Source organism: Periplaneta americana, chromosome 15 (genome assembly GCF_040183065.1).
Source record: "Periplaneta americana isolate PAMFEO1 chromosome 15, P.americana_PAMFEO1_priV1, whole genome shotgun sequence".
Taxonomy (NCBI): domain Eukaryota; kingdom Metazoa; phylum Arthropoda; class Insecta; order Blattodea; family Blattidae; genus Periplaneta; species Periplaneta americana.
In genome coordinates, this window is record NC_091131.1 from 84,613,331 (window position 1) to 85,766,763 (window position 1,153,433).

Consider the following 1,153,433-nt stretch of genomic DNA (forward strand, 5'->3'; position numbering starts at 1 on the left):
TGTTATTAAGACAATCCTTTGAACTGATCTCGCTTTGACAAAAAATTGTTTTAAATCCTCTAACCATAGACCCTGTGGCAAGCTTGAAAGTGTACAGGAAAATGTAGTCTATAATAAGGAAACAAGCGCCGCGGGAACCGGGCTTAGTTGCGTAAAAAGCATTACAGTTACGTCACTGGATATAAACAAGTTAGCAAATGGTCCAAACCTTCATTTTGTATTTATACTATTCACTTTTCTTGCAATAAAGTATTACAGTCATCAAAACTTAATAATATCTTGACAACTCTGAAAATGACGATTGCCGACACAAAAAGGACGACAAAGAGTATTATTAACACGATGAAATGCTTAAATTTCATATTACGCGCGCAAAGTGCTTAGACCACTGCCTTCTCTACATAGCTTCTCTATCTACCACGTAGGCATTTAGTAGACTCTGCAAACGATTCAACAATTCTAATGGAATCGAAGAAGTGACTTTCTCTTTATCCAGGTGCAAGAGGGCTATAATATTAATAACAGCTCTCTTGTTATTTAGGCTGATCGTACACGACGCTATGCATTCAGCATGTTTTGCTATTAGAGCAATGCAAAAGATAGTAAATATCAATACCTTAAAAACAATATACTTTGCATACTTTCACTCGGTAATGAGTTTTGGAATAATATTCTGGGGAAATTCCACAGATGGTAACAGTATATTCCTATTACAAAAAAGAGTAATTTAGAATAATAGTAAATGCCAAATCTAGGGAATCTTGCAGGACTACAAATAATGCCCATGGCTTGTCAGTATATCTTTTCATTAATAATCTTCCTCGTATGTAATCGTGAAAACTTTGTAACTAATTCAACAGTTCATAGCATAAATACACGTCAGAAAATTACTTTCATACTCTCCATCGGCAAGTCTATCATGCTATCGAAAAGGAATGCGTTATATGGCAGTAGAAATTTTAATAGCCTACCTATCGATATAAAAAATGAAACTCAAAACATAAGATTATTTAGGGCCAAATTAAAGAAGTACCTAATTTCTCACGCCTTCTATTCTGTAGGTGAATTCATGACATTCAATAACGCTTCATGAAATTGATACTAAAACTTTGTGTTGTACTAGTAGACTATATTGTAAACCTCTTCTGTATATATTTCATCTAGACTGTGACTATAAATTAAGACTTTAGCCTATAATAGTATTAAGTTTTTTGACTTGTTCCATATTCTAGCTATGAAGCAATGTATAAATACCATGGAATGTTAATAAATACAATACAATACTGATTGTAGACGAGACCACCGCCAGGCGATCATAATCAGCTACGAGTATTGCCAAATGATCGTTTCTCGTAGTTAACCTTAGCGTTGCAAAAGTTATTGTAAGGAGCAATACTAATAGAGAGAATGACCACTTAATGTCAAGCATTACGAAGTCCAATTCGCAGCCTCAATGTAAACACTATTAATGACATAATTAAATGTGTACGTGTGCTCCACAATTTTGTTCACAAAAGGGACGGCACGCCACATTCTTTAATATATTTGACGAATAACGAGGAAGGAGCAGCAGGAGTAGCAATGTCATAAGATTACAGCAAGAGATAGTACTGGATATTGACAATCGTACAATAGCACATAATTTAATAGACTATTTAAGCATATTACTTCTTGTCACTAGGAGGACAAATTCCATCTACTTCATCCAGTATATCCAGCAGAAATGGCCACTTGTGAAATGAGCTCACATGTTAGACGCAACAATAGAAATTATGAAGTAAAAGTGACAGAATACATTTTATATTATATTTATATTTGGTGAATTATTCAATATTATTGGGGACATAAGCGGGGTTATGTCTCCAAACAGTATTTCACCAGTAGTGGTGCCGTGTAGGCTACGAGCAGCCTTACATAAAGAGATTGCATGACAACGAGAACCCTTTCTAGGAAATTACAGTGACTTACAACTTACTTACAAATGGCTTTTAAGGAACCCGAAGGTTCATTGCCGCCTTCACGTAAGCTCGCCATTGTTCCCTATCCTGTGCAAGATTAATCCCGTCTCTATCATATCTCACCTCCCTCAAATCCATTTTAATATTATCCTCCCATCTACGTCTCGGCATTCCCAAAGGTCTTTTTTCCCTCCGACCTTCAAACCAACACTCTATATGCATTTTTGGATTCGCCCTTACGTGATACATGCCCTGCCTATCTCAAACGTCTGGATTGAATGTTCCTAATTATGTCAGGTGAAGAATACAATGCGTGCAGTTCTACGTTGTTTAACTTTCTCCATTCTCCTGTAACTTCATCCCTCTTAGTCCCAAATATTTTCCTAAGTACCTTATTCTCAAACACCTTTAATCTCTGTTCCTCTTTCAAAGTGAGAGTCCAAGTTTCACAACCATACAGAACAACCGGTAATATAACTGTTTTATAAATCCTTTCAGTTTTTTTTTAGAGCAGACTGGATGATAAAAGCTTCTCAACCGAATAATAACAGGCATTTCTCACATTTATTCTGCGTTTAATCTCCTCCCGAGTGTCATTTATATTTGTTATATTTGCTCCAAGATACTTGAATTTTTTCACCTCATCAAAGGATAAATTTACAATTTTTATATTTCCATTTCGTACAATATTCTGGTCACGAGACATAATCATATACTTTGTCTTTTCGGGATTTACTTCCAAACCTATCGCTTTACTTGCTTCAAGTAAAATTTCCGTGTTTTCCCTAATCGTTTGTAGTTTTTCTGACAATGACTAATATAAAAGAGCCACTGTAGAAGAAATGAAGATCCGTCGATAACAGCTATTCGACAGCGATATCTAGAGAACTTGGACGAAATGAGATTGACGCACCATCTAGCGACAACTAGTAGTTACTAACACATTCTTGCAGAGAGAATAGGAACGAGATCGAAATCGATTTAATAATTAGTACAACTGTAGAAAAGCGCACAATGTGCATGTATTCATTGTGCATTGATTCACACCAACGGGCTGGTTCACACGGATAGTGCTCTTTAACCGCTGAATCAAATACTATAAATATAGTTATTGTATTTGGCTGGACAAACCTCTATGTCTTTTTATGGCTCAACCATATATAGGAGCGCAGGTAAGACTCACAGTGACGTCATTATATGCACATTTGTACGCATCCCCTTTTAGGTCTTTCTATTATACATTTTAAGCCAAAAGGGCCCTCTTGTTTTAAGCACAGACTGCACAGCATAAACAATAAATAGAGCAACGAGTTAGCTGCACAGATGCTGTGTTCAGAGAGTATTGGAAAGAAGTTAGCTCTGATCAAATAATCATATTTTAATTATTTGAATAAAATAACAATTTTACTGTTCGTTTAAATATAAGCTATAAGGCTTTTAGAGCGCAGAACATCATAAAGTGTAATAAAAAAAACATTAAAGGAATTATCATTGCACCCTGGACCAAAATGATCGTATTTCAATTATTTAAATAGGGTACAATTGCTTTTAAGAATGTTATACGAATTATCCTTGCATAAAGAAACGGATGCTCCTTGGACCAAATGATCGTATTTTAATTACTTAAATACAATAAATTGCAATTAAACATGTCGAACGAATTATCCTTGCACCAAAAGCAGATTCTCCAGGAACTAAATGATAGTAGCCTATTTCAATTATTTGGATATAATAACAATTAAAAAAACAAACATGTCAAAGAAATTATCCAAACACCAAAATGCATGCCCCCTGAATCAAAATATCGTACTTTAATTATTTAAATACAATTGCAATTAAGAATTATATTAAACGAATTCTTCTTCTACCAAAAAACTGAAGCTCCCTGGAAAAAAATTATCGTATCTGAATTAGGTTTAAATACATTTGCAATTAAGAAACATGTTAAACGAATTATCCTTGCACCAAAATGTATGCTCCCTAGCCCAAAATATCATACTTTAATTACTGAAATACAAAATTGCAAGGAAACATGTTAAACGAATTATCCCTCCCCTTTAAATTTGCTCCAAAAAAGAATTATCAAAATTTGCCTATATGAACCTTTTGATTACCCAACGAAATTAATTTTTCAGGAATTTGGTGTATCAAATCTAGAACAAATTTATAAATAAACATTGCTGATTTACTTCCATAAAAATCATAAAAATATTTAAATCTGATCCTCGTGAATACCATACGAGACAAAACTACAGTTTCTTTCTAAACACCCCCAAATGCCACACAACTGCTGGATTAAAACACAGCAGAAATTTTGGACCCAAAATATATAATGGATTAATTACAGCTTACCCTGAACTAAGTACACTGAACACACATAGATTTAGGAAACAAATTGGAATAATTAGTATTTAATTGTTTTGTCTTTTCTTAAGCTAATTGAGTTTAAAAATGTAATCTAATACTCGTGTACTTTGTATTTTATATATTTGTATGTTATTACATGGTCTGTATTTTACTATATATCAATGTTATTGTGCTGAATGAACACTCTTCAATTTTGTATAACTAAACTGAACTGCGCCTTAGCACGAGCTTCTGCTTTTTCTGGCTGCAATGCCTAATGTAGTGTAAACCTAGTGTATTAAATAAATAAATTTGAAGTTTGAAACCAAAAACGGATTCTCCCTGGACTAAATGATCGTATTTAATTAGTTCATAGTTTGATCTGGTATATTTTATAAAGTTGCTTTGAGTGAGATACCTATTGTTAGTATAGTAGGCCGTGACTAACCAAGTACATATATTGTACATAAGGATTGGCACTGTGAGGGAAATCGGTCGGAGTTTGGGATGGCCCACATGCCACAGGTGTTGCTAAAGATGTTGTTCTAAAACACTGCGGAATTGCTTATCATTTACCGGATTAATATGTAATAGTGTGTGACATTTGAGATTTTCGTGGTCGTTGTTTTAGAATTTCATTGGTATGTTACATTTCATACATGAGTTATAGTTGCTGTAGCGAAAGTGACTGCAAAAATTAAGATAGTCTACTGTAAGGTAGAAGTGAAAGGGCCTGTAAGAAAGGTAGTGTTGGTTATCAATTCAGTTATGATCAAATTTGGTATATTTTTGACAACAGAATTTAAAGAAATTAAATTTTGGTAATTTGCTAGGAGACGTCATTGCACATAGACAAGTTTTACACTGAACCTAAACATGCCTAACCTTATTTAACCTTTGATTAATTATTGCTTAAGTACCAATATCTACTACAGGGTTAATGTAGAAGTAGTCTATATGTAATAACATCTCCTAGAAAATTACCTGAATTTTAAATATTGTTATAGAAAATAATTTAACAAACACTCAAGGATAGGATGAAAGAATGTATTATGATGTGGAAGGATTTTTTTTTCTTTTCATTTTTGTGAATAATTTTCAGGTTTACCAAAATAATTCAGAAAATTATGTCCGAAGATTCACCAGTAGATTTTTTACGACAAAGCTTCAGAGATCTGGGAGATCAAGAGAGACGTCAGCACAGAGAATTACAAGTAAATAGCAGGCGTAGCACACTTGGTGAACTACAGAATATTCAAAAGAGAGCTGTCTCGTCTGAGGAGGTGAAGGCATTGGCAGATAAACTAAAACATAAAAGCCAGTTCACGAGTCAAGATTTCTTAGGACTTAATAACGCTCTCATACAGAGTGAAGAAAACATTGTTGCATTCTTCAAAGTGCAAGGGGCATTGCATGCCCTTGTTCGTGAGTTATTAGGTATGTTATAGTCTGGTCTGCGACACTTAGGCATAAGTCATTAGTTTGTGTTGTTGCATCCCAGTATTTCTTTACAATATCCTCACTGATTTTGGAGTCTCACAGGTGTTGGTTTGTTCAATATCCATTTCTTGTGGTTCAATACATTGCATAACAATATTAAAAGATAGTTTCCCCAATTTACATAAATGTTTTGCAAACATAATCATATTCAGTGGCAAGTTTTAATTTTGCAACAGCTGATTTTCTGGGATAACTAGTAATTAAATTTGTATTATATAGAATCTTCCCTCATTTTGAGTGTCTTGCAATTTTAAGCAGTACAAGTACTGGTACATATTTTAATGTTCTTCCCACATTTTAATTTTAATTTATCATATGTTTTTTTTATGTATAAAGTATTTGCATTTTACTTCCTTTTTTATTAAGTCTGTCTGCAACCTGATTTTCATATGCTCTACTGTGGATGGTTTTTTTTACACCAATGGCGGATATAACTGCGACCGTAATGTGAACTATCGCGATGATGATATACAAATGCAGGAGAAGTACAAGTGATGCTCTGGGCTGCAGGACTCCACTGGCCTCGGTCGGGTAATACTTCACTGTTTGTCATTCACCCATATGAAGTCACTTATGTAGACCAAATGAAATGAGAAAACCCCTATGTTACTTGGACCACAGACTTGCACAACACAAGTTATAAATCGGCAGTACACTGGGCATCAAATCCGGGTCCATAGGATTATAAGTCCAGCACTCTAGCCATGGCGATTTACTGTTGATGTTATATCTATTATTTGCAGTCAGAATTTTTATATAATGAATGACATAAATGAACGAAAAATTCTCGAGATATGTAATTAATATTATGTATTCCGCAACACATGCAATGGAGGGGAAAAGGAACTGGCTACTTTAACCCATTATCTCCTGGCTTAGTTGTCTTATTGATGTCACGAGGTTCAAACCTGTCTCGGACAGTTGACTAAATGACATCAAAAAGTCATTTTTAAAAAATGTAGTAATTACAATTGAAAACCTCCCTGGAATAAGAATGTAACCAACGTAACTGTAATTCATGATTCAGGAGAAAAGAAAACAATTTCAGGGACATATTTCATTAGACCTAAATTTACTGTCACAACCATCTGACTACACAAGGATACAAGTTTATTCAGCCATTGAACACAATAACCTATTGGGTAGAATCCAATGAAGAGTCGCTGTCGTCCGATCAACAAGTTGAATGACGTAAGAGGTTTATATGATTCACGTACATCTACACATTACTTTGCAAGTACGAAAAATTGTTTTTATAAAATTTTGGAAATTTAACTTACCTCAAAGTAGTTGTTATGTGTTGGTGTAGATTCTGGGAGTTAATGGTGTATGTCCATTGCCCAGATACGATTTTTAATGTTGTTTATAAAGTCGATAAACATTTGATAAGCTTATGTTCTTCAGTTTGCACTCTCGGAATGCCAGCATAGGAACTCAAATTATATATAGATTGTCGGTTTTTGGTGTTTTATCTGGTAGCCTAATAATCTTTGTTCATTGCATCAATTTACACTATTTTCGTCATCTGTGTCGGTGGTTTTACATAATTCGCGGAAGTTAAAGATCTTTCGTGATGTGTCAGATACATGTGATGCACAGGCCATCGTAAGATTACTAGAATAGGTACTAAAGGGAGTAGTGAATCGATTTAATATACGTAAATAAGGCAATTGATAGTAGATAAGTGGACTAACGCCATCTTTTGGTTATTTATCATATTAGTTTACTGACTTGTATAATACAAGTTAATTAATTTGTCATTTATTTGGGAGGTTAAATGTAATTATGTTAATAGCAAACTAATGAATTCAATTCTTTTATATAATAATTAACTTATATATTTAATGCCTTCGGAAGTATTACACGTTAATTGTGTCTAATTATAATTTTTAAGGGTTTATTTTTCAACGAATTCGTAGCATAATGGTTATGTTGGTGGTTCAGTGAACGAAAAGTCCTAGGATCAAATCCTGGCGTATTCAAAGGCTCGTCATATATTTTAATTTAAGATGAAGTAGTTTATAGAATAAAGTAGGTAGAGGGTAAAATAGACAAAAGTATGTGAGGAAGCGTGTGCAGTGAAGTGGTATAGGGTAGGAGAAAGAAAAGTTGAGCCACCAATTTCATTCATATTTTCAAGTATTATCGTGTGTGACGTCACATTGCGTCGTCGATCTCCAATTCGTCTGGAAGAACAGCTTTGAATTTTACCATTTATTGTTATAAATACATGCTTTAAAATTACTTTTTCCACCTGCATTAAGTACATATTTAAACAATATGACGTCTTCAATTGTAGATTTCTAATGATGAAAATTAAATTTCACGTTTTGGTAACTGAATTTATTGTACATCTTATTACACAACTTTTAACGATATATCACTTTGGAATATAAAGTATATATAATACACGAGTATATTCTTTCACGTGTTAATTAACTAGTCAACAAAGTAACCTAGTTAATTAGCACATGAAAGCATATATATCCCCCGGTACTTTACATTCCGAAGTGAATTTATTGTATTTAAATTCTCATAATAATCTATATTTCAGTAAAAACATTTACATTTCTGATCATAACTAAACTGTGAATTTTAAATATAGGCCGAACTATAATCAAAACTAATTTCAATGTAATTTACATATCAGTATTTAATAGTGTCGTGCATTACAGGTGCTATGTTCGGTTCAAGTTTGTCGAGTATGGCGAAGTTCGATATATGCAGAAGGAGGCTTGTCGTGTTTGTTCCACTTCGTTATAAAAATGTTTTTGTTGTTGTTTTCTAATGTCAGGCGTTTGACAATGTCATTTGACCTCTTGCACTCCAATATTTTTCAAAGAATTATCATGACCAGCCAACGAAGCACAGATTTTGAGGTGTTCCGAATCCATTTCTTGGTTTGAGTTGCACAATGGGCAGTTAGGGGACTGATATATTCCAATTCTATGCAGGTGTTTAGCCAAACAATCATGGCCTGTTGCCAATCTAAATGCAGCTACAGACGATTTTCGTAGTAAATCGGGAATTAACTGTGGATTATAAAAATATTCGGTGTCCTCCACTCCCACCTCCTTATGTTTTAATCTCTTAAGAATTTTAGCATTGTTTTGCATATGAAATAAGACGAAGTTTGTAATGTCTTGGTTGCCTCTCTCATGTTCGAACATTACAGGACACTAGTATGGTATTTAACTGAAATTGTTTCTTGTCCCTGTTCAGTTCAACATCTGTTCATTGAATCACTGGCTGCTCTAAAAGTCATATCTTTAAACATAAGTGACACTGCCGAAAGTACAAAATATGGTTTCATGTAAGAAAATATGAAAAATAATACATGTAGTTTTATATACAGTGATGGGTATTTGACTCTGCGTCATTCACCAAACATCCCCATCTACTGTAAGAGTGTAGTTCTTTTTGCCTCCATAGGGGTTGTCCTTGGTGCACCATGGAAGGTGAACTACACAGCACTGCATGATGATGAACATGATTGTTGGAGCAATGATGGATTACTTGTTGTGGAAATGGATGTACTCCATGAAAACCTACCACTTAGCACCAAGATGGATGTACTCCATGAAAACCCACCACTTAGCACCATCTTTTTCACCACAAATTCGCCAAATCCGGGTTACCAGTGTGGAAAAGGTCGCCCTAGTCATTCGGCTAACAAACTCGGGAATTCGTAATTTGTGTAAATTTGTGTGAATATATATAGCATTAAATTTTATTTTATAAAATATTTATTATTTACAAATCTATTTATTTTTTGCTTTACAAAATAATTACTACAACCTCAAGTTTAGTTTACAAACTTTGCAAAAATTAGCTTTGTTAATAATACAAAAAAAGTAGTAATTAAAATATTTTATGAAAATTAAGATACATTTATTGCTGGAATAACATGATATTTTAAGATTAATTTTTTTCATGATGATATAGGTAACAGATCAAATTTTAGTTTGAAAACTCACTTGTGGACCAAGGGTCCGTGGACCACAGTTTAAGGATTACGGGCTTAAGAAATATTGCTAATGTGGTATAGGCTTTGACTGATTACGTAACTGATAATATCTTCATAAATTTCTGTGTGAATTATTTTTCAAATGCATTATTTAGTTAGGTACAGTACTGATGTAACAGCGTTATTTAGATACTTGTATGTTACTACGTAGATTTAGTAATACCACCTAGTAGTGGTGTACGAAAGAAGGTACTTTTTTGAAGTTACATATATTAAATTAGGTTAATTGTAAATGTAATTATTTTTTCAGAGGGTTAGGTTTTAAATAATTTTATTCTGAAATATAAATTTTGTAATTTTGAACAAGGCTACTGAAATCTGTAGAAGCCTCGTTTAAAACTATCCTATGATCATAGGTTGTGAAACTTGCCTCAAGCCCTTGTTTATTTTCTTTAAGGTGAAAGCAACATTGGCTGAATTATTGTGGTGTAATATGTTTTATTTTTCATTTCAACCGTGGTTAGAAAAGTGCCAAACAAACTACAAGCAATTTTGCAAAAGCCCTTTTGATTTTGTGCAGTGATTCAGTAGTAGTATGTACACATTATAACTTCTAAAAAATGTTATTTATTAATCAATAACTGTATGATGGAATGTACACTCTATTGATACACATCAATACGACCAACTGGAGATAGATTACACAACAAACTATAGAAATAAAAAAAGTTTAGCAGTGGTAAAATCTAATGCTGTCACAAACATTAATCATTATGTAACTTGACTTCTTGGGCAACAAAGACTGGATCATTAAACTATTTTAATATTTTTTCTTGTCGATGTTAATTTTTCATAGAACACTGCTTTGTGAATGTACAGGAAAGGGACTGAAATTCCAGAAATGTCCTCGAAGTGTGTATTAAAATGATTCAGATTAGCCTATAGTATACCCTATACCAGGGGTTGTCAGCACAAAGCACGCTGGGGCTAGCCTCACTTGCCCACTGAAGACGCTGTGCACTATAGTGCTCTTGTAGCTGCTAGCGGGTATGCTCTCTATCTCTCCCTGTTGCACGACAGTGCACATGGGACGGCACCGCGTACCCATTGCACATTTCAGCGAGTGCTGACGAACACTGCCCTATACAGTTGCTCAGTGAGAGAGAGAGAGAAAGAAAACAAATCACCCATCCTTGTCTGAGATCGAACCCACATAGCCTGTTGTGCTGTCCATTGAATCCACCAGATGGTATATTAATTAATTTTATGTGTGTGTGTGTAGGACAGAATGCTTCACTCCAATTGGCTGCTGCAAACTGTTGCTGTAACTTGTCTCTCGGAAATGAGAAGTCATGCCTGCAGCTAACAAAAGCAGCTGCACCTTATCTTCTGTCCAATTTGGATGGATTAAATCATCATTTGTTGGTAAGCAAACTGGCGTTTCATCAACTATCCAAAAATGTATCGAAACTTTATTTTCAGAAACATTAAGTTATACATACTGTAGTTTATAACAGTGCTAGAAATAACTCCATTGACGGTAATAGGACAATTTTCTCGGAGAACTCCAGTTTCCCCTGTCATAATTCTATAGATTCATGATCATCTCACTATCACGCCATGAGAAAGTCACCAGCTTTGCTAGCTAACATTTTAAAATATCCTCTATCATATAGTAAGGGGCTTTATGCCTGACAGGTTAGTTACAAAGGCTGAAAACATATGAGAGAAATATATTTAAGAAAAACATTTTGAAAATCGAGTATATTCTCTGAACCATCTTTTGTCCTATGGCCAAATGACAAAAAGTATATATTTTCTATGTTACTGGTATGTGTTATCACAAGCAAGCTGCATACCATCAATGCTCACTGCACTACTCACAAAACACTTGGTAACAATATATCTTCCTGTAATGATACATACCTATAAGGAAAAATGTATTAAGTGCGCATCAAGTTCAAGTAAACAATATTTTAGGCCACAATAGCGCAAAAGAGATAAGTTGGTCAGTTGCTGTGTGTATAAACCTGCCAAGATTATAATATGCCTAAAGAACAGTGATCATTTATGTGATGCTTATGTAAAAACTAAACTATAGGGAACAACACAAATAAAATTTTATAGAAAATTTCCTAATTTCCCAATTCCTAACAGAGCCACGATATACAGAAGTGTAAATGAAACAAAAAAATTGGCAGGCCTATTTCAAACAAGAAAACGAAAATGGCGATGTTGCATACTAATAGAAGAGGAGCTAGGTAAATGTGAAAATATCTCCCTGATCTCTTGTTGTGTGTTGTTCACTAATGAGGAAATTTGTTGTTGTTTTCTAATGCCAGGCGTTTGACAATAAAGTCATTTGACCTCTAATGAGGAAATTTAAAGAACCTAGTGTAGAAGTACTATTTCCACGCTTTAGAAAATCTGAAATACCTATTTTTAGACGAGAAATTGCATCACTTAAATTCCCAAGGCATCATACCTAGGATCCATAGTACAGAATGCGCACTGTTCGTATCCTCATGGGGAAGGAATTTTCTCATGAAATCTCGGCCAGTGCATGGGACTGGTACCCATCCAGCATTGTGATGAATTTGGGGAACTTCGATATGTAGAGAAATCCAGTTTAGAAGACCAGTTTTAACGGCTGGAGGAGTGGAGGGGGGGGGATCATCATGCTGAACACGATACCTCTGTTCTGGTTGGATGATCGTTCACCTCTGCTGAGGCATATGGAAGTGAAGCCAGCTGCTCAGCCTTGACCTTTCATGGCTATTCACACCACAGAAGTCCCCAAGAATTCTTTCGTGTAAATTTTAACTTTTTAAGGGAACACCTGTTATGACAGATGCAGGTATAGAATATTTTTAACATCAGATATAAAACGAATGACAAGTATTATCAATTATTAAGAAAATCTAATTTTGCCTGCTATTCTGCAGCAAGCTCTTGCATAATTAAAAGTTGAGTGTATTTATCATGCTTATGCGAGGTATAATTTTGTTTTTTTCTTTCTTTTCTACAGGAAGTTTGTACCTGGACTTTGGGTAATCTAGCAGGATGTCATATTAAACCATGGGAAATATTACATTCGCAAGGTCTTCTGCCTAAACTGTTACAGCTGATTACATCATCCAGTAGTGATATAATACATTCTGTTATTTATGCACTTACTCATTATGTCAGAATTGGATTAAATTCCGACAATCTAGAGTAAGTATGCATTTTACCTCTTACTTTATGCTTACATTATCGTTTTAGAATAAAATCACAGTTTTGGCACAAGCAACATACGAGAACACAATATCTGAAATTTTGTTTTTATGAAGATAGTATTTCAACTACCGGTAATTCACATCATCTTGTACAACAACAACGAGAAATATATCTAAGGACTACTCATAGTTTGTAATAAAGCTTAAAAGTTCTGATCCCTCTGTCTCCTTTTGTGTCTTCTGCAGTCTCATTTTTTACGTCTATAATGAAGAACAATTTTGATTACAATAGTCGTTCACTGATCATCCTGTCAATGAGTTTGAGCCACTTGCACTGGTATTCTTGCATATTTTCGATTGTGTGTTTAACTCGTATTTCAGAAATACATCAGCATTTACCATATTTGATGATCGAAATGTGTGAATTCTAAATGCAGTCTTAAAAGCACATTTGAACTGATTCCAGTTGTCGACAATTTTCTTTATTTACAATCAAAATTTCAGTGTCATCTTTATATCCATAAATTCATTTTTTAAATAAAATAGTGCAGCTATTCATTTCAGAAGAATAGAAACTGGAAGGCTACGTAGGAAATATTCAGATAGATATTAGTCTAAAAGAAGACTATTTATAGGACATACGTATAATGAAGAGATACGGAAAATATAGATGGCCTTAAATTACAATTGGTGGAGCTAGATGAAAATATATTGGAACTATTATTTGTAGTCTTCCGAGTATTTGATATGAATTAAACCAATCAGTTTATTCAAGTTCATATTTTTCTCTTAGTTGCTTGTTTAATCACTTTGAACAGGACGCACAATGAGTCATACTAGTGTAAGTGCAGAGGCAGTGTCAGCATTTTTAATTTGGGAGGCATTCGAATAGGTCCCCCACATTATTGAAATAATTATGAGGAAATACTCTTATTATTATTATTATTATTATTATTATTATTATTATTATTATTATTATTATTATTATTATTATTATTATTATTATTAGTCAAGATAAACGATTCTGGTATTAAATATTAGTACAGGTGCATATAATTAATTTTAATTAACACCAGGGAATCTCTCTTGATATAGTTTTGAAATTCACAGGCCCAATTTCTTAACATATAATTATCCCACATACTCAGTGTTCAGTTACTATATCTGTATGCCATTTTAAGCTATAAATTATAAACATGAACACAAACATACAACACCTAATCTCATCTTGGCTTACACTGAGACTAAGGCAAGCTGAGATGAGACTGTGATCCAGTCGCTGTTAGCAATGTTACCATATTTACCCATCAATAACATTTCCTCTCTGTAACTGGTACGTGGGAGTGGGAGTGCATTGGTCAACAGTCATTTTATCACTTCATGATAAGGGAATAACTTCATCATCATCATCATCATCATCATCATCATCATCATCATCATCATCATCATCATCATCATCATCATCATCGCCATCACTGCCATTTTTGTCTTTGTGCTACATGGTTTATATTTAAAATTTCGGATGTAGGCAATGCTTATGTGATACTATAGAATCAAATTCATGTAGTAGTTCATTATAAGAGATAAAAATAAAAACAGACAAACATACGAATACTATTACAAAAAAATCTTAATTTCAAATTGATCCTTAGTCACAATTTTACAAAATGTTAGATATTTTTTACGAGTTTATTGAAGTACAGAGAAATTATAATAATATGTAGATTGATTAAAATTGTCGCATAAAATATATATTTTTTGGCAGATATAATCCCCACAGAACCCCTTCTACATCCTAAAACAAATCTTGTAAATCTTGGAGAGACCTAGTAGGAGGTTGAGTTGATACCGGAAGTTATGGCAAAATTAATATTATCCCTCGTCCACACAGGTTTGAAGCTAGGTTCTTCTAGTTGATTTATCAGTAGAGCCAATTGAGCTATGGTATTATAATTGAATTTTACCGTTAATACATCTTGATTACACAATTTTTAACACTATATCACTTCGGAAAACGTATTACTGTCTTTCACGTGTTAAATTCTATATTACCTTGTTAACATGTTTCGGCCTGCTATTGGCCATCTTCAGAACTGGTTGTTGCTGGTCTTGGCGCCTTTTGTTTTGGTTCCTGTGGGGATGTGTTTGTGTAGTGTAATGTGGAGTCAAAGAGTGTGTGTAGGTAATATAGAATTTAACACGTGAAAGACACTAATACGTTTACTGTTAAATTAAAATATTATAAGATTCATAATTACGTATTACATGGAATTTATTCACTTGCAGCTTAGAACAGCAGAGAAATATCGCTGTGAGTGCACATAACCTGATGGAGAGAGACCGCTCATCCTGCTGGCTGATATATCTGCTCTCCTGCTCTGGTGACTCTGATGACATACTATTAAACAACTCTGTGGTGGTACGATCACTTCGGCTTCTGGGAGAATGCAATGCTAATCAGGATGTACTGATCATTACTGCCCTTGTAAGAATCTTGGGGAACTTAAGTGTGAATAGCTCAGCTGCAGAAGTCATCCTGAAGGAACCTTCAATAGTATCAATCTTGTGCACACTTCTTACATCTCCATATGCACATGTGCAACGTGAAACTTTGTGGCTTATTGGGAATTTGGTGAATCATCCTTCAAAAGAGATTCAATATCTTGTTACAATTAGCAATATAGAAAATATTCTTGAACCGTTACTAAGTGTTGCTTTATCTAAAGTTGCATAATTTTATGAAGTGTTAAATTGGATTAAAGATAAGGTACTGAATAAAATTGTAAACAATTTTCAGTTCAATCCAGGCATTTCAAAATTACGCCCAAATTTCCAATCTCCAGACATCTCGATCCTCCTATAAACCACAGAGTATATTCCTCCTCTCCATCTCTTCGTTTATGCCATTCTCCCATGTTCTTCTGGCCTTTCGCATTTCTTCCTTTCAGGAGGTTTCGAATCAAATAGTTTCTTTGGAGTCCTGTAGTGGGCATTCTTTAAATATGACTATAAATTAATTAAATATATAAAAGAAATCTGTATTTTTCTGAAATTGTATTATCATCACCATCATTATCAAACTTCAATAATACAACCTTCTGACCTGCTCTGATTTTAGTCCTGTGAAATTTTGAACCAATGCTAGACATTTACAAGTAGTGAGATCCCCTGGTCATGTGATCAGAATAAAAAGACCACATGTGCCTTTGCTATGAAAATATTAAATTACACTCTCTTATATTTTCTTCTACTTTTAATTAACTGAAGCAATTGTAATTGAATTCTAAGAGTTGTATATGAAAAAAAAAATTAGATCATCATAATCAGGAGGGATATAAACATTTATTCGTAAAAATATTTCAAATTTAGAAAAAGAACAGCAGTTCTAGGAAATATTTCTCAGTAGGACTTTTTGTTTTCTCCAAAAACGTTCCTAAATTTGTGGGAAATATCTGAAATTTTAAAACGGTTTGTATAATATAACACACATTATAATGTTAAAAATAAATAATTTTTTATTGGTACTAAAAATTTAAAAGAGTTTTTTTGTTGTTTCTTACGTATTATCATTACTTGCATAGCTACTGTACTGTAAATGTTTTTATTTTGAAATAGAGATGATTTAATTAGCTTAACTGTGATATATTAAAGAGTCTTGTAAGCTAATTTTTAATGCACACGTTTTAAGAGAAAACCCACTATAGCAAACACTGAGAAAGAGAGAAATTAATTTCTGCTGGGATCTGGAATTCTCATCACTGGAACACTAGTCCTTATACCACCACGTCACTACTTTTTAGTCACCTGGTTTTCTGATCAATATGACATTTTTTCACCAGCGTCCTTTGTTATTTCGACCTTTTTGTCACCACTCCCTTGGTCATCTGTTTGGCAGAAATGAAAGGTGAATCATCGTACATATAATAAAAATTTTAATTATTAGAGTGTATATAGTATTATGTAATTTATGTTTCAAAATTTCTAGCTACATTATATCCAACGATTGTTAGGTAAGCCATCTTGGTGTACTTGGTGTACTTCTTCTTTAAGTGATGTAAAAAGTGCTTCATATGCTTACATTTTTTTTTTTTTTTCTTTTCAAGAGTACCATTACTACTGGCAGCTACTGTCCATGGTTTTGGACTTGGATCGTATACTTATAGTTGAAGGAAGGCTGTGGAAGCAGACTTAAATATGCTGTCCATTGTCCAGAACGTTGATCTTTGCAGCATTCTCAGCTGTCTATCTGTTGAAAAAATAGCCATTTTTTCATCTTGCACTGTGTTAAAATACAAAAATCTACTTCCGTCTAGAGTTCTCTTATACTGATCGTCTATATCTTGCAAATCATCTTTATTCCATTGGTCTGGTGGTAAATTTTATCTTCGAATTTTACGCAGAGTTCTCTTTAGAGTTTCTTCCCTTGGTAGATTCAATTTGTTTCACTGGAAACACTTCTCGCATGATGCTGGACAATGACTGAAGATGGTGCACTTTCCTTCATCAACTCCACACGTTCTGTGGCATGGACCCTTCTCCAATGTGGCGCATGACTGGAATGTTCAGATGAGGCGTTGACAATTGAAGTTTTGTACATGCGATATGGTTATGGTAGAATTGCATCTCCCATGCTGACCACATTTCCAAACAACACCGGATTCACGGACTTTATGTTCGGTATACATATAGTAACCTTAATGTATTAATTTCTCATGGCTCCTAATGCTTCTTGTGAAAAGGAAATTCCTTTTGAGGGTGCTTAATCATTACATTAATTTAGTTGCAGCCGAAAATAAATAAGACATTCAAATTTAAACCAAAAATTTAACTGCGTAACTTTGGAAACAACAATTGTATTAAGCTTAAAAAAATTTATAAAAAACATTATTGTAGTCGATAGCGAAAATGTAATCTGTGACCACAAGTCCGGTGACGAAAATTTAATCTGTGAAGAAATAGTACAATGACGACAATTCCGGTGACGAGAATTCCATTTCTGCTAGTTCTTTGAAACGATTGAAAATGCAAATTGTGTGCTCCTATAAAGCATTTTCACATTAAGAAAAAGCATTGGTTTTATAGGCTTTGCCTAGTACATTGTAGAAGCTATGTGGTAAGTAGGCGTTTCTATGGCAACTGGTCATTTGATATGCTCAATGCTTTTTTTTTAACGTAGAATCCTCTATAATGAAACATATTTTCTTTTTACAAACTGCATATCTTTGAAAAATAGGAAGAACGAGGAATTGAAAAATACGAAAATCCCAAAAACCTATAATTTTTGCCAAAATTTCCGTTTTATGAATACTTTAAAATCACACAGGATGAGAAACACACGCCACTCCCTATGGGGAAAGAAAAAAATTATTTTTACTCTGCATAATTTCGTTACATCTCTGTCAAATCCTGAAAAAAAGGGTGTAAAATCAGATTCACATACTTGTCATGATGACAACTGTTTAAAAAAGGTCAACAATTATTCTTTCTCCATTCATGGTACGCTATACATCAACCGTCTTGGACCAATAACAGTAATTCTGTGAATTTATGAAGCCAAGGAGATGGAACCAGGCCTCATAAGAGAAGAAAATACAATATTACGGGTCTATTTCTTCATCATGTATGTTATCCAACCCATTCATAAACTGTATGTCTTGACTAAATGTAACATCTTCGTTGTAACTGCTGACATATCCTTGAAAACATTTAACTATGTGTTACTTGAAAGTTAAAGATGGTGAAATTATATTTCAAAATCGATATTATACATAGTAATTATTTCCAAAGTAAAAATATTAAAATATGTATTTTTCAACAACATCTACTGTACATAAATAGACTGTTAACATATTGATACGTATTATAATAGGAATGTTACCGGTACACAATACTATGTCCATTAATAAACTTCAGGTTAAGAAAATTGGCGAGGTTTTCTGAACTTCTTTGTAATGCAGCCTGACTCACTGCAGACTGGATCTACTTCTTGTATGCAAGGAACTCTCATTATGTTGAAGTATACATTCCCAAGTAGTATAGACAGAGGAGTGTTTCTCTTCTTTAGGCACTGGAGAAACCTGTCGTCACAGGAACAATGTGATCTGCAATGTGAACGAAATACTTTAGCAGCCAAGTGCACATACACATTTCGAAAATAGAGTAAGTAGTTTTTGCAGCAGTAATAATAGTATCAGATCAGAAGTAATGTAGCCCAATAGTAGTAGTAGAGGAGGAGGAGGAGGAGGTGGTGGTGGTGGTGGTGGTGGTGGTGGTGGTGGTGGTGGTGGAGGTTGTGGTTGATAAGGAGCAATGTAATAGTAATAGTAAATTTAGCAATGGTAGTAATAGTAGTAGTGATAGCAGATAAGAAGCAATATAATAGTAAATTTGGTGGTGGTGGTGGTGGTGGTGGTGGTGGTGGTGGTGGTGGCAGTGGCGGCAATGTAATAGTAATAGTAAAATCACCTATAGTAGTAGTAGTAGCAGTAGCAGTGATGATTTCAGACTATTTTCCTCCAAACAGGGCGAAACAGGAGGGAGACTGGAATTAATGAGAGATTTCTTGTGTGCTATTACTTTGTACTTTCATTTAAGTGTTATTATTATTAATTTTTTATTATCATCATCATCATCATCATCATCATCATATGCATATTTATTTGTACATTTTGAAATTCTTAAGGTCATAATTTTATTACATTACATTTTATTTTATTACCATCTACAACAGATGTCATCGCATAGAATCCCAAGAGCTATGCTTCGTTATCTCCCTCAAGGAAAGAGATCACTGAGACATCTCAAAAAATACTGGAAGGACAATTCTTCTTTGAGGCTGTAACAGGCCACATGGCCTAGTACTTGGAGGGATGATGATGATTATGATGATGATGATGATGATGATGATGATGATGATGCAGAGTAAATAGATTTTCCAGGCATAGACTCCCAGGCTCTAGAAATAATTCTGAATAAATTGAAAAAAGAAAGATAATATTTTGTACACCACAAATGTTATATATCGGTACCATTCCTGGTACACTTGAGTAGAGTGTCATTACAGTTACTGCTGTTATTTATTTACTTATATATATAACAGGGCAAAGCCCCAATTACAATAGACAGTACAGATTTGTTTTAAAAAAACATAGAATTGGATATAACATGAAAAAAAGAGATAAAACAGAAACAAATGCAAGATACAAGTGTACCATTAAAAAAAAAGTTATTATTATCGTCAGCTACAGAGAGTAACTTAATAGTCCACGAATTACATTTATAAGTTTCGAACTAGGAAATTCTGCCTAGAAGATTTTTGGCAATGGTAACTTACTTTGTAAAGAACTGCTCATTAGTGAGATTGTAGCGAGTTCTGTAGGATCGCACTTTGATTGGACATAGATCGTGTGTTCGACAACATTTGTCTACGTCTTTCTCTCTTCCCAGTTCATAGTATGTTGCTGCAACATCAGAAGTGCCACACCACTTGGTTCCTGCAACAGTTACCGTATGATAAGTCATTACTTCACTGATTAAGCCTATCAACGCCATCTCACAGTTAATATGCTCGGTAGTGAAATGGTTACCCCTATTCTCCATTGGACCCGACATTCACTGGTTAAAACCCAGCAGAGGACAGTTTATTTTTGACATGTATTCATAGAACCTAAAAATGACATTTTTGGTCAAAATTATATGATACTGTAAGTATTTCATATTTTCTCATTCCTTGGTCTTTCTAGTTCTCAAAAGCATATAATTATAGCTTACAAACGACACGTAATTGCTTGTTTTGTGAGCAGAGACATACTTTCCTTCTCAAAACTACTCAAATTACATTTCTCTTTAGTTTAATGTAGATATGAGTATGACTTTTGTAAGTAATAAGTATAACTAACAAGATATCCATAATGTAACGGTCTATGAAGGGCCAAGGCTGACCAGTTGACTGCTGGTCTCATGTCCACATGTCACAGCAGAGATGCACGATCATCCACCCAGTACGGGTGTAATGTGCAGTTAGCATGATGATCCCTTCAGTCATTACAACTGGTTTTCGAAACCGAATTTCACTACCTAGTATAGCTCCCCAAATTCATCATGATGCTAGTTGGGCATGGTCCCATACACTGATCGAAATTTCATGAAAAAATTTTTCTCCAGGAAGTTCGAACCAACACTCATTCTGTAATGCTACGGCATTTTATTATTTTCATAAAAAAAAGGCATGAACAAAAAACTGACTTTCAAGGTTCTTGTATGAATAACAATATTTTCACCATTACAATTACACATATATAAAAACTAAATATAAACATTTACATAGAGACAAAAAATTTTACAGGAGAAAAAGTTCGTCCAAAGGGCTGGACTCTGGAAGAGTACCCAAAACGATCATTGTATTTCCGCGTTGAATAGCAATACTTAAGCGTTGACGCAAATAAGTAGTGCAACGGCGATCACCAGTAATGGAGATCAAAATTTGGCTGATTTGAGATACCAAAACTTTAGCGTCATGACTCCAAGGACCGAAGGTCTCCACAGCAAATGGGACAGAGATATAATTGTCTAAAAGATGAATTAAATTAGAACCAATTAAATACATCATACTATGTATATTGAACCAAAAGAACTTAAAAAAACTGTCTAACCAATGGCATGATATTGGAAATTAAAAAATGTTTCATTAAAGTGAGAGGTATTTTATTTTCTTAAATTATGAAATGTATCACACAATTCTTTCGAGATTCCAAATATTTATATTCCCCATATATTAAAAAAAATTGGGGAAATCATTATTTAAGGTTATCACTATATTCAATGGAGCGCGAAATTATGGGGTTATTAAATAAAGTTATAGATGGAGAAATATCCAATATTTCAGACTAATGCATCATGTCGGATCCATCATCACGAAAGGCAAGGAAGGAGAAATATATTGTTTGAAAAATCTTTAGTACCTAACAGACCGAACATTGAGGCTCTAATAAGAAACTAACAGGTTCTCAATTCAAAAAAAAAAAATACATAATAGCAACCCACTTCGAGATTCAACACACAATTTCCTGAGAAATGAGGTGATGGAAAAAGATTTTATACCGGTAATTATGAACTAAATCTGATATACTGTACATAATTATTTCTAGTTCTTCGTTGCGAATTTTGTTAAAGTTCAACATCACCTCTGGCCAAAAGTAGGTAAGAGAGACAGCCAGAGAGCCCATTTTTGTCAGAGGGTTACGTTTTAGTTGTAAAAATTTGTTATGAGTGGTTAAATTGCTGAAGCAAGATCTTAAGGGCTGTATTCATAGACATTTTTAGCGCGGGCTTTCGGTGGATTATCAGCGTTTCTCGTATTCATAAACCAGTGTTAGCGATAGGATATGATTTGAATTCTGTACTAGTAACCAGTGGATAGCCGGGGCTAGCTTAGTACGCTCGTAGCACGTGCTGCGAAATGTCTATGAATACCACCCTAAAAGTTTTAGAAAAAAAGGAAATTTGCCTAGGAAACATCTCAATATAAACTCTTGATATTCTTTTAACAATGATATCACTTTGAAAGACAGATTTTTGTAAATAAAGAAATAATATTAGAAATAATTACAATATAATATTATGTATAGCTATTTTAGGTAAATGTGTGCAATTTAGGAGTTCACTATTCATTATTACAATCTTCATTGCACTCCTTAATTATCTGCTTTGAAGAACCATGAGAAAAGGTTTAGAACAGAATTAACAAATTTCTACATACTCATATCTTCTACACAACTGACGAATTGTTTATGCTTGTAAACTGAATTATTCTACTGGATACTAAAATATGCTGTAAATTGAATTATTCTACTTGATATAATGTTGTACAGCTCAACTAAAATATGCTTGTAAATTGAATTATTCTACTTGATACATTGTTACCCGTCAGGACAGGGTCTGTCAGCGACGAAATACTCTGTATCCATAAAATTTCTTCTGACCTGGTACAATTCCCTGAAACACGACGTCTAACTTTGGAGATCTTTCAGTTAACTCCACCTTCTCCAAAGGGGACACCGTATCTTGGCACTGTTCCATCAACTGGAACATTTCATCGAAGGCAATATCAATTGGATGTGAGAAGGAACGCAGAACATCCAATGTTTCCTTCTTTTCCTCTGGTGTGCTGAAAAAAGTCAGATTACGAAATTACATTTACAGTTCATAGTAACAAATATACATTAATTTATCTGTAAAGGAAATGTATGCAGAGGGTGCCGACAAAATGTATACACACTTCGACAGGAGATATCTATTTAATATATTTCGAAGTTGAACCGAAAAACAACAATAATGTGTAGTATGATGTCCTGTAAACAGATGAGACTCACTTTATGCTAGCATTGCTGCGCTACAGGTCAACAACAACAACAAAATGGAGCCAAGATTATCGTTTGAACAGCAGAAAGCAATTTTGAAGTGGTATTGGAGAACCGAGAATGTTGTTGAAGTTTAACGGCAATGGAGACGTGAGTACTGAACAGAACCACCAACGCGTTTAACAATGGGACACATTCATGGCAAATTTGAGACTCATGGTACCGTATGCTATGTTTACAAGGGCAGATCTGGGAGACCTCGCACATCAACAAGCCCTGCATCCTCGGCTATGGTTTCGGAACGTTTTGAGCAATGTGCATGTAAGACTGGGATTAGCAGAACCAGCATACGTCGTATTATTAAAACAGCAAAGTTGAAAGTTTTCATCCCAAGACTTTTGCATGTATTAAATGAAGATGACCCTGATCAGAGAATGCAGTACTGTGAGTGGTTTCAGAACATGGTGCAAGAGGATAAGGCCTTCATAGGGAAAGTTGTTTGGTCTGCTGAGGCACAATTTAAGTTGAATGGAACTGTTAACTGGCATAACTGTGTCTACCAGTGTGCAAACAATCCACATGTTTTTGTGGAAAAGGCTGTTAATTTATCTGGAATTAATGTTTGGTGTGGGTTGTCATCTAGGGGTCTAATTGGACTATTCTTTTTTGATGGAATAGTAACTGGCCAAGTGTACCTGAACATGTTACGTACATCTCTTACCCGCCATTCGTACACTCTATGGAAATGAGGAATTTTACTTCCAACAGGATGGTGCACCACCACATTACCACCGAGATCTATGTGCGTACCTTGATGACAATCTTCCAGGGCACTGGTTAGGAGGAAGAGGTCCAATTGAGTTTCCACTGCGTCCTCGGGATCTAACTTCATTGGACTTTTTACCTATGGGGGACTCTTAAGAATGATGTATACCGTAGAAAACCAGCTACACTGGCAGCACTTCGGAAAGAAATTGAAATGGCATGTGTTGCAATCGCTGAGGACACTTCGCAAACGTTGCTCGAACAGCGGTTCCTATACTTATAAAAACATTTGCATGATGTGAATTAAGGAGTCTGGTTCAATTGTAGATACTGAAGTCGAAAGTTTAATTCAACATTAAATTTACTTCTGTATTTGTTTTTCAAGAATACAAAAGCAGAAAATGTACACTGGGTACAAGTATGTTGCTGAAAATTTCATCAAAGTATTTTATTGTAATTCGGAAAACAGGAATACATGGTCATGCCTGCCGATCCGGAGTTGCGCTCGGGCGTGGGTTCGATCCTCGCTTGGGCTCATTTATCTGGCTGGTTTTTCCGAAAATTTTCCAACTGTAAGGCAAATATCAAGTAATCTATGGCGAATCCTCGGCTTCATCTCGCCATCACCAATTCCATCGACGCTATATAGGGTGATTCACGAGGATTTACCGCCACTTACGGAGCTTATTTCCGAAGACATTCTGAGCAAAAAATGTCATCTAAACATGTGTCCTAATCTCAATATTTTCAGAGTTACACTAATTTGAAATTGTTTGTAAAATACCATTATTCATTAGTTTTAAGGGTAAAAGAATATTACAAATAAAGAATGAACTACTCAGGAGTATCACTTCCTTAATTAGCTAGTATTCTGAAGCTAAAAATGTGTTGTGAATTCCATATTACTTCGTACAGATTTTTTTTTTTTTCGATTTTTAACTGCAAAATTACATTTTCTTACGTACTAATCACAACAATTGTTACAAATGACGCCACTTTTGTAAATTCTTTAAGACTGTACATTAGGATGCATAATGAAATCGTAAAGGATCAAGTTCCTAAAGTCGTGTGATTTGTAACAATTTTTGTGATAAGTGCGTAAGAATGATGTAATTTTTAGTTAAAAACTGAAAAACATAATCTGTACAAATTAATTAATACATTTTTAGCTTCAGAACACTAGTCAATTAAAGAAATGATACAGTACTTCTGAATAGTTCATTCTCTGTTTGTAATGGTCTTTTACCCTTCAAAGAAAAAAGATGTTTTACCAACAACTTCAAATTAGTGTAACCAACTATGAAAATATTGAGATTAGAACACATGTTTATATGGCATTTTTTTCTTAGAATATCTTCGGAAATAAGCTCCGTAAGTGGCGGTAAATCCTCGCGAATCACCCTGCATAACAGCGTCTTTAAATAACCAACTAAAAAAGGGTTTCACCCACTTAATTGTTTTCTCAACTGCAGGAAGGAAAATATGTCAATTTTAATGTTAATTAATAAAGACGTTCTTTATATTGGACAAGAACTCATTTGTCTAGAAAGTCACTTAAAAGTGGGAAATTAATCGAATTCTCGATTGATTTTTTTATTTTATTAGGTTATTTTACGACGCTTTATCAACATCGTAGGTTATTTAGCGTCTGAATGAGATGATAATGCCGGTGAAATGAGTCCGGGGTCCAGCACCAAAAGTTACCCAGCATTCGCTCATATTGGGTTGAGGGAAAACCCCGGAAAAAACCTCAACCAGGTAACTTGCCCCGACCGGGAATCGAACCCGGGCCACCTGGTTTCGCGGCTAAACGCGCTAACCGTACTCCACAGATATGGACTTCTCGATTGATAACTAAGCAACACCACAAGTATAATTCCTTCATTTTTTATTAAATTATATCGTGAATGGTGAACACTATTAAAGTTGGGCCCTGAGAACTGAAATAGGGAATTTTATTTATAAAACAGGCAAGATTCGCAAACCAAGAGAAAGTCCCTCACGCGATTTCATTCCTGTTAAATTCTGTGTTTCAAAAATCTGACACGAACAAAGAATATTTCAGCAAACTGAGAAAAATCAAAGAATATGATAAAGCTAAATTCAATTAAAATAGGTACCATTTTAATATATACCTTATTTCCACGGATGCTTTTCGAATCACTCGCGGACCCCTGAAGGTCCGCGGACCACAGATTAGGAACTACTACGTTAGAAGATGTATTAAATTGGTTTCCTACAAAGATCAATATCGAAAGCTTATTCTGATGTAAATATTGCATGCCAGCTCACCGATTAGCAATCTAGATCTATTGCCCCGAGCATTTCTCCTTGAAATACAATAATAGATTACTATAATAGTGACGTATTGCTTCATGCAAGGTAATGTCTGATGTCAGAAGTCAGAACAAAGAAAAAAGATTAGCCAATTTATTTCATTATAAAGATGACAATGCACTATCGTGAATGAAAAACGAAGAAAGAAGACAATAAATTAAAGAAAGAAGGAGGATAAGAGTAAATTAAAGAAAGGGAAAACGAAGAAAGGAAAGAAATGAATGAAATAAGACAAGAAGGGTGAAACAGATAGAAAAATGAATGAAGAAAAGAAGAGAGAACAAATTAATGATAATGAAGAAAAAAAGAATGGAAGCAGGAATATAAAAAGAAAAGTATGGAACAAACGAATGAAGGGATAAAGAAATAATGAAAAATTAAAACTAGAAAATTAAAAAAGAAAGGAAGAATGAAAGAAAAATCAAAATTAAAGGACCAAAGAAAATAAAGATAAAAGAATATGTTGCGAACATTTTCTCATTGTACGTCTATTGAATTACTCTAATGCATCATTCAATTCTGAAATTGTGGCATTCACACAGAAGTCATTTTTCTCCTTAGGAACGATTCTACTTTTGGTTGTAGAATGGAGGGTGTATGGGTTAGTATGAAGTTGCCTCTCGAGCTGTGTTACTACCCGACCACAATGTATCAGTTACCGGTAGCTTTCTATAGTATTATTACAGTCTAGTATATACAGTCCGAAGCTTGAGCTGTGAGGGTGCTAGGAACAACAGACTGTGCTGGTACTATTTCGCATTGTCTGCAATGAGACGATATTAGCGATCCTAGTGGTTAGCATCCTAGTGGATGCATATTTACTACGTATTGACCTTCGTGACTGTATATACTAGATTGTAGTAGCATATTATATTACTCCATAATATGAATTTGTAATTCTCAATTGAAATACAAACTGCTGAGCCATTTATACCCGAACCCACGCTTTCAGAAGTCGAAATTGCTATAGAAAATCTGAAAAAGTACAAGTCTCCAGGTATCGATCAAATTCCAGCAGAATTAATACAAGAGGGTGGAAGTGCATTACATAGCGAAATTTATAAACTTGTACTTGCTATTTTGGAAAAGGAAATTGTACCAGAACAATGGAAGGAGTCCGTAATTGTACCTATTTTTAAGAAGGGGGACAAGACTAACTGTAGTAACTTTCGAGGAATATCACTTTTGTTGACGGCGTATAAAATTTTGTCCAATATTCTTTTGAGAAGATTAACTCCGTACGTAGATGAAATTATTGGGGATCATCAGTGCGGTTTTAGGCGTAATAGATCGACTATTGATCAAATTTTTTGTATTCGACAGATAATGGAGGAAAAAATAAGGTTACAGTACATCAGTTATTCATAGATTTAAAAAAGGCGTATGACTCGGTTAAGAGGGAAGTATTATATGATATTCTTATTGAATTTGGTATTCCCAAGAAACTAGTTCGATTAATTAAAATGTCTCTCAGTGAAACATACAGCAGAGTCCGTATAGGTCAGTTTCTATCTGATGCTTTTCCAATTCACTGCGGGTTAAAGCAGGGAGATGCACTATCACCTTTACTTTTTAACTTCGCTTTAGAATATGCCATTAGGAAAGTTCAGGATAACAGGCAGGGTTTGGAATTGAACGGGTTACATCAGCTTCTTGTCTATGCGGATGACGTGAATATGTTAGGAGAAAATCCACAAACGATTAGGGAAAACACGGGAATTTTACTTGAAGCAAGTAAAGCGATCGGTTTGGAAGTAAATCCCGAAAAGACAAAGTATATGATTATGTCTCGTGACCAGAATATTGTACGAAATGGAAATATAAAAATTGGAGATTTATCCTTCGAAGAGGTGGAAAAATTCAAATATCTTGGAGCAACAGTAACAAATATAAATGACACTCGGGAGGAAATTAAACGCAAAATAAATATGGGAAATGCGTGTTATTATTCGGTTGAGAAGCTTTTATCATCTAGTCTGCTGTCAAAAAATCTGAAAGTTAGAATTTATAAAACAGTTATATTACCGGTTGTTCTGTATGGTTGTGAAACGTGGACTCTCACTCTGAGAAAGGAACATAGGTTAAGGGTGTTTGAGAATAAGGTGCTTAGGAAAATATTTGGGGCTAAGCGGGATGACGTTATAGGAGAATGGAGAAAGTTACACAACGCAGAACTGCACGCATTGTATTCTACACCTGACATAACTAGGAACATTAAATCCAGACGTTTGAGATGGGCAGGACATGTAGCACGTATGGGCGAATCCAGAAATGCATATAGAGTGTTAGTTGGGAGACCGGAGGGAAAAAGACCTTTGGGGAGGCCGAGACGTAGATGGGAGGATAATATTAAAATGGATTTGAGGGAGGTGGGATATGATGATAGAGACTGGATTAATCTTGCACAGGATAGGGACCGATGGCGGGCTTATGTGAGGACGGCAATGAACCTTCGGGTTCCTTAAAAGCCATTTGTAAGTAAGTAAGTAATTCTGAATTATTGTTCTTTTATTATTTATTTCATTTGATTTCATTAATGGAACTCGCGTGAAACAAAATAAATATTACAATTTTAAGTTGTAAGTTTGTTTTAGGAAACTTTGTTTTCTGTCATAAATTTACAAAACTCCCAAACCACCTCGCTTCCTTCTGACCATGTTCTGCTAGAAGAAGAAGACTATCCCTACTCTGAAACGTCACTTCCCGTAGGGTAAAATTTACTCTAGTTGTACTCAAATACACCGAGCATAGAACATTTAAACTCTCTTGATTAAATGAAAGACTTTACAACTTCAAAAGCACGGGGGGCTTCTGACAATGCTTAAAAGGAAATGTGATTTTTTGCTTAATACAGCGTATCCTTTATTTTCAAGAAAATAGCAAAAAAATAAATAGTTTATATAATATTTTAGATAATTAAAGTTTGATACTGGAGCCATGTTAGGTACTGAAAACTTAAGAATACAGACGGGTTTAGATGTAACGTCTAAATTCGACCTACGCTAATAGAAAAAATTAAAGGATTTTGTGGAAATGTTTACGTCATATCCGATAAAATGACAATATGAACGAGTCAAATCCTATACATATGAGTGTCTGCACGTACTTATAGGCCTAAATGATCTACAGGTATCCCTTAAGTCTGAACCCATAGGAGTTAGGCCTACTCATATTAAATTTCCTGCTGTTATAGGTAAATGATGCTACTGAGTAAGGAGGCGCGAATACATGTTATTTTGTTGGTGGAACCCGTTTAAGTGAAGATGACCCTGATAGGCGAATGAAATTCTGTGAATGGGCAGAAGGACAGCGCGAAAATAATAAGGTGTTTCCATCACACATTCTATTCTCTGACGAAGCAAACTTTTATGTTTCCGGGAAAGTCAACGGTCAGCACAAAATCCTCGTTGGTTCATTTCTTCAAACGATCAAGGAAGCGACAGAGTCATGATGTGGTGCGGGATATGGAAAAAAACAGAATCATTGGTTTCTTCTTTTTTGACGAGAAGGTAACTAGTGAAACGTATCTGAAGATGTTGCAAGAAGAAGCATTTTCAAGCCTACTGAATCCAGAAGGAGACTTCCCTGAATAGTTTCAGCAGGATGGCGCACCTGATATTATGCACGAACAGTGCAACGGTACCTTCATGAACAGTTTCCCGAACATTGGATTGGATGCCGAGGAGCTGTGGAATGGCCTCCAAGGAGCCCAGATCTTACTCCGCTTGATTTTTATCTCTGGGGAAATCTCGAAACCAATGTATATGAAGTCAAAATTTAGAACATTCTTCATCTCAAAGAACGCATTGTGCATGTGTGTCGGGAAATTTCCGCGACTGAGATTCAGAAAGTGATGCAAGAGAAAATTGCGTCTTCATGTGTGTATGCAACACAATGGCGAACACTTTGAACAGAACCTGTAATTGCATGTGTTCTTCTTTTATGGGTCCAGACTTATGGGACACTTTGTACTTGGAAGAGTTTATTATAGGTCTAATCCATTCTGAAGTTGCAATATTAAAACAATAATATTATTCAGTTGTGTTTTGGCATGGATGCGAAACAGACGCTTGCACAATAGGTTATTTGCATAACTATAGAAAGTTAACACAAACTTGACATTATTCACATACATATGAATAAATTTAAATGACAAATTTACGAGATATTCGCATATGGTTAAACAGTACAATTAATTGTTTGTGGCCCAGAAAGTTCTTCACTTGTCCTCTTAATAGTACATTTTATTTTAATGTATTATTATCATTATTATTAATTATTATCATTACTATTACTAATTATTATTATTATTATATTATTATTATTATTATTATTATTATTATTATTATTATTATTATTATTATTATTATTATTATTATTATTATTATTATTATTATTGGAGAACTGTCTGTTATTCATAACTTATTTCATTCCATACATTAGACACACTTAAATTTTAGATGAAATTGTATTTATTTATCCTAATTCCATTACCTTAATTCAGGTTGCGAATAGAAACATTTGAAATGTGGATATGGGGATGAATGGTGCGTGTGAATTGGACACAAGAATAAGAAACGAAGCTGTGTTGAAAGGGTGAGTGAAGAAAGAATAATGCCGAAACTGAACAGGAAGGAAAAAGGGAGTTGGTTGGGTTACTGGCTGAGACGAAACTGCCTACTGAAGGTTGAACTGGAAGAAATGGTGAACGAGAGAAGAGTTCAGGGCAGAAGAAGATATCATATGATAGACGACAGTAAGATATATGTATCATATGCGGAGACTAAGAGAAAGACAGAAAATAGGAAAGACTGGGGAATGCTGGGTTTGCAGTGAAAGACCTGCTCTTGGGCAGAAAACTATGAATGAATGAATTTCGGGGCGGGGAACCCGTACTGCGAACAGAGCAGTTAGCATGAGTACCTATATACGTACAAAGCAAGTAAGGTAGCGAGACAAGGTAAGCCCTCTGAGAGAGGCTGTTACCGATACCAAATCGCTGCCTTAAAACTCTGTATAGATGTCACATGCAATCATAGAGATTTTTCTCAAGTCCCCCGTCATGTTTTAATATGAATATTTCAATAATTAGAAAATAAAATACGTTATACACTATGTGCCAACCTGTTTATTATTTTATTCATGTGTGAGAGCAGGCGGATGGAAGTCCTTGCGCATTTAGATAATAGAGTGTATGCATACAACCCTAGGAGGTAGGGATGAGATGAGTGGAATCCATATGAATGGGTTTTTAGTAATCTATAGATTAATCGACATTTGATTGATTTAAAAAGTTTATAATTTATTGTGTCAGTTCTCCGGGGATTTTTGAGACAAACACAATTAAAAAAGTATGAAGACTCATCTAGTTAATACTGTTTCATCCGTGATTTTAAACATGTGAGTTCATTCACATGCTCCGAATTAAGTGCCGCTCTACGTTTAGTAAAAATGTTTCAATGTTTGAAACAAATGAATTGGCCATGTTCAATCTCAAAATATAGACTAATTTAGGTTTTCGTCTGACATACAGCTTCTCAGGCGGGTGCATCTTCCAAGTTCGCCATCCTACTGTAGGGTCAACCACTGTACCGACAGTGAGTGACGTATAGGACGCATGCGTCGCAGCGCGCTCGGGAGTAGCCTACTACTCTTTAACCCTTTCTTACCTATAGATACCATATGGCAATAATTAACTTTATAGCATTTATATACTTGTGTGTTACATATGAAGGTAAATTTTGCTGGATAACTTCTATTTCAATACATTTTCATCAATATAGTTTTGTTTCAAATGTTGCCACTACCGTAACTTGGTCACTGAATTGGTCCTAATACAGCTATTTGTTTCAACATGGATTGCTTGTAAATTTAATTTGGGTTAGAAAGGGTTAAAGTAAACAGGGCTCATTTCTCAGAATCACGTAACGTGCATAGACCATATATCGAAATGCACATAAAGCAGCGCTTGCAGAGAAAAAGATTAATTACCAATAAATTAATAAAAAAGATGACAGTGAAGTCGTAGAATTCCTCTAATTGCCTGGAACATTTATGTGGTTGGTGGTTACAGGTCATTCGTTATCTCTTGAAACCTTTCTGCGCGTCAGGGGAAGAAGGAAGTGGACTGAGAAGCTTCCCTCCCTCGCTACGCTCCTACTTGTAGACAGCGAGCTCGCTTACCCCCACCAAAAAGTTCTTACTATTTGCTACGCGCACATAAGCATTTGGTTTCACGACATAACGAATGGTCTGTAAGTGGTTGGTGGTTGTGTGATTTCAAATAATCGTAAGTCACCGCTTGATAAGAATCATCTTAGCATATTCATAAAACAAAGAACTTGAACTTTTAATGAATATCGTAGCCAGTGCAAACAAATAAATGTAGAATTCGCTGCTCAAGGCAGTAGTAATATCTTGAATATATCATGGTAATCGAATTTCATTTATTTTTCAAATAATGACATGTTGCAGATTACATCGCCCGATGCTCTAAGGAGCAGTGATATGTTGCGAGTTACATCGGCGCGCTACCGCTAAGAAGCAAGATGCGCTTAGGATATTACGAACATTTTTCTTGAATAAGTGAACACTTAAAATAACGTTTGCTGCGAGTTAACTGTTGTTGCTTTAAGTGAATTGATTTAAGAAACCCTTTGGGAATAAAAATACATGTAAATGATTACAGCTATCTTATTTCATGCTTAAACAGTTTTATCTTTCAGGTTTCACTGGAAACATTTTCTTTACACATAGCCTCCATCAAAATGTCGAAACCTGTGTCACAGTTATTTCCATTAGGGATCGGTTATATTGCAACATTAACTTCAAGTGTGCAGTAAAGTAGAAAGTGACTTATAAGCAGGCCTCGGTCTGGGGTCACCGAGTCACCAGACTGAAGTTTGGAAAGCACGAAGTATAAATGACGTCATGATGGCATTGCGAGAGTATAGTTCCTTTCGTAACAAAGTACAGTACATTACCGTCTTGTTATTGGTGCTTGACTTGTGTCCCTGCGATCACCATACGTAGACCTACTTGAGATTCTGTAATATGCAAGTAGCTTGACTATATTTTATCTAATTTATTTATTTATTTATTTATTTATTTATTTATTTAGTGTTAATTTCGCTGTTTTATAATTCACAGTACTGAGGAACATGCCGAAAATTAAGAACACCAAGTGTTCCCTTCAGAACGAACTTATAGAGAAGTTGGGAAAGTAATATTTTATTATTAGGAAAAAAAAATTGAATTTTGCAAATTGTGCAAAAAAGATATGAGAGACAGAAATCAATTCTTTAAAAAAACACTGTGATAGCGAAATGCACATGGAAAATATTAAGTTACACGGTCAAGGCAGACCTTCAATATCAATATAGGGCATAGAAAATCAAATTATTATTACTTTAGAGTTTTAGGCTGTTAAAACAAGTACAGTATAACGTAAATTGAAACATATAATGTTAGGCAATCCTTTTTTGTACTAGAAATTCACTGTATATGTTATATATGTAAACGTAAACACTACTTTGTGCCCTACTGTAACTGAATGTTTACATGTTGAGGCAAGGAGTAACTGCACGCTCCATCTCCCATTCCCCTCGATCTACACAATACAGTCGTAGTGCGTTCGTAACTTTATGCGCTTCCTGGACTGAGGCCCGCTTATAAGCTATTCTTGTATGTACCATGTTTCACGGATTGTATTACTTGTACGAGATGTGGTCTGTCCACAGTCACAAGATACCGCTCCTGAGTTATCTGTGGCTATCTTCATACCATGTTCGAATAATTATTTTTTTCTACAATATTATGTGGTATGTCAGTGCACAAAAAAGATGACACATTTCAAATAAGATTTTTTTAAATCGTTTCATGTAAAGATCTCATCTGAGAATCGCGTATTGGTCTGATTGATTAAGGAATTGCAGTATGTATGATTATTATTATTATTATTATCATTATTATTATCATTATTATTAATATTATAAATAAACGCACAACTATAAATCACGCGTCACCATTATGATTTTCTGTGTCATGACTGTAGCACGGTTTCTTAGATTTTGGAACATTTCATTCGTTGTCAATAAACTTGAATGTTTTAAAACTTTAGAAGTTTCGCACAATAGTAAAGTAAAACATGTGAATTTAATTGAACTTGAAAGATCTACACTAATTTCACATCCTAAACTGACGTAAACCATACCAAATATCTTAATTTTATTGGATCTATTAGAAATGCCTATAATTATGTCATAACTAGAGTCAGGATTGAATGTAATATGAAAATGAGAAATATGTACATAAATATGTAGCTAAAATGGCAAAATATATAGATAAATAAGCTTATCTAATAAATAAAAAATGTGTAACTTAATATCCAAGCTTTATTAGATATAAATTTGCACACAGATAAAAAAATTACAGGTGCACATATGATTCAATGATTCAACCTCATTTAATTATTGTTTGAGGCACAATTAATAATTACATATTTTTTTTTCATATTTTCTGCGTTCATCAATTGTCTCGTCAATGGCAACCCATACGTAGGAATCACAAAGTTCAGCTCCAATCGTTCCCATCGTGTCAGTGTAGCAGGAGTCCAAATAATTTTTCCGGAGTGTTGATTCACTGCGAATATTGAAGTTGTATTATCTGCGTAGGAATGCTTGAAACTTTGGCACTCCAAGTTTATACCATGGTATGTTTGTAGCAACCATTTCCATGCACATATCTTCATTAAATTCATTGGTAGAAGACGAAGAAGGTTCCAGTACCACTTATGTAAGATCTTCTTTTCTACGGAGCAAGTTTTTTTTTTTTATTTCTCATATGAAGTTCAGTTTTTAAAAGCTGTTCTAATTGTGGTTTCATGGAGCACCCAATGCGTTGGTCACACACTTTGCACAGCACGATTTTACCATCACTAGTAAATGCATCGTGAACTGAAATACAATCTTCTAACTTGGATGGGAATGGTGCCATAGCAGTAGACTAGCTAGCCGTATCACCTGGTGTCAGAATAAGCTTCTCAAGAAACTGAAAGAACTACAGTTTTATTTCAGAGCAACTGATTGGGGGTGTTTGTGCCAAACTATCATAACCACAGGATAATTTTCACTCTGTCCTTCACCGCGGTAGCAGCACAATGACTCACATTTCGCATTGGTATTTTTTCCTACTTTACCGTTACTTCTTAAGGGATATACAAACTGTTAGCATGGCAAAAGAATGTCTATTTTTTGACAGAATACGTTATTTTTATGCATTAGAGACGAAAAGACAAGCTTTATAAACAATTTTCAAACGTATAACTTATGAATTAAGTCGAGGCAAAATTTGTGAAGAAAAAAAAGTGTATTCTTTCGAAATATGAAATATCCTTCAAAATATGTAAAATATGCCAAAATATTTATTATGCACCAAAATATGTAAAAATATATAACTTAAAACTTCGGAATAATGATCTCTTTGTGTTATTCGTCGACATTTTAGTTTTCCTTATGGTTGCATATAAAGGGACAAAATATGTAATTAGTAATTACATAAAATCCGGGTTCTAGTCATAACTTAAAATGACCAAAATCAGTGACTTGACTAAGATTTACTCCCCATATTTTGCGGGCTATTTTCTGAACTAACCAATATCGTATTTTATTTCTCACACGATGGAGCACACACACACAAAGCCAGAGACAACGGTAGAGAGAGAAAGCTGTGTAAGTAGCAATACATTCTTGACACACAATTTTAATAATTGTCGATTTAGTATAGCGGAATTCATTATTATGTCACATCTTTCATTGTAATTCCCGTGTCATTTTACTATTGTTGTATTATTTCACGTTGTTCTTCTTATGGTCCCACAGACGCGTTGGAATGTGGGACGAGCTCGTTTTTCTTGAATAACCTGGTAGGTCTATGAATAACACATTGTATTTCTTCTATCCTACACTTTTTGATTATATTGTTTCTAAAGTAGGACTAACTTCATTTAATAACTAGTAACATGAAATAGCATATACAATACATACAGATATCCTGAATTACATTTTATGAATAGGCCTACATTCTAAAACAAGATTATATATTAAGTTACATTAGTACACATGCTAATCAGGAAGAGAATAATAAACTGGCTGAGAAGAAAATGCCTATTGAAGGATGCACTGGAAAGAATGGTGAACGGGAGAAAATTTCGGAGCGGAAGAAGATATCAGACGACAGACAATATTAAGATATGGATATATGTGGAGACTAAGAGGAAGGCGGAAAATAGGAAAGATTGGAGAATGTTGGGTTTTCAGCGAAAGATCTGCCCTCGGACAGAAGACTATGAATGAATGAATGAATGAATGAATGAATGAATGAATGAATGAGTACACATAGGTGACAGCAGGAAGAATCAAGAGGTGGGTCACTTGACTTTCTGGCCTTTTTTGTAAAAATAGCATAAAATGTCTCACAAGACGTAAGAAATACTCGTAGAACGAGTTTACAATTAACTTTTTTTTACCTTATATAAATTAATAAAACTAATATTCATTAAATTTAATATATATACTCTGGATTCGATATGTGTCAGAGGAAGAACAATTTTGTTTATATACATCTGAAGTCTGATTAATGTAATATGTTACTAGTCAGCGACATACAATGGAAGGGGAAAGGAAATGGCCACCCTATCCCATTATCTCCTAGCTTATTTACCTAATAGTGATGCCTTATTGGTGTCACTTAGGCCTATGAAGTTCAAACTGTCTTCGAACAATTGACTAAACAATAACTCTGTATTACCATGATAATTTAGGTTTCATAAATTTAAGACTTAAATGGTTTACTATAGAAGAGAACTGCATTTTATAACAAAGTGAATTTATTTTTAACTGTGATTAAACTATTATTATACGTGAATACATTATTTTATTATAGTACTGTAGTTTGTTGCCTAATGAATAGTATGTTCGGTCAACTTCTGATGGATGTTACTGAAATTAACAATCAATAATCTTTTCATATAAATTCATGAAATTAATATATTCAGTAAATGTAGAATATAGATCTTAGATTTTGTTCCCATTTCTAAGCATTTAATACATTAACAGTACCCACAGGCTTTCCAGTAAATGGACAATGTTTCAAAATTCATTGTTACTGTTACAGCCTGTAATTTTGCACTGTTACTCTTTGTTGCAAAGTAAAGTGGCCTCCGTAAAATACCAGAGAAGCCACGAGTGCATGCATAATTCACCTACTGAAAAAAAGTGTGAGTTGACCCCCTAACCCCGAGAAAACTACTACGATCGTCCGTGTTAGTACATCACATATACACAAACGAGTTGTTAAAAATTTGAAGTGTTTGCCTTTTCTATTTGGTCTACAAGTCTTTGTGTTTGGATAATTTAAAAATTTATGAAATACAAAAATATGAGTAGTATATCTTCGTTGTTCCTGCAATAACTCTTTTGGGACATATTTATTGATTTTTCAGATTTTTGCTCTATTAAATAACTTAAATAGTGATACAGCAAATAATAAAATCTCATATATGTAATTATATTTCTTTGTTTCGAAAATGTAAGAATTCACAGTCTCCTATGTACGGCTGCCATAGGATGAATAAATGTGTTTTTTCTTCCTACTGAAAAATTTTATATTTTGCACATAGGAGTTACTACAGGAACAACTACGATATGTGCCTCTAAAGTATGTAACTCCTCTTTCGTGTACAGTATAACATTTAAACTGCGTTCTGATTTCCGCTGAAATAACGTATGACAACCCTATTCCTGAGCTTCTGTCCGAGCTTATCCATTTCATATACAGTATATTATTTTAATGTACCGAAGTACATATTATGATATTTCCATGCAGATATTCTGCGTCATCATACGTGATTTAAGACGGCGCTTATTCCGTCGGATCCCGGCCAACTAGTCACTCATAACGAGTGCACCTCAGCACATGTGTGGACTTCAGTCCTACGTTCATAGACATCTATGACGTAGTGCAGAGGGCGGCCACTGGAGGGAACCCAAGAGTTGGAACTTAAACTGAGACGATTCTGTCCGACGCCGGGGTGGGTATCCGGTGTGGCTTAGTGGATAAAGCGTCAGCACGTAGAGCTGAAAACCCGGGTTAAAATCCCGGCGCCGGAGAGAATTTTTCTCCGTTCCATTACTCTTTCATCGTTATCCATTTCGTTAATATGTCCTTTGAGGAGATCGGCTTCCAAAATCCCTGTCCACAGTATCGTACAATGAGTCCTCTTGATTTGTTTAATGGCAAGAAAACACTAAAATCTGTTTTTAAGATATAAAAAACTTAATATCACCCCACTATCAATTTCAATTACTGTAAATATGCATAGGTTTACGCTTTCAGCATGTCAGTGAATTTATGGTCTGATTCACTTCTTTGTATAGGAGGTCAAAGAATAAAAACTGTAAAAGAAGTTTCGTTCTCCTTGAGGGAGCCTACGCTACAGAACTGTAATAGCGACGTGCGTGTCGGCATAACCGCCCCTGTGCGTCCCACACCACCATACGACATCGCCAGTACGTCTAGTATTCCGAAATAATGTAAACAAAAAGAGGGACACTATTAACGTTATTAATATAATGTTTCAAGCCTATTGGCCGTTTAGGTGGTTCTGTTTATTGCTGTGATGCAATACAAAAGGTACGTTGGCTCTCCTGATTTGAGCTCTGTGAAATATGTTTTAAAGATCCACGAATATGGCTCAAAATCTTAAGATTTTAAATAAAAAAAACTCGCAGAAATCCTGCAATTAAATTCGATTAGTTATATTTCACTGTATTTATTATACGTAGGAAGTTCGTATTAAAACATTAGATTTCAGTTGAGTACAGCGAGGAATATAGATGTCACCCGCGCCTCGCCATGCTCCCGCTCGCTACAGACGATACACAGTATGTTCACATAAACAACGTATAATGGCATTCTGTGGAGTCGTGAATAGTTTGAAGAATATTGTTAATTTATAGTAATATTTCAGATTCTGAACAAAGTGAGCTATTCTGTTATTATTGTATTATTTACGTAATGTTAATATTATGCATGATTTCAAAAACGTAAACTCATCTGTTATTAAATAATTATGCAAACAGGAGTGTGTAATACGTTTATTTTTTTCCCGCATTATTCTTCGTTAAATGTTGACGTCTCGTGCTGCTATGCATTCGGTTGCGTTACAGTCAAAGTTCAACATCGGAATTACGATACGAACTTCCTAGCTGTCATTACAATAGAAATTACAAATTTTCTTGAAAACAATTATAGGTTTAATATTATGTGCCACATACGAGATACACTATTAGATTCACAAAGTAGTTGTTCACCTGATTTGGTAAGATATACTGTATCATATTTCAGATTTGCTTCAGTAACGTTCTTGTGACGTAGAACGATATTTCCAGGGTACATTTTTTTTCTGAACATAGAAGGAATTACGACACGAACGATACGATAAAAGGCAAATGTTCGTTGTTATTTGTTATAATGAGACTAGAATCATAGTCGTATACTTTGCATGTTATTTTTATATGTATAAGTAAATTATTTTAGATTGGGAGTTACGAAGTTTATAATTACAAATTACTGCTTTTTTATATATTTTCTTGTTCTAAGGCTGTGAACAATTGGAGCACAACTTTGATTACCACCCGGCTGTACATGTTTGTGGTTCACTGACATTGAGAAATGCGCTATTACTTTTCATTTGGTAGAGATATAGTCCAAGCTCACATAACTTCACAGTTTTGGTACCAACTTCCTAGCTCTGGTTTTGATAGCGTTTAGCGTATACATGTCCATGCGATTTCGATCTTTTGTCTAAAAGACGCTCACAAAGAAAAATATATTTATTACCTTGCCACCTGCAACACTAGATAGTGAAATAGACCTGCAAGTTAATTACTTTTCTTGACAATAAATGTTTCCTCATATTCTTCGTCGCAGCATGATTCTGTGTGTAATGAATTCCTGCTTCCACGATCAATTAGGCCTACTTATTTACTTACAAATGGCTTTTAAGAAACCCGAAGGTTCATTGCCCCCCTCACATAAGCCCGCCATCGGTCCCTATCCTGTGCAAGATTAATCCATTCTCTATCCTCCCTCAAATCCATTTTAATATTATCCTCCCATCTAGGTCTCGGCCTCCCTAAAGGTCTTTTTCCCTCCGGTCTCCCAACTAACACTCTATATGCATTTCTGGATTCGTCCATACGTGCTACATGCCCTGCCCATCTCAAACGTCTGGATTTAATATTCCTAATTATGTCAGGTGAAAAAATTTTCACACAGTTTACTTTTATCAACGTTTTCCACTCTTTAGCTATAGCTATAGTCCTATATATAGGACAGTCATGTTTTAGAATGTCATAAAACACACTTTTATCTCGATACCATGAAACTTGGAAGAGAGGAGGGAATAAGTAAATAATACCCAAATAAATGAATGAGTGAATAAGTAAATAAATAAACAAATAAATGGATGGATGAACGAAAAAACGAACGAATGAACGAATGAATATGCAAATAAGTAAATGAACTAGGTGTATAAAAAGTATAGAACACTGCTTGAAGCTTCCCTATTTTTTTAATTTTACGAATAAACTCTACATATAAAAGATATAGGGGGTGTAAAAAGAATATTTTGAACATGTTTTCAAAAACTATGTTTCTCATTTATAGAGACTGAGCTAAGGAGTCTGTTTTTTTTTTTATGGAACCATGTATTTATTTTCTGATTTTTGTATTCTTCGGGTCTCAAAACTACAAAATCATATTTTTTTTTTTTTACCATTTAGGCCTATACACTATTCTATAACAATGTATGATCCCAATGTTGTAGGCCTATACACAAAGAGAAGTGCATCATTGTAATACGAGGCGCATCCAGAAAGTAAGTTTCCCTATTTTTTTTTAAGAACACACACTTTCAGGAAAACATTTATTGGCAACAGGTACAGCAATGTTTCAGCTATTTTTCAACATAGCCACCATAAGAATTGAGACACTTCTCGTATCGTGGGATCAACTTTTGTATCCCTCTGACGTAGAACTCTGCCGCCTGTGAATGGAACCAGCGTGTGACAGACGTCTTCAGCTCTTCGTCGTTGCCAAAACGCTCACCGAAGGACAGGAATTTCTTGAGGTGCAAGAAAACGTGAAAATCGCTGGGAGCAAGATCAGGACTGTAGGGTGGATGATCAAACAGCTCCCAGCCAAATTCCGTCAAAACAGCTGCTGTGCGCCGAGCCGTATGTGGATGAGCATTGTCATGGAGGAGCACAACACCTGCAGTAAGCATTCCACGCCTCTTGTTTTGAATGGCACGTCGCAATTTTTGCAGTGTTTCACAGTAACGGTCAGCGTTCACTGTTTCACCTCTTGGAAGAAAGTCAATGAGCAGAATGCCCTTCCTGTCCCAGAACACCGTGCACATCACTTTCCGTACCGACAGCGTCTGTTTGAATTTCGTCCTGACCGGAGATCCACTATACCGCCAATGCATTGACTGCTGCTTGGTTTCCGGGGTGAAGTGCGAAATCCAAGTCTCATAACCCGTGACGATCCTGTCGAGGAACTCGTCGCCGTCATCGTGATACCGTTGCAGAAATGTCAGTGCTGCTCCTAAACGTTGCATTTTGTGTTCGGGTGTCAGGTTTTTCGGCACCCACCTGGCACACACTTTTTTGAACAGCAGGTGCTTAGTGACAATCTCATGCAACAAGGATCGCGATATCTGCGGAAAATGGCTGCTCAGCTCCGTAATCGTGAAGAGACGGTTATCCATGATACACTGCCGCACCAGCTCAACACGATCATCATTGATGAGGGACGGTCGCCCACTGCGCTCTTCATCATGGACACTTTGACGACCTTCGGAAAACTGCCTACACCAGCGACGCACAGTCTGCTTACTCATGATGTTCGGCCCATAGACCTGACAGAGCTGCCGATGAATTTCAATTGGCGCAATTCTTTGTGCATTAAAGAACTTTATCATCGACCGAACCTCACAGGCGGCGGGAGAAGGAATAAGATCTTCCATCTTGCTACTGGCACCAGGCGGGACCTGTCCGGCTGGCATATGATTGATACGTCATATATCTGTTACGCATGCGCAATTGGAACGGCTAATTACGTTTACTTTCAAGGGGAAAAAATCGGAAAACTTACTTTCTGGATACGCTACATATATCAATTTATCACTATGGAGAATAAGGGAAGTAAAAGACCCCGGGGCATGGAACTGACATCACTTCCTTATAATACCGAGGTCAAGTAAACACGATACTTCAGCCTCCAAGAGCCTAAGTGGTGTGTAAGCCGACACGTTTTTCATCTTACTTCCGGAATTAAATGGCTCACTGATATTGACTGTCAACAAAATTATTTCAGCCCTCGTCTTTAGGTGAAAGAAGAAAACATGGTAAGGAGAAAACAGTCTACTATTCAATACCTGTTAGGGTCATTACAAATGAGACTGAACGATGACTGAGAACGAGAGGTGAGGTATTATTAATTAACAAAAAGAAAACGTAAGGAGATTGTAAGATCACAACTAATACGAAAAGAGACGTTAAAGGCAAAACAAAATTAAAAGCATGCTTAGAAATAGATTACTGAACAAAACGGAAATAAAAGATATGTGTAAAGTGAAGCGGAAATGAATAATCGTTGACATTATTTTGAAATGTTGATATCACCTTTGCCATTACTCTCCTATTATTTCCAGAACAGATTTTTACGTATGTGTTGACTTGGGCTAACAATATGGAATTAGCTCTGGTTTGAGTCTTCATAGGAGAAGAAACTTCCTCTTGAAATTTAGACCAGTGTATGGAATCGGTGCCCATACAAAATCGTTATTAATATAGGGAGCTATATTGAATAGCAAAATGTAGTTTCGCAAGCCAGCTATAACGGCTGGAGGCATCATCATACTAATCACACGTTATTCTGTACTGCTGAGATATGTGCTTTGTCTTAGAATAAATTTTCCGAAAATCTTTCAGTCAAACTATCCGGGATCTGGGGTGGGTGAAACAAAATGGCAGAATTTCAAATGCTTACTGTAACAACACGAGTCATAGCGGAATACTACTGTTGTTAATGGTTAGGTAATGAACTAATGTAACTTGTGTGACCACGCCCAATCACTCCATCTACACTCTCTACCAGTATGAGGGCGCCCAACTTAAGTATAAAATTAGCCGTACGGCGCGGCCTCTCTCAGCAACATCTCCTTATCGAAAGAGCTAGAGCCCGATCGCAAACTCGTGGCACCTGCGCGAAAGACAAATTAGCATCCACTTACATGGACTCGCCCTAGAGCCTTGCTGGGGGGGGAGGGTGTTTAAAGGGTACGCCTGCACACACAGAACCCCCACTCCGAAGTCTCAGAAAGTGGTGCCACGAGTTTGCGATCGGGCTCTACAGACATGTAATCATGAGTTCTGCAATATTAAAGTGGTAATAGACACGTACGATAGACTATGAGGGAACCACATTGAAAAATTTGTTATAAACTGGGACTAATTTCGAAATGTCACTTCATATTCATGTATTTCAAAATTACTAGAAAAATGTATCAAAGTTCGATTAATGAATTATCTTGATAAACATAATATATTAAGTGATAATCAATTTGGTTTTCGAAAAAAATTCAGTACAGATAATGCAATATATCAAGTTACTAAAAAAATTGTTAGAGAATTTGATCAAGGTAACAAATGTATTGGTATTTTCCTGGACATAAGAAAAGCATTTGATACAGTGAAACATGATATCTTAATTGAGAAATTACACTTATTAGGAATAAAAGGTAATGCTTTAAACTTAATAAAATCGTATCTTAACGACAGAATTCAAATAACGAAAATTGACAATTATTCAAGTGAACCTTTAATTATTAATATAGGTGTTCCCCAAGGCACAGTTCTAGGCCCTATTCTATTTTTAATATATATTAATGACTTATTAAAAATTGACTTACAACAATACAATGGTGTTCACTATTCTTATGCAGATGACACAGTTTTACTTTTTGGTGGAAAAACCTGGTATGATGCATATAATAATTCAAATAATGGACTTAAATTAATAAAAAAAATGGTTTGACATAAATTATCTTTCTATCAACGAAAATAAAACCATAATTATTCCATTCTCATTATCTGAAAAATGTAACAAACCTCCTACATCTATATTAAATATTAAATTACATAATTCTGATTGTTGTCTTATACAGTGTAAATGTCCGATTATTAAAGAGTCCTCTGAAGTCAAGTATTTAGGCATAATTTTCGATAATCATTTAAAATGGAACCAACACATTAATTACCTTTGTAATAAATTACGTAAAATAGTATATTATTTTCTTTTATTGAGGAATTACTTGTCAATAAGTTAATTACGTGCAATATATTTAACTTTATTTCAATCGGTAATTATGTATGGAATTATAGGATGGGGTAGCTCATTTAAATCCAATTTTAATCCACTTTATTTATACAGAAGAAAATAATTAAAATATGTCTTCATAAACCTATTGATTTTCCATCTCAAAATTTGTTTCTAGACTTTAATGTACTTAACGTAAGACAAATTTATTACTTTGTATTAATAAAATTCATACATAAAAATCGAAATAATTTTGAATTGTATTCTCATAGTTATGAAACAAAAGGTATGAATTCTTTAAGATTGTTTGAACCAAAATGCAACACTGTTACAGTATTTAATCATAGAAGTAATTTAGGCCCAAGAATATATAACAAATTTATATTTAAATATCCTAATCTTGTCAATTCGAATAGTTCTAGTATTAAATTTAAAAAGTTATGTATGGATTTTATAAAAATTGAAAAATTGTAAATTTAAATTTATATACTATAATTGCACAGTAGACATAAGACAAATTGTATTGTATAAGTATTAAATTCAATTCAGGAATCCGCCCCTGAGCACGAGTTCTACTCTTTCAGGGGCGAGCTAAAGTTTTTCTGTATACATTATATTTTATGTTACAATTATTATCAAAATAATAATAAATAAATAAATAAATAAATAAATAAATATTAAAAAATAGGGTGTAAACGATTTAAACTATCAAAAAATATTGGTGACAGAGCATGAACTAATGAACAAAAAATCTAATAAAATGTTCCTGTAACTTTTATGGTTTCCCTAGAAAAAAATGTTATCTGTGATTCTAACGTTTTTGGAAAGGATAGTAGACCGTCATTATTTACTTCGGACAGTCACGTATATTACAACTGTGATGATATCCTTGTTTACAAATCAGGGTACTCTGTTGACTCTCTATTGTCATGGTATTAACGTGTGTTGGACTCAAGGTCATTGGCAATGACGTTCACATTTACTCGGGCAGTAAATATTAGACTACTATCAATCCTAAAAACATGGTAGGAATTAAAAAATAGAAGACGAAACAAAATTTCACTACACATCATGTTTAGTAGACCGAGATGTACGGTCTGTACAATTTTGGCAGTTTAAACAGCTTACACCCTGTATAACTGCATGTCCTTCATTATTTATTTTTCGTATCTTCTGCGGACCTCTAGAAAAAGAACTAAGAAAGAGACTAGTAAAGTGCTTTGTGTGGAGTGTGAGGTCGAAACATGGACATTACGACGAAGTGAAGAGAAACGACTAGAAATATTTGAACTGTGGATATGAAGAAGAATGGAGTGCGTGAAATGGACAGGCAGAATAAGAAATCAAGCTATCGTAGAAAGAGAGGGCGAAGAAAGAATATTTCTGGAACTGATCAGGAAGAGGAAAAGAAATTGACTAGGCCACTGACTGAGATGAAAGTGCCTACTTAAGGATGCACTGGACAGAATGGTGAACGGAAGAAAAGTTTGGGGCTGAAGAAGATATCAAATGATAGACAATATTAAGATGTATAGATCAAATACGAAGATTAAGAGGGAGATAGAAAAGAGGAAAGCTTGGAGAATGCTGAGTTTGTAATGAAAGACCTGCCCTTGAGGAGAAAACTAATGAATAAATTATAGACTCATACTGTCTATTTGTAAACCCAAACAAAAATAAAATATTAAAACCAACACAACTGTAGATTCACTCTACGTGTCTAGGGCATAAGTGTCGGAATATCACTGATAACAGCGCCGATTTTTCTTATCGTATCTTGGTTATTAATCTTTCAGCATTATCAGCGTAATGCGCAAGAGAAGTCAGGAATAAGAAAAGGAGTTCAGTGCATGCGCAGAAACCAAATTTATTAATTTTTTATTTTTATTAGGAAATAGAACTGACTCCAAAAACTGATCACAGAAAAAAATAAATAATTTGCTCTATGTTAAGTAAATGTATATTTGTAACCAACATTAAATTAATAACAATAAAACCCTTAATATCCTGCAGAGGAGCAGAGGGCCGTCACAACTTGTCTTCATCTAACTCTTTTCTGGCCAACATGTTTAAAGAAATTCCAATTATATCCCATGTTTCTGGCTTATAAAAATTAAATTAAATTGATCAAAACCACAGTGTGCTCTGAGTACATTGGAAACAGCTAACACTGGTAAGAAGGTAATTGAAACAAGAACGAATTCGAAGTCGATATTTGATGACTTGCACTTGTAACACGTAACCTGTCCGTTCGGTGCGTCTGCCTTGGTTGTGTTTTCATCACCGTGTGCCACATGGTTATTGCTCGCGTCTGGCCCACTGACATCCAAGCAGTGACCTACTTGATGACCAGACGTGTCGGCACGGCATACATTTGCTGGTTCCGGGTGAAACCTGCCTGCATTTCTATACCGTATCCTCGTAAGAAAGGAAATGGCATCATTAAGTTACAGATGTTCACATAAAGAGTAGTCTTCTCACTTCTTCTTCCTGCTGGCTGTCGTGTCTTCCTTTCATATAATCCCTCTCTGTTATCATCTCCACAAATTCATAGAATTTCAAAAATTTTACAGAATATAAAATAATAGAACACGTCAATTAACTTTCCGAAAAAAATATATATTACATCACAATATGACTATTTCGTTTATATCACGTCATTCCATTTTCGACCAGTGAAGTGTAATTAAATTTTGAATTCCAACCAATTGTGATAATTTTGTAGCTAGACTTATCACTATCAATTCATCGCATGGTCGTTCTTTTTTTTAGTCAGTGTCGCCAACTGTTTCCCCGCAAATCGATAAGCATGAATTCATTGTACTAAATAAAGTGCGAAATTCTACTTCCACATCTACATCTGCATGTTCTAATTCCATGTCCATTTAAATTAAATTATGATTTCAGCAGATAATAAAAATGTATTTCTGTTATAACAACAAGTGAAAAGCGCAGTACATGTTAAACCTATATTTCGCTTTTCTCAATTGAAGGGTTCAGAACCATAGTGGGCCAAACGCCCACTAAAACCGTAGAAAACAAGGGTTAAAATGAAGTTATTACCAAAATTAAATGGAAACATATAGCAAGTAATATAAAGTACACACATTAAAACTAAATGATATGTCAATCTTCATTAAACTATGGTATTCACTTAACTTTAACTCTTGCTTTCTCAGTTTTTGATAAATGGCGGTTGGCCCACTATGGCTCTGAACTCTTCAATTGGCATTAGTGAATAACATCCAATTTCTTTATTGCAGTAATCGACATCATCTATTTCAACTTCACAATATCTGAATAGATTAAGTATTCATAAAATTAATATACAATTATTATTAACATTTTGTGAGCGAATTTTATGGACAATGTTATGTTTTATTTAACGACGCTCGCAACTGCAGAGGTTATATCAGCGTCGCCGGATGTGCCGGAATTTTGTCCCGCAGGAGTTCTTTTACATGCCAGTAAATCTACTGACATGAGCCTGTGCATTTAAGCACACTTAAATGCCATCGAACCCGCAACCTTGGGCATAGAAGGCCAGCTATTTTTTTTTATGGATATACAGTATTATTTACATGTTTATTTTATTCACGAAATAGTCCTAATAAATCTCAGACCTCTTGTGACGTTGCTATAGATATAAAATAAGAAAATATGCGACCCAATTAAGATAACCACAGATATCAGGATACAATTTTATAAAGTAGCGACAGTTCGAGTTTTAACGAGTGCGCAGCTTCAACATTTCTGGAAAGCATATCGTTGCTTCGAATTTCTCCTCTGACAACCTTTCTCAACATTTTTACTCTGGAGGAACCTTCGAAATAGGCGGCCGGGGAGCTCAATAGATAGTGGAACTGACTGTGCACTGGACGATCCCGAGTTTAATCTTATTCCCAAAACTTCTGTAACAACGCCGAGGTTAATCCTGCCTCCTATTAAACTGAGTACCAGGCCACGTAGAATTTTCAATGTTTAGAGGCGGATTAGAGGGAATAAGTAACCGCTTAACGCTCAGTTTTTTCATAAAAAGTTTTTATTTTGGATTAATAAAAATACTGAAAATGTACAACGTGCAATTGAAATAACCCTGTATACACTTAGGCTAAATGAATAGAAAACTGGCCACTCTACATCATTATCTCCTGGCTTAGTTGCCTCATGAGTGATGTCTTATTGGTGTCACTTATGAGGTTCAGACCTGTCTTCGGACAGTTGACTAAACAACTGCACATCTCATTCATTTGTTTCACATCTTTTGTTTTCTATCGTCGCCTGGCAACCTGGACTATTATTGTTGATTAAAACTAAAGAGGATAAAACTACAAATATTTTTGTCGATTACAGTTTATTTCAGGTAACAACACAAACTAATATTCAAGGATATTATGCTTGTATATTATAAATCTATTATTTTAAAACTTAAAACAGGATAGAGGATAATAAAAGCCGAAGTTTTGATTTACATTATTTATGTATGGTTTTGATAATACGGCAATGAACATTTAATTTAGTAAATTGAATTAATTAAATTTAGAAAATTGCCCAAAATAAACTGTATATTTTCATTACGCAACCAATTGATATTAACAACAATCTATGTTACTAGGCGACGATAAGAAATAAAACATGTGAGAACAAATTACGAATAAAATATATGAACAATTGAATACTCTTTCAAATTTAGAGGTGAGGGTGAAGAGGTGAAACCAAAAATGAAATTAACATTAATTTTAAACTTACTCCTCAATATCTAAATTGACGTGTTTTTATTTAAATTAAATTAAATTTAAATAAATACTTATTTAAACTGGGAAGTTTAGAAATACGTTATACACCTATAGAATAATATTTACTTTTGTCATAAAAGTTTCATTCAAATATATGTAATTAGCTGTAAATATTGGCAAAACTTATGCAAATTTCTTGAAATTCGGGCAATTATTCACATACTTTGTCCAAAAACAGTAATATCGTTAAATTTCTGTTATATTCTTCTGAGCCCTGCATATAATGTATTTCAAGCTGCAAGCTAGCTTCGTTTGTTACTGATAATTATGCATTGACTTTTTCTGAAATATTATTTTTCTGTGAGAATATTAAAATGTCTGCCAAGTCCCTTGTGCCAGTAAAATTTATTTGGAAAAACGTCGAGAGATTTTCACCTAATTTCATATTTTTAAAGCCATCTTATTTCGCATATCTATATCCGACAAATCAGGATTTTTTTCTCTAATAGTGGCTCTGCGGGTCAGAATTAAATATTTAGCTGGCCACATGTGGCCCGCGGGCCGCCTATTGGGAATAGCTGACGTAGAGAAACGTTAGCCATGATGTGGTTACACGTTAACATTTACATAAGAGTCAGTGAATATAAATATTTGTCCGTTGCAGTGTGATTAATTACTGTATTGTATAAAGCGAAAGCTAGGCGTTGAGCTGAGTAAGGCTTCCTTTAGAAGCAAACGTGTGTCACAGACTGAAGTGTCATTTAATCAACGTTCCTATTCAGGAATAGATAATATTCATAGATGATAAGGTGATGACACGGCGATAATAGAGCAGTAATATACTCAAGAATGCTGGGAGAAATCAGAGAACTTGGAAGAAACATCCCATAGCCGATTTGCTCACTTCAAATTTCAAAAGTTCTCCCCGAAATCAAATATCGGTATAATGTCGTGAGAAACCGTCAAAATTGCTAAAATTGAGCTTTTATCATGTGTATACTCCAAGAAGACATAGGCCTACAAAGGGCGGTGAGGAAAGCTTTCATAGCCTACTTACATAATTTCGGCACTATAAAAAAAAAAGTTTGCTTGTACTTTGTACGTCTGGCAGGAAGCTCAATGGAGATAGTAATATTTTATTCAACATCGCTTTCAATTGCAGAGGTTATTCAGTGTCGAAATTCTACATGGGGTAAAAATGATTAACAGATTTTGCCTGCAGATGTCTGTCAAGAACAAGTTTCTTTTACTTGTCGTAAATCTACGACACGCGACCAACAGCTTTACTCCCTCCGAAGGAAGCCACGTGAAGAATGTTGGCATTCTTTAAAATCTATCGCCCTCGGCCGGGTTTGAATTCGCGAACCTGGGATCCAATCGTACAAGGTAGTCACTATACCACCGAGGACGACAAATAGATGTTATAAAGATTGGATCATTCTTTCCTGGATGACAAAAGCGTTTTATATTTTATGATAAAGAGAAAAATTAGATAGGTAACCCTTTCCTGAACACTATTCGCGTATTTCAGTACATATCAAGTCACTCTAATTGTTTAGAGTTTTTGTATATGTCATAAATCAGTGGTTATCAGCACCGTGCACCCTCGGACTAGCGACTCTTACTCGCAGGTCTCTTACAGGATCAATGTGCATCCGTGGCTGCTGTCCGAGTATGCTTTCTATTTCTCCCTTCTGCACGAGAGTGCATATTTCGTTGTACCGCTTACTCGTTACCCATTTCAGCGAGTGCTGACGACCACTGACATAAATAAACAATATGGAATCCCAACTTACTTTTAGAAGATATGCTAACTAACGAAAAAATCAGGGCCCTCGATAGGAATTGAATCGTGAATCACGAAACTCTTCAAGTCACATTTTTTCTCAAATTCGGTTTTCATATTCATTCAATATTCATACATAGGCCTTTCAAGTGATGCAGAAATCCCACTCGTTCAGTGTTCAGTGTACAGTAGTGGCAAAAAAAAAACCGGACCGACGGAATAATCAAAGTCCCCGAAATGAACCACTGCGCATGCCACGCCCGCATTCACAAGATAGCGAGTAATCTATTGAAATTATTGTAGTTTCGATTGCTGACGTAGCCCATTTCGAAAGCCATTAGAAAATAAGCTGGTAAAATTCATGTTTTGGGAATAATAAGTTAATTAAGTAGTAAAATATCGCTGCAATCGAAAAGTATTGGGAATAAATTTGAATAAGGAACAAAAAAAAGTTTCCTTCCCAGACAGGATTCGAACCACGAAAGTCTTAGTTACCAGTCTATCGTGCTGTCACTGTGAACACCGCTCTGAAATCAGCTACAAGGGTCGGTCCGGTTTTTTTGCCACTACTGTACATTTCACAGCGGCAATGAATTGCAGGAAACTGCAGGAACACCACAAATCCAAAGCTTGTGGAATTTTTTAAAAACTAAAAATAAATTCAGTTTGATTTTCTTTGCTTTTTATGGGATTAAAGGAATTTTGAAGAATTAAATATGTTATTCACATAATTTTGCATTTTTGTATGTTGTGTACTTTTTCAATTTCTTGGCTTAAATATAGGTACATTTAAAGTTCTTTCTAACATAAAGAAACTTGTTCTCTTCCGTCTCCTTCACCTAAAATTGTTTTAAAGAAATAAAATGATTGTTACTAGACGTGAATTGCAGAAACCTCACATGTCCAGGCGATTCAGGTTTTTTTTTTTTTTTTAAATACTAAAGAAAAAAATTGAAATTCATTTATTTCAAACACTAGAACTTATTATTATGCTTTAATAAAAAATAGTCACTTAAAAATACCAAACGCTTTTGAAAATAATCAGCTTTTTATGCATCCTGAAAAATTTACTCAAATGGGCATGTGAGGTTTCTACAATTCACGATTCAATTAACTGAACTCTTAAGCTCTGTGTATATGCATAGTAAGTATACTAATAAATAAATGAATAAATAAACTAATTCAATAATAAAACAGACTGTGTATAAATCTTCGTTTAAATAGGATAAAAGTCTATACGCTAAAATATAAAGGAACACATTGAACAGACCGATTCAGAACGCTTAACCAAGAATATTTGTTACTTGAAAGAAGGACCAGTAAAATCAGAGATAACCTCAACATAAGTATGCATAGGAAGACCAAAATAAATATGGAGGCAAATCATATCTTAAATACGTAATTCTTGAAACCAAGATTGAAATAGGAGTAAATACATACATGCATCTCAGACAGTCTAGCGATATGGAGAATTGTGGAGTAGCAACACCTCTTATCCTCTTCGTTCCCGAGATAAATTTAAAGTTAAACAAATTTTAAAATATTATTTATTGGATAATTAGCGATACAAAGACAAACACTAATTAATCAAAATTTTCATCATGACCTCTATTCTTGTTTTATGCTAGGTATCATAGGCTATATGATACCTTGGGATTCTATGGTGACTTGATTTGATATCCATCCAGTTTTATTTATTTTACAAAAATGCATACAATTGCTTACAAATAATGAAATGAAAGTATCTGTATTCAAGCAGTAACACTACGCTTAGAAATCTTGGCAAATATAATACTCCTGTTAAATATATACATTATATAGAAAATGTATTTCCTTCATAGAAAAAAAGATGCTCTGTAACAGGAACTACACTACCGGTAAAAAAATCTGAAGAATAATAACAACAGAATAACAGCAACAACACTGCGTGACACATATAACAAAATTGCAAAATGCTCCCTGTTAGCCACAAACGAACCCCGTCCTAAACCAAAGCCTGTACTGTTTCAAGGTACCTAATCCATCTCGACCCTAGTCCGCTCCAGATGTGGGCACAGTGATCAAATCTGACTGACAGTTTCACACACTTCCTATAGGCTACCAGCCATCGACTTATATGAATTGTTTTTATTGCCCACAATTTTTTACTAAACTGTCCATCTATTGGAGTATTATACATTACATGGCACAGTGGTCAAATCTGATTGGCAGTTTCACACACTTCCTATATGCTACCAGGCTTCAATTTATGGGAATTGTTTCTGCCCACAATTTTTTACTAAACTGTCCATCTATTAGAATATTATACACTACATGGCACAGTGATCAAATCTGATTAGCAGTTTCACACACTTCCTATAGTCTACCAACCATCGACTTATATGAATTGTTTCTGTCCACAATTTTTTACTAAACTGTCCAACTATTCGAGTATTATGCAATACATGGCACAGTGATCAAATCTGATTGGCAGATTCACTCACTTCCTACACCAGCCATCGACTTGTATGAATTGTTTCTACCCACAATTTTTTACTAAACAGTCCATCTATTGGAGTATTATACAATGCACGAGCAGAGTATCCTTTTTTTGACCAGCACTTGAGTCTTCTACTAGTTCCACACCGAATTCAGTCGATGCCATAAAAATAGCCGTATTGTCAAACTACTTTAGTAGAGCTAGTTTGTCGTCATTTCTCAACACTTGCTCGTAACTACTCCTGCCTGGTTTATTCATATCAGTGCCAATTTTTAGTGAAGCGTATTATATTGTAAATAATATTTTGATTATATGAAAATGATGCGAGCATGAAATAACAGCTATCAGGTTTATACAATATTATGTATTCTAATTATTACACAAAACTATACTAATGTGATTTATGAAAAGTCATGCTAGTGATCAAAGGTATCGCCAATGATACCTCTTAAAATGTAGTGTTGTACTCCTGTATGAGAACCCAAATAATGTTTCTACTATTATTATTATTATTATTATTATTATTATTATTATTATTATTATTACGTGAATAGCTAATGTGTAAGAATGTATCAACAGTTAATATTATTTAATTTAACATATAACAAATCGGGAATTATATTTGATTTTCTCAGCCATGCTGCTGACTAGACTGAATGATAAATTCAATCAACTGGAAGCATCTAGTGACAAGAAAATAGAAGAAACTCGAATGATAACCAGAAAGCGGAGATGGTATAGAATAAGATACCTCAGGCCACGGACCTATATAAGTGCATAATGAATGACATGAATAAATTTCTAACGTATCATATATGATACCGAAGGACAGACGAGGTTGACATTATAATAGACAAGGATGACGACGATTAACAGAGATAGATTTGCATTCTTTCTCTTAATTGATAGTAGTGATGATGAAAATGATGCAAAATAGATGTAATTTTTATAAAAACATGAGTTATTAAAAGTAAATGTTTTCCAATATCAGGTTCTTCTTTTACAATACCATTTCAGATCGCCGAAATTGGAATCCGAGGATCCGGAATGGAAAGCCGACATACAGTACCTACATATGACAATGTCTATGAATAATTTCAAAATCTTGTCAGTGTTCATGGAAATCTTGGCAATTTCTGAAAGAGGTGCAATATAGAAGATTATTATATCACAGTTGCAATATAAAATGTTACAATAGGCTGTTTCCACAAACTTTCCCTTTGCACTCTCATTTATTTGTTGACAATTTAGTCACGAATATTGAGGAAATGTCTGTAACTCAGACAATTCTTGAAACAATAGGCTTGTATGCATACTCGTAATAAAGTTACGTCCCAGAAAAATAAGGTGAACGCATTTCCTGTAGTTAAAACGTAATATACTGTAATACACTCTATTTACTGTATTTTTATTTACCTAGTAGAAATTACGTAATAAGCAGTGTATGGGAAGCGCAACGACTTGTGAGCTTCACTTTTCTTCCTTCAGTTAATGTTATGCTGAACAGTTACACCTGTGTTAAAAATGTCGGCACTGTTAGTCTGCACAAGAATCCGTTGCCACACGTATCTTTTATGCTAGCGAACAAACCATTGCCTTTTCTTGGTGGTTACACATAACGTGATGGGCAGTTCAAGAATCAGTTACTATACATACCTATTCATTTATTAGTTATGTTTGTATAATATTCGTCATTAGATAACGTATGAACTCGACAAATTTCCAATTAATAATACTATTTTTAACTTACTTTACTACTGGAAAGAGACACCACGACCCAGCACTGCGATCTAGTAGATCGTCGCTGCGTATCCAGGTTTCGAGCAGGCAATCCCACTCGTCTCTAGACCATCCCTCACTGTGAGTCACTAGCCGGCGTGAATGAAAATAGGACGAAATTATGTTGATGCGTAACGTTGGGAAACGGAAGAATCCCGAGAAAAACTCCAACTGCGACCTTGCCTGTCAAAAGTGTTCACCAAGAATTTTTCAATGAAAAATCCAAGGACTCACCAGGACTCAAACCCGAACCACCTGCGTAACAGACCGAGGGTCTGGTCACTAAGGGTGCTATGCATAGACATTTCGCTAGCCCGCACTACGAGCGTGCTAAACTAGCCCCGGCTATCTACTGGTTACTTGTACAGGATTCATATCATATAATATACCTAACACTGGTTTATGAATACGAAAAACGTTAGTTCGCTGATCATCCACCGGAAGCCCGCACTAAGAATGTCTATGAATATGGCCCTCAGCCACCACAGCATCAATCATTAAACAGTAACTTTCGATTCGATTTTTTCTCTTATTAGATTGCTTTTGATTTTATCTAAAATATGAGAGTTTCAATCTTTTGATTATTCTTTCCACAAATTAGTGTTCGGTTTCAAAAAAGAAAATGTTGAGAAATCTTCATTTCATTTCCTATAACATTACTTTTTTCAAAATTATTTTGGATGATTCTACTAAATTTATCATATTCTACATGACTGGCTCAAATTAGATTCAGACTGTTTTTCCTTGAATTAAATTACATATACGAATATTTACCTATAATAATTATAGGTAGGTTTAGTCTATTTTACAAACTTTTGTTTTTCTACTAGCCGTCTTTTCCTTCACTCAACAATTAGCAGGAGAAAGCGAACAAACCATCTGCGTATCTCAAGCAGTTTAGGCATTTGCTTACTGATTCGGAGTGGCACTCAGGGTATGAGTTCGATTCCTGTTCATAGCGATTACCTGGTTGGGTTTTATGAGGTTTTTCCCCAATTGTAAGGGGAATGTCAGGTAATCCCACTGTGAATCCTCACTCTCATATCAATAAGTACTATCTCTCTTTCATCAATTCCATCGACTTTAAATAACATAGCATTTGATACAGCGTCATTAAATAGCTGAGTAAAGGAAAAAACACGGAAGCTATCTGTGTTTTGAAAGCTGTTGCATAACGAATTAACATCAAGTTTATTAGTGCGGAAGGAACCGGTGGTGCAGAAATTTGTAGAAGTCTTCTATTACAGATAAAGTGCAATGACAAACCTTTCGTGGTGTTCGGTATTTTTCATGAGTGCAAATCATTTTAAGATTGGTGCATCACATTTCCTAACATGTCACATGCTCCACGTCCCGTAATTTCCGTCAAAAAACAAAACATTCAACATGTTGAAAAACTTAAACGAAAAAAGAGACGAATAAGTGTTTATGAATTGGTAAGCGTTGTTAGCACCGAGCAAATTATTCACCGACACCTGAAGTTTTCAAACTGTGTGCCAGGCGGAAACACAGAAATCTGAATGAAGAAAACAAAGCAAGATGAGTTGAACTTTGTCTCTAACACCTCCAACTCAACAACCATGATTGTGACAACCGACGAGACTTGATTATGCCAGTACATTCATATTCGTCATCATTTGAAATAAAATCATCTGAGAAAATGGTAATGTCTGTGATTTTTTGGGATGTGGAAGGTTCAACATTAAACGAACCATTTTTCTTAACTCAAAAAAAATTCACTATTGTTAGGTTATTATTATTATTATTATTATTATTATTATCATTATCATTATCATTATCATTATTACTATTATTATTATTACTATTATTATTATTATTATTATTATTATTATTATTATTATTAGCTTCTTGCTGCAGAATAAATAATATTGTTATAGATTTCTTCATCACATCCTTTTCTAAGAAGACTTGTCAAGAGATTTTAATCGCTTATTTAACGATTTCTAGCGTCGCTGGAATTTATGATATCGAAATGGTATTTGGGCAGACGAATGCGAAGATTTGCCATGGAAATACGTGACATTCTCTTTACAGTTGAAGATAACCTCCGAAGAAACGAAATTAGGTAATAAGTGCATGGGGGAATCGAGTTCACACCCCAGTGCAGTCTTGAGTTATACTGGTGACCCGATACTTATTGATGGTGATGGTGATGACGATGACGATGATGATACATTCCTTCCAGTACATGTAAGCAAAGATTTCTCATTCGCTCAGCAATAGAACGACTTCCAAAATACATGGAAGATCCTGAACATGGGCAACCTGGCTGACTGTTGTGGTGAACAGGTTGTGTTTCTGGTTACTGATTACTGGGTCAACAGCATTGGAACAACATTTCAAGGTCTCAGGTCGCGATTCCTGACCTTCATGAAGTTATGTCGGTGTATGTATAACAGATGTTACAGGAGACTTGCCAGAAAATGTTCCGGAAAACGTAGATCAGATTTAAATCCTTCGGCCTCGTTGTTAATGAAGCAAGCTTATGTGACTACAAGACATCGATACATCAGAGTGGCACGGTTCCAGACCTCACGCAATCAGATCAGAGAGAACCTTAAAGATTATATGCTACTAACTTCTCCTGCGGCGTATTGCATAAAAGTATGGGGTATAATTTACAACTTATCAACAAAAGCTCTTGTGAAATATGAACTTGTATATTACGTTGTGGAATAAAAAGCCTTGTATAATACAGTATTCTGAAATACCTTATTTGTTATTAGTTAACAATTACTAGTAACGTTATAATGTTATAATTAATGTACTTTCGTTTTAAACAATTATTGAAAGTAGGAGTTTTCAGAATTTTGGTGGCAATTACGATTAAATAGCCATATTAAACGTATTTAAGAGTTAATATTTAGACTACAGTGGTTTTCTTATGTAGAGAGAAATACCTTCAGGCTGTTTCAGAATTCAATGTACAAACTGGAAGGGTTAGTTGGGAATACCAATACAAACAGCTTTTTTTCAACCAGCATGAGATCGGCGACTCGTCGTTATCCCATTATGCGACAATCATGTTGTAAGCATAGTGCCTTACTGACTGAAAGTGAGCAACAAATACTTGCGTTAGGCACTATGGCAGTCATTAGTCAGTTTGTAAGCTTGTGTCTGTATAAACGGTTGTTCCCGTCTTCCTAAAGTCACGCCTGAACAATAACATTTACCTCAACTTTCTTCAGGAAACATCCTCTCCCTTGCTTAGGACTTGAGAATGTGCTTTCGGCGGTGAGACGACGCATGTGGTACTAGCAGTGATGGTTGTAATATTTGTAATTTTCTGTATATCACCTTCCCCAACCGATGGATTGGTCGTGCTGGACCGGTTACTTGGCCACCAAGATCACCAGATACGATATTACCTGCTTCGACTTCATTTTGTAGGGCTACATGGGAAATGTAATTTTGCTACGGCAGTCGAAGAGGAGGAGGATCTCAGTCACTGAATCATAGCAGCAGAACAAAGAATCATTGATAACTTCAGGAGTGTTGTAAAGAGTAAATCAACCATGGTGCGTCGCTCTGAGTTATATTTGAAGGTAAAGGAATACATTTTGAAAAACTATTCTAATTTAATAAACAATAAAGTTCTAATGTTTTATTGTCTGTTTTTACTAATACCATTTCTCTCATGACAAGCTTGTAATATCTTTGTTCATTGACTATAGCCTACAATAGCAATCTTCAATTCAAAATAATAGGGTAACATTAAGACATTTCATTTCTTCTCAGATGGAGCGGTTCAGTTTTATGTACGAGTGAGTATTTGACAACCATAAACTCTAGATATATTGTTAACTGGATATGGAGCTTTTTCAGTGGCCAATGCAAGGTACTGTAGACGGTGTAGGGGGAACGGTGGAGAAGTTACAAACAATTATCGTACATCTGAAGAAGCATGCGCTAGACTTGCGTCATCAGAAACTAAAGGGATAATAATATTATGCTTACACTGAGGAAGATGTCAAAGGTAATGCAACTGATATCTCTTACGTCAATTACATATCTAAAGTACATAATTTGTTAACCAAAGTGTTTTTTTTTAATTGTACAGACCTGAGTCAGGTTTTTCACATTGTTAGTGTAATCTTTATGTAATAATATAAGAACAGCATGTTAAGAAATATATAGCCTACAATTTTATAACTTTTATGAGGGCATTTTTGGACGTCATGTCCGGAACGAATCTCTCCCGCCATGTCCGGAAAGAACGTTTCATTTATTTTCTGGCGAAGTGTTCTTGGTATAAAGTTCCGAAAAGCGTTAAAATAAACCTTGAAGAATGAACGACGTCCCATTTTTTTTTCATTTGAAAAATCTTTAAAAAATTCGCAGAGATTTGGGTTTTCCAAAAAGGGGAAAATAAGCGTATCTGAAATGCGTCATGTCTGGAACGAACGTTTGACCCCAATTTTCGTCGCTACCTCATCGTAAAACTTTTTTTTTAAGTCGAAAGAGGGCAGATTCAAGAACATCTGCCACGTTTTTACCCCGAAAAAATATTACAGATATAAACGTAATTAATGGGTATAACCCCCGCCAAAAAATATAGTCCCAGCATCATGTCCGGAACTATATATCTATAATTATAGTGTAATATATATTCATGAAACTGTTTAAATTAGGCTAAATAACATTTGGTTTAGTGCGTAGCTTTTGTTGTAATAAGAGCCTTTATAATATTTTAAATTTTATAACAAGTACTTTCTGAGAAAAGTGTACCAGTGTACACAAAAATGTTCATTCAGAAAAACGAATGTAAAGTTTTCTTTATTTTTACTTGCTATGAAATCGCCATAAAATGCTCCAGCCTCATATTCTTCGTCTTCACTATCTTCTATCTTTCTCTTTGTGTGTCTTCTTGTTTTTCTTGCCTGTTTCTCTGAGTTATAAGCGCAGTCTAGTACATACAGTCACAACTCAAGCTTCGTGACTCTATATACTAGACTGTGTTATAAGGAAATGACTGAAGTTCTACGACAAAAAGAGGCTTGGCATTTTATGCATGGAGATAGAAAATGTGCGAAAATCAAGACAAAACAATGGTAAACATAAAACTGATTTCATAATCATATTCTAGACAAACTAAACTATAAACGGACACAAAAAAACAAAATTTCAGATTTTTCGTCCTAATTTGATTGTTGAAAATGTGCGGATCACGTAAAAATCACAACTTCACAGCACAATTCAAACAAAACTAAAAGCAGTAAATTCAGGAAGCGGAAAATATAGCAGTGTGGCAAGCAATTTAATGAAATGTCCCGAGAAAATTAAGTGTTCGTTCATAAATATCGCTCTATTCCTTTCAGAGTTATAAGGGAATGATTGAAGTTCTACGAGAAAAGGAGGCGTGGCACTGTATCCATGGAGATAGGACATGTGTGAAAATCAAGACAAAAACAACAGTAAACACAAAAACTAATTTCATAATCATATTATAGACATACTGAACTATAAACGGACACGAAAAACAAATTTTCCTATTTTTCGGTGTTCAGTCTCCCCTTAAAGGGTTAGGTACAGCTTACAGCAGTAAAATTTTGGAAATATTTAACATTTTTTCCTCCATTACTGTATCTTATATAATAATGAAAATTAGTATGTGTAAAACACTGTCCTTCTGCTATACGAAAAAAATATTTTTACGATTTAAAAAAATTATTTAATTTTTTTTTTTTTCAAAATTCAGTTCACTGTGCAGTGATGAACTCAAAAACTATCCAACATTCTGTGATGAAATTTCTTGTGTGTAGACATATTAATGCATGTCATATCTACAATATGATGCAAGATCACTTCTCTATCTTTGATAGATTGTCTGATAAAGAATAAATTCATTTTACAAAATGGCCAAATATCAGTATTTTCTTCTAACACAAAATAAAAAAAAAATATTTATTAAGTAATGTAATTGAAAGTGCATGATATTGTAACAATGAGTTTCAGCAATAAAATAAAAGAGAGAGAACATGAAAAATTTAACAAGTTTATGAGTTATGACCGAAATGCTTCATCATTGCACAGTGAACTGCACATTTTGAATTTAAAATATTATATATATATATATATATATATATATATATATTAAAACAGCAAAAATATTTTTTTTTCATATAGCAGAATGACAGTGTTTTACTCATACCAATTTTCATTATTGTACAAGATACAATAATGGAGGGTAAAAATATGTTGAATATTTCCAAAATTTTACTGCTGTAAGCTGTACCTAACCCCTTAAACACTGTTCTACAATTGAAAATTTTAACCTCTCTGGGATGATACCATGTTCCATCACATGTAAACATGATTTTAGAACACTGTTGGGATTTCGTTAAATCCTGATTATTTTCTATACGTAGGTCTACTTTAATGATCTAACTACTTTAACTATATCCCTTTCAGTTGTAGGAATCATTATGTAACTTGATAATTGTAGTATCTTCAGCAACAGTAGTAATAGTGGCAGTAGTCGCATAAATAATAGCGATAGTAGTAGACTGGTAGTAACACCAGAAGCAGTAGTAGACTGTCAACAGCGGTAGTAATCACGAATAATCTCTTGTTAAATTAACGAATGACACATCTACTCCCTATATAGTACACTAGACACTAGAGAATGCCCTCATAGTCTGTAAATCGGCGACATAGCATATGAGTAGATACAGTGTAATAGAAATTACTTATAGTGAAACCGTTCTCAATGACGTGTCAAAACATGAATTTTATTGTTGTTTAGTTTTGGGATAGTGTACTAACACTCATGGCTTTACAAAATGTAATGTGAAGTGCTTGTCATGTTTACTGAAGTATCAAGCTGTGCTTTCTCTAATTAGTGTTTGTATAAAGAAATTTGTGTCAAGAGCTTGCAAGGCTGTTAGTAATTTGAATAGGCACTAACATTTTCTCCCACTCCTCATTGCAACATCCAGTTCACTCCTTAACCGTGTCATGCTCCCACGTTCCAACAATTTCCTCAGACGTACTTAAGAGTATTGCACTCTGTGTATCTGTATGTCTGTGTGCTGCATACAGAGATTTCTCTTATATTATTGAAAGGATTTTTTTTATATCTCACAGTTAACTTTTCCGGCAATTAAATATAAAAGCTTAGTAAAAAAAGTCCCTATTTGAAATCAAAACTCAAAATCGTAATTGTAATTCAAGTCAAAGCAATGATTATCTGCGTAACATTTTGTACAATGTAGAGCATATTTATAAATTAAACATTGAAATTAGTATGCACAGAAAACACTTTCATGAGAGACACTGATTATTTTATATAAAATTGTTTCTAATTCTTATAAAGAATTTCTCGTCTCACTTCAGCGGAGGGTGTACATCAATTGAGCGCGAAAGGATTAAAAATGTATCAGTTTAGCGCGGGTTCAGTTTTGGGTATACATCAATTGAGCGCGGGGTCAGTTTTGGGTACACATCAGTTGAGCGCGGGGTAAGTTTTGGGTATATCAATTGAGCGCGGGGTCAGTTTTGGGTATACATCAGTTGAGCGCGGGGTATGTTATGGGTATACATCAATTGAGCGCGGGGTCAGTTTTGGGTATACATCAGTTGAGCGCGGGGTCAGTTTTGGGTATACATCAGTTGAGCGCGATGGTCAGCTTTCCGTAGGCTTAGAGATGACACGTAGCGCGAGAGAATTTATTTCGTGAGTTAATAAACATTTGTGGTACTTCATTTACTGTCGCCGACTTCGAAACAGCTATTCATAAAGCCGTAATTAATGTGTGGCAATCTTCATCAATAATAGGTTGCAGATTTCATTTAAGTCAGGCTTGGTGGAGAAAAATTCAGTCCTTGGGGCTTTCTAATGAGTATAATAAAGATAACAATAGTGACAACGGTAAACAGTTTGCATTTGGTATTCGGTCTTTCATTTCTTCCTCCAAATGAAGTCGGAGGTGCATTTGTTGAAGATTTAGTTAGCAACCAACCTGTTAATGAGAGTATCACAGCCTTTGCTGATTATTTGGTATCAAATTTCATAGAACAGGATTCGTTATTTCCCCCTGAAATATGGGCTTCCGATACTGTTACATCAGACAGAACTAATAATGCATGTGATGCATTTCACAAAGCATTCTCTGAATTTTAATAGTACGCATCTTCATACATACTGTATTTGTTTCTTCAAGTCATTATTGAGACACAAACTAGCACACACATTCAAATGTTAGAGCCAATTCTACGTATAAAAGAAGGAAACAGTATATAGAAGACTTACTTTGCAGATATAGACGCGAAAATAGGCTATTACTAGAATTGGTTTCTTACAGAGAGTGGCCTACTACTGGGTATTATCCAAGAAAGTGATCTAGATATTAAACAATCCATTACTGACACTGGAACAAATATTTTAAACTCTGACAAGTACCAAGTTATCGGTACGAGCATTTTAAACTCTGACAAGTACCAATTTATTGGCACGAGGATTTTTACGAGAGCAGAATTTTTAACCATACCTGTCAAATGTATAGCCTACGTCTCTGCAGAATGGGAAGGGAAATTGCTGCGGCTCGTGTTAAACTGACCGCCGCGCAAAACTGATGCATTCAGTTAAGGTAAAATTTTCTCTTGCGCTCAACTGATGAACTCCCTAAGCGGATTACCGTCCCTGCTGTAAATCCAATTTTACGCGTGAGTAATCACTGAAACAATGTCCAACGCATTTCTTTTCTTACATACATGTTGCTTTTAAATACAGATTTTCATACTTAAGAAATCACATTTAAACTGATCACAATACTGTATATGTTCAGTTATACAGAGGTGTTATCGGTGTGGTTTACCGATGTACTGGCGCGCGGGTCCTCGGAGAGGGCTGCGATTGCGGCCGCCAGAATTAGTACCGTAACAGCGCAATTAAACTACAACAGCACACTTATTTTTTAACAGATAATATCGAGTGTCGACCCTCTTGTCCCACACAAGTGGAATATAGCGTAAATAGGCCTATATTCTGGATCAGTCTCCTCAGTTCTACACTAAAATTCTTGTAATGTCTAACTCAATTACGTATATCTTTCAGTTCCTGAAACATATATGTGATTAGACTGATACACACTCGCAAACGTGAATCACTTTCTTTTAGAATGAAGTTCGTACCAAAACATATATTTCAGGTGGTGAAAGTGGAGGTAAAATGCAGTACTTTTAACCCTCCAACGGTAGATCCACAAGTCATTAATTTTCCAGATATCTCAAGTGAAGACTGTCATATAGACAGTGTAATGGAATAATAACTCCCACGTCGAATGACGTGATGTATTTGTTTTCAATTGCATAACTCTTGCATTATTATGTTAAAGTCGCATTTCTTTCAAACATTTTGTTCAAGCTGTGCACCTCTGTGCCTGATGCAGGCCCTAATTCTAATTTTCGTATTTCACGGCTTAAAAGGAATACGATGAATTACAAGTTACTCTGTATAGCGTACACGTATGTATATTTATTGATATTAGTTCACAAAAGTACAAACTTTAATTAAAAAATGATCTATATACAAAAGTAGCTATACGTAATAAATATGCAGTTTCCTAAACTAATTAATTTATTGAAAATCTCAATAATTTATTGGTTCAAACTTGCACTTACTACACGTATATATAAGAAAATGAACACTGGACAGAAACCACCTTGAGTCAGCAGAAAATTTGGTTTGGTTTTAAGAGGTAATGATGTGTATTTCATAACCTCTCCTACCCAAATCCCATCTTCACCTACCTGTGGTGCAACCTGTTATTACAGACGAGGTTCTTGGATCGAGTCACAGCGGTATAATTGTTCCATCATATATCAAGGGAATTCCATACATATACATACATAGCCTGTCTAGAGGCTCTAAAGGTAGCAGCCCTCCACTAGACCAGCTCCCGTTGTTGCCAGCACTCCATCGAGAGGACTTTTATTGTTTTCAAGACTCAAGAAGTCCGCAATAGACAACATGGTCTAATGCCTGTTAGTAAATGCTGGTGTATAGGCCTAAGAAAATGAAATATGATATGGACATTTTTATGTAAATTTGCTTTTAAAGCATAGACCGTTTTCGAAAACAGTGAAAGATATGACAGTGTACACTGAAAGAATGAGAATGGTAGCAGATAATATTCTACTTGAAAAATATCACTCTAACCACCACTAAACTTGGAGTATTCCATGGAATAAAACACCTGTCCTTTTGACGAGAATTCGACAGTTGACTGAAGTTGTACGTCTGATCCTGCTGTACGGTTAGGGAAATATTTATACAAGAGCCTGTAGGCTACCTTGTGTACAACATCGTCGTTTCCACTCAATTAGCTCGAGGCTTGAGTTACAAAGTATAAAACACTTTCTACTGGGCCGTTATGAAAGTTTCCTCTGTGACTAGGCATCAGTGTTTACAAACATGTGAGCAGAGCAAAGATGAAGATGAAGGCGTAACCAATTTACCTTGAGAGAAAACAGTCCGGTAATAATGTGGTCAAAATGATACTGCGCTAAACAACTTTTTGTACCCTTGTAATAAAAGATATACAACCGCCTTCCCAGCAATCTTGTAGTGTATTAACTGAATGAAGCTTGAATATCCATTTATTTGTCAACGTTTTCTATTTAATGGTGTTTTATGTTTTATACCTTTCTCTTCCTTAGTTATTTTTCCAAAGGTCCACAGAAGACTTCTTTCCTTTCTTTAAAGTTTCACAGATGACTTAACCCGATATCTCGAGTATTTATGTTCAATTGTTCATGAGAAATCGTAGTAATCAGATAGACAGTACATACGCCTAACATGTATTTTTCCTATATCTGATGTTAAAAACAATACTTCTGTGAAAATGTCGACATCGACTTTTTTAATTATCACAATACATACATTCGTATAAATTAAAGAAGAAAAAATGTATTTTATATGCATCATATCTGCATGAAATGATTTATCAATATTTAGTATGAAGAAAATCCATCAAATAATACAATAGATACAGTATTTTTACACACACAGGCAAACTACTGAGGGCATACCGAAACGGTTTTTTTTTAATCAGACTACGAAAACTTATACTTCTGCAAAATTCTTAAAAACAATTTTTTTTACTGCATAAAAACGATTTTTATTCCTCTCATAAGAGAAAGTAAAATAATGATTCTAAAGTGTGATGCAATGTCATTGTTTAAGCGTTCTGACGTGTTTCACTACTGATTTTATTGTACTATACATTCTCACCACGCGCCATATTCTACTCTTAAAATATTGCATCCGGAAATGTCTTACGCTAGGAAACTTACATTCACTTCAGCAGTGGTGTGGATTGCATTATAGGACTTTCGAAACACTTTCAACTACCGGTACGAGTTGGACAATAATAATAAAAAAGAAAAGGGAGCCTTGGTTCCCAAGTTAACCTTGAATAACATTACTTACTTATAAATAGCTTTTAAGGAACCCGTAGGTTCATTACCGCTCTCACATAAGCCCACCATCGGTCCCTATCCTGTGCAAGACTTATTGTATGGATTCGTAACAACCTGTTCTTTAAGGTGATGGGTTGTTAGCCCTTCGCCCAACCCCAAGCTGGAGAACCATCCCTTATCGGCTGTCCACGACTGCTTATTCAATATATTCGCAGCTATCCTCCATATCTGGAGGCCGTCTCCTCTATCCGCAACCTAAGGACGCGCCATGCCGTGGTGATAGGGACCCACAATACATAGTCTTGAATAACATTATGTAATGTATTTGTATATGGATGGTTTTAATTTTATTGAATATAATAATAAGTGATATTCAATCATGTATTCTACACATTTGCTTCGCGCCGATATAACTTATCTGCAGATGACGTCACAGTGGACTACGTAACAGTCTTCTTCAATAGGCTATAACAAAGCTTTATTAACAAATTGTATCAAAACTCTAAAATCATAAAAACTCGCTAAAATCTGAATATAGATTTGAAAAGCTTGTGTTTAATTATGAATTTCACTTTTGCACTTGGACATAGCGACTGAAGATGGAAAACGAGAAAAAAATGTTTGCATGTTTTCAGTAATTATGTCACCCAGTGTGCAAAATATTCATTATGGAATAACTTAATATAAATGACACAGAAAGAAAGCATTGTACAAATATTTGCTCTTTAATTTGCATACAGGTTTGTGTAGTCTTTCTTTTGCAGGTACTGAGTTATTGGCGTTAAATTTGACGAAATTAAGCGCCAGCGTGACTTATATTTTGTATCTAGCCCAGGTCGTTATTCAGTGTTAAAATATTTTAAAATTAACTATTATAAAACACGGTGTCCCTCAGGGTTCAGTTTTAGGTTCATTACTGTTCTTAATATAACTCAACGACATATAAATCATTTGTTAACAAATTCTCAAACATATGAATGGGTTTGAAATTAAATTATGTAAAACTTTTGACTGCATGAGTTACTGGTTTTAAACAACTGAACTGTCCCTCAATATACAGTACAACTCCAATTTTGTATAAAATCCTTAACAGAAAACCCCACCTCTTTTGGTTCACTAAGATAGTAGTGATGCAGGCACACTAGAAAAAGACCCATAATCACGCAGTGTTATATAATGCAACTTTTGTTTTAATATTAAACACAAATTATATTTTCCTATACAAAATATACAATTTTTTCTTTTATGAACTTTAATATTTTAGGACTAAAGAAGTTCCTAACAAACTTATAGTTTTATTGTGTTCTTAAAGAAAAATAAATAGTATTTTACTAACAGCTCTGAACTATAATATTTTATGACTAAATAAGTTCCTAACATACTTATAGAATTATATAAATTATTTTTCATATATTCCAATTAAATTGAGAAAAAATAATTAATATAAAAATCACTGTTAATAAATTAAATGTGATCTACGATGGTTCCTGATATTATAGTGTGGGATCCAGATCAAATGTTATGCGCGGAAAATGTTTGCAAGCTTTTAAAACAAACTCTTAAGTACTCGTAATAATGTTTCTTGATCGTATGACAAGTCGCTTTAATTAGAAGGAAAAGTACTGAATATATTAACCCCGAACTTGATTCGGCCGATATTAATACGCTGAAGTTAATATATTTTGCAAAAAAAAATTCATTCTATTATGAAATATGCTTTAATTATTTTGGTTAACATTTGGAAAGGAAAACATGTTTCCTGTAAGGAAGTTAGACTACTGTTTTAATAGTTGGTATATAGAACACAGTTTCTAGTAAACTTTTTATTTTAAAAGTACCAAATACTGACCCTTTTTCGAATATACAGAGTCAACTTAAGTAATGTCATTAATTTCAGAGAGTTATTCTTTGAGATATTTCAAACAAAAAAGTTTAATACAATTTTGCTCGTTTTTGTTTCCTTTTCGAGATAAAAATTGTTTTATATGAAATATTTCACATCGTGTTTTGATAAAGTAGTTTATTTAATTCCCAATACGCTCAGTCAATTTGAGAGAGCAGTGTGTTATGATAATAAATGATTGAAAGAATTTTAGTTTTGTCCTTTAAGTATGCAGAAATGTGATCCGAGAAAATGTAACTTTTCATTCTGCAAAGAAATTTTACAATGCTGCATTTGTTCAGATCAAATTTCTGCACATTTAAAGGACAAAACTAAAATTCTTTCAATAATTTATTATCGTGATACACTGCTGTCTTAAATTAACTGAGAATATTGGGAATTAAATAAATGGCTTTCCCAAACACACACTGAAATATTTCATATACGCTAAAACAATTTTTATCTCGGAAAGGAAGCAAAAAGAAGCAAAATTGTATTTGACTTTTCTGTTTGAAATACTCGTATCTCAAAGAATAATCTCCGGAAATATATTACTTTACTTACGGTTCATTCTGTATACTTTCATAAATTACGTAATCAAGATAAATTCTCAAGAAGTAACACATCACAATATCAATACAAAACAAAGACGATCTTCATAAGCCATCAACATCTCTAACATGTTTCCGGAAGGGTGTATACTCTACTCTACGGTATGAACGAATAAAGATTTTTAATTCCATGCCCTTGAAATAAATAATGAACATCAGTTTAAACGTGCCCTTAAAAATTATTTGTGTTCACATGCTTTTTACTCTATAAATAACCGTTTGCTATGTAGGTAGGCAGTAGTTGTTTCTCTCTAGGAATTATATTTAAATATATTTAACTTTTAGGGCATAGGCCTAAGTAGGCTATGCATGTACCCTATCTACTACTTACCTAGGTGTAAGTTATTTATTATTCTAACTTGCTACATATTCAGTTGTCCTCGGACACATGTAGGCCTACCTGATTTTACGGAATGTAACAATAAATAATCTAACCTTATCATACACGACTGTCACGAAATAATACATTGAAAGAGCATGGCACAACGAAACTGGTTTTAAAATGACAATGACAGTGAGGGAGCAATTACTCATATAAGCAGAGTAAACACTCCTTGGTATTTGCATATATTAAAGATAGTTGCGCAATAACAAAAAAACCTAGCCTGGCTGAAGGAATAGTAATGTTTTAATAATTCACAAGAGTAATTCCAGTAGTGCCAGCTGAAGCATCTTCAACTGAAATTATTCAATTTGAATCAGAAAATTCATCAAGTAGACTAGCCTGTAAGGGGAGATTGGTAAGTTCTTACTCTGTCATGTAACGAATGATGTGATTTTATTTAAATATATGTATTTTTAACATAATCCCCTTTCAGCGCAATAGACTAATAATAAATTATGAAAGAATTACATTAGGAGTATAATCTACATCAGGCCTGAGCACTATTGTACTTAGTTACCGACGGTAGATCTAAACATTTTCAGCAGCTACTAAGAAATGAGTGAGCATTTTTGTGAATGTAACATTACATTATGTAGGCTACAATCTTTCTGGTTTCCAACAGAGTGTCATGCTGCATAGCTATATCGTAATCAGAGTGAGAGTTGTTTGTTGCCGATACCATTTCTAAAATATGTTGATTATTTGCGATGATTAAAAATGACACTGTATAATCGGTTATTTTCTCTAAAAATGTTTCATTATTTTTATGGTGCCCACCAAGTTTATACAAGGTGTAAGGGGTATAAGTACCGTCCTTTTCACAGTCGTCGTGGACGATCTACAGCAGGGCTGGGCACAACACATGATTCTGAGAAATGAGCGCTGTGTGCTTTAAAGAGCGGTTCTTGCGAGCGTGGTGACGTATGCATACTGTACGTCATTCAGTGTCGGTACAGTGGTGACTCTGCAATATGATGGCGAACTTTGAAGACGGAGCTTCCGCTCATACATTAAAGCGACTGATGAACATGATAATGATGATGATAAGTACTGTATCACAGAATATTCCGAAATGACATTAGTAATGCAGTATTTTTTTTAATATAACCTAACTGATTAAGAAGTTCAATATCCAACGGCATTATTCTTTACAACATGCTACTGAATATGACAAATATATTGGTAATGAACGCCATAAATAAATACAACAACTTAAAGAAAATGTGTCTCAGGTACTTTATACCAGAGTATCTATTTGATATTTATATTGCATTATACGTTATTATACATTTAGTAATATATAATTTTAAATTATACAAGTATTAAGTTATATCACAGTATAGTATGTTACAGTTTATGATATATCATATCATATCATATGAAGAGTACAGGGGAAAAGGGGGGGATGTCCACTTTCAGGCAAAATTCAGATTTCCATTCCCTTATATACTTCATATGAAGTGAATTCATTCTACACTTAGAACAGGGGAAGAAAGTTCTTAGTCACAGAATAACTGCTGGTTAAATTCTCAGTATCATATTCGGAATGATAGAGTTTCACATTTTAAAATTGGTTTCCTGAGAATTGTTTAAATGTGGACATCCCCCCTTTTTCCCCTGTACTCTTCATATGTCATGTCATGTCATGTCATGTCATATATTATATTATATTATATTATATTATATTATATTATATTATATTATATTATATTATATTATATTATATTATATTATATATTAACAGGATGATAATAATGCACTTAGTGAATCGGCTATGAGAATTAGCTACACCACAAATTACTTCGTGACCCAGATGCGGTAGGAGGCAGAAAGGCTAACTACTCAGCAACGGGAGAGGTTTCATTAGAGGCTTTAAGAAAATTAAACAAGCTTTATTAAAATCAGTAAGCACATTTCTCCAGTGTGAAACCAAATTTCTAAATCCCACTCCTGAAAAATGCTAGATCTAGCATCTAGATCTAGTATCTATACGAGTATTTTGAGGCGATGAAAGTACTTAGGGTTTTCTGTAGCCTACATCATCATCTTCATCATCATCATCATCATCATCATCATCACAATTATCATCATTTATAATATGGTGCTTGTGTAGGTAGTTCTGCACGCGAACGAAAAGATGGTAGGGTAGACCAGGGTAATTGTAAATACTTCTCACTGATTTCAAATATATTTCAACATTACACAACCCTCAGTAACGGTAAGAATGACAAAGAAACGTGTTATTTTTAGATCTTTCTTTTCCCTGAATATGGGTTTAAAATAATAAGATTGACTTTTTTTCATCTTTCAATTGCTAGTTTACATTTACCCCACCTGTTTACATTTACCCCTTTGAGAGAGGATAATTGTAAACACCAATCTTCGCACGGGCTATCAGACACTGAACAGTTTTTGTTCTGTTTCAGAGGAAAGAGCTGTACTCCTTCCAACTCCAATTTTGGTTACTGGTATATTTCGTCCCTTTAACCTATGATATGTGACGATATAGGAACTCAGCACCTCTCCTGAGCTTCACGATAACTGTAGTTACTATTTTTCACATCTGTGACAACCCTCTCTAAATCCTCTACAGTGTAGTTGGGTGGGGGTCTCCTTTATTACTGAAAAATACGAAATGTAATCATAGTAAAAGATGTTTACAGTTACCCCCAAGCAATTAAAACTATGGGGCAAATGTAAACACGTCATAATTTAATGAACTGAGATTATAGGATATCTCAAAACTATTGTAATAAATGTTAAATACTATACGTTACTCATAAAAACAACATATTCTTAAAAAATAGCACTGTACGTTTACTTACAATGCCAAAAATGAAAGTGAAGCAAAATTCTTTCTCAACTTTTTTAGAGACTCCTACAAAACATTCGTTCACAACTAAGCAGTTACTCCTATTTGGTGCCAAACTGCTTTGAAGGTTAGCCAACATGTTAATTTAAATATTCCCCCGAATTAAAATTTTTATATTGACAGTTTTGTATTTCTCACAGCATTTGTTTACAATTACCCTCATCTACCCTAATCCATTTATGAGAGATCTGGAGAGTACTGGAACTTCACATCCAAGCCTCTCTGCTGTCTCCCGCTTGTATTGAGCAGTATGCGATCTCGCATTGTCCTGAAGGAAGAGGACACCTTTACGATTGACTGACCCACATTGCTTCTCACGAAGAATTTAGTTAACTCGGTTTAGCTAGTCTGAATAATCTGAGCGGTGATGATTTGTACTGTTACAGAAGCTCATAACATATTGAGTCTTTGGATGATTCCTGATGAGGTCTTCCAAATACTTAACAAATCTTTTGTTGTCGCAGTGGACGATTTGGCGTATGTGGTTGTGCCTCCTCAAGGAACAGCAAATAGGCCTAATGTGGCCGCTTTAGAATGTTGTAAAGAACACGGCCGAGAAGAACTTCACAGGGGTAACGAGTAACCAGTGAAACGCAAACTGATATTTGCTGCTCTTCGAGATGGAACCCATTTCCCAATCTTATATTCCTTCCCCATTTCATTTGTTTTAGATCAGACCTTTATTTCACCGCCAACAACTAGGGCGTCCCTCTCGAGGACAATATTATCATAAATCGCCCTATCTTTACATTTCTTGAAGAACTCCTGTGTTGTTCTTTCTCACAGCGATTCTCCACCAAATTCCAAACTGCTCGGCCGCGTTAGTTACCGTATTTCGCATGTATAGGCCGCATTTACTCTACTAAATTATTGGCTCAAACTTTGGGCTGCGTCCTATACTCGAGATAATAAAAATTTCTGTTATCTTTCACTTCCACTCTGTTTCATGTAATGGACAATAGATATCTACTACCACACAATGCAACCCAAAACAGTTCTGCGCGATTCCGATACGTGGGGGACATAAGCTTGGAAAGTTACATAGACGCCAAACTTCTCTATACCCCTCTGAAAGAACATAAATTGTCTTAAAATTGGAATGCGGCTTATACACGCGTGCGGTCAAAGCACGCAAAAATACGATAGTCCCAAATTTGATCTCGACAACAAGCTCATATTATTCTGTAGTTAATTTCTTGTGTTACTTGTCGAGAAATAGCAAAATAACATTATAATAATAAATAATTATTCCATATATCATAAGTTTAGGTGGCCTTGCCGCCCTTACCGAATTATTATTTATTATGGGTATTACCGACTGCGTCAAAGCGAACTCTCTTTGTCACATAAGATGAAATATAACTTGTCAGTGGTACCACCCACCGTCTTCTCCAAAGACGGCAGTGCAATTGAGTCGACAACAAACGTACAATTTAACTCCAAGGTTATAAAAGCGATAAAGTATAATTTTTACTTGCATGTATTAGTCATGTACTGTTTTTAGTGACTTGTTTATTTTATTTAAGTTTCGTATTTTCATGAAAAAAGATTAATTTTAGTCACTCGTTTTTGTAACAAAACTGACATGTGTAAGTTCAAATAGGTTCAGGCCTACAAGCTGTAGGCCTAAGCGGTACTAAAACATGCATAGGTGTAAGCGGTATCAAACGTAGGCCTATTTATAGGTGGTACAAATTACTATTCGAATTTCAGGAGAAGATCCGAGCATGGAGTGCGAATTTTTCCTCCATTCTTACAACGAACCCCCGACAAGGAACCGGCCGGCCAGTGACAGCCTTATTTGTCTCAGCCGACCAATGCCACCACTCCCATCCACCTGCTCCCTCAGAGGCGTTGATTTCAGTCTGTATGGGTCATCAAATTAGTCGCTTGCGAGGTAGCGCAAGATTTTCTGTAAAGATCGTCCTCGCACTCCATGTGAGAAGCTCGCATGTTCTTTACGATGTACCCTTGTCAGTGTGCGTCTGCCAGGCTGCCCTTGGTGAGGAAAAGCTTCCTGGTACATACAAGCGTGCAGCCTCGAGTGTCGTTGGCTTTGCCATATATGTATGATGTTCATGTCCGCATATTCTTCGCTGTCGTAACCTCTTTCCACTCTGTCATTCTCCATACAACAGTACTATGTACCGGTAAACTACACTTTGACAGGCACAATGTCTGCTATTTATTGGATCTCTGACCAGAGGAGGAAAGGAGCCGCTTCTGTGGCTCAGTTCTAGCGCGCTGGCCTACCATTAATGCAGCTCTGGTTGAATTCTCGACCTGATCGTAATGGAATTTGTGGTGAACACAGCAAACGTTGCAGAGGGTTTTTCTCGGAGTACTTCCGTTTTCCTCTTTCATTCCACCAACATTCTCTACCTCCCCCTCATTTTATATAGATATAATCTTCAATGAAGTCTTGTGGGTAGTAGGCTATCATTCCCCTGTGCCAGTGATATCAAAGCAAGCGCATTTTTCTGGCCTTGACGTCGTGCGCGGGCATCAAGCGCTAGGTATGGAAGGAGGAAGGATTATGTACCCATACAGTATAAGAATAAGCAGCATGTTGAATTAAGAAAACAGTGGTGTACAAACTTTAAACGGAACGCGAAATTTTATGTCATTTTTATATGGTTTCTTTCTGTTCGATATTATATTATATTATATTAATATTATATTATATTATATTATATTATATTATATTATATTATATTATATTATATTATATTATATTATATTATATTATATTATATTATATTATATTATATTATATTATATTACATTATATTATCTCTAAAAGATAAGTACTAACACTGATTTCTTAATATTACAGTTGTGTTTTAAACGTTAATAACACAATAAAGAAGGAATATTCACATAAATTCCATAGTAGTACAACTATACTGTACTAAGTGAATGAAACACATCATTTATAAAGTGATATCCCAAAGAAAGAGACTAAGTATGACCTAATAAGTTGGAATTGATATTGATGGTATCTTTAGCCTTATAAAAGTAATCAATAAACAAATCAAAACTATATTATAGTACAAAGCAAAGTTACTTAGGTATATGTTTTAATAATTGTAACTAATATTACATAACAAAACTCTTATCGCATATTGTTTTTAAGATGATATTGGTGCGCAACTTCCTATCATCAGAATATTAAATTATTTTCTCGAATTCGCTGACGTTTTACCAACACATGGGCACATATCTTTTGTTTATGATGTAACAGTATTTGCTTTGTTAATTAATTTTCTTAGAACATTTTCCATGCTAATATTTTCAAAATTTTCAATACACTAACTTCAGAAATAGTGTTTACGGTATATTAGATTTACGGAAACATTGTTTTAGTAACTATAAATAAACTAAATAAACATATCTGAAAATTTCATTCTTCTGTAAAAAAATTGAGAAAATATTCCTTTGAATAAAAAAGCACACTTGTGACAAATGAGCATTAAAATTAAAATTTGCATTCTTATAGAGGTCTAATGCACTTATATTTCTCAGACAAATCTAAAAATTAACATGGATACAGTTTTAATAAGTTCTCTTCCTTTTATCCATTGAATCAGTACTGGCTCATATAGCTCGATCAAGCGGCATATACTACCTCTCTCATCTGTCTCTTTCCTTTCCGCTGTAAAGCTCTCAAGCTTTCCTGAGCTCTAAAGAGAGCGCTTGCGCCTATGGGCATCAGTTGACATGACTGCCCTATGCACATAGGTTATAGGATTCATGGACTTGGAACTGCGGGTCCTTTTATTAGATACTCATCTGGTGCTGTTAGGGCTGAGGCAGGATGGCCTGACCGTCAGCATCTGGTTCTTGAATGTCATCCGTCCACCTGTTGGACTGGAAATAATCACATTTACTCATATGACACTCAGTAAGCGAATGTGAACGCATGGATCCGTTCCGGGTTCGATCCTAAAACAATCTGCCAGCCAGCCAGATGGGAAAAGTGAGAAATAGCGGATCTTAGGAGATACTTTTTCGCAAACAGCTCGTTTCCGGAATCACGTTGGCCCAGACATTTTACTTTATTAGTGTGTGACTTTCGTCATTGAATTTTTGATGACTATTATGCCTACTTTTAAATTTCTTTTTCGTTTGTTTCTAGTCCAAAAATTGTTAAATTTCGGAAAAACAGCTCCGGACTGTACGAAGGATGGATAGGAATCTTCCATTGAAACCATTGCAACGTTTTTTGACACTAACTCGTAACGTGTGACTGGGTGGTATCATGCAGCAGAACAATACCTTGGGACAGCATTCCATGAAGTTTATTCTTTATTGCTGTGCGAAGTTTTCCAAGGCTAGTGTAATGTCTTACTGCATTGTAGAGCCCACCACTTTCCAGTCAATGAGAGAAAAAACAATTTTACTTAAGACGACTCCGAGAAAAAGATTCGTAATTGCCGTTATAACTTTGTGAACCACCTTGTACAGCATATACAGTACATGTAGGCTTACTAGTAGCTATAAATAGTGGAAATCACGCAAAAGTACGTAGGTCTATATTATTATGAATATCTCACCGCAGCGTTACGCAACAATACAAAATTGCTTCAGCGCCAATAGGCTAATTCCAAAGCACTAAAAATTTGCAATTTCATTAAAAATACAGCCACAAATAGAGAGGGGTTTATAAAATTTGAACTCCTAGGCTAGCTTCAGTTTTATTTCTTGCTGTTTATAATAATAATAATAATAATAATAATAATAATAATAATAATAATAATAATATTATTATTATTATTATTATTATTATTATTATTATTATGTTATTATTATTGTGGCATCATTAGCCGAACGATTTTAGTTTTGGCTCTCCACGTTGGTAATTCCAAATTCAAATTGCGGCAAACCCAACTGTAACTCGTAAACAAAAACGGTACTGGGGTAGCATTTTCCGGGATGCACTCGTTTTCCCTGCCATCCTTCTACCGTTTCTTCTATATTAACAGTCACTCACATCACTGGTTCATAAAAGAAAAGGAATGAAATTGAATTTACGGAAGGGGGACATTATGGCCCAGCGCTGCGACCTGCTACGATATATTGCTCTAACCTTCAAGCTAGGCGCATTCCCAAATCCACACCGGCTGACTATACCAAGGTTCGCTGCGTACCCAGGAAAGAAAAGAAAACTATAGCCTACACGTATCGTATCGCACGTAAAATACATAAAATTTCTAAGCTGAATATTCCGCGCAGTTGTGTACGTCTAAGGGTAGTTTATATTCGACAATATAACTTGTGAACTATGCGTAGCCAATGGAACTACATAGATAATTTTTAATCGATGAATTGAAATTTAATTATATTATTATTTTCCATGTTAATTTCTTGTTTAATCTACTTTAGGATCAGTGTAGCTAGCTGTCGCCTTAAAGTTTTTTTTATATAACTTATCGTTATTCTTCCCTACCCTACGAGCGCTGTGGAGTAACGGTTAGTATGCCTCACCGTGAAACGAGCGGACCCGACTTGAAGTCCTGGTTGGGACAAGTTGGATGATTGAAGTTTTTCCGGGTTTTATTACTTAAATGTATTATTTATTTTTTCTTCTTCTTTCTGCCTACTTATAATGCAATTTTTAACCCCAGAACATGAGTGTTGCTTATACGGGAGAAAATTTATTTATTTTAATTTTAAGTTTTATAATATAATGTGTTCAATATCGTTTAATGTGTAACAGTATTTAATGTATTTATTATGTATTTCTGTAACATTTTTTTTGTAATCTATCCTCGCTTCTGTTCGAGGGAAATAGATAAACGTCATTTTGCAGTTTGTTTTTCTACTATCGATTTCCAATGTCATGTACATGGAGCCGAATGGTTCTTTTCATAGGATTTAAATTGGAATCGTGGACCATTGTGTAGGGCAATAGATGGTTCAGTGAACATGCAAATGCCTGTCAGAATGAGTCACATGGGTCACTTCCATGGTCATCTCTGCTCGTCCGTTTTCCGTCCATTAACACGTCTGTCTTGTCGCAACAGAGAACGATTTTGTGATATCGTAGTACTTCAGCAAGGGATCATTTCAAATGTACGTATGCTGGTTTATTGAAGAATATACAAGGATCATAAAACGCGTGTTTCTTTACGTACGAACCTGTACAAATAAATAAATAAATAATGAGTGAATAACAACTAAATAAATCAATAATTTAAAAAAATAAATACATAAAAATTAAAGAAACTTATAAATAAAATTAATAAAAGTGAATATGTGTATTGTGTTATGCATGTATAAATGCACATAATATAAGTTACTTAAAAATAGGCTGAAATATGTGGAATAATATACTGACTTGGCTTTCTGAAGGCTTGCTTTGTCTATTGTGCACCCTATAAGCCAGGGTTTTCCCCCTTCAAGATGGAAAAGCGGAATGTTTACTTAAAATCAAACATAAGAAACATCCATCATATTCAATGCTAAGTACAAGCCACTGCAATATTGACGTTGAGTCAAAGTTCTGCACCGCTAATTCATACACAAACGGTGCTAAACATTGGAAGGGGTTGAAATGGTCTTTTTACCCATGATGCTCAGTTCCCCATCACTGCTATAAGCCTGATTCACACGGGGATAGTTTACAGGAGTCCAGTGCTTGAAGCCTCTAAACTTGACGCCATATCTGTGATCACACGAAGACACTAAATTCGAAACCGTGTTCCACACGTAAAAAAACGCGCGCTGAATGTTGTATGCTTAAAGGTAAACTGTTTTAAGTTTTTTTTACCGTTTTGCAAACCACTTCTCCATTTGCTTTGGACACCTTGTTCCTTAAGTTTCGTAACAAGTTTCTGAAATAATTGCCTCTTGTTTAATTTTTATTTTTATTATTATTGAAATTTATTGCTGTATATTCCACGGAAGTTCGTACATCTCATGCACTTTTAAAAATAGGGTCTATATATTTATTTTTATTCATTTATTATGACTTATGGGGAAGTAGATACATAGGCTAGATCAGGCCTGCAGAACCCTTAAGTAGGGGAAATATGACGTCAGACTCACTCCACTTCTATGAGGGATGATTGACTTCCGCGTAGAGTTGTTTACATTCTCTGCCTGTGGCGGCACTGTAATTTTCGAAAAGGTTTGTAATAAATTCATTTTATTGATAATGCGTTATCTCGTTTCAAGGTTTACAATTATGCTAGATTTCCTGTCGGTAGTTTCTTTGAGATTTCTTTGCACCTAACCTGCTTTAGATTTTCGAAAACTTTCCTCCTATTATCACCTACGGAAACATAAATTTATAGCATTTAAGTAATGAACCTTGAAAGTCACTATTAATTTCAATTCAAAATGAACACAACGAGTGACGTCCTTAATTTAACAGTAAATAAATAAATAAATAAATAAATAAATAAATAAATAAATAAATAAATAAATAATCAATATACAGTTCGTAATTCAATTCACTGTGGGTTAAAGCAAGGAGATGCACTATCACCTTTACTTTTTAACTTTGCTCTAGAGTATGCCATTAGGAAAGTCCACAATAACAGAGAGGGTTTGGAATTGAACGGGTTACATCAGCTGCTTGTCTATGCGGATGACGTGAATATGTTAGGAGAAAATCCACAAACGATTAGGGAAAATGCGGGAATTTTACTTGAAGCAAGTAAAGAAATAGGTTTGGAAGTAAATCCCGAAAAGATAAAATATATTATTATGTCTCGTGACGAGAATATTGTACGAAATGGAAATATAAAAATTGGAAATGTATCCTTTGAAGAGGTGGAAAAATTCAAATACCTGGGAGCAACAGTAACAAATATAATAATGTAATAAATTCATTTTATTGATAATGCGTTATCTCGTTTCAAGGTTTACAATTATGCTAGATTTCCTGTCGGTAGTTTCTTTGAGATTTCTTTGCACCTAACCTGCTTTAGATTTTCGAAAACTTCCCTCCTATTATCACCTACGGAAACATAAATTTATAGCATTTAAGTAATGAACCTTCAAAGTCACTATTAATTTCAATTCAAAATGAACACAACGAGTGACGTCCTTAATTTAACAGTAAATAAATAAATAAATAAATAAATAAATAAATAAATAAATAAATAAGTAAATAAATAAATAAATAAATAATCAATATACAGTTCGTAATTCAATTCACTGTGGGTTAAAGCAAGGAGATGCACTATCACCTTTACTTTTTAACGTCGCTCTAGAATATGCCATTAGGAAAGTTCAGGATAACAGAGAGGGTTTGGAATTGAACGGGTTACATCAGCTGCTTGTCTATGCGGATGACGTGAATATGTTAGGAGAAAATCCACAAACGATTAGGGAAAATGCGGGAATTTTACTTGAAGCAAGTAAAGAAATAGGTTTGGAAGTAAATCCCGAAAAGATAAAATATATTATTATGTCTCGTGACGAGAATATTGTACGAAATGGAAATATAAAAATTGGAAATGTATCCTTTGAAGAGGTGGAAAAATTCAAATACCTGGGAGCAACAGTAACAAATATAAATAATACTCGGGAGGAAATTAAACACAGAATAAATATGGGAAATGCCTGTTATTATTCGGTTGAGAAGCTTTTATCATCCAGTCTGTTGTCAAAAAATCTGAAAATTAGAATTTATAAAACAGTTATATTACCGGTTGTTCTGTATGGTTGTGAAACTTTGACTCTCACTCTGAGAGAGGAGTACATATGTTTGAGAATAAGGTACTTAGGAAAATATTTGGGGCTAAGAGGGATGAAGTTACAGGAGAATGGAGAAAGTTACACAACACAGAACTGCACGCATTATATTCTTCACCTGACATAATTAGGAACATTAAATCCAGACGTTTGAGATGGGCAGGGCATGTAGCACGTATGGGCGAATCCAGAAATGCATATAGAGTGTTAGTTGGGATGCCGGAGGGAAAAAGACCTTTGGGGTGGCCGAGACGTAGGTGGAAGATAATATTAAAATGTATTTGTGGGAGGTGGGTATGATGATAGATACTGGATTAATCTTGCTCAAGATAGGGACCAATGGCGGGCTTATGTGAGGGCGGCAATGAACCTCCGGGTTCCTTAAAAGCCAGTAAGTAAGTAAGTAGGTCTAAGTATACAGTTCGTAATAATGAACTTATCCGAAAGTTGGTGCATTCCATAATTCTTGATATGGGCTTTGTTGAAATGTGGTTTAATATTGAGATTACGAGTAGAAATAAATTGGATAGGACACAGTAAACAAGCAATTCTTTCGTCTTCTTTAACAACAAAATAATAATATTTCCATTTCCTTTGGAAGTAGTATTTCTTCACGGGTTTAGATTTTACCATGTTTCAGTTCTCTTTAAACTGCAGTACGCGTATTGTGTATTTATTTATATATATATTTTTTATTTATTTATTTATATATTTATTTATTTAGCTGGAGTGCGTTACAATGCTGAATGACAGCATTGACATCAGGTCATATAGCTATCACTCACTTATCAACGTACAATTTATTTATCGTCCTATTACTAGTAAACCCAGTTAAGGCCAATAATGCAAGTTTTGTAAAAATAGGAATTAAAACTTTATTAATGCACGAAAAATCATAATAAATTCTTCAAATAAAGTAATTGGTTTGTTGCCTGCTTGCAACATTTCGGACTTAGAATACAGAGCACGGAAAGACAAGTCGGGGATTGTACTTAACTTATTTTACACAAAAAGGGAACTTAATCTGCTTTATCAGTAATAGGACGATATATACATAGGTAGACCTTGTTACATTATATGTACACATACATTTTAAAATTTATTTTACATATCTTTTAACTTATTTATTTTCCTCATTCATTTTTCTCTTACTTTCTAAAGGTATGTTCCTAAGGATTTTATTATCTGTTCACTTGTAATTCTTGATAGCGTATTGTATATCTGCCGCAGTGAGAATGAATGTTGATGCAGCAGAGCGTAACCAGAACATAGCACTGGTAGAAAAGGTTGGTAAGGAGGGGTTGTAAAGCAGTCGCTCTGAGGAGCTACAGTTCTGCAGGTCTGGGCTAAATGCCCATCAAAGCACCTTCTCCACATAAATTTAATTTATAATCATTGATGATTCACATGGGCAGCAGTTATAAAACAGGTAATATATGCAACTCATTAGCAATAGAAATAAAAGAAATGAAAACTTGAAAGAGATATTGCTTCTTATGATTAAAAAATCAGATTATTTAATAAATCGATAATAAATTGGAGGGCCAAAACAAGGAAAAAGTTTTGATATGTGTCTCGATCTAGAGATATTAAATACCAAATTCCTTATATATATATATATATATATATATATATATATATATATATATATATATACTATATTTTGAGGGATATAAAATGGAAAATCTGGGTTGGGGTTTTTCCGAGGTTTTCTCTCGACCAATTGAAGCAGAATTGCTTCAATAACTTTAGGCGTTAGACCTCGGATTCATTTCGCCATCATTAATTCACATATCACCCATACAATAGCCCCGTTTAAGTTCACGGTGCGGCGCGCTGTACTTGTACAAGATCGCAGCAGCTCGGCTACCCAATCATTCAGAGACTAGGAGTGGTAAGCACAATAAGACCCAGGCTGGAGTGCAAGCCTTCGGGGTCCCTCCTGCGTACAAGAGGGGAAAAAACGCCTCTCGCTACTCTTGTTTCGTAAAATGGTGCAGAACAAAACACGAACAACTTTAACAATTATTACACTGATATTTGCAATTTAAATTGTTTAAATTAACTACACTAGAATACGCTATTTTTATTATTTACACTATAAGTAATAAAGAATGTAGCCCTATGCTTAGAGTGACAAAAAATTATTAAAATATTAAGCTTATGTACAGTGATGTGTATTGCAATGCAAGGTATTTTATTTCATACTACTAGAGCATACTTATTTTGTAAATTGTGTACGATAGTGTAAATAATGTTTGACCATGTAAGCCTTTGTTCTTTACCATAGTGTAAAGCGAAAGTAGCGTATTTTGGTGTGTATAGTGTAAAGGGCCGCCAAACATTTACTACTTTCGAAAGCCGATTGTCAGAAAGATTGTTTTTCATCTCTAGAATATGATCTTTCTTCAAAATATTACTTTTTTAGAATATTTATTTTTAATATATCAATTTTCCTTCATTATATTAATCATTCCTTCGATCCAAATTGTCATATTTAACACTATATTTTACTTGTTTAACTCTTTAGAATTACATGTAACTAAACACATTTACATTTTGCTATTATTATTATTATTATTATTATTATTATTATTATTATTATTATTATTCCATTTTTCCTGTATTGATGTAATTTATATTTGTTATGTATATTTATTTGAGTGGAAGAGAAAACCCTATAGCCTTAACTCTGCCAGTAAAACTAAATGAAATAAATAAATAAACAAATAATTTAAATTGTAGGAAAGTCATCGTAGTATCAATCTTTGTCACTAGAATGAATTATCAACAGACTACAAGGTCAAGTTTTGAATCATTAATAGAACGTCAACTGCAGAACAAACAAGGTGCAAATGTTCCCTGATAGTAGGCTACCTGTGTCGTGCGTGAAACATGACGTCACGCCACTATAGTCTGTGAACAACTAACCTTAACTCCGTACGTCCTGGGACAGAATACGGTCCCTACTTATAACTTTATTCTACACTTGGTCATATGTTTGTATTATAAAGTCTGGCAACAGTATGGGAGTTCTGGGAGAAAGGACAGTAACGTTCCATCCTAGATCATATATGTAACAGATAACTCATCGCAATGTTAAAATCGGCAGCACTTTGAAGAGAACAACCGCCAGGATCGCCACCCGTCCGCCGTAAATGAACACGAGATAGCAGTACAGTCGCTAATGCAATTCAAATGGGAATTATGACGTGACTCCTTATGAAACAACTAGATGGCAGCGTAGTAAACTGACAAAAGTTGTTAACCTCAAAGCCTATAAGGCCGACCTATCTGGGTATATATGATCTAGGATTCCATGGTCCATATCCGATGCAGTATATTATTTGTGGATTTGGTTAAATGAGAAGGATCTGACCTAACAAGAGGCGAGCCAACCGTGACGTCACGGCCTGAAATGCCCTGCATTACTAAGGGAGATATTTCATATTCTAGGAATCGCACAGACTTTCTTTTTTTTTTTTTTTTGTTTTGTTTTGTTTTGTTTTTTTTTTTTTTTTTTTTTTTTTTTTTTGCTGCTCTTGTCAAAGCATGGTCTTTACAATGCATTTATTTGGGAAAATTGAGTTTAAGTTGCCAGCTCCTTTAAGTAACAATGGTAATAAACCAATGAAACGTATGTAAGCCTTGGACCTTTTGGACCAGAGTCTATTCAAAATTATAAACTAATACAAGTGATTCAGAATTAGGATGGTTTCATAAGCACGTGGTTAACACAGCAATCCCTCTCCAATAATTAACCATTGTTACCATAACATTATATTCTGTAGGACCAAAAATTAATCTTTACGTAGATTCTTCGCCCAACAGTGTATATTATTGTGGAATCCCGGTCACCAAGTCACTCAATTGAGTGCGCTCCTTGTATAATGACAGTTGACTTATATGTCAACATATTATGTCGAACATGGAGTTAGGCCACAAAGAGAAAAACACGAGAGGAGAGGGATTCGATCAAGGGCTGTGGACTGAACTTCGGCGTAGCTCAGTAGTGACAGCGCTTGGTACGGAGAACCAAGGACCCGGGTTCGATCCCCGGCGGCGGAGCGAATTTTTCTCTAATAACCACTGTTATCAATTTTCATATTTTCACAGAAATAGGTTTTCGTCATACTATGCATTTTTGATCGTCCGTTTTCCTGCTTCTATACAACGATTTTTCCTAAAAATATTAAACGATTTTGTTCATATTCCATGTATACGATTCTTGCACGGTGGCCTCGCGGTTATCGTAATGGCCATTGAATCGAGGTTCGAGAGTTCAAACTCGGCCAAGGGTAATGGATTTTAAAGAGCGATAATATCCTTAGCATAGATTTCTCTGGGAGAGAAGTAAAGCTTTAGACGTCATATAGTAGATTCATTATAGCACGTAAATTTCGAAGTTGAATAAGGTTTGTAGGTAGAAGAGTCGTTAAATAACATACTTCAACGTCTATTACTAATGTTACAATAATAGTAATAATAATAATAATAATAATAATAATAATAATAATAATAAATAAATAAATAATAATTGATACTATATATACGAATCGATTTTTCTGGGAATGATGGACATAAAATGAACCGGTAATATTATGTAGCCTAATAAAAATGAACATGTCTTGTTGAAATCAACAACACATAATTCCAAACGAAAACATACGACTCGCTTCTAAATTTTGTATTACTTGAAATAAACTCATAAAAGAAAATATTAGTAGAGTTCATATGGAAAGAAAAGTTATTTATCCAGAGAAATTAATTATCATCGATAGAATTATTTATGATGAAGGATGAGTGGAACAGAGAAAAATTCTCTCCGGCAACGGGATTTGAACCCGGGTTTTCAGCTCTACGTGTTGACACACTATCCACTAAGACACACCGGATTCCCATCCCGATGTCGGATTGAATCCTCTCAGTTTACGTTCCACCTCATGGGTTCCCTCTAGTGGCCTACCCTAATGCACTGCGTCATAGATGTATGACAGTGGCACAATGTCCATACGTGTGCATGTTATGAGTGACTAAGTGGCCGGGATCCGACGGAATAAGCGCCGTCTTAAATCACAAAGTGATTATTTTTCGCATATCATATATTATTACGATGTACCGAAGTACGAGTACATATGATATTTCCGTGCAGAAATTCTGCGTCACCATATGATGAAGGATGAGTAGAACAGAGAAGAAATCCGGTGTGGCTTAGTGAATACAGCGTCAGCACGTAGAGCTGATAACCCAGGTTCAAATTCCGGTGCCGGAGAGAATTTTTCTCTGTTCCACTCATCCTTCATCATATGATGACGCAGAATTTCTACACGGACATATCATATGTACTTCGGTACATAGTAATAATATAGAATTATTTATATTTTTCGGTTGTCATTTCTGTATACGTTCTAAGTTCTACCGTCTCTAAGCACAAGAGAATAAATGATCAGTTCATCACAAAAAACCAAACAATGTGCAGGTAACCATAAACAGGCAGGAAGATAATTTCTAGCCGCTTATTTCTTATGGATTAGCCATCACTAAGTTGTGAATCCCTTTCGCTCAATACACATGTTCTAAAGACCACAAATATAACAACTTTTTCTTACGCAGAATACGTCTTTCCCCGTACCGGGTATGGAACCTGTCTCGGGATCTGTACTGAAACAAAAAAATGGCGAAATTTCAAATGCTTACTGTAGCAACATTATGAGTCACAGCCGATTACTAGCAGAGTTAGGCTGTGAACCAATGGAATTTATGTGACCACGCTCAATGACGTCACGTCCCTTCGCTACGAATATGAGGGCGCCTAAGATGCGTATGAAATTAGCCGTGCCGCGCTGCTTCTCTCAGTACTATCTCGACATCGAGTGCAGCTACAGACCTGTGCGACCACTCGTTTGATTTGTAATCGCGAGCTCTGTAATATTAAAATGATAATAGATACGTACCCACACTTTGAGTGAACCATAGTGAAAAATTTGTTGTGAGCTGGTACTAATTTTTTAATGTTGCTTCATATGAAGAGAAAATACATTGCATGCCTTTCATTAATTACTTATTTTATCATAAACCCATTATCTGCATTTGTTAACCAGAACAAAAATAAACCATTGAAAACAACACAACTGTAGTTTCATTCCCGAAACTGGGTGACGTATTCTACGTGCCGGTGGATCAGTGATGGAGTGCAGAATTTTTTTTTAATTACCGGTATATTTCAATTGTCTCATTTCATAATAGCGCCGGTTATTAAAAAATCTCATACTTTGAATACCACTACAACCACTAATACATTTTAATATCTACAGTATATCACTTTCAAAGTAAAGAGAAAAATAGCATTATATAAAAGGGACGTCAAAGCACTGCGTGCTCTCAAGAACCCGCACAACATTTCCTTAAGAGCGATGATTGTACTTTATCTAGCTGAAAAGTGAACCTTTTTTGATTTGTATTGCTTGTAGTATGAGCACGTAATACAGGCGCTTTGACAACCCTGTTATAGAGCATTCCACGTTAAGAAATAGTAATATGCGTTACAAGAGCGGTATGTTGAAGTTTTCATGTTCGAGGAAAAGTTTGAAAAAGCGAAACGTAGTTGAGCTTTTTTAATTTCCGAGAATTGAAAGAAAACATGCCGCTCGTGTATCGTACATTATTTTGTGCGAAGATCGTTTACTACATACCTGAAAGAGGAAGTTCTAATTAGTTGCATTGAAATCTCCATCTTGGTTTCTGTTCAATGACGGCAAATTTGCAAAACAAAAATATCTATCTTCAACATTGTTGCTTTAAAATGTTTTCTGTGTTTACTATACTCCAGCAGGCCGTGACATACGTCTGTCTTTTTTTCCCCCCAGTCTATAAATGCGAACTTAAAACAAACGGTTAGGTTATGTAATGATTTATTTTTCATTTTAATATTTTAACAATATTATTTATATAACATATTGCAGTAATAACATCGGCATCTGGAATCTTGTTGATTTTTTCACGGCTTCCTTAATGTTACTTGCATCACGAATGCAGCATCTTTAGTGGAGTTGTAGAGTACACTTAATTTTTTCAAATATTTAAAACAATAATTAACAGTGCAATTTAGATGAAATTGCAGTGGTAAGTTTCCAATTTATAATTATTACTATATTGAACGTCTCTAAAAATAATATGTTAAAAGCCTAAAGCAGTAAAATCAATACGTCACTTAAGCGGTAAGAAGAGGGAAATTGTTACGTGTGTTAGGTTGGGAATACTGAATGTGGAATTTTACATTTTCCGCGGATTGGTTTTGTGCGGAAACCAAGGAAATACGCACGATCTCGCACAAAGTTTTTTATGTGAACTTATGCAAATTAACGAGACTATTTCGTTTATATGACGTCATTCCAGTTTCGACCAATGAAGTGTAATGAAATTTTGAATTCCAACCAATCACAGTCACACTTTGCGATAATTTTTGCAGTTAGATTTATCGCTATCAATTTATCGCATGGTCGTTCTTTTGTTTAGTCGTTGTTGTCAACTGTCTCCCCGTAAATTGATGATCATGAATACATTAAGATGCAACTACACGGTCAAACTTTTCTTTCAACTTTAAAGCAATGAATGCAAGATTGATATTTAATATTAATTAATATATTTACGCAGTGAAGACGAAGTTCAAAACGGCGCACCATGTAGACACAAAATCTTCATTATCTTAATTGAACGTACCTTTTACTCTTGATTCTTTCAGTATTCTTCCCAGATCGCACGCATACGCGATTGGAATATTGAACTGTGTAAATGAAGCTTTAGTTCCGTTACACACTATAGCGAGAATGCGTTTGTCGAGCTATAAAAAATGCTTTCCTGTAGCACTGAGTAAAGGTCGAAATAAGGCACAGCTGACATTGGTCCTGCTCCCACAGGTAACTTAACCTATAATTGTAGCCTATAAAATTTGTATTTTGTGAATGAAATAAAACAATTGGCATTACTGAATAATAATATCGAATTTCTTTACTGCAATAATCGATATTCATCTATTTCAACTTCACAATGTCTGAATAGGTCAAGTATTTGTAAATATACAATTATTAACATTTTGTCATCGAATTTTAGGAATATATTATTTACATTTTTATTTTATTCACGAAATAGTCCTAATAAATGTCACTCGAGGTCTGAGATTTTCCAGATAAATCTCAGACTTCTCGTGACATTGCTACAGATAAATCTACTTAAAACAGTAGGCCTACAATTTATTAAATCAGATTCGAATTTTGAAGAATGCCTTCTTTTTTAAGTCAAGGGACAAAATGTCTTTGAATATATCCATAGACTATTCATTAAAGTATTTTATTTTGTGTATAGCCTATGTTTTGGATGATAGTTGAAATAAATAAAATATAAACGGGGACGTCACTGAATTGTTGCAAAACGCATGTAGGTCTATTGAGAAAGTGTGTATCATTTTCTTGACACCTTTTCTTTTTATATTTCTAGTTAATTATAAGAATGCAATTGTTCGAATTTGAGGAGAACAATAAAAATATACATCGAAAACTCACGTGACTTCCACGAGCTCGCAATTCTCGAGTCTTTTTCCTGGCCCGAGTTCGACCACAGCCACCGTCTGTTCATGGTGATAAACTTGCTTCATAGAGTCGTTACTTGCCCACAATCCACTGAACCCTTTATATGGGGAATCATCTTCTTTGGAAGAACGTATCGAAGATTGCGCCCTCACCAACGCGGGTCCAAGAACAAGCAAAACGACTCCAACAATCGAGAGCGGCAACAATGGGATGGTCCTCATTCCTCTCGACTGATACATCGTTGTCGAATTTTCCGTCAAGTTGCTGTCAACTTGAATGTCAACGATTTGTTGATCCAGTACGTGCATATTCTGTCAGTTTCACGGCTCTTCAGCGTGAATTGAAGCAGCCTTTGGTTGTAGCGGAACTTCACACGTCGGTTCACTCCCGCTTTTGCCTCGGTCCGGTAACTCCTGACTGTGTCATTGGTGGAACACTGAGAGCGATTGTTGCTGGCATTACATGCATTGTTGCCGAGGCTACCGAGACCGTGTCGAGCGCTCGCACGCCCGCTTTCTAAACTCGACGACTGCTGTCACACTACTGAACCTACTGCTGAAGGTGTTCTTGAGGCCGCGAGGAGTTGAAAGCTGCCGCAACGTGGGCAAGAAGAGAGGGGGCACCTATTATCGGGGCGGCGCGCCGTGTGTGAAGCAACCGGTCATGGTGGTATAATTCTATCTGTTCATTACAGCAATTTATACTTACAGTGTAGTGTTGGTCAGGGTTCTCAAGTTATAAGGCGATTACAACTCTTGCGTGCAGTCACAACCAAGCGAGAGAGAGTGGGAGACAGCAAATGTTCGAGAATTAATTACTACTGCTACTACCACTACCAACACATTATTATTGCCACTACTACCAACACCATTACTACTACAACCCCCGCTATTAGTCTATCACCACAACTACCACAATCTCACTATTTAGTATTACCACCAAAATTACTACTACAACTCCCACTGCCACTACTATTACTACTACCACTACCATCACTATCACAACTACCACCAATCTCACTATTTGGTATTACCACCAAAATTACTACTACAACCCCCGCTGCCACTATTACCACTACTACCATTAAAACAACAACCGCCACTATCACCACAACTACCACCACCACTGCTACAAGACCCGCTGCCACTACTGTCACTATTTACCACTACATCACTATCACCATAACTACTACCACCACCACCACCACCACCACCGCTACTACTACCAACCCCCGCTGCCAGTACTGCCACTATTACAACTACCATCAATATCACCACAACTACCACCACCACTACTCTACCCCCGCTGTCACTAAAATGCCACTACTACCACTAAAACAACAACCGTCACTACCACCACAACTATCACCACTACTACTACATTCTCCATTGCCACTACTGCTACTATTACCACTACCATCACTATCACCACAACTATCACCACCACTACTCTACCCCCGCTGCCACTACTGCCACTAAAACAACAACCGTCACTATCACCACTACTACAATCTCCATTCCCACTACTGCTACTATTACCACTACCATCACTATCACCACAACTATCACCACCACTACTCTACCACTACTGCCACTAAAACAACAACCGTCACTATTACCACAACTACCAACACCACTACTACTACTCCCGCTATCACTATTGCCACTACTACCACTAAAACAACAACCGTCACTATCATCATAACTACCACCACCACTACTACTACCTTCGCTGCCACTACTGCTACACTATTTTACTTGTATTACTGCAAATTGTATCAGCTTCTTTTGTTTCTGGCTAAGTGGAAGAGAAGGTCTGATGGCCGTATCTTTGCCAGAATAAATAAATATTATTATTATTATTATTATTATTATTATTATTATTATTATTATTATTATTATTATTATAAATATCCACCACCACTACTACTACCACTACTACCATTATCACGATCACTATCACTACTACTGCTACTACTACCACCACTACCATTATCATAACTACCACCACCGCTGAGACATCACAGGAGAGTCACAAGACAACAAAGACCCAATCCTGTGGACGGAAGATAAATTTTTTCCATTGCCAACGCCAGGGATCGAGCCCCGGACCGTTTGGTTGGAAATCGCAAGCGATATCCATATAGCCACAACGGTGGCTAAATTCTAAATAGGCCTATAGCATACCAGTAGTAAATATTAGAGGTTATTGTTGTTGTTTAGTCAACTGTCCGAAGACAGGTCTGAACCTTACAAATGATGCCAACAAGACACCATTATGAGGTAACTAGGCCAGGAGATAATGGCGTAGGATGGCCAGTCCCTTTCCCCCTCCATCGCCTATTAGCTACATTTACACTAATCAGACTTCAGATGCGTACAAACAATTGTTCTTCCTCTGGCACATAACAAGCGAGATGTACTGCCTGATAATAGATGTACATATCAGCCAGAACTCAATCAGAGGTATAGTGGTTATAATGACAAGAAGTGCAGCGAGTTCAGGACTATCAGCCTGATATCGCACTCGGCGAAGATTCTTCTGCGAATACTAAATTGACGTTTATATTCTAAGGTGGAAGAACAGTTGGAAGAAGAGCAGTTTGGCTTCAGTAAGGGAAAAGGTACGAGAGATGCAATTGGACTGCTACAACACAATTGGCGAAAGATACTTAGAGAAGAATAAAGAAGTGTATATAGTATTTGTGTATTTAGAAAAGGCGTTTGACAGAGTGGATTGGAAGAAACTGATGGGGATCCTGAAGAAAATTGGTGTGGATTGAAAAGATAGGAGACTGATCAGTAATGTTATATGAAACGAGTCAAAGTCAGGATAGGAGAAGAAATGTCAGAAGGAAGTGAAATAAGAAGAGGAATACGTCAAGGATGTCCTTTATCACCTATTCTATTCAACATAACTTGGAGGATTTAGTGAAGAATTGTTTTCAGAACATGGGAGAAGTGATAGCAGGAGGAAGAAGAATAAAATGCGTAAGATTTGCTGATGATATGGCGTTGTTAGCAGAAGAGGGGATGATACTAAGGGATATGCTACTGGAGCTAAATAACAGCTGCGAGCAGCATCGAATGAAGATAAATGCAAATAAGACGAAGACCATGGTCATAGGAAGAGAAATGAAGAAAGTAAACTTGCGAATTCTAAATGAAGCAGTAGAACAAATTGACAGCTTCAAATACTTGGGGTGTACTATAAGCAGTAACATGAGCTGCTGCCAGGAAGTCAAAAGGAAGACAGCAATGGGGAAGGAAACTTTTACTAGAGAAAGGAGCATATTGTGCTGGCCTCTGGAAAAATAACTAAGGAAGAAACTAGTGAAGTGTGTAATGTAGCATTGTATGGGGCAGAAACATGGACATTACCGTTACGACGAAGTGAAGAGAAACGACTAGAAGCATTTTAAATGTGGATATGGAGAAGAATGAAGCGTGCGAAATGGACAGACAGAAAAAAAACGAAGCTGTGTTTGAAAGAGTGGGTGAAGAAAAATGATGCTGAAACTGATCAAGAAGAGAAAAAGGAATTGGTTGGATCACTGGCCGAGAAGAAATGCCCACTTAATGGAAGAAATGGTGAACGAGAAAAGAGTTCGGGGCAGAAGAAGAATCAGATGATAGACGACATTAAGATGAAGGATCATATGAGGAGACAAAGAGGAAGGCAGAAAATAGGAAAGATTGGAGAAAACTGGGTTTATAATGAAAGACCTGCCCATGGACAGGACACTATGCATGAATGAAATCCAAATTCCTAATACGAAATTTGTGGAAAAAATACAATTTCAGGGCGGATTTTCTCGAAATTTTAATTTATGAGCTTCAGATTGCAGTAAGCACTAATTCACTTAAAGATCTTAAATAAGGATCTAGTATAAAGAATGTAAAATTGAATTATGTTTTATAGTCCCTTATTGTCCTTATTGTTTATAGTCCCATTTCTTGAACACGTAGACCACTGGATTATTTCGACGACAATTTTAAATGCAGATAATATTTTCCTTATCATCCTCGATCGGTCCTTTTTTTGATTGTACGCGTTTTAATGTCTATGGTGTTTATAATCTGTGAGTATACCAGTAGGCCGTTATTATTGTTGAGTTCCTGTTTCTATTGCGTGTTGTAGATAGCTGTGTTCACATAACTGATTTTAGATTTTGATTAATGTTTATGATATTGGTGATTGAGGCGGTGATGAATCATGGTATATAAATTTCAAAACCTGCATTTGCCTTTGTGGCTGAGGGAAACCATGAAAAATCCCAGTCAGACTGGTCGACCATGGGGTTTGAACCCGGCACCTCCCGATTGTGAGTCTCAAACACTACCGTCTGAGCCAACTCGTTCAATCGTGCTATTGTTTGGGCTCTCATTTAATTATTTTGGTTGGGTCACTGGCTGTGAATAAACTGTCCACTGAAGGATTTGCTGCAAGGAATGATGAACGGGAGAATAGATATTAGATGATAAACTACATTAAGATACATGGATCATATGCGGAGCTAAAGAGGAAAGCAGAGAGAAGAGGAAAGATTGGAGAAAGCTGAATTTGCACTGAAATACCTGCCCTTGGACAGAAAACTATGAAGAATGAAGATAATTATTATTTTAGAAAATCATTATTTATCTATTTTTTCTGCGTGTTACTTGCATTGCTATTTATTATTTTCGGATGTTAATTCTAATCCTTCTCTTATGGCCTGCAAGTTACGAAGTTTACATCCTTGGCGTTAAATAAATACCCGTATGAGCGGTGTAGAAGCCAATAATTGAAACTGCCTGTTTTACGTCACGAACGCTGTTACCCGGCTACCGAAGCGTGTAACATTCTGGGTTGTGTGAAATCTTAAGTACCGGAACCGAAATATCTACTAAAACATTGTAGGTGAGTCAAAGGATTTCTCTACTTACGGAAGTGAAACATTATTTAATCCTCGACAACGAGAAAAAATATACGATTATATTTTATTAGTTGACCGAAATAGGGCTACAGCAAATGCTCTTGTGAAATTTGTTTCACAAAGAGAAATGAACGGGAGTTGAGGTTGCTTTAAAACACATTTCAAGTTCTCTTTATATCTCTTTAATTTAATTTACTTTAATTTTTATTTAATTTAGTTTTTATTTAATCTTCTAGTTCCGTTGTCTTCTCATTGTTCTCCTTCTATCCCTCCAGATGAATTGTCTCCCCCTTGTATCCTTGTATTCTTCCAGTTTAATTTTGCGTAGCACTGGTATTAATAATTATGTTGAACTGTTTTCAATGCAGTGTTGCTCCAAACATAGATCTTAAACGTTGAGCACTAATAGTAATAATTTATTATACAAGTTCGTGAAGTGGGTAGTATTTTGACAGGAGTGTAGGTTTGAGAAATGAGACTTGCCGAGTTCCTCAAATACACGATTGTCAAAATACAACTTCACGAATGTGTACCATACAATGTTTTTTCTTGGATAGTCTAAAATAATTACTTCACGCACACTTTGCTTACTTCACGCACTGGTATTAGGGGAGAGTAGCCCAAAACGATCCGTGCGGGTATAATGATCCACATGATTTTCTGCTGGAATTAGTGGCGCCTTCTGTCGGAAAACCAGTGAACTCGTTCGAGAAGATAAAGGTAGCCATTCTGAGTTAGTTGCATGGTGATCGTACAACGCGTTTCGAAGTTACAAGAAGAAAACTGTTTTTGCTCAATCTGATCTAAGGTAAGGATCATATTTATAATCTCATATCTTCTAACAGTCAATTCAGTTTTAAATATGCATTATTTTCCTCAATTGGGGACATGTTTATGTACATGTAAGAACATTTGTGAATGATTGTTTTATGTAACATGGCGTGATGACGTGATGTTGAAGGTCAAAATATGGAGTTGGGCAAAATGATCCCTGATGGATCGTTTTGCCCTCAGTAATGACCAGCAATACCGTTCACATAGAGAGGATCTTGGGAATGTTTCTCCCATATTTAGTTATAGGTCAAAGTGAAAACTTCTACAAAATAATAAATCTTATAAAAGTAATTAAAAATATATTACCTGATTATAATATTTATAGTCTAGGCTGAGTTTCGCCCTTAATGCTTTTTTTTATTTTAGAAATTCTTGTACATCACATTAAATCAAATTTCGGTGAGATTTCCAGGTATTACACAAAAAAGGTATTCTACTAAATGCATACAAGTTATTTTTGGAAATACCTCGCATAAAAAATTGAAAATTGGCACAGTTTTAAAAAATTATAAAACTAATAAAATAATTAAAATCTTGGAAAACGCCAAAACATCTAAACTGTATTATCATGAAAATTATCTCTCCATTGATTTGGCTGTTAGAATTTTTATTCCGAGTATTAATAGGAGACACTGTACGCCAATATATTGTTAATTTAAGAATATAATAATCCCAGTTATAAAAAAATTATTGTTTATTATATTTCAAAATTTCTGCGCGCAGGCCTGGTGCCACTTTTTTGCGGTTAAGCCTAATTTCAATATTTGTTTTAGGTTGAAAATGGTTCAGAATTATAAGAGGAAGAGTGACAGACAAAATTGGGATGCAAATAACATGCAAAAGGCCATAGAAGCTGTCAATGGAGGTATGGCTTTAAGAACTGCAAGTCGACAGTTTGACGTGCCCAGAATGGCTCTAAAGAGACGAATTAACAACAAAAATGTATTTGCAACAGATGCTAAGAAATGTCTTGGGAGTAAGAAATGTGTTTTTACCCAAGAGCAAGAAAAGGAGCTAATCGATCATATTCTGAATATGGAAAGTAGGTTGTATGGTCTAACTGCTCACGATGTGCGTAGTTTGGCTTATCAGCTTGCAGAGAAAAATAATATTCACCACCCGTTTTCTCAAAACGAACAAGCAGCTGGAAAGGACTGGCTTGTGGGTTTCCGTAAAAGACATCCTGAAATTTCTTTAAGGAACCCAGAACCGACATCTGCAGCAAGGGCTAGAGCTTTCAACAAACCGGTAGTCTCAAAATTTTTTTCAATATTGAATGTATTGAATGGCGAGGGGCAGTTTCCACCTCATCGCATATTTAATGTTGATGAGACATCAGTCAGCACAGTTCCAGGGAGGTGCTCGAAAATAATGGCTAAGAGAGGAAGAAAGCAAGTTGGGCGGGTCACTTCAGCTGAGCGTGGAGATTCAACTACAGCTGTGGTCTGCATGTCTGCTGGTGGGAACTTCATCCCTCCCATGCTCATATTTTCTCGTCAGAGAATGAAGCAGGAGCTCATGGATGGTGCACCACCTGGTTCAATTTATGCTTGCAATGAATCAGGATGGATGAGGCAAGATGTATTCTGTTCATGGTTTGACCATTTCCTGCTGCATACTAAGCCATCAAAAGATGATCCCGCACTTCTTATTCTTGATGGACATTTGTCCCATACCAAAAATTTAGAGGTCATTGAAAGGGCAAGAGCTAATCACGTTACTATACTGTGCCTGCCACCTCATTGTACTCATCGTTTGCAGCCGCTAGACGTTGGTGTTATGTTTCCACTGAAGGCATATCATGATCAAGCACTTCAGAAATGGATGAACAATCATCCTGGAAGAGTTGTTACCGTATTCCAGATTGCACAAATATTTTGTGAATCCTATTTGAAAGCGTGCACTCAAGTGAATGCAATCAGCGGATTCCGGAAAACTGGGATAGTTCCTTACAACCCAGATGTTTTCAACGATGCAGATTTTGTAGCAGCGAAAACAACGGAGCAACCAGAAGGCAATGAAGAATTAAACGTTGAAAGAACTTCAGATGATGGCAATATTAGACCTTCGTCCACTTCTAATGAACAAATTCTTCCATCAACCTCCAATGACAAGGTTATTCCATCTTCCACTAATGGCAATTGCCTTCCATCAACCTCACAATCTATCCATATTGAACCTGTTAGCCCTCCCAGAACAAGCACCTCTTTCACTCACGGACCAGAAGAAATTTCTCCTTTACCTAAACAGGCAGATAAAAGATCAAAGAGAAAACGAAAAAGTACAGGAAATGTTGTTTTGACTAGTAGCCCATACAAGAATGAGCTATTGAACGAACAAAATAGGAAACAACGCCGAATTGAAACCATAGAGGCCAGACAAAAGCAAAGAAACATTGCACATAAAGGAAAATTAAGCACCAAACAGAAAGGGAAATCACCAAGTTCTCGAATTAAAGTGAATGATCAAAATGGTGATGGTGATGGTGATGGCAGTGAAACGGAGTGCATTTTTTGTTCGGAGACTTTTTCGAGTTCTAGCAAAGGCGAAGGTTGGATAAGATGCTGCAAGTGCCTAAAATGGGCACATGACGAATGTGCAGGTGTCGACGAGACCACTGATGAATATGTATGTGACATTTGCGCCTAAAATACCACTTTGAAAGAGATTCTGCAGTATTGAGAGACCAATAAACTTGGTTCTATGTTTGTAACCCCACTGTAATTCATTCTGTGTGAAAATATTTGTATTTCAGTGCTAATTAAATTAAGGATCGTTTTGCCTGACATGAAGGGTAAAATGATCCTTTTTCATGAAAATGATTTATATGTTTTGTCATTTTCATTATGTGAGTGTTTAATGTGAAAATTACACATATTGTAAAGGGATATATGATGCATATATTCAGGTTATAAATTCACAATTTTGTTAATATATTTAGAACTTTAAGCCTATTTTATCTTAGAGGGATCATTTTGGGCTACTCTCCCCTACTTCACGCACACTATGCTCATTCCACGCACTGGTGTTGAAAAGGCTCACTTCACACACTGCTAACAGTGCGTGAAATTGCACTTCACGCACAATGGTAGAAAAAATTATTATATACATTTTTTATGCTACTTGGCGAGTCATATACAAACATTGCCCTATAAACTCTCGACGCTAAAGCTGGTGGCGTCTTCTGGAGTTCCTAGTTTGTAGGATATACGAATACAATATATACAAAACTTACCAGACCAGTGTATAGGTATAAAATATGAGCTGATAGGTGTAATATTATAAAGAGTATTCTAACAGTTGGTTTCATTGGCTCCCCCGGAAATTTAGGAGTAATGGTACAAACGTCTATAATACTATGTAGTATGACGCGGCAACTTAGTCTTATAAATTACACAAAGTGCTTTCCAGCTTGAATACCTACTTCTTTATCCATTAGCTTCCTCTCGCTTCATACTTAATATAATGCCAGAAGAAGATGAACTGGCAATGTCCTCAATAATTGTCGCTTTCCAACACAATATTCTCTTAATTTAACATACATACGGTCAAGTTGTGGATATTTTCTTTATAATTTTGTCATATCATATATAATAATAATAATAATAATAATAATAATATAATTAGGCAATTTTCCAGTTCCGGCTTCACAGTTGTCTCCAGCGTTTCCTGGGTCGTCCTCGATCTCTTCTTCACCTCAGCTTACAGTTTAAGGTTACTTTGGGAAGTCTATTTTCTTCCATTTTCAATAAATGTTCCAATTTCAGTCCAATTTCGTCTATTGTCCATGATTTTATTACCTACTGATTCATTGTTCAATTCTTCTCTTATTTCATCATTCCTTATTCTGTCCAATCTTGTACTGCCTTTAATACTTCTGAGAAATCTCATTTCTGCCGATTTAATTATACTTATTTGTCTTTGAGTTGGTACCCAAGTTTCGCTGTCATAAACCAATGTATTATTATTATCATTATTATTATTATTATTATTATTATTATTATTATTATTATTATTATTATTAAGCCTACATAAAAATATTAATACAATATGTCAACATAAAAGAATTTATTTGTAAATCACTCTGTAAAATGGTCCTCACATCCTGCATGAAGAAATCGTCCCAGGTTAAGACACATGCGAGTTTCATCGTAATTCACTTTCAAAAATTGTGACATTGGAACAGGGATGAAAGAACAATATCGAATTCCGCTCTTGCTCAAAAGGTACCCAATTCTCTTGTCTATATATTCAGCGCATTAAAAAAAAATTAATGTTCGATGCCCAGCAAGGAAGTAGAAGTTTATATCGCGTTCATAGGGACTCTTGTAGGGTATAGTTGTCCTGTGTTTTCGTAAGTGGTGACACCACATAAACAAGGAGTTCCGCTAAGTGTGAATGTTTCATTGAAATCATTAGATTTCGTGACATTTCACGATTAAATATCATTCATTTTCTACATTACCTTGTTGATACTTGTGTTTTTTTGCGAACACAATTAAGTTTTCAAACATTTCGCATATTTCGTTAACGCTAGAAAATCACATCCCTAATTCCTGAAGTGCTCATTATACTCGAACTGCTCAGTTGTTGGGGCAGCCAAACGTAACGGGCTTATACCAATACCTATTTCAGTTCCAGCACATGATGGAATAGACCAGGCCTGGGCACTAATAACAGAATTGAGGTACTGCAGATTTCCCCTTAACTTCCCACTCCTCCTTCCCCGGCTGAGACGAGCACACAGGAAGGTAAACTTTGTTCAGTGGCGGATTGTGTAAGGCTTTTACTTTTGGCTCTTGCTGATCGCCTGAAATCCATTACTGTGCGTTTGTTTATAATGCAGTGTAAGCGAAAAGGACATGGGTGAGGGTTTTTGAGTTCCGTTTCACTTACCCTTTGTGCCAAGGGCTGGAATAGACAGCCTGCTTTCTGGCCCTTACGGTAGACTTTTACAAGTATAAGAAATCTGTCCCTCAATGGCATGGCTCCAGGCAAGACTCATCAGTCGTTTCTCAAAGATATCAAAATTGTTTAGGTAGTACAAGGATCTGTATGATCGTCTTACTAACTCAGCTGGTAGAGCACTGGCTTACGATGACTGTGGACCCTGATTTGAATCTCGGTGATGGCAACAGACAAAGCCAAGGTTTCTGAGGGTTTTATCGGGGTCCTCCCGCCTCCCTTTATTATTTCACCGTAACTCTCCATATAAATATTCATTATCATGGAATAGCATTAACCAAAACGATGTCGATGTATTATAGTATTGTGATTGGCGTACAGATGGCGTCATTCTAAGGAGGCATGAGAGTCCGTGGATTAGAAGGCATAATAGGCAACGAGCTAGAAGTAACTTCTAGTTCGTTGCATAATAGGCCTGCACTTTCTGGCTAGGGGGTGAAAGAACAGTCTAGTGGAATTTCACCGAAACCTTAAGCCTACGTCGTTAAATCGACAGAGGGCACAACATAGATGAGTCTCAGTACCGTCAAGTGGGGCAACATTAGCCGACTTTTACCGTGCAGTGTAGTTTAAAGTGCTGTATTTTTTTGAAGTTAATTTGACATTGCTAATTTTCACCGCTGGGGTTCCTAAGACGTCAGTCAGTATTATACTGCAATCACAGACATGTTACTGGATTTTAAATGTTACTATTGTCTTTTTTTTAAATATTTAGGCTAATGTTGCCATGAAGTGGGGCAACTTTAATCCAGTCAAAATATATCACCGTAATCAAGACTTTAACACGTCTTGAGGCAAAGTAACCCCAATTTTGGGTACCTCCATGTTACAGAAAGACTAAATAAAAAGGCAAAACTATTACAATCACTTAGTTTCTTATTTATGCAATGAAAATAATTATATTACAGAAATTGAGAAAAATATCATTAAAAATTATGAGATTTGTATGTCATCTAGCTGGCATACTCATTTAAGAAAAAAAAAACATTATTATATCAACTGAGGTACAAAAACCAAACTCCTTTTTCCAATCATTTTTGGTGGTTCAATTTTTTGTTTTAGGTCACACTAATTTTAAGTTAGAATGTACTTCTCGTTTGGCCACTTCCACGATTTCTTCGTCTTCATCATGTAGTACACAGTTACGCCTGATTCTTCATTTGACAGGAGTTTTACCACACGTCCAGGATACAATTCCATCTCGTATTGTACGATGACAAAATCCATTTCTTACAGTGTCTCTTTCAAATTGTGAGACAAGTAATGATCTCTTACATCAGTCCCTGTAGATTCCTCTGAACTGATGTCAAATTGAAAATCTTCAGTGTTGTTAACGTATATACTGATCTCTGTCATTTTCAGAAAATGTGCAGCAATCACATTTTATTCTTCCGGGGTGAATATTATTCGACATCCAGAACTCTTCTGATGTTTGCCTTTCAATTTTAGATTAATTGAGGACCGTTTTTGCAAAACTTGCTAACTGAAAAAACTATATTTTACAGGAGAGACAAAACACTGCAATAAGCAAATTTTGCTGTATCTCTCACTTATAGCAGAAAGCAAGTTTTAAAAACACGATCACACTTTGACGCACTACAATGAAGAGAAATAACCAAATTTTACTCAGACGCTTTGAACATCATGTAGAGGCCTGCTTTATTTTAACGAATCCATCAAAATCTCAATTTTGAAAATTTTGCATTTAGCAAGTTTTGCAAAAACGGTCCTCAATTATACTTCTGGGAATTCCGTAATATTGTGAAGCAGTCCTCTATATTCTTAGTCCTGTCCTGATGTCCTGTAGGCATTGTTCAAGATGCTGCTTTGTATAATTTGCATATGTGGGGGCCCCAATTGTCTTAATATGTGTTCTTGGCATTATTTTTACATGACAAGTCGCATAAAAAGAACGAAATAAGCAATAAATTACGTTGCGGATTAATATTTTAACTAATATAAACACGTTAAAATTGATGAGGTAACTCTAGCCTAGGGCTAAAATACCCCAGAAATCAATTGAAAAGACATCACTTTGTTTGGGATGAAATTACGCCAACAAGGGAAAACATAAAAGCCAAACATAGTTTTCTACCTATTCCGCACATATTTACTTATAAGTTAAGATCATCATCTCCGCACTACAGCCACACATGGGCCTTGGCGTCCTCAACAATTCTTTTCCATGTTTGTCTTTCTTGTGCCTTCCTCCTCCAATTTCTCACTCCCAATGCCACCAAGTCATCTGTCACGCTATCAAACCATCTGAGCTTAGGTCTTCCCTTTTTCCTTATCCCTCCAGTTTCATTAAAAAGCAGCTTTTTGGCTATTTCGTCTTCGCTCATTCTCATGAGATGACCAAGCCATCTTATCCTTTCTGCTTTTATAATCGCCACTATATCCGGTTCTTCATATAACTGATATAATTCCTGGTTAAACCTTCTTCTTCACATTCCTCCCTCATTAATCGCTCCATATATTCTTAAGATCTTTCTTTCGAAAGTTCCCAGAGAATTGTCCTCTCTTTCTGTCAGGGTCCAAGTCTCCGCTCCATAAAACAACACCGGTCTTATCATTGTTTTATAAATTTTAGTATAAGTTAAGATACTTGTCTAATTTTTATCACTTAATTTGTGGTCTGGACACAAAGAAGTTTGCAGAGAGTAAATTGATATGATCTAACAGCTGATATAGTAATGAGTGTGCTGCGTTAATCTTAAAATGCATTGATTATGTGCATAATATCACCATCTACAGTCCAATTAAACAAATATTTGATTATCTGAAGTCGGGTGCCAGATATAAAAATTCAAATCTTATATTTTCTTTGAGCCAAAGTTATATCGAAAGAGCTAAAGTTGGCCCAGGTGACGGTATCTTTAAAAAAGCAGTTCGGACGTTAAAAAACATTCCTACCTAAAGAAGTGGTAACTGGTAAGGCACAATAAGCCCATTCAAAGCTGCGTGGTGGCCTTCGACGTGATAAAAATGGATGGGTATGAGTGATCTAAGTGGGTGTAGTCACTCACTATGAATGAATTAATACTTATTGTTTAAAAGTGTTCTATACACTTACAGTATTTGTAACGCAATTTTTTTTTGCATATGCTCTAACATCAGTTCTTAAATTATTTAATTATGAATAAACCTTAACATTCCCAAAATCTTTATTCAATCTACGTAATTTGCCCATGTCTCCTAGGGCTCCAGTCTTACTTCCGCTTTAACCTTCCTTGCCCCCTCTCCTTATTTCCTTGTCCAAAGTCAATAAATGTTGATATCAACGGTACTGCAATAGGCATTGTGTCGAGTTATAATATAGCCTGCCGGTTGTCACTTACTTTTAGTCTTCTTTTTCCTCTTTCTAGTCAGCAACATTGCAATCTAAACTTGTCTAACATGATCATGCAATTCATTAGAATATTGAGCACTTGTACAGCTGTCAAAAGAAAAAGTGGCCGCTCTCCTGGAACAAAGTTCCCTTCGGGTATCTTCGCTATAATTCGGAGACAGGCGATGTTACATGTTGTTGGACCACGTTGCCTGATATCTACAGTTATAATTGAAGTATTCTCTCTGTGATTCGATAGCGTAATGGTAGCGTTCAGGCCTCTTATTCATGAGTTCCTGCGTTCGACTACAACCTCGTGCTTTTTATGTTCTTTTTTGTTATGTTTTTGAGAGAGACAAACTATACATAATGGCTCCTTTCTCTTTTACGATTATTTTAGTAAATAACATCAGGTTCATTAATATATTATGCCATGACTTTATCATTATGATATTGTGGCTGCAAATGGAAAGAAAAAAGATTTTATTCTCAATAAAAATATCTTTCGTGACATAAACAAAACAAATTTACTGGCGTCGGCCTTAAAACATTCAAACAATTAAGCGTTCAAAAAACAAAACAAAAAGCCACAATTCAATATTTAGTCTATCTTCCTCTTATCTCGATCATCTTGCAGTCGAGTGGGCATGGAATCAACTAGTCTTTGCAAATAGCGACTGTTCTTAGACACGATATTCCAGGCATTCTGAACATACCCACATACATAAGTGTTCTGTCCATGGGCAGGTCTTTCATTGCAAACCCAGCAATCTAAAATCTTTCCTATTTTCTGCCTTCCTCTTAGTCTCCGCATATGATCCACATATCCTAATGTCGTCTATTATTATTTTCAACCAGAGACCCAACCAATTCCTTTTTCTCTTTCTAATCAGTTTCAGCATCATTCTTTCTTCACTCACTTTTTCAAACAATTTTATTTCTTATTCTGTCTGTCCACTTCACACGCACCGTTCTTCACCACAGCCACATTTCAAATGCTTCAATTCGTTTCTCTTCATTTCGTCGTAATGTCCATGTTCCTTCCCCATACAATGCCACACTCCACACAAAGCACTTCACTAGTCTCTTCCTTAGTTCTTTTTCCAGAGGTCCGCAGAAGATCCTTCTTCTTCTATTAAAAGCTTCCTTTGTTCATGTTTGCAGCTTTTCTTGGGAAGGATAGGCCTAAATGCGGTAACATCCCGTTGCTTTCCGCGCACCACTATCTCTTTCGCATCTTATTAAATTCCAGGGGACCCAAGCATGGAGATGAGGAGAGTGGATTTGACTAATTGGGCCCTCCGGACTTCACCGAAAGTCACGGCAAGGGTTAAATATTAATTCTATCAGGATCTTTGACCCGATCAGAGACCGGGAAATCTCAATTAGCCTTTGCCCCCCGCATCCTGGACTAGCTTATACGAATTATCAGAAAATCTTAGAGTGTGATTGGGCCAATTTTTCCGAAAATGTTTCCACACTTTTACCCTCGTAGCTCAGCGGACGAACGTCGAAATTTAGATGTCAACGTCTCAGGTTCAATTCCTCGTTACTCCTTTTCATTTTATTGTGGTTCAAGATAGTATAATGTAACAATACAAGAAGAAAAACTAATACCAGTATTATGCAACTGGATTTTTCCAAACCTAATATTAAATTTATGTTATTTATATCGCTAAAGAACGATTGCAATATAAATAACTTGAATATTATTTATACAGTATCACTAAAGAACGATAACACAATATAAATAATAAATATCGGTTTGTTTAATTAATATAAGATATTATATAATACTTATTTAATTATCTAAATAAAATAACCTATTTTACAAAGAAAGATGGTTATTTGTGTTATAATAATTACTTACATCAAATATAGATTATTTATATTGCGAAAGAACAATAACAATATAAATAACTTGAATATTATTTTATAATGCTAATGAAGGAAAACAGAATATAAATGATAACTTGAATATTATCTATATCGCTAAAGAACGATAACAATATAAAAAACGTGAATATTATTCATATCGGAATTTCACAGATTTATTACAGATATATTTAAGAAATTGTAGAAGGATAGTAATTAGTAACAGTGTCCTATTTATTCTTCTTGGAGCCAAATTTGTAACTTTTAAAAGTGTGGTTATTATGTTGAAGTGTATGTGTTGTAACGGATGCTTGATTTGTTATATATGTGAGTCAGTTATGTGATGCTTGATGTCGTCGCAATGTCGTAATTATAGTTTGATTGTGTTTGTATGACTATTGTGTATTAATTTATGATGTATGGTACGGAAGGCTGCGTATTTGTGTTATAGAAGTGTTACGTATGTGTGTTGTTAATGTTTTTGTATGTTTCAAATTGATACCTGATATTTATTTTGCAATCGCAGTGCCTAATTTACGGTTTGTTTATGTTTTGTTTACATCGCGTAAGCTAATTTAATTTTCTTTTCTATTTCTCTTTATGCTTATCTTTTTTGTGTATGAAACTATAGCCCTAACATACATATGTAAAATAGGGCTAACCACCATTGGAGATACAATAATAATAAGTGTTATTCATATCGTTATAAAACGATAACAAAATACAAATGATGACTTGAATTTTATTCATATCTCTAAAGAACGATAACAAAATATAAATAACGTGATATCCATAAAGAACGATAACTGAATATAAATGATAATTTGAATAGCATTTACATCGCTAAAGAACGATTAAAAAATAAAATGAAAACTTGAAGAAGGCCCGAACCCACAACCTATGAATCATTAAACAAGCACTCTACCGCTGGCCTACGAGGCGCAGACATGGAACACTTTCATAGTTCGGGAACTGCTTGTACAAGCACATGCATCGTGTAACATCGCCGCGACCCGAAGTGGACTTTGAAAATATTCACTGTTCACGAGTGCGGCCACTTTTTTTTTTTTTTTTGACAGCTGTACATGGACAAGCCGAAATTCAGAGAAGACTACAAACTAAATGCATTCACAAATACTACACTGAAAAAAATTGACAGGTGCATTGCTTTACTGTTCTTCATATCTTTACGTAGAACTACGTGGGTGTAATCACCTATTGACAGGTGCATAGCTTTACTGTTCTTCATATCTTTACGTAGAACTACGTGGGTGTAATCAACTATTGACAGGTGCATATCCTTACTGTTCTTCATATCTTTACGTAGAACTACGTGGGTGTAATCACCTATTGACAGGTGCATAGCTTTACTGTTCTTCATATCTTTACGTAGAACTACGTGGGTGTAATCACCTATTGACAGGTGCATAGCTTTACTGTGCTTCATATCTTTACGTAGAACTATGTGTGGGTGTAATCACTTGTTGATAGATGTACAGATTAACTATGCTGCATTTATTATGTATACATAGAACTATATATGGGTGGTGTAAGAAGTGAAACAAGGAGAATATAAGGATATCGAGGAGACAAAGAGGCTACAAGGAGAACAAGAAGGTAAACAGAAGGGGAACAATAGATATACAAAGAGAAAAAGGGGAATATATGACAACAAGGTGAACACAAAAAGAACAATTGAAAGACAAGGGGTACAAGTGGAAGATATAGAACCATGGGAATAGAAGGAGAACAAGGGGAATAGAATAACAAGGGGAAGAACATGAAAGCAAGAGAGAGGCAATGAGAACTAGGAGAAGACAAGGATAATAAGGATAATTTAAGAAAAAGTGTAATACAAGGAGAACAGAAGGAATAGAAGGAGAACCAAGGGGAAGACAAGGAGAACAAGGGGAATACAAGAATAACAAGGAGAATACAAGGAGAACAAGAGAAATGCAAAGAGAATAATGGGGAGACAAGGAGGAAAAGTGTAACACAAGAAGGAAAGGGGAACATAAAGAGAACAAGGGAAATACAAACAGAACGGGAAGACACGAAAAACAAGGGAGGGGGTTGCATTTTTATAGGCCTATGACTGTTGTCCACACCTGTGGAGTAACGGTTAGCACGTCTGGCCGCGAAATCAGGTGGCCCGAGTTCGATTTCCGCTCGGAGCAAGTTGCTTGGTTGAGGTTTTTTCCGGGGTTTTCCCTCAACCCAATATGAGCAAATGCTGGGTAACTTTCGGTGCTGGACCCCGGACACATTTCACCGGCATTATCACCTTCATCTCATTCAGACGCTAAATAACCTAAGATGTTGATAAAGCGTCGTAAAATAACCTACTAAATTAAAAATAAAAATATACAACTGTTCATTCCCGAGTTACGTCCCACCATACCTATTAGGAGAAAGCTACAGTTCTATGTCAAAGGCACTACAAGGTCTGTTTCACCACTAATATTGTGCAGTTAGATGAAGCAGAGATGGCCGAAGGGTTTGCACGGAAGCTGGTGTGCTTTCTATACATAAACCCGAGTCCGGAAAGCTTGGACGAAGACGTAGCACAGAAACCTATCCCCAGGGCCGTGCTGGAAAGCGTGGTGCAGTCACTGGACCCGACGGAGCCGTGGCAGATCACCGAGACCGGATGCGGCTTCATCGCCGCGTTTTCCTCCGAAAGCGACGCCGAGCGTTTGCTACACGTGGACCTCGCCGTGGCGCTGGAAGGCCCGGTGCAGATCGCCCGCTTCTCCTCCTGTGACGCTCGCTATCGACACGTAGGTATAGATAGGAGCACTTCATGTGTAGGCCTACATTTACAGCCGGTTTCACTAACCAGGTTCAAGACAAATATAAAATATTTAACCATTATCAAAGGGAATACAGTCAACTCCGGATATAGTTAACCTCTGCGGACTTGCATATTTCCTTCACTATATCCGAGGTTCACTAAATCCGAAGTGTCTCTCCTCTAACCTTAAATAAGAGGAATGAATGAATGAAATTGTGAACAAGAAAATAAAATATTATACAGTAATTTAAATATTTCATTTTTGTGGAAAGGTTTACACTATATACTGTAATTTAAACTATGCTGTCGACCCACGTCCACTTACGAAAGACCACGTTCAATGTCATAATATTCGCCTTATCTTCCAAAGAAAACACTTTACGCTTCGACATTTTTATACAGTCCACTGACTGTTCGAACATTAGAAACAGACTGATCAGGTAGAAATGACAAAAGCGGTTATGGTGTGACTACGTACCCAGGCTTGGAATTTCCCGGGTCACTTAATGGAAACTGGAAGAGGGTTGATGGAGTTCGAAAGCCATCGGAATCTTAGCTGCATTTTTATGCTCTAGGCATAATGTCCGTCTCCTTTTAATAAAAGAAGGCAATTTCATTTTCCGTTGTTTTGATGCTGTCATAATGGAAATGTTTCTAAGAACAAAAAGCAACCCTTTGACGGCGGAGGATTAGAAATAACAGTAGAGTAGTGTGCCTGAGAACAGAATGGCAACCCTTCGACAGTGGAGTGAGGCAAGGTCGTCACGCGTTGACTGGATTCACAGTACAGCTCATTGTCTAGGAATCACTAATCCTACCTTTGTCCTTTGGCTAAAGAAGTAAGAAACTTTGAATGTTGTTCTCAACACAATCTTTCAGTGTTATACAAGAAGGTCTGACTTCAAATAAGAATTTGTCAGGATATTACTCTTGTAACTCCAATTTTTTAGGTTCACTACAACCGAAGCGAGGGTTCACTATAAACGGAAATATTAATGTTCTTTTTAATGTATGCAGGTCGGGACCTACGATTTAGGTTCACTATAGCCGAATGTTCACTATAACCGAATTCACTATATCCAGAGTTGACTGTATTTTCATTTCATCTACGTTTGTAGGACTTACCTTTAGCAATCGTCAAATTTGAAGAAGACACTTGAGCTCGTCAAGTGAGTTGATTGTGATGGAGTCGTTGAAAATTTGAAGTAGGTCTAGTCTGAGGTAGTGTCGTTAAATAATCGATAAAAATGTATCCCTGTTACCAAAAATATCGCTTTGGCAATGTCATGTGTTGTCTGTGCACAGCGATTTGTTTTAAATTATGGCAGAATTTCTTTCATATTCAGTATTTACTTGCCAATTCATCCGAAAAAGATAGAATTGAAAATATAATAATTTTTAGTAAAACATTGATAGGTTTTTAGCCTATTTGAAGTGAAGACACAATGATGACTCAATACAAATCAAAGGTAGAGATTTTTTGTGTAATGTTTTGTATTACATAGAATAAATTTAAATGTAAAATGGAATGGATCATATTAAGAAAATAATTATTTCATAAAGAGCATTTTATTATAATATTTCTACTTTTCATTGCAATAATTTTAGTCCAAGTTTCTACCTCTGCGGCAGATTAATCTATATCTTTGATTTGTATTGGATCACCATTGTGTCTTCACTTCAAATAAAAACCTATCAACATTTTACTAAAAATTATTATACTTTCAATTCTATCATTCTCGGATGAATTGGCCAGGAAATACTGAATATGAAAGAAATCCTAGCAAAGTTTAAAAGAAATCGCTGTGCACAGACAACACACAAGACATCACCAAATCGATATTTTTGGTAGCAGGGATACATTTTTATCGGTTATTTAACGACACTACCTCAAACTATGCCTACATGTTATTTAGCGTTCATGGAATGGGTGATAGCGAGATAAGGTCAAGAATTCGCCGTGGAATTACTTGACATTTGCCTTAAAGTTGGGTAAAACCTCGGAAAATACCAAATCAGATAATCAGCCCAAGTGGTAATAGAACCCACGCCCGAATCCGGCTCCGGATTATAAAGCACACTTGATACTGCCTAAGCTACACTGGTGACTAATACAGACGAAATCGCTGTGAAACTAGCGCTAAGGTAGATCCAGTTATTTCTGAAGTAAAAGTCGTTGAATTTATAAGGGATTTTTTGTGGAGATTAGTTGATCTTATATGCAAGGCATAACAAAAGCCTACACTAACCAAACCTAACCTGCACAGATTTGTATATGCATGGTGTAGGCCTATAAGCGGAGTAAGAAGGAAACTGTCTCAGCGCTAGTTTAGCCGAAATCGCTGCAGACAGACAGCGTGACCAAAACGACGTTTCTGGTAACGTGTTTAAAACGTGTACTTCCGTGAGAATCTGGAAATTTATTTTTTGAATCATCACAACACGCGTTATGATTGGTGAAATGAGAAAGTGACCTTGTAGGATAAGCTATGTAGGCCTATTGCGAGACATTGGCAAGGATAAATATGTTTAACAAAGATTTAATAATAATAATAATAATAATAATAATAATAATAATAATAATAATAATATCTCATTGCAGGCAGTGCTTCTGCGTGACGTGCCATCGGCTATTCCACTTCAGGATATTTCCGAAGCTCTCTGCAAACAAGACATTGCTGTGGGTAGTGTGGAGCGAGTAAAGCAACATGTGAGGGTAGAAGTAAGATCCAGCAACCCTTTTTAGAACTATAATATAAAAATACGGTATGACCACAGTCTAGTATAAAGTCACGAAACTCAATACGTAGTAATTATGCATTCATAGATAGTTGCTAACCACTAGGATCGCTACTATCGCCTCATTACAGACAATGCGAAATAGTAGCCTACCTGCACAGTCTATTGTTTCTAGTACCCTCATAAATTCAAGCTTCGTGACTGTATATACTAGACTGTGATATGATTCTAAAATATTGTATTGCAGGAACGATCGTTTTTGGTTATCGGCGTGAAAAGAAAAGTACAGTAACTTAATGGGCAATCGGCGCAGCTCAAAGTCAAAGCTTCTTCATATATCGCCACTCTAAATGGCGCCTTCCACCATCACGGTGCTAATAAAACATTGGTTTAATTTAAAAGAAAGCATTCACGTCTGAAGCGTAACTAATTTAGTGTGGCCGTCAATGACCGACCCTCGCCACCAGTCGCTCGACATCGCTGTATGGTTCATTCAAACCAGTGCAGTGCAGTGGTATTCATTACGCGACTCTCAAAGACATTTATTGCGGCTCTTGAACTAATAGGCCTATTACTATTTTTTTCTGAGAATAATTTTTTTATTTCTGTAATAATGTACAACTGGATAGAACTTTCCTTGCTCTGCATCATTACTGCCAGGGAAGGTTTTCAACGAGGGAAGATGTATCGCTATCATTTTAAGTTTGTCAGAAAAAACTACAAATATTCCAAAATCAAGTTATATTAGAGATCATGCTCAACTTTTTTCCTTAAGAAAAAAAATATAATTAAAATAAAAACAAATATTCGCATTAGGAATCTAATAAATTAATCAATGATTGTGAGTAGATAACCATACTTAATTTACTCATCAAAATGTAATATCAAAATAGTCGTCCTAAAATAATTGTCAAAAAATGAAAAAATAATAATTTAATCAGAAGTTCGTGTACCCTGAAGTTACGGTCTTGCAAACCAAAATTACTTCTGTGCCATTCATTAATCAGAAAGATGCGAATATAGTATTATATTGTTCAAAATCTTAATTCTGTACTTCCATATAAACTGTCTACATTTAAGAGTAGTAAATGAAATTTGTTTACAACTGTAACTTTGGCAGAAATTCAATGACCTTTCTATAAGCCTATTTTTTGTCGAAAATGACATCAATATTGTTGTTGTTTAGTCAACTATCCAAAAAAAGGTTTCAACCTCTCATTAGGCAACTAAGCCAGGAGATAATGGGGTAGACTGCCAGTTCCTTTGCCCCTCGAAAGCTTACATCGCTGATTGGATATATATATATATATATATATATATATATATATATTACACTAATCAGACTTCAGATGAATCAATATTAAAAAGTACATATGTCTGTATTCTTTTCTTTATTATAGGTATTAGATGCATCCCAGTATCAGTCGCTTTTATTTCAAGGTCTCGATTTCTTTGGGGCAACTCGATTTACGGCAATGCCAGAGAAGTGGTGGCGCGGAGGAAATAATTACGGAACATCTGGAAACATTGGAATGAACTGTGAAAATCAGAGAGAGAACGACCAAAATTACATTCTGCAATGCTACCGCTGTCAGGTAGTATACATTATATACGTAACTCGTTTAGGTGATTTTAAAGCTAGGCTACGATGGAAAGATATGTCATGGAAGAGAGAGGAGCAAATGTCCGATTTAAGTTTCTTTATGGGTTAGATGGGTTAAATGAGGGGAAAGCTAAATGACATTAATCCGAGGTAAGTGACAATGTTAGTGGGTTAGTTGATGGGATTATTTAAGTGATATGAGGCTGGGGAATTGTATGACATCATACCTTTCCATTGTATCTTTAAAATTTCCCTCGTTTAAAAATATAACCTATAAGAAATATTCCTTTACCAAACTAAGTAATATTCTTCATACATAAATAAATACATATTATATAGTACGCAATAAAAAGCATGCTTAAACACTTGGAAATGTGTAATCAAATAGGTCTACTCACATTCGAAGTTATTCATCGCAAAATCTATACTTATTCAACATCACATCTAGTGTTGACTTTCTGCTCTCCACTTGGAAACTAAATGACCTGCGCATTTTGATCGTCGATTGGTAAGACATAGGAAGGAATGCATGACCTACTTCATTTTTATGTAGCTTCGAATCAATGCAACGATCATAGCAATCTCTATTCGACATGATCCCTATGGGACCGGAGTATTAATACATTGCCGAAATAAATACTAATAGTACACAGCTATTAGAAAGCGATACTTTATCCCTATGCCTGGGGATTTAAACCTTACAAATTATCTGTTAATATTACAGCTCATCATGACTGATGTTACTGAGATTGCTACTTTTCATTAGTGAATTATTACAACAAATATAACTAGATTTTATTAATTGTAATTACGTGAAAATTTAATGCTCATTCGAAATAAATAACTAGGAGAAATTAAAGTTTCAATATAATAATGTACGATAATATATATAATATGTATTTATTTATTTACTATTATCATTAGGCTTATTATTATTATTATTATTATTATTATTATTATTATTATTATTATTATTATTATTATTATTATTATTATTTCTTGTATATGCTGCCCATCCAAGCGTTCCGTAGTCCGAGTCCCAGTGTAAGCAATGGAAGAAATTTATCTTCCACCTACAGAACTGGATGGTTATACCAGCGAATAGGGATTATAAAGAATGGACACTGAGCGAATTTTCCTTTGTTTTGTTTCTCTGTGCGCCAGCGTTTAGTTCCACTTTCAAGCGCTAGAGGTTAGTGTAATCGAGCATACGCTAAGATAATAATTGAGAATACAGTTGAGACACAGGATCCAAACATCGCCTACCTTATTGCATAATCCAGTAACGCTTTGCTTCAAATAAATTCAAGTTAACAGCTTTTTCTTATTTCTCAGTGACAAACTAGTTGTAATAATAATATTTTATATTTCAGATATAATAAATTATATTATAAAATAATATAATACATTATAAAATTAAGTATCGAATTCGTTTAATATTTGTATATAATATAATATAAGTATATGGTTTTACTTCTCGTAAGAGTTTTGTTTTTCCATTTTCAGCGCTATCAAATCATTACATATTTTAATTGTTGTTGGGGTCAACTTCTCAACTCTTATTATAAAGGCACTCTAGAGTCTAGACATTACAGTTAATGACGGATTTATTATTTTATGGATCCAATTTATTTTATTTGAGTACATAATGTACAGTACCTAGATGTATTAATTATATGTGTTATATTTCCGCTGTGTCGACTGCTAGCTGGTGTGATGTCAGCGCCAACTCTAGGGAGAAAGCAGAATCTCACGCTTCAGCTGGCTTGAAGGTCATTGAAATCAGTCCGGCTACATCAAAGGTACCGACGCGAAGTGTCCGTTCTTTATAATCCCTATTCACTGGTTATACATTGTCTTGTGATTGTCCTGTAATGCCTCTGCGGTGGCCCTGCGTTGTGCCAATTCCATATTCAGGGAGTCCCGCAGATATAGATGTCTAGTGGCTTCAGAGACAATACCCCACTCCACTACACCGCATGGGTCTGTAAGTCGTACTACAGGGAAGATAAAAGGATAAGAAAGAAAAGAAAGAAAGATAGGACAAAAGAGAGGAAGAAAGAAAGAATATGTTAGTCATCCTTGAGTTGCAAACATATCTTTAAATCATATGCGTTGTTGAGGGGATGCAAAAGATGAACATGCACCCTCTAAGTCAGCGGTCGTCAGCACAGAGGACCCTGGGGCTAGCATCTTTTACCCGCGGAGAACACAGTGTACATGGTGCACTCGTAGCTGCTAGCGGGTATGCTCTCTACCTCTTCCTGCTGCACGACGGGGCACTCGGGACCGCTCCTCTTACCTTTTGCACATTTCAGCGAGTGCTGACGACCAATGCTCTAAGTAGACTGCCACACTTCCAAAGCTTTTGTTGAGAAGAATCAAATTAGACGAAAATCATAACTACTGGAAAAGTATTTGCTTAGGCTATCAGTTTCAATTATATTTTATTTATAATTAGTGAACTATAACAGTTTTTAAATTCGAGAGTCAGAGAACTTCATGATTCATTATGTAAGAATTCAACGTTGATGGGATAGGCAATTGGAGTGTGTCAACCCAAAACTCGCTCAGTTTATTTGGCCATTTTTATGATTTATACAGATCTGACTCAAGGCGTTCATAAATTGTTTCAGGCATCACGCACAACACACTAGTGGACACACAATGCTTGCTTTTCGTCGTTGAAATTCTGTAACTCGAAGCGTTTGTATTTTAGTTTAGGGCCTAAGTAAGATTGAAAACAGCTAAAATAATAAATAGACATAGGTTCGGTGGACTAACTGATACATTAATTCATACGATGCGTCTGAGTGAAGAAACAAATGAGGATAGTTCATGGGTGATGTGTTCACCTATTATTTGGGTTGCCTAAGCAAAAATGAACGGCTTAAATCAGACACCATATATGATTATGGCAAAGCAAGCTTTTAATAGAAAGAGGAGCATCTTCTACGGACTTCTGGAAAAAGAACTAAGGAAGGGACTGGTGAAGTGCTTAATTTTTATTTTATTGGGTTATTTTACGACGCTTTATCAACATCTAGGTTATTTAGCATCTGAATGAAATGAAGGTGATAATGCTGGTGAAATGAGTCCGGGGTCCAGCCCCGAAAGTTACCCAGCATTTGTTCGTATTGGGTTGAGGGAAAACCCCGGAAAAAACCTCAACCAGGTAACTTGCCCCGACCGGGAATCGAACCCGGGCCAGTGAAGTGCTTAATGTGGAAGTGTGTCTTTGTATGGGGCAGAAACATGGGCATTACTATGAAATGAAGAAAAACGACTAGAAGCATTTGAAATGTGGATATGGAGTGCGTGAAATGGGCAGACAGAATAAGAAATGAAGCTGTGTTGGAAAGAGCGGTGAAGAAAGCATGATGCTGAAACTGGTCAGAAAGAAAAAAAGGAATGGATTGGAAAGAAACTGCCTACTGAAGGATGCACTGGAAGGAATGGTGAACGAGAGAAGAGTTCGGGGCAGAAGAAGATATATCAGATGATAGACGACATTAAGGTATATGGATCATATTGGGAGACTAAGAGGAAGATAGAAAATATGAAAGACTGGAGAATGCTGGGTTTTCAGTTAAAGATCTATCCTTAGGCAGAAAGCTATGAATGAATGATTTTTTAGACCTCTATCGTTAAACTTCTTTTCTTCGAAAACAACGCCAATCCTTGTCTAAAAGTTTGTGTTATTGTGCATATCACTTGAACACTAGCTCCGTCTGTAGATCGGTGGATAAAAAACTAGTCCAGTCCTTTCATAAAAATGGACTTGCTTTCCTCTTCTTTAGTTGAGTACTCCTTATGCATCCCATCTACAGATTCTAATGACGCAGTTGTTAAAAAAATAAATACGGTACACATCTTAACAACATGCGTATCAAAAGAAAACAATTTAGCAAAAGCCTGGAAATGATAGATTAAGGTCATAGCAGACACATGATCTTGAGGTGGAAGAATAATAATGTTAATAATTATTCTAAATTATATCAATTTTACGTCAGCGGTACTTATACTGTACACCGGTATACATGTTCCCTGTTTCACAAAACCGATACTGATTGCAATACGTGATTCTGAAAATAAAAGCAGGAAATTTTCAAGAACATAATTTCGAAGCCACTAAAAATATCAAAATTTACTGATAACTGTAACGTATGGAATGCCGCGTCTGCGGCTCAGTGCTAGCGTACTGGCGTACCGGTTCGATCCCCGGTCAGTTTGTGATGGAATTTGTGGTTGCAGAGTGCTTTCTCGGTTACTCCCGTTTCTCTTTTTCATTCCACCAACATACTCCATCTACACCTCATTTAATCTATAATCTGAAATAGTCTAAAAGTAGGCTTTGGTGAAGTCTTCGGGGTAGTACGAGTTTCCGATGTGATGTAGGAAGGACTTAGAGCTCGGGGTCCTTCCCATCTGTCAGCGTCGACTGATCAGAAAGGCCTTGGGGCTCCGAGCCCCTGGGACTTATCACCCTATCCGTCCGTTAAAAATGAACCCTGACTAATTGGGGCTGAAACAGAATGGTCCACCTGTCAGCGTCGGATTCACGAATGTCACCTAGGCCACCTGTAGGATATGGACAATAATCGCAATAGACCCTATAGGGCTCACAATAGACCAAATCATGCCCAAGTGTACGGATCCGTCCCGGGCCCTACTCTTTCGTAAAACAAAGCCAAGCCAGCTGGAATGTGTGAAATATAAATTCAGTGCCCTTTATTAATGCCAGTTTCACTGTACAGGGTTTCTGGCATGTGGCAGCCAACTGCCGCCATCTGCCTCGGTGCGTACGGTGTGGAGAGCCCCACAATGTTGAATTCTGTCCTCGTCCACGACACGATCCAGTGTGTTGCCACTGCGCGGGTCCACATCATGCTGGCTACAAGCGGTGCCCTGTGCGCTTACAACTGCTCAACGCCACCCCTGTAAATATCACACTCTCTTCAGCTCGTGTTCCAAGAAGCAAGCAACTGTGGACTGGCAGCCTATAACTATTCACAACCTTGGCCTTCACGAAAAACAAGACATACTGCAGACAAGTGTATCGATATTTTAAAATCTGTACTGTTAAATATTGTGGATAAGGTAAAATTCATACCACTATAATTGTAATATTAAATAATGTTCATTCAGCAATATCAGCAAAAGTTCCTTTAATTTATTTAAATACGGATCTGATACTAGAAACTCAGAGTTAATATGCCTAACATATTTTATAATATTTTTATTTATTACTAGCTGAAAGCACCCGGCGTTGCCCGGGTTTTCCTTTCTGTTTCTACTTTTAATTAAACTGGTTGTTAGACTTTACGGAAAACTCGGAAATCCAACTATATTCAACCAAAACGAATTGTCTTTACTAAGCTTTTCTCGACCATAAATATGAATCTTTACATAGCGTCACTTACATGAATTTATAAACTTCTACGATCTGGAGCGTCTACACCCGAGAATCTTTCTTGAAACCGTCTTCGAACTTCACGAGCTGAGTTAACACATGTTGTTGTTTAGTCAACTGTCCTAAGACAAGTTTGAACCTCATATGTAACACCAATAAGGCATCACTCATGAGGCAACTAGGCCAGGAGGTAATGGGGTAGAGTGGCCAGTTCCTTTCCCTCTCCAATGCATACATTGCCAATTAGCTACATATTCCACTACTCAGACTTCTGACGCATACAAACTTGTTTTCTTCCTCTAACACATAGTTAACACATATGAATCGTAAATACTCGTAAAGACACGCTGTACCATTGTAAACTCAGTAGGCATAATTCACTTCAAGTATATTGTCGAAATAAGAAACGAACACCACAACACACACGCGGGAATAGCTGCGCTACGACTGCGACATTCAGCAAGGTCAACTAGTAAACAAGCAAACTTGAGGTACGATCACACGTCGCTACTTTTGCAGCGCTGCAGTACAAAAAACTGCGCAACTCTTGTACTGCGACGTGTGAACAACGGTGCAACCCGAAAAGTAGCGGCTGCCGAACCTGCTGCTCGCTACTTTTCCATGCTGCGCGCAACTTAAAAGTAGCGACTTGTGAACAGGGTTCTCAGGGTTGCAGCAGCAGCATTTTTGATATCGGTTTTGTTGAAACTTTTGCTGCGGTTGCAACCAGTGTTACCACCCAAATGTGCCAATGATACTTTTATTGTTTAGATGTATTTTAATGTTAGTTGTGGTGAAAATAAATTATTTGTAACAGTTATTAAATACACAACACAGTCAGAGTATATTTGCTGACGATATAATTCATTTTTTTTAATTTTGTGTAGCGTAGTTTCAAACAGGAGGGTTGCCAACATTGATTACGTGAATATACTGTTGGTTATCATTTAAGTATGTTGGCGTTTTTAAAAGCTTCATAGTAAAAATAATGTCAATTTCTGAATACTAGATACGACAGAAAAGCAAATAATAGATAAGGAAGCTTTCGCATGAGTTTCTTAATAATGCGAAAATAACCACAAAATGTATATTGAGAAGTCAACACGGAGATGAGAACCTGCAGCATGACTGCGGCTGCAAAAGTAGCGCCTTGCGTGTGAACAGACTCGCAACCTCCAGTTGCAACTTTTGCAGCACTCGGGTTGCGCAGCACGAAAAGTAGCGTGCAGCGCGCTACTTTTGGCTTACGTGTGAACACGACACGCAACTTTTGCAGCTGCAGTATAAAAGTAGCGCTGCAAAAGTAGCGACGTGTGACCGTACCTTTACTGCTCCCTCCAGTGCACAGTGGGCCAGAATTCAAATCTAGCGGGAAAAAATTAAATAAGTACGGAATATAATTTTAAATGATTCTGTTTTACTAAATAATGATTTCTAAGAGCTTATGGAATAATAATAAGCCAGTATGGGATATTATCTGTAGAAATGAGCTATGAGTGCGAGTTTGAATAACTATTTTCATGGAGCCTACTAGGTACTTAATTGTATCACTTGTTCTTTTCGTGAACTTAGTTTCCAATATTCTCTAATAGGAAGAGTCATCGTTTGCATCATCGTCCTCCTTATCTTCCTTCCTTTTTCTCTTCCTCCTCCCCCTCCTCCTCCTCTTCCAGCTGCAGCTGCTCTTCGTCCGTTTCATCATCCTTCCCTCTTGTCACACGCACGTCTTCACTTGTATTGTAAGTATGGGGTTCCTTCAACATTTGTCGCACTTCAGCGGGAAAGGAATTCTTCTTATTTTCTTAAAACGGATAAATACTTGATATGATAGGATCAGGAGTTACAAGAAGATGATTTAAAATATCCTACATTGTTTGAATTCGTCAAAATTTTCTTGAATAATCTTCACAGTACTTTCTAATGCTCTAATGTCTAGTTTCTTGGGCTTCTTGGGCAAACCTATAGGTAACACTGCACATTGTATTTACGTTTGGTGACGTTATATATTAAAAATTGTAATGCTTTCTCTGGTGTATATGGTCTTCGTAAAGTTGGAGATTTATTATAGGCTATCGTATACTTTGATGCTCTTTTTGGAGTAATTTGTGGTGATTTGTTGTAAAACGTATGTTGCATCTCTTTTCCCTGAACCCCGCAAAGACAATTAAGTAGCTAGAACTAATTCACTTTAAATATGCTGATCTTTCAGAGACCGTACCCTACATGTTTAATTCTTGTTTTCATGCCACCTTCTTCAAACAATTTTTGAGATCGACCTATTCCTGAAACGGATGGAATTAAATCCTTGGACATTTGGCGAGTTTTTATTTATTGTAGAACTCTTTGGGGAAATTTGATGTCCTTTTTTTTAAATTGGGGACACATAAATTAAAGTGAAATTTTAATGGCAAGCAGAGTAATTATCTCATGCCTCCATGTTAAATTCTGTGGCAGTGAACTTTATTTCAACCAGGTACCCAGCTTTGAAGCCGTTAGCCTTGTGAATTTAGAGTGTATTTAATTCCTCTTTTAAAAGTTTCAGGTTTTACTCAAATATTGACAATAATTTATTAATGGAGAGAAGAAAGAGTCTGGAGTAATCGGCCAGGCATGTGGGAAAAGTAGAGGGAGGGGAGGAGGATGTCTGTGGTCCATTGATTTCACTAACCATTCCCAATCTTTACGCAAAAACTGTCCTTTTTCCTAGAGCACTGTTTCAAGCGTTTTTCTAAATTACTTCTAAATGTGCGCACAACTTTTTCGACACACCGTATAATATCCTTGGAACAATGTTGTATTTCTAATTTTGTCACTACGAAATCAGTGAGAGTTTGAATTGACCCTTTTTTAGTAGTCAACACCTCGTTTAAGTCCATCCGAGTCGCAGTGGACTGGATATGGGGGATCTACCTCTGAAATAAAAACGCAAATATAAGAAAAAGGCAAGCAAACCTTAACTTTTGTAATAAACTGTAAGGATTGTTTTATAATCTGATGTAGATTTTAAGGTGGCACCTGGTGCAACATTTTTATATCTCTAATTTAAAATGAAGTAAAGACATAATTCCGCAACATTTTAAAGCTATGTTTAATGCATCCCTGGCAATATTTCACGTATACAATTAGAGTATGAATAATGGAAATAGAAAGTACGAACCTTCTTTTAACACTTCCATCACAGAAAGACACTTTTCTCCACATCAACAACACGCAGATCACCCTCATATCACTCCAGCCATAAACCGTCTGGCGCTCGGCGCTCGGGTTCTTAACACTTAGCGACTTTTAGCAGCCAGCCCTGTTGGCATTTCGCTCGGTATAAATTGATGACATACAGATTTATGAAGATCAGTTTTAGTACTTCGAGACTATATAGCGAGAAAACGTTATTTAAAACATTCAAAAATTCAATATTTTCCAGCTAGATTTGAATTCTGGCCCACTGTGCAGTGTGCGGCAAACGAGTGGGAACTCGCTCATAGGAAAAACCCCCTGCCGCGGGGGAAAGCATAACTGATCGCACTGTAGAAGATGTTATTCATTACTAATATGGCATCTTGTGATTTCGAGTTTTTGAAGATAATATACAGAAATATTGATTGCCATAGGAACTAAGACATAGAAAAACTAAGCGTTATTCTCGTAAATAAGTTTCTGTTCTTAGACTCATCTCATTATCACATAATGTTGACTTTATGAGCATAAAGTAATGACTGTAGAGTGGAAAGGGTTTCCTCTTTCTCCTTAACATGACATACCAGTAATGTAAAAAGTAGCAGTGCAACCGACGGTTCCGGTATACATATATTCCCGTAAATGTGTTTTTGATCGTTAAGTTAATTTAAGGAAATAATTCATCAAGGATAGCCATGATACTATCTCTATACTGGATGATGCTGCACATATGCTGTTATGACATTCAACACCATAGCGTAATATATGGGACCAAAATAACATACAAGTTGACATATTGTTGTGACATTAAAGACTAATATGCATTTGTAGATACGCAACACACTATTTCCGTAACGGTTAAAGATAGACGCTCCGTTTTGTCATTAAATAGATTGATTCTCCGAATCAGTACAGTAATGATGTAGATAAGTCAAAATGCCCAATTTTGTAGATATGTTGTTATGACTCTAAACACCCGATTTTTTCCCGCAATTCTCTTATAAAAGTACTAAGAGTTTTTCACTTCCAGTAAATGGATGTATCATTCATTATGAGCGTAATGCAGCTCTACTATGATACACATATGTAAGGAAGAGACTAGTGAAGTGCTTTGTGCGGAGTGTGGCATTGTATGAGGCAGAAACTTGGACATTACGACAAAATGAAGAGAAATAAATAGAAGCATTTGAAATGTGAATATGGAGAAGAATGGAGCATGTTAAGTGGACAGACAGAATAAGAAATGAAACTGTGTTGGAAAGAGTGGATGAAGAAAGAATGATGCTGAAACTCATCAGGAAGAGAAAACGGAATTGTTGGATCGCTGACTGAGAAGAAACTGCCTACTGAAGGATGCACTGGAAGGAATGGTGAATGGGAGAAGAGTTCGGGGCAGAAGAAGATATCAGATGATATACGACATTAAGATATGTGGACCACTATGCGGAGACTAGGAGGAAGACAGAAAATAGGAAAGATTGGAGAATGCTGGATTTGCAGTGAGAGACCTGCCCATGGGCAGAACACGAACGTATGTATGTATATTTCTATCAGTCATGCAATAATATAATTCAATGAATTTGTGTTGTACAGTCAACGTGTTACTTAGAGAGAGAAAAACTCTTGATCTGCTAAAAAATTGAAAGTGTCACTGAAGAGAATTCAGTTTCAGTTATTTTCCGCAATATCTTATCAACTTCAAGGATCAATACTGAAACATGTAATTAAAAAAAAAGGTATTAAAAAATGTTGTTTCATTACTCATAGTTAATATTCAATTTTAGAATTTTAATAGACTCAACAGACGTAAAGTGCCGTATAAACCATTTTATTTAAAAATTAGTATGTAGATATTTCAAGTTAAAACTATCCCTTCCCTTCATACATATTATTCCAGAAAATTACGGCCATATTCCAAATAATAGTAATCTGAAAGTTCAGAATATCGACCAAAGGCAAATCTATTGCTAGACGGTCAGTTAAACCAAAAGATTGCTCAAAATTTGCAAGAAAATGCAGTTTCAAATTTACATAGGCTGTGGCTAGCAATTCATAATGAATTTTGGAATTAGGTGATACAGATAAACAGCAGTTATACATAAGTTCCCTTTTGGAAAAGGAAGAAAACAAAGACAGATGGTGGAAAAATACAAGTTTGTCAGAATTCTTTCTGTAATATTCGATTTGTCTGAATCGTTCATATGTGAAATGTTGTATGTATAAAAGGAATGAACATAACATAATTACGAGAGATCAAAAAGGATGGCACAAACCAGTTGTGGTTAAGTCAGATGTTGTAATGGAAAGAAATACACTAATGTTTGTGGAAATTCCAATACCAAGAAGGATACATGTGACTGAAATGAAATGGATACCACAGATTAGGTACATGACAATACAGAAATGCCGTCTGTTCTCCTTTTACAAACCCCGTGGATTTGGTACCAGTACAAATTTTGATGGAGAAGTCGAGGTCATATCTACGACACTTCAAAATCTTCTATACAGAATAGTTCAATTCCAGCAAGCAGTAATTCTTTCTGACTCAAAAGCAGCAGCTATAACATCCACTTTAACATCAAAAAGTCAACAAATTTTTGAGTGCTGGAAATGCCTATTTCACCTCAACAACCTAAAGAAAAAAATAGTTTTTCAATGGATATCAACACACTGCGGACTGACTGGCAACGATGCTGCTGATTATCTTGTCAAAAAGGGTTGTGGTACTATTCAGAAACCTGCTACACAACTATCCTATTATACAACAAAAAGAATAATTACCTCACAATACCACAAAATTATAACAAATCATCATCTCCAAATTTCCAAAAATAAAAGGTGGGAATCTGTCTCAACCCAAAACATCCCTGGATATCCTAGGAAGAATGCAGTTGCAATTTTTAGACCGTTTATGGGCCACGACTGCTTGGCCAAGCATCTCCACAGGATTGAAATATCTTCTTCACTACTCTGCCCCTTATGTGATCTGAAAGAGGAAATGGATCAAAATCATCTTCAACACTGCCCAGCCACTATCAACTTGGCGTCCTTGAGTGAAAAATACTGGAGAGCGAGAGAATTAATGATTTCATTGTCTGAAATTCAGCATTAGCAAACAACAACAACAGAATTACAGGACTGTACCAGATCTGTGACCGTGAGATTTCAGTATGGTGTGAAGCCTCCATGCGCTGCAATGAGAGCCTCTAAGCATCGTGGCATGGAATCAAAGAGGACCTGGATATGTTTCTGGGGAATCTACCTCCACGCAGTTTGTATGTGAGTCCACAAAGCATCAAGAGTGGGTGCTGAAGGACCATGACGAACAAGTTGCCGACCAACCATATCCCAGACATGTTCGATGGGCAAATGTCTGGCGAACATGCAGGCCAGGGAAGCAGTGATACCCGTCGTTCTTGGAAGAAGGCTTGCACAATCCTCGCCACATGTGGCCAGGCATTGTCCTGCTGAAATATGGCATGTGGAGTTGCCTGAAAGGCTCTAAAACCTCCCTACTGCAGCAGTTGTTGTTGTTCAGAGTGTCCTGAATACATAGGAGGCATCTTGATAATTAATATTAGAAGAAAGACTTATAAAACTGTTTGTTTCACAATAATTATATGTAATTAAAAAATAATATACATACTTGAGTGCATTATTTTTGTTGTTATTAATATTAAAATCAAATGTAACTTGCAAAAAGAACAATTTATTTAAAGTCAAAACAACGTATCTACAACACTACAATTTTTTCTTATGCAATACTTAGCTTACTTAAACTCACAAAAAAAAAAAATGGTGAGCAGATAGATTCATACTCTAATAACGAGTTATCATATATATATATATATATATATATATATATATATATATATATATATATCACACACAATAACATATGCGGTGACAGTGGTAGTGTTCCAGTTGTTGCAAAACTTTTTTTTGCATTTATCTCAAAACATGAAATTTTAGTTACGTCGTTATGACTCTAAGCCTCCGAAATAAGCTTTAAATAAAGCATATGATCTACTGGGGAACTAGGGTAACTTATGAAATAAGAAACATATATACAAATGTCTGGTGAAACTTTAATACATTACATTCATGATACTTACAAAAATGTGCCAGGCACATTGCCAGATGCATCAACATTACCTCATATAGAACGCAATTCAAAAAGAAATCTGATTAAATATAGGCTGTTAACTGTTAACATGGAAGCAATATTCACAAGGAGTGAAAATCATAAAGTTGTGGCAGCCATTTTTTTTTCCCCAAGGCACAGCAACTAGTTAAGAAATAAAAATGAGAAAAAGAAAGATGGAGGGAAAATCTTTTCCAATTCAAATAAGCTCTACATGAAAGTATTTCTCTCTAGCATCAGCAGCTTGTGGTTGAGATTTCCCTGGGAGTTGTCCCATACATACATTTATACACCAACATAAAATTATTATATAAAATATGTCACTGTGTGAAAAATGAACCCTAACATATATACACATACACATCTGAACACTTTTTCCCACTACAAGTCACACACAGTAGTTTTAATATTTACAAATTCTGATCGCCATGAGAACATTTCATGCAGTGCTCAACAGAGCAACAAATATTCCAGTTCTTATATTTATTTCTACACTATTAAAACTGTATTAACTGCCTTTCATTCAAACCTTTTGTACATTATTTTATAATAGAAATTTTACTGTAGTAGCCGAAGTTTTCTTTACAGCTACGTGTAGCAAAAATACAGTGTGTTCACCAAGTTCCTGCAGGGTTTTAGAAAGACAGTTCGCTCAGTAGTTGGAACTAGACATGCGAGCACTGCTGTGGTTTTTAATAACACATTCAGTTTTTGAACTTCCTCAGTACACAACAGGCATCCTTTGGCAGAATACAGTATATTAGAATGTACAGATGACATTCAAGTTCTCATGTTTTGAAGTCTTATTCAAGTTTGTATTGAAAAATAATCTTAAAGTTTTTCACATTGCCCTACCAGTTAAAATTATTATATTATAAAATGGAAATATATAGGTAATTTGACTTTGTTTCCATTTATGACGTGACTGGCCCTTTTACAGATGCAGACTACTATAATCCCAAAGAAACCAAATTTCTGCGACTTTTATTCCTTTTCGTTGTTTTGTCAGAGGTCAACATTCCAATCTATATTAAAGCGTTCAAATTTTCAAAAGTGTATTAATTCTTGTTTTCTTATACATATACAGATATGGAAATAAAATTTGGAGCTCCCTTATTGTATAAGTTTCGCTTACAACACACTGCGCATGTGCAGTAAACAAGAGTCCCTGTATATATGCTACTGGTACTTGTGGACAGTCGTGCAAAATTGTTGTCTACATACAGATGGACTCCCATCAACTCACTCCAAATTTTAATTCTGTATCTTCACATTTATAATGCCACATAGCATTTATAAAGTACTGAAGCTTGATTTGTATGCCAATATTTAAAAGATGTAACATGTTCGATTTGTGTGTGATTCAATATAATTTTACATTCACCTGCCCTCTGAATACCATAATATTTGTCTTCTTGTTGAATATTTCCATATTGCATTTCTTACATTCTGTTCAGTTTATATAAAGCTATTCTAGTGGAAATAATAATATAATTTTATTAATGATTTTTTTTACATACTATAAATATTTTTGAATATTATTTATTTATCATTAATCACCAATACTAGTAATTAGAGAAGTAAAAAAAGTGATCTCTTCGATATAATCTCACATGTAAAAAAACCAGTGATATTGTAAAAAATTATAAAAATAAATGAATTCGTATGTTATATTTGACAACCCCATATAAATGAATTACTATACATCACTGTATATCGGACATTAGTGCCAAATGAAAGGACCTACTTAGCTGATCAAGTCTTAATAGAAATATCTCGAGATATACCATGACTGAATTATAGGATTATGTTAAGACATTGTATGCTGATCATCAGTTACTGAAATTAATGACCTGAAGACCAGTATCATGGATGTGATCATGCTGAAATACTCCTAAGAACATGAGAAGAGCTTGAATCTGGACCATCTTTCGATTATGGGAGGCATGCCAAAACCCTGCACATTGTGCAGGTGTCTCTGTGCGATGTGCAATTCCTACTCCCCTACCTGAAGGGGAATTGGCTTGGAGGGGAGCACAATAGGGCTGTACATTACCAGATCAGCTTCTGTTTCAGTAACACAGTTCAGTACGGGTTCTCACTGAGCTGTGACTGTGAATGTATTATGAAAAATAAATTGAAGAGTCCACAGATATAACGAAGAGAAATCACGAATCATATAACATAATTAATATAATGTTTTCCTCAGACAACAATAATTATTTTAAAATGAAAGGCTTTCATCATCTCATGTGGGCCTAATAGTGTTGTGAGAATTTAGATCAGATTAGTAAAGTTCTCAAGATGTATTTGCCAGCGTTTATTTCTTTAATCAGACTCTCACGGCAAAACAAACATGACAATAGGGTTGTTTTGGAGTCCGTATTAACACAGGCATCAACGGTTAGGCGACTTACGACTTCTATTTGATAAGCTGGTAAGTGATGAGAATATTGAGTAAGGATTACATATGAGGCTCTTGAGATTGTAAGGGAGTGAAGAAAGCAGCTATTTGCAAGACGGAAAAATTTTCTGGAAACATATTGTCGTGTGAATGCAAGAACTAGGTAACTTGATTTTTTCATATTTTGTGGCATTGCCTATTTACTTATTTATTGCACTAAGGAATATGTCTCGTTTTCATTTACCTATTTGTTATATTGGAAAATAGATGTCGCTGGTATCATTCGATCAGTTACCAAGTTCTTGGATTACATTTTGTGCGATTTTTGCTATGCTATAAAAGAGGTAACTAAAAAACGCAAATTTCGGGTTACCTAGTTCTTGCATTCACACGACGATATTTATAATGGCGAATTTTCCATCTCACATCACTATATTATGTTAATATTCTTACGTTAATAAATCTTCAAACCTGACATAAAGAAAATGTTCTCGCTTCACAGCTCGTGAATTACACTTTTAACTCATTTCAGTAACACTCCCAACTTGGTGATACTTGCTCTCAACGTTTTCCAAATAAAGTGTAAAATTTAAATTCAAGCTTAATTTATCCAATTTGTTAATGTTAAAAATGTATTAATATTAATATAATTTATGTTGACATACAGCAAGGAAATGATTTCAGTGTGAAAACCTCACAATGTCCTATTGTACGTAATTGGGAGTAAAATATTTTCGGTGATTTTAAAGACACGATGGAAAGGTATGATGTCATGGAAGAGAGAGGAGCCAATGTCTGATTTAAGTTTCTTTATAGGTTAGATGGGTTAAATGAGGGGACAGCTAAGTGACATTAAGCAGAGGTATGTGACAATGTTAGTGGGTTACTTGAGGGGATTATTTAAGTGATATGAGGCCGAGGAATTGTATGACATCATACCTTTTCTTTAACATATGTGTACCAATGGTCCCAATAATGCTTGACGAATAATGAAAGAGTATTACTTTAAAATAATTAGTACCTACTATGTAAAATGAAATACTGTGTTAGTTTTTTGTTGTTTCGAAATTACTGCAATATTAATATTTTCTTCAAATACTGTATACAAATCATGTTATTAAATGATGCTTTACAAACCACTGCTTTGTGAATTATGACTGGGTAAGCCTAATGTTTCTTGTGTTACAATTGTCAAATATAAACACTGACAATAACTGTTTTTTTCTCCTTCTGCTAAGTGTGTTTATAATGTCCAAAGTCAATTTAATCTAACACTAGAAGCGCAGAATAGATTCTTGTACACCCCTCCAGCAAGAACTGGTAAGAGCAACGTGTAAATGACGCAATCTGCACAGACTGGCGGTCCTGCACACATGCACTGCACATTCAGTGTCTCATTTCTGGCATCCCTGGACTATGTACTTGCAGGAATAGAGCTCACGAACACATGAAACATGGGGCACAAGAATAGAAAATTAAGATAAAAATAGAACTTTTCAATTTTTATTATGCAAGCTATCATCACTAACTATCACTACGAAGGTTGTCACGATACATACTATGACTTAAAGGATTGTTTTTATGTTTTGTTTCCGAAAATAATATTAAATATAATTGTAATTGTATATTATCTGCATATTAATTTTAGTATCTAATGCAACTTGTTCAATTTCCTTTCACATAAACGTTATTACATTAAATAAGGCTTCTTCTGCAGTTAAATTGAGAAAGGAATACTGAAGACGAAATAATCTAATGTAAGAAATTAAGTAATAAGAACTGAACACTGGCTTTAAAAAGGAAAACAAATTGATAATACCAGTACCAAGTTTCCTTCCAGTATTTCTCTACATTAAGTATTTACTTCTCCATTTACGTCACTATAGAATACATACTAAAGTACCAAATATTGGATCATTTTCCACAGGGAGTTTATGATACTGGATTAATTTTTCCGTATTTACTTGGTCTGAGATATATATCATAGAATATATTAATCAATACATTTTTTACTTGACATATAAAAGCAAGGGGAGGAGAGCTCCTACTGTTCTTCAGCCCATGAGTACTGTACACCAAAATGTGGCCCTAGCTTGAATTACAGATATTTTTCATTTCATCAAATGTGAGTGCATGCAATAAGGTGTACTAAGAAAGCAACAATTCTGAGAGTTCTATTAATGATTCACGTATATCCAGTTAATCCAATTCAAAAACAGTACAATTCTAAAGCCCACAGGAACTTTGTAGACGCAATGTATGTGCTAGGGTCAGTATACAGTCAATCTTGAACACAATTTATGAACTGCAAAACTGTTTTCATTTGTGCACACCAACTTCATCTTTCCACTAGCACAAAAAATAGAGTTCATCATATTAAATTACCAGTGCCAAAAAGGTGGTAATTATTATAATAATTAATTTAACAAATACAGACTTTCAAGCAAAGGTTCCTAAAAGAAGCATTCCAATATAAATACTAAAAAACTTCACCTAAAACTGTTGGTTATCCTGAAATCACATAGTCAGTTCCAATATTTATCATGAACAGTTAAGTACCTTATTTAGGTATACAGCAAACGTCATCTATTTCTGGTTCATGAAGTTTCCTGCTTTACAGACAAATGCAAGTGATTTCTTGAGAGATTTGCAGTCATCTGACATACAAAGTAGAAAACAAATAGAATAATACGAGGGTGGACACAAGGCAGTAGGTAAGATGTACCCTCAAGAAAGGCAGAAGGTTTACAATTAATATTGGAGAAGAAAAATCCGTTCCGGCACAGAAGATCGAACCCGGGTCCTTGGTTCTACGTACCAAGCACTCTCACCATTGAGCTACGCCGAAGTCCAATCCACAGCACCGGATTGAACTCCACTCCTCCAGTGTTTTTCCCTTTGTGACCTGACTCCAAGTTGTGCATGTATGTTGACATTTTATTAAGTCAACTGCCATTATAGAAGGAGTGTACTCAGTTGAGTGACATGATGGCTGGGATTCCACAGTAATCTGTATAGAAATATGCACTGTTGCTAGAAGAATTTACTAAATATTATTATTTTACTGGTCCTACAGAATATATCTGTTATGGTAACAATTAATATTGGAGGAGAAAAATCCGCTCCAGCACCAGGGATCGAACCTGAGCGCTCTCAACATTGAGCTTCTCCAATATTAATTGTTACCATAACAAATATATTCTGTAGGACCAATAAAATAATAATCTTTAGTAAATTCTTCTAGCAACAGTGCATATTTCTGTACAGATAACTGTGCATATTACTGTGGAATCCCAGCCGTCATGTCACTCAACTGAGTGCGCTCCTTGTATAATGGCAGTTGGTTTAATAAAATGTCAACATACATGCACAACTTGGAGTTAGGCCACAAAGGGAAAAACAGTGGAGGAATGGAGTTTGATCCGGTGCTGTGGATTGGACTTCGGCGTAGCTTAATGGTGAGAGCACGTGGTACGTAGAACCCAGGACCCAGGTTCGATCCCCGGCACTGGAGCAGATTTTTCTCCTCCAATATTAATTGTTACCATAACAGATATATTCTGTAGGACAAATACAATAATAATCTTTAGTAAAAGGCAGAAGGGATAATAGTTAAAGTAATCAAGATAACCATAAGTAACTTGGTGGAGAGCCATAAAAAAAATAAGAAGAAGAAGAAGAAGAAACTGACTGGTTTACTATGTCGGAGGAAAAATGTGAAGTCTTTGTAATATACAGTCTAAATGATAACATTCTTCGCCTTCTAGTTGTTTACAGTCTCTAAAATTTCGTTTGCATTGTAGAAATTTGCACTAAATAAATGCATAATGTCTTCTACAAAACAAGGATATATATACCTATATGAATTGAATAACTACACAGTATTTCTAATAATAAAAATGACATGTATGGTAATGGTAACAGCACTGAACTGGTGGTGTTTAAACTCCTTTATAAATAAAAGCTGCTACTGCATTAACTTCATAGTGTATCTCATACTATTCTTACATTAATTCGTTATGGTAATACATAGCTACAGAAATTATAAACAATGCAATGAAGGGACATCAGTGTCTAAATAAAAGCTATCATAAGAAGTATTAAACTACAGTCACAAAAGTGTAATGCAGTATATAAACACACTTCATAACTATATTCTAAAAAAGTTATACTGCAAATGTGAATAGTAGTAATAAAGTTCATTTGTTACCGATTATTTTAATTAATTTTTGTTTTAAACTGATTTTTTGTGACACAACTCCTAATCTTTCTTATGCACCCTTCCCAGGGAAATTAATTTTTACTGAATCTGAAACAAAATTTAGGAATAAAAAAATTGCATATAAGTTGGCAGATGGATAACACTTTTTTCAGTATCAGCTATTTCAAATACAGTAAGTAAAGTATATTTGTAAAAATTCCGAGATCGATTTTTGCAACATAAAATACACTCCTTTCATTTTTATAATAAAAAAGTAATAAGCATAAAATAATAACGACTTTCTGTACAATGAGCATAAGATGAACATTCATACAGTATTCCTATGGAGAGACAAGTGCATGTCAACTATATGTCTGAAACACAGACGATTTCCACTATTTGAAATATTAAATGAACTTAATAAACAGAATAATTATAAAGAAGATACAATAGAAATTATTTACTGCTTGCACTTATATTACATTTAAAGAAATAGTCCTCTATTATGAGAGAAATTAAAAGTCTCAAACGTCATTTTATTTGTTAATTAAGACAGACTACTTATTTGTAAACCATTCTTACTGCATTTGTTTTAAATTACTTTGTTTCTATGAAATGGACACCTTCGATGAGTATCAGCGCAGGAATCCAAATAATGACAACAGTTTGTCTTCCAGCAATTGAAGACGTCGGTGCAAAAACCAGTCAAGTCCAGAAATGAAAATTTTATAGGAGAGAAAAAAAAATTGAATGTGCATTAATTTCAAATTGATTTTTATACGATAATTTAGAAAATTAGTAGGGTTTTTATGTGGTTACCGATATTCTTGTTAGTTCTCTTCCGTCCACAGATTCTCTTTTTAAATGGGCTTGTTTTTTGTCCCGAAAATACAACAGGTTTCTTTGTCATGTTTGAATTTCATTTATTTCTTGTTTGAAAACAAATCTACGACACTTATTTCAGTCTCAAGTGAGTTCCTATTGAGGGGTTAATCAATGCATATGTATTATATATTTTCAAATAATTACTATCGTACTATATTTTAAAGCTTAAAGTGTTTAGTGCAGCCAATAAGAGTAAGTTTATAATAGTTTTTTTTTTAACTTCGTTATTTAATAATGCCGTATCAACTACTGGGTATTTAGCATTGATGAAACTGGTGATAGCGAGATGAGGCCAAGGTTTCGCCACAGATTACTTGACATTTGCCTTACGGTTGAGAAAAACCTCGGAAAAACCCAACCAGGTAATCAGCCCAAGCAGGAATCCAACCAGTGCCCGAGTGCAACTCTGAATCACCAGGCAAACGCACTACTAGTATCTGATCTTAAGTGACAAAAGCTGTAGTTAAAATTGGGATTGAAATATAGAACTGTAGGGAAAGAATACTGACCTACCTTCTATCTAGCAGGAAGATGTCTGCTTTTGACGCAAATCAGTGAAACAGTCGAGTCTTCAACTGTAGAGATGTTACTAAAAGTCAGATTTGATGGATTCTTGCACAAAAATGTGCAGCATAATATATTTATATATGCAGTGCATACTAAACGTCAATTTTGAAGAAAATTGGACTTCACTGGTTTTTGCACCAAGGTCTTCAATTCCTGTAAAAGAAACTTTGTTATTACAATGCATCTTACAAATATACTCTTAGAACATGCGTAATCAACTTAAAGTATATCTAGAGAACAAAATATACTTTCTCTCATGGTATCAACTTTATATTCTGAATTGTTATTCATTTCTTTTTACAAAATAAATGTACCTTTCATTCCATTGTGAATGGTTCCACATCATAAAATTCTAAGGTTTCGTATCTAATTAATTTCAGAGCTAATTCGAAAGAATTTTTATAGAATGAATCAGTAGACCACTTCCAAATTAATGGTAACAATTATGTTCTAACATAGCATTCTTAATCTGTAAGCTACTGTAAATAATGAATGACATCAGGTGATGGTTATTTTAACATCACTTAAAGCTTCATAATTTGAAAACATAGCATTCAGAAGTTCTTAATGCACAATATGGAGTGAGAATGTTGTTTTTAATCATGTTCTTCATTAAAAAATCATTAGAGTATTTCCTGCACGAACATTCACATTTATTGGTTTCAGATATCAATGTATCAAATTAAAATGTGGCTTCTGAAAGTAATTTTGCTACTAAAGTGTTTTCTAACAACACACAGTCATATGTATTTTTTAAATGAAACCTTTCAAATAATTATACATTCTTTTAAATCATATTTCTTATGGGTATTTTAAATGCAAAACACATGCTTTGATACTCACAAGTAACAAAACATTGATAATCTTCATTCATTCATATTATTTAACTTAAATACTTCATCTTTCTAAGACATCGTACCCAGGCGAAATTTTGAATTTCAGAATTCATATTTTGTCATGTTAAAACTGTATTCATAGTAGACCTATTTGGCAGACATACTGTCATTGACTTGCTAAGAAATTATAATAATGCAAAAATGCATATGTGAAAACATTCTTCATAGATTAAAATTCAGTGCCACTTAAAAAAAAAAAATTGGTCTGTAATAAACAGAAAACTAATTCCAAAATATTACCCAAGAGATGATATAAAAATTATTTTGAACAGTTTTTATTTCTATTTACTTATTTCAAGGAAATCTTTTCTTTTTATAATGGAAGAAGTTCTCTTCGAATTTTTAGGTAAGATCAAGATTGTCACCCAATTACAATCCATGAGATTACATAAGAATTCATTTGAACAGTTTCCATTTCCACTTACAGATTACAAGAAAATCTTCATTACTAATAATGTACCAAACAAGGTCTTTTAGAATTTTTGGGTTGGCTCAAGACCACAATCTTATTCCCTGAAACTTTCACCAGGCTCATTTGTACAGGTTATTAGTTATTATATTGATAAAGGTACATAAGGAAAATTCAAATAAAATAGAAAAAATTAGAAGTTCGACAGGCTGCAGTATGCTGCCACTCTTATGTAATATATATATATATTGGAGAAATTACTAGAGAATAGATGCAAAAAAAAACTTTCATTCATGTAATTTTAATCAAAGGGAATATGTAATGACACTAATTGAATATCCCCCCCGGAATAAGGGTATATGTTGCATGGTTTCTCCTCTGTACTTAAACACTTATTCTGGGGGTGTATTCAATTGATGATCAAGTAATTATTTGCAACTCTGAAAACAAATTACAGGAATAAATATACAAACTAAATAGAATCAAAATAATACAGCATGTCCATATCTACAAACAAAAGTAAACTGATGACATTTTGGGATAAATACAACATGTGATCCAAGACTGTAATTGAGAATGATACTACAGATCAAATAAACAAGCTTAAATATTCAAGATGTACTATTATGTCTTACAGTATATGGCTAATCTTGACCAAACGAAAAAAAAAACATAAAATACAATTTTATTAATGGCACGATATGCAGACATTTAAAAAATAAGGCTACTAAGAATACTAGTCTAAAATTCCACAAAATTATGTCTGTTCAAAGTTGCTGCATGGCAGCGAAATTTGAATTTTAAATGAAAAAGACAAAACTAGACTTGAAACAAATGAAATGAGATTACCAAGAAACATTTCTGGATAGAAAGAATAGATCATAAAAGGAATGCAGATATCAGAGAAGAATTATAAACATTTTAGATAAGCGACAGAATAAAGCAATATAGAAATTATTGTTTATCCCACACATATAGAATGCAACTGATTAGGCTTTCCCATCGACTAATGAACGACAAACCAAATGCCAGGAAACAAATTGGACGACCAAGAAAACAATGGACAGAAGTTATAGAGTGCTACAGACAAAGCTGCCTAATCCATGAAGGATGATGATAATGTGGCAAAATAATATTTCTATATTATGAATGATGCAAAAATAAACTATATTGACTTTACTCTGGTGAAACACAAAACAATGTTATACATTATTTTGCAATGTTTTCACCGATATCATTACAATAACAACTTAACTTCAGGTTACAATTTCAATGCTTTGTAACACAATAAAGATTTAATCAGACTTTACTGTGAAAAATTCTACATAAAAATGATAAAACTGACGATTATGTACCTAATTACGTTGTTGGTTTCCTATGCCACTTGACAACAGTTAATTGCTCTTCACGACTAGTCCCAGATTAAGTGATACTCAATATGTGCAACACGTACTATGTTACTCATAGAAGATTGCGGGTCAATTAACATGTTCCAACTCATTCCTACAAGAGGCCACCACAATCGTTTTATCATGGAGACGACTGTTACAGTCAAGAATGACACAAAGTGGGGCATATAAAAATGAATTTTCCTTTATTCACAAATAAAGGGATTTTTTTTACATGCAGTAATTCTATGCAGTATAGGACAAACCACTTTATTTCCCCATTTAATGGAAGTATAAAAAAATCCATTGGATTTGAACCTGCATACTTCGAGTCCAGAGAGAAGTAGGGTAAACTACAGACCTGCAACGCTAACTATGTACGTATATTCAAAATATAACATAAAAATGATAAAGGTTTTGTTTCCATCACATTTTTGACAGGATGCATGGGCATGTGAGTATGAAAAATGTACAATAAAAATAATAAAATAATGTAAGTGATTTCAAACCAAACTAGTAGGGTATTGCCTATCTCCGTGATACCCCTAATCCCGTGATACTTTTTTAAAACTGAATGACAATCAAAGCTTTGCCATTCGACCATACCACCAGACATCTTTCTCGAAAGAGTACATCTTTCACCTAGTTTTGAGACATCAGTCAACTTCCTCAATCCCGCGACATTCAGTAAAAAAACCATATCACGGAATTACGCAACTTTACCCTATTACTTTCCACAAAACAAGTAAATTGATTCCTCCTCATGGCCTTTCATTTAAAATCCAGCCTTAATGTAAGTACAGAATACGAAAAATTACTTTTCAACTAAACCACTGTGAAAATTATTTTTTACTGGTTACTTTGAAAGGAGATTCTAAATGTAGGTTAGATTTACCGAACATCTCATGGTATCAAGAGGATGTATTAGTAACTTGCACTTTTTTATTTTGAGGCCCTGTTCTAATTACATTCCAACTAATTGCACCTACATCGCTATTATTTTCATCCTCATATTTTCTACTTTATTTCCCGCTTTGTCAGAAGCCTCCGGTCTCTCATAATGCTATTTTGCAGTCACAATCAAGACAATGACCCACAAATAAATTTTTCTGCAAATCAGGGGACTAATGAAATGAGAAACAGTTTACTGATTGGGATCCTATCATTCAGGAACAGTGTTGCTTAATATGCTATAAATTTATGACACTAGCCTTCAGACTTTTGAAACCATGCTAATAAGTTTTATTGCTTCTTAAAAATACCATCACCATCAGATGGGTTAGAATCCATGAATTTCAGATCCTATAGTAGGACACTAAATTATCAAGGATGACTAGGAATATTTAGCACAGCTTTGAAAATATTTTTCTATATCTGCATTTACTTGGTTTGTGGACATCTGGACAAGCGATCTACGTTAACTACCACACAACACAGCACTATTCTCGGTAAGTGGAAATGGGTACACTGAAATGTAAATTAGACTTATGTAGCTCCTTATCACAAATCATTCATCAAACCTGTAGGAACAATTTAAGCCCTGCAAGAAGAAATTACGATAAACTTTCAACCATCACATAACAACATGCGTATTTAAAACTTTTTTTTTACTTGGTTATTAATGACACTATATCAACATATTAGGTTATTTAGCGTCAATGGGATTGATGATAGCGAGATGGTATTTGGCAAAATGACACCGAGGATTCGTCATAGATTACTTGACATTCACCTTACGGTTGGGGAAAACCTCGAAAAAAACCCAACCAGATAATCAGCCCAAGTGGGAATCGAACCCATGCCCAAGCACAACTTCAGATCGGCAGGCAAATGCTCAGTCAACTGAGCTACACCAGTGGCTGAGTATTTAAAACCAAATACACCTACTTCATTTTCCTCACTTGTTTTAATTATAAAACATCTTTATAATTATGGACAAATTATTTTAATTACACCTTTTAAATAACAAATTCGGTATCTAAATAAACATGACTGAATGAGAACCACCATATGGAGAAAACCTGCAATCAAGGGAATTATTCCACTGATATATATACAATTTTCATTTATAAACATTTTATTTTCATGATGACTTATCTGTAATTTTTAATGATTAATTGAAATAGTGTTAGTCATGAAAACCGAATTTGTAGGAAAGTTAAAAAAAACTGTTGTTTAAACAAAATTCAAGTACTTTACTTCTCTGTAAATCCATTATGGATACATAAAATCACGTCATTTTAACACCAAACAATAAGTTTAATTATAAATACTATCAAAATACGAAGAAATGAATTTCACAAAAATTGTGACTGGCATCATTTAACAAATACAGATTCATTTAAGGTCCAATATAGGTAAGTTACCTTAATTTCATTCTATTATCTCACATTCGGAATTTATTTGCTGCAACTGATTGTTGTCTTTGATTCAATCCAATATGTTAATTATGTATATAAACATATGTTCAAAACTGTAATGATAATACAATTTACATCACACTGGACAAAATTATTCATGATAGATCAAAATAACAAAATTCACGTATTTAATAACATACTGTACATATGACACACAAACAAATGTAATATTTTTTGGAGCTAATGAACAAATCTTGTGTTAGGCTTCTGAATTCTTTTCTTACAGAAACCAATTCAGTTCAGTGATTTAGGACGTAATGTTTCTATCAGTACATTACAATTTTCAAAAAGAAAATCTGGAGAATGATGTAAATTATCTCAAATGCTAAATTTACTGAAAAATGTAATATCTAATCCGACTAGAATCTGCTATGGTAAGTCCTGATTATAATTTAAAGTATTAAATGTAACTCCAATACTATTGAAGATCAGGTAAACTTGCAGAAAAAAACAATACAAATACAAACAAAGAATTGAAAAATGCTAATACAAAATAGAGAATACTGATAAAAATTGTCACAGTACAGTACAATCCATTTTAACTGGCACCAAAGGAAACAGGCTAGTTCTGGATATGAGATTTTGCCGGATAATTGAACAACTAATAAAAAAAAAAATACCTGTTCGTATTTTACGATGCCAACTGTTGAAACTACGGCCATGTGAAGATTATTTCTCAGTCACTTTATTATAAATACCGGTAACATAAATCTGTGTGGATTTTCTTTATTAAAACACATCACACAATGCAAATAATACACTAACATGAAAGCTCGTGCGAACTTTCTAATATGGCAACATTAACACTAATATGGCAATGCAGCAGATTTAAACTTTTTTTTTAAGCCCAGCCAAAAATGTCGTTGTTTTGGTAATGCTCGTTAATTGGGTGCCAGTTACAAGGGATTTTACTGCATTGTGAATTTCATTGTGGTAATTTGTCTCTTTGAAAGCATTTAATTAAACTTTAAAAAATGATTTGGAGAACAGTTAACAACTGCAGTTACGTGAAAACAATCTAGATAAGTGTTTAGTAATTTTATAACATCAACAAACAAAAAAAAATTGCCACTTTCGACTACTTTTTTCCATATGATACTCTATCCATTTTCTTGAAAGAATAATATACCCTATTTTGACTATAAAAAGAATTCTAATATCTGTAACCAATGAAACAGCCAATTCATTAACTGTGAAAACATTCAATTTCAACAACATAAAAATATGGCTGCATCAACTTTTGTACATCAACAAAATTACGAACAAAATGTGTATTAAGTGGTTCACTACAATATCCATTCCAGGTTACAGCCCTTCCTTATTTAGTAATTTTCTAAGATAAATTTACCTCTCCTACTTATCTCTGCATTGAAAGACCAACAATCTCGAAGTCTATCAATGGGCAATTAAACCTACAAACGATTATTATAAGCCAATTATTGGAAATTTAGAATTTGTAACTTTGAATGGATAGCTAAGTGCACACGAAATATGAAAACTTGTGTTGTGACATTCGGTATTCATTTTGAAAATATTGCACCCTGTATCACACAACTCTTCCTACTTTGAAATGTCTACATCAACACTCAGTGCATCTTGAGCTATTAAGCTGCAACACGTAAATAACACATTTGAACTAGCATTCTTCAGTTAAAATTATTGTGCATATAAAATTCATGTTACTCTTATTTGGTACACAACATTACTCCATGGCACTTCGTTCTGACAGAATTTTTTTGGTTTTTGCTATTAAATCTTACAACGAAATGACAGTTAAAATCTCTGGTAAAATTAATACAATCTCTTAATAATATAAAAAATTCAAAACATGTAATCATAACAGAATTTATTTCAATTTAAATTACAAAATGTTGTATTATTCACCGAGATAAAAACTGTCTACAGACTTATACCCTAAAAACAGTAGATACCTTTACACCACTCTTCAAAGAACATTTCTTTTTCTTTTCACGAAAGTATTCATTTTGTCCAGCAATACTGTGCCATCTTTTCCGAAAGCATTTATTTTTATTTTAAGAGAACTATATCACATTTTAGAAAACATCCCTCTTTTCTTCTGAAGAAGCTTTATCACCTATTTGGAAAATATTTCCTATTTTTCTTAAAGAAACTGCGTAACTTTAGAGATAATATCCATTTCTCTTTTGAGGAAACTATCATATTTTTGTAAAACATTTCCTTTCTTCTGAAGAAACTGTATACCTCTTCTAGTAGATATTTTTTTCTTTTGAAGAAATAATTATCAACCCTTTAGAAAACATAATCTTTGCTTAAGAAAACAATATCATCCTTTCATAAAACATTACTTTTTGAGGAGATTGTATCATCCTTTTAGAATACACCATTTCTTCTTTTAAGGACACTATCATTTTTAAAAATTAGGAGATTACTTTTCAAAATAAACTTAATTATCAAGTTATGATACCATGTTTCACAACGTTTAAATGCTAAATTTTTACACTAAGATGTAATTAAAAACATAATTCCAAATTAAAATAACTGTCCAGATGAAATGATACAATATCCACATTCACAAAAAATACACCGAAGCAAACATAAATTATGTACATAAACACTCAAGTTCAGACGTGATTTGAAACTTACAAATGAAACTTAATGAACTGTTCACCATAGGGTGAAAATCTTATGTTTAAGATGTTTTGTTATAAAGTTAATTTTAATTCATATTGAACGCAGTAACAATTATATCATCCCTTGATGCAACATTCACGATCTCTACATTGGAATACTTACACTGGCACAAACCTACAAAAGACAGTACATAATAAAACACTCAATCAGGATCTGAGGCAAAACCAAAAGCTGCCATCAAGACTTCGATATGCTGAACATATTTAAAATAATTTCCTTCTCATTATGACTTAAAGTTTAAAGACAAAAAATATAGTAAGCTTAGTAATGTTTTCCCCTAAACAAATCCTACATTATACTCTACTACCATTATTTTCTGAAAATTTCGTTCCTGGTCATCTAATACAAAATTTTAATCATGGAATGGAACAACTTATGATAGCAAATCCTGATCATAATAAAATATATCATAATAAAATAGACGTCCTGAAACTCAAACGCATTCTGCTCTTTGAAAACTGAACAATATCACACAAGAGATGTACTGTTAAATTGGTGTACCAGAATGGCAAGCTCTGGCCTTGCTGTGTGTACTGGAACGCAGAGGATACAGTAGTAAAGCATGATAGTCACATGTCAAGGCCAGACAGATCCTATCAGCTGCTTTTTTCATATACATTTGATATAAATTCAAGTTACGATTATTTAAAAAATATTTCTTTCACGATTATTTAAATTAATTCGAGACCTGTTGTGCAAAAAAAGAACTTGTTAAAAAGCATGTTGTGGCATCTTCCTGTTTCCTAGCACTATTAACACCAACAATAGGTCACAACTTTTCTTTCCACTAGCTTTTCAAGGTACCACAGATAAATGCAAATGGATTCCAATGTAAGGAATTCTTCATTATCGTTCTCTTGAGGCATATAATCACTTCAGTCACCATTGAAGAACTGTCGTGCAATATCTTCTATAGCCCAGGGTGCCTCTTCTTGGTCGATTGGCGGGTCCTCTCTCTGTGCATGCAGATCTCTATGAAGTTTCCAATTATTCAAGATGTACGTGTACTCTGCTACTTTCTCCACATCTTCTAGTTCGTGGTATACGTGGACTAGTCCTCGGTAATCATATTCCAGACCAGAATAACTCTCTCCGAACAATTTTAGGCCTGAAACAAGAGAACAGGATAAACTTATATCAAGAAGTCTTAAATGCACAGAATATAATATAGCAAAGGAATTTTAAAATAATACAAGGTTGATGTAATGACAACTAATTTAAAACATAAATTGTGACCTATAAATTACGCCACTCTATCTCTGTTGTAGCATAATTTGTGTGCTGGTGATAAGTGAAAAGGTTACTGAAGTTCTTCACATTTGTATTTTTTTGCAGGTCTTTTCCTTTTAAACTTTCAAGGAGGGTCTATAAGTGATGTGAAAAGTTCTTTTGTAAGCCTGGATTAAATCCCAAATCTCTCTGCAGTGCATATGAAGAGAAGGCATATGTCACTGTTGATAGTGATTCGTCCATCAGATGGTGACGTTAAGCCTGGCGGCCCCCTTGGTACTATTTGACAGGAGTAGGTTACGTGCCGGCACTGGGTTTCTCCTTCTCCCTTCCTCATCTTCATCATCATTCCAGACACTACACTTACATGAGCACTTACACATACACTCACCCTAGTACACGACATAACTCTCCACAGATACACATCATGTACAGTGTGACCCGCCGAAGTGGTATACAACTAGAAAATGGGTCACAGTTTTGCCATCTATCTGCAATATGCGGAACCCGAATCACGCAAGTGAAGTGGGTAGGCAATGGATACACACACACACAGAATAAAAGATTAGGGCCAGAAGAAGAACTAATAATGATCAGTATGTGAAATGATCTTTTTTCACACACTAACTTTAAGGCCCAGTTTTATAAATATGGTTAATCTAAAGATTATGTTAAACCTAACCATGAAACTCAACATTCCGTATTACAGAGTCTCGGTTAAGTTAAACGAAATACTTTAGCAGCCAAGTGCACATACACATTTCGAAAATAGAATAGTAGTTTTTGCAGCAGTAATAATAGTAGCAGATCAGAAGTAATGTAGCCCAATAGTAGTAGTAGAGGAGGAGGAGGAGGAGGAGAGAATGAACTTACTAATAGCTATGGACCGCAGATACAGCTGCTCAGCTTTCTTATGTTTCTTCATGTGGTAGTTGTACAGGCTGGCAAGGTGGCCAATAGACAACCCAACTTCGTAGTCTTCTGCACCAAGCAGCTCCTCCTTTATGGCAATAGCTTTCAGGTGCATAGTTTCTGCTTCCTGAAAATGATATAGATAAATTTCATATGTGATATTGTAACCTAAATGTCTTAACATTCCATATTTGGATATAATTATCATTTGATACTTTCCTGAAAGAGGAAAGAATAACAATCATTTCCACGAAGTTACAAATGTAGACAGATAAAGTAAAATTGACTTCAAAGCCATTACTGCTGACTTTAATGTACGAGTAGTGAATACAAAAATTGTTGGAAATAAAGAAATAAAATGGAGAAGCCAGTATAAATAAAACAAGAGAGAACAGAAAAATTCGACACTTTTACAATAACTTACTGATGTACAGCTGTCAAAAGAAAAAGCAGCTGCTCTCTATATATTAAGTTCCCTTCGGGTATTTCTGCTACAATTCAGAGACAGGCAATGTTACATGTTGTTGGACCACAATGCCTGCTATATATAGTTATAATTGAAGTATTCCACGTGTTACAGTCGTAGTATAACGGTAGTGTTATGGGTTGGTATTCGTGAGGTCGTGTGTTTTATGTTTTTTTTTTTGTTTTTAAGATAGAGAGAAATTATAATTGCTGCTGTCTCTTTTATGTCTGTTTTAGTACGCCTAACTAACATCTGGTTCATGAATGCATTATGCCATGACTTTATCATTATTTATTATAACATTATGGCTGCAAATTGAAAGAAAGAAAGAAAGAAACAATTTATACTCAGCAAAAATATCTTCCATGGCATAAACAAAACAAGCATACTGGCGTCTGCCTTAGAAAATTAAAAAAATTAAAAGCTAAAAAAACCAAACCAAAAGCCACAATTTAATATTTAGTCCATCTTCCTCCAATCTCGATCACATTTTGCAGTTGAGTGGACATGTCCCGGACGAGCTTCCACAAATCATCAAAATATCTTGGAGGGGGAGACTGGGCCAATTTTTCCGCATATTATTATGCTTCTTTACTTGTGCCTCCATGGCTCAGTTGGAAGAACGTCAGGATTCAGTTCTCTTGTGAAGATTAAAATATAATATGATGTGGTAATGTTATGCACCTATATAATGTTTTTGACAGAATTGCAGCGCACTTAGAATTGGATAAGTGTTTTCCTATTTTTAACCAGATGTTTTATGAATTTTAACACATAATCTATAAGTATTAATATGATATGCATCATCCAGTGTACATTTTTGTAATGTTGATTACACGTTTTCCATATTCTGCACCATGATTATTTAATGTATTCAAGACCATGTTAATGGAAGACCTGAAGATACCATAACGCAAAAGTACTAGTCTCATTATATACTTTTAATCAAGATGATATAATTCAATGTTTTGAAATATTCAAATTTGACGGACCAATAAATCAATTTATGAATTAATGTATTACAAGTGACTTATCTGAAAATAATAATGTCTATCAAATCCCATTTAAAGTTAAAAAATTCAATGAGACTTTTGCTTTGTTTCGAAGAGAAACGCAATTGCGGAAATGTTTTTAATAGACGCAAAAATGAATGCATAATGAGGAAATTACATACCATATACTATATTTGTAATTGTGCAGATGGGGAATGTCAATAAAATAATTAAAACCGTAGCAAAGTGAGCAATAGAAACAAGTTACAATTGCAAAGTTAGCACATTCGCTATCACCAGCATCTTTCCATTGGAATTTGAGCATTCCACACTGACATTTACAATAAATTACATTCGCCAGTAAACCAACCTATGATTCTATATGCATGGAAAGAAGCTGGCTGTAAAACTGGAGAGAAGGTCTCATTCAGAAATGTAATAGACTGTGCACCTGAAATACAATAAATCTTATACAGTATTGAAAACATAAGAAATCTCCACAACTTGAATTAAGATCCTACCTGAAACTTCTTCATACTTTGATAAAGGCGTCCCAAGTTACCAAAATGTTTTGCTGTCTGAACATTCTTCTCCCCAAAGGTCGCCATGGCCAATTTTAGTGCAGACATATGGAGATCTTCAGCCTTTGATAACAAAACGTGCATCCCTGCAACAATAAAAGCATGTGCATAAGATTTAGAACAATTTACGATTCTTATATCGAATATATCGGACAAGAAACAAAATAATAATAATAATAATAATAATAATAATAATAATAATAATAATAATAATAATAATAATAATAACAATATAAAAAAAGAAGAAGAAATAGAACGTGAAGATACAAAAGCAATATAAATAAAAAAAAGACAAAATAGACAAAGGCTTATAAAGATTCAATCAATCTCCTTAATGTATCCAGCTGTTTGCTGACAACATAAAGTCCACTATAGTTCACTGTAGTCTATTCAGTTTTTGTTTTTCGTGAGAAATGAGGGGTATTTTGATCGATGTTCATTATAGATGCCTGTTGCTAGTAGCTATATTTTGCATTTTGCGCATTTATTATGATAATATACCCAGAATTTGTTCCATATTAATCGTTCAATTTATTGCAGAGTTATGTCATATTATTCTTTTCTTTGCACATAACATTTGTCATAAAGTGAAATACTTCTGCATGTGTTAATGACGTCATTGTATTAACAGAAAATGTGACCAGATTTCTCGAACGTTGTTGTTGTCTAAAGCTCACCCCTTGGCAGTTTGCTCTCCAGTATTTATTTTTCTATTATGAATCTAGCAGGCAGAACAACACAGGTTTGAAGATGGTCTTCAGTCATTTTCAATGTCAAGCACATAACATTTTATGTTAAAATAATTCAGTAAAATACGTTAATACAAATTAATTATAGAAGATAATTGTCCAGATTAGTATAATACAACTGATGAAAGTAACAGGTGGTACCTGAATTGTTGATCATTGTGTCCAGTGCTATTTCTTCTAGAATTAGAGCCTTGACTCTCTTCACTGAAGCTAGCATAAGATGTTCTTCTGGCAGCAGCTTCTCCATTATGATTATGGCCTTCTCTGCATGCTCACTACGAAAAGAATTCAAATCAAGAACTTATAAATGAGATGAACTTGTTGGGATTCAAACCTAAGTACCTGAATGGAAAGCTGATCTACTAGCCAATCGAGACTTTGATGGAATTTTGTTAGTTGCTGTCTGCACAAATGAGAAAAAATTCAATCTAGACACATCCAATGAAATAAGTGATGGAAATTGTCCTACTCGAGGAAGCCCCTGGTTCAAAACTCTGTATTTCCAGTTTTATTTTGCTTTTTTACTTCATTTTCGACTGTGATTATCACTTAACCAATCTCAGCTGTAATATATCATATTTACCTTCAAATGATGTAGAATCAAAATTTACCAAATTATTACAATTAATTGGTACAGTCAAAAGAACAACTTTAAAAAAAAAGTTAAAAAAACACATTATTTTAAAATTATATAAAACTTTTACGTTACTTATATTTTTATATGGGTCAGAAAGTTGGATTTTGACAGCTTCACAGAGACAAAGAATTCAAGCAGCAGAGATGGAATTACATAGACCTTTGGCAGGCTACTGTCTTTGGGACCATAAAACAAACAAACTGATATACGAAGAATTAAACATTTCAAATATATTAGATAGGATAGATGAGTACAGAACAAATCGGTGTCTACATTTAGGAAGAATGCAAGAAAGCTGATCCACTTATAGCTTACAAGTATAAGCCGCAAGGAAAGAGAAATATTGAAGACCACGAAAACATTGGCATAAGCAGCTTTTATAATATGGAGACATAACGGATTGAAGGTTCTATTCATGATGCTTATGATGATGAAATGAAAGTGTAGAGATTCTTACATATTAGTCTATTGTTACCTTAAGCCATGCTAACTTACTGCAAACAAGCAGCAAGCAACAGCAAGTTGTGAAATCTAATAACAATGTTTAATTTTTTTTTTTTTTTTTTTTTGGAAAAAATGACGATGGTCTGATCTTCAAACCCTCTTAGTATAATTTCACATAAAAACGTGTTTCCGCACGAGATCTCTCCTTGATTATTATCAAGTGTTCAGCAATAGAAACCAACTACCATATAACATATACATAAGTAAAAGCAATCCTGATTAAATTATAGACCAGTTTTGCACAATATACAATAATTTGCAACTTACCGAGCCTTAAGAAACCTTCCTGAGCTGTACTCATATACATAGAGAGCATAGGCTAGGTCTTCATGGGCCACGGCAACATGAAGGTTGAATTTGCCAAATATTGCTTTGCGAATGTCCAATGCAGTCTGCAATCAATGAGCTTAATATTATTAATAAATTAGTTCATAATGTTAATTTGTTGTAAGTCTGAATACCCTATGTCCAGGTTAGAGGTATACATAAATAACAGTTTTATAATGCGAGAAGAATTCATTGTATTTTCTCATGGTAAAGCTCAGTCGGCAGAAAATATCTCCTAGATTACTTTTGTCACACTTTCAAGACCATTATAGTGCTGTTGAGTCACCTAGTCACGCAAGTACAGAAACAGCATGATAACAGATTTTGCATCAGTCGAGCTTGTGTTCAGCAGCATGCACAAAATGAAATGTGGAACCTCAGACGGTCAAATTCATTATCAGTGGTACAAAACTTAAAAGAGACGGGAAGTTTGGCTTCACGAACTGGGAAACACCCTAAAAAGCACGTGACTGAAATGAATGTGGATTGGGTGCATGAGTAATTCCTAGGAGTCCATGTAAGTCAATTAGCCAGGTTATGTAGCAGGGAACTGCAAGTTCCTTGTTCAACAGTTCACAAATGTTTCAATTTGCTTGCTTAAAAACTTCCTCTCCTTAAGCCAGATAATCACTGCAAAAGAGCTAATTTCGATGCTGAGATAATCAACTGTATCAAAGAAAATAACAATTATTTCGATTTGTTGCGCTAGAGCATGGTTCAAATCCCACTTGGGCTGACTGCCTGGATGGGATTTTCTCAAGTTTTTTCCAACTCCGAGGCAAATGTCAGGTAATCCCTTGACGAATCCTTGGACTGTCTCACAATCATCAATTCAATCTACACTAGATAATTATGCAGTAGATACAGTGTCGTTAAATAACGAATTAAAGAGGACTATGATACAGATGTTGACAGTAGGCACATTGCACGAAATTATTGACTCTAATGTGTTTTGTAATCATCTAGCATAGCTAATTAGCAAGAATACTATCTGCAATAAAGAAAATTATGAAAGTGAAAAAGAAACCAAACAAAGATTTCGCAGAACAGAAGAAATTACTGTATTTGCTGGCCTAAAAGGCGTATGGGCATAATTTTTTTGGGAAAAAATAATCTTAGTACATTTTGTAATACACAGTAATTACAGAACACAGATAGCACATTTCTGCTGACCAAAATTCTATTTGAGATTTCGGATTTCAATATGTAAAACACAATCCATTCTTGAGAAATTTTTAAGGTAATAAAGTGCGTCTTATAAGACTGGAAAATATGGCATACTGGTAAGTTAAGGTTCAACAAATGACAGACGAAATGTTAACTTACCTCATACACACCAACACTCTGCCTAATGGAATCAAAATTCAGAAGGAAAAAACCGAAATCCAGCAGAGAGTCGGAGTATTTTGGATGATCTTTGTCAAAGACATCTTTAGTTAGGTACACAGCTTGTCTGGCTAGAAGACCAGCTCTTTTAAATTCTCGTTTCACAACACATGATTTGGCCACTTGACGTAATACATCTATAGTCACACGGGAGGGAAGACCTGGTTTTACTTGTTTCAGTGCTTCTACACTCCACCTGTATGCCTGTAATTGTAAATAATAATTAGTTGTGTCAGCTAAAACAATGGAACAAAGAGCAGGGAAACACCCACCTTCAGATCAAGAAAATGCTTAATTTAATTTACTTGAGAGTTGGAAGTGAGGAGGAAAAGGGAAAGAGGAAGAGAGGAAGGAGCGATGGAAAGAGGATAAGAGGAAGAAAAGGGAAGAAGGGAACTTTGTTTGTTGCTTGACCAACATTAAACTATTCAGAAAGAATTTTCTTCACATTATTTATGCCACTGTAAAATTTTATTCATAAAGAACATTTAGACAAACAAAGTTGACACAAAAAGTAGAAACTACTCTAATAAATGCGACCATACACTGTATGTTCACTAGACACAACCATTACTTAGTTAAATTAGATATTTGGTAGCTCCAAGATTTTACATGTAAATTTGTCAAAATAAAAAATTGAGTCAATTCAATCGAATATAAGAAGTCAAAATATAACGAAGATGACTCTGTTTGATGAAAGATTGATTATCCTTTTTCAGAAAACAGTTGTCTACACAACAAAAAGAACAAATGACAAAGATTCAATTTTGAATGAGAAAATAGAAAATCACATTACAGAATAAAATTGGTTCCAATTGGTTACTTTGCTCATCTTAGAAAATAGTTGTTTACACAGCAAAAAGAAAAAAAAAACTCTTACAAAGGATTAGTTTTGAAAAGGAATATCTGGGAGCAAACAGCAGCCCATATCCATTATTCAAAAATACTATTCAAGGACCAACAGAACTTATTATTAATTACGTATACGTTTCTCATTTCACATGTTCTAATTTTAAAGTTAAGTTTCACAATTATATTTACATCTAAGTTTGAATAGGACCTAAATATCTAAAAAGTGCGTAAGGATCATTGTGTATCAAAACATAATAATTAATCACATTATATCATTGCTGCATCTCCAAAATTCGCTATGTGCATTTACACAGATTTTCAGGAGGGGGGGGGGGGGGGAACATAACTTTTAATTCCCTTGACTTTCAAAGCTATGTTCACTAAAATTTAATCATTTTTCATACACTGATTGAAATTATACTGAAAGTAACTTTGAAAATAAAGGGAATTAAAAGTCATAATGCTTTTTCTTTCTCCTGAAAAATATGTTTAAATGCATACAGTAGACTTTGGAGATGCCTAACTTATTTACATTTTTATGAAACTTGTCATAATTCATGATCCTATAAATTTATGAAAAAATCAATTTTTGCATTTTTTTAAATTCATAAGACATTCGAAATTAAATTTTCAAAACTGTATTAGATATGTACTTCAACTAAGTGTAAATCAGCCTCATCAAAAACTCATTTTAAGAAATTTCGTATTCCCCGATTTATAACTTGTTGAGCAAGCTCATGGTCCAGGTAACACACTAGTTTTCTCTGGGAGCTCCAGTTCCCCTGTGCCTAGGGTCGCCAGATGTATGGTTTTACTCAGAACAATACGATTTTTTCCATTTTTGTTCCATGTACAGTGGAAGTCTTAAACCTAACCTCAAATATTTCGGTTTTATATCCTACGCCACCAATTTTTAAGGTGTGCAGAGCTGCATTGATACCTATGTCACATCCTATTTTCCAATTCTCTTTGATTTCTTACAAGGGAACCGTACCAATTGGGCCTCGTCTATTTTAATAAAAATATTGTACAAGCTAATTTTTGTATGATAAACAACGTGGTAATAGTTGCTTATGTCGCTTTTTTGTTATTAATGAGAAATAAAATTGTGAAATTCGAACGCATAGACTTATTCTGCTCTTGAGCTGAACATGACCAGCTATGGCAAGCGGGCATGATTGAGAGTGAGAGAGAACTCTCTGCGATTCAAAATATGGACAGAATGCACGAGCGGAGGTGTATGTTAGTTGTGTCCATGGTTAGACAGTCTGTATAGTAATTTGTATTATCTTGTGTGCGTGTGCATGTGTGTGTTTTGTGTGTGTGTGTGTGTGTGTGTGTGTGTGCATGTGTGTGTAATGTTTCAACAATTCATTGAACCTACCGGATGGATATTGACACTAAGCACCATTCATCAGTCCGAATCTTTCCTCATGATGAATTTCCAGGTTTAGATCAATAGATGGTGAAATATGGGGAAGAAAATTAAGGCCACTTTCTTAAAAGATAATCATGTGGGCATCGCTGTGATTACAACAAAACTGTTAATGCAAAGTGGTATACTAAAGTGTGTCTTTCTATGATGCTGAATAAGATGTATGGAAGTCATCCAAGGTATGGATTGAGAAGCTTTTTCTTTTACATCATGACAATACTTCTGCCCACAATACAAATGCAATTGCTGCATTTCACAACATGCCAGTAAAATTGACACATCTAACATACAGCCTCTATCAAGGCACCATGTGACTTTCCTGTTTTTACTATTGTAAGAACAAACTCTGAAGGTCTCCTGTTTTCCTTTTCTAAAGAAATAAATTTGGCCTCTAAAGAAGAGTTACGTGCAGTTCAGAAAGAACGTATAGCTTGGATACAGTATTACCAGAATTGGTTCAAGAAGATACAGCAATGTACAGAGTCCAAGCAGAGTACTTCGAAAAGTCGGAATATCTAAAAGCAATGCTGTGAATGTCAGTTATTTATTTATCTCAAAAATTTTGTAGCAGCTTAGGTATAACAGTCCAATGAAAACAGTTTAAGGATAACGAACCATCACTGTTTACTCCCTTCAATTTTCTCAGCTAAATTTAACATTAACTTCTTTCTCTTCATTTGACAGAATTTAGTGAATTTTAAATGGAGATTCAGTTAAACAACGTAGTATGATAGATAAATACAGTAATATGTATTACATACCTCATCATATTCACTTCTACTGAAGTGTAAAACAGAGAACTCTGCAAAAAGTCCGGCAAGATTTGTTTCTTCATTTGCTGCATGTAGCCTATCCACAACGTCTAATGCAAGTCTGTAAGTGATTTCTGCCCCTTCGAATTGACAAAAGGCAGCCTGTGTGTGAAGGAGTCTGCAAGACAAAAGAAAAAGAGCACAATATCTCACATAATCTCTCTCATTTAGTCTGCCATTATTTTATAGCTAAAACTTTGTTATAAATAAAGTTTGCATAAAATTAAATTGTCTACGAGTAATCATGCAAGTATTTTAACTTATGGAGGAGAAAGAAGAATTGTATAAACGCAGTGGAAATAGTTGGATTATGGCAAAATTTATATAGGTATCCCAAATTGAGAAGTGAAGAATTATGTTATAAGAGAGAGAATGGACGTCAAAAAAATCAATATTCGATTGACTGGAGGTTAGAGCATTGATATGGTATAGTCTTGTTCAGAGGAAATTACAGGAAAATTGTCTCCTTCTAGACACTGAAACAAGTTCAATCTCAGATTACACGGAAAAATAAAAATAAAATATATGTTTTATTTAACGACACTCGCAATTGCCGAGGTTATATTAGCATCGCCAATGTGCCGAAATTTTGTCCCGCAGGAATTCTTTTACATGCCAGTAAATCTACTGACATGAGCCTATCGCATTTACGCACACTTAAATGCCATTGACCTGGGCCAAGATCGACCCTGCAAACTCGGGCACAGAAGTCCAGCACTCTACCAACTGCACCACCCAGGCCGACTTACATTTCAAATTTCAAATTTATTTACAATTTACATTTGAATTGAATACATATGAATAGATACCCGAAATGAGCATAATGCTCGTGCTCGGGTACAGTCCAGTAGTCTACATAAATTTTACAGGGTTCAAATAATAATGCTGATGATATAAATAATAGTAATAATAATAATAATAATAATAATAATAATAATAATAATATAATAATCGTGATAGAAATGATACAAAGATTGTAATACAAAATAATTCATTAATAATAATCATCATCATCATCATCATCCTTCACGAATTAGGCCTCTGTAGACCTGTTTCGGCCCCATCTAGCAGTCTTCTTAAAGGTCTTCCTGGTCGACGATGTCCTCTAGGTTTATACAGCATCATAATTTTTGGGATTCTTGAATTTTCCATTCTTCTTACATGATCTAGCCAATTGAATTTGTATCTGCTGATTTTTTCTTCTCCTGACTCTACTTCTAATTGTTCTAAAATTTCTTCATTCCTTTTTCGGTCTAAAAGAGTATATCCTGCTGTCCTCCTCAAAAATTTCATTTCCGTTGCTTTGATTCTGTTCACGTCTTTTTTCTTTAATGACCAAATCTCGCTTCCGTATAAAAGGGTGGGTAATGCTAGTGTATTATATATTTTTATTCTTGTAGATTTTTGTACTAATTTAGCTTTTAATGCATTGTTTATTATTCCTAGAATTTGTGTAAATTTGGTAATTTTCTTGTTCACATCTTTTTCATTTTGATAAGATATTTCACAACCCAGATAATTGAAATTTTGCACTTGTTCGAGGCATTGGTTATTGTGTATTATCTTACTTCTGACTGGATCTTGTCCTAAAAATGCCATTACTTTTGATTTTTGTGCTGAAATTTCCATCCCAAAATCTTTTAATATTTTATTTAATGTATACAATCCTCTTTGTAAATTATCCTCTGAATTCGAAATTATGACTTGATCATCGGCATAGAGTAAGGTATTTAATGTTAGAGCACTGGTTAATAACAACAATAATAATAATAATAATAATAATAATAATAATATAATAATCGTGATAGAAATGATACAAAGATTGTAATACAAAATAATTCATTAATAATAATAACAATAATAAAATAAATACTAAGACGGATAAAATAAAATATAAAACCACTAGCGAGAGTTAACACAACTTAAATAAGCATATAATAACCGGAAAAAATGCCAAACTCGAAAATCAACAGAAAAGTTCGTTGTATCGCAGACGACAGCAACCGCCGTATTGACATTGTGTTGTGCATTAATGGTAGTAGTGGGGAGCTGAAAGTCTACGTAACTGCCGTTCTCTTCGAATGTTCTCGTAAAATCATGGGAAGTTAATGCTGAAAAAACAAAATGTCTACGAGTCAAACTATTCATTATTACCAGGATAAATATAAATAATACTGAAATATATTAATCGAGTTTCAGTTATAGATCTCTTCTTTTGTGCAAGAGGTATCATATCAAAATATTTTATGAATGGCGGGGAAAATATAAATTTCAATAACTTTCTAGTGACAAGTACAATCAAGTGTATCTGTGGTGATGCTAAGGAATCATTTATTGGAGATATACACTGTTATTAATTAAGAAAATGATCTATTTATATTTATTACAATGTTTTATCTTATAGGGTACATGCATAAGATAAATACAATAAATATTAGTAACATATAATGCTAGTAACACTTAAAATAATAATGAAATTTATCAAATATCATACAAACATTTTCACTTTATTTTTAAACTTAAGAATGTGTAAATTGCTTAGGTCTGGATTATTTTTCAATACTGAATTGTATAGTCTTGGTCCATAATTCCTACTGTGTCTTAATCCAGCTGTAGTGTGGCATTTAGGTTCTGCCAAAAGATTGGGACATTTCTTCTGGTGTAATGTATATGTTTTTCAGTTATAAAATTCATTCGATTTTTGTGAAAATAAGTTAGTAATGTATGTTTATATATTTGCTCAATGTTTAGTACTTGAAATTCAGAATAAATAAATTGTGTCGGATAATCAAGTGGTTTATGCAGATAAATTTTGATGATACGTTTTTGTAGTAATATTAATGGAGTTAAGATAGTCTTTGTCATTCCACCCCATCCTATTATTCCGTATTGGATGACTGATTGAAACAAGGCTAGATAAACTACACGGAGAACATAGATAGGCATATATGCATGAAGGGTTACAAAATTGTGAATTGTTTTCCGTAACCTATTACATAAATATGTTACATGTTTATTCTATCTTAAATGTTGATCAATGACAACACCTAAGTATTTTACTTGCGTGGATTCTGTCAAGGAAGAGCAATTACAATCAATCAAGTTTATGTTACTGCAATTGTGTATTTTTAAATTTGTATCCTTATCGAGTTTGATTTTTCTCAGACTAGAAGCCGTTAATGTAAAAGGAACTGCAATTGTTTTTGAAATGTTCAATGAGAGCAAATTTTCATCTAACCATTTCTTAATTATGTTTATACCTCTATTAGCATTTAGGTAGGCATCATTCCAATTCGATCCACTAAAAATTACGGCTGTATCATCGGCATATGCAAATATATCTCCAGATGTGTTTACTATATCAATATTTAGCAAGTCATTGATGTATATTAAAAATAGTAGTGGGCCTAAAACTGTACCTTGTGGCACACCTATATTTATATTACGAATTTCACTGTGTTGGTCGTTAAATTTCGTTAATTGGGATCTGTTGCTTAAGTATGACTTAAATAAATTTAAAGCGATTCCTTTAATACCGTAGGCATGAAGTTTAGAAGTGAGTATATTATGGTCTACAGTATCAAAGGCTTTTTGAATATCTAGGAAAACTCCCAAACATTTTTTACCCGAGTCTAATTCTTTGATAATCCTTGATGTTATGTTCATAATAGTGTCGTTCGTGCTCATGTTAGTACGGAAGCCAAACTGCTTTTGACTTAATAGACTGTTTTTTTCGAAGAAATTAATTAGCCTGCTTTTAATACATTTTTCTAATAGTTTAGAGAGGCTTGGTAAGAGTGAGATGGGTCTGTAATTACTGAGATTGTTTCTGTCACCAGATTTGTATATAGGTATTACTACAGCACATTTAAGATCAGTTGGAAATACACCTTGTGATAAACACAAATTAAAGACATGGGTTAGTGGTTTCGATATGGGTTCAATAATCATTTTGAGTGTTCTAGTAGTGATACCATCAACACCAGGAGCCACATTATTTTTTAAAGTTTTAGCAATAGTTATAATTTCTTTATCACTTACGGGAAACATGAACATTGATGATGGTGATGATGATGATGATGATGGATAAGAAAAGGAAGAAGAGAGTCTTGTGTTTTTGTTTATTTTTGATGCTATATTGTGTCCTACGTTTGTAAAATGAGCATTAAGTTCGTTTGCAATATCATAATGATTCTTAATAATTGAGCCATCTTTATTTACTATTTCCATAATACTGCAGCTTTTATTTGTTGAAACGTTAGTAGCTTCGTTAATAGTCTGCCAAAATCTTTTGGGATCATTCCTATTGTTGACAAATTTCTCTGAGTAGTAACTAACTTTCATATTTCTTATAACGCAAGTTAAGACATTTCTGTACCTTTTATATTTTTTTGATAAATCTTCATTCAAAGGTTCACGTTTTACTTTTTTGGCTAGTCTGTCTCTTGTGCGTATTGATTTAACAATACCCGAAGTGATCCAGGGTTTTATTTTTTTATATTTACTGGGTACATTATTACAAGTATGAAAGGTATATTTAGTTATTAGATAGCGGAGTATTTTGTAAAAATTTTGAAAACTAATTTCAGCGTTTTGGCAATCAAAAACCGTTTCCCAGGTCTCTGAGCTAATATTTGCGACTAAGTGGAGAGTAGGAATAAATAAAGCAATGAGAACTCTCAACCTAGACACCAATCAATGGAAAGATGGAAAGGCAAAAGCTGAAAAGTGGAAAAGCCTTATTTAAACAAATTTAATTGAACATATAACTTCATTCACAATTAAAGGTTTTTATAAAATGACCATAAAATTCAAACATAATAACCATTTTGTTCAATCATTAATAGCCTCTCTTCCCTTCCTAGAACTATTCAGAGTTCTCAATATTGTTGGGATTTTGGAAAATTATTACAATCATAATAACACTGAATAAGAAAAATTCGCAACTCCAGAGAAAATTATTCCGAGGAATAAATTTGGAGGGAGGGGGTAAGCCACAACAATCCACACAAGAATATCATTAACAGCTTTGATTTGTTTTATTTCGAAATAAACTTTGCCAAACCAACTGAAATGAAATAGTTAAAAAAAAAAAGAAGAAGAAGAATCGAGATGCTACATCTTTTTTTCTTCTGTGAATGAGAGCTGTGTTTTTATTTGTATGTATGTATGTATTTATTCACACTGCAATGGGTATATACCCAGTGGCAGTGGTAACTACACTCAATAATGACAATAATAAACTTATTAATTAAAAATACACTTAATAATAATACCAATAATTAATACAAATAATAATTAATAATAATAATAATAATAATAATAATAATAATAATAATAATAATAATAATAATAATAATAATAATAATAATATCCTAAATTAAATGAAGCACGATCATTTAAAATAACATTTAAAATAAATCTAATTTGTATCTTAAATCTAAGTTCGAAATAAAACCCACGAGTATGATATGTTCATATCTGCACAAGTACCTTTCCACATTACACTCATTTCGCTGTCAACTCACTCACTGCACTGGAACTACGACACATTTCACTGATTCTATCCTGATTTCACTAACACTTCAAAAACATTTCACTGTTCAAATACTTTGCACTGCCACTATAAACTATAAAGCTTCCCTGACAGGAACACGTTTCACTGATACAACACACTTCACTGACACAACATAATTCTTCACTGATACAACACTTCAATAACAAAATATCATTTACATCCTTTACATACTGTGTATAATTATCGTCTATTAGTAAAGTCCTTAAGCCTATTTTTAAATACGTTTTTGGTTGTTGGTAAAGCCTTTAGTAAGTCTGCAGGTAAAGCATTCCAGTCCCTGGTAGTACGATTGAGAAAAGAAAACTTTCCAATGTCCGTCCTCTGTCTTCTTTCCCTCAATTTATATGAGTGGTAGTTCCTTGAAGAGTAATTTGGCGGTTGCAACCTATTTTTTATTTCTCTCCAGGCAGGCTCACCTCTGTATGTTTTGAACAGTGCGCATAATCGAATTCGCGTTTTCCTGTCCTTGAGTGTGTCCCATTTTAATGGTGAATTTTTCCGACACTCAAGACCTTATTTTTAACAAGGTTTCAGCAATTTCAAGAATGTTCAGAGTTTTGAACAACATTGTATTTCATGACAAACTAAAACATAAAAACAGCTTATTTCAAAGAATTAACAATACAGCATATTATGCAAATATAACATTACTTATACTTACTTATGGCAACATTCAAGTAGTTTACGCCAATATTTAACAGTTGGTTCTGCACATTGGCATATTTCTCGACATGCCAGAAGAACTTTTTCACTTTCTGCAAACCATCCTGCATCGCTTAGGAAGCCACCTGCAAAAATATATCACTCTGATATATCTATGTTATAGGAAAGATTGGAGAAAGCTGGGTTTGCAGTGAAAGACCTGCCCTTTGATGGAACATGAATGAATGAATGAATGAATGAATGAATACAGTATCTATGTTCACATTAAATATTTTGTATGGTACAATTCTTTCTTCGTAACTCCTCAAGAACCTTGTATAGCATGCAATTTAGTTACCATAAATAAAGAATTATTATACTGTTCTTGTCATAAAAAGCAAGTTGGAAAAAATGCTAAAGGAATTACTTACGTATGAATGCAAATAGTCACCATTTTAAGCACAAGATGTAAATGTTCTGTTTTGCAGGTAGTGTGAGTACTAAAGTGCTATAAAGGACCATTTTACTTCAGAATTACGATAAATAGTACACTAATGAAATGAGATCCATGTATTGTGTAAAGTACATTCTGTTGCATCCCTCAATGTTTATTGATCAAAATGAAATGTTTGAACAGTCTTGAAGAAGTCATACATTCCTTATCGTTTTTACCTGTACTGTTTTGTTGACTAGAATGGTACAGAGTGATGTACATTTTTTAATAGATCTTAGAGAGTAATCCTGACAGCTCACCGACGCGAAAGAGGGGAAGTAATATGAGTAGTGGGGAGAGCTCCAGGGTAGGGATAAGGGCGAGCAATCAGTAAGGAAATGCAGTACAGCTTTAACTGTATTTGAAACACACTGCTCTACAGCACGTGTGACATCTGATTGCTCTGAATGCAAGCGATTGACTAACTCGAACACCAATGGACTTGCCTGGCCCAGGCGCACATTGTCGGCGACTGTCAGGACTAAATATTCGTACTGTAAGTGTCTTATTGAATAAAATATATATGGTGCCATTAAGAAATATCTATCCCGTATTTCCTTAATTAATTGAGTTACAAACAAAATATATCCTCAGTAAGAACTCTCCAATGATGTTAAAAAACTTCTGTTTTAAAGAGATTTTCATTTGGCGGCTGAGAAAGAAGTTATTCTGTGTGAGCAAGATAAATGGGACACCCTGTATTTCTTCCCCCCCTCCCTCCCCATGAAGATCTTATGTCAAAATTATTTGAATCTGTGATTTAGTCAACATTGACTATATATTTTTTCCTTGACCTTGATTCCATAAGAAATAATACTAAATGAAGCAGCATATACCGTAAATCTCAAAAGAAATTCCCCTTCCCCAGTGACAGAGTCCTTAACTTTCCATTATTTTCCCTAATTCTACGAGTGTGCTCGTAGATGTCCCTAGTGCTAAGGAGCATAGAGCGCTTAGTTCATAGACTATCCAGAGTGCACAGGTGACAGGTGGGATCTACATTACTACTCACAATAAATGAATGAATTAATGAATGAATGAATGACGATGACGATGATAGAAAATTGTTGCGATGTCACAGAGGAAAGGGAGTATCCAGAGAAAATCCCTGTGATGCATGGACCATGGGCTTGTCCAACACAACTTATAAATTTAGGGTGGAGTGGAATTTGAACCCAGACTCCCTGGCACATAAACCCAATGTACGAACACTGAGGCACCATGGTGGTTCAAAAGAAAAAGCGATTTTTCAGATTAAAAATTATTAAAAAAATTATGCTTCAAATCAAATGTTATTCAGACAAAATAATTAAATTTTGTTTACAAAGATTTGAGTTACTTGCAAAAAAGAATAAAGTTAGCAATTTAGTGGCATACATACTACTGCTTGATCTACTTGCAGCACTTACATGTCAGTTCTTTTACTTTGAGACATCTTTCTTTTTGGCTTGGCTTTTTATGTGGACTGGACCAGGGAGAGGTTCATATACGTAGGTACAGTTTGGCCCATTGTGCACCCATTATGTGATGATTGTCCAAGTATGACAGGTGGCTTGGGTGACATTCGTGAATCCGATACTGACAGTTGGGCCATCCTGATTCAGCTCCTGATACTCAGGTCCAGTTTCGCGACAGAGTAGCATGATAACCCCCAGGAAGCCAGAGCCGCAAGCCTTTTCTGATCAGCTGATGTTGACAGGTGGACCATCCTGACTCAGCCCCTAAATAGGGCCAGGCCCCGTCGACATATGAGTAGTCTGATGAGCCATAGGGACCCAGAGTTCCAAGTTCTTCCCATATCACCATCAGAAACCGTACTACCCCACGAGACTTCACCCTAGCCAATTTTTACTACTGCTGATGATAGATGAAATAAAGTGAGAGGTGGCGAATGTTGGTGGAATGATAGAAGGAAACAGGAGTATCCCGAGAAAAATCCTCTGCAATGTCTGCTTTGTCCGCCACTATTTCCATCATGACCTGGCCGGGGATCGAATCCAGGCTGCCTGGATGGAAAGCCAGTGCGCTAGTACAGTACGATTATTTAGTCCTGACAGTCTCCGGCAATGTGCGCCTTGGTCAGACGAGTCCATTTAGTTACGTCAAGGAGTGTTTGGGTTAGTCACTTGCTTGCCTTTGGAGTGATCAGATGTCATGCATGTGGTAGAGTGGTATGTTTTAGTACAGTTAAGCTGCACTGCATTCCTTTACCGACCGCTCGCCCTTATCTCTACTCCAAAGCTCTCCCCACTACTCCTATTACTTCCCCTCTTTCACGTCGCCGAGCTGTCAGGACTAAATAATCTGTCTGTAGGGTAGTCACAGGCATGGCACTTTGAGACATCAGGGATGTATAAAAAAAAATGTTTTTACAAGTAAACAGATAAAAAATGGGAACAAATACATCAATCGTATGGACGGAAAATGACAGACTAGTAAAAAATAAATTTGATTCCCACGCATAAGAGAATTTTATATTCACTAAAAATTGGGATGGAAAGAAACACTCTGAACAGACGCACAAAGCTTAAAGCAGAGAAGAGGAGGAAGGAAAATTGGATACAATACAGTTAATGTTAAATCCATCACAATCCTCAAAATGGTTTTTTCAGGGCCAAATCTTACTTTGTGATGTCCTCAAAGGTGTTTTGAACATTCTCTTACAAGGTAATGGCAGTTCATTTAAATCTGTACGAACCTAATCTCAGTCCAAGATCAATTGTACTGTCCCTTGCGACTGGATAAGAAAGTGATGCACTGCATTTCCTCCCATAAGCAAGGACAAGATCTTTTGCTACACGTGTTCCATGGTCCATTAAAGCCTGCAGACAAAACAAAGGCGCGTTTTACATCATTCATATTAATACACACATTCATGTATATTGACAACAATCAATAGAAGACAATCATAGAAGACAAAGACAATATCTAAGATTCTATGGACTATCCTCAATATTATGTAAATAAACTAATTATGATATAATTAATTGATTAACTAGTTGACCTACTCGTGTTAATTATGTAAGATTTGTGTGGCTTACAGCTGTTTCAGTGCTTCACGCACCATCCTCAGAACCTACTAGATCACGGCGTCATCTCAAACTTCTCTGCCTGTTATGTAGGTGTGTTTGATTGTTGAAAGGTGTTGAAGAGTGGAGTCAAATAGTGTGTGTGAACTGAAATTGAACTGTGTGTTGAGAATTTGATGGGGGTGTGTTTTAGTGTGTTTGTATATTTCGTATTGTTCTAGTGTATTGAGTTTTTGGTTCTTGGGTTGTATGTGTAGGATTTCCATGTCCGTATTTATGTTATTGTATGTATGGTTAGCATTGGTTATGTGATCGGCGTATGTAGATGTATTGTGTCCTCTGGTTATTGCTTTAATGTGTTCTTTGTAGCGTGTTTGGAATGATCTGCCTGTCTGTCCTATGTAGAACTTATCGCAACTATTACATGTGAGTTTGTATAAACCTGTGTGGTCGTATTTATTTGTTTGTGTTTTTTGTGTGTTGAGATGTCTTTGTAGTGTGTTTTCTGTTCCGTATGTTATGTTGTATTTTTTTTTATTTTATTGGGTTATTTTACGACGCTGTATCAACATCTAGGTTATTTAGCGTCTGAATGAAATGAAGGTGATAATGCCGGTGAAATGAATCCGGGGTCCAGCACCGAAAGTTACCCAGCATTTGCTCGTATTGGGCTGAGGAAAAACCCCGGAAAAAACCTCAACCAGGTAACTTGCCCCGACCGGGATTCGAACCCGGGCCACCTGGTTTCGCGGCCAGATGCGCTGACCGTTACTCCACAGGTGTAGACGTTATGTTGTATTTCTGCTTCCTGAATGAATGTGTGCTTTTGTTTTCATATGTTAGTGTGATGTATTTCTTGTGTTGTGTTTTGCGTGTTTTTGTGTTTGTTAAGTTTTTGTTTTGTCACACTAACATATGAAAACAAAAGCACACATAAGATCGCATCTTCATTCAGAAAGCAGAAATACAATATAACATACAGAACAGAAAACACACTACAAAGACATCTCAACACACAAAAAACACAAACAAATAAATACGACCACACAGGTGTAAACAAACTCACATGTAATAGTTGCGATAAGTTCTACATAGGACAGACAGGCAGATCATTCCAAACACGCTACAAAGAACACATTAAGGCAATAACCAGAGGACACAATACATCTACATATGCCGATCACATAACCAATGCTAACCATACATACATAACATAAATACGGACATGGAAATCCTACACTTACAACCCAAGAACCAAAAACTCAACACGCTAGAACAATACGAAATATACAAACACACTAAAACACACCCCGATCAAATTCTCAACACAAAGATCAATTTCAGTACACACACATTATTTGACTCCACTCTTCAACACCTTTCAACAATCAAACACACCCACATAACAGGCAGAGAAGTTCGAGATGACTCCATGATCTAGTAGGCTCTGAGGATGGTGCGTGAAGCACTGAAACAGCTGTAAGCCGCACAAATCTTACATAATTAACACAAGTAAGTCAACTAGTTAATCAATTAATTATATTCAAGTGTTAAAAGTAGTGTACGCAAGATTCAAAATGGATAATTATAATAATTCAACAAGAGAGTTTCTTTTATATTTAGGTTGCTAAATTACTAACTTATACATAATAAATTTAAGAATTAAATATTACGCGAACCAAACTATAAAAAAAGACTACAATATGTTAGGATCGAAACCATGTTGAAGTTTTACATTATTATGATAGTAACCATAAAAATGTACGACTATAACAAAAAAAAAAAAAAAAAAAAGATATAAAAGCTTACATGTACAAATGAAACAGGAATTACAAGAAACATCAGTCTGATGGAAGATATATATAAATATCAACAGGCAATTTATTTTTTAACAATCCACGAGGTCTATTTATTAGCCCGTTTCCAACTTCAAGATCATTTTTCCTCTCAACTGGCCAGAAGATACCCGAATCTCTAGGAGACTATGGGTAATACGAGCTTCATGAGTGATGCCCTAGATCATATATGTAATAGATAACTCATCGCTATGTTAAAATCGGCAGCACTTTGAAGAGAACAACTGCCAGGATCGCCACCCGTCTGCCGTAAACAAACTCGAGATGGCAGTACAGTCGTTAATGCAATTCAAATGGGAATTATGACGTGACTCCTTATGTAACAACTAGATGGCAGCATAGTAAACCTGACAAAAGTTGTTAACCTCAAAGCAGGCCGACCTATCCGGGTATATATGATCTAGGGTCCTGCACTGAGTAGCTTTGAGATAAAATATTTATTATTATTTTCTTCATGCAACTTTGCGAAGTGTTTCTGCAAAAGTTAAAATGTACTTCTACAAAAAACATTCACATCCTTAGATTTAATCTCTTTCTGAAAGAAGGCATGCTAAGGATTAAAATTATATTGCTTTCAATCAGATTTGAACCCACAAACTTGGATTTACCTAGCTTTTTATCTGTGATAATAGTCACCATTGTTTCTATCCTTTTCACTTATGATAAGCAGTTTATTTCAATTTGTCATTTCCAGGGCCAGAAAGTTCATGCATTTGCATATATTTTTTCCTTGGCTCTAATTAATTTCTGAGTAATAATTTTTCATGAATCATCAAAATTGAAGCTTATCAAATCAAATTTTATGTTGCATATATTTGCATATTCTGGGTTTTTTTTATATAAATCCATATTTCATGATATTTAGGGCCTATATTATTGTGGCATATTTTCGCGTTTAAGCTCATTACAGCTGATTTTATATTTCATAAAAATGCATAGTTTGGATTTTAAAAATCAAAACATCATATTCTATATTTTAAAACTGGTATTGAGTGAAATTATTATAATTATTATTACCAGAAAAGTATTGAAAGTTTTGCGGCACGCCTAGCAAATCTCATGGCACAGTAGTGTGCCACAGCACACCAGTTGAAAACCACTAATGTAGAGTATGGGAATGTTTATCATGTTATCCCTCAGTTGGGGAAGGTTTGGACAGCGAATCACATGCTTCAATTTCTTAACAAATGTAAGTTTAATCTCATCCAGTTTGATCTAGCCTATAATATTATTACATTTATTTATTATTATTATTATTATTATTATTATTACTATTACTGTATTATTATTATTATTATTATTATTATTATTATTATTATTATTATTATTATTATTATTATTCATTTCAACTTCATTCGTTTGTGTTGTTTTTAGCTTTTCTGTATCATGTATTTTTGTAATTATCTATTCAATTTGTCATTATTGTTTATTTGTATTCGACTGTAATTTTAATAATTATTTGTATGCACTGTTTTTTATATCTATTCATTATGTCATTCATTATATTTAATTGCCATTATTTTTAATTACCTCACTGAACTAATTTTAATAATTATTTGTGCTATCTTACTTTGTTGCTTTTGGTCAATGATTTATGTAGACTAATATATTGTTTGATTTTCATCTCATTCCCATTTTCTATCATTCATTCTCATCATCATTGGTCGTTTTATTCTGTTCTGTATAGTGCTAAACTGTAATTGGCCTTGTGCTGTTGTTTTGCACGTTAATATTCTAAATAAATAAATAAATTATTATTATTATTATTATTTATTTTTTCATTCTGATATATCAAGTCAGTCATCTGTATCTAGTATAGGATTGTTTTTTCTTTATAAGTACACAAATAATAAACTTCCATGGCAGAGGATATATGTATATGAAAACGCCACATTCCCAAGTGGGAAAAGAAAAATCCATACAAAAAGCAAAGCAGAGATTTGAAGCCTCAATGTAATATGACTGATTAAAGCAATCTGGGCATGGCACTGGAAAAAAAAAGGAAAGTTTACAAATGAAGCTACGAATGTGTTAGAAAAAACAAGTTATAGAACTAAAAGTAGACTATGAAATGGCGAAACATTCCCTATTCCGAAAAAATTTGCCAAATTCAGTTATAGACAGACTAATATGAGGTCACTAAATATATACAACTCAATCTATAGTTCATTTCTATTCAGACAAAATCCCTACTCTTAAAGATATTTCATCGAAGGTGAAGTCACACATCATGGGATCTGAAATATTCGTCACAGATTTTTCATCACCCGGAATACTCATCACACATTACAAACTGGTCACCACCCACACTTGCCACATATAACAGTTCACCAGGGTAACATTACGAATGCATTGCATTGCATTGTAATGCGTCAAATTATCTAAAGAAGAATCTCAGAAAAGGACATTACGTAAAGTCCCTAGATCCCATTTACCACCGGATCCAAAATACATTCACGATTTGCAGGACATTGATAATAAATACAAAGTAACTGCAGATGGACAGAGATGGCTACTAAATTTCAATCCCGATGCAGATTAGAAGATGCTAATATTTGCAAGTAATAAACAGTTAGAATACAACTTTATGCAAAACAAGTGAACTTGCATGGACAATGGTTTTCAAGTATTCTGGCTCTAGTGCACAGAAAAAACAAATGCTTGCTCTTCAGTGTTTTGAAGGATAAAGTTTTGGAACATGTTGGGTGAATTGAACCCCCCTACAATTTCTGTAGACTATGAGTAATGGTGATGAAGGTTGCTTCCTCTGCAATTCCAAGAGCAAATATCGCAGGTTGCGTTTTTCATCTGGGCCAAGTGTTTTGGAGACACCTACAATCTGAGGGACTCAGTGAAGAATAACAAGCTGAAGCAAATACAGACATGAGAGCAAAGTTTCATTCATTAATAGGGCTGGCTTTTGTTCCAGAGGAAGACGTCATACAGGTCTTCAAAGGTCTCCAAGAGACTGTTGACGATGACCTTTTGTCTATATTCGACTATGTTGAGGATAACTATGTTAAAGGACGAATATGTGGGAAGAGAAGATAACTATCAACGTTTCCTCCTGGCACTTGGAATTATCAACGAACTTCACAAAACCTTCCAAGAACTGGCATAGGAGGCTCAACAAATTAATGGGGAAACCTCACCCTTCTCTATACCATGTTCTAGAACTTCTGCAAATTGAGGAGGAAAGAGTACAACATGATATTGAAAGACTGAAAGATGGACATTCACCAACAAAGAAAAAGAAAAAATACACAGACATGGACAATAGGATACAATGGATAGTCTCAAGGTATGATGAATGTAAAGAACGCCATAATGTTCTGGACTATCTTCAAGCAATAGGTCACAACCTGGCAGGAAATTTCATTTAAAATTTCTTACAATTATCAGCCAGTAGGTATATCCATAGTTAATTTTAATAGCCAGTCATAATATATGATTTTCATAAGAAAATCGTACTACTGTATATTAATTGTATTAAATTCAATATATTAAATATTTCTACATTCGCAATAGTCCATTGTAACTGTGTCTGAATTTACCGTATGTGACGAGTCATCCGCATGATGAGTGAAAGTGTGTTACGAGCTGGGAACTGTGGCTGTATATACTGTGAGACCAGTCATACCGTGTGACAAGTTAACTGTGACAAGTTGTACCGGTGGCAACCTGGTTTGTGACGAAAGGCCCTAAACCCACAAATCATACCACACAAGAAACTATCATGGGAAGATTGGTCAATCCATTCATTACAAATTCTGGGTATTGACAATGACAACAATGATAACGATACAGATATCAGTGGAATACAGCCACCAAATTCTGACCAAATAAGACAAGTGAGTTCGTTTGTTACCTTATTGAATGACAAAGTGTGTAAGATTAATACAGCACAGCCACTTTCTATCACATGTCGAACAATATGAGGGTTTGTTTACTTCACATGCTAAAAGAACTGGGACAGAAGAAACAGAAATTTGCTATAGCTAATATTTGTGAGTATTTTTGGCACAACATTTCTATGACAATTCTTCGCCCTTTAAATTTTTATTCAACTTTATGTTAACAAATAAATATTACAATAGTATAAAACTGAGTCTCCACTGAAGAATGCTGTGAAACCATGAAATACAGACTACTTTTGTATAACTTATAATACCACAAGCACGAGGAAATGTTTAGTATGACTGCTCTATTCATAACAAAATAACTGTGGTTACCATTGCACCATAAATACGGTGCAATATAAGCACAAAATGTAGTGTAAAATTAATGGCACACATCGACAGAACTGAAATGGGAAAAGCAGAGAGTTCATAATACCTGTTAGTATCTGATGGGAAAAGTCAATACAGTATTACCAAATCTAGCAAGTAAGACACATGGTGTTCAGTATATCATGAGAACTGTTAAGAGGTACAAGGCGACCACTACATTTTATCATCATCATCATCATCATCATCATCAGCCAAACTGGTTATAGTCCCAGAAGGACTGTTACGATCCACAAAAGTTTTCAGCCCATCTCTTCATTGGAAGTCCAGTTGATCTCCTACCTCTAAGTTGGTAATACAGGATTGTATGAAGGATTCTAGTCCTAGACATACAGGGTTACCATCTGTCCGGCAAAAGGAAGACATGTCCTCTTTTTAAATCATTTTATCCTTTCCGGCAGGCATTTAAAAAAAAAATTGGAATGTCCGGCATTTCACATTTAAACTAGAATTAATATGAATATTGAATAGGCCTAATGTGTGATAATATGCACAGAATATCTAAACAAATGGTTAAAAACTATGAAAGAATTTAACTGCTCTCACTGGTTGAAGCTGGAGAACATAAAAAAAAACATAAAATATGATAACCTATTGACATGCATTGAATTCTTACACTCTAAAAACGATAGGCCTACTATTCATGATTCTAAGCTATTTTATCAATTTTATTCTGCAATGTACAAAGATATGCCAATCATGTTAATTTGGACAAAGATTTAAGTTTAGATAAATAATGGTGCAAATTCTTCAATTCCAGTAGTTTTGCAAGCACTGAAACTTCCTCAGAACTCTTAAAAATATGTCAATTCTAGTTATTTATCCAAAGTCACAATGGAAGTGCTGAGACAGTATTCTCCCTAATATGTGCTCAGTGGACAAAAGAACAAAATCGCATGCTAACGGAGACAGTCAGAGGTATCATCATAGTGAAATATAATTTCAAAGACATGTCCTGTGAACAATTCCATAGTTATTTTGTACAAGATAGAAGTTTGTCTCTTACGCACAAAGTGGGCTCCACTGATAAGTAGGGTTCAGATATAATACTGATCCAGGAACTAGTGAGAAAACTAAGGTGAGCCATTGTTTTTATCTTTAATCTTGTTCATACCAATTTTTAAAAAGTCCTTTTTTCGCAGTGTTCTCTTATTTTAGATTCCATGTCCTCCTAGAGAATTTCTTCTCATGGTAACCCTATAGACACAAGGCTCACATGTTGACGACAGTTATCTTGATAATGACATATGTCTGCTAGTATAGAATTCATTAATTTATATTCTTCGAAATAGGCTATTTTTTACCAAATTATAAACAAGAGTTTCAGGTTTTTTATTTAGAATTTTGTCTTTCTTAATTTACTTTCCAAACGCTGTAATACCGGTACTACATCTATGCTCTAAGAATATTTACACAAAACACTAATTTGTCTATAAATCCACAGTATTTAATACAATATCGAAATTTTTTAAATACTATAATAAAACACAATGAAATGTAATTAGTTATAACACCATTTTCATATAATTAGCCTACAGCTAAATTTAACTAACACTACCTAACTTAAGATGTCCAAACGAAAGCAGAAGAGAAGGTCGGCTATTTGTAACTTAATATTTTATAACCACGTGCTCATAAAACATCGCAAATCGACTCTTCCACATTACATAGCATCCTATAATATGTTTAACACATTTTGTATCTCAAATAATATCGTTATCAAAATCATTATTTGCTCTATTTCAACACAGCAGCAGTAAAATTGAAATATCAAACTTAACAAGATGAGTAAGAACATACAATGTACACGAATGGAGACGGAATAAACCTTAGGCCTACAGATATTTAATATTTAAATGGTTTATAGGAAGGATTAAATTCCTTAAAAATGCCTTAAACGTGTAGGCTACAAGAAGTCTGATTACGGGAAAGGAATACTATAAACACCTTTCAACAGATTAACAAAACATGCATTTCCTTTTTAAGGCTAAGAACCCGTGAAGTTAAACGAGCGTTTAGCGACTTCCGCTAAAAATACGATGTAACAAATCATGGACATTAAAATATCGTAGTTAATGTAGTCTTTTATCATTCTACTTCACAGAAAACTTCTCTAAGTACACTCAATTTTGTCTTAATGACCGACCCATTAATATAAATTGTATTATTTTTCTACTTGCTAACAGGTTGGGGTAATCCTAACCTCCACAACATAGAAACACAATGCAACGAATACCACATCCAACCAAATAAAACGCAAACCTTAGTTTATTATTCCAATACAACCAGTTATTATACATACAATAATAAGTATACAGTTATTACGTATTTCATGTGTGCTAATTTTGTTCACAATTAGGGGATTTCCTAAATACCTAATTGCATGCTATCGTTGCAACATGTTATCATAATCTTACCTGAAAACTTTTAAGTAGAAACATTCGCCTATTTGTAATCTTCAGTACACGGCCAAATACATCCAGATCACTGAATTCGACTCCAAGCAGACATAGCCGTTTTTCTTTATACAACTAAAAGAAAAATTAAAAGCATGTGTTTAGGCTATGACAAGTACTGTCAATGTATATTGTCATATTTTAGAATATGTAATTGATTTATATACTATCTGTAATTAGTTTTAAATCCTACCACGAATAAAATGCATTGCAATGCGAAAAATAACTTAAATTAACTTAATTTCATAAATATATTTTTTTATAACTGAATGCGCTGTATTGTCACTAGTAAATAAAAAGTGTAAAACTTCGTACCTTGTAATATAAGTCAAACATTAAATTATCCGGTAATATCCTTAATTCATTTTTAAATAACTGGTAGTTGTCAATAACTGCTGCTATGCCTAAATTGTATAAAGAATCTGGCACTCTCATTTCGTCGGGAGCCATTTTGAATTTGACTGACCATTCACAAAACAGCTGATCTGTATTCTGCCCTCCCAACTTTGTTGTGATTTAGAGATGGGAAAAGTTGTTATTTTCTCGTAACAGTTCCAATTCTTCCAGTTCCTTGAAAATACTAGGTTCCAAATAACAGTTCCGAAATAACAGTAGCCCAGTTCCCACTGTGCTTGTTTCGTTGCGTGTTTTCTTGCTGGCCAGCAAGTTTGATTCTCTGGTGGGTACGAGGATGGATTCCGTGTTTGCTACGATGCTGATTGCATCATATATACCCAGATTGCTCGGCCTAGGCTTTGACGGTAACAACTTTTGTCAGGCTTACTATGCTGCCATCTAGTTGTTAGATAAGGAGTCACGTCATATTAGCGACTGTACTGCCATCTCGTATTCGTTTACGGCGGACGGGTGGCGATCCTGGCGGTTGTTCTCTTCAAAGTGCTACGGATTTTAACATAGGGATGATCAATCTGTTATATATGTGATCTGGGCTTATATTTGGAATATTATTGCGATGTACATATGATATTTCCGTGCAGGAATTCTGCGTTATCATATGATGGATGGGTGGAGTGGAGAAAAATTCTCTCTGACATTGGGATTCGAACACAGGTTTTCAGCTCTACGTGCTGACGCTCTATCCACTAAGCTACACCAGATTCCAATTCCGATGTTGGATTGAATCCTCTCAGTTTAAGCTCCACCTCTTAGTTTCCTTTTGGTGGCCAACCCTCATGCACTGTGTCACAGATGTGTGACAGTGGCACAATGTCCAACACACTAATGTGCAGAGGTGCACTCATTACTAGTGACTAAGTCGCCAGGATCCGACGGAATGAGCACCGTCTTAAATCACTAAGTGATTATCAGGGAACGGATTTATATGGACTAAAAATATATGAAATATGTAAATATATATGTAGTTATTTTTACCAAAATATGGAATTAAATATGGATTTTTACCAAAATATGGAATTAAATATGGACTTAAAATTATAAAAAAAATGACTATGTACGTTAAATATTGGTACATTTTAATCAAACTAAACAAAAAATATAATGGACGTACCTTATCTTCCAATGTAGTTTCAACAAAACACAATTTTTATTGTCTGTTACCATAACAATAGGTTACAAACATTTCTTTCAAGTGCTGAAAAGTGAATCTTCTTCTATTGTCTCTGAGGATAGATTTATACTGACTAAAAGAGCGTTCGACGTCACAAGAAGTAACTGGTACATAATTCAATTTCACAATGTCTGCTGGGGATAAGTCCAAGTCAATCTTCACTGTTGATTCACCACTCATCACAGCAACAACCTTTTGTAGTTCTTCATATCCAGGGTTTTTTGAAAGTACAGTGTCCACCTTAGCTCTTACTGCATCTGCAACTTTACCTCTACCACGATTCAGTTGTTCCACAGTACTATTTATAATTTCAAAACTTTCAGATAGTGAAAGGTGCCTATTTTGGAGACTTTTGAGCGTTTTTATGATGCATGAAAATGTATGCTGAATGTGAGCTAAGTCATTCTTCACACTTATGTCACAGGTAACTGTTTTCGCAGTATCAATTGAGACTGCATCTTCAGAGTCCAATGCAAGGAGAACATTGTTAATAGAGTCTATATGTTCGGCATAATATTCAACTGCTTCTAGCCATGTACCCCATCTAGTTAAAATTGGCTTTGGTGGCAATGGAATTTCAGGGTACATTTCTTTCAACACGTTAACTCTACTGGGAGCTTTGAGAAATACTTTTTTCACTGATGAAATCAACAAATCTACTTTAGGGAAATTGTCTCTGACCACTTCTGCCACACGATGAAATGCATGCGCCACACAAGTAAAATGAGTCAATTTAGGATATACAACAGATAATGCTTGTCCAGCTTTGACCATATAAGGGGCAGCATCGCTAATAAAGAATAACACATTATCGTACATAATACCCTTTGGCCACAGGATACCCATAGCTTCGTTGAACAGTTTAACTATAGTTTTGTTATTGCACTTTTCTAGAACATCACAATGTAAAAGAATTCGTTCAGAATATTGTTCACTTAACAAACCGATAACTACATTACCAACAAGTCTACCTTCTTTGTCGGGAGTCTCATCAATGGAAACCCAAATTGAACTATCTTTAATTTCATCTCTTATCTTCTGTATTGTCTCATCGTAGATGGATGGAGCATACGTCTTCCTAAGTGTTGACTCATCCGGGATTGTATGTTGAGTATATTTTTCAAGGAATTCCCTGAAGACCTTATTCTTTAGTTTGTAGAGAGGAATATCAGCAGAGATGAGAGAACGGCACAGGTCGATGTTAAACTCAGATCTTACATTCGATGTTGTTGGTTGTGTTAAAAACAATTGTCTCTGCTTGGAATTTAGTTGTTTGTTGGCCTGATGTTTACTAGTTGTAATGTGTTGTTGCACCAGGAACTTTTGTGTAGATGATACTGCACACTGACACAAATTACAAAATAATATTTTATTGTCAGTTGATAAACCATCTTCTTTAAATTCTGAAATGTAACTTGTTAGTTTTGATTTTAAATTGACTGAATGACGTACTTTTGGCATATTTACCGTCTTTATAGTATGATTTACAAAACTGAACCTATGTGTACTCTGACTGGCATTTAACTGTTGAGCTGCACAACTGAAGTCTGTTAAAAATTTTAAATTAAATTAATACAGTTTTGTAACTTACTTTCCCATTGTTGATAGGACTGCTAATTTTCAAATAACTCTGATGTTAAAGGGATTACTGAACATGTGTTTAAATCTCTATTGTTGAAATGTATTTTTAAAAGTTAATGGAATTTTGTTTTGTTTTATTGTTAAACCTAATATAATATGGACTGTTTTATATGAAATATGGAAAATATATGGAAATTAACGAAAATATGTACTAAACTCTAAAATATGGAAAAATATGGAAAATAAAAGTAGGATTTTTCAACCCTACACATTGTGAAACATAAAGATAATGCAAAATATAAATTATATTAGCTTTATAAGTAAATATGTATTTACATATAAATCCTTTCCCTGGTGATTATATACGCATATCATATTATTGCGATGTACCGAAGTACATATGATATTTGCGTGCAGGAATTCTGCTTTATCATATGATGAAGGATCAGTGGAGCAGAGAAAAATTCTCTGCGGCACCAGGATTTGAACGTGGATTTTTAGCTCTATGTGCTGACGCTCTATCCACTAAGCCACACCGGATTTCAATTCCAATGCCAGATTGAATCCTCTCAGATTAAGCTCCACTTCTTAGTTTCCTTTTAGTGGCCAACCCTCATGCACTGTGTCACAGATGTGTGACAGTGGCACAATGTCCAACACATTGGTGAATAAATGTTGCAAGATGATATGATATATAAACATAGTTTGTAATTTTTAACTCATACATATTGACAAATAGTTTTATAAATGCCATATTATGAGCAATATCGCTGCTATCCAGTACCATATGTTTCATTGTTTTATAAAATATTTTACCATAAATAAAATGACCATCTTCGTATGGTTCTGACAATCTTACATTCTTCTGTTTAAATGTCTGTGTAACGTAAACCATACAGGACAATACCATTGCACTAAGAAATTTCAGCTGTGCTTGAAACTATAATTCTTGCTTGTAATCAGCATTATACTCGGAACATATAAATTGCCTTGTTAATAAAAAATAATGAAAACTTCATTCAAATCAAGGCCGTGCACAAGGTGAGAACAAGGGCGGGAGTTAAATCATTTTGGAAGAAATTGTTGAATTAGAAAGTGAAATATTTCAATGTCATAAGTTTATAAATAACTATAAACTACTTCATGAAAAGACTGTTTCCCACTTTTAAAAATACTGCATATAATCCTGATTCTAATGAAGACCCAATAAATAAGATTTGACCTATCTATCTTGAGCACTCAAAGGAAGTCTTTTTGCAGAGATACCTACCGAACTCTACTGCTAAGTGTGATGTGATTATAATATGCAGATGAGAGAAAATATTAACTAGCAGGACATGTGCCCTGGTCACTGGACCAGAAAGGGCACAAACAGTAATCTATAGCAGCCCGTGTTAAGCTGGGTCGTCTTTGCTCTGCGTGAAACAGGATACGTAGCTTCATTTCTGGTTTTGTGATTGAGAGGTCATTATCACTTCCTTCAAATATTAGACTTTCCTGCTTGCTCTGTCTTCATTCTCGCGAGTCTTTTGAACCAACACTTGTATTTCACAAGTAATAAGGAACTCTTGTCATGTTGTCAGCAACGTGTAAGTTTCCACAGGAGACATACTATACCTACTCTTTATGAGATTTGGTTGTCTCTGTTTATTTTCGGAAATCAAAGACAGATCCACTGTATTTGTACCTAGAATCAGGCCATTTCTATAATTTATACATTAATATGATTATGTCTGAGATCCCTATCATTATATTTTAAGCTTTTTTCTTCCAAAACAACGTCAATCCCTGTCTAAAAGTTTGTGTTATTATGCATACCACTTCAGTCCATAGAAGAGTGGATTAAAAAAAACTAGCCCAATCCTTTCATAAAAATGGGCTGAACACATTTTTTAGAATCACACCCTTCATTCTTTCTGTGTGCATCAATCATGACGAAAATATCTACAGAACAAAATGATGATCAGTTGTAGCTGCAAATCCATCTGTTTGCATTAATTTCACTCCCTCCTTGAGGAGTAAGGAATGCAAGAGCATTTCTGTGCATGTACTTTGAGGATGGAGTAATGAAAAGGCAGATCACTAATTCCCCTTGTAGTAAATATGAAAAACATTCCATTATACAAGCAGCCATCAAGAGATCCCGGTTTTGATGCTAACATCTAAATTGGATAAGCACAATATAAGACAATATAAAGGTGTACAAAATATTATATAAAAGTATCCCCTATTTAAGTCATGAAGGAGGCACTTGGAAAACATGGAGATAGAGCTACAGTAAGTAGAACCTCTATTATCCGTGGTAATGAAAGGGGTGGAATGAACGGTTAATTGAAAAAATCAAATAACCCGTACAAAAAAAAGTCAATAAATTAAGAATATAACACTCAGTTTCATAACTTCCTCTGTGATCTTGTGTTTAACATGTTAGATAGTGGATTAAAGGTTCATTATTTAAAGTCCTGTTGTCAACAACGGGTTTTTAAGGGCCTTGCAATGAGTGACTGCGAAAAGATAGGAATAGTATAGTAGAGGTGTTGTGTTGTGGATTTACAAACATAAAATTTATCTATAGTTTGACAACTTCAAGTGAAACCCCGTAAAACATGCCAACTTCTGGAATCTCTCTCCTTCTTTCTTTTCTCTTCCTCGCTCCTCGTCATTCAGTCGCCAATCACCACATAAATATCTGAGAGGGTGTGTGTGGGCATCGCGACCAATAGAAGAACCACTCTCCAGTATTACCACAATAACGGATTCTTCATTTTTGCCTCAACTGTCGGCTAGGAAGGTTCCATTATGCTAGCATTGCAGGCAACTAGTCAACCTTTTAATGCTTTTGTTAGCAGGTTTGACAAACTGTGAGTGGACCTTTGCATAGTGCTCTCTCCCTTCACCCCGTGCTTTCTCACTTGCTCCTCCCCAAGACAGCCAGTGCTCAGGTAGTAACTTGGTCAGGGTTTCAGTTCGATTTGTCAATCTATACGTCTGTTATTAAATAGCGCACAGTTGTAATGCCAATCTCATATTCTGATGTGACACAAGCCACAGTTTCTCCTTTCACAAACTGTTCAATTATTTGCACTCCCCCCCCACCTCCCGATACTTAGCACAAGAATTATTTTCTTTTGACATCTATGGAAGAATTTTGCCTAGAACCCGAAAAATAGGACTGAATGGTGCAAGAGTCTGCAATTGTGTGCATGTTCTTGGGGTCATTTCTTTCAAAGCAGGTAGTGACTATTTTACAAGTTGGGAAAAACACCTCCCACAAGTAATTGTTTCTGTTCTGTTGCTGGTAGAGAAGGCATTCCTATTACATATCGTTTAATGGTAAAGACTTGTAGTAACTTTCTAGAAAAAATGCGTGACAATAGGATAATCTGCCGAACAGTTATAGCATGACGGAAAAAATCGAGATTCTATTGTATATGCTTTCATTATCTTATCTCTGCAGTAGAATGAAATGGTGTAGTCAGCATCACACTACTCTGACCACCTTTTATCCCCAGGGAAGACTCAGTAGCCAATTTGATGCCATTTTGAAAGTTTTGTCAAAGTAAAAAGTCCCACCACCACCACCTGTCCACTGTATCTCAGAACATGAACTGTGCTCATCCTGAAGGTAAAATTACTTAGACTTTTTCTCCTTTTATTTATTATTAAGTTATATTAGTTATAAATTTACTTGTTTTCGGAACTGAAGTTATTTATCTGCATGTTTGAGCACTGGTAATTTGTTGGCATTTTTGTAATTATATTTGAATTTGCATTATTGATCTCTAATTATCAATTTTGACTCTTGAATGTAGTAATATCACAGTCTACTATATACAGTCACGAAGCTCAATACGCAGTAACTATGCATCCATAGACAGTTGCTAACCACTAGGATTGCTAATATCACCTCATTACAGACAATGCGAAATAGTACCGGCACAGTCTATTGTTCCTAGCACTCTCACAACTCAAGCTTCGTGACTGTATATACTAGACTGTGGTGATATGTTAAATATTAAATAATTGTTAAAAAAAATATTGTCAAAGCCAGGAATAATAATAATGATAATAATAATAATAAATAATAATTATAAATAATAATTAATAATAATAATAAATAATAATTATAAATAATTAATAATAATAATAATAATAATAATAATAATAATAATAATAATAATAATAACAACAACAAACTCAGGAAAAACAGATTAATAAACCACAGGATTTAGTTTCCATAAGTACTTACCTCTCAGAAATAAGAATACATATAAACATGGAAGTCTCATATTAAGAGTACGGTAGTTTTTTCTAATGGATTTCTTGTTCAAATCATGTAAATAAAGGATAAATGAAGCATTAGGTGGGAAAGATATTATAAGATAATACCGAGTTGTAATCAATTCTATTTATATGTCTACTTTAATACACTTAGTTTCAATATATTTACACACAAAAACAACCATTTCAATTACTGCAATGTAGTTTTTGAAACAATTCACACACTACTGTTTAGAAAAGCAATAAGTGTGTATTACTCTAACCCCAAATGAGGGATAATGCAAAAGTCTACAAAAAATCTTATTGCTCCAATCCTAATTTAAAAGTTCAGTTCTGACACAACCACTGATAATACATTTTCATATAAAAAAGCAAGTTTATTTTCTACTAACCCTTGTACAGTATATCAAATAAATATAATCTTCAGTATCGATACAATTACATATAAATATTTAAAATTGTGATTCTCAATTAAGAATTTTCTATGAATCCAATTACGAACAACTTGAGATTGAAACACTTACTCTCAATGAAACTTCTGTTTCTGCTGATAATGTGCTGATATTTCAATCTTATAAGCTACAAGAATCAGAACATTATCATAATTTTCGACAGAACAAACATATGTGATTGAAATTCTGTACAGAAACTAGACAATATTTATTTTTAAGTTGTTTTTGTTGCAGTTGTAGCCTTGATGAACAATGACTGTTAGTTAACTATCTACAAAAATACTACTGTCTCTGATTATCCCAGTTTCACTAGTAATAATGACTCGTGTACAATAACATTATTTAGAGTTTAACTGAGTAACAAAATTCTATGCCAAGAAATTATGTGACATCATAAGAGAAATCTTAAAAATTCTACTTAAGAATCACAGTTTTAAGAGTTTTGTAGGGGGAAAAAAATCGAAATTATATTACTGAAAATTGAGCATAAAGAATCGTATCAACTATTAAACATATTACAGTATTCTCTCAGCCACACAAATAATATTATCAAGAATAATATTATGATTTATATAAATCACTTTATCTTAATCCATACTCAACAAAAGAGGAACAGCACATAATGAAGCACAACAACGCTTCTAGTGGAAAGGAATAATGCACAATAATAGTAACCATTTTTAAACATTGAGTTTACAGTCCATATTCAAAAAATCGATCAAATATGTCATGACTGGGCATGCATTTTTAAACACAATGGAGAAAATGAAGTGAAATTATAAATAAAGTCACAGCAAAGAAAGCTTATTAATCACTTTTGAACATAATATAGTAAAAATAAAACGACATCTGGAGCACATATTAAAATAGTGCTCAATGACATCAAATTAGCATAGCAAAAGATCAATAAAATGTTTGACCTTATGAAATACTGGAAACATGGTAGTCACCATGTTGTAAGAAGCTCTCATGTGCGTTCATTATAAAAAGTGGTATCAAATTTGTAAACAGGTTTAATTTAGAATTTGTTGCAAATAGTGTAGGAGATCTTACAAAATGTTAATAACTGTGTCAAGTGACACTCTTGTCTCAACAATGCCATGAAAGGCTTGTGTAAGAAAGCAGAATCGAATACAATTAAATTTCTCACTTTATTATGGAATTTATAATTTTGGGGGGAAAGAAGGGGTATACAATGTCTGTAGCTCACGAGAAAGTAAAGATTCACTTTGGTGGAATGTGAAGAAACTTTTGTTGCTATTCCTGTTGAAAACATTAGATACAATCTTATAGTTACTAGTGAGCTTGAATTTGCATCGTTAAGTGATTTTAAATTGTGCAATATACAGAGAAACATGGGAACATTATTCACAGCAAAAGACAAGAAATTACAGCTAACAAATTCAAAATGTAAGATGAAGAATCGAAGCCCAAATTATTGGCACTTCCTGTGATACACGCCATATAAAAGACAACTGGGAAGAAACCAAACTAAGATATCAAAATATATTTTGTATCTCCAATAAAGACAGGGAAAGTACCAATTAGATCATCCAAAACAATTGTTCGAAAACTACGTAATAAATAGAAAATATATTTATTATAGATGAAAACTGGGAGGACACTAATCTGATATTTCACAATTTATTGCTGGCTGAATGATACAGTGCAAATAGTATGGCCTGATGAAACACTGGAAATTATATCAATGTAGTATTCATAATCGTTATGTTATTATAGTATGTTAATTAATAATTTCACTTGAACAGGTCGTCATGTATTTCCGTAACTTTTATTCCACTTCTCATTCAATTAAATGCATTTTAATTTTATGCTAAGAATAATTCACCAACGAGAAACTGCTATGAAACTGCTTGAAACACACAGTTACAAAAGTATAATAGTATACCAGTATTTATTATGTCTAGCAGTAAGATGTATTCATCCTTAAATATTTCATATGAGCATGAAGCCGAATTCCATCTGGAAACTTACTCGTGAGCAGCAGACAGAGCTTCACAAAATAGAACTTCTATCATTGCTGATATATAACAACTCACAAGAATGGCACTATCTGTCATTAGGTATGAATTCTCATTACACTAACTTTTGAGTCATAATAATGGATGTTAATTTTACCAATTTGCTCCCTGTAACACCCCAATGCATTTATGCAAAGTATTTAATGTCACACTTCACAAAGACTTCAAGAAGCACTAACATTCCACTCAATACATATAAAATTAAATTAGGTATGCAATGCTTTAGTGAATACAATTTCTTAAGCAATGAGGTCAGAAATCTTTATGTATAATCTATAGAGATCAATATCACTTAACAAAAAGAAATTCCAAACTTATGGAAGCTGTTCCATGTAGCTGAAGCTTGGCCATTAATACGAAAATTCGTCCAGCCCAGTCCAATCCAGTACAAGGTTCTAGCTAGTGGCGGCTCATGATAAAATATTGTATGTGTTCACAATTCTGTGTTCCAAACCCGAAGAGAACTTGAAATCATTAGTCAAAATTAATACTCCCTCTGTTCCGAAATATGGTATATAAAGATGTAATTAATTCTGTTCCAAAATATGGTATACATTTGTTAAAGTTCTCAATAATATAATGTAACTTTAATACAACTTCTAGATATTTATTTGTATGATAAATTAACATAAGAAAAATTAGGTACATTTCATTCTGTGTGATGGCAAATTAATAAAAGAAAAAACAAACATTGTTTTGAGAGAGGCAAATTAACATAAAAACTGAATTATAACCCTTTTTTACGACTGTTCAGCCTTAGGTGTTCTATTCAAAACTGATTGGGTTGCTGTTACATTTTCTGCAACAGGAACACCACAGCAGGTGCCCATTTGATTTCTCTTCACAATGAACTACTTAAATATTATAGTTTCATGCACTACGGAAGATTACAAACATTCACAACTGCACTGTCTGATAGTCCCTTCACTACTGAACAGAATACCACACCGCAAAACATTTTGTGCATGCATGCACAATGATCAAACTTATTTTGTTTGTTACTATACCATATTTTGGAATGGAGGGAGTAGCTTTTATATAAATGTCATGATTCTAATGTCTCATTATCGAAAAAAAGACCATGTATAAATTCAAAATATACATATAATAATAATAATAATAATAATAATAATAATAATAATAATAATAATAATAATAATAATGAAACCCCAATTATTTTATTTCAGTTTGCTCACCACGCTTTTCTTTAGGATATATGTCATTATAGCATGGCACATACAGCTAACTAAAGTACTCTGAAGTATAGTAATTCACAAATTACACTCCCATTGCAGCACTGCACTCACACCCTTACAAAATAAAACTCCGACAGTGAGAAATGCTGACACCTATAGGCTAAAATATAGAATTATTTCCTACATCGAGAATGCATCGACACAACTGTCATCTGCAGGAAAGCTTCACTGTTCACTTAACACTTTGTGCTCTTGATGAGTCATAAGCAGCCAGCTACAGACAATTTTGTTGTGCGCATGCATGTCAAGTCGTGTAATCTCTTTGAAAAGAGCACGACTTTCATGTGAACATACGTTGTCACATTTATACAAGAAGTCTATGAAAATTGTGGTAAGTTTAAACTACTCGATTTGAATATTATACATTCCCAGTACGTCAATACGACATTAAATAGTAAAAACAGTCGTGCATTAATGTAAACAAGGTGTTCATGTGCTCTTATTGACGCACCACCACTGGTTCTATCACCAAAGTGTGCAATCAGCCTAACAAACATCTAGTATCAGCATTAGCCTCGGTATTAATAATAGTGTGTTTAGGGTTTAGCATTCAAATGCAATCACAATTCCCAACCAGTTCGTAGGAAATTATGCAAAGGTAAGCTTTTGCTTTTGCTAGAGAGCTGATATGATTTGTCCATGATCAAAATATTTAAACCAAGTACAATTCTGAATTACAGAAGCAATTGCGATTTCTAATGGTTCAACATAAATAATTTTGAATGGGATGAAAAAGAACACTCTATAAATAATATGAAGAGAACTTATTTTTCCAATTCCTCATAAAACAAGAGTATGTGAAAATATATATGGAAAAATTAGAAGTATAAGTGAAAAACGACTTGGGTTTTATAGGGAGTATAATTACACTGTGAAGAACAGTTCGAGGCATGGAATTCTGTTGACTGAAAACAAGAAACAATAAAAAAAAGAACATATTATGACATAACATAATATAATAATAATATAACATGACATAATAATACCAAGAATCAGTTTGTTGAGATAAATTGCAAAACAAAGGGGGGGGGGGGGGAAAGGGAGATCAATAATACGCACAGATGAAACATATAGTAATGTGGGTCCAACCCACTGTCTAACAGTTGGCCAAATGAGAGTAATGATATTTCAATTTATAAAAGTATTTTCATGTTCGTGGAAAGGAAGGGAGGGGATTCTTATAACAAAAATGCATATTTCACATTCAAGCCCAGACGAAAAACCAGTCATTACCACAATGATATGAATTTTAGTAATTATTACAAATGGTTAAGGAAAAATTAATACCAAAATTGGCAGTTAACTCCGCTGTAACTATGGACAATATGTCATACCATAATGTACAGAGAGGTTCTGCAGTAACTTCGAATTCTAACGAAGACATTCAGTGGTTAGCAAACAGAAGAATATCATTTTCAACATCAGCATTTAAGCCTGAGTTTATGACTTAAACATTTCAAAAGTACAAAGTAGATTTTCTTTTTGCTGAACAGGGAATTATTCATTACAACTGCCTACATACCACTCTGATTTAAATGTCATTGAGAAAACATGGCGACTTGCTAAAGGACGAGTCAACAAAAATAATGTTAGTTTCAAGTAGGATGACGCTATCAAATTGGCTGAAGAAAAGTTTAGTATCATGACCACAGGATGTTGATTATTGAGATATTAGCATATCGACAGAATATATGGAACAGAAGTGTGGCCAGATTATATTATCAGACTGAAAATCTTGTCATTAATTTACATTAAAATGCCAGTGAAGGCTGTGAGACAGATGGCAACAGTACATGTGATTCAAAAGAAATATCTGACAATGTGCAACTGATGATGTGATTAAAAGATGAGCGAGCACCAAGAGAGGGCGGGACTGGATTTTCTTACTTTTTCACTTCTGAAGGAAATTAACTCAAAATCCTAATTCCTATACTGTAAAATATTTTACATATCTATATGCACTTGTGCAAGATTTCACTTCACCAGTTATATATAATATATGTATAGGCAGGACCCTTAACTTGTCATTATTTGCCCCATCCCATGTAAAGCAATAAATGGTACTCGTACATTAATCAAAACCAATGTTTTCAATACAGCAGCAGCAAAGCAAGATGACAAACACTTGCCACCACATAGTCTGCACATTTGCAAGCCCAAGCTTCGACTTCCTTGGAACAGCTTCTGCAATACTAGACATCTTAAAATCATCAAGAAATTCTTATGACAAAATATGTAATACCAAGAAATACATTGGTATAGTTTCATAACAGATCTAAACTAGTAAATCCATGGTTTAGTCATCAGTACCAAAAACACATATATCACTGGACTATTGTATAAAACCAAATTATTTACTTTTGTATATTAGATCAAAACAAATAAGAAAACTGGATTATGTAGGATAAAAAAGAAAATGATAAAACAATTTATTTCGTAACTTCAACATCCACTATTGAAGAAATGTTAAATCTTTTCTTTAGTTTCCTACATTCTTACCCAAGTCATTAATTATACTAAAATAGCATTGCATCTGGAATGACTTCAAATATATATTTATATGTATACAGCTAATATGAGTCTTAAGATCACTTTCAGATCTTCTTGAAACAGTACCAACTACAAGATGAAAATTAAGAAATGTGTTTTCAAAATTGTAACTGTGACTGGATTTAACTTCTGATTATGTACAAGAGTGACTAACTAGCAAGAATTTTAATCAGTCACGAACACACACAAACTCACAGGCACACACGCATGAATTCATCCATTCATCCATCAAAGCGCATGCACACACATAATTTAAAGCAGCAAGTTTAACACTGAATCTTCTCTTCTATAGAGATATTAATGCTAAAATAATTTACTTCATATTCCAATAAGTAGAAAACCCACGTGATAAAGAAGAATCCCTGTATAGCATGCAAGTATATTCAATTTTCATCATATAGAGGGGTGGCATCCCCGCTTAGTGAACTTTCCACCATGGAGTGGGGACTCGTGTTGGTGCGTGGTGTGGACCTCATACTCTCCCGACCAGAACCTGAACTACGGGGAGACTTGCCGCTGCTTGACAGACCATATGGCAATCTGCCACTCATAGGCTGGCGATTTCCTATTCCATATGTGCTTAAGCTGCTGCTGCTTCTGGGAGTTCCTCGACCAGATTCATCATACCTTGGTGTCATTTTCCGCAGATCATCAAATCGAGGTGTTGAATTACCACTGCTGAAGAAACAATGTTGCTGTTTAATACGATTTCTGTAATGACTTGTAATTTTATTGCATGTATACTATACACGCACATATACAACTCTCGATTATACAGGGTAATGAAAGGGGCAATAAGAACAGATAATCGAACTCACGGATAATACAAAATACACCCAACAATGGTGCATTAATAAAACATTCCTTCCATACAAGAAGACTTTGTATATCAACAAAAGTGCACAAGTCCGAACTCCCTCCTGTTGGCTGCAGGACAGAGAACCTCTTTATGATGCCTAGTGCGCGATGTTAATTGTCAGTTCCCTGTCTGAAAGCACAACCTGTTGTATATTTTTTTAAGTCTTAATGAGAAATTTGCTGTTTGTCTAAACACGAGAAGGAAATAAGATACATGAAGCACTGGATAATCTTTAAAGGCAGTCAAGAAAGAATGTGATTTGTGGGTAGGGATGAGCACAGACTGTTGGCAATGAGGTGTGATAACATAACAAGAAGGTTGTGTAATTTATCTATGGCTACATCACCATTCACAACACAAACCCAAACACGGAGATGATACAGTGATCAGTCAATCAGTTTCTGTATGCTCCAATTAATACATATAATACAATGCTGTGTTAAAATTGAGCCCAGCTGCCGATAATTCAGGGCTCTAACATCATAAGGGGAAACTCTTTAGTAATAGTGTGTTACCTCACATGGATGCTTCATAATGTAAGTACATTCTTGTAAAAATTCCGCATGCATTGAAGGAATTGTTAGACTGCTAGTTCAAAATAATTAAGTGTATCTGTGTATTCTGCCATTTCACATCATCTGTCATTGCTCCACACGTGTCGATGCATGCCTCATTTTCGAGCACAAACATAGAACCAATTAGCAGTCAGGGCACAGAAAGATTTTGCAGTGTGTTTATTGACATGCGGAGTCTTCTTGTATGGAATGAAGATTTAGAATCATACATTTAAAAAGAAACCTACATGATTTTAATAGGTTAACTCGAAAGAACAGAGTCACTTTTTTTTTATTCATTCTCTTTTTTGTATATATTGTTAAGTCATAGCATAGACATCACTCTAATATAGCAGCTATCAGAAAATCTAGGAGAGTGTCAGTAGAATTTCAACAGCTTTCACCATAAATGAGTACTATACCAACCAATTCGTTTTGGAAAAAACTTCAATACAGAAATTGTGATATGTATTGGTTTCTTTAAACTGATGTGCGCTGATCAAGTAAATGGAATAGCTGATTGAAATCAGCTATCTTTAAGATATTTGTCTCATTATGACATACATTCGGCAGGAGGTGGAGTTGAGTCTGGCTTATATATGACAGCAGTAAGAAGCAAAACAGAATATACAATTTATATTAACAACACATACAAACAAGTATGCAACCTGAACTGAAAATATGGATGTTTTAAAAAAGTCAATATTCAGTAAAACTGGATAAGTAAAAAACTGTACCGACATTTTTGGTACCGAGAACATTCATTGGCACTCAATACTCTTAAACCCTATATATATATATATATATATATATATATATATATATATATATATATATTTTTTTTTTTCTCTCTTATACGAAGTCTAAGGAAATATTGTGACGCAAACATCAATTCAGAAAACTTCATGGAAATATAAGTTTTCGGCATCTTTGACATAAAGAAGAAAGTGGTTTTTGGCATGCTATGTCTGTGTACAGAAACTTCCCCGGAACAATTCGATGAATTTTATTCACATTCATTATCTGCAATTCAATTTTTAAGTGAATAATGCACATAAAATCTAATATTTTTACTAATAAATTCATGAATTATTTCACAAAAATAGCACAAAATATTGATCTATTCAAAACTGGTCCTAACAATTTTTTTCTAGATTTGATTTACATAAAATTAAGTGACAAATGAAATGGTACACAGAAAAACTCCTTTTTTACGAATCTCCAAAGGTCTAATTATGTGTATTTTTTCCTTAAATGCAGTTTTCACTTAAGCAGGAAGGACCGAAAACTGAAACTAAAACACCCGTAAACCATTTAACTACATTATAATATTTGCATATTTTTAATACCCATTAAATTTATTATTAGCAAATACACATTAAAAATGAACTTTCCAAACACACAATATGGTATTTTATGTACTTTAAAATCGATTGACCATGAATGTTTAGAATAGGTTGAGAAACTGAACAAAAATGTTTGGAACAGAATCCGAATTTCGTTAAAATGGGCTGTGTATTAGCAAATACAGTCAAATCTTTTCCTTAAATGTGGAAATCAATTACATTGTTTTTGTAGTAGTTTTACCAGGACTTTTGAAATAATTTATTTGAAGTTGGAATTACTTAAAAAACGGGAAGTTCAAATGAAGTTTTACTGTATACATATTGTTGTTGTTTAGTCAGCTGTCCGAAGACAGGTTTGAACCCCACAAGTGATACCAACATGGCACCACTTATGACGCAACTAGGCCAGGAGAGATAATGGAGTAGGGTGGCCAGTTCCTTTCCCCCCTCCATTGCATACATCGCCGACTAGCTACATATTACACATATACATATATGTGTAATATATATATATATATATATATATATATATATATATATGTATATTATTTGAAGTACAAATATTTTTCTCAAATTACTCATTTGATTACAATAGTAGTAAAACATTGCTTTGACGTATAAGAAAGCATTTTAGATATTGACAAGTCTTGCAAGAACAAACTTTTATAGTACCTGTGCTGTCTTGGAGTGCTTCTCCCATCCTGTCGTGGTGTATTCATCCCAGAATCCCTGTTCTTCAACTTAGCCCAGGCTTCAGCTGCCTTGCGCCAGTCTGTAGGTTCGTTGATAGTGCTTGGTTGCGCAGGTCTACAAAAAGCAGTAACAAGCACTGTCAGTTCAATTCATATGGGAATGATGCACATGAAATCTAATATCTGTTTGGTTGTATGGATACTCATAACTTCCTGAAATCTGATAGTCCAACGGAATGAAGAATTATATTTCTGATATGAGGTAAATGGAAGGTGGACTTCATTACCTTCTATAACAACTAGCAAAGTTGAATTTTTTTATGAGAAGCTATTGGGAAATTGTGTATAAGTTCCTCATTCAGGTACATGGTTCTTTTATATCACTACTTCATTTTCCCAGCATCCCTATAAAGGGTATTAGAAACTCATAATTAGAGAACGGATTTCTAGTTCCGTACCTGTTTGCTACATGTAGATGTATGTTATTCAGATATCTCTACATTTCATATACACAATATCCCCTTATTAAAATTCTATAAGACCAAAATGCCATGCACACTGAAGAATTTATTGTTTTTCGTCATATTTAGACTGAAGTTGATATTTCCATGAATAGAAGGTATAAAACATTATCTCGCCCCCTTAATGGTCAAGAAAAGTTGTGGCATTTCATGCTGTAGATGTGTAACTGCAATTACAATCTTTGTAAATGTACATTGCCTTTGGCATCTTTTGGTTATCATTAGAGCAAAAGATTGAGGAGTTCAAACCAGACGAGGGTACTAGATTTTCAAGAAATAATAAAAACTATCAGCATGATTTTCTCCAAAAGGAAAGTAAAGCCAGAGGGCCTACGGTACATTGAAGAGCCCTGCCAGTAACTGAGAAGGATTCATGAAAAACTGTTTGCAAGTTGTTCTCTTTGTGGACAGATCTCTGTAGACAAATGTGTCTGTAGAATGTCTTGTGAGATTGTGGTTAGATGTATCTGCAAGATGTCTCGTAAAATTGCAGAAAGATGTGTCTGTAGGATGTCTCGTGGCATTGTAGAGACAGATCAAGCAGGAAACGAAGTAGAAAATACAAGAAAGGACACTATAACTTAAAAAGGCTACAGTATTGGATAATTTATGTGCAGACAAAAAAAAAAAATCAACAAACAATTTTACTGTCTGTCTGACTGGTTATGTCGCATCTTGGTTTCCCCCATCTGTTTCTGCTGGCCCCTCAGTAATGGCTACCAGCTGGGGTGTTAGGCTCTTTCCTGAAAATATTTGCTGTATGGAATTGTAAGTCTCCGTAATATTATATAACTGTTTAATAGTACATTATGCAACGAGCCTATAATGATAGTAATTAAGATGCGAGGATGTTTATGAAACGAGCACGAGTTTCATAATTTTCATACGAGCGTCTTAATTACCATTATAGGCAAGTTTCATACGACTTTTTGTGCTCGACCATATTTCTAACTTGAAATTATTCATAAGTATTCATTTTATTCTTATGTGACTGGGGAGCAAACTGACCTTGTGCAATCTTGTAAATTGTGAGATGTGCACAGGCGTGAAAGTATTGATTTTTTCCGGGCAACGAATGTCGACGACCTTGATATAACCTAGAGAGTAAACTTGATATAACCTTAAAATTGAATTCGACATTGAAAAACGAAATGACAAATTGAATTTATTTGAATATTATTTACAATTAACGCTAATTATTATAGTAACAGAACATAGCCTTCTGCGACAGTATTGGATTTCCAGCCTGCGTGACATTTTGCTAGTTGTCTTTCGATTGCATATCCAGAATAATCGAAAACCTGAACTTTAATGAATAGGTGTACTTTAATGACATGCATTAAAGGACTGCTACCAGGTGTATAATTACTACATTTCGGCATGGTCGAGCATAAAATAATTTAAAGAAAAGGTCCCCATTAAGTAAATAAATGTCAGGTGATTTTCCCCGTTTCAACGACCCTGTGACATAACCACTTGAACAGACAGTAGCTACAGTATAGGATACAAACCTTGAATGGGGAGTGTGAGGTGTGTGCACTATCCTGTGGGTGGGCGTTCTGTGTGCTGGTGTTACAGACCCAGGATGCAAGAATGGCTGGTTGTGATGTGGTGGATGGTGTGAAGGAGTTTGCTGGCCATAACGTGGAGTCTGCGTAGCATGAGGTGTGTGGTAAGGAGTCATGAATGGCGTCTGTCCTGAGGGCGTATAAGGCTGTAAGAAAACAGTAATATTAATACCAGCACCCGACAACACAAAATTTTATACATAATTAATCTAATTACATTACTATTAGAGTAGACCTGTGAATGATGGAGTGGTCTGAATGATAATCTATGGTTGGATCATCCACATACTGCAATGACAGAAAAGGAGGCAAGAGTGAATCACCTGATTCTTCATGACCAACATATCATAACTAAGGCATTCTGTATAACTGTGGCAATAGACGCCAATGTTCTGGAAACAATTGCAGAGAACATTGGTTTCAGGAAACTGTATGTCAGATGGATTTCAAGCATGTTTAAGGAGTAAACTGGAGACAGTTTGTGACAACATTTTGGAGCTGTATGACTTCTTGGGCGATTTCTTGAATATCATTACTGGAGACGAGATCTGGATTCATCACTATAAACATGAGAATAAATTACAGTCATTGAGGTAGCAACCAAAGGCACCCACATCAATTGCTACCACTGAGATTTTTATTTTTTAAGCATCTTTTTTATTTTTCTCCATGTATTCGATACCTGTTTTCTCAAGCCCTTGGTAAACAATTTAATAAAAGTGAGTGCTTTAAACTATGAATGCATGCACAGGGTAATTTAGATTACAGAACTAGCTATTTTACATGTTCAATTTTCTCTCTCTTTGTTCATCCGTTTCCTCTAATTTTCTAACCATTTTGCTACCACTGAGATCGGATCCTGCAGACGCCCTTGGTAGCAACACAAAGGTTCACCCACAAAAATGAAATTCAAGATGGAACAATATGTAAGAAAAATCATGAGCACGGTTTTTCGGGATCAAATGGTGTATTTCTTGTATATTTTCTGGAAGAGGTCTATACATCGAAGTCGCCAAACAGGCTGAGATGCAGTCATGAATTACAAGACCTCATACTGCCATATCTACGAGAGTAAAGTCCACACCTGTAGAGTAACGGTTAGCGCATCTGGCCACGAAATCGGGTGGCCTGGGTTCGATTCCCTGTGGGGGCAAGTTACCTGGTTGAGGTTTTTTCCGGGGTTTTCCCTCAACCCAATATGAGCAAATGCTGGGTAACTTTCGGTGTTGGACCCGACTCATTTCATCGGCATTATCACCTTCATCTCATTCAGATGCTAAATAACCTAAGATGTCGATAAAGTGTCATAAAATAACCAACTAAAATTAAAAAAAAAAAAAAAAAGAGAGAGAGAGAGTAAAGTGCAAAATTCAGATAAACAATCTTACCACAACCATTGTATAGCCCTGATCTTGTTCCACTGGAATTTCATATGTTTGATCCAATGGAATATGATTCAAAGAAAGAAGTTCCCCAGAACTGTTGTTGTTAAGAAGTACCTACATCATATTGAAAGTGACTCTTACAGGGCAGGAACACAAAGACTTGCTGAGTACTGGAGAAAGTGCATAAAATCTAAAGATGATTTTGTGACAAAATAGGAAGAAAATAAAGGTATGCAATATGACACATGTAAATTTCATTTTTCTTACTGTAGCAGTATTCGACAAAAGAATCTAGAAGCATTACTTTTCCAGTTCCCTGAAAATGTTAAAATATTTTCAATGATAGTAAAATTGTTATTATTTTATTTTGCAGATTTGCAATGCTTACCGTATTGGGATAAGTATGCATGTTTGCACCATAACCTCCACCTCCAGGTGTGTGAGGATAATGAGGAGTCTGGCTTGCCACTTGTGACAAGCTGTGAAGCATGTGATTTGGCAAGTTCTGAGCAACACGCTGAATTGCTTCGGGATTCATTCCTGAAACACACATTATAATCAACTTTACCATATTAATAAATTAACAAGAATTATAAACCACAACTTACAGTGGGAAAAGAAATGTTTGCATATATTACATACGCAGCAACAATGGCATTCAAAAGATACTTCTTTGCATTAAGCATTTTACATAATAATTTGATTACGGTCTGATTAAAGTAACATTGTGACTGACATTTCAGCTAGGATGGGTTACAGCATTATTCTTACTTATCTTGCAGACCACATGCATACCAGTATTCAAATAACTCACAAGAGTTGTTTCACTGTGTGGAAAACTATAATACTTAATTTTGTTTTAATGGCTATTTATATAAATCGACTTCACTATTTTTAGCACCTAACTAAAAAATTCAGTACTGCATTATGTAATATATTGAGTTAGTTGCTAATGCTCTGGCATATTGGATCTCCTCCATTTGCCTTCTGGCATCCCAGTAATATTTAACAAGTTGCTCTTCAGAAGTGCAGTTTACTTTGTCTATGGCCTTGCATTGTAATAAATGTTCTCCATTCATGATGGAATTGGAGTTCAGTGTAGTGAGGGGTAAATGCTGAGACAATGCAGGTGCACCACCAGACAATCATGTCCATATTATGTAATATAATACCCTGAAAAATTTGTACTCTAAATTCTACCTACATCTATGAAAAATAAATACTGCTCTTGAAGTAAAAAATGCACCTATCACAGTTAATCATAAATGGTTGCTGATTTATAATCAGTTAACATCAATCAGATGTAAGCAAGTAAACAGTTCTATAAAAATAAGTTAAACTTTTTCAGCTTTAAATAACTTTCACAAAAAATAAATAAATAAAAATTCTGTATTGACTGTGGTTTGATCCTACCACTGCAAGGCATTAGTGACAAGTGATCAAATTAAGCACCTTCTGTATAAATAGAAGATATGTAGATACACTCAGAGAAAAGCAACATACATATAACTGGAAACTAGGGTAATCATACATACCATATGTGAATTCATGTACACAGAGTCCACTTTTTAAAAATAACGACAAAAATATGCAAATCAAAGAAAAAACAACTACAAATAATATAACTGGTCTACGCAAATTTTTACAACATGTACTTGAAACTGGCAAGTAAATATGCGAAATTCATTGTCATTTATCGACAACCCTACATGAAATCATCACATGTTTCAACTGAGGAGGAAATGATGTAACATTAATTGGCAGTTCTTTACAATATTTTATGTAAACTCGTTGCCATTTTTGTTGAGTGCTGTAGTAATTCAAGTTAGATAACATGTTTCACAAGCAGTTTGGAAATTCATTACAATGATAATTGATAGAGTCTGGTAGTTGAACCAGTTGGCTTGGAGGAAGAAACCAAGGAGATACCACGTGGAATAGTTTTAGCAATCATAAGTAGTGTTTTTATTGATATTAAAGACAGCAGGAATTTTGTATAGAAAATATTACAAAAACACAGATGAACAATGTGAGACTAATGACATACCTAAGTGAAGACAAGGATGATGTAAGATGTGAAGCAACAGAGGGCCACATACGTTATCAAAACAAGGCAACATGTGCAATTGCTGTAATAGCGATACGAGCCTCATAGGACAAGGCGGGTGGTTGCCTTGGCAGTAGAGGAGAGGTTTCTCTCTTCCACAAGAACTTCTATCACAAGCTTAATGTAACATACAGTGTGTATAAATTGTGTGCTATGGTAAATCAATTTATGGCAGAAATAATCTTACACTGTTTACTCATAAACATAAAATACAAACAAAATCCGTAAATTAGTTCAGAAGTCAAGTCTGTCTACAAACACACTTATACAAACAGACAGTTAAATGATAAGCCAATCACAATAACCAATACTGACAACATGTACTGGTACTTTCGTAAAAATTTCGAAACTGAATTTTACAGCAACACAATACTTCATTTATACTTCGTATAATGGAAAAGTGAAGTGAGAGAGTATTACAATAAAGGAAAAATAGCAGACAAAGCACACATCTACACCTCAACCAATACTAAATTCAAATGCATTTTTCGTAAGCAGTAGTCAGACTTTCCTTTTCCTGCATGACCAACCAATAAAATTACCTGCAAGATTTGGTGTTCCATGATACGGTGTTCTGTTGGTTGCAGCTCCTCTTGGAGTACTAGGAGTGCCTGGAATCGGATCACGAAAATGATCCTTGAACCATCGGAAGAGTGAACCAACAGAATCGAACATCTGTTGCCGGAAACGGAAGCCTTCTGGTGTTACAGTAATGTATTCATGACGACACCTTGTTCGTGGGAGATAGGATAGCATGAATTTTCCAGGAAAGCTCTGCAAAACATTATGTAAAAAATAAATCGACCATGTCATGACTTCATTCAGAACTTGGAATGTATAAATAAGCATGCTGTGTTTGTTTACTTCAAGCATCTTCATAAAATTGTACTATCAAACTGTCATATTTTAAAATTTAGATTTCATTGATGAAATGTTTACTTCAAATGTAATTAAAATAATATGAGCACTTTTAGATTTCTTTAAAAAAGAATAAGATTTATCACATAGGCATCAGAAAGAAGAAGAAAAAGAAAAAAAAAGAGAGTATTCCCCTATAGTAAAGTTGTGTTCAATCTTTAAAACAACTGAAACAAAAGTAATGTGCTGTTAGTCCACTGCTGTGGAGTAATGGTCAGCGTGTCTGACTGTGAAACGAGCAGTCTCAGGTTCGAATCCTGGTTGAAACAAGTTAGATGGAGTTATTTCCAGGGTTTTCCCTCAACCAATTGAAGCAGAATTGCTGGGTAATTTTTGGCATTGGACCTCGGACTCATTTCGCCATCATTAATTCACATATCATCATCCATACCATAGCTCAGGTTCAGTTCATGGTGCAGTGGCTGTACTTGTACAAGAGCGCGGCCATTCAGCTACCCAATGATTCACAGAATAGGCGTGGTAAGCGCAATAAGTCTCAGGCTGCAGTGCAAGCCTTTGGGTCCCTCCTCCGTATGAGAAAAAAAAATGTGCTGTTATGTTACTTGAGGTTCCAGTGCTTTATACAGATGTGAGATTCAAAATTTGTATAATATATTTAAAGTCAGAGTTACTTAGAGACGATTTGGGTAATACTATTAATTTAATAGTAATATAAATAATAATTTAATAATAAAAACTGATCGCTGGTACAATTTATTGTTACTAACACTTTTTTTGGACAAGAAATTCCAGTGAATTCATCTAATCTTTCTAAACGTGTCAACGCTGCACTTGCTAGTCCCCTATTCCATACATAATTTTTATTCTGAAAGTAATTAATATATATTAAAATAATGTCAAATATTAACATCTTGAACATAACATTTCGAATGCACAATTTAACATGCATAAACTTCTTTTTAATTTCTAAGCTTCCAAGTATACATTATTCTAAATTCTTTCAACGCTGCTATTTCCTTTCTGTGCGAAAATAGATTGTTAGATTTAGTGCTAGATAACAAGAAGTAAACACAATCAGAAGACACATAAATACAATTAATACAAGTGATCGTGGAGAAAGAGTCTGCAAGTTAAAATCTGTACTGCTTGTCTCATAGAGGATATACTTACCTTGGAAGCACTTAAAACATAATGTATTTTTGAAGCATTTTTCTTCTTTTCTTCTTTAAGAACTTCTTCTGCCTTGTCCTTCAGTCCTTCAGTATCTCGATAATACTTGAATGACAGAAGGTCCCTAGCATGTGCAGCCATCGGATTCACATATCGAGCAATTATTTCATCAAGGTCTTCGAATTCTTCATTGCCAATCCATAGTGACTGACCTAAGCTGAATGCATTTTCTTTACCCTCTTCCCGCACATCTATATGTTGATACACGCCATCAGTCACCTTCCATGTTACTGTCAGGTGATCTGAACCCTGTAAAGGTATACAGTAATAATGAACAAATTGTTCCACAGCAAAAACTCTATAATGTGTTCGTTTTCACACAATGTTTGAGAAAATGGATACATTAGGTAGACATTAATTAAAAATTAAACAATTCAATATCATAATAATAATAATAATACAACCACATTTATTAATATTATTTTATAGTAACAACAATCTTTTGAAACCACCGTTAGTAGTGATGATTACAATAATGAAAAATTTCCAAGTTCTGACTTTGTTATGACATTTTTCCATTCCTACGTTTGTGTTTCTCTCACCCTTTGAGTACACTGGGCTATAGTTCCTTTAGCACTTAAGACAACCAAAGCAAAAGTTCGTTTTAGACTGTATCAGTGAAATATTGTGTATCCTAATATTTTACCAGAACAATGCTTCATAACTGTTCAATATAGATTTCATGAGCACTTACTGAAGTTCTGCAGGCTTATCATCCGATCTTCTATCTATACAGAGTGGAAGTGAAATAGTCTTGCAGATTTCCAGAGCGAATGTAACAAAAAAACTATAATATCATATTGGTGGAAAGTTCATAGTTTTTTCAGAAAAAAAAATGTCCCCCCCTCCCCAAATGTTTAACAATTTCTTATTGGGTAAGTACTACGAATAGGATCGTGATTTTTGTCCATATGGATAGGAAATTTAATAAAGAATAATTTATCCCTCTGGCATATTGCAATAGCATGCACGGTTTTCATGTAAATTTAATTCCAAAAACCTCTAAATTAAAACCATTGCATGATGCGAACAAGTGACAACATCTTGGCAGAGAGCAGCTCACCACCAAGACACAAGTTCGTTGACCTCTTACATCTATATCATGAGTAGAGTGTGTTAGCAGCGATGTTGCTGGACTGCTGAAACTTCAAACTTAATTTTCTAATTAACTGTGCATTTAATTACAAAACGTAATACCATATAGGTTTTCTATTCATTTACGTATACCCTACTGTCCCTTTCAGTCTGCAAGGTTATTTCACTTCCACCCTGTATATAATCTACATCATAAATGAATTAAAATATAGTGAACTACAGAAAAAACGAAATTTATTGGTACAACTAACCTTACTAGATGGCCTAACAATAACTTCTCCTTGGTCCATTTGATCCATAAGCCTTTCTGCTTCCTTGAATGAAATATTGTGGAATGATGGATGAACTATCACACGTTTTATGTAGGTCTGACGTTGCTTCATTTTCTTGGCTTCTTCTTCTGTTTTGATATCTTTTTCTTCTGATTCATTATCATAGAATGGATCTTTTGGAGGTCTATAAACAAAACATTAGAGTGTTAACATTTTATATGTCTTAATAAATGAAGCAGTACCATACAGTTATATGCAATGTGTGTGTAAAGTGGGACCTTTTTTTTTTTTCGTGTAAATGGAAAGATTCCCAAACAGCTTTTGATGACATTAATGAATCCAAAAAAGTTCATGTCACACACGAGTTGCATAATGTTATTTATTACCAAAAAGACACCTTTTCTAGAAGAAAAATTATTCTATAAAAACATAACCTATGATATCCAAACAGAACAGAATTCTCTAGTACATTGCAGCAAGCCATAATGCATGTATCAATAAGAGACAAAATGGCAAAAGTGTAAGGTTAGGCATGGCCAACATGTGATTACATGTCAATAGAAACAAATGTTTTAATACCAGTTTCAAGTTCAGTGCTGTGAACAATGTGCAAAATATGTGTACTTTTGCTGATTTAGATATTGGTTTCTTTGTTTCAAGTTACAATATGGTTTTATTTGTTACAAAATGTTGCAGTAGGTCATAAACACTGTGTATTTGGATGCAAACAATGGTAAAATATTTGATACTTCAACAAAAGGAGCAGTTTGTAATAAGCTTTTCGAACCTAACTTTGTGGTTAGGCAAGATGGTTTTCCTGTTAAAATGGTGATCATATATATATATGTCCCTCAGAAAATTCCTAAATTGGCAAAGTGAAGCTTATCTGACTATCTTCCCTAATCGAACTTCATATCTCACTCCTAAGTGTTTCTAAATAAAGGAAAACGGTAATATGTTTTGGATGCATCCTAAAATCATTCTACTGGTCTTACAGTTATGGTATTATGGTGGTATGTATAATAGTGAATGAAGAATAGTGTATCTTTTACTTGACGGGTTCATTGTACGAGTTATTTCAGTGTTCCAGTGATTTGTTATGTGCTGCAAGTCTATGCAGTGGTGCTTAAACATATTCAATATTCAAAATTGCTAGCACCGAAAACTATTCATAGTAAATTAACTAAGAAAGAATGGATTTATATTTTACTGTTGAATCCCTACTGTCCAACCATAATTGAGCAGGTGCTGGTGCCACATGTTCATTTTTCTCGTTTTATAAAATCCTTAGGTTATGGAGCCACAAATGTTAATGAAGAAGTTGAAGCTATCTATTCAACACATCAAAATCTGATGTATGAGTGTCATGAAATTGTCTAGAAATGAGGTCAAGTACTAGTTTTGAAAACATATACATTAAAGAAAAGAATATGGGAAAAGAATTCTTTATTATAATATAGAACATACCTATCATTCAATTTGGGATTCTAGTTAACAAAATGAAACAATTTTAACCATCTGTGAATATTCCCTTAGAAAATCAACAAATCACAATTTCTTTTCTCAGAGAAACATACTACGATGCAAATGGTTTTGTACTGACTTGATAGTGGCATATTGTATGCAGTACATTACTTAAAATTATCAATTTTTCATGAAATATATATTAATTTTATTCATTCGATACTTCATAAAATGGTATAAGGATATTGTGAACTCTTGATAATTTTCTCCAACACACTGCCTTGGCTTCTCAAACATCAATGTGAATGATTTTACAGGCTATTAATTTCTTTCCTTTTTCGTACTTTAGTGCCAAGTTTACAAATAATACAAGGACAAATGACAGCTTCGAGAATTTTTAACGAACTTGTAAAGTGACTGTTATGTATAGAGAAATCTGACAAAATGGCTATTTGCTAATAAGCCATTTTGTAAGAGACAAATTTGCTTACCTCCATTCATGATTTTTGTCTGCAAGATCTGAACTTTTTGATGTACACTCCACTGAGAACCGCTCCACATCTATTTTAGTTACTCGACAATGGATGGTTTGACCTCTAGCCACTCTGTCCTCTGGATTGCTTACATGTTTGTCTGACAAGTTCTTTATATGAATGTATCCTGATATACCATTGTCAAGTCTCAACCTCACACCTGTAGCTTGACCAGGACATCCCCCAGCATCAAAGTGATTCCACACCTGCAGAAACAAAAATGACAATATAGTGAAATACTATACATCATCATCATCATCATCATCATCATCATCATCATCATCATCATCATCAACATCATCATCGTCCTTGCAGGTATTAGGCCTAGTGGCCTGTTACGGTCTCCGTCCATCTTTTCAGGTGGCGTCCCAAAGATCGTCTTCCATGTGGTATATAGTGGAGAATTTGTCTTGGGAGTCTGGAACGGTCCATTCTATTCTATTCTATTCTATTATTTAACATACATCTTGATTACACAACTTTTAACAAGTTATCACTTCAGAATATGTATTATATGTCTTTCTCGTGTTAAATTTTCTGAAGAAGGCCAATAGCAGGCCGAAACATGTTAACCAGGTATGGTAAAATTTAACACGAGAAAAATATATAATACATATTCCGAAATTATTTAACATATTCATTACAGCTTTGGAACTCTGTAAGGAGCAGTGAGAGGAAGTGGGAAATGCACTAAATAGGTCAAGACAGATACACAGTCCGTGGTGATAAAGTAAGGTATATCTTATCTAAAAACACTACGTAGCATATCACACCATGATATTTTCAGAAAAAATTAGGTAGGTAACCTATTCTCGCCCCTTCCTCCTTCTCAATACCCTAGCACTCAGTGTTATACAGCTGGGACTCAAACAGGTTTTAACTGTGTAAGCTTGTGATGTGAACCATCTTTGGTATCTTCGATATGTTTAGGTTCAGTAAACATAAAGAAACAGCCAATAACGTGGGAATGTTATAATTATGGTTCACTATCATATAGTGCGGTTTTTATTAAATGGAACTATTTTTAGTGAAGGGACATGACATGGATGTACATTAGTCTGTCTCCAACCCTGAAGTGAGAGAAAGATGTTTGCACTTCCTTTTTGTTTACATCAAGATGAAACTCACTGCTTGAGTCACAGGTGTGTAACAATCATTGCATTTCTTTTACAGAAATTTACCAAAGATTCTTCTCTGTCATTTCTTCCTCCCAATCCATATTTTCAAACTGTTCTTCCTCTTGATCTTCTCCTACAACTGCATTCCAGTCGCTCATTAGGATTACGCATGCTCCTTTCTTCTTCTCAACTATTTCTTCTATCTTGTCATAGCTTTCTTCCACTTCCTCGTCTACTAATCCACTATGTGGCATATAAACTTGCACTAGCAATAAGTTCATTTTCTTCCCTTGTAATCTCACCATTATCACCTGGTCATCTACATAAAGCACTGATATCACTTTATCTTTCACACGTTGTCCCAGTAATACACCAACACCATGACTTTCTTTGCACTCACCATTTGAATAAAACAACTTAAATTCATCACTCACCAACTCACCACTATTTTTCCACTTCACTTCTGATATTCCCATCACATCCATTCTGTTTCTTCTCATTTCTTCCTTCAAGTTTTCCAACTTACCTACTTACAGAAGAGTCCTTACATTCCATGTTCCAATTCTCAATCTTCTTCTCTTGTCTCTGTTGGATTGCTTCATAATGTGTCCTTCCCCAGCATCCCCCTCCCAGACATCTGAATGGGGGGATAGTTCACATCTGGAATCATTTACAGTGGAAAGACTCATCATGCCATGTTTGCAGTTTTTCTTGGGAACGGTAAATGCAGTAAGCTTCCATTGCTTTCCGCACACCACTCTCTCTTTCGCATCTTAAAAGGTCCCAGGGGGCCCCAGCGTGAAGGTGAGGATTCATCTTTTGCCGGTATTTTCTTTCCTTTTTAGCTCCTTTACATCTGTTTCCTTTTAATGTACTACTAGACTTTATTTTTTTTTCTCATTTTTTTCTGCTGTCTTTTGTCCTTCTCTCTTTCCTTTTGTTTATGACTTTCATACTTCTTTTATCTTCTCTGAGCAACTTCTGCATCCTGTCAACTGATGTCGTTTTTCACATGTGTGGAAAAAGTCTCCATAAAAATCTGTCACTGATGGAATACACAATAATTACGATAAATCTCGAAAACCTTTTTGTGTACCAATCTGAAACACTGGATTCATAATGTTAATGGGGACAAATATACTTATACATAACTTTAATTTCCACCTCCTGCTTTGTTTTTTCTAGAAACAAACTTTTTAAGTTATTTTGTCACAGGCTGGACATTGAAACAAGCACTACAATATGCACTAATTTTAGGAAATATGCCTTCTTTCAGAACGAAATATTATTGCGGCTGCAACAGTGGACTATCTTCTTTCATTCAGCACAATAAAATGGCTAACAAATTAAAGGTGAGCTTTATAGAGTAATACTAACGTACAATACAAAATCTAGTTCAGGCCTGCAAGTTTCCACTACTCTCTTTAAACTATAATTTCTTGATAAATGATGAACTGATATCCATATTTCTTCTTTCACAGATAATTTCAGCGTTTTTTCTTGCATAATCTTCAAAATTCGATGTGATATAAGATGTTTGAAAATTCTGGAGTCAGACTCACTTTGTCATGGAATGGCCCTTATAATAAATGCACAGAGGAAACAGTCTGAGCTAAATGGTGTCTTGCATACTTAAGAAATTCATTCTCTTTAAAGCTGGTAAGCTAAGGAATTTCAGAATATAATATTTATGCTCGTGCAAATTGTGGACTATTCTTGATTAGGCAATATCGCATACCTATGATTCATTGTAGCTATGCCAATCACATGGAGTAACTGTATGTGAGATGTACTTTACAAATACGTTTATAATGGACATCAATTGTATTGTAATATGTTATACATAAAAATATACATGTTATATTATAATATGTTATACTTTACCTCAGACAGTTCAGGAAAGTCATTCTTCAAACAAAACGGACACTGCCAAAGTCCAGTCTCATCATTACGAACAGGATTTGCTTGATCTAACTGATCTCCTTGTGGTTTCCTATGAGATATTCCTGAAAATAGACAGACATTTCTCTTACTTACTTACTTATAGCTTTTAAGAAATCCGCAGGTTCATTGCCGCCCTCACATAAGCCCGTCATCAGTCACTATCCTGAGCAAGATTAATCCAGTCTCTATCATATATATAACATCCATCAAATCTATTTCAATATTATCCTCCCATCTACGTCTCGGCCTCCCCAAAGGTCTTTTTCCCTCCAGCCTCCCAACTAACATTCTATATGCATTTCTGGATTTGCCCATACGTATTACATGCTGTGCCCATCTCAAACGTCATTTCCCAAATACAAAAATTTAAACTCACAATTTCTAATTATGTTCTAATCTGTGTATAAATCTCATAGATCATTTTTACTATTGCAGACTACGTAAGCAACCATTTACAAAAAAATAAATTATGTCATATTCAATAAGCTGGGCAAAGTAAATTTATCACAGTGTGAATAAAAATAAAAACATAGTGAACTTTTTCATTCATCCCCAAAATTAATATTTTTAATAAACTATCCCCTAAAATTTAACGATGTTAACAAAAAGAGTACTATTTATAAAAATAAATCAGAGAGGGGAGGGGGAGTCGGAAAGGGGAGGGAAACTCAACAAGAGTAAAAACACGCTACTGGCATACCCACACATTCTAACATGCAACATGATCACAGATGTTAAAGTGTGTATAAATAAACTTAAGAGAAAAGAGTTGCACAATGAAGCCAACAAAAAAAAAAAAAATATCTTCGTACACAATCCATCTATATTGACATTAATTTGGAGTGATTTATTAAAGGATGCATTCAAGACTAATTTAGAAACATGTTAAACGAATTATCTTTGCACCAAAAACGAATGTTTTCTGAACCAAATGATCCTATTTTAATTATTTGCATATAATAACAATTAAGAAATGTGTTAAAGGAATTATCCTTGCACCAAATGAGTGCTCTCTGGACCAAAGTGATCGTATTATAATTATTTAAATACAATTTCAATGAAGCAACACATTAAATGATTTATTGTTCTATCAAACACATTTGTTCCCTGAACCAAATGTCCTATTTTAATTTTGTAATTATTTTATATTTATTTCTAACAAGTGCAGCAAAGCACACAGGTATGGCTAGTAATAATAATAATAATAATAATAATAATAATAATAATAATAATAATAATAATAATACTCACACTCACTTACTGGCTTTTAAGGAACCCAGAGGTTCATTGCCGCTCTCACATAAGCCCGCCATTGGTCCCTATCCTGTGCAAGATTAATCCAGTCTCTATCAACATATCCCACCTCCCTCAAATCCATTTTAATATTATCTTCCCATCTACGTCTCGGCTCCCCAAAGGTCTTTTTCCCTCCGGCCTCCCAACTAATACTCTATATGCATTTCTGGATTTGCTCATACGTGCTACATGTCCTGCCCATCTCAAACATCGGGATTTAATGTTCCTAATTATGTCAGGTGAAGAATACAATGCATACAGTTCTGTGTTGTGTAACTTTCAAGCTATTATTCACTGAGTAATTACAAAACTGTATTTAGATTGAAGTCAATATTTATTTCTAACAAGTGCAGAGAAGCGCACAGGTATGGCTAGTAATGATGATGATGATGATGATGATGATGATGATGATGATAATAATAATAATAATAATAATAGTATGAAATTATGTGCAACATACCTATCACAGTTGCCAGAACCATTTTGCCAATGAAGAAAGTCTCTGGAGTTTCTTTTGTAAGCATATCAAAGAGTTCTTCAGGATTTGGAGACGAGTAGGGGCTACGTAAATCCTTGTACCGATGATTTAATTCTGCCCGGATGTCATATAATGTGATGCTCTTGTTACCAAAACCTTGTCGTTCCAACTCTTCAGCAAAGGCATCCAAATCAAGGTCTTTCAGTCTTTCAGGAGACTCTAGAATTTCTTCTAAGGCCCCAGCAGGATTTGCATCCTCATCGTCATATTCTAGAGCATCTACTGCCATTTTACGGGCCCATTCATAAGTCTCTGGGTGGACTCTTGAGCCATCTAGAACTTCTACATATGCTTCCGTACTGAAATAAAGGCAAACAAACAATTACAAAAGAAATAAATAATGAGATGACCAAGCTTAAAACATAATACATTATATTCTGAAGACAAAAATTAGAAAACAAGGAGGTACTGATAAAGTGGAAAATATAAAAATCAGTAAACAAGGAGGTATCGATAAAGTAAATTTTTTAAATATAATTTTCAGTACCTATCAAATCCTGTGATTTACTTCACAAACCATTTGGTTCTAGTAGCGGCAAGCATTATAATCACAGGGTGCTAGTAAAATAGAGAAAAGGACGAGAGAGACGACAGGAGGAGGAGAAGAGATAAAAAAACGTGGGAAAATAGGTTATGAGAAGAGGGAAGGTAGGGGAACATAGAAGAGGAGAGAAAAATGGATAGAATGAAATATAAAAGGAGACAGGAGAGAGAAATGAGTAAGGAGTGAAGGAGGAAATCAGCAGTGGCAGCACCAGAATTAATATTTCATTAACAGTGCTTTCAATTGCAGAGATTATTCATTATCAAATTTCAATGTGGGCGAGAAATGACCAACAAATATCTGGAGCCTCTATCAGAGACATGGTTCTCTTACTTGCAGTAAATCTATGAAATGGGACCATCACCTTTACATTTCTCTTAGAGAAACTAAGAAAGTCATGCTAATGATTTTATCACTTTTTAAAATCTATCACCCTCAGTAGGATTTGAATCTGCTAACATCAGATTCAATGCTCTAGCATGGCAACCACTAAACTATGGATGATGAGGGGGAAATGCAGACGAACAGGAGAGAAGAGACAGAGTGAAAGAGCAGAGGAAGGTGGAAAATGCAAGTTCATATAGGTAATACAGTATTTTTAAGGTCAGCTAGATTAACTTTTCTTTTTCTGTTGTTTTTGTATAATTATCACTTTTTTATGGTTCCTTACCTGTCTCCAAGAGAATTGGTATCTATTTTGATAAATCCAGCACAGTTTATGAACACTTTTGGTCCCATGTGGCAGGCTGTAACAAGCTGAGTTCTATTCTCTAATCTCTGATTATTCTGCTTCAATGTTTTAAGAAGGGCTTGCCCCTTTCTGGGTCCCAAACCACATACGAATTGTACCAGATTACATGTGTAACTCTGCAGGACGGCTAAATTTATGTCCACTCCAACCTCATTTGTACGGTTCACAAATTCTAAGTACAATGCTTCCAGAAGTTCCTCCCGAGGAATTTGATCCTGACAAGAAAATAAAAAAAATTAGCACATGACATCTTTGTATCATCTACTTTGGTTTAAAAAATGGTGAACTGGGAAATGTGGTGTTGAATTTTAGTATCTTACCATTAACAATTAGTGTCACTATTAAATAACTTTATAATGTAATATTTTTAAAAGCTCCACTTTTGTTACAACTTTTTTTTTTGCATCATAATTTATCAGATTCTAAGAATTTATCTGTGCTAATATTACAACCAATTATTTTCCTTGAGATTTTTTGTTCTGGAATAAAATTTATTTTCATGTATCATACAATACATACCTGGAGAGTATGGTACCTCAAGCACAGAATTTCTTCATCCGAAGTACATAATTGTGAGAATTCAATCAAAGGGTCTTGCATTCTACGAGCTAATGAAATGGCTTGGCGCAACAATTGAGGATAATCACGAAATTCACTCTGAAATGACATTACAAAATCTTAACATCATAGAAACTTTACAATGAAAATCTCCTAGTACAGACTTTGTAGACTAGAAGAAAAGACTGCCTGTTATATGACCTGCTAACCGCTGAGTGTGTTGGTTTATTATCATATATCAGAGGCAAAGAATACGAAAGAAAACTGTGAGATTTCAGTACTGTTGGAAATGAAGTGCTGTTGTCTGATCTAACCTACCTTTAGTTTTATATTTATTTCTAAGTATATAATATTGATAAGTACTCTCTTACACCATAACAAAAAATACCCCTTTAATGAAGTGACTGAAAGTAGTGAAATAAAATAAAAAGTAGTTTTCATATGTTAAATGTAACAATGAAAGCTGAAGGGACATATTTCACATGATAATGTAATATATAAAACATATGTACGATTTCTTCGTGCTTTTCGATAAGAAACATATGTTATACTAAAATTTCCAAAATAGTTGAACGAGCAACTACCAGATAGAACAAACCGTAAGTAAGGTCATTAATTTCAGGGGATTATTCTTTGAGATATTTCGAACAAAAAAAGTTGAATACAATTTTGCTTGTTTTGGCTTCCTTTTCGAGATAAAATTGTTTTATATGAAATATTCCATAGCATGTTCTGAGAAAGTCATTGATTTAATTCCTAATATGCTCAGTCAATTTAAGAGAGCAGTGTATTATGACAATTTATTCAAAGAATTTTAGGTTTGTCCTTTAAATGTGTAGGAATTTCATCCGAACAAATGTAATTTTTCGTTCTGCAAAGGAATTTTTACAATGTTACATTTGTTTGAATCAAATTCCTACACATTTAAAGGACAAAACTAAAATTCTTTCAATCATTTACTATCATAATACACTACCATCTTAAATTGACTGAGCATATTGGGAATTAAATTAATAGCTTTCCCAAACCCTTTAAGAAATGTTTCATATAGAACAATTTTTATCTCGAAAAGGAAGCAATATTACAAAGAATAATTTCCTGAAATTAATAACATTACTTACGGTTCACCCTGCATATGTAAATACAAAACACAGAAAAACATTGTCCTTTCTGATTCAGATAACTTTTTAATTAGAAACAATAGAAGTTTTAAATCTGAATATATATTATGAGCGTAAGTCATATTTACCATTAAAACAACCCACTTTCACCAGAAAATAAAATCTAGCAATGCTGTGAACTTGTGTGTCTGTGCCTTCAAGCTCAGATGTAAAGTGTAATACAAATGGCAACAGCAGTTGCATTCAATTAGCTATGACAGAAACATGGGCATGTCTCCTTACACATCAAAATCAGTGCCAAGTAATTTGTCCTTGTTAAGATTATAACAAATACATACCTCTCCCTTAATTGAGTTTGAATAAATTTTGGCAAGTTCATTATCACAGATTTCTACGGAGATGGATGGAAACTGGTCATCTTCAACCAACTGTCCAACAATTTCCCTCAAGTCTGCAGCCACCATTAATGCTTCTCTAGATTCTCCACCCACACATATCATATGGGGCTTTTTTGTCGTGATGAAGTTTCTGATGGCCAACAAATCTGCCTCCTATGAGAACATACAAAAATAATAATTGTGTGCAGTGTCTTGTATTAAAATAATGTCCAATCGGAAGGAAAGTTCAATGTTATTCAACAGGAATCTGTAGTACATGGTAGTACTGGTATTATCATGGAACATTAGAATTTTTTTACTCTATTGCAATATTACACAGAATAAAACCAGCATATATGTGAACAGCCAAAGATCATACAAGTAGATACACATTAAAGAACGAAGATATTACGTCAGAGCTACGAGGGTTGGGGCATAAGTCATGGCAACTATTTTTTTGTAAGAATGAGGGCGTGGTTTGAAATTTTGAAATATGCAAATTGAAGGACAGGATACATGTATTAGTAGCATTGAAAGGGTAGGGTAAATGCATGTGTCACTTGAAAGTGCGGTATGATAGGACAGAATAGTGATCAAACATCCATAAATGACACAGCATCATGCTACTCACGTTTACACAGTAACTGGAAAAGCATTGCAACACACATACTCACCCTAAAAACATATCGGGTCAGTCATTCAGCATGGCAGTCGACTCACAACTACATTATGCAATAACCATATCACACTGCCATCTCCATAATACTGCGACCACATACTCGTACTATGGATGCACAGCACAGCAGTGGACTCACAATTGAGTTCATATTGGTCTTTGTGCAATAACCCTATGTCACACTGACACCTATGATGCAACCACATACTTTGAATGCCATACGATACATGAGATATGACATCTTGTGAGACCATCGACTGACTTTGAAAAAAAATAGTTGCCATGACTTATGCCCCAACCCTTGTATATACACATAAAAAGTGACAACAAAATTAATACATAGAAAGAATACTGCAAGCATACTATGTAAAGTAGAAGGGGAAAAAGAAACACTAATAGGAGATGTCTGAAGATGTGTATAACAGTGAACTAAAAAATGACTGTCATGAAGATCACACACTTTCTCATAAATTTAATAGTGTTTACATTTCACTTCGGATTGCAAGAAGTAGTGAAATGAATTCCATAATCTCTCCTACTCAAATCCCATCCTCACCTTCCCATGGTGCACCCTGTTTTTAATAAACGAGGCTCTGGGAATTGAGTCACAGCAGTACAACTGTTCCACCAAAAATGGACGAAATACCATTTCAGCATGCCAATCTGCTATGGCAGGCATAAGTATCCTGTAAGTGGTGAAGAAGGTATATGGTTGGTGGAGTTATCTGACACTCCTCTCGGTTAGGTCACATGGACCCACTAATCAAAGGCAGGTGTGATCCTCCAAACAGTTTGAGGGTTGCGTGTAGATGATATAACCATCACAATATAAAAATATGGTGCCTACATTAAAACGGTTATACTTTTTGCTACATCACTTCCCTACAATGGAGAACAAAAGAGTTAGTGGTTTTATTGTCAAGAACTCAGCACTGGTTCACAAAAATATTTTATCTCTTTTATCATGTTGTGAATAAAATTACAGTTTATGAATACTCAATAGAAGACATTTGCATCCAAATATGAAGGTATATAACTTCAAAACACAGTGTATGTTTTAAGTAAATTATGTGAGCAGTACTGTCATTCAGACAGGTCTTCGTAAACTAGTTGCACGCGTGCATGTGCACACACACACACACACACACACCTTTTAGTTCCTCCCCTCCTTCCCCCCAATACAATTGCAGTGTAACATGTTGTTGGAATGAACGAAAATAAACTATATTCACAAGAGCAAAGCTAGTAATTTCACAGTATTATAACTTCTCTTTGAAATAAAGAGATTGTACTGTATATTATATTAAATCAAACACCTATCCTAAGTTTAGAAAATATTAAGCAAATTCTTGATCTAAGATAGGAGGGAAAAAAAACTACTAAATTCATGTAGCAATGCTAGGAACCATTCACTGTAAACTTTTGTTTGAGAAAATCAGCTTTCATTATAAAATCATAACATGTATTGCCAACATATTATTGCAGTTATCATTATCACATTTTACTACCAAGTAAATGTTATTGTTGGTGTAGCAATACTGCCAAAGAGAACAATCTGGCTAAGTTCATATAGTTCAGAGAGAGAGAGAGAGAGAGAGAGAGAGAAGAAAAAAGTATGATCAATGGGTCCGTGTGAAATGTACAGAATAGTTATAAAGATGGGGTCTGGCTCAACAAATCACTTTCCTGTCTGTTTAGGAACTGTTATTCGCAACAGTATGTTCGATAAATATTCAGTATTTTCCTCCACATGTAGTTTTTAGTTGTTAGCTTGTCACATGACTAGTAATTTGTAATGACCCCAACAAGTAGGATAATAATTTTAGTCTTTCCTTTCACTCTGATTTTTTACCTGGTAACGAAGACAGATTCAACGTCTTTCTAATCATTATCAATTTCGTTGCATTGCATTTTCTCTTTCATTGTAAGTGGAAAAAATGTCAATCCAAAGCTATTCTGAATTTATCTAGACTTTGTAAAGTGAGAAAGTGTAAGGGAAGAAGCTCTGAATGATTCAATTACGCAAGTATCAAAATTCAAATAAATACTACTACACACACAAATGATAATACCTTCTGGAGTTTTTCTTCCTCCCTAAAAGAATTTTTTCTCTTGAGAAGATATGGAAGCCTAAGGTAGTCAGTGCAGTCTCCATCAGGTCCCACCATACACGCGAAGGCAGCCTGGGAGTAATCAGGAACATAAGCCACAGCCATCACTCGCAGTCCTTTACTAGTGTCCCACTCCTCTTCATCCTCATCTGCAAACTCCACTGTATATGGCGCCACCTGAAATAACAAGTTATTAAATTTTAGTTACATATCAATAGAAGCCATTGTCAATTATAAAAACAAAACAACACAAACTACAAACGAAATATGGGAATTACAGTAGAACCTCATTAATTCGGACTAATGGTGGGGAGGGGGGGGGGGAATCCAGTCTGAATTAGTAAAAGTCCGAATTATAGAGAATTTACTGAAAGAGGATTATTTTGTTAATTGAAAAAAAATTATGGTAATATACAGGTCTACTTGTTTGATAAACACTAACTTTTACAAAAATGTAAGACACAAAACATAAATTAAAAAAAGAATAAGTTTGAAGTTCTTTAGTCCAAATCAATTACAGCACAGAAAATACTAGCTTTGGAATTTTCAGATTTGATTTAAAGGAAGAAATATTTGTTGTCTGCATCTATTTGTGCTGTTGTTGGCTTACACAGTTTCTTTGAATCCCATTCTGACATACTGAAACTGCCACTTCGTAAGATTTCGTTGGCTTACTGTTTAAATCTATACTAATAATAAATCTGTAACCGAAATTTTTCTGGTAATTTTCGATTTTCCAAAAATAATTGGTCCTAACATATATAATTAACCACCCTGAAACCGAAAATCGCATTTTTGAAATTTTTGTTTGTATGTCTGTCTGTATGTTTGTTACCTTTTCACGCGATAATAGCTGAACCGATTTATATGAAAATTGGAATATAAATTAAGTTCGTTGTAACTTAGATTTTAGGCTATATGGCATTCAAAATACTTTATTTAAAAGTGGGGTTTTATAAGGGGGCCTGAATTAAATAAATCGAAATATCTAGCTTATTACTGATTTTTGTGAAAAATGTTACATAACAAAAGTTTCTTTAAAAATGATTTCCGATAAGTTTTATTCTATGCAAAATTTGGTAGGTCTGATAGACTTTTAAAATAACAATACAATATGTTTTCACCGCCGCCTCAGATTGTAGCGTTGTTGTTCCTGCAGTAATTCCCACGTGCAAAATATAAAATTTTTGAGTAGGAAGAAAAAACACATTTATTCATTCCATGGCAATGGTACATAGGAGATCGTGAATTTTTACATTTTCGAAAGAAAGGAATATAATTACATATCACTGTTTATGCTGTATCACTATTTAAGTTATTTGAAGGTTTCAGAACCATAGTGGGCCAAGCACCATTTACTGAAGACGTAGAAAACAAGGGTTAAAATTAAGTTATCACCATAATTCAATGGAACCATATAGCAAGTAATATAAAGTTTACACATTAAAACTAAACGATACGTCAATCTTCATTAAACTATAGTTGCATGTAATAACAAATAAGAAACATGTTAAAGGAATTGTCATTGCACCAAATGAGTGCTCTCTGGACCAAAATGATCGCAATTTAATTATTTAAATACAATTTCAATTAAGTAACATATTAAACGATTTATCCTTCTAACAAACACGAATGTTCCCTGGATCAAATGTCCTATTTTAATTATGTAATTACTTTATATTTATTTCTAACAGGTGCAGTGGAGCGCACAGGTATGGCTAGTGTATAATAAAATAATTATGATACTTATCTTAACTATTTTCGAGAGCCTTGTTGTGTCATCATTCATTAAATGTCTTACTTCCCCAGTTGTTTTTATTTTAGCATCAAATATTTATCAGCAATAAACGGTGGATTATAAACGGATCATAAATTCGAACACACAGAGTATTCCAGTTCTCCTTTCATCACTGCATCACTTTTCTATAATTTTTATTATTACCATCAACATCAGTCTGGAAAGTTACAGAAAAAGAATATCAAAGATATTTAATGTGTATCTAATAAACTAACCTTCAGCCAATTGTACAACTTCCTGCAACAAGTTTTAAGTACAGCTTCCCTAGCCTCTGCCAGCAGATGTGTCTGAAGTTCTTTCCTCAATTCAGGCAAAAGAAGGCGAGTGAGGGCCAATTCCACACTATCAACCCTGAGAGCATTCCAATCTTGCACGTTTTTACTAAACTCATCCTGGACAAATAGATGAAAAATGCATTGTTAATGCAAAGAACAGGTTATTTTAAATTAAATGTGAATACGTTTTTATTTATGCCAATATCATGCAACTATATAATCCGAACTTTTAAAATATTTATCCAAGTGTCTTACTCTATAATACAACTGTTTCACTTCATCGATGTAGGATGTTGAAGTGATGCCATCAATTCGTTCACTTATGGAAACATTGATCACTTTATCAGTTTCAGCAATGGTCAGCTTGAGATACTGATCTCCTGTTAGATCCCTAACTGGTTTGGTCTTGACATATTTCATGCTGAAACAAACATATCCAATTGTAACATGTACAATAAAGCAAATATACAGTAAATTTCATTGTACATTCAAATGTAAAGATCAATAATTAAACAAATTAAGATTGTACAAAGATAGTAAAGTTAATCATTTAGTGGCAAAACTAAATAAACACGTTGACAATAATAAAGTTTTAAATTTGTTAAATAGGTATATAATACAAATTAAACAATATTTTAGGTTAACATTATATATAAATGAGAGTACCTAGTAAATGTGTTATAAAAAATGTATTTTCAAATTACTTATATTAACTTTCTAAATTCAAGTTTATTCAAAATAAAAACATATTTGGATTAGCAGAAACTGGAGTTTCCTTTTCTTTAGCTTTACCTTTTTTATTGACAAATATTAGAAAGCTAATTTAAAGCTTAGTGGAGTTCACAGAATCATATCAATTTCTGTACTTTGCAAATTTGTATAGGTCTTATCCATTTTACAAAAAATATTAGCTACATGCACTACACATATTTATAACCCAATAAAAGAACTGTTAACACATTGGACAATCATACTGTAAGCATAAACAGACATTTTCTGGATTACCAGCCAGATATCAATCTAGCAGACTTTGAACTTTACGACTATCTCAGTTTTTTAAAGCCGTCATACAACTACAAAGAACCTGAAAGATTCAATGTCATAATAAATTACAGCTATTCCATTAGATTACAAGAAAAGTCTGTCCACAGTACAGAAAAAAAAGTTTGCTTTTGAAGAACAAAACAACAGACATAAACTAACCTCAGTTCTTTTACAGGAGTATAAAAAAGAATAGGTGCAGTATCATATTTATGAACAGAAACCAATTATTCATAAATCCAATAAACAGAAACTAATTTCCTAATGTATGTTAACATGGTAGGAATGCTAAAAGTTCGAACAAGCAAAACATATTATTTTATGAATACAAATGTGATTTATTTTCTGCACATTTTAGTTTCCAGAAAACTTCCATCAATTTGTAAAAACACTTTCTTTTCAATGACCTCTTATAATGAATACAGGATGAATGTACCATAAATTTTTGTGGGTGTTCATGAATGGCCCATTAAGCAAACGCTCACAACACATGAGATAAGGCTCACAACACATGATATGAAGTATTGTTATATAAATTAATGCAATGGTGATAAGAAAACCAAACAGAAATATTTGTTAACATCTTTGAAAATATCTCTTTCAGACTTCCAAAATGTGTGTGTGTATCTAATGCCTACCCACTTCACTTGCGTGATTCGAGTTACACATATTGCGGATAGATGGCAGGGCTGTGACCCATTTTCAAGTTGCACACCACTTTGGCTTCCAAAATATTGACTTCTGCATTGATAAGCTAATTATCTTGTATCTCAGAGCAATACTTACCTGTAACAAGGGTGGTTTTCATCGATTTCCTTCACTCCTTTCTTAGTTGGTTTGATGTTAATTTTAGCACGCTCAAAAAATGTCTCTCTCACACATTTCCTAACAAGTGGATCTCGTGATATTTGCATTGCGACCATGAACTTCGCTGCTTTCAGAACTTCTTCTGCAGTGTTAAATTTACTGTTAACAAAAAAATTATCGTAAGTAATGGAATTATAAGGGTTAATCCATTTGCTCCACTTCTGACACATCTCCAAAAAAATCGTATTGTTTAAATCCCTGTCACTAGCACATTTATATCTGACCATGAACACTACAAAATTACCAACTCCACCTATTGTTGGTATTCACAATAGCTGTTTTACTGTAAGAGAGTCAGAGAGAGATTCTCAAATGGAGCACACAGAGCAAACAGCTGTAATGAAATACCTGCGGGTTTCATTGCTTATATGAAATAATTTATGGGACAACAAATTATTAACGTTAAATGTGCAAAAATATTAAATTGAGGTTGTATTTTATCATTTTTTTTATAGAAGACTTACTTGCTGATATATTCCCTTGCAACTTCAATTGGTTCTGTAGGCTCCTGCTCTACCTCATGGCGCTGATAATTGTCACGCAGATTTTCCCCAAATTGCTCAGGAGTCAATCCAAATCTCTTTGCTAAACCATCTGCAAATTAAAAGTTTATATCTCATTAAACAATAAACAAAAAGAAGACAGTTATGTCCATATCTCTAATGAAAATAATCCATATTTAACAGATGGGATAATTATACAAGTGCCATTTTCTCTTTGGAAGTGTGTGTATTTGCTGTGAAAAAAAAAAAAAAAAGATACTCTAATGTGAAGACTTTTTCTCTCCTTTAGCATGAAAACTCTGTAAGTGGTAAATCAAATTGCGTGAAAATACAAGGAAGAAAAGGCCAGTACCCTGACAAGACAAAAAGGGGATCCTTTGTATCATCACACCAGTCACAGTATTTTCTCCATCACCAAATTTCTGGCAATCCCCTTATTGACTTGAATTAGTCCCAGCGAGTTTATTAAGTTCCCAAAATTTAAATTGCTTTTCCTCAACCCTCTTATTGACTTGAATTAGTTCCAGCAAACTTATAACTTTTTCCAAAATTTAAACTGCTTTCCAAAGGGAGGAGATTTGACTCCATAAACAATTTGAACAAAATGCGGAGAAACTTTTCAATAACATACAGTAAACGTGGATCAGTTCCATGAATGCTTCCAAAGTGTAAATATCAGTATCAGTGTGTGCAATTTAAAGTGGGCTACTTCGAAGAAGACGTACATATCAAAACTGTCTGTATAAGTAGCCTACTGCTATTTTCAAATCACAAACCCAGTCTTAAAACTTTTCAATCACACCTGATATATTGAACTCACCTAATCCAGCTTTCCTACACATTGAGTAAGGACCACTTCGAACAGCTTGTTTCACAGTTTCATTTTCTGGTGCTTCCTCCTCTTCTGCTTCTGGCTCATTTTCCTCTTCCTGTACTTCATCTCCTTCTTCTGGCTGTTCACCATCTTCTCCATCTTCTCCTTCTGCATTTGCTTTACGTCTGTGTTTATTCTTTCTTGCTTCTCGTGCTGCCTCACGTTCTTTGGCTCGCCATGCTTTCTGCATTTCTGGCACTTCATGAGAATAGTACAACAGGAAATGTGTATGTACATCTTTCAGCTCTTCTGTGGTTTGTACAGCTCTTAGCCTGAAAAAAATAATAGTTCAATCCAACTCAACTAACCTGTGTATCAAGTTGTATAACTTTGTATTATTATATTGTTTAAATTGAATGAAGAGAAAGTGCAAGCTACGAAGAGGAGGAGGAGTGGTCAGTGCAAGCTGTAGAGATCGGTACTGATAATGACCTGTTTCACTGGAGAAAAAAATAACTAGTAAATAGTTTTTTTTTTAAGTTAATGAGTGAAAATATATTGATGAACTATTTTAATTAATAAAATTTTAACTACTAGAAAAAATGGTGGTGGTGGTGATTATGATGATGAGAAAAAATAAAACAGTATGTTTTACCTGTCTATGTCCTCATCCTTCAGAAGTCTAACATTGTCGGGAATAGGCTTGTCAGGTTCTTTCATAAGTTGTTCAGCCTGATAATCACGCATTTTCTCAAACAATGTAATCAAATTCGTCTTCCGTGTACGTAGTTGGCACCACTAACAAAATAAAAAAGTACATAACAATTTTAGTTCATTGTTATATACAAAAAATTAACTTCTGAATAAAAGATAAAGAGAATAAATGTAAAAAAAAAAACAACTACGGCTAAAAATTAAAAGGAATATTCTCTTGCTCTGAAATATATTAGATAAATACAACATTTATTAATTAGTACACGACCACATATGTCCATATAGCACTTTTAATACAAGCAGAATAGTTTCAAGTCTTTGTCTCACTTCACAGATACACATACAAAACTTCGACAAACAACATAATAATAAAGTAAGCATATTTTATAAGCATGCATTCACATTTATTAACAGAGATCACATTTACAACATACCTTTTCATCGTATTTGTAGACTTTCCACAAATCATTTATGTTCAGTTCTGGTTGCACATACTCTTTCCTATAAAATGCTATGAATGGAACTTCAAAATGCTGATTTCTCATAAAGTCGAGAGCTTTCTTAATCTTTCCAATTGTCTGCGGTCCTTTTCTTGCTCTCTCACGTGCATCAGCACCACTATGGCCATCCTAAATTATGAACACAACAAAATACTTGAATTACAATTTTAGTTAAACAGAGGGCAAATTTTAATCTTTAGTAACTAACCTAAATTTAAAGCAACAGTAAAAGTAAATAAACTTTATACGTGAAAACTATGCATACTGATTTTTTTAAACTTTAAAGAATAAATTTACCATTGCAGTCATCTTTACTGATTTAAGAGTTACAATATAGGTAATATTCAACAATGATTACCTGAAAGTACTAGATTGCTTCAATATGATCATCTAATCAAATTAAACAATTTCATAAGCTAACCACGAAAATAACTCTACAATAAATTAATCTTAACTCACAGTAGAATTGTTGGTAATGATATGGCAGATCAATTGGGAAAGCCTGTACCCAAACACAAAACCTAAAAATAGCACAACCTTTTAGTCAAACATACAATCACAATTTTGGAAAAAAAATTTTAAGTCAAAATAAAGGAATCAGCCAGAGGGAAATCCTTAGAAGATGTGCTTCCAGATTCCAAACTGCATTCCAAAATAACCAAGTAATTTAACTTTGCTACTCTTCGCATTTTTACTGCATTTGTCTGCCTAACATCCTTTCTTTTCCAAACTGAGTTGAATATGAGTACATGATGAAACTGTGAACAAGAATCATCCGACTCCCTGTAATACTCTCCCAACAAATGGAAACACCTTGGAAAGACACTGGACTGCACGAAGGCAAATGGCTTCATTGCCAAATAGTGAAATATTAGATGACGATAGCAACATATTAGTGTACATTCAATGTAACACACTTGTATTCAAAACTATTTATATTTGGTTAATTTCCATATAACACTTTATGCTAGATGCAGGGAAGATCTGTATATGAAATTTCAATTACGAATTCAGACTGATCTGAGAGCAAGAAAAGAAATGAATTCCAAAACATAAAATAAGGCAATTTAAAAACTGTCTATCAGAGTAACAAACCTGATTGGAAATAGTTGGTTTGCAGAATGCCTGCTTATATATCCATTCTGCCTCTTCATCTAATTCATCAGAACCTTCAGGCACAGCAGTAACTGGAAAATCTCGAAGCTGCATTCGTTCTGGGATGTCTGTATTCCTAATCTGATTTCAGCACACAACATAACATTATACGTATCTCAAAAGAAATATCTTCATAAGACGTAGCAAACATGTGACTAAAGTAAATACAAAGTACACAACTGGTATCATTCTAAATAAATTATATATATATATAGTGCTTTTCTTCTGGAGAAAAAGGTGGTGGAACTCTGTGTAGAATATATTATAGTAGATGGGAAAGTGGTTACTGTCGAGTGCATGGGAATTTTATCGTTTTTAATTCTTTTCCATCCAACTTTAATACTTTCAAAGCCTAAGCAGAATTCAAAGAAAAATTATGTTAAAAACATAAAGCATAATTATTAACACATTTCTCGGTTCCATTATTGGGGGGGAGGGAGGAAGTTCCAGAACATGATTCCAGCACGTTTCGCCTGAAAAAAACACTGCATATATTTGATTTGTTGTATTCCTTAGATCTTACATTGGCATTGAAGCTTTTTACACGAATTTAAAAAAAAATCCTCACCTCATTATCAAGATCTGTAAAATGCCCTCTCTTCAGTTCACTTGGTTCATAAATTTCAAAAATGGATTTCTTGGTTGGCTTTTTCCTAGGAGGCTTCTTTGTTCTTTGTCTGTAAATATACATATTACATATATATAATATATATTCCATTTATGAACACCTTTCTCATTATTACAGTATTTTTCGAACAATAAGACACACAACTTTTTTTAAATACTATTTAAAATTTGAGACCACAAGGGAAGAGGGTACAGGCTCGATCCAAACATAGTCGGAGAGATGACGTAATGGAAGCTATGAAGAGAAGGGGACTTCAAGAAGACTACTTAGAGTGAAATGGAAATTGGAAACTGTCCCCCCACCAAAAAAAACACACACACACAATACACACTACACACACAACACAACACACAGATATATATACAGTATATAAATAAAAAATTTGAATACATCTTATGGTTCAAGGGTTCGTCAAAGAAGGTTGAGAAAAACAAGCTTTGGTACTCTGATCTCCTTTGCCCTTGTTTTGATGTTCTGTAGAAGAGTGCTGTGACTAGTGACATGGAGTGGTAAGTACGGTATAGTAAATCTGCATGTACAGAGAAAATTTTCATAGAGTGCAGCATTTAAATTAGAAGTTATGAAATATGGAATACAATATGGTAATATGACAGCAGAAAGAAAGTTAAAATTACCAATAATTAAATAAGATTCGGGAATGGCGAAAATAAGGAAATAAGCTGTTGAAACAGAGAGGAGAGGGGTGAATTTCATTAAATTGCTATCCTAAAATCGAAATGTTTTTCACGGTCTGAAAAATAAGGTACTATTCCTACTAATTTCCACTCTTCTTTCGAAATGCGAATACAAGATGTTAATGAAAAGTTACCTTAATCCGGATGAGTGAATATGTCATGGAAGCAACAAGAATTGTGTTGCAAATGTAAATTTTTCCAACTTCAAAATAATAACTACTCACATCACCCTGAAAAATGCACCAGGCAGTTTTTGGCAACTAATTATATACTGGTCGTCCAACTTCCTCTATACTCGCCAGATTTAGCACTCCTGGGACTTTGCTCAAGACAGGAGAAGAGTTCGGGGCAGAAGAAGGTATCAGATGATAGACAACATTAAGATATATGGATCATATCAGGAGACAAAGAGGAAGGCAGAAAATAGGAAAGACTGGAGAATGCTGGGTTTGCAGTGAAAGAACTGCCCTTGGGAAGAACACCATGAATGAATGAATTATACAACTACATCATGTTGGTTGTACTGGAACAATCCTATCTTGTGCATGCACTGTTATTTCATCAAAGAAAAAAATCTTATCCCTTTTCGAAAGCTCCATTATATGAAACTAACGAACAGATTTCATGTTACCTTTTTTCGGTATCTTCTCCCTCCTCATCTATGTACTCGTCTTCTTCTTCCTCCTCCTCTTCTTCATACCCATCTTCATCCATTGTGTCCAAAATTCCATAATCGAAGTCAACACCAAAAATATCTTGGGCTTCCTGTAAAGCTCTGAAACAAAATAATGTTCCTTCAGTAACAGTTCTATAATGTCCTTATAAAACCTTTGTACTCTAGTTTTCTAAGCCAAAGACTTAATACAGTGGTTAGACTTATTTTCTAAGGGTACTCCCATTTTTCACATCAAAAGGGAGAACTTTAGGGTGACCAGATGTTCTGCTTTTTGCAAGATACTCCTTTTTTTTTTTTTTAATCCCTTATCCTGCAGCCCGTGCAAAGCTTGAAATTCCTATAAATATCCTGCTTTTTAAGTTTATCCTGCTGAAAGTCCAGCGAAATAAAGTCTGAAGTGGAAAGTTCTTTATTTTTATTCTCTCAGAGAAAATACACAAGAGGAAATATTTTGAAGCAGTGAATAATATGTGGACAGATGAAAAATCTAGGCTGAAGCCAGAAACTTAAAAAAAATATGCTGATCTGAATTACAGCTGTGTTGAATTCTATGACTTCCTATTCTATGTACAGCTCCCTCCAGGAGGAATGTAAAACATGTCACAGTAAGTTCGAGGCATATAAAATAATCTGCATCATTCAACAAATTGGTGTAAGTAAAATTCTCAAGACATCCACTGTATCATCTGCCAACAGTTCTCACTTTTAGATCCAGATGTTACAATCGAACTCTGATAATGCCCTCTGATATTCATGGTTCTATAGATTTATGGATATGATATAGCCAGAAGGATAAAGATTGATCAGTTAAAATTTTTCCTGCTTCTATTAATCCACTAAAAGTCTTATAGTATACACTGGGGCAGAACCTCAGTTTTTCATACCTAAAAGATAGTCTGACAGATTAATTCTCATAAACTTACATGTAGTGTGAGTAGAGTACTTACGCATCCGAAAATATTGGTTTTCTTTTCTTTCTTCTATCAGCAATTGGTCGTCCATCATCATCAACAATAAAATCATCTGCATCAGAATATTCTCCTTCTTCTTCCTCTTCATCATAACGTTCTGCTTCAGGACGACCTTTCTCAGATGCTCTCTCCTCCTCCTACAGCACAATAAGCTTTAAAACCACAACTCAAATAAAGTAGAAAATAACATTTTTCAACATCTCTACTAATCCAGAGAAGAATATTCAAATAATGGAGTAAAAGTAATTAATTTACACTTAACATATAGGGTTGTCTAATTTACTTAAGGATTTAAATAATTAAATTACATAACAAAGTGACAACGCTTGATAACTATTTTCTCAGAATATTATGAATCCAATTTACATCTACATATAAAAAAAATCTGTGAACAAAATATCTTTCAATATATTAATCACAACAAATAATTAATGGCAAAATTTATTAAGAGTAAATGCTGTTGGAGCTGTTGAAATATATTATGTTAATATAAGAAACGGTAAGTAATTAAATTCAGATATTTTTTCAATGTAACACATCTTTACTTCTATGCAATCTAATTATAAAACTCCAGGACTGATGAAATATAAAATACGAAGCTGTAAGGCTTGAGACTTCCCTGGTGTTGGATATTGATAAATTCTTCTCAGGTTCTCAGCTGGATGAGTGGGATTGTTGATTTCAAGCTTTCGATGACTAGCTCCGCCATCTTCTTCAGGCACTTCAATAGCTGAAGAAGATGGCAAAGCTAATCATCGAAAGCTTGGAATCAACAATCCTACTCAAGAACCTGAGAAGAATTAATCAAAGGACGAAACTGATTAACCAAACATTCTGATTCAGAAGATGAGACACTTCCCCCACTGTGATAATCGGTAGGCTATGTCTATTCAAACTCATTTGCATTGAATATTAATACACATACAGTACATATATATAACGAGTTACTGAAGAATAGACATTATTAAAGAGCTGTCAAATCTAAGTTACCAACATTCTTACCAACCCATGAGGTTGCTTCTTGATGGGCAGTACACTGGTTTTCCTTGTTAAATGTGTGCACTAAGCTACCAACACTTTACATTGTCAATATCCGTCAGTGAGTTGTCTGAACTGTATTGAGGAAGATGTATTTTCAAACATACTTTGATACACAGTACAACACCACATTTTTATGTTGAAATGTATCTACTGAAGAAGTTGTACAAGTTGTGATTATGCGAGTTTCGGCAGCTTTTTTCAGAGGTCACACAACCATTGAAACAGTGTGTGAAATTATTAAATAAGTGGCGAGAAACAGGTTTTGTTTTCAATAAGAAAAAACGTCCAATGTATAAACACAACTTGTATGACTTCTTCAGTAAATACGTTTCAATGGGGAAAATGCGCTGTTATACTGTGTAGTATCTGACTATGGTTGAAAATATGTCTGTCTCAATACAGTTCAGATAACTCACTAGTGGAGACTGACAATGTGAAGGGCCAGCAGAATTGTGTCGCTGACTTAATGCACACAACACAGAAACCCCATTATGCTGGGCTTAGAGGAAACGACCAACTTCGAAAATCTAATGCTTACTTACTTACTTCTTGGGATTATGGCCCCTGTAGGGCCAGAGCCTGCCTTACTATTGAAGCCCAATCTTTTCTATCATATATCCTTCTTCTTCATCCTCTTATACCTAACTCTCTCATATCTTCAATGTTTTCCAACCATTTCTTTCTCGGTCTTCCCATAATCTTCTTCCACCTGGTTTTCCTTTATATATCTTTCGTAATATATATATATATATATATATATATATATATATATATATATATATATATATATATATATAAGCCCTCTTCACTCCTTTCCACGTGTCCTGTCCATCTTAGTCTTATACTATTTATATCTCCTATAATTTGGGGTTTACCATACAAATCATAGTTAGTTCTAACTTCCCAACCACTATTTTCTACTTTAGGCCCACATATTCTTCGCAGGATTTTTCCTTCCTATATTGCTATTCTTCTCTCATCAATCTTCAGCATACACCAAAATTCGGCTGCATAGGTTACTACTGGTTTATTAACTGTTCTGTATATGATTTTTTTACTATTTTGTGAAAGATTTTGTGATTTCATAAATAGAGGTGAAGCCAAATAACATTTATAACATTATAAGCAACCTCCTGGCTTGGTAAGAATGTTGGTAACTTAGGACTGACTCACTCCGCATAATAATCACCAAAGTACTTGCATAGTTTGGTTTTCAGTTCTTGTTCCCTTGTTGCCCAAGTGAAAAAGTAGTAAGGGAGATTAGTGGAAATGGGTAAAAAGTGAGAGGCACAACAAATTATCTTCTATACACATAACATATTGATGATGTTTAGGTAAAAGAGCTTATCCCACAAAAGAAAAATTTTTCAGAAACAGTAAAAATTAAATTTTAACTCATTATTATTAGTTATTTTATATGAAGAAATGTAAACATAATTGTCAAAAAACATATATTCACGTTTTGTACCAGTAATTAAATTTTAACTAATTACAGCAAAAAAAGTCACATTTAAAAATGAGGGTTAAGCCTTTACCTAAACACCACCGATATGTTGCTTTTCTTACATTGGTCAGATTCCTTCAACAAACTATGATTCAGTTCTTAAATTGATGGAACAGAAGTTTTATGGGTAGAAGGAGAGCATCATCAGCATTGATATACCGAAAGAATACGGAAAAATTCACAGTAATTTCTCATGGAAATGTTGTTTACTAGCATTAAATTGGCAATGTCATCTCAGATAGTGTAGTAAATTTATCTTTCCAGACTGCTTGGTTGTAAAGCTGCAAGTGATCAATCTGTATATCATTAGATTGCTAAAAATCTTTAATTGACACTCGCACTTTTAAGTGTATTCTTGTAATGAAAAGACTCTGAATTTAGCACTATTATATGACAAAATAACTTCAATTAATAGCAACAACATACTATTTCCAATTTAGTTATTACAGAAACTGAATACAGTATAAAACTGTTACTTTAATTTTCATCCAAGTCACTAATGAAAATTGGTGGTATCATGCTGCCTGGAATCATATTGTTCAATAAAATTGATTTTCTTTTTGCCATGAAATGTGACTCGAGAGTACAAACTGGAAATGAATAACACCATTATAAGTCCACTCCTGATGAGGACTGTAACACTCACATCAGAAATTCCAAAAAATGTATTTGATTTAACAAAAAACAAAGCATATTAGCGATAAGAGATCTCACTAATAAATTACAGTTTATGGTATTTTGCTGGGAAAGACCAATCTTTTAAGGACAGAAGATGAATAGCACTGAAGGACACATATTTAAAAAAGAACAGCAAGGACTCCCTATAACAGACAGCAAGAACTGAGAACCAAATTGTATTACATGCATTAATGATACTATTTTTTGTCTACGTCTGTAAATATTTCATACTTAGTATCTCATTGTTTTTACAATATACATATTCTTGTTTCCACTTAAGTGGCAATGAACAAACATATTCTACTACTACATGGCATACAATACTTGAAAGTCATATATATATTTATTTAAACCTGGACTTTGTTTAATCTGACATTATATGCAGTCCACCAATGGATATGACAAAAAGAAACATTTATTCCCCAGACAGGAATTGAACACACAATCTAACACAGCTCCCATGCAACATTCAAGCTAATAGGCATATTTACAATATTTGACCGAGATAGTTGTTAAATTTATTAAACATATAATACTGTGTGTAATCTCTGGGAAAAAAATTATTTACAGAAAAAAACAATGAAGGGGTGGTAATCAGTCCTGAAATTTACATCAAGTAATTGCAGTTTTGAATTATTTTTCAAACAATGTCAAGATTCAAACCATGCTTTATCAACATCACATAAAATTAAAATGCATATTACTTAACCACAAAAAGATAAAGACTGAAATCAGAATATAATTTCTATCTTAATTTTTTTACCAAATTCAAATTTATACACATGCTCTCTTCTTAACCTTCATCAAAGTATCATGACAAACATGAATTTCACGAAATGTGTCATGATTTAGATAAGAAATTTCAATGGTGTATCATTATAATAGTACAAGAAACAATTTGGGGGGGGGGGGAGAATTGCTAAACTTCGTCTCTGTTGTTTAAAGGGGAGTAATGGTTCACATGTTTGAATAATTAGTTTTCGGAGGTTACAAATTGGTTGAAAAATGTGTAGGTATGTGGAAATTGTAATGGAATTATTTAAGAAGGCAGGCTCAGTAACATAAGAGAGACATTTATTATTCAGAACTTATCATTGTCTTATTGTGGCATGATTAATGTTTGGACAAAGTTTATTTTTGTAGTATGAAGTACAGCAACAAACTCAATAACTGACACCAAGTGAAAACAAAACTTGCTGATGAACCAAGAAGAACACTATGATAAAAAAGATGCCTTCTTTATTTCACATCCCTATAATTCGTAATTATGAAATTGGATAGATCCAGTTTAAAAGTAATGATAGACTCGTAAAAAACAGTATTAAACAAAGATTATGAATAAAAGATCAATGAATAATGAAATATTAATAGGAAAGTACAATAAGATAGAACAAACGATTAGTGCAAAATAAAAAACAGGAAACTTTACATTGTAAATGGAGAAGTCATTTGAAAACTTTTACTTAATAATCAAATATTTTTCCTCTCCAAAACTAAAGTTTCTTTGCCAGTATATATTTAACTTGTGTCATACATGTATTATATTATTCAAAGCATCAGGATAATGTTACCAAGTTTTTATAGGATATAGTTAATATTTTTTTTTTTTTGTCTGAAAATGTCGATTAAACATTTTGAACTGTTCTGAACAGCAACATATTAAAAGTTATTTGAGAAAAGACTCTCAATAAAATTAATGACCTGATGTATAATTCACTTCTTCGAAAATGATGATTAGTGTTGTCTTAGTTACAATCCATACTTTCCTTTCCCATTGCCTTCATACACTCTTTCGTGTGAACCAAGCTTAAGGTATTAATGTATTATTTGATATAAAAAGAAGAGTATTGATAGAACTAGAGAACAAGAATACATGAAAACTGTTACTGAGCACACATCGAAATGTCTCCTCAAACTGCGTACACTGATCTCCACAGCAAACAAATAAAAAAAAAATTCACTCCCATACTAACTGTAAAGATTTCAAAACTTGCAGTAAATGTTGCAACATGAAACAACAGTGCATAACTGAAGACAGTGAATTTTTACCCTGTCAAGCGACATGCGAAATAATGTTGTACACTTAATATGCTGCACCAACTGAGTGTATGCTATCTGCTCTAGGCCGAGATTACTCAATTTTTCGATAATATTTAATTAAAGCGTTAATTTCGCAACCCTGTAGTTAGTGTGACAACTTATGCTTTTTTATCTGTCTGTACAGTATGCTGTGGAGACCTGACAATGTGTGCAGTTTCTAAGGGTAGATTTCTACATGAACACATTATTAGTTCTCTTATTAGTATAAAGTACATGGATTCCAACAATTTTTAACTTCACAAACTTTATTTTTCTCACGTACTTCGAAAATATTATTCTCAAACAGCTACTCAGAATATCAAATCAGAATGTTTAGAGAATGATATGGGCTAGCTATATCCTGTACAAATATGGTAACATTACAACATTGGTTAAGTTTCTACAAAAAAAAATGTAAAATGTCAATTTTTTAAAAACCTATTCAGTATACATACAAGTAGATTGATTTATTATTCCAAAACATGCACGTATCATGCAGAATTTTAGCTTGCCCTTCATAAATCAAATTTAAAACAGTGGTATGAAACGCCGAACAACTGCTGGAGGATGCTTTCTTTACAGGCTGTGCTAAGTTACAAGATTCACTACCTAATATGAAAGTCTACTTGCCAATAAATCAAAATAAGCCCAAAAAGGTTCAACTTAGATGAATACCTCACATCAATCAATAGACCTTGTGACAACAGTAGTTGATGAAGCACTTGTAAGGCGCTTTTATTTTAATTCTTACATTTTCCTTGACTTTTTATTGGAGTAGTGCTCCATTATAGCATAATTACTGCTTTTAATAAATAACCTCTTTGGTCTAAAGGTGGAGTCTGAGTCTATCATCTTGTTTCTCAATATAGATCTGCTAGATCTAGCCTTCTGCTTTTGGATAAAGTTTTCTGCATACAAGAAGGTGAACTTTATCGATGCAAATGGTGCATATTTTTATAGTCTTCCTCATTACACTCGTGTGTTTAAACAGCCACAACCAGCGATGAGCATGAAGAGTGTGTTGTAACTCTTTTTCCTTGTAAACATTCAATAGCTTTTGTATAGTGTCTATAATTTCGAAACTTTCTTCAATTAAAGTCTCTGAATTCGGTTATTTTCTCACTTTATTCTTGAAATATTTTGGTATTTTGTAAGTTGCTTAGTCTCCATATGTAGATGAAATTATTGGGGATCATCAGTGTGGTTTTAGGCTTAATAGATCGACTATTGCTCAAATTTTTTGTATTCGACAGATATTGGAGAAAAAATGGGAGTATAAGGGTACAGTACATCAGTTATTCATAAAAGGTAAAAGGTAAAGGTATCCCCGTAACATGCCATGAAGGCATTTGGGGGGTATGGAGGTAGAGCCCCATGCTTTCCATGACCTCGGCACTAGAATGAGGTGGTGTGGTCGGCACCACGCTCTGACCGCCTTTTATCCCCGGGAAAGACCCGGTACTCAATTTTATAGGAGGCTGAGTGAACCTCGAGGCCGTTCTGAAAGTCTGGCAACGAGAAAAAATCCTGTCACCACCTGGGATCGAACCCCAGACCTTCCAGTCCGTAGCCAGCTGCTCTACCAACTGAGCTACCCGGCCGCCCACATCAGTTATTCATAGATTTCAAAAAGGCGTATGACTCGGTTAAGAGAGAAGTTTTATATGATATTCTTATTGAATTTGGTATTCCCAAGAAACTATTCGATTAATTAAAATGTGTCTTAGTGAAACTTACAGCACAGTCCGTATAGGTCAGTTTCTATCTGATGCTTTTCCAATTCACTGCGGGCTAAAGTAGGGAGATGCACTATCACCTTTACTTTTTAACTTTGCTCTAGAATACCGGTATGCCATTAGGAAAGTTCAGGATAACACAGAAGGTTTGGAATTGAACGGGTTACATCAGCTTCTTGTCTATGCGGATGACGTGAATATGTTAGGAGAAAATCCACAAACGATTAGGGAAAATGCGGAAATTCTAGTTGACGCAAGTAAAGCGATAGGGTTGGAAGTAAATCCCGAAAAGACTAAGTATATGATTATGTCTCGTGATCAAAATATTGTACGAAATGGAACTATAAAAATTGGAGATTTATCCTTCGAAGAGGTGGAAAAATTCAAATATCTTGGGGCAACAGTAACAAATATAAATGACACTCGGAGGAAATTATACGCAGAATAAATATGGGAAATGCCTGTTATTATTCAGTTGAGAAGCTTTTGTCATCTAGTCTTCTGTCAAAAAATCTGAAAGTTAGAATTTATAAAACGGTTATATTACTGATTGTTCTGTATGGTTGTGAAACTTGGACTCTCACTTTGAGAGAGGAACAGAGATTAAGGGTGTCTGAGAATAAGGTTCTTAGGAAAATATTTGGGGCTAAGAGGGATGAAGTTACAGGAGAATGGAGAAAGTTACACAACGCAGAGCTGCACGCATTGTATATTTCACCTGACATAATTAGAAACATAAAATCCAGACGTTTGAGATGGGCAGGACATGTAGCACGTATGGGCGAATCCACAAATGCATACAGTCTTAGTTGGGAGGCCGGAGGGAAAAAGACCTTTGGGGAGGCCGAGACGTAGATGGGAAGATAATATTAAAATGGATTTGAGGGAGGTAGGATATGATGGCAGAGACTGGATTAATCTTGCTCAGGATAGGGACCAATGGCGGGCTTATGTGAGGGCGGCAATGAACCTACGGTTTCCTTAAAAGCCAGTAAGTAAGTTGCTTAGACTCCTACATAATTTTAGTTTCTCAATTTGTGAATTATTCCATTTAATGTGTCAGCTCTAATTTTAAAGTTACTTAAAGCTTCCATTATTGATTTGGAGTCAAGTAGTAAATCTGTCTTCTTTTGTAATGCAGAATTACAGAATATAACTTCTAATAATCCTTCATTGTGGCTGAAGTGGTAGCACTGTTACTTACATATCCGGTGAATTCTGATAGAATTCTTGGCAGAGAAGTATAGATTTTTCTTCCTCCCACAGCCACTGGGTGTGTGTACTTTCTTTGTCTTGTGTTGTCTTAAGCAGTGGCCTTGTACAATGCTGGCCACACAAACAAGAATTCCTTGTTGTCTCTTATTGGTTCACACTCCATAATGAGGGAACAGATCTACAGACTCATACTTTGAAATTACAAGATGTGTCTTAATACTGTTGCTATGGCCAGTAATTCAGCACCCAATATCACAAAATTATTCAGAGTATATTCTTGTTCTTATGCTTTCTTCCAGATTTGTTAAAGTGCCATAGTGTAAAGAGTATATTTAAAAGTAAAAGAAATTTTTTAATTTTTTTTTTTTTTTTTTGGAAACGTGGTTTGCATTACAGAAGCACTTCACTCACAAAGAAATGGGGCTTAAAACATCATGATATTTGTTTTGAATTATTTCATTTCTTCAGAAATAAGACTTTTGGGTTATTCCATCATGGAAATGTTAAGTTCCGGGACACAGTGGAATATCCTAAGTATATTTCTGAACATATTCATCATGGAAGCCTAAAAACACATATTATTTCATTTCTATTGCTACAAGTATAACAATGTTTATTTCAAAATGCAACAAATCAAGTCCATTCAAGTTATTCTTACATAACTTATTGCATTCTTCTCAACTGCACTCATCCCACACGAATTTATTTCCCGATAAATTGGACTTGTACTGCAAACGTGAATTAAATGTGCAAAAAAGATTTTTCAGATGACTTAGAACTCTAAATCATTTGATGTGTGGACCCTGTTCTCCGTGATCTGTTTTCATTATGAAAACGATGGTGATCAAGGAACAAAATGGCAGTCATGTTTGAATTTTACAACAGTAGATTATTACATATATAATTTCATGTCTTTTGTGAATTAAATTTGTCTTTATTTGTATGTAGATATACTTTAAACAAAGTTTAAGCAATTTCGAAGTGTCCTGTTTTCTTAATAGATCTACATATCACAAAAAAAAAAAAAAAACTACAGCTTTCATTTATAACTGGGTAAGTCGAATTTACTGTGAATGAAATCGGAACAATTCAAATGGGTGAAATTCCTTTTCCTTCTCTTCCTTCTCTTCTTTATTATTTTCATTTGACGAAATTAGATACAACCTTCAAAACAATGTTTTTTTAAAAGTATGTAAGACACTTTTCATTATTAAACTACCATTGTTTCTCTATTCCTTACGTTAAATACCACTGGCAATAGAAAGTTTTTTCTTTATGTAATTAATGTAGCTATGTTAGTCACTCATGGATATCAGCAGGCATGTCCAATCATGCAGATAAGAAAAATCTGTGTAATGAACAAAAATTTGCCATTTAATCCTAATCCCACTTAAATGAAGCCAATATTCCGAATTACCAACCTGCATCCATGCAATCCATAGTTACTACTACTAAAAGAAAAATTGTATGTATAAAAAATATATTTCAAAATATCAACATACCATTTCTTCCCTCTCCTTCGAAATGTGATGTGAAAAAGGAGAAAAACAGAAAATTAGCAACACACACACACATACAGGTCATAAATAAGTCTTCTCACAAAGTATATTTTAAAGTATTTAATAAAGTGGCCCAAGAAAAGGGTAAATGAATTACAGCAATTAGATTAATATTAAATGTTCAGTAGTTCCTTTAAAAAACTGAGTTGATAACCATGCTATTTCACCAATTCTAATCTACTTATCATGACATGATAGTCATAAAATGTTACACTACACCTGCAAGCAGCTGTGTAAATATTTTGAAGCTAAAACAAGAAACAAGAAATGAGTTTGCAAAAATTGCAACTTTAGTAACCTCCAATCCAATTAACAGAGAAATTATTTATGTATGAACTACAACAATATCTGTCTTATCGTTTTTAATCTGCAGATTTATGTGAAAGAATTTGAAAAAATAGTTCTCGTTAACCAAATCTCGAAAATATGAGTATCTTCAGATGACTCAATGAAAGCAAAGAAATTTCAAATCAGGAACTGATTTTGACAAGAAATATTGTAAATTTAAATGTTACTTGAATGAAATAGATATTCTTATTTTTACATATTGCCCAAGGCAAACTGATGCAGACAGTTCAGTTATAGTAACTACACTTATTTCCAAATAAAATGAAAAACAAAGGTCAATTATGCTTGTAACGATCAAGCTGCCATCATTTGGTTTGGACAGTCTGTTAAGGTGTTAATGTAGAAGAAAGATTCTCTATTTTTATGTGTCTACCTACACATGAAAATAAAACTGGCTATTATGGTTTTGAAGTTTGTTATGGAGGAATTACTGAACTAGTCTGTCACCCTAAGACAAACTAACTATAAACACAAACATATTAAATTAACTTCACATTTTCAAACACTTTGAGAGAACACCAATTTATACCACAAAAACAAACACAATAAAAACAGCAGGCAACGTGGATTTAGGGGGGGCCATTTAACAATGTGGTATCCAAAATATATACAGCAAAGATGTTAGTGGGTTCAAACTAAAAGATGCGTTGCACTATCTACCACTTTTTTTTTTTTTGCGAAATCAGATCACCTTGTCAAACAGGCATCTGGTTACAATAATAAAAAATAATTATCAAAAGATAGCCTCATTTGCTGCACAATGAAACTTAACAACATTACGCAATGATTTGAGTAAAGAAAGCACATCTAGTGGTTAAGTACATTTTCTGTCAAGGCTTTGGCATGTTTTTATTTTCGCAGTTCTAATGCTTATTGGCAATGTCAGGTGCAGTCAATTATTAAGAAATCTCAAGACTTCAAATATTCTAAGAATGCAACCTGGCAAGTTAGTTAACAATTATAAAAATACTGGATTATCAAAAAAGTGTGGAATAGTAAATAAACATTAGGCGTACTGATCGAAATATTAGAGTAAAGTTTTTATATTTCACTACTATGTGTTGAAATGTATACATACAGAGCACCAATACTATGACTTCTAAATATTACTGTAAAAGTTGCAAGTTGAGGATGATATCTAGAAATGCAACATTTTAATGAACCTATTGCAAATTGCTAGACTTTAAACTCTAAGTTTATAGCTAGGTGGTGATAGGAGATTGGTATATGTTGTACATCTTGGCATTACGAGACTAAGTTGTAAAATGCAGATACATTTACGATATTTCAGTATAATATTCAATTTACACATTAACACTACTTAAGAATAAAAAGTATAAAACGAAATGCAAGATAGGCATTCACTATCACAGCAGAAAAATAGAAGTATATTGACGATCCCTGGCTAAGACAGTCTAAATCACTTTCTTTCTGCTACAGAGCATCTAAACTAAAGTCACCAAAGTAATGATATATCTTTCATATTCTAGTAATTCAATATTTATACTATGTGGAATTTGAGACTTTCACAATGGTTAACTTGAGATGTAATTTTCATAGATTTCATGTGTTCAAAGAGTATACTTATTCTTCTTGGACCAAGTATCTTGAGCTCAAACTCAGGAGAGGGCAGGGGATTTCTCCTATAAAAAATCTACTTATGCCTTACTTCAAAATGGAAATAATACACAATCACTTGTATAACACTACGTAATATTATTTACTTCATTTCAAATTATTCTTCATTGTACTTTCATCTCAGGTTTCTCCGAAATCAAATTGTACTTCATTTTGAAGTTTATCATTGTTTTGTATTCTCTCCACAAATCATGTTGTATTTTATTTTTAAGTTAACCTCTGCTTTGTATTCTGGATCCTAGTGGTCAGCCGTAGATGTCAGCCAGATGTCCCAAATTGTGGAATTAGTAATAGTACTATGCTTTGCAAAGTGTGTAATGTGTCATCCTCGGTGAGCTATGGCTATCAAATTGTGAACTGGATCTGAGATTTGCAGGGAAATGGGTTTTTATGGACAATAAAATCCTTAGTATGGAGCTTCCTTCAGTACAGAATGAAGAAACACCTAGCTAAATTTACTGGCCACTTCTCGCTCACATTAAAATCTTGAGATTATACAATGGATCCTAAATGCACAGGGGTTGGTTTCACTCTTCCTCTTCTATAATTCATAACATATAATAATAGTAAATGCCTATAAAACATCATCTGCCTATCTACAAGATTTGACACATTACTTCCATAAGGAGTCAACTTTAGTAGGTGGCCTCACTCTAGTATTTCTATCAACATATCATCATCTCACTTAAAAAGTGTGTATTAACTTTTACATTCATTTACACCATCAGACTTTCATTCACAAGTGCATAAAATAAATTATGAATATGGAAACAGAATGTACTTCTGCATTGCATCCCCAAGCAATGATCAATACAATTCAATATATTGGACTTACATTGTCTGATGTATCAAATAATTCTGTTGCAATCAACTCTCCTTCAGTCTTTGGGTCCTGTTCCTCTTCAGACTCTTCATCTTGTATTCGACGAAGACGTTTGAATCTTTTCTGTAAAAATTTAGAATATAATTTCAGAATATTAAAACATATAACTTTAAAACAGGGCACCAATGAAGTCAAGGAAGCTATAAATGAGAATACAATACCAAGGAAGTTGAAGACAAGAGAGGAAGTGAGGGGGGTGGGGGACTGAAAAAGGAGCATTAACTTGTGACCTTGCAATAGGTCTCAACACTAACTCCATAACTACTCTGTGTGTGTATTTGTGTGTGTGTGTGGGTGTACATGTGTGTGATTGATTTCCTAGAATTCATTGATTCCTGCTCTGAACAGACTTCAAAGATGTATCTGAGTGAAATCCTGACTATATTTACGATATTTTTGTTTTCTATTCTGTGATTCCAAACAGTTCTTTAAATTCCACCTGCAGACAAAAAAATCCACTTGGGGAAGATTTTTTTCAAACAGCAGTGTTAGACAGTAAGGCTCACGGTATAATAGAATTGGCAGAATACAGTAAATGGTACTGTTATATCCGGGTAGAACTGAGTTGCAGCTGTATGTGGAGTGGCAATTAGTATCCTGCCACAAAGCGTAATTGTAACAATTCTTTTGTAAATTAATGGAAAAGTATGTATGTATGTTTTTAATGCTCAACCAGATTGATTCAACATCATTTGGTTTCTGGCAGACCAGTACAAAGTCCCCATAGAGGATTTTAAATTTACAAGTTTTTTACAAACATAGTGAAAAGCAATAATTAATTTTAAAAAACCTATGATCTTTAATCATCTCTCACAAACTGATGTTTTCAAGCATAACAAATGAGAACTAACGAAAAAATAATGCAAGAAATTACATTATAAGAATAATACTTACTCTTTCAACTTTCACTCCCAAATTTTCTTCAATTAGATCATAATCCTCATCTTCTAGTCGATCATCAAAATCATCATCGCTTTTTTCTTTTTTACTTTGCCTTGAAGCATCCGAGTCTTCTCCATCACTTTCCTCAATGGGAGCATCATCAATCAAGTCTTTCAGTTCCTCTCTCAGTTTTTCTTCGTCATCTATCCATTACACAAAAAGAATGGTAATAAAAACATACATAAAATCTCTATGCAATTGCCATTTTTCCTTCATGATACACATCTCCCACAGCTCTGATAAAAATTATTTGATGCAAAAAAAAAATACTGGATAAACAGACTCTAGGCAATCCGCAATGCAGCAACCTGGCTCTTGGCTGAACTGCTTGCAGACTCTAGTTATGCAAAGTTATATGCAGCATAGTATTGATAATTCAACAAATCACAAACTATTACTACATATAAGCAGTTAAAACGTCATTTACTCACCCAAATTAAGAAAGGAGATGCTGATGGTGTCTGCCTTCTAATTTCAAACATTTGTCGTAATTGTTTAAGAAGTGATGTATTGCTTGCTGGAATTCCCAATGAGAAATGGAGGCCATGTTTTTCCTGATACTATTTTTCAGTTCTTTCAGGATATGTAGATTATTTTTGTACACTCTATGCTTTAGAGTTCCCCAGAGATAAAAGTCACAAGCAGTTGAGTCAAGGGATTAAGAGGGCCACACATTTCTACGGATCATTCTATCTTCGAATACTCTACAACAGTGATGGGCAAAGTGCAGCCCTTGGACAGGTTCACAATTTTTTCCCAAATTTGGTATTTCATGCACAGGTTATCATCATGTTTGCATCTTCAAATACATGTGAACAAGTGTTTTCTACACTGAAACTTCGAAAAAGTACAATTAGAAACAGAATAACAGATGAAAACAAAGCTGGATGCTTTTGCCTTTTTCCAACAGAATTCTGCAACAGCACATACAGTATGCTATTCTATGGACAGACTTCATAGAGTATTCGAGGATATAATTATCAGCAGGGATATGCAGCCCATTCAATCCCCAACCTAATCTCTTGTGATTTGTGTTTCTAGGGAACTCTAAAACACAAAGCTTATAAAAATAACCCACAAATGTTGGAAGAACCAAAAAATAATATCCATTTCTCAATAGGAAACTGCAATGAGCAATGTATCACTCCTTAAACAGGTGTAACAAATGTTTGAAACAAGGCAAACAGTTTCAGTTAATAAAAAAGTCACACAGAATTCGTCAAATCCCTATAATTGTGTGAAACATTTATACTGTTCGTGATTGTTAGGATGAGAATGGTTGGAATTCTAAATATGTTTAGAATTTGAAATAAAATTTTGATATTTCTTTTCATTTGTCTTTATACTCTCTGTATTTAAATTTAACTAGACGGAACCTTCTCGTTAATTACCGTAAAGTGGGGTGACTTTGAACGCTGAGGTGACTTTGAACAGTAATTTAGCGCCTTTCGAAATTAAATGCTGTACCCAATTGCGAAAAAACTGTTTAAGTTGTCAATAAATTAGTTCAGTTTTTTCGCAATTGGGTACAACATTTAATTTAGAAAGGCACTAAATTACTGTTCAAAGTCACCTCGGCATTCAAAGTCACCCCACTTTACGGTACTTTATAATAGCTTCCTCATTCCAGAGATCTAGTTTCAAGACAACAATGAAGATGATAGTTGAAATGATTGACACATCAATAACAGAACTACAATTTGAGAGTCAAAATCTCCGTCCATGCATATACATAAGTGCATACTACAGAGTGAGTCAGCCAGGGCTAGACCGGCATCAGAGGAAAGTCATATACATAGTAACTGCTGTGCCATCGCAGTGCTCAGACCTCTTGCTCGAGTACGTTTCGTGTTTAGTTACGTAAACACGTTCACACAGTAAGAATGCAGCTGTATACTGTACATTTAGAGTGCAGTAGTATGTCCATTATGAAATAGACCCTTGAATAATGAGTGTTTACGACAACTTTGTGAAATACGAATCTTGTAGAACAGTTGTAACAAACTTACATCTGTCATTCCCTGATTCGCCAGAATCTTCTAAAGCAATTAATTACAATTTAATGAAGAAATTTCTTCGTCCAACTGGATTGGTATTGGATAAGAAACGAACATGTCTGAAGTGTGTTCTCACTGAGAAGATGTTAGATGAAATTGGCCACCGACTAGAGAGTAATTCTATGACATCATCCCGCCATGTCGATCAGCAGGTAGGGCTGTCACAGTCTTCAGTGGTAAGAGGTATGAAACAATTTAAATTAAAATCTTTTGCATATGGTTTCAACAGTGTATGATGGACTACTTGACCCCACCTTAATTTTTTATAGTGACGAAGTATGGTTCCACCTTAGTGGTTACGTGAACACTCAAAACAATCATTACTGGGACAGTGAAAATCCACACCATTTTCACAAACAACCGCTACATGACAAATTCGAACCATTTTTGAGAATAAACTGTGGTGAGTTGCTGGACATGTCTTCAGGAGATGTGCATCTGCCAGATATCACAAGGACGTCATTTCGAACATGAATTGTGAAATCGGTAAGTACATCATTATGCAATTCTAACCGCAAAAGCGCGGAATGAATCTTCCACATATGATAGCGTTGTTATATATGAATCAGCCGCCATGAGTGTGGTTCACCCTGTATTTAAAAAAGTTATGTTTTGCAGAATATTTATAGCAGCTCAGAAAATCTAAGTATTTCATGGACATAATTATTGACCAACTTAAGCTGCCGTAAAATTGTAGCCTGCACTTAATAAATAACCATTACTGAAGGAAGTTATCATTTTCTGATAAGAAATTACAAAGATTTAATTAACAGCTCAATCTGACAAGGTATGCTCAGAAATGACATCAATTCACCAATTGGATACAACAGCAGTAATTTTCTACCTTTTTTTATGACATGACTTGACAAATACATAAACCTCTATGCTATATTGTTCACTAAATTTTCTCATCAGAAGTAATTGGTAAGTTACTATAATTTGGTTTAAGAGACCATTACTTGCTTTCAGTCATCTGATGATTCATTTATTTTTAGGATTCAGTTAATAAAGCCATTTGTCGAAATACTTTTAATTACGATAGGTATAAATCTGTGATTTGCTATTTAGTGTAACCACTGTTTATTTGCTGAACTCTCAGAATGTTGTAACTACATAGTGCCTGTACAGTAAATTCAAATGCCCTCAGCAGGCACAAGAACATAAAGGCAGTTGGGTTTTCGACCAATTGCACTACAGCATCAAACTTTCCATGGTGGAGGTTTGAGTTCAAATCCCACCAAGTTAAAAATATGGTACCGGTACTATACTAAAATAAGTTTTCTCAGGGTACTCTCATTTCTTCTCCTATCACTATAATAATAATAATAATAATAATAATAATAATAATAATAATAATAATAATAATAATAATCCGTGGCGCTACAGCCCGTGAAGGGCCTAGACCGACCAGCCGGCTGCTGGCCTCACGCCCACATGTCGAAGCAGAGGTGGACGATCATCCAACCAGCCTATCACTATTACTATCAATAATTTACTCATAACAATATCAGCACAATAGCAATGAGGAACTACTGTAATATCATCCACAGGAGACCAATTCAAGAATCTCTCTACAGAGTAAGTAACCACACAAGGAAGCATGCTAGCCATGTTGATCCACATGATTGAAGTGAATGTGTGATGGATTAGCCTCAGTTATCATTTTCGACAGTTGACTCAGTGCTACTCAACAGACAGCCTTGGAGACTTATCCGGAGATGCAACAAAGTTATTCAAATTTGCGCAGTGTTTGTCATCCTTGGCTATACTCATCACACTGAACCTAATTCATGCACAGTCAATTTCACATTAAATGTAACACGGTACAAGTAATTTAAATTGCAACGAAGAGAGAGTGGAGATGAGACAAGAGAGAAAAGGACAGAAAAAGACAGAAGAGGAGGAAATGATTATTTTATTCACCTTAGTAATAAAATATTTCACAACCAGAGTGATATTAAGATTAATTTACATTGAGATTGAAGTACATTAAATTCAAAATTATGGCTAGGAACTTTGGTTTTATATTACTGCCATGCATGAAAATCTTGGCCCAGCATTTCCGTTGTATCTTAGTTTTATTATTTTACACACGACTTCTTGGTAAGCTAACCTACAAAATGAGAATTAGTGTGTGTGAAACAAGATATTTTCAACTACCGTAAATTTGAAAAATACACATCGAAACAAACTTCACTTTGCTAGCAAAATCGCGAGTTCTTTTAATTCCTCATTTTACGAAACAAAAAGTACTGTGATGTTGCAAAAAAATCGATTTTGAAAATTTCGCAGTTTTCAATATCTTTGATAACAGGAAAGTGGTTCTGATATGCTATCTGTCGCCATACAGGAATTTCTCCAAATCTACTGGTTGGATTTGTTCATATTTAGTAACTAAAGGTCAATTTATCTGGAAATGATGTAGGCCTATATGAAATAGCATAATTTACAGTACAAATTAATGGATCTTTATTTTAAATAAAAAACATCCAGTGACACTCTACTTCAAGAATCAGCAAGCAATTACCTCCATGACGTTTTGTTTTATAAAAGAAACAAATGAGAAGGTCTAGTAACTATAACCAGGGAAAGTTTTGCTAAGAGAAATTAATTACTCTGCACCTAATTATTTCTAAATTTTGTTGCGAGTTTCTTTCACTGGGTAAGTTCTTTGTTTTGATACAAACTTTAACACAAGAACTTGGTGTACAAGCTTTGAAGTTTACATCAGTACGCTGAGTTACCAAACTTCAAAGTTTACATCAGTAGTTACATCTACATTGACATATTATGAATTATTGAATTCAATGGTGTAGTTTCTAGCTTTCATGTCAATGTTAAAATTACCTTTAAATCTGCATTGTAAATGAGGCCAAGAGTTCAAAAAAGATAAAATGTCTTCATAGTTTCATAACAAACCACTAATATATTTTTAACAATTATATAATTTTTAATGTCGCTATTCAACAGAAAAATATTAGAAAGTGCAACCATGTTATATAAATTTGTGGAAAATACATATATCTCTAGGCCTACTTAAACCATATAATGTATAAATGAACACAAATTTCTTAATTTGGGATTAGAATGCCTTCCCTGTACAATCCAGAAAAATTAAGTTTATTTTCTCATTTATGTGAATTTAAATTATTTAATAATTTATTCATATCTTTTGAATAAAAGTTCAATGAAACAAACTATGAATAATAATATAATTCAGAACATGGTATAACTAAATTATTACGAAACGCGTAAATCATAATATGATCGGTATATATCAATGTTCTTTTTGGGTAAAAACGACAATTTCATGTTACTGTAATGAACTGTTCTAAAAATTCAACCCAGTTACATGAATATTCTTATAAGCTGTAGCTTTTAACAAACAAAGTAAAACTGTTAGAAGTCCTAATTTGCGTTAAGTAACATTATTTTACAATAGCAGTAAGAGCACAAAAACATGATTTTATTGTATCAGTATGAACATATAAAAAAAAATTCTGCATTTCTTTCCTTCGTAATACGATTTCACTTCCTCCCCTATGGATAATTTATTGTGAATGACTTTTAGCTCCAGACTCATTTTCAATGAAAAAATAATCCCATAGGGTACTTAAATATTCATAACAGTAATGTATAAATTGTATACCTTCCTCGTCTTCCTCATCACTGTCCATTGTCTTCATGCGTTTTGCTGGCTTTTTGCCATACTCAACTTCCTCATCCTGTATACAAAGGAATAAAGAATTCCATTAGTAAAGTTCAGGAGACAAATTGGTTCTCGTGTGAATTGCAGCTTTTGCAGAGTTTAACATTGTCCGAAGTTATTATTGTTTCTACACCATTTTAGAGACACATAAACTTCCCCTATTAAAGTGTTATTTATCAGCTGGACATCTCATCAGAATTTTAAAATTATGAAATTTTATTGTAACCATTGCCTACATCGTATACTTTCTATTTACAAGGATATTTTGGTGGAAAATTATTTTCCTTATGAAACTTAGCTTAAGATATCATCGACAATTGCTTTTTTTTCATGCAAATTTAAGTGATTTTAAGGTCAGTATTTTCTTATCTTATATCGTGATATAAGTAAACTCTTTTAAGATTTGGCTTCTCTGAAGCCTTAAGTTATACAATATAATTGATAACTTTATACTAAGACGAGAATTATATATTTTTTTAAATACTAGAAACTGTATGATTTTTTTTTTCTTTGCGTTTCATTTTATAATATATTAATGATATATTTCTATGTCTTCTTAGCATAAATTGTACTTTAAAATAATTTTTCTACTGAGTAGGCCTAATTCTGACCAAGTAATATGGGTGACACAAATACAGCAGATTTTTCATAATTTAAACATATTCTACAGGGATTATATCCCCCTACCGCACCTTTTCGCTGGCACCCACTTTTATCCAAAATTTGGTGCGAAATTGGTGTCGGCACTCAATCTTTCTTTTTTTTAGGGTACATGTGACTCGACTAGAACTTAAATATACATTTGTATAACTTAACGTGGTAACGCAATTGTAAAGAAATATAAAATTAACATTTATCTACTCATCTACAGCACAAACAATGGCTCGTGTAAAAGCTAACAAAATATAAAAGTACGATATCGCTTAATCGTAATATCTGTTAGGACTACTGCTAAAATCCTAGCCTATGCTATCTTAAACTTGTAGAAAGCTAAAATAACATATATTCACCCATCTTTCAGTGGAAATATGATTTTCGTTTATTTGTTGCCAATGGCAATTCCAGATTTGGTAATATTATTAAATATTGTAAAATAACTATAAAGGAACATATTGGTTTCAAACCGACCTCCGACATTAAAAAATTTCAACATACCTCACTCTCCTCAGCCTCGGAGTCTAGAAAGTCAGCCATTTAGGATGTCTTATAATAACAGGACGACTACCTAAAAGCCAAAAAATATATACACTTTCGGCAATGCTAATTGTATGCAATTTCACTAAAGTAAAATTATCAAAACGTTCTCAGTAATAAAGGTGCCGAGGGTATTTATTCATTAACATGTGTCAGGACACCTTACACAAAATAAATGTAGTAGAAATCTTTAGGTTCTACACTAATTTTTAATAATGAAGCATTATTTTCTGGAGGGTTTAATTTATGTAGTCCCGTTTAACTTTTTGCGATAATTACAGGAAATGTATATAATTGCCGATTACTTCCAAATTCTCTTCAGAACAGGATATTAACTAACATGGCGGTGGCCAAGGCCACTTACAGCAAAGATTATATAATATTTTTTATTAGCGCAAAGTGTGCATGTGTATCCCAAAGATTATTGACATCACAGATCATTTACAGACAAGAACAGATCAGACATGGGACAAAAAACTTCAAAACTTCATCGCCAGGTGCGCTGGTGTGGGGAAGTCAACAATGTAACGATTAAACAAATCGGTTTTGCCAATAGTTTTGCCTACTACACAAGAGGTGAGCATTGCATTTGCATATTTTTATTCATGTATTTATTTAATTTAACTTATTTAATATATTTAATTTAATGTGATTTAATTTGTTTATTTATTTATTTCTTAATTTCGTATTTACTTATTTAATATTTCTCACTTATTTGTTACTCGCTTGAAAAAAAAAATATATATATATACATATATAATCCATGGCGCTACAGCCCACGAAGGGCCAAGACCGACCAGCTGGCTGTTGGCCTCACGGCCACATGCCGAAGCAGAGGTGAACGATCATCCAACCAGAATGGAGGTATCGTGGTTAGCACGATGAGCCCCCCCCCCCAGCCGTTATAGCTGGTTTGCATAACCGGATTTCACTCCCTATCGTAGGTCCCCAAGTGCATCACGATGCTGGGTGGGCACTGGTCCCATACGCTGGCCGAAATTTCATGAGAAAATTTCTTCCCTCATGAGGACTCGAACCAGCACGCATTCCTAGGTAGGATGCCTTAAACAACGACGCCATGGCGCAGGACATATATATATTTTATTTTATTAGGTTATTTTACGACGCTTTATCAACAGCTTTGGTTATTTAGCGTCTGAATGAGATGAAGGTGATAATGCCGGTGAAATGAGTCCGGGGTCCAACACCGTAAGTTACCCAGCATTTGCTCGTATTGCGTTGAGGGAAAACCCCGGAAAAAACCTCAACCAGGTAACTTGCCCCGACCGGGAATCGAACCCGGGCCACCTGGTTTCGCGGCTAGACGTGCTAACCGTTACTCCACAGGCGTGGACACATATATATATATATATATATATATATATATATATATATATATATATATATCTACAGCAATTTCTCTCAAACTATATTGGTGGGGATTTTGTTCACTCACTATCAATAGATACTAATTGAATTTTTCCAGAAATAACGCATATTGAGTTCTCCCTTTCATAAGGAGGAGAGGCCCGAATGCTAGCACCGCATCCTGAGGCTTATTATGCCTTAACCATCCCTGTTTTATGAATGGCATTTATCGCCGAACAGTCGCGCTCCTATACCTACATATACAACATTATGAACTGTAATACTTTTTCTTAAACTTGGTTATTTAACAACGCTGTATCAACTACTGGGTTATTTATTGTCGATGGAATTGGTGATAATGACATGGTATATGGCGAGATGAGGCAGAAGATTCGCCAGAGTTTATCTGACATTCGCTCTATGGTTGGGGAAAACCTCAGGAAAAAGCCAACCAGGTGATCAGCCCATGCGGGAATTGAACCCATGCCCGAGCTGAACTCCAGATCAGTAGGCAAATACGCTAACTGTAATGTTAATATTGTAATGATATGACATGTGGATAAGGTATGGAGAAATGAGTACGTGGTTTAACACCAAAAGTTGTTTAACAATTTCTACTTCAATTGGTTGAGGAAAACCCTCGGAAAAACCCCAACCAGTAAGATGTTTTATAGTATAACCATTCCAACCAGGATTTGAACCCGAGCCTGCTCATTTCACATTCAGACACACTATAGAGGATTCCACTTTAAGAAAAAAGAATTGGTTTTATGGGCCTTGCCTAATACATTGTACAAGCAATGGCGTTTCTATGGCAACTGGTCATTTGATGGAATAGCCCTATATGCTCAATGCTTTTTTCTTAACGTGAAATCCTCACTCTGCAGCAGTGGACGCAAACTATTGACTCTAGTGATTTTAGTAAGAAAAATAATTGCTTTTATATGAAATGAAAAACACGAATCATTTCATCAATAGGCTATAAAACGCAGGAGACAATTTGAAACGATTTTCTCCATTTTTATTTTATTGTTTTTAGGACTCATACTCATGTATGTTGTGGCTTTCATGTAACTGTTTTCTTAACGGGCACCAGTTTTTACAATGTGGCAGTTACATCACCCGATGTAAACCCCCATTATGCAAGGGGGACCGCACCTGTCGTTGGTCAACGGGTCCTTCGGACAACAAATTAATTAAAGACAAAATAGAAACAGCCCTCAACAAGGTACATGAATGGAGCTCCAAAAACCTCATGACTATTAATGTAGAAAAAACAACTTATGAATTATTTACACTAAAATATAAACCAGTGAATATTACCATAAATTATAATGATAAACCACTCAAAGCAGTTGATGATGCCAAATACTTGGGCATCACTTTCGACAGAAAACTTAGTTGGAAAAAACATATAACCAACATCTCAGAAAAGGTTGAAAAGAAACTGCAAATCCTGAAAAGGTTAGCTAGTGCTAAATGGGGCTGCTCAAGGAGAGTCCTTAATACAACATACAAAATGTATATTAAACCAAACCTCTTGTACTGTTCTGAAGCTTTAATAACAGCAGCAAATGCTAACATCAATAAACTTGAACAAATACAAAATCAGGCTCTTCGCCTAATCACTGGAGCAGTTAAATCCACACCTGTTGATGCCATGCTTGCCTTAACACGGATCCCATCAATAACAACAAAAATAGAAGAACAAGCACTGCTCCAACATGAGAAAATGTTACGACTGCCAAACTCTAAATGGACAGAAAAGAACCTCCCTTCCTCAATCCTTAAAACTCATAGTAGATTCCTAGAAAAGGTAACACAGATTAAATCCAAATTGAGCATTCCTAACACAAGAGAAAATTTACTTATAAGAGAAAATCCATTGGAATTATTGCAACCTACCTTCAGTTTGGAATTAACAGAGGAAATAAGTAAATCAGACACACCAAAAGAAATACAAAAACTTCTAGCACTGGAAACGATCAATACTAGATACCCTACAGAAGAATGGCTACACATATATACTGATGGATCAACCACAGAAAACCTTACTGGATCTGGAGTTACATGTACACATTTTTCCTTTTATCATTCTGTTGGCAGGGACACAACAAATTATGATGGTGAAATAGAGGCTATACACATTGCTCTCCGACAATTATTAAATCTTCCCTTAAATAAATATAACAAGACAGTAATTCTTTCAGATTCTAAAGCTGCAATTCAGGGAATATGTTTAAATGCTACAAAGAAGTCAACAAAAATAAGAGAATGCTACAAAATGTTAACACAACTCCAAAAAGTTAATAAGATTGTCCGTCTTCAATGGATTCCAGCACACTGTGGAGTCATGGGGAATGAAACCGCAGACACACTTGCAAAGAAAGGCACAACAATAAAACAAAAATCTAAATTTAATTTCTCATATTCCTCAATAAAACGCTTGATCACTACAAAATTTTCTCATTCATACCTACAAGAAATAGAATCAAATGCTAAAGACAAAAAATGGATTACACTACTTTCCAACCCAGATATAATCCCCCAGAGACCAAGGAAAACAGCAGTTGCAGCCTTCAGACTATTGACAAATCATGACTGTCTAGCAAGTCATCTCTACAGAATAGGTATCTCAGCTTCACCCATATGTGTCCTGTGTAACGATCCAGCAGAAATGAATGAAGACCACTTGAAGACCTGTGAAGCATTAAGATCAGAAGAAACTACAGTTCAAAAGTATTGGAAAGCATGACTGCTAATGGCTTCATTGCCAAATGCAAGGCACTAGACAACAACAACAACAACATTTTATTATTTTTTTTACGGTATGCAGAATTAACTGACAAATTAAACGGACGACATGATATCAACGAAAACAGACAGCTTTGTTTTACAGCATGGTTTGTTCTTATTGATTTATTGTTAATATGAACTCCTTTGTCAATAGTTAAAATGTTCCATAATAGAGGCTTTGAATTACTCTTACTATGTGGCCTGAAACCTTCTTTTGTAGGTAGGCCTACATAATTTCCCATAGTGTTGTCCTTGACAGTCTGTCAAAAGCCTTTTCGAAATCAATAAATAAAATACAAATTGGTAAATTAAATTTTATCTTCTTTTGGATTATTTGCTCTGCTATAAATATGCAGTCTGAACATGAGCGACCTTTTTGAAACTGCATTGTTCTTCTGATAATATATATTAATTTAATCGTCGGATTATGCAAATTACTTTGCAAAATTCACGTAACTCTTATCTGTTACGAAAATAGAAGTAGACGTAAATATCCTCTGAATGATTAAATAATATTTACAGAATTATACCTCCCAGTGGTTTTGTTGGGCAGGAATGCACCGGAATGCAGTTCCGGAAAATAAAAGCGTATGCATGTCGAAAATGATAGGATTCTAATCTTGACACCCAGCATGAGTGCATTTCGCGATTGATAAATTTATTGATAAGTAGAGTTGCTGTAAATATTTTTTTCCCCAACTAATTTACTAATACTGGTATTGTACCTTCAATTGAAAACTTTTTCAGACAGAACTTTTGGTGTCTAAATATCTCTAAGCAAAAATTCTGCTAAAATAAACTAATTTATTTACACATCATCAACTTAATTGCTCAACAGTAAATGCACTTTAATAAATCAATACATTTGGCACATTAAGAAACTAGGTTTTAAATTTATAAGAATATTACATTTTTAATTTTCTGACATTTTAAGATGTGTATCCCTAGAAGGATGGTTGGCTATTTTGTTTAACATTGCCCTGTTATAGAACATTTAGCCACAATGCATTTCCAGGATGTACCACGAGGAGGTAGGTCTATTTTACACCCCAATCGACACTATACTTCTGTTGACAGATGTGAAATCTCTCAGAAAAACACTAGAAGAAAAAACCATTCTTCTCTACGAAAAACTCATCAGAAGGTCAGATGCTTACTGGAGAACATATAGGGGCATTCCATGTCAAATCAACATAAAAAAAAGTGGACTTTTCAACCCGACCACCTCAGATTTTCATTAAATTTGGTGGGATGGTAAAGAATCTTAAGTTAAGTAATTATGTAAAATTTTAGCCCTCAATAATGCACGATATCCATACAACAATTCGGTCAATACGAGAAAAAATGTAAAAATGTCACATACTATGTCAATAAAAATAATTCATAACTTCTCTTCTAATTGAGGTAGAATCTTAAACTTGGGCTTATTTTAAAGCTAAGGGATCATACGTTTCAATAAAAATAGGTTTGCATCAAAGTAATGAATTCTTTATTGAATGGTCACGTGAAACACATTTTAACTTTAAATATCTATAAATGCGGGACATAAATTATTTCGCGAAAAATGTATGTTATAGAGGTAAGAGTATTCTCCCCTTGGTGTAAGTTTCATTTTGGAAACGTTTCAGGAATATCAGTAAAAAAATATATCAATGTATTGGTTTGTAGCACTTAAACCTGTCTTACACCAACACTGCATGCGAGCGAGTTCGTACTTGTCTGATAAGCTGCGTCGTAGATCTGTCAGGCCGTCATGAGTGGCAGTTTATACAGTCTTCAATTTATACAAAACGTGCAATCTGTTTCAAGTGCAGTGTCGTTAGTTTTCGTAGTATGTGGTAGTTTTGTGCGATATAATGGAGTCGCGTTTTAAATTATAGGTCTATGTTTGCTGCAATCCCTTCGAGAAATCAAGGCATTGTAATTAAAGGAAAAATTTAAGAAGTGTTATATCGTGGATGCTTAATGTATTTCCTGATTTAAAACAGGAACAAAAGGTGTGCGCTATGTGTCACAAAGAAATAAAAATATAATATAATGCTATTACGCAGAATCCTCATAATGACTCTACTAATGAAGAATACGTCGACTCTACAGTAAATGTAAGTTCATTAAATACAAGTCTTTTTGACCAAGGTGTGTTCCTTATTAAACAAGAAAGGCTACAACAAGAGAAATATAAGAGACAGAAATTTGAAAATATTGTAAAATACAAAGTCTTCGATATTAAAGATGCCGAGGAACCAGGACCTTCTGATTCTGAAATTTTGTCTCAGTTGCAGGAAAATTTTCAAAATTCAGGTAAAAGTGAGAAAATCGCCATTTTAACACTACTACATAAAAGCTGGAGCGTAAATAATATAAAAAAGAGTTTCTTTCAGCTTTCGAATACATAATTCGGAAAGCCAAAGTCCTGGCAAAGGGAAGGGGAATTTTGTGTTCACCAAATCCGAAACCTGGAAAACCCTTGCTCGCGGCTGTTGCCGGTAAAGCTAAAGAATTCTGTTGTTCTGACGAGATAAGCAGAATGATGCCTGGTAAGAAATATTTGTTGTGATTAAAGAATCAGGGAGTAAATCATATGAGCAAAAATTAATTATATGCAGCATTTAAAAATTCTAACCCTGACCAAAAAATTGTATTTTAGCTGGAGTTAGTGGACTATACTGTCTGTGTTTGTGTCCTTATCAGAATGTAAAACTTATGCCGGAAGCAATTTATTAAAGTTTCAGGTCTACGTGGATTTCAAGAAAATTTTTCTTTATACTTTCCAACTTAACATTTCTTGGCTACTATGGTGTGCAAACCTCCTCATATAAATTGCTTGTTCAGGAAATGTACAGGATGTCCTGAACCATTCAAAATAAGAGAGGGTTTAGAGAAATGTTTCGTATAAAACTTCAGTGAATCAGTGACCTACAAGCAGTGGATGACGACTGACCGATCAACGCTTGAGACTATAATGAAACCCACAGACAAAATTTTCAACTGTCTCTTGGAGAAACTTGGTGATTTACTGACTCACTCATTTATATCACCTGGACAAAGGAAGTTTCTACGTGATATGAAATCATTTCTACAGCCATGCCTGCTTATTGTGTTATGTGACTTCGCTGAAAACTATTATTTCGTAATCCAAGATGAAATTCAGTCATATCAAGGACTAATGTGCAGACAACCATTCGTACTTTCGTAATATATCATAACGAATCGTCATCCGATACAGTCTCTATTAAAAATCTGGTAATAATTTCACACTGCCCGAAATATGACACTACAGCTGTACATCTGTTTCAAAAATATCTAATGGAGTCATTAAAACAAACATCTGTAATTCACCACAAAAATTATATATTTCTCCGATGGATTCTCTGCTCAGTATAAAAATAGGAAAAAATTTCCTGAACCTCACATTACATGGAGAAGATTTTGGATTTCCAACAGAATTGCATTATTTTTGCATATCGCATGGCAAAAGACCTACGACGTTGTAGGTGAAACACTTAAAAGGTTTGCTGCTTTTGCTAGTTTGCAGAGACCATCTGATAAACAAATAACTACACCTAGGGAATTGTACGATTGGACAAGGGATCATCTCCCAAACATTAATACCGTTTATGCGACTAAAAAATGCTATACTGAAGAGGAAAAAATGCTTGCTCTTCGATTTGCAAAATCCACCGCAGTGCCTGGAACACAAGTTTCATAGAGTCCTGCTGTTTAGGATGGATATTATACTTGCTAAGCAGTTTTAAAATGCAGCTGAAACAACGCAGCATCCTGTCTGGAAAGATGATCAGGCTATTTCATCTCAGCAATGAAAGGTAAGCATTTCTTACAGAACTTCAGGTTTAACAAAATCCATGTGACAATAATTTATTTCAGGTAATAATTTAAAAAATTCGAATTATGTACTACATGTTAAATTACATAGTGACATTCAAGAATATGATCAAATATAATTAAATACCGGTACAACGAATGTGTGGGACATAATTATCGCGACTTATAAGGTTAGCTTACGCTTGCTGTGACATAATAATTTTTATCTTTGTAACCTATGATGATTCCAAGTTGAAACTTATCAGTTCATTATATCACTAATTGAGGCGTACTATATATTTTTTTCATTAAAATAGAACCCCTGCATTTTTAAATATGAATATATGAAAATTGTTTCACCATGTTTTTTTTAGTGTAATTGAATACATGCAGAAAACAATATAAGCAATAAAAACTATCACATATTAAGAATGTATCACCCAATTTTTGTAAATTTATCTGGAGACGTTGTTGAGATATATAATTTTAATTGAAGCGGCGTGCTTACAAAAATGTGATTTTTCTTCGTGTTTGAAACGCCACTGACAAAAAACGAAAAGCACAGGACATATGAAACTTGGCAGTTTTAGTTAGCGCGGCAGGTAAAACAAACCCTCAAAATTTGAAAGAAATCTGAGTCGGTCGGGTTGAGTGCCTTGTTGATTTGATATGGAATGACCCTATAGCATCAGTGGGAGACAATTTAAAATGCAGAATGGATTTATCTAACATGCCATAAAGATTAAAGAAAGATTAACAATAATAATCAGCCCTCACCAATCATTAATAGAGCAACAAAAAATGGACAGCAACAGGTCATCCATAGAGTTAGAACAACCTATTACTAAAAGCCACATAGACAAAGCAGCCTCGGACTGTTAGTTCTTGAAACAATCAATGCTAGATATCCTGAAGATAATAGGACCTTTATATATACTGACTGCTGCAAAATGGAAGAATATACCAACGTAGAAGTCAGCATCTACACCAACTTGTTCTCTTTTTATATACCAGTTGGTCACGATAGAGTAGAGGCCAAATAAGTGGCATTAAGTCAACTCATTCTATATCAAAATAAATTTACAAATGCTGTCATCCTATCTGACTCTAAAGCAGTCATTCAGTCTATTAGTAAAACTTCTCTCCCCTCCTCACTGTATATCCTGAATTGCCAGAACACCCTAAAACAAAATGGCAAAACAGTTGCTCTCCAGTGGATCCCAGGACACTGTGAGATTTACGGGAATGGACAGGCAGACACACTAGCCAAAAAGGAACTAAAAACCCATATCTCTCCAGAAAGCTGTGTCATCTATTTATGCGAAGAAATATGTGAAATAGTTTTTCAAAAGGAAATCCATAGATGATTGATCCAGAACATATCATGTGAACCAAGAAGAAATGCAGTGGCTACCTTCCGTCTCAACACTGGTCATGGTATAGGAAACACTGCTACCATTTAGAAATCTTGCTATCGCCAACCCGCGTTTTTTGCAACCTTGAAGAAATGAACCATCAACATCTTCATAAGTGTCCTGTGCTTCACTGCTCCACAGAAGTTGAACACTACTGGGAAGGAAGTATGAAGGTGACCTTTCTTTAGTTGTTTTTGTTTTTTTATAGTCAGTGATCCATATATCACCAACTGACCATTAAATAATCAAATAAATAAACAAACAAATATGTAGATCAGTAGGTACAGTAACTAAGTAAATAAATAAATAAATGAATTTTCTGGTATCTAATTTGACGGTATTAGTTTTAATGTAGGTACTTCATACTGTTCATCACGTTTGACATTTCACACAGTTTCATTAATGAATTGCAAAAACATTAAGGCCTCTATTTTTTCATTATTTCAAATTCAGTTTTCCATCAAAATTGATACTTTTCCTCTTACATTTCAGAAATCAATCTCACAACATTACGGGATTCAGGCTGGAATTGCATATGCCTTCCAATTTTTTACATAATTATGATATTGATTGAGAGAATTCGCAGATATGCACACAATTTATATCTGCTCATAGGTATGTATCGTGTACAAATTGTTTAATTTTCGAAAAGTAACTTATAAATTAAACTGCTCAAAAACCGATCAGCTGAAAGAAGGGTATATCACTGAATCTAAACTTTTGCAATATTGTAGCTAGTACCGGTATGTGGATTTTTAAAGACAGTCCACTTGAATTAAAGATAAGTAGCATTGGCAGACTTCAGCTGGATTGTGGAGGAATGATAATAATAATGACTAACTATTCTGAGTGCATTTATCAGATTGGTCATTATCATTATGCTTTAAGATGGGAAGGAAAAGAGCGAGAATCAGGGTATTCTTCTCTATCTAATATCTCTCACTTGACTGTCCGATTTTGGAGATCTAAAAGGGCTAGCCTACTTTACTAAAGAGGCTGCAAAAGGGTATCTGTCGGATACAGGGGGGAGAGCCATTAACCCTTCCCCCTGAAGGCTTTAAGGAACCAACCTGGACAAATACCCAATGTCCCATCCCTACCTTCCCGTCGTGCAGCTGTTAGTAAGCATAATTTTACAAGCTGAACTAAAGAGAGGGGCTACTCATCAATTAGCACTGGTCAGCTTGATGAGTTAATGACTGAATTTGGTATAATTTTCCTCTATCCAATACCTAATTCCCTCTTTACCCTTTCCTATCCAGTCCTCTGACTGAACTCTTACTTTCTTCGACCCCGACGGCATTAGAGCATTCGAGGCCTAGGGGTTCATTTCACTTTCCTTCCTCCTCTTTCTACTTTTCTGTTCCTAGTGCTGACCTGCTATGGCACTAAAATCGTCCTCCAGTGGCTTAAGGAGGGAAAGCTGGTGATCAACAAGATCTCCCAGCTAGGTCCAGTGGACCTGTCGACCAACAGCAGGTGTGGTCCTCCAGACATTCTGGGGGTTGTGTGTGAATGAAGTAGCCACCAAAACGTTAAAATATGGTGTTCACTTAAATCGGCTACAACTTGCCATTTTCTCACTAAATCTACATATTACTCTGTGAAAAGATTTATTAAATCTACATACTTAGACTTCAACAAACAAAATTTGATAGCACAATCTCAAGGGAAAAAATGGAACTCTCTGCATCATAATCCACAGTTACTTCCCGATTTACCACGAAAATCGTCTGTAGCTGCATTTAGATTGGCAACAGGCCATGATTGTTTGGCCAAACACCTGCATAGAATTGGAATATATCAGTCCCCTAACTGCCCATTGTGCAACTCAAACCAAGAAATGGATTCGGAATACCGGTACCTCAAAATCAGTGCTTCAGTGGCTGACCATGATAATATCTTTGAAAAATATTGGAGTGCAAGAGGTCAAATGACTTTATTGTCAAACGCCTGGCATTAGAAAACAACAACAACTTTACTAAAGAGATTAGTGTAATGTTAGTGTGTATGATAAATATCATAATAATTGCCTAAAATATAAAAATTCATATTCGAAAGTTAAACTAACATTATTTTCATAATTTAATTTTGGTGAACTTGTAAAAACTATCTAAAAATAGACCTAATCTTTAATAGGTCTTGTCTCGTCTCGGTCTTCTGTTTGTGTATGTACTTTTGTATTATGAAATAAAGGGAGATTTTTTAAATATGATATCGGTACCTGTCAGGAGAGAACTTAAGATATCAATGCACGGCTGAATGTAAAATTAAACTTCTATAGTTCTATGGTAATTATCGTCAGTATGAAAGGGTGATGACAGCTAGGTTAATACAAAATAGAATTATAAGAAACATAATAGGCATACTGAAAATTTATGTTTTTTTTTTTTTTCATAGCAATTGTTGCTAATGGTAACAAAGTCACAAAATAAATCAGGTAATATTATATGATGTGCAATATTTTCTTGCAGTTGCAATATCTTTACGTTGCTAAAAGTAAATTAAAGGTAACGAAGTAATCAAGAATTTATATCACAATGAATTCTGTACCCATTGAACTCCCAGTTAGAGAGTTCAATACTGGAAAATGGGTGAAACAAGATGCATTGGTATTAGATAAGTCAGAATGGAATAGGATCAAAGGACATATGCAATTTCTATATAAAGATACAGAATACGCAGAAGAACAGCATATGATGAGAGAAAAAATTAAAGAAAAATCACAATTAATCATAAAGGACTGGGACAACACATTACAGGTGAGAACATGCACAGTATAATCACAGTCTAGTATATACAGTCACGAAGCTCAATACGTAGTAAATATGCATCCATAGATAGTTGCTAACCACTAGGATCGCTATACCAGCACAGTCTATCCTAGCACTCTCACAACTCAAGCTTCGTGACTGTATATACTAGACTGTGGTATAATTTTATATTAATCGATTACCTTCTGGTACTTTCTTAACACATGCGATTTTTTTTTCGAAATGGTCAATATATTACTGTTGCAAACGACTGTGGAGTAATTTACTTAAACATGTTACGTTTAGACAAGACTGGTACCTATATGTCAGTAGAATTTTTCTTAATGGGTTACAAATTCAAACTTATTTCTCTTTATTTGCTAATATTACTATAATTTTTTCTGAGAATGCCTCGAATTAGCATATTTATTGTTTTTATGGACAATTAAGACAAGTACTTCATTTATATTTGTATTATTCATGGTTTCTTCGTATCATTAAATAATGTACAGTATTTAAAATTCCACTGAGATGTTAGAAGTATAAAAATATTTTTCACAGAATCTACGAGAACGAAGAATAGCTGCTAATAAGGCAAGACTTGCAGCAATTGAAAAGAGAAGAAATGACGTTCAGAAAGCATTTAGGAAGGAGCAAGCAGCTGAAAAGAAGAAGTATCTTGAGGACTGTCAGAAAGCTCTGTATTACAATAAAGATAATGTTAAAATGTTAAACCAGAGTCTCAGATTCTCTGAGGTATGATACTTTTCATAGAAGTTTTGCAATACGCTATATTGTAGCAATACATTAATGTTAGGAAGAATTGATAGTCCATTGCACTTTTAGACTTGAATCAATTTAGTTCCATGACACTTGCAAACTTAGGTTTCCGGCTTCATTGCTCCTACACTTGAGTGACATGGTCATATGATCTTGTCACAAGACCGTGCATTATGACCTCGTTTGAAAGTGTAGACATGACACACAACACAAGATGTCGCATGAATCATGTTACTTGTTTCCAATAGTTGTCAGTCTTTATCAAAGCAATGTCATCCAATTGCGTTGAATGATAAGTGTATCATGAAGTCGTGTGAGTGTTCATCAACATAAGTATTCAATTGATTGTGTTGAAAAACACACGGTTAGAGGTTCTATTTTATTTCTGTGTATTTCTGAGAGCAGAGAACACACTTCCAGTATGAATGTTGAAATGGATGATCGTGAAACTAAAAAACACCTCTAGCATTCTGTAGGAATTACCACTTTCCATAAAATTCAAAATTAAGCTTAGTCATTCTTTCATTGGTTTGCCTCTTTGAACTTTGTTTCATTTCTAGCAATTTTAGGACCCATCACTGAAAGTAATTCTTCAGAAACGTGCGGAAAAAAAAAAATAAAGTCCTTCATTGCACCAATATTCCAGAATGAAAGAATCGACACAATCACATATCAAATCAGTCATAAAATCACTGACACTGTTATCTATTTCTGTTTTTGGAACTTGGGTGAACCCAAATCTCCCAGGACTTCTTTTTGTTTTTTTATTGTGCTAGGTACACGAAGGTAAAAACCATTTCCAGTACTGGTAATACGTCCTCCTCTTCACACATCTTGGTTGGCATTGAAGACACGTCTTATCGAAATGCCTTGTACTGGTACTTCATGTTGAATTTGTAGAATTACTGTGTCATAAGACAATTTTACGTGACCATGTCTCTTAAGTGTAGACTACGTCACCTAACATTATATAAAATATTATGTGCATGATATTACACTATTTTGTAGAAAAGTATTTCTATGTTATATTTATAGTCTCTCTCTTAACGAATTGCGATTGAAATAAAAAAAAATGGAAGATATTATGATACAAAAAACAGCAGTAAAAGGACAATAAAATTAAATAACATGATAAATAATAAATATCTACATTTCAAATCAAAGTACCTCACACTTATTTCACAATTATGTTACAATAACAAACGTAATTTGCAGTGGAAAAATCGGTATCTACTAAGTTATCATGCTCTTTGATCTGATACCTAGTTACTCAGGTAATGGATGGCTTTCTGTCCTTAGGTAAAACTTAATTTCACATGCATGTTGGAACATACTCGTCACTATTCTGAAGATAAATTTATTACGATATTAAGAAAAGCAAATTAATCATGAGATGTACTCACCTTTTATAGCATGTTAAGTGATTTTGTGCAATAATGCAGTATTTGGATAGGCTTACCTTGAAATTTCAATTTCAAGCTCAGGAGCGTCTTGTGATACTGGTATCTGATGTGAGATCAACTCTATTATCAAAGAGAGGCTATAAAGTAGAAATGAGGAAGATCCGTTGAATGAATAAATGTAGATTGCAGTTGAGTCTCTAAGAACCCATTCACTTAAGTCTCTAAATGGGCCCAATGAGTAGGCCTACTTAAGTGTAAGTTACATAAGATCTATTCTTAATAAAAAGACTACTGGTATAAGGTTCTCCAACTTCATCTGTCTAGTGTCCAAAACATATGAGTCCAGAAGTTGATACCTCATTGCAATAAGGGCATCACATCAACAAAGAACATGGGGGGAAGCTTCTTCTTCCTATTGGAATTTTCTGGAATATTCATAGTTCCCGATAAACTATCGTTCAAAAACTGTGGATGGTTACTAACTTGTTTGTCAACAAAATACGGCTTGCAAGCTTATCATAATATTTATTAATACTAATTTAGCAACATGCTGTTTCGAGTGTAAACTTTTAATTAAAAAATATCGAATATTTTACCTTACCGGTACCATAATTCACTTTAATTTACAAAATCTTCTCTCATTAGAGGGCTAACACATGGACAAAATGATATAAACAACTTGAAAACTTATAATAACATTACAGAGGTCTAATATAAAAATACAACAATTACCGGATTAGCTCTAATACTTACAAATGACAGAGAATCCGGAGATTCATTGCCGCCTTCACGTAAGTCTGCCATTTGGTCCCCATCCTGTGCAAGATTAATCGGTTCCTACCATCATATTCCACCTCCCTCAAATCCATTTTAATATTATCCTCCCATCTACCTCTCGGCCTCCCCAAAGGTCTTTTTCCCTCAGGTCTCCCAACTTACTAACACTCTATATACATTTCTGGATTCACCCATAGGTGCTACATGCCCTGCCCGTATCAAACGTCTGAATTTAATGTCCCTAATTATTTCAGGTGAAGAATACAAAGCGTGCAGTTCTGCGTTGTGTAACTTTCTTCATTCTCCTGTAACTTCATCCCTTTTAGCTTCAAATATTTTCCTAAGCACCTTATTCTCTATTCCTCTCTCAAAGTGAGAGTCCAAGTTTCACAGCCATACAGAACAACCGGAAATATAACTGTTTTATTAATTCTAACTTTCAGCTTTTTTGAAGCAGATAACAAACGCTTCTCAACCGAATAATAACAGGAATTTCCCATATTTATTCTGCGTTTAATTTCCTCTCGAGTGTCATTTATATACTGTTGCTCTAAGATATTTGAATTATTCCACCTTTTCAAGGGATAAATTTCCAATTTTTATATTTCCATTTCGTACTATGTTCTGGTCAAGAGACATAATCATATAATTTTCTTTCTTTCAACGTTTTCAAGTTTTTTGGTAATTTTTCACTATCCCTTAAGCATAGCAACTGCAATGTCTAAGAGATACCAGTATGACTTCTGTAGTTCTTGTGAAGTCTAAAATTGCACCAAAAATTTGGATATAGCTTCTCACGCCCCAATAATTAAGCCAGCAAATATTAATACAGTACTGAAAATTACGAATATTAACAGAGAGTTTCCCATAATCTCATTGACCACAGAAACGAGCCACTGTACAACACTGTCGTAAATATGTAAATCTTCCATGACTAACTTCATATATCAGCAAGTATAAAAATAATACCCTGCCTTGAATCAGGCGCTGGTTTCTTTAATTTTGAAATAAGACAGTTTTATGGTTTTCATTTAAGTTTAATTTATTTTTATAAACGAAGTAAAAATTTAAATCTCTTTCTAATTAGGCGACATAATGTAATTACGAATAACTCACTTTCTTCTGATCTATTATGAGGTCGTCTTTAAAATTTTGTCATTCATCGCATTGGCCTTAGTTCAATACTGAAATGTATACAGAGTAATCATTATTGTACATTTTTAGTTTTAGAAAAATGTGTCCAAATCAGGAAGTTATTAGTTAAATGTACCTATAAAAAGAGGGTTTAGTATGATTTTGAAACCAATTATATGAATATATGAATTGCAAACATATGAATAAGAATAATTTACAGATCTTGAGAACACGACAAGAACAAATTAAGTTTGATAAGAAATTGAAAGAACTGGAAGAACAGAAAGAAAAGGAATATGCAGAAAAATGTAGACAGGATGCAGAAGAGTACATTAAAGAGAAACGATTACGAAAGAAAAAACAACTTGAAAAGATGCAGAAGCACAGGGAAGATTTACAAGCACAGTAAGTTCCTATTAGGCCTACATATGAACAAATTGTGTATGTTATTGATTTTGAGCTCTCTTCTTCAATTGTTCCTTTTTCGATAAGATAATTTGTATAGTTAAATTAATAAGAAATTATATCTACATAATCATTTGAATGTGCTTCATGCATGCCCAACTCCAGGATTCCAATAGGAACACTCACAATCAGTCAAATGGCAGGAGATAGTTCTGGCAAACCATTGAAAATATTAAGAGATGAAGCTGACACAGGTCTGTTTATAGTTCGTGATGGTTGTTATTGTTTATGAAAATAATAATCATTATGTGTTCTTGAAAGTAATGTGTGCTGCTTTAGAAATAACACACTCTCAAAGAGAATGAATCTATGTGGTGATATTAATTTTTGATCCTACAGAATTCTCTGTTGTGGTTATTATTTATTGATAACGGAGAAAAATTCGCTCCATTGCTGGGGATCGAACCCAGGATCTCCAGTTCTATGCATTGGGTGTTCTACCACTGAGCTACGCCAAGGCTCAATCCACAGCACCGGATCGAACTCCTCTCCTTTAGTTTTTCCCCTTTTTGGCCTACTCCATGTTCGACATATATTATGTCATCAACAGGGAACGGATTTATATGGACTAAAAATATATGAAATATGTAAATATATATGTAGTTATTTTTACCAAAATATGGAATTAAATATGGATTTTTACCAAAATATGGAATTAAATATGGACTTAAAATTATAAAAAAATGACTATGTACGTTAAATATTGGTACATTTTAATCAAACTAAACAAAAAATATAATGGACGTACCTTATCTTCCAATGTAGTTTCAACAAAACACAATTTTTATTGTCTGTTACCATAACAATAGGTTACAAACATTTCTTTCAAGTGCTGAAAAGTGAATCTTCTTCTATTGTCTCTGAGGATAGATTTATACTGACTAAAAGAGCGTTCGACGTCACAAGAAGTAACTGGTACATAATTCAATTTCACAATGTCTGCTGGGGATAAGTCCAAGTTAATCTTCACTGTTGATTCACCACTCATCACAGCAACAACCTTTTGTAGTTCTTCATATCCAGGGTTTTTTGAAAGTACAGTGTCCACCTTAGCTCTTACTGCATCTGCAACTTTACCTCTACCACGATTCAGTTGTTCCACAGTACTATTTATAATTTCAAAACTTTCAGATAGTGAAAGGTGCCTATTTTGGAGACTTTTGAGCGTTTTTATGATGCATGAAAATGTATGCTGAATGTGAGCTAAGTCATTCTTCACACTTATGTCACAGGTAACTGTTTTCGCAGTATCAATTGAGACTGCATCTTCAGAGTCCAATGCAAGGAGAACATTGTTAATAGAGTCTATATGTTCGGCATAATATTCAACTGCTTCTAGCCATGTACCCCATCTAGTTAAAATTGGCTTTGGTGGCAATGGAATTTCAGGGTACATTTCTTTCAACACGTTAACTCTACTGGGAGCTTTGAGAAATACTTTTTTCACTGATGAAATCAACAAATCTACTTTAGGGAAATTGTCTCTGACCACTTCTGCCACACGATGAAATGCATGCGTCACACAAGTAAAATGAGTCAATTTAGGATATACAACAGATAATGCTTGTCCAGCTTTGACCATATAAGGGGCAGCATCGCTAATAAAGAATAACACATTATCGTACATAATACCCTTTGGCCACAGGATACCCATAGCTTCGTTGAACAGTTTAACTATAGTTTTGTTATTGCACTTTTCTAGAACATCACAATGTAAAAGAATTCGTTCAGAATATTGTTCACTTAACAAACCGATAACTACATTACCAACAAGTCTACCTTCTTTGTCGGGAGTCTCATCAATGGAAACCCAAATTGAACTATCTTTAATTTCATCTCTTATCTTCTGTATTGTCTCATCGTAGATGGATGGAGCATACGTCTTCCTAAGTGTTGACTCATCCGGGATTGTATGTTGAGTATATTTTTCAAGGAATTCCCTGAAGACCTTATTCTTTAGTTTGTAGAGAGGAATATCAGCAGAGATGAGAGAACGGCACAGGTCGATGTTAAACTCAGATCTTACATTCGATGTTGTTGGTTGTGTTAAAAACAATTGTCTCTGCTTGGAATTTAGTTGTTTGTTGGCCTGATGTTTACTAGTTGTAATGTGTTGTTGCACCAGGAACTTTTGTGTAGATGATACTGCACACTGACACAAATTACAAAATAATATTTTATTGTCAGTTGATAAACCATCTTCTTTAAATTCTGAAATGTAACTTGTTAGTTTTGATTTTAAATTGACTGAATGACGTACTTTTGGCATATTTACCGTCTTTATAGTATGATTTACAAAACTGAACCTATGTGTACTCTGACTGGCATTTAACTGTTGAGCTGCACAACTGAAGTCTGTTAAAAATTTTAAATTAAATTAATACAGTTTTGTAACTTACTTTCCCATTGTTGATAGGACTGCTAATTTTCAAATAACTCTGATGTTAAAGGGATTACTGAACATGTGTTTAAATCTCTATTGTTGAAATGTATTTTTAAAAGTTAATGGAATTTTGTTTTGTTTTATTGTTAAACCTAATATAATATGGACTGTTTTATATGAAATATGGAAAATATATGGAAATTAACGAAAATATGTACTAAACTCTAAAATATGGAAAAATATGGAAAATAAAAGTAGGATTTTTCAACCCTACACATTGTGAAACATAAAGATAATGCAAAATATAAATTATATTAGCTTTATAAGTAAATATGTATTTACATATAAATCCTTTCCCTGGTCATCAACATACAGGAGCGCACTCATATGAGTGACTTGGGTGGCCGGGAATCAACAGTTATGTACTGTTAGAAGATTAATCTATGTGATGATATTATTAATTTTTTATCCTACAGAATTCTCTGTTGTGGTTATTATTTATTAATAACGAAAAAAAATTTGCTCTGGTGCTAGGGATTGAACCCAGGACCCCCAGTTCTACGCACTGGGTGCTCTACCACTGAGCTACGCCGAGGCTCAATCCACAAACCAAAACCAAAGGAGAGGATTTCGATCCCGTGCTGTGGATTGGGCCTTGGCGTAGTTCAGTAGAACAATGCATTGCTGCCATCTATCGGCCAGTCTGCTAATTTCCTTATCATTTAATGGCCATATCAGCAGACCATGTACAATGAGTAGAGATTGGAATCTTACGTAACAATATCTGTATCTTTTGTAGTGGAAAATGGGAATTAGTATTTACCTTGTAAATAACTAGAATTATACAGCAGTTATTTTGTGATTGAGGAAACCACAGGCCTCGGGGTTTGAACCAGATTTGTATCTTGAACGCCTAAATTTAGCAGTTGACTTGTCTCATGGAATTATGTACAGTTATCATTGTGGTACTTTGAAATTCACTTTGTATTTTTTGCAGAATAAGAGAGAAAGAAAAAAATAAATTAGAGGAAGCAAATGAAACAGAAAAAGAAAGAGAAGATTTGAAAAATACAAAACGGGAACTTGAGTTGGCAGAAGAATGTGAAGCGAAAGAGGTAACAGTTGTTAGTCTGAAACTTCTGTTGCATAAGTCTCAAAAGTGTATATTTGATTCATTACTCATAGAAAATAATATCATAACCAAGAGCACTTTCAATGGGTATCAGAACAGGATCTAGTGAACCTAATCCAGAATCATTCACAATGTCGATGACGACGATCACGAGCATGATGATGATGATGATGATGATGATGATGATGATGATAATGTTTTTTTCTCCAAAATATTTCTATATCTTTCTTTTCCTCAAATTTCAAGCTACAGGTACCATAATTTTCTATAGCTTATTATTTCGAACATCTCTACTGATATGAAATGCTGATTGTCTCTGTAACCTCTCATCACCCTCTGGGCCTATTTGGCCTGTCAAGGGGTTGACTTTAAAAGCACACTGATGATCCCCAATAATTTCACCTACAAAAAAGCCACCTAGTTGGTCTTAAATGTAAATTCTTTAATTCTTTGTCCTTCCAGATAGCTGCTAAGAAACATGTTTATATGCAGCAGATTAGGGATTTCTTTGATCAAGAAAGAGAAATAAAAGAAGAAAGGCAACATAAAGAGGAAATAGAAAATAAACTTATTGAAATATATGGGAAGGCAAGAAGACGTATTGAAAAAATGAGAAAAGAAAAGGAAAAACAAGTTAGTATGCTGTACTTTTAGAACTGTTTGTTTTATTAACTATAATCATTTGAAAATGATACGTATTTTCACTTTAATTAATTTAATTTCGTAATTTTATTCCAGTTACTGAACGAAGCTCTTGAAAAAAGAGGAAAGATAAGGGATCATCTGGTTCAAACTTTTTTGAAGAAGGAAGCAGATGAGGACATCCTTTTACAGAGAGCAATTGCAGAAAAACAAGCAATGTAAAATATGCTAATATTATAATTCACAATTATTGTCCTGTGCCATAGCATCTTGGTCTAAGCATCATGCCTAAGACTCGTGTTATGGAATATGTGCTGGTTCGAGTTCTAATGGGAAAGGAATTTTCTAATGAAGTTTCAGCCAGTACATGGGACCGATGCCCACAGCATCATGATGAATTTGGGGAGCTATGATAGGTAGTGAAATCCGGTTCTGAAAATCAGTTATAATCACTGGGAAGATCATCGAGCTAACAAAACAATACCTCCATTCTGAATGGATAATCGTTCACCTCGAGACACGTGGACGTAAGGCCAGCAGCTGCCTGGTTGGCCTTGGCCCTTCATGGGCTGTTCAAGCCACGGATTGGATACTTTACACATTTTTCTTGTAGTAGGCCTACATAGTCGTTGATTGGTCTGAAGAGAAGTATACTATAACATTAAAACCCTTGTTTGTGTTCGGATTTAAAAATATTCCGTTTAAAATTATATTGTAACTTAGAGTATAGAGCATCTTGAATGTGAACATTTTTAGCAACCATTATACTGACAATAAAGAGAGGAAATGTGTAAATACAGTACCGTATCATGAAAACTCCCAACTAAAGGATAAATGGAGGCATACAAGTTTTGTGTACTTGAAAATTAAACCTAACTCACTTATATAACAGTGCATATTAATTACTACAAACTTGGCAGTTCTTGGGTCAAATATCAAGACAGTAAAATGTAGTTTTTTTCTCTTTCTCTTAAAGACTGTGGATTTATTATTTTCAAGTCTTCATATATATACGTTTGTTGTGTTATGCTTGTAACAGGAACATTGTTAGGTACCGGTATTAGCATTTCAAGGTTTAAATACAATTAACTCACAAAATAATGCTGCTTCTATCCTCCGTATTGCTACTCTGTTTTTATTGCGTTCAAATGATTTATGATGAAATCACCTAGTAAGAAGTGAATCAACATTCTTTCCTGATTTTCTTGTAAATTTTAAAAATATAATCAGTAAATTATTAAGCTATAAATATTATTACTGCGTTTAAAATAAAAAAAATCAGTGTCATGTAGATGACATACAATTTTAATTTTTCACTATACATAATTAATAATATGATAAGTTTCACAAAAAATTCTGCTCTTTTATTATACCTTATTGTGAATGATAATCCCCTTTTTCGTTTATTTTCTTGAATTACAATATTCAAAATACATGAATGAAATAATTTACAGTGCACACTACTGAAGATTTTCTGGACTGCACACAAAAGACATTCTATAATCCGAATAAAATATTTGACTTCATTAACCAACTTTCTGTCTATATAAGTTATTATTTTTTCACAAATTCACATGAAACAGCTATTCGTATATTGTAATCATTTCTAATATTAATTTTCTATTTAAGGAAATCTGTTTTAAAAGTATTAGAAATATTAAAATATATTAGTAGTTTATAAATTAAAGAGATACTGAGCATATTTCTTTATTTTTTAAAAAACATCCATTGACTAGTACACAAGAACAGCTGTGTAATAAGGAAGCCTTAGAACCAGTAACTGGTAATTGTTTATGGAAAATAACTCTATGCACTATGTATGTAGCCTGTCGAATATTGTTTTGTTCCCTGGACACAATCTACAGCAAAAATAATTCTTCAGATACGGTAATCAGCTTCAGTTAGGAAATTGTTTTTCTCTTAATAGGGACTATACAATTCCATTCGTCACTTAGTTCTATATAATACAACAAAATTCTCACAAAATAATATAATTTAGAGTAAACTGTCTCAAAAAATACTCTGATTTGGAATAAACCACCTCTGTGTGTTGTTAATTTCAAACAAAAACCACTGTACATAGACAGGCAAACAGCATACCCTAAATTATTTCTTGGTATTAAAAACGTATTGCTGCGAACATACCGAAATCTATTGTTTCACATACTTATAATGTGATTTTAAACTAGTGCAGAGGAGGAGAGGCAGAAGAAACTAAGATATCAACAGCAACTGAAGGAGGAGAGGATACAAGCTTACAGAGATTTCTTAATAAAGGAAGAGCAAATTAAGAAAGAAAAGGAGGAGATAAGGAAATGGGAAATGATGCAGAGATTCAAGGAGAATGAAGCCAACAAAGAATTCTACAGACAGAAGCAAGAAAAGAAAAGTAAAGACATTGAAGAAATTCGGAAATATTATGAACAGCAGATTGTAAGTTTATTTCATTATTTCACTTACTAACTTTTCATTATATTTACTTTCAGAATAAATTCTTTAGACTTTTTTTTATTATGCTCGAGAGATATTTGCTTCTTGAGCCATTTGTTCCATTGCAGGCCTATTAAATGTTGCTCCTTTGCAGCGAATCCATAGTCATTTATGAAAGTTCCCCTAATATCCAGCATTTCAGAACAAAAGTATAACTGATCTCCAGTCATTTCACGATATTACACACAATACAATCAGGATTCTGTGCTATACCAATTCGATGTAGCAACTGTCCATGCTTTATGAATAATTTTAAAATGTTAACTTGATTTACTGAATAAAACTAGAATACCGATATTAAGTACATAATTCCATATACATAGATGTATAAAATACAAAGTTGTTTTCAGAGAATGATGCGGTTTGGAGGAAGTTCAGAAAGAGAAAGATACTCATTTCATCACTATATAAGTTTATAAATGTACGTATTTAATACCGGATTAACGAAATTAGGACTAAAGGAACCTGGAGCATGTTTGAACACATTTTGGTTTCCTTTGAGCAAATTTGAAACATTCTATTCAATGTGAGACTATTGAAAAAGAGAGTTTACACGTAACTAGTAATGATAATGGAGTTAGGTTAATTAACTCTGCCACATAAAAAATCTAATTATGAAAAATACAACGTTCCCGCATAAGGATAAACCAGTACATAAATATACTTACAGTAGACTTCTCCAGATGGATTGACATACAACCAAATAGATCACATCTTGACAAATAAATGAAGGCATGCTAGTATAGTACGCATTCGATTCTTCAGAGGGGCAGACTGTGATTCTGACCATTATTTGGTAATTGGAGAATTAAGAGAAAGACTATCAGTAGAATAGAGCAACAAGTTAATACTAGGAGATTCAATATTCCGAAATTAAAAGACGAGGAAACTAAGCAACATTATCAGGTCAAAATTTCAAATAGGTTTGCCACTTTAGGGAGTTCCGATGAAGTTGAGGAAGAGTTAAATATTAATAGCGTGTAGGGAAAATATCAGAAATAATATCTATATAACAGAGCATAGGTTATTATGAAACTAAGAAAAGCAAACAGTGGTTTGATGTAGATTGCTCCATGGTAGTAGAAAGAAGGAAACAAATAAAATTGAAATTCTTACAGGATCCAGTCCAGGCGAATAGAGATAATTATTTCAATGAAAGACAGGAAGCAAGTTGTACATTTAGAAACAGAAAGGGAGATTACTTGAAAGAAAAGCTGAATGAGGTAGAAATAAATAGTACCGGTAAGAATAGAGATTTATATAAGGGCATAAAGAAATTTAAGAAAAGATATCAGGCAAGGGTAAACTCGATCAAGGATAAAAATGATGACTTGCTTGCAGGTCTCATTCAATCCTGAACAGATAGAAAAACTATTTTGGGAAGCTAGGTATTAAAAGTACATAGCTCAAATAGAAATGATCGGGATGGTATTCAAATACAAATTGCAAAGCCATTTTTACCCGAACCCACACTTTCTCAAGTCGAAATTGCAATAGAAAAACTGAAAAAAAGTGCAAGACTCTGGGTATCAATTAAATTCCAGCAGAATTAATACAAGAGGATGGAAACGCATTATCTAGTGAAATTTAGAAAGTTGTACTTGCATTTAGGAAAAGGAAATGGTTTTCATTACTGAGGTATAGGTATACTTGTGATCAGAGAATATATATCTTTACCTTACGGATGTGATGAACTAAATGAAATTGTTGAAATGTAACCCCTTGCTTAGTTTAGTCTTTCATTGAATTACGGTGCTCAGTTTTGTTTGTGTCTTGAATAAAAACATCACAAAATATATATATTTCAGAAAGAAAGAGAGGAAGTTATTAGACAAGAACGTGAAGAAGATGAAAAAGCACTCAAACAAACACTGAAACTGTATGATGCAGATGACCAAGGTCTTCTTGACTATGCTAAGGAAATTATAGAAGAGTCTAAGAAACGAGGACGTTATCTTCGCCCAATATTGCAAGCAGAAATGGTGAGTTAATGAACTACACAAAAGAAATAATAATAATAATAATAATAATAATAATAATAATAATAATAATAATAATGGTGATAGATAGTAGATAAGCGTTGTTTTATGAAGATTTATTTCATGAAGATTGTGTAACATTTTTGAGAATGGCCTTCGTCCAGAAGAGAAAAAGAAAGGTCTGTACAGAAAGTATCCAACCATTTAATATATTACATGGAAAGTAGCCTATCTAGGAAAGTGGTACCTTACTCCTCCTCAAAGTAGGTCTACTGCCCTTCAGACCTCACACATTTATCCCAGCACTTCTTCCACTTTTCAAAACAATCTGCAATATCATTTTTGGGATAACCTTCACCTGTCATGTCACGTTCTCCCAAATATAGTCCTTGGTCTGCAATCTCCTCCCTTTCAGTGGCAATTTTGGCTTTGTGAAAAGTCAAAGTCATTACTCATCTCGGTTATGCCTGTTTTGAGGAAATCTAGGGCAGTTAGTGATTTTAAGCAAATTCTATGCATCTTAAGTATGTATTTCCTTCTGTTATTGTAATAGGAGTTGCAGAACAAACTTTTTCACAACATGTTTCATGCCAAGATCTCTGGAACTCTTTGAAACAGTAATCTGGGCTTCACTCAGTGAATCATTCCCGGAAGCCTTCTTAACCATTTGAATAGTTTCCACAAACAAATATCCAAATTGGAAGCAAAACTTGATATAGATTTGCTAACTACTTATTCGGTCATGGTTACAGAGTACACAAGCTCACTCAACAGCTTCTCACTGCTGACTATGTAGCCCTACAGGAGAGGAGTTGTTCACACACACATGCAATAAAGGCCCCTCTGATTGACTGCCAAGTTACATTAAGGTTACACAAATGGTTTTCAAGATATTCAAAATAGCTGGATATTTTCCGGACAGACCTCATATCATACACATATTCTAGTAGTTGTTCTTGGAACTGAGGATCGCAGGTTCAAATCTGGCTCAGTATTAGTAATAGTAATATTTATTTAATGACACTTTCAGTTGCTATTATTCAGTATCAATGACGTAGACCTCCCGTTTTATTTCCCTTACAAAGAAGGTGTGCTAAGTAAGGAATTTATTGCCTTATAAAATCTATCATCGTTGGCTGAGATTGAATCTGCGAACTTGAAACCAAGGATGACAAATCCAGCTGAAGGCTATGTATTTTAAGGAAATCAAAATCCTTAACATAGGTAGCTCCCTTTTGGGAGAGAAGTAAAGTGCTGGGATGGACATTTTATAGATTTATAGCATATCCCTGAATGAGAGAACTCCAGGCATAATATACCAGCCAGTTCTTATCTACATTAAAATTCCATTGTGAATATAGAACAATGGGTTGCCATTGGTGCAGCTCGATGACAAACGTGTTTGCCTGCTGATCCAGAGCTGTGCTTGGGCGTGGGTCTTTTCCAAGTTTTTCTCCAACTGTAAGGCGAATATAAAGTAACCACATGGCAGTCCTCGAGCACATTTAGTCAAATACCATTACACTATCACCAATTCTATCAACACTAAATAACCTAGTAGTTGATACAGCATTGTTAAATAGCCGAATGAAAAATGTCAGTGGGAGTGGTTTATCTTACACTCAAACTGTACTAGTAATGCATCCTGATTAATATACATCATGATAATTTCAAGTCTAAATAATGGTTTATTAACATACCTTTTTAAGTAACTTCATGTAAAAACTCTCCGAGTTTCGGAGAATGCTTAATGCAACTCATATGTGCGCCTTGAGTTGCTCTGCAGACATCTAAATGGTATTCAACCTCTCGCCAATTGTTCTGTAGCATTTGTGGAGTCATAGCGCAGCTGCATTTGTGATGCGTTGCCTCAGTTCCTCCAAAATGTTAGCTCTTCCTCTTACACAGCATCCTTCACAAAGCCTCAGAAAAAAAAGTCCCAGGGAATCAGATCGGGTGACCTGGTTGGCCAGGCAATGGGTTCTCGTCTTCCGATCCACCTATCCACGTATTAAAACACAGCGTTGTATTCGCTTAACAGATTTTTCTTCTGCTAGCCATAGCACACACTGAACTTTCTGTTGTGGTGTCCACATGTTGATCATGGCGTGTTCTCCTACAAAATGGCGTCAGGCTTGTTTTAGCAACAAGCAAAGGAAAGTTACGTATGCAGCTGTTTTCAAACTTTGTTGCGTAACTTGGACAGTTTCTCTATCTTGTCAGATGTAAATCTCAAAGATATTTTTATCTCGTTTTAAGTGGTGAGCTTTTATTTTTCGATCCCTCTGCTTTTCTCTGGACATTTATTTGTAAGATCACAGTATCAATAGGTTTTCATAAAGAAAATAAGAGCATGTTCTACTCAAAAACTCGGATTTTCTTGTAACAATCTAAGACTTGTACAGTTGTAAGTCCATTTGCTTATAAATTATTCCTTACTCCTGATCATACTTAAAAGTAATGTTTCATCTACTTCTATGTAAGACAAGTATATAATATAGTAATACCTAAACACTAGTGTTAATACCTACTCAATATTAACTAAATACCATATATAATATTTTTTTTACTTTCTTACAGATGTACCGCAATTGTTAGTAACAGTTTGCTGTAACTTGTTACTTTAGTTACTGATTTCTTTCGGAAATCATTGACTCCCAACAGAAAACACGAGAAATCCTGCTGTATATTTACAAAGTGCAGTGAATAATTGTTGTTTAGTCAACTGCCGAAGATAAGCCTGAACCTCACAAGTGATACCAACAAGGCATCACTCATGAGAAAACTAGATCAGGAGATAATGGGGTAGAGTGGCCAGTTCCTTTCCCCCTTCATTGCATACATCAATGACTAGCTACATATTACACTAATCAGACTTCAGATGTATACAAACAATTGTTTTTCCTCTGACACATATCGTCAAGTGAGATGTACTGCCTGATAATAGATGTACATATCAGCCCTCAATAGGCATTTTTATATTGCAAGACTGAAAGAACACGAAAGAATACATGAGTGGAAGAAGCTCAACGGCTTTCAGGAAAGAAGCTTTGAAAGCAATAATAATTATAGGCCTAAGTGTACTTATTCAATAAGAACAATAATTGAATTCATATTCCAATTCAGAAATTCATATACTTAGATGAAACTTCGAACGATTAAGTTACATATGACAGGCAGAGAGAGATTTTCAAGGGATATGAAACCAAACTGCTATGTAAATAATAATAATAATAATAATAATAATAATAATAATAATAATAATAATAATAATAATAATAATAATAATAATAATGATAATAATAATAATAATAATAATAATAATAATAATAATAATAATAATAATAATAATAAATCAAAGGACATTATTGAGCATGCCGACTCCATGTCGATTTCACAAAATGCTTCCACTTAGTTCTGTCTTTTGCTAGTTCCTCCCAGTTGGTAATTCCCATTTCCATGCATTCCTCCCGAATTTCATCTTTCCATCGACTTTCAGGGAAAGAAGCTTTGAAAACAGTAACTGTGAATAAATGTAATACATCTACTGTAGCTGTGTGTGTTTATATGTTCATATTAATACTTTTCAGAATTGTATGAAACAGTGTGGTCTTATCACCACAAAGAAGACTGAAGTGTCACTGAAATCCAAGATTCCAATTGGTCCACAACTTAAAAAAACAGAGCGTCGGTACTGGGGACCTTGTTTACCAAATATGGGCACCTGTGCAACAGCAAAATAATATGAAGTCTGAAGTTAAGTTAGTAAACTTCCCAGTTCTCATGGCCAAAATAATTTATATTCCATATGTTCACTATTGTGATGCAAATTTCTGGAGTTTAAAATCGAACTTAAAATACTTAGAAAATAAATGTTGTTTTAAAAGTAACAGTTACTTTATGTAATAAAAATTGGGAATTTTTAATAAACAACTTTTTACTGAAAAACAGAACTAGTTCTTATCATTCAGTCTTAAAAATACAACATATGTATTTACAATCTATATTGAGAATAATTTTATCTTCACTGAATTTTTATATTACATTTCTTTTATCTTTAGTTTGAATGATTTCAATATAAATATCATGACTTTCTAGGTACGAACTGAAGTCATGAAAAGTGCATGTTGACATTCATGCATTATTTGAAGTAAGATAGGAATAATATTTATATAATCTATGAGTAGGCCTATAGGAGATGTCTGTTTTGAGACTGTCTAAATTTCCAATTCCAGAAAACAGCACTTATACTGGAAAAATAGGTGATGCATGCATATCCTTGGACACAATTTTGCAATTTTCCACATCATTTCTTCACTGCCAACAAGCATAATTTAATTGTATTAATGTTATAACATACAACTCACACGTATATCTTATAAAAAGGATTTTGAAGCATCATATCTTACGGATTTATTTATTACATGTAAAAGAATTCAGGGTTCAACTGGACAAAAGTTCATATCACCTATTCCTCACTTCACTCCTTTAATGTGCAGATAGGTATTTTTGTTCCCTGGAACCGCAGAAATAAAAAGTATGTAGTAATATTTATTCAAAGTCGCACCATGTAAGGGATTTAAAATGGGGACTAACATTTTTAATAATTTAAATGGTATACTGAAGGATGGAGAGAGAAAAGAAGAGGCAATAATGACGACATTCACACATTCGTTCTCATTGTACATCATATTCAGTATTTAAAATAATATCTCTTTTACAAGAAAATATATCAAATAAATTACCACCACAGTAGCTTAGTTCAAGATTGCCAGGCTTATAAGCCAGGGGTCCGCTCTATCCTGAATTTATAACTTGTTTTGGGCAAGCCCATGGTCCAGGCAACATAGGCATTTTCTCCAGATAGCTACTCCAGTTCTTCTGTGACATCCCAACAATTCTCAATCATCATTCATTATAAGTATATGCACAGTCGATTCATCACCTGTGTGCAGTAGGTCTGGATAATCTCTGATGATCCAAGTGGTCTAGAATTGAATTTATTTGCAATTCTAATATTTGTGTGTGTGTGTGTTTAATGATTGGTCCAATCGTGATTTTCTCACGTATTATTAATTACTAGCCGTACCCGTGCGCTCCGCTGCACCCGTTAGAAATAAATATAAAGTAATTACATAATTAAAATAGGACATTTGATCCAAGGAACATTCGTGTTTGATAGAAGGATAAATCGTTTATTATGTTACTTAATTTAAAATGTATTAAACAAATTAAAATGCGATCATTTTGATCCAGAGACCACTCATTTGGTCATAAAAATTATTTTAGGAAATACAGGAAACGAATGTAAAGAATAGCCTATCAAGTTTTTTGTGCAAGCTATTTTAATCTTACCTGTCCTCGATTCACTCAGAAGTTACTGTAATAACATTATAGCATTATGTCCATCTAGAGAAACTACACTTTCCAATGGTGATTTAATAATTAATTATACAAATCGGTTAATTTAGCTTCCAATATTACTTCATACAAACACAGAAACATCCTCTGTAGGCTATGTTTCATAGCTTTCGATTGTTGTTGTCCAAGGCCCCTTATAGACGAAGTCATTTGCTTTTTATTTCATTACACCACCTTAGATGGCGTTGTTATTGTAATTTTCAAACTCATTTATCTCATTAAATATTAGTCCAATAAAAATTTTGCATAGAATAAAACTTATCGGAAATTATTTTTAAAGAAACTTTTGTCATGTAATATTTTTCATGAAAATTAATAATAAGGGAGATATTTCGATTTATTTAATTCAAGCCCCCTTATAACCCCCCCTTTTAAATAAAATATTTTGAATGCCATATAGCCTAAATTCTAAGTTACAACGAACTTAATTTATATTCCAATTTTCATATAAATCGGTTCAGCCATTATCGCGTGAAAAGGTAACAAACATCCAGACAGACAGACATACAAACAAAAATTTCAAAAAAGCGATTTTCGATTTCAGGGCAGTTAATTATATATGTTAGGACCAATTATTTTTGGAAAATCGAAAATTACCAGAAAAATTTCGGCTACAGATTTATTATTAGTAGAGATGTTGTTTATATTCCTGAAGCATCATATTTTAATTGTCCTGTTTTCACAGCCATATAATGGAGTTGGATTAGAATTATTGTGCATATAAGTTAGATTATTCATAACATGTTATTTGTAGAACGTTATTTAGTTTGTAATTAATGCCCAGCTGTCTTTCATAAGAGGTTAGGATTACTAAAATAGAACAAGGTAGAGTATTCACTGCCACTGAACGAATATTGCACACTTTTATCACTGCCAGTGTGGTGCTATAAACCAATTTTCAACACTTACCACAGCCACAACACATTTCAATTCTTATTGTACTATATATATGAAATTATCACTACATTAACACATTTAATATTTCACAAAACATACACTGAACGGACTAAATGTAATTATTATGAAAGTCGCCATATTTTCGTCCCACATGATGATCCATTTCCACTGGATGGTTTCCGACACAAGTAGCATGGATGGTAATACATGCAAACGAAATGATACTAAACGTGAGGAATGTTATTACAGGTATGTAGTATTATGTGATAGGGTAGGTTAGATTATATGTGTATTATGTGACAGGTTAGGTTAGATTAGGTGTGTTGTATTATGTGAGAGGTTAGGTTAGGTTTGATTAGGTGTGTAGTAGTATTAGTATGTTGGCGACACTGATACGCACTCCAATTTCTGCTTCGAATTACGTCACATTAACGAAATATGACCGTATTCTTCATTCATGCACTACGATTTTCGTATATAAGGTAAGTATTTAGGGCTGGCTGGGTGGGCTTACAGCTCTTCCAGTGATCACATCAATTTCTACTAATCTTCTTCTTCTTCTTTTCTATAGGCACAAGCCTGTTTGTTTACACACACTACGTCAATGATGATTACGTCTCATTCCATCTCTTGAGAGGTCTGCCCACTTCTCTTTTTCCTCTAGGGCGTAGGTTCTTTGCTGCCTTAATAAGTCTCGTGTTGTCAGTTCTATCCACATGGGAGCTCCATTCCCTTCTCCTCGTTGTGATGAAAGTCTCAACATCTATAATATTACATTCCTTCCTAACTCTGTCAAATCTTGTTTTGCTTACTATGGTTCTTAAAGTATTCATTTCTGCTGTTCTCATGAGTCGTTTCGTTTGGCTAGTATCTGCTCTTGTATCCGCTCCGTATGTCATTATTGGTCGTACACAATTTCTACTAATCAATACTATAAATCCAAGTCATTTTCAAGGTATTTTAGTAAGTTTCTATAGTGCCTGGGACATAAGCAACCTTCATCCTAAAATATAATTAAAGAAAAGTATTATTTTTACTGTCTTATTTATTATAATTTTGCTTCTCATTGGATCTAGTCCTTTGAAAAACTTTGATCTCTCTCTCTCTCTCTCTGCGCAGATATAGATGCACAATTTTCCAACATTATTTTAATTAACCACCATCACCATCGTCTAGAACTATTCAGTCATAACTGGGATGTTTGTCCTAAGTTATTTTCTGTGTTGGCTACTGTAACATAGTCATGCATGAATGACAGTATTTAGAAAATGGGATTCTAGATATCCTAATTTCGATATTTTTTATAGCAGCAGCAGCATTTATATTGCTTACAGGCCATGATTGTTTAGCGAGCCACCTCTACAAGATAGGAATTCTGACTTCAACACTCAAACTGATATGAATGAAGAACATCTGAAAACCTGCAGCACACTGTCTGGAGAGAAAGACCTAATTCAAAAGTACTGGAGAGCAAGAGAGCTAATGGCTTTATTGCCAGATGCCAGGCATTAAACAACAACAACAACATATTTTTTATTAATGTGTTCAAACATAATGTTACCGAAGGACACACTTCGTTGTTAATTTTGTTTTCATATGATAATCTTTTATTAAGAACTAGTCGTCTTTAACATGAAATAAAATACATCAACTCATTATATAAATAACTTTATTTGAATGGATTTTGCATAACATAAAAAATAACAATGTAACTGCCACATGGAATTTACATTACCTTTTATCTTTGACTAAGGTAAGCCATGAATAAGGTGACTGTAATGTTACAATTGAAAATCTCTATATTGGTTTATTCAAATGAGTAATGTAAGACACTGTCCCAGGTCGAATTCTAGTACTGTAAATCCAAACAAATTAGACGAATTCCAAAAGAAAAATAAATGTAGTCTATATCTAGACATCATAAATATTAATATGAAGAGAATACATCCAGTGTCTATTGGTTTAACACCTTAAGAAATTATAATGGAAAGTGTATGTTACTGGTTATGGCATAGGTACTTTCGTAATCCCCACTGTTTCAAGAATTCGACGAGACAACACAAATTACATCTCAAATATTTGCTATGGAATAGCCAAAATAATTTAAATGGACAACGCAAACATGCTGTTCTTTATGTTAACGATTTATAAAATTATAACGATTTGAAAAAAAGTGTGTTCTCCTTGAATTAAAATCATTTTTCTGGGATAAACCAATAGCACGAATATCATATAGTTTTAAACCTGTTCTGTAATGTTTAAATGAGAATGTACAATCACCCTATTCATAATACACTGCAACTAGGCAAGTAATATTTAGTAGAATGGATTATTAATGTCCATTCTCTTTATAGCTCTCTTCGTAAAAGGCTTTGATATAGCATCAACAAGAGTCATGAGTTATGTACAAGCAGTAAATGAGAATGATATAATTCTGTAAGATGTTACACGACTGAAATAAACATAATAATATGTTGACTGAATTGATACTTCTTTTCAAAGCATTTAACTGTGGAACAATGGTATACCATTTAATACAAGAACCTGAAATTCAGTAACAGATAGATTCTGGAAATTGATGCACATTTTAATATTATCATTATTAGCCTATTACCGGTACCGGTACTTTATAGTGATGGAAAGTACTATTAGGATGGCCTCAAGAAATACATCCTTCCTCTCATGTAAATATTTACGAACAATTGTAAATAGACACTTGAACAATTTGTATACTTAAGAAAATGGAAGAAATACGGCTTATACTGATATGAAACACAGTTCAACGATGTAGTTTTGAGAAAAATACGAGTTTAAATTCATTCCTGTCACAAAAATTTAATACCAATGTATTCTTAAAATCAGCAGTTCCCAAACAGCATTCTACAATGGCCCAATTGTGAAGATATTATGATCAAAGCTCGGAAGTTGGGGACTTGTGTCTTTGAACGTGGCTAAGCGACCGGACTTCAATGTCAACAAACTCCCGCTTCCAGCACGGAGGTACTGTCAGGTCTGCTATAAAAGTGGTTCCTGGCTGGAACAACATAATGATAATATTATGATAGGTTGAAACATCTAATTTTATAGCATATATATAAATAAACATGCAAAATACATCAAATTTACAGTTCTGCTCTGTACATTTCATTACAGTGTATGACTACATGCATACGAAGATTTTCGAACCCATAAATTCTTCGTCTGTTAGTTAAACATGATTTGAAACGAAGGAAACTTATTTCCACGTCACATGAAGTGACGGGAGCAAACTTTAATTTTTTTATTTTATTTATTTTAACTAGCTACCTAGCGAGTACAAATTGCATTTATAAAATAAAAATGTTTCTAGCCACTACCGTAAGAGTCAGGCTCGTGTACGGTGTGGTCTTAGTGAATAATATAACATAAAATTTACAAGGACAGTTTACTAAATACAGTAATTAACTTAATTCAAACCAATAAGTACAACACAAGAGCAAGAATAAAGAAGAAAGGGAAAACGAGAGAAAAATACACATTTAATATAAATTGACAATCCGACAGAAGCCAGTGATATTCAATAAAAACATGAATCTAGTCGATAGAAATAAAAGGTAAAAAAAGTACATTTGTTACTATTATATATCATGGATAATTTTACAAAATTCTTTTTTAAAAGTTTCAATTTTAAAAAATTTCAAATTTGGAAAATGGTTTGAAATTTTATTTTAAAGTCTTGGGCCTAAATAAAATACTGAATATTTTACTGTCACTGTTTCCTGTTCGATTTTCAGCAGATCTCGTATCTGAGAAAGATAAGTATATCCTAAATTTTTCTCGCAAATAGTTTTCAATTAGTGTATCACTACTAGGGAAGGTCCCTCTACGACTTGATCCATGGCTATGGACAAATTCTCCATCAATTTAAAGGACTGCAATGTCTTTCAATGAATGCCCGTTTCCAGCTCTAGTTTATGTGTGGTACAACTTACAAGATATAAACTCTGCATTAGAAGAAAATAATGTATCTCCTCAGAATTCCTCCACGAAATTCTGTACCTAAAATTTAAGAAATGCATTTTCAAACTTCCATAACACCCATTCGAATAACACGTATTTTCTAATTCCTCAAACAGACCGTTTACCTTAATTCTCTTAATGTCATTGGCTTCGACGTGACACAGTTTATTCGTTCGTCTTCTTGCCATTCAATGTGACCACTTTCTTAGTACAAACGACTGTCCCTGAGCACTTGCAGCGTAAGCTTTGTGTACGTTATGCCTGTAACCTTACTCAAGCACACGACACACAAGTCCCCAAGATCCGAGCTTTGATTATGATGAATGTATGTAAAATTTTGTTTTGAGAATTAATAAATGAATAATTTACATAACAAACTTTTTCCCAAGAGAAATTTATGTTGTACAAAAAAAAAGTCACTTCATTGTAACACATTAGAACAGTGCTCAGTTACATCTAATAATGAAATAAATATAATAAACTTTATGGAGAATCATATAAGAAATTACTTTGTACTCTCAGCATTCGATGTTTATTAATATTCATGCATCTTTATACATATTGCATTTACCCGCGTAATAGACGCACTTTTTTTCGATTTTTATAACAAAAAACTTAGGTGCGTCCTTTATGCAAGGAAAAAAATTTTAATGTGGGGGGGGGGGAACACACAGCTCGAATGCTGAAATAATCGATAGAATACGTAACAATATATGAACTGCTACTAATTTATATATCGATTGAATTGCACTTAAGACTATCGATAGTTAGCAGTAGTTGTATAAACAGATGATAACTGTAACAATAAATACAACGACAATATGACAAGACACTTTATTGTTATTATTAACACTAGCCTTACCTCATTCACTGTCAGGTTCAGTATCACTGCAGATACGTTTTGTCAAAACGTACTCACTGTTTTCTACTAGAAGCATCCATAATACTGTCATGATGGTGACATCTATTACAAAAGTTAATAACAGAGTATGATGGACCTCAATATAGAATTGTGTTTTTATTTATCTTTATGGATAAAGGGTCTTTTATATATTCAGTAAATCTATTGCATGGGGTCAATGGTCAATGAACACTGCGTAAAATTCATAATCTTCTACCAGGTTTGAATTCATTAGATTTAGAAGAAAGCACACTACCTAGGAGAGCAGTTTAAATTTTAGATTCTAAAAATGTATGCTGCAAATAAGATAAATTCAATATTTTAAGATTTTGAACATATTTTGTTAAGTATTATACAATGATACTATTTTGTGATAATTTCTTCAAGATCAATCTGCTGAAAGTACATAGCGACAAGATAAAATTTTAGATCTGCATTTCGTCACACTCAGTGCTTTAAAATTTAGTTTTAAAATAACAAAAACTCAATTATTTATTAAAATGTTTGGGAACAATGATCCAAGTTATTGTAAATATGGAAGTAAAAATTAATGCAAACAATTTGAAATTGACACAGCATATCTTTCAACACCCCTATTATACAATGTAATAAGCATGCAGAAGTAATATTGTAAAGTTTTTGAGGAAAGTTTATTTATAGGCTATTTATGAATGTTTAAAACTGAGCTGCATGGCCAAGTGTGCATCCTCCTATCCATCATTGTTGTTGAAGGAATTGGCTACTCTCTGAAGAGCTGAGGAAATTCATTGGAAATCTCTCTCACCAACTGCTGATCATGTTTGCTTTGCTCTGTTTCCTCAGAAGATATCCTGGTGAAACATTTGAGAATATCACCTCTTCGGTGATGATGATCAGAATATGGAGTATTTCGCATTACAAGTCGACACAATTCCAAGTACTGATGCCTTCTCTGTAACAAAAGAAAATATATTTTCTGCACAGCCATGGTAATACCATCATGGAATACAGCACCACTTTCCAGAAGCAATGGTAGCACTACCACAGCATATTGCAATGTATACAACAAACTAAAAAGAATTCCCTATATAAAAACTAATTTCATTATACATATGGATCAATCACCCGCCGACTGTCAGTTCTTCTAAGGTTCTAATGGTAAATTTATAAAACAAACGTCTCTGCCTTACAGTATTGATACAATGAGACGAATGTTTAAATGACTTGACTGAAATTGAATCAGTCGTAGCTAAAAGGAACTAAGACAATTTTCACAACTTTTCAGGAGAAGCAAAAAACATTCCACTAATAACACAACATTGGATTAAAAAAAAAAAAATTATATTTTCATGTTATAGAAGACAAAAGAATATTTAAAAGTCTTAGTTCCTTCTCCCACCGTTCGATGCACATGACATCCGTTGTTCAAATTGTTGCATAAACCAAAACTGCATATTTTGACTTAGTTCCTCTTAGCTCCGACTGATTCAATTGTTAAAATTCTGTTATCTTCAGGCAAAACAGAAAAGTATCATACAAGACGTACTATTCTACGAGCCCACGATTCAGTACCTATTAGCGAAATACAGCATTGAAAAAATCACAGTTACCAGTCTCTTCTTTGGAGTGAGAGGCACCATTCTGAAAGCCTTTGTAAAGTGGAGGGAAAAATACAAGCTGACGAGAGATCTTCAAGATGCCATCGTCACCACCATTATAAAATTTTCTATAGTGATATTTCGTCAACATCTTTATGGCGTACATTCAATTTAAATTATACTTGGTTCTATTTTTTTTTCTTATGTCTTAATCACTTTTGTCTGAAACCTGTTTATATAATTTTTCATTTTAAATTTTATTCTGAGCTATTCTGTGTCGCAGGGCAAACCCAAAATATTGGGTCAGACCAATAAATTAAATTAGGGTAATTCATAAAGTAGCCTATGTCCTGCACTTTCGGAACCAGTTCTGTAGGTCATTTTATGCAAAAAAAAAAATAAATAAATACATAAATAAAAGAAAAATAAAAAAAAAAAAGACCTATGAACATAGGTCTGATGATCAAATTTAAGGAACTACAGGTATTTAAATGCTAAGAAGAAGCACTTGTGAGCAGTATTAAAGGGAATCAATTAAAAATACACAGAAAGATTAAAAATATTATTCTTACTTACTTACAAATGGCTTTTAAGGAACCCGAAGGTTCATTGCCACACTCACATAAGCCCGTCATCGGTCCTATTCTGTGCAAGATTAATCCAGTCTCTATCATCATATTCCATATCCCTCAAATCCATTTTAATATTATCCTCCTATCTATGTCTCGGCCTCCCCAAAGGTCTTTTTCCCTCCGGCCTCCCAACTAACACTCTATATGCATTTCTGGATTCGACCATACGTGCTACATGACCTGCCCATCTCCAACATCTGGATTTAATGTTCCTAATTATATCAAGTGAAGAATACAATGCGTGAAGTTCTGCGTTATTATACATTCAGAAATTTAAAATAAATATTATAGTCCAGACACATAATCTGAAGACATTAATTCATCAATTTAAGCACAGAAACTTAACCATAAACAAAAGCATAAAAGATGTTTTGAATTCAATATTTTCTAATGTTAATAGAAAAAAAAAAGGTCAGACAAGTTTGGGGGGCAGTGCCCCCACCATGCCCCCCATAACTCCGCCTGAATCCTGTATATATTATTAAAATCCATTCAGAACAAATAATAAGAATGACTACAAATGAACTCTCCAAGATTTTGTTACACCATAATATCGGTACATTATGGGTGAAAGCAACAAATATTTTGGTACTGTTTTCTGAAATAAATGTTGAAGAGTACAAAGGAAAAACAATCTAAGTCACAATGCAGATACGTGGCTAACAAGAAAGACAGGCTATGACGCGACGTTTCATTCTTAGTCATAACATGGCCAACCTTGAACAAATTTAACATGAGTTTAATATAGCAATTCCTTTGTTTTTAGAACTTTGAACATGTATTTATAAAAGGCGATTGTCAACATGGCCATGACTAGACCAAGATAAGCATGTGACTCCGATTCATGTCGTAGCCTTTCTCGTTAGCCATGTGCTCATAAGAGTGATATCATCTAATTCAGTATATTATTGCAAACTTTAGTATTTTTCTTATCAAAACGGTAAAGGAGAATTATCATGACGGATACAGTCATCCTTTCCTACTTTTCAGTAGGAACAGCAATAAATTTTCCAGTAATATCCTGAATTAGAAGATATCATCCTCAAGAGAATCGTGACTTTGATTGTTTTTCCCTTGTACTCTTCAATTATTATGAAGTTCAGGTTGCAGTTAGTGAATGAGAATGATAACACAATCACCTCTGATGCAAAGCCCAAGAGATAAAATAACGTAAAAATTCAGTCATAATATAAAAGAGCTCAATAAAGAATGGAAATGTTGTTAAACTATTACAACTTACCACATCTCCAGCTGACAGATCTGCTAACTGTCTGACAATAATATCTATGAGGACCTTCGTGTCATTGGTATAGAACAATGTGGCAGTCTCCGTACTCTTAAACAAATCCACAAACAGTTTCAGAACTGAATGTGGAGGAGCTGGCTGATGCTCAAATATTCGAACTGGATCCTCTACAAGAAAAGCAATATGACACCAACATAGAAACCTCAATATTGTTCTGCCTCAAAATTTTAATAGTTTTTCATTATAAACAAGTTAGAAACTTGAGACAGCTTTCTTTTTAAATAATTAAGGTTGAAACAGCTACAGTGATCTACGGTAATGTGTATTTAAGCCGTTTACACAAATTTGGACCATGGTAAAATACTAATTTTTATTTCATTTATACTGTATTTTTGATGAAGAGAAAATACTTGTCTTTTACGAAAACACTCGTCTTTTATTCACTGACTTACAGGACTATCCTGGATCTTTAAAGATTAGCTCTAAAGCTGTACTGAATATCAATGTTACTCACTACAGTAAATTATTTCTTCTATTCATTAGTTTAATTGACGACCCATCCACTAACCATATTTTGTGTTCTGTCCATAAGAGGCTTTTGTGGAGTCACATAACATTGTTCTCCTTGTTCACTTTGTCTTGTATATTTAATAGACTCGAATATGTGCTAGTTTAAATGTTACATGTTTCAATACTGACAATGTAAACAACATAAACGTATTGTTAGCAGAGAGACACGTAGACCTAACTCATCAGAATTGTCCCGAAATGCTTTAATTTCATATTTCAACTGAAGTCAGTTCCCATATTCTATATCGTCGTTGTTCCTGCAATAACTCCTATGTGACATATTTATCGATTTTCAGATTTTTGCTCTATTAAATAACTTAAATAGTGATACAGCAAATAATAAAATCTCCTATATGTAATTATATTTCTTTCTTTCGAAAATGTAAGAATTCACAATTCCCTATGTACGGCTGCCATAGGACGAATAAATGTATTTTTTCTTCCTACTGAAAAATTGTATATTTCGCACATGGGAGTTATTGCAGGAACAACGACGATATGCATTCAAATATTTCCAGGAATAGTCTTAACATTGGCGTAGAAACATCATCACGTCCACATGTTGGACTAGTCCCCTATAAATTATTATAAAATACAGTCAAATGTTTTTTACGTGATCTTCAAGAGTCCTCTATAGAGAGGAATATAATATAAATATTTCATTCACAATGCTCTGCAGGTCATAGCTATTCTTCTGAGTAACGTACAGTAGTTGAAATCACAAGGTAGGCCTATAGAGACATGCAAAGCAAAATCTCAGTAGGACTAGAAGACCTGCAATTTTGCCTTGAGGCCACTCAATCAGGAACAGGATTCTTTCAGGTGATGTAAATCTACAATATGGGACCTTGTTATTGTACCTGTCCCCCACCAAAAAAAACCTCTCAATCAGGTTTGAACCTACAAATGTCAGATTCAGTGAAAAGTTTAACACACATGATAATCCCTTATATCACTGGGAGCAAATGACTTGCTGTTGATGTATTTGCGTAGATATAGGCTACACACTCTAAATAATAATTCCGTTGTCAACGAATTTACTGGAAAACGTATTTACGACTCCAGTTAAAGTTACAAATTTCGAAGAAAAGCTGAAGCCATTGACATATCACTCCAAAATTTATTTAGTTACACAAATGCAAAAACAGTCAGTTTTCTTATCAAACTCTAATCCAGGCCATTAAATCAAACTAAAAAATGCACGATAAAACGAATTTAAACTCTAAATAACTACAGAGTTTTTCAATGGATCTCAGTCCACTGCAGAGTAAATGGTAATGAGGTAACTGATATGTAAGCAATCTGTATAAACTTTTTTTTTCTTCTACATAACTACTAAAAAAACTATTTATATGCAACATCTGAAATTTCTCTGAATAAAACAGAGAAATAAAAGAAGCAAAGCAACATAATAAAGACGCGAAAAATAAGCTTTTGGAATATTTGAGAAGGCAAGGAAAAAGTTCCTTAAAATATCATTAATGCCAGATGTACATTTTTACGACACTACATTAATGAACAAGAAAATGTTTTTAAAATAAAGTTTAATGGGAAAATTGCAGGTCTTATTTTAAAGTTCAATAATGAAATTACATGCTTCTCGTACAATAACAGAATACTACTAGAATAACATAATTGTTCACTTGACGATATGTGTCAGAGGAAGAACAATACTGTTTATATGCATCTAAAGTCTGATTAGTGTAATATGTAGCTAGTTGGTGATGTATGCAATTGAGGGGGGAAAGGAACTAGCCATCCTACCCCATTATCTTCTGGCCTAGTTGCCTCATGGTGTCTTCTTGGTAACACTTGTGAGATTCAGACCTGTCTTCGGACAGGTGACTAAACAACAATAACATTATTGTATAGCGCATATATAGGTCAAAAAGCATAGGTAGATATAACAGATCAGTTAGAGAAGCAAGATACTATGGTAGGAATGATCATGATTTTAATATTAAATGTAGGAAACGAAGAACGAAAAGCTGATGCTCCCATGTTCAGATTGGTTACTATTCATGATTGTCTAAGTAAGTATTTTCAAAGAATTGGTAATTTTGATGGGAGAGACACCTGATGAACTATAAACATACAGTGAAGATCCTTTTTATTAAAAAAAGTTTTTGATTTGAGACAACATTTTTTTTTTATAAATATTGTTCTTTACACAAAAAATATAATGAACACAGTATTCAATTATGGAATTTAGTATGGAAACAGAACTGTCTTTTGTTTTTATATTTTCTATATTTGTTTCTCTCATGAAAATTTTATTATTCAACACTTCTCCAGCGAAGCTAACACAAGTTATAAACAGCTAGTTCTTACTTTCTGATACAAGTAATGAATTCCATTATTTAATTATGTCGGAAAAATTAATATTTAGAAATTCATGTAACACATAATAGATTAATAATGTAAATGTATCTACCAAATATCATTCAGCACTGACCTGTAAATACTAGGTACGCCATTAATAATCCTCACCTTCTCTATTGAGAAGCAGCAGTATCTTCTCTGTGAATGTTTTGGCTACAGTCCTTTTTACCAGCGCTTTCACCATAATGTTCTCAACATTTTCTGTGAATTGGAGATTGTATGATAGTACCAAATTGAGAAACAAGTCTGGAATCTGCTCTTCAACATCTGTATCTGGTGGTGTTTCAATCAGATCAAACAGAAACGAAATGAAGTCCACGCCCAAATGTTCTATAAAATGAAAGAGAGCAAATAAAATTAAAACATTTCCATATTAAATTATAATTGTAGCACAAATGTTGGAAAAATATTCATGAACTTATAACATGCACATGTTATACAATAATAACCTTCTCAATACAGACTGGGGCGTTCAGAGCACAAGGTAATCAAGTCCATTTTTGGTCAATTCGAAGATATTTCGTCTCTACATACCTTAGATGAGGCTACTTTCAGAGCATAAAAGAATCATATCCACACAATCTTTGCAATGGTGCAGATGTTTAAAATCACACTCACCTTTAATGGATTATTTAACTATGCATAAAGATTTTAAGTCTAATTTTCTCAAAAGTTTTTTTTTTTTTTGTGACTTCATTCCCTTGTGCTCTGAATGCCCCAGATAACTTACATATCATCGCTTCAGTTCTTAATGGTTCTATCTCCATCTTTTTTTAATTGAGTTAACTGTAAAATGCAATTCTTACTATTATAAAGTTTCTGAATCTATCATAATATGCTAAGAATTGTGGACAGTAAGACAAAAATCAACAATTCTTTTTTGGAAATCGTATTATATGTCTTTCACGTGTTAAATTTTATGTTACCTTGTTAACATGTTTCTGCCTGCTATTGGCCATCATCAGAACAGGTTGTTGCTGGTCTTAGCGCCTTTTGTTTTGTTTCCTGTAGGGGTGTGTTTGTGTAGTGTAATGTGGAGTCAAAGAGTGTGTGTGTGTACTGAAATTGAGTTATGTGTCGATAATTTCATTTGGATGTGTTTTTGTGTGTTTGTATATTTCGTATTGTTCTAGCGTGTTTAGTTTCATAAAATTTAACACGTGAAAGACATATAATACGATTTCCAAAGTGATATAGTGTTAAAAGTTGTGTGATCAAGATACAGTAATTCTTTTTTGTTCAAACTCCATAAGTGTGGTGTTATTCAGTTCTTTTTAGTTCTATGTCCATAAGCCAATCAAAATACTAGAATCACACCAAATACCTTATTATAATAATACCGGACAGCTAGTGATTTGCATGCGAATGGCACAGGTACTGTTATCTAGGTGGCAGGGTGTGCTGAAACCCGCAAAGCAAGCTGTAATCTACTATAATGTAGATTGTTGCTGGGCTTGTAAATAGTTTTATTAATTAGTGCTGTGTTAAAATGTCAGGGTGTATACGTGCTATTTGTAACTGCTACAATTACAGCATTACAAACTGCTTCAAATCGTACTTTCGATTTCCGAGGGATCATAAAACGTAAGTCAACAAAATTCTTTAGTATGCCTTCATCTCTGTGTTGATAGAACAATAAAAATTAGCTTCTTTATTTAGGCCTAATAAATGAATAGAAGTTAAAATGTATTGGAAATTTTAAAGTTCTATCAAATTAAGTTTTACTGTTGTCCAAATGCCTTTACTAATTATTACAAGCATCAGATTACTACCAGTTTTATCTTTGCAGCTGTCAGCAATGGGTATAAGAAGCATTATTGTAAATTCATTCTTAATGTCAGAATTAATTTTGTCTCGCTAAAGCAAAGAAAAAATATGTACTGGTAACAATTAATTATGGTAAATAAAACGAAGTATGCAATATTTCTCATAATATGCAGCTCTGATATAAAATTATAATGTTACATTAAATACTATTCAGCATTTCGTGTCTCATATATTATTTCACATTAGTACCTCACGATGTAAACAATAGTCCGATTCCACTATGTTAATATTTGTATTTGTGGTCGTAATACCACACTTCTCTGCTAGATGTCAAGTCCGAAAACATGGTTTCAGGAGGGCCTAGAGAAATTGCCACATCAGTGACGCAAATGTATAAAACTTAATGGAGACTATATTGAGAAAGTGGATGTATCTGCCGAGGCATAGAGGTTCTCGGTGAGTGTAAAAAAATTAGGTGTAATTCAATATGGAACGCCCCTCGTACATATGACTTATTAATAAGTGTGGTAACCTGTCTCATAATTAAAACCTAAAAGTTTAGTTAATTTTTTATTTGTGTCACAATTTCATGAAACAAAGATTAAGGATGTTCACTTTATTTGTATCATGCATTTTTTCTTCAGAGATAAAATACTGCTCTATGTCACTAAAAACAGAATATATCAAAAGTGACAAAAGTATAGTGGAACACTGGGGTAAGAAAAGAAATGAGAACAAATATCTACTCACCCATATGGGTAACTGGCATAGGTTCACCCATTGAAAAGATCATTGTAAGAAGAAGTGAAGAGTAGTTGAGCCGTGGGATATTCCTAGGATTGGTACGCATGTCTCTGTAAGACAAAAAAGTACAATTCTCCATAGTGACAATTCATCATATCATGCTTTAACGTGTATGTTTTATTGCTTAAGGAAAGACCCAGAATTCATTTTCAGAAGGTTTGCACATAAGAGCCAATATGAATTATTTACAAAATTTGTGATTTAATTCAAAATTTCAACAACTTTTCTCGAAAAAAAAAATAAATAAATAAACGCTGTTTCTTATAACATTCAATCACCATTTATCCATTTAAAATTTGTTCTTACTAAATTTCTAGATGAAATTAACTATAAATAAATGAATGAATCAACAAGTGAATGAAAGAGTGAATGAATGCGTGAATAAATGAACAAGTGAATAAATGAATGAATGAATAAATAAATAAATAAATAAGTAAATAAATACATACATACATACATACATAAATAATGTAAATAGTTAATTAAATTTTGATTAAATCACCAAACATTAGACTACTCTGACAAACTACTGAAAAGTCATTACAATGTTACTTACTGTAGAGAGAAATTACATGTTAAAACTGTTCCGACATGAGTCAAAAATTCCCTGCACATTATAGTACCACTCATCCATGTATACTGCATTTCAGACATAACGCAAATTAAGATTTAATAGATTTATCTTCTACCTATAGTTTCAAAAGCGACTTGAATTCATTTCCCTCAACAATCAAAAAAGAAAAAAGAACAATACGAAATATACAGGCACACAAAAACACATCCACATGAAATTCTCAACACACAACTCAATTTCAGAACACATTTTTTGACTCCACATTATGCTACACAAACACACCCCCACAGGAAACACAAACAAAAGGTGTGAAGACCAGAAACGACCAGTTCTGAGGATAGCCCACAACAGGCTGAAACTAGTCAACAAGCTACTGTACCTAATATTTAATATCCGAAAGCAATAAACTGCATATTCCGAAATGATTTAGTGTTAAAAGTTGTGAAATTAAGATGTATAATGCCTTATTTTCCTTATTTATACTTCAGATAATAATGTATAAAAAAAACACTCCTAAAGTGTACATCATGAAGGTGTAAAAAAACTCATAGAAAATACCGGAATTGCATAATACCAAGTACATCTATGACTTAGAAATAAATGGCAAGAGATTTGCTTACATGACGAGAAAATTGCAGTTTGTTGTGCAATCAGTGAATGTAGAATAATCAGGTCAGTGATTCACGAGGTGACAATGAATTCTGAAAAATATATCAATGACATATTAACTCCGCTCTTCAGTGACATGACAGAAAGAAAAATTTATGGCTATTTCATGCAAGACAACATAACTGCGCACAATGAAAATTTCATAGTGACCGTATATAGTTTTAGTGTGAATCGTCGAGGACTGTGGTTGTTTTGAGCTGCAGAATTAAATCCTTGCTATTTATATCTATGGAGAAAATAGAAATATAAAGAATATGTGAGCAAATGCTTATACACTAGAGACTAGAGTAATTAGAAAATAACATTCGTGTTGAAATTTCTAACATTATGAGACAAAAACTTCTTTGTGCTGCTGGCAACTACTTCAAAATTTACAAACCATGCATCTAAGAAAAAGTTAGTTAGAAGTTTTATTGTAAGGTAAGGTAATTTTATTGGTCTTCCATCCAGTTGCCCCGAGTTCGATTCCTGGTCTAATCATCACAGAATTTGTGGTGGACAAAGCAGACATTATAGAGAGTATTCTTAGGGTACTCCCATTTCGCTCTTTTATTCCAGAAACCACCAAACATTGCTACAGCACCTTAAAAGATTACATTGAAGAAAACGAAATGATTTACCATGGCACCTTAATCACTTTAACATAAATAGCTACAGTTTACCAATATATTACAGAAAGGAGGCTGTTTCCTATGTGAACATTGTCCATATTGATCACCTCCACTACTCCTATAGTTTGTAATTAAGTCACGGTTACACTTCGTACTCAAGACAGTGCCACAATTTCTGTTATTCTTTCATATGAATTTCAAATAAATTCGATGTTTTATAAATAAAATATGTAATATTTCGTGCGAATTTTTTACAGATGAACAGATTTCTAGGAACTAAAAATAAAGCTAATGTCCTCTTAAAATAAATATACGCAAATGGACAAACAAGAGACAAATGATATGTCAAATACCACTGTTTTTTAATTGCTTTATTTTACGACACTATCAACTGTGATGTATCTAGCATCTGAATGAAATGAAGGAGATAATGCCAGCAAAATGAGTCCAAGGCCTAATGCTGAAAGTTACCTTGCATATTTGCTCTTATTGGGTTGAGGGAAAACCTCGGAAAAAAAACCTCAATCAGGTAACTTGTCCAAACAAGAATGCGAACCCAGGCTTGCAGTTTCACAGTCCGACATGCAGATCACTACTTCACGTGGTGAAATCCATAATGAAACCATTAAATAAATACAAATCCATTATCTATAATTACATATTATTTCACCTACCTATGGTTTCTGAGAAATATTCGGTAAACTTGTATTATTCATGTAGTCGCAATGTTGTTTAATTTTTTTCATGCTATAAAACTTGATGCTTCACGCTTATTCCATGCATTTTTAAATTCTTTCAATATTTAATTGCTATACTGAGGATTACAAACAGTATACAAAATTATGGCATTTAAAAATAACAATTTAATGGTCTATGTATGCACGTGGTGCCAAATTACAATTCCATTTCCACACAACTATTTCTTTTGCTTATAACGTTTGACTCAGTCATTTCCGGACCATGGTTCCTTATCTCAAATTGATACATGTGCCCTTCGCCATCATCCCTGAAAGTTTGTAACACCACCTCGGAAACACTCTGTATAAATAATATTGAGGGTGCTCAGTATCCCCATTAATTATTTTCGGGGTGCTCAAAATGCAAAGCACCCCCGAAGTCGGCACCTATGGTTCTACACATCTTATAGTTTCCAGATATGGATTTGTGAAATATAATCAACTGGGAAGATCACACCTAAGTCAAACACATGCTGAGGGAAGGCACTTCCTCCCTTCTATCAGTCGCTGCAGAAAAAATGATATCATGGTCTAATAACGCATATCAATGCTTGGCTCAGGTCTTACTTTCCCAGCTGTACATGTATGCAAGTTTGATTTTGAAATACACCAAGATTAATTTTTTCATGTCTATCCATTTTCCATACACAAATCTCTCAAGTTTAGTCTGATCGTTTTATTTTTTAAAGTTATCTCTGTAAAGATTTTTTTTTTTTTCAGATCCTCTGCAACCAAGCATAAAATTACAATTCCATAATATTATACACTGTTATTACTCACTCCGGAAGTTTGGTCATCATACTGAATTGATTAGATGTATGGAATTACAAAATACGGAGTCAAGACATTCTCTAGTGCATATTTTTTTACAGTGCAAAACAATAATTAGTCCCTATAATCTATCATAAACCATCAAGTATAGGATTACAAAATACAACGTCAAATTGTGCTCCAGGAGTATGACATTCCTCCTTAATTTCAATCAAACTATGTGCATAAACCAAAGTTATGTGGGGTAACACAGACAACATTAATGATCTTTACTTCATACTGGATAGTAGTCCAAAATTATGAACTTAGAACGCTCAAAATATGAAAACCATATATTTTTCCGTGATAAGTGATTATTTTAGTAATAAGTTCTCACTAATAAACATTGATATTTTCCTGCACAACAATTAAAAAATATATGAGTATCCTACACCTTACATATTAAGCACCTTAAAACAATAGCAATCTTATAGCTGTTGATTAAATATGCATGTACTTATTAAATATGTCAGAAAACACCATAGTTCACATTCCTTTCTTGATATTTTTCAACTTCATTTAAATTTGATAGTCTATTGTTATTATAAATACAACTGGCGCCAAAACAAGAAGAAAATGTTATACTCTACCGAGCAAGTTCCATTGGCAATATAGAGTTGAGCATAAGAGTGACCACTGAGGCATCAAGACTACACATGACACCAAAGGCTTGAAGAAGCAATTGTCGTATGGACCAGCGAATCTCCATTTGGTAATACTGCACTAGGGTACAGACTCCATTATACTTATCTCCAGCCATCACATGTCTGGAGATATTAGCATCAGCATTAGTCTGATAACAAAACAACACATGTTACAAGAATAAGCAACATCTAATTCTTTTAACAATAAATAAGAGATAGTCACACAAAAATTACTATACTGAAATCCAGATAAGAAAAATATTCAGATAAACAAACATTTGAATTTTGTTCCTTTCCTAGAAAAATGTAGCCTCAATTTGTGTAATATAATTATTAACCAATTTAACCAAAATTGTATTATTGTTCCCTTATTCTGCTATTTCATAGTAGCATGTTCCACTCAAGTGTAACTAAGTTAGAGGTTATGAGAAGGTATAGTAGAACAAGTAAATTCTTATTAGATAAGAGTCATGCACGAGTAACTTTAAAAGGAATTATCTGCACCATTTGGATAACTGTCAATTCATCACTGCCACAATACTTACTAATATAGATATAAGTTCCTGAATATATTCAATAATAGTTGTTTCATCCTCATAAAGCATCCAGCTTCTTTGTTGCGAGTCTTCCTTGCATGATGTTAGTTCTGTAAAGATCACTCTCAATCGTCTGGCATCATGAGTTTCCTCAATGATAGGCTGAGATGCGACAAGAGGTCCTTGTAAATGTGCAAGCATGGCATTCAATTGAGGAGTTACTGAAGATGGAAGAAGTTCACACAGGCCACTTATAACGACTGCCACTGCAATACGAGACATTTCATGGCTCAGTTGTGTATGTTTTCTTACCTGAAATGCACGTGTAAGAGATAAAGAATTATTTTTACAATCTCAATGTTAAATAATGTATACTGTCACTCATTTTTTTTTCGCTAAAAGATATTTACAATATTAATGAATATCGGACTTGTTTAATAGAGTGGAAGAGTTATTTACAGGGTAGAATCGCTGTATTTGAAAGCATATATGTACATAGTAACTGGACAGGGTATATATCCTCACAAATAAAAATTGTTCTATATTTTTTCTTTCTCATTTTTTGAAGGAAGAGGGGCAGAAAGGTGAGTTGTGCTATTGTCCACAGGTTTTTGTGCCTGTTCTACTTTTAGGTCAATAAATGATAACTGAAAAAAAAGAAGAAAATTTCAATCTGCAGAAGCGCAATTAAAAATTAAATATGACATAACACATATTAGAACAGCTTAAAATTTATAGCTATAATGTTGTCGCCGTCATCATCACAACCACTACAATCACCAACCATCACAATTTGAGTTACTGTGCCTCTTCAGTCTCTAGGTTTATTAATTCTTTCCAACTTATCAAAAACTTGCCTTTATTATAACTTCCTTTTAAGTAGGTACACCACAAATTTGAATAGATATCGATTTTTTATTAGAGAAATGTATTGGTATTAGTTGTTCTTGTACTCACTTATGGTGATCTATTTGAAGTATTTTAAAACAAATACAAAATGTTCGTCAAACCCATTATACAATATCTTAAAATGAAGTGTCACGATTATTCAGCAGTTCTGATAAGTCAACATGTATAGATGCCATGATGGTTTTAATCCAACGTTCAAAGATATAATCCAATCAATAGTAAACAATGAATTCATCATGACAAATTAATTTTAAGATTGCAACATCATCATTCACATCTTCACAAATTAAAATAAAGTTGCAACTACCACAGATTTACAGTGTTTAAAATAATTTGAAGTTCCATCCTTCTCAATTATGGTCCTTTTAGATCTATAGCATAAATGATAAAACTGAACTATATATACACAAAAATAGCTAGAATATGAAGAGCAGATGGATCAAAAACTGTTCAACACGAATCTTATTTACACACTCTATGGCAAAAGGAATAAATTTGGAAAGACACACAAAAAAATACAAATATGATACACTGAACACTCTAATACAAGGTGCAGCAGAGGAATCGCATGTTTTTCAAATAACAATAACTCAGTAGATTTGCAAGTTAAACAAAATTTAATTACACGGAAATAAAGCTTGTACAATGCAGTTTTGTTGACAATTCTGAATTATCTCCGAAAAATAACATCCGCAAACTCACTTAGAAATTCTGCACTGCTCTTTCCAACATTTCTTCCTCCATATTAGGGATTTCCAGGCGAATGGAATCTTTCAGTTCCTAGATGTTGCGGGTTTGTTTCTGTAGATCTTTGATTTGAGGAAACCCCACAAAAAAATAATCTCATACGGACAAGTCAAGTGAACAAGGTGGACAATTGGTATCACCAAAATGGGACTTTGTTTCAATATAAGGTTCAAAGACAAACACTCGATGCTCCAAGGTCCACAGTGTCATGGTTCCTGAAACTGCATAATCGAAGCTGTCTACTACTATGCAGCGGAAACCCCAACCTCTCCTCTTTGCTGATCGAAAAATATGAGTTTCTTCTCCTGCACCTTGTATAAAGAGCAGAAGAATTGTTAACCTTATGCTTTAACAGCAGGTGTTGGTTATTCAAAGACTATTTAGTACCGATATACATACTTTTAATTTCACACCCCGACTTAAAGAAGTTGCATCTACTCCAAAAAAGAGAGGAATGAAGTATGTACAGTACAAAATACGCTGTAATTTTAATTTTCCATTTAACATTTACTTGCTAAATACAAAGATTACGGGAGTCAATGAATGGAGCAATGGCAGAATGTAAATGGCAAAGAAAGCCGAAATACTCGTATTCAGAGATAAATTGTCCCATGAAAGAAGCATTGGGGAATTTAGGAATAGTCTTTGCTATATTAGCATTTATTAGGTTTTGCGGTAATCTTCCTTAATATACTCTGGCCAAAAAATATTATCTTCAATCAGAATACAAAATTTTACATGATTTATACCCTAAATATAAACAAATGGAAATGCCAAAAAGAGCTGAAATATTTAAAGAAAAATTGTTCCACAGTTGCTTTATTCACCATAATTCTTAATAACTGAAAATTAATTATTGTCAGGTAAAAAGGATAAGCTAAATAAGTTACAACTGGTCTACTATGTCCACATGTCCAATATACCTTCAAAATGTCAGCAAGATATCCCTGTATCAGCTTTGTTTTATAATGCAGTTAGTGATGCACGATAAGCCAAATGGCTTTTCATGCTGCCACCTGAACTCCGAATTCTGATGGGTCCAGTGCAGTGTATAATGGACAAAGATTGAGTTTAGGGTAGATTTTTACTATGTATCCCCGTTTTCTCTTGCCATCATTCACCAATTCTCAATCAATCATCATTATTCGTGGTGCAATTAATAGGTAACATCTAAGAAGACAAATATCAACAGTTTCAGTGCATTACTCTTACAGGGGTTGGGTTAGTGATGATCTAGACCATCATGAAAAAGTTTACAATGATTTTATGCTCAACAAAAGCACCCTAATCAATGTATTTCACTTACAAATTTATTATTACAACCATGGAAACCTAGGAGCTTCTGGTCTCGTCCACAAACTGTTTCCACAATCTTCCTCTCCAGGGCTGTGCCTTCTGTTCTTCCTACTTGCTGCAATTCCTGGAGCACTTGATTTCTTTCTATTTCACTTATTAGTATTAATATTACATAAGCAATAGAATTAGTAGATTAGAATGTTATTCCCATACTCTTCACAATTCCACATTATCTGCAGAGATTCAAGTTCACTTAAGCTATAATAATGTAATATACCTGCTCGACTAGCTGGTAAGCAACTGGTGATCCAGGGTCATTTCTGACTTGTGATGGCACATAGTCTTTAGAGGACAGGGACTTTGGAGATGAATTTGATGCTACAGATGTTGTGGAAACCGCTATCTTCACATCATCCTGCTTGTCCTGAGTTAAGTTGACAGTATTACAATGAGATATATCTGATGAGGTTACATGAATGACTTGCTTTGTAGACTTGCTTCCTTGTTTGGAATGTCTGTGTTTACTGGATTGTATTTTTGGTGAACTGTTGAGACTGGATTGACTAACAACCTGTGAACAATGTTGGAACATATAATAAGTACGGTACTTTAAAGCCATATCAATATCTACAAATGTAGTACTTCAGTGAGAAAAGGAATAAAAATCAAGATTATACTGTTCCCACACACTTTCACATCCAGCAACAAGAAATAAAGTTAAGTTTCCTGTCAGATCTCAAAACATAAAGTGAAATATCTTAATTCTGTTTCATAACACTATTCATATACTAAGTAGTTACTTTAAATATTAAATAATACATTCAATAATTATGTTAATATGTTATTAGAAGCGTGGATTTTGTAAAAAAAAAAAGTTTGACGTACAGAAAACTTATATTTTGTAAGAAGACAAAGGTGAGCTTAGAAACACCATTATTAAATACGATTTTAATAATAAATGAAATTAAACCCTAAAAATAACATAGGAATTATCACAGTGCCAAAAAATATAAATGTCTTTATTTCGCACCTTTCTAATTCATAATTTATCTTTTTATGCAAATTACAGGGCGTATTTATTATCCTTAAAAAATATACTTCGATTTTCACGGAAATCATTTCTGGTGCTTCAGCTGCTGTTATGCTCGTCACTGGTTCTGAAGTTCATGTGCTTAAAGTCATAGATTTATTGCACGTTATACAGGGATTCAAATCTTGAGAGTCCCCACTCTCCTGAAAACTCCCTATGGAGAAGTCTATCTACGATTCCAGGTGCTCAGGTGATCAGACTGAATGAATCTGAGGTCAAGGTAGACTTTGAAACATGAAGTGCAATAGTACGTATTATTAGTGAATACTTTCGCTGAGTACGGATCATCTTGTGAGTGTAAATTTAAATTTGCGACAGAATTTCCTGATGTAAATGTCCCAAGCAAATCAATGATAAAAGGACTACATAAGAAATCTTGCACTACTGGTTCGATGTTGGACAAAAAAGCAAAGAAGGGAAAGGCTGTTTTAACAAAAGAGAAAATGAATGAAATTGGATCATTAGAACGAAGTCCAATGAATTCTCTTAATTTTCTAGGATCACAGTGTTAATTTCACGTGTATTTGCATATAAAACAACAACAACAACAAAAAAACTTCAATTGCGACTGTGTAAGATTTCAGTAGTCCAAAAACTGATTAATCCTGATAGCAAAACTAGAAGTCAGTTTGTAATTGGTTCCAGCAATCTGATGGAATTGTAAATCCAGATCTGATTTTTTTTTTTTTTTTTTTTTTTTTTACTGACGGACCGTGGCTACACTTGTGGAGACATAAAATGCTAAAAAAAATGAAAACCATTTTTGAAATTAAAAATTTGATTCCTGATTTCGAATCAAAAAAACTGTAGCATTATTTCGATTAACTACTGGACAGGATTGCTTGGCTGCACACCTACACAGATTGAAAATATACACCTCACCTCAATGAACAATATGCAAACAACCAGAAATTATAATGAACGAGAACATCTACTACAGTATCAAGCAATAACCAAAATCCAAGGAGATATATCAATCCAGCTAATGAAGTACTATTGAGATGCTAGATGGAACACATCCAAAATCCAGAGCATTATCAAACGTCGTCGTCATTATCATCACAGTTATCATCATCATCATCATCATCATCATCATCATCATCATTTATGTGAACATGTAAATTCCAAAACAATTGTTACTGGAGTTCGAAAGCACCTCATCAGTTACATGAACGCCCATTACATGTTATTCGTAATATTCTTCGTAACATTACACATGTTCAACAATTTATTTCAACAATGCAAAGCTCAAGTTCATTGACAAGCAGATGAACATCATTTCAAACATTTGGTGTAATTTAAGATAAGGTTAACATTATGACAGCACTTAATTACTCTTAATCCTGTAGTTTAGCTCAGAAACAGCTGGCATGTGTTGAGGGCACTCGAATTTGAAACCTTGTAGAACTCAGTCTCTGAATGATTAAAGAAAAATTGTATTGTCCGTAAATTTCTTCAATCATTTAAGAAAAATTTACGGACAATCAAATTTTTCTCTGTCATATAAAACACTGTAACATTTCTAATTTTATCTTTCAACAAATAGTGATCTGAATATTTTATTACCACATTATCTTCATCACCCCGTGATGGAATGGAGGCACCACCAGTAGTTGAATATGTGACTCTATCTGCTGATGTAGCATGATGAACTTTTGGAGACGATTTGGAGGAGATGCTCACATGGAAATCAGGAGGAAGTGGAGATACCCTTTTTCCTGAGCCAGAATGCAATTCGGCTTGCCTTCGTTGTTCCACCAAGCGTAATAACAAATCTTGTCGATCTGAAGGCAAGCATCCACTGGCATGTGCTCCTTCTGCTCTAAGGACTTCCATACATCCATCTAAAAACTGTATCCGATATTCTGGACTAACCTGTATTCAAATCACCATAGAGTGAGTTGTCATTACAAGTGGTAAAGAGCAGTGGTTTCCAAAGTCTACTACTGCTATAATTTACAAACATAATTTTAATTTACCAATGCATTCCATTATCCACCCTAACGGTCTCTTTTATTTTATCCAATCTGCAATGTATCCATGTTACATTTTTACAACGAATTTTCATCACATTTCCAACATATTTCTTCATCATTTTATGTGATTTAACATGATGAATATCTTTTATTTCTGAATGCAGAGTATATATAATGGAAGTGTATTTTATTTTATTATCTTTAAAAATTATTACAAAAATTATCTCTATGATGTAGTAAATTAGAACTGCTGGTTAAGATATTTCAAAGACATAACATTGCACATTAAATCTTAATCCAACCAATACCCAAGCCACAAACTCTTTTAATGATAACTCAAAAGAGATTATGTGAAAAAAATGTAGTGGTATATGAGAATTGTAAATTGAAAATGTTACAAAATTTACTCTCAGTATTTGATCCATTAACAAATGTAATAAAGTTTAAACAAATATAACACGGATTTACAATTGCTAATACGAGTTGCTATACTGGGCTACTGGGTCAGCAGAAGTGGTGGCTGGATAGAAGGAATAGTAATTATTCTTCTACGCCTTTGCACTTTCCTCCCCTCTATGTTATTACAGCCCTTGGTAAACTAAGTCTGCCTTCGAACTGAAACTCTGTCATTTCTTCTGTTCTGTGTTCATTTCAAACTTCTGATTTCCAATTTCTTAATTTCATACTCTGAGTATCTTCTATCTTTCTTTCTTTGTTTACTGCTGCACATCTTCCCATCTGATTTTTTATTTTACACTTATCCATTAAGAATGTCTCTTCACTTTCCTCATCATGTCCAACCATTCTTGTAAATCTGGAATGTTAATGTCTTCAATGATCTGCAGATTACCATATAGCTCAAAGTTCTTTGATGTCCTTTTTCCATTTTCAACTTTTAGTCTGTATATTCTCAACAGTATTTTTCCCATGCAGTTCATTTGCATAAATCATGTTTCGGATATGTACATCACCACTAGTCTGATTATTGTTCTGTACATTTTCTACCCCCCCCCCCCAACTCCATTTTAGTAAATCTTTAGATTTCAACAGAGGATACAGCATTCAATAATGTCCGTTTCCTTCCTTGTCTCTCTTTTATTTCTTCTGTTGTCACATTGTCTTCTGTAATGACTAAATCTAAAGACTTCAATCTTTCTCTGTTGTTTCAAATTTACATGTTCCGATTTGTTTATTATTCTTGTGCGCCCATCTATTTAAAATCGTAGATGTTGTCATATTATATTTTTCTTTTCTTTTACTCTCAGTCAAACTTTCATATCTTCTTGTTATAACTGAAGAAAGCTTGCTAGTCCTGTGCATATCAATTAATCAAAACCACATCATCAGCATTGGACTATTCTATTACATTATACTGTGTCACTGGAGTTATCAGTTCTCTCCAGTAAAATATTAAACATACTGTAGAGAGAACATTATCTGGTTTAACTTCTTGTTTGTTATGTATTCTCTTGCATGGGAACACTGCTAATCCAAACAAAAAAGACAGAAGATGTAGGTACAAAATACGGATACATGAACTGAAACTCAATCCATTTAATGCTATAGTATTTAGAAACTCAAAATGTAAAATATACAGTACAATTTATTTTATCACTAATGAATAAATTAGACCTCGAAACTGAACAAAGCAGTGAACAGTAGAGGGTTGAAAGGGAATAAGGGTTGATTTTCCTGCTTGTGTTCCTGTCCTCCACTTAGTCCAAAATGTCGATAATCCAAACAAGCCCTGGTCCCAATTAGTTCAGACTAGCGTGTTTCTACTATATTACTAATTACCAAGTTTTTCTCATTTTGCAAAATTTGTATGTCTAATTCCATTATTATTGCTAAATTACTGTAATTATCTTTCCAGATTATTTTCTGATAAGTCAATTCTCTGACCATCTTTGCATTATCATCTGCTAAGATGATCGTAAGTTCATAGTTTTGGATCCCACTGTAGACAGCATCCAAACTACCCTAGATTTTCTGAATCTCTGCTTCCTTCTCATTGATTTGTGCATGTATATTTTTACAGCAATATCGGTAAACCTCCTCTGAACCTTATGGTAAGTTACCCTTTCAATATCTGCCAGTAAAATATATAACATTCTTATACCTATTATCTATTATAAAGCCTGTACCAAAGATCATAAGTTGCCCATGTTTATGCAATATTTGTTGCTATCAGATCTCATAATACCTATATCTAGCCACATATTTCCTTTATTGCTCAAATTCAAACTTTATAATTTTCCATTATCCCTTCCTGTCAGTGAATGATCCTGTTTCTCAAATTCCACGTTGTCATTCATAAGCCATGCTCCTTGTTTCAAATCTTTCCTCGTTGACAATCCACTCTAGACTGTATAGTTTTCTAAATAACATATTCTTCATAAAATTGAGTTGTGGGTCTTATAAATAATTCCAACCTAGAAGGTCAGATCTTTGCACTTCTGACATCCACGTACAGGAAGCCTAAGTTATACCCAGTGAACAATGAGTAGCTAAGGTTACAATTCCTCATACCTTTAATGTGAGTTCCAAAAGAGACTGTCTCCTCTTTACCAATTACCATTAAAAAATTATATTCTCTCATAATCATTTTCCACGTGCTACCAAAACATTTTCCTCATACCACACGGGGGAGTATCATTTACAAATCTTGCTAAAGTGAGAACATTCTGCAGCTCGTGCAACCTTGACAATGCCTAAACAAATTACTTTTGGAATGTAGTCCACAATACATTGACACTAAAGCAGGAGAAATGCAGAGATGAAGGCAGTAGCTTAGCTTTTGATTCTTAGCTGAAGAGAGATGGTAATGGTGTTACCCCTCTTTTCAGCTGCCACTTCAGCACATACTATTGTACCATGTGCACAGTAATGGCTTCAAAATTATAACTCAAATGATCATGACTCTACAATGGAAATGCAGCAGAAAATGTAAATACAATTAATTTTACTGGACAGTTGTTGTGTGTGCTAAAGGGCTAATGACTAATACATGCAGACCAATGAATAAAATTAGTGACAACATAATTTATTTGTACTTCATTCTGCTATTGTACCTGTATAGTTGTTACATAATTTGAAGGAACATAGCCAACTTGTGCTTTAGCATTCACGACTTGCCACCAATTCCGTTGCTTTGTACTGACTTGATAAAGGATGAAAATGTCATTTTCCTTGAAGCTCAGGGTCTTAGCAAATGTTGCCTTGAAGTCATACTGAGCTTTCAGCATTTCCAACTCCTCTGTAACAATATGTTGCGTGAATTACGTTGAGAATATTTATAAACTTTCCCAAACATATCAAATAGTGCAGAGCAACTACTTTGTAATAGGTACTTTAATTCATAGCTGCTAGACAAATATGAGCACATATGCCAGAAATGTCACCCAATTATGCATTGTCTCTGGCGACTTCTAAGAATAAACTCTAGAAAGTCTCCCACACCACACAAACGAAAATAGAGTTGCCAATTTTCCCGTATTACCCAAGATCAAGATTTCCAAATTTTGCCTTACTCTCCCATCCTCTGTTCATTGCACCATAATAACTAGTAGAAGTGCGTGCGTGCGTGTGTATGTATGTGTACAAAGTATCGGAAGTTTGGATTAAAATAATTTGTAATATGAATGGTTTATCAATTTAGAAGCCTATCAATGAGATGAAAGTTTTGATATTAATTAACTTCTAGGTTAGCAGGTGATGATAAATGACTGGGTAGAAAATTAAATACCAGCATATTAAAAATACAGCCTGCAACTTCTTGCTCATATGCAGTGAACATGGACATTTATTTAGTCGCATATGTCAGACATTAAAACTTCAATTAATGAAAGTATCTTCTTTATATTGTAAATTATCACATAATGCAGTTATAAAATACAGTCTAATGTAAAATTACAACTATCATTTGTAAAATAATATATCAACAACTTATTGTCAAAATTAAAATTCTATCGAATCTATGATCTCCCACATTTTTTTAACGGGTGCGGCAATGAAATGTGACAGTTTTCAGAATGCAGCTGTTTCTAGAATTTTTTTGTGGGAAAGGAAGCATTGTTGTCTATGTGAACTTCAAGCTATGCAATTTCTCCCAACATTGTAGTGGAAGTCCAGAAGACAATATAGCTAATTATTCAGTGCAGGAACTGTCTGCAAACTTTGTTTCCTGGCAAAACATTTCACGATTTGGAGACACCAAGATTTCCTGATCTGACACCACCTGACTACTTCCTGTGGGGATATTTGGAAAGTAAAGTGTATTGTAATAGGCCACACACCATCACGAAATTAAAGAAAGCATAACCATAAGCCCCCTGACCACGATAAGGTGAGTACCCACGAGAGGGATAACCAATGAAATAAGTGCCATTGATTCCGCTTTATTGCAGAGAGTTATGCAAAACTTTCAAAGTATTACATTACAAGAAAGTGTTGTTTGTCATGGAAGTTATTTAAAGAAGGCAATTAAAAAAATGTAAGTACAGATTGATAAATTGCATTGCACTGCTATTTTTTTTACAGAGTAAGTGCTTTCTTTTAATTCAGCTCAGTACCCTACAAGAAGGCTATGAAAACCATCACATTCTGTTACCGCATCCTATACCTGTAATATTATTCAGTGATAGTATAAGTTTAATATGAAAAATATCAGAACATCTTTCATAATATACTCAAGCAACAGTGATACAAATGATATAATACTGTACATAAAAAAAAGTTCTTCTTCATCCAATGGTGGGTACTTGACTCTGGGTCATTCACCCAAGCATCCCCATCGAGGAGAGATGTGCCGAGTTGTAATTTTTTTTTTGCTGTTGTAGCATTATCATTAGTGCAACATGAAAAACGGACTACGTAATACCAAATGATGATGTTGATTAATGAAGCAATACGGGTAGGGAAAGTGGGTGTAACTCACACAAACTACCATTTTTTGTTAATCAAAAATTCCACTTTGACCAACCGGGATTTAAACTCACGTCACCAGTGTGTTAATGTTGCACCTGATAAGAAACAGTATAAGTTAAAACTGCATCTATAAATTTTGTCATTGCTTTTATAACAAACATTTGATTTCGTTTCAATTTTCAATAGTGCTTCGATAAATTTGATGTGTGGGTTTCCTATTCCTAATTTTGCCAGTTTTTATAATATAAAGATTGCTTTACTTGTAGATAAGCCCTAGCCTTCAATTTTTACCTTTAAAACAGATACTTGGTGCACAGTATGCCGAATTTCTTAGTGCACTTGCTTTGCAGAGCAGGGATTCAGGTTCTATGCCAAAATTTTCGATGAACAAAGGCGGTTTTGGGGCAGGACTCATCATCAGAGTACTCTCCTTCCTTTGCCACCATTTAAATAATCAGGGCCTACGCCTATATTAGGGGGGCAAAGGCTAATTGGAATTTCCCTGTCTCTGATCGAGTCAAAAACCCTGATAGAACTGATATTTAACCCTTGATGTGAATTTCGGTGAAGTCCTGAGGGCCCAATTAGTCAAATCCACTCTCCTCACCTCCACGCTGGGGTCCCCTGGGATCTTTTAAGATTCGAAAGAGAGAGTAGTGTGCGGAAAGCAATGGAAAGCTACCGCATTTCTCCTTCCCAAGAAAAACTGCAAACATGGTAAGAAATGAAGTTGTGTTGGAAAGAATGATGCTGAAACTTATCAGAAAGAAAAAAAAGAATTGATTGGGTCACTGGCTGAGAAGAAATTGCCTACTGAAGGATGCATTGAAAGGAATGGTGAACGGGAGAAGGGTTCGGAGCAGAAGATATCAGAAGATAGTCGACATTAAGATATGTGAATCCTATGCGGAGACTAAGAGGAAGGCAGAAAATAGGAAAGATTGGAGAATGCTGGGTTTACAGTGAAAGACCCAGCCATGGGCAGAACACTTATGTATGTATGTATGTAGGTCTACCGCCGATCTATGAGATATGGTAACATATTTTTAATGAAAACAGTATGAGCATCATACCTAACCAATTATTTGGGCAGAAAAAAAGAGACTTAAGTTGCATTTGTACTGCATTTTCAGTCATAATGAGCCATGTCAACATTCCAGTAAATTTAACTTTCGCAAATATGTAGTAACTTGGTTGATGTCATACCATGCCAGACATAGTCAAATCTGAGCTTTAGAACTACAGATCACACACACAGTGTTCTTCACTAGTACTTACTCAAATCATTCATTTTTGAAGTATAATGTACAGTACTCAAAGCAATATGCTACAGTTACGAAAAAATACTTCACATTTTTCATTTTTATTATGACTTAATAAATAATACAAGTAACAAATGGCACACTGTCAAAGCAGTACTTGTTTGCAAGTTTCAAAATTATTTAAAATATGAAGTAGGATGATGGCCATTGACAAACAAGGCCGACAGCTTGTCATAGATGACAGTGCAACTACAATGTATCACTGGAACTGTTTGCTATACTCACCTCCTCTATCATTCTTCTCTGTCACATTTTCACTCATTTTAATGGGGATAATGACTGCTTTCACCAGGAACGTAACATATTGCTGATTACATATTTTCACAATAATCGACTCAACCCAAAACTCAAGCAAATAACTATAGGTAATGTAGCATATGTCAATAACCAGTAACTTAATAAAATGTACATTTATGAGTTCTCGTCCTATTTAAATTATAAAGTTATAATTTTTTTCGCATCTACATTCTGCTCATGCCTACTCGTGCTCTATATTTTAAATACCAAGAATACCAATAGAGCGACAGTAGATAAGTTTCCTCCGACATAAACCAGATGGCAAACAAATGGCACTGAAAATAGAAAAACAAATCTCCTGTGAGAAGTAAAACCATAGGCCTGTATTGTATATACCAACGAGTTAGAAAGAGAATATAGAGCGGCCATTGCGACGCCATGCCTGAAGAAAATTGAACGATCGTCCGCCATTAGCTTAAGCGCCCAAAACAAAGTGGACGTGGCGATAAGTAATGTTGGAATAGTCAAGCTCTATATTTTCGTTTGCATAAATCAGTTAAACTGAAGTGGAAAAACCTAGCATTTCGTCAAATACGTGCTAGTAACTTAAACTAAAATAAAGAACTGATGTACGCTAAATTTAAAACACTTGAGCTATTCCTAGAAGGAAAGCTTGAAAGAAAGCGTGAAAGCGTTCGACGGAGTGGACAGGACTATCATGGTAGATAAACTACGCCTCATTCTGGGAGAGGAAAACCCGAACCTGCTACTCATAGAGAACATCCTGAGTGTCAACCTGCTAACGGTTAGCGACAAAGTGAGCCACTCCAGACCTATTACCCAGACGAATGGCGTTCTCCAGGGGGACCCTCTTAGCCCGATGATGTTTAACCTGCTAACACACGATGTCATACAAGAGGTAGCAGTAAACCTACCTATGTTCCTGTATGCAGACGACATGGTTATGATGTCGAGCAACAGAGAGGCATTACAGGAAGGGCTTAACAGACTCCATGTATGGTCAAGAAGGAATGGCCTAGATATAAATACAGGGAAAACAAAGGTCATGAAGTTCAGAAAAGGCGGAAACGTCTCCAGATCGGACATCTTTACATATGGTAATGAGAAACTGGAAATTGGGCTTAACACTGCAAGTGACAGGCAAGTCCTTTACTAAGCACATAGAAGAAAGATGTTCGGCGGCGATCAAGGCTACGTACGACATAAAGAAGCTCGAGAAGCTCTCCACGACCACAGCCCTGCGCCTCTTCTACATCAAGATCGCACCAATTGTTAGCTACGCGCTGAAAAAGATATGGGTTCACTTAACCTCAGCGAACCTGAAGAAGCTAGAAGCCGTGAAAGCTTCATACCTAAAAAGAGCTCTTCAAGTGTCAAGAACAACGCAAACGAGGCTGGTATACCTATTAATGGACACGGATTTCTTCGTAAGAGAGCTGATGACGAGCAACGGCCTTCAACCTACACCAGCATAAGAGGCCCACGTTAGGGACAGAGAAGAAAAAGCAGCAGACGTGGACCAGGAATTCCTTCAGACGCCAGCCATGAACACGGAAGAAGCCTAACTTCGAGCTACGTCACGTCTTCACGAGGACGGCGGCCCACGGGTTCCACCATAGGATTTGTGCCAAACGAGGATACCACTCGGCCTCAGAGCAGTGCATCTGCACCCTCTGTGGGCACAGCTGCAGTCAGTACCATATACTCACCTGCCAAGCAAGGACTGAGACACTAACGTTCTACGCAAAAGAAGACAACTTTTGACTAAAATGTAACAATGTACACATTGTGTTTAATAAATCTTATTATTAAAGCTTAAAAGAATAACCTAAGCAAAATTGTCATGTACGTATGACAAGAAGTCCTATACTTGTTCTTTTGAAAGATGGGACATGACAGTTAAGCGGCCGAACTTGGAACTACAGTGCTATGTTGCCAATATGGACTACCACGCTGCCAGCTGATGGAAGGTATCAATTGACGTTAAGATGGCTGACGTTAAAACATTCATTGACAATTGACGCAAAGGTAAGAAAACAAACCAAAAATCGACAGAGAATCAAAGACGAAACGTACCAATGCTAAAACTGTGTGCACAATAAATGTCGCCAAGAGAGCTATTAAGCACTCGCCATGTGGGAACGGTAAGTTTGGCAACTCAACCGTTGTTACCATAGCAACAGGCCCACCACGGTATGTGACATTCAGTTGTTTTTCCGATCGCAACGCTCCTGTCATGTCCCATCTTTAAAAAAAAACAGGTATAGCAAATATGCTGAAGAAAATGTAAATATTCCTAGGTTCTTTTAAATGCGACCTGCAAGATTTCCTATAAAATGAACTAGTATGATTCGGATGATTTTATTAAATTGTTTTCCCAGTCTCTAGACGTTGCAAAACTATATATTATACCATACGATATAGAATGAAAGGTTTTTGGGTGAAATCTTAATATCTGTTATAACTTTATTTTATTTAAGGCTATAAAATCTTTTGTTTTAAACTAGGATTAGATACCCTATTATTTTAGATATCAATTATTTTTTAACCTTAGGTAACTGTAGTAAACAATCTTTACCTCCAAGCTTGTAACTTGGGTTACCAAACATGCTTTCAATGTTTTTTTTTTTTTTTTTTTTTTTTTTTTAACAGTAGTGTATAATAATTATCGGTGTGAACGTGAGGCCAACAGCCGGCTCTGAGCCGAGCCCCTACTATGCCGTAGCAGAGAACTGAGAAATATGTTCCCAAACTGAAGCAGCGGAAAGCCGCCATTTGTTTGGAAGAAAACGCGCGGGATTTCGAAACCACTATTTGAATACAAGTATTGCGTATCCGAAAGCTAAATGTTTTTATTTACAGGAACAATACTTCCTTTCCGGTATACCTTTAATAACATGTTTCTGCTGTCAGCAGAGTTGCTAGGTTTTCTGCGAGGGAAATCGGGATATTAGAAGCTAACTTAAGACATTAGACTTACCATCACTTTATCATAAGATTTGTAGCAGTTTTCTGCAAAGTAGTAGTCGCGTGCATTTAATATAATATTGAGAAACACTAAAATACGAAGGACATACAGTTCAGTGAATACTATAGGCTAATCGTTTTTTCTTTTATTAACCATGAATATGTTTTAACCATTCGCTACTAAATTAACTTTGCAACTTTTCTTTTTCAGAACTGATACTGCAACATTACATCTGACGATGAATCCATGTTTGAAAATAGTTCACTATACTTTAAGATGCAGCAATTTTATGTGTCTGTTAGTGGTGTAAAATACGATATCAAAACGCTCTCTTTTTTGCCACTCAACGCACCTAAAAACACAGTGTCCTGGGTCCAATCTTAAAAAAAAAAAAAAAAAAAAAAACAAGTATAGGACGAAACGAACTTATCACCACACCCACTTGTTTTGGGCGCTTATTAAATGGCTTCAATTTGCTTCAAATGTGGCGGTGCAACAGCCATTCTATAAACTCTTTCTAACTCGTTGGTCGTAGATCATCTTGATCATGGCTGAATATATTAATCCATGATCTTGACTATTTTTTTTCAAGAACTGAATGGGGGGATGATGCCTTAACCACAAACATTTTCTTGTAAATCAGTCCTGTATGTTGATAATACAACTTTTCCATAGCAGATAATTCAGTAAATTTAATAGAGCTCAAATGAAAAATAAACCTAGAGAAAGCAATAAATTGGTTGAAATTATCAATCTCAAAATGAATGAGGAAAAAACTGTAATGATAAACTCCACCCCGCGACACATGGAAAAGAAATCCAAATCAATTAAACTATCGGGAATAGAATTAGATACGGTATGTTAACAATTTATTCATTCATAGCATTCTACCCAAGGGCAGGTCTTTCACTGCAAACCCAGGATACTCCAGTCTTTCCTATTTTCTGCCTTCCTTTTTGTCCCAGCATACATTTGGAATCTTTTACCATAGAGAGACTCAGGCCATGTTTGCAGTTTTTCTTGGGAAAGGTAAATGCGATAGCTCCTGTTGCTTTCTGCACACCATTCTCTCTTTCTCTTAAAAGATCCATCTGTGTGTAAAATTTACAGGCTGGCTTTCATACTACGAAGACTGAAATCCTGTATAAGTAATGATATGTTAGACACAGCATATTGTGCTTTCTTTCACTAACTTTTACAATATGGACTACTATTCTGGGGAAACAGCTCTTTTTAAAGTAGAGTTTTTATAAGCCAGAAAAAAGCAATTAGAATTATTATGAATCTACCAAATCGAACATCCTGGTAGACCTGCTTTTCATATCTTAAATCAGGGCCGGTCTTACGAGTTGCAGGGTCCAATTGGGAAAATTATTTGGGGGGCCCATGTTCACAGACATATCTGTATTATACAACGAAAATCAATAAAAGTATGTATTTAGAACGTGTATGTGATTTAATGAAATGTAAACATACAAGCTAACAAACAAAATAATGTGTTATCTTAAAATAATTTAGTTAGAAAATCGCCTATTTTATTGATGGGGAAATGATTTGATGAAAATATTACATTTATTTTTAATCAAAATATAGGAAAATTAAAAACAGCAGCAGTAGGAAGTAATTTATACTTTTACTTACATTAATTCTGAATATCACTTAACATGAACAGATAATAAAAAGGCATATTACTATTACTGCCTTTAATGTGTAAAAGTTATCTCTCTTACCTTTATCTCTGCAAAGCCTTCTAGTATTTTGCCTGAGTTTAAATTTATGCTAATTTCACATTCAATGGACATAATGACCAAAGTGTTCAAACTTTCTTCTACACTGATCAGCTTAAGTTTAGAAAACTACTATCCTCTGATGCCACTGTCACTAGAAATATGAAGAAAATTCGAAAGACAATAAATACATTTGGAAATGCAGTAGGTCTAGTGTTGCAAGCAAGGAATTCAAAAATTTTATGGAGCTTTTTAATCTCTGCTAGCAGAATTGGCTTCAGTGCCTCAATTTTTTCATGAAGCGTGTAACCATCTGTATCAGTGACTTTTATGGTATTCTTTTGTTTCTCTTCCTGTTGCAGTTTGGCTTATGTCAGTGCAACTTCCAGGTATGCTGCCCATTTTCTTATAGTATTCTTAGGTGCAGGGCCCGACTGGGATAAATTGGTCCAATCGACTTAAAGCTGGCATTGCCTTAAATATCCTGACACTACCAAGTTTGTATATATAGTCTGCTTCGCGTGAAAGAAAATTTACACAATTGTAATCTTAGATCAGATATCATGCTTATCCTACCAGGAATAATCACAACATAAACACTCTTTATGTGAGACTAAGTAAAACTATAAATAGCTATGAGTATTTAAGTATCAAACTATTTAATGCATTATCAGTACCATATTCTGCTATAACTGTGCCATTATCGAACTTTTCTATTGATTTTCGAGTTCGTCATTTTTTTTTCTGGTTATTATATGCTTATTTAAGTTCTGTTAACTCTCGCTAGTGGTTTTATATTTTATTTTATCCGTTTTAGTATTTATTTTATTATTGTAAATATTTTTGTTTTATTATTATTATTATTATTATTATTATTATTATTAATGAATTAATTTGTATTACTATCTTTGTATTATCTCCGTCATGGATATTCTATTATTATTTTATTATTATTATTATTATTATTATTATTATTGTTACTATTATTTCTAACATCAACTTTATTATTGAGCTCTTTAAAATTTATGTAGACTACTGGCCTGTACCCGAGCACGAGCACGAGCATATGCTCATTTTGGGTATATATTCATATGTATTCATTTCAAATGTAAATTGTGAATAAATATGAATTTGAATTAATAGATTAAAAAAATAATTAGAAAATGGATTACAAGCAAAGTATTTTACTCCTGTGACAAATATTTAGTGTGTAACAAAACTGATTTAGTGTTTTAGGTAACAAAGTTATTAACAATTTAACACATAGTAATATTATATTTCAGTTTAATAAAGATATATATACTTATTTAACAAGACAAAAATAAAATAAATTTTTTTCTTAGCATGGCTGAGTAACTTATGGAACGAAAGGAATTAAGCATTTTTAATAACAATTTTTACCCAACTTCTTTTAGAATACAGAATTTTACCAAATTGCCGGTGTTTTAAGAATTGTTTAAAAGGGAAGATTATTTATTTTAATTCTCAGTTTATTTATTTATTTCATCATTTCAAACTTTTTCTTCTTTGTGCCCAAAACTTTGTCAACTTACGATTTGTTTTTATTTTGCTTTCTTTCTTTAATTCTTGAGACAATGTATGTTTTCCACAGACTGTAGTTTCATGACTTTTTAAATTGCATTGTACAGACACAGAAGAAAAAATTGACCGATGAGCAGCAAAACTCGTAATGTTACCTATGCCAGTTTTGTTGTGATTATCACAGTACAGAGTGTCTAAGAGGGATACTGTTTACTGGGCTAGGAAGGAGGTTTTCGAACAACTATCCATGGCAAGAGGTTATCTTTTCGGATGAGAAGCTGTTTATGAACAACAGCACAGGGCTAGTGCAAGTATATCGACTGAAACAATCCAAGAGATTTGACCCTGAATATGTGGTCCAGAGGCAACGCAGTGGTCGTCTGTCCATGTCAGTGTGGGGATGGATTTCTGGCTATGGTTGCAGCGTGCTATGGAGGATTCACGGGCATATGAATGGGCATCAGTATACCAATATACTGGAAAATGTGATGCTACCTAGTGTTTGTGTGTTTCAGTCCGAAAACAAAATAAAATTCCAACATGATTTGTCTTCAGTACACACATGCGTTGCCATGCAGCGGTGGTTCAACATTCACAGGGACGATGTCTAAGAGGTTCCATGGGTACCAAGAAGTCCTAACTTAAATCCCATAGAAAATGTGTGGGTTGGTGCAACGTGCTGTTAATGAGAAACTACACGGTCGGCGTCCTAGGAATGCAGACGAATTGTGGGATTGTTGCAGATGCTTGGGATGATGTTGTATTGTCAGGTAGATACTATATCAAAAGCCTTGTTTTGCCCCCCCCTTTTTTTTTTGGAGGAAACCAACATTTGTCGGGAATCGGATTATTTTACCCCAAGTATGTCATGAGTAAAGGGCGGGTGTTGTTGTTTTTCACATTAGGATGATGCCTATTAATATAGAAATCCTTTCTATGTTAATATCAACATAAAAAAAATTTCCTATTTGAACTAATAGGTTATTTTTACAATTTTTTTTTGATTTTTTTGGTAATTTTTAATACTTGTTGTTGTTGTTATCTAATGCTGGGCTTTGGCAATGAAGCCATTAGCGTTCTTGCTCTCCAATATTTTTCTGTGGTGGATCCATCAGGTAGAACTTCACAGGTTGTGAGATGATCTTCAGTCATTTCTTCTTCTTTGTTGCATAGAGGGCAATTTGGATTTGTGTAAATTCCTATTTTATTCAAGTGTTTGGCCAAATAATCGTGTTCTGTAAGCAGTCTGAATTTTACTACTGCAGAAGATCTTTTAGATCATTTGGAATGCATTTTACTTTCTCCTTTGCATATAGGTCTCTTAAATCTTTTTCTAAGCAAATAGATCAGTAATAATTACCTACTGAATAAGTGAATAACAGTGAAGTTTGAGTTTTATAGTTTGAAATAACTCTAAAGTCCACCCCTCATTCCACTGAAGACTTCACCTCGCAACGGAAATAATATAAAATGCTTCGCAACAGCTTAGTTTAAGTGAGGGCTTTGACCGCTACTGTTCTTTTGTCAGTATCAGGGTGTCTTTAGAATTTACATTTGGAAGGGGAAAAACACTATCATTTCTTGGACGAGAGGACATTGTGTCCCCAATATGATTTGGAAGGGATCTACTGTGGTAGACAGTATTTTTAACACAAAGATTGCAAAAATGCACACTGCACCCACAATTTGTTTTGTCATTCACACTCCCTCATCTGGAAGGTCTGGTAACAAAAGTGAAGAGCAGGAGGAGGAGGAGACGGAGAATGAAGGTACTGACATGGACCACCCTTGATTGAAACACATTGTAAATCCTCTTTAAAATCTATAGTTTTTCCTTAAAACCTTCATTTGTTGCATGCCCTTTTCCTTTATCTTAGTCAAATTCCAAGAAGTTGCCTCCTCTCTCCGAGTTTGGTGGGCAGTCATTGAAACAAGGTTGTAGTTTTTAAGAAGTTGTGGTGCGAGTACTTTGAATAATATTTAAATGTCATTTTCTTTTAATTTTATGTCATTTTTTCCATTATTTTAAGGGCATTTTATTGATCAATTTAAGTAGACTTTTAGGTCATCAACATCCGCCCCCTAGACATGAGGCATTCAGTGGTGCCAAGAACGACTCTCTACGTCACCTGGTTGTTGCGATATCTTTGATTTAATAGGAGACTGTTGGAGCCAAAGTGTCCTTTTTCGAGTTTCGAGGGGTTGATGTCCCAACCGTACTGGAGGCTCTATTGCAACACACATGTACAGGAAATATTCCGCATCATCCTACTATCATCCCGTCAATGAATTCCGCCTTACAAAATGATCTAAAATCAGAAATGGAATTTTTTCACATTGTTATACCAAGTGACTGACTGACCGATCAACCAACTAACTAGAAACCAGCCAATCACTTGCTTCTACGGTATAATTATAAAACCTTTCACAGTAAGACATTAACACAATGCAGTGCAAAAATTAATAACACAGTCGGCTCATTTTATTTTTTAAATCGTAAATTAAAATTTGAACTGCATTTATAAAATGTTTGAGAGAGACGATGATATAAGCAGTATTTTTCTTGTGGATTTTTATTTCAGATTCTGACCCTTTTAACAAGCTTAACATCTTCATATAATTTTGTACATTATCAGTTACAAATTCACTTTCATATGAACTAATCACTTCATAGGAAAAGGTCTTCAGGTGATTAAAAAAATATTAATATCCACCTCAAGCAATAAACAACATATGTACTTATTTCATACAAACTATGGTACAAAAATTTTACAACACACAGATCACATACATATACACATACATAAAGCAGAAAACACTAATGGGCACATCTAGTGAAGGTCAGAATCAAATAAGACACACACAGAAGTCTTCCCATTTCTCTGACTCGTCTCAGCAAGGCTGGAACTTTGTTATCAGCCAAAGCTCGAGCTTGCCACATGACTACAAACATCACATGTATTGCAATGTTGGTCTTGTGTGGAATGTCGCACCAAACCTCGTGAGCTCTAAATTCATGCACACACACAATAAGACTAGAATTCTTGACAGCCATTTCAGTTTATAGCAATTACTGAAAGCATTGCTTCAGCTTCAGTATTAACGCCATTCCATTCTTTCTTGTGTCTACTGGCTCACCTTGTCAGGCCACAATGTGACAGAAAACTAACATATACATGTAGGCACAAAGGAGTAAGATTTTATAAATAAAGACGGCAAAGAAATAAGAAATTTGTAGGAGCAACTCTATTATTGAAATTTCTCTTATTTCACCTTGGACTATGTCCACTTGGAAATGTAAGTGTCAATTGTGATATCCTATGTTTGTTATAGACATAACATAAGTCAGGTTCACAATCACACTCAATGAGGCATCACTTGTGGTCCTTTTCCTCTAAATACAGTGCACTTAAAAATCATCTATAAGACATAAAATGCATAAGGTAAAGAGTCCAACATTGATATGTGTTTCACCTATAATCGAGGATGTTTTGTTCTGTCAAACTACACCAGGCAGTCTAGGCATGTATCTTTGCTAATTTAATGAAAACGTCTTACATCAGTACTGGATTTTAATGACAATTTTTGATGTTATGTTTTCCATATAAATAAACTAAAAAGTTCCCTCATGACTGCGAATGGGTGAGAAAATGACGAGGGTATACAGCAATTGTTTTTCGATCATCTCAATGGTACAAAGATATGAGTGGTCAAAATCGTGTTCATCATGGGAGGAATTCTTGTTATTCATTTCATACACTCTGTAAGATGAGAAAATAGAAATTAAATTATTATTTTTTTTTAAATATTAATAGATTACAATATTACTGTATAAAATAATTATTCCAACATCAATTATATCATTTGTTCCTACATGTAGAATTTTAAATATCAATATGAAACATTCAAGAGCTGTACATACAGTAATTATTTAATAGTGCATAAGTTCATAATTTCTGGTCATTTGCTATATACTACAAAGATAATGAAACATTTCCTTTTCTTTTTATCTCAAATCAGCATCGTCTAGAAATAATTTTAAGACATGCCAGTGTTACACAATGTGTCAATGATGGACCAAATTACCTTATAGAGGTTCTTTAAAAAAAAAAAAAATAAGAGATAATTTGAAGTACTCATATCTCCCAAATTTTTTAATGCAATCTTGAAAATCCGGATACTGCCTTTTTGCAGACAAATGGGATTTTATGTAAACATTCAGTTGTCATTGTAATGAGTTTGTTTAAAAACAATTCATTTGACTTTAATATGCTTTAATAATCATTGAGTCGCGATCAAAATACATTTCAGGAATTTTTTATTGAAAAAAAAAATTATCTTTCTGGTGAAATCTGGATATGGGTATATGATTTCTTTCAAATAATCCCCAAATCAGAAATTTGCTGGGTTAAGATTACCTGACTTTATAGACAAAGTTACAGGAAACTGCTACTACTGTATTTACTTGCATAATTTCCTCCATTTTCTCAACATTTGAAGGTGAAAAATCGAGGAAGGGGAGATTACACGATAACTACACAATATCGAGATAAAACTAGTCATAAATAACATAAACAATTCATATCGTAATAAAACTAACGTTTAATACTAAATAACTATACAAATATTTACAATTTGAGTAATTATAGATAATTCTGTCGTTTTTCTTTGTATTGCTGTATGTTAGTTCTGATGCCAGTAACCTTTCCTGAACTAACCTCAGATTATGGTGTTAGTGTCCAAATTTGTTTAATTTAAGAAAGGGACATTATGTGAAAAAAGTAAAATTCTGCAAAACACATCATAAAAATCTGGGAGCCGGGGGGAGGGGGAGGGGGAAATTACGCGAATAAATACAGTAGTAACACTAAAAGTAAAGTAATCAGTGGCACAAAAGCCCATGAAGGGACAAGGCTGACCAGCCAACTGCTGGTCTCATGTCCACATGTCTCGGCAGAGGTGAATGAATCATCCAACCAGTAACCACGTCGGTAACGTGCGGTCAGCATAATGTCGTCATCCCCCCACCCTCCCAAGCCGTTATAGTTGATTTTTGAAACCGAATTTCGTTACATGTTGTAGCTCCCCAAATTCATCACGATGCTGGGTGGGTACCAGTCCCATACACTAACCGAGATTTCATTAGGAAATTCCTTTCCCATGAGGACTCGAACCAGCACTCATTTGTAATGCGAGTCCAGGCATGATGCCTTAGACCAGGGCACTTTACACATGAATATAATGTTTTTTTTTTAACTATTTGATGCAATAATGATACCGCATAATCACGAAACATATTCAGATAAAGTTGACCAGCAATAGTAATTTCGGATGCTAATCTAGTTTCAATCTCTGAAAAAAATTTAGTTATTTATATAATTAAATGAGATTTGAAGCCACAATAAATGTTTAAGTTCTTATTCGATGAACGACTGTGAATTAATGGATGACTACAAAGCACAGTCTGCAATTATATGTGTTTATGCCACTACTTAGTAGAAAATGTTCATTGTCAATTTGAAATACATTATCAAACCATTGTGTTTTTACCTGAATTTCAACTATTTACCACAGAGAAAAATCATTTCTAGTAACTATAACATTTTTTTCAGTTCGAAGATTAATATCAGAAAATAATATTCAGTAAATCCAATATAAATTTGCATAAAATAAAGTAATTTCTTGTCACAAACAGAAATTTATCATCACACCAGTCCATGGAAGTCAATTTACATTAAAAAAATGTTTTAAAGAAACAAACTCTATCATGACCTCTGAGTGTTTACATTAAACCAATTTCCATCGTCTGCATTAAAAATTAGCAAAGAGATGAGTAAGTTAAACTACCTCTTACTTTTGAAAAATTCCGTACACATTATATACGTTGGAATCTTATTTTACTTCGTTATTTAGTGCAGTTCAAGTAAATATTAATTTAAAATATATGCAATATTGCTAAAATTTTGGATTCCAAACAGTGGGGTATGATGATAGAGACTGGATTAATCTTGCACAGGATAGGGACCGATGGCGGGCTTATGTGAGGGCGGCAATGAACCTTCGGGTTCCTTAAAAGCCATTTGTAAGTACTCTTGGTTTCACAAGTAAAGAACCTTCGTTGCAGGGTTGGGTTCAGGAAGCCATAAATCTGACTGACACGCTCCCCCAATTAGTGAAACTGTGGACAAAGATACCGCCAGGAGACCGCCGAGAATGCTGTGTTGTGAATTTTCCATTTTTGAAAGAATCCAACCAGTTGCAAAAGAAAATACATTTAAAGAGTCCAGCCAAGAGCAAACGTGGCAACAGCTTCCCCTAACTGGCCTGTCAATCACTGTCATCTGTGCAGAAGTGGTGTGAGGCCAGGGTTCTTTACTTGTGGAGCCGAGAGTAAGTAAGTAAACAGTAATAAAATTAACCACAGAGTTTCATTTAAATCTGCATGTGGGAATCAAGTTGTCTCATCCATGAACAGACTTCATATACGGTATCTAACAAGTGCTGAAGGAATCATGAATGCACCATACACTTTCAATGCTATTCAGTTCGATTCTGTATAAGAGCTAATACATTAAAGGCTTTGGAAATGTGATGTTATTGGTCCTTTACCAAGATTCAGGTCATCAATTATTGCAATGCCTAACACTAAAATAATATATCAATATACAAAAACGGTACATAATAGCATCTGAATTCCACATTAAGTGTTTGTGTGTAATAATGCTTTGTTAATTCATCAATTTGTTCCTGAATATTTTAAGTAGGATCAATTTATATTAAATCTAAAAATAGAATATGTGCTGATATTTTGTTCTGTCAATACATGACAGCAGGTGGTTTTATAAAATAGATGGGAATCACTCATTTTGATTCTTGGAACAAATATGACTATACAGTTATATTACACGCTATTGTGGAATATGATACAAACTATAAGAATAACAGTTTCTTGAAGTAAGTACAGCTATCTCAATTTTATTTCACTCTGGAAGTCAATTACGGTCACAAACAAAAATCTTTGAAGTGAGAGCACTGCCGAATTTTCTGCCAACTCTGTCAAATTATATAATTCATCTCAAGGAGACTTTAATATTACTTACACTCATTTCAATTTTTTGAGGGTGGGGCGAGAGAGAGATTGAACTACAGCTTCTATTTCTTATTCTATAAACTTACTGAATCAGATACAGTGTTCGAGTTTGAATATGTTAGTTGTATATAGTGGCAGTGTAACACAGTAATTCGTATGGTACAATATTCTTATAATGGTATGTGTCTTGCTTTGTCTCATGTTCATGTGATAACTCTGAAAGTCATCGCCATAGGCATAAAAAAGAACATATGGCAAAGGACATATGATTTCCGTATGAAAAGAAACATGAATACCAAAAGAGATGCCTTAAAAATCATAAAAACTTTTCTCACATAATCTCAAGCATTCAATAGTAAATAGTAAAGTATACCTGGCTGACAATACCAGATTCATTTGATAAATTACTACAAATAAAAAACATATCACACTTCCTGCCATCACATAGTGTTGTACACAGTATTGGTATGGCGGGGCTTGTTTATCGTGAGACGGGCCAACGGATGAGTCTTGCCTTGTTGTTGTTTCTTGCTGGCAGCCTTGGCCACAACACTGGCGACCACCACACTGGGTGATGGCCCCACACAGCTACGCACAACATGGGGCACCATAGGCGGCCTTGCATTCGGACCATCGTTCCCATTACGTAAGTTACGAACTAGTAATGACGAATGTTTATTTGTATTGTTCTGTATATATGGAATATCAAGACTCGATTTTCGCAAAGGAATAGGGGGTTGCTGTTGGGGTGTTAACGTGCTCTTCGGAACAGATTCATTCTCGGATAACCTTTGTCTTCCCCCAAGAGGAGGTGAGTCAGGTTGTCCTATGCTGTTTTTGCTCACTTCGTACTTTCCGACCAACACCTTCACCGACAAATCCTCCACAGTTGAAGCTGAACTCGGACACGGGCTACTAGGGGACTTATACTCTGGATGACTACTTACAGGTGATGACGGTAGACTACGTGCCTTCAAACCATCCGAAGATTTTTTTTGATCATTATCACTTGTAGATAACTCAGCAGAACCAGTGACACCTTTTTCTGTCTTACTTACATATTTTGCTTCGAATTCCTTCTTCAGGTTCTTGACAAGACCTGAACCACTCTTCTGACTGTCCACAACTTCCGGAAATCTCGACACTGCATTAGAGTCTTTGGTAACATCGGCAGAACTGTCAACTGATATGCACCTTCTTGTCACATTGGTTAAGTTTTCTAGCACCCTTTTCTGCTGTTTCACAGACGCACACTGAATGGTGTTGATCACACAAGGACTAGCTTCACTGTCTGACTCACACGAAACAGATGCAGATAGATCATGCGGAAGTAAGCACGCTGAAGAAACAGAAGGGAGGGAATGTGAAGGAGGCGTGAGAGGCTTAATACCTTCCACTAAACTAATAGACGACGTGGTAGGGGCGCTAACAGATAGAGAGCACACTGCCAGAGCGTGAGAAGTAGAGGAAGTCATGGCAGGACAGAACTCCCTGTCAAAGTCCGCCTGTCCTGATCCTGATATGGCACTAGACTGTTCCAACATCGACCCTCCTACCAATCTCTCGTGAGTAGTAGTAGAATCGATGAAAGTGATGTTAGGCTGCGAAGTGGCTATCTTGTCTGCAGATCCTGGAGATGTATTCATCAAGTCTTCACTCTCGTTACCTGCACCATGATGTGAGCAGAGGGTAGGAGAACTGGCATAGTGTCCCATAACTGGATTTTGAGTTTCAAATGAGATGCCCATTGTTGAAGAGTGAAGATCGGAGCAGTGAGGATCTGACGATGGAAAAGAAAAGCCAGAAGTGGGAAGTAACCTGTCAGAGGAAGGACTTCGGTAAGGTCGGGGCCCGTGGATTTTCACGTTCATGCCCGGAGTGGGTTCTCCTGCACGATTGGGGGAAGGTGAGGGTGAAGGGGAAGGTGAGGGACACTCTTGGCTAATAACTGTCGGAGATGCAGGAGATTCACTTCGTTGCTGTGCATCCGAACACATTCGTTTCACTGTGCCAGTACCTTCCTCCAGCTTCTGCTTTGTCCTCTTAACAGTACCAGGATACCAGGGTATCTCGTCACGATCGTATGGGAACATCCCACTGCTACTGCTTCCAAACAGATCGTCCAGCTGCTGCTTTTCACCGCGTTCATTGACGTACTGCATGGGTGGATGCATATCATACGACCCCCACGAACTGTTTCGTGATGGTAAAGTACCTCCCCCACCGTAAGTCCATCTCGTGTCACCCGACCCCCACGAACTCTGCCTCGACGGTGCGTCACGAGCCTCTCCCTGAAAACCTAGCACTACAGCACTGTCATAAGAGCTCCACGAACTCTGCCGTGAGGGGCACTCCCTGTTGGGAGCATCATGGGACAGTTCCGTGATACAGGGGGGAGGTGGCGGTGGCAATGCACTGATAACAGGTGCAGTTGTTCGTTGCTGCTTACGTTCCTCCCGCTCAAACACACGATCCAGCTGAGCAGAAAATGGATCTCCTTCTCTCCTTGGTAACGTTCTATTCCCTGCCACCACTTTACTTAGCCTAACACTTGGTGCGGAAGTCTCTGTGTCCCCTAACTTCAACTCAGAAACAAATATCACATCTTCAGCTTTGTTGCCTAATGGTTCATGTACACATTTCTCTACCACTTCCGTAGAAGTCTGGACTAGGTGGTCACTATTACTTGGCACCATGGGTTGAGAAATAGGGGTACTGGGAGGGGAAGAACTGACAGTTGTAACCTGTTCCACGGCATAAACGGTGGGCGATTCCTTCTCCCCAGGATCCCAAATCTCCTTCTTGACTAGGACTGCAGTGAGCATCTGAGGTGCCAGCTTGGTCTGTGACTGTGCCGTCTGCTCGTCCTCGGCCGATTCGAAGATATGCCTCTCCTCTGACTCCTCCTCTGCAGTGTTTGGAGAGCCAGGCTTGGAACTACTCGACTCAAACTGTGTCGTAAGATTAAGTACCAGTCCCTTGCGGTCCAGTGAGATCTTCCTACTTGCTGCACCATTGGTGTTACTGTTCTGCAGCTCCAGCTCGCTGACTCGATGTTTCACTGATGGAACTACAACTTCTGTCACAGAGGAACTTTCCTGACTGCAGCAAGATGCTGGTAGATACACAACTTTGTTCTGAGACACACTGTAAGCTTGTCCATTACCACATGGCATGCGCACATTCAGATTGTAGTTACGAGCTGCTTCACTTGTTTCAGTCCCTTCTGATGCTGGAGACACTGCATCTTGAGGGTCAGTTTCTGCAAAGCTGCAGGTCTGTAATTTATTTGACTCATCCTCTGTTTGAGAACAAGCAACTCTTGAACATTCATCCTGGCTGTCTGGTGATTCAGGATCCAGGTTCAACTGTTTCAAGGATGCTGATGTGGGACCTGAAACACAGACCAAGATTGTTAGTATTTCTGTCTTAACTAATCTTATTTACTTCTAGAATAAACTGCGTTTATTTTAGAACAAATCAATTACAGTTATTTAACGGTGAAGAACAAAAATTCTTAATTTCAAATGAAGTTTACATTAATTCTCCCCTGGATACAAACTTACACTTAAAATATTTGTTTTCTTATCAGTGTTTTCCTTAAAAATATTTAGTACTGTATATGGAACAGATTTTAAGTAAAATTTTCTTGTAGAACATTAATGCATACATCTGAATTAGTTTATATTTTCTCTGTTTATCAGAATATACTGACATAGCTCTGTTTTGATAAATTAATACAAACCTGCAACATTTCCTTGGAAGAGTGAATCAGTGGTGTTATTGTCAGGGGACCAAGACTTAGGTCTCCTGCCATTTTTACCCAACTCTTCTCCTGACGTGGTTTTCCAGTCAACCCGAAGCAGCTGTGAAGTTGGTAGAGATTCAGGGTCTGAAACAGGTTCCTGCATTGCCAAAGGTCTGGATGCACCACTCACAGTATGCTGTTCTGCTTTAGCAACAAGGCCGGGAGACTTAAGGTTTGTCTCAGATTTGGAACGTTGCAACTTTTCACGATTCTTCATTGCATCTAAAATTCCTTGGTATGTCTCCAACTGAGATATGAAACTCGTATTTGGCTTAATACAAGTTCTCTTCTGTTTTACATATTCGAAAGCTTCTTTGAAGTCCCAGTTGTATGCTTTCATTGCATATGCAATTACAACAGATGCAGACCTGCTGACACCCATCTTACAGTGTACTAGTACTTTGGAGCCCTCTTTCCTGTAACAGAAAATGCTGAGCATTAAGAAGAGAAACTGTGAAACAAAATATTTACCTTGTCACTGAGCCAATCATTATAAAGGACATTTTGATCAAACTATTAAATTCATCTTTAATAAAATATTCCAATTCTCTGATTATGCTTACATGCACACAATGCTCACGAACGCACATACTATCTTGTTTCAAGTTACCAATTGTAAGATTCTCTCACTAAGTGCTTCTATGAAATACTGCAAAGGGGAACAGAGAGCTAGAACTTAAACTGGGAAGGATTCAATCCGGCATCGGAACTAGAATCCGGTGTGGCTTAGTTGGATAAAGCATCAGCAAGTAGAGCTGAAAATCCGAGTTCGAGTCCTGGTGCCAGAGAGAATTTTTTTCCGTTCTACCCATTCTTCACCATATGGTAATGCAGAATTCCTGCACGGAAACATCGTATGTACTTCGGTATATAGTAATTGCAAAGTAAGGTTGGGATCATCGATTTTGTGTCCATGTGCACAGTACTTTTCTTCTGGAGAAAAAGGTGGTGAAACTGTGTAGAATATACTGACTGTATCAAAGCAGATGGGGAGAAGATTACTGTCTAGTGTACAGGATATTTGTCGTTTTTAACCTTCTTTTTCTCCAACTTTAAGACTTTCAAGGCCTAAGCGGAATTCAAAGAAAAATTATGTTGAAAACAATTATTATACCTCTGACTCAGGTTCTGGCTGATATGTACCGGTATATCTATTATCCGGCAGTACATCTCGCTTGATGGTATGTATCAGAGGAAGAATAATTGTTTGTATATATGTAGCTAATCGACGATGTATCATTGGAGGGGGGAAAGGAACTGGCCACCCTACCCCATTATCTTCTGGCCTAGTTGCCTCATGAGTGATGCCTTTTTGGTGTTACTTATGAAGTTCAAATCTGTCTTTGGACAGTTGGCTAAACAACAATAACATAATTATTAACACATTTCTCGGTTCCATGTTGAAAAAATGCAACAAAAAGGTGCTGGAACAGCATTCCAGTGTGTTCTGGTAGAAAAAAAAAGCACTGCATGTGCATACCGGTACATCTTTCTCTCCATCTTTATGTATTTATCACTGTCCTCTCTCTCTCTCTCTCTCTCTCTCTCTCTCTCTCTATATATATATATATATATATATATATATATATATATATATAGCCATTTAATTTACAATCACATAGTCGAATTAACTGTTGAATGAAATATTAGAATGTCTTGTAGCCTGATATGTAGTAAAGTCAATAATCAATAATTTCGTGGATCAGTAGCAATGCTGTGCTGCTTTACATCTCAGAACACATTGTACATATTTGCCATGCCACGTTGATCTTCCATCTAGGTGGTCTGGGTTCGATCCCGAACCAGGTCGTGATGGAATTTGTAGTGGACAAAGCAGACACAGGATTTTTCTTGGGTTAATTCATTTCCCTCTATAATTCCACCAACACTCTCCATCTTCCCCTCATTTCATCTATCATCTGCAATAGCAGACATAGATTGAAGTGAAGTCTTAGGGAGCCTATAGCTTTCTGATGCTCATACAGGAAGGGCTTGGGGCTCCAGGCCCTGGGGCTTGCGTCATGAGAACAGATGTAAAATTCCTGTCATGAGTATGCATTCTCGTTAGAAATATCGTATTATGTATACTGTACCAGTAAAGTTACTAGTGTGAATCAAGCTTATCTAACCGAAGTATTATGATTAAAAAATACAATTTTTCGATTGGCAAGTTTTTCTGTCCTACGTTGTACATATCTTCAATTTACATACTACCGGTATGAGATATATATTAAATACTAGTGATTCTTACCTTGCCTTTGTGATGTATTTGAATGTGTCGTCCCAATGTTTTAAGAGATCTGTCCTCTCATCATCATAAACACGAATATTTAAGTAATTAAACATCCCTGGGAAGAAGTTGTCTATCTCTCTTGTCACATTTAAAATATGATGAACTCTGTAACAAAAGTGATTATCATTTAACAAGCAATACAGACATGAGAGCTGCGGCTAAATATTTTGGTGTTACAACTTCATGTAGATGTTTCTGAAATATGAATTGCATGTAAGGAGTGCAATAATAAGTGAACATATGTAGCCAATAAGCTGCAATCGGTACTCTGGAACAAGGCATGCCATACACGGAAGGCAAGGAAAGTATTGCTTTCCCTGTTCAGAAAGTGAAAAGAAAGAAATTTAATGCAGAGGTTATATTTAATCGCGAGAACTATGAATTTGTTAATCTTAAAATGTCACAAAATACTTTCTCTGAGTGCCTGTCCTGGTTCAGGTGGATTCGTTATTAATATTCTATAGAGAAGAAATTACTGGAAACCAATCACGAGAACTTCTTTGCCCAGCGCATCGATGATTTTGCTGCTAAAGAGAGAATTGCTTTGGTATTCAAATATATTTAGGTGAGTTGGCTGCTATCAGTTTTGTACTATATACATAAAAATTTGTATTATTGCTTCCCTTACATAAAATCGCACCGCACGACACTGATCTGGAAAAATATTCAGAAATTCTGAATAATACTTTGATTAAATAGAGAAATGTTACAATGGATCACCTTTAATTTTCGCTCTACTATGTGAAGTAAATTCCACATTCACATAGATAGCACTTACACAATTTTCTGAAGATGTCCAAAGTGCAATAAATGTTCTTCTCTCTTTGCTTTCAACCCCAACCCACATTTGGTACTATTTCAGTATTGCAAATTGTTAACATTTCAGAGGATATTAAATAAAGCACTGTGAGTTGATACATCTAAAGCAATCCCCAAATTTCTACCTCAAAATGACATACGTTTACATTCCGAAAAATTGCAGTGTTTGCTGAGTTTAAAACATTATATCAAGTTAAAAATATAAATAGGGGTCATATCAAGCAAATTCTATGTTTTCGTGAGACAAGACTGGTAGGAAATATTCTGATCTGTTGCAACATAACTAAAGAATACTACATTGAACTTTATGAACTGTTTTTTTAAATTATTAGAACATGTGGAAGAATATACTCCACTTCTTTTTTTTTTCCCAACATTCAGCGAGCCAGATAAAAAAAAAATACACATCTTATATTTTCAGAAGGAGAAAATAAAACTACAATATTAATGTCTGCTCTTTCTTATTCACCGTCATTAAATCTTAGAATTTTGTTTCACAGCAGCTTTGCTTTCCTTAAAAAATATAAATTGTTAATTGTAGTATAGAAAAATTAATTAATTATTAATGCATACCATATGAGCACGTCAATCGAACTGTATTTGAGATTATGAAAGCAATATTGTTCAAAATATATTGATATATTCTGCAAATCATTACGTACAATGAGATATTCTCTCTCTCTTTTTTTAATATTAGTTTTTAAGAAATAAAATTTAAAAAAGGAATCAAATATAATAATTTATTTTCTATTAAAGTATTCAAATACAGTAAAATACTTCGTAACCGGCACCCAAATAACCGGCAATACCAAAACAATGGCACTTTCGGTTCAGCCAAAAAGTTTATATCTGCCACATTGCCAGTCTGGACCATCAGTTTTGCCACATTAGGAAGTTCGCATGAACTTTCGTTTTCAGTGAATATTGGAACCTAAAATTAATGTATTATTTGTGTTGTGTGATGTGTTTTAATAAAGATAATCCACACAATTTTATGTTTATTTAGTTATGTTTGGGCCGTCAGTGTTGCCACATTAGGAAGTTCGCACAAACTTCCGTTTTCAGTGAATATTCGAACTTAAAATTAACGTATTATTTGTGTTGTGCGATGTGTTTAATAAAGAAAATCTACGCAGTTTTTATGTTTATTTAGTTATGTTCGGGCCGTCAGTGTTGCCACATTAGGGAGTTCGCACGAACTTTCGTTTTCCGTGACTATTTGAACCTAAAATTAATGTATTATTTGTGTTGTGTGATGTGTCCTAATAAAGAAAATCCAAATAGTTTTTATGTTTATTGTATATACAGGCATTTATTCAATTATCCGGCAAAATCTCGTATCTGGAACTAGCCTGGTCCCTTTGGTGCTGGTTAAAAGGTATTCTACTGTAGTGTTTCTACATCACAATAGATTAAAAATTAAATATCACTGGTTATATTTCTTTTTTCAATTAAATATTTGTTAATTGGAATCGGAATACACCCATTTACCCTACTGGCATTCCACCATTGATCCATTAATTATTATCATGGAGTGCTATGAAAATTGCCTTAGACACTGTGCAGAGGGCAACGCCACAGCAGCAAAAATATCTATAGTTACGGAATATCACTTCTAGAGGATGGTTTAGTGAATGATGCAAATTCAAATACCCAATTCAATTAAAAAAAATACATTGGTATCATAATATTTAAATATCAGGCAAAATGATGTGACATAAGATATATGCGAACTTCACGAGCTACTTAGGAATTTAGTCTTTACTGTGTAGTTGAGGATGTTTTGTTGATATAATATCGTGGGCTTAATGCAGAAAGTCCATAACTACATAGCAAAGCAATGAGACTTACCAACTTTTTCCAATAAGTTCACAATAATAATAATAATAATAATAATAATAATAATAATAATAATAATAATAATAATAATAATAATAATAATAACCAAATACACGATTTGCTATATTTGAAGCAAAATAGACTAAACAGCATGAAAGCATTAAAACTTAAAATGTTGTCAACACTGTAAATACATCTCTAATTAAGTCTATGCTAACAATTACTAATTCATATGAGTCAAGTTTCAGGCTGGAATGCCCAAAACCCTAGTTATAATACTAACCCATTCTTCTGAAGCTCTTCTAAATTGGAAGCATTCCATTCTGAGCCAAGGTAAACGTGATCAAAAATCTCTGTAGCTGCATCCATTTGCCCCAGTATAGTAAGCATTTCCTGGTCAATAAATGGCTTGAATTCACCGAGGTCCATATCAAGATCTTCCTCCAAGCGACCTCTAATGTATTTTGAGGTTACTTCATCTAGGTCCACAGACATCATGATTTCTTTCAGGGTGCAACGAATCACGCGCTCTGTTTCCTCACGTTCCCTGGGCCTAAAAAATAAAAAGTCATCTTATCTTCTCATTCACAAAGAAGTTTCAAGTCTATGGGTGAAGTATGTAAGGTTAATCTACATCGAAATTCAACATGGTTGAGAAACAACTGACAAATTTTGTCTGGAGCCCTATATCAGTGACAGGATTTTTATTTGTCGTTAATCTGCGACAGCTTTATTCTCCTCTTGGAATATTCCATGTTAAAGATTTAATGCTTTTTAAAATGCAGTGCCCTCAATTGGGATCTAATAGCATGGTAACCACTAAACCATCAAGGACAAGGGCATCAATGACTTAAAGCCGTGATGCCAAACATTTCGTATAATATAATCTTTCCTATCTCGATTAGTTAACAACTAAAATGGTTATTAAAATCAGGCTCTTGTACATTTTTCAGAAGTTTCAAATTTCGCTTTGCATCACTATACTAGTATACGACATTGATTATGATTAAAGGACTCTAACAACTCGCTACACAGACCATATCCCTGAAAAAACCAGCCTTGAGAATAACTGTGATGTGCACACTAATGGAGCACTGCACCTTTAAGAATCACATGGACAGAAAGGAAATCCATTATGTAAATCCTGAGAGCTGACTTTATACTGTACTCCAACCAAGAGAAAATCTCAGGGGAATGAGACGCAGCGGGGTGATGCTATGAATGAATGTTGATGTCATATGGTCACACACGTGGGTACACGCATCTCCATTGGCTAACTCTCAAAGCATAAACGATAACACTGATACATATATTTATACTACCCTAGTTACAAAATTAGATCACGGTTAATTTCCTGGTCTTTTAATCCCTCCACACAGGAAATAGCATATACAGGAGAAAGCATGTTTTTTAAACTGACGTTATAACGGTAATATTATCTATTTACTTCGCTCCAATAGATGACGCAATAGTAAGCACATTCCTTTCACGGTTAATCTACTGATTGGAGTACAGTACATGTCCCGCATCGTAGCTGCATGATCTAAGGTGTCATACATTGGACTAGCGTTACCAAATGAGCGTTGGTTCGATTCCCATGGGGGAAGAAACTTTCTCATGAAATTTCAGCAAATGTATGGAACTGATGCTCATCCAGCATCGTGATGAATTATGAGTAGCGAAATCTAGTTTCATACGCCACGTACAATGGCTGGGGTGCAGAACATCGTGCTAACCACATGTGGACATGAGGCCAGCAGACTGCTGGTCAGCCTTAGTCCTCCATGGACTGTCGCGCCACGGGCTTTTAACTTTATAGATTAGAACAAGAGACCATTAACATATAAGCTATGAATACAATTTAATAAATAATAGTAATACAAATGGCCGACAAATATTGTCTGGAGCCCTCTATCAGGGACAAGGATCTTTTCATGTGACGTAAAACTACGACAAAGGACCCACAACTTTACTTCCCTCCTGGAGAAACACATGCTAAGGATTTTATCTTCCTTTAAAATCCATTGACCTTGCCAAGGTTTGAACCCGCGAACCTCGGCTAAACGACGAACATGCCACTAGACCAACGAGGACGACGCCCTCTGCCAATGGTTTCATCTGAGCATCTCAGAGAAAAATAAATATATCTGACTTTTGGATAATCTGTTCAAAAACAGCAAATTTATAGCCAATAATATCAAGGTTTACTTTTTGCGGCTAATTAGCAAAATATACTGTATTTCGCAAAACTACTTTCGAATTCATCTTACTTAGTCCGCACGGAGTCCGGTGAGGGTGGTCTCCGCGACTCCAAGCTGTCCATCGCATGCCATTCATTGAGGCAGGAGCGGTCAGACTCAATACGCTGCTCATAGTAGCTGACCCAATCGTGTGTGAGTCCTCCGAGGAAGTAGTTCTGTTCACGAGCCTTGGAGCTCACCTTGTGCAGGGTCTGCAGCGCTGACCTGTAACAAACAACCCTTCATTAGTCGAAATGGACCACAGTCACTCTTAATAGTATCTGTAACAAACAGAAATTACTAGTTTTATGAAACTGACACTAAATTGATGAAGCATTAGAAGGCCATCCAAGGCTTTAGTTTGTCACTTTCAAAAGATCCCTACAATAATTTATAAATAATATTTGTTCTTCTTATTTCTCATAATCGTTAGTACGTCCAACATACAGCGTTTAAGCTACATTAAAATTTAAATTTTGTATGAGAAGTAAACATCTTTTTGCATCGGTCTGTGAGTTTCTGTGCACATCTGAATACCTAATATCGATGGTCTACCTCCGTGCCTTCCGCAAGTTGATAACGACCTTGTAGAAGGCTTACAGATTACAGAACGTTTACAACAAAGCAAGAAACCTATTTCCATTGTCCTGACTGGGCCATAGGGCTGGATAGACATCTTTCCGCTAGAAGCAGGAAGCAAAAATTATGTGCTCTCCCTCTGTTCAAGATTAAAATTCTTTCACATGAGGTAAATCTAGGTCACATTACTTCATTCTGAGGAAAGGATTTTTATCTTAATTAACAAATAATAATCGTCTTCAGTCGGGTCTGACTCAGATCTTGCTTCCAGAGTTAAGAATTTAAGGACCACGTAGGTATAAATTGCGACTGTATAACGAATTCCTAATTAATTTACCATCGGCGATAGAAATATCATAGGATAAATAATTTCAAATACTTAAAGCACAAGTTAAAACACTGATTATTTCGTTTCTAATTTTGAGATCGAAAACAAAGATTTTTTCAGGAAACCTTTGAATAAAAAAAAATTGAAGGTTACAATGAACTTGAAACAGTTTATGTTTAGGGCAAAACTATAAACATATTCCGGTAAAATCTACGCAAGTCATATTATACTACACTACAAATTGCACACATATTATAAAACATATACACTGTAACATACTTGCAAAACTGTATACCCATCCTGTGCGAAGTGAAAACATACGAATTCATTGACTAATCACGTTATTGCTGCAGATGAATATCGTGTCCATCTGCGTTGTATCATCAGTTCAAAACATTATCCTCTACATTGTCTGTTGCTGTAGAGTATTAACATCTGTTGCCACTTACCGCTGACCACTTCCTCATTTCAAAACATTCTTATCAACATCCTTCTACCTCCCTCCTATATAGAAATCAGCAAACTTCCTTTCGGTCGTGCACTACAAAATGATGTCTCGAGAGCTCTTCTATTGCCCTCTATCAGTAAGCACAGCGACACTTTATTCCAAGAAGAAGCTGAAGGAAAATTTCGGCTAGTCACTCTCGGCAGCAATCACTTTGCGCTACTGAAAGAGGTTCCGCGTGTTTTCAAGCACTTCGTAAACCTGAATACCTTGAAAATCCATTATGCAACTTCTAACAAAAGGACTTCGGAGAGAACACAAAGCCCTTTCTAGCTAAGGCACGACGCACGTCTTCACAAAGACAACCCTTCAGAGCAACACTGCTGTGTAGAGCTGCACCCCCTGGAGCGAAATGGAAGCCGGTGGTGGGATGAATCTGTGTATCAAGGCAACCTCGCCAAGGACACCAACACGCACGGCACACCACGTGTTGGAAATGAATGGTCGGGGTATTGGGTCCGTGACCTCGGGTACAGTCCGGAGCCAACATGTCTGCGATAACACCGCCAACACATTTTTATACACACAAGATGATGACTGAGAAAAGAGCGTTGAGGAAAAGGTGCGAATCCCAGACAAAGACGTTATAATATAGTAGACGTCCCAGAGGAAAAGCCCAAAGACTCGGAAACCACTACTTCATTTCCTGGTAGTCGAGCATCTGCGTCTCGCGTCCAAATAAACATCTAAATATATGCAGGAGCAAAATCTTTTGTGTTGTGTCATGTAGATCCTAAAGTACAAATGACGCCGCAGATTTTTTACCTTTACATGTTGAGACAAAAATAAGTGAAAGATGAAGCTATTGCTTGTCAGTGTTTAGTCAGTCCTTTATTTAACGACGCTTAAAATGCAAAAGGTATTCAAAGTTGATGAGAATGACGAGACTACAAAAGTGAAATCACAGTGACGGAATTACTCACAAAAATCTTTCACAGGGGCGTTGTGCCAAATAAATTCTAGCAAGATTTGCCAAGGTTTGAACCGCTGCTCCATAGAAGAACATCACCGGCCATCCGTCAATACAATCGTTACAGGACTAGTTCTCCCTCTAATACAACAAAGAAAACAATAATGAACCAAACTCAAAAGAAATGAAGGCGCCAAAGTAACGTATAACAAATAAAATGAACAAAGCATAAAATTAATAAATTAAGAATTGAATAAAATACCATAACAGATAAAGGTGGAAAAACCTGCTCTTTATAAACTTAATTACTTGTAATATCTCCCTCACAATCGGTCACAAGGATCTATAATTATTAATTTAAATATTTGTCTCTAAATCCAAGGTACACGGATCCAATCCTGTTCGAGGGCGATGAATTTCGGCAGGAAAATTCACAAGAGTGGCCTCCATCACACAAGGAAATAAAACTGTTACCAATGTTCATATCTTGTAGATTTATTGTATGTGAAAATGAAAGATATCTTTAACCACGCATAAACATGAATAAAGAAAAGCGATGTTCCATATTAAGGCTCGCCATTACTGCCGTCTCAACTTTTGGTCACATTTCGGCTTTCGTTAGAACTATATAAATTAAATGAACACCTGAACACGAAGTTGTAGTTGCCGTGACCTTTCAAACAAACATTTCTGAGAAGTTTCTTGTTCATGTATGCATAAAGTCAGCATGTGACAAATGCAAACAAACATGACTACTCAAATACGCAGGTGTGCCGTTTTCAACATTGCGTGTGTGTCTGGATGTTTACGAATCACATAAACTCAATGAATTTACTAACAATGTTCATTAATGTTGCTTAATGCCAATGATAACATTTTAAAAAGGCTAAATGGATGGATACAGATTGATCTTTGCGAAAGAAACTGATTAAAATAGTCGAAAAAAAACTTTTAGGTTGTTTGTGCTTGTAAGAATAAGAGAACTGATCGAATCATGTGTCGATACCAAGAGCGGCGGACCAAAAAAAAAGTCATGGGATGAATATGTGAAAGAAGCAATGATAGTCTGAGACCTTCAGACGGACTCAATAGCGTTTGAGAACGCGAATTAGCGATTAACCGCATAAAGCTGAATGTATCAAAATCAGTTTTTCCAGTTTTGTGTATGTCCAAAACATACGTGCCCTTGCGATAACAAACGATAACAGCTCAAATCAATTTTGTTGTTAGGATAAACAAATACGCCTGCAATGTGCTCATTGCTCATACAGTATGTAGACTATTTACCAATTACGATCCGTGGTCGCCCAAACAATTAGGTCTACATGATAATGACTTCCGTACGTAATAAACACAAGGCTACATTATATAATATTGTTATTTACTTCTTAATAGAAATACATCCAATCCATAGTTTTGTTTTTAATTAAACAATTTTCACGCATGAAACTTGAAATTACGTTTTCATGGAGTATTCAAATCGATTGAATATGTTTACCGTATTGAAACTTTAATGAAAACGCGGATTTAAAACGATCTGAGTCTCAAGGTCGATACACCTAAAAAGTGTTATCGGATCGTATCCATTATCAATGAAAACGCGTATCGTAATCAAAAAGATCTCTCAATATTCTAAGCGCGTGAACGATCGTCATTATTTTGTTTAATATGTCAGCTGGTTTATCAAGAGCGAGAGCAATTATTTATGTTGAAAAGACTGTTGTAGGCCTACCACACAATAGTTTGTAATATATTTTTCTGAAAGTCATTACAATTCTTCATTAACAGCCAGAATATTAAGTTACGGTACTTATCAAGCGCCTCATTAAGAAGTCAACATTGCTTATTAATACCTGGCCTACAGAGTGACCATCATGCTAACCAACATATCTACTTTCGAAACTACAGTTTCCGTATTCAAATCGTTTTCAATACCTACGTATCGAAAATTACATGAAAACAGGGATCGGAGGGGTCGTATTCAGTACAGACCGATTATTTAGTCCTGACAGCTCAGCGACGCGAAAAAGGGAAAGTAATAGAAGTAGTGGGGAGAGCTACGGAGTAGAGATAAGGGTGAGGTCGGTAAGGAATGCAGTACAGCTTAATTGTACTAGAAACATACCGCTCTACCGCAAGCATTACATCCGATCGCTCCGAAGGCAAGCGAGAGACTAACCCAAACACCCTTGGCGTAACTAAATGGACTCGCCTGACCCAGGCGCACATCTCCGGCGAATGTCAGGACTAAATAAGTTAAACGTATTCAAATCGATCTCAATACTCCATGAAAAAGTATTAGTAAATGTTTCCACTGAGTGATAACTGATAAGTATTCCGAGTGCACCTGTCTATCCTCATCACGTCATCACAAATCATGCGGAATGTGCCAGTCCGGATTTATATGGTAAAGAATGGCAGCTATCTATCTTGAAGAGTCACATCATATCCGAAAAACATAACCGTTGTAAAAAAATGGCGGCAACTACATTAATAAGATCATACGAGTCTAGTTCTCTCTACATGCGGTTCACAAGCGACATTACATCGATAAATATAGACTTTTAGTTATAACACAAATTACAGTTTGTGTAAGATTCGTGTTAGAAATATATTTTAGCTTGTAACATAAAATTTTACGAACATTATACGGGCTAAATATGACAAACAACAATGGATAGAAGACTAGTGTCGTTTTGATCTGTAATAAAGATGCAGCACAAATATATTGTCTAGGTATATCGTTATCCAAATAATTGCTAGTGTCTGCTTTCCATGCTGGTAAACCGGCGCGGCGCATCCCGGCGGATCCACATGGAATTCGGGAGGACAAAGACAAAGGTAGGTTTTCGCGGGGTACTCTCGTTTCTCCCTACCGGCATTCCACCATTGCTCCATTAATCATTATTATCACAAGGTGGTATGTATGTACTTCGCCCTCCATGGTGCACTGAGGACAACGGCTACAGCGGCAAAAATAGCTACAGCTTCAGAGCGTCGCTTACAGGTGGGAATGCTTGGGTGAAGAGACGCGAAGTTAATGTCTGCCACTCGATAAAAATATATATTTACATATTTAATTATTTACACAAAGTTTTAAAAATTATGAACAATTACTGTTGCCTCCTGATTCCAGGTAAAATAACTTTTCAAAAAAAAAATCCATATTCATAATTCCTTCATAACCAAGCTTAAATACTGTATAAAAAGGTCAAATAGTTTAGAATTACATATAGGTGCAGTACTGTCATGGAGGCCATACATCATATGGGAACCTACAACTTTTTTAATTAGTCGTATGAGGGAAAGAAAATTTTGTCTGTACGGAGCCATACGGCATATGGGTGCCTAAGTTTTGTACGCGGAGATCAGTACAGATCTAAGATCATCTCTTGCTGTTCCTAATGTATTTTGATGTTCATAAACAAAAATTGTCCACCTCTGCAGCACTGGAATCCAGAATTATGTAAAATAATGGTTGAAAAACAAGAAGTGTGCATATACACACTCCAAGATTCATCGAGACAAGTGTCCATCTACGGTGGTGCTACATGGTGTATTCTTTAAATCAAAACTTGTTGTACAATTAAAACTTAGGGCAAAACAATTTATTTCTTTACTTCTTCTTTAATATTAAAAAAAATCATTAAATGACAGTCGGAGAGATAGAGAGAGGAAAATAAAATATATTTCAAGGAAGAAAACAAGAGGTGGGGCGTATGGCCAAGAAGAAAATTACCATGACAGCACTGTATAGGTGTATGATATACACGCAGACAGACGGAGAATAATAGGGCATCTACCAAAAATAGCATTTCCGATATAAAAGAATCCAAAAACATGCAGATCCGTCAAAGCTTATTGTTAGCATCATGCTACTTTTGGTACTTCAAATAACGAGAAAATAAAATCAACAAAGTAAACTACTATTCTGGAAAGGAAAAAGCAACCAAATCCCCGGAGAAATTAAATGTCACTGTTAAAAACTCGATGAATCGTGATTTGTACTAAGGATGACCAGTATCACAACTCGGACGAGCCAAATTGAATTCCATCTCAGACAAGCCTTCCATCATTAAGAGTGACATTCATTCACCAAACACAATCAGTGTTTAATATTCATAGTGCACCGTGTACTGGAAAATTTAATCGTGCAACATTTTGATAAGAGGAGGTACATTTTGGCGCACTAACACAAAGAGAAAATAAGGACTAGGAACATTAATAGTTAACCACAGAGTGCAACTATATACACAGACACATCCGGTGCGATGACGAGGAATCCGTGTTAAGGAAGTCATGGTATAATAATACCTGGATACGAAAACATTTCCACAACAAACCCTTATCAGCCCGCACAAACTTCACAGCGATGTGATAGCTATCATCTGCAAATAACACGTCACAATGCATACGAAATATACCGAAATTCACAAGATGCATTGCAGCTCCACGACTTCGCTCACCATTACCTATGTAGGTAATATCTCTCTACATTCGCGTAGTACGTACATCACCTTGAATCCAGCAGCTCGGCCTCCACCAGGCTGCTCTTTCCTAAAATGGACAACCAGAATGGATGTAGTCCGACCACTAACCATTATCAACTCCTCCAACACTACAGCACACAGGATCGACAATTCAACAATAATAAAATTCTAATGATGATGAACATGATCACAATCTCGCAAGCCAACTCACGCAGCTAAGGTAGAATAGTTTGTTTGGAATTCAAAAAGTCTAGGTTTGTTTTGGCATTCTCAGCGCCTTCTCGGTCTTCCAACACTCCGCTGTCTTCTTGATTAATAGTTTTATGTTTGTAATAAGGCATGATGTGGTTCCATTAAAAATATATGTTAATGCCACTATGTATTCTGTAATTACTTTGACGTAATATTTAATTCACCTTGTATTTCTTCATTTATTCAACAATGAAGTAAAACAGTCAATGACTAAAGTAATGAAGTAATTTCAATCCTCAGGCACCAAATTTCAAAGACAGCACCGAAACAGCCGAAACATTTATGAAAGATATAAATTTACACCCGAAAAAAATATCGCACAGATAAATAATGTTGAGCAATCATGTAACTGACGACATAATATCCACTTAGTTTAGGTATCCCAAGTACACTTCACGTACTTCCAACATAAACATATAATCTAGGCATATAACCTACTTTTAATCTCAGAAATCAATCACGATTAGCGAGGGATCGCTAGTTCGAAATATTCAAATTCACGAATCACTCACACAAATGACACGAGATTACTAACCCTGAGGAAGATCTTCCCATGCTGTGCGCACACGAAGCTTGCACCTCTCCTTTGTGACAAGAATACACTGCACAACGTAATCCAGTGACCCACACACATGCACTACATGACAGCGCCACTGGCAACTGCGAAAGTTGAACACTGTGCAAAGATTTTGCAGTAGTAAGCGAATTGAAAGGAGGCGTTTGTATAAAAGAGAGGGAAGCGTAGAATGCAAAGAGAGGGGAGGGATGGATGGATGGATGGCTGTAAAGAAAGGAAAGGGAAGATTGAGAGTATTATACATCTGAGGCGGCCTTATTTAGTCATGGTCCATGTGTGGGATGACCAAGTAGGAGGGGAGAGAGGCTCTGAGTGCGGCAGGCTAGACTTGAAGGAGATGAAAGAAAGTTGTGAGCCTATTAGAAAAAAAATCCCAACACAGCCAACAACTTATTCCCGATAAAACTTGCCCGACCTCTGATTCGAAGCATCTGACTCGAATGAAACATGTGCCCAGACCGCGAGCGCTAGCTGTATGATGGAGAAACGCGGCCAAATATGGACTGGAACTGGAAAACAGTCTCACAACGGGGCCTCGACCATGATGGAGTTCCAGACATTGGCTGTAAGTCTGCAAGGTTAGACCTTGGCCCGACAAAAGACGATTCTCCAAATTGTTAATGTGTTCTACGTACCTGGATGTGACTATTTCCAGCATATTATATCCGGTTATGGCATTTCTGCTCCCGTCGACTGGAGGATAAATGAACAAAAAGCGCACACAAAATTGTTTCGCACACTGTATTACACCCACTCGAATTGTGAGAACACGATTCGTGGCCACCCATTGCTATAAGCAAGTATTCCTTGCCATAATGGACGAAGGAGGAACGAGCCAGATTCCGCCAGCAACGAGCAACCGAGCAACACTGACTCCCTTATAGGCTCAAGGAAAACGCTTCGCAGATAAAGCCACATCACTGCAATACGTCACTTTCCTCTTCAGTGACGACACATTCCGCCTGACTCACAACACTTGAGAGCTAGTCGCGAGTGCAGATGATGAGCCTCCACTGCGAAATTCTTCAACAGAACTCTAATCCTCATTACACCCTCGACACTTTTCAGTGTTTACTTTTATGACACAATGTCCTCCACTGCTTCTCTGGCTACAAGTGCAACAGATTCGGGTTCGAATCCCGATATGGTTAAGATAATTTATTTTCTTCTCATAGGGCTGGTTGTATTTCTTTGAGTTTGTCCCTTCTTGACTCAAGTGGCAATCTTGCACCATGCTGACCACATAAGGATTCCCGTTACTTTTATATGTTCACAGTTCGTAACATTTCAGGAGTTAGAACGGAACAGTCGAAACAGCTAAACCTTGAAAGATTATTTTGATGATGATGATGATAAGACGCTTCAACGCTGCTTCATCACTTTACCTTAATCGAAAATACAAGCAGTTGCTCTTATTTCTTAAGACAATGTGTATACCCACTCATACTTGATTAAAAGATGAGCGCATGAGAAAATGCAGGTAATGAATGAATGAGTACTGATTTAATTCCAAAGGCTATTCAGAATCGATCACCACCACTTAAAAAACTCGGCTAGAGAATGACACTTTTATGTCGGCAAGAACACATCCCTTTCTAACTCAGTCAGTGAATAGGAGAAGAGTGACCTCATTTCGGCAACAATTACCTAAAATGCACTGGCTTAAGTTGTTATGACAACTTACGATATTGCCAAATTTCTGCTAAGACTACAGAGGTCTTCAGGCTATTTGTCAATGTAAGCGCAACTGCAACGTTGAATATGCTCCGCGTGGTAACTGTCAAGACACATTTTCAGGGCGGCCTCATCCTTTAGCATTTTGAACCAAAACCGTAACTCGCCAGTAACGGCACTCCCTGATTATGTAGTTAGCACGATGCACGACTAACTTTTAAGACAACATAAGACGAACATAAAATCACTACTTACTAGCAACGGGACTCCCTGATCATGTGGTTAACACGACGCAAGACTACCTTTAAAGACAATATGAGGCAAAAACAAAACCACAACTCGCTCGTAGCCGGACTCCTTGGTCATGTGCTTAGCATGACAAAACCACCTTTCAAAACATTATGACAAAAACAAAACCACTCGGCAGTAGCGGAACTACCTATTCATGTGGTTAGCACGACGCAATCCAGCCTTTTAAAACATACTATAAAAACAACGCAAAGGGCACACACTCAGTCCTCATGAGAGAAAGATCTTCTCTTTCTGGGTACATGTGCTTCGAGTACAAAATTGGGTTTCTCCTGACAATCTGGGAAACGTTACATAACTTTTATAACATACAGTTCAGAGAGATAGCGATAGAGATGATGAAGAGAGAGAGATAGTAGTAAGTTGTCTGTTTTACTAATCAACTCAATTCATGGAAAGAGGACTCGTTCGTAAGAAAAAAAATCGAATTAGAGCACCAAACGAAAAGACTACAACATTATCTCTAGTGCTCACATATCCATGTTACAGTCCATCTTATATCATTTTATGATTCTTGCTTTATTAAAAACTTACTATTAAATTATTAATTAAATATCTTCATGATTATTTTACAAAAATATTCTAAATACCTACATCAACAACATTGTCTAAGATCTTTTACCTATTCCTCCAGGAAATATTTTTTCTTAATAAAAAAGTTTAAAAAGAAATAATATTGAAGGTAACGATTAAAAAATATATATTTATTGAAGGAAAAGGTAAAAGATCCTAGACTATGTTGTTAATGTAGGTCTTTAAAACATTACAGTATAAGAATCATGCACATATTTAATTAATCGTATATTTTATTATGTAAATGCTTTACGGTTATAAAAAATATGCAAAATTGATAATTTTTACAGGTATTTATTAGCTATTTTAATACTTTGAATAATGTTTTATAAAGTGTAATGTATTTATATTAAGCATGAAAAGTTTCGTTCATTTAGCTTTTATAGTAGCTGAAAAAAAAAAAAATTCACTAAATTTTTGTAGACCAATAGTGTACCTTCCTCCTTAAATGTAGAACAATATTATGAAATACTGTTTAAATTTACTATGTAAAAAGCTGATAAAAAATTAACTTAACTGAAATAAACAAACAAATTCAACTACCGGTATACATTATTTTCTCAATAGGTCTTGAGTTACTAGGTTCCTGGAATAGAGGATTGTGCCACAAGCACATTCCCTCCCACACAATGGTGCCAGACACCAGTCTGGAAATCACAAAGAAAGGCAGTTTGCATTACGTACTGTAGTGTAGATTCTTGCAACATTTTAGTTTTCTAACTCGACTTATGACTCATTTGTGCAAATATAAAGCAGTGCTCTACTTCAAGCAGTAATTACATATAGGAGTTATACGTAACAATGAAGTTTTTAACAATAAGGAAAAATACATTTTTGCAAGAGGATTCGTATCTTCACTAATTCCTATACAATTCTGAAAACTCGAGCACTGCCTTTTTTACAGAAGAAATGGGATTTTGTTAAATGTGCACAAGCACTCGGTTATTATGGAAGCGAGTATCCCCATTGGAACAGGGTTTTATCAATGTATGTTTGTGAAAAAAATTAGAAAATTCTATGCATTGTACTTTAAATATCATTATGGATGGAGATGGAATTGTTCTACAGTGCATACATTTTATCTTTCCAGCCGGACATCCCGTAATACCACAAAAATCTTTAAAAACAAGTCATCTTGGGTGGTCTAGTGGTTATCAAGCTATCCGTTCGCTCGAAGTTTGCGGATTCAAACCTTGCCGAAAGCAATAGTTTTTGAAAGGAGTTGAAATCAAGAATGTGGCTTTGTTAAGTAAAATACTACGAACCACCACCATCCCAGCCGCCGCCACCAACACCACCACCACCACCACCATCACCACCACCACCACCACCACCACCACCACCACCACCACCACCACCACCACACCTATTGGCTACTTGACGGACAAAGAATAAAACAAAATTTTAAGTATGAGAGAGTACACAGTAAGTCAAGAGACTGCAGTGTATTCGGAGTTGGGTAATATAAGTGTAATTGGAATAATAAATAAATAAATAAATACATAAATAAATAAATAAATAAATAAATAAATAAATAAATAAATAAATAAATAAATAAATAAATAAATAAATAAATAAATAAATACAAAAAGTATGTCCAAAAATTAAACGATTGCTGTAATGCATATTTCTTAAATCATGGCAACTTCCTATGCAATTGTTTCTTCTTTCAATTTAATAAATTACTCAATTGTATGCGAATAATAAAAAAGGCTATGTCTGGCAAAAGTTCGTGCTACGAAATGACTTTGCGCGCATTAGGTGTGGGTGTTTCTTTAACCTTGCCCTATTATTAGGAGAGTTTATTCACTTGGTCTGCGCGCTGGTAGGATAATGTAAGATAATAAACTATCATTCTCTCTGGAAATATGTACCCCCGCTTAAAATTGTATTTAGAACGGACGAATTTCCCCACGTTCGCGCTGAATTTCACACTAAGTTATATAAGGATGACTAATAGTAACTCTACGATGTTATCTTATAAGCGCCTGAAGTAACGTCATCACTAGCACTACAGTATTCTTGTCAGTAACCCTTATCAGAATTATTACACGCGCATTGAAAGTCGATAAAATGCTAAGAATATATCGATGCAACAGTGCTGATTAACAGAATTTGTGGTGATAAACATTTCGAATCTATCGTAATTACAGGGGCCAATAGAATTTAAAGATGACAAATATCTTAAGTTCTTCAGAAACAAAGTAAATCTGATTGGCCCGTGACTGAGATAATCGTATTCGTGAATGGGAGAGCTCCAGATAAAATTTACGGGCTATTTTTCGTCCACGTCAAAATTCGACTCTCCTTATCATCATACCACATATCATCTTATCGTCGCGAATGCAATGAAGTCTCGTTACAAATGTTCAATGCCTTAAAAATGGAATTCCATACATTGACAAACTATCAGAATCCATAAAGATGGCCATATCTACTGTGTAATAAACAAATACATTAGCACTTGAAATGTTATTGCAAAATAATACAAAGATTACCAAATTAGGACCATTACAATATTATATTGTGCTGCATATATTATAAAATAGCCTGACACATATTGTTTCAAGCCGTGAAAATCAGATGTTCCATTATTCATCACTGAACTAATTAAGATCTACAAATTATTTCCACCCAAGTAAATATCCTTTCCATAAAAATTTACAAAATGCGTTTAGGGCACTGATCCTGAGATAGGAATATTTTATAATTATGTGAAAGCGAAAATAACCGTAATAATGGCTTTCAGAAGTAGAATTTTCAGGGATAAACAGCAAAATCATCATCTTCTAGACCATTTGGTATGTTTGGACTTCAAGAGGTTTTTATTTGGTCTATCAATCTTGATATAGGATGACCTACGACTCTGTATCCCGTTGGTTTATAATTTAAAATTATTTTTGGAAATCCATTTTCTGGCATACGGACAGACTTCACTTACTCTTTCCGTTTTGTCATTTTGATTGAACATTTATAATTTATGTCTATTGTCTGTATTCCTTTCTTTTATTCATAATAGTGTATCCTGTAAGTGAACAGAGAGAAATATAATTTCTGCTGCTTCTCTTTCTGTAAGTTTGAATGAGCGATTGATTAGTAAGGTATGAAGGAATCTTAATGTCCCGTCATCCTAAGGGTCATACGGGGCCTGTAATGGGATAACTTTGCCATTTTTACTGTTATTATTATACCTATTATATAAAAGTCATGCAACTTGTGCTTCTGAAGATATTTGGAAGAACAGTTTTGGTTTATACCATGCAGGATACTTATACGTTTCGATTTACAGGTTCCGTTGTAGATATTAAGTCGAAATGTATGGTGTAAATCCCAAAACTTCTCTTATAAACATAATCACAATCAAAGCTCAAAATTTCGTAACATGTTTTTAATGTACACTAAAGTGTCACAAGGAAGTGGTGGTGATGTTAACGTGACATATCCGACCTCTTAGGACAACTCATGAATAACGTCACACAATCCCTATGCACTCCTCTGTCGGGAATCTAATCCGGGTCCCATAGATTTGTAACCATAAACGCATGGAGGAGAACTAGTTGGAATGATGCCATCTCTTAACGTTCGGTTCAGAGTTGGTAATTCTCTTCCTAATGCTGACACAAGGTTAACTATATTGACATTTCCTTCTGAAAGACAAAGTTTCAAATTGACAAAACATAAAGTACGATATATTTCAATGTCAACGGCTTTTGCGTCACATTCCGAACATAATATAGTAGCGTCCATGAATTCTTGTTAGATACAGACTGCAAGTCAGAAAAGTGTGTGTACGCTATGAGACTTTCTCACGTAAGATGGATGGGCGATGTAAATCTTGTGGGTAGGGCTTTCTCTACGAACAACACGTATACATGAGTGACACACTGAAATTTGTGATAAACCGCAGCTTTCGCTCTCTAAGATATTATACATACATATACAGTACATAGGCTATATATCTCAGTATATTTCAATTCCTAAAACGCATATTTAAATTTCTTATTAGCACTCAATAATAGTTAATTCATTCGGAAGGTATGCGCATAAGATAAACTTACGGTATATTTTTCTCCAAAAATACGATTACATTTGAAGCCATTATTAAAAATTATACAATATTATGATTGCTACCACTGGCTACCCCCTGTGGACACCCTTGGTGGTGTACACATGCCTAAATTTGCAGCATCACATACATATCTAGTTCGAAAATGAATAGACCACGACTCTAATTTCACAACAGATTGTTAAAAGAAAGTAAGTAGGCAATGCAAAATCGTATTTTATTTAGTTTTAATAAATTTTGAGTTCAGTCCATTTTTATTTATTTTTTGCCATTATCTCCTAAAATATTAATTAAATTGAAAATTAACATGAGACAAAAGTTATTTATTTTTTAATTTTCTACAACATTTATCTGAAACATTTTGTGATTGGTCCGATGGTTAAAAGTATCTGAAACTGTAGAGTACGGATTGCTGGTAAAATTCATGTTCTGGGAATAAGTTAATTAAGTAGTAAAATATCGTTGCAATCGAGAAGTATTGGGAATAAATTTGAATAAGGAACCAAAAAAGTTTCCTTCCCAGGCAGGATTCGAACCACGAAAATCTTAGTTACCAGTCTATCGTGCTCTGGAGTTAACAAGGCTCCGAAATAAGCTACAAGGGTCGGTCCGTTTTTTTTTTTTTTGCCGCTACTGTACATCGTTTGGAAAATGCGTCTATATCGTTGAAACAGTTATCAGTATCTGCCTCGATGGAAATTCCAGGACCTATAGGTACAGATTGCGCCTCAAAACTAAAACAGATTCTTCAGCGAAACCCAGGATTTGACAAAATGAAGGAAGTGTGTGCAGATCTTGAAGGGGAAAAAATTACAGGCAAACTACCTTGGGATCCAGCATCCATGGCAGCAATGAAATTTGCTCCCATCACAACCTGTGCCGTTGAAAGGTCATTTTCAATATACAAAACATTGTTGACAGACAATAAAAAAAGATTTGCACCAGACAATTTAGAAATGTAGCTTGTCATACACTGTAACCAAGAATCTTAAATTCATATAGCAAGCAGTAAATTAGTTAAAGGAAAGTGTTATACTCATGTCGTCATGTCATATCAATCAGTTCAGATAAGAAAAATGGACGTTGGCACATTTCCTATATTATTTTTTAAGTAAAATTTATAAACTAATAAAGGATAGTGTGTTTATGGTTAAAAACCTAAAAAAAAAGCTACTTCCTTTATACTGTACAAAAAGGCCAAAATGGTCCTTTGAAAATCCTAAAAATCCTAACCCTGGTAAAGTATACTCATTCGTACTCTCTGTGTTTCATTATAAGATTGTGGTTTTCAACGAGCGGCTCAGTGCTCGTGATTGAGTAGGGTACGAAGACTCTTGTAACTTTTTCCATAGAAACTTAAGCTTATCACATGCCATAATGTTTCTTCTAGTTTGGATTAACCTACATCAATTTAACCTGATATATCTATGTCCAAAGTCTAACGGTTGGGGAGAAATTAAAAGGAGAAATACTGGAACGTCTTGCGGTTCCGTGTACTAGACTTGACGTGTTACGCCAGATCTTTCGCACACGGCAGCATCTGAACTCCACAACGCCTGCGCAACACACATAACTAAATACACGTTCACTTGATATTTAATTCGTGTATTTGCATACGTAGTGAATATATAGACGACGTTTTTCCAACCGAAGGGTTCTATCTATCTATGTGTTTTACCGTATTTACTGGATCTTACCTGACACTAGCAAGCTATCAAGTGTTTCACTGAGGTAGGAAAGTGAATGAGTACCGACACTTGATATGAATTTACAATTCAGGAACTCCAAACAAGGGCAACCTTTGTAATTTGTCTTATGTAATTATTTTATTTTCTTTCTCAGTTTGTACTTTATTATGAAATAAACTTATTGGAACAACACAAGATGCAGCTTTTCAATAATGTATCCTACCACAATGTTCTAGAACGTAGAAATACCTCTATAATGCCTCTCTCTGTTTAAAAGTTCACCCATCAATAACTCCTCAACCGTTACATTTCGGACATAGGTATATGATATTAAATCGATGTATATTAACCCAAACTACATTATCCTGAAGTATTTTACATTCATCCTGGGACACACTATATATTACCACAGACTTTAAAAATATGAATTTAAATTGTTAACTGCCTCCCATTGGAGGCAGCCCAGAAGGACTCCGTATACTCTCCTACATGAATAATAAAGTGAAGAAAAAGAAATTAAACAGAGTGAATATGATGAATCAGAATTTGGCAAGAGCGTTTCAAAACTGAAGTTATGATGTCAGTAGTAAGTGTCTGTGGTAGTTCAAAAGTCTTCCATAAACAAACTAATTAATTAACATGTCTCATGTAAATTATTATGATTTTTAAATATAAACTTAACGGTAACGCAAGTTAAAAATTTTAGTTCAGCTATAGTCTAAAAAAACAATGATAGGTAGGTAGCCTATTCCAACGGTTCCCAACCTGTGGTCCGCGGACCGCTAGGGGCCCGCGAGTGATTTGAAAACGGTATGCGAAAACAAGGTATGTTTTAAACAGTATTTTAATTAAATTTAACTTTATCATTAAACAATTTAAGATACATAATTGGTCCGACAAGTTAAATGTATAATATAAAATAATTAATAAAAATCCTTCAATAACTGTCTTAGTTTATTAGCCTAATGAAAGCGCTAGTCACATTACAATGTAACTATGACTTAATGTTTTTTATTTGTATAATTCATTATACTAATAAACTAAGACAGTTATTGAAGGAATTTAGTAAGTATTTTATATATTAACTTTATCATGTTCTATGAGTTCTCTCAGATTGTTGGATTATATATGTTTCTGTCAGACTTTTGAGACACAGAGTTTAACAGGAATGAGATAGCCTGAAGAACTTATCCTTGGCTTGCAAGTCTTGGCTACCTACCTAATATTAAATTTTTTGTTATGTACTTATATGTTTTCTCTAAATTCAGTTTTCAGAGTCAAATTTAACAGTATTCACTATTCAGGATAAAACTGAAGCAAAGAAAATAAATTAAATTTGTGTAGTGTAATAAACAGGAAACAAAAGAAAAGGCGCCAAGACCAGCAACAACCAGTTCTGATCATGGCCAATAGCAGGCCGAAACATGTTAACATAAAATTTAACACGTAAAAGACACATAATACGTTTTCCAAAGTGATATAGCGTTAAAAGTCGTATAATCAAGATGTATAAGTTTAGCAGTCCACCCTTACACCGTTTTTCTTCATTATCGACTGTCAGAAGTACAATTAATTTACTTTATATTCCAGTTCTACGAAAGCAGGAATATACAGGGGCGGCTAACAGTAGAACTTCCATCTTCGCAATAACTCCTCTGCAGCCGGCTCGCATATACCACTTGGCTTCCTTTAAAAGGGTTCTAACTAAACTAGGTTGTCGTCAGTGTCTTTGAGCACAGTGTATTGTAATTGGACATCTGCCTCCTCAAGATACAGCAGCTGCTGCTGCCAGACTCTAATGCTACCGCACAGGGAGATATCTAATTCATCATTAAGTCCATCTCGGTTTCTTCTTATAACTAAAGTAAACTTGCAAGGCATCCTCCCACACCATCGTCAACAGAAGTAAAAAGAAAAATGCCTTCCAGCCTTTGTAACTGCATCTTGGAAATAAATGAATCAGTAAACTCCTTCAACAATGGTTACATTGCATCGTCTTCAAACTGTGGACGAATCTCTTTCCGCAGAATTGTGTAGTCTTTATTTGGATAACCACGCCCTTGTTTACATTCTGATAAACCTAATGTTGTATCTAAGGTAATAATAACTGGTATGCAAATACGCAGAAATTGAAAGACAACTAACATTCTTTCTAAAGTGGGCTATTACTAGAGCCCGGATATTTATGCAAAATAAATACTAAATAGACACCCAATTATATACCAGCCTACATTACAAATAAAATTAATAATAAGGTATTTTATAGCCTATTTAAGCTTACAATACCTTCGCAATATGGGTAGCTATAAACGTAACACAAAGTCTTCTTCTTCTTTTTCAGTTCACGAAATATGCATATCGCTGCTGGGTGCACTTTACATTACAGCTCTTATCTCTGTTACAGTAGTTCTAAATCTCTTACACTTATTCGACTAGATCGATATGCTACTTCTATCAATATTTTATGTTGCATTCTGTTTACGTAGGCCTATATGTTCCAACCAATTACTGCAATATTTTTATATTTGATTAATAAGGGAATATAGTCCACACCTGTGGAATAACGGTTAGCACATCTGGCCGTGAAACCAGGTGGCCCGGGTTCGAATCCCGATCGGGGTAATTTACCTGATTGAGGTTTTTTCCGGGGGTTTCCCTAAACCCAATATGAGCAAATGCTGGGTAACTATCGGTGCTGGACCCCGGACTCATTTCACCGGCATTATCACCTTCATCTCATCCAGACGCTAAATAACCTGGGATGTTAATACAGCATCGTAAAATAACCTACTAAAAATAACGGAATATAACTTATCTAGGCTACAACCTTGTTCTCATATCTTCCAGTCTTGTGCAGCCTTTTGTTCTCAAGAAGTTCATTCCTACATTTTAAACATTTACAACACATAGTATTGCGACTTAAATCATGTAGCCTATCTGATGGACGGAGAATAGAGTGAAGTCATATTACACATTGAATGTTATTATCTTTTTAGGACACTTGCTAATGAAACAAGACTTGTAGTTTCATCTTCTAATCACACATACTGATATGGGTATGCTTATCATTTTTTCCCAGTACCGTATATTATACTACCTTCATATCAAATCCGACATTTAAAGGGTAAGTATCACTACGGATATGCATTTCCTTGCAGAAATAGGAACGTATGCGTGCAAAACGTTTAATCGACATAACATTTCAATGCACAAATTGACCTGGAATATACCCATACAATACAAAAAAAAAATCTTTGTTCTTCGATATCAGAGAGAGTATCAAAAAAAAAACCTAAAGAGGACCAATACCGCGTACTTCAGTATGCTTGTCAGACTTAACCTCAAATAGTTTCTTAACGCTGGCTACCAACGTTATACTCCTAAACACAATGCAACCAAACTAAACCTTGCATGACCATCCGCGACGTAACTCCATATAGAATCAACTGAGTAATGAAGTAATAATATTAGTGTGCGATACGCGTTGTCTAGAATATTTACGAAACAAAATTCAGTAAAATAATAAAATTATTTTTACGAGTCTAGTAAAATTAGGTAATATTATTAGTGTGTTTATAAATCAGGCCCCATAGTAAATCTTACCAAGAGACTGTCTGCCACGCACAGTACAATGCGCAATAGGTTTATAGTAGATTTACGGACACCTCCGAAAACTTCCATCGTTTTCAGTTTGTCTACTACCAGAGGAAAAATAGCGCAGCGCAACTAGTAACTGATGCAAAGATTCAACAGAATGTTTTCAAAAATAGAAAATAAATCATTTATCTTTTCCAATAATCTTTAAATTCAAACCCTAAAACACACATTTTTGCACTTTCTCATTTTTCTGTTGCATGCTGTATCCGAGTTTCAATTTTTCGAAACAAGGTTATGACTATAAGCCTAATTCTGAAGGTTAGGACTGTCTGCTTCGAAAACCTCAATCTGTTTTAAAACTTATGTTCATTTAAGTATATTTCAAAGTGGTGCACTCTATTTCGAAAAATTCTTGGCCGCCATGGTCGTTATGTAATATTGATCACTCACATATATCGTCACTCATAAGATCTTGGAAAACATCTGCAATATCCATGTGTATTGCGGGAACTGCCATCTTACACTGTTGAGCCTTGAACTGCAGTTTAAACGGCAGAGAACTGCCGATCAAGTTAAACTCAAGTTAACTCAAGATTAACTGGTAGTTAAGGTTTATAATACGAAGCAGAACGAAAAACTTTAGTTTAAACTGAACGTAAGGTTTAAACGGCGTTTATAATACCAGCCCTAAGCCATCCAATTTTTGCAAACGACTATTCAATAGTAATGCTTCCCTTCATTAAAATTTTATTAAATCTCTCCAAAAAAGCTACGAACGTTGTGTTCATACAGGTACGTATTAAGTACCCACACGTAACAGAGAATTGAACGAGGGCGGTCATAATTTCACTTCTAACACCTGTATGTTAAACATTAATGCAGGTTTTCAAGGAAGACGGAAACGTCGAGGTGGACCAGTTGCACCACTAGCGAGTGCCCACGCTAAAATTCTCATGGTTTGGGAACATGACGAGTTTGAAGTGCACCATATTTGAAATGCAATCCAGAAACTAGACGCAACCGCTGGGACACAGAAAGGATTTCCTGCAATACGTGTTATGTAATATAAGGTAATCTCAGGCCGGTTGACTACCAAAGAGTTTATTTTTTAGAAATTACAGCATCACCACTACCACTGCCGCTAGTGCCACTATCAGAATCATGCCTCTCGAGCTCTGCAACTCATAAATGTCGAATTGACAACAATCTCCTTATCTTCATGTAATAGACGGTGTGCGTTTTATTATTTTCTCAGAGAGACTTTGTTAAATTCTGAGTGGTGAAATATACAACGCTACTTAAAAAGATACATATTATGAATCTTAATTTGAAATGTGTAATAAAGCATGGTCAATAGGAAGCAGGATGTCACTTCAATCAAGATGAAATTTCAAAGATAAACCGTAGCCTAGGCTTACATAGCTACTGCTAGGCCGGAGAAAAATTCAGATAGGCTACTGCATAAGAACTCGGTGAGAAATAAACCCCACAACAGCCTATTCGGCGCCGCACAAACACAAGTGATACCATGTGTTTGAAACTGACATAATGAAGGGAGATTATGGTGAATGTTGGCGGAATGACGAGAACAATACAGAATAAAGCCGAGAAAAACCCTCACAATCTTAGTTTTGTCCACCATAAATACAACTCTGCCACAGCCAGGATTTGAAATCGATTACAAGGTGGGTGGGTATCAAGCCAGGGCTAATGACTTAGTCGAAATTCTCGTGATATGAAAGAAAGTACATTGCTTACCACACATACCTACAACAGGGAAAATTAAAGTCTGGAATGTGAAGATAGCGACTCGATGTGAACGCCCTTGAATCGTTGAGCGAACTTCAAGTTACTGACTTGTTGCGAACTATTAATAAATGGTATTCTGTCCTGCACGTATTACGTAACAGGTTTCTAGAGTGCAGAAAATAGCAAACACTAATAAAGCAGAGTAGCATTGCCAGCTCTCCGCCGAAGCATAGATCCCATCGTATTGATGCACCCAAGTTTAGCAGAAGGTTGAGAGCCGGGCAGGTTCATCGCAGAGATGATAGATGCGAGAGCGGCTTGCGTCTTCTGGCGACGCCGGGGTCATGTCAGTCACCAAGACTACCTCACATGTTCACTGCCAGGACGAGACAATAAAATGAAAAAAGGGACTTCCGGTTTCCAATCCGCATGTAACGTCTGTGCATTCGTAGGGATTCTTCTCCTTTCTAACGTCCCTCTTATCCTTAATACAGGGGTTTTCAAAAGTAAGGGGTAACTTCAATTGCTCATATTTATTCATTTTCTACACAGTATTAAAAATTCTCACACTGGCTTATTACACAAGAAATAGGATTTTTTTTGTATCACCATGACGAGTTTGTTTCTGATTGTTCGGGTGGTAGTGTTATCAGAAGGCACTTTTCTATAACTTGGCCTGCAAGATCGCCAGATATTAACCCAACAGATCATTACTGGTTGTGGAGCTATCTGAAGGAGTGTTTTACAGCAAATCTATGGCAATTGATGCGTTGAAGGACTCCATCGCACACACTGTGGCAGATATTTCAGAACACGAACTCAGAGTTGCTGTATACAGCACTGAAGAGAGGCTGTTATTTGTACGATGAAGTTATGGCAATAAGTGGCCATGAAAAAATCCAATTTATTGTGTAATATACCGGTGCCAGAATTTTAAGACCGTGTAGAAAATGATCATGTAATTAAAGTTACTTATTACTTATGAAAATCCTATACGCTATTATATTAATCGCTTACCCTTCACTGTTCTTCAAAGTGGAAATATCAAAGTTGAAGCGGTTGTAAACTGCATTCTAAATCGGTTATTTAACGACACCATATCAAATATGAATTATGTAGCGTTAGTGGGATTAGTAACAGTGAAACGATACTTGGCGAGATGAGTCTGAGGATTCGCTGTTTGGTTACCTGACATTGGTCTTATAGTTTGAAAAATCTAGGAATAGACCCCACCATGTGACAGGCCCCAGCAGTATTCGAACTGACGCCCGAGTGCAACCTCGAATCAGTATTCCCATTAGTTACTCCGAGACTAAGTCGATGGTTTATAAGCTGTTACAAGAATTAAGAAAATTATTGTTGAGAATTCCTTTTCTTCATATCGATGGTTAAGAAATGAAACCTCGTAATATCTGTAAGTTGCAGGCGAATAAAAAAATTGCTTTACAAATTAATTTTTCTCAAAATAGACAAACTTTTTATATATAACTTATTTAAGCTTTGAAATATCTACTCGAATATATAGGAGTAAATAATAATGTAGTTACACTAAATGACCATTTTTGTACATACGAAGTAACATCACTTCTTAGCCTCGATATATTTAAATCTGAAACGTTTGTATATGGATATGAATGACAGGTGGAGAATGGGATAAAAATACAGCAGTGTCCACTAATGAAGTGAGCCGGAAAGTTTATAGATAGGCCTACAGAATTACGTTTGTGAGCGAGGACGGTTCTGAGCTAAATCGACGAAAGAAATGTTTTGAATTTGTTTCGTTTCTTGAATTAATGATTTGCAGAGAAGAGAGTAAGCTTACAGACTAACAATACGCGAATACATTGTTTGAGCCGATATAGACGACTGCGGTGACGCGTCTCGCCGTTCTACAGCCACAGGTCATGGAGCTCGTGTGTACCGAACCTCTCTCATGCTCTCTCTGCCGTCTCTTGTATTCCCCAGCGGTGATATTGGGCTTGTATAATTCGTTTTGGATTATCCTTTTGTTCTGTTGTGTTCATTTCCACTTTCAACGTTTTAATTTCGAGGCATTTTGAGAGTTAACAGATTTTCACGACTACTTTTTGAAAGTTGAGGGTTCCAATTTTCTCAAAATCATTTTTTCGCATTTAGCCCATCTCATCGCGTTTGACTGGTTCACACCTCAAACGTCCGGATCGGTTCAAATCTCACGGAGTTATACGAATAAAATGGTCACCGGAATGCAAATTTCGAGGCATGTTTTGTCCCGTCCGTCTAGCCGGCCTTGAGGGTCCGATCGGTCTTGTGCTGATGTTTACGGTTATGAGACTCCTTTTGCTTTACCGACCTATCGTTATACGTCAAAACTTCTGTCACTTAGGCCATTCATATCGGTCCACTGTGCTACTTCCTGGATTAAATTTTGATGAGAGCGAGTTATGTTCTTTAATGTGCTTAAAATCTATACAGGACACCCAACCTTTACTCTAGTTCCGAAGGAAAGAATTGTTATTGATCTTAAAGGTCCACTGCCCTCGCCGAGTTCTCATCCGTAAATCATGCTCCACTGACAAGCAAGCAAGAGTATTTGCACGTACCCATTCACAATATGCAACAGCATGAACAAACAACGACGTACTGCACTGGAAACAATAAACGTGAACTTAGCCACATTGAAATATGTTCAACATAGAATATCGCCTGCACCGAGTGCCAAGACCTGGAAATTCCAGTAGCAGTGGATGACATTCATCGACACGCAAACTTCGCCTGGCGTTTCACACTGTAAATTGACACTGCATCATACTACTTTTATAATGTTTTTTTTTCGCGTTCACGCTGATTACCTGGTTGATTTTTTTTTCAGAAGATTTCCCCAACTGTAAGGCAAATGTTAGATAATCCATGGCTAATCCTCGGTTTCATCTTGCCAAAATATCTTCTCGCTATCACCAATTCCACAGACGATAGAATAATCTCGCAATTGATGCAGAGTCGTTAAAATTTTATATTCATGCTCTATAGGCCTATAGTAATTACTAATTATGTATTTAATTTAACACGATTATGTACTGTTCATGTAATTTTGTCTTAAAAATGCCATTTTGTACATTGTCAATTTTTTTTTACTTTTTCCAGTAATTCCTTCAGTCATACGTTCTGTAAATTAAATATTATTTTACTATCGAATATGGAAGTCTTAATACCCTGTGGCAGAAGCTACAACATCCTTACTTAATAATCCTTAAGTGTGTCGTGTGTTCAAGACCGCTATTCTTTCTCCATATAATATTACGATGCAAGTACCTTTCAATATGCTCGTTAGACAATTTCAGATTATCTAAACGAAATATATTTAGAACTTGTTACATCGGTTTTCCCGTTAGAAGGCCGTAGGAAGATACAAGATTCGAAGAAATTCACTTCCACAACCTTTTACGAAAAGAACTGCGATTTATTTTGGCCATACACATTGAAGAGTACTATAGATGGTAAAACTGCTGTGGTCTGTAAGATCGAGAAGTTCATTCGCGCCTTTACACCCTCCCAGTCTTCCTTTACAAGAGCGAGGATTTCTAAGTGCAACCATAAAAACTAAGTGCACCAAAACATTACGCCTATAAGGACCGGCCAAGGTTAGAGTTGCTGACTGTGTACTTCTGTGGCTTGTGAGAGACTTTCCAGTCTGCCTGCCGTCTTCGGCAGACACCAATCTTACGACCATAAAGGTCACAATTGATAATGTTACTAACCATGTTTGTACTAGGAATGCATGCCAAATATTGCTTAGTTCCGTTTGGAAATGAGGTGCTAGATCAGTGCTGGACAACATTCATGCTCATGAGCGCAGGCCTAATGAGCAGACAGCTCCTTCCTGTAAACAGGGGTGATGGGCAAGCGTATTGTTTATCACGATTACTTTTAATTTTTCTACTGACAAGATCTTTCATGGCTTTAATAATATCTGCTGACAACAAAGTTGCTGAAAACTAATATACTTCAACGAGAAATACATGAACAAATTTCTAAAGATCACAATTTTATTCATCCACATCTCCTCACAAAGAACACTAAAATAAGTAAAACCATTATCAATAACCAAACAGTACACCAAGCGAAAAATTTGTCGTCATCCTCCTTGGCTGTAGAGTAGCCTATCTATCTAACCTCTTTACCAAAGACATAGTACAACAAATGCATGCTGACTTATTTCACTAGGCACAAAACGCAAGGCGAAAAATAATTTTGTACTCAAAATTCTAATATGTTCTGTTGGTAGAAATTAATTGCCATAATATTGTATAAAATGAAGCAGATCTTATTTGTATATTTTTTTTCTCTGAAAATGTCTCGATGTTTTAAAAACAAAGCATATTCGAGATATTTCAAATAGTATTCTTATTGAATTCTTTGAGTAATATATATATATATATATATATATATATATATATATATATATATATATATACACACCTTACGTTTCTGAACGTTTCGTTCCAGTGAAGTAAAAATATGTTTCTTAATTACTGGTAAGTCACTACTCACTCACTACTCAGGCTGATGTAAAATATGCATAATATTAATGCCAAAACGTTTTTTTCCTAAAAACACCTTTTCACATAATTAACTGAAGCTTCGTTGTATTTCGTAAAACATAGGTTACATAGGTACTGATGGATTGTTTTTAACATAGAAGTTTGTCTTACGGTGTTACATTTTTTGTAATAAATTTTAACTGTAGGCTGAAATAAAAGTTCCAATCATTATGTCTCAACCTGTATTTCATAAAACACATGGGTACTGATGGAATGTTTATAACATAGAAGTTTATCTTTTCGTTACATTTTTCGTAATAAATTTTAACTGTAGGCTGAAATAAAAGTTCCAATCATTATGTCTCAACCTGTATTTCATAAAACACATGGGTACTGATGGAATGTTTATAACATAGAAGTTTATCTTTTCGTTACATTTTTCGTAATAAATTTTAACTGTAAGCTGAAATAAACGTTCCAATCATTATGTCTCAACCTGACGGCCTATTAATAGCTACAGAAGTGCCCTCACTCACTAAGACGAAGTAAAAGTGAAGTTCTTTTGACGTTCCGGCAAAAGACAGCATTCCAGTACGTACTTCGCGAGACACAAAAGGTGTCTATAACGTGCTTAATCCATCGATATCGCTTTCAGACTTTCTATAACAGTTTATTCCACTTGCAGCAACGGAAGAAACTAGCACTGAGCTTATTTTTCATTCGTGTATTTGCACGCATTAATGGATTAATCTCTACAAGTCTTGGCTTCGTTAAACACGTGTTTAAATATTTAATTTGTAATTCACTTTATATTCGAGCAATTAATCATTTGCACTATAGAAAATTGAGATTTTTAAATTTATTTTTTAATATGGAAGGTTCGGTGTAGCACATTGTTAAGTCACACACAATATGTCGAAGTGAATATTCCACCATAACTTAGTATGAACAGAGTGTATTAAGCGTGTCTGATGCCAAAAGATGGATGGACCAATTTCAGTAGCATGCTTCCTAATGCATGAAGGATAATGATGATGATGATGATGATGATGATGATGATGATGATGATGATGTAAAAATTGCATTGCGTTAATGGTTTTAACACTGTGATTATATTTATGACACTGTTATGTAAAAGAATATAAAAACACAGATTTAAAATTCCGCATTGACTATAAACTTCTCTTTTAATTTAAGTTTTTAAAGATGTAGATTAAAAATCACAAAAATGTAATTTATGAAATTGCTTTAAATCTTTAAACTGCTATTGAGTAAAATTATTATTGATCAGTTTTCGACTTTCGACCATTCGCGCTTGCGATGAATGCTCAACACAGCTGTACCACTATTATTTCAATATACAGGGTGTTTAAAAAAGTGTCACTTATTTTTGCAGGAGGTAGCATTGGTCAAAACTAGAAAGAAAGTTCCTATAAATATGTGTCCGGAAACAAATATCTGTTGAGATATAGGCCATGCTGTATTGTGGCCTATGATACCCACCTGTCTGTTTCGTAGACCTACACAAGGTTCTCTATGTGGTTATCAGGCATTGCCACACATGCTTCAGCCCTTCCTAGTGAATCACGAACTCTTACGACTCTTACCTGGCTGTTATCAGATTTGCTCACATGCATTGGATACACGCTCCTGTAACTTCTGTACATTGTCGATGGGTGTGGCATATACCAATCTCTTTAAATGTCCCCATAGATAGCCAGAAATCCAAATCCATCGCCCATTAGACCTCCGGGTGAAGTACTGTCGCCGAGGCGTAGAAAATGGGGTGGTGCCCGGTCGTGCATAAGCAGAAAGACAGCCTACACCACTAAATACTGTACGTACTTGCTAACACAAGTAAAATAATAAACTCCGTAGTATCCTGGACCTTTGTTTACTACTACATTCTCTGTTTACTTCTGTTGAGGAATGGTATCCACTCTTAAAATATGCACAATTGTTTTGTGTTTTTAAACGAATGACGATCATAGACCACAATATAGCATGGCCCATATCTCAACAAATATTTGTTTCCGGACACATATTTATAGGAACTTTTTTTTTTAGTTTTGACCTATGCTAGTTACTGTAATAATATGCTATACTTTTTAAACACCCTGTATATATTTTGATTAACAGTTATTCGAAGTCATTTTGGATATTAATAAGTTAAGTGTTTGGACATTCTGTGACTTAGTAATGCGTGTGCTGTTAGGCCTATATCTCACTTCTGATAGCCTGTACTGCAATATGTAGTTGATGTACTTTCCATTCATGACCAACTTGACTGAAGACTCGTTTGTGGGAATGTAATCTCTCGTAAGTCGAGGTTTATCTGTATATGTATAACTTGTCATTACGCTGCAGTGAGCTCTTCCATTGATGAATTTCCACAAACATTTCCAAAGATAGTAAGACTCAGGTCTCAGCTTCAACAAAATTAGTGTGAATAATCATCGTACGACGATTATATCTGTGTGTTCAAGACTGCTATACTTTCTCTACATAATTTTATGGAGCAAGTGCCTTTCGATACGCTTGTTAAAGACAATTTCAGAAATCTAAACGAAATATATTTAAGACTTATTACACCGTTTTTCCCTTTAAAAAGCTGCAGAAAGATACGAGATTTGAAAGGATTCACATATTACGATGTATCACGACAACAAGCAAGCTTTAGAAAGCATTTCTATTAAATGAAAATAATATTTAGGTTCAACTCATTTTGAGGAGAAGGGAATTAGGATTACTTGACGTCACTTCAAACAGCCATTTTTTCCCGTAAGATTTTGAAGCCTGCTAAGGGTAACATATCATAAATAAATAAATGTTAAAATAAAGAAATTACATCGAAGAAAGACTGAACATTTACCGTATAGTAAATCACGAGTCGTTTGATTGTCAAGTACCCAATACTCGGGTAGCCATTAAATAACCCAGATTTATTCGTGTTTATTTATTTCCTTATTCGTTATCTTACACATTTTACCGCACATATATTAAAATTCATTCAGTCCCTTGCCAATCAAAAAATATTTAATTTAAAATACAGTATTTCCAGTGCATCCTGAACAAAAGCAAAGACTGTTTCTTCCTATTTCTTTCACGTTCCAAAAACGCCCTTTGTCCTACTTAATCTCTATCAATCGCATAACGGGGTCTTTTGTCTGATATACAGTAGAGCTACCGGAGCGTGGTGACCAGTCGCCTTAACATTGTGTCGCGGCCGACTTGGCGGCTCAAAGTTCCGCAATTTAAGAGAAATTCCTTGCCAGACAGATCTTTGTGTCAGCATACATCTTGGCCATGAATTACCGAATCTTGAAACTAATGTGTTGACCTTGAAATTCCCGTTGATCATTTGAGCTACACACTAAAAATAAAACTGTAATTATAGAATTCTTCATGAAGGAACGATAATAATTTGTTCTACAATAATTAAATTATCAGAATCAATAAGTAAGTAAAATATCTATTAGCGGCCTTGGCTGGCAGAACGCTGGTTTCCGGCCCCGAGTTCAAATCTCGGCGATAGTGTTGTATCTGTATGGACAAAGCAATGACGTAAGGATTTTTCTTTAGATTCTCCCGTTTCTCCCTCGTCAATATACTAACCCTCTTTCAAATTTACATTTTATTATATCTGTCTCGAAAAATAGGGAACCATCATGTATTTGCGTGAGGCCGATCGCTCGTCCGTCATGGTAGGGAGGGGGTTCCTTGTGGTTTGTTCAAATATTGGTAGATAGGTGACTCATATCTGTATGATATAAGATGCTCCGAAGCCCTCCATATTCTTGCTTGCCTGATGGAGACATGGCGACTCATGTAGATCTGTGAGGTTAGGCAGACCACTACCAAAGGTATGGTATACGAATTTGATGGCCGGAAAAGCCGGCTTAGACGGACAGCATAAACAGCACGCAACTCATTTCATTACGTATGCACCAAAAAAAAAAAAAAAAAAAAAAAAAAAACATGGTAATCCAGGTAATCCATGACGAATCCTCGGTTTCATCTCGCCGAAATATCATCTCGCTATCACCAGTTCCACCGAAGCTACACTATCTCGCAGCCACCGGCATAGCTCTGACGCTAGGCATGTTTGCCTGCTGATGCGGAGCTGCGCTAGGGCGTAATTTCGATACCATCTTGGGCTGATCATCTAGTAGGAGGTTTTCAAGCTTTTCTCTAACTGTAAGGCGAATGTCAGTCAATCACATTACGAATTCTCGTTATCAACTCGCCTCATATAGGTCTACTATCTCGATATCACCAATTCCAACGTCGCTAGATAACCTAGTAGTTGATACCGCGTCGTTACATAACTCAATGAAAATACCTAACCTCGCATTTCATATCTGCAGTGCCTGGGAAAAGTGACATAAGTTAGTTTCCACAAACCTTTTTTGATAATTTATTGACAACTTACACTGGTTTATGTCGATTTGATTTTTTTCTGTATGAATTATTGTAATGGGAGAAATACTTATGTCTCTTTTTCCAAGCGAGCAGATGTTCCGTAAGTTGTCAATAAATTATCAAAAAAGGTTTGTGGAAACTGACTTATGTCACTTTTCCCAGGCACTGCAGATATAGTGTCGTCATATAATTAATCGATAAAAAAATATGAACTACATTTATAGGACAGAACGGGTCAAACAGCATGCCTTGAATTATTATTATTATTATTATTATTATTATTATTATTATTATTATTATTATTATTATTATTGCCATCACCACTATCATCATTATTATTCTACACACAGTACCATTTGATTGTAACTACGTAGAAATATTGCGCTGTTTACCTCGAATAGTATAAAGTGAAGTAGTTTTCTGCTACTTTTTCATGTAACATATAGCCTACATCAGAAATTATCGTAGGGAAAAATGGAGAAATCATGCATCACAATTTCACTTTCTCTCACTATAATTTCAACTCGGGGTTCCCACGTGAAAAGCTGACGCACTATCCAATCCGGTAACGACCCGCATGTACCACCATAAGCACGGGAATAATAATTAATCTTGGGTCCTTGTCGCGCAGAAGAAGACCATTGCCCAATATGTCATGAATAAATGTTGCACGTTAATCACGTCACATGGTAATTAATTGTTGTTCCGAAAGAGAACCTTGCAGCGACCCTCAAGAAAGATAAATGCGGGTGCTTGAAGATCAACGAAAAGCCAAAGGCGGTTGAACGGAGCCTTGAAATACGATGTGGACTGTACCGTCGATACAGAGCATGGACTTGTATGGTAAAATACCTCGCGCAGGTCTCTGCTATATAAATAAGGCGAACACAAACTATAAAAGAAAAGAAAAGGATCGGTTTTGAATAACGACTTTACTCCTAATTTGGCGAGCATTCGGCGGTGCTGGGATGCCCAACATGGATGTGCATGCTAAATGTATGCGGCCCAGAAAATTATATGATTAATTGTCATTGCATCTGAATTCTACAACAGGTGGTACAGCAGTTCATGTACCATGCTACTTAAACAGGTAATAAAATGAAATCGCAATATACAGAATTGTACGATTTTTTAGATTATAAATCAATCGATTATGATGATGATGATGATGATGATGATGATAATAATAATAATAATAATAATAATAATAATAATAATAATAATAATAGTAATAATATAGTGGTTTTAAACATATTGTCTGCTGCAAGTGTAACACGAGAGTCACTTGAAACGTACCTAACTGTCAAAATTGCATTTAGCAAATCGTGTTATATCTGACGTAAAAAACCAGAGCAGTGATATTACTGACATGCCACAATACAATTAAGTCCCTATGTCTTGGTTGGAACCAGCCAAAGAAACTAACAGAGCTGAGGAAACTAAATAAAATACAATGTAATAACGACTATGAATATACAGTGTGTTATAGAATAACTATTCCTAATTTTCATATGTAATAGAGGGCACGTAATGAAACATTTTTTTTTCGCAGTGAATTAAGTGCCCGGAAAAGCTATCGTATCGAGATGTAACGATAAGAAAGAAATGAGGATTTCAAAGGCTCTAAACGTGAAAAGTAAATTGTTTATTTAATTCTAATAGTTATACAGTAATTTAGTCAAATATTATGAAAATTGTATTGGAAAAATTATAAAAACTGTTCAAAGTTACAGCTTAATTAACAGAGCTAGAAAGTTGGCACCAAAACTGTTAAGGAGCCACCGGCGTTGCTCTGTCGCGCTTGGCTGCCGATCCGGAGTTGCGTTCGGGCGCGGGTTCGATTCCCGCTTGGGCTGATTACCTGGTTGGGTTTTTTTTCCGAGGTTTTCTCCAACCGTAAGACAAATGTCAGGTAATCTATAGCGAATCCTCGGCCTCATCTCGCTATCACCAATCCCATCGACGCTAAATAACATCGTAGTTGATACAGCGTCGTTAAATAACCAAGTAAAAAAAGACTGTTGAGTTGTGTCAGCTTGGACTATATATCTACCGAATGAAGAGTAATAGCGCATATCTCAATGTCAGTGAACCAGAACGACAAACATGTATAGCCGGGTGGTGACCAAACATGTGTTCCAATCGTCCATAGCATTAGAACAAGAAAATAACAAACGAATAATAAAAGAAACAATTATTTGTAATTATGAACTTCGTAACGCCCAAAGTAAAATAATTTACCCATACATATAAAAGTAACATATAAAGTATACAATTATGATTCTAGCTTCATTATAACAAATAACAATGAACATTTTCATTTCATCAAAAAAATACTCTCTTTATGTTCAGAAAAAAAAAACAATATTTATACTCTGAAAATATTCGTTCTACGTCACGAGACGTTACTGGAGCAAATCTGAAATATGATACAGTATTTCTTATTATCATAAGGTGAACAACTACTTTGTGAATCTAATAGTGTGTCTCGTATGTGGCACATAATATTAAACCCATATTTGTCTTCAAAAATTTTTTTAATTTACATTGTAACGACAGCTAGGAAGTTCGTATCATAATTCCGATAATGAACTATAACGCAACCGAATGCATAGCAGCACTAGACGTCAACATTTAACGAAGAATAATCCGGGAAAAAATAAACGTGTTACATACTCCTCTTTGCATGATTATTTAATAACAGATTAGTTTTTTTTTTTTTTGGAATAATGCATAATATTAACATTACGTAAAAAATACAATATCACCTTGTTCAGAACATAAACTATTCATATAAATTAACAATATTCTTCAAACTAATCACGACTCTACACAGCTCCACAGAATCCCACTATGCTTTGTTTATGTGAATATACTGTGTATCGTCTGTAGCAAGCGGGAGCAGAGCGAGGCGGGGTGGCATCTATACTCCTCGCTCTACTCAACTGAAATCTACGTTTTGATACGATCTTCCTACCTATGCTAATTAATATTGCCATTGCTTCACTCCACCTGCAATAGGCATGTCTGTTAAATCAATATTTGTAAACCGATGCATTTTTGATCACTGGAAATTTATAAACAGATCCGACAGAATTATTGTGTGACATACAACAAAAACAAATCATCTTCAATTGATAAAAGGAATAGCTGAAACAGAATTAAAGACAGCCATGACTGTGAAGAGTTTTGACTTTACCGTATTACCTCGATACGGAAGTACTGTATTTCGGGACACATCTTTATTATTTACTGTATGTTTGATTGCATGCTATCACACCTGCAAATTAGGAATAGCTATTCTGAAACACCTTATACTTAAGTATCCCTCCCCCAATCGATTCCATAATATCACTCAAGATCCAGAAGAATTACTAATTTCTTAGGCAACCGTTTCTCAAGTTTTCCTGCTTGTGTTATTATTTACGTTGAAGTTTTTATGATAACTGAAGTCTTAGTTCCCTCTTTTCTACTGTTACTACCATACCACTACTCTTCCTGAATGAAACAAATATTTTTGTGAAATCAGCATTTCGTCTTATAAAATTAAAGGAAGAAAATCTCTACACCTAGAGTGCAGAACAAGACTAAAACAATACGTTTCCTGTTTTATGAAGTAAAATCGAAAATATAAAGCTTACATAACGGTTTTTTTTTTTCAAATTAGACTCGTGTTTTGTGGTATAAGAAGAAAAGAATGTACTGTGTAAGGCAGTTCTCTAACATTTTTACTTTTTACCTCTAAGGCTGACTCAATTTACACAGTCATACGTGTGGAACATGTTTCAATCATTTATATCCTGAAACAGATAATTATAGACGAAAATACTGCGTTTCTTTTTTACAAACCACAATGGCCTCATGCAAAAAGCACATAACACTTGAACACCATATTAGTAATAATAACAAATAATCAATTGCAAAAGCTAATGCTTTTAAATATTTAAAACTATTGGTGATTTTAAAGGAAATACAGTATTAACGCAACATTATCTTTTTTCTTTCTCTTATTAGCTTTCATTGCTTCTTTACTTCTAACTTTTTTTATTCTGTAAATTGTCATTGTTTGTGTACTTGTTTACTTTTTTCCTTACTCTGTTATCTTTCATCATTTATATTGTTTTGTATGCTTTGTCTAATGGCAGCCTCTAATTTGAGGAAGCACAATATATATATATATATATATATATATATATATATATATATATATATATATAAAACATCTGCGGTCAGCATTTTTATTATGCATCTTATAACCACCAGAATAAATAAATTTATTAATATTATTATTATTATTATTATTATTATTATTATTATTATTATTAATGTATGTTTAACTATTAGAGAAATGAGAAAAGTCGTTAAAATGCACGTACAACATAAAGTGTTCCGTTATATTATTACATGCAGCACATACAGAGTCTATTATTCAGTGAACATATTTACAAGATATGCATAATTTTTAGTAGATCCATATAAATACGGTCATAACAACAATAAAAATAACCGAAGAACTATTAAGTTACTTTTAAAATAAATATATAACTTCACTGTGTTAATATTTAAATTATGGTGTTATTTTACGTGAATGACTAGTTTTGATTTTAATTTAAATATTAATACTGTACAGTGAAATTATTTATTTATTTTAAATAACTTAATAGTTCTTCAATTACAAATAAGTGTTAAAGAGTATAATCAAGAATGAAGATAAAAAATGCGATTTCAGGACAGAAAAAGGATATTTTGTGGTTGAACTTTTTTCCCAGACTTTCTGCCTCGATGTCGTTTCAAAGGAAAGAAGAATGATTCTCTACTAATTAAAATCCAAGAATTTCGTCGGGCTTTTATCTAAAACTGAAGCATATTTCAACTACAAAATTTTACGCTGTGACAGAAAGTTACAAGAAATCAGAGTGATATGAACTGTAGGATGGATGGACATTATTTTGACAATTACACTATGAGTAAGACGAAAACGTTAATGCCAACACCACGAAAGCAATGAGTGATATTGCCTGAAAGTATTACGAATATAAGTAGGAATCTACTTTTATAAAAATCACCATAATTTTATATCCGAAGCATCTTACGTTATTATATTATGTGATGGTGATAATGACTATTGTGCTAGTAGGCCTAAACCCCATTTCAGTTTGATTGATAGGCTTTCCCCTCTACTCACACTCCCTACCATCAATGAAGGGAAAGATGCTACTGTCCATCTCACAAACGTTCGACCAATTGTCTTTCTACATAGTGACAAATTTTATTTCTGAAAGTGTTTACCGGTACTCTGTATTTCGAAAGTCCATACTAAGCGTTTATATTGAATTTTACTGCGGTTTATATCAACTGGCACATTAAAAAGCTACCGACAACAGAAGATAAATGTTTTCTTCACCGCTAGTTGCTACTCTACAGTATACACAATGGGACAATCTGCACTGTGTCGCTCCCCCTGACTTCATAATATAAACCGACATTCCTAAATAATGTAATTAATTATTAGTTGAAAATACTGTAAGAACTACACAAAAATATACTCTAACATGTAATTGTCAAACATCTGTAACACTGTATTTATATTCACTTATGTACTTTATTTAATATTTTATTTGTTAGTGTGTACAGCTTGGGGGGTGCAGGTATGAGAGGTAATAGCTGCCAGTCTGTCACTGACGGACTCAGGGCAAGTAGAAGGGGAAAGAAATGCCTTCGCATCCTCTCAACTTGTATGAAATGCCATTTAGTAGTAGTGCTACTAGTAGTAGTAGTAGTAGTAGTAGTAGTAACAATAATAATAATAATAATAATAATAATAATAATAATAATAATAATAATAAGCGCCGACTTCATACTCACGGATTAGATCAGATTCACCTGTTCCACTTCCAGTTGAAATCGATCATTCCACTCAAACGACCGGATCTTTTTTTCTTTTGTCCTCTCGAACGATAAGTTACCACTTTCTGTAGTCAAGTGTCCTGCATTCGTGACAGGGAGTATTTTAAGCTGTTCGTAACATTTACAAATAGTAGGCTATAGGTTATTCAGTTAATATTTACTTATCTTCAGGGAAAGGATTTATATGTAAATACATATTTACTTATAAAGCTAATATAATTTATATTTTGCATTATCTTTATGTTTCACAATGTGTAGGGTTGAAAAATCCTACTTTTATTTTCCATATTTTTCCATATTTTAGAGTTTAGTACATATTTTCGTTAATTTCCATATATTTTCCATATTTCATATAAAACAGTCCATATTATATTAGGTTTAACAATAAAACAAAACAAAATTCCATTAACTTTTAAAAATACATTTCAACAATAGAGATTTAAACACATGTTCAGTAATCCCTTTAACATCAGAGTTATTTGAAAATTAGCAGTCCTATCAACAATGGGAAAGTAAGTTACAAAACTGTATTAATTTAATTTAAAATTTTTAACAGACTTCAGTTGTGCAGCTCAACAGTTAAATCCCAGTCAGAGTACACATAGGTTCAGTTTTGTAAATCATACTATAAAGACGGTAAATATGCCAAAAGTACGTCATTCAGTCAATTTAAAATCAAAACTAACAAGTTACATTTCAGAATTTAAAGAAGATGGTTTATCAACTGACAATAAAATATTATTTTGTAATTTGTGTCAGTGTGCAGTATCATCTACACAAAAGTTCCTGGTGCAACAACACATTACAACTAGTAAACATCAGGCCAACAAACAACTAAATTCCAAGCAGAGACAATTGTTTTTAACACAACCAACAACATCGAATGTAAGATCTGAGTTTAACATCGACCTGTGCCGTTCTCTCATCTCTGCTGATATTCCTCTCTACAAACTAAAGAATAAGGTCTTCAGGGAATTCCTTGAAAAATATACTCAACATACAATCCCGGATGAGTCAACACTTAGGAAGACGTATGCTCCATCCATCTACGATGAGACAATACAGAAGATAAGAGATGAAATTAAAGATAGTTCAATTTGGGTTTCCATTGATGAGACTCCCGACAAAGAAGGTAGACTTGTTGGTAATGTAGTTATCGGTTTGTTAAGTGAACAATATTCTGAACGAATTCTTTTACATTGTGATGTTCTAGAAAAGTGCAATAACAAAACTATAGTTAAACTGTTCAACGAAGCTATGGGTATCCTGTGGCCAAAGGGTATTATGTACGATAATGTGTTATTCTTTATTAGCGATGCTGCCCCTTATATGGTCAAAGCTGGACAAGCATTATCTGTTGTATATCCTAAATTGACTCATTTTACTTGTGTGGCGCATGCATTTCATCGTGTGGCAGAAGTGGTCAGAGACAATTTCCCTAAAGTAGATTTGTTGATTTCATCAGTGAAAAAAGTATTTCTCAAAGCTCCCAGTAGAGTTAACGTGTTGAAAGAAATGTACCCTGAAATTCCATTGCCACCAAAGCCAATTTTAACTAGATGGGGTACATGGCTAGAAGCAGTTGAATATTATGCCGAACATATAGACTCTATTAACAATGTTCTCCTTGCATTGGACTCTGAAGATGCAGTCTCAATTGATACTGCGAAAACAGTTACCTGTGACATAAGTGTGAAGAATGACTTAGCTCACATTCAGCATACATTTTCATGCATCATAAAAACGCTCAAAAGTCTCCAAAATAGGCACCTTTCACTATCTGAAAGTTTTGAAATTATAAATAGTACTGTGGAACAACTGAATCGTGGTAGAGGTAAAGTTGCAGATGCAGTAAGAGCTAAGGTGGACACTGTACTTTCAAAAAACCCTGGATATGAAGAACTACAAAAGGTTGTTGCTGTGATGAGTGGTGAATCAACAGTGAAGATTAACTTGGACTTATCCCCAGCAGACATTGTGAAATTGAATTATGTACCAGTTACTTCTTGTGACGTCGAACGCTCTTTTAGTCAGTATAAATCTATCCTCAGAGACAATAGAAGAAGATTCACTTTTCAGCACTTGAAAGAAATGTTTGTAACCCATTGTTATGGTAACAGACAATAAAAATTGTGTTTTGTTGAAACTACATTGGAAGATAAGGTACGTCCATTATATTTTTTGTTTAGTTTGATTAAAATGTACCAATATTTAACGTACATAGTCATTTTTTTATAATTTTAAGTCCATATTTAATTCCATATTTTGGTAAAAATCCATATTTAATTCCATATTTTGGTAAAAATAACTACATATATATTTACATATTTCATATATTTTTAGTCCATATAAATCCGTTCCCTGCTTATCTTATATCTCATTTTCACTTTCTAATACTGTAGTTTGTAGCACAGGCTATAACTTCTTTAAACACTTCTCTGATACTTGATTTCATTTTAATTGGTATTTTTTTTATTTCGAAGCTATATCACAGTTGTTAGTCGGTTATTTAACAACGCTGTATTAACTACTAGGTTCCTTAGCGTTGATGGATAAACACCTATACAGAGTGAGCCCGTAAGTAATGTCATTAATTTTAGGGTTTTTTTTTTCAAACAAAAAAGTTTAATACAATTTTGCTCGTTTTTACTTCTCTTTCGAGATAAAACTGTTTTTATGAAACATTTCATAGCGTGTTTTTGAAAAGCCACTGATTGAATTCCCAATATAGGGGAGAGTCGGGTAGTATCGGACATCGGGTAATATCGGACAATGAGTTTCTTTCATCTACCACACGATGATAGTACCTGATTGACATGGTTACGTTTCTGTGATGTCGCATAGAGAAACGTAACCATGTCATTCAGGTACTACCATATGGTGGTAGATGAAAGAAACGCACTGTCCGATACTACCCGATGTCCGATACTACCCGACTCTCCCCTACTCAGTCAATTTAAGAGAGCAGTGTATTATGATAGACTAATAAGTTATTAAAAAAATTTTAGTTTTCGCCTTTTTTTGTTTGAAATATCTCAAAGATTTAATTTAATTTACTTTGTTATTTAACGACGCTGTATCAAATACGAGATTATTTAGCGTCGATGGAATTGGTGATAGTGAGATGATATTTGGCGGGATGAGGCCGAGGATCCGCCATAGATTACCTGACATTTGCCTTACGATTGGGGAAAACCTCGGAAAAAACCCAACCAGATAATCAGCCCAAGCGGGAATCGAATCCGTGGCCGAGCGCAACTCCGAATCGGCAGGCAAGCACCTTAGCCGACGGAGCTACGCCGGTGGCTTATCTCAAAGAATAACGAAATTAATGACATTACTTATGGTTCACCCTGTATACCTCTATAACCAGTTGAACTCAAAATTGGTGATGTGATTATTTATCATTATCACAATTAGCAGCAATAGCGGTATTTTGCAATGATGTTTGGTATGGTTCCTTTCCCATGGTATGATCATGGATATTACCTCACTGTGAAGTTCCCTGTCATACACATATTAATTTTGATTCCATTACAACAACATCAAGAGAGCTAATGCACATATTCCTTTCCTACAAAAGTGGGAAATTCTCTAAATAGTATTACGTAATCTCCTTTCCCCAAATACGGAATCTATAATTAATTCAGTAGGCTACTTCAATCACTGAAGTATTGTTAACGTCTCAAACAACAAAAACGTACATCTGCAAAATGTCTCTGAATCATTCCATTTTACATCGATATTTCCTTTCTATAAGAACGTACTAACTAATAGTATATGGAACATCTATTTAAGCTGCAACAAATTAATTCAAACGTAAAAAAAGAAGAGAAAAGGAAAATGATCGCCATTAGTAGAACCGGATTCTAAAAATTCGAGACAGGTGTGATGTTGCTTTGCTCCTAAAACGAAATTATCACCTATGATATCGAATAAGGTACAATAAATTTATTCTAAAAGAAGTGTCCGAAACAAACACGTTAAATGCATTTCGATCCAATCAGAATCCTTGGATGTTCCATTAGGAATTGCAGCACTCTGTATTGTACTCCATAATCGAAGATCTTCGGAAGCCTTTCCATGTCTATTTTCGGAGCGTTTCAGCAACATTCCCGAAATGGTGGTGTCTTCAAAACGGCATCACTTGTCCTTGTCATGTGGCCGTCCACCTAATGAGATAGCTATTCATCCTCTTGCTTTCTTTCTTTCTTTCTTCCTTCCTTTCTCTTTTCTTTTGTTTCAAGCTCTCTATATTTATATATATTCCACTCCCCTTAAGTTCTGATTAATTGGTTTCACATGGCTGGCTTTAGCTCCAGAAGTCGTTACGCCGAATATGGTCGAACAAACCGTTCTTACAGAACACCACCATTATGCTTTTGTATTTATTTCTCTGCGATATTTTAAATTCGTTTCAGAATTTCCTTTAAATATAAATGAGCAAAATCAATTACAATGTCAACTGGCTGCTCACACTGATTCCCATAAGAAGAGGGACACAAAATTATTTTATTTGTTAAATGTTTTTCATGAAGTCTTTTTTTCTGTGCCTGAAGTCCAAATCTGAATCAAATAAAGTGGTCGTCTCCTTTCTAGGTCTTTTTTTAGCAAATAAATTTGAAGGCTTTTGCATCCCAAATTTATTTTATCATTACACAAACTACACAGAAAAAGTAATGACGTAAAAAATCTATTTTGATATTTTCATGCAAATGTATGTTTCCAACATCCCTGATATTGAAAAAAAAAAAATGATTAAGATACGCCCATACCGTGTCTGTATACGAGTACAGCGATTTCTCCTGAATTATTGATCAGATATTGTTCATATTCAGTACCTATGAGTCAATTTATACGAGTATGATGCAAATGAAATATAATTTATAATAGACAATTAATGGTTCCCCATTTGAAATTGACCATACACGGTGACGCTCAACTTCAGGAACTGTTATAAAACTTTCTCCGTCTTTTTTTTTTTGTATTACATATAATACATTGAAAATAAATAATAAAAAAGGTGCTAAGCAAAATTAATAGTACACTGCATATCGAATTATTTACACTTTTCGTTACGAATTTATCTAAGTGCGGAATGCTGACCAGTAAGTAAGAGTGGACGATCTCTTTTCCCTTTATTGTTAGGCGGATTGCGATTGCGAGTAGTGGGAACAACGTTACGCTTCAGTAAACGATTAAAGCAAAGTATGAAGAAGGTTGATTTGTCCACAGAGCCTCATAAATCATTACAAACTACAAATATATTTTTAGACATCCGATTCCTAACAACGTTAGGCAAGGGTGCTAAAAATTATTGTACGGTAGCGTACGAGAAGTACTTTTTTAACACTAGTGCAAAAAGAGTTTCAACACAATTAACTGTTTGCGCTCATTGTCACTATAGTTGCCCTCCACATGAAACACGGCAGCAACTACAACAGATCATAAAGCATTTCAAACAATGGCAGGCCTACTTTTAAAACTAACTGTTTTTGGTTTAAAAATTACACAAATTAAATAAATTGCTTCAACAACTATTTTATTGGTAATTATATGAAACAATGAAGAATTAAATGTGATTATAAAGAAATTAGGGAGCACCCGGGTTTGAACCGGGGACGTCTCAGTCTGCAGTCGAATGCTCAACTACTGAGCTATAACACCGCTTGATCTTAATGTGATAAAATTTCATTATTACAACGAGTGGAATGCAGCAGAGGAGAAGTTGGGGGAATTGTCTCTATACCAACACGGATGAACGGCTGTATAAAACAGAGGTATGACAAAATGTTAATTACTAGATCACTGAAGACATTTCACAATTTATATAATTACATATCCTTTAGATATAATGGCTTCTCTGGCACATATACGAACAGATAATTGAATCGGACGTGAACAGAGAGAATCTGGGTTCACCAAATTTCTGAAATTAGATTATGAGTTCAGAAATTAATTTCTTTTAATAAATATCATTCGAGGAACACGAGACATTTGAGTCGATTAAATTTAGCTCCACGACCTATGATAAGAGTCATATTGTTATATACAAGTGCAGTCAAGTGACATAAGACGGTTGGGTCGATTTAAACGCCTTGCTTCGCTTAGGGTTATCGTTAAATAAAATTGTTGTATGCGTTTAGTCAAGAAACACAAGAACAAGACATCTGAGTCAATTTAATCTATGCTGTGCTTCACTTAGAATTATCGTTAAATCGTTTTATGTGCTTAGAATCAATGGATATAAGATGTCTGTATCGATTTAATGTACACCTTGCTTCACCTAGAATTATCGTTGTTTTATGAGTTTATATTCAAGGAAGACAAGACTTCTGAGTCGATTTAATCTACGTTTTGCTTCACCAAAAATTATCGTTAATTGTTGTTTGCAACTACAATTAAAGAACACAAGTTGTATTGTTGTATGAGCTTAGAGTCAAGAAACAAAAATGTCTGAGTCGATTCACCTAGAATTATCGTTATATGTGTTTACAGTCGAGGAACACAAGACATCTGAGATGATTTAATCTATATTTTTCTCTCCCTAGAATTAGCTCATACAGATAAGGAACACAAAACGTTTGAGTCTATTTGATTTAAGACTAGCTTCACTAGAATAATAGTTAAATTACTGTATGCGCTTAAAGGCAAGGGACACAAGACTTAAGAGTTGATTTAATCTACGCTTTGTTCCACCTGAAATTGTTATTAAATTGCTGTATACGCTTACACTCAAGGAACATAAAAGTGTGAGTCTATTTGATTTAAGACTAGCTTCACCTAGAATAATAGTTAAATTATTGTATGCGCTTAAAGGCAAGGGACACAAGACTCAAGAGTCGATTTAATCTACGGTTTGCTCCACCTGAAATTGTTATTAAATTGCTGTATACGCTTACACTCAAGGAACACAGAAGTCCGAGTCTATTTGATTTGAGACTAGCTTCACCTAGAATAATAGTTAAATTATTGTATGCGCTTAAAGGCAAGGGACACAAGACTCAAGAGTCGATTTAATCTACGGTTTGCTCCACCTGAAATTGTTATTAAATTTCTGTATACGCTTACACTCAAGGAACACAAAGTGTCTGATTCGATTTAATCTATGCCATGCTTTACCTAGAATTAACATATGTTGTATTTGAACATACTGTAGTTAAATTTTAAAATCTGTTACATAATGAAGCTAAATCAACTGCAAGGTTATCAATAATCTGTAGAATTGGTAATAACGAAATTATATTTGACGAATTAAGAATTCGAGAATTCGTCATGGGATTATCTAACATTCGCCTTATAATTGCGAAAAGCTTTGAAAGAAGCCCAACCAGGTAAACAGCTCAAGCGAGATCCGAATCCAAGCCAGGGGTGTAGATTCTGATCGCGTGCAGTGTGTTTAATAATAAAATGGTCGATTTTTTTTAGAGAACACGCTCTATTAACTAGTGGATTGAGGAACGGTCCTACAACAAATTCTAATTCTGTACACTACAGTCACTTTAATCTACCAACAGCAAATCGGCAACTGCAGAAAAAAATGGTTAACCTTCTTGTCTAGCCGCAGATGTGAAATATAAACGAAATTAAATCCCTGAAATAACTACTTAATAGGTAACTGTTGCTCCGAATAATCTGTAGAATAAACTTTCAGAAAGTTTGGCCATCACGTGGTGGTTCATTCTAAATATACACCTCCCACACTTAAGCAAACAGAACGGACGCAGTGAGGCAATCAGTGCGTAAAACAATTTCAACTCAAAAGAATCTTAATGGACGACAAGTGCACGTCACCCCTTACAAAGATTGTAATACACTTCAGATTCAATTATCACATCACTCGGCTCGAAAAATTCAACACTAGTGATGGTCTGATGCTTTCAGATTGCGTGTTCAGACAGACATGAATGATAACAAAATCGTTCACCTCGCTTTTATAGCGGATTTAATGTCGAACTCCGAAACTTCTGATATGAAAGAGGCAGAACTCTTCAGTATGCTAATGCATCAAGGCCTGTTTACTGTATTTAATCAGGATGTTTCCTTAATGTTTTTACCTCATCTACGGACGCTATTTAAAGCAATAACTTTATTTATTGGTATTAGTCGTTACATAAAAACTGAATAACCACGACAACAGTACTCAGTCTCATCCCGAAACAGTATTTTTACCATTTCTATCTCAAGAAGTATTAATATTTTATTTGACGATGCTTTCAGCTTCAAAGGTTATTCGCCGCTGAATGACCATCTATCTTGGTCAGGGTTCTTTTAGGTGCACTAAATCTATGATACAGAAACATTACCATTTAAGAAATTGGTGTGAAGGGTTCAAGTGAATTAGGGAAGGGGCAAGGTTAACGGACTATTAGGAATGTACCAAGCAGGTTTGTTACGTGGACAAGTATGGTGTGAGTGTGGTACGTTGTCTTGAAACGAAAGCAAGTAATTGAATAGAACTGAAAATGGACCAAGAACAATAATAGTAAGTGAATCTTGTGGTGATTGTTATTATATGCATAGAGGAGGATAGTAATAGTTAGTCAGATATTAGAGGAATTTGAAAGATAGTCGTTAGAACAGATAGGATTGAGAATGTATGAAGTTAGAGGTAGGAATGTAATTTTTGAGAACCGGATAGTTTAGTGCTACGTAGACAAGTGTGGTGTGAGTGTGGTACGATGTCTTGAAACGTAATAACATAGAACTGTAAACGGACCAAGAACAATAATTGTGAGCGAATCTTGTTGTGGTGATTGTTATTATATGTATAGGGGAGGATAATAAGCTAGTTTGATGTACAGGATAATAGTTAGTCAGATATTAGATGAATTTGGAGGGTGGTCGTTAGAATAGATAGGGTTGGAAATGTGTAAGATAAGGGTAGGGATGTAATTTTGAGAACCGAATAATTTAGTACAGAACTATGTAAATAGTGATGGTGAGTCCCTAAATACAGAAATGTGAAGGGCCATCAACCACTTGAGATGTTCTGCTTAATGACATATCATATCATATATCATATCATATCATATATCATATCATATCATATCATATCATATATCATTCATATCATATCATAACATATGATATATCATAGCATATATCATATCATATCATATCATATTAATTTGATACAGAACTCACAGCTTTACTTCTGTCCCGGAGGACAGATGGTAACGATCCTATCATGCTTTAAAATGCATTGCTCTTGTCCAGATCTAGATTCACTAACCTCGAATTCAACGGCCAACATAGTAGTCATTAAACCACCGAAAAGACTGCTGCATCAATTTTATTGTACAAACCACTTGTCATGATTTAATCAAGTATATCAATACGAATATATATGATTTTCAGAGTGAAAATCAGTGTCAATATTAAGAATTACTTTTTTTATTAAATATAAAGAATCGATATAATTTACGTTCAATAACGCCTTGGATTCGGGAGGTCTCGGATTAAAACTCCGCGGACGGCTAACCTAAGGTTTTTTTGTGATTTTCCTAGTCGCCAAGTCAAATGCCAGGTTGGTCATTTCCTTATCACGAACTCCAGAAGTTCATTTGCAAAGTAATAAAACCGAAATAGATAATGGCCAGAAATGCGACTGCATACTTCATAATGCAGTGATACAAGAAGACGACTAGGCAACTAAGGTCACCTGTCTGCCACAAAGTGAACTGAACACTACTTCCAGGTTTCACGTGCTAAGCCAATAGATATCGCGATATAACCTTAGTTGTCAAGGTCGCTAGATTTCGCTGTCGAACAGTTCTTAGTCAGATCCTCTCATCCCTTTCCACTAATATCCACATCTTTGCGCCATCGGTTGCTATTGTCAAGCAGAACTTCTCCGAAAGTTATCGAAATATCTGTTTTGGAAACTTATTTTATGAAATATATAAATTTAAACACAAATTCCTTCCACAACCCAACCATAGCGCAATGTAAACAAACCTAAGAGTTGGCGCAAGTATGACAGCGTGCGGAGACCTGATTTATCGACGGACCTTGTTAGTTGTTAAAGCCACAATAAATAAACATAATAAAAAAAACTATTTTATTTTTAGGTTTCTATTTTCCTTTCCTCCTTGACCCACAATTGAGAACTCCCAGATCATGAACGGGCAATACTCTGTATAAGTGGACAAGATGTGAAGCAGCTAGATGTATGTATGTCTGTCTGTCTGTACAGCTTGGAACAGTCAGTTTTACTTCGCTTCCGAATGAAGTCGTGCTTAGTAGTAAGCCTATTACAGCTCTTGGCAATATTTGAACCGCGAAACTTCGTTCAAATAGCAAGTACGACAATCACTACACCATCGAGGATGATTCTCATGAACAACGGTTATTTTTCTTTTTCTTTAATGACTCTACGGGCCTAAATTTCACAATATGTAATTTTCACTGTTCACGATGGAAAAAAACAGCATAAATAAATTTGTAGGTGCAATGTCTCGTGCATTAACACATTTTCATCTGTGTGTCTTACATCATTACAATACTTGCATCTAAATTCCCATTACAGACTTTGAGAGATTGTAGTGGGGACCAAGACAGTTAAGTTCTGCGTAGGAACTCGTGTCCGGAAGCCCTCAAAATCTGTAATGGCAATTTAGACATACCTTGTATACAAATTCCGCTTTGAAATTACTCCTCTTAACAAGTGATTTTAACTGTAGACTTATCTTCTAAGCCAGATTTTGAATGATGAACCGAATTCGTAACATCAAGATGTTAGTATTGGATACTAAATATGAACTTTAAAAACCTTCTCAAAAGATCATGAAACTGCACCTTTCGGAGATAATCACACTCCCACCCCCCTTCGAGAGATAGTTGTGTAAACAGGAAAGCTATCCCAGACCTTAACATGTCTTAAGAGATTAATATTATTTTTTTTAACTTTGTTCGATAATTCGTATTTCTGTCAAGGCACACAATCAAAATTAATTAGTAACTATTGATAACAACAATTTTAAGTAGGCCTATATTCCTCGTGTGTAGACATGACGAACCAAATTAAGGTGTCTTTAGTGAACATTTTAATGTAAAGTATCGCTTTTACATGTTTTCGTGACCTTGATACTAGAGTGAGGTGGTGTGGTCAGCACCCTTGGAAAAAAAAAAAAAAAACCTGGTATTCAATTTGACATCGGGCTGATTGGACGCCGGGGCCGTTCTGGAAGTTTTGGTAACGAGAAAACTCCCGCCAACATCTGGAATTGAACCCGAGACTTTCCAGTAGCCTCATTTGCTCTACCAGCTGAGCTATCCGGCCGTCGAACATTAAACGTAACTTTAAAAGATATTCTTAATTTTAATAATAGATTTTGTCTCCTGAGATTCAAAATCTCGAAACACTTTGAAAATTGCAGCTATCGGAGAATATCCTTTCTCCAAGAGACCGCCATATAAGCAAGAAAACCATCCAAGAAGTCGAAATATCTTAAGAGGAGAATATCTTAAAAACTGTTTAGTGGATAATTTATTTACAGATAGACAGACAGACAGACAGACAGATAGACAAGCAGACAGATAGATAAATAAGTAAATAATACACATCTCCGATGTTCTTATTACTTGATGCATTGCTCCATATACAACTACTCACGTAATTACGGAATTCATTATTCGAATATTGCAACACACTAACATGGTAATTTTCGTGGGTTCAGTTTCCTCTAAAACCGCTTTACAAAGCGTCTTCTCTCCTCCGTCCTATAGCACGAACAGAATAAAGCATAAAGAACTATAGCTACTGAGAAACAAGAGGAAATCACTAACGTTACAGATCACGTACACAATACTAGAATTTCAATCCATAAAAGGAAAGAAACGAGAATCCAAGAAGGATCAACTACTCTGCTTTGAAGTATGTGAATAATCTGTTGTAACGGTACCCAGTCCTGTCACACGCATATTTTAAGGACGGGAGTAGAAAACAAAAACTAAACCAATGATGCAGCCTCTTTCATTCAAGTTTACAGTGCCTACGTGTCGCAAATAAAATAACAAAAATGTCCATTGAACGAAACCCAGGGCACCTACAAGATCGAGATTCAAACGATAGATGGAAGCAACTGATGAGAGGATTAAATTCCTGTATTTGATCATTTTACTTCCAAATTACTTCGAAGAGAACGAACTGAATCATATTCATCGCGCTAGGCTGATTAAACGTATATCTACATATTTACTGAATATAAAGATATGATTTCGAACTATGCAGTGCACGTTAATACGAAAACAGCTTTAGTCCCTATCGTATTATTTCTTTCTATGTTTCGTTTTACTCTCATTATCATTTTGTAATTACAAACAAGCAATGTCATCAAGATAAACAAAATTTCTCATTATACCAGTACATTTTGTGCATGATAAAGCCAGTTCCTTCATAATGATTTTTCAGTCCGTTATTTAACGATGAGATGGTATTTGGCGAGATGAAGCTGAGCATTCGACATGGGGTTACCATACATTCGCGCCTCACAGTTGGGGAAAGCTTCGAGCAAGAGAGAGAGAGAGTGCGAGTGGGTTTAATCACTGCATTTTTACATCTAAACGGTGAAAAATATATTCTTAAAAGTAATTTGTAGTAAAATTTTACCTGATTTCAGATAGTCCTACTGATTTAATTGTGTATTTAAGCGCTAAGGATATCTCGGTGTTTATGGACCAGGTCTACGACATGAAGCATCTATTTTTAGATGCTTACAACACCAATATTATGAATGATATAGAATTAGAGAAAACCCGTGAAACAATTATATGAAAAATATTACGAGGAGAAAACTTCTTATCAAGTCTCTCTTCGTGATTTAAACCCAGATCTCTGGCTTGGACAATCAATATATTTGCCGTTTGGTTAATGTATCTAACTTATCAAACGAGAGTTTTTGTTTTTGTTTCGTTTTTTTAGTTGGTTATTTAACGACGCTGTGTCAACTACGAGGTTATTTAGCATCGATGAGATTGGTGATAGCGAGATGGTATTTGGCGAGATGAGGCAGAGGATTCGCCATAGATTATCTGGCATTCACCTTACAGTTGGGGAAAACCTCGGAAAAAATCCAAATAGGTAACCAGCCCAAGCGCAACTTCAGACCGGCAGGCAAGCACCTTAACCGACTGAGCCACGCCGGTGGCTTTTTGTTTTGTTTTTCTTTTTTTTTTTTTTCGGTATACACTATACCACTTTTCACGCATGGAGTCCGTGGCTTTTTAGCTACCCAGAACAACACGAGTCATTCGCGCTTAAGCAACGTTGCCTAATTGTTTTGCTAAAACTCACTCGTCGTTAGCGGCGGTAGTTAAATTGGACATGCTGCCACACAAAATATTGTAGCCAAGAAGATAAGACGTATGAAGTCGCGTGAAAAGCATTATAGATGGAGTCTCCAGCACAGCTTCAGAGTAACGAAGTGGACTCATGATCCGAGGCTTCGCTCACGATCAGTTGTGGTCTCGAATCCTTCTTGGTTTTATCACCTCTATAAGTACTTTCTGTGGGTTTACCCGACTGTAAGTCAAATGTCAGACAATCTCATAGCGGATCCTCGGTCTCCTCTTTCGCCAAAACACAATTTCGCTATCACAAAATGCACAGACACTAGACAATCATGGCAGCATGAACACGAAAACTCATTCTCTGTGCAACAATCTTCATTATGGTTATTGCTAATCAAGAATTTGAGACTGAAACTAAGATTAAGGGAAGTATCCCACATGCAGCAGCAGCGATAGTTACAATTGATTCATATTATGTTGGGTACTGTGAAGTTTCTCACGATGAATTGTACAAGAAGATAAGGCTAATTTGATGTAGTCGTCATCGAAATAATTTGTGATATAAAATTTCTTGGAATTTTATAATTTAAAATAATTCTTCTCTCTTAAAAGAGATTTTAAATCCGAAGAACGATTTAAAAAAAATTGCCTTCATCTTCAAGTAACTCGCGTTCGAGCAAAGCAATTCTGTCGCCAAATTATGCCAGAGGCGTTGGACCACGTTCCTGTCCTTGTGATCTTTTTGAAGGGAGTCCCATAAATGCGGTTAAATGAGCATATTAGAAATAATACGTATCTTCTTTGGAGCGCTCCGTATTATTCAGCATTCATTTTAACACATTCAGAAACCTACGCGTCTTGCGTCTTAAATCAAACTGTTTTGAAAGTAGCCGCATGCTGGATGCGACGGAAAATATTGATAAGAGGTGACGAAATCTGTGTGGATTCATACCTTTCAGCTAATTAATTGTTCTGTACGAAACGTAAATAACGCAGTCGTGTTGGACGTACCGCATTCTGTCGGGCAGTACCCTAACAGTTGACACAGCGTCGTTAAATAACCGATTAAAAATTATACATACACACATGGACACACTTTGGGACACCTCAGAAGTGGGGCAGCAACACATAGCCCGTACTTCACTTAAAACGTAAGGGACCACGACATCCCACAAACGCCCATGTCCTAGAGTAGAACGCGAATATGCAGCGTTAAAGCCTATAACAAATCAGCAGAAGTTAATACATTTCAGCACCTCTTCATAAAAACACAAGGCTCTAATTAAATATCGATTCTTGTGGTAAAATTTGATAGGGCACTATAATTGCTTTTAATTATTATTAAACCTTCAAAAGTCGCATAACTGTGGTGCTGAAAGTTTGCCCCACGCAGGCCTATGTATCTGCACAGTTGCATCAACTGTCATACATCGGCACGTATCCAAGTGAGTTGTTTCGTCAATCCAGTTAAGCAAAAGCCGATCAAACAAAATGTAGAACGCGTGGGGAACTACCAACTGCGCTACTGAGAAACTTTGAACAACATTGCCCGAGGCACTAGCGAGAGAGAAAAAGAAGAGAAACAGGGAGGAGGCGGATAGTTGAAAGGACCGAATACGTTGCATTGTATGAGCTGAAGATTTTCTTAAATACAAACCCAGAATGAGGTGAAAAAAAACGCGAGTTGAATGGAATGGAATAAATTTAACTCGGGTTGTTGGAGGGAGGTGTTTCCTATAAAATAAAATCGTTTTCTAGCAATGATACAGCAGTTTTCGCAAGTTTACAAAACAAAACACTTCAAGAGAGAATTCTAAGAAATAACGAATGTTTGTTTTCTAATTGTACGCTTTTGCTAAGATATGCATGTCAGCGAAGTGAAGTTGAAACTGTTAGATAAGTTATTTCGAAACGGTGGCATACATCTTTGGGCGGTGTTGCATTTGATTAATGCTCTAAGTAAACTACTACGTTTATACAACTTCAGGGGAAAGATTAATATGCAGATAATGCCGATTCATTATTCCACGCTCCTTTTCATTCGGAGGATCACCACAATATACAAATATAATTTTATGTTACTACCATAACTACTAATGCCCTAAGTTGTGACTTAAGTGATGGTGTTACCAGTTAAAAATCTAGTGAGCCAAGATTCGAATCCTAGGAGAAAGTGGAATTTGGTTTTTTCTCAAAGATATCGTATGTATTCAATCCCTCCAGTTTCTCTCGAGTTGTCTGTAGTAGTGGCACTCTGAATCATGATGTGATTCAAATTCTCATAATCATCACAAGAGAAGTGGTCAAAGAACCAAAAACTTGAAACATATATTATTATTATTATTATTATTATTATTATTATTATTATTATTATTATTATTATTATTATTATTATTATTGATACTTCTGTCTTTATGTTCTTTATTTATTACAGTATTATTACAGTATTTTTATTTTATGTATATGATAAAGACGATCAGGTATTTTATTTTATCATTGGCATTTATTGATGTTTAATTATTTTGGTAGATACATGTAGGCCTAAGGGATTTAAACCGTGATACTCTGTGGTAGATTGGGTGAAGGACACCGATATAAACAATTTTCAATAAGTAATGCATTTTTTTATAATAAGTCGTTTCGTCGCTACATCCACCAAACTTGGAGGCGTTTGAATTTAGACGGGGAACGTGGAGGATGTCTACAGAATGTTTGATGTCATGAACCACTGCCCTCTTGACGAAATGTAAGGGTATCATAAATCTCTCTGAGAAGAACAAAGAGAAAAGACTATCGAACCCTTTAAAAATTATCTGAAGTTTCTATAATAGTGTCGCAGGCAACAAAGGTCCATTGAGCAAGATCCTCTGTTATACACCATGTCAAGGATGTCAAATTCAGAAGCACGTACTCGATTCTCCGTGCTATAAACCACTGAGTAGTTGCAATGAATCTTTCTGCAGGCAGTAGCGGTGATCAAGATGTGGTGAGCAAAATGAACTCTATTGGCCTACCACTGCGTAATAAATTAAACTGCTTTTAAGTAATAGATAATATGTTACATTCTACAAGACAACAGGAAATCAAAGCATGTTTTGGAGCTTGTACCTCTCGAATGAATGATTTATTATAAAATAGTGGAATTTAATAATAAACATAGACTCTTCTTAACGTATACAGTTTCAGGTAATAACTAGGATCTAATTAATTGTTATACAGTTATCGAATAATGCAATTAGCACATAAACGCTGCGTTTCTGTTTTAAACTAATAAAAAAGGAAAAGAAATCACAGGACATTCTGCATATGGTAAAATGAAATAATAGGTCTACAACAAATAATAAACAAACGTATATTTTCTTTAACTTATGCCGTTTTAGATAATGAGACCTACCTAATAAATTGCTACGTAACTATTACATAATAATCATGTACTTATTACATGAACATCACAATTCTAGAAATAAATTTAAATTTCTGAATACTTGTCTAATTCAGAAGTGTATGTTTTCCTTTTTGCCGACCACAACCTTCTTAGGTCGGGCGCATTTATCATATAATAATCCTGATCTTAGTCTTGGTTTTTTAGGTTTACAAGTGAGAAAAATTTCTCACATACGTACGTACTCCCAAATATATAAATAAATTGCGCCGAAAATCTTCGTACCCCGAATATAGTATATCAGGATTTAAAGCTTTGTAAAATGTGAGAAGAACTTCACAATCATAGTGTCTCTGCTGGTGCATCATTGATGAAGTCAATACTTTCTAACGGAAGACCTGAATTAGCAAACATCCCAAGTCCATTGATGTAATTTTTTTTTTCAGGACAGCAAAGAAACTATAGGCTATATAAGAACACCTATTGATATAAAATACTTGTATAATTAAAAAACACAGGCTTAGACACGGACTTGGGATATTCTTTTTTACAGAATAGTAGTCTATGCGAGGTAAAAAGTCGAATTCGATAAATTTTGGATTTGCAACTCGTAACTGACATGTAACGAGTCTACGCTATTAGCAATATACCTTTTTGTTTGTACTTCATTCTGTAAACTAAATGCAAGGCATTGAAAAGGAAGCTCCACATACATATACACAATAGGCTATATACACGTATTTACTACTATTTAATGTAAATAAAAACAACAAAATGTTAATACATCATTCTATAGATCAACTAATAATTTCAGGCGTTTGAAACTGCTTCTCTTTGTAAGTAAATAAATTCCACACACCAAACAAAGAACATCACCTCACCTTTCACTCACATAAAATGTCAAGAGTACAGTCAGCCTGAAACTTACTGAACGACTTCTTCGTTAATGTGTAATGTACAACCCTTGCGTTCACCAGTGACGTACCTGCGTGCTCTGAGCAGCGCATACGGGCGCTGAGGCACGTTTGCGATCTCGTTGACATCACTGCAATAAGTATAGTATAAAAAGCTCTTTAAATATTCAGAGAAAGAAATCCAAATAATTCAAATAATGTCAGTCTGCCTGCCATAGGAGGGAACCATGACTATCAGTTCATTTGTATCAAATGCTTTTCGTGCAATGGCAGGGACTTTATCGTGCCGTTTTTCGACCCGACTCTACGAGCGTGGCTCATAGATGTCACTAGTGCCGGGATGTTGGGATGTCACAGGGGAATGGGATCTACCGAGAAAAAAGGGCTTACCCAACACGAGTTACATATTTAGGATGCATCAACCGCGATTTGAACCAGGGCTCCCTGTCTTAATAAGCCCAACTCGCTAGCACTGAGCCACCGTGGCGGGTTTTTTGTATCAAATGTTTCGTTAACATTTTCACACACACTGCTTAATTGTCAGATTGTAGAAAATATATATATATATATATATATATATATATATATATATATATATGCTACGGAATCTAGTATTCAAGCAATGCATAATCGGACATCCATTGCTCAGTGAAATTTGTTTGTATCATTTTGAACATCTGATCTGATAGGTCTATACCCTATACTGAGAATTTGTTATCAGTAAGCTTACTCATGACTATCAAGTGAAATTTGTATTCTTGGTCTGTTGTGAATGACATTTTAACCGTCAAAGTAGTGGGCGCTATGTTTCCCAGACTGATATCACACTCACGACTGCGAAAAGGAATAATATCCCCCTATCAGTCGGTGCTTCACTGTTAACTTTAGGTGGACATTCTATAAACTTGCTTGCGTCAACGTAATAGGTAGTCACTTTGCACATGAAGTTTGCAGCCATTTGTTGTTATATTATTCGTGTCTGAGGGACTAAGTTACGTAATCTACATTTACTATCACAACAGCATTGTTTTCGCTTCGAGAAGTGGTCCTGAATTGCAAGCACGAATCTCGCAGTCTGTACAAATCGCTCTCCCGCTCAGAACAATAATTATCCACATAAACACAACCGTAAAAGTCACCAGTAATATAGGCCTAAGTATGAAAAATTAAAACGATAAACGTCAGAAACTAATGTTGAAGTTTATTACAAGCAAATGATTGTGCTAAAGAAACGTCATAGTAATGCACATGACGTAATATGCTTGTAAACGGGAGTACGATCCGATTAAGTACCGGTATTCGATAAGTGCTGGTCAACCCATAACTTTCCGTCATTTTTCAGTTTTATCAAGGAAAGCAGAACTGATTTATCCCCGAAACGTATCTCCAGACGTTTCCCTACTCTATATTTCTCTTCGTGAACGGTACAAACGTGGTTCAGTGTGTTACCTGACGAATTCTTAGGAATAAATCGAGTTTGATCTTCATATAAAATATGTAACAGGTAAAGTGTATGTGGCACTTCGGTCTCCTTGTCACTTTCATTTCGCTATTTGTTCACTAGCATCTTATCGTGTTAAGAGTTTCGAATATCATCTTTGCTTCAAGAGCCAATAAGGAAATGGTTACTACAGTAAAACTTGCAGTATAGTCCATTACGACGCATCTCAACTCTGCCAGTTTGAAAACGTAGAGAATATCATTCCTAAGGTGGACACACCTGATAATTCATACCCTGGAAAGCAGAATGATTAGCATGGAAGTTGGCTAGCGATGGTGGATATGTAACTTAACCCTTTTTTATTCGCCTGAGTCCTGAGAGTATAGTATACTATACCTTATTTCATACATGATTAGTCTATACATGCCTTTTATATCGAAAAGCCGCAGCCGTCCTCCCACAAAGAGAGCGAAACAAATCGAGCCTTCGGTAAACCGAATAATAACGCAGTCTGCGTGGTTGAAGAGCTTTGCATACTGCCTACACCGCTAGGCGCTTAGTATCGTTGTATAATTTAAATTATTCAGAACCGGTTTGGGGGACTCTATTTCAGACCTCCAGTCTTTAAGTCTCTCAATACTGCATCGCTGAACACTTAGAAGAGACGCTCTTTCAGATTGGCCGGAATTTCAGCTAGTTCAATTGTCCTTTCCGGAATTAAAACTTCTTATTTACAACCCCTCTTTCACTGTTTGCAAACATTTCTCAAAATTTCATTCCAAATGGTCAAGATACTGAATAATAATCCTTGTTATGAACTCAGACAAGGCGAATTCATTTTCCTCTGTAAACTGGGAATGTTGGGGAAATGAAATTAAGTTACCATAAAAGTAAAATATGATTGTAGTTACGAAATTTGGTAACAAACTTTGTTGCAAATTAACTGATTCACAAGAAATAAAAAAAAAATTACTCGCCACTACACACGATCTGCTGGAATGATGTCAACCTTAACTGGGTTAATTTACAATAGTAAAAAGTACTACGTTATCATACACTGATAACACAAAGTAATTTTAAATGATTTATTCACCACTGCCTAATCAATCTCAATAAGTAGGTAGGCCTATGCAATATTCGCAATATCATAGACAAAAAATTGTACCCGTTCAATCCTCTCCAAGTACTCCCAGGGATACGGGTACCATTGGTTGAGAAATACGGATCTAAACATAAAAGTAAACCGGGCTCAACACAGAAGGCAATTCATTAGATTTTGCGTTAAACTGCAAAGATGATGGAACCTGAAGGTACTGTAGCTCCGATATTAAGTCCAATTACAAGGTTTAACACTCCAAACTTTTCTTCTAAAAACAATCACTGTAAAAGTTTAAAATTTCATAATATCGGAAATTGTCCATCAAAAGATATCGAACCCGGATTTTTTAGTTGTGGCAGTCCTCAGCTATACAAACCTTGATCGTGGCTCTCGCAATTTTATCAGCCACTCTATTACGGCACTACCACTCAATGATGCCAGTGAGTAGGCGATTTGTTTGCAGACTTCAATAACAATCGGTAAGAGCCGTCGTCACAAGGTGTCAGGGGAGACACTGCAACCCCTGGGACCGGCGAGCTGAGCGGGCTAGCCTAACATGGGATGAGGCGGGGCCTGGTGTTCAACTTGGCAACATCCCTATTGCTGGGAGGCTATATGGATCTCTTGGACGCTGCTTTTAAGAAAGAAGCTTTCACTCTTGCCCCCTCTCTCGCCCCGATCTAATTTTAGTCGATGCCTAAACTCCTTCCTTATTTCTAATCACCAGAAGAGCAACAAGGCGAGCGAGGAGCGTATGCCAACCAACTGATGGCGGACCATGTAAGGCAACCCCCACGAGCATCAACACTTGTCGTGGCCAAGTCAGGGCACGAGCATTGGCAAACTTCTTCGCGCCTAACTGCAACTTACTATCGATTCTGTTATATTAATATTTGTCGACCTGCCTTGCGTACCTCACGCATCGCACGCGATCTGGCACTGGAAACGCGAATTGCTTGCGGACTAGGAGTAGTGTCGATAGACTTTAAAGTCAGAACATAATGTAATGACAACATAGACGTCAGATGAAAAAGTAAGACTAATACCATATTTAGAGAGAGAGAGAAAACAAAATTCCTGAACAAAAAACCGCGCAATCAACTCGACACAAATTTAATGTCAAAGGACACTTCAGAAATCGTATGCGATCCTTTTCGTTTAGTCTTATCAAGGTATACATCAACTGCATTATTATTATTATTATTATTATTATTATTATTATTATTATTATTATTATTATACCCCGGTCACCGTGTACACAATGCCGAGGCATTGAGAAGAAAAGATCCAAATTGCACAAAAAAGTAACAGAAAAAATATTATCAAATTTATAATGTAATAGTTATTATAACACACAATTTTATAATTATCTTCTTTCTAATCTTTAACTGGAGACTAAACCAAATTTCGAAAAACGGTGATCTACTCTTCACTTAATCATATACCCTGAATATTGATGTTATGTAAGTTCTAACCTCGCCTAGAACAGGGATGTTTTATCTGCTATCAATGCGATACCTTCTGTTATCTGAAGTGCAGACAAGACGTCGTCGTGCGAATCCCACGTCACAGTTATCTCACCATATTTAATAGGTCGAAAATACACCAAAATACAATGCTGGGATAAACTTCGCTTGGGAGTAAAAAGGCTCACCACCACCACCACCGCCGCCGCCGCCGCCACCACCACCACCACCACCACCACCACCACCACAACCACAACACCACCACAGCCGAGACAGTAGTTTGTATTAATAAAGTGATTTTTGTTTTCATGAAATCTCAACAACGTTATTGTAAAGTCAACTGAACTTCCAATGATGTCAACAATTTATTAAGCATTGCGCTCAGACTTGGCTTACTAAATGCATCAGTTAGAGTGGGTGCAGCACTACGAGGACCTTGAACTTGTTTAGAAGGACTAAACAACAAACGTATCATGTATCAAACATCTGTTTACTATCTCGAAAGCAGCAAAAAGGAAATAATACTAAATATGTATAGCTTGAATCAGATGTTTCTGAGCACAGTAGAACGACGCAGAACTCTACACACTATTTTCAGAGTAGGTCTACTTTGATAGGCTATAATTGTAAACTTGCACATACAGTATACAATAAAACAGCTGTACGTACTCCGTAATCACTTTTGATATTATTTCTACATTTATGATAATCGTTATTTAAAAGTGATAAATGTTAAAAGGAACCTATATTACTACTATATGGGACTCTGATCACATTCCTCCCTGCTCTTCCCAAAGCTTTGAGATCTTGCTTCAGTGGTTTACCCACGTGGTAGAATTCCAAGAAAATTCGCAATGAAATCAACAAATAATTATAAATATAATTATTAATTTATTTTAAAGCGTTTTACGTCGATACGAACTTCATCTTATTTGACAGTTTAATTGTAGGCCTACGCAATAAAAATAGCACGAAATAGGTTACCTGTTAAATTTTGAAGTGGACTGCCATTTTTTTTAATTTGAAAGAAGAGCCCAATAATGTTTTACCAAGGGATACACACTTCATTTGAATTATTCAGTGATAACGTGATTCGTACATACTGAATATAGTTTAGAAGAAATCGCTATGTACAGAGTTGAAACTCTCGAAATAGATTTTTCGCAATATCATAATACTTTTCTTTACACTTCATGTAACGAGAATATTAAAAGACATACAATGAACACGTGGAATACAAGGGAAACAGCTAGCAAATACGTATAGTAGTTGGTAACAAAGCATGAAGTGATGGCTTGGGATTGGTTGATATGTACTGTTGCCATGACGATGTATTTCAAACATAGAACTGTCAAGTGTGGAGTATTTTAATTAGGATATAAGACATCACATGCCCGGGGGCGGTATTCTGACCTATGCTTCAATGTAACGGCAAAAGCTACCTTCTTTAACTACTGAAAAAATGTGGCTGGTATCATATTTTCAACACAACAAACTATGTTCTTATAGGTACTGCATCTAAGAAAATGCCTGCTTAAGATTTTGTACTCTACGCACATAGTGTAACTGTTTGATCGGTTCAAATTCTATAATTTCACTTGTAACAAAGCAAAAATAATCTTATATGACGTACTCTTACAAAAAAGAGAGAGAGAGAAACCGGAGCACTTGTCATTAAACAAACAGAATAGTAAGAGTTTAAGATTGTTCATTTTTGGCCTGCAGTGACTTAAAAATAACTAAACCGGTTTATACAGATTCGTAAAATTATGGATGCCATGATGGCCACTTTCTTTGATACTTTTTATTCTCTTTGTTAAAAAACTTACCAGGCAGTTTGGCGAAGTTCTGTGACAGCAGTCACACAAGCATCATTTACGAAGGTTAGTAGATGACATGCATTCATAAAAAGTGGAAGAGTAAAATAGTTATCTCTAGACATATCAATAGTCAAGCTGTAACTACGCATTAGTGTCTTATTTAACTTGCTACGTAAGAAGAGCAATGACACACGGCTTATGGAGTTCATGATAAACGAAAATGACGTCGTGAGATACAACGTGACGCAATCCCCATATTTTGAAGAGTTAATCACTAGTATCAATGAAATTCAATTTTAGGACGTACTAAGCCAAATACGCGATACAACGTTTAGGAACAACTCTTTAAAAGTACATTAAAGCGTAAATGACGTTTATTTACGGTGGCTTGAACGCAACCGAACAAAACTGTTCGTGTTTGTTCTTTTAAAGTCTTCTCTAAAACGTCAGTCGCAAACAGTGTGCAAGCAACTGGTTTCAAATGGCACAGATTTGATTCCAGGTGGAATAACGAAATTTTATTTTTCATTGTAAATTCCGGAACGAAAGAGGAGTTTAGTTCTATCAAATAAAGGATAAATCTGACGGGGCAAGATGTTTTTGTAAACTTAATCCCTGCATTATTCTCTAGAGTCTCAAACCACAGGCTACTGCTCCGGAAACAGTGTAGTCATTTGCGACATGTCATATTAACAATGTTCTTAACGCTAAATTAACATTTCCACTTAAGTTAAAGTATTGGAGATAAAACATTAAAGAACCAAATGCACATTTTCTGTTTTATAAGTGGCAAAGAACACAGATGCTTCATCAACACACCCAGATTAATTAGTGTCTTAATTAATCCATTAGTCTGGTTGAAATATGGCTTCTACAATCATAAATAACATTGCATGCATCCTACAGTCTGTCATATTTATTACTCACTAGGAAGTGTAAACTCAGTTGTATTCATAAAACATGTCTTGACTGACAGAAATGTTTTGCCAATTTGACAGAAATGAAATGATGTTAAGAGGGAGTATAAGGCAAGCAATTTCAAGTTTGCTTCTATGTATGAAAAATGTTCTTCCACAAATACACTACCGTGCCCGTTTCAGTGATCTGTGATTATCTCTCAACAGTGCTGTAGTTAGGCCGGTACGAGGCGGTACTCAGTACCGTTTAAAATAAAAACTCGCTGTTACCGTACGGAAAAAAAATACAGATTCGAAGTTTAAATAGTCTTTAATATACTTTGAAATGGAGGATATTAACTATTTGAAAAACATTATTTTGATTTTGATATCTGGCATCAAAGTAGCGGCTGGTATCTCGTATTCTTTGCTTAAATGCTTGTCCATTCGTTGTTTTATTGAAAGCCATGTTCTGGCACTTCAGGAGTAATTGTGATCGTTAATTTAAAGCTGCATGCCGCCGTAGTATTTCTATATTTCTATAAGTAATTAACACTAACTTTATGGCATGGCGCCTCAAGAAATCTGCTACACTGATTCGCTAATTTCAAAACTTGCGTAGATGCCTTCGCATAACACTAATTTTATGATGTTGCGCCTAAAGAATTCTGTTGCGCTGATTCGCTAATTTTAAAACTCGCTCAGGCGTATTGTTACTTTTCGTGCATTCATGAATCTTACAGATTCTACTCAAATTTCAACTAAAGAATGTGAATGAGCATTACTGTAATGAACGATATCTACACTAAGAAAAGGAATACTCTTTCAGTAAAAGAGTTTCCAGGCATTTATTCCTATAAAGTGTTGGGCCACCAGCGCCAGCGTTAAATTTTTTTGCATTATATGCATTGTGGCTGCGATCTGGAAGGAGATCTGCATGACGAAAAAGTAGCCTTGGAAAAGAAGTGCATTACGAGTCCATACAGTCTAGTCTGTCCAAGGAGATTTCAACAGTACCCTCTAAAATTTGTTTCCAACTACAGCACTGTCTCTGAACCTAAGCTAAGCGGACTCAATCTCAATAGAGGCGATAAAGTTTTAGGCGGAAAATATCGTAAGTGCGGCTTCCACCGTATTTCCGCTTGAGGAAGTAAAATTAGTTGTTTTCATGTAATGTATTTATTGCATGTAAAATCACTTTTTGTATAAATAAAGATGAACAGCGGCAGAAATTTATATTCAGGCCAATCATTAATCTGGTCTCAGTTCTTGGTAACATGTGACCACGAAGTCAATACTCCGTTCTCATGCCTTGGTATTCTCTGTCCTAGGAATGAAATAATATCGTGTTTAATAACAATCTACCCTAGGTACAGCTCTCAACAACAACGGCTCTTAAGATCACGAAATCTTCATTTCCTTCTCTAAGGATACTAGAAAGGTACAAAAATTTTGCCACTTCTATAGTATTATTTGTTCAATCTGTATTCTTGCCTTCCTTTAAGTAATTACTGAATTTTGCCACATGGGGAAAAGTGGCAACAACGTGAAGGTAAGACCTCTACACGTGTCTACCCTACTCTTGTAGATATTAATAACTATGCACCAATGTTGTTATAATAATAGTAATCTGTTAATTGCAAACGAGGGTTCTTTATTTTTGGCACAGAGCATAAACGAGAGCGTGCGGCAGCGTTGCGGTTACGGGGTTATGCTGCAAGCCGGAAGGTTCCGCGTTCGATTTCCGATGGGGATTCCCATCGATCTAATTCTTCCGGCCATACTATGGCCTACGGGGTATACTCAGCCTCTAAAGAAATCAGTATCAGTGGTACTTCCTTCGGGATAAAGCGGCAAGTACGTAAGACTGGCATTCCTACTGCTACTAATGCCAATTGCTAGAAAATGTGTGAGCCTTAAAAACTGATATAATTGAAGCTGAGCCAATGACTTAGTTATCATATGCAGGGCAACAGAAACTAACAAAAAATATTATAACATTCATATGTCATAAGAAAATGGCCTGAAACTATATCAAAGAGTTATGTGACGTTAGAAAATAAAAGTCTATTGCATACCGAATTATAAGGAAATGGCAATGGATTGAACATATTTGGAGGAAGCCAGAAGAATATATAAAAAAGTAGCGTTATAGAACATACGCAAGGATCCCGAAAATGCGGAAGACCTAGAGAAACTTGGAAGAGAACGATGGAGGAAGAGGATAAGGGAATCGGAAGAACTTGGAATGAGGCGAAAAGAATGGCAGGTGACAATAAATTTCACCTCAGCCCTATGTTTAAAAAAGAACAACAGGATATAAAAATGAGAGATGTAAGATCTATTACTGCTGGCTTAATAACAATATTATAAACATTATAAACAACATTAATTGTTGTAATAGGAAAAACAAATAAGTACATGAATAAAATGGTTTTGTTTTAATGAAATCTTTGCACTGAACATCTTTACATCACAACTTAATAATAAACAAAATATGTGTGTTAGTTTGCCAGTTAGTAAACAGTAGGAACATGTAAAATGTAAAATATGAAGAAGCTCAACAGAAGTTATTTCTAATACTGACCCACACCGAAGGGACAAGAACAAGTGAAAATAAAGGACAATTATTTTACTATTCTTCGCCTTCAGAATCATAACTTTCTGTTCTACAATGCTAATTGAAACTTTTGTCTGGGTTATGGCAAAATGCGAATCCTTATTCAAAAGAAATATTCTTCTTGGACATTCATAGCATAGCATCAGATATTAAACCAAACTGATTCGTTATATGTCAAAAGAAATTGGTCAATTCCAGTAACTTTTAGTGTGTAGATACCTTAATTGAATGTTTGGTATCTTATCCACGTTCTTAGAATCCACACTTCTGCTACTTCACTCCTCTCCCATTGCTCTTTTAAAACTCGGATTTTTCATACATGGACGAAAGTTGAAATGACCATGACTATATAAGATTCAATACGCGTTTCTTAGGGTATTCTGACACAAATGTATTTAAAATAATTATGTCGACGATACAGCCGAGCAGAGATTTAGTCGGTTACGCAATGTCCTATCATCGAGGTGACAGGGGTTTGATCCCTGGCAGTGCCAGTGAAATTTGTGGTAAACAAAGAGGCTCTGGGGAAGATTTTCTCCGAGTACTTCGGTTTCCTACCAATCAATCGTACCACTGTGCCACCATTTATTTATCTCCGTCCACAGAAGGGTACTGCAGACTGATAATGTAAAAATATGTTAATTCGTCCATATGAATGTTTTCATGTGTTCAAATGGACGTTTTGGAGCCCGAAATATCATTGGCATTGGTAGAGCATCCAAGAATAAAATATTCCTTGACCGACGACATAGAATCTGAAGTTTATGACGAAAATTAAGCTTGAGATATTCGAAATTGTCTTTACAAACACACATTATTATCGTAATATGTCATAGAAAGCAGAACATTTTTACCGTAAGTTACGTAAATGAAATACCAAATTTTTTAAACTATACCGATAATATAGTAAACTGATTTATTGTGGTCTATATTATTATTTAATATCAGTTACTGTATTATAGTTTACGAAACAGTAATGCAGTAGTGCCGCACGTCGGTATTTGTTCGAATCAGTACTAACAGCCAGATAACTATAGGCAGAGGCACAGTTACCAGTTGAAGGACAGACAGGCTAACTGTAAGACGACAATAACTGTTGTTTCAGAAACTCGTTTTAAACATATCAGCACGTTAAATCGTAGATAACTCTGAATGTACGGGTAACTTCTTTCCAGAAACCGGGGATAAGAGATGTGAAACGCACTAGTACGAAAAGTATTTGTAACAATTAATTCAACTGTTTCCGCCGATTGTCAATCGTTTCCTACCGGATGCCATACGGCAGCAATCACAACCGATCAATAATTCAATTCGAACAATGCTAAGCTCAATTTTAAAAATTACTTTTTGGTTAAAAAATGCAGACCTAAAAAAATTAAATCGCTTCAACAACTATTTTATTATGAAACAATTAAGAATAAAATGTAGTTATACAATAGTGGGGCGACACCCGGGTTTGAACCAGGGACCTCCTGATCTGCAGTCGAATGCTCTACTACTCAACTATATAACCGCCTGATTTTAATGTGGTAAAGTTTTACTATTATAATGAGGGTGAATACAGAAGAGAAGAAGTCAAGGGAATTTTCTTTATATTAGCACGGACGAACGGCTGTCTAAAAGTAGTGTACAAAACACATGTTAAAATGGTTTTATTTTATTCGCAGGTTTGCTACACTCGGTCCACGGTCTCGTTTCACAATCGTCTCTACTCACAAAATAAAATGCCATTTTTTACACTTGTAACGTAAATAACTATTCTTGAACTCTTATTCAAAATATATTTAAATGAAATCATTTAGTTAGACCAATGTTTATAGGGCCCAAATACGGTAAAGTTTCATTTTATTAATTACAAAAGATATTATTTACTATAATCCCTAAAGCCCGGCTTTTTGCTTCATTTATACTTCTGACGGTGTAATTAAGTCCACAGCTTTGGCTCAGTGGATTGAGCGTGCTCTTCCAAACTAAGCGGTCCGTGATTCGATTCCCTGGCGTTGGCGGAGATTTACCTCCATTCCATGGTATTCAATAAGTCTCTTGTCTTGTGATGTCTGGACAGGGACTCTGCATCGCGGTCAGCACGATCAGGGAGACCAGCTACGTCAGAGAGTCTAGTGTTGGTCCAGAGAAAGGCCAAAACATCTAAGGTGATGTTGCGGTGCCTCAAGAAGAAGAATAAGACGGTGTAAGTAAATATATGTAATAAAATAGTACTATATGTACAATTCACACAAAATAGCTATAGTGCACGTGCATTGTTATGACTTCTAATATTATTTTCTAATTATGAATGAGAGTTATGAATGTTAAAGTATATTAGATCCTTTTTCAATGGTTCAGTTACGCATCTATACTAATAATAAATCTGTAGCCGAAATTTTTCTGGTAATTTTCGAAAAATAATTAGTCCTAACATATATAATTAACCGCCCTGAAACCGAAAATCACTTGTTTGAAATTTTTGTTTGTATGTCTATCTGTCTGTCTGTCTGTCTGGATGTTTGTTACCTTTTCACGCGATAATGGCTGAACCGATTTATATGAAAATTGGAATATAAATTAAGTTCGTTGTAACTTAGAATTTAGGCTATATGGCATTCAAAATATTTTATTTAAAAGGGGGGTTATAAGGGGGCTTGAATTAAATAAATCGAAATATCTCGCTTATTATTAATTTTCATGAAAAATATTACATAACAAAAGTTTCTTTAAAAATAATTTCCGATAAGTTTTATTCCATGCAAAATTTTGATAGGGCTGATATTTAATGAGATAAATGAGTTTCAAAATTATAATAACGCCATCTAAGGCGGTGTAATGAAATAAAAAACAAATGGCTTCGTCTATAAGGGGCCTTGGACAACAACAATTGAAAGCTATGAAACATACGGTAGCCTACAGAGAATGTTTCTGTGTTTGTAAGAAAATAATATCGGAAGCTAAATTAACCGATTTATATAATTAATTATTAATTTACCATTGGAAAGTGTAGTTTCTCTAGATGGATATAATGCTATAATGTTATTACAGTAACTTCTGAGTGAATCGAGGACAGGTAAGATTAAAATAGCTTCTTATGCACAGAAAACTTGATAGGCATTCGTTTCCTGTATTTCCTAAAATAATTTTTATGACCAAATGAGTGGTCGCTGGATCAAAATGATCGCATTTTAATTTATTTAATACAATTTAAATTAAGTAACATAATAAACGATATATCCTTCTATGAAACACGAATGTTCCCTGGATCAAATGTCCTATTTTAATTATGTAATTACTTTATATTTATTTCTAACGGGTGCAGCAGAGCGCACGGGTACGGCTAGTAACAAGTAAGTTTAGAGTCAGGTAGCCCTCAACTGCCTGCATTGCAGGATTCTAGCCGGAAGGCTAACCCGAAGTCTATGCCCAAACTGTGTACCCAACTACGGCACTTATAAATCAACGATTTAATATAGTGAATATACTGTATAATATCTGTATATAACCTTCTAGATTATTGAATTAAATTCGATTAAAGGTACACAACACAGTTAAAAAAAATTCAATTAATAATCACAAGAATCTGTAAAGTTCCTGTTTATATTGTAGTGCCTACATCTTTGAAATGCCGTTGTTATCCACAGTAGAGATATTTCAGGACAAAAATATTCTTTCTACTTCTCTGACCCAAAAACATTTAGTTTTAAAATTATCAATTTTATGAAATGAGGAAGATTACTCAGTCAAAAGACTATCTGGAACGTAAGAAATCTGTGTTCCCACGAATTATCCATCCCGATTATCCTGCAACATAATGGGCTGCAGTGAAAGTGATATTTTCTACAGCAGGAGAGCGAATTGCGCATTCTCGGCACGGATCCATAGAACGAGCCATTGACATTTTGCAGACCATGGCATTAAGACAAGACGTGAATGCAGAAGGTGAACGAATTTGCAATACAATGTTCATGGGTTAAGAGCGCAGAAAAACAAAAGCGTACGAGTGGACTATAATCGTAAATCTGCTACTGTGGTTTCCAAACTTGCTACCTGTAGCACTACACACACTGCAGCTACAATAACGACTGTGAGAACAAGTTCCTTATTACGAACACAGAGAATACCATGCCACAAAATAACAGCAATCAAATTTCAAACACCTGACGTGAAGTTGCAGTTACTTGATGTAGTTTCGTAGCGGATGGGAGCAGAAATAATACAATAAATGTGACGTAGATATAACTTTTAAATGAGACCTTTCATTAATCTTTGCGATGTTCACCAATTTTTCGAACTGTATTTACGCAGTAACAAAGTAGATCTCTTTTATATTGATAAAGATCGCTTAGTAATTATTGATCATTAATCCCTGTCTGAGACAGTTTGTGTTCTTTTAAGGACCAATTGTGTTCACTAAAAATTATGGACCACAAACTAATACTTCTGTCACAAAAGACTTTTTATAATTCTGTTCTTAGTAGAATTTTCTACAAGCTCTATTTTTCTCCGCCAAGATTTAGAAAATTTAATACCATTTCCTTCTCCCTTAGATCCATGTTATGAACTTCTTTCAACTTCATTTCTGTGGAGAGAGGAAGTTAAAGAAGTTAAGCAAACAATGCCATTAACCATTGTGAACAAACGTTAACCTTAACGATGTTAATGAATAGGCTAATGTTTGTTAACTTCGGTGTAGACGGACAATAAGTTTGTCAACTGTTAACTTAAATTGCTCAACATATCTTGTGTAAGACTGACGAATAATTTGGCATGATGAATCTTTTAAACAAGACAAAAATGAAAGCTATAAGGGTATACAATATATGTAGGGAACGTGCCGTCCACGGACAACGTTTCTCTTCAAAACTTTCACATCCTACCCCGTCCAAGTGAACAACTGGACAGACATAAACTTCATTTTAACGTCGCTCTGTGGGAGAACTAGCAAAACCTGGATTTACCAATTTCACGAATGAATGTTCATTTGCATGGAGTTTTAATTCCGGGAAGTTCGCTATTAGCGTGTTACTCACTTCTTAAAATTACTTACAACATAATACATATTATGGTTATTTCGGATACTACAATGACGTAGTAGGCCTTTTTTCTGTATGTCTAATAAATTATACGAAGTATGAAGATAAAGCAGGTATTATGATAAAGTAAAAATCGATTTCAAGATTTCCACGAAAACATGTTTTCAGCACTGCACCCCTTATACAGAAAATGTGGTTTTGATTATCTCGTCCTTCTGTCTGTGTAGTCTATAGAGAATTCTCCTGAAGTACTACCGGATAGCTTTTTTTCATACTCATTTACAAGTCAATTTATCCGGAATTGGTAGACCTACACATTACATTATTAAAAAATAAAGGTATTCATATGTCACTTCGTACGGTGTATGGGAACATGGAGGTAGGCATGCTTTCTTGACCTCGGAACGAAAAAGTAATGTGTTCGGCACAACTCTCCCGCCATCTTTTTACACCCGGAAAGAACCGGTACTAATTTGACGGAAGACAAAATGCCACAAATTTACTGTTACTTAAGGCAGTGGTCGTCAGCACTCGCTGAAATAGGTAACGGATAAGCAGTGTGTCGTAATATACCCCATCGTGTAGCAGGAAGAGGGAGAGAGCATGCCCGACAGCAGCCACGGATGCACGCTAGTGCAATGTCTTATCCGCGGTTAAGAGACGCTAGCCCGAGAGTGCACTGTGCTGATGACCGCTGACTTAAGAGTTCTCCTATACCTGTTTTTCCTAAAGATGGAACATGGTGGTTAAGCGGCCAAGCTTGAACAACAACGCTATGTTGCCAATACGGTCGACCATGCCATCAGCTAGCGCGAGTTACCGGATAACTTTACACGATTGACACTAATTGACAATATTTTTTTTTTATTTTAGTAGGTTATTTTACGACGCTTTATCAACATCTTAGGTTATTAGCGTCTGAACGAGATGAAGGTGATAATACCGGTGAAATGAATCCGGGGTCCAGCACCGAAAGTAACCCAGCATTTGCTCATATTGGGTTGAGGGAAAACCCCGGAAAAAACTCAACCTGGTTTTGCGGCCAGACGCGCTGTTACTCCATAGGTGTGGACAATTGACAATATACAATATATTATTATTATTATTATTATTATTATTATTATTATTATTATTATTATTATTATTATTATTATTATTATTATTATTTAAACATAACTATGATACATAAAATAAAGAAAAATAAAATTAATTATCGCATATCCTTCGCATCTGACGCTATATAACGACCTATTGCAATATAAATTATATTTTAAAGGCTAAAAAGAGCCAAGACAGCGATTGAACACTCACAATGTGGAAATGTAGCGTCACTGTAAAACTGGTAATGTCATGTACATCTTCAGAAAAAAACAGATATAGGTTTAATTACTTTCCGGAGGCTATAGTGGATTTGAATTCGCGGCACTTGGGTCCAGACGCAAGCACGGTAACCGCCACTAATACGGCTAACACAAACAACATGAACAAAACATGTTAGATTACAGGGGAGGGGAACGTTCAGCTGGAAGGAAACAATAAAGAAAAAGATCTTTACATCCATCACTGGACACGATCTGGATGAGGGTCACGCATATGGCAATTACAAGTTTAGAACCGGTTTAAGCCCTCAAAAAGTGTCCTGTTGAAAGCATGCAAGTAAACAGGAATATGAACAAAATAGAACAAAACATTTCTGCCAGAAGATTTCAACTGTGCTCATTAATGAAGATTGAACAGAACATTATAGTTTCTGATACAATCACTATAGCCTTTTCCTCCCATTGATATCCGGACTTGCATGAAAATCCGTTACACCGCTTTGTAAATAATGTCCATTGAATCCAAGAACTACGTGGTTTCCATACACTACCTCTTTTTAGTGGCGACTTGTTTTGCCCTACATAATTCTGCATTAGGCCCGTCGCCTTGGCTATGTGGATACCTTACTTGCTTCCCAACCTAGCAATTCGTTATTGATTCCCGGTGTTGGAAACAGACGAGACTTGTTTACCGTTCACGGACTCGGTGTATGTCCCTTGTCATGTGCAGTTGTATTGTGAGCATAGGCCCTGTGCTGTGCTAACCACATGACCAGGGAGGTCAGCAATGTGTTCCTGTCTAGTGTGGTCATCGCATTGGATCGTATGTCGGCATTACAGGAGAAGTAAAACTGACAAAGAAAGAAAAAGAAAGAAAGAAAAAAATAAATTCTGCAATAGAAAATGTGTAATTTTGGAGAGAAAAGGATAATGTTCTCATTATTACAATCAGCCGCTCTCTTCTGCATGTGACATGCAGTATATAAGCGCGGGATGATTATATTATGCATGTACGACATAACAGCTGCTTCAAAATCAAACTATTCGTTTTAAATACCGGCCTTTTTAAATTGATTCGACATCTTACAGTATGGATTTGTATTTAATTTGACGACACTTGCAACTGCACTGGTTATCCAGTTTCGAAATCCAACGTAGGAGAGAAACGCCTGACAAATTTTGCCTAAAGATCTCTACAGGATTATTCACGACATGGGCCTCTCAGCTTTATTTCCTTTCCGAAGGTAGTAAGGTAGTAGGCCTAAGGATTTTATGACTCTTTAAAATCTAACGCTCTCGGACGGGTCTGAAACGCCGAACCTCGGATCCAAGAGGAAAACGATTCGACATGTTATGAGCGGAGCACAAAATTCTTAAAGTGGGTACCAAAAAGAATTATTATTAAAATATACAATGCTGAGAAGTTAATAGGAAATGGTTTAAATGACTTATAAATGCTATACAATAACTTTCTTACTAATAAAAAAAAACTATTAACTGTCTTATACTTATACAACGAATAGCTCGTTTATAAGTCGTGTGTAAATTCCTTACTAATAATCATTACATACGTCGTGTATAACAATATAACTGTTATGTATGATTTGAGGCTTTCTCGGCGTTGGTTCGCTAATATGTTTTCGCGGGATATCAGCCGAGTTAAGATTTTGGAATGCTCCAAGCTTTCGACTGCTATCTCTGCAGCCATCTTCAGGGAAGTGATGTCCGAACAGAAAGTCGAAAGGTTATATAGATGTGGCTGTCTCAGGTGAAACGGGATTGGTTGGCGGATCGGCCAATCCGGGGCCGAGAATTGTCATCGCTCGTAAGCTCCGCCCCTCCCGGGATTACTGCGTGAAGTTTGGCGGGCGGCGAGCCCTGTTCCGCCGGTTGGAATCGGTTGCCGTCCTCGGTCCGTGATCTTCATGACCTTGATTGTAAGAGGGCCTGAGTTGGTCTAAGGCCGGTGTCCATGCCTGACTGAGCTGGAGTCCACTGTCTCTGTTAAAGTTGTTTTTCTCCAGCTTGATCTCTATGGCCTCCTTGATTGTACGATCCCAGTAGTGGCTTGATTTGTTGATGACCTTGGTGTGGTCAAACAGTATTTTATGCTCCTTTTCTATGCTGTGTTGCGCCACTGCAGATTTTTCCGGGTAATACAGCCTCAGGTTCCTCTTATGTTCTTTGATTCTGTCTTCTATTGTGCGGCCAGTCTGCCCTATGTATACTTCGCCACACTCGCATGGAATCTTGTAAATCCCTGGAGTCCTTAAGCCCTGACTGTCTTTAACCTGACGTAGATGACTCCGGATTTTGCTCTGTGGTTTATGGATGGTTAATATCAAAACCATCCATAAACCACAGAGCAAAATCCGGAGTCATCTACGTCAGGTTAAAGACAGTCAGGGCTTAAGGACTCCAGGGATTTACAAGATTCCATGCGAGTGTGGCGAAGTATACATAGGGCAGACTGGCCGCACAATAGAAGACAGAATCAAAGAACATAAGAGGAACCTGAGGCTGTATTACCCGGAAAAATCTGCAGTGGCGCAACACAGCATAGAAAAGGAGCATAAAATACTGTTTGACCACACCAAGGTCATCAACAAATCAAGCCACTACTGGGATCGTACAATCAAGGAGGCCATAGAGATCAAGCTGGAGAAAAACAACTTTAACAGAGACAGTGGACTCCAGCTCAGTCAGGCATGGACACCGGCCTTAGACCAACTCAGGCCCTCTTACAATCAAGGTCATGAAGATCACGGACCGAGGACGGCAACCGATTCCAACCGGCGGAACAGGGCTCGCCGCCCGCCAAACTTCACGCAGTAATCCCGGGAGGGGCGGAGCTTACGAGCGATGACAATTCTCGGCCCCGGATTGGCCGATCCGCCAACCAATCCCGTTTCACCTGAGACAGCCACATCTATATAACCTTTCGACTTTCTGTTCGGACATCACTTCCCTGAAGATGGCTGCAGAGATAGCAGTCGAAAGCTTGGAGCATTCCAAAATCTTAACTCGGCTGATATCCCGCGAAAACATATTAGCGAATATAACTGTTACACAACTACGTCATAGTTTCGTCATTACTCCTTTACGAACGATAATAGAATATCTGAAGTTCTCTACTGCATCCGATAGTGCGCGCTAGTGTGCCGCGCTGTGTCGATAGTACAACTGGACCTGATCGATTACCACACTATATTTTGGTCAAAGGGTACAGCTACAGCAATACAATTCTAATAATTATTCTGTGCCCTTTGATTTGTTCTTCTGTGGTTACAAAGCAACCATCATCATTAAATGACAATCGATACGAACAGTTGTTAGATGGGCGGCCAATTTTTTTTCTCTGTGTACAATGCTTAAACAAGGGGTTTCCTGTATATAACTACTTGAAAGCGATTCTCATATATATAGTTACAGCCTGTTTATACATCCATCGCTTTTGCATGGTTTATTAGTAACATTTTCTGCTCCAACTCTGCATAAGTCTTGTATAAAACTAAACACGGCTTATTAGTAAGACCGTAATAATAAAAGTGTATATACATTTCAGAATCGTCACCCATAGACCTATACGAGTTGTCTGCGTACGTGGCAGAAAATTCGTCCATTTTACTAAAGAAATTTCTTCCCGATAGATGAATATATGACGTATTATTAAGTTATTATTATTATTATTATTATTATTATTATTATTATTATTATTGTCTCTTATTTGTTTTCTCACTTATGAAGTGCTGATAAACATAGGCCTACAGCGGTTACAAGGATGATTAATAATACGTCAAGTTCAAGTACATTTACCATCTTACTGATAAGTTTTGAGATAAGGGACGTCTTACTTTGTGACATGTGTTTAGAATAACTGCTTTCTAAATAGTGTATAGGATATACACAAGCTGGAAGTCGTTCAACCGCTGAACAAAGTTTTCCTATTCCCGAAAGTATATATGCTCTATTAAGTGGTATATAGTGTAAGAGAACTCTCTTCATTTTCCACAAATTTGTTATTTGCAACACTATCTCTGTGGAATTACTGACATACTACGTTAATCATTGTTCAGAGGAAAGTATACCCGTGATTTCCTTCATCGTTGACGTCATCATTTTCATCATCATCGGCTTAAGAAATTAAATTATTTTTGTCACAGTAGAATTTTCTATTAGTGAACGTCAAATACAATCCTTATCAAAACCTGCCTTATGAATATTAGTAATAGACCTGTAAAATATTAACTTTCATAGTAATTAGTACAGACAGAGAAGTTGCTAGTACTGAACCTGAGTCATTAAATCTGTCTGTTAAATATAATAATTAAACAATGCACTAAGTAACTGTGGAGCACGTGTTCACGTTGCACTGATAATTTTTTTCTCTAATAAAACCGAATGGTATATTTATTTAAACGCATTGCAATTAAAATGTGGCACATTTTTTAAGCTTTTCGAATGGTTGGCTCAGGATGTCACTAGCTATGGCCAACTAAGGACTTCTGAACATTACTAGTTTGGAAGGGAGATAAAATATCCCACTGTAATTCATTATACCCCATAATAAGACAATGAAGATAACTATTTGTACGCCAAGTTTTTATTACCGACGGAGAGAGTAATAATCTCTCTAACTGTTGTACTGCATGTAGTATATAAAATAACTGTATTTTCTCTTACTATGTGTACCCGCTCTTCGAACTACGGGCTACTGTTAATCAGTAATCAAATGTTGCTGACCTTGTAGTACAATAATTTCCGCATAGTTTCTACTTTAAATATAACAAAGAATCGACGTAATTAGTTGGCAGAGTCATCTACACTTGAATGCAACAAATGTCGGTGGGCAATGCAAAATCTTATTTTGAGTGTTTTGTTGACGACATGGAATTTGCTTCTACCGGAGGAACAGCGGATTACGGACTCAAAGAAGCCTTGGTTAAAATCAAGGTTAAGGCTGGAATTCTTACCGGGTCTAATTTGCAAGGTTCTTTCTTGCACAAGATAACAGAAGGCATGATGCGACAGAAGAATTTAGAAGGAATTACAAAGGTAAAGAAAAAGAAAGGGAAGATCAATGAAAATATAACTTCGGCGCAGAATATATCTAAGACATTGTAGGCCTAAGGCCTATGCCGCAGAATTCATTAGGTCTATATGCTAAAAACTTTAGTTTTACTTCCCTCTTTAAAAAATAGTCTTGATTTGGATCTTCAGTCCTCAATAGACTTTTAATTTTCGATATTTTGGTCCAGAGGCAAGCGCAGTGGCCAGCAGACCACCAAGGAACGACGTCTTAAAAGTTCACAATTACAAATCTGATTAGAAATGGATCATGACCTTTTGCGAAATACATATAGGTTACCAGCAATGGATAAGAAAGAGTGAACTGAGCTCTCTAGGAATCCATGCAATGTCCATGATAAAAGCAGAGGCGATGTTTGGAACTTTCTAACCCCACATTCTTTGCAAGGAAGGAGAGTTGTTTGTACTTACCACATGGCCTGAACTGACACCGGCTTGAATATATGCTGTCGCCCGCACACGCTCACGCTGAACCCACTGCAATTAGAGCAAACATGGACATCGTTACTTGTAACTCGACCACTCCCCTACCTGCTGCTTTCATCTACTCCATACACAGTTATGGCACTGCAGTTGCCTACACGCAGGGGCGCAGAGATAGAATCTTCAGACGCCTCGAAAGTACGGAGAGGTAGCTGATTGACAAGTTGTCCAATCACTGCCATTACATGTATTAAATGATAAATGAGTCTGATATAGCTACAGATTAATAAGAGATGTCCTCTAAAGGTGCAGATAAATATAAACAGCAAATATTATTAGTCAAACAGGTTGCCACGGCAGACTTCACTCGCTAGGAAACTGTACCGAAGGTACAAAATGCAGTAAAAACCTGCAGAAACGGCCACATTCATGATGAAATCGCCGTAGCAGGTGGTTATTTTATAAAGTCGACTTAATTTCCCATAAAGCCGGTGTAAAATCTCATCAACGGACAATGTTGTACTGAGTGTCCCAGCTCTGAATCCCTGGCAGGAATGTGCATCACAGGTGAAGTGATGAATGATATATTAAAGCATACTCACTTTTCTTACAGATGCTGGTGAAGATAGTGGAAGTATTTTATTTATCAACAATCACATCTGTAAATGTATCCTCTATAATGAATGAACATGATAAAAGAAAATAGACAAAGTATTTGCTGACTCTAAGGACAATGTTGCCAACAATAAATATGCAAGAGATTACAGTGAACATTTTCAAAAATAGTAAAAATGTGTTCTATATACATCTTTTAACGTCAGTTATTTTCTTACTTAAAAATAACTTGTGACTGCATGTAATAAAATTATGACGTTCCAAAATTTCTTCGTCTTAGTTTTGTATCTGCATATAACGAAACATTTTTCAGAAGAAAGAATGGAGACTGCTTTAAATAGGTTTCACTGTATTGCGATGTACCGAAGTACATATGATATTTCCGTGCAGGAATTCTGCGTTATCATATGATGAAGGATCGGTGGAGCGGAGAAAAATTCTCTCCGGCACCGGGATTCGAACCTGGGTTTTCAGCTCTACGCGCTGACGCTCTATCCACTAAGCCACACCAGATTCCAATTCCGATGCCGGATTGAATCCTCCACTAAGAGGTGGAGCTTAATCTATTTTATTTGAGGTCAAATGGATAAATCCCATCCTCGGCTCTCTTCACTGCGCATGCGCGGTCTTTTACAAGGTATGTGACAAGGTTAGTGGGTTAGTTGAGGGGATAACTAAGTGACGTGAGGCCGAGGAATATGTGTAAAGATCTGAATGATTTAAGATCCTCGGCTTCACGTCACTTAGCTATCCCCTCAACTAACCCAGTAACCTTGTCACATACCTTGTAAAAGACCACGCATGCCCAGTGAAGACAGCCGAGGGTGAGATTTATCCACTCGTATCGTGCACTGTTGTGTCATGGCGGTGTGTTCTGCTGTACTGTTTGTAATGTGCACAACGTAAAAAAATATGTTAATGGCTTATGAATGAACATGTCAACGGACCAGTTATTACTACTGGTTCAAGAAATAAATTGTTTATGCTCTCTTATCTTTGAGCGAGATGACAGTATGGAAATTTCGCAAAATCTTGCTAGCGTAGCACAATAACTTGTACAGCCGCCATGATGGCCATTGAACCTTCCAGCAGTTTTGTTCCTATTTCGCTGCAGCGTGATGTCATTGATGTCCACCGGTCCGGTAAGATTCAGAATACGCTGAAGGTCAGAAAGAACCGCCATCTGCCACTTTCATCATTACTTTTAGGGGTGAATTCAAGAGCAGTAGCGACATCAGCTCCAATCGGTAATCAGAGCTTGACCACGCTGTAGGTATAGATTATTCGCTTGTGGAGTTCAATGTAACACTAGGTTTCATCTCAAAAGCCGGCAAATCAAGTGTTCCTAAAAATTTATTTTGCTGAACTGCGATGTAAAACTATTAGAGTAATTTGCCCTAATATGGAAAACTTTTTATATTTTCCTCGTTAACTCCATTACTAACTTATATGTAATTTTTGTACCAAAATTGATTATGATATTGATTGGTCCTTCATAAACAGAGAGTAATTGTTTCATCTGGTTTAGTTTATTGGAAATATATTAAATTTAATAAATGCAATGTACCGAGTAGTATTCTATATTAGGCATACCCTGTTCCTAAATTGGAATAGTGAATTTGTATTTTTCTATAAAATAAGAAATATATTTAATTAGTAAAGAATATTTATTTCATGCAAAGACATGGATATTTTTGGCAAATATGTATATTCTTTCTTATTTCGTAAGGCACTGAAAATATTTTTATTACAATATTGTCCTCCTTAAACTGCATACTTTGAAAGTTCCATTTTAACGCTTGTTATGGACTCAATGACTATTTACATTTCGTTCAGAAGAAGTTCTTTTTGGGATTTCCAGCACAGGTTATGTGAGCCCAGTTCGTACAATTCTGACACTGCACCCAATCAGTTTTGCTAGTCGACCATAAGCCTTCACAGTAGACACATTCAGGATCACATTCATCCGGTGAAACTAGAATCTTCGTGTTCAGTCTCTGACCCTACTTCGTCAACTTCTGACGAAGATTCTTCAGTTTCTACGCCTTTAGATGTCTTCTTCGTCTCCCAAAGACCACGTCTGGCAATTCATTTGGGTGCTTTTGGAACTCCTTTGTCTTTGTCATCATCCTTATTTTGCTTTTTTGTTTGAAGTTCATTTTTGTAGGGAGAATTGGTTAGGACTACTGTAGTTTCTCGTTTTGAACCAGAATTACTTGGTGCCTGGTGAATTTTGAGAGAACACTTACGCCAGATGTTCTGTTTGTTGCTACAGAGACAATGTCTGTTACTTCAATTGGGAAATCATACTCGTGAAATTTCTCTTTATCAAATGAAAAATGCCAGTTTTTTCATATCCATCAATCGCAGTTTCCACTGTGGCTACTCTAGCATGAGCTCTTCCGAAGATTTCTGAAACTTGATAGTGAGTCACAATCCTTACAGGGTCCCTGTGATTAGCTAAGCATGTCCGAATCACCTGGCTGTAGTAAGTATTCAGACGATACCTGGATGCCATATGAGCAATGATAATAGTTTATTATTATTATTATTATTATTATTATTATTATTATTGCCTATCATAATATACCATAAAATATTTTTATGTCATGATTACGTATCATGCTTTCTAAATTAAAAATATTTCTTTCGTGACCGCAATATGAAATATTCCATATTAGGACACACACTGATATTCCACATTAGGCTCATCTCAGCCATTTTACTTTCAAGCTGTTTGACACGTAACAACTGAATAAATTCTCTGGGCATTTGCTGTGATATTAGCCCATATGTACACATATAACTTGCCAAAAAATTATTATGGTCATGCTTACATTGCAATTGTAGCAAATATTTCAGTGTTGACTACTAAAATATTTTCTTGACGCTCATATTAAAAACACGCAATTCTATTTCGCCAACGAGATTTTTTCAACTAGAACCAGATAAGCGCGATCTGGGCTCCTATTCCAGTAGTTCTTCATAGGTCTCACAAGATGTCAGCAATTTACGGACATTTTATTTTGGTATTTCATATGAGGAACGTATTCCACATTGGGGCAACTTACTCTATGTGGGGAAAAATGTTAATTTCATTATTACAATGCAATGCTTTAATTTGAAAAGGATGAACATTATGGCATATTTTTTAATAAAATATGAAAAATATGCACTCAAAGCATATTTCGTGAGAGATCTGCCACTGTCATTACAGTGATATTGTATGAAGCTATATATCTATCGCATTCGTTTCCAAAAACGGAAGTTCAGATAAATATTTCCCCCCTCCCATCAGAAATAAGATATTCATAGGCTATGTACTTTGTTTTGTGTTTGTTCTATTCTCTTAAGCAACGACCATACGTAATGCCACCCTCCCATCAGAAATAAGATATTCGTAGGCTATGTACTTTGTTTTGTGTTTGTTCTATTCTCTTAAGCAACGACCATACGTAATGCTGACCAGAGGATTCGAGTCTCGTTATGATGTAGATCAGAGATGGGCGATCGTGTACATTTATACCGCCACTCGTCTACAGTAAATTTGTTCTCAAGATTGCCTAACCTCTAGGTACTCTTGATTTTCTTGTCTCGCTGAGAAGTCAGTGATCAAAACAGATATCTAGTGCACCGCTTAAAAAGTTAAACAAAAAACCTAATCAGTCAAGGTTATATAAAAAAAGAACTTGTGAGTCAGTTACAATATGGCTAGCACGAGCGATGTTAGACGAAGCTCAGGATCTTTAATCTTCAGTGAGAAAATTATTATTTTCGGAGGCAGAAAATGGAGAAGATTATTTAGTTTGAGGAAAGATTATTATCATTGTTAAACCACCACTATAAAACATACCATATTATTCAGTATGGAGGTGTCGCAGAATTGGGCCATGAAACTGTTCTGAATGATCTTCGTACTGATAAACGTTTGTGATTTAGTTCACTTTGCACCATCGAAAAAACTCGCTCATCCTTAACCACTATCACGTGTTATGGTACCGCTTCGGCTGAGAACCGGTTCCTAGTGTATGAAATGTGCACGTCATTTCAGTATTGCATAGTGTATAAATCTGCCCGTCACTGATGTAGATGATTTACTGTTATACACAGCATAGGGCCTACTACGTAGTTTTCAGCAATTTACGGACGTGCACTTAGGCTATCATAATTTTGAATTATACCGATATCCAAAATTCTACTACTTATGGAGCCATTTATACAGGAAATGTGAAATTATGTTGAATTTTGATGTGAGCGATAAATAGTAGAGCCTACGTACATTTTCCCAAAATCTTTTCATTTCGGGGTAGTGTTCTCTTGCATGCTATAATTCCACCACTACTATTTCCCTTGCGAAAGAAGTCATATTAAGGGCATTTTAAATTATTTAGACATTAAATAACCATCGTCATATTTCAAGATTGCATCTGGGAACCTCAAATCCAGTGGAAAAATATGGTAACCATTAGGCTAACGAGTTTGACAAAGGGAGTTTGTTTTCAAATACAATAATAGTCAATAAAATCTCGCCCACTCTTTGCTATTCTAATGTCGCCTAATGTGCATTTTTTCCGGGGTAGAGAGCTGGGGTGCGAACAGTGCACATAACACAATTCTGGAGTGACGAAGTGTGAAGATGAAATAAGATTACTGGACAGTCTATTAACGTGGAAATGTGGAAACTATTTGGGTATAGTGATTACTGATTACATTGTGCAAATAGTCTAACTTACCCGTCGCCGTCCAATGTGATGGCCGTGTCCGCCAGAACCCGAAGTACCAGTCCTACGGTTGTCTTCTCATTGCAGTCTATGCCAAGTAGGCAACTCTCCTCGGCATCCTGGCGACCCATACATGAAACCACAACGAGGTACCGGGTTCGACCTGAGTGCACACTCTCCAGCTTCACGGCCTGGAATAATAAGAATAACAATAATGAAACAAGTGCGATGAAAATGTACACAGCACGAGATGCTGGGGTAACCTTACATTGAAACAATCCTCCATTGTATAGGGAAGATGATTTAAATGGTGCATTTCACCTGAAAGAGGATCAAATTAACACTTCAGCCCAATAGGACCATTCTGCATAAGAATAAATAACCGACAAATTTTATTCTCAACCCGAACAAGAAATTCAAATTGTATATTTTATTCACATTAGGCTATCAAGTAAAATAACTTATACCTAAAGTTAATTAATGATAAATTCAATCATTTACAACAAAATGAAATCTAAAGAAAAACAAAACTATCTCTTTTAACCCGTAATTGGTGAGGTGGTGGCTATGAGTGCCCCAGGCATTGTAAGAAAAGAAGCCTGCGCCAGGTGGATGTGCGGAGATATTTTTTTTTCACTGTTTATTATGCTGCCTGCTTCCCTAATTTTGAAGAAAACCTAGTTAAAACAAATAAAAGTACTTGATTATATAAATTAAAAATTCAGTTTGATTATCTGAGTGCTACATACAAGTTTCTAAGTTGGGGTAAGTGCAATCCCCACCTCACCAGTTACGTGATCAGAAAAATATCTCACCACTTATGGGTTAACATAGCCTAGCGCATACACTTTGTTTCTGAAAAAAAAAATGTGTAAGATCGCAATAAATACAGTAGCATTTGTCAACGCATGGAAACATTCCTTCTTCGCTACAGTGAGAGCGGTTATATAGTCAATGTTAACATCAGCCTTGCTCACGATGTGATTGCCCTTCCGTCCCGCGATAGTTAGGCCTTAGGTTGAAGCACGCGTCTGGTAACAGCATTGCCAAACACCAATCAATAAAGTGATTTATTAATAATTAAAGTACTAAAAAACGCTTTTTTATGTTTACTAATTTCGGCATCGCAGCCGGAGGCTTATTGTGCCTAAACCCACAACTATACTGAACACAGGCACACACTGCAGGACTCCCCCGTGTACTGGGTCAGGGTACCCGGGGGCCATTGCGAGACACCACACACACACTGGGACAATGGACAGACAACCAGACCCCGTGAAGAGGTCCGAATTAAATCCCCCTGACTTCACGACCGGGAATCGAACCCGGGCCACCTTGATCAGGAATCCAGCACGCTACCTCAAGACCAAGGAGGAGGACTTAAATACGCTTAAACCGTTAACGTAACATAAACATTATGCAAAATATTATTACTTGGAACTGAGCACTCTAATGCAAAGAAGTTTGTGAAGTGCGTGCTTCTAATTGTGTTTAAAAGATAATGGGATCAAAATTTATAATGTAAAATAAATTATTTCTGGGAAATTTAAGCGCAGAGGAACAAAATGGTAGCGGAACCTTTCCATTCATATTATTCTCAGGATTCGTCCCTTGAAAGGACTGACACTGAACACCTTCTACCTTTAATACGAAAACCGAAAAAGAGGTGAAAAGGAAATCTATTTGTTACGAATTCGGAACAGGTAGAATGTGCAGAAGGAGAATAAGGGTACGTAGGAGAACGAGAGAGAGGATGAGGAAAATGAAGAGAAGTATTCAGGAGTAGCAGAAGGAGGAGAATACAAGGAAGAGAAGGTAGTGGTGGCAATAATGACAACGTCGACTACGACGATGAAGCAACCAAGTTCAACGTTTCTTTGCGTCCAAGTTTTCTGAAGAGTTAGAAGACAATTGTTTCAAACATTTACAGAGTCATTCACTCTTTGTTTATGGAAGTTAAGTCGAACGGAATTTTGCATCTATATGTTGTAGCTATAAGGTCAACACTCTTAAGCTCAAAGAATGCATAACTAATAAAATACAGGGCAAAGCAAGCAAGCAATTGTTAACCAGACGATCCATTCAGTAACACGACGCTATCAGAGGTCAAGGAATCTATTGTCTTACAGCTGAACAAAATACCATGAATCACGTGACTTGAACACAGACAGTAGCAATATATACACGATTAATTTACTTGTCACTGATGACGCAAGTGGTGGTGTCGCTTTGATAAAAAAAAACAAGTCTAAGTTCCTTGAACCACCATTGTGATCATAGAGCAGTGTTTTATTAAGTAATCAAACTGATACATCTTATGATGGAACGCGATTAAATCCTAAAGAAGTTTCTTTGTTTAGTCTCATGTCAGTGATGTCGCTAGAATCTGAAAAAAGTGGTGACTGAGAAGGGGTGGTTGTTGTAATTATCTATTGCGCTAACGTTAAGGTATTGCGCAGTGATATACGAAGTTCTTTCTCCCATATAATTTGTAAACCTCTAGGCTATAATCACCCCTATTAAAACTAGTATGCAAATAATTGTCTATTAGTAATTTATTATTATTCGATTTAAAAAGCGAAAGTTTGGTTACTGAAAAGAAAGAGTGCGCATCCCTACATACTCCATCAACTTCGTCCAGGTCTCATCGTTATCAGAAATTTTAAGAGGAGTTTCAAATCCTGGCAAAAGTCGGGAGTTTTTTTGTCCTCTTTCCTCACATACATCTGACTCCCACTCAGCATATATATATATATATACTGTATTCCAACCAGAAGAAAGTTTCAGGGGAATGAGACGCAGCGGGATTATGCTATAATTAAATGAATGTTGATGTCATAAGGTCACACACGTGGGTACAAGCATCTCCATTGGCTAACTCTCAAAGCACAAACGATAACACTGATACACACATATTTATACTACTCTAGTTACAAAATTAGATCACGGTTAATTTCCCGGTCTTTTAATCCCTCCATACAGGAAATAACATATGCAGGAGAGTGCATGTTTTTTTTTAAACTGACGTTATAACGGTAATATTATCTATCTACTTCGCTCCAATAGATGACGCAATAGTAAGCGCATTCCTTTCACGGTTAATCTCCTAGTTGAAGAACAGTATAAAAATCGAAAACTTTTCACTGCGGGTAAAAATGCAGAAGAGCGACACTAACTACTTCCTCCTTCAAAGTGACGCAATTAATAAAAAATAATCTGGAATGTATAATCTGGAATACTCTTTCACTGCCTATGAATTCCACAGTGTTGGCAGTAGACTGGTATTATACCTATACTCGTATTTACTTTCAAACCAGTTTTCCTTGTACTGAGATGGGGTTGCAACCCGTTTCCAATTGAGTGCGTTTCCGTCCCGAATAACTGCTTTATAAACCTTAATGCTTCGAAGTCGCAGCACGTATAGTACAACTAACACTTTTATATTTAATCTGTGTGTGTGCGTGCGTGCGTGTGTGTGTGTGTACAGATACATACACACTATGTATGGAGTATCAAAATAAGTAAATGAGATTGTCGTTTGGTCGGCTGTCCGAAGACAGATTTGAAACTCATGAGTGACACCAATAAGGTATCATTCATGAAGTAAGTAAGCAAGCCAGGAGATAATGGGGCAAGGTGGCCAGTTCCTTTCCCCCAGTACTGCATACATCGCTGACTATTAACATGTTACACTAATCAGACTTGAGATATATACAAACAAATATTGTTCTTCCTCTGGCACATATCGTCGAATGAGATGTACTGTCTGATGATGTGACAATAGATGTAGTATTAACTAGAACCTCAGTATGAGGTACCAAATGTGATTAAAAGCCGGTAAAGGCACAGATCATGGTGATTATCATTTTGAATATCTAATGTAATGATTAATGAATATCATCTTCTTAAAGTGTCGAGGGACCCGACCGTGGCACGTATAGCTGCTGCCTACAAGCAGGCGCTCTTAGTACATATTTTATAACCTGCAACGACGTATTGATGGATAGCAGGAAACGCATTACTTAATGGAAATTGTGTGCCTTCGGACCCTCTACCTAACCTACAGGTATATAAAACAAGTTTCGAAACACTACGAATAGGCATAAGTCTAAGTCTGTACTACGTGACTGCCAAGTTGGCTGAATTTCTTTACGTCATAAAATCACAATCAGCTGCTTTCCTACTACAGTCGGCCCAAAAGAAATTGTTGCCAGCTGGGCTTATCTATATTTAGATTTTGTTTCTACACACAATTTTCATTACAAGACCGTGTTGACATAAATTTTACGCTATTAAGACGGAATATATCTAAGGTCAATATTCTTATGTCTAAAAATATATATGATAAATAGACAGCTTTTTTGTTAGAACTATGTAAAATGATAAGTTTCTTGTATAAGGTTTAGTTTACAAATCTCAACATTAGTTTCCCAAAACGATTTTATTAACAATATTTTAGCACCATTTATAGTACGCCGTAACTATTGTCGAACTGTTGAAACTCTGGGAGGTATCCATAATAAATTACAATTAACAGTAGAATATTATTTTGAAGTGCGAGTGGTAGACATGAAACTTACTCTTGTGACGCAATATAATTCCGTGATAAGCAGACACAAACAAGACAAAATCATATTAGGATAAATAATTCTCCTGCTGCTAAGCCAACCCTACCAGTGAGTAAACATGTCGAGATGTCTCTATTAAATACACCTGTTAATTAATATTTTCCCACGTCTCTACCTTCCGCAACATCAGAATGGTGGACTTACTAAGTAAAATATTATTTACTAAAACTATATTGGTGATATCTCGTGCTCAGAGGAGATTGGAACGTTAGAGGTACAAGTGAGAAAAACATATCCAAAACAAGAACTTTCCCTCTTCATTTTAAGTTGGAGCTACGACCTGAACAACAGCTGCATCCCCTACTCATCTACTGAACCACAATACAAAACCCTCTGGCTAGCTGGCTTGAAGGCACGTTTTGGTCCATTGTGCACCCTATATATGCGATGATTGTCCAAATCCGGGTAGCATTCGTGAATCTGACACCAACAGGTGAGCCATCCTGCCTCGGTCCCTAATAGAGTCAGGTCCCGTCCGCATACGAATAGCCTGATGAGCCCCAAGCCCTTTCTATATCAGCATTCGAAACCCACTCCACCCCCAGACTTCATCCCAGCCTATTTTTATTTTTATTTTATTTTAGAAAATTATTTTACGACGCTTTATCAACATCTTAGGTTATTTAGCGTCTGAATGAGATGAAGGTGATAATGACGGTGAAATAAGTCCGGGATCCAGCACCAGAAGTTACCCAGCATTTGCTCATATTGGGTTGAGGGAAAATCCCGGAAAAAACCCTCAACTAGGTAATTTGCCCCAACCGGGAATCGAACCCGGGCTACTTGGTTTCATGGCCAGTCGCGCTAACCGTTAACTCCACAGGTGTGGACGTCTATTTTTACTATTGCAGATGATAGAATACAAAACTCTCATTTAAGTTCATTGTCCTACACAGTCCGTGACAGAGTGAAAAAATGAGTATTTTATTTAGTTTATTTATTTAATCTGACAGAATTAAGGTCGTAAGATTTTCCATTCCATCCTACCAGATAGCACACATAAATACAAAAAACACAAACACTGACAAAAATAATAGTCTACAAATTAATGTCCTATAGAGGGTCAAAGTTTTCTTACATAATTCTGTGTGTTTGGTCAGAACATAACTCCAAAAATGGTTTTTTATAGCTCAAAGCACAACCCTATATAAAAAGCAGTTATTTTTCGTTTAGTATAGCCGTGATATTCCCATCTAATCTTATGTTATTTTCATTCACACTTGTATGTAAACTAGAATATTATTTGTATAGGAAATGTGAAAATAAAAATGCTTGTATCTCAAAACAGGCTCTTTTGGAAGTATCATGTTTCGACCAAACACCACAGAATTATGTAGGTCATTTGACTTTGAAAAGTTAAATTTGAATCTAAATATACTCCTAAATTTGTTACTGTTTTGCTATAAGTAATTGTGGTATTATTTATTTTCGTGTTCGATACAGCGGCTAGATCTATTTTGTTTAATGCTCGTTGATGTCCCATTATTATAGCCTGTGATTTGTCTGGATTTAGTATGAATCCAAGTTATCAGGGTAAGTAAAAATAATGTCCTTGCAAGTCTTGCACAGTGCACGTTTAGAAGAGCTAGTTCAATACTGTATTCCATATTTCTTTAGCTGGGATTTTACACTTTTGTCCGTTATTAGATGTGTCCATAAAGAGAGGTTCCATCACAGTCTAGTACATACAGTCACGAAGCTCAATACGTAGTAAATATGCATCCATAGATAGTTGCTAACCACTAGTATCGCTAATATCGCCTCATTACAGACAATGCGAAATAGTACCGGCAAAGTCTATTGTTCCTAGCACACTCATAACTCAAGCTTATTGACTGTATATACTAGACTGTGGTTCACTGTAGTTGCACGACTGGTCTATTGTTGGAGTACCAGCTGCAATTTGATTCTTATTCAAGGTACCTAAAGTTGGTGCCGTTTTAAAAGTTTTTGTTTAATCGCTGAAGGTCTACGACTATAACGAGGTGAGTGATGGAATCTCGTAGCCATTAGTCCCCATAACTTAGTATGGATTGCATTAAAATGCAGATGCTTCTCGTTCGCAAACTCTCCTTGAAAAGTCTGCCTTTAGATAAGACATTTTGTCACACGGGAGAAATGCAAGTACAATGACAAAACAAATTCAAAGAATTATAGCCTACGTAAAAATAGAGATATCACAGAATAAACATTACAGAAATAAGAGACGTTATGAACTGATAGTGAAATCGTACAATTCTCTGTCTTGTCACATAATGGGTGTGTTTTGTGTTGAACGCAAATCTAGTGAATGGCGTAATAGACATCAGCAAAACGTGGTAGCTGCATGCAAAGAGCTTTGTGACCTGGACAGGACAGGGGAGACCACACCCAGAATGGTCTCATCCTGTTATATAGCCCTTATAGTAAATTATCATTCTGAAAGCTATGTTTATGTATTCTGAATAATGTCTGAATTAAATGAAGTCCCATTAAGTCTTATGCCATATCTCAACCTAATTTAAATAGTAAACGTAGCAACCTTCGTAATGAATTAAATAACGCTCACCATTAAATCAGGATGCTCAATTAGGCCTACATACTATACGGCGGCAACGCATCAAATCAGAAATAACTTTTAATGAAGCAAAATTCTTGGAAGTCTTGTGAAATTTCAAATTAAAATAACACATGTAATTAAAATGTATGTTTACAAATCGAACGAATGTTTAATATGACAATAGGAACGTTTTCTTAAATCAGAGACCTTCTTAAATCCTACGAAAATAAAGTTTAATATTATCAGCAACATTATCATTTTCAGGCGTTTATTAAATTGCAATCTCCAACTCAGTTCTGAAAATTTACCTTCATAGCTATCAAACAGGAAATGACAACATTTTGTTTTATTATATGGGTATCACTATCCCCAGTAACATTCTTCGATAAGTGCATGTTCCGAGTAACATATTTTCCAACGTGAGCTACAACGTTCATTTGTCATCGTTAAACCATAACTTACAGTGTCTGTTAAGAGTTTAAGGACATCCCTTTAAAGCAAACTTTTGACTCGTGTCCTTAAACTTCTGTGAAATCAAATGATTTTTCTGTTATGAAAACGCTATCGCAGTGTAAATCAGAAGAAAAATAATTTTTGTTTGTTTTTTAAAACGTCATTTAATAAAAATTGACCAAAATTCGAAATCTGGGGCAAATCGATCTCGGGCTGCCACAGCCTTGGGAGTTCGAACATTGTTTAAACAGCTCATTCCCGCCACTTTTAGTCATCAATTCATCATCTGCGTTTCTAGTCATCTCTGGACTGTTGCTAGAAGTGTGCAAACAAAATAGCAGACATTTTTCTGATTTAGACTCACAATGACCAGGCCGTCACAATTTTTTAAAATAAAAAGTGATAATAGCACAAGGAGCCTTTCAGGCATGTCTGTCTACAATCCAAAATTCATTGGTCCAGGTCTACCCATTTTAGAATAGGTAATTAATTTATTTCCTACAAAAAAGGGAAGTTTTTAAAAAGCGTTTTCACAACAGAAAAATCGTTTGGCAATATAATCCGTAGTTCGAAATATAGAGGAGTAGGGTTTGCAGAAGAAATCTTCGTGTTTCGCGGGAATTTGGTCCATATACCTATAACAGGAGTCAAAAGTATACTTTACAAGGGTCCTTAAACTTTTGACAGACACATTTAGCGATATGCAATAATTTATCTAACGGACGATTATTTATAACGCTGGTCGATTGCGCATGTTGCGTCGTCGTTAACGGAGAGTCGGCAAGCCTAATTAAGCATGATGCACATGCGCAAGGAGAACTAAAAATTGAAATAATTTGATTTCAATGAAATCCATTATTGGTATAGTTTTATTTCGTTATTTAATGATTGTGTATTATCTATGCAGTTACCTAGCGTTGATGGAACTGCTAATGTTACTATTTGGAGTAATGAATCTAGGCTACACATGGGAAAATTATCGGAAGAATCCAATCTAGCAATCGGATCAAGAGAGATTGAAACTCACACTCGAGAGCAGCCTTGGTGCATGAGTCGAGCTCGTTAACCTACTGAGCTACGCCGATGCCCTCACTAAGTGTATCAGCTGTAGGAATTACAGAACTGTTAATGTCCGAAAAATACTACGTTTTTATTTTTTCGGATAAGATTACCTGCACACCAATAACATTAAAAATACAACACCAACTGTAACAAACATACACAATAAGATGATTGCTAAAATACATAAATAATTTATATAATTTATATATATATATATATATATATATATATATATATATATATATATATTAGATCTACTTATAGAAACATTTTTTCAAATCAATTACACAATATAACAATTCTTGTTCTAGTGTCTTATTTATCAACGTACATACTGTATATTGGTTCCCGTTCACTAAACATGACTATCTTCGGCTATACGGAATAGCTCCTATGCATGTAAAGCTGTTCATTCCGTATATTGCACAGAGAAGATATGTCTGCCCTCAAACCACTCCTCTAAATCCCTCAATTTTACATTTTATGAGTTGAGGCAGATAATACTTTTAACGTGAAACATAAGCTTATGCTTGAGTGTCAAATGAATAAAATGTTACGAAAATTTCAACGCCTGACGTCAGTTGCTTTGCAAGGCAATGACTTACGTCGCACTATTCTGACGTCACAAGCTTAGCAACGGATCGTATAGACGAAAGATTAGGTCTATTTGCAAAATATTTTTACAGATAAGATGATATATGCTATATTTAATAGACTATAGAAATGAAAGGAAAATAATCATAATCACAATCTTTATAAATAAGAACCAATCCAACAGATCTACGAGTAATCACAATAACACCCAATCCAGAACATTTATTTAATGTTTCACGCAAATACAGGAATCTTATAAATAACCTGCCATTTTTTATTTTTTTTTTTAGAATATGTTTTAGATACGCTATTTTTCTGTGTTTAATTGACATTCTATACTCATTTTTCCAGGAGTAATAACAATATAAAAAATGTAAGTTTATATTATTTTTCTTTCATGAATAATTTATGTTGTATTTTTAAACTTAAATAACTTACGCAGCTTTTAAAAGAGCGCAACTCTGAAGATATTGAGACTTCTATATCTTTGGGTACATAAAAGTTATGCTGATCACGTGTTTGTTACAGACGTTAGAACAGTCAGTGCCATTGGCCAGCGTTACTGTTGGTGAGATGTCTTTGATTTCAGTATCTTTTGTGGAAGTAGGTTACAACTTGTACTTCGTACTCACAATCAACAAGTTTAAAGCTCTCAGATTAACCTTCGGAATAAGACTGATTCATGGACAACCACGAGACAGCCAACCCGATGTTTATATTTCAGTTTAAAAAAGCTATCAAATCTTAACCTAGGGTCACTGTTTTAATAATGCTCCATGTGCTTATATGTAATAAAAGTCATAACCTAATGAGGCTACAGAACTTAATGTTAACCGTTATGTACATTAAAGTTCAAAAAGAATGGGCCGGTGACAAATGTCTGTTTCAGAAACAAACAGTGCGCATGCCCGTCTCCTTAAAGCTCCAGTTCACAAGATGATACAATTAAACCATGTAAATGTGCTCTATTTTGTTCTAAAATATGTTATAAAATAAAACGAAGAATTGATTCTAGCTGCATCAGGGACTCTGAACAGTGAAATAGCAATACAATTGATAAATATTAAATCTATCGAAACGGGGTACAAAATTGATCGAAACGAAGATGAACGGAAAAAGCTACATAATACGCCGGATTAAAGTATGAGCCATTGCAGCATAGGTGGCTTAAGCATGGGTCTAAACCAGATAGCACTGCCTGTAGTAGGTTCGAATCTCCGCTAATCCTAATTTTATACACTACAAATTTACAATAATGAGTTTTATAAACACCATTTACACAAGTACCAAGTGGCCACATCGCTTGGACGTTGATTGAATGTTTAGTAAAGATCACAACTCCTCCCCAGGGCAACACTCCTGCCTGTTAATAAAACCGTCTGCATTTATATCTGACTTATAGCTTTTAAAAATATGTTTAACAACAACATTCAAACATGTTACCATTGTGAACATAGAATTTAGTTCTATTTGTTTTAATAATGGCAGTACTGAAGTGATATTGTTTACCATTCTTCTGTTCATATTGGTGTTTAGCTTCCTGTATTATTTTGTTTACCTATACTCTTGACAGGGAGCGTTGACATCGTTGACAGTCTGTCAGTGTTGCCAAATGGACGGAAATTCCGTCAAAACTGACGGAATTTCAACGTAGCGGACGGGAAAAAATGCCTTTGACGGGTGACGGATTTTCTGGCGGAAATTACAATTTACATCATCGTTTGACTTTTTTAGCTGCTGTCATTTTTAATTATTTAATTTTTGGGGGACCGTAGACCAACCCAGCACATCAACTGCAGATGATGTGAATTAATAATTATTTAAATCAACATTGATAAGTTGTGTTAAAATTTTATTTTTAGTTTTATATAGATATATTGAGTAGGCCTTATTATTATTCTTAATTTTGACGGATTCTGACGGATTTCCAGGTGTTAGACTGACGGGAATACAAGTTATGTGTTGGCAACACTGCAGTCTGTCTCGTCATTACTCTTCAGGATGGCAGATAGAGCAGACCAAAGACGTTAGGAGCAGACAGACAGCAATCGTTCGCGTTACTCTGCATCCAACGCAGCAAGAGAGATTGGAATCCATTTGACAATATATTGCTAAGAGGTGGGCAAAATTATTTCTTGACAACAATGAAATTTCGAATCGTTCAATTCCTGATCGGCCGCGCATCTCTACAAGGAAAGAGGACGCCATCTTAATCAGAGAAGTTTAAAACCACCCTTGTCGAAGTGCCTTTGAATTGAAGATGACGTCCAACTTTCCTGGCTCCCCACTAACCGTGAGGAGAAGTTTTAGAGAGCGTCGCAAAGGTCTCGTCGAACTGCGACGAAAGAACCTTTGAAAATGGGTCATGTCGTGGACCGTTTAGCTTACGCTATTATCCGGCAGGACTTAGACTGGAGAAACGTCATTTTCTCCAACGAAGTAGTTGTCTTCAGTAGCACTTATCGTCCTGCCCGTGTGTATCTTATGGATGTCAACCAATACGATGAACGCTTCGTGGGAAGACTTCACAGGTCGGACCGCATGAGCGTTGCGTGTTGGGGGTGGATGTCATACACTGGCGGAGGACCTCTAGAAAGCATCCATGGTCGGTTTACGGCAGAAGTATATGAACACATTTTGGCAAATGTAATGATTCCTTTCGACAGAAAATGGTATCCAGAGGGAACACTTGTTTTCCAGCACGGATGTAAACCTATTTCATAATATTGTGGACTCCATGCCGCGCAGAATGACGGCAGTTGTTGATGCAAGTGGTTTGTGGACGAAATACTAGTTCCTACCACAGGCTTTTTTATTTTGTTTATATATATATATATATATATATATATATATATATATATATAGCATAATTTTTGTTTATTTTTATTTGATGTGCTTCTGATTTTTGAGGAAGCAAACTATTAATTTTGTATACAGGCCAGGTCGTGCCTAATAATAGCCCAAGAATAATGGGCTGTAATATGTTTGCAAGACTTGCATAACCAAGTTTATTAACAAATTCCACTAACACTTTGCATTAAAAATATAAAATAAGACAATGAAAAATCAACCCTCCCGGGAAGCGAACTTACTACTGCAGGTCCCGAAATCAGAAACCTTAGCCCTACGCTACATTATCTCGTAGCATTTGCTGCATTTTAGACGGATCACTACCAAAGAATCAACTGGAACAAACATCACAGCATTGTTTTCGAACGCAATGAGTTTACTCGTGTGAACCTAACTTAAAACTTCACATTTAAACTAACAAGTGTCGGCCCATTCTTTTCGAACTCAATTACAAACTAAACATGAGAGTGAAGTATTGATTATACAGTCGAATACTCAAAGTCCTATAAGAACATGGATCCTTATTCTTTGTTCGATAATTCAGGTCGTGTCAGTGTCACGTTACCATACACAAAAGTAATCATTGCCCGTTTCTATTATGGAGTTATAACAAAATAAAATAAAAATAAGCCACATAATATGAGGCAGAAACTTGTGAACATGAAAATTACGGCATACCTACATTATTCTGCAGTCCATCGTTTATCGTCTGGACAAACTTTCCTATTTTACAAAAGGATATCACAAAATCATGAAATGTTATGCAAATGACAAACCTTTTACCACAATTATTAAACAGCGATAAACATTATGTCTCCAGCTATGACCCAGTCCCTGCAAAGACACAGAACTACATATAAAAACTGTACAGTTTCATGAGAAAACCTTCCACTGGACATGCTCGAAGTTCAAGGAAGCCATTACTTCCTCTCCAGGATTCTCCACTTCTAAAAAAATCTTGCTTGTCCGATCAGCTGAATGAAGTATTTAAATTCGTTACGCGACGATGAGTCAAGTCAAGCCTACGTGTCAGGAGTCACAAAGCATGATCCTTGTGTACCCTCTCCCGAGGGAGGGTCTCTCCGGTATTCAGGATAAGGTGGAGGACTTCGAAACACTTCCTAAAATAAGTGATGTTTAGTGATCTCTCTGTTGTCTCAAATGACGGCCTTCGTACATGACAACGCAACACTGCGTGAATGTGAATGTCAAGTGTGAGCCATGATTCCTGTCTACCGAAGAGAAGATCAAAATGCTCGAAGATGGAAGACTACCTACTACTACTACAACCACTGTCACTGTCGTCACTCACTGTCACTAATACAACCATAATTAACATCATCATCTGCTGTCAATTATTGAGTCCGATGACTCGTTCCGTAATTTCTGTGGTGATCACCATGATGGAAGGTCACCGCTTCAAGGTGAATTTTATTCCACATAGATGTTCTGAATTTGTGGGAAAACGTGAACAAATTTAAATTTAATAAATGTAATATTTGTTTTGAATACCGAGCGTTACCATAAAAGTATACCAGAAATAGCATATACCCAAAAGTAGTCTCCTTAGTGGCACATGTTTTTTGTTGATTGTTACGTGAATAGCAGACTAATTAATTAATGTTGAATTTTCCTTCTGTTGGACAGTAGTTTTACACTCGCGAGGTCTATGAAAAAAACACATGCAATTAAGAGCAGAAAAGTGCAGGAAAAAAACTCAACGTAAAACTCTACAATAATGAATAACCAAGTTTATTAACAAATTCCACTAACACTTTTACAACACAAATCCAAAACACTGTTTTGAACAAAATCCATAACCAATAATAAAGCAAATCGTAAGACAACGCAGGACAAACACGAGGCAATGGGAACATATTCAGTTTCTATGGAAGACAGATATATCTCAGTTCCATGGTGGGACAAGAATATATAATAATCATAATCATAAACGCTGTAAAATAAATCCTTTGTGGACTGTTCTCGTATGTCTCTTGAAGGTGTGCCTGATCTCTCCATCTTTGCCGTGGTAGGCCTATATCTTTCTTTCCTACTGTTTGATACTTCGATGATAATTTTGGTATATGAAGCCGAAAACTATAAGACAATAATAATAATAATAATAATAATAATAATAATAATAATAATAATAATAATAATAATAATAATAATAATAATAATAATAGGCCAAAATAGCTACTTTTAAGTCACTATGTATGCATGTATGTATGTATGTATGTATATAACATATACTGTATAGTACAGTGTTTCAAAGTCATTACCATTCCAAACAAAGGAAGCCGACTTAAAAGAAGATATATTCGGAACCTAGCACACAAAGAGTGACAAGTTGAACGAACTAAATGTGTCCGGTTAAAAGACCCTACATAATGCCAAGACAGGCCAGGACAAGACGCACCCGCATTATACGTGTCAAAGTGCTGTTGAGAGAATCATGAGGAATCCTAAGCTTCCACCGAAGTAGTTATTCACCTCTGGACAATCCATCCCAACAAACAAAAACAAAAGGATAAAGCTGAGATTAACTGTGACCCTGGAGTCAGGCCAACAACATTTCATTTACAAAAAAATAAATAAAGAATGGCCTTCAAACGGCAATACAAACTAACTCGCGATAATTTTTTTAGTATTCTCCAAAACTGAGAAATATTTAAAATTAGGTTCGCAAAAAATTAGTCGTAGAACACATTAGTAGGCCTACATAATATATAAATGCATGTAGTTCGTCTTCATGTTCTTTAGCGTCTTACTGATCGCTCAACTACACTAGCTTCATGACCGTCGTCATTTGTTTCGAAAACGATTATTTTTTCATTCGGGACACAATACTGTTCATAGACGTACAGAAAATTTATTTAACCTATTCTTCCCGCTCTTATATCTATGGTATGGCCCAGAAAAAAGTATACCTAAACTAAATAACATGACATTTTCTTGACAAGCATATCAACCAATAATGTATATACATGTTGTAAAAACTGTCCATTATTCCTTACACATGTTACGTAACGCTCCTCAAGATTACTGAAAATGCAGATATTGGAAATCAAATCTTTGTTTTAGGCCTATACAACATATTCAAGAGTTCAAGCACATCTGTCCGTACGTCCATCCATCCAAACATCTCTATCTACCTACCTGTCTGTATGTCACTTTACTCATCAATCCACCCGTCCACCTACCCACATACTCATCCATTCATCCATCCATCCATCCATCCATCCATCCGTCACTGCCTGTTTTCATCTTTCATCTATCAATCAATTTATCTACATATTTATGTCTGTGTTCATAAACCTTTAGGGTTTTATTTTAAGTCCATTATTTGTTTGGACTCACAAAACAGCGAGGGTCTCGTGAAGTGGGATCAATACGAAATCAGACCTACAGTTAAAGAAACATAAAGCTTCAAATCGACAACGAACAAGCATCCTCGACCGAGGGCGATAAAAATTTCTTAGCATGGTTTCTTTCAGGAAGGCAATAAAGCTGTGGATATCGTGTTGAAATTGTCTGTCTCATCGGAATCGTTCCGTTTCCATCCCATGCCTAAGTGGAAAATACAAACAAGTGTCTCTCAGAACCATGCCGTTGCCGTCCCGTGAAGGGATTATAGTATACAACAGCTATACCACATATCAAACGTCTTTCTTAAATTGATGGAGATTCGAGGCTATAGGAAGTTTATGAATGCCATGCAAGTGTCTATTTTCACTTATTTAATACACTTTTTCAGTGAAAATTAACTATAATATATTTTATGATAGGAAGGGTTCAGAACCATAGTGGACCACCGCCATTTACTAAAACCGTAGAAAACAAGATTTAAAATTAAGTTATCACCATAATTCACTGGAAACATATAGCAAGTAATATAAAGTATACACATTCAAATTAAATTATATGTCAATCTTCATTAAACTATGATATTCACTTAACTTCAACCCTTGCTTTCTCCGTTTTTAACAAATGGCGCTTGGCCCACTATGGCTCTGAACCCTTCATATGCGAAATGATTAATCGATTTTAACCAAATTTGTACTTCATAGTTAAGAGTTTCTGATACTGCTACATACTGTATCATATGATGCTAGGGACTGGATTAATATTGCTCAGTGTAGAGACCGATGGCGGGCTTATGTGAGGGCGGAATGAATTTCCGGGTTCCTTAAAAGCCATATGTAAGTAAGTAAGCTACATACTACATCACGTTTTATAAAAATTTGCTTCCTGCGCGTTGAGTTGTTACATGGTGGGGAGATGGCCATAAAGATATGAGTATATTTTTTCTTGTATTAATTGGCATTCGTCAATCTACTGAACATAGCAGATGAGCTATGGACCACTTGTAAGATCTTTTAGTTTTTTTTTTATCCAACTAATATCAACACATTTATTTAACATTGTGTTAAATGTTAATTGTAATTATTGTACCTGGAGAATTTGAGAGATCATTATTTTATCGTGTAAGAATTATTTTATATAAGTAAATTTAATCAAAACGTACTTCACGAAGAAAACGTAAATCTACTTGTTTAAAAGTAACGAACAATTTTACGAGTAACGTTGTTACCTTGAACATAAAATACAGTAAGTTACTTATTATCCGCCTCCTTGGTAGCGTGCTGGACTCCTGATCAAGGTAATGAAGTCAGGGGGATTTTAATTCGAACCTCTTCACGGGGACTAGTTGTCTGTCCATTGCCCAAGTGTGTGTGGTGTCTCGCAGTGACACCCGGATACCCTGACCCAGCAAACGGGTGAGTCCTACAGTGTGCCGTGTGTTCAGTAGAGTTGTGGAGCTAGGTCAGGCTTGGAGAACTGGGCGACAACTGTGGCGTTGCGTCACTCATCGGATACGTCACTCACTCCTTCCTTCCATCCCCACGTCATTGACTTTGTAGCGGAGGGGATTTGTATTCAGAATCTATGTGATTGCGTACGGGCCACAGATACGTCATTCAACGCCGGTGGACTGTGGACGAGGAACCAATGCTTTTCCCATGCTTTCCACCTCTCGCCAGTTCTGCATCACTGGTCTAGGTACAATAGCCCTCAAGCTGGGGTGCCGAAATTAGTAAAAAAAAAAAAAGTTACTCATTAAAATGACCAAAACTTGCAGAAACCAAAAGTTTCAAATCGACTTAGACATTTGTGGAACGATTTTTGTGAAGAAAAATATTGCCGATTTTTAATTAAGGAGAAAATTTTTAGATTAGATCTTTTAACCAGTTCAGCGACGACTTTCCTTATCTGACCAGCAGCAGCAATAAAAGTCCAGCCACTCAGACATTTATATTCTCTTCCAATTTAGAGTCTCCTTTTAGCTGAAAATTATCTCATACATTTTATTACACAAGTCCACAATATATTTATTATATTCGTCGCTTATTTCAGAAACAAGATTAGTCTTACTTCAAGGCTATTCATTAAATGCTTATGAATTCTTTAGGAGTAAGAGTTTCACAGTTACACGTGATACATACAGTACATATACAAGACAGCTAAGTCGTCTGGCGAGTTTTCATCAAAGGATCCGGGATTCAATTCCCAGCAGGACAAGAGGTTCCGTAATTGAAAAGTGACTAGTTACATGAAACAAGTTCCATTCTAGTATTTCTGATTATTTTTTGCTTTGCTACTTGAATGAAGCGTTATAAAACAGCTCATCTCAAACTCAAACCCGAAAAAGGTAAATATCAAACGTTCTTAAATAAATATGCGGTCTTAACATTCGGAGAAGCATAAGTTTATGTTGCTAACGAGTCAACGAATGAATGAATGAATGAATGAACATAACTAATGCCGCTTTGTACCATGTGAGTAGTCATCCATGATACTCAATGCACGTAAGCCGCAAAGAGGGTCCATTGTGCCCTTTGATGAGAATGAAGATGGAAGTGATAACAAAGCAAAGCGAATTCGAACACCAATCTTCTGAATGTTTACGTGGGATGAGTAAATAAAAAAGTAGAGGGGAAAAAGACGAGAAAAGAAGTCGCCCATGGCCGAGCGGCTTACATCTTTCCCTTCAAGCGTGACGACCCGGCTTCGTTCCCCGTCTAGATCACGAAGGAATTTGTGTGGATAAAGCGGGCTCGAGGTGTTTCCGCTCAATAGTGTCTTTATCATTCCACCAATACTCCACAATCATCGCCACTCTGCGAGATTCCGAGCCAGGCCTCCAAAGCAAATAAAGAAGACTGAAAGTTGAGTTTAATAAAGACTACTGAATTGAAGAAATAGCGACAAATTCAAATAGACAACTTATCCCAATCCAAATTTGAACCCATTCCGCTAATTTCGTAGCCAGGCGCGCAGACCACTACTCCGCTGAGTGGACTAATAAAGTACAGAGAACCAAGATAAACATTGGGGCTTATTTTGGAAACAAATTTTTCTTGTAGTGAAGTCACTGAAGGAAAGGCAAAATGTATTATGGAGAAAAATACTTAAACCGTGGTGACACGTTTCTGTGACCACTGACTTCAACAATTCTACTTCCAATTTAAGATACTCATCTAAGACTGGGTATAGCAAAACCAAATTATATAACATTAAAAGATTTCCTATGCACTTGCACGAAAGTTGTACTCTGTCGCAGCTTCAGTTTCCTCCTACCAAGAACCTTCGGTTAGACGCCAGGCTGCTAACAGAGTATGAACCCAGTCTTATTTGTCTTCTCCTTATGGGGTTATTTTATGTTTAAAATGATCATTTTATGTATGCATACGTTTCTCGTACGATAATAACAAACTGAGTTATGGCTAAATGCTGTGCTTTAAAGTTAGCGATACTACCTCAACTTTAACCCTATCCTAAGCTTACATTCAAATGCATGTTACTATCTCATGTAGGAAGAACATGACAGTAAAGCTATTAACTCAAGAGTTACCCGTTTCCTCTGTTCAAAGAAGTACTCGTGTCAGTAGAGAGACTACTCTAGACTTGGCTTTATCATAAAAACAAAACTGGATGTGTAATCAATAATCATCTTCTTGTAGTAGGGATGACTACCTGTGAATAGTAATCGGTGAACGTTTGGTGATTTTGGACGACAAATAAATTGAAACAGTAAGTCGCTGTGTTAAGAAAATAAACAATAACTCAGTATATTATTTTAAAAATTTGATAGTCACGTCCATAAATAGCCTCTCTAGTAGTTTAGTTGGTTTAGCTGGCATAGTGCTGGCTTACGGCAACCTCCAACTCAAGCTCAAATCCCGACACAGGGGACTTGCATTTGTGATGAACAAGCACAAATCCCGGTGAGAGTTGCATTTGTGGCGGATAAGGTCAAGATTGCAACGGTTTTTCTTCGGATTTTTCCATTTTTCAATCTTCGTTCCACCAAATCTTTAAAAAATTCCCCCTATATTGTCAGCTTCTTTTCCAAAAAAACAGGGCAGCACTTGTGTTTATGTGGCGCCGAACCGGTCATGGTAGGTGTTTTCGCAGTTTGTCCAGATATTGGCAGACAACAGTGGTAGTGGATTTTAGACGATTAAGAGATCTAGACAGAGAACCCAGAATCCTCCAGGATCTCTTCCCTGATGGGGAAGTAAGAACAAGGATCTATGAGGTACGGCAGACCACCACCAAATATGGCATCCGGATTTGTTGGCTGAAAAGGAAAGCACTGAACTGGCTTGGCCGGGCAGTTTAATATCATTCTGTAACGGATGTAACAAAAAATACCTGCTTAGGCTGTAGTGTTTAGGCATGCTGCATGTCCCGCCCGAAAATAAATTACGGGAAAACTTAAAATAAAGTGATAAAATGAAAAAAGAAAAAACATATTGTCCTCTAAATCGGAACCTTTTTATTAAAAGCCTCGGCTTTAACTTCTATTCCACAGGCGATCTTGTGTAGAAGTGGAAAGAAAGTGCAGTGTAACAGCTAAAATAGCATCACATCTAATCTTCGCTGCTAATAAGTAGACTATTTAAGCCCGTTCTATGTCTGGTTTAGTACACTTAGTTTCACGTCATAAATTGGAACAGATATAAAAGTCCCATTAGCATTTGTGAAAATATTTTGCAGTGCATGTTTATAAATCATTTGCCAAGTTTCAACAGAAACCAAAGTGAAAGGAATTCATACAGCTAACATTGAGACAAGATGCAAGATAGCCTACGTTCTTACAGGCTGATAAACAAATGTGTTTATAAGTGAAGAACATTACAAGAACATACTACAAAAATGCAAATTTAATGGATAAGCCTACATCAAGAATACTCTAAATACAAACTAAAGAAGACGAGCAAAGTATCAGTTTTAAAGACCATTAACGCATTAACTAGGTATTGTTTCCATCTTCTTGACAATGACGATAACACATGTATTTACAAACTTTCAGATTTCAATGCATATCCATTAGCTGTAATTTGGAAATAAATAGCCTATCGAACAATGTAAGTTACGAAACAAATGAAAATGTCATACAAATCTGGCTTTCAAGTAAGCTATAGCTCCTTGTAAAAATGACCTCAATAATTTCAAGGGAAAATTGTTCCAGGGCCGTGTATCGAACCCGGAGCCTCTGCCTGAGCGCGCCAACGCTCTACCGACTGAACTACCCAGGAACTGTACCAGACTCCGGCTCAATTATTCACCTTATATCCACATACCTCAAGTGGGTTGACAAAACGTCAGAGCCCAGCACTGAGTGCACACTTACTGTGTGACTTATATTTTAATTAATAATGCTTTTTAATGCAGTACTTTGCGAGCATCGAAATTGAACGTAAGCGAGAAATGGCCGACAACGACTCTAAGACAAGGGACTCGCAGCTTTACTTTCTTCCCGGAGGAAGCCATAGGCTACTAAGGATTTTATCGTCATTTAAAATCCATTGTTCTTGATCGTGTTTAACCCGAGAACTTCAAATTCAACGGCTAGCATGGTACCATATAGACCACCGAGGACGATTTGACTATACATTTGTCGAAATAGATTAAATATCTCGTCATTCCGATCGTTAAAACGTAACTACTTATAAAGACGTTTAAGTTATTTATAAACAGCAGCCAACAAACCGATTGCTCCAGTTCACGCAATATTTATCGAGTTAAAAAAAGTGGTAAAACTTGAAGTTGCGTTTTAATCTAGCCAATGTTACATCAGCGCTTATCCTTATCAACTGCTTCACCGCATTTATGCAATACTTCGAGTAACACACAAAACGCACTGATTCATGAATATGATACAACAGATCACCACATTGATACCAACTGCAAGTACTTTTCTCTTAATTGATTTATTTTGCAACGCTTAATCAACGTCTATGGTTATCTAGCGTCTGAGTGAAATGAAGCTGATAATGCAGCGAAATGAGTCTAGCGTCGAAAGTAATCCAGCATTTGCTCAGTGGGTTGAGGGAAAGCCCCGGGAAAACCTCAACCAATTAACTTGTCCCAATCAGGATTTTAATTCGGGCCCGCACGTTTCACGGTCAGACATGCTAACCGTTACTCCACAGCATGAACAATGTCATATCAACCTAAGGGAACAAAACATGGAATAGTATTCAGTTTGGAGAAGAACAAACTCAAAAGTATAAACCGTTAAGTTTGGGAGAATAAATTTATTTGCAACTGCACTAATAGGCGCTGCATAAATCCAGAATTTGATGAATTATCTCAATTTATTTCTTCTAAGTTTTTTTTTTTTTTTTTTTAACAATTAGCCCATGTACATCCCTATCGGTTAAGGGCCTCTTTCGTTTGAAAAAGAGCTATAGGGAAACAACTTACAAAACTCCGTTGGTCTGCGCATGCGTCAATCTTAAAGAGTGACACACTATACCTACTATTCACTTCCTCTTTCCTAATTGTCAACCAATAACGGGAGAAGGCGTTACTCACGTAGACTTTCGATGAAGTAGAATATTTTCGCATTTGTTATACTTAATAATAATTCAAAAAGTAGTAGTCAGATTCTAATAAGGAAAAAAACATGTTGAAGAGTATTGTTTGCAGATTTCTAAGATGTTTGAGTCGCCGTAATATAACAAATGTAAGACTTCTTAATTGAGGTTTGTTTTATACTATTATAGTGTGGGAAAAATATGTTTTTGAGGTAGAAAATCAATCAACGATAACTTTTTTCCTTGAAAAGATAAATGGGCAGTTGCAATGTATGAAATCGTCTAAATACATTATACTTTATGTTGAAAAAAAAAACCCATGTTAATAGAATGAGTCTACAAGATATTATGACTTGTTAAAGGTTTATGTCTGACTGCTCGCGGTCCGCCACGTAGCGCTCGCGTACATAAACATTATTTATCTTCAAACCTCAACAGTGCTTTAAAAATAAGCATTTATTGTATTGATTGGTTTCATTTACTTAAGGGCCAGACTAAAATGTTTAATCAATTATCTCCAGTTGTATGTCTTTTCAATTGGATTTTTGTAACAAAAATCCCACTTAACGTAAAGGAACGATTCTGTCGCCACCTTTTCTCAGAATATGGAAAACACAAGTGGAATAAATGTGTTGATCACGTCAAAAATAACTAAGAACAATATTTTTGCAGTACTAATGTATTAGACAGTGAAACTGACAGAATAATTTCATTAGAAGTTTAAGTGATAGCAGTGATGCATCAGATGACTTGTCAATCAGTGCAACATTGATTCAGATTAATGGACGAAGACTCCGCCTCCAGCGCAGCGGTAAGGTTTAGTAACCTCCCATAACGGAGTTTCGCAGTAGTGAACCTATAGTTTCTGCAGTCCCGGTTAGCCAGTCCAAGAAAGACCAGCCTTAATTTTTTGTCCTGATAGCTGTTTGCACTACTTGGTTCCAGCTCCTTCTCTCTTTCGTTATAGTGGTACACCTGCTGCCGAAGGTACTCCTGAGTTCAACTGCTCAGCGGGTTCTCTGCCTGCTGACATTCCTCCGACCGGTCCTGGGTCCCAAACAGTCGCTCTGTGTGTCCATCTGCTGGGGTATTGTCTCAAATGATGGTCCTGCCCACCTCCATTTCAAGTAGCTTCCTGTAGTCAGGACGTCTTTTAATTCTGTTCTCTTTCTTATTTCGTGGTTCTCCATTGTGTCTTTCAATGTTATGTCCAAAAGTATTTCTTTCATTTTTCTCTGATATATGACAGATGCTTGCCTGTGCTTCTTTGTTAAACTCCATGTTTGAGAGCCATATAACAGAGCCGGTAGAATGCACATGTTCATAATTTGGCCTTTCGAATTTATATTGTAGGATTTGTCCAAGAGTATAAATCCTAACGTTTCGTAAACATTTCGAAACGTGCTTTCAAGAAAATTAAATTATTGCATCACATATTGAACTGGTTCTGCTTGCGGAAACAAAAGAAAATGATGCCGACAGTCATGGAGAATCTCAATATAAACTGCGATGCCCTGAAAATCTAAAATTAACAACATTTATTTCCGTGGCACGTGCCTTATATTTGGCGTGCCGCAAAAAGAACAGATGGACAGAGTAAATGAGAGCCAAAAGCGTGGAGATCGTGTATAAATTATGCAGATAGGCCTACACATACCGGACGCCGACGTTCATGTCATAGTTTCTTATATTAAGACACTCGGCGGTAGGAAGATTTTAATTGGTATAAATATGAGCAGTTGTCTTTAAATAAAGACGAAAAGACTGTAATTACTGATATTTTACTAGGCCTATATCGTGTCAAACAAGCAAAAATTAACACCAAGATGATGTTAACATGTTATAAGTTGAAGTTCTCTTTAAAGATGTAAATTTACACAGAACTGATAACAAAAACAATGCGAGTCTTAGAAGTTCGTTATTCTATGTAAAGAGTCGGTTATATCATATGAGTTCTTCAATTTTTTGCACTATTAAACTATTTATGACATGCTATTAGCTTTAATTTTCATATCATCTGTTTGTGTAAAAATAGTATAGATTTGCTTACATTTGTATAACTATGATTTATCTTCCTATCTTCAAATTTCATCTTAGCAATACGTCTTTGTTACATTTTAGGTGAATTTTTTAATAATGAAATGTTAATTATATATATATATATATATATATATATATATATATATATATATATATATATATATATACATATATACAATAGGGAATACATAAATACAATAGGAAATATTTTTCTAACAGTTAGAATAACGTTATGTTATTATTAACGTTTTATTAATTTAGCTTATCTAAAATGTAACAAAGACGTACTCCCAAGACGAAATACATAACATATAAAAATATATAAATAATGTATATGTCTTATTACCAAACATGTCACATAAAAATGAGACACACATACATACATATATACATTATAGGCCATTCGTTATCTCGTAAAACCAAATGCATTGGCGCGCCGTAGCTTACAGTAAGAATCTTATGGTGGAGGTAAGGGAGATAGCTAGCTGCAAGTGGCAACGTAGCGAGGGAGGAAGACTTCCCAGTCCACGTTTTTCTTTCCCTTGCGTGCAGCTAGATTTCACGAGATAATGAATGGCCTATACATACATACATTGTAGGCCATTCGTTATCTCGTAAAACCAAATGCATTGGCGCGCCGTAGCTTACAGTAAGAATCTTATGGTGGAGGTAAGGGAGATAGCTAGCTTCAAGTGGCAACGTAGCGAGGGAGGAAGGCTTCCCAGTCCACGTTTTTCTTTCCCTTGCGTGCAGCTAGATTTCACGAGATAATGAATGGCCTATACATACATACATACATACATACATACATACATACATACATACATACATACATACATACATTGTAGGCCATTCGTTATCTTGTAAAACCAAATGCATTGGCGCGCCGTAGCTTACAGTAAGAATCTTATGGTGGAGGTAAGGGAGATAGCTAGCTGCAAGTGGCAACGTAGCGAGGGAGGAAGGCTTTCCAGTCCACGTTTTTCTTTCCCTTGCGTGCAGCTAGGTTTCACGAGATAATGAATGGCCTATACATACATACATACATACATACATACATACATACATACATACATACATACAATAAGACGTTTCGCTGCGGGGTAACTTTGTGTTCACTAACTTCACACTATATTTTTTGTAGTGCTAATGTATTAGACAGTGAAACTGACAGAATAACTTCGTAAGCGCAGAAACTAGCACATCAACGAAATAGTAAGTATCCGTAATAAATAAATTATGTATCATGGAAATAAGTACTCACTGGTTACTGCTGACGCATACTGCCACTTCGTTAGAAGTTTAAGTGATAGCAGTGATGCATCAGATGACTTGTCAATCAGTGCAACAATGATTCAGATTAATGGAGGAAGACTCCGCCTCCAGCGCAACGGTAAGGCTTAGTAACCTCCCATAACGGAGTTTTGGCAGTAGTGAACCTATAGTATCGTCTCCTGTTCTGCTAACAAACATATCATCAGCAAATCTTATGCACTTTATTTTTCTTCCTCCTACTATCACCCCTCTCTTGTTCTGAAAACAGTTCTTCACTAAATCCTTCAAGTAGATGTTGAACGGGGAAGATGATAAAGGACATCCTTGTCGTACTCCGTGCAGACCTTTAATACACTTTTTTTTTTTCAGGTATCGATATAAAAGTGACAAAGACACAAATATTTCCCATTAATTATCTACTTATTTCCTCATTTAATGACACAATAGTGTACTTAATAAAAAAAGTCGGCATGGATAATGATGATAATGATGGCAATAAATTCATGTAATGAGCTGACCAGTTAGTTATATGGATTTAGCCATGTGTAACAGTCTCAACGTGTTGATATTCTCGACTTCTGTTCACCTGGAGACTAAGAGTCAACCTTGAAAACGTTACGACTTTCTGAATGCTTCATCGGGAACAGAAAAAATCCAGATTACATCTCTTCTGAATATTTCTCATTTGTTTCTCCCTCACATCTGATATAAGGCAGCAAATCCATACTTTATTGTGTTCTGAGATGAAGTTATTCAAAACTTTGCACTACGATTATAGAGCCTACTCCATTTAGACCTACAGATCTATTACAATCTCGGACAGTCTTTCACACAAAAAAGCTCGATCTGCGGCACAATATAAAGTAATAATAATAATAATAATAATAATAATAATAATAATAATAATAATAATAATAATAATAATAATAAGACTACAGTAATAATAATATTCACTAATAATGCTATTACACAATGCATACTAAAAAAAAAATAATTTTGATATTGCAACATGGCAGTAAATTTTTTTGGCTAAGGAGAAATATCAGGATTTTCGAAAGTCATTATCATTACAATACGGATCTGAAATTAGGTGCTCGAATGTGAGAATCTACAAGAATCACTGAACTTTTGCCCCTGAAAGATTACCAAGACTGCTTATTCACTACATTCAGATATAAGGGACAGTCCCCATATCTGGATGTCTCTGACAACCGCATGGAAGCGATGCGTCATACAGTAGTGACAAGAGTCCTACTACCAAACATGGAAAAAATAACAACACAGTACAAGACCATACAACGGATGCTTATCTGCAGGTGTTGAAGATTACGCTTCAGAGCTATAAGTATTTAGAGTATTGAGGTATTAATCACATGGAGACCAGAAATCCAGCAGGTGAATGATGACGAGGCTAGGATTCTGATGATCCCAAGAATAAAAAAATATAATAATAATAATAATAATAATAATAATAATAATAATAATAATAATAATAAAAGCAATACTGAAGTTCAAAGGAAAGACCTAAAATTGAATTTAAAGAAAAAAGCAAAAAATATATTCATTGAAATAAATCACAACTGTAACGTTAAAGTACTTAAACGTAATGACATTTTTATTAAAATGTTTTTGCTTCCCCTGAAAATTTTCCTGTCCGATTTCCTGCTTCGAAGTTCTGGAAACAAATGAAACTGTTGTAAATTTGTTTAATTTTACATGATAAAATAGAGAAGAGAATATTTATTCACTGAATTCGGAAACATTTTTCTCATAATTAGCTTCTGAAGGTTTCATTTTAAACAAGGTAACTCAAATGACGTGCGGTTCACTAGATGATATAAAACGACGACTCTTTCAACTCATGTAAAAGATCTGCCCCTACAGAAAGTTATTTAACAACCAAACACCAATGTTGTGTTTATTCTTTGTTGGTGTTAATATATTCGAGTGCAAGACCGGAATGCATGCTCAGAACAAAATTTATCGGATCGCCAATTTTCGCTTCGTAAGTTTACGACTTGCGGGTATTTGTCTCTGCATCTAGGACGCTGGAAGCCGCTTTTGGCGTATCATTTGCCTGTCCCCTGTCGCACATCTATCCGTTCGTCCGTACGTGTAGACCTACAGATTTCTTCGCAACAGGCCTACTGAAAATGGTTGGCATTGAAGAACAGATTGACATAGAAAGTATGCAACACAAGATTTTTCGAAACAAACTTTTTATCTATTTTTTTATTATGCTTACCCCTTTCAAGTAAACGAAACGATTCCATTACTATAACACAGGCTCTATGATTCGAAAATATTTCCTTTTGCTCCATATTGTTTTTGTTTCCTTCGGTTAAGAAATTCTTGTCGAATAGTCCCTACATATATTTCTGCAGGCACTACTTTCAGAAAAAAGCAAATTATTTACAGTAAGATTCCAGACTAAAGACACTTTGAAATGCAGGCGTTATTTAAGGAGAATGAAATTATGAGACTAATACAGGGTTGTTTCCGATCTCTGATAACGAATTTGAATGACGTCATGTGCGTCAAGAGACACACGACAGCTGAACTGTGGCGCGAGGTGATAGACCAGTAGTGAGTGATCTCATAGTCAGAGTGCACGGCGAATCACAGCATAAATTCTCAAGAAAATCGAGTCTTTTTGGGAGGGGTACATAACAACCCTTTCCGATGCTAAGTACAGTTAAGTGAAAATAAAAGAAGCTTGCAATAAACGAGGTTTCGTTATTTCCAAGAAAGGCATCTTCTGTGTACTTAATAATATTGGTAAATCTCGAATGGAATTAATTTGTATCATCTCGTAGGGTGCGGCGACTTGTGACTGGGGGTGGATTTGCTTGCTCCCATCCGAGCTTTACCAGTCTACACAAGATGCCTTTCTTGGAAATAACGAAACCATGTTTTTTGGAGGCTCCTATGATTTTCACGTAACTGTACTTGACATCGGAAAGGGTTGTTATGTACCCCTCTCAAAAAGACTCGATTTTCTTGGACATTGCTACTGTGATACACCGTGCACTCCGATTACGAAATCACTCACTACCGGTCTGTCACCTTTTGCCGCAATTCAGCTGTCGGTATGATTCCTGACACACATACGTCATTGAAATTCGTGAGATCGGAAACAACCCTGTATTTATTCATGATATTGAATCATTTGGAAGAAAGTTGTGAGCAATTAGCATAAAATAGTGGTTTTATTAGTAAAATAAAAAAAAATCTTTGCACGAAAACCTGTGGAGGACTGCTGGCCTCACATTCACTTGCCACAGGTAAACGATCACCCAATGAAAGGGATAAAGTGCAGTTAGCATGGTGATCTCTCAGCCGTTATAGCCGGCTTGCAGAACCGATGATGAGTGGGTACCGGTCCTATATACTGTGAGAAAATTTCTTCCCTCAAGAAGAGTCGAAACAACGCTCATTCCGTAATGCTAGTCCAAGGTATGACGCCTTAAACCACACATCTAGGACGCAAGATGATTTGTCATCAAAATAAAATAAGTCAACAAAAAGTATTTGACGTATTTAATTTATTAATTAAATTTCGCGAAGAACAAGACTAACATTATTTTTCATGAATATCGCTTCCATTAATTTAATTAAAAAGTAATTGGCCTATAAAAATTTAATTCTCCATGCAGTCTGTATTGTCAGAGAAATTAATTTTCCCACTTCTTTTCCAATTTACACATTTTGCGCTTAATTTAAACCATATTATTTATTTTTCTAATATAAAATAGATAAATCTTCTTGTTTTCCTCTTCGCTGTTTAACAATTATATTGGTGAAAACCTGACAAAAATGTCTACATATTTTAAAATGACAAATAATATTTTTATATTCTTCATACTAAACTAATTATAATAAATTTTTAAGTTCAAGTTACATAAAATATATAAAATTTTAACTACTTCGTTCACAAAAATCTTAAAACACAAACGTGAGCTTTACACTTTAAGATTAATGTAATCATCTGAGTCATTATAGCTTAATCTCTCATAACGTACTTGATAGGTCCTCTTACTTATCTGACGTCATAGTTACACATCTTTTCCTTAGTCTACTGCACAATGAACAATTTAATCAATTACAATTACATTACTATTTTCAAAAGAACTGGACCTACATGCCATTACCGATTGTTGTTCACATTCTGCTAACTAATTCAAGTAAATAAGAGAAATATCTTTCTTCGGACTGAGTGGCACAAATATAGTTTTATTAAATTCTCTAACAATGACATCAAACTTGTTAATTGCACATGTAGAGGAGATAATATTCTGCCTTTGGGGCAGCTCTAAATTTCTAGTTTTGACATTTATCTAAAGTGTTTCTCGAAGCAAATTCTCAAGGTCGATGAAGTGTCACATTTAAACGCTGGCATAAATGAATCGAGTTTTATAACAGAATAATGAAATATAATTTTATCACACAACATGATTACATTCATAGATAAGACATTAGATAAAATATCTCCGTTTATATATGCTTACATCTATTTATGTTTGGATTGATCAGTTAACGTTGTATAACATACAAATGCCTTCCAGTCACTACACACACCTGTCCGTATCACAAACATCATTATGTAAATCAGTGATTTCCAACTGGCTGCTCTTTGATGTCACAGTTCACTTCCCTCATTCTCACTAAGCAAGCACTGCAGAGCTCAAGAGTATCGAGCCTACGACGCGCCGCCTCTCTCGGCATTGTCCGAGCAGTGGCGTCATTGTTATTTGCGAACAACTTCAATAAAATTAATTGTTTTCCTAAACTTATTACGGAATAATAATAATAATAATAATAATAATAATAATAATAATAATAATAATAATAAGTAGTAGTAGTAGTAGTAGTAGTACTGGTAGTATTGAAACTTGGACTCTCACTTTGAAAGAAGAACAGAGGTTAAAGGTGAATAATTTCAAGGGAAAAATTGTTCCGGGGCCGGGTATCGATCCCGGGACCCTTATAGAGAATGATGCAACTGATGTACGATTTGTGAAGATACGCATTCTGCCGATAAACAGAATATTCGGTAAGTTGTGTACAAGGAAATTGTATGGCAATTTCATTAGTTCAATGCAGCAGTCCGAAGATTGATTGGAACCTCATAAGCTACACATATAAGGCATCACTCATGAGGCAACCAAACCAGGACATAATGCATAATACCAATAATATGTTCTAGTAATGTGGAAGTCATCACGCTAGGTCGTTACTCCAAAAGTCTGTTGCTCAAATGTCGCTAACAACAGTAACTGATTTTAAATCCTATGGGCCGTATTCATAGACATTTTTAGCGCGGACTTCCGGTGGATGATCAGCGTTTTTCGTATTCATAAACCAGTGTTAGCGATAGGATATGATTTGAATTCTGTACTAGTAACCAGTGGATAGCCGGGGCTAGCTTAGTAACGCTCATAGCGCGTGCTGCGAAATGTCTATGAATAGCACCCATTTCTAGACATACTACTACTACTGCTGCTACTGCTGCTCCTACTACTACTACTACTACTACTACTACTACTACTACTACTACTACTACTACTACTACTACTGAACCCAAGGTTCTTTGCCGCCCTTACATAAGCTTAAGCCCGCCATTGGTCCCTCTCCTGAGTAAGATTAACCCAGTCTCTACAATCATATCCCACCTCCTTCAAATACATTTTAATATTATCCTCCCATCTATATCTCGGCCTCCCCAAAGGGTGTTTTCCCTCCGGCCTTCCAACTAACACTCTATATGCATTTCTCGATTCGTCAATACGTGCTACATGCCCTACCCATCTCACACGTCTGGATTTTAATGTTCCTAATTATGTCAAGTGAAGAATACAATGCTTGCAGTTCTGCGTTGTGTAACTTTCTCCATTCTCCTGTAACTTCATCTTTCTCAGCCCCAAATATTTTCCTAATTTGGCGAGGCCGAGATATAAATGGGAGGATAATAATAAAATGGATTTTAAGGAGGTGGAATATGATTGTAGAGACTGGATTAATCTTGCTCAGGAGAGGGACCGATGGCGGGCTTAAGCTTATGTAAGGGTGGCAAAGAACCTTGGGTTCATAAGTAGTAGTAGTAGTAGTAGTAGTAGTAGTAGTAGTAGTAGTAGTAGTAGTAGTAGTAGGAGGAGGAGGAGCAGCAGCAGTAGTAGTAGGATGAGGAGGAGGAGGAGGAGCAGCAGCAGCAACAGTAGTAGTAGTAGTAGTAGTAGTAGTAGTAGTAGTAGTAGTAGGAGCAGTAGCAGCAGTAGTAGGATGAGGAGGAGAAGCAGCAGCAACAGCAGCAGTAGTAGTAGGAGGAGGAGGAGAACCAGCAGCAGCAGCAGTAGTAGGATGAGGAGGAGCAGCAACAGCAATAGTAGTAGTAGTAGTAGTAGTAGTAGGAGCAGCAGCAGCAGTAGTAGGATGAGGAGGAGAAGCAGCAGCAGCAATAGTAGTAGGAGGAGGAGGAGAACCAGCAGCAGCAGCAGTAGTAGGATGAGGAGGAGCAGCAGCAGCAACAGTAGTAGTAGTAGTAGTTGTAGTAGTAGTAGTAGGAGCAGCAGCAGCAATAGTAGGATGAGGAGGAGAAGCAGCAGCAGCAACAGCAGCAGCAGCAGTAGTAGTAGTAGTAGTAGGAGCAGCAGCAGTAGTAGGATGAGGAGGAGAAGCAGCAGCAGCAACAGCAGCAGTAGTAGTAGTAGTAGTAGGAGGAGGAGGAGAACCAGCAGCAGCAGCAGTAGTAGGATGAGGAGGAGCAGCAGCAGCAACAGCAGCAGTAGTAGTAGTAGTAGGAGGAGGAGGACCAGCAGCAGCAGTAGTAGTAGTAGTAGTAGTAGTAGTAGTAGTAGTAGTAGTATGTCTAGAAATTTAGGATTTAAAATCCGTTACTATTGTTAGCGACATTTGAGCAACAGACTTTTGGAGTAACAACCTAGTGTGATGACTGCCACATTACTAGAACATATTATTGGTATTATGCATTATGTCTTGGTTTCGTTGCCTCATGAGTGATACCTTATATGTGTATCTTATGAGGTTCCAATCAATCTTCGGACTGCTGACTAAACATACACATGCATTAAACTAATGAAGCTGTCATACAATTTCTTTGTGCACAATTTACGAAATGTTCTGTTTATCGGCAGAATGCGTATCTTCACAAATCGTACATCAGCTGCATCATCCTGTATAATCACACGTATTTCAATGTTTCACAAAAGTGAAGTTACACACAATCCAAGTAGGCTACTCCAATCTGATAAAATCGCTTTGCACTTACAGCTATTAAAAACTGTACATCAAGTTACGTAGGTTTATTCTGAGCGAGAACAAGAGGCTGAAAATACTTAGGTAATGCTCATCAGTTCAAATACAGCTCCGCTCCGTCCTATGAGAAAAGTCTCGCGGTATCGATAAAAAAAAAGTGTCAGGGATGCACGTAACCTGTTTGTCAATCAAAATAGACTCAGATGTAACAGCTGTGCCCAATGACGTCCTCTTACCTAAGGAGCAGCGTTCGATTCCGGGCAAATCTTACGAAATTCGTAGGCCTACCTGACAATGTCAGGAACTCGTTGTAACCTGTTTATAAAAATGCATAGCAGAGGGCTTCTTACAGAAGAGACCTAGTTCGATTCCGTGCGAATCTTACGAATCTAATATTGGGGAAAAAATGTAAGAAGCCGTGAAACCCGTTTATCAATCAAAATATGCTTCCGAGGTAGCTGAGCTTGTTATGGGAGAGTCTGGGTTCGACTAAACACAATCTTATTAAACCTGTACTGAAGAGAATGGTGAGAATGGTAAGATTACGTGACACCCATGTACCCATCAAAATAGGCTCTGATCTGACACAGCAGATGGCTTCACACCGAAGAGAATAGGTTCAACTTCCGGAAAATCTTATGGTATTACATGACAAAACGTCAGAAACCAGTGAAACCTGTTTGTCCATCAAAATAAGCTTCAGATGCAGATGATGGTATCTTAAGGAAGGTACTCAGTTCGATTCCGGGCAAATCTTGTTAAATTTATAGGCCTACTATAAAAAGTATCAGGAACTCGTGAAACCTGTTTATCCATCAAAATAGACTTGAGATGTAACTTAGCCAGTTTACAGATTCTCACTGAAGAGGCCCCGACTTCAATTCCGGGCAACTCTTACTAAAGCAAGTAGGCCTAATAAGTATATCGCATATGCCTATACAATGGGATATAGGCCTACTACGTAACCATCAAAATAGGGTCAGACGTAGTTGAGCCAGTTGACTTCTTACCGAAGGGGCCGAGTTCAATTTCAGGCGAATCTTATGAAATTTGAGCTTGAGAAACAGATTATGGGCCAGATTTTCTCCAAGTATCGGGACCTTCACTACCGTTCTAATTCCACCATCCCACTATCATTACCAACTTATCGTCTCTGTTGTTTGAGAGGAACGTTAAATAAAGAAGTACCAATTACCATTCCATTAAAATACCAATGTTAAACTCTTTCACGCTGGAACAGACGACGCTGACATAATTGGATTACGGATACGCCCCCAACCAAATTAAGGTCAGTTATCTGACCGCTAAAAACTAGCATGTCGAGAGAGCGATAATTTTAACACGTAGGTTACACTGAACAGCTAGAAAAGAATATGAATATTTAATGTGGTTCAAAATTCGACCGTCAGCATACCTGCAGCACAAATCAGCTTTATGTCTGTTGTGAATTTCTTTTAAGAAAGTTCGTTGAAATTACGTAACGAAACAATGGCACCCATTATGACTATCTAATGACAAAGCAAACGCGTTGATCACTTCGCTAAAATGGAAAGTGAGTTCACACATGAAGGACATGAGTCTCGTCAACATATGGCATTCCGGAAGTTGCATTCTATACTGCTGCGCCATTCCACGCGAAGTGAGACACTCGAAAACCAACTAAAACATACAGAATCACTGTAGTAATAATGTGCAGTATTTTCAATACCTTACAGAAAGCGTTAGCTTTTTAATTGTCATTTCAAGAAAATGTATGTTCGTATAGGGTGACCAGATTCACATCGATAAGAAAGAGGACAGAAAATAAGTACTTAGATTTAGGCTTAGGCCTATATTATACTTTAAATTACGGTAAGCCAATATCTACTTTATTACAAAATATTTACAATACAGATTTACTGTAGGCTTATATCATACTCAAAAGTATGTTAATATCTATTTTATTACAAAATAATTATGGAAAAACTTAATAATAATGATTTTACAGTTGGCTATATATGAAAGTCAAGGGAACTATAATTATTAAAGAGGACAGAAAATATTTATTTAGATTTACATTCGCACCTCGATCTCTCAATTTAATAGCTATATCTGAGCCCAAATCAGATAATATATAACAGATTGGCCATCCCAACGTTAAAAACGGTAACTTGTAGAAGAGAACAACCACCAGGATCGCCACTGTCTATTAGTAACGACCGCGAGATGAAAGTACAGTTGCTCCATGCAATTGAAATGGGAGTTATAACCTGACTTCTACTGTCGCTAGATGGCAGCATAGTGAAATTGATAAAAGTGGTTGCCTTCAAAGCCCATAAGAGTGATCAATCTGTTATATATGTGATCAGGGATAGAAGTGCAGTTGCTCCATGCAATTCAAATGAGAGTTATAACGTGATTTCTTATGCAGTAGTTAGATGGCAGCATAGTGAAATTGATAGAAGTCGTTGCCGTCAAAGCCTATAAAGCTGAGCAATCTGTTATAGGCTATATGTGATCAGGGCTCTGAGCAATGACCATAACAAGGAGGGGCAAAGAAAGTTATGATCGTTGGCAAAGAGTATATTCCGTCGATGGTGTTGCTACCTACAAGCAAATTACTTGAAAAAGGCGTTAAATCAGATAATTTCAAGATATCAGGCATACAAGTTACGAAAATGAGTACATTTCTTGATTTTTTAAAATCCGTCCGGACCCCGTACAAAGGCCTAAAAAAGAGGATATATCCGGACAAAAGACAACGTCTGGTCACCCTATACACGTACAATACAATACGAGGAATACAATTTTTCCAATCCTTCATTTCACATCAAATTTTCACCATAGACAAATAGGGGTCTAATAAAATGTAGTGCAATGTTTCCTACCGTTACGTCATTCGAAGTACGCATTATATGTAGGTCTATCCCTAGATAACCTATCAAAACGGCCGACCAGTCGGTGTATATTACATTCTTTTTTAAACATGGCCTACTCGTAAGTGAATAAATTGAAAACGGCGATCTAGAAGATTTAAGAAATAGAGCCTAATATGCTATATTAAACGATTTATGTTACTGAAAAGTCAACGTGATGCGATAACTTAAGTTCCCCCCCCCTCCCTTTTGTTTCGAAAGCACCGCTGCCTGAAGGTTTAATTTATTTGTCGGTGCAATTAGTGATAATGAGATGAGGATTCCCCGTGAGATGGCCTGATATCGGCCAAAGTTGAAGAACACCTTGGAAAATTGCAGCCTCAGATCTCGAGCCCAATTCCCTACTCTCTCAGCTACGCCGGTGGCTGAGTAGTTACTTCTTGTTGCTCTTTCTCCTAACGAATACTTATTAAATTCATATATATATATATATATATATATAAATTCATTTAGATCTCTCCAAGTCCTAATTCTGAACATAAGTTAATAATTACTGCCTCTCTAATAAAATGTTTTGGAAAGTTTCATTTGACACACTGTTTATGTTAATAGTTAGATTTTAAGGAAATCGCTAATATGTGCTACATTTTAAAACAAGATGTTATTTCTTCTAAAGAATAAAAAACCCAGCACCATTTCCCATTGTACTGGATCGTAGATATTAAACAAAAATCAAATCCTATCAATAATTTAGAAGACATTGCTCTACACGTCTACATAGACGGAGTAGAGAAAAGCAACTCGAAGCTTCATGAAGCGCTTACTTTAACAGCATATAGTCGAGACAAAAGGAGCAATAAATTACGATAAGCAGAAGTCATTCAGGAATAGGTCTATAGACTACATCACTACTGACATCTACCAATCTTAGCGAATTCCCATGGTGTACGATTGATTAGGCGTCACGCAAGCACAAGTAGTATTCAGACGGAGATGATGGTGGACAGAAGAGGGGAAAACGGGTGAACTCGTGGATTTTCCCACACAAATACAAGTCCACTATAACCAAGATTTGAACTCGAGGCCGCGATCATTGTAGGCGAGCGCTCTACCAACTGAGCTATTAAGAAGGCTTAAAGCTAGAGGGAGTCCCAGATCATACAGTCAGCATGGCGCGTAAGCAAACAACAGGGAACACAAAAGATAATGGACACACGTTCAGTTCCAACGTGAGAAGTGATTAATTTCCTCCTTCCTACCGGGAATCGAAGCAGAATCTCTAGAAACACTAACGTTTGAGCCACAGCGAAAGACTTACAACAACGTTTTATGTTAAGTACTGGGTCATGGAGCGATTTCTCGGACTTCCCCACTGTCCCTGATGACGAACATCAAGTGCGCGTACTGTATTCTGCGTTCCCAAGAAACTGAAGAACATCATTAATATCCATTATGCGAGCTGCGACATGGATACAAACTAGTAACTTGTTTCATCGGAATCAGGAACTTTACCGAGTTGCAAGTATGTGGAAGTAAATTCTACCGGTTTTCTATACGAAAATACAAAACAACGAGTGTAGGTCGAGATTTACAGAGTCTGGTTTCGAACTCGATTTAAGTCTTTATAGAGACGATTAACGGTCACGAGTAGAGGTTCAGTTAACGTTATCTATCCAGAATTGTTTCATACTCATAGAGAAGTTTGCTGTAGGCCTAATGGGCTTTCATCGACCCAACATTAATGGACACACAACAGACTACAGTGAAGTAGACCTAATATTAACAAGCCTACAGGTCGCCTTCTTCTATAGTGAGGATCAAGTAGGCCTAAGAGTAGTTCCTAAGGTCTGTATTCATAGACATTCTTAGCGCGGGCTTCCGGTGGATGATCAGCGAACTAACGTTTTTCGTATTCATAAACCATTGTTAGCGATATGATATGAATCCCGTACAAGTAACCAGTCGATAGCCGGGGCTAGTTTAGCACGCTCGTAGCGCGGGCTAGCGAAATGTCTATGAATAGCGCTAATTTGGCCGTCTCCTCAGTGTTGCCAACTAATACCAGATATCATCAAAGAGGGTAAAGTCGCAATGCCATGTACTGAAATAATAATAATAATAATAATAATAATAATAATAATAATAATAATAATAATAATAATAATAACGATAATAATAATAATAATAATAATAATAATAATAATAATAATAATAATAATGTAGTATTAACAATAACAATGTCCTGCTAAATTACTTATTTACCACATTTCATATTATTTTATGTTGGGAGGTATTTTCTAAATGGTTCAATAATTTGCGAAGAAGTAAATTTTCTCCTCGACCTCTCGCACATTATGTTGATAAATTAGTAGCTAAGTAAATTAGTATGATGAAATGATTAGTACGAATTAGAAAACAGAAGATTTAGAAATGTAGCCTATTACCCTACTCCTAAGTCGCTACCATGCTATTTCCTCCCTTGGACATTTTAATAAAAATCTGAACACTAAGAAATACATTTCTGTCCATTTGCTACGAGCATGTTTAATACCAAGTAGGTCTATAAGTTATATCTTATTTAATTACACATACCTGAATACATATAGTGTTGAATTGGAATCACAATGCAACACAACTGAATTAGGTATGTATTGATATTAATATGAATACCGGTATTACTAATTAATTATTAATTAATACGTTCAAATTTCACAAAGTTAGGTACTTCCATTTCATCAGTTTCCTTTACTGCAAACCGAAATTATTGCTATAAACATAACAGTTAGAAAATAACTGTCAGTTGTCGTATTTGTCAGTAAGTCATACTCGAAAATCAGAACAAAGTTGGTAATAGAAAATTCAGCCTGACATCTAGAAAATTACTATAATTCACTAGCAGGACTAGATATATAGTAACAAGGAAAAAATAAGTTTCACCCTTAAGGTATTAAGTAAGCCGATCCAGACTATTACCAATGAGCATAGCTTACTTTTCTTTAGTGTTATTGCTCCTCCCTTTCCTACCCCAATTCCCTTTCTTTGACCCAACCCTGCAAAGTACCAGAACCATGAAGGCACACTTTTCTCACATTGCCAAATATATTTGTTTAATTCAATGTGTGTAGGCCTATTATTAAGCGAGGTGCCCCCGATAATTTTTAAACTAAAGCCCAGTACTAAAAGGGGATGAACAAAAGAGAGCGTTCTGAATGTACACAATCTGATGAAGAAATAAAGCAGAGTAGTCAAAAATAATATATCAGAGCAGAGCAGAAGAGAGTTACACTTATTTAAAAAAAAGAGTAACACAGGAAACGAAGATGTACAACAGTGAAGATGATTTTGCCTGAACAAATAATATATGAAGTTGAAAGAACATCAATGTGTACATCAGGAAATTAACGTCGATGGCAAAAGACCGCTATTAGATCTAATATTGACAAATTTAACAAATGCGTGATATGACGTACGATTCACGAAATTTACCTACTGCACAAAATGTATCCTACAGTTTTGAAGTTATTACCCATTCACCCATAAAACAGTGGATAGGACTAGATTAATGAGCATTATAAAGAGAATTAAGCGTCAAATGAAAGAAAACATGAAAAAATATAAATGTAGGTCTACTGACCAAAAGGCAAAAATCATGAAGTTCAAAGAGGAAGACTGACCCATCATCTTCTAAAAGAGAAGATAATTGGACTATATAGGTCTAAATAGAAGCCACAATAGTACAGGAGCGAATGGAGATTATAATAAATTACAATGAAAGCAGTAGTAACAGTATAGTCACAAAAATTTCTAACTATAAAACAGACACTTTGTAACGTTTTATTAGATTTTGTGTTGGTGACTTATCGGGTTATAGGTCTATTTTCACGAGTTCTGAGTGTACTTCTGGTGTCACGGTGAATGGTAGACGGGTATCAATGGGACCTGAAGCTGGTTGGGAGACAACAAAAAAGTTGGTTAGTAACTGGCTCTTAGCTTGTCATTTAAAATTTCAGGGTGCAAAAAGATTTGCGATACTTAGGCTATAAGTATCGATTCCTTCATCAGTAAAGGCTGCGGAAGGGAGAGCCTATCTCTTGCATCCGTCACCAAAAGCTGTTCTCCATGATTGGACAAGTGCTAAGCGGGGGTGAGAAAGTGAATCTCAGTGTGGGGGGCGGGCTATCGGAAGAAGAGTCGCCATTGGCTAGCTTTCAGAATCACAGCTGACGGTTCTTTAGGGGGTGGTTACAAGAAAAGTTACAGTAGTAAGAAGAAAAATAAAAATAAAATAAATCAAATAAAAAAAATAGAAAGGAGAGAAAGAAAATAATACAAACAATTAGGAAGAAAGGAGGAAATTCACATTACATAATGATGTGCAAGATATTAGCTTTAAAAGATTAACGTGCTTAACTCCAGTTTATAGTGATTGTATTTGTTTGACTGGTGTCAAGACAGGAATTTATTGTGTGAAACCATAAAAAAAAAAAATACCGAAGATTAGAAATAATGTAACATAGCCGATGACTATTTCGTTATTTTCACACGCTTCCAGTTTTTATTTGGGGGGGGGGGGTTATTTCTATTATCTTCCAGTATTTCCTTTATATCGTCGATTTACTTCTAAAACCTCGCAACACCGTTTCAGGAAATGGTACAGGAGAGCAAAACAACTACTGTATGCCTATTCTTTTTATAAGCATAATGTTGAAACTGATCAGGAAGAGAAAAAAGAAATTGGTTGGGCAACTGCTAAGAGGAAACTGCCTACTGAAGGATGAACTGAAAGAAATGGTGAAAGGAAGAAAAGTTCGGGACAGAAGGTATCAGATGATAGACAACATTAAGATACATGGATCATATGCGGATACGAAAAGGAAAGCGGAAAATAGGAAAGATTGATTGGAGAATGCTGGGTCTGCAATGAAAGATCTGCCCTCGGGCAGAACACTATGAATGAATTAAATATTTTTATGCCCGACCTAACAACTGTTATGTATTTATTTGTAAAATATAGCATCTGTTACATCACAGACACACATTGAAAATACAGGCCTACATAAATTTTATCCATAATGCAATAACATTCGGGAAAAATTGTACTTACAAGGTTTTGAAGTAAGTGGATGATATGTAGGCCTATATCCTGGAATAATTATTTCTTACTGTATATCCTTCGTGTATTTCATAGAGCCAACTTCATTAATCCAGAATTCTTAGTCATATTATTTCTTGCCTTCGTTGAACATTACAAAATAATTATAATTTAGAGAAAATATAATATGGGCCTATAGTAGAACATATACATAATATAAAAGAATATAATGTAGTGAGACGAAGTATTAATAATGGAGTCCTAGAACAAGCTAATAATTTTAATTATTTTGGATGTAATATCTTATAAGTACCAAAATTCAAATAATGTGAAAATTAAAATAATTGGGGTCCTACAGCTTATTGGCATGATTAAACGTACCACATTAAAGAAAGTGAGTGAAGCAACTATTCTATATCTCTGTAAAATTATGACCGTACGTGCAGTTCTCTAGGCCGGGAGCTGAAAACTGGGTGTTAGGAACTCAATAAAGACGGAGAATTGACGCAGAAAATGTTCGATTAGGATTAGAAATTACTAACGTTCTGGAAACCATTGATAATTGCGATCCAAATGGTAGGTATAACCATTTACAGAGAATGAATCGAAGCCGTATATGTGGGCTTACTTTTAAAGCTTCTTCAAAAATCAACCCATTTGAAGACGTATGAGATCCAATTCTTAATTTATGATGATGATGATGATGATGATGATGATCATCATCATCATCATGGAAATTATACCCAATGAGTAAAGTCATTTTCTTCTGTTTACCAGAATATACAGTAGTAGGCCTATATAGCTACTTATTTTTATTTGCCCTCATTATTTCTGATAATATTCACATAAACAATCGCCATTATGCAGAAATTTTCTTAAAATGTGGCATATAATTTTAACGTAGTGCGAATGTAGAACTAAGAAAATATGTCTTTAATCCGTGGTTTTTGTAGCGAAATGGAAGCGTTTGAGCGTTTAAACTATTGCCAGGCATATGCGCACTCAGTTGACTTTCCATATTTGTTTCATTTCCTCATCGAATTCCACGTATTTGATAGACTGGGTTGACTGGATGTTATGGTTTATACGCACAATCACTTCAATTAGAGATATTTCTCCTTTTTTATATAACAGCATATCGGCCTATTAACCTCAATAATCCCATCGATTCTAACCTTACAATAGTAATTTATTGTATAGGCCTATAGACTACTGCTAAGCTTTTATTCGGAGTAATGTCTACCACATCATGAAATATTTTTCTTAAAGAATGATTTTAAAGTTGTAAATTATTATTATTATTATTATCATTATTATTATTATTATTATTATTATTATTATCATTATGCATCTTGAATAACAAACGATCTTTTTCAGTTATACCATTCCACCACATTGTTCCGTTAACTGCTACTGTTATAGAAATCAAAATTTTGTTGTTATATCTATTTTTATACTCCCTCAAATCGTAAGTAGTTTCCCAAACCAAACTTCGAATCCGTGTAGCAATTCTAAAAATGAATGTCAAGGAGGTGACACATATGTTTTCGTTATACGTTTTACGTATTTCGCACCAAAAATATCAGTTCTAGTATCATCATGTGAATAACATTAATGTTTACAGTAGCCTATATTTTCTTTAACTATTGTTAAAAAACATATCTAAATAAAATAATTTAATATGCCGTTAAATAAAAAGATGAACTTTCCTTTTCTGGACTGTATAAATTCCAAAAATTAACAATTTGATTACGTTTTATAAATCGTACAGTTTCAGGAGACATGTAGGCCTTTATTAATTTTTCACACACTTGTATAAATATCCATATCTGCATTGTAATTATTTAGTTGCCATTATGGCCTAATGTTAGCGCGCAGAACTTATAAGCCAGGGAGCATTAGTTCAAATCCCGATCGATCTAATCTGAATTTATAACTTGTGTTGGCAAGCACGTGGTCCAGAAAACAAACGGGTTTGCTCAGGGTACTCCGGCTCCGCTGTGACAACCCAACAATTTATAATCATCATAATTCATTACGAGTGTAATATAATCCCATAGCCTGTGGTGCAATCTGGATAGTCTCTGACGAACTAAGAGGTCTAAGTTTTCGGCACTAGCGACATCTATGAACTACTCTCGTAGAATTGGAGTGAATAACATCAAGAGCCCTGCCACTGCACAAAAAATATTGTAATCAATTCTAATTCTATAAATATTCTATTTATTTACAGAAAATCGGCATTTAAAAGTGGCGTGACTGTTAAAATAATGTTCGCTCTTCATTATGGGCAGTTACTGTACTTGGCTGGCCTGGAGGATACTTCGCATCAGAATATTTAAACGAAAAGCAGAAACAATTCTGCACGTAACAATTAATTTATCCGAAAAATAAAGGTTTGGGAACATACTGGCCAGGTACCGAGCCGAGCGACTCATGCGTTCCGCATCGGACTCGGGAGGTCCCTGATTCGATTCCCGGATTGACCAACCTGACTGTGGTTTTCCACAGTTATTTAGGCAAATGCCGGGTTGGAATTTTCATTGCCATGGTGCATTTGCCTTCTCCTCCCGTATAGAAAAAGAATTTAGATTTCATATGATTCATCTACTTCATCTCATTCTATAGACATATTCAAGTCAAGACGCATGTCTTCGACCGCTTACGGGGGGAGGGGGGCGTCTTAACAGCAACCATTCCTGGATTCTCAGCCTTCCACAATATCTCTGCCAGGATTCATTTCTTAAGAGCACTTCCAAGGGCGATTCGACACCTTGGAAGGGCCGTTAGAATGGATCCTGTGCTGTTTGGTCATCTTGGCGGTATGAACTTAGGACGAGGGAGGGGTAGGGGGCCACCATTTGGTGAACAGGTGGGTTGGTAAGCCTCATCTATATTCATCCCATAAATCCGGGGTGCACAAAAGCCCTCAGTATGGCCAACGTCCAAAGGGTCGTCCCTAACCCGCCCCTAGCCAACGTTACCTAACCTAACCTACTGGCCAGGTCATTTCATATATTTCATCTTATTTAAGAAACAAAATTTTTAAAAAGTCTGAGAAAATTTCGAGTTCATCGCCATTTTACATTTGAACTTCAAAGTAAAAATCTATATTTTTTTATTAAAATTATTAAATTTCATGTGTATCATTCCCAGAAAAACTTATTGTTCGATAGTCACGCGAATGAACAAAATCTACACAACAGTTTAGAAGAAATCTCTGTACATAAACGTACAGACAGAATGTATTCTCAAATCTAGTTTTTCCTCGTCGAACGAAGCTGTAATTGTATATATCCGGGAAAATATCGCTTTTTTTTTGCCGCAGCATTGCAATAATCTTTATGTATTGGGAAAATAAAAAATTAACAAGTTTCTGTTCGATGTTAAAGGTAAAATCCTGCAAGTGATGAGAATTGCACAATAATTAACATTATAGACATTTAAAGCTGGAATTAGAATGTTTCACTTCAAAATTTGTTGTAATCTAAAAGTAGTTTAAACGGAAGTTTCAGCCGCAAAATAGGACAGGAATTAGCAGTAAATTGTTTGAAATTTGCATAGGACGACGAGTGGAACAAAAATAATAAAAATACCAATGAGAGCTGTAAACTTTATTGTGTCAAACAATCCACAACGGTGAATGGACAATTTCCGTTTCGCTCCTGTGTTTAATTCATTACACAGCACAGAAGTTGGAAAGTACACAAACTTTTTTTTTTCATTATTTCAACTCCCGGAAGCATTGAAATGCAGCCAAACAAGAGTTTTTATGACTTCTCTGTTCCTAGGCGGGGAAACTCACACAGCGCCCTTGACAATTCCGACTTATAGAAGGACGTATAATTTGGGGTGGTGCTTTTCATAAAGGTCTCTGCAGAATTTCACTTAAATGTCATCCGTTCGTGTTCCACCCTTTTGTTACAAAAGTCGATATGGAGATAATTAATTCCGTTTATTTTGCCGTTGGCAAATCACGGAGTTCTAGTAAAAAGTACCAAAAGGCTATTCTGTGAGGTTATGTCCTGGCACAAAAATACGTAGCCTATTTCTGCAACGTCAACGAAAGCTATCCATAGGCCTAAATAATTTAAAAAAAAACACACACACACTTACTCGTTACGAACGTGCAGAATGTAGGCCTACACTGCTTAAAAGATAAATTCAGTTCCTTGCTTATAGAGAATTATTTGTAATTTTCGTTTTGAATTTTATAAGCTCGCGATGAACATCCGGAGAGTCCCTTGTTGTTAAGAGGATGATTGCTTAGGCTACTTGTAAAAACATCTGTTACGCGTGAGTGAACCACTGAAGCGAGGTTTTTAAAAATTTGTTCTTCAGACTCATAATAGAGCACTAATAGACTTTTAATGACTTTGTACTTTTTTATCACTTTTAAATATCTAGTTTCGAAAAAAGAAAAACAATATTAAGATATTATTACAATCGACCTATAGGCAACATACTTACTTATGACTTTTAAGGAACCCAGAGGTTCATTACCGCCTTCACATAAGCCCGCCAACGATCCCTATCCTGAGTAAGATTAATCCAGTCTCTACAATCATATTCCACCTCCTTCAAATCCATTTTCATATTATCCTCCCCTCTACGTCTCGGCCTCTCTAAAGGTATTTTCCCCTCCGGCCTCTCAACTAACACTCTATATGCATTTCTGGATTCGCCCATACGTGTTATATGCCCTGCCCATCTCAAACGTCTGGATTTAATGTTCCTAATTATGTCACGTGAAGAATACAATGTGTGTACTTCTGCGCTGTGTAACTTTCTCCATTCTCCTGTAACTTCATCCCTCTTAGCCCCAAATATTTTTCTAAGCACTTTATTCTCAAACATCCTTAACCTCTGTTCCTCTCTCAAAGTGAAAGTCCAAGTGTCACAACCATACAGAACAATCGGTAATATAATTGTTCTATAAATTCTAACTTTTAGGTTTTTTTCAGAGCAGAGTGGATGACAAAAGCTTCTCAACTGAATAATAACAGGCATTTCCCATATTTATTTTGCGTTCAATTTCCTCTCGAGTGTCATTTATATGTGTTACTGTTGCACCAAGAAATTTGAATTTTTCCATCTCTTCAAAGGATAAATTCCCAATTTTCGTATTTCAATTTTGTACAATATTCTGGTCATGAGACATAATCATATACTTTGTCTTTTCGGGATTTACTTCCAAACCTATCTCCTTACTTGTTTCAAGTAAAATTCCCGTGTTTTCCCTATTAGTTTCTATAGGCAACATACAACTATTTTATGTAGATATGTGAATAATTAACTTATTTACATAAATTTATTAAGACCATAATTTATAAACGACGTCAAATCTTCTACTTCTGGTATTAAAGAATTATAAAGTAATCCGCGGTGCGAAAGCCCATGAAGAGCCAGGGTCGACCAGCCGGCTGCTGACCTCACTTCACATGCCTCAGCATAGGTGAACCATCATCCAACCAGTACAGGGATAATGTGTTGTGGTCAGCACGATGATATCTCCAATTTTGGAAACTGGATTTTGTTGACTAGCGTAGCTCCCCAAATTCATCACGATGATCGGTGGGCACCCGCCCCATACACTGGTCGAAATTTCATGAGAGAATCCTCTCTCATGAGAGCATCCTCTCTCATGAGAGCTCGAACCAGCGCTCATTCCGTAACGCGAGTCCTAGGTATGATACCTCTCATGCCGAAACGGCGAGGACATTAAATTTATGTATGCATTTTGAATAACAGTTTAAGAAAATAAACTACAAACATTAATATAATTCGCAGTATGATAAAGGGACAGAATTGTTATGGAATATGTAAAACGTATGAGAAAGTACGTAGGCTATCAACTTCGTCACACAAACTTCTTATTAAACATGAGAGACTTACGGAGTACGTTCTCGCTTCCAGATTCCACTACGAGTTAAAATATATTAATTAGGGTACGATTCTTATGCTCAACAGTTTATTGGTAGGCCTAACAACACAACGCCTTATGGCATCCAGATCACTGTCCAGTCGGAGAATAGAGTCTACATTACACACACTCTCCCATACGGCAACTCAAGTGCATTACACTTGAGTGCGAATATCGTCTAAAGACACTTCTAATTTTATTCAAGATAAATATTCTGTAACTATCTGAGCGTTATCAGGCAATGTCAATGAAAATTTGCCTGCATTATACACACTTACGGATCAAATTTGATAAGCACTGATTGACAGACGCGATGACTCAACTACTGGTGATATATGAATGGATTCATCTGGCTACCTGCTATTTGAACAAATTTCAAGCAGTATAACTTATATTTCCCGTCCATAAAGATCTTTGGATTGTGGGAAGACGATGGTAAGGAAATGGGAGAACTCTACGAAAAACTCTCTTTACCCATCACACACCAAAAATTCATCTTATCGCCATGATTCAAACCAAGGAGTTGGCGTCCTATGCGGTCGGCTAACGACGCGGTTATGTTTGTTTTTACTTTGTGTCAAAGAATTTAGTTTCGGAAAACGTATGATAGCCAATACCAGGCTAAAACATGTTAATAAGGTAATATAAAATTTAACACAAGAAAGACAAATAATACGTTTTCCGAAGTGATATAGTATTAAAAGTTGTGTAATCAAGATGTATAAAGAATTTAGGCTATAATAACACAGTCTTCGAATTTAAACATTATTAATATTATTACCAACATTAAGAAAGCATTTATAATGTGCAAATTTGCCTGTTATTTGGTTAACTATTCTTTCTTAAAATATTTTACAAAAGTCGCTTAAAATTCCGTGACGTTACGTATATAACATTAATTGTAATCGGCTGGTACTACTTGGTTGCTGTTGGCACATAAGCTTATAGCGATCCTATGCGTCGCACCTTCTTAATACTGTACAATACTGAATGGTGCTTTTATATAGCACAATATTCAGGAAATTTTCTTTATAAATTTTACTTTTAATATAACAGTCGCACATAAATAATTTCAAGAGAAAAATTTTTCTGGGGGCCGGGTATCGATCCTGGGACCTCTGGTTGAACATACCAGCGCTCCACCGACTAAATTACCCAGGAACTCCACCCGACACAGTCTCAATTTTTCCCCTTATATCCACACAACTCGAGTGGGCTGACGAGTCGGTGGAGCGCTGGTACGTTCAACCAGAGGTCCTGAGATCGATATCCGGCCCTGAAACAATTCTTCCCTTGAAATTATTCAAGTTTGCTTCACAGGGAGCCTTACCTGAAAACTAGACTAGCATAATGAACGTTCAATTAAATTGTAAGAAATCACAAAGAATAAAAAATAAACTTAATATCATCATCCAATATTCGGGTCCCGCATTAACTATACATCCAGGGATTAGTAATTTATAAACCAGGTAGGCCTACAAAACATGCAGATGACACAGATTGAAGGGCAGATTACAAATGAAGGATTCTGTATCTATATTTACGTTGCCTACTGACAATATAATCGTAAGCTTATGGGAAAACCCACGTTAAGAAAAAGATAAAAAGCTACGAATAATATAAAAGAATCAGCACTAGCAATACTGAGTTTTCATTATTTGATTACATTATTTTGACACCACTGCTACTACCACTACTACCACTACAGGTTTCTTTCATTTTGTCCTATTGTGCTTACTCCACACGGTAATGAGTTTTGGAATAATATTCTGGGAAAATTCTACAGATAGTAACAATATATTCATATTACAAAAAAGAGTAATTAGAGTAATAGTAGGTGCCAAATCTACGGAATCGTGTAGGATCTTTTTAAAAAAACTACAAATAATGCCCATGGCTTGTCAGTGTACTTTTTTTCATTAGCTAATAAACTTCCTCGTATGTAATCGTGAAAACTTTGTAACTAATTCAACAGTTCATAGCATAAATACGAGTCAAAAATGTCTTTCATACTCCATCGGCAAGTCTATCGTGCTATCAGAAAGAAGTGTGTTATATGGCAGTAAAAATTTCAGTAGCCTCCCTATGGATATAAAAAATCAAACTCAAAACATATGATTATTTAGGGCCAAATTAAAGAAGTAGGCTACCTAATTTCTCACGCTTCTATTTTGTAGGTGAATTTATGACATTCAACAACGCATCATGAATATTTCTGTCTTGTATTAAGTATAGAGACTAAACCTTTGTGTTGTACTAGTAGACTATATTGTAAAACTCTTCTGTATATACAGAGTGTATCTAAATATGTGTCCATAAATGTGGAGGCGTATTCCTGACACCAAAACATAACAAAAAGTTCATATGAACATGAGTCCACAAACACTTCGTTAGGGAGTTATGAAAGGAATTTCCTGTAGTGACCTCTGATTATGTAATTCACCTCAAACTTGCATTTTTTTTCCACTTTCTTCATTACAGTTGGTCATGACAATTGTTTTGTTTTGTCTGATTGCCTTTTACATGGCCTGCCCGATCGCCAGATTTAAATCCAATGGATTTTTACCTCTGGGGACATTTAAAATCCTTGGTATATTCAACACCTGTACCTAATATCGATGTTCTGAGGGAGCGTATCCAAAATGGATTTGATCAAATCCGTAATACCCCAGGACATTTGCACAGAGTACGGAAAAGCATGGAACGCAGGCTCAGGGCATGCATCGAAGCAGGAGGAGGTCACTTTGAGCAATTTTTGTAAATGTGTGTTGTTAAATATCTCACATGTACCATTACCAATAAACCCATAACTCCCTAACGAAGGGTTTGCGGACCCATGTTCATATGAACTTTTTGTTATGGTTTGGTGTCAGGAATACAACCCCACATTTATGGACACATATATAGATACACCCTGTATTTCAACTAGACTGTAACTATAAATAAGACTTTATAGTATTATTCAGAATTTTTTACACATTCTATATTCTAGCTATGAAGCGATGTACGAATATCATGGAATGTAAATAAATACAATACTCAGAACAGAGCCTCCACGAACCAGCTCCAGAGCGCTCTGATGCGACCGAGGAAGGCCTTAAGCTGTCCTCATACTAAAGCCGCTACTGCTACCACCACCACTACCATCACCGCTACCACTGTTATTATTCTGTCATTTCCAGAATTAAGTTGTATACGCGTCCAGCAAACAAGAAATTCGAAAACCAACTTCCATTCCTCCTCCTTTGATCCAACGAATGCTTCTCCAGTTCATAGTTTGGTGATTGAATTACCAGAATTGTCTTTAAGTGTACCCGACATTGGTTTTCATAACACTTGCAAATTTAATATTTATTTAAATCCCATTAAGCGAAACTCAACTGTTCCTTGCACTTGAATGGCCTAGAGGAAACAAAGTCAGTCGGTACTTTGCACATCAATGCAATGGGAATGAACGCACTTGAATTCAGTGCAAGTGACCTCGGTGCTTAACAGGGAAACAAGAACCGGCTTTGCCAGGCACTGCTTTGCACCTGCCTTATGGAATGAACGAATTTTAAGTACAGCGACAACACCTCACATCTACATGAAAAGATCCATTGTGATTAAAGTTCTTTCATAGGGAGGAAAGAGAACTGGCACAAACAACGACACTATTTGCTACTCTCGCACCTGCCTCGGCCACATTCGACAGCTATTACGTCACCTCGGAATTCTTTGTATTACACAGAAGTATCGGAGTGGTGACAATTATTTACAGTCAATATAGGCCCATTTGTGTTAATATACACTGACGTTCATTAGAAATCCTAGCAAATTTCAAATCGTTTTTCGAGGATGCCAGAAAACATGGCAGGCCAAAATTTATTAGTCCTGAAAAATTATCCGAAATGTGATTGCATTACATTCCAATTTTATTTTAATTATTATTTTTCTTTGTTTTTGATATTTTATTTCAGTATAGTTAACAAAAATTTATTTGTAATTATTATCATAACGTCACTATAGTAATGAAAGATGAGACAACTGCAAACAACACTACTAATAAAATGTAATAATTTTCGTCCGCTGCTGAACTGCAGTTGACCAAAAGGGTCCAGAATATAAATGGATTGTGTAACAATTAGGCCTATATAGTTTAAACAATAAATTTAACTTATTATAATAATAAATGAAGCGTTACTTTCATCTTTTCATTTAACAAATTATAGTTGCATGAGCGAAATATGATTCACTAAGCTATACTGAACTATTTTAAATTAAAGTTAATAACTGGGAATTTGAGTGGAAAACAAACATCGGCGAATGCCCACTAAACAAGGAGACAATAAGGTTTACAATACGTTTTTTTGTTTGTTTACCAAAGTCTCATTGCAACGATAAAAATTACTTGAATTTCTAAGGAACTTCAGTGTACATTTTACCGTTACAACCCGAAATTCGTCAAAACCAGTTCCTTCCAACTAGTAAAAACCAGTTTTAAAATTGTAGATAGATAAAAAAGTAAGTTTTCATAAGATCTAGAATCAATGACAGGTTAGGTTTGGTTTGTTTAGGCTTTTACCAAACAAAACCTAAACAAACCAAACCTAATCTGTGATTGATTCCAGATCTTACGAAAAACTCGCTATCTATACTGTTTTCGCTGTAAGAAAAATCCTAACGTAAACACAAGCACATGACTGTCATATCCGTGAAACACTCACACGACGCAGGAAAATATAGTCCGTATTTGGAAACCATAATCTTGTATTATTTGAAAATAAAAAATTGAATTCTAGTTGTTAAATACAATGAAACATACAACTTCACTCATACGTAAAAAGCTATGTAAAAGAAAAGCTACTTTTATATTTTGTTATGTACTATGAACGCGGATAAATACCAACAGTAATACCGAGGTAGTCTGTTCTTGTAACAAGCTGGCGTCACTTGAGCTCGTAGTTGTTCAAGTAAGCACGTGAAGGCTTCTGCATCCTCGGTGTGTGTGATTATTAAACATAAGAGTGGAAACCCTCTGAAAAGTGGAGAAAAACGAATAGTCTTAAATTAATATAATAAATTATGTGAGTTTTAATGACAGTAATTTTAAAGTAAATGATTCCTAAGCAAATGAATGCATAGTAGTGAGGTTAGGCCTACTTGACGAGTAACGGGAAATGTTTAACATGAAACAGAATGTACAAAAGTAGGCGGGAACACGTACTGAGAATCTATGGCGCCAAACAGTGGCCAATGAAGCCTCAATTCAGTCATGTGCTATTGTTTATATTAGGATTTTTCTTACAGCGAAAGGATTATAACTACATTTGCTTGAACTGATTTTGAAGAATTTCGGGTTTTAACGGTAACATATAGGGCTATACAAACGTACAAAAACAAGTTTTCACTGCAATTTTACGAAATAAAGTATAGAATATTGATACTGAAATAAATTGATCTCACAGCAAGGAATGACACATGTATATACATACATACATACTGCATCAAAAGCTTTAAGACATCAACATATTTTAAGATAATCCGTGCCGTTCTCTATGTGAGAGGTAAACTCCAAACTGGCCTAAATCCAAATGACAAGTTATGAGAAGAATGACAAAACTGATAAAATAAATTTGACCACTCAGATCCGTTTGAAGAAATATATGCAGAACGAAGTCAAAATTTAGGAGAGTCTGTTACATAAACTTGCACAGTTATAGACTTGAAAAGGTAAATTAAAACGTAAATAAAGCAAGTTAAAATAAAAAAAAAAAAAGACAGGACATTTTGCAATCCACCTCTTCACATAGGCCTATAGCTATATCCTACACACTGAGTTTAGTCTCTATACATTTCATTAGGGAGTAAAATTGAAAATATCCTGAAAATGTACCCTATATCTTCTTCCAGAAGTTTTAAATTTCAACCGCGTTTCAAATAATTGATATATTATAGATCTATTAGGGATATTTTTATACTTCCGACAAAGTATCCTAAAACGTGAATGAGAGCAGAATATTGAAGTAAATTTCAGTGTATGCAGTGTATCCGAGGCTAAAACGTGAACGGACCTTAAATACAAAAATGTGTATTGAGGATACTTAATTTACACTTATAAAATTAGCAGCAATGGCGTTTCCTGACTAAACAGTCCGTGGTCGGATTTCCGGCCTGGAAGGAGATGTATCCACGAGACTAGGCGTCTGTCCCTTAATGTCCGTAATGTAAGACAATCTAATGTTCACACAAAAAGGCTGAAATATCGAAAGGAGAAGTAGTACCTGTAGGAAAAGAAGGTTGTTTCTTTCTTGCACTATCGTGTTAGTATGTCGTTAATCTTGTAAAATATTTTATTTTTACCGCTATAACTATAACAACAGGCAAATAATCTACGTTGTTTATAGCACGTCTTATTGTCTCACAGCAAAAAGTTCCCAAGAAGCCGGTAAGTCGAGCGACATTCACAACATTGACTACCTACCTCGCCATTAAGGAAACACAACGTGCAACATCTATTTACAAATGTATGAATATTGCAGGAAAATCATCCCATTAGCACACAGCTATGGGTTTTACTTCATAGCCTATGTGTCTTAAATAGACAGATATAGACAAGATCTTTAGTTTGGCAGCAAAATCAGGGCGCTAGCACATCAGAGTCGCGATATAGGCCTATAGCCTAATGCCTGAAAATTGTCGCGCACGCGAAGATGGTCGCCAGTCGCCGCGAGTTCCACCAAGTTCATGCTCGCTTCGTAGTAGTATATCCGATCTAACGATACCACATTTATTTCAATCGTGTTATAGTCACGAAGTTATGGTGTCCGAATGGATCACGCTGCAAAAGTTACATCGTTACATCAGCGTTTCCATATCTCAGCCTGATTTTAAAGACGTATTCACATCAAACACGAACGAAAGCGCAATTCAGTCATCTCTCAAAATGGGTTACAAATAGTGAACCTCTCCATCTCTAATAGTCAATCTTTCCGCCTAGTTTTCGCGAGTAGGTCGACCTTACGACGCTGCTGGCTGTGGGGGAGCAAGGAAATAATTTACAGTAACATCAAGGGACCAAAATTAAATAATCATAACCAGTAATGATTACTAATAAAACCGGATATTTTATCCCTTTCAGTCCTTAACTCTGTGAGAAATATGAACCAACAAGTGATTAATATAGGCCAGAGTTTACTAGTTCGGTCCCATGATCAAAAATATATACTAATTCGGTCCCGGATCGAAAATAGAGCAGTACTGGTTGGAAACAACATTTTCCTTCCCGTTCTATGCAGGCATATGACTGTCATAAGGCAGGGACGGGTAAATTCGTGACTCGAGATAGCAAACTACAAAATTGCCTGCCCCTTCCTTAAGGCATGGTTAAAATGTTGATTATCATGTACAATGTACAGTATGAACCTTAGTCAAAACTTCTTAAACTTCAGAGAAATCAGTTATACTAGGAGCTATGTTTTTGGGAGAAATTTGTAGGACAGAGGTTTTACATAATGGAGTCTGTTTATTGATTTAGATACAAATTCTGCCATTTTGTCTCTAATATATTGTTCTTTCTTTAATTGGTCTCATCTTCTTTTTGTTGCTGGACTTCTAATTTGTATGCAAGTGTCAATTTTAATTCGTTTTAAAACGTCTATTAATTGAAAGATGTTAGATGATTCTCAACTATCTGTCGTTCTTTCTGTCGTAGCTACGAATTCAAAGAATGTTTACCACGGACTGAAATGACAGTTAGGTACGACCGTGCCTAATTATGAAAACAAGTTCGAATAAGTATCGCTACCAACATCAAAACATGCCAGTATCGATATCATACCAACATAAAAAAGTAGGATTCGGTACGACAGCTAGTTCATAATAGGCCTATATAACTTCACAGTCTCTTTGATAAATATATAATTTGTCTAAACCTGCATAGTTCGGACCGAATTAGTACTGTACCTTTCTGAACTCCGGAACGAATTAATCCTACATTTCAGGTGTGTATCTGATGGGACCGAACTAATATGCACCCATATAGCCTACCGATAATGAGAATTCTAGACTAAAGAATAAATAAACAAAGAAATTCAATTTGTACAATTTCTCACTGTTCTCAATGCTTAAAACCATTCGTAACAGGGCCACCGACGTAGCTCAGTCGGCTAAGGCGCTTGCCTGCCGACTTGAAGTTACGCTCGGGCACGGGTTCGATTCCCGCTTGGGCTGATTACCTGTTTGGGTTTTTTCCGAGATTTTCCCTAACCGGTAATCTATGGCGAATCCTCGGCCTCGTCTCGCTATCACCAATCCCATCGACGCTAAATAACCTAGTAGTTGATACTGCGTCGTTAAAATAACAACGTAAAGAAAATTGTAATAGGTAGAGGCCTAGTCTGATATGTGTATAGAAGTACTTACTTCAAACTCTTCATAAATCTCTGAAATACGATATATCGGAAGTAAATTAAAAGCAAAGCAGTCTTACAGGAAACACAGTATTCTTTTTATGCACTCGTGTATCTGTAAACACGCTGCCACAATGTTTTGAGATAGAAAAATAGCACCAGACGCTGCTGAAAGACTCTACACGGTCCGCAATTCTCAGCTAATTTTAGATTCCATTTGTAAATCGAGAGGTTTTAAAACGAAATAGAAGACACGTAACATCAATTAGTATTTCGTTTAGCGGCCAAATAATCAACGGACTAATACATTTTCAAAAAGCAGAAGGCGTTCTGAAAATAGTTCCTACAGTTAACTACCTCTCCCACGAACTTCCAGGCTCCACGTGCACATAGAATGGCTTGGCGGCAGCTTTTGTAATTTCTATCGTGCTAAATGTGTTCTTCTGGCTTACTGCTGATTGGCTCAATAAGACGCTGTAGTCATCTTGGTCTCGAATGGATCATTTGTAAGATATATTGACTCGCGGCAACAAAACAGGCTCACCACTTGCAACAAGAGCAAACTGAAACGAGGTCAATGATTCGTACAGATTCATCCGGGTACTGTATCAAAATAGCTTCATCCAACAACAGTTACAACTTACTCTAAGATTTCCCCTGTCCGCAATGTGATGGATATTAATTAACGTGTAACTGTACACAGCTTAAGGCAGAACAATTAGTATAGGGCTTTTTTCATAATAATAATAATAATAATAATAATAATAATAATAATAATAATAATAATAATAATAATAATATGCACTGTTATGCAAGTACACGTAATTCAGACATTCTAAGCTCGTGATTTTCGGGACCTGAAGTATTCAAATTACTTTTTGTCGAAGTATGATAGGTTTTTAGACATACTTTATTCAATTTTTTGCAAACAAAGGTATACTTGCAGCACCAACATTATGCTTAAAGCACAATGTTATACCGAATTAATAAAGTTAATAAGTTCACACTTTTTATAAAGCAATGAAGACACTACATCGTTCATTACGACATTGTAACATATAGTTAACTATCTGAACGACCTGAAAGTTTTAAAATTTGTACAGTAGTCTTGCCAATAATATAGTATTTATTTAGTGGCAGTGAAAATTTTCTCTCTAATAAGGTACAACATCCATGTGACTGAAACATAAGTCCTATAAGTTAGCCTGAAAATCGAAGTTCTTCCTAGAAAAATAAATAAATAAATAAATAAATAAATAAATAAATAAATAAATAAATAACAGAAAAGTAGCGTTGGAGATGGAACAAATAATTCTTCATTATTATTATTATTATTATTATTACCATATAGCAATAAAAGAGAGTAAAAAGTACGGATCTCCACATTATTACACGTTCTACTGTAATCAACTCACGAATCAGACGCGGCTAACAACCCCCTGTTGCGAATCAGAGGCTAAGAGGCTGCCTCTTGCTAGTATTGTATCGTGACCTTGACAGGGTTTCTCGATAGAATGATCCTAAGACTAAGAGTATCGAAATCTATTTGATTCTGGAGAAAACCGCTTAGCTAGCAAGACTGTGATTAAATGTACGATATCTGAAGAAGTCATTAAAATACATAACAAAAAGTAGAGATGGCCTACTTTCGATACCTCGACACACTAAATACTTGGGAGTATCGGGTATTGAGAGAGATCGACACTTTCGGAAAAAGGACTTTCTCAATGCTATTTCATTTTCAGGGGCGGGATGTTCTCTTTTTCCCTTTTTTCTTTGCATTCGTTTCAGCGAAAGATTAGATTTCCATTATATCGAAAGTTTATGGAATCATACGATCTATGTTCCGCGTTTTTCCAGAAATCAGTCTTATCCTCCATTCAGAAGTATTTTATATCAGTAGCTTCTAAATAATCCTCATACGCGATAAACAATAATAATTTTCAATAGTCGCAGCCGCGAGGTAGGGAAATCCTTCAGTGTTGTTTAGTCAACTGTCCGAAGACAGGTCTGAACCTCACAAGTGATACCAAGAAGGCACCACATATGAGAAAACTAGACCAGTAGATGATGGGGCAGGGTGGCCAGTTCCTTTCTCCCTCCATTCCATAGCGGTACGTAAAAGAAATTTCTAGGGAAGTAGCCGTACCGGTACTGTAAAGTTTTAGTATTTCCCTTTGAACATAAAAGTAATACTTTAATGCTCGAAGGTATTTCCACAGTCCGTCCATAATAGTTCCAGTCAGGTATAAGACATGCGAATAATATAAAATTAAAATTGGCAAGGTCCGGAATTCCTCATGCCTACATGCTTCTTAAATAAGACGCGACCGATAAGGCGTGCGGAATATAGGATATATTGAAGTGTTATTAAACGCATACGACCCGGCACTGCAAACAATTGAAACAAATTATTGCTAATGTTAAAGTAGGGCCTACTTTGTCACTCCGAATACGAGACTAATAGAAAAGGCCGACAAAACTGTAAAGTACAGTAATTTTCAAACAAACACATTTAAAGTTGTAGTGCCGAGCACAGAAGCTCTAAAATAGCTATCGGTAGGCTATAGAGCAGTGGTTGCCAAACTTTCTGAAGACATAACCCACTTCTGGGGGTCGAAGGACCGAATCCTCCCGTACTCCAGATGCCCAAGCAGGTAGCAGTCCCAAATCCTCCCGCACCGGTCGGGTAGCGAGCAGGTAACAACCCTGAATCCTCCGGTTCTTCTCTATACCCTCCCCTAACCTCAGGTTCAGACGGAGTGTTGCACCAAGTTATTTTGTCAGCTATTTATAATTCATGGGCTCGTTAAGGTACATTACATTCCTATGGTTTTTTCCCCTCTTGAAGAACAAAAACACTTCATCATACGAGAATGTATTTTCAACAGTTCTTGATAAATGTACTAAATTCGGGCTGAAATTCTATCCGTCAACGATTTTTTCTGACTTTGAATAAAGTGTAATGAAAGCTGCAAGTGAAGAGAGGATTGACGGAAACATCCAAGGATGTTCATTTCTTTTAACACAAAGCCGTGGCGAAAAATACAAAATTTCAGACTTGCATACAATTACCACTTCAGGAATTAAATAGGAAGAATTTTAGCCTACAAATTTGGTTTGCCAATGTTCGACCCTGATATGGTTGGTGACTGTTTTGTCGAGAACTTCATATCAATGAAGCCTGACTCAGCAAAACTACAAACTTTTCTGTCTATTAAGTCTAATTGAAACGTACATCGACCAAAATGCACTTTTTCTCGTTCCATGTGGGCAGAATTCAGTTGCAGTAAGCAGAGAACTACCAACGCTTGCGAAAATTTCCACAGCAAGTACAATAGCCAATTTTATGCATATAATCCAGACATAACCAGATTTCTTGAAGTACTGAAGCAAATACAGCTGGATACCAACATAGTAAATACTTCTTCAAAAAATAAAAAAAAGGAAGGTTATGTCCACACTAGGATTTCATATTACAATAAGTAGAAAACTTCAAAGCTGGAAAAGTTTCAAGAATGGAATATGTAAAACTCGTCTAATATAAAGTTAAATGCGGAAGTTCGTGAAAGAGAAGAAAAATTGTATGAAAAATTACGATGCTAAAGATGGATATGTAAAAGAATAATGACGAAGCATATGAATGTGGAAACTTATGGAGTGTGAGCCAGTTTGCCTCCTGGTCATGCACCCTGCGTAACGCTGAACGAACTGGAAGAAGAAACACTAATGAAAATTTAGAAAGTGGAGTTTCATTCATTTTCGTTTGATGTTAACAGAAAATACGTGTGTTGTCAGGAATCTACAGATCTACTACCTGCATTGACCAGGAGGATTCAAGACTATGCCCCTTACGAACCCTTTATTGTTCGGGAGGATTCAGGGCTGTTTTTATGACCGCGGGGGGATTCCGTCTCGCGCCCCTTTTGGGCGAGACTTTTGTTTGCGAACCTTCCCACCCCATTACCGTAACTTAACTCCATTTGAAAAATACGAAACCCTGTAAAGTCGAAAATAAGGATAATAATTGTACTTAAAACTAGTGACACCACCGAAAGGACAAACAAAACAGAAGTATATGGTGCAACAATGACACGAAATACAATTACGAAAATATAATTTCTAGTATTTCAAACTACAGTATTACCGCCGTGAGGTAATAGAGTTTCTAAATTACGAGCAAAACCTTTAATTTAGGCCCACCGGTACCTGCAGGATGAGAAACTGCGCAATATGCTAATCATTTACCAATTCTCTTTGGCTCGATAGATGGCCTTACTTGTTGATATTTTTCAACAGTTAAACACGTTGAATATTAAACAATTTTTCCCTTGAAATTATTCTAGTCAGCTTTACAGGTAGCTTTACCTGAAAGCCAAATTTATACGTTGAATATTGTCCAAGATGTTAAAGTAATAACAGCCACAGATGAAATCGACAGATTTATAAGGAAACTTGATTTCTGGCCAACATCACTTGACAAAAATACATTTGATTCATTCCAATGTACTAAAGAACTTATGAAAAATTTAACTGCTTACGGTACCGTATGATGCGATAAATACTGAGTTTGTTTTGTGGACATGTAATTAAGTTTGCACAATTGTAAACAACAGCTTTTCGAGTATTTTCCGTAATAAACTCAAAACAGTTACGACATTCACACATCGATATTGAATCCCTTTTTAGACAGTTGCGTTCAACTGGCTGAAATTTCAGAAAATATTCATTGAAATGTGTATCTACTAATCGTGTCCAAACTATACATTTTTCGTAGGGCGAAGACCAGTTTTGAATCAAAAGAATGTAAGGATACCTCGAGCTAGCGAAAGAAACTCTTTAAATTCTTGATAGAATTTGCAAACTCGTAATTATGCAAACTAAATTTCTAGTCTATGATTGCCATCAAAATGTACTGCACACTGAGGCGGTGTCAACTTGGCAAAGCGAAACATTAGCGACCGCTGCGAATATTTCGCGTCAGTGTGGGGGAGGCCTTAACACAGTATTACAGCATCAAGTTCTTTAATAAAATTTTGAAGAGAGAATTTGAACAGTATCTGACGCGAAGTTTGAATCACAGATATGCTATTACATTGCATCAAAGATCTTTGAGCAAATCCAGTTTTCTGTATAGAACGCTGGGGAAACAAATATGGAATTCGATCAAAATTCCGCCATTATTGCCAATGCGAGCGCGATATTAATATGGGCTTTATAAATAAAAGCTAGAACACAAAAAAAAAAAAAAAGATCTAGGAAATGTTGGAGCCCTAATTTCACTAAGTTTCTGCATTCGTAGTCCCCAATTTTTTGTAATTCGGGCATTTCGAGTTATAAAGAAACTCTTTCTCATTATCTCATACAAATTTATAAGTATTTTTACAATTTAGACATTATAATCAGCCTACATTTTTCTGTCATTTTCACTCTCTATTTTCAGCTGTTGTTTTAATGCCTTCTATATTTCAGTTAGATTTACTTTGTATCGAAAGAAGTCCGTATGCTGGTCATATCGGCAGAAGTCATTTCACTTCCTTACTTACAAATCGTTGATCCCTCCCGTATGTATAACCGCCATTTTCAAGCCGTTTCCATGGTAACTTTGATCAAATGCAAAGACATGCAGAAAGTCGTCCAAGCTGGTTTTCATCCAAGTTCTTGTATCAAAGATCATCTTTTGAACAAAGAAATATGATACTATAATACCAGAGTTAGCAAAGATTCTTTGAATTTCAAAGTAGTGTAAACCAGGTACAATTACATATTCTAAGACATAACTAATGATACATACTCACGGGAGTTTTTAACTTTTAGGTCATGAAAATCCGAGCCCTAATATTTATATTAATGTTGTGGAAAGTAGAAGACAGTTTCTTCAGACGCCAATAATAACAAGCCTATTATTTCTAATTTTCTTCAGTTTTAGTGACACAAGAGAATTTCAATTCCTATATAATCTCTCTAGAACAGTGTTAAATAGTTTTTAAACGAGACGATTAAATGCAAAACACTCATACAGTGCGAACCATAACAGATGAAGCTATGAAGAATAATAACTGAAAATTCAAACAAAGAAACATAGTACGATACTTGCCATTTTGAGTGTTTCCTCAGGTCGCAGGAGATAGAACATGGACTGTAGGTGCTGCTGGATGTCCGAACCACTTGCGCTCACACGACGATTGTGGTTGCTGCCGTTTCCGTTGCTGGTAACGTTGCCGTTTCTGTTACTGTTGCTGTTAGAATTATTGTTGGAAGAAGGGCGCAAGCGTTCGTTGGGCGGAAGTACCAATGCGGCGCCCTTCCCGGCAAAGTAACACTCGCTGAGGCTGAAAGAAAAAGGAGATGTCAATCAAACAACGTGCAAATGCGCTTCCTTTCTGTACAAATTTCAGGAGAGGATCCCTGCGAGGGGAGTATGGTCCTTGAGGGGTAAGAGGAGTGGGTAAACTAATAATTCAACTCCTCTGAAGGAGCAGGTGGATGGGGATGCTGTCATTAGCCGATTGGGACAAACGAGACTCAGTCATTGGCCGGCTAGATACGAGTCGGGGGTTGGATGTAAGAGAAGGGGGAAAACTGGCATTCTTTGCTCGGATCTTCTTCTGAAACGCACAGTACTTCACTACATAGCAAGGAAATTATTTTATTTTAATGTGTACAATCATTTCGATTTTAACATGTTTGAATGACGGCCGTTACATTTTACGCTCTTTTGCCTTCTAAGAGTAGGAAGTACAAATAGCGAATGTGAGTACGAAATTTGTAACTTGTTTCCATAATGAGCTGTGTATAAAAACAAGTTTAAGAATATTTACATGTCACAAAAGGAAACAGGAAAGCGACTTTCAATTCCAAGACACATTCAAATATATTTTACATTATTCATTAATGAAGTATAATACAACAGTAACAATCGAATATGTTTAAATCAAGCGCAATTTTTTTATTTTTTTGTCTTCATATTTTCTTTTTACCCCATTGTTAAGCAATTTACTTATTTCGACCTCTCCAGAGGACATTTCCTGCCTTCTAAGATTTATTGTCAAATTATTTGTAGGTCTAGTTAACAAAATTTATACATCAACACCTTCTATTCCACATATTTATTCGAGTAATCCTTTTCTGGACTGCGCAATTTTTTTTTCAACGTAAAATTTACATGGTGTTCAACTCATTAGTAATAACTTCGTTTCCAATTTTCAATTTCTCTGAATCAAGGAATAGCTCACAAGAATTGAAACATTTTTTGTTGTATGTTGTCCATGTAGATATAGTTTTTTTAGTAGGTTATTTTACGACGCTTTATCAACATCTCAGATTATTTAGCGTCTGAATGAGATGAAGGTGATAATGCCGGTGAAATGAGTCCGGGGTTCAGCATCGAAAGTTACCCAGCATTTACTCATATTGGGTTGAGGGAAAACCCCGGAAAAAAACCTCAACCAGGTAACTTGCCTCGATCGGGAATCGAACTCTGGCCACCTGGTTTCGCGGTGAGACGCGCTAACCGTTACTCCACAGGTGTGGACTGTTGATATAGTAATAGAGTAAGAAAACCAATACTTTATAACGTCTTTACGTCGTATTCCTCATTTCTCAAACAACAATGGAAAATAACCATCAAACAAAATACATACACAGTACGTTCAAAACCTGCAATACAACTACTGTATCGCCTACAGGATTTACAGTATGGCTAGAGAATAACTTACTGTCATGTACTGATATACACTCACACGCGTTCAAGACAAATGTTCACGCATATGAGCGAAGCATTGCGTCTCAAAAATTACTTGTCTAAAAGCTCGATTTATGTCGAAGCAGATCTTTGATCTTTCACGACTCCAATATTGGAGAGTGGAGATAAATTTCTGAATATGTTGCAATTAATGTGAATCCCTCGCAATTGAGTAACTTACGTGATATGTACTGGATGCAGTCTCTCTCTTTTTTTATAATTAGGCCCTACTGACAGATCAAAATAATATCTAGGTACAAGCACTTCAACAAATACCTTCCGAAAGGTGTAACAACCGCCGCTTGAAATGCACTGAGGTCGCCAGCCATGAGTTCGGTGCTAGTAATGTTATTAATAATGCCATGTTGTAGCAATGAAATAAAATTCATTTCCGGCATTCTAAAAGCACTCTCACTACAACAATAACAAGACAAGCATATTGTGCCTTCATCAACAGACGTTCCGAGGAGCAACCTCACACTATGAAAGGTTGTCAACTGAATGAAAAGGTGTCACGAAGAACATAAGGAGAGGCAATGAATATGAGGTATCGCATTTTTCTATGTGTTCTCATTTCAATGTATACATATACATTTGGCATCAAATTGCATACGTACTGTACAATAAGTAGGCTACTTATAAAACGCACATGTTTATGAAATCTAATGCCTCTGTTGTTGTGTTATGATGTACCTAACTACTGGATGTTTGAACCGTGTGGTTAAAAGCACCTTACTGGCTCCATCTTCCGGAAATGGTTACCGCAATCATAAACATAGTTGTAGAATCGGTACATAAACCAATATCAATTCATTTACAGAAGCCCAATATGTAATAATGGTAAATCTACTATTTATAATTATGAATGAAAATGGCATAGTAAAATGCTTCATGGGACTACTCCAGAATATTGATTGTTTTTATGAGCACAAAGGGCAAGAAAAAAAGAAAGAAGATAACCTCGCCCATGTCCTTTTCGCTTCACCGTTTTAGAAACGAACATATAGTAAAGCACTGTTCATCAGTGGTGGATTTTAGGCGACCAGCGAGAGCCGAAAGCTATGATGCATGCCTTATACAATGCGTCACTCAGCAACGCTTGCCTTCGGGTTTACTCGTATCGGTCCGATACATAACTGTCTCTGCTGGGGAATGTGGAGTGGGGATTTAAGGGTAGTCTGCAGTATCTCAATTGAGGTATTGACGCCCGGGCCTGATGTATACGTTTATGAGTTTATCCTTTATCAGTTGTACAAAACTGCACAAAACAATTCTAAAGAACTGAAGTCAATGTAACAAAACATTTCCACAACATGTGGCTCAATGGTCAGTAAACCCCGTTATACGACGTGACATCACAGGCGGGTCACAAGAGTATCGGAAGCAATGAAACGTATTCTTAAAGTATTTTATATCAAGGTCGGGGCCGGAACCGGTATAATTTTTAATGGTTTTTGGGTAATTGAACTCTGCCGGAAACAGTGGCATAACTTTAGGACCTACAAAACTTGCAATGCAGGCGGACTTGGGGCTTAAGGGGGCCCGCAGGCTTCCCTGCAATATAGTACATATTAAACAGCTTAATGTCAATCTGCACGGGAATAGAAAATTATATTTTCTGTAGAACGGGTCGAAACAGTTTGTTTTTACAGTTCGTAACTACGTAGAGGAATTGCCGTGTAGGTGCATCTAGCAGCAGTTTATAATACTGTGTTGAGTCTAGCACAGGTATAAGCAATGCTTGCCGTCGCTCTCGCGCCAAGCGACACGCTCTCTGACAAAATAAGAAGCGAGAGTTAGTAAAGGCAAGAAACAAATTTATTTTATTAGTGACAATAAGTAATTTTTTCCTCCTCGTAGTGCTAGCTCAACAGTTGCAGATGATACTCCTTATTGTAGTGTTACAAGTGACTGCGCTTCTGAAGTGAAAAGTGATACAGATATAGATGGTAACAGTGACAATTACTGTGAAAGCGAAAAATAGTGACAAAATCGCTACACAAATGTAACTAGGTCTACCAAATACAGGGAAGTATTCAAATGATGGTGCAGATTATTATCAGTTAAATGTAGACAATGAAACTAAAAGGTCCTAGCTTATCAGTCAGCGGATCCTTTCCCTAAAGAAACTAGGCAGGATAACAAATCGTTTTCTACCAAATAGACTATTACGAAAAGTTCGCACTGACAGGGCACAGAATTTCGAGAAAATGGTTGTGTTATTCATCTCAAATGACACCGTTTATTGTAGACCAGATTGGATTTTTGGAGAGAAAAACTCGACATCAACTTGAAGGGTTCGAGATTGGAGAAGGTTAACAAAAGTATAGTGCGTCACGAAGCTAGTTACGCACATTTGAACGCGCAACAAAGGACATAAAAAAGACTCTGATATTTAGGTACTACACAGTTTCACATGATGTAACATTTTAACTAGAAAGCCGTGTATTTTTTTACTTCACTCCACCCCCCGTTAATATTCACATTTGATAATGTTGGTCGCTTTGAGTTAATTAATATTTTTCGCTTGCAATTTGTCATATCTAGATTATTTCTTATTATTTCGTATCTTATATGTCCACGTCCCGAACATCTGACTATATAAAAAAAAAGTAACTTGTATGCTACTTTCTTCCTTACGTTTCATGACTCATATTTCATTGTCGTAACGGAGGGAAGGAACAACCATAGCCTCATACAACACATATTTTAATCAAAGTTTCTTTTCTTATTTTGTTCCTCAGAGTTTTTTTTTCCCACTTGTGCTAAACGAGTTTGATACCTGGGAAGTTTATGTGACAATCTTCAATGATAAATGTTATCCTAGATCATATAGGCCTATACTCAGATTGCTCGACCTTATAGGCTTTGACGGTAACAACTTTTGTCAGGTTTACTCTGCTGCCATCTAGTTGTTACATAAGGAATCAGTCATAACTCCCATCTGAATTACATTAGCGACTGTACTGCCATCTCGTTTTCGTTTACGGCGGACGGGTGGCGATCCTGGCGGTTGTTCTCTTCAAAGTGCTACCGATTTTAACATAGGGATGAGCAATCTGTTACATAATAACTTATATGATCTAGGATGTTATATAGTACAACGCAAGTATATAACGCGCGAAATATTTCAGTAAGCCCAATGTGTTCTCTATTACAAATTTCGATCTGTGTTCTTACTTACAGAAGTCATTACTAAACTTTCTAAGGATATTTTAAAATTATAAGCTTCGACTTATTGGCTTATTATTATTATTATTATTATTATTATTATTATTATTATTATTATTATTATTATTATTAATTTTTAATCTGATGGAGTTAAGGTCTCTATCACACCACCACAAATACAAATACAAAAAAATGCAAATATAATAATAATAATAATAATAATAATAATAATAATAATAATAATAATAATAATAATAATAATAATAGACTATTCAAATGAAATTGAATAATTTTATTATTGTGAGCTTAGTGAATATCAAATATGGGTGAAATAGTTCGACATTTTCGTGGGCAAAACAGTATTGCGGAAAGTTTCTCGAGATACTTCAGTTTTCAATGTAAGTTCGCCGTAATTCACACAATTTCTGTCTCCAATAGTTATAGAAAGTTATGAAAGAATCGCGTCTCAACTCGAATCAACACAAATTCTTAAGGTGAAATCAGTTCTGAAAAACAAATAAGCAATGGAAATTGCTATAATTGACGCAAACAAGATCAGTCACGTTTTAATACCTACTTGTTAACATGGGGTACTATTCTTCGTTTTATGACGCTTTATCCTGCTTTTTACATCTCTGAGCACAGGTGATTGATTGCTTTTTGTAAGAAGAAAACACCCAGAACAAAATATTCAAGCAATAACAAACAAAAATAATTTACTTTACAACATGATTTTGTTCTAGTTTCGGAAATAAATAAAGGAAGGCAGAATGAGCATTCGTACCTGCGTTGAGTAAAGAATAAAACAGTTTTGTTACAAGGGACTCGAATGGTCTTGCGCGTGTGTGCAGAATATAATAACTCTTGGACCTAACTTTGAATAAAAAAAGTATTTTGACCGATCTATAGTGTGAAGGTCCCCTGCACAGCATATTTGGAAACTGTCCAACTTCAATGATCTCAATTTAGCGGCCAAGCTTGCACCTGTTCATCAGATCATTGGGTGAAGGCGACATCATGGAATCTGCATGTCATCAGGTCACATGCCAATAAACAATCCCACCTGTTAAACAAGGACATCTTCTTAAATATATATAGCCTAGTCTTTATATGGTGTTCATTTTAAATCTGCGACTCGTTTCTATCAAACATATTGTCAAAACAAGAATAGACATTTTTGTGGCGTTAACTTTCTTCTTCATTTCCTTTGTTTATGCGGTTTATCACTCCAAGATAATGCTTTTAGTTTCCTGATTAGATAAAAAAATAATATTTACATTTAACTGAAACATGCATCTACGCGGAAATGAGCCTAAAAAAAAGCGATTTTAAAAATGTTTTAAGGATGAAAAGTGAAATCATTACAATAAAAGTATATAACAATGTACATTATGATACCGTTCGATTAATTAAAATGTGTCTCAGTGAAACGTACAGCAGAGTCAGTATAGGTCAGTTTCTGTCAGATACGTTTCCAATTCACTGTGGACTAAAACAAGGAGATGCACTATCACCTTCAATTTTTAACTTTGCTATAGAGTATGCCATTAGGAAAGTTCAGGATAACAGAGAGGATTTGGAATTGAACGGGTTACATCAGCTGCTTGTCTATGCGGATGACGTGAATATGTTAGGAGAAAATCCACAAACGATTAGGGAAAATACGGGAATTTTACTTGAAGCAAGTAAAGAGATAGGTTTGGAAGTAAATCTCAAAAAGATAAAGCATATGATTATGTCTCGTGACCAGAATATTGTACGGAATGGAAATATAAAAATTGGAAATTTATCCTTTGAAGAGGTGGAAAAATTCAAATACCTGGGAGCAACAGTAACAAATATAAATGACACTCGGGAGGAAATTAAACACAGAATAAATATGGGAAATGTCTGTTATTATTCGATTGAGAAGCTTTTATCATCCAGTCTGCTGTCAAAAGATCTGAAAATTAGAATTTATAAAACAGTATAGCCTATTACCGGTTGTTCTTTATGGTTGTGAAACTTGGACTCTCATTTTGAGAGAGGAACATAGGTTAAGGATGTTTGAGAATAAGGTGCTTAGGAAAATATATGGGGCTAAGAGGAATGAAGTTACAGGAGAATGGAGAAAGTTACACAACGCAGAACTGCACACAATGTATTTTTCACCTGACATAATTAGGGACATTAAATCCAGACGTTTGAGATGGGCAGGGCATGTAGCACGTATGAGCGATTCCAGAAATGCATATAGAGTGTTAGTTGGGAGACTGGAGGGAAAAAGACCTTTGGGGAGACCGAGACGTAGATGGAAAGATAATATTAAAATGGATTTGAGGGAGGTGGGATATGATGATAGAGACTGGATTAATCTTGCTCAGGATAGGGACCAATGGCGGGCTTATGTGAAGGCGGCAATGAACCTCCGGGTTCCTTAAAAGCCAGTAAGTAATTAAGTAAGATTATGATAATGTAACTTAATATCAATACTGCAAGCAAGAAAAGACGACACATTTTAGTTTCCTCTATAGTCTTCGATTGTTAGGTTGTTGCAGTGTTTGGCCATAACATTCGACGACGATAAAAAGGCTTAATATAACCTTCTTCATGAAATTAAACCCAGGGGGCATGTATGGTAAAATTACAGCACAGAAAATAATCCTGCCACTACAGCGATCATTTATCATCTATGCCAAAATTTAACTCACTAGTCACATCACTCTTCATCCTAACATCAAAGATAATGAATTTCGCCAAAAGATGTTGTCATGTCAGAAATGGAATTATTCTTGCTAACAACTGACAGCGACAAAGGTCTTAATCGACCACCAGAGATAATAAAGGTAACCGTGACGCACATGATGTATGCGGGCATGTGGGTAGGAGCTCACGTGCTTTCTTGACCTCGGCACGAAAAGATGTTGTGGTCAGCACCATGTCCCAGACGCCTTTTTTATCCCAGAAAAAATCGGTATTCACTTTGACAGAAGACAGTGTATCCCGGAACATGCGGGAAGTTATGACAAAAAAATTCCGCTACCACCCGGACGTGAAACTGGAACCCTCCAGTTCGCAGTCAGTTGCAATACCAACTGAGCTTCTGTAGCTCATAGTATAGGCCCTATAGGTAGCGGTAGCAGTAGCGGTAGTAGTAGTTTATTATTATTAAATTTTAACGCTTTCAACTGGAGAAATTATTCAGCGTCGAAATTCATTGTGAGCGAAAACAGCCGACAAATTTATCTTGGAGCTCTCTATCACGGTCATAGATTCTTTCACGCGCCGTACACGGGACCGACAAATTAACTCATCCTGTCTGTGATTTTCCTAATGAGGCTAAGACAAACGATGGGATGGGCCACAAAAGAAATGGACCACGGACCTACATCTCACTCCCCACACGAATTTCGGCATTTTTCCAAATTAAAGCCTTCGAAATCGAACCTTGGATTTCGCAATTGCCTTGGATACACTGGGGCGCATTTACTCGGCTGCAACTCGTATAGTGCAAGGGCTCGGATCCCTTCTCTTGCGAGGACTGCGGCGTCCCTCTAGATGTGCAGCTTTTAACATCTTCGGCAATCCTGAAATGTTGCTGTTCTTTAGTGATTTCTCCCCTTGTACTATTAGAGTCACGTCCGTTTCCGGCTTTCCTCTTCAAAATTCTCTATTTTCCTTCAATGGAACGGCGAAAATCGGAGTGAGACAAGTGACCAACAGGCTTGGAGTTCACATATACACTTCTCAGCAGCAATTTTCCTTGCAAAGACGGATTTCAGCGTACCTTTTAAATGATTCTCAATCCAATCATTCATTCACTCATCGACAAACATTACTTCCTCCTGGGAGGAAGTTATGCTCAGATAATCGTCCTTTAAGGGGTCAGTACAGCTTACAGCAGTAACATTTTTGGAAATATTCAACATTTTTTTCCTCCATTACTGTATCTTGTACAATAATGAAAATTGGTGTGTGTAAAACACTATCCTTCTGCTATATGAAAAAAAAATATATTTTTGTGATTAAAGAAATATTTATATATATTTTTTAAATTAAAAATGGTGGCAGTTTATTGTGCAGTGATGAAGCGTTTCTCTCATAACTTATAAATTTGTTAATTTTTTTCATGTTCTCTCTCTTTTATTTTATTGCTGAAACTCATGTTTACAATATCATGCTCTTTCAACTACATTCCTTAATAAATAAATAAATAAATAAATAAATAATATATATATATATATATATTTTATGTTAGAAGAAAATACTGACATTTGATCATTTTTTAAATGAATTTATTTTTATCTGACAATCTATCAAAGGTAAAGTGATCATGCATCATATTGTGGATATGACATGCATAAATATACACAAAAAATTTCATCACAGAATGTTGGGTAGTTTTTTAGTTATGTGGGAAACGCTTCATCACTGTATAATGAACTGAAAAAAAAAAGTTAATAATTTTTTTAAATCGTAAAAAAATATATATATTTTTTTTTTTCAAACAGCAGGATAGTGTTTTACACATACTAATTTTCATTGTTGTACAAGATACAGTAATGGAGAAAAAAAAGTTGAATATTTCCAAAATTTTACTGCTGTAAGCTGTACCTAACCACTTAAAATCCATCGCCTTCGCCCGGTTTGGACATGCGATTTCTAATGGTTAAACTATAAAACACAAAATACGCCTTAATCGACTATATCCGGAGGCGCTTGCAATCAACGGTTTCCTTTTTGGTTTCCTTATTTTTCGTCAGAATCTCTTCCTAATAGCAAAAGCAGTAGTACCTGTATTAGCGCACTGCAGTAGATATAAGTTTATACAGGAGACGACCTCAACTGGTATTGCTTTTTAAATGTATATTACGATATCTAGCCATATGGGTCTATATTGACCCATAGATACCAGTTGAGGGTAAAGATTGGCAATATAAAATTTGACGAGGCAGAACAATGTTATTTGGGTAGTAGACTACTATGATATCCAATGATAAAATTATTGAAATAAGGAGAATAATAATTACACTACCCAAAAAACGTTGGTCAGAGAGGGGGAAAAAGTATTTACAAACTAGAATTTAAGCACAGATTTCCAAAGTCTTATATTTTGATCGTCTTATATTTTGCATGATTGTGAAAGCAGGGTTCTGACAAAAAGTGATAAGAGATAGGATGCAATGTATCTGTGGCTTTAGAAAAGAATGGCAAGGATTAGCTGGACAGATAAGAAAACAAAGTAATTATGAAATAAAATATATATCATTAATTATTTTGATTAAAAACAGAAAAATAACTCATTTTTATGATATACGTCACAATAATTTTTAAAATATTTTTCTTGAAGGCAACTTTTTTTTTTTTTTTTTTGAGAGGGCGAACAAAGCAAGACATAGAAAGACGATTCTGGAAGATACGATGGTAATCATAGGGTGTAGACATTACCAATAAATGAGGAGTAGCTGACAGATGAGAAGAATGATTTCAAAAACGAGGCATTGCTTTAGATGAAAAAAAGTTATAAGTTTTCATTCCAAGATATTATTTGTGCTTTCTTCTCCACATGGAACGTTTGAAAATTATGAATGCAAGATAGGACAAGCCAACAGGAGCTTAGGGCACCGGCGCAAGCCAATTGTGCTACTTCCAAATTTTGCATGGAGCCCTCTACCAGGAACAAAGTTCTTTTACGTACTGTAAATCTAAGACAAGTTCCTCTCAGGTTTACTTCCTTCCCCGCGGAAGCCATGCTAAAGATTTTATCGCCCTTTCAAATCCATCACCCTGCATCAGGTCTGAACCAGTGAACTTCAGATCCAACGGCTAGCTTGGTGTTCACTAGCCACTGTTTTTCAACCGCGGATAAGTGAAATTTTAAATAGCATAATATTATTTCACGACGAACACTGGATGATCAGGGTCAGAATCAGGGTTAGCCGCAGGAGATCTAAACGTAAGGTCATATAGTCTAGGCTCTTATTTTGATCAAAATCTTACAGCAGTGCTCGTTAGGCTAATATTATTCTGATCCTACAATCAAGAGTGCCATTTGAACTGCTTGTTTGTAAATAATAATCAAATGCCACTTGAAAAATCTTGGGATATCATTTTTAAAATAGCCTACTTTCCAGATATTAAGAGAGAAGATGGCACTCAAGATTTGATTGCAATCCTTTTTACACTACCGCCGTCAATTTCCCTGAACTTCCCTTAAAATTAAAAGAAAACCCACTGAAAATATTCATTGACGGTACATTCAAAATAACATGCCACTCTGTAACTTTCAAATTTTTGCTCGCAAAGAGTTGACGGAACATAGTGATGCTGCCATTTCACACCTCCTGTATTTCCTTGAATATATTTGTGTGAGCAGAGTTTCTTCGCACTAACATCAAAATGAAATACATAAATCGCTTTAATCCAGAACCAGTTCTGATCTAGCAAGAAGATTCGTTCCCGAATCGATGTAGTAGCGTGCCGGAAACAAGTTTAGTCGTCTTATTAAGGGACCACAACCAAATGAATTACGAATTTATATAACATTTAATCAGATAATTTTGTTTCGCCCTCACCTCGTTCCTTTATTAATTACTATAGCCTACAGAGTCATTCACGAGGATTTACCGTCCTTTACGGAGCTTATTTCCGAAGACATTCTGAGCAAAAAATGTCATATAAACATGGGTCCTATTCTCAACATTTACAGAGTTACGTTTCGTTATTGAAACGCATTGCTGTGAATGCGTGATCTTGGTCAGCGTGCAGTCAGCAGCCAGCGAGAGCGCTACGGAAATCAATTATAGCCGTATGCAGTTACGTAGAGCGACGAGTGCCGTTCACAAGCGTGCGGCCAAGTGTACTCAAGCGGACGGCGACATTTTTTAAAATGTGTTGTAAACTCTCCAAGACTGTAGGCCTAAATTAGAATGAAAAACTGAACTGCAAATAATTAAATCGGTGGAAGTGGTGTGATTTGTAATAATTGTTGTGATAAGTGCGTAAGAATAATGTAATTTTCTAGTTAAAAATAGAAAAAGATGTCTGTACGAAGCAACTAAAGAGTTCACAGCACATTTTTAGCTTCATAATACTTATTAAAGATTTATTAATTTGTCCTATAGAATAATAAATCTTTAATATTCTCATAGCTAGCAGTGCATATTCTGTACAGATTACTGTGCACTTAACTGCGACATCCCGGCCAAATAAGTCACTCAGCTGAGTGCGCCCCTTGTATAATGGCAGTTGACTTAGACATAAAACGTCAATATATATGCCTAGCTTGGAGTCAGGCCAAAAGGGAAACATTGAAGGAGGAAGGTTCGATCCGGTGCTGTAGATTGAATTCGGCGTAGCTCAATGGTCAGAGCGCTTGGTGCGTAGAACCAAGGACCCGACTTCGATCCCCGGCGCCGGAGCGAATTTTTCTCCTCAAATATTAATTGTTCATAATACTTGCCAATAAAATTAAAGAAATGATACTTCTGTATGGTTCATTCTCTATTAGTATTATTCTTTTACCTTCAAACTAAAGAAAAAACGTATTTTACAAACAACTTTAAATTAGTGTAACTCTAAAAATGTTGAGAATAGGAACTATGTTTATATGACATTTTTTGCTCAAAATGAATTCAGAGATAAGCTCCGTAAAGGACGGTAAATCCTCGTGACTCAGTATGTATAATAGGAAATATTAAATTTGTTATTTAACAACTTCATTATCCTTTTTATGATTTAAGACCTGTGATTATTTGCATTACTTTAGACGTAATTTATTTCATTTTATTTGTATGTAATAATTTATAGCTATAATTATGCACCAACAATTTTGGGGGAACAAAGTTAATCCGAAATTGTCTCTGGAAGTACGTGAAAGAAAAAAATGGGTTGACTAGCACTTCGCTAGACCACAGAGGACAAGAATATTCGCGTTTAATTAAAACCTGTCGTATAGCAACTAACAGTGTTGAGCAACAATGGAAGCATTTCAAAATAGGTAACTTAAACCAAAATATCACTAAGAATCACAGTAGTCCTAAAGTGACGTTAAAACATAAAATCGAAACCACAGTAGTAGGTCTATATTCAAACAGCACATCCATCAGTTGAGTGACTGAATAAGTGCTCTCGAGAGAATACAGTAGCAGGTATGCGGGAAGGGAGATGAAAACGAAGAAGCAAGCACAAAAACAAAAGTGTTGTTACATCATTTGCTATGACATGCTGCATGTGCCAAAGATTCACTTCATTAGACTGCAAATGTCGAAAAATAAAACATAACATGAAGTAAATTTCCGATAAATAACAAACATAACAAATAGTTACATGACTGAATGTTCTTTCGTTCAACAGCCTGTAACGTTACGATGGTGCAGACACAACATACAATATTCTTCGTCATAACCATCATCATCATTATAGTCAAAATTAACAATATAAAGTGTTTGCATATCCCCGAATTTAGGGAAGTGTTACATCAAAATGTACGATATTACAGATTCACGAACTAGTGTTATGACTGAGTGACAGATACTCATAAATTAAATAAAACCCGCAATTGTGAAAAATGCATGTTACATGAAACATGATGGAACACATACAAACACATAAGTTACTTTAACAATATTATTACGACTTGGACGGCGATTCTACATCCATTTTATGTATAAAAAAATCTGTTACGTTTTACTCCGTCCTTTCGGAGCAACTTACAATCCCATGAGGTGTAGGGGAGGGTAAACATGTGATAATAGCTACTACAAAGGCAAAAATTACGGGCCTACCTGGTCATATGGTCAGCAAAACACAGGACAAGCGCTGAGACAACACAGGACAGCAAATGACAGTACAAACACCCAGTCCCGTGGACGGAAGACAAATTTCTTCCATTGTCCACGCCGAGAACGGAATTAAGAAAATGTTTGATGTTGTTATAATAAATGAATTTTACTGATGTTTTCCTTTTCAAATATTAGAAAAGTTGGAATTTTATTTTACGACAATAACCACCAGAAGAGACACTGTAATTATTTCGCATTTCTTTCTTTAGTAAATATGTAATTCAATGCACCTAACAGGAAGTCTCAAAAGGATTAGGAACTGCATGCTATCTTATTTTTTCAGTCTGGATTATCCGGTTTGCTGATTTCCCGTGCATGATTTCTCATAGTTTTAGTTTTGTAAAAAGGGACAAAAAAGTCAGTGGAACGTCAAACGTACTATAGACTATTCAGAGTAAAACAGTTTAGATTATATAGATGTTTTGGCTTCCCGAAAAGTGTGCAGTTATTAAAGACTGTAACAGATAAAAATAACCTCTATTTTTTCGAACGAAAGCAAACTAGGAGTGAAACACTGTAATACATATCCTGTAATCCTGTACAGTATATTTAATATTATTCATGACTTGAAAACAAAAGTGTAAATTTCCGATAAAATACGTATTTTCGATTATCCGTATTTTTCGTTTATCTTTGAATTGTTAGGTCCCTATTAACCCGGATAATCGAAAATTTACAGTGCTTATTAATGAAAGTAATACATGTTAACTTACTTGGTATTCATTCGTCGAAAATATGTATATTAATTACTCAAACTGACACATTCTGAAAATTACGTTAATTAAAAAATATATAATACGTATTTTTTAATGAAAGTAATGCAGTATTTTGAATAGTATCCAAAAATACTTTGCATTAAACAAAGTAACAAATATAAAATTCAATGGAACGACAGTTATTCACATATAGTCTATTTACTTTCACTGTTATTGTACATCTGTATTAAGTACACATTTTATTAATATACGAGTATTTTAATATTTGTTTTTATACATCAAATTTGGGCTAAAATAACTATCATCATAATCTGTGAACGAATTTTAAACCTATGAATTACACTGAGTTCTCATGGAGGTTTATAGATTACGATCTAACACTTTGTCGCATTAAAAATAATGTTGTAATTGTACACAAGCAATGAAAGTGAATTAAAAAATTAATGTTACTTGTTTCTGAAAGAATGACTCAGGTCGTTGTAGATAACGTGAGAGAATTACAGACGAAACAATCTCGTTATCACAAGTCTCCGATTACAACAGGAAAACAATCAGTCCAATATTGACATACCTGTCGACATCGAGAAAGATGGCAGGCGGGGATGCCACGAGAGTATCCAAAATGTCACACAATACACACTGAACAACGATGAGAGTTGTGAGAGACTCACGAAGTGTGCTTACTCGAGCTGACCAGCACAAACTGAGCACAACCTTGGGGAAGAGAAGAAAAGCACTGCGAGTGGCTTCGTTGGCACAGTGACAGTATCCATCACGTCACTGGAGATTATAACTCGCGTACACAAAGCGGCCAAGCATTTGCTTCACTTTTTCGCACTTATTTTTCGCAATGTTCATCGCTGTTCTTGCGATTCCTTTGTCAGCATAATTCGGCAACGATCGCCACCGTCTTCAGAACGGTAAAAATGGGTATCATGTAGCTAATTTCCCATAATTATTAGGCTACCTGTTTTGCAGCACTTGACATACAGTAGCCTATCAAACTATCATAAATAAACTGCTAGTTTACCGAAGAACTCAAGATAACATTTTTGCACATAATTATCTTCGTTCTGCATAATCACAACATTTCCATTACACGAGCACTATGTCTGCTTGAAAAACGGTAAATGCATATGATAAAATTTGCCTTTCCCATTATTAAAATTTCTCTTCTCATGTCCAAATTTCATCCAATTTCTTACTGGTTCTGGACTAGAGTCACTTGTACCATGAATAGGATTTCCATAACATATGTCCTGTAAAATACGGGAAGGTTCTTTTTTTTTATGTGTCCCGTTGTGGGACATATGTTTATAAATTAGTGATTGAAAAAAAGAAAACAAAAACAAAAATGGGAATATCAACTTTATTTTTATAAATATCAGTCTTCATCACAACTAATGACAATAGAATTAGCTACATTGACAACATTGGATGTGACAATGTTCTTAAAACAGCTCACACTTTGAAGCAGACTGCTACCAGATCAAACATTGTAGACTCTCACTTGTTTGATGAGATCATTAATGAAAATTGTTCTGAATTTCAAAACATATGTCGGTAATAAATTGAAGACAAATCTTAAATCAAAACATTTCGGTATAGTCTGGGTGAATCTGTCCAAAAGTACTGATGAAAAGCTACCAAATTTAAAAAAAGTGATAGATTTCAATATGTATTGCGGTACAAATGCAAATGATGTTGAAAAATTATACTTCCGAATGAAATCAATGTGGACTGGTGAGAAAAAAACAAGAAATCAGTGCTTATTGTGAAATCATTTTTCAGTGAGGAATGTATTGTATTTCATGATTTTATGCTTCGCAACGAACAACTGTTAGAAATTCATTCTTCAGAAAAATATTGTACGATTCATAATTCTCAGGTGAACCTATTTTGTAACGGATACGGTACATTTTCAATTCATTTTATTCAGTTTATTCTCTATCTCATTTTCAATAACATTCATTCATAGTTTCCCGTCCAAGGACAGATCTTTCACTGTAAACTCAGAATTTTCCAATCTTTCCTATTTCTGCTTTCCTCAATCTTCGCACATTATCCATATATCTCAATGCCATCTATAATCTAATATCTTCCGCCACGATCTTTTCTCCTGTTCACCATTCCTTCCAGTGCATTCTATAATAGACTGTTATATTTAATATATATTTAGTTAAGGACAACATGGATAAGCGCTATGGAAAATACACGCCAAAGCTGAATTTAAAATCAGTGCTGAGTGTCCTGTATTTTTTTTGTGTGTTTCTACGAATCCCATACAAGAAGGGCAAATATAGACAATATTGGATATTTGTTTATTCAACCAAGTAATTAAAATCTTAATTATTTGTAATGTAAAAGATAATATTGGTGTTGAGGTTATATTATTTGCTGTGTTAAAGATATACGCAATAATAAGAAAAAGTACAATAGTATTACTGAGGACACTAATAACTATGTAATTAGTGTTCCGAATTATTTGTGGGAATATTTTAATCACTAAACTGATAGAACATGATATTGTGATGGGACCAATAAAATTTTTATTTGAATAAATGTTAACCTTAATACAGGATTTTATTTTATAAAAGCATATTTGATATTACATTACCAGTCGATGGGTAAAATGCTGGAAATAAGTCCCTTATCAATTTCGATTTATTGCTTTCGTATAAATTACTTTAAACTGCAATATGGAATACCAGATAGTAATGGCTATACGTATTAATTTTGTGCCGTTACCTCTAGCGTACAGATATCTACATAAAGAGCACGTCATGCTGAATGCTATTCACTGTCGAAGGTTGAATATTTGGAACTTAGCTGTTCTGTGTATTTTGTCGAAGATAATATCCTGTTATTTTAAAAATGTTGTTACATTTTCCTAAACAATGTAATTTCTCTGAGTTTTAGGCGGAATGTTCAGAATATTCCATTTCCCTTTTAGGCCTATGGAAAAGAATGCAAAACTTTCTAAAAGAAAATTCACTCAACTCATCATGATACCTTTTTAATCCCTGACCCAATGCAGTAATAATAAAGAGTTCTTTTAACGCTCACCACAGAAAAAAAATCTCACCCTTACTCTTAACCATATACATAGTTCAAGGTCATTGATAGGGCAAGCACCTGAACTTCAAACACTTCTCTACACTAAACAGCGGGAAGTGTGGGAAATCAATCTATAATTACTACAGTATTTCTGGCTTTATTTCCTGAAAGTTAAACTTTAACCTTTAAAATTACATCGTGTAGATTTCTTGTAAGCTTTGAAACTTAGTCTGACGAGAGAATAACTCTTTCCATACCATTAAATAACAAATCTGAATAAAGATATTGTATACAAATGAAATATCACAATTATTACTCATTTTGACACATTGAATATCAGCATCATCCTAAAATTTTTAGTAATAGTAACTCCTATAAATAAGTAATAAAGACGAATCGCAATTTTATACAACACTAAACTGCAACAGAAAATGCTACAATGGAGCAAATGTATGAATAAATTAGTTTAAAATAAAATTAATAAACAATTATTACACACTCAGGCTCATTTATTTTAGTGGGTGATATCACGGAGAATATTTGCTTCAAACATTTCCCTCTTTTATAAGATTGTAATAAGTTTTGATGAAGGCGTTCTCCTTATTCTTCGCTCACTGCTGCCAAGTTATCAAGAGATAAATTCAAATGCGAATGTAGAAAGTGAATTTTGAAACATCTTCTGCAGCTAAAGTTTTTTAATATAATCTGCAAGAGATTTTGTATTAAGATTTTACTATCTTCTTTCTCTGTTCCCTAAAAACTTGCACTACATCTTTAATAACTGATCTTCACGCAGGAAGTTCAGACGGACTCAGCAATTTTTCAAAGTTTCCATCTGTTATCAACTCTAAAGTCCATACACGATCCCTGTTGTGCTTTTAATAAAATGTTTCTTACTTACTTACAAATGGCTTTTAAGGAACCCGAAGGTTCATTGCCGCCCTCACATAAGCCCGCCATCGGTCCCTATCCTGTGCAAGATTAATCCAGTCTCTATCATCATATCCCACCTCCCTCAAATCCATTTTAATATTATCCTCCCATCTACGTCTCGGTCTCATTAAAATGTTTCATTAATCAAAATTTAATGTGAAAGAGAGGAAGATGATAACTGAAGGTGGATACTATACATGTTTTCCAGGAATGAATTCTTCTGTGCAATTAATTGCATTGTAACATGACTATCCCATAATATAGAAAACACGAATAATTAATTATACAGTTCTATAAATCTAATACAAGACCGATAAAGATTACAACAAATAAACCAATTACGATGGTCATATGCAATAGTTTCCTCATATTAGAAGGCCTCACAGACCGCTGCACTGTGGGTCAAATTACGAATCTAGCTGGAAAAAGTATTTTTCTTGATCATCAAAAAGTCGTTATACAGAGCTTTCATTTCAAAACTTCCCAGTCTAAATAACTAATTATTTAAATTGAATTCAATTTAAACAAAAACACATCAATTAAGATATTGAGGGGAAGTTTGAAACCAGGCTTAATTGCATTTTAGAATTCACCCCAACCCCCAGCCACTCCCGCTTTGAAATTTTAAATGACATCCCTATATTTTTATGCTTAAATATGAAAGAGCATTCAATTGTTTATACACCTCATTAATTTGTTTTCACATCTTTTGTTTTCTATCGACGCCTGGCAACCTGTATTTTTGTTATTATCAGTTGATTGTAGGATGAAAACAAAGCTTATTTTGTGTAATTTCCTAAATTTAATCAATAAGGATGATTTATGTTCTCTCTTGAAGGGTATATACAATTTTAAAATAATTTAATACACAAACTCAACTATTACATGAAATGCTCAATAAGTTTTTGTAGCTTTATTCTATTCAGCTCTAATCAACAATAACAATCCAGGTTGCCAAACGACGATAGAAAACAAAATATGAGAAAACAAATGAATGAGGTGTAGGCCTATATACAATTTAATGTTCTTTCATTTTATAAGTATAAAAATATAGGGGTGCCATCTGAAATTTCAAAGTGGGGGTGACTGGGAGTGGGGGGGGGTGAAATCTAAAATACAATTAAGTCTGGTTTTAGACTTCTCCCTCAATATCAAAATTGACGTGTTTTTTGTTTAAATTGAATTCAATTTAAATAATTAGTTATTTAGACTAGGAAGTTTTGAAATGAAAGCCCTGTATAGTTAGTGTATATTACCTACTCTACAAAATTTGAATCACTTTGTGCTTATCTGCTTTTTTAATGTTACTTTCATAATTTGGGTGTGCTAATCATGAATATAGTATTCGTTCCTTTGAAATGTCAATATTTTGCACAAAAATCACACTCATACGTTTTTAGTCAAATTGCAATATACACTACTATCGATATCATAGAGAATACATTTATGCTTATTATTATGTTACCAGTCATTCAAATATGAAGAGAAAATGTGCAATGTCTTTTATGAGAGACACACGAATCAGCGCGAACTGGGCTCCAAATGTAATCTCCCATCAACGCAGCATCACATCGACCCTGATATCTTTTGTCCACTGTTTGCATATCTTGATGGAAGTGTTCAGTCTTCTTCAATGACTCTCCCGAATTTCGCTGGAAAAATTATAGGTGAGAATGCAAGTAATGCAATTTTATTGATATTCTGCAGTCCAGTACTCAGTAAAGTTGCAACGATTTCTTCATAGTTGTCACTTCTATTCTTGACTAGAACGTCTTTCGTCACTGTTCTGAAGGCCTTCCAAACATTTCTCTTGATACCAATCATTGTCTGCTCATTTTCTTACAAGGGAAGTACCCCAGCTCGAACGGCTAAAACCGACTGGAAACGCGTTTAAAATATAATGTTGTACCTGTTCGAATAGCTATCAATGCCATTCATCTGTAAAACTACGTGTGCGGCCGCTAACACCATCTGAAAGTTAGCCTACTAGCCTCACTACGTCGTAGCTGTACAGACAGTACGAGCGAGACTATTGCGGTGTTCAATAGTAAAGTGCACGTACTAACGGCAGACATGAGTAGGCTGAAGTCAATTAATCCTGTGAACATTGTTTACCTGCTGCGCGAAAAAGTACGTCGAATTTACATACCGGAAAATGAGGATGTAATTGGAGTGAGCATGAGCCGTTTGCATGGATATTAAGTGATATTATAATGCAAAAATACTACCGAGAATTACAGAAGTAGATACCGACATATTGGATAGGAATAGTGATTGTGAGTCTGATGGCGGAGAAGAAACAGCACATGGGTATGAGAGTTCCAACAGTTCTGGAACGTCCTCTCCAGCAAATAAAGGAACTGCAAGTCAAAGTGAATACTTACTTTCACTCCAACAATGTAACCTCCGCGATCTCCAGGTTTCAATCCGGCCGACTTTTTGTTGTGGGGTTACGTTAAAGAACGAGTTTTCCTGACACATCCAACAACCCTACAGCAACTGAAAGATGCCATCTCGCAAGAAATTGCCAATATTCCAAGACATTATCTCCAAAATGCTGTGCATGGTGTCGCAGACAGAAAGCTGTACGTTGAACAAGAGAACGGCGAACATCTTCCCAATGTTTTGTAAACCCCGTTGTTTGTCCAACACTGTGATGTTTTTGTTTTTTCCCTATCTCATATTATAATATTTATAGCGGTTTAATGTTTGAACTGACTTTTGAAATACCCTATACTCATATATTATTTAAAGCAAATGTCGTGTAGCTTCTTGCCGCATAATACCTCATTTATGTATTTTGTGGATCTCCTTGTCATAACTGTCTGTTACACGGTGTTGTTTCTTCAGCGATTTGTGCTTCTCTAGTCATTAGATTCGTTATTCTTCAATCATTGATTGTACATGACTGCGGAGTTTTACAGATAAATAACCTTGATGAGTGGTAGAACAAGCACAGCTCTGTATTTTAAACACATTTACACTTAGTTTTAGCCGTTCGAGCTGGGGTACTTCCCTTGTTAGTGATAAAAGCACCATATGAATCTTTGGTTAAGTGAATATGCCACTTTCCATTTTTGCACCTGATAATGAGGGAACATTTTCCTTATACGATGGAAAGGAGTATAAATAGGTTTCAATGCTATAAGAAATTGTTTCATTAGTCCTAGTTTTAAGTGGAGGGAGGCAGTAAAATCTTCTTCCTTGGATAACAATATAGGGTAAAGGTTGGTAATACTGTGATACGAGTAATATTGTGATACTTATTTTTGAGAATACATTACAATTTTACTGAGCGAGAGAAGGACCGGTTTTGTGCAGAAACTTGTCCACGAACATTCCCTTAATATGTTGACGCAAAAAACCGATCTTCCTCTCGTTCAGTAAAATTGTAATAAATTCTTAAATAGAACTACCACAATATTTACTCATATCACAATATTACCAATCTTTACCCTAGATACCAGGAATTAAGTGTTCCCTTGGATGTCATATTTTCTGCGTACAGTGCTGATAAGTAGCTCTACTATCCGAAAGGCGAGAAAACATGAATATTTTATGAAACCACCTTCTAGTGCTAAGAGAAATCAGCATCTTAAGTTCTCCACAAACTCCCCATTGGTAACTGGCTCAGTTTACTTTCTCTAGCATTAGCCTTACATTCTCATAGTCCTTCTTCAATTGGGTGGAGTAACCAACAGGGAGTGAAGGACACTGATTTCCATTGTGAATTAATGCAGCCTTAAGGCTTCTGGCTGAACTATCTATGAAGAGACGCCAATCTTCTGGATAATGGGAAACCTCAATAGCTTCAAACAGACCAATGACGTTTAACAATATCACAATTTTCCTTCCGTGTGAAAAAAGGATGAAAACTTTATATATCTAATTCTGTATTTTATTTTACATTACGAAAGGAGGAACATCCATTTTTTGAAGCTGCTGATACGAAAACTAAGTAGAGCATGTTTGGTTATGGCGGTTTTTCGAAAATATAAAATAGAGAATACTTTTTTTTTTAATATTGACATTTGAAAAAAAAAACCAATGACAGACTCGTGTTCACCAGGCAAATTTCATTAAGGAGTAGTGAAAAAATTAAGATAAACAATTTCTTGTCGAGTAGTGTTATTCATAAGTAAATGTTTTTAAATTTTCTGCACTATAAACGCACATCAGTGCAATATTGACAACAAAACACAGCTCCCAATCAGAGTATTCCGAATCTCACCGGACCGTTGGGCAACAATGACGTCACGCTGCAGCGAAATAGGAACAAAACTGCTGGAAGGATCGATGGCTATCATGGCGGCTGTACAAGTTGTTGTTTGTGCTACGCTAACAAGATTTTGTGAAATTTCCGTACTGTCATCTCGTTCAAAGAAAAGAGAGCAGAAACAATTTATTTCTTGAACCAATAGTAATAACTGGTCCGTTGACGTGTTCGCTTATAAGCCATTAACATATTTTTTTACGTTGTGCTCATTACAAACAATACAGCAGAACACACCGCCATGACACAACAGCGCACGATGTCATTCGTCTGCTAATTCCCGCCCTATACAAGAACCAATCAGATTCACTGATGGCGGCTGATGGAGACTGCCACCACCTCTGCAAGCTGATGGAACTGGTGCGACACCGGTGGAGCATCAGTGACGTCATCGTTGAAATTCGGAACACCGTGATGACATCAGATTGCTCAGCTCTGAGATTCGGAATAAACTCAATCTGAGGTATCTCCGCACACCATTTCGCAGAGTAGTTTAGCGGGTGGATGTCTGTGGTTGTATTTAAGTTAATTAAGTGTTTATTGTGGTATTTTGATATAGAGCAAGTAGCTGAAAGCTTGAAAATCTATGTTTTAAGCAGTTTCAGTAATTATTTATAAGAAATAGTCAATAATTTTAATAACATTACTTCTATAAGAAACTTAACAATTGGGCTATTTCACATTCAATGTCTTTGACGAGACTTTTAACATACTGCATCACGACATAAATTGTGCTAAAATGTAGTGCAAGATCCCTAGTTTATGCCAACTATCAAATTATTTGCATAATTTTGTAACTTACTTAGTTATTTTACATTTTACACGTCGGTACGCGACCGGTTATCACGCAGTTACAGCTATTTGAAGAACTGGACTAGAAGACTCTGAAAAAAGAAAAGCTTACTAACTACATGAAAATAAAAATAGGAATACAGGAATGTTCTGACGGTGCAGAAAAATGTTTAGAATAGAATTGAAAGGATTTTGTAGTTAATTTCATCCGTCAGTGGAAGCAGAATCATAGAAGTAAAGAAAAATTTCGTATTAAATATTCTAATTAATTGAAAAAAATTCTAAATCGCGACGCAATTCTCACTAAATAAATAGGAGCTGTATCTACTCTATCCACCTCAGCTCTAGGAAGACCCAGGAGGCAGGGAAATTCAACCTCTTGTCTCTACACACTTGCAACAAGAACTAATCCAGTTAAATTTATTCTTTGAAAGGGAAACTACGGAATTGACGAGAAGGGAAGCCAGTATAATTCAAAGTCATATATACAGTATGCTACTTCTAATTCCTGTAGGCCTACAAATTTTCAAGAAAATCTGTTGGGAGGAAAGTTACTAATTTTGTCTAAAACCATCCTATATAAAGGGATAGTTCCTCATATACAAGAAATGTATGCTACCTGTAACTCCTGTATAAAGTTTCATGAAAATCTGTGACGTAGGAGAAATGTTATTAATTTTCTCTAAAACCACTCCCTTTAACTTCTATATAAATGTTCATGAAAATCTGATAGATAAAAGTAATTAATTTCATCAAAACCACCCCTATAAAAAGGTAGTTCCTCTTATACAAACATAACGAGAGATTTTACATAAAAATGTGCGCTACCTGTAACTTCTGTACAAAGTTTCATGAAAATCTGTTTGGTAGGAGAAAAGTTATCAATTGTGTATAAAACCACCCACTATAAAGAGGTTAGTTACTTACTTACTTACTCGTGAGCTTCACGGTCCTCTGAGAACCTTAGCTCCCTTCATAATAGTTGCCCATGCCTCTCTATCCTCTGGAGTTTTCCTCCATCTTTTAACCTTCATTTCCCTCAGATCGTTTTCAACAGCATCTAACCATATTGTTCTAGGCCTACCTCTTCTTCTTATGCCCTCAATTTTCCCATTTAGGGCCTTCTTTACCAATCTATCCTCCTTCATTCTTATAACATGCCTTATCCATTGCAGTCTTTTCTTTCGTATATCGTCAACTATATCAATATCTTTTTATAACTGTTGTAACTCATAATACTATAATTTATACAAACATAAAGAGAGTTCGTACACAAAAATATATGTTACCTGCAACTTCTGTATAAAATTTCATGAAAACCTGTTAGATAGAATATATTATTAATTTTGTCTAGACAGATTTGCGTTCTGATCCACTGTGCGCTGGACCAAACGTTTGCAGGATATAACCCAGCCGAAGGCAATAAAATTCGCAGCATGACTTCCTCCGGGAGTAAAGTAAAGATAGGAGGCAAGTGTCGCAGACTTACAGCAAGTAAAATACACCTACCGCTCAGGGAATGCTCCAGCTATATATTTTTTACTTGATTATGTATCATTACTAGGTTATTTAGCGTCGATGAGATTGGTGATAGCGAGATGGTATTTGGCGAGATGAGGCCGAGGATTCGCCACAGATTACCTGACATTTGCCTTGCGGTTGGGAAAAACCTCGGAAGAACCTAATCAGGTAATCAGTCCAAGCGGGGATCGAATCCGCGCCCGAGTGTAACTCCGGATCGGCAGGCAAGCGCCTTAGCCGACAGAGCTACGTCGTGGTGGCTTTCAGTAAATTTATCGATCATTTTTCGCTATCTTGAAATTCTGAGGTAACACAATTTTATTGGCTTAGACCTATACCATTTGGTTAAGTGCGCGTGGGGTTGTTTCACCATCCACTCACTCCTAATCCATATCATATCCAATAACTTCTACAACTTGATACATACTTTTTTAGTTTCCTTCATGATAATTACATGAGCAACATATATTACACGTACGGTGGTTCAATGTTATTGTGTAAGATAATTTTTAAAGTTACTTTAGAGGCGTCAATAGTTACGCACCACTATGCAACTTTATGTGCGATACGCAAAAGTAACACCACACACACAAACTCCGCTTTCTGTCATTGTAAAATATGTCAATAAGTTTTTATTTATATTACGGAACAAAGTAACCTTTGTATCGCTATCTAGTAACCTTCACCACTGCTGTAAGCAGAGATACCAGAAGCTCTACCATATGTTTGAATACGTGGATATAAATCATGTACAAGATCACTGAGTTCCGCCTGTGATATTAAACGTGGTATTTCTTTTCCTATGACATGAGTATCGTTTCTTGAAGATGTAGATGTATGATCTCATTCTCACTTGAAGTATCATGAAGTTTAGAAAGCTCGTCACGTGGGAGATTCATCAGTTACGCGCAAAATAAGTTTTTACCTCATATGAATACATCAATTTTTCGGTGGTCATGTTTGGGTATAGGCTACGTTAGTTGCGCGCGGCAGCATTTCTCTTCTCATTTCATAGAGACTTCGGTCTCTGTCCAACATTATGCTATCGACAGGTATGGTTAAAAATGCTGCTTATCATGCCCGTACCAGTAACTTGGTACTCGTCAAGGCTTTTGAAGTTTTTGTCAAGAAATTTAAAATGTGTCACTAATGTTAAAATGTTAATTTTGTTACAATAATAACAATGAATTGTTCTTGAGGAAATGTAGTCTACTCACATTTCCGTGTTTATATTTACAAAATGAGGTCTTCAATGTACTGTTTGCGCTTTTAAAATGCAGAATTGATCTTAAGATCATCATCTCTCTCATTAATTTTATTATAAACTCGTTTGTGTTTGAATGACGGCGTTAAAATAGTGAATATGTAGATATGCGCTGTTAAATTAAGGGGAAAAGTTTTATGAAACGCATTAGTCTTTTTTTAGGGGTAGCTAATTATATCTGAAGCAAGGAGTGTAACGAAATATGCTCCGTCGTGCAGAAGGGATAGTGATAGGGATACAGCATACCCGCCAGCAGCCACGGGTGCACACTAGTGCAGTGTCTTTTCCGCGGGTAAGAGACGCTAACCTGAGGGTGCACTGTGCTGAAGACCGCTGGTCTACACGATGATATATTGGAAATGAAGTAATTGTCGATTACCGGCGGCGGTAACTGAAGCATTCGATCTCTATCTCCACTTCAAAATCTCACACGAGCTGTCCGAGATGAGTGCCGATTTCATCCAACTCACTAAGCTACATTTAAGCTTGGATTATTCTGTCATTATAAATGCACATTGTCTGAAGCAAGTTCTATATTCTGGAACGAGTTACAGACTACCGTACCAACCTGTTTGGTACAAAGAAAGTGCTCTCAACACTAGCAATCTCTCAAAGAAAGCAAGTACTATGAGACAACATGAGAAAGTATTATGGAAATCAGACTAAAATGGTAAAACATAAATTGCATCTTCAAGTAGCCTTGTTTTACACCTATTTAATCCATTCTTCCGTTGTCTGGTTGTTGCTACGTCTATTTTTTATTTTATTAGGTTATTTTACGACGCTGTATCAACATCTCAGGTTATTTAGCGTCTGAATGAAATGAAGGTGATAATGCCGGTGAAATGAGTCCGGGGTCCAGCACCGAAAGTTACCCAGCATTTGTTCATATTGGGTTGAAGGAAAACCCCGGAAAAAACCTCAACCAGGTAACTTGCCCCAAACAGGGATTCGAACCCGGGCCACCTGGTTTCGCGGCCAGACGCGCTGACAGTTACTCCACAGGTGTGGACTGCTGTGTCTATACTGTACACGTCATGTTAATGACTTTCCATGCCGTAGTGTCGTGATCTAAACATCATGCCTAAGATTTGCGTTACGGATTCCGCGCTGGTTGGAGTTCTCATAGGTGAGGAATGAAATTTCGGCCAATGTATGAGACCGCTGCCCGCCCAGTAGAGAACCGACAAATCCTCATTCAGGCCTGCCCATAACTGTTTACCTTCGTGAGTGGGTTTTACGTACGGTAACGTTCGCCAGTACTCAACCTTCCCTCACAACCAGGCAGGCAGTTTCGTTTCCACGTTACTCCGAACAATCCTGGTAGTGACTCGAAAAGACTGTTTCGGTACGCAGACCTGCGTCAGACTGTGTTACTTTCAGATGCTTGATAAATATCAACCAAGTCTCATCCAAACCTGATAGGAAGCATACAGATATAGACAAATTACTGAAAACTTAATTTGTTGTCTTCTGAAACGTACCGGTAATAAATATAAAGGAAACTATTTCTCGTCAGCATAATATCCATTAAATAACATTTATTACAAATTACTTACACTTTCCTTTTCATCATAGCAATATAAATGTAATGCAAACCTTTAAAACTTTAAGCTTCATAAATAAAAAAAAAGAATCTGTCCTTCAGAAGTTGAATAGCAAATCAATATTCTGAAGAAAGAAAAGCTTTTTTACATTTTACATGTCTTCATGAGGCTTTTAATTGTTGATAAGGAAAAAGGTAAAATTGACTTTTTTCTATAATAGTTGTTGATATTCATAATAATTGTTACCAATGTATTTTCAACATATCTGCTCTCCTTCCCTCCTCTCCTCTCAACTAGTCACAAGTTAAGAAATGTTACTATTTTGTTGAGTCAGATACACTTTGCAGGAAAATTATATGTATAGGCTAATATTTATCTTATTGTTTTATGAAACTCTGTAGTGCAATAAATTGTAAAACTATGTTTCTTTAATCAAGAAATTTCTGCAAATTTTACCAAAAAATACAGATTTTTTTTTGATGTGACTAAATAGTCAACGAATTTAGATTTCAAACTAGTACTGATTCATCTTAACCAGTATAGACTGGCTCTCATGACTGCAAGTCACTCTATAATAGAGCATACAAGCAGGCTTTCTAGGGTCCCGCCTGGACTGGACTTATAAAACCAGGGCTGAATGGGCCAGTCCTAACTTTTAACTTGCTTTGTAGCTGCATCGAAACCCAGACCTGACGGCAGGCAGTTACGGGCGTGAGTCATGTCTGCTTTGCCGGTCTCTATGAATTCGGAGAACTACGATAGGTAGTTACGGAAACCAGCTATAACGGCTGGGGGGGGGGGGGGAGACACCGAGCGCCCAACGATATCTCCGTTCTGTTGGATGATCGTTTGCCTCTACTAAGGCATGTGGGCCTGAGACCAGCAGCCGGCTGATCGGCCTTGGCCCTTCATGGACTGTTCGCGCCACGGAATGAATTTGGATTAATGACACCATCCCAAAACGAAACATAATTAACACAAGGCTAAACTAAGAAACATGCCGATAATGTTCTACTATTATAAACATTATTTATAAAACTCCTTGCAATCATCTACATAAAGCATGAAAAAACACTTAAAGACGTCAATATATAAATGATGGAATTTTAAGACAATCTATAACGAAGAAGACAGTGCTAGAAAATAATCTCTATAACACATGTTTCAATTATTTTGTTTACGAAATAAATATAGGAAAGTAAAATTCCAAGTGATTTTGGATATATACAAAAATTAAAAAAAAAAAACAAACAAACAAAACAATATAAGAAACATGGAAGACATTCCACAGAACAATGGCCAAACATGTTTCTATATGGAAGCGAAACATCAATATTCATCAACAAAAAAGCACAAAAGAATAAAAAGTTCGGAAATTAATTCCGAAGAAGACTATAATATTGAACAAATGAAGATTTTATTTAAAAAACATTAGGTCATTAGGGAGGAATTTAAAATAGGCCCATACTCAATAAATAACAAAATATAATATCCCACAATATTTCAATTTAACTCAATTCAATTTTATTCAGTCTTTAAACATTAAGCAATTGGCGTTGTCATAAAAAAACAAGATAAATCAAATACCAATATGTGACATAATCTACAACATTATACATAGAAATAAAACAAAAATAATGATATAAAATTCCATTAATTGACACTTATAAAAATTTCTCAACTGAACAAAAAGGTGTTTTATTTGGACATCTGTAAAAGAGCTTCTAAAATTTATGTGATGAAAGTGAGTGGTAATGACAGGGAATTTTGTTGTATAGTTTTCATACCTTTATTATATGCAAGCCTATATCCTGTTTGAGCCTTACTTACACTGTGGAATATAAATGTTAGTATTATTTCTAGCACTGGTATTCAATACAGTATGTCGACAAGTAAGCTACATTAAAAAAAAGATAAAAGCTAACTTCTTGTATTAGTTCTCTAATCTTTCCGTCCTTCCATTCGCTGTACATGATGAATAAAGATAAGTTTTCAGGTTTTCACTTAACTTTCTCATGACTATTTAGATCCAGTATGAATGGATGTGCACACATTCAGCACATATTACATAGACTGAAGGTGTTTTCCTTTCTTTGTCAATGTTAGAAGGAAAAGGAGCATGTTCTGCGGACCTCTGGAAAAAGGACTAAGGAAGAGACTAGTGAAGTGTTTTGTGTGTAGTATGGCATTGTATTGGACAGAAACATGGACATTACGACGAAATTTCGAAATCGTTTATAAAATTAGTTGGAGATTTTAGCATTGCGCTCTTTCTCTGTGGTAGAAGTATTCATGTATTCCAGTCCATAGACACTCGTTCTGCCAGTCTTGTAGTTCATATATGCGACCTCATAAATATGTAAATCGACTCACGGTATGCATTAGAGCTCATGTAAATAGAGACTGATTGACGGTCCTAATTTTGGTCGCGCATTTAGAGATGTTCCTGAATATCAATAATGGAAATTGGGGCTTGTTGATACGTCATTTGGTGCTTTATAATCTAATACGATAGCGCCGTACTAGACGACACACTCGGATTTGAAGTGACTTGCCTTTGAGAATTTAACCGACGACGACTTCCCTCTACGTACGTACATACATATATACATACATATAAGTGTTCTGCCCATGGACAGGTCTTTCACTGCAAACCCAGCATTCTCCAATCTTTCCCATTTTCCGCCTTCCTCTTAAGGCTGGTCCACAATAAACGGGAACGGAAACGACAACGAGAACGGAAATATTGTTAAAATAAATGTGTTTAAATGTGACCAATCACAATTAAATTTCACGTTCTCGTTCCCGGGGTCCGGCAAGATTCTCGTTAATTGTGAATGCTCACATTTAAATACATTTATTTTAACAATATTTTCGTTCTCATTCTCGTTGTTTCCGTTCCAGGTTTATTGTGAACCAGCCTTTAGTCTCCGCATATGATCCACATATCTTAATGTCATCTATGATCTGGTATCTTCTTCTGCCCCGAACTCTTCTCCTGTTCACCATTCCTTCCAGTGTATCCTTCAGAAGGCAGTTTCTTCTTAACCAGTGATCCAACCAATTCCTTTTCCTCTTCCTGATCTGTTTCAGCATCATTTTTTCTTCACTCACCCGTTCCAACACAGATTTTCTTATTCTTTCTGTCCACTTCACACGCTCCATCCTTCACCATATCCACATTTCAAATACTTCTATTCGTTCCTCTTTACTTCGTCGTAATGTCCATGTTTCTGCCCCTAACATGTTTTGATCGCTTCCTTAACTATTTTCTATCGGCCAAGGAAACATTACATTGTCATCCACTTGTCGATCTTCACTTTCTCCTAACTACAGTCACATCAAGTAATCGATGAGGTATGAAACTCCTACTATGACTGTGTCGGCTGGCATGATCGGAAACTGGTTCAGGATGCAGGAATAAAAATTTAACAAATAACTGGCGTTAATTAGGTGAAGGTGAAAACCTGCTTTCGGATAGACTTTGTCCACAAATATTACTTTTGAAACACTAACAAACAATGAAATAAAAACACTAATGACCGGTCAACTGACGGCTATCTTCTGTTATTTAGTTCAATTTGTTATATGAAACAATGAAACCAGCTCTAAAATAATAATCGGTGAACAAGTAACAGTAGCTACAGATTGACATTAAAATATATTTATCATACAATTACAAGACCAAATACAAAACTGCAAAATTAAATTCAGTTAGAAAAATTACCACTGTCAGAATACTTTTTTAAAGGAAACGTATGAATTATCGAATTACTTACTTACAAATGGATTTTAAAGAAACCGTAAGTTCATTGCTGCCCTCACATAAGCTCGCCATCGGTCCCTATCCTGAGCAAGATTAATCCAGTCCCTACCATCATATCCTACCTCTCTCAAATTCATTTTATGTTATTCTCCCATCTACGTCTCGGCCTTCCCGAAGATCTTTTTCCCTCAGGTCTTCCAACCAGCACTCTACATATATGCAATTGTGGATTCACCTATACGTGCCAAATGCCCTACCCATCTGAAACATCTGAATTTAATGTTCCTAATTATGTTAATTGAAGAACACAATGCATGTAGTTCTGTGTTCTTTCTCATTCTCCTTAAACTTCATCCTTCTTAGGCCCTAAATATTTTCCTAAGCACCTCATTCTCGAACACCCTGAACCTCTGGTCCTCTTTCAAAGTGAGAGTTCAAGTTTCACAACCATACAGAACAACCGGTAGCTAATATAAGTGTTTTATAAATTCTGTCAGTTTTTTTGAAACCAGACTGGATAAAAAATCTTCCCAACCGAATAATAGCAAGCATTTCTCATATTTATTTTGCGTTTAATTTTCTCTCGAGTGTCATTTATATGTTACTGTTGCTCCACAGTATCTGAATTATTCCATCTTTTCAAATGATAAATTTTCAATTTTTATATGTCCATTTCGTACTACATTCTGGTCACGAGACATAATCATATACTTTGTCTTTTCGGGGTTTACTTCCAAATCTATCTCATTATTTGTTTGAAGTAAAATTCCCGTGTTCCCAAATTATATTTGGGCTAATATTGGCTACATTTTGGTTTTTAAACTTTGATTAAAAAAACATACTAACAAACGAATAAACAAACAAAAGTTTCCCAACATTAATCAATTAATTTTGTAGGACAAAATTAGCTTTTTCTTTTTTTTTCACAATAAAGAATAAAATTCAAACTCATCCAGAAAAATGAATCGTTCAAGATATAGTTTATATAGACAGAATGGAAGAAATATGTACAGGGACATCATTTTATTTTTACTTCAATTTTTATTGTACCTGAGTTTTGGAATGTACTTCACTCCCACCCCTTCTACTAGTAAACTTCCAACCGTTCACGACACAGAGCCGAGGGCGCGTAAGCAGTACTGAGTTACTGAGTATAGTACGTTTCAGAAATATGTTCGCGTTTTCCAGTGACGAAAGAGCTTTCAATATTGAATCATATTTTCGTACAGGTACTGTCGTCCGTTTCCCTATGTCGCATCCCGGTTTCCCCCACCTGCTTCTGTTCGCCCCTTCGTAAAGTCTAGTAGCTGGGCTATCTTAGCTCTTTTCTGAAAACAATAATTTCTGTTAGGAATTGGACGTCTACGTAATATTATTCAAGTGTTTAAAATAACTTAAATAAAAGGGCCTCCTTAAGTAATTAACTGTCACGTGATTCCCCCCCCCCTTCTACAACCCTGCGACAAAACCACTTGAACGGACAGTAGATAGCATTTCTGAGTGATTTTATCTTTTCGGATAGGGCAGAAGTGAAGATTGAATTTACAGTACGTAAGGTACTCTTTTATAGAGTAGGTACAGAATTATTTCAACATGAGTTACTCGTACGAAGGACGAAACTGGTAATTGGAATTAGGTACAATAGTCTATAGTGCGATAATATGCACAAAAGAACTGAAGCCTGTATCGAAATGAACGGCCACCATTTTCTAAAATGTGTTTAAATATCCATATTATAATTATTTTTCAATTTAACTTCATTCTCTATATAGTACGCTAATGTGCTGTAACAGTGCAATATACACTGCATAATTAATACTTCCGAATGGATAGCTCAATTCGTGTGTAAAACACTAAGTGTTCATACAGTACTGTATTTTGATTAAACAAAAACCTAATGAAAATGATCAAACTCAAAATTGCGATATTTCCTAGTTTACATAAATGGATGAACCACTTTTCTTCCCTCCTATACCTAGTAAAGTGATTCGTATTTTACGCCAGTATCATCGAACTCCGTCGTGGAAAGGGTAGCAAACGGTGTTTCCTGTTTCAATCGTTAATAGAAAGGTATAGCCAGGTTAATATTAAAAATGTTAGTAAAAATAAAATGATGTCCCTGTATATTATTAAGGATTTATTACACAATATAAACAGTTCCCTATTAAAGCTCAATGAAAGAATATCCGAACGAGAACGGTACACCGGTTTTACAATTCGAGTTTCGGGATGAGTCGTAACTTCAAAACCTGCCTACACAAACTATGGTGGTGGTGGTGGTGGTAGTTACCAAATAATGAAAAAAACAAACATTATGCTTTGCCTGTCTCCCACAAATGTAGGTATATGACCAACAAAGACCGGTGCTTTCAATGAACTTAATTAGAGAAAAAAACTTGGGTTCGCATTTACGGTAGTTGTTTATCTCAATCAACGAATAATGTTTCTATGCCAAATAAGTTTCATTACTGTCGACGTCGTCTGCTTCTATCTCATTCCGTCCTCAATGCAGCTGGTATTATGCACCAGCACTACATCGTCACGCATCACAGACTTGGACTGGTCAGGAGACAAAACCTCAATGCTAGACAATACATGAATGGAGGAAAAGGGGGGGGGGTTACGTTGAACACACCCAGTCCTTCAAAATAGATTTTTTCACTGGGAATCGAACATGGAAATTCTGATTTGTAGTCACTTCCATTACGTTTAGTGTAAATACTGGTGGTGACAGCTTTTCGTGTCAGAGCCAAATGAAATTGATTTGTGGTGGAAAAAGACGGTGTTCTTAATCGATTATTCAACGACGCTGTATCAACTACAAGATTATCTACTGTAGCTTTCGTGAAATCGATATTTGGAGAGATGAGAATTCGTCAAGAGATTATATGACATTCGCTTTCCAGCTGGAGAAAACCTAGAAGAAACTCAGTCAGGTAATCACCTCAAACGGAATTCGAACCTACGCTCGAGCTAAGCCTCAAATGACGAGTCCCGCTCGTTACCTCGATAACTAAGAAGGGGTTGGGATAGGTTTTCACTTCTCCTACCAATATTCCATATATTCACAGAACTACCACACAGAACCACCTTTCCATGAGAACTTTCCACAGAGAAAGCAATCGCAGAAAGACATAAAGATGGCGTTGACGTTTTGAACCTTCAGGTAAGAGATAATGGACGCGAGGGTAATTGTAATTAAATAATTTGAATTCGTAGACGTTCTTAGCTCTCTCAAGTTTGGTAACGAATACAAAACGCAGCTATAAAGTGTACCTTGTACCCTTGCACAATGGGACTAACTTCTTATTTTCTTCACGTATTGGAAATAATGGGTCTCCCGAAGAGAATATTTCTTCCAATGCATATATGAGACACTCGTAAAACACCAACATCCGTATTGTATTGTGCAGTACTGATGGTCTTAATGAAAGCTGCATACTTTCCAGGAACGCCAGTCACACAATAACATTAATAATAAAAAGTATAAATGTAAGTCATATAATAACATTAATAATAAACATTCAGAGTGTAACTTAGACATGACAACACATCAGTTAAGCAAACAAATATAAATAGATATATCTATGTTTTTGTCTTGTTTCTCAGTTAATGCTAGTTTTGTCATCTACATTAGGTTCTCAAACTGAGCACTTTGACCACTCTGCATGTTTATCCAAGACTATGGAATAGCACCTATATTCTTATTATAAAATTAATGTTTTCAGAATGGATCAGTATCTCTTTAGCGTTCACGTATGCTATGAAATGCTCTATTATTTGGCACACTTCTATTGGAGAACGCTGCTCTATAAATGTCCTGTTCCAGCTGCACTACGTCCACGTATCAAATGCACGTGTCATTTTTATATTACAATAACACTTCATTATCACTTCAAACTGAGGATACTACGGAGTTCTGACACATACTCCATTATAACTTCAACTGACGGTACAATGACGTTTTTATCATCGCGTAAACGAACTTTCTAATCACGGGATAAGTCAGAACCAGAGATATAACAAACTGACAAACTTTGAAATAGTTCCGCTAGTTCTCAATAGGTGACACTATTATTGGGGCAATTAAAATAAAGTGTCGGAGAAAATGATGATGTAAAATTGTAGATTAAACATAAATTATTCTCATAGTTGACAATATTGGCGGTTTTCAGCTAAACCCAGTGTTTTTTACAATCTGTATAATGATATGAAAAACTGAATTATATAATGCCGGTACATTTACGTACGTTAGGCGACACTGACTGTTACCTTCGCCAACTAATCATAAAAGTAATAACTGAAGAACCCACACTTACACCAATAAATTATCGAACATAATCGATTAGTGGGGTCAGGTATCTTTGAACGTCAGTGTACTACAGAATTCTGACATGTAGTGTTGTCAGAACAAAATGAAATGGTTGCAATATGATGCGATATATAATTTATAGAATGGTCATCAAAGTCTTCGTATTATAAAGAAAAGAGTATGTATGAACAGCTGAGTTGGATTATACCAACGTGAGTGTACGTATATGAAATGTCTTTGAAGTCGGTCCCACACAAGAAGTTACATTCTGTAAACGGGTTGGCAAAGTGTGTCGTTATATGCATAAGACAATCGTAAGAATCACCTCAGCATTAATGTCGTCAAAACGCCAGAATCTCCAACTCTGCCTTCCAGTGGATAGCTAACTTATATTCTAAAAATAGAGTTTTGCTCGAGCCATGTGTAAATCTCGAGAAATAAAATTACCAATAGAACACAATTATGACAGTTCCAGTTATATCCAGATAAAATGTGAAATTCATATTTAATTTTGTACTCCAATATAAAAACAGCATCTTCATAAGAAGTATATAAATCTGGAAGTTTGTAAATTACGTAATATTCATTAAGTATATAAACTCTGCAACTCTTCCTGCAGTAATAAGTTTCCTTTCACTTCCCTATACAGGCTTTCCAAAGAATACTTTGATGAATGAACTAGTGTGACACTACCGGAGTCTTATTTTGCTGGATACTTCAATTGTCATTGCCTTCATATCTAATTGTGCATAATGTCTATGCTACGTTTGGGATTATTTTATATAATACTCGTTAGCAAACAGTTTCCATCAACCTGGTATAGGGTTAGCGAGTGCCAGCTGAGGACGCTGTCAGTCGTGGAATCGAATATCGCTTGAACTAAGTGGGTGTGGTTTAACCGAGGTTTTTTCTCATCCCGCCAATCGACGCTGGATAATCACGCAGTTGATAGCCTATATCGCTGTTAAATGAAATTGAAATGTTAAACAGCTGGTAATGTGCAAGGAAAGAAGCATTAAATTTATACATAAAATAATTTTGTATTTATACATCCATTAAATTTAATTCACACAACGATGACTTTACAATGATTTCACAGATACTACTACTACTACTACTACTACTACTACTACTACTACTACTACTACTACTACTACTACTACTACTACTACTACTAATAATAATAATAATAATAATAATAATAATAATAATAAAATAATAATAATAACAGGAATCCACCCCTGAGCACGAGTTCTACTCTTTCAGGGATGAGCTAAAATTTTATCTGTTTATATTACATTTTATTAGAATTATTAGCAAAATAAAGACATATTATATTATTATTATTATTAATAAATAATCATCCAGTGCAAAACAATCTAACATCCAGCCTCAGTAGAGGTGAACGACCATCCAACCAGCACGGGAGTAATGTGTGGTTAGCACGATGATCCTCCTAGTCGTTTTAGACTCACTCTCCAAATTCATCACGATGGTGGGTGGGCACCGGACCCATATACTGATCGAATTTTCATGAGAATGTCTTCCCCCACGAAGAAATCAGTGCTCATTCCGTGAAGCTAGTTCAAGGCATGACGCCTTAAGCCTCGATGCTACGGCGCGAGACAATGTACTGGATTTAACGCGACTTCAATACAAGAGCTTCATGCAGATGGCTTACTGTGCGGCATATCAGGATAATTCTATTCCATGGAATGCCAATCCCGCGCCATCTGAATACCGATACATCAAGTATCAAATACGTGCCATTCTGAAATAATGGAAGTTACAAGTTTACTAAAACTGACGTCAGGTAACCTAAAATGGAATGTCATGCAAATCGACCAAGTCCTTCGAAGTTATTAGCCAAAGGAAGGGCTATAATCGCTTTATAAACCTACTTTGGTTAGATTCCGTCAAAGTACAGCCTTAAAGGGAGTTGTCTACTGCTTTTATAGGCCTCCAATACAAGGTATTCAGTATTGCAAAGAAATAAACTACGAAATAAATAGTGTTTCCTTTAAATGCAGTGACAAAAAAGAGATGAACATTTGCGGTCTGTTTTCAGATGCTATAATAATTACGTTACTGAACAGAATGGAAAAACCCGCTCCATTTCCCAGTAAGGCAAATGAAAACTGGATCTAAACTGCTGCATAACCAAATTAGTTGTAAAGTCTAAGTATTACAGCATTCTCTCACCATTCGCTGAAGGACCAAAAAAGTGGTAAACAGCGATTCGACGTCCCAATAACATTGCAGTATTGTATCTTAAAGACGTACAATTAGCTGGAAGTCTAACGTATTGAATCTTCATGCCAAAGAAAATCCTTGTTGAGTTCAAGATTGAAATTCCTCTGGAGAAAGATGGGTTCGGTCAGCTTTTGTGGGGAGCACCATGTTAAGAGTGAATGCAATAATTTATATACAGCAGCGAAACCTCTCTTATGGAGACACTCGAGAGGACTAATTTTTTGTCCGTAATAGGGAGATGTCCATACGTACTACAGAGGGAAAATTATGCATTTTCGGCATAAATTTGTATGGACAATAACACCATTTGCAATCATTAACTTATTAAAGTAAAATATTATTAGTTAAAAGCTTAATGGCAGTGGACAGGTTGCATGCGAAAAGTTGTCAAATCCACCCTCTCTCCATGCTCAGTGATGATCAGAAGAATGTTAGCGGTGAAATAACTCTAAACCAAGCCCTTCCTATTTTCGTTTTAAGTTGGAGTTATGGGCTGGACAACAAAAATATCCTATTGAATCACAACATAAACCCCATTTAATTTCATAGCCCTAAACAGCCTTGTGTGCGAGTGAAAGAATTACTGTCTTCTCCCCTTTTACAAATGTTTGAGAAGTTACAATGCAAAAAGAATAAACTTGCGAATTAACTTTCAACTTAACGCGTATTCGATCTGAACGAAGTGTTCGTGTCCTCCTTTGAGACGTCTGTTTTAAAGAGGTGTTGGAAAAGAGAGGTTTCACTGTAATTATTATACTAAATTATCTTTTAACTTCATTTTAAGTTTCTATTTTATTTATCTATGAATTTCTTTGGATGTCAGGATATTAGTTCCTAATTCTTCTCTTAACGAATCACCTCCTTTCATTGCTGGAGGTACTGGTAGTTTCCATATTATCAAAAAAAAAAAAAAACATTCATTATTAGGGGACGGATGTTGATGACCTAAAAATCTACTTAAAATGATCATTAAAATGTCCTTAAACTAATGGAAAAATGACATAAAAATAAAGGAAAATGACATTTAAATATTATTCATCGTACTCTTAAAAATTACTCACCTTGCTTCAATGACTGCCCTGCAAATCTCGGAGAGAGGAGGCAACTACTTGGAATTTGGCTAAGATAAAGGAAAAGAACATGCAACAAAATGAAGGTTTTAAGGGAAAAATATATATTTTAATGAGGGTTTATAATGTGTTTCAATCAGGGATGGTCCAAATCAGTGCCTTCATTCTCCATCTCCTTCTTCCGCGCTTCACTTTTGTTACCAGATCTTCCAGATGAGGGTGTGTGAATGAGAAAACAAATTCTGGACGCAGCGTGCATTTTGGTAATCTTTGTGTTAAAAATACTGTCTACTACAATAGATATCCCTTCCGAATCATGTTGAGGACACAACGTCCTGGTGAAAGTTTCCTCCCTTCCAAACATAAGTTCTAAAGACACCCTCGTACCGACAAAAGAACAGTAGCGGTCAAAGTTCTCACTTAAACTAAGCTGTTGTTAAGCATTTTATATTACTTTCGTTGTGTGAAATGAAGCCTTCAGTGAAATGAGGGATGGACTTTAGAATCTGTTTCAAACTATAAAACTCAAACTTCACTGTTATTCACTTATTCAGTGGGTAATTACTGACCTATTTGGTTAGAAAATGATTTAACAGACCTATCGGTAAAGAAGAAAGTAAAATGCATTCCAAATAATCTAAAAGTTCTTGAAAGTAATAAAAATGGCCAAAAAATGCCGAAAAAAATATAAAAATGCCCTATTAGTTCAAAAACGTCAAAAAATGCAAATATGCAATATAAGAAATTACTTTTCTACGTTGATATTAACATAGAAAGAATTTCTATATTAATAGCCTAGGCATCGTCCTAATGTGAAAAATAAGATGACTATTCATCAACATCCGCCTCCTATTCATTATTATCAGAGCATAAAATAATGTTTACTTTATGCTGATGATCTAAAGATATTTAAATTAATACAACATGTGTCTGATTTAGAATTTCCGCAAATTGATACCAACAATGTTTATCAATGGCTTTTAAATAATGGGTTAAATTATTAATATAAAAATGTTGTTATATGACTTCTATAAGGAGTACATCTTATTTAAGAGTTATTATACAATGCATGATGAATCAAGAGAACGAATATATTGTGTAAAAAATCATGGTGTAACTATTGATCATAATTTGACTTTTTATAATCACATATTTAATATAACAAATAATATTTAAAAAATCAGAGATTTTTATTACAAACTCAAAAAAATTTACAAAACATTTTGACTTTAACACTCCTTTTAATTGTCATGTTCGCGTTAAATTGGAATATACCTCAGTAAATCTCCCACTTGTAAATCACCAATTTATTCCCATCGTGGCATACCATACTTCCAATTCACATTGTAGCGGGACTATACTTAGAAGTAATATCATCGGCACCGGACCGCCATCATCATAATCATAATAATAACTATCAAAATCTATTTCAAGAATTAGAATTTTAGCCCATTCCGTCATTACTGACGATTGTGAACAAAACTAAATATTCACTTTTAGAGACTTTCTGATCACATGGTCAACATGCCACCACTTAAGGTATGTATTAACGTTTGAAATGGCGTTTTTATGACTAAAATTTTCTTTGTAATAATGTTAGCTGCAAAATCCTAGTACAGAGCATTGTACGCATAAACAGCAATAACTCAGTGAAAGAATTTTCAAAATTGAGTAATTTTTAGAAAATATATGGCATTTTGAAGAAATAGAATAATTTTTAATTAATTATTTTTTTTAAGGAATCAAAAAGTGAAATTGAAGTTTCTGATATATGGTTATGTTAGTCTACTTTCATATGTTGTCTGATAAATATCTTAAAAAGGTGGTTAAAAAATGTAGATTTTCCTCCAAAACGTTAATACATACCTTAAGACAGCTTAGGGCAAACAATCTACTTTCCTATAAGAAATCGAAATCAGGACCACTGGATTTGTAGCCAATACGCAGCAAATTAGTCACATCAGAGATCTTTGCAATATTATCATTCTTCTAACATTGTAACAGCATTCTGAAGAGCATGTATTTGTTGAAACGCAAAATATGCCGCACTCAAATAGAGTGTCAACATCATTTCTACGCAAATTACGCCGAAACGATCATTCGTAAAAACAACAGCATTTAACACGCTGTTGGAAAAGACACAACACTGATACAAAATAGAACACGGAACAAAAAAGAATGTAAACAGCGTCTTCATTTAAATTGTTGAAAATGTTTGCAGAAAGCTGTAAAAATACGATGTCTAGATGGAAAAAGAAATCTAGGTTATTCCATGTCACATCAAAATAATAAGAACGCAGACTGGTTGGCTGCAAGCTAGAGTTAAGACTTAACAGTAACATTTATTTCAACGGAGGATATGAAAGCACCAACTCTCTCTTATACGCAACTCACGTTTATGTACACGAAATGGAAAAGACAAAGAAACATGGCAACGTATGCCACGTGCGTCAAACTACGGAAATACTAACGCGTGGCGAGTCGTATCGAATTGGCAAACAACACTTCTGCGAAGGAAAGACGATGCGATGCGTATGGACAGCTAGTACCTAACAATCAGAGTCGTCCAAAAACCTTTCTTTATCTACCCACAATAAACAGAAACATTTTTTCAGTTACAAAAATGGGCGCTGTTAGCTTCTAGCGTAAATGACTTAACATAATTCAGTTTGCATAGTCACACAGTCTCAAGTGTATGGGATTAAACTAAATATTGCAAAGCACCATTAACACATATACTACTATTGGGATGTGGAAACTTTTACATCTGCGAGGAAAATAATATTCCACTCGGTCAAACACATATTAAAATAAATGTATGTAAGATGTGTAAATTGAAACTGCGATGGTGTAAACGATAAATGGGGCAGACTAAACACACGCTAAGAAGAAAGAAAGCATTCCTGACCAATCCAAGAAAGGGATCGAACGAGGTGGATCATGCGTTCCGCATGGGACTCGCATTCGAAAGGTCCGCGTTTCAAATCCCCGGGCCGACCAACCTGACTGTGGTTTTTCCGTGGTTTTCCACAGTTACTTAGACAAATGCCGGATTGGAATTTTCATTGCCACGGTCCATTTCCCTTCCTCTTTCCTGTAGAAAAAAAATTAGATATCACTCATCTTCATCATCTCATTCTATGAGCATATTTGTCATGACGTATATCTTCATCCGCTTACGGGAGGGGGGGGGGTCCTCTCCGAAATCGTCTCTGGGTTCCAACCCTTCCGCAATATCTCTGCCAGAATTCATTTCTTAAGAGCACTTCCAAGAGCACTTCGACACTTGGGAAGGGCCGTTGGAATGGATCATGTGCTGTTTGGTTACCTTGACAGAATTAACTCAGGGCAGGGGGGATATAGAGGGTCTCATGCGGCCGGTGGGCTGGTACACCTCATCCTCATTCATCCCATAGTTCGGGGTGCACAATAGGTCTCAGTCTGGCCGACGTGATGAAGGGTCGTCCCTAACCCGCCCCTAGCCATCGTTCCCTAATCCTAATCCATACTTATAATTCATATAAATGATGTTATCAGTAACGGATGTACTCTATCGTCCGGACAAAAATATGATCATGCCCACCCCCAACCTTACACATAAGACTTCCAACATCTTTCCCCCTTTGGGAAGATTGACGGGGCTGGACTCGGCGCATGGCCCGCCCGGCATCCAGCATTAAGGATGTTATCATCAGTGACTGATGTACTCAATCGTCAGAGCGAGGGTAACAATCATGCCTACCTCCAATCTCTCACATAATCAGGATTCTAACTTCCTAATCACATCCACAACGGGGAGATCGATGGAACTACACTAGGCGCATGGCTCGCCCGCCATTCAGTATTAGGGATGGTGCAATGAGAGACTGATGTATAATTAATCAACACGACAGTAGCAATCATGCCTACACCAATCTCTCTCATAGCCATTACTCATAAACCTATCTTAAGCATGGTTTTATCAAAAGATTTATCCCCATTTCATTGTTTCTTTTTCAGAGAATTCCTTGATTTTAATCTGAGTCACTAGTAATGGGCCAACTGGCTCGGTCTCCTGAATTGAGACCACTCAACCTGCCTGTGGTTTTTCTAAAGCGTTAAAACAAATGTCATCTCGGCTCGACGACTGGGCGGAGGCTGTTGTGCTATGCGGTTGTATATTCAGGTTGATTCACGAGGATTTACAGTCCTTTACGGAGCTTATTTCTGAAGACAGTTTGAGCAAAAAAGTAAACATAGTTCCTCTTCAATATTTTCAGAGTTACACTAATTTACAGTTGTTTGTAAAATACGTTTTTTTTTTTTTTAGTTTGAAGGTAAAAGAATAATACTAATAGAGAATGAACCATTCAGAAGTATCATTTCTTTAATTGGCAAGTATTATGAAGCTAAAAGTGTGCTGTGAACTCCTTAGTTGCTTCGTACAGACATCTTTTTCTATTTTTAACTAGAAAAATACATTATTCTTACGCACTTATCACAACAATTACTACAAATCACACCACTTCCACCGACTTAATTATTTGCAGTTCAATTTTTCATCCTAATTTACAGTCTTGGAGAGTTTACAATACTTTTTTTAAAAGTTGCAGTCCGCTTGAGTACACTTGGCCGCACGCTTGTGAACGGCACTCGTCGCTCTACGATACTGCATACGGCTATCTTTTGATTTCCGTAGCGCTCTCGTTGGCTGCTGACTGCACGCTGACCAAGATCACGCGTTCACAGTAATGTTTCAATAACGAAACGTAACTCGGTAAATATTGAGAATAGGACCCATGTTTATATGACATTTTTTGCTCAGAATGCCTTCGGAAATAAGCTCCGTAAAGGACGGTAAATCCTCGTGAATTACCCTATATAGTAGCTGTTTATGCTGTTGTATGTACTCGTGCGCGACAGGCTTAATTGACCGGTCATTTAAATTCTTTTTAATTGGTTATTTCGGCTTTTCCCTCTTGTAAAATTTACCTACTATTAAGTTCGACAGTACGAACGACGTGACAAAAGTGCCTTTAGACTAGGAGCTCACATAAAGGTTAAGACGAGTCCCAAGAGCTCTTGCAAGGACTCGATTTCGTGTACCTTTTAACTTAAGTTACTCCATTGGTTCTTACTGCTCATTTCCATAATTTGTCGACCTGGTTGGCGAGTTGGTACAGCGCTGGCCTTCTATGCCCGAGGTTGCGGGTTCGATCCCGGGCCAGGTCGATGGCATTTAATTGTGCTTAAATGCGACAGGCTCATGTCAGTAGATTTACTGGCATGTAAAAGAACTCCTGCGGGACAAAATTCCGGCACATCCGGCGACGCTGATATAACCTCTGCAGTTGCGAGCGTCGTTAAATAAAACATAACATTTAAAAAAACATTTTCCATAAGTTTTTCTATCTCCAACGCGTTCTCCGCGATCTAGCAGTTACTACGATATCCGAGGTTAGTGGGTTCTAACCCGGACGAGGGGCAATAAAGTATTTATCATGGTAGTGAGGTGGTATGAGGCCGAGAATTCGCCATGGAATTATCTAACATTTGTCTTATAATTGGGGAAAAACTCTGAAAAAACCAACAAGGTAATCAGCCCAATTAGCATAGGCCTACAAGGAAACATAATTAATAACGAACGGGATTATCTGCTTCAAAAAAGGAAATTTCAAGATATTAGACGCCCACGAAGACGACCGCGTAGATAGTAATGATTATTATCATTATTATTACTCGACAGCACTTATATTCCTTTACGAAATTAAATGGTACATTATTCAAAGACTGACTACATGTATGTTGAATGTTTCCGCTGGAAAATTCTATTGAAGAAAACACAACTACGTATCTACTTATAGCATGTCACTGTCCCACAATTCTAAGAATTTAAGCTTCTCACATCCTACACTAATTTGTAAAACTGGTGTGTATAAAACTTCCAAGTATTCTGTGCGGCAGAGCCTTCTATGAAAATATTCTACATGCAGACGGTGGTGGACCCATAATACGTGCACTGCCTATGATAATTCCATAAACTCTTTTGACCCATGACATTTCTTGAATTATGGATTTCAAGACTGTTACTTCCTGTGAATTATATTCACTCTTCACGAGTGTCTAGGCTTACAGAATTTTATTTAACGACGATTTCAACTGCAAGAGTTTGTTCACAGTCGAAATTCAACTTGGGCGAGAAACGACATGAAAATTTAGCACTGAAACCTCTATCAAGGATTTACATGCCGTAAAACCCACAGTTAGGTTACATTCCCTCTCAGACGGAGCCATCGTAAGGACTTTATCGTCCTTCAAAATCATCGTGTTTGTACTCTTGAACTTCGAATCCAGTAGCCATAATGGTGCACAAGAAACCACCTAGGACAGTTGTATGTAGCAAGTGCTGTCTTGGTATGTGAATTCTTGATAGCTTCACTCTACGAGTCATTCCGCATAAAATCAGCATACGCCTGAAAATGGTAGCACAATTCTATATAGGCCCCGTTTTGGTCAGGAACATACTGTATCGTCATTATAAGATTATGGTGTGTAAGAAATATTTTAGGCCTACTTATTTTTCTTTTAATTAATTAATTTATAAAATAACTTATTTATCACAGTCACTTAACCCACGTCCACACCTGTGGAGTAACGGTTAGCGCGTCTGGCAGCGAAACCAGGTGGCCCGGGTTCGATTCCCGGTTGGGGTAAGTTACCTGGTTGAGGTTTTTTTCCGGGATTTTCCCTCAATCCAATATGAGCAAATGCTGGGTAACTATCGGTGCTGGACCCCGGACTCATTTCACCGGCATTATCACCTTCATTTCATTCAGATACTAAATAACCTAAGATGTTGATAAAGTGTCGTAAAATAACCTACTAAAAAAACATAAACCCACGGACCGCCTGACATATCTCCGAGGACCGCCGCCGACCCATGGACCATACTTTGAGAAACATTAGAGATCTAATTTAATTAATGTAACTTTCTGTCCAAGCTTATTATCCTCGAGTACAGTACACACGATGTTTTGAAATACATTATGTTGCATTATTGCCTGCATGATATTGGTCCTCCCTGCCAATTCCTCGAAGTAAAATATCAGTATTAGAATTTCCGGCCCGCGTTCGCGACCAAATAAGGATCATCACCTCTGCTGTCACAGAATGCAGAGTGGTTGCAACAAAGGGCCAACCGGACACGGCGGACGCGATGCTACCTACTACTTGAGGTTCAGACAAGAAACACAGACTTAAAATTATAAGCAATATACTCTATTAATCGAGAATTTTTCGTAACCTACCTAGGTTTATCCTATGTCGTTATTTTGAGCTTTTTTCAATCTACACACTACACTAACAAAGGACGGGTCTCGCTCCTTAATGCGACGCCGAGTTTCCACCTCAGACAAAAGAGACCATAATAACAATGGATAAACGCCCATATCTTAGGCGGGACTCGAACTCACGACCATAGCTTTCATGCAGCGCTAAAGCCACACGTTCACAACTGTGGAGTAACGCTTAGCGCGTCTGACCGCGAAACCAGGTGACCAGGGTTCGAATCCCGGTCGGGGAAAGTTATCTGGTTGAGGTTCTTCCCGGGATTTTTCCTCAACCCAATATGAGCAAATGCTGGGTAACTATCGGTGTTGGGCCCCGGTTTCATTTCACCAGCATCATCACCTTCATTCCAATCAAACGCTAAATAACCTCAGATGTTGATACGGCGTCGTGAAATAACCCACTAAAAAATGAAGCCACACAACGTGTAGTTACGTATGCCGCAGTTGGCGAAGCAATGCATTTGTCCCTTTCATGTGTGTCAAACAGGATCCGACACAAAGCCATAAGTAAATACATTGTGCAAATATAAAGTAAAGGCCTACTGTGCTTTCGCGTTATCTATAGGCTATAGACGAAAAATCAATAAATTGCACCATGTTCACGCAACAAATATTTGTTTGTTGTTTGTCTACATTGGGAGCCCAAGAGATGATTGCCTACGAAAGAACTGTGCTTTCCCTTGCTCCACTTCTCCCGCTTCAGTCCTCAAGCTATTGTAATATCTCCCCTCATTGCACAATCCCAGCCACCATCTAAAAGAGACTATCAATCAATGATGAAAAGTTGTTTTGGTAAAATTTTCTATTTTCTGTCTTATAATTTGTCTTTTCAAGCCCGATTTTCCTTCAACTTTATACAGGCATTGGATTGGTGAAGTTCTTTGTGGCAGATGAAGAGCAAATAATGATAGTGTACTGTTTATTCAATAGAAGAGTATACAGTACATCTTCCGTATGATGTTATTGTTACGATTGTAAGATTTCTTGCAGTGCACGCACGCACGCACGCACGCACGCACACACACACACACACACACACACACACGGTTTTCCAAAAGTAACGCATAATGTGTTTTATAATTAGGTGGAAGGTTTCAAGAAAAATGCTCAGACACATCGAATCTTACTTCTTAAAAGAATTTATTTTGTAAATGTGAATATTTTCTGCAGTCATTGTTGCATGAGGTATGATGTCATCGAATAAATTTTTAAATTAGAACATTATGATCTTTTTCACATTCTGTTTTTATCGCTCTCTTCATTTGTTTATACAGAAGTGTATGTTGCTATGATGTTTTAATTATTGATAAATTTGTATCATTGTGTTTCGAAAACAGGTCCTTGGTCAAACATTGCTTATGTTTACTCTTACCGGTGACATTCAAACAGTCAGTAAAGTGCCCAGTTGTTATTAGATACAGCTAACGCATCATTTTTAATACAAAACATAGTTGGTTCCCAATTAAAAATAGAAAGTTGACTCAAATATCTTGAAAATTATTTCATGTACAAAAAATATAATACGTGTATCAGATGTCCCCTTCGATGTAATTTAACTTGTAATTGTCGGTTTGTATATATCTGAAATATTTCACACGCAATCGAAGGTGAAAGAGTTAAGTGGCCCACTCTGTATATCTCTCAGAACATCCAAGTAACACAGAAGACGTAGTTTCTTTGTACACTATGAAAGTAATACACAAACGTAAGAGTCTTCATCAAGTCACATCTGCCACACCACAACACAAACTAATTATTATTATGTACACTAGTCAACGAAAAGTGATCTTTGTAAAATGTTAGGAATACTTGAGAAAACAAAATTTTTCACTCAAATAGTCTAAGACTGGTGTAGCTGGATGTACATAAGCACATGCTGTAGTCTATTAATACTACTACTAGTCTAATACTTTAGTAGTAACGGCCTATACAAGCTTAAGCAACTGTCCCCACGAACTCTTTTAGCATTTCTCTAAATCTGAACTAACATTAACACAGCAGGACATCCATGTTGCAAAGGCCGCCCACCTATACCTCGTCTTAGATTTCTTTGCTCAGTTTACCACATACGGTATTTCTTCTTTAAAACTGATTTCATGGAGAAGGTAAAATATCCAGTGAACAAAAAAGGCCAAACTGCCTATAATAACATTATAACGCACATCACTAGCATTACGGTGTAAACCGCCGAATAAGGCAAAACCTGATGCCTCAAGCGGCACACCATATTGGAACCAATTTTATTATTTTACTCAGGGACAATGTCTTTATGTGTCGCAAAGGTACGTCACGGATCTCCCAGTTTCACGTACCTTCCGAAGAAAGTCCTGCTAATATTTTTCATTGCTTTTGAATAAATTGCCTACTGAAGGATTCACATGAAGGAATAGTGAACGAGAAAAAAGTTCGGGGCAGAAGAAGAAAAGATCAGATGATAGACAACGTTAAGATATATGGATCGTATGCGGAAACTGCGGAAGGAGGGAAAAGAGGGAAGATTGGAGAAGACTGGTTTTATAGTGAAGGAACTGCCCTTGGGCAGAAAATTATGAATGAATGAATGAATGAATGTCAACTTCGGATTCAATAGCAGGCTTGGTAATCACTATTACACTGTGGATGATAAAACAGTTACAGTCGAGAAAAATAAATGTCTACCCTTAAGTAAGTTAGCGGAGAAAATCTTACCGGTATTGTTGCTGTCCACAACATGCGACCAGAAATTTCTACTCGTATAGAGAAAGCGTTACTGGTATTTTCAAGATATTTTTACACACACCTCATTTCCCAAACTTTCAAAAACCACGCCCTACTTCAAATGAAGAAACATTATTTCATTATTCCCTGTACCGAATCTGAAAACGAAGATTAAATTGCTGTATTTGCAGTATCTCTCACATGGTTTACTTTGTGCCCATATCTGTTATATTACAGAACTACGAGTAATTTCGGTGATGTGATTTTTAAAGCGCTGGAATGAACTAAAATAGTTATTTATGTAACGTGTGTAAAGTGAAACTTTTTTCACGAGTGGAAAGATTCGAGAGCACGAGTTAGTCTAAGAAGAGTCTGAAATTACATCAGTGAAAAAAAAAAAAAAAAAACTACGCCCCACGCTAGTTGCATACAAAATTTTATTTTTTGCTATAATAGAAGAAATGTATTATACTCTCATAATGGAAACATACTCACGATGTCCAAAGAGAACAAAATATCTAGTAGGTTAGGTCGGTTATGGATCGATTTTTTTATACTAATAGCAATAGCAATCTGTATCTATGGTAACGTGGTAACATGTAACAAACTACAATAAAGTAGGTCCTGAATTGTTTGATAGAGCGCGAGAAAGTAACCTTGTTTTTCATGACATTCGGAAAACGCCTACTTTTGATATGCAAAACCATTCAGAAAATCCCTACTTCCTGTTTTAATAGTAAATAAAATATACTTCTTACGCGCATGTTGAAATTAACTTCTGCCATTCATTAACTGTTAGTTTCTTTCACCCAATAATTATTTCCGAGACTATGATAAGCTTACTTATTCAGTATTTATCAATTCCTTGTTCATGCTATGAACAAAAATAAATTAAGTATTACTTCCCACTAATATATTTAACATTACATTAGTTGATCATAGACTATAAAGGGATTTCATAACAGATATTTTCTAATATTGCTAAGTTCTTTAGTAGGCTATAATTTGAAAATGTTTCGAATTAATGGATTTATTTATTACACAGTCTTGCCTTTCTAGTAACGTCTGAAATTTATCACAGATAATGCCAACCAAGGCTTTCATTTTACCAATAAATTTACTTCGGTTGCTAGTAGGCCTAAATTTATTTAGGGAAAATCGAAATCTCGAGTAGTATTTAGGCTATTAGAAATATTTTGCGAATAGCATGCTAAAAAAAGGATAACGCATTTCATAACTTATTAACCTACTATTACATTTCCATTTCTCTACAAGCCGGAAGCTCTCAGGTTCGATTCCCAGTCGGATCATGGGTTTCTCCATTGATCTAAATCTTCCAACCACTCTATGGCCATAGGATTTAATCAGCTCTAACAGAAGTAAGTATCAACGGTAATTATTTGGGGATATATGAAGCAAGCACGTAGGACTAAAATCCCTATTACTATAAAAAAAGCTGATTGTTTGCAAAGGTGGAGCATCAACCTCCCGCTATCCTGTAGGCACCCCATGGTCTGTAACAGGATAACTTTTTTAACTACTGTATAATATTTCATTGACCGACATGGCCTTGGTCTCTTGAAAAATGATGCCTCCGGATAAAAATGAAATTATGATTAGCAATTGCTTTATGTTTCTTGAATCTCCCTTTCAACAAAGAATTCTGAAAATTGATTCGAAACCACGGCATGGCCACCATGGCCTTCTAAATTGTCTACCTAAGAGGAAACAGTAGCCCAGAAGAAACATCAAAACAAAATCGATAACTCAAAACGATAATTTTGCAATAATAATAGATGGCTGTGAGTGGTTAAAATTCAGCAGATTCTTATCCTCAATTGACGAATAGTACGTCAATGAGTCTCAACAATAAAATGTAATTCACACGAATTTGATTAACAATAAATTCTAGAAGACGTGTGGTGTTAATGTGCACACTCATCTCAGTACATAGGTATTTATAACTTCCTGAATTCTGACTCACCGGAAGGCTTTCTACATACACAAGAGAGTATCACTACGATATCAATTTCTATGATAGATGAAAGGAGCCTATAAAAGTAATACCAGATCACAAACACATCCGTTAATGCTCCTAAAGTTACAACCCAATATCATGTAATTAGACAACTACTCTCGCATGCAGCATTATTAACATTACAATTCTATAACAGAAATGTCCTATCCGATGAACATGAATAAATGCGCTAACATTTATACAGCAGCTGCTCAAAAAGACGATTCCGAAATTGCAAGCCATCGGCAGTGTATTTGAAACTCGCATTGAATGATTAGGTCTACCTCGTTGCTTTTTTCATTTCTCTTAAGCTTTGGCCAATCGTACGGCGAAGTCAGGTAATCCCATGGCGAAACCTCGGACATAACTCGCCAAAATACCACCTTACTGTCACCATTCCACTGCAATTAGATGACCGCGCAGTTGATACAGCGCCGTTAAACAACAAAAACGTCACAATGTGAATTTTAGCATCCTAACATTCTGGTGTGACTTGAAGCTTCATCATCATCTTCACTTCTTGGTTTAAGCATTAAAAACTATTCCATCTTCATAATGTGTTTGTTTAATTCCACAATTTCAAGGACATCCGACATCTCTTTTGCCTTTAGTTTGATACTAGCTTATGTCTCAGTGCTTATATTCTTGCACTATTCATTCGAGAGAGGTGCTGTTTTCAATTTTGTTTACAGTAATCTATTTTATCACTTAGATTGTAGCTCAAATTATTTTCGGGTACTGTCATTTCCTAACAAATCACTTCTTGTACATTCCTTACTCTATAAAAAAGAAACCTGTACAATATTATCCATACTTTCGTTAAACAGATCCTTTGTGTCGTTCGATTAATGTCAAAAACAACTAGGATCTCTGCCAGCTTGCCTGCATTGTGTACAGATATCTCGAAAAACTTTAATTTTCTTGCATGCAAGAGAGTTGGTCAACTATCCGGCATAATTACTAGACTTCGTAATAGGGGCGTTACCGGAAATGGGTTTCCAATCCCATATTGCTTGTATTCACCCCCTCTACGTACCTAAGAAGTCTGTAAAAAGGTCCTGTGTGGAACAGCATGATGTTCTTATGAGATGTTAATCTTTTGAGTTATTGTTATTTCGTCAACTGTCCGAAGACAGGTTTCAACCTCATAAGTGACACAAATATGGCATCATTCATGATGAAGCTAAGCCAGGAGATAATGGAGTACGGTGGATAGTTCCTTACATATTACACTAATCAGATTTCAGATGCATACAAGCAATTATTCTTCCTTTGATGCATATCGTCAAGTGAGATGTGCTGGGTGATAATAAATAAAGAAAAAAATATATATATACTTATATACTTACAAATGGCTTTTAGAAAAACACGGAGGTTCATTGCAGCCCTCACATAAGCTCGCCAACGGTTCCTTCATGAGCAAGATTAATTCAGTCTTTACCATCATATCCCACTACCCTCAAATCCATTTTAATATTATCCTCCCATCTATGTCTCGGCCTCCCCAAAGATCTTTTCCCCTCGAGTCTCCCAACCACTCTACATACATTTCTGGATTTACCCATACGTACTACATGTCACGCCCATCTCAAAAGTCTGGATTTAATATTTCTAATTATATTAGGTGACGAATACAATGCGTGCAGTTCTGCGTTGTGTATTTTTCTTCATTCTCCTGTAACTTCATCCCTCTTAGCCCCAAATATCCTCCTAAGCACCTTATCCTCGAACACCCTTAACATGTTTCTCAAAGTCAGAATCCAAGTTTCACAACTACACAGAATAACCAATAATATAACTGTTTTATAAATACTTAGTTTTTTGAAACCAGACTAGATGACAAAAGCTTCTCAACCGAATAATCGCAGGCATTTCCCATATTCTGCATTAAATTTCCTCTCGAGTGTCATTTATATTTGTTACTGTTGCTCCAAGATATTTGAATTTTTCCACCTTTTGAAAAGATAAATTTGCAATTTTTATGTTTCTATTTCGTACTATATTCTGGTCACGAGACACAATCATATACTTTGTCTTTTCGGAATTTACTTCCAAACCTATCTCCTTACTTGCTTCAAGTAAATTTCCCGTATTTTCCATAACAGTTTGTGGAGTTTCTCCTATTATATTCACGTCATCAGCATAAACAAGGAGCTGATGTAACCCGTTCAATTCCAAACCCTCTCTGTTTACTTGGACTAATTTACTGGCTATTCTAGAACAAATTAAAAAGTAAAGGTGATAATGCATCTCCTTGCTTTAGCCAGTAGTGAATTGGAAAAACATCTGATAGAAACTGATCTATACGGACTCTGCTCTATGTTTCACTGAGACATTTTAATTAATCGAACTACCTTTTTGAGAATACCAAATTGAATAAGAATATTATATCAAATTTCTCTCTTATCCGAGTCATATTACCTTTTTGAAATCTACGAATAACTGATGTGCTGTACTGTAACTAACATTAACACAGCAGGACATCTACGTTGCAATGGCCGCCGTACCATAATTTAATTTTTTTTAAATTATGCCGCAACTGCCGATGTTATATCAGCGTCGCCGGTGTGCCGGAATTTTGTCCCTTAGGAGTTCTTTTAGATGCCAGTAAATCTATTGACATGAGCGTGTTGCATTTAAGCATACTTAAATGACATCGACATGGGCAGGGATCGAACCCGCAACATTGCGCACAGAAGGCCAGCACTATATCGACTGCGCTACTCAGGACGACGAGTAAATCATTAGTAAATGTCTTACTAAATGTAACAGAAAATTTTATGTTCACTCGCTGCTTTTTAAGGTTTATCTTAGGCCCCTACCACTCCGACAGATTATCATTATTATTGAAAAAGCACCGGAACGTCTTCAACTTATCAAGCTATCACCTGCTCTAACTAGCTGGAAAGCTTTGTTGTCACATCAGTTACTCCTTCTGCGCAGTCGTAGGACAGTCTGTCATATGCGCCTGGGAACATACACTATCCGCCACGAAAGCACGGCAAAGAAGTTGCCTATGACACAGCAGCGGCAGAAAGTTCGCTTTATTTTTGACTCTACATGGTAGAATTTTTCTCGTACTTAATGGTATAAAAACAAACTAACTAGTCACACTAGTCGAGCAAAATATAATGAGGTGGGCGAGACCTCATTCATATTTGATACATATATGATGTTAACAGTTTAAAGAAACTGTTGTTGAATATGGCCATAAAGTCATGTAATATGCGCTCCTGTACATATATGACGTGTATCGTCTCAAGTGCAGGCAGTAAGGCCGTAACACGATACTACGAGAGGAGTTCGGCCGGCGTCGTGAATCGGGTCCCGGCATAGCTCAGTTGATGAGAGAGCACTCAGCGCGCACAGCTGAGACGTCCTGGGTTCGATTCCCGGTGCCGGTACGAATTTTTCTCGTACTTAATGGTATGAAAACAAACTGACTAGTCACACTAGTCGAGCAAAATATAATGAGGTGGGCGAGACCTCATTCATATTTGATACAGAATATCACCTGTTTTGTATCCTGGGACGTTCATTATATTGATGTGCTATAGTCAATGTTCTCTATAGTTACGGAGATATTCAGCTATGGGTGTTATTTTAAATTCTTCAACTATGTCTTTATTTCGTTTCTGATCTGAAAGATTGCACCCAGCAGTTCTCATAAATTTCATTTCAGCTCATATTATGGGTACTTCATCTTCAATGCGGGTGGTCCATACTTCGCTACCATAACAGACGATTTGTCTTGCCAAAACATTATGCCTTCAGTCTTGTACATTTTTGCACCTTTGCCGTTTTGAAGATTTTGTTGATCATGAGTGCTTTGTTGTAATTTCGAAATCACAACCTTCGAGAAATGTCAAAGTGTATCCTAAATACTTAAACGAAATAACTAGATCAAGTATCAAATTATTAATACAAATTTTGCTTCTGATGAGTAGTTTTCCTTCAACGGCAGTAACTATTCCTTTTGTTGCAGAGATTTACAAGCTAAACTGTTGTGTAATAGGCCTATTATTAAGAGGATGAATTGAGTCACCTTACGTATTAGCAAAAAACTTAGAAATCTGCATACGGGAGAATATCTAAGCCAAAGTATTATTTACACTGGAGATGTTTCCATGAACAGTTAGTCGACAGTGTCTGATAATGGTATTAATTTAAATGGTCTTTCTCTTTATGCTTCTAATAGTGAAAAAAATAAAACATAATTTATATTTACAACAATAAACAATAACTGTACGTAAGTTACAGAAAAAGTATGCTATCTCAGATTTCGTCCTTGAGCACATATTGCATTATTCAGCCAACGAATGATTCTTAGACGCAGAAAATATTACTATTATGTCAGATTCTACATACCTAAGCTATTTTCTGCAATGAACGAAGAACGAAGACGAAGCTGCTCTTCCGGCAGTAAACATAATATATGTATACAAGGAGAGAGAGATTAATATTCATGAAACTAAATCATGCGTTCCGAGTCGAGAGAAGATCAAGGTTAGGTTTTTCAACCGCTGGTTGAGATTTAGTATCACCGATGTTGTGATGTTTCGAAACTACTTTCAGAATCATCACCACAAACGTAGCCGTCTTACACGTACCAGTTACTGTTTAGAAAACGCCTAACATAATACATTTCAACAAACTATTTTTCACAGCGTCATGTATTGTGTAGTTCTCGAATGATTTGTTACATGAGTATATATACAGAAAGGAATTTATCTCCAATATAAATTTGGATTTTGATACGATTCGCCTACTTTCATTGGCACTATTTCTTGAAGTATCGCCAGGCGAATTACTTAAATTTTGTTCATTTTATTTCAAGTCGTGTACTTTGGGTTGGTTTCCTCTACGAAACGGTACTGCTTGCTTGTGTGCCTCCACCCCATTAACATTTGAACGAATAGCTCGAACTTTCACGAAACTCGGTAAAGAGGTCATGCCATTGAAAGTCATCTCGTCACCTTGTTTAACCCTACAGCATCTCAGGCAATCAACCGCATATTTTAAAACAGAGATGGGTGGGTGGGTGGACAGACAGACAGATAGGTAGATGGACGGACGGACGGACAGATAGACAGACAGCCGATAGATAGATAGATAGATAGATAGATAGATAGATAGATAGATAGATAGATAGATAGATAGATAGATAGATAGATAGATAGATAGATAGATAGATAGATAGATAGATAGATAGATAGATAGATAGATAGATAGATAGATAGATAGATAGATAGATAGATAGATAGATAGATAGATAGATAGATAGATAGATAGATAGATAGATAGATAGATCGGTGGGTGGGTGGGTGGGTAGGTAGGTAGGTAGGTAGATAGACAGACAGACAGACAGACAGACAGACAGACAGACAGACAGACAGACAGACAGACAGACAGACAGACAGACAGACAGACAGACAGACAGATAGATAGATAGATAGATAGATAGATAGATAGATAGATAGATAGATAGATAGATAGACATACAGACAGATAGATAGACAGATCAAATAAATAAAACATACGTAAATAAAAATTGTGTAAACAAGTATTTATTAGAAAAATATATTATTTTTAAAATGGAAAATGGACTACTGGCACTAAGCTAAGCATGTTACTTAGGTACATAATGGTATAGTCAACAGTTTCACAGTCATCAGTCACGCAATAGTCTCGCTAATAGTTCGGGGAAGAAACAGTAACAGTAAAAAAAAAAACATTTTTTTTTTAATTTGCTGAATGTTTTGCCTTCTTCATGTCGTTTATGCGGTAACACTAACTTGTGGTAACATTATGTGAATGTGTGCACACGTGTGCACGTATACATGCACTAGTCTCATTTCATCCTTCTTTTTTATCATTTTTGCCAATACAAACAGTCTTTGAACTACTAGATTCTTTCATACCGTATTACGTATAATCATTTCTTTGTGTAGGTCCTCGGATTCCTGTGGCGTGAACAATATATCTGATTTTTTTGTTTCTTTCATAACAGAGAAATGACTCTAAACACTGGTTCGCGTTTCACTGCCTTCTCTTTCCCTCTCAATTTTCTTCTATCTATCAATTCATTCATGCGAAATATTGAATCTACCGATAGCAGTGTATTTACGCTTTTTCAGATTGAAATCCTTTATTTTTATTACGTTGCTACTTCACTACACACTTTTACATATGTCGCATTTCTGAGAATAACGAAGTGTTAATAAACCCAGTCAATAATAACTCCGAAACGTCGGATGTTTCTGTATGTATGATACGGCAAAAAAAAAAACTCGCACATAGTCAAAGTCTTATATCATAATGTGTTAAAACTTCGAAAGAGACACATTACTTTGTTTATGTAAGACAAAATGTAACGTAATATTAACGTCCAGTCGCGATGGAAGAATTACTGAAGTGCTATAGGCCTAACACGAAATTCGCGGTGTATTAAATATAAATTACTTGCGATAAATGTCAAATTAAATTTCTTAAAACTCACTTTGTATATTCTACCCATAGCTTACAGGCGCAAATGGCTCAACCAATGGCTAACACAGGGATAGTATGTTTTATTTGTAGGTATTTAAAAGAAGAAACGACGAGGAAGTCTTTCTGCTCGTCATCATCATATATTATCACATGAACTGAAGTAATAAATTCCACTTCACAGATTCTCCCAACTTCTTAAATGGAATTCATTTGTACTATAACAAGATTCCACACAGGTTTTTGTTGACATATGATGTTATGGGGAACCTACCAACTAATCAAACAATGAAATAATCAATTTAGTACGGTACTTTAAAAAGTTTTAAAAACTTAAAGTCTCTTAAATTTTGTCATTACAACACTGAATATAGTTCCGATACTGCAAAATTTACCATTTTTATATGAATTGCGCCAGATCAAGCGTCAGATCACGTACAATTCAAATTGTTATTAATCACTAAAGGAAATATAACAGAACTTGTTAATTAAAGTTTTTTTCCAAAGTATAGTTTCCTAGGACAAAACGTGTTCCGATAAAAAAAACACTATGTAGAAAAATATTTAACACACAATGTTCACGATTCAAAATACGCCTTATATTTTATTTTACCTGGTTATTTAACCACGCTGTATCAACTACGAGGTTATTTAGCGTCGATGGGATTGGTGATAGCGAGATGATATTTGGCGAGATGAGGCCGAGGATTCGCCATAGATTACCTGACATTTGCCTTATGGTTGGGGAAAACCTCGGAAAAAACCCAACCAGGTAATCAGCCCAAGCTGGAATCGAACCCGAACGCAACTCCGGATCGGCAGGCAAGCGCCTTAGCCGACTGAGCTACGCCGGTGGCTTGCGTCTTATATCTTCTAGTGGTATCTTATTTAACGACATTTTCAACTGCAGAAGTTATTCATTTTCCAAATTCAAGAAGGCGCCGATGTTAGTATGGGCAACTAATTTTTAATAACTGTCACTCTACTGTAGATATCAGTGTTTACAGTTTAAGAGGAGATTCTGACATAATTTTATTCCTTTTAAACAAATTCACTAGCAAAAAATAATAACAGTTACATTGAGCATTTTATTTATGTATAAGGTTTTTCAGACACATCTTACTATTTTTATGCCTCTCTTTTTCCTCCGTGTCATTCAAAATGTCTCTTCGTTTCAATGTTTCATATATCTGACTGGAGAGTATCATGACGCTTTATTTTCATCTACCAAATCTCTTTTTATAATGTCTTCAATATGTAATAAAACCTGCTCAATAATTCAAACGCTCAAACATAGGCCTATATGCAATTGATCTCATGACTTCGTGAGACTAGATTAGCCATTTTCAACCGGTGTGCCGCGAATGATCCTCTGGTGCGCCGAGAAAATGAATATAGGGTAATAAATAAAAGTTGTCGTAGTTGGAAGAATAAAAGTGAAAACATTAGTAAAAAAGTGAGTCCACAAGAGTCAACATTCAGGGAATGCGGTAGAAGTCAACATTCGGTAAGCACATTCCCTCCTAAAACCCTCATAATTGCTTCTTGGTTCGGAACCACTCGTTTAGATTATATGAGTGTGCTGTGGGATTTTAAATTACACCTTTAGTGTGCCGTATGTTGAACAAGGTTGAAAACCGCTTGTCTTGATTGTTTGATAAATACTTACATAATACAGGGTGTTAAAAAAAACGTATCCAATATTTTAGAAGATGCTAGTATGCATCAAAACAAGAAAATAATGTCTAATAAACATGGGTCCTACAACACATACTTTCTGAGACCTGTACACTTGTTCATAGGAAGTGCTCAATGTGACGTCCATTCATGGCAATGCATTCCTCCGCCCTTCAGCGTATGGAATCACACACTCTTTGAAATTGACCTGGTTGTTCTTGATAACTAAAAGTCTAGGGGATTTAGGTTTGGGGAACGAGCAAGCTAAGGTGTGGAACCTCCCCATTCAATCCAGCGGTTCCGAAATGTCAGCGTCAAGTGTTCATGCTCATTGCGGAAAAAATATGCTGGTGTGCCATCATGGATGAACCACATCTCTAGTCTTTGCTGACATGACACATACTCCATCAAGGTAAGCAATACTTTAATAAAAAGTCCTGATAACGAGCCCCAGTTAATCTCTGTGGTAGCATGTATGGTCCTATTAATCTATCACCAACAACGCCTGCCCATACGTTGATTGAGAATCGGTGCTGATGCTTTATTTCTTCAACTGCATGGGGATTTTCATCAGCCCACACATGCTGATTACGAAAATTCACACCATTTCTGCTTGAACTCCGCTCATATCCGCAACCAAACTTTTGTTTTCAGTATTCTTTGCGACGTATCAGTATTCCATGCCAGAGGTGTCAACTACGGTATGATTATTTGATAGCCTGCTGTACTGTAGGGCAGAAAAATGCATTGCCATAAATGGACGTCACATTGAGCACCTCCTATGAACAAATGTATAGATCTCAGAAAGTATGTGTTGTAGGACCCATGTTTATTAGACTTTTTTTCTTTTTTGATGCATACTATGACCTTCTAAAAATAAACATAACATTTTACATTTTAATGTAAAATGTTATGTTTTATTTAACGACGCTCGCAACTGCGGAGATTATATCAGCGTCGCCGGTGTGTCGGAATTTTGTCCCGCAGGAGTTCTTTTACATGCCAGTAAATCTACTGACATGAGCCTATCGCATTTAAGCACACTTAAATGCCATCGACCTGGCCCGGGATCGAACCCACAACCTCGGGCACAGAACGCCAGTGCTATACCAACTACGCCAACCAGCTCGACACTTCCTAAAACACTGGATATTTTTAACACTCTGTATATGCAGTCTGTAAATTTTATGTACGGAAAGTAAAATACATAATAAGATTCATAAGTCTTTGCTCTGGAATGAGGCAGGGTTTGAGTAATACTATAAAACTGTGAAACGCAATCTACATGTACTGGGAGTGCTGTTATTAAAACTCTTCGCTTCAGTTCGGAGCTTAAAAACGAAAGCTCTTTCTCACGTAAAGTGGAGGAGCGGTGGTGAACAAAGCCGCATTGCTCATGTTCGATCATGCTACTCCCACTCACTCGTCCACCCACCTCTGCCGCCACGCTGACGTCCTAATGACATCATATATATATGCATGCACCGAGCGGCCTCACCGAACCATAACAGATTCACCATGGCCTATATACAGCAGCCACAAAATATTGAAATTCCACACAACATCAATCTTCAGTTCTTACGTGCTGGCAGACTACATACCCGCCTACCAATTTTCATACTGAGAACCAAATAAAAATAGTTCGCCTTCAACGACCGAGAAAATACATCGAGCTTCCCAATGCGACATATCACGCTCAGGGACATCCTAAACTTTTAAGCGGTAGACGAGACGACCTTTACTTCAGGGTTTCCCCATACTTTGCAATATCTCGTTATATCATTAGGCCCAATACCTCTTAGAAATAAGTAAATTCACATGATCCCGTAAAATAGATGGCATTAAGAACAGTTAAAATATCATAAAGACGTCGTCCTCACTGATCTCGTTCGTGGTTGCCATGCTGGCCGCTGAATCCGGGGTTCAAATCCGGCCCAGAGCGATAGAATCTTTAGCATGGCTTTCTCCGGGATGGGAGTAAAGTTGCGAGTTCTGTGTCCCTAACTCAGGATTCCTGGCGAAATTAGTCGGTCATTTAGACGCTGAAAAACTTCTGTTGTTGAAAGCGTCGGTAAATAAAATACTAATACCATAAAATCCATGTACTATCCAGTGGAACTTTATTAAAATCAGTCACAAATTATGGCTGCAAGATTAAAATTTGATCTACATGAAGTTCTTTCTGACAAATGAAAGAAAAATTTTATAGTAATGCAACACAACATATCGCAAGAATTAGTTATCTTCTATAACACTTCTGCCTGAAGGTGATATTAAATAGGTCATGAAATTACAAAAACCGGATGTTAATTTGGGAATCTAGTTTTTTTATTCATATCTATGTAGGCTATAGGCCTATATGAAATATTTCCACTTCCTTATCTATAGCGGTAATATTGAGAACTGTTACACACTTTTTCCTCGTGTTGTAAACATAGGGGTAGTTTAACAACATAGGCTTAACTCCGCCGTTCATGGTCCAAGCGAGACAACTTCAGAATTTCAGATATAGGTCTATCCTTCAAGACGAAGTCGGTAGTAAGTAGCCTACAAGTTATCTCACGTTATGAAAAACATGTGGGTTATCAACTTTTTACAATGTAACCCTCGATCTCGTACAGCTTCCACTGAACAATTTGTAGCCTAATCATAGAAACTGATAATTTACCAAATCAACTCAGTAAAAAATATTAATTTGACAATTTTTTCATATTTTCAGAGAACATTACCATACTGAAAATGAATTTTATTGGAGAACTATTACGACATATTTCTGTATTTTTAGAAGTTCTTTAGAATTTGGAGGGCGAGCGGTATCATCGCGGTCAAAGCTTTGCGCTGAAAGTCGTAAGGTCGAGGGTTCGATTCCCGAAGGATCATGGATTTTGTTCATACTAAGGCCATAAGGCTCATTCAGTCTCCAATATAAGAGAATATCATGGGGTATTTCATTAGGGGCAAAGGCGGCTAGCATGTAGGACTGACATAAGATAGTCCTATTCAGTGCCGACTGTCTCATGAAACGGGAGCCTGAATATCCCGTCACTCTAAAGGCCTTTCGGGGCTTCGAAGGGATAGTTTTCCTTTAAGAATTTGAAGATTTTCAGCTAAGGAACGTCGCAATATTCCTATGAAAATAGTCTGCATAATAACTGTTGTATAGGAGGTAACCTCCAGGCTAGAAAAGGAATCGTAACTTACATACATACATACATACATGGTCCACTGAATTTCTATGTGGTTCTTCTAGATCTAGAAGATAACGAGCAACTTCATCCACACAAGCAATTCGCATTCTAGTAATACTGCTGGGAGTTATTTGATGTACTACCGCTATAAAACCGTGATCTTACTTGAAGCGACCAAAAACGTTCCAAAATCATTAAAAATTGTTGTGTATACGGTGTGAATTAGGAGTTGAAAACTGGCGCACTGTTGTGACTAAGCTTACTATGGTCCGATTTATTTAATGAGGGAATTTAAAAGTTCATTCTCCGATAGCTATAACAAATGCCTCATTTCAGGCGGCGACTATATAGGATAGTAGTATATGTAGACCTAAATGGATACATTTTATATAATATATTTGGCATACTTACGGTACTTCTGAGACTCCAGTTACTTTTCAAATCGTCTTCCTAATTTATAAATGAGAGGAAAAATCATGTGCTTCGGATGGACGATTAGAGAATGTTATGTTAAGAAAACAGTCTGAAGACTTTTACATCAAATTCTAAATTATGATGGAAAGCGGTAATTAGGACTTGGCGTGCCAATGCGAAAAAGTAGTAGCTCCAAATTAAACGGGTAATTAGCGCTTAATGTGGTAATGACAGTGGTTGTTGCGATGATGACAATGATGGGTATCCTTATTCTGTTTTCCAGAAAATATAATTGAAAAGCAATCGTAGCATTTGAAATGCATTAGTCTACTCTGTAATATTTTTTGAAAAAGATAATAAGCACGAACAACTAAATTAGCTGTCCTTGAGAATAAAATTCTTATCGTCTCATATACTATGTGACATTGATAAGTTAATAATCACTCTTTTCCATCGAAAGGTGTCCGAGAGGTGCATTACAAAAATTTGGTGATTAGGGGAGAATTCAGAAATTAAATAATTCATTTCTGCAACTGATTTCTACGTCATCAACCTCATATGATAAAGTTAACGCTTCGTATCTAATTTATTTTATGAATGTATTCGTTGGTTTCTTTGAAATATATCACCTATATTCTTACGAAAACTGGGTGGTTGCCACCTACGCCCTATTACAGAAGTTTCTTTCGGCAGCTGTTGATAATGCAGACAGGTAAACATATGATCGATATAGAAGTTTATCTACATTCCCAACTTGCAATACGTCCTTCTTTTGTATGATTTATGTACTATTACGAGAATTTTCTCCTACATCATTAAATATTTTGTAACTGCTTTTTTTGTCTGATATTAAAGAATGTTTATAATTTTGTAGGTTGAGTTACTGTAACAGCAAATGAACACTACTACTGAAAACTTTTAGGAAAAGTAAAAACACAAAATTCCAGTCAACTTGAAGAATGAAGATCTGACATTCGAACTAAAATATTCAGTGCTATGTTCTAACACTACAGTAATACAAATTATAACATTAGCTCAATTTAACTTTGTATATATAAGACTGTACCGGGTCTTTCCCGGCGGTAAAAAGCGGTCATAGCGTAGTGTCGACCACACCACTTCATTCTAGTGCCGAGGTCAAGAAAGCATGGAGCTCTATCTCCATCCCTCCAAGTGCCTCATGGTATGAGAAGGGGCTACTTTTACGTTTACATTACACATAAGACTGGCGACCAGACAGTTCAATTGTTAGAGCAACTGACTGGGTTCAATTGGGGTGGTGACGGGATTTTTCTCGCTGCCAAAACTTCCACAACGTCCCTGGATCGACTGAACCTTGTGTCAAAATGAGTACCGAGCGTTTCCGGAAATTAAGGGACGATTGGAGCTTGGTGCCGACTACATCGCCTCATTACAGTGCCGAACTCATGGAAGCATGGAGTTCCATCTTAATGCTGTCATGTGCTTTCATGGCGTTTACAGGGAATAACTTTACCTTTACACAAAGAGGTTATCTACCAATATTTCGTTTAACTCAGTGCGGCATATGTTCTCCGATTATTCTGATTACAAGTGTAACAAATAGTAACTTTGAAAAATATGAATATATACCACTTTACTCACTCACTTCATACGACTTTTTAATTAATTATGGTTATTTAACGACGCTCGCAACTGCAGACGTTATATCAGCGTCGCTGGTGTGCCGGAATTTTGTCCCGCAGGAGTTCTTTTACATGCCACTAAATCTACTGACATGATCCTGTCGCATTTAAGCACACTTAAATGCCATCGATCTGGGCCGGGATCGAACTCGCAACCTCGCGCTATACCAACTCTGCCACCCAGGGTGACCTTCATACGAGGGAGAGTCAAAAAGTAACCTTAATAATTGATTTATTAATTGAATGGTAAAAACGTAATACGGCGAACGCTAAGCTCCGCCCACGACCCCTTTCCACTTTTCCCCTAAAAGCTCACCACACACTCTACGTGATAGGCTAATGTTGTGTCGAATGCACATTTCACGTGGGTGGGGATAACTTCCCCTACTGGCGTTCGCTGTATTACGTTTTCGCCAATTGAATATGTGCATTACGACTACAAACACTTCATCACTTTTCAACATAGTCCCCACTACGTTAGCTATACTATATTGAAAAGTGTTGAAGTGTTTGTAGTCTTATTTTACATATTCAATCAATAAAACAATTATTAAGGTTACTTTTTGACTCTCCCTCGTAATATCGTACTTTTAGCAAGGGACGTGGAACTACAGCAAGGACTGGCAGATCAGTTGGTTGCAGTTAGTCTTTCCGTTCTTGACTTGCAGATACATGTAAGACACAATTTATTATCCTCGATGGTTTGCTTTGGATGTGGGCGAGAAAGCTGATAACGTTTCTTTGAAGTCTTCTGATTTATGAGATATTGTGATATTGTTATTTTATGTTATTTAGAAATCTGTAACATGGGTCCCAACTTTATTATTCTTTAGAGGAAAATGTTAAGGATTTAATAGCTCTTTAAAGTCCATGGCCATCAGCAGAGTTTGAACTAGCGAACTTCAAGATGTAATGTACTCCAGCACCGAGGACGCCTGCAGAAAAAAACAATTCTGAAAGCGTGCGGATATATTGCAACATAACCAGTCTTCGTTACATTGGATTTTGTCTGAACATGTAACATTCTCCATACACCATGTCAACAAGTCTGGTTGAAGCAGATCAGGCATGTACCGATGTAATGAAGGTTGTTGTGTTGAAATAAAAGTATCCATTTTAACAAGGCATATAACACACAGGCAGTGATGAAAAATTTTCAGCAATTGAAGTCATCCATCTCTGATGAGCTCGTACACTGTGATTACAGCCAACTAAGTCAACATTATAGAACATGTGGCAATTTACACTTCAATAAAATGCCACAAAGCTTTAACTAATGTAAGTATTACAGAAGATTTAACATCTTTCACTGTGTGAAATTTCTAATGATAAGATGGGTAGGCTATGTTTCACACGTTTAGACATATTCAGATATACAATATTATAAACGTGTATTATAAACGTATAATGTATTTGCGGAGGAATTGCTGATATTTACGGCCATCAAGCACTCAGCTGTGCAAGGAGCAAGGGTCGCATTCCCAGACATACATCACTCAATGATATCATTAAAAGATCTCTGTCTTCTTGTGGCATCCCGTCTCTTCTGGAACCACCAGGTTTTAATCGCGCGGATGGTAAACGACCCGATGGTCTCACCTTAATTTCATGATCTAGAGCACTCCACTTGCGTTGACATCTAGCTCCATCTCACTTACCGAATACCTCCAGACGCGCAGCATCTGCTGCTGAATTAGCCGGAAGAAAAAAAATCAATAAATATGCTCATCTTTTAGACAATTATATCTTTATCCCCTTTGCTGTGGAGACCTTCGGTCCTTGGAGTCATGATCCTAAAGTTTTGGTATCTCAAATCGGCCAAATTTTGATCTTCATTACTGGTGATCGACGTTGCACTATTTATTTGCGTCAACGCTAAGTATTGCTATTCAACGCGGAAATGCAATGAGCGTTTTAGGTACTCTTACCAAATCCAGCCCTTTGGACAAACTCTTTCTTTTGTAAAACTTATTAAGTATTATTTGTGTAAATATTTGTATTTAGTATTATGAATTTAATTTTAGCACATCTTGTAACATTGTATTAAATCAATCTATTTTTAAACGTGTTACATATATTATTATTAATATAATTCTTGAATAAAATCTTGCATCATAAAGCAGAGGCAGGAAAGCAGGTATACAGACCTATGGACAGCGAATATGTAAACTGGAATGACGCACACTAATGGTGATGTAAAAATATAATTCGTCGATTTCCACGGATATGCACAAAACACTGCTACCGGGGAAACGTATAATAGACTAATCGTTGCCCTTTATCAAGAGGTATGAATAGGAACGATCCTGCATAAATATTGCCAAATATTTCACCTCGCATATTTGTCGCTCAGGCTCTCCTACGATATGTAAGCTTCGAGTATGTTTTCGGACTTAATAATACAGGACACGAATGCTTTACTAATTCATTGGTCATCATCCCATCTGTCTCTACAAAGAACCCATAAATTCACTCAGAGTTCCTGATCTCGCCCCTTCTGATCCTTCACTATTTGTTACACTTCACTTTGAGAAAGGTAGGTAACTGACATCATCCCCTTCACTTTTTTCTTACAGCTGCGAATCTGCTTCTGTTCTGAACAATAACATTTTACGTACGCGATGTAACGACATCGTCACACTTAACAAGTCCTTCGAGCATCATCGTTTTGAAAATACGACTCCACAATTCTGTGCGCGGAAACGCTGAAATATATTCCTAAATATCTCTATAAAAGCGTTATGAAAAGAAGTATAATCTAGAAGCAGTGCTTACATAAATACGGACATTATGTACGGAAGTGAAGTGTGCGCAGAATGTAGTTTTGAGAATTATTATACTTAAGGTGGTTTCTCGGACATTTTACGTGTTACAGTACACATTTATAATATTGTAAATTTTTATACTGAACAACAATGTAATTTTATTATCTCAACAATAGGATTTGCTCTCCACACAGTAACACAGTATTCGTTATTGCACTCCACAGACGACAATGACAATTTACTTAGATTATTGCGAACAACAATGAACTGTTAATCTTAACTAATATTCACAAAGCACTATTTACAACACAGAACTGTCAGTTCTCAGTTCTCAGCTCGTTTGTCTTGGCTAGTTCTTCTAGCTCAGTCACTCGCGTTCACAGAATCTCGAACCCCAGACCTTCGGAGAGGATCCGCTGAACTCCGAAATCAGGTCCCCCAACTGCGGTCCACTGTACTCGAACTCCGGGCTTCAGGCTCCACAGTTACGGACACAACTCAAGTCGCGCTCTGGTCTCGAAGCTGGCTTCACTGCTACACAAGACTGGCTTGCTGTCCACTGACTTACTCTCTTACTAACTCAATGACTTGCGTCTTCTCTTATATAACCAAACTATAGTTTCTGGAGAGTTCGCGAAAGATTCCACTCTCGAATCATCCGGATATCTCTCCTCTCTGCAGCAATCGCTCTTTCCCCTTTCTCCCCACCATAGCACATGCCCCAGGAGCAGATGCGCGCGCAACCCGCCCAACACGGCGTCGCCGTAATACACCCCCCTCTGCCCTCTCAGCATGCAGATGCTCCCCGTACCAGCGTTTCGTCTGCCGCGCGCCCTGTCGGACACGCGTTCGAACCCTGGTGCAGCTGTCACAATATTTAGCAATATGTTAAAAAAAAATTGATGCAGAAGCTTGATATTCTACAGAACTGGACATGGTAACTTTACGTATCAATTCCACCGTCAAGGAAGGCAAGCCAAAGGGAATCTATCTGTAGAATACGAAAAGGTATTCTCCAGATCTGAACTTGGTAACATTATATACAGTGATGACATGGTAATTATTTTCTTGGACATACGCCTCACCCCTTGTTTTCTCCCTTGAAATATATTTTACTCTCCCCCTCTCTATCTCTCCGACTGTCATTTAATGATTTTTTTTAATATTAAAGAAGAAGTAAAGAAATTGTTTTGCTCTACATTTTAATTGTACAAGTTTGAATAAAGAATACACCAAGTAGCACCACCGTAGATGCACACTTGTCTCGATGAATCTTGGAGTGTGTATTTGTAGCACTTCTTGTTTTTCAACCATTATTTTATATAATTCTGGATTCCAGTGCTGCAGAGGTGGACAATTTTTGTTTATGAACATCAAAATACATCAGGAACAGCAAGAGATGATCTAAGATCTGTACAGATCTCCGCGTACAAAACTTAGGCACCCATATGCCGTATGGCTCCATGCAGACAAAATTTTCTTTTCCCCATACGATTAATTTAAAAAATTGTTGGTTACCATACGATGTAAGGCCCCGTAAGGCCTCCATGACAACACTGGTTATGTATCAATTCCATCGTCAGAAAAGGCAATCCAAGGATGCCTACTGGATGCGTTACCAAGAGATATTCTTAAGAACTGAACTTGGTAACTTCACATATCAATTCCATCATGGAAGGCAAATCAAGGGAAATCTATCCGTTGGATATGAAAAAGGTATTCTCTAGACCTGAACTGGGTGAAGTTATGCATCAATTCCATCATGAAGGAAGGCAATTCAAGAGGAATCTATCTGTTGGATGCGTTACAAATGCTATTCTCCATGCATCAATGTCATCGTCAGAGAAGGCCAGTCAAAGGGAATCTATCTGTTGGATCCGTTAAGAAAAGCCATTCTCCAGAACTGAAGTTGTCTGTTGGATCAAAAAGGTATTCTCCAGAACTGAACCTCGTAACGTTATGTATCAATTCCATCGTCAGAGAAAGCAAACCAAGGAGAATTTATCTGTTGGATCCGTTACCAACAGCTTCGAACGAATTCAACAGCTAGGTTCCACTTCACGTGCATTCATAATGAAAACTATAGGCTACGTAGCTCCGAAACGTTAATTTTTTGCATCTGTGTCACGGTGCTAAAACCCAAAATCTCGCACCACTTTCAACACCGTGATAGTCTTCAATCATACAAACAATTCGTTAAATAGGAAATTCCCAGCATTATTCCACTGTTGAAGAGAACATGGCTCTGTTCCAATAAACATTCATTCTTGTAATCATTTTTATCATCACACACAATTTACTTCTGTGTCGCAAACAAGTGGTTTTTGGACATTGTTACTGGACAGAAATCTGCGATGGATGTGGAAGTACAAGCAGGTATTAAATATGGATAACTACTGTAATATTGTACTTCCAAATGGAGCGTGTTCACGCTTAGTTTTTTCGATCGGAGTGAGGGTTCCGTGTCTGTCTTTGGGGGGGGGGGGAATGCAAATTGTATATTCGTTTTGTATGACTATTACTAGAAGTGACTGAACAACTTGTATAAATATAATTTAGACACTCACCAATTTACACGCAGCCAAAACTGACAGAAGCATTCAGTAAGATGCTTACCTGAAAATGAAGAAAAATAATCAAGTTAAACATTATAGCTACATTCCTTACTTGCCACGTCTAGTAAATCCCAGTATGTTACATTCTTAGTTAAAACAAATAGTAAGAGAGCAATGACACTTTCTCGTATACTTTTCATCGGGTGACATCCGAAAATAAATGGTGAATCCATGAACTGGATTTATGACGTTAGTAAAACACAGACTACTGAGTCAAAATGTCGCTTGAAGAATCCAGGGCCTGAAGGTCCGAAAAACTGTTAATAAGAGATCTACAAGCAAATTGTTATGAGCTCATAACTAATTTCTTACTCGCTATTTGAAATAGGCCTAAGTGTACCAAAGAGAAATATGTCGCGTCCTTGTTGGGTTTCGAAAACAAGGCCTTCTACACCTTAGCCGATCGACAACCAACTCAGCAAATAAAAGTTGTACAACTGAAAAGCAATGACGATATTGAATATTACTTATAATTTATTCCCCATGCTCATAAAATTCTCTCTTTCCCTCAAGGACGAAGTGTGTGTCCCTTATCTTGGGTTTGCTATATGTAGTAAGCGGTGGCCTTGTGCCATTCTAACTACATCATTAAGGAGTCTACTGCTGGTTCAGGTTTTTAATGAAAATCCTTAAACGCTGAATGATGACTACTAGAACCCTGATTTTTAAATTATAATCACACATTTCATTCTTTCTAACCTACAGATCGATAAAACAAATCTCAGCGGAATTAGAGTTTCACCTTTATTATATAGAATTTTAAAGTTGCACATTTAATATGTATGGCACAAATTATATATTCCAGTAACACTGTACATAAAACTACATATATTAAAACCATTATGTAGGCCTACGTAACTTTCAAGTAATTATGTTTCATTCAATAAGCAAACTTTTCGCCTGAAAAATCCAACAATTGACACTATCTAATTGTTTTGATTGTCTTTGTAAGTCATGATATTATTTAATCTCATTGTACGTAATGTATACAATAATTTCGACTCAGTTATAAGAATTAAAGAAGAGATTAAGATAATGAAGCATAGAATTTCTTAACGTCCACACATATCGATATGAAGAAATTTAGAAAATATTATTTGCAGGCTCTAAATTAAATTCTAATAGTAAAACAATTCGAAAATTAAAAGATAGTTACAACTATATTTAGCAATCATATTTCAATTATGGAAGGACAGCATTTTTTTCCTTTGTAACGGCGATAAAAATAAAGTGTAACAATAATTTGAGTAAGCTTCTTTTTTAAGAAATTACAATAAATAAATTATACTATCTGACAGAGTAAAAAACTATGGTATTTTGTTCTGACAAAAATTACTATATTAAGAACCATGTATAACCAAGCAAAATGGTGTAGTACTTAACACGTCCGCCTCATATTCGGGAGGTCAGGAGTTCGATCCTAAGTGCCGGATATCCTGAGTTGGGTTTTTCATGGTTTCCCAGGTTTCTCGAGGCGAATAGAACCAATCGCAAGAGCCACAAGTCGCTCCCTTTCCAATCGTACAATCATTCGTAACATCATTTCGTTTGTCATCTCACTTTTCGCGACAGGCCACCATTTGTCCGAGAAGTAGGCCTATCGTAACTGTCTGTATGCTCTCATCTAAAGAGAGAAAAGAGCTGAAGCCGTTGAAAAGAGTAACGTCTAATACAATATATATAGGCTACACACACACTAGATCTCCCGACTCACTATCAAAACTACCGACATGGAGAGTTAATAACTAAGTAGGCTACATCTCAGTATTAAAATATTGATATAGACCTATTCTGAAGAAAATGGCATTCTGTAAACATTTAAATGATAACAATGATTACAATAATGAAATTTATTCCTCCTGAACACACGACAAGTTTGTATTGATTACGTCAGCATTACTAAATAATATGAAACTTAGAAATAAGTTCATCAGATGAAAGCTCTAGCAGTTCTACGAGCACAACGGTTTTGATCTCAATAAATAAATATGATTTCTGTTCTCTCTTGAAGAGCTTCAGCTCTAATCAACAGTAACAACAATCGAGGCTGCCAGGCAACGACATAAAACACAAGATGTGAAATAAATGAATAAGGTGTATAAACAAATCGAATGTTCTTTCACATTTAAGTATAAAAATATAGGAGTGCCTTTTGAAATTTCAAAGTGGGGGAGACTGAGGGGTGGGGGGGGGGTGAAATCTAAAATGCAATTAAGCCTGGTTTCAGACTTTCCCATCAATATCTAAATTGACGTGTTTTTGTTTAAATTGAATTCAATTTAAGTAATTAGTTATTTAGACTGGGAAGTTTTGAAATGAAAGCCCTATATAAAATAACTTTAAAGTAAATACTGTAAATAAGCACCGACAATAGTTCTTACCTAAGTAAATTCAAAATTGTGATTAAAAATACTGTAATTTATAATATATTAAATTCAATGTCACAGACAGAAAGGATCTAATGAAAAAGGAAAATAGACACGCCTTTGACACAGAAATAATAGGCGACATTATCCTAGCTGGGTGAAAATGAGAACCAATCGTAACCTAAGACGTAGAATGATACAAATTTGTTTTATTATTCAGATGTTACATTCTAGATCGGAATAAGTAATGGTAAAACAAGTCCATAAAACAGTTGTAGTACCCTCGGGGAGAGAAAAGTCTTACTTTATCGCTATAGGCTATAGTTTCTTACAATAAATTAACCAAGAACGCTAACATTTCTGCACACCTAAATTATGCAGGAAAAATCTAAGACAGCCCAGAATGGGTTAGCTTTACTTCAAGTGTTATATTTTTCTGGATACAGATACAGGTGAGTGCACATCTCTGCTAAAAACACTGGAAATAAATATAGCCTAAACCACAGAGCTGTTTATAAGGAAATTACAACACGTCACCGTCAATTTTCATTATATGTCTGTGTGCAGTGGACTTTAATATCACCTGTTGGTACTTCACTTCCTGTTATGCAATTGGTAGCGGATGAGAATAAAACAATAAATATCCCTCACCTTATGGGAGACCTTTCTCTGCATGTAAACTTATTATCCAAAAGTGTATATATATTTTTACTGCTGTTCTTTTGACACGGTACATCCGAACGTAACACACTTCAAAAACAGAGTATCATCCAGATATCAATGACAGCCCACATTTGAACTGTAATCTGACTGGTCGACATACCCTGAACACCGTTTCTTTGATTGGATGATATTATATGGGTATAACAATATACAAAACTTCACATGTACAGAACAGGTATTCTACCCCCATCTACTCTCACTGCAACACAATGCGAGAAAAAATACAAAGACATGATGTCTCCCAAACTAGGGTGCAAGTCTGGAGGGATGTTCACTCAACATTCTCAATTATTACGAGTATTTCGGCTATCCTCTCTTCTAATTCCCAGGGGCTCATCCTACCTGAGTTCTCTGCAGTTTAGACAGATACATCACGGAAGTTCACGCCAAATTAATTCCTATTGTCTGAAGAAGAGAAGAGTTTGATGGATTAAGAATACGGAAACAGAAGGGTAAGCCGTGTGACAGGCAGTAACAGGAACCAGCTGTTCTATCACAACATTCAGAGCTTGTTTTTGTAAGCATGATGCCAAAGACGTACTCGAAACACGCCAGTCAGGACAAAGAAACAAAAGGTTGCGTGGTCAGGGAACCAAGTGCTTCATCATGACGGCAGTCGTAGAAGCAAGCACATAATAATGCCTAATAACAATATTCAAACATAATATGTTAATCTTTGTTTCATACTTTATTAGACAATATATACAATGTGTCATACTTATATCAGTAATTCAGTAACAAGTCAGAAGAATTTCGACAGGTTATGATAGTTTTGGGATTATTCAACCATGTCATGAGAAAGTTTAATCACAACGTAACCACTGGTTATCGACTCTAAAAAATGTAATTTCATGTTTAGTAATAATGCAGTTCCTTTATGATCTTCTAAATGCTATTACTGTTTATAGTTAATCTTCCTAAACTCAACTTAAAAGAGACACAATTCCACAAATAATATTATGTCTGGCTTAAATAGATATATGTAGGCCTATTAATTTTGTTTGAAATAGTTACATGAGTAACCTACGTATATTTTACTCATTTGTGTTATTTTAATGAAAATCAGCATTCGAAATCCATATGTATTCTAAATATTATATCAGTAGTTCATAATGAGGCCTCTAAAAGAATTCTTCCTACTTAATTTCCTCTACAGGTTCGCTCATTCGTAACAAAATATATTTTCATTACTTGCAGCTGTAATCCCCTTATCGGTGCGAAGGCAAGAAGCCTTGTATCTAATCATGAGTATGGAATTTAATAAATCTGCACCAAAATGTAGAAATATTATACGTGTATGTATTATATATATATATATATATATATATATATATATATATATATATATGCCTGTCTTAGAAAAAACGTTTCTCAAATGAAACGAACTTGTCTGTTTTATTTGTCAGTTTCTTATGAGTACGCCTAATAAAACAATACAAAGAAATTAGTCACACGATTCTTGGAATTGAGCGCCACTCTTTTCTTCTTCTTCTTTAAATTAACGCCCGATAACTATTAATAAAATTATTACACTTCATGTGAATTCCCTATAAATTAACCGTATTCATAGACATTCTTAGCGCGGGCTTCCGGTGGATGATCAGCGAACTAACGTTTTTCGTATTCATAAATCAGTGTTAGCGATATATGACATGACATGACATGACATGACATGACATGATATGATATGATATGATATGATATGATATGATATGATATGATATGATATGATATGATATATGATATGATATGATATATATGATACGATATGATATGAATCCCTTACAAGTAACCAGTCGATAGCCGGGGCTAGTTTAGCACGTTCGTAGCGCGGGCTAGCGAAATATCTATGAACTGTAGATACTGAATATGAACATAATCCGAGAAGCAGTTTATGAGAAACCACTGTACCTACGTAGCAAACCCAAAATCACTTTTGCAGTATCAGGGATGGTGAAAACACGCATTTCCGCGAGAATATCAAAATTAGTTGTTTTCTTGCAGCATCACAACGAGAAAATATACGATTAGGCAATGTCGTAATACAAATGTTGGTCAGGAAGGTCGAAAATGTACTATGAACTATTATACTATAGCCTATAAAAATTATCATTACGTTTACAATGCATGCACCTAATAAAACACTATAACATGTGAGTGGGAAGCATAAATGCGATACTGAAAACAATAGTTCCAAACAAAATATCAACATAAATTCAATAATTTATCTACACATTTGAAAACAATATCGTTTCAAAAAAGACTACAGAGCACGGTGGAAAATAAAAACAGCGACAGGAAACGTAACATTGTACTCGAGGATGCCATCTACATGCACTAAGTTCACAGTAATGTGCTCGGGTAGAGTCGTTGTTTCAAAGTATGACAGTTTCGCAATGAACATGCGCCTAGATTGCAACGCACTGTACGCGCAAACGTCAACTGCACCAACGAGGGTGCACACTGTACATCCTACGAAAGCGCTTCAGTGAAGGCTTGAAAACTGCCACAAGTACACACGTAGTACATCATTTACTATACTCCTCTCGAAGCTACAGTACTGCAGATCAGTTTCTTGGTGTTCATATCTCATGTTTCATCGTGGCTCTCCCGTCTATTCGGCAGTTATATGCAACATGTTCCTATAACTCATGTAAGTTCTACACTATTAAACATAATATAATGCCATTCGTTTTAAATCTGCATCCAATAATTTCATTTTACAGCAACCTATATGTATGTACCTCTCCAGAACACGACCCCTTCGCTTCGTCAAGGGCTTAGTAAACGCCAGGATGTCTCGCACATTTATAAAGCCCATAAATGTTGTTCGTTACATTTATTATTATTATTATTATTATTATTATTATTATTATTATTATTATTATTATTATTATTATTATTATCGCCATCTTCATCCTCATCATCACAAACATTAATCTTACAAGTCATGGAAACTTTTTTGCAATGGAATAAAAGAAAAAGTTATGTTCAATGGTTGTTAATACGAAAGTTTATCAACTTCAACTTTATCAATGTAGTTTTACCTGTGAACTTTTCCCTGTAGGCACTACGAATTTCTGTTACTACTAGCCCTAATTCCCTTTGTTGTAATGCCCCCGTCACGTGCCAAATATATTTAAGTCCTCTTGATTTTACTCAACATTCTCCTTATGTTGATATTAATTCGTTTTTGTGTGTCATAATCCTCTGGTGTTTGGTCAGAACATGACAACTCCAAAAATGATCATTTCCTGCTACCTACACCTACTTAAAAGCTATAGAAAAGTATGGGCATCTGGATATAATTAAACAGGGCCCTAAGTGCCCTAAATCTATGTTATTTTCATTCACATTTATATGTAAATTAGAATTCTGATTTTTTAAGGAAAGATGAAAATAGAAATACAGTACTTGTAGGGCTATCTCAGAACACTTTTTTTTTTTTTTTTTAGTTATGTTCTGATCAAACACCACAGAATTTTTCTTAAGGATTTATCTTTATCAGAGTTTTTCCTTAATGTAATTTTTATCTTTACACAAAACAGACACTATGGAGATTAGTGTGACAAGCTCGTATCTGAAACACAGAAATGCTAAACAATGGATAAAAAACTCATGTCACAGGCGGGATTCTAAACTATAACGATATCCTCCAAGTGATGGTGAACCTATAGGTGTTTTTTCATTATCATTTTAGAAATGAAAGACGTTACAGGAGAACCTCGAAAAACTCTGGGCTACAAGAGTTCCGCAGGGTCTTTACAGAAGTGAATGCACCAAAAATGAGAACAAAAAAGGTAACCAACACTTCCTCGTAATTTGTCATGATGCGAAAGTATTGCTAGTCTAACTATATATTCAACTTCCAGGTGCAGCAGCAATGTAACATCTACACAAGTATGTCAAGTCAGTTGCCTTGCATAAACGCGTTCTAGCTCTATTCATATTCAAATTGAAGGACATAGGCTATTCAAAGATCCTGACTGTCCACTAATTCATTCGCAAGCAGTAACACGAAACCCAACAGGATAAAAAAAATATACCGTAATTCATTTGACTTCATTACATCAACACAAACTTTTGATTATGTACTTTTCACAATCGGCTACTTGAAATGAATTCATCTCATACCTTCCTCTTAATTATTATTATTATTATTATTATTATTATTATTATTATTATTTATTGTTGTTGTTACTATGATTATTATTATTATTATTATTATTATTATTATTATTATTATATTGTCATGAAGGAGGAGGCTGAACCCGTTGAGTTACGTCCATCATAGTGAACTATTACGCTAAACCTCAGTTAGGCGTATTCTCATCTACACCAACTGACTTTTCTAAGGTTCGCTGCATACCCAGGTATCATTCAGGCAATACATGTTCCTAGGCCAGTCCCCTTCGCACTTCAACTGGTATTTGGAGAAATACTATGAATATAGTAATTAACAGAATGAAAAGTGGCCGAAATGGTGTAGATGCCTATCAAAGAGTAAAGGGTGAATCCCATGTAAAACCCAAACTGTAAAATTGTCCCACACAAGTGCCATTATGGACTTTTTTTTTAATTAAAACTGGAATCCGAATCCATAACACATACGTGACAGGCTGAAAGTCTAGACCACGCAGTTCTAGTAAGAACAACAAACAATATTGTCTTAACACCGAAGAACCAACATATTGTCTTTAAATAAAATATCCAGAACTTTATGAAAGTTTAATCGCGAGGAGTCCAAAAGGTGTTGGGTTCCTTGATTAGAGCTTCCAAAAAGAAAATAAACTGAATTTTAAATCGCGCCACTTAACGTATGAAATTCAACTATTACAAAATATTTTGACTTTAGCGGTAAAGAACATGAAGGCCGCAATATGTCACTAGAAATAGACTCTATTTAAAAGACTTGAACGGTGCGGTGCCATTAAAAAGAACAGTGGCACTGAAATAATACATACATCATTTTGGACTGCATGTTTTTTTTAAGAGCAGTAATTTGTAACAAATAAAAGTATGAGTCCCTCAATTTCAATTTTAAATGGAAGAAATTTCACGGCGAATCTGATGAGAATCGAGTCGCGGTATCCTATGCCACTGCTTAAACGATTACATCATATTTGGATCGAAACACCGTTACATTTCAAAGATCATTAAATAGAACATTAAAACATAATATTTATGTGTGTATTAGCATATTTGGAATGCTACAGTTCGAGACTGGCATTAAAACTCGAAGACACATTCCATGCGTTGAGCACTCCCTAACACTTGTTTACTTAAGACATAACAAACATTTACCTTGAGTAAGCTACAACAAGCTTCAAATTGCAGTCCGTGTCCTTTCCCCACCACGCGGCTTTTTACCTGGGGCGTCTACACACGTAGACTTCACGAACAGTATTGCATCGTGCAACTGAGATATCGCAGGTAAAGGCTATTTTCTCAAAGTAGGGACAATGCCCTCGAGCTAAAATATTGATCTCCAGCTACACGAGGATGTAGGACTGGACGCTAATAACAATAACATGTACTGGTCGATTTTTGTGACTGGCGCCAGAGTTTGGATCACGTGCTAAGTATCTGTTCTACGATCGTGGTGTCCACGCAACGACAAACCCCTCGGAAAACTATAGTGACCATCCATACATTTCCCCTAAACATTAGGGTAAAGAGTAGTTACACGGAAGTCAAACAGGAATGAAGCTGCAGGAAATCATATTGATTCCAATCTCCTATTCCTGATCAAACCAGAATTTGTTATCCGGCAGAACGTGCGAGCTTTGTATATCTGTGTCCCAAGTTTAGAAACATTATAGAGATACAGTAAAATCTCGATATACCGAGGATTCGTATATAGTAACGCGGTGCAAATCATGTTCGTTGAAATGAATTACTATCAGTGAATATAAATTCAGTTAAGTTCTTTCACTTTTATGGTAAGAATAAAATGTTTTATTTCCGTCGCGAACGCGTGGTACATAATATGTACAATGCAGAACAATATTGCCTACAACCGCACTTGAAACATTCATTTATAGGCTATAAACATAAACTAACATTAGTATATATTTCATAAGAGTAAAGGTGTATAAACGGTATTTTATTTGTATACCTCATAATATGTCCCACGCCGTGGCGTCGTGGTCTAAGGCGTTACAGAATGCGCGTTGGTTCGATTCCTTATGGGGAAAGAAATTTTCTCATGAAATTTCGTCCAGTGTATGGGACCGGTGCCCACCCAGCATCGTGATGCACTTGGGGAGCTCCGATAGGTAGCGAAATTCGGTTACGCAAACCAGCTATAACGGCTGGGGACTCATCGTGCTAACACCACAACACCTCCATTCTAGTTGGATGATCGTCCACCTCTGCTTCGGCATGTGGCCGTGAGGCCAGCAGGCGGCTGGTCGGTCTTGGCTCTTTGTGCGCTGTAGCGCCACGGATTATTATTATTATTATTATTATTATTATCATTATTATTATTATTATTACTATTAGGCTATTATCATTACTTCATAATATAAAATTACTTACTAAGAATACGTATGTTGCAGTCTTATTTCCTCGTCCTCCCGTCCTGTCGTTCGTCGCTTTACAAGTCATCTTACGATATAAAGCAATTAAGCTATAACGCAGAGTTGAAGTGTGACAGCCTCGTACATCGGATTTCCTGCTGTATTTGCATTAGATATAAAGTACCATAAACTCGCAAATCACTCTTTTTAACAGTGGAGTCCTTATAAGTTGAGCATTCAACAGAGAGACACAACTGTAGAACTATGACTAAAATGTTATTGTATCCTGTTTGTCTTTTCTAATTCATTAATTTCTTTTTAGGGAAAGAGCGTGTCTTTGTGGAAAAAGTGCGCTGTCTTATGAGCCGGAAGATCTGGTAATAGATATAATAATAATAATAATAATAATAATAATAATAATAATATACAGGTATTTATATTATCTTTATTAATAAATATTGTACTGTATGTTTAGCTTAGTAACCTTTGCAGTTTTGCAGTTATAAATGGGAATTCAATTTTGTATTTCTCTGTCTTCAATTTAAGATGTTACTTCAAATTATCATTCTGAAGACTGAGAGGATACTTAGCCAGGCTTCATACATGTACAATAATTTAAATTAATACAAAACAAAGAACACTTCCTGTCCTGGTATATAAAATATAGGAGGAAAATTACACCATAAAGAAAATGAAGTTACAACGTACGTCCTGTTGTTAGGTACTTAGCCTGCATTTAGTTGCCAGGTAAACGAACGCATTAAGATTATATTAAGTATTTTTATGATAAAAACAGCATATGAAGCTAATGTTAGGTGAATCTTCCATGAAAGAGAGTCAATGTAATCCACTTATTTTACATAAAACACGTCGTAATTCATTACGTCTTTTTGATTAAATAATGAAACTATTTCAATGATTTTCTACTCGTTACATACGCTTAAACTTTCTACCTAAAGCCTGATACATATCTACCGAGAAAAATGTTTCTTTCAACCTAACACCAGATTTCATGACTGGCAAGAAACGTGGTCGACCTCGGTGGTCTAGTGGTTATCACGCTAGGACTGCAGCCGAGATTCGCGGGTTCAAACCTGTAAGAAGACGATGAATTTTTAACACCGATAAAAATTCTTGCAATGCCTTCGTTCGGAAGGGAACTATACATTTGGGTTGTGTCGTACATTTGCGGCAGGTAAAACTACTCTGGCTTTAACAAAGAGCTCCAGGAAAAATATGCCCCCCATTTCTTCTCCATTTCAAAATTCGAAGGTTAGCACAATGGGCCCGTATCAGTAGTCTAATTGCATATTAGCTTGTCCCATCATCCATCCGCAATCCAATCACAGAACAGGAGCATGAGGTACATGAAGTTTTTAGTAGGTTATTTTATGATGCTTTATCAACATCTTACGCTATTTAGCGTCTGAATGGGGTGAAGATGATAATGCAGGTGGAATGAGTCCGGGGTCCAGCACCAATAGTTACCCAGCATTTGCTCATATTGGGTTGAGGGAAAACCCCGGAAAAAACTTCAGCCAGGTAAATTGTCTCGACAGGGAATCGAACCCGGTCCACCTGGTTTCGCGGCCAGAGGCGCTAACCGTTATTCCACAGGTGTGGGCTCAAGTTTTACGTAACAACGAGTGTTTCTAAATCAGTTGTTTAAGGACGCTGCATCAACTGTGAGGCTACCTACCGTAGATGGAATTACTGATAGCGAAACAGTATTTCGGCGAGATGAATCCGTTGATTTACCACGTGATTATCTGAAATTCGGCATACAGCTAGGAAAAACATAGGAAGATACCGAACCAAATAATCAGCCTAAACGGGGTACGAACCGAGAACAGCCTCAGTGCATGAATGCCGCTCGATATCCAAAGACGAAGTGGCAGTTAGCGCGAGTTAAATTCACTTGAGAAAGATTCAGTGGTTCAAATACAACTGTGACTCCAGCGGATGGACTTTAGTTACGTCTAACGCCGATCGTCAGCAATATGAGGTACCGGTAGTACAATTTTTGAAATTATGGAAAAATAATGGAGTAGAAATTATGTGGCCGCAAGAGAAACATGAGCATCCGGAAAAAAACTTCTGCTCCATCACCTTCTTTTACCACCACAAATTGCATGTGGATACGCCGGTATTTAATGCCGTGTGCTCATCTAATGATGCACCACACACTATCGTGATGGCGATATAATTATAGCCTTTGATTAATAAAAACATGCTACCTTTTTTACCTTGAAACTATTTAGGCTGCTTTCCGACAGAAATATAATATTACAGAAAGTTATTACGTTACACTTTTTCAAACAGTTGGAACAAGTCCCCCCGCAAAAAAAAAGGACGACGCAGGAGATAATCAAGAAGAACATAAAACGTCTGTAAGGAAAGAAATCCATGTAGTTTTTATAATATAGACACGACAGAGATAGGGAGTGTCTTGATAACAATAATTACGACAGGCACCAATTTACTGCTGCGGAGAAAGATCCTTCTTGTATTTCTGTGCATCCGTTAGTGCGTAGTTTCTACTTCCATTCTTAACCTGCAGAGAAATTAGGACCAGTCGTTTGCAGATATAAAATTATAAAAAATAAACTAAGATAATTTAATATCTGCGGATTTTAATCAAGTCAATAAAATATAATCTTCCCGTAAGCAAGTAAGTCAAGTGAACGGATTTGTGCAAGTGTCGCTACTCATTTCCTTTAAATTTTTATAAGCTTAACATTAAATTATATTTAACTTTCACCATTTTAAAGAGGTTTCACGTTCAATCTCGAACCCCTACACGGTTCAAGCATCCACAACCATAAAGGATAATTGTTCATCCGTTACGTACTTCAACTCTTGATTAGACAGCAAGAGAAAAAGTTAACAATGGAACGTCATTGAAAAAAGGTTAAACGTACTGAATATTCCCTCTGTACTTCAACACTGCTTCATGGATATGGTGTCACAGCGATTTTTAAAGATAAAATACGATCAATTTAAGTTCCGGTTATACTCATAAGTTCAGATTAGGTCTTATATGGTTTAAATGTCTTTTGAAAACTGAATACATAGTTAAATCTGATTTAAGTAACAGTATTTAGAATTAGAAAACTACTGTATATTATAAAACATTCTTACAGCTTTTATTCCAGACAATCACTGCAACACAAGCAAGCCTCAGAACCAATCACAGAAATTCACAACTGGATATCTTATCAATGACTATTTTCAGAATACACGCTATTCATCGAAAAAATATATATATATATATATATATATATATATATATATATATATGTATATATATATAGTCGCGGACATAAATATTGGAACAGAGGGTTTTGACAATGAATTATGCTTATATTTATTACAGATTGAGAAGTATTGGTTTGTTTGATTATGAAGTGTAGGCCTATTATTCTCTTTCTGTTGTAGCCTAAATTAATCTAAAAGGATATTCTAAAACTTCCTTCCTATAGGACAGAAAATTATTATCCTTTCCACATGACTGCTTTCTGTTAGGACAAAAGTTAGTAAACAAACTCCTTGAATTAATATACAAAGTACTTGGTAGGTGTCGTGTTGTTCAGTACGTATTCTCCTCTTCATAAAGACAAAGTGTGCTTCGTCATTATTCTATCAGTAATGATTACAGTGAACATGAGACGTAAAGCAACTTAGACCAGTTCTGAAATTAGAGATATAGTACTAAAGCTATTAAAACGGGGCAAAACTTATGCAGAGATCGCAGAATCAGTACAAAGAAACTGAACAACAGTGTTCAACATTGTTAAACGATACAAGAAGTTCAAGACGATGCAAATTCAATGCAGAACTGGCAGACCAGCGAAGGCTCAAGAGAACAGAGGAAAATAATGCATCACATAAAAGAAAACTCCAATGGTTTCTGCAGTGGAGTACAGCACAACTGAAGGAAGCTGTGTAGCTATCTAATGTTGGTGCACATCTCTAAACTAACTGTGTCATTATGAAAGAGGTATGAAAGAGATAAAGAAATAAATGCAATTTTCTGGATGTTTTAAACATTGCTGTTTCACAACAACGAAGGGAGAACTTCTTTTTATTAAAATCATCTTATCTAATCAATTTTGTTACAAAAGCCAAGCTCTTTGACGTGTTTATCTGGCAACCTCAGGTCTCTTGAAAAATGTGAAAAAGCGCTCATTAACACCGACGTCTGGATTAACCTTATTTTGAAAACTGGACGTGACGTATGCGCAGCAATGCCAGCAATAGCTGAATTATTTCGAAACATGTTATTTAACAGTTGATGGTTATTTTTACAAATTTTATGAGAAGGTTGGTCTAGATGTCCCACTAAAATAATGACACAGTTTGTCACCGTTTCTAATAACAAACTCTAAATCTAATGGAGGGAGCCCCACGTGTAGTCAAGGTAACTACAGTATAAAATATGTTGTAATCGTATTTAAGTGACAACATAAGTTCACATCTATAAGTGAAGACATTGCATTTAGGTCAGTATCTAAAATTAGACATGAAAAGAATGGCAGAAGGTCAATACGGAATAAATCACTCCAGTTAATACATTTAACACTGACCAAGTTTCACGGATCTAGTTTGCATTGCAGTCTACTAAATTTGTCCTTTACATTAGCCTGTATGAATCCCTGTTAACAAAGGCATAGTAAATAAATCTATTACGCCATTGAAAGGAATCAACGGTTCAGTTGCACCAAATCATGCACGTAATTTATACAGCGAATCGAACCTTTCAATATGAGATTCTGTTAAACTTAACTGGAACATGTCCTTCTCCAATGTCATTTCAATAAAGAGCTGAACAAGCATCATGCGATGAGTTTACAATCGCGGGATGTGTCTGCTTGGCCGAAGGAACAAGGTATCGAGTAGAATAACAATGAGGCGATGTGCATGCGAAGCAACGACCGCGATTCGCTGCCAACAGTTAAACCTGTCGCCGGCACTAAACTTCATGCAATTACTACGAAAGGTCAGAAGGTCGGGTAAGAATCTGGCGATCGAATGCAGTTTCCTAGCGTCCAACTCGTGTGCTTTGTGCTCCGATTTGGCACCGTACCCACTTCCCTTTACCTAGTAAACTCAGCCTTTCCTGTAACAATGCCAGGTAAATAACTCATGCAAGTGCATCGAACATACATTCTCACGTCTACAGAGACAGGTAGGGCCACCAAAACGAAAAAAAAGAATGGTACACACGAAATCAAGATGCTCAAACATAACGTACACGCTAAAAATGTCAAATTGACGATAACAACCACCACCACCACCTCCATTTAGTTTAAGGATTTGGTGTCTTAAAACACATTGTCATCACCAGTATAACAAGCAATGCATTACAATAACCATAAAGCATGATCATTCGATAGTTCATTACGTGATAGACAATGAGCTCATCATTCCAAGGACTCCGGTTCGATCTTAGGTATTGACTAGAATTATACTTCAGTAGTAGGCAAGAACACAGACACTCCAGTTTCCTTAATTTTACAAATATCATTCTATTACTAATGTTCTTCATTCTATCTTATTTTTCCCTTCATTTTATATTATTTCAGTCACCAGCGTACCTCACACAGTAACACGTTTGCCTGCTGATCCGCAACTGGGTTCGGTCAGAGGTTCGAGTCCCGCTTAGGATGATTACCTACATCTAATTGGATTTTTTCCTGAGGTTTTCTCCAAAGGTAAGGTTACCCATGGCGTATCCTCGGCCTCATCTGCCAAATACCATTTCACCATCACCAATTCCACCGAAGCTAAATTACTTAGTAGATGATACAGAGTCGTTAAATAACAGACTTAAAAATATATCACTTCATAAATAATACGGTACAAGATGGCATACGAGCTCTGGTGATTTCTCTGAAAATCCGCTACTTGAATTCTCTCATTTCACCCGCTCTTCCTAGGTGGTCAGTACGCTTAACAGATCTTATAATCGGAGCACATAAAATCTTTGTCAGTCTTTTCCGTTAATCAAAAAAATGTATGAAGGCGATTCGGTTGAGAATACTTCTGCGCATGCATAGTCAAGTTATTTTCAGAAGCAGTCGGTTCCTGGAGCTTAATTAATCACTTAGCTTGTATTCTGCTAACTTACTGATTTATATACATTACTACTAATAATTCCTAGCAGCTGTAATATATCTATTGTATATAATTGCATTAATAAAATTGTTTAAAGAAAAATCAACGTAACAATTGTAACATTCCCCTAATTGAACAACTATGTTTCTGAATGTGCTAGAACTGACGTATTTATTTTAACTATGGCAACTGATTAATGTAGACTGATTCGAGAGTTCACACGATTTTATGCGCGCAGAAGCGTCCTGCGTCGTCGTAACTAATGACAGTACAGACATACACGAGCAGAATTCTAGTTCAGAGGCAATGTCCAAAGTTCTTTTACAAGTACTAAATCTACGACAAACACTCTTGTTCAAATGTTACATCCAGATGCACATAGTTTTGCGAGGAACATAATAACACATAATACAACAATAGGCCCTCCACTACTGCTCATGCTACAGTTAGGGACTTCTGCCATATCTATTTCTTTCGAATTCTGCTTCCCTAAACTTTAGTTTACTTGCTTTACTATTCTTACAATCTATTATTATTACTAGTGAAGGGTCTATGTAAAGATTAATTTTTGGTCCTACAGAATTTATCTGTTAAAGTAACAATGGTTATTAGAGGAGAAAAATTCGCTCCGGCGCCGGAGATCGAACCCGGGTCCTTGGTTCTACGTACCAAGCGCTCTAACCACTAAGCTACGCCGAAGTTCAATCCACAGCACCGAATCGAATCCCCCTCCTCTTAGTGGTGCCGGAGCGAATTTTTCTCCTCTAATAACCATTGTTACTAGTGAAGGGGTCACAACGACAGCATTGCGATCTTATACATCTACTGCGCTTATCCCCAGTTAGGTGCATTCCCAAGCAATATCAGCTGACTACGCTAAGGTTCGTTGAGTAATAGGTTTAGGGCAATCAATTCAGCTCCCTCCGTGCGTTACCAGCCGACGATCGGGGAATGCTATGGAATGATAATGGAACAGAGTTCGAAAGGAATGATACTGATGCCTAACGTAGGGAAACAGGATAATCGCTTGAAAACCCCAAATGCGATATCGTGCGCCACAAGTATTAGGCCATAGTATTAATTTTTCAATGAAAAATCCCTGGTCTAATAGAATTCGAAGCCTAACTGTCTGCTTCAATGGCTATGATGTAGACCACGAAACCATGGAAGACACATCATTAGAATTTAATTCTAATATTTCTTCGTCACAAAGAATAGGTCTACTTACTCAGAATTGTTATTAATAAATAGGGCTATAGGGCTATAGGCCTATGTACATTTTCTCTCTATCCTCTTCTTTTCAACATCATCATAAACATCACCATCCATCATCCGCGGGGTTTTGGTTGTTTTGGCTCATTTCGTCTCCGTTGAACTAATATTTAAAAATCTCAGATAACATAACCTCACCACCAAATGCTCAGTTTGACACAAAACGACTAAAACTAAATTTGGTAAAAGACACACGCCCATGTCCTAAAGAATCGAGATAAATCTCCACACTTTGTTGTAAATCGAGTCTGAGTCCGCAGGATTTATAACCAACTAACGCAAAATGACTAGGGCCACAGTGGAGGATGCAAGATATTATTTCAATTATTTAGGTTACCTAAATGAGAAGGGTCGCAAATAAAAGAAAAAAAGCATAGAATCCACTTACAATTGGAAAGTGAAATAAACGGTTTACATGCACAAGAAAAGAATAATAAAACATCAAGGACTTTATTAAAAAAAATAAAAGATCTCAGTGATCAAGAGACCAAAGGCTTATGACCGACCAACCATGCAGAAAGCGCTAATGCGTATCAACCATGAAAATCACACAGCAAAACTAGCTCAAAAAGTTAAAACCAAAGCATAGATGAACAAAATATTAAACAAGATGTCTGATTCCAGAAACAATATAAAAGTGTGAAGAATTTCTGGAGACCTGAAAGACGGAGAGGATAATACGCCGGCATAGGTACAAGGATTACGATTCGTAGAGTTGAACTTCGATATGACTCAGAAATTTTGTGTGGAATTCTCAACTTGCAAAGACCTCAGGGATTTAACCATAAGTTATTATTTGCAGGCGATCAAACAGCAATATCAAATAACGAAGATAATTAAAAAAAAAGCACTGTTTCAACTGAATAATGAAATAAAAATATATAAATAACATGCAGATCTACATAAAAAATAATAATGACATTCCATGATAAACTCTAGTTACAAATAGATCTAAAGCAATGATAGAAGATAAAATGAGAGCACAAAATGAGTAACTTTATTATTTAGACTGCAGTGTGGGACATGAAGGAGACTTAGATGTAAGCATAAAAAAATAAAAAAAAAAACAAAACAAAACAAAACAAAAAAGATCAAACAAAAAAGTAAATGCCAGAAAGAACAATGTTGAAGTTAAGTGATGGTCGTGTCGATTCTATTTATGGTTCGGAATGTTGGAACTATATGCGGCGAAAATGCGATTTTTAAGATCAGTACCGGATTATAGACTGACGAGCCATAAATGAAACGAAGACATAAGAGAAGAACTATGAATAACAGGAATAAATTAATATTAATTAAGAAGTAATGACAGAAACGGTTTGAACACATACAAAGATTACAGTGACGAGATTTCCAAAATGGGCATCAAACTAAAAACCAAAGAATAAACGAAGACAAGGACGTCCCTTAAAATGTTAGAGTGATTAACATATCGACTAATTTCGTAACCGGAACAGGCAATTGAAGTTATTATTATTATTATTATTATTATTATTATTATTATTATTACTACTACTACTACTATTATTATTATTATTATTATTATTATTATTATTATTATTATTATGCTGATTTTCACAAACTCCCGACTTCACAAGTGGACGGAATGAATGCGGTTCGAGTCCTCACGGGGAGGGGAGAATTCTTCTCATGAAATTTCGGTTAGAGTCTGGGACTGGTGCCTACCTAGGGAGCTACAGTGAGTAGCGAAACCCGGTTTAGTAAGCCAGCTGTAACAGGTGAGGGTAGGAGGGACCATAGTGCTACCTGCAAGTTACCCCCATACTGGTTGGATGATCGTTCAGCTCTGCTGAAGCATGTGGACGATAGGCCAACAGGTGGCTAGTCGGCCTTAGCCCTCCATGGTTTGTCACGCAACAAATTTATTTATTTATTTTTTTTAAGTGAAAGAATCTTCGGATGACGTTGCATGTACGTACTCAGCAGTAAGTTAAATGCAGTAGGTCCTACCTTTTGAATTGTGTTGTTACTGATACCTGATATTTAAGAGCTTGCTAAATAGTATTAGCCTATGTAGAATTACGCCCATTCCTGGAATGATTATTGGCAAGATTTGCACAGCAGTTTACTTCCAAAGTGGTGTAATTCCAACAACTACATTAGTATGTTTTGATATTTTGCTCGTGTATGAAGACTTCAAATTTTATGTTTGAAATTATTACATCTATAAGAACAACATTTGTAAATTTCGTTCAAAACTGTAATATCTAACCCGTTATGTCAAATTGTTGCACCTGTTAATATAGCCTACCTTTACTACAGTACACATTTAATGAATTATGCCTTTCGCAGTGTATCATTGTAGAAATATTATCATTTTGCGTTTTTACACTTTATTTTAGACCCCCAAAATAATCTTAACGCCTTATTATAGGATCCAACTCCTCTTTCAGTTCTCCATTATCTTTAATCGTGCCATTGCTCAATTGACAACAAACGACCGTCACAGTTTCTGCAGAAGCGTAGGCTAAACTTCCCGCTATTAAATAAGATTACTAGCACGCATAGTTAATATGAAATGCAAGAAGATATATACTCGGACAGATGTGGAGTTGCACGTGACCTGATGTTCATTTCGAGATGCGTCTTCATGTAATAATTAACTGCGTAAATGCACTCGACCTCGAAACGAAAAAGCAGTCTATGAATGGGGAAACAGAATTTTCGTTGACACTGAACCTTAGACGCGTGTTGGATCGAAGGTTATTCAATATCAGAAAATTGTATCTAAGTTGACTGTTACGTAGTAAGAGAATACAGACATGACGTCCAAGCAAACTGACCTCAGTTATCGGTCAGCTTCGAGCCTCGGTTACTTGTTTCCAGAAAAAAAAAACTGTTAACATACTCAATCATTTTATCCAGATATCAAAGCTATGAAATTAATACAGTAAATCGAAATCTTACAAAATAGTCAGGTTTGAATAAAACGTTCAGAACTTAGCTTATCATTACATTAAGACCTCTAGGTATACAGTCACAAATTGCAAGTTTTCAGTAACGCAAAAGCAAAGTTCGAAATTAGGACCAATATCATTATGACGCGCTCGAAATCTGACGCTCTACATAAATATGAAAGAACACATACATATGTCCTTTGTACCATCTGAAGAAGTATTTTTTTTTTTAAATTTAAATGGCGGTCATAACTCAAAACCACCAATTTTTTACTTAGGCCCTTTTTACCGCGCACCACAGTATATTTCGAGATTTTCAGAAAATCTCGTAACCGGAACAGATAATTGAAGTATAACCCGTGAAGTATATTATTATTCCCCCCCCCCTGCTGATTTTCACGAACTCCCGATTTCACAAATAGACGGAACGAATGCTGGTTTGAGTCCTCACAGCGAAAAAAATCGTTTTGGGCATACCACTGTCTGTCCTTCCGTTCGTTTCTTTGCAGCAATTTCTCCTAATAGCCTATATTAGAACTTCTTAATATTCAGCATCTATGAGTCAATTTATTCGGAATTATGCACACGAAATGTAACGAATTTAGTAAAAAAATCAATAGGTCTTTATTTCAAATTAAAAAATACTTACAAGATTAATACTAATAGCGGGTACTTGACTTTTCGTCTTTCACCCATATTATGAAGCATTTGTGTACACCAATTTACCGACAGAGTCGTTGTCAAAGATGCGCCATTGGAGGTTGATCTATGCCTAGGGGAACCGGAACTCCCGGAGAAAACCCCTGTGTTACGTGGATAATGGGCTTGCCCATCACAAGTTATATATCGGGAATACGCCGAAGATTGAACCCAAGATTATAAGTCTAGCGCTCTATCCATGGACCATGGTGGTCCATATTATACATGCATGCATGCATGCATACATACATACATACATACATACATACATACATACATTTTTATTATTTTTTATATATTTTATTGCTAGTAAGTTTGAAATGAATACAAGTTAATAAATACAATGAAAGATAAACTAGCCCACTCCTGAATGAGTAAGACTCGTGCTCGTACATACATACATACACATTTAGTTGCGAATATGCCAAAGTTCAGGCAGACCAAGTAAAAAAGAACGGTCCCTTGCCCGTTACCGTTGCCGTTGCTAGCAATAAAATATGTACGCATGAAAGAACCAATTACATAAGATTTATTACGTATACTTGGAAATAATAGTTGAAAATAAGTACAGTACAAACAGAAATATTATTTGCAACAAAATAAAGAAACTGAATTGTTGTGAAAAGCATCAAATGTATGAGAAAGTATGTGTCATCTCATCTGTTTTACATTTATTTTTAACTATGATTTGTCAAGAAAACTGTATCCCCTTCCTCACTCCGCCATTTTTTATGTTCCATGTTCTCAAATAAATGATCACATAGAATCTCTACTCTAATAAATAAAATTTGGACCTCCCTTATTGTATAAGTTTAGCTTACAACACACTGCACATGCGCACTAAAGAAGAGCCACTGTATATATGCTACTTGTGAACAGTTGTGCGAAATTGTTACCTACATACAGGTGGACTCCCATCAGGACTCGCTCCAAATTTTAATTCTGTATCTGTACTTCTACTACATACAGAATATTTTACTGTGCTGATTGGCGCCAAGCCGCATACTTTGTCATGCAGCGATGAAAATGAATAAATGGCGAGTATCTGACACGGGGGATAGTTAAAGTATTCAAAATTTCGAAAATTCTTAAAATCTAGCATTCAGAGAGATGAAAACCAATCAAGTTTATCATTTAACTATTCAGTTCCGTACTTTTATAGTGTTAAAACTGAAGACGAAAATCTTTGCGCGATATCACAATCGTGAACGCATAGAATGTTATCATATTTACGGATTAGATACAATTCATAATGTTATGTAACGATTCATGCATTCGTGTTATAATCTCGTTAATTCAAATGTCTTCATAAATAAAAAAAAAATAATTTCAATCGCAGGAATCTTTGATAAGCGTACGGGCGGAAAATAATACAATGGAGTAGTTGCCCATTCCTCTACATGCAAGTATCATTAGAATTACGTAGAAAGTATTGATCGATAGGAGTGGAATGAAGTTCTACTAGAAATCCTGCAACGCTATCCTTATCCATCACAATTCCTTTCGATTCACCAGAATTCGAACCCGCGTCTTCACCAGATTAGTCCAACCCTCTGTCGTTTTGCTAATAAGGCGGCATAATTAAAATTAACTTCGTAACTTTTGCATGTTTTGGTGATGAGTATTAAGAACATAATATGAATGTTAACAACATTGTCAAACACATAACTCGGTGACATTAAATACGTAAATCAACAGTAGACCTAATAGAGGTTCCGTAGTCTACATTTTATCGTTATGTAAAATACATTTATGGAGAATAGAGAGGCACCTTGTTTCTTCATAACAGTTCTATTTCCGTTTTGCGATTATTCTGCCTCAGGGATTGAGAGCTGATTCCTGTCTTCATATGGAGGTCGTGTTGACCGGAGTGTGTAGATCTGGTTTCAGCTGAGGCTTTTATAGACTAGGCTAATGTTCTTGAAGCTTGTCTCACTACAGGAAACTTCTGTTTTCGAAAAACGAAATATATAATTTCTATATATTCTTTATACAAGGTTTAAGTAAAGAAGATATATCTAATACAGCGATAGGGACTTCTAGTCCAAACGGTATGACGATGGCAGCCTCATCTCATCTATATACGGATCTAAGGCATAAATCATGGAAGGAAAAATCAGATGTTAAAAAATTCAAATAGGCTATATGATTTTAAGTTCCTGAGAACTGAGAAAAGTTTGAACTAAAATTGTTATAGAAAGGGGGATGAAAAGAATCGAAAATAATTTTCGGTTAAAGAATTGAATATCGAAATATACCGCTACAGTGATCAACACTGAACATTTCAATAATGTAGGACAGGACTGTAAACGATTTGTACTCACTGAGCAGACTCGCGAGCGGAACAGATTGCTTACAACGCTCAGCCGCCGTACAGAAAAGGAGTGAGAGGGAATAAGAAGTAAAAGAAGGGTTGAGAGTTTACAGGCGACTGAAAATGTATACACGTACACAGAAGAAAGAAGTTCATATGGAGTTAGAATTAATTGATTTTCTTTGTATTTATTTTGAGAGTACATTGGTCAGAGTCCTATATATTGCAAGAAATGAAAAGAAATAAAGGTTTCTACCTATGCAATTTTGAATTTAAGTTCATTAACTTTACTGACACTCCAGATAAAAAAATATTTTTTCAATGTATTTTACGTTCAATACTGCGATCCTGTTCTAGTAGTAGTAGTAGCAGTAGTTGTTTCATTATTATTATTATTATTATTATTATTATTATTATTATTATTATTACTACTACTACTATTACTATTGTTTAGTGTTATCTGCTTCTAACTATAGTATTTCTGATTTAAATAATTTTTATGAACTGTAGAAACATATTGCACAGAAATTCATACATATCACAATATTTTAAAACTGTAATACAGAATTACTAAATATAATAAATTGTGTGTTTTTAATTTTGTAACATTTTATAAATAAAACTAAAATATATTTTTTTAAATGCCAACACCACTCAACATGTGACGATACATTTATAGCCTACCTCAGGATGTAGATATAGTTTTAACTCGTCAACTTTTCTCTTGCGATCTTCGCCAAGAAAATCATCATATACAGCTTTATGTATGGTGTCGTAGTGGTGCATTATATCATGTTTTCGTCTTCCTTTTGTAATTTTCTGACATATAAGGCACTGAGAATGTTCTCCAGCTGCTACAAAAAATAACAGCTTTCCCATAACAGATGAAAAGAACAAGGTTAGTGATCACGTTTCTTTCGTTTCCCTACGTCCATTGTGCACTACAGGTAATTACAACTCAAGAGAGAAGAGAATATTGAAGAATTCTGAACAGTTAACTAGAGCACCCCACTCCTTCTCCACCGTAACGATACCACCCCTACTCTGTGCTCGCGAGTTATTTCTTCGATTCTCCTCCTTTCGCTGAGTGCTCGCCTTCATTGAGCACCGTTTGCACAGGTTTGATGTAGGACAGCAGACTACCACAGCAATAAACTACAACAGACAGGAGACAGTTGGGACATCCAAAGAAGAGATGGTCAGACCTACGCTATACCTGGAATCAGAACAGACAGGCTTACATATGGAACAGTTATTCTTTCATTTCAACAAAAAACGAACCAAACTAATTCTGACAAGAAGAAATTAGATCTATAGCATAAAAATAAAAGCAAATTACTTTAAATTGAGATTCTATTTACTATACAAATCAGGTGTATTCGATTAAAAACTATTTCTTCAATATTCTAATGAAGAAGTCCTCCAACATAAGAAACAATTGAACCTTATGTGCAACGTAACGTACTGAAAGAAATACTGATGGTTTTAATAATTCCACTGTATCTATAACAATGTTACTGGAAGAAATAAACACACAATGCTTTTTAACTGTTTTATTTTACGATGGATTATCAATTGCAATGGTTATCTAGAGTCTGTGTGAAATGAAGGTGATGCCAGCGAAATGAGTCCAGGATTCAACGTCGAAAGTTATCCAGCATTTGTTTTTAATGGGTTGAAGGGAAAACTTCAGAAAAAGCCTAAACCAGATAACTTGTCCTAACCAGGATTTGAACCTACACACACTGTTGGTTTTAATATTTCCATTTTATCTATGACAATGTATTGAAAAAATAAACACACACATTGTTGTCTTAATATTTTTTACTTGGTTATTTAACGATGCTGTACCAGCTACGAGGTTATTTAGCGTCGATGAGATTGGTGATAGCGAGATGGTATTTGGCGAGATGAGGCCGAGGATTCGCTATAGATTACCTGGAATTAATCTTAAGGTTGGGGAAAATCTCGGGAAAAACCCAACCAGGTAATCAGCCCAAGCGGGGATCGAACCCGTGCCCGAACGCAACTTCAGACCGGCAGGCAAGCACCTTAACCGACTGAGCCACGCCGGTGGCTAGTCTTAATATTTCCACTACATTTATGACGACCTTATTAAAAGAATAAGTACACATACTATTGTTCTAATATGTTCACAACAGACTACCTATGATATGTTGTATCCATGGGAATGTTATTAAAAGGGAAATAAAAACAATTTAACCCCCATTATCCGTCACCCTATTAATCGATCGGCGGATTATTCGACTGTCTTTCTCTCCTTTTCTTTTCTTTTTCTTTCTGCAGAATAAAATATGAAATCCTATAAAGTTACTTGTGGGAGAGTTGTTTTTCCCAATTTGTAAAATAGTCACTGTCTGCTTTAAAAATGACCCCAAGAAATTCCACACATTCAGTCCTTGTCCTCCTGTTGGAGCGGACATACTGTATAACGTATATCTAAAATGTTTTCCACGCGTGTCAAAAGAAAATGTATGCTAAGTATCGAAAAAAGCTCAAATAATCGGAAAGTTTGGGAAAGCAGAAACTGTATCTCATGTCGAATCAGAATAAGAGATTAGCATTACAACTGTGTGCGATTTAATAAAAATACAAGGATAACGTTTAGGCCTATATAAAGTACGAGTATGTAAATCTGCAACACAAGACCTCTACTCCTATCTTTCCACAGACAACCATCACAAGGCCTTAGGCCTTAAAAACCATCATTGACAACAGGACTGAAATAAATTAAATAACATCTGTTCTACTAACTAGCACGTTAAACACAACATCTCGGAGGAAATTACGAAACAGTAGGCCTAAGTATTATGTACTTAATTTATGAAAATCGTTTATGGTACAGATTATCCTATTTTTTTCGGTAAACTGTTCAGTCAATTTCCTTCATTACCATAGATAAGTTTAATAGACGTTCTATTGTACACTCACTGTTGCTTTTTAATATTTCCACTATAAGCCTATATATACAGGGTGTTTAAAAATACGGGGCATAATTTCAGGTATGTATTTCCCACATGTAGTCAATCAAAATAGTTCATTATAACATGTGTCCGGAAATGCTTCATTTCCGAGTTATGGCCTTCACAACATTGAAATTCACCGGAACGTTTTTCTTTCCGCAGCTCGCTGTCATTACAGAAGATGTTCAAAATGTCCACCTCCTGCTTGAATACAGACCTCACATCGATGTCTCATTGATCTGCGAACACGATCCCAAACTCCAGGAGTATTGCGTATGTCCTCAGAACATGCCACAATTCGATTCCGAAGGGATTCCAAATCAGGCACCGGAGACGAATAAACCAATTATTTTAAATGGCCCCACAAGTAGAAATCGAGAGGGTTCAGATCAGGTGAGCGTGGAGGCCAAGCAACTGGGCCACCTCTACCTATCCATCGATCAGGAAACCTTCCATCCAAGTACCGGCGAGCCGTACGACTGAAGTGTGCAGGAGCGCCATCATGCAAGAAGTGAATGTGTTGACGATTGATCAGTGGAGTGTCTTCTAAAACATGAGGTATGGTGTTTTCCAGGAAGTTTGTGTACGCCTGCCCCGTAAGTCTGTTTACAAGTACATGGGGTCCAACTAATCGATCACCAATGATACCGGCCCACATGTTGAGGGAGAACCGCACCTGGTGATGAGATGGAACAGTTGCACGTGGGTTTTCATACCCCCATACATGCTGATTGTGGAAATTTGTTATGCCATCTTGTGTGAACTGTGCTTCATCTGTAAATAATACTAAGGCAGGAAAGTTCGGATTTACACCACACTGCTGCAAGAACCACTGACAGAACCTAACTCGTGCAGGGTAATCTGCTGGTGACAGGGCCTGTACACGTTGCAAATGATAAGAATACAATTGATACCTACTCTTTCAACAGTCTCCAGACGGTCGTATGAGGAACATTGACTTGCAACGCTACCCTTCGTGTGCTGATAGAAGGAGTCATGTTCACAGCCTCCAGAATCTCCTCCTGTACTTATGGAGTTGTAGATCTTGGTCGTCCCCTTCCCAAACCAGGAGAGTTAAATTTTCCATACTCGCACAGACGGTAATGGAGACGTACAAATGTCTTCCGATCTGGACATTGTCGCTGTGGGTACCTCTCCTGGTACAAACGACGAGCCAGCGCAGCATTGCCGTCCGCATTACCGTACATGAAGTGTATCTCTGCCAGCTCTTGATTTGAATACATGTCGCACAGTCTAACGCCTACACAACACTGAATGTAACCTTCGCCTCGGAATGAACTGTCAGAGTGCCCTCTTAATGTCTCCTTTGACGGCAACGACCTGCGGAAAGAAAAACTTTCCGGTGAATTTCAATGTTGTGAAGGCCATAACTCGGAAATAAAGCATTTCCGGACACATGTTGTAATGAACTATTTTGATTGTCTACATGTGGGAAATACATACATGAAATTATGCCCCGTATTTTTTAAACACTCTGTGTATATATATATCCCACATCTGTGGAGTAACGGTTAGCGCACCTGGCCGCGAAAGCAGGTGACCCGGGTTCGAATCCCGGTCGGACTCCGGACTCATTTCACTGGAATTATCACCATCTCATTCAAACGCTAAATAACATAAGATGTTGATACAGCCCCGTAAAATAACCGACTATATATATATATATATATATATATATATATATGTTACTGAAATAAACAAATCTACATAGGCCTACTTTTTGTTTTAATACTTCCAATTTATCTATGACAATGTTATTAAGGAATTGAATACAGACACTGTTCAGAGTTAGTGACAAATGTGACTACAGTGACGTAGAATTCCACATTGCCATGGATATACGGGGAGAATAAACCTCACCAACAACCACGACAGCCGACCTCGACTATTGCTTCCCGTGACTCCCGGATGTGAAGTCAGCACGCTAACCCACGAACAGCCCATTAAATTTACTGCTGTAATTCTGAAGTTTAGTTCAATAATAATGATTTCAGTCTTAAAATGTTCGAAAAGGTCATTAAAGTCCAACAGAATTATAAAAATGTCTTCCTTCTAACACACAGCGAATTTGGTGTCACAATCGGCTGTGGCAACTTTTATAGACCCCGCCACCAGTTACATAGCAAATTGCTGCCTGCAGGATGTCTAAAAAATAACTGAAATACGACTTGTACTATAGCATTAGTACCAACAGGAAGTACAAGTGAAAGCTAATTTTAGCCGCTTTAACAAAGACGAGAAGTACATTTATTTCTTCCTTATGTCATGTTATACACGAGAACTGACGGCTGACGTGCTTGTAGCCGAAATGGACTCTCTGAATTGCTCAATATCAATTCAATAGGCCAGTGGTAACTTGTTTTCGCGAATCCATCCTCTCATTTCTCACTTCCGCAACTGAAAGAAAGCTCAGGAAGTCCATGACGAAAACACAATATAGACCTATAAGGGATGAGACTTCTTGAGATATTATTATGTGCAACATAGACATGATCGTTTATTAGGATTATAAACTAATATTAAGGACATCTCCATGAATTAAACGAGGGCAATCTATCAATTATTAACTGAAAATTTACAGATACTAAGTTTGCGCATGCCTAGACATTATGACTATTCCTTTATTATTATTATTATTATTATTATTATTATTATATTATTATTATTATTATTACATGGAACATAAATCTGAGCTATTAATAACCAAAATTGAAACAGGCAGATATGAATAAACATATCTTTTTCGAGAAGCTAGCCTAAGAAAACATAAAAGTTCGAAATATCGCAATAAGGGAACTTAAGATAGTGATGAATACTGCTTTTGAAGTAAGAGACATCTTACAAAAACGTTAAAAATTAGAGAACTCCAAAGAAAACGTTTAATTAACTAAGAGGAGGATAAAAAAGAAGGAGAGGACAAAATATGAATGAATGGAATTAAGACAATGCATCGACCATCATCGTCTAACAAACCAAAATCTGCTGAAGAAAAACTGTTCCAATGTAGAAGTTATTTATTTAATTTTAATAATTTTTTATTTAACGAGCATGCAGTTGCCGAGGATATATAAGCGTCGCCGGTGTGCTGGAATTGTCTCGTAAGAGTTCTTTTACATGCCGGTAAATCTACTGATAAGAGCCTGATGCCATAGGCCTAGACTTAGGCTCAGATCGAACTCGCAAGCTCGGGTACAGAAGGCCAGCACTCTACCGATTGCTCCACCCAGGTCGACATAAGTTATTTACTACAAATAATAATAATAATAATAATAATAATAATAATAATAATAATAATAATAAAATAATAATAATAATAATAATAACATCATAGCGCTCCAAAGCCAAGCAGACTTTTCACTACTGAAAAGCAAATTTTATACAAAATAAAACTAATTTCAAATCAGTTTCACCAATCATCCTTGCTTAAAAGTTTGAAATCTTTAACATTACGACAGAACCACAACCACGGGGCAACTGAGATATCAGAAGAAAAAAATAATGACTTCGTTTACAATATTATCCCGTTGATTATCTGGAAAAATCGAGGACAACGCGGAACATTTTCAATATATTAGATAAATATATATTTGAGGCAAACTGAAATGAAAAGATTAGTAACATCAAGAAATCATATGGTATGATTTTAAACTTCGGTACAAAAAGTACTTGAGATGGTTTTCCAAGTACTGAGAAGTGGGAGTGGACTAAGGAAGAAATGTCATTGCCCAATATTAAAAAATACCAAGCACACAGCACACAAGAACATAGTCCGGTAATGTGGAGACGAGTCACTGTATAAGTAACCTCGACTGTCGATGCAGAAAAACAAATACACATAGGGTACACAAAAATACATAGCAAGCTGCCACTGAACTACTCGTTCAAGGTAGCTGAAGTGTATTGTAAGGTAATGAAACGTACAAAATCTGTTCCCCTGATAACGAGTTTCAGTTATGTTACGGGAAGGATGACTGAACAGTGATTTGAAACTCTTCCTTCAAAACCAAATACCATTAAAAGCATTTATCGGGCCGGAAGCAGGGAGTCAATTATTATCAGTCCCGAGAATTCAGAATTCAGCTACACGAACTGACAAAACTCTTAATATTTCATGACGAGTATTAAAAATGTCACAAAACCGGGAAAAGTATAGGCCTAGTAGAAATAAAAGTGTTCATCAATACAAAATACAATAATTATTTATTAGCATCATCGTCATAACTGTCTTCAAGGATCGGTTTTTTAATCTTTCTGTCCTCACTCTTGTAACTGGACAATCATAAGTAAAAGGATTTCCTAATCATGTATGTGGTCAGTATGGCGTAAGTCCACTGCTTAAGACAACACCAGGGGCACATACGGTCAGTGACAATGGAAGAGAGTATCACCACCGGTAGTGTAGTGAGTAACAGGAGTAGCGAGCAGGACTCATGTTTTGAGAGAGGGAATGGGTTCAAATAACGTTTTGGACTGATTATCTTGTTACGCCAACTGTAAGGAGAAATGCCATATAATCTCAAGGCGAAAAATACCACCTAGTTATCACCAACACCATCTAGGCTACATAGCCGCGTAGTTGATACGGTGTGCCTCCTAGTTCTTTTATAGTAATTACATTTAATTCTTAATTGTTTGATATATACCTACGTAGTTATAATATTATATTTGTCAAAGCAAATTAGTAACCAAACAGTAATTTTTAAAAGTGGCTTGGGAGTATACGAATCGTTTTACTGATCGGTTGCGATCGCTGCCGTGTGACATCTAGTGGGAAGCATTTCACAATTTAGAGCAAATAGTTTAAAGTCAGTGTCAAAAATACTTTTCGCCCTAGTGTTAAAATAGTAATATGCGTTACAAGAGCGGTATGTTGAAGTTTTCATGTTCGAGGAAAAGTTTGAAAAAGCGAAACGTAGTTGAGCTTTTTAATTTCCGAGAATTGAAAGAAAACATACTGCTCGTGTATCGTACATTATTTTGTGCGAAGATCGTTTATTACATACCTGAAAGAGGAATTTCTAATTAGTTGCAATGAAATCTCCAACTTGGTTTCTGTTCAATGACGGCAAATTTGCAAAAAAATAAATAAATAAATAAATATCTTCAACATTGTTGCTTTAAAATGTTTTCTGTGTTTACTATACTCCAGCAGGCCGTGACATACATACGTCTGTCTTTTTTTCCCCCACTCTATAAATGCGAACTTAAAACAAACGGTAAGGTTATGTAATGATTTATTTTTAATTTTAATATTTTAACAATATTATTTATATAACATATTGCAGTAATAACATCGGCAAGTTTAATTTTGCCGGTCAAAGCAGCCGCCATGATGAGTCTGGAATCTTGTTGATTTTTTCACGGCTTCCTTAATGTTACTTGCATCACGAATGCAGTAACTTTAGTAGAGTTGTAGAGTTTACTTAATTTTTGCAAATATTTAAAAACAATAATTAACAGTGCAATTTAGGTGAAATTGCAGTGGTAAGTTTCCAATTTATAATTATTACTATACTGAACGTCTCTAAAAATAATATGTTAAAAGCCTAAAGCAGTAAAATCAGTATGTCACTTAAGCGGTAAGAAGAGGGAAATTGTTGTGTGTTAGGTTGGGAATACTGAATGTGGAATTTTAGACTTTCCGCGGATTGGTTTTGTGCGGAAACCAATACGCACGATCTCGCACAAAAGTATTTTTCTCTTGCTATCGAATAGGCTAATAGCTATTCAATTTTTAACACGCTTTCTAAGACGTAGAAAGACTTACGAATAGCTGTCAAAGCATAATTTTCTACTTTTATGTTGGGCGTCAGTTCGGGCCTTATGATTTGTACGAGTAATTAGAAATCATATCGTAAGACAAACACAAGAATACAATCAATAATAATAATAATAATAATAATAATAATAATAATAATAATAATAAATGATTTCAGTATGTATATTATTTATTTTTGGAATGAATAATACGTGCCAAGCCAACTTGCAGATATTTGCACCTTACAAACAATTATCACTTTGATAAAAGTGTTGCTTCAATTCTAGGATAGAACTACGAAAAATTAAATCTGCAAAGAAAATAAATGCAATAGCAGCTCAGCAAGATGCCACATTGCCTGTACTTGTACGAAACATTACAAATCTATAAAATATTTTCACACGATAGACAATAATGTTATCGATATCTTTACTATTAAATCCATTACCCTCAAAACAAGTGTCTTACTTTTATGAATATCTATAGGCCTATGTTCTTGTAAGGAAGAATTGTATTTGAAAATAGAATACTATTCTCAGCACTTCATTCAATTAAAATTTTCAGAGCATAGTATGGAAACTGCAAGTCACGGCCTGGAAAGTAGACGACAGAACCAGCATTCATTTTTTTAACGTTTATATTGTAAGACTTGTTTGCATACAGTGGAGTTTCAAACTTTTTTTGCCCCGACTTTCAAACATTCTCTTTCTAATTATTGAGGAAATTAAAGTGTCACCAGCACAAGTAATTTCTTCTTTTATTTTACAGCTCTTTTTCGAGGTGTGTCCTCACAACGGGAAGCTCGCATTAATATTCTCACCGAAACATACGAAAGAGCTTGGGAAGGTAGGACAAGATTACGATCCAATTCATGGGGGTAAACTAGGTCACATCAATGCAATTAATATGCGACACTACAGATATACACGCAACATTAAAAACAAAAACGCAACATTAAAAACAAACATTTTATCTTTTTTGTGCGAATGAAATAAGAGTTCTCACTTTTATACAAATCTTATCATGAACAAAGTTTTAGCGACTTATGAAGTATTATAACTTTTAATTTACCCCATAGTTTAACATCATTTTTTAATCTCTGTAGTTATAAAGATGGCGAGAAAGTTTTCTTACAAGATGGTAGGCTTCCTATAAATTAAGGATAGACCGTAATTTAATTATACAATCTACATAAAACAGCAATAAAATGTTTCACAGTTAACAAAATCTTAACTAAAGGAGTTCAATTAATAATACCTTTTATAGTTCGTCTTTGACGGAGTAAAAAATTGGTGTCACGAAAGTGATAAGGGCCTACATACTTTCTCATTATTGTACGTTTTACTCGTTTCGTAATAAATCAGTTCCAGTAGTATGATCTAAATGGTATTACACTATAGGGTAATGCATAATTTATTTTCTTGAACTAGTAGGCCTATTCGTTCTGTGGATTACACACAAGAAAAGCACTCTCTATAGCCCCAAAATTAAAATATTTATTAATTGGTCCGCTTAAGTAGAAAAATGTAATTGCTTTTTAAACTTATATAAAATAGTTGTATGTAGCCTATATTGTTACAATATTACTAATCGAAGTGAGTTAAGTTATAATAGGATATAATTTTGACTACAAAAGATCAGAAGATGAAGTAAAATTAAATAGATTCAGACAGTTCTGTAGGACAATAAAACGAACATTAAAACAAAGTGCGAAATGAAAAACTTACCATAACCGTTCAAAGTCATCACGCTTATATGGATACAAAAGCTGGGCATTAACGCTAGATCAACTAAGGCGAACTGAATCATCAAAAATGAGATTTCTCCGTTATTAGATCATAAAGAAAGTACTGACATCAGACAATTCGATGTCGGATCATTTGTAGCTACATATGAAGGATATAGAATAAACTGGAGAAATTATGTCCAACGTATGCCAGATACGACCGTAACTAAGGCTGCATTTCAGTATGGTTCTAAAAGAAAGAAAAATTTGGGTCGACCATTCAAATATGGCGTGAATAATTTTGAGACGGAAAGGGCCGAAAGGTTGATATCGATGTTTTTTTTTTTTTTAGTATTATTTTTTCAATATACAAAAATCAGCATTGAGAAATAACATGAATGCTAAAATATAGCCTACTGTCTTCACTTTGGATCACTCACGCGTAAGAAACATGTTTATGACAAGAGATGCTGATTCCATAACATTCAGGCGCTCTACGTCTACGACTATCTGGCGCCCGAGTAGTACTGACTTAGAAAGAATTTGCTTATAGCAATTCTTTTCTGTAATCTTTGAGGGTTTGGGGATTACTAGGAAACTCACTTTATTTATATTTTTATAGTTGTTGTTTAGTCAACTGTCCGAAGACAGGTCTGAACCTCACGAGAAGGCACCACTTATGAGACAACTGGGCCAGGAGATAATGGGGTAGAATGGCAGTTGCTTACCCCCTCCATTGTACACATCGCCGACTAGCTATATATTACACTAATCAGACTTCAGATGCATATAAACAATTGTTCGTCCTCTGACACATCGTCAAGTGAAGATTTAATAATAGATTTCAAATTCATTGCTATGTTGTATATTTCATCCCAGATAAAGACGTATTAAGTTCCTACTCAAATTGTCGGTGTTATATTTCATGTGCATCATTCCTATATAAACTGGTTTGTAGATACTGAGCATGACGAAAATCCGTCCAAATAGCTTTCGAGAAATCGCTGTGGAGAGATAGACACAGACAATGCCAAAAACCACTGTTTGTATATCAGTGATGCTGAAAACGTATATTTACTTGAAAATCTTGAGCTATAAATGCAGTTTTGCAATTATTTCTTTAATGAGAAAGTAACAAGTAATTTTCTTCTTAAACTCAACGGAAAAGAATACATACACAGGTACACAAATTCTGCAAATAATGAAAAGAATAGCTTTCAAGCAATATATTTTATGAAAAGAAAAGTAGTCAACAGAAATAACTAGGCCTATGCCATGGATCTCTACTTCTATAAGTAATTATCATGAGTTAAGAATTTTATCAACACACAAATAAAAATGTGCAGAAATTAAAAAAAAAAAATGTGTTTTGTACAACAATAATTAGTATTCTAAAAAAGCAAAAAAAAAAAAAAAAAAAAAAACAGAATTATGGTATACAAAATGTATACAGACTGCAATTAATGAGAAAAGTGTGAGATGTCAATAAGAGAGAACTGCGAACAGTTTACTTACGAAAACTAGTCCATGGTTGGAACAAGATTTTAAGCTAAAATCAAGAGGAAGAGAGAAAACCTACTAAAGCACAGAAGGAACACCTCATAATTTGTATTATCCAGTATCTCACGCGGTTTAGAACGGAATCGTGAACCAACTGACAAAGGAAACGATTGGGCTGTTCACCAAACGAAGGCCAGTATCGATTCCCAGACGAGACTCCAGAGAGAAACCTTGAAGAAGAATCAATATTTGCCTTTACATGGAACCTAACTCCCAACTAACACGTACAATAGTTGCGTATTTATAATCTTCTTCAACGAATGTTAAATACTCATTTGCATATGAGAAGAAATATAGTCGGTCTGAACATACTTTCCAAAAACCGCAGTCAAAAGTAATACTCGGAAAAATGCGATAACACTTGCTACAAGGTCGTACGTGAGAGGTGAACATAACATCAGGGCAGGCACTTGTATCATGCCGTTTCGCAAAACGACCAACCTCGCAGAGCCGTTGTTGCTGCAGGGCCGGCCCGTGGGTCAAGCAAGTTTTTGTTGCCTTGGTGCCGTCACCCGCTCTAGTTCTTGCACAGTAAAGACAAAAATGTTCAAAGCAATTCAATCTTAAGGCTCAAACTGCGGTGCAGCTGACATGTCCGTTATTGGTGCTGACATGCAGAATGTCTTGAGACATCTAGGTAATACGATAAACCATAGGCATAGCACAAACGGTGATGAGCTGGACTCGAGATCTGAAAGCTGAGTTCAGTCGCGGGTTCGTAGCCCTCTTGGGCTAATTCCCTGGTTGACCTTTTTAGATGTTTTCCCCAACTGTAAGGCGAATGTCAGGTAATCTCATGGCGAGTCCTTGTACTCCACCAAATATACCATCTCATTAACGCTAATTCCGCCGGAAAGCAAAATAAGCCTTCAATATATAATAATAAATTGGGGTGGAGTAGCATCATCTGTACTTAATCCATTAATTTTATTACACAGAAGATTAATAAAAATTTGTCTAACCAAAAATATGGATTACCCAACAAATTTCATTTATAAATATAGTTTACTAACTTACTACCACAAAAATTAAATAAAACATAAATCTAATCGACATGAATGTCGTACTAGAAGACAAAAGTCTACTTTCCCATTAATTGAGCCTAAATGTCATACAGGTGCAGCCCTTAAATATGATGCTAGTTTCGCCCCAAGACTTTATAATAAAATTACAAATTTGAAATATTTTAAAATTGAAGCTTTTAAAAAAGAAATTTATAAAATTATTCATGATATATAACATTAACAAATGTGTGTATTTTTTACCTTTTATTTCTGTCGACTATATTCATGTTTTTATTGAAAATCACTGGCTTCTGTCTGATTGTCAATTTATATTAAATGTTTCTTTTCTCTTTTTTCCCCTTTCTTCTTCTTCTTCTTCTTCTTCTTTTTGCTCTTGTGTGTTATTTACTGGTTTGAATTAAGTTACATACTGTATTTAGTAAACTGTCCTTGTAAATTTTATGTTATATTAGTGACTAAGACCACACCGTACACGAGCCTGGCTCTTACGGTAGTGGCTAGAAACATTTTTGTTTTATAATTTTAATTTGTACTCACTAGCTAGTTAGCTAATTAAATAAACTAAATTAAATTAAATTAAATTAACTGCGATGAGTTTGAAAAAAAAACACTAGTACGGTAATTTGTCTGAGGTTTTAGATTAAAACCCGAATACAAGTACTGTAACAATTAAATTATTTACATTTTCCTTATAAATTATTTAACAACGCTGTATATTTCACGTGTTACCTACTATCGATTGAAATGTAAACAGGGAGATAATATTTTCGCGAGATGTGTTTGCCATCAGATTACCTATGTGGAGAAATCTTGCAAGATGATGACAGGGGATTCGTAAAATCCCAATAATTGCCTGGAACATTTAAGTGGTTGGTGGTCGTGTGATTTCAAGTAATCGTAGGTCAACACCTGTTGAGGAACATTTCAGCATAATCAGAAAACAAAAGACGGGTATTCTACACGATGTAAACACATGCAATGATAGGTAAGTAGCAGAAAGCCGAGGACTGTGACGAAGTTAGAGCAGTCTGTGTAAAGATTATTATTTTTTGTCTTACAGAATTATCTGTTATGGTTATTACTTGTCAATGACGGAGAAAAAATCGCTTCGGTGCCGGGGATCGAACCCAGGATCCCCAGTTCTACGCACTGGGTGATCTGCCACTGAGCTACGCCGAGGTTCAATCCACAGTACCGGATCGAATCTTTCTCCTTCGGTTTTTCCCTTTGTGGCCTTACTCCATGTTCGAAATATAGGCCTATTATGTTATCATACAAGGAGCGCACTCGTATGAGCGACTTGTGCGGCCGGGACTCCACGGTTTAATTGCACTGATAGACGAATAATCTGTGTAAAATTATTAATTTCTGGTCATACAGAATTCTCTGTTATGGTTATTATTTGTTAATAACGGAGAAGAATTCGCTCTGGCGTCAGGGAGCGTAGTAAGTCCTGCGTAAATGTTTCCCTTTCAAAACATATGCATCAGAATGCAGAATATACAATTTGTCATAGATTTATGACACGTAACAGAGCTATGCCAGTCATTATCCTGGCACAGCATGCTATTATCGGAGGTATATGGTAATGAATTCCGAACTATACGTGCTCCATCAGAAAAGACACTCTACACACCGACAGACCTGCAGATTTCTGTAACACTATAAATGTCCATATTTGGTGGCACAAGCAACCAACTTACTAACAATATGAACATAACCACAGAGAGAGATCATTGATAAATCTGACATTTCACAATTTCGAAATTGTTTTATTTCACACTTTCGTAAAGACGGGATGAACATATTAAGATTAGTTCAATAAATGACAATGATATCTACATGTCATGCTCTGTCATCCGAGGAGTTCTTCATACGGAAATATATGTGGAACAAAGAGAATTTACGTGAAACTTACGAAAAACATTGTGGGCTTGTACTTCCTGATCTAACGTGCATCTCCTACTTTCACTGAAATAATGCTGCTAGTTGCTATCGGCGTGAAGGTAGAGCAGAGAGAGAGAGAGAGAGAGAGAGAGAGAGACAGACAGACAGACACTAAACACAGGTAAAAACAAACTAGAGTATTCTTAAGCAAGACAATTTCATTATACAAAATTTGTAGCATCAACGTCTCGAAATTCTGAAAGTGAAGTGCAATTTGGCAACGACACTAGATTAACACGGAAATATTTACAAGTTTTGCGTAAACTTCATCCTGAATTACAGAGCAGCATGAAATTATGTAGGGCCTATTTAACAAAAATACTAAGCAAACGAATAAACCAACACACATGCCAATGACAATATCTCACCTCCAAATATACGCCCCTAAAATTTCATGAAGCTGCTATGAACAAAGAATGTTTCAAACTAGATATGTACACACAATGCAATTACATTTATTTATTTATACTGACGGAGTTGAGGCCATAGGGCCTTCTATTACATTCCACCAGGTCACAAAATACATACGCAATGGGAAGGGTCGCATTTTTCCGAATGCCAAAGTTCCGAACGCGATTTAATTCCGAATTCTATTATTTCGCAAGTCAGTTTTTTCGAATACTGTTATTTCCAGTTCCGAATTCGATTTCGAAAATATGACAATAATTACAGAATACAAAATATTTATTTCAGTAAATATAAAGCTTTACGCTTCAAAGTCTGCTGTGGTAATAGCGTGAGCAGTACATTCCTTGGTGCGGACTTTTACACAGTTCCAATAAATCTCGTCCGGCGGCGTAGATTTGTTCTTATAATAGATAAAGCCATCTAATAACAATTTCTTTCCTCCTCTTGACGACTCCATAATCAAGGATCGTACATCCATGATGGCGCGCCTAAGCCAGAAACTTCGGACGTGTGTGGATGTTGTTACACGTGCGTTTTATACCAACATTTCTATTTGTAACACTCACAAATGTTTATTCTTGAAAACCGATTTTATTTTAAAAAAATTATCCTCCTCGGGTGAGAAAAATCCCAATAACTAACCAACCAACTATTCCAACATTTGGTTTCAGAATAATTACATTCGGAGAGCAGAATTTGGAAATTTGGTTTCGGATTTTTTAATTTCGGAAAAAAATACATTCGGAAAAATAAACATTCAGAACACTGAATTCGGAAAAATGACCTTAAATTCACACAGTGAAACAAAACGAAAAGTGAAAAGAACAAAAATCAGAGTACATTCAGAGTACAAAAAGTGTGTGGGGGTTTGTGTGGAGAGGACGAACGGATGTTTATTCGTGTGTAAAACACGTACGTGAAATACAATTGAGATGAGAGAGAGACCCTAGTGAGGCTTTTCAACTCTGGAAACGCCTGACACAAACAGGTTCCTAACGGTCACTGGATAACACCGACCGCTCCCCCAAACAGCAGCAGAGCGCCTCCCAGGCTGGGAAATTCTACAGATACCACCGAGGGACATATCTAACGTTCGTCGTCAGTATTAGCCCAGATCACATATAGATTGCTCATTCCTTATGTTAAAATTGGTTGCACTTTGAAAAGAACAACCGCCAGGATCGCCACCCGTCCGCCGTAAACGAACACGAGATGGCAGTACAGTCGCTAATGCAATTCAAATGGGAGTTATGACGTGACTCATGTAAAACTAGATGGCAGCATAGTAAACCTAACAAAAGTTATTACCGTCAAAACCTATAACCCCGAGCAATCTGGGTATAAATGATCTAGGGTATTAGGAATATCCCTGACTCCGCCAATAGCAGGAACCACGATCGCGCGTCCACGTTCGGATAGAGGTTCTGTCGTGTACAGTAGTGGCAAGAAAAACCGGACCGAGCCTTGTAGCTGATTTTAGTCACAGATTCAAATTTTGCTAGTCACAAAACACGTCCATCTTGTATAATTAATTGTAACAATGAAATTTATTGCATTTGTTCGATTCTTACCGTCTTTTGTTTCCTTCAGTGCCTCAAACTTACAGACGAAAAAACTTTGAGAGTTTTATTTCCATCTGGCATCAATATTACATTTCTACCTTTATTTGGCAAAGATAACTGAGTATTTTTACATTAAATAGCAGTACATACCTCTGGCTTCACTATCCATATTAAAATTACCATAGTTTGACACAATACACAGCACAGGATTCTTTTGTATCAGCTACAAGGGTCGGTCCGGTTTTTTTGCCACTACTATACATTCAAAGAGAAAAATAACCGGCTGGTCGTCCCCAGTCAGCAGCAGTAAAGCTCATAATATTGACTAAAATCACACTTATTTGTAATATGACATGAAATAAAAGAAAGGGCAAGGTGAAGTGAGAGTGTTGGTGAAATGAAATTTATAATGTTGAAAAAACGGATGAAATCTAAGCAAATCCATCTCATCCCCCGATTTTGTCCACAAGTTTAACTCCAACCCGAATTCGCGGAATGATAAATCTATGCTCCAGCACTGAGTTACCGTAGAGGTACGTCTGAACAGTATTTACTAATCTATGTAATTAAATCTTAGTTAAAAATTATCAAAATGAACCCCTGCTGTGACCGGTATTAGTGGCACTAGCAACGGACGAGGTCGCAATTTGGATTTTTCTCGGGATTTCCCCGTTCTTTCATCTTAGACATTAACATGATTCTGTCCGATCTCCATTCCACAGCATTCTCCAAATGCCGGCTGTCATCAGAGGCACGGAGGGGAGCTGGTCTAAGGACGCATGGGGTTGTCTCCTGGAAACCCGGATACTCAGCGAACCGTAGTGTAGTCTTCCATGTAAGAAGGAAATGCGCCTAGATCAAAGGTTAGAGCAATAGAATAGATTGTAGCGCGGGTCTCTCTATTCAATTTAATAAGCTAAATTAAATGAAGATGAAGAACCAATAAACTTCATAGAAACGTCCATATGGTATCAAATTATTTTTCGGGAGTATCCTATCAAAATACGAATGAATCACATTCGTTTAATAATACCTTAGCAAGTTGTCCACGAATTTACGAGAGATGAATTAGGTCAAACATTTCAAGAAGTATGGGGAAAAAATCCAACAGTTCCAATACTGAGTGATCCAATCGCTGTGCAACAGAAGGATTAAAGTGTGGACAGATCTGCAATGGAAAAAGCCGCTGTTGGCTGGTTTTCAGAAGAGGGCTTCGATTCCCCCTTCATTACCATTCCATTATTCCTCCAATATAGTCATGTTATCCTGTCGTCTCTGAAAGAATATTAGGGTTGCAGCGCGGGTAGATCGTTCCTTATAAGCCCTTTACAAGGGAAACTCACACAACACAATATCGCGAAGTCAATATCAAACTTTATCTGTTGAGTTCGGATTTGTATGCAAAATGCATTTTGTTCATAACAGCCTTACATTCAGAGGCATATGTTGTGCAGATATTTTTAGCTTCTCAATATAGGAAATATAAAGGAGTATTGCGATGCTACAAAAGCGGATTTCAAGATTTGCACAAAAATACATGTTCTGATACCGCGTGATTCGCTTTGAGCGTGCTGCCAGTCCGTCTGTGTAAAGCGACTTTGTTCGAAACTATTGGAAGGACTTGTACATATTCAGTATCTATAAGCCAATTCATCCGGGATTGATGCACACGCAATGTAATAGTTTAGTAAAAAAATTACTGGATATTTATTTGAAATCAGTAACATACAATTACAAATACAAACAGACTATATCCTTCGGACTTTTTGTACTAAGCCTATGCGAAATAAAACCGACAAATGAAATGATATAGTTCGTAGGCCTACTAAAGAAAAAGTGAATGCGAAAGAGGAATTATTGTAATAACTAACTACCGGTCAAAAGTTTTCGATCACCTATCACATAGATTTGTGGTTAAAACAAGGATTTCGTTTTGAATATTCTATCATACCATAATGCTAGAGAGAGAAAATATTTATTTTGTTGGTCTATTTAGTTTTTCCGGTGTGTTTGTACATTGAAATAAAGTATATAGTTGTTTTCATAGCTGATCGAAAACTTTTGACCGGTAGTGTAAGTAATACTACGAGAGAATTTTACATTGCTGATATGAACAATTTTTTGTTACGGGTACATTTATCCCAAGGAAAATCAAAACCTGAAATGTTACATATTGAGACTATTTTGCGGAGAGTGAGACATTAATAAAAAGATAATAATAATAATAATAATAATAATAATAATAATAATAGTAATAATAATAATAAATTTCCTGGAACACAGGGCCAAAACAAATCTTCCCCATCGAACTCTATTCTTAGTCATGACCTTTACTTTATTCGATGATTTCCATACTTGTTCAAGTTCCTTTTCGATCATCCTTTGCCGGGTTATTTTTAGTCTTCCGATTCTTCGTTCTTCTTGAGAGTTCCAATCCAGTGCTCGTCCAGTTATATTTTCTGGTTCTCTTCCGAACGTAATATGTTCTATACAGTTTAATTTCCTTTTCTTACTTTCTCGGCCTATTGGAGGCAGTTATGGTGTTTCCCACAGTTTTTAATTGCTAATAGTTTTGGGTCACCATACTTTTAGTATGTCTAGGCCTAAATATAGGAGACAGCGGTTGACAAATGTTTGTAATTTATTAGTTATCTCTAATATTATTTTCCACATTTCACAACTGTATAATATAACTGCTAAATCATTACGTTTGATTATTTAGATTTCTTTTCTACTTTCGCTTATTTGTTGTGATTTCCATAAACGTCCTGAGATGTGCAAAAGTTTCTCTGATCTTACTTATTTTATGCCTAACATCTTGTTCAATTCTTACATCCTTAAAGATAATGAAATCCTAGCAATTAAACTGGTCTACTGTTCCTATTTCCTATGTCAAAAAACATAACTTATTTTTTTTTTTTAGTTTAGTCTCATCTTTTATGCATTTCGTGCATTAATTTTTAAGCCAATGTCTTCGGATTCTACTGTAAGCTCGTTTAATGTAATTTATACATCTTTAAAATCCTAGGCCATTATGCACAAATCGTCAGAAAAGTCTAGTCTTCCAGTTTATAGACCCCACTGTATGCCTCTTTTCCTATTCACAGATTTTGTCATCATGTTATCCATAATTATTAGGAATAGGATAGTTGACAGTACACATCTTGTAATCAAGGTGGCAGTAGACATCTTGTAATCACCAGTATCTACTAAGAAAGGTTCTGACAAATTCCTATTCTTAAAGAAAGTGCGAAAATATTATATATAAATATGACCAGAGCCTTTAGTTCAGCTATTGTTAGTAGGCCTACTGATTTTTATTATAATCTAAACGCACAATTAAATTTATGCATATAACACATTGAAATAAATGCAGAGATATTACTGAAGAGAAAAGTTATTAAAATTAAACAAAGCAATTTAATCGTTTTGAATCTTTCGTCGTTGTGGTACTATTAATTTTACGTACAACTACCCATGGTCTTCTAAATTGTCTACGTAGAAAGAAACAACCAAGCAGTGACGATAAAAATAGGCAATTTAAAATGACTATTACACTTTTACTACGTCATACTACTTTTGACCAATAAAACGGTACGAAAGAACGTGTTTCAACCATGCATGGCTGTTTATCCTACAATTTTATCATTTCCCTAGTATTTGTTTCTTTGTTTGTCAACATTTCAAACTCCAAATTCTTTAGGCTACAGTATTATAAAACATGCTTTGCGATAGTCATTTGTTTCCCGCATAAACAGTAGACTGAAAATGGCGGCTCCGTTCAAACGTTTTGGTGAAGGTAACACTAGTGAAATAGAATTTTATTAAGTCAATTAATATTTATTTTTATTATATTAGAGTACTTTATTTCTTCTAATATTTATATACTTCTGTTCTTATCACCTCTCTACTATTTGTTTCTTTGTTTGCCAACATTTCAAACTGCAAATTCTTTACGGTACTATAAAACATGCTTTGCGACCGTTATTTTTACCGGATTGATAGTCAACTGAAAATGGAGGCTCCCTTCAAACGTTTTGGTGAAGCTAACATTAGTGAAATATAATTTTAGTAAGTCAAGAAATATTTTATTGTATTGTTGTTGTTTAGTCAACTGTCCGAAGACAAGTCTGAACCTCACAAGTAATACCAAGAAGGCACCACTTATGAGGCAACTAGACCACTGTTTCCACTGTTTTTTGTTTTGTGGCCAGTTCATTTCCCCTTCCATTGCATACATCGCCGAATACATATTACACTAGTTAGATTAGAGTACTTTATTTCTTCTAACCTTTATATACTATCTTCTAATCGTGTAATAGTCAATTAAATTCCACTCGAGTTTTAATTTTCTCTACATAAATCAAAACCTCTAGTGAGATTACTGTTGATAACACTATAATGGTAGATGACTGTGATCAGTAAAAAGTGAACGTATTTGAAACTCCCTTGGAGAACACGTATTTTTGAGTGAAGTAGTCTGCGTAATTATTTATAATTTTCTATTGTGATTTTCATGTAGTAGGCTACGTTTTACCGTCTTCGGCGTAGACTACGCAACGTACAAGAACCATATTATCACTCTTTCTAGAAGGATTAGCGGCCACTATTTCATTTCCACTGTTTTTTGTTTTGTTTTTTCAATATTTTTTTTTTCAAGAGACTCACTGTTTCGAGTTAAAATGTGATCATTAACCATTTATAAATCACATGAAAGTGCTCATACGTCTTGCTCATCAGTATAAAACTTATAAGTTTACTTATCGTTAACAAAGAAAGCAGATCGGTGACTCTCTTTGATATAATTATGCCTTAGTCAACAATTTTACATATATTTTATTGTAGACTACATTAATTATGGACCTTAGTGTTTTTCGATGTTGAGACTTTATTTCAAAAGCAACATACTGTTTTACGACAATGACTAGGCCTACTAGAAGAACAATCATCATTTTAGTACTTGATACGTACATTCTGCACCGCTATTTTTTTGGTTCTGTAATGTCCTTTTCTTGGTAATTTCTAGAGACACAAAAAGAACATTTCGATTGCATATATCGATATCACTCTTCAACGACATATGTTTACGTTTCATTGACCAAAATCTAATAACTGTTATTGAACATTGATATTGTAGATGACAAATAGTGAAATCACAACGTTTCGAAAATTGACTATCTTCGTATTCAGATGAGCAAAAAAAAAAAGAGGCGGTGAGGAGTTCCTACTCGTTGGGGTCGTTACGAACACCTAAACATACTTGAGTGACATCCGACTGCTGCCTCACACACTAAGGTAAATTGCAAAGGCACTATTATTATTGTTATTTCGATATTAACTGCATATAATAATGTACAATGCCAGAAAAAAATTGTCTTATTTTTGCAGATCCTTACACCACAACGGTTTTCAACCCAGTATTATTTGAATATCATTACAGAAAAGTATTTCACAACTAATACAAAAAGCACGAAATTAATCTGAAAAATAATAACAAATGAATGCCTAAAGTCATTATGTTACAAACACGACAAATTACGACAACCCCGATTATGACAATTCATCGCAAGTATTCCGATAGCTCTGTGCTAGCGTGCTTGCTTGTGAACTACAAAGTTCAGGGTTCGGATACTGGTAAGGAAAGAGTGTTTTTTAATTAATTATGCAGACTACAATTCGTTTACCATCATTCTATTTTAATACACGACTTATAAATATTTATCCACAATCAACAGTAGATCAATTTTCATCCTATTTTTTCAAATGCCTTACAACAATCGAACTACAATGAATATTTCAATAACTGTCAAAGTGATCTCTTGTGTATTAATAACACTGCTTTGGAGCATTGATCATGCGCAATGCGTTGGATTTGAAACAAATTTAGGCTGTCCATTTTTTCAATAACTGTACATCTTTGTACGATGTGTGTGGATTCTGGCATATCATTCTCCTTTCAACAGCAGTTCACAACCTGAGGTCTACATGCTTTACTCTTAGCAAAAGAATTCTGAAGGTTTATATCCTTCCGTACCTAAGCGAAAATCGAACGACCAGCATCACACTCCTGTCGGCTTTTATGGATCCCGCCCGGGAAATAAACTCAGTTGAGAGGAACCGGGATAAGACTGGAAGCGAACGTTTCCAGCCGAGCATAAAGCAATTTTGCAGCTATGGCTTCTTCCCCACGCGGAACAGAACATGGGCTATCCGAAGAGTAAACGCAGGTCGCAGCACGGCGATCTAATCGTGGAAGCAGCGAGGCCTAAGGAAGCCAGCCACTGGCCTCCAGCTACAATAATAGCTCCATACACTTCTAGGACACAGCCTCACAGGCTCACACTCTGCGTGCTTACGCAGAAAGACATCTTTATCCCTGCCTGGAAATTAATGGTCCGAGAAGTGTATGAATAGAAGCGTATCGACCAAGTATGAAAGAGGGGAACAAAAACTATACATATATGCAAACACAGCACCTCATTTATTAATATGCAGGTATAAAAAGATATCTTAATTAATAATTCCTTTCTAAATTCTTACAACGATTTATAGTTACACCATCAATCATTAAAGTATGCTATACAGACTTAACCGAAGTAACTTGAGTTTAATTAAAAGAACTTGTCAATTTTATGATTGCCACACATGAGATGATGATAATATGAAATAGAGATATTGAGTCCTCTGACTGAGGTTGTAGCTGGTATATTCATCTATTAGCCTATATCAGGCAGTACATCTCACTTGACAGTATGTGTTAGAGGAATACAATAAATTGTTTGTATATATCTGAAGCCTGATTAGTTTTAAATGTATCTAATCAACGATGTATGTAATGGAGAGGGAAAGGAACTGGCCACCCTATTCCATTATCTCCTTTTTTTAGTTGTCTCATAAGTGGTGCCTTGTTAGTATCACTTGTGAGGTTGAGCCCGTCTTTGGACAGTTGACTAAACAACAGATATTGAAAACTATATTTCTTCAACCTCAGAAATTCTCTCTCTCTCCCTTTCTGTCTCTAATTTTAATTTGGTCCACATTTTTGTGATTAAGAAATGTAGATTTTTCCCTTTGCATCAAAGAATAAAATATATCTAAAAACATAAAATAAAACTAATTGATCGGATTTTAGTTGCCTAGCGAGATAGAATTTGTGTTACCCATCGCAATGTATGCAAAAGTTAAGATATACGAGTATAATAGAGAGCTGCAGAATAGGGCTTACAGCTGGTTTAGTTTCCACTCCACCGGTCAGATAACATAGTCAAGGTTTAGCATCCGACTGAATATTCGAATTTCAGCCGGTTACCCCTAAAGTTTTGCAGGCTAGACAACACAAGGCGTACTTCATCATACATGAAAATGACATTTTCTGAGTATACAACGGAGTAACAATTGAAGGAGATTTACTTTATCTTATTAAAAAAATGTGTTTCCTTGATATAGGCCTAAATTATTGATTGAACACTTTAATACATTTATCTTCATAACTAATACTAAATAAACAAATGGACACCAGTAACAACAAAGGAAATAAGTGTAATGCATAATATGAAAGAAATGCAATAATAAAATTAATTGCAATTACTTACTAAATAGAAGAGCAAATAAGTACACACATTCACTGCTACCATTAATGCACAACACAATGTCAATACGGCGGTTGCTGTCGTCTGCGATACAACGAACTTTTCTGTTGATTTTCGAGTTTGGCATTTTTTCCGGTTATTATATGCTTATTTAAGTTTTGTTAACTCTCGCTAGTGGTTTTATATTTTATTTTATCCGTCTTAGTATTTATTTTATTATTGTAAATATTTTCGTTTTATCACTATTATTATTATTATTATTATTATTATTATTATCATTATTGTTGTTACTATTATTTATATCATCAGCATTATTATTTGAACCCTGTAAAATTTATGTAGACTACTGGAATGGACTGTACCCGAGCACGAGCATATGCTCATTTCGGGTATCTATTCATATGTATTCAAATCAAATGTAAATTGTAAATAAATTTGAATTTGAATTTTGAATTTGAATATTTGAATTCTAGTTAACATTTACACTTTAAACTCAAAATGCATAGCCTACCTCTAAAACACTAGTTGATAATATGGTATAATGCCTTTTAATTACTCTAAGCAGTTGCATTATTATTTCATTAATCATTTTTAAGAGAACAGAGTGTTAATAACAAAAAGAAAAGTAGGCCTACTCTAATAAATAAAATATTATGACTGCATATACTTCAGTGTCTCAAGTGATAACATTCCTACTTGCAAATCCAGAAAGCAGGATATGATTTCCGACAGGAGAGTGGAGACCTACCCACCTGTCTTATTCGGGAACTATTTAAGGGTATCTTGCCTTGTGCTTGCACCGTGTTGTCTTGGACGATGGCCAAATTCTCGTAGCAATAAGAAGAAAAAAGGCAAAGAGGATTAAAACATGTAGCAGCAGCAGCAGCAGCAGCAGCAGCAGCAGTAGCAGCAGCAGTAGTAGTAGTAGTAGTAGTAGTAGTTTTATTTAACGACGCTTTTAACTGGATTAGTTATTTAGCGTCGAAATTTAAACTGGGCGAGAAATGACCGAATAACTTTCGCTGGGATCCTCTATCAGGGAAAGGGTTCTTTTACGCGTGATAAATCTATGATATGGGCCTCCAGCTTTACTTCTCTCTCAGGATTTTATTTTCCTTTACAATCCACCGAAACCCCGAACCTTAGGTCCAACTAGGTTAAACTATAAAACGTCTTTGGGTCCAACGACCAGCAAAGGGTAACCACTAGACCACCGAGGATGACTAAGTATTTAAGTAGATGATAAAATTGTATACACAAGTGTGCCATCTCATCACATTAAATTGTGACTAGTTCTAGGACGTTTCTGCTCATTGGTCTCGAGCTGTCGTTTTGAGTTAATCAGTATCAGTAGCATGGTAGCTTCATTGACCTACCCTTGTAGCTGATTTCAGAGCCTTGTTCACTCCAGAGCCACGATAGACTGGTAACTAAGACTTTCGTGGTTCGAATCCTGCCTGGGAAGGAAACTTTTTTTTTGTTCCTTATTCAAATTGATTCCCAATACTTTTCTATTGCAGCGATATTTTACTACTTAATTAACTTATTATTCTCAGAACATGAATTTTACCAGCTTATTTTCTAATGGCTTTCGAAATGGGCTACGTCAGCAGTCGAAACTACAATAATTTCAATAGATTACTCGCTATCTTGTGAATGCGGGCGTGGCATGCACATTTCGGGGACTTTGATTATACCGTCGGTCCGTTTTTTTTTTGCCACTACTGTACATCGCTGATGAAAATTGTGTTCTGAATTATAGCCTATTCAGAGACTGATTTTATTGTGTTAGGTACAATTATTGTAAGACAATAGTTTATCAAATTTCGCAACGGAAAGAAAAAATAACAGCCGTCAGGTTATTCATAGGCAAGGCAGGGACGGAGTGGGCCTGTCTGTTTATCGCTTTATCAGCGGAAGGCGGAGAGTAGTCTAATATACCCAACGTTGTCAGAGTACAGGAAAGTAGGCCTATTGCTGAAAATTGTAAAGTGAATATGAAGATTTTCCATTACTTTTATATTTCTTGCGCCTGAAGCGGCAAAAGTGTATTCCGTATGTTAAGCACCTAATACGTAATAGTTTGTAACACATTTTCTTCATAAACGGCTCTGAAGTGTTCTTATAGATTAATATTTTGGTTAGGCAGTACTTCTCCCTGAATACTTCGCTTTCCAAGTCGCTTATTCCGCGATTAAGATTACGTTAAATAAGTACCGGTAATTACAATTGATTGTTCATTCATATCTCGCTATACGAAAAGCAGATACTTGGTAGTTGTAGTTCACTTCGTTACGGATGTAACAGTAAGTTCAAAATATGAAAAGGAAAGGAAAATAAAAAATAATTATTTTTCAAGAGGTGGTCCCAATACTCAAACTACCTACCACTTCTTTACATTCAACCGAGGACTCAAATGACTACACTGATGAACCTTCGAGTGCTATAAATGGAATTTCTTTAAACGTTCAAGAAGTCCTTGTGCCAATTACATTCGAAACAAAAGTAAAACAGCAATAATATATCACATAACTTATAATGGACATTACCTGTCATGTATACAGTGATATTCAGTATATCTGAATGTTCAATAACTTTCTGCAACAACAGAACATCGGTTTAATGATTTGAAAGTCACTGGTGAAAACTCCTGCGACTTATTTCAAGGTACATAAATATTATCTGACAAGACTGAGGAAAACCGAGAACTGCAGTCCAGAACCACATGTTCAAAAGTACTAAGGCATCATACACTTGTATTAACGCAATACTGAAGGAAGTTTTTCAGTGGAGGAATGTACAGAATTTAGTATCTGACATCTCATTTTGTATGATTTTAAGGAATAAAAAAATTGTGTCGTTCATATATTATCAAACGTCAATTTTATTTTCTATGACATTAAATGTATTTTTAAAGGTTCAGAACTGTGCATATCTGAAAAGTTACTCTGTTCGACGAACGCTCGTGAATGGTATAGGTTTTAAAACGTCCGTCAATGAATAACCAAGCACAAAAAATAACGAAACTTTTGAAATGCATGTACACATTTCATTACAATGTTCAAATACCCTGCACATGATGTATAGTACCTGAAGAGGAAGTAACAGCAGGTATTGCAATAGCAGTAATAGTGCAATTATATGGCTTTTGCTTTCTCTTCTGAGTTGCATAACATGCGTCCAAGATATCTTGAACATTTTTAGCTCCAAAACTATGATGGATAGAACAGACTTTCAAACTCCTGTTAAAAGGGAAGGAGATGTTTTATTACATCTACATCTGCAGCTTCCCTCTCACTAACTTGCTCTCGATTAATTCTGCAGCTTCCTTCTCGCTAACTTGTTCTCGATGAGTTCTCCAAAGTACGTTACAAGCTAATGGAAACAACCACATCATTCCATCATTTTAATTTCAGTGTTGCTTCAAAAATATATTAGAAAAGTATGCATTTTACCGTTAAAAATTACTTATTCAACGATTAAGCTTGTTTATGAATTTACATCTATTAATCACATAAATCTAAAATCAATCAAAGGTAAGTCGTGTTCGAAAGAGACAAAGTTGTGAATAAAACGTGTATAATTTTTATTTCGGTAAATAACATTTCGGGATGATTTAAGACTTTCATTGTGTTCAGCGCAATGCGAGACTTTAAGGTTATTTATCGTCGTCGATGGAGAAATATCCAGCGTTTCAGAGCTACTTCTTTGATGGTGGAGCCGATAAGTAGATCCAAAACTACTGATGTTACTATACTATATATATGTGTGTATATATATATATATATATATATATATATATATATATAATCTAATTATTCCCAAACAGACAGATTTTAAGACACCAGTAACCTATGTAAGCAAAGAATAGAAACATCTGGAGGTCACGAAACGTTCTTGGCAAAGTGAAGCACAGGATCAGATATGTGCTAATTTTCCTACTTACGTATACAGAGAGATTCGCGTCACGGATTACTATAACGGGCACTTCGGAAACATTTCTGAGAGAGAAACAAGGAAGTATGTGCTAATGTATACGTTACATTCCACTGTTTATGAACTTCGCACTTACAAGCTGTCAACATAATACTTTTTAAACTGAAGTTCATCTGGTCTATCGTCATAATGTAATTATGTGTCCCTCTTGTTTCAAATATATTCTAATGCGAATGTATAATGTTTAATGTTTAATATTTAATGTTTCGGAGCAATGTTTCATCGAGCCAAAGCAACGCATATACAGTACTGAATATCCATTGCTGCACAGTTATACGTGTAAAATCAAGTGCACGAAAAAAGTCAAACAAGGTTATGTGCTTTTCAAAATCGGATGTGCCTCTGAGCATTTATTGAATGACAAAACAATACAAAAAGAAACAATAGTACACTGATAAAATGATAATAGCTAACCAAAAAATCTAATTACAGCTGTAATACAGCATCTCATTTCTTCCTTGATGATTCTACCACTTCTGTTCCGAAACCTTTATGATCACTTTTAAAATATTCAGAATGTCAAATTTGTAACATAAATTATTCCTTTCTATGCAAATTTATTGACAGGTATATTGATTTAAAACAATACACAGTGACTGGACGAACTAATTCTTCAATTCCTGAACAATAAATATATACGTACATATTAACTATCCTATTGCAAATTTTCAGATTTAAGAAATTTTAATTATATTGCTCGTTGTGCTCGTAGAACTGCTAGAGCTTTCAACGAGAGGCATCCTGACGAAAATGTAAGTCACCGATGTCATAGATCTAATACGGAAATTTGAAGAAGCTAGTTCTATGTGCAATAAAGCAAATGGCCAACCTGGAAAACTCGATGAAACTTCGCAGGTTGAAATACTAGGTCATTTCATTAATGAACCCACCACCTCCACTCCAAAAGTAGCTGCTGTAACAAATATTTCGGTTGATTCCATACATAAAGTGCTAAAAATGAATAAATTTTTCCTCTACAAAATACAAAGTCACCAACAGTTCAGAGAAAACGATTTTGATAGAAGAGTATAATTTTGTGAACAGATGTCTCTCAGACAATTGAAAATGATCCAAATTTGAAAAAAAAAAAAACATATTTCCTTTAGTGATGAGGCGACTTTTTTCTTAAATGGGTTTATCAATAAACACAATTTTAGGTACTGGGACATTGAAAATCCTCATGTGTTTCATGAAGATAATACTCAGTTTCCTTAGAAGATCCATGTGTGGGCTGGAATTTTTGGGGATGATACTGTTGGACCGATTTTCATTGAAGGAAACCTGATGAGCACAACGGTTTTCAGCTCCATGAATAAATATGATTTCTGTTCTCTCTTGAAGGGTATACACCATATTACAATAATTTAATACACGAACACAACTATTACAAGAAAATAATGTTCAATGGTGTTTTTAGCTTCAGCTCTAATCAACAGTAACAACAATCGAGGTTGCCAGGCAACGATATAAAACAAAAGATGTGAAATAAATTAATGAGGTGTATAAACAATTGAATGCTTTTTCATATCTATACTAATAATAAATCTGTAGCCGAAATTTTTCTGGTAATTTTCGATTTTCCAAAAATAATTGGTCCTAACATATATAATTAACCACCCTGAAACCGAAAATCGCTTTTTGACATTTTTGTCTGTCTGCCTGTCTGTCTGTCTATCTATCTGTCTGTCTGTATGTTTGTTACCTTTTCACGCGATAATGGCTGAACGGATTTCGATGAAAATTGGAATATAAATTAAGTTCGTTGTAACTTAGATTTTAGGCTATATGTCATTCAAAATATATTATTTAAAAGGGGGGTTATAAGGGGGTCTGAATTAAATAAATCGAAATATCTCGCTTATTATTGATTTTTGTGAAAAAATGTTACATAACAAGAGTTTCTTTAAAAGTAATTTGCGATAAGTTTTATTCCTTGAAAAATTTTGATAGGACTGATATTTAATGAGATAAACGAGTTTTAAAATTAAAAGAATTGCCATCTAAGGCCGTGTAATGAATTAAAAAACAAATGACTTCGTCTATAAGGGGCCTTGGACAGCAACAATCGAAAGCTATGAAAGATAGCCTACAGAGAATGTTTCTGTGTTTGTATGAAGTAATATCGGAAGCTAATTTAACCGATTTGTATAATTAATTATTATTTCACCATTGGAAAGTGTAGTTTCTCTAGATGGACATAATGCTATAATGCTGTTACAGTAACTTCTGATATAATATAATATAATATAATATAATATAATATAATATAATATAATATAATATAATATAATATAATATAATATAATATAATATAATATAATATAATATAATATAATATAATATAAGTTATTTGAAGGGTTGACAACCATAGTGGGCCAAGGGCCATTTACTGAATACGTAGAAAACAAGGGTTAAAATTAAGTTATTACCATAATTCAATGGAAACCTATAACAAGTAAAATAAAAATACACATTAAATCTAAATGATGTCAATCTTCATTAAACTATGGTTGCATGTAATAAAAATTAAGAAACATGTTAAAGGAATTGTCATTGCACCAAATGAGTGTCTCTGGACCAAAATGATCGCATTTTAATTATTTGGATGCAATTTAAATTAAGTAACATATTAAACGATTTATCCTTCTATCAAACACGAATGTTCCCTGGATCAAACGTCCTATTTTAATTATGTAATTACTTTATATTTATTTCTAACGGGTGCAGCAGAGCGCACGGGTACGGCTAGTTTAAATATAAAAATATAGGGTGTCATTTGAAATTTCCAAAGAGGGGTGGCTCGGGGCGGGATGTGAAATCTAAAATGCAATTTAAGCCTGGTTTCAGACTTGACGTGTTTTTTGTTTAAACTGAGTTAAATCTAAATAATTAGTTATTTAGACCGGGAAGTTTTTAAATGAAAGCCCTGTATTTTCAGATATGAGTACTGTCTGTGTACATCAGATGATTACCATAATCAGGCCATAGAAAATACGCTTTACTCTGTCTGATGTAAGGGATTTCGATATCACAAGTCGGCCTTCTTTCCGCTCGAAATGACGGACTGGATGCTGTTCTTTTTCTCGGCAAAGGGCCTTCAGTGTAATAACCGTATGATAATTTATAGTGATTCTGAGTCGGCCTTAAATGTTCTCAGTTTCCATTTAGGATGATATGCTATAGGCCAGGTTGTTGTTTTCGTTCGCTCCATGACAGAAGATGCTCATATTTGGTGCTAGTACCATGTTGTAACATAATACATCTGACGACAGATGTAATCTTGCTTGCTTTCGTTGCGAACTGTACGTTTTGAATGCAGGAATCATATAAGCTTATCTTTCTTTCGTGTACTAATATGGACATGAATTCAGCATTGTATGTACAGCATGCCAGATAATAGTCTATCTTGTCACATTCTCAGTCAACGTCAAAACTAATTGGCAGAGGGATTTCTTGTAGTGTTTCACTTTTAAGGAACTAAAGTATGTATGGTACCGTCACGAAAATCAACCATTCTCAATTCAACACAGTTAAAAACTATGCATTTACAATTCTGACAAAATTATTTACGCTAAAATAGTGGCGCCATCCAAAACTGTTGTCTGACGGTTGAGCACGTGAATGTAAAACGTGCAGTTCATTATACACTACGCCAACCTTTGCTCCAATCTTCGTTTGAATTTCCATAGAGACTGTATTACTTAATCGTTACGTTTCTCCTTATTTTTGTATTTCATTTTGTTTCCATAAATTGACAAATTACTGTTGATAAATAGTCATGTCTTACATGAGAATTTAACTCACGGGCGTGACTTTTATGCGACGTTCAAGTTGTTTTCTAGTCATTGCGTACACCGCTGTCATGTCCTCGATAAGTGCAATCAATAATTATATTTAAATATTTTTATAACTGTTTCTTCAATATGCAATTTAAATCCAATTAAGTTTAAGTTGTTTCTGTTTGGCGTGCAATTTTTCTGAGCAGACTTTTTCGATATAGAATTTCTTGTCTGGTTGCATAATAATATACTGTAATAACTAAAATACATAAAATTTTGTCATGTATATACGAAATAATTGGAAGATTTTAACTAAATTTGAGCTTTACAAGTACAATTTTGTGAAACAGCTTCATTTCAAGTTAAGTGAATATCTCCCACAGACAATCAAGTTGTTTTCATTAGGACAGACTAGAACGGACGCGACGCTGGTGATTTTTGCGTGTCATACGAAAGAACGGAACTAAATATGAGCGTTGCTTGCGAAATCGATCAAAGAAAAAAAAAGTAAACTGAAAATATCTTTACATGAGGATTACGTTTTATGATCTTTTCAGACATCAGAAAAAACTCTTGCGACCGATTAAGGGATCAGCCATCACTGTAACTTTAGGCCTGCTGTCTAATGACTTGTTTTGATGGACATAGTCATTTCATTCTTAATATAGGTAAATTCAGAGCACTTTAATTTGTACGCCCAACTGAAGAGTGTGATCCCACAACTTTCTCAGTCAATTTGACAATTTTTATGATTTATACAAATATATGATTATATCTGAGACCTGTATCATTTTATTTTAAGGGGACACTCAACTTAAAAATTGGAGAAAAAGTGTCATAGAAATGAAAAATTAAATTTCTACACTAATTTACGTGATAGAACTAAATCAATAAGCAGAATTCTTCCCCTATTCATTGAGAAGTCACAGTCAAATGCACAAAGCCAAAAAATAAAAAATGATAATTAAAAGTGATATTTCAATTAATGTTGATTAAAAATTGAAATATTTTTTATTTTGAAAAGTATTGGATCTAATGAGCTGAGATTTTGCATGTTACTTTCCATGTGTATATTAAACTTTTTCTCCAAATTTGAAAAAGATTGGTCGAATAGAAAAAAAAGTTCCAAAATATAGTTGAGTGTCCCCTTAAGCTTATCTATCAAGACGACGCCAATCCTTGTCTAAAATTTTGTATTACTCGTATTATGCATGTCACTTGAAAACTCGCTCAGTCCTTTCATAAAAATAGGCTTCACGCGTTTTGGGATCACACGCTTCAATTATTTTCTATTATATTAAAGATTAATATCGTGTGCTCATTTGTATTCATTATTTCACTAGTTACGTGTGCAAACATCCAGCAAAGAAGCGTGGATTTATAATCTCTGCAGTTTTAATTTTATGTTTTCTTTAAAATTCATGTAACTGGGCCTATATACGAGGTCGGACGATATAGTAATGAGACTGATTTTTTCCCACCTGATGAGGCAACCTTGCAGCCTCCTATCAGAGATATGTTTGACCTTGGTCCTCCCTCCATCCGAATTCCAACTGACACCACCCTGCAAGCCTTAATTGTGGAATAACTGCTTGATTAGTGGAGTTGTGTTTGCTCCTTGTCAATAAAAATGGAAACGCATGATATCGCGTATAGCTATGACATCTTATTTTGTGTGAAACTCGGTGAAAATGCCACGACAACGTATGAATAGCTTCAGCAGGCTTTTGGAAATTATGTGATGTCAAGAGCACAGGATTTCCGATGGCATAAAATGTTTTGCTGAGGTCAGAAGCAACGTTGAAGACAGTGGAGGCTGACTGACGCAAGTGAGGCCGGGCCTCAGTCACTTAACTTCACTGAACTCAAATTTTGTGGTTTTATATATTGTAGGATCCGGCGCCGTGGCTTCGTGGTCTAAGACATCCTGCCTAGGACTTGCATTACGGAATGCGCGCTAGTTCGAGTCCTCAAGGGGGAAGAAATTTTCTCATAAAATTTCGGCCAGTGTATGGGACCGGTGCTAACCCATCATCGTGATGCACCTGGGGAGCTACGATAGGTAGCGAAATCCGTTTGCGAAAGCCAGCTATAACGGCGGGGGGGATCATCGTGCTAACCACACGATACCTCCATTCTGGTTGGATGATCGTCCACCTTTGCTTCGGCATGTGAACGTGAGGTCAGCAGCCGGCTAGTCGGTCTGGGCCCTTCAAGGGCTGTGGCGCCACGGATTATATAATGTAGGCCTATTAGTTTTTTTGAATGAAGCATTTAGCGTTGTAGAAGTATTTGGGAACTTTGTAATGTCTATAGACCTGGCTTGCAGTAAAATTTATTCCTGAGATCTGACGCACCGTGCCGGGTCTGGCTTCTGCATTTCGTATGTTTCCGCAGGTTTTGAGGTTATACATGAAATGCTGTGCCTCGTAGCCTGGTCAGCTTTCAGTTCTTCCATGCATAGACCGGTTTCAAGGGTGGGATGTGGGATGGGGTGAGAATGGCAGTGGTGTCTTGTCTTCCTAAATAGGCATAAATAACACAAAATTTCTCACTGTTTAGCAGACATGAGCCCACAATGTTCCCTCCCCTTGTCTCTCAGTTCTACTATTGTACTTCGTAGTACAGTAGTGAGTGTGGCCCAATGTTGCTGTGTGTTTAGGAAAACAGAAAGAGAAACACATGCTATAAATAAAGTTTATATAGTTAATTCATTGTCACAATGTCCTTTTTCGGGAATAAATAATAATGAAAGAAGGAAAGTTTTAAATAAAGAGATGCATACGTCAACATTGACAATTTTTCAGAAAGATAATCTTAAAACGCGAGCTTCCAATGCATCCTGGTATAGGTTACATAAATTGTTATGTTGTATTGTGGTACAAAATGAACTTTTCTGTTGGCCGTGCCTGTTGCTGTCAAAAGAAAAAAGAACAATATGTCTACTGAGGGCTCCAGAGACCTGAAAAATATTTCCATGGGAATTTCAACATATACTTCTTTAGCTGAGCATAATATGCATTGCTTCGTCATACTCAGTCAAAGAAACAAACAACGCAGCAACTGATTTGATGACTGGCATTATTTGTCAATAATAATAATAATAATAATAATAATAATAATAATAATAATAATAATAATAATAATAATAATAAATTACAGTAATAATTATATTAATTATACAAGAATAATAATACATTAATAATGATATTAATATAATAATATTGTCACGAATAATAAACATTCTCTTTGGGAGGTACACAGCAAAACTACTTACATGAGGCCACACCGGCCGCTATTGGTTGAAGATGAACACCAACAACGGCAGGATATAACAACATTGCCAGGATACGGGAAGTTGTACGAACTGATAGGCCATTAACAGCCAAAATGATAGCACAAGAATTGAACATGAATCGGGAAACTGTTCGCCTTATTCTAACTGAAGGCCTGGACATGAGAAAAAAATTGTGCAAAAACGGTTCCAAAAAATCTCACAGGGCAACACCGAGATAATCGGAGAAATGTGGCTGTTGATCTGTTTCAACACTGCCACAACCTAAGACGTCCAAGAGGCCGTAACCCAGGCTTTAAACAGAGTCTCAAAAGATGAGTTTTACAGCTGCTACTAGCAGTGGCAGCAGCGTTGAAATAAGTGCGTGCAGTTTCAAGGGAACTACTTTGAAGATGATCACATTGCAGTTAGTTAAAAATGAATGTAACAGTGTCATTACTTTATTGTCCGACCTCGTAGGCTATTTGAAACAGGTCTCGATACGACAGAATTGTCTACCGTATCACATGTGCTTTGTTGTGTCGCTTTGCTGTGTCTTATGTGACGTCGTTTTTACGTAGTTGGTCGAAGTTCAGTATCACTTTACCCGAATGGTGTACAATGTTAGCACTTACGACTCCACGTCTTCCTTCCATTTCTAACGCCGTCGTAAAAGACAGAAGAACTTTAGCTGTATAGCCTAGCTGTTGCAAGGACCCGACCCCTTAGGGACAGTGTGAAAATTGCTCTGCTTCCAACAGAATACTGCAGTAAAGAATTTTAACATCTGAACACCGTAATTTATTTACGGTGTTTGCATGCAACAAGAAGCAAAACTACTATTTTGTGAGTATAATTATCAACTCTCAGGGCGGTAGTCAACGTCCGGGCACGCAATCATAACGCTATTACATGCAGTTTATACTTTTTAGCTTATTTTCATTTAAGATCACAAATTACATATGAAAGGAACCTTTCAGGGACTAACATCCACTAACCGAAGTAACCGAGGAAACACGTTCACATGTTTTCACAGGTTTTAATGAGAGATTTCAATATTGCGAACATAAAAAATAACGTAGCATCGTGCATTCAGTCAATATCACGACGAACTGTTTATAACTACGAATAAGTTATGCATCTAGGAAGTAAACATTTTATGGTCTCTCTAACCTCTTTTCAATAACCTTTCCTGACCGTGTGATCATACATGGTACAATGCAGTTAATTCTTTACTATCAAATGCAAATGAAAAATATATCGAGAAATTAACTCTATATATATATATATATATATATATATATATATATATATATATATATATATATAGTTAATCTTACATCTTAGGCCTTTACTGTGTTATATTTTTCTGTCAAATTTGTTCATGAAGTCATGAATACAAGACTATACTTATTCCTCTTCTTTTTTTATCGATTATTTAACAGTGCTGTATTGAGTACGAGGCTATCCAGCGAGGATTCGTCATCGGATTACTTGATATTTTCCTATAGTTGGGGAAAACCTCGGGCAAAAAATCAAACCAGGTAACGGGCCCAAGCGGGATTCGAACATATTCCCGCGCACAACTTCGGATATTAGTCCCATTCGTTACCAAGAGATTACGTTGATGGCCCTCTTCCTTTTCCACTTTACCATCATCACCATCATCGTTGTCGTCGTCGTCTCTTAGCGCTCAGTATTCCAGTTTTTTCAACATTTCCAGATATTGTATTTCTTCCCCTTGCCGCTCCCTGTGAGATGATTAAACATTTATTTCCTTGAGTTTCTTTGATGCCTTTTTATAACTCAACATTAGTCTGTTAATAGCATTAAGATTCGGCTCGTTTCACTTTTCATACCTAATGTAATCGAAGAGAGAATACGCCTATGCTGCACTTAGGAATGTTAGACCTACATTTAAGGACTACAGCTTATGTTACTCTCACCTTCGTGGTACAATATTTTCGCACAGGCTTGCAGGTAGGGATTATCGTTTTTCTCCTATAAGTTAAAATATAATAATAATAATAATAATAATAATAATAATAATAATAATAATAATAATCTAAAATAATAATCCATTGTCCGGCAGCCAATGAAAAGCCAATGACGACCACCGACTTCTGATCTGATGTTCACAAACCTCACTAGAAATGAACAATCATCCAACGAGAACATGAAACGTATGATCAACTTTTGTATCCCTGTGTCATAGAAGTCTGTCGCCTGGAATCGGAATCAGTGTGTGACAGATGTCTGCACCTCTCTGTTGATCTCACAGTATGACATTCCGGTGGGGAATATGTTGAAAAATAGCTAAAGAATAAAACTGCTGTATCTGTTCTAATAAATCTTTCCATGAAATTGTATTTTCTTTCAGTAAACGGCCTCAGGCAAACTTACTTTCTAAACGGCCCTCGTAATTGCGCTCGAGTGGCCAACATTTGTATAAGTACTTGTTTTGACATTATTAACACGGTAAAAGAAAAAAAAAAAAACAACTTTATCTGCCCCCATGAGAATGTTCGCCTGTTAGACAACAACGCTACGGCGCGGAGCATATAAAATGTAAACTAGTAATTATTTATAGTTTGTTTTGAACCGCACATTTTCTAGAATCTGTTACAAACGTTTTAAATAAATAATTATCGTGAAACAGTAGCCAACAACAGTTGTAAATTCAATAATGTCTCGGTAGTTCCCCGTAAAGTATGCAATTACCATCACTGTGCATATTGTGATGCAATTAACTACGCTGATGGAGCGAACAATTGCAGCTCAAACAATAAAACATAAAGCATCCTACACACTAACAGAGGCAATTGGCACTCGCATACGATATTAGCAAAACAATTCAAACAAGCAACGGAAGTTTCCTATGAAAGGCACTTACTCAGTAGTAGGCCAACAATTAACTTTTCTTTTCATTAGGAAAGCAATTACAAAATTTCACAGATTAGTAAGCTTACGTATAAATTATGCAACTTACTTTTATTTCTTCCTACGGCCTACTCGAAAAACGCATGCACATACACTGTCGTGAGGTCACAACGGAACTATTAACAACGCCTATAATCATATCCGCTTTCTTACATTTCTTAACAATCGTCTCCTTTCTTCTTAATGTACACAAAGAAAGCAAAATTCTAGATATCATAAACTATTTCTTTATAAAAAGTATATTATTTTACCATTAACCTCTTTAACATGTAAGTAACTGAACCCTATCCTGCACAACAAAAAATTAAGTTATGTTTACATAACTGAGTGGCTCTTTGATATCATAGCCTACATCATACATTCTTATTGCTTTAGTTCAGGCATCATCAACTGTTGCCTTGATGCTCAGCTTTTATTTATTCTTACATCCTTTTGATAGAAAATCAACAGTAAGAGGAGCAACAAGTGAAAAAAAAAAAACATGATCAGAAGTCAATCAGAATTTCCTATCAACCGATAGGTTCCTTCACTGTGTTATAAACATAACAAAATAAATAAATTCGTAACGCAACAGCACATATAAGACCAAGGCCGACCAACCGACTGCTGACCTCACGTCCACATGCTTCAGCAGAGGTGAATGATCACCCAACTAGTACGGACAATTTCTAATCTCCCCCAGCTGTAAGCTCATGCAGATACCTACCCTGAAACTCTGCATCCAGATCTCCACAGCGCAACAGATAGAAGAGAAAGTAGTTGAGTGGCTATAACCGACGTGAATGCTACCCCATGACGTGTCATGCAAGATTACTTTGTTTATCCAACGCGTTGCGCCAGCTGAGTGAGCACTATCTACTCACACTCGGGGTTATCGACAATCTTTCAGTCAAGTTCTAATTTCGCAATCTTGCAGTTAGAATATGCTGTTAACTTTTTTTATGTAAAAAAATACGACCTTCTCCGCATCGAGTTGGGCACCAGTTCCAGGGTGAAAGAAAATATGATAGAATTTAAAATGCTTACTGTAACAACACTATGAGCCATACTAATGTTGTTAGTGGTTAGGCTATGAACAAATGTAACTTGTTATACAGCGACCAATAACGCTATCTCCCTCGCTATGGCATGAGGGTACCAAAATTGCGAATATAATTAGTCGTGCCGCGCGGCCACTCTCCGTAATATTTGGCAACGAGAGCAGCTACAAAACGGTACGAAGATTTGTAATAGCAAGTTCTGCAATATTAAAGCTACAATAGATACGCAAGATATAGTGTAAGTGAAAAGATGGGTTGTAGGCTGAATTTAATTTAGGAATGTTATGAGTAGAAAATAATTATAATTCATGCCCTTCTATAATTATTTCTCTTATTACTCTCCGAAACACATAAAACATTCAAACCAACACAAATTGTACTTTCATTTCCGAAAAAAAGGCGAAGCATCTATGTGCCTGTGTATCCCTGATACAGGGCAGAATGTTTTATATTCGCCAACTGCCGTGGAGACTTATATGCTCAGTTTGATGGGAGGTTTCGCCATAAGCTCATTAACAGTTCTCTCACGAGAAAACTGTGTAGTAGAACTAAACATTAAATTTATACAGAACATTTTACTCTCTGACTTAATCCTCCTACCCAATAAATCTCCAGAAAATAATTGTAGAAAAAAAAATATATATACACATACACACACAGGTATTGTATGGCATTGTTATTGATCTTTTTAAAATAATTAAACACAATTAAATGCCAGAAGCTACTAAAAAACCCAATATCAAAAAGAAACAAACAAAGAGTATTCTTACTTAAGTATTCCAAATTGATCTTCAATACTTTTGTAGTAATAGTAGTAACAGTAGTAGTAAAAGTCTTCTGTCTATTCGCCTCTGTTTCACGTATACAATCTTCCTCTATCCAATCCTTCACCCCATCGTTAAGTTCCGTTGCAGATTAACAGCTCAAATTACGCAGTTAATGTCTATGTCAGTTCGTGTGCCTTGCCCCAAGAATTGCAGCCATGCGGAAGTACCCCTCGCACAGTCGTGGGTAATTTTCACACGCTTATGTCGGAGGGAGGAGAGGATGGGGAAGAACTTTTGCTTGTACAGTTCTTTTGTGGAGTAACGGTTCGGAAGTGATCGACCGTGACTTGGGGACACACACAGCAGATTTAAATAAAAAAAAAGTATTTCTTTTTTTAGTTTCTATAAAATTTGTGCCTGATAATAAATATAATCTTATAATGAGATAAAGAATAATAGTAATTTATGAAGTAGAGACCCACAACAACAGTGAACGAACAGAAGTCAGACAGCTAACATGAGAGACAATTGTAAGGTGACCAGCAAAATACAATACAGCAAACTAGTCTATGTTACAAAACAGAAATATTATTAAAGTCGTGTACGTATGTTAGTAAATTAGGAATGTAAGTAAAATATAATTTGACTTAGCTGTAGAGTTGTTTTTTATTGGGTTATTTTACGATGCTGTATCAACATCTAGGTTATTTAGCGTCTGAATGATATGAAGGTGATAATTCCGGTGAAATGAGTCCGGGGTCCAGCACCGAAAGTTACCCAGCATTTGCTCGTATTGAGTTGAGGGAAAACCCCGGAAAAAACCTCAACCAGGTAACTTGCCCCAACCGGAATTCTAACCCGGGCCACCTGGTTTCGCGGCCAGACGCGCTGACCGTTACTCCACAGGTGTGGACTGTACAGTTGTAAATCTGCGGTAGATTACTATAGAATACTGTAGTTCGCATTCGTACAATACAACGCAACCTTAGATACAACAAGGCTCTGCTAGTTGCATGAACAGGCGTTGTTATCTACCAGTGCTATTAAAATGGCGATATACTAAGCAGAGTCTATAAGATTCGGCATTCGTAACTACAAATCATGAGATCCCGGGTTCGATTCTCGTCCTGAGGATGGAAATTTGTCCTTAACGAGACTAATTAGTAATTACTTTTACTTATAAAAATCAAGGAGTGACTAAGTGTACACATAAGCATATAAAGGATTTCTGTCAGCAGGAGAACCTCAGTGTTCAAGTAAAAGTTCTCAGAATGGGAGCTGTACGATACAAAAACCATCAACAGGAAATAAGCCAAATCCAAATATTTCGTATCAATTAACATAATGCCGTGGTAACTGAACACTTCAGTTATTACTTTTAAAATGTAAGTAAATCAACTGGACTATACATTCAAAATTATTTATAATAAAGTTAATTTTTTTAACATTAAGTAAAATTATTTATATACCTGATATCCAAAATAAAATAAAATAAAACTACTCTAACAAAAATTGCATAATCGAAAGCTTTTGTGACTACCCAAATCATAATATCTTACCATTCAAATCTTTAACGTTGGTATCTCATTTATAGTTGTGAAACTGGGCCTTAATATACGATCACTCAGGTAACTTCGGTAATTTCTGAATATGTACGAGTTCCAGAAACATGGTATCCTAGAAAAATCTATTTCTAATAAAAGAACATTAATTATTGATTAGCAAAATTTCAGTGACTGTCTAAGGCCCAGTTTCATCAACCCTTGTTAAATATTTAACATGTCGTTAAGGCAGTTTAACAATAAACTTAATCGAAGCGATGTTTCATCAACTGTTGTTACAGCTAACATCATGTTAAACCCACTGTTAAATTAACATAACATTCTCCTGCAGTTAAATCTTTAACGTCCTGTTACAGCGTGAATCATGGCTTCCAGGGAACACATGTTACAAGATGCATTATTTTATCCAGATATATTTGGTATGAAAGCAATTAGCTATAATCACTACTTGAACATTTTTAATTATTAGAGACATGTTCACAAATACTTAGAGTGACTGATATTAATATTAACACTGTAACCTCAATAAAGGCAAGATGTGTTTATTAACGTAAGAATGTGATTATTATTCCGTGCTAATACTCAGATATAATTGCAAATTTTCAAAACGATATTTGTTTACTTCATTGGTTTAACACTTCACATGTAATTATGACTAATACGTGTGAAAATATGTTAGGTACCTAAGATGTGGAAATAATGTTAACGCTTTCAGTATCACAATTATCTTCATTTTCTATTGGTTCTGCTTGATTCTGGATAATTTAAAGAATCCTCGCATTCATATCAAGTTTGAGAGTGAAAGTACCACTGTATCTTGTGCATGATCCTTCTTAGAATTTCTCTTAATACTTTCATAACATTGATTTGTTTCATAGTTCGCGTTTTCACACCTAAATGGCGATTGAAATCTTGTGTTAAAGAAATGTTTGTTCCTTTTCCCTTATGGAAGTTCCACGTTTCTTTTTCTCGATTTCCATTATAATAAAATTATATTAGATCATAGTACTTCCATAATGTACAAATACATTTGTCCGCCAAAACTAATGGCTACACCAAAACTATAAGCATATTCAGTTTATTTTCATACAATCACTGCTTCTTTTATTCCTGTTACAATCCTCTTAACTCCATGTTACCTAACCGAAGTACTTCAAATGGTTGGTGAAAAACTATTATACTAACAGGATGTTTAATTTTTAACAAAACGTTAGTTAACATGCTGTTAACGCTATTTTAACGAAGTTTGGAATGACTACAAAATTTACCCCCTGCAGAGCACAGTTATTCAGAATTACCAACAATTACTAGTTAATACTTTAATATAATATTATTCTAATATGGCAGATAAGTGCAATGGATTTAAGCTCCATATATGAAGTATTCCTGAAAACTTTTGTTAGAAATAATGACAACATGAGCCAATATAAATTTACAAGATAGAGCATCGCCCGGTGAAACTGGGACTAAGGGAAGTAACATAAATTCTAGCTAACTACCCATTTGGTATATTACACATAAGCCCAAATTACCATTCACACCAGCTTACAGCCCTATTTAGGTATCCTGCAAAGGCATTTCGTTGATTGTTATATGACGGTGTAATCTTTAATTAAGAAACATACTTCGATACCTCGTACATTCAAGTTTCTTTACTGACCAATACTAGCATTTTTAGGACCATTTCTACCGTTATATATCCAATTTTCGTAATCAACCAAAGCTATTGGACAAGTATTCTACAAGACGAAAATTTACTTATAGGCTATGTATCGCAGGAAGGAAAATGACCCATCCTTGCATAAAAGAGCCGGCCAAAAGAAATATTCTGCATTGGAAATGGTTCCAGTTTATGACAGAATAATAATATGACAGCTACAGTAAAAACCTGCCAACTATCGGGAGACAGGGAAAGTACTGTACAGCAGTACGCAGACACGTGCTGCAGTCAATAAAAGGGTGAGGCTAGAACGTTAAACTTTGCAATGCAGCTGTTTCTCCGGCGGTCATGTCTAAAAAATTCCGCTGTATACGCCCGCACGCATTTCGTAAATGAGTGTCACATCTTCTTCAAGCCAGCCGCTCAGATGACTCACTGCGTGAGGTCTTGTGCCAAGGGGAAATATTTGTACCAGGTTCTAAGAATTCACGTGTTAATGAATTTCCTCTGTGATTGCAAGCATTGAATTATTTATTGAACTTATAAGGCGTGCCGCAGGATAAGCAGGAATGCCTTCACTTATTCCGGCTTCTTCCGCATGAAAGGGAAGTTTTGCATAATTAAACTTCAATTTCCTGCTAATAAAATACATTTATGTCGTCCGCGGTGTTCCGGAGTTTAAGTGGTTATATTTGTCGTTACACCCAAAGTTAGCGGATTCAAACCCGCTCGACGGCAACTGACTTAAATGATAATAAAAAACCTTCAGCAAGGCGTCAACCGGAAGGGAAGTAAAGTTTGTATGTAAAATTAGGGCAGTTAATGTTAGTTAATGGGGTTTTAAAAAGGCGCGTCAGCTACTATGGCTATTTGCGCCCTTATCTAAAATTCTTTCAAAAACCAAAAACACAAACAAAGTTCCGGAAGATAATATGGCCACCTTAATTTGAATTAATTTTTTCATGACTGTGGTATTCCCTAAATAAAAAGTTTGTCTGTTTGTATTAACTTTTATTCTTTATGCATAGGTTACATAGAAAAATAACTCAAGATTTTTTTTTTTAAACTAGAGTGCTTTGTTTTTTACATTTTGAAAAATCTTACATTGTGCAGGTAATATGGCCATAAGAAGGTAATATGGCCAGAAGAAATAAAATTCATTATTTTGGAAATAAAAACACTTATTGGTGATTAATGAAGTTTGGATTGAAAATCATGGTTCTTGGCTTCAAAAAAAAATATTCCAACAAAATAATAATTTGTGACTATGTCTATAAAAATTGCATTTGAAAAAAAATGGTAAAGTTAACAAACACAAAAATGAAATATATCTATATAATAATATGTAAATTAGTCTTTTGTGAGTCCAACACATTCCTCAAGCATGTACGTACACACCACAAATTGCACATAGTCGCATATCCATGGGGCCATATTACCTACATCCAGCACCTTTCGAAAAACCTGCTATTTTTCAGTTCAATAAAAATGAATTTTAAGTAAGCACTGGATGTCTGTAACGAGCTTTGAACAAGTTATAAAATGCCATCAAGAAATTATAATTACCAATTGCTTGAGAGGAAATAAAAGACAAACTTACGAACAGCAATATTATAATACCGTCCTAATCCGTTGCCACAAATCAAATAAAGAAGGTCTGTAAAAGGTATCCCCATAACATGCCTTGAAGGCACTTGGGGGGGCATGGAGGTAGAGCCCCATGCTTTCCATGACCTCGGCACTAGAATGAGGTGGTGTGGTCGGCACCACGCTCTGACCGCCTTTTAACCTCGGAAAAGACCCGGTACTTAATTTTATAGGAGGCTGAGTGAACCTCGGAGCCGTTCTGAAAGTTTAACAACGAGAAAAAATAAAGAAGGTCTATGGAAACAGTTTTTCTATTATCCACTAATGTCGCTGATTATGTGGTCTACACTTCCTAACACGTGGTTCGACATACTGATACTAACTTTCGGTTATCATATCAATTAGCTATAGAACAGTAATGTGGTCATATTATCTGCACTGGCCATATTTGCATCACATAATTTACAATAAGCTAAATGCTAACACGAACTAAAAAAACTTCATATTAAAAAGGAAGTACATAGGCTAAATGCATTGTCAACAAGTTTATTCATAAAAAAATTATAAAAATGAGCAGTTCTCGGACCCTAGGTAGTGTTTAAAAAGAAACAATAAAATAATAAAACAAATACAACTGGAGACAAATTATCTAGCGGATTTCAAAACATTAAAATTCTATAAAATATTCCGATGTAGGAGGGCCGAAATGTCAAGCATAGGCCTATATAAAAAAACAAAATATAAAACAACAAATATAACCTCCGGATGAAAAGGGTCCGAAGGTTAAGCAAAATGGGTCAATAAAAACTAAATCACCCTGTAAAGTTCTGTACTGGATAAAAATCTCAGAACTGCAGAATTAAAATCATTTCTAAGAGCGTCACGCAGAGTCGGCCGAATTGCGTATTGTCGACGGACAAGGTCATATTTCCGGCAATGCAATAAAATATGTTCGACCGTAATTGGTACATGACATAATATATCACACTCCGGTTGAGGCTCACCACGTAGGAGACGTCCATGTGTCAGATGAAACTGGCCAATCCTCAACCGGGTAAGTAAAACTTCTTCATGTCGTGATGTTCTTGTGGACAAATTCCAAACTCGAATAGTATTCTTTATACTTCGAAATTTATTTCCCTCTTGTGCATTCTCCTTCCCATTGCCATCATATTTTATATTTCAAGAACATTAATGCATTTGACCCCTATTTCTGAATGAGAGTGCTGCAGGAAAATCTTACTAACCATTTTAACACACTCATCAAAAGTCAACTTTACTAGTCATCCTCGCCTATCATCATAACATCTTGTGAATTTCGTCTTATAGATACAGCAAATAAAACAATTTTTTGAATTGCTACGCTATAGGAGTCCAGGGAGATCTTAGTCGATCGCACCTGGAGCTGAGTTGGCACAGCGCTGACTTACGATGTCGCGTACCTGAGTCCAATTCTCGGCAATGGTGAAGTTGTATTTGTGATGGACAAACTCAGAGATGAGATGGTTTTTCTCGAGGTTCTCCTATTTTTCTCTCGCCATTTCACAAAAAACTCTTCACAATTCCCCTTTCATTATAATTTCCGTCTAAAAAAACAGGGCATCTCCTGTATCTGCGTGGCGCCGAATCGGCCGTGGTGAGTATTCCTCGTCATTTTGTCCAAAGATTGATAGATGGCAGTGGTGGTGGATTATAGACGACTCACAGATCACATGAAATGCACTGAAGTCCACGCAGGATCTCACTTTCATGAGTAGATCCGCGAGGTACGACAGATCAACACCAGATGTATGGTATACGGATTCGAAGGTTGGAGAGGAATGCGTGGTGTGGTGGATGGTTTAGCGATTCATTTCATAATAGCGCACAAAATGTCTATTTATGAAATGTTTAGGAATACCGGTACTCTGTCAGCCGCCCGATAAACATCTCTATACCTTTATCTGCAGCTGTTAATAAATCAATCAATAAACGAATAAGAATAAATAAAAGATCTCCTTATCTCTATCATTATTTGAACTCAAGAGACCAGAACATCACTGGAGACAAAGACATAGTTTGATCCCTCTTCGTTATTTTTCAGACTGGTTGCTTCTTATAGTCCCAATGTAGAAATTGGATCTAAAAGTGAACTGTCCATCATAAGTCATGCTCTATAACTCCCGAAACTTAAGTTGAAAAAAAATTAGTAAAGAGTAACTTTCCTTCAAGAGTTCGCAGCGGTTACCATGTTGATGATTTTTACTTTCTTGCACGAGTTTTTCATAGTCTAAATGCTCACCAATTTCCTCGACTTCTTGTAAAATCATCGTAGAATTTACAGCGTGTTTTGCGGATTTTAGTCAATCAGCAGGCATTTTACCAGTGTCTTAAAATTTTCCAAGAAGCTTTCAGAATAGAGACATTTACAAACTACTGTATTTAGAATTCCACACCTTTTCAGAGTGTTAAAATTCTCTATTGCATTCAAGATAATAATGAATACGATCCATTTGCCACAGGCAAAGCGATTATTTCATGGAATAAATATGTGAAAATATACGCAACAACAAACACAATAATATTTTGAAGAGCATCAATTTGCTATATTTTGAATTTACGTTACTGTTCTAACTTTTGAATAATTTCGTACATAAACTACTAGAGTTGCTAACACCTTGCTAGTTTTCGGTTACGTACATTTTTCTTAATTTATTCGTTAAGTTACGACACTGGACTGGGACAGCTTTACTTCCCTCCCAGAGAAAGGCGTGTTAAGGATTTTATCGCCCTTTCAAATACATCTTCGCACGCCGGATTTTAAACCCGCAAACCTCCACCAAAACGGCCAGCATAGTAACTCCGAGACTATCCATTTACGGTAATTCCTAGGAAATTAACGTAAGAAATCTGACGTAGTACAATATGACTTCTGTCACTATTTTTATCTTTAACAGCTATTCCTCCTTCCAAAAAACATTGTCAAACTTTCTACGTCAAAATACTTGATTCCTTAAGAAATGAATGCTCAATTTTTTAGATGTTATTTTAATATGGATTAACGATGTTGCATGAATTACACGGGTAGGGCCTATCTAGTGTAGATGAAATTCGTGAAAGCAACATGATATTCTAGAGAGGTGAGTCCGAGGATTAGCCACGAGATTACCCAATCTTCGTACTCTATAGCGGCCAGATTTGGACATGGGAAATAAGGAACACGTTTCATTGAAATTTAGCTTCTTAGGGGAAAAAAACACCTTTTAATCAGTATATAAGAGAAAAATTTATTACGTCTTAACTAATAAAATTAATCATATAACGATTTATGCATGACACATCATAATTATTTCTTTCACATAATTATACATACAATACTGTAAACTTAATTTTTATTTTCATACTCTCCTACATTTCACATGCATTTATCGCATGAAGATGTCATATTTAACAATTCTTTGTCTAATAAAATCTTCACGTAGAATTCACTACATTTTCCATCACTGTTACAATAACTTTTACTCCTTTAATTCCACAATTTTAGTCATTACTGAAAATATTCTCTCCGTAAATGCATTTGATGGGAAAATGCCAAGTAAAATCTTCATTACAATTCAAAATAGCCTTTAGTTTTTGTGTACCAATTAAATCTATAAAATACACCCATCCATCTTTTTAGTGCTGTAACACTACTACGCCGCAACCACCGCCTTTGCAAATGTCACGTAGGTACCGACGAGATCAGAACCAAACAGAACTACGCGTGGTATTTTAAAACTGAAAACGAACATTTGGAATAAGTACAGATCAAAACTCGCAGAGAATGTGGAACAAAACGAACTGAAACCGCATTGTTACCGGGTAAAGCCATACACGTTTGAACCTTATTACTACTCTCAACCATGCTTATGATATTTTAGTTACATATTTACTATTTTGTTAAAAAAAAAAAAAAAAAAAAAAAAAAAAAAAGTCTCTGGCCATCTGCATAAATAATTTAGCACTAATCTTGAATTTATTAATAATTATATATAATAAATTTTCAGTCAAATACACTTTTCAGTTTGTGAGGTCAGATAATCTGTTACATCACAATATTTATTACAAAGTCACTAATATTTTCGACTTTAAAAAGTCGAAATCAGGTGCATGAGATGCAAACAATTTTAAATTAGGTGATAGTTGATCTAACAATTAATGATATAGTAAGTAATGCATGTGCTGGCATTTACAATTATATAAGTTTCGTGCCTCTTGAGGTAAACTGTACATGGTAAAGCTGAACACTGATGCTAGGTTCTCGTATGTGTATAAAACAAGGAAAGGCACAGCATGATATTAACCTTATACAATTAAGGCTAAATATTCTCATTAGGTCATATCATTAAAATTAAATTTGTACAATTTGATATTAACTATGTTAAAATGTTATATATAATGTATAAATTTAAAAGGGATGGAAAAAGCTGTGATGCAAATGCTGTTGGTAGGAGAGCACGCAGTCTAATTCGTCGTGGTGAATGCCATATTTGTCTGAAAATATTTAAGTTAATAGCTTATTATTAATTTTGAAAGGTTGTGAGCTGATTCAGCGTTTTTTTTTAAAGTTTATTATATTTATACTTACATAGTTATTCAGTTGTTTACGTCCAGACAAGGAGGCGTGTTTCACCCGACGTTACATGTTTTAGACTGAGTGATGATGTATGGACAGATAACTGAGAGGGAATGTCAGGAGTGACTGTTCGATAATATTTTATTTTATTAAGTGATATAGGGGATTACGTAAATTTGGTATTTGCTCATTTAGTAATGGATTATTAGGGTCTTGATTTTTTACAATAAAAAACTCTTCTGCAGTGTTGATAAGGTGGGAATTATTTACTATTTTTTTAATTTTTAAGGTGTTTTGTATACTATTAATTTCGTGGCCTGAATCAATAAGATGAGCGGCAAATTTATATTTATTCCTGTTATTATGCAAGTCTGATTTATGTTCTTTAAATCTAATATGGAAATTCCGTTTGGTTTGTCCTATGTACTTTCTATTGCAATTTTTACACTTTAACCCTTCTCCGGGCAACCTACTTTTGTAACGTAGATGGGCAAGGAGGGTCCGTCGGACCCACATGCCATTTTAATACATTGACAGAAGAAAATCATTTTATTGTATACAATATTAATCTTCTTTAATAATGATATTATTATAGTGACCAAAGTATCCATGATAATATATATAAATGATATAATTTTAATAGTTTTTCATGCGACAAAAGAAACATGTTTTTTGTATGATCTACATTTTTTTTTTTACTTTCGTTGTAAAACTCACATACATTTACATAAATTTTAGATTTTCTCATTTCTAGCACACACACACACACACACACACACACACACACTCCCACACGTAATTACTCTCACACACACATACACGTCATCACTCTCACACGCTCACACGTTATCACCCATACTCTCACATCAACACACTCACACGTCATCACTCTCACACGTTATTACTCTCACACATTCACAAATCATCACTCTCGAACTCACACGACTTCCCTCTCACACACTACAAGTCATCACTCTCACACTCACACGTCATCACTCTCACACTCTCACACGTCATCACTCATCATCATTCTTACAGTTATTACACACACGGGTCACTTCACTGTGCTTATTACACACAGAAAGGACATCTACCACGGAATGGAATAAGTTGCTCATCAACCATTATATCAGTACAAGGAATATAGGCCTAATATTTTTTTTTAATTCGAATTCACATTTTCCCAGACATCTATAACCAGAGAAAACTTATCCTTCTCACAGCAAATGGATCTTCTTGTTTTGTCATCAAAGCTAGTAAACGCTAGCAAAGATTTGAAACTCTTGAGACCCATGGTCACTCTAAATACTGGAACACCATACAAGCTGCTCCGCGGAATGTCATAATTAGTGTAATTTGCTTTGAGGTGTCCTGCAGTTACTAGTAGACCGAAAAATGGCCGCAATTCAGTGTCGTTACAACACTTCCATGGGTGTGCAACATTTCTTTCTAAATACAGCCGCTCAGCCTCTTGATTATTTATCTATGTCACTTATAACTGAATCGGTATAAAGATTGAAGGCATCAATAGCTTTCCCAGGTGAAAGAGTGACTTTATTTATTGACCCTTTGATAATATTGTGAGCCCTAGGTCAGCCTATCGGAAAAGGCTGAGAGTTCCACGTGGTGCCATCTTCACCAAAGAAATTAGCAGTTTGAACGAATGTTTTCCCCATATCCTAGTTCTAGACTGTCGACACTAACCTCTTATGGATCACATTGATGATAACTGCTTTTCTCATTGATATATAGATCCTCATCATCAGGGGTTTCAGGGTCATATTGTGGCTCTAAATGATGATTACTAACTTCTGATGCTTCACTCTGATCATCAGATTTGCTATTATCGGCGTTATCGTCTGGCCCGTAGCTAGAATCGTCTTTTGTTAGGTCAGGTTCTCTAAGCAAATCCTAAATGGATTCTTCACACAAGTACTTACGCTGAGTCTGTCAGAATATTTGACCTAATCACAACTCTTCAGCATAACAGCATAACTAAGATGCATTCAAATATATTGTAACATCTAAAGACCGTACCTTTGTTTCTTTGACTTTCTTCGGCTTTTCCATAATAATTACTCCCATATAAAAATAAAGTAAAGGTGAGAGATTCAGTCACCCATTCTATTATAAACTACACCGTATTATGGCTAGCATAACTTCACACTGACTTATTTATATTTATTATAATGCATAATTTTTTTAAATGTCATTGTTGTTGAGCTTCGGAAATAATTTTGCCAACATTCCATTTCCGTCACATTATCACTGAATGGTTTGAAAGGGTGAAACCTCGTTACGAAGTGAGAAAAACCAATAAAATATACTATGGTCCAATAGACCCTGCATGCCCGGTTAAGGCTTTAAAGAAGTAAAAGTGTTCTAGAACATTTGTGCAAAATACTACAATATTTTCCTCCTCCCTAAATATAAAAAACACAGAAATTAACAAAGTCATGAAATTTCAAGTAGGTAGAAATTATAGTTTTAATTTTATTCACAAAAATAGTAGTGCCAGGGCCCGACGGACCCTGGTTGCCCGGAGAAGGGTTAATTGATAAATACCACTTTGTGAGAATTTATTCGTTTTACGCAATTTGTTGGGAATGATGCTATTTATTTTGTTGTTAGTTCTGAAAGTAATATGTATATTTTCTTTTTTAAAAAATGAAGTTAAATGATTATTAATTTTTCCAAAATATGTCATTGGGTATCTAATTATATCTTTTTTTTTTTTTTTTTTTTTTGGATTTGTGGGTTGTAATGTGGTGAAGGTTTTATTTTTATTTCCTAGTCTCTTGATTCTATTTCGAATATAGTTTTCAATTGTGTTTCTGTTGAAGCCATTGTTTATGGCGAGTTGTATTATGTATTTTCTTTCTTTTGTATAAGCTGTTTGACTTAAAGGAGTATTTATTAAGCGGTCAATGAGATACCTAAATTTACATAATTTTTGTGAATATGGGTGGTTAGATGTTTTATGTATAGTATAATCAACTGAAGTAACTTTTCGGTAAATATTGTAGGTGAGTTTGGATTTGTTTACTTTAATAGTTAAATCAAGAAAATTGATTGTTCTTTGCACTTCTTCCTCATATGTAAATTTTAGGCTAGGATGTAATTTATTAAATGAAGTAACTATAGAATCAGAAGATGATGTGCCATTGTGTATGATTAGGGTATCATATACATATCGGGAATAATTTTTTATGTTATGCTGATTTTGTATGTTAGGGATGTTTTTATTTTCTAAATTTTGTAGAAAGATTTCTGCCATAAGGCCGGATAAAGGGTCACCCATGGCTAAACCTTTAACCTGTTTATATATTTTCTCATTGAAGGTGAAATAATTTTGTTGTAAGGAGGTATGTGACAGGTTTTCTAGTTGTTTTACTAAAATGGGGTCAAGTTATAGAGTTATTCCGAAAAATGCCACTGTTAAGATTAAAAATAACTCAACAGCAGATAAAAAAACAAAACAACGAGCACAACTAAATTGGTTAAAAAACGAAATAAAATATTTACATAAAAAGAAAGAAATACTTAGCAATAAACTATATTACATCTATCAACAGCATCTATTGGAACACTATACAACAAATATGTCACGATAAAGTTGAACAATTGATGTCTCATAAATATGAAACTCTGAACAAGAAATTGAATTCCCTCACAGGTTTAAAACCGCAGAAAACCATCCCACAAGAAAAGGAAAAAACAAACAACAGAATAATTAACCTTACTAATTTAACTTTAACCTCAGATGACATTGATATCTTAAATAAAGGCTATAAACACAATTTTGTTCCTAGCAATAAAGAGAAAAATTATAGAAGATTTAGCTATAGAAACTGAAAACATCATACAGAAGAATTCTAATGAAAACAAAGAACACCTTAGATACAAAACTGCAAAAATCATCACACAATATATGAATGACCCAAAAACAGATAAATTGTTACGAAAAGCTAAATTTGAACACAAAAAAAATTTTAAAACTGGGAAAGAAACTAAAACAAAATGAAATAATACACGTCAAAGCCGATAAGTCAGACTCTATAGTATTAATGAAAAAAGAAGAATACATATACAAAACTTTAGATTTCATTACCAAAAATCAAATCACAGAAATTGAAGGTTGATCCAACTGAACAGTACCAAAAACAAATAAAACAGGCTATAAAATCAGCTCCTGGCTCAATATCAACATCAAAATCTTATAAATACATTGACCAAAATCCCAGTATTCCTGTCTTAAAAACTCTACCAAAAACTCATAAGCCAACTCTGTCTATGAGACCAATAGTCAATAGTATGCACGCTGCGAACCACAAAATTAATAAATTCCTTTTACATTTCCTAAAAAAGACTCTACCTATTGATAATAAATATACTTTGTTAAATACACAACAACTAATACAACGTTTAAGAAAATTAAAAATCAGTAAACAAGATAAACTACTTTCCCTTGATATTGAAAATCTTTATACCAACATCCCCGTTGAAGAAACTATTCACATTATTACCACAAAACTAATAGAGCTCAAACTTGACCCCATTTTAGTAAAACAACTAGAACCTGTTAATACCTCCTTACAACAAAATTATTTCACCTTCAATGAGAAAATATATAAACAGGTTAAAGGTTTAGCCATGGGTGACCTTTTATCCGGCCTTATGGCAGAAATCTTTCTACAAAATTTAGAAAATAAAAACATCCCTAACATACAAAATCAGCATAACATAAAAAATTATTCCCGATATGTATATGATACCCTAATCATACACAATGGCACATCATCTTCTGATTCTATAGTTACTTCATTCAATAAATTACATCCTAGCCTAAAATTTACATATGAGGAAGAAGTGCAAAGAACAATCAATTTTCTTGATTTAACTATTAAAGTAAACAAATCCAAACTCACCTACAATATTTACCGAAAAGTTACTTCAGTTGATTATACTATACATAAAACATCTAACCACCCATATTCACAAAAATTATGTAAATTTAGGTATCTCATTGACCGCTTAATAAATACTCCTTTAAGTCAAACAGCTTATACAAAAGAAAGAAAATACATAATACAACTCGCCATAAACAATGGCTTCAACAGAAACACAATTGAAAACTATATTCGAAATAGAATCAAGAGACTAGGAAATAAAAATAAAACCTTCACCACATTACAACCCAAAAAAAAAAAAAAAAAAAAAAAAAAAAAAAAAAAAAAAAAAAAAAAAAAAAAAAAAAAGAGAGAGAGAGAGAGAGAGATATAATTAGATACCCAATGACATATTTTGGAAAAATTAATAATCATTTAACTTCATTTTTTAAAAAAGAAAATATACATATTACTTTCAGAACTAACAACAAAATAAATAGCATCATTCCCAACAAATTGCGTAAAACGAATAAATTCTCACAAAGTGGTATTTATCAATTAAAATGTAAAAATTGCAATAGAAAGTACATAGGACAAGCCAAACGGAATTTCCATATTAGATTTAAAGAACATAAATCAGACTTGCATAATAACAGGAATAAATATAAATTTGCCGCTCATCTTATTGATTCAGGCCACGAAATTAATAGTATACAAAACACCTTAAAAATTAAAAAAATAGTAAATAATTCCCACCTTATCAACACTGCAGAAGAGTTTTTTATTGTAAAAAATCAAGACCCTAATAATCCATTACTAAATGAGCAAATACCAAATTTACGTAATCCCCTATATCACTTAATAAAATAAAATATTATCGAACAGTCACTCCTGGCATTCCCTCTCAGTTATCTGTCCATACATCATCACTCAGTCTAAAACATGTAACGTCGGGTGAAACACGCCTCCTTGTCTGGACGTAAACAACTGAACAACTATGTAAGTATAAATATAATAAACTTTAAAAAAAAACGCTGAATCAGCTCACAACCTTTCAAAATTAATAATAAGCTATTAACTTAAATATTTTCAGACAAATATGGCATTCACCACGACGAATTAGACTGCGTGCTCTCCTACCAACAGCATTTGCATCACAGCTTTTTCCATCCCTTTTAAATTTATACATTATATATAACATTTTAACATAGTTAATATCAAATTGTACAAATTTAATTTTAATGATATGACCTAATGAGAATATTTAGCCTTAATTGTATAAGGTTAATATCATGCTGTGCCTTTCCTTGTTTTATACACATACGAGAACCTAGCATCAGTGTTCAGCTTTACCATGTACAGTTTACCTCAAGAGGCACGAAACTTATATAATTGTAAATGCCAGCACGTGCATTACTTACTATATCATTAATTGTTAGATCAACTATCACCTAATTTAGAACTGTTTGCATCTCATGCACCTGATTTCGACTTTTTAAAGTCGAAAATATTAGTGACTTTGTAATAAATATTGTGATGTAACAGATTATCTGATCTTACAAACTGAAAAGTGTATTTGACTGAAAATTTATTATATATAATTATTAATTGCATTCACACTTTTCTGAACCGACATGTCTTTTAAAAATATAAACTAATCTTGAAGTACAACGTTTCGTCTTTCTGGTTTCTGATTCCGTTACTCTTAAAGTCAATATTTACAACTGTGGTGGTCTAAAAAATATTTGACCCAAAAGAGAAATTAGTACCAAAATAAGAGAAGCACTGGAAAAGTAAATGAGACAAAAATACTTCATCTAGACAAATTTTGAAACGGGTGGAACAGATAGAAAAAATATTTAATTTAATTTATTTATTTACTTACATCACTAAATTCAGCCTTTAGGAGTGTATTTTGCGTCATTGCACATTATAAAATGTATATAAACCCGGTCGGTAAGCTGAGTGCTCGAATTCGTTTTAAATTCAGACTACGCAGTAATCAGAGCGTGATAAAACTGGCCAAAACTGTAGACGCTCATAAAGCTGGCAATGTAACAACCAACTCAATATGAAAGCACTTTCACTGCTGCTGTTACGCAGGAAAAGAAACAGCGCATACGTCATATGAGGATTACAATACACCTCATAACATGAATTCATTGTCGGGGATTCTCCTCTTGCAGGGAAATAACGCGCACTGACGTAACGTTTTAAACACGTCGAGATTGCAGCAGCGCGTTTGTCGTCAAGTAGACTATATTCCAGAGATAGGTGGAGCACTGCGAGTGAAACCAATGGCCTCCGAGCCGAGCTTCTGAAGAATGCGATATATTGTGGTCATAATCCACATAAAAGTAAACCCAGGAACCGTACACATAAGAAACTACTATTTTAACGTATAAATGAATTGCTGAATTAAACCTCACACAATAACTCTTTAATAGTAAGCTAGGCTGCTAGAAACAACTATGAATAAGCTTCTTCTGCATTTCTTTGTTTCATTTAATTAAGTCCGGAAGTTAATAGACAAAGACATGGCAGAGAAACTCTAAAAGACGGAAGACAATAAATATCTATCTAAAGTCTTTCATGCTTCTAACTGGGATTGCTAGACATTCGCGTTGGGGAAAATCTCGAGGAAAAAACCTAAGCAGGTAAAATCAGTCCAAGAGGGATTTGAACCCCTGCCCGAGCACCGTCTCGGAGCATGAATTTACTACACTTGGTAAGCCGATGATCAACTGTAATGTATCGCCTTTGCATATACAGTATTGTGGTCAGATCATCTTCGGTGTTCTAGATATAAATTGTCATCAGATCCTGAGTTCGTCAGTTCAAACCTGTCCAAGGGAAATATATTTTTAACGGTTTTAAAAATTCATAACGACTTTCTGGGAGATTTGTGATGTAGACTTATGATAAGTAAAATAACTGGCTCTAAAAGAGGGGCTCCCGTCAAAATCTATAGCCATTTCTCGCACACGTCAAAATCTGGAGATAGTAGCCTACAATGGGTTGTGTTCGTAGATGGAGAGTCGATTAATAATAATAATAATAATGATGTGCAATATCTGTTTTTCATGTTGGCATCTCCCGATTCCTAGGCCCTAATAACCAAATATTTTCGTCAATAATAATAATAATAATAATAATAATAATAATAATAATGATAATGTAATAATAGTAATACCACCACCATCGCCAAACAGCCTTTCCATTTACAACGTTACTTGAAAGTCACTTTTCCATCTTCCTCTAGCCGTGTTCATGCCTTAGAACGAGTTTACCGGACCAGATATTAATGGTTCATCCGTAAAAAAAGTCCGTACCATGAATTTACGCGGTACCACATCTTTCATTCAAGTTAAAAACTTGAATTTCATTCTTGTTTTACTATTTACTCGTGTTTAATAGTAGGTACAGCTGTCAAAAAAAAAAAAAAGTGGCCGCATTCGTGAACAGCGAATATTTTCAAAGTCCACTTCGGGTCGCGGCGATGTTACACGATGCATGTGCTTGTACAAGCAGTTCCCGAACTATGAAAGTGTTCCATGTCTGCGCCTCGTAGGCCAGCGATAGAGTGCTTGTTTAGTGATTCAAAGGTTGTGGGTTCGGGCCTTCTTCAAGTTTTCATTTTATTTTTTAATCGTTCTTTAGCGATGTAAATGCTATTCAAATTATCATTTATATTCAGTTATCGTTCTTTATGGATATCACGTTATTTATATTTTGTTATCGTTCTTTAGAGATATGAATAAAATTCAAGTCATCATTTGTATTCTGTTATCGTTTTATAACGATATGAATAACAATTTTTATTATTGTATCTCCAATGGTGGTTAGCCCTATTTTACATATGTATGTTAGGACTATAGTTTCATACACAAAAAAGATAAGCATAAAGAGAAATAGATAAGAAAATTAAATTAGCTTACGCGATGTAAACAAAACATAAACAAACCGTAAATTAGGCATTGCGATTGCAAAATAAATATCAGGTATCAATTTGAAACATACAAAAACATTAACAACACACATACGTAACACTTCTATAACACAAATACGCAGCCTTCCGTACCATACATCATAAATTAATACACAATAATCATACAAACACAATCAAACTATAATTACGACATTGCGACGACATCAAGCATCACATAACTGACTCACATACATAACAGATCAAGCATCCGTTACAACACATACACTTCAACATAGTAACCACACTTTTAAAAGTTACAAATTTGGCTCCAAGAAGAATAAATAGGACACTGTTACTAATTACTATTCTTCTACAATTTCTTAAATACATCTGTAATAAATCTGTGAAATTCCGATATGAATAATATTCACGTTTTTATATTGTTATCGTTCTTTAGCGATATAGATAATATTCAAGTTATCATTTATATTCTGTTTTCCTTCATTAGCATTATAAAATAATATTCAAATTATTTATATTGTTATTGTTCTTTCGCAATATAAATAATCTGTATTTTATGTAAGTAATTATTATAACACAAATAACCATCCTTCTTTGTAAAATAGGTTATTTTATTTAGATAATTAAATAAGTATTATATAATATCTTATATTAATTAAACAAACCGATATTTATCATTTATATTCTGTTATCGTTCTTTAGTGATATTGTATAAATAATATTCTAGTTATTTATATTGTAATCGTTCTTTAGCGATATAAATAACATAAATTTAATATTAGGTTTGGAAAAATCCAGTTGCATAATACTGGTATTAGTTTTTCTTTTTGTATTATTACATTATACTATCTTGAACCACAATAAAATGAAAAGGAGTAACGAGGAATTGAACCTGAGACGTTGACATCTAAATTTCGATGTTCGTCCGCTGAGCTACGAGGGCAAAAGTGTGGAAACATTTTCGGAAAAATTGGCCCAATCACACTCTAAGATTTTCTGATGATTCGTAGAAGCTAGTCCAGGATGCGGGGGGCAAAGGCTAATTGAGATTTCCCGGTCTCTGATCGGGTCAAACATCCTGATAGAATTAATATTTAACCCTTGCCGTGACTTTCGGTGAAGTCCGGAGGGCCCAATTAGTCAAATCCACTCTCCTCATCTCCATGCTTGGGTCCCCTGGAATTTAATAAGATGCGAAAGAGATAGTGGTGTGCGGAAAGCAACGGGATGTTACCGCATTTAGGCCTATCCTTCCCAAGAAAAACTGCAAACATGAACAAAGGAAGCTTTTAATAGAAGAAGAAGGATATTCTGCGGACCTCTGGAAGAAGAACTAAGGAAGAGACTAGTGAAGTGCTTTGTGTGGAGTGTGGCATTGTATGGGGAAGGAACATGGACATTACGACGAAATGAAGAGAAACGAATTGAAGCATTTGAAATGTGAATGTGGTGAAAAACGGTGCGTGTGAAGTGGACAGACGGAATAAGAAATAAAATTGTTTGAAAAAGTGAGTGAAGAAAGAATGATGCTGAAACTGATTAGAAAGAGAAAAAGGAATTGGTTGGGTCTCTGGTTGAAAAGAATAATAGACGACATCAGGATATGTGGATCATATGCGGAGACTAAGAGGAAGGCAGAAAATAGGAAAGATTGGAGATTGCTGGGTTTGCAATGAAAGACCTGCCCATGGACAGAACACTTATGTATGTGGGTATGTTCAGAATGCCTGGAATATCGTGTCTAAGAACAGTCGCTATTTGCAAAGACTAGTCGATTCCATGCCCACTCGACTGCAAGATGATCGAGATAAGAGGAAGATAGACTAAATATTGAATTGTGGCTTTTTGTTTTGTTTTTTGAACGCTTAATTGTTTGAATGTTTTAAGGCCGACGCCAGTAAATTTGTTTTGTTTATGCCACGAAAGATATTTTTATTGAGAATAAAATCTTTTTTCTTTCCATTTGCAGCCACAATATCATAATGATAAAGTCATGGCATAATATATTAATGAACCTGATGTTAATTACTAAAATAATCGTAAAAGAGAAAGGAGCCATTATGTATAGTTTGTCTCTCTCAAAAACATAACAAAAAAGAACATAAAAAGCACATAAAAAGCACGAGGTTGTAGTCAAACGCAGGACCTCATGAATAAGAGGCCTGAACGCTACCATTACGCTATCGAATCACAGAGAGAATACTTCAATTATAACTGTAGATATCAGGCAATGTGGTCCAACAACATGTAACATCGCCTGTCTCCGAATTATAGCGAAGATACCCGAAGGGAACTTTGTTCCAGGAGAGCGGCCACTTTTTCTTCTGACAGCTGTACATTCGACATCGACAGTTCGTCTTAGGCCCGGTTGCAGAAACACCGATCAAAATATGATTGGCAATCAAGGAGGGTTTGATTGGCCATCAGTTCTATTTCTGTTGCAGAAAGAACAATCAGTGTTTGATCGGAGATCAGTCTTCCATCAGATTTGATCAACAGATTTTTGCTGGTCAAGTCACTGATCATCGATCAAGTAGGCTATTTATGTTGTTCTGTTTGTAATGCAGTTACTGTAATTATATAGTAAATAGTTATAGCGTAACAATATTGTTTTCGACATAATGGATTCCTCTGATGAAGAAATTTTAGAATGAAAAAAAAATATTATTAAGAAGAAGGCGTTTCCGTGATGGACATGAATTGTCTTTATGTATAATGACAGAGAATTTGAGCAAAGATTTAGGTTAAGTAAGGATTCGTGTATTTTGTTACTTTCATAAATTGAAACAAATAGGCCTATATGCAGACAGACAAATCGAAACCTTTCACTTTCTCCTATGAACCAAGTTCTAATAATGCTGAGATTTCATGCTGTTGGAATTTTTCAGATGGTCTTGGGTTATCTTGTTAGGGTCCACAAATCAACTATTTGCCGAGTAGTTAGGAATGTTACGTATGAAATTGCTTTGTTATGGCAGGGTCTCATAAATCCCCAAACTTCAAACAGGGAACGATTTGAAATCCAGAGAGAATTTTCAGCCATGTCAGGATTTCCAAGAGTAGCCTAATATTGGTTGTATAGACTGCTCACATCCCCGTCCAATCACCTGGTTGAAATGATGCCGAACTTTATCGAAATAGAAAAGGTTTCTTTTCTGTGAATATACAGGCAATATGTAGTCTACACCATCATTGAAATTCTGGAATGTTGTAGCCCGTTGGCAGGGTTCTACACATGACAACACAATATTTTTAATGAGTAGGTTACGAGCTCCATTTGTAAACAGAGAGATGGGAAATGGAATTATTTTAGGTTATGGAGGCTATGCATATTCCAATTTCTTGTCGACTCTCCTAGCAAATCCCACAACAGAAGCTCCCTCACGTTTTTTTTTTCTTTTTGCTTCATTTTTTTTTTCACTATATTGTAGTCTATATACAAATAGAATCCGCCTGTTTCCTTTCTACAAAAAGCAACAAACCAGCAAAACATTCACTTGTTTTCCTAGTCACCGCCCACTTGATGCATTCGTTTCGCGACTTTTAAAGAGCATCAAATTGGCTGTGGTTGCTAAATAGCGCTGTTGTAAAATGTATTTCTTTCCCAAATCAGCAATTAGTAAATTGAGACAAGTTGATTGGAGATTCACGTTTGTGCAACGCAACGAACAATCAAATAAATCAGACATCAACTGACTGGCGATCAGGGACTGATTTGATTTGCGTTTCTGCAACCGGGCCTTAGAGTTTAAAACATACGGACAATTCAACATTTTTTTTCTTCCTCTTCATGATTTAATTTTCAAATCCTTGGACGTGCATATGGACGGACACACATTACTCTGCAAAATTAAATCAGTTTTCTCTCATTTTATTTGTAAATGTTCTTAAATTCCTTCAAACACTTGTAACCCACACAATTAAAATGTTAATTTGCTCCATTGAGAATGTAGTAAAAGTGAAATTTAAAAAGGTACGAGCTTAACGATATTCCCCATCCCCGATCGATGCCAATGCCTTCAACTATCAGATCATCAATTCCCCTCCCCCGCGAAGCACCGATACATACGATAAATGCTAGGGGAGGAAGGTACAAGTTCATCATAAGGGCAAGATCATCATCAGCACTAATAGAAGCCCTGTGCGAGAGTAGGTACGTGTAGTCATAGCAGTCTTCACTGGTGACGGGTCCATTCGTTTGTCCGAGCTAAACAGTTTTACAAGAAATTTTCTGTTTTCGCATAATTTCAAGTAAACAATTTTCTTTAAGACATCTTTGTTGCTGAATATGAAATACCGTATTTTATTCAATTATTTTAGTGATAAAATTAGTTTTTAGGAACACTATTGTTCTGTCCGCATACTTGTGTCCAGCCTCTATGACGGGCTATAATTTATTTTCGAAAAATTATTCACTAGGGGCAAGTTCACCACCCCTGCCGAGCTTGCCCCGTGCTCGTTTATTTTCATAGAGCAGTAAATCAGTTTTTTTAATTGATACCGGTAATTAAAACCCTATTTTACAATGATTCTTTCTTTATTATTTTCAGACGGTTTTTCTAAACCATAATAAAATGGTGACAAATTAAATACTAAAAACAGTGGACAAGTATGATAAAGAGATCTTATGTAAGAATGTCTAAGAACGTAAGACAGAAAATAAGAGCCTTAATCATGAATCAAAAAATGTAACATTTTGAGGCTACTCTTCAGTACTGGACAAAGAAAGTTCTTCCAGCTTCAGGTGTCCAAAATAAAGGGTGATTTAAACTAGTATGTTCTCCTTGTCAAGAATGGGAATTAATTATATGATCATGTGCTATGAGTGTAAACAGTGGGCTCATGAAGAGTGTTATTACATTGAAAATATTCAAGATAACTTCATTTGTGATATTTGAAGGAATTAGAAAACGTTTCAGCTTATGATATATGATGAATAATTCTAGTCTAGGTCATTAGTTTCCAACCGCCTGCATTCGGGGCAAATACTACAAGCAACACATTTCCAGTAAGTCAGTCTCTCCCTCGCTCTCTTTCTCTCTTTCTCGCATACGGAGGAGAGATACGAAGGCTTGCACTGCAACCTGAGGTCTAAGGTTCACTATACTGTGGAGTAAAATGGAGATGTTACTCTTAAAAATAAATGCGTTTCTAGTTGTCTAGTGCTCTGAACACAGGTGTTTAGGCACCACTGTACTACGTGATGAAATATTTTTCCTCTCATATTTTTTTTTTTACATTTTATTATATGACCAGGTAACTTGCCCCGATCGGGATTCGAACCCGGGCCACCTGGTTTCGCGGCCAGACGAGCTGACCGTTACTCCACAGGTGTGGACTTTTTTTTTTTTTTTTTTTTTTGTTCAATGATAGTCGAACACTTGTATTGTTTTCCTCATTGTCTGTTAGGAGGAATATAATTAAAATTTAATAGTATTTTTAATATTTGCAAAATTTCCTTAACATGATGAACTTGCCTCTTCTTTCCTTACATTCAAAGTCTTGTACTATTACTGAACTTCTTCCAAGTAACATACCGACATTTCGAAGTTTTAAATCGACTCAAGCGTGTGTATATATATATATATATATGTATATATATATATATATATATATATATATATATATATATATATATATATATATATATATATATATATAGCAAATCTTTACATGAACAAGTGCCATTACTTCTACTTTCACTTCATTTTAATGTTGTTTTATAAATTCTTATTTTAACTTTTTGGAAATGGATATCAGATTCACAATGAGCATATTATAGCAATACTCCGGATGGGTTGGTTACACCAAGGACTATGAGCCTGTTGCTTATATTACAGCAAGCACTATTTACGTTCTGTCATTAAATACTACACGTTTTTATACTGCTGACCTTTATTCGGCGATGCCCAGTGCCGGACCTTAAACGATAAGGAATGCCTTATAAGTACTGGCATCACAATTACGAGCAAAGAAAGATATTGATTCCGAAAATGGAATTAAAAATTCTGACATAACAGTTAAATTAAAGACATTACGCTATATTAAGCTTATGCGTTAGTAATTTAAATCATGACTCAATGAAATATTTTTCTGATTAAATAGGCTACAGCTATATGCGGATCATATGCGGAGACTAAGAGCAACGCAGGTGTTTAGACACCACGGTACTACGTGATGAAATATTTTTCCTCTCATATTTTTTTTACATTTTTTTATATTTTATTCGGTTATTTTACGACGCTGTATCAACACCTAGGTTATTTAGCGTGTAATGAGTCCGGGGTCCAGCACCGAAAGTTACCCAGCATTTGCTCGTATTACCAGCTGACCGTTACTCTACCGGTGTGGACTTTTTTTTTTATAGTCTAACACTTGTATTGTTTTCCTTATTGTCTGTTAGGAATATAATTAAAATTTAATAGTATTTTTAATATTTGCAAAATGTCCTTAGCATGATGAACTTGCCTCTTCTTTCCTTACATTCAAAGTCTTGAACTATTACTGAACTTCTTTCAAGTAACATACCGACAATTTCGAAGTCTTAAATCGATTCAAGCGTCTATATATATATATATATATATATATATATATATATATATATATATATATATATATATATATAGCAAATCTTTACATGAACAAGTGCCATTATTTCTACTTTCACTTCATTTTAATTGTAACTACTTTTAACAAAATGTCACACATATACCGTATTAAACTGCCTCGCCCAAACTAAAAACTCTATTCTTGCCCCTAGTCAACTGTGTGCTGTTCAAATAAAACTTATGAGTAGTTATAAGATATGAATCTTCTGTATTCACAATGAAGAAATAAGAATACATTTGTAAACCCTAAATGTGTCGAGCGTTGTATCCACCGCGGCCAGAGCAAATATAGGCTACTATAAACAAATAATGACTTAATGCAGGCAATTTTGGTGATTCATTCAATCATAGTTTCACTAAAAACTCAGCATCTCCTATCTTCCCTATTTTCCGCCTTCCTCTTAATGATATGGCTTTAATTATTTTAATATTATTAAAGAAATTAGGAATAATCGTGGTTGTAGAAGACAATACCGTTATCCTTGAAAAAATTGAACAAAAAATATTAAAGTGGCAAGGACATGTAAGAGCAATGTCCAACAGCAGACTACGAAGGTGAATAAAGTTATGGAATAGGAGTAGAAGAAAGAATGAAAGGAAAACAATAGAGGATATGGATGGATGAGACTCAATGTAGTACGCAAAAACTTGGAATGTGGGAAAGACTGCTGCAGACAGAGAACTCTTGAGAAGAAAAATAAAACAATCTCAGTAGAAATGCTTTTTTCCAAATTATATTTGTAAGATTCTGTATTTGTAAATTTTGTATTTATATTTTTCGCCCGAGGAAAGCCTCAACACTGAGGAATCCACACCTGTGACGTAACGGTCAGCGCGTCTGGCCGCGAAACCAGGTGGCCCGGATTCGATTCCCGGTCGGGATAAGTTACCTGGTTGAGGTTTTTTCCGGGATTTTCCCTCAACCCAATATGAGCAAATGCTGGGTAACTTTCGGTGCTGAACCCCGGACTCATTTCATCGGCATTATCACCTTCATCTCATTCAGACGCTAAATAACCTAAGATGATAAAGCGTCGGAAAATAACCTACTAAAAACACTGAGGAAACTCGTAATAGGCCTAAATAGAGCTACAAAATCAATTAAAGAAATTAATTTGTAACTATGACGTACGCATTTACAATTAAATAAATTAAACATTAAAAGAAACTGTTCCTCGCTGCCATTTACCTTTCAAAGAAGAGGTGGAAACAAATAGGAATAACAAAAATATAGGAAGAGTCCACTGCAAGAATGATTGATGTCATTTGGAATACATTTTGCAGGAGAAGCAATTGAAAGTTTGAAATGCTTAGCGCTCAAAGCTTAACTGTGATTTTCCGATCATTACTGGACATGACTATCAGTGTTAATGCCATATAACTCTGTATGTACATTCTATATGTCTTAAGCTATGCATTGACAGTCTTGGTTCATTTTCGACAAGAAAGTAACATCCATCATTCTTGCAGTGGACTCTTCATACGGAAGCGGTGTCGCAGTATTCGAGAGATTTCGCCATTATTAAAACTACAGATTCTCACCGTCAACCTTTCTACGGGACGGAGCCAAATTTCTTACGAGAATGTATTGCCCACATTAAGACAACTTTAGTTCTTATAACTGGACTGTGACGGCTGTGGGCGACGAATACCGTGAACTATGAATATCGTGGGAGATTCAAACGACCTTGAACCCATTAACTTTGGCAAGTAATCGAGACTTTCCCCAAGTAGGCTACTTACGGTAACTAATACGTCTACAATGAGACAGAACAAGCAAATACAGTATATACCAGGAGAACTATGGCAACCATGTACAAGGGGAGGTCGATCAAGAAATGGTGGAGGTGTTGGTGAACAAAAAAATTATTTTAAAGGTACAAACAATTTGGTTACTAAAATATTTTAGTAAAGAGTCCGTTATCCAATCCATCACTATCCTTTAATCAAAGGTACTACTAAAAATCTATCAAACTAGTTAACAAATATTATCGAAGAGTGAATAATGTATTAGCTAGCCTAACGATCAGAATGAAAGACGATGCTTCATGGTCTATTTAACAACATGTTACCCATTGTACTGGTTGTGCTGCCGTGGGTGGGATGCAGCTGTGTCCTACTTAGACGCACTATCCCGTACCTACATCACAGATCCTACAGCATCCATCCAGCGACGTTCAATGTGGAATTTCTACCGCCACTGGGATAAGCGGTGTCTTGAATGAAAGCTACGAAATCTATACAAGAATAAGGTACAAGCAAGAATTTATTAGCAGCAGCTACTTTGGACTAGGTATTAAATTGGATATATAACGACTGCTATGATTAATTTTGGAACTATAACGATGTACCATAAGCAAATAGTTATGTATGAAAGAAAAACGGCTATCACCGAATTACACATATTACAATCACTACTTTAAGTAAAGTTTTGTCCAGTTACTGAAGATCACATCACATTATTTCGGATTCCTTATTTCATCGAAGCTATAATAATCCAAATGTTACAATTTTTAACATTTCCAATCCTATATAATATCCACAATGTAATTTACAAATAAACCACAAACAACAAGTAATGGATAATATAATAAAATGCAGCGCAAAAGTACTCCATGACGATTACAACATGTATAATCCACCGCTGTGGAGTAACGGTTAGCATGCCTGGCCCTGAAACGAGCGGGTCCGGGTTCAAATCCTGGTTGGGACAAGTTACCTAGTTGAGGTTTTTTCCGGGGTTTTCCCTCAACCTATTACGAGCAAATGCTGGGTAACTTTCGGCGCTGGGCTCTGGAATCATTTCGCTGGCATTATCACCTTCATATCATCCAGATGTTAGATATCCATAGATGTTGATAAAGCGTCGTAAAATAAACCACTAAAAACAACATGTATATAAAGAAAAGTGTTAACTGACAACAGGTAACTTAGACACAATGCACTGCACATTATGTCCTATAATTATCACCCTTTATAGTATCCATCAGAATGGTATTATAAGAAAACTCCGCCCGCGTGGAATTCGAGCCCAAACTGTTCGGTTAGGAGCATAACGTTTTAGTTTCTGTGACTATGAGATACATGCATCTTTTCACATAGCTTTAATCATGCTTGCAAGGAACCACTCTCTATATGAAAAGCACTCCAATTCCGTCGTAACCCCATAAAATGAAGTGTTGCCTACAGCCCGACGACCAGGGGAAAGACATACACCCGGTATAATGTGGAAAACCCATAGATATGAGTAGACTATTAATCCATAAATAATGTTGAATATATGTCAATTAGATATAATTCGTATTATTACCAAGTATTATTGCGTGTATTATTCACTTACCAGTGACAGAAAAGAGAATGCCATGCAGGATCTAACATCCATCGCAAATACCGGCTGAACAACATTTTGCACCTAAAATGAGGTTACTGGGATTCTTATAAACTCTTATTAAGAGCAACGTATAAATTATGTTTAAAAGACCCTATATAATCAGAGAGAACTAAATACTTCATAATGAAATCGGAAACAGCTCTCCTCATACTATATCTAATCTATAATTAAACTGTGTCTACGCGTTCTGTACAGTAATTGTGTCAAATCTGAATGAGTCATCTCGGAACGATTACAGTCCGAGTACAAGCATTCGTACTGTTTTTGTTCGAGCGTTTTGTATTTTTTGTTCGAGGGTTTTGTAGGCTATATCTCTAAACCTATATTTCGATGTTTTCGACTCGCCACACACTCAATGGAATTCTTGTCACGTGGGTTAAACGTAATGTCAGGCCTTTTTCTAAGGCAACATAAGTATTCATACAGAAAATTAATTACATGTTTATACACTGGTGAATTTTATTCGATGATGTCCTGCATCAGGCATTAAATAAAAAAATAAACATATTTTAAGTAATGCGATCATAATTACGAGCATATGAAGTTATTGATCCCCAAAATCGAATTAAAAATCCTTATTGTAGTAAATTAATTAAAGGCATTACGCTGTATTCTACGTGGGTTAACTACGTATGTAAATGGGACTCCTGTGACGTGAGATCGACACACTGTTAGACTTTTATGTAAAAAAATACAGGTCGCAGCATATTCGACAAAACATCACCATCATCCTCTTCATCTTCATAACGGTCCTTATATTCGTTTTTGCCTCACTATGACAGTCTTAAGTTCATTCCGCCTTCTTATGCCCATATTTGCAAGATCCTTCCGTACATCATCTAGCCATCTTATTCTCGGCCTGCCAATTCTTTCTTTACCATCTGGATGTGCATCCAGAATGGTTCAAGATACTCTATTATTATTATTATTATTATTATTATTATTATTATTTCTACAGTCCGCATTTCACGAGAAGATCCGGGCAAGGAATGCGAGTTATTCCCCCACTCTTATAACCAATCCCCGATACGGAACCGGCCTGCCATTGACCGAGCCTTGCTTGTCCCAGCCGACCAATGACACCAACACCATCCACCTGCTCCTTCAAGAACGCAGAGTTACTGGCTTACTCTCTCCTCTTACCCCGCAAGGACCATACTCCCCTCGCAGGGATCCTCTCGTGAAATTTGGACAGTAAGTGTCCCAGCCATTCTATTAGTAATTTAGTATCAATAACAACATTAATATCTTTACACAAACTTTGAAGTTCCATGATTTTTATATTTTGATAATTTCCCTGGCCACATAGATAGGCCTATAGATACATATCTTTTAAACAATATTTTCCTTATTACTGTACCGAAGTTCATATAATATTTCCGTGCAGAGATTCTGCATTACTATATGGGGAAGAATGGGAAGAACGGAGAAAAATTCTCTCCGCCACCGAGACTCGAACCCGGGTTTTCAGCTGTACGTGCTGACGCTAAGCCACAATTTTTCTTCGTTCTACCCATTCTTCACCATATGGTAATGCAGAATACCTGCACGGAAATATGTGTACTTCGGTACATCATAGTAATATAAGCGTAAGTAATCACTTCGTGATTCAAGACGGCACCTTGTATCGTCGGAACCCGGCCACTTAGTCACTCGTAATAAGTGCACCTCTGTACATAGTGTTGGATATTGTGCCACTGTCACATATTCTGTGACAATATATGAGGACAGGCCACTAAAGGGGAACAGAGAGGTAGAACTTAAACTGAGAAGGATTCAATCCGGCATCAAAACTAGAATCCGGTGTGGCTTAGTGGATAAAGCGTCAGCACGTAGAGCTAAAAACTCGGATTTTAACCGCTCGATCAGATAAGGTTCTAGTTTCGTTTCCATATACAACAGCAGGTTTAAATGTTTTTTTTATAAACTCTTATTTTAACTTTTTGGAAATGGATATCAGATTCACAATGAGCATGTTATAGCAATACTCCGGGTGGGTTACACCAAGGACTGAGCCTGTTGCTTATATTACAGCGAGCACTATTTATGTTCTTTCATTAAATACTACAAGTTTTTATACTGCTGACCTTTATTCGGCGATGCCCAGTGCCGGACCTTAAACGATAAGGAATGCCTTATAAGTACTGGCATCACAATTACGAGCAAAGAAAGATATTGGATCCAAAAATGGAATTAAAAATTCTGATATAACAGTTAAATTAAAGACATTACGCTATATTAAGCTTATGCGTTAGTAATTTAAATCATGACTCAATGAAATATTTTTCTGATTAAAAAGGCTATAGCTATATGTGGATCATATGCGGAGAGTAAGAGCAACGCAGAAAACAGGAAAGATTGGAGAATGCTGGGTTTGCAGTGAAAGACTTGCCCATGGGCAGAACACTTATGTATGTGTGTATATTTGAATTGGAAAATATTACGAACTTATTAGTACTAATTCATTCAAACTGCGAAATACGGTACTTCAGTCCAGTGGTATTCAACCTGCAGCTCCCACGACTTATGCGGTTCTCCTCTTATTTTTGTAGCACGTTTCATATTAAATTTTGTTAATGATTTTTGCTACATTCCCAGCATATTTAAGTGATTCAATAAACAGAAAATTAGCAGGTCTTCTATTAGCTATTCGTTTATTTTCCTCTATTATAAATAAATTATGCTGGCGCACAGTATGTAAACATGGGATTTTCAAAGGTGGAAAAAAATGTCCGATTGAGCTCCATGATAGACGTGCTATTCAGGACCACTGAGTACAAAAGTTATCAATTACTTATTAACCACCGAAAAACAAGTTCCACGCGTTTCATTAGCTAATGAAGGAAGTTAAGTGTAATATCTACTAAAAATGATATGCCTGTTTGAACCTTTGTCTACAGAAGGTTGAAGAATACTACTGTAACTACATATCTTACACGCCGTCCATAAAATTATTCCTATTTATTTTGGTAGCAAAAACATACGAAGATAGCCTATGAACCTCTATGGTAGAAGTTTCTTAGCAATTCAAAGCACCACAATGTGCAGTCAGCATTTTAAATTGAAGCAGGACGTAATAATTTTAATGCATTATCTTACTTATCATAATCTTCTTTATGTAGGCCTACTGAACATATTCAACGTATTAACAAATCGATTACATTTGTTTGAGCGAGTTGGCTCAGACGATAACGTTTGAGACTGTCACTTGGGAGGTCCTGGGTTCAAACCCCGTGGCCAGCCAATCTGACTGGTTTCCCCTCAGTCACAAAGACAAATGCCGGATTGAAAATTTACGTACCATGTTTATCATCGCCCCAATCACCAAAATCATGAACATTAATCAAAATCTAAAATCAGTTACATGAACACAAGTCAACTATAACGACAATAGAAATCTGAACTCAACAACAGTAAAAACGGTCTACTGATATAAGCAAAGATCCTACACACGCGATATGACCAGAGATATTAAAGCGTGTATAAATAAACTTAACAAAATAAAATACGGTATGAATAAACATAACGTATCCCAACATGGAGGTAGGGCAATCAGTAGAAATTCAAAGTTGAAATTAAGACTTTGCCCACTGACAGCAACAAAAACATGTTGACGCAGACTCCAACTACAGCTGTTTTGCTGCGGAATTGCCGACGGAAGGATTCGAAATTAACTCAGTCGCATGACTTGTTTACCCCTTGTTACTCGCATCCATCTATAGAGGATTCCACGTTAAGAAAATACCATTGAACATATGGGTTCTTCCATCAACTATTTATAAGTATTTTTCTTGAGAAATGGGAATTAATTAGTTTCCTTTAATTCATAGAACATAATTTCATTGAGAACTAGATCGATTTCGTGTGTTAAAATTGCGTTACACCTCTAAAATTACTATATATTTAATTTAAAAATAACGGAGTAACAGCTAAATTGGTGGAATAGCCTTCTGCTTTCTTGTCAAACAACCCCGCTGAGAAATTTAACAGACAAGTAGCTAAGATTTCACACTGTTAAAACACGTACAACATTGTCTGCGCTTATTTTATAAAGTACACAAAATTTAACTGTCAGAAAAACAACAAAGGCATTAGGTATGTAACTTAGGTCCTTGTTTGATTACACAAAATTTAACTGTCAGAAAAACAACAAAGGCATTAGGTATGTAACTTAGGTCCTTGTTTGATTATAGTGTGAAGTTATTAACGGAAAAAGAGTGCTGTACATAATCCTAAATTTGTATTATAAGCACTTCTTAACATTTAATAAAGGAAAACGTGTGCTCTACATAATCTTAAATCTGTATTATAAGCACTTCTTAACCCAATAAAATAACTGTATTGATGTTTGATACAGTTTTATTATTATTATTATTATTATTATTATTATTATTATTATTATTATTACTGGTACTATTATTTGTAATTCCATAACTTTTTAAGTGCCTAAAACTGTATTTTAATGCCTACTTACGATCTTCATGGAGCCCAGTTGAGGGGTCTAAAAGTTGGTTAATGACCTAAATGTCCGAAATCTAGTTACAATGTATATAAAATATAATGTATGTTTTTGCGGGCATCATTATGGCATTAATAGTTTTTTTACCATTTGAACGGACTCAACGTACCTATCTTGTGCGATAGACTTGCTAGAACGCTATACGTGTTGGGATGAGAGAGAGATAGAGATACCATACCTCACTCTTTCTTCTAACGGAGGCATCTTCCAGCAACAGTGTACTAACCAAGACCCATAAACCAATGCTTTTTTCTTAAGCTGGAATACTCTATAAATAACCTCATACCTATAGCAACAAAATACTAGTGCAATCATCTCTATCTGCATTACTATATAATAAACGGGCTATTGCATGGATGGAAAAGTTGTGGATAAAGGCGCTACAAAGTTTCAAACTCACCTTCTAATGTTAATACACTGTAATGAAAAACCCTGAAAATCAAAAGAATAAGTAACAACAGAAACACTTCCTTTATGAAAGCACTGTATTCACAAGCACGAAACGGATGTGCATAAAGTGATTATTATAAGTAAATACCCTACTTCCTAAGAAAAGGATGTGTACAAGCCATCACTATATGAAAGGAAGTTAAAAATCGGTGCACTCTAACCAGCCTGTCAGTACTAAAGAATTATTTTACTGAAATTGGTTTCAATTATCATTCTACATGAAAATTGATGTCTATTAGAAGTGTAATGAGCGCAGTCTGAAATTTCAACTGATCAAAAGAAAGAGGGGAAAGCTACTTGATCGAGTTACACTCCGTAACAGAAGGTGATTTGCTGAGTATCCCAGCCCACGTTGTGTCTACTGGAGATAGTGTAACAACAAAATAATAAAACAAAACTAGCATAGGAGCTACCCATTATACCAGAAATGTATTTTCATCGTTGTAGGCTACACGTACCATTACAATGAAATTCTAAACTACTTGAAGCAAGAACACTTACAAGCAATCTAATGACAGGAAATATGAAATTTATCCTACTGTACCTCAAGCAATAGCATTTCTAGTTATGAGGGTCTAGATTCAATTCCGACAAGAAAATGAAAATGTAACCCTCTCCAAAGCTCGTATTCCTTATCTTAAAGCGATAAAAATGGTGTTTGGGAAGGATTTTTCAGGATATTTCTCCATCCCCTGACTTCTTTCGACAATATCTACGAGTACATTCCCAATTATCATAAAATGAAACGGACGCCTATATGCTGTGCCCACTGATTTGTTCGACGACGACGACGACGACGACGACGACGACGTAACAAATCGCCCATCCATGACAGACACTCAGTATTTGATTTATCAACACTCACACACTTAAATGTAAAAAGTTGAAGCTGTTTAAAGGACCCAAATATAAGATAGATATGATGACTACAAGAATCGTATAGGAACAATTAATTACATGCTTGGCTTGACCACGTATATTATTATTATTATTATTATTATTATTATTATTATTATTTGGGAGAAACGTCAATACACACAGGCAGTTGTCCATATAAAAACAGAATGATGCACAGAGGGATGGAAGGGACGTTAAAAACAATTTTTGAAGCATTAGGATCCACCTAGCTCCTTGAAAATCTCCAATAATTCTTTCCAGGATCAGTACTTTTCCTACATTTCAAATATGAGAACGCTGATGAGGAATGGGGTGGCGACAAGGATAAGGATGGAAAGCAAAAAGATAAGAAAGCCGAGAAGAAAAGTTGGAACAAAACCAGAGAGGGAGGAGCATGGATACAAATAAGTAAGATTTCCCCAAGTATTTTCGTGCATTCAACTCATCCTTTTACATGTTTTACGAAATATAAGGCGTACACCCAACCTAAAGGGAAGCGTCCCGTTATTCTTGGACCGCCTTCTTTGCTTCAAAAGGTCATACATTCACTTTTATTCTTGGTTCATACATAAATTCCCCTGAGGGTAACAATGAAACTGGTAAACTACAAAAAATTGCACGGTGCTTAGTTCTTATGATTTTGAAACCACTGTCAACTTGGAGTTTAATTCTAGACTATCAATGTAATGCTTTTATTGTCTATATCTAATCATCCAGTTTAAAACTGGCATTAAAACCAGCGTTTCATATAACCCACATACAAATTTCAACACTATTTTAAGTCGTACTGGGTGGTATAGTGGTTATCATGCCAGTCGGGTTCAAACCCAGCCAAGGGCAATGACAATTTAAAGGAAACAAGCCTTATCATGTCTTTCTCAGGAAGGAACTAGTGAGGTACGTCTCGTGTCGTATATCTAGGAAACATACAAGAATCTTGTTATTAACACAGAGTTTCAGGAAACATTTGACGACCATTTCTTGCCCACGACGAAGTTGAAAGCGTCATTAAACAAAATGCTACAGCTACTGCTACTGTTCTTTCCTCCACCACCACCACCACCACCACCACCACCAGCAACACACCATTTTAAATCAATAAAAAAATCGGTACTATTAAGACAACACAAACTTTCTCATTCTACGCTTTATGCGATATGCAATAATTCCGTTATTCGTTAATCTATCAATATATTATATACTATTACTTGAATTTTATTTACTTATACTATTATTTTTTTGTCGAATGGCAAGCACTAAACTTGCCGTTACTCGCTCCGACTCTACGAACGTGCTCATTAGATGTCTTTCGTGCAGAGAAGCGTGGACACTTGGTTCGCCAGAGACTATCCAGAGTGCACCACAATGGTGGATCTACATTAGGCCTACTCATATTGAATGATGGTGGAGAAATGTTAGGATGTCAGAGAGGAACTTAAGTACTCGGAGAAATCATTCTGTTGCCTGGAACTCGGGCTTGCCCGACACAAGGTATAAATTCTGAGTAAATAAACCATGATATGAACCCGGTCACACCTGCTTATAAGTCCAGTGCGCGTTTACTTAAACTACAGAGTGTCCGACAAGTCCCACATCATAGGCGACATAAAATTTGTAGTGTGCGGAGTTGGCTAGAAGAGGACTTCCGTAATCGGTGGATAGGACGCAGAGGACCCAGGTAATGGTATCCAAGATTGCCAGACCTAACCCCCTTGACTTTGCCTTATGGGGTTATCTAAAGGAAAAGGTGTAGGCATACAAAGTGAAGATTCGTGATCTGCAACATCTACGAACACAGATCGAGGAAAAGTGTCGTGAAACCACAGCTGATATGTTACATCGCATTCTCAATAGCATGAGATTTCGTCTCCAGACATGTTATGAACTTGGAGGCGCTCATATCGAGCACATATAATTTACCCTATCACGCGGGACTTGTCGGACACCCTGTATTATCTAAAGGAGAATTAAAGATAGCGATCTTCTCATGGCCATGGTTTAATTTAGAAATCAGGGACAAGCAACACACAAGCACGGGGCTGGCAACAACAGACGGGATTATGAATGTGGACGGGGAAACTTCAGCAAAACAATAACAATAATAATAATAAAATATATTATTATTATTATTATTATTATTATTATTATTATTATTATTATTCACCTATTTTTCAATGCTGTACTAATATATGTTACATCTCTACGTAATTTAAGAAATTCAGTTAGTAAGGCTACTAAATAACAATGTAAAAGTTAAATCGGTATAAACGGTCTCGAAGATAGGGTCGAATACTTGGCCATGATAGTTACGACCCCTAAGGCCAGAATACTGTATTGGTAAGAAGACAGGAGGAAACTAAGAGACGACTTCGTAAGAAACTCTGAAGCAAAATAAAAAACCGCAATCCGTAAACAAGAATATTAGTCAAGAATGCATAAAATATAAGAACACAAGTATTCGTGCATCTTAATGCACAGGTTGTAGAAGGTTCTCATTGCAACACCTCTGAGCATCTGTCCCAGCAGACTTTAAGCAATGCAGTAAATCACAATAGATGCTAAGTTGTGTCTGATGAAACACCGATAACGGCAATCCGGGTTCCACCTCCCCGAAGGCTATATCGCACACCTGACGCATGCCCCAAGCCATGAACATGCACTTTCCAAACGAGAATAAAAATGTCTGCGGTAACTTTCACTTCTTACCGCTCAAGGTAGTAATGTTATATATAAAGACAATACTCACAACACCTTTATTCAATTCCAACACGGAAACGGGGTAACGTATGATAGTTCAAAACGAGAGAAGCTTCCAAATTAGGGTTTAAATTAACGGAATAACTCAACCGGAATACTCATATGTTTGACCACCACAACCTGAACAGCCTGCTTCCTGGAGATAACTGCATCCTGTTTTAATTGCGTACTTTAATTGCTTTCGCATTTTAAATGGTGGGGATGAAACAAATACCAATTTTTATCACTCTTGGCTTTGATGCACTTATCAAACGTAGTTCTCGATAGTCTAATGATTTCTATGCTTGTCATTAGACCCGAAGGTAGTAGTAGCAACAGTAGTAGTACAATTATTTAATTATAGATTTCAACTGCAGAGTTAAATAGCGTCGGCATTCAAGGTGGGGGAAAAAAAAAGATTAATAAACTTTGCGTGCAGTCCTCTATAAAGGCAGAGAAGTTCTTTTACTTGTTGTAAATATAATATGACATGGGAGTCATAAACTTTATTTTCCTCCCGAATAAAATCGCGCTAAGGATTTTATTATAACAAAATTTATCGAAGATAAAATTGTTACCACCACAACCACGAAATTTCTGTATATAATCGTATTGCATAAATATGTTCTTTCAGATGATATAAAAAACTATAAGATGTTATTAAAAATAATGTTTTCAATTATGTCATAACTTACACAACAATAGTCGTAAAAATATTTTGGTAAATCTCTATAAGTACAGGTTCTGTCCTTTCGACAAAACAAGCACTCCAAAAACTCCCGATTTTTGTCCCAAAAATTAAAACACTTAGAAAAAATGAGCGCAAAGCGTTAAAATTTCGAAAAATTTCAAGAAACAATCTTAAAACTCCCAATTTTCGCAAGTAAATTCAAAATTTAAAAAATAACAAACAAAAAAAAAAACAAAAGGAAAAAATCGTTGATTATAGACAACTTAAAAACTACATTTCAATTTATAATAACGGATCAACTTAACATTCCTACGCTAATATAATCTAACCTAATCTAAATCAACGACGAAACAGTTCAGTAAGTAACTTCGATCACTTACCTTACATTAATGAGAAGGTGGATATATTTCTCGCACTTCCATGAAAAAATAATGTACATTTCCAATCTGCCATAAAACTTGACCCACAATTTTCACACATGCATTTATCACACAAAACACGGTGCTAAACACAAATCCATGCAACTCTTCTTCATCCTTATATAACCATATGCACCTTCCAGCACCAGAACTAATGTCAAAGTGACAAAGAGAAAATGAAAACAATCGAATATCGAATTAATGTGACGTCATCGAATATCAACTTATGCACGTCCGCCTCGAGACAGGATCTTGCGCGAAATTATTAATAAAAACCTAAACTAGCCAAACTTAACCTCCGTATATGCAATATTTGTAACCAGAGCACGAAGGAAACTGCTTCATTTGATCTGGAATGTACACACGAAAATAAGTTCACGTAAAAATCACGCCACGCCGGCACTCCATGACAGGTTAGCGAATGCGCCACAGCGAAACTGTTCCTGTCCTCTTATAAACATCAAACATAAAATTGCTGATCACCACTTCCAATCGGCCGATATCCTTAAGTACGTAAACATAAAATCAAAACTACAATAATTGCTTTCCGCTCATTTTTCCTAAGTGTTTTCACATTAGGAATAATAATCGAAAAGTTTTAAAACATTAATTTAATAAAAAAACAAAACCAGTACTTATAGAGTTACTGGGTTATTTTACGACGCTGTATCAACAGCGGGGTCCAGCACCGAAAGTTACCCAGCATTTGCTCGTATGGGGTTGAGGGAAAACCCCGAAAAAAACCTCAACCAGGTAACTTGCCCCGACCGGGATTCGAACCCGGGCCACCTGGTTTCGCGGCTAGACGCGCTGACCGTTACTCCACAGGTGTGGACAGTACATATAGATAATTGCCAATATTTTGTTCCATAAAAACATTACTTTCTAACTACAAAGTCTTACGTGTCTGAGCTTTTTGTCCAAAATCCCGTCATTAAATTTTAATTGCAATTAAGCGTTACTTCTTAAAAATGCTGTAGGCCTATACAGAATATAATTTTTGCACAATTGTCACTCTCAGTCCTCAATGCGACTTAAGCGATTATTAGCTACAAATCCACCCGGCAGGGATGTGAAAAACACCTCTACTTCCACTGAGCCTGGGCGTATGTGCTTTGTCTTCTCTTACATTTGAAGAGTCCACTGCAAGAATGATGGATGTCATTTGGAATACATTTTGCAGGAGAATCAATTGAAAGTTTGAAATGCTTAGCGCTCAAAACTTAACTGTGATTTTCCGATCATTACTGGACAATGACTATCAGTGTTAATGCCATATAACTCTCTATGTACATTCTATATGTCTTAAGCTATGCATTGACAGTCTCGGTTCATTTTCGACACGAAAGTGACAGCCATCATTCTTGCAGTGGACTCTTCATTTGTCCTGTGCTGTCTTCAGTGGTGATCTTGCAACATGCTGATCAAATGATCACACAGTCACCTTACTTATAAATATTTATAAATATCTCATTAGTAATGGTAATTTATCATACTTATAAACGTGAGGACGGAAGAAGCCAAAGATTCTAATTCTCGAAGATGAAGAGAAAGAAGAATGGATGTTCGGTAGTAAAAATATGAAGATTTCATTACTTTTTTGTGTGCAATGACGGGTTCCTTCACTTACCGTTATTCACGACGACTCTACGAGCAGGATCATTGATGTCGTTAGTGCCAAGAAATGTAAATCACGAGTCCGTCAAAGATTATCCAGATTGTACCATAGACGGTGGGTCCAAATTACACTCATAATAAATGATGGAGAAAGTTGGGATGTCACAAGGAAATCGAAGTACTTGGAAAAAACCCCTGTATTACCTGGACCATGGGCTTGCTTGCCCAACACAAGTTATAAATTTAGAGTAGAGTGGTATAAGCCCAGCGCTCTAGGACTAAGCCACCACGGCGGTTCGTTTTTCATTACCATGAAGCTTCCACCAATCTTCTTTGCAAAACAGGAGTACCGACTTAATACATGAGGAATAGAAAAACACTTAGGCCACCCGCGTCGAGAGACTAGTGTTCCGAGGATTTTTCCTGTTTTCCACAACTGTATGGCCAATGTTGTACATTTGTATGTATGTATGCATGCAGTCAATACGCCACTATCTTTCAGGCTGAGGTCTTTGCTATCTTAAGTGTAAGGGAAAGTATTAGGAGGGGCTATTCAGGTAGACACATACTTATACTTTCTGATAGCCAGGCGGCACTAAAGGCGATTGAATCGCCTTTGGTTAAGTCGAAACTGGTACTGGAGTGCCGGAATACCCTCATGACACTGGCAAACACTAACTCGGTTCATCTGAGGTGGATACCAGGACATGCAAGGATTCACGGAAACGAGAGGGCGGATGAGGCTGCTAAAGATGGAGCTGAGACCCCATTTATAGGACCAGAACCTGTGTTGGGACTATCTTCAAGACCAATTAAGCAGGTCATCAGGGATTGGGCTCACAGACGACATATTAGTTACTGGAACTCAATTAAGGGCTGTAATCACAGCAAGGCCCTTATCAAAGGTCTTGCAAGGACAAAATCGAATGAGCTGCTGAGACTTAGCAAAAAGCAGCTCTCTTGGGCAACAGGATTTCTTACAGGACACTGTGCCCTGAAGAAAAACTTATACAGGATGGGACTTATTACTGACCCACTGTGTATAAGATGTTCACAAGGAGATGAGTCAGTAACTCATCTGCTGTGCGTTTGTAATGCGCTTGCGCAACAAAGATCTCTCTTCTTTGGGAATCACTTTCCAAAACTTGAAGAGATCTCAAAGGTCCCAGTCCAAAGTTTGATACAGTTCATCAAGAACTTGAAACTTTTGGACTGAAAGGGATGAAAGACGGGGATGCGCAATAGATCTTATAGGTCGCAGTGCTTGGGCCGGAAGGAACACCCCTGTTAAATCTAATCTAATGTATGTATGCATTTATTCACACTGCAAATGGGTATATACCCGATTCTTCGGATTCACCTCGCTATCACTAATTTAATCCATGTGCATTTGATATAGCATGCTGAACGAATTAGAAACGGAGAGAATATGATAAGAAATAAGGAAAAAGTTTAATGATCTACTGCCATTCCGTGGATATCCGTACTTCTAAAATTCCTCCTTAAGCCGCCATGGTAGTCTAGTGGCTACAGCGCTAGGTTTATAATCCTGTGGACCAGAGTTTTCTCCGGGAACTCCGGTTCCCCTGTGGCATCTCAACAAATCTCCATCCTCATCTCATCGCGGGTATAGCACAGACCAGCCCCTTTTGGCGCAACCTGGGCAACGACTCTGTCCGTAAATTGGTCTACACAACTGGCCTCATATTATGGGCGAATGAAGAACAGTCAAATTCCTGCCATTAATAAAAAAATTGCTTCCTTAAACTTTTGAGTAAGTGACTTTGGCAAGTAACGTCAGTTACTCGTCTCAGTCGTTTCGCTAACATCGTTTGCGAGTGTCAATTCCCTCCGTTAAAGTGTACTTTATGTTTTATCATTGAAGTTGAAATTTATTGCTCATCAGCGTAGTAAATTGCATCACAACTTGCACAGTGGTAATACGTAATAAAACTGCATACTTTAGTGAGATCCAAGATATGAATTCCACAATCACTGTTGATTACTGTGTTAAGGATAATAATTATTTAAATCGTTTGCAACAGATTCTAGAAAATGTGTGGTACGAAACGAATTAAAATACAAACTATACGCCAGATAACAGCGCAGATTACAACCAATTAAAATATCTTTAAATTGCGTTATTATCCAATCCTAGCTATTTCTACCGATGTTACCAGTCGGCTGAGTACTAATAAACCATTATATGCAAGCCTGTTTGTGCAGAGCATACGTAACTGTGCAATATGCAAAAAGTGCTAGAAAATCACTCTCTCATAAATACAAGTCTGAACATTCTCCTGACTTCACTAGTAAACCAACAAGTCTTTCTTTTCTTTTTTTAACAAGTGTCTCGCATTCCTTTCTCAAGTTGGCAGTCACCAACCAATTACAAGACCTTGAGCAGGACCTTCAGAACTTATGGAAAAAGAAAGAGATAAATAGAACGAAACTAATGTATCGCCTATGGCCGTGCCAAGTCGATCATCGAATAATTCAATGGGTTGTTAAGCGAACTGTAGTATTAACGGTAACACAATTTTTGTATGAATCACAATTCTATTTATAAATACTTGCCATAACATAGCGGATTTAATTTACAATTTATCTTATCTAAAATCCCAGTCAATTATACAATTAACAGTGACAGGTTCTCATTATAGATTGTACGCAGTAATTACTCTAACTATTATCTGACGCAAAGCTGTTTCAAATGAATTTGTCACTGACCAATTCTCTTCCAGGTAAGTTAAGGTTCGTAAATTGATAATCATGCTACTGCGCTTCAGGTAAGCACTTCTGCTCTTTCTACTCGCTTTTGATGATCAAATATCTTCCAAATGTACTCGTAGTACAGTGCATGGTACAAAGTATAAGATAAGTAGATCATTATCTGAATGCATGTAGTAGGCAAGAGAGTTATTCTTGTGGCACAATCGAATCCTGTAATAAACAGTACAGGCTACACAAAAAGATAAATTCACCAGGATCAACAGTTCAGCTGCTGTTAAGGTAATCTTCCTAGTGAGTGACATACTGAGATGGTACTATTGTGTAACTGTAACTACTGTTCTTGCAAGTCCTCCCCCTACTTCTATGTCGCCCGCAATATACGTATAGTAGACGTAAACACATCAAAGCCACTGCGATCACAATCAGTGGACGACCAATATTAGTCTATTCTAGCGTCAAAAGTAATAATGATTTTATGTAATTGGTATTATATGTTGTAAATGTGAATAGGCATAGCCTTAGTTGTTACATTCAAAATAAAGTAGGCCTACCTACTCCTATTACGTAGGCGGCAATTACGTATAGGTACTGTACATATTTACTCAAATCGACTCGCGAAACTTAGATGACCAGTCCTAGCTCTTCTACTGAACGATGAATTTTTCACTCACTCTTTTCAATACCTAATTTATGTTATTTCAACATTTAAAATCTTCTTCGAAACTATGTTACTGTACACAACAATTTTATTATTGCTCTGAATCGAATACTTTTTACGATAAAAAGTTTAATTTATGTTGAACTAAAAGTTCCAAGTACAAAAAATGTTATACCAGTATAGGCATAGCTATCTACTTAAATCATGAATTCAGACAACTTAAAAGCCACCGGCGTAGCTCAGTCGGCTAAGAAGCTCGCCTGCCGATCCGGAGTTGTGCTCGGGTTCGGGTTCGATTTCCGCTTGAGTTGATTACATGGTTGGGTTTTTTCCGAGATTTTCCCCAACCGTAAGGCGAATGTCAGGTAATCTATGGCGAATCCTCAGCCTCATCTCACCAAATACCATCTCGCTATCACCAATCCCATCGACGCTAAATAACCGAGTAGTTGATATAGCGTCGTTAAATAACCAACTAAAAAAAACCAACTTAAGAGTCTTGAATACTTAAAAAATTCATCCAGAGGCTTAATGGGAAAGATTGTAACAGGATAAAAGAACAGAAGAGAGACATCATGTCAAAACATTATATATCATCAATAAGGTTGCAATTTTTTTTTTTTTCTTTTTAAGAATCACAATATTTTATACAGCGTATACCATAATGTGAAGTAAAATGCATTACATTTTAACAGATTCTACACATCTCTATTACCGGTAAAATGTTTGACATTTAGAAATAAGCACTTCATTGCATGCGATAACCGAATTATTACAAGAAAGGCGATCATAAACATAATTAAAGTACATTATAAGATTAAAGATGAAATCTTCTTCTACACTTTCGAAAGTATTATAATAAAATTATTTAATATAACCTCCATACAAAATTCAAGCTTAAAAAATCACATAATTTCATCACTTTCATGTTTTCGGCAACCCAATATCATACTTATGATTTCTATTTGCACATTTAGCATTGCGAACACAAAATGTATGCATAGCTAATATAATCCTAGTCTAGAACGACTTGCATGACAGTCATGTAAATATTTTTCGAATCTACGAAATATGTTCGTCATAAAAGTTATTCATAAGTAGGATATGCTTTTCCACACAGAACATTAATATCCTGTATTGATTTGCATTGTCGCCTAAATAGAAAATTTCACCATCCGCCTCATTACAGATAAAGAACTACGAAGTACTATGTTCGATGTTCTCTATTGTTCTACTAAGAGTTTTATCAAATAAGTTCGCTAGTTCAATTAGTATCATGAAAAACACGCATGGAAAGGCATGGTAAATTGATAAGACTCTTTTCTTTTATGAACATGAAACAATCAACCACAGGTGTAGCTCAGTCGGCAGAAGCAGAATACCTTGGGCTGAATACCTGGTTAGGTTTTATTCGAGGTTTTCACCAACCGTAAGGCGAATGCCAAGTAATCTATGGTGAATCCTTGACTTCATCTCACCAAATACCATAACGCTAAATAACCAACTAAAAATATCAAGCAATCTAAAAAAACTGCATAATTCTATCACATTCGTATAAGCTTATTAAGTGTAATTTCACTTCCGGACACAATTTTACTCTGAACGTAAAAATAGGTATAACTTAATCAAAATGTCGTAATGTGCGAGTACAGCAGTTAGAAAAACACAAATCAGTCCCCTGCGGTGGCTAAGTGGTCAGACCTTCAGCCTGTCACGCAGGCGGTCCGGGATCCGAGTCCCGGTCAGGCCTGGGATTTTTCACTGAAAAATCCTTAGTCACACTTGTGGCGAACAAGGTCGCAGTTGGGGTTACTCTCGGGGTTCTCCCGTTTTACCATATTAGGCATCTACATAATTCCGTCATTTCTCCATTCCATAGCATTCCTCGAACGCCGGCTGGCGGCGCACGGAGGGGGCTGATCTAGGGACGAGTGGGGTTGACTTTTCGAAATCTGAGTACGCAGCGAATCTTAGTGTAGTGAGCCGGTGTGAGTATGAGAATGTGCCTAGATTGAGTCGTAGTGTTGGGTCGTTGTATTCCCTCCAAAATTACATTCCATTCCAAAACACAAATCATGTTTGATGTTGAAGCCGATGAGTATGTACATGACTAAATTCAGCCGCTTAGGATAACTCCAGAGTCTCACACCAAAATTGTGAAACTAATAAATTGCCAGTAATTGTATTAGCAAAAGTAGGAATCATCCAATGACACTTCTTGTTAACGGACGTGCTCAATAACGGACACGGAAACCTAAATACGCACGAAAACAGTTACCGTAACATTTTCTCAACAGCGGACATACTCAAACACGCAATTCTTTTTATTTCACATTTCCTTACTTCCATTCCAACGAACTGCTACACAGAAAAACATATTTATAATTTTTATCATTTCTGATGTATAAATACACCTAAAACAATTTGGTACCAAAAAAGGTAAACAACAATATCCGATAGGTTTAAATGATTATATAACATGTGTGTGTGTGTGTGTGTGTTATATATATATTTTACTTTAACCAAATTTATCTTGACTTTTCTGGGCATGTCTTATGAATTTAATTTAAAAATAAACGGTAATATATATAAACTTCGTAACTGATATCTATCTTCAAAACATATTGAAGAAAAATGAAAAAGAAAATCGTACTACTTGACATAGCGTTGAGCAAAAATAAATACAAAATCTTATAATTAGGCCTAATAGGCCTATTACATAATACATATTAGACTACATTATTAATATACAGAGCATGTAGAATTTAATAATTGATATTGCTTTTCCAATAAACGGCTCTTTTTAAGTCCCAAAAGGTGTCCGCAATTTGGCAGCTTCACTGCAGAGTAGGCCTCTATGCAGCTATAGCTTTAAGGAACTTCATTTCTGCCACCTCCACTCTTCTAATTAGCTGTTAATTATTGCCATGAGTTCTGAACCGTGCAGAAGAGCAGACACAGCTCAGTCTTCATAAAGTTTCATCAGCTTATCCTTCCTTAACCTTCTACGGTAGTTATCAAATATCGCGTAATATCTTAAAATTACTAATCTACTGGTAACGCCCTTTAAGTAAAACGCTCAGAAACTCGAGTGGCATTTATTAGGGCTATTTCGCGACTAGAATAATAAATTATTAATGAAAGCAGATAACGCATATTAATATACAATTATTTAATTCACTAATCCAGCATTGCATTTTATTTGGATGACGTGGACATGGCCTCCTGCAATATCAAGTTCATGCATAAACATTCGAAAATACCTGTAGAATTTAGGAATTGAAGGTTATAACATTTTATTCTGAACTATGTACTTTTATTTATTCATAATATAGAATCAGTTTCTTCACTGCTTGACGTTCCTTGAATCTCGCAATTTCTTTCAACAAAGAATTCTGATAATTGATTCCAAACTATTGCTTATTTATTTTTGTGTCTGTTAGTATTAATGGCCGACAAGGCCTTATAAATTATCTATCTAGGACACTTGAATAGGCAGGTACAGTTCCAGAAAAAAAAATGTATATATATGGCCCGTCTTGATGTGAGTGCATTTGTATGTAGGCAACAAGTTTCGCACACTGTCTACAAGAACCATTATATAGGCGCCCTTATTTACTGCACAAGAGCAATGCGTTGTACCTGGAACAGTAAAATTAGACGGACCACTTTTTTTGGAACTGTACGTACATCGGTGTAATAGTAAAATTCGTCCACTATTTTAAGAGAAATGGTAAGTAGTCGTAGACAGATGGCTCGTCAAAAGCCTTATTTTCGGTATCTGGGAAGTCGAAAACTTCCGTAAAAGTTCTGCAATAAACTACAGAATCACAATACTATACTTCGTAAAAAGTTACCTATAGTAAAACGAGTAAAAGTGAGACCCTTTCATGGGTTAGTCAGCTACATGCATTTCAATTATTTCCGTTCACGCTACGGTTTCATAACAAGTTCTTCAGTCAATCCCCTGCAGCTTTTACCAATAAAGAAGTCTCAAGCTAGAAAATCAAGAACAAGAACAGTATTCTAACCATGACTAATTTAGAAGCATGGTCGTGTCAACGATAAAAGGAACTTGTCTGATAAAAAGTCTAAATAACTCCTTAGGAAAGTTATAGAAGCTACAATTGAAAGAAGAAAAGTTCCATCAACTTGCATGTCAAGAGGCACACTGCAATGCAACTTACGAAGATCCATGACATACTCATATGAATAATAAGCATGCATACAGATTATCCGAAACTTCTTGTCCAAGAATCTAAATGTGAAGCTTGAAACATTCTCTGTGCACAAAACAAGAAAATCGCGAACAGTAATGTGCTATAGATACATTTTTATTATAGACTACTGTATAAAGGAAACGGCGTTTTCGTGCGGAAAAAAAAATCAATTCTAATATATAATGACAATATACCTCTTACGAAAATAATTTTATCCCTCTGTACCTACTAAGAAAATAAAAGAGTTGTTAGTGCATTCAGATGTATTTTTTGTCCCTTAACAATGTTTCTTTTAAAATCGTTCTGCGAATCTATCTCTATCTATGTATATTAAACTGTGTTACACACAGTATGTGGATATACATATGAGAAAGCTAGCCTATAATTATAAATAACGAATTATTTATTCATCTAATTATTACACAAAATTCCAATGAAGCTACAAGTGACGTCGACATTTCGGCGCTCTGTAACATTAGAATTAGTGTCCTGGTAATGTTCGAGGAAGCAACCAAGACATTACAAACTTAGTCTTATTTCATATGAAAAACTAATCGAAAACTCTGAGCTAAATTCCCTAAACGGTTAAAACACGAAGGACAGCGAATATTTTAATAACATGGAGGAACAAACACGACAGGCCTCCTCCTGCAGAGCGATCACAGGCGAATATCGAACTTCGCCATACTCGACAAACTTGAACCGAACATAGCGCCTGTAATGCACGACGCTAATTAGAATATCCGCTGATGATACTGAATGAAGGTAGGAAAAGTTAAAAAATAGGATTCAATATTCCCACAGATATCGGAAAAATTAATTCAATAGTCCATTATGTATTAATTAAAGGCGCACAGAAAAACCAGGAAACAAGATTTTATTAAGACTATTACACTTTTACTACGTCACACTACTTTTGACCAATAAAACGGTATGAAAGGACGTCTTTCAACCAATCATGGCTGCTTATCGCACAATTTTATCGCGTCCCTAGCATTTGTTTAATTTTATCGCGTCCCTAGCATTTGTTTAATTTTATCGCATCCCTAGCATTTGTTTATTTTTATCACTATCCTAGCATTTGTTTTTTTTTGTTTGCCAACATTTCAAACTGCACTGGTCTGGACGTCAAAAAAAAAACCAAAAAATTACAAACCACTCCAGTCGATGCACAGCACTTTCAAATATGACTCGCATTGGCATTCAAGAACAAGAATTAATAAAGATCACTGGTCATATATGAAGAGCACCATTCGGAAATCCTGAATAAGTTGAGGGATACACCATGTACATCAACGAGTTCGCTTCTTTTACGCACACGTCCAATATAACATCAACTGAGCCACAAACCGCTAAAACATTCAAATTTGAAATTTCATCATCGTTATTTAAAACGTTTCTTCTTTATTTCATCATCCCTAATTAAAACTTTTCTAACACTTGTTTATATTATTTAGGTTATGTTTGTTATAGCTTCTGCTATATGATATTACGGATAGTCACGTATCAGAGATTGTTTAATACTAAGATTTATTCAAAATCATCTGTCAAGTGACGTTGATTACGGGGTCCGGATTATTGAAGTGGAATGCAAATGTTTTAATAAAAATGAAACTGATTCAACAAAGCCTTCTTGACTAGTAACCGTCTACAGAGTTCAATGAAGATTCCATAGTTGGCACAACTGATAACAAGAAAACATAATCATAAAACACTACTGCCATCTAGCGTAATGTTGAGATGGTACAATAATACATTTGAAGACAGTTGTATTTTCGTAAGACAATTAACTTAATATTTTATTGTATATTGGAGTACTTTGTTACTTCTAATTTTTATATACTTTATTCTAATCGTGTAATAGTCAATTAAATCCCACTCGAGTTTGATTTTCTCTAGATAAATCAAAACCTCTAGTGAGATTACTGTTGATAAAATACAAGTTCATAGGTATACTTGGAAGGAGAGTACGATGAAGACTGCATTGTCTTCTCAAATTTTCACTAAAGCAGTCATGAATAATGTGAGAGAATATGATACCGCCTTCGCACAGTTGAATGAATTGGTTATCATCCCGTTTTTGCTCGATTGCAGAATTAAACAAATTTTCTGTTACTCTACTCTTTCATTAATTTTCACTTTCAGTATTCATATGGTCGACACGTAGAAACATTAAAAGAAAGGTTAGTAAGAAAAAATGTATCTATGAACAACGAAATTATATTCTGGCGAGAAATGTGGAACAAGCCCAAGTGCACTATTGGTATAGAACCATTAGGTTGCTTACAAATTTCGAGTTGGGCAAGAAATGGCTGTCAATTTTTTATCTGTAATCCTTTATCAGGGACAGAGTTCGTTCACGTGCCGTAAATCTACGACATAGGCTTTCTAGATTTACTTCCTTCCTGAAAGAAACCATGATAAGAATTTTATCGCCCTTTAATAACCATCGCCCTCAGTAGGGTTTGAGCCCGCAAACCTTGGACCCAATGGCTAGAACTGGATCAACGAGCAGCAGCAGCAGTAGAAGATGAAGATTCAAGGTCTAAGATATTTTGTGAAGTGAACGTCAAGAGTCGATAATAAAATTATTTTCATATTTTAGGTTTTTCACATTGCATGTTCTATGTTAAGCATTATTGCACGGACCGAATACCGATTAATAATATTTTATGAATATTCAAAACTTGGAAACTTACGAGTAGTGATTCTTTTAGGACGTCTAAGTTATTGTTAATACGAAAATCGGTAGGCCAATGTTTAAGTCTTGATGCATTTTTCATATACGTTCTATCATTCTGAATAGCTATTGGTTAACATTTCTGAATGGTGCACTTTGTATTTCAGTTATCTACTAGGTATATAATTTCATTCTGTATTTTAATAAGTGGAATATGGCCTACTGTGATATATTTATTTATCTACTATAAAAGGCTATGGAAACACAATTTATGTGCTTCACTTTCCAATATTATCTTAGAAGTGTGTCTGTAATACGGAATACTTGCACTCCAATCTTACGCAGGTAATCTGCCTCTATGAATCATATTTTGCATCCAGCTTATGATACGCTGCATCAATTTCTCCTAATGTCAGCAACATAAGTTTCTTTCATTATACAGTTCCTGCAATTTCTGGTACAGTATCTAGTACTATGTCCTGTTTACCTACCAGTAAACCTTGTGTAACGCGTAACGTCTACGTTCGACATACATTGTTAGAACAAATTAAATGATTTTGTGGAACGGACATTCGACTCCGGTTGCCATGGAAATACTTACGTCATATCCAATAAAATTACACGTGAACGAGTCCATTTCTATACACATGGGGAGTTCGCATATATGCGTAACCTACTTGGAAGAGTTTATTGTAATCCATGGGAGGCTGCAAGATATTTAAAATATTTTCACCTGTGTTTTGCTAAGGACGCAAACATAAGGATGTACAAAACATGAGTAACTACAGAAAGTTAATAGAAGATTGACAGTACTAACCTATAGATGGGTAAATAACAATAACAATATTACAGGATACTCTCATGCGCTTATAGGGTAAAAGTTGGTAAAATTGTGATGTGAGTAATATTGTGGTAGTTATTTTTGAGAATTTATTACAATAATTTTACTGAGCGAGAGGAAGATCGGTTTTTTGCGTCAACGTATTAAGAAAATGTTCGTGGACAAGTTTATGCACAAAACCGGTCCTTCTCTCGCTCAGTAAAATTGTAATAAATTCTCAAAAAGAACTATCACAATATTACTCGTATCACAATATTATCAACTTTACCCTATACAATAGAAGCAGTTAATTTTAATATTTTGTTTGTACTGTAGCTCGGAAAAAGGTTCTTTAGTCTACTTGTCATCTTAATAGTGCATTCTGTTTTAATGTATTATTATTATTATTATTATTATTATTATTATTATTATGTAAATCTAGTCTTTCAGGTAAAGCTCCCTGTAAAGCAGATCTGAATAATTTCAAGGGAAAAATTGTTCCGGGGCCGGGTATCGATCCCGGGACCTCTGGTTGAACGTACCAGCGCTCTGCCAACTGAGCTACCCAGGAACTCCACCCGACACCGTCTCATTATTATTATTATTATTATTATAATATTACTACTACTACTACTACTACTACTACTACTACTACTACTACTACTACTACTACTACTACTACTACTACTACTACTACTACTGTTAGTGTTGTTGGTGATTGGCTGTTATTCATAGACTGTATTTCATTCCATTCATTAGAAACAATTACATCTTACAGCAAATATTTTTGTATTTATTTATCCTAATTTCATTACCCTAACTGCTGTATACACTTTACACGCAATCATAGGGATTTCTTCAAATCACCTGTCACTTTATTATTCAGTTATTTAACAACGTTGGATCAACTGCGCGGTTATTAGCGATATGATACTTGGCGAGATGAGTCCAAGGATTCATCATGGGATTACCTGACATTCGTTTTAGTGTCACAGTCAAGCTTCGGAGCACAAGTCAAGCTCGCTAAGTCCCAAGCTACGTCAATAGTCCTTTCCCTTTTTTAATCTAGTAGTTCGCGGTTTATCATATTAATGTAGAATAAGCAGAATTTTCATTAGTATGTTTACACATGTTTCAATAAATCTACAGAATTCACCACAATACCATCCCAGCAATGTTTATTTCTCATAGTCTACTTACGATGAAATTACAAGCAATACACAACCAACCAACCAACCAATCACATGACGTGACGCATAACTTTAGTTATGCAATTTGTTTCAAGTAACACACCTCCTTTAGGTGTTTGCCTTGTCTGGATTTCATAAGAAACATGAGGAGGCCAGCCTCCAATAATACAAAATCATTTGAACAAAAAAGTTACATATACACAACAAAAATTATTGGATCAATTGGCTAGTAAAGCTTTTGGACGTATGTGTGGGCCTATGATGTGCAATACACAATTCGACGACGATAATATTTAGATTGCACTATTCCGAGGGTAAATAATATAATAATGAGGTAGTAGTATGCTTATAAGGCGCGTCTGCATTTATGGTACAATATTTGCACTCTTGAACTAAAGTTAAAACAAACACTAATTTTAATAGCGACAAATACGAAATACGAACACAAATTAATATCGCTGTCATAAAGAAAGCTTCAAACACACTGAACTTAAAGATTAAGTAAATAGTGCTTAAATAAATTATCACAAAATTATCAAATTCTGGGTCAAAAACAAATGCTAAAATAAGCATAACAAAATTAAATTGAAATAATTGCATTTAACACACTAAAAGAATGAACTGGACCCAAAAAATACCATCCCATTCATGGTAAATAAGTTACTAAACTTACCTTCTTGAATTTCTAGTGGAGTCTTCGTCATCAACAGAAGCCCCGGCTCCCGAGTCCTGCAAATGAAATGGCTTCAATGAGAATACTGCGCATTGTGTATAAACTACTTCCAAAACAGAATAAAACAAATGATTTCTAAAGAAGTGTCTTCATGTTCAATTACTAATTTGACACACAAATAACTTGCTGACCCAATAAACAAACAGAAAGCAATAAGTAGACTTTGCCAATTAATGAAATGAGGGCATCATAACGGATGAGTGTTATTTATTTTCACTTACAGAACCTACACAGTATGTATCAATAAATAGGTGAGCATAAGGCACAGAATCAAGAGAACCTTAATTCGCAACAGCTGAGTTTCTGCACACTCTTGTGTCACTGATGTGTCAGCCGGTTACTCAGCGACCAAGATTTCAACGCATACACACGTAAGCACAGCATTCAAAACATATGAGCGAGCAGAGGATATTTGGCTGACATTTTACAAAATGGAACCCACCTATAAAGTTACACAAACTGAGCTAACCAAATAAATTTGTTGCTCTGCAATCAATGTATGCTTTGAGCTTACTTTTCATTACAAAACTGATCTGATTTTGCAAGAGTATTAGAAAATAAAATCTAAATGAAAATGGAGAATGAAATACAACTGTATTCCTCTCAGTTTCACTTTATATGAATCAGCTTCTTTAGCCATAACAACACTCATTTAACCTACAGTACTAAACAAGGAATTGGCAAAAAAAAAAAAAAAAAAAAAAACTTTACTGTCGCTACTTTCAAAGGACCTTCATTTCTACAAATACACATTAATTATTTATTTTAGGAAGAGAGAACATTCTAAAGAAACTCTAAAAAAAAATTAATACAAAGTCCTGCCTATGCTTACTATGTATAACAAAATATTAAATTTCATATTCTAAACCGTTCCTGCCAGGAATATGGGAACAAGGATTTTCACGATTTACCATGTGTAGAATGCAATTAACGCAAAAATGTTATTTTTCATAATTTTTTGGAAAAATTTTCATATTCCAAATGTGTGTGTGTGTGAGTGTGTGTGTGTGTGTGTGTGTGAGTGTGTACCTAAAGGATGGAAGTTCATAGTTCTTACATTACGAGAAAAAAAAGAGCAGTGAGATGTTAGCGGAGATGTTACCAGACTGCTGAAATTTCCAACTTAATTTTCTAATTAACTGTGCATTTAATCACAATACGTAATATAGGTTTTCTATTCATTTAAACGTATGTATATTATATATATATATATATGCATACATATATAGGAAGAGTCGACCTCGGTAGCACTGCGCTGGCCTTGTGCTCGATGTTGCGGGTTCCATCCCGGTCCACGTCGATGCCATTTAAGTGTGATTAAATGCGACAGGCTCATATCAGTAGCTTTACTGGCATGTAAAAGAACTCCTGTGGGACAAAATTCCGGCACACCGGCGACGCTAATATAACCTCGGCAGTTGCGAGCATCGTTAAATAAACCATAATTTTTATATAGGAAGAAAATCCACAAACTATTAAGGAAAACACGGGAATTTTACTTGAAGCAAGTAGAGAGATAGGTTTGGAAGTAAATCCCGAAAAGGTAAAGTATTGCAGCCTATATGCCTATGTCTCGTGACGAGAACATAGTACGAAATGGAAATATAAAAATCGGAAATTTATTCTTTGAAGAGGTGGAAAAATTCAAATATTTTGGAGCAACAGTATTTAACAAATATAAATGATACTCGGGAGAAAATTAAATGCAGAATAAATATGGGAAATGCCTGTTATTATTCGGTTGAGAAGCTTTTGTTATCCAGTCTGATCTCAAAAAACCTGAAATTTAGAATTTATAAAACAGTTATATTATCGGTTGTTCTGCATGGTTGTGAAACTTGGACTCTCACTTTTAGAGAGGAACAAAGGCTAAGTACGTTGAGAACAAGGTGCTTAAGAAAATATTTGGAGCTAAGAGGGATGAAGTTACAGGAGAATGGAGAAAGTTACAGAACGCAGAACTGCGCGCATTGTATTCTTCACCTGACGTAATTAGGAACATTAAATCCAGACGTTTGAGATGGGCAGGGCATGTAGCACGTATGGGTGAATCCAGAAATGCATACAGTGTTAGCTGGAGGGCCAGAGAGAAAAAGAACGTTAGAAAGGTCGAGACGTAGGTGGGAGGATAATATTACAACGGATTTGAGGGAAGTGGGATATGATGCTAGAGACTGAATTAATCTTGCTCAGGATAGGGACGATGGCGGGCTTATGTGACGGCGGCAATGAACCTCCGGGTTCTCTAAAAGCCATTTGTAAGTCATATAATTATATTTTGCGCTACCTTTTCCCCTCCGGATTTTAACCATCCACTTTCTACTTAATTTCTCCTCTTTTTGCAGCTTTATTGGTTTTTCATCATACACAATAATATTAACTGCGAAAAGGTGTAATCTCCTGCCAGAAAATAAACGAAAAGATAGTGTTGTATTGCTACCAGTATTGAGTTGGTACAGCAAATGTAAAAACTTTATTTTAGCAATGAAATATTTATTTTATATTTTAACACACTTTTCTTTTGTACAAGTCTGTAGTCGTAAGTCACAGACTGGCCAAGTGAGTATAAATCCATCTATATTCCATTCATCTGTATAGGATGTAGCTTTCGTTCTGATTGCAAATGTAATTCGGCATACAGACACTTTGCACAAAGATGCGCCGTGAGCACTTTTCTGAAAACGTGACTTACACTCCGTGAGCTTCTTCCTCAACTTCAACATAACCTATTTCACACGGTTTTATGATATTCGTATCATCTGCAACATCTTTGCTTTTCAGCAAGGATGGTAAATATTACAGATTGTTCATCTCAAGCGCATTCTCTGGTTTTCAGTTGCATAACACAAACGACAAGAAACTACATTACAGCATTCCTGCACAACTACCTCCAAAAAATTCAGCATTCAAATCTTTCTCCACATCCTGGCAGACCTCAAGTGATGAGATGATTGTGATCAGAAGTACCATAGGGTGCAATCAGATTAAATGTACGATACAAATTGTTTCCTATACCATTTGTGTACGTGACTATAATGCATAATGATAATTGTACCAGCAAGAACAGGTTCTGAATATAATTACCACCTTTGTATAAAAACCTACACATACTTAAAAGAAACTGGACAGCAAAAACTCCTTAAATTTGGACATGAAAAATATGAACTACTGTAGTTCCTTTATCATATGCCACATATTCGTATTTTCTCTTAATAAGCTTATGCAAAATATGAATAAGCACATTAACAAAAAGCATGAGTAGAAAGGCGTTAAACAGTGAAATTTACCTACATATCAGAAAATACTTTAGGCCTATCATTAAACAGATTTTCACACAGCTCCATGAAGCAATTTTTATAAAGAGTTCGAGGAAAGAATGATTGTCATACTAGCGTATAGCTACAGCCCATATTCTTACACCAATATGTGTCAAATTATATGTGTAGACATTACACACTAAAACTACAGTAGTTTTAGATCTCACGCATATTAAAGCATTTAAAAAATATAATAATTCCTGTAAAATTACGGAAAAGATTTTAAATATACCGCTATTCTCGTAATGCTCTCTAGAGCTTCTAGAAGGAACGTTTGACGGAGTCCACCGTTCTAGAGTGACGGTTAGCATGCCTGATCGTGCAACGAGAGAGCCCGGTTTCAAATTGTGGTTGGGACAAGTTACCTGCTTAAGATTTTTTCAGCGGTTTTTCCTCAACCCATTAAGAACAAATGCTGGGTAACTTTCGGCGCTGGACCCTGGGCTCATTTCGCCAGCATTAGGGGAGAGTCGGGTAGTATCGGACAGTGCGTTTCTTTCATCTACCACCATATGGTAGTACCTGAATGACATGGTTACGTTTCTCTATGCGATATCACAGAAACGTAAACATGTCAATCAGGTACTATCATCGTGTGGTAGATGAAAGAAACTCACTGTCCGATATTACCCGATGTCCGATACTACCCGACTCTCCCCTATTACCTTTATCTCACGCAGACTGCTACATAACAACAGCAGTTCATAAAGCGTCGTAAAGTAGCCCAATCAAAAAAAATGTTTGACGAAAGCGATAATTACACCGACAGATAGAAGGCTATCGCTGGAGACGGTATGATGATACATGAGAAATCATGAAAAGGATCAATTAGGTTTGGGTACGAGACGTGTCACGGCCTTTAAACTGGTACTACCACACCAGTCACCTGGCCGAACTTTGGAAATCAAGAAAAATCCATGTCAGGACAGCAGACCCCGAGATTTAATCGCGGATCTCCCGAATATAAGGAATTAATTGGAAACTATTACTCCACTGCGTCCGGTAGAATACATAATAATAATAATAATAATAATAATAATAATAACAATAATAATAATAATAATAATAATAAATTGCATATTTTACAATAAAACTTAAAATTTTCAAAAGTAATAACAGATAGGTTAAAAAGTTTGAAAATGTGAATATAAATTATTCATTATGTGGATTTAATGTAAGAATTGTTTCAATTTTTATTTTATTTTATCAGTTATTTAACGATGATATATCAATTGCGAGGTTATTTAGTGTCGCTGAAATAGGGAGATGAAATTTTGACGAAACCGAGATTCCGCCAGAAATTACCTGACATTCGTATTACAACTGGGGAAACTGTGTTGCACAGGCAAAAAGAAGCTGTTATCTTGAACACAGGCTACATTCGAGCGTAGGTTCGACTCCCGCTTGGGCCGATTATCTGGTTAGATTTTTTTCCAAGGTGATCAAAGCTACGTTATAGGGTAAAGTTGCCTAATTCCGTGACACGTTTTTTTCGTCGAATGTTACAGAATTGGGTATCTTGCTAGGAAGTTCACCGATGTCTCAAAAGTAAGCTAAAGATACACTCTTTCCAGAAAGTTGTCTGGGGCTATGGTCGAACGGCAAAGCTTTGACTGACATTCAATTTTAAAAAAGTATCACGGGATTAGGGGTACCACGGAAATAGGAAACTTTACTCTACATTATAATTTACATTCGTAACATTCTACGAAACACTACTAAGCGAAAAACTGTATCACGCCAGATGAAAGTAAAATAAAAAAGAGCTTTTTGATATATATAATCGGTGATTATTAATAACCGGTAATCATTGCATTTCTTCTCGTATCCCAAGAAAACACGCCACTTGTGAATGTTGGAGTGCTAGTTGTATTATGTGAAGCAAATAGACATAAAAATTCAGTACCTAGTCATGCATTCATGACTCGCATGACCTCATCAGACACAACTCCGGTTTCCGTTTGGGACTGGTTTTACTGTATAATACTCATTTCAAGGAGTGGAAGAGCTTGTGTCTACTTCGGACATCGGTGTATTCACACCTTCAAATGCGACTCTCTAGGTACACTTGACAGAATGAAATAATGTCTCTGGATTATCGATCTTCAGGTGAATGTATCCGTATATGTGTACTCAGGTTTTCCTTGAGCTACACTACAATACTAACAGGTTGTTCATGTAGTTCTGAATCATCCTGTAAGGAACCTTTCAAAAGCTTCATTATTATTCACAAGAGGTACTTATGAAGTCGTAGAGTATCTCGTAAAGAACGCAGTAAGATCGTTTCAGCCCATTGCCGTATGCAGAACGAAAACGATATAAATTGCCAATAAACAGATGGTATAGCACAGTCCTCTGGACAAAGAATTTTACGTTTTGGTCTGTTATACTTTGCTCAGATAACAAGATAAGCTAATTCTTTGTTTTTGTAGACGTAAATAGCAGTGTAAGGTTGAGAAGCACACCAAGCAAGGTCACGGAGCATGACCCAATAGACAACAAGTTCGTTAGAACTGAACAATAAAAGGTAAGTACTTGCAATTTGAAGACGGATATGGAAAGGTTTATGCATTTTCTGTTCATGGTCTTTGTGACAGTCATTTAATTTCGGGAGAAGCGAAATGCGTCGCGGGGGAGCGCAATTCCTTTCAAGAACCCTATCGCAGCATCGGCTTACTGCACATTCAAAGTTTCTTGCTGCTATCCAAAGACCGAGATGAAATCGGTAGTTACTATCAATCCTACAAACATGATATTTTATTAGATTAAAGTTAAAAACCGATATAGAAGAAAACTTTATTAAAATGTATGTACCACCTGCAGAACTATAGCCTAAGTATTGTATTGTATTGCATCGCATTTTCAATAAGTCAATAACAATGATACATTGTTTTAGACATCGTCAACGAACAATCGAACTAGAATAGTATACTGATATTTGAATTCAGGTACTCTTGTATATCATAAAAGGATTTACAAGTAACCAGTCACATAAACAGGCTTGAAACCTTTCCGGGTTTACTTGATGCACTGTTTCTGGTAGCTATTATCGTTTAGCCTACATCCTTTGTGGATTACTAGCACTAGATGGTCAAACGACCCAAAGAAGACATTCGGAAGCCGATGGACAACCAAGGGCACACAGAGAACAGACTTGAGAAACCTATATTAAAAACGAAATACAGTGGAATCTCTTAAGTTCGACATAAATCAAGTTCGACTGTTTACGTAGAAGAATTAGACACGCCCCTATACGGGCACTAAGAAATGGGTTTGCCATTTGAATTGGTTCTGTGTCTTGTAGTGATACTTTTGTTAAAGGAAAACAGATTATTTTATTGATTAGTACTGGTAGAGATAATAATAATAATAATAATAATAATAATAATAATAATAATAATAATGCTGTAATGGCTACTGATCATACAAAAAGGGGAATTCGTTCTGGTTTTATGTTAATAGGTTTTATATTAATTGTTGTGGAGATGAAATTAACAGCTCCTATATTGATCACTGATTTTAAATTAATCAACTCTTCTTTTTCTATTTGAGAATTGTGTCATTTGTGAGACGGGACTGTCGAAACCCAATGTGGTACTAGAAGCGCATACACAAGTCTCAAAGCGAGCAGGAAATGAAAGTACAGTACTGTATTCGTTGATGGATAACCAATAAGAATTTGTATTCATTTCACCTGCCACACCCACTATCCTTATTTGACAGAACTTTCAATTCTGTTCTGTCGAACTTAGGAGAGTCCACTATAGCAAGGTTAAACTAAACTATCCGGGGTAGCCGAACGGACTGGAAAATTTATCTTGCTCTTACGCGATGCCGTGAGTTATTTCTAATTCTATTTCTGTTCTATTACAGTTTTTAATGCCAGGAAATAATGTCCATGTCTACTAAAAGTTTTAGATTTCCAGGGTAAAACTCAATTACGAAGTAAAATTTTAATCAATAATTTTGTACAATAGAACAAGATACACATTCCAAATATTTAGGTTGTGAAACCGGCAGCACAAGAGAACTAGACCTACAAAAGAAATTACAAAGTTTTAATCAAATATGCGGGAGAATATTACAAGGACTCTTTTTAAACAAAACACGAAAAGATACGATCTTAAAATTGTATAAAATCTTAGCAGTTCCAGCTCTTCTTTATGGCTCGGAATGCTGGACTCTTACAAAAAGTAAAAAACATAGAAGTATCAGAAATGAGATTCTTGAGGGTGGTTGCTGGATACAGGAGGAGGATAGATAAATAATAAACTGAGGTAATAAGATAAGAATTGAACTATTTAATTTAAATAATAAAAGAATATCAAGAAAATTATTATGATCATGTGTCACGGATGCCAGATTCCGGCATTCCCAGAAAAATCTTACAATATAAGTTAAGCCTAAAGGGAGAAGAGACAGAGAAAGTCCTATGAAGAGATGGATGGACCAGTTTCTTTAAGAGGACGGAACAAGTCGAAAGGCCTAATCCCTAAAACTGATGATGATGATGATGATGATGATGTAATCCTCTTCTGCGCTAGTATATTTTAGATGATTCGCAGATAATCGCAATAGTAAGTTCATTAGGAACTCAGTCGCCCTCGGTCGCCTCGCACTTGCCATTCTACCCGTTGGATCTAAGGTTCGCAGGTTCAAACCAGGCCAAGAGCGATGTATTTTAAAGGGCGATATAATTCTTTGTGGAACATTCTCCGGGAGTCAAGCCTAAGTAAAGTGAAAGGCACATAAAAAAATTTCAATCCAGATAGAGGGCCTCAAAAAAAATTTGTTCACCATTTCTCACCCATGTTGAATTTCGACGCTGAATAAACTCTGCAGTTAAACGCGTCGTTTAAACATTCCTACTACTAATACTACCACCACCACTACCACTAATCAAGATTCTATTAACATGCAATTAGCAAGATCATAAAGTATGTGCCATTACTGAATTTGCTACACGGGTAAAATGAAGCTGAAATAATTTTGATGGAAGTGCGAACTGATTTTCTTAGGAACAATGGTAGCCTTACACATTCTCAAGGGATATCTTGACTGTTAGAATGGAAATGGATAATACCTATTGCGCATGAATTACATAGATTTCTACTCTCTTAACCACAACACATCAGTTGCATCGGATGAGGCATGTACGAGTAATCGATGTTTGTAGTTTGCCGTATACAAGCACCCGTTCTTATTTTAATTCTAACGTTACTGACGTCACCCGGCGCTCAAGATATGCCGCGAGATGTGTAATTGATTTATTTTATAGATATAATTCTAATAATTAGAATTAGTCTTAATTATTAAGAATTGTATGGAATACCATGAATTGGAATTCAGTTTTGTGTCCTAAATGCGTGCTGATGTAACATTTGGTTTTACGATCATATTTATCAGAAGAGAAATCGTCATTTTAGTACCTACTCGATGCTTATGTAAATTTTATAAGCCTATTTTCCGATTGTCTGATAATATCAGTCTTATAATGCAGAGCGAATATTTTTCGGTGTACAAAACATTCTTCCGCCACAGAGTTACTACAAGCTTCTCCCAAAAAAAAAAAAAAAAAAAAAAAAAAAAAAAAAAAAAAAAAAGTCACAGAATTTCATTCATTATAGGCTACTCATGTACCTATTGCAAAAGCAGAGAATGGAGTGAATTGAGTGGAATAATATCTAACCTATGATAATTAGGATTAACTGCAAATATACATCTAATTACTATTTGTGAAGGCCTATATTTGCAATACAATTTCAGTATTGTTTTTACATACATAAACACAAGAATATTGATTTTATTCCTTTACAACTAAACACATAAGATTTAGGTTAGGAATAATTTTATCATACACAAAATATAGACCCCAATGAAAATAAAGGCGAAAGCATTGGCAAATTATTTATCGGAGGTATTATTTAGACTCTTTTTTTTTATCGTTGGAGATGAATTTCGAAACATTTCGAAGGTTTGCTCTACATTCGTCTTCATGTGAGGAAAAAAAGAAAATGGAGAGACAGTTATCCTGCTCGTTGGGGTCGTTGCAAACGGTTAAATCCACCTGGCTGATCTTATTTTTTAATCGAGTATGTCCTTGAGTAGCATCAGGTTGGTTCTGCATCTACATAATTTTCTCGATGAGAGGAGTTTAACTTGTAACCTCTTGCAAATGACGTTACATCTGTATTGGATATGGAAATTTATATGGAAACATGTTTTCCACAGTGACACAAGTAATTTTTTTCAGCTTCTGAAAGTTGGGGTAGAAGACAGGTCCATACCGATTGTATAGAATTGTTCTGAACGGGGGAGGAAAAAGATGTAATTCAGACATTAGAGGAGCTACATATTCAGCAATGGAAAAATTTCGAACTGCATTCTTCCGAATAAAATAAACTATTCTAGTACAGCAGTGGTGTGTAATGCAATCCAGAGTCAACGCCATAGACTGCATTTAATGCATATCATGTTACATGTAATTCGTACAAAATTACAGATCACACTGTAATTTGCAATTCCTGTTTTAATCACACCTGTAATTATAAAGGTAACAGACTACCCATTATGAACATACTTATTTCTAGACAAGCACTGACAAGACCTGTAATAAAGATGTGAAAATCTTTGAAAACACGTCTAGTTTCAATAATAATAACGCTGCTGTAAACTTCATAGTGTATTATCAGTTTAATTACTACTTTAAAGTGATCGCCTTGCACAAAATTTCTCTGCCTCTCACAAGAGAGAGAGAAAAAAATAGGAATTTATGAGATAGCTTCAGGGTGAACAAACCAAGAAGCAATTATAGGCCTAAGTAATAGGCCTATACTGTACCTCAAAACAGATCCAAAACATTTATGTTTTTCTTTCTTATTATTTTTTACACATAGGCCTAGTGTATATATGAACGAATTTATTATTATCTACAGGAAACAATCAAGAATTTGTTACATTATTTTCCACCGTTATCCACTGTGGTCCTATAACTACAAATCTAACGGTACCAGATTCGTTTTCCAGCAAGGGAGTGCAGACTTTTCTCTTTCACAGACACTTTGTCCCTTGCGATACGTTCGTCCCGGGATGTCTCAAGCGATGGCCAGGAATTCTCACTACTTGTGAATATTGACATATATAGAGGATTTCACGTTAAGAAAAAATCATTGAGCATATGGGGCTATTCCATCAAATGACCAGTTGCTATAGAAATGCCCACCTACGACATAGCCTGTACAATGTATTAGGCAAGGCCCATAAAACCAATGCTTTTTAAACGTGGAATCCTCTCTAGATATATTAAAATTCCTACAAGTAGCCTACCAGTACGGAACGCGTCACATAGGACAATTTTTTAAACAATGTACGATTGTGTATTTCCACCGATTCAGAAATTGATACCATGTTAACTCAGTGTTAGTGCAGTGGACTTATAAGCCAAGGGACTCGGGATCAAATCCAAGTTGATATACCCTGAATTTTGGCTATATATCTTGTGTTGAACAAGCCTGTGGTCCAGGAAACACAGGGGATTTCATCGAGTAATCCGGTTCATTTATGACAGTCCAAATATGTATGTATGTGTATGTATGTAGGCTATGTATGAATGTATGTGTGTATGTATATATGCATGCATGTATTTATGTATTCACACTACAATTATGGGTAAATACCCGGTGGCAGTGATAACTAATTACACTCAATAATTATATTAATAATGAATTACAATTCATAATATTAAAATAATAATAATAATAATAATAATAATAATAATAATAATAATATATAATAATATTAACAAGGAGCATCCTAAATTATGTGTGAAGAAAATGAAAATACAGCCTATTTCCTGAAACAAAATGTATTTTATTAATTATTTCATTATAATCAGGTTTCGACTACATATTTTACCATTTCGGCGCAACACTTCCCGAAGTCCAAAAAATCGGCACTAGCACAACAAAAATATGCTGAACCTACCACTTTTTGCTTCCGAGTTTCTGTGATTTAGACTATTAAAAAAAACTAGGTCACACTTCTACGACGAATGCGGATTAAATATTTTATAATAACAATCCAAAAAAAAAAAAATGTCACAGAGCAATGAGCGATATTCGGGCCTACTTCTTATCCAAAGGCTTCGGGGCTGAAATTCATGTCACATTGCTCATTGTGATTTGTTGTTATTTTCCAGGTAAGCTTATATCTCTATGTCTTACCTCTGCAAGTTTCAGATAATCCACTTTTTCTCATTAAGCTGGACCAACGTCATTAAAATGGCTGGTACATGGCGCCAACTTCGTCTTCCTTTCTACCTTAAACTTAATGAATTCTCAAACTGAAAGGATTCAGCTCGGCCTAAGGGCAATGGAAGACCATTAATGGGCCTCTAGCGAGTGCCACTGTTTTAGCAGAATATTAATCAGCGCCCATGTTTGAATGACCTCAATTTGATAAGTCCTGTCGAGGTCGTTTTACACCCGCGGTTTACAAGTACTGCAAAGTGGGGCAGGGTAACTACCGGAGGCAGCAGTTGGTGCAGCTTTCGCCATATAAGGTAATCTTTATGGCGCACTTATTTCTCCTTGTCCAGTGTATTTCGAACGTCTCGCATGTCATCGCCGCGATTCGCGCGCTGGAGAAAGTGCCTCCTTTCTGCGATTTGTGGCCAATAAGAAGCTCTCAGTAATGAGTTCTATCACTTTTACCTTCCCTTTCTTATTTTTAAGGGCAATCGGTTCCTCCGTATTATTAAAGGTACAGTACTAACCGATATTTATATATCCAATTTAAAAATTGTGATATCTCAAAATAAATACTGTAATGCACTCTCCCGGAACTCATTCACCAAACTGCTCACATTACCTGCAGTAAATAATAATATAGTAGGTACTTCATTCACCATGGGACATTAATGACAAAGTCCAGAAGTAGTTCAGCTGATAGTTTCTCTCTAAAGATTAGGTCCCAACTTTTTGCAGTTTCAGTTTGATTTATGGTAAACAAATGTTATGTCCGACAGGATTTTTTTTTTCTGATCACTGAAGTGTCGCCTGTCAACTTCATTTCACCATCACTTCGCCCAATTATCATATCGCCCCTATAATACCAACCTTGAGAATAAAAAAAATGGACCTTTCAGTGTAAGAAACTTCCAGCGCTAATATTAGATTATTATTAGATTCAAGATTCAAGGTTTCAAACGCAGCAGCGTATGATGCATTTTTAAGGCGAAAAAATGTATAGTTCAGAGCGATCCAAAAGTAGCGCACATTAAAATTATAGTGTCTATATTCAGTAGTGCAGTTGGAAAGTGCTACCGGCTACCGCTAGATAGCATCATGGGTATTAATAGCAACAAACCTAGACATTGTTATGTGTATGTATACACTGACGCTTGCAGTAGTCCTTTGTTTATTGCTCGGCAAACATGTCGTTTTCCCAAGAGCAACGAGTTTTCATTGTTCAACATTATTTTTCCAGTCGTTATGCACGTGTTGTAGACGAATTTCGTAGGAATTATCCGGATGTGGCAGTGCCTAACAATTCGACCCGAGGTTAATCGCCCGTTTTAGGGCATGTGGATCAGTTGCAGACAAGAAGAAAACCGGGAGCAGATTCCAGCAGGACAGTGCCACATGTCACACATCTAATGAAACCATGCAGTTTTTGCGCGAGTTTTCTGGTGAGCGTATCATTTCTCAAGGATTATGGCTCCCACGTTCCCCCGATTTGACGTCCTCAGATTTCTTCCTGTGGGGTTATCTTAAAGGAAGGGTTTATAAAAACACACCGCACACTCTGGAGGAACTAAAGAGCAACATAGCAACGGAGATTAACAACGTCAGTGTACGCGTGCTCAAAAAAGTGGCCGCAAACATGCAGTACTGAACGGGGTTGCCATTTTCAGCATATGTTGTGAAAAACTATGTAACTCATATGAAAACTGATGTAAGTAAACGTAATAAATTCATCTTTATAAATATACTAGCCGTACCCGTGCGCTCCGCTGCACCCGTTAGAAATAAATATAAAGTAATTACATAATTAAAATAGCACATTTGATCCAGGGAACATTCGTGTTTGATAGAAGGATAAATCGTTTAATATGTTACTTAATTTAAATTGCATCCAAATAATTAAAATGCGATCATTTTGGTCCAGAGACACTCATTTGGTGCAATGACAATTCCTTTAACCTGTTTCTTAATTTTTATTACATGCAACCATAGTTTAATGAAGATTGACATCATTTAGATTTAATGTGTATATTTTATTTTACTTGTTATAGGTTTCCATTGAATTATGGTAATAACTTAATTTTAACCCTTGTTTTCTACGTATTCAGTAAATGGCGCTTGGCCTACTATGGTTCTGAACCCTTCAAATAACTTAAATTATATTATATAATATTACATATTATATTATATTATATTATATCAGAAGTTACTGTAATAACATTACAGCATTATGTCCATCTAGAGAAACTACACTTTCCAATGGTGAAATAATAATTAATTATACAAATCGGTTAATTTAGCTTCCGATATTACTTCATACAAACACAGAAACATTCTCTGTAGGCTATGCTTCATAGCTTTCGATTGTTGCTGTCCAAGGCCCCTTATAGACGAAGTCATTTGTTTTTTAATTCATTACACGGCCTTAGATGGCAGTTATTTTAATTTTAAAACTCATTTATCTCATTAAATATCAGTCCTATCAAAATTTTTCAAGGAATAAAACTTATCGCAAATTATTTTTAAAGAAACTTTTGTTATGTAACATTTTTCACAAAAATCAATAATAAGCGAGATATTTCGATTTATTTAATTCAGGCCCCCTTAACCCCCCTTTTAAATAATGTATTTTGAATGCCATATAGCCTAAAATCTAAGTTACAACGAACTTAATTTATATTCCAATTTTCATCGAAATCCGTTCAGCCATTATCGCATGAAAAGGTAACAAACATACAGACAGACAGACAGACATACAAACAAAAATTTCCAAAAAGCGATTTTCGGTTTCAGGGTGGTTAATTATATATGTTAGGACCAATTATTTTTGGAAAATCGAAAATTACCAGAAAAAGTTCGGCTACAGATTTATTATTAGTATAGATGTGCACGTATTATTAAGATGTGCGTGACTTTTGAATCGCTCTGTATGACTTTCTTCATAAATGAAATGAATCTGGTACGCCCAAGCCGTAGATTTTATGACACATGCAACAACTCCGCTGCTGAATGAAAGGCCTCACTACTGTTATAACTGAAGTCTGCTGATTATAATTTCCATATTGCATATTATCCTATAATCGAGAGTAACAAAATTCGTCTCACAGGTGATACCATCCAAAGAAATGAAAGCTTCATATTCCCAGACTAGCAGAACGCAAGACGGGCTTCATCGACCATATCTCGAAATGTTTGCAAGCTATCAACGTTATAAAGCAATAAAAGAAATTTAAAAGTATTCTATGCAAATTGATGAAAACCACCATTACTATAACCGCGTCGCTGTTATTTCCAGCGTCGCTCCTCCTCTTTTTTTACATCTTAAGCTGGCCGCGTTGTTGCACATTCTATATACACGCTTGGCGCCGAGCAGGACAGTATATTAATTAATAGCTGTTTACTAAATGTGGAAGTGCATAATGTCATCAGCGGCCAATGACAAGACGCGCACATTTAAATGTAGCCGAGCTGCAAAGTGATTGGCTGCCGGAAATAACAGCGACGTGGCTATAATAGGCGAATGATCCGTTTGATAAGCAAGAATTTCATTTACTCGAGCTGTCTTGAAGTCCAAAAACTATAGCGTTCAGATGCTAAACTAACTTAACTATTCTGCAAGACTAGAACGCATCCTAAGGGAAAAAATTCAATCACTTCTGAAAGTTTTTAACTTTATCTATACTCGTGTTTTCTTTCGTTTACCTTTTCATCACCTGCGTTTCATTGTGCCTAATCTGATATTAAACATAAATGTTTCTGAAAATTTTATATTTCAATGGCACAGCACTATTTTCAAAAGACAAGACAAGGCAATTTCAATAAAACCAATCATAAAATTAGAATGAATAATAAAATGGCGACATTCTGACATACAGGTTTCTAAATACAAAACTTCAAGTATAATTAAAAACTGTAAGGTCAGAGTGAAGGCTAGTCCGACCTTGTTTCTAACACTAAACAAGTTAGTTCAGTGAGCGTGTAACTATTCGTTATTGATTCCACGGATCCTGGTAATACAGCAATAACACCTGATTATAATAGTCTGATAAATTCATAACGGAATCTCCTTGTAAGGTCGACAAACATATTTCTACGTACATGTAGTGTGGCTAGATACCTGCTATAAAGAAATAGGCCTACTGCTCCTAACTTGGAATTATTGTCAACGAATATAATAACGACAGTATTATGTTATTTCTTTGAAAAACCAATTAAAATAATACAACATTCACTTTGCTAAATTCCTTGCATATCCTACATCTACCACTTTTTTCACATTTAATTGGCGCTGCGGGTGGAAATAAGTATGGTTTAAGTTTAAAGAATGCACAATTATATAGACACATCGGACAGTGTGAGTAGTCTGTAATGTAGTAGTAGAGTATTCTACTACATCTGATGCTCTCATAAAACTTTAATATGCGGGACAAAGTACTTGACATCTTCCCCAGTTCTGTAATACTTTTTTTCCAAAGGCACTTTTTACAGCTTAACAACAGCCATTCTAAAGAAGCTCGTTGTGAGTAAAGTTTATTTCTAGGCACACACGATGGTTCCTTCTACCGCAAACAGTAAGCCAGTTCATAACTTGGTCGTAGAGCATATTGATCTGTTTAAAAACATATTTATTTATTTATTTATTTATTTCCAGAGTTGGGCATTTCATAATTCATAATTTTCGATTCCATATCTTCAAGAATCTACCTACGTTTCTATATTCTATATAATTTCGAAAATGACGAATCTAATTATTTCGAAACTCTTAATTTTAAAATATGAACGATAACTTTAGTTGATTCACTTGTCATTTTCTTCATATTAGAGAAAGTACTGTGATGCTCTAAACCAGCAGTCATCAGCACAGTGCACCCTCAGGCTCGCGTCCCTTACCAGCGGATAAGAGACTGCACTATGGTGCATCCGTGGTTGCTGGCGGGTATGCTCTCTCCCGCTTCCTGCTGTACGAGGCATATTACGATGCACTGCTTACCCGTTATCCATTTCAGCGAGTGCTGACGACCACTGCTCCAAAAAATCGATTTCGAGGTTTTAACGGAAATACACTTTTTCAGCATCGCTTATAATGGAAAAGTTGTCTCGGCATTCAATCTGTCCGTCTGACTGCCTATACCTATGTGTAAAGCGACTGTTTTTAAACTATTACGGATTTTGTTCACATTGAGTACCTAAGAACGCGTTTATCTGGGAATGATGTAGGTGAAATATAACTAAATAATTTTAGTAAAAATACACAGTCTTTATTTGAAATAATACAAAATGGCTATGAACTCAACATCGATGCTAATGATATGTTTCTATTTTCTTTCTTGTGTAAGATGAAAATAGATACATGAAATAAAATGGGCAATATGTTTCTAGAATTCTATGTTTCAGAGAAATTTTAATTATTGCTTGTAGAATTTATTTATAGTTTCCATTGGCCCAGGCCTAGTCAGGTAGGCCTAATCGATAACCTTAGCGAAAAACGCCTTTTTGTTATATAATTATCATTTCCTCTTATAAATCCATTTCTTGCGCGTGAGTGTATCAAAGAAATTATAGCATTATTAGTTATGATACCAGTAGGGCCTATTAGTAGTTCATTTGTGATTACTTAAGGGCGTGTGTAGAGAGGCTCCAATGTCTAGTTCAATAATTTTGACTTATGTATTATTGAAGCTTGTTGATTATGGATTATTGCGGTTGTTTTTTTTTATTTTGCAATTTTAATAACTCCATTATTTAATTATGTTTAATTATGTTTGAGTATATAATTATACATTTTATATGGAGAATATCAGTTTACGTCTATTGATTTCTGTTATAAATATCCATCATAATGACTTATAATCCTTTACAACATGACAACGCTGGTGTTGACATCATCTTATCATACAAACTTAGTAGGCCTACTTTTTCTTCTTTCTTATCAGCATTTAAAATTAGAACATTTCCTGCATATAATCTTCAGTAATTATAGCGATATCCACCGCTGTGGAGTAACGGTCAGCGCGTCTGACAGTGAAGCGAGCGGGCCCGGGTACAAATCCCGGTTGGGCTTTTTACCGAGGTTTTCCCTCAATCAATTGAAGCACAATTGCTGTGTAACTTTCGACGTTGGACCTCGGACTCATTTCGTCATCATTAATTCACATATAATCATTCATCAACCATATCATAGCCCGGGTTCAGTTCACGGTGCAGCGTGCTGTACTTATACAAGAGCGCGGCCGTTCGGCTATCCAATCATTCACAGAATAGGAGTGGTAAGCACAATAAGCCTCAGGCTGCAGTGTAAAAGTTGGTCCACAATAAACCGAGAACGGAAAGAACGAGGACGAGAACGGAAATGATGTTAAAATGAATGTATTTAACATTATTTCCGTTCTCGTTCTCGTTTCCGGTTTATTGTGAACTATCCTTAAGTCTTCGGGTCCCTCCTCCGTACAGTAGAAGAAAAAAAGTAGTATAGCAATCATTAGTCATTACGATTTCTGTGGTGAAAAAAAAACTTGTTTTAAGATAATATTCCCATCCCAAATTCTTTCAAATTATACGACCATTATAGTAGGTAAATTCCTGCATCAAAGCTGTTAATTTTAGTAACATAAATTGAGAACTGAACAAAAAGCTCATACACTACATACGAATATTTCACTTAAAGAAATTTGAATAAATAACGTTTTCCATTTCGATTTTAATCATATAACTTCAGAAAACCTATCGTGATAACTGTTTTAAAAATATACGTAGTTTTATAGTTTGCCATATTAATAAGGATCGCAATGTTTGAATCGGAGAACCGTTATTTTCAGTTCCATTAAAGCAATGGATGAAGGCGCCCACATGAGCAACAAACCGCCACCAATACAACCACACACATCTGACGATTTCGCTACCTTAATGTCGATGAAAGGGACACACAGGTGTAGAATTATATGAAAAAGTCGAGTAGGTGCTGTAAATTGTGCATACCCCAATACAGAAACTAGCTGGACTAGTGACCGATGGAGCGCCAAGTATGGCCGGAAGAAAACGCGATATCAATTTGCTTAACTTCTGTGAACATCGTGGTAGTAATAGTAGAAACTAGAGATGAACAACGATCGAGAAAGTAAGACGAACAGAGCCCGCAAAGCCGAAAACCCGCACGACAAAGTTGTATAAGTCGCGTCGTTGACGTAAAGACTGCTTGTGAGTGTTTCGAGACGCCGAGATTGATCACTCCCGAAGTCCCGAACATCAAGCAGGCTTGAATCGCCACAGTTGTTTATAGCTGCTTGAACTTTTATCTACTTTGGCAAATGTTATATACGTATAAACAATCAAGTAGCCTATTTCAAACATCATCTCTACCTTTCAATATATATTAATCCGTTCCCCAGTCTTTATTTACTTACTAGGCCGTTATTAAAAGGCTAGGAATTTTCTTTTCATATGTTTGAGATCAAGTGTGCTATCTCAAGTAAAAATATATTAATGTTACGTTTTAGGTTTTTTAGAAATGCAAATTTATTTAAGAATTCTTTTTTTTCCCCTATTTGTACAACCATAGGTCATATCTAGAATCAGAGCATTTTGATAACTAAGATACTGTTCTGTCTTGTCTTTTTGTCTCATTTAAACATTTATAATGTTATTTATTTCAATGATGTATGTTATTCATAGTTACGAAATATTTCTACGCCGACCAAATGCTATTTCAAGAATAATGAGCGAGACTCAAAGCGCACGAGAATGACGAGACGAGACTAGAAAGACAAATACAATGAACACAGCGAGCGAGAGCGGCAGTTAGTTTTGTTCATCTCTAATAGTAATAGTAGTAGTAGGCCCTAGTAATTAATTTTTCAAGTACAGAGGTTAGTCAGTGTCGACAGGACGAACATTAAAAAGTTTTGCCTGGACACCGCTATCAGGGGTAGGGTTCTTTAACGTATCGTAAAATTTATGACATGGGAACATATTTACTTCCCTCCCGCAGGCAACCTTGCTAATGATTTAATCGTCTTTTAAAACCCATCCCCCTTACCCGGGTTTGAATCCGAGAACCTCGGATCCAAAAACTAGCATGGTAAATGAAAGTGATCTCCAGTATCGACAAACGATGCAAACTTGAATAGCTACCCTCTACGTTGGTAATGTCCACACACTATACAGTGATTCAGTGAATATGTTACGGGGTGGTAGAGGAGACAATTATGAACAATTTTCATATAGGAACCTATGTCTGGAACATTCCGTTTGGTAGTTACAAACCTAGATATGTTAGTCAGTGCAACTAGCTAGAATCGAACTCCAGGCCATCCTTTTAAATGAAGGATGGGTGAAACGGAGAAAAATTCTCTCCGGCACAGAGACCTGAACCTGGGTTTTCAGCTCTAAGTGCTGACGCTCTATCCACTAAGCCACACTGGATCCCCACTCCGATGCCGGACAGAATCCTCTCAGTTTTAAGTTCTACCTCTTAGGTTTCCTCTAGTGGCCGACCCTCATGCACTGCGTCACAGATGTGCGACAGTGGCACAATGTCCAGTACATTAATGTGTAGAGGTACACTCATTATGAGTGACTAAGTGGCCGAGATCCGACGGAATGAGCGCCGTCTTAAATCACTAAGTGATTATTTTCGCATATCTTATTTTACGTTGTACCAAAATACATATGATATTTCCATGCAGAAATTCTCCGTTCCACCCATCCTTCATCATATTATGATGACGCAGAATTTCTGCATGGAAATATCATACGTACTTCGGTACATCGTAATACATCCTTTTGAAGTTTTGTTGCAGATAACCTGTTCCTGCAAACATTGGTGATTTCTCATAAGCATAGTATAATCTAGTTGACATCGTAAATGATATTTTGACTGACTAAACCTTGCAACTTTCCTTCCATTGCATTTTGCTCTCCCATAAATTAAATGCGTATCAGCAAGTTGTGAGGAAAGTTGCAAGATTTAATCAGTCAAAATATCATTTACGATGTCAACTAGATTATACCATGCTTATGAGAAATCACCAATGTTTGCAAGAACAGATTATCTGCAACAAAATTTCAAAAGGATGGCCTTGAGTTCGATTCTAGTTAGTTACACTAACATATCTAGACTTGTAACCACCAAACAGAACGTTTCCGGTCCTATAAGAAAGTTGTTCATAACTGTCTCCTCTATCATCCCTTAGAATTTGTAACATAGTCACTGAATTACTCCGTATTATATCTATGTATTCGAACTCAAAGGAGATAAAACGAGGCTGCTTGGATTGTCATTCACGATCTTATACGAGTATTATGTTCTTTAAACGAATAAACCATAAATTTGAAGTAGGCCTTGGTGTACTTGGATGAAATCTTAAAGTTATATGAAAGTCACAGTTTTGAGTTTAAATCCCAACAATTTTAGGTCTAAATTAGAGTTGGGTTAAGGCAGGCCTATAATTTAAAATACAGACTATTACCAAATGAGAACGTATGGAGTAGGTCTACACGACAGTAGATTGTAATCAAATATTTCAGAAATGAGGAGAAACGAATATGAACATCTTTCTCATTGCATGTTTTACAGATCGCTCAAAATTTATTTCTTTATCAAATATCAATGATTACAGTTTGCTGAGTTCTTTTAACTGGTACATGATTTGTATAGTCTATTCTGTGTGTTAAAAATAAACCACCATCAACTGCAAACAGTTACATGTTCAATTAAGTTTGTCCAGTGTTACGTACATAACTTTTCAAGTTCGCCGAGTTAGCTCTGTGGTAGCGCATCTGCCTCCAGACTATAGACATCCAACAAAGAAAACTCAGTGCGCAGAAACCAGCGGGCGTGACTGTCTCGCGCAGATGACGTATGCTCCAGTTCCCAGCATTCTCTCATGCCTACTGCAGGGGAGAAAGAGGGGTATGGCATGCTCGCCGCGAGGAGTCCGAGCTGAGTTTTGCTTGTAGGATACCTACAGCTGGGCCCGGTGGGGTTAGAAATGTTCTGCACTAAATTGTACACCAATATGCATGGGTTAAATCCCTAATCTCTTCGGAGCGCATATGAAAAGAAGCCATATTTCACTGTAGATAGTGATTCGACCGTCGGATGGGGACGTTAAGCCTGCGACCCCCTTGGTGCTATTCGGCAGGAGTATACTACGTGCTGGCACCGGATTTCCCCTTCTCCCATTCTCATCATCATCCTGTCCACACCTGTGGAGTAACGGTCAGCGCGTCTGGCTGCGAAACCAGGTGGCCCGGGTTCGAATCCCGGTCGGGGCAAGTTACCTGGTTGAGGTTTTTTCCCTCAACCCAATACGAGCAAATGCTGGGTAACTTTCGGTGCTGGACCCCGGACTCATTTCACCGGCATTATCACCTTAATTCATTCAGACGCTAAATAACCTAGATGTTGATACAGCGTCGTAAAATAACCCAATAAAAAATCATCATCATCATGCACAGAGTAGCCCGCCTAAGTGGTGTGCAACTTGAAAATGGATGACAGTCCTGCTATCTATCCTCAATATACGGAAACCAAACCACGTAAGTGAAGTGGGTAGGCATTACACACACATAACCTTTCAATGGAAATTAATACCTTGTATCATACATTAACAATGTCAAATATCCTCCTGCTCAATAACTAAGGAAGATAAATATTTGTTTAGATTTAAGACTTTTCAGATGCAAATTAATAGCTCTTAACAATGATGAGGCTTCCTTTCAATGTAAATAAATCAATTATTAATCTACAAGGCTAATGTCATCCACATATGGAATAGGTGCGACAGTAACACTATGTTACATAAGGTTCGAGCGTAAACTTCATGTTCTTCTTTACGTAGAAACAAACAGAAAGTCTACCGACTTCTATTATATTGTTCATTGGGTCTGAGGTTCGCATGTTCAAACCCGGACAAGCCGATGGACTTTTCAGGTCGTCAATTTTTTTTTTCGGAAGGGAAGAAAAGGCTGTGATAACTTAAGTGGTTTGAATGACACAATTCCATGCAAAATACGAGCATAAAATATACCAGCCAATTTTCACTGAAGTCAAAGATTAAACTACTATTAATCATTCCTACCTAACATCCTACTATCAGGTAGCCTAAATAATTCCTCCTTAAAAGTGTTTCGCCTTCCAAATAGAATTCTCCTCACTACCACATCATGGAATTCACGAAGGTCTTTACAGATCATGTTCGGACATGTTAACAACCAACTAAACATTTACTACCCAATTAATGGCTGATTCGGGAAGAGGAGGGTGTCAACAATGTGCAGATACTACAGGATCGCGTCTTCAATGCATGCTAGCATATACAAAAACAACCCGGTCAGTTTCAAAGAGTGCGTGATTCCTTACACTGAACGGCAGAGGAATGCACTGCCATGAATGGACGTCACATTGAGCACTTCCTATGAAGAAGTGTTCAGATCTCAGAAACTATGTATTGTAGGATCCATGTTTATTAGACATATTTTTTTCTTGTTTTGATGTATACTATCACCTCCTAAAATATTGGATAATTTTTAACACACACACACACACACACACACACACACACACATATATATATATATATATATATATATATATATATGCATGTAGGCTATATATGTAAAATATTATGTTGTGTGCATATAGGCATATATACAGAGTGTTAAAAAAAGTATCCAATATTTTAGGAGGTGCTAGTATGCATCAAAACAAGAAAATAATGTCTAATAAACATGGGTCCTACAACACATACTTTCTGAGATCTGAACACTTGTTTTTAGGAGGTGCTCAATGTGACGTCCATTCATGGCAATGCATTCCTCTGCCCTTCGGCGTAAGAAATCACACACTCTTTGAAATTGACATGGTTGTTCTTGATAACCAAAAGTCTTGGGGATTTAGGTTTGGGGAACGAACAGGCCAAGGTGTGGGGCCTCCCGAATCAATCCAGCAGTCCTGAAACGTCAGCGTCAGGTGTTCACTCATACTGCAGAGAAAATGTGCTGGTGTGCCATCATGCATGACCACATCTGTAGTCTTTGCTGACATGGCACATACTCCAGCAAGGTAGGCAATACGTTAATAAGAAAGTCCTGATAACGAGCCCCAGTTAATCTCTGTGTTAGCACGTATGGCCCTTAATCTATCACCAAGAACGCCTGCCCATACGTTGATTGAGAATCGGTGCTGATGCCTTATTTCTTCAACTGCATGGGGATTTTCATCAGTCCAGACATGATGATTACGAAAATTCACAACACCATCTCTGCTGAACCCCGCTCATATCTGGAACGAAACTTTTATTTTCAGTATTCCTTGCGATGTATCAGTATTCCATCAACTACGGTATGATTATCTGATAGTCTGCTGTACTGCAGGACAGAAAATGCATTGCCATAAACGGACGTCACATTGAGTACCTATGAACAAGTGTTCAGATCTCTGAAAGTATGTATTGTAGGACCTATGTTTATTTATTTATTTATTTATTTATTTATTTATTTATTTTGTTTTGATGCATACTATCACCTCCTAAAATATTGGATACTTTTTAACACCCTGTATATATGTATTTTTTCCAGATTAGAAATGTTAAAATGTGTGTTTTCGTGAACGTCTCAATGCTACTTCCTGACATGACGACATCCCTCTGTAATTTGTACAACAAAAAGAAAAATTAGAAGGCATTAGAAAAATATGTTGCACATCAACAGCGAAGCACTCTATTGAGCTATGCTATAGCATTCATTTGTGAGGTTATGTTGGTCTGCCACCTGACCACAAACATACCGTCCTCTAACGTCGTACGTCCAGGAGCATCAACGGGAAATCGGTAATGGCGAAGTGTTTTATCTGCGTTCTACTTCGCATGATTCATATAATAGCCGGTCTCTCAATGTCGGTGACCTCGGAACAGGACGAGAAAAATAAGAGCCTATGACGGGGTTGTGGGGCAGGGGGGACAAGAAGAAAAAGTGAATCATCATCTTCACCAAGAATGTTGCAAATGACGTGTCTGAACTCCAGTGTTTTTTTTTTCCAAGTAAGTTTATCTGAATAAGAAATCCCATGCTAATTTACAATAAAAGTGGTATAAATATGCGAATTCAATATTAATTCACGAAGTCAGTGCCTGCTGCGATAAAGTTGATATTATAAACTGCTTCTCATTTTCCTGAAGCCCGAAGATATGAAATCGTATTCAAACTAAAATGTTAGCACAAGGCAGTGATCCCGAACGTAATGTCCGCGGGCAAGTCTCTTTTTACCACTAAATGAGAGAGAGCCTTCACCACTATCAGAATCAAGGAGAGTGACGTGGCAAGAGAGGGTGACCACGATTCTCAACAAAAACACTATCAAATTAAAGAACGTAACTCGACTTACGAACGTTGTTCGTTATTATTGAACATGAACATTTTATGCTTGGAAAATCGACCACTGAGATTTTATACCAGTACAACATTGCGTGGAAGCAACGGTCAGAACGTCCTTATCCCGCCTTTGACATGAATGTTTGTTTGTTCGTTATCAATTTGATGTCCTGCGTTGTCTTTGGTACAGACATGGTGTCGTGATGACATGACCACCGTTACCGAGGATCCTACTATGTATCCGTCTATATAAAATAGAAATTAAAAGGACACTGGACCTTTTCTTTTTTGGTTGGTTATTTAACGACGCTGTATCAACCAGTAGACATTTAGCGTCGATGGAATTAATGATAGCGAGATGAGGCCCAGGATTCGCCACAGATTATTATGGTTGGGAAAAACCTCGGAAAAAACATAAAAGGTAATCGGCCCAAGTGAGAATCGAATCCACGCTCGAGGGCAGCTCTGCACCAACAGACTAATGCGCTTGCCGTCTGAGCTACGCCGGTGGCTCCCCCAGGGAGTCTTCCAGAAGCAATGTTGCAATAGTTCTCCATCTCTAGAGCTGGCACATGTAGACTACAGTACTCTGAAGCAAGTTATATTGTATGTGTACAGATATAAAACTCAGCATTTATTTTCTGAAAAAAAAAAAATACAACTTTTCTCTGGTTAATACATTGAAATTTGGTACTCTACGCTAGCTAAACAACATATTTCGCAAGAAAACAGCATTCTACTCATAAATTTTTTACACTTTTTAAGTTATTTAACGACTCTGTATCAACTACTAGATTATTTCGCGTCAGTAGAAATGGTAAAATCGAGATATTTTGTGAGATTGTGCTGAGGATTCGCCATAGATTACCTGATATTCACCTTGCGGTTGGGGAAAACCAAAAGAAAAAGGCAATCAGGTAATCAGCCCAAGTGCGAATCGAACCCACAACCGAGCGCAGCTCCGGATCAACACGCAAGCGCACCTGCCACCTGAGCTATCCCGGTGGTCTGTTCATGGCTGCGAATGAAGTCGAAAAATAAAAGATACAGGTTTTGGGTGTCCTCCTAAAGGTATACAAATCTTAGGAGAACGTTGTACCAAACACCATATAAGCAAATTTAACGGACTGGCTGTTTAATTATGTTAAATTGGTGGAGTGCTTGTGGCAGTGTGTACTCGTTGTCCACTAATGCAATGGTTAATAATATGCAAATATAAATGCTTTTTTTTTTACAGTTGTGATAAAATCTAATGATGTCTTTATGAAATATAAAATTATCGTCCTGTTATTTCTACATATGATACATAATTATTGCAATATAGTAAGTGGACTAATAGTGCTGGGAAATAGGTCAGTTATTTGCAGAATCTTAATGCTCATGAAGTAACTGTAAGCAAGAAATTTCACACAATAGTACTCGTCCTTGTACATAAGAATTAACAACATACAAAACTGCAGAGTGTACATTTTGCTAAGTTTGACCTTCATGAAAAAAACACAAGCAACAACAATGAATAATAATTAATAAATACTATACAGAATTCAAAGAATGCTTGGGATGTAAGAAATTCACTTCGCACAGCATTGCTGACTATAGGCCCTACACTTGCATAATCAAATTGAAGTATTTTCCACATTTATTTACAAACATTATAATCAGTGTAAAATGTTGCAATTAAATAAAAACATTCATTACCGATGATCAGTATTCATAATAAATGCAATTCTATCTTAAAGCAAACACTAATATTTACGAGTCTTGCTACAAGCAGATCTATGTTTGTTTCAACTGCAGAACATCGATGATGCATTCAGCAATATAATTTCGCCACATCCTGAGAACGGGAACGATACTGTCGCAAATATTGCGGTGAGCATATACACCGTAATATTAATTTATTTACATGCTAAATATCTTACGTCACACCTACTACACAATCCACAATATTTCAGCAATATGTATCTATATTTTAAAAACCTCATCTCTCACTAGTTTTACGCAATGTTAATAACAGTGAACATACAACGCACACTGCACATTCTTCCTCATACACGCTTCACTGATTGGACCAACGGTATACCTGATGCTTCCGGTCACTGCATTTTGAATATTCATGTTCCAGAGACCGCAGATACACAAAGTGAAAATTATTCAACTCAGCTAATCTACAATTTGAAAGACAAATCTTTTTATGCTTAAACTTTGATTTGAAAAACAACAGAGAAATCTTACTGTGTCGTATTGAACTGTACGTTAGTGGATGCTATCTATGCAGGTATTTTTACACGAAGTATAGACTATGCAGTTCCGCGCCCCGACGTGGCGTCATATTCAAAGGCATCCTGCCTAGGACTCGAGTTACGGAATGCGCGTTGGTTCGAGTCCCCATAGAGGAAGAAATTTTCTATGAAATTTCGTTCAGTGTATGAGACGGGTGCCCAACCAACATCGTGATGCATTTGGGGAGCTACGATAGGTAGCGAAGTTTGGTTACGAAAACCAGCTTTAACGGCTGAGGGGATCATCGTGCTAACCACGATATCTCAATTCTGGTTGGATGATCGTCCACCTGTGTTTCGGCTTGTGTACGTGAGACCAGCAGCCGGCTGGTCGGTCTGGGCCTTAAAGGACTGTAGTGCAACGGATTATTATTATTATTATTATTATTATTATAGGCTGTGCAATGAAACATAGTTACGGTGGAAGAAATCAATTGAGAGATTTTCATGGAAAATATAGGTTATTAGTATCTTGATATCAAAAATATTATTTCTTACATGCCATCTATCAGTTTACAACTTTTCCTTCTGAAATGTTTTAGGTCCACACCTTTGGAGTAACGGTCAGCGCGTCTGGCCACGAAACCAGGTGGCCCGGGTTCGAATCCCGGTCGGGGCAAGTTACTTGGTTGAGGTTTTTTCCGGGGTTTTCCCTCAACCCAATACGAGCAAATGCTGGGTAACTTTCGGTGCTGGACCCCGGACTCATTTCACCGGCATTATCACCTTCATTTCATTCAGACGCTAAATAACCTAGTTGTTGATACAGCGTCGTAAAATAACCCAATAAAGTAAAAAAGAAATGTTTTAGGACTTCATACTCAAGTTCTACGAGTTACTTTGCTAATGAAATTCGTAGGATGAAATTTAATTTGCATTCCTGTTAATTAGATTATCTGAAACCGTTACGCCAAAATTATACGAAACTGTCATTTACATAAATTTAACGATAATAGCGTTTTTATGCTGGCTGATTTGTGATGAATTTTGCGACTTTTGTAACTGTGTAGGGGAGACAAGAGCAAAGTACAGTCATCCTAAGGAAAAGTACACTGCAATGAACAAATTATTACTACTACAATTCTTCTCATTTGTTGTCAACGTAGAATTGTTCTAGTGGATAACGTTATCCCGTTTGAGTTATTCCTATTAAACAAAGCTCAAGGAAAAGCCACCGCTTTCTGCATTCACAATCGTTATTTCCTTTCTTCTTCGCTAATTTAACGGCGCTGTACTAACTGCGTGGTTATCCCGAGCAGGTGGAATTAATATTAGAGGAACGGCATTTTGGCTAAATAAGACCGAGAATTCGCATATTACCTGACATTCGCTTTACACTTGGGAAAACTCAATCGGGTAATCCGCATACGCGTGATTCGAACGCACACCCAAGCGCACCCTCGTATCACGAGTCAACTTCCTTATCTCTGAGATACGCCGGTGGTCTTCAACAGTTATTGAATAGGCTATATCAAGTCAAGTGCGGGTGTTATTACGCAATTTTTAAGTAATATGTCTTAAACAATGTCTTCAGTGACATAAAAGTGGAAGTTCTCAGATAAAATCTTCAGAAAACAGAATTTTGTCTTTCAATTATAATTAAATATACGTTTCTAATCATTTCAATATACAATCCACTATACGCTTAACTGGCTAAAATAGTAACACGCATCATATAAAACAGCAACACTTGCTGGAAAAATGTCAAGGTACCATCACAGTCTAGTATATACAGTCACGAAGCTTGAGTTGTGAGGGTGCTAAGAACAATAGACTGTGCCGGTACTATTTTGCATTGTCTGTAATGAGGCGATATTAGCGATCTTAGTGGTTAGTAACTACTATGGATGCATATTTACTACGTATTGAGCTTCGTGACTGTATATAGGCCTACTAGACTGTGGTACTATTTTATTGTCGCCGTTTAGACGCAGTCCCAAATTGGTGGAAGTGGCGACAGACTGTGGCCTTAAAGACTTGCTCACAATTTACTACTAGCGAGCGGCTGCTCTTCGAGTCTGATGGACAGAACCTCATTCTCTAGAAAAGGTGGTCTTCCTGAACAAGGCTTGGGTTCCCACTACAGAATTGCTTAAACCAGTTTGATGTTTCCTATTAATGACTACTCCTAATTCCACTTCACATATTTCTTCAATTGCTGATTTTGGACTCATCATTTTTCAAAAAGAAAAGTAGAAGCAATGGCACTCGAATTGTGACTGTGTTTTCGTACATTTCCAATGATTAACTGAAGGCAACAGTCATTGTATAAGCCTACTAAATATAGGTATACAGTTAATACTCCTTAAAAAGTGTTTAGAAACAATACCAACCAACAACAGTAATATAAACAAAACGTCCATTGCTTCCTCTTGGAAACTCAAAGGAAAAACGAGTGCAACATTTATGAGGAAAATACTTTTGAGTACCAGTAGCAGTAGTTTTTTTTATTTTATTTAACGATTCTATCATAGAGAGGGTTATTTTAAGTGCAATATATCTACGACAGCTGTATTTCCTTCCCAGAGAAAGCCATGTTAAGGATGTATTCGCCATTTAAAATCCAATCGTCTTCGGCCTGGTTTGAAGCCGCGAACCTCGGATCTAACAGCCAGGTATGGTGCCTGCAAGACCACGGAGTACAACTTCAAAGTCTCATAAGATATTACTCTGAAGTTGGAGCCCATAAACAGTTCCGGAACTTTTGAGAAAATGAAATTTCCTATACGTCATCAATTCTAAACGAATAAGAAATATTTGTTCTATACGTGCAACACAATTAGGAACAGGAAATATGCTAGAATCCTGAATTGTGTAATAATCTCGACGAAATCAGATGAAGTAATAATTTATTATAATTACAGAAAGTAAAACCATGTTATACACCTTAACTAACATGCCCAATTAAATGAAAACACGACAATACAAACTCTTCACTAGAATAATTGCATGGGTATAAAATAAAAGAAAGCAAGGTCTGAAAGAACATAGGACCTGAAGGTAGAGGTAGACAAGAAAGAAAAGGAAGACATGTAATAAACTGGATAATGAAAGAGGTGACGCAAGTTACAGTTCGCTCATAAACAAGGTCTAGACTCTAGAGAGTTCCGTCTTCGTGCTCCGTGGTGGATCTAACGGCGCAATGTTACATGTGATTCTCACGAATTCACTCACAATGGAACAGGAATAGAGTGCAAGTACGATTCTTTGTCATAATTTGTGTTGTTCTGTGTACAAAAGTAGAATTAGCAGAATTAGATGCATTTACAACGCTCTCAAATGAGACTGTTAGTCATCGTACATCTGATATTTACTAACATAGCTACAATTTACTCTCAGTATTTATTTCATTACACAAGTTCTATCTGTGCAACATATATCAAAAACATCTGTTCACAATCGTGACGCTGCCATGTAACTCCACTATTGTTAGAAGACATAAATTAATTATCAAACAGTATCTTCATAATGTTGTTTTTTTTTTCGAACAAATGAATGAATCGCTATTATTCCACAGAAATAATACAGAGCCAGATCTTCATATATTGCATATAATTCACTACTATACTATTATAATTAAGGAACGGATTTCTAGTCCCGTACCTATTTTGTTTGCTACGTCCTAGACTTGTGTTATTCAGCTATCTCTACGTTTCATGTATAGAGTAAAGGTTGGTGATATTGTGATTGTTCTTTTTTAGAATTTATTACACTTTTACTGAGCGAGAGAAGGACCGGTTTTGTGCAGAAACTTCTCCACGAACATTCTCTTAATACGTTGACGCAATAAACCGATCTTCCTCTCGCTAAGCCCCAAAAAAAATGTTTAGAGTAGAAACGAAAATAGTGTTACGCCTTCTTTGGCCGTCAGTGTAATATGGAAGTTTATTGTTCCTATCACAAGAGCTGTTTTTTTTTTCCTTGCAGTTCTGCAGATAATAATGCCGAATTTTAAGGGAAGGTTCACCAACCGGGGTTCTTGGTCGGAATAATCTATGAAATGTGCAGTTAGGCAGGTCTTCAGTCTCCTCACAGATATCCCAGAAGCTCAGGAGGACGCAGCTGAAGCACCCCTAGACGTACTACGTGCTGACAACAAATTTAGACCAGCTGTAGATGAACAAACTCCTGTACAAGCCTCAGAAGAACGAAATGCTCCCTCAAATTCCAGATCAAACCCACATGTTTTTGAAAGCCCCACCACACCATCAAACAGAATCTCCAGGCCTGAAGATGAAAGCCCTAAAACATCATTCGAGGTGGACAAGATCAAGGTTATGCCAGTTGTTAATATTTTGAAGAAGCTTTCACCTCTTCCAAATACCAGTAAGAGAAGGAGCGAAACTCGGAAAAGGAAAGCTCAGAGAAGTGAAGTTTTAACATCATCTCCATTCAAGAGAGTCCTTGAAGAAAAGAACATTACATAATCAAGCAGATCCGATACAGCAAAAGGAAAATCACAGAAAAAGATTTTATTTAGGTCTGCATCTGCGATTCAGTCAAATTCTAAGGGTGTTTCTCGAAAGAGAACTGGAGTGCCTGAGAAAAGTGTTTGCATAATATGTGGAGAAATATTTGAAGAAAACTGAATTCAATGCTGCACATGCAAAGGGTGGGCACATGAAGAATGTGCTGGGGTTGAGCCGGATGATGTTGCAGAAGAAAACGTGAAGTTGTGCATGGATTTAACGTGTCCGGGGGTACTCTACATTTGCCAATAAAGCTTAGAAACTTAACTTCCAAATATTACTAAAAATATTTTTTCCAGTGTTTTCTATCATTCATTAACGTGTATAAACAATGTTCTTATGTCATGCAAAATGTATTACATTAATATGTAAGTTCAATAAATGCTTATTAGTTACTGTAATAAGTCATAATTCTTAAGTGTCCGGCGCCATCCACCTCTCCTATACAAAAGCACACGAAAAGCAAAGAAATTGATTAACTGCAGTGCGGAATTCGAATCATATTCTTTCAGCGGCGTTCAAGTACTTCAATAAGATGACCTTATCTTAGGCAATGAGAAAACTAATAATCGTCATTTGTCACAAAAAGTCGCAAGTATTTCGGAACCTGCAGACTTGGAACCAAGTATTTCATGTCATGAACTCCTCTAAAAAATGACATGGCCGTCGTCACATTTTCTTGAACAAAATATAGAAAAAGTGTATTTTTATACAAATTACTTAATATTACGATGTCCAATGATATTTAACGCCGCTTTATCAACTGCGAGGTTATACAGCGCCGATGGAATTTCTCATTGCGAGATGGTATTTGGCAAGGTGAGTCCGAAGATACGTCATGAATTACCTGACATTCGCCTTACAGTTTCGGAAAATTTATGGAAAATGCAACCAGGTTATTAACCCAAGTTGCAATCGAACTCATTCGATATAGTAATGACTTGAGAGAATATTATAGGCCTTCTATGTGTGCACATAGCTCCCCTCAACTCCAGAACAACGTAGTTACGAGCGTCTAGCAACACACACGTGCCTTGCTGTGACGTGTAATAAACTGAAGATTTCCAACTTATCTCAGAAGTACTCAGTGCTCCCATGGTAGCACAACATTCATGTCCTTGTCATGTTCAGAGGAGCATGTCAGAATGAATAGCAGTGATCGCATCCAAGATACGGAACTTGAGGTCATCACTGTTTGTAACTGGTGACTGTAAACAATAGTCTTGACATAACCCCGCAAGAAGAAGCTCACAGAGGCGTTGTTTTAAAACCACAGAGGAACTTTGCAGACACTCTATATGTACAGTGCAATGACTCAAAAATTAGCTTCGTGTCCTCTTGGTTAACCTCTCCCGCCTTCTACTAATGACGTGTGTAACAGGCCAATAATGAAAGAACATCCTTCGTGATATTGCTGGATACATCATGAACATGCAATAAAAACTAATTCCCGGAAATTCTCTCAGTAAAAAAACTGCCTCTAGACTTCATGACGGTCTATCGAAAATTTACCGAGGAAAATGTTCTATAACCTACAATACATAAGGACAAAATTACGAAAATAGTTTTCAAGTAGAATATTTATGTAATATCTTAGTTTCTTGTGTCTTAAATTATCTCAAAAGTTTATTAAAGATATGTTTAGAGCGTAGAGAGTCCTTGAGGAACAATAAGTACAGAAAAACAATACAATTTAGAACAAGGATACAAAATATGGTCCTCCGGCGTGGTTATATATAGCCTATATAGGTATATACAATAGCTACAAGTTTAGAGAATTCGGATCCGATTCCCTGAAAGAAAGTTAAGATTTTATGGACTGGGTTTATATGTACCCTTCTTCTCTTGTGGTTGTCCTGTGTTGCCGTATGCAGCGATCTTGCAACATTTTAGCATATAACCAGGAAGTCTCTTTTATGTAGGCCTATATGTAAGACCGGCTCACGATCCTCAGAAGGGGACATACAGTATGGATCGAAGTTAAAACACTGAAGACAGATGGCGATAACGATAGTAACGATCATATAGGCCTATATATTAACAAGAATACACGTATATTATCATACTTTCCAAATTCATGGCAAGATAGCTCAGTTAATGGAGCAATTGGCTATGAACTGGAAGGTCCTGGGTAGTAACGGAATTTTTCTCGTTGTCGAAATTTCCAGAACGTCCCGCAGTTCACTCAGCCGCGGTTCACCTAACAAATTGAGTTCAGGACATTTTTCGTGCATGAAAGGCGGTCAGATCGTGGTGCCGACATCACCACCTCATTCTAGTGCCGAGGTGAAGAAAGTATGAATCTGTACCTCCATGTCACTCAAGCGCCTACGGTAATGAACTTTATTTCAACTTCATACCTACAAGCTCAAACTTCGATTGGCGATAGGACTATAGTGAGGATTACGTAAGAGTAGTTCATAAAATGCTAATTTGGCCGTCTCTTTAGTGTTGCCACTAATACCAGATATCACCAAAACAGTAAGTCGCAATGTCATGTATACTGAAAGAATAATAATAATAATAATAATAATAATAATAATAATAATAACAATGTCTTGCTTATTTATTTATTTACCACATCTCATATTAATTTATGTTGTGAGGTGTTTTCTAAATGGTTAAATAATTTGTGAGAGACTATATTTTCCTCCTGGGTCTCTCGCACATTAAGTTGATAATTAGTAAATTAGTATGATCTATTATTAAAATGTATTTTGTCTGACAACATGGAATTCATTGCTTTTACTCAACCGTTTATGATTCACTAGACCTAACCTAAAAATGTATTTTGTTTGATCACGTGAAATGATTAATACAAATTCCGAAAACAGAATACCACTTTGAAATATATTCTCTACTTAAAATGCATACTCTTAAGTCACTACCATGCTATTTCCTCTCTTGGGCATTTTAATAAAAATCTGAACACTAAGAAATATCACTAAAAAGCATTCATAAGGCACGAGCATGTTTCATACCAAGTAGGTCTGCAAGTTATATCTTATTTAATTGCAATTATCTGAATATAGTGTTGAATTGTAATCACAAAGCAACACAACTGAACTATGTATCTATATTAATATTAATATAGGTATTAATAATTAATTATTAATTACGTTTAAATTTCACAAGCTTAGTTAGGTACCGGTACTTCCATTTCATCAGTTTCCTTTACTGCAAACCAAAATTATTGCTGCCAACATAAGTTAAAAAATTACTGCCAATTGTCGTATTTGCCAGTACTCGAAATTCAAAACAAAGTTGGTAAAAGAAAATTCAACCTGACATCAAGAAAATCATTACAATCCACTAGCATAACAGTAATATGGGGAAAATGGTTATGTTTCATCTTTGGGGTATTAAGTAAGCTGATCCGAACTATAATAAATTACGGAACACTACTATATTAGGAAGCATCTACACACAAATAATTGTAATAAAGAACCCATAAGAAAAGAACGTGATTTAGTGCAAGCAGCAGCTGCCTACACTACAGTGTCTCTGATTTAATTAATTAGGAATTGGAAGGCGTATTCTTCGGTCCAATCAGCATCGATACAACTCAACATACATCCAGGCTCACAAAGATAATTGCGCTAGAGGAAGAACTTGTGGTTACAGGTCTACATAAGATACCTTCGACTATCACGCATTTCATGATCAATGTTCGTAAATCAGTAGTACTCTACAAACGAAAGCTTGCTTTTGAGGAGTTGATTGTCGTAGCTTACAACTGCACCAAATTAAAAGTGATGCCTTGCAATTAAAACATTAAAACTACTTTTTTAACTTCTCATGTCGTCTAAAAATGTCATTCTTGCACTATTCAGCACTTCTTCAGCTAGCCAATTACTTACTTACTTACTTACTGGCTTTTAAGGAACCCGCAGGTTTATTGCCGCCCTCACATAAGCCCGTCATTTGTCCCTATCCTGAGCAAGATTAATCCAGTCTCTATCATCATAGCCCACCTCCCTCAAGTCAATTCCTTCTGCTAAATGGCGAGAAAGATATAATAATAATAATAATAATAATAATAATAATAATGATTTATTTTAGCTGCCAGAGTTAAGGCCGTAAGGCCTTCTCTTCCACTCAACCAGCAAAAAGAGTATATACATATGCATGAACTTACAAAGAATTCAACATATTTGGTATTATGTAACTAATCGTTTATCTTAGTTAAATCAGAAATTTCGTTTCTGTTGTTCAATAGGACTACTGTTGTGAGAGTTACGGTTTTTGGTGTTCTTTTTATTTTTTATTTTATTTGGTTATTTTACGACGCTGTATCACCATCTCAGGTTATTTAGCGTCTGAATGAAATGAAGGTGATAATGTGATAATGCCCGTGAAATGAATCCGGGGTCCAGCACCGAAAGTTACCCAGCATTTGCTCGTATTGAGTTGAGGGAAAATCCTAGAAAAAACCTCAACCAGGTAACTTGCCCCGACCGGAATTCGAACCCGGCCACCTGGTTTCGTGCCAGACGCGCTAACTCCACAGGTGTGGACTTCTGCTGTTCTTGAGTTCTTAAGGCACATTATTTTAAATCGTTTCATTTTACTTTAAGTTATGCGTCATTATGCATTCATTCATAGTGTTCTGCCCAAGGGCAGGTCTTTCACTGCAACCCAGCAATCTCCAGTCTTTCCTATTTTCTTCCTTCCTCTTAGTCTCCGCATATGATCCATATATCTTAATGTCGTCTATTATTTGATAGTATCTTCTTCTGTCCCGAACTCATCTCCCGTTCATGCGTCAGTAGTAATGTTTCTAAAATGTAAAACGAAAATATGTAATATTCCAGTAGCCTTTTGAAAACCTGGCTGCTTTTTGAACACTAAATCCTTTATATCCCTAGCCCTACTTCTTAAAATAATAATTCGCTAACTGTAAAACTTTGACGAACGCTATGCTGAGTTAAATCAACGTACAATGGCCCGAGAAACATGCCTTCAATTTCTGTATATTAAACTCAAAACATCGTAATATTTAACTACGAAATACTAGGACACAGAAGGATGAAAATTTCTATAACTCCAGAAATGAACTAAATCCACAGGAATATAGTGAAAAACAGTTTTGCTTTCAATGAAGAACGAAAGTTGCAGAAACTTGCTCGGTCATTCTTGAAACAATAGAACGCAATAGACTGTCATCTATCACATTTTATAACCTTAAAAACACAATTGAAAAATTATAATTAGTTTTCCAAAAAATAAGGACTTTGAAACTAAAGATAACTGATTAAATTGCAAACTTCTTTACCGTGTTAATATTTAGTATTTACCTTGCTTGACTAGTTTCGAAGTCTTATGCTTCATTGTCTAAAGTCTAGGCTTTGAAAAATGAAGCACAAGACTTTGAAACTAGTCAAGCAAGGTAAATACTAAATAACTTATTAACACGGTATAGAAGTTTGCAATTTAATCAGTGATATGTGTTAGAAGTGTATATAGAAAAATGAAGAATCGTAAAGATAACTGATTGTGGCCATATTTATAAAGAGTTATTAACATTAGAAAATGATATAAATAAGAATGGAGAATACAGATGTTTTAATGAAGAACTAATAAGATATGTCTTCCTACATGAATATCATTACTCCAAATCCAAACAGCCTACTATGCCATTCAAAATTACTTTTACGTGTAAATTTGATTCTGGCGCTTGTTCTTTTTATGCTTCATGGATATTAATGAACACTTTTTAGATTTCCTTTCAAAATAAATATACGACTCGATTAAACATTGTACATTTATTAGTCCACATTTTTATCATGTTTCACTTGATTATTAAAATTATTTCCTACTATTCATTTCGCAATAGCTCGAAAAGAATAATCCTACAACATGCGAGCAATAATGTTGCAGACTACATTTAGAGATTTTGGACTGTAAAATTTACGGTATGTCAGTTCTTAGCCCAACAGCGTTTTATGGCGACTGCAGTGTTGAGGAAATACAGTACGGAGCGCCACGCGATGGAGGCGGTTAGTGTCAGAGAAATGAATGATGAACTTCACGCTCTAGTCATCGTGCCCTCGAAAAAGAGACTGCTGTGCCCTTTGGTTAAGTGGCTGAGCCATATGACAGTTACGTTTGAAGCTCTTATTAAGAGCGTATTTTGATTTATATCATGTTGTTCTTTAATGGTGTTTCAATTTCGACTTGCACACGTGTTCAAGTACAACCAGCTGTATTATTCAAGGTTTCTATATGTACTTGATATGAATACACAATTTAAAAAAGGATTAATATAACCGAGTCGAAAAGCGACATTTCCTACTTCTCTAGCTTATTGTACTATACAGAGTGAAAGCTGTTCAACGACAGTTCTTTTAAGAGAAGAACCCTTAGCATAGTATGAATGGAAAAGTTTTCTACTATTTTGTTTCTCTGCACTTACATATCACAGAAATAATTATTATAATATAATTATTTTACATGATAATTGTTATCCCATTATCACTTAAACACATTTAGAAATACACATTCTGTATAAACGTCTTAATAATTGAGTTGCCAGTTCCAATAAATATTTTTCACAATGTTTGTCAAGTGAATGGTTTGAGGCAGACATTATTACTCTTGAAAACTGGTTAAGCGCAAATAGGCTTTCTTTGAATTTGAAAAAAAAAAAAAAAACTGTGTATACGATTTTCACTAAACCTTCCTTTTTATTATATTATTCCGAAAGAATTAAAGTTTAATGATTCTGTAATACAAAAAGTAGCATCAGTTAAACTTTTAGGTTTCATTGTTGATAAACATTTAACATGGGATAAGCATATTTTGGCTGTCTGTGAGAAAATTGCTCCAATGTCTGGTATTTTGAAAAGTCTTAAAAGATCTTTGTCTATATCTTGTCTCTTGAATGTATATTATGCTTTTATCCATTCTCATTTAATGTATATGTCATTTATTTGGGGACATAGTAAGAAAACCTTTACAAATTATTCAACATAGAACTTTAAGAAATTTATTGGGTTTTCATTATTTGACTTGTTAAATATCTATATCAATTTTCTTTCGTTCTACCAGTTGAATCAATTATCAAATTAGGTGCTGCTATTTTCATGTACAAAATTATTAACAATTTAATACATAATAATATTATATTTCAGTTTAATAAAGATATACATACCTACTTATTTAACAAGACAAAAAGACAATATATTTTTTTTTTCTCAGCATAGCTCAGTAACTTATGGAACGAAAGGACTTAACCATTTTTAACAACAACTTTAACCAACTTCCTTTAGAATATAGACTTTTACCAAATTGCCGGTGTTTTAAGAATTGTTTAAAATACGTTTCTGGGAAGATTATTTATTTTAATTCTCAGTTGATTTATTTATTTCATGGTTTCAAACTTTTTCTTCTTTCTGCCTAAAGCTTTATGTTATCTTACTCTTTGTTCTTATTTTGCTTTCTTTCTTTCATAAATTCTTGTATTATTGTTTGTTTTTCACAGACTTTAGTTTCAATTACATTGTATAACATATGTATGTGTTCTTGTATAGCCCCTACATATGAGTTATACTCGTTGGGGCACACTCAATAAATTTTTAAAAAAGTTTAAAAGTATGTTAATACTTTGATTATTAAAAATCAGTAAATCAAAGATGTTTGTCAACAGTATTACTGAAATGCAGACGCATGTTTCACCCTAAGGCCTGAGTTCAGTAAGACGCGTCGTAGGTCGTAGAGCGTTTTGTAGAGCGTAGCGTGCAGCAGCATCTGAGGAGTGCAAATGCTACTGAATTTACTGCGATGTTGAAATGTTTCCTACAAACGAAGTCGATTTCCTATTAAATAAAACTAAATAACGCAAAATGGCAAAGGAAAATTACGTTCCTTGTATTTTAAAGATTTACTCTGTGATGTCACTGTCAATGAACACCTTCCATCCTGTATATTTAATCATGCAAGGAGTCAGAAGCTTAATATGTAGACTTACAGGATTATTATCTACTCGAAACTTCTCAATGGCTTTCTTTGCATGCGTAACTTTATAGCTTTCTTGCGAACAGTCATACAGGAAGTATCTCTGAACAAATCCGTGGGTCATTCAGTAAAGAAAGGAAAAAATAACTATAGCAAAATAAAGTGCATAACTATGTGCCATATTCTGCGGACAGACATTGGCAACCTTGGTCATTAATTTTACAGTATCTACCAAGATAAATAATACGTGTAAACTATCCTAAATCAATAAAATTTTAAAATATGGGCCTAATGGCTGTCATTTCCAATTGGCCAACCTGTGACATCGGAGCGCGTTTCTCCTCTAAGAGCAGATCTTGTAGAACACGTGAGTGAGGGTAACATGTCTCCGCTATTTAAACATACGCATACCTTCCATTGCCACTCCCCATACTTTGCTCTTTCACCTATGTTTCCCATCTCGAAGAGCACGAGAACAGAGACGTGTGACGTCACAGAGCCAAGAGCCATTAGTTGGAAATGACTGAATGTATCCGTCTGCAGTATCGCGTCGATTGAGTAACGATCGGTGATAGAATGTAGAAGAAGGTGTAAAACCTGCAGAAATTTATTCGATGTGAATACAATATGGTATTAATTGTACCAACCGTGCCAATTTCTATAAATGGGTTGTAACTTCAAAGTTATCTATTCAAGACATAACATTAAAATTTCTTATGAGCGTAGAAATTGTGTATTAAATTATCCATAATCGTCTTAACTATCATAACATTCCTTCAAAATGGGATTCGAAGGCTCTTGCAGATAATAACGAAGAAATTAGGTTTAGGATACGTAGTGGCCTGAATAATAGTTATTAGGTGTTAGGTGGTGAGATTCTGTAAATAATTTTATTGTGACGTTGATGAAACATGGATCTACATCACTTCGTGCCAGAATTTAAGATGCAGAACACGCGAGTGGATGCTCCATCCTCACTCGTTAAGAAAACATTCAAATCTCGTATATACGCAGGCACAGGAATTGCATTTTAATAAAGAGATAATTTACTACGACTTTTTGGAAGTTTGCCGTACTGTGAATAGTGAGTAGGCCTATTAGTCTACAGTGTGTACGCTACAGTGATCTGCTGAGATGCAATGTGAAGTCAGCGTTACTCAAATATGTCGTGGAATACAAAGAAGGTGGTTCTTCTTCTGCTTCTTCTTCTTCTTCTTCTTATTTTTATTCGAGATAATATCCGTCTCATTGTGTCCATGCCACTGTCGAATGCTTTGGACAACTACTGTAAGCTGAGAGAATCTTTCACAATCTTCGTTATAGACCAGATCTCACAGTATCAGATTAATACATGTTTGGTCCCATGAAAGACGCACTTAGAGAATAAAATCGATAGTAATGATCAGTGCAAGATTGTCTACATCAGGATAAACATGTTTCTTCGCAAGAACTAGAAAGCTTGTAGAACGATAAGACAAATGTAGGCTACAATTGTATAGGAAAAAAAATTCTGAAATGTGGTAAAAGTTACATGCTCCTAAATTAAATACATACTGAATTATTCTGATTTATCTCTTTACTTGCCGAATAACCTACTGTTCGCATTTCAGGAGAAGGTCCGAGCATGGAATGAGAGTTTCCCCCCCCCCCCACTCTTCTAAAGTTATATAACCAACCCCCAACACGGAATCGGCCGGCCAATGACTGAGTCTTGTTTGTCCCAGCCGGCCAATGACTCCATCCCCATCCACCTGCTTCTTCAGAGTCTCCGAGTTACTAGCTTACCCTCTTTCCCTTACTCCACAAGGACCATACTCGCAGGGATCCACTTGTGAAATTTGTACAGTAGCACTTATACTGCGAATAGGAATTTCCGGCTAGCGAATTCGGGAGATCGATGAGAAGTTTCGAGCAGACTAGTCTTGGTCGTATGCTAGCCTTATTACGGTATGGACTATCACTGGACAATGCGTGTACTATTTAAGCTGTGTAAATGCCTTTCGAGTAGTAAATTCATCGCGCATGCGTATGAAATGGATAAAAAGTTTCGAGCAAACAAGTCTTGTGCGTATCCTCGATTTGTTAGCACTAATGCTAATTTCAATTTACAGTTAATGCTATCAAAGGCAATGGAAATATGTACTACTTACGCTGTATAAAGACCCTTCGGCTAACGAAGTTGTCGTGCTTGTGTAAGAGACTGTTCTGAAGTTTAGAACAGACTATTCTTGTTCTGTAGAACATTCGTCGTAGATATCTCATGGAGTCTGTCTAGTGAACACATTAGGGTCTACAACTGTGGAGTAGCGGTCAGCGCGTCTGGCCGCAAAATCAGGTGGCCCGGGTTCAAATCCCGGTCGGGGCAAGTTACCTGGTTGAGATTTTCCCGGGATTTTCCCTCAACCCAATACGAGTACGGTGTTGGACCCCGGACTCATTTCACTGGCATTATCACCTTCAAATCATTCAGACGCTAAATAATCCAATAAAAAAACACAATAGGACGCAGTAGCTTCCTGTTATTTACTACCTAAATCCATAAGGATGATTATGGTTTATGGAAAGGCAAGGACATTATGGCAGGAAAAACGTGTCTCTTTCCACCAAAGATTTTCACTTGAACTTGTAGGAATTTAAGGTGGGATTTCCGGCGTGGAGGGTGGACGCTAACAGGGCAACAAATTCCCCACTAATTCAGAGATAATTTTATTGCTTGTGATCATAAGAGTGATACTTAATAAAGCAGCTATCATATTGTTTTATTTAATAAATACATACAGTGGGCACTTTATTACGAATAACACACAGGAGAACAACACTGACTCTTGAAGGACATCTCAGAACGTTCAGCTCGTCGAACCTTGAAACGGATGGGTTACAGCAGCAGAAGACCATGTTTTGTTCCACTCTCGTCGGCTAAGAACAAGATGATCAGCCTTCAGTGCTACTAATAGAGTGGCCATTCAATGCATAATGACACTTTCAACCGGCGAGTTCATTCAAGTCGGTGAGATGTTACGACTGAATATCGGCAGGAAATGTAGAGGAAGCAATCATGACCCACTTGAACTAATGCATCTCCACTTTCCTACAAAAACAGAGTAAAAATCACTAAACCCTGACAGGATAGCTATCCTCAGACATCGAACATACAACATTCATAACTCATATCAGATATTCTCATGCATATAAAATTGATTTACTAATGTGATCGATAAAGGACACTAAACATCGGAATAGTAAAGTGGAACAACTGCTGAATAAGACAAAGGTCCTTAGGTTGGCAATCCGTAAGCCTACTGAGTAGCAGTAGGGATGTTAGTCCTACGTGCTGGTCACCTTTGTCCCCAGGGAAATAACCCTAGTACTTATTTCTGTTAAGAGGCTGATCAATTAGGGCTCTATTGCGGCAGGAAGGATTACAACAAAGGAGAATATTGATAATCCATCCATAAATTCGAAGCCGCGCTCTCCAGGCTTTATGTATGTGTGCTTGATATTTAATTATTATTTTAGCATATAATTATCCTTATCGTCCATATAGATTTAATTGAGACACGAGTTGAAGCAGGTTTAATTCGTTTATGTACTGTATATACTAACGTTTATTACAGAATGTTATAACACAAATAATAACCACTGCTTTAATGTCAACGCTAAAGATTAATATGCCTATTTCTGTAGCCCTTACATTAAGTCAGGTCGTAACCTATTTCAACACCACTGTTCATTAGATCGGAATGGAGCTCTAATTTCCATGCAGTTGCTGAGATATCCACTGCAGAGTATAATTTATGCAGTCTCCCCCTCTTTCCGAAAGCGTTTCAGAATTAATTCGATCATCTTGGATCGTTTCTTGTAGTGTCACTGCCCATTCTGAAATAACAGTATATTCATTTACGTAACATAAGGGCTACAAATATATCAACTGTTGCCAAATATACACACATGCACGCACGCAAACATAAGATTAATTTTTTCAGTTTGATTTTAAACCAATTATCCTTGAGTAACTACTTGGAAAGTTCGCAATGCATGTTTTACAAACTTAGTAAATTTGAACTCTCCATGATTACAAAATCCAATTACCCACATGCCAATATTCAAGCCAGAATTATACAAAAAACTCTGGAATTTGAGTCCTTAAAATATGCATTCATGTAAATTTAATTACGATTTTACAACAATGACAACATTTAAAAATTTACTGTTAAGATTGTGCCATGATATTTTCAATTCATTGCTTACTATCGCTATTAGACTTAATTGCGCTTTTATTAATGTATAGATGGAAGATGGCGTTGACAAATAAAAATAACTATAACTTAAATAAACTTACTTACTTATGGCTTTTAAGGAACCCGGAGATTCATTTTCGTCCTCACATAAGCCCGCCATCGGTCCCTATCCTGTGCAAGATTAATCCAGTCTCTATCATAATATCCCACCTTCCTCAAATCCATTTTAATATTATTCTCCAATCTACGTCTTGGTCTCCCCAAAGGTCTTTTTCTCTCCGACCTCCCAAACTTAAACCAATTACTCAAACGAAATTCTTCCGACGTGTTACTGAAATTATTCTATTATAACCCAGTGGTCTTTTTGTTTTATTAACAAAGGGTAAACAGCATAGGCTATTTCCCAGACAAGGGAACGATCTCTACCGATGAGACTACAGTAGAAACTCGATTATTTGGACTAAATGGGACCAGGAATCGTCCGGATAATCTAAAATCCGGATAATTGAATTAAAATTTTTAAAACAATACAACCAATACAACAATACAATCCAATGTATAACCAAGCATTTCAAAATGCTACAGAAACTTTATTGAAATACATGTACACTACATGAACAGTAATAAAATAAACGGATAATACAACAAAACATTTATGAACAAGTCCGGTTTGAAGAAATCGCTAATTTTCTTTTGCTGGATAGTCTTCATCTTTTTCGTGAGGGCTAAATCGCGAATCACTTTCAGCTGTAATAGCTGGACTGTTTCTATCTCTTCTTGCCTTTCAAACCACTGGAATACGATATCAACAGCTTCGACGTGGGAGGATCCTGCAGCTTCAGGGAAAACTGAGAACACACAGACCGGCTGGCACTTGCCACAGAAGTAAACAAGCGACTATCACTCCCTCTCCCTCCTACTTACGTAACACATCGACATATCACATACTATACAGTAATTTAAAAAAAAAAAAAAAAGATATGGGCTCTTCGCGTCCGGATGATTGAGGGTCCGGATAATCGAGTTTCTGCTGTAGTTTGCATACTACCACAGAGCTTAAGATGGTACTGTAAAAGAGCTTAATAGTTCATGCTGGTCAGTAGACTGAGTTTTATTAAACAATTCTTGAAAACACAGCTGTAGACGACAATCAGGTCATTGTCTATGAATAGTTTCTATACTTTAAGTGTCGATAGGCTGAAAACATGCGTACCATTTAGACGTAGAAATAGCTGAGCATTTTAATCAAAATACTTCAAAATAGTTTTGACTCCTATGACGTCAATGTAATGAAGCGCTGCGACTATTCCTTTTATGTGCTGGTGCCATAAATCACCTTGACAACACAGAACCTATTACGATGTTGATTTGATGGAAACGTCCATCCCAACACCACCCCAGCTTGTGTCAGTGTTTGTAATTCATTCCTTCGAAACGACATTCAGTGACACGGAAGAGTTTTGTTGCCTGGGGAGGAACTTCTTGTTTCATTACATTCGGTAGTTTGGTTTGACATTGTTTTGTCCGAGCTCCTAACGAGCTAGTTTTGCGGATATTACCGACGAGTCGAGGTTCAACAACACCGATCGTCAAAGCACTGAACTGTTGTATACTGGGAACACATGCATTCTGTATGGTTGGAAGTATTGCGTCATTACAGTAATTACATAGCCATTCATAGACTTCCGCATCACAGTTGGAATGGTTTCCCAGTACTTTTCCTAACTCAGGAACTGTACATTATGTTTCAGTCATCCAGTGTAAAACATTTACTTCCTTAAGAAGTAGGCCTAGACTCGTAATCAAAATCTTCACTCTCTTCAGTTTACAAAGGCTGGTGGTTGCGTTTCAGTTATACAACTGAATTTCTTTTGTTTTGTCACTTCCTCAAACGCCTATTTTATCTACCTCGCTCATGCATTACTACTTCAGTCAATTTAAGAATAAACAATCCCATTTGCCAAAAGCTGAGTAAAATTAATCATCAGTAAATCGTTTGCGTAACTTTCATCTTTGGTTAGACATAATTGTGATCGGTACCACGATCTTTTCAATGTTACAAAATTATTACGAATTAATCTGTAAATAAAATTGCGCAAACGAGCGAGGTAGCTTTGTGTTAAAATGCTGGACTAGCATTCGGGAGGTCCCGGGTTCAAACCCCGGGATTGGCAAATCTGATTGGAGTTTTTAGTGGTTTTCTCGATAATTCAAATAACTAGGAATCAGGTTATTAAAAATATACCTGCCGGATTCGTTTAAATTTTCACTACAGATAATGTTTCGCAAGATCTCAATCCCTACCGATTGTAAGCACATGGTGGACTGTTCGTTATGTATCGCACCGTACAGAAAGTCGACAGTCGTGAAATGCCAATAAGTTGAAGCGACTATAAATAAAAGTCAATATTTAAAAAATGCTCTCACCTCGAATTACATCAGTCAAATATGAATAAATCCTTGAAAAATATGTCTCGGTATTTTGTGCCTAATTATAAATCTTGAAAACTTCAAAATATCCCAGCCAAATTCCTTTATCACAATAATTAACACATATTACATGACATTCATTCATTCAATCAATCATTAATTAGTTAATTAATTCATTCAGTGTTCTGCCGAAGGGCAGGCCTTTCACTGCAAATCCAGCTTTCTCCAACCTTTCCTATTTTCTGCCTTCCTCTTTGTCTGCTCATATGACATGACATGAGAGAGTACAAAAAAACAACATGACTCAACATTACAGGTTTTATTTGAACGTTGGAATACTTCTATCTCATCCAGAGTTCTTACAAACTCCTGAATAAGCAAATAAATAAATGTATATAAACAATATCGTAATAGGTACCTACTCTTCTATTGGAAGCATATTCCTTTACCAGAAGAGTGCCTATCACTAGCAAAGTACGAAGGTACAGAAACAATTCCACTATCTACCCATCATGTCCCCAAGGAAAATGTTTCAGTAAAAAATGCAATAAAATTGTCACTACAGATGTCCTTTAAGTAACGAAGGTCATGCATTTTTCTTGCCCAAAGATTACAATCGCTCACTGCGCCCTTTACTTTACCACCAGGAATGGGAAAACTTAGGTCAGCGGTATTTTTTTTTATCTCTAGGGAGCAGGACGAATAGAAGGAATAGTGTACGCACTCCTATGTTCTCTCATTGTCGGTGGCGGACCTGAGAACTAGTGGCGCTTCGATCGCTACACTCCATCGTTTGTCAGAAGTCAGACACTTCGACAATACAATTTCTCGCGCGTTTAATGGTGAAAGTTGCTAGGAGTTGTTAGTATGCTATGTTGTTTTGGGTTGTGTAGAAGTCTTAAATTTGTTATGCTTTGAATTAACCAGTGACAAAAAAGAATATTGTGTGGTGGTTTACAAAATAATTGCAAAAATGCCGTACTGTTTTGCTCCGGGTTGTAGATCGGAATACGGTAGAAATAGTGACAAAAGACATTTTTTTCACCTCCCAAAGAAAAAGATGAGTTTGGGAAATGGGCCAGAGCTATTTCGCGTAAAGATAGGCAGCTTTCGGTAAAGAACCGTATTTGTGATGTGCATTTTTCCGAAGATATGATTATAAAATCAGACTGTTTCATTATTAAAGATCAAAAGGCAGAAATACCGCGAGTGCGTTGGAAATTAAAACCAGGAGCTGTGCCTCACATTTTCCCTAATTTACTGAAATATTTATCAAGTCAGGTAAAACATCGGAAATCACCCACGAGACAGAAGAATGGTGAACCCGCAGGGAAAAGAAGATTGCAGACATTTATGATGGAGATCAAATTGACGTTCAAGCTCAGTCTAGCAGTAATAAAGATAATAAGATTCAAATTCAAGATAGTTGTCATGCTGATAAAATATTACATTTGAAGAAGCAACTTAAAAATTTGAATCGAAGGTACACAAGGGCTAAAATCAGTCTGTCCTCGGCGAAAGCCAGAATTTCTTTAATAGAAAAGCAGTTAAAATGTAAAAAAATTGAGGATAGAGGTAGTAAATTCCTTAATAAGAAGCAAAAAAAGATTATAGATACAATGATAAAGAAATGTGGACTCAAAAATCCCAGTGGAATGAGATATAGTGCTGACTTTATTTTGGAGAGTTTCCTGTTTAGAATAAAATCACCAAAAGAGTACAGACATTGTTTGCGACATGATTTGCTGCCTCTTCTCTCACAAAAGCATTTAAGAAAACTTTGCCGAGGACTTAAGTGTCCATATGGTGTAAATCCACATTCCTTGAGTGCTATTTCAGATTTCTATAAAGATGAAATAGATGGAGTGGTAATATTCGATGAGGTCAAACTCAGAGAAGAAATTCACTTTAATAACTCTTCCCTTAAAGTGGACGGATTTGTTGATTTCGGAGATCTCACGACTGATGTCCAAAAGAAGCAATTAGCCAATCATGCACTAGTATTTATGTTTGTGCCGTTTATGCAAGATTGGATTCAACCAATTGCTATTTACGCTAGCAGAAACGCTACTTCAGGTGATATTCTTGTTAAAATTCTTATTCAAGTTATACTACAATTAGAAGCAGTTGGGGCGAGAGTAGTCGGTTTCACTTGTGATGGCAGTCAAACAAATAAAAAGGCCTACTCTTCTATTGGAAGCATATTCCTTTACCAGAAGAGTGCCTATCACTAGCAAAGTACGAAGGTACAGAAACAATTCCACTATCTACCCATCATGTCTCCAAGGAAAATGTTTCAGTAAAAAATGCAATAAAATTGTCACTACAGATGTCCTTTAAGTAACGAAGGTCATGCATTTTTCTTGCCCAAAGATTACAATCGCTCACTGCGCCCTTTACTTTACCACCAGGAATGGGAAAACTTAGGTCAGCGGTATTTTTTTTTTATCTCTAGGGAGTTAAAACCATTACCAAACGCAACAAGAACTTATAAAATTGAGATATTATTTGTGATTATTATTATCATCATCGTCGAAGTAAGAGGTTTTAGATCAATACATTGTCCTGTCCCATGTAATAGGCTACTATTTCCCTCTAACATATTTTGGATCTTTCGCGGTATCGTCGTTTGTAATGCTAAACCGTTTTCAAAGTTCTAAAATAAGTTTATATCATTGCGTATAACTCCCATAATGACACATTAATTATTCCTATGTCACATGTATCAATTCAGTATTGTAACAATCTCCTCTGAAAGTTCCTAGAAAAATACAAACTTTCATACTAAAACTGACAGTGAATAGGCCTACAGTACTAGCAGATAAATGTTACAGAATACTCCTTTTACGTCAGGGAGAAGTTTTAACGGCTTGGAATCTAAAACAACATTTATACATTAAATGACTAATTCAGAGCTGTCATCCAGCTAAACTTCATAATTAATAAAAATATGCAAATAACGTGGATGGACGGTCTCTTCGCTCTGTCTCATTGGCACCGAACTTATATAACTGGTGGTGGGTTTTGAAAACAAAAACGATGGAAGAACTATGCGCTGCACTACATATTCATAGGCTAATTTGAGTTGATTTTCATCGTTAATAATCACTGATTTATTACACATTGGACTATGTTCATTCACGTTTACGAAAATTCTTCCTGAATAAAACGGATTATAAGTATCAAACTTTAGGAAAACGCAAACCGAAGGATTTCTAAACTAAAAAGTTCACTTTATATGTCAAATACTTCATGCGAAAAACAATATGGCAATATAGTTTTAAAGTAGGACATTTTATGTATCTGGGAAGCAATTTTAGTAAAAATAGTAACATTGAACGGGAGATTAGCAGAAGAATACAGTCAAGTTCAAGCTTTTATCAGCTGTTCAGAATAAAGGGCGGCCGAGTAACTCAGTTGGTAGAGCAGCAGGCTACGGACTGGAAGCTTCGGGGTTCGATCCCGGGTGGTGACGGGATTTTCTCGTTGCCAAACTTCCAAAACGGCTCTGAGGTTCACTCAGCCTCCTATCAAATTGAGTATCAGGTCTTTCCCGGGGATAAAAGACGGTTAGAGCGTGGTGCCAACCGTATCATCTCAGTCTAGTGCCAAGGTCAAGAAAGTATGGAGCTCTACCTCCATTCCCTCCCACAAGTGCCTTAATGGCATGTGAAGGGGCTATCTTTACCTTCTTTATGGAACAAAGACATAGGCTTACCTGTGAACTGTAAACAATTAATAAGTACAGTATATACTAAAAGACCAACTACAAACCTAGTTTGACATACGGTGTTGAGACATGTACATTTACAAAAAGATAAATTAATAGATTTCTGAGAGGAATCGCAAGACAAAAATGGATAAAATACAATAAATAAAGAAAACTGGGAGAGTTGAAGTTTTACAGCCATCTTTAGAAGAACAACGATTGAGATGGTTTGGTCATGTGAAAAGAATGGATGACAGAGTGCCCAAAAAAGGTGCTGGAATCGATAGAAGGGGAAAGAGACTGAGAAGCTGATGGCTGGACCAGGTTAAGAGGGACGGCGAGAGAAAAGGAGAAGAATGACACGAGGTAGAAGAAAATGAACTGTGAAATGACAGGGAAAACTGGAAACACTTTATCAACAACCCGACCCTCGAAAGAGGACACAAGCTATAAGAAGTAGTAGGCCTAGTTGTTTAAAATTATCAAATCTATAACTGATGTCCCTTTCTGTTCTAAAATTGAGACATATTCTCTTTCCTATAGAATAATAAACTACTACAAATAAAATAAATCTTTATGTTTAAGTTCCTCAATTTGTACATCACTTTTTCTTAGAACGTCAAGTGTTTTGAGGACACCCCTGTCAAACTGTCGGAATTAATCTGTAGTTTAATCTGCTGTCTTCTACATGTCTACAGATTTGTTTATTACTAGCTCCTTGCATTAAATCCTTACTGATCACAATATTTTGGATTTTTAGGCTCTAAAAATTAGATTTTAGGTGCCTAAAATAGGCTCAAAAATCATATCTAAAATTACTTATCACCACAGCTTACTCAAAATTAATACATATCTCTTATGCCTATTATTATTAGGTAAGCATTAAGTGTCTTATAAAAAAATCTTGTGCATTATAAATTGCAGTAAATAACAATGCATTTCACTAGCTGTTTAAATAGGAATAATATGAAATTGAATGGAAGTACACAACAATGATAAAAACTGGAACATTATTTTATTCCTTAAATTTACATTAAGATTCATTCATGAACCTTATACAATGTTCATAATTGTATTCGCAATATACAATCAGTAAAATTTCTAAATCTTAGAGAGACAATTTACATTTCGTGTCTGTTCGCATAAGCTTGTAGTCAGAAAGCGAAAGCTTACGTCAATTGATGTCGCGGAAGCATATTTCAATTTTGGAATTGTCTGTACTAGAAAATCACATTTTCCAATTTTGTTACATTTCCACGACAAAACATTAGCTACTGCATTAAGATCGATAAGTCCAGGATTCTTCTGGAGAACCATTTTATAATTTTCTGCGTACTTTTTCTCCAACTGGTTGGGATAGGCCTATTGGGCTAAGTTTCTCCCTATCATGAGCTAAAAGGTGGAGTTTCTCATAAACTGGTTTCCCTACAATTTCCAAAGAACCAATCACAGCAACCAAGAATATAAAATGTGATCTGATGTAAGCTACCTCGATTGCAGTCATTCTTAAGAAGATCCTTAACACAGGAGACGCAAGTTGCCTCCTCTTCCAAAAAGTAAAAAATAACGCCTGCCACTTTCTTATCAATATGAAAGGAAGAACACAAACAATGTATTGTTAATATTTTAAAATAAAGTAGGTTCTAATGTCGAATTACGTATTTAGGCTCTGTATAATTAGCATCATTAGGCCTACGTTTTATTATTATATAACAATCCATGAAACGTGTTAATACAACTTTATGAGTCTATCTCTTCAGGGACAGCATAGATTTTTACCTGAAATCCAATGTCTAGTTAACACATTACTACTTTCAGGAAGACTTGTGGTATCGTAAGGAAGTACTTCTGACCCATGGCTCTTAAGTGTTTTGACCTCACGACAAGAAATTTCTCCGCATTATTTTATCCTGCATTTATACAGTATAATGTCTTTGGTACTTTGTATAACAAGAACATAAGTTATTTCATTCACAAACAATTCACTTAATTACTTACGTCTCTAAAATTAATTATTATCACCGATCTTCCCAATATGTTCAAAAGAACACAACACACCGATAATCGTTGATGAGTAAGAAACAAAATAGCTCCTTTTAAGCTTTTAAGCTATAACCTGTTGTAATACCAATTAATCCTATAATATCGGTTCTTATAATAAATACCCACTGATTTACACAAATTCTAAAATGACGCCAAAAGTATTGCTGAAACCAGTCCAGATCTTGTTTTCTTACTGCATCTCACAAATATGTTTGCTAGCATGCCGTCTATTCCAAATAAGAACAACTACCGGTATTTACTTCCTCACATCGTACTATCCCTCCTACTTAAATGCGCTCTGAAGCCTTCGAAATACGTAGGTCTCTAGTGGAAAACACACAAGTTCCATGTAAGTGCAATGACTTCACTTTAGGGAAAAACTTTAACATTCGACGTTTACTACCAAGTTCTTTCCTCCAATACCCCAAATAATAATAATAATAATAATAATAATAATAATAATAATAATAATAATAATAATAATAAAGCCGCCAGAACAGTCCTATAATATCATAAACCAAGGAGTAAATATCTCCAATATTCATCAAAATCATCATTCAGTATATTAAACAGATTAGTACCGGTAAAATTGCTCTTCAATTCGTAAATTCGTGTGAAGTACAATGTCCAAATAAACGCAGACCCTAAAACTGAGAAGTTAAACAATAACATTAATAATAATAATAATAATAATAATAATAATAATAATAATAATAATAATGCTAATAAAGCCGCCTGAAGTCCTATAATACCATAAACCAATAAATAAATATCTCCAATATTTATCACAATCATCACTCAGTATATTAAACAGATTAGTACCGGTAAAATTCCTCTTCAATTCGTAATTTCGTTTGAAGTACAATGTCCAAAATGATTTAGTAAGATACATTAATTATTAGAAATTGAATTATTTATACGTATTCGTTGCGATGTCATAGCTTTACCCCCTCTGGCCATATTACTAAACTTAAAGGGACGGATTCTTCTTTCTTGAAGGATTTATAGTCACTAGTTGTAAACTTTCCTTGCTACGCGTGGATAACTATTTACAAAGTAAACTATATATTCCCTATATATGCTTCAGCAGTAGTACATTACTGCCCCTTGGTAACATAGTATATTATTCTTGCTGAAAAAATTGATAGAGAGAGCAGGTCTGACTATGAAGACCTTGGCACCGAAGCACAGAAAAGAATTAATTTCCGACATTTTCGCACATTTGTACAAAAAAGAGAAAACTAGTACCGTTACAGAATATAACATAGAACATAATGATTAAAGTTTCATTGTTAGTCCGTGTGAGTTTCCATACTAGATGCTTTGTTAAAACTTGAAAAATATTTTTAAAACAGCCCATATATTTGCAGTCGTTATAAAAAAATCTTTTGTGGTACACAGTAAAATTAAAGGAAGAATGAAAATATATATGTTAGCATAAAGAACATATTTGGATTAAGAGATTCTATCACAGCGAATCAAATTCACTACACAATAACCACCACTTAAAACGTCCTTACAAAGAGCACTTTGCACGAAGACTGAACTCGCAGCGGATGGTCGTAGCGACAAGGCAATGTTTGTACTAACCTACTAGTAACAAATAGCTGACACAGTTGTAAGAGGGATGCACCCTAACATTCACTTCATAGTCAAAACCACAAATTAATACTCATTTGTGCCGAAATCAGGAAGTCAAAAATTGATTTTCGTCCGGCTACATCGCGCAAATTGCACACTACGCGGCATAGTGAAGTATCCTCGCTCTTGAAGGATTAATGTCATCAGCCGTAGGGGAACATTCCTCTTTCCTAAAGGATCAGAGATCACAAGGTACAAACGCCCCTTGTTATGCGTGTGTGAATTTCCACAGAAATAATGTGTTACAAAGAACTATCCACTTAAACTGTACAATTTATAAATGAAGTCAAATATCGTAGTTCTTGGGAATATAAAGAATATATTTTGTGTACAATCTAGAAACTCAAAGTAGTCTATATCCTCTTAACTAGATGTATAGTAGGCCTAAATGATTCCATTTAATTAATTTTATTTTATTTATTTATTTATTTAACTAGCTAGCTAGTGAGTACAAATTACATTTATAAAACAAAAATGTTTCTAGCCACTATCCTAAGAGCCAGGCTCGTGTATACGGCGTGAGTACAAATTACATTTATAAAACAAAAATGTTTCTAGCCACTACCGTAAGAGCCAGGCTCGTGTATACGGCGTGGTCTTAGTCAATAATATAACACAAAATTTACAGGGACAGTTTACTAAATACAGTAAATTTATGCATGTGTTTAAAAAATTCAACAAAATAAAATACAAACACCAATATGATTCTCAACACGATAAAAGTAATGAATTGAAGGGTTCAGAGCCATAGTGGACCAAGCGCCATTTATTAAAAACGGAGAAAGCAAGGGTTAAAGTTAAGTGAATACCATAGTTTAATGAAGATTGACATATCATTTATACCTGGTACGGTTTATCTTGTCTCAGTAGCAATAAAACCAAGTCCCTTCAAATGAGGGTGGAGATTATAGGAGGGTTGTAAATTTTCAGGATTCCTTTCAAAACCTTGTTATTGTACAGGCTACCGGAACTCAATTTCTTGAAAGACAAGCTCAGTGACGGAACTACACAGTACGAAGAGAGATATTTTGTAATTTTATTTTGCGCTACAGAATGTATCAACTGGTTCCTTCCGCCACTGGATGGATGAACGGCATCGGTCCATTCCCCCATCGCCATAACAATACAGACGAAGTAAGACATATCTCTTTTCTCTCTCTTTTCACAGTGAGACAAGATACATCACACAGACTTTAGTTTTAATGTGTATACTTTATATTACTTGCTATATGTCTCCATTGAATTATGGTAATAACTTTATTTTAATCCTTGTTTCCTAAGGTTTTAGTAAATGGTTCTGAACCCTTCAATTTTTGTGAAACATGTAGAACGTATAAGACTTTATGTGATATCTTCGTTTGACTACTTTTTCAAAACACGGTGCGAGGATTACATCACAACAGTAAATAATTTCCGCTGTGAGCATTTTCTTTTCCCAAATAACACCTGCGTGGATAAATTGGTTGTGAATGTTGCACCATTCTGTACAATTTAAATCACCTTCAATACGACGGAGACGAAAGAGTTTTAATATTGTGATAGAGCCGCGATTGGAAAGAGCAGTCGGTAATATCCATGTCACCTAAAACAGGCTTCAATCTGGGAGTAAACTACGTAACGGTACCATGCAGGTAGACGATCCCGAGCAACGTTACACGAGGTACGTGTAATTCAATAGCATTATCCTCCAGCCACGTTCGAAGCTTGACTTGCCCAAGGCTCTCAAGTATGTAGCCTGAATTCAACAATACCGAGCGCACCTGAGCCGGAACGAGCGACCGACAGACCGGACAGCCGCCAAGCTGGGATGTTGAGATGTGCATTTTCTTTACGCCGAAATTGCTTTCCAAAACATTACCTCCAATTTTAAGTACTCATACAAACAAATGACGATATATGAAACCACTATGGATATTTGTGATTTTTTTCTTTTGTTAAGTTTATTTATACACGCTAGGATCTGTGAGTATACCAGTAGGCCGTTGTTACTTTTGTTGAGTTCCTGTTTCTGTTGTGCATAGGCGGAGTTATGGGGGACAACTTGTCTGGTCTTTTTTTTTTTTCCTATTAACATTGGAAAATATTGAATTCAAAAGATTTTTTTTTGCCTTTGTTTATGATTAAGTTTCTCTGCTTAAATTGATGAATTAATTTCTTCAGATCATGTATCTGGACTATAATATTTATTTTAAATTTCTGAATGTATAATACTTTCTATACATCATTTGAGGAATGGAAGCTCTGTAATTTTTCTTTTGTAACAGCCTGTACTCGTGTGTTAGAAGTCTGCAGGTGTTCAGGCCGCCACTTGGAGAAATATGAATAACATACTGCACAACAATGCAGAAAAAATAAAAGTGATCCCGGTAGCCCTATAATGTGTAAACTTAAAGACGAGATTAAATAAAATAATTAGAATTTACATTTCATATAATATTTTCAGGAAGGTAAGCTTCATATAAAAAAGTTTCTGTTAGCACTGTTACGTAGTTTTATTGATGTATGCATGTGTTTCTGTACGAGAGAGAAAAAGAGGGAGATTGTTTTAAGTTATGATATTACAACTTGTAGTAGATCTACAGTTCAAGTCCTATACAACTCGGTTTGAAACATCGCGGATATGGATGTAAGAAACATGCCCCCGAAAATACCTTTATTAAATGAGCATATTCCCATATAGACTACTGTACCACAGTGAAGTTAAAACGGGGGAGGAGATAAATGATGTCCTCCATAACTCCGTTATATGGGGATTCTACGGTTTTGCTTTGCCTCCCCCCCCTCCCACCCCCAAGGAAACGGTTCTCTCTCCGCCTATGCTGTTGTATGTTGTAGATTGCCTGTGTTCACGTAACTGATTTCAGATTTTTTATTCATGTCTATGATACTGATTACTAAGGAGATGATGAATCCTGGTATGTACATTTTCAATCCGGCATTTGCCTTTGTGACTGAGGGGAAACAATGAAAACCCCAGTCAGATTGGCGGCCACAGGGTTTGAACCCGGGACCTCCCGGATATGAGTCACAAACGCTACCGTCTGCACCTACTCGCTCGGTACTTGTGGTATTGTGCCGAATCAGTTAAGAAAAAAAAATATGATTCAGAATGAAACAAGTCTTTGGACAACGTTAATGGTGATAACCGCATTCTCGTAATAACCTCGTTTAAACATGCAACCTCTAGCCCGGAAGCAGTGTCAAGATGTCACATGGTGGTTACACGTGTGTAAACCCACTGAGTCAAGGGACAATATATCTCCTTAACTTATATAGTATTGTATATTCTTGAATCACATACAGTGCAGACTACTTGTGTATTATTCTGTATTATTCCCCTTCAAATTCCCATTAAATCAATATTTATATTTAATATTTACTTTGAATTCTTAAAGAGAGCATTTGGATAATTCTAAACGGAATTCTAATGAGAAAGGCAATTAATGACCAGGCAACGGCTTTTCTTACAACATTTCCTCTAGTTCGGCCAAGGATTAATTCCTAGAAATGAGTAGGTAAAAGATGGACTGGTCATATCACAGTATATACATAGTACTGTCTAGCCGTATAATATAAAGTATATACGTATTACAATAGAATCCTTAAGAGTGCTTTTAAGAACTTCACGTGTTCTGTATTTCTGCAATTGACAGGTATATAAATGAAAAAGATGGTATTACCCAGCGTCATTGTTTACAGAAACACTCGAATTATATCTGCTTCTGTATCAAGCCCTTTATCATCACGTGGCACTGTATAAAAAAACAAATACATACAAATAAAATTTACGAACGTCTTCAAATGAGAGTTTTCACTTACTTTTTTTAGTTTTTACTTAACGATGACATAAATATAAAGTATTGCGTTATCTAACATCGATGGAACTGGTGATAGCGAGATGATATTTGGTGAGAAGAGGCCGAGAATTCGGCTTATGAGTACCTGATATTTACCTTACATTTCGGGAAAACCTCGGGGAAAAAGCCCAATCCGATATTCAGCCCAAGCGGAAGTCGAACCCATACCCGAGCACAGCTCTGAATCAGCAGGCGCCTACCGCTTAACTATGCCGGTCTTTTGGATTGTATATGGTAGAATGAAATTCAGTATAATATGACATTTTTAACAAAACTTGTATTTTTTTACTTGGTTATTTAACGACGCTGTACTATGAGGTTATTTAGCGTTATTTGGTCATAGCGAGATGATATTTGGCGAGATGAGGCCGAGGATTCACCATAGATTACCTGACATTTGCCTTACGGTTGGGGAAAACTTCGGAAAAAAACCCAACCAGGTAATCAGCCCAAGCGGGAAGAGAAACCGCGCCCAAGTGCAACTCCGAATCGACAGGAAGCGCCTTAGCCGACTGAGCTATTCCGGTGGCAACTTGTATTTTTACTGAGGGCTTAATTATGAGCAAAACATTTCATCCAGCCGCCACGGTGGTCTAATGGCTAGAGCGCCGACTTATAAACTAAAAGTTATAATCCCGTGGACCCGGGGTCAATTCCCGGCGTACTGCCCGTGCCTCACTTCCTGAGCTGTTTCTTTGCGGGGCGAGACGCAGAGGAACATGGTAGGAGAAGCTGCGTACCGCATGTGCCTACTACCCTACGTTCAACACATCGGCCTTTTCAGGATTCCTTTCGTCAGCTATGGAGCAAGATCAGTCATTGACAAGCGAATGTATAGGCTGTCCCCTCACGAAACAGATTATGTCCCCATCAATTCCTGTAACTAAACACTAATACCAATTGTAGACTACAGTCTCTACAAGACATTATAGACCTAATCGCGATTACGGTTATCACGTGTACACATCCGTAAACTCTTTCCTCAATGGCAGTATTTCTCAAACTTTTTCCACCGCGAAACCCCTTTTAATCTAAAGTGTAACTGCGGAATCTCTGTAATATTTTATTAGTGTTTAAATTAACAGACAAGTGAAAGCTAGTATCTCAATAATTCTGTTCAGTGGGACGAATGTATTTGCTTTTTAAGCCTGCAATCTGGTTTTATGGCGGAAAGTTGTAGTCTCATTTCTATTGTACTTCTGCATTTTGTCTTTTCGATATTTTGTTTTAGTGAACAGATGCGCAGAGAATCCAGTGATGAAAGTGATAAATATTATGGGTATTTTCCGTTTTAGATGTTCATTAAACATATTATTATTACGCATATTCTTGGATGATGATGATGATGATGATGATTATTATTATTATTATCGATGGTTTCATGTTATTATTGATTCATATTTCCGTAACATTTATATATTTTTATAATAGCCACTAAGTATAAAATAGCCACCGGAGCAGTCCAGTCGGCTAAGGCGTTTGCCTATCGATCCACAGTTGCACTCGGGCGCGGGTCCGATTCCCGCTTGGGCTGATTACCTGGTTGGGTTTTTTCCCCGAGGTTTTCCCAAACCGTAAGGCGAATGTCAGGTAATCTTTGGCGAATCCTCGACTTCATCTCGCCAAATACCATTTCGCTATCATCAATCCCATTGATGCAAAATAACCTAGTAGTTGATACAATGTCGTTAAATAACCAAGTAAAATCATATAAGGCTCACGGAACCCCAGAACATACTTTGAGAAATGCTGCTCTATGGTAATTCAGCAGTTGTCCAAACTGAACGAAGAGTGGCCTAGTGTGTACTTACATTTTAGGAAATCGCCATCAGAGATAATAGCGATAGTGGTAACCACGATTAGAGTATCCAGTATTATAACCAGTAAAGATCCCTGCGATGGCGTAGGATAATGTTTTCAGAACATGTAATATGCTGCCGTGCCGCCACGTTGCACCTCCCGTGACGTTCCGAGCAGACCTAAGAGGCGTGGTTATAAACACTAGGGAACTCTCGGTTCAGGACGTGAGACACGGGCAGTACTTCCGGTTTATAACTTTGGTTGGGCAAGCCTGCGGTCCAGGTAACATTGGGGTTTTCTCCGGGAGCTCCTGTTCCCCTGTGATATCCCAAAAAAATCTCCATCATCATCTCACCTCATTGCGTGTGTAGAGTAGACTAGCATCCTATGGCGCACCCTGGACAATGACTCTGTCGGTAAATTGGTCTACACAACTGAATTCATACAGGTAAATGACGAACAGTCAAGTACCCACCATTAGTTTAAAACGTATAAAAAACATTTCTTCATACTTTCTTATTTCATAGTAATTATGTAACTGATTTTCCTGAAAATAGCCTGTGGTTAATTCGATTTTTTCTTTCAGAATGTCTTGGTTAGAATTAAAATATTCCACTGTAGCATGCAACATACGCTTCAATTTTTAAGATATCCAAGATATGATAGACGAAGGCCCTCCTGAAGTGTGACAGTCTGAGAGTTTTAAAGAGTTTCATAATGCGAAATTCATTATCCCATTAGCGGATTTAACACACTTAAGCTGTTATCTTACAGGAGAAAGCCAAAACCCAAAGCATTTTAGTTAGAGCGATGCTAAAAGTTAAAGATTGTTCTTAGCCATCAACGCAGCTCAGGGGTATGAGCTGGACATGAACTCCGAGGCAGTGTTCGGGCGTGGCTTCATTTCCCGCATCGGTTGATTACCTGAATGACAATTTTCCGAAGTTTTCCGAACTGTAAGACGAATGTCAGGCAATGCTACGGCACATTTTTGAACTTATTTCATATAATACCACCTCGCTATCACCAATTATGCACGTTAAACAACCTCGCAGTTGATGCAGCGTCATTATATAACAGCTTAAAAAAGAACAGTTATTCGACATGTTGTCCTTCTCATTTTATTTTTTGCGTTCATTAGAGCTATCGCCGCAGGGAGTTAGCTAGCGCTCGGAGTTTTCACAATGAATCACAGAAGAACGCACTCCCCACACCAGTGGACTGTTAACAGAAGACAAACAGGGACAACAATATGAAAAAGGCCCACCCCCGATTGACACGCTTTATATTTTCTTACAAAAAAAGCTACATGATTGACAATACAATGTTCTATACGAACTCAACAGTAGGGGTGAATTCGAAAATGGCAGAACTGGATTTAAACGTGAGCGAGAAATGACAAATTTTTGTCGGAGCACTTTCAATCAAACAAAGATCTCTCTTATCTAACATGTCTACAATGAAATCCATACCAAAGCCTTTTATGCCAACGGCCGCGTTTCAAGCCACGAACATTGGATCTCATAATATAGGCCTACAACTCGATCACCAAGGCCAACGTTACAAAGAAAATGTTCTAGATAGGCCTATACATAATACACACCATATAAGTATTTCCGCATATATAAATTTCATTACTTCTGATTCATAAATTATAAATGAAGCATATTATTATTATTATTATTATTATTATTATTATTATTATTATTATTATTATTATTATTCAAAGAGTTGGTATATAAATATCCATATTACATACATACGTACATTGCATACAGAAACGTTTGGCGTGTGTGTGTGGTGTTTAACATTGACACCCTTCTGCTGCTTCCCCTGCAGATCTGACTTCTGTGTGAGTTACAGTGCATAGGCTAATCATTTTTCCCATTACCATTTCTATTTCAAACCAACATAATTAAAATCAATTTAATAATACAATGATCAATGCAAATTAGCATAAATTAATTAATGATGATGGCTTCAGGAATCTACAAGATACTACAAAACGTCATTTATCCAATGACTGATAATATTAATTAAATTATTTGTCAACATGTCACACTGTTTTCATAGTGTCAAGTCTTAAGACTACGCTATACTTAATTATTAATACTTAAGTTAAATGTATGACATTTAAAAAGTTGGAGATATTTACGAGTAAATTTTGTTGGGACCGAGCTCTCGTCTTTTGGAAGAAGAATTTATCGGACAGCGGTCTCTCGAAGGTTGAGAACCACTGCCCTATACTACAAAGCGGAAAAACATCGTAGATCTATCACGTGCAAAGCTACAATGCTGCAAATTCTGAGAACCTTAAATAACACAAACTCAAAAGACAAGCAACACTTAATCGACGTTATATTTGTATTAAACTATAATTACTTCACAACAATGCATCAGTCAATGACTTGCACAATCGTAAGTACAAGATTATTACCAAATTTCCTGGACAGACACAGAGATATGTATCGCAGATGCAGCGCCCTACGTTGTAAATAAGGATGACTAACTTTTAGCAGACAACAGTAAACAGCCTTGTAATTGCCTTGTACTAGGTTAAAATAAGTCTGGCGTCTCACGTGTGGTGTAACTCCACTTTAAATAGCCTCGCTAAGTTAGAGACATGCAGACGCTATAATATGTATTATAAACTTACGTATAATAAATTAATATCTGCCGCTATACAGGCTGAACCGTAAGCAATGTAATTAATTTCAAGGGGTTATTCTTTGAGATATTTCGAACAAAAAAGTTTAATACAATTTTGCTTGCTTTTCCTTCCTTTCCGAGATGGAAATAATTTTATATAAACAATTTCATATCGTGTTTTGGGAAAGATTTAATTCCCAATATGCTCAGTCAATTTAAGACTTCGATTTATTTTATTTCACTACGACTTTTATATCACATAATGTTAAAAAAAGGACGAAATTTGAATGTGCTTTTAAATTAATATCGTTACATTTGTTGGGTATGTTAGGGTATTGTTCTATATTGCTTCAGAGCGTCTCTGAGAGTATATGTTTGCTCTGCATGGCATAGATATTTATTATTGTTAAATATATTTCAGTAAATATACACCGTGTTCCTTTCAAACATGCCACATTTTAATTAATCATTGCTAGTGCTGCTTATGATTAGGTTTTTCTCCGGAGCGGTTGTTTGTGCGCTTTAATCGGAGACCTCCGGTTACCTCCGATTGATGCCGCGCAGGTTGTATATGTGCTGTGGCGCAGACATACATTTTCCGCTGATCAATCCTTTAATCGGATCAGGTAGTGACTGCAGTCCGCTGACGTCTGCGTATCTTTTAAAATAAGTCTGTAATTTTTGTTGTTTATTTTCTCTTTTTATTTACCTCTCTCTCTCTCTCTCTCTCTTTTTCTTTCTTCGGCTCTTCTTTTTTTCTTGTTTTGCTTGAAGCACTATGTTAGCTGACAGATTTTTTTTTCTAATTTTGAAATTCATAGTATATGTGGAAAGGCGTATTAGTTTTATGTCATTGATCAAATTAATAACATTAAAATTAACTGAAACTAACGCAGAAGTAAAGCTTTTCAGTAGCTAATGTAAACATTTATAACTTTCCTGGAAAAACTCGTTTATTCACAAACAGTTTTTGTCAATTATTATTCCAATCGGTTTAGTTTAACGTAAAATACATAAAGAGAGTTTCAGAATGGAACAAAAGAAACGTGTGGTATAAATGGGTTAAAATTTACTGTCCAAAATAATTTATTAAGATTCTTCACCAGACAGAATTGTGATCATTGTGTTAAAGGGTGTCAGTATTTGAACTGTATCTTCTAAAACCCATCACTCTTCCTCTGTAATAAAAAATATAAGCGGCTATCAACTTAAGGATAATTGTAATTATATTATTACCACACGTTTCTTTAATTTCAGAATGAAACTCAATATTTTAATCTAATAACTCAATTTGCCTTTTAAATATTCCATATAAGTTATGTATGATTTTTATTGCCTCGAAAGTTACGTTTTATAGAAATTTCAAGACTTTTTTTCTAGACTGTGGACTTTTGGAACAGTAGCACTAAAGCAGTTAAAAAAATCGTATCAAATGTTTTGCGTAATTTTAAAACTACGAAAATGATGATATCACTAATTAACCGTCAATGTGTATCTGAATGGTAATAATTTATTTTTTACAGCAAGTACGAGTACCACAACCGCGGCTCTTAATGTTAGCTTAAACAGTTACATACTTACATTTTAAAATTTAGACCTACTCAGAGAATCTATCTAACCTGGTCCACGCCATAGAGATTTCCAAATACGGACCTGTTAGCGTCCTAGGAGCGTTTGGCTTTTCTAGCAACACAATCACCTACTCATATTTCAAGTAAGAAAGTTTGGAGTTTCATCTCGTAACAATATGCTGGATCAATCTTAGAGGGTCCTTTTTTTGCTGAAATTCTCATGCTTTTCAGTTTTTCATTCGCAATGTTACTCTGTCTGCACACAAAACCACGAAATTATTTATTAGAACTTTTATATAATAAATCAAAGTAAACACGCTTTTTAAAAGAGCTCAAAAGTGTTTTGAACAGTTAAATTTACTTACGTTCTTCCTTCAAGTTCGCGATTGTGCGATCGCTTCAAATGGTCTAACAAATTCGAAGTTCCACCACTCTTAGAGTAAATTCGCCCACAAAGTTCACAGCGTGCGACTTTATTATTATCTCCAACTAAATTAAAGAATTTCCATGCGACGGATATACGATTTGGTGCCATTTTATTCCACTCCAACTATCCTCAGTCCGTACGCGCCAGTCGTCTTTGAGCTCTACGACCTCCAACTTCGCTTCGCTCCGAACCACCGCATCCCTCCGTATGCCCCCTGTTCCACCTACGGTAGTACCGGAGATCACCGGTGGAGAGCTTTATTCGTAATCACCGATTCCTCCGCGGTAGTAGTCACTCCGATGAGCAGCACTAATCATTGCTAACAAAGTATGCGCAATTATGAAATGAGACTGGTATTAAAAAAAAAGAGAAACTCAAAGAATTGTCATTTCATTTGTTTGAAGTTATTTCATCTGTCACATGTTGGGCAACAATGGCATAAAACAAAATGGTGACTCCGCAGCAACGAGCATAAACTGTTTTCTGGTACCGTATGCAGAGATGCAATCAAAGAGAGAGAATTCAAAAAGGATAGCTGCCCTTGAAAAAGGGGTACCGAGCGGTAACAGCACCTAAATTAATTGTAGATCAACAATATTCTATTTTTAATTTTAATTTAATTTTATTTTTATTTATTTTGGTGGGGGGCAGCTATCCTCGACAGGAATAATTTATTTTTCATATATAGAACTGTACAGATGGTTATTTACAATTAACAAGGAATGTCTTAAAACATTAATGGCTAACAGTGCAAAGAAATTACCGGAGGGAATATGGAAGAAATGCACCTGATGGGAAAACCATTAAGGCATGGTGTGAGAAGTTTGTGGCAACTAAAAGTGTGAACAAACAATCCGACAGTTCTTGTCGACGTGTCTCAGAAGACAAAAGTGAAGAAATTAGAGCAGGGTTTCAGAGAAGTCCTCAAAAATCAATTCGCCATGCATCCCGGCAGTTCAATGTGCCGAGAACAACTGTACATCGAGTGGTTCATAAGCAACTTCGTTTGTACCCCTACAAGGTGCAAATTATTCAACAATTAAAACCAGATGACAGGCCAAGACGACAGACATTCGCTATTGAAATGCTGCATCGTTTTGAGAGGGACCCTCAATTTCTTGGAAACGTCTTGTTTTCAGACGAGACAACGTTTCATGTATCACGATTTGTCAATCGGCACAATGTAAGGATCTGGGATACACAAAATCCACACGTCCACCGTGAATATGTCCGGGACAGCCCAAAAGTAAACGTTTGGTGCGGCCTGATGAACAGGATTATCGGTTCTTTTTTCTTCCATGAGGAGTCAATAATGGCCCGGTATACCAAGACATGTTGGAACAATTCTTGTACCAGCAGGTACCTGATCTGCAACCTCAAGTAATCTTTCAACAAGACAAAGCCCCCCCCCCCACAATGGAGCCTGGATGTTCGGAATTCCCTCCACAGAAACCTTCCCAGATCATTGGATTGGACGCGGCGGACCAATTTGGTGGCCATCATGTTCGCCAGACATCACTCCATTGGACGTTCTCCTGTGGGGCTATGTAAAAGACCGTGTGTTTGCGATTCTAGTACAATCTTCAAGATTTACGAATCCGTATCCATGACACAATTGCAACACTATCAATGGACATGATCGACAGAACGTGGAACGAAATCGAATACAGACCTGACATTGTTTGTGCTACCAATGTAGAGATGTATTAATGTGTGACAATGAAAACTCTTTGAGTTTCTCTTTCTTTTAATACCAGTCTCATTTCATAATTCCGCATACTTTGTTAGCAATGATTAATTAAAATGTGAGAGGTTTGAAAGGGACACAGTGTATTTTTATCTTAGCTCGAATAGTTTCCTCATTGCATCTATGAACGAAATGTGATGGCTACTGAAAATAAAGAGACTGGCTCCTGATTTTTTTTTTAAGTCTGGCCCTAGTAGAAGTTATTTTATTGCATATCAGCAGCCTTTAAATATATACTTCGTTATTGATGTTATTAAATCCAAGTGGTATTCCTATTGTTCACAGACTTAAACACACAGATACATAAATAGACGCCGACACACAGTACTGGTGCATGAGGAAAGACTGGAGCATGATCTATTGACTTGCAAGCTGCTCTCCCTATGAAGCTAGTATGATTGATGGACACCTAACTTGTATTAAAAGTAACAAAACGCATGACTCTAGTTATAATATGGGTATAGGCTTGCCAACCGTCCAGTATTTCCCGGGACAGTCCCGATTTCGACTATTGCGTCCTGCGTCCAGGAATAATTTGTCCCGGTTCCATGACATATTAGACATTTACAGCTGATTTTTGTTCCTATCATATTGCTGGATTTAATCCAGATCACAGTCTCATACAAGCATGCTTCCAATAGGCCTATGTGACGAAATACCATTTTTTTTTCAATTTTGTGGTAATTTTGGTAAGTTTGTAATTTTTTAATGTATATAAAATGAGGTGTAGGGTAAAGGTTGGTAATATTGTGATAGTTCTTTTTGAGAATTTATTACAATTTTACTGAGCGAGAGGAAGATCGGTTTTTTGCGTCAGCGTATTAAGGGAATGTTCGAGGACAAGTTGCTACACAAAACATGTCCTCTCGCTCAGTAAAATTGTAATAAATTCTCAAAAAGAACTATCACAATATTACCAATCTTTACCCTATATATAATCCGAGGTACGACAGCCCATGAAGGACCATGACCGACCAACCGGTTGCTGGTCTCACGTCCACATGCTTACTCTATATATACTGTTATAAAAGTAGTCTACTGCTTTTGAATATGTGGATTGATAGGTAGAAATAATTAGTGGAATAAAATTGTCAGTAATGTTTATGTCCCCAATTTTTACTTACGAAAGTTGGCAAGCCTACATGGGTATGATAACGATAAGGCTTCGGAGTGGTGCTCTTGACACATTCCGATCAAGGAATTGGGGACTTATGTTTGAACATGTGTATGACAAGCCTTCGGAATGGTACTTCTGAGACGGCCGACAAACTTTTGCATGGGAACTTCTATTAGGAAAATGATTATTTTACGTGCCGTAAATATATTGAACTACATGGAAATGCAAGCTTTACTTGCATTGTGAAAAAAATCCATGTTATCAATTTTATCGCCCTTAAAATTCGTCTTCGCCTGCATTTCAACCCACCGAACATGGTAACCACTAGACGACAGAGAAGAACGAGTGAAGAAAATATAGGCGAAAGAAAATGAAAGAAGACGAAGACGAGAAAGAAAAACAAAAGATAATCATTAATCCTATAATAATAATCCGTGGTGCTACAGCACACGAAGCGTTGGCCTCACGGCCACGTGCCGAAGCAGAGGTGGACCATCATCCAACCAGAATGGCGGTATCATGTGGTTAGCACGATGATCCCCCCAGCCGTTATAGCTGGTTTGCGTAACCGGATTTCGCTACCTATCATAGCTCCCCAAGTGCATTACAATGCTGAGTGGGCTCCGGTCCTATACACTGGCCGAAATTTCATGAGAAAATTTCTTTCCCCATGAGGATTAGAACCAGCGCTCATTAATTCTATAGCCTATAAAATATAGTCACACCGTCACATTTTCACTCCTCTTACACAACTTCACTATTTCTCTAACGCAATTCAATATTTCACAGCAGCCTGTAGTCCTATAGAAAGAGAATGAAATTAACTTATATACAGGGACAAGACATACGAGGTTCGGTCCTATTCCATTGTTACACAACGCCCCAGATTGTTACTTGTCAGCTACAACTGCATCCCTGAATTTATTGTGAGGGTCAGTGACCGTAGTAGGAGCTAATTAAATTTGAGCTGCACTGCGCAAATGCACGTGTTGCACACCCCGACCCTTTGTCAGCCGCCCGCACCACACCTACGTAGTACGAGGAATATGACATAGATCGATCCGGGAACTTTCTCCTACACGTGAAACTGCTAAAAACGGGACTGGCTCGTACGAGTACTCACATCGGGCTGGAGCCAGAGGCAAACACAAACTATAAACCGACAAGGGGACTCAAAAGGCTGGTTCACAATAAACCAGGAAAGGAAACGACAACGAGAACGAAAACGGAAAAATGTTAAAATAAATTTATTTAAATGGGAGCATTCACAATTAACTATTGTGAATTCTCACATTAAAAAACACATTTTAAAATTTCCGTCCTCGTTCTCGTTTTCGTTCCCGGTTTATTGTGAACCAGCCTTTAATAAAGTCAAGTCGAAAGCTCCAGTCAAATCCCGCACATTTTAAAATTAGCACACTATATCTGCCTATAATACCGCAACAATGCGAAATTGAAGCTTCAATTAAATGCTATCGGAAATAAATAGACTTTGACCTTCAGTAGATCGCAGGTCTACTCATTCAGCCGGCAAAGCGTAGAAATTGCACGATGTTATCTCGCATGTCACGTGACAGAGTAGGAATTCCAAGGAGGGTGGCAAGTCAATTGTTCTTCCCAATTTCGGTTGTTCCTTAAAGAAATATTCCAAGTTACCGCACACTTATAGTCAGCAAGGGTAGTTATTTTATACCGTATTTGTCAATCTCTTTTGGAGATCTCTATACGCCTATCCATTTGAGAGGAAGCTTCGATATGAGCTCATTGTCAGTTCCCTACTGACTATAACAAATGGTGGAACCTACCACATAAAATTGTTCTATCAGAATTATTGTTACAGAGACGTTTAATACACGTGCAAATTGTTTTGATATAATGGAAAATAAATTTTTATGAAAATGAAATGCCCCTAAGGCAAGTTATCGTAGATATTGTTGCAACAGGATTTGTTACATCAATTATTATTATCATTATTATTATTATTATTATTAGTAGTAGTAGTAGTAGTAGTAGTAGTAGTAGTAGTAGTAGGTTACTTAACGACGCTGTATCAACTACTAGGTTATTTAGCGTCGATGGAAATGATAACAGCAAAATATTTGGTGAGATAAAGCCGAGGATTCGCCATGTGATTACCTGACATTTGTCTTACAGTTGAGAAAAACCTCGGAAAAACCCACTCAAGCAATCAGTTCAAGCAGGAATCGAACCCACGCCCAAGCGCAGCTCCGGATTAAGAGGCAAATTTGCTACGTCGGCAGTCAGTAGTAGTAGTAGTAGTAGTAGTAGTAGTAGTAGTAGTAGTAGTAGTAGTAGTAGTAGTAGTAGTAGTAGCGGAATTTTATTTAACGATGCTTTAAACGTGCAGAGGTCTCTCAGCGTTGAAATTCAACAATGATGAGAAGTGGCAAATAAATTCTGAAGCCTTCTATAAGGAACAGGTATTTTTACGAGCCATAAATCTACGATATGAGATCTACAGCTTTACTTACCTATCTACTGGGCGAAGCCATATTACTAATGAGAGGACAGCAATATGAAATGAGACGAAAGGAATTTATATAAAAACAATAGTAGAAAATTTGATTATACGAAAATTGTAAAACCGTAGTCAAGTTACCAAAAGGTGTTGAAACAGATTTCTATGCATTAAAGAATTCATAAGTTAAATAAAAATAAAGAACACTATGTAGTATGTAAATTACAACAGCAATATAGCGGTATAAATATTTACATACATTTCATACAGGGAAGACTATAGGGTAATATTCAGGCTAATTTGAAGACAAGACATAATAAATGCACAAGGAGAAAAAAAATTGTCCAATGTTCAGAAATCAGCGCCCAGCATACCATACCTTCAGTTCAACAATGACGACCTACTGTAGAATCCTTGGAAATGGACAAGAATAAAAACTTTGAAGTTCATGAACTTGATCTAGTTGGTCGTGGGATAAGAATCAACTGCATCAATAGCAGTAGCAAAAGCCACAACAACACGGTTTACTGTTACATCGGATAATGCCGACAGTTCCGACCACTGGAACATTTTTATCATTATTATTCTTCTAGAACTTCTTCCATATCTAGATAATGCTTTCTTCACTTCATAATATAGTCTGGGTTTGGACGAATGGAAAGGCTAGACGGATTACAATCTGTAATTAAACGCACGAATCGTGAAAAAATGAAGAAAATTAGAATTCCATTGTGACTTATTGAGTAGAATACATTGTGCCCAGAATTTGTTCTATCGCTTATGAAGAAAAAAAAAAACTATAAAGTTTCGAAGCCTGAATTTAAATTCGTCGTCAGGAGATTTAGGTTCCGAAATGTCGCACTTTCTGGCGTTTCCCTAAAAGGATGAAGTCAAATCCAAATCTCTTCTCCAAATAAAAATTGTTGTCCCATGTTGTAGCAAAATTTCGGTTTCCGTATTGAGCAATTTTGTACTCTTGGTCTTTCGCTGGTCTTTCATTTCCGATTTTCAGTCAAAAGAACTACACAAAATTTGTTTTCGGGTTTATAACACCACAGAAAAGATTCCTCAACATTATAAATTTATGAGAAAATGAAATACCAAAGCATTTGAAAAGTAACGGCAACATAGTTACTGTTTCACACTAAATTTATTTAAGTTCCTTTTGGCATTGCATAGGCCTACTTCAAATATAGTTCCCTACCATGTCGACAATACGTTTCCAAATCCTTGGGAGATGGCGGACTCTAACTGCAGCATCATTTCTGGATGTTCTCTTACTGATTGTTCTAAAAATCTTTGGTTGTCAGCTCTTGAATAAAAGTGAATGCCTAGCTTCCACCCATCTTGCAATAGTTCATTGTGGTAGGTCTTCTCTCCCATATGCTTCTTTTAATATCCTAAAGCACCGATTTTTCCTCTTGCAACTTGAATTTTTATGGAGCACCTCCTGAACCTTTGTTAGGGCTGTATTGTGTGCTACAAATCAGAAACAGTCACTGTATTTACAAAATATGGTTACTTCGAGACTTACAACATTGCGTATTTATTAAATAATTGCTGCTGCATCACGTACTACAAGATTTCAATGGTCACTGCTAGAACATTGACTTACAGCACTGTTGCCATTTCTTATCGAATATCCTAGTATTTATAAATATAATTTACTACAAGAAATTATACACTGTGAAGTTCTATGAAGAATATCGTTGCTACATATTAAGTTTTCGTACGATATATGGCTGCATTTTTGCTTTATCCGTACTTACAACAATTAGAGAAGAATGTGCAGTAGAGGAGGCTAGACCTGTCCTGTCACCTTATCATGTGTCGTGGCTGTATCACCAATGGGTATGGAGGGAGAAGATAGGTTTTAGTCTGAGATGAACTTCCGTGTCGGTAGATTCGTGTATTATTTATTAATCACCATGAAGCAAACTCTCTCTCTCTCTCTCTCTCTGAGAGCTTATTCTTTTCCCTCTCGCACAGCTCACATGCCAAATCTCGTCTCTTCATCTATACAGCAGTAATGAGACACTACTGTAAAACCAAAAACTTCATCACAACTCAGTCACTACAAAAACCTACAATTTCACAACAAAGGGAACATTTACCGAGGTACAAACCTGGAGAGAGAAGTACTGGACTACTGAACAAGATTAAAAGATGGTCCAACCAATTTATGCGGCCGGAACAGGACGACGTCTAATATCGTGAAAAAGAAGGAAACGAAAGAAGTGGTAATATAGGGATAAAAGCTAATATTACGATAATTTATAGCAAAACTATAATCCATTAACTCTGAAATGATGCTTCGCAATCATTTCCACAAGTTGCTAACTTACATAAAATTACCCTTAAACATCATAACCAATAACAACTGCAGCAATCTGCTTCGTACGGTTAGCTTCAAACGATTAGCATGTCCTACTTTACATTCCGTGATGTCACGGGGTCACGCTTCAAAAGTGAAACTGCAGTCTCCGAAAGCTCCATGCAAACGAGAATGAAGTTTCGTTCCAGTAAAATAATTTGCTCGTTTGCATTAGAGTAATAATGACAATGTCGATTGTTGTAACATTACTTCATAATGAAGAAAACTTACCAGATGGCACTGAAACAACGCGGTATTATTGTTCAACGTCTTGATGCGTAGAGTTTTTATTATTCCCACACGAATACGCGAAATCCGAAACTACTTACAATAAGTTAGATCTTTATCGTCTTAAAGTGTTAATAAACTCTTTAAGCTCCTTGGGAATCGTTTCACATCGCTTACTCAGAGCTCCCACTATCGCAACTCGTGCGGAATATTTACCTACGGTAGTTTCGTACGTGAACTTAAGATAATCGTTTGTTATTCACGTATCAAATACCGTAAAGACAAAATGAAACAAACAGTGTCAAGTAAATCACATATAGCTACTTGACTCTGAAACAAAAGCTCAACTGCTATAACAGTTGGTGCGTGCAGACGTTTCCTTAAAGAAGCATGTGGAACTAAAGTCACTTTTTGCAGCATACAGTAACTAAACAATTAACTTCACATTAATATGCCATGTCATAAGAAATTTGTACAGATGTTTGTACGCTCTTCGAACTGAGGCTATATTTATACCTACAAGCAACTAATCGCAATAATGTTACGAGAACACCAATTTTTATCCATTCTACTTTTGTGCGAGATCGTGCGTATTTGCTTGTTTTCCGCACAGAACCAATACGCGGTAAGTGTGAAATACCACATTCAGTATTCCCAACGTAATACACATAACAATTTCCCTCTTCTTACCGCTTAAGCGCGACATTCATTTTACTGCTTTAGGCTTTTAACATATTATTTTTAGAGACGTTTAATATAGTAATAATTATAAATTGGAAACTTACCACTGCAATTTCACCTAAATTGCAATGTCAATTATTGTTTTTAAATATTTGCAAAAATTAAGTAAAGTCTACTACTCCACGGAACTTATTGCATTCCTGATACAAGTAACATTAAGGAAGCCGTGAAAAAATCAACAAGATTCCAGATCCCGATGTTATTACTGCAATATGTTATATAAATAATATTGTTAAAATATTAAAATGAAAAATAAATCATTACATAACCTTACTGTTTGTTTTAAGTTCGCATTTATAGACTGTGGGAAAAAAAAAAGACAGATGTATATCACGGCCTGCTGGAGTAGAGTAAACACAGAAAACATTTTATATAAAAAATGTTGAAGAAAGATATTTCGGTTTTCCGAAGTTGCCGTCATGGAGATTTCATTGCAACTAATTAGAAATTCGTCTTTCAGGTATGTAATAAACGATCTTCGTACAAAATAATGTACGATACACGAGCGGTATGTTTGTTTTCATGTTCTCGGAAATTAAAAAAGCTCAACTACGTTTCGCTTTTTCAATCTTTTCCTCGACCATGAAAACGTCAACATACCGCTCTTGTAACGTATATTACTATTTACTCGTATAGGCCTATATGTGGTAGACAGAGACGATGCGCGATGATGCGGCGGGTTTTCTCGGGGCATTACAGTTTCCCAGCAACCATTTCACCAAATTATAGTCCACATCACCGCATTTTGATAGTCAGTACTATCATTATTCTTCGGAGTTGATTTCATGAATTAATAAAAAAAATGTTATTATACACACAAAGGCATACATACATACATACATACATACATACATACATACATACATACATACATACATACATACATACATACATCGTCGGCCTGGTTGGCTCAGTTGGTATAGCGCTGTTCTTCTATGCCCGAGGTTACGGGTTCGATCCCGGGCCAGGTCGATGGCATTTAAGTGTGCTTAAATGCGACAGGCTCATGTCAGTAGTTTTACTGGCATGTAAAAGAACTCCCGCGGGACAAAATTCCGGTACACCAGCGACGCTGATATAACCTTGGCAGTTGCGAGCGTCGTTAAATATAACATACATACATACATACATACATACATACTGTATACAAAAAGCTGAATGTGGAATAAAGAATTAAATTAAGAATGGATTGGACACGATTACAACAACATTAAGAAAAGAACTCAAGCCGGTTCTGGAAGAAAAGCCTATACGGAAAGGCCATAAGTAAGACCACAACTGAATACCTTGATAATATTGAAAAAGACCTCAGGCGACTATACATAAATACATAAATGATTGGCGAGATCTGTATAGCAGAGTAAGTTAATGTGACACTGGTCAGCAGTAAAGTCTCCTAAATTGTTAGAATAATAATAATAATAATAATAATAATAATAATAATAATAATAATAATAATAATAATAACAGACGTAATGCCGAACGCTACTACTAGTGCATTTGGAGAAGCGAAAACCGGACATTGTACCAGTACTACAAAAATCTGTTACAACGGTCATTTGACACATTTGACGTTTATTACTTTCTTACGTAATGCAGAACATTTGTAATTCCAAACGGGTATTGTATATTTTCGAACGCTTAATAAAAATAAATAATAATAATGATAATGAACAGTAAAAAAGGTGATCTTGGCAGCCGAACACACAGCAAACGGTTACAATGTAAACTTGAATTGTTCACATTATTTTTAACACATCACGTAGCCTGGAATGATGTATACTAGATGGTCCTTCAAGTACTGCATGTCAGATGAAGAAGCTCCGAGAAAAAAATTATAAAAAGTGCATAATTCAACAGCCACTTGATTTTAAAATACATCAGAATATAATAATATAAAATGAAATATTTATTAAGTATGAAGATTAATTTAAAAGTTTTTGGCTGTGATTTCGAGAAATATATTATTTTGTGGTTTCGCCTTTTCTATCCGTTCACTGACCTGTTATTCTGAAAGTTGATTTCCGAATGTACACAAAAAGCACAAAATCACTTTTCCTAATTAGGTATAATGAAAACGTGCAATACAGAAATAGCCTGGTTGAGAAGCTTTTATCATCCAGCCTGTTGTCAAAAAAATCTTAAAGTTAGAATTTATAAAACAGTTATATTACCGGTTGTTCTTTAAGGTTGTGAAACTTGGACTCTCACTTTGAGAGAGGAACATAGGTTAAGGGTGTTTGAGAATAAGTTGCTTAGGAAAATATTTGGGGCTAAGAGGGATGAAGTTACAGGAGAATGGAGAAAGTTACACAACACAGAACTACACGCATTATATTCTTCACCTGACATAATTAGGAATATTAAATCCAAACGTTTGAGATGGGCAGGGTATGTAGCACGTACGGGCGAATCCAGAAATGCATACAGAGTGTTAGTTGGGAGGCTGGAGGGGAAAAAGACTTTTGGGGAGGCCGAGACGTAGATGGGAAGATAATATTAAAATGGATTTGAGGGAGATGGGATATGATGATAGAGACTGGATTAATGTTGCTCAGGATAGGGACCAATGGCGGGCTTATGTGAGGGCGGCAATGAACCTCCGGGTTCCTTAAAAGCCAGTAAGTATATATACAATAACACTCATTTTCTATCTTTGAAAGTTTATTTAAAAACTCGATTTATGCTTCAATTGTTAAGACTTTATCATTAATTCTCGAGGACCAAGAGGACAAAGTAAAATGATTTTGAAGTTGGCTGCATAGTATCAGGAGGAACAGAAATACTACTATTCGTCCTGATATTATATTCCCTGTAATAAAGTACCTAAGCACAGTACACAATGTTCTCCATTCTATAAAAGTGTGGTAACTACTACCATACAATGCAAATTTTATATAATAATTATGTTTTGATTTTGATATCGTGAAGATACAGCAAGAAAATCGGGCAATTATTAATGAGCACGCGCACGATGTGTGTGTGTGTGTGTGTGTGCGCGCGTGTGTGTGCAGTACATAGGACAAGAAGTGTATAAAAATACACTATTATTTAATTTAAGATGCTACGATACTACAACTTCATATTTCTAACAAATATTGACACCTACAGAAAGTCATCAATACTACGATTGTGTTTATAGCTTCAAGACGTTGAAAAGAGGCCATTTGTGTACAGCAGTGTGAATATAATGAAAACAGAATTCAAATGGAAAAAGAATGAATATGTCAAAAGATTTCTGTGCAATGGAATATCCTACGAATGTACAATTGAGGATCAAAATGTCTCTCCTCCCCGTCTTTAAGCGGACGAGACTGTCTCAGGCACGTCTTAGCCACTATAAAAAAGCAACGTTTTTGTGTGTGCAAAGACTCCAACGTTCCGGCAAGCCAGAAGTTAACAGTACATTGAATTGGTGAGAAGTTCCCAGGAAGGTGACGTCTGGTAAACGGACTGCCACAAGTTTCAGCTCTGTATTCGGAAGGTTGGTAACACACCGAAAGTCACTTCCGTTATCATAAAGACGTCCAAGTTCTCTTCCTCTATAAAAGGCAAGCTAGATGGTAGAGTTCAATGCTTCCCAAATGTGGCTTTCGTTAATCGAGGAGGGCGAAGAAACACAAACACGATACGGAAGATTTATTCCCAGGGAAAGAAAATGGATAGCAAAAGATGGCAAGAAGAATAATTCAAACATCTATATGCGATCAGATCAGCCATTATCAATTTCAGCTATAGATATCTCTGCTCTAAAAATTAGTAGCAACATTACTAACTAAGCTACCAAATGTATTGTCATTACGAGAAACAGTAGTAACATATTTCTCTAATTAGACTTAAGATGTATGCAAACAATTGTTCTCCCTCTAATATATCGATGGCTGAGAACCAGACTGTTCTAAGTCCAACTTTTTATAAGATAGAAATCTGTGTTTCATTGTGTTTCATGTCCTTGTCTACATATATGAATCGAACAAAATTGTAAATATTCCTTCCATAAGGTTCTATGAAGCTATTTCAAATTGTTTCATGAAGCTCTGAATGTCAGGAGCTTAAAATAGCTCTCCTGAAAAAAAAAAATATATATATATATATATATATATATATATATATATATATATATATATATATAACTGGACTTGGAACAGTCTGGTTCTGAGCCATCGATATATCGTCAAGTGAGATGTACTGTCTAACAGATGTATGTACATATCAGCCAGAACCTCAATCAGATAATCATCATACTATGTAACTAAACCAACAACTATTTAAACCGGAGCTCAGTCAAAATTATCCACGACCACAATTTTGCAAATTCATTCTTCTGCAGCCATAACACTCCCAACGACAGAATTCTTTGCCTGTTGTAACCCCTACTTCAAAAACGTATGAGTACAATACACAGTAATGAGAGGTGACATCCTCGGCAGCTGACACACACTTTTTCAACCTACACTTCAGTTCTCACAATTAGCTTGTAGCGACCGGCAACTGACAGGCTTCATAAACCCTGTCTACTAACCTACCTATTATTGCTCTGAACCAAACGCTTTTAAGGATTTGAGCCTCGACTGTTTCACTTGGTAGCGGTACTGTTTATTGTGTAATAAAGAGAGAATAAATTACCGCTTTGTTCCATTTTGGCAGAAGATTTAAAAATACTCTCATGATTTTACCGCAGTTAAACTGTTGTATTTTATGTGCATATTTTTCAGATAAATTCATTTGTAGGTATTCAGTAAAAACGAAGTCAGTCCATTAGTTGAAGGAATAACGCTTGAAAATGAAAAGACAAACATATTTATTTTTCGGTATTAAAGATGTAGAAGTAAGTTTCTGTAGCCTACCAATGTTTCCTTTATACTTCGCATAATAAAATAAATATATAGGCAACATGACAAACGACTTTTTACAATATATCATTCAGTGAAACTTACAATTTATGCACTTTCTTTCACACAGTAATCTGTATGACGGAATACAACACTATTTTCTCTTTTCTTGTCGACAACCGACATGTGCACACCCGTAATCATATAGATCTGAGCTTACTAAAATCAACACGGAAAGCGGAAACATTAAAGCTTTTGTACAATAATGACTACAGTGTAGAAAACAATGTCAAAATCTCCGTATTTTCTAGCCTATTTAGACCACCATTTGTAACACAAACATTGCGACGTAATTCGTGCATTTTACGTGATACCAATTACAATTTTCAGAACTTACCGTACGTTTAAAAAGAACAGTAGCAATGCCGATAAAGCGATTGTTCAGACATATTGAACATTAAAGCAGGAGTAAGACATTAATTCATTATGTATGAAAGAATCAAGACAGACGGAGTTCGCAATATTGGTTTTCAAGGGTATTTTTCTGAAGTACGTGCCCTACAGAAAGTAAATAGTCTACTCATAATGCCAGCCATATCACCGTCAACAATCGACATAGCTCAGGCGGTAAGCGCGTTTGCCTGCTGATACGGAACTACTCTAGGAAGTGGATTTCGATCCCTGTGTGGGCTGATTAATTATTTATATCCCTGCGTTTTTTTTAGGTTTTACCCAAATGTAAGAAGAATGTCAGGTAATCTCATGGTCTCCTCTCTCCAAGTACCATCTAGCTACCACCAATCACCGACATAAATAATCTAGTAGTTGATACAACGTTGTTAAATAATACTAAAAAAACTAGTTCAGCAACAATCCTCGTGAATTTATCTTCCCTCCTTCCAAGACGACTAAAATCATCTTGGCGCTTAGGCCTTTTGTTTCGATCATTATGAGCCCCATACATAGGGGTTAAACAAACAACTATATACTTAGACATGTTGCTTGGTTAACTGGCTCGTTTAAACTCTTTTAAATCCTCCGGAACTAAGGAACATTTGTCTAACTCATTTCCGTTTGGCCCCAATTCAGAATATTGGAGCAAGAAATGAGAATAAACTTATTATTTCTTCTCGTGTTGCCTAATTCTGAGATTACTCATAATTTTGCGGGTAACTTCAGGTAATAGTGACTTCTCAATACTTTTATAATCATATCACTCACTAGATGGCATTTTACTAGTCAGATTATGGGTCCTCCGTGAGAAACGTAAGGAAGTCTCATCATAGCTTGTAATTCACTTCAAGTGGTTCATAATTTCTTAAAAATATACGGGTGTTTCTGGCCAGTTCATCATTCCGTTAATCACTTGCGACATTGTATCCAGGGATCCATACAACATTGATTTTCTCATACCCTGTCAAGATTCTAAGAGTAGTCACTAAGGGTACCTATCGTGAAACACGCCATACGGAACCAGCAACCAAATTTCTCTACTTAATACTACTGTCTCAATCTGGCATACCACATGAAAGGGCTACGTATTTTCTTCATAAATAAATGTTACAATGTAAATTGCACATATGTTCTCACTATAAGTTTGTTGAATATCTCATAGCTATAGGGTAACAGTTGGTAATATTGTGATGAGTATATTGTGACAGTTGTTTTTGAGAATGTATTACAATTTTACTGAGCAACAGAAAGATCGGTTTTTTGCGTCAACGTATTATGGGAATGTTCGTGGACAGGTTTATGCACAAAAACCGGTCCTGCTCTCGCTCAGTGAAATTGTAACAAATTCTCAAAAAGAACTATCACAATATTACTCTATCACAATATAACCAACCTTTACCCTACAGTAAATTAATGGTAAACTGCATTAAACACATAAAAGGTTTGGGAGATCAGACGAATTACTGTCACTATGAATTATCATGCTTACAAAGAACTGGCCACCCTACCCCATTATCTCCTGGCCTAGTTGCCTCATAAGTGATGCCTTATTGGTGTTAGTTACGAGGTTCATACCTGTCTTCAGACAGTTGACTAAACAACAACAACCAGTAAAGCAGTGTGCAAATTTTTCGTAAAGACTGTCCTCTTAAGAAAATAACGTCTATGGCACTTTTGACAACTTCTAAACGGAAAAATTTGTATGTAATTTCTACGCATTTTCTGCGGATTGTAAGTGAAAAAAGTACTCGATGTGAGGATTACTTTTCATTTAAACTTTCTGGGTGAAAATACGATCCAAAATATTTTATTCGACATCATTCCTTCTGTAATAAAATAAGAAAATTGTTGCCAGCGGTTTCGAAATACAGCTTTTAGTTAAGAATGTTACTCTCATTCAATATTTAAAGAATAATTATACTTAAAAGCTATACAAATTCTTCGGCATCAGAGAAACAGAAAACTTGTAGGCTAAATTCCAATTACCCGTTCGTTATCTTGTAGCATTGCAATACTTTCTCTATACCTGGTATGAGGAAGTAAAAGGATCTGGCGTCGGAGATCAACTACCGGAAATAACATGAAACTGCGTCAACCTTCAGAATCACTTGTGAAATCTTTCCTATTACACAAAAATTAAATTGTCTTTGATTGATTTTATAAAGATTTTCGGTTGCAACGTTTCAATTTTATAAAAAAAAAGTCTGTCTCGGGATGATCAGTTAACAAAACACTATGTATCAAATGTCATAATCTCAAAGTCATAGTAGAACACACTCTATAAACCTTATCTCTAGCGGTAAGTGAAGTGTATTCTGGTCTGGTACGGTGAGTCGGTCTAATTTTATACAGACCACATAAAATGCTACTGATTTCTCTAAGCACCAAATTGCAATTATTGCAGTAAATATATCCAGATTAAAGTATAATAAAAGTAATAATTTCGGTGCTACAAAAAATCAGGGTGCGCGCGGTAGCGTCGCGATTAAAGCGTAATGATGCAAAGTCGGAAGTTCGCGGTTTCGATTCCCGATGGGGTCATGGATTTTCTCCATTGATTCAATCCTTCCGACCGCTCAGTCTTAAACAGAAATGAGTACCATGGCATTTCCTTTGGGCCTATTACGACTGTAATGGGGTTCACTTTACATTTACTATAAAAATCTGCTTCCAAATTTCAACAGCATTAAGGTTTTTATCCTTGACACTAGAAATGTTTTCTGCAATGTCGCCAATCTACAGATTTGTCTTCAAAACTAATGGATCGCAAACGTACTTACAGTAGGCCCTAGAATAAATATAAGTTCACAGTTGAAAGGCAATAACAGTATTTTGTTGGAAACTCTTCCGTAAGGAAAATACGAAATGGTTTCGTGGATAAACCCAGAGTAACACCGGGATTTAAGTCCAGATGGAAAGAGGATTCTTCATCTTGCAAATTGCAAAAGGCTTAAGTAATCCATGGAGCCTCCTACAAAACTGAGTACTGAATATTTCTCGGAGGCAAAAAGGCAACCAGAGAGTGATCCTAACCACTTCATCCCGCCAACGGCATGGCCTACCGGAAGCGAGAGCCGGCCCTCTTATGTGAGCCGCATGACGTATAAACGGACACCTTTCCTTCGCCTTAACTTGGGTTAAGCCTTGGTTTTTCTGAACCGATGCTTGCGACGTGCGAGGTGCGAGGCCGTCTCGCACAAATCCGGACTACATGAGAGATAGTGAGCGATTTCTATAACTGCGAGATGCGAGGTCTGCGCACCGCAGCCATAGAAACCACTCACTATCTCTCGTGCAGTCCGGATTTGTGAGAGGCGGATCTCGCATGTCGCACGTCGCATGCGTCGGTTCAGAAAAACCAAGGCTTAAGAGTACCTACCTAAAACAATTACAGAAATAAAATTAAACCAATTCCTTCTACAATCTTCCTTTACGTAACTAACTACATTAATCAGTAGTGACATTTTATTTAATGACTCTTTCAAATCCGGAGGTTATTCAGTATCCAAATTCAACGTCGGCGAGAAATGGTCATCAAAATTTTCCTAAAGCCTTCAGTTGGGAATAGGACTCTTTTGCGTGCCGTAAATCAAGGATAAGGGACTAACAGTTTTACTTTTCTTTTGGAAGAAGTAAAGCTAAGGACTTTATCGTCCTTCAAAATCCATCGCCCTCAGCCTGGTTTGAACCTGCGAACCACGGATCCAACAGTAAACGTGGAGATCGCGTGACCACCAAGAGTCAGGGTTCTTGTAAATCTACGACACATCTCACAGCTTTATTTCTCCCCCCCCCCCCCGGAGACAGCTATACGAAGAGTTTTATCATCCTTAAAAATCCATTGCCCTCAGTCGGGTTTCAATCCGCGAACATCGGATTAACAACTACCACAATAATCACTAGGCCACCGAGTACGACGTTATCGTTAAGAAAGCACCAAACAACAAAGATATAAGCTGATATATTCCCACACTTAAGTAGCGAATCTAGTTTGACACCTTCGAAATTCAACATGAATATTTTCAACTTTCCACTCTCGAGTTTTAGGCGAATGCAGGTTACAGAGTTCTGCATGCACGCTACCCAAATGCCCTTAGAGAAAATGCTAAATGTTATCCTTCTACCAAGTAGGATAAATGCCTCTAGCTATAACCATTCTTCGTACACTACTTGCTTTCGCTTCTCCGTTAAAACTGCGTGAAAGTATCGAAAAGTAGGAATAGGATGCAGCATAGCATTTTGACTACGCCATTTATTTCGAGATCATGCCCGTTCTACTTCTGAAAGCTGACCTCATTATATAATGGTCCATTAACTATCAACGGCAATTCTATTGAAAACTTATGAGTTGGAGAAAGCAGCGAAGAAAGAGGAAGATAATTGGGGGTACCTCGATTTTATAGGAAGACACATCAACTTCCTCATTACTTGACAAATAAATTCAGGAAAATTACTAATACATAACAAGAAATAAATAGCTGGAGAATTACTATAAAGACAGCTTCTCTAATTTCTAATAAACATAACGATATTATATGCCAGCAACTTCCTTAAATTAGTGGTCATAACTGAGTCACAGTATCAGCATCAGTATTAACATTTATCATCATCGTCATCATAAACACTGAAGTTTAAATAAATATCGTTTATTTAATTTCCAATGGATTTTTGTCGGTCGTTTACATGTAATCCTACATTTTTCTTACAAAGAGCAGTTTGGGTATGTGTCCCCTGTATATATTTATGTATTTCTATAACTTATACAATTTAAGGGGACGCTATACTGAAATTACTGACTTTCATGTTTTTAAAGCTAAATTCACAAACCTTTTATCACTGGTGTATCGGGTTAATAATAACAAAATATACAAAATTTCATTCCTCTATGGTAAGTGGTTTGCATTTTATTAATAACTTAATAAAATATTGTAGGTATCGCTTTATACAAGAAGCCCCTTGCGCCACAATTTACATTATGTTTAATTGATATTTACTTTTATGTTTCTTTACATATACACTGGAACAAACATTACTAAGTTACTGGGTTTCTCTGTACAGTGAACCGGTAAATTACTAGGAATTTTTAATGATTATTAATATTTTTATTTGTTATTCTTTTATAATTAAAAAATCTAGGAATTTACCGCTTAATTTTACAGCAAAACCCTATAGCAAGTTTGAAGCATTTACTTTAGGCTACTTATGTAGACTATGTCGTCTGTGTAAGTTATACATTGCATGGCGTCGCACAAGCTCATGTCTCTGCAGAACTAGCACCTTAATATGTTTACAAATTCTAATCAACATAATGCACAAGTCATGATAAAGGCATTTTTAAAACGATACAATATTTTTTTCATGAAATAATAGTTTCCACCGGCCACCTTTTCTGTTACTCTCACTTATTCAAAATGCACTCATAAAAAAAGAAGTAGTAGCTTGCGATTCACTTCAAACACGTGCCATGAAGCACTTTGTTCTGTTATAAAAAATTTTATTTTTGAAGTGGGAGTAATAGTATGCGAAATTCTTTACCTTTGATGACTAGGCCTAGCGAAGTTAAATTTACGTAAAATGATCGGTAAATTTTGTCTGGAGCCTTTTTATTCAGGTTCTACTACTAAGATTGCCATAGTGTGGATTTACACCGTCCATAACCCATCTGCTTAGGCTGAGCTTGGAACAGCGAACATCGAACCTAATGGTAAGCATGGTACCCACTCCATCACCGAGGACAACAGGTCTAATATATATTGTTTACAAGGCTCACTATTGTATAAAACGTCAGGAGGACTAGGCTGCTAAGTACTCCAGTAGGCACCATTGGTATTTCAATTGGCAGTACACTGGCTATGGTTTCAAATCACAGTAATAGCGGAATCGTATTTATGCTGGTCAAAGACAAAGTTGCTGAGGATTTTTCTCGGGATTCTCACTTTTCTACATTATTCGACCGTGACTCTCTATTTAAAGATTCATCATAGCCATCTACCCAAAATAGTGAAGCTGGTTACAGTATTGTGATTGTCGTACAGATGACATCAGTCTGAGGAAGGTATTACTACAGACTAGTTGGCCTACATACAGTCACGAAGCTCAATACGTAGGAAATATGCATCCAATGACAGTTGAACTTTAGTTGCTAGCCACTAGGATCGCTACTATCGCACAGTCTATTGCTCTTTGTACTCTCTGTTGCTAACCGCTTGGAGCATTGCATCGCGAGAAATGCAAAAAATCACCTCAAGCTTCGTGACTTTATGTATTAGACTATAGTATTACGCTCACGGGAAGGGGGTAAGAAAGTGCTCAAGTAGAAGTTCACTAGACCTTGAACCTACATGGCTGAATCGACAGATGGCACCACATAGCTGAGTCACAATATTTACAAGAAAGCGATAATTCGACTCAATCATTCTGACATAAAGATCTAGGGCACAATAAGCCTCGGGCTTTAGTGTTATTCTTCTGGCCCCTACTCTGAATAAAGAGGGAAAAAAGTGATTCAGTAGCCTATGTGCTCCAAATATTAGACTTTAGTACGTGCAATGTTAAAAAAACTCTGGCTTGCAATAAACAATTCTATCTTTATTATATCTTCATAACTGTGCCTATACAAGATTGTCATTATAGTAGGCCTAATTCATAAGAAATGGCAAACATATTACTTAAAGAAACATTACAGCTACATTCAACTACATGCCTTTATTGAACTCCTTCAAGATGAAATCGGAGGTTATGGTTTAGTTATCTTAAGCACATCACTTGTTATTAATATTCATAATTTTTATTATATGCGAAGGCTTTGAATATGGCACAAACTATAAGTTTCATCGCCATTCTAGACAAATTTTCGTCAACAACTTTTACATACAAAGGATAATTTTAGACAGAGTTCTTAAAAATATTTACTTGTATATTATATACCTAGGTATAGCCTATAGGCCTATATCACTTTAGAGTATTATACACATTTAAAATATGTACATAGACACCATTTTGCTATATTTCGTTTCTTAAAACGGAGAACAAAAAAAAAATGAAATTCTGTGTGGAGTTGTGCAACTGTTAAGTTCAGACACACGATTGAATACCCAAATTCACTTCTTAACACAATCATCGCGAAAGCCTGAAGTCGCACATACTCTATTTAGATAGGCAGTTATTTTGTAGTGACTAACACATTTCTTTAGTGCAGAGAAACTTTCATGAACCCAAATTGGGAATAAAAACAGTTATAAAATAATTTAAGGTGACTTTTAAGGAAGGCACATAAAACCGAGGAAAGTAATACAAAAACAGAAAAGGATGACTAATGACGACAGGAAGAAAAAGGTCACACATTAAAATGGGCCGAACGTGAAACATCGATCGTTACAACCTCTATTTCGGGAAACATATACAGAGTTGAGGGAAAGCTACACTTTATTCGAGATCTCACCTGCCTCTATTTTATAGTCCTATACTGAATAACAGTGATATCTAGAAGTTATTACAACATGTCACCATCTAGAATAAAAGATACATTGACTTCTCCTCACTGAAGTATTTATATCAAATGAATTATTCGAGTAACAAAACCGTACTTGAATTCAACATCCACGACAGAAGAGCGGAGCAGCGTTCACTACACTCTGATCGGCCATGTCACTCACTCCTTTTCCCCTTCTGCAAGGTCGTACAGTAGCTTCCGAGACATGGAAGAAAGGAATGGGGAATAAGAGACGACAAGGAAATAGAACTTCAACATTAAAACAGGTTTCTGCTCTGCAAAAATTTTTATGACGAGTATTCAGAGGAACAAATGACCCAAGCAACTATCATGTTACCGTACATCATTAAATATTAGTCAAGAAAAGGAACCTTCTAAGCAATTATTAGAATAATATAAATTAATGTTTATGAGACAAACATTACGGTAGAACTTAAAAAAATGTGTATATAATTAATAAAACCTTACACTGAATCACGCTTTCAACAGGATCTATTATTCACCGTCTGTAAAAATGACAGGCTGGTTGGGCCTGGTGATTAATTAAAAAACTGAACGAAGCGACAGTATCTGATTTTAACATTCCTTCAAAATTTAACCGGTCACAATGGCTAAAAGCCACGGTCACTGATTCGAATCCCATCCAGATTATAGACGTTTATATTCAATGTGATTAGATTTCGGGTTTTAAGTAAAAACCTATTTTTATCCTTAAAAGATAAGTTCATAAAAACCTTTCACACGTTTCATATAAAACTATGCCTAAAATTGGTATTTTAATAGCACCTAAAAATACCTATTTTGACGACAAAGCCTATTTTGGCCTATTAAGTATGTTTTATCTCTAATAGGTCAAAACGCCCATTCTTATCGAAAATTTGTATTTTAAGTTCCAAATGTGTTCCTGGTTCTGTTGGAAATAAAGTACGGGATAAACTGAAGCAAGTTCTGTAGAGAAATGTAGGACTGAAGGACCTGCGTACTGCTTCAGACATCGTAACAGGGAAGAACACGGATTTAAAATATAACATTCCTGTCCAACTAGTGTCAAAATTGAAATACGCTTCTATTACTTCAGTGGATGTGGAGCGTTCATTTTCAGTATACAAATTGTGATGAGTGACAGACGGGGTTGCTTTTCAGTTGAAAATTTGAGAAAAACTATTAGTAATTTATTGCGAAGCTAATTATGGACATTAACGGACAGGGCTTGGTAAAAATTGATTATATTTGACTTGTTTGTGTACTGAATTTATGTCTAAAACATAATTTTCTCATTTAATTGTTTAGTTTATGTATAACTAGTTAGATATTTGTTGTTCTTGTACTTTTAGTAGTAGTGGTGGTAACGGTGTATAAGCACTTAAAATTATTAAATTCTAGAAGTGAATTGATGATTTGGAACATGTGTTTAAAGAAAATATTATTTTTGTTAAAGTCTATTTTAAATTCTTTAGAGACTATTTCCTACACTTTTACATTTTAACGACCTAAAAATCTGTACCCTAGTGATGATGTATGTTGGTTGGGTTAGGGCCTAACTGATAGGTGAATATCGGAGTCGTGCTCACCCCACGTTACGTGTTTTCCATGTGAAGTAAAAAGCTAGAAATGTAGACCTATATGGTGAGACTATTGACAATCAGGATACCCGAACTTGAACCACACGAATATTAAACCATTATGCTAATATCCAACTTGTTCGGTTAAGAATATCGAAAACAAACTAAATATTCTCCGAATTTTATGAATTGGCAGTTTCGGCCGCTTGTGCAACAACAGGAAAGACTTAGACTGTCATATTACCCTAGATCATAGCTATGATATTACGTTTATAAAACCATAATAAAATTTCCCTATCAAATGTCATTAATATTCAGAAAGATGACTTCTTCCGCAAGGAGTAAGCCTGTTGTCTTGTCCGTCCTCATGTAAATACGTCTTGTTAACTTGCCCATGTCCATGGTGAACTGTAAATAATGTCATTAATTTTAGGGGGTATTCTTTGAGATATCTAAAAAAAAAAAGTGCAATACAACTTTGCTCCTTTTAGCTTCCTTTACGAGAAAAAATAATATTTTATATGAAACATTGCAGAGCGTATTTAGGGAAAAGCTACTGAATTAATTCCCAACATGCTCAGTCAATTTAAGAGAGCAGTGTGATAGTAAATTATTGAAAGAATTTTAGTTTTGTAATTTAAATGTGTAGAAATTTGATCTGAACAAATATAACTTTTCGTTCTACAAAGGAATTTTACAAAGCTACATTTGTTCGGATAAAATATCTGCATGTTTAATGAACAAAACTGAAGCCCTTTGAATAATTTATTATCATAAGACAATGCTCTCTAAAATTGACTGAACATTTTGGGAATTAAATCAATGGATTTCCTAAAATACGCTATGAAATGTTTTATATAAACCATTTTTTATTTCGAAAAGGAAGCAAAAACAAGAAAAATTGTATTAAACTTTCTTATTTGAAATATCAAAAATAATAAGCTCCTGAAATTAATGGCATTACTTACGGTCCACATAATATATAAAATACTGTATTTAAATCTTACAGTGTGCCAGAGTTCAGTTTTGTAATAATGAAGCTGGAGTATGTTAGACTAAACATGTTGAATACTCACTGGGATTTGCTAAAACAAAAAACAATAAGCAATAAAACATACAATTTTCTGAAATCACTGATAAATCGACATAATAAAACATAAATTAGAGAAATTCGTTCTTTTAATTCATTTAAAGTAGTAAAATCTCGTTAATCGGACTTCGCTTAATCCGGCCAGACAAAAAACCGACAAGTTTGGTAAAATTAAAGAACCTTGTTTTAAGACTTACTTTTATACATTATAACTATGGAATTTTAATAATTACAGGTCCGTTGGGCACACCATTATAATTATGGGTATCACGTATATATTGCATTGTATGTATTGTTTTAAATTTCATTGTACTGTATAGTTTATTTAGGTATATTCCTTTTAAATTCACCATAATAAACGTGTTTTGTTGCTATAAACGGAGTTTTAAACACTTTCCACTGGCCTTTTAGGTTATTTCTTCAGTTAATCAGGAATTTCGTTAAACCGGTTAACTTATCCCCCAATTAGTCCGGATTAACGAGGTTTTACTGTATTTTAAAAACAGCGGTGTAACACTTTTTCCAGACAACGCAAAGTTTCGAAGGTGACTTCCCATGTCATGAAACCAAAACACGGAGATTATTGTTGAGATCAGAATTCTGCCGTTTGAACTCCGACATATTGATATCTTTCTTCAGTTATAGATGCTAATAGGATTTTGTATAACCTACTTTGAATAACAAATACTTCATAAAAAATACAACACTTTGATTATATTGCATTGTCGAGGTGGAAGACGAGTCACAATTAACGGTGTGAACGGAAGCAAATTTCCTTTGAGAGACAGGAAAAGTAATGGACCCCCTACAGAGGATAGCCGGTCCACAGCCCCGAATTCAGAAGCTCCACAATATTAATACCCCACTGAGGGACCGCCCGTCCGGTCTCCATGATGACTCTCAAGGATATATGCACTGTTTCGTGAAGAAACATTTCGAAGAAACTTATCGTCTCATCTTTAGATAGTAACAACGAAGGTTGTAAACCCGAGGTTATTCATAGCATATACGTAGCATTCGTGAGTTGTTTTTAATAACTGTCAAGATTTCATTCCGGATAATACCCTACCAAGATGAAACACAAAATTAGGACCAAGGAACATCAACAGTAAGTAGCGGGACACACACACTACTCGTGTAATTACGTATACTGAACGTACGACTCAATTTTACCGTCTTTAGAAATAATGAGCAATGAACAGTGTCAAAAACTTTTTGTTATGCAGTTCTGCTTTCCGATCCTTCCACGAGAAATAATTCAATACATATGGTAACAATCAAATGTCATACAATTTATAGCAAACGATAACAACAATTTCAAAATATTATTAATACGCCGTCAATACCTTAATCGTAATGGAAAACTATTAAAGGATATGTAGGTTATCTTTTCTCAAGACACGCTGTTGCTAACAGTTTGGTTAAGAGCTCTCAAATAAAAAAAATTCTTTTTTTGAAGAAGTTGGCATTTTTAAAACCACTTTCTATAACCCCTGTTCTAAATGACTTTGGCCATTCCTAGATACCGTACGATCAGAAGCACATGACAAATATTTTGCCAAGAGATGCGGTAAAATGGACAAAAGCAAGTACAAGAAGATATAAATAGATGATAAAATCAGATTATGCATCTTATAATTAATTTCTGATTATCTATAAAATTTAGACGACAGTTTTTATAAAATCAGCATCTAGAAATACCATAATTATTTTACATTAAACCTAAGAACAATAAAAAATTAGATTTACTAGATAAAGTCATTCATAGACATTCTTAGCGCGGGCTTCCGGTGGATGATCAGCGAACTAACGTTTTTCGTATTCATAAACCAGTGTTAGCGAAATGATATATGATATGAATCCTGTACAAGTAACCAGTCGATAGCCGGGGCTAGCTTAGCGAGCTCGTAGCGCGGGCTAGCGAAATGTCTATGAATAGCACCCTCAATGACTTTCCACCTGTTAATCAATGAAATGTTTTAATTATTTTACAGCCTTACAATATCCATTAGCATTTTTTAAGCGTTGTAATGGGAAAAGAATAAAAGAACACATGCAAGTTGATTTCTGTCCTAGATTTTCATATTTGTCCACTTTTCCTTCAGTTTTGGAGCGTGTAGTTTATCATCACATGCATTTTCTAACTGCAAGAAAGTATAAATGTTTCACTCTGATAGTAAAGCTATTGACTACAGATTTAAAAAAAGCGTAGGTACGCTTGATTCCATGCGAAGCAGAAGAATAATAATAACGATAATAATATATAATAAGTTAGTAACGATAATTTTCTGTGCTATCCAGTATGAACTTGAACCTTTTCCCCTATCTAATGCTGTGATTTATCGCCCTCAGACGACGCTCGGCAGTTCTATCTCCCTACCTCTCATCTAAGTGCGTGCATGATACAAATTGAATACTTCGTCTTCATCTCATTAAGGACGGTTTGTCAATTAATTATATGCAAGGATTCACAATGTTCTTGTTGCATTGTCTACGATCAAGAAGGCCTACTAGTTAATGAAGATCCAAAAAAAATACATATCAACTACGATATCTTCGAGGATGGAGCCCGGTCCTATCAAAGTCTGTACCGACACGTCTAAATTGGCCTGTTCGCTGAAGCTGGGTGGAAACGCAAATAGCCAATACACACAGATTTCACCAAATATGTTCTTCCATCTTTTGAGAGCATTCGCAAGCCTGCTGGGCGAGCATCTATTAATATCGCGCCATCCATTTGTTTTCGTCAGTCCGACAGTTCTCATCAATTCAGTGAACGGATATACTAATTTCAATCAAGTTTCGTGACATACATACATATACATACATACATACATACATACATACATACATACATACATACATACATACATACATACATACATACAGACTAAGCACATGCATTTCTGGTTTCTCCGAAGTATGAAAGTTGATTCAAGTATGATGCCAAGATAAGAGATTAATACATTACATCACACAAATATATATGCATTCCACGGACGTCCTAAGTACAAAGTTATAACGCGTTAATATGCATAGTTTCTTTGAATAACAGTCGTTAAGTTAAATATAGGGGGAAAGAAACTGGCCACCCTACCCTATTAACGCCTAGCTTGGTTGCCTCATGGGCGATACCTTATTGGTGTCACTTATGAGGACTTGTCTTCGGACTTGTTGACTAACAAGTTAAATGTAACTATTTTATGTTATCAACTTAATGATTCCAAAAACCGGAAATTCCAGTCAACAATGCACAATAAATTCTCTGAAAGTACAGAAAAACCCCAAAATTCATTCAATAAACACTGTTTGTAAACACTCACAAAAAGTATAATCTGTTTAGCTATTAAATGCGTGGATGCTGATTAGCCTACAAATCTGAGATAACATTCATAACATGCATCGAAATTCAGTTTGAAGCTTCCAAGTGAAATTCTGTAAATATCACTGCTATTGAAAGGATGATGATTTGAAGCTAAACTTTAATTTCGTCTTCTGTTACATAAATGTATTTTGAACTATATTCATTCTAACACTTCCTTATTAGCGGTGTCCGTGAGATTTGTAAGTTCGTTACTCCGTTACCGGTGATGATCGTTCACTTCTGAAATGGACATGAGGCCGCTGGTAGGCCTTGTTCCTCTATGGTCTGTCGCGCAAAGGATTATTATTATTATTATTATTATTATTATCGTTATTATTATTATTATTATTACTATTATTATTACTATAGTTCACGTTAAATCATATTTAACATCTCAAATTTACTGGACACTGTTTAGGCCTATTACACCGAATTTTAAAACAAAGTGTAAGCACAGAGATACGTATATTCCATTCAAATACTCGAAAATAAATTCAGAAAGGCATTCGAGGAATATTTTGGCAACTTTTGCACATTTCTGGAGGCTCCCCCAACAGATATAATAATAATAATAATAATAATAATAATAATAATAATAATAACAAATATTATTATCAACATCCGCAGCATCAACTTAGTCTTAAAGAACGTGCAGGCGTTTCGCTACTGAACAAATACTGTTAAGCCGAAGTGTTCTATCATTAAAAATGTTCCATCAGTCATGTATTGGCTAACAGTTTCCCATCTCTTTATAAATGGTCCATCATATAAATGCATAGCGTGCGTTCATGCATTGTTTAATTGTATTACTCTCAGAAATTCACACTTTTTTTATTTTATAGAAAAAAATTGACATGCTGTAGTCTACGGTTAACTTACATACGCAGCACTAATCAGACACCATTATTTCAAGGAGTGATCACAACATAAGAGAGACTCACCCTGTTCTTCAAATTCCATTTCGCATGTGCATGGAATCTTGCCGGAGGTCGTTTGCTCGCATCAGTGACAGTGACCCACGTATTCCCTTGCACCACTGTGGCCAATGCCCCACGAGTAGCTTTGACAGTACCACCCCTAACAGCGGCACCACTGCCACCGTTGGCACTCGCAGCTCCTTCGCCGCCACCGAACAGAATGGTGGTCCATGGTGACGGGGGACTAGGTGCACTTGGGGGCGGCAAAATGTACAACATTTTGACGAAAACACAATAGAAAGATCACTATTCAACACTCCACACCCACTATTACACCCACAGGCACCACCTTCGTATCACATCACATAATTTACCCTACAGCATGTTTATCTCAGCCGAAAGCGACAAAGGGGCCGAACGTGTGCATTCTGTGGGCGAAAAAGTTTACACCACCCACTATCGCTTCCAGCCGACTACAGATTCACTGTATAACTAAAGGAATATCGGGCTAGGCCAGGCGAGTTCGAGAGACAGAGAGAGGGCATCCGCACTACTGCAGCGCTCCCACTGGCAGAGGCCGTGAAACTCAGACACCGTTACACTATTTCACGACGCACTCATTCGCTCCGAGGCAGTTGCCTGTTCAAAGTTTAAGTCTCAAAGCAAAATAAATATACAGGTATTCTTGCACAGTGTCCAAAGTCAATTACATATGATTGGGCTTCCTTTGAAATTGATATCCCAAAATCAAACGTTACTACATCTATATAAAATTGCTATCTACCTACATTACACAGATCGCATTAGAGAACTTCCTGATTGCATGTTGGTCCATCTCAGTATTCATAGGAGCATAACTTGCAAAAAACCCTGCAATATAAAACATATACTAGTTCATTATACTCTTATGCAGTGATCACTGTACTGTATTTTGATGATGGGTGCAATCAACAGATAAATCATGAAAAAATGTACCAAAGATAACCTACTCTCACGTCACCCTAAAAAATGAGTGTCACGAGTTGACACATACTTTCTCAATACAAGTTTTACTCGTTTCACAATAATACTCAGTTCCTTTGTCACGTTACGAATTATATTATTGTTCACCGTATATTTTCTATTACTCGAAATATATAGTATGACCAATTTTTTAATATGCGCCTAAATTTGATGAACTTTACTTTTCTGGACTGCACACAAACCCATTGTTTCCATCATGCGTTTACAACGAAGGATCCTAATCATATAACAACGAAGCGTTCTTCACTAAGGTAGTGACTACGTAGCTTGGCCCGAGACCTTGGAAACATTCGTAACAAAAAGTAGAACTAATTCTGCACATAAAGACCTATTAATTTTTTTACTAAAATCATTATGTATTTATCCAATCTGACTCAAATAGGGCTTGCCATCTGACACAGAATACCTCACAATATAGAATAATTAACAATGTTTGATTATGTTAAATAAAAATAAATAAAGAAATGGTATGATACATTTCTCCTCAGAAGTTTCTCGTGCATAATTTCAGGACAACTGACAGATTAGTATGAACATACAAAAATCCGGCCAATGGTTATGATTGAAGGGTGGATCTGTGTGCGTTGTCAGTGAAGTTGCATGGACTGTGTTGCTACATTTCGCGTCGTATGCATGGAGTGTGTTGCTACTGCTCGCGTCGCGTCGGCGTCTAACCTGTTTCGTTTTCTAACCGCACACAGATCCGCCCTCTAGTTATGACAATTAGTTGTACAGACAGAAAAGGAGACGGTATCCTTAAACCAATTTTGCGGTATCGGGGATACTGAAATTTTGTATACTTCCACGAAAATCTCGAACTCGACTTTTACAGCATCACAATACTTTTTTCTAATGAGAAAGTTAAAAACGCTGGTCTGATAAAGCTCTGTCTGAAACCACATTTTATTTTAGAAACCTATGATCACTCCGAACTAGTATGAATGGTGGCAATGCACGGACGAGTGAAAATTTGTACTGAAGATAGCATGCAAAGAATGGCACTTCGTATATACTATTTTAGCTTCTACTTGTGATATACCGTATGATCCATTTGCGAAGGCATCAAATGAAATAGTTTTGAAAATTATGTCAGGAGCGATACAGATTTCTAGTTCCAATGCGATGTTAAAACACGGAAGTTTTGTAGCATTGTTTTTATGAACAAAATAAATCAGGCTACCACTTACGTTATCAACGGCTAAATAAACGAAATAGACTATAGTCTACTGCAAGCCAACAGGCGATATGTATACTTTATGGTAGGCCTATGCAAAATTTGAAAATGGGTAAATCAGTTTAACATCGTTTTCGCCCTGAGTTAGTGTTCGGAGACCTCCGAGTTACAAATCAATAATGTTACGTTATCGCACGTTTGAAGAAAATATATCTGTTAATATGTCACACATTGGTGGCCCTATGCATGTTCTCGAAACCAAAGATGCTGTTAGCGTAGTAGTTAGAAGACTGTCCGCGGAGAAGGTTATTCCATATACCGTTTTGTCAACGTTATTTGAAGCTCTACTCCTACCACATACAACATATTCAGGCATTTTGCGCGATGAAGACGGCCACAACAGAAAAACAATATGGTCATGATTAGGGGGCGGATGTTGATGAAAAGTCATCTTCTTATTTTTCACATTAGGACGATGCCTATTAATATAGACATCCTTTCTATGTTAATGCCAACGATAAAAATAATTTCTTATATTGCATTTTTTTACGTTTTTGAACTAATAGGTAATTTTTATATTTTTTCGGCATTTATTGGTCATTTTTAATACTTTGAAGAACTTTTAGATCATTTGGAATGCATTTTACTTTCTTCTTTATCGATAGGTCTGTTAAATAATTTTCTAAGCAAATAAGTCAGTAGTAATTACCTACTGGATAAGTGAATAACAGTGAAGTTTGAATTTTGTAGTTTGGAATAGACTCTAAAGTCCACCCCTCATTCCACTGAAGGCTTCACTTCACACAACGGAAGTAATATAAAATGCTTGACAACGGCTTAGTTTAAGTGAGGGCTTTGACCATTACTGTTCTTTTGTCGGTACGGGGGTGTCTTTAGAATTTATGTTTGGAAGGGGAGAAATTTTCACCGTGTCCTGGACAGGACGTGGTTCGGAAGGGATGTCTACTGTAGTAGACAATATTTTTAACACAAAGATTGCAAGAATGCACGCTGTGCCCACAATTTGTTCTGTCATTCACACTCCCTCATCTGGAAGATCTGGTAACAAAAGAGAAGTGCGGCAGGAGAAGATAGAGAATGAAGACACTGACATGGACCACCTCTGATTGAAACACACTGTAAACCCTCATTAAAATCTATAGTTTTCCCTTAAAATCTTCATTTTGTTGCATGTTCTTTCCCTTTATCTTAGCTAAATTCCAAGAAGTTGCCTCCTCTCTCCGAGATTTGCAGGGAGTCAATGAAACAAGGTGACTAATTTTTTAGAAGTTGTGGTGCAAATACGGTAAATAATATTTAAATGTCATTTTCTTTTAATTTTATGTAATTTTTCCATTAGTTTAAGGGCATTTTAATGATCACTTTAAGTAGATTTTTAGGGCATCAACATCCGCCCCCTAGTCATGATATTCCATCAGGATGGCAAGTTCGGGATTTTCTTAATCCTTATGCCGACGACCGACTTGAGCCGAACGCTGTAATGTAAGCTCGCAGTGAGAAAATGTTACGCGCAGGCGAATGCTCACTTTGGATGCTCGGCTCAGAAGTGATCCAGGTTTAATTCTCGCTTGAGATAGAGAAGTCGGGAGTGCTGCTTCCATTCTTATGGGATGGTGTTATTTGTAAAAGAAGAAGAAAATTCAGACACGATGGTGACAAGCGAATCTATATATAGAAAGACAGAAATGTTGATGGTACATAGGCTATAACTTATGGAATATTTTGAAAAATCGAGAAATCAGTGGTCAATATAAAAATGCATTAGAATATCTTCTACAGATTTCGAGTACGAGTACTTGCTTGATGTAATTGAGCCAAAAGTTCCAAAAGAAGATACTGCGTTCAGTTTCATAAAATTCCGTTATATAGGAGAGAATTTATTAATTTTCTGAAAAACTTATTCTGCACTCCTGTGGAAAGTTTTATAAAAATCCGTTAGATGGTAGAGAAGTTATTAATTTTGTCTAAATTCACCCCCTGTAAAGGAGTAGGTTCTCTTACAGAAACTTAATCAGAGTTTGTACAAAGAAAATATATGCCACTTGTAATTCTTGTACAAAATTTAATACAAATCTGTTATAGGCATGTAGGAGAGAAGTTATTTTGTCCAGCTAGATTTTCGTTCTGACCCACTGTGCGACTGTGTGATACAAGCTGTGCTCGCTGCGCCGCTCGCTGACCTGTACTGACTTGTAACACTCAAAGGGATTCACGAAAAAACCGGCAGCCGAGTGGAGCACTCATCCACACATTGAGCAGCTCGGCTCGGCGCTCGTTTTCCTGCACTGACTAGCGAGTACTTGTGTTATATTACAATGCTCGGCTCAAGTCAGTCAACTGGTGCGGTCGTGGTGGGCAAATTATGTGGCCTTCAAATTCTCCAGACCTGATGCCACCCGATTTCTTTGTTCGGGTTTCCGTGAAGAATGTCTATGCAGAGCGGCTCAGGGATATTAATTATCATAAAGCAAATATTATTTAAGACAATGGTCGTCAGCACTCCCTGAAATGGGAAACGGGTATGCAGTGCATAGTAATGTGCCCCGTCGTACAGCAGGAAGAGGGAGAGAGCATACCCGCCACCAGCCACGCATGCACCGTAGTGCAGTCTCTTATCCGCGGGTAAGAGACGCTAGCCCGAGGGTGCACTGTGCTGATGACTGCTGATCTAATATATTGAAAAAAAATACCCCTAAGATCACACATGGGAGGAATTAGCCTCACGATATGTGTTGGGTTGTGTACACAATGGTGAGCACGTTGAGGTCTATTATGATCATTCAAAACTCAGTCCTTCTAGAATGTACTCTACTTACGGATTACTAAAAGATGAATAGCAAGTTCTCAAGTTGCAGCGTTTTTTGTCTTCCCAAACGTATCACCCTGTATTTGTAACCAAACAAATTCATTTTAGATATGTTTTACCACTCAACTACTAGTACTGACCTCGCTAGTAACTTTACGGGGCGCGAGATAGCGTCGCGGTTAAGGCGTTGCCAGAGTCCGTGGATATCCACGGACTCTGGGCGTTGCGCTGCAAGCCGGAAATTCGCGGCTTTGATTCCCGACAGGGTAATGGAGCTTCTCCATTGATTTAACACTTTCGGCCGCACTATGGCCCTGGGATTTACTCAGCCTCTAACAAAATGAATACCAGGAGTATTTCGTTGGGTAAAAGCAGCAAGCACGTAAAAACTGCTACTAATATCGACTGTCTAGAAAAGATGAGTCTTAACTTCCCGCTATCCTGTATGCCTCCACGGCGTGTAATTGGGATATCTTTATCTTTAGAAACTTTGTGATATTGCGAAAAAAAAACTGTGGCTGCTTTCTAAAACCGAGCACTCTTTCCATTTGGTCTCGGTTTAATTATTAATATCCATTCTCAATTTGTGCGCATCGTACTAATTTGTATGCATGATCAGATCACCTGTGAAGAGCGAGATTATAAACTCCTATCAGAGATCTTCCCAATCGTTATCGGTACGACATACGGTACGTTGTCAAGAGCAGAAAGACAATTATTATTGTATTCTTCTCTGTCCATGAATAAAGGAACTTCTTTACATCCAATAAATTTACTACATGGGATAACGGCATTACATTCTCACCCGATGGAAGTCAAGTTAGGGATTTTTCTGGACCCGACGTTAGCGGATTCAAATCCGACTGAGGGCTAAGGATAACGACGATGAAGTCTTTACCACAGCTTCATCCAAGAGGGAAACACAGCTGTGGATCCCATGTCGTAAATGTGGGCCATGGCACGTAAAAGAGTCAAAGAGTCCTATCCTTGACAGAAGGCTCCAGACAAAATTTGTCGACCATTTTCCGCCCACGTTGACTTTTAACGCTGAATATCTCTGCAGTTGAAAGCGTCGTTAAATAAAATACACAAGCAGGGAGGAGAGGCAAGGCATGATCTCTCTCCCCTTAGCAATACTTGTTCACTCATCGTTAAGCAGTTTGAGTATCCTCCCCCTCCTATCTTCCCCTTTGCTTTGTATTGCGGGTTGCATATTATATGACGTAATCTTTGCCAACCACTGGTCTAAAGGGAAAGAGCGGTACTCGCTCGACTGCGAGAGGGATCTGAAATAAATATTAGGCCTACTCATTCCGCGAATAAAATTATGACGCTTCATGTGCATGTTTCTGGAAGAAAATGATTCGCATATAGCCTAATGAGTACGTATGAAACAATTATCCATATTAACTCTTCCTAGTTTATATATATTTGAATGTGTAAAATATGTACATTCGAATAATTTGATATACCAAAGAACTGAAGATTCCTGCTTGCAGATTAACTAAAACACTTGATAGTTTTGTTTTTTTTAACTGTTACATTTTATAACAAATTACCAACACACTTAAAAGAAGCTATTAATTTTAATAAATCTGTTAGGACTTTTCTAACTGAAAGTAGTTTTTATAGCACAGATGAGTCTTAATACATAATGAGTGTTTGATGTATTTCAATAATAACGAAGCCTATTATAATTGTATTCTTTAAAGGTTAATAAAGATTATTATTATTATTATTATTATTATTATTATTATTATTATTATTATTATTATTATTATTATTATTATCATGAGAAATTCATTCAGTCTTATTATATCAAAAGACTACATACAAACGTACCAAAAACTCGAAAACGCCAGAATGTAGAAACAGATTTCGTGCTGCTCACTTTCTCTGTACTTAAAATTTTGAGAAAGTAAACAGAAAAAGTATCTCGCTTACGCTACATTTGAACTGACATGAACACCCTCCACGCTTTCATACTCTCGACTCTAATGAAGTTTCGATCCAAGATCTGCACAAATGCAATTATCATTAGTAAATTACGATTATTTTTAATTGTCTTAACCTTCCTACATATTTATTGGATGTTTACTATATCACACTCCAAACGCAACGTTGAAGGTAAAGATAACGACACCCATTTTAAAGTTTACCCGACCGCAGTATTCCAAGCAAAGTATCCGATACCAATTTTAAAGTGTTTCAGAGCCGATATGGAAGTTTATTCAACCGCCATATTCCAGGGGAAGATCCCAGTACTTGTTTGAAAGAATTTCAGGGCAGATATAGGAATTTATTTGTTTTCGGTATTTCAGGAAAAGATTCTGATACTCATTTTAAAGGATTTCAGAGCTGACATGTAAGTTTATCAACATTCATTAATCAAAAGAAAGATTCCGAGACGCATCTGAAAGCGTTTAAGACACGATAGAAAAGTTTACCATCATCAGTCACGATTAGTTTAAGTAGAATGTTATGAACTAACTACTTTACTCCTTTGTGTAGGCCCTAAATGTTTCAGCTAAGATAGCTACTCACATAAATATTCGTAAGAAACTTAATTTCGACTGAAAACCTTTATTTATCATACAAAAAAATTATAAGATCGTTTGTTTTTAATTTCACTAACTGACATTTATCAAATTTCTTGCACGTACGTTATAATAAAGGAGCACGTAAAATGAGAAATTCTGTTCAATCAGTTATCGGAAAATAACAAAATCATATTTTTTTACGGTGAGTGAGCATTCATGACACATCTTATCGTACACCGCACTTTCTATTACCACTTATCCCTCCAAACAATCTGTCTGAGAACAATCTTTTATTACTTAAGATTTAATGTACAAATTCTCAATGCCAGTCATCTGTTTGATTTCACGTAATTCTTATTGTCAAGCATAACTTCACTGTCATTTTTTCTATTTCTTTTTTTAAGTTTATATACTTTTCTACTTTGCAGCGTGGAAGTTCTCACAATTCATTTAACTTCACACAGTCTACTTGAAATATGGCAAGACTTCCGTGACATGGGATCAACAGTATGTCAGACCTTTACTTAAAACAAACGGGACAATAAATGGACAAATATACATGCTCGCAGCGAGATTCGAATCCATTGCCGAAACCCCTATGCAACATCAACACCCCGCATTACCACACAGAGGTCTACTACGTTTAATAACGTTAACAAAAACTAGTACATTAATCTTATCCATATAATTATATCTTCAGTATAAAACAGAAGCTCATTATGTGACCAAGTTGTTGTTGTTGTTGTTGTTCTTCTTCTTCTCCGGTATCTTTCGGTGTCGAGGATGCCAACTAAGTTACTTACTTGTGCTAAATATAGACAATCGAATCAAACCATTGTAGTTTGGAAACCAGTTTGTGAATATGGACCTGAAATGTTAACTTTTTTTTTAAGTCATCTATTATTATCGCTTTTCAAATTTTTACGAAAACTAACTCAGTATAACATACGGAAAAAAAGAAGTTTTTGTCACAACACTTGTCAGCCTATTATCTTTACGTATGAGTATTATGTGCCAGCTTTCCTTTTACATTACTGGACGATTCTGTTCATTATATACATACACACACACATACACACACACAGTCCTCCAAAAAACGCGTGATATCTAGGTTTTTTTTTAACAGAAACCACATCTAAATATGGAAAAATTAAATTTCCGTCTATTATATCACAAAATTATTTTTCATACAGATCTAGAGCTTTAAGAATGCTTACATAAACTTAATGTTGCCACATTCTTACTTAAAATATACGGTAAGGTTGTTTTGGCATAAACGAAAACAGACGATTTAGAGATCATATATTTGAAACAATGCATTCAAAACTTCAAAATTGTTAATTTTATGATCAATAGCAAGTATTGCCACCGCTTGCATTTACTACTTCTATGAGTCTTCTGGCAGGCTTCTGATCAAAACCCGGATGTCCTCCTGCGGTCATTAAGTCATTTTTTTTGCAAGTGGAGTTTTTCCCCCTAGGTGAATAGACCTACACAAGTTAAATTCTATGAGAGGGTGTGCAAAAAAACAAAATAATACTATATATATTATTTTAATGTACCGAAGTACATATGATATTTCCATGCATATATTCTGCGTCATCATACGATGAAAGAGTAATGGAACGGAGAAAAATTCTCTCCGGCACCGGGATTTGAACCCGGGTTTTCAGCTCTACATGTGGCTTAGTGGATAAAGCATCAGCACGTAGAGCTGAAAACCCGGGTTCAAATCCCGGTGCCGGAGAGAATTTTTCTCCGTTCCATTACTCTTTCATCGTATGATGACGCAGAATACGTAACTGCATGGAAATATCATATGTACTTCGGTACATTAAAATAATATAATATGATATGCGTAAATCACTTCGTGATTTAAGACGGCGCTTATTCCGTCGGATCCCGGCCAACTAGTCACTCATAACGAGTGCACCTCAGCACATGTGTGGACTTCGGTCCTACGTTCATAGACATCTATGACGTAGTGCATAGGGCGGCCACTAGAGGGAACCCAAGAGTTGGAACTTAAACTGAGACGATTCTGTCCGACACCGGGATGGGTATCCGGCGTGGCTTAGTGGATAAAGCATCAGCACGTAGAGCTAAAAATCCAGGTTCAAATCCAGGTGCCGGAGAGAATTTTTCTCCGTTCCATTACTCTTTCGTCGTAAAATAATACTAGCATTTGATGTGTTTTATTTGTGTAGAATATTATTTGCAATAAGGGTCCGAAGTTTGATTTTCATTTATCTCAAAACTATTTTTTCTTTTACTTATCTCCCTTTATCCAAACACCATCGTTATTGTTGTTGTTTAGTCAATTGTCCGAAGACAGGTCTGGACCCCACAAGTGACACCAACAGGCATCACTCATGAGAAACTAGGCCAGGAGATAATGGGGTAGGGTGGCCAGTTCCTTTCCCCCCTCCATTGCATACATCGACGATTAGCTACATATTACATTAATCAGACTTCAGACATCGATATTAAATGAACAAAAATGTATCCACAAGTTGAAAATACTGTATAGGCAAACAGATAGAGAGCCAAAAATCACTTTCTTCAGTATAAGGAATGCTGAAAATGTGAAATCGATTTTTGATATATAAATAGTTTCTCTATATACCGTATAATTAAAAACATCAATGTCAAGAAAATGTGACATAGCCCTATTTTTTTTACAGGTTTTCAACAATTTAATTCATTCACGACAAACCTCTTCGTCTAAGGCCCGTTACACAGTCATCCGTATGCTACGCAGTAAGCACCACGGATCCGTAGGCAGTTTGCTTTCACAGTCACGCGTAGCAAATCCGTAGCAGATTAATTATATCAGTCGGCTTGTTTGTTTCAAAATGAGCGTGCTTCAAGGAAGCTTTTGGCTGCACATTATTTGTATTAAAAAGAGTGCATAATAGACAATATTGTGTTCACCCGCTACTAGTTCTAAAAATCCTGAACGAAGCTTTTATAAATCTACATAGTGACTTGCGCGAGACCGAAAGAAAGTTCCTTTAACTAATTTCGCATGTTTATTCAATCGTTTGATGAACAATTGGAAAAATTACAATAAATGCAGCTTGAACTGGATCTACATAATTATGTCCTACCGAGCGGTTTACTGTTGACATAAGGTGATAAAAATTACTCAGATGAATACATTATTTATAATCGACATTTTATTATTTCTTGTTCATTATAACAAATTACAAAACCATCAATTATTTTTGTTATAATCTATATATACAAGATCAGAGTTTCTCATCCTTTCTCATTTCCTCACTTTATTTTAGTGCGGACCTCTAAGTCTAAGGTGTAGATTGTGTAGAATGTAGTGTAATGGTTTTCCTTTCTCTTGTACGGGGGAGGGACCCGAAGGCTTACACTGCAGCCTGAGGCTTATTGTACTTATCACCCTATTCTTGTGAATGATTGGGTAACCGAACTGCCGCGCTCTTGTACAAGTACAGCACGCTGCACCGTGTATGGATGATGATATGTGAATTAATAATGGCGAAATGAGTCCGAGGTCCAACGCTGAAAGTTACCTAGCAATTCTGCTTCAATTAATTTGGGGGAAAACCCCAACCAGATAACTTGTCCCAACCAGAATTTGAACCCGGGCCCGCTCGTTTCATAGCCAGACGTGCTGACCATTACTCCACGGCGGTGGACTACTGTAGTGTTACTCAACCTTTTTGATTTTGAGGCTCCTTTTTTCCTCACATTACTTTAGTGCGGCTCCCTGGCCTGAGGTGTAGAGTAGAATGTAGAACATACAAAGCAGTAATATGAAATTTGGTATCAATTCAAAAAGAAAAAACTTAATTAGCTTCTTTTAATTTAATGTAAAATTGTCGGATAATAAAATGTTCAAATAAGAACTTTTAAAATTATTATTATTATTATTATTATTATTATTATTATTATTTATTTTTATTTTATTTTTTTTCATTGCACCCCACTACCAGTTGGTCGGTCACCCTCAGGGCTGCAGCCCCCCTTCCCGGTTGAGAATCACTGATTTAGATTAAATCTGTTTTAAATACACTGAGGAAATATTTATATTGACTAGGTACTCTTAATTAAATATCCCTTAACTTATTTTATAGATAAGAGGTTTTATATATATATATATATATATATATACAGTAGTGTGTTGCCCATAATAGGTAAATTCCTGTGATTGAAAGAGTATCTTTGAGGTTGATGGAGATTGGAGAATTGACATCAAGGAAGACTATTGTTCTGTTTGGGAAATGTTTCCAGTGTGACAATGTGAACTGATATTTGTGTAGCCTATTCTGATGTACGATTTTTCTGAATATTAGCCCACCGAAAAATGGCAAATGAACAGACTAAGTAAGTGATGTGAATGGGAAGGACGGAATAAAAAGGGGTGGTTCATGTTTTGTATTCGCAAGACTGTGTTTCCATACAATAATGTAGTTTCTACTTCTGAAAAATGTCCTAACAGCTAACTAAATTATCCTCAACGGAAGATTTTTTTTTCTGGAACTTTTGCCATATCTTCTCTCATCTTCATCACTCACCTGCATTTCATTGTGTTTATTGTCAATTTCTGCAATTTTTTTTCAATATAATGTCACACATATCACGCCACAACTTCTACCTGATGCCTCTATTTTTGTATTACTCACAAAAAGGATCCCAGGAACATTGTCTTCTATCGAACTGACTGATAACAGCTGCGTATCCAAAATCACAATGCTTTCAAACATGAATTTTACTGCTTATTATGCCGCTACGCTATGCGTAGTACGCATGACTGTGTAAGCCCACACTTGTCAAAGGTATTAATCTCTTCTCCGTAGTCCGTAGCGCGTAGCGGGACGTCCGTATGGATCCTACGGATGCGTACAGTACGCAGAACTGTGTAAGCTCCCATATATGTAAGGTATTTTGCTACGGATCCGTAGTCCGTAGCGCGTAGCATACGGATGACTGTGTAACGGGCCTAATGGTTAGCGACGCTGGTTCCTAACTAGAAGGTTTCGGGTTCGATTCCCGACTCTGTCACGTGATTTTCCTCTGGTATGTACAGCCAGGGTGTCTGTGTTGCCCTTAGGTTTAAGTTAGATTTTTCTAAGGGAACTGGCTCACAAAAAATCCGATATAAATATCCCCTTCCTTAAGAGATCACCCGATGCGCTTACATTCAGGCAATATATTCATTCATGTTGCGAATGATTTTACTGTTTACAGTTTTCTTGAACCATCAAAAAAAAAAACACACACACACAGACTGCATTGCATTCAAAAAGCACTCAGAAAAGAAGATTCTGTCTTAAGCATTGTATTACACAACAGACATTTGTAATATTAATTGCTCCTATGCAATCACGAATAACAAGGGGATAGTACTACTAATCTTAATAAAATACGGGTCATTCTCTTCCTGTGTAGTCATTTGTTCAGGGTGATAAACGGTAAAACTGAAAAGAAAAGTATAAATTATTCTGTATCAAAGAATTAATATCTCTCAGAGAATGTTTTTCTTGAATACTAACAGTTACAAGTAACTTTTCTTTTTGTTCATAATTTTATTCTGGTAGTGTGGCAGAGAAGGCCTAATGGCCTTAACTCCGCCAGGTAAATAAATAATGCGTTACTGTAAACTTAAGTGGAACTTTAAAAATAATATTTAATTTCATTACGAACAGAATTTGTAAATAACAATTACAGATTATTAGCATGTCTAACTTGAGTGAGGAGGAAGTAAACATTTTTTATATTTCTTGATCACTTAACACTTATCATTCGCTGAGATCATGTCAAGTTGTTGATAAGATAGCAATGATTCTGATGAGAATTACCATAGCTAGGAGGAAACGACTGGCATCTATAATATGGTATTTCGAAATAACCACGCAAAACATCGACCAGTTTAACTGGCTGCACATCTCATTTGTATAGACTGCAAATCCCGTCACCACCGACTTGGAAAGCTCAGTTTACAGTACATTCGCTTTTGACAAATATTTCTTAAGTGGTTAGCGTTGCCGTCTCCGATCACAGGACCATCCATTACCATTAGCAGCCCACAACACAAATTATGCAAGAAATTTTGGTAGAAGGGGGAAAACCCGTACTGCTCTATATCATACGGTTTCAGAGTTATGATTGACTGTAATGGTAACGGGACAACAATAGCCCTACTTCCTGTTTCAGTGATGCTTCTTACAATTTCGAGATCAGATAAACAATTTTCTTGTACTACTAATGTCAAAACAATTTTTTTATTAGAATTACACATATTATCCATTAATTTTCAATTTCATGAGTACTTTGTGACTAAATATTGGGTCTTCACATAACTAGATTTTATCACTTCGTATATAGGCCTAATTAACTTCCTGTTTTCTCTATGTTCTTACTGTTTATCTGACCATTCATAAAGATCGTGCACAAAGCTGTACAGTTTTCAATCTCATTTCTTCACAAAATTGTCAATCTCTGTTAAATATAATAATAATAATAATAATAATAATAATAATAATAATAATAATAATAATAATAATATGACACCGTTTGTCTACAGTAGCCGAAGTGCATCTAAGCAGCTGACCAAAAGGAAGAACAGTGTAACTGTATTTTTGGTGAATGTGAAACGACAAAATATAATCATGACACATGACGTGAATAACCTACGTTTTTACATTTTTCATTTTAATCGGTTATTTAAAAACCGTATATCAACTGAGAGGTCATCTAACGGCGCCGGTGAAATTGGTGATAATGAAATGGTATTTTGGAGAGGAGATAGATGATACGCCATGAGATTGCCCGGCATTTACCTGACAGGCAAAACCTGGAAAGAAAAACAAACCTAGTATTCGGTCCAAGCGAGATTCGAACCCACGCCCAATCGAAGCATCGGATCACGGACCTAACTCGTTACCTCTGAGCTATGTCGGTGTTTAATGTTATTCTTTACGTTAAGTGAAATGCTATCGAAAAGAGAGCGCACTTAATGTTTCATGTGAACACATATTGTAGCTATTGTTTTTAAACAGATTGCCTGAACACATTTACTTTCGTTCCTCTAAAACTGTAACACGAATCCTAACTTGCAGGTCCGGCATCTATAGAGCGGGGGACGCATTAATTAGAATACAATGAGTTTATTAAAGACGAGTGGTATACAACTGTGCATGGAGCAAACTTTAACCATCACGAACAGATTGTTCTGAGCAAACTTCATAATACTGACATAATGCAGAATCGGTGAAAATTTCATTCAAACGTGTAGCGTATCTCTAATTAATTACAGGCGTCAAAAAGTTACATGCGACTCAATACTAGTTATTTACATGCACGCAAAAAATCGTGTGTTGTTACACAATGTCTTCCATAAAAGCTACAGCCACATGCGTTTATTGTTTCAATGAAGCTTATGAACAGCAAGGACATGATATGGGATCAAACTGGAAAGGAAAACCAACATAGGAAAAAAGTAGCTACCCCACAGTAGCTTTTTCCACAAACCTCACATGATACAGGAGACAAATTATCGAATCTTGACAAAAGTGGACAAGAAAAGCGATAAATTAATTTAATGTAAATATTTGGGAGTTAATATTAGTAAGGATGAAAGGTCTACTGATAAAATTAATAAAGAAAACGCCTTTACAAGGAAATTACTCGTACACTGAATTCTATGGGATAATATTATTACCTAAATAGAAAAAATCAGACTTTTAAGACGATGATTGAAAGCTGCATGACGTGTATGTTTAGTCAACAGACCGAAGACTGGTTGGAACCTGTAAGTGACACCAATAAGGCATCACTCATGAAGCAACTAAGTCATGAGATAATGGGATAGGGTGGTCAGTTCCTTTCCATCTCCACTCCATAGCTTACATTGCCGACACTAACATAAGCTTATTTCATTAATCAGACTTAAGAAATGAAATCACACATTATACATCTCATTATTTTTAGTGGCTTATTTTACGACGCTTTATCAACTGCTATGGTTATCTAGTGTCTGAGTGAGATGAAGGTGATAAGATAATGCTAGCGAGATAAGTATGGGGTCCGGCGTCGAAAGTTACCCAGCATTTGCTCTTAATGAATTGAGGGAAAACCCCGGAAAAACTTCAACGAGGTAACTTGTCCCAATTAGGATTTCAACTCGGGCCCGCTAGTTTCACGGTCAGACGTGCTAACCGTTACTCCACAGCGGTGGACCATCTCATTAATATATATGGTATAAGCAAGTTACAAAGAATTCACAGGATCCCTGTAATTGTCTGGAAAGTTGGGTACTATATATTATTCTCGGTTGGGTACTATATATTATTTTAACGAATCGGTCCTTATTTATAGAATTGTGAATATCATTGAGTGTCAAATCAACTTAATGTAGGCACTAATTTAGGTGGTGATATATATATATATATATATATATATATATATATATATATATATGAACAGTAAGTAATGTCATGAATATAAGAGGGTTATTCTTTGAGATATTTCAAACAAAAAAGTTTAATATAATTTTGCTCGTCTTTGCTTCCTTTTGGAGATAAAAAATGTTTTATATGAAACATTTCATAGTATCTTTTGGGAAAGCCATTGATTTAATTTCCGATATGCTCAGTCAATTTAAGAGAGTAGCCTAGTGTATTATAAATTATTGAAAGAATTTTAGTTTTGTCCTTTAAATGTGCAGAAATTTGACCTGAAGAAATTAAACATTTTTTAATTCCTTTGCAGAGCAAAAAGTTACATTTGTTCGGACAAAATTTCTGCACATTTAAAAGACAAAACTAAAATTATTTCAATCATTTATTATCATAATACACTGCTCTCTAAATTGACTGAGCATATCAGAAATTAAATCTAGCCTATGGTTTTCACAAAACACGCTATTAAATATACCTAAAACAATTGTTATCTCCAAAAGGAAGCAAAAACGAGCAAAATTGTATTAAACTTTCTTGTTTGAAATATCTCAAAGAATAACCCCTTGTAATTAATGACATTACTTACGGTTCACTCTATATATACTCGTAGATACACGACATGTCAGAATCGTTAGCCACAGTCAGAATAGTATGACGTAACTCAGTGCCGTTGCTAAGCAATTGACGTCAAATGTTAAAATAAATAATTGTAACATTTTAATCATTTGGCACTCGATCAAAAACGTTTCATGTTAAAAGAGAACATTTTCTGCATTGCACAAGAAGCATTTTTTACCCTCAAAAATTAAATTGGATATTTCACTTATAATTATTCGTTTAATTATATGTAGGAAGTTAGCATAAATTCCCTTGAAATAGCGTTGTGTATACTGTATTCTCTTCTAATATTAATATTTATGAAAATCGGTACATAAAACTGATAGAAATGTGAAAAAGTATTATTCGTCCACAATGAGACTCTCTTCACAGCACTTGTCTAGCTTACAACCACAACGAAAACATTAGAGTGAAAATAATAATTTATTGACAATTTTCTCTCCAATACAAAGATGACAATTACAATAGGTCTATAGTCATGGGTAACAAGTAAATTTACCAACAGAGCCTTTCTAGGTTTTAGTCGACCGCTTTCCCCAGGCCGGAGACAGGCCGGAATATGGGAATAATTTGCAACGAATGTAGAACTAATTTTATATACAATACTTATTTTTAATAACTTTTCGGTTTATACGAACTTGTATCGTTTCATTTGTCAGTTTCTTGTATGTAGGTCTAATACAAAATCATGAACAAAACCGGTGGGTTTACACATGATCTTGTTTCCGTCTTAATTTCGATCGCCGTTGTGTTTTTGGTTTAAAATTAAAAACCCACGCTTTTATTAAAAGAATATTATGCTATGGATCAAGTTTAGAAAGTGAGGACAAGTCCATGCTCACTTTAGGCCACTGATATGGGCTCCTGCTGCTACCTCCAAATTTTGACATGGGCGAAAAATGGCCGATGCATTATCTAGGTCAGAATTCTTTTACTACCGTAATTATACGGCACGGACTGTCCAGGTTTTTTTTTAATGTATCAAGTGTAGTTGAAGTAGTAGCAAAACCAATAAATACGCACGTAGAAATTCTGTAAGAAAATAAATTTGAGTAGTCACTACATCAACACTCAACGACAGCAGCGTGGAACTAATTTTAAAAAAGCAGCAGAAACAAACTGACGATCTCTCCAGTGATAATAGATTTAGGTGTCTTGTATTATGTAAACTGCCGAGGATTATAATTTCGTAATAATGAGATAAATGGGTCGTCACTTGATTTAATTTTCTGACAGAACTTTCTAGTAGCTTCCGAGGAGATATGGATTCAGACATTCAACACTCAGATTCTTCATAAACTCTCAGTTTTATCTCCTTCTCACAAGCAAACATTCTGTTGGAGGCAGATAAAAAAGTTTTTTTTTTTTTTCCATCGTGTTAATAAAGTCAAAAGAAGTGCTTATACAAATTTTGGCCACTCGACCGCAATTACAAGGGCCTTAAAAATAAGTTCGCCAGGAGCCGTTAACAGAAATAAAACACAATTTCATTGGACACAGCAATTGTTCAGCTATGTTTTCAAAATATTCCTCACCGGAACTGAGACATTTGTCATATCATAGAGTCGACAGAGAGGTGCAAACGGCTGTCAAGCGCTGGTTCCGATCCCAAGTGGCTAACTTCTACGAAGCAAGGATACAAAAATTGATCCCATTGTATGACAAATGTCTCATTTCCAGTGGGGGATATGTTCACGAATAGCGCAACAATTGCTGTATCTGTTTCAATAAATCTTTCCATGCAATTGTGTTTTTTTTGTAAACGGCCCCAGGGAAAATCACTTTCTGGACGGCCTTATCACAGAAAGCCATGCTAAAGCTTTTATCCCACTTAAAATCCATTGCTGGGTTTTAACATCAGAATTTTGAATTGTAACAGCTAGACCATAGAACATGATTAAAATTATTATATCTCATGTTCGTAACTTTACTCGTATGCACAAGAGAGATTGGTTAATTCAACATTGGATAATTCGAATAAATGTTTATTTCCATCGAAATCTCTATTCAAACCAAAATTTAAAATTCGTATTTAATTCGAACTTTCGAAGCTTGCATTTGGATAATTTGAAACCAGGACTTCATTGATTTCAACGAAAGCAGTGTTCAATCTGGAATTCAAGACGAAGTCCGAAAAGTTTTATGCAATCCTGGATTATTAATGATTCCAAGAATTTAAAAGACTGTTCTTATACTTCATAGTCATTGACAGGCAGTGGAAAAAAAAAAAGGACGTTGCTACTGTTAACAGATCTCGTACCTATATCCAATGGCTTACCGCGGTAAAAGCATTGGGAGAAATTCCCAACGCTATTTTTTATAACTGTCTCTTCCTCCCACTTACCCTTATTTTTAGGACTGCTCCACTCGTCAGCGGTTACTCTTAGTAAATAACTTGAAAGATTTTTTTCTTTGAAAATCTTCATTATTGGATCGTGGGCTTACAGGAAAAAGTTGGCAAGTCTTAATGCTTTCCAATGTAGTTACCAATTTCTCCCGTAAGCTCACGGTATACAGACTACAGAAATTAATGTGTTATATTCTGTCTTCTACATTCATAACGTCGAAGCATGGAGCATACATTAAGTTTAACGCTAGTAAATAAAGTTGAAGTGTTTTCTCTTACTAGTAGACTAATCTTTATGTGGATATTGATACAATATGACAGCAGTTAAGAAATTTTCTTGTAAAAAATTTCTATCTCGGGGCTAGGAGAAATGGCGGTCCACAATTTCTAATAACTAAATTGTGCACCAATATGCCTGGGTTAAATACCAAATCTCTCCGCAGTGCATACGAAGGGAAGGCATATGTCACTGTTGATAGTGATTCGTCCGTTGGATGGGGCCGTTAAGCGTGGCGGCCCCCTTGGTGCTATTCGACAGGAGGCTACGTGCTGGCACCGGGTTTCCCCTTCTCCCTTCCCAACCATTCTCTATATACACTCACTCTAGTACATGACATAGCTCTTCACATACACATCATGCATAACGTGGCCCGCCGAAGTGGTGTGCAATTTGAAAATGGGTCACAGTCCTGCCATCTATCCGCAGTACGCGGAACCCGAATCACACAAAGTAAACTGGGTAGGCATTAGACACACAATGTAAAATACACTGCACATTACATTATTCATTGCTGTATACCAGAGTATAATTTTTTCATTGATATGAATTTTGTAAAAAAAAAAAAAAAAAAAAAAGATAATAAAAATTTGGAATATTTCAAATTTTTCAAATTTCCCTTAGAATTAAAAATATTCCATTGTACTATTTATTCAATGTGAATAAAATCCGTCCAAAAGTTTTGCAGAAATTGCATATCCAAAACCAGACTTTCGTTATCTGGGATGCTGAAAATGTATGTAACAGCGAAAATATCTAAATATATTTTTGCAGCATCACTGTTGTTTTCCTTTGTACTTGGTACAATGAGAAAGAAAATGGGAATGAAAATGTACGGGAAGGACTTTCGGCTGAATAGCTAAAAACATCAAACTCGGAAACAATGGACACATCACTTACGAAGAATGCTAGCCAACAGACATTTTCCCTTATGTTCTCTTTCCTTTAAATTAATATGAAACCATAAAAAGGCTAAAATCTAGACATATTGCAGACAAAAATCTAACCAGATTCAAAACAATGACGCAGTTCGGAAAGAAGTAAGCACAACCAAAGAATTACGTCTGGCTGTTGTAACACGCTATATTGCGTAACAATCGCAAGAGTTATTCCCAACACAAACAATAGAGCAAACCACTTTCGAGGAGAGAGAATTTACATACATTTAGATCCTTTGGAAGGGAAAATTTACACATAATATGATTTTTATCATTAAGTTATGAAGACGCTGGAACGTCTGTATTCTTGATCGGTACAATTTTTTTTTACTTCATATACGGATACAGGCTGCAGAAAGATACGAACTTATGATAATAGATGATATCAAGGGAAAAAATCTTTAATATACGAAACCCAAGTTCAAACATGTTTCGTTTCGACGACGATAGTGTCCCCACAGTCTACTATATACAGTCACGAAGCTTGGGATGATTTTTTGCAAATCTCGAGATAGTTGCTAGCCGCTTGGAGCGCTGTGAATACTAGGAACAATAGACTGTGCCACAGCCATCGTGATCTAATACAGGCCGTATTTCGCATTTTTGTGAAAAGCTATGTAAACTGTGAAATGTTCGTTATCGGTTGTAATAAATGTAAATGGCTAAAATACAATAATTTGAATAATAATATGGGACAAGGAGACATTTGTAGTACTATAAATTGTAAGAAAAATAGGTTAGAGTTATCCTTCTTCCGAAAGATCCAGGAAGGTGAGTTTATAGAATGTAATATATATTTTATGAAAATAATATATAAACCTTATGTATTTCATATTTCAACAGTAGAAGGAAGGTGTTAATTTTTTCAAAAGAACACGATATCGGAAGTACAATACATTTTATGTCTGCTACGGAAAGAGTCTGTGATGAGGCGATAGTAGCGATCCTGGTGGTGAGCAACTATCTATGGATGCATATTTCAACTATCTATGTTTGCATATTTAGTAAGTATTAAGCTTCGTGACTGTATATACTAGACTGTGGTGTCCCTATACGTCGGAAACCACTGCACACTACCTTCCTCAATGGCTCAAGGACATACCCGCGGGGCCACATACATAAACCGAGGATCTTTGTGCCAAATATTGTTCTTTACATGATATACTGGGGGAAACACCTAAATCGCATTGGGATAATGCAATCCCCAAACTGTACGCTCTGCAATCTTAATGAAGAGATGGACCGTCATCACCTGGGAAAGTGTCCAGCCCTCCACTCTTCCTCCGAAGTTGACCGTTACTGGGAAGCCAGGATGAAGATGTGTTATCTGAGTTGCATGTAATTTTCTTATTGTACTGTTTTCGTTGTTTGTTTGTGTAGTCAATGACTCCATTGGTCATGTAATAAATAAATAAATAAATAAATAAAATAAATAAATAAATAAATAAATAAATATTGTTCTTTACTGCAGACTCCATTCGACAAATGTCAAGAATCTTTGAGCGAGACCATTCTTGGACCAGTGAGCAATGCATACATTTGGACTAGTGAATCCCAATTTGAACAATGTAGAATTGTAGAGGTATTAAGAATTCTGCAATGTTCTGTGGAAGATTTTCAATTTTAGAGTATGTGGCACTTGTTTCCATATTTGATAAGCTTCTGAAGTTCTTTACTATTCCACTCTTGATTCGCCGCAAACAGTCTTATTTGCCTTATCTCATGTCTCAAGTATTAAAATCTATTTAAAAGTATTAACGACTTCGGCAACCTTCTAACAACGAAGGCTGACATTTTCAAACTTGGCCAAATCTATTATTTCCCGAAGTTTCTCCGTAGAATATTTCTGCACTTCGTACAATTTTGTTTTGCTTATTTATTTCATTTAAATTCATTTATTGTATTCCATAGATCTTACATTAGCAATGAAGCTTTAAGATGTGAAACAAGTCAAAATTTTACAAGATTACAATTACAATTTTTACAATTTTTTGGCGAGATGTAGTGAGATGAGGTGAGGCCGAGGATTCGCCAACTAAACAATTACGTGAATATATTGCAAAAAAAAAAATCTAAACTTCTATAAAACAATGGCTGTTCCGGTTTTATTATATGGTTCTGAAACATCGACTATAAAGAAGAGAGATTGGAATCATATAGCCTACAAGTAGTGTAAATGAAATAACTTCGAACAGTAAAACATTGTACTAGATTAGACCAAAATGAAGACTAGATTAGACCAAAATGACGACATACGAAAAGATTTAAATATATTTTCATTGAATGAATATATAATGCAGGGAAAAGTGGAAAAATCGTCTCTTGAGAATAGATATACCTGCATTCCATTACAAACATATGTAGATATCAACTTCTGGTTAATCTATACTATTAATAAATCTGTAACCAAAATGTTTCTGGTAATTTTCGATTTTTCAAGAATAATTGCTGTGTATAATTAACCATCCTGAGACCAAAAATCGAGTTTTTGAAATTTTTGTTTGTATGTATGTTTCTCTGTCTGCCTGTCTGGATGTTTCATGCGTGTAGACGAAATGTACCTAGATATTCATGATTCTTTTCTAAATTGCTTTTGTAAAAATATAAGTAATTGTTGAATATGACACGAGATTGAAATTAGTAACATAAATAAACAACTTTCTCTCAAAAAGTATAATGCCACATTATACTTTAATAGGCACTTTAACATTGTGTTCAACATTGTTACATATTTGTATTACCTAAAATTTAAATTATGTTTTTCCACGGGTTTCGAAATACAGTAATAGTTCTTCTGTAAGCATGAGGTTTTAATTTATACCACGAATAAAAGCTACAAACTGCGAGGTGTCCTTTCATCAAGAAATAATGAGAAACACAATAATAGATTCTTTACGTATTTAGTTTTTTCTTCAGTAACCCCAGACAATTCTTGTTTCCTCTTGGTTACAATGTTTCTGAATAAAAAATATATTTCTGATTATGTCTAACGTAGGACAATGTACCATATCGTGAAATATAGAGGGTTTAACAATGGATGTGAATGGAAACTAGCTCAGCCAAAAATCCGAAATGCAAGTACAACAGAAACTCGCTAATCCGAACTACTTGGGTCCGAACCTGATCGGATTAGCAAATGTATGGATTATCTGAAATTGTATTTCCCTAAGTACTACTTTATGTTTATAATATTTCCTCATACCAAGTATTATTTTCTCTTATTGTAATATTGTATTTTCTCTGAAATATTATGTAAACAAAAATGGAAACCACACTCAAACGAATTTTTATGTCCTCCGGGAGATGACATCATCATATTGTTTGCTACGTGCAAGACAATTTTTGGTCAGATCCACTTAAATTTTTACCTAGAACGTTCCAAAGAATGACACATTCTGGTGAGATTGACTAAATTTCCACTAAGTTTTTACTCCCCTTCCCGTTCGGACTAAATTAAATTTCGTATACTGGAGTTCGGATTGGCGAGGCTCTACTTTATTTCTTAATATTTTTTTATCTAAAATATGTAAACAAAAATTAACCACACTCAAAGAATTTTTATATCCTTTTGCAGATGACACCATCATACTATTTGCTACGTGCAAGACAATTTTTGGTCAGATCCACTTAAATTTTTACCTAGAACGGTAATGCTATGACGTTGTGAACACTTAAACACGTGGGGGATTATGTGCAAATAACAATATCATGGCAATTGTAATTGCACTTTATGAAAAACGTTACGCTGCCTTTAAAATATTATAATCGCAAAATATGATACCGCACGTCTTCTGCAATTTTTTGGTTCAGGAGATAGCAAGGTATCAATATTGACAATGTATTTGCACCTGACAAATTGGTTCTGTTGGCCTATAAATGTACATGTTTTCGAAGAAGAATATCCTGAAGAACAGTTAACGTAAGTCAAAGCATATCAAAGCCTTTTCCACATTTGACATCAACGCTGCTGACCGTTGACATCACAGCAGATATCTTTCTAATCATAATCTATATTCTATACCATATACAGTGTGACGTCTTGAACAGTGGTTTACGATACTGCAAGGATGTTAATATTTCCTTTAAGATTTATTTATTTATTTACTTACTTACAAATGGCTTTTAAGGAATCCGCAGGTTCATTGCCGCTCTCACATAAGCCCGCCATCGGTCCCTGTCCTGTGCAAGATTAATCCAGTCTCTATCACAGCCTGACACTTTAACGCTATATGCATTGCGTCTTCCGCTAGTCCACATAAAGGACATTTATCTTTCTCTACGTTCCCTCTCTTATTCTTAGGTCTCCAGATACCTAAACTCCACCATGCCATGCCTGTTCTCTCTTCCCTTGAATTTAGTTCAATACAGGCCTATTCTTCCTGTTCCCAAAACTGTTTAACCTCTATAGTATTTTAGTGATCCTAGGTCTTTAATATCTTATCTCGAAATTTCATTTGTTTTCTCTTTTACAATTCTTCCAATAGTTTTCGTGTTTATAGTCCCTAGTTCTCTCAATAGCCAACTTAGACCTACTCTGTTTATTTCTAGTTCCAGCTCTTTCAGCCAATTCGATTTCCAATTAGCGGCTTCCATACAAAAGATACATGTTTTCATAATTGCTGAATCATTTCTAAACAGAATATTATCTAAATATTTTATTTTTCTTTCAAGAATAATTCCCAGACTCGTATCAGTTTCCATCTCTACTGGGTGTTCAGTTCAAAGTGTGTCATGGCTCGTTGTATGCCGTCATGTGGCTAGCCGATGAGCCTAGAGAATTCAATCTTCCTACACTTCCGCAGAGGTGTATAACCTATGAGACAGAGAAGTTGCCTAGCAAGTACGGCGTTCATTCTGAAGAGTACGTACCGATACGTACGGTAACGCCAGTAGTAGCAGGAATGTGAACTGTTTGGAAATGCGTACTGTCGGGATATGGGGAGAGGGTTAAGACGATTACTTACGTATTTGTTGACATTAACTTCGACGGTCAACATGGACACGGGGCATTTGATTTGTGTTGTGGAATGTTATCGTACGCAACCGATGATAACAAATACCCTGTGTACGACTTGCCGGCGCAAAACACAGTTCGAAAGAGGTTATGGTAGCACACAGACCGTACAGACCGCCATCTGTTGCTACGACGTTCAAGTTATACCGTACACGTTCTCAAGTTCAGATTGAAGAACGCCTTAAACAATATGCAACTTCTCTGACATATAAGCTGAAACTCGCTTCAAATCGGTGACCCAACAACAGTGACGTCATGACATACTTTGAAATGAACACCCAGTAGTAATGCTGCCAGGTTAGAAGCATTCCCCGGTATTCCTAGAAATTTTTTTGCACATTTTTGCTCTTACTTTATCGATGTTTCTGCCAGTTAACGTACTACCCCAGAACCCTATATTATACAATATTTTTTTTATTCTACTAGTGCATTATAGATGTTGAGAAAGTTCTTCACCCCAATATTCGGCCATCTATTTAGGCATCTGTCTACTGCTTGAAGTGCATTTTTTCCTTCATTCAGTGCCAATTCATTTTGCCACTTCCAATTTCTCCTACTGTCTATTATCACTCCTAGATACTTGAATTTGGAAACACAATCAATCGGAGTTTTATTCACGTAGCATTTCTCTTTCTTGCTATACACGTCACTTTTTTTGCAGATCAGGACTTTTTATTATTTTTGGAATATAGGCTACAAGCCAACGTCGATCCTATTTTTCTTTACTGCTTAAAATTCTGAAATAGTGGATAAGTTAAAAGTGTCTCTTATTGACTTCCAATAGAAACACGGCGTTTTCTTCTCGAACGAGTTCTTTTTCAACAATTTGCAGCCTTTTCTTGTCCTGAATTGGATGTGGCTAATTGCCAGGTCAGCGCTATCAAAACTGCATATTTCACTAATTGAACCTACTACATTTAGAAGACGCACCACCAGTGTCACTGTTTATATTACTTTCATTAGAATGTACTCACATTTATATTTTGTAGGGAGGGTTCTTGAAGGGTCAAATAATCACTTCCCGCAGAATGCTCAGTTATGGGCACTGTTTCATGAATCTTAATACGAATATACTTTAACATTGAACAGCATTACTGCTTCCTCAATTGCTCTGTCGCCGCCCGTTTTTGACTTTTTAAATGGCCTGATTCGAATTTTCTACCTCTGTCGCGTTCTCTCCCGGACATTACAACGAAAACTTAACACAGTAAACTTAAAAAAAATGATAACTCTCTTGGGAAAGTATAACTGAATAAACAACAATGGAACTTGACCGCAACAAGAACTCTCTCTTCCTCGCCATCATCATCCTCACCCATTCACTACACTTACACGAATACTCACACATGCACTCACCCTAGTACACGATATAACTCTTCACAGATACACATCATGCATAACGTGGCCCGCCAAAGTGGTGTGCAACTTGAAAATGGGTCACAGTCCTGCCATCTATCCGCAGTATGCGGAACCCGAATTACGCAAAGTGAAGTAGGTAGGGTAGGCACCAGACATACACACAGAACGAACCTTACTTGTCGGTCAGATGTTAACTGTGATACTGTTTGTAACATAAACAGGCCTATGGTTCATTAGAATTCATATTGAGTGGCAATGAGAGGTAATTTTATATTCATGATTAGGTAATGGAATATTTATAAACTTTATAATTCAAGAAAATAACATACTTATCGGCGTTGTATAACGTGTTTTGAACATTTCAAATTTAATTTAACAATTTGTGATAGCCTATTTCAGTTTTATCATTATTTATAATATGCCCTATTTTCTCATTGTTGATCGAATGTGCGCGTGGAGCGAGAGGAACGAAAATAAGAGTTCCCAGAAAGCCGATCAAGTGAGAAGAAAGAAATGAATGAATGCATTGTTGACTGCACTTTGAAAGCTGGTCTGGTGTCAATATTATTATTATATTCCATTAATCATAGAAGAAAGGCCTATGAAGAAAAATAATGGATGTCACGAATCTGGCACAAAACTTCCCTATGCGATTTGCAATACTTCACTTCTCTTATGTTGCGAATGAAACCCGTTTATAGCTCATTTTCTTAGTCTATTACACTGCATAGCATGGAAGTTTCCACAAGGATGAAAATAAATAAGAATGTGGAAACGGAAGAAGAAATACGTAAATAAAAGGAAACCTAAGTATTTGAATGAAAAATCAAATTTTAAATACTCATAGTAGTCGTAGTCGCGCGGCCTTTTCAGGCGCGAGGCCCAAGGCGGCAGCTATTTCGCCTTTATGTAGCGCCACCTCTGTTTAGGCCTACTTACACATTTTTTTTCAAGTGATAATCTTAATTCGCTTGAAATGTATTAGTTAAATTTTACAAAAAAAAAAAAAAGTATGCAATACAGCTCCTTGTATGTGTGCGTGTGTATAGTATATATATATATATATATATATATATATATATTTTTTTTTACTGGGTTATTTTACGGCGCTTTATCAACTGCCATGGTTATCTAACCTCTGAATTATAATTATGAAGGTGATAATGTCGGCGAAATGAGTCCAGGGTCCAGCGCCGAAAATTACCCAGCATTTGCTCTTAATGGACTGAGGAAAAACTCCGGAAAAAACTTCAACCAGGTAGGCCCTAACTTGTCCCAACCAGGATTCGAATTCGGGCCTGCTAGTTTCACGGTCAAGCAGGCTAACCCTTACTCCACAGCGGTGGACTACGTTTTTTTATCTATAACAGTAAATAAATACATTACTTTAGGCCTAATATAAGTAAAATAAAAAAAAAATCAACTGCAATTAAAAAGGAAAGACTTCATATTACAGATGAGCATAACTACACAAATGACATACCGTAATTCTAACCCTGCATGTTGGCTGCGTCTATAGTTCAGAGCGCTATTCTTCCATCCAGATGGTCAGGGTTCGATCACATGTTTGGTCATGATGGAATTTGTATAAACAAAGTAGATGGTTTTCTCGGGGTACTCCCTAATTCATTCCACCATCTACCATCTGTAATTTATTGTTAAAAATAGACTGTGTGAAGTCTTGGGGTCTCCGATGCAGATTCAGGATTCAAGGACTTGAGGTTTTGGGACCTTAGGATAGCCAGGTGCTCGTCTGGGCATAGGACCTGACGCTGTCAGAAATGATGCAGGATGGCCCGCCTATCGGCATCGGATTCATGAATGCTACCTAGGCCATCTGTCCGATTGGTAAAATTATCGTATATAGAATGTCCCAATGTAAGCCCATATGGAACATTACCAGGTCCGGTCCTCGAAAAGCCAGCCAGTCAAACAACTTACAGAACTTTACATTAACTTGGGGCAAAAATCAAATCTGCTGCACAGCTACAATTTGCACATACCTACCTATACATCACAATTAATAACTGTTCTTAAAAAGTAAAGGGAATAAGTGGACAAATCAGACAGTATAACGTGCCAGCTATGCTCGCCACTAGTCATCATGCCAAACAAAAGAGAATCGAAATGTTGTTAGTAAAATTCGTGACTATATTCTCTAAGAATTCATGAATCAGTCAAGTGCAAGATTTAAGGAGTATAACGGGGGATTTCTAATGCACTAAAAGAAAATACACGTTTTCGAAGATATCATAATACATTATCACAGCAAAATGAAGGAGAAATATGATGTGGTCCAGGGAATATCGTTGAAATGAATTTGAGAAACAAAAACATTATATCAAAGGGATAATGAGCGTAACATTTGTTTGTGTCATTTTTGTGCTAAGCACTTGTTAGGTACTAATATATCTCTCACCAAACCCTACCTAACTTTGTCGCTGACAGTGGGCCTACTTGTCACTAATACATCTTCTCATCCAACTCTATCTAACCTTAACACAAACAGTGCGTCTAAATGACACTAATATATCTCATCAAACCCTACCTAACTTTGTCGCAAACAGTGGCGCTATCTTTCAGTAATATTAAGAACGACGGAGGAAGAAAGCAAAAAACAAATTTATGCTGGCAATGACGCCTCAGGCAGCGTCAATCCCATATGAGCCGTTCAGAGCAGAAGTGGCGCAAGTCAAAATTGGATAAAGAGGTTTAAAGTAAAAATTCTGTAAAATACAGCGCAAAGTAGCAATTAACTTAATATGTCTTTCGTGCTATCCACTGACTACTAATAGTTTAAATAAATTCAATATTAATTGCTACTTTGCACTGTATTGTACAGAATGTTTACTTTAACCCTCATTACCATTTTTTACTTACACCACTTCTGCTCTCAACGGCTCATATGTTGGCGACATCATGTACTAAGTTGCAATTGGCTATCATCATAATGGCACAGTTAAAAGTTGCTGTATCTAATTTTCCACTTTAGCGAAATAAAGTATAAAAATGCAGAGCATAAGCCTAGTCCTATGTTTGTAAAAAATATATAGCATATAACCCACAGCCTCATACTGTCAAATTGAGCGTAAAAATATAGGCTATGTGTAATTACTCCTTGTTCCTTTTAAATATCCAACATCGACTAATTACATAATGAAGTCCCTTATGCTCAAGATGGGCTATGAGAATCGTTGCCAATCAGTGTTTATGAACAGAATAAAAAAAATCCATCCTATACTTATAGATCTACTGTGGAACTAAAAACAAACAGCCAGTTCCCAACAAAACAACTGTACATAACTTACCTACATCACCACTCATTTTAAAAATAAACATGTGTATCCAGTTTTTAAATGAATCTGAATGAAACCTTGATATAAGTAAGCCTACTTGTAGATCTTGAATTTGGGTAGTCTGATTCCTACTGTTTAGTCAAATGTCCGAAGACAGGCCTGAACCTCACCTGCGATACCAACAAGGCACCACTTATGAGGCAACTAGGCCAGAAGATAATGGGGTAGGGTGGCCAGTTCCTTTCACCCTTCCACTGCATACATCGCCAATTAGCTACATATTACACTAGTCAGACTTCAGATGCATACAAACAATTGTTCTTCCTCTGACACACATCTTCAAATGAGATATAGGTCTACTGCCTGATAATAGATGTACATATCAGTCAGAACCTCAATCAGGGGTAAGATTCCTACTTCAATTCCAATAAAGAGTGAAATACCTACCCTGGATACGGTACCTGCTTAAAACCGAATTTAATGGGTGTCATACACCTATAAGATGTAGGCGTAATTACACATTATTTATGTAAGACTTAAATGCAGCAGCACGAACATAGACATAAAGGTTGACATTTTAAGTATTTTACAGGTAAAATTCATAAATCTAAAAGCGAGAAGAGTAGACAAAGAAATATGGATAAACACGTGTCTTGGAGCTATAATTCTCCTTCAATATTACTATCCCTCACTTAATGCTGTAGGCCTACTATATTATGGTCTACATTCCATATTCATTACTATAGCAATAAGTTCGAATTTCAAATATTCTGCATACAATATATGTAGGGACATACAAAAACGACATGCAAAACCTCAGGACCACAAAAACTATTTTCTTAGAAATTCTTAACATAAACTTATAAATGGGCTTTATACAGTTCTGAGTAACTTTCAGAATGGTACATCGAAAGCAAATATTAAATGCCATAAATATAGTGTATAACAAAGACTGAAATACTCAAGTCTATGGAACAAATACGGAAAGATTGGTTTTGTACTATTATCATTAGAGATTTATGAAATTTATTAACGGTGGTCTCATCACACTGGTTACATCGGGTGAAATTTCGGAATCCGAAACCAAAATCTTACTTCAATCCTGAATGTTTTGACATCTGAGACAGTAACAAAGGACCACATAATATGTAACTAAATTTAATCACAATACACTCACATCATTTGATGTTTTCCTTATTGTTTTATATAGCAGATTTTTATGAAGGTCTAGCACCCGGATATTAGTTAGAAAGGTATTATACCTTCATATTTGATTACAACACATATTCTATTGTGAAAATACATAATGTACTTACAGAACTTGGCGGTGAACTACAACTGCTAACGCTTGGAGACCTCTGGACTGTCACTAAAGCCATAACGGCACGTTCTAAACCGAATAATTTAACTCGTGCACTAATTTATGTATGACTTTGTATAAGTTTCTTGTGCACATTTACTTTAAACGCTTACTTTCGTACGAGTTTCAATTTAATTCACTTTTTAGGGAGCCATTTTCATTTTCCCGTAGAAAGCAGACAAATGAAGGGATTTACTGCACATGCGTTCGAAAAGTATGAAAGTATTTCGATTCAAATTTAAAGGCAGAACTGGGAATCAGAAGCGTATCGAAGGATTTAACTCACTGTGCATAGTTTTTAAAATACATTATAAATTAATTTTAGGTTTGTATTCTCCTTCATTATAATCATCTTACATTAATGGAAAAATAAATAGCGAATAAACGCAAGAGGTAACGCTGAATTTCTTTTAATCACATTTTCCGTTATTCATAATGATACAAGAAAGTAACACTTCCGGTATAGTGTCAGTCTTCGACGGTTCGTAGTATGTGGTAGTTGTAAGAGGGGTGAGAGTGTGTAATACATGTGACACAAAATTGTGCAATACACGTGTTAAAATAAAATGTCGAAAATATTTACTCCTACTAATCAAATTCGATTAACAAATGTGGCAGTAGTGCGAATGAAGAAAGGAGGCAAGAGATTTGAAATCGCTTGTTATAGAAATAAAGTAGTGTCTTGGAGAAATAAAATGTAAGTTAGGTTTAATGTTGCACCTTGCAAATGCATTTGTGACTTCGAGCGTATATGGTTATGACGGTAATCGTTATTATTATTATTATTGTAATTTGATATCTGCTGTGGTTTGTGGTTTACAATTCAAGTGTCGAAAACACTGAATAGACCTCGTTCAAAATTACATTTACTTTAACAAGATTGTATGAAAGTACTGTAGGGCGTAATATTTAGGAAAGTATCTTACGTATAATATTTGATCTTCAGCTTAGAAAGTTATATATTTCCTAGTAGCGGTAGTTTGCTTTATAATCACACCAGGGTTAAGAATAGTAGACCTACGGAACTGATTTTACATTGGAAAAGTTAATATTTGAACACCTAAGAAATTATTATATGGTAATAAGTTCGTTGAAAAGAAATATAGGTGATGATTAGTAAATCAGTGACACACTTCAGGATTCTATAATTAATGAGCTGATCTCGGGAATACCACTGATATGAGTTGAGGTTATGTTTGCCTCTATATGTGTGTGGGTAAATGGAAGGAAAGTTAGCGCTGTATAGTCAATACTTATTCTGTAAATTAATTACTTCAGTTACTATTTGTAATTTACTACAGTATGTGCCTCTTTTGGGAACAAGCAGTAACGAAGTTACAGTGGAATTCTGGAGTTATATAGTTCAACATAACCTCAGTTGTTCCATAGCTATATTTGTGATAATTCCCAAGGAAATGTTGCTATCACTCATCCAATATAACTTAGTAAAGTTAGATTAGGTGTAGTGAGGAAAGGAGAATGGCCTTTTCATGAAAATTTTCCAGTATTTTAACATACGCTAGTTATTTAATTCGCCATCCAACTACAGAGGTTACACAATGTGAGAGGTTATATTCTAAAATACTCCGGTAATGAGATCAGGTTATTTTTGTGTATGTAAATAGACGTCAAGCTTAAATATTGTTGTTTAGCCAACTGTCCGAAGACAGGTTTAAACTATATAAGTGACACCAATAAGGTATCACTCGTAAGGAAACTAACTCAGAAGATAATAGTGTAGGGTGGCCAGTTTCTTTTCCCCTCCATTACATACATCGCTAACTAGAAAAGCTTAAAATTGACCCTTAACATTTAATTTTTTAATTTAACTCCGTAACACTTTTTGAGAACATGGTGTAAACAAAAGACAATCAAACAGAAATAGAAGTCATATTGACAAAGAAAGTACAGGCCTATTAAGATTCAGGGGAAAATCTGAAAGACTGGTGCAACTAAGCTCTTTACGAGATATCGAATGCACATACTGAGAGTGGGAGAAGGGAACTTTTAACGAAAGTATTTTAAGTTATCGTCAATATACGTCAGTAGGCCTAATTTGTTTACTTCACTTTATCTAATATTTACATATTAATGCGTAAAACTTGTCATTTTTATTTCTTTCAAAAACTGAGCCTGATACTGACAGTGATAGTGTATGTACCTGTAACAAACTAAATAGTTTTATATTCCAAAAAAATTGAAGTAACAGTAAATATTTTTTACTCCTTGCTACCCTTTCCACTTTATCACGAAACTAGTCTACTTCTTACAGCATTTTTCTTGTCTCTAAGTTTATCATTTAAATAGAATTCACTTCTTAGTAGAGTGTTGTCTTCCGTGGTCTTGTGCTTATCATGCTGACTGTTGGATCTGAGATTTGCCGGTTCAAACTGGGATGAGGGTAGTGAATTTTAAAGGACGATAAAGTCCTTAGCTTGGCTCCCACCAGGCGGGAAGCAAGTTGGGAGGCCCTTACAGTAGATTTACGGTACATATTGGAGGGCCCTAGGTAAAATTTGGCGAGAATTCCTCGTCCATGTTGAATTTTGTCACGGAATAATTAAATAAAAACTACTGTTGATGCTGCTGGTGCTACTCTGTTGCAGTAACAGGGAGGCATCTCCTTTGCTTGTTTTTATGATGTTTTGAATTTATATTACAAGTAGAACGGGACATAGGTCTAGAGCCTGTATGAAATTAATTCGATCTTAGGAACTACTGCCATTCTAAAGATGGTTCGCTTCTTGTATAAACTGTAAATACGTAACATTGTCTATTGCGAGTAATGCTGTACTGAGGGACTAACTAATTTTTTTTTTTCCCCCAGAGAAACAGATATAGATGAAGTACTACAAACACATACTGTGTTTACAAATGTATCGAAAGGACAAGTAGCCAAGAAAGAAGACCTTATTAAAGCCTTTGGAAAAGACGATCAAACAGAAGTTTGTAAGGAAATTCTGGCCAAGGGTGAACTTCAGGTTTCTGACAAAGAAAGGCAATCACAGCATGATTCTCTTTTCAAAGATATTGCAACAACTGTGGCAGGTATTGGCCTTTTATTTGCTGTAGAGACTTGTAAGCATGATATTGTATAGGCTACATACAGCATTCAGTGTGACAAGTCACGCATTGTGTTTCCTACCGATCCACTATAAACAAATATAGTTTAATTTTGTTGTGTGCTATAATAATCAGCAGAACTTTTGAAAAGCATTTCTTGGAACTAATTATTTAATATTATTATAGAACATGTTGTCTGGTCACGCAAATCGGAGACAATTCTTCGATTAACAATTAGTCTGTATTGGTTTCTGTTGAAGATCAGTTGTTAGTTGAACCCCTGATCACATGTAACAGATTGATCAGCCTAATGGACTTTCAAGGTAGTAGCCATTTTCCTCAATACACTATGCTGCCGTCTAGCGACTGCAAAAAAAAGTCACATTATAACTCTTATGGAATTGCATGAAGCAACTGTTCTTCCATCTAGTGGTCCTTACGAAAAAATACCTTTTCGATGGTGGAGGCTCTGGCAATTGTTCTCATTTTATGTTGTCATTTCATGATATGGGAATGGCTAATTTGATATACGTATATGTGATCAGGGGTTGAACACACCATCGAAGCTGAGGTCTTCCTACTGAACATTCCTCTAAAACTCCTCTAATGTACTTCCTTCACTACACTTCACGTGACCAAACCAACGTAATTTTCTGCTTTTAATGATGGCCACAACATCGGGTTTGTTGAAAAGACTTCTAATTTCTCTATTTTTCCAGATTCTCCATACATCACAGTCATTGATGTGGTCGAAATTTTTCGTCAAAACTTTGTATTCAAAAGTAACATCAATGTTTCCAATTTAACTTCCATGTTTCTGTTCCTCATAGTAACACTAGAAGAAATGATTTTATAGCAGCTTTAATTTAGTCTTGAAAGTAGTTTCTAGAGGACAAAATTTTGTTCAGAGCATAACTCTTACTGGCATTCACTAAGTAATGCTTAATTTCCATATAGCCCTAATTTATATTCAGATTGCTGACAAAACATCCGAGATACTTGAGCAATGATACTTGTTGAAATACAAAATTAACCACTGTGAAATTATTTCTGCATTCTGTTCTCGATATTCTCATATACTTTGTCTTGTCAGCATTTAAAGAAACCCAGTTGGTTTGATTCCTTTAATTAATTCCTTTGTCAGATATCTTAAATTGTCTTCAGTCAGCTATTAATGCTATATCTGCAAAAGCCAGACAATTGAATTTGTAGTCTTCAAAAATGCCCCACTTATCAGACTTGCTAATTTTTTTTAAGTGTGCTCTCAAGGATGAAATTAAACAGCACTAACGTGAGTCAGAGCCTTTTCGGACACTACTGTTTATAATAAACTATCTTAAATGTAATTATCAACTTTAATAGCATACTTTGATTCATCAACACACACTTTAATTTGTTAGGAGCTCAATTTGTCAACAGTATTACATTTTTCACATAACATTTCTATTGATACTGTCAGATGCTTTAGCGAATCAACAAATAAAAAATGTGCATATCTTTTTTCAAATTTCCAGTGTTTTGAAATTAGTTGGTTTTAAAATTAAAATCTGATCAGAGGTACAGTAGATCTACCAGCTATAAATTCTGCTTGATGTTCAATACAGTATATTCTTAACTGCATATTATGGTGGAATCTCTGTAATAATAATAATAATTGCGAACAAATTTTATAGCCACAAGTTAGTAGTGCTATTCTTTGTATTTTTGCATTTAAATTCATCTCCTTTTTTAAACATTGCTACAATCAATACTTTTCTTTTTTAAGAATCTGGCATTCTTTCTGTTCTCCAAATTATTATATTTCATCCATGAAATGTGACTCCTCCTAATTTAATATGTTCTGGTAACATTCCATCTTCACCTGTGCTTTTCCAGACTTCATCTTACTTAGTCTAAATAACTTAGAATATACAGTGTTTATGATGATCACTTTCACGTCTTAAATGTAAACTAAGTTTGTAGGCCTAAATACCCAGTTTTCTTGATAGGAATTATAGCAATGATATCAATTCTTCTTGTACTGCCAGTAGTTGCTAGGTCAGATACTTCCTCCTATACATTGAATTCTCGCTCTTGGAATGCTGTCGCCATTATGCTTCGGATTTTGTGATGTCTACTTTTACAATAAGATACTTTCAGCAATGCTAAGTCCTATTGTATAGCAATTAGATATATACTTTATGTTCTGAAGACTAAACATGATTTTATATTGCTTTAAGCTGAAACTTCATGCAGAGTTTTTGCACTATTAAAAAAAAAATACGCAGTCTCTTATATTCGAAAATATTGTATATTGGTTGGTAACACAAAATTGTTTAATCAAGTTATGTTGCATAAAATATTTATACATGTGCTTTTCTTCCAATTATTTATTAAGCATTATTTTTGAGAAAGTAGTAGAGTTGTGAATATATATGAAAAACTGCAAAATTTAATATCACATAAGATAGATGTGTAGGAAAAATTGCACGTTCAAAACCAGCTTAATAATTATTGTAGTCGTTATTTATTAATTTTATATTGTTCTTCAGATAAGTGTGTGAATCCAGAAACAAAAAGGCCTTATCCAGTATCTATGATTGAAAAAGCTATGAAGGACGTCCATTTTTCTGTAAAGCCAAACAGAAATGCCAAACAACAGGTAACTAGAGATGAAATGAAATTTTTCGTTATTTACAGATACCTTCTTAAAAAAGTCTGTAAGTTTGTAATATGCCCAAAGAACAATAATTGCGGAATCGCAGTACTTAAGTTATGATTCCTCATTAGGGGAAAGATGGGTAGCGCCGGACACTTAAGAATTATGACTTATACAGTAACTAATTAACATTTATTAATGTAATACACTTTGCACGTTTATACACGTTACTAAATGACAGAAAACACTGGAACAAAATATTTTTAGTAATATTTGGAAGTTAAATTTCTAGGCTTTATTGGCAAATGTAGGGTACCCCCCGGACACATTAAATCCATGCACAACTTCAGGTTTTCTTCTGCAGACAGCGATCACAATGAAACGAAATATCATCTGGCTCTACCCCAGCACTTTCTTCATGTGTCCACCTTTGCATGTGCAGCATTGAATCCAGTTTTATTAAAATATTTCTCCACATATTATACAAACCGTTTAGTCAGGCACTCCAGTTCTCTTTCGAGAAACACACTCAGAAGTGGACTGAATTGCAGCTGTAGGTTCAAATAAAACCTTTCTCTGTGATTTTACTTGTGCTGTACTGGATCTACCTGATTTTTTAATGATCTTTTCTTCAAGGCTTCTCTTCAATGGAGATGTTAAAATTTCGCTTCTCTGAGCTTTCCTTTTCTGAGTTTCACTCCTTTCTTACTGGCATCTGGGAGAGGTGAAAGCTTCTTCAAAATATTAACAACTAGCAAAGCCTTGTTCTTGTCCACCTCGAATGATGTTTTAGGGCTTTCATCTTCAGGCTTTGAACTTCTGTTTGATGATATGGTGGAGCTTTCTGGGAGTGAGTGCTGGGAATCGAACCTGATACCTCTGGATCTACAGTCAGACATTCTAACCTCATGAATATGTAGGCAGTCATTATTATTATTATTATTAGTAGTAGTAGTAGTAGTAGTAGTAGTAGTAGTAGATTGTTACTAGACCTAATAATATACATGCCAGTTTATAAAAGCTGTCTGCAGCTTCGCACTGTGCAGTATAATATTCTATAAATTATTAGAACCAAAACCATATCAACTTTAACTTTTTAAGATGCAATACACGTAAAACATTTCTAACAACACACCAGATGTATAACAATGAAGATAAACTTAATTGTGTAACTAGTATGACGTCTTTAAACATTAATCTCGCTACCAGATATTTAAACAATTACTCAAACGAATTATATTACAAGCACACCAGTCAACGTAACTCAATCAATTGATAACATTCAAGGCTCAACAATGTGAGAAGTCATATGCAAGTAAAACAGGATTACCAACTTTTGTTAGTTTAGAAAAAACTCTAGTGTCTGATGCTACTCTCTGTCCAGAGCTACCACCATTCCCCTATATATATATATGGTGTATCTGTATGTGTGTCCATAAATGTGGGGGCGTAATCCTGACACCAAAACATAACAAGAAATTCATATGAACATGGGTCCGCAAACCCTTCGTTAGGGAGTTATGAAAGGAATTTCCTGCAGTGACCCCTGATTATGTAGTTCACCTCAAACTTGCATTTTTCCCCACTTTCTTCATTACAGTTGGTCATAACATTTGTTTTGCTTGCGTGCAAACGTTTTTTCACAAGGTAAGTGTCTCCCAGGGTACCTTTCTGTATAAAGTTGACGTGCTGCTACAGTATTCCCATCTGCTAGGCCATAAATGTAGTGCATATCCGTCATTTCTCTCACTGAATACATCTTGTGATGTGATGAATGTTACTGTGAATAACACAAACAGAACAAAAGGCAATCAGACAAAACAAAACAAATGTCATGACCAACTGTAATGAAGAAAGTGGGGGAAAATGCAAGTTTGAGGTGAATTACATAATCAGGGGTCACTACAGGAAATTCCTTTCATAATTCCCTAACGAAGGGTTTGCAGACCCATGTTCATATGAACTTTTGTTATGTTTTGGTGTCAGGAATACGCCCCCATATTTATGGACAGATATATAGATGCAGACAAGTAATACATTACTAAATCTTAAGACTGCTCAGTCTATTACAGCCTGATTATATCATACTAGTGGCTTGTGCAGCAAATGCTGCTGCAAACTAAGTTCGTTAGACGTTCAAATAAAAATTTTCAGATTTATTTTCAATGAAGAATACTTGTCTTTTTGATAGTTATTTGCTTCCATAATAATGAAACATACTCTGAATGGATATTTTTAGGCCAAATACTTTTTCTTGAACCTATCCAACTTCAGTTTTTGAGTTTCAACGCGAAAACACAAGTATCAATGTCAGGACGATAGCAGTAGCTATTTCAGGTCATTGTGGATTGTAGGCGAAAGTTAAAAAAATGTCAGGTTTGCTAAGCTTTCGAACAATAGCATTTTCGTATAGCTGCTGCATGTAGAACTTGAAATGTAGAGCGTAAAATCATTTTATCCTACTAAGAGATCTTGCTGAAACGATCAGGAGACTACAAAATTTTCTAGGCCTCTTATTTTATCAGTAAGTAATACCTTTTGATCTTTCCTTAGGAACTGTAATTTTTGCGCTCTCTCGAGCCAATACTGAAGACAATGACACATATCAATATCTACACTACACCGCCATTAAGTATATGAAAAAGACCCAACCCGACTGGGTTAATAAGTATAAAATATTTGATTTTTAATAACAATATTATTATCTTACTTAAGTTTTGTAGTTATATATAGCAGCTACTCAGTAAATTATAGAAATGAAGATCTAAATTAAGATATTCTCTACATTTACTTACATAACCTCAAAACGTTTCACGTTTATGTCATCAATATAGCATCAATATTATGTACAATTAATGAAAAATAGATGCATCATGATATTAACTATAACAATATTTAATTTCTAATGGTAATAATGTCATCAAACCACCTAAAGTTTCGTAGATTTGAATATCCAATACACAGCTGTACTGAGAAAATTTATTATACACTGCAGAATCAGTTTTTAATAACAAATTGAATTGAGCTCTAAATATGTCGGCAATTCTGCAGGTCATGGCCTTCGTGTAATAGCCTATTGTTTATTGTAGTGTGTGTTTTGTTCTGAAATTCAATCAAGTCGGCCGTGATTTGATAAAATTAGTTCTCAAAACTGACAACAGATGGATTTTGGAAAATAGGAAAATTATGTAGGAAAATTGACATTTCACTGAAAACTACTACTTTTCCAAAAAACTTTGGGTTCCAAGCTTCAAAATGAGGGGTCATTTATTAAAATCCGTTCAGCCGTTTTCTCGTAATTTCCATTACCAGTTCAAATTATATATATAGATGGTATAATGAAACTTTAATATCTAATGAAGTACCAGTAATGGTTCTGCATTGTTTTCTATAGCAGTATTTTTCATGTTTATGATAACGTTTTTTCGCATCATAAAAATTTTTTTTAGCATTTTGTATCTTTGTTACAGGCTTTAGATGTGATACCATTACTGAAATCAAATATGCCTTTGGAACGGGCTCAGATGAGAATAAAGATAACTCTCTCAGGAAAAGAAGCACGAAGGCTTCAGGAGAAAGTTGCAAAACTAGCCACTAGTACTGAAAGTGAACACTGGGAAGAAGGAAGGCTCACTATGGTTTGAACACAAAAATTCTTTTTTTTTATTAAACTCACAGTAATTGCTATGTATTTTGTAGTAGTGCTGAAATATTTTCATATATATGGTTTAATTTTCTCCCTCCTCTTCAAGTTATAACAATCAAATTAATGCTTCTTACAAGTAAGAACTCTGTGATTTTAACACTAAACACTAAATTTTAATGGCACTGCCTTAGAAATAAATGCATACTGTGCTTTGAGAAGAGTAAGTTTGCTGGAAGGGCGTGGTTTGGATCTCATATGAAAGCAAGATTTTATTGTTCCTTAATAATTTCCAGAACAGCCTCATATCTAATACTGGGAGTTATTAAAACATCCTTCATTCTTATTGTTTAGTCATCTGTCCGAAGACAGGTCTGATCATCACAAGTGATACCAACAAGGCACCACTTATGAGGCAACTAAGCCAGAAGATAATGGGTTTGAGTAGCTAGTTCCTTTCCCCCTTCACTGCATACATCGCTGACTAGCTACAAATTACACTAATCAGACTTCAGGTGTATACAAACAATAATTGTTCTTTCTCTGACACATATCGTCAAGTGAGATGTAGGCTACTGCCTGACAATAGATGTACATATCAGAGATATTATCAATGACTTCGTGCATGCCCTCACACACAAAGTTTGTGAAAGATTTAAGGGATTACCATGAGACAACACCTGAAATAGAATTCATACGTAACATTTGTAAGAAGAGTTTCGCAACTACAGCAGAGCTCTGATTATTGTCATTAATTTGTTCTAGAAAACTGTGACAGTTATCGAAATTACTATAGTCAAATCACCATGTTCTAGTGACAGTTCGTTCCAAAAATAAAACCTAGCTACCTATAAAAATCTTTTCATTTAATTTGGCACAAAAAGGGGGGGGGGAAGTACATTTCTTACAGGACTTTAGTATCTACAGAATGCCGTGATCAAACAAAAGATTTATATTATAGTGACTGCAAGCAATAAACCATTGCGCAGTAAACTTGATTCAAAACAGCACATCAACAGATGTAGACATTAGGTTTGTTCGTACAGTAAGTTTGTGATAGTTTGAAAACAGTTTGCGACTGTTCCAACCTCACCTATTGCGCATGATTGGTTTGAAAACCATAGAACTACCGTATAATCCCAAATACCACCCATACTTTTGCAAAAATATTGCTTCTGAAAATCGGGGGGTGGGTGGTATTCAGGATTATACCATAATATGGAAATGCAATCTTTTTAATTTCTTAAATAATTTATGATCTGTGCATATATTAAATCATGTTCTAATCATGTCAAAGTTGCACTGAAAAAAAAAACGCTCCAATTTAATAAAAAGAATGTGATCCTTTATCCCTTCTCTCTCTCTCTCTTTTTTTTTTTTTTTTTTCCAGGTATGTTTGATAGACCCTGGCCATTACCGAGAAGTTGATGAAATTGTACGTTCAGAGACTAAAGGACACGGTCTCTTGGAACTGATGAACCTTAAAGAAGTGACAGAAGGGGAAGAAACATTATAATAACGTACAAAATTTTGTTTAACAGATATTTAATGGAAAGTTAAATTACTGGATAACGGATATTATATTGTACTGTAATGTCCTGTAATGAATAAATACTGTACATGTTTTCACAACTTTTACCTGCAAGACCTTTTTAAGTCCGAATCTCTCTAATAGACAAATACAATTAGTCACCTACTACTATAAAATTCTATTTCCTCACTCTCATAAATTAATATTTACATATTAACACACTGGAAGCTGTCAATACACTGTTCACTAGAATCACTACCTGCTGCAAGAAACCACTCTATGTCTTTGAAACAAGCTCTTCATCAGGTCTGGGTATGTAAATAGATTCATTCTTCTTATCTATCTTGCATGCAAATCTTGATATTGTCAGCAAGAAATCAGACAACCTGAAATTATATGGTTGGTGAAAACATAAAGAAAACTGTGTAAATTTCAAAACATATGGATCAAATATTCGATTACCTGTTGAGATACACCTGAGCTTCTTTATCAACTTCGCCATTCCTTACAAGTGGAACTACACATCTTTCAGCTCTTCGACAAATTGTTCTTGCAACATGAAGTGATGTACATGCTTTACCACCTCCCTGAAACATAAAATGTATTACGAACTAAGTACAAAGAGAGTGAAAATAAATAAATCGTAATAATTACTGTATGTAGGGTATTTAAATTTGCCCACTAACTTTCTTCCTTACATGTCAAAGAAAATATATATACTAAACTTCCTTTCAACCAGTGGCAAATTCTCCATGAAGCACATTATTCCCTAGTTTAATAATTAGATTTAGTAAACTTATACCATTTATTATCCTTAACTACTTACTACATTTCAAATTTACCACTATATAGTCACGTCGCTGTTATTTCCGGCGTGACTCCTCTTTGCTTACGCCTTAAGAAGTGAAAGCTCTATAACGTCTAGGTAGGTAGTATCGTTCACTATTTTTGTTCTTTCGTTGCCAAGCCATCAGACGAGGAATTATTTGCTGCACTGTTAAACATTATCACGTCGTAGCTCCTATGATAATAAATCAAACGCACTGTAATTGAGCAAATAACTTTCTCGTGTGCTTTCTACGAATGCCAATGAAAGAACCAAAATGGCGGGCGATTATATTAAGTATTTATCGAGCCTTAGGAAATACATAACGTCATCAGCAGTGAATGACAAGATGCACACATTTAAATGTAGCCAACCTGCAACGTGATTGGCTGCTGAAAATAAGAGCAACAGGACTATAGTATCAATGTTTACCTAACATTATATAATTGTTAGAGAAGAATATTTCTGCTGACTTTTTGTAGTATGTTTGGGTAAACATTATTTTATGAAGTGCAAAGAAATTACTGGTTTTAAAGCTGTTACTGGTGCAACTTCAGTTGGATATTTATTGCTTTCGAGTAGTTCATTAATTTGTTTCTTAGATCTTGTTGCATCTTAACTTTTATATTTATATGGTTTTGGATTCGTGTTTGATCTTTTATTGACTTGAATTGTATGAATGTTGTGGGAATTAGAATTACTCCTGTGGAAAGTCTGAGTACCATGTATCTTGGAGTTCACAGTTTATTGAAGTAAATATTAGTGTGATGATCACTTTACTGTTAGAAGTGATGTCTATACTGTTTTCGCTGTAAGAAAAATCCTAATGTAAACATAAGCACGTGGCTGTCATACCCGTGATTGGCTCCCAGTCAAAACACTCACATGATGCAGGAAAATATAGTTCGTATTTGGAAACCATAATCTTGTATTATTTGGAAATAAAAAAAATTGAATTCTAGTTGTTAAATACGATGAAACATATAACTTCACTCATATGTAAAACACTATGTAAAAGAAAAGCTACTTTTATATTTTGATATGTACTCTGAATGCAGATGAATACCAACAGTAATACCGAGGTAGTCTGTTCTTGTAACAAGCTGGCGTCACTTGAGCTCGTAGTTGTTCACGTAAGCACGTGGTACTGTAGTAAGGCTGCTGCATCCTCGGTGTGTGTGGTTATTAAACATGAGAGTGGAAATCCTTTCAAAAGCTGAGAAAAACAAATAGTCTTAAATGTATATAATAAGTGAGTTTTAATTACAGTAATTATAAAGTAAATGTTTCCTAAGCAAACGAATGCATAGTAGTGAGGTTAGGCCTACTTGACGAGTAATGGGAAATGTTTAACATGAAACAGAATGTACAACAGTAGGCGGGAACACATACTGAGAACCTATGGCGCCAAACAGCGGCGAATGAAGCCTCACTTCAGTCACATGCTATTGTTTATATTAGGATTTAGCATTGGAAAGGATATCAGCTCGGACAACAGTCATGAAAATAGCAAGGCAAGCACGACACGGAGGTCATCAGACAGACATGGAATGCGGAAAGAAGCAACTTCAAGCAATTGAGAGAAGCCTATGACGTCATCTGAGGAGGAAATATCAACACGTAGCAGAAATCTACAAACGCATCAAAATTCCTGCAATCAGCATTTTGAGGCGATTCCAAGGCGAGTACGTGAGTTACAGAGTCAGGGGAAAACAACGACAAGGCAAGCGAAGAAAACTGGGACAGATTCAGGTAGCAGTGACGAAGGAATAAAGGCGAATAGTAAAAAGAAACATTATGATTTAAGAAGTTGGTGTAGTGGGGAAGTAGTGGGGGAAAGAAAATAGTAGGGGTGGGGGGTCAAGATATCAATAGGAAGTGAAGTGAAGTGAAGTGAGGGGAGGATATAAGTGTGGGAGTCAGCAATGGAGAAGTGGGGAAATACAGATGGATAGGCCGGTGAAGGAGAGGTGACAAGATACATTTAAAGAGAACATAAGTGGAAGAGACGGAAGTAAGTGATGACTTGCATAAATTTGCTATGTAATAAGGTGGATGGCACTGTATACAAATATGTGAAGTGCCATCTCACTGGAAGAAAGTGCTTAATGACAAATATATATCATATTAGGATTTTTCTTACAGCGAAAACAGTATAGCTTGATGTATATTTATGATTTATGAGCTGCCTCATTTAGTTTCTTAAAGAGCAGCAGCACCTTGTGGATTTCTTCTCATTGCACGTGGTCTTCTATATGACTGTATTAAAAGACTTTTCTGCATTCTTATACTGTTGATTTGAAGGTCAGAATAGTTGTTCTTGTGTTTTATTCTAAACAAGGGTTGTAAGAATTCAATGCAATAGGCCTGCTATTTTCCCCCATTTTTCGAAAGAACTCATTGCAATTTTAATTTCTGATGTCCATATAACAATATTACCTGCAAACATACAACATCTAACATTGTAAAGCAGATATGTGAAAATATCATTTATAGTATGTGTATAGTGAAAGGGCTCAGCTTATTTTAGCTGCTTGGGGAAGATTGTTTTGAATTTTGAGATAATATTTTTGTATTTTGTAGCAATCATTCTCTCTGAGCTAGAAATATTAAGCATACTATATTTCAGTAATTCTCTTTCATAAAATATTCCAGGAATAAACTCATCTGAGTTAACTTTGAGAAAGTCACTGTTCTAGGTAATTTTGTTATCACTCTCATAGGTTACAGTCCACCAAAGTTTCCTTTCCACCATTTCTTAGGATGTCCTAACGACCTTTTTCCTGTTGGATTATAATTCAGGATTGCTTTTGGTATTCTGTTGTTTGACATTCGATTTACATATCGGAGCCAATTGGTTTGATATTGATGTATGTAATCCAGAACAGGTATCATTTGGAGCTCGTAATGAAAGAACTTCAAATAACTTCATCAATTTTGGAGTAGAAATTAATATATTATATAAATATATGTTCTTAATTAAGTGACTTGTTGACAGATTGTGAACAAAATTCACCCAGTAATATAGGGAGACAAAAAGGCTGTATATAGACGAAATGACGGATGGGCAGAGAGAGAGAGAGAATGAGTGATCATCACAGTGCTTTCTCCATATTTCGTATAAAGAGAAAGTAGAAACTGTGCTGTTCGTGCTTGAAACTTACCTGAGGAGGAAATCAGGATGTGACAGCATACTAATATGGACATCTATAATATATATTTTTTAAGATTAGTCAAAACTGAAAATGTGTCCATGCAGTACACTACTTTATTTTGTAAAGCTTACAGGGATAACATATTTTTCAAGTGGTGGAAGCTGACGCGAATACTCCTCAATCCATTCTTCCAGATCCTTTGTATGCCTTGAGGATAGTTGCACTTGCTGTTCTGGCTGACAAGATTTTAAGATTGATGCACTTATGTCCACAAGAATGCACTGGATTCTTTTTAGTTTGTCTGTATATGTATGTTCTCCATCTTTAGCAAATTCACGCGCAAGTCTGAAACAGAGTAACAGGAAAGTCAGACATTGTTCATTTATCAATTACGCTACAAACTCACGTTTCAATTAATTTTTTGTGCAAAAGGAATATATATATATATATATATATATATATATATATATACATACATACCAGTATATTTTTTTTACATAAACAACTGCTGCAAGATTAAATGAACTGGTCCTCTTTCCATTATCAAAACAGATTCAAAAGAAGAAAAAACATTTACCTATGACAATCAAAATTTAAAAAATAAGACTCAACAAAAAATTAAAAGGAGTGAGAAACATTTTTAAATAACTGTCCACAACAATATTAATAATGACCTAAGTTATAAAGACTTCGGACAGTTACAAACTCTGAACAAATCTTTTAAGGTATTTCTTCTTCAAACAGGCCATTGCAAATTGACTAACGGACTGACAAGTAATACCCAGTGATTCAGGCATTGGCACCTATCTGGATTACCTCAGTGGCATCTTGTTCTTTTTTGCTGAAGGAAACCCAGAATTTTTACCTCTGGAATATGTATTACTTCTGTATCAGTGATACGGATGATTGTGAATTGTGAAGAAATGGCGAAATGCTGGTGGGAAGAACAGCAGTGCTCCAAGATAATCAATTCCCAACATGCTACCATTATGTACTGTATTATTTGGTCAAAATCAACTCCTGAAAATGTTGTTGTTGTTGTTTTCTAATGCCAGGCGTTTGACAATAAAGTCATTTGACCTCTTGCACTCCAATATCTTTCAAAGATATTGTCATGGTCAGCCACTGAAGCACAGATTTTGAGGTTTACATGGCAAGTTGTAGCCAATTTAAGTGAACACCATATTTTAACGTTTTGGTGGCTACTTCATCCACACACAATCCCCAGAATGTCTTGAGGACCACACCTGCTGTTGGCCGACGTTCTACTAGACCTAGTTGGGAGATCTTGTTGATCACCAGCTTTCCCTCCTTAAGCCACTGGAGGACGATTTTAGTGCCATAGCAGGTCAGCACTAGGAACAGAAAAGTAGAAAGGGTAGGACGGAAAATGAAATGAACCCCTAGGCCTCGAATGCCCTCTAATACCATCAGGGTCGAAGAAAGTAAGAGTTCAGTCAGAGGACTGGATAGGAAAGGGTAAAGAGGGAATTAGGTATTGAATAGAGAAAAATTATACCAAATTCGGGTGCATGTTTATCATTTCTAAAACAGGCAAGGCAGCAAAATAAACTAACTTACAAATGGCTTTTAAAGAACCTGGAAGTTCACTGCGCACTCACATAAGCCCGCCATTGGTCCCTATCCTGAGCAGGATTAATCCAGTCTTTAGCATCATATCTCACCTCCCTCAAATCCATTTTTATATTATCGTCCCATCTATTTTTTTTTTTATTTTAGTAGGTTATTTTACGACGCTTTATCAACAGCTTAGGTTATTTAGCGTCTGAATGAGATGAAGGTGATAATGCCGGTGAAATGAGTCCGGGGTCCAGCACCGAAAGTTACCCAGCATTTGCTCATATTGGGTTGAGGGAAAACCCCGGAAAAAAACCTCAACCTAGTAACTTGCCCCGACTGGGAATCGAACCCGGGCCACCTGGTTTCACAGCCAGACGCGCTGACCGTTACTCCACAGGTGTGGACTCGTCCCATCTATGTCTTGCCCTACCCAAAGATATTTTTCCCCCAAGTTTTTCGAACTAACACTCTATATGCATTTCTGGATTCACCCATACTGGTACGTCTATTGTTATATACTGTGCTCATCTCAAACATCTCGATTTAATGTTCCTAACTATGTTAGGTGAAGAATACAATACATGCAGTTCTGTGCTGTGTAAACTATAAAACAAAATAATCAGTGTTCCATACAGAGTTAAACATCATGTTACTTTTCTTTTTCAATGAAAAGTAAATTCATGAAACAGACCTGTGAGTGTTCTTTCAATTCTGAATCAAATAAGCTGTAAAGAAATATGTCAACAGATAACAATTCAATGTTATATATTAGTCGTTATCATTAAGTTCAATTCAGGTCGAGTTCAATTGTGATGTTGGTATATACAGAGGAGTCCAAGAAATGTACTCGCATTTCCAGTGTTTATTTATGCAAGTTCGTAACATCTGAATTGAATTATGGCAGCAAAGTGTAGTAGGTCTATTATGTTATCTCTAAAGAGGGCTACAGTTGTTACGCCATCATCTTACCGTTAGGAGAGTCAAAATGGCGCAGGCACACTTAATGTTCGAGCAATATAAGACCATTTTGAAGTAGTATTTCCAAGTGGAAAATGTGTGTGAAGTGCAATGATGATAGTGACACAAGATAGGGGAAAAGCCACCAACTGGCCATCTATGAGCTTTATCCAAATGAGGAATTTTACTTCCAGCACGATGGTGCACCACCACACTTCCAATGTGCCGTGTATATGCCTATCTTGATGAAGTGCTACCAGGACATTGGGTAGGTTGAATTCCCACCACGTTCTCCTGACTTAACACCCCTCGATTTGTACCTGTGGGGAACCTTGAAGGATGTGGTGTACAGCAGAAAAAAAACTACACTGCCTGCACTATGTGAAGAAATTGAGACGGCCTTTTGAGCAATCCCTGTGAACACTTTAGCAACTGTTGTTTGTGCAGTGGTTCACCGAAACGAGTTGTGTCTGAATGCTAATGGTGGACATCTTCAGCACATAAATTGATTGCAGTAGTTAAACATACATTTAATTGCTGACCATGATAATATCTTTGAAAAATATTGGAATGCAAGAGGTCAAATGACTTTATTGTCAAACGCCTGGCATTAGAAAACAACAACATATATCTATAAATCTAGTAATACAATTTTCATGTCAATATTGTGCATACCTTTTTCATGCTGCAGTGTGAGTACATTTTTGGACCCCTCTGTATTTGAAAATATAATTAAAAGATTTGGTTTTATGCTGTTGTCTAATGCGCCCCAATTTTGTTAGTACGTGTTCTGAAATACGTGCGATTTTGTTAGTATGTGTTATGAAATACGTGCGAGGCGAGGTGGTAGGCAGTGATCCATCGAAGCGGGACAGATAGTAGAAAGAGAGAGAGAGCATGCGAGCAAGGTGCCGAGCGGCACGGGTGGGGATAACTTCCCCTACTGGCATTCGCCGTATTACATTTTCACCATATATTCTATGGTTTCCTTCTAGTTCTTTAAGTACAGTGCTCCAACCAGGAGAATGCGTGCAACAATGGGGAGACATGCAGGGAAAACTATTCCATTACGTTATAAGGTCTGTGTCAATTGAATATTCACTTCAAGGTCAGCCCATAGTTTCCGGTTTGGTTCAGTCATAAAATGTTTATGGGAAGAAAAGTTCCAGCGAACTTCATGTGGTGCATGCAACACTCATGAATGAAAACATTGACCTATGTATATTTTACTAAATAAGTTATGCCTGCATAAAATAAATTAATCCCTAGTACAATATAACCATTCTTGAAGAAATATACCGTTATGAATACATTGACCTCAAATGTTTAATATATTCTTCCACAAAATAAATTAACCTCCAGTACAATAGTCACTCTTTAAAAATCAGAAATATATGTTTTCGAGACATTGGTCCATATACATATATTAAAGAAAAAATTCAGAAACCACTCTTTGAACAATTCTGATGATAGTGTTGTTGTTTTTATCCTCAAATACCAATTTACTTTTGAGAACAAAACGAGTCCTGTCTGATCCAGCATGACATACAATAAGTCTCCCCCCTTTTCCATCGGGAATCCTCATTCCACCTGATGATTTTGAGTCCCGCCATATGTATTTAAATGAACAGTTTTTATTGACTCATATTTTATCCAAATAAAATATGAGCCTCTGCAATATCTAGTCTTTCCATTATAAATCTTCCATCGTTACATCTTCTGTATGTAAACCTCACTTTCTTTCTTTAATATTCTTAAGATAGATGACTGTGGTTTTTGAAACCCAATTTTTTTCCGCCATGACTTTCCTTAATTTAGATAAAGTCGGATATTCACCCCTGTCATAAAATTCAAGTACTGTATGGCATATATCGAAGTCATTGAGATCTGTCGCATGACCTTTTTCTTGTTATTAATAAACAAATATTATTTAAAACAGTGTTTCCCTATCTTCATCATAATCTCGCATCATCACTCCACTCACAAGCTTCAGCCTTCTTGTCCCGTCACTCCCGTTTCCCCTCTCTACACGTTGATGACACACCAGAGGGATGTCAACAGAGACCAGCGCATGACAACTGGCGCCCAACATGGTGCCTAACATCATTGCATCATCACCTCCCCAAAAAGCTTTGGCCTTCTTGTCCCATTTCCCCTCTCTATACGTCAACGACACACCAGAGGGACATCAACGGGAGATCGGCACAAGACAATGAAATTAAATAAAAATAAACTAATACTAATTTCTGCCTACTTACAGGTGGGGGGTCATCATTATTCAAAAAAATTTTAATGGTGAAGCTACCACCGTTGGATCACTTGATTTGGACTGACCTAATGCAGATCCATAGAAATTTTGTGTTTAACACATGTCGCTATGTGTGGCATATTGACATGTGCTGTTTCTGCAATCCCCAATTCAAATGGGTTTCTTGTCATGGTATTTTCAATAGTTGAAATTAAGATGATACTCAGGGAAAAAATCAGTCTCATTACTTATTTTGATAAGCTGTGTGTAATATATCTTCAAAAAGAAAATCTTTGAAATGACAAAGTAAAATTGGATGAATATATTTCATAATTTTTCCGTATTTACACTATCATATAATCAATGTGGTCAATGAATTCACCAGTTTCCGGGTGAATCTTTCAAATGTTAATTTGAAGTCCAACACCACTCCCCCCAAAACTAGCTTTAAAGGAAGGTTGAAAAAAATCGCATATCTTTTATGGCTGTAGGCTTAAATTTTCCCACCTGAAATTATTGTTTAAATACTTCATACAGTGGTGATACAAAATGAACTTCTTAAATTCAGCTTCCTGGACTGTCCGTTCCACTTTTTTATAAGAAATTAGTCGACCTGGTTGGTGAGTTGGTATAGCACTGGCCTTCTATGCCCAAGGTTGCGAGTTCGATCCCGGGCCAGGTCAATGGCATTTAAGTGTGCTTAAATGCGACAGGCTCATGTCAGTAGATTTACTGGCATGTAAAAGAACTCCTGCGGGACAAAATTCCGGCACATCCGACGACGCTGATATAACCACTCCAGTTGCGAGCGTCGCTAAATAAAACATAACATTTATAAGAATTTTATACTCCTGACACCACAATATATTTCTTTTCTTAACTATCTGATCCACTATTTCGAAATGTATACTTAAAAGTGTAATGTAGGATATCTATAAAATATTTTACACCATTTACACATTTCTTGTGTATTTATAAAGCTTTTCCAGAGTTTTAAATGTCAGCCTCCTGGAAAAATAATATATAGATATTTTTGCTGCCTAGGTCTCTTTTATTCTAAAGTCCTTAATATTGAAGCAGATGTGCAATTGGAGGGAAACATCAAACACGGAAGTGAAATTCATCTAACATTATTTTTGAAGGTTACAAATAGAAAAAACCAGTAATGTCTCACTTATACTGTGTCAATATACTGGTAGCCATCACTTCTAAGATACAATATATAAAATTCTGAAATATATCCTGAAATTATCACACAGTAGATTGATATTTATAAACCACTTCCATAAGTTAGAAGTTACATTCATGGCCTAGCAATAAAATAAAATAGTTCAAAATTTCAACCTCCTGGGTCATGTGAGCCTCCTGGCTCTTTTATACCAGGATGCTGAAATCTTTATCAGGAGGTTGACAATCATCTTACAATATAATTAGGTACGGTATTTTATTTACGGAAATACGATTTAGCAATCTGTCAGTAGGCCTATGTAATACCTCTGATCACATATATAACAGTTGGCCAACTCCATGTTAAAAATGGTAACATTTGGAAGAGAATAATCATCGTTAGTTGGGAAAACTACTAGATGGAAGTACAGTTGCTCCATGCAATTCAAATGAGAGTTATAACATGACTTCTTATGCAGAAACTAGATGGCAGCATAGTGAACTTGATAAAAGTTGTTGGCGTCAAAGCCTATAAGGCTGAGCAATCTGTTATATATGTGATCAACGGCAATACTAATGACACACCAGTCAGTTTTGGATAATTCGGCAAAAAAAAAAAAAAAAAGAGAGAGAGAGAGAGAGAAACAGGACATCAAAAATTGGAGAGGCTGAAGAGGAGGCACAGGAGGTCCAGTTATTCCACTTTGGTGGGTTAAGGGGGCAGATAACTCTCCACATAAGAGTGGCATACAATAATCTCGAGGGAAAAGATAAGGAATTGTATTCATTTTGTACTCTGTCTGACCCTGCTCCCAAATTATTAGAGACTGAAATATATTTGTTCAGCTTCTTTTGTCATTTGGTTTCCATACCATTAATGAGTACAAATATATATTTTTTAATTTCTTTGGTACTGCAAATGATATTTTGTGCCTTTATAATTGGTAAATAAAGGGTGCGACAAAACATCCTCCCTAATTTAAAGTTTAAATAAATAGCAGATGGATCAAAATAAGGAAACTTTATTAATAAGAATGGCATCTTAAAAGTGGGAATTTTTCATTTTTTGAATAACGTGTCCCTCAAGTGGTGTCTTTCACTATCAATGCATTGTTGAATGCGACTTAGGAAATTCTGCATCACTCTAACTAGCATTTCTTGAGGAATAAGACCAATTTCTTCCTGTATTGCATTTCTTAGGTCTGGCAAAGTCCTCAGCTGATGTTTGAACACCTCAGCCTTAAGATGCCCCCATAGAAAAAAATCGCAGGATGCAAGGTCTGGTGATTGTGCTGGCCAGGGGACGTCATTATGTAGAGCTTTTCATGAAGTTCACGAGGGTTCTGTCCATTCCAATATCGAAAAGTTGGATGATTCACGCATCCCGATGAGTGAAAATGTGCTTCATCACTAAAAAGAACCACAGCATCTTTGGAGGATGTTTGCACATGACCTCACACGATTTTCATAATCACGTTCAAACAATTCTTGAACAGCGACCACAAGGGGGAATCTGGAAGCGTCTCCGAAAAGCACGCTGGGCAATGACAACGGAATTTCCACTTACCTACCAGAAACGAAATGTCAATTCCGTGTATTCAATGACCTATTCAATTCATGTTGTTTTGCGCATGTCATTTGATATCGCTATGGCAATGCATGTAAATCTAAATTTCCCACTGTTTAGATACCATTTATATTAATACAGTTTCCTTATTTTGATCCATCTGTATTTTATTTAAACTTTAAATTAGGGAGGATGTTTTGCAGCACCCTTTACAAATATATATTTTAATCCTCTTTGGTACAGCAGATACCACTACTGTATGAGTTGTCCGTCAGCCGCCTGGATCTTAAAAATTTAGGGCCCAAAAACTGACAATTAAACTCTATAAAGTATGTGACCACTATTTTTAAAGGAAAGATGATCTTGAAATAAGTCCATCAGAATGTTTTCAAATTTTTTGGAGAATATTTTACTTCCATCAGAAAGTTTTCAAATTTTTTGGAGAATATTTTACTTCTACAATTTTTGAAGTTGGAAATATGTTACAGATCTTACATTTTATCTCTCCACTCAGTGACCATTAAATTTCAAGTGACTTATCTTAGTCGTGGAAGTCAGCATATTAAGAAGTATTATAATCTTTCTTCAGAAATGTCTTCGGACAGTTGACTAAACAACAACCTTTCTGCCATCTCCTCTCCTCCCTATTGCAAGTGTACTGTTGCAGAGACGCAAAATAAAATACAAGCTCTGTACATTTGAGAGATTCACCCGTCTAAATCCTGAGTGTCATATCATACTTCATATGCAATAATCTAACACTGCTAAGATTTGTCTTCAAGAAGACAATAATTCTGAACCCTCCCGAAGGTGCAATATGTTAATACAAGCATTACTCACTTTACTTTGAACATATTCCTTCCTGAAGATTGCAGACCAAATCCTTCCATTATACACATAATATCCTTAATAAAGTTCAGGGAAACTGGTAACAACTTAGTTCACATAATTAGATTGATACTGGTACCTACATTACTTTCAGATCAGCATAAATGTAGGCTTAGTCCAACTTACCCAATATATGATGATAGTTCATCTGTTGCACCAATTGCATTGAATATTCTATCATCTTTAGGCCTTTTCTCGCCTGTACTTGTCACCGACCATCCATCATCACCTTCACGAGTGAACAACGTACATGCAACAGTACTATTCCTGGAATTACAACACTGAAACTTAACTTTCTTAAAAACATTTCAGCCATTTCATTCCAAAGTGGACAAATATTTTAAAACGAAAGTCTTCAAGATACACTTCTTTTCTGTGTTATTCTTATTAAAAACAAATTAAAGTGTTGGTCACGAAACATTTTTTTGAAAAATGTCTATTTTTTACATTTCTGTGTTATATGAATTTAGTATAGCCTATGTAATCTGTCAATTCTTGAAGTACAGAAAGGTTAAGTTTGTGGGCCTGTAGCAATAACAATAGTGCTTTTTTTAAACAACACTATTACTTTATTATTCAACAGCGTAGTTTTCGTGGTTTGCAAAGTAATAATTTTTATGTGAATCAAAAATTAAATAAGTAGACCTACACCAGACCGTCCCGTCCGTAACAAAATGGTAAGAAAGTTTCTTTTACAGATATTAAAAAATTATTTCGAATGTGTATTTAGATCAAACAATCTAATCTTAACATAACTACAAAGGTTAATTATAATTGATACTAACTACGAAATTTGTATTGAATTTTAAAATACTGTCCCGTCTTTAACATATTACTGTACGCTACACCTTCAGAACTGTCCATTTTTAATATGTAGACCAACGTGTTTTAAAAAAATCTAGGTTTTACCTTAGCCTAATAGTCTCCCCTACACCACCTACTGCTCCTTTTCCATAAGAGGTGGCAAAGGAACATCACACTCCATCTACTCCAAAATCAAAGCAAGAAGAGTACGTGTCTCATCAGTGAAAGATTTTTACAAAACATGTGCTGATGTTGTCAAGGGGATCCAAGTAATTTAGTAAGCAGTGCAGAGATAAATCAATACAGAGGTTTCTTACAACAAAGGTGGTAAAATTCCAATGCCATATCAAACATCCAGTCAAGCCATTACTTCCGGATGAAAGCAGCATTGTAACTGGGAGAACTATAAAATCAGAGCTCCATTTATACAACGTTTGGCAGGAAAGAGATGACAGTGAATTCAGAAAGTGATATTAATTTTGAAGAAATTCAGACAGTATCCAAAGTGACTTATAGTGATGTAGGCTTACAGATATTGAAGGTGACGAAATTGAGGTGCAGAAGATTACAAAACACGATGTTAAGAAGGGCAATACCTAATTATGAAGAATATAGTTCAGAGCAAAAGCAGACAAAACATAAATATGTGGTATCCAGTCAAGGAGGTGTGAAAGAAGACAACAGCACTGAAGTTTACTACCTGGTTTCAAAGACATTTTCAAAACGACAACAAGAAAGAAATTTGTGATGAAGTTTTCAGATGTAATAGGGTTACTTTAAGAACCCGATTTAAAGCAAATCGGAGATAGGATTTTCTATAAGTTTTCAAAGAAAATTCCTGGTCTTTAGACTAACATTTTTCAGTATAAGTTAAATAACTTGAGTAGCAAATTTTACAATGCTAACTTTTAGCTCTAGCCTAATGTTACTAAAAGTTTTACTTCATTTGTACATTAATGAAGCAAATTTTAAATAATGTTAAAGTAGGCCTATATGGAGTTATTGCATCTTACCTGTACCCTGCATATATATTTTAGAAATAGTGTGCTTTATTCATCAAAACATAGATTCCTTTAAAACAAATTCAACCTATCATGATTATAATACCAGAACATCCCAAAACATATATTTGAATTATTACAGGCTTACCAGAAGTCTTAACAGCATATCACATAGAGGCAGCAATTTATATAATAAACTTCCACAAAAAAAAAAAAAAAAAATCAAAGAACTTAACGTTAGAAAATTAAAAAAAAGAGGTAAAGAAAATTTTATTAACACATATGCCATTTTGCACAAATGAATATCTAAATTTAAAATTTTAGTAGTTAACGTTCTTTCCTTGATACTGCCCTCGGTTTTATGTTTCAGGTAATCCAGAGTTGAAGGCAAGACAGAGAAAAATAAACAGAGAAGAGACTGGATGGAACAGTGGAGACTGAAGATTGGTTATTTTACGACGCTTTATCAACTGCTTTAGTTATCTTGCGTCTAAATGCGATTGAGGTGATAATGCCAGCGAAATGAGTCCAGGGTCCTGCGCCGAAAGTTACCCAGCATTTGCTGTTAAAGGTTGAGGGAAAACCCCTGAAAAAACCTCAACCAGGTAACTTGTTCCAACCAGGACTTGAACCCTGGTCCGCTCTTGGGGAAATCCCCGCTCTTTTCACGGACAGGCATGCTAACCGTTACTCAAAGGCGGTGGACGAGACTGATGATCGAGCTTAGCCTATATATTTAAGAATGTTTTTTTTTTTTTTGCATGTCATTTAGTATCAATTTGTTAAGCTTATTTAGACTTCAGTTTATTTGTATTATATTGTATGATGCGTAATTTTCTTGTGTACCGACGACGACATGAATGCTTGTAATTCTATCGGCTAATAATTAAAGACCTAATCTAAAAATCTAACTACGGACTTGATTGCTATGCACTATGTAGCTTTGGATCGTAACTTCTGATATCACATCTGGGTATTTAGTCAACAATCTATTTCACTTAAATTGTAAATGTAGCTTTGAGACACGGCCTAAGAATCAAATCCGGCGATACAGTAGGCTACATGAATTACAAACATCAGTTGGTTACATATATTGGTCTATAGATACTACGCAAATGAATTTGAATTTATGGACTAAAATGCATCACGTTACATTACATTATACCTACCTTCATTATACAACTCGTACAATTACACACAAACTTCACCTTAAATACACAGATTAATAAGGTTACAAACGTTCATGAAGCTTTCGTTTTGGAAATGGACAGAGCTGAATACCACCTTTCCAACATCATTAGAAACAGAAATATATCGGAAAATTACTGGTATAATAAATAGTATGTGAGTACTCACCAATGACGGCAGTAATTTGCCAATAAAGGAGATGATGATGTCCGGCATATGATTCTATTTACAACTTCCATTTTGTAACAATCGATTCTATTCAACTGCGGATTTTTTTCCCCTGAGTACATAGATATGAAGAATTTTACCTCTTATCGTAAATTTCCCATTTCACAGTACAGGTACAATTTTATTTATTTGTCTATGGTACAGATATATTGACAATGATGAATTGAACTTCGTGAGGTAACACAAGCACTACTGTAGGTGTGAAAGCAAAAAAAAAAAATACAACAAACTTGGGGCAAACTTGTATCATCATTCCCAGTCCCTACTTCCTCCTCCTGCGAGTTATGTTTGTCATAAAATTCACAACGAATAAATAATATTCTCGAAAAAAAGTTAAATTTGAACTTCTGGTCGTGACTTCACACACACACAAGTTTTGAAATGGTGTGTATGTTTTTACTATCACGGGCAGAATAAAGACAGAATGTACACCACAGATGACAGTGGGATTATTAGATGCGTAAGATTGGCACAGCTTGTAAAGACAATAATGGCGTACAAGTTCAGTTGTTGGCGGAAACAGAATGTTCGAAAGGTGTTTATATTAGAGATCTTTAAAACATTAACAGAGTCTTAACATTACCTTGCAGTTCATTACATTTCACTGCAAAGTAGCATTAACTGAAATATATCTATTTGTGGTTTATGCACGTTACATTTTTTAGTATGACTTACAGGTTAGGCCGCAGGGACATTCCATGTGAAATCAATCGGACGACAAAAAACCCTTACGACTGTGTAAATCCTCGAAAAAGATGTGTACGGTATAGCGCACTGTTATACCACAGTCTAATATATACAGCCACGAAGGTCAATATGTAATAAATATGCATCCATAGATAGTTGCTAACCAGTAGGATCGCTACTATCGCCTCATAACAGACAATGCGAAATAGTACCTGCACAGTCTATTGTTCCTAGCAACCTCATGAACTCAAGCTTCATGACTATATACTAGACTAGTTATACTGCGGTATAAAGGGGTAAGAGATACTTTATTGTGTAAAGTATGTTTTCGTTGAAGTCCATTAGTTTTATTGAGTTAAATTTATCGTAATTCCGTAAAAATCTCCAATTTGAAAGTACTTGAAACGACTTTTGATGGACATTTCAACAAAAGTTCATATCATAGCTGAGAGTACGATCTTCATAACTATGCATACACCATACTTTATATTACTCCTAATATTTAACAGGGACATAAGTAGATATATCTATATTTGATAGACTTTCCCACAGTTGCATAAAAATATCAATTGAATCCCTTCTCTCTCAGAAGAAATTATATCAACTTCAATTTCCGTGTTGCATAAATAAGTGCTCTTGTAAAAAAAAAAAAAATTAATTTCATTAAATTATAGTGTGTCTAGAAATAGAGTGGACTGCAGCGGCCTTGGGCTGGGCGAGAGTTGCACCTACTGCCAGATACTGTCCACTTTATCTCTAGACGCACTGTATTAACTACACCCAAATCTGAGTCGGGTGACGTTGCACGCTCCCTTCGCTGTCCGCATGACATAAGCAAATATGTTTCTGTACTGCTAGCAGAAGGGCAGATGAGTTTGGCCAAGTGAAATCGGACGGAAAATTTACCTAACAATTTGTATTTGTTATTAAAATAGAGAGAGAGATGGATGTTTTTGCGAAATATGACATCCCTAGGTGTAGGCTAATAGTTTTCTTACAGAAATTCGTCAAATGTGCCTTACTTGATGAAAATGACGTTCTTTATGCAGCCAAAGCTGCCGAACACTTTAAAATTGAAATTTCACCAAAATGTATTTTAAAACCCAACAGCTTTGACTTTGACCAAGAGAAGGATATCAGCTATGCCGACATGCATTACCTTGACTTGTGTGCTGGTGGCGTGCAAGACAGCTCTAAGAAATTTAATTTCCGGGTATGAAATATTTTATTTCTATACTTGTATGCATTGAATGAAAAATCTGAAAGCTGTATTAATTAGTCCTAGAAGTTTGCAATATTGCCATAACTTTGGTTTTCATTTTATTTCTGGGAAAATCATTCAAATACGAATTAAAAGGAATGTATCCTAATCTTATAAAACAATTAATAATGTTTTACAAATCAGTATGTTAGGGAAGTAGGAGCTATAAAATGAGGTTTTGGTGAAATTTCGATTTTAAAGCGTTTGGCAGCTTTGGCTGCATAAAGAACATTATTTTTATCAAGTACGGTACATTGACGAATTTTTGTAAGAAAATTATTGGGCCTACACCTAGGGATATATTTCGCAAAAACTTCCATCTTTCTCTGTTCCACTTGTATTATAACAAATATGACAATTACAAATTGTTAGGTAAATTTGTCTACTTTTCAGTTCGATTTCACATGGACACACATTTGGACAAACTCATCTGCTGTTCTGCTAGCAGTGCAGAAACATTTTTGCTTACATCACATGTACAGAGCAAAGCGAGTGCACACTGTCACCCGACTCGGGACTTGGGCATAGCTTATTATAATATAACGATTTTTTTTTTTTTTTACAGGAGCACTTCTTTATGCAACACAAATTAAAATTGATATAATTTCTTCAGAGAGAGAGAGAGAGAGAGAGGAACCAATTGATATTTTTGTGTAACTGTTTTCCATGGGAAAGTATCAAATATAGATATATCTCTACTTATGCCCCTGTTAGATATTAATATAAAATACCATGTATGCATAGTTATGAAGATCGAACTCTCAGCTATAATATGAACTTTTGTTGGGATGTGTATCATATGTCATTTAAATTTATGTCCTTTCAAACTGGAGATTTTTATGGAATTGTGATAAATTTAACTCGTTAAAACAAGATGATTAATGGACTTAAACAAGAACACAATGAAATACCGGTATCTTCTACTACTCTATACATATATTTTTTTTTTTTTCGAGGAATTACACAGTTTTAAGGTTTATTGCTATCAGATTTCACATGGAATGTCACCTATAGGACCTACATAAGCTATATGATCTGGGCGAGAACTTTCCAAAATGTGGAGCATATCCAACGCCTGAAACTTTTTAAACGAGATATGCGGAAATTCTAATATATGAAAGTATGGTTTTAGTCTCAAGATGTTAACATATTGTCACTTTATGATTTTATTGATGTGTGTCAACTCGTCCTTCAGTAGGCCCATTTTATGAAAAGCTAGAGATAATTCTTTAAGTCTACTAAATTTTTTAAACTTTTTTTAGGGGGTGTTCCTTCATCTTTACAGAAATTCTTCATTCTTGATTTCACTCTTTTAACATTATTTAATAATAAATTTTATATAATCACTGATGAGTTTACAAGAATATTTACAACTCTCTTTATTTTGCAGCATTCTACAGTAGTTGCAGTCTGTGAAGAATCCATTAAATTTATGTTATTTCATCTCTGGATAAATGTGTTATATTTGTATTTAAATATAAGTCATTAATTTATATTACAAATACGAAATGAAATAGACGTACTTATTTATTACTTTGTGAAGTATGTTTATTTGCTGCTATTATTGGGAACATGATCCCCTGAAACATTTAAATGGAATGTAAAAAACTAAGTTTTGAAGTCCCTGCTGTAATTTAAACATTTTATGTCTATAACATTTCTTTATATGTTATTATGAAAGTTGAATGTAACATTTATTAAATATTTTAAGAGACATGTCCACACCTGTGGAGTAACGGTTAGCACATCTAGCCACAAAACCAGCTGGCCCGGGTTTGATTCCCAGTTGGGGCAAGTTACCTGGTTCAGGTTATTTCTGGGGTTTTCCCTCAGCCCAATATGAGCAAATGCTGGGTAACTTTCGATGTTGGACCCCGGACTCATTTCACTGGCATTATCACCTTCATCTCATTCAGACGCTAAATAACCCAAGCCGCTGATAAAGCGTCGTAAAATAACCTACTAAAAAAATTTAAGAGATGTAGGACAAACAGTATTGAAACCTCTTAATCAGGTTGCATCTTCAGATTTGGAGATGTAGGCCTATATAATGTTCCCTGTTCCAAGTTTATTATATGCTGTCATTCTGTAGTTACTTTCTGTAAAACTGAATAAATATGATAAAGGGTGTGGAATACAGTTAGGCCATTTTCTAAAATGTTCAAATGTGTAATGCATATTATGTTATTCACTTATTTAGTAGGAATACTCCACATATGTGATTTCCAACAATAATACCTAATAAAATTCGTGACAATGGAAATAAGAATGTCAAAATATTAGGGAATATTCAGATGGATTTCTAAAGCGAGCACTTGAGAACTGAGTCAATGTCATTAGATTATTAGTTTATTACATCTGAGGCTTCTGATCTGCTTTGCAGTATATTTGTAAACACAGAATATTCATAACAGAAATTCCAACGTGCACATTCGTCTAGTTTCTATATAATTAAAATTTTACAATAATTTCTGTTTTTCCTTAACACTGACTGTCGAGTCTCTGTGGTCTAACAAGTTTGTACTGACACACATGTTGTGCTCTGTTGTTCGATCTCAAGAAATTGAACTTTCTGAACACCATACAATTACGAATACTGAATTTTGTGTAATGCTCGGACGTAAGATTTGACTATATATACACACATTCTTGTTGCAGCTGTGCCAAACAACAGTTCGATCTGTTGAAACATCCAATTCAAGGCGTCGAGTAGTGGTGACTGGCTTGGGAGTTGTGTCACCAATTGGCTGTAATTTGCAGAATGCATGGAATTCAGTGGTACAGGGAGAATGTGGTATAGTGAAACTTCAAGATGACTGTTACCGTAACCTACCATGTCAAGTAGCTGGACTGATTCAAGGTGAAAACAACTCTGAAAAATTCGATCTCAATCGTTATTTTTCAAAAAGTGAACTTAGGGCAATGGCTCCTGCTACAGCATATGCCCTGATTGCAGCACAAGAAGCTCTGCAAGATGCTGGTTGGTTTCCCAATAATGAAGAAGCAAAATTAATGACAGGTGTAGCAGTTGGGATGGGTATGGTAGATCTAATGGATGTGTGCGAGACAGCAGAAGCATTAAAGAAGGGATACAATCGTGTGAGTCCTTTTTTTGTACCTAGAATTTTACCAAATATGGCAGCAGGACAGATTAGTATTAAGTATGGTTTCAGGGGTCCAAATCATGCTGTATCTACAGCATGTGCCACTGGAGCTCATGCTATAGGTGATGCATTCAGGTTTGTCCAAAATGGAGATGCAGATGTGATGATATGTGGAGGTACAGAGGCTTGCATTAGCCCTCTTGCAATAGCAGGATTTTGTAGACTCCGAGCACTGAGTACTTCGTATAATGGAACTCCTGAGAAAGCATCAAGACCATTTGACAAAAATCGTGATGGGTTTGTTATGGGAGAAGGCTCAGCTATGTTAATACTTGAAGAATTGAACCATGCTAAGACAAGAAATGCCAGAATTTATGCTGAAATATTAGGATATGGATTATCTGGAGATGCATCACATTTGACTGCTCCTAGGGAGGATGGGACAGGAGCTATTCTTGCTATGAGCAGAGCTTTAAAAGATGCCAAACTCCAACCTCAAAACATTAGTTACATCAATGCACATGCTACTTCAACTCCAATAGGTGATGCAATAGAATCAAGAGCCATAAAAACATTGTTTGAGATGCATTCTAAAAGACTAGCAGTTTCTTCTACAAAAGGTGCTCATGGACATTTATTGGGGGCAGCAGGAAATTTAGAAGCAGTGTTCACCATCATGGCTTGCCATACAGGTTGGATTCCACCTACAATTAATGTTGAACATCTAGACGAATCAATGGATCTGAATTATGTTCCTAATGAGAAACAGGAATGGAGTATGAGCGAGAGGAGGGTTGCACTTAAAAACGCATTTGGATTTGGTGGAACAAATGCATCTATTTGTATATCAGAATACAAGGAAAAATAAATATTTTCAATATATATAATTTTATTTTAATTTGTACCTTCACCATTTTCTGGCTAGGATCATAACATCACCATGTAACACAAATGTTACAACTGTTGTTTATTCACATTGTACAGTAATGTAACTATGCAACCAACTCGAACAATTTGAAGTCAAGTCTTAATTTTACACAATACCCAATGGGTCATTTTTTACATAGACTTCTGGAATGGGGTACTATTGAAACACCTATACATTAGTCATTGGTTGTTGACCATATTACATTCTGTACTGTTTTATACTCATTTTAAATAAAGGTGGATGTAATTGAATATGTATAAGAGAAAAGACCATCTTGTGAAGATTTTATTTCTATATATATTTGGATGCAGTTATTCATCTCCAGACACTATAAAAGATCACTTTTGCTGACATGTAACATACAAAATCTGTTCGCACAAATTTAAAACAAACTGAAATTTACATATTTGCAGGCCTTAAAGATAACTTTACATAATATGAAAAATGAATTTAATTTTTTGAATTCCAAATATACATAAACACTAAATATATTCCACAGTGTATGGAGATGAATGTTACTCTTAGAACAGCACAGTAGCAGGAGCAGCACATATACAAAAGAACGATCTTTTCTCTTTTACACTAACTCTGCATTAAATATCCGATCCATCACATCATTTTGCCTTATTTAAACATAGTCTTCGTGCCCTACACGTCCATGAACAAAAGCATAAGAATCAAAAAGTGTAACCCAAATTTCTTAATCTCCTGCAAGCAAACAGATGAAACCTGGATATATATTTTCCACCATATACCATACCTTTCTTTCCATATTAAGAAACCTATGCGTAACAATTACCTACAGGAATCTACAATATTAATAACCACAATTTGGAATGCAAGTAAGAGTTTTACTGTGTAACAAGCAATAGTTATCACGTAACCATTCTTTCAACAAAATTTCACGTCTTTTTTTCTTTCAACTTCCAGATCAATACAAAAGCATGTATATGTATTACAAAAATGAAATTCAAAATATATACCCTCCAAAGGCAATCCTTATTGGTTCTGTCCTGTTGTTAGTGGACTACGTTCTTCATGCTCATCATTACATATCTAAAACCATACTACAGCTACGTTTTTAATTTCTCAATTTCAAACAAAAAAAATGCTTTTAATGTAAATGGCATAACAAAAATATAGCAGTATTCTGTTGCAAGTGCACAAGTTCTATCACCATAAACATGCTGCAACTATACTCTTACACTGGCAATATGAAAAACACTTCCAAATCCAATCTTCAGATATGTTGAAAGATTTCAATTGGTTTCATATGCAACACAATATAATAAAAGGAATCAACTGCTCAGTGCAGACCTTTCTTCAATATACCACTACAATTACAAAACTCGAGGAAATTGTCATTGCTCATATTCTGTTGTACTTACAAATTAATAAACACAAAACCAAATTGAACCTTCAATCTGTATCTAAATAATATTAATTTCCATTACATCAAAGGGCCAACATTGGAAGAAACTTACTCCATAGTGAAACACACAATGCAAATACAACAGCTCCATTTAACAGTATTAGGTGTAGCTAAAATGATTTAATCAACGATGGAACTTTTAGGAGGAATGTAATATAGGATGACGAGATGGTTAGTAGAGAGAAATGGGGTTGTATGGAATCCATCCCGTCTTGCTGGGTGTTAGAACTGGCACCACTCAAACCACAGAATGAAACATACAAAAAATAAAACAGTCCCAGATAGTGATTGTATGTACCACAGATAAACATTGTGCAGTACAGTCTCATTCCACACTTTCCTGTTTTGACTCTCATGAACATACCATAATCTTTCTCTCTAGGCATATTTAAGATCTTGCAACAATTTAGACTCTTCAAAATCAAAAACTTCTCACTTCCACATGAATGCAGAGAAGTCCTAAATGACAAGTTGACAGACTAATTGGAGGCACAATGAGCAGAACGATGGACCCTGGGTTGAGGTGGGTTCACACATAATTCATCAAATCTTTTTCTAAGTGTCTGGCGCAGTTCTTGGCGCTTTTCCATAACATGGCGCATTCTAGCCTTGAATTCTTGGACTTCTTCAGCAGGGATGCAGCATTCTTCATCTGATGAATAAGACTCCTATAATCAGTTTCAGAAATGTAGCATGAGAAATGAGTAAAGAACAAATTTATGTTAAAATAATTGATTTAAATATTCATTTACGAAGTTTATGTTAATAAAATGAACAGTAGATGTTCCGTAATTTACCATGAAGTAGTACTGCTCAGAGGACAAGTACTACTGACGGAGGAATCGGATATTACGAATAAAATTCTCCTCCAGTGATCTCCGGTACTACTGTAGGTGGCAGAGAGTGCATACAGAGACATTCAGAGCTCCAGAGCAAGCGACAATCAAAAGACAGAATTCTCAAGAACGACCAGCAGGCCGACCAAAAGACAAGACTGGCAGTCAGTGGGATATTCGACAAATGGAAATTCTTTCATTCTGTTCAAAGTAGCAGAAGTTTGTCAAGGGGGTTATTATTAAAATTGTTTACAATTTACATGATCGATATTTTAAGTTGTGTGTTATAATAATTATAATAATAATAATAATAATAATAATAATAATAATAATAATTATTATTATTATTATTACTTACTTTCAAATGGCTTTTAGAGGACCCAGAGGCTCATTGCCACCCTCACATAAGCCCACCATCGGTCCCTGTCATGGGCAATATTAATAGTCTCTACCATCATATCCCACATCCCTCAAATCCATTTTAATATTATTTTTCCATCTACATCTCTGCCTTCCCAAAAGTATTTTTCCCTCCGGTCTCCCAAACTAACACTCTATATGCATTTTTGGATTCGCCCATTGGTACTATACATGCCCTGCTCATCTCAAACATCTGGATATAATGTTCGTAATTATGTCAGGGGAAGAATGCAATGAGTGCAGTTCTGTGTTGTGTAACTTTCTCCATTCTTCTGTAACTTCATCCCTTTAGCCCCAATTATTTTTCTATTCATCTTATTCTCAAACACTTTTAATCTCTCTTCCTCTCTCAAAATGAGAGTACAAATTACACAACCATATAGAACAACAGGTAATATAACTGTTTTATAAATTCTAACTTTCAGTTTTTTTTTATAGCAGACTGGATGACAATAGCTTCTCAACCAAATAACAACAGGCATTTCCCACACTTATTTTGTGGTCAATTTCCTCTCGAGTATCATTTATATTTGTTACTGTTGCTCAAAGATATTTGCATTTTTCCATCTTTTCAAAGGATATTTTTCCAGTTTTTATATTTCCATTTCGTACTATGTTCTAGTCACGAGACAATCTTATACATAGTCTTTTTGGGATTTACTCCAAATCTATCTCCTTACTTGCTTCAAGTAAAATTTTCGTGTTTTTCCTAATAGTTTGTGAATTTTCTCCTAACATATTTATGTGGTTCGCATAAACAAGCAGCTGATGTAACCCATTCATTTTCAAACCCTCTCTGTTATTCTGGACTTTCCAATGACATATTCTTGGAGCAAAGTTAAAAAGTAAAGGTGATAGTGCATCTCCTTTTTTTATACCGCAGTGAAACTCACCTATAAGGACTCTGCTGCAAGTTTCACTGAAACACATTTTAATTAATCGAACTAGTTTCTTGGGAATATCAAATTTAATAATACCTATTATATAAAACTTCTCTCTTAACTGAGTCATGTGCATTTTTTAAATCCATGAATAACTAATGTACTGTGCCCTTATACTCCCATTTTTCTCCAATATCTGTCAAATACAAAAAATCTGATCAATAGTAGATTTATTACTTCTAAAACCATACTGTTGATCCCCAATAATTTCACCCATATATGAAGTTAATCTTCTCGAAAGAATATTGGACAAAATTTTGTACGATGTCGACAAAAGTGATATTATTATGTTACAGTATATTTATTAATATTATATTATGTTGTAAAAGAACATATTCATGAATATTATGTAAAAGTGTTTTCCAGAGTTAAAGGTAACGAAGAGCCTGAATAAATTATTTTTAAGTAGTGAACCTTAATACATTCATACCACACTTTTCTTTGGTTCAATTCTGAAATTCCATTTAATATATTTTACATTAAACTCCTAATATTGACAGTAACTATTTGTGAATAAACGAATGTTTCTAGGAGAACTATAATTGCTTACATTAGCTATTGAAGAACTTTACTTTTGCTGTAGATTTCGCAATAATTGAATTTAATGACATTAAGTTGATCAATAACATAAAACTAACATGCTTTTTCATAAATGTTATGAATTTGAAATGTAGAAAAAAAAAATCTGTTGACTAAAGTAGTACTTAAAAAAAAAAAAAAAAGAAAGATAGTCAAAGAAATGAGAGAATAAACACAAAATTACACACTTATTGAAAAAATACTCTGATTCGAATCACTACATGATCCAAATAAACGAATGTTCAGTGGAAAGTGTATATCTGCGTCACGTGCATATACAACCTGTACTGCGCAGCACCAATCAGAGGTAATCCGGAGGCATCCGAATGAAAGCACGCAAACTACTGCTCCAAATACAACCTAATCATGCACAGCAGTACTATGAAGTCACCAAGAATAAGGATGATTAACACATATACAAAAAATTCAGAAAATACTACCAAGAACAGTAAAGTATAAGCTATTTAAGTTTAAATCATTAATATAAATATCTTTATAACAATTCGCATTACAAAAAATATAAGAAGAAATTTTAAATTATTATATTGTCATTAATGATTAATCCTTTCTATATATACACACACAGTAGAACCCCAATTATCCATCACCCTATTAACCGATTGGTGGATTAACGTGTCTTTCTCTCGCTTTTTTTTTTTATTTTGCTGCAGAAATATATGAAGTACTGTACATTGTATTAGCATGTTGTTATTTTTCTAGAGAGTATTATTGCAAGTCTATTTTACACAGTATGGTCTACTGTTCGAATTGTCGTACTGTATAACTTCTATATGAAAGGTTTTCTACGGGTGTAAAAGAAATCTCATTGTGCTAAGAATCGAAAAAAAAATGTAAATAACTGAACGGTTTGGGGAAAGGGAAACCGTGGCTCATCTCGCATCAGAATACGAGATTGGAGTGTATGAAGTATGGAAGTATGTAAATGTACAACACGAGACCTCCACTATTCATTTCTTTTCACAAACAGCCATTGCAAGGAGTTTCCTTGCCCCTTATAAACCTATCGTTAACAACCAGACTTAAATTAGTGAACTTCTGATCCATTACCTAGCGTGTTAAACGCAACACCATGAAGGGAATTACGAAAGTGTAAATATTATTCACTAAATTTATGAAAATATTTTATAATATTGATTATCCGATTTTTTCGATTAACCATTCAGCCCATCCCCTTCATTACCCGACGGATAATAGAGGTTCTACTGTACATAGAATAGATGATACACTACCAATTTTATATTTTTCTTTCTTTTGTCTAATGGGGGATACTTAACTTCTCGTCATTCACCCATATGAAGTCAGTTGTGTAGACCAATTTACTGATAGAATTGGTGCCCAGGATTTGCCATAGGAGGCTAGATTTCGCTGCACTCACAATGAGATGGGATGGAGATTTATTGGGATGCCACAGGGGAACCGGAGCTCCCGGAGAAAACCCTTGTGTTACCTGGACCACAGGCTTGCCCAACACAAGTTATAAATTGGGGGTACACCGGGGATCGAACCCAGGTCCACAGAATTATAAGTCTAGTGCTCTGTCACTAGACCACAGTGGCAGCATTAATTTCAATATAACAATCAACATTATGATTAATTACTACAAAAATATCGTGGTTAGTAACAGTTAGACAAATGAAGCACATTGTCGAAAAACGTGAAAAAGTGTTACTGTATTTACTCGCGTAATTACCTCCCCCCTTTTTGTTTCTAAAATTCGTAACTGATACCTACAAAAAATATCGGGAGTGAAGTGGTGATATGTAAGAACAGAAAACTTAAGTACGAAATAATATTGGTTTAACTGTCAATAAATAAGTGATTATAATTAAAATAGTTTAAGAAACTTATTAACGAAGCAGCACATTTTCTTTCTCTCGCACGGTGCAATGTTTCAACCAAGAGCAGGAGCTTGACCTTGGACATGACACTGCCAACACAAATACTATGCCGTTAAACTTACCGCGTAAAATTTTAATGCAATATTAACCTACTAATTACATACGTAAATAAAACACAAAAAGAAAAGAAACAAAACTTACATTTATTCATCATCAGATGACTCCACATTGTCGTCTGTCATGTCAGATGAATTATCAGTCTGCATCTCCCCCAACTGACATCATCCTCGGATCCATCTAATATATTTGAGATGATATTTTTTTTTTAAGTTTTTCACGATGGTGTTGTATTTAATTTTTCCCCATGCAAATGACGGATGCTACCTACTTGTTTTTTATCTCTCAAAGTGTGTGACGCAAGAATTGGTTGATGAGAGCGAGTTAATTTTAACCTAGAGGTTTTCCAAGCATATTTGTGCGAATCTTTCAATCCTCACTGACTGGGCAAAGGTTGACCAAAGTTGTGATTCAAAAGAAGATTATGCTAGAAAAATAAAATTCCGAAAATATGCTTTAAAAATCTAAGAGGGGAAAATACGATATTAAATACGATAAATGTTAGTTACTACAGTGCGAGCTTGACCTTGGACATGACTTGGATGGTGGAGAGCAGTACTACTACAGTACGAGTGAGAAATCCCTCTGCAGCTCCATTAGTTTTAGTAATGCAGAAGAAAATTGGCACTCCATCATATGCTTAGCCGTCAGTGCTGCCACTGGAGTTCTCGTGTCTAGTGGATTCTCGGTTACACAAGTATTGCAGAGAGACTTCTCGATCGCATTGTAAAATGTAGTGCACAAGCCACCAATTCCTGTATATATTTGTGTGTGTGTGTCGTCACTTCATTTTGCATCACATTTATTTTCTGTGATAGTTACACAAATGATGTCACTTCTTTTTTGTGTTCAAATTGTTTTCCTTCTGCATTAGTACATGAAGTCTGTGTGGAATATTTTTGATACTTCTGGCGAGTTTCTGGTTTCCTCCCATACACCGAGTTTTTCACAGCACATCACAGGTAGAATTCCATTGGAGTGAGATCAAGTGAACATGGTCGGATTTCAATGCCTGCATGCAGTCCTAACACACTAACTTGATCTAAGTATATTTCTAGCATAATGGGGAGGAGCTCCTTCGTGCTGGAAGTAGAGTTCATCAGAGTTGCAGTCCATCTCAAAAGTTTTAATGATGCTGTATTAACTGCGTGGCATTTATGGAATTGATCGTAGCAAGATGCCATTTTTTCGAGATGAGGCCACAGCATTATCTGATATTCACCTTACAACCAACCAGGTATTCAGTCCAAGCAGTATCCAAACCCATATACGAGCGCAGCTTTTAAGCACGAGTTCCACTTGTAAGCAGTAGATGGCACCAGTTGGAATAAAAACATACCATTCCATACAGAACGGCTATATTCACTTCTCTTAAAAAAATTTGCTTACAACTCGTGACTACTAACAGATTCCCAACTTACCTCAAGCATCTGCTGCAAAGTTAACGTCAATCCTCCTGGTCCTTTATTATTTAAGTTCACAGTTGTAGAGCTATGTGTTGACCTTTCACATGTCTGTGGTTCACAATTCCGCTCTCCATTGCACTCGCCTAAAAATAGAATGCATACTTTCTTTATAAATAATTGAATTAACTGAAATAGTGAGATAGGGATACCTTGGGAAGCATGTAGTCATTAAATTTAAAACTAGCACACAGACAAACCAGCATAATGTGTTCCTAAAAATATTTAGCTTAAAAAGGCACTGTTAATGAGCTCCAGTTGAAACACCTCATTAACTTGCGATATTGATCTCTACAGGAGACAGATATAAAACATGAATTGGTAAATTTAAAGATATCGTCTCTGCGCATTGTTTGCAAAGCCCAAGTGACAGCTTACCAATGCTACCCAATCTAGTCCAGGGACATAATGGGATTTTCTGTCTATGTTTTCATGCGTGAACAATGTAAAGAGTAAACACAATATGCGGCATGTGCAATACACAAAAACCACTCACATCTTCGTCTGACTCTTTCCTTTTGTATGAATGACATTTTTTTTTGGTCTCGCAAAAAGTGCCATTGTTTTGGTGTTGCCGGTTATTTGGGTGCCGGATACAAGGGATTTTACTGTACTGTAGCAGAAGAGTTCATAAGGTAAAAAAAAAACGCACGCACGCACGCACACACACGCACACGCACGCACACTAGGGTGATCAGACATCCTGTTTTTAACGAAATTGTCCCGTTTTTTTCAGCCTCTTGTCCCCTGTCCCGAGAAAAGTATGCTCGGGATGCCAAATGTCCCATTTTTTTAAATTGCATCCAGTTTCCCTGAATTATTTTTAAAATAATTCCTTTTCTTTTATTTTATTTAATAATCACGTAAAATATTGATTAATTCTACACTGTTTCCATCAGATGTCACCGTAATGAATTCAATAAAGGCCATGTTAATCACAAAATGTCATTTCAAAAATGTGTCTTGCAATGACTTCTATAGTTTCTTGAAGGAAAGGCTAACACTTCTAGAGCAAATTCACTCATCAAAGAAATATGCTGATTGTACAGTTGATCTTCATGGAGAATGTTAAAATAGTTAAAAGTTAATATGAGGCAAACAATTTTGTTATGAAACAAGTTCAGAATACATGGATATACTGTAAGGTCCAATTAATCTTAAGTATTTTTAAACAGACAGTTAACATAATTAATCCAGACTAGTAATATAAAGAATTGTTATAATGACTTAAGCCAAGTATCCATGCTATTCTGTTATGTACTTGCATAATTATTATAGCCTAGTTATTGTGAACAGTGTAGAATTTATTACTTTAAAATAAATAAAACTGGACCTTACTGCTCACTGAAATTATATTGTTGTTGTTTTCTAATGCCAGGCATTTGACAATAAAGTCATTTGACCTTTTGCACTCCAATATTTTTCAAAGATATTATCATGACCAGCCACTGAAGCACAGATTTTGAGGTGTTCCGAATCCATTTCTTCACTGAAATTATATAAATGTAAGTAATAATAAATCTTTAGATAAAATATTGATTCATGTCAACTTTAATAAGTCTCCCGTTTTTTTATTTTGGAAATCTGGTCACCCTAACATACACGCACACCTATCCAGTGCAATTTTTTCAAAATGCCACACTCAGCAGAAAACGTTTTGGGGTTGGTTGGGAAAGCTGGCTCCAGTAGTGTCCAAAAGACATTTTAAATACTTTCTCTTTATATTTCCTACAATGAGAAAGTAAAACTAGAATGAGTTTCAATACATGCTTGATCAAGCAACAATAGCAGTGATTTGTAGCATGGTCAGTACAATAGAAGAAAACTGGATATCAGTAACAATTATAGCATAAACATAAACCAGTAAGATTTACTAATAAGGAAAAAAGAGAATCGAGACGTGTTAGTACATGAAACTTAGTAAAGCATTAGTTACAGAAGCTAATGCTTTTAAAACTGTTGTGAACAACGTGTCAACAGTAGTCAGTATAGCACATATGCTTCAACAGCCAACTAATCTAAGTTCTTTTTCTGAACTACTTGTAAAGTATTTCTATAAAAATGTCTGCTCTTTCTTTTCCATCAAAAACACAATGAAAAATATAATTTATATTCTAAATTTGGCTTGTTGCCCTACGGTTTCAAGTTCTCCCTACTTATTTTCTATGAAAACTCATATTATGACAAATTTAATATTCTATACTTACTAATGCAAATTTCCAGACTGTAACCTGCAATCATAAACTCTGAGTAAGCTAATACGATACAATGATATAATATTTGCACTACAACTTTCAGTCAATTAATTCCCTTACGTTTTCTCAATTAGCTGGAGTACATTGAAAATAACAAGTATAATCCTTCACATATACTACCAATACACAATGAAGGAAATCCTAAACAAGAACAACTTATGGAGGTAGGCTTATTACCTACATAGGAGATAATGTACTATCAGCATCAAGGCTGTAAGAAGAAACAGCCGAAATTTCACTATTACTAATTGAAAAATAATCTCACCAACACTAAAAATTCTAAGTTTATTGCTATTAATAACAGATGAAACTTCGCCCTGTATGTTTTTTTATTGCCAATTTCACCACTTCTAAAAAAAATAATTTAACACGAAAAAAAAAAAGTGGTTTTACCTGTAATAATGTAAACACTGTGATAAATAAAGCTACAAAGTTTCAGCAGTCCATTAATTTTATACGAAATTTAGAAGAATACAGACTATGGTACTATCAATAAAGAATAGCTACATGCAGTGTTTCTAACATTTCAAAATAAAAGTGTCTTTATAATCAGTGGGGAAACTATAAATAAGTTTGCTCATCTTGTTCTTGTTACATAATGTCAAACATAACTCAAATGTGTATATGAATGAAATATTGTTAAGTGGATGATTAAAAGTACATTACCTTCATGGTTACAAAATCCATCAGAACATGCAATCTCCGAGCCTTCAGGAGAGCTGGGAAGGCTAGATGAACCAGATCCTGTGTCACAGCAGCCATTGTTATTTTCTGACGAGTACCCACAGTCCTGTGAGTGCTCACTTGAAGACCAATTGCCATTACAACGTGCAGAACCATCACGCAAGCAGTTCTTAAAAGTAGAATTGTTAGCAAGTAGCGTTGCTGACGTCTCAACTAAATCTTGAGCACTCTTGCAAGACTGACAGGGTGACAAGGACTGCTGCATTGAAGGAGGAGGAGTGGAGTTCCTTATACTTGTTATTATGCTATTATTGTTAGAGGATTCTCCAGATGAACAGTTTCCACCAGTCTTCTTGATAAACTGCTGCTGTTTATCACAACTTTTTTGTGCCTTGTTTGATTGATCTTCCACAGATTCTGCTAGAGAACTTTTATCCTTTTTGCGTCTTACACAATCCTCACAGTAACATACTGGTGATCCCTTGCTTTTACGATCCAACACTTGCAACTGAAATAAAATGAAGTGATCATAAAGAACAGACACTAACGGTAATACCAGTACTGTCTTATGAGAATGAAAAGAGTTTAATGTTAAGTTGCCCTCTGTTAATATAACTTGTTAAACCAGTATGTTTTCAGATTTAATTCAACACAAGACAGTCGTCTGGATTAGCCTGGCATAACGAGCCCAACAAAGTAAGTGACTTCTCGGGTCTTACCTTTGCTATGATAATGGAACCTGTACGTAGTTCCGAAACATTGGAAATGTCAGGTTCCAGGACATAGTGAATTACCCAAAAGCCTAATTCTGATCTTGATACTTGACACTTTACTTAATTATACTGAATGTGAATAACTGAATAAAATCTTCAAAAGTTGTTTTATAAGTCAATGACTTGTGATTCTTAATCTACAAGTGTGAGTTACTTTACAGATCTTAAAAAAAAACAATGAATATAAATCGAAACTTAAAATGTATACAGAATTTTCATAAGAAACATATTATCTTATTACAGCTGTTAGTTTTATGATTATATTTGCTTTTGACATCAGAACAATTTGATACAGGCATGTAAATGGTGCAAGTACTGGATTTTCTCCTGGTAAACCTGTGACTTAAAGTAACCCCAGAGATAAAAATCAAGGGTGCTATTCATAGACATTTCGCTAGCCCAGGCTATGAGCATGCTAAACAGGATTCATATCATATCATATCATATCATATCATATCATATCATATCATATCATATCACTAACATTGGTTTATGAATACGAAAAACCTTAGTTCGCTGATCATCCACCGAAAGCCCACGCTAAGAATGTCTATGAATACGGCCCCAAGAGGTGTAAGATCTGGGGAGTGGGTTAGCCATATTCAGCACATTATGTGACATTTCTATTCGAAACACATTTCGTATGTATGAAGAATTTCGGGACATTCTGTATTATAGTTTCTTCTGACAAGAGAACAACTTAAAGAGTAAATTAAATCCAAGAACCACATAATAATTGTAAAGCTGGCAAATATAACATGAGGAACTCGAGTCAAAAAATAGATTCTGGAGCAGTTTGCAGTGTATATTCGTACTTCTACTGCTTGCTGCTGTGCTCATGGCACATTGTCTGGAAAAGAAAATATATGAGGGAGGAGCAAGTGAAGTGAAAACCCCATTTGGACAAAATTAGATATATTTTGTTATTGATATTTATAAATAGACTCTATGGGAATTCGAAGAAACTTTGATTTTATTTAAAAGCTTATTTTTATACCAGCATATGTATATTTACAACCTCATTCTTGTGGGAAATGTCCATTCTAAATAGTTCTAAAATCTTTTTCTGCTGATAGCTCTCGTTATATGTGGCCAGTTTCACGAATTCACTGTTATTTCTTGAACTATTTACTCTTACAAAAACTTTTCTTTTAACAGTCCTTGTTCAAGCCAGGTTCATGTAACTTACATTTCGTTGGAAATATGCAACAATTCTGCAATTTTTGCCTTAAAATGAGTAACAAAGTTTTTCGTGTTTTTTTTTACCACCAATAACTATAAAAAGTCAGTGAATTAATATTTATATTAATTATGTACTTCAATGTTAATGGTGATGTTGAGAAGATTTAAATAAATATTATATAGCATTAATATCACAATGCAATTTTAGTAGTCATAAATTTAACATTTTAGGCACCAGATTAAATTGTACTGTCGTCAAGGTGATCTGGTGCCTGAGAATTTTCTACCCATATAACTGAGTAAGTACTGAATACAAATGAGGGTCAATATTTTTAGCTACTACATTCATCATACAACATCAATTTCATTTCACTTCATTACACAGTTTAACGTCTTTTGCAATATCAATCTATATGAATTCCATTTTTGATTTCATATTTTCAAACACACAATTGTTTCAAACAGATAATTTCATCATTACAAAAAATCACTAAACCACATTTATTAAACTGTGTTGAGAAATGAGTACAGCGAAGTTATCTATATAAATAACTCATCTGGCATAAATTGGGCACCATGTTACAAGGCACATAAGCTCAACAGGAACATGGAGATTGTAAATATGATATTCCAGTACAGTTCAGGGATCGACCTAAAATAACTTTTGACGCACGGATAACAATAATTGTACAAGGTATTAAACACATTGAAAACAGTGAAGCAATTGTGTGTTATCATTTTAAAAAGTTTGTTACTTAGAATCTGAATACTTTGTGCAGACAAGAAATTCAACCATTTCTTGATATATTGTCTAAATAATAGATACTTTTTTAAAAATTCTTGTTTGCTCGACAGACAGACAAGAAATGATAATTGGAGGAAGGAAGAGAGGAAGCTCTTAGTTTTTTATTTAACAAAAGATACTGGACATAAGAAGTACAAAATACATAAATGTCATGCTTATCAAAGTAAAAGCAACATACATAAAAAAGTTAATATAAATTATGTATTATGAAATAACTGATGATTACCTTGTGTCTGTCAGTGTTCTGTGAAGTAGGTTTTGGATCTAAACACGTGCAAGAACTGAAAAGTTCTTCACTATTGTGGTCTGCATTTTCCTCCGACTCACACTGTAAACACAAAACATATTCTGAAAACTTTTTTTTTATTAATATTATTGTTAAATACAAATTTACACAGCACTAGGTCATTTTTCGCATCCCAGTTTCCAAAGACAGGCCTGCCAGTCCTGGGCTGTTATTATGCCATTCAACCAAGTTCGTTTTGGTGTTCCCCTTCTTTGTTGTGTAGGAAAACATCCCATCATTTTCTTTGACTAACGATTTTCCCCTACCCATTGTTCATGTCCATACCATTTTAGCTTTTTTTTTCTAATTATCAATAATATTGGTGAAGTGTCTATACCCATTCGTTTTCTAAGTGTTTCATTCTTTATATGGTATTCTAGGGATTCTGCAATAGCGCTGCCAAAAACCCATTTCCATGCTGCTTACTTTTTATTTGTTTTGTTAAAGAGTCTCCCAAACTTCTGTTTCATAAGTTGTTATATTTTCTAATACTGTTTTATAAATTCTTAATATTTCTTATCCTTTTATTTCAAATTACTGAATGTAACTTTCTTGTTTGTTTTCCCAAGGCTATTTTTTCTTAATTTCTAAATCACTGGTACCATTATTATTAAATATAAATCCAAGATAATTACGTGAATCTCTCATTACCAACATGGATGCTCATGCTACAGCACTCGAGTCGTCTCCAAAACTTTGAGGTTGATATAAGATATCAATGGGCTAGTTAGAAAAGGAAACAACTAAAAATTTTAAGTTTTGAAATAACTGCATTTTAAAGGTTATGTTGCTGTGAAAAATCCAAGAATCATTGAACCTCCAAATTTTGTTAATGATATTTCATATACCAGGTGTTTCAGACCACCCGTATCAGCATTTTTTTCTCGAAAACTATGTGATACTGGTTGTTCATAATAAAAATTTGATAACCAAAACCTATGTAAAGAATCGATTGGTGGTAGAACGATTTCTCGTAACAAACCGGAAGTAGGGGTACCTGTGGTCAACTTCGAAATTTCAAACGAGAACATGGGTCATTGAATGTACCATTGGAAACAACTTTTACTGAAATTTTTTTTTTTAACTTTTATTGTTTACTCACAAAGCAACAAAAATGGTATCTTCTGAGAAATGCTGTATGTTGTTTATGTACGTACACACTTCATAGTAAGTGTTCAAAATGTACGCCATCCTGTTCTGATCACCTCCTAATATCCGTGATTGTACTTCGGCACAGTTAAGAGACCCACAGGCCATTACTTGTTTACAGGATTACTATCATGTGCTTTTTTAGATCAACAAAGGCAGATTTGGGACTTTGTTTTGATGTATCACAATATATAGTTGGAAGATTTCTTGCTAATCTTTTCTCTGTAAGTAGTCTAAGGGCAAATAACTATTGGTTTAAGGAAAGAGGAAGCCAACATGGTTGTTATGAAACTGATTCGATACTGGGAAAAGATCAGCTCCCTCAGCTTCCTTAAGTAATGTAATGTAACATGGAAGAAGTTCTTGCCATGCTGTTTAAACAAATTAATCATATCTATTCAACTCCAATTAACACTAGGATGACCTCCCTGCCATGAACAGTGAAATATACTCATACAGAAAACAAATGCATAGAGGTTTTATCTCCCTGAGATGAAGAGTGAAATAAATTTCAGTATAAAGTTACAACACCAAAATACTTGCAATATACAAGGCCTTAAGGTCTGTCTGAATAATATTAGACTTACCTCACAGCTATTTTCTTTTTCATCTTGCTCTGCTCGCTTTTCTTTCTTCTTCCTCCTTTTCTGTTTTTTATGTTCTTTCTTTTGTTGTTTTGCTAATTCTTCTTTTCTTATTTGTTCATATAATAGTTCTAGTTGAGATACACCCTGTTTTACCTCCACAGCCATCTGGAATTCAACAGCAGGTTTACAAATTACAGTTACTATACTATACAGACATGGGGAATATACCTATGCATTAAGTGAGGGAGACTATCATGTTAAAAGTGATCAGAAAATACATTTTTCAAGTAGTTACATTAAGAAATCGTTTCTGAATAGAAAGATGTAAAAATTTTAAATATTTAATCATTTTTTAAGGTTCTTCTTGGCTTTAACGTGGACGTTTGTGTAAGACATTGCAATGTAAGTTGTTCCTTGAAATGTATTCTTACAATAAGGTTACCAGACTTTTTTTTTTTTTTTTTTTTTTTTCCCCCCACAATTTCTCAGGACAGATATGAACATACGAAAACTGCTTTTAACATTTCTCTTGCTTACCAATGACTTGTATTGTTTTTACAAAATTTAAAGAATTAAAATACTCATTCTAAGTACACACTAAAATTATTCATTCTACATGCCTACTACTTAAACTACTGTATTTTTCAGAATACTGAATTTTTCAAACAGATCTTCTCTGGACCCCAATTTTACAGCAAATACTGACAAGTCAAGTTGAAGCTGGTTAAGATAGCAAGAATGGCTCGGACAGTTTCTAAACTCATTCTGACACAGGTATAGTTTAATAAACGTCTGGAGTTGTGCACAGGGAATAATTTTCTCAGAGAATTTCAGTCCATTTTGAGCAAAGAACAGCATTTTCGTTACACTTCCATATTTTCTCCAAAGTCACATATTTCTTCAAGCATTAATTTTCATCAAATTACCTTCATCCAGGTCAAGTCCATCTACATTTGAAGAAAAGCAATGGACTGTGTCTTCAAATTTCTCTTTTTTCTAGAGGATATCTTAACAATATACATTCCATAGATATCTTGTGAGTGAATAAACCAGGAATTGAGATATTTAAGAGCATTTTAATAAAATTCACAAGTGAGACTAGCAATATATGTTGTGGAATAAGAACCACTTCATCCAAAGATGCAAAAAGTTGCTTAATTGATAATGGAATAATTTTCTATTCTTTCCTGGAGTTCAGTTTCTCTACTAACCTTGAAAATCCGGAGATATATGGGTACATGTTATTAAATCTGGGACGAATTTTGTCTGGGGGCACCTGGTAACATTTTATAAAAACTATTTGCTTTAAGAGACACTCTAATTGAATTTGACATTTTCTATAGTTTTGGTTTAATAGTATGTTAACATCTCTACCAAATGTCATACATTTGTGCCTTCAATATTAAATTTTTTCTTATTTTATCAATCTAAATCATGTGTAAATTCAAAATGCCCCTCGGGTACTATAATTGAAATTCTGTTTTCAAATTTTTTGTGAAGGATTTATATTCCATAATGAATAAAACCACGCAATGATTTTTAAATCTGAGCACTGGTGAAGAATATATAAATTTTTATTTGGGACATAATTTTTTTTCGTTAAATTTCTGTATTTTTTTAAGTAAAAAATTCATTACACGAAAAGTATTTAATCAAGAGCCAAATCCATGCACAGTTTTGTGTATTGATATATAGAGAGTATTCATGCAAAATGTCAAGCAAAATGGAGCTAATGGAAACCACGAAGGACCATTTGTGTGATGAAAAATGTCGTTTTGAGAAAATGCAATTTATTAAAAGAATGTCGATTTTTATCATCTTGAGTATTTCAGAACTCCCCAGCACCTTCCTCCTTCTTCTTCTTCTTGGTTTCCTCCTTTCTCGTTTTTGACATCCTGGTCACCTTCTTGGAATCAGTACTTGACCTCTTACCCTCATACAGCTCCTATTTCGCCTTGCTGTAATCTCTTGTGCCACTCTTGGAAGACCCTACTGTCTGACAGTGGTCTTGTGGAGTTGCATGGCACTGCACCCCATATTGTACTTTCCAATAACATTGCAGGTTGCTATGTCGAGTCTCTTTCCAGAAACAAAATTTTCCTTTGGAGATTTTCGCCATACTTTCACTTTCATTCTGTGTTGATTATGGTGGTATTAGTTCCTTAAAGTATCAAAAAATGGCAGAGGAGGCATACTTTGCGAAAACTGAAGGAAATTTGAATATGAGAGTCGAAAAATAAAGATATTACTTACAACCGAGGAAAAGTGGGTGTTGCAAGTTTTAAATTCCCACAAGCGGAATTTTAAAAATAGCCACCAAACCTTCAAAAATGGCAGATGGACGCTAAATATAGAACAAAAGCTTAGGCAAATGTGGTAAAGTCATCATTTAGTAAAAACAAAAAATTTGAAATTTTTTTTTTGCCATTTTGGCCAAAAATTCAGTCCAGTAATTGTGAAACACAGGCACGCCATTTCGGGTGAGAGACATAAGCCAGTTTTACACCAATCCTAAACATATTTAGTATAACTTGTTGCTTGTGAGCCATCCCAAACCCCGACCTCCACTCCTAAGAGCGCCAGTCGTTATATACCCATCAGTCAAGGCCTTCTGACAAATAAAAGCAATTGACAATAGATATCTCAGTCATGACAACCTCATAAAATATCCAATCAATTGAATAATCGATCTTGCTACGTACAACATAATTATATTATATTATTACCCATTTCAGCGAGTACTGACAACCACTGCAAAATACGACAATTAAGTCCAGGGAACATGCTCTTTCGGCACAAGGATGATTTATGTAACATGTTTCTAAATTATTAGTCTTTTAAATGCCGGTACATTCTTTAATAAATCACTGAAAAACAAATGTGAATATATAGGATGTGGAGTGAGTACGAAATTATTATTATTTTTTATTTTTTGGCGCATCATTTTTACGTAAATAACGACAAATAAAAACTAACATGCCACATAACATTATTTTAAGAAATACAGGAAACAAGGATGAATAATATTCACCATTCTTAATGATCTTGTGATAGAAAAAAAAAGTGGCAGGTAATGACATTGCATATACTGATAATGTTAATAGTGGTGGGCACTGCCTGCCACCTAGCGGTAAAATAACTTTGATTGAGCAGGCAGTTTACGCAGTTATAGGATGCGATCCAGCAGGCAGTGGAAATTACATACAAATGTGCGTGTAATAAACAATAAGCAAACCATCTTCGATTAATCATTTCAAAACAACGTGAATAGAGCTTGGATTATGTAGGAAAATAATTTCTTATATGTTGCTCCCAATGTGCATCATTGTTAACTTATGAAAACAAATGAAAATTAACATGGCATATAAACACTATATGAAGAAAGATAGGAGATATTAAGTAATATTCAGCGTTCTTAATGATCTTCGGATGGAAAATAACAATGAAATATGCATAAAATAGAAATTACATATAGGTGAGTATATAAGAAAAACAATAAGTAAAATCATATTATTTGATTAATAAGCTAAATTACTCCAGGTTCAGTGTAAGAGTGGCCTATATCTATGTCTCCCAGCAAATTACTTAATTTAAAAACAAAAAAATCGTGTTAGAAGATTGAAGTTGTGTATTTTCTCTGAAACTTTCCAAATATTTGTAGGCAGTCTTTTACATTAGATTGCCGAAAATTGGTTTATAGCGCAACATTGGCAGTGATAAAAGTGTGAAATATTCGTTCAGTGGCATTTCGTAGTGCTTCAGCAATAACATGTTTAGCAAGACTTCTGACTTCTGTTGCATTCAAACGATTATAAAATACAATGGTAATTTGGTCCAGGTAGCATCCGTTTTTTGGTGCAAAGATAATTTGTTTGGCGTGTTTCTTAACTGAAATTATGAAATGGCGTTCCTGTGCTTCACATTTAATTTCAGTCCTAACGTCCCTTAAATTTAAATGCTATTTTTCAGAAATATTTAACTTTTCACAAATAAATACTGAATATGCTTGTAAATATGTTTTATATGCAGACTACATGTCATAATTGAATGAATTCATGAAGATATTATATCATTATGTAATTATGTCATTGCTGAAATTTGTCTTGATTAATTATTTTCAGAGATGTTTGTACTTAAATACCTTTTATTCAGGTATTTAAATAATGAGTTCTACTAAATCAGTTTTAGCCATACTAAATAGGGTTCAAATTATTTCAATTTCATTTTAACTTTATTATTTTCAAAGACGTTTGTACTTTCTTACATACCTTTTCTTCAGATATTTAAATATTGGATTTTACTAAATCTGTTTCATCCATACCTAAAACTGTTCAAACTATTTCAATTCAATTTTAACTATTGGGTTGGTGCATAAGGTCGTGGAGTTTTTGTTTCGCGTGTTGGTACTCTGGTTGCTATGGGTTTATTTATCGATTGTCATTTTTTATTTGAAGTTCAATTGTTGTGCTTGGATTTACATACTGAACTTTTCATTTTTGCAGATAGTGAGTGGAACCGTGGATGCTAGAAAATGGAGTGTCAAGTGGACAAAGTGGGGGGGGGGGGGGACACGCGCACGCACGCACGCACGCACACACACACACACACAAACACACATATTTAAAATTACGAAATAAAGAACACTTCATTAATATTGTAAACACGTAAAAATACCACATTTTCTCCTCCTCCTGCACAGGGCTGTGAATAGTCACGAAGTATCTTCTGTGCATAATAAAATATGGGACACATTACACTTTGCACAAATGAGCAAATCCACATATATAAAAAAGCATGGATAGTGAGGAATGAATGTAAACAGATTTACTTAGACATGTTAATTACCTCAAAGTTCCTGCATAAGGCTTCCACAGCAACTGCTGCAAGAACTTTGCAAGTGCATTCTTCTTCACGAAGGCGCAAGTTAATACGATGCAGTCTCTCATACACACACAAACCCAAGCACGTCAACACTTCTTCTTGAGCAATCTCCAATGTCTTTGCATGACGTTCTCTCCTACTGTAAATTAGAACTGGAGTTGTAATGATACAGTGTAACATACCAAAGATATAGTAAATAAAACTTTAAATGTATATGTGCAAAAACATGATTACGTGTTAGATGATTTTCCAATTAGCATTTGCTTGCTAAAATAACAACCAAATAACAGCAACCTGGGTTATATACAATGTCAATGTAACAAAAGATCTTTCAAAATTAATTATACAAGGAATAACAAAAATGTACAATTTTATAATAAAAGGTAAACTTCCTTATGACTGAAATGTAGTAGATTTCGCAGACAAAATATTAATAACCACATAAATGGATTTCTTCAGAAGTTTAGCAGGAATATCTAAATTAGAGTTCAAACATGATAAAATATGCAAAATCACGAGTCAATGAACTATCTAATATTGTGCAGGGTGTAAGAAAATGGCATTTAACTTAATATGCCACGTAAAAATGAGTCATACATTTTTATGCATTTCGTAACAATTCAGTTCTTTTATCATACTATAAATGACATTACCAACTATAGCTTATTTTCCTTACTGACTGCTGTATTTGAAGGCATACCCAAATTAAATCACTTAATATGGAACCAAATTAGAAGCTGAACTTTCAATTCCTGGGTTACACACAAAAGCCATTCTCCATAATCCTAATGTCGACTTCACATTCATGAACTGAATGACTCCTTTAGGGAAAACACTATTGGGAAGATCTAGCCTTAGACATTTGGACAATCTGAAGAAGGACCTACAATTTTTAGAAATTTATGATTACTGAAAAATTGTTTGTCAGAATAGGGCGCAATGGCATTATATTGTAAACTGAACAGCCAAAAGGTTTCATAGTCTATAAGGCTTTATCATTATTATTATTATTATTATTATTATTATTATTAGTAATAATAATAATAATAATAATAATAATAATAATGACTCAAGTAAATACAAGTAATTAATTTGCACAAATTTACGTAAGGTAATCATTAGCTATGTTAATTATAATTTCTCCCAATATGTTTTTTATTTATGAAAATGGCATTTAAATGTTGAAGTACATTATTGTGTATTCTATGACCTGAACAAACCTCTTCCTTTTCATTTTAGAATTTTCAGATGTTCTTTCAATGGTTTATCCAGCATAACGAAAGCTTTTATAACTAGACTGAAATTTCTTTTAATGGGACATGTAAGTCTTTCATACATGAATTTTTTTTTAAATCATTTTCGGGCTAAACTTTTAGAGAAGTTGGAAAAAGAACATGGTCAACTGTAAAACAAGTTTACATTTATGACAGTATGTAAAGAAAAATACTAAATTCAACACAGGCACAAATTTTGTTTCTGAAATGCATTTTCTAAATTAACATAATCTCTAACAGTTTCGTTTTTAAACCATGTGGTCAAATTTAATTTATTATATGTATCATATTTTTTAAACAAGATTTTTTATAGAAAAATATATTCTGAATGTCAGTATGTAACACAGGGAATCCATCTATTATGTCTTGATATAATAATGGGTTATAAACGTTTTTATCTTAGTAGACATTTCAATAGTGTGCATTCAAATTTGGTAAGTATTCAAAACATTCTCAATTAAGCACAGAAAAACTGAAAATGTTAAAATTGTCCGTAATTTCTAAACATAAAGTAATGCATTCCATTGTACATAAAAACGAATTAAGAACAAAAGTATCGCACAATGTAGCAGAAATGAAACCTTTTACAGATGCGGAGATCGTTAAGAAGTGCCTTCTAATTTATGTGACATCTTCTAATTTTCCAAATTCAAAACTGAGTAATGGTGAAATAAAACAACAAATCAACCTGCTTGTAATAATAGTAATGAAACCACATATTTGCACAATAATATGAGAATAACAAACAGAATTCAAGAGGAATATGCTTTCATCTTACCTGCCCAAAAGTTCCGGTTCTGCTCGTGTAATTAGATTAGCTATGTATGTAGTCCGAGTCTGAAGATGAATATGTTTCTCAGGGATACATCGTTTGATACCCAAATACAAGGCAGGCACATAGCCCTTCTCACGGCAAGGATCTGGCTCCTCAACAAGCAATGCATAAGCTCGTAACACCTTAGTACGGCATTCCCCACAGAACCTACAAACACAAGAGAAGTGAAATCAGAAAATGCTTGCTTAACCATTTTGTATTACTTTACATAATCATAATAAAAAATTCAAACTTGTGAGTTGTGGCGGCAGCAGCAGGAAATTATTATTGGGGGGGGGGGGGGGGAATATATTGAAAAATGAGAAAAATTACAGGTTAAAAATATAATTATACTAATTTTTTGGTTTGTATCTCTATTTATGGAATGGCTTAGTATATAATAATAATAATAATAATAATAATAATAATAATTATTATTATTATTATTATATACTAAGCCATTATTATTATTATTATTATTATTATTATTATTATTATTATTATTATATAATAAGCCATTCCATAAATAGACGAATAAGAAAAATTCAGTAGGTTACATATTTTTTAACCCATAATTTTCTCATTTTTCAATATGTTCCTTCCCTACAAACACATTTACTTCATCACTCTACAAGATTTCTAATTCCTGGGAAACAGAATCTTTATCCTAATGCTCTGCTATAACATAGTCACTTAGCAGTTCTGTTCTCACTTGATCATTATTATCGAATTTGATTGCTCTGAGAGCATCTTTCATGGAACTTCACATGTAATAATTTGATTGTGCAAGATCTGGGCTGTATAAGAATCTTCCAGCATAGTTGCTCAATCCATTTGATGGTGCTAAGGGCACACCATAGTTGCTCAATCCATTTGATGGTGCTAAAAGCATAGTGAACCCGAGTGTTTTCTTGAAAAATAAGTAGCCTATCTCCCTCCTTTACATTCCATAACATCTTTGTTACTTTCATAGATACTGTGCAACAATGGCAAAAGTTGCCAATGCCTATCCACAAAATATTGTGCATAGTCAACCATATCTTTTATGTTACAGTCATTTGTCTCTTCAGTTATTGAATGGTCGATGTGTAACAACACAGTAAGTAAAGCATGTGTCAAGAAGGTGGCACATGCTTTCTCAATACACATCTTATAAATTTCCCAACAATTAATTATTTTACTGTATAATGTTACCAATGACACTCCTATGTCTATTTTACTTCCTAGAATTGTATTATTTACAAGACAGACAGAAATAAAATAATATGAATGAATGAACAAGCCAATGTATCCCGTGAAGGGCAAAGGCCTCCTAAGATGGAAGCTTACTCATTGGGACATAAAAAAATAATATACCTTGCATTAAATAAGAAGACAGAACTTTCATTTTCTGCACTGTTTAGACTGAGTAGACTGAAACAGTAGTAATGAAGAGGCCCATCTTTATCTAGAAGAGCAATCCCATAGAATGGTGGCACTTGGCTATTAGTCTATGAAAGCAATTCACAAGAATGTCCAGTGATGCATGATACACAACTGTCCATAATTCTGTCACATCCTAGGGTAACAAGTCCAAAGCTCGAATGGACCTTTCCATAGAATCATAAATATTTTCCACAGAGTTAATGAGGGGCAAACATTGAGACTATTTCACAACGGAACATCTGCAGAATGTTCTTCTAACCATATTATTGTCACCAAGACTGTAAAAAGGTGCATATTCCGCTGGAAGACCTTATTGCTCTGTAGGTGCTTGATGATCATGAAAAGTCTCGTTTAATCTTAAAATTTTTAAATCACGGAAATTCTGGTACCTTCATTTCAGTGAGATCTCTGACGTCACTCATTTTATATATGGTAAGTATTCACAAACAACCTCATGTAAGAAGGACGTAACTACTTCTGTTCATTTATTATGGTGATCCCTACGTTTTAAGCAATGAAAATACTCTACTAATTACCACAACTATGTAATAAGTCCTTCATTAAATTATACGATATTTTTACCTGTGTTTTCGAAGGTAGTTCTCCAGTGTCGCAAGAAGTGTAGAAGACTCTATTAACACCACTTCTTCTTTACACTGAGGTCTCATGCATTCCCACACATCTATCCAAGCACTTGTAACAGGACGAGAACGTTGGGAATCTAGAGAGTGGAGATTGCAACGACGACTTTTCTTTGATCGAGGTTGACTTTCCACCAGATTATTTAGTCTTGAGCTGAACAAATTTAAGTTACAGTAGTTTAAAAAATGTACGAGAAAAAACTGAATTTACAAAGAATTGAAAGATGCAGACAGCATTTATCACAAACATACCTGTGACCACGAAGAAGTGTACATAATACTTGTGGTGATTCCAACTGGTCCTTTCTGATAGATAAAACTCCTTCTGGTGACACATATAGAGGATCAAGAGCTGGATGCCCAGATTTCATCAACTGATAGAACAACCTCTCCACACTCGAAATAAGAAAGAAAACAATATAAATACAAAAATAATTAACGCAATCACTCAACACTGAATTGTTTTATACATACTATTAAAAAAACAAGCCTGGACAGGCTATACTTCGAAAGTGAACCATCAGGACCTTGCACAGTAATAATATTTCGCAATTATATGCCTCTTCGCCTAAAATAGAGCTAAAACATTATTCCAATCAAAATATTCACATATTAAAAAGCAAGAAACACAAAATACGATTATGACAGTTTAAGTATAACCTTACCTCTGATTGAGGTTCTGTACATCTATTATCAGACAGCACATCTCACTTGATGATGTGTCAGAGGAAGAACAATTGTTTTTTTATGCATCTGAAGTCTGATTAGTGTAATATGTAGCTAACCGGCGATGTATGCAATGGAGGTGGAAAGAAACTGGCCATCCTATCCCATTATCTTCTGGCCTAGTTGCCTCATAAGTGGTGCCATGTTGATATCACTTGTAAGGTTCAGACCTGTCTTCGGACAATTGACTAAACAAGTACAAGCTAATAGGGAGGGGGAGGGGAGGGGGACTGTTTAACTGAACTTTTCATTACCCGATACTTTTTTACAATTGAGCTACCAAAGAAAGGTAAGATGTATTTACATACTCGGCTTCTAGTCAAATCATATGTACTATAAACAAAAGCCAAATTGAGCTGTGATGCTAATTTCGCACCAGAATAAGAGTGGGAAGTTGCTGTGAAAGTGGTGGTGGGTGGAGAGGCGGTATCGCATGCCTTGCATGTAAGTTTTTTGTAGGTACATAGAAAGAGAGTTTTCGTAAGGTCGAGCATCAGTGACAGGTTTGGTATGCTTTGCTTAAACGCATTTTGGTCGGTAAGTGGGTATGGATAGATATCTGCCTCCCTTTGATAGCGCAATAATTGTAAAGAATTACATCGAAGATCTTTTTTTTTTTCTTTTATTGTTAATACGGTATCACTATTTGACTAAGAACACTGCTATCCACTAACCATTCATTAGTACAATTGATTTGAAAAGTTCTGCCTGCCATAAAAAGTTCCCATATTTTACTAAATCAAGATCGTGATGACAAATGCTATACAAAGATAAAATGAAACGATAGTGGTGTCGGTATTGTAATTGTTATTACAAAATCTTAATTTTGTACTGTGCGTTATTTTCTGCATTAACACGACAACACGCCAGAGTTTTGATGAAACGAAACTGGCAAAAAGAAACTTAGGTATTTCGAGAAAGTACAATTCAAAGATGCTATGTCCATCACAAACCTCGGTAAGTTACATGTGCCTATAATATTAATACTAACCTACGCTTATCTAATACAATGTGTGTTGAGCTACACAAATGCTTTTTACATGGTATTTATTGATGAACATTTTCAGCTTTACTGAGCCATCTTCAGACCAATTTATACAATAAGCTTACAGCAAGCTTGTTGTACAAATTGATATGAAGAAAGACAGATAGATTTCTTTATTGTCAAGGACATTATAAAAATGCATAGACATTGTCATAAATACAATATTAGGCTATTTAACATAAACTTTAAATTATAAGAAACTCATGCAAGCTTCTTCAATACTGTAAGGACATGATAATATTAATTTGTTTTTAATATGCTTTTTAAATTGATTCATGTCTGTCAATGTTTTAATATTGGCATCTAAAGCATTGTATATTTTTGAGACCAAAAACCAAATATGGCATTAGCATTAGCTAGATGATGGATAAGTTCTTCTTAAACATTCTTTGGTATGAGCGTCATATCTATGAATTCTAAAACATTTAGATGGATCAATTCTAACATTTTTAATATTTATAATCCAATAACAGTTAATATATAAAACTGTAGTAAAAAAATTCTACAAGATGTACGTCTACCAACAATAGATCTAACAACACACTTCTGTGCAATAAAAATATTATTCAGCATGACTCCAGACCTCCAGAAGCAAATTCCATAAGATAGCCGAGATCCAATCTGGGCAAAATAAAATGTTAACAATACATCATAATTAATTATAGATCACAAGAGCCTAATTCAATAAACTATTTAATATTGAAATGGCATTAGTACAGTGAGGTTTCCAAGATAGGCACTCATCAAATGTGAAACCCAAAAACTTTGATGATTTTAATACTGTTATCATTTATATAGAGCTATCGGCCCAGGTATCGTAGTCAGTATAGTGCTGCCCTTCTCTACTCGAGGCTGTGGGATCGATCCTGGCCCAGGTCGATGACATTTAAGTGTGTTTAAATGCGACAGGCTATCATGTCAGTAGATTTACTGGCATGTAAAAGAACTCCTGTGGGACAAAATTCCAGCACACTGGTGACACTGATATAACCTCTGCAGTTGCGAGCGTCGTTAATTTTTTATTTTAGTAGGTTATTTTACGACGTTTTATCAACAGCTTTGGTTATTTAGCGTCTGAATGAGATGAAGGTGATAATGCCGGTGAAATAAGTCTGGGGTCCAGCACCGAAAGTTACCCAGCATTTTCTCATATTGGGTTGAGGGAAAACCCCGGAAAAAACCTCAACCAGGTAACTTGTCCTGACCGGGAATCGAACCCAGGCCACCTGGTTTCGCGGCTAGACGTGCTAACCGTCGAGCGTCGTTAAATAAACCATATTATTATTATTTTTTATATACAACATATGTAAATATGTAAAAAGCATTTGTGTAGCTCAACACACATTGTATTAGAGAGGCTAAGCATAGATGGACATTAAAATAAAATTTACATTACGGCAATGGCTTACCAGAAAATTCAAAATGTTTATAAAACTAATCTGTCTGATAAGAAGCAAGTGACTTGAAAAATAAAGTCGTAGTTGGTTCATGAATCATTTACACAATCTACAACGTTTAAAAAAAACATCCTGGGGTTTCCTATAGCACGTGACATTGAAGATTTTTTTGACAAAAATTGTAAAAAAAATGGTCTAATTTTCATAGGGACGGTAGTTTTGAATGTGAAAAATTCATATCGGACGTCAGTTGACTTGAAACATAAATTATAAAATAGCTAAGAATTGGAAATTGATCAATGTAGGTACCGGTAACCTAAAAGTGGTTATTTAACACATGAAATAAAGTGGTAGAACACTTCAAAATAAATACGAAACGCACATTTCACTTTACTTAATAATTATATACAAAGCATATCAAAAGCCTAAATTAACTTAACTTAACCTAACCTGTCATAGATTCGTACCTATATGTAAAACATACCAAAGTCCTGAATAATCTAAACTAGTCTTCACTGATTCGTATATGCAAGGCATACGAAAAGCCTACACTAACCTAACCTAATCTGTCACACTGTAGAACTTAGGTAACTTAAATGCAAGTTGAAAGTTTCAGTGTCAGGTGCTACAGAAAAGCCAATCCCTGTACACCTTAACTTATTTCACTTTCCTTCCACATTATAAGGGAATAGCATACTTATATAGCAATGCACGCCTAAACTAAGTTCCAGTGATTCTACGCCAAGTAATTTTATTGTAATATTATGCAATACAAAAACACGGTAACCAGAAAAAACACACAGAAATACTTGGAGCAATTAACAAAGATCTCAAAATTAAGATCCGAGAAATAATAAGATAGGCCTAAATAACATTGATGTACATACGCATGAATATATTATCAATCAATCTTCTTAATGTACCCAGCTGTTTGCTGACAACATGAAGTCCAACTGTAGTCTATTCAGTTGTTGTTTTTCACGAGAAATGAGGAGTATTTTGATCGGTGTTCATTATAGATGCCTGTTGCTAGTAGCCAGAGTTGGGGTGTAGTCAATATGTATTGGCAGGGCTATGTCTTCTACAACTGGTCCTGATGATTTTAATTTACTTCTATTGTGGTTTATGGATGGACAGTATGTAAGAATGTGTCCCAGATCTTCATCATGATTATTACACCACAGACAAGTAGGATTATCAGAAATGTGAACTCGGTGTAGGTACAATTGAGTGACAATGTGACCTGTTCTGGCTCTTGTTAAAAATGTTTGAACATGTATATATTATGACTACAGTGAACTAGCGTATCAAAACGCCCAGGACAAGATTTTGACACAAATACATATTTTCAAGTTTAAAACGTAAGTTCCATTGTCTTCACATAACCTACTTTCCAATATATTGTATCTCAATTAGAGAAAACCTGATAAAGGCAACCAGTTTAATGTCTAACTAAATGAATGCACTGTAGTGTACTGGTAAATGAATTATCCATTGAATAATTTCGAGGGAAAAATTGTTCCGGGGCCAGGTATCGAACCCGGGACCTTTGGTTAAACGTACCAACGCTCTACCAACTAAGCTACCCGGAAACTCTACCAGACACCAATCCAACTTTTCCCTTTATATCCACAGACCTCAAAGTGGGCTGACAGCCGTCAAGCAATCAACAATGCAACAATGAGTGCACATTAACTCTGTGTGATTTAAATTGTGGTTTTCTGTTAACGAACAGTTACGTGTATTATGCAAACCAAGCTTTCAGATAGCTCAGTTGGTATAGCGTTGGTACGTTTAACCAAAAGTCCCGGGTTCGATACCCGGTCACGGAACAATTTTTCCCTCGAAATTATTAAAATCAACTGAAAGCTGAAAGCTTGATTTGCGAATTATCCATTATTTGTCACTGTCGAATTGCCTTTGTAATACTGGCTACCATGGCAATATTAATTCCAGATATAATTATTACAGCCACGTACTTATTAGACCTAACCATTTCTGTCGAATTCGCAGCAGCCATAATTAGTAAACGGTTTGGTAAAGATTACCTAAATTTCACTAGAGCAAGAGGCCTACTATGACTTACAAATTACAATTCACCATTATATTTATTATTACTTTACTTCATCTGAAGTTCCATAATTTACACATAACTTAGTGTTTAAACCATCCGCGAAGGTAATTTTTGCGGAATACGGTTCACTGTTGAAAAAAAAAAAAAAAAAAAACGTACGAAGTACAATGGATTCAGATACTAAACGCCTGTGTAACAATGGGAGCATGAATCTAATGGGTCGCGATTTTCTGTATACAGCCCACATTTCTAGTTGTGTTGTAAAACTTGTTGCCTTTTATTTATGAATGCTAATTTACTATCTGAACCCACAGAAAGAGAAGAAGGCCAAAAGTTACATGGAGAACAACAGTAGAAGAGAAAATACGGGAGGCAGGGATATCATGGCCCGAAATTGCTCAGAATAGAAGACGGTGGCGAAAGTTTGTTAATGCCCTTTGCTCCAGTGGAAGATATAGGATATGATAATGAATGTACTATTCGTAACAGAAACTGTAGAATTGTTTCCCTGTGTAAGAATTTAAATTTAACTTTGGTGGTTCACTCTCTAAGCATTTCCTTCAACTTTTACTAACCTTCTTCGACATCCGACACACGGTACAGTTTGACTTAGAATTGCCAACAAATCTTTACATGTTACTTCAAACGCACTCCTCATTTCTGCTGCAGTCAACACATTAAATTTCCGCACAAATTCATCCAATTCTTTGCCTTTAACCATTGGATTATCGCACACTAAACCCATTCCATTTAAGTCCATAATCATCTGCGAAAGAAAAACCCGTAATATAGTAGTACTTTTACAGTAAAATAAGGTATCCAAAAATTACAAAGTTCAAACAGTCCAAAAATCATTAGTGTAACATTTACAAAATATGTGCATTAACATGATATTTTAAAGAGAAAATATAATTCTAATCATCTAGGTCAAACTCAAGTCGTTTTTTAAAAGGTTGCTTCTAATGTCACACAAATTACAAAGGATATAAGGCTACAGTCAATATTTTAAGCTTTTAGCTTCGAACTTTTAACCGTTATGTTACTACAATGTCATATATGTAAAAGTAATTAACAATTATATTTACCGTAAGATTTTCATCAACGATAAGTGGAAGCTGTCTTCTACTCATCGAGGGTTGTTTTTCGGTACGATAAACATCTACTAATTTTGCCATGGTATATTTTTTCGACAAATTTTTTAAAAGAATTATTAAATGAATACTTCACTAATAATCAGTAATTTCCGCTTCCTTCAAAACCAAGTAGTGTTTAATTTCCGTGCCATAAAAACACAACGACGTGTTCCCTTTCTGCCATTTGCAAAGACCAAAGATTACCACACTCGACACCAGTAAGTGCACATAGAAACCTGCGAAACCTCTCGTCTCTATTCGCTATGCCAGAAGCCAGAGCCACCTATTTGGTGGAGGGCAAAATTAGTAGAGGACGAGGAGACAGCACAAACAAGTCTTTCGAATTTAATTATTTAAATGTTGAAAGTTTATGTTTCTGCGTTGTTCATTAGAGAATAAAATTATCTACTTCGGAATTAGGTAGCAATCATCTAGCAACAGTATTTTTCTTGCATATATCATTGTATCAACTCCTTTACTTTTTTGGAATACAATACTTTTCTCTTTAAAACCTCAGTCTGACAGTTCTGTACAGTGTTGCCATATGTATGGTTGTAATTGTAATCAATGTTGCTCCACGGTGGAACCACAATCTAGTATATTATACAGTCACGAAGCTCAATACGTAGTAAATATGCATCCATAGGCAGTTGCTAACCACTAGGATCGCAAATATCGCCTCATTACAGATCATGCGCAATAGTACCGGCACAGTCTATTATTCCTAGCACCCTAGACTGTGACTGTGTACTTGAGTGTGATCGAACTATACGACTGCAGTATCCTGATGTATTTTCACCGCTTGCGCTCTCACAGCGTACATGAACATGTTCTCTTGGCAAATAACATAATTTGCTTTTCGCTTTAAATGCTTTGATAGACATATGTGCAGGGCCGAATTTATATAGGTATAGTGCCTCCCTATGCTGTGCTAAAATTTGCCGCCACCCAACTCTCACAAACAGTTTATGAGCAGCTATTGTACAGGTCGTGTTTAGTTTAAATTAGTTTTAAATGACATGTTACAATTCAGAAAACAATAAATTGTTGGAATCAAAATACAAGCATCTTACTTGTGAATTACGATTTCCTTCACACTTTCTTCACAGAGAAAGCATTGATGATGTCATCAAAGTTGATCTGACGAAGTACATGACTCGATGCAAAGAAATATATTCAAACTTATTCATTGTTGAAACAAAATTGATTTGTGAAAGCCAAGCTGTGGTTTACATTTAAGAATTGCTTTGTTGGTGGTATGATTATTATTACGAATATTTCTTACTTCGATTGGAAGTATAAAGTAAATTGAAAAATAAACTCCCAACTCTTTGTAGAATAAACCTTTCATATCGAATTATATAGTGCACATGCTGAAAGTGATTAAATAGTATTGTTGACGATAAATTATATCAGAAATGTAACTGATATTTCTGGTTACTATTCATAACGAAAATATAATAAACACACATCCAATTTGATTTTCAACAATACATCCTTATTTATACAAGCAGTTAAATTTAGGCAGTTTCATAGTATGTGATACCGGCATTACAATATAACTATGCAGCTGCACATTTTCCTTTTACTCTCGACACGACCACGACAATGCAATAACAAAACAAAATCTGACTTCCACAATGTGTTCAAGAACAAAATTCAGAAAAGATTTAGCAACAAGTGTTTTTAAAACAAATTTCACTGTGAGATGAAGATTAATAAAAAAAATGGAAGAGAAAATGCCGCCCTCCTGGAAATAGTCGCGTAGGCAGCTGCGTAGGTTGCCTAGTGTATAGTATGTGATTCTGCATTTAATATAATACCGTGTGACACAGAAGTCAGTTCACAAGTGGGAAACATAACTGTAATTGAAAATACAATTGTATACAGTATGTTCACTACCGTAAATATTCAAAATGCGTTCCATTTATTTGAAGACAGTGCCTCACTCGATTCTGACATTCTTCTGTCATGCTTTAAAGTGTTGCAGGTGGGATGTGCTGGATAACATGGGTGATCCTTTGTTTCAAGTCATCTATAGATATAGGCTCTGTCTGAAAAACGTGCTGTTTCACAAATCTCCATAGAGAGAAATCAAGGGGTGTGAAGTCTGGTGGCCGTGGAGGTCATGACTGAGTCAACCTCGTCTGACCCAGTGCACACCAAACATCTCATTTTTAGTTTCTGGCAAATCGTTAGAGCATAATGTGTCATGGCCCCATCTTGTTGAAACCACATTCTTATCCGTTTGTTCAGTGGAAAATCGAACAGGAATAGAACAAATTCAAAAAAAGCCTCTATAATCACAGTATTGAACTACAACTTGGTGATCATATGCATAACAGATCAGAGAACATAATAAAGCATTTTACTCTAAAAGGGCACATCCTCTAAAATGCCCTTCTTGCACCCAGCCCCTCAATTATGAAAAATAGACCTTTTCTAGGATATCCTCGCCTTTTAGTATAAATAATTATGACAGCTGGTGAACTGCTTTGGTGTTGTATTATTGGTCCTTTTCTGTACACCATGAATTTTTACTTTATCGTAAATAGACTACAAAGTACATGTACCAAAAAAAAAGTTTCACTTTACAAACAAGTTACATAAATAACTATAAAGCATCTCCACCATTTTACTTTATCGTATATATAAAATACACGTACCTACAAAAAAAAAAAGTTCCACTTTACGGTGTTTCCACCATTATCATTAGTTGCTTGTTGTATGCCAATATTTATTATTTACTGGGCACAATGTGAAGATATTGTACAAATACTTACAACCTCATCAAGTCATCATTGGACAAAATGACGGCCATGCTATTTCATTCTTATGGTTCAGACTGTGTGAAAACTTACCTTCCATAGTGTTTTGATCCCCCATTCAGATGTCCGAAAGGGGGATACTAAGGAAGAACACATTACAACATCCGAACTACCTATATAAATTGCAGAGACTAAGAGGAAGGCAGAAAATAGGGAAGATTGGAGAATGCTGGATTTGCAGTGAAGGACCTGTCCTTGGGCAAAAAAAAAACTCATGAATGAATATTGTTTTGTTTCATGATGAGTTCAATATAAGTACTGTATAATTTTCATTCCAGGAGTAGGAAAGTAGACATACTGAGTGTAAAGCATATTAATATTTGTAAGTTAATAGCATGCAGTTTGTTTCATGGTTACTGACTGTAACAAATATAACAATGTTTTGATTCTGGTTAGATATCAGATTCTTCTTGTCTTCACAACGTTCCTTCCGCAGTTTATGAGATTCTTCCTGTCTTCAAAACGTCCCTTCTGCATTTACACATGCCTATAATAAAATTATATAAACAAACAATAACGTTCTCACTTCTAAACAGTACTGATATTAAGACGAACTGTGCTTCTGGAATGCAAATAAAATATACATGCCTATAGCATTTTTAATAACTATCCTCAACACAAAGTACTTTAACAATGCTCTGAAAGGCAGTCAGAAATGATACTTCAAATGTTACACGGAACTTTTAAATAAATTATTTAAAAATTCTGTATCAACTACAAGGGTGTTTATTAAGTGTCAATAGAATTGTTGATATTGAAATTTTATTTTGGCGAGATAAATCCCAGTATCAGTCATGGAATTACCAGACATTCTCCCCGAGGAAAACCTAGGAGAGAGGAAAAAGCTATACTAATCCATGGCACTACAGCCCACGAAGGTCCAAGACCGACCAGCAGGCTGCTGGTCTCACGGCCACATGCCGAAGCAGAGGTGGACGATCATCCAACCAGAATGGAGGTATCGTGTGGTTAGTACGATGAGCCCCCCAGCCGTTATAGCTGGTTTGCGTAACCGGATTTCGCTACCTATCATAGCTCCCCAAGTGCATCACGATGCTGGGTGGGCACCAGTCCCATACACTGGCCGAAATTTCATGAGAAAATTTCTTCCCCCATGAAGACCCGAACCAGCATGCATTCCATAACGCGAGTCCTAGGTAGGATGCCTCAGACCACGACGCCACGGCGCGGGACAGGAAAAAGCTATAGAGGAACTTAAAAATAATAGAGCACCAGGCATTGATAACATTCAGGCTGAACTTCTGAAACATGCAACAAAGGAACTAAGACAGATGATATATGAACTATTTTGAAGAATATGGAAGGAAGAGACTTTACCAATGGAGTTGAGGATGAGTGTCATATGTCCATGACATAAGAAAGGGGACCAGATGGAATGTTCGAATTATAGAGGCATTGTAGTCCTTAACATGACTTACAAGATAGATCTATGCTCCAAAATCTTATATAAAAAATTACTTCATTATCAAACGGTCTTTCATAAAGGTAAATCTACAATTGGTCAAATATTCAGTTTAAGGCAAATATTGGAGAAAACTATTGAGTACAATATTGAGAACCATCACTTATTCATAGATTTTAGTACAGCCTATGATAGTGTTAATGAATGGCGGAAACTCCTATGGACAGCCAGGACCCATGATGGGTTGTCGAGCTAAGAATGATGATGATAGTGTTAATAGAGCTGGTCTGTATAGAGTGATAGGGAAATGCAAACTCATAAATCTAGTTAAGGCCACAATGACGAACACCCAATGTTATATCAAAATTCAGACTGATATCTCTGATCCTTTGGAAACAAAAAATGAACTTACGCGACTCCTTGGCATGTCTGTTGTTTAATCTAGTTCTGGAGAAAGTTGTCTGAGATGCAAACATCCAAACTCGTGGGAACATACTCTATAAATCTGTTCAATTATTGGCATTTTCTGACGACATGAACATTGTAGCAAGATTGGAAAGATATCAGGCGAACCAGGGCTCTTAAAAGCTCAGCAGAAGCAATGGGTCTAAAAATGAACAAACAAAAAACTAACTATATGGTAGTAGATAGAAATCAGAGAACAAAAATCCACTATAAATTTTAGTATTGTCCCCCATGATCCTCTGAGAAGTCGTGTTACTTTAATCGAGGAGATTTTGTATTTGTCTTTGAAGTAGGTAATTGTTGGAAAATAAATCACCCGTTTTCCTTGATCTACTTCTTCTGGCTCACTACAGTTGATCTCAAATCTGATGATGGGGTCCAAAATATACACTGTGTCATGTGAACAATCAATGAACGAAAAAATACTGTATTTTGGATTTTGTTTTGCCCTTGACTGGGTTCCAACATATGACACACATTTTCTAATATATTGTTATTAAAAACTCTGTATCCAGGCGTAAAAGAAAGAGATCTCTACTTTAAAAATGTGATCAGTCTGATCAGTTCATATTTGCTATACATGTGGATGATGAAGAGTATGTACAGATATGTACTACTCAATACACGAGTTCAGGAAAACATAATAGCCCTACTTATATTTTAAGAAACTACACCAAATTACAATATGGATAAATTATACATATATTGAGATAAAAAAGATTTATTATTAAATGTATTATTGATCATACATATATATGATGGATCAGAACACACTTAGTCTATTTTCTTGATGATTTCGCAGGAACGTGTCTTGTATGTAGTCCTATTGATGAATGCAGGGAAGAATTCGAAAATCTTCATTCCGGAATCATATCTACACTGAGACAATCTTCACCCATATTACTGGGAGATGTTTCTAACTCACATATCTCATTAGATTCGCTGAAAGAAAAAAATAAATACATGCTCCAACATTTGTTCAAAGTTTACAAAATGATACACTCTTCTCTAATGACCAATAATTTAATAATCACACAACGATTTGGGACGGGGGGGGAGGGGGATTACACAATACAAGACAGTAGGTCCATATCCATTTGTATTACAGACATTATTAAATGTTTCAACCATTGAATTTACTGGTCAGTAATGTTCTCATAATCAAACCTTGATTATGCTCTTTCATTATATATATGAGAAGCAACTAATAAAATCGTAAACAAAATTTTCAGAAAAAGCCAAAAACCTGTATTTTCTAAACTTTTGTAGTAGGAAATATGAACAAAACATATCCTGGTGTTTGCTATGCTGGCTTAGATATATATCACAATTAAAACAATTATAAAAAAACATCAAAGTTATTAAACAATTAATGTTGGACAAATTACGTTTTGAAGCAGTCAAAGAAAGAGTTACAAAGACTCATCTCATGGAAATGAATTTTTCTTTTCATTACGCAAACTAAATAAAACATCTTTCATAATAAACAAATTAATCAATTTGTGATAATGTGAACCAAAGTTAACTCCTGCTTTCATTCATAATTAGTTTTCATAGCAATCTGTTATTCTTTTGAGGAGGCCGAAACGTAGATGGGAGGATAATATTAAAATGGATTTGAGAGAGATGGGATATGATGCTAGGGACTGTTTATCTTGCTCAGGATAGGGACCGATGGCGGGCTTATGTGAGGGTGGCGTTGAACCTACGGGTTCCTTAAAAGTCTTTGTAAGTAAGTAAATAAGTAATCTGTTATTATCGTCTTCCACACTCTCTTCAACCAAATGTTGCTTTATCTTTCCATCCATTTTGCAGATATTAAAAAGCCCGTTTCCATGCAGTCTTCCTTCGAAATTATTGTGACGTACCAAAATACATATTATGATATTTTCGTGCAGGAATTTTGCATTACCATATGATGAAGGATGGGTGGAGCGGAAAAAATTCTCTCCGGCACCGGGACTCGAACCCGGGTTTTCAACTCTACGTGCTGATGCTTTATCCACTAAGCCACACCAGATTCCAGTTCTGATGCCGTATTGAATCCTCTCAGTTTAAGTTCCACCTCTTAGTTTCCCTTTAATGGCCAACTCTCATGCACTTCGTCACAAATGTGTGGCAATGGCACAATGTCCAACACATTATGTGCAGAAGTGCACTCATTACAGGTGACTACGTGGCTGGGATCCGACAGAATGAGCCACACCAGATTCCAGTTCCAATGCCAGATTGAATCCTCTCAGTTTAAGTTCCACCTCTTAGTTTCTCTTTAGTGGCCAACTCTAAGTACATAGAGAAACAATGTACCATATACCCTTATTCCGAGGGGGGGGGGTAGAGGGTGGTATTCAATTATACTGAACTGAAGGCATTTATGGTCATTGGCTTGGTGCTAACATCTCGCACCTCCACTCCATTCACTTTCATCAGCGATCACTACTGTTTCTCGCACATTCACCTTGAGTATAACCAGTATTTTGTGTTGCAGTGGCGGCACGTTATTTTTAAATAATTTTTTATCTTGATAAACAGAAATATCCATGCGACAATTATACAGTGAAATGTTAAAGTCCTGATCAGTTTGTTTATAAATAATGGTGTGACCATTATACGATGAAATACAATAGTTGTTCTGCAACGGATTTCACCTCATTGTAGGTTTAATGAAATGACAAACACTCCAGCAAGTTTAACTACATTCTACCAATAACAAGAGAAAGAGCCCAAATACATAGTATCACAGAGAAAATTAAATAGACACTAGACAGAGAATTTCTTCAGATTCCAATTTATGTTCTAAATTCACATTTTATTTCAACATGCAAAACATTTCCATATGACACTTAAAACTTATTATTCATTATTTCCTCTTCAAAGAAAATAATTTATGATTTACCTTAGTTATCTATAAATATCAGTGACAGTTTCTATTTCTTAAATATATGTGAGAAATAATAATTATTTATGAAAAAGAGATCTATATTACATGGTATATAGTACTGTTGGGAGATTTAAATTCAAAGCTCAATATGGCAGTGAAGTTTCGGACAAATCATTTTCTAGTTAGTGATGCGAAATGTAACTCTTAATAAAAATGTTTATTTATTAATGGTAAAAAGATATATGTAATTATTATCATTATTCCAAAAGAAATTAATGCATTCAATGCTTCAGTTACGAAACAGGTGTAAAGGCAGGACATCAATTTCAACATGAATTTGAAGCCATTGTAACACACCGTATACTCTCAAATTTGGCTAGAAAAGTATATACAAAAAATATCAAATCATTATCAGCGCTAATAAGCTTTGGAAGCTCATACTGAGAGGTTTGATCTAATACATATGCATAGGTTAGTATACTGAAGTAAAATATTATACAGTACTTTTTGCATGTTAATATGAATGAAAAGTAACAACGTACCTGTCTAAAGATGGATCATTGCTGAACATCTCTGTTGGAACAGTAGGGGGAGCCTTCTCGGGCACAAGTTCTAAGTAAGTTTGCCTTGACTCTAAATGTCTTTCAACTTCTTCTGGAGTCATATGTCCATCAGAAAGTAGAGATACTGGAACACTACCTAACACCTGCAACTATATATTTAGCAACACTCAATTCTCTTCACAGTATATGTATGACAAGTAAATTACATTACAAATAATTATGATGCAGTGTTTAATTTCGTCATGAAGGTGTACAGAAAGAGCAGCAGTGGAATTCCATGGTGATAAATGTGCTTTCGGCTGTTTTCTAAGCTGGCAAATTAAATTAATGATTATAGTAGCAGTAACAATAGTACTTCAAATGAGCCTAGGTTCTAAATCATTATTCAATAATACCAGTAAATTAAATGCCATTGACCTGGGCAGGGATCGAACCCGGACCTCGAGCATATAAGGCCAGCGCTATACCAACTATGCTACTCAGGGCAACCCTAATTTCTCTTTTATGTCTAATTATTAATATTGTAAATATTAACTGAATGTTCAGAAAATTTGAGAAGTTAAGTGCCTCATGTATGTGAATGATTCTAAGTATCAGTTTTAGAAATAAGTAACCATATTTAAATGTACAATTGTAGCATATTTGAAAAAAAACGAGATTCGAGATTTAATATACTGTATCCAATGTCACTTCATATAAGAGGAAGAACTAAAAAGAAGAGAAAAAACAAGATTTGGAATTGCTTCTCCAGCATTAGTAGGTATTTGGGAATGTTGGTTATTATTGTATCATGCATCGGAAGCTGGTGTTAAAATAAACTAAACCAGTACTTCATTATTATCGTATTCTTACATATACTAGCAAGAGTTGTTTGGTGGGTCCTAACAGAAGACTGGCATTATAGAAACAAATTATATATGAAATGAGGGTCATATTTTTAAGATTGGCTAAAAAGAGATATGAACGTAAAAACCAGGAATCAATGACAGCATTCTGATGCTTTCAGCTGTCATAATGCATAGCATCAAGTAGTAGTACTAATACTGAAACTGTTCTAAACATACCATGAGATTTTAATTAAAATCGGCCTAATAGAAGAAAAAGGCTCATTTAATTCTATAAAAATTCAGATGTAAATAAAAAAGTGTATTTACTAACAGGTGGTATACTATTCTGCTTTTGTTGTTTTGGAGGCGGTCTCTTTTTCTTAACTGATGACTGGACTTTTGGCGTTGACCCAGCACTTTGGGATACTGTTACATGACTGTTTGCTCCACTGTCAGGCTTCTTTCTGAAATAAACATAAAATATAACACTAATTACTCAGATGAACAAATACCTGACCACCTTAACAGTTGTGAGATGTCTAATATGTAGAATGACATTCATATAGGGGAAAGAAGTAAATAAGAAATATAATGAGCTTGTCTGACTTACAAATTTTGCACCAAAGAGATCAATTTTTAATATAATCAAAAACACACTGATCAGCAAGAAAATGAAAACATTTTCCTTTATTCAGAAAATATATGTTTAAGCTTATGCTATTAACAACTATACTTACGGAAATAATGTTAGTACAACAATAATATAACAACATTCTACAGTTTAAAACAACACATTAAACATTTTGTGTTGTTTGTCTTGTTCCTCTATAGGGGCGTACACATTTAGCAAACGAATAAGAGAGAATGACAATGACCTGAAAATGTTGCTTAGTTTCCTCGTCTTTTAATTTCGGAATATTGAATCTCCTAATATTAACTTGTTACTCTACTCACTTGGCTATTGAAAGTCTTTCTCTTAATTCTCCAATTACCAAATAATGGTCAGAATTACAGTCTGCCTCCCTGAAGGTTCGAATGTCTACTATACTAACATATCTTCGTTTATCTATCAAGATGTGATCTATTTCGTTGTGTGTAAAAAATGAAGCAACTAGAGACTATTTTAACCAGTAAAGGAGTGAAACAAAATTTCGAAGATTTCAGATAAAAAAAAAAGTAGGATGGTGATAGCTGAATGTACTGTACTACATTATTGACATTTAAAGTTATATTTAGTTTTTATTTCTTGTGTATCATTTCCTCTTTTCACTAATTAATTTCATTTGAATATTGATTGTTCAGTTCTCTGTCTTTGCTTTGATTAAATTTTCGTAGATAGTTATTTACGTAACAAGGGCAGGATTCTTTTAGTGGCATGGGGGAACAAAAGTGTTAAATACAGCCCTGCATCAACTTATTGAATTGTGTCGAGACCAGGAAATTTTTGGAATAACAGTGGAATTCAGCTATTTCAAAACTCTGAATAAATACATTAAATTTGTACCGGTATACGAATCCCCTCTTGCCAGATATCGAAGTGTTAGTGCTAGTCTTTCATGAACAGGTATTGCTTCTCGAAAGTCAGTTTTTCTTGCAAATTTTTGGTCCTATTTTGCATATTAAATTTCAGTCTATTGCTGAAATTCGTCAGAAGTTCTGAAACTGTCTTGCTCAGTTTAACACAAATTGTTGAGCAAGTCAATGACTCTATTCTATATCGATTGCGACTTTTGTATAGTGGTATTTGCCACCAGCACCTTTTATTTTTCAACTTTATTTTTGTTAGAATGCCTGTAATAACTGCTGCACTTGCTATAATAAATCTTCGTCTGCCATTATTGCAGGTAACCAGCGAACATGAATATTCTCTGTCCTTTTTGCTGGTTACTCATATGTTGTTCCAAACAGCATCTTCAGGACTAACAGCCATTATGAAAGACTTCATGCTCAAAACAGAATGTGAAAGAAATATCTGAATGTCCCAATAGATATATATGAAAGTGTTCAAATAAAAAAAAAATCTTCAAAGAGATTTGTAAGTTCTTTGTTACAAAAAGGCGTGCAAGGAACAAAACTCGGGACAAATGACAATATGGAATGTTGCCTTAAGAAAAGTAGCACATACTTGGATATAGTAGTCGAGTTGCCATCCTTGTGAATGCCCATACAGTCACTTGACATGTGACACAAGCTGAGAGCAGCTTAGTGAGTTCTATTTACTCATGGCTGAGGGTTACTTAATTTTTTATTTTATTTTATTCAAGCTTTAATTTCCCAACCTTAGTGCTAGTATCACGGATTAATTTTTATTATTGATCTATCTGTCCGGAGATCTTCTATGTGTGCAATCTGAGTATAAATTTAGACATGAGCCCATTAACAATTTCCTTAGGCCTATTACAGTAGTTTTATTTATCAGTAAATGTTAATGAAGTCAATCATCTTTTGAAAGACCCTGATTTTCTATAGTGTGAATTACAACTTTTAAATCATCATAACATCTGCTAGGCCTATATCAGTTTTCTACTGATGCAGAATTATAAATGTTGAAGATCGAGTGACACAAACATGATACCAATTTTTTTTTAACTAATGCTGAAAGAAGATATATACATTCACAGAACAGATAATGATCTCACAAATCTACAATTTATCCTAAAAAAGGTAAAGTAAAATGATTAGAATACACCAAATTAGCCACCAGTGTAGCTCTGTCGGCTAAGGCACTTGCCTACCGATCTGGAATTGCACTCGGGCGCGGGTTCGATTCCCGCTTGGGCCCATTACCTGGTTGGGTTTTTCCGAGGTTTTCCCCAACCTTAAGGCAAATGTCAGGTAATCTATGGCGAATCCTCGGCCTCATCTTGCCAAATACCATCTCGCTATCACCAATCCCATCGACGCTAAATAACCTCGTAGTTGATACAGCGTCGTTAAATAACCAAGTAAAATAAAAAAAAAATACACCAAATTTTTATTTCCCCTCTACTGATACCAGTATAGAATTTGAATTTGAGTGAAATTATAAAACTACTGTACGAACCTTTTTGCAGTATCTGGACGGCTTATCTCGCCTTCATCAGAAGATTCTGTCTCTTCACTCTCACTTGATGATACGTCAACCTTCTCATATTGTAATAATCTGTCTAGGAGAAAACTTCGATCACGGCTTGCCTTCAACAAACGTCTCTGTGTAGAACGTAAGGCTTCTTGAAAACATTCATTCTCCTATTGACAAATACAAGGAAAGAATAAAGCTTACTTTGACTTATAACTTATTTAAACAGGCACATTATTTCCTTACAACACAAAGCTATTTTATATAGTTTCCAAAACTGTAACAAAATAGTTTAGGCCTATTTGATTCTTTAATATTCTGTATAATTGCGTTACCACGTTAAGATAGGTACAAATGTATTTACGTACTTGGTTTCTAGTCGAGTCATATGTACCAAGTACCATAAACAAAAGAAAAATTGAGTGCCGACACCAATTTCACATCAAAATTAGTGAGAAAGTTGCTGTGAAAATGGGGACTGGTGGAGAGGAGTGGGCAGGTGGGATCGTTCTGGCGAAGTGGTAAGGGTAGGGGTAGGTGGCAATGAGGCACAGCACGTACTGTACATCTCATTTTTGTGCGTTCTTTTTTCTCCTTCGAATGATGTACACAAGCTAAATATTGCTAGATCATCTTTAATAATTTTGAGCCTTGTTTCTACTATTCTATCATCCTAAAATTTGTAGGTTCTATTTTAAAATTAGACTGTAGAATGACGAAAGAGGTACATCACGATAGTTATAATCGGCAAAGAATAAAATTTTAAATTTTATCTAAGCAACACAACAGAGAATTTTGTTTATGCATCTTTTCTTTAACTAGCCTACAGTTGGAGATCACCAATGTCAAGAATCCTATTCGACAGTAAAACCGAATAATATGTATCCCTTGCCCCAATATAGAGCATATCATTCCCCATGACTGAACAGTTCTGTTTATGCAGAGAAAAAACCGCTCATAATCTCCTTTAACTTTCGTTATTTCTCATTCATAATGATCATTAAAATGGAGGATAAATTTCAGAACACGGATTCCTTAATGGAAATCACGGTAGGTAGACCTACTCAATATGTGTTACTTTGCAGGTTAGAATTCCTGAAGTAAATACAACATATTTAGAGAATTACTATTATAAATTATACTCACATAAATAAGGAATTTCAATTTTCGCTTTAGATTCCTATATTGTGACTTATAATTTATTGTTTCTTCTTGGCTTTCTTCATCTTCCTCTGTATTTGTTACCATTGAACGGCAATACCAGCCATCCAACATTGGTCATCTAAAATAGAATTACAGCATACACAATTAACAACACCAATACCAAATATAAGCCTAAAAAAATATTAAAAAAGAAACAAATTCACTTACCGATATATCACTAATTGCGACAATTATTTATTACAGTATTACACAATTTGAACACCAGCTAGAGCTAACCTATGAATTGATACCAACTCGACTAAAGACAGCATGGGACATTTCGGGTAAACTAAAATTTGACTTTTTTATATAAATAACTATTAAATTTATTCAGACCGACATACATTAAATTATTGATTACTAACACTTTATAATAATGTTTACTAAAATCTTCCGAAATTTGTAATTCACGTTTTCCTTTGTTAACTTCAACAATTGGCATACCTGAAACTATCAAAGACATTCGTGATTAAAAGCGGAAAAGCCACCATAGAGGAAGGAATAAATTAAAATGTCAAAGAATGAAAGAATGTAAAAGTTTAGCAATCACGAATACAGATCACACACAGAATGCGGTTAAACTATAAAACGTCTTTGCAGAATGCAGAAACACACTATTATAAATTAAACAGAAACTTAGGGCTTATATGTTAAATTGAAAAAGGCCTATTTCTTTCAATCTTGTCAGCATAATTCTTTTGATTTAAAATTGCGCTTTTCGTGTGAAGGCGCTATAGTAGTATATACAGTCACGAAGCTAGAGTTTATGAGGGTACTAGGAACAATAGACTGTGCAGGTACTATTTCGCATTGTCTGTAATGAGGCGATATTAGCGATCCTAGTGGTTAGCAACTACTATGGATGCATATTTACTACGTATTGAGCTTCGTGACTGTGTATATACTAGACCATGGCCACAGTCTAGTATATACAGTCGCGAAGCTCAATACGTAGTAAATATGCAAACATTAGGTAGTTGCTCACCACTAGGATCGCTAACATAGCCTCATTACAGGCAATGCAAAATAGTACCGTCGCAGTCTGTTGTTTTTAGCACCCTCAAAACTCAAGCTTCGTGACTGTATATAGTAGACTGTGCTATGGCGCTATATCACAGTCTAGTATATTTTAGATAAATTTCAGTTGACTCTAGACTCAATGTTAGTCACAGAATATCATCCACTAACAGCAACAGATATTGACAATGATGTTCAACATTTTACGGACACAATATGCTCATGTGTAAATTATTCTACAATGTGCTCCAAGCGGCCATTAACACGCTACTACTTACCATCACAGTCTACTATATACTAGACTATGTTACCATCTTCCATACTCCAATTAATTAAGGAAAAACATCGTATTCGTAGACAATGGCAACGAGAGAGGCAACCATGGCAGCGGAAGAAGCTGAATTATCTCATACGATTAGTCAAGACAAATCTTGAACAACATCGCCTGCAGTCATATCAGTCTTACTTATCATCTCTATCTGAAGCTGATAATACTCTTTGGTACGCTACAAAGCGTATTCTACGCGAGCCAACAGTCATCCCGAAACTTCGGTTAGACTCTCAAATAGCCACAGACACAGAGTCGAAATGTAACTTGCTTGCATCTCATTATCAACATGTATTCACCCCAAACGAGAATAAAAATGAACAGACTACCTCTGAATTAGAAAAAGAACTTATAGAAAATATTAATAAACCGACTGTGCCAGAGAAAATTTCCTATACTACTCCACAAGAATTGTCTCACTTCATTCAAAGGCTTCCAAATAAAAAATCTCCAGGCCATGATCTTATACCCAACATTGTACTAAAGAAGCTCACCAACAAAGCTCTTACTTACTTGACGATAATTTTCAATGCTGCCCTTTTAATTGGGTACTTTCCTCGAGCCTAGAAGCTTGCTGAAATCATTGTTTTTCATAAACCTAACAAACCCGAGCCCCTACAGCCGAGGCTGCGCAGAAGTTTAGAGTAGAGACAAATTGAAGCTTGCGTCCGCCGCCATGCTTTGGGAGAAGCACCGGCTAGCAGACGGCTGTACTATACAATACTGAATGTTTAATATATATGTTTGTGTCTCTTAAAAGTCAATCTGAATGGATAAATGAAAAAAAAAATCCTATTAACATTTAAAGCGACCACGTTAAAGACATAATCAAGCTTAGTTACCATTAGTTTGACATGAAACGAGAGAAAACTGTAACAATTTGATACCGTAACAAAAGATGTTGTATAGTTATTTGATAACATATAGAGCGAACACAAATACAAAATGCATATTGTAGTAATAGTTCAGACGAAAAGAAAATTATTAATGTTAACTATTATTAACAAAACACTGCCTGTGTAAGACGTTACATTAGGCCTATATTGTAAACACGTTTGCTTTGATGTGGAGGAGAAATGAACTATTATTATTTATTCGCTTCCATATCACATAATATAGGCCTACATTTGTAAAATAGAAACATTACCTAATGTTTTAGTTAGAAATATAAGTAGGCCTACCGTGCAATAGCTTATTATCACAGCTGTAGTATGAAATAAACGTCACATGCATGAATTAGTCAGTTAGTCATATAATAGAACTCAGGTCTAGTGTACGGAACATCTTGCCTATTGATTCATTATCATTATTATTATTATTAATATTATTATTATTATTATTATTATTATTATTATTATTATTATTATTATTATTATTATTGACTCCGTTAAATATTGTCTTACAACAATTTTATGTAAAGTCGTGTTGTACTGGTAACCTTAAGCTGTGTGCTAACATCTGCTCTTTATGTAGTACTTTCTTTTATTCGGTTATTTAATGACGCTGTATCAACTACTAGATTATTTAGCACCGATGGTATTGATGATAGCGAGACGAGGCCAAGGATCCGCCATAGATTACCTCACATTCACCTTACGGTTGGGGATATAAGAAAAAGACAACCAGGAAATCAGCGGGAATCGAACCCGCGAACGAACGCGACTCCGGACCGACAGTCCTTAGCCCACTGAGCTACGTCAGTAAATCTTTATGTACTTTCATGGTCAGTTTAACAAGTTTAAAATATGTTTCTCGGGAGGAATCTGGGATCCATTTTCTAAAATATGTTCCTATAAGTGTAGAAAGATTGTACAAGTGTTCTACTTCTAGAGCACATTGTTTTCACAAGATATGTAAGAGTGGGTGGTAATATGCCATTGAACTATGAACATCTGTATAATCGCTCTTTCACTTAAGCGGCATATTTCAATAATCTCAGATCATGGTATGACAAGATTCCCATTAATCTTTCGTTAAAAAAATGAAAGAGATTTTGTTTACTGCTGGTAGACTACGTACCATAAATTGAGTCTTTAGATTTATTACACCATATTTTTCTTAATGATTTTAACAACTAAGCCAGCAATGAATACAGTCACATTTTGATAATATTGTGTCATTGAGAATGATGTAAGAATGAGGGAATTGCAATCAATGCCTGCAGTAGAAGAGTCATATCGCCTCTGATTCTCAAAACATTGAGGATTATTATTACAGTGCGTTAGGTGTTTGGAAAATATAATAGGGTATATAGACATTTTTAGCGGACATCCCTCTCTTTGTAATATATTTTAAATAAATTATTTACCTATTTTCTAACGTATATAAATAACATAAGTAAAAATATTCCATGCATTCTGTCATAGGAAATAGAAATAAACTAATAAGTATATTTATGAGCAATATAAGGCGTTTATATTTAAAACAATGCTTAGTTACAATATTTATATTTACTTCTGTTATTTTATATTATACGTTAGAAAATACGTAAATAAGTTCAGTTATATTACAGTGAAGGAGGAAATCCACTAAGAAAACGCCTATATACTCAATGATATTTTCTAAACTCCGAATGCTTTATAGAAACATTAATTCGTGCTCCCCAAACATGGCGTCGCGCGAACCTGCGCGAGAGGTTTCAAATTTGTACACGACACCAGCGCCAATTGTGTGTCTAGATATATAACTACAACGTCTTTGAACAAACCTAAGCACTTGCCATCAAGTTATCGACCTATTAGCTTACTGCTATCGAAATTGTTTGAGAAGGTTATTCATCATCGAATTTGTAAATTTACGTTCCAAAACAAGATAATACCAGATTTTCAGTTTGGCTTTCGTCCAAAACGTTCTACAACACACCAACTGCAAAGTCACTGAATCCATTATAAAAGGCTTTGAAGAAAAACAGTACACTGCCAGTGTTTCTGGATATTGCCCAAGCATTTGATACTGTTTGGCATGATGGTTTAAGCTAAAATTATATAGAATTGGTTTTCTTGACTATCTCACACGCATCGTGAAAAGTTTTTTTTTATCTGAGCGTCAGTTCTCAGTACGTATAGATGGCATTAAATCAACGCTTTGTCCAGTTTTAGCCGGAGTACCACAAGGATCTATACTGTCACCACTTCTCTTCAACATCTTCACATATGACATTCCATGTTTACAACCGTCACACATAGCTATGTATGCTGATGATACAGTTCTCTTTTATTCTCATAGTAACCTAAATACTGCAATCAGCACTCTTCAGACATCCTTACAGGAGCTGTCTAAATGGTTCTCTGACTGGAGATTACTACTCAACATTACCAAGACAGAAGCTAAAATCTTCTCTTTAAGGCCTATTCATAACCCACCTCCTTTGGTTTTTCTAAATGAACAAGTTACATGGCTCTCTAGTCAAGAAGCTGTCAAACATTTGGGAACATTATTAGACACGAAACTTACATGGAATGCCCATATAACTCGCATTGTTACACTAACCTCTTTTAGAATTCGAAAATTATACCCTTTGGTTAATAGACGTTCACAAATTGGATTGGACTGTTCAATGCTACTCTACATCTCGCTTGTACGACCTCTTTTAACTTATGTAGCGCCAGTGTGGGGGACTGCAAATAAGACACACATGCATCACCTACAAGTTCTCCAGATCAAGTTCCTGCGTACTGCAACAAATGCCCCCTGGTTTGTAAGAAATCAACAACTGCATCAAGAATTGGGAATTCTTCCACTAGAACAGTACATCCATTCAATGTCAAAATCTTTCAACAAACTTCCTGGTGTTCCTGGAGCTGTGACATATAACATTGGAGCAAGATCTTGTCAGCCATCTCGACTTAAAAGGAAACTCCCTCAAGACATCCTTCTTAGTGATACTGACGACTCTTCATAAATTTAACACAGAAAATCCTCATATTTTTGTTCACATAATTCACAAAAATGTTTAATTAATTAATTTAAATTAATTAGAGGAGCCTTTAGAGCCAACCTCAGCATGATATTCTGCATGTGATATTCCATAATTTAACAGTGGTCTGTATAGCAAGTTTGCTGGTCGACCAATATTAAACATAAAAAAAAAGTCTAGTATATAGTCACGAATGTCAATACGTAGTAAATATGCATCCATAGATAGTTGCTAACCACTAGGATCGCTACTATCGCCATATCATAGACAATGCGGAATAGTACCTGCACAGTCTATTGTTCCTAGTACTCTCACAACTCAAGCTTCGTGACTGTTGGTTTACGTCCAACGAACTAGAAAGATAGTTTTGTTGTTTACATCTTTTTAGAAATGAATGACTGGGAGGAGAAACACATAATAAGTAATCGAAAATGCATCCTTGCAATGGTGTTTGAACTGAGAAAAACTGAAAATGTGAGCACCAAGCCTGATGGCCACTTGTCTCACTTCGAGTTTCGCTGTTTTACTGATGGTCTCGTTGTTTACGTATTTTTAGAAAAGAATGACTGGGAGGAGAAACACATAATAAGTAATCGAAAATGCATCCTTGCAATGGTGTTTGAACTGAGAAAAACTGAATATGTGAGCTCCAAGCCTGATGGCCACTTGTCTCACTTCGAGTTTCGCTGTTTTACTGATGGCACTTCACAGAATTTTGAAGCCGAAAATGGACGTAACCTAATAGCTACCACATGACAAGGGGAGCAGTATGACATTTTTATTTTAAGTTCAATTGTTGTGCTTGAGTTTACATATTGTAGTTTTCATTTTTGCAGATAGTGGAGCTGTGGATGCTAGAAAATGGAGTGTCAAGTGGAGAAAGTGGAATATTTCCGACATATCCTTCTTTTTGAGTTCAATAGAGGTGCGAAAGCAGTGGAGGCACTGTGTATGGGAACAATGCTATCGGAGAGAGCACGGCAAAAAAATGGTTTTCTCTTTTTAAGGAGGGTTGTTTTGACATTAGTAACACTCCACATTCAGGAAGACCTCATGGGTTTGATGAAGACAGTTTTAACACATTAATCCACAATGATCCACGTCAGTGTACCCGAGAACTGGCAAATGTGATGAACTGTGACCATTCTACCATCGTGTGGCATTTGCATTCAAAGTGCAAGGTTAAAAAATCAGGTGTATGGATACCGCATGCTGTAAGCCAAAACCACAAAAATCAGTGTGTGGCCATATGTACATCTTTGCTTGCTCGTCATCGATTGGCTCATGAACAAAATCGAACATTCCTATCCAATACTGTTACTGGTGACGAGAAATGGTGTCTTTATGCTAACATAAGGAGAAGAAAGGAATGGTTGAGCCAGAACAAGAAAAAAAAAAAAACTCCTCATACAAAGGCTAATGCGCATCCACAAAAGATAATGTTATGCATCTGGTGGAACTGCGAGTGTGTACTGTACTACGAATTGCTTACCCGAGGTGTAACCATTTCTGCCGACATTTATTACCACAAACTGAGATGTGTTGCACACGCGATCCAAGAAAAACGACCTACAAGACTGCGTGAAGTGATGCTACTGCACGATAACACCTCGCGTGCACTCTGCTAACCTGACGCAAAACACTATCCAGGAGTTGGGTTGGGAAGTCATTTTGCACCCGTCTTATTCACTTGATCTTGCATCTTCAGATTTTCACCTTTTCCACTCTCTATTGAACAACCTTGAAGAAACTTCCTTTCTGGATGAAAATGCACACTGAACATAGCTTGACGATTTCCTTAACTCAAAACCACGTGATTTCTACAGGCGTAGGATCGAAAAACTACTCCAGCATTAGCAGACTGTTGTAATAGTGAAGGAGAATATATTCTTGATGATTAATTTTTCTCTTATGTGTATCTGAAGTGTTTAATAAACTTATGAAAAATCACTACGGAATTATGCACCAACCTAATACTTATTTGTGAATAATAATTTTTCATTATAGTCTCCCATTTTACAGATATGCATCTGACAGCGACCAGGAAGTTTCTTTGTTGTTGTTCTTCGTCTAGACTTTTGTCACTGGTTGTGGGGTCGAGTATGAGAGAGCATTCTTCATTTGTCATGGTCCTCCCAACTACTCTCTTTCACTACTTCTCTCTTCTTTCTTAAAGAACATATTTTCGAGGTTGTGTATACTTTAATTATTGGAGGTGTTTGGTTGGATCCAGACCATGCACATGGAGGATGCCCTTACACTACCATTTTTCTCTAATATCTGTCGAATACAAAAAATCTGACTAATAGTCGATCTATTATACCTAAAACCACATTGATTTCATCTACATATGGAGTTAATCTTCTCAAAAGAATATCGAACAAAATTTTGTACTATTTGTTATTAATAGAGAAAAATTCGCTCCAGCACAGAGGATCGAACCCGGCACCCCCAGTTAAATGCACTGGGTGCTCTAACCACTGAACTACACCTAAGTTCAACCCACAGCACCGTATCGAATCTTTATTCTTTGGTTGTTTCCCTTAGTGGCCTTACTCCATGTTCGCTATAATATGTGTCATCACACAAGGAGTGCACTCATTTTGATGACTTGGCGGCCCGGACTCCACAGTATATATGTGCACTGTTAGGAGAATAATCTATGTAAAGATTAATTTTTTGGTCCTACATTCTCAATAACAAATGGTAACCATATCAGATAATTCTGTAGGACAAAAAAAATAATACAAATTTTTGTAAGACGTCAATAAAAGTGATATTCCTCGAAAGTTATTACAGTTAGTCTTTTCCCCCTTTCTAAATACAGATACAATTATCTTTTCAAAAATAGCAAGTAGGAAATTTATATTTCACTAGATAGACTTGTACATTTTCAGCTTTTCTATCACAATTTAGACTTCCCGAAAGTGTGGGTTCGGTCATAAATGGCTCAGCAGTTTGTAGTTGAATTCGCCCTGGTCAATATTTAAGAAAAAATAATGCGCAGTTATAACTAATTCAGTGTAGTATAGCCTAATTAATTATTTTATAGTAGTTTGATTTATTTTACAACAGTGTACCAAGTACGATGGTTATCTAGCATATGAGTGAAATGAAGGTGATAATGCCAACGAAATGACTTCAAGGGACCAGCACCAAAAGTTACCTAACTTTGTGATCTTCAATGGGTTGAGATAACTTGGCCCAACTGTACTGTAGTACTCTAATTGAAACATCTTTATTTATAGAAGTTCTTGGGAAGTAGGTTTCTTTATTCTTAGCTTTCTTGAAACTTCTTCAAAACATTACTTTTTTTTTTTCCCCCAAGGGAAAAATTTTTCCGGGGCCAGGTATAAATCCCTGTACCTTTGGCTTAGCGCCCAGCCCCGGAACAATTTTTCCCTTGAAATTATTCAAGTCAATTTCACAGGGAGCTATACCTGAAAGCCAGATTTACATAATGTTATTACTGTTTCAATAATATGTGATTTGACAGAATTCTCTTTCATGTTAAAGTTTAGTGAATATTTTGTGTCTTCCTTTCCCCTAAAAAATATAAAATCGGTAACATGTTAAAATGAAAGTATGGTACAGATTCCTTAATCTTATCTTGGTGCGAACACAGGAAGATTTTAATAAGAGGAGAGAGAGGTAATGAGAGAAATGGAAGGTGGATTTTAGTGGCCTTTTGTGATTTTGGGAAGTGATAATAATGTTCACCACAGTATTCTCTTCAATGAGTGGAGTATGGTAAACACCTTATATTAATATGGGATTTTGTTCCATTGCTGCTAAGGATGGTGAATTGTCGCATATTGTAGTTTATTGCTGGAAGACATAATTGGGACAGTAACTTAAATATTTTAGAGAATATACATTTAAGGAAACTTAAATTATCAAAAAAATTGTTAAATATGTTGTAAGACTGTTATTTGCATTGATTTAATTCAGGAATAAATTTTATGAGGACTAAGAAATTTGGTGATAGTTACAGAAAATGATGAATTACTTTACCGGTATTTATTAGAAAACTTTTACGTCTTGTATTCTTTCTGGTAGTGAGCGTCAAAAAAATTAGTTTTTTAAATTATACAGTATATGTAATTTTAATGGAAATATTTTCCAAATTGAGAGGGGAAGGTACTTGAATGATCAACTTGATGAAAGCAACCTCTTCTGCAAGCAACACACCAAAACAAATTTATTTATTACCTTAGATGAGATAATTATGAAGATAATACTGACAGAGATATCACTGGTATCCTGCTGAAAGAACTTTACTGAAACGAAAGCGAGAATTTGAACCCAGTATGGAAAGTCCACACTTCAGCCAATCAGCTTAACAGTATGCCTGTATTATAATGTATGACTACAGGATTTTTGTGATGAGATGAAAATTAATTGTCTCACAAAATCTAATTAGGTACTGTTAAATTGTTTTGTAAATCATGACAAATGTAAAATGAAAATGTCATTTTGTAGATACTATTCAAGCACGTGCAATAAGATTTTCAAGGAGCAAAATATGCAATTAAAAAAGAGACATATGTAGGTAGATAGATATAGCAGATGGATAGCTAAGTCAGGAGGAAAGCAAGAAAGGGGAGACAGAGTGCAGGAAATATATGTAGACATATCATTCGAGAAAAGTGAGAGAGAGGGGGGGGGGGGGGAAGAGGCTTTATTACTGATGGATTGTATTTAACTTATACCATGCTCTAATCGAGATCATAACTTAAAATTTCAAACCAATCTGTCCAGGTTATCAACAAAAAAAAGTACATTTCTAACTTAGAAGAATTATGGACTCATAAAACCTGTTTGTTGATTCGGACCATGACTGCTGGAACTGCAATTGTAAAGAAATTTCCATATGTGAATAAAATAGAAAACAAGCCAATGATTTTATTACAGTCTTGTCAGTTGTGTAATCAGAGAAGATATTATGGAGGACATACAGGAATGTTTTGAGCAATGTACAGGTCCTACCAGGGAGTGAGGGAAAGAAAGTTGTGCCTAAATATACACCCTTATATCAAAAGAAGAAGAAAAGGGAAGGAAAGAAACAGTAGATACCACCTGTGTCAAAAGTTATCCACAGCTGAAGGCAAAAAATGTGCTATACTACAGAAAAAAATTAATTTTTAAGTGAATTTATAAATACAGTCAACTCTGGATATAGTGAACTCGGTTATAGTGAACCTAAATCGTTGATCCCGAGCCGCATACATTAAAAAGTACATTAATATTTCCGTTTATAGTGAACCCTTGCTTTGGTTATAGTGAACTTTGTATCCTGACAATTCTTATTTGAAGTCAGACCTTCTTGTATAAGATTGAAAGAATATGTTGAGAACAACATTCTAAGTTTCTTACTCCTTTAGTCAAAGGACAAAGGTAGGATTAATGATTCCTAGACAATGAGCTGTACTGTAAATCCAGGCAATGAGTGACGACGATCTTGCCTCACTCCACCGTCGAAGGGTTGACATTTTGTTCTCAGGCACTCTACTCTACTGTTATTTCTAACCCTCCACCATCAAAGGGTTGCCTTTTGTTCTCAGAAACATTGATGGATAGCATCGAAACAACGGAAAATGAAATTGCCTTCTTTTATTAAAAGGGAACAGACATTATGTCCAGAGCATAAATGAAGGTAAGATTTCGATGGCTTTCAAACTCCATCAACCCCTTCCCAGTTTCCATTAAGTGACCCGGGAAATTCCAAGGCTAAGTATGCAGTCACACCATAACAGCATTTGTCATTTCTACCTGATCTAATGTTCCAACAGTAAATGTACTATATAAAAATGTCGAAGCGTAAAGTGTTTTCTTTAGAAGATAAGACGAATATTATAAGTGACACTCAACGTGGTTTTTCATAAGCGGACATGGGTCAAGAGCATAGTTTAAGTAAATCAACTGTGAGTAATAGTATACAGTGTAATCCATTCCACAAAAATGAAATATTTTAGTTTCTTGTTCACAATTTCATTCATTTCTGTCATTTAAGGTTAGGGCAGAGACACTTCGGATTTAGTGAACCTCAGATATAGTGAACGAAATATGCAAGTCCGCAGAGGTTGTTCATATAATGTTGACTGTACCACAGTCTAGTATATAGTCACGAAGCTTAAGGTGATGAGAGTACTAGGAACAATAGACTGTGCCGGTACTATTTCGCATTGTCTGTGATGAGGCGATAGTAGCAATCCTAGTGGTTAGCAACTATCTATGGATGCATATTCCCTACATATTGCGCTTCGTGACTGCATATACTAGACTGTGTTAATACCAGCATGTCAATTTTGCTTGCCATGTCTTCATCCTTGTCATCACTGCTCTCCAAATCAACTCTGATTATTATTTTCTCAATTTCTTTTTCCATCATAGCATCGTGTTCTTCTATGATTTTAACTTTGGCACATACTTTTTTCTTGTCCTCTTCAGTGATATTACTCAAACATTGGCTAGTTAAAGCAAGTGCGTTTATACTAATGGAACTAATATTTTTGTCTGTAATATTTTGTTTTATGAGATTCCATATCAATTCAGTGGGGTTTAGATCATAATGACAAGGTGGCAGTCTCAAAACACTAAATCCATTTTCTCTTAATAATTAATTCACTGTGTACACTGTCTCTGCCTTAACTTCACATTTTGTAACATCGTGCTCTTAGTTAAATTTTTATCAAATTTCACTCCATTCTCTTTAAGTTATGTTGCAAGCTAATCTTTTCGAAATGTTATAGTGGGAACTTCATTTTGTGGTAAGAAGCATTATCAAGTATAACAGTGCTCTCAGGTGTAAGATTTGGCATAAGCTTTTTGTGAAGCCGTATGTTATAATTGGTACTGTTCATCTTATTATAGTAAATTTCTGTTGCAGATTTATAATCAATCATAAACGAGTTCTGCCCTATTGATAAATTCCATCTCCCCACCTACTAGCATGTACCACTATAATTGACCAACACACCAGGAATGTCGTCATGTTGCCAACACTTATTAACTCTGTAATGATATGTACTAGAGTTGGGTCGATTCGTGAACGAATCGTTCAGTCGAACGACTAATAATAAAGAATCGTAAGAATCGATTCGTGGTATCAACGAATCGTCGTTCAAAAGAATAGTAACGAATCGTCGTTCAAAAGAATTGTAAGGAATCAGCACGGTATCATAACCCACGATTCTATTAGTTGTTTGATGTAACCTGTCAACGGACATTTCCGAACCGTGTCGAATGCTCCCGAGCGAGAGTGAAATCAAAATACTGCATTTGTTAAGTATGGAAAATAATAAACACAAACCTGAAATGTGCATAGTTAAATAGAGATGTAATGCAAAAAATGTACTTCATAATAAGGTTCAGTTGATAAATTATAATTTAGAGACATTATCTTGGGTAATTTTGTAGATTAATGGAGGTCATGCTGAATGGTTCCAGCCAATGAGAAAGAGGCAATCCAATGTCTCGCCTCTTATGCCATCTATGCAAGAGATGTAGAACGTTTTTGTTCTATGCGTGATTTGCAATGGAAAGTGTCCTGTAAGTCATTCGTTGACGAATCGTTGGAATCGCAGAGTAGGAAGAATTGTGAACTCGTTGACGATTCAAAAGAATAGTTGGAATCGCAGACTGAGAAGAATCGTGAACAAATCGTTAGAATCGATTTGTAATGTGTGATTGAATCGTTGGAATCGACTTCTGAAAAAGAATCGTGTTGCCCAACTCTAGTATGTACCCAAGTTTCATCAGTGTAGACAACTGGTTTCTTGGGTCTCTTTTCATTCTTTCTCATAACCCGCAAATAGGCTGCTCTGCATGTAACAATGTCCTGGTACTTCATTAAAATCTTCCGAAAATTTTTAGACTTTTTGAAAGTAAGCCCCATTTCTTTCATTAGTCGTCAAAATGATTTCTTTCCAACAGTGAATTTAATTTCACTTTACAACATTGTTGCAATTTCTTTGCTTACCTCATAATATTCTAGAAAATATTCTATGAACAACCCTTATTAAACTTTTTCAGATTTTTAACTGTAGCTGAAATTTGTGTGACCCAAATGTTAGCTTTTTCATGTTCATTAGCAATATTTCTGACCTATCAAAAGATACTCTTTTGCTGTTCTTGCCATGGCTCTTTGCAAAGAAAGAATCAGACAGTTCTTTTTTTTCTTCTTTGCAGAAACGCAAAATATTGTAATTTTTTTTATGTTTGTGAATTTGTAACTTTCCACAATGATTTTTTAGGTAGAGTTTCCTTAATTTAAAAATGCACAAAATACTTGATATCTGATATTGTCCACAACATGAAACATCAACAATTGATCATGTTCAAAGGCAACATTTTTCCTGCAGAGTGTATTGATGATGTCACTGTGGAGATTAATAGTTTTAATAGTGCGTAAACTAGATATCTCCAAAGATACCTGTCCCATGTAATACATTAAACACTTTCTGAAATTCTCCAGATCACATAAGGGAAAATGTGATGTCGTTTTCGGTTTAGCAGGTAAATAAAAATGCATAAATGAATAAATAAAAACAGCATTAATAAAGCAAGCATCCTTTTCTCTCTCTGTTGTCCAAATTGTATTTAAATTAAAAACAGATGAACTTCTTAATCTTACAGATCTTTGAACATAAAATTGAAATCATTTCAAGAAAAAGTACAACTATTCAGAGAAATTTCGAAATATATAATTTATCTACCTTAACTGACACTTTGATGACAAAATAATTTGATTAAAATTAATTCATTTGACAAGTGGAGTGAAAGGATATTTAATGACAATATGTGAACATTATGTTGTAAATGCAACAGACTTCTATAGATCAACATCTACAACAAGTTACTGTAGCAGATTACCCAACAATACTAACAATGGTCTAGCTACTTCTGCAGTACTTAAGTGCCAGTATGAAAATAAATAGTGTTCAAAATTTGAATGACGGATATGAAAATAACTTCGTCAAAAAATGAAGTGGAGCATTAAAATGGGTAGATGAAATTGATAAAAATGTAACAAATTTTCGTACTTCGGCATGACTAATTATTACTAATTTTATTCAGAGATGTAATTATACTGAAAGACTAGATGCCATCGCTTAAATACTTCTCCAAATTTAAATTAACTGCCAGTTAATTTCCTCTATTACATGCTATTATTCAATCGAGTTTCTTCTTGTCAACTTGGAATGAAGTTGCTGTGTACACTGTTTATTTCACAATTTAAGTGCATGGCAGACTTCCACTTAGCACCACTACACCATTTTAATGGCTTAAGAAGTCAATCTGTATTCCACAATGACCTCTTGCACATAAATATATACACACACATACACACACATACCAAGTTTAAAAAATCAGTTTTAACAGCTTCTGTGTCAAGAATAGCAGTGATGATGGTCAAAAGAATCTGACCACTAAACAATATGATAGTTGAAGATGACTATGTACATAATGAGAAATAATCTTTTCCTGACACCTTACTCTCTAACAACAAATGTACTATGTAAACATACCACAGCATGACTCTTCTTTGAAGCAAGTGAAACAACTTTCATGCCTCAATTTATTTTTCGTATGACCTTTTATACAAATGTAAAGTGCATGTTTCTGTTAATGATATGCAAGATCTTATTAGGCCACATCAAAACTGTCATGTAGTGTAAAACTATACTGAGAAATAAGACAGCGAAACTAATAGAGCTATAGTACAAAAGTACGTCGAAGACAAATTAACAATAATTTCGATCTTGAAAAAAATGAAACTATCATACAAAAGAATGTTTATGAACTACTAAGCAACCATCTTGATCTTCATATTGCCACTGTTGCTAGGAGAACTGTTATATCATCTGGTTTACCACCTATACACACAAAAAGAAAAATACAATTATTACAAGCTTTCAAACATAAATTAAGAATTGAAGTACTACAATACTACTACATAGCTTGCTATACTCACCAACAGCATCAATGCCATTCTCTTGAGCATTCTGTGCAAAAGGGGACATAAAGTTGCCATCAAATGCAAGACTTCTTGCCATTAATGCAATGGAATTTGCAACTCCCTGAATCTTCGTAGGATCACGTTCACCTTGCACCTTCGTCAATTCTGTGATCAACAGTTGATCAGGGACATTATCAAATACTCCATCTGTTGCTAACAATATTACATCACCATCTTCAACTTGGAAGTTTGATGTATCGGCAGACTCTGGCCTACGTAACAGAAAAAAATGCACTTATTAAACATTTTCATTAGGAACAACTGGAGAATATGTGTGGCACAGCAGCACTGACTGCTCGCTACTAGTGACTGGGATATACCAAGTCACGTAAAATAAAAGAGAAGTGTCGTCGGTTTTAAAGCAAATGGTTATAACCCTGAGTTTAAAAACTTTCTAGGAGGTAAAAAGCGAATTATGTATTTTATTCTATTTTTTTATGAGTAAGCCACATGACTTAACAGTGTAACCTGTCATTATTATTAAAAATCAATATTAGGGAAAATGCTAACCCAATACCGAAAGGGAAACAGAAAATGGTTTAAGTCTGCTGATTCCTAGGTAAATCATCACAGTGCAAAGTACATTCAAGAACAGAGAAACTTTCTTTCAAAATCCAGCTCCCTCATTACTCCACAAAGGCAAGCTAGAAGGGGACTAGGTAAATGATGAACCTGCGCCACCAGCTTTGCTCAGATGCAGTGAGTTCGACTCGAGATCTGAGCCTGCATTCGGACCTGAATTCGAATCCTGTTTGGATTGACTATATGGTTGGGTTTTTTCACTGTAAGATGAATGTCAGGTAATCATAAGGCGAATCCTCAGACATCCCACCGAATACCATCTCACTATCATTAAATCCACTGAAAAGCATAAGCCTTCTGACTGTATGGCTAAGGTTACAGTGGATGCATATTCTGACGATTTTGTCTGAACTATTCATCAGAAGCGCATGGTTATAGTAAGCGCATATTCTGACGAACTCATTCTGACCTCAGCTACACAAGATGGATATCATTTAGACCACTACTGAGTCTTTCATGTAGAATTTTACACACTGTCATGATAGATAATTTATGACATTTGTTTTTCGATATGGAATTGTTTCCATGAGAAACATTTGCCTTTATCCTCAAAAACCATCACACATGACTATTTAAAAAAAAAAGGAATTTTCCTAATTGTTGTTGTGCGCCGGTCTCCGTGGACGTCCCTCTGATGTGTAGGAAGGGAAACGGGAGTGATGAGACAAGAAGGCTGAAGCTTGGTTTTTGTAGAGGTGATGACACTACGATGTTATGCCCCACATTCGGTGCCAGTCTCCATTGACGTCCCTCTGGCGTGTCGTCGATGTGTAGAGAGGGGAAATGGGAGTGACGGGACAAGAAATCTGTAGCTTGTGGGTGGGGTGATGATGCGAGATTATGATGATGTGCAATAAAGATACACTTACCTCACAAGTACCATAAATAACTATTATACATCATCAATAATTTCAATTTTAGGAATGCAAGCATATTTATGGAAATTAAGTGAAGTCTAAAAATGAAATGCTTTCAAATCATAAACATAGGAAACCAACCTGTCACTAAGCACCAGACCACTGTGTCCTGGTGGTGGTAGAGATAACTGAAATGGTGTGTTGAAATAATGCTGCTGTTCTTCAGATCGATGTACAACTTCTCCATGGCGAACAATTACAAAACCACTATCACCAATATTTGCTGTGTACACCATGTTGTTTTCACGATTTAGTACAATAACGCATGCAGTGCTGCTGCCTGCAATTAAAATGATTAATTATATAATTTTACAATATATTAATATATCAAGTTTTCAAGTAAAAATTTGAAAACAATTTAATTACATCTATGAAAGTCAGAAAGAAACGACAACACTTTGATATCGTTTCAAAAGAAAGTCAAAGTTGTGTAACAAGTTGGGTGTGCAAGGCCTACATGGATAAAATCACAGCATTAAAACATAAAAGTGGGAGGTAGAGAGGTTAAGTCACTCATGGAAAGTGCTCTAGACATAAGTATTCATCTATTTGAGAAATGTGTATGTATAAAAATACAGGTGATGAGAGTACGCAATACTGAAGACAGGTGGCAAGAACTCAGTCACAATCATATGGGATCATAATGCGACGAGTGTCAGCATTTATTTGTGGTTGGAAAGAGTGACAAATGTGCCTCTTACAGGATGGTCACCCATTAATGTCGACGTATACATCCTGAAGCTCATTCAATCCTCGAGGAAGATGGATCAATGATGGACAGTGTGAAAAAGCTTGAAGAGAAGAGTGAGCTCATAAAGTGCAAAAATACTGCTGATATATCATTGCCAATGATAATCTGGTATGCTACAACAAAGAGGGTGAAGAATAATCATTCAAAATTAAATCTGGCCAACTTTACGAAACAGAACTGAGAAGTTGGTTAAGTGAATGACAATGATCAATGTTCCTGTACAAGGAAATTGTGCCAAGAGTCTATAAACTTGTAGATGATATCCATGGTGTCACTTCATCATAAGGTTCTGTTGGATCAGATTATGGACACATAGTTTTCCTACAAGTTTCTGGAGCATCATCTTCATCTTTCTGTGCAGAAGTATCTGCATTTCTGAGAAAACCCACCCCTTAGCTCTGCATGACAATTTCTGACAGCTGGTCCCTGTCAATTGGTTCCAAACACATTCGTCCCGATCCAGTTTAGATCCCATTTTATTTTTTCCCAGGTTCTAATAAAATTAGTCCCATTCCATGTTGTACCAGACTGCAATTGGAGCTGTCCCTGAATTTAGCTTGCCTCAGCTAATTAAACAAAGTAGTTTCTCCTATAAATTATTTATTGAAAATTCGTCTTGTATATTGCTATGTATAATGTGTAACTGACACTTAATTCCAGGAGCAGACCAAAAGGCTCCATCACAAATCAGATATGCACAATAGTAAAGTCTTCGGAAATGTGAATCGCCTGCCAAAAGTACCAGTTTGAAATCAGCATCAATTTTAGAAGCCACTGAGTCCCATCCTTATCCAATGTATTTCTCTTTGGTATAATCTCTAGAACTCCAAACATTTTCGGATTTGATGGAAAATTCTGCATTCTTATGCGCTGAAAAGTCTTTTTACAATCTGTCTTTTGGAAAGCTTCATATATGTTTCACTTGAAACTGCAATGACATGTCTATTAACAATGAAAACAGAAGGCTCAATGAAGGTTTGTGCTATTTCTTTTATTCATGTCATTACCTCTGTGGTATTACACTTATTCCAATTGGGGCCCTGGGTATGGTGAGCTCCTCCTCCAAGTCAACAGTAAGATAGACTCGCAGCAACATTAATTTCCTCATTCACAGCGTCATTCTGTTTTGTTTTTTTCCTCCAGCACAATAATACATCTCACTTGATATGTATCAGAGGAAGAACAATTGTTTGTATGCATCTGAAGTATGATTAGTGTAATATGTAACTAGTTAGTGATGTATGCAATGGAGGAAAGGAATTGGCCAATCTACCCCAATATCTCCTGGCCAAGTTGCCTCATGAGTGATGCCTTGTTGGTGTCAGTTGTGGGGTCCAGACTTGTCTTCGGACAGTTGACTAAACAACAACAACGTCTATTTGTACAGAATGCCTTTGTACATTAATTTGAAATGTATCCCAGCAACGGCACCATTATTTACACCACAATATAAGAACATTTAATGTAATAATTTAAATTATCTGGTACAAACTGTTAAGGGACCAATTCAATTCTGGTACGAGTTGTCATAGGACAGATTTAATAATTGTGGAATGAGTTGTCATGGGACAAATTTCTAACTTGGGATGAGTTATTGTAGTATGAATTACTTGGGACAAATTGTCCAGACTCACAATGCACACTGTCACAGTTCAGAATATTCTGAGATGGTATCTGTGGAAGTCCTTGAACAGCTACAATACTTCCTGTAAATGAATCCATGCGATTGTACTCTTTACAACACCTCAACAGCTCAAGTTTCACACAGTCTTTTACAAGTAAAAACTATATGAGAGAGAAAATATATAACTAAAAGAAACACAACACGAAGTAAAAGTAAGAAAAGTGAAGTCATAAATTTTTCTTATTCTGACAAACAAAGCCTATTTTCAATAAATATCGAAACATACCACACAGACAATTAATTTTGTTTGTAATTTTCCGAATTGTAGCATCATTCTTGTACAATTAATAATGGCATACAATACAACATAATACAATAGATTCATAACATACATTTAGTATTTTACTAGTTATATTACCTAGAATAGGTTGCTTGCTTTCAAGCAGTTCGTAGTAGCTTCTTGCAAGAAGACCTGCAGGTTCTGTAGCAATAAATCTTCCACTTGACACCAATCTTTCACATGTTCTCATCAAGAATGCTGAGAACTCTCCTGGATCGATTCCATAATGCCGCCATCCACCAACACCATCAGCCACACCTTTACGGCGAAAAAAGAGTGTAAAAAGGTATATGAATGAATGAATTTAGACATATTCTTATAGACAACCTACATTATTCTCGTTCTAACATAAATATTGTTAAACCAGGAACAAGTAAAAGACAAATATTCAATCAATCACTAAAAACAACTCTAAATGAATGAATGAATAATTAATGAATAAGTAATATATTAAGTGATTTCAGAAAGACAGATAAACACTGACAACACGTGAATCAATAAGGAAGAAAAATTAACAAATACGAAAAAGAAACTTACTTATGACTTTTAAGGAACCCGGAGGTTCACTGCCATCCTCACATAAGCCCGCCATCGGTCCCTATCCTGAGCAAGATCAATCCAGTCTCCACTGCACTCAATATATCCCACTGCACTCAAATCCATCAATATTATCCTCCCATCTATGTCTCGGCCTCCCCAAAGGTCTTTTTCCCTCTGGCCTCCCAACTAACGCTCTATATGCATTTCTGGATTCGCCCATATGTACTACATGCTCTGCCCATCTCAAACACCTTGATTTAATGTTCCTAATTATGTCAGGTAAAGAATACAACGTGTGCAGTTCTGCGTTGTGTAACTTTCTCCATTCTCCTGTAACTTCAATCCTCTTAGCCCCAAATATTTTCCTAAGCACCTTATTCTCGAATACCCTTAACCTCTGTTTCTCTCTTAAAGTGAGAGTCCAAGTTTCACAACCATACAGAACAACTGGTAATATAATTGTTTTATAAATTTTATGCTCGACCATGCCGAAATGTAGTAATTATACACCTGGTAGCAGTCCTTTAATGCATGTCATTAAAGTACACCTACTCATTAAAATACAGGTGTTCGGCCAATGACAACTCAGCTTACAGGTGTTCAGCCAATGACAAGTCAGCTTTGTACCGTTATAAAACCGCAAGTATCGATTATTCTCGGATATGCAATCGAAAGAGAATTAGCGAAGTCACGGAGGCTGGAAATCCAATACTGTCGTAGAAGGTTATGTTCTGTTATTATAATAATTAGCGTTAATTGTAAATAATATTCAAATAAATTCAATTTGTCATCTCGTTTTTCAATGTCGAATTCAATAATCAAGGTTATATCAAGTTTAACGGGATTACATCAAGGTCAATGACATTATTGTTCCTCGGAAAAAATCAATACTTTCGCGTCTGCGCACATCTCACAATTCACGACCTAGAACAAGGTCACTTCCGATCTAGTCAGATACAAATAAAATGTATACATCTGAATAATTTCAAGTTAGAAATATGGTCGAGCATAAAAAGTCGTATGAAACTTGCCTATCATGGTAATTAAGACGCTCATGAATATCATGAAACTTGCTTGCGCTTGTTTCATAAACATCCATACTTGCGTCTTAATTACTATCATTATAGGCTCGTTGCATAATGTATTATTAACTTTCAGCTTTTTTGAGAGCAAAAGCTTCCCAATCGAATAACACGCATTTCCCATATTTATTCTGTGTTTAATTTCCTCTCGAGTGGGATTTATATTTGTTACTGTTGTTCCAAGATATTTTAACTTTTCCACCTCTTCAAAGGATAAATTTCCAATTTTTATATTTCCAATATTCTGGTCATGAGACATAATCATATACTTTGTCTTTTCGAGATTTAGTTCCAAAATTATCTCTTTACTTGCTTCAAGTAAAATTCCCATGTTTTCCCTAATAGCTTGTGGATTTTCTCCTAACATATTCACGTCATCTGCATAGACAAGCAGCTGATGTAACCAGTTCAATTCCAAACCCTCCCAGTTATCCTGGACTTTCCTAATAGCATATTCTAGAGCAAAGTTAAAAAGTAAAGGTAATAGTGTGCATCTCCTTGCTTTAGCATGCTGTGAATTGGAAAAGCATCCAACAGAAACTGATTTATACGGACTCTGCTGTACGTTTCACTGAGAGACATTTTAATTAATCGAACTAATGTTGTAATAGTGTATGTCTTATATGCAATACATTTTGTTTGTTGAAATCTTCTATATATGATTGTTCATCAGGTAGTTCTTGACTTGTGTAACATATGTGTATTTGAATAAATTTAATGATTAAATCAAGATATGTTAATATAATTGACAATCTTTCGTATCATACTGTAATAATTCTTAAAGAAAATGTAATTAAATAAAAACTTACGTATTATGTACGTACATAAATTTTAATTATAACAATAATATTTGCATAATATCACGTTGAATCTGTGTCACACAGACATAAATACAAATATTTTACATTTTATCAATTTTAACAATTTATATATATATATATATATATATATATATATATATATATATATATATATATTCGGGGTTCGATCCCAGGTGGTAACAGGATTTTTTCTCGTTGCCAAACTTTCAGAACGGCCCCGAGGTTCACTCAGCCTCCTATAAAATTGAGTACCGGGTCCTTCCCGGGGGTAAAAGGCGGTCAGAGCGTGGTGCCGACCACACCACCTCATTCTAGTGCCGAGGTCATGGAAAGCATGGGGCTCTACCTCCATGCCCCCCAAGTGCCTTCATGGCATGTTACGGGGATACCTTTACCTTTACCTTTTATATATATATATATTAGTGACATTCAACAAACACAAAATATGTAACATGAGTTTTATGTAATTTATATTTTATATTTTCACATTTTCGGCAAGTCAACGAAACTACACACAAATCAGTCAAATCGAACATTTCTCACACCAATATTCAGATTCTTATTACATACAACTCATGATCAATTATTTAAATCATTGTTATGCTTATTACTGTGAATACCTTATTTGACTTACGTTTTAGAGATCGTTATAATGTTTGAATATCTGATGAGGCCGTATAGGCGAAAATGTTAATATATTTTCTTCTGTAAGATGTATTAGCAAATAATAATTTGCAACAAATGATAAATCATATGATTGAAAAACTTTAAAAAAAATTTATAATGAATATTGCAGGCCTATAAACATTAAACTCAAACATGAAACAAGTGATCTGATAAAAGAAGAAATTGATTAATATAATAATAATAATCAAATAGACAATATTCAATCAACAACAGCTTTCTTTAACAATATTGCTGTTGAAATAAAGCATGAACTGAAAATTACCATGGTTGATGGTACAATATGTAACACAGTTATGGAAAACAAATCTGTACAGGTGTGTTATATTTGTAGAGCATCGCCAAAGCATATGAATGATACAGATTCTCTGCAACAAAGAACTGTGAATCACAAGTCATTTTCATTTGGATTGTCGATTCTTCATGCTTAGATCAGATTTTTAGAATGCCTCTTTCATGTGGGCTACAGGCTCGATTTCAAGAAATGGCAAGCTCGTGGCAGAGATAATGAAATCATGAAGTTTCGAAAAAAATCAATCCAGAAAAGTTTTCGAGCCAAAATAGGACTGATAATTGATAGACCAAAACCGGGTGGGAGTGGCACCTCAAACAATGGCAGTATGATGTGCTGGTTTTTTGCTAAACCTGAACTAGCTGCTACAATAACTAAAAATTGATGTAGAAATTATACCACGTTTCTCAGTTATTCTTCAAGGGATTTCTTGTGGAAAAGACATAAATACTGAGCATTTTAATGACTATGCACTTGAAACTGCAAAGCTTTTGTACAAAAATATCCCTGGTTTTACCTTCCTGTGAGTGTCCACAAAGTGTTAATTCATGGGCTCTCAGATAATAAGCTCAACCATGCTTCCTATAGGACAATTATCGGAGGAAGCTTAGGAGGCTCGCAAAAAAAACATTAAAAGGTTCCGAGAACATCATACAAGAAAAAACTCTCATATCAATACAAGGACAGATTTAGTAAACAATCTGTTAGTGTCGTCGGATCCTCTCATTTCTAGTTTAAGGAAGGCACATGAAAAACCTTCCAGTAGGCCTACTCTTCCTGACGAGGCGAAATACTTACTGCAGTCTCGAAGTGGTGTAAATAGAAATGAAGAAGAGGAAGAGCAAATTGCAGAGGAACTGGAGGAGCAGCAGCAGTCAACCAGTGGAGAGGAATATGACAGTGAATAGCAAGATGGTTTTTTATAGGTAAAACAATTAAAATATGTTATTATTTAGCTTTTTCTATAAGAAATCTATCTTACTTTAAGGATGGACATGAATTGTATCTTTCATCCATGTCAAAAAGCTGACTAAATACTTTTGCCCAATTTGACCACAGTCTGGCCCACTGTGTTGTGGCGTGGTTGTACTACGGTCCGTGTGAGTTGAGCCTTATCAGTGGGTAAGAGACGCTAGCCTGAGGGTGCACTGTTCTAACGACTGCTGGTCTAGGTTATGAAAAATACCGTTGTGTGTTGTTGACAAAAACTTTCGAATCAGTGCTGTATGTTTGACAAGTCTATATACTACTGTGGGAAAGTAGGTTACGTAAATGGTACACCCGACACACAACAGTCTGCAACCAATTTACATACGCAGTGAACAACAAAAGACTAATGCAAAGAAAAGTTACGTGTTGTTATTTGGAGAAGTACTAACTACACGCAAGTAAGGTGCGCCAAATCTCCAAACGTCCTCACAGTGCAAAAAAATTGTATATGTTCAACGTTCATGTTCACGCTCTTATAAATTGTTTTATATACAACTCTATTTTCTTGAACATTCTAAGATAACTACTGCACTTTATATCTTATACATACCAATGCATATTTCGTGTGTAAGGCTATTTCCGTGACCATTTTACGAACTTTCAGAGGTGACTGGAAAGGACAAAACCACCAATCTGAGATAAGGAATTCTAGTCCGGAAAGGCCTCAATTAAATGTTACAAGCCATAATAGTTTTTAATAAATAGGAGCAGGAGAGCAGGCAACCTCTCTTTCATTTGTGCAGTTTGGGATGCCTAGTACCCAAAGTCCACTACTTGTAGATTTAATTACATTACAATTTAATTATTTAATTTTATAATTTATTATATCAAACCAAGCTGATGGATTACTTTTAATTAAAGGTAGGAAGTTCCTATCAAAACACAGATTTCCGTTGTGTGCAGCCACGCATATACTGTAGATCTCGTCTCTATTACACTCAGTGGCGGTTCCTGCATATTTCTTAAGAGGAGGAAAGAGGTTAACAGAATGAAATGACACCTTCTTGAATGAAATATTCTACAAATTAGCCTACATGCATACCTGTAAGACCAGGTAGTGTTGTGGTTGGCCTTCCCTTCTGTATAGCAATAATCTGTTCTTGTAAACTGAGTTTCCTAAATTGTCCAAAATATATTATGTTTTCACTTCCTTTCATTGTTAATTAATTGTGCAAATTAACAATTACAAGGAAATTCACAACCTCGTAGCATTTTTCGAGCACACTACAGCATCACACGTGTTGGAAGAGACTAGCTACTAACTCGTAACCGGAACCGTTTTACGGAAATGGAAATGGGAATGGGAAATAATCTGAGAAAAGCGAGAACACTGCACCCACCCACGTGGTCCCTGTTGCCACATGTACATTTTACAAGTTCAGTATCACATGCTTTTGAAGAATGTCAGTTCTTGTAAAGTCATACTATCATTATTGTTCAAAGCTGCCGGTGGCCGATTAATTTTTTTATGTTAAAAATGATGTAGTTTGGAGTACCTACTTTCAGTTTCAAATATATTTGTACAAAACTGACAACTTGGCTGTTGCCCTGTCTAGTAAACAATGAATAGACGTGAATTTCAGGGGCCAACTACGTAGAACTACTTCCTCTTTGTTTTAAATAAACCCGACTTTAACTTTCAAATATCCATGAAAGTTTCAAACCATGAATAAAAGCCTATATAAAGTGCAATGAATAATATTTTTGATTTATAATTAAAAAAAAAAGTTTATATGGTGTCTTTCAAAGCGTTGCGTTAAAACTGTTTTTATTGTGCCTCCTCCTAGATGTGTTCTAGTATGGTTGAATGCAAGATCGTTAGATGGCAGCAGTAAAAAGCTTGCTGCACGACCAGTCGGTTTCTATTTCCCGCCCATGCGCTGATTCAGAGGAGGATCTCCTCCCTCTCCGTTCATTTACTCGCTTTAAAACTCTGGTTCTTTCTCTGGCCGCTAGTGCGCTGTTGTCTATGATAACTGCAGTAGAGGAGGAATGGAGTGCCTTTCCTCTACTACACAGACAATCTCGCATTTTTCTTACAGTTTTCTACAGCACATGAGCGCGCGTCGTTTAAAACTCGATCATCCGAGTTCTTCTTATAGCTGTGAACTTAAAAATTATCGAATCTTCCTCGAATTTCAAGGCACATATTTTATTTGGTATTTACTTTCAAAAGAAGAAAAATGTGACGAGGACGTTCCTCCCTTCCCTCCCCCGAGGAACCGCCACTGATTACACTAGCTGTCTTCCGTTCACATAAACAACTCACAGTATATCCTCAAGTGTGGATGGATGACTTTTGTAACTACATTACAGCAATATGCACAGTAGAGAAGCACTTTTAATACATGTTAATATTTGCAGTGTAGTTGTGCAGTTTAGTAAGCAGTTTTTAACATGGCAGAAATTTAAATCTTCCAATCAAACGAAGTTGAATGTAATAATTCAAACTTACTAATAACCATACATCAACAAATGGAGAAACACATTCCCGCAAATGATTTAATGTGTATACGTAATGTAAAGAACGAATATTATTTCAGGGACACTGTGCTACGAAACATTTATATGGAATACTTTCTTTGCATGGACAATACAACAATCAAGAGAAATATTCTACTTTAAAAAAATTGACTCAAAATGTACGTAATTTCGTAATTTCTCGACCTATGTACCGTATGATGTTGGTATGTTTCAATATCCCTTCAAAGACATTGGCGTAGCTCAGTCGGCTGGGGATGGGGCGTTTGTCTGCCGATTCGGAGTTGCGCTCGGGCGCGCGTTCGATTCCCGCATGAACTGATTACCTGGTTGGGTTTTTTACGAGGTATTTATCACTCTAAGGCGAATGTCAGGTAATTTATGGCGAATCCTCGGTCTCATCTCGCCAAATATCTCGCTACCACCAATTCCATCGATGCTAACTAATCTAGTAGTTGATACAGCGTCATTAAGTAACAAACAAAAAAATATATATACTTCAAACAATTGCCTGTAGCAGTCTACAAATATATAAATGACGAGATGTGGAAGAATAATTATTGTTCAAATATATACAAAGCTGTTATTCACTTAGGGCCTAGTGATACAGTAAAGAACAAGGGTGCTCAACCTTATGAATAGTGCGGGCCAATATAAAAAAAATGTTCTTTTGGAAGGCCGCAGACATCCTCCAATAATAATAAATGATTTACATAAATGTCTAATTTGTGATTACTGTAATTTATAGTAATTAATAATTCAAGCCTGTTCAAATATTTTTTTAAATTTTAAATTTGAAACTTTAGTATCTGGCTGCAGCAAACATAGTGGCGGGCCGCGGGTTGTCATCACTGGTAAAGAATATTGTATCATATTTCAAATTTGCTCCAGTCACGTCTTGTGAAGTAGAACGAACATTTTAAGAGTAGAAATATTATTCTTGTGAACATAGAAAGGTATGTTTTTGACAAACTGAAAATGTACATTATTATTATTATTATTATTATTATTATTATTATTATTATTATTATTAGTAACAAGGCTAGATACATATTACGTATTTTGTTTGTTAAAAAAAATTATGGTTTATTTAACGACGCTCGCAACTGCAGAGGTTATATCAGTGTCGCTGGTGTGCCGGAATTTTGTCCCGCAGGAGTTTTTTTACATGCCAGTAAATCCACTGACATGAGCCTGTCGCATTTAAACACACTCAAATGCCAACGACCTGGGTCGGGATCGAACCCGCAACCTCGAGCACAGAAGGCCAGCGCTATACCGACTACGCTACCCAGGCCGACTTTGTTATTCTTATATGTATGGGTAAATTATTTTATTGATTTAAAAGTTTAAAATTCAAATACACTATAATTATCATAGTATTAAAACACACAATATTAAAACTGTAGTCACCAACTCACACCGGCGTCACATCTCAGCAAACACCAGCTAATCAGTTATGACTACTGAAGATAGGACTGCAGGTCCAGAAACATGTTATAGTCGAAACATGATTTTTAATAGCATGTGTTTTAATACTGCGATAATTATAGAGCATTTGTATTTTAAACTTTTAAATCAATTGGAAGAAAACACAGTTGAAGTAAGACTAGTCTCAAATATGTCTGTCTGTTGTAAGCATGTCTAATGTTATGAAATTATTTTATATTGAAAATTACGAACAATGTAGTTGCAAATATTGTTTTCCTTACACAATGTTAATTATTCATTTTCCTTCTTATTCTAAGGCCATGAATCATTGGCACAAAGATAAGTTTGGTTACCACCTGACTGCACATGTTTGTTTTGCTGGTTTGTTGACGTTGAGAGCTGTATCGGATTTAACATGATTATGCATTAGCCCATTTCTGAGCTGATGCTCGCGAATATCTCGATTATACTTTTCGTGGAAGGTGTGTCAGGGGAGGAGAGCAGAGCAGTTCCGACTCTAAGAGATGGTGAATTAACGCTAATTAAGCCATAACTGCAATAGCTTTCATAAATTTTTTAAGACAAATCCCCGATTCTCTTGATGTAAATTACATCAAACAACTCGTAACATGCAATCAAACAAATATGAGTAATTACATAAACAGAATTGTAAAAACAGTTCCGTACTAAAGTTTGCTGCCCAAGTATTCTCATCTTTCAACAGCGCTGGTTGTGAAACTATACCTATGCGTTGTGCATGCAAAACAAATCTGTTAAACTGTTAATAAGTTTAGCACGTCATAAACATCAGCCAGTGTTGAATCCAGTTGTACTTTTTACGACATAATTTTGGGCACTCAGTGACAGTGGTTCTCAAAGCATGTACTGCGTAACAGTAATAGTTCTCTAGCCAACGACGTGTTTAAACTACAGAGGCTATTCTACTCGTACATTGACCAGATTACCAATGGTTGCAACGAGAGCCCGACTATGTATAGCAAAAACGAATATCTCAAATAACATAGCTAAAAAAACAGACGTTAAGTCAATGAATTCACCTTTTCGTATTCTGTGCTTGCTATACAGTTATACACTTTCTCTAATAAGCATAATATTATATCTTCGCACACCTTACAAAATTACAAAAAAATTCGATCATCCGTCTCACGATTAATCGATCATTCCATTATCCGATGGTCTTTCCGCTTTTTCCCCACATTTTTCACGAAATTCCAGCAAACATTCGATATGCATTCTTCAATATAAAGGATCTCGTACGAAACCTGCAATGCGGGACTTCAAAATTAAAGAGCGTACCCCTTTCTTTGGCACTCTATTGCCATTTGCAGCAGTTGACACCCCCACTCACCCCTCACATTCAAATAAAAAACAATACCTTTGACAATGAGGAACTTGCAGACAAATTTCAAGGAGTTAAAGAGAATGACGACGACGGAAGAATATCCCATATTAATAATAAGACAAAAGTTAGTGGAGCAAAATGACCATTCTTTGATGTGGATGAAGAAAACATTAATCAGTGGCTGGATACAGACTTGGCGCATTTCGGGCATGAGATAAAAAAGATGGTGACATTATTGCAGATCTTATGTGAGGCTACAAGTGTGACATTAACGATAGTGAAGGGGAAGAAGAGATAGTGGCTGAACCATGTGTTCCACTACAAACTGAATTTGAATCAGCTGACCCTCATGAGATTTTAAGAGCAAGAAGGTGACACTTCATTCCTGGACACTGTTTTATTTCAGAGAATTAGAATGGAGATCACAGATCAGAAAAAAATTTTCTGGTAATAAAGTTGAGAAAAAAGTAACAGATTTGTTTAAAAAGAACATGAGAAAAAAAGTAACAGACTTATTTAAAAAGAACAATTACAGAGTAAGAAGAAGTCATTTTCGATTAACTATTTCTCTCCTACCATTCATTACAACCGTTAATAATCGAGATTCTACTGTATAGCACAGCGATTTTCAAACTTTTTGGATCCACGGCTCCCTTGACCTGAATATAAATACCTTTGGTACACGACATCCGACACGAAGTGTGGGGCTAAATAAACATATGAATAAGATTGTTTTTATTTCTTCACATTAACTATTAACACACTTTAATCTACTTTTAGTTGTATGACATCTTATTCTTGTAAAAAAAATCAATGGTAAGATGAGCTTGCTTCTTCATCAATTCTTCAAATCTGGTCACAAGATTGAAAACTGCGATTCGCATCTCTTTCTCGACGTTCAATAGGATGTCGCAAAAAATCAAAACGTGTAGGACCTTGTTATACTCTTGCTTTCTCAACCTTCAAAACTCGGGCAGTGATGAAGAAACGAACTTCGATTTCAATGTGGAGTCTGAAGAAATATCAATGAGTTGCTCTTATTCTCCAGTGGTAAGTTTTGATAAGAATTCTGTGCTGAAAGAATCTTTGATACAGTTGTGTTGTTTGACCTCTGGAAAGTACTTGTGAAAATAAACACTGAGTTCAGTTAAATGGTCCACAAACACAGATTTCAGCTCTTTACTCAACTGTAAGTCAATGCCTTCTAAATTCGTGTGCAGAGCAAGGAAACAGTAATTTACATCTTTATCATTCAACTTTTCCTTCCACAATAGTAATTTCTTTCTGAAGGCTGAAATCTTCTCTAATAGTTGCAGAATGTTGGTCTCAGTACCTTGCAGTAACACATTTAATGAATTGAGTTTTTCAAAGATATCACAAAGACATGCCAGCTTCAAAACAAAGTCACTGTCTACGAATTTCTCAGAAATGAATTGTTTTTCTTGAACAAGATAACAGTGAAGTTCATTCCTGAGTTCATACCCTCTTTCAAGACATTTCTACGTGAAAGCCAGTAATAAAGTAGGGAAGTGTATCCAGCCCCGCACATTTGTTCAAAACACCTGGACGTAAGTAACAGACTTTTAGTGAATTTACCACTTCGATCACTGGTAGAACAACTTCATGAAAGGCAGGCTGATGTTTTTATGCCAGTATTTCCCTGTGAATAATGCTATGTGTCCAAATAGCACAAGACACTTTATCAAGGATCTGAGCTTGCAGTCCGCCATAACAGCCATCCATAGAACGACTTCTATCTGTACACACGCCTACACAATTCTCTCAGTTAATGTTGTTTTCTTCCATAACAGAATGTGGTATTTTAAAGACGTCACAGAGTTGCCTACTAAATTGATGTACGGGCTGTATGTCCTCTGGTGGTGTTGGAACATTTCGATAGACAGCATCCTTGACCACTCCCCAAAGAAAACAATCTAATGGCGTATTGTCAGGAAAACGAGCAGGCCAACTAACTGATTTGGGCCTAATCTGTTCTCTCCCTTGTGAGAATTATGAATCAATTATAAATTCACTAGTGGGAATCTGCCATATGATCAACTGATCAGTGTAACATAAGGACACCGCTCAAGACAACACAGAAGAAATACAAAGCAGTGACACAGACAGATCCCAATGGAAGAGACATGAATACCACTTATCCATTGGGAATCGGACCAGAGTACTCTAAATGTGTAGTTAAGAACGCTACCGCTTGCATCACAACGAATAAGATTTAATATCACTAAAGACAAATTTCTACTACCGGTATGAGAAATTCTTAAACTATGATGAATTAATGATGTTGTTTGGAGTAATTGTCAGCATGCCTGGATTCCGAAACTCACGGGCCCAGGATGGAAACTAGTTGGGACAAATTAGCTGTTTGAGTTTTTTCCGTGATTTTTCCTCTACCCTTCGAGTAACTGCTGAGTACTTACATCATTTCGTCCTCGGACTCATTTCGCTATCATCATCATCATCATCATCATCATCATCATCATCATCAATGGGAAACTACGTGTCTTTCCCTTAATACAATCTAGTAGCTGACGGATCGCCATTACGATCGTTACGATCACATACAGTCTGATATAAGGGATCTGGTCAGACATAAAGAAGAAGAGTGATGTAGCAACGTAGTCAATATGTATTGAGCCATACATCCAGTTATGGAATACTGTCTTGTGAAAATATGAACAATACCACGCACATAAAACAAGCATTCAACATTTAATCGAAAGATCGATTGAGTTGTTGCGTGAGGTGATGTTGCTACTTCAATCATGCAATATTTTTTCCCTGAAACTCGCAACAACACTGACTGTATAATGGAATTTCAAGTTCACCTTCGTTAACATTTCTTTACGGTTCAGGTTGAAATTTCATCCAAAAGCTAAACGCAGTACAACATTGCCTAAAGAAATCCGATCTCCTAATTGTTCATGGTTTCTCGTATTCCAAGCGAAATAGTTAGAGCATCTTTAAAATGATATGGCTTCCCTGCAGATTCATCAATCAGAAATGCATATTGACAACCGACACCAGGGTTGCCAGGTAAATGAAACGCAATCGTCATACAAACTTATGAAAACTGTCGTACTTAAGCATAAAATTGTCATTTTACTGTTTTATAGAGAGTGCGCACAAATATAGTTCACATAACATAAAAAAGTGGTTCATAGGCATATTCATTCATAGTGTTCTGTCCAAGGGCAGGTCTTTCACTGCAAACCCAGCATTCTCCAGTCTTTCCTATTCCAACATCCATTTTTTCATCCAATCAAGAATATTAGTAATTAATTATAGTTGATATCCACAATGACATTTAGCATTCAAATTACCATTTCTTCATCAACACTGTCATTTTAGTAAAGCATGCACGACGACGCTTGGTCGGAAACAACATCATTATATTGAAAGCCAGCAGAAACTTTATTTTTGGCAGGCGCAATGGCAGATATTTAATATCAATCAATGCGGCAGCTGATGATTACATCAAATTAATCCATCTGCAGTTTACTCAAATCCGACACCGTTAAAATGTCGGCGCGTTTAGACTTCTTAATCCTACTCCGGTATTATTTCATTAATAAAAACAAAAACTTTCATTGCGGAACATACAGTGAAGTTAGCATTTCTCTGAACTCGTGTTACTTCGATATAACCGCACCGTACATGAAACCTGGAGCTCAAGATGACGAATTTATGACTTGCATGGCAAGTGTAGTCACCATATTGATTTTCAAAGCATCTTTTATCCCTTTGAATATAAGTTATATGTGTGATCAGGTATATTAGTGAATGACATACTGAATGAAGAAAAGTTGTCTAGAAAAGGGGCAAATTAACTGTTAATTTTTAAAATTATAGTCCGACATTGTGAGTTCCAAAATAATTTTGCCCCATTCAGTAAAACAGTCGTACAAAATTGCGTGTGACTTAGAGTTCGGTCGTACCTCGTACAATTAGTGAAAATAGTCGTAAGGGTACGACTACAGTTGTACATATGGCAACCCTGACCGACACTGAACTAGAACACAAACACTATTCCATTAAAAAATAAAATGTCTTGCTTTTGAATAGTTGACACGTGCTTGGCTACTATTGTTCGTTAAAATTCAAACGGAGCCTTAAGAACAGTTAAGATGACTTCTTAAGTTGCTAAATGTCACCTCACGTGAATCAAATTTGTAAGGCCACCCGGAAATAATACTGGACACTTTTCGACCTGACAGACGAACTCCAGTAAATATCCCGTGACGTAGTATAAAGACAACACTGTAATTGTACGTATATCGATACAATGACAAGAGAAAAATAGCAATACAATATATTATGTTGCGTACATTAAAGCCAGCGGAACGTAAATATGCTTTCACAAGAAGTGATAAAATAATAAAAAAATAGGCAATAAAAAATCTTGAATAACTGCTCAAGTTGAAAGCGTATTTAAATTAATGGTAATTTTCCAGAAGTAGTCTATCACGAAACAGATTACATTCAGGAAGCGAAATATTGATTAACCGAATATGTTACTCAAAGAAACGCTTTAAAACCACTGCAGGAGTTACAAATCTGTAACACCACCTGGACATTAATTTATATTTCAATACTCACTGGCACATAGGCTTTCGCTAATTAAAAAAATTGTTTTTATTAATTTCTGTACATAATAGGCTCGTAAAGAAGTCACTCACGTTTGGCGCAAATAGCCATAGTTGCTGACGCGCCCTTCTTAAATCCCACTCACTCACGTTCAGTCTACTCTTCTCACATTTATTTTAAAGCTATAATTTCGTTTCGTTTTTTACAACAGTTTCAACCTCAAAGACATCGCACAAATACATACAGTCATATTAAGTAACTGACCAAATCCATGGGATTTTATGGAAAGAATATAAGAAGAGTGAAAACTGAAATTGAAGGGTCCATAATTGAACAAATATCTGAATTTAACAAACATCTGAAAACAATTTCGTTTCGTTTTTTTACAACAGTTTCATCCTCATAGGCATTGCACGAATACATACTCGTACATTATATTAAGTAACTGACCATAGCATTCTAAACATTATATTAAGTAACATTGCAAAAAAAGTGTGACATGCAAATCTCATTGTCAAAAACCAAATCTATGGGATTTTATGGAAAGAATATAAGCAGAGTGAAAACTGAAATTGAAGGGTCCATAATTGAACAAATATCTGAATTTAACTATCTTGGCTATATCATATTTGAAACGAGGACGTCGATATAAAACAGCAGAAATACAACCAGTTATGATGTCATTAAAATAAATTTTGGTAAACAAATGTCAGTGACTACAAAAATGGAGATTGCATAATATGCAGTAGTATCGAAGCCTGCCCTTTATATGGTTGTGAAAGTTGGGGTCTTAGTAAGGAAAATAAAAGAAAGTTAGAACCTGCTCATATGAAATTCTTGAGACCTTTATTGGGTTTAACAAGATTAAACAAACATAACTATTAGGGAGAAATTAGATGTCAGCAACATTATTTGCAGTTATAAGTTACAATGGAGAGCGAATACATCAACCGAATGGATCCAGATTGCCTCCCCATCTTGCCTTTCCAGTATCGACCCAGAGGCAAGTGGAATTCGGAAAAATCCAAGATGATGGCGAGATCAGGAACATATTTATGATTTATAAGAAACAGGAAAAATGTGTTATTAATCTCGTTTTTATGATGATGATGACGATGATGATGATGATGGCGTACATAAAAGCCCAGGGCCCGATTCAGGTATAGTGCCGCCCCTAGGCAGTGCCTCTAACTCCCACAAACAATTTATAAGCAGCTATTATACAGGTCACGTTTAGTTTAAATTAGTTTCAAATGAAATGTTACAATTCAGAAAATAAATTACTGGAATCAAAATATATGGATCTTATTTGTGAATTTATAAAGACTTATTCTTCGCGTTTTCTTCACAGAGAAAGCATTGATGATGTCATCAAAGTCGATCTGACGAAGCACATCAGACTCGATGCAAAGAAACATCATTCAAACTTATTCATTGCAGAAACATGGACATTACGATGAAGTGAAGAGAAGAGACTAGAAGCATTTGAAATGTGGATATGGCGAAGAATGGAACGTGTGAAGTGGACAGACAGAATAAGAAATGAATATGTGTTGGAAAGAGTGGGTGAAGAAAGAATGATGCTGAAACTGATCAAAAAGAGAAAAAGAGAAGAAACTGCCTTCTAAAAAATGCACTGGAAGGAATGGTGGACAGGAGAAGAGCTCGGGGCAGAAGATATCAGATGATAAATGGCATTAAGATATATAGATAATATGCGGAGACAAAGAGGAAGTCAGAAAATAGGAAAGATTGGAGAATGCTGGGTTTGCAGTGAAAGACCTGACCTTGGGCAGAACACTGAATGAATTCAATGCTGAAACAAAACTGATTTGTGAAAGGCAGGTTGTGGTTTATTTTTAAGCACTGGTTTTGTTGATGGAATAATTCGATGGCTGAGAACCAGACTGTTATGTAAATCCAACTTTTTAGAACAAGGTAAGTTCTGTTTCATTGTGTTCCATGTCCTTGTCTGCGTAATATATGAATCAAACAAACTTGTAAATATTACTCCTCATAAGCTTGCCATGAGCCTATTTCAAAGTGTTCCATGTCCATCTTTGAAAGTCAGGAACTTAAAATAGGTCTCCTAAAAATAATGAAACGGACTTGGGACAATCTGGTTATCAGCCATCGAATTATTAAGAGTATTTCTTACTTCGATAGGAAGTATGAAGTAAATTGAAAAATGAACTCAAACTCTTTGCGGAATAAACTTTTATATCGAATTATATAGTACATATGCTAGAAAGTGATTAAATAGTATTGTTTACGATATAATATTGGAAATATAACTTAGAGTTGTCGTTACTATTCATATTCATAGTGATACATAATATAACACACATCCAATTTGATTTTCAACAATGCATTCTTGTTTATACAAGCAGTTAAATTTAAGCAGTTTCATAGTACAATATAATAATATAATAGTATAATAACGTAATACCGGTATTACAATATAATTAATAATTATTATGCAGCTGCACATTTTCCTTTTACTCTCGCCCGCGACAATGCGGTAATAAAACAATATTAGACTTCCACAAGGTGTTCAAGAACAAACTTAAGAAAAGATTTACCAACAAGTGTTAAAAAAAAAAAGGGGAAAGAAAAATAGAAAGAGAGAGAAAACGCCGCCCCCTGAAAATTGCCGCCCTAGACAACTGTCTAGATTACCTAGGCCTAAATCCAGCACTGTAAAAAGCCACCGGCATAGTTCGGCTGAGGCGCTTGTCTGCAGATCCAGAGCTGCGCTCGGGCGTGGGTTCGAATCCAGCTTGGGCTGATTACCTGGTCGGATTTTTTCCGAAGCTTTCCTTAACCGTTAGGCGAATGTCAGGTAATATATGACGAATTCTCGGCCTTATCTCTCCAAATACCATCTCGCTATCACCAATCCCATCGACGCTAAAAAACAGTAGCTGAAGCGTAATTAAATAACCAACTAAAAAAATACATAAAACTCTTCTTTACGATGCATTTTTATAATTTTGTCTGCATTTTAGAGCTAGACCTCCCAATCTATTTCGATTTAAAATGTACATATTTTAATGACTCGACTTACTCTTCTTTGTCTATTTTGATTTTACAGAACTAATTTTAAGATTCTTTGTACATGCTTCTTAAAATGCGGGGTAAAACAATAACATCAATCAAATGGAAATGGGCAATTCATTTACTTTCATACACAGTATATAGGTACATTTTAGTACTGTTTCATTTATGTTTTATTATTTTGTTTATGAAATTGATTAAATTTATAGTAATTTCAAGCTGTACATGCACTAAGGTAATAATTCTAACGTAAATTACATTTGAGATATCCTAAATGTTGTTAACGCAAAAAGTATACTTCGTACGGACATGAGATATCTCTTCATCAGTCTCAACTTATTATTTTACATTACTTCCTGAAATTAAAAACTCACTCTCCACAAGATTACTTTTCTCGAAATGTCTGTACTTGTATGTTTTATGTAATATGGATAAATCATTTCTAATTTAATCCCCTCCTACACCTACCTCTATTTGTATACACTTTCATAGCTCGCAGAAAATTCACTTTTTACAAGCGAAAAATAACATTAAATATACTTCTTACTAATCAATGTAGGTTAACGTACTTTTCACAGTATATATCAATTACTATGCACATTATATGCTCAAGTAACATTGCACAGTAACATTAGCATAATATTTAAATCGCGTATACATAAAAAACACGGCACAATAACTCTACAGAGTACTTTCAATCTAGTGTACTTCTTCCATAAAGTAAGTATATTTACATATTAAACTGACGTCACGGAATGGAAGTTCAATTGACTGCGTATTTGTGGGTCGACACATTGAGTCTAGTCTTTCTCGTTGGAAGATGATAGGACTACACTGAGCAGGGTCAGGTCGGGGCTCGTCCTCGACCCTCATTTCTTCGGATGTTTTCATTTTTTTTAAACGCGTGAACAGAACGGAACATAACATCTTCGAGAGTGCAGACAGAAATAGACTATTCTGCATATTATGTAAGGCTGTACAAAAATAAATCAGAATCACACTGAAAGTAGACCGTTTCAATAAAAGTAGGTATCTATTAGGTACAATACAAGAAGTTCGAAATAACCATTACCATAGTATAAGTTAACGTGTGTAATTATCGTAGTGATAGGGCATGACGCTCCTCCAATCCCTTCATTTTTAGGTAAGAAAATTATTTAGTTTGCGCAAACCTTGTACTGAAGCTAAGTCTTTGTAGACTGGGATCCCTCGAGAGAAGTAAAATTTGTTTCCTTGCTTCTTTTTCTTGTCTTTTTTTTTTTTTTTTTTTCATTTTGAACATTTGGTTAAGAGAGACATATTATGTACTATACTTATGCCCTCCCCTCCAAGAACAAACACTGAGTTCGAACTATCATTAGTTTTAGGAATCCTACTTGTTGAAAAAACATTTTTATTAAAAAAACTGAAAAAAATCGCGTCTCCTATTACATTTTTCCAAACCAATAGTCCTCACTCGACATTAAGCTATGGATCATATGAGGAAACGAAAGAAAGGCAGAAAATAGGAAAGATTGGAGAAAGCTGTATTTGCAGTGATAGACCTGTCCTTAGACAGAACACTAAATGAATGAATGAGTCCTTACTAACATCATCACTGATAGTAGTTTTACACCAAACATTTAATAACAACAATAACAACAACAACAACAACAACAATAATAATAATAATAATAATAATAATAATAATAATCATCATCATCATCTCAGCCACTCAACCATCTGAAGTGAACGAAGAGAAAAAGAAAATCTACGAGCCCACGATTCAGTACCTATCAGCGAAATACAACACTAAAAATCACAGTTACCGGTCTCTTCTTCGGAGCGAGAGGCACCATTCCGAAAGCCTTTGTAAAGTGGAGGGAAAAATACAAGCTGACGAGAGATCTTCAAGATGCCATCGTCACCACCATTTTAACATGTTCTGTAGCGACATTTCGTCAGCATCGTCACATGGCGTACATTCAATTTAAATTATACTTGGTTCTATTTTTTTTCTTATGTCTTAATCACTTTTGTCTGAAACCTGTTTATATAATTTTTCATTTTAAATTTTGTGAGCTATTCTGTGTCGCAGGGCAAACCCAAAATATTGGGTCAGACCAATAAATTAACAATAATATAATAATAATAATAATAATAATAATAATAATAATATATATATATATGTAGCGGTAGCGGCGAAAAGTTAGCCCGTTATGAATTATTATTATTATTATTATTATTAGTATTATTATTATTATTATTATTATTATTATTATTATTATTATTATTATTATATAACTAAAACAAAAAAGATATATTTACAATGGAATTGTTGCAAAAAATATTTTCTGACGTTTGGAAAGCAGCAGCAGTAATAATAATAATAATAATAATAATAATAATAATAATAATAATAATAATAATAATAGCAAAAAAGCTCTTGGTAGCAACTGAATTTTTTAAGACGGACAAACAAAACATCAAGAATAAAGAGTCAGAAATAGAAAAATGCAGGAAGGGAAGTAAATCAAACAATAATGAAAGAAATAATGACAAAATAGATATTTGGTATGATCATACAGGACTTGAAGTATGCCCACTACAAGGCTTCCCAAGAAACCATTTCATTAGAAACTTCACGTGGTGGAATGGATGCATAAACTAAGAAATGGAGAGGATTATTCTGCGGTCTACGGGAGGATCGGGATGCTTGGTGATTGGGAATTCTGAAGACGTAGTGACACTTCAAAGAACAGATGCTATAATTATTTTATCAGGAAGCTAAGAAGGGTAGTATGATTCCTAAACTTTGGTAGATCACTATTCTCCATGTTTAAGTCCTGAAATACGATATGCACTGTTGATAGACTAAAATGAGGTGCGTCTCCTATCTTTATCCATTTTCTTAACTTAAATTAATAATAATAATAATAATAATAATAATAATAATAATAATAATAATAATATATTTATTTATTGATATTTATGTGCTGGACAACAGCCATAGGCCAATAAAAGTCCAGCACAGTGATACAAATAATGCAATAAAATGAACAACTATGGTACACATTACATAATAGAGATAACAAAATAAAGAACATAGATTACAATGATTATTTTACAAGAATTAATACTATTATATTTTATGGAAATAATAATAATAATAATAATAATAATAATAATAATAATAATAATAGTAATAATAATTTATTTATTTCGAATATTAATGTGCAAAACAACAGCACAAGGCCAATTACAGTTTAGCACAAAATAAAAAACAAAACAAAACAGAACAAATGATTATGAGAATGAATGACAGAAAATGGCAGTGAGATGAAAATGATGAAATACAATCATATAATAGTCAACATTAATCATTCACCAAATGCAACAAAATAAATGGCAGTATCTAACAAATAATAAAAGATATTAAATAACAAGTAAGGATATATCATGCATAAGTAAAATCAAATCAGATCTTGTAAATTAGCACTTTTAATACACCTGGCTATTGGAGAAAGGGATTTAAATAATTTAGTGAAAAAAAAATTCTTTGACCACGAAAACCTTTCACGGAAATTCTAAGATAGGTGTTATGTATAAAAGAATCACAATCAATGACACCATTAATAGCATTATTAAATAAAGTGTAATCAATATCCTGACGTCTCGAAAACAGAGTGGTACAGTTAAAATATTTACTAGATAGTTCATAATTTAAAGAAGAGGAGTTAGGTACAAATCTGAACGCACAAAGAGAAATGAATTTTCTTTAGATATTTTCTAGTTTAGCCGAATCAGTAGAAGTAATAGAGTTCCACGCAACAGATGCATATTCTAATTTAGACCTTACTAAAGCATAATATAATGTAAGTAGTGTATCAGGAGAGGAGAAGGAATAAGTAATAGATCTAATGAGACCAAGCATTCTTAGTGAATGGTTAAATAAATGATGATGATGATAATAATAATAATAATAATAATAATAATAATAATAATAATAATAATAATAATAATAATGTGCGCGAAAGGCCGAGGTCTATCAGCCGAGTGCTGGCCTCACGTTCACATGCCTCAGCAGAGATGAACAATCATCCCAAACAATACGGAGGTAAACTGTACTATAGGTATCACAATGATTCCCTTCCAGTTATTAAATCTAGCTCGCGCAACCGGATTTCGCTTAATATCTACTATAGTTCCCCAAATTCTTCGCGATGCTGGGTGGCCACCAGTCCTATACACTGGCTGAAATTTCATGAGAAAATTTCTTATCCAATGAAGACACGGACTACGCTCATTCTTCAATCTCACCAATTTGAACTGACGGGATCGTACTCAGTTTTCAATTGCTGGTGGTCTGGTGTAGAGCATTTAATTAGGAATGCGATTGCAGCTGCAAATTGTTGATGTTACGTTAGAGGCTTTCACATAGGACCCATTCAGAGGTTATCATTTTTGAGTTGGTTATTTAACGACGCTGTACCAACTAATTACTGTAACTACCTACTAGGTCATTTGATGTCTATGGAATTAGTGATAGCGAAATGGTATTTGTCGAGATGATGCCGAGGATTCGCCATTGATTACCTGACATTCACCTTAGTTGGGGAAAATCTTGGAAAAAACCCACCAGGTAATCAGCCCAAATGGGTATCGAATCCACGCCCGAGCGCAGCTCTCAGGTTATCTATAGCAGTGGTATTTAATCGGGGGTACGCGAAGACTTCTTAAGGGGTACGTAAAATTTAAAAATAATATACATTTCATGAATGATCAGAGCTAATGAAAGGCATTTCTGCCAGAGCGAATTTGTATTGCCTTCTATTATTCTACTCAACAATGAAGTCTTGCAGTTCCGTTTGTTACGATAATTGTGCTTTATTAGGCTACGAATAACATCGATCGATGCCTCGGGGTATACTGAGTTAACAAGAATTTGTGTACAGTACTACATAAAACTTTTTCAACAGCTACTGTTACAGTTGTCCAGTTACACAGGTGAAAAATGTATAAAATATTACCAAACTGGTCAAGATTGAAGTTCGACAGGTGATCAACTCTTTCAGTAATGTGGTGACTGTTGTATGCAGGTTCAGTTTCTTTACTGCTATTAGTCTCGATTCTCACTCCTTATACTTGAGAATTTAAGTGCAAATTAATAATCGTTCACTTTCTTCTCATTACTGCTGCAGTAGGCTAAATATTTTCATTTCTCTCGCAACATGGATAAAATCATATGTGGGAAACGTAAAATCTATGAAAAAAGTGAAAGTGGCGATAGTGTTGAACCACTGACTGTGAAAAGTATTACAGTATCTATCCCATCACTGAAAATAGTGAAAATAGCGTTGAACCATCTACGATCCAGTCGAAAATCCCCAAAAATGTAAAATATAGACATTACAATGAATCATACATTAAATATGGATTTGTGTAGAATATGTATTGATCCACCTCTTACCCTCTGCATTATTTGCAATCAAACTCTATCGAATAACTTTATGAAACCATCCTTACTTCACAGACACTTGGTAACCAATCACGGCGAATATAAAGTCAAGCTAGTAGAAAGTTCCACAGTAATACCCAATCGACAAAGGTGGCATTGGAGACATCGTATGAGTCAGCATTGCTAGTTACAAAAAATAAATGTCTATATACCGCAGTTGAATCTCTTCGTTCCTGGCGCTTTGATTATAGTGTTACACAAAAATTCCGCTAAAAGTAATAAAAGCAATTCCGAATTCTGACAAGTGTAAGGCGAAGAATTCATGACATGGCACAAGGTGTTGAGCAAACAGTAAGAAACATTAAATTGGGCAAAATATTTGTGATTCAAATTGAATCGGTGGATGTGTCTGAGGATGCGAGTAATTTATAAATGTTCGTTATTTTGATGTAAGAAATGTGCTATTGCTGATGAAATTCTAGGATGTAAACAATTACCAGAACATACAAAGGGAGAGAATATTTTAAAAATTCTTGTAATTTCATAAGATTAGAATTAAATTTGTCATGAACTGATGTGTAGATGTGTCCATAGATGGAGCTGTTTCATTGTCAGGTCAGAAAAGCGGTCTTGTTGCTCGTATTCGCGAAATTAAACCCAAAATAATTTGGCAACATTGTATTATGCATAGAGAAAATTTGGTTTCGAAAAATAATAACTCCTGATTTATACGAAATGTTGAACATTGCTGTAAAAGTGGTAATTTAATCAAGTAGCATGTACTACTTCCGTCTTTAAAAAAAAAACGTGCGAGGAGATGGGATCTGCACACACTCAACTCACATACCCAGTAAAATACTGTCAATATGTCAAAAATCACATATTACTTTCGTAAATAATTTCCAACACTGTTTTACCGATTGGAGATATAAAATAATAATAATAAAATAATAAATTATCAAAAGTTTTGGTATCTATTTATTAAAATACTTTTACAGCAGTATTTTACTAGGAAATAACATAGCTTTTCAAATCACAATATTCGAGTTACGATACTATTTTACTGGGAGTGCGAAATGTTTTTGTACATCGAGATGCAGTGGTTATCACGAGGACAGGTATTGGCTCGGCTTTTTAAATTGAAAAAATGAGGTGAAGTGTTTCCTTACAAAATTTAAATCCGATCTGGTTATGTGTTTTGAAGATGAAGGTGGATTTTTCAACTAGCTTATTCGAAAGATATTTTCAACAATCTTCAACCGTAATCGTGAGAAAGTAAAAGGGTTTTATAAGAAAGTTTTATTTTTGGACTGATTGCGATAATAAAGGGAATATTGCAGTTTTTCCAACTCTATTTGAATATAGTAGACAAAATAAAGTTAGTTTAACCCATGGAGTTTTGGAAATCAAATGCTACATAGAGAATCTCAGGATACTATTTTTAAATACAGTAGGCCTACTTTCCAGAAATTGCGAAAGAAGAAAAAACAAGATTGGATTACAAATCCGTTTTTCACAACAGCCATCAATTCACCTGAACTTTCCTTAAAATAGAACAAGTTTGCTAGAAATGTTCGTTGATAGTTCACTGTAAATAAAATTTAAAAAATTGTCAGTTCCCTTGTAACTTTTGGTGTTATGCTCGCAAGTGGTACATGAAATTTAGTGACACTGCCAATTCACATCTTCTGCCATTCCCATCTGCTTACTTATGCGAGCAGGGTTCTCTGCATTGCTATCAATCGAAACGAAACACAGAAATCGCTTCAATTCGACCAAGAATCAAGGAGATGGCGTGCAAAAAATAACCTCAGCCATTTCATTAACAAGTCAGAATCATTTAAGTTAATAACATAATTAGTCTTTTTTTATTTTAGTAGGTTATTTTACGACGCTTTATCAACAGCTTAGATTATGTAGCATCTGAATGAGATGAAGGTGATAATGCCGGTGAAATGAGTCCGGGGTCCAGCACCGAAAGTTACCCTGCATTTGATCATATTGGGTTGAGGGAAAACCCCGGAAAAACCTCAACCAGGTAACTTGTCCCGACCGGGAGTCGAACCTGGGCCACCTGGTTTCGCGGCTAGACGCGCTAGCCGTTACTCCACAGGTGTGGATTAGTCTTTTTATTGATATCTGTAACGTTGTTCCTTTAATTAATTAATTTAATAGTATGATTCTCCTTTTTTACAGTTTTAAACTGGGTGATTTAATAATTGATAAATTGTATAATTTAATTCAGTTTAGATATAGTTATGCATAATTTGAATAAAGCATAACAATTTTGGGGGTACAAGCTTGAGTGGAAAAGTGTCTCTATTTTGTGAGCAGACTATCTCCTCTAACATTTTTTTTTTTTTTTGCTGCAGTTAAAAAATATTTGGGGCTAAGCGGGATGAAGTTACAGGAGAATGGAGAAAGTTACACAACACAGAACTGCACGCATTGTATTCTTCACCTGACATAATTAGGAACTTGAAATCCAGACGTTTGAGATGGGCAGGGCATGTAGCACGTATGGGCGAATCCAGAAATGCATATAGAGTGTTAGTTGGGAGACCGGAGGGAAAAAGACCTTTAGGGAGGCCGAGACGTAGATGGGAGGATAATATTAAAATGGATTTGAGGGAGGTGGGGTATGATGATAGAGACTGGATTAATCTTGCACAGGATAGGGACCGCTGGCGGGCTTATGTGAGGGCGGCAATGAACCTTCGGGTTCCTTAAAAGCCATTTGTAAGTAAGTAAGTAAGTAAGTTAATATAAATGAACCAATAGCCTCGGTCTCCTAAATTGAGACCTTACATCCTACATGTGGTTTTTCCCGTGATTTCCCTCAGACATTAAGCCAGGATGAACCCTAAAAAAAAGTCCAAATTTCCAAAATGCTCGCAAGGAGGCGTACTCGTGTACCTTTTATAACACTCTCCTTCCTTTATCCTCAATGATTTATTCCTTCAAGAAGAATGGAAAAGTACAGTTTATCCGAATCTTGAATAAACAGAACAAGAATCATAGAGTGGGGCAAAAATTATGGAGAAAAATAAGACTTTTACGAATAATAGTCAAGAGTGCTCTAGCATTAGCTGTGCATTGCCACAACTATATAGTTTAGTTAGGGAAGTGACAACAAATGGTTGGAACTGCCTGAAACACATGGCATCTCACTTTCCAGAATTTTGAGGCATACCTTCCTCTTGCAGTGGACCCTCTCAATTAACAATAGTCCAAACAGTTGAAAGTCAGTTTGCTTAACGATAAAAGATCTACATTTGGGAAAGCTTGTCTAAAACTGTTTAAGACGCAACTAAAAATCTAGTTCATATCGGGCAAAATTAACATGTTTAACATTGACATGTTATTGAAGATTCGAAGTTGTTTATACAGTGTCTTAACTAGTCTGTCAGGGTAAGTTCTGCTATCTCCGAAAACATGTTGGCAATTTATCGCTAGAAAACGACTTTTTACGAGAAATGCCACTGCTATTTTCCTTCAGTTTATCAAAGTTTTACTATCTCACACTCTAGACAATACTACTTACAGTTCCATTCGGTTAAAAATTGAAAATATAATTTGGAAAAACAGTACACTAGACTTGCAGGTCGCCTAACAGATTCGATATGCCATAATCTAAGACACGAATACAAGAGTGTCTCAAAGTTACTTTCCTCCCCAAGAAAGTCTTGTTTTTATCACCCTTTACAATCCATCGTTCTCGACAAGGGTTTGTACCAGCGAACCTGGGATACAACGGCTAGCACAATGTTCACTATACATACCAAGGACTCATCGGCGGAGAGAGAACCGTTTCCTTGGGGGAGGGGGGGGAGCAAAACCGTAGAATCCCCATATAACAGGGTTACGGGGGACATATTTATCTCATAGCTTGACCGTGGTACAATATATCGGAATATGATTACCATATTTTCGAGAGCATGTTTCTTACTATGTTACATCCACATCCGCGATGTTTTGGACCGAGCTGTATAGTAGGACTTTAACTGTAGGTCTGCTACAAATTTTAATAGAGCATAACTTAAAAAAAAAAATCTCCCTCCTTTTCTTTCTCTCGTACAGAAACATATGCATACGTCAATAAACTACGTAACAGTGCTAACAGAGACTTTTTTTATATGAAGTTTACCTTCCTAAGATATCATATGAAATATAAACTTTAATTATTTTATTTAATCTCGTCTTTAAGTTTACACATTATACCGGGATCACTTTTCTTTTATCTGCATTGTTGTGCGGTACGTTATTCATATTTCTCCAAGTGCGTCCTGAATATCTGCAGACTTCTAACATATGAGTACAGGCTGTTATAAAAGAAACATTACACTGCTTCCATACCTTGTACCTGAGGTATAGAAATTCTTACAAATTCAGAAATTAAAAATAAATAGGCCTATTATAGTCCAGACACATGATCTGAAGACATTAATTAATCATTTTAAGCACAGAAACTTAATCCTAAAAAGCAAAAAAGATCTTTTGAATTAAATATTTTCTAAAATCAATAGAAAAAAAAAAGAAAGAGTTTAGACAAGTTTGGGGGGGGGCAGTGCCCCTCCCCATAACTCCGCCTATGCAAGGACTGAAGATATATGAATAATAATAATAATAATAATAATAATAATAATAATAATCATCATCATCCAAGGCACGACAGCCCATGAAGGACCATTACCGACCAGCCGGCTGCTAGCCTCACGACAACACACCAAAGCAAAGGTGGACGATCATCCAACCAGAAAGCAGGTATCGTGTGGTTAGCACGATGGTCCCCTCATCCGTTACAGCTGGTTTTTAAATGAACAAAAACAATATTCATAGGATCCTCATAGTAACATTTTAATAAAAAGTGACTTTAATATGTAAAGCACACGTCTATCTTACAGTAAAGAGATTTATACTTTTCGCTTGACATAAGCACTACCTGGATACATATGATGGGATTTCTTTGAGTGGGAACAAAACAAAGCCGGATCTCCAGCAAATACAACACGCAATATGACAATAGAAAAGCGCAAACAGAACTCGAACCCACGTCAATAGCTTCTAAGCAACATTTTTTCTTATTTATTCCCTCAGATGATTTTCATGTTTCTTGCATTTAATATGGTTTTAAAATATTTAATCCTCTTTCGTGTCAATGAAACGCCTATTAAAAATATTGTATTATTTCCTTCATTTCTACACACCACATTAAGACTGATCACACAATGAAATACAATTCAGTGTTGCAGCATTTCTGTTCAAGCCTGTCATTCGCCCCCACTTCCTCAATAGTATCAGCCCACCTATCTCATCTTCAGGTATTTTTATGTCATTCCAATCCCGTTAATCTCTACAGTTCAGATCCCAGATCAAAGACCCGGATAGTATATGGTCTTTCTGTGTGGGTACATCTTAGAATATGCTGCAATAAATGTCTGCATCCTTCTTACGAGTACCTCATGAAAGAATGTGCACCAAAAATTCCGTTTGATGTGTGAACGAAATAGCACTACTAGAACTGAAATGGAGTAGGCCAAACAATGTTGGTGTAGAGTGTAGACTCTTGACGTGAAAAGTAGGTCTAATTAACTTATTGCAGATTACATTATACTGTAGTTATGTATTAAGCTACTGTACAAGGCTGGAGAAAATGAATACACGTGTCAATGATAAACACGAAGTGCTGAAAAAGTGATAGAGTTTTACTAGACGTAATACACAACAATTTTTAGCTTTATAGTTTTTCTGACTCCCAGGTCATATCGTAACAGTACAGTTTACTGTTCGGAATGCTTGTTGCTGTTGTACTGTGTCTATTACTTCGTGGTAATTGAGGTACAATCCGACATTCGCCTTTATTTAGCCCTAACTAGGGTTGCCAACTATTTTTGAAGAAAATACGGGAGATAAACGACCTACAATATTTCACATAGAAAATTCACAAATTATACAATTGAAGACTTCGGGTGTAAATAATGATAACCCACATTTACAATTTGCACACATTTAATTTTTTCTGCAAACACAAGAGGATTGTCATATTTTTGAAGTAGCATAATCCAATCATTTTTAACATATTTACATAATTATTTAACCAAAACAAAGATAATGTGGCTTATAGGTGTTAACAACCAGAAAACTGTCAATCTCAATTTTGAGGGTTATCACTATTTATCCCCGAGGTCTTCAATTCAGCTACTGGTACTTAAAAAACAATTTTATTCTACACTTAGGCAGTTAGGCTTAAATTAAGAGTATTTTGAGACAGTTTTCCTCGCGTAATAGTTTCAAACCAGTTGTAAAAATTTCCTACATCAATAGTTGAAGTTCACTTTCATTTGCAGTTATGATTTGATTATATTATGCATCATGTTCCTTTTCGAACATCTGATTTTTATTGTACCTTGTGTATCAGGGTTTATTAAATTAAATTATATATTTTTTATTTCCCAATTTTAAAGGATTTAATTAATTATTTTAATTATTGTTTTATAATTACTGTTGAAAAAACACTCTCTGCATGAGCTTTGCTGCCTGTATGCTTACAACACAACTCATTACTTTTTTTTTTCTTCATTTTTAACTCTTAACATTGTTTAATTTTAAACTCGTGAGCCCTGCAACTATTTCTGGCAAGTATTACCTTCTACAGAGTTTGCACATTTCAGTGCATTTTTGGAACAACAGAATGCAACATATAAATCATCTTCAATCATGGAAAAATTAAATGTTTCAAATAGATTTTACATTAGGGCAATAATAAGGGAGAAAAATGCTCAAAGAGAAGAAAAGTATGGGAGTCTGAGATTATTAAAAATTTGGGCTAAATACGGGAAATATGGGAGAGTTGGTAACCCTAGGCCTAACTGAAACTCAATTAACTTATTTTATTCAGGACATTAATAGCTTCCAATAGTGGTAATGGGTTGCCCAAATTGACAAAGCACACCAAACAAAAGAAATTAAATTATCCGTTATAAATTTACAAGAATTTATTTTTAAATTATTATTATTATTATTAGCATAATAGCACAATCAGGTGACAGAACAGCAATGGTTCCGAAAAAAATAATAACGAGTCTTTAAGGGTACTGAGCACTATGTCATACTCATAAAATACAGGCCTAGTCTACAGTAGGCCTACTGGTATTCCTTTCTTAAAAAGAATACTGTGACTTTTAATTCAAAACAATAATGTTACTTTTATTCACAACAATAATGGCTTTCTATTTCTGAATTTAAACACTCCCGTCAACAATGGGTATTTCACTCCACACATCAACACATATTCGTTATTGCACTCCACAGACGACAATGACAATTCACTTGGATTATTGAGAACAACAATGTACTCCTAATCTCAACTAATGTTCACAAAGCACTATTTACAAAACAAAACTGTCAGTTCTCAGTTCAAAGTTCGTTTGCCTTGGCTGTTCTTCTAGCTCATTCACTCAAGTTCACAGTATATCGAAGCCAAGACTTCCAGAGACAGTCCACTGAACTTCGAACTCAAGACTTTCGGATGCGTTGCTTCCGCCTGGACGCTGCCACGGTACTCAAGTTCATCGCGTGTCGAACCAAAGACTCCTGGACGCGTTGCTTCCGCCTGGGCGCTGCCGATTCACCAACTGAACTCGCTGTCCAAACTACAACTGGCTTTGCGGCTCTTCTTCTCCTCGAACCCCCAGTCTCGAAGGCTGGCTTCCTTGCTCGTTCACTGCTGCTTCACAAGACTAACTGAACTGGCTCTCTTCGAAGGCTGTTCGCTTTTATTTGTTAAACAACACTTCGCGAACCTTCGATTTTCAGGAACAATCTGTTTCTCCAACAATCGGTTCGCAAACTTTCTGGGCCTCTCCACACTCGGAATAAAGACGTTCCCCTTACGTCCGTCCCCTCCAATCCGAGCCGTGCCCCAGCGCCCGCCGACTTGCGTCCCCCCTCTCCGCCACCTTCCTTCCGCGCGCCCTCCCTTCTGCCGGACGCGTGCTCGACTCCGGAGGCAGCGAGAACTTTCCAGCATGGTTGCCACAATACTTTCCAAAAGGCCATGAAAGTTCAGGAATCGTTCCACGTGCACCTATTAGTAACCCTAAAGCCTATAAACTTTTGAGGCGATAAGTACTCGTCAATTTAACATAAATATGGTATTGCAGAGTTATAAATAGTCATTTTTCCAGACTGACTTCTTCAGGTTGAGAAATATGACTCTCAAACTTAATAGTGGGATCAATGATATTATATCCACTTTTGTCCCTGAATGCAATGTCCACTCTCCTATACTCGTTACTTGTGGTACATGTCAATATATTATCATAATATGGTATTGCAGGGTTATAAATAGTCGGCTTTTTCAGGCTGACTTCAAGTTGAAAAATATGACTCTTCTTCTTCTTCTTGGCTTTTTTTTTATGGACGTCATATCCTCTTCGAGCAGCCAAGAGTTTGGTGTCCTTATGTTTGTCATACGTTAATTGAGTTTTATTTCATGCACATAGTGATCTGTGATTCACAATTTCATTTTACATGTCTTCATGTGTTTGTATAGGATCCTTACAATTTTTTAATTTCCAACTACAGTATTGGCAATTTCCAGGGACCAAAACCCACAGAGCGTTCCAGCAATAATTACCGATTTATTCTTCTGCTGCTGGACAGTACGGTGCTTGAGCGACTGCCAGAAACCGGCCCTTAAACTTGTGGAGCTTCACCGAATTAAAACTTGCACACATACTTAATAACCATAATATGTTGTATTTAACAATTGTTATATGTTATATTAATTACAGAATTTTGTAGTCACCCTCATGACAGCAGCTGCTGGAAGTGTTGACCATTTTGCGCTAGACAGAGTTTTCTGACAATTACACGACCTGTTTCAATAAACTTTTTTGAGGTATTGAAGGCCGAGAGAGGAGGAGCTGGCTGCCTGGCAGTTGCTCAACCACTGCTGCTATGTAACAGCCGATGAATAAAGTGATACTTATCGCTGGAATGCTCTATAGTATCTTCCCAAGCCATGGAATTATGATATCGATTTCTTACCTACCCTATATGATGCACATTGAAAAAAAAAAGTTAATAATCCCCGGAGCATGTAAGCATGAACACATGGGTGAATCCTGTAGAGTGTAGACCAATCTTATGCATGTACCATGAAGTATGACTGACCCTTAATTTTATGCCACAAACAAGTGCTATAATAGAATGGTTTCCTTTGAAAGTTCAATACCAGGAGTGGCTTGGTGTGTTTATGTGTCCTGAATTGTTCTGATTTGTCATTTATCAGGTCGTGAAATGTGATATTGAGGAGATTACGGTTCGTCATATTAATTGCTTCTTTAGCTAAGCCAACACCTATTTCATTACCTCTTGTATTGGCATGGCCAGGATTCCACAGTAGTTTCATGGTGTTATTTTGGGCGACTTTGTAAAGGGATTGTTTGATGTTAATTTCCAACCATGACTGGCAAGTATGTATGTGGTGTTTGTAAACAGTCAATGCAGCTGTTTATTGTCAGACTTTAGGCCTGAGGAGAGCCATTCAAAACAAAAGAAGAGGCATGTTGACTTCTGGAGTTCTCCTGATTTATGACAACGCCCGTCCTCACAATGGTGCTGTAACTCAACAGCTTCTTCAGTAATTTCAATGAGTTGTGTGTGGAATTTCCTCAAGTTTCAAGATCACCTGTTTACACGATCGTAACAGAATACCTACGCTACAAAAAAAACTCTGCGCTCAATGGGTTCCACAAGATGTTATCTGATGACTACAAGGTCGCTGAATGGCATCAGCGCTGACGTTCCTCACCCATTATGAGGCTGAAAGTGAAGATTTTATAAAATCAATTGTGAGTGGAGATGAGACCTGGATTCAATAAGTCATCCCCGAAACAAAACAACAGTCACAACAATGAATAGACTCAAACTCGCCAACAAACCGAAAAAGTTGAAACAAACCTTCAACAACAGGAAGGTTATGGCTACTGTGTTTTGGGACCAAAAGGTATGTTGCTTGTTGAGTTCATGGAACTGAGGACTACGATCAATGCAGTTGTTTACCGTCAGACTTTACGACGACTGCAGAGAGCCACTCAAAACAAAAGAAGAGGCATGCTGACTTCTGGAGTTCTTCTGATTCATGACAATGCCCACCCTCACAGTGCTGCTCTAACTCAATAGCTTCTTCAGCAATTTCGATGGGAAGTGTTTGAATAACCGCATATAGCCCCGACTTACCCCCAAGCGACTTCCTCCTCTTCCCTAAATGAAAAATTGGCTAGGAGGGCAGAGGTTCCAGACTAATGAGCTTCAAAACAACGTTAAGGACCATCTCAACTCACTGGCGGCAACATTCTATGAAGAGGCGATGGAAAGCTGTCCACAGATATGACAAATGCCTTAATCTTCATGGTGATTATGTCGAAAAGTAACCATGTTTGTACATAACTTTTGGTAATAAATTCATTTTGTTATTTACAACTTGTCTTTTTTTTTATATGGACCATTGGAGGTTGAAAAAAAATTGTCCTCGTATCTTTGAGCAGCACAAGCCATGCCATTTTAATTACCATCATGGCATGGGGACAGGTGAATATCGTGAATTTTGTTGTTGAAGCGTAGTGAAGGTATTTAAAAATTGGTGATTCTGTGATTGCAACACAGTGGCAATTTCGTACCCATTTTAGAGTAGGTTGACATGGAAGAATTCCTGATACGAAAACCATATCGTTAAGGGTGAGAAATTTCAGACAAATGTTCAATTTTCAAACAGAAGTTGTCCAGTAGATGTCGCAACATTCAGACTCCCGAGAATATCGCAGCAGTGAGACATGCTGATACCACTTCTCTATGACATTCAGCCATTAAACATGCTCTGACGTTGGGAATATCTGAACGGAGTGTCAAACGAATCTTGCACCTAGACCTCAAGTTCTGTCCCTACAAAATTATGGTTGTTCAGGAACTTCGGGAACGTGATTGGCTCAACCACCAAGCTGCTTGCAAGACCATATTGGAAAATGTTCCAGGCAACATTGTTGTGCTCAGTCATGACTAAGCTCATTTTCATCTGTCGGGTTGCATCAACAAACAAAACCTTTAGTGCTCGGCCCCAGAAAATCCTCGAGAAATCCATCAGCGACCTCTCCACAGTGAGTATGTTACTGTTGTGTGCTGTTGCACAATTTGGGATAATGAGACCATAGTTTTTGAGGTAGGACGCACAGTCATTGTTTCAGGTGTGTATAACTCGTGAGGGCAAGCATTTGGACGATATTATTTTTAAAACAAAGTGATGTTAAAATGGGAAGCATTCTTCTGTAAGAAGGTAAAATAAAATTTTGAATAGGATCTATGTTGTTCTTTTTACTTATGTTTATTTATATCATTCTGCCGGACCCTGTAAGAATATGAAAAATCTCCAATGATTTTAAGTACTATGTTTTCTCTCTCATGTGTAGTTTGGGGAGATATGGAAATTGCATCATATTTTGTTCATACAAAATGTATAGTATAGGTATATTCATATTTTGCTAAAATTTATATCTCTGATCTCTGGCAAATAAAGCATCATTATTATTATTATTATTATTATTATTATTATTATTATTATCTCGCTACTTACCAGTCATGGATATAGGCCTATCTGATTAAGTGTTGCATTATTTTATGATGAAATTGAGAGATGATATACTAACTGAAGTCTACACATTTCACCTTGTGTTTAGAGTGGATTTCTGTACCTAATTTTGAGGTTTTTTTTCCCCCCCATGGTTTAAGTAGGCCTACGTTATTTATTTCGTGTCATATGTAGCAGGGTTTAAGTTTTGTTTTGCTCTTTATTCATTTAGCCTATGTAGAGTTTTATTTTTGGAATGTATTTCAATGTTTTGTTATTATAATTTTTAATAGGCCTATTTCCATACCTATATATTTTGTAAACGAGTAAACATATATTCCTGAGTATATTATTCTGCGCCATGTTGGAGGTAATAGTTAATTTTGGTTATAAGCTATAATTTCCATCTTTAACATATGTAGGTATATTTATTTAATTACGTTATAGTTTGGGATTTTATATGGTTAATTTAAAATAAATTTAAATTAATAGAGTATATAGTTAATTTAGATAACAGATTTTATTGTGTTTCTTGTTTTTGTGTTTGGTATCTTGTTAGTATACTTGTGCAGGTGGGGGTTTAGTTTATTTTATGATACCAGCAATCTTAAATTGTTTATTGAATTTGTGTTTGGTATCGGATTCTGCACTTGTACGGTGGGGGGTTTAGTTTACTTTACGATACCAGTAGTCGTAAACTTCTTGCATATAGGCCTATTACGTTAATTGAATTTGTGTTTGGTATCGGTTTGTACATTTGTGCGGGTCAGAGTTTAGTTTACTTCACGATATGTACAATCATAAATATCTTGTGTATGTTATGTTTATTGAATTAGTGTTTGGTATCGGTTTGTACATTTGTGCTGGTGGGGTCTGGTGTACTTTACGATATCATGATTTGTAAAATCCCAGTTTCCAATGTGGCTCCCCTATTGTCTTTTGTTGGTAATATCGCCATCTTGTGATGCCATCATTTCTACGTTATGCGGTTTCATACGCCGGTATCGTAATGTATGCTATCCTCCCTTTACCTTTATGTTGTAAACTGCTTCACTCTGAGAAAGATCGTTCTTTCAGCTCTTTTAGCAAGGTACCTTTATGGGTTCAGTGATTCGTAGTCTAGGATGTATCAAATGGCCAGATGGAGAAACATCAAACACCACTGAGTGAGTCACTTGAGATTCTAATTCATAAGTGGCGTAAATGTAATTATTTCCCGATAACCTCAGCACTTTATAGATACTGTATGTACTGTGAAAAATCCTGAATGTTAGTATTGAAAAGCTTTAGGTTTTATATCTGAATACAGCATTCATTGATTCAGAGTTCTGCTCAAGGGCAGGATTTTCACTGCAAATCCAGTTTCCTCCAATCTTTCCTTGAATACAACATAGAGTTTGAAATATCTGAAGCTGTAAAATATTCTTTACTATCCTTCTTAGCATAATAATTATTAATATAATTGATGAAAAATTTTAGTATTCCATCAGGTTGGATGGTTCGAAATGGGTATATTGAACTGGGACTGATCGAGGAAAATCTCGACCAGATTGGTCGGCACCATGGATCGAACAGTAACCTCCCGAATGCGAGTCCTGTGCATTACCACTTTACCACTGAACTATCTAGCTCGGTCACAACATAGTTATCAACAAATGGGAGGGGGGGGGGATGTTGTTTTTATTTAACCTCACTTTCAACTGCTGAGAATATAATTACGCCTCAAAAATCAACATGGGTGAGAAACGAGACAAATTTTGCCTGAGTCTTCTATCAGGGGCAAGCTACTTTTACGTGCCGCAAATTTATGAAAATGGACTCTTTCGGGAGAAGCATGCAAAGGATTTTATCGCCTTTTAAAATCCATCGTCCTCGGCCGAATTTGAACCAGCGAATCTCAGATCCAACGGCTAGCATGGTAACGATCACCACTGACGACATAACATAGGTTCTGATGATCGTAAACAGATCTGCTGTTTTGAAACTCCATTGTAAGAATCCAAAATATTTACTGCATCTACATTAATAATAGCACAGTCTACTATATACAGTCGCGAAGCTCAATATGTAGTAAAAATGCAAACATGGGTAGTTGCCCACCACTAGGATCGCTACTATCGCCTCATCATCGCAGATCTCTCTCCTAGCAGTCGACAAAATATGTCATACTTTCGTTGTCGTGTTCTTTTGGAAAAATTAATACCTTCCTTCCATTATTGAAATATTAAATGCATAAAGTTAATTTATTATTTTAATGAAGTATATTAAATTCCACCATAAACTCGAAGATACCTGCAAGAAATAAGTTAATATAATTTTTGTTTGTGCAAAACGAACTAAAATTTACTATAATAGCTTCACTCATTCAAGATTATTGTGATAATTAACTATGAAACCAATAAATATTAATTTGCATTTCTCTTTACAACAATAATAATGGAAATATGAATTAATGGAGTAACTTACGTGTACCGGTACTTGTAGTGTAGGCTTACGTAGTTAACAAAGTGGGATGAGGTTAAGCAATAATAAGTAATCACACCAGAATTGGAAATAAAACGTGATCAATAAATTTTATTGTAACAGACTTTTTCTACGTCTCTAGTAAAGCAACAAATAAAAATAACAAAATTAACAGCTATAATTAAAAACATATTCTTTGAAGAAAAAAGTAGGCCTAAGCAATAATAATCCCACCAGAATTGAAAATAAAACGTGATCAATAAATTTCATTAAAACAAACTTAATTTTTCTACGTCTTTAGTAAAATAACACATAAAAATAATAACAAAATTAATAGCTACAATTAAAAATATATCCCCTGAAAAAAAAAAAAAAGTAGACCTAACCTTTATTTCTCTGGAAATTTAGCAGCCTAAGTGACAGAACTTTAACCGGTATCTAATGTCCTTTCGGTTAGACTGAAACATTTCATTGTGAAATTTAAGGATATAATGTATTCTAACAGTCACAAAGAACTTCAAATTAATAGTTTTGTTTCTGCACGGCATTCTTGTGGAAACCCAGGAACCTTTCTGAATCTTTCGGAAATCGGAAAAAGGATAACTCTGGCCTCTTTCTCTTATTGTTGCTACAATTTATAGCACTACAAAGTCTCCTCCTTGTCCCATATTATTATTCCAATTATTATATTTTAGCCATTAACATTTTCATTATAACCAATAACGAACATTTCACAAGCATCAATGTGAAATACGCAACGAGCTAGCACTCGATAGAAATACGACACAGTCCAAAGTCGACCATGGACAGTCTATTGTTTCTAGTTGCTAACCGCTTGGAGCGCTTTATCACGAGATTTGCAAAAAAACACCTCAAGCTTCGCGACTGTATATAGTAGACTGTGATAATATCTTCAAGAAGCACCCTTTGCCAGTCACTCCATTTTTCGCCCTCATCTTAACAGATGACGACACTGTTGCGATAGGGGGCGGACAATACAGAACCGTAATGGAAGTGTTGTCAGACGAATCCTGTATTCAGTGATGACATCACCCAGAAGGGTAGGCCTACAGGTATTGATATTGAAGGGTTTTATTTTTCGCGGTTGAAGACTGCATTAACATTGAAAGATTTTATATTTCGCGAATGAGGTTAATATTTTAGTTTACGTCTCGATGACTGTCGTTTGTTTCATACAACACAAGGCAATGTTTTACTACAATGCCATTTGATAAAGGAAAAGAAACTCTTTAAAAAAAATATAAACGTCATAAAATATCACTCTGATATGGCTACGTACAAAGAGCAGTCGCCTTCGATAGTAATCACTATAAATAGGGCAAGGAAGTTCATGTATTTTGCATATATTTTTCCACTGGCTGTAATTAATTGCTTAATTATCTTCACGAATCCTCAACTATCTTCTGAAGGATGCACTGGAAGGAATGGTGAACGGGAGAAGAGTTCGGGGCAGAAGAAGATATCAGATGATAGCCGAAATTAAGATCATATGAGGAGACAAAGAGGAAGGCAGAAAATAGGAAAGACTGAAGAATGCTGGGTTTGCAGTGAAAGACCTGTACTTGAGCAGAACAATATGAATGAATGAAAAACGCATAGTTTGGATGTTTTAAATAAAAGCAACATATCCTGTTTTTGAAAACTGGTATTGAGTGAAATTATTATTACTATTTTTATCAGAAAAGTATTTAAAGTTTCGCGGCACAACTAGCGAAACTTACCGCACAGCAGTGTGCCGCTGTCAACAATAAATCATCGGTTTACAAGCAAAACACATCAAGTGAAAAATATTACTTTTGAGATGCTTAGCATGTTTTCCTCCAGGAGGAAGCAAAACTGGGAAGCTTATGTCCAGAATTACGAGACGTAAAAGAACACCATCACTGGTACAAGGCTATAAGGTTGCAAGAAAAATTCGTCTGCCATTTCTCGACCACGTGAAATCATACGTTGAATAATCTCTGCAGTTGAAACAGACGTTAAGTGAAATTGTATATAATTATTTATTATGGAATTGTTATGCAGAATACGAAAATAACGCTTTATTCTTAATCTTAATAGTCAGAATTACAAACTAAAACGTTAATATTACTATAGCAGTTTGTAGTTACTTCGACACTGATTTTTTTTTAATTCGTTGAAATGATGAAACGTCTAGGCTACACGAATATTAATATTTGTGTGAACATAAAGCATAAAGCATGAGGCTACCAATAGATAGTTGCGATTATTTGGTCATCTCATTTATCTATAAACGCACCAAACAATAATTCAGTGTTCCACCGGCAAACATAAAATATATTTGGTTTTTATTTTCCATTATGTTTACTCACTAGTTGTAAATCATCGCAACTACAATACGAGTTAATACAGCATGAACGACCGGGTTATGCCTACTAAATGAAGGAAATGATTTACAAAAGAACGTCAAAAAGAATTTCGAACAGATTGTAATTTCTTATAAGTCATAGTAATATCTGATTATCAAATCCCATTCAAATTTCATGCCGTATTGCAAAATGTATTAAACAGAACTTCAATAAAATTTGACCTAAATCAACATACTTTCTGGTAGATACAGAAATTTACTTACCAATAACATCAGCCGACTTGTATTTGGCAGTAAACCATGCATCATCTCCGAACTGTCCTTTTTTCAGTCTTGAATGAGCCAATTCTTTAGGAAATCCACATACAGCAGACACTATTCGGGATTCATGCCTCCTGTTGAGATTTGGATCTGTACAATTTGAGTAATTTGAAAACCCATTCCACAAGGCACGAGACAAAAGCCTTCCAGTCCAAACAATGGACTGCATCATAAAGTAATGACCACTGAAATTATATACACTTCATTTTTGTTGGGTTACACCCATTTATACTTCAATTTGCACAGCAGAAACTTTACTACAAAACAAACCCGACGTCCATTAGTCACAATCGGACGAGCGTGTTCTACAATAGCAATAGTGAGCGCTGGTAAAGATATCCAGTCTAGGCTATCTACTTCCCGTTATTTCCCTCAGTTTACCTTGCAATATCACCAACCATAAAACTACAGCAGAGAGTTTCGAAAGCAGTTGCTGCAGAGTTGCTAGAGAGCGTGTATAGCTGCGCAGAAGGCTACTAAGGGCATGTGTATATTGTTGTTATTGTTTCATGGTGCAGTGAACACTTGATCACTGTTTCACCGGTAAATGAACAGTTTACTCACTGGAGTGAAAGTGATTTTTTAATCACCGGTGAAAAATCGCTGCTAGTGATCGCTGCTAGTGATTTTTCCTTCAATCTTTAGACTGTATATCCTACTATAAAATATGCTATATATATTATAAGTACTATAGATTATAGGCTGTTGTAGGAACTATGACTGATATCAGAGCCAACTGAAGATATGGCTGCTCATGCACATGTTGTGTGTTTTTATCTATTCATTGAATATGAATATGAATGAATTTTATGTTATATACTAAATATACTTATAAGATTCCGTACATGATACCAATTTATATAATACGTGCACTTCTCGACTACTATTTCCAAAAACGTTCCCTTCAACGTCTTTGGCTATTTCGTACTTTTTGTTGTAGAAATCTGGCAATCCTGGTTATGTATCAGATGTATAGTGTTCGAATGTTCGATGCAATTGCACTTATTGCAGTCCTAGATCAAGGTTGCAGTAGAGAGTGAAGACCACCAAACAAAAAACAACAATTACACTTTGTTTTGTTGTTGGGTTGAGCTCGATGCCATAGAAAGTAAGTGCAGCTGTTATTTGTAGCACTCATATCTTTTCCAGTAACATAATTATGTAATAAAGTAGAATAAATTCATAGTATTGGCCTCTGTGAGTGTAATAGTAATATTATAATGTTGAGATTAATTAACAAAACAGGAAATAAATGGAATGCGCGGAATGCAAGAACGGCACAAGTGAATGCCCGATTTTGCAACTAGCGATAGAATATGATTGTAACAATCCTAAAAAGAAATGGACTTTTATGTGAGCGTTGGATTGTGTATAAGGATTTGAACTGTTTTATCTCCGTGGAATATAATTATTTTAATGTACTGTTATTGCAGGATGCCGAGCTGTATAATATGCAAGTTAAGTCCAGACTCATATGTTGCAAAGGAAGAAAAACTTCACTTCTATCGTTTTCCACGGGGTGAAACCTATGCAAAGTGGTTAGAATTTTGTAAGATTGCACCAGGTGCCTCCTTAGCCAAAAATTTGTACTTGTGTGCTCGGCATTTTAAAAGTGAAGACTATATTGGCACTATGGTGAAAATGAGGTCTTTTCTACGGCCTGGAACTGTTCCTTGTTTTTGTAAGTTTTAGCCATTTTACATACTTTAATTAACTTAGTAATGCCTTTATTGATTCCATGGTTCCACAATTTGCACACACATTTATCGGACAATACGCCGTGTCTTAACAGAATAAGAGATCACAGTTCTTACAATGACCCTTTTGAAAATCCAAATCCGTCCACTTTGTATTAATTACACATTCATAACCCTGACGGTAAAATTGACCAATTATTGGACATCGAAAAATAGTCTGAAAAGAAGCAGAATCATCCATTGACAACTGTCGCACAAATTCCCCGGGGACTTTGGGTCCTGCGTCCTCTATGTTCGTTAACCAAGTATTGATATTCACCATTACCAGTACAATTAGGCCTAATAATAGCATATTAGGCATCAAGCCCAGCAACGTGGGCATGAACCTCAGCTAAGGAAATAACTTTTTTCTTGAACATCTGTTTTGTTCTACTAATTAATATTATCACATTTGCTCGTGATGTCCATTGTAGTTGAGACAGAAAGAACCAAGTAGTCCAGTTTCATGCTGTTATTACTCATATTATTGTTTTATGTGCAGATCCACCAATTGGTCCAGATGTGTGCCGACATGACAATGATGGATGTTGTATGAATACCGGTACTGGTAAGTCTGGAAAAATCAACTAGCCCAGTTTGATGATTTGTTTTGTTATTAATTAATGTTATCATGTAGGCCTATGCCTACTACGGGGTCATCCAATTACCTTCTGACCAGAACTGTGGCAGGACTGCCTCAGCCGATAAGACGCCTATTACCAGACGGGAAAGTGGGTGAGTGGAGTTAACTGGTTTTGACCTCTGCCACGACAGTGTTGTTTGAACAGTGCAAGCAACTATACATGTACCTACTGTCTGCTAAGAATAAATGGCAAATAATGGGCATAAGTATTCTATTCCACATCGGGTGTTTATTTACGATATGTATGTTTGTACAGGATCTACTTATTCTGTCAGGAGATTATTTGAAGAGACTTTTACCTCTGGGGACCATTAACCTGTTTCTGCCTGATTTGTTTTTAATTTATAAATTTGTTAGATTATATGTTTGTGCATCTATTTTGATTTCAGAAACATATTACAATAGATAAAAAAAAATGAAACAATGCTTAGTTTTAACAATGGAGGGTGTGACATAATGTCACGCTATGCAGAATATGCATTTGGAATACAATGTAGGCCTATACATTGGAACCAGAGAATGCAATGAAACCTATTTTATGTTTAGGCAGCACTTTTCATTTTCATTTTCTATGGGATGATGCGAAATACTCTGCACAACACACATCAACATTGATAGCATGGCTTTTGCTCATCATCATTACATCATTTTTCTTGTCATATGAGGGTAGGGTTACCATGAGAAGAAATTCTATAGGAGGACATGGAATCTAAAATAAGAAAACATTGCTGAAAAAGAAGGACTTTTTAAAAATTGGTATGAACAAAATTAAAGATAAAAACAATGGCTCACCTTAGTCAGTTTTCTCAGTAGTTGCTGGATCAGTATTACATCTGTACCCTACTTACCGGTGGAGCCCACTTTGTGCACAAGAGCCTGAAGGGACCAACTTATATCTTGTAACAAATAACTATGGAACTGTTCACAAGAAATGTCCTTGAAATTATATTTCACCACGATGATACTTCTGACTGTCTCCGTTAGCATGCAATCTCGTTCTTTTGTCCATTGAGCAGATATTAGGGAAAATACCCTCTCAGCACTTCCATTGTGACTTGGAAAAAATAAATAGAATTGACATATTTTTTTAGAGTTCTGAGAAAGTTTCAGTGCTCGCAGAACTATTGGAATTGAAGAATTTGCAGTATTGTTTATCTAAACTTAAATCTTTGTCAAAATTGACTTTGGCATATCTTTGTACATTGCACAATAAAATTGATAAAATAGTTTAGAATCACATTTTTAGAGTGTAAGAATTCAATGCATGTCAAAGGTCATTATATATTTTTTTTATGTGCTCCAGCTTCAACCATTGAAAGCAGTTAAATTCTTTCATAGGCTTTCACCATTTATTTAGATATTCTATGCATAATATCGCACATTATTCAATACTCATATTAATTCTAGTTGAAATGCGAAATGCCGGACATTTAAAATATTTTTAAAATGCCTGCCAGACAGGATAAAATGATTAAAAGGTTTTAAAAATGTTTTTTTAGGTGGCTAAAATATTAGAATTTATAAAACATAAAATAGGCTCTAAAAGTATAGGATGGGAAAACATTATAGGTATGAAAAAAATTAGTACAATGTTAACAAATTAGGAAATTTTTCGACAAAGGCAAAGAAACCAATATCAGACCTATACATAGAGTTGTAAACTATAGGAAATAGTACTTTAGTATCCAAACTGTGTTTATATAAAATATCAAACTTTGTTAACGGTACAGGTACTGTCACTTAAAATGATATGTATACACCTAAATATATTTAAAACTCCACAAAAATTGTTTCAACTGTTCAAACCATAGATGGCTTTGCAATAAATTACTGAAACTAAATTAATGAAAGCTATATATTATAAATAGAAAAATAGGTTTGTCTAGTTATTAGACACTGAATCTCAATCTGTCAGATAATAGTTCAATACTGTTGACAAATGAAGCAAAAGGGATGCTGCTCAATGTTAATATGTTAGCAGAGGATTCTTGCTTGATCTTCTATAGACGAGATCTGCCTGCTCCAGTCTTCTCTTATTGTTCCCTCACTAATCTTTCATCATCATATCAACTAAACGTTCATTTGCATGTATTGATCGTTCCTGAGGAATATTTTTCTTCTGAAACCTGTTACAGGCCTTTTAGAGAGTGTTAAGTTCTCTCTAACCTTAGAATATTCTCTGGACAGTAAAAAACATTGCTTCTATGCACCATACCAATATAGTGAGACTTTTGCCAATATGTCACCAAAAAGATTGTTCCTGCAGCTTCTAGATTTAAAAAGCATGTTACGTAACAAAATTACTGCTAAACTGACTGAAAAGCTAAAACAACGTTGCAATTTAATCAAACAATAACAATGGACTATGGCTATGTCCAGGATTTAGAACGAAATCATTAACAAGTCATAAATTTTATTATTGAACAATGCACGATTTTAGTCGCATACTGGTGATTATGAGGAACATAAACCACCTTTTTATAAGAAAAATCCCTCAAGAAGGAGAAGAGAATGCTGTTATCAGCTGAAAATGTGTGGGAACAATGGAAAAATGTTTTAATTAGATTTTATATTGATTGCATAGATATTTATGCAGTGTAGCTTTTTTCTATGTCAGTTTTGCATGTTTGATGTATTTATTGCTAGCTATTTTATCTACTGACGTCATAGAGCACACGGATAACTGTGATAGATGATTACCTATGACTTGCAGATCTCCTCAAATTACAGTAACGTGTCAGTATTTCTCACCATGACAAGGATTTGCTGAAATCAGGCTGTGAAATCAACATGGAATTTAGTCTGTCTCATATTGGTTTGAGTGAAACAGTAGAGTAAATATGTACATAATATTGTCAAATTTTTATCACTTGTGTGAATATACACAATTATTGTTTTTTTTTTTTTTTTTAACAGATGTGTTATCGAAAGAGGATCAGCCACAGATACTTCAAACAGTCGATCAACAGATGCAGATTATACCTGTTCCTTCAACTTCCTGTGAAGTAACTTCTCAAAGTTCTCTTGTGAATGAATGTGTTATTAGTTCTTCCAATACCATAGAAAGGGAGGAAAATAATCCTCTTAAAATACTTGGTGTAAGGAGTGATAAAGAGCTCTCACCTAGCACGAGAAAGCTAGTAATGGCTTTTAGAAAGTTGAAGAGAAGAAATAGATATTTAAAGCAAAAACTGAGGACAATTACTGCTTCAAATCGAGCAAGATATTCTTCAAAAGGAAAGAAATCAGAATCACAAGTGATAGACTTTTCATCCCCTTTGCTCAAAGACCAATTGGCCAATTTGACTCGTCCACCAACAGGTTGCCGTTGGTCACGTGATGCGATAGCAACAGCATCTGAACTTTATGCTCATGGTGCTACTGCCTACGACCTGATGAGAAGTGTTGTTACTTTACCATCTGTGCGACAACTTATCCGCACCAAAGTAAAGAATCGTATCTTTCCAGATACCTGTGTGCTTCAACTTTAACTGAAACAAGAAAATGACTTTCACAATGAGAAAAACTTGGTGTGTTTAACTTTTAATGGAATGGTTACATAAGGTCTATTGATCATAATTAAAATTTGGCATTGTATGACTGTGACAAGGATAGTGTCATTTCAAGCTCACTGGTAACACGTGATGCATAGTTTGATAGAAAAGTGGTAACAGTTGTGTGATTATTTTTTATCAACAGTAATCTCACTAGACGTTTTGATTTATCTAGAGAAAATCAAAACTCGAGTGGGATTTAATTGACTATTACACGATTAGAAGAAAGTATATAAAGATTAGAAGTAACGAAGTACTCCAATACAATAAAATATTGACTTACGAAAATACAACAGTCTTCAAATGTATTATTGTACCATCTCAACATTACAAATATTACGCTAGATGCATGCTAGATGGCAGTAGTGAGCAATGCCTTCTCGAGAAGTTCTCGATCTATTATACACGATGGCAATGTTACTAGTCAAGAAGGCTTTGTTGATTCAGTTTCATTTTTATTAAAATGCAACATTCCATTTCAATTATCCAAATCCCAGTAATCAACGTCACTTGACAGATGATTTTCAATAAATCGTAATATTAAACAATCTCTGATACGTGACTATCCATAATGTCATATAGCAGAAGCTATAATATAACCTAACTAATATGCACAAGTGTTAGAAAAGTTTTAATTAACGACGATGACATAAAAAATAAACATGAATAATTTTAAAAGGAATAATTATTGAATGTACAATTTTCAAATTTGAATGTGGTTGGTAGTTCATTTGATGTTATATTGGACGTGTGCGTAATAGAAGTGGAACTCATTGATTTAGGCCTACATGGTGTATTCAACTTATTCAGGATTTCCGAATGGTGCTGTTCATTTATTTGTAAATCGGATTTCAGAAGATGCATAGGTATGATCAGTGATTTTTATTAATTCTTGTTCTTGAATGCCAATGCGAGTCATATTTGAAACTGCTGTGCATTGACTGGAGTGGTTTGTAATTTTATATATATATTTTTTTTTGACGTCCAGACCAGCGCAGTTTCAAATGTTGGCAAACAAATGCTAGGGACGCGATAAAATTGTGCGATAAGCAGCCATGATTGGTTGAAATACGTCCTTCTGTACCGTTTTATTGGTCAAAAGTAGTATGACGTAGTAAGAGTGTAATAGTCAGGGTAAACACTTTGATGGATAGGTTATTGTGAAAATTAAGAGAACTTGAATATCTTATTGATATTGGACTGTTAACTGTTAATGAGCTCATGTCCAAGCTTCCCTAGGTGCATACAACTCACAGCAGACAGACAACAGCCACATATTTGTAGAGTAGTTGTAGTAGTAGTGGAAGTTGGACATTGTGCCACTGTCACACATCTGTGACATAGTTCATGAGGGTTACCCACTAAAAGGAAACCAAGAGGTGGAACTTAAACTAAGCAGATTCAATCTGGTATCGGAACTGGAATCCGGTGTGGCTTAGTGGATAAAGCGGCAGCACATAGAGCTGAAAACCCGGTTCGAGACCCGGTGCTGGAGAGAATTTTTCTCCGCTCCACCCATCCTTCATCATATGGTAATGCAGAATCACTACACGGAAATATCATACGTATTTTGGTACATCACAATAATTAATAAAATAAGCTTCACATCATCCGTTTCATTATACCTTCAATATTACCACGTTTGGAGACCCTGGAGATGTATTTGCCATGACATTCTTTATTTCGATCTTGGATCGTACAGATATCTGTTTAGAATTCTGAATGGAATCCAGTCATGTGGACAGAGGCAATACGGCCAAATGGGTGATGCTCCATTTAAAATAATACAAAGAATAAAACTTCGAATGTGGCAAATTAATTTTTTCCGGTAAGTGAGTGCCTCGCTTGAGTAGTGCTGAATATGGGGCATTTCTTCCATTTTTTACTATAAGAATCAGAATATAGAGCACACTTGCCACACTTATCTCAGCTTAAGGCATGTGTCTCTGTACTCTGTGAAATTGTGAGGTACTACATAAAATAATGTTTTCTCAAGCCTATGTGCAGGACTTGCTCAATTATGTATGGTATATACAGTTTCTGCAACAATGTGCAGTCAGCAGGCGAGACATGCTGACATGTCTGGCAGACTACAGATCATTGGTCTTTGACGGAAACCTAAAAAGTGTGTATACAGTATATATATATATATATATATATATATATATATATATATATATATAATTTATACATTTACTGTTTTATTCACCTTTTGAAACATCTTGAATATATATTTTATATTAAAATAATATGTATATAATGTAATATAACATAAACATGTAAACATCAGTCACAACCCAGTACAATATTTAACAATGTTACGAAAAAATACTTTAGAAATCCACACAGAAAAATAATTGCTTCAACAATAATTATGTATTTTTATTAATTTAAGTCAGTTTTCCAGATAAATATATTTGAAACATTCGAAATGATATTATATAAATTTGTGTATAAGATTTCTTAAACTGAAAATCGAGACAACACATGTTCATGGAATATGGGCATCCAACTTCCGCTCATCCCAAGAAGTTCAAGACACAGCCATCAACTGGTAAAGTCATGGTCACCATCTTTTGGGACTGTAGTGCTGGTTGAATTTCTGGAACATGGCGCAGCTGTCAACTCAGCATGCTATGTACAGAAATTGCAAGCACATATGCAGAAAAATATAATTCAATACAACAACACTCAGTTCCACACAAGTTGGGAGAAAACTATGACATTCGAGAAGCTGCAGTTCCAGAATCTTTTGCCTCACCCACCTTATAACCCAGATCTGGCACCATGTGATTTTGGCTCTTTCTGAAGCTCAAGGAACATCTGAAGGGCACACACTTCGCAGCCAAAGAAGTCACAATGTAGTGCATTGTTGTCAGCAGGTACCTCATTCTTCTCCAACAGTATGCAGAAACTAGTGCACCGATGATGAAAGTGCAATGCCAGAGGAGACTATATGGAAAAATGATGTACTCCTCGGAAAGAGGACATTTAAGATTTTTCTTTTGAATGTAACATCTTTCACGTTAACAATTAATAAACGAGTTACAGCCCAGGAGGCAAAACTTATTTAACAACCCTTATACGAAAATAATAAATATGAGTTTTTAGGCATTCATGGTAACTGTGATCAGAGTTAGGTTCTTTGGTATTCCTCCAGGTCCTAGAACTTGACATTTCCAACGTTTCGTAACTACTTACAGGTTCCATCATCAGGGCAGAAGGTAAGACTGGAAGGGGGGGGGGGGGTTGCCTACTCTGTTGGGCTGATTATGCCAGACTAATTCAGATGACTGGTTCCAGGACATGGTGGAATATCCAAAAACTTAATTTTGCAGAAAAATGTATTTGTAACACTTTACTTGAATGGTCATGAATGATCGAGAATAATAAATTTAAAATTCAAATTCAAATAAGAACAGCATTACAGTCATATAGCACTATGCACTCTTAATATTTTAAAGGGAGTTATGAATGAATTTTAAAACTTCTAGAATTTTGAACTTATTATGAAATTTTTATCACGTATTTATGCTTTATAAGTATGTACTATACCAAATTTGGGTTTATTAGTTTCAAGTTTATTAGCATTTATTAACTTTGAATTATTTGCTGAGTGTAGAAGATTGGAGAATACTGGGTTTGCAGTGAAAGACCTGCCCACAAGCAGAAAATTATGAATGAAAGGATAGAAAGACCCTTGTATGGCTTTCCCGGCATTTGATGTAGAATAACTCTTCTCAGGTTTGAGAACCTGAGAAGAGTTATTCTAGAAAGACCCTTATATGAGAGTTTTAATCTGACCAAATTAAAGTACATAATTTCTCATGCCTTCTATTCTGTAGGTGAATTCATGACATTCAACAACGCTTCATGAAACTGATACTAAAACTTTGTGTTGTACTAGTAGACTATATATATTTTAATTGGTTATTTAACGATGCTGTAACAACTACGAGGTTATTTAGCATCAATGAGATTGGTGATTGCAAGCTGGTATTTGGCGAGATGAGGCCGAGGACTCGCCATAGATTACCTGGCATTCACCTTACAGTTGGGGAAAACCTCGGGAAAAAAAAACCTGACCAGGTAATCAGCCCAAGCAGGGATCAAACCTGCGCCCAAGTGCACCTTCAGACCAGCAGGCAAGCGCTTTAACCGACTGAGCCACGCTGGTGGCTAGTAGACTATATTGTAAACCTCTTCTGTATATATTTCAACTAGGCTGCGACTATAAATTAAGACTTTATAGTAGTATTAAGTTTTTTGACTTGTTCCATATCCTAGCTATGAAACAATCTATGAATACCATGGAATGTTAATAAATACAATACAATACAACCTAACTGAAATTTTGCAGAATACATTTCACAAAACAAAACTTGCTATGGAAATTTAATATTTTATATATATTTTACTACTAGAAATTGTAACTTTTACTTTTATTGTTTAAAAATGCATTACTATTGTAATCTAACATTAACATTTAACCTAAAATTAATTTGACATGAAATCCCAGACAGATTTTAAACTTTATACTTATTACAATATTCTCTGAAAATTCCAGCTGATTCAAATAAGAATTGCATCGCAAGGAGCAAAATGTGCTGGGGGAGGGGGGAACTGATAAAACAGCTAGGGGGAGGTATATACCAGATCTCTAAATACGCATGTATTTTAAAAATGTCTGCCAGGGACTTAAGGGAGAAACAGGTAAAGTAATGACATTTTCTAAGAGAGAGAGAACTGAATTTTTTAATATAAAAGATAAATTTTTTTTTTGGTCCAAATTCTCAAATTTCAGTCATAACTCGCCTTAGTTGGGTAATTACCACTAATTCTGAGGGATTGTGATGCTGTTGGGCTCACTGTAGTTAATCTCTGTCATTCCAATGGTGTCTATATATACACTATATTGAAATTTTACTTTTATTCTATATTAATTCACCATTATGAAATCAATAATATATTGAATTCAATGATATCAACGATTTTGTATACTCAAAATAAGTTTTCAAAGCTGAACACCAACCCCGTTGAATACTAAAAACAAAACTGGAAAGCATAAAAACTTGGAGTCAATCCTAAGATACTGGGCATTCTTATCAAGCCATGAGATTACTTTTTGACTGTTTCCTCTTAGCCTAGTGCAGGACACAATGTGTGTTCTTCTTGTTTGCACTAAGTCAGCAACAGTAATTCTGCTGGCATTTTGCATTGGTAATCTCTTTTGATGAGATGTTACTACACACCTCTTGATTTTCGTTTGTCCCAGTCACTATAGGGTATTCTTATTAATTCCTCATACTGTGTGATATATGAACTTACAAAAATAATCTTTATTGTGTTCTGAAAAACCTATCCTTCATGAAGTGTCTCTCTCTAGGATGAGATGAGAAAATTGGTGTATGGTGCCCATGAACAGCAACATAATTGAAGCGTCAGCTGGAACAACGTTATAAGTTACATTTAGTAAAATTTAAAGGAGCTGCAAAAATGTGTACATGTACAACGTTGTTCTTATAGGGTAGCAAACTTTTGAGTGGACAAATTTCACGTACTGCATTGATGGACAGTTGCAAGCCAAAGGGTATAGCAAGGTAACATGACATACAACATTATTACACGGAAACACGCCGAATGAAAATTTTTGTAACTTACAACCTTGTTCTAGCCGACGCTTCAATTATAGAACCATTTTTTATGTGACAATAATAATAATTATTGATGTCCACACATATGTGTATACGATTTCTCCTCCCTGCCATTTAAAGAATTAACAGTTAATGTTTCGATCACAGAAATTCAGTGTGTTCAACCAGGACACAATCATTGGCACTGTTAGCTATATATTTTTGGGGAGGACACTAGGGGAAAAAAACTTTAGACTATTATAAATTTCAAAGGCTTTAAATTTATTTATATCTGTATTACTGATTGAATAATAAAACATATCAACATATTATTAATAATAATAATTATATGATTAGGCCAAATCTTGGGGGAGGGGGGGGACGAAAGCATAGGAAGTTGAGAGGGGCAAATATTGTACACTGCCCCTGAAAAAGATCTAAGAACCAAATCATAGCTCTACAAAAAATTGAGTTAAGTTAAATTACAATGTGTGTAATACTTGCACTATTCCTAACTCCTCCACACAAACATAAAGCAGGAGAATTTGAAAACAGAATTATGTAATACTGTATACATAGTGATTCAAAATGAAACACTTTCATGTGCTTATTGTAAAGTAATTATTAATGATACAATAATATGATATGCGTCAATTCTTAGCGAAACTCTTCAAATTTTAATTGGCATCTTACAATCACTCAATGTGAGAACTTCTTGTTACTTGATATAAATTACCTATACCAATCCAATAGTCAAATTCTTGCCACACTGTCGCCTGCATATTCCTATTTATGGATACAATTGCAGCAACGATCTGTTGTTCTAATTGTTGCCTATAGGCAGTAGCATACAGACGGCATCCGTCACAGGTCCACAAAATAAGAAGTCTCATAAAGTCTGGTGACATGGGAGATCGAGTGTGACAGGTTAGACCAGAAGCAGTAGCATGTCCAATATCGAAAAAAAATTTTTCCGAAATAAATTTAAAGGTTTACAAAAGTTGCATAATGGTGCCTATGTTTCTGACCTAGAAGCACTTTTAACCAAGCCACAGAGGGGTTCTTTTTGATTATCTTTTTTTTTTTCTAACAAACATATTTACAGGTCTTCGCTTGATGCAAACTAATATGACTTATTATTGACAGATAAAACAGGAGTATTATTTTTAAGTTCCAAGAGATGGCAGGAATGCAAAATAAAAGGTACAAATATGTTACAGGCTGCATCAACCCAGAACTCTTCACTGGGAGATGGCTGCTAAAGAATCCCACTCATCCACCTACTACTGTTTATTTATTTTTTTCATTTTTCTCTCCATGAATAACAATCTGCCCTTCTTCTCATAGAATTGGAGTTGCTTTCTTCCATCCAGTGTGGACCTGATAAAACAGTCTTTGCATCGTTGTTACTGAGCTGTGAAAGTGCTATTTTTACACACTGGCAGTGCAAGTATGAAACAGACTTTCGTCAATAAGACCGAAACTTCGAGAGTTTTGTTTACAACTGATGCATACCATATTACTACTGTATCATTAATAGTTAGTTTATAGTAAGTGATGTCTGACCTCAAGTCATTAAGCATAGAAGTCAATGGATATTATTTTTTGGGATATTCTACGACCAGTTTAAACCTATAAATACTTTTAAACTAAATGTAGGTAATGAAGAACAAAAATCAAGCTAAATTACCAAGTTAATGGCTTTGAAAATGGTGTCTCTTTGAGCATCTTGAAACTACTGGACCTTAAAGTTAACCATAACGAAAATTAATTTTAATGAACATACAAATTACATTTTAAATTTTCCTATAATTTCCATCTACTGTATTAATATAATACAGTGTACAGGGTACTATACAAGGTATCTGGAAGTAAAAATCACAAACAGTAAAATGTTTATTGAAGTTAGACAAAATGTGTTACATGAATAGGCCTTTTGCAGCTGCCATCACTCACGACAGATGTAAAACCTTAAATTCACTGTATACACAAACCTCATTATCATGAAAACTTTGTCTTAAAAATGCACACTTGACATTGATGGTGCTGAAAATCTACTTGAGAATCAAGCCCATTAAATTTTAAACACATCATTTAATATTATTTTTCATTGTGACTTAAATACATCTATATTCTTCTGTAGCCTTATATAATCAATATGAAAATGAAATTACTGTACAGCACACAGAAAGTCTATTTCTTTCATAACACAGTACACAGGATGGAAATAAAATATATATGAATTTTGGTGATAAACTGAGTACCAGGTTACGAAACATAAGATATCAAATATTGAAATAAAAGTGGGTGGAATATCATTTTGTACATATCTCCATTGTTCGGCAAGTTTTTGTAGCTATAACAGCAAATATATTATATTTGTGTGTCACTGTTGATTTGGAGGGCGTTCTCCCCAGTTGAAACCACCTGGTCGATCCTCAGGAAGTGGTGTATAATCGGGATCCTGGGGATGAGCATCAAACAGGGCCTTCCTGAAACAATAACAGACCAGCACATGTGTACATATCATGAGGTATAAACAACAAATGAGGCAATATATTCAGACACAAATTGAAAATTAACAGTGCCATAAACTGTTACTTCTGTTTTATGCTTCTTTACCTAGCTTTGCTTTCCTTTGCCTTGTAATTTCAAGTGCAGAACAGTTGATCTTTCGTTACAGCATGTAGAGTTTATATATTAAAAAGATCAAATAAACCTTCGTCTTCTGGAGATATATGTATATACAAACTTGAATTTGGCTCATCAATTTTTCTCAATTTCCTTCACTGTGACTCAAGTGGTAATCTTTTCAGTTACAAATCCAACAGATAACTGTTCCTACAGGAATTGGATTGTGTTCCTTGTCTTATGTATGTCCTGTGTTGTCTGTAAGTGGTAGCCATCAACCAGACATGATGATATGATAAGTGTCATATTATAATACAAATACTTGTTGCTGTTTGGTCACTTGTCTGTAGACAGGTTTGAACCTCATAACTGACACCAATAAGACTTAATACCCAGCTCTTGGCAAATACACGTTAACAATAAACTTTTGCAAAGTCACATAGTGATTATTTTCACAAAATCACATTCCTACAAGCTTACTTTTAATCAAGATACCAATGTATACCACTAATCGCAAAGTACTGTTGCTAGTGCCACACTAGCGTGACCATAGCTTGTACAAAAATTGATTATAAACTTTTAAACAGGTTCGAATTTTCACTAAAAACAGGTTGTGTATTCACAAATCCATTCAAAACTATTCCTTCAAAGTGAATTTTTCCTTAAAGAGAAGTTCCTTAAAAATGGAAATCAATTACACTGTTTTTATGATAGCTCCCTCTACGATTTTTTAAATCATTCTTCAAAAACGTAAGTTTCTGAAAGATGGAAATGCTAAAACGTGGTTTTACTGTATGTAAACTGGTCCAAATGACAAAATGGGTAGAGTAATCAGAAGCTGTATACCAGCATCAAGTACAGATCTTTAAGTTCTGTACGTTTGCATCCATATAAAAATCACTTATATCTAATAAGGGATTTTCTTAATAATAATAATAATAATAATAATAGTAAAAAAAAAACCTTGGAAGGCTCATGGTTCATGCTAGGTGATCTAACCATCATCACCATGCTAGCTACTGCATCTGAGATTCGGGGTTCAAACCTAGCTGAGGCTGATGGACTTTGAAGAGGGATAAAATCCTTAGCATGGCTTCCCCTGGGAGAGAAGTAAAGCTGTACATAGTGTAGTTGATTTATGTATGCACATAAAAAGACTCTGTAGAAGATTTCAAGTAAAGTTTGCCGGACATTTCTCGTTCATAGAATAACTCTTCTCGGGTTCTCAGCCAGGTGAGTTGGAGATTTGCTTCCAAGGTTTCGACGGCTAGCTCTGCCATCTTCTTCTGGGAATGAAGGCACAGCTAGCCATCGAAAGCTTGGAAGCAAATCTCCAGCTCACTTGGTTGAGAACCCAAGAAGAGTTATTCTACATCAAACGCCGGGAAAGCCTCAAGTCATACATTTCTCGTTCATGTTCAATTTCAACATTGAATAATCTCTACAGTTGACAGAATCGTTAAATAAAATACCACTATTACTTTAATAAGACTCCAGTGACCTGAGATCAACACAACACCAAACTTCCATCTAAGACAGAAAAACACATCAACTTGAAAATGAAAACTTTTATGGGTTAGAAGGGAACACATGACTTCAGCTTTCATAGAATATTAAAGCTGTGAACCTTCGCAAATGCATACACAGTGATAGATGTATTTTCATTTTCTTGATAGAAATAATAAACATACATTATACCATTTGTTTCAAAGTTTCTCTGAAAATGAAATTTCATATTCCAGAAGAGGAGCCTTCAAATTATTAGATGAGGGGAGAGAAACGATAAAGAGTGGGATGAGTTAAAAGATGACACATAAAGGCTGGTTCACAATAAACCGGAAACGAGAATCGGAACGAAAACGAAAATGGTAAAATTGTTAAAATGTATAGTTTTAAATGTAAGCATTCACAATTAACGAAAAGCTTGCCGGAGCCCGAGATCAGGAACGGAGAGTTGGCCAAGTTTCAACTTTGGTGTTCACGTTTCCGATCATAGCCCATTAGATTCATACTATTGCCATCTAAAAGCTACTTTGTCGTCGTATATTTTGTAGCAAGTTTTATTTGATGAGATTCTAATATTGAAATCCTCACATTTACGATAAGCGGCACGCCTCGTATAAAGATGAGAAAATGAAGGAGAAAACGTGGCTTTCAATAGCTGCATCTTTGAACACCAATCGGAAGCGAATCATATTTTATTACTGTATTGGTTGTATTACACACTACATATTCATGCTTCAATTCAATAACTACTGTTGTGTTCATTTTTGTTCTATTACAAATGTTCCTTCTCTAATTATTTTATGTTATGGTAGACTTAAAATAGGTTGTGATAATCAAGATGCATGGGCATATTTATAGTACCATACCTAATGAAATGTTTCAGTTGAAATTTCGAAGTTGGTTAACCTGTGTTTATGTTGGCTGCCTTGTACTCATAAGAGAACGCCATTGGTCAATTATACACAAATAACATCAGAATGCGTAATATCGACTTTGCATATCATTATTGACATACATATCAATATGCATAGTCGTCTACGTTCTTGGTTTATTGTGAATCAAAAATTTTCATATTCACGTCCTCTGCTTCTCGTTCCAGGTTTATTGTGAACCAGCCTTAATGTTTTACTAAATAAAAGACAGGAAATTAAATCGAAAAAGACTTGTCATCTGAATACAAAGCCAGCACTCTAACATGTTACAGGATCATTCTGTCATAAAGGAGAAAATGAGAAACATTTGAGCAATATAAACTATATGCCGTGTCTATGACTCAATTTTAGTGCGTTGCTCTTCCATCCAGGTAGCCCAGGTTCAATCTCCAAGTCGTGATGGAATTTTTTGGTGTACAAGTCAGACACTGCAGAGGATTTTTTTCTTGGGGCATTCCCGTTTTCCTCTATCATTCCACCAACACACTCCATCTTCCCTCATTTCTTCTATCATCTACAATAAAAATAGGCTGGGGTGAAGTCTCGGGAGTTGTATGGGTTTCCAATGCTGATACAGAACAGTCTTGAGGCTTCGAGTCCTGGAGTGTATCGATTACTTGTCTGCGGATGGAACCAGGCTCTATCAGGGCTAAAGCAGGATTGCACACTTGTCAGCATCAGATTCACGAATGCTACCCAAGCCACCTGTTGGACTTGGATAATCTTTGCATATAGGGCGCACAATGGGCCAAAGTAAGCCAAGTGCAAGGATCGAAAAGCCAAACCAAATATAAACTATAATGATTTTTAAAAACGTATATCAATGAGATGTCCTTAAATTTACAGATTTTATAATATTCACTTAGAGACATCTATTTAAAAATGAATGTACATTCATGCACCTTACATTAAAGTAACTAAGACGAAAATCCCAAATTCCGTAACTATTATTATTGTTTATCTACCATATACAAAGTGTGACAATTTTAATTTTTGGAATGACTGTAACGTTGCATGTTGGACAGAAACATATAACTCTGCTCTTGTGTGTATAAATCACCGATCATCAGATCTATGCATTACTGAGTAGTATGTGTAGTATGATATATCTATATTCTGGTGTTGACGAAAAAGGAATTCAGACCAGGACATAAACATGAAGTTTTATGTGAAAGATTGACAAAAATGCTAGGGGAATGTTAGAGTTGGCATAGTCATCAGCTCAGCTTCAAGACAGCAAGTAGGACTCTTGATTCGAGGTTGTGCTGAAGAATAGGTACGAATCCCATTTAAACTCTTTAATTTTTTTGTTAAGGTTATCCACAAACTATTAGGGAAAACACGGGAATTTTACTTGAAGCAAGTAAGGAGATGGGTTTGAAAATAAATCCTGAAAAGACAATGTATATGATGATGTCTCGTGACTAGAATATTGTACGAAATGGAAATATAAAAATTGGAAATTTATCCTTTGAAGAGGTGGAAAAGTTAAAATATCTTGGAGCAACAGTAGCGAATATAAATGACACTTGAGAGGAAATTAAACACAGAATAAATATGAGAAATGCCTGTTATTATTCGATTGGGAAGCTTTTGTCACCCAGTCTGCTCTCAAAAAAGCTGAAACTTAGAATTTATAAAACACTTATATTACCAGTTGTTCTGTATGGTTGTGAAACTTGGACTCTCACTTTAAGAGAGGAACAGACGTTCAGGGTATTCGAGAATAAGGTTCTTAGGACAATATTTGGGGTTAAGAGGATTGAAGTTACAGGAGAATGGAGAAAGTTACACAACACAGAACTGGACGCATTGTATTCTTCACCTGACATAATTAGGAACGTTAAATCCAGACGTGTGAGATGGGGAGGACATGTAGCATGTATGGGCGAATCCAGAAATGCATATAATAATAATAATAATAATAATAATAATAATAATAATAATAATGATTTATTTAACCTGGCATATAGTATGTTAGTTGGGAGACTGGAGGGAAAAAGACCTTTGGGGAGGCTGAGACGTAGATGGGAGGATAATATTAAAATGGATTTGAAGAAGGTGGGATATGATTGTTGTTGTTTTCTAATGCCAGGCGTTTGACAATAAAGTCATTTGATCTCTTGCACTCCAATATTTTTCAAAGATATTATCATGGCCAGCCACTGAAGGACAGATTTTGAGGTGTTCCGAATCCATTTCTTGGTTTGAGTTGCACAATGGGCAGTTAGGGGACTGATATATTCCAATTCTATGCAGGTGTTTGACCAAACAATCATGGCCTGTTGCCAATCTAAATGCAGCTACAGACGATTTTCGTGGTAAATCGGGAATTAACTGTGGATTTTGATGCAGAGCGTTCCATTTTTTCCCTTGGGATTGAGTTATCAAATTTTGTTTGTTGAAGTCAAAGTATGTAGATTTAATAAATCTCTTCACAGAGTAATACGTAAATTTAGTAACAGGTCTGTAAGTAGCAGTGCTGCCCTTCTTTGCTAAAGCATCCGCATTCTCATTTCCCAGGATTCCACAATGGGATGGTATCCATCGGAATACAATTCTTTTATTGAGTGACATTAATTGAGAGAGCATTTTAGTTATTTCAGCTGTTTGAGATGAAGGTGTGTGTTTAGAGACGATTGATAGAATAGCTGCTTTGGAGTCTGACAATATAACTGCATTCCTAAATTTATTGATGTGGCATAGAAGATTCCTGAGACATTCACTTATTGCAATGATTTCACCATCAAAACTTGTTGTTCCATATCCAAGAGATCTATAAAGTGAGAAGAGACAGCACCTAACACCTGCACCGGCACCTTGTTCTCTGGAGATCAAGGATCCGTCGGTGTATAAATGAAGCCAGTTTTGTGGAGGGTACCTAATATTAATTGTCTCTAAAGACAATTGTTTCAGTATTTCAGTGTTTACTTCTGATTTCAGTATTTCTTCTGTTAAATTTAGATTATATTCTATATTTAATAGAGTTAAAGGGTTTGGTTTAATTTGTAAGTTTTCTTTTAAATTCGGGATATTGATTTTCTGTTTTAATTCTTGAACAATGGATATGAAACTTTTTTGAGTTTTCAATCTACAGAGAGGACTGTATGAATGCCAATTGTTTCCTGGTAATCTGATAAGTTTTTCATATTGAATCAGTGCTTTTTCTTTTATTGTCATTTTGATGCTGTTAATATTAGTGAGGAATCTCATAGAATCTATTGGCGTTGTTTTTATTCCACCAGTAATGAGTGTGAGAGCTTGGTTTTGAACATATTCTATGTCGTTTATGAAAGATGATGTAATTAAAATATCTCTGCAGTATGTCAGCACTGGCTGTATAAACATTTTGTATGTAGTGTTCAAAGAATTCCTAGAGCAACCCCATTTCTTTCCTGCTAGTCTTTTTAGAAGGGAGAATCTTTTACGAGCTTTTTCAGAAATGTATTTCAAATGGTTGCTCCATGTTAACTTACTATCGAAAATAACTCCAAGATATTTGGATTCATAAGTCCTAGGAAGGTGTTGGCCATTGTATTGGATATTGAATTCTCTTTCTTTTTTACCAAGTGAAAATATTTGGTAGTTACTTTTGCTTAAATTGAGTGTCATCAAATTTGATGTATTCCATTCATGTAGTTGATTTAGAGCTTTAAGAGCAGAATTTTGAATTTTGTCTCTATGTCTGTAAGATACGGAAGTCCGGATATGATTGTAGAAACTGGATTAATCTTGCTCAGGATAGGAACCGATGGCGGGCTTATGTGAGGGTGGCAATGAACCTCCGGGTTCCTTAAAAGCCATAAATAGGTAAGGTTTTCTTCAACTATAAGATATATAGCAGATAATTTCATGATCAATCCCTTGGATTCATCTCATTATCACCACCCCGATCGATGCTAGATAATCTTGTTGATATGGCATCATTAAAAAACTAATTAAAATCAAGGATAAATAGTCAGAATGCTACGAAAAATTAGAGGTTTTTTAGTGGCATGATAAATTCAAGGGCAAGTGAGAAAGTGTGATTGATGACACTAAAAACGGGCAGTCAAAAACGCAAATGAGAGACAAGAATGTGGACAAAGTACGAATTTTAGTGTGGTTACACAGACGATTAAGTGTGCGATTAATGACTGAAGAATTACATATTATGCACAGGAAAACAGTGAGACAGATTTAACACAGGCATTGGGAGTGCGGACAAAGATGGTGCCTTGAATCTTGACAGATGACGAGAAACAGCAGCAGCTTGAAGCTGCAACCGATCTTCTGATAAATGTACAGATTTTTAACAAGGTTATTATGATTATTACTGGTAACGAAGCATAATGTTTCCACTATAACCTAGGAACAAAACGCCAAAGCACAGAGTGGAAAACACCGAATTCATCTCGGTCAGTAAAGCATGCATATCATGTTCATAGTTTAAGACTACACTTATGTATTCTTTTCACCAGAAGGGAATATTTCATTACAAATTCACAGAGTAGGGACAAATATTTAACAAACAGTGCTGTTTAGGGTGTTGAAAAATCTAAGGGATTCAGCTTGAGAAAAAGACTTGGACTATGGCCTCACAGTGGATCTTCCATTATGACAATAATACCTCAGCACACAATGTATTCAGTACTCACAATTTTTTGGCAAAGAAATCAGTTACAAGTTGGATCATCCATTCTATTCTCCTGAATTAACCCCCTACAATTTGTGTATCTTACAAAAACTAAAAATTGCCTTCAAATGAAGATTCACTTCCAGTGTCATGCGATAAGAGACCAAAATGTACTTATTCCAGAAAAAGAGTTTCTGAAATGTTTTCAGCAATGGCAGCACCATCTAAGTGTACAGCTGCAGAAGGACAGTACTTCAATGATGATAAAGATTACTAATACACAGATAAGCAAATATTACTTTTACAGATGCATTCCAGGAATTAAATTGTTACACTTCGTATATTTTAATAACATGAGGCATTAATAAGGACAAGCAAAATGCATTATTCAGCAAAGCAACAACATGAAGTGCAATACATTATGTACATTATCTTGACATGTTCTCATATTTCCTGTTAAATAATTGCTCTTTGTGTCCATGTATATGTGTACGTGGGTGCCAATGAGAGACAGGGAAATTGGAGGAAGGAAAGGGAAACAGAAAGTGCATACACTTCTTTGTTCTTGTTAAATATATGTATAATATCAAGTAAGACAAGACTGATAAATATTCTGTTGGCCTAAGCCTGAAGTTATTTTTTTTTGTAGCACATTCAATGATTAATATTGTAGACTTCAATGATACACCTCTAATGCAAATTGAGCACGTAAGGAAAAATCAATCACTTTCCATCAATTCAATTCATGTCACCAATGACATTTCCGTTTGTATTGCTTTTGATGTAGAAGATATAAAGGTATATACTGGGCATCTAAATAAAAGAAATCTTTCCTTTTCTACATTACACAGAGATTTTTTTGTAAAAAAAAAAAAAAAAAAAAAAAAAAAATCTGACTTCAATTATAAATTGTATGCTGCAAATAGATGTACCAGTATATAATTAATTTTGCACAAATCCCTTTGACATAGCTTTACATATATTGTATTTGCTTCAAATATTATTTTGCCATTTATGAAAATCAGTTGCTAAAACTGACATATGCGAAAAGGTATTAGTGAGATTCTAATTATGTTTCTTTTTAGTAACAACTATAAGGAAAAGCATTCAAGTAATAATAGTTTATGGACAATCTATCTCGAATACAAACGTAATAATTAATTACTTATAGGAATTCGGTCATACAGATACAACCAATCATACTATGAAAGGAATGGTAAGCATAACAACAATAAGCCTTGGGCTGCTGTGCAAGCCTTTCGGCCCCTTCGTAAAAAAAAAAAAAGAAAAAAAAAATATATATATTCTTTTGAAATCGCTTTTCATTTGATACATACTTTGTTTCATTTGTGAGTTTATTCTAAGTAAGAGAAAAAAAAATCACGTAGTAAAGCGCGTGTTTTGATTTGGGCTAATCAATATTATGTAATTTTTTATTTCAAATAGCTATTATATTATTGTATTTCATATTCATAATTCCCGGATAAAATTATTCATAGGTGCTGAATATGAATACATTCCACCAATAATTTAGGAGAAAACGCTGTACACAGACACACAGTATCTTCCAAAATCACATTTTCGGTATTAGAGATGCTGAAAATCTCGAAATCAATTTGTTGCAAAAATAAAGAATATATTACTTATTGGGCATACAATAAGTATGCAAAACTATTATACATATTTATTTAATGTCAAATATTTACATGCAGTAGCGGCTGGTGGTCAAAATAATGAGTGTGCTACAATCTCTGTATCGGCCTACTCTATACACTTATATGTATTTATCTTAATTTGAGACTCGCCTAATGAAGAAATATGAAGTCCATACGACGTTCCTTTGTACTGCAGAACTTATCATTTACCCTGGTGTTAAATCCCTCCATCTTGGTCATCATACTCTTTTCAATTGATAGTATTGCAAGAGCAGTGAGATGATCCTGGGACATTGTGTTCCTTAAAAACGTTTTTATGCATTTCAAACAAGAAAAACATCTTTCTGGCTCAGCAGTGGTCATTGGTGTTGTAACCAAAATATTTAACAACTTCGTTACTTCACAGAATGGATCCTGTAAATTGTTGGAGACTATGTATTGTAAAAATTGAACAGCTCCATCTATATTTTGGAAGTCGGGTCTTCCGTATAGAACTCCAAGTTGTGTCTGTAACACACTTTTGTTCAGTGTAGTATAGACTAGCTGTTGACAGCAACTTCAACAGGTAGATGGCAGCAGTAGTTGGACACTTGAATTACCAAATACATTGTAAATAGTTCCGAGTTCTTCCACAAACAAGCATTCTTTCGTTACGCTTTACTTTTACAATCTCCAAGCTGTGTCGTGCTGAAGCTGACTACAGCACTTTCCCGCGTAAAAATAGCCAATCAGAGCAGTGATTTCAGCTTCGCACATGCGCATTAATTGTCTACATTCTCATGTAGAGTTTTGAGTAGCACAACGAACCCACTGAGGCACCAAAGAGCGAAGACTAAACACTCTATAACGCGTCATGAACATAATGACGGGAAATTGCCAAATGACAGATCAAATACTGTGGTATTACAAATACACTACTTGAGCAAAAATTATCATTGCACTGTAGCACATAAGGACGGGCCGCCCCTGTTTACATGTTATTTGACTCTGAATATAGACTAAGCTTCAATATTTTTACTTCAATAACAGCGGTAATATACTAGAAGCTTTTGAACAAAAATACACTGTTGTGATTTAACTGCTAGTTTAGTTTAATTATATTCTGCTAAAATGTGGCTCAGACTGAGAAATATTCAAAACAAACTTTGTATGGTTTGAATTATCTATACAAAACGCAAAAATAAATTGAAGTCATTTTTATACGATGCTGTGTTTAGAGTATATGTACATTGATATAAAAATATAACTTAAAAAATGTATAGGACTAAATGATATCTAAACAGTTCATGTAAGATAATAATTGTTTTTAAAACTAATCATTTTGCACGTAAAACGTGTTTATTTATAGAAACTGCATCTGAGAAAAAAACGTACAGAAAAGTATGTTGAGATTCATGAGCATACAGTTAACTCAGCCAAAATATTTCATGCACAACAGTGAATCATTAAGAAAAGAAGATTTTTAAGGATGGAGTGAAAAAGCAGTATGGTACACTACATTGTGACAACAGAAAACTTGTATACAAAAATCATCAGTGGTAAAAAATAATGCATGCTCAGTGGGTAAAAACGTAGCTAATAAACCTTATTCACCTATGTTATAGGGTAGATCGACTAATGTAACCACACATGATCCAGTACATTCCACAAATCCAGCATAGTCTGTATCTGTAGTTGCCAGATTAAAGAGGTACAAGTTTATTAGTAATTTCTAATATTGAATTGCATGCGAAGTCAGGATTATTACAAGAAGCATTATCCAGCAATAATTCAGACTAAAATGAGACACCAGAAATTAATAAAACTTACAGTATTTGGGGCGTGTTGAGCAACCGGAATCCTCCACGTTGATTTGGAAACACATCTTCCACAAAATAATACATGTGCCCAACAGCCATACCCATAAGGTCCACCCATATGGTATTGCCTAATAGCACAGAGAATCCAAGGAGTACCCATGGTAAGTATGGTGCCTGGAAGTGCAACAACAGTTATGTGAAGTGCACTAGTTTTCACTAAGACAAATATGAGTGAAAATCTTCTAGGTGCAGCACCTGACAGAAACAGTTACCTATTTTAAAAGAGCATTAAAAGCATTTATGAGAACAGTCACAGTTTGAAAATTATATATATCAGATGACCACCACTGCATTGCTGGCAATACTACATCTTTTAATCAATGCACATGTTCTCCATTACTTTGTTATGAATGATCCAGCTGAGTCTTTCTAAGCAGTTCTGGTGTCACGAACTCTTAACACAGTCAAAAATTGATCTGCTGTAACTGTGACAGCCTTACAATTGTTTGCAAAAAAGTAAGGACATAAATGCCATAAGGCGAGACTCTGCATCACATAGCTCCTTTTCGTTATGATGTGGTCGTAGGTGAACATGAGAATTTTCAGAAGCTTAGTACATAAATTTTGTTTGTTTACTTACTCATTTGAAAGTAAGCCTCGTCAGTCATCATAAGATTGCCCAGAAAATCTGAATATTGTTTCATCATCTCAAAAAGATGAATACAAAAATTACAACGAGCATCTAAATTTCGCATCAACAGTTGCATCTTACATGGGTAGAAAATTAAAAACTTGCTGCAATATATCGCATAAAATTCAGTCCTAAATGTTGAATGACATATGACAGAATGTCGTGAGCTATGTTGTGAAACAGTTATTAATTACTCTTGCAATATTTTCTGCAGCACAAACGGTATATGTATGACCAGGTGGACTTCAGTTTGATGCAGATGCTATTGTTCTAAATTTATGAATTCATTCTGTGATTGTCTTTCGATGTGGAAGTTAACCATCCTTATCTATGTTAAAATGTCACCGAAACAATTAATGAGTAGTAAAGGTTGATGTTCATTTCAGCAAAATTTTACTGTAACTAAAATGCTTTAACTTACATTAAACAATGAAAAAAAAAAAAAAAAAACTGAATATAATAATGGCCAACCGTTGAGAATGGTGGGGTTTTCAAAATAGATAACTGTTTTGCGACACTTTACTCATGAGAAGAGTTTAGATAAAATATAATTAGGATGTTGCCTTTGATATAATACAATATAAGGTAATACCGTGTAAATCTACATAAAACTAAGTACATACTTTTCCTTCTTCACTGTGCCATCAACTTTAAAAGATATTTATGTAATTTTGGAACAACCAATGCTTGAATAACATAGCCAACATTTCAAGTTCCTACCAATGCCATGCTGAAATCAAAAGCATAGATATGGGGTTGATGAAGCAGATACAACATATAGCCTACTCAATATCAGAGCAGTATAAATAAAAACGGGAGACATCTTCGTAGTGAACTGTCAGTTAAGGGCTACTCTCAAAGTGATGTTCTGTCTTCAGTACTTAGAACATAAGCCTTGAGTGATGTACAAATCACTGAGAAACTGCTAAGTATATAGTGAACATGGACTTGTCTCATCCTCTATCCTTTGGAATACAATCCAGATACAAATACATCAATACACATTGTTTTCTTTGGCACAGATCTGTTTGGTGACGAAACAATCCATATTGACTAAGGGTGTACCATGGCCAACCATTACATGGAATCATACATAGCTGAGAATCAATTATACTGATTAATAGAGTCCGGATGTTGCAAAAATAAAGAATATGTTGCTTATCGGGCATACAATAAGCATGCAAAACTACTATACATACTTATTTAATGTCAAATATTTACAGTTATTATAGCAGTTATAATAGGCAGGCAAAAAAAGGCAATAAAAACGTAAAAAAAAGGCACAATAATTTTTGAAAAAAAAAAAAAAACCATAATATATTTTAGCAATAAATTTAAATTATATCAACATAACTCACATATTTACTTCGTAGGGAACACATGTTGACTTATAAAATACTTTTTTTCGTGATTAACTGTTTTTTCACAAATCTTACATAACAAAACTGTTCCATGATTGAAAACACATGGGCACCAAATTCACTGACATAAGCATGAAGTTTACTTTGCATGGTTTACTTAATTTAGGCATTCTAGCTAACCCATCTTATACCTTCTGTCACCCGACAATAACTGACTGTTCCTCACTCAAATTTCTTTCTCCTACAATAATAAACACATGTAGCACAAAACTGTATGAGTAAGATTTAAAAATATGAAAGCAAACAATTGGAAATGCTACGTGACAACTTCTATGAGAACGATTCTTAATATTTAAAATTATAAAGCTGATTGTTGGTACCGTGAAGATATGACAATATATTTGTAACTGTGGATTGTCGATCATTATTCATATTACACTATAGTACATTATGCAACGAGCCTATAACGGTAGTAATTAAGACACGAGTATGTTTATGAAACGAGCGCAAGCGAAAGTATTGATTTTTTCCGGGAAACAAATGTCATTGACCTTGATATAATCTAGAGAGTAAAATAAACATTAATCTTGATATAACCTTGAAATTGATTTAGACATTGAAAAACGAGATGACAAATTGAATTTATTTGAATATTATTTACAATTAACGATAATTATTATAGTAACAGAACATAACCTTCTGCGACAGTATTGGATTTCCAGCCTCTGTGATGTTTTGCTAGTTGTCTTTCGATTGCATATCTGAGAATAATCGATACTTGCGCTTTCATATTGCTACAATGGTGTTTTATGATTGGTGGAACACCTGAACTTTAATGAATAGATGTACTTTAATGAGGTCCATTAAAGGGCTGCTATCAGGTGTATAATTACTACATTTCGGCATGGTCGAGCATAAATACTATTAAAGCATGATTATTAGCAGATTAAGCACCGAAATAAATTACTTTTATTTACTATTGTTAGTAAAGTTAGTCATTGTTTCAAATATCTAAATTTCATACACATTACATTACAATTAATTAGAAAATTGCAAAAAAAAAAGGCATATTGCTTTAAAATTAGAAAAAAGGCATTTATTAGTAAGAAACACCTTAAAAAAACAAAATAGGCAAAATAAAAATTGGCCCTATCACTTTGATTTACTCCAAATCACATTTATATCTATGCAAATAATGTTTACTTCTACCCAGTAAAAAAGGCATTTTGCCAAACATCCGGGCTATACTATTGAGCTCTATACTAATGCTGAGATCACTGGGCTATAGGCTACTGATTACAACATTTCACCCACACCAAAGAAGATAAGGCAAGTAATGACACATTTTCTACATATTTTTCGGATCTTAAAAATGTCTAATTTTATTAGTTCTAGCTTTTCTTGGGTAATGAAAATTATTTCCCATGTGATATTACTCCTCAGATCATAAAAGAAGGCAATTATTACATTTAATTGTTCTTTATTTCTACATAGTATAGTTCATTCATTCATACAAATGCAGTTAAAATTAAATTAAATTCTTTAGATAGATGGCAGGACTGCAACTTGAAAATGAGTCAGAGTCCTGTCATTTATCCACAATATGTGGAACCTGAAGCGCGCACGCGCGCGCACACACACACACACACAAAATTCTTTAAGGGACAAAGCACACATACTGTCACTCGAATATTGTAGTTAAGAAACTAGTAATAGGCCTATTACATACCTGGAAGTTGATCAATCCAAAGAAGTTCATTCGTACAAAAGGATTTCTACGAGACCACACATAAACCAACATGATGGTGAAAGCTTGACCAAGAAATAACAGATTTACAAAGAATGCAAAAATCTACGGGTACTGGTCAAGGAAAATGATTTATAAAATAAATGCAGAATCAATACTGTAAATGAGCTAATTTCAAAATAAACCATATATTCTTCATTAACTGAAAAAAGAAAAATTTTGTCACTCTAAATCATAAACACATACTAACGCTGTTTCTCAGAGTAGTGCACATTTTATGCTTCTAATGAAGCGCCACATTCTAAAAAAATTTTAAATAAGTCTGTTTCATTTTTTCCTATACATGGCCCACTTTCTCTCTCTATCTTGTAACTTAACTCTCTTGTAAGGAGGTAAGGGATATAGAAGTGCATAGGAAGCGTTTTGCACATAGCCCAGGCTATTAATATTTTCTCTTGCCTTCTGCTTTCAGATCATTTGATCAATTTATAAAAGATCATTAGTATAAAATCGATCTCCTCTCATTGTAATTTGCATGGAAATGAAATAGCAGATGCCCTGGCAAAAAAGATACAACAATAATACAGAAATAAAACCTGGCATTTTCTTTCCATTATATAAAATAAATTTCATTTAATCCAGAAGAAAGAAAATAGAGAACAAAATTAAAGATAAATCATGGGAAGTATGAGTAATATAAGCATCACGAAAATTTGCTGTCACTTTGTTTAGAATGGTGATAGGCCATGACTGTTTATCAAGTAATCTACACAGAATAGGAATACAGTGAAACCTTCATTTACAGACATCGAAGGGACGTAACAATCTGGCCGCATCTGGGAGGTGTCCTTAATTGGAAGGGTGGCTCCCCAATCTAACAGTAAATTTATAATATGCATTGTGTATCCCTTCACGCTTTAAATGAAATGTATGACTGTAGTTTAATTCTAAACACAGTCTACTGTACTACAGTGAATTCTTTGCAACTTTGAACTACAGTAGATAAGACCGAAAGAGGAAAATTTTGTTCTATGTCTACAGTTATGCAGTACTGTAATTTACAGTTTTCAAATTAACCTTTACGTTCAGATGCCATGTCTCTAGAAACAGTACAACTGATTGAAGTGAAAAGACTAATCCTATTAACCATATCATGTGTCAAATACAATTTCACGATCGCGGAAACCTTGGGCCCATCAGACAGGTTAAATTTTATGATTTTGTTTATCCACCCGCTTCCAGCTAACAAGGGGGTTGCTGGCTGGGCTAGTGGTAGCCTACGAGACCTTTATTGTCTTCTTTCATGTTAAAGAATTTCTGTACAGTTCTCAAAACTAAATTTTCCATTTTTGTAACACATTATATCTTGAAATCCAAGTTTTGTTCGTAGTCAGGAGGTAAAGCAAGCTTTAGGACTGTGAAACAGCTTCTGTGTCCGTGTCTGATAGTGTCCATAAACGAAAGTTAAATTCATCATTATTTCTATATTATTTCAGTTGGGACATAAAAATCTGTCTGCATATGAGGAGTGTCCATATCTTGGGGGGTGTCCGTAAGGAGAGGTTCCACTGTATTCAGGGGCGTAGCATCCATGGATGTGGGAGATGTGTTACATACCCTGCAATTTCCTTCAAGGTGACTCTGAATTATGAATTATAATATTGTAACATATAATCGTTTTCGGACAGATCAAGATTTCCCAGAATGTTTGATTTTGAATTCGCACTATGTTTTAATCACCTTGAACAGAAGGCACGACCATTAGTAAGAATTATACTGTAACTCTATGGGCACGGCCCGCTTGATGTTTAAAAACACTTCGCAACGTCTCAATGACATCTGTCGTCAGCCCGAGGAAACTCGTGCAGTGAGCATGCTCGTGACCCCGGGGATGTATAGCGTTGTAATACATATTGTCGTATAGTCATGCTTGTGTTATAATATTATTTCCAGTGACTTATAAAAGAATGATGGGTGAGTTATTTGTTCCAAAATGTTACTCTTTTCATTTGTAAACACTGAAGAATGTTTTGAAAGCTTAATTGTTTAGTATTGAAATAAATTATTTAGGTTAAGATCTTTGTGTTACGCGCTTATGGGCTCAAGATATGTACACTGACAATATACATCCAAGAGGTCACGTAGTGAGTGAAAGGGAAATTGTTTCGTGTTCATTGTCGCAATGCATCAAATATAGAAACAAATTGTTGTATAATCGACAAATTGAAGGTAAGGAGCTTCCAGACTTTAACGTCCTGTGAAAAAGAAGACTTAATTAAAGCAGGCCCTTCAAAACCAGTACTGAATATCACTACGAACATAAAAAAAGTGTGTAAGACATTTTAATGTAAAGATTTATGAAAGTGAGTCGTGGCTGTGAGGTTGTAAGACTTTAAACAAACTGTTTTACTGGTCTTGTCTTCTCTTTTCTAATGAAAAAGTCCGTTTGAAATACCAATGGCTATGAAGATTTAAATAATATTTATAAGGCAGCCAAGAAACATAATTGTTTTTGTAACCATATAATATTTGAAAAAAAAAAAAAAAAAGACTAAAAATGTTCGGGGAAACTCCAAGGAGAGCCACTGGCGTAACTTGGTCGGCTAAGGTGCTTGCTTGCCGATCCAGAGTTGCAATCGGGCATGGGTTCGATTCCCGCTTGTGCTGATTACCTGGTTGGGATTTTTCCGAGGTTTTCCCCAACCTAAGCTAAATGTCAGGTAATCTACAGCGAATCCTCGGCCTCATCTCGCCAAATATCATTTCACTATCACCAACTTCATCAACGTTAAATAACCTCGTAGTTGATACAGCGTCGTTATATAACCAAGTAAAAAAACTCCAAGGATAGTAAACGTGAGTTTATTCATTTTATTTTTACTGCATAGTCCTAAACTAAGTTTATTAAAACACTTTTCAGTGTGTCTATTATTTGTCGATGTTTTACTAGGTACGTAATATACTTGTAAATTTGTATTAGCAAGGAAGATATATGCAGTGTTTATACTACATGATACAATTGTATTCGGTATATACGCTATGCTGGATACAGATATGGGAAATTCCATTTTCAAACTATATTAACTGGGTTACATACCCCAGTCTGAAAACCAGGCTACGCCACTGACTGTATTCAATACATCTTCCTGTATCCTATGCCACACCAATAAAAAAATGAACATGAACATCTTAAAAGATGTGTAGCAGTAGAGGAAGAAGATACCCTGATGCAAAAGTATTGGAGTGCAAGAAGACTATTGGCATCATTACTAAACATCTAGACATTGGACATACACAAGCATGAATACACACCTATATACAGGGCGTTTCAGAATTCAACCGAAGAAATTTATCTGGTTATAGAGAGGTTATAGACAAGCAATTTGATATAAGGAACCCAGGGTCTCCGACGAAAAATAACGGAGTTATCACTCGTTACATTTGATACTCATATTTCAGTATTAAATAAAATAGAGAAGCTGTGAAATGGTAGGCGATGGTTTCAGACCTTATTAGGGATTGCATGAAGCCCAACTGTTAAGAACTAATCAACCGCATTTTCAAAATTTAGCCTTCACAGAAATTATTGGCAAATAATGAGATAGCATGCCACTGCATTGCTTAGTTCACCCTCATTCGTTTTCATTATTGTACCGGTACCTATTTTAGAGTAAACTTATTGAGATGAGGCTTTGGTACAACGGACAATGCATCAGATCTCAAGTCGAAAGGTAGTATGTTCGGGTCTGATTATGGTAGTTCTTTTTAATCAAAAGACCTCTTATTTTATTAATGAAATATTTGAATTCTTTCTTTTCTGGATCACCGAAATACATATTGTAGTATTTATTTATTATGCTTCCGGCAAGAGTATACTGTGTAGTACTAGCCATTGGTTCATTACAGCTCACTTGAGATCAAGTCAGTCTTATTGGACTCCTATGGAGTCAGTTAGGTGTTTCTTAGAAAAACGCTGGTGTTTGGTTGCAAATGTGACGAGTGCATGACATTTTTGTCCCATTTTAATATTTAAGTTGTATGAAATTCGTTGTACGTAGTTTCTAATGGTTAAACCTGAATAATTTTATTAATAAACGTCAGAAAAAGTACTTAATTTGTTACAGGAAAATACTGTACTTAATACTGTTGCTTTGAACAATTCCTGTAACTTGTTTTCCACTGACAGTGAGTAGTGAAAGAATAATTTGTTTTCCTTTATTAAAGTATATGTACATATTGTTCTGTACAGTAATTCCTAAATATTGCTTACTTCCTCTTCTATGGAAGACGAAAAAGAAATTTCTTTCTATTCTCATTTAACCATTTTGTTAAGATATTTTCTATTAAACAGAATACTGATATGCACAATTTATGTAAACTACAAGTTGATTGATAAACATACTGTGATTTATCCATAGTAATGGATATACATTTCCAAACTACATTCCTTCTTCACCTTTCTAAACAATTATTGTCATTATTACGTACATTACAAAATAAAGTGTTGCCTTTTTAATGTTACAACACTAGTTTAAAATTACATGCTTTAAATAAAAAAAAAATTAATTGAACTTTCGACCTCATTCTCTGACAGAGAAACCATCTACAATATTTACTGCTTGTGCCACAGAGACATAGCAATATTGTATCTGTCACATTGTCAAATATATCGCTGTGCCACGTGCAGGCGTACTGGCCCAAAAAATATTTTACACCATTATGTGCGAGTTTGAACCCACAGGCCTCTGGTTCCCTATCTCAAAATACTATACTTACTTAGGATCCTTCTACAACCTCTTAAATTTCTTCGGTTGTATTCTGAAACATCCTATATACCTTCTATTTATGGATTTTTTTTTGGCACTGAAAATTTTTTTTTTAGATTACAATTTGGTTTTCAAATTCGTGTCAATGCATGAGAAAAGGTTTTAACAGCACTGCTCTATTTTTTAAAATATAATTTGACTTTCCATTTTTATTACCTAGCTACTAGAATGGCTGTGGAAGAAAGGAATATGATGACAAAGTTACTTGCTTCCACATAGTATACCCTAGGAGCAATCAAATGCCAGAGTAACAATTAACAAGCAAGGAAAGTCTCAATGTAAGCAACAATCTGCACTTTCTATGCAAAACGCTTATAGTCAGCATTCTCTAATGCAGTGTTTTTCAACCTTTTTCAACACGTTTGGCACACTAAAGTTGTTAATTCAAAATCCCGTGGCACATACATATAACTTAATCTAAGCCAGTGATTTCTAACTAGGGGAGAAATTTTTTCATAAAAATACGTAAAATACAACATTTTTTTAAGGTTGGTCCATAGTGACGCTTATGGTGGAAGAGATCGCAGTTGGAGTTTTTCTCAGGGTTCTCTCGTTTCCTCATATTAGACATCTACATTATTCCATCAACATTCCTCCATTCAGCTATCATTCCATTGCATTCTCTGAACACCGGCTGGCAATGTGTGGAGGGGGCTGCATGCTAGGATCCTGGGTATGCAGCGAACTTTAGTGTAGTCAGCCAGAGTGAATTTAGAAATATAACTAGCTTAAGGGTCAGCACAATAGATCTAATAACGTTGCAGTGATGAGTCGTAGTGCTCTCTCCCTTAAATTCAATTCAACGTTAGTAAGACATTCTAACTTTACTGATCTCTGCAATCTAGGCATTTAGTACAACTACTTTTGTTAAATCAGAAAAAAATTAAGGAAATCCATTGTATGTTAAGGCAGATTCAAAATTTAAATAAGACCGTAGTTCCCCAATGGATCCTAGCCCATTGTGGAATATATATAGTAATGAGAAATCTGATCTGTTGGCCAAGAAAGGAACTAAAATAAAAGTAAAGAAAAACTACATTTTTCATACGAGTCCATAAAATGAGTTATCAAAAGGAAAATTAACAGCAATCATCACATTAATTCTCCAAGTGAATATCAAAATTCAAGATGGAACAATTCACTACAAGATTTAAAATCCATTCCTGATCTACCACGAAAATCTGCTGTGGCCATGTTCAGACTAATTACAGGACATGATTGTCTTACAAAACATCTACATCGAATCAGCTTATTGGACTCTGCTAAATGTTTATTGTGCAATAAAGAAGATGCTATGGACATGGAACATCTAAAAATCTGTGAATCTCTGGAGCATTTATGGACCTTATATCTAAATATTGGGAAGCAAGAAAGAGAATGACATTTAATATCACTCACGCACCCCCCCTCCCCCCAACCTTTAGAAAGGCTGACCAATCATTCCTTTCCAGTGCCTTCTGTCTCCAGCCCTTTATCCTTACTTTAGTTAGCTCACTCTGGACATATCTTCTAACCATCGTGGTTTAGGCCTTCCACTTCTCCTTTCACTACCTAGTTTTGCATCTAATACTATTTTGGGTATTCGGTTACTGTTCATCCTGATTATGTAGGCCAGCCACTACAATCTTCTGATTATAATATTAGCATTATAATTGTACGCCTAAACAGGCCTGCCTACTATCCACAATGATACTTGAGTAAAGGATACAATCATACAAATTCCTCCAAAAAGGAACATCATCACAAAGTCGGCAGTACGTCCTCGGAATGAACCTTCTTCCAGCATGCGACAATAACGATACGTAAATATCATATTGAAGAAAAAGTTGAAACCTACTGTTCCAAAGAACAGAAAAGTTGTTACTAGCCGCCATAGCTGAAACATATTTAGAACATTTTATAAATGATTATTAATTACTGAAAACTTACATACAAAGTACTCAACTTTATAGATTAAAAAAGATTAACTACATTCTACAAAAAATGTTGGAGATAAGCTTTGGCATTTCATAAAGCCTTATTTGTATAGTTTCCTTTCTGTGAACCTGTTCTCCAACTCCCCAGAAAGAAGTATCTTCCCACATTACATACGGGAGAGAAAACGCATTAAATCATTTAAACCTTTTCACGTTCCTTAGCTTCACGTCACTTAGATATTCCCTCAACCAACCCACTAACCATGTCATATACCTTGGTCTCATATCACTTAACCATCCCTCATTTAATCCATCTAAACCACAGCGAAATGCAAATCAGACCTATGTCGTGTGTGGTGTGGAGATATCAAAGATTGGCTGAGATATGACAGTGATTACATACAAAACTGCCTTTCATATGGTGTGTATATTGAGAAAAACGAGGGTTGAGGTAGCTCCACTGATTTTGGAAGTGAAAATGGTCGAATTTATAAGGGATTTCTTGTGGAGATGAATTTCAAAAGTTAAAGATTTCATAGGGAAATATTTGAAGACAAGAAAATTGTTCGGAAATGTAGTAAATTATGTGTGAAATGAGAGGTGCATAATAATGGAAGTGCAAACGTTGTGATTTCTAGTGAAGGAAAGGAATGCAGGAACATAAAACACACAATACTATCAATACTATGTAATGTGAAGCAAGGAAAGTAGAATAGAAGGTACCTGGACACCAGCAACACACCCCACTGCTTGTGATGTCTCTGCAGGCAAGGCTGGGACTTATAACATGTCTCATACTATGGAAAACAATACACCGAAGATACTTATGGCACTCATAAAAAAGACCATTTTGTTCCCAAACAATTTTTCATTTATTGTGGGCTATTTAGAGATTGTAGAACATTGTTAAAATTCTTATTTCTTTAAAATGGAGATATGAAAACAATAGAGAATGACTGTCTAAGGAAAATACAGTAGCATGCAAATTAATCCGAACAAGACATATTTTTACATTTTTTGTCATTGTTGGCCTCACAGACATTAAATCCAGACGTTTGAGATGGGCAGGGCATGTAGCATGTATGGGCGAATCCAGAAATGCATATAGAGTGTTAGTTGAGAGACCGGAGAGAAAAAGACCTTTGGGGAGGCCGAGGCATAGATGGGAGGATAATATTAAAATGGATTTGAGGGAAGTGGGATATGATGATAGAGATTGGATTAATCTTGCACAGGATAGGGACCGATGGCGGGCTTATGTGAGGGCGGCAATGAACCTTCGAGTTCCTTAAAAGCCATTTGTAAGTAAGTAAGTAAGTTGGCCTCACAGCTGCTCATACCGCTTTAATTGACATCTGTAGTAAATGTAATTCCATTGTTGAAGGTCTGTCATTATTTTTTTTATAATATATGTGATATTTTGCCTGTCGTTTTGTACTTATAAGCATTTCAGTTGTGTTGAAGACTTAATATTGCAATCCTGTGTACATTCTGTCGTCTTCACAAATGGATACAACTCCACGAAAACGGTCTAAAATTGCGAATATTCACGTCACAACAGTGTGGCGTAGGCTTTTGGAAGCTGGACGAAGGGCTCGTAAGCCTATTAAGAAGTAACTGCTAACCCCTGTTATGTGCAAAAAACGCTTAATGTGGGCAAAATTACATCATCACTGGACAGTGAATGACTGGAAGAATGTACTTTTTTCCGATGAGTCTCATTTCGAGGTCCACGGCCACCGTGTTTCTTACGTACGGAAAGGATCCAAAAAAGTAACAGCAGCTCATCTCCAACAAGCACCCACATACCCCCCTAAAGTAATGTTTTGGGGTTGTTTTACACATGAAGGGCCTGGAGCATTAATACCTATCAAGGGAATGATGAATTTTGACAAATATATTCACTTATTGGAAACCAGAATCGTACCCCAGCTGCAAAAATCATTTCCGGATGGCAGAGGTGTGTTCCAACAAGACCTGGCACCATACCATATGTCTCGAAAAACTACAGAATTCTTCAACATATTCAGGTACTCCCCTGGCCAGGCAACTCATCCGACATCAACCCCATTGAGAACTTGTGGTCAATTTGCAAAAGAAGAATGCAAAAAATGGATTGTTCTACAAAGGAGAAGATGATTTCTGCCCTCATTGGTGTATGGTTTCGCGATGAAGAAATGAAGAATATTTGTGGGAAATTAGTGGAATCCATGCCAAATCATCTCAGAGCTGTTATTAGGAACAAGGGAGGCCACATAGATTACTGAGGTATGTCTTAGATCCTTTTTTTATCCCGTTTGAGTGTTTTTGCATAAGTAATTACGTTGTTTGAATTAATTTGCACGCTACTGTATGTCATTGTGCTCACATTACACAGGTGGTGATTTTCTTAATTTTCTTCGCTGTTTTACAGCTAATTGTAGACGATTTACTTTCTGTCCTTGTCGACGTTTGTTGAGAGCTTTCATGATGATCGAGTTCTGGATTACATCGTTCTGCATTTCAAAACTTATTTTCTGTTGTTTTCAATCTGATCGGCGATTCTAAACGGATTTTTTGTGCTGAATTCGAAAATAATCTCCATTTTTCCCCATCACGTCAGGTTTTCAGACAATTCATGAATAACTAGAAATGAAATTATTGCTTTGTGAAACATCATAAAAATTATTTTCAACAAGAATTTTGTGGGAAAAACTAGGCCATAATTTGCTATTTGCCACTAATTAATCATTAATTAATATTAATTAATAATTATAAACACTTTCATAACCTCACCTCAATATTGCACTTCAAATTTTCTCCTCTTTGACCTCTTCGCATGTTGTTCAGAGCAGTCCCTTTTTAATATCCAGCAATAGTCCGCAATGTTTCCATTATGAAGCAAAACATCTTTAAGACTTTTCTGAGAAGAATCTATGAAGAACCTTCACTCTTTGGAATTATAGTTTATGTTACAAAATTTTAAGACGGCAATGATGTCTTGGCAATACACTAAATTTTCTTCTTCAGCAAGAGAAGGGCCAAGTTCTTTCTCACGATGCCTGTACCATGAAAAATATGTACCTTGAGCCAATACTTCCTTTTCTTTTAACCTAGAACCTAATAGTTCTGCTGATTCTTTATGCAAATTTAAGTCCCTCACTAAATCATTAAGCTCACTTTGATTAAAACATCTATCATCACCAGTATTGTCTGGTTCATAAGTATGATCCACTGGAGATTCAGTTTTAGTGCTACTGGATGCAGATGGCAATGTATCTGATTCAGGGGGTAGCGGAACGGGAATATCAGGACCATGAGGTACGGCCCGAATGGCAGAGGGAATGTTAGGATATAGAATCTCTTTCTTGTTTTTAGCAGTATATCCAGCTACCTGAACTGTACAAAAATAACAATTGTCTCCATGATTTGTAGATTCCCTCCAAATCATGGGGATACCAAAGGGCAATGACTTCCTTTTTCCATTTTTCCAACTCCTCAATGCTTCAACACAACTACGACATACTTTGTGAGGGCACTAGGATTTGTCCTGGTCTCCTAACTTAATGCCAAAATATTGAAAGTAAGTATTCTTTACAAAAGCTGTTATATTCTGTCTCTGTTTTACTAACGTATATGACCCACATATATAGCAAAACAAATTTGAATCATTAACACAACTACATTTCGACATTTCTATGAAACAACACTATTATGTTAGGCCTATACTCTCGAGAAAAATGAGAACTCACACACTTCACTTTTACAAGACAACCAACACAAAACTGAACCTCTAATTTTAAAACAACTTTTAAAAGGGGATAGGTTTATTATCTCAGTAAGGAAATCTGTAGCCTCATAAGCTCGATTGCACTTCCATAAATAAATATATATACAGGGACCCTATGTTATTTCTCTAATTCATTGTTAGTTTTAATAGCAATCTCTAAGAGTAAATAATAATAAGAAGAAGTGCACAATGTGCATATAGTTAGTAACTTAATTACGATTCACAAAATTTTGTTAATGACACTGTTCTACGTTCGCACGTCGCTGCATGGTATCTGTCGCAAATGTCTCCACAGAGCTTACATACACAGTGATCATTCGGCTGGTGGTATTTTTCGACGCTACATAGCTTGAAGTGAAACCCATGGACTGCGAATCGCGTCATCACATGTCTCAGTTCGTAGTTGGCCTTCTTCCATTCTGTGTTCATCATTGCGTCCGTGGCGTAGAACTCCATACATATATCTGCTCTCTTTGCCTTTAGTTCCTGGAGTAGGTCGTCATATGCCTTTGTAGATGTCAGTAGCAGTTGATATCTCAGATCTTCGATGTAGAAAGATTCCTTGGACAATACGTAGGTAAGACGTGATGGGGTGTATTTGGATAGACATAATGCTTTCTTCAGGAATGTCGCTTTGACTCTCTCGATGTCTGCTAGATTGTTTTTCCTTAGGTGTTCCCATATTAAATCTATTCCATATGTTATTATGGGTGTGATTTTGAGCTCGAAAAGCTTCATTGCTGTCGACAGGGATATCTTATGTAGGTTTTTTATTCCGTTCATGGCTATCACTGCTGCTGCTGCTCTTTCCTTTACATGCAATGTGTATACATTGCCCTGCGTCTGCATGGTGATCCCTAGATATTTGAAGTGTGGGACTCTTGTCAGTGGTTCCGTTCCATACATTATGACGTCGTTAACTGCTGCTCTACCCCCTTTCCTGAACGTCATTGTGACTGTCTTCTTTTCGTTTGGGAGTAGCTCGTTTTTGTTTGCCCATTCTTTAAGGTGATTGAATGCTGTCTGAAGGTCTTCTATGTCTGTGGATAGAATCACCATGTAATCCGCATAAGCGTAAATTTTGACATTGTCTGCTTCAATGTCTTCGTAGACATCTGATGTTGCTATGTTGAATAGCAGTGGGCTTAGCGGATCGCCCTGTAGCACTCCATTTGTCTGTTCCAGTGGCTGAGATCTGTCGATATTGTCGTCAATTTGCACATAGTTGCTTTCCATGATGTTCCTTAATAGTCTTGTGATGTAGTTCTTTCCAGTGATGTTCCCTAGTTTATCTATAAGTATTGTTCTGTTCACAAGATCGAAAGCCTTTGTATAGTCTATAAAGACTGCATGTAGTTTCCCATTTTGCTTATTTAATGCTTCTTCTATGTGTTCCTGGAGGCACATCACCGCCTGAAGCATTGACTTCCCTTTTGTGAACCCGAACTGCACTTCTGGTATTGCATCTTCTGTGAGCTTGTATAGTCTTTTCGTTATTAGGCTTGTCAGTATCTTAAATGGTGCGCATTCCAGGGCTATGCTCCTGTATGAATTTGGGTCACTTATATTACCTTTGCCTTTGTACAGGACTTTTAGTGTTGCACACCTCCAGTTCTCTGGAATTTTTCCTTCTTCTAGGCACTTATTGTAGACTGTTGTCCATATTTCTTTGTAGTATGTTGCCGTGGTCTTTAGGTGTTCGTTAAAGATCTTGTCTGGGCCGCAGGCTTTCTTCATTTTTGCCGCGTGCATTGCTTGTTCTACTTCTGCTACGGTGAATGGTACCACGTCTGTATCTATGTGCTCCAGTTTGGGCCGTGTTTCTCTGTTCTGGAGTACATTTCTGAAATGATTCTCCCATACAGTCATTGGTATACCCTTCGGGAAGCGTGGTTGTCTTGGTGATATAGCCTTGTACCATTGTTGTTCTGTCTCTTCTATTTGTTTGCGTTCTTCTTCCTCCTGGAAGTTTTCTTTTGTCCGTTTTATTACGTTCTTGTATTCTCGTCTGCTGACGTATCTCTGTAGGTGCTCCACTGTTTGTGTGCTGAGTGCTTTCTTTAGTGCCATCATTGTGTGTTTCTTGCCTTGTAACACTCTTGATTGAACCAAGGTGGCGCCCTTCTGTTCTGTCGATTGCTTTTCAGAGTTGTGCCTTGGATGCACCGTTCCATAATTTTTACTGCCTCCTCTATGTTGCAGTTTTGTATGGTGTCTGATATTTCTTTGGTGTCCGTTTTCTCTATTGCAGCTAGATCCAATTCTCTCCTTATCTTCACTCTTTCTTGTTTCTTTGCTGGTGCATTGGTGACATATATTGTTGTGTCCACTGGCAGATGTTTCCTCGCGACTACCTTTCTACCACCTGCTGTCGCGATGCTTCTTGGTTACTAAAGACTAAGTCGATTGTGCTGCACCCGTTGAAACTGATGTATGTTTTGGCTTCTTTCTTGTTAATCAGATATTTTCTCCATAATTTTTTATGACCTGAGACACTAAACATTTGAACTTCCTGTTTATAGATAACGTTGGATGCAGACAGATAAAAATCTCCAAGAATAAACAACGGATGTCTTAACCTCGGTTCATTTTAAGGGGGAGGAAACAATTTTGTACATCCCCCAAGGGCGGATATAGTCAGTAGATTTTAATAAATATCAAATACAAACATAATAAAATATATTATGTCACATTTTAAGTAATAAATTTTAAATTATAAGCAGTGAAACAGGCATTGAGCAACTTCCGCCGATTTTGGAATAGACACAGACGCACTTGAACTGCCAACATAGAAAACAAAAAATCACACTCAATCGCTTTCACCTTCATCTTGACGGGATAATAAAAGCCTAAACTAACCTAACCTAAGTAATTACTTAAAGTAGCCTACCTCCATGAAGTAGGCTAAATCGATGGTAAATAATTACGTTTTTAACACCTATTTTTTTTCCTCTATTTTACATGTTGTTGATGCACAACTGCAAGGTATTCTTATAAATTAATCCCTTTTGCACTCACTAAGAGACACTGAATTATCAAAATAATCAGAATAAACGTACAATGTCTAAATCTCTCTCTTACACGCATACACACTGAACTACAAACTTGGCAAAGTAAAACCAAAAAGAAATTACTTAAGGCACTCATAGGAAGGGTGAAAGAGAAATTGGTTCAACAATTTGTCTATAAAATTTGTTTCCCTATGCTTTAACAAATCAAGATCTATCAAACGTGCTTTTCTTGCTAGTTTCATGTGGGACAAATTATAAAGTTTTTTTCAAGAAATCAAGTGTCAGAAAAATCTTCAGTGCATTGCTTTCCATAGCTTAAGACAAGGCTTATTCTGTTTTCCTTAAGCGCTACAATGAGATTGTTCTGGATATGCAAGCAAGTTAAAGGTCCCAGCTTCGACGGCAGATGACGTCACGAACAGTGGGGGATGTTTCTGGTGATCAATACCTTCTATTCTATTTTCCTTGATGTGAAGAACGTAAAACTTGTATTGGTGAAACTAGCGCTGAGGTAGTTCCGGTGATTTCGAAAGTGAAAATCGTTGAATTTGTAATGCATTTTTTTTTTTGGAGATGCAGTTGATCGTATATGCAAGGCGTAACAAAGGCTTAAACTAACAAAACTTAACCTGTCACAGATTCGTATATTATGGAAGTGTAGGGTAAATTTCAAAACACAGTTAACTTCCTTCCCCTCTAACCCCACCACACCAACCTTGTATTCTGCTACTTCCCCTTATAACATAGGCTAAAACTTTCTTCTGCGTACTTGAAAATAATATGTAAAATAATATAAATGCATGAACACCTAACCTACAGTAATAGAGTTGTCACAATTATGTACCTGATATTGTTTGACAATTAATATTGGGTTGAAATACAGTTGAAATGGTGAAACCAAGTCCAATTGCTGAAAGAAATGAATCCTGAAATTAGTATAGGTATTTATCATCACTTGTACACACACAAATGAAATTGGTGACGAATGACTTGACACGCACCACCGCTAATGTTGTAATAACGCATGCCGTTGTGTACGCTCTCGTCACAACGGGCATTTGCATGTATTCTTGTCGGAATGTTTGATATGCCATTGTGCACAGTAATTCTTATTGTCACATTACAAACTCGAAAGTTGATGATAGCATATTATCATATTGAATAATAATATACACTGCACTACTATCCCATGTTTGATCAGCTGTTTCACAAAACGATTTTAAAGGGTACACAGTATGACCACAACTTATAAAATGGTCAGAGTTCTTACGTGTCTCTTCAAAATGAACAGCACTTAGCGCTAGTATGTTGGCATCCATGTACATTACATCCACCAATGAACAGATGACAGTTAAAACAGGGCGGAACTGTGGAAAATAACGTACTGCTCACGACAGGAACAGTTTGGCTATTGGATGATAATTGCTCATGCGCGGGCTTGGTTAACCTTGCAGTGCCAACGTGGTCCTTACCTGAATTTATTTTCGCGTGCACATTCCAGATCAAATCAAGGAGTTCCCTTTATACATCTTGCACATACGAAGGTTAAGTTTTTACCTAGATCATATATGTAACAGATAACTCATCGCTATGTTAAAATCGGCAGCACTTTGAAGAGAACAACCGCCAGGATCGCCACCCGTCCGCCTTAAACGAACACGAGATGGCAATACAGTCGCTAATGCAATTCAAATGGGAATTATGATGTGACTCCTTATGTAACAACTAGATGGCAGCGTAGTAAACCTGACAAAAGTTGTTAACGTCAAAGCTATAAGGCCAACCTATCTGTTACATATATGATCTAGGGTTTTTATTAACCAAGTCCGCGCATGCGCAGTTATCATTTCACTGCTAAACTGTTTTATTGTGTAAAGTTAAAGAATCAAGTGAACAAGCAATAGCAGCACGGTAGCTATTCAGTGTTACAGCTTTGTAAGGAATCCGTAATATTAAAGAAGAAATCTCAACTTACTTACTTATGGCTTTTAAAATCACCAGATTTAGGGGCAAAATTGCTACATTGGCAACACTACAAATCAACAATTTATTACAATGTTGCCAACACCTGCCGAGAGATTCTGCTAGCCACTAACACTAAATTTCCCTCCTGCAGTCGGCCAATGGAATACGGTTCTAGTGGAAAATCCGCTAGATTGGCAACCTAAGAAACTTCTCTCTCATAGGCTTTCGTAGCAAACTTTCAATAGATACATTGCTTATGTAGAAATAGCTCTTTCGAACGGCTCCGACCCATTTCTACATCAGTACGTCTATTTTTTTTTTTTTTTTTTTTTTAATATATTCATGATAATTTAAGCAATGTATCAAAATAATAAGCACAAACAAATCATGTGAAACCACCACTATCATTAGGTTCTATGAAACTGTCAACAGAGAAAGATCAAAATAATTTAAATGCGCATGTAATAAGAGTAATTTTCACCCACAAATCCTCACGTTCGCAAGTATAGACATGATCTATAGTCTTACAAATTTTATTAGTCCTACTCACATTGGCTTGTACAGGTAGAGGCACTTCATGCTCTTCTCTTGCTGCCTATAAAAATTAGTTAGTGTAATCACTTTGTCAATCTTCTTCTTTTGAATTTGTAAATACACAAACATTCTACATGAAGTTCGCTAATGAATTTCAATTTACAATTGGTTCCCACTCCTCCTCCCCACACACGAGGGGCATGAAGGCTTACACTGCAGCTTAAGGCTTATTATGTTTACCCTTCCTATTGTAAAAGTATTGTTGAAGTCTCCACATTGCTTTATCAACAAAGAATGCAGATATCTATAATAATAATAATAATAATAATAATAATAATAATAATAATAATAATAATAATAATATTATTATTATTATTATTATTATTATTTGTATTTGTCTAGTTAACTTGCTGTTATTTGCCCAGACTCTACTAGTGTACTGTACCTCATAGACTTCACTAGTGCTGAGAAGTGTACACCATTTAGTTTGTTAGAAACTATCCAGAGGCACTTCAGGCAGTGAGTCCATATTACACTTACAATGACTGGATGATGATGGTGGGGAATTGGGATTTCACAGGGGAACCAGAGTGCATAGAGAAAACCCTGTGTTGCCTGGACCATAGGCTTGCCCAACACAAATTATAAATTCAGGGTGGATCAACCAGGATTTAATTCCAGACGCCCTGCTTATAATCCCAGCATACAAGCTGAGCCATCGTGGCAGTTTCTAGACTAGCTATAAAACACAAACATTTTATTATTTTAGCTGAAATGTTCAGCAGTTCTTAAGTTTCAGAACGAATTAAATTTTCACTGCATATGTCATTCTGAGAAATCCCTTTAAATATATTTTGTATTGCAAAATATGAATCTATGAGTGCATTAAATTACATAGCTACAGCAATCAGAATTTAACTCAAAGCACTTCACTGGTTATTTAGAATAAATTCAATATATCTAATTTATACTTTTAATAGAACATAACATATTATTTTCGGCTGCTACCTTATTCCACAAAAATATAAAAAAACACAGTAATGTTCTTTGAACAAAATTCTCATATATTAAGGAAGGGGTAGAAGGAAGATCCTGCTAATCTGATAGTGTTCAAATCTATAATTCTGTTGGTTGTATCTGGAAAGCGAAATTTATTACTATCAATAACAGGATAACAGGTGAGAAAGGTGAATCTAATCTAGAGCCCTCATATTCAGTCTCAGAACTCTTTCATGTGGTGTAAATCTATGATATTTTCCATTTGAAGGAAAATATACTGTGTATTACCACCATTACTCACAGTCCTTGAATCTAATGGCATACATGCTGCTTGACCAATGAAGATGACTTTAGAAAAATGGAAATAACTATGAACACAAGAAGTTTGTATGTTTTAATAGAGACAACAAGTCTCTCTTTTCTCTCTCTCTACAAAGGCTGTACGTCAATATTTCAAATCTGAACATATTATATACTCAACTAAATACATTATTGTACTTAAAATTAACCACGAAGTTGTCTATTCACTATATTCTTTTATTCACTGAAGTAATTCATAAAACCAGCTAGTATCCACCAACCATCCTTCTACTTAATGGCAGGGTGATTGATATCATTGGTTTTTTTCAATGTCTAAAGAACACAGGGTCAGTTCTCTTGCTGCAGCTCCTGCAATAGCAGCAACCGTCTCTTCTCCAGCTCTCCTTCACTCAGTTCACCATCCTCCGACTTGCTGGCAGCTTTCATACTGGAAGAGATTGGAGCTGACATGTTGTTGGATGGGGGTGAGATGTTCTCGTCAGACCGACTCCCTCTGGCTGAGCGCTGTTTACGGCTCTGCTTGTGACCAGAGTCTGACCCACTAGAGTGATGAACAGGAGGTGGTGAAATAGGCTGCAAATTACCATAACACGAAGTCCATTAATGCCTGCAAAATACTCTGCAGTAACTTGCATAGAATTAGAGTTTGAAAAAAATAATAGAAGGTTAGAAGGTTAATAGGGAACATGCCTCTATTACTGAACCAAACTTTTCTGCTTACACAAGATTTCGGCTATAGTAGGCTGCCCAGAAGTTTTGGATGGACGAAGAGGTACTCCCACTAACTCTAGCTCTGAATTGTCTTCCTTCATTAGCACCATACCCAATGAAAGCTACTCTTCCCACTTCCTCCGTGGTTAGGAGCAAAAGACTGTGGATCATGCTCCAGATGTCGCCTATTCAGATGTTGTCATGTCAGAGTGGGGAGTAGGGAGTATTTCTGCCTCAATTTTTATAAACTATCTTGTTCTTATGCCTATTGCGTTAAAAATGATATGACAATAATGTACAGGGAGGTAAATGGTTGTGGAAAACTGTCATTCATTGAAGACAGACAAGGAAAAGAATATGGGTATAGGAAGCATTTTTTTCCATCCATTCACCACTTCTGGCTAGCTCTGCTATGTGTGTGCTTGCCATCTATCTGTTCACGTTTCACAGACGGAAGTTCACCATTATCTCACCAACTGTCCATCACACCTAGATTTACTCTTGTCATTAGTAAAGGTTATTCAGCCAGACTTTTTAAACTTGCACTTCTACAAATCAGAGCAGCTGTTTATCATATTACTGCTTCTTGTAAGATCTAGACTTGATGGAATAAAAATATGTAAAATTTGATCATTACCTAACAGAAAAATAAGAGCTTGCTGTCATCTCCCTGGAATGTAGATCAGATGCGTACTTGAAAAGATCACTAACAAACTGACATTATGCATTTATATTATGCCTAGCAAAATAAATACGAAATAAAATAAAATAGGAAACAATCTGGTTTACCTAAATCTTTAACAGATGACATTGTCACAACAGTTTTGAAAAAATCATGTCAAATTTTAAATAATCATTTACATTCTTAAGATATATTTTAATTAGATTTTAGTATAGGCCTACATATATATATTTTTTATTCTACTCTGTATTTATGTTTGTAAATAATATTTCAGTATACTGAGGCTTAAGAGTCTACCTCCGTTGGGAGGCAGTTTGTAATAAATAAAAATTCTTACAGAATTTTAGAATAAAGTGGTTCTTGAATGGCTTAGCTATAGGTGAGCCACATGCGAAAAATAATTCATCTGCACGTCATGATATATATGTCTCCCACAAGCAAGACCAGTGGGTTATTACCTTACCACTCCTTAAAAATCACGTGTTAAGGCTTGGGTTCACCTACAATACAAATGACAGCTCGGATTCCAGGTCATACTGTGACTCCTATTAGCGATTACTGATTCTGCATGCAGACCCTGCATATGATGGGGGAATGGACACACTTTAATGTAGCAGTCCGCCATAATTATGTTGTATGTGGTACACCTAAAAATTTGTGTATTTGTAGTAAATATCGAAGAGTTTTTTACCTACCTAAACAGCTACATTTCTTTGTGAATATCTTTGATAGTCCAGTCGATATTCCAGTTCTTATTTTTTGCTTAGAAGCATGTCTGCATAAATAGTCACGCTGGTATGTGTGATACAGGTTTTCAGGTTATTACTGTCAGTAATGTGAGACTGACAAACAATGGTCTTGACATAACATCTTATAAGTAAGTTCTGTAGTGTTATAATGTCCAGAAAACAAGACGGCCAAGGTAATGAACCAGTACTGAAGAGCAGATAATGTGCTTTCCCTTGGTTTGTTAATTTCCTGGACATATCACTGGGCTTGTTTGCTAAGGTTATGTTACGATCATCAGTCACCAGTTACTTGCATTGAAGACCTTATTACCGAGTGATCATGGATATTCATGCTCATATGCTCCTAGAACATGGAAAGAGTTGGAATATCAGCTTGACATTCTCCATACTATGAAGGAATCCCAACATGAGATGCATTGTGAACGTTAATGCCTTCAACAGTTTTAGTACAGGTGATAACACACACTTGTCTAACTAAGCCAAATTAAGAAATACACCATTATAAAAGCTGGAATGAACTTTCAAAGACACAGTAGTATAAACAAGCAATACAGTGGGGCTTTTATCATCGTCACCTTCAACTATCATCATTTCTGCTAATCGTCATTTACTAATACCATTAAATTCGATTATTGTCGAAATTCTACTATTTGTTCTTTTTCCAAAGTACATTCCTCAGGAATTACTAACATTCTCACCATTCGAGCATCCAGTTACATGTGTGAGTATTTTATAATGTTGAGTCACATATCCAGGTCTGGACTTCGGGGATTCACAATTGATTATTGATTAACGAAGAGTTAAATCATAGATATCAGTGAATGAAAATGACTGCTTGCAGCTAGAGTGGTGGTCTTATTTTACGTAAAATAGCAAAATAAAATGCCATGAATAGGAGAACATGAAAGAGATCTATAAGTATTACTTCTTTAGAAGTCATGTGGATATCTCACGTGAACAAAATTTCGCGTATAATTAGAACAATCAAGGAGGAAAAAATAAATATAAAAATTTCGCAAAATTAGTAGTACATGGGAGAATTGCACTAACAAAGTAATTGGTTAAATAATTTTGACGTGAAATTCTACACTCGATCTATAAGAAGAGACAAATTGTAACATTTTGACATGAAAGATTTACCCTGACGTCAGTCGTGGTATGATGGGAAAAGAACTGTAAGAGAACTCCATGCCTAATGGTTTTCCACATGGCCAATCTCACTTCATATTCTACTTAAGGTTTAATTTTATGTTACACGTATGTTCTTAATTGCATATGCTTACACCGCCTATCATATTAACTTTTTCAAACATTTTTAACGATTGTATTTAAACCAGAAATTATAAGTGTTCATTATGTGTCACTGCTTCGATGAGACCTGAGGATGCCATATTCATGGCGAAAACGTTCGTCGGTCATTATGTACCATTTCATGTAATAATCTAATGGTTTAATTTTGATTATTGATAAGTAATTCTGACGGTAATAAATCCATACATATTTGTAACTTTAATTTTACTTAAGGTTTTCCATACGATCCTCTCTCTCAGGTGGTAGCTATTATTAGGGCCGGATTTAGGTATAGTGCCACCCCTAGACAGTGCTAAAATTTACTGTCCCCCCCCCCCCCCAACTCCCACAAACAGTTTATGAGCAGCTATTATACAGGTCATGTTTAGTTTAAATTACATAGTTTTAAATTAAATGTTACTTCAGAAAATAATAAATTACTGGAATCAAAATATATGCTTCTTACTTGTGAATTATAAAGATTTCCTTCGCACTTTCTTCACAGAGAAAGCATTGATGATGTCATCAATACAAAGAAACATATTCAAACTTATTCATTGTTGAAACAAAATTGATTTGTGAAACGCAGGCTGTGGTTTATTTTTAAGCATTGGTTTTGTTGGTGGTATAATATATGAAGGGTCCAGGGGAAGAACATGCTAAGTCACATTTTACTGTTTTTACAGGAGAGCAAGTTTAAAGTTTCAAGGTCCATTACATTCTATTGTCTCTGAGTTATCATTTTTCAAATATTTCTGTCTTAATCAAGTTTTTACTCTGTACAATTAAACAACTGAAATCTCTATTGCCTGAGGTATTACATGGCATCCAAAACAAAAAATTGATAAAATTGGACTTAGCACGTTTTTCCCCTGGACCCTTCATATTATTATGAGTATTTCTTACTTCGAATGGAAGTATAAAGTAAATTGAAAAGTAAACTCCACTCTTTGCGGAATAAACCTTTCATACCTATTTATATAGTACACATACTGGAAAGTGATTATATAATATTGTTGACGATGTATTATATTGCAAGTGTAACTGAGAGTAGTTGTGGTTACTATTCATAGCAATAATAATAAACGCACACCCAATTTGATTTTCAACAATGCATTCTTGTTTATACAAGCAGTTAAATTTAAGCAGTTTCATAATATAATAACGTGATACTGGCATTACAATACAATTATGCAGCTGCACACTTTCCTTTTACTCTTGCCATGACCGCGACAGTGCTATATCAAAGTAATATCCGACTTCCACAAGGTGTTCAAGAACAAACTTCAGAAAAGATTTACCAGCAAGTGTTTTAAAAACAAATTTCACTGTAAAATGAAAATGAAAAAGAAAACAGGAAGAGAAAGAGAAAATGCCATCCCCCTGGAAATTGCTGCAACTGCAACTAAATCCGGCACTGACTATTATGTTACGTCCATTTCCGGCTTTTCCCCTTCAAAATTCCCTTGAATTCCTTCAATGCACCAGTGAAAAATGGAGTGAGACAAATGGACAGTAAGCTTCAAGCTAATACAGATTCTTCCTCACAGCCCCAAATTCCCTTGGAAGGACACTCGAGCTCGTACTTTTAATTAATTCTTCTTCCATTTCCCCTTCTTTCATTGAATCATTCCACTCTCTCGCTTATTTAAATATAATTATTGGATAGGGTGTACTCATCCTGCCTGTATTTAATCTTTAAATCCATCTTTACATAACCTAAAAATTATATACTAAAAATAAAGACATTTCCCGCAATCTAAGGGATTTCACAAATTTTGTCACTTTTTATTCAATTAAATCAATGTGATAGTGTTAAGGGATGATATTTTTTGTAATACATAAAATTTATTCAATGTTATAACTTAAAAGGAAGATGTTTATATGAGTATAAGTTTTATTATTGCCATTCCAATAACTACCGAAGCCTTGTGGATCAAATTAATGGTGATAATCAAAGCACCACTGTACATGCAACGAAATAGTTTCATATGAAGAATCAGTTAAATTCATTATCCTGTTCGGTATCTTGTATTTCAGTGTGTATTAATTATAGCAATCTTCGGCTTTGCATTTTTATGATTATTCTGAAAGGTGTAGCGTAAGATTTTGGAACAAATATCTCTTGGAAGGTCTGAAATTTCACTTAGGTGCAACCTCATTAGTGATATTATGCAACCCATAAATGTATGAATCCATAACAAAACCAAGCATAGTTTGATGATGGTGATGGTATTATAGAACCCCCAATTACTGAATATAAAAGCTTGAAAGATGAGCACTCAAGAACATTAGTCTTGGATAATGTGGAGCTCACACACTCTACACTGAATTTGACCTAAGTTTCTTCATACCAGCAATTTCTTCAGTGAAAGTAATGTATTTATTGTGTATTAAATAAAAGTTCGTTGTAATGTGGAAATTTATATTGTTCGAGCTTTAGTATAGTAAACTAGCAATATTCGTTAACTTTTCCAATGAATTCCTGTTGGTTTTAGGAAAATCCAGAAATACATACATGACTTCAACAGAGCAAAATAAATTTAATTTAGTACTTGGTGTGTGGATAAGCTTCAGGGCTTCTACCGCGTTGTCTTAGTGTTATTGGCTGACGTTTCGACTGCTGTGTTGTGGCCATCTTCAGAGCAGTTGTTGGATAAGGAAACAGTCTGCCAGTACTTTTATATATATAGTAGTCTCGATGGGGGGGGGGAGTACTTGCTGTGATAGGTCGTAGGTTCTCCTTCTGGCATCTGATTGGTCCTACGTGGTCCATCTGATTGGTCATACAGACCTCAATCGGATTGGATCACGTAGGACCAATCAGATGCCAGAAGGAGAACCTACGACCTATCACAGCAAGTACTCCCCCCCCCCCCCATCGAGACTACTATATATATAAGTACTGGCAGACTATTTCCTTATCCAACAACTGCTCTGAAGATGGCCACAACACAGCGGTCGAAACGTCAGCCAATAACTTCAAGACAACGCGGTAGAAGCCCTGAAGCTTATCCACACACCATGTACACCAGCCGCGGAAGCCTACGCAAACACTTAATTTAGTACTGCTTCATCTCTTCTACTTACTGTTCTAATAATTCAATTTTATTAATAATTAGAAATCATAATTCAGAAGTATAACATTTAAATATAGTTTCGGTCATTATTCTATTATATAATTTAAATATTTTGGAATAATTTATACTAAACACAGAGAAAGTCACTGAAGTACCACTCAGTGTGCAGCTTTTATACTGTCATCAAGAGTGTGTTCATTGTAGTGTGTAGGTATCAGAGTGGCAGTAATGCAACCATAAACATTTAGTTTTCTTAACAATTTATGGAATAAAAGCAGTTAAAAAGTTACTTACCAATTTTACGAAATAAGGTGCTGAAACTGGCCGCCTGCATTGTCCACTGATTTTTGACACCTCTTTAAGAGACTATCACTCACTGTAGTTCTCGAGAAATGGAGGTAATCTCCTGATAGATATTAAGTTTCAGTTCTTCTAGGATATACGTGTTTGTCTTGTAGTATACATCTTTTAATTTACCTCAGAGATAAAACAAAACCACATTTAACATTTTTCTCAGACAAAGTATTGTTACACCTTCATGGATATGTGATCTCACAAGATAATAGTTATTGGTGCTGTGAGAAACATAATATCCTTCATGCAGTACCCCTCTATGATGAGAAAATTTGTGTATGGTACGTCATGAGCAGCGAAAGACTCATAGGACCAATTTTTTATGAGACAACAGCTGATACGCACACATACATGAATATGATTTTGCCCCTCCTCCCTTCTGCATTAGAGAATTAACCAACAGAGAGTGTCATTTTGCCTTTTTAACTTGAGTCTGCTGCAGCTCATATAGCCAATGTTCCTAGGACAGAAATTAAGAATGAGTTCAATCAGGACAGAGTTATTAGTAGGGATTTGTGACTCCCTTAGTCCTCTGAATTAACCCCTTGCATTGTTATCTCTGGAGTAAATTAAAATATGTACACAAGACAAACGCATATACCCTGGAAGAAATGAAACTTAATATCCATCATGAGATTGTCACCATTTCTTAGGAGAACTGCAGTGAGTGATGGATAGTTTCTTAAAGAGGTGCAAAAAATGAGTGGACAATGAAGGTGGCCAGTTTTAACAACTCCTTTCATAATATTTGTAATTTTTAACTGATTTTACTCGATTAATTGTTAAGAAAACTGTATGTGTATAGGTGCATTACCACCACTCTATCATACTAGCACATGGCAATGAATGCTGTGCTCACCAATAACACAAAAGCTGCACACTGATTCTTAATTCAATTGTTCACTTTGTATATTCTGGTATTTTATAGAGTAATAACAACATATTTATGACACATACAAAGGGTCAAGAGGATAGGAAATACTATGTAATTACAAAATGTGATGAAGATGGGAATTAAATAGAACACGACAGAAAATATCTCAGACTTTACTGTACACACATGATTTTGATATGGTTAGACAATTTTCTCACTACATTTCTTATTTATACCACATATTCATGTCGAGTATTACTACAATAATAATAATAATAATAATAATAATAATAATAATAATAATAATAAAAAAAGGGTCCACAATTTTTCATCCTGTTTGACAGTCAATGGTGCACAGATCTTGAAAATGCTGGTGACCTACTCCTCAGTACATGACTCAAGTTCACGCATCCAGAAACAAGCTCAAGAATTAAAGAATATAATGTTTAATACATCATGGGTATGCACAAGCCCCCAAACGACTGATGCCAGTGTTCATAAGACTCCACTCAGCTTTTGACAATTCACTTGAATTCAAATAGGAATGCATAAATGAAAAATCGAACTGATTATGTACAGAACGATAAAAAATATCGTTTTAAAGACCAATCTTTTTTATACAGAAATGAATACTAATATATTCGATATTACAGCACCATAAATATTAGAAATGTTTAACACATTCTATTATAATTGACTAGAAAACTTCCGTAAAAAACACCTGATGGAATATTCTTGCAAACAAACGAAGGTGTAGATCCTTCTCAGCGAATGACTTGATCAGATTAGAGTAGAATGGATTATACGAGGGTGGACCCAAAAGTAACCGGAACCGAACTGTTGCACGTGCATGCTTTGTAGTTACGAGATGTGCTGTTAGGTGGTGTTAGTTTGGGGTTTCCTGCAACCGTCAGTGAGCTGGTGTCAGTCTGAGTTACGTGGTTTGTTTGTGGTACTGTGTTGTTTGCATTCCTATTTCAACCATTTGGCGATTAGTGAGATGGCCGACCACAAGGAACAAAGAGTGTGTGTGAAATTTTGTTTTCTGTTAAGGAAAACTGCAGCTGAGACTGTTGAGATGCTTCGGCAAGCCTTTAATGATGATGCTTTGGGGAAATCACAGGTCTACGAGTGGTTTTCCCGTTTTAATTCTGACAACATGTCAACTGAAGACATGCCATGCCCCAGGTGTCATTCGACAGGAAGAAATGACGAAAACATTGCCAAAATCAAACATGCAATTGATGAAGTTCGTCGAAAGACCATTGACGAAGTTTCTGAGCAAACGAACCTGTCATGGAGCATGGTCCAGCGAATTTTAACTGAAGATTTGCACATGAGACGGGTGTCAGTAAAATATGTTCCTCGCTTGCTCACAGATGACCAAAGAGAAAACCACGTGAGACTTTGCCGCGACTTGAAGAGTGATGTGAGAACAATCCAAATTTTCTTAAAAGAATTGTGACTGGGGATGAGTCTTTGTGCTATGGGTACGATCCAGAATCAAAGCAAGCATCGAGCCAGTGGAAAACTCCAAATTCACCATGACCCAAGAAAGCATGTCAAGTGCAATCCAATGTGAAAACAATGTTAATTTGTTTTTTTGATGTGAATGGCAATGTCCACAAAGAGTTCATTCCGCCAGGACAAACAGTGTACCAACATTTCTATTTGGATGTGTTATGAAGATTACGAGAGAGTATGCGACAAAAACGGTCCGAAATGTGGAGAAATGGGAACTGGTTGCTTCACCACGACAATGCTCCAGCCCACACAGCTCTGACGGTCCACAGTTTTTGACAAACAACAACATGGTACTTGTGCCTCATTCACCCTACTCACCCGATCTGGCTCCATCGGACTTATTTTTGTTTCCACGAATGAAGAAATGTCTGAAAGGAAAGCGATTCAGTGATGTGGATGACGTCAAAGAAAACACGCTAACGGCTTTGAACAGTATCCTGCCTCAAGAGTTCCAGCACTGTTTTCAGCAGTGGTCAGTACTTTGAAAGGTACTAAAGTACTGTAAAAAAAAAAAAAAAAAAAAAAAAAAAATCCGGTTATTTTTGGGTCCCCCCTCGTATTCTATTTGGAGTGAGGTATGAAACTACTCTGGCCTCTACTCTACAGCTAACATTGTTGATTTAGTTCTGTTCCTTTATAAGTCTTCACTAACTTGCAGAAATCTTTAGGATCTTTGCATCAATGACAAAATCTTCTACTCCTTTGTTCATATTTCCTGATTTGAGCAACAAATATCTCTCTGCAGTTTCACAGGGTGATAGAAACATCAGTTTGTATACAGCAGGCAAATTTGTAAACGAGAAATTACTCATAAATTTGCCTGAAGTTCTTTCATTCAGGATTCGTTTGGGTGCCATACATGTACAATATACGAGTATCAGTCAAATGAAAACGAGAAATCGGCTGCCAACAATTAGGCTACGTGCAGCTATGGGGGAAAGTTTTGGAGTTGATACTACTGATTGAGAGCTATATTGTTCGAAGTTGGCCAATCTGCATGAGCAGGGAGTGATGTGCTGCAGCAAGACGAAGTTGACGTTCATAGTAACAAGACGTCCAATTCTTGCAGCATAGTGTGGTGCAGTTTCTAGCCACCGAAGGCATTTCACCAATTGAAATTCATCACCATATGAAGAAGGTGTACATGGACAACTGCATGTCGCGCGTCCGGTTGTATGAGTGGACAAAGCGATACCAACAAGGGCGAACATTATTGGAGAACGACCCGTGCCCTGGCCAGTCCCACACAGTCATCAGTTGTTGCAGTAGACAATCTCATTCGGACAGATTGGAGGTGTACAGTGAACAAAGCGGTTCAGAACTTGAATATCAGTCATGGATCTGCATACTCAATAATACACGACCGATTGAAATACCGTAAAGTGTGCACAAAGTGAGTGCCAAAATGTCTCACAGCAGAAACAACACCGAATGGGACTGAATTTGCAACATCTGATGCATTATGAACAGGAGGGAGAGGCTTTCCTGAAATGTATTGTGACAGTGGATGAAACATGGTGCAAGCACTACAAATCGCAGAGCAAACGACACAGCATGCAGTGGAAGCATGACACACCACCACACCCGAAAAAGTTCAGAAATTTCACAACCACAGGCTAGGTGATGCTCATGTTGTTCTTTCACTCAGAGGGTCCATTACTTTTTGCCACTTCATGGAGAGAGGAGAATCTGTCACCTCTGCTCGATACTCCGAAATCCTCCATACTGAATTGTGTCATGCCGTCAAAAACAAGCGACCTAGATGTTTGCGTGAAAGTGTCATTTTGTTACATGACAATGCGCGACCACACACAGCTCGGCAAACCATGAACACCATTTGGGAACTGCACTGGGAGGTGCTTGAACATTCCCCTTACAGCCTGGACTTGTCACCTAGCGACTTCCAGATTTTCAGCAAGCTCCAAAGTGACCTGGGAGGGTGCCAGTTTGCGACAGATGGTGACGTGATTGAGGCAGTGCACTAGTGGTGCCACCAGCAGCTAAAAGACTTTTATGGACAAGGTATCAAAAATTTAGTGAGCAAGTGGGATAAGTGCCTAAACACTGGTGGAGATTATTTTGAGAAATAAAATTATTTCTCGTTTTCATTTGACTGATCCTCGTAGAACACTTTCTTTCTCTTTTCTGCCCTTTCGAAAGAATCCTCAGCTCTCAGCCTGGTTTGAAACCTCTAATATTAGACCACCTGGGACGACATGACTTATTTAAGTTTGTTATCTTTCTTGCAAGGAAATCTTACACAGTCAGATAACAATACAATAAATGTCCGAACTATATCACATATTATTTGGCTAACTTTAATTTAAAAATTATACAAGGTCTTTTTGAGCACCAACTTCCAATACATTCATCTAGCAACGCATAATTTAGAAATCTTCAAGATAAACTAAAATGAGTTCGTTTATGCTATATACAAAACAGTTCACCTTATTTCACAATGACAATATTTTTCACATAGGTCAATATTCTAAGATGCTACTTTTATTTAAATTAAAACCATGAGGGTGTAAGCAAAGTTATACTCTATAAACCATTAAATAACCTAAGGAAATTATTATAAATAGAAAAAAAAATTTTTTACAGCAGGATGGTTGTCTTTAGCCATTGGAAAAGGATGCAAAATATTACATAATGGAGTCAATTAATCTAAGCTCACTATGCATGCACGTACTAGGTCTTCTAACACTGCAATGGGAACTATACCCCTAAATTGCACTTATGCAATAGTAAGATGTAACCACGGGTGTATTTCAGGCTTGGTGGTGCAAGGTACTATTTTTCGAAGCTGGAAGGTGCCAGGGCACTTTCTTGCTTTTCATTTTGTCGCCAAATTTTGCATTTATAATAAGTTATGATGATTTTGTTTCCTATAAGTAACCAACCGGTTCTGTTCAAACAGAATAGCCTAGTAGCTTCGCTTCGAAATTTCAAAGCCAGGACACTTTTCTTTTTAGAAATACACCACTGGAAGTAACTACCGAATCGTTCATTTGATAGTTCTAGTTACATTTGCCATCTGATTTGTAAATTGAATGAATCAATTTAATTTCTTTCAGATAACGAATTTCTCTTTTTTAATTGGTTTATTTTATGATGCTTTATCAACTGCGATGGTTATCTACCGTCTGAGTGAAATGAAAGTCATAATGTCAGCGAAATGAGTCAGGGTCCAGTACTGACAGAACCAGCATTTGCTCTTAATGACGAGGGGAAGTTCTGAAATAAAAAACTTCAACTATACCTATTTTTTTTTAAAGATGAGACATGACATTAGCGCTGTGATTGGAAAAACAACTAATGTCACATAGCATAATAGGCCTGTTGCCATGGTAACAACGGTTGAGTTGCCAAAGTTACAGTTCCCACATGGTGAGTGCTCAATAGTTTTCTTGGCGACATTAAATTTATTGTGCACACAATGTTAGCATTGATACGTTTCGTCTTTTATTCTTTATAGATTTTTGTATTGCATTTTTATCTTTGTGTAAATTGTCAATGAATATTTTAACATCAGCCATCTAACGTTAATTCCATCAGATGACAGCGTGGTAGTCCATATTGGCAACATAGGGTTGTAGTTCCAAGCTCGGCCACTTAACTGTCATGTCCCATCTTTAAAAAAAACAGGTACCAACCAGGATGTGACCCAGGGCCCACTTGTTTCATGGTCAGATATGCTAACCATTACTTCTCAGCAGGGACTTCATAAAATTAATTAATAGATTTTATTTGATACTGTTGTTACAGTACAGACCCTGTTTCATGTGCAAACAGTGGAAACCATAGGCCAAAAACAACTGTTCCTGCTGCAAATTGAACACACAATATTTTCTAGGAGATGTTAAAAATACAGGTGATAATTATAGAACTGTTTTGTTTCATTTTTCATAACTATACATTTTCAAAGTTATTAGCGGTGTTGTTTACATACACAGTATCAATATAATTACAATTACAACATATACATTGAAGTTTCTAACACTAATGTTTTACAAATTATGCTCAGTAACTGATAGTGAATGAATACAACAAAAACAAATATTGGGTATAACTTAATCGCAGGCAACATAAACGCCATTCATTCAGTTTCATGTCAAACAAAATATAAGTGCATAAGTTAAATAAAATCGTGAAAAAAATGAATAATATAGTCTTTCAGAAACAAAAGTACTTGTGCTACATATGTATGCAACATCGCTAATATCTCTGGGAAATTACTATTCCGAAAATTGAAATAAAAGTTAATGTTATCTTGTCATCTATTTTAAATTTTGCCTTTAAAAATCCTTTACGTTTCATTTAAAAACTCTGCACCTCTTTGTTTTAAAAAAATATTTATATTTCCTCTATTACATATGAGCTAACAGGGGTAAAAAGGCAGTCAAAGAGTGATACTGACCACAGCAACTTCATGGAAGTGCCAAGGGCAAGAAAGCATGGATCTCTACCTCCATCCCGAAGTGCCTTCATGGCATATAATTAAAAGGTAATACTTTTACCTGTACCTTTTACATATGGGCTAATAGAATGCCATCACAGTCTAGTATATACAGTCACGAAGCTCAATATGTAGTAAATATGCAAACATTAAATAGTTGCTCACCACTAGGATCGCTAATATCGCCTCATTACAGACAATGCGAAATAGTACCGGCACAGTCTATTGTTTCTGGCACCCTCAAAACTCAAGCTTCGTGACTGTATATAGTAGACTGTGATGCCATTATGTGTGTTCTTTCAAGATTTAAATATCTAACAAGCAAACACTCTGATGAGGGCAGATAAAAAAGTTTTTTTTTTTTCCACCATGTTAATAATGTCAAAAGAAGTGCTTACACAAATTTTGGCCACTCGACCGCAATTATGAGGCTGTCCAGAAAGTGATTTTTCCTTGTTGTGCTATTTGCCAACATATCCCCCACTGGAACTGAGATATTTGTCATACCATAGAATCAATTTTTGTATCCTTGTGTCATAGAAGTTAGCAGCCTGGGATCAGAACCAGCATTTGACAGCTGTGTGCACCTCTCTGTCGATCCCATGATATGACAAATGTCTCAATTCCGGTGGGGAATATGTTGAAAAATAGCTCAACAATTGGTGTGTCTGTTCCAATAAACTTTTCCAATGAAACTGTTTTTTCTTTCTGTTAACAGCCCCTGGTGAACTTATTTTTTTATTGCCTCGTAATTGCAGTTGAGTGGCCAAAATTTGTATAAGCACTTTTTTTGACATTATTAACATGGTGAAAGAAAAAAATTTAACTTTTTTTTATCTGACCCCATCAGAATGTTTGCTTGATAAGGGAACATTAACTCACAATACTGACCAATGTGGAAAATATTACAACATTAAGTGGATTATCATGTATACTGTTTTGTAATTAAGGAGATGTAATGAGTTTTATAGTTAAATCGACTATATACATAATGATCGATTCTTCTGTTTTGTTTTGTTTATGTATCCAAGGTATTTGTTTATGTAACCAAGTAGCTAGATTTATATGTCGAATAAAGCCAACTTTGGTTCTACAGATTATAATTTATTTGACATATATATAACAAATATTGTACTGATTAAGTTCTATTAAGATATGTACTTTAACAAATTTAATAAGTAAAAAGGGGAAGAAGAAAGAACATGGAGAAATGTTTGCATTCAGAACGACTAGATTTGGACCCTGCATCGCAATCATCATCTCAGGAATGGGAGTACTGGAAGAATACTTTTACTGATTTCTTGGCAGCCAATAGAGAAGGGCTAAAACTTCAGCTGTTAATAAATTACATATCTCCTACAGTTTATTCATTTATAAGAGATTTTGACAGCCATACGGCAGCTATAGTTTACCTTTAATCTGTGTTTGTAAAACCCAAGAATGAAATTTTTGCAAGACACCATCTAGCTACAAGATGACAACAGCAACACGAATCTGTAGATGAATATCTGCAAGCACTTAAACTACTGGGGAAGGACTGCAATTTTAAAGCAGTTTCAGCAGAAGAAAACGCAAAAAATGCATCCGTGATGCTTTTATTACTGGACTATTATCATGTCCGATTAGACAACGCCTTTTAGAAAATATTACATTAAAATTAGATGAAGCATTTTCTCAAGCATGAGCCTTGGAGATGGCTTTCAGACAATTTGAAGAATGTGGGTATAATAATGTGCAGCATCAGGTAATGTACAAGAGATAAGTAAGAAATCTAATGAATCACATCATCCTGATAGTGTACTAGCCATTGCGCAAAAACAATTTAACAAGTGTTTCTTCTGTGGTTTTAATCGTCATAATGAGAAGTAATTGTTCCTCTTTAAATGCTATTTGTAATACTTGCAAGAAGAAAGGACTTAGCTAAGGTATGTTAATGTAAAAGGAAAATTTATGATGCTATAACAGCTGCAACAGACGGAAATAATAAACTTTCAGTCATACTCTCTGTGGGGCTTAACTACTCCTTTAAATAAATCTATCTTACTAGTTAAAATTAATGGAATGCAAGCTAAAGCTCTCATTGATACAGGAAGTACCACCAGCTTCATTAACAATTCCTTAGTAAACAGACACAATTTTGAAACGACATCTGCTAATATGCAAATTGCAATGGCATCATCAGTACTTATTTCTCATGTGTGAGATAGCTGTAATGCTACTATAGAACTTGATCACATTTATCGAAATATCTTTGTTATTAATTATGGATGACTTGTGTGCTGATACAGTATTTGGGCATGATATACTCAAACTTCATTCTTCTATTGAAATTGCTTTTGGGGGATCTCGTGAACCCCTTTATGTCTGTGGGCTTGCTACTGCTTTCATATTGCCTGTATCATTATTTTCTAATCTCTCTCAGGATTGTCATCCTATTGCTATAAAGTATCGTAAACATTCACGAGAAGACAACAAATTCATAGAATCTGAAATCTCCGAACTTCTGAGTGAAGGTATAATTGAAAAGAGTACGTCGTCGTGGAGGGCACAAATTCTTGTTACTTCGAGTACTAATCATAGGAAGTGAATGGTTATTGATTACACTACTTGATGCATACCTTCTTCCTAGTCTTGAAGAGATAGATTCAGACGTAGCTAAATATCAATATTTCAATACTGTCAATTTAAAGAGTGCATATCATCAGATATCCATTATTGAACATGAGCGATCTTATACAGCTTCTGAAGCCTGTGGACAACTTTATAAATTTCTGCGAATTCTATTTGGTGTTACGAATGACGTGGTATGTTTCCAGAGAGTGATTAATTCAATTATCAGTAATGAAAAACTAAATGGAGTATATGCTTACTTAGACAATATCACTGAGTGTGGTACTAGTCAACTAGATCACGATAAAAACTTGAGAAAGTTTCTTAAAGCTGTAAAGAAATATGGCCTTACTCTCAATGAAAGCAAATGTAAATTCTCTACTAAATCCATTAACCTCCTAGGTTATCAAATTAAAAATAACACTATTAAACCTGATCCTGATCGTATTCGTCCTTTATTCCTAAAGATCAACAATCACTAAAAAGAGCAATTGGGATGTTTTTACACTATGCTAAATGAGTACGAAATTTTTCTGATAAGATACGACCCTTAATACAATGCAGAGAATTTCCTATTCCTACTCATGTTTGTATTGTCTTCAGGGAAATAAAATCTGATATCGCCAAGTCAGTTGTAGTCTCTATAGAGGAAGGAGTTTCATTCTTGGTTGAGACAGACGCTTCTGATTTTGCTATAGCTGCAACCTTGCCCCAGTCTGGAAGGCCAGTAGCATTCTTTTCTAGAACCTTTTCTGAAAGTGAACGTCGGCATTCTGCTGTAGAGAAAGAGGCTTACGCTATTATTGAATGATTGCGAAAATGGAAGCATTACCTAATAGGAAGCCCATTTTTGCTGTTAACCGATCAAAAGTCAGTATCTTTCATGTTTAATTGTCCTAAATATGGAAAAATAAAAAATGAGAAGATTGAATGCTGGAGATTTGGATTATCATGTTACAAATTTGATATTGTCTATCATCCTGGAAAGGATAACACAGTAACTGATACATTATCCAGAGTCTGCTCATCTTCATCTGCTAGAATTCCTACTCTTTATCAGCTTCACCAGTCTCTCTTCCATCCTGGTGTAGTGCGAATGGCACATTTTATTTGTTGTGGTAATTTCCCATATTCCTTAGAGGATGTCAAGAAGATGACTGCATCATGTCCGGTGTGTGCAGAAATTAAATCTTATTTCTACAAAGGAGAAGATCGACTAATTAAAGTAATATCACCTTTCAAGCGTCTGAATATAGATTTTAAAGGACCAATACCTTAAAAAACTAGCAATGTATACTTACTCACAATCGTCGACGAGTATTCCAGATTCCCATTTGCATTCCCTTGCAGTGATGTTTCAACATCGACTGTCATAAGCAGATTATCAACTTTATTCTCAATTTTTGGGACTCCGTCATTTATTCGTTCTGATTGAGGCTCTATTTTTATGTCGCAGCAACTTAAACAATATCTTTGTTCACAAGGAATAGTGACTAGCTGCACTACAGCATATAATCCCCAAGGGAACGGACAAATTGAGATATATAATGGAATAATTTGGAAGACCATAGAACTGACCTTAAAATCTCGAGGTTTTCCAGTTATACAATGGGAGACTGTTTTTCAGGAAACCTTAAAAGCTAATTGATCTTTGACACACCAGGCACTGTATTCATAAGAAGAAACGTTCGTGCAACCAAGTTCGATCCATTAGTTGAAGTTCAGTTGAAAGAGGCAAACTCTACGTATTCTTATGTCTGAACATCTAATGAAAGGGAGATGACTGTATCCAATCGACAACTTGCTCCGAAGGAACAAATGCCTGTTTTTGAGGAACAGGATGAAATTCAAATGGAAGACTTAAAAAAATGATGACAACCAGAATATAGCTATTTCTAAACCATCGCAAAGCACGAGAATGACGAAAGGGATGATTCCAATCTGAATGAGTCTTATGGAAGAAATGACGAGACTAGTCAAACGAGAACAGTCTATCTCATTGTTCTGGAAGAGTAGTGAAACCCCCGAGTTACTTACAGGACTATATTCAATACTGATCTGGGGGAGAATGTAATGAGTTTTATACTTGGGTTGGATAAAAAGTAATGGCAACAGTTCGATATTTCTGACATGGCTTTATTCACAGGGGTACAACATTTACGTACCTTCTATATAGTCGCCCCCCTTATTTATTACCTTTTGCCAAATGTTTAGAAGGCGTCATACACCATCAGCGCGTCCATCTTTGTTGATGTTCCGTATTGACCGACCTAAAGCACAGATAAGTTCATCTCTGGTATTGTACCAGGTCCCTCGCAGTGGTTCTTTCACTTTGGTGAAAAGATCGTAATCACATGGATCATATCGAGTGAGTACGGTGGATGTTCCAGTAGTCCGCGTTTTCCATCTGCCTTGGAGGTACAGCGTGGTGCAGTATTACCCCATCAATGTCATACGCCACAATGAACATTCCTTCACAGCACTTTGTGTAGGGCGCACTTTCTTTGGACGAGGAGAACCGGGATGCTTCCATTCATTTGATTGGCATTTCAAGTTTGGTTCATACGAGCGAGTCCAGGTTTCGTCCATAGCGACGATTCGTCCAAGAAAGTCGTTACCTTCCCTTTGGTACCGGTGCAACAAGGCCTTCCCGGAACACCTTAACCCATCGTGCAACTGTGCGATATTGCAACGCTGCATCGCCACATGCTTCACGCAGTCCCTGAAAACATTCTTGTGCACTATGACCTCGTGCCATTTCAATTTTGATCCAGGAACGTTGCTCTAGTTTTGTAAAGATGGTCTTAGGGCGCTCGCACTATCCCTATGAAAGTGAACGTTCTACACACTGCAGTAGATTGATAGAGTACTGTCGCCGCTGGCTGCACTAACTCATCTAACAGTCCTTGTTCATCTCCACACAGCTGGCAGCTCTCGAACGCACCATCGTCACGTGACAGGAGTGTTGCCATTACTTTTTATCCAACCTATGTAGTTAAATCGACCATATACATAATGATTGATTCTTCTGTTTTGTTTATGTATCCAAGGTATTTGTTTATGTAACAAAGTAGCTAGATTTATATGTTGAATAAAGCCAACTTTGGTTCTACAGATTACAACTTTATTACAGGGGAAATGTAAGGAATAAGCTTTAGTTATCTGAAATTAGATATAAGTAATTAGGCTTCAAACTATATGAAGGAAGGGTATAAAAGTGTAATGTTATATGAAATGTAATGCAAATCGTACTGACGAAACTAATTTACATACAGTGTCTTTGGATATAAATTCTGATTAAAAATTGTAACTTTTTTCATTAAAAAAAATTGGAATGAAATTAAAATATCTAAAATCACAATTGATAATTTCACAGTAACTGTAGATGCTTCTATATTACACCATGATATTTCAGAACTTTCATTAAATCAAATTCTATTTCATTTTGTATAATATTAACAATAAGAAATGTGTAACAAATAATTTATTTATGACACAATAATACTTAAACTCGTTACATAAGTAATGGCATGAAAAAATATAAAACTAGTAAGATCTTTAAAATGTAATTCGTCATACTTAAACATTTCAATAGAGAAATTATTAAAAACAGGAATGAAGAAATGCAGGATAAAAAAAAAAAACGAACAAAACAGTCCAAAATATTCCTTGATGAAATACATTTTGATGAGAAACTTTCATGGAGAGATCTTTACTTTTATCCTGTCAATTTTTAAATTTAAAATTATCAGAGAAACAGTGAAGATTCAACAAATATTTTCTTTACTTTTCTTTTTCTTGTGTTGCAGACCTCGGATTTTGTGTTAAGTGCCTAATTTATTTTTCTATATGGATAAACAAAAACTAGTTAAATATTTTCATGTTTTATATAAAATATGAATGTTTGGAAGAAGTTTTATGATGCCTACAATGCTCAAAGACCTTGTAATAGTTTGATTGTAGGAATGAAGGAATTCCTGGAAAGAGACTTATGTTGAGCACTTGAGCACATAGTAGGAATACAAAAGAACAGTGTCCTGTGGAAAGATTTTCTGCTTATAAAATGATTCTGTCTGACAACAGGCTGCACAACAGAAAACTGAGATAAAATTATTGTTTTGTATTGCAATGCCAATTATGAATAATGTGATAATTGTAATATTGACACTTACGTATCAGAAACCATACGGCAATGAGACCGATGAATTCATTAAGAATTACTGTTCACTGTTTTTGTCACAATATACCGTAATGCTTAATATTCACTAATTAATTGCATTTTTATAATTATTGTAATTTGAGTAGATGAAAACACGTTTATGTGCATAAAATCGTATTCTTAGCTGCCTGAAATTGTATTTTTAGTGACTATTTTTTTTATAATTTTACAGCCTATTTTAGATGCTTAAAAGTTGTTTTTTAAGGGTATAAAAATCCGAGATCTAGTCATAATCTAGTTGAAGTCACAGTCTAGTTAAAATTCCTCATATTCATTATGGACACATTACGTGAGCAGAGATAACATTTATTTTTAAATGTAGCTGAGCTTCATAAAGTATTCCAAAATTTAACTTAGCAGCCCACCACAAAAGGCCATAACATGTTGACAGTATGAAGACAATTCAAAGAAAACCAAGAAAGTTAAACAAGACTGATTTGAAATATGGCTGTTAGATATAAAAAATTTGTAGAAATGGTCAACTAACAAGAGGAGACATTGAATTTGACACGCTATATTACAATGAAAGTTATACGGTTTGAAGACTACATTGCAAAACACCTAAGTTGTAGGTGTAATGGTTAGCCATAACAAAAAATAAATAAAAAATAAAACTTTTTGGTTTATGCTCTTTGACAACACAGATTCTAAACCAACAATAGCAATAGTTGAATGCCTAATATCACGGTCCAGTAGGTGTGACATTTTAGATTCAAATTTCTATTCTGTTTTTTTATGAAACTTTTCCATTCTCAAAAAATGCTTACATTAAATTATATAGTTACAGTTTTATTAAATTATTCACTGTTAGATGAATATACTGGAAGTCAATGCTCAAGAGATCTGTTTCACAGGGCAATGGAAACATCTGTTCGTATACAGTATCGTTTCCCAAGGAGTTCACCAACATTTTTCCCTAATGGCTGATTTCGAGGTTATTGTTTTTTATTATTAGGGTATTATAATTACAAGTTACACCTTGAATATCGAACTGTAGCATCTATAACTCCATGTGGATGGTGTCATTCTTGCTAATAGTAGTGTGAAATCTTCTCTATTTAAACGCCAGTTTCACTTATTTTCAATGCTTATTACAGAAAAGTTATACATCTCTGTCATTAATTAGATTTTAGTTACATTTTTTATCCACATATTTGTGCGAGAGGCCTTTTTCTTAATATGCCTACAAAAAAAAATAATAATAAAAAATAAATTCAGAAATAGACTTTGTGGCAAAAATGATCTGAGACTTCATTTAACTTCTTTGGATCCTGAATTCAAAGTTCTGTGCCATTGAAAGCATGGGCATCCTTCTCATAGAATGTCAAATAAAGAAGTGAGTAATTCTATAATGAAAAATTTAAGTTAAAAGAGAAGTTTAAAATATTGAATCTACCCTACAACTTAAGTCCATTTGAAATTATGTCACTACATAAAATATTTCAATGATATCAATCAAGTAATTCTCCGTGTACGTTCAAATTAAAATGTTTTAACTCTAATAATGTGACTTTAAAGATAGGAAAATGTCCTATTGTATTATTAACTTACCTATTTATGGTAATTTCAGTTTTAATGTTTTAAACATAAAATACTGTAAATGTGTACTTATTTGAACTTAAGTAGTTTCAATATTTTAAGAATTGTTGCATCATTTTTTGGAGGGGAATCCTAAGGTTGGCTCATTTAACGTAACTACAGAAACTTTAAGTTAATTTAAGGTTGTTAAATTTTATTTTTATTAATAAGCAAAATATGCTTTTATATGTGTTAAAAGCTGAAATATGCATTATAAAATCTTGACCTTTGGTTGCAAATAACTTGAAGTGCATTTATATAATGGTAGCATATGATTTACAACTAAGGAATAAAACATGCAAATATGCTTAAAATCCGCCCTCTAGTTGTCAGGCATGGCGCAAACGTGTATTTCTGTGGATAATCGAAATAAATTTTTCACTGCATCACAATACTTTCTCTTTATAGCTCGCACAATGAGAAGGTAAAATTAGTGTCACGAAGAGATAGACATTCGCATATATTTTACACGTTTCATAACAATTCAGTGTCCCTATCACGCTGTGAATTATATTACTGTTTATAATTCACTTTATTTAACTGTAATTGAAAATATGCATAAATGAATAATTTACTATGAGCCCGAATAAGAATATACACTTTATTTTCTAAGTAGTGGTTTTTATTTAACGACCAGTTCAACTGCAAAGGTTTATTCTGCATCAAACTTTAACATGGGTGAGAAATGGCTGGAGATATAATACATAACAAGAAATCCTTGCGGTGTGCAGTCACACTTCTCACAGAGAATGTTCTTTAGAGATTTGTATTAAAAGACAAGACCATTTGCAGCATATGCAATGGCAATACAGTTTTCATGTCTTCCACTGTAGTTGGAATCTGCTGGTACACTACACTTTTTATGTCCCCGAGAAAGAAATCTAACAGCATTACAACAGGCAATAATTCTGGAAATCTCTGAACAGGACTACCTCTTCCCACCCACCAATTTGGGAATAGTGCATTTCTTGCTACTAAGGCATTATGAGCAGTACATTCATCATGCAGATACTATTTCATTTGACGCAACTTCAACAATAGATCTTCCAACAATATGGGTAAAGTACAGCTCAAGCAACTCCTGTACTTTCGACCTTCAATTCTGATGTCAACATTATGAATGTTGAAGACATAGGGAGAGAGTATGTCTCACAGATTGTTTTTTTGTTTACTCTTCCTGGTGACATTTTTTTAATTGGTTTATTTTATGATGCTCTATCAACTGTGATGGTTATCTAGTATCTGAGTGAGATGAAGATGATAATACCAGCAAAATGAATCCAGAGTCCAGTGCCAAAAGTTACCCAAAATTTGCTCTTAATGAGTTGAGGGAAAACCCTGAAAAAAACTTCAACCAGGTAACTTGTCCCAACCAGGATTTGAACCCAGGCTCACTTGTTTCATGATCAGACATGCTAACTATATTCCACAATGGTGGACTCCTGGTGACATTCAAACAGTCAGTAAACTAGTCAGTTGTTTTTAGATTTCACGACAATTCTTATATAAAATATACTGGGTTCCCATTTGAAATTATGATTTTCATCTTCATATCTCAAACATTATTTATGCAAGAAATATTTCATTATGTGCATCAGATGTCCCCTTCAATGTACCGTAATTTAATTTCTATTTATCACATTGTGTATAGAAAAACTAGTTAAAAAGTTATTGGTAAAAAATTTAAGTGAGCTGCCTGGCATATTTGAATTCATTTATAGACTTCAAAATCCTATACAGTAAAACCTCGATAAGATGCGCCCACTTATTATGCTATCCCATGTAATACGCTATTTTTGTCTGGTCCCTAAACATTTAATATGTAACACCTTTATAAAATACCCCGTTTGTTGCGCTCAAGTCCCGCATAATACGCTATTTTTGTGGAATATTGTATTTTCGATGTAATTTTCAGCAATGTACTTTAACAGCAATGAAACATTTTGGCCATTGAACTTACTGGTGCCATTAACCTGAAAGGTATTGGTATTCGACCCTTTACCTGCGCATTTAAACCTTCATACTATACAATACCCCACCCTCTTGTTACACTCTCTTATTCGATCCTTTACCTGCACGCTTAAAACTTACATACAGTTACAATAATCCAACCTCTTGGTAATCCTCTTTTTCTCAAACAACATTCCTCACTATTTAACAAAGAAATATTGGAGAGCAAGAACGCTAATGGCTTCGTTGCCAAAGCCCGGCATTAGATAACAACAACAACAACAACAACAACATTCCTCACTCGACCATAATAAAATTCTGGAAATTTTTGCTGGTCAGTTTGTTGTCCTTAGTGTATTGAAGTGTCTGTGAGGGTGATTACAATGAGTGATAAACGAAAAGCGCTTTCTGTGTCAGAAAAATTGAAAATCTTATGGAAGTACGATGAAAACAGTACTCTTAATCAGGAACAACTGTCTGATTCATTAGGAATCCATTCATCGACATTAAGAACGAAATAAAAAATCGCGACCCAATCAATGCAGCTGTGATGTCAGGAGGGTGTAATCGCAAGAGAGTGAAGTGTGGTAAACATGACATGGAGAACACGCACACAGCAAACAACTACAAATGACTCTTTTCGAAAGAATTAAGTACAGTACATACATACAGTATCGTAAATGAATAATTTCAAGGGAAAAATTGTTCCGGGGCCGGGTATCGATCCCGGGACCTCTGGTTGAACGTACTAGCGCTCTGCCAACTGAGCTACCCGGGAACTCCACCCAACACCGTCTCAATTTTTCCCTTTATATCCACACAACTCGCATGGGCTGACGAAGCGCCAGAGACCCACATCGAGTGCACACAATCTCTGTGTGACTTGGAATTGTGGTTTTCTGTTAACATACACAGTGACGTATATATTATGCAAATCTAGTCTTTCAGGTAAGGCTCCCTGTAAAGCAGATTTGAATAATTTCAAGGGAAAAATTGTTCCGGGGCCGGGTATCAGTTGGCAGAGCGCTGGTACGTTCAACCAGAGGTCCCAGGATCGATACCTGGCCCCGAAACAATTTTTCCCTTGAAATTATTCAAATCCGTTTTACAGGGAGCCTTACCTGAAAGACTAGATTTACATAATATATACGTCACTGTGTATGTTAACAATAAACCACAATTCCAAGTCACACAGAGATTGTGTGCACTCGATGTGGGTCTCTGGCGCTTCATCAGCCCATGCGAGTTGTGTGGATATAAAGAGAATAATTGAGACGGTGTCGGGTGGAGTTCCCGGGTAGCTCAGTTGGCAGAGCGCTGGTACGTTCAACCAGAGGTCCCGGGATCGATACCCGGCCCCGGAACAATTTTTCCCTTGAAATTATTCAAATCTGTTTTACAGGGAGCCTTACCTGAAAGACTAGATTTGCATAATATATACGTCACTGTGTACGTTAACAAAAAACCACAATTCCAAGTCACACAGAGATTGTGTGCACTCGATGTGGGTCTCTGGCGCTTCGTCAGCCCATGCGAGTTGTGTGGATATAAAGGGAAAAATTGAGACGGTGTCGGGTGGAGTTCCCGGGTAGCTCAGTTGGCAGAGAGCTGGTACGTTCAACCAGAGGTCCCGGGATCGATACCCGGCCCCGGAACAATTTTTTCCCTTGAAATTATTCAAATCTGCTTTACAGGGAGCTTTATCTGAAAGACTAGATTTGCAGTATCGTAAATGTCTTTAACGTACAGTACAATAATTACATAATAGAGTAATACTGTATTACCTTTCATGGATCATGTATTTAAATAATGAAAAATGCTAATAGTCAAAATTTGTATACCCATCGAATATGCGGTCCCGGTTAATACGCGGTTTAAACGCGGTCCCTTGAACAGAGTCTTGTCGGGGTTTTACTGTATTTAAAGTTAACAAACAGTTCACAATCTGTTAAGCCAAAATAGTGCTGAAGACATGAAAAAAACAACATTTAACAAAACGTTTAGAGTTTAACAGTTGTTAAATGTTATAATAATACTTGGAGAAACTGGCCATAAGCTTCTGTGGAAATCCAACCATAACAAAGGGGTATACTATTAATGGCTGCTAATCTTTCAACAAACTGGGACCCTTCCTTACCAGTGCATTCATCTGACTGGAAGAGGTAAAAAAACTAATGACTATAAAATCGCATTGAAAAGTGGAAATAATTCTGCATACTGTATTAATGGTATGTGACAGAGGAAGAACAATTGTTTGTATGCATCTGAAGTCTGATTAGTGTAATATTTAGCTAATCGGTGATGTATGCAATGGCAGGGGAAAGGAACTGGCCACCCTACCCCATTATCTTCTGGCCCAGTTGTCTCATAAGTGGTGCCTTCTTGGTATCACTTGTGAGGTCAGGCTGTCTTCGGACAGTTGACTAAACAACTGTATTAATAATTAATTACAGAAATATTCTTCCTGTTTACACAAACTTTGTTTCATTTATCAATTTATTCTAAAATAAAAACAATCGTTACATTTTCATTTATACTACACTGCATTATTTTTGGGTTTAAAATAAAGATCCCTAATCATCATTATCATTTCCATTCACGAAGCAGCCTTATTTCAGCTCTGTACAGGTCTTCTTGGTCTGTAATGTAACATCAATTTCGGGATTCTGTTGTCATTCAATCTTGAAATATGTTGTAGCCAATTGTTTTTATACGTTTGTATTTTCATTTCTGCTGATTCAACTCCTACTTCTTCTTATATTTCTTCATTCCTCTTATGATTGAAAAGTGTATAACCTGTTTTATCGACAAAAAAAATCACTTCTACTGATTATGTTCTCTTTTTATCTCTTTGTCTAAGTGTCCAAATTTCACTTACATATTTGTGAGAAGATCAGACCAATGTGTTATAGATTCTGATTCTAGAGGATTTTTGTGTCAGATTAGGTTTTAAAGTGTTGTTTAGCATTCCTAATGTTTGTGTGAATTTTGTTAATTTTGTATGGACATCTTTCTCGTTTCCACAAGATATGTACGTCACAGCCACTTGTTGCAAAATTCTTTTATTTTGTACTATTTTTCTTCTTATTGGGTTTTGCCAAAGAATGCCATTATTTTAAAAATTCTCCTTTGTAAATTATTTTCTAAATTTGTAACTATAACTTGGTCATCATCATCAGTGAAGAAGGTCTTTATCTTCTTGTTACTAGTTGAGAATATGATGGTATTGTGAATTTCGTTTCATTTAATAATGGTCTGATTTAGCTGTATATTGAATAATGTTGGTGATAAAGAACAGCTTTGTTGAACTTCATGATTAATTGTACAGTGAGTCCCAGCCAAAATTTTCCGGTTTTTCTGTTGCCTGATCAGTGGCATGGCCCTCCTGCTACTGTCTGTGCTTGCATCCTCAAACTCATGGCACTTCGACGGAATAAAACTTACATAACTATCTTATTAATAGCATTTAATATCTTTGAAAAATATTGGAGTGCAATGTCAAACGCCTGTCATTAGAAAACAACAACAACAACATATTAATAGCATTTGGTACACACCCTCCTCACAGTAGCGGCTACAAGTGTTGTCCATCTTGTATGATACATAATTTACATCCATCATTCATAGAACCGGTTTCATTAAACCCAATCACTAAATTTAATATAATTTTTTTAGACGGAACTAGGCAAGCAGGAAATTTATATCTAAAGTTTCCCTACTGCCATATGATTCCTTTTTTTTATATGTACGTTTTAAAAACGTATATATGTTTACGCAGTGAATATGTAATCATTGCAAAACACAACGTAATAAGGTGCACTTATTTTTAACTGAGTCGCTGCAGACTTTTACTGCCAGCTGTCAAGGACAGACCACAGATTGGCATAGATAATTTCACGGGACAGAGATTCACCAACCATTCAATTTTCACGTGGTGATCTCTATCTCTCTTTCTCTCATTCCCTCTCTCTCTTGCCACATACACAAAAAGAGTTGATGCCTGAAGGATAACATGAACACCAGTCAGGAGCAATGAAATAAGCTAAGCATTAGGGGATTCACTAGCCATGCAGATAAGAGAATATGAACTCATGAAAATAGTCAAATTGGCATCTTTAGTGGTTAGTCATAAAACAGTGACGTCAATTTTGAAAAAGTACATATGAAAAAAGAAATCATATGGCAGAACAAGAGAAAACTTAAGATGTAAATTTTCTGCCCACTCAGAAAAACAACACTAACTTTAGTGAAGAGGTTTAATGAAATAGATTCTGTTAATGAAGTGATGTGAATTATGTAACACAAAAGTTGGGCAGAACTTCCAGTAGTGAGTACTGAATTAATATAATATAGCATGTAAGTTTTTCTTTTGTTCATCTACTGTAGTCTTGTTTCAAAAAGACTAAAAGTTAGAATATATAAAGCAGTTACATTACCGGTTGTTCTGTATGTTTGTGAAACTTGGACTCTCACTTTCAGAGAGGAACACAGGCTAAGGGTGTTTGAGAAAAAGGTGCTTAGGAAAATATTTGGGGCTAAGAGGAATAAAATTACAGGAGAATGGAGAAAGTTACACAATGCAGAACTGCACGCATTGTATTCTTCACATAATTAGGAACATTAAATCCAGACGTTTGAGATGGACAGAGCATGTAGCACATATGGGCGAATCCAAAAATGCATACAGAGTGTTAGTTGGAAGACCGGAGGCCGAGACATAGACAGGAGGATGATATTAAAATGGATTTGAGAAAGGTGGGATACGATGCTAGGGACTGGAATAATCTTGCTCGGAAAGGGACCAAAGGTGGGCTTATGTGGGGGCGGTAATGAACCTCCAGGTTCTCTAAAAGCCACTTGTAAGTAAGTAATTAAGTAAGTTTCAATCCAGTGAAGTGTTGTGAATTCATGGATGTGAGCAGTGATGATAGTGGGGAGGACCTGCTGCTTGTTGGCCAACAGAAACACCAGGAACACTTGCTGGAACACACTGTATATTCTTCTCATAATGTATTACTTATTTTTATTATATTTACAGAATAAATTTGTTGTACTTTTTAATAACAAATTTGAAATATTTGTGTCCTGTAATATATCAAACATCATATCTCTTTAAAATTTAGAAAAAGCTAAAAATTATTTATTTCAAGGTTAAGTGACTTATAGGTACTGAATATAAACAAAATCTGTCCAATAGTTTAGGAGTCATCAATACATATGGACGGCATGTCCAAGATCACTTTTTGTGTGAGGGATGCTGAAAAGATGTATTTTTTTTTTTAATGGCTGACCATTCTGCTTTCTACGCCATGACTTGAAGCCATATAATAATACTGACATAGCTTTATACCTTATAACATTTATATCCATGTCTTTCTATACTTTAATTTTTATTGATAATGACTATTTCACAGATTCCTTGACATTTTGCTATTTTGTCACTTACATTATTACCACAATCAAACGACACAGGGTTTTATTTTTAAATATTTATCACTACACAGTGTCTTGTTTATCAATCACAGTGCAGTCATCCACAGCTATACTTAAATGCAAGGTAAGATCGAATGAATTAGAAGTACCTCCATGAGTGAGTGTATGAAAGAGGCGCAAGAGGCACTGGTAGCAATGTTGATAATTTATTTTAATTGGCTGTGAATGGTAATGTTCATAGAAGAGTTATATGTTCTTAAATGAAGGAAATACATTACAAACACACTAGATTTACTCTTATGTGTCTTCACTCATATACATATATATGGTAAAATTTTATTCAATCTTGTCTGCTGAAGAAAATGTGGCAAACCTTCCCATAGTGTCATAGACTAGAAGTTACAATATGTACCAACTTCCTATAGTATTGTTCTGCAATCAATAGTGCATTCATTTCAGTAGGATTTAAAGACTGAAGCTGAATCATCACAGATATAAAAAAAAGTAGTCATTCAGATTATGTAGGAAGTATGTTTTAGTTTTCTCTATTTCATCACTTAACTAGTTTTAAATATTCTGCCATTACACGATAACAATTTGTGAAGAATGATGTTACCTATTGCAATTTCGGTTTTTTCTGATCATACGTTACATTTGGCTATAAACAGGCACTAACTCAGCACAAGTGTCATTTTTACAATGGTAACATGAAAAATACAACTGCCACAGTGGCTCAGTGCTGCACCGGGTTTATTAGCCTTAGGATCCAGATCAAAATCCTGGGTGATTCATCCTGAATCCTGTGCTGGGCAAGCTCACGGTCAAGGCAACACAGGGGTTTTCTCCAGTACTCCCAGTTCCCATGTGACATCCCAACATTCTCCATTATCATCATTATTCATTACTAGCATAATGTCAAAGTGATTCCTTGCCTGTGGTGCATCCTGTTTACCTTCATCTGCATTCTTTTCTGTGTCTCAACATGTCTCTATCTGTGTTCATTACCTAACTGTATATCAATATTTCATTGTGATAACATTTGACTACCAGGGGCGACTAATTTTATTATTGTATCAATTCCATTACGTGTCCAACAACATCAGGATTAAGATTAGAGGTTGGTTTACAGTATATGAAGTGATTAAAGAAAAGGTAATGATGATTTATGGTCCCCCCACTCCCATGACAACATCATGAGACTTTTATTTGCAGGAACATTTGAGGGATATAAAAAAGCCACATACTTTTAGAAGATCTCGAAGATAATATACAGTCAACTCTCGATAATTTACGTGCGGTTAATTCGCTTTGTGGGTAATTCGTAATCCTTTTGGGAAGGGGAGGGGTTGAAGTAAAATCAATTCCGTTTTTACTTGATTTATGCTCTCTTCCTTCTCTCAAACTTCTCTCCTCTCTCTCCCCAATCCAACATCTTTCGACCCATGACAATGCTGTAGAGACTACTGCCACAATGACGTTATTACTATATTAAAAAATAAAGGTGCAGAAGACGACATTATTGAAAGGTTAGAAGTTGATAAGGAAGATTAAGTATACAGACAAGAAAGTGAGGGCGATATCATACGAGAATTTAACAGCTGGTAGTGGAAAGGATGGCACAGATAACGAAGAGTGCTAGGATGAAGCCTCAGAAGTTACAAGCATTGCATACACCCACACTTTTGTCATACATGAAAGTTTTTGACGACTTTTTGTTTACAGATACTGTTTCCTTAAGAAATTTGCGATCTAAAATCAGAAAAAATTAACTATCTTCTAAGAACCAAAAACAGATGACAGATTACTTTTTGTTAAACTGAAGTGTCTTATGATATTTTGTAAAACTCATGTTTCTTGTTGTAATATTCTATCTCACTGCAGTGCTGGATAATATTATAACGTTTCGAAATGTTTTGCAGCTTCATATTTTTCACTTCATTTGAAGTGTATTTTAGTAATTAAACCTGTCAGAGTAACTTTTACTGGACTCTAAATAATAATAAAAAAAATTTACGAATAATTCGCGAAAGTTCCTGCATTAATTACTGCGAATTATTGGGAGTCGATTGTACAGCAGAAGATTAGAAATATGTCACTTGCAGAATTTAGGAGAGAGTGTATCAAAATGGACACAAACATTACAAACTTATGTAAAAGAACAGTCATTTTCACATTTCCATCATCTCCTATTAAGAAAGTTTTATTGCATATTTTAATAGCACCTATGTGGTTTTCATCTTCCTAGCAGAGGACTGTTTCATTACTAATAATAAAATCCCTTTGTAGGGGCAAACATTAAAAAAATTAAGTTTTGTACATGATTTTTTTTTTACTGTTCGTCATTCACCCATATGACGCCAGTTGTGTAGTTCAATTTACAGACTAAGTCATTGCCCAGAGTGCCCCACAGGAAGTTGGTCTATGCTTCACCCGTGATGAGATGAGACGATGATGATGATGATGATGATGATGATGGAGATTTGATGAAGTGCCACAGGGGAACTAGAATTCCCAGAGTAAACCCATGTGTTACGTGGACCATGGGCCTGCCCATAAATCAGGAGTATGCTGGGAATCGAACCCAGGTTCACAGGATTATGAGTCTGGTGCTCTGACCACTGGACCAACATGGCAGCTGCTCTGTACGTAGTATCCCAATAATTAAAATAGTTGACCTGTAATATTTTGTTTTGGTAACTATTTCTGACCACTCTGTTGCCATGGAATGTCATTTACCTTGGATTCCTCAGAGGATATATTAAAATTATATTTTTTAATAGATTTTTTATTTAACTTAAATGTATTATGGAAAGGATGATATGCATAAATTTCATTTCCTGACATTTTATGCACACTTGAAATATGAAGAGCTTTTTAGAGGGTCTATAATATACTATAAATGATAAAATATGATTGGAGTCGCATCTGTACTTTAACATAAATTACATAAATAAAGAGGTTAATGAAGTCAATATAAGATTAAGTATAGGAGTCACAGTCACATGAGATTATGCATAACATTAATCGTTGTGTCAAACTCTGTCTTATGTAATTATAATGAGTGTCTCAGATGATATATCTTAAAAACAAAACAGTTAAGTCCATGCATTAAAGGATAATATGATGTTCATATTATAAGCATCACACAGACATCTTCATCAAGCACAAGAGTAGAACAACAGGAGAAGGGAACCCAGCAACCATGGCATTGCAGTACTAAACAAACACCAAAATAAGAGCCTTCTTTACAGAAGAAATCATAAAATAGAACTAATTTTTGTGAATTGTATTTCAGTAAGAACCAGCAATTTTTTGTATGCATTTCTGGGCCCTTATTTTGGCAAATGATCTGATTTTCCAACCTTTCCCCATTTTCATAAAATTGTTCAACTCACAGATCTTGAACGAGCTTTCTTCCGCTTGCTTTTCTTGTGTCTTGCTCTTCTGGCAGATGAGTAGTGGCTATCAGAACTATCCAATGAACCGGCCCGACTTGTGTTACTTGGAGATCTAGATGTGCGATGTCGACGTTTTCTGCGGGAGTGGGCTCCATGATCGTCTTCTGATTCTGAACCAACAGGCTGCAGAACACAGTCCACAAACAGACAAAATCCAAGATTAAAGAACCATTGTTTCATCACTTAGCATAAAGACAACATAACTTAATAACACTATAAACAACTGCAAGTGAAGAAAACAAAATGCTCAAATATACAGTTCAACCATGTAAACCTTGATGTATCATTTCAAGTCAAATATAAATAATTTACACTGGTGTTCTTTTAGGACCCTTAAAACACTTTTAAAAGGTCTTCTGCCTTCTGTTCTTTTCTACACTGAGGTCACAAAGTGGGCGTACCCCTCATGTATTACGAAACTACGATGAGCATGGTTGATTGATTGATATGGACATGTACCTGATAGTTTAACAATCCAAGACGTCGGTATGAAGACCTTCAAATTCATAGCACAGCTGAATTTTGCACCATGCCCTGACAGGTGTTTGGGGGAGATGATCAAAGGTCACTTCGTTGAACACGTCTTTCACAGCTGCTCGTAATTGAGTTGTTGTGTTATAGCAGTTATTTCGCACTTGTCCTTGATGAACCCCCAGGTGACCATTATCAGGTGTTGTGAGGTCAGGACTTCATGGAGGCCAGGCAAAAGAAGCTTGATCAACTGCAGATCCTCTTCCAATCCTCCTCTTCCAAGTTCCGTTAATGGGCCAGCTTACCAGGACATGCTTAATGAATGATTGGTGCCACAATTGCAATAAGCGGGTATTGAAGGCACTGTGGTCCTGCAACAGGACGGAGAACTAGCACACTTCACATTGCAAGTGTGCCAATAGCTGAATACAACCTTTCCCAACCAGTGGATTGGAAGATGATCTGCAGATGATCAAGCTCCTTTTGCCTAGTCTCCACTAAGTCCAAACCTCAAACCTGATAATGCTCTCTGGGGGTTCATCAAGGACAAGTGCGAAATCACCGCTATAACACAACAGCACACTTACAAGCAGCTGTGTAAGATGCCTTCAACAAAGTGACTCTTGATTTATCTCTGCAAAACATCTGCCAGAACATGGCAAGAATTCAGCTGTGCTAGGAAAATGAAGGTCTTCATACCGATGTCTTGGATTGTTAAACTGTCAGGTACATGTCCATATCAATCAATCAACCATACTCACTGTAGCTTCGTAATACGTTGGGGGTATGTCCACTTTGTGAACTCACTGTATTTTGTTTTCTGTTTTATCTTCCAGGGACCTGTTACATGACAGTACTACTTTTAGCAGTTATTTATTAGAAAATGTAAAAATTAGTAGAACAATTAGCAGTGTGGAAAATTCTGTTTCATAAACAGAACTCTAACACTCCTAAATTTTCTACACTAACACTTTTAGCATCAGCAATGTGATTTCTTTCAAAGAGTATGTGACATAGATATAAATTATTCTCTCTGTTGTATTTCATGACCTCCTCTATGCAATGAATTTATAATTATAATTATTATTATTATTACAATATAGTAACTCAGTTGCGTTTTTTGTCTTACAATATGTCAAAATCACTAAACAAAGAATCGTACGTCTTGAAACAACAGAACCTTTTAAGAAAAGTTTTTAGAAAAAATAGTGAATTGATGGCAATCCACCAAATTAACTGTACATACTAACAACTTCATCTACTTCTTCTGGCCATCATATAGTAGAAGTTTCTTGAAGAGTACTTCATTTAAACTATTCACCACACTTTTAATAATTGGTTCTTTGGAAATAAAAATAATTCGGTGATCATAAAAGGGTACAGTGAACTTCAAGAGCAAACCAATAAAATTATGTTGTGAGTTGGGAAGATAAATATTGTGAAAGTTCAGACTAGTTTGCTTGACAATCACCGTGAATTGTAACAAAGTTCTTTAGTCAGTTTGGTATCTGTGTGAACATTATAGCAATGTTCTCCTTTGACAATTAGCTAGTGCAAAATAATGGATTTTCTCTTTACTGACACTGTACCTACAGTATTTTAGTTATTTGGCATGATGAAAGAGTTTTTTCTTTGATAAGAATTCAATACTGTCATTTAATAAATGATTTATGTGCAAAAGTTTTTTCCTATAAAATCTTCCAAAAAAAACCTCTAATAATCTCAAAATTCTTTAAATGTATTACATTATCACCGAAAATCTGTAAAAAATAGCAAAAACATCCTTTAAAACATCTAAATCCATTAAAAATAACAGGAAATCCTATAAAAATAATAGTGATTAAAAAAAAAAGAGGTCCCTACTTATTTGCCAGTTGTGACCTAAACATAATTTTTAATCTATGTATCATTCATTATTTATACTTTTAGTGCTAGTGCGCCAGTGTCAATAATTAGGCTACATTGTGTTAATGAAGAAGCTACAGTTAAGATGGGTATCTAAATACAGGAATGTGACAGGATAACAGTAATTATGTATTGTAAGTGTAAGTTATATACATATATTGACGTTAATGTCATCAAAACATATACAAGTAATGGTGGATCTTCACATTTCTGTAAACAAGTACTTATCATAGCCATAACTTACAGTACTTAAAGGCTGTTTCAGAAATACTTTGACAAAACTTGGGGGCATGTTCCTCACACCAAAACAAGAAAAAAAGTTCATATAAACATATGTCCGAAAATCCTTAGTTTTTTAGTTATTAATGAAGGAATAAAATGAAACATCTGTCAGATGTTGTCAACTTGGTAGCAAGTGTTTCAACTTTAATCAATTCAGAAACTCATAACAAATGTTTAAATGACAAATGACTGTAGTAAACAAGTCTTCTTGGCAACATATTGCCATCTAGGATATAATGGTTGCATCAGCAGACTTGTATCAATAACATTATTCAATTTCTAACAAAATGAATTATTATCGGTTACAAGCTTAAGTTAAGTTGTTGGATTGTACCTCGAAATGCGGTGAACATAAACTTTCATATATATATATATATATATATGACCACAGAGTGCTGCTCCTGTTAGTATAATCTCTGAAGGATAACTATATTTTCTACTATCTACTATTAAGCATGATAGCAAAAACCATGGAGTCCATGATCTCCAACAGATTAACTTGGTATTTAGAATCCCAAAATCTTTTATCACCATGACAAGCCGGCTTTCGACAACTACACTCTACCAATGAACAAGTCATACGCCTCAGCCAAGAAATCAAAAGACAGTTTTAACAAGAAAGAAGATACCTTGGCAATATTTATTGACTTTCAGTTAGCATATGACTCTGTTTGGAGAAATAAATTATTACTAAAACTCCAGAAATTAGGTATCTCCAGCAATATGTTCAGATGGATATCAGAATTTCTTAGTCAAAGATTCATTGCCACTAAATTCAATAACTCACTTTCTAGTTACAGACAAACATATAGAGGTCTACCTCAGGGCGCTGTCCTCAGCACAACTTTATTCAATATTTATATAAATGACTTACCCTCCCTATTAGAGGAATCAAACATGAAAACAGCACTATTTGCAGATGATATAGTTTTGTGGACTTCCAGATCTTACAGACATAGAGACAAAATTCAAAATTCTGCTCTTAAAGCTCTAAATCAACTACATGAATGGAATACATCAAATTTGATGACACTCAATTTAAGCAAAAGTAACTACCAAATATTTTCACTTGGTAAAAAAGAAAGAGAATTCAATATCCAATACAATGGCCAACACCTTCCTAGGACTTATGAATCCAAATGTCTTGGAGTTATTTTCGATAGCAAGTTAACATGGAGCAACCATTTGAAATACATTTCTGAAAAAGCTCGTAAAAGATTGTCCCTTCTAAAAAGACTAGCAAGAAAGAAATGGGGATGCTCTAGGAATACTTTGAACACCACATACAAAATGTTTATACAGCCAGTGCTGACATACTGCAGAGATATTTTAATTACTTCACCTTTCATAAACGAAATAGAATATGTTCAAAACCAAGCTCTCAGACTCATTACTGGTGGAATCAAAACAACTCCAATAGATTCTATGACATTCCTCACTAATATTAACAGTATCAAAATAACAATAGAAGAAAAAGCATTGATTCAATATGAAAAACTTATCAGATTACCAAGAAACAATTGGCATTTATACAGTCCTCTCTGTAGATTGAAAACTCAAAAAAGTTTCATATCCATTGTTCAAGAATTAAAAGAGAAAATCAATATTCCGAATTTAAAAGAAAACTTACAAATTAAACCAAACCCTTTAACTCTATTAAATATAGAATATAATCTAAATTTAACAGAAGAAATACTGAAATCAGAAGTAAACACTGAAATACTAAAACAATTGTCTTTAGAGACAATTAATATTAGGTACCCTCCACAAAACTGGCTTCATTTATACACCGACGGATCCTTGATCTCCAGAGAACAAGGTGCCAGTGCAGGTGTTACGTGCTGTCTCTTCTCACTTTATAGATCTCTTGGGTATGGAACAACAAGTTTTGATGGAAAAATCATTGCAATAAGTGAAAGTCTCAGGAATCTTCTATGCCACATCAATAAATTTAAGAATGCAGTTATATTGTCAGACTCCAAAGCAGTATTCTATCAATAGTCTCTAAACACACACCTTCATCTCAAACAGTAGAAATAACTAAAATGCTCTCTCAATTAATATCACTCAATAAAAGAATTGTATTCCAATGGATACCATCCCACTGTGGAATCCTGGGAAACAAGAATGCGGATGCTGTAGCAAAGAAGGGCAGCACTGCTACTTACAGACCTGTTACTAAATCTATGTATTACTCTGTGAAAAGATCTATTAAATCTACATACTTAGACTTCAACAAACAAAATTTGATAACACAATCCCAAGGGAAAAAATGGAACTCTCTACATCATAATCCACAGTTAATTCCCGATTTACCACGAAAATCGTCTGTAGCTGCATTTAGATTGGCAACAGGCCATGATTGTTTGGCCAAACACCTGCACAAAATAGGAACATATCAGTCCCCTAACTGCCCACTGTGCAACTCAAACCAAGAAATGGATTCGGAACACCTCAAAATCTGTGCTTCAGTGGCTGGCCATGATAATATCTTTGAAAAATATTGGAGTGTAAGAGGTCAAATGACTTTATTGTCAAACGCCTGGCATTAGAAAACAACAACATATTTTCTGAATCACACTTGTGCTGCCATCTTAGGCATTAAATGCACACTTGTATTAAATTAATGTTTTCAATACAGATGCCTCGAAATGACATGCTATTTTTACCAAACTGCAATAATTGATTTTGAAAATAGGGAACAGAGGAAATGTACTTCTATTGTTGTCAATAATAATTCTCGTATTATAAGAATAGTATCTGCGTATAAGTATTTTACTCATCTATTAAGATTTAATGAAGTCAAATAAATTTCAAATTTTGCTAAGAGACTTTATAATCAGACTTCGACAATTAAAAACATCAAATAATGCAGTGTAAAATATATATTCAACAAAAAGAACACAAACATATAAATTAACAAAATGTCATGCATTTAAATGTAACAAAAACAAATATAACATAACATTGTGAATAAAATGGAGAAAGGCACACAAATGTAACTTTAAACATCACAAAATAACAAACTCAACTATAATATTTGATTAATCTAATTTAAGGATTAATCTACTTTCACAACACAAAACTAGTTCAATCTAAGGAAGAGTAGAAATCTCGAGTTACAGAATGCATGCACTGCAGGAATTTTCTTCATAGAAGAGGTAAGATGTGTGGAGATTCTTCTCAAAAGAAGATTTCAGTAAGAAGTTCAGCATGCAATTAGAACTTACAGAGCGGGATCTTGAGCGAGTTCTGGACCTCTTTTTTTGCTTCTTACTCTTCTTAGATTTTTTGGAGCGGGAATGATGATGGCTGCATGCTTCTTCATTTTCATGTTGATACTCCTATAACACCAAGTTAATGAACAAATTATAGCAACTATTCACAATTTCATGTGGTGTACATGAAGGCTCTGGTGTAAAATGTAAGAGATTCCTACATTTAGAATAGAATAAAACAAAACAAATGAAAATTCGGGTTACAGTAACCCTTAGGCACTTGAGTCACAGAAGGCTTTTTGTACTTTCTTTTTTTACATGAATGCAGGGAAAACTTTATGAAATTTTAATCAATTTCAGAAGCTAATTCACAATTCTCAATAATAACAAACAATTATAACTTGTGGGGCTTAATGAATCACTATTTGGGGCTAAGAGGGATGAAGTTACAGGAGAATGGAGAAAGTTACACAACGCAGAACTGCACGCATTGTATTCTTCACCTGACATAATTAAGAACATTAAATCCAGAAGTTTGAGATGGGCAGGGCATATAGCATATATGGGCGAATCCAGAAATGCATATAAAGTGTTAGTTGGGAGACCAGAGGGAAAAAGACCTTTGGGGAGGCCGAGATGTAGATGGGAGGATAATATTAAAATGGATTTGAGGAAGATGGGATATGATGATAGAGACTGGATTAATCTTGCACAGGATAGGGACCAATGGCTGGCTTATGTGAGGGTGGCAATGAACCTGCGGGTTCCTTAAAAGCCATTTGTAAATAAGTAAGGGGCTTAATGAATCATATTCAAACATTATATACTAATCAGGCTTGTCTTCTAATCCGCAAATGCTATACTTCTAGTTTCCACTGAAGAATTTCATCATCATATGTATCTCAAAGTACAGCTACATTGCATCATCAATAAGCGCATTAACTACTCAAATTTTATTTCTTACTGTAGTTGTGTAATCTCATGGCAAACCGATATAGGTGATGTTGTGGGAAGATATTAAGCTAGAGTATTTTCTCATTGCTTTTAAACCAGTGATAAAAATGATTGTGATGCATAAAGCACTAAACTGAAGAAAAAGTGTGAAAGCTTTCGGCCATACTGTTACAATGACAACAAAGAACACAATGTCGCCAACATAACAAAACACAATTACGGAGTAGTCGCAGAGAAAGTTGCATTGTTGCATATTTAATACATTGATATTCATCTGCTGTAACAGGCAGTAATATTAATGACATTCTGAAATTGCATATTTAATACATTAATATTCATCTGCTGTAACAGGCAGTAATATTAATGACATTCTGAAAATTAATAAAGATTCTCTTTCTCTTTATTAATATTTTGTAATACACTATTGCTAACATTATATACTTCTGTTTTTAAAGAGCTTTTCATTAACAATAAACTTCTTTTTCTTTATTAATATTTTGAAATATATTTTCTTTAGCATTATACGTATATCGTCGGTGCAGAAACAATACCGCGTAACTGACTTTTTGACGATTTTTTGTTTTTTGGTGCGTTGGCATCCCTGACACTGCAAGCACCATTTGATAGCACGGGAAAGTGTAATTTCACTATGTAAATGTGAGAAAAAGGAGTTGAAACAATACCGCATATCTGAATTCCTGAAAATATTACTGAAATTCCGCGTAACTACACTACATGCAATACTGCCTAACTGCATTCAGGGTACATTTGTTGGAAATACCGCGTAACTGAATAAGAAAAATTTCAACACGGAAGAATAAAATAATGCTGTAGGCTATTTTATGGACAAAGTGTGCGAGCTGTGTACCTCCAATTAGATATCTTCTTACAGTAATGCGTACGGTGGAAAATAGTTTAACATAACCAAACTGAATTAAAGGAGTTTTACATTTCTTTCAGTAACAAATTGAAATGTAATACATGCTCATTTAATATGGATGAGTTGATATGGGTCATCGAAGGAAAAGACTGAATTTAATATTTCTCAACAATGCTACAGAAACATGCACGTCAATCTGTGTGCCGCAAAGCATCGTTTTTCCCGACAATTCGAGCTGTATGAACTTATCTGATACATCAATACTTCTGTACCTATTAGTTACTGAGTTTCGTTGTAATAAATGTACACAATATTCTGTGAAAACTGCAAGAAAGGGAGAGCCTACGTTGGGTATAAAAGGCTGAGAACTGGAAAAGTATCGCATGACACACACAGGGACGCAAGGAAACTAGGGGCATCATGTAATTCCAAAATGTGTCAAAAATCAAAATTCAGACAACGCAATCTAATTGGGAATGCTGAAAGACAAGAGATTTTTTTATATATCTTGGAACAAAATGACCTGGGATCAGAGAAAACAATACGTGAACAGTCTTGTGGATGTAATCCCGACAAAACGTCCTGGAAAGAGTACTAGTGAGTCAAGAAGAAAAGGTACTTTGTTGTATCATTTCCATGTGGGCAATGAAAAGTTTCAAGTGTGCAAGAAACTGTTCTTGAATACTCTTGCAATAAAAGATTGGAGTATCAGGTATTGGTTAGAAAATTCAAAGCATGGAATGTCCTCTTCTTCTACTGTTTTACACACTCATGCCAAAAAGGACAAAAAGGAAGAAGGTACACAATTTCTCTGGACATTTTTTGATAGTCTCCCTAAACTACCTTCCCATTATTGTCTACAGTCATCAAGAAAACTTTATTTAGAGCCTACAGTTCATTCCAAAATTCAGTAAATGATTTGTATAAACAGAGATGGGCACATGAAAATACTGACCCTCTGAGCAGAGATATTTCAACCTGCTTTTCCAGGAAAGTAACATCAGCATTTATAGCCCGAAGAAAGATCAATGTGACATCTGTTGTAGTTACAAAACTGGGAAAAAAAAGTGAAGCTGTATGGCTGCAACATGATGGAAAGAAGAAGGAACCTCGTAAAGAAAAAGAAAAGGATAAAGAGGATGCTGAAATGGAACTGGGCAATGTATTCACCATGGATCTCCAGGCAGTCAAAATAGTTCCATACATAGGCTACAGGCAAGCTTCTGTGTATTATAAGACTAAGTTATGTGTGCATAACTTTACAATTTACAACTTGAAAAATCATGATGTCGTATGTTACTGGTTCAACGAAATGCAGGCAGAACTGGTGGCATTGGTTTTCGCCTGTTGTGTCATAGATGCATTGACTGACTGCATAAAAGAAAATCCTCTGCCAGTAATTTTGTACTCTGATGGATGTACATACCAAAATAGAAATGCAGTCATGTTTAATGCCTTCCTTGGTCTAGCAATTTCCAATTCGCCCAGGAAGTGGAACTAATGAATCCACTGTAACTGATCCAAGGGCAATACAATATTGTCCTGATGGTACAATTTTTTTTTTTTTTTTTTTTTCAAGTTTCGTTTCACTTTAGACTGGCAAGTAATGCCAAGGCGTCCCAGAAAACAAAGTACATAAGTGACTACAAGAAATTATATTCTCAACCACTGAGAATAAAAAAAGTCAAAGTGAAATCACTTGCAGCAACTAAAAAGTGTTTTGCCAAAGTACTGTCATGCATTCTATGATAACATTGGTTATGTGTAATTTTGTTTATAAGCAAGGTCTATTTTCCTTATGTCATAAATGACAATCTTAAAAGCAACACTATAATTCATTAACACGTCTCACAAAATAATAAACATAATTATAATTACATCATATTGATCTTTTTCAAGGTGATTGTTTTACAGGAAACCTTTCCAAATATTGTTTAACAATTACAATATTTTTCTGTAAAAAACTTAAGTAATATCAAAAATAAAATTAAGAGTACCAAAACATTGCTTACTTCTTTTAATTATAACACTTCTTCACTTTAAAAATGTTCTATCATTGAAAATTAAGTGAAAACTAATTTAGTGCAATACCACATAACTGACATAAATCTCCACAGCTAGCTTTCTAATTCCATGTAACTAAAATAAATAGCTTAAAATTGGAATATAATTTCATTTTCGGATACCGTACACATTTCTAGCGTTATTTACTAATGCCATGCCGAATTTCACATTGCAGAAGTGATTAGTTTTTTTTTAAATACGTTTTTTGTTTGCCCTGTAAAATTTGCATTTTGTTACTTACGCGGTATTGTTTCTTCACCGACGATATGTAATTGGTGGGTTACCCATATTTGGCATAGATTAGTAGTAGCACCTGGTTATGGGGATCATGTTTCACTGTGTTTTACACTCAGCCAGCATGTATTTGTGTGAATACTACGAACTGAAGGTTGTGTGGATTAAGGGAATAGATAAGTGACAGGAGACTGAGGACTGTGACAAGTTTAGAATGGGTTACATGAGGGAAACAACGGGATAATGAGGACCTTAGAGCAACATCGACTACGCTGGCCACTAATCACGGGACGTATTGAGCCGTGTGAAATGTTGGTAGTAAAATTCACGACTATATTCTTAAATAATTGACTACACTATTCAAGTGCAAGGTTTACGGAGAACAGAGTTGTTTTGAATGTACTAAAACAATATAGAGATGACGTAAGATATTATAGTAGATTATCACAGCAAAATAAATTAGAAATATTATGATGTGGTTCACAGAGTATCACTTAAATCAATGAAAGCAAATTTCGGTGCAATGTTCGCCGAAGTGTTAAGTACATAATTATGATCGCATTCCCGTTTTATTTTTGATCTAGAGAAAATACCTGGTCTTTTACGAAAAACTCTCAGTGGCCATAAAATTATTTACTGCATTGATCAATCATATTGTTATCAGAAACAAAATTATCATAAGGACCATGGCTGAATAGAAACATCATTAGCAAAGGGATAAACCCTATTTGGCCATGGTGAAACAAAAGAAAATGCGAGCGATGTTTTAGTTTGAGAAAATAAAATGGACATTTTGCAAGACATTGTGTGACGTTATCCTATCCGAAAAATCATCCAATTATGGATACCAACAGAAACTGCCAGGTAGACTATGATCAGTGTGGTCTCTATATAACATTTAGACTGTGAGACAAGCATTGTAAGGAATCTGCGACATTCAGAAAGAAGACATGCTGCTAATCTTCAGATCTCTGATTACAGCATTTGGATAATTTTCACGAGAATCTTTACTTCCACTTATAGTCCAGTTTTTCATATTGAATCAGTGCTTTTTCTTCTATTGTCATTTTGATGCTGTTAATATTAGTGAGGAATCTCATAGAAATTATTGGAGTTGTTTTGATTCCATATGCTGAAGCTGGTTGGTTTTATTTGCCTTTATCAAATTATATATTTGTGAATCATTCATGACATCTTCCCTTTTTTAAGATAGTCCAGCTACCAACCTCAGAAAACGCATTTCTACCATTTCAATTTTCTGTTTATTAGACTTTGGATATAATTTTGTATGTATTAATAGATACGTGGTCATCATTACATACCATTTGATTACACATATGCATAGTAACAATATATCCTTTCTCTTTTACAGGTCACTAATGATTATTCCTCATATTCTGTGCCTTCAGCATTCAGTAATTTAGAGGATTTTAGTAATCAATGTTTGAACAGTACACCAGATGTCGCCCATCCTTGTGCATACACACTTCCACACTTATACAAGAGCTAAGTGTCCGTGATGGCAAATCATAATCATTCTCCAAAGACTTACTCGAAATTTTGTCCCGTAATGATTTTGATATCCTCATGGTTGACACAGTTTCATCTCTCTGGCTGTGTACCCATAAACAAAGCAAATTTTCGCTATTGAGGAGAAGAAAATCCAAAGAATCTTCATAAGCATCCTCTTTGTAGCAAATGTGTCACTGCCTAGTGTGAAGTAGCAAGCTTTGGAGTCAATGACCTTTACCTTTTTGAAGCAAAGAATGACAGAGAATTGTATCTCTAAACAGATATTTTATTATACATTTATATGGCAAAGAAATATAGGAAGACCGAAACTATGTTGGAAGAGTGATCTGCCACATGTTTCAATGGTGAATGGGCTAATAGACCTCGATGATGATGATGATGATGATGATATTATATATGTTTGAAAATGAAGAGTTATTTCTATCGCACATTGTATTTGCCATATTGCACTATAATGGATGTTCGAGATCAGTATTAAGTTAAGAAAAATTCGGGTGTGAAAAGAGAAATTTCAGTAACGAAAACAGAAAATTTTTTCCAGAAGGACTTATAATCACTGCACTGCAGGGAATTTTATAAACTCTCACCTCCTCTTGCTAAAGATGTAATCTATTCTATCATAGTGTATTTTCACAATACTGTCAATTTCATATTACTATAGCACATGCAATCACACAGAACTACCTTGAATATCCGAACTCTCTCCGATTCCAAAGTGATGGCTTCAAATGATGGTTCACCTTCTAATTTGACTCTGACATCTTCCCAATTTGAAGTATAGTCTACGTTAACAGCCTTCAGTAGAGATTTGAATGAAGCTTCAAGTTTCTTTAATCTTCTAGCTTCCTCTTTCAGTCGTTCTCTCTCTCGTGCCTCAGCCTGCAATTGTGAAAGTACTGTAAGGTTTGTTATTTTCAAGCATTAGCACATAAAATATCTAAATAATAGAACTATGTTATTAATAAACTAATAATAAATAGACCATATATGATAAAGCAAATTATATTATGCAACGAAATGCTATTTTAAATTAATTCTGAGATTAAAAAAATGCCGTAAAATAAAAGATGATAAATTTTCCTTTCAAATATCCACTGGACAGAAAACAAAAATATTACCAGGTTTTCATTTCAGAGAGATTATTAGACATTTTCCATTACAGCAGTATTCCAGATTATAGATCCTGTGGACAGTGGTTTGATTTCCTTCCTATAGGAACGAATATTGTCCCTGGCCATTTGTTTATCCAGATTATGTTAACCAGTGGTCTTGTAACATGCTAAACTCATGAGCAGGAAGCCATACTACTCGCAAGTTATATCCCTAACGCTGGTTAAATCTGAACAAACATGTTGGACAACAATAAACCTTGATGGCCTTGAATCGTTGATAATGATGGCTATTATATTATTTATTTTAAAAAATGTAACAATAAATGGGGCTTAAAAATTAATTGACAGAAAACCGAATATTTATTGCAAGTAAACAGGATAGGGTGATTCTTTATCCCAACTTTGTTCAACTTAGTAATTGAGCAATTAATCCGCAAAATAAAACAACCCAACATGGAGCTAAATTACGAAATAAATTTAACATTTTTAAATATGCAAATGACATAGTCTTAAAACTAAAAATAAAATAAAATGTTTAACTGAACAATTATTGACTGGGATGAGAGGAACAGGCCTGTACATAAATTCAGGGAAAAAAAATCTTGTTATAACACGTCATCTTGGTGCTAGTAACAATATCCAAATTGAAACATCACAGTTTGAAAAGGTTAATAAGTTTAACTGTCTTAGTATACTACTGATCTCAAATAATGATATAAAAGTTGAAATTGACGCCAGAATCCAAACGGCCAGTAGTTATTATTAATTATTACTCTCTCACAAACATTTTCAAAATCAAATTAATTTCTCGTAAATTTAAATTATACATTTATAAATCATTAATAATGCCTGTCTTAAGCTATGGATCCGAGGTGTGGTCACTTACGAAAAGATGCCTAATAGGTAACTAAAAGTGTCAACTGTTATAGGTTATCTAACCTAATAAAACCATTTCTGTACTGTGATTGAACTTCTCATTTGTGTAAGTAATTGTAAAAAAAATTGTAATTAAATTAATTTTTATATAGAATTACAAGAATTCATTTTGAATATGACAACAGATACTACACAAAAATTGGGAACCAGTAGGGCTATGTTTTAACACAGATGTCATGATGGTCTATAACCAGAAGAAGAGAATTTCAGAGCTCTTTGTTGTTAGAAGAAATGAATGAATGAATGAATGAATGAATGAATGAATGAAGACATCTGTGCACGTTGTTGTGAGTATGTCCAAAATGTCCAGTCCCTAAGCTTGATCATTTTCAATTGTTTGGGATCACTTTCGAAGCTTGTTGGAGCAGTGCAAAATCCTACACTTGCAGTTCAGAACTAATTCTAAATTTGTTGGAATGCTTTATATGCTACTGTGCATACATCAGTAGTTCTCTTACGATTCTTCTCCATGTTGAAACAAACCTTACAACAAAAAATATCGAATATTAGGTTATGGAGAATTACTGAATGTTCGATAATTTGGGAGCAATGTAACAATCTTTTCAGTTTACAAAATTGGGTAGAAAAAATGAAAGTGAAATGAAAAGTACTCTATGAATTATTCGATAGTAACATTCTACTATCTACTACAATTGATTCAATAGTACTCATGACTACCAAATACCATGCTGTTGGAAGATCTGAACATACACAATAAACTTAGCATAACCTTCATAGCCAAGACGAACATCTTGCTGTAATGAAGAGATATTCCTGTTTGTGTGTCTAGCAATCAATCATAAAAAATTATAGTCAGTTAAAAAATCTTCCCCATACAGAAAGACAATTATGGGAGCTGCTGTAGATAACACAATATCCTCTCTATCGACTCACCTTTTCGAGGAAAGCATTGTAGGTAAGTTTCACATTCCCTGCATCCAATGTGGCTGAACGTCTGTCTTCACATACGACGGTTGCAAACTCTTCGAAAGAAGTATTCACCTGTACTTCGAAACCCTTTTCTTTCAGAATTTCCTTGATAATCTTCTTTTCATCATGGAAACGGGATTTGAGATCCTCTACATAAAATTTGAACAAATCCAGTGGCGTAGAACCTACAACATATTACAAAACTACATTTGTATATGGAAACAATCCACTGTACTTCGCAAATTTGAACTATTTCCATGCACAGTACTATCAATAATTTTTTTTATCACTAACAGTGCAATGTAAAATTTGAGTTTGAGCAGTAACCTTAGGCCCACTGATTGTTCATTAAGCTTTTCCATAAATTCTTACATCAGAAAAAAATGACATTTTCACTATATATTTTGTACTACAAAGGCACATTTTTAGCCAGATGAACTATTGGCTTCTTTTCCCAGAGACTCGGGTTCAAACTACTGTTTCATCATTTCCCTAATAATACAGTAAAACCTGTTTAAATCAGAACCTGAATAATCCGGAATGCTGTCTATTTCGGAACAATTTATTGGTCCTGGCGAAATGCATATGTATTATGTGCAAATTTTCCTGAACAAAACAGAAACTGTCTGCTACTGTTCAAAACGGAAATAATATTTTGGACACACTACTTGTAAACTGTATTTTGAAACAGTGTGTAGATGACTAAGATAAAAAATTTTAGAGGGTGCGAGGTGGCCTGGCGGTCATAAATTTTATTATCCTGTTGACTAGGCAGACGAGTCCCTTCAAAAATTTTCAATGCTTCATACCTGTATAGTGTCGTAGCTGAGCAGATCGCAAGTGTAGTGATTTTGTGGTAAAAAAAAGTTGCGTAAAAATGTGGCATTATCATTATGTGATAAAGTAAAAGTTATAGAGTTATAGGAAAATGAGCTTTTTGAATAAGCTACCATTATTTCTATCCTCCCTTTTTAAAACAATCTTAAAATTAATGCCTTAATGTATTTTGAAACAGTGTGTAGATGACTAAGATAAAAAATTTTAGAGGGTGCGAGGTGGCCTGGCGGTCATAAATTTTATTATCCTGTTGACTAGGCAGACGAGTCCCTTCAAAAATTTTCAATGCTTCATACCTGTATAGTGTCGTAGCTGAGCAGATCGCAAGTGTAGTGATTTTGTGGTAAAAAAAAGTTGCGTAAAAATGTGGCATTATCATTATGTGATAAAGTAAAAGTTATAGAGTTATAGGAAAATGAGCTTTTTGAATAAGCTACCATTATTTCTATCCTCCCTTTTTAAAACAATCTTAAAATTAATGCCTTATGTGCTCATATAATGATGAATTAATATTACAAACAGACCTGACTGGCCTAACATTGCGGAAAACCTGAGATCAGCAGAGATGATAGGATACAGTTCTACCCAGAGGGACATGGAGGTTAGTTTTCCTTGCTCGTGAAGTTCATCTAATAATGTCACAAATGCATCTCTGTTTTTCCTGTGTTGTCTTTTCAGCCTCTTTTTTTCTCTCTCCCTGTCTTCTTCCTCTTCTTTTTCAAGCTCTCGAATATGTTCTTCAAATACAACCAAGGCATCCTCCTTGTCCATACCTGGAATATATAATTATTTTCACCATTGTACCAATTCACAAAAAAGGGAAACCTGCTCATGATGTTAATAGTTATCGACCAATAGCACTATTAAGCATGACAGCAAAAACCATAGAGTCCATGATCTCCAACAGATTAACTTGGTATTTAGAATCCCAAAATCTTTTATCACCATGACAAGCCGGCTTTCGACAACTACACTCTACCAATGAACAAGTCATACGCCTCGGCCAAGAAATAAAAGACAGTTTTAACAAGAAAGAAGATACCTTGGCAATATTTATTGACTTTCAGTTAGCATATGACTCTGTTTGGAGAAATAAATTATTACTAAAACTCCAGAAATTAGGTATCTCCAGCAATATGTTCAGATGGATATCAGAATTCCTTAGTCAACGATTCATTGCCACTAAATTCAATAACTCACTTTCTAGTTACAGACAAACATATTGAGGTCTACCTCAGGGCGCTGTCCTCAGCACAACTTTATTCAATATTTAAATAAATGACTTACCCTCCCTATTAGAGGAATCAAACATGAAAACAGCACTATTTGCAGATGATATAGTTTTGTGGACTTCCGGATCTTACAGACATAGAGACAAAATTCAAAATTCTGCTCTTAAAGCTCTAAATCAACTACATGAATGGAATACATCAAATTTGATGACATTCAATTTAAGCAAAAGTAACTACCAAATATTTTCACTTGGTAAAAAAGAAAGAGAATTCAACATCCAATACAATGGCCACCACCTTCCTAGGACTTACGAATCCAAATATCTTGGAGTTATTTTCGATAGTAAGTTAACATGGAGCAACCATTTGAAATACATTTCTGAAAAAGCTCGTAAAAGATTCTCCCTTCCAAAAAGACTAGCAGGAAAGAAATGGGGATGCTCTAGGAATACTTTGAACACTACATACTTACAAAATGTTTATACAGCCAGTGCTGACATACTGCGGAGAAATTTTAATTACTTCACCTTTCATAAACGAAATAGAATATGTTCAAAACCAAGCTCTCAGACTCATTACTGGTGGAATCAAAACAACTCCAATAGATTCTATGAGATTCCTCACTAATATTAACAGCATCAAAATGACAATAGAAGAAAAAGCACTGATTCAATATGAAAAACTTATTAGATTACCAGGAAACAATTGGCATTCATACAGTCCTCTCTGTAGATTGAAAACTCAAAAAAGTTTCATATCCATTGTTCAAGAATTAAAACAGAAAATCAATATCCCGAATTTAAAAGAAAACTTACAAATTAAACCAAACCCTTTAACTCTATTAAATATAGAATATAATCTAAATTTAACAGAAGAAATACTGAAATCAGAAGTAAACACTGAAATACTGAAACAATTGTCTTTAGAGACAATTAATATTAGGTACTCTCCACAAAACTGGCTTCATTTATACACCGACAGATCCTTGATCTCCAGAGAACAAGGTGCCGGTGCAGGTGTTACGTGCTGTCTCGTCTCACTTTATAGATCTTTTTGATATGGAACAACAAGTTTTGATGGTGAAATCATTGCAATAAGGGAAAGTCTCAGGAATCTTCTATGCCACATCAATAAATTTAGGAATGCAGTTATATTGTCAGACTCCAAAGCAGCTATTCTATCAATAGTCTCTAAACACACACCTTCATCTCAAACAGCAGAAATAACTAAAATGCTCTCTCAATTAATGTCACTCAATAAAAGAATTGTATTCCAATGGATACCATCCCATTGTGGAATCCTGGGAAATGAGAATGTGGATGCTTTAGCAAAGAAGGGCAGCACTGCTACTTACAGACCTGTTACTAAATCTACGTATTACTCTGTGAAAAGATTTATTAAATCTACATACTTAGACTTCAACAAACAAAATTTGATAACACAATCCCAAGGGAAAAAATGAAACTCTCTGCATCAAAATCCACAGTTAATTCCCGATTTACCACGAAAATCGTCTGTAGCTGCATTTAGATTGGCAACAGGCCTTGATTGTTTGGCCAAACACCTGCATAGAATTGGAATATATCAGTCCCCTAACTGTCCATTGTGCAACTCAAACCAAGAAATGGATTCGGAACATCTCAAAATCTGTGCTTCAGTGGCTGGTCATGATAATATCTTTGAAAAATATTGGAGTGCAAGAGGTCAAATGATTTTATTGTCAAATGCCTGGCATTAGAAAACAACAACAATTATTTTCACTCAAATGAGAAATTGTCTCTTCATTTATTTCGATTCATCATGGCTTCAACAATCTAATGTTCTACATACAGAGTCAATGTACAAACACAGAGCATAACAATTGTAAATAAGTGAGTTTAAAAATTTTAACTACGCAAATTTAATTACAATCACAATATAACAACAACATGTTACAAAATTGGGTAGAAAAAATGAAAATGAAATGAAAAGTACTCTATGAACAACAACATAAAAATTAATAAATTTAAAGAAAACAACTATAAAATAATAAGCAATATCCACTACAATGTCATTAGAATTTAGATGTTGACAAGAAGAAAGAAATACAGAAAGAAGAAAGGAAAAAAACAATGTGAGGGAAAGACAAGAGAAAAGAGACGGAAGTAATCGAGGAAGGTCTGATAGCAAAAAGTCTAAAAAAAACCAAAGACCTCTCAGTCAGATAGCTCTATTTTCTCAACAAGTGGCCAGCACGAGAAGATTCTGATACTATATCTGAGGATACAGTGCAGTTGTGTTCTTTCTGAATGCAGGAAAACTATAAGAAAGACACATTTATAAATAAAATTCACATTTTCAGTTTTACAGGTTAAAATCTTGATTAGAATGTAAGTGGATTTTTACGTAATAGAATATAAGTGTGTCTTCTGTGTTAAAACAGTCATATCTAATTTGTTTGTGTAGCAATCAACTACTGACACATTGTGGTCAACTACTGGTATTTTTATAAGCTATTTGTTTAAAAATAAATTTCGTGTTACATTGATTTAAACGAATAATGAATAGCATCATTGCTTTTGTCAACATTTCATTATTATGATATCTTTTCCTTGTGACTTTATATAAACACAAAATGGTGATTTGAGAAACGAATGTTCCTAACTGGTCAATTACTGATGAGCTCACCCTATATGCCAATAGTAATCCAGTATGATAAAAAAGGTAGATAGAATATTTATATTTGGTCTAACAGCCCAGCTGATAAGTGAAGGAATATGGAAAGATATATCAAGCATGTGTGTGTGTGTGTGTAACCTGGCAGAAATGCTACTCAATTGCAGACTTTACACTAATTTAGGAAGTTGTTTCTTGTGCTTGCAGATGTTTTTTTTTTGTGCTTAAACTTCCATTTAACAGTATGTACCTGTATACGAATTTTCAGTGCGTGTTTTGATTTTGAGTTTGAAAGATCCCATTATAAAGTAAAGATTGTCATTGCCCCTAAGAATTTATCGCTTGTAGCTAGGTATGAACTCAGAAATTTCAAATGTAACGATAACTATTCAATCATCAAGGATAACAGATGTTCAAATATTGGTTATTAATTTGTTTCAGAGCCACCAGCGTAGTTGGATCAGCTAAGGTTCTTGCCTACCGATCTAGAGTTGCACTCGACCGCAGGTTCGATTCTCGCTTGGGCTGATTACCTGGTTGGGTTTTTCCAAGGTTTTTCTCAACCATAAGGCATATGTCAGGTGATCTATGGTGAATCCTCGGCCTCATCTTGCCAAATATTATCTCGCTATCACCAATTCCATTGGCGCTAAATAATCTCGTAGTTGATACAGCGTTGTTAAATAACAAAGTAAAAAAAAAATGTTTCGGGTAACCAGTTAGCCTGTAACTTAAATTTTTTAACAAGAACTGTCCTTCATAAAACATGGTGATATTACTTACCCAGCAAATTTGCATCATCAGCAAATGCATGATTGTCAAGTAACATCTGTTGCGCTTCTTGCCAAGTGGTTCTATGTCCAATGTTTGTCATGGCATCCAATATTTCAGCCAATTGTTTCATATTACGTTTCTTCATTGATTTTGCTTCTTCCTTTTCTCTCTTGGCCAAACTGAAGACCACGTCTTCATAGATATCTCTGCGGTCAGATTCTGATACATTTTTCCATACCTGCAAAACAAAACTGAGTTAAGAAAATATGTATAAAAATTTATTAAAACAGCTTTTATATCCACCAAATTATACAGTAAAACTTGTGCAAGGCGAAACATGAATAAGAAAGAAACTTGTCCAAAGTGAACATTTTTTTTTTTTAGTTCTGGTGGATAGAATAGGCAATACAGTGTCTTCATTTATACATTTTTATGGGGTCTGAAAAAAAAAAAACGCACAAGTGAGAATAATGAATAACTTAAATGACATTTAATATCTGCAATAGCATTTGATGACTCTATGGGAAGAATGAGTTAAGTCAATTTAGTAAAATTTTCGCAAGAGAAATTTAGAACTTCATAGTTAAGCCAGCTTTGAGTCTATAATACAGTACTAAAATTTATAACAGATGTTCTTAAAGAATGTAAGATTATTCACTGTAAGAAATCTTAGCTGTTTAGAGCCAAAGCAGACTGATACATTACATTTCAATCTCCAATCCAAAAAATTTTACGAAAGTGACATAGGTACTTGTTCATATCATGTGATCCTCATTTAATTACATATTATCATTTTTAAGCAAATTTCAGTTATTTTGAATTTCTTGCTCATATCATAAATAATAAACGATAGCCTAAAATTGTGATAAATGCTTCATAATTTGTTCAGTTACATCATGATGTGTTTTCTTAAGCAATAACTGAATCATTTAAAGGACACAGACTATTGGAGCCAAGCATGGAAAGCTTAAATTAAACTTCATATCTCCTAGGGGTTTGAAATACAATCATATAGTGTAAAAAATGAATAAACGAAAATGTATAACTGAAATAAATTAACATGAGAAGTATAGGAATTTCACCGGGAACTCAGAAAAACAAAAAATAATGTGTGCAAAACACATAAGTGTAAAATGTATAAAAGAAGTTTTACTGTGTGTATATATATATATATATATATATATATATATATTTTTTTTTTTTTTTCAGTGTATTTATTCCCTTCGATACTCATTTTGATTATGATTAAATTAAACTGCACTAACATAGTATTAAAACATGCTAAACTCACATCCATATTCCCAAAAAGATCTTCACAGCGATAATATTTAGTAGCAGACGTGATCTTGTCAGAGGTCATAAGAAATTCTTCCAAATCTTCTCGAGCTTTCTTTGCTCTTTGTCGCTGTTCTTCTCTCTCTTCCTTCTGTCTTTGAGTTTTGTATGCATTGAATGCTTGCTTCTTTTCATTCAATTTTCTTAGTGTTGGATAGCGAGGATCAGAAGAAATTAATTTGACAGCTGTTTCCCAACTTACATTACTTGGCACATCCTAAAAATAAGCAAAAAGAATCACAACAATAAATACATGAAAACTACATCATTTGTTATTTATAAAAATGTTGATAGGTGGATTATATATTATTTGGTTCAGAAAAACTCGAGCTTGGAAATGTCGAATTCTATTTCCAATGTGGGGACATCACGAAGACATTGTTTATTAATTTAATGACAGAAGAATATACTGTAATAATTAACAGAACTGAAACTTTGATGTGGGTGAGAAATGGTCAATATATTTTACCTCGAATCCCCTTTATCTTTTACTTGCCATACATCTACAGTGCATACATTTTATCTTGCCTCACTCGCATGTGTACAGCTGGCTTAGTTACCTCATGAGTGATGTCTTATTGGTATCACTTACGAGGTTCAAATCTGTCTTCGAACAGTTGACTAAACAATAATAATAATAATAATAATAATAATAATAATAATAATAATAATAATAATAATAGTAGTAGTAGTAGTAGTAGTAGTAGTAATAATAATAATAATAATAATAATAATAATAACTGCAGAGATATAATCAGAAGCATTTCAATGACAAATATATAATGATTACCACTAACACCAGAACGAGAATAACTTGAAGTTGATTAGTTTTGCTAGATATGTAGCTGCTGCATGATAAAAGAGCAATATTGAACTATAACTATGAAAATGAGTTAATAATCCGAAAGAAACAGTTGACTCAAGCTGATTTACACCCACTATCCATCTCTTCACCTAACATGTGTTACACAAAATTTTCTGAATGCAAACCTAAGAAATATGATAAAACTAAAATACTTTATGTTCTTTTTACACCAATTAGTATAAAATTGATATCACAAATGATAGTATGAAAAACTGAACTAATGCTCTGATCTGTGAAATTGTCATTTGTCATCTACCATTACAGTATTTCTTTATATTGTGACAGCGACGTGAGATTCGAACTCACGACCAGCGTCCCGCAAGAAAGCAGATCGCACAGGCTCCACGGAACATTGAGTGACGTCGCGCGGTGGAGAGAAGAGAGAGGGTGTATTACGTCACGCGACGAGTTTGCGCGCGCATCTGGTGCTGGTAGAGAGGAGAGGGCTCTGGATTTCTCTGGAATGCCATCTCTAGAGACGGGTGGAACCTTCGATGTTACGTCACTGTGGTTATAAATTACGGTCGCGAAGGAACGACAGCAGTTTCAGAGTTTTCAGTTATTCAGTCAGTGAGAAAGCCAGAGCCAGCCGGAGTTCGACTCGAGTGTGCGTCCGCATCTGCGTCAGCATCCGAAGGCCTGAGTTCGAGTGCAGTGGACCGCAGTTGGAGGGACCTGAGTTCGAGTGCAGTGGACCGCAGTTGGAGGGACCCGAGTTCGAGTACAGTGAACTGTCTCTGAAGGTCTGTGGTTCGAGATACCGTGAACTCGAGTGACTGAGATAGAAGAACTGTGAACTGAGAACTGGTAGTTCTGATTTGTAAATAGTGCTTTGTAAATATTAGTTAAGATTAACAGTTCATTGTTGTGCGTAATAGTCCAAGTAAATTGTCATTGCCGTCGGTGGAGTGCTATAACGAATACTGTGTTGAGTGAAGATCCAATTGTTGACGAGAGCGTTTAAGGTGAATTGTAGAAAGGAATTATTGTTGTGACGAATAAATTACATTGTTGTTACTAAAAAAATTCACACTGGTGTCAGAAGTGGGATATTATCGACAATGGAGAACCTACAGCAAATCCTGCAAGCCATCGCGGAAATGAAAGCTGAAATGAAAAACGACATAAGTGCAGTAAAAGCAGAAATGAAGAACGATATCAGTGAAGTAAAAGATAACATGAACAGGCACATCAGTGAGGTTAAGAACGACATAAGTGATGTGAAAACGGAGATGAAAAGTGACATAAGCGATGTGAAAACGGAGATGAAAAGTGACATAAGTGAAGTGAAAGGCGACATAAGCGGAGTGAAAGATGACGTCACTACACAAATTGAAAGCGTTTCAGCCCACGTAGATGGAATTGTCGCCATCGTGAAAGACGAACTCAAAGCCGACCTTGACAACCTAAACAAGAATTTTACAACTATAAACGAGGCAGTAACCGAATTGAGACAGGAGGTAGACCATTTCGACGGCAAAATCCGCGATCTCGAGCGTCGTCAAGAGCAGACAAGCGAGTTGCTGGACAAGACGAGTGAGGTGATGGACAGACACGCCGAGGAAAACAAGCACATTCTCGCGTTGGTGGATCGCCAGGCCAGAGAACATAAACAGATAGTTGCCGAGGAGGTTCGACGTGCCATGCAAGAAGCGGCCACAGAGTTGAGGACTCCATATAGTGGCCCTGCGGAATCATCGCCTTCAGCCAGACATCACAACGTCAAGACGCCGAAGTTCGACGGTACGACGTCTTGGGCGATATTCCGTCGCCAGTTCGAGGCCACCGCAGCACATAATGGGTGGACCCCAGCGGAGAAGACTACTCAGCTGCTGACCGCGCTTCAAGGACAGGCGTCGGAGATTCTTCACAGCGTTCCAGAAGATGGGACAGCCGCTGAGATAATGGCGGCCTTGGAGGGACGTTATGGTGACCATCAACTTGCTGCAGCATTCAGGACCCAACTGAAAACGAGGGTCCAACAGTCAGGCGAGTCCCTGCAAGAATTCGCGATGGCGGTGGAACAACTGGCCCATAAGGCCCTCAGGGGCCTACCTAATGACTTCATCGCTGGAGAGGCGGCCTACACCTTCGGCAGCGGAGTTCGAGACCCCGAAATCAGACAACAGCTACTCCTGGCAGAGCATCGCACTATCAACGCAGCTCTGGCGGCGGCCCTCAGGATGGAGGCGGCCAAGTCGGCGGCGGGAGTCTCAGCACCGCACTGGATCAGGAGCGTCACGGCGACGGATGCTGGGGGGCGCCAACCGAAGCCACCCGAGCGGCAGTCAACGGAGCGGCGGAGACGACGGGCGCCCACCTGCTGGTCCTGTGGCAAACCGGGACACTTGGGAAGGGACTGTGACCAATCCGGCCACAGGCAGGAGAGAGAGGTGGCCGACGTCGAGGAGCGCCAGCAGTCAACGGAGCGGCGGAGACGACGGGCGCCCACCTGCTGGTCCTGCGGCAGACCGGGACACCTGAGAAGGGACTGTGACCGATCCGTCGAGGAGCGCCAACAGTCAACGGAGCGGCGGAGACGACGGGCGCCCATCTGCTGGTCCTGCGGGAGGCCGGGACACCTAAGGAGGGACTGCGACTGCTCTGGCCACCGGCCGGAGAGAGAGGTGGCTGGCACCGAGAGGAGTCAACAGTCGCCTGAGCAACGGGGACGGGTGCCCACCTGCTGGTCCTGCGGTGAACCTGGGCACCTGCGGAGGAGTTGCGACCGACCTGGCAACAGTCAGGAGAGAGAGGGGGCCGATGCTAGGAGGAGCACGTCGGCGCCATCATCACCGTCCCCTCGGCTCGTCCTGGAACCGGTCGACAGAAGGTGCGACGATGGGCTGATTGCTGAAGGACGGATAAGAGGCCGTCCATGCAGAGTACTGGTGGACACCGGGGCGATGCTCACTATCGCCAGACCAGACGTCGTGCGTGGCCTACCTGGGAGGACGCCGCTGCGCCAATACGAGCTACGGACTGCTTCAGGCGAGAGCTTGCCCATCCAGAGAGAGGTCTTCCTGGACCTGACCTTGGGGAAGAGGAAACTGGAGATGTGGGTGTTCGTCGCCAACATCACCGAGGACGTCGTCCTGGGACTCGACGCCATGCGGTTACTCGATGCGACGGTGGACGTCCGGCGCCGTATACTCCGTCTTGGTCGGGATGAAGTGTTCCTGATGGACGCCGAGGACCAACCCGTGGCCAGCGAGCTCTCCTTGGAGGGCCAAGGGGAAAAGCAAGATGGCGCCCACGAAGTACGAGTATTGCTGCCCAGCCAAGCCAAGGATGGGGTGGCACCACCATAAGGAGGGAGCAGCCGGAGGACCCCAAACGTTGGACCGACTAGCAGCCTACCAAGGGACTGCCCGAGACGAGCAGTCCTAAGGAGGGAGCAATGTGACAGCGACGTGAGATTCGAACTCACGACCAGCGTCCCGCAAGAAAGCAGATCGCACAGGCTCCACGGAACATTGAGTGACGTCGCGCGGTGGAGAGAAGAGAGAGGGTGTATTACGTCACGCGACGAGTTTGCGCGCGCATCTGGTGCTGGTAGAGAGGAGAGGGCTCTGGATTTCTCTGGAATGCCATCTCTAGAGACGGGTGGAACCTTCGATGTTACGTCACTGTGGTTATAAATTACGGTCGCGAAGGAACGACAGCAGTTTCAGAGTTTTCAGTTATTCAGTCAGTGAGAAAGCCAGAGCCAGCCGGAGTTCGACTCGAGTGTGCGTCCGCATCTGCGTCAGCATCCGAAGGCCTGAGTTCGAGTGCAGTGGACCGCAGTTGGAGGGACCTGAGTTCGAGTGCAGTGGACCGCAGTTGGAGGGACCCGAGTTCGAGTACAGTGAACTGTCTCTGAAGGTCTGTGGTTCGAGATACCGTGAACTCGAGTGACTGAGATAGAAGAACTGTGAACTGAGAACTGGTAGTTCTGATTTGTAAATAGTGCTTTGTAAATATTAGTTAAGATTAACAGTTCATTGTTGTGCGTAATAGTCCAAGTAAATTGTCATTGCCGTCGGTGGAGTGCTATAACGAATACTGTGTTGAGTGAAGATCCAATTGTTGACGAGAGCGTTTAAGGTGAATTGTAGAAAGGAATTATTGTTGTGACGAATAAATTACATTGTTGTTACTAAAAAAATTCACAATATTATTATTGGTTGTTAAAACTTTGGAAGTGTAAACATGTTCTGCATTCATTTCTTCTGACATATTACTTGTCATACTTTTGGTAAGATACAATTTCTGAAGGTACAACATGTAAATGTTACACAAAACAGTCATGTTCAGTAACAAATCTAAAGTCTGCAGCAATTTATTTCCTGGGATAATTAGCAATTAAATTTATATCACATTAAGTTTCTACTGTTTTGAATTCACTGCATTTTCAGCATTTTAATGTGAATTTTTTAAATTTATCTGATGCTTTACTGATATATGTTTAAGGTATTTTCGTTTCTGGCTGTTGTATCTTATTTTTCTTTACTGTCTGCATAACCTTATTGTAATCTGCAGTGTTTATAGAAAGTAGATCATATGCTATGAAGAGAAAATAGAATGCAAAGTTGGTTTACCCTTTCCCGTAAAAGATCCTTGAAAGCTTCTATTGCTTCTTTCTTATCTTTAAATACAAGCTTAGGTTCTGGTGTGCTGGTACGACTCCCTGGAGCAGAATCCTTGTTAGAACTACTGTCTTCATCAGCTGCAATAAATACATTAAAAAAATTTGTCAAATGACGTGGTAAAGCTGTTAATACTGTCAAAATAAAAGCCTGAAGACTGAGTCAAAATTCATTTCTGTAAAATGTCTGAATTTATTATACAAATAAAATTCTGTTATATCTTCTTACATGTGACATCTATAATCATATAAAATACCAGAAAGATGAAGTGTTCTTCACGAAAATAAGGCGGACAAAGGATATTCAAGCTCAATACTAAAGGAATTTGGGGTGGTCAAGCAACATGCTCCAGCTGTTTTTACCCCTGGAGCTATTTTAGAAGTTGTAAAAAGATGAAAAATCCTGCCTCTGTTTGGGCTTAAACACAGATTTAGAGTCGGGCAAACAGCCTCTTACTCCCGCTCGTCTCGTAGGCGAGACTGGCTGGCCGATAACGCCAGTTCCGAGAATCGTATTCTCGAGATTGGCACTCTCGGGAACGAGGAATACCGGGTCCCGGCCTGTTATCGCACGGCCGACTTATCGTTACGAAATGCGTACACTGACTGCCGGCTTAATCGCCGCTCATCACTGAAATTCGTGACTCTTTCTGAAATATTAATGTTCATAAAGTAATTTAAGAAGGCACAGCAGTGTGGTATGCAATAATACAGCACATTATGATTGTCGACATTCTTACAGAAGGCACACTATTTTAATGAACTACTTACTGCTTTCTGGAGAAGCAAAATAATGCAGCACTTTCAGCCGTTACCTAATCCTAAGCTAGTCTAAAACAATAACAAGTTATGGTTGGAGCTATGATATACTTTCTCGCTATCAGCATTTCGTTGACATTGCATATTTAATCATTCGATAGTGTTTTGTATACGCTATAGTAATGGATAACACACGATTGTATTATTATATCGCGCGTTCACATCTGGATGTTTCGTTGTTATGCAACGGCATCTTCATCAGCATGGGTAATTATTGTGCTGTGTAAGGACGAAATAAAATAATTGATACTTATTTATATTATTATAAAGGACCAAAGACTCAGACAAAAGATATTTTTGTTTCCCAACTGATAAAATGCTGCATGTGAAATGGAAACACTTTTGCAAGAGGAAGGACAGAATTACGAAACAGAGTAGATCCTTTCACAAATTGATCATAATTACTTACAAATGCATTTTAAGGAACCCGGAGGTTCATTGCCGCTCTCACATAAGCCCGCCATCGGTCTCTATCCTGAGCAAGATTAATTCAGTCTCTACCATCATATCCATTTTTATATTATCTTCCCATCTACGTCTCTGCTTCTCCAATCGTCCTTTCCCTCCGGCCATCCAACTAACACTCTATATCCATTTCTGGATTCGCCCATACATGCTAGATGTTCTGCCCATTTCAAACCTCTGAATTTAATATTCCTAATTATGTCAGGTGATAGTACAATGCGTGCAGTTCTGCGTTGTGCAACTTCCTCCATTCTCCATCCCTCTTAGCCCCAAATATCTTCCTAAGAATCTTATTCTCGAACACCCTTAACCTCTGTTCCTCAAAGTGAGAGTCCAAATTTCACAACCATACAGAACAACCGGTAATATAACTGTTTTATAAATTCTAACTTTCAAGTTTTTTGAGAGCAGGCTGGGTGACAAAAGCTTCTCAACCGAATAATAACAGGCATTTCCCCCCATATTTATTCTGCGTTTCCTCCTGAGTGTCATTTATATTTGCTTTATCATAACAACAGAGAATAAAAGAGGGTTATTATTATTATTATTATTATTAAATTAGTTACTTTACGTCGCTTTATCAACTGCTATAGCTATCTAGCGTCTGAATGAGATGATAATGCCAGCGAAATGAGTCCAGGGTCCAGCGCCGAAAGTTACCCAGCATTTGCTCTCAATGGGTTGAGGCGAGAAACCTCAGCCAGGTAAAGGCTGGTTCACAATAAACCGGGAACGGAAACGACAACGAGAAATAATCTATACTAATAATAAATCTGTAAGCGAAATTTTTCTGGTAATTTTCGCTTTTCCAAAAATAATAGGTGTTAACATATATAATTAATCATCCTGAAACCGAAAATCGCTTTTTTGAAATTTCTGTTTGTATGTCTGTCTGTCTGTCTGGATGTTTGTTACCTTTTCACGCGATAATGGCTGAACGGATTTCGATGAAAATTGGAACATAAATTAAGTTCGTTGTAACGTAGATTTTAGGCTATATGGCATTCAAAATACTTTATTTAAAAGGGGGGTTATAAGGGTGCCTGAATTAAATAAACCGAAATATCTCGCTTATTATTGATTTTTGTGAAAAATGTTACATAACAAAAATTTCTTTAAAAACGATTTCCGATAAGTTTTATTCCAGGCAAAATTTTGATAGGACTGATATTTAAGTCTGTCTGTCTGTCTGTATGTTTGTTACCTTTTCAGGCGATAATGGCTGAACGGATTTCAGTGAAAATTGGAATATAAATTAAGTTCGTTATAACTTAGATTTTAGGCTATGTAGCATTCAAAATACTTTATTTAAAAGGGGGGGGGGGGTTATAAGGCGGCCTGAATTAAATAAACCGAAATATCTCGCTTATTATTGATTTTTGTGAAAAATGTTACATAACAGAAAGTTCTTCAAAAATGATTGTCGATAAGTTTTATTCCAGGCAAAATTTTGATAGGTCTGATATTTAAGGATATAAAAGAGTTTTAAAATAACAATACAATACATTTCCACCGCCGCCTCAGATTATAGCGTCGTTGTTCCGTACCTGCTATGTGCAAACTATTAAATTTTTTAGTAGGAAGAAAAACAAATTTATTCGTTCTATGGCAGTAGTGCATAGGAGATCGTGAATTCTTACATTTTTACACAATCAACTCTATTAATTTGGAGTGATTTATTAAAGGATGCATTCTAGACTAATTTAGAAAAATGTTAAACGAGTTTTATTTGCACCAAATGAGTGGTCTCTGGACCAAAATGATAGCATTTTAATTATTTAAATACAATTTAAATTAAGTAACATATTAAACGATTTATTCTTCTATCAAACACGAATGTTCCCTGGATCAAACGTCCTATTTTAATTATGTAATTACTTTATATTTATTTCTAATAAGTGCAGCGGAGCGCACGGGTACAGCTAGTATTAAAATAAATGTATTTAAATGTGAACATTCACAATTAACGAGAAGATTGCCGGAGCCCGGAAATGGGAACGTGAAAGTTAATTGTGAATGCTCACATTTAAATGTATTTATTTTAACAATATTTCCGTTATCGTTGTCGTTTCCGTTCTCGGTTTATTGTGAACCAGTCTTAACTTGACCCAACCAAGATTCGAACCGGAAGCCGATCGATTCACAGTCAGGTGTGCCAACCGTTACTCTACAGCGATTATTATTATTATTATTATTATTATTATTATCATCATTATATCATTATTATTAGTAGTATTACTGTTATCATCATTATCGTAATCATTATGATGATTAAGATTATGATTATCAGGATTATTATGATGGTTATTATTTATTACTGTCTTGTAAGTTATCATTAGGTACAAGTATTAGAAATCTGATTAATTCTTAATTTGTTATTGTCGTTCCTATAACATAGGATAATTATTGTAAATCATATAGGCCTATATAATTTTATATTGTAACATGGCTAGAATACAATAATGATTGTTCTGTAACAATAATTTATAACGTGCACCAATAGAAAGTGTAGTTTTCTATAGTATAGGCTGGTTCACAATAAACCGGGAACGGAAACGAGAACGGAAATAATGTTAAAATAAATGTACAGTATTTAAATGTGAGCATTCAGAATAGTTAATTGTGAATGCTTACCTTTAAATACATTTATTTTAAAAATATTTCCGTTCTAGTTCTCGTTGCCGTTTCCGTTCTCGGTTTATTGTGAACCAGCTTTTAATATTTTCATGTTTCATATCATTGTGTTACAAACAATTTTTTTATTTAGTTGCTATAAAAGATAGCCTAATTACTATAAAGTGTAAACCATCTTGGACTATATAGCCTCATTTTCAACTATCTTCATTAAAATATCAATTAATACTATCCGTACAATAACGAGTTTTCATGCGTTGAAGGGTTCCGTACAAATTTTACGGAACAAACGTTTGAGTCATGAGTCCTGCGCTAACAGGTTAACTCGCCGTTATTCGAGAACCGGTAAAAATTTTGAGTGGCCATCACTTTTAAAAGTAATTTCCATCCTTTCTCAACATATCTCTCGCTTTAACCCCCCATCTAACGTGAAAAACAAAAAAGTTATCAGCCTACAAAGGTGAAGTTGCAAATGTCTATTCTGAACTCATCAATCTCCATCGAAGTTAATATTTTTTTTCTCACTTTCCAAAAAATATTTTCAGTTCGATTTTTTTTCCTACGTTTTCCTTAGACATTGAGCTATCAATCCAAAAAATTACAGCGCGATTGATCAAGTATTATAGGAGCTACGACATGATATATATTTAAAGAACCGGGAAATGTATAAGCCAATGCTTCCTATAGGAGCGCGGCCCGAGCGATATCGCTTGCTTATCAGTACTACAGTCCCGTCTAGACCTCCGAGACTGTCGGGAGTGACCTAGTATCGGTAATCTCGGGAGCAAGAGAATCTCGTGTTCTCTATCAATGAGTCATTTGGCTACATTCGGTACGCGCGCACTAAGCGAGACTGTGGAGATTACGCAACCGAGAACGGGCGATAATATGAGGCAGTCTGCCCGACTCTACACAGATTGTATCTTTGAAGTCTGTTATTCTACCAATCAAAGCCAACTTGCGTTCTGTGAAATACAGAGTATTATGTATAATTTGTTCAATAACAAACAAGAATTATGTATATTTTGTTCAGTAACAGACAAGAAATTAACTTATGTTAACAATAAAATAAATGCGCGCACGCACGCACACACGTTTTGAGTTCAGTCTGTAATGTCCCTTTTCTTATTCCTACTTATTTGCACATCACCCAAAACTCACAACTGCGGAATAAATTTTGTTTTAACCTCAAAGGTAAAGCTGGAAGTTGACAACAGCTGACAACTGTTATGCATTATAGGTACATTTTAGGCCATGTTTAGAAAGTCTTTGCCTACAATTAACAACTCTAGAATCTAGATATTAATAACAGAGGATTTCCTTAAGATAATGAAACCATCACAACCTTCAATTTCATCTTCAAGGAGTGCATGAAAGCCATATAATTCACTGTGGGTATATTATGTCTTCTAAGTAATACGACTTTGACACTTCTGTGAAGGATTGTCCCATCATGCAAAGTATAAGAGAAGATAAAACAGGAAGAGGTGGCAACTCTGAGAGAGCAAGAACACTGTATGTGTCTGCCCTGATCCCGGTATCAAGCAAACACTGATAATTTTATAATAAAGACAGACTTATTGTAAGCGAGAGTTTCTTAAACATGAAACATTCTATATTACTACAATCTTCACAGGGCATGCACTTGTTAAGAAAGCCACCACTTAAATGATGCTAACATTGCAATCTGCACTCATGTACAGTTGCAACAAGGGATAGTTGGAGAACTTACTGTATTATTCAAATGTTCACAAATATTTTCTTATCGCATTTACCCACATCAATTATGCAGACGATGCAGGGATAGTTAACTAAGTTCTGTACCATTCTGCAGTAAGGTGTGACCTGTGAAATCACGTGAATGCCGGACGACGTAGCAGATGGATGACACAGCAACGGATCACAGAGAAGTTACAGTATTTATTTGTCAATGTCAAACTTAACTTTTATATGGACTAGCTGAAGCTGTCACAGATTTTATATAATTAAGTTCGGTTTCTTTCCTCTTCTTCCTTAGCGTTTTCTAGTGCCATAAATGATGGTAATTGTTTACATTTTATCTTGTGTGTCAATATCTTGTAACTTCAAATAAATTGTAAATTACAATTAGAAGAAGAGCGCTCAGTACATAGTCAACTTTTTCTCTTAATATCAACAGAAAAAGAAAAATATTTTGGCCTTCAAAAATGTTCTGAAATATAAAATTAAAACTCACCTGTTTTGCTGGGCGGAGTGGGAATGCTTATTGCTGCCAATGTGGCAGCCATTGCTTGGTCTAAGGCGGAAGAAGTGCCTGAGTTCTTATTTGTTGATGGTGCAGGAGCTGCTGTTACTGGAGTTGCCACTGGAACTGTCACTGCCACTGGTGGAGGAGTGCCTTGGTGAGGAATAGGAACAGCAGCTGGAGCTGCAGCCGGAGGAACAGTTCCCCCAGGAATTGGCACTGTACCAGGAATAATGGGCACTGGGGGCAAGCTGATGTTAGGGCTCAGTTGACTTGGAACTGCTGCTATGGGTGGTCCAGCTGGTACTACAGATGGCAATGGTGTTAACGGTATGGGCTGGGGCACTGCTGGACTTGACAAGGGAACTGGAATACTGACCACACCCCAACAAATAATCATCACCTTAATGGAAAAACTCATATACAACTGCAAACAGGAAGAAAGGAAACTAATTCATAACAGAAGAAAACTAATTAATCAATTATTTAAACAAATAAATAAATAAAAAATTTAAATTCTACACGAGAACAAAATATTACGCAAGTACTAATGATACAGTAGCTTCATGCACTTAATTTGTTTAAGAAACTCTCAAAGTTTTTATTGGCATATTATAAACACTCAATGTGAGAATTCCTTGTTATATGGCATACATAAACACAGTAACCGAATTCTTGCCACACTCTTTCCAACATATCTGTGCTTATGGATGCAATTGCAGTAACGATCCCAAGTCTTACTTCTTCAAGGTCTTGGGGTAGAGGTGGCACATAAACTGCACCCTTCACATACCTCAAAGAAAAAAGTCATATTGTGACCAGGAAGGCCAAGGGTGATAGCCTAGGCCAGATCAGTGACAGTAGCACATCCAATCCAATATGGCAGATGATCAATTCGGAGATCTCTACGAAATAACTTTGTACCACTGTTACTGAACTTGTTATCGCAAGCTGCAGAAAGCAAAACAATTTATATTGTGAGTTGCCATTTTTCAACAATATATCTCACGGCAAGAGTAAATATACATTTTTCGAAACTTAGAACTGGAAACTTTGAGAGTGACTATGAAATGACATGTAGGTACCATGTTAGTTTCTCATTAATACTTACTTAACAATATACATATGAAAGTGTTACCACTATTTTGAAACATGGTGTATATTGTAGATGGTAACTGTAAATATGTTGGGTTGCTGAAATTTAACTTTTTCAACAGACTATTTAATGACGCTGTATCAATTACGATATTATCTGGTATCAGTAGAACTGATGGTAGAGAAATGGTATTTTGGAGATATGAAACCAAGGATTTGCAATGGATCACATGATATTCTCCTTATAATTGAACAAAATCTCGGAAAAAACCCAACCAGGAAGTTACTGTAGTCCAAGCGAGATTGAAGCCCAATCTCAAGTGCAGGAGATCAGCTCCTTATTCTCCGAGTCAATGACTCTTGACTTCTTGAATCTTTTTTCTCAGACTGTTCAATATATTCTCTTAGGGGCAACAGCTCTTATTATTTCTTTGTTAAGGCACAATTAGATATACTAGTACAGGAAAGATTCTGAAATTGCTTAAAAAATGTAAAGACACTACAAGGAGCAGTTATTTACTCATATTATGTCCTACTAATAAGCGAAGTAGATATCTGTCTGAAAAAGGTAAGAGGAAGACAGCTGATGAAGAAACTGGACATGGAAAAACTGAAGAACGAAGAGAAAAGAAGAAAATTTGAAGGAAAATTTCAAGAGAAAGCCACTAAATTAGAATCCACATCTGAAGATTCCATGGAGACAGTGTTGCTGCCAATTCCGAAAAAAAAATAATGCCTAGAAATGTAAGGAGTTCACAACTATCAGTGTGATATCACATTCGGCACATTCTCCTGCAAATACTGAATCAACATTTAGTGTATTTACCCACGTAATGGATGCAGTCCAATTTTTCGCGTTAAAAAAAAAAATCCCCGCGTAATAGATACACTTCATTTTGAAGAAAGATCGTTTTAGTAATATCGAAAATCAAAATGAGAACAATTCACATCATAGTATTGTGACAGTCGGGAGTCGATCGCGTCCCACAGAAGTCTGGGGTGCACGAGGAAAACGAGCGACGCCGCCACCTTCTTTGCTGTGGCCGCTCGGGTCTGAAGGGGACAGACGTAAGAGGGGGGCACGAGGTGGAGGCGTGGACGCAACGAAGGGTGAGGAGAAAGTAAAGCAGCTGGTGACTGAGGGGAGAAATCCAGAGAAGTCTGGGCGTCTGTTGATTGTTCGCGAGATCGTACTCTCCAGAAACTATAGTTTAGTTATAAATTAAAACACACGAGTGAACTTGGGAGTGTTGTTGTTGTAATTGTTGGACAGCAAGCCAGCCAGTCTTGTGTAGCAGTGAAGCCAGCTTCGAGACCGGAGTTCGACTTGAGTGTGTCCGCAGCTGTGTGAGCATCCGAAACCCTGAGTTCGAGTGCAGTGGACTGTCTCTGAAGGTCTGGGGTTCGAGATACTGTGAACTCGAGTGACTGAGCTAGAAGAACTAGCCAAGGCAAACGAACCATGAACTGAGAACTGACAGTTCTGATTTGTAAATAGTGCTCTGTGAACATTAGTTAAGATTAACAGTTCATTGTTGTTCTCAATAATCCCACAGAGGTCGGATTAATTGTCATTGTCGTGTGTGGAGTGCAAATCCCATTGTTGACGGGAGTAGAATTAAATTGTAGAAAGTGATTATTACTGTTGAAATAATAAAACTACATTATTGATTTGTAATAAAAGTTACAGTATCTAGCGAATTTTATAGATCTTCAACGATAACACATGCTAAGGAGTGACCCTTACCTGTTTTCTGCAGGAGGAGGAGGTTGTGTTGCATTGGGGACTGGCGTTTCCTCTGTTGCAATTCGAGCTTTCAATTCTTCTAATTCTTTAGGTATAGTCCAGCGTGATTCCTTAGTGTTCACATTGTGATAGTAAGTTTTTCCATTTTCTGAGCGATATTCTTTCCAAGGGCATTGAGACAAAAGAAGCTATAAATAAACGAAATTTATATAGTCAAATGAAGATAATTTACACATAATGTATGTATATATTCATGCATTGTAGTTTCACATGAGCCATCATTTTTCAGCATAGTAATAGACTTATAGGTGAAAATAGTTTGCAGTGTTACAGATGCAGATCAACTATCTCTTATTAGTTTGTTCAAAATGCACAATATTTAGAAATTTTATCTGAACACTGATCAAAACAGATAAGCAAAAATTAAGAATATTTTGAAGGAAAGCATTACAGAAAATTTATAAGCATCAAAGAATCACGTTACTCAAAAAGGGAAAATGAAATAGTATATGAAAACTTATGTCAAATTTAAAGAACCTAATATTAAGAACTGCTACCAAAATAAAAGCCCAAAACCTTAGATGAACCGGATATATTATAAAACCTATGAAGTGAAGAACGAAAAAAAGACTGAATAACAACTACCAAGTGGAAGAACATTAGGCCATCCAAAATTAAGACATTTTAATAACTCAGGTAATCTCCAAGTTCTTAAAGTGAAAAACTGGAAAATTTATTGCTTAAATAGACAAAACTGGTCCCACATTATGAAGTTAATAAAGAGGTCTCACAGTTTAGAGATGCATAAGATCTTATTACCTTTAAAGCCCTTAAAAACAGCACTTCAAGATCTCCTAATCCTAATAAGGAATATAGAAACATTTGAAAAAAATCAGAATTCTGTGGTGTTTGGCCAGAACATGACATCTCCAAAAAAAAAAAAGCTGTTTTGAAATACAAGCATTTTTATTTTCACTTTTCCTTTAAAAATGAGAATTCTAGTTTACATACAAATGTGAATTTAAATAGCATAGATTAGGGCACTGTTTAATTATATGCATGTACTCATGCTTTTCTATAGCTTCCAAGTAGCCTACCGATAAATGTAGACAGCAGGAAATGACTGTTTTGGAGTTGTCACAGATTGACCAATCACCACAGAATTTTTCTCGTAACTATTCTTGGAGTCATTGGGCAGAAATCTATATGAACATAATTTATGAATTTATGTTGGATGCTTTCTAATTTAGCCAAGTCAGTTGTAACACAATTCCAGATTACAGATGCATATTCAAGTTTTGATCTCACTAAAGCGAAGTAAAGAATTAAAAGTGAATCACTTGTAGAGAAAGAATAACCATATCAGATCCAACATTCTCTGCCTGACAGGTATGAGAACTAGGAAGTGAAGAATGAATACTAGGACTGAATAAAAAAATGCCAAGTGGAAGAACATTATGAAAGCTACATGCTTATGAAAAAAAAAAGTTTACTGTCAAAGAACACACAAGCATCTTTGACACTATCTGTTCTGTTAATTTTGTTTTGAGTTAATTTAAGCTGAATTTAAGAAAAGTAAATTTCCTTGTATAGATTACAACATTAGTGTTGGAAACATTCGTTTTCATGTTCTTTGTCTTCTTCCCTTCAAGTATTAGGTCCTATGGGCTGTTATGATCTCACAAATGAATTTTCAAGTCCTTACTAGTGTATTACAATTCCAATATTCCTTTACTATAGCCATCACCTCTAAGTAATTTCTTGTAGTTTAAAAACAGATGTTAAGGTTGCAGCACAGAAATCAGAACAGCTACAGTAGGATGAGTTTGCATGTACCTCTGCTGGAGTTTTCAGTTCATCTGGCTTTTCCCACAAGCTCTGTTTTGTCACTGAGTTGTAGTAGTATGTCCGTCCATCCGGAGCCTTGTGCTCTGACCAGTCTGACTGAGGCTTGCTCTCACTCCCCTCACCTCCAAGTGATGAATCCCTGTTAATAAGTGTTATTCTTGCAGATTACTTTTAGGCTACACAACTTTATGTTTATTCAGAGTAACTTAAACAATAATATTTTTGTAATTATAGTAGATCCCTTTAATTTACTAATATTTCTATAAAGTAGAGAAGAATTTTTCGACTACTATGCTTCCTCTCATTCTCTCTACCATTGTTTCAGTATAATATGGTCCACTCACCAACTCTCTACAGTTTAAAATTTAAAAGGAACCTTAGATATAGAAATGTCACTAATAACATTGTTCACTAGACAGGTGTCACTAAAAGAAATCTAATGTGGATTGTGGCGATGGAGATGACAGTGAATCGGTGGCGGTGGTGGTGGTGATGGTGATGTAAATAAGGATAAGAATAAAGTGAAGCAGTAACAGGAACACTAAGTAAAGGGAGAAAATGATAACTGATATTATTATTATTATTAATTATGATGATATGATGGATTGCAATATTAGTGTTGGTTGTGATGGTGGTAGTGATTATCATTTTATGGCAAAAATAGGTGGAATGATGGCAATGGTGATAGTAATGATGATGATGATGATGATGATGAATCAATCAATCTTAATATATCCAGCTGTTTGCTGACAACATAAAGTTCACTATAGTCCACTGTAGTCTATTCAGTTGTTGTTTTTCACGAGAAATGAGGGGTATTTTGATCGGTGTTCATTATAGATGCCTGTTGCTAGTAGCCAGAGTTGGGGTGAATCAATATATACTGCAGGACTGTCTTTCCTGCAACTGGTACTGATGATTTTAATTTACTTCTTTTATGGTTTATGGATGGACAGTATAGAAGAATGTGTTCCAGATCTTCATCACGATTATTACACCACAGACAAGTAGGATTATCAGAAATGTGAAATCGGTGTAGGTACAATTGTGTGACAATGTGACCTGTTCTGACTCTTGTTAAAAATGTTTGAACATGTGTGGGTAAGTTTTTGTACATTTCCAGGTCATTTGGTTTCTTTTGTACAGACTGTAAAATTTTTCCTTTGTCAGAAGAGAGCCAATTATTATTGTTGTTGTTGATGATGATGATGATGATGATGATGATGATGATGATGATGATGATGGCGAAGAAGAAATGGAGGAATAATGTACTAGTAGTACTATAAATATGAGAATGTTAGGAGCAATGATAACAATGAAGGACATTTGTGATGATAAACAGTATTGATGATGATGATGATGATGATAATGACAGTATTTTACAGACATGAATGATAATGACAAGGAAAACTGCAGTAAGCTTACTGTGGAAAAATTAGTCTATGTGGGAAGAGTTATGATGGGTGATAGTAAAGTACGATTTGAGAGGGAGATAGTGGTAACAGGAGTGCCTGGAAAAATCGGCTTGCTTTCATGTGTGTTGTGGGGGGGGGGGGGGTAGGATAACGAGAGAGAGATGGAATCGGGTAGAAGGTTAGTTCTCTAGTTCGAAGGATCAACACAGCATACTGTGCGACTTACCAACTTCGAGAATTAGCTACTGGCATCGGAGGATCAACACAGTGTACTATGCGACTTACCGACTTCAGGAGCAGGGAAAATGGCGACCTCTATCATCGACGGATCAAACAGAGCGAACTCACGACTTACCGACTCTAGAGGGGTTGAGGAGATGGTTGTGTTTTATCGAACAAGCCGGGATAAGTGCAGGGAGTCAAAGTCAGGAAGATGTGAGATAAGAGCGATCAGGGGAGAGAAGTGGGTGGGTTAAAGGTGGTTATGAGACTTGTAGCGAGACGAGAATAAAATAAGTTTAGGATACGTAAGATGTGAGGAAGATTCGGCTGGCGTAGGAAGGAATACAGGAGACAGGGGCACAGCTTGGCTCCCTGTTCCCGGAGTGGTGGCCATGTGTAGACACGTCCGAACAAAAGGCAACCATAGCATAGGCCTGGTTGGAAGACTGCTGCTAGTGACGGAGGACGGTTTAGAGCTATCTCTTTGCCATCTAGCGAACAAGTGAGTTTGAACTCAGGCTCCGCTGTATTTATACCGTGGTGGTTGGGGATGCTGTTGACGTCACAGTGCCTGAGGGCATTTCTACTGCCAACATGACTCGTTGCCGCGCGATATTTGCTTTCTCCCTCACAAGAGGGAGAAAAGTGAGCCAATCTGCTTTCTGAGAGAGAGAAAACAGCGACTGTCGTTTGCGCGGGTAGGTTTGAACTGTTTAAAGTAGGACGCATGGGCATCTAAACTTGATATACACAACAATCTGTCTAAGCCCTGGATGAGCCTACGATTTACAACATGTAAAAATGAATAATGCATTACACATACCCTGGTTGAGACGGAATAGCTCCCATGTTTGGCATATCTGTAGAATTTGGAGCACCACCAAGGCCCATTTGTGGTCCTGCAGCAAAGAGACTAAAATTAATATACTATAAAACAAAAAAAATGGATATTTTTATTTCTATTACTATCACTAAAGAAGCCCTTACTGGAGTTACCTCAACTTGTACAGTGACCATTACCTATAGCAAGTGTGTAACTTATATATGAATTTTTTTTCAATGCTGGTATGTTCAATTACTCTTACTTTACATAATGCGTAACATAAATAACATGACATATCAAATGGTAAATAAGCTTAAGTTTACAATAAAATTAGGTCTTTGTAAGCAGCATAAAAAAACTTTCTCTTAAGTGGCTAACTACAGCCCCTAGATCACAATTTGATATTTTCGGAATGTAGATAACTGCTACTAAGGTAAGAGGATTTTATGGTAGGGTACCCTGATCGAGGTTCTGGGTAAGGTGACAATTTTTTTAAAACAATAAAACGGGACATTTTAATATTTTTCTTAACGAAAAAAGAGACAAAAGAGGATGGTTAAATGTGGATATTTTATAAAACTTGTTTAGTCACAAATACTTAGGTTTGGAAACTAACAAACAAATTAACAAAAACTGTGTAACTTAAATTATATAGTAATACAGTAAAATCCCTCTTAACTGGCAATACCAAAACAACACTTTTGGCTGGGCCAAAAAAAAAAAAAGTTTAAATCTGTCACACTGCCACAGTCTGGGCCACCAGTTTTGCCACATTAGGAAGTTCGCACATTTTTTATGTTTATTCAGTTATGAGAAAGTGATAAAGAAATAAGCTTTATATGGCTGCAGTTTCAACATTTGGCATCATGAAATACGAACTTTCTTTTGTAATAACGGTATTTATTCAATTATCCGGCAAAATCTCGTATCCGGAACTAGCCTGGTCCCTTTGATGCCAATTAAGAGGGATTCTACTGTATTCAATTCACTCCAACCAAACAGTTCTTTAGAATTAAAGTAGCATTCATTGACATTTTGCCAATGAATGGATCTTCTTTAGTAAGTCCTTTTTATCACAAAGCATTTTGTAAAAGTTGACATATGTGTAGTTAAAGTTCACTTTATTAATCAACATAGCTTTCAAAGTTTGCACAAACAGAGTGTTCTTGTCACTTGTTCATAAACCATTCATGTAAGAAAACACTCGTTCAGTGGGGCATTAGATCCAGGTAAACAAAGAAGAAATTCAAATATTTTAAGAAAACAGAAAAAAGGTAGGTTACATTGTTCACATTAAAATGTGAAAGAATTTCTATCCAACAGCTACTAGTTGATGTTCCTTCCCACTTCCATTTTTCTAATATTTTCGATGTTATAATTATATTCTTTAATATATATATATATATATAATTATATACTCATCATACAGAACAATATCATCTATGATAGCTGAAGAAGCCACTTTGCGAATTAAATTTTGAGTCTTTTGTACATCCATCCACTGAGGTATTCCTGCCTTAAGTGTTACTCAGCTGAAGTTCCATAAATTTTCCAGGACCACAATCCATTTATTTAAATATTCAGTTGCAGTTTGATAAAAGATATGGACATACTGTTTAAATTTTGCAATTTCTAATGACAAAACCTCCTTTTCCAATTTGCCAAGAATTCATCCAACAGATGATATTATAAAGCAATCTTCATCTTTGGAAACTAACTTTTAAATAATTTAAAACATAAATGACTTCGAAAACTGTAATTGTTTGACTCACTACTCTTTGAACTGCAGAGTGAAAAGTTGATGCTTGGCTATGGCGAAAGTACAGCCATGCTTCTGATAAAGAATTTTCAAAGAATGATTTGATGATAAATGGGCATTTCTTTTCAGATTCAAAATATGATTTCAGAGAAACAAAGTCAGAAGATGTTGGACCGCAGGAAGTAAGAAAAGTCATTCTGTTTTGCTGTATACTCTAAAATTTGTTGTACTCCTGGCGTACAAATTCACAAAATTCTTTACAGGTTTCAACCCTAACAGTAAACACATAATTTTAGAATGTAGGCTTTCACCGCCAGCGGGATTAGTGTTATCCTGTCTAAAGGGCCATGGTCTGCTGCAACTGTTGTAACCATACATTTCGTCTACTACTCTGGTAGACATCATCAGTGGCGAGGCACACAGGAGCATAAAGATCTCCTTAGCGTACTGAGGAGATTTTTGTGCTCCTGTGTGCCTTGCCACTGATGACCCTACTGGTGTAGTAGATGAAACGTATGGATACAACAGTTCCTGCAGACCATGGCTCTTTAGCCCAGTTAACACCAATCCCAGTATACATATAGAAATAACAACAATTTGCTTTATTTACGGCGGCTGGGTAGCTCAGTTGGTAGAGCAGCTGGCTACGGACTGGAAGGTCCGGGGTTCGATCCCAGGTGGTGACAGGATTTTTTCTCGTTGCCAAACTTTCAGAACAGCCCCGAGGTTCACTCAGCCTCCTATAAAATTGAGTACCGGGTCTTTCCCGGGGGTAAAAGGCGGTCAGAGCGTGGTGCCGACCACACCACCTCATTCTAATGCCGAGGTCATAGAAAGCATGGGGCTCTACGTCCATGCCCCCAAGTGCCTTCATGGCATGTTACGGGGATACCTTTACCTTTTTTTACCTTTTTGCTTTATTTACATTTAACTGCTAATGTAGCAATGGTTTCTGAAGTTTCACCAGGCAAAGATTTAAGATCCAGCATTTTAACTTGAATCCTATCAGCAGGATTAAAGTACCTTCCAAGCACCTGATGTTGTTTTCTAATTAATGTGTATTGCTAGAATGACAATTTTGTTTAAAATTTTCCACGTCTCTAAGTAAATTTCTAGCTTAATATTATTTCATAGGAATATAAGTCTGTTATTTAACATTTCGGTAATTAACCATAATATACCATTGAGTTACATTACTAAAGACACCCGATTTTCACATATGCCAGTTATGTATTAGCTCAAGTGTCTTATGGAATTTTTTAACTAAAAGGGTGGTGGGATATAAAAACTATTATTATATTATTCTTCCCCCCCCCTTTCCCTCTCTTCTTTTCCTTTCTCTCTCTTTCTCTTTCTACTACTTTCAGTGTACTTTTATATCAACACATATTGTTTACTTTAATTTTTACCATATTGGAACCACCGGGAATCGATCCAGAGACCTTCTATTCAGTTGTCTCAACTTAATCACTAGTCTAGACCATAACACAATTGAAAATTCCATGTTAAAACTGTTTACAAAACATACCTTCGATAATGTCTTTCAATTAATGATACAAATGAATCGATTCATATAATATTTAAATGATTTCAACTTAAACTTTACAAACAATATTCGTATAGGGTATTACATCAAAATTTCAGATTGACATTGTGTGTACAGTAAGAGGACTAATCTAGGGTGACCAGGAATTTGAAAAAAAAAAAAAAAAATACTATAGGCTTTGGTAAAGGGAAATGTTGTCCTCATGTGTGTGAAGAAACAGTTGAATGTGTATGGATCAGTTTCGCGTTCGTGTTCGTGATACACCATACTGCAAAATTGATGGATTGGTCGTATCAGGAATGATGATCACGAACTGTTATCTTGGCCTCCACGATCTTCCGGCTTAGATATTTGTGATTTTTTGTATGGGGGTATGTGAATGATTCAGTGTTTGTGCCACCATTAAATAATAATATACCTACAGTAATTCCTTGAACCGCTTCAATCATTTGTAAACATCCTAGGTAAGACTAATTCTGCCTAACAAATTAATAAGCATGCGAAATCAGAAGTTGATCTCATTGCACCAAGTAGCGTTTAAATTAACTGAATACTTCATACTTTACTTACTTACGGCTTTTAAGGAACCCAGAGGTTCATTGTTGCCCTCACATAAGCTCGCCATTGGTTCTGATTCTGAGCAAGATGAATTCAGTCTCTACCATCATAACAAGCTGTTTTTTTATGGTGATGGGTTGTTAGGCCTTCGCCCAACCCCCAAGCTGGAGGACCATCTAAGCATCTAATTAAACTTTGATTGATTATAATTAACTCTTAACTACATTTTGTGCTGTGTATTCGGAATTCATTCATTCATTCATTTATTTTATTCCATAGATCTTACATGAGCAATGAAGCTTTAAGATGTGGAACATGTCAACATTTTACAATATTACAATTACAATTTTTACAAATTTTTATAGTTTTACAATTTAGTAATTTTCTACAATTTTTACAATTTTGTACATTTTTTTACATTTTTTTTACATTTTGGCGAGATGTAGTGAGATGAGATGAGGTCCGAGGATTCGCCAAAATATTACCCGGCATTTGCCTTTTCGGTGGGGGAAACCTCGGAAAAACCCAACCAGGTAATCAAATCAAAGGGGGTAATCAAATCAAACATTAAAAGTCATTAAATTAGGAAATACGCGAAAAGTTATACAAAATAAAGAAAAGAGTATAACTGGAGATATTTTCAGATAGAAAAGAGTATAGAGTATTTGGACTTCTAAAAGAGTAGCCCATAATATTCTTAAAGAGTATGCTATACCTGGTCACCTTAACTAATCGTTCCTACAAGATATTCACACAGTCTATCCTGGATACGACCAAACCAATTTAAGACGAAATAGGTTGGTAGGCCCTACACATATTTTTTATTAGTAACTGTCTTCCAATGAACAACAGTACGAGAAAAGACAGCGAATAAGATACGTATAAGGTGAGTACTAAAATGAAAATTAACTTACGTGTATATTTGCACTACGTGCAAAGACGATATCCATTTCATTTACAATATACGGCGGGCAAAAGCCCAATCCTTCTGTATTATGCCTAAACCGTCAAAAACCGACATAATACATAACACAGATACGAGTGTTAATCCTAAAACCCTACGTTGTCATGCATATTCCTTTGTGAGTACAAAAGCGGCATGTGAATCAACGGCGTATTATGTTTAATTACTAATATTTGAAGGAATAGGCCTATGTAATAAGAAGCAAATTTAATTATACCACTATGGTTAGGAGGAGGTGCTGGAGGGCCTCCAAATCCAAAACCTGGTGGAGGCACATTGAAAGGTGGAATAAGTGGCGGAGGTAGTCTTATGTCTCCTGGACCACCACCAACTGGAATTGCCGGTGGAGGAATAAATCCGGGACCTCTTGGAGGCATCATAGGTGGTGGCACGTTCACAGGGGCAAATCCTTGCGGCCCAGGCGGTGTACCCCCAATTCCTGGAGGTCCAAACGGTCCGGGTGGAACCGGCATAGTCCCATTTGGAGGTCCTTGGCCGCCACTGCTAGCCTTTGAAGCATAACTATGTATAAATACTCACAACACAACAAACAGGAATGATGGAGTATACACGTAACTGTACACTTACCATATTTCACATAAACTTGAACAAAAGGCCACTTGTATATAACCTCAAATTAGTATTGCATTATTCTACTCTCCGCCATATTTGCAAAACTGCAATGATTAGCGTAAGCGAACAACAACGAAACTATTGCCGTATTTTAATAATAACGGTTGAGGCTTCAATGGCTCCGAAGACTCTAGCACTCATATAGGAATCTGTTTGAACTACATGAACTCAATGTGACCAACGAGTTAGAAAGAGAAGTACTTTCTCTTTCTAACTCGTTGAATGTGACGAGCAGTAGAAACAGAGTTGCCAACTCGTCAAATCAACTGTCTCCAAATAACAATACAAAAATCACCAAAATATGAATTTTATGGATTTTACTTATTATGTGGGAACAATTGTGTTAAAATACAAATTAAAAAAGTGTGTGTGTTTAATGTCTACCCACTTCACTTGCGTGATTCGGATTCCGCATACTCCGAATACATAGCAGGACTATACCCGTTGCTTACGGGATTATACAAGCTGGCGCATAGCACGATCGAGAGTAGGTCTCTGTGAGTCATGACAATTTCTGCCGCTAGGTTCGCCTCTCTGCCCTATGAAATGATGAATAGTACCATTACAAAGCATTGTGCATCGTGAAAATAGTTCGATTAATTGTGCATTAGTGATTGAGTACGAATATTATAAATACGCCAAGCATATTACAGTGTTATTTGAAGTTTGTTCTGCTAAGTTATATTCGAAAATTGTCTGTGTTTTGCTATGTGAAGAACTCTGTACCAACAGGTCGTATCTTTATAGGTTAAGGTAAATGTCAAAGTTCTCTCATATAACAAGCAATGCTATGTTAAAAGTGGCGAATTGCATTTTCCGACTCTCGAATGATGTGACCCGAAATGTAAAATAATTTCATGCATTGTTTCACTTACCAAGCATTACTGATATAGGCCTAATGAAAATGTGAACGACGTGATGTAAACGTTGAAGATAATGTTGTTACTGTTTTCCCTTTCTCTTTTAGAAAATACCGACAAAAGTAATTAATTATCTTCATGCTGAACTTATTAGGTAATTAATGTGTATTTGTCTGTATTTTAGACCTGTGTATTGTTACGTAATTATCAGTGAATTAGGTTAGAGAACTTAACAAGGTTAGTATGAGATTAGGTAATGCACCTCAAACTGTAACTAATAATGGCTGCTGCCGAAATAGGCTGAGGTGGTTATCGTGTGAAACAAATTATATCTGGAATATCTAGTTTTATTATATACGGATACGTAAAGTTTTTTTTTTTTGTTTTAGCATGTGTTTGTAATTTTGTGAGGTTATGTCTAGCCTAATTTCTTTTTATTCTTGTATCATTACCAATACATTAATTTATTTTATATTCATTTCAGGTGTTACATCTATGGTGGCAACTCTACTTCAACTTCATCATTTGCTAAAAATTAAAGAAAACTGTATGTGTTCGACTCATTCCATCGTCATTTCTTCTTATGTATGTGAACCACGTTCGTTCTAAAAGTGCTACAATAAATGAACACTATAGACAACGTGATGGAACAATTTACAAGTTACTGTTAAAATGCTCAACATTTTCAAGTGGTGCTATACCCATTGTTTCAAAATGTACATACATATTTTTACATTTCTATAAGAGGTGTCATAAATTATTTCAGCATATTTGTAAATTCTTCAAAATTAATTCTTCTAATTAATACCATAAAGTAATGAAATAATATAGCCTAGGCCTATATGTGATTTTATACTACCGGTATTGATGTTGATCTTGGTAAATTAATCCAATTTCACAGTGTTTCTTTTGTATTGTGGTTCATAACAATTATAACAGTATGTACGTGGAAATGTTTTTAAAATAATAAATTCTAGCTCATGATTTTAAGTGGTCGTTTCAATGGGAGGTTATATTGGAAAGATGATCACAAATGGATAATTTACTGCAAGATACAAGAACTGAATATAAGTGAGTGTTCCGTTGAAAGTGAAAGTGAAAATTTCGTTTTACAAGAGCTAAGTAGGCGTACACGCACTAAAATACTACAGCGTTTACTATTACTATGCTCAATAGATTAATCAGTAGGCCTATAGAAATGTTTTCACCACTGCAAGAAAAAAATCGCGCAATAATTATACTTCTCAGTTATTGTGACGTCCGTATTTTTTTAAAAAAAGAGAGGGAAAAGTTAGGCCTTCTTGCAAATGCGTAATTATGAATTCAGGGAAATTAAAGATAATGCAGTACCTTAATTAGTTGCAATATCTTATTTAATAACAATATTAATAATATTAGGTGAAAAGGGTAGGCTATAGTGCGTATATGTAAGATGTCAAGTTAATTTATTTCCGGAAATGTTTGGTGTATGAACTGAAGTACAGAGCAGACAGACCCTCAGTTTATATGTAATATGTTTTAATATCAAGAATGACAGCCTTTTATTGTAATATAATTGAGGAGTAGAAGTTTGCAAATTACGTCTATTGTCCATAAAATATTGTACGAAGCATTTAATAAGCAATGATGAGTCCTTTAAATGTCCCAAATGGCAATGTCTTTTAAGTGTTCTGCTATGAATATATAGGGCAGAACAGCGCTCCGAGCGGCGGAATTGGCATTACGAGGGAACCACTTCAGACTCGTTTTTCAAGCTCTATGCGCCAGCTTGTATAATCTCGTAAGCAACGACTATACCAGAGGAGTAACGGCTAGCGCATCTGGTCGCGAAACCAGGTGGCCCGGGTTCGATTCCCGGTCGAGGCAAGTTAATCTGGTTGAGGTTTTTTTCCGGGGTTTTCCCTCAACCCATTACGAGCAAATGCTGGATAACTTTCGGTGCTGGACCCCGGCATTATCACCTTCATCTCATTCAGACGCTAAATAACCCAAGATCTTGATAAAGCGTCGTAAAATAACCTACTTAAAAAGAATAGCAGGACAATGACCCATTGTCGTGTTGAGTATATGGTGTACCTAAGTGATCGTGTTAGGTTCTAGTGTAGTATAGCGAATGGGTGAGAATGATGATGGTGAGGAAGGGAGAAGGGGAAACCCGGTGCTGGCACATAGCCTACTCCTGTCGAATAGTACCAAGGGGGCCACCAGGCTTAACATCCCCATCTGACGGACGAATCACTATCAACAGTTAAGCCTTCTCTTCATATGCACTGCAGAGAGATTTGGGATTTAACCCAGGCATATTGGTGCCTAATTTAGTGATTGGAAGTTGTGCACCACCATCTCTCCTAGTCTCGAGGTAGAAATTTTACATGTTCATCTCCGCCCTCACATAAGCCATTGGTTGTATTTTCGTAAGTACCTTATTCTCGAACACCCTTGACCTCCGTTCCTCTCTCAAAGTGAGAGTCCAAGTTTCACAATCATACAGAACAACAGGTTTTATAACTGGTTTATAAATTCTAACTTTCAGTTTTTTTTAGGCAGACTGGATAACAAAAGCTTCTCAACCGAATAATAGCAGGCATTTCCCATATTTATTTTGCGTTTAATTTCCTTTCGAGTATCATTTATATTATTTTGTTACTATTGCTCAAAAGTATTTTAATTTTTCCATCTTTTCATAGGTTAAATTTCCAATTTATATTTTCATTTTGTACAATATCCTGGTCATGAGACATAATCATAACTTCGTCTTTTCAGGATTTACTTTCAAACCTATCTCTTCACTGGTTTCAAGTAACATTCCCGTGTTTTCCCTACTAGTTTGTGGATTTTCTCTTAACATATTCGCGTCATCAGCATAGACAAGCAGCTGATGTAACCTGTTGAATTCCAAAACCCCTCTGTTATCCAGGACTTTCCTAATGGCATATTCTAGAGCAAAGTTAAAAAGTAAAGGTGATAGTGCATCTCCTTGCTTTAGCCTGCAGTGAATTGAAAAAGCATCTGACAGAAACACTGACCTATACGGACTCTGGTGCACATTGCACTGAGACACATTTTAATTAATCAGACTAGTTTCTTGGTAATACCAAATTCAATAAGAATATAGTTTTTTTTAATGGTTTGACTGTTTGTTATTCATTCCGTTTATTTGATAATACTTTATGTGATGATTTTAATATATTATCCATATTTAATATATGTGAATATAGACTGAATATAATTAAAAGTATATTGCTCTCTTAACCGAATCATATACCTTTTTAAATAAATGAATAACTGATGTACCGTACCCTTATATTTCCATCTTTTCTCCAATATCTGTCGAATACAAAAAAAACTGATCAATAGCTGATCTATTACGCCTGAAACTACACTGATGATCCCCAATAATTTCACGTTCATAAATATGGAGTTGATCTTTTCAAAAGAATACTTACTTACTTACTGGCTTTTAAGGAACCCGGAGGTTCATTGCTGCCCTCACATAAGCCCGCCATTGGTACCTATCCTGAGCAAGATTAATCCAGTCTCTACCATCATATCCCACCTCCCTCAAATCCATTTTAATATTATCTTCCCACCTACGTCTCGGCTCCCTAAAGGTCTTTTTCCCTCCGGCCTCCTAACTAATACTCTATATGCATTTCTGGATTCGCCCATACGTGCTACATGTCCTGCCCATCTCAAACGTCTGGATTTTATGTTCCTAATTATGTCAGGTGAAGAATACAAAGCGTGCAGCTCTGCGTTGTGTAACTTTCTCCATTCTCCTGTAACTTCATCCCTCTTAGCCCCAAATATTTTCCTAAGAACCTTATTCTCAAACACCCTTAATCTCTGTTCCTCTCTCAAAGTGAGAGTCCAAGTTTCACAACCATACAGAACAACCGGTAATATAACTGTTTTATAAATTCTAACTTTCAGATTTTTTGACAGAAGACTAGATGACAAAAGCTTCTCAACCGAATAATAACATGCATTTCCCATATTTATTCTGCGTTTAATTTCCTCCCGAGTGTCATTTATATTTGTTACTGTTGCTCCAAGATATTTGAATTTTTCCACCTCTTCGAAAGATAAATTTCCAATTTTTATAGTTCCATTTCGTACAATATTCTGGTCACGAGACATAATCATATACTTAGTCTTTTCGGAATTTACTTCCAACCCTATCGCTTTACTTGCTTCAACTAGAATTTCCGCGTTTTCCCTAATCGTTTGTGGATTTTCCCCTAGCATATTCACATCATTCTTTTCAAAAGAATAGTGGACAAAATTTTGTACCTCAATAAAAGTGATATTCCTCGAAAGTTACTACAATTAGTCTTGTCTCCCTTCTTAAGGATAGGTAAAATTATGGATTCTTTCCATTGTTCTGATACATTTCCTTTTCCCAAATAGGAAGCACAAGTTTATAAATTTCGCTAGATACCGGTAATGCACTTCCACCCTCTTGTATTAATTCTGCTGGAATTTGATCGATACCTGAAGACTTGTACTTTTTCTGATTTTCTATTGCAATTTCGACTTCAGAAAGTGTGTGTGTTCGAGTATAAATGGCTCAGCAGTTTGTAATTGAATCTCGTCCCGATCATTTCTATTTGGTCTATGTACATTTAGAAGTTGCCCAAAATAGTTTTTCCATCTGTTCAGGATTGATTAAGAGTCTGCAAGCAAATCACTTTTCTGATCCTTGATCACATTTACCCTTGTCTGATATCCATTCTTAAATTCCTTTACGCCCTTATATAAACCTCTGTTTTTATTCTTACTATTTGTTTCTGCTTTATTCAGTTTTTTCTTCAAGTAATCCCTCTTTTTATTGTTAGGTGTACGACTTGTTTCGTTGTTTCCTGTCTTAAATTGAAATAATTATCTCTATTCGCCTCAACTGGATCCTCTAAGAATTTAAATTTTGCTTGTTTCCTTCTTTCTACTACCATGTAAAAATCTTCATCAAACCACGGTTTCTTTTTCTGTTTCATAATAGCCTATATTCTGCTCAGCTGCAATTTTGATATTATCTCGGATATTTTCCCACACACTATTAACATCTAAGTCTTCCTCAACTTTGTCGGAACTTCCTGAAGCGGCAAACCTACTTGAAATTTCGACCTGATAATGTTGCTTGGTTTCCTTGTCCTTTAATTTCGGAATATTGAATCTTCTAATATTAACTTGTTGCTCTACTCGCTTGGCTACTGATAGTTTTTCTCTCAATTCTCCAATTACCAAATAATGGTCAGAATTATATCTAAAACAAATATTCTGTAAAGCAAGTAACCATGGGGACCTCTAAAACTGCCGTCTACATATAAGTATTCAGTTACAGCATCTTAAAATCTAGAACTTAAGTTTCTATATGAGTTTATTTCCCACAGAAAATGAATACTGACCTATCTTCAAGAACTGATATCATGAGCTCTACTCCGAAGTGTCAATAACACGAATTTGATCTGCAAATCTTATAACTTCTTCCAAACGTTCTATTCCCTTTTTATTAGTGAAGCCGACCAGTGATAATCTTTCTACAAGTTCAATAGTTTGCTGACCTATCTTAGTTCATAGTGGCAATTTGTCTTCATCCACTGGCTTCACGACTGGTTTCGGAGGAACTTTTGAATTCAATAACATTCTATTTCCTTGTAGCAACAAAACTTTCAACAATGTCTCCTTTATCAATTGCCTGATCATGTTAGTTCAAATGAAGATTTATCTAAAAAGGAAAGCATCAGATAAATTGTTTATTTTGTCTCTTGATTTGAGATTTATTATTTATATATAATATTTTAGACTATTCAGTTAAATAGCGCTAAATTCGATCTATGCTTTCTAATTTATGTATGCAAATATTTTTATTCATACTCCTAAGTTTAAGAGAATAGTGAAGTGCTTTGTGTGGAATGTAGGCCTAGCATCATATGGGGCAGAAACATTGACATTACAATGAAGTGAAGAGAAGCAACTAGAAGCATCTGAAATATGGATATGGAGAAGAATGAAGCTTGTGAAATGGATAGACAGAATAAGAAACGTAGTTGTGTTAGAAAGAGTGGGTAAAGAAAGAATGATGGTGAAACTGATTAGGAGGAGAAAAAGGAATTGGCTAGGTCACTGGTTGAGAAGAAACTGCCTTCTGAAGGATGCACTGGAAGGAATAGTGAATGGAAGAAGAGTTCGGGGCAGAAGAAGATATCAAATGATAGATGACATTAAGATAATGAATCATATGCAGAGACTAAGAGGAAGGCAGAAAATAGGAAAGACTGGTGAATGCTGGGTTTGCAGTGAAATATTGGGCAGAACACTATGAATGAATAAATGAACTCTTAAGTTTGATGAATTAAAAAAAAAGTGCAGAAGTTACTGTGCTCACAAATTCTATTAAAGCTGAACTCCATTGTGCTACAGCCACACAAGGCAAAAGGGCCAAGCCAAGCACCGGCCATCTAGTAAACTGTGGAACTAGCAGACAGGATAGGAGTGCTGCAGGTCAGCGCTGTTGAGTCCTCAAAGGTGTTACTGATCAATTCAATATGTACCATAAACTGGGGTAAAGAGGATCACATGTGGTAAAGTGGATCATATGTGTATTGTTAGATAAGTCAGCGCCACATGGTTCACACATGCAAAGAAAACTATTTTTAGTGGCACTTATAGAAGAAAGGTTTTTTTTTTCATGTGTGATCCATGTGGCGCTGCCTTATCTAGGCAATACACATATGATCCACTTTACCACATGTGATCCTCTTTACCCCAGTTTACGGTAATTCAACTTCTCTTATAACCTTTATGTTCGAAGGTGCTTCACACAATTTAATGCAATTAAAACATAAAGCTTTTAAAAGTTTAACATGTATTCAAAAAGGATGATGTACCTTAATTTCAAGACTTCCAACTGGAAAGTAAATATTTCAAGATAGAAACAGCAATATGCAAATGTTGAAAATAATCATCTGTGTTCAACAAACTGGACTGAAGAGAATCCCCAACATACCAATCTGGAGCTGTTTCCCAATTTTACAACTTTATATTTTTCTGTCGGTCTAACAAAATACAGACTTCTTGTACGTGTTTCAACCCTCAAATTTTCAGGAGCTATGTATCAGAAGTCCCTCTCCCCAGATAACAGCGCAGCACAATACATTCTCTTACAAGAATATCATGAATTAATCTAAAAAAAAAAAAAAAATCGAGAGTGACGACTTTGTGAATATGTCTATCCACCCCTGATTAAGCTAAAATTGAAAAGTTTTTTTTTATGTTGAGACAGCCCAAGTAAAAGATTAGTTGCCTGTTTTCCCTGAACTAATAACAAAATACAAATGGAGTAAAAATTAGATTCTGTTCCAGAGCTCTACCAAAAGTTGGCATGACTTATTTACCTACTTAGCTTCTAGCTGGTTATATGTACTGACAACAAAAGAAATATTGAGGGGTAAAGTCAATTTGGGACCAAGAATAAGCTATTTCAATCTTCTTGCCTAAACTCTCTCACAACCTCATGTGGCATCTTGAACATGACATATTTACAACTGAATGACTCTCGAAATGCATTTCCTTTAATTGTATGTTGCAGCATTCTAATAAATGAATTCATCCCATGGTTCTTCGAAGAAATGTCCCTCGACCTTAAATATGTTTATACGAATGGCATTCAATTCATTTTCCTTAAAAATTTGCCTTCCTTTCATAGCGCTTTAGTATTTTACCGTGGACCAATCACAGATTACTACCCAACTGCAGTACCAGTGCAAACTATGGAAGCTGGGAAATATTATGTACAGTGCATTTTTTCATATATATATATATATATATGTATATGATCTAGGATTTTACTAAAGTGTGTCGCAAAGTTTACATTAGGCAGATTACTAGGCATTCTATAATTTGACTTAATTTTGACATCAGTTAATTGTAAGTCGCCTGCTTTCACAACTTGCAAGAAATTATTTATTGCAAACCAAATTAAAGTGATACTTTACTTTGATATCAGCTAGTTGTACTTGTGTGTCGTCTGCTTCTACAACTTGTCAGAAATTACTTTGGTGACTGCTAGAGTTCTCTCCAATTGGAAGAGGACTCCCAGCAGATTTGTTCAGATCAAATTACTGCACATTTAAAGGGCAACACTAAAATTCTTTTAATCATTTATTATCATAATAACTGCTGTCTTAAATTGACGGAGCATACTGGGAATTAAATAAACGCTATGAAATGTATCATAAAACAATTTTTATCTCGAAAAGGAAGCAAAAAAACGAGCGAAATTATATATTTTTTTTTTGCCTGAAATAACTCGAAGAATAACCCCCTGAAATTAATGACATTACTTACGGTTCACTCTATATATACATAAATGAAATATAAAGGTTTGGTACAGTGGCTTAGATCTTTTTAGGTCTAACAGCTACAGATAAAGCTAAGCCCTATCATCCAAATTAAGTCTTGTTAGGTCCTATGCTATTTTTTGGGGAAAAATATTTCAAATAAAACTGGAATTTCGAGAGTAAAGGGACACGATCAGAATAAATTCGAACATAATATTGTATTACTCCAACCTTGCTGATAAGTCATTTTTTTTTTTCCAGTGGCAGGCACTTGTCTTCTGTCATTCACCCATGCATCTTCATCTAGGCCAGTGTGCAAAGGGTAAGCGGTGCCGTCCTGTGTGCACCACCGTGCAGCAGGAAGAGGTAGAGAGCATACCTGCTAGCAACTACGAGTGTACCATGGTGCACTGTGTTTTCCACGGGTAAGAGATGCTAGCCCCAGGGTGCTATGTGCTGACGACCCCTGATCTAGGCTATGCGCAGAAGTTGTTGTAGATCTCAGCCACAATAGGCACTGTCCTTGGTACACCATTGGAGGTGAACCACATAGCAGCATACGATGATGATGATGATGACTAAAGGAGCAATGGTGGAATGTCGATAGGGGAAATGGGAACACCTACACTGCAAAAATCTACTACCAAACACTGTCTTTGTACACCATAAAATCCACTTGGATCTGCCAGGGATCAAACACAGGTTACCAGCATGGAAAGCTGATCTAGCCATATGGGTAACAGTGTGTCATATGAGAAGAGATATATATATATATATATAACGGATTAATTAAAAATGTCACTTTCTGCACTGTGTATCAATGCTGCTGCTATAACATATGCGAGTTTAGGTTTTTTAAAACATATCATTTCATCTCTGTTTCTTATTGCTACTGACTAATCAAATAACCAGAATTTCTACCAAGGTTTCAGAGCTCGCACACAGTGGTGGTCTTATGGCCAGTTTTTCCAAGTAATGTTTAATTTGGCTTAACAAATGTTAAATTAACAGCTGGTTTATTTTTAACGTTTTGTTAAGATGTTTTCCATTTTTTCAACATAATTTTGTTTAAAATAACCAACACTTAACTTTAACTGTCGTTAATACTATTCTAATTACTCAACAGTAGTTGGTAATGATTTTGCATATATATATAAGACAATTTTTTATTGGCTGATATTATTATTTAAATTCTGTACTGTAGAGTGTCATGAAATATGTATAAAATCATAACCTGTTACAGTAGCCATGATTCATACAGTAATGAAAGTTGCATTGACTACTATTGAATAATAACAATTATTATAAGTGTGGTTATATTATATAATGCTAAATATGAATTTCTGCTTAGAAAAATCTCAGCATTATGACCACCAGGTGACAATAATTACACGAATGTGTGTGTAGTCAACTGTACACAAAACCCCGAGGAGAATTCCGTATCATATAAAATTCTCTAATTCAGGTCCATGTATAAATTATATGTAATTTCGTCCTAAAGAAGCAATTGCTGCTGAAACATTTTATTATTTACTCAGTATTATTGAAGTACTATTGACATCGGCTATAGTTGAAGAGCCAGTAACATAGAATCTAGAGTTAATAGTAGCTGGTGAATTGGAACAAGTGGCGTATTTCTGTTTGTAGGATATTCAAATCTGACTTCAATTTCTTGCCACGTTGAGATCTCAATATTAAATGGATAATAGCTCAGCATCGAAATAAGCGTCAGTATGATAATCAGTTGACTTATAAAGATTATCTTCCCTATATTAATATTCCAAAAATATCTTTTAAATTATATATTACCAGTCTTATGGCCGGTTTCACAAAGCTTCATTAAGGTTTTAATGATTCATTAATTTATTTACTGGTTCATTAAATCATTTTTATATCTCACCAAGCATCTTTAGCCTAACGAACCAGTAAAACTACCATTAAATTTAGTGATAGAAATTTCCGTCTTTAAATTTTTAATTATTCATTAGTTGCAATATAAAATGGCGGAACGTTTCGACGCAGAATTGTTATATCTGGAACTGCTCGAAAATTAAGAGTCAAATGGAGATAATATTAACCATTTAAAAAACGATCATTTTGAAAATTTGAGTGAAACAAAAATTCACAAAAGATACTGCGTCACGAAGATCGTGGTACCGGTACTCAAAATTTTAGAAGAAACTGATCATAGGTTAGAATATCATAAAAAACAGCTGAGACAAAGCTGAGACTAGTCAACTAGGTAACATACAATTGAGTTTTATTTTAAGACATGAAAGTGATTATTATAACTACATACCTAAGAAATATTAGTAAATTAATACATAATGTGCATTCAAACATAACAAAACTTAATTGGTATATTAACTTTCATTTATTAGAATTATATTATAGCTAGCAATAATATATGTTTGCACTGGCTTTAAAACAGAAGCGAAAGAGCTGGATTCTTGGAATTTATAATTGTTTTCTTTCCGATGGAAATTTAATTTTCCAGCAGGATAATCACCCCGCGCACACCGCCATAAACGTTCAAAGACGGTTCATGGAAAAGCATGAAAAAGTGGAGGATTGACAAATATCGAGACATCCCACCTCAAAATCCAGATCAGTTCTGGGATCAAGTTCTGGCTACCTGGGAAGATTTTGCTAAGGACCAGAACTATTTCCGCGACCTGGTGGATTCAATGCCCTGAAGATGCCAGGCAGTGATAGACGCCGGTGGCATGTGGACAATGTATTAGATCCACATGTGTATTTCTTTTATTTTTCTTTAATTTGTTTGTTTATCTTTGTTTTATTTCGGGAAGAAAATTGATCTCCTAAGAGTTTTTTAAATTCTCCTAGTGGAGCCATAGTTGCGAAATAATTCGTTCCACTACACAAAATTAAAAAAATAAAGAAAGGTAACATGTATAAAAATTAGTTACGTTAATAAAAAAAAAGTTATCACTGAGCATCGAACACGGGCCCCAGAAATAACAAGCCAACACGCTACCGACTGCTTCATCGGAGAGCCATGACGTAACAAGCGTGACGAGGCACATATAGCTGCTCGGCTTGAAGTCTACGGAGACAGCGCACATGTAAACGTACTCGTGTAAATATTTTAATGTTTAGTACTAGTTAATGTTTCATTTGGACTGATTTACTGAAGCTTGGTAAAACCGGCCCTTACTCTAAACATTCCTCAAAGAGAAACATAACATGTTATTTTCACAACTTTTGTCTGAACAGCTGTGGTGTTGCCATGTTCAACTGTTTGTTAAATGAGTTAATGGCCTGAAATCCTACATTTAAAGTTAACAAACAATTAACAATCTATTAAGCCAAACTGGTGTTGGACAAATGAAAAAACTGTATTTAACAAACCGGCCATTAATAAAGTAATAAAATATTCACCTCTTCGAACCTCTAACTATGCATATGAAAGGAACTATCACACTGAATGAATTTTACCTTCAAACACAATAGCTTGGCATGGCAGACATCTCTACTCAAAAGTTTATTGAATTCAACTTATTGTAAGATCCCTCAAAATCTCAATTTCTAAAACATAAGAATTTCTCGACTTACCAAAAAAATCCCGGATCTGTATGAAAATTACAATTATGCTTATGTAGGTCTACATATATTTTTTCAATTTACAACACAAACTCATAAAATACAAAACTAAATGTGTATGTATCACACAGTGAAATAAATATAAGAATTTATTTAATTAATATAACTGAACAACATAAATATTTAAGTAGAGGGTCTTTAGAGGGTCTTCCGCAAGTAATTTACAAAATTGATGTTAAAACAAGTTTCTGAATGATGATTTACTCATGCGTGTTTACGAACAGCCATTTCTACATATTTCAATGTAATTAATACAATTTCACTACGTAATATTTTCTTACGTATACCTGGCACAATTTAGGTTCATTGGCAAAATTACTCCACTTGTGCATTAATTGTTTTAGAAGGGACACAGGACAAAAGAAAGGTAGTCATAAAAAGATTTTTTGTTTGTTTTTTGTGCATTCATTCAAATCTTTCCCCTTGCTAATCATGAAAAATATTCAGCATACTTTTTGTTCACTCATGTCATAAAAGGATTATTTTGTTTTTATGCATTCATTTACAATTTTTAAGTTAATGAAATAGGGTATTTTACTGCATTTTTGAAAGCAAAATGCAAAGTACGAATACAAAATTTGCAATAATATGTAGAAAAAATGTAGCAAGAACAAGTGAACATAAAAGAAGAGAACATTCTAATGAACTGTGTGCATAATGAGTCACATACCAATGACCACACTTATTAAAATAACATCATCAATTCTATGTATGCAGTAAAACAATTTGCATACTGTAACACTACACGAATTACAATTTGGTATGAAGACTCACTGGAGTGTAAATATTAATATAAATGAAATATTATCTATAGTCTATGATTTCCAGCAATTAAGTATCAATTCTAAAAGGGACATCTCACAGTTTTTACAAATGTAATAAAATTGCTTGAGATTATATTGTGAAACATTTCATCATCACAACAGTTCAATGTTTTGAACTTCACTTATTGTTCAAATATAAATTCATTCCTGATCGCTGCCGATAAGTCTATAATATTCATCATTATCAATTTCAATGCGTAAAGGTGATTTCTGCATTGGAATATGCTGCCTCATTGTTTTCTTCAAGTTGAGCTTTGATCGGAGGTCACCACCTTCAAATCTCGAACTGCTTTTCTTTCCCTGTAACAGAGAGTCTCTGAGATCTGTATCATTAAGATCATGTTCACTATCACTCGACTCTATATCCCAAGCACTTGTGTCCTCCGCTTGGTGGTCATTCAGTCTATCCCACACAGTTGAAGCAATACTTGCAACTCCCTTATTTCGGCCTTTTCCATCTCTCTCTAACCTACTCCTCAAGTCATCACGACTCTTGGACATTTCTCTATCATAACTATCAAATGTTTTACTCCTTCGTTGACTACTGTCTGTGTTTCTTGAACTTTCTCTGTGGGCACTACCACTTCTTCTCCGTCTCCTGTCTCTGTCTTCGGATTTTGTATTTTTTTCACGATAGTTCCTCGTATTTCGATCCGTGTTTCTTCTTGACTGAGCTTGTACCTGTGCCTTGCGACGTTCAATACGAACTTCTTCCTCATCAGCATACATTCTCATTCGAGGAATCTTACTTCGTTTTGTCCATTCAGACTCCTCCTCACTTTCAGAGGATTTGGAAGATTCTTCTGAATCTGAATGAGGGTCTGAAGTTGGTACTGGTCCAATTCGATGAAGGATGGATTTCCCTTGCGAATCTTCCATGTTTGTTTGTGTCATTGGATGTGATCTGGCTGGAGGGGAAGGCGACTTTGCTTTGTATGAATCTATAAAAGAGACAATAATAATACAAAAATGAAAATGAATAATATGTTACATCTGAAACAAATTACCTACTATAACAATCAGACAAGGATGATGCTAACCATGGACATCATAAAATTTTGACCTTATTTTAACATTTCAGCTTGTATGACGTCACACGAGGCATGCTTTCAGTGAACATAATAGCAAGGAAGTTTGTATTATGATGCTGTGATTGTGATTTAAAAGTAAGCATTTAGCAGTTTCTCAGTGATTTAAAATAAATCGTATTAATGTGAACTATTAATAGAATATAATATTTTTATGTTGCAATGTCGTTTGAGACATGGTGGTTTGCTGTTACGAGGGCAGCAAGCATTGTTAGGTTATGTGAACCATTTGAACTTTTATAACATGATATATTCATTTGTTATTAACGGAGTGAATTTTTCTCTGTTAATAACAAATGATAACCATCACAAATAATTCTGTAGGACCAAAAAAATCTCTTCACATGGTATATTCAGTTACCAGTATTTATTTTTAGTGGTAATTTACAAAATGTGACGAATGTGTAGTATGCCAGGTTGTACATCTATTTACTGTTCAAGTAAGGAAGGACCCTTTTCAACTTTTGCTTTTATTTGTGACAAAGAAAGACGATAAAAGTGAATTCGTGCTGTACACCATGCAGATTTTGAACACAGTAAATATGCTTATGTCTACATTTTATAAACCTTTTGGAAATGAAAGTCAAAGAAATGGGCATTGATTTATATGGAAAATGTACTAGGCTACATGTTGTACATAGTTAAAGATTGTTAGAAAGAAGAAACATTTTGTGGGACCACTCATTTTGGGAAATAATTGTTAAAAAATAACAAACTCAAACAAAAATTACATTTACAGCAGCCGTAAAATCCAGATCAGTAGGCCTACTTCATTTGAGTGTTTATTATAATTGAATCAGTCGGAGCTAAAAGGAATTAAGTCACTTTTCACAACTTTTCAGAAAAAGCAAAAAACATTCCACTAATAACACAAATATTATATTTTTATATTATAGAAGACGAAAGAATATTTAAAAGTCTTAGTTCCTTCTTCCTCCATTCGATGCACATGACATCTGTTGTTCAAATTGTTGCACAACCCAAAACTGCATATTTTGACTTAATTCCTTTTAGCTCTGACCGATTCAATTGAAGTGCATGTATGTTGTATTATAATTAATTTTGAAAGTGTTTATTTAAAGTTTCGGTACCTAGAGCTCTGTTACTTCATTTCTGTCGTATTAAAAAAAAAAAATTCTATCAATATAGGAATTAACCTACCCGAATGCAATCCATAGCATGTCTGTTGTGACATCACTGCTGCTGGTGTTAGGCCTGTATAACTCAACGATGACCGTGTGCTAACTTACATGAATGAAGTAGTCTCAAAATAGAAGAGAATATCCACTATATAAGATAATTTAAAGTTAAATACAATTTATACTATATCAATAATAAATTAATTCTATCTAATTTGAAAGATAACTTACAAAGAGAAATATGTCTTCTGAATAATATATTGGGAGTTTTTGATATGAACATTTCTACCACAAATTCTAAAACAATGGCCTTTTTGAGAAGAAAATCTGTGCAAACTAAGACTAGATAATAAAATTCAGTGAGCACAAATTAAAACCCTATTGCTACAACAGCACTTCAAGTACCCACATCTGTGCTAGCAGCTTGTCATGCAGCCTGTAAGGTAGTTGTAAAATACATCTACAACAGTCACTCATCATACATTATATCGATAATAAATTAATTCTATCTAATTTGGAAGATAACTTACAAAGAGATTATGTCTTCTGAATAATATTACAATGAAAATAAAAATAATCCTTGGAACTCCTGGAGAAAACCTCTGTGTTACTTGGACCACAGGCTTGCCCAACACAAGTCGTAAATCAGAGGTATTTTATAGTTTGGTGGCTTATTTCTTAGATTAAGTTCCTTAACTAGTGATGGTGATACTCAAGTAATTAAAGTGCAAAATTTCTTCAATTATTTTGTTTTCAATTTCAAGTTTACATTGCAGCAGTTCTTGACTAAATAAAGGCGTTATTTTAATAATGGTACACCTCCATTTACATTGATTTTGAGATATGAGTCTTACAGTTAAATGTGTGCAGAAAATTCAGGATGTGAAATATATGAAGAATAATAGTTCATCCCTTCTTGTCAGAGATTAAGCTGTCTTTCTACTCTTGGGGTTTATGAATATTATGTGGGACATGTCTAATAAAGTGGGAACAATGGAGGTACAGCACTATTCAAATAAAAAATTTCAATGTATGATTGATAAACCCAAGGAAACTCTTTGGAGGTGTACCAGAATAATGCTTTTATGCCATGCCATTTACCTTCAGATATTTGATAATTTGGATCAAGGTCTTGATCATCAAAATCGTTTTAGAATCACTCATTTTTGGCTTAGCAGGAAGACAGTTGAGTTATACCACTATTAAAATAATTTTCTTATCTAAGATGCTTGCATTATGGTGCACTCTGTTGGCAGTAGAAAGAAGTTGGAGTGGTACCACTTTCATAATGAGAAGAATGGACATTTGTATAGTTAACTCCAATTGAACAAAAAGTTGTTGTTGTTGTTTTCTAATGCCAGGCGTTTGACAATAAAATCATTTGACCTCTTGCACTCCAATATTTTTCAAAGATATTATCATGACCAGCCACTGAAGCACAGATTTTGAGGTGTTCCGAATCCATTTCTTGGTTTGAGTTGCACAATGGACAGTTAGGGGACTGATATATTCCAATTCTATGCAGGTGTTTGGCCAAACAATAATGGCCTGTTGCCAATCTAAATGCAGCTACAGACGATTTTCGTGGTAAATCGGGAATTAACTGTGGATTTTGATGCAGAGAATTCCATTTTTTCCCTTGGGATTGTGTTATCAAATTTTGTTTGTTGAAGTCTAAGTATGTAGATTTAATAAATCTTTTCACAGAGTAATACGTAGATTTAGTAACAGGTCTGTAAGTAGCAGTGCTGCCCTTCTTTGCTAAAGCATCCGCATTCTCGTTTCCCAGGATTCCACAATGGGATGGTATCCATTGGAATACAATTCTTTTATTGAGTGATATTAATTGAGAGAGCATTTTAGTTAGTTATTTCTGCTGTTTGAGATGAAGGTGTGTGTTTAGAGACTATTGATAGAATAGCTCCTTTGGAGTCTGACAATATAACTGCATTTTTAAATTTACTGATGTGGCATAGAAGATTCCTGAGACTTTCACTTATTGCAATGATTTCTCCATCAAAACTTGTTGTTCCATACCCAAGAGATCTATAAAGTGAGAAGAGACAGCACGTAATCCCTGCACCGGCACCTTGTTCTCTGGAGATCAAGGATCCGTCAATGTATAAATGAAGCCAGTTTTGTGGAGGGTATCTAATATTAATTGTCTCTAAAGGCAATTGTTTTAGTATTTCAGTGTTTACTTCTGATTTCAGTATTTCTTCTGTTAAATTTAGATTATATTCCATATTTAATAGAGTTAAAGGGTTTGGTTTAATTTGTAGGTTTTCTTTTAAATTCGGGATATTGATTTTCTGTTTTAATTCTTGAACAATGGATATGAAACTTTTTTGAGTTTTCAATCTACAGAGAGGACTGTATGAATGCCAATTGTTTCCTGGTAATCTAATAAGTTTTTCATATTGAATCAGTGCTTTTTCTTCTATTGTCATTTTGATGCTGTTAATATTAGTGAGGAATCTCATAGAATCTATTGGCGTTGTTTTGATTCCACCAGTAATGAGTGTGAGAGCTTGGTTTATGAAAGGTGAAGTAATTAAAATTTCTCCGCAGTATGTCAACACTGGCTGTATAAACATTTTGTATGTAGTGTTCAAAGTATTCCTAGAGCATCCCCATTTCTTTCCTGCTAGTCTTTTTAGAAGGGAGAATCTTTTACGAGCTTTTTCAGAAATGTATTTCAAATGGTTGCTCCATGTTAACTTGCTATCGAAAATAACTCCAAGATATTTGGATTCATAAGTCCTAGGAAGGTGTTGGCCATTGTATTGGATATTGAATTCTCTTTCTTTTTTACCAAGTGAAAATATTTGGTAGTTACTTTTGCTTAAATTGAGTGTCATCAAATTTGATGTATTCCATTCATGTAGTTGATTTAGAGCTTTAAGAGCAGAATTTTGAATTTTGTCTCTATGTCTGTAAGATCCAGAAGTCCACAAAACTATATCATCTGCAAATAGTGCTGTTTTCATGTTTGATTCCTCTAATAGGGAGGGTAAGTCATTTATATAAATATTGAATAAAGTTGTGCTGAGGACAGCGCCCTGAGGTAGACCTCGATATGTTTGTCTGTAACTAGAGAGTGAGTTATTGAATTTAGTGGCAATGAATCGTTGACTAAGGAATTCTGATATCCATCTGAACATATTGCTGGAGATACCTAATTTCTGGAGTTTTAGTAATAATTTATTTCTCCAAACAGAGTCATATGCTAGCTGAAAGTCAATAAATATTGCCAAGGTATCTTCTTTCTTGTTAAAACTGTCTTTTATTTCTTGGCCGAGGCGTATGACTTGTTCATTAGTAGAGTGTAGTTGTCGAACAAAAAGTGGAGTTGTACCATTATTAAAATAACCCCTTCCATTGTTAATGCTTTCGTTTTGTTAATGGAGACCTTCATATTAAATTTCTGGCAACTGATGTAAAACTGATACATAATCTTCACTTCCATATCTGCCACAAGGACATCATCATCATCATCATCATCATCATCATCATCATCAGCATAATAAACCACAATAATCCTTTTGTCTCCCATATTGTATCCAACTTCATGTTTCATTTTCTTAATGATTCTATCCATCACCATATTATAAGTAAAGGACTTAAAGAATCCCCTTATCTTAGCCTTTTCTTATGGAATTTTGTCAGTCAATTGTCCTTGGATTTTGATTTGGCTAAAATTGTTAATATATATGTGTTTTATTAATTTAATTAGTCCATTTGGTACATTTTTATTATCTAAAATTTTAAAACATGATGTAGTTCCAATCTATCAAATGCCTTTTCAAGATTAACGGAACACATATAGACAGGCTTATTATTATTAAATTCTAGTCCTTTTTCCGATAATTGTTCAATTATAAATATTGTATCAGTGCAAGATCTGCCAGCTCTGAATCCTTGTTGAATATCAGAGAGTGTAATAATTTCTGTCATTTTCTTATGAATTAATTTCGTTGTGATCTTCAAAAACGCACTTAAAAGATAGTTCCCTCCGTCATTTTTTTATGAATTAATTTCGTTATGATCTTCAAAAACGCAATTAAAAGATAGTTCCCTCCGTCATTTTCTTATGAATTAATTTCGTTATGATCTTCAAAAACGCACTTAAAAGATAGTTCCCTCTGTCATTTTTTTATGAATTAATTTCGTTATGATCTTCAAAAACGCACTTAAAAGATAGTTCCCTCCGTCATTTTCTTATGAATTAATTTCGTTATGATCTTCAAAAACGCACTTAAAAGATAGTTCCCTCTGTCATTTTCTTGTGAATTAATTTTGTTGTGATCTTCAAAAACACACTTAAAAGATAGTTCCCTCTACACATATTAAAATGCCGGTTTTCCATTCATATGGAATTTTTCCATCCCTAAAAATGGTCTTTATTAAATTTATGACTTCTGTAAGCAGTATTTTCCATATTTAATCGTTTCATTTGTGATTTTGTCGACTACAGGTGACTTGCAGTTTTCAAGTTCTTTATAGTTCTTATAACTGCTTCCTCAGTCACATGAACAATTATTATGTGAATGGGTCCTGGATTTATAATTTCTTTGCTTTCTTGTCCATCATATAAATTTATATTCTCTGAGACAAATCTCCTGCATATGAGGAGAACCAATCGGAGATCACTGTAGCGTTGTACAGCTGGCGCCAGCATTTTTGGCGTGTGTCCTAGAGTATTGTACCACAGTTTCGTATATACAGTTGCGAAGCTTGGGATGATTTTTTGCATTTCTCGTGATAGTTGCTAGCTGCTTGGAGCGCTGTGAGTACTAGGAACAATAGACTGTGTCACTGCCATCGTGATCTAATACAGGCCGTAAGGCAGACCATGTAACTTGCTTAACCTGATCACGAAGGGTGGCGTTTCAACCATATAAATTAGTTGGAATGCATAAAGAGTAACATATATTTCTCTAAAATGTAGTGTAATTGCATTAATAAAATTTAAAACAATGATTATGAGACATTTCAGACATAAATCACTTGCGAGTTGAGATGAAATATTATTTTTGGTGTGAAAATTACGTTGTTCGTATGTGTAATACTTGCCTTTATTTCGATTAAATATTGCGAAATTATTGTACATTCATTTATGCACGATTCAATAATTTTCAGTTGCACCGCACGGATATTTAGATATGTTGAAATTATAAGTTATGTTTACTGTCCCAGTTGCCCCTTTCTGTCTAATTGTAGTGATCTCCAATGCTCTGCCCTTCATATGGAAATATTATAGGTTATGTTTACTATATCTTATACTGTATTCCTAAATTCGCAATTATACATTATAATTAAGCATAATGTCATGTATGATACTCCGCACATTCAATTTGTCTGTATTTTAATACTACAATTGAGTACTGAATTATTGTATTTATCTACTACCTAAGAGACGAAGTACCAGTAACAATCATACGTACACTAATTTCATAGAAGTGGTATGATAAATTTTCTGTCTTTATTAAGGAAAGTAGATGTGCTATATTAAATCACAATATAAATTCTTTTTTATTAAACCTCAAAATAGCTTCCATTCTAAACTTAAAATGTTGATGCGAAAAGATTATGTTAACATGTAAAATTCTCTTCACATTAAAATAACACAGTTTTGTAATTATTTCTGCAACATAGGCTATTATGCAACAAGAAGTAAAGGGAACTTATGGACACATTACACTAAATAAAACTTAGCTATGATACGCAATAAAGTTATAATATAATAATTCACTGAGCTCCATACACTGAAATAGAAAATCCGAACATATATTACGGCCTGATCTAGATCGAAAAGGCATTGACTGTGCCGTATTTTGCATTGTTGTGAAAAGTTGTGTAAACTGTGAAATGTTCATTATCGGTTGTAATAACTGTAAATGGCTAAAATACAATAATTTGAATAATAATATGGCACAAGGAGACGTTTGTAGCACTATGAATTCTAAGAAAAAGTGGTCAGAGTTATCCTTCTTCCGAAAGATCCAGGAAGGTGAGTTTATAAAATATAATATATACTTTATGAAAATAATATACAAACCTTATGTATTTCGTATTTCAATAGTGGAAGGAAGGTGTTAATTTTTCAAAAGAACACGATATCAAAAGTACAATACATTTTATCGTCTGCTAGGGAAAGTCTCTGTGATGAGGCGATAGTAGAGATCCTGGTGGCTAGGAACTATCTATGGATGCATATTTCAACTATCTATGTTTGCATATTTAGTAAATATTGAACTTCGCAACTGTATATACTAAACTGTGATTGTACCCAGTTTGTGAGCATGTTACTAGTGCTGCTGAAAATGGTACCAGTTCCTACACACGTCACATAAGCCATATGTCAAACACAGTTGTCAGACTGACTATGGTAAAGTTAAGACACTAGCACTTAATGCTCCCATTACTTATTTCACACGCCAAAAATGGTGACAATGGTGATGCGGACTGTAACATAGATGGCTTGTGTGAGAGAGAGATGGAGATACCGGAGCCAGAGGGAGGGAGAAATCAGTTTCTGGTGTGTTAAATATTTATTATGTTGTAACTCCTAAGATAGTCAATCAATCACGCTGTAATTTTTATGACTGATAGGTGAACGTCTGAGGAAAGTGTAGAAAAAAATTCGAAATCAACATCATTTTTTGGAAACAGAGAGAAAAAATAGTAACTTCGAAGTGATCTGTTCAAAATAGATATTTACATCTTCAAAAATTAGTAAGCAGTAAAAATTTTTGCCTTCCACATTAGAGGGGGGGGGGAGGGTCCAAAGCGAGAGAAATGTTGAAAAAGAATGCAAATTACTTTTAAAAGTTATTGCTATTCAAAATCTTTACTGGTTTCCAAGTTACAGCGAGTTAAATGACTGTTTTTGCTTTGTCAAAGGACTCAAGACTCAGCCTTTTATCTGTTAAAAGAAGAAGAACGCTGGAATAACACAACTTTTTGTCTCTCTTTTACTACTACCACTTGCTTTACTGAATGACAAGGTATAACAGAAATATTCTCTCACATGAACGAGAAATGACCTGCATTTTGTGTAATATAAATACAGAGGAAGAATGATAAGTGAGTGTCAGCTTGACTATGTGTGTTTTTTCTGTTTTCTTGAGTGATGCAGACATTCTAAACAATAATGCTATTCTTCTGGAATGCGTTAAGATTGAACACTGTGCTGTAACCCATATCCTTGTAATAAGTGTACAGAGGGAACGGTTTGACCTGCAATTTCGTTTTTTTTTTTCGGATGTACTTATAAATGCATTCTCCTTATATCTGGTAAGCTACTGAATTTCAGAATTAAATAAATACCCGACCGCCAACGTCCCCTTTGATAGCGATATTCCTTTATTAGGCAATGTTGCACTCCTGTGATTCGCTAGAGCTATAAAGCCGCTGAAGGTCATAAACTGAAGGTTTGCCACATAGAATAAAATACTTAATCCATGCATCTTTCTCAATGTGTGTAATATTAATATATTCTTTTGTTTTTCTTTCTTTTGATTTCTAATGATTCTCCATATCTGTTTTTATAAATCATAAACGTGAGTTTATGAAGTAGTACTATGCAAATGAACAACTGTTCAGATTTGTATCAACAATTCCTTTCATAATTACCTTGTTTTCTTGCACCACGATTTCTGTCTAGTTTACTCCACGATTTTGCCAAGTTACCCCATGGATTCTTATCATCACTCATTGCTTCTTTGAAGTCCCTGTCATCTCCTTGATCATCTTCGAAAACTTTAGCATTAAGTTCATGCCGCTGATAACGACGTTTTCTAGAGGAAGTTATAAGTCCCTTAATTCCTGAGAACAAACAGAAAAGTCATTACCACAAACGTTCTAATAATTATTTATAAATTACTACTACAACATAATAATATTTCCATGTGTCCATAAAATTAATTAAACATTATACATGTCCATTTCAGTCAGAGAGTACTGAAAACTACAAAAAGCTAATAGTAATACTTAAACTTAACGAGCTACTGTAACTATACCTTGTTTCATTTCATTTGAAGTAGATGTAAACATTGCTTCTACCCTATTTCCAAGCACGTGGTAGGTGCTTGTACTACTACCTGTTCTGAAAAAATTAACTGTGTATATAGTACATCGAAAATGAACATTTCATTACACTACATTACAAGCACGCATGCATGCACACATAAACACAAAATGGAAGAAATAATGCGACTGTTAAGCAAATGGAGCAAAAATACTAAAGTGTAGACCATGTGATTGGTGATGAAATGGACCAGATAATAATTAATTTGAATTCTGATTCTGATAGTAGCAGCCGGAACATATCAGATAACAGTTATGTCTCTCTTCCAGAATGAAATCACCAATCACCACTGACTGACACTGTAGCACTATCTATAGAAGGAATGATGGGAATTCTATGAAGGTAAAGGACTCTCTAAAGTTGTTTTTCTACATGATAGGCCTATAATTGAGGAGCGTTTTTGCAAAAGTCGATAGATGCAGAAATTTTCGAAAGTGAGTTACATATGTATATCGTATGTTTTCTACCTCCGGAATCGATCTATGAAATCAGATTTACCAAAACATGATTCATACCGTATGTAGAGACTACCAAACCTTCCAGGTTTTTCCAAAACTCGATAGATCCTGTCACTTAGTGTAATTTCTGTAAAATCTTGATTTCTGCATCTATCAACTTTTGCAAAAACGCTCCTCAATTGATAATTATGAAAAAATAGACCTAATGGCTTTATTATCACACTCCTTAATTCTGATTATGCAGGAATCAGTAGTATAAGTTATTTGACCAATTACAAGTTGAAAGTAAGTACAAATCACGTCGAAAGCATCAATCTTCAACACTCCTAACAGCTTTCTGTTTACATCTACTGTATTTCCAAATGAAGTGAGACATGAGACAAGGTATAGTACCCTTCTATCACTTACAAATAACAAAAATATAAGTAAAGATGGGTCATGCCCAGTGGTCTTGTTACCATGCTAATCATTGGATTCAAGCCTCACAAGTTGAAACCTAGCTGAGGGCAATGAGTATTTTAGAGCAATAAAATCACGGCATGGCTTCCTCTAGGAGGGAAGTGAAGCTGTGGGTTCCATGACGTAGATTTACAGCATGAAAAGAACCCTGTCCATGACAGGGCTCCAAGCAAAATCTGTCAGCCATTTCTCAGCCAGGTTGAATTCTAACACTGAACAACCTCTGTAGTTGAAAGCATCGTTAAAATAATAATAATAATGTAAATCCGTCTACATTTCTCAGATCAGCAACTTTTCCGATGCGTGCGATCATGGCCTTCTTTAATAAATCAATTTTAATTGCTCAACTGTTACTATTATGTTGTGCCATGTTCATTGTCACGTCAAAATGACAGACAGAAAACTTATTTTTCTTGTAGAAAACTGTGAAGAATTATATTATTTAAGGCATTCCCATTACAATAATGAAGTCGTTTCTTACATAGGCCTATATATTATGTAACCAATATCTCTTTCGTTTTTTCCTCTTCAATTAAGAAGCATGACACAATTACAAATTCTTTGCTAACACTCATGATTAATATACCTAACCTCAAAACTCCTCTGTTTTCAGCAATGTCAATATCGTACGTCATATGTTTTAAACAGCCGAACAGCTGAACAGCTGATGGGGAATCTGATGAGATGATGAGGTAGAGCAGTTACAGTGAAGGCACTGCACTTAAAACATCCGTTGTGTGATTCATCCGAGGAGTGCGATACAATGTAGTGAATGCTTATCTTTAAGATGGATTTGAGTACCACTGAGCACTTCAGTTCCAATGAGCCCATTGTGCTATGTTTTACATCACAAGGACGAAGCCAATTAAACAATCCTAAAATTTTAATTAGTCAGAAGCTGACACGCAATTCCTTTCAGTAGTACCTTGAATTTATGGCACCAAACAACTGACAGCTTCTGAAGTTTAATAGGTCTATATCTATTATATTCACAGATTACATTCAGTCTTTCCTCCTAGTTCTAATGCGAATACTTGAGGTTTGCATAACACAATTCCATTCTGTACAAATATTTTCAAAAGATAATGTGTTCAATCCTAGAGAATGGCTCCTGGTAAGGGATTCAACACACAAGATTCCCTTTCCCACTGATCGAGCTTATACATTGTTCTAAAATATTTTATGTTTCTACATATACAGGACTCCCACAAATGAGCTATATAAAAAATAAATATAAATAAAATTGGTACCAATTGAAAGAGAAGCTCAAAACGTTTTTGTACCTTACCTCAAAGATGTTCAATGTGAGCCCCACTAGTAACACGACACACATCAAGCCTATAGTCGAGTTCCTCTCAGCTATGTTCAAGCATATCACGGATCAATTGATGTGATGGCTCGTGTAATACGAGCTCATAGATCAAACATGGTCTGTGGCACATACACTCTACCTTTAACATACTCTCATATGAAAAAATCAAGAGATGTCAGGTCTGCAGAACGTGAGGCCAATGAAGATGTTCACGGTCACTGCGACCAGTATGTCCAATCCACTGTTTGGTAGTTGACTGTTCAGCTATTTTATGACTTCTTTGATAAAATGTGGAAGTGTTCTGTTCTGTTGGAGGATGAAACTGTATCTGTCCTGTTTCAACAGCAGTAAGAGCCATTGCTATAGCATATCTAGACATGTTATTCCTATTACTGTTACTTCAGCAAAAAGAAGGTACCATACACTTTTTCTTGGCTTAAAGTAACCATGTTAACCTAAGGAGAGTTGCAGATATGCTCCATGTAGCTATGCATATTTTCCAACCCCAGATTCTGACATTATGTCCGTTCACTTTACCTGAAAGATGGAAGGTGGCTTCATCCTAAACAATAGGGATCCAACAAAATCATTATTGTTTTCCATGAAACTCTGCATACTCTTGCAGAAAGAATGTCGCAGTACTTTGTCCTCTGGTTTTAGAGCTGCAGCAACTTTAGTCAGTATGAATGCAATTGCAACTGCTTGCACAGAATCTTCCATGCAATTGACTTGGGTATTTGGAGCTACCTGCTTTGCGGACTATGTGAGAAACTTTCAGAGACATGCTCAACTGTTTCCTCACTTACTGGTAGGCGTCCGGTTAATTTCTTCTTACAAATGCATCCCTTGCCTTAAAATTGGAGTACCACTTACGAACTGTAGGCCCACTGGGTAGTTCTGCACCAGATCTTGTTCGGAAATGTCGTTGGACACTAATAACTGACTGGCTAACATGAAAATAAAGGATACAAGAAGCTTTTCTGTCCTCTGTAGCAGCCATTTCATCTCAACAATAGCAAATGTTATTATGCAGCAGTCTTACCACATGTGATGTACATACTAAAACAAATTTTGTTTTTCTTTCTATTGCTATGAATTTTAAGTATCTGAGTTTCATTAAAAGTAAGTTACATATGTTCGAAACCAGAAAGGTCATTTGTGGAAGCCATGTATAATATGGTTCAAGAACAATACTGAAAGATGCTCAAAAATACTTCATTTCATTACTATTCTTCCTACATTTTAACTATTAAAATAGTGAACTAATGGTTTCATATTCTAAAGTAACTTAGATAACAAAAATCAATAATAATTTATGCATGCCATGGTGAAAATAATGGTTAAGTAGTCTTACAGTATCATTTTTAAGCTAAACAGTATGAAACAGCCTGCAAGTAGTTCATGTAATGGCAATCACTGAAGAACAATAATGCTAAACATATTGTATATCTTTCACTAAAGAAACATATCTGTATCACAGTTGTGAATGAAGTCAGAGTATTATTAAATTCCATACACTCAAAGTACAGACAGTCACTCAAGTATGAAAAACAAGTTGCTTAATTCCTGACAATTAGCCTAGTTGTTGGGTATGATCAGGGATAGACAGAACTTCAAAATTTTCAGCAGCCGGCACATTTTACTCTCACACGCAATGAGTAAACTATTGGAGCTAAGATAAAGATACATTTACTGAAACATATACTGAACAATATTACTGGCAAATACCTATGCAATGCAAACACGCACTCTCAGAGACACTCTGTTCTCTACACTGAAGCTACAAATCTAGTGACAATTATCCTGAGATGTGCAAGAAATATAACAATATTATTGAGGTTCTGACTGATATGAACATCTATTATCAGGCAGTACATCTCACTTGACGATATAGTCAGAGAAAGAACAATTGTTTGTACACATGTGAAATATGATTAGTGTAACATGTAGCCAATCGGCAATGTATGCAATGGAGGGAGAAAGGAACTGGCCACCCTACCCCATTATCTCCTGGCCTAGTTGCCTAATAAGTGTTGCGTTGTTGTATCACTTGTGAGGTTCAGACTGGTCTTCGGATAGTTCACTAAACAACAATCTAAAAAGCACACTCGAACTTCTTCCTACGACCATTTTGGTTAACATTATAGGCTATAGACACTTATTTGCAGTGACCTGAAAGAAATCAAAGCCTTAAAAAATGTTGAACTCAATAAAAGAACCTGGGGTCTACATAACAATTTTTACGCACTATGGCGACCTGGCAGTCAGCATTTGTCTGCCCTTGGGTATGATAAGAATACAATATGTGTTAGAAAAACAATTTATATATATTTGGAAACTGGATCAGTGGGAATAGGAAGAACATTTCATAGGAAATTTCCTGATATTACCATTACCAACATGATCACAACTAAAACAAAGGGCCTACTATGCAAGAAAATGAATACACGATGTCAAGTGCTAACAAAGAAGTCTGACGGAACTAGAAATTTCCGTCTCGTTCTCATATCTTATAATCTGTACATACAAGGAGCTTCAAAGAATAAATGAGTACAACTTCCACATTTTATAACACCTAGAAGACAATATTTGGAAAGTACCAGTAGTATCTTTTATAAGTCTCCAAGAGCTTCTCTGTGCAAATTCAAACTTCTTAAAGAAGTAATAGTCAAGCATGATGCAAGCAGAGAACATTTCCAGTATCTGCTATGAAATGACTGATTGTACTGTTAATATTTAATAAGAATCTAAATTTACATATTTTCCTATCGAGAGTTACACAGTATATTTCATGGGCTGGGTCGTTAATATATAATATGCTTGCAAACTGTTGCATAGCTTAGAAATGGCAGTATAAATGGAAACTAACTTAATTCTTATATACCAGTTCATTATACTGAGTTATTTTTCCTCAATTAAAATAAACTATAGGGTTCTTACCACCATAATTTGGATTGCCGTATTTTTTGTAATATTCACTCATTTTCTCTGCTTGTGGCTGTTTCTTATCCGTCCGCGTTGAAAACCGCAGAAGTATACATTTGGCTTTAGGATGAGTTGCACCTTTCCTCCATTTTCCAGGAGGAATTGGAATAGTAATATCAGAGGCACGGACTACATCACAGTCTAGATTCATAGGAGTTTCCTCTGTGAACTAAAGAAAATGTTACAGCAAGGTAAATTACCAATGGAATTACATAGGAGATTCCTCTGTGAACTAAAGACAATGTTGCATCATGATAAATTGTCACTTGAACTGCATCACAGTCTATATTCATACGAGTTTCCCCTTAGAACTAATCGTGCATTATTTTTTAAAGCGAAACGTGAAAAGTGCAGCAAGTCCGTTCTTTTACACGTTTCACTTAACTTAGCAACCATACAGCAATTCCAAACATCGCTTTACGAGTTTGCTACACGATCCATCATAGGAGAATGCGTGTTTTGGTCTTTTGTAACGTTTATTATTATTAAAATCTTATACTAGTAATATTAATTCCATGTCATTTTCATGGAAGTCGAAACTATTTAACATGTAGGCCTACGGTTCTTTTAAGGTTAAATTTATTACTACAGTAACAACAGCCAATATTAATTGCCCACCATTTTGCAGTCAGCTGGCCGGATTGCGTTTTTTACCCTCTTTTTGCTGCATGAAGCGCTTTAAAGAAAACATTACATAAAGGTAAAATGCCAATCTGACATTGTTTACATGGTGCAAGCATGCATAGGCATATATTCAAATTTAATATTCCTAAAAATACCTCATTTGTATCCCGATCATCAAGACATTCTGGTCTCTCCATGACCATAACAATATGGTTTCCATCTGGCTCCTCAATTTCTTCTACTACAACTACTTCGTCCCTTTCATTTTCTTTATCACTTCCCTTTTCTTTTTCTACTTTATGAAATGGGTCAGCTTTGGAATGAAAATCTTCCAATCCATCTATGTGTTTAGAAAGGCCAATCATAGCTCTAGCTGCAGAAAGATTGTCAAGCCATAAGACATTGCCTGAAAAAAAAAATCGACACATGATTTCATTTATTAGCCTATGTAATTCAACACATTTCATTTATTAGTCCATGTTAAATTATTAGTAGGACTATTTGACATTTTTATTACTGGTGATACAAAATAAACATACATGAATAATCATTAATCCATTCGATGGAAGCAGGCCCATAGTCCTTGAAGTAATTAAAGATGTCCTGCGTACTCATATCTTCTGTACCTCTCACATGCAATGCGTTTAATCGGAAATGTTTATCAATGCCATCCTCATCCTTCATTCCCAAACTGTAACAAACATATTACCTATGTAAACAATGGACATTTCTGCATGAGCAAGTAATATAAAACATGTGTATGAAATTCTCAGCTACCTCTTATACAGATCAATTATTTGTTGTTCAGTTATGGGTTTCATATCTGAAGGATCCAATCCAAATCTCTTTGCTCTCTCACTAAGTTTATTTTGTTCTTCCTTTGCAAAGATGTCAACACCAGTCACAAAAGCCCCGCCTTTGTTTTCATACCGTTTCTCTCGATCCTAAGAAAACAAAATATGTGAAACAAGAAATGTCTTTTTACTACTGCTTTTCCATATAATATGTGAAACATTAAAATCAAGTACAATACCCATGTTTGTTCACTTGATGTTGACACTGCCATTCCAAACACAGGCGCTTTTATATCCATATCTGTATCTTTAGAGTCACTCAACTCTCCTTCTTCCGGACCCTCTTCTTTAGACGTTTTATCTTCCATGTTATCATTGTCATCTGTTTCCATTGTTTCATCCAAATCATTTTCAATTTCAATCTTTAAATTTGGCAATTCACTACTTGTCTCTGGAATCGCCATTTTGCACTTCCATCACACGTCCACTCCCGCTCGGTAACGTTCGGCATTCTTCGATCTTCGTGCAGAATCACAGAAAACAGACAGTGTAACCAATAGGAAAATAATGCCAAACCACGCCAAACATTGAAAACAGTGTCACAAATAACATGGGTTAATGACAAACTAGAAAAAAATCCCAATATATCTTCAAATATAAAACATATTTATATCACTATTCATAGTTTACTGCTGACATAAGGTCGCTGACACAAATTTCAAATATATTTCGTTGTCACCCTGCTGCAGTAAAAAATGGCGACTTCTGGAGATGCTTTGAATGTAAGATAAGTATACAAACTTACTGTTTATTTTATATGAGATAATTTTGTAGATAAATTAATAAGCAGATTAAATGTGTAAAGTTTAGCTCGAAAAATGTATGTATTTCCCTCGGTGGTAAAAAGTGCCCGACACTCTGGGAACTCCTAACCTATAATTCCACAGGTGTATCACATTGATATTATAATATAACATTGCGTAAATAATTAATTGTGAAGCAACTTGCCAAAATAAAGAAGTATCTGTGCATGTTAATTAATATATTTCATGTGAAAAAGGTAAAAAATGGCGGATGTCATCGAGTGACAGGTTAGGTTTGGTTCGTTCAGGTTTTTGGTATTATCTACAAAAGTAGGCTATATGCGAGACAAACTAAAAACCTTAACAAACCAAACGTAACCTGTTACTGATTCTCGATAATATAGATGTCCGTCATATTGATCAACGTTTTGTACCGAATGACCAATTAATTTTTGGCAAATACTATAGACACACGTTCATATTTAGTATTTTATAATGTACTCTTAGTTATGCGTGTCAATATTTTACAATATATCTAGTATTTGTTAAGCTTGGGGTTTAAGTAGTCGGGGGATCCGCGATATGTTGTTTTCCAGGTTCCCATGAAGGGCGTCTATTAATTTAATTCTGCAGGAAGGCCATCTCGAAAAATTTCACAGCGAATAAGTAGGTAAATTATATTGTAATTATAACTAGTACTTTTTTCTGCTATTCCGGCACCATTTTGTTGTATTTTTCATCATGGAACCGAGAAATGTGTTAATAATATTTTATGTTAACATAATTATTCTTTGAACTCCGCTTAGGCCTTGAAAGGATCGCTATTATTGCACATTCCATTGTTCCTAGTACTCTCAGTTGCTAACAGCTTGGAGCATTGTATCGTGAGAAATGCAAAAAATCACCTCAAGCTTCGTGACTGTATGTACTAGACTGTGCTTATAACTATAACTGTAATGGGGTCTACTGTAATGCTGTCAAAATATGAACAGTTTTTTCACTGTAAAAATTTTAAAACGCAAGGAATTTGTTGTCACTGAGTGGAACAAATATAGCAGTATTCGTAGGTCATATATGGTACTTTCATCACGTGAATTGATGCAATGAATGTTATTATTGCTGTAAACATATTAATTTTTCTACACTGTGTTCCCGTAGACTTAGATTAGGGCTTTAGTTAGTGATTGACAACATGCCATGTTTTTACAGTGTGGGCAGTTTAAACATCCCAAAACATTGCTCGGCCGGTCGGTGGCCTCAGCCCATGCAATCGCTGACATTCCCCTCTATGAAAGCATGGCACTTTTCCCGCCTGCAGTCAGCTGTGAGTTAGATTTCCTCTGAGTAGAGAGTTATAATAATAATAATAATAATAATGATGGAGTAGAGCGCACAGTGGGCATCAATTTTTATCAAATAGTAGAGACAGCTTTTCCAAACAAAACTGGATCAACAAAATCGTTATTTTAGCACAAGTCTTGGCATGGTATGTGCCACACTTCTTCTCACACAGATCGCACTTGCATTCAGAACAGGTCTGATGGAAGTAGGACACTTGTATTGTGTAGTTATGAATGTGATTCAATTGAAGAGTACAGTAGTGTTGTGCAATGGTGAGATATTCAGTGCGTCATCATATATTCATCTTGAAGACGTGCTACATAAGTGCAGAAAGTTGTGTAGCAAAACAAGAGAAGCATTTAGATATAAATTTCCTGGCAGCTTAGTTCTGGCACGAAAATCAGTGTTAAAGTTAGTGCATAAGTTTAATAAAACGGGTTCTGTGACTGAATGGAAAAGTAAATGAAAACTTCATATTCTTACAGAAGAGAAACTTGATGAAATAGGAGCTGCCTTGGAACGTAGTCCTCGAAAATCTCCTTCCTGCCCTTGTACATCTTCAAGATGAATATATGACGACACAGTGAATATCTCACCATTGCACAACACTACTGTACTATCTAATGAAATCTCAATCATGATTGCACAACATAATTGTCCTACCCTAAGAAAGTCTCACTTATGGCTAACTGCAGGTGGAATGCTAGCGATTGCTTGAGGTTTGGGTCGCAAACTGTTTCAGGACTTCTAAACTGCCTGGTGTGTATACTCGTAATATTGTAAATGAACATAAATATTCTTATTCTAATATTTGAGTTCTTCCACATCACTTATGCTGAAAATAGTAATTATGTATTATCTTTCCCTCACAAGAAATAAGAGCTCATTTCAGCACAGTACCTGGTGAAACAAGATGATTATACTTTCGTAAATATTCGTAACTAAGTTGAAGATATTGTATAAATATTACAAAAGAGATTTTATTTTCAGGTGAGGCTTAATAATGCTCTCAGTCTTCCACTTCAATATCGCTGTGATGAACTTAACAACATTTTTGAAGAATTTGGAAACAAGGAACTACAGATGGTGTTACCACAGCTGTTGGAGAATTTATTTGGACTTACAAATCAAATGGGATGGGGTCTGCGGACGATGTATCGCAACTCACAACCTCGTGAATTTGATATACTTTTCAGATACCTTCATCCAGTTGGCCCTCTGTTTAGGCTATGTTACAAACTTCTTGCAGATTGTTATGTGAAATACGAGTTTCCATTAACCTACTTGCCAGTAAGTAATCTTACTCCCAATAGATTTCTCAGTGTTTAGGTCCAGAAGGGGTAGGCCTAGAGATATGACAAAATAATATTAACTTAATTTTTTTAATATCAGGAAATAAAAAAAAACTATAATAAATTATGAAAATGATGGTGAATTTCAAGCAGAAATTGATTTTCTAAGTAAAATTACTTCATTATAGTATAGATAATCTCTGGAAGGAAACTCTGTCTTCCTAACTTAGAGAGCTATAGAAATGGAAATGTAACTAGTAAACATAATGAATTACAAGAGATTCGACATAGGATAATAAAGGCCAATAGAATATACTTTTCACTCTTATCAATGTTTAAATCTAGAAACATACACCCATATACCAAAATCAAATCACCAATAATATGTCTGATACTAACATATGGATGCAAAACATGGGTAATGCCGAAGAAAAGTGGAAATCTGTTAAATATGTCTGAAAGAAAGATACTTAGAAGAATTTTTTTTTTATTTTAGTAGGTTATTTTACTACGCTTTATCAACATCTTAGGTTATTTAGTGTCTGAATGAGATGTAGGTGATAATGTCAGTGAAATGAGTCTGGGGTCCAGCACCGAAAGTTACCCAGCATTTGCTCATATTGGGTTGAGGGAAAACCCTGGAAAAAACCTCAACCAGGTAACTTACCCCGACCGGGAATCGAACCTGGGCCACCTGGTTTCGCAGCCAGACGTGCTGACTGTTACTCCACAGATGAGGACTACTTAGAAGAATATTTGGGCCCATTAATGATCATGATACCTGGAGAATCAGATATAACAAAGAACCAGAAATATCTACGAGTGTTAAATTTAGAAGATTACAATGGGTTGGGCATGTTCAATGAATGGAAGATTCTAGCATTCCTAAGATGGCCATGAAAAGAAAGATTTTTAGAAAGAGGCATGTTGGGAAACCCCCAGAAAAGAAGGATTGATTCAATAAAGGAGGATAGTCGCCTGCTACGTCACTGTAGGAACTGGGAAGAGATGGCAGTGGATAGGAGTGAATGGAGGTCTAGAATTTTGAAGGCCAAGACTCTTGTTGGGCTGTAGAGCCGATGATGATGATGATGATGATGATGATGATGATGATGATGATGATGATAATGAACTCATATCCTAACTGATATGCAGACTGTAGTAATTAATTCAAATGTGCCATATCAAAGTAGTAATAATAATAATAATAATAATAATAATAACATAATATTCCAGACTATACATGCTGATATAGTTTATTGCCAGTGCACATTTGTGGTTGAACTTACAAATTTCTTGTGTTTAATAATTTTGTTCCTCTGTTACAGGGAAAGGTACGAAAATTGATAGAAGAAGGAATGGTACCTCCATTTTATATTGACAAAGTGCAGCTTGATCCACAAACCAGAATTCCAATATCATTGGCTTTGAGTATCCTTTTTAAAATCCACTAATTTCTACCATTGCATTTAAACTGTGATGTCATACTAAATGTACGAAGTGAAACTTAATGGTGATGTAAATATACCCACATAAAGAATTTGTCAATTTTTCCAGTTTTTCTCCTCGTCTTAAACATTATAAGTAGATCTCAGAATTTTAGGCTCTTAAAAACTAACTTTTAGACACTTAAAATAAGCTAAAAAATGATCAAAATAGGCACTAAGATACAGTTTTAGGCACATACAAATACAATTTCGGGCAGCAAAAAAGTACAATTTCATGCACCTAAATATGTTTCTACCTACTCAAGCTACAATAATTGTAAAAATGCAATTACGAGTAATTAGTGAATGTTAAGCATTGTTGAATACTGTGACAAAAGCACTATTAAATAATTATGGTGGTTAGAAACTTTATTTTTGTTATGTCTTAAGTTATCATTATTAATTAATTTGTCGCCCCCAGTGGCCTAGGAGTAAAGTGTTCTCTAGACCCATGGGTTATGGATTCAAACCCTGGTGGGATCGATGGATTTTTCAGGACACAAAATCCAGATTGCAACTCCTCTGGAAGAGATTTTAAGCCATATGTCCCATGTTGGAGTTTTCCAGCATGTTAAAGACCTCCAAGCCTAAATTGGAGTCTTTGTACCAAATTTCTCCTCTCTTGCATTCTAGTAATGTCTTAGTTACATATTAGGTGGTGTTTGAGGCGATAAGCTTACCACTTGTCTCTTTGCTCCTGTTGGCAAATAAGCGTAACTGAATTCCTTGTAGGTACTGAAACCTCCATCAGGGGGTACCTATGTTCCGGTATTGTAATGATGGTTAAATACATACATTAATGAATTCATCAATGTTATTGCTCTCTGGCTGCTGATATATGTCAGTATTACAATTAAATTAACTAATTTACTAATGAATTTACAATTAACATATTATTCATAATTGACATTACAGTACATAACAATGATTTTATCTAAATTTTCTATACATCTTGATACCACACTTTTATCATTTAAAATTTAAAACAAGAAAGTTATTTGTATAATAAATTTTATATTGTCAGACAGAACCATTTTATAAGTAGAAAATCTTTTCAAGGGACACTGCTCTTATGTATTCCTACTACCTGCTCAAGTGTTCAACAAAACCAGTCTCTTTCCAGGAATTTCTTCATTCCTACAACCAAACTATTACAAGGTCTTTGAGCCTAATCTACCCTATGACATTCACAACTTTCTCATTCATTGCTCACAAAAAATTAAATATACCTATACAGTAAAATCTCGTTACATATGTTCCCGCTTATAATGCTATCCCGTTCATTACACTCTTTTTATATGGTCCCTGGACATTTCATATCTAATCCTGCATAATTTTACCCTCTTATAATGCTTCCAAATCCAAATAATCTCCTGACAGCTTGAGCCAGTTCTGTAGACACATACAAATTGTAAATGAACGCTCACTGAGGATTGGAATACTTTGGCCTATTATTAGCCATACTTAGCACACACTGTACATGTGTGATTTCAACAGTCATTTAGCTCAGACTGATGATGCATTCCCACAATCCCTCCTGTTACTTTGGCTGTGACATTGCAGCTGGGCTGACTGACTACGTGTGGGAAAGTCATAATCTCATCCAGTATATCTTCTTCTTCTTCTTCATCTATCTCTTCTGCCTTGCAGCATTGGGTCCTCCACCCATTTATTGTATCTCTCCCGGTCCAATGCCAGTCTTCTTATTTCCCGGATTTCCTTCCCTCTTGTCCTCACCACATCATTAACATACTGTTCCCATTCTATTCTTGGTCTACCCCTCCTCCTTTTACCTTCTACTCTTGATTCAAATACTTCTTTCACTTTCCTCTCATCTCCAATTCTAACTAGATGTCCAAACTAATTCAGTTGTTTCCTTTCAATTTGTTCTACCACTGATGCCTGCTGCAGTTCATTTCTAATATTTATATTTCTAACTCTTTCTCTCTTAATTCTCCCGACTGCTTTTCTCAGCTATTTCATTTCTGATGCTGTCACCCTACTTTTATGTTTATCCATCATTGCCTAAGTCTCAGCACCATATAGGAGTACAGGTAAATATGTTGTTGTTTTCTAATGCCAGGCGTTTGACAATAAAGCCATTTGATCTCTTGCACTCCACTCTTGTACAGGTAAATATACCGTTTTATAAATTTGCATTTTTATTTTCTTGTTTAATTCTCTCTTTCCAATACTAATTGTATTATTTAGATTATAATAAACTTGATTTGCTTTTCTAATTCGATTGTTTATTTCTTCGTCTAGTTTGCCATCATTGTTTATTATTGTTCCTAAATACTTAACTGTTTACTTGTTCTAATGTTTGATCTTTCCATTTTATTTCAAAATTTACCTTTTCCCCTCCAATCTTCATTATTTTGCTTTTACTAACATTCACAGCCATACCTCGTTCTTTTAAGATACTTGCCCATTCTATAACCACATTTTGAATGTCTGCAACATTATTATTAATCAAAACAATATCGTCTGCGTATATCAATGATAGCAGGTATATGTTAGGTCTAAGTTTCCAATTTCCAATTTTATATCTTCTTCTTCGTCTTCTGCATTGTTTATAATTCATGTGGATAATTCTGAATACGAACAAAATCCTTCTCATGGTTTAGAAGAAACCACTGTAAACAGATAACAAGCAGACCAGAACTGATATAACTGTTTGTACTTAACATTACTCTTCAGATTCTTTTGAATTTTACATCTTCCATTTTGCATATCATCTGGTAAACCCATGGCTTCAGAGAATGACAGATCAAAGTTTATGGGAAACATTATACATTCATCTCGCAGAAGAATACATCACACATTTTTTACCATGTGATGGCTCTCCTGTGCCTCTGTATGCTGGCTGTTACATGTACCCCAAGAGTTCAATGCCCCTTCAAGCAGCAAGCAGGTAAGTAAGAATTGTGTTCTTAATATAATTTCCCCTTTTCCTGTGGGAGGGACATTCATTTGAATGTCTCTGATCTACGAGCTGTCCTCTGTGAATAACATGTCAACTCTGCAGATTAGTTTACTGTCATAAGTATTGCCTACAAAGTACCATATTCAGATTTTTCTGTATTGTATCAATAAGGTGGAGGATAATGATGAGATTAGGAGCTCCAAGGGACCTCAAACAAAATGTCTGAAGAAAAAGTAGAAGTGAAAATGATGATGGTGATGATAACAATGACGACAGTGATAATAATGACAACAATGATTATGCGTGATGGAAAAATAACAGTGCAAATGGATACCACACGAAAATCTGTCCTAACATTGATTTAATCCGGCACATTCCACTTTGGGCTCACTGAGATTTAATATAGTAATATAATGCAAAAATTGACAATGACATGAGGGTTGGAAAGAAAACAGAAGAAAAATCAAGGAGTTGAATAGGAATATTCCTTGTTACCAGCACTATTTAGTATTTATACATTGACGAAGCTATAAAGCAATGTAAAAATGGCTTTATGCTGGTCTGAAGTTGTGCTCGGGCATGGGTTCGATCCCCACTTGGATTGATTACCTGGTTGGTTTTTTTCCAGGTTTTCCCAAACCGTAAGGTGAATGCCAGGTAATCTTTGGCGAATTCTCGGCCTCATCTCACCAAATACCATCTCACTATCACCTATCTCATCGATGCTAAATAACCTCGTAGTTGATACAGCGTCGTTAAATAATTAACTAAAAAAAAACAAAGCTGGTTTTCAAGGGGAAAAACCATGTGTGATGTACAATAACTATAAATGGTAAAAGTGAACAAGTCTCCTGTTTTAAATGGCTTGGTTTTAATCTGTCGTGTAATGTTCACTATGATCTGAACGGTTGAGAAGCTTTTGTATCCAGTCTGCTTTCGAAAAAGCAGAAAGTTAGAATTCATAAAACAATTATATTACCAGTTGTTCTGTATGGTTATGAAACTTTAAGAGCGGAACAGAAGTTAAGGGTGTTTGAGAATAAGGTGCTTAGGAAAATATTTGGGGCTAAGAGGGATGAACTTACAGGAGAATGGAGAAAGTTACACAATGCAGAACTGCACACATTGTATTTTTCACCTAACATAATTAGGAATATTAAATCCAGACGTTTGAGATGAGCAGGGCATGTAGCACATATGGGCTAAACCAGAAATGCATATAGAGTGTTAGTTGGGAGGCCAGAAGGAAAAAGACCTTTGGTGAGGCCGAGACATAGATGAGAGGATAATGTTAAAATGGATTTGAGGGAGGTGGCATATGATTGTAGAGAGTGGATTAATCTTGCTCAGTAAAGGGAATGATGGCAGGCTTATGTGAGGGCAGCAATGAACCTCCAGGTTCCTTAAAAGCCATTTGTAAGTAAGTAATGACAATACCTGTGGCAACTTATGAATGTGAAAATTGGCTCAAAATAGAATCAGCTGAAATGAAATTCTTAAGATCTGTAGCTGGATTTACCCTCTTAGATAAGACAAGAAGTAGAGATATCTGTAAAGAGTTAAATATTCACAATTTAAATACAAAAATTTATGTACAAAAGAAAAACTGGTATGAACATACTAAGAATGGAAGAAAACCACCTACCAAAAACACTATTAAATTATAACCCTAGAGTCTACAAAAATGTAGGCAGACCAAGAGTGAGAAGGCAAGATGTATTCACATGAGAACAGAACAAACTAACTGCTATGTTCACATAATATCTTTCAGGATTTTTCAGGGATCGAATTTGGTGAAAAACTGTCAGCTGAACTTACGTATGTAATATGAAATGGACTGAATTTTGTTTTTTAGGCTGGCACACAGAATCAGATGCAGTGTAGCTCTTCGCAACACAACATTTTGCTATATAGTCTCTCACAATGCCTCATGACAGCTTAACACAGTCTGCTCACAACAACTGATCTGCTGTCTGTATGGGATTAGAAAATGGCGTCAGTGACTGAGACTGTCTATATTAGAAATTCTGTTGTATTTGGTTATTATAGGACGCCTAATACACCTAAAAATCAATACAGTAGAAGGGTGCAGGAGAAAAACACGTTTAGTCGCATTTTGCAAATTTTTCAGGAGCGTGTTTACAGACTTGCAGAACTGACAGTTTCTTCCCGTGTGAGCCTTCCCTTAAAATGCTTATAATGTGAAATCAAGCGAGTTCTTCCCTATATGATTACGGGATCTTGAAGATCTCAACTTTTTAACTACCAGATTCAATTAAAATATTAAAATTACTAAATTTGGACTGAACGTGTTTTTCCCTTGGACCCTTCAATTGAAAGCATCTTATAATTAAATACAACTAATGTGGTGCACAAACGCTATTTTATATGTTTATGATGATTACTTCACGAGCCATAATAATGAAAAAATATATGTTGTTGTTTTCTAATGCCAGGCGTTTGACAATAAAGTCATTTGACCTCTTGCACTCCAATATTTTTCAAAGAATGAAAAAATATATTAAATCAATACTGTAATGAGTGGTAATATAATAGAGCAGAGCAGTAGACATACTACAAATTATTATTATTATTATTATTATTATTATTATTATTATTAATTAGTATTCACCTGATGCTTTCATTTCATTTGAAATTTTCTCGCATATTTTTAGAAACCACATTATTGTGCTATTGTTTCAAAGTGGGATTGTACAGAATGTATCTTTACTGTACTAAAACAACTGGTTTATCCACAATGAACTCCATTCTGAATAATGTGCACTACACAACAACAGTATCTGTAGATGGAGGAAGTGCGTAATAGTGGACATGGCTACTCACGCATGCACAGTACACTGCAGTTATCAGACCATCTGCTCGCGACCAAGTTCAAGCAGTCATCCACTGTTTCCTTACTGTGTCTCCTCATGACTGTCTTGTCACATCTGATTCTGTGTGCAGCACATCATAAGAAATCAATGGGAGACAAGTACTGACAGACAAAATGTTGCATCACGCCACGTCTGATTCTGTGTGCACCCAGCCTTAGAATTTAATATCTGGCACACTATTATCTAAATAGCTGCAGCATTGACTTTCATCTATAGAAACCTGAAATAACAATGTTTAATATTTTCAGACCTGCTCGTTCTCCAACTTTGTTTCGACAGTCTGTTGTGTTGAAACAGGGAACCACATCAACTTCACTCCATTCATCTCCAACTTTGCCACAGCAGAGCTCTCTGGTTGAGATATGGAGAAGTGAATCTGTGATTCAAGTATTCATTGACTTCTGGTTAAGTTATGGAGAGAGAGAGGTGCCGCATATTGGTATAGGCACACAACCAAGGGTAAGAATTCATTATAGTAATGAAGACACAGAGACACAGTTTTATCTAATAGAATTTTATAATAAGCATGATTATATAAAATAAGTGCCAATATAACTATATTAGTTTTTAGACTTTCACGGTGTTGATCAGAATTAGGCTTTTGGGTAATTGATGTCCTGGAACTTGACGTTTCAAGTTCGAGGACACAGTGGATTACCCAGAAGCCTAATTCTGGTCAGTATAACCGATTTATATTGGTTTAAAAAAAATTAATTCTAATGCAATTTCACTGTGTCAAAGCATAGAAATATTGGTGTGTATTGCTGACTAAAGTATTCATTAAACTGTTTTAATTTAATATTTACAGCGAAATACATTTTTCAGTGAATTATCTACAGTGGAAAAGAGTAAAGAGCTTACTATGCTGTTCATTAGATTTAAGATTTTGTAGCTTCAAACATAGCTAAGAAGATGGCTTTTTAAAGTTATTAAAAATTCTTGGCATGGTTTTTTAGAACTAAAGTAAAAGTTGCTTGGTCCCATGTTAACAGCATGTAAAAGAAACCTACTCCTGAATAGGGGCCCCAACAATATGTACTGCTCATTTTGTACCTTTATCAAAATTCAACTGTTCTAGTCATTATCCTTACTCACTACCGTATCATTGGGAATAATGAATTCTATCTAACAGGTTCTAAAAAGTAAAGTCAGCCCTATGACAGGCCAAATCGGCCCAGTAGGTGGCAAGATGTTAAGATTCCCACTTTTACAGATACTACTTGATCCTCCACCTTTATCCCCAAGGAAATGCCCCTGGTATTCATTTCTTTTAGAGGCTGAGTAGACTCTAGGGTCATAGCTAGAAGGATTAGATCAGTGGAGAATTCATGACCCCATCTGGAATCGAACCTGCGACCTTTCGGCTTGCAGCATTATGCCTTAACCACACGCCCCACCTTGTAGGTTCTACTACTCAGAAATCGAATTTTTGGCATTATCAGACCATGAGAGTTTACTAAAATAGAAGTGTTAGTAATCAACAATCAAAATAAGAGAAATTAAAATGGGCTCCCATTTGTGGTATATAAAAGATCCCTAGCAAAATTTGTCATTCATTTTGCTCATACACCAGAAATTAATTGTTACTCATAATCCTTGCCTGCCATTCTATCATGAGGGATAGTGAGTTTCGTTTTCTATGTTCCCACACTCAGAAATGGAATTCAGCAAAGTATCTATGGGACATTGATAACCACCAACAAAACAACAAGGTCTTTCCTTCTTAAATGTTACTTTCTTTACTATCCAGTGTCAGGTGCTGCCATGTTTCATATTATCGCTCCGTTTTCCACTCATCTCACACCTTCAAGATTTTTTTGTTTGACAGTTATGATTACACATTTATATTTTGTGATATCGTAAAAGCACACACTTGATCGAATAATTTAACACAATATGCTCTATCAACTGTTTAATACATATAATTTCACAGAATTGAATACACAGGGAATCACTGTCACATCTCATTCAGCCATAAATTTTTTCACAATTCTTGGGGTAGGAGGTAGCCTAGATGGAACAAAAAGTAAACAAAAATAACTTTCACTTGATGGAATATTGAGGAGAATGAAGTTGGTGACATTAAGGTCTTTTATTCAAAGGACAGGTCTCCTGTAACCTGTGCTATAGGAGGCACAATGACCTTAAGGTCTCTACTCCACTATCAAATCAGTCACTTGGTAGGACCAATGTACACCTGTGAACTGAATATATTGGAAGCAGATTTTTCTACCTGCAGATTTGTAGCATTGCTTGGGGTGAGGACAAAATGGTCTCATTGGTATGCATTCAGAGATGTTTGCAACATGGGACACATTTATATTTTAGTATTTTTAAGAAAAAAAAAAAGTGTGTGATATGGTCCAAATATGGTACTGGTATGTATTTTTACTCCAAAGCAAAGTTCGGTTGTATTTGCACTAATCTATTAATTTTATGTTGTCAATGAAACAGTAGTCTGTAAAGAATAATAATATTTTGTTTGGTATTGGCTTTCTACAGTTTCGTGTTTTCTTATATTTTAAGGAAATATGTCAAGTTCTTTTTTAACTTTCTCCTTTCCAGCCTTGTCATTCTCCTCTTCCTTCTCCTCAGCTTAGGATACCTATTCGTCCTTCCTATCAAATCTACAAAGAATTTCGACCCAAAATGGGTTTCTGCTTCTGTCGTGTAAGTTTTTTCAAGTCCTCTGAATACTTTTAATGTAATCCTTTGTAGAGATACATGACATTATATTTCCACTTCATCAAATTGAATACTCGATTGAATTTAAGAAAATAGCTTGCTTACTGCTAAGCTGAGAGTGGATATATAATTTTATGTTCTTTGTAAATTAATTAAATTCATTCAGATTGATTTGTAACCATTTTATTGGCGAATAAATATTTCTTTTCTGAATATGAATTAAAATCGTTAAATAAACCGATAGTATATAAAATAAGTAATATAGCAGTTTGTTTGCTGTAGCTGAAAACTAAAGAGATGAATAAAAACATTTATGGTGTACAAGTAAAGATTATAAAAATATGATCATATTCTAAGGATATTTGAGGAAAGACACTTTAATATTGATATGATTTAATAGTAGATTCATCCAGTGTTCTTCGACTTTCAGGTGCCCTGCAGTATCAGGAGGTCCTCATTCCTCAGAAAACTAGTTATGTTATAAACTTACAAATTGTTTGTAGAATTTAATAGGCCCTATAAAATAAATACAAGCTGCTGGGTGTATTTTTTTAATGTACTTTTCTCGTTCGTGTTATTTATTCTTCTCACTTCATCTTTTTTTCTTCTTTATCTTCATCAGCAGTACCACCACCATCATGTTTCAGGTTTTCTTCTTCTTTCTTGATCTGAAACAATTATATTTGGCCACTCCAGCCTCTCAATGGTCATCCTTGATTTCTTTCGCCATTTGGTTTATATTTCCAAAATATAAACAGTGATTTATAGCCAGGTAACATTCAAAACATAGCGCTTCCATTGTCAACTCGCGCATGGCATTATTGTTCTAGCATAGACTTCAGTGCTTAATCTCCACTCCAGTCTGACCAGTAGGAGCATTTGGTTTCTGCGCAATATGAAATGTTTGTATCTCTAGTCCATTTATTTCTATAGTTTACATTTTTCTCTGATTTCATCATTTATTATCAGTTCTTTTATATTCAACACCTATAAGGAATTCCATTTCGGTTTATTTATATTTCATTTTTATCCCTCAGTCTTTCATTATTTACGCCATTGACAGTAGAATTTACACTAACATAATTTTACAAAATTAAACTGTTTGTTTTCGTACTTTATTATATATTTATGAGAGATTTAATGGTGTTATTCATTCGATTGAATTTTTTTACGTGAATCTCTGTCAACTCATAAAAGTTTGAATTTATTAACTTTCAGATTGTTGAGATTGTTTTCTCTTATTATGTTCGATTTTGTTCTTTCTTTACTATAGAAATGAGTTAATTTTGATTATTCAGTGAATATTCATTTCGGCCAAAATATATATATATATATATATATATATTTAATATTTTGAAAAATGGCTACAGGTAGCAAGGGATCTTGTTCTAACATTATCTTTATTCAGTCCAGACTTCATGTAGATTCATCAGAATTTTAACCCCTGTCTCTGACTTGGAAAGCCAGTGCTGTAGTATTGTATTATATTTATTTACATTTCATGGTATTCATATATTGCTTCAACGCTAGAATATGAAACATGTCAAACGAAAAAAAAAATCTTAATAGGACTATAAAGTCTTAATTATAGTCATAGTCTAGTAGGAATATATATAGAAAAGTTTTACAATATAGTCTACTAGTACAACACAAAGTTTTAGTATCAATACTTAATACAACACAGAAATATTAATGAAGCGTTGTTGAATGTCATAGTAATTCAGTTAAGAGATATTAAGTATTAGCAAAATAATGCTTTCACAATTGAGCAACTTATTACAAATACAGTCTTACACAATATGCTATACAAGTATTCAATTTTGTAGTTCTTTTATTTTATAAAATATAGGTAATCCTTTTATACCTTATACTTGTTTTCAGAATTTCTCTCAACCAATAACATCCAGATCATACCTTCAAAATCAAGTGCAGTTTGTACCCAACATGGCTTCGCGCCATATTCCTGTAAGTTTATTCAGTTTTTCATATGGCCACTTCCTTTCCTATCCTTTTTATAATATATAAAAAATAAGTTTTCAGTGTTTGTATGTCTGTTTTCAAAATAAGTAACCCATTTCTTTATTTAACACTAATTGAAAACATTATTGGTCATTTAATATCTATTGGTAGATTAGATCACTTCACATCAAACCTTCGACAGATTACTTTATTGTACTAATTACTATGAATAATTCTTTCGTTTTTTAATCTAATGTGCGATTTTCAAATATGTAGGAAATTTCTGAAGTTCTATTTTTAAATGTCAATGTGTTCTGATTGTTATTATTTTATTTATGCATTCATTTATTTTATTCAGCATCACATATCTCTAAATTGAACTTATGCTGCTACATTCTCTTAGAGTTTCAGAAATGCTGAACATTTTCAGTTGTGCTCATACATGATTAATTGAATGGATGAATAATTTAACGAATGACTATGGTTTACAAATAATATATTGACTATATTATACTATACTAATTTCCACCACATTATTGTAACTAAGACAATGCATGTTTCAATTGTGCATTCAATGAATTGTTTGAAAATCTCTATTATATTTGTTCTTTTACAGTAGGCCTATTTATTATTTATTTATTTATACGGGCAGAGTTAAGATCATAGGACTTTCTCTTACACTCCACCAGGTCACAATACACAAGCAGGCCTAATTCATTTTAAGACTGAATTGTATATATTGCTTTAAATATGCATACGTTTGTGCTAATCATTGGAATATAAATATCATTCTCTTTCCCTTTATGAGCTTTACAAATCCATCATTTTGCATATTTATTTATAAAAAGAAAAATTAATGTTAATGTAAATTATACTTAAAAATTGTGAAAAACAGTGACTAGATTAATAAATATGGTACACATGTTTATCATTCAAGATCATTTGATATCTTACAGATTTAAAACATTATATTATTTTTATTTCCCATGAAAAATTATCAGGACCCTATGCTGTAATGGAATTATTCTGATTATGTCTCTTATAAGTTCTATTTTAAATCGTCATACTTATTTTCAGCACTATACTTCACCAGTTATACTGGATAATTCTAGCTATTACCTTCAAAATCAGTTGCAGCCTCAACCGAACATGGTTTTACGCCAGTATCCTGTAAGTTGTCTTGACTTTGTTTGGGACATTCCTCACTTTCCTTCTCTCATTAACATGAATCGGAAAAACCTTTGTGCACATTAATCTACTAACAGATTATGAGTTGAGGTTAAACAGTAACAAATTTTAGTTGCCTTGTCTATTCAGATATGTTTAAGTTATTTAACATAGTTTGTATCATATGCGTCCTTTGTACAAAGGCTATTCAGTGAAAACTGCTCATAACTTTTTATTAGCACAATTTATTTTCATGAGACAATGGAAAATTCAGTGTTTCATTGTTAATTTCAAAATCTATAACATTATAATAATGCAATTATCTTAACATACAACATGGGGTTGTCACCTTTTTACGAGTCAGGAACAATATGCTGCTTTGATATTTTGAATACCGTGCTCAGATGAATACGAGATATTTTCCTTATCATTCTTATAACCTAGACTCCGAGAGTCTTACCTTTGTGACTTCATTCCAAAACTGAGAAAGGAAAAGTAACCTCCACAGAGACAATTCTCAAAGACCTGCCCCCTCTCACTGTTTCCCCAAAAAACTTACATGTTAAAATAAACAAATTGCAGTACAGAGACATGAAAGTATAAAAATTATGATCAGTTTTTATTGAACAACATTTGTAAACTGATGTATTCAGTTCATTTTGTTTTACAAGCAAACCTTTATCTGATTAATTGATTAAAATTAGTATTACTTCTGTATATAATATCAATTTAAATCTATGAGATGGAAATATGAATGTTGTCTGCTTTTGGGAAATAAAAGGGAATCACCGAAATATGTCTTACAGATAACATGATTAGTTTTAGATATGTTTCGAGTCCTATGAAAGTGATTTTATTTTTAAGGAAAATTCGTTTTGAAATTTCAAGATTTCGGTGTTAATGTCAATTTGGTGGTATTACTTTAAAATTATATATTTGCAAGTTTTGTTATCCTTGCTGAAGATTTTAAACACGATAAGAGTGGTATATGCAACATTTTCAAAATCAAGTTTCAGTTTTTACAACTTACATAGTTTTTAATTCATGCCTGTATTAATTTATTGACAAAATGGCGGAACGAAATGTGCTGTCAAATGAAGCAAAAAGAACTGAATTTATGAAAATATTACTTACAAATTATTTGTTAAGATTTCGCGAATGAAATAAGTACCAGTATTATTGAACTTTGTTTAAAGACGTATATTATATTTTCATTTCTTGCCATTTCGTGATTCAGCAGTGGGTTTTCTGGAGTTGTGGAAAGAAGAATAAAGAAATTGTGCAAACAATACTAGCAAATCGAGAAGAATTCGTGTTATCACGCCTTGCTAATTTCACAGCTCTCTACATATGGATGTGTAATATTTTCGCGCATCATGTTTCCTTTTTATTGGGAGCAACTTCTTCTCTTTCCTAAGTATATTTCGTGTATCCTATTCTAAGATGAAGTAAATTCGAGATAACTGTACAGCTGTCAAAAGAAAAAGTGGCCGCTCTCCTGAAACAAAGTTCCCTTCGGGTATCTTCGCTATAATTCGGAGACAGGCGATGTTACATGTTGTTGGACCACGTTGCCTGATATCTACAGTTATAATTGAAGAATACTGTGTGTTATTCGATAGCATAATGGTAGCGTTCAGGCCTCTTATTCATGAGGTCCTGCGTTCGACTACAACCTCGTGCTTTTTATGTCCTTTTTTGTTCTGTTTTTGAGAGAGACAAACTAGACATAATGGCTCCTTTCTCTTTTATGATTATTTTAGTAATTAACATCAGGTTCATTAATATATTATGCCATGACTTTATCATTATCATTATGATATTGTGGCTGCAAATGGAAAGAAAAAAGATTTTATTCTCAATAAAATATCTTTCGTGGCATAAACATAACAAATTTACTGGCGTCGGCCTTAAAACATTCAAACAATTAAGCGTTCAAAAAACAAAACAAAAAGCCACAATTCAATATTTAGTCTATCTTCCTCTTATCTCGATCATCTTGCAGTCGAGTGGGCATGGAATTGACTAGTCTTTGCAAATAGCGACTGTTCTTAGACACGATATTCCAGGCATTCTGAACATACACACATAAATGTTCTGTCCATGGGCAGGTCTTTCATTGCAAACCCAGCAATCTCCAATCTTTCCTATTTTCTGCCTTCCTCTTAGTCTCCGCATATAATCCACATATCCTAATGTCGTCTATTATTCTTTTCAACCAGAGACCCAACCAATTCCTTTTTCTCTTTCTAATCAGTTTCAGCATCATTCTTTCTTCACTCACTTTTTCAAACACAATTTTATTTCTTATTCTGTCTGTCCACTTCACACGCACCGTTCTTCTCCACATCCACATTTCAAATGCTTCAATTCGTTTCTCTTCATTTCGTCGTAATGTCCATGTTCTTTCCCCATACAATGCCACACTCCACACAAAGCACTTCACTAGTCTCTTCCTTAGTTCTTTTTCCAGAGGTCCGCAGAAGATCCTTCTTCTTCTATTAAAAGCTTCCTTTGTTCATGTTTGCAGTTTTCTTGGGAAGGATAGGCCTAAATGCGGTAACATCCCGTTGCTTTCCGCACACCACTATCTCTTTCGCATCTTATTAAATTCCAGGGGGCCCAAGCGTGGAGATGAGGAGAGTGGATTTGACTAATTGGGCCCCCGGACTTCACCGAAAGTCACGGCAAGGGTTAAATATTAATTCTATCAGGATGTTTGACCCGGTCAGAGACCGGGAAATCTCAATTAGCCTTTGCCCCCCGCATCCTGGACTAGCTTCTACGAATCATCAGAAAATCTTAGAGTGTGATTGGGCCAATTTTTCCGAAAATGTTTCCACACTTTTGCTCTCGTAGCTCAGCGGACGAACGTCGGAATTTAGATATCAACGTCTCAGGTTCAATTCCTCATTACTCCTTTTCATTTTATTGTGGTTCAAGATAGTATAATGTAATAATACAAAAAGAAAAACTAATACCAGTATTATGCAACTGGATTTTTCCAAACCTAATATTAAATTTATGTTATTTATATCGCTAAAGAACAATTACAATATAAATAACTTGAATATTATTTATACAGTATCACTAAAGAACGATAACAGAATATAAATGATAAATATGGGTTTGTTTAATTAATATATTGCGAAAGAACAATGACAATATAAATAACTTGAATATTGTTTTATAATGCTAATGAAGGAAAACAGAATATAAATGATAACTTGAATATTATTTAAATCGCTAAAGAACGATAACAATATAAAAAACGTGAATATTATTCATATCGGAATTTCACAGATTTATTACAGATGTATTTAAGAAATTGTAGAAGAATAGTAATTAGTAACAGTGTCCTATTTATTCTTCTTGGAGCCAAATTGGTAACTTTTAAAAGTGTGGTTACTATGTTGAAGTGTATGTGCTGTAACGGATGCTTGATTTGTTATGTATGTGAGTCAGTTATGGGATGCTTGATGTCGTCGCAATGTCGTAATTATAGTTTGATTGTGTTTGTGTGACTATTGTGTATTAATTTATGATGTATGGTATGGAAAGCTGCATATTTGTGTTATAGAAGTGTTACGTATGTGTGTTGTTAATGTTTTTGTATGTTTCAAAGTGATACCTGATATTTGTTTTGCAATCGCAATGCCTAATTTACGGATTGTTTATGTTTTGTTTACATCGCATAAGCTAATTTAATTTTCTTTTCCATTTCTCTTTATGCTTATCTTTTTTGTGTATAAAACTATAGCCCTAACATACATATGTAAAATAGGGCTAACCCCCATTGGAGATACAATAATAATTATTATTCATATCGTTATAATACGATAACAGAATACAAATGATGACCTGAATTTTATTCATATCTCTAAAGAACGATAACAAAATATAAATAACGTGGTATCCATAAAGAACGATAACTGGATATAAATGATAATTTGAATATCATTTACATCGCTAAAGAACGATTAAAAAATAAAATGAAAACTTGAAGAAGGCCCGAACCCACGACCTTTGAATCATTAAACAAGCACTCTACCGCTGGTCTACGAGGCGCAGATATGGAACACTTTCATAGTTCCAGAACTGCTTGTACAAGCACATGCATCGTGTAACATCGCCGCGACCCGAAGTGGACTTTGAAAATATTCGCTGTTCATGAGTGCGGCCACTTTTTTTTTTTGACAGCTGTACACAGAAATGGACATTATTGTTATGTCTTCAATTTTATTTATATACTGGTTTATGTTGGTTTGTGGAAAAAAAAAATTAAAAACACACCGAATTTAATTCCAGATACACATATTTTGCAGTTTAGCCTAGGTTTTCAGGTTTATCGAACTTTGTCAAGTGTACCACATTAAATATCATGCTAATGAAAGTTTGTTCTGCTGACTATATTTTCCAGATATTTTCATAAAAGTAATACAATTCTTATACTTACGTTTGTTACTGTGTGTTGTATTTGTAATTTAATACAATATAGTATGTGTTGGCTTTGCATGTATTACTATGGGCATACTAACAAATTAAAGTCCTCCGATAGCATGTCTGCCTCCAGACTAACCGGCCTGGGTTTGATTCCCAGTCGGGTCACAAATTTTCGTATAAAATTTTTACCTAGGACTAGGAGAAGTGGCGAGGCACAACTTCTTATCACTAGATTGTACACCAATATGCCTGGGTTAAATCCCAAATTTCTCCACAGTGCATATGAAGAGAAGGCATATGTCACTGTTGATAGTGATTCGTCCATCGGACGGGAACGTTAAGCCTGGCAGCCCCCTTGGTGCTATTCAACAGGAGTAGGCTATGTGCTGGCACCGGGTTTCCCCTTCTCCCTTCATCTTCATCATCATCATCATCATCATCCTCACCCATTCTCTACACTACATTTACACATACACTCATCCTAGTACACAACATAACTCTCCATAGATACACATCATGCATAGCATGGCCCGCTGAAGTGGTGTGCAATTTGAAAATGGGTCACAATCCTGCCATCTGTTCGCAATATGCAAAACCCGAATCATGCAAGTGAAGTGGGTAGACATTAGATACATACATACATAGATACAAATTTAAGGTTGTGTTTTTGTTTTGCATAATTTTAGTAATGTTTTTCACTTTATAAATTAAGGGAAAAACGTACTGTGTAAATTGTTAAACCTAACTTCTGTTTCTCTTGCTTTGTATTATTTTATATGGTATAGTCTGAATAAAATATTTGGCTATGCTCTAGCTGATTGGTTAGTTTCCAATATACTATTTTGGCATTTAAGCCATTAACAGTCTATCCTTAGAGTATGAAATTACGTCAGTTTCGTTGGCAATAGATTTCACAGAAGAACTTCCATCCTTTCTTTCCATGATGAGTCCTGTTCTATTACTTTCTTCCCTGGAGCTTATTTTATAGAAGTATGGAGTAATAATTTAGAGTTTGCAAATGAAAGTTCTTGTAAACTATGGAGTTGTATTTCAATGTTCACAGTAATAATACACATGGCTTCTATATTAATAGCAAACGTGTTATTTGTTATTTGTTAATAGTTACAAGTGACATCATAATTAATTTATTGAAGTACCAGACATACCTCTGATTGAGGTTCTGGCTGATATATACGGTACATCTGTTATCAGGCAGTATATCTCACTTGACGATATGTTTGTATACATCTGAAGTATGAATAGTGTAATAGGTAGCTAATCAGTGATGTATGCAATGGAGAGGGAAAATAACTGGCCACCCTACCGCATTGTTTCTTGGCCTGGTTGCCTTCTTGGTATCACTTATGAGGTTCACACCTGTCTTCGGACAATTGACTAAACAACAGTACCAAACAATTGGAAGTAAGCATTTGGAGGTAACATAGTCAATACAGTAAGTAGTACATCTCTGTCTTTGGCTTTATGGTTCTTGGAGGGCCAGAGCCCCTCCGAACAACTGAAATTCATTCCTTTCTCTCTGTGATCCACTGCCTCCAAGTTCTAATCCCCAACTCCCTTATGTCCTCCTCTGTGTTCTTCAACCATACTTCCATAGTCTAATAATGCACCTTCTTCCGCCAGGATATCCTTTGTATACTTTACTTACTAAGGATATTTCTTCTCTCCTTCCGATGTGACCTACCCATCTTAGTTGTGAACTTCAATTTCACCGATAATCTGAGGGTTTCCATACAATCCATATAATTCTTCATTGTGTCTGATTTTCCAGTCTTCATTCTCAAATTTTGGTCTATACATATATTCTTCCTTTCTTATGCAACAATTCTTGTAGTACATATCTACCTGATCTGAAGTCTGATTAGTGGAATATGTAGCTAATCAGCGATGTATGCAATAGAGGAGAAAGAAACTAGCTACCCTACATCATTATCTCCTGGCCTAGTTGCCTCATAGGTGGTGCCATGTTGGAATCACTTGTGATCTTCAGACCTGTCTTCGGACAGTTGACTAAAAACAACAACATAGCTACGTGATATTAATGTAGGGTGTTTTATTCTAGTAGTAGTAGTAGTAATTGTAATATTGAGAGAGTTTATGGATTGTAGCACTTCAGCCAATAACTTTTTGTGCTATCCCGTAACCTTTCGTAGCAATTCAAGCTTTATGATGTTGAGAGTCTTTACTTCTAGAAGAGGATTTTCCTGTACTGTCCAATGACGTAGCTTCAAATAGTTTGAATCTTCTCCTTTGCAGGACCTCGCATTTGAACATGTGTTTTGCAGTTTCATAGTGCTATGCACAAGGCCTGCAGATTGGTTCTCCTTGGAATAGACCCATTTTCTGAAAATGTTTTCCGAATTGTCCATGTCCAGTAATTAATTCAACAGCTCGCCTTAAATTCCTTCTGTCCAAATGTAGAATGGTTTTTGGGTGGGTTGGGTTAGGATTCTTGGGAAAAAAAAAATTGCGAAAGAATTGAGTGGGATATTAGAATAATTTTTTCTGATGTTCTAACCTAAGGCTCATGCCAAACAAATGTTTTTCCATCTCCACTGACATTAACCTAAATGCTAATTTTACTCAGTGCCAAAATTTCTTATCTCATCTCATTCAGCATGAAAATCATTCTCACTTTCCACCTATAAGCTTGGAGAAATAAGCTACTTACAGTTCGTGTATTTTCTTATTGCCTAAGCAAATTTCGTTACACTTGGTGCATTTTATTCTTGCAGTTTAATTGTATCATATGTTTATTGCTTGACTTGATAAGACAATTTTCTGCTATTGATCTCTTAAAAAGTATAGGATAAAAGTTGGTATATTATTAGTAATGTTTGGAATAAAACTTCAGTGTCACTAAATCAGACAGAGAATATGTCATATCTCTCTTGTTAACCTGTGTATAATATGATAGAGTTTCAAATATAGTTCTGTTACTACATTCATCATAATATGGGATTTTTCAAAAGTAAGAGGTAACTTTAATTGTTCATATTTTCTACATAATTTTAAAAATTTTGACACTGGCTTGTTACGCAAGAAATGGGATATTTTGCATCACAGTGACAACAAGTTTGTGTGTTTTTTTATTGCTCTGGTGGTCATGTTATCAGTAGCCACTTTCCTGTAACTTGGCATGTAAGAACGACATATATTAACCCAGCAGATTATTTGTTGTTGAGTTAACTGAAGAAAAGAATGTTCTTGAGCAAACCTACGACAGTAAAGTTCATGAGTTGAAGGACTCCATCGCACACACTGTGGCAGATATTCCAGAACACGAACTTAGAACTACTGTATACAGCATTGAAGAGAGACTGTTACTTGTACAAGAAGTGGACACATACAACATCTATGATGAAGTTATGGCAGTAAGTGGTGATACAAAAAATCGAGAATTTTAGAAAATGAAGAAAATATGAGCAATGAAAGTTATCTCTTACTTTTGAAAACCCTTATACATTACCAACCTTTATTTTTGTTTGTATTTTCTATCTCCCATGTTCAATTAAATTTCTTTTTCTTATGAATGCAAAGGGAATGTTATTAATGGAACAGTTACTGCTACTGCTACTACTATTATTGGAAGAGATTTAGTTTGGACTTTTTCCATAGCAAGTGAAGTGTAAGAACAATATTTAGAAGATAAATGTAACTTTCCAAATATTACTTTTGTGTTTTAATAGATATGGAACAAATCTAAGTAGCACAGGAGTGAAACAATTATATTTTTGCAACATTGCAGTCCTCTCGTCAAGGAACACAACCCATAGTCGTTAAAGTTTGTGATTTTTCCTTTTCTTTTTTTCTGATTCCATTATTCCTCAGATGATCAGGAACCATACATTAAGATAAGTTCTAGCTTCTTTGAAATTCTTTTTACCATGAGGAACCCAGTGCTCCTAACTAACATATTGTAGTGTTTATAGCAGACGAACATGTTGCATTTAGCGCTATGAAATTGACTTCAGAAGTTCTGGTATATTTTATACACCATTTTACTATAATACATAGTATTCAGTGTACACGTGGTCTCAAATTAAAACTGAAAAATAGAAAACATTACAATAAAACATGAAATAGATATGGTACTCACTATCACAACACAAGAACAGAGGCATATATATGTTTATGAGATAAGGCAGTCTAGGTAATTTACTCTTTGCAAAGGTGCATCCAGATTAAAGTGATATCCATCCACACATTTGTATCTCCCAGACTGTAGCAATGAAAAAGAAGCTCAGGCGACAGTACTTAAGTCATTAGAGTAACTGACAATAACCTCATAGACCATAGGACTTGATCCTGGACAAAGGCAAACGATTTTAATCTGGACAATAACTTGAGAATGGCTCTGAGCTACTGTCAGATGACCATCAGGGATACTTCCTTATGTAGTGTGACCACAGCATATAAATATTCACCTTCTAATTCAGATATATGATAATACTGGAGCTCTGCTTACCACTTCTCTTTGTATCATCATGGTTGTTATGTAGATCACTTTTTATCATATCATCATCTCCATACAATAATATGTTAAAGAAAACTGGATGTCATGTGAAGAAAAGAGTCAACCGATACAATACTGGAACTCTGAAAAACTATTTCATTTCTTAATAAAAGAAAATATTCTTCTAGATAGTTTTCATTTCAGATACACTTGATAAATCAGTAAGTTCTGCAAAAATGAGCAAGTTAAAAAGTATAATTAAAACAGAAAAAAGTTATACAGTTGGCTTATTTTGTGATTTTATGGACTAATTTTCTTTCTGCAGAAATGTCCAATTGGACTTCTTCCTTTACAAAAATTTTTCTACTACATGTTTGTTTCCATTTTTTGTGCAGGATTTGTTGCCCTCTGTGGAGCACATTCGTGTGGTAAGGAGCCTTGTGAAGCATCTACACTACTTTGCTAATAGCACTGTTGGTGATTTGTCTGCAATGGATGAGCTAAAGAGGTGAGTTCAGTAATGAAAAACGTAACTATGGTTCTGCAGATCCCCCCCCTTTTTTTCTTCTTCTTCCGATATTTAATTTCACGAACTGTGTAATTAATATATTATTGAATATTCAGGTTGCACAATTATAGTCCCGATGCTGTTATTTCCGGCGTGTCTCCGCCTCTTTGCTAGAAAGTGAAGGCTCTATAAAGTCTAGGTAGGTAGTATCGTTCGCCATTTTTGTTCTTATGTTGCCGAGCTACCATACGAGGAATCTATTTGCCACACCGTTAAACATTATCATGTCGTAGCTCCTATGATAATAAATCAAACGCACTGTAATTCAGCAAATAATTGAGTGGCAAATAACGTCTTCGTGTGCTTTCTGCGAACGCCAACGAAAGAGCTAAAATTGCGGGCGATTATATTAAGTATTTATCGAGCCTTAAGAAATGAATTGGTGAATCACAAGATGCACACGTTTAAATGTAGCCGAACTACAACGCGATTGGCTGCCGGAAATTAGAGCGACGGGACTATACTTATTTTATAGGGGAAGTATTTTTAAAGTTGTGACAATTAATTTGGATATTCTCATGGATAAAGACTAAACATCAACTGTCATAATAAGAAATATAAATGTAAAAATTCATTAATATATACAGTTATATTTATTATTAAGTGGTTTTCCAAGTCTCCCTAGGCGAATGCTCCACGTTGTGTCCAATCCTAATTAACCCTTCACCACTACTTCTCATTTATCATCTACTGTGATAGGCCTGCCACCTGTCCATGGAATTATCGCATCCAGCAAAACATGCTCTCTGTGGATATGGAAAAAAAAAGTTAGCCTTGTGTGTGCATGCACATATACATACCATTATTTTTCAGGTAATTGCTTAAGGATAGGAGATGATATGAATGTAAAAATTCATTATATACACAATTGTATTTGTAATTAAGTGATTTCCCACATCCCCCTAAGTAAATACTCCAATTTTAAAGAGCCACCATCCAACTCGTTTCCATTTCTAATTAACCCTTCACCACCGCTTCTCATTTATCATCTACTATGATTAAGTCTGCCACCTGTCCATGAAATTATCGCCTCCAGCAGAAACATAAGATTATTTAAGGCCAAATTAAAGAAATACCTCTTTTCTCACACCTTCTACTGTGTAGATGAATTTATGACATTCAACAACGCTGTATGAAATAATATTTGTTTTATAGTATGAATTAATTGTTTCAGATAGATCTTTATATATTATGAATGTTTGTCATATAAATGTTGTTCTTTGACATTGAGCTGCGAAATTAATGATATTAATCAATTAACTACTTAATTTAATCATGCTAAATACTTTCTATGTTGACACTGAAGTAAGTGATAGATATAATCAAATTAAGAGAAATCATACTCCTAACTAGATGTGTTTATATATGATATTTTCCACAACCCTCATAATGGCTAGGGTTACATTAACTTCGAAAAGTAATTTGTTTCTATTTACCTTTAACTTAAGCCTGTGAGTTTCGTTTGAAGAGATTTTCGATTTGAGGCATGATTATGTAAATAAGAATTTCTCTAATAAAAACATTTTTGGAGACATATTGGTTATACCAGTCCATTAATCACATCTTACTTAGGAAATAGAACTATGAAAAAAAAAAAAAAAAAAAAAAATTGTTGTAGCCGGTTTTGACCAAATTGCCATTTCTGTTCATGTTTTAAATAAGATCCTCTTATTTGTATATGTGCTTGTATTTGACTTCATCATTCCCACATGAATTTGAACAAAATCTGTATGATTTTTAACGAGAAATCACTGTATACACATATGCAGCATGACAAAACCCAGTTTTACAATATCATGGATACCACAAACTTGTATATCCTCGAAAATCTTGAAGTGAATATTTTGCAACATCACAATAGTTCTCTTTATACTTTGTATAATGAGAAAATAAAAACGAAACCATTCCTCACGATATTATAAAGTGGTTACAAGAAATTCGGTAATATTTTCAGTATGTGAAGTGTTTTCCTTAGCTGCCATTTCTGAACGTGCAAAAGTGTCAAAATACAGACATTTTGTGTCTTGTAAATGTGTAAAATTACAAGGAACAACTATCCTTTAAATTTCATGATATCTGGAAACATTTAAACATCAATATCATGAATGTACTGAAATAAATTGTTAATGTAAATATTATTGGATTCTTGTTCAGAATAATTTTGCCATCCAGCCAGTCCAAGATATATGGCTTCATGCGACATACAATTCATCATTGGCCTTTGGATAGCTCCTTTCGCCTTATCCTTGAAACTTGGTTAAGCTACATACAGCCATGGCGATATACTGACTGGAGAGCCAGAAACAGTAGAACACCTGTTGGTCGTGAAAATGAAGAACGCCTCCGGGTTGTGGATCGACATTGGATTAACTTCATTGCTGAGAATCTTCTGTCCTACACAGTTATATTCCAGCAGTTGCTGCCACGTTTCGCAAGATTGGATCTTGCCACACCCAAGAATTCCCATATGCTGTTCAGAGTGACAAAGGTATGAAATGAGGTTATGGCTTGTAAATTACTGCTTTGGTTGTATGTTTGCTTTTTCTCTTAGCAAAAGTCTCTTTATCTTATCAACATATTATTGTCAGGCTATCTTCATCTTACTTTTTAGATCCTCTGGCCTCTCCTGACTCTGTATTTCAGTAATTTTAGTATATTTTCAGATAAGTCAAATGGATACAAGCAATTAAATAAATGGATTATTCCATCTACAAGCTTATCACCTACAATTCATTATTAATTTTATATATTATATATTTTTCAATTTTTGTTCGTTTTAAGCCATAGTTCTTCGTTGAACGTAGTATTTGTATATATGATCTTGAATAGTTTCTTTTGGTAAGGAGAAGAAATACAAGGACTCTTATGTTAACAATATGTTACTATTATTATTATTATTATTATTATTATTATTATTATTATTATTATTATTATTATCACCATCATCATCACTATTATCATCATCATCATCATCATCATCATCACTATTATCATCGTCGTCGTCATCATTATTATTATTAATATTATTATTGGTTTGTGGTGTGTTGCAGGTTTTCTCACAACCAAATCTGAATACAATGCTAAGTGAAGTCGAGCATTGTTTGGATGAAGTTTCTGGAGTAGGTCTTCCAAACGATACTGTCAGTTCACGGACTAATGCAGAGACAAGTCATCAAGGACACAAATGGAGTGCTGTAGTCCGTCAGCAAATACTAGAGTTGGAAGGTCCTGGCTATCAGTATAAATCTATGTTCGGGTCTGAAACTGTGTCAGAGGTATTCTTATTCCAACTTGTGTTGCATAGAGTTTATTGAAATTATTGTAATGTAAAATAATGTTTTTCATAAGTAATGATAATTTTTTGATCAGACATAGTCCACATTGTTATTTGTGAAGTGATGTTACCAGATACCATAAAATTGACATACAAGAGGTTTTCATAAATCTTCATATTTCCATTTGATATGTAGAACATATTTCATCACTGAAATAATATTTATATATGTTTTAAGAACCTGCTTTCTGTTTGTATTTCTTTTAGGTTTGTTTGTAGAAATGGTGTGAACAATTCTATTTCAGTAGCAAAAAATCATGTATTGTCTATATGTGCCAAGAAAATGAGCACCATGCACACATTAATTTAACTGTCCAGTTCTAACCTAACTACAATGTATATTGATGCTTGTCTTATATAACAGATAGCAAAAGTTTGCCAATTTTTATGTAGTCTTCTTGAATTTTAAACAAAATAATTTAGACAGAGGGAGTCTCATACACAATATGATATGCCCCTCCGTCCTTTATTTTATTTTAACTTGTTCGAAACAGTTTCTGTCTGACTTCTTAAACACACATTTCGATCGTCAGAATATTTTAAAATATGCAGTACATATATTTTATTTTTATTGCTTTGTATTGTGTAAATGTTAAACAGCCATTTCCTCTTGCAGTATAAAAACAAGTTACAGCTTTTCATTGCCATCTGTTATATCCTATGGATATATTGTATTGAGTTCATAAAAAATATTATAAGTATAAATTGTAACTCATATTACTTCATAAGTAATACTTAAATTTCTGTCATTATTGTAGGTTTTTCAGTTCATGTTGCAAATTCAACGGGCATGTGATATGGCACGCAACTTGCAACTTCACCTTGAAAATGAATCCCGGAATCGCTCATCAGGTTTTTTTGCTTCATTGAGAAATTTTATTTTCGCAAATCCTACTGATTCAGATGAATATTCTTTGGAAGAAAGAAGAAAAGTTTCAGCTTATCTGGAAACATGTTTATATCATCTGTCGCACATTTTTGAGGTTAGAAAACTGTTCTTTCCAATTAAGATGACACTACTAAGTGAATAAACATAAGTATGTGAATAATTTCTTTCCTTCACTGAATTGCAGTAAGTTTTGTGAGTAATAAGAATGTTGAATTATACAGTATGTTAATATATTCAAAACAGTTTCTTTCTATAATTTTAAACATAAATTTTGATCCAATTCCAGTTATAGTTAAATAAAAGCTGTTACTTATTTCTGACATAGTTTATTAATTAATAAAAGGTTTAATGGGATTTATAGCTGAGTAACTATATGATGATTTTTATTGACATCTTGTAATATAGCTATCAAGAATCATAATATGAATAATCATTAGTACCTTACCTATGTTATTTCTTCTCAGATTGACCTGTCAAGATTGCCTCGTATGAGTTTCACAGGTGAATATGATCCATACAATACCACATGCACATTGCCGTCATCCTCAAGAATGGGAACCTCAAGCACATTACAGGTACATCATTTAAATTATGATTGTTTGTTGCCAGCTCCTCCAGATATGCTCAACTAAGACCTTCTTGTTGGGCACCTGTAAGACAGAATTTATTATTCCTTATGATAAGGTGATAGACGCAAATAACTAGCTCACTTGGATTTTATCTTGAGTGAGAAACAGGCAGCAAATTTTTCTTCGAACCCTCTCATTCATATACTGGGTTTTATTAAATGCTGTAAGTTTACAACATGAGACTATTGAGTTTATTTTCCTCTCGAAAAGGCAAGAAACAAGAAAGCCAAGCTAAACACACTTTTTATCATTCTTAAAAATCCGTCATATTTGTCCAGGTTTGAACTCGTGGACTATGGAACTAATGGTGAAGATACTAATTATTCAAACACCAAAACTAACTTTTTTTTTTTTTTGAAAGATAGAAGATTCCAAAATTGTTTTGAAAATCCTGAAGACCTGTGTAAGGTTGTAAATATTTATACAAGTCCTCTTTAGTGATTGCTTGATTATCACCTTTTCCATTAACCTGACGTTTGTGGATTCGAAGTCTTTAGTGTAGCTTCTTCCAGAAGGAAAGTAAAGCTGGCTATCTCTTGTTGTAGATTTATAACACATGGAAGAACCATACTTTCGAATGTGATGGTTTCGAACAAAATTTGCTGGCTGTTTTCACTTCTCTGAAAAAAAATATCAGTTCTGCTAATCATCCTTACCTTCATAAGGCTGCCATATCACATATTATTGTGTATGCCATTTGGCAAAGAATCTGGGAATGCACAAAATTGCAGCATGCACAAATGCAATGAACAAAAAGAGCGCGAATTCATCTTGGGATATTAAGAGTGTCCTTTATGGATTGCCACAATTGATTAAACTTTGGACAAATTGTACAATTCAGAATTGAAATAAACAAATCATCTCATATTCCTAAGAAACTAAAACAAGGACCACGGAATTTGAAGGCGGTTATTATCATTGCATATATCATACCACAAGGACAAATGTAAACACTGTACTACTATCCTTTCTTTGAACATTGTCAGCATCCAGTCCTTCATTACAAAAGGTCGCATTGTTGCTGGAATTACACTTGTCTTGCATGACAATGCTCACTGTCCTTGATACTCGAGATAAGAGAATTATAATATTATTTGTTTCTAATTATTCAACCAAATGAAACAAAATTGTATTACTTTATTAATAACATTATAATTTACCTTAGTGTTTGACTTAGCTGAACAAATACCCAATATAAATTGTAAAATAATCGAGGTAAGAAGGTTACTGGACAGATAACAGAAGATACTAAAACACTTCTGATATGAGTGTGTGATTTCGAGAGATTAAAGAGGCGTTCAGAAGCAGGCACTTCTGAATTGCTTTATGGCATTCTGTTCACAAACTGACTGTAATAACACTGCATTTGTTGCTCTTTGTCTTGCATATATTTTTACATTTGGTCACAGGCAAAGATTAAGATCATTTTGACAGGTTGTTGTCATCATAATTGTGGATTTATTCTTGTTTATAATTTTATAATTTACAGCACTATTGCCACTATAATAAAGTGACTTTTTCATTCCAGGGTGAAGCTACAATGGAAACATCTTTTTCTAGAAGTCAGGCCAGTACTCCTAAGTCAGCTTTGCTGGCATCACGAGAGTGGAGAGAACGGAGGAAACATATCAAGTATGAAGGAGATCCTGACCTGCAGCCAATAAGAAGCACAGAGAATGCATTCCTTGTTAGACTTTTGCACCAGATAACATCGAAACTGAATGAAATGGTAATTATATACTAATATATAGTTTTATGCACTTCAAGTAATTCATTTTTTGACAGTGTTAGGTATTGCTTTGTTTACATTGAACTCTGGGTTATAATTTTATTTCTGCTGGCATTCCAGTATAAGCTCTGAGATCTGTCTTATTTCTCATTAAACTCTTAACATATTGGCAGGTAATCCTTGAATTGCTTGAGTTGAATCCAAAATTCATACTTGTATAATAGATGCTCAGCAAGGCAAGTCTTGCCATTGTTTATAGTATGAGTTACGGTCTTTTTTCTTGGTTTATACAGTTTTCTTCCATAATTGTTAAAAAATGAATTTTTTTTTTACTTCGACAATTATCTAGTAGTTCCGAGACATAATTTTGCCTCTACCTAATGAAGAAATAGATCTTTTATATGCTTTTTATAGGCAGTAAATCTACTACTTGAACAGCAGTTTGGTTCCTCGTCTGTTAGAAACCACAAAATTTTATTACTTTTGGCCAGTATTGAAACTCCACATAAGAACAGTAGCCATTACATCACCTGAAAGAACCTTCTCCCTTCCTCTGCAAAAAACTGTTAAAATGGTATTGGTCTGAATGAGGGAGAAAGCAATGATGAATTGTTTATAAGAAGTATATATTGAAATTTTTCCATTGTTGGTGATAGAAAGGAAATCACAACAATTTGAAAATTGTCTCTATCTTCGTCTTCAGATGATCAAAAAAGAAAAGTGGTGGGTGAGAAGGGGTTCCTATTTGTTGTGGTCGTTACAAACAGGTAATCTATTTGACTGGCCAACGAAACCTTTGATCACCTGAAGACAAAGATAGAAACAATCATCAAAGCATTGTGATTTCCTTTTTGATCACCATCAATGGAAAGAGTCCAATCTACAGCTCTTCTGAACTTTCAAAATGGTATATTGTTACATATAGTCTTTGTAATTGTTTCAGTATACTCTTGAAATGTGCCATTTATACGAGCAAAGAGGACTTCTGGGGTGCATGGCCCGCCAGGTGTTGCGTCCACCAATGGTAGCCCGCTCATATGACAAAAGTAAACCCGGTGGCTACTCACCACGTGTGGAGGTGGTCTTACCCCCTCGCCTCAGTCTACGTGGCTTTGCCAGTCACCGCACTATTGTGTACATGCTGCTTGGAATGGGACTAGCTTGGATGTTGGGCTATGGCCCAAGTGCATTTTTCTTCCTCATATTTTGTGCGTGGCTTTTCATTGTGTTTGTGAGAGCCCTCCTCGAACCTTGGCTTGGCTCAACTCACCAAAGCATTGATGCTGATACATCTTTGTCTCCTAGCGACCGAAATGAAATGTCATTTTCAAGCTAATGAAGACTTTCAACTTGCTCCAACACTCAACTGCTAAGTGTCAGACAGACTGAAAACATTATATGAAACATGTCTCGAGTGACTTATACAGTGCTAATATTAATTTCATTGCGTGCTTACATATTTTTGTTAAATGTACAATGAGGCTTGACACTGAATTGTTTGTAAACAAATTTCTACAGTCATTGTAAACTGATCCTGAAAACTGTTTTGTATTTAAATTAAAAATATATATATAAATATACTGTAAATTTTTATACTGAACAACAATGTAATTTTATTATCTCAACACTAGGATTTGTTCTCCACACAGCAACACAGTATTCGTTATTGCACTCCACAGACGACAATGACAATTTACTTGGATTACTGAGAACAACAATGAACTGTTAATTTTAACTAATGTACACAAAGCACTATTTACAAATCAGAACTGTCAGTTCTCAGTTCACAGTTCTTCTAGCTCAGTCACTCGAGTTCACACTATCTCGAACCTCAGACCTTAGAGACAGTCCATTGGACTTGGAACTCAAGTCCCTCCAACTGCGGTCCACTGCACTTGAACTCAGGTCTTCGGATGCTCTCACAGTTGCGGACACACACTCAAGTCGAACTCCGGTACACAAGACTGGCTGGCTTGCTGTCCACTGACTGTAACAACACTGACTTACTGACTGACTGACTGTTCACTTGCGTCTTCTCTTTTATAACCAAACCATAGTTTCTGGAGAGTTCGCGATCTCGAATAATCGACAGTTGCCTAGAAGATTTCCACGGATGTCAGGATGGCATTCTCGAATAATCTGGATATCTCCCCTCTCTGCCGCAGTCGCTCTCTCTCCTCTCCCCGCCACAGCACATACCCCAGGAAGCAGATGCGCGCGCAACCTGCCAGTCACTGCCGACCTTACACTTCCTTCTGCTGGTCGTGAGATCGAATCTCACATGGCTGTCACAATACGTATATTGATACCTATATGATATATTTCGTGTCAACAATTACATCCATGTATTATGGACTTCACAATTTTGTATTCAGTGCCATTGCATTCATTACAAATACTGTATACCTTTTTGTAGACGCTCCTATAATTTAGATTCATACCTCACACTTACATTCTCTCATTATTGTATCCTTCTATTTCTCTTACACTCATTCACTATTTACTATAATCTCGCCCTTCTGTCTCGATCTACTGTAAATTCTTCTATACTTCTACCTTTAAAGTCAAGTGATTTAATTCAGTTCATTCAAAATTGACACTTTTACAATTCATTTCTTGATTTCCAGTTCATTTATATCGAACACACTATGTTTATAATAATACTTGTTACTAATCTTTACTACACTATTATCCAATAGGTTCGTTATTATGTTTGCTTTTTTATGTGCATTCCATTTTCTTATCTCACTTATTTTCTACATGCTGTGCTTCACTATCCTAAATAGCCTCCCCCACCATATTCCTCGTCTATTTTCATTATCTCTATCATCTCACTTAACTTTCTACTACGCTCCACTAATGTATTATTTATTTAATCCTGGACACTTGACACAAAGTCTTAGTCTACATACTTCCCAGTAGAGTTCGCCTGAAAGTCTTTTAATGCACTACACTTTTGAACGTGATCCCAGTCCATGATAATATCACTGTCTTTGCACAAAACACAGGATGGTGATGGCAAAATGGAGATCCGATAAAGATGAGCAGCTAGAAGATCATGACCAGTAAGAACACGAACTGCTGCAACTGTTTCTCTGCAGGATGTCCTTGGAGATTAGTAGTGAATTCCACTTCTTGCTTTCTCTTGTTTTTTTTTTCCTATGAAGACACCGGTGAAACTTCAAGTGAAATAGCCAATAGACTGCACGAATTGATAGTTAATGCTGGTCTCACGGGATCACAAGTAGTCATTTTCTATGCAGATAACTGATATGTTAATTATGGGAAAAACCAGCCTGTATTGGTGAAATAATGAAGAAAATATTTGAGGTGCACATCTGATTGCCGGTTATTGTCACTTGTACATACTTCTCGACACTGTGAAGCAAGGACTTAAGCTGTTGTTATTTGATTAATGAGCTTTTTTCAAGCATGCAAAATGTTGAAAAACTGAAAATATTTTGTAAATTCTTGGAAAGTAAAGTATAGTAACAATAATAATACTAATAATAACAATAATAATAATAATAACAATAATAATAATAATAATATATTCAAGAGGAGGCCATATAGTAAATATTTAGGCAATGAATTCTAAGATTTGGTTTTATAAAAATATCCAGTTCTGGCTCCAATGAAAATTGGCAAGATGGCAACCCTATGGTAATACATTTTGTACCAGTGAAGTCCATGTGTGTAGAAAATCTACAGGATGCAATTCTGAAGAAAGTGGTAATACTCGTAGGTTTGGAAGAAATAGAATTTTACGTTATCTGTGTTTTAGTGATAACAATAGTATCAATAGGAAATGTATACAGCTATTTTCTCAGAATAAAGAGCTCAAATGTGTGTGTCCACACCTGTTGATGGAAGTAGGCCTATGTTCTCTGTTTTTGATTCGGTGCACATTTTGAAATGCATCAGAAATAATTTGCTTAACCAAAATGATAAACAAATTTGTATAAATTTTCCTGATTTTGTGTCAGAAAATCAACACATAAACACTGCCTCATTTGCAAGAGCTAGGAAATTACAAAAATTAGAGTATGACAAACTTGTAAAATATGCTTATAGGCTGTGAAGGCATTACATCCATCTTCAATGGAAAGGCAAAATGTTAAACTTGTACTTCAGATTTTCAATGAAAATGTAATTCAAGGTCTGAAATTGCAGTGAGAAACATGATGTACCCATCAGTAAAGAAACTGCTTGTACATTCAAATCATATTAGGCTGATAGGAGATTGTGAATGTAAAATTCCCAGGCAAGGGCAAGTGATTAAATAACGTCTTAATGTGTTCTATTTCAGGGGAAAATGAGGCGACATCCAATACTTGAATACATTTTTGAGTTGGCTGTATAAATGGAACAATGTGCATACAGTATTGTGAGATCATTGTCAAATGAATCTATGAATGCTGTAATTATTACAACAGATAGTTTATTAAGATTGGTTAAATATGGTCTTGATCTTAAATTTAAATATGTTTTGCTTGGGAAGTTTCACTCAATATGGCAGTGATTGTCAAAAGCTGTGTCGCGACACATGCCCCTGCCTCTACTCAAGCGTAACCATGGCATCATATCCCCATCTTCTGTTTACAGCCATCACTTCGATATAAGTAGGCCTAAAGACATTTATCAGCAGCGGACGTACACATGTAATGTTACATGTGTGTAGGATAATATGTTTTGGTATCTTTTAAAAAACAGATAATAAGTAAAAACTTAATTTTAAGGAGCGTGGGAGGAACAGTATTTATTTTGTGCAGATGGCAAAAATATGAGATACTTAATTTGTTGTAAAATTTTAAATGAAGTATAAAAGAACAATGCACGTTGTCATTATTCTTGTTATGAAGACTACCACACCCTTACCTGTAACTTGAATATTTCATTAATAAGCGAACAATAAAAAGTATTGGCTTCTATGTCTTAATCGGTGTAAAATACTTTCACGTTTTTTTCGACGTATATAGTTTAATTTGAATATTTCATTAATAAAAAACAATAAAAAGTATCGGCTTCTATGTTTTAATCGGAGAAAAATACTTCGACGTTTTTTTAAGTATGTAGTGTAATTTACAACTGTGACCAGCCTGGTACGTTTTTCTAATTTCAAATATCTGCTGATGTAAAGTACACGTTCTTTCTATGGTAAATAAGAAAATACATTTATTTTATCCATGTTGAATCTTTCGTACACTACTTTTAACACTTGAATATAAATAATTGATTAAATGGCGATCTTACTCGTGTTATTTGTGTAAGCATGTGCTGCTCCCTTTCTCAACATGAAGCGAGAATTAACACGAATTCTCGCTTCATGTTGAGAAAGGGAGCCGCCCATGCTTACACAATTAACACGAGTAAGATCGCCATTTAATCAATTATTTATTTTATTTTATTAATAATGAAAAAATAATGAATAGGAGGATAAAAAAATTAACATGGAAAAAGTGTGTATAGTTAATAAGTAGAAGAATATTATATTGCTTTTGTTTTTTGATCACAGTCCGTCTCTGTACTGTTATTCACTGCATTACCTGAGGAGATACCCACTCCACCCCTCCCCCTGCTATAGTGGTGTGCAGGTTGCATTTCTATTACGTCACAATTTCATGGTGTTTGGCAACCACTGCACTATGGTGTAGGTTCGGCCAGTATAGACAACTTAGTGGTTCCCAGTAAAATATTTGAAGTGGAAAAGAAAAAAGAATACAGTCCTCAACACTGCAAAATTAGAACTACCAGTACTCACCTAACCTTCCAGTTGACAGTCAGGATTTCATATATGGCAATAGGTCGAATTTAGAACGAGGAGTTCCAGTTAAATTGATGACCATCAAATCAGCTATATGTTCCACAAAAAAGAGCATTTCTTATTAGGGTTACAATCTCTCATTCATGGTGCTAAATGACCGTTCACACTCAGCTGTTGATATAACAGTAGTATACGAAGCGCAAAGAAATGGCAATAGATCATCTGGCTTTCTTTCATAATTTCTATATTCTTTATACTCCCTGAAAGCTCTAATAATTTTCCTGTTATCTGAGATTCTAAATTGATTTCAGAGTTTCACTATACTTTCTTCTCCATACATTATAATATCTAGCTCCTCAGGCCATTCAGATGGATCTAACACAGTTAAGTGATAGTAGTAACTATAATGATTTTCTCTATTTTGCAAATCTTCGTTTATTCATTCTGTGAGATGACTGAGAAGTTAGTAATCTCGATTCTAAATTATCAGCAAAGCCCCTATACAACTGTCCTGCATTGATGCTTTGTATTTTATTGCTTCTTGACAGAGGCAGAGATTTGAATTTACTTAATTTAGTCCTACTATTAGCTACCTTGGCATATTGGCCTGGATTTTGCTGCAATGACTGAAATACTCTAATAGTTCTTTTTATGAGTTTATCTACAGTGTCATTTCCCTCTTTTGAAGATCACATGAGGGATCAGCTAATTAGTGCATCGAGCATTATTCCCAAATGTTCTACAAACTCTACGCTTGCCAAATATTTCCGTAAACCAGAATATTTAGCTGTCTTTCTGATCTCTTTGTAACATCATTCTGAGCCTTTTCAAAATGGGAATATAAACTCTCAAAGTTTTCCCACACAGCCTGCACAAATTGCGAAAATTTTACCAATATGCAAAATTTGCTGCCGTAAACTTTTTGCATAGGTGTTTAGTTGTCTTTGGTTCTTAGGAAATTTATTGCATAGAGCATACCGTTTTTCTAAAAATATCTGAAAGTAATTTATTCCATGGACTTCGCTGATGGAAACATTAACAGCTAGTTCTAGTCAAAAGATGTTCTCTAGTTATGGTTACTGCAATGTCAGATTGTGAAAGAGGGAAATAATTTTTTAAGTTCCATATCTACACTACTCTTTCTACCTATCATTGTTGAGTCACCATCACATGAAACATATATGAGGCATTCTTTTAAATATTCTTCACTTATTCCGAACAAACTGAGTTTTTCAAGAAGGGCTGTAGTAATAATGGAAGCTGTTCCACTCTAGAGTTCAATCAGCTCTAAAAACATAGTTTGACACCTGTCAGTGATCTGCATAGAAAATTTTTAACACACCACTAGTGTCTGATTTTTGCTTAAGTGTAGTAGATTCATCTATTAATATACTTTTTTTCCGTTTGTTTTCTACAAGGTGTTTCACAATCCTTTCACACATACTTTTAGCGATATGGTATATAATGTTAATGCAAGAGAAATTTGTGTGAAGGATTTTTCCCATATTGAACCGTTAAGAGATTGGAGATGTATATCAACTGGCGTACCAGTGTAAGGTCTCTGATGATTAGAAATTTTGTAAGCTGTTCTAAAAACACGAGCAATGATTTCAGCATTTTCTTGTTGCATTATAACCCCATGTTTTAAGTGTTGCTTTTGCTCAGTTCTACTATTTCTGATGCAGTTATGCGTGATTTACTTAGTTTATGTTCACAATTTTTTTTTCCTCAAACTTTGTTGTTGAGCTTTCTTATGATTCCCATAGAGCCACTGGCATAGCTCAGTTGGCTAAGGCACTTGTCTGCCAATCCAGAGTTGCGTTTGGTCGAGGGTTTGATTTCTGCTTGGGCTGATTACCTGGTTGGGGTTTTTTTTTTTTTTTTTTTTTTTTTTTTTTTTTTTTTTTTTCCCAACCATAAGGCGAATGTCAGATAATCTATGGCGAATCTTGGCCTCATCTCGCCGAATACCATCTTGCTATCATCAATCCCATTGACGCTAAATAACCTAGTACCGGTAGTTGATGTAGTGTTGTAAAAATAACAAAGTAAAAAAAGAAATCATTTCCGTAGCTATTTTCTCGGCACCCATTCCTGCAAAACGAAGTCTTTGAGGCTTGTTAGGAATAAAATTTGCTTCTGAACATATCTTACATCCTAAGTTACCTTCGTTAATGATGATCCATGGACTCTCAGCACTAAAATAATTCCATTGATCTATGGTCCAACAAGGAGGCAAAAGAGGGGTGTCATTGGAAGAACGCGTTACACAATTTATTGCAGAGCTTTCAGAGGTACCTACTGCACTTTCCACTGCAGCAATTGTTTCTTCACATTCAGGTCTTTTCACTTCACCTTTGGCTTTATTACTGTCTTTATATGGAACTTGTGGACTATTACTTCATCTACACCACACTACACTGCTTTTGTTTCAGTCACTTCAGTAAACTCATTTTACTTGTTATTTGACGTCCACATTCGTATGAACTAATAAACTTCTAACAAGTCATAACACCAACTGCAATCAGGATTTTGTTTCAAATGTGAACAGGAGTTATTTTAACATTGTTGCGTTGTGTGACTTGTAATGAAGAAATCACTAATATGTTGAGAAGTTTAATTTTGTTTTGTAAATTATAGTTTCCTAACTCTAGAGACAAGGAGTCCAGTTAACTGTAAAACGAAGATTAAATCTTGTTTTATTTCCATACTAAACAGTAAGGTATTTTTTTTACTTGGTTATTTAACGGTGCTGTATCAACTATGAGGTTATTTAGCATCGATGGAATTGATGATAGCGAGATGAGGCCCAGGATTCTCCATAGATTACCTGACATTTGCCTTACTGTTGCCGAAAAGCTCGGAAAAAACCTAACCAGGTAATCAGTCCAAGCGGGAATCGAACCTTCGCCCAAGTGCAACTCTGGAGCAGCAGGCAAGCGCCTTAACCGACCGAGCTATGCCGGTGGCTAGAGTAAGATATTGTACTGATTATTACCGATACAACTTTTAACATTTGACTTGGTTAATGTCAGGTGGGTCAAACTAACTCATTGTCGAAACTCATTTTTCTTTCCTTTCTTTTTTAGCTTGTGGCAAAAAACAAATCTCTTTCTTCAATATTCTCGTCTCCCATCATTAGGTACACGAGATTATTTTCTATTCAGTAAATTTAAAGAATTTTATCCAAACAAGTGGAACAGTATTGGTCTTGTAAGAGCCAGTGCGTACAGCCATAGATTTGCATGTTTAGAACTTTTGCTACTCTCTTTGGACAATTTCTATAACTACTGGTGGTGAGTACCAGCCTAACTAAAGCCCTGGTCCTCACTGTCATTGAAATTCAAATGAAACACATTAGATTAAAATTACCCTATTGAGTTTTTCAAGTCTCTTTCACAACCTTGCACTGATATTGCTAATGATATAGAAGTAGAAATGTTAAATGTGAATGAACATGATGTAGAATTGTGTGAAGGTGCCCATATTATTTTACTTATCAGAATATTGACGTCATTCCATTCTGAACAAATGAAATAGTGTATGTTGTAAGGAAATAATTCTGATTAGTGATGAATTTATTGATGTTGATGAGGAGACTAATAGTTTAATAAGAAACAAAAGTAGAGGTAGGTTATTGAATCCTCAGATACCAGTTTGTCAAAATTATGGTGCAAAACTTTGTAATAGTTTCCAAACTTTGTACTTCATTATAATCCGTATTTCTTAAACTCAGAAATCAAAGTGGTATTGCTTTTTTCTTTGTCCTGCAAAACCTTTTTAAAAACACAGCGGATTTTGGAGGCGCAGCAACGATATGTATTTATTTCATCCACTCAACAGAGAAAAGTGAAAGTAACAGTAGTAATACATATAATAATGGTAATTTAAACTTAAACAGTTACAATTCAATACTTTTCAACAATAGATATCAAGCAAATATAACATGAAAATCTCGGTAAACATAAACAAAAGTATTTACAGTAGCCTATATAGGTTTGTGTTTAAATTTTGATATGTACTGTAAAATAGTTTTTTAATATAATAAAGTTGGTTACTGTATTATGAATAATCTATTTTAAATTGTTAAATTACGATCCTTTCAGTCACTGAAATATTTCACCGCAGGCAAATTTAGTGTATGCATACAAGTAAAGTGTGGTAAGTAGCCTATTATGTTATTGTCATATGATTGCCTACCACGGCTAACATTTTGTTCACCCTGTTTTGCCACTTTGGGAAATAGAGGAGCCATGTGGCCAATAGACTTAATAGTTGAGAATTTAGTAGAATCTAACACTAAACTTCTAATTATCTAGGTAAGAGGAAAACGAGTTGTTATCTGGTTCACTGACTATAACTCAAGGCAACATAATTTTAAAATTTTAATGTGTCACCGGGGTAAATAACTGATTTTACCAAAGATAGTTGTCCTTTGCATCAAAACATATATTTTCTACAGGAAGCAAAACTCGTAGATCCTGATATCAGAATTTTTCGATCTCTGTTGACCTTAAATATGCGGACTTAACATAACAAGCGAGGATAGTTTGTAAGGCCGAAACAACACTGACTCTGAAATTATGAATTTTGGGCTTTTCTCTTTGCAATTGTGTGTTTCAGAACATTTAAAATGGGTAAAACAAACTCAAGATATAACTATATAACTTATAAGTAGGGGAGAGTGGTTAGGAATGGGACATTTTTCAAAATATTTAAATTTCAACAAAAAATAAATGACTTATTTGCTATTGTTAAATCATGGTACAATCTTTATTTGTTGAACATACTTGGAACCTAATGAACTCTACCCAACTTTAAAAAATATTTATGAAAATCATTGTTGTATTTTGTATTGCATATTGTCCCATTTCTCCCTCAGAGTAGGAGGAATGGGACAGCTTGCAGGAGCTTTGGGACACCACTTAATGGACAAACATCTGAAAACTAACTCCAAATGAGTAGAGGCACCTAGTTCTCTGTGTCCCACCACACTTTGAAGGATGTGGCAACTTTATAACTACATCAGACATTTGAACACAACGGATATCCTCCTTGTCTGGGAATATAAAATCTTTAGAGTCTTGTTTTCTCTTCATAAAATTTACTTCCAAATCTCCATCTCTTTCTAATTCTTCAACTCTCCCTACATAATGAACAACTGACTTTTTATCCTCAAATTTAACTAGCACAAAACCATTCTTTTCAAAATCTTTACTATTGAAGTCAAAATCTTCTTCATTCTCCACTTCAAACAAGTCATCGTCAGATGAGTCAATATAACTTATTCTATTTGTTCAGAGCTGCTCGAATCAGTATCAAAATTCACAAACTTTACGGAACTGCTTGTTGATTTAGGCCCACTCTTATGCTTCTTTCGGCCTGCCTCTTCTTCAATGCATTTCTTCTCAGGAGTGTCCGTTATAATTCTCATTCTTGCTGTTTTTCTTCCACGAGCCGAGTTTTCTTTTCTGACTCCTGCCTTAGGATAAGGACGAACATCTTGAGGCGTTAGTGGCTGAAATTAAATAAATAACATCAGGAAAATCCAGTACAAATTAAATTATAATAATGAGATATCATAAAAATCACATAATATAGGCCTGCCTACCTACCTTGTTTGAAATGGTAGATGATGTCGGAGTAGATGACATAGATGGCATATCCAAATTATTAGACCTATTCTTGTTTGTGGAGAGATTTATTGTTGATTGGGGAGTTTCAGGTCTGACTTCTGCCATTGTTGCCACATGTAACAGATGAATTACTTCAAACAAATGGTGGTTTCTGTTTTAGTGCTGAAGCTGTATTCTGAAATGACGCAATCCACAATTTTATGGTCTTGTGGATAGGAACACGTCCTTGACGTAAAATCTGGAAGTGTGTGCGGAACTGAACTGAAGGATAAAATGACATACCATAAGGAATAAATTTATATTACTGTTTGATAGTTGACTTCAATATTTTCGATTTTATGTGCAGTTGAAAATTGGGAGATATTTCTGCCTCACCTTGACATATCAGACAGAACCTCAATCAGAGGCATTTATTTTATTAGTAGATCAAAATGCCTGCTAAGCAATAAGTATCATGGGCCTATTTTAAAAAAATCTACACTTTGTTGCAGTATGTGGTAACACAAAATTAAACAAGATTATTAATTAACGCACTAAATATTTTATTTTAAAAATTCCAACAGCTCTACTGTTTCATTAATATTTCGTTTTTTTATTTAAGTCGCTTCTCCATGTAAGCTGCATTCAACTGAATAAAATGAAGTCATCAGTACTTTGCCCAAGAAAATTTATCTCTAGAAGGTAAGAGTGGTGTTGTTGTTTTCTAATGCCAGGCATTTGACAATAAAGTCATTTGACCTCTTGCACTCCAATATTTTTCAAAGATATTATCATGGTTAGCCACTGAAGCACAGATTTTGAGGTGTTCCGAATCCATTTCTTGGTTTGAGTTGCACAATGGGCAGTTAGGGGACTGATATATTCCAATTCTATGCAGGTGTTTGGCCAAACAATCATGGCCTGTTGCCAATCTAAATGCAGCTACAGACGATTTTCGTGGTAAATCGGGAATTAACTGTGGATTATGATGCAGAGAGTTCCATTTTTTCCCATGAGATTGTGTTATCAAATTGATCATATTGGAGTGAAAATGGCAAGTTGTAGCCGATTTAAGTGAACACCATATTTTAACGTTTTGATGGCTACTTCATTCACACACAACCCCCAGAATGTCTGGAGGACCACACCTGCTGTTGGTCGACGGGTCCATTGGACCTAGGGAGATCTTGTTGATCACCAGCTTTCCCTCCTTAAGCCACTGGAGGACGATTTTAGTGCATAGCAGGTCAGCACTAGGAACAGAAAAGTAGAAAGAGGAGGAAGGAAAGGGAAATGAACCCCTAGGCCTCGAATGCTCTAATGCCGTCAGGGTCGAAGAAAGTAAGAGTTCAGTCAGAGGACTGGATAGGAAAGGGTAAAGAGGGAATTAGGTATTGAATAGAGGAAAATTATACCAAATTCAGTCATTAACTCATCAAGCTGACCAGTGCTAATTGATGAGTAGCCCCTCTCTTTAGTTCAGCTTGTAAAACTATGCTTACTAACAGCTGCACCACGGGAAGGTAGGTATGGGACATTGGGTATTTGTCCAGGTTGGTTCCTTAAAGCCTTCAATGGGAAGGATTAATGGCTCTCCCCCCTGTATCCGACAGATACCCTTATACAGGCTCTTCTTATACCGTAATGAGAAAGCAAAATCTAAGCTAAAAAATTATGACTACAGGTATTACCTAATGTTTAAGTTTTAATTCAAACTTGAATATGCAGAAAACGCTAAGAATGTATACTTAAGAGAAGGTAAGAGTGTTGGGACAAGTAGTTAAAAAAAATAATGCACGTGGGTTGCTACAGGTATTTAAGTTGTATTTTCTCAAACTAAAGCTCTTCTCATTGTCATCATTTAAGTGTGTTACATCACCCATTGACACACTTACAAATTTACACACTGAAATATGTCCTTCAACAGACTTAAACAAAACTTATTTAATTACATACATCTTTATAGTAACTGTGTACAAACTTTTGAAACACTTTGTACAACCAACCTGTACACTTGTAAGCAACATATAGCACAGCAACAAATTTCTTTAAAATTTGAATTTTAATAACATTTACATAATTGATTTACATATACACAAGCCATTTGTCATTAATTCCTTCATCTTTCTGAGCCTATTTTTAATCTTGTTTTTCATCATTATGATTATTTCTCATTTAATTCATTGTCTTCCTAGTGGTATATTCATTAACTTATTCCCTTTCAAACACACCTAATGCTATTTGAACTAGAGAAATTCATTCATATATACATGTATATACAGTCTCTAGTTTGAAATGCTTGTTTGTCAAGTGATGTATAGTATTTACACTTGAGAGGAATGTAACAAATTCAAATCTAACATATTACGAGCCAAAAAATATTTCGTATAGATAATATTTTCTAAAATTATTTTTATTGTCTGTAGATATAATAAAATCAGTAGGTACCCAAAATGTGCAAGACCACTACTATTGCTGAAACCAGCAGGTAATTGTATGATTATTGGAGTTTGAGATGACTCCCCCTAATAGCAAAGCCTGATCGTTAATTAACATTCTATTTCAAAAGTCTTATTATTATTTTTTTTTTCAGAACAAAATGAATCACCAATGAAACAACGAAGTCAGGAAAACAGAATTATAAAAGACTTTAAAATAAATGAAAGTACGGTATTTTTGTACTAATTGTATGAAAAAGTAAATTCCCTATTGTACAGTTATTCAATTTCTCAGTGGCTATCAGAATTTAACTTTTATTGAGATATGCCCAAGGTAACTACAGAGGTGGAAGACTGTTAGAGGGGATGCAAGTATTCCATTAAATTAGCCGAGTTAAGAGGTGACTTTACTAGTTTTATTGCAAACTGAAGGAATTATTTGTAAATTAACATTGGGACTAATTTGTTTGTTTATTAAATCCTGTCTCAAAATAATTTAAATGAAATATTACCTTTATGACTGTCAAATATCTTCTGTACGTCCGCATAGGTTTGTATACTTGATGTCGTACATGGAAGGTAGTTAGGAAGAACTGAAGGAAGAAAAAGGAAAATAGAAAGGAATGGAGAAAAAGAAGGAAAGGAAGGAAAATAAAGAAAGCCAGTAAAGAGGAAAGAAAAGGGGGAAATACGAAACAAGGATGAAAAATAACGTAAGAAAAGAACAACGAAAATGGAAGCCAACAAAGGAGAAAGTAAGGAAGGGGAAATAAAACTGAATTGAAAAAGAACGGAGTTGAGATTTTAACCCGTACACCACCATCTGCCATGTGCATTAGATTAGAAGCTATCAGAAAAGTTGAATATAATGTTAAGTTGTTTTTACTAGTACCGAGAGTAAATTGCCGAATTATTAGATTATAATTGAGACAGACGTTTCCAATTTTTCTTGCGCTCTTAATGTGTTAAAATTTTTTCACTATGCCCTCAGGTCAAGGAAATAGCTAACAGTTCGATTTATTAAGCGGTTAGGTTTCAACAACATTGTATATAGGTCTTACCAGGAGAGGTTGAGAAGAACATTGCACATAAATGAAAATATAATGTCAAAAATTTAGTTTTAAAGTACCGGTAATTTAAATAGTCATATGAGGTAAGAGATCATAAGTTACCAGTATGTTGCAGGGCTCTGAGGCACTCAGTTTCGGAGCTTCTCAATCGAAATACGTTATCATTTATAGAGAACTCATTTTCAAACGGAATTTAGACAAATTTTGCTTTCAAGAATGCGCTTCCGCTCTGCTTTGGTAACTGTACAGGCTATTCACATTTGAAAGTTAGCTCAAATTTATCAGAATGCTTGGGGTAGATATCTTTGGCACGCGGTAAAACGGGTATAAGTCATAAATTGCAAGTTTTCAGGAGAGCAAAAGCAAAGTTAGAAATGAGGACCAATAGCATTATGATGGGCTGCAAATCTGATGCTCTACATCATTATGGAAGAGGATAAACATATGCACCTTACACCGTGCACAATAGATTTATATAATCTTTTTGACAGTTATAGTAGCAATATTTTTAATTTTGGAATCATTCAGGTGAGCAGAAATTCATCAAGGTAGTCAACCCTCTTACCTGTGCCCCACACCATTGATATTTTTGGTAGCGTACTAATCAAGGTAAATGTTTCTAATAGACTACAACTTACTAGTACTGATTGACATACCGGTACCTACGATACATTTTCAATTTGCATATACCACCTACATAAAATAAACAAAAATAAACGAGCTAAGCTAATATTTAATGAAACATGAACGTTATTTATGCACAAAAATAAGAGAAACTATGAAATAGTGATAACAAATGACACTAATTAAAGTAATCAACACATTGGGCTGAAAGGTTGAAAGTGCTCTGAAACAAGAGTTAGTTGCACTTTCAATACTTGTATTTCTATAGAATGGAGGTATGGGTTAACTTGGCATAAATTCTAATCTACTGAAAGACTCCCTTCTAGTGCTGTCTCTTTTGTGGAGGGAAATGTCTTCACGTTTGAAACTCCTCATTTGCTTCATCTTTGGAAAAGTGAAGGTTGAACTGTTTTACAACTTAACCACCACCAAATTCTCAAAACTAATATTAATTTTATTAATGCAGATATAATAGTAAAGATACAGTTATTAAAGTACAGTGAACAAAACGATTTCAAAACATTGATTTTGTAGTAAAATGGTCTGCAAGTACACATTTATTTTGTCCCAACTGACTATATTCTGAAAAATAATGAATTTTTTCAATTGCAAACTCGGAAGAAAACATATTAAACATTTCTGCCCATTATTCACATTGTAAGTACCACATAACATACTAAATTGCTTTTATTGCCAACTTCTTGTATGTTGTATTGTTTAACTAACAGTCTGGAGGCTGGTTGAAACCTCGTAAATGAAACCAATAAATCACCACTTGTGAGACAACTAAGTCAGGAAATAATGGGTTAGGGTGGCCAGTTCCTTCCACCTCATTGCAGACTGATAATATGGTTCACTAATCAGACTCGAGTTGTATACAACAATTTACGTTAACAATCTAGTTTCAGTCATTCATTTTTCATGCAGTTCCCAAAGTTTTATAAAAATATGGAGAACATTATTTTTAAACATTATTTCCAGTATGTTATGTTTCATATTTATTATCATTATAATCATTCCGGGTAAAACATTTTGGTGTTATATACATATTTATATACAAGCAAGTGTAATGAGATATTATACATGTACCGCTACTTCATTGAAGCACAGTACTTATTTCCTTTATGGCAAAGAAGATATTTAAGCGAGGGTCTTTAAATATGTGTTGCTAATCAATATTATGTACTAAAATTATAAGCAACGAGTTGAAAGTTATGATTGCCCATAAGGTCCATTACTGCATGATTACTACTGATGGAAGGCTGGAATTGTTGAAAGTGGAAGCTCTTCTGATGAACTGCATTAAACATGTCAATAGACATGAATAGAGAGGTACCGATAATTTGTACTTGTGTGCTTCCTGTACACAAAAGAAATTTGAAGAAGTGAGCATTTTATTTATAATATAGCCTAAATAGGGCATAATTTTTGTGGACATGAAACTATTTTTGCTTTCTTTCTTTCTTGTGCTTGAAGTCTGCTATGTTCACCAGTAATTTTTCTACTATGCCTTTCATATAAACTTCGGTTAAATATTTGTATCATACAATTTTATTTTAAATCACAATACAGTTAATATATGAATTCAATCTTGTAAAAATTAACATTAAAGCATAGTATTTTTTTTTTTACCTAAACACAAATGGACATTAGTAGGTACTCTATTTTGGTAAGTACGGGCAGTAAAATCGTCCAAAAAGAATCTAATTTGATATGAATGTATGGTGCCATGAATTGCACGTGTAAGTTGCAGAATAAATGTGAGTTCTGTTTTGTAATAGTTCTGACAGCCTAAAGTAGCCTATCTACTAAATTTAATTGTTGTTTCGAAGTAATTAGAGAAATTGATTTTTGTCACAATACAGTGTATAAATACATAACTTGGCATTTCATTCTCTATAATTAGGATATGGAATTTCGTAAATCATAGGAAGTTTCTAAAAATTATAATGGTTTTTGCTAAAAATGAAACTGACTAAAAACGTTTAGTTATGGCACAATAGTTGCACATAAGGTCTTACTTATGTAGATTGCACAAAACTAAAATAGTGAGCTTAAAAATTCTATCGTCTGAGATCTTCAATTCACAGCAAACATGTTACCGGTACTTGATTGATTAATTTATTTATCACGCCATCACATGAAGTTAATGTGTATAAGGGAAAAAAAGTAAAACATGGGGCTTACCCTATGTCTAATCACAAAGCGAAATTATGAATATAAGTGGTGTTCAGTTTTTCCAATATTTTGGGACAAATACAAACTGTTGCGAAAGTTTATAAAATGTGCAAATTTCCTTCTGTTTTGAATTTCTGAAGTTTATAGAATACTGTCACTGTAGTAAGGGGAATACAGAAAACAATGTTTCGGTTAACGTAATCTATTTTTGCCTTCAGGTAAAATTGTATGAAACAGAGAAGGAATCCTAGTTGTTGGGGTCAATGCATGTGGCTAATAATAGACGTAACTGAGGACATGAGGAGAGAATTAGACAAGAAAAAATGAGAAAGGCACAAGATTAAAGATATAAATTGATACCGAGTGAGTTTGTAATTTAGTTTTTTTTTTTTTTGATCCTATCCATTTTTATATGAAGGTCAAGATATACTGAACTTTCGAAATGGTCTTTCTTCTTTATTTAAAATTTTGTTTCATTAAACTGTGGAAAGAATGTGTACCAGTATTTAATTTAAGTACTCATATACCCATATGCACTGCATCTTTAAGCACACTACTATTTCATTCCACAACTCCATTAGCTGGCCAGCAGCGTCACACACATCTATATCCAATAAACATTATTTTAACATGGATGCTTTGTACCAATTGCAAGGAAAGTAAAATGCCCATATTCTTAAAATTTCTTTTGTATATTGCAGTGAGTTTTCCATTTGTTAAGCCTTGGAATAAAATTAGGCAACTGACGTTCAATGTTTAACAAAAGTTTGTATTTTAACAACGGAATTTTCCAATGAATATACCAATATGGAAAACAATGCTATATATTTCATATTTTCAGTTGAATTTAATAACCCAAATTAAATATTCCACCGAATTATATATTCCAAAATATATGTTTATGGAGTAACAAAAAAGGCATGATTACAGAGTCATTCCATACGAGAAGAGTAAATAGAAAACGATTGAATATCTTTATTTTACAATAAAAAATAAAGTAATAAAAGCACATGAATAATACTTAACCAACCATCCCATGAAACAGACAGCAGTACGAAGTAAGTTCAATATGAGTACTCATACTCATGAGGAGATGACATGTAAAAGAACAGTTCTTAGTCTTACAACTGTTCACATTACCTTGAAACCTTAAATTCTATTTCCATTCTGTCAACCCCAATCTCAAATGGTGCTTATTTTCATATCATGTGGTTTTTACTTCAAAACACAAACTACATTAAAGCCAAGCTTCAAAGCAAAAACATTTACGAATTCTTAATCAATTTATTATAAATATTAATTGACTAAGTTTATGACTGATTGACTAGTTTCTTTGAGAGAATAATGCAAATTAACATTCATAATGTATGATTATAATAGAATGCAAACTGAAGTTTGTATAATAATTATTCATGGTTAAGAACTCTCAGTTGTAAGTTGTAAGTGAATTTTCAGTTAAAAACAAAGTATGGCGTAGAGTTTCAGTAAATGACCAATTTCGATATGAAATCAGCTAAACACTAAGATGCCCAAGCTAGTATACTTTCCTAATATGTAACAACAGATTTAATGTAAAATAGCTTTAAATTTTATAATACAGATAATTTGTTACAAAATGTCACATCGTCATGATTTCTTATCTCGAAAATATTCTTTTCTCTTTATGGACACAGAAGTCTAAATGAAACCTTATCTGAAAAATATATATCATTAACTTTTAAAATGTTATTAATATCATTAAACTCAAATAAAACAATATAATTTGAATTTCAAATGAGGTGAGACATTCAGAAGTAGGCATTCTTTGTTTTGCAAGGTTCTGTATGTTTTACAATAATTTTTCCTTTTAATGTGAATAATGTTAAAAACTTATTTTATGGTTCAAGTATTTAGGCAGGTCTTACAGTTACCTACTTTTCAACTGTAAGAGCTTCATTAAGAGCTTTTCGTGAGAGAAGTAGAAAAGGAAGGAACCACAAAGATCTTAATCGCTATGTCTTCCTCTTCACATACGATATCTACATATACCGGTACCACTAGTTTTTGCTATTGAACTTAATTTCAGTATTGAGAATCGAACAGTTCATTTTTAATAAACTTTTTTAATCATATCGTTTTTGTTGACACAAAATCAGTGGCCCTCTAAGTTAAACGCGTTTGTATAAACTTTTCTATTATCAAGAAGTATATACTGTAATTGATATTGGTCACTTAACACAATATATTCTTCATCCAACAATATGGCAGGAATCTTAGAAGATACAGAGGACTGAGGGTTCATAGCATTAAGGTACATATTTTATATTTTTTTGGACATTCTGAACCTTATAATATTCATTATCTTATCCCCCAGCTTCCTCCAAATTTCTCATATGTTAGACTTCACGTCTTCATTTAATGCAGAACAATGTTAGGTGTTTCTTCTTGTACAGTGAGGTCACAAAGTGGGTGTACCCCCCCTGTATTCTTATTTCACTTACTTTGTGAATGTTGGTACCATGCTACCATGGTAACCATGCAGTTATAAACAAAGAGAGTCCGTTTACCATCGACTTTTCCTAACTGGTGAATTGGAAGAGGATGATCAAGCTCCTTTTGCTGACCTCATAACACCTCATAATCCTCTCTGGGGATTCATCAATGACAAAGTGCGAAATCACCACTGTAACACAACGGCACAATTACGAGCAGTTGTGGAAGATGCCTTCAATGAAGTGACCCTTAATTATCCTCGCAAAACATCTGCCAGGACATGGTGCAGAATTCAGCTATACTATGAAAATGAAGATCTTCATATCGATGTCTTGGATCGTTAAACTATCAGGCATATGTTCATATCAATCAATCAACCATACCCATCGTAGTGTCTAATACATGGGAGGTACGCCCACTTTGTGACCTCACTGTATAATAAAGTGAAAGAATCTTGCATAAAAAGAGCGCTAATCCAAAGCAAAGAAAATAACTTATTTAATATAAACAAAATTACATTTAAATCTCATAAATATATCATGGAAGCCGCGGAAAAAGAGGAACAATATGAAAGAAGATAAAAAAGGGCTGGCATCTGATATATAGAAAGACCACCACAACTAAATGCAAAAATGTCTCTTTCCAAAAGTTACCAATTTTGAATAACTGCACAAATTGTTAATAATTTACAATGTGAAATATTTTTGATATCAATATGTAGGCCTATCTACTTTTTTTTTTTTTTTTTTAAGAATTGCATATGTAATATTGTACAATCTGAGATAACATAAAATAAAAGTTACTTAATCCTTCAAAATAGACTGAAAACAGTTACACAAATGTTCATGTTATTTGTAACAATGTAAATGTATTTTTTACTGTTCAACCTAAAGGTATAACTGAAGCATTAATTAGTAACAGATATCAATTGTCAAGAGAAATGCCTGAAAGTCAGTATTACAAGGCAATTAAAAAAACCTTGCAAAGCAACTACAGCTGGATACCGGTATTTTATTTTTAATATTTCAGCTATTTCAAACAGCCTAAAATCTATGTAGGCCTGTACTAAGTTCCTTACAAGTATAACGTTCTTCCCCCCCCCCCTTTTTTTTTCTTTTTTTAAGACACGATCCTGAGAGTTGAAGATCATTAGTAATGGCAGAAAATGTTCCGAAGTTTTTCATTGCATACAAAAACACCTTTTGTGCAAGTGCCATTTCAAAGCCAACACAGAGAAGTAAAACATTATGGTATTTTATTTAAGCTTGGGGATGAACTGAACATGAATATTTACGAACACATATTTGATATAGTGGTTCCCTCAGTTTATTTCATTTTAAAATTTCCGAGAAAGTTTAGCAATACTGAGCTGCCAGAAAAAAACTGTGTGTACAATAATGCAGTAAAACATTGCAATGCCTCTTATTGGTGAGACACTGTGAAATTTCTAATTGCATACTAAATTACCCAGAATGTATAATAAAGACAAATACTTGAATAATACTTCAAAATAGGTCATGTAACAATTTTGTAGCCACTGTAAGTTAATGAACAAATGGAAAAGAGTGGAAGGACTCTCACGTCCTTGCACTATCATAGGCAAGAAATACGTGGTAAAAAGAAAAGCAAGGATAAGATGAACAGTATATCCACAATTTATTGACCAGTGATGTTGTGGAACATGGAGCTAACTGAATAGCGAATAAGCTACAAGACCGTAGATCACTTATCTGACTATTTATCTACCTCGTATTATATAAAGCTATGAAATTTGAAAAAAATAAGCCTGCTGCTGGGTCAATATTTTCCTGGTTTCGGACAAGCAAATATATTTCTAACTTTACCAAATAGATAAATAAACAGCTTTAAGCCTATTAAATGAACCTCATAAATGGACATTGATTTACAGTGCATACATTTTATCTTTCCACATTCGCATGTGTGCAGCTGCGCTTTGCACTGCACACTTTCACTTTACATCTGTGGGCGTGTAAAGATTAATTAATGTAAGTGCTATAATTATTTCAGTCCCCGCCTTACATGCAACTTGGGCTCTCTCTCAAAAGAAGTGACCTATGGAGTGTGAGGGTGCGCGAGGAAGTGTTCTATGCACAGTCCAGGCTAATAACTTCTGTTCTTACTTCCCACTTTCTATCAATGAAGCCTCAGTTTATATATATATATATATATATATATATATATATATATATATATACACACACAGTAAAACCCTGATAAGACGCTGTTCAAGGGACCACACGTAAACCATGTATTAACCGGAACCATGTATTAGGCGGGTATACTAATTTTGACCTGTGTACAGTATCAGCATTTTTCTTTATTAAAGTACATGATTCATGAAAGGTAAAACAGTATTACTCCATTGTGTAATAACTGTACTGTATGTCAAAGACATTTACAATACTTACTGTACTTAATTCTTTCGAAAAAAGTCATTTATAGTTGTTTGCCATGTCATGTGCGTGTTCTCCAAGTCCTCATGTTCACCACACTTCACTCTCCTGCGCTTACATTTTCCCGACATCGCAGCTGTAGTGATTGAGTCGCGATTTTTTATTATCGTTCTTAATGTCGATAATGGGATTCCTAATGAATCAGAAAGTTGTTTCTAATTAAAGAGTACCGTACTGTTTTCAACGTACTTTCGTAAGATTTCCAATTTTTCCGAAACAGAAAGTGTTTTTCGTTTAACACTCATTGTAATCACATTCACAGACACTTCTATACACTAAGGACAACAAACTGACCAGCAAAAATTTCCATTAATTTTATTATGGCCGACTGAGGAATGTTGTTTGAGAGAGAAGGTTAGCAAGAGGATGGGGTATTGTACCAGTAACTGTATGTAGCCTTTAAGTGCACAGGTAAAGAGTCGAATAAAAGAGCGTAACAAGAGAGTGGAGTATTGTACAGTATGAAAGTTTAAATGCGCATGTAAATCGAATACCAGTACTTTTCAGGTTAATGGCACCAGTGAGTTCAATGGCCAAAATGTTTCATGTTGTTACAGTACTTTGCTGAAAATTACATCGAAAATATTCCACAAAAATAGCATATTATGTGGGACTTGAACGCAACAAACGGGGTATTTTATAAAGGCGTTATATAAATGAAATGTGCAGGGACCAGACAAAAAAATAAGCGTATTACACGGGATAGCGTAATAAGCAGGCGCGTCTTATCGAGGTTTTACTATATATATATATATATATATATATATATATATTGCTTTGTTTTTGGTGTTACAATTTGGTTTTCAGTTTGTGTTATTCTTTGTGAAACTATTTTTAATGCCACTGCTCTGGTGAAGTATTCCTGTCTGAATTGACTTGGAGATACTGAATATAAACAAAATTTGTACAGCAGTTCAGTTGAAATCATTGTACACAGACTGAATGCCCAGACTCTTCGTTCGTACTGTATCAGAGATGCTGAAGAAAACGTGTATTTCTGCGAAAACTCTATTAGATTTTCAACAGCTTCATATTGCTTTTTCTTAATATTTTGTATTTCTGTAATGCAAACATAATGTGGATATGGAGAAGAATGGAGCGTGTGAAAGGAACAGAGAAAATAAGAAATGAAGCTGTGCTAGGGAGAGTGGTGAAGAAAGAATAATGCTGAAACTGAATCAGGAAGAGAAAAGGGAATTGATGGTTGACTGGCTGAGAAGAAACTGCCTATTGAAGGATGCAAAAGAAAGGAAAGAAAACGAGAGAAAAGTTTAAAATAGAAGATGATGTCAGATAATAGACAGCATTAATATATATGAATCGTATGCGGAAACTAAAAGGAAGGCAGAAAATAGGAAAGGTTGGAAAATGCTGGGTTTCCAATGAAAGACCTGTTCTTGGGCAAAAAACTATAAGTGAATGAACATAAAAATTTTCATAGATTCCATTTCAAGGTAGCAAGAACTGTAGTATTAACTGCCGTTGCCACTAGTTGCTTCAAAATATATTACTCGAGTCCTTTATAGTCTTAATCTATCGAATTTCAAATATGTCTGAACAGCTCTTGTATCGGTAACTAATGTTATGGTACTTTCAATACTTGTCGAACACTGTCCTAATTATCTTAAATATCTCATCATGTGGCAGGTAAAAGTTGTAAGACGTACAGTGCAATATGGAGTATCCAGGTAGGCCTATCACTTTAAGGCTCAACTCACACGGCCGACAACTTCGTGATTATTTTGCAGTTATGTGTGGTTGTGCTGTGGGTGGTCAGGAATTAGTATTGAATTATATGGAAACAGATGATGGCCAACTCACATGGACCACAAACTGGAGTCATTGTGGACGTATGTGGTCTTGAGACGTCAGTATCAACCACAGCACAACTGCAAAATTGTCACTGTTGGTGGTCGAGTGCAACTCACACGTGCCACACGCTGATCACATGCCGACCACTCGCCGCCGACACTGTATCCTTGGAAACGACAGACACTTTTACACAGGATCCTTGGAAACGATAGACGCTTTCTTAACAAATAGCAAGCTTGCGGTGTGGTTGTCTGTGGTCAATATGGACTTCAAGCGACTATAAAAAAGTCTGCATGTGGTTGGTTCTGTTGACACACTTTAACATTCAAGGTATGTAGTATGTATATATTCATGTATGTAGTAAGAAAATTAAGAGCTCAACCATAACATAAAAAAGAAGAAAAATCAGGACACCAATCTTTGGTGCTCTATTAAAAGTGTAACTTACACGTTTCTATCCACGAAACTTATTCCTTGGAATAGTAGTTTTGTGTTTGAAAACGTGAATTTCTCTTATTCCTTGTTGTTCTGAATAAATATAGAATCTGTCAATACTCTAAAAAAGACTCAGAACTCTAAATAGTTTAAGGTTTAGGGTCTGTAATCTGTCTTCACTCCAGTAGTTTGTTGAAAAATGTAGAGAGATTGGTCCCATGGTGAGGTGAGGTTATACAGAAATAAAGGGAATCGGAAATGAATAAGGTAGACAAATCGAGGAGTGCATCACCGAAAAAAAAAAAAAAACAAACAAACAAACAAAAACAAAAAAAAACAGACTAGCACTAGAGGAAAATAAAAAAAAAGGAATCCTATTATAATTTTTAAACTGGTATATGGAAGGAGTGAAATGATGTGGAGTGAGCCAGAGCAGTGTAGGAAATGATGAAAAATTATTGCATGAAGACGTGCTTGTTTAAGAGTGGATAATTATGGATGCATTTTGTAGAGATGTAAGATTGAAATATGAAGTTATGTTATATAACAGATGAAAAGAATGAAATAATGAAGGTTAGACTGATCAAATAGCTTGATAGTTTTAAATTTGAGACCAAATAATAAGTCAAGTAAAAGAGATGGATACAATCATAGTGAAGAGGGGTAATAAGATGGGTGCAAAGTTATCAATTTAATAAAATTGGACGATTAGGTACATATAGTTGTGGTGTGACCAGAATACAAAAATATTGATTGACAATAAATATTGTAATATCATATTTAATATACATCTATCTGTACAAGTCTTTACAATGAAATTAAGTACCGTGTTTTATCTAAATGATCCGTTACTAAGCAAGTGACATCACATTACTGTGACATAACTCATCATGTTTGCTAAGTAACTGACGTCAGATGTTGAAATTTTCGTAACATTTTAATTATTTGCCACTCAAGCATAAATGTTTCACTTTAAAAAATTAAAACTAAACTTGATGCCCGTGTCCCATACAGTGATACACTGCATATTGCACTGTACTATATGTGATTATGAAACTATTAGGCCTACCTAGGATACTGGTACTATTGAAAATATCATCAAATCAGCTCTCGATTAGACATCATCAAAAGTCGAAAGGTTGTCATGAAAGATAATAGGCCTATAGGTTGAAATAATTAATCGCAGATGGATCTGATGCTAATGCCACAATTCTTGCTAATACAAGCAAATGAAAATATTTATATTGCAGAAACTCTCCAATAAAATTACCGGTATTTTCTCATTAAAATTCGTGTCCTAAATTTTGTAGAAAAAATATGTAATTATTTTTAACCTGCAGCAATATACTTTTGTAGACTTATTACTTAGTCGAATGGCTTTCCATGAAAGAGACCTGGGATTTATGGTAAAACAAAGACAGCATTACATCGAATTTTCTCACTGCACTGTCATGATTTTGCCATTCTTATACGTACCAATGTTATAATATCAGTAAGAGATAAAATCAGGAAAGACAGAACAATTAACGCTAAGTTACCTAGTTAAAATGTGAAGGTACATGAGTTACCAAAAGGATAATGCATATTATATCAGTCATCCATGAGCAGTTATTATAGGTTCACAATAGTTAGATATCTTGTAAGTTAAAGGAGCGAATACAACATAAAAACAGAACTGATACGAATACATACGAAGAATGGACTACAAACGGCTTCCCAAGAAACTACTACATTATAATCTTACAGGAACCATTAGCCCTTGAAATCGAAACAGGCTTAAAAGGCCTAACTTATGCAGTTGAAGAAGAAGACGAATTAAACAATTTTTCCTTGAAATTATTCAAACCTGCTTTACAGGGAGCTACTACCTGAAAGCCAGATTTGTATAATACATTCGTTACTGGAGGTACGTTAACAGATAGCCACAAATTAAGTCACACAGTATTGTGTGCACTCATAGTTGAGTTCTGGCATCTTGTCAGCTCATTTGAGTTGTGTGGATATAAAAGGAAAAATTGTGACGGTGTCGTGTATAGTTCCTGGGGTAGCTCAGTTGGTAGAGCTTTCGCGCACTAAGCGAAGGATCTCAGGATCGATACCCGGCTCCGGAACTATTTTTCCTTGAAATTATTCAGAAATAAGATTCTTAGATGAACAATAGGATTAAGCAGGGAAGAAAGTGTAAAAAATTGAGATATTAGAGAACAGCTTCATGTCTAAAATATGTAAATATACAAATAAGTGGTTAGGTAACGTACTGAGAACAGATATGAACACGATTCTCCTAAGAAAAGATTGCAGAACCAATATTGGCCCTTTATAATTATTATACAAGAAGAAGCAGCAGATTTTAAAGCTTACTGTCTATTGTACAACAAGAAGAAGTAGAAGCAGCGTATAATTTGCCGATTCTTTGGTGATGTAGGAATAAAACAATTATTTTAATTGTGAGGGAATACAGAAGTTAAGAAAGTAATATTAAAGATGTCCGAAAACGATCACTTCTCACTCCAATAAAATATATAGTCAGTACCGGTATAGTCATGATTTAAAGAGCACTTTGTAAGGAGTGTTTCGGAAATTTAGAAGTAAATCCTGTTAAGAAAAGAAATGTTAAAGACATGATACCAATATTGAGGGGTACATGGATCAGTTTCATTTAAATCTCAGTTAATTTGCAGTTAAGGGAATTGGCGTTGGACAAGATGTTTTGGACTTCATTGTCAGTATAGACAAATGTTTTTTCTTGTCATAATTATTGAGAATTAATTGATTCATAGTCTGTCCCTCAAAGTTAAAGGGATAAGAGAATTTCTTTGGCCAAAGAGAATGTAATGAAGGCTGCTACAAAACATCAAATTTTCGAAGACTACCATATTTAGAGTATTTAACGAAACATATATAATGTACGTTTAGTCAGCAGACTGAAGACTTGTTGGAATCTCGTGACACCAGTAAGGCATCACTCATGGGGCAACTAAGCAATGAATACACAAATATTGATTATTAATATTTGTGAATATATAAACATAGTAAGCTTACTTTCCAATAAAATTTACACTAAAATGAGAAAAAATGTACTAGAGTAAAAGCTGAAATAATAACAAAATGGCAATTTTTTTCGGAGTCTACATTATTTTTCTTTAAGATTTCAACTAATGACAGGGTTTTATAAAGCCAATATTGAAATGATATTATTGAAATAAATTAAATTCATTATGTTTGGAAAGACCATATAAATTTCTTCCATATAGCTAAGAGTAAGGCCTTACAGGTACGCAGGACGTGAAATTAAGTTACTCTCTACAGGTGCCAGGGGGTACAGCTGTACAGTTACAGCTTAAAGTTGAATAAGTAAGTGTCAACATTTTCTGGAAGCCCATGGTTATGGACATCAACTTTTGGGAACCACTTTTTTTTTATATTTGTGACCAAGATAATACAATTTGGTCAAAATCTTAGTTGGTCCTAAGTGAATACTGTTTAAAAATTCGATAAGTTTAAAGCAAAATATACCAGAGGCAAGAAAGAGTATATAAACTAACACCATCTTTATTTTAAAATACCTCTGAGATTTATACGAGGATATGTGATACTAAATATTCGTTTTTTAAGTTTTATTCAACTAATAAAATATTTCCTATTATAAAAACCAGAAATTTTCTTTATAAATAAAATACACCAGTAGGTCAAGTAGGACCAGTCTATTTATTGAAAACAATTCTTTGTTTTGAGTCTTTTCTTTTTAGAACTGCAGGTTTACAGATCACTCGTCATTTTCTTACTTTGTATGAACTTATTCCATTATTTCTTTTTATGGATCATGGAAATATATATTTGAGTCACCATATTCTTTGAAACGATGGTCAGTTTCTGTTTATGTTAGCTGTAAGCCACAGGGCTTCTGCACTTGATAGTGCAAGTGTTGATTCTCACAGACATTACCAACATTTCCAGTTTACTCTGCAGCTGCCAAACCCCCAAGTTCATGTATTACAAGGTGGACAAGAACCCCGTTGCGACTGTTCTCTCACATAGTCTTGAACGTTGAATTTTGTTTCATCTGGATTTCCACTCTTCCTAGACTTCAGTTCCCTGTAAAGTAGAAACAAAATTGGGAAATTAAATGATTTTAAAGCAATTAACTTCAAATAACTGTGCAACTATCCGAGGATGGTAATTGCCTTCAAATGTAGTTAACTCCACAGTGAAGCTTCGATTATCGTCATTACTTATAATAATATTGATAATGAATGAAATGAAATGCACACAATGTGCATAGGATTTGTAGTTTAGTCTTTGCAGAAGTTTGTGAGTGAGGTTTTCCTGTCGCGGCAGTTTTCATTGTAATATCGTCCGCATGGCTTTTGACACATTGGCACTCATCGCTGGATTCGTAGTATCTCTTGGTGGATAATATTGATAATGACATCATTTAAATCCATGTAATAGCGACAAATAGTTTCGAAAATAAAATGTACGTAACGGTACATAATAACATCTTTCTTTTAGGATGTAACTTTGAACAAAATTATGTCTTAGAAGAAGTATCACTTCGATTTAATTTGATAGGTAGATAGGTGGCACAAATGGGATAGATAGGGTGAGATAAATAGGATACAATAGAAGGGCTAGATAGTTGAAATAGGTTAGATTAGATTGGACTAGATTAGGTAGAAAGAGAGAGAGAGACAGAGAAACTACAAATAGATTTATTTTTTTGCCATAAAGCATTGCCATTCTTTCAAATCACAAAATTCACTTACACTGTATCAATGTTGATTTGACCCTCCTCTTAAATGTTAGAAACGAGAAATGTTTTAATATGTACGGGAAGCTTATTAAAATTAAACATTTAGAGGAAAAGAATTTCAAATCTATTTTGTGTAGTGGAGTACTTGCATTTATTAATATACACGTATAAGTGTGTGTGTATGTATGTATATATATATATACATATATACATATTACAGGGGCGGACGCAGGATTTTTTTTCGGGGAGGGATTTGAGGAGATAGTAAAAATGGAGTGATGAGAAGTAAGTTTATATACTCACAATTTGTTTCCGAGTCACAAACATTTACAAGTTGACCTGAGTAGCGTAGTCGATATAGCCTTCTGTGCTCGAAGTTGCGGGTTCTACCCCAACCCATCTCGATGGCATTTAAGTGTGTTTAAATGCGACAGACCTCATATCAGTCGATTTACTGGCATGTAAAAGAAGTCCTGAGGGAAAAAATTCCGGTACACCGGCGACGCTGATATAACCTCGGCAATTGCGAGCGTTGTTAAATAAACCATAATTTTTTAATTTTAACATTTACAATGACTGCAATACAAAAACAATGACAAAATGACATTTACAGAAGAAGGCGACGAGGCTTCTTAGACATTTCATCCAGTACTTCATGAGCTTTTACTTCTACATTTTTATGTATATACATCAAGGCCAGTCCATTTAATCTGTCTGCTCCCATCGTGCTCCTCAAGTAAGTCTTCAAATACCGCAAAGTTGAGAACGACCGTTCTGGTGTTGCTGTAGTTACAGGCAACGTGCAGAAAAGTTTCAGCGCCTTGCGAGTGCAGGGAAAAATAATTTCATTGCACCTATTCAAAGATGATATAAAATCAGGAGGTAGTAGGTGAAGATTTTTCTGATCAAGGAAATTTCTTCTCCACATCTTCAATTCATTGAAGAAAGACTCTGGTGATGCATCTGGTGGGCCACTGATTTACTATAGCCTCAACAGCAGTTTCTAAATCTTCATCTGATGCTCGCACTATGTTTTCAGGCAGCAAAGTTTGTATGGACTTTAGGATTCCTTTATGATTTAAAAATCTGTCCTTGAGCTGACTAATGAAATAGTCTAAGAAGAGAAGGAAAATTAAAAGCCTAAAATACTCTTCATGACTCTCTGTCTTGAAGTAAGAACGCTGTGTTTGTCTTCCTGCAGTTCTTGGAATTTAACATTTTAGCAAAGAGAATTTACGTGGAAAACTCTCTAATTCCTATGTACATTCACGAATTAAAATTAATATTATTTTTGTTTCTTGATTCGTATTTTTCTCAAAATTTCGGGAGGGGATATATCCCCTTAATCCCCCCCCCCTTGCATCCGCCCCTGTGTATATATATATATATATATATATATATGTAGTCTTGTTTTTGTGAACAAATCTTAAGGTTATTGACATTTCCAACGCGCTCTAGCTGAAGAGACACAGATTATTATAACAGCTCTATTTTGGAGAAGTAGTTTATAAGATGAAGTATGATTACTCCATAACATCATCATCATCATCATCATCATCATCATCATCATCATCATCATCATCATCATCCTAACAGGTGATAGTCCTAGAAGGACTGTTCCGGTCTACAAAAGTTTTCCCACCATCTCTTCACAGGGCGACCCAGTGATCTTTTTCCTGTTGGTCTGTAGTTCAAGATCACTCAAGAAATCCTTGTTCTAGGCATACGCTTGACATGGTGAAGCCAGTTGTCTTGATATTGATGAATATACTGCAAGTACAGGTTCCATTCCCAGCTCTTGTAGGATGTCTTCATTTCTTTTATGATCCCATTTAGTGTATCTGCTGTTCGGCGCATAAACTTCATTTCAGTGGCAGGAATTCTATTTTCATTGCTTTTTCTCAAGGTCCAAGCTTCACTGCCGTAACAAAGGACAAGTCTTGCTAAGGTCTTGTACAGACGAGTGAGGGTATGTTTCTGGACTAAAGATGGTGTCATTATACTGTTGATAATGTCTGCAGATTTATTGAATTATTATTTATTCCATAATTTAGATGACTATATATATAAGGTTTGAATTGAAATATTGTGTTTAAATATACCTAATGTTAGTAAATCCTTGCGTATTTTACTTGCAATATAATAAATTATTATGTGATTTCCATTCAAAGCCAGGCTCAAGGTTAATGCCCAAAAAATCTGAGAAATCTGCTTTTAGAAAGTCACTGATAAAAATAATAAGTAATAATGATATGAAATGGAATAATGATCCCATAAGTGAACCTTGGGGCACAACATACTTCACCAGTTAATACTGAGATATCCTGTTATCATTTAAATAAACAGACTGATATCTAGATTTAGGATAAGCTTAGATCTATAAGATTTTAAGACTATTACTCCCTGCTCATTCGGTCCTCAAATTTTATTAATATTATTGTATCCTCCTTTTATATTTATGTATTATTTCATTTCTATTTCTATTGTTGTACTGGTAATTATATTCTATAGTCTGTTTTATATTCTGTATTCTATATTAAGAATTTATATTCTGTATTTTATACACAACAAACACAAAAAAAGTTCTTATCATACATATTCCGAAGTCTATATTTTATATTAAGAATAAGAATAAATAAAAAAACTTCAGTCTACTAATTAAAACCATAACATTTCAGTTTCTGCAAAAGAGTAGAATGTGATTTCGGTCAATGCACTAGCGAGATCGAAAAATTTACTATTAACAATACTGTTTTTTTCCAGACTCATATAACTTTGCTTAATAAAATAAACTACAGCATCAGTAGTACTATGGTCTTTCCTGAATTCAAATTGACACTTATCAAATAATGCATTATCCTCAAAGTAGTTAGTAATCTGCTTATTTAATAAAATATGAAAGACCTCTGATACAGTTGGTATTATACTAATGGGCCTGTAATTAGCATAATCGGATTTCAGTCATTTTTAAGAACAGGAATCACTTTGACATATTTAAAGATATCAAGAAAAATACAGAATTCAATATAACAATTATAAATATGAGTTAGTGGCTCACATATAAGCCGTTAAGCACGACCAAATCTGTAGGATGGTTGGATCGGTGATCTAGTTCTGCTCTCCACACGATCCAACCTGGTGTGTTGTGAAACATTATACAGCAAAGTCAAAAATGAACCGAACATGTTAGAAACTTTTATTACAGAGGAAATGTAACCTTTTTATACAACATCATCTTCAACGTAAGCTCTTTGGACAGTGACACACTTCTGCCAGTGTCCGTACAACTTTTCAAAACAGTCCTGTAGGCTATTATTGCTCATCTTCTTCAGAGCGCTCATCGCATACGTCTTCATCTCTTCAGCCAAAGCGAACTTTCACTCCTTGAGCAAGTCTTTGACCTTCGGAAACAGGTAGTAATCAGCTGGAGTCAGATTCGGAGAATATGGAAGCTGAGGAAGGAAAGGTATGCCTATATTATGCTCTGTGAGGTACTCGTTCACCTGGAAGTACTGGTGTGCTGGGGCGTTGTCGTGAAGAAGAATCCAATTCGTGAAGCCTTTCTGGTCGTACTGAATCGCGAAGATGACTAAGAATAGCAACATACGCCTCCTTATTAATAGTTCGACCTTCAGGAATAAATTCGACATGTACCGATCTCTAGATATCGAAGAACACTTTCAGCATAATCTTTTTCTTTGACATGTCTACACGAAATCCCTTTTATCGTGGTAAGGCGGGTGATTTCCATGTCGATGACTGTCGTTTAAATTGTGAGTCGTAGAGAAAACACAATGTCTCCTCATTTATAATCACACCCTGTTCAAAAGATTTGGATCCTAGTCAATCCTGTTAATTAGTTCTCTACTAACCAATGTTCTCTCTTTCTTTTAATATTCACGGAACAATGTACTCACACCTTCAAATCACTGTAGAGGATAGCGTGTACAGAACAGAGAAATTCCTGACACTTTTGCCACGTCATCTATCAACTGCGGTCTTCTCTGATCTTTTAACCAACTCTGGCAATCACTTCATTTTTTGGCGATCTGGGTCTTCCTAGATGTAGATCAGAAACACGACCATCTTTGAAACGCTTGTGCCACTCATGCACTTATCAGTGTCATTGCTTCCTCTCTGTGCGCGTCTCAATAAATGTCTTACAAAGTTTAATGCAAACTTTCATGTTCACTCGTTATTTAAGGGTCATCTTACCACTCCGACAAATTAGTACTCTTGAAAAAGCACCGGGCCGTCTTCAGCTTATCAGGCAATTAGCTACACTGACTATATGCTATGTTAGTTACATAGCTATTCCTTCTGCGCAGCTGTAGGGCAATCTATTACATGCGCCTGAGGACTTATACTATCCGCCACGAAGGCAAAGCAGAGAAGTTGCCTAAATGTCACGGCAGCAGCAGGCAAAATTCGGTTTATTTTTGACTCTGGTCCCTTCACTTTCAAAGTAAAAAAAAATTAAATTGCTTTTACCTTGTCACAAAACGATAAACCGATACAATAAAGAAAGTTTTGAGCTAAAAAGTGACTACTAGACAAAAATTAGTCATACATACAAATATTATTAAAGAACTAGAACCAGTAGGTTTTAAAATATTTTTTTTTTTCGAACAGATAATGACAATTTCATAAACTACTCCATACAGTGGCTCTTTCAATAAAAAGAAACAAGAGATTATAATGAGAGAAAGTGTTATTGAACAAGAGAGATTAAATTATGACTAAGATTTTTAGCAACCGGAGGAAGTTATGAAGATTTGAAATTAAATTATTTTTTCGAAATTGGGTTTTATTAACGACGCTCGCACTGCCAAGGTTATATCAGGTCGCGTCGGAATTTTGTTTCGCAGGAGTTCTTTTACATGTCAGTAAATCTAGTGACTTGAGCCTGACGCATTTAAACACACTTAAATGTCATCGACCTGGGCCGGAATCGAACCCGCAACCTCGGGCATGGAAAGTCAGCACTGCACCGACTGGGCCACCCAGGCGGACAAGATTTTAAATTTAGTGCGGCCGAGTCACCACAGCTTTTAAAAATAGAGATGGTCGCATCCTCATCGACAAGTTTGCATTAGTAGAATAAAGTTTCCAAAGCCTGATTATACATATTTCCGTTGAGATAAGAGTTCAAAATATCCTATAGGCTATATCCTGTAGTTCAAAAATATCTTTCATGCTACTTTCTCCTTCTCCGTCATTTTTTAGACAATACTCACTGCACTCAATTTATTTTGCTAGCGTCACGCCTGCAATCTGCAACTGATGACAAAACAACCCGATCATGCTACACACGATCCAGCTTGCTGGGTGTTGGTGTGGGGGAGTCGGAAGATCTACCCTATCTAGGGTTACATAGATATCAAATTATGTGGACCAGTGGTTCCCAAAGTGGGAGTCGCGACCTTCAGGTTGAGGCGTGTAAGAAGCTAAGAGAGATCATGAGATGATTTATGAAATAAGTCAAGAAGTTTCTTAGTAACATACATTTATTTTGTATTTAGCAACATAAACATAAACAACAGTGAACATAAGAATGAAAAATGTTTCAGTAGTTATAAAGTATACAAATAATTAATGCGATTAATGTGCCTGTTTTTCAGAAAGTGGTTCTCAAATCAGGACTCAGCATGCCATACACACAGTGATATAATTTTAAAACATAGTGATATAATTTTAAAGTTGAAGGAAATTTCTCACTTTTGTTTTGGTAGTGATCATAGACGAGAAAATTTATTTTCTATGAGTACGAGGCTGCAAATATAAAAAATAAGAATTACGTATTCTTGCATTCTTTTGATCCAAAAGTGATCTACGCTCTGCGAAAAAAAGTATAATGCAAACATTCCATCAGTAGTAGGCTACTGTACAGTTGTCAAAAGAAAAAGTGGCCGCTCTCCAGAAGCGAAGTTCCCTTCGGGTATCTTCGCTATTCGGAGACAGGCGATGTTACATGTTGTATCACGTTGCCTGATATCTAAAGTTATAATTAAAGTATGATTTGTGTTGTTTGATAGCGTAATGGTAGCGTTCTGGCCTCTTATTCGTGAGGTCCTGCGTTCGAATACTACCTCGTGCTCTTTATGTTATTTTTTTTTGTTTTTTTTTTAAGAGAGAGATACAAAATATACATAATTGCTCCTTTCCCTTTTATGATTATTTTAGTAATTAACATCAAGTTCATGAATGTGTTATGCCATGATGGCTGCAAATGGAAAGAAAAAAAGATTTTATCCTCAACAAAAATATATTTCATGGCATAAACAAAAGAAACTTACTAGCGTCTGCCTTAGAACATTCAAACAATTAATCGTTCAAAAAACAAAGCAAAAAGCTATGATTCAATATATTTAATCTATCTTTCCCACATCTCGATCACATCTTGCATTCGATTATTTTTTACGACGATTTATCAACATCTTGGTTATTTAGCGTCTGAAGAGGTGAAGGTAATAACGCCGGTGAAATGAGTCCGGGATCCAGCACCGAAAGTTACCCAGCATTCTTGCAGTCGAGTGGGCATGGAATCGACTAGAGTCTTTTCAAATAACTACTATTCTCAGCCACGACATTCCAAGCATCCTGGACATACATAAGCGTTCTGCCCGTGTACAGGTCTTTCACTGCAAACCCAGCATTCTCCAATCTTTCCTATTTTATGCCTTCCTCTTAGTCTCCGCACATGATCCACATATCTTAATGTCGTCTATTATATATCTTCTTCTGCCTCGAACTCTTTTCCCGTTTACCATTCTTTCCAGTGCATCCCTCAGTAGGCAGTTTCTTCTCAACCAGTGACCCAACCAATTCCTCTTTCTCTCTCTAATCAGTTTCACCATCATACTTTCTTCATCCACTTTTTCCAACACAACTTCCTTTCTTATTCTGTCTGTTCACTTCAGATTTTCCATTTATCTCCACATCCACATTTCAAATGCTTCTATATATTTCTCTTCATTTCATCGTAATGCCCATGTTTTTTTCCCCATTCAGTGCCACACCAACATTTCACTAGTCTGTTCCTTAGTTCTTTTCCAGAGGTCGCAGAAGATGCTTCTTTTTCTGTTAAAAGCTTTCTTTACTCATGTTTGCAGTTTTTCTTGGGAATGATAAATGCGTTAACTTCCCGTTGCTTTCCGCACACCACTGTCTCTTTCGAATCTTAATAGATTCTAGGGGGCCCAAGAGTGGTGGTGAAGAAAGTGGATTTGACTAATTGGGCCCTCCGAACTTCACCGAAATTCACCGCAAGGGTTAAATATTAGTTCTATCAGGATTTTTTACCCGATCAGATACCGGGAAATCTAAATTAGCATTTGTCCCCCGCATCCTGGACGAACTTCTACAAATCATCAGAAAATCTTGGAGGGGAATTGGGCCAATTTTTCCGCAAATGTTTCTTTACTTGTGCCCTCGTAGTGCAGTCGGAAGAACGTCGGAATTTTGATGTAAACATCTCAGGTTCAATTCCTCGTCACTCCTTTTCATTTTATTGTATTTGAAGATAATATAATGTAATATTGTAAAAAGAAAAAAACTAACACCAGTATTATGCAACTGTAATGTTCCAAACCTAATATTAAATTCATGTTATTTATGTCGCTAAAGAACGATAACAGAATATAAATGATAACTTGAATATTATTTATATCGCTAACAACGATAACAGAATATAAATAACTTCAGTATTATTTATATAGGATCACTAAAGAACGATAACATAATATAAATGATAAATATCGGTTTGTTTAATTAATGTAAGATATTATATAATATATAATTAATTATTTAAATAAAATTACCTATTTTACAAAGAAAAATAGGTTATTTATATTACAATAATTTCTTATATAAATTCAGAGTATTTATATCGCGAAAGAACGATAACAGAATATTAATGGTAATTTTAATATTATTTATAACGCGAAAGAACTGTAATAGAATACAAATTATAATTTGAATATTATTTATATCGCTAAAGAACGATTAAAAAAGTAAAATGAAAACTTGAACAAGGTCCGAACTCCCAATCTTTCAATCATTAAGCGAGCACTCTACCGCTGGTCTATGAGACAGAGATATGAAATAATTCCATAGTTCCGGAACTGCTTCTACAAGGACATGAATTTTGTAACATCGCCGTGACCAGAAGTGGACTTAGAAAATTTTCGCTGTTCACGAGTGCGGCCACTTTTTTTTTTTTTTGACAACTGTACATATTTTAAATTAGATTTTCTCTCATATTTCCTTCTATTTCAGTCAGTCGAACGCAACTGTCTAAAAACGAATTTACTATCCATTTGTGACTGTTGTAATTGTTTTGATATTCTTCCGGAAAAATAATTTAAAAGTTGTTGATTAACATTTTGGAAGCTCAATTGTATGTCCGCAAAAACACAGCATTTGTTTATTATATGTAGCTACATTTTCCATGAGCTCTTTAATACACTGGAATGAATCAAATATCTTTTTGTCCAGTAACATTGACCAGGAATCAAGTTTCTTTATAAATACGTTAATTTTATATCTGGCTGTTATGTTAACATCTTGGTCTTGCAAAATACTATTCAAAGCATTTAAGTGTTCGAAAATATCAGCATGGAAGGTCAATCTAAGAAACCAAAGAAAATTGGAAAATAGGTTTGCATATGTGACTAGTTGCAGGAAATGGGACCTAAAGTCGGATTTTTCATTTTTTTTGTGGTTTCAAGGATGAAATACTGAGCATTTAAAAAAATTCATGGTTCTAGGTACTATAGTTTTTAATATATTACTTATTGAATGTTGATATTACATTATGTATTTTTCGAGAAAAGTGCAATTAAAGTTTTCATTTGTTTTCTTAGCAACTATAAGGAAGATTTAGGTATTTAAGAAGCACGTGTAAAAATATGTCCTAGTTTAGTATGTAAAAACAGCGCTAGATGCCAAAACATAGAAATACAGTTTTTACACCACAAATTCGTTATTCTGTTCTCCTGTAAAATTTCCTTTCACGACTTTAGGTCCCTTTTCGCGCAACGGGTCACAATTCCGTTTCTCGTCTAGCAAGCGCCGATATATTAAAAGTTCTGCTTTCAATTGTAAAACTTTTTTTCAACATATTACCCCACGAAAGCCATCTTGCTTTAATAAAGAACATTTTCATATAACGAACCCATGTCTTTACAAATTTTGCTGAAAATACGAGTTTACAACGCCCTTTCTTTGATGGAATTTACCACTTTGTAGGCCTATTGAACTATTACCGCAGCGCCACGGAGGTAACAGTTTGAAGTAGGCCTACTAGAAATGGTGTTTGCTTAATATTTCGTGTGATTGTTGCATCATGTACTTCAATTTGGTCGTTCGTTGGGTGGTACCCACTGATTTTGAATAAAATTATCGTTATTTTCGATTTTACATGGATTTATATTTTTCGAATGGGGTTTAGTATATTAGTGGGCGAGGGGGGGGGTCGCAAAAGAAAGTCTTGTCAAGAAGTGGGTCGCACTGCTTACTTGACGGATGAGAATAAAGTATGTGCATTGTCATACGCATATAATCCAACTATACTAACCTGGCGACAGCCATGAAGGTGAGCTCGACGTTGAGCCCCGTTTTCGCTGACGTCTCCATAAATGCGACATTGTACTCTCTTGCGAGACGCTCCCCATCTTCCTTGCGCACCAGTCTCTCAGAGCCACAGTCTGCTTTGTTCCCTGCACAATCAATTTGATTGGATTTGTATAGACATTCAGCAGAGAAATGGATCAGCTATCTGTTGCTCCTTTGATTAAATCAAACTAAAAACAGTGCTGAACATAGAGACAGAGAACAAAAAAATAACCGAATTTTCCCAGGAATTCAGAATATATTTATGCAAATATCGAGCACAATAATTATTAATAATATTATCGTTAATATAATCAGAATACAAATAAGAAATCCATTTCTAGTTAATTAATAAATATTCATTCAATTACAATAACAGCAAAAACGACGGAAGAGGCTTAATGGAAAGGTTCTTAAAATATTTTTGCAAATATGTGAATTCAATCAACTTTACAACCAATTAAAGTAGAACAGAACAAAGAGTAGTAATAAGCCAATTGCTAATATAGCAAAAATTATTCCTAGATTTCCAAAAGCTTCCTTTTTTCATATCTGTACATACTGGGTGTTCAGTTCAAAGTGTGTCATGGCTCGCTGTATGCGGTCATGTAGCTAGCCGATGAGCCTAGAGAATTCAATCTTCCCACACTTCCGCAGAGGTGTAGGACCTTTCAGGCAGAGAAGTTGCCTAGCAAGTACGGCGTTCATTCTGTAGAGTACGTACCGATACGTACGGTAAAGTCGGTAGTGGCACGAATGTAAACTGTTTGGAAATACGTACTGTCGGGATATGGGGAGAGGGTTAAGACGATTACTTACGTATTTGTTGACATTAACTTCGACGGTCAACATGGACACGGAGCATTTGATTTGTGTTGTGGAATGTTACCGTACACAACCGATGATAACAAATACCCTGCGTACGACTTGCTGGCGCAAAACACAGTTCGAAAGAGGTTATGGTAGCACACAGACCGTACAGACCGCCATCTGTTGCTACGACGTTCAAGTTATACCGTACACGTTCTCAAGTTCAGATTGAAGAACGCCTTAAATAATAGGCAATTTCTCTAACATATAAGCTGAAACTCGCTTCAAATCGGTGACCCAACAACAGTGACGTCATGACACACTTTGAAATGAACACCCAGTAGTGTAAATACATAAACGTAGAATTAGGTAAGAGTACATGTAGTATTACTAACTGCAATTTCTTAATGGAACATGCTGTTTAATAAAGTTTCTTAAAAAACACGTAAAAACACGCACATGAGTCAAATCTATTTAAGAGAGGAGAAGAAAACACGTAGCACATACATGTCAAAAGTACTGCTCGGTATCATTGAGTCTAAAAACTAGTTTTTTCATCAACATTTGAAACATATTTTTTGCAGTACTACAAAATTTAATATGTATTTCGTAGAACTGAAATTAAAAGTTAACACTTAAATTGGCAAAACCTCATTTCTCACACTAGTTTATTAAACCGAGTCGGACTGTAAAGAAAACAACTATCGCAATGTCCATATTTTATAATATGTCGTACAATATTATAGTAGGTATTGTGAAATTTTAATTTTCCTACCAATTTTTTCTACTGTTCTATAAAAATTATAGCATACAACCTATTAACCTGTTATATCTTATAGGGTACTTTGCGAATTTAAGGGTTAAATGAATGGAAGTGGAAAAATGTTAAGAAAACCTACACTAAAATACAAAATGAAGAAACATTTGAATGAAACTGCATTAAGGACCATGATATTTTTACTTCTTTTTTCTTCTTTACTTTCATGTCCCAATATATCTTTCCTTTTTTTCGTTTTATGTCTTCCTTTACACGTAGCTGAGGTGACAATGCCTGTCAACGGTGGACATAAAGCTATGGTTCCGCTATGGCGATCATCGCCGAGCGAACAACGCCGCTCGATTAGATTTACATGTAAATAAATGGAGCTGGTTTCTTTACGACGTTCCGCGCGGACTGCAGCGATCTGCGCTGGCGTTCATCACTCTGAACCCAAGTCAGGGTTCAAACTGACAGCGATGATCGTCGTTCATTTAGAAAACAAACGAATGACGACATCAGGAACAAAACAGTATATTTAGCAATTTCTCACAAATAAATGATGCTATTTTAATTAACCATGTTTCCAATCATCCTGCCCTGTACGATATGAGTTCAAAAAATACAGAGATGCCCATAAAAAGGAAATGTTGTGAAAGGAAGTTGGTAAAATTGTAGGCAAGATTGGTAAAGTACCTGTATTTCAACACAGGTTAATTATATGTATATCCCAATACATTAGAGAAAGAACAATTAAAATGTTATATGTTTTTTAAAGACAGTGTTTATAAAAAAACTTAATTTAGTATTGTTTGATCAGGAACGTATATACAGTGTGTCAAAGGAATAAGCTATCTTCCCCGAAATTCCAACCTTTAATAACGACGATTAATGTAACAATATAATCCATTACTTGAGATCATTTTAAGACCATAATGAAGTGTGTTTTAGAATAATAGTTTTAAGTTGAATAACTTGCACGAAGATTGAATACTGTAACTATAATTTAGAATGACACGGATATCTTGCTCGGAAAATAATTTAAATATACGGCACGTCTCTTTGAAGTGGCATAAATACAACAATATATCTCACTGATACCATTTAGCACTTCCTCTTTAACTAGAAAAATAAGCCTTAAACTTGTCTCCAGCCTCCAATGCTAAATGATTCAGCAGAATTATTGCCTCCAAACTTATGAGTAGTTATTACTATCTAATTTTCTGATAGAAAAGACGACGATGTTCGCTGTAAAGGAAACAGCTCAGTTGACGTTGTTTGCTCGGCAATGATCACCAATGCTGTTCGCTGGGCGATGATCGCCATAGCGGAACCATAGCTTAAGAAGCTGAATAAACCACGGCCGTGAATAAACGCACAAGGCCCTCTCTCAGATCGCTAAACACTTCCGAGCTAGATCGCTGCAGCAAACAACGTGACACTCGTTTCCATGGCCACCATACACATTGAATCCGGGCTGTCCAACTGAATACAGATGCGGTGGAGAGAAATCGGATCTGATCGCTCTTCGATGTAAACCTAGTCACAGGTCAAGGTTAATTTTATGTCCAAGCTCATGCCTGCCATAGTTTGTACTCATCTACCTGCGACCAGTGTATTTGATGTATTCACTGTCTTTGAATAGTTAATTATAGAGGTTACTTCATATTTAAAAATACCTCACTTTAATTTTTATTAATCATCATAATATGAGTATTAGGCCTATATACCTATTATATTATATATTAGGACATTACATTATAATCACCACCACATGATCGCCTACGTCACCACTAACACTATGACCACTCCTGCCTAACTGCCTACCACCATCACCGCTGCCAGGGTCTCCTCCGCCGCCACAACCACCACGTCCGAATTCTCCTCTGCCGTCGCAGCTACAACGGATGTAAATCAGTTGCGCGCGAAAGGATTAAAATTAATCAGTTGCGCGCGAACTGTTTCGACATAAATCATTTCCGCGCGAGCATTCTCCATGAAGGCACATGAATTGCGCGTGGAGACTTTCGTATTAATGAATCCATTATAGTTGGGGGTAATGTCGAACAGTTTGAAAGTTTTAATTGAATATTTGGCAAAATTAAATCAGATCGATACTGGAGCTGTAATATCTACTAGTTTGAGAAGTTTTTGTTGATTATTTTGGTGACTCTAATCTGATTATTTAGTAAATAATTACATTGCATCTGATTCATTATTTCCTCTCGAGAATTGGGTTTCGGATACAATTACTTCTAACAGAACCATAAATGAATGCGAAGCGTTTTACAAGGCATTTTCTCTTAATTTTAACTCTGTACATCCACATATCCTATTTATAAATTCGTTGACGCTATCATTCAGACACAAATTAATACGTATATTAAAACGAATGACAGAGATAATATTCCCAGGATGAATCTTGCATGTAGAAAACGGAAACAGTATATTGAAGAACTTCTTAAGAAATACAAACATGGAAACATTAGTAGAATTGATATGTAAAGAGCGTTTCGTACTATTATAAGAGAAAAATGTTAAATGTTATGTTTTATTTAACGACGCTCGCAACTGTCGAGGTTATATCAGCGAAGCCGGTGTGCCGGAATTTTGTCCCGCAAGAGTTATTTTACATGCTAGTAAATCTACTGACATTTAAATGCCATCGACCTGGCCCGGAATCGAATCCGCAACCTCGGGCATAGAAGGCCAGTGCTATACCAACTATGCTAATCAGGCCGACATTATAAGAAAATATGAATACAAAATTATTGATAAGATTATTCCCTTTTATTAGTACCAACTTCATAGTACGATCACTTTTATTCCTTTGACGAGTTACCAACTTCATGGTACGATTGAAACAAACATTTTTAACCATACCTGCCAATAACATGCAGAGAGTCCTAAGTCTCTATAAAATGGGAAGGAAAATGTTGCGAAAATATAATGACCACGCACAACTGATGAGTACTCACTAGAAACCACCACGCGCTACTGATGCACAAAATTCAGGTAAAAACTTTCCGTGCGCGCAACTGATAAACTCCCGCTACAACCACCCACCCACCCACCCACCCACCCACCCAACCAACCAACCAACCAACCAACCAACCACCTCAAAAATTCTTATCTCAGAGTTGAAAGATTGACGTCTCTTTTTCCTTCAGTTTTATGCAGAAAAAAGTTTCCATACGCTTTCTTTCCTCTTTATCAGGCATGTCAAAACCCTGCACATTGTGCACTGGTCTCCGTGCATCGTGCAGTTCCTATTCCCCTACCTGGAGGTAGTGAATCGGCTTGGAGGGGAACGCGACAGGGCTGTACAGTACCTATAGTAGCAGATCAGCTTTTGTTTCAGTAACACAGATCAGTACGGGTGCTCATTGAGCTGTGATTGTGAATGCGTTATGGAAAATAAAGTGAGGAGTCCACAGATATAACGAAGAAGAGAAATCACCAATCATATAACATAACTCTTATGATGTTTTCCTCAGCCAATAGTAATTATTTTAAAATGAAAGGCTTTCATCATATGATGTGGACCTAATAGTGATATGAGAATTTAAATCATATTAGTAAAGTTCTCAACATATGATATTCGCCTGCTCTTATTTCTTAATTAGTACTCTCACGGCAAGACAACATGAAAATGATGTTGTTTTGGAGTCTGTACTAACACAGCCATCAATGATTAGACGACTTACAACTTTTATTTGATAAGCTGATAAGTGATGAGAATATGGTGAGTAATACATGTGAGGCTCTTGAGGTTGTAAGGGAAGGAAAAAAGCAACTATTTGTAAGGCGGAAATTTTTTCTGGAAAAATAATACATAATGGCGAATTTTCCACCTCACGTTACTATATTATGTTAATATACTTACGTTAATAAATCTTTAAACCTAACATAAAGAAAATGTCCTCCTTCACAGCTTGTGAAGTACTCTTTTAACTCAATTCAGTAACGCTCCCAACTTGCTAATACTTGCTCTCAACGTTTTCCAAATAAACTATATATAAATTTAAATTCAAGCTTAATTTATCCAATTTATTAATAATAATGTGAATTTATATTAATATACAGCAAGGAAATGATTCCAGTGTAAGAGCCTCACAATATCCTATTGCATGTAATTGGGAGTAAAATATTTTCTTTCTTAGCATTTGTGCACCAATGGTCCCAATAATGCTTGAGGAACAATGAAAGAGTATTACTTTGAAATAATCAGTACATACTACCTACGTAAAATGAAATATTGTGTTCGTTTTTTGTTGTTTCAAAATTACTGCAATATTTATATTTTCTTCAAATACTGTATACAAATCATGTAAATAAATGATTATTTACAAATGACTGCTTTGTTAATTGTAACTGAGTAAGTCTATTGTTTCTTGTGTTACAATTATTGTCAAATATAGACACTAACAATAATTGTGTTTTTTCCTTCTGATAAGTATGTTTATAATGTCCAAATGTCAATTTAATTGAACACTAGAAGCGCAGAATAGATTCTTGTACATCCCTCCCGCTAAGAACTGGTAAGAGCAACACATGAATGACGCAATCTGCACAGACCGGCGTTCCGCGCACATACACTGCACTTTCAGTGTCTGATTTCTGACATGCCTGCTCTTTATGTTACGCAGTCTGCTCTTTAATGTTTGTTTTCCAAGTTTTATGAGTACAGTATGTGTAATTTCTTTCGTTTTTCTTAATTTTTATTTTACATATTTTTGTGTAATCTGTGATTTCGCAGTTTAAAAAATTCTTCGAGCAGAAATTTATTTGTTATATATTTTTTTCATCAAAGTATCTTAATTCATGTTAGTCCATTGCATATGACACGCCAGAAATTCAATTTTTCTATTCTGAAACTTCTCTACTATTTATGGTTGAAAATTACGACTAAATCCATTACATGGAATGTCGAACAATATTCATAAAATTTGAATTGAAAGCTACTGGGCCATCCAATTATCTTTTGACCAGAGCTGTGGCTGGAACTGCATCAGCCGTTAAGGCAACGTTTACGGTCGGACGGGTAAGTGGCGGGCGGAGTTAACTGGTTTTGACATGACTCTCATGCCACAGTTAATGTTGTTTGAACAGTGCAAGCAACTACTCGTATAGTCTGCTTAGAATAAATGGCAAATAATAGATCTAATTTTATTATTCTATTCCACATTGGGTGATTATTTACGATTCGTATGTCCGTACAGAATCCGCTCAGCTTATTTCAAGAGAAATTCCCAGGTGGTCGAGTTCCAAGTCGTGATACGATTCATGAATTAGTTAATAAATTGCGGAAAACAGGAAGTGTTCAAGATAAGAAGCGAAGAAGGCAACGTACAGTGTTGACAGAAGAAACTCTTGATGACATTGGACAAAGCCTGGAAAATTCCCCTAAGGAATCTCCAAAGCAGATGTCAGAAATGTGTGGAAAATGGATGCAGGCAGTTCCAGCATCTTCTTGCGTGACATGGGTGAATATATAACTTCTAAAGTGCATAAGAATTTATTAGGCACTCGCTAACACAATAAAAGTAACCGCTGAACCACGGACTCACGTATTGCCTAGTCGGCGGGAAGCGATAGCTTATTGGCCGGTACAATTCCTGCCGCAGCTTTGGTCGGAAGATAATTGGATGACCCAGTAAGCCTGTTACAGTAGAGGAGGCAAGATCTGTCCTGTAACCTCCTCATGTGCCGTGTATATATCACTAATGTGTATGGAGGGGGAAGATCGGTTTTAGTCTGAGATGAACTTCCGTGTCGGTAGATTCGTGTAATATTAATCATCATGAAGCAAACATTCTTTCTGATAGCTCATTATTTCTCTTCTCGCATAGCACACATGCCAGGTCTCGCTTCCTTATGTATTTATACTAATAGTCCATAAATCTTTTTCATAACAAGTGTCGTATATACGCCAAGGTACTTAAAACAGCCAATCTGATACGCAGAAAACCAACTTTTACGGAAAGAGTATAGAATATGAAGGATCTAGGGAAAAGGAGATGTTGAAGGAATTAATAATAAATGGAATAAAATGGAATATAAATCTTGCATATAGAGCTCTTACGGAACTGGGATAAGGCATGGAAAATTGAGTTTGTTGTGATCTTAAGGGGACACTCAACTATATTTTGAAACTTTTTCGCTATTTGACCAATCTTTTTTAAATTTGGAGAAAAAGTTTAATATACACATGGAAAATTTCAGCTCATTAGATCCAATACTTTTCAAAATAAAAAATATTTCAATTTTTAATCAATCATTAATTGAAATATCACTTTTAATTGTCATTTTTTATTTTTTGGCTTTGTGCATTTGACTGTGACTTCTCAATGAATAGGGGAAGAATTCTGCGTATTGATTTAGTTCTGTCACGTAAATTAGTGTAGAAATTTTAATTTTTCATTTCTATGACACTTTTCTCCAATTTTTAAGTTGAGTGTCCTCTTAATATGAATGAAGAAATATATAATTTCTCCTTACCTAATAGCATAATAACCACGTCGTCTTGAGCGTACTCTCGGATCTCGCCAAGCCACGCTCGGATATTGTCGAAACTCGTCTTATTCGTGACGTCATAAAGTAAGAGTAAGGCTGGAAATAAAATACACTTACAGTAAGAAAGCTTTGAACACACCAAATCGTTCATTTTATTTTTATTTACGATAATAATGAAAGGAGACAATCAGTCACTGACTCAATAGGATTTCAACTGCCGCAGAAATGTGGAGCTCAGTCCTCGGTTCGGGAGATGACGAAGAGGCGAATGGCGATAACGAGGAAGAGAAAGGCGGTGACGAAGAAGATTTTTTTTATTTTATTGGGTTATTTTACGACGCTGTATCAACATCTAGATTATTTAGCGTCTGAATGATATGAAGGTGATAATGCCGGTGAAATGAGTCCGGGGTCCAGCACCGAAAGTTACCCGGCATTTGGTAGTATTGGGTTGAGGGAAAACCCCGGAAAAAACCTCAACCAGGTAACTTGCCCCGACCGGGATTCGAACCCGGGCCACCTGGTTTCGCAGCCAGACGCGCTGACCGTTACTCCACAGGTGTGGACGACGAAGAAGAGAAAGGCGGTGACGAAGAAGAGGAAGGCGGTGGTGAAGGAGAGAAAGGCTGTGACGGAGAAAGGCGGTGACAAAGAAGAGAAAGGTGGAGACGAAGAAGAGAAAGGAGGTGACGGAGAAGAGAAAGGTGATGAAGAAAATAAAGGCGGTGACGAAGGAAGGAAAAATGCGGTGACGAAGAAAGTCTGTGACGAAGAAGAGAAAGGTAGTGACGAAGAAAAAAGTGCTGACGAAGAAGAGAAAGGCGGTAATTGAGAAGAATGAAGGAAAATAGAGTTGATAAAGAAAAACAGTTGATGAAATAAAACTGAGATGATAGATAAGAAGATAATGTAAAAGATAAAGGCAAAGAGGAATGATATGGCGAAGAAAATGATTCTGAAGAGAAAGAAAATAATGAAGAATATGAAAATGATGAGAAAGAAAAGATTAATAAGATGGGAGAATACTGACATTAGTTAAATGAAGATTAAAATAGGTAAGTCGATGTTTATCATTCAACTAAGTGCGTGGTCGTCATTTATTTATAGGCCTAAGAAATTAACTTCCAATCGAGAGCTGTTATACAGTATTTTGCAAATGATTAGACCATGCTGGTTGAGGGTACCAATGTACAGTATGTACAAACCCAAGGATTTAACTTCGGGCTAACACTTTGAGATTTGTGCTGGATAAAGCGACTTTGGGGATATTTACTCCAACTATTTCGGTTTCTTTCCTCTGCCATTATCATTTCGCTATTACTTTTTTATGATCACATCATTATCTTATCATCTCTGGATATAATGTAGTTTTAAATAGGGTATTAGCTTAAGTACAGAGTGGATCATTCTTTATTTAAATAACTGTTCTTACCGTGTGCATCCCTGTAGTACGCGTGAGTAACGCTTCTAAACCTTTCTTGACCTGCAGTGTCCCAAATCTGTAGCTTTACTTTTGATTGGTCCACTATTACCACTTTATTCTGAAAATAAAAACACAAGATTCATGCTGGAACTATTAGGTCACTTCTTGTACTTTAGAAGATAGATTCTAAATCTATATAACATAGAATATTAACAAAATGATTTTCAGAACCGCAACTTTACGGTAGTTCAACTCCATTTTCAAACGACTACAATCGTGTATATATTTTAACATTTGAAGGAGTGTTAAATATAATCCCTTTGTCAGTATTATACAGCACAACAGCGTCTTTAACAACCTATAGGCAGCATGTTTAAGTCTATCTAAAGCTCTGAGCATAAGAATCTGCGGTTCTGAAAATCATTGTATTGACAGGTATCGCTTCAGTGTTTGTGTGTGGAGTACCAATTTAGCAATAATATATTTTTTTCTCCCTTTAAGCTAAACTGAACTCTTTGATAAAAACATGCTGTAACAGAACATTCTGAGCACTTAGCAAGTTATAAATTATGCATATCAAAATAATATTTTAAGTAACAGAAGAAAAACAATGTTTACAAGTACAAAGTAGAAACATATATTCATCGTTATTGAATATTAAAATTATACAATACATGTACCAGTATCAATATCAAGAGCAATATTCACATCTAGATGTACAGAATACGACACAACATAACTTATATAGCAATTAATATAAATCTGGCTTAGTATCTCTTCATATACGTCTTAAAACTTACACCATAGTGAAAACTCGAAATAACGTTAGCCTAATTAATTATTAATGAAATTAGGCCTACTATATTTTCAGTATAATGCATATCTTCACTATGCAGCAACTCTACAATAAAATTCCTTACATCACTGTCAACTATTGCTGCAATAAATGAAGACAGAATTTTGTGGTTGTTAGTGAGAAAAAGTGTGACAAATATTGCTGTGTGTCTCTCATCAAGAGAAGATTCAGTCAACGGCCAGCTGTTCCTCACCCTCAACGTACAGATGTCCTTGGAGATTATTATTTCATATGAGACTGATGTCAACGCAAAAGTTTCGAATAGATTTAGTTACAGGCGGAGTAGCGTAGACCTATTTGTATTCTAGGCCTTTTGCCGAGAATGCTTTCATGGTGGCCCAAGAACTCAAAGAAAGCATAGGACGGCTATAAAAATTTGGTATTTATATTGTACACATCGTCGCCTTCCCTATGATGAGACGTAACTAAAAAAAGTCTGTTTTAGAGATACGCCGGTTTTGGATACATTCATATGTAGTTTACATACGATTAAACTACTTCGTGTGGAAGGCGACGAAATGGATGCTAAGTGAGGATGGGTTTTGTAGGCCTAATATGAAAACAAACAAATTTTTATGAGATATTGTAAAAGTATTTCTTTTACTTTCAAATAGCGGGTGTATGTATAATTATGTACCTATCTGCGTTTCGTACCTGGTGGTTTAATAAAAACTGCACTGTTGTTAAACTGTTAAAGTATTTTTTTAACAGTAAGTTATATTTTATTCTTAAGTTTGTTTCATACGATTTATATGTTATATTAATTTTTAATATAGGCCTCACAAATTTTGTACTGTACAATATCAACATTTTCCCTTATTTTTTCCGTCAAAATTTTGCCAATAAAATTACTAATGCTTAACGAATTAACAAAGCATATATAAAATACTTCTCTCTGTACATAACAAATTCACAAAAAGAACATTTTCTGCTTCCTATAATACGAGGAAGCGTCAGTAAGTTACAAGCTGAAGTAGCGATTTACATTTTTGAGTGAGGCTAATCATTAGATGGAAGTATTATCGAGGTATGCACATACACAGCATTTTTTTTATGAATATCCTTTGCTGCCAGACATTTTGCTCGAAAATGGTACACTCGTGAAGAGAAACACCACTTCTGCTTCTTTGTTTCGTAAATGCTGCTTAAGCGCACATCGATCATCTTGACATCCAGAGTCAGTGTGCATACATTGACTGCTTTACATCTGGATGATACTGTCATCTAGCGGCGATAGCTTCGGACGCCTCATTAAAAATGTAGGTCGCTACTTCAACTTTTAACTTACTGACTTGTCTGTGTAATTATTTTTGAATATTGTGAAAAATAATTACTTCTAAAATAACTGACGGCTGAGTGGTCAGTCAATTACATTCAATGCTGAAAATTGAGAACATCTCTTTAATATACGTGCTAACAGTTCGAGTAGTATGATATTAA

General features: G+C 35.4%; 20 protein-coding genes across 50 annotated transcripts in view; 7 read left to right on the forward strand and 13 right to left on the reverse strand.

The window, feature by feature from the left end:
* The first annotated feature begins 2,970 nt into the window (after window positions 1-2,970).
* LOC138715172 (importin subunit alpha-1) lies at window positions 2,971-18,571 on the forward strand. Its single transcript, XM_069847741.1, has 5 exons — window positions 2,971-3,130; window positions 5,407-5,741; window positions 11,054-11,196; window positions 12,800-12,987; window positions 15,276-18,571. Exons 2-5 carry the CDS (start codon window positions 5,432-5,434, stop codon window positions 15,721-15,723), a joined length of 1,089 nt encoding a protein of 362 aa, XP_069703842.1. The 5' UTR covers window positions 2,971-3,130; window positions 5,407-5,431; the 3' UTR covers window positions 15,724-18,571.
* Window positions 18,572-18,776: 205 nt separating this feature from the next.
* On the reverse strand, window positions 18,777-90,716 carry LOC138715173 (uncharacterized). The gene is made up of 4 exons (XM_069847744.1): window positions 90,130-90,716; window positions 22,970-23,154; window positions 20,323-20,482; window positions 18,777-19,090 (listed from the first exon to the last, which is right to left on the reverse strand). Exons 1-4 carry the CDS (start codon window positions 90,462-90,464, stop codon window positions 18,904-18,906), a joined length of 867 nt encoding a protein of 288 aa, XP_069703845.1. The 5' UTR covers window positions 90,465-90,716; the 3' UTR covers window positions 18,777-18,903.
* A 4,257-nt stretch (window positions 90,717-94,973) lies between these two features.
* On the forward strand, window positions 94,974-118,355 carry LOC138715174 (uncharacterized). The gene is made up of 5 exons (XM_069847745.1): window positions 94,974-95,055; window positions 108,548-108,856; window positions 111,473-111,592; window positions 113,010-113,204; window positions 117,970-118,355. The coding sequence occupies exons 2-5, from the start codon at window positions 108,563-108,565 to the stop codon at window positions 118,216-118,218; spliced, it is 858 nt and encodes a 285-aa protein (XP_069703846.1). The 5' UTR covers window positions 94,974-95,055; window positions 108,548-108,562; the 3' UTR covers window positions 118,219-118,355.
* Window positions 118,356-140,017: 21,662 nt separating this feature from the next.
* Pat1 (Protein interacting with APP tail-1) lies at window positions 140,018-171,584 on the reverse strand. Its single transcript, XM_069847746.1, has 11 exons — window positions 171,325-171,584; window positions 170,971-171,084; window positions 162,081-162,204; window positions 158,909-159,035; window positions 152,619-152,787; window positions 149,511-149,774; window positions 148,125-148,249; window positions 146,858-146,991; window positions 145,908-146,053; window positions 143,890-144,055; window positions 140,018-142,894 (listed from the first exon to the last, which is right to left on the reverse strand). The coding sequence occupies exons 1-11, from the start codon at window positions 171,457-171,459 to the stop codon at window positions 142,662-142,664; spliced, it is 1,737 nt and encodes a 578-aa protein (XP_069703847.1). The 5' UTR covers window positions 171,460-171,584; the 3' UTR covers window positions 140,018-142,661.
* A 6,982-nt stretch (window positions 171,585-178,566) lies between these two features.
* On the reverse strand, window positions 178,567-241,878 carry Spt6 (transcription elongation factor Spt6). 6 transcript variants are annotated; one of them, XM_069847751.1, is made up of 31 exons: window positions 241,798-241,878; window positions 241,480-241,549; window positions 240,265-240,340; window positions 234,511-234,701; window positions 233,569-233,679; window positions 230,691-230,705; window positions 220,912-221,072; window positions 219,920-220,063; window positions 218,534-218,642; window positions 217,906-218,046; window positions 216,745-216,939; window positions 216,252-216,394; window positions 215,603-215,928; window positions 214,744-214,873; window positions 214,199-214,378; window positions 212,627-212,792; window positions 212,312-212,488; window positions 210,260-210,475; window positions 207,473-207,685; window positions 205,975-206,112; window positions 205,375-205,670; window positions 204,083-204,459; window positions 202,267-202,388; window positions 199,223-199,470; window positions 197,247-197,451; window positions 195,841-196,149; window positions 194,334-194,565; window positions 192,073-192,224; window positions 190,243-190,445; window positions 188,191-188,325; window positions 178,567-185,434 (listed from the first exon to the last, which is right to left on the reverse strand). In XM_069847751.1, exons 2-31 carry the CDS (start codon window positions 241,516-241,518, stop codon window positions 185,143-185,145), a joined length of 5,442 nt encoding a protein of 1,813 aa, XP_069703852.1. In that variant the 5' UTR covers window positions 241,519-241,549; window positions 241,798-241,878; the 3' UTR covers window positions 178,567-185,142. The 6 variants fall into 6 exon arrangements, with proteins under 6 accessions (XP_069703852.1, XP_069703848.1, XP_069703850.1 ...); XM_069847747.1 differs by having other exon boundaries at window positions 178,567-185,437; XM_069847749.1 differs by having other exon boundaries at window positions 178,567-185,437; window positions 241,685-241,872.
* LOC138715178 (cilia- and flagella- associated protein 210-like) lies at window positions 240,540-270,796 on the forward strand. 3 transcript variants are annotated; one of them, XM_069847754.1, is made up of 11 exons: window positions 240,540-240,677; window positions 251,412-251,534; window positions 253,394-253,681; window positions 254,234-254,428; window positions 257,987-258,171; window positions 261,612-261,729; window positions 262,209-262,379; window positions 262,485-262,606; window positions 264,578-264,821; window positions 266,687-266,860; window positions 270,448-270,796. In XM_069847754.1, the coding sequence occupies exons 3-11, from the start codon at window positions 253,460-253,462 to the stop codon at window positions 270,598-270,600; spliced, it is 1,584 nt and encodes a 527-aa protein (XP_069703855.1). In that variant the 5' UTR covers window positions 240,540-240,677; window positions 251,412-251,534; window positions 253,394-253,459; the 3' UTR covers window positions 270,601-270,796. The 3 variants fall into 3 exon arrangements, with proteins under 3 accessions (XP_069703855.1, XP_069703854.1, XP_069703856.1); XM_069847753.1 differs by lacking the exon at window positions 240,540-240,677 and adding an exon at window positions 241,986-242,094; XM_069847755.1 differs by lacking the exons at window positions 240,540-240,677; window positions 253,394-253,681 and adding an exon at window positions 241,986-242,094.
* Window positions 270,797-277,493: 6,697 nt separating this feature from the next.
* LOC138715179 (NCK-interacting protein with SH3 domain) lies at window positions 277,494-304,464 on the reverse strand. Of its 3 annotated transcripts, XM_069847757.1 has the most exons (10): window positions 304,126-304,462; window positions 300,724-300,908; window positions 297,243-297,551; window positions 294,864-295,157; window positions 291,644-291,946; window positions 291,045-291,247; window positions 287,000-287,103; window positions 284,591-284,812; window positions 281,525-281,697; window positions 277,494-279,006 (listed from the first exon to the last, which is right to left on the reverse strand). In XM_069847757.1, the coding sequence occupies exons 1-10, from the start codon at window positions 304,160-304,162 to the stop codon at window positions 278,815-278,817; spliced, it is 2,022 nt and encodes a 673-aa protein (XP_069703858.1). In that variant the 5' UTR covers window positions 304,163-304,462; the 3' UTR covers window positions 277,494-278,814. The 3 variants fall into 3 exon arrangements, with proteins under 3 accessions (XP_069703858.1, XP_069703859.1, XP_069703860.1); XM_069847758.1 differs by lacking the exon at window positions 300,724-300,908; XM_069847759.1 differs by lacking the exon at window positions 277,494-279,006 and having other exon boundaries at window positions 281,561-281,697; window positions 284,556-284,812; window positions 304,126-304,464.
* A 13,460-nt stretch (window positions 304,465-317,924) lies between these two features.
* On the reverse strand, window positions 317,925-779,406 carry ssh (Protein phosphatase Slingshot). 6 transcript variants are annotated; one of them, XM_069847761.1, is made up of 10 exons: window positions 779,179-779,406; window positions 655,556-655,611; window positions 469,712-469,946; window positions 408,764-408,942; window positions 403,404-403,469; window positions 328,515-328,709; window positions 326,528-326,797; window positions 323,545-323,691; window positions 321,231-321,709; window positions 317,925-320,879 (listed from the first exon to the last, which is right to left on the reverse strand). In XM_069847761.1, the coding sequence occupies exons 1-10, from the start codon at window positions 779,239-779,241 to the stop codon at window positions 317,926-317,928; spliced, it is 4,644 nt and encodes a 1,547-aa protein (XP_069703862.1). In that variant the 5' UTR covers window positions 779,242-779,406; the 3' UTR covers window position 317,925. The 6 variants fall into 6 exon arrangements, with proteins under 6 accessions (XP_069703862.1, XP_069703861.1, XP_069703864.1 ...); XM_069847760.1 differs by lacking the exon at window positions 779,179-779,406 and adding an exon at window positions 748,036-748,500; XM_069847763.1 differs by lacking the exons at window positions 403,404-403,469; window positions 408,764-408,942; window positions 469,712-469,946; window positions 655,556-655,611; window positions 779,179-779,406 and adding an exon at window positions 336,761-336,993.
* Window positions 779,407-779,677: 271 nt separating this feature from the next.
* Sbds (SBDS ribosome maturation factor) lies at window positions 779,678-790,204 on the forward strand. Its single transcript, XM_069847767.1, has 5 exons — window positions 779,678-779,919; window positions 782,050-782,270; window positions 784,817-784,926; window positions 788,394-788,561; window positions 789,957-790,204. Exons 1-5 carry the CDS (start codon window positions 779,789-779,791, stop codon window positions 790,080-790,082), a joined length of 756 nt encoding a protein of 251 aa, XP_069703868.1. The 5' UTR covers window positions 779,678-779,788; the 3' UTR covers window positions 790,083-790,204.
* On the reverse strand, window positions 786,088-805,894 carry LOC138715182 (corrinoid adenosyltransferase MMAB-like). Of its 2 annotated transcripts, none has more exons than XM_069847769.1 (5): window positions 805,648-805,894; window positions 802,613-802,753; window positions 794,210-794,423; window positions 790,560-790,684; window positions 786,088-786,703 (listed from the first exon to the last, which is right to left on the reverse strand). In XM_069847769.1, the coding sequence occupies exons 1-5, from the start codon at window positions 805,767-805,769 to the stop codon at window positions 786,670-786,672; spliced, it is 636 nt and encodes a 211-aa protein (XP_069703870.1). In that variant the 5' UTR covers window positions 805,770-805,894; the 3' UTR covers window positions 786,088-786,669. The 2 variants fall into 2 exon arrangements, with proteins under 2 accessions (XP_069703870.1, XP_069703869.1); XM_069847768.1 differs by lacking the exon at window positions 786,088-786,703 and adding an exon at window positions 788,651-790,483 and having other exon boundaries at window positions 805,648-805,885.
* A 274-nt stretch (window positions 805,895-806,168) lies between these two features.
* On the forward strand, window positions 806,169-811,646 carry LOC138715184 (3-oxoacyl-[acyl-carrier-protein] synthase, mitochondrial). 2 transcript variants are annotated; one of them, XM_069847773.1, is made up of 2 exons: window positions 806,169-806,242; window positions 810,314-811,646. In XM_069847773.1, the coding sequence occupies exons 1-2, from the start codon at window positions 806,198-806,200 to the stop codon at window positions 811,625-811,627; spliced, it is 1,359 nt and encodes a 452-aa protein (XP_069703874.1). In that variant the 5' UTR covers window positions 806,169-806,197; the 3' UTR covers window positions 811,628-811,646. The 2 variants fall into 2 exon arrangements, with proteins under 2 accessions (XP_069703874.1, XP_069703873.1); XM_069847772.1 differs by lacking the exon at window positions 806,169-806,242 and adding an exon at window positions 807,117-807,607.
* LOC138715183 (gametogenetin-binding protein 2-like) lies at window positions 811,631-842,673 on the reverse strand. Of its 2 annotated transcripts, XM_069847770.1 has the most exons (12): window positions 842,418-842,673; window positions 841,908-842,098; window positions 836,343-836,486; window positions 836,032-836,244; window positions 833,989-834,192; window positions 831,901-832,075; window positions 827,056-827,220; window positions 825,260-825,361; window positions 822,256-822,781; window positions 821,542-821,565; window positions 819,293-819,420; window positions 811,631-813,787 (listed from the first exon to the last, which is right to left on the reverse strand). In XM_069847770.1, the coding sequence occupies exons 1-12, from the start codon at window positions 842,505-842,507 to the stop codon at window positions 813,599-813,601; spliced, it is 2,151 nt and encodes a 716-aa protein (XP_069703871.1). In that variant the 5' UTR covers window positions 842,508-842,673; the 3' UTR covers window positions 811,631-813,598. The 2 variants fall into 2 exon arrangements, with proteins under 2 accessions (XP_069703871.1, XP_069703872.1); XM_069847771.1 differs by lacking the exon at window positions 821,542-821,565 and having other exon boundaries at window positions 842,418-842,672.
* A 5,213-nt stretch (window positions 842,674-847,886) lies between these two features.
* LOC138715185 (INO80 complex subunit E) lies at window positions 847,887-856,220 on the reverse strand. The gene is made up of 6 exons (XM_069847774.1): window positions 855,882-856,220; window positions 855,657-855,792; window positions 854,496-854,680; window positions 851,784-851,916; window positions 850,605-850,774; window positions 847,887-848,123 (listed from the first exon to the last, which is right to left on the reverse strand). The coding sequence occupies exons 2-6, from the start codon at window positions 855,783-855,785 to the stop codon at window positions 848,039-848,041; spliced, it is 702 nt and encodes a 233-aa protein (XP_069703875.1). The 5' UTR covers window positions 855,786-855,792; window positions 855,882-856,220; the 3' UTR covers window positions 847,887-848,038.
* Window positions 856,221-869,533: 13,313 nt separating this feature from the next.
* Window positions 869,534-915,109, reverse strand: LOC138715186 (protein phosphatase PTC7 homolog). Its single transcript, XM_069847776.1, has 5 exons — window positions 914,696-915,109; window positions 875,288-875,467; window positions 872,576-872,774; window positions 870,951-871,207; window positions 869,534-870,852 (listed from the first exon to the last, which is right to left on the reverse strand). Exons 1-5 carry the CDS (start codon window positions 914,922-914,924, stop codon window positions 870,803-870,805), a joined length of 915 nt encoding a protein of 304 aa, XP_069703877.1. The 5' UTR covers window positions 914,925-915,109; the 3' UTR covers window positions 869,534-870,802.
* A 198-nt stretch (window positions 915,110-915,307) lies between these two features.
* On the forward strand, window positions 915,308-923,740 carry LOC138715187 (uncharacterized). Of its 2 annotated transcripts, XM_069847778.1 has the most exons (5): window positions 915,308-915,400; window positions 915,693-915,860; window positions 916,186-916,433; window positions 916,991-917,056; window positions 920,048-923,740. In XM_069847778.1, exons 3-5 carry the CDS (start codon window positions 916,187-916,189, stop codon window positions 920,620-920,622), a joined length of 888 nt encoding a protein of 295 aa, XP_069703879.1. In that variant the 5' UTR covers window positions 915,308-915,400; window positions 915,693-915,860; window position 916,186; the 3' UTR covers window positions 920,623-923,740. The 2 variants fall into 2 exon arrangements, with proteins under 2 accessions (XP_069703879.1, XP_069703878.1); XM_069847777.1 differs by lacking the exon at window positions 915,308-915,400 and having other exon boundaries at window positions 915,459-915,860.
* Window positions 923,741-928,201: 4,461 nt separating this feature from the next.
* Der-2 (Derlin 2) lies at window positions 928,202-958,093 on the reverse strand. Its single transcript, XM_069847779.1, has 6 exons — window positions 957,779-958,093; window positions 957,622-957,687; window positions 949,790-949,957; window positions 943,238-943,360; window positions 939,467-939,630; window positions 928,202-928,810 (listed from the first exon to the last, which is right to left on the reverse strand). Exons 1-6 carry the CDS (start codon window positions 957,869-957,871, stop codon window positions 928,705-928,707), a joined length of 720 nt encoding a protein of 239 aa, XP_069703880.1. The 5' UTR covers window positions 957,872-958,093; the 3' UTR covers window positions 928,202-928,704.
* Window positions 958,094-960,235: 2,142 nt separating this feature from the next.
* Prp40 (pre-mRNA processing factor 40) lies at window positions 960,236-1,039,259 on the reverse strand. Its single transcript, XM_069847780.1, has 15 exons — window positions 1,039,122-1,039,259; window positions 1,038,751-1,039,042; window positions 1,033,707-1,033,782; window positions 1,031,235-1,031,385; window positions 1,029,399-1,029,586; window positions 1,026,548-1,026,930; window positions 1,020,368-1,020,495; window positions 1,014,876-1,015,136; window positions 1,013,594-1,013,822; window positions 1,009,448-1,009,696; window positions 1,008,051-1,008,271; window positions 1,005,793-1,005,987; window positions 999,456-999,569; window positions 993,505-993,690; window positions 960,236-961,169 (listed from the first exon to the last, which is right to left on the reverse strand). Exons 1-15 carry the CDS (start codon window positions 1,039,122-1,039,124, stop codon window positions 960,924-960,926), a joined length of 2,922 nt encoding a protein of 973 aa, XP_069703881.1. The 5' UTR covers window positions 1,039,125-1,039,259; the 3' UTR covers window positions 960,236-960,923.
* Window positions 1,039,260-1,051,974: 12,715 nt separating this feature from the next.
* Window positions 1,051,975-1,070,278, reverse strand: LOC138715191 (nuclear cap-binding protein subunit 3-like). 2 transcript variants are annotated; one of them, XM_069847788.1, is made up of 8 exons: window positions 1,070,004-1,070,268; window positions 1,069,748-1,069,914; window positions 1,069,510-1,069,661; window positions 1,069,126-1,069,376; window positions 1,068,302-1,068,515; window positions 1,063,065-1,063,145; window positions 1,062,679-1,062,870; window positions 1,051,975-1,053,754 (listed from the first exon to the last, which is right to left on the reverse strand). In XM_069847788.1, exons 1-8 carry the CDS (start codon window positions 1,070,226-1,070,228, stop codon window positions 1,052,955-1,052,957), a joined length of 2,082 nt encoding a protein of 693 aa, XP_069703889.1. In that variant the 5' UTR covers window positions 1,070,229-1,070,268; the 3' UTR covers window positions 1,051,975-1,052,954. The 2 variants fall into 2 exon arrangements, with proteins under 2 accessions (XP_069703889.1, XP_069703890.1); XM_069847789.1 differs by lacking the exon at window positions 1,063,065-1,063,145 and having other exon boundaries at window positions 1,070,004-1,070,278.
* Window positions 1,070,279-1,070,305: 27 nt separating this feature from the next.
* On the forward strand, window positions 1,070,306-1,103,990 carry LOC138715190 (sphingomyelin phosphodiesterase 4). 6 transcript variants are annotated; one of them, XM_069847782.1, is made up of 14 exons: window positions 1,070,384-1,070,546; window positions 1,072,899-1,073,198; window positions 1,074,529-1,074,631; window positions 1,077,388-1,077,601; window positions 1,080,756-1,080,966; window positions 1,085,074-1,085,157; window positions 1,086,229-1,086,321; window positions 1,095,631-1,095,743; window positions 1,097,958-1,098,291; window positions 1,098,854-1,099,078; window positions 1,099,896-1,100,120; window positions 1,100,491-1,100,601; window positions 1,102,184-1,102,384; window positions 1,103,328-1,103,990. In XM_069847782.1, the coding sequence occupies exons 1-14, from the start codon at window positions 1,070,520-1,070,522 to the stop codon at window positions 1,103,718-1,103,720; spliced, it is 2,634 nt and encodes an 877-aa protein (XP_069703883.1). In that variant the 5' UTR covers window positions 1,070,384-1,070,519; the 3' UTR covers window positions 1,103,721-1,103,990. The 6 variants fall into 6 exon arrangements, with proteins under 6 accessions (XP_069703888.1, XP_069703883.1, XP_069703882.1 ...); XM_069847781.1 differs by lacking the exon at window positions 1,070,384-1,070,546 and adding an exon at window positions 1,072,427-1,072,667; XM_069847785.1 differs by lacking the exons at window positions 1,070,384-1,070,546; window positions 1,086,229-1,086,321 and adding an exon at window positions 1,072,429-1,072,667.
* A 16,488-nt stretch (window positions 1,103,991-1,120,478) lies between these two features.
* Rab26 (RAS oncogene family member Rab26) overlaps window positions 1,120,479-1,153,433 on the reverse strand; it is a 344,828-nt gene continuing 311,873 nt past the window's right edge. For all 7 annotated transcript variants that reach the window (XM_069847790.1, XM_069847794.1, XM_069847791.1 and 4 more), the window contains 4 exons: window positions 1,151,147-1,151,255; window positions 1,149,700-1,149,810; window positions 1,141,597-1,141,738; window positions 1,120,479-1,131,361 (listed from right to left, as the gene is read on the reverse strand). In XM_069847790.1, the coding sequence (XP_069703891.1) occupies window positions 1,131,253-1,131,361; window positions 1,141,597-1,141,738; window positions 1,149,700-1,149,810; window positions 1,151,147-1,151,255 (471 nt within the window). In that variant the 3' untranslated portion in view covers window positions 1,120,479-1,131,252. The remainder of the gene's footprint in view (window positions 1,131,362-1,141,596; window positions 1,141,739-1,149,699; window positions 1,149,811-1,151,146; window positions 1,151,256-1,153,433) is intronic.

Coding starts and splice junctions, on each gene's coding strand:
- LOC138715172 (XM_069847741.1), top strand. CDS start 5,432: ATGTCCGAAGATTCACCAGTAGATTTTTTACGACAAAGCTTCAGAGAT. Junction 5,742..11,053: donor CCTTGTTCGTGAGTTATTAG/GTATGTTATAGT, acceptor GTGTGTGTGTAG/GACAGAATGCTTCACTCCAA. Junction 11,197..12,799: donor GATTAAATCATCATTTGTTG/GTAAGCAAACTG, acceptor TCTTTTCTACAG/GAAGTTTGTACCTGGACTTT.
- LOC138715173 (XM_069847744.1), bottom strand. CDS start 90,464: ATGCACGTACTGGATCAACAAATCGTTGACATTCAAGTTGACAGCAAC. Junction 20,483..22,969: donor GTTTCAGGGAATTGTACCAG/GTCAGAAGAAAT, acceptor TAACTGTTGCAG/GAACCAAGTGGTGTGGCACT. Junction 19,091..20,322: donor AATGAGCAGTTCTTTACAAA/GTAAGTTACCAT, acceptor TTCACATTGCAG/ATCACATTGTTCCTGTGACG.
- LOC138715174 (XM_069847745.1), top strand. CDS start 108,563: ATGGCCGAAGGGTTTGCACGGAAGCTGGTGTGCTTTCTATACATAAAC. Junction 108,857..111,472: donor GTGACGCTCGCTATCGACAC/GTAGGTATAGAT, acceptor ATCTCATTGCAG/GCAGTGCTTCTGCGTGACGT. Junction 111,593..113,009: donor AGCAACATGTGAGGGTAGAA/GTAAGATCCAGC, acceptor TCTTTATTATAG/GTATTAGATGCATCCCAGTA.
- Pat1 (XM_069847746.1), bottom strand. CDS start 171,459: ATGGCTCCCGACGAAATGAGAGTGCCAGATTCTTTATACAATTTAGGC. Junction 171,085..171,324: donor TGTTTGACTTATATTACAAG/GTACGAAGTTTT, acceptor TTTTTCTTTTAG/TTGTATAAAGAAAAACGGCT. Junction 162,205..170,970: donor TTCTACTTAAAAGTTTTCAG/GTAAGATTATGA, acceptor TTTTGTCTGCAG/GCTTTAATGGACCATGGAAC.
- Spt6 (XM_069847747.1), bottom strand. CDS start 241,518: ATGGCTGACTTTCTAGACTCCGAGGCTGAGGAGAGTGAG. Junction 196,150..197,246: donor TTGTTAGGCCATCTAGTAAG/GTTAGTTGTACC, acceptor ATACCTTTACAG/GGTTCAGATCACCTGACAGT. Junction 192,225..194,333: donor TGGAACACCAAATCTTGCAG/GTAATTTTATTG, acceptor TGTGTGTTTCAG/GAATGAATCCCGAAGCAATT.
- LOC138715178 (XM_069847754.1), top strand. CDS start 253,460: ATGAATTCTGTACCCATTGAACTCCCAGTTAGAGAGTTCAATACTGGA. Junction 262,607..264,577: donor ATTGCAGAAAAACAAGCAAT/GTAAAATATGCT, acceptor ATTTTAAACTAG/TGCAGAGGAGGAGAGGCAGA. Junction 266,861..270,447: donor CAATATTGCAAGCAGAAATG/GTGAGTTAATGA, acceptor AATACTTTTCAG/AATTGTATGAAACAGTGTGG.
- LOC138715179 (XM_069847757.1), bottom strand. CDS start 304,162: ATGAGTGAAAATGTGACAGAGAAGAATGATAGAGGAG. Junction 291,947..294,863: donor CTTACCAGCTAGTCGAGCAG/GTATATTACATT, acceptor CGTGCATTTCAG/GTAAGAAAACATACACAACT. Junction 279,007..281,524: donor ATCTGTCAGCTGGAGATGTG/GTAAGTTGTAAT, acceptor CTTTTGTTACAG/AGAAGGCATCAGTACTTGGA.
- ssh (XM_069847760.1), bottom strand. CDS start 748,290: ATGTTGTACATTTTGCCGCCCCCAAGTGCACCTAGTCCCCCGTCACCA. Junction 469,947..655,555: donor TCCACTAGAAATTCAAGAAG/GTAAGTTTAGTA, acceptor TTTTTCTTTCAG/CCTCAGCGAGTGTTACTTTG. Junction 328,710..403,403: donor GTGTCAGTTCAGGCCATGTG/GTAAGTACAAAC, acceptor TGTTTGTTACAG/GTCAGCGCTGCAGACCCTGC.
- Sbds (XM_069847767.1), top strand. CDS start 779,789: ATGTCGAAAATATTTACTCCTACTAATCAAATTCGATTAACAAATGTG. Junction 779,920..782,049: donor GTGTCTTGGAGAAATAAAAT/GTAAGTTAGGTT, acceptor TTTTTCCCCCAG/AGAAACAGATATAGATGAAG. Junction 784,927..788,393: donor ACAGAAATGCCAAACAACAG/GTAACTAGAGAT, acceptor TCTTTGTTACAG/GCTTTAGATGTGATACCATT.
- LOC138715182 (XM_069847768.1), bottom strand. CDS start 805,769: ATGTACTCAGGGGAAAAAAATCCGCAGTTGAATAGAATCGATTGTTAC. Junction 794,424..802,612: donor GAACTATCATCATATATTGG/GTAAGTTGGACT, acceptor ACTCTGTTTCAG/ACTTGCGCGTGAATTTGCTA. Junction 790,685..794,209: donor TTGAAAAATATGTTATCCCT/GTAAGCTTTACA, acceptor TTTATGTTTCAG/GGAGGTGGTAAAGCATGTAC.
- LOC138715184 (XM_069847772.1), top strand. CDS start 807,338: ATGGATGTTTTTGCGAAATATGACATCCCTAGGTGTAGGCTAATAGTT. Junction 807,608..810,313: donor CTAAGAAATTTAATTTCCGG/GTATGAAATATT, acceptor TTCTTGTTGCAG/CTGTGCCAAACAACAGTTCG.
- LOC138715183 (XM_069847770.1), bottom strand. CDS start 842,507: ATGGCAAAATTAGTAGATGTTTATCGTACCGAAAAACAACCCTCGATG. Junction 822,782..825,259: donor AGAACACTGACAGACACAAG/GTAATCATCAGT, acceptor ATTTTATTTCAG/TTGCAAGTGTTGGATCGTAA. Junction 821,566..822,255: donor TGGATTTTGTAACCATGAAG/GTAATGTACTTT, acceptor TTATGATTGCAG/GTTACAGTCTGGAAATTTGC.
- LOC138715185 (XM_069847774.1), bottom strand. CDS start 855,785: ATGTTGGATGGCTGGTATTGCCGTTCAATGGTAACAAATACAGAGGAA. Junction 850,775..851,783: donor AGCAGAATAGTATACCACCT/GTTAGTAAATAC, acceptor CTAAATATATAG/TTGCAGGTGTTAGGTAGTGT. Junction 848,124..850,604: donor AATGATCCATCTTTAGACAG/GTACGTTGTTAC, acceptor TTTTTCTTTCAG/CGAATCTAATGAGATATGTG.
- LOC138715186 (XM_069847776.1), bottom strand. CDS start 914,924: ATGATGCAGTCCATTGTTTGGACTGGAAGGCTTTTGTCTCGTGCCTTG. Junction 875,468..914,695: donor CAAGTCGGCTGATGTTATTG/GTAAGTAAATTT, acceptor TTCGCCGTAAAG/GTGTGGCTGATGGTGTTGGT. Junction 870,853..870,950: donor GAATGGCATTGATGCTGTTG/GTGAGTATAGCA, acceptor TTGTGTGTATAG/GTGGTAAACCAGATGATATA.
- LOC138715187 (XM_069847778.1), top strand. CDS start 916,187: ATGCCGAGCTGTATAATATGCAAGTTAAGTCCAGACTCATATGTTGCA. Junction 916,434..916,990: donor TGGAACTGTTCCTTGTTTTT/GTAAGTTTTAGC, acceptor TTTTATGTGCAG/ATCCACCAATTGGTCCAGAT. Junction 917,057..920,047: donor TTGTATGAATACCGGTACTG/GTAAGTCTGGAA, acceptor TTTTTTTAACAG/ATGTGTTATCGAAAGAGGAT.
- Der-2 (XM_069847779.1), bottom strand. CDS start 957,871: ATGGCATATCAAACATTCCGACAAGAATACATGCAAATGCCCGTTGTG. Junction 949,958..957,621: donor TAATTGTCAAACAATATCAG/GTACATAATTGT, acceptor AATATGTTTCAG/CTATGGCGGCTAGTAACAAC. Junction 943,361..949,789: donor TTGGAGGAATTTGTATGATT/GTATCCTTTACT, acceptor CAGTACCCGTAG/ATTTTTGCATTCTTTGTAAA.
- Prp40 (XM_069847780.1), bottom strand. Junction 1,020,496..1,026,547: donor CACTCCGCCCAGCAAAACAG/GTGAGTTTTAAT, acceptor TATTTATTGCAG/CTGATGAAGACAGTAGTTCT. Junction 993,691..999,455: donor CTCGCTCAAGATCCCGCTCT/GTAAGTTCTAAT, acceptor TGTGTTCTGCAG/CCTGTTGGTTCAGAATCAGA.
- LOC138715191 (XM_069847788.1), bottom strand. CDS start 1,070,228: ATGGCGATTCCAGAGACAAGTAGTGAATTGCCAAATTTAAAGATTGAA. Junction 1,069,662..1,069,747: donor ATAATTGATCTGTATAAGAG/GTAGCTGAGAAT, acceptor TGTTTGTTACAG/TTTGGGAATGAAGGATGAGG. Junction 1,063,146..1,068,301: donor CGGCAATCCAAATTATGGTG/GTAAGAACCCTA, acceptor TTTTCAGAACAG/GTAGTAGTACAAGCACCTAC.
- LOC138715190 (XM_069847781.1), top strand. CDS start 1,072,590: ATGGCTAACTGCAGGTGGAATGCTAGCGATTGCTTGAGGTTTGGGTCG. Junction 1,080,967..1,085,073: donor GTATAGGCACACAACCAAGG/GTAAGAATTCAT, acceptor ACTTGTTTTCAG/AATTTCTCTCAACCAATAAC. Junction 1,102,385..1,103,327: donor CATCGAAACTGAATGAAATG/GTAATTATATAC, acceptor TAATTGTTTCAG/TATACTCTTGAAATGTGCCA.